General features: G+C 36.5%; 4 protein-coding genes and 1 non-coding gene across 9 annotated transcripts in view; 1 reads left to right on the top strand and 4 right to left on the bottom strand.

Annotated features, from left to right (window-relative positions):
• Window positions 1-305658, bottom strand: part of LOC150099795 (alpha-2-macroglobulin-like protein 1) — a 1007775-nt gene extending 702117 nt beyond the window's left edge. The window contains exons 1-7 of one of the 2 annotated variants that reach the window (XM_090403789.1): window positions 305359-305658; window positions 204969-205129; window positions 166021-166209; window positions 137808-137863; window positions 84501-84573; window positions 54081-54194; window positions 27611-27695 (exon numbers count right to left, since the gene is read on the bottom strand). In XM_090403789.1, the coding sequence (XP_090259915.1) occupies window positions 27611-27695; window positions 54081-54194; window positions 84501-84573; window positions 137808-137863; window positions 166021-166209; window positions 204969-205129; window positions 305359-305435 (755 nt within the window). In that variant the 5' untranslated portion in view covers window positions 305436-305658. The remainder of the gene's footprint in view (window positions 1-27610; window positions 27696-54080; window positions 54195-84500; window positions 84574-137807; window positions 137864-166020; window positions 166210-204968; window positions 205130-305358) is intronic. The other variant, XM_090403790.1, reaches the window with a different exon arrangement.
• Window positions 305659-336608: 30950 nt separating this feature from the next.
• LOC150099794 (DNA polymerase kappa-like) lies at window positions 336609-538130 on the top strand. Of its 4 annotated transcripts, none has more exons than XM_090403394.1 (11): window positions 336609-336847; window positions 356129-356211; window positions 379807-380018; window positions 395404-395556; window positions 415418-415847; window positions 436173-436297; window positions 456245-456411; window positions 459516-459645; window positions 471573-471744; window positions 498541-499129; window positions 537957-538130. In XM_090403394.1, exons 2-11 carry the CDS (start codon window positions 356163-356165, stop codon window positions 538045-538047), a joined length of 2118 nt encoding a protein of 705 aa, XP_090259520.1. In that variant the 5' UTR covers window positions 336609-336847; window positions 356129-356162; the 3' UTR covers window positions 538048-538130. The 4 variants fall into 4 exon arrangements, with proteins under 4 accessions (XP_090259520.1, XP_090259518.1, XP_090259519.1 ...); XM_090403392.1 differs by lacking the exon at window positions 336609-336847 and adding an exon at window positions 347875-348032; XM_090403393.1 differs by lacking the exon at window positions 336609-336847 and adding an exon at window positions 347875-348298.
• A 10483-nt stretch (window positions 538131-548613) lies between these two features.
• Window positions 548614-1072863, bottom strand: LOC150099792 (alpha-2-macroglobulin-P-like). Its single transcript, XM_090403491.1, has 32 exons — window positions 1072832-1072863; window positions 1067375-1067535; window positions 1061555-1061764; window positions 1029892-1029947; window positions 1011428-1011500; window positions 987137-987250; window positions 971603-971687; window positions 947518-947620; window positions 930313-930421; window positions 909624-909736; window positions 896150-896353; window positions 875205-875405; window positions 863243-863551; window positions 862961-863110; window positions 854137-854224; window positions 807559-807629; window positions 801814-801907; window positions 757814-757949; window positions 755161-755389; window positions 744397-744636; window positions 737943-737994; window positions 726416-726508; window positions 712374-712550; window positions 691390-691628; window positions 669929-670166; window positions 650394-650578; window positions 636760-636975; window positions 617656-617774; window positions 601819-601906; window positions 586290-586364; window positions 572085-572187; window positions 548614-548905 (listed from the first exon to the last, which is right to left on the bottom strand). The coding sequence occupies exons 1-32, from the start codon at window positions 1072861-1072863 to the stop codon at window positions 548853-548855; spliced, it is 4416 nt and encodes a 1471-aa protein (XP_090259617.1). The 3' UTR covers window positions 548614-548852.
• TRNAA-AGC (transfer RNA alanine (anticodon AGC)) lies at window positions 729668-729740 on the bottom strand. The gene has a single exon. It is a non-coding gene; the product is annotated as a tRNA-Ala (tRNA).
• A 13339-nt stretch (window positions 1072864-1086202) lies between the features above and the next one.
• Window positions 1086203-1087370, bottom strand: Dhrs4 (Dehydrogenase/reductase 4). The gene has a single exon (XM_090403387.1). The coding sequence runs from the start codon at window positions 1087306-1087308 to the stop codon at window positions 1086454-1086456; it is 855 nt and encodes a 284-aa protein (XP_090259513.1). The 5' UTR covers window positions 1087309-1087370; the 3' UTR covers window positions 1086203-1086453.
• Window positions 1087371-1153433: the final 66063 nt, after the last annotated feature.

Here is a 1153433-nt window from a genome sequence, read left to right as displayed (position 1 = left end):
AGGTGAAAGTTCTCGACTACATAAAATAATAAAGAAATAATAATAATAATAAGTGTATGCTGAGGTTGCTAAGATTCCCACATTCAGATAACTTTTATTATAGTATGTTGTTATAATTATTATATTTTATTATTAGTTATTGTTGTTAATCTCTTACTGTGCCTAATTTATAAATTACACTTTACTATAGTATGTAAAGGAAAAAAGTATATATAGGGTTTGGTACTATCTGCGGTTTCAGGTATCCACAGGGTGTCTTGGAATGTATCCCAGGGATTACTGTATGCATTTTCTACCTGTAACAAAACAGGAACTGAAGGAAGTGCTCTTACAGCTAAAACAAAGACAAAGACCTCTCCAGGAATAGACAAAATAAGACTCATAGATCTTTTAAATTTGCTTTGAACAAATAAATCCAATACTTTTGAGACTCGTGAACATAATATTAGACACTGGCATTATTCCACAACAAGAACTAAAAACTGCAATAATTACACCAATTTACAAACATGGTAAAAGAAATGATACACAGAACTACAGATCAATAGCTAACTACCAGTCATCGCAAAAATTCTTGAAAACATAACACACACTAGACTACAGAACTATTTACAAAAGTACAACATTATATCACAAAACCAATATGGCTTCCAGAAAATAAAAGCAGCATCACTTTATTAGAAGACATCGCTGACACCATAAACAGGACCCCCCGATAAAAATAAGTACACTGTCCTTACCGAAGCTTTTGATACACTCGAACATGATATACTGCTGACCAAATTATACTCAGTCGGAATAAGAAGAACACCACATACCAGGTTCAGGAACTATCTCTCAAACAGAACACAAGTAACAAAAATAGGCACATATTACAGCCAGGGTATACAAATAAAACACGGTGTCCCACAAAGTGCCTATATTATCCCTTACTCTATTCAACATATACCGTATTTTCTAGTGTATAAGACGCTCCTATGTATAAGATGCACCCAAGAAATTTAATACAAATTTCTGGAAAAAAACTAAAAAAAACTTTTTCTGTAGGTGGAGGTCCAAAATGTCTTTCAGCTTCCCTATTCCCATGTTCTTCTGCATATTTTACAATCTGCAATTTGTAACTTGAAGTATATGAATGTCACCTGTTTTTTTCCATCACTAAAATCTACGGGGAAATCTCAAACTGAACACAAAATATCTCAACACGTCAACTCAATACTGATAAACATCGGTAACTGATTACTTGGATAAGATATTATGAAACTTGAATAGGGATTCCCCGTTCTTAACCAATGATGCGCTAGAAGTCACATGAAGGTCACGCATCAATTTGATTGCACCATTAACCACCTACAAAGATCTTGGAACATAAAAGGGAGTGCGTATGACTTTGAAAAGGGGAAACAATCTTTACCTTCATTATATAAGACGTTTTTTAAGATGAATTTTTAAGGTAAAAAAGTTCATCTTATACGCTGGAAAATACGGTACGTTAACAACATTCATAACCTAGCCACATGAAGTCAAATATATCAGTATGCAGATGACACCATGCTACTAGCATAGTGTCATCTGCAGTCCACAAAGATATTAACACAGCTCTCTGCAAAGCACAACAAGACCTACCAAAACTCAACTGTAATTAATACCACCAAGACACAGATGTTAATTATACATAATCTGAGAATCATGCACCCTGCACAAGTATTGCTACATTGTCACACATACCACTGCATTAACACCAAAAATACTCCCCAATGTCCTGAAATCAAACCCGTCCATTTAAGGTGGCAATCTATTTGATTGCCACCTTAAATGGGCAAAACATACAGAATACCTACATACTAAATTCTGCATCATCAGAGCAAAACTCTTCCAAGTAAAAGACATGATTCCATCTAATATTAAAAAAAAACTCCTATATCATGTTATTTGTGAATCTCTACTCAGGTAAGGTATAACGGTGTAATCAAATACATCAAACAGCCACCTAACAAAATCAGAAACATTACATAGGAAAATTGTGTCAGCAGTGATTTCGAGAACCTTATATACAATAACCAATATCCAAATCGCTTATGGCGATACAAAGAATCCTGAGCATTAAAAATCTGAAACACTACATAATGTTACTAAGGAATTACTTCAAAACATCACCTATCGCATAAACAACCCAAAACAACTGTTTACATCCCTAGACCCTTCAACAATCCATATGGTTCTTTTGTGAGATCACATCTGATACCCATGCTATTCAACAACCTACCAAGATATTTAAAACACATAGACAACTACAAAACATAAAAACATGAACTCTGAGAGCTATGCCAACACAGTTAATATAGCATTAAAACTTATATACACATCAAAACTCACAAGCATCCAATGCCTACATTCCATCCATAAAGAGTATCAAACAACATAAATAGTGAAGGCTAATCCCACTATTTTCATAAAAGCTAACCTCAGCTTCAAAGTAGGTGAGATTAGCCTGCCTCAATCAACTAATCCTCATAATCATAGACTGCAAATTATTGTAATGCATATGTCAATACAATGATAATAAATGTCCGCACGGTTAGCCTAGTGGCTATGTGCTTTGCAACCATATGCTTGGGGAAGGAGTGTCCTAGGTTCGATTCCCGCCAGTGACGTGAGGAACTTTAGGATCTTCCTCAGCCATAGCCAAGTTAGCCGGTCTTGGGCGTGAACAGCATGGTTTTTACCACCAGTTCATCTGGGGTTTTTCATCGCAACCAGGCAAACCGGCCCCGTGAACACACACACACACAGATGTACAATCATAAATACTTAACCCCCCACGAGAGGGCTCAACTCACCCCAGAAGGGGCAAGGGAGGAAACTCCATACAAATAAATAAATAAATGATAATAACTGGCAGACACATGAATGGTATAAAGCGCAGGCCAGAAGGGTAACGAGTGTGGTAAGAAAAGCAAAAAAGGATTACGAAAGAAAACATTGGCCATGCAGGCTAAAGAGAATTCTAAACAGTTTTTACGATGTGTTGCAAGTAAAAGAAAAAATGTATATGGCATTTTAAAGAATGGCGATGGTAGGAAGGTAACTGAATCAGTTGATATAGTTGAGTTACTGAGTGAGCACTTTGCAAGAATATATCATCCAGGTGGTGACAGTGTAGAAATGAATGAACAAATAGATTATATGGAAATTGTGGTGAATGAAGTGGAGGTGAGTAGTCTATTGCATAACCTCAATGTCAATACATCTCTGGGATTGGATAGTATACCAGCTCGTGTCGTACGTGAAGCGGCTAAAGAATTGTCAGTACCCTTGACCATTATGTTTAATTTGAGTCTCGGGTCTGGGTTAGCCCCGAGGGGGTGGAAAGAGGGGAAAATAGTTCCACTGCATAAAGGTGGTTTCAAGACTGCTGTTGTAAATTACCGACCGATTAGCATATCATGAATCGTTGTCAAGGTCTTGGAGAAATTAGTCAAGAAAAGAATACAGGTCGGATAGATGAAAATGGGATATTGTATGGGGGGACAACATGGTTTAATGAAGGGTAGATCATGCCTCAGTAACTTGCTCACGTTTTATGACACAGTGAAGGCTGAACTAGATAAGGGTAATGGGTTTACAGTGATTCTACTGGACCTTGCCAAAGCCTTTGACAGGATACCACATGGAATTCTAATCAGTAAACTGGAGCAGATGGGGATGGATATAGGGTTGGTGAGATGGATAGGAGGGTGGTTGATGGAGAAATACCAGAGAGTGGTTTATTCAGGAGTTGAGTCCAAAAGACGGCTTGTGACTAGTGGTGTGCCACAGGGCTCTGTTCTTGGACCACTACTTTTCAATTTGTTCATCAATGATATAGGAAAGGATCTGAGAGGAAGTGTTCACTTGTTTGTTGATGATGCAAAGCTGGGTAGATCAATTGTGAGTGCACAGGATGTCAAAATTTTATAGGATGATTTGAATAGTTTGAAGGACTGGGCTAGGGAAAGTGGATGTCAATTTAATGTGGCAAAGTGTAAGGTTATGCATTTTGGGGTGAAAAGAATAGCAGCAGTATATCACATTGGGGGAACCGTACTCCAGGAGATTGATTAGGCCAAGGATTTGGGAGTGTTGGTGGATAGGGAATTGAAGTTTAGGGGGCACATTGCAAAAGTGGCTAAATTGGCTCATCAAATCACTTGGCTTCTGAAAAATACTTTAACAAGCAGAGACAAACAAGTTATTGTTCCTCTGTATCGAGCCTTGATAAGACCTCATCTAGACTACTGTGGCCAGAAATGCGCACCAGGGTTTCTTCTTGATGGGGAGGAGGTGGAGAGGATCCAGAGACGAGTAACCAAGATGATAGCAGGTCTGTGCAATTAACCTTATGAGAACAGGTTGAAGATTTGTGGGTTGTAAAAATTGGTCGATAGGCGGAAAAGGGGTGATATGATTGAGACATTCAAATTACTGAAGGGTTTCTATAAGATTAATCCAGATGATATTTTTGAGAATAGAACTGGTGGTGGGAGGACTAGGGACCATACATGGAAGCTGGGCAAGAATATGGTTAGCAGGGGTGTTAGAGCTAGGTTTTGTACTTGGAAAGTGGTGAATGAGTGAAATAAGCTGCCAGAGTCTCTTGTGGGTGCTACGACCATGAATGAGTTCAAGGCGAGGTATGATAGATACTGTGTGAATGTCGAATAGTTGTTCTTGACATGATGTTAGGGCCTCCCTCGATGAGTCTGTCGACTCCTTGGAGTTGCCCGGAATATTAATAAAAAATAATAATAATAAATTAGGATACTGATATAAAAAGAAAAGAAATGTGTATTTATATTCAAAGAAAAAATATTAAAAAGAAATCAAGGTACTCTAAACCATGTACAGAATTTTGTACAGAGCAGAAAATGTAATATGTCTTAACTGTATATATGTAAATACTCTATATGATAATAGAAAAAATATTATGCTTATTAAATAAGAATTATTACATAGAGAAATATCTATTGTTATTCTATATGTATTCTGTAAAAATGGGGAAAAAAATCTGTAGTAATCATCATTGTTATTATAATAATATATGTTGTAAACAATTATTATTATTATTTAAAAAATATTATGTATGTGCAAGCATCTGTTATGCACAATTGTATTCATGTAATGTATTATAAATATGTATAAATAATGAAGTTTGATTGAAAAAAAATTATTATTATTAAGTTTAAAGTAGAGTTTTTACTTGTGAATTAATATTCAAACTTATCAATGAATTCCATTTGTCAAACCAAACAAATGAATGGAGGAAATTTAAGGAGAAAGTAGACCTGCAGGCACATGAACGGTATAAAGCTCAGGCCAGAAGGGTAACGAGTGTGGTAAGAAAAGCAAAAGCAAATTATGAAAGAAAATTAGCCATGCAGGCTAAAGAGAATCCCAAACAGCTTTTTCGATATGTTGTAAGTAAAAGAAAAAATGTATATGGCAGAATGATTTTAAAGAATGCCGATGTAGGGAGGTAACCGAATCAGTTGATATAGTGGAATTACTGAGCAAGCACTTTGCAAGAGTATATCATCCAGGTGGTGACATTGCAGGAATTAAGGAACCAACAGATTGTATGGGAATGGTGGTGAAAGAAATGGAGGTGAATAGTCTATCACAAAACCTCAATGTCAATACATCTGTGGAATTGGATGGTATACGAATTCGTGTCGTAAGTGAAGCAGCTAAAGAACTGTCAGTGCCATTGAACATTTTGGTTAATTTGAGTCTCAGGTCTGGGTTAGTTCTGAGGGGGTGGAAAGAGGGGAAAATAGATCCACTGCATAAAGGAGGTTCCAAGACTGCTGTTGTAAATTACCGATCGATCAGCATATCAGGAATTGATGTCAAGGTCTTGGAGAAAATAGTCAACAGGAAAATACTGGAATGGACAGATGAAAATGGGATACTGTATTGGGGATAGAATGGTTTGTGAAGGGTAGATCATGCCTCAGTAACTTGCTCACGTTTTATAACACAGTGACGGCTGAACTAGATAAGGGTAATGGGTTTACAGTGATCCTACTGGACCTTGCTAAGGCTTTGACAGGATACCACATGGAATTCTAATCAGTAAACTGCAGCATATGGGGATGGATATAGGTTTGGTGAGGTGGATAGGAGGGTGGTTGATGGTGAGATATCAGAGAGTGGTTTATTCAGGAGAAGAGTCCAAAAGACAGCCTGTGACTAGTGGTGTGCCGCAGGGTTCTGTTCTTGGACCACTACTGTTTAATTTGTTCATTAACAATATAGGAAAGGATCTGAGAGGAACTGTTCATTTGTTTGTTGATGATGCAAAGTTGGGTACAGCAATAGTGAATGCACCAGATGTCGAAATTTTGCAGGATGATTTGGATAGTTCGGAAGGCTGGGCTAAGGAAAATGGATGTCAATTTAATGTGGCAAAATGTAAGGTTATGCATTTTGGGGTGAAAAGATTAGCAGCAGTATAACACATTGGTGGAACTGTACTCCAGGAGATTGACGAGGCCAGGGATTTGGGAGTTGAAGTTTAGGGGGGGGGGGGCACATCGCAAAAGTGACTAAATCAGCTCATCAAATCACTTGGTTGCTGAAAAATACTTTGACGAGCAGAGACAAACAAGTTATTGTTCCTCTGTATCAAGCCTTGTTAAGAACCCACCTAGATTACTGTGCCCAAATTTGGGCACCAGGGTTTCTTCTTGATGGGGAGGAGGTGGAGACGATCCAGAGACGAGTGACCAAGATGATAGCCGGTCTATGGAATGAACCTTATGAGAACAGGTTGAAGATTTGTGGGTTGCAGAAATTGGTTGATAGGCAAAAAAAGGGATGATATGATTGAGACATTCAAATTACTGATGGGTTTCTATAAGATTAATTCAGAGGATATATTTGAGAACAGGACTGGTAATGGGAGGACTAGGGGCCATCCATGGAAACTGGGCAAGAGTGTGGTTAACAAGGGTGTTAGAGATAGGTTTTTTACTTGGAGAGTGGTGAATGAGTGGAATAAGATGCCAGAGTCTGTTGTGGATGCCATTATTATAAATGAGTTCAAGGCAAAGTATGATAGATACTGTGTGAATGTTGAATAGTTGTTCTGGACGTGATGTTAGGGCGAGTCTAAGGACTCCTTGGAGTTGCCTGTACTACTACTACTAGTAATAATAATATTGATGTAAAAACATAAGTATCTGTTAAGTAATTAAGAAATTGTAAGTTTTCAAAACTTAAAGCATACAGTAGTCAACCATGTGACAGGTTAACAAAGCAAGTCGCCATTTTAGTAGTCACACCAGGATTGCCAAAACCAGAAAGATGTAGTGCTATAAATGCCAGGAATGCTTAACGATGGAAGAAAACCACATAAAATACAGTAACTTCCACAGAAATATGCATTTTTGGGATTGTCCAAGGCCACATGGCAACGAAAATTGAATGCAAAGCGTGACGAGTGAAAATGTCCACATTGTTGAGGAAATAAAGGGATGTCGCATTCAATGGCACTCAGGAAACAGCTAATGCAGAAAACAATAGCAGATGCAAAACTGCCAACACAGCAATCAACAGCAGAGAAATGAAGAACAAGGTGTACAATAACAGAAACACACACAAACACAAACTTACAACAGTTACAAGGACACAAACACACCATATCCAAACCAATCCACTCCCTTTGTAAAGGTTAAACTGTGCTCATGCATTGGTAGTCCATTGGCCCATGTACACACCTCTACATGTTAACGAGAAAAAATAGCATTTATATATACAGGTGGTCCCCAGGTTATGGATGACCTTACTTACAAACAGGCTCCCAAGGCTCTCCATAAGGATAATTAATAATTCAATAATTAAATTAATAATTCGGGAACTAGTTTCTTTCACGCATGTAAACAAACCCGCACTTTTCCGCATTATTAAAGCAGCTCGTCCCGTTTTTTGTAAGTCAAATTTAAGGGCCTGGGTCACACTTGCCATGTTTGAAGATTGGTTCTTGAACTGTTTTATTCCTGCTGTGGAATGTTATTGTTCGTAAAAGAAAATTCCCTTTAAAATTCTGCTTAGAAACAGAATCAAATCCTGATTCTCCAGCACCAGGTCCATCCTCACTAGCACCATCTCCATTTTCTGATTAATGTTAGCTACCTTCTTGCCTCAGAAATGTCCCTTCCAGAAAGCAAGACATTGATGCAACCTTTAATATTCTTTCTTGAAATTTCTCCTATATCCTATCTAAATTTTTTGTATGAGTTTGTTTTTATGTTCTGTTTGCTTGAATTTAAAAAAAGAGCACAATAATTTCTGTAACTTATTATTAGAGTACAGGGATATTATTATTATTATTGCCACATATGAACCATTATAGTATTGTTATTATTACCGCATATGCATGAGAACGAGATACGTTCTGAGGAACGTATCTCGTTATTAACTGGGGGACTGCCTGCATATATGTTTCCGAGCACATAGATATAAATAGTTAAATCTACACCCGACTAGTAAGAGGTACTGAAACAAAACCACAGTTATCTATTATCTTCCTCAGATAAGCTCTGCAGAAGCTTCGAGGAAGACAGCAGAAAGGCCACCCAAACAAACAAGTATATCAAAAAGGAATATACTCAGTACCTTGTATACTGAATTTTTGTAGAGAAGTAAATTAATAATAAAAATTATTTACATTATAAAAAATTATGGAGACAACTACCGTGGTAGAGCAAAACTCAGTATCTTTAGTAAACCATGTAGATTGTGGTGCAGCTTGTTTCTTTGTATATATAGCAGGGAGTGCTAATTTTATTTAGTGTACTTTCGTTTTGCTTGTAACTGTTTGTACTTTTCTTATTTATTTATACTCCCAAATACGTACTTAGTATTTATTTTTGACCCTAATTAGCGACACTATTTTGAATAGTTAACGATTACGCTAGTAGTCCCTCGGCAGTAACGAATGATGGCGGATTCAGCTGCAGTCACAAATGGTGTGTTGCCAAGTCCTCCACCATTTAAAAACTTTATTATAAGCAATATAATAAGGGAGTTTGTGGCATGCAGTACTTGCGCCATGTATGCATCTCGGGAATTGGACATCTGGATTGTGAGAGGGGGGGGAGTGGGTGTGTGCATAAAGTGCAGGCAGTGGGAGGAAATAAATGCAGTAGATATCTCAATGACCATACTTGTTGCTCCAGGAAAACGGGAAATGAATACCGGAAGACAAGTAGTGTCATAGGAGAGAATGAAGAAAAAAATATGAAAGAGAAAATAATAGTTGATAGTGTAGATAGAAGGTGTGAGTGACTGTGAAAGTGTAGGAGATGGTTTTTTTGGGAGAGTGAATTTCAATTAAGAGTGACTGACCTGCAGAGGGAGATAGAGGAGCTGAAAGAAGAGGTGGAATGTCTTGGGAGAAGTATGAAAGAAGAGATTAGGAGAATGGAAGAGAATCGGAGTAGGGGAGAGAGAGAGAGAGAGCGTTTTGGGAATGATAGGAGAGGAGAGAATGGAATTGGACGTGGAAATGGAGAGGATGGAAACAGTAGGAGAGAGGGAATGAGATAGAGGTGTGGGAGTACTAGAAGAGGAGAGAATGGAAACAGTAGGAGAGATGGAATGAGCGAGAGGTATGGGAGTGTTTGAAGAGAAGAGAATTGGAAACAATAGGAGAGACGGAATGAGAGAGAGGTATGGGAGTGCTAGAAGAGAAGAGAATGGAAAGAGTAGGAGAGATGGAATGAAAGAGAGGTATGGGAGTACTAGAAGAGGAGAAAATGGAAACAACAGGAGAGAGGAAATGGTAAAAGGTATAATGAATGGGGACACAATGATCTGTGGTGTTCAAGATAGGATGGTGAGGAGTGTTTGCCAAGAGGAAAGACAGAAAGTGTGGCTTTGGCAGTTAAGAGCGGTGAAAGGGTGGATGAGATGATTGTCATGGTGGGAACAAATCACTTGGTGGTGGTGTAAATTGGGCAGCGAGAGATATGAGATTCTTGCTTGAATTGGTACGAAAGAAGACACAGAGGAAAGATAGTGTGTGTGTGTTGTCTAGGTATGATAATGACAAGCTGAGCAGAAGGGTACTAATATTGAATGACATAATAGCTAGAATGTGTGACAAGAGAGGACTGGAATATGTGGATGCTTGCAGTGCGTTTGAGGACAGAGAGGAATTGTATGAGAGAGACCGCTTACATTTGAATGAGGAAGGATGTAGGCATCTGGAGAGATTGCTGTTCTGAACAAGTCAGTGTGTCCCAGGGAGGATGGTAGCAAGAATGGCCTCTTGTGGGAATGGGTATTTGGGAGAAGTGGGACGACATCAGCTAACTCTGAGCTCAATGAAGGCTAGAAGGGATAATGCTTCATAGAGAAACAATGGCATTTGTATGCTTTATACTAATGCCAGGAGTATCTGGAATAAGGGAGAGGAATTGGTGGCACAGATAGCATCAGCCTGGATTAAAATTATTGGGATCACTGAGACGTGGTTGACAGAAGAGAATATAATAACATGAATAGAAGTCGCTGGGTACAGCAGTTTTTGGCAGGATAGGAAGAGAAAGCGTGGAGTACTGCTTATGACAAGTGACGACCTATGTCCTCTAAAAGTAGAGACTTTGGAAGGCAGTGACACTAATGATTTTGAAAGCATATGGTATGAGGTAGAGGTGGGCAAGACAGAATATTTAGTGGGGTGTTGCTACAGACCCAGGAGCACAGAGGAAATGACCAGGAAATCTTTAGACAGTTGAGTTTGGCAAGTGCAAGAAGAATGATTGTTATGGGACATTTTAACTACAGTAGTATAAATTGGGGAGAGAAAGATGCATGTAGCAATAAGGCAATGGAATTTCTAGAATTCTTGAGGGACAAATGTCTTAGGCAACATGTAATAGAGGGAACAAGAGGTTCATGAGTTTTGGATTTGGTTATAGCATCAGAAGAGTTGATGATAACTGAGATGACATCTCTTCCACCAGTTGGAGAGAGTGACCATATGGTTTTGACTTGGAAAATAAATAGACATCCAAGCGTGCCAAAGAGATGGGAACGTATGCGGAAATATAAGGCAGGTGATTATAATAGTCTAAGACGGTGACGTCAACTTGGGGAAATTTCATAGAGGGAAAAATTGGAAGGCCGGGATATCATTAGTGTGTGGGAAATTAAGAAAGAATATTTGCTAGCAGCAATATTAAGTTGTAAACCACGAGTGAACATGAGGACACAATTTGGAGTAAAGTGGATGACAAACAATATTAAACAGGAATTACATGCGAAAAAGAGGTTATGGAAGAGATATAAGGAGACAGGTGAAGAGACGATGCATGAAGAGTATAAGACACAGGCCGGAAGAGTGACTAGTATGGTAAGGAAGACAAAACTGGAATATGAGACGAGATTGGCCCTAAGATACAAAAAAAATCCTAGGGAATTTTTTAGATATGTGGCCAGTAGGATGAGAAATGATTGTGGAAAAATGATATTGTGGGATAAAAATGGGAATAGATTGATTTATGCAGAGAACATAGTGGAATTGTTCAATGAACACTTTATTAGAGTATTTCATCCTGGAGGAGTCAGATTTTATGCTAGAGGGATTGGGCAGGTTTGAGGTTTAGAGGTGGAGGAGGAGAGTGTGTTTCAAATACTGAGTACTCTGGTTGTCAGTTAAGCTGTAGGACTGGATGATATTTCATCACGAGTTTTGAGTGAATGTGCTAGGGAAGTGACAGTGCCTTTGACCTGGCTTTTCAATGAAAGTCTGGCTGCGGGAAAGGTGCCCATGGAATGGAAAGAAGGTAAGATAGCCATTGCATAAGGGTGGTAGCAGACTGGAAGTGTCTAATTATAGGCCAGTTTGTGTGTCATCAGTAGTTAGTAAGATCTTGGAGAAAGTAGTGAAGGACTGTATACAGCATTGGGCAGATGAGGGTAATGGTAACTGTGAGAGTCAATATGGATTTGTGAAGGGGTGCTCTTGTTTTAGCAATATGCTAGCCTTTTATGATAAAGCTACAAGAGCATTAGATGAGAGAAAGGCATATACTGCCATTTTCTTAGACTTAGCAAAGACATTTGACAGGGTGCCACATGATAAGTTGATATTTAAGTTATAGCACATGGGTCTGGAAGTGAGATTGGTCAACTGGATTCAAGATTGGCTGTCTGATAGGTATCAGACAGCCAATCTTGAACCAATCTTGAATCTTGAGCCAATCTGGGACCTATATTGTTTAACTTTTATATCAATGACATTGTTAGTAGATTGCAAGGGGATATTCAGTTGTTTGTGGATGATGTGAAGCTGGAAAGGATTATTAGTAATGGTGCAGATGCGGCAGCCCTGCAAGAGGATTTAAATAAGCTAGATAGATGGGCAAATGAATGGGGGGGATGTCAGTTCAATGCAGAAAATGTAAGGTCTTCAGGTCTGTGACACATCGATGGGACACTGCATACTCTATGGGAGGAGTTTTATACTGGAGGAAGCAAGGGGGAAACAAGAGATCTGGGGTTGATGATTGATAGAGACCTGAAATTTAGGGGACATATTGCAAAGGTGGTGAAGGTAACACAGAGGATTGCTGCAATAATGAGGACACTGACCTGCAGAGATAAGAGGGTTATCATTATGTTGTATAAGACCCTGATTAGACCACACTTGGACTATTGTTCTCAGATTTGGTCCCCAGGATTTGAAGGGGATAAATTAACTGTGGAAAGGGTACAAAGGCAGATAACAAAAATGGTTTCAGGACTGTACAATGATAGTAATGAGGATCGGCTGAGGGAATGGGGAGTGCAGAGTTTGGTGGATAGAAGAAGAAGGGTTGATATGATTGAGTCTTTTAAACTGTTGAGAGGTGGTTACAGGGTTGACACTGGGGAGTTCTTTCGCTTGGTTGAACAGCAGGAAGGAGTGATGACAAGAGGCCATCCCTGGAAGTTACGAAAGGAAACTGTGAGGGTGAGGAGTGGTTTCTTTGCATGGAGGGTGGTTGAACCATGGAATGCATTGCCTGATGGAGTGATGAGAGCGAGAATGGTCAATGAGTTTAAAGAGTGGTATGATAGACTGTGTTTCTTAGGGGGGTACCTCCCATGATGGGTCTTTTGACTCCATGGAGGCCTGAATAATAATAATAATATGTGTATGCTACAGATGACCTTGATATGAAGGTCGAAACCTCGAGTGTTCATTTTGATTTATGTTAAACTAACCGTTACAACAATTATTGGCCTGACCTCTGGTGAGGAAAAGAAAAACCTTTACTACATCAAAGCTAAAGTCCTATTATATATATATATGAAAAAAAAAAAATGTGATTATAAATTTCAACCAATTGTTATGGAATAGTTACCAATACAAGCTGAAATTTGCTTATAGTCCTAAAGTATGCTGGAAACTAAGTAGGCTGAATATGTGCTATCGAAATTCTTGGAATTTTTATGCCACCATTGTTGTTGAGATTAGGGTGGTTAATTGGAATTTCATGGGCTTCTTTAAATTTTCTTTCATACCAGGTTTTTGTATGATGTAAAGAGCAGGTACTTTTGGAAGTTTATTTTGCACTTGGTTAGACTATAATAAATTTAGTTTAATCCTTTATCCAAGTGTAAGCAAACAAAGTTTGCACCTGAAAATATCTTCAGGACTGAGGTAAGGTGGTGCAAATCCAGAGTAATTCAATAATAATATGGTACAACTGTTGGCAACTCGTATAGGTAAATATGAACTCTCCTATTGCTTCTGCCTTAGTATCTCCACATTTGAGTCTGCCTCCCACTGACGAGACCTCAATAAAGGTCAAAACCAGTCTGAGTAGTGGCCCTTCCCTTAATGCATAGCAGTATACATGTCTGCAAGGAGATGTGCTTTGCATTATGGGAGATACTGAGAAAAGGAGTGATGAGAGCTTGGTCTACCTTTGCTTGGAGTTGCTTGGTGTTTCACCACCTTACCTCAGTCCTGAAGATATTTTCAGGCGCAAACTTTGTTTGCTAACACTTGGATAAAGAATTAAACTAAATTTATTATAGCATGTACTTTTCCAATCAATTGGGTGTAGGGTGTTGAAAGCGTGATCTGAGAGGCCTGCTTCACCAAAATTGTTATATTTAATGTGTCTTTTGTGTTCTTTTTTATGTATAGGAATAGTACGTCCAGTTTCACCAATATAAGGTAAGTTACAGGTGCAATAGATGCAATAAACTCAAGGATGTGCCAATGGGAGGAGAGGATCCTTAGAGGAGTTGAATATGTTTTTAAATTTTATAGCTGGTTTAAAACTGGCATTAAGATTATAATGGTGTAAGATTCTATTGATTTTTTTTGATAACCCTTTAATGTATGGGATGGCTATGGTTTTACTGAAATCTATATTCTTTTTTGATAAAGTTTTATGAAGAACTTTATTTTAAAAAAATAAAAATTATTAAAAATATGTGTATTAAATACAGAATGTATAAAAAATATTGAAAAAAATATACAAACAACAAAATGCAGAAAAATTATGTATATTTATTTATATAAAATTATTCCATTATTAGTATCACTATAAAATTGTGTGTTTTATTGCTGATTGTATAGTGAATTGTATGCATATTCATGACAATTCATATGTAAATATGATGATTAAATTTTTAGCTAGTTAAAATAATGTATATTTATATTTAAAAAAATTAAGTACTCTGCATTTTGTACTGAATCTTTGCACTGTACAGAAAATATAATACTATGTCTAATTGTATATATACTGTATGTGAATACTCTATGGTAATAAACCTTGTCATTGTCAAAAAAAAAATTATATGTATTTAATTTATCTGAGACATAATAAAGTGTTTAAAAAAATTATTATGAGACCTTCAGGGAGTCATGGAATCATCAAGAGTGGCCAAATACTATATGAACCACCTGTCATACTTGTTCTTGAATTCATTCACACTACTTGCACATAGAACATCAAATGGCAGTCCATTCCAATCATTCACCACTCTATGAGAGAAAAATCTAGATCTTACCAATTTCTTCACGGCATTCATTCTCAGCTTCCAAGGATGCTCTTATATCTTTTCCCCACCCTCCATAAAATCTAAAATTCCATCAACTGAAATCCTGTACGAACTTTTAGAAGTTAGTAGGTCTCAATCATATCACACCTCTTTCTCCTGTATGCTAATGTCTACAGTCTATAAATTCTCAATCTGTCTTCATAATCAGTATTCCACAATCCTGATATCATTTTTAACACTCCCCTTTGCACTCTCTCACTATATCAAAATCACAACATAAACCAGGAGACAAAACCTGTGCACAATAGTCCAACTGAGGTCTTATCAAGGCCTTGTAAAGAGGCAAAATGATATTCTCATCTTTACATGTGAATGTTCATTTCAACATTGCAATTATTTTTTGAATTGTATTTGCAATCTTTGCCACATGGCTCCTGAACTTCAATTCCTATCTACTAAAACTACAAGTTCCCAAACCTGATCAATTTCTATTAGCATAATTCCACCAATATAATATGAGACTGGATGTCTAATCTTGCTGAAGTGCATGACTTAATATTTACTAACATTGAACTGATAGCCATTTTCCCATGCCCACAATTCTTGTCTCTGCATGTTTGTCTCTGCATGTTAAAGTATTTTTCAGAAGCCAAGTGATTTGATGAGCAGATTTTTTAGGCACTTTTGCAATGTGCCCCCTAAACTTCAATTTCCTATCCACCAACACTGCAAAATCCCTGGCCTCATCAATCTCCTGCAGTACGGTTACATCAATGTGATATACTGCTGCTATTCTTTTCACCCCAAAATGCATAACCTTACACTTTGTCACATTAAATTGACATCCATTTTTCCTAGCCCAGTCCTCCAAACTATCCAAATCATCCAGTAAAATTTTGACATCCTGTGCACTCACAATTGCTCTACCCAACTTTGCATCATCAGCAAACAAGTGAGCACTTCCTCTCAGATCCTTTCCTATATTGTTAATGAACAAATTAAACAGTAGTGGTCCAAGAACAGAACCCTATGGCACACCACTAGTCACAGGCCGTCTTTTGGACTCTTCTCCTGAATAAACCACTCTCTGATATCTCTCCATCAACCACCCTCCTATCCATCTCACCAACCCTATATCCATCCCCATATGCTGCAGTTTACTGATTAGAATTCCATGTGGTATCCTGTCAAAGGCCTTGGCAAGGTCCAGTAGAATCACTGTAAACCCATTACCCTTATCTAGTTCAGCCTTCACTGTGTCATAAAACGTGAGCAAGTTACTGAGGCATGATCTACCCTTCGTTAAACCATGTTGTTCCCCCATACAATATCCCATTTTCATCTATCCAACCTGTATCCTTTTCTTGACTAATTTCTCCAAGACCTTGACAACGATTCCTGATATGCTAATCGGTCGGTAATTTACAACAGTAGTCTTGGAACCTCCTTTATGCAGTGGAACTATTTTCCCGCTCTTTCCACCCCCTCAGAACTAACCTAGACTCAAGACTCAAATTAAACAAAATGGTCAAGGGTATTGACAATTCTTTAGCCACTTCACATACGACACAAGCTGGTATACTATCCAATCCCAGAGATGTATTGACATTGAGGTTATGCAATAGACTACTCACCTCCACTTCATTCACCACAATTCCTGTATAATCTATTTGTTCATTTATTTCTGCACTGTCACCACCTGGATGATATATTCTTGCAAAGTGCTCACTCAGTAACTCAACTATATCAACTGATTCGGTTACCTCCCTACCATCGGCATTCTTTAAAATCATTCTGCCATATACATTTTTCCTTTTACTTGCAACATATCGAAAAAACTGTTTAGGATTCTCTTTAGCCTGCATGGCCAATGTTCTTTCGTAATCCTTTTTTGCTTTTCTTACCACAATTGTTACCCTTCTGGCCTGCCGGTCACCTTTCTCCTTAAATTCCATCCATAGTTGTTTCTTTTTTTGCAGCTCAAGTTTAATGGTGTTATTCATCCATTTAACCCCTACTTCATTTATTATTCGGACTCTAGGTATACAGTTAGCCATTGCTTCAGGCAAACACTTCACTGTCATACTGCACCAAAAGACTAATCATCCTAACTCTTTCACTCTTTTCTTTTGCTACCTCAAACAATTCCTTCAGGTCCTCTATCATTTCCATTTTATCTCCTTTCAAATCATTCGTACCTGCCACAACAATCAATTCTTTCACCCTTTTCTTTTGCTCTCTAATAGACTCAGTTACATCCTTTATGGTCGCACCAGGTTGGTAAGATTTAGTTAAATCCTCTACTAACACACCTCATACTAGCGAGTCTCCATACAGCACTCTCTCCATTTTGTTTACGTTCACACTCATATGCTTATTTTTCCTATCATACTTTTTATTATTGGCTGGTACACTGAGTCGATTACTATTTGATCACAAAAGAAATGAAGAAATTATGAAAGAATTAAACCAGGAACCAGTAATAGAAAAAATTAAAAAATATAAACATAAATGGATGGAACACATTCAAGGGATGAAAACAGAAAGATTACCAAAACGAGCCTTAAAGTACAAGCCATTAGGAAAAAGAAAACCAGGACGTCCTCTTAAACGATTCAATGATGACTTCTAAGGCCGGAACAGGCCATGCCAGGCCGAAATCCTTGATACGGATGATGATGATGATCATGGGAGGCACACACTATTGCATACAATGCTCATCCAGCCATGCTTTAAACTGATTCAATGTGTCAACATTCACCACACTCAGGCAATGCATTCAGCTCACCAACCACCCTCAGCTCCATAAGCACTGACAGGCATGTCAATACTACTGCCAATTCCCTGAAACATTCCATTAAAATGTGTGGTGATATGTCATCAAATCGTATTGTCTTATTAACATTAGGTTTATTTATTTCCTCAAATATCTCTTTCTCACTCACAATTAAGCCATCCTTTCCTATGTCCTCTACACTTAAGTTCCTCATATTCCACCCTGATCAGGATGAAATATCCTTATAAACTGATCACTGAATACCTCAACAATGTCTTCTGCAGCAGTTACCATTCTACCACTTTCATCCTTTAACTTCATCTTACCTTTAGTGTTCTGACACTGTCAGAACACTAAACTATTATACTATTATTATTATTATTAAAATTTGACCTCCATGGAGTCAGACTCATTATGGGAGGTCACACTATTGCACACATGCTTATCCCACACAAACCATTGCACACAATGCTCATCTAACCTTGCTTTAAACTGATTCAATGTGTCGACTTTCACAACACACTCAGGCAATGCATTCTGCTCACAAAATAGTGTGTACCTCCCATTTTGTAAGGGATAACTATAATATGAAAAGAATCTTCCCCTCACTCCTCTGCTCAGATCCTCCTTATACGTTTCCAGCGATGGCCTCTTGTTCTAACCCCCCCCTCTCCCATCCTATGAAAAATCTCTTTCATATCAACCTGATAACAACCCCTGACTAGCTTATATATCTCAATCATATCAGAATAATTCAAGTGTATAACATTTCATGGGGTATATGTAGAATAATGTGTAAGTTACATGGTTCTACCTCAATTCCTTCATGGTGGGTTATCACACCCTCATATTGCTGCACACTCTCATATTTCCTGTAAATCATCTGAAAATATCATATTGCTTATGTTCTATCCCTGTAACTATATTATTTTCTGTCGACCAGGTTTTGCTGATGCTGATAATTTTTAGCCAAGTTAATCTGACCGATGCCAAAAATTCCTCTTCTTTATTTCTGATACTGGATTCGTGAACATGCACTTCAACATTTCTTTGTACTCCAGTCACCTTTACATAATGCCATTACCAACCCATTCAGAGTAATTTAATTATCAACTTGTCATGTGGCAATCCATGAAAGGCCTTTGAAAAATGTATGCATCTTTCTTATCAATGCATTCTTTTTTTTTTTTTTTTTGTAGTAAATTATTAAGTAAAGTAGTAAAACATGAGCTCCCTTTAACAAATCCATGGTGACACCACAAACACCACGATTTTTGATCCAACTCTGTATCTTAGCTGCCATTAACTTCCTAAAAGATTTCCTTAAGACAGGCATGATGTGTCAAGTCATATTGACATTGTTTACTTAATTTCTCATATATCTTCTAATCCCTACCATCAATCAATCTTCTGCTATTCATACTATATTCAAGCTTCTCATGATGTCACACTTATGAGGACGAAATACCCTGATGAATCACTCACTGAATACGTCTACTATATCCTCTGCAGCTGTTACCAATCTATCATATTCATCCATTAAGGTCATCTCACGATAATCATTCTTTCTTCTACTTACCAGATATCAAAAGACATTTGAGACTTTAGACATTTCTTGACCTGTCTGGCTAATTTCTGCTGATAATGCATTGCTGCTCTCCTTACCAATCAAGTCACCTTCCTGACCTTCTCTTTGTACTTCACATGCAACTGATTACCATTATTCATCTTGTACTACCTCCATAAAATGTTTTTTCTGATTGCATATTTAATTTCTTGATTCATCCATTTTACGACAACCTTATATAGACTTTCGACCTTTGTACTACAATCAGACATTGTGGTTATTAAAAAGCTCTTGATCATTGTTGGAAGTTTTTCCACTTGGTTATAATCTAAATTAAAGATGCCAAGAATTATATTCTTAGTTTAATCCTTTATCCAAGTGTAAGAAACGAAGTTTGCACCTGAAGTAATTTCAATACTGGGCAACTCGTATAGGGCAGCTGTTGATCAGTAGCTAAGCACTGATCAAGCACTGCTGTTGGGTTTATGATAGCAGAGGAATTTTGTCGGCACAAAGTGGAAATGCAAGGGGGAAATAATGGCAGTGGTTTGGAATGGTATGGTATGAGGTTGAAGCTAATGGAAGACATTTAGCTGGATGTTGCTATTGGCTAGGAAAATGTGGAAGGTGCTGACAGAGAAACATGTAGACACATTACAGTAATATGACTGGAATGAAAATGTGGCATCTAGTAAAAATAAAAATTAATTTCTTTGTTATTGAGGGATAACTATCATAGGCAATCAGTAATGGAATATGGAAGTGATTTTTTTTAGAAATTTGAGAGGTAAGGGTGAATGCAAGGCCATCCCTAAAATCTGTATAAGAAGGATCTGAATAAGCCAGCGAAGGTTGGTTGATTGGAAGAGCCTCTGCTATTAATAGCTCGCAAAAAGTTAAGCAGGTTTGAGTGCGGTTAATAGTTAGAAGGGTAAATCGTTCGATGGTGTTGGCACATTCTCCCTCGATGAGTCTTTGGACTCCCTGGAGGTATCACATAATAATAATAATGAAAAAGGAATTGTTTGCATGTACAATGTTGGTTATCAGAATGAGAGTGCTGGAAAGTACAGAGAATTGCCTGAGTGTCGGTAAGTGCATAAATAAAGATTCCATAGCTAAGTCGATATAGATAAAGTTCTCTAATCAGAAAGGCCTAGGTTTGATTCCAGTCTATCTATCATGTGAGGAACCTTTATCTATTCAACCAAAGATGAGATAGCCAGTCTCATATAGAGGTCGACAGTTTTTCTTCTGGAAACCTGGATTTTTCATCCCTCAAAAGCCACCCCATGACCACACGTTATTATTATTATTATTATTTAGGCCTCCATGAAGTCAAAAGACTCATCACGGGAGGTCCTTCCTAGGAAACACAAAGTCAATCATACCACTCCTTAAACTCATTGACCGTTTTCGCTCTCACCACTTTATCAGGCAATGCATTCCACAGTTCAACCACCCTCCATGCAGAAAGGAAACTCTGAGCAAGAGAGTGAGGAGTGGTGTTCTTCCAGGGATGGGCATTTGTCATCACTCCTATCCGTTGTTCAACCAAGTCAAAGAACTCTCCAGTGTCCAACCTGTAACCACCTCTCAACACTTTAAAGGTCTCAATCATATCACTCTCCTTCTATCCACCAAATTCTGCAGTCCACATTCTCTCAGCCGATCCTCATAACTAACATTGCAGAGTCCTATCTTTGTTATCCGAATTTGTACCCTTTCCACAGTTAATTTATCCCCTTCAAATCCTGGGGTCCAAATCTGAGAACAATAGTCTAAGAATGGTCTGATCAGGGTCTTATACAACAGAATGATAACTCTTTTATCTCTGCAGGTCAGCGTCTTTCTCATTATTGCAGCAATCCTCTGTGTTACCTTCACTACCTTTGCAATATGTCCTCTGAATTTCAGGTTTCCATCAATTATCAACCCCAGATCTCTTGTCTCCCCTATTTCTTCCAGTATAGCTACTCCAACAGAGTATGCAGTCTCCTATCGATGTATCCCAAACCTTAAGACCTTACATTTTGCTGAATTAAACCGAAACCCCATTCATTTGCCCATCTGTCTAGCTTATTCAGATCCGCTTGCAAGGCTACCACATCTGCACTATAACCCTTACCAGCTTCACATCATTCGCAGACAGCTGAATATCCTCCTGCAATCCACTGACAATGTCATTAATATAAAGGTTAAACAATACAGATCCCAGTACTAAGCCCTGTGGGATTCCACTTGAAACCCTCTGCCTTCTTGAAACTGCCCCACCATACACAACTCTCTGATATCTATCAGACAGTCAATTCTGAATCCATTTGACTAACCCAACTCTAAACTCATGTGCACTGCAACTTAAATATGAGCTTATCATGAGACACCCTATCAAATGCCTTTGCAAAATCCAAAAAAATGGCAGAATATGCATTTCCCTTAAAAACTGCTCTTGTAACTTTATTATAAAAGGCTAGCATATTACTAAAACAAGAGCACCCCTTCACAAATTCATGTTGATTCTCACAGATAACATTACCATCATCTGTCCAATGTTGTATACGGTCCCTCACTACTTTCTCCAAGATCTTAACAACTACTAATGACACACAAACTGGCCTATAATTAGACACTTCCAGTCTGCTACCACCCTTATGCAATGGCACTATATTACCTTCCTTCCATTCCCTGGGCACCTTTCCAGTAGCCAGACTTTCACTGAAAAGCCAGGTCAAAGGAGCTGTCAGTTCTTTAGCACATTCTCTCAAAATTCCTGGTGAAATACCACTTAGTTCGACAGCTTTACTGACATCCAGAGTACTCAGTATTTGGAACACGCTCTCCTCCTGCACCTCTAAACCTCGAACTTGCCCTATCCCCTCTAGTAAATATTAAAATGTACTCCTCCAGGATGAAATACTCTAATAAAGTGTTCATTGAACAATTCCACTATGTTCTCTGCATCAGTCACTCTATTCCCATTTTTATCCCACAATGTCATTCTTCCACAATCATTTTATCCTCCTACTGGCCACATAGCTAAAAAAGTCCCTAGGATTTTCTTTGGATCTTAGGACCAATCTCTTTTCATATTCCAGTTTCGCCTTCCTTACCATACTAGTCACTCTCCTGGCCTGTGTCTTATATTCTTCATGCATCTGCTCTTCAGCTGTCTCCTTATATCTCTTCCATAGCCTCTTTTTCACATGCAGTTCCTGATTAATATTGTTTTTCATCCACTTTACACTAAATTGTGTCCTCTTCTTCACTTGTGGAAAACAGCTTACTATTGCTGCTAACAAATGTTCCTTCACAATTTTCGAAGTTCTAATGATAAACTGGGCTTCCAATTTCTCCCTCCATGAAACTTCCCCATATTATTATCACCTGCTTATAATTCCACATACATTGCCTTTTCTTTGATACTCGGGCATGTCTATTCTTCTTCCAAGTCAAAACCATATGGTCACTCTCTCCAAATGGTGGAAGAGATGTCATCTCAGTTATTATCAACTCTTCTGATGCTATGACCAAATCCAAAAATCTTGAACCTCTTGTTCCTTCTATTACATGTTGCCTAAGACATTTGTCCCTCAAGAATTCTAGAAATTCCATTCCCTTTTTGCTACATGCATCGTCCTCTCCCCCAATTTATACTGCTATAGTTAAAATCTCCCATAACAATCATTCTTCTTGCACTTGCCAAGCTCAACTGTCTCATCAGTGGGAGCCAAACCCAGAGGTGGTGCAATCCTACATATCTACAGACAGAGAACACTTTGGGAGAATGATGGCAGCCTGCACAGTTCCCAAGATAAGAAGTAGTAATTTGAGACCAATACCTCATCTCGGATACAAATGCCAATACTGGTATCCTGGATACTCCCATATGCTAAAAACAACAGTGCAGAAATGTTCCTACAATCACACTTTTGACTATGTAGGCTCTAATCTTAATAAGAATAATCTAACGGCACATGTCCCTGTCTTTAAGAAATTGACTTGACTATTCTAAATTGTTTTGTTTATTGTTCATTCACAATTCTAATTAGAAATTCTTTCACATAATTATTAGTTTTTACACTTGTAGAATTTTTATTTAATAATTGATATACCTATCACTAAATTTAGAACAAGATGGTACAAGAAAGATACAATTCTGAAAACAGGTGTCTGCACTACTTTTGCAACTGCTCAAAATGCATTGAGCATATAGTGAATGGGCTAGCTTACAAAAACATTGAAAATGAAGCAATTGATGCATTTGATAACGTCTGTGCAGTATTTAAGAATGTCTAAGTAGAAAAAAACAGCACAAATGTAACTAAATTGTTTAAATTTGATTAACTTATTAAAAGGTTCATTGATTTCCACATTTCCTTCATTATTATTATCCCTCCATAGAATACAGGAACTCATTGCAGAAAGGCATTCTACACCACACAACCCACTGTATAATTATAAAATTATAATATTTTAATAATTTTTCCCAATGAAAAAGAATGACACCTACATTGGGAAAAAAATATTTAATATTTGTAGAATTTTGGATTAAGTTTCCTAGCCATTGTTAACAAAGATGAAAATAGATAAACATTATAAGAACAACACTTAAATAGCAAGTATACAATAATATGTGCTACAACCTCAGGAGGATAACTGCATCTACAACTGTTAGAATTCAAAGATATAAATTTTAAAAATTACAGTTTTATGAAACACACAGCAACGAGGAATGTTACTTAGGATGATTTGATTTTCCAAAATCGGGAAAATTTAAGGCAATCATTTTCAGCTGTATTATTAATGGCTAAAGAAAACCTAGCCAAAAATTCTACACATATTATAATTTTTATCTAACACAAGTGCCATTCCATTATTTCATGTTTTATCATTATGTCATCTGCTTAAGTCTCAATATTCAAATCTATTCATAACCCACTGTCTACTCTACTTAAATCCACTATCTATATATCGACATTTGTGAAAAAATTCTTTACCTAATTGACAATTGTGCCAGCCAGGGCAAATATAATGTATATAATCAGAAAGGCGAATATAATGTAGGATCATCAGTGAGCTCCAGAACGGCTTGAGTTATTTCAGTCTTTTTATTATTAATCAAGGTTTTACTTAATTTTTTTCGAAGGTTGTAATTTTTCCCTGAACTCATTATGAACCCAAAGTCTTAGTCCCCCCCCCCTAGGCGATTGCCTAGGTTCACCTAATGATAAAACTGGCCCTGGTGCCAGCTGGTGAGGCGACTGCTTATTGAAGGCCTAAAATAGCTCAAAAAATAACATACTTGTCTCTGGAGCAGATGTCCGGGATTATATAATTCATAAAAAAAAAATAATTTCAATAATGTGTCATGTCTTTTATCATGATTTTTCTTATAATCAAATGAAAATCTGAACAAAATATTATTCTTATCACTGTTAGAACAAGAATTAAGTTAAATACATCAACGTTAGATTTCATATATGCACCAAAAAAAAAAAAAAAAAATACAGATGTCTCTATTAATGCAATTCTACTCTATAAACAAAGATCAAGTTTGTTTTGAGATTTCCCACTGCATAAAGATTGCTGGGGTATGAGTTCAAACCCCAAAATTTTTGTGGTTTGAAATTTCTTAGATGAGCAGACTCATCTAAGAAATTAGTAAAAGATTTCCATCAGCACCATGGATTTCTGTGTCTTATGGTAAATAATCATAAACAGAAAGGGCATTTCAAAGTTCCTGTTAATTACACCAAAATTTTCAGCTTATCCCAACTGCCATAAGAATAGCCTGAAAATTTGAAGTTATCCCAAATGAATCCATATATGAAAATTTATTGTAAATTAACAATACAAATACCTTATCATGTTGGAGGCTTAATGGACTTTTTACAACACTCAAAAATGATTAAAACAGAATTTAATACTTCCTATATTTCTTCCTAGTCACTAGGACATCTACGGGGATTACAAAAACAACTAATGTAACATGAACACAAATATCATACAATATTAAGCCCAACCATGTGGTTGACACTAAAGTCCTATCTAGGTGGAGCGCCCTCTAAGGGCAGTTGTAGGTGGCCTGGAATGTAAGGTGGGACCTCTGGTGATGAGTGTTTCCCAAATCTTCGGAAGCTTAATGCAACCGTATTTATTAAGATTTGGTTGATTTCTGAGAGCTGCTACTGCTTCTAAGAATAGTCTCTCTTTCTTGAATTTGCTGTGGTGGAGCATGGTGGTTTTCTTCCATGACACCCTGTGGGTGGTGTCCAAGACATGGTCAGACAAGCCTGAATGACCATAGTTGTGTTTACAGATGTAAGACTTGTGTTCCTCCAGGCAGATGGATGCTGATCTGCCTGTCTGTCCAAAGTATGCCAGCTTACAGGAAGAGGGTACTTTGTAAACTCCAGGCAGAGGGAGAGGAGGGAGCTGATCTTTCGGAGAACGGATAAGGGTAGCAAGTTTGCGGTGGGGCTTATATGCTGTGTGTAGGTTGTACTTTTTTAGAATCTTGGCTATTTTTTTGGATGTGCCACGGATGTAGAGTATGGTGATGGCATTTTTAAAATCTTGTTGACGAGAAGGATGGGGAATGGGGAAGGAACTGATTGCTGGGGTATGGGTTCGAACCCCAAAATTTTTGTGGTTTGAAATTTCTCAGATGAGCAGACTCATCTAAGAAATTAGTAAAAGATTTCCATCAGCACCATGGATTTTCCGTTTTTCCATCTGACATCTTATATCTCTTTTCCTTTGCCATTAACTCTGGGCATTTTTCTTGGAAGAACAAAATCTACAAGCAGATAGAGGGAACTGCCATGGGTTCCCCCTCCCCTCTCACCCCTCTTGCCAATTTCTATATGGAAGATTTCGAAAAACGAGCCATAGACTCAGCCCCACTCCACCCTTCTATCTGGCTAAGATATGTAGATGATGTGTTCTCTATTTGGCCTCATGGCCCAGACTCGTTAGACTCCTTCCTCAGTCATCTCAATAGCCTACATCTAAGAATGCAGTTTACTATGGAAAAGGAAAAAAACAATTGTTTACCCTTCCTAGACACCTTAGTTACATGCCTGCCTAATGATACACTTGCCTTCACCGTATACAGAAAACCCACACACACACAGGCAGATACATTCACAAACTCTCCCACCACCACCTCTCTCAACAATATGGCATTATTAAAACTCTTACCAAGAGAGCCCACTATCTTTGTTCCAGTGGAACCGCCCTCACTACTGAACTTAATCACATACACAGCACTTTCCTCTCCAATGGCTAACAGCGATCACAGTATCAAAAAAATAATCAGTTCCTCCCCCCATTCCCCATCCTTCGTCAACAAGATTTTAAAAATGGCATCACCATACCCTACATCCGTGGCACATCCGGAAAAATAGCCAAGATTCTAAAAAAGTACAACCTACACAAAGCATATAAGCCCCACCACAAACTTGCTACCCTTATCCGTTCTACGAAAGATCAGCTCCCTCCTCTCTCTTTGCCTGGAGTTTACAAAGTACCCTGTTCCTGTAAGCTAGCGTACTTTGGACAGACAGGCAGATCAGTATCCATCCGCCTGGAGGAACACAAGTCTTACATCTGTAAACAAGACTATGGTCATTCAGGCTTGGCTAACCATGTCTTGGACACCACCATGCTCCACTACAGCAAATTTAAGAAAGAGCGACTATTCTTAGAAGCAGCAGCAGCTCTCAGAAATTAACCAAATCTTAATAAATACGGTTGCATTAAGCTTCCAAAGATTTGGGAAACACTCATCACCAGAGGTCCCACCTTACATTCCAGGCCACCTACAACCGCCCTTAGAGGGCGCTCCACCTAGATAGGACTTTAGTGTCACCCACGTGGTTGGGCTTAGTAATGTATGATATTTGTGTTCATGTTACATTAGTTGTTTTTGTAATCCCCGTAGATGTCCTAGTGACTAGGATGAAATATAGGAAGTATTAAATTCTGTTTTAATCCTTTTTGAGTGTTGTAAAAAATCCATTAAGCCTCCAACATGATGTCCTCATAGCACTTAAGCCTCTACACACGAACAAATACCTTATAACCATTCAAATATATCAACCTTCTTCATATTAAATAATATTATATACCCTGAGCAACAGAAAACACATTCATATAGAAAAATATTCAGAGAATGCATACAATAATGCATACTACATTTAAGAAGGCCTTACTTGGCACATATCTTTGCTGTAATGACCTGTGCATCAGCTAGGATATAAGGTGGTGGAAGGATTGTTATTTCAAACTTTGGAAGAACTAAATAAGAATAGAAAAATTCAGCATCATCATTTTCTGAATATTATTCATACTTTTTTGAGTGAATAAATATATTTTGATTTATTTCTACAAGCTTGAGAAAATGCTGGCATATTTATATATACAGGGTGTTTCAAATTAAAGTACATTCCAAGTAATCTGTAGAGAGAGCCAATAGATGAAACACTATCAAACTTAGTGGATACCCCTAACCAGATCACAAGGAAGAGATTCTGACAATAAAGAAATATTAGTTCAAAAATTACTGATAGGAGAAATATGGCACTGTGAGCAGGAGAGAATTACATTAATGTGAGCCAGATGGTATGTGATTGTGAAATGATTCAGAGTCAATGACAAATGAAGTTATTCAATTATGTTTATTTTACTCATTTCATAAAATAATATGATACAACACACACACACACACACATCACAGAGAGCTGACATACTGCAAGGAGCTTTCAAGGATCTGGATGATCATTGGAGGTTGCTGAAGGATCAACAGCCTCCATTGATCATCTCATCATCAAACTCCAAGAACGAAGGATCAATGTTGATGTTGGCCTTTGTGCAGGACCAGTAGCATGCAACAATGTCTACAATGGAACGCAACTGATTTGTCAAAAGGTTATTTTAGGTTTATTTTAGGTTTATACATTTAGGTTTATATTCTATGCCAAAGATTATTAAACTTGGATTCCCTACTTTATGATCTATTCTGGCTCAAGATAGGTATTCAAAGAGGTAAGCATGGTTGACTGAGTTAGGAAAATGGTAAAAGCAGCACTTTATAGCTTTCATCTGCTGCTTTTACCATTTTCCTAACTCAGTCAACCATGCTTACCTCTTTGAATACCTATCTCTAAAAAGTCTGGATTCCCAAGAGTCTAAAAACCCAAACTGTGAGATTATGAGATTATATTCCTAAAATACTAATGTTAATAACAAACTGGCTTCCCTTCTATAACTTCACACACCAAGACAGAAGGAAGGTTAAATCATTTATAAAGTCTTGATCAGACACAAATACTTAATCAAAATACTAGATAATCCTTATCATTCTTCCAACATGGTGATGTTTTCTTAACCAGCTCTACCCCTACGTACACTGCAGATGTTTTCTCTCCTAATGACAATGCAGGTGATAACCTTATTTATGTCTCATTTTCTATCCTAATGCCATAGGATCCTAATGCCGTATGATCCTAATGCCATAGGATATGAGACTTATACCCTATGGCATTAGGATCATACCAAGTGAGATAACCTCTGAGATTTCTATGCAGCTTGTCCATAGCCTGAATGTTTTTGCTCTCCTGATCCAACATCTGCTCTGACAAAATAACTGAAATAACCCTTATTTGAATAAGGGGCCTTCATTCTCCACTCTGCTGCAAACCCCAATCTTTATACAAGCCCTAGTTTATATTACAAGTCCTATGCCTGTGCAACCCATGCTAAAAAAAGTACAGCATATACTGAATGGCTCAAGTCAAAAACTTCAGCTTCTCACTTAGCCTACATGACAGTCAGAAACAAGTATAAGAACATCATCAATAAATGCAAGACAAACTTCATAGGACAAACTTCACAAGGGCCAAATGTAACAAGCTTGTTCTCTTGCTCAACTGGCTGTCAAAAGCCGTCTGATCCCTTAGCAAGACTGTTTGATATAACTCCTGCTCTTCCTTGTTTCTACCTCTCTCTCTCATCCTGATGATAAAATTGGATACCCAAAGATAAAGAAGAACTCTTGGAATCAGTCTTTTCCTCAGACTCTAGTACAGATCTCTAAAGCAAATCACCTCTTACAATATCACAAATTGTTCAATAGCATGCCTCCATTGATCTTTCACAAAAATGAAATCCATTTAAGTGTCCTGTTCCAGATGGTATTATTATCAACAGACCTCCATGGAGTCAAGAGACTCATTGTTGGAGGTCCCACTCTCACATGCAAGCTCATTGTATGTCAACATAAATGCATTCACTGTTCCTGCACTCACCACACTCTCAGGCAATGTATTCCAGTCCCCCATCACTCTCCATGCAAAAAATCTACTCCTCACCCCCTTGCTCACACCCATCTCATACAGCTTCCAGGGATGCCCTCTCGTTCTTCCCCTGTCTCCAGATATTCCATGAAAAATCTCATCTGTGCTAATCTGGTAATTACTTCTTACCAACTTATACATCTCAATCATGTCTCCCCTCTTCCTTCTATCCACTAGGCTCTGTAATTTGCATTCTCTCAATCTGTCCTCGTATTCCATTCCAATGACCAGATACCAACTTTGTCAATCCTCTCTGGGCCTTCTCCAACATCTCATCATCCTTTTAAAAATCTGACAACCAAATGTATACACAGTAATCCATATGCAGCTTGATCAAATTCTTGCACAATGGAATCAAAACATCCTTACTTCTGCATGTCAGTGTTGTCCGCATCATTCCCATAATCCGATGTGTTGTCCTCACAATTTTAGCAAAATGTCCATGAAATTTCAAGTAACATTAAACTGATGTCCCCACACACTTTCTCCATTCAGTCAGTCTATTTAGATACTATTGTAAAGCTACAACATAAGCAACAAAGCTACTTCTCATAACTTTCCACAATTTTGCATAATCTGCAAACATCTCTGTATCACCATTTAAGCCCTTTCCAATGTCATTTATATATACAGGGTGTTCGGGATAAATTTGACATATTTATAATTAATTATATTTTTCCGTAAGTTACATGTATTAACACACACTTCTCTTCATTTAAAAGGTTGGACCCTTCTTCATTCATATACAAGATGTCAGAAAGGATGGATAGCCGGAACCCACCTGAATCATGGAAGAGAATAACTTGTATCATGATGATTCGTGCCGGCCATCAAAATAAGGATATTTCGACTGCTGCCCAATGCTCCCTGAATACAGTAAAAACAATCAGGCATGAACTAGAGACTTGCAATGGTGACTACGAGGATGTAGCAAGAAGAAAGATCCCTAGCAGACAATCTGATTGCGTTCGTACAGCAGAATTCCTCGCAAATCTGCAGGAACAGGTGTTGAAGATCCCTGGCATTGGAATTCGGGCTTTGTCACGTGAAATGAATGTTGCAGCCTCTACTATGAAGCTTGCACTCAATGAAGACCTCCGCTACTACTCATACAAGCGCCGCAAAGGTCAGCTGCTTACAGAAAAGGCCCGTGAAAAACGTTTGATAAACGCGAAGAAACTTCTAAGCAAAGTGAAACATCCTGCGGAACCACAAACAATCTGGTTCTTTTCCGATGAGAAAAACTTTTGCCAGGATCAAAAACACAACACGCAGAATAACAGATGGCTTGCATACAGTACAAAGGACATTCCTCGTGTAATGCAGACTAAATTTCCCCAAACTGTGGTGGTTTTCGGATGTGTATCCTCTGAAGGCAATGTGATGCCTCCGCATTTTTTCCAAGAGGGCCTCAGGTTGACTTCAGATGGCTATGTGGAGTTGCTAAACACTGTAGTCAAGCCCTGGATAACAAGGGTAGCCAATGGTAGGCCGTATGTATGGCAGCAGGATTCGGCCCCTTGCCACACCTCTGGGAAAAGTCAAAAATGGTTGTCTGAAAATTTCTACGACTTCACCAGTCCAAATGTTTGGCCTCCAAACTCCCCAGACCTTAACCCCATGGATTATTTTGTATGGGGCACAGTTGAAAAAGACACCAATCGCACTTCCAGTAATACAAAAGCCCAGTTAATGGATAAAATTAAAACAGTTTTTGCGGCCCTTCCCAGGGAGACTGTAGCATCAGCTTGTTCGAGGTTCCGAAGCAGGATTGAAGCTGTGATCGATGCTAATGGTGGTTATTTTGAGTAAATCTTGTTGATAGTATTGTAATTAACTCTGCCTGTAATGTTTTTTGTCAATTCATTAAATTTAATTGATACAAAGAAGATTTTCTTTTTCCTTACGAAACTGTCAAATTTATCCTGAACACCCTGTGTGTATATATATATATATATATATATATTGAGCCCATACTCGAGAGGTTGGTTGATCAACCTATAGTACATTAGTACCACATATAGGTCTTTATATACAAATTAAACAACGTGTTTATATACAAATTAAACAAGAACAGACACCTGGGGCAAGCCACTAGCAACTTTCCTCTTCTGGGAAATCATTCCCCCATACAAAAGTTGTTGATACCTATCAGACAACTAATCTCCAATCTAACACACTAACCTAATATTCAACCCCATCTGTTTCAACTTAACTACTAGTCTTTTCATGTGGTAATCTATTGAAAACCTTTGCAAAATCTAAATATACTACTGTATAAGCATCCCCCTTGTCCAATGTATTTGTCACCTTGTTATAATAAGTAAGCAGATTACTAAAACACGATCTTCCTTTAGCAAACCCATGCTGTCCATTAAAAAGAATTCTACTGCTGTCCACCCAGTTCTGAATCCTTGTCGTCACTAGCTTCTCTAACACCTTGACCACAACTCCAGACAAGCAGACTGGCCTATAATTCAAAGCCTAAGTCTCATCACCTCCTTTATGAAGTGGAACGATTCTGCCATCTTCCCATTCCTTTCAGAGCTGGGATAATCTAAGACTCATGTTGTAAATGTATGTTAGAGGTGTTGTTAACTCCCTGGAACATTCCCTCGAGACATGCAGTGATATATATCAAGTCCCATAGCCTTGTTGACATCAAGTTTACTCAATTCCTCATAAACCTCCTGCTCACTCACCATTAGCGGTTCCTCCCCCCATTCCCACTGCTCTCAAGTTCTGCATTATGTTACAATCACAATGTTGTTGTCTTATCCTTTGAAGAGTCCTAGATGCCTTTGTGTGCTCCCCGTACTGCCCTGGCCAGTGCGGGGAGCAATTACAATCACAATAATGGAATCCATTAATGAACTCATTTAACACCTCAACAATATCTTACTCAGTGTTTATCATTCTTTCATCATCAGTGAACAACATCATCCTACCATAATCATTCTTCCTTCTACTGTCAGACAAGCAGACTGGCCACATATTGAAAAAATTCCCCAGGATTTTTTTTAGTTTCTTTATCATTTACCACACTTTTGCTGCCCTTACTAAGTGAGTCACCTTCCTTGCTTGCTCTTTGTACTCCTCACGTAACTGATTATCTTCACTCATCTTGTGCCACCTCCAGAATGCATTTTTCTTCTAGATTGCATGCTTCACCTCTTTAGTCATCCATTTGACATCTACTTTATTTATTTTTACTAGCCTTTGAAATACACTGAGTCATTGCCCCTGCCAGATAATTCCTGAATAGAGACCAAGCAGCATTCATTTCTTTCCCATGTAATTCCCATTTGATTACATCATCAGAAGATATTGTTGTAAATGGAGTCAAATCCAAGACCATCAATCCAGGTGTGTCCTGTGTTATATACTGCTTAAGGTAGTTATCCCTTAAGAACTCAAGAAATTCATTCTCTTGGGTTCCTGATGCTGTCTCTTCATTACAATCTATATTACCATAATTGAAATTGCCCATAATGATCACCCTTTTCTTATTAGCCAGAGCAATTTATCTAAACATTTCCTTCTCATTGCCTTCCACTGAAAGAGCAATGGGGGAGGTCAGGGTGGATACTACATCCCTCTGTAGACCTAAATATCATCCCCACATCCTTGACTGTCTTAATCCTTTCTTGCACACTTATATATCTACTCCCGAAACCATCACCCACAGTTTTCATGCAGCATCCCCCCCCCCTGGTCCACCCCCATTTCTCTTTCCACTATATGTTCCTTCTCTCTTATTCCCTCCATTTACACCACTCACTTTTCTATTCACAAACTTGCCTGCCTTGCTCCCCTGTTCTTCCATAACATCTCTTACTTCCTCAGATCTTGCATTCACTTCAGTCATTCTCTCTTGCAGTAACAGTTTCTCCAACTGACTCACACCAAATCCATTCAAATGTAGCCCATCTCTTTTATACATCTCTATCTGCCACTCAAAGTCATTCCACACATTCACAAACTGAAGTCCTGACACAACTCTGCTAGCATACCATTCAAAATCTTTGCTCGCTTCTCAACTCATCATTATCATACCTGGGCAACACACTGACATTATCTACCGCAGTGTCATCTTTCACTCTCCTTAAGAGCCTCATGATATCCCTCTTTACATTCTTCGTGTTACCGGTCAGATCATTCGTGCCAACTACCAACTCTTTTGCTTGCATACTCCTCTTATCTAATGCTTCAGCCACCCACTCAGTCTACATCTTGGAAAACAGACCTTGTGCACCTTTTCATACACCACACCTCTTATCACCTCGAATCTCCATACATTGCCACTCTCAAATCATTCAATATTTCTTTCAAAACTTTCGTCCCATTCTTTCTCACATTCCCATACAAATCCGTAATTCTCCTCGATTCATTCCTTATACGTTTAATCTCTTGCCAACTTTTCTTTCATATCTTGAACTAGTTTTTCAGTGCCATTTACACAAATCACATTTTCACTACCTTGCACATCGCCTGTCTTTCTGCTCCTCACCAATAACTCGCCACCAGTTCTCATACTGCTTACTGCTGCTAACTCACCATCATCTACACACATTGTCTTACCAATCATCTTAACAATGTATCCCTCCAGTTCTATTCAAATCTTGTGCTGCTTTGATACACATTCTGTATGACTTATATAAGCTGTCACTCTCTTCTGGAATCTACCCAAGCATGGAAGCAAACCTTTATCAGTAATCCCTAAAAAGGAGATAAAAGTCTACCATGATTATCACCTCACTGCTCTCACCTCAGTACTTCGAAAGTGTTGGAAATCACTAACAACCAACTTCTTCAGCACCCTTGAACCAATCAGTTAAATGATTGCCAATATGAATTCCACCATTCTCATTTCATATCCCCTTACTATCCTGGCTAAACTTACCCCATCTTTAGACATAGACTATGGAAAGAGTTGCAGAAACTTAAGGTTCCTCTTGATGTTTCCAAGGCATTTGATCATGTCTTGCCTCATGACTTTCTCAACAAGATACCATCTTCCTGTCTCTCTCTCTCTCCCCCCCCCCTGCCCTTAATATGAGTATCACATGGTTCTGTACACTTGCCCATACTCTTCCTCCTACACATTAATGTACTTTCCATTTCTCTTTTTCATTTGGGAAATGTTATAATATTGAAATGATTCTGGCTTCAAAATCTTCCATGATAATTAAATACTGACCTGCCTGCCATTCTGAAGTAGGGGTAAGAAAATCTAGTGAATTTCAATGCCATCAAAACACGGTTCTGCCTTATTACCTGGAAGTAGATCCTTCACTCCCTCTTACTTTTGATAATGTTCAGATTTCTAGTCAAGATCAGTTTTCTCTTCTTGGACTGACATCTAGCTTATCTTGATTTAAATATATCTAATGCAAACACTACTTCTATTCTGCTAAACTCCTAACACTATAAATCTCAAACACAACTGAAATTAGAAAATTAATCTCACATAAGGGTAGTGTCAAATATCTTCCTAAAAATTCTTGATTGTATACAAAAGAGGGCAATCTCTTTAATAGGTGATCCCTCTCTCTCACAGACTCCCTTCAGTCACTTTCCCATAGGTGCTCTCTTTCTGCATTATGCCTTTTTATAGGTACTTTTACAGGTGCAGCAGAACCAAACTACTGGCCACTACAATTCCCCTGCTGTCTAGTAATCATGTAAGAACACAAACAACCACTGATCACCATTCAATTACTAGCAAAGCAAACCAACTTTGCATTCTTCAATCATTCTAGCTGCCTCTATTCTTTGGAATTGCCTTCCCTGTACTGTTTTTACCAATGAATACAATCTCAGTTTTTCAAGAAACTCATTAAAAGATTTCTCTTTTCCCCTTAATCACTTGCCCACATGAGATACTGTTGTATTATAGGTATTGTGAGCACCTGTGTGGGGGAGAGTCAGTAGGAAATAAAAAATTACTTAGACAGGAACTCTCCTTCAAAAAGACATTGTACCCCCCCCCCATAAAGTATCATATGCTTATGCTTATTTATGAATGCAAGAAGTATCAGTAATACAGGAGATGAAATTGTTGCATTGATTGAGTTATGTGGCCAAAACTAGTTGGAATAAGTGAAAGGATGAGAATGACATCTTGACGGCAATAATAACCGAGAGGTATGATATTTTTTGTGAAGATAGGAAACAAAAGAAGTGCTGCTGATGACAGCATAGGAAAATTATGTCTGCACCATGATGACATACAAGGAGAAAAAAGTGGCTGCGGTTTTGAAGCAATATGGTGTGAAGTGGAGATTGATAGAATGACATATTTCGTGCGATGTTGCTATAGGCCAGAAAATGTGGAAGTTGGAGACAAAAAAATATTTACAGGCAACTTGGCTTAGTGAGCAAGTGAAGGGTGATCACTGTGGGTGACTTCAATTAAGCCAATATTGACTGGAATGAAGAGGTAGCTTCAGGGAATAAGGAGAATGAATTTCTCGAGTTTATATGGAAAATCAATCTTTGGTAATATGCAATGGAAGACATGTGAGGGTTAAGAGTTTTAGATCTGGTTATATCATCAGAGGATGTGATTATGAATGGAGTGTCTAATCTTGACCCCGGTCAGTGAGAGGGTGACCATGAAGTGATCATCTGGGCTGCAGTGAATCATATGAGAATGCCTATAAAGAAGGGATATATGCAGTATGTGAAACTACAAAGGTAATGATAATGAAAAGCTTGAGACAACTGGGAGCTACTATAGTGTGGAAAGTGGAGTTGAGTGGAAAGGAGACAGATGCTGGGTGGGCATTGATAAAGAGCTATTTAACAGGAGCAGTGTTTAAGAGTATTCCAAAAGTGAAAGGGCTAAACAAGATGGGAGTAAAATGAAGTAAAATAGTGAAATCTGGAAGAAGAAGACACTGTGGATGCAGCATAAGACGAATGTTGGTAATGATCAGTTGCACGAAGAGTACAAACAGCAGTCCAGGAAGGTGACTCAGTTGGTGAAGATAGCAAAAGTGCAGTATGAGAAGAAATTAGCTAATCAAGCTAAGAAAAATCCAAATGAATTATTTTGATATATGGCAAGTAGAAGAAAATTACTATGGGAGGATGATGCTAGTTGATGACATTGTCAGATTGGTAAATGTGGAGGATATAGTTAAACTATTCAATTATCAGTTTATTAGTGCATTTCAATCTCGTGAAGGCAACATCGGGACAAGCTGGAGTGTAGTGGGTATGGTTGAGGAAGGACTGATGATGAATGAAAGGAAATGTATGAGGAATTAAGTAAACTTGATGCTAATAATGCAACAGTACTTGACAGTATATATCACCACATTGGTTGAATCCTCTATGGAATTAATAGCACCTTTGGAACACCTATTTAACATGAATCTTGCAACAGGATTAGTCACAAAGGAATGGAAGGTGGGAAAAATTCTTCCACTTCACAAAGGTGGGGGGGGGGGGAAGACTGCGGCTACAAATTATAAACCAGTGTGTGTGTGTGTGTGTCTGGGGTTGTTGTTATGATGTGAGAGTAGTTAGTAAGGAGTAGGATTTAGAATTGGGTTGATCATAACAGCATTCTTTATGATGTTTGGTATGAGTTTGTTAAGGGGCAATCGTGTTCAGCAAGTGCTTATGTACAAGGGTGGTCTGAAATGTTTTTGGCCTCGACCATAGATGCAACACTATCGGCAATTTTTTTTGTAAGTTGGTACATCTGTCATAAGCATCCATGTGAAATTGCAAGTCAATTTATCAAGTAGTTTGTTTTATACAGCTGTCTGAAGCAAGAGTGTTGTCTCTATCCCTTGAAATGGATAAAATTGAGTCGTGCAGTTATAAAATTCTTGGTAAAAGAAGGTTTAACGCCAAAAGAAATTCATTTGGAGTTCATAAAAGTTTATGAGCACTCTTCTCCTTCATTTTCGACATTTTAAGAAATCGGATGCAGAGTTTAAAAATGGCTGTACCAGCCTTGAAGATGATCCACGTGAAGGACTTCCAAAAAAGTGTAACAATATCAGAAATCATTGATCAAGTGCACAATATGGTATTGGATGACCGACGAGTCAAAGTACATTAAACTGCTGAGACTATAGGCATTTCAAAAGAACATGTAGGATATATTTGGCATGAAGAACTGCATATGAAAAAGTTTGCGCAAGATGGGTATCGCGCTTGCTCAGAGCAGATCAAAAACACAATCGCATGAAAACCTCTAAACAGTGCTTGTAGAGTTTTAACAAGAATAAAACTGATTTTTTGTGCATTGATTTATTACTATGGATGAGACTCTGTTTCACCATTACCCACCAGAATTCAAACAGCAGTGAAAACAGTGGACAGAAGCCGGTTGTTCAGCACCAAAGAAGACAAACTCGATTCCATCAGCAGGAAAGGTCATGGCATTGATGTTTTTGGATGCCAAAGGCATTTTGTTTATTAATTATCTTGAAATGGGTAAAACAATAACTTGGAAATATTATTCCAATCTTTTAACCAGACTAGATGAAAAAATTCGTGAGAAAAGATCCGGTTTGCAGAAGAAAAAAATCATATTTCATCAGGACAATGCACCTGCTCACAAAGGTGTTTTGGCAAAGGGAAAATTAAGGGATCTGCACTACGAATTGTTGGAACATCCATCCTATTTCCCAGATTTGGCTCACTCTGACTTCTATCTCTTCCCAAAACTAAAACTCTTCCTTGCTGGTCAGCATTTTTCTTCAAATCAAGAGGTGATTGCAGCTGTAAAGGGTAATTTTGCAGATCTTACTGAGAACCACTACAGGGACGGGATAATAGTGCTGAAGCATCACTGGAATAAATGCATTAGTCTTAAGGGAGATTATGTTGAAAAATAAAAATAATTTTGAAATTATAAATTAATTTTTTCATTGTTAGGACAAGAACTTTTCAGACCACCCTCGTATTGCAATAAGGTGACAAATTCAATTGATAAAGGAGATGCATATAGGGTGGTGCACATGGATTTTTCAAAGGTCTTTGATAGACTACCACAAGATAAACTAGTAGTTAAACTGAAACAGACAGAATTATATAAAAGACTAGTGAGCTGGATGGCTGACCGAAATCTGAAATCCTGTGCAAAGCTTTTTACAATGGGGTCACCACTCTTTTGTCTTTCATGGCCAATGTCCTCCTAAACACTGCAGCAATTCTCTGAGATGTCTTTACAATCTTTGCATTTATATATCCTCTGAACTTCAAATTTCTATCTACAGTGACCCCAAGATCCATTTAGCACCACATTATAAGATGATAATAATGGCAGTGTGAATGTAATTAGTGAAAGATTTGGGATCAAAGTTAAAGATTGAAAATGGCAAAAAAAAAAAAAAAGTGGATTGGGAGTACAGTGATAATAAATAACATGAAAGATTGGATTTGCAAATTTCAAATGCACTCCAAATACATAAATATTTGAAGTGCATTTGATGACAGAAGAAAGCTCTATGCAAGAGATGTGCAAGGTTGCATTTGAACAGGGAATGATGCAGGCACTGGAAAGTTTGCTGTTCACTAATCAAGTGCGAGTGTTCATGGAGGAAACCTCGAATTTCCAAGGTAAAATTAGCAAGGTGGAATTTGCAGCATGGTTAGCCAAGTGATTGGTATATCTGCTCGCCAACCTACAGGTGGTGGGCATGGATGTTTGTGACTGTCTTTAGGAGGGAGAGGAATTTCATCACCCAGTGTCAGACCACTGACCTGCTTATCGGAGGACTGAAGTGGCTTGAAAAAGTTCCATCATTGGTCTCTAGGACAGAGGTTCCAGTCTATGTAAAAATATATTAATTTTTTTTAAATAGATATGATAAAATAATATGATATGATAAAAGAAATGATAAAAAATAGTTTAAAAAATCTTAAGCCCACACACAATACCAAATGTCCTATAGGTTTGCAAATAACTTTTCAGGTGAGAACAACACACACACAAAAAAAAAATTTTTTAAAAAGGATCTTGTTGGGATGGTGTCTTGAGAAACTTGGTGACTTTCTTTTTTTTTTTTGCTTGAGAGAGAGAGAGAGAAAGACTTCTGAAAGTGTGAAAATGAGAACTATATTGTTTTATTGGAACAAGAAAAGGTTACTGCCAAAAAAAAAGGATACATATGGAATTATACAATGGGCGATTATGGGAAGGTGTCTGTAGTCAACTAGCATCAATGTGTTTGGTAGATGAACTGTGAAGAAAAGATGTGGACAGTGCACGGAAATTCATAAGAAAGTATCTGAAACAAGCAATGTATAGCTGTATTCCCAAGGGTTAGGTGAGTAACTAAAGTAGGAGTAAAATGGATTAACAGTGAAATCAAGCAAGCTGTGTTGGAAAAGAAAAGGTTATAAAGGATGCACAAAACAGTTGGTGGTTATTTATTTTATTTCGTATGATAATACAGTGACTGTGAGCTTCTTTTATGGGGAGGCACAGCACCATCTCAATTCCTCCTATTTAATCCGGGCTTTGGACCAGCATAGCTAACAAAAGAGACTGTTTTCTTAAATATTCCTGACTGTAATTCATATGTGTTCATGGGGCCAGTTTGCCTGTCCTGGGAGATGAAAAACCTGAGTTTCCAGGTGAAAAACACCCTACCTCCATATGAGACTGGCTAACTCATCTTTTGTCGAAGTGAGTTAGAGTTCGGAGCTAAAGTCATCACACTCTAGTGGACATACAGCTTAACATAATAATGAGAATCATCTCTGGTACCTTAAGATCTACTCAATGGTTGCTTAGTTCTTTCCAACATCACACTCTAGTGGACATACAGCTTAACATAATAATGAGAATCATCTCTGGTACCTTAAGATCTACTCAATGGTTGCTTAGTTCTTTCCAACATCACTCTCCCATGCTTCAGAAGAGAAGAAACTACCATTACAGAAATAAACAAAATCAGATATAACATGTGCCTTCCTATACATCAAAGTATCTCTCCACCTCACCACCTTACCTCCAAATCTCAAATCTGACTTATGAAAATAACAGATGATGGTCTCCAGGACTGGCAGAAAAGCCTCTGAAATGGACGACACTACAAACAAGTACCTGATTACATATCGAACTATCAAACTTCTAGGATTCAATCTACCTTGACACCTCTAAACCCAGCTAAATAGATTTAGAACTGGACAAGACTGCTGTGCCCACTTATTACATCTGTGGGGAATTTCAGAGTCATCCTTTTCTGTGTGTGGTGCTGTGTCAACTTGCATCATATCACTGATGACTGTTCCAAACACTCCTTACCTGTTGTCCTCAGCAACTTGCAATTACTACCGGATAGTGCCATCGATTGGTTAACTGAACTGTCAACCTGTATATGGTTTTGCTCAATAATTTCTTCCATTTTTTATCCATAAGCTAAATAAGGGCAGATGTAGTGAGTAAATCCCAACCAACAAATCGCATGGATAGGACTGGTTATGAATGAACCTAAAAATGAATGAACTATTGTGTTTGGTTACAAATGCCAGAAGTATCAGAAATAAGGGAGATGAAATGGTTTCACTGATTGAGTTTATTCGTCCCAAAATCATTGGAATACGTGAAACATGGTTGAATGAAGATGATATTCTAATAGGAAGAGAAATGCAAGGCTACAGTATTTTTTGCGAGATTACAAAGAACAAGAAGGTGGGAGGGGAGCGCTGATGATGATAGCAGAGGAATTATGTCCACATAAGGTGTGGATGGAAATAGGGAAATAGTGGCAATGGTTATAAGGCAGTGTTGTGTAACATGGAGATTGAGAGGAAGACGTATTTAACTGGATGTTGCTATAGGTCAGAGAATATGGAGGGTGGTGATGAAGAAATGTATAAAAAACTTGGATTAGTAAACAAAGGAAAGGTAATTATTATGGGTAATTTTAATTATGGCAGTATAGATTGCAATGAAGAGATAACATTTGGGAATAAGGAAAATAAATTTCTCGAGTTTCCTGAGAGAGAACTATCTCAAACAGCATGTAAAGGAGGGCGCATACAAGGATCAAGAGTTTTAGATCTGATCATTTCATCAGAGGATGTAATTGAAAGTGGGGTTTCAAACTTTCCTCCAGCTAGCCACAACCCAGGTGATCATGAAGTAATCACCAGGGTTGTGGCTAGCCATATGCAGACTTCTGTGAGGAAAAGATATATGTGGAATTATAAGGCTGGTGATTATGACAAGCTTAGAAGACAGTCTGGAGCTATAGCATGGAATGAGGAGTTGAGAAGTAAGGAAATAAATGGTGCTTGGGAAATGACAAAGAAATACATAACGGCGTGTGTGAATGCCTTCCAAAGGCCAAAAGACTAAATAAGGTAGATGTAAAATGGATGAATGAGGGGCTTAAGCATGAAATCTTGAAGAAGGTACTTTGGAGGCAATACAAGATGAATAATGGTAATAATTAGTTACATGAAGAGTATAAAGAACAAGCCAGAATACTGACTCAGTTAATAAGGAAAACAAAAGTGGAGTATGAGCAGAAATCAGGTGAAGCAAAACCCCAGAGTTTTTTTTTAGATATGTGGCAAGTAGAAGGAAGAATGATCACAGTAATAAGATGTTAAAGGATGAAAATGGTAGAATGGTAACTGCTGTAAAGCCATTGTGGAGGTATTCAGTGATCAATTTATAAGGGTGTTTCATACTGATCAGGATGGAATCATGAGGAAAATTATAAGTCTAGAGGACATAGGACAGGATGGCTTAACGAGTGAGCAGGAGGTATTTGAGGAAATAAATAACCTTGATATCAATAAGGCAATAGAATTTTATGATATATCACCACATGTCTTAAGGGAATGTTCCAGGGAATTGTCAGCAGCATTGGCATGCCTGTTTAATAAGTCTTACAACAGCATAGGTTCTAAAGGAGTGGAAAGAAGATAAAATTGTTCTGCTGCATAAAGGTAGATAAGGCTGTGGCATAAAATTATAGGCCAATCTGTATATCTAGAAATATGGTGAAGGTACTGTAGAGACTGCTGGTAAGAAGCAGTATACAGAAATGGATATTGATAACAACAATATTGTCTGTGGTTATCAGAAATGGTTTTTTAAAGGAAGATCGTGTTTTACTAACTTACTTCTGTACTATAACAAGGTGACGAATACCTTGGACAGGGAGAAATGCATATAGAGTGATGTACTTCGATCATGCAAAAGCTTTTGATAGACTGCCATATGGTATTGGATAACAGACTTCTGAGTTGGATCAGTGACTGGCTGTCAGATAGGTATCAGGAAGTTGTATATAGGGTTGCAGTATCCCGAAAGAGGAAGGTCACTAGTGGTGTGGTGCAGGGGTCAGTTTTGGGACCATTGTTGTTCAATTTGCATATTAATGATATTGGGATGGGTTTAACTAGTGATATGCAGCTGTTTGCAGATGAGGCAAAATTGGGGAGAGCAATGCAGAGTCAAGCAGATGTTATGGCCTTACAGGAGGAATTGAATAGTTTGCATGAATGGGCAGGTAAGTGGAACTGTCATTTCAATGTTGCATAGTGTAAGGTTTTGAGATTTGGTAAGCAACAATAGGATGTAAAGTATACACTTTGTGGGTAAACTTTAAAGGAAGTAGAGGAGATGAGAGACCAAGGAGTGATGGTGAACAATGATCTGAAATTCGGGGGCCACATTGTACAATTATGAAGATGTCACATCGGATAATGGCAATGATGCAGAGGACCCTGACATGCAGAAATATTATAGAGTTTATGATGCCATTATATAAATCCTTCATTAGGCTTCACATGGATTATTATGAACAGATTTGGTCTCCGGATTTTCAAGGTGACGAGGATATGTTGGAAAGGGTCCATAGAAGATTCACAAAGGTGGTCGGTGATCTTTGGAATGTGGAGTACAAGGACAGATTGAGAGAATGTAAGTGTAATCATATCCCCACTCCCACTCATTGTGGGAGTGGGGATATGATTGAGACATATAGGCAAGTCAGGGATTGTTATCAAGTTGACAGGGAAGAAAGACATTTTTCATAGAATGGGAGAGGGCAGATAGAACAAGAGACCATTGCTGGAAACTGTATAAGGAGGGTGTGAGCAGAAGAGTGAGGATAGTTTCTTTGCATGGAAAGTGGTTGGTGAGTGGAATGAATTGCCTGAATGTAGACACATTAAATAAGTTTAAGGCATGGTTGGATGAGCATTGTGTGCAATAGTGTGTACCTCCCACAATGAGTCTCTGGCTCCCTGGAGGTCAGATGTTAATAATAAATAATAATAAAATCAGAAATTGGATGAAAGTGTTAGTAATGATAGCAAAGGGAATGTAGTGAAAGAGTTTAGGCAAAGGTTTATGAAAATTAATAGTGAAATGAAGCATATGGAAGATGGGCCTAAACATATAAAGAAGGAGTTGAATGAAGTGAATGAGAAGGATAAAGTGATAATATGAAGAAAGTGTCAAAGGATAATCATATAGCGTTGTACAGGGATTTGATCATCGAAGGTAGAATAACAAAGTATACAAAACATGTTTCCCAGCTGGAACACTGAAACAAATAACTGATGCTTTGCATAGAAAGGAAGAACATGTGTCAGAATCAGTGGTAGTTGTGAGCACAAATGATTTAGATGGTGAATAAAAGTAATGTGGATAGGGATTTGTGGAAGTTGTTGTGGAAGGTCAAGGACATTAGTTTTGTTCCTCTCCATATGGTAGTTTTTAAGCAACATGCTTTAGAATCCTTTACTTTAAACACAAAGTCTGGCTTAGGTACATTGACAATGTTTTCATTATCTGATCCCATAGTCACCAGACTTTAGACATATTCCTCAGCCACCTAAACAAACAACACAAATGGATACAATTCACAGTTGAAATTGAAAGTCAAAACACACTTCTGTTTTTAGATATGTTTGTCACGTCTTCCTTCCGGCAGTTTCACCTTCACTGTTTACCATAAGCCTATACATACTGGCCAATGTATACACAAAAACTCTTACCAGCACCCAGCACAAAAACTAGATGTCATTAACATACTAAAAAATAGGGTTTTAAAGATTTGCTCCAATGAGCAAGAACTTAAGCACAAATTAAAAGTTATACCTTCCTTAAAAATGGCCATAGAAAAAATACTATCAACAAAATTCTTCACAAGACTGCACCTAATAATAAAAATAAACTAGATTACAATAAAACTGTGCCCATTCCATACATTAAGGGGATATCAAAATAGAGTACTAGAGAAATATAACCTTAATACTACTTTGCAAAATTAAAGAACTTATTCAATTCCTTCAAGGATCAACTTCCTCCCCTGCACACCCTGGAGCATACCATATTCAGTGTACCTGTAATTTGCCTTATATAGGTGAAACTGGACACACAATTCCTATCTGAAAAAAGGAGCACATATGACATATTAAATTTAATAACTATACTAAATGTAGCCTTTCCTCCAGTTGGCAACTAGATTCAAACTTTCTTTGTGTGGTCAAGCACCGTAAAGTGCAAACGGCACTTCTACTGAGCTACAGGGTTCATTATAATTATAATTAAGAATGTAGTAATCCAGGATCTTAGCCTTATTTTAAAAACACGTATGTTAATTTATTGTTTAGGCCACCACTATTCTCTGACAATGTTATAAATAGGATAGAACTTTGATGTAGGCTTATAGAACTTTGATATGTATAGATGCATGTATATATATACGTATATATAAGATTAAACACCAACCCAATTCCAATAATGCTGATACAAGTTTATGCACCCACATCAAATGCAGAAGATAAAGTAAGTGAGGAATTCTACAAAGACCTAAATGAAATAATTTTAGCAGCAGTATAGCACATTGGTGGAACTGTACTCCAGGAGATTGATGAGGTCAGGGACTTGGGAGTGCTGGTGAATAGGGAATTGAAGTCTAGGGGGCACATTGCAAAAGTGGCTAAATCAGCTCATAAAATCACTTGGATGCTGAAGAATACTTTGACGAGCAGAGATAAGCAAGTTATTTCCTCTGTATCGAGCCTTGATAAGACCCCATCTCGACTACCGTGCCCAGATCTAGTCACCTAGGCTTCTTCTTGATGGGGAGGAGGTTGAGAGGATCCAGAGGCGAGTGACCAAGATGATAGCAGGTCTATGGAATGAATCTTATGAAAACAGGTTGAAGATTTGTGGGTTGCAGAAATTGGTTGATAGGCGGAAAAGGGGAGATATGATTGAGACATTCAAATTGCTGAAGGGTTTCTATAGGATTAACTCAGAGGATATTTTTGAGAACAGGACTGGTGGTGGGAGGACTAGGGGACATCCATGGAAGCTGGGCAAGAGTATTGTTAGTAAGAGTGTTAGAACTGGATTTTTTACTTTTAGAGTGGTGAATGAGTGGAATAAGCTGCCAGAGTCTGTTGTGGGTGCTATGACAGTGAATGAGTTCAAGGCAAAGTATGACAGATACTCAGTGAATGTTGAATAGTTGTGATGGACATGATCTTTAGGGCCTCCCTCGATGAGTGTAAGGACTCTTTGGAGTCACCCGTAATAATAATAATAATAAATGCTATGGATAAATACAAGAAAGGATATCCGAATAGTTCTAGGAGACTTCAATACTAAGGTGGAATTCAATGCACATGATGATCACTTAAATGGAATCATTGGAAAATATGGACTGGGAATTAGAAACAAACGAGGAGAAAAACTATTGGAGTTCTGCATTGAAAGGGAATTAGTAATCACTAACACTATGTACAAACAGCACAAAAGGAGACTATACACATGGGTAGCACCTAGGTATTGATGTAAGAATTAACTTGACTACATTTTAATTGAGAGAAGATGGAGGACACCAATCAATAACACCAAAACACTGCCAGGTGCAGACTGTGGATCAGAACATCAATTATTAATTTCTAATCTTTTATTATTATTATTATTACATGACAACTCCAGGAGGTCCAAAGACTCATCAAGGAAGGGCACCTACTCAACAACTCTCCATCTCCACCATTCCATCCATCAGCTACAACGAACCGCAGCTACTTTTATCATCGAAGATGATAAAGTAGTTGCGGTTCGTTGTAGCTGATACCTACACCAATACCATCTGCCACAGACCACCACCATTAGTATTTTCACAGGCAATTACAAACATCCATGGTAGGATTGGTACCCACAGCCTTTTGGCTAAAGAGCAGATACGCTAATCACTCAGTCAACCAGGCCGAGTTTTTTTAAAGATCCATCTGAAAGCAAATGACTTTTCACAAATGGACAACAAATTTACAATGGACATTGAATCAGAGCTCAAGAAACAAAAAAGCACACCTCAGGAACAAAGCATTGAATCATACTTGACACACCTAAAAAAACTAATGCAAAATCTGCAGCCAAAAAAATCCCTATAAAAAAGAATGGGTCCATTGATTACAAAAAAAAAAAAACCTAGAACTAATTGAAAAAAGGAAACAAATTAAAATAACAGATTGGCAAAACCCAAATTACCTGAACCTGAATAACGCTATTAAGAAATCTAGTCAAAAAGATAAAAATAGCTATATCCAAAACATATGTAAAGAAATAGAAAGACACTCCAACTCTAATGAAAAAAAAAACTAATTTATTCAAGAAGGTTAAGGATATAACCAAAAAATTTAAACCAAAATTAAATATAATTGCAGAAGAAAATGACAAGATCTGAAATGAACTAACGACATAGCCAGAAGATGGAAAGAGTATTGCACTGAACTTTACAAGGACCCAGGTATTCAACAAGTAGACAAAAGAGCTATGGAAAACATGGAAATAGAACCGGAAATCCTAAAACATGAAGTAGAACAAGCAATCATAAAATTAAGGAAAAACAAAGCCCCAGGTGCTGATTCAATACCAGCTGAAATGTTGAAAACAGAATGCAGTCAGCTGGATACATGACTTACACAACAAAATCTGGAAGATGGCCAAATGCTACACTAGTTCGACCATTATCCCAATCTACAAAAAAGGCAATCACAACAACTGTAAAAATCTACAGCACCATTGCCCTTATCTCACATACCAGCAAGATTTTACTACACATTATTAAGGAGAGATTGCAAAGTTTTATAGACCATCAGATCTCAGAAGAACAAGCAGGATTCAGAAAAGGTCAAGGGACTAGAGATCATATCTCTAACATCAGACAAATAATTGAAAAAGCAAGGGAATTCAACTTAAGCCTTTATCTATGCTTTATAGATTACTCCAAGCCTTTTGGCTGCATTAAGTGGGATATCTTATGGAAAATCATGCAAGAATCAGGAATACCAAACCATCTATTAATCCTCATAAAAAACTTATATCGATGAAATCAAGCAACAGTAAGAATTGAAAACTCACTGTCCCCTACATTCCAATTTGAAAAAGGGTCAAGACAAGGATGCATACTCTCACCATTATAATTCAACCTTTACAGTGAAACTATAATGAAAAGATCTCTAGAAAAGTGGAATGGAGGCATTAAATTAGGTGGCCGAGCAATCACTAACCTACAATATGCAGATGACACAGTGATAATGGCAACAAGCAAACAGGAATTAAAATCCATCCTAAATCAATTAGAATGAGAAAGCCTAAGCCACGGTTTAAGAATAAATCAAGATAAAACAAAAATAATTATTTTAAACAATGCAGAAGAGATATAGAAGGAATTTAAATTGTCGACCATTTCAACTACCTTGGAGTGATAATAACAAAAAAAGATGGATGTAAAAAAGAGATAAGAAGAATAGCACTAACTAAGAAAATTATGACTGATTTAACCAACATCTGGAAAGACAGGTACATCTCCAAAAAGACAGAACCTTAATTTCTAGAAACCTTAATTTTTTTCGATTTTTCTTCCAACAAGTAGATTGGCCAAATATATGAAGAATCACTGGAATTAAACTAAAACATGCAATAAGAGAAGCACAGGAGAGAAAGAAATGGCAAAGCATCATCAGGAAGTTCACAAGTCCTCAGACATGAGGAGCAGATGGGAATGCATACTAAATTGGTGATATTATTATTATATATTATTAAAACAAGACCTCATGGAGTCAAAGACTCATCTAGGAGGTCCTTTTATCTTACACACACATCTCATCATACCGTGTCTTAAACACATTCAAACTACTTGCAGACACCACGCTCTCAGGCAGGGCATTCCAATCACTCACAACTCTGCACGAAAAAAACCTGCCTCTCACTCCCTTACTCACACCCTCCTTATACAGTTTCCAGGGATGACCTCTGGTTCTCCCCTGATCTCCCACTATTCTCTGTAGAACTTCTCCACCATTGATCCTATAACAACCCCTTACCAACTTGTAGGTCTCTATCATATCCCCCCTCTTCCTTCTCTCCACGAGACTCTGCAAATTACATCTTTTCAATCTTTCCTCATACTCAACATTCCAGAGGTCAGAAACTACCTTAGTCATTCGCCTTTGAACCCTTTCCAACATCTCTTCATCCTTCTGAAAACCCGGTGACCAAATCTGGGCACAATAGTCCAAGTGTGGCCTAATCAAAGCCTTATACATTGGAACAAGTATCTCCCTACTTCTACATGTCAGTGTCCTCCGCATCATTCCCAGAAGTCTTTGTGTTGTCTTCACAATTTTGGCGATGTGTCCCCTAAATTTTAGATCCTTATCCACTATCACCCCCAGATCTCTTATTTCCTCTACTTCCAACAATATATTCTCACCAAGCATAAATTCTGCATCCCATCTTTGTTTTCCAAATTTTAAAACCTTACATTTTGCAACATTGAACTCACATCCCCATTTGCTTGCCCAATCACTCAATTTATTCAAGTCTTCTTGCAAGGCCACAACATCTTCACTACTCTTTATGGTTCGTCCCAACTTTGCATCATCTGCAAACAACTGAATATCTCCATCCAAATCTTCACCAATATCATTAATATATAAGTTAAATAGTAATGGCCCTAAAACAGACCCCTGAGGCACTCCACTAGTGACTTTCCTTTTCCTGGATATTGCACCCCCATACACAACTTGTTGATACCTATCAGATAGCCAGTCTCCAATCCAATGCACTAATCTAATATCCAACCCCATCTGCTCAAGTTTGACTGTCAACTTATCATGAGGTACTCTATCAAAAGCTTTTGCGAAACCCAAGTATATTACTGTGTATCCTTCTCCTCTGTCCAAGGAAGCAGTCACTTTATTGTAATAAGTAAGTAGATTACTAAAACATGACCTCCCTTTAGCAAATCCATGCTGTACATCAAAAATTATACCATTGTTGTCAACCCAACTCTGGATCCTAGTTCTCACAAGCTTCTCCAACAACTTAACCACAACACCTGACACACAGATAGGCCTATAGTTTGATGCTTGAGTTCGATCACCTCCTTTATGAAGTGGCACAATCTTGCCCTCCTTCCACTCTTTAGGAACTTGACCAAGTGCAAGACTCGTATTAAAAAATATGTCAAGGCAGGTGTCAACTCTCTAGCACACTCCTTCAGAATACGTGGTGATATATTATCAAGTCCCACAGCCTTATTTACATCTAGTTTACTCAACTCCCCAAACACCTCTTGCTCACTTACAGTCAGTCTCTCCTCCCCATCATCAACTGCTCTTAATCTCTCCATGAAGTCACATTCACAAGATTGAAAGATCTTTATGAATTGCTCATTAAGTATCTCCACCACACATTCTGCAACAGCTGTCTTTATACCATTTCCTCCAATCAATGTCATCCTTCCATAATCATTCTTTCTTTTGCTGGCTACATATCGAAAAAACTCCCTAGGATTCTTTTTGGCTTCATTAGCTAACTGCTGTTCATACCTCTCTTTAGCTACTCTCACCAACCAAGTCACCCTCCTTGCCTGGTCTTTGCAGACCTCATGAAATTGGTTACTTCCACTTCTCTTATGCTGTCTCCACAATGCCTTTTTTTTCTGTATTGCATGCTTAATCTCTTTATTCATCCATCTCACACCTACCTTATTTAACCTTCTCACCCATGGTATACATTCAGACAATGCATCTACTAAATAGTTTTTGAAAATCCCCCAAGCTGCATTGATCTCTTTTCCAGCTAACTCCTCATTCCATGCTACATCTGCAAGCTGTCTCCTGAGCTCTTCATAATCACACCCCCCTTGTAGTTCCACATATACCCTTTTTTCACAGGGGTCCTTGCACTGCTGGCAACCACCCAGGTAATCACCTCATGGTCACTTTCACCAATTGGTGGATGATTTGACACCTCATTTATAATTACATCCTCCGATGAGATGACCAAATCCAAGACCCTTAATCCTCGTGTGCCCTCTGTTACATACTGTCTGAGGTAGTTATCCCTCAAAAACTCAAGAAACTCATTTTCTTTACTTCCAGTCGCTATCTCTTCATTCCAGTCTATATTGCCATAATTAAAATCACCCATAATGATCACCCTTTTCTTATTTACTTGGCTAATTTGATTGTACATTTCACTATCACCACCATCCACATTACTAGGTCTAAAACAACATCCCACCAAGTATTTGATTCTATTCACCTCTATCTCACACCATACTGCCTCAAAACCACTGGCCCCATTTCCCTCTTGCATCTCTACCTTGTATGGACATAACTCTTTCTCTATCATCAATAGCACTCCCCCTCCCTTTTTATCCCTTCTATCCTCACGAAACCTTTCCATCTCTATTCCTGTCAGGATGTCGTCCTCATCTAACCATGTCTCACTTATTCCGACAATCTCTGGGTGCACAGACGCAATTAGTGCAACCATTTCATCCGCCTTGTTTCTTATGCTTCTAGCATTGGTATACAAACACAACAACTCATTTCTGGATCTACAGCTAGTTCCACTGATACCATTCACTCGATGTGCTCTCTCCATGCTGAACTGGGGCCATTTCTCTTTCTGCTTCTTCATTTTAGAACCCTTTGCAACAACATCTGTTTCCTCTTGATCCCTGGTCATCCCATTACTTTCCTGCCCATGCTCTCACCTCCTCTTGGAGCATCCACCTTTCTCACGCTGTGTATCCCTGTCCACCCTGGGCCTCCCCGTTTCCCTGCTCCTCTTGCACACCCATTCTCTCATTTTCTATACTCATACCACTCACCTCTCCATTGTTTTCCACTTCTTCAATCTCTCCTGTCTTACTCTCCTGCTCTTCCACATCACTCTCCTCTCGATCTGATTCATTTTCTCTATTCACTTCTCTACCTTCCAGCAGCAGTCTCTACATATGGATAGGATAATGGCTCAGGAAGAGGGATACCAGAAGGTGGTATCCCTCTTCCTGAAGATATTCAGATATGGAGGAGCCGAGTCCAGGATGAGGCAGGTCACCAGTGGTGTGCCTCAGGGTTCTGTGATTGGGCCATTGTTGTTTAATTTGTATATAAATGGCTTAAAGAGAGATAGATATTCAGTTGTTTGCTGACTGATGATGCAAAGTTGGGTAGCACAAAAAAAAATCAAGCTGATGTTAAAAGTTTGCAGGATGATTTAAATAAGCTGGTAGAATGGGCAAAAGGTAATGGATGTCAGTTCAATGTGGAAAAGTATAAAGTCATGCATTTTGGGATTAAAAGATTACCAGCTGTGTACTACATTATTGGAACAGTACTCCAAGAGATGATGAGGCTGGGACTTAGGGGTGTTGTTAGATAGGGAGATGAAGTTCAGGGGACACATTGCTAAGATATCCAAGATTGCACATAGGATTACTTGGTTGTTGAGGAACAACACTGACATCCACAGATAAAGAGGTTATTATTCCCCTTTATAAAGTGTTGATACTTCCACATTTGGATTACTGTGCTCAGGTCTGGTCACCTGGATTCCTTGGAGATGAGGAGGCTGTGGAGAGGGTTCAGAGAAGAGTGACTAAAGTTAGTGAGTGATACTCCCTACATTGATAGATTGAGAGCTTGTGGATTGCAGAGGTTGGTTGATAGGTGGAGAAGAGGGGATATGACAGAAACATTTAAATTACTGAAAGGTTTTTATAGGATTGATGCAGGGGAAAATGTTTCAGCTGTGTGATAGTGATGGAAGAAAAAGAGGTCATCCCTGGAAATTAAAGTAGAGTGTGGTTAACAAGGGTGTGAGAACAAGGTTTTTTGCCTGTAAGGTGGTGAATGAGTGGAATTCATTGCTGACTCAGTTGTGAGTTCTTTGTCTGTAAATGAATTCAAGAAGAGATATGACAGATATTGTTTTGCTAGTTTGGGTGTCCCACAATGAGTCTACTGACTCCATGGAGATACCCATAATAATAATAATAATAAAGAACAAGCCAGGAGAGTGACTCCGTTAATAAGGAAAACAAAAGTAGAGTATGAGGAGAAATTGTCAAATCAGAAAGAAAAACCCTAGAGAATTTTTTTTAGATATGTGGCAAGCAGAAGGATCATGGTAAGATGAAGTTATTAAAGGATGAAAGTGGTAGAATAGTAACTGCTGCAGAAGACATTGTTGAGGTATTCAGTGATCAATTTATAAGGATATTTCATCCTGGTCAGGGTGGAATATGAGGAACTCAAGTGTAGAGGACATATGAAAGGATGGCTTAGTTGTGAGTGGGAAAGAGGTATTTGAGGAAATAAATAAACCCAATGTCAATAAGGCAATAGGATTTGATGGCACATCACCACATATTTTAAGGGAATGTTCCAGGGAATTGGCAGTAGTATTGACATGCCTGTAGGTGCTTATGGATCTGAGAATGGAATAGAAATAAAAGAGCTGATCAAAAACTAGAGACTATACATGAGAATTCTGAGAGAAATCAGGAGCATGAACAGATTGAAATGAATAGCAGAATCACATTAAAAATAAAAACATTAAAACTTAATGTCATCATTCTAATATGTGTCAACAGAGCTAATATAAGGTATGGTCACTGAAGCAGTATGGGAGAGAAAAGCTTAGATTAAAACAGGTGTTCAATACCTAGAATAGCAGAACAAGAAACACAAGAAGAAGATCAAGGAAAATGAGACCTAAGCCTAAGAAGAATGAAAAAATTGGATCTGATAATATTAGAGATATGACAAAAACAGATTGATTTGGAAGAAAACTGGGATAAGACACTAGTAATGATGTACACTTAATTATGTAGTACTATCGTAGGAGCCTGAAACTTTTAAGTTTGTCTTTTTGAAACTTTTTGCCCACACGGTTATAAAACAATAATGGATATTAATTACTATTTCTTATAATATTTTTCTATGCTCAGGTGAAGCCTTCTTGGGCTCTTTTCTGCATTAAACTTAACAGTTTATTGATTATAATTCTTACCATATTCCTCAACATGAAAATATTTTGAAGTGGAAATGTTTTGAATTTGAGAATGAACACTCCACAGGCCAAGGACAGGTTCTTCAGACAAGGGCATCTCAAGTTGAATAAGACCTAAGCAGAAATCATTGACATGCTGTAAATATATTACTAAACAACTTGAATATGTATAAATCAATTATTTAAATAGAAATAAAAGGTAAAATTTAATAATTTCTAATGATAACTTATTCTTACTCTTATTTCATATTCTCAATTTTACATTTCATTTATGTTTAGATTTCATTTTTACACTCATCTGCTCAATCTACCACATTCACAATTCAAAACTTGGAAAGGATTCAAAAGGTACAAAAGCAGATAGCATGTCTGCTGTGTGTGTTATGAGAATGTGGAAGAGGACTGGCAGTCTCTCATCAGGTTATTTAATCTAAGTGTCAGCTCAGCAAGGTTCAGAGAGTGGAAAGTGGAAAGAGGTCAAGATAGTTCCATTACATAAAGGAGACTAAAAGATAGAAGTAGCAAATTCTCATCTTCCTTTTACCCTCTTTTACTTTTTGGTGTCGAGGATTACAGATCAGTTAGTATATCAGATAAGGTGTTGTAAAAGTTGGTTAAGGTAGAAATTCAGGAATGGGTGAAAAGGAATATGATACTCTACGGTGAGCAGCACAGCTTTGTAAAAGGTAGGACCTGCCTAAGTAATTTACTAACATTTCATAAGGATGACAAATGAATTTATTATTATATAGTGAAACCTTCTGAGTATTCATAACTAAAAATTCACACATATACCACAGTAATTAAATTTTAATATGTAGATATTTTGTCTTAAGTATCTTAAGACATCATCAGTACAGTTATTACAAACAATACTAGGAATTACATTCAAAGGAACAACTAGTTCACATGCTTACATTGGAATTCCTCTATGTGTACAATAGCATTCTTCAGGACTAAAATATTCTGATGTAAATTAAAATTATATTAAAATATATCTGATAAATTTATTTTATACAATTGAGGATAATTTCCCAGACCTTTGGGATAGTGAGACAGTCTTTATTATGGTTAAGACTGGGTCTGTGATGTAAGTCTTCAGCACTTTCTTTATATAAATGCTCGTGTTTATATAAGGATTATCTAGCTTGGTGTTTTGCCATTGGGTCCTATGTTAAGGTTTTCAAGGCCAGATTTGTATGGTTTGATCGGACGGATGTGGTCTTGGTGTTCAGAGATGTGCTTACTTATAGATCTTCCTATTTGTCCATAGTATGACATTCTTACATGAAGAACATGGAACTTTGTATATGCCAGGTAGCATCATAGGTGAGAGTTTGTCTTTTGGAGAAGGTAGGAAATTGTGGATCTAGTTGATAGGTAGTGGCGAGTTTGTATTTCTTCATAAATTTTTGATAGACGTTCAGAGATGCCTTTGATATATATGGCATAGCAGTTCTACAGGCTTCTTCTTCTTGTCTGGATTGATGTGCAGGGAAGTGGCTGATATTTTTTGAATTGTTTTTGGGTTGTATCCATTTAATAAGGCTGTATCTTTAATAATATCCAATTCTTATTTTAAAGACTCTTCAGAGGAACAAAATTTGTGTGCTCTGGATACCAAAGATTTTATGATGCCATATTTTTGAGATGGATGATGAACAGATGAATTGTGGATGTAACGACCTGAAAAAGTTGGTTTTCGATAGACAGAAGTGGAGATGGAACTATCTTGTTTTTGTTGGATGTGTGTATCAAGAAAGGAGATAACTTGTGATGATTCTTTTTCTAGTGTGAATTTGATGTGAGGATGAAGGTTATTGATCTTATCTAGAAATGAATATAGATCTTGTTCAGAGCGACTCCAGACTGCAAAGATGTCATCAACATATCGAAGCCATATTTTTGGTTTTGGTTCAAGAGTGGAAATTCTATCTTCTAAGTGTTCCAGAAAAAGGTTGGCTAAGTTTGGTGATAAGGGAGAGCCCATTGCTGTTCCTTCCTCTTGTTTATAAAGTTTGTCTTTCCATGTGAAGTATCGATGTGATAGCAAATTTGAATAGTTCCATAATATCGGATGGAAATTTTTAAGTTAACAATTCTATTGTCTCCTTGTGAGGAATATTAGCGAAGAGAGAAAGACAATGTTGAAGCTTAATAGCATGTCTGTATCTGATAGTTGGATGTCTTTTATTTTTGTGTGGAATTCTGTGGAATTTTAATTGATGAAACTGAGTAGTCTATGAGAAGACAGAGAAGGTTCAGCAAAATTCTTGAAATTTTATAAGTGGGGCTGCTTATAAAATCCACAATAGGTCTAAGTGGACAGTTGTTTTGTGTGTTTTAAGTAAGCCATATATTCTGGGAGACCTTGCATGGTATGTTCTGAGTCTTTTTACTTTGGTTTCCTAATCTATGGATGTTGTTTCATCCAGTAACTTGTTGAGTTTCTTGAGCTGTCTTTTTGTAGGATCATAATCCAGCTGGGAGTACGTATTGCAATCTCAAAGCAGTAGATTCATTTATCAATCATATGAATTGGTATCTAAAACAACAGTGGTATATCCCTTACAGGCTTTGGTGATAACATGTTTTTATTTCATTTTAAGGAGTTGAGGGCTTTTAATTCTGATGGTGGAATATTCAGGTCTGAATTGGACAAGGGAAATAGCTACACCATGATACTCTTTGCAAAGAATATCACATGAAAAACTATTATATAAGTTGTGGCAAATGGGAATGGATATATAAAGCTGGTGGCAAGGATGAAGGGGGGGGGGACTTACAGACACCAAAGAAAGTATATGGTGAAAAGAAATATAGAAGAATGAAAGTGACTAACGAAGTGCCACAAATCTCTGTACTAAGAAAAACCATTGTTTAATTTGTATATTAATGATACAGAGAATGGTTTGGAGAAGGAGTATTCAGTTGTTTACTAATGATGCAAAACTAGGGAGGGCAACGGTCTTCCATGATGTATTCTGTCAAAAACCTTAGGAAAATCCAAAAGTATCCATTCCTCTTGTATATATAGCTCAATGATAACCATATTGGAGGTTTAATGGAATATTTACAGTACTAGGAAAGGATTAGAAACTAATTTTAATGCTTCCAATATTTCATCCCAATCACTGAGACGTCTTCAAGAATTACAAATAACTCTTGTAACACACACGCACGCACGCACAAAGACAACACAATACTACATGAAAAACATGGGTAAAGTCCTATCTAGATGGACACTCTCTTATGTTTATAGGTGGCCTAGGATATAAAGTGAGACCTCTGACAATTATAGGTTTATGCAGGTTTCCCAAATTGGAAAGTTTTATACATCCATATTTATTTAAATTTCTGATTTAAATAAATATGGATTTATTTAAATCAGAAATTTAAAATAAATATGCATTTCTGAGTTCTGCCGCAGATTCTAAAAACAGTCTTTCTTTTTTGAATTTACTATGATGGAGCATGGTGGTTTTCTTCTAGGACACCCTGCGGATTGTATCCAATACATGGTCTGTAAGTCAAGATTGACCATAGTCGTGATTGAGGATGTATGATTTGTGTTCTAAACTGGTCGTTGATCTACCTGTCTGTCCGAAGTAAGCCAGCTTGCAGGAATATGGTACTTTATATACTCCAGGCACTGAAAGAGAGTGAAAGAATAATAAATACCAGACTTACGAATTGGCTATTAGAAAATAACAAGATCAACTTCTACCAAACTGCATGCAGGTCTCAACACAGTAGAAGATCAATTATTTTATCTTTGCCAATCAGTCATAGATGGCTTTCAGAAAAACCACTGAAAAAGAAAACAGCAATATTCTTGGATCTCACAGCTGTCTACAATTGGAGTCTGGAGACAAAAGTTAATAAAAATTGCATATGATACTGGAATAAGGGGGAATGCATTAATTTGGATTTCAGATTTCATGAAAGGAAGAAAAATGAAAGTAAAAGTTAATGGAATTTATTCCAACATATATCAAACTTGAGCTGGAGTCCCACAAGGTTCTGTTTTAAGCCCATGGCTATTTCTCATCTATATGAACAATATCCATCCTCACATAATAAGTGACACAAAAATAGCATGCTATACAGATGATATAGCAATCTGGCACACAAGCAGTAATCCTCAACAATCTGAAAAAGTCCTAAATAATTCAATAAAAGGCTTAGAAAGATGGGCAAAAGGAACATAAACTACAGATAAACCCAGACAACACAAAACTGAGCATCTTCTCCACTGATAGAAAAAATGGACACAATTACAACTCTAAAATCAAAATAATACCAAAATAGAAAAAACAGTCTCCAAAATACTTAAGGCCTAACCCTAGATACTGAACTGAGATTTACAACTCATATTACAAATATATTTAATAAAATTCTTAAAAAGCTTAATATCACCAAAAGGAGGCTTTTGTGGAACAAAGTGGGGTGCAAAACTGAAGACACTCAAAACGACATATACCGCACTCACACTATGGAATATGCCCCATCAATCTGGGCTCCAGCTTCTACTAGCTCAGAAGTAAAACTTGACAGAGTACAATCAAGAGCAGCAAAAATTATCATAGGTGCAGTCTCATCCACAAATAATTTAAAAGCTCAACAAGAGTGTGGGCTTCATATACTAGAAGACAGAAGAAAACTCCCCACAGTCAAATTCACTAACAGAGTCAGAAGCCACTAACAGGATCACACTCACTCAGGACATGCAATGCCTGGACAAGAAAATCTAGATTAAAGAGATCATCAACGTTACAATATGATCATGAAATTAGAAAACAGATTGACTAAAAGCACCTATCAAATGAAATAAGCAAAGAGCCATTCTTTTCCACTATTCTACCAAAAACCACAATGATAAACTTAATCTCTTCGAACGTTGTTCAAAAAAGGATTCACAGCAAGAAAATAAAATAAAAGGACTCGACACTCTACATCACTTAAACAATCCAAACCATGTCATTGCCTACACTGATGGATCATCTGATGAAGCACTCAACCAAGGAGGTTCAGGGGTTTTTCTAACTCTTCCTGGAGGCAAGGAAATGCAAGTCAAAACCACAGCTGGCAAAATAGCTTCAAACTTCACTTGTGAATTTAAAGCCATACAAACAGCTCTCAAATTCTATCTCTCAAATCCAGTAATAAACACTACAGAAGGAATAACCATCTACAGAGACTCAAAATCTGCACTTGAAGCATTAAAAAAATGAAAAAACAAAACTCACACAGGAAATTCATGAACTACTAACAACCTTAAATTTGAAAAATAAGAACTGCACACTGCAATGGATACCAGCCCATGTAAATATTGAAGACAATAAAAGAGCAGACAGACTAGCCAAAGAAGCAAGACATTTACCTCAAAAATTACACCCATTATCTAACTGATGCTAACTCTGTCACCAAAATAAGATTGGTAAAACAAACTATCAAGAAGAAGAATGAATCAGTGAAATTAATGAAAATAGAGAAATAACCCCAATCACCACCAGACTAAGGACGGAACATTTTAAAGGAATGAAAATTCAACCGGATGGTAGTAGGAGCTATGAAACATGCAAAAACTGTCCAGGAGTTGAACTAACACCTATCTATATTTATTTTTGTCCAGCAATTGCTGCTGCTATACTGAAAATTGAGAATAATCCTAGAGAAAAGCTCTACTCCATCAAAGTTCAACAGATTGCCAAAGCAGTTCTACAGATCTACAGTCATATCTAGAAGCTCTTCAATGGACTTGACAACAACATTATTATTATCTTCTTGACCTCCATAGAGTCACAAGACTCATTGTGGGAAGTCAACACTAGTCAATACAAAGTCTATCGCATCATTCCTTAAAACTCATCCACCGTGTGACTTTCACCACCCTCTCAGGCAATGCATTCATGCTGCTACCACTCTCCATGCAAAAAGCTTACTTCTTAACCTTTTGCTCACTACTTCCTTTTACAACTTCCAAGGATAGCCCCTTGTCCTTGTTCTCGTCCCCTCATTCTAACACATGAAAATCTCCTTAGTGTTAACATGATAATAACCTTTCAACAGTTTTAATGTCTCAATCATATCCCCTCCTTTGTCTTCTATTGACCCAACTCTGCACTCTACATGCCCTCAGTCCATCCTCATAATCAACACTGTACAGTCCTGATATCATCTGTGCTATAAATCTTTGTATACTGTTCATCCTCTTCAAATCTGGGGGAGCAGATCTGAACAATGCAGATGTGGTCTGGTCAAGGCTTTAAAAAATGGGACCACTATCCTTTTAAATCTCATGATCAATGACCTCCTCCTCAGCATTGCAACAATTCTCTGAGATGTTTTCATAATCTTTGCAATATGTTCTCTGAACTTCAAATTTCTATCTACAACCTCCTCTAGATCCCTTGTTTCCTCCACTTCCTCCAACAACAACAACAACAACACAGAGAAAGAGGAGGAAACTGATTTTTGGTAGAAGGCTAGCAAATTTCCGGTGGAGCTTAAAAGCTGTGTAGAGGTTTTTTTTTTACTTTTTTTTTCTGTATTTCAACTGTATGTGCTGCGTGTTTATGCTCCAAGAAAAATCGCAGTTATAACCTACTTATCAACAGCATGTTTTATGATAGAGTCACCATACCAAATAATATCTTTCTTTTTACAATCACGTTAACCTGATTTTGGTTACTTACTAACTTATCTGATTCCATGCTTTGTTGTTTCTTATTCTGCTGCTTAATTAATTTTTTTTCCTTCCCATGTTCATTCAAAAGCCACTCGAGTTTCTGTAATTCCTGCATCATCTCTCTAATAATCTGCTTTAACTTTACTATTTTGAAAGTTAATTGATTTTCAATAACACCCTCAATATCTTCAATATCCTTCTCCTCAGTGTGGCATGCCTTCTTTTTCTCGACTTTGCCTTTCTTCCTAGCGTTACGTTTCTTGTGCATTTTTGGTGCCATTTTAAACTATATTTAATATTGCAATTTAACAAAAATATGTTATAAAACACTAAATACACTAAAATGTGCACTAATATAATATAAAACACTAATTTTCTAAGGGAAAAACACAACAAAAAAGATAAAAATCACCAATTTTACAAGAGCTAAATTCACAGACCAATCAAAATGCAGCCAGATTCCATGGACCTTACTACTAATAATAATTTATTATCTTGATTTAAATGAATGGGATATTAAATCCCATATTGTTTTAAAACCAAATAAGAAACTCAAAGATTGGAATCAGAGAGTTTCATGCCGAATATAGTAAACTATAAAAGTATTGGCGATTACTAGTGTGAGCTAATGCACGTAGTCCTAGTACGTAGTAGAAACTTGGGCAACATGCAGCAAAGGTGGTAAAGTTTTGATCGCTATTCTTGGTATTTTCCATAATGTAAAAACACATTTCCTAGGAAATGTATGCTGTTATTATATTATAGTGGGCGGTTACTACCCAGACCGGTTTCAGCCTTTATTGAGGCCTTCTCTGATTCCGATCTTTGAGTTTCTTATTCAGTTTTAAAACAATGTGGGATTTAATATCCCCTTAATTTAAATAATGTTTATATCTCCGAAATGAAGCTTGTTGGCTCTTTATATTTAAGTTATTATCTTTACTACTTATTAAATTTAATGTTAACTAAATCTACAAGGTGTTGTACCTTGTAGGATATTTTTTCAGGACAATAAAATACATAATCAAGGTGTTAAAATTAGAGCCATACTACAGCATTTAAAAAATGACTAATTAGTTAATAATTATATGAATGGAATGATTTCATTTGCAGGACACTTCTACAAATTGCATGATATAACTAAAAAGGCATTACAAAAAACAATGCAATTCAAAACAAATCTTTGATTTGTATTACAAAAAAAGTCTAGCTTTCTCTCTCATCAGCAATCTGAATGATACAGAATTAGGATATGATGGGCATTATGCTTTTTTTGCAACAATACCTCATACAAATTATACTGCTATGTGCATATAACTGTTTAACCATTTTATTCTGTTGCTTATGCTGCCTGAATCATGTAGATGGCAATGACTTTAACATCTTAATTAGTGTATATTTTAATACTGAAGAAACATCTCTAAATCACTTAAGGAATTGAACAACATAGATCCGAATATAAATTAAATTATACTTTAATAAATATTTCCGATATTTCGGCAATGTCACGTTGCCATTTCCAAAAGGAACTTACAAAAAGACACATGCACGCAGGCACTACAACACAGTAACTGAGAATGAAGAGATGAAGCTATTGTTCTCCTAGAAGTCCTGATGGTGCCCTCTAGCGGGCTAAGTAGGTGTTCTTGGCCATTGGGCTGAAGGTCTGCTGATGTATGCCTCCCAAATTTGGGGCAGTCGCATGCAACCAAATTTGTTGAGGTTTGGAGAGTTACTTAGGGCTGAGGCTGATTCCATAAATAGTCTTTCGAATTTGTATTTGCTACGGTGTATTATTGTAGCTTTCTTCCACCGTATTCTGTGGCGTATATCCGGAGCATGGTCTGCAAGACCAGAATGGCTGTACTTATGAAACCAGATGTAGTCCTTGTGGTCAGAAATTCTGATATTCGCTATCCTGCCTGTTTGGCCAAAGTAAGACAGCTTACAACTGCAAGGGACCTGGTATACAACAAGGTCCAGGGGAAGTGGTTGGTCTTTGGTGGAGCGGATAAGGGATGCCAATTTTCTGTAAGGCCTGTAACAGGTATTTTACAAGATCTTCCTATTTTATAGATCTTCCTATTTGTCCATAGTATGACATTCTTACATGAAGAACATGGAACTTTGTATATGCCAGGTAGCATCATAGGTGAGAGTTTGTCTTTTGGAGAAGGTAGGAAATTGTGGATCTAGTTGATAGGTAGTGGCGAGTTTGTATTTCTTCATAAATTTTTGATAGACGTTCAGAGATGCCTTTGATATATATGGCATAGCAGTTCTACAGGCTTCTTCTTCTTGTCTGGATTGATGTGCAGGGAAGTGGCTGATATTTTTTGAATTGTTTTTGGGTTGTATCCATTTAATAAGGCTGTATCTTTAATAATATCCAATTCTTATTTTAAAGACTCTTCAGAGGAACAAAATTTGTGTGCTCTGGATACCAAAGATTTTATGATGCCATATTTTTGAGATGGATGATGAACAGATGAATTGTGGATGTAACGACCTGAAAAAGTTGGTTTTCGATAGACAGAAGTGGAGATGGAACTATCTTGTTTTTGTTGGATGTGTGTATCAAGAAAGGAGATAACTTGTGATGATTCTTTTTCTAGTGTGAATTTGATGTGAGGATGAAGGTTATTGATCTTATCTAGAAATGAATATAGATCTTGTTCAGAGCGACTCCAGACTGCAAAGATGTCATCAACATATCGAAGCCATATTTTTGGTTTTGGTTCAAGAGTGGAAATTCTATCTTCTAAGTGTTCCAGAAAAAGGTTGGCTAAGTTTGGTGATAAGGGAGAGCCCATTGCTGTTCCTTCCTCTTGTTTATAAAGTTTGTCTTTCCATGTGAAGTATCGATGTGATAGCAAATTTGAATAGTTCCATAATATCGGATGGAAATTTTTAAGTTAACAATTCTATTGTCTCCTTGTGAGGAATATTAGCGAAGAGAGAAAGACAATGTTGAAGCTTAATAGCATGTCTGTATCTGATAGTTGGATGTCTTTTATTTTTGTGTGGAATTCTGTGGAATTTTAATTGATGAAACTGAGTAGTCTATGAGAAGACAGAGAAGGTTCAGCAAAATTCTTGAAATTTTATAAGTGGGGCTGCTTATAAAATCCACAATAGGTCTAAGTGGACAGTTGTTTTGTGTGTTTTAAGTAAGCCATATATTCTGGGAGACCTTGCATGGTATGTTCTGAGTCTTTTTACTTTGGTTTCCTAATCTATGGATGTTGTTTCATCCAGTAACTTGTTGAGTTTCTTGAGCTGTCTTTTTGTAGGATCATAATCCAGCTGGGAGTACGTATTGCAATCTCAAAGCAGTAGATTCATTTATCAATCATATGAATTGGTATCTAAAACAACAGTGGTATATCCCTTACAGGCTTTGGTGATAACATGTTTTTATTTCATTTTAAGGAGTTGAGGGCTTTTAATTCTGATGGTGGAATATTCAGGTCTGAATTGGACAAGGGAAATAGCTACACCATGATACTCTTTGCAAAGAATATCACATGAAAAACTATTATATAAGTTGTGGCAAATGGGAATGGATATATAAAGCTGGTGGCAAGGATGAAGGGGGGGGGGACTTACAGACACCAAAGAAAGTATATGGTGAAAAGAAATATAGAAGAATGAAAGTGACTAACGAAGTGCCACAAATCTCTGTACTAAGAAAAACCATTGTTTAATTTGTATATTAATGATACAGAGAATGGTTTGGAGAAGGAGTATTCAGTTGTTTACTAATGATGCAAAACTAGGGAGGGCAACGGTCTTCCATGATGTATTCTGTCAAAAACCTTAGGAAAATCCAAAAGTATCCATTCCTCTTGTATATATAGCTCAATGATAACCATATTGGAGGTTTAATGGAATATTTACAGTACTAGGAAAGGATTAGAAACTAATTTTAATGCTTCCAATATTTCATCCCAATCACTGAGACGTCTTCAAGAATTACAAATAACTCTTGTAACACACACGCACGCACGCACAAAGACAACACAATACTACATGAAAAACATGGGTAAAGTCCTATCTAGATGGACACTCTCTTATGTTTATAGGTGGCCTAGGATATAAAGTGAGACCTCTGACAATTATAGGTTTATGCAGGTTTCCCAAATTGGAAAGTTTTATACATCCATATTTATTTAAATTTCTGATTTAAATAAATATGGATTTATTTAAATCAGAAATTTAAAATAAATATGCATTTCTGAGTTCTGCCGCAGATTCTAAAAACAGTCTTTCTTTTTTGAATTTACTATGATGGAGCATGGTGGTTTTCTTCTAGGACACCCTGCGGATTGTATCCAATACATGGTCTGTAAGTCAAGATTGACCATAGTCGTGATTGAGGATGTATGATTTGTGTTCTAAACTGGTCGTTGATCTACCTGTCTGTCCGAAGTAAGCCAGCTTGCAGGAATATGGTACTTTATATACTCCAGGCACTGAAAGAGAGTGAAAGAATAATAAATACCAGACTTACGAATTGGCTATTAGAAAATAACAAGATCAACTTCTACCAAACTGCATGCAGGTCTCAACACAGTAGAAGATCAATTATTTTATCTTTGCCAATCAGTCATAGATGGCTTTCAGAAAAACCACTGAAAAAGAAAACAGCAATATTCTTGGATCTCACAGCTGTCTACAATTGGAGTCTGGAGACAAAAGTTAATAAAAATTGCATATGATACTGGAATAAGGGGGAATGCATTAATTTGGATTTCAGATTTCATGAAAGGAAGAAAAATGAAAGTAAAAGTTAATGGAATTTATTCCAACATATATCAAACTTGAGCTGGAGTCCCACAAGGTTCTGTTTTAAGCCCATGGCTATTTCTCATCTATATGAACAATATCCATCCTCACATAATAAGTGACACAAAAATAGCATGCTATACAGATGATATAGCAATCTGGCACACAAGCAGTAATCCTCAACAATCTGAAAAAGTCCTAAATAATTCAATAAAAGGCTTAGAAAGATGGGCAAAAGGAACATAAACTACAGATAAACCCAGACAACACAAAACTGAGCATCTTCTCCACTGATAGAAAAAATGGACACAATTACAACTCTAAAATCAAAATAATACCAAAATAGAAAAAACAGTCTCCAAAATACTTAAGGCCTAACCCTAGATACTGAACTGAGATTTACAACTCATATTACAAATATATTTAATAAAATTCTTAAAAAGCTTAATATCACCAAAAGGAGGCTTTTGTGGAACAAAGTGGGGTGCAAAACTGAAGACACTCAAAACGACATATACCGCACTCACACTATGGAATATGCCCCATCAATCTGGGCTCCAGCTTCTACTAGCTCAGAAGTAAAACTTGACAGAGTACAATCAAGAGCAGCAAAAATTATCATAGGTGCAGTCTCATCCACAAATAATTTAAAAGCTCAACAAGAGTGTGGGCTTCATATACTAGAAGACAGAAGAAAACTCCCCACAGTCAAATTCACTAACAGAGTCAGAAGCCACTAACAGGATCACACTCACTCAGGACATGCAATGCCTGGACAAGAAAATCTAGATTAAAGAGATCATCAACGTTACAATATGATCATGAAATTAGAAAACAGATTGACTAAAAGCACCTATCAAATGAAATAAGCAAAGAGCCATTCTTTTCCACTATTCTACCAAAAACCACAATGATAAACTTAATCTCTTCGAACGTTGTTCAAAAAAGGATTCACAGCAAGAAAATAAAATAAAAGGACTCGACACTCTACATCACTTAAACAATCCAAACCATGTCATTGCCTACACTGATGGATCATCTGATGAAGCACTCAACCAAGGAGGTTCAGGGGTTTTTCTAACTCTTCCTGGAGGCAAGGAAATGCAAGTCAAAACCACAGCTGGCAAAATAGCTTCAAACTTCACTTGTGAATTTAAAGCCATACAAACAGCTCTCAAATTCTATCTCTCAAATCCAGTAATAAACACTACAGAAGGAATAACCATCTACAGAGACTCAAAATCTGCACTTGAAGCATTAAAAAAATGAAAAAACAAAACTCACACAGGAAATTCATGAACTACTAACAACCTTAAATTTGAAAAATAAGAACTGCACACTGCAATGGATACCAGCCCATGTAAATATTGAAGACAATAAAAGAGCAGACAGACTAGCCAAAGAAGCAAGACATTTACCTCAAAAATTACACCCATTATCTAACTGATGCTAACTCTGTCACCAAAATAAGATTGGTAAAACAAACTATCAAGAAGAAGAATGAATCAGTGAAATTAATGAAAATAGAGAAATAACCCCAATCACCACCAGACTAAGGACGGAACATTTTAAAGGAATGAAAATTCAACCGGATGGTAGTAGGAGCTATGAAACATGCAAAAACTGTCCAGGAGTTGAACTAACACCTATCTATATTTATTTTTGTCCAGCAATTGCTGCTGCTATACTGAAAATTGAGAATAATCCTAGAGAAAAGCTCTACTCCATCAAAGTTCAACAGATTGCCAAAGCAGTTCTACAGATCTACAGTCATATCTAGAAGCTCTTCAATGGACTTGACAACAACATTATTATTATCTTCTTGACCTCCATAGAGTCACAAGACTCATTGTGGGAAGTCAACACTAGTCAATACAAAGTCTATCGCATCATTCCTTAAAACTCATCCACCGTGTGACTTTCACCACCCTCTCAGGCAATGCATTCATGCTGCTACCACTCTCCATGCAAAAAGCTTACTTCTTAACCTTTTGCTCACTACTTCCTTTTACAACTTCCAAGGATAGCCCCTTGTCCTTGTTCTCGTCCCCTCATTCTAACACATGAAAATCTCCTTAGTGTTAACATGATAATAACCTTTCAACAGTTTTAATGTCTCAATCATATCCCCTCCTTTGTCTTCTATTGACCCAACTCTGCACTCTACATGCCCTCAGTCCATCCTCATAATCAACACTGTACAGTCCTGATATCATCTGTGCTATAAATCTTTGTATACTGTTCATCCTCTTCAAATCTGGGGGAGCAGATCTGAACAATGCAGATGTGGTCTGGTCAAGGCTTTAAAAAATGGGACCACTATCCTTTTAAATCTCATGATCAATGACCTCCTCCTCAGCATTGCAACAATTCTCTGAGATGTTTTCATAATCTTTGCAATATGTTCTCTGAACTTCAAATTTCTATCTACAACCTCCTCTAGATCCCTTGTTTCCTCCACTTCCTCCAACAACAACAACAACAACACAGAGAAAGAGGAGGAAACTGATTTTTGGTAGAAGGCTAGCAAATTTCCGGTGGAGCTTAAAAGCTGTGTAGAGGTTTTTTTTTTACTTTTTTTTTCTGTATTTCAACTGTATGTGCTGCGTGTTTATGCTCCAAGAAAAATCGCAGTTATAACCTACTTATCAACAGCATGTTTTATGATAGAGTCACCATACCAAATAATATCTTTCTTTTTACAATCACGTTAACCTGATTTTGGTTACTTACTAACTTATCTGATTCCATGCTTTGTTGTTTCTTATTCTGCTGCTTAATTAATTTTTTTTCCTTCCCATGTTCATTCAAAAGCCACTCGAGTTTCTGTAATTCCTGCATCATCTCTCTAATAATCTGCTTTAACTTTACTATTTTGAAAGTTAATTGATTTTCAATAACACCCTCAATATCTTCAATATCCTTCTCCTCAGTGTGGCATGCCTTCTTTTTCTCGACTTTGCCTTTCTTCCTAGCGTTACGTTTCTTGTGCATTTTTGGTGCCATTTTAAACTATATTTAATATTGCAATTTAACAAAAATATGTTATAAAACACTAAATACACTAAAATGTGCACTAATATAATATAAAACACTAATTTTCTAAGGGAAAAACACAACAAAAAAGATAAAAATCACCAATTTTACAAGAGCTAAATTCACAGACCAATCAAAATGCAGCCAGATTCCATGGACCTTACTACTAATAATAATTTATTATCTTGATTTAAATGAATGGGATATTAAATCCCATATTGTTTTAAAACCAAATAAGAAACTCAAAGATTGGAATCAGAGAGTTTCATGCCGAATATAGTAAACTATAAAAGTATTGGCGATTACTAGTGTGAGCTAATGCACGTAGTCCTAGTACGTAGTAGAAACTTGGGCAACATGCAGCAAAGGTGGTAAAGTTTTGATCGCTATTCTTGGTATTTTCCATAATGTAAAAACACATTTCCTAGGAAATGTATGCTGTTATTATATTATAGTGGGCGGTTACTACCCAGACCGGTTTCAGCCTTTATTGAGGCCTTCTCTGATTCCGATCTTTGAGTTTCTTATTCAGTTTTAAAACAATGTGGGATTTAATATCCCCTTAATTTAAATAATGTTTATATCTCCGAAATGAAGCTTGTTGGCTCTTTATATTTAAGTTATTATCTTTACTACTTATTAAATTTAATGTTAACTAAATCTACAAGGTGTTGTACCTTGTAGGATATTTTTTCAGGACAATAAAATACATAATCAAGGTGTTAAAATTAGAGCCATACTACAGCATTTAAAAAATGACTAATTAGTTAATAATTATATGAATGGAATGATTTCATTTGCAGGACACTTCTACAAATTGCATGATATAACTAAAAAGGCATTACAAAAAACAATGCAATTCAAAACAAATCTTTGATTTGTATTACAAAAAAAGTCTAGCTTTCTCTCTCATCAGCAATCTGAATGATACAGAATTAGGATATGATGGGCATTATGCTTTTTTTGCAACAATACCTCATACAAATTATACTGCTATGTGCATATAACTGTTTAACCATTTTATTCTGTTGCTTATGCTGCCTGAATCATGTAGATGGCAATGACTTTAACATCTTAATTAGTGTATATTTTAATACTGAAGAAACATCTCTAAATCACTTAAGGAATTGAACAACATAGATCCGAATATAAATTAAATTATACTTTAATAAATATTTCCGATATTTCGGCAATGTCACGTTGCCATTTCCAAAAGGAACTTACAAAAAGACACATGCACGCAGGCACTACAACACAGTAACTGAGAATGAAGAGATGAAGCTATTGTTCTCCTAGAAGTCCTGATGGTGCCCTCTAGCGGGCTAAGTAGGTGTTCTTGGCCATTGGGCTGAAGGTCTGCTGATGTATGCCTCCCAAATTTGGGGCAGTCGCATGCAACCAAATTTGTTGAGGTTTGGAGAGTTACTTAGGGCTGAGGCTGATTCCATAAATAGTCTTTCGAATTTGTATTTGCTACGGTGTATTATTGTAGCTTTCTTCCACCGTATTCTGTGGCGTATATCCGGAGCATGGTCTGCAAGACCAGAATGGCTGTACTTATGAAACCAGATGTAGTCCTTGTGGTCAGAAATTCTGATATTCGCTATCCTGCCTGTTTGGCCAAAGTAAGACAGCTTACAACTGCAAGGGACCTGGTATACAACAAGGTCCAGGGGAAGTGGTTGGTCTTTGGTGGAGCGGATAAGGGATGCCAATTTTCTGTAAGGCCTGTAACAGGAGGTGAGGTCATGTTTTTTAAAATTTTGGTAATTTTTTTCTGAGGTGCCACGGATGTAGGGAATGGTGATGGATTTAGCGTAATCTTTGTTGAGGAGAGGGGGGGGGGGGCTGTGGTTTGTAGGTTTTAATATTTTTTGGATTTTTTTGGGGGGGTAACCATTGGCTGAGAAAGTGTTGAGGATATGATTTAGTTCAGTGTTTAGGGCCATGTCGTTAGAACAGATTAGTCTAGCCTTGTTGTATAGTGTTTTCACCACTCCATATTGTTGTGAGGGGGGGGGAGATTGTTGGTAAATGTATCTGCCTGTATGGGTGGGTTTTCTATAAACTGAGAAAACCAAGGTTCCATCAGGCTGGCGGGTGACTAGTGTGTCTAGGAAAGGGAGGCTGTTGTTTTCCTCTTTTTCCAGTGAACTTGATTCTGGAGTGTTGGTTGTTTAAGTGTGTTAAGAAGGAGAGGAGTGTTTCAGAGCCATTTGGCCAAATAGCAAACACATCATCAACGTAGTGAAGCCATATGGTTGGTTTTTGTGGGGCAGAGGCTAAGGTTTTTTTCTTCAAAGGTCTCCATAAAGAAATTGGCTAAGAGTGGGGAGAGTGGTGAACCCATGGCTGTCCCCTCTATTTGTTTGTAGAATTTTCCCTGCCAAACGAAATAGCCTGAGTTCAGTTTTTTATGTGTGATGGTGTGTTGCCAGTATAGTGTGTGAGCTCTTTGCCCAAAATGTTTAGCTAATTTGTATGTGGGGGAATCAATGCCATCCACTATGGGAAGTAATGGCACATTTTCTTTATGTATTTTTGGGAGTCCTTAAATATGGACTCCCAAAAATACAAAAAAGTAACTCCTCACTAGAGTTAAATGGTTTTAATCTGTTGGTAACTTCTACAGGCCAAGAAGTGACTTTCTTAAGGAGCCTGTGAAGTTTTCTAATTTGTGAGTTGGTGGGATTGTATTCGATAGGGAGGTAAGTAGCCCGATCTAACAGAAGAGCATTAAGCTTACCTTTGTAGTCCTTTTGGTTAAGTACTACAGTTGCATTTCCCTTATCCACTTTGGTGATAACTAATTCTTTATTATTCCTCATTTCCTGTAGAGCTTTAAATTCCTTGTTGGATATGTTGGTTTTTGGTGGTCTTGCTTTGGAGAGGACACAAGCTACATCCAGTCTTACACTGTTGGTGATTTGATGTGGAAGGTGGCAGATTCCGCGTTCGATCTGGATCATAATATCCTCACTAGGTATTTTTCTGGGAGCAATGGCAAAGTTGTGGCCATGTGAAAGCGCACTGAGTGCTTCAGGCTTCAGGGTGACTGAAGGTTGATTATGGTGTTGGTAGCAAGTTTTGGATTAACAGTAGAATTCTTTTTTAATTTTTCGAATTTTTCCATCTGTCGGCCTCGTATTTTTTCAAATTCTATGTCTGCAGCGGTACACGAGACGTCATGTAAAATAGATCACAGTTTGTGATTTAAAGTGCACGAAAGCGAAAGCTCATCTTAAAAGGCACAAATAGCTTCGTTAATTTCCGCTAAGAGAAACCGCGTGGCGGTGATTTGTTTGCAAGGCAACGCGTAGCTAACGCGGTTATATATATGGAGAGCTTTTCGTGAAACAAAACGGTGCTTGAATTTTACACAGTTCAGGATTACCTTATTATTCCAGAAGTGTTTCAGGAAAGTTAGACGATTTAATTGTCTAAACAGCTTCAACTTCATTTTGCTGTATTGGCGGGCCTTCCGTGAGATCGTATCTCCGTGGATGATGTTGATTCCCGTAGACAGACTTGTACGTTGGTTATGCATTTCTAAATCACTTAAGGAATTGAACAACGTAGATCCGAATATAAATTAAATTATATGCCATGGATTCACCACTCTTCCCATCCTTAGCCAATTTCTTTATGGAGACCTTTGAAGAAAAAGCCTCAGCCTCTGCCCCACAAAAACCAACCATATGGCTTCGCTACGTTGATGATGTGTTTGCTATTTGGCCAAATGGCTCTGAAACACTCCTCTCCTTCTTTACCAAAATTTTAAAAAAACATGACCTCACCTCCTGTTACAGGCCTTACAGAAAATTGGCATCCCTTATCCGCTCCACCAAAGACCAACCACTTCCCCTGGACCTACCTGGTGTATACCAGGTCCCTTGCAGTTATAAACTGTCTTACTTTGGCCAAACAGGCAGGACAGCGAATATCAGAATTTCTGAACACAAGGACTACATTCGGTTTCACAAGTACAGCCATTCTGGTTTTGCAGACCATGCTCTGGATACACGCCACAGAATACGGTGGAAGAAAGCTACAATAATACACCGTAGCAAATACAAATTCGAAAGACTATTTATGGAATCAGCCTCAGCCCTAAGTAATTCTCCAAACCTCAACAAATTTGGTTGCATGCGACTGCCCCAAATTTGGGAGGCATACATCAGCAGACCTTCAGCCCAACGGCCAAGAACACCTACTTAGCCCGCTAGAGGGCACCATCAGGACTTCTAGGAGAACAATAGCTTCATCTCTTCATTCTCAGTTACTGTGTTGTAGTGCCTGCGTGCATGTGCCTTTTATGTAAGTTCCTTTTGAAAATGGCAATGTCACGTTGCCGAAATATCGGAAATATTTATTAAAGTGTAATTTAATTTATATTCGTATCTATGTTGTTCAATTCCTTAAGTGATTTAGAAATGCATAACCAACGTATAAGTCTGTCTACAAGAATGAAGAAACATCCTAGAAGGAATATAAAATGAATGATAGAGTGAATTTATCATCATTGTCATTAAATTATTGATATGCATCCCTTTAGAATGGTTTACAGAATATTACGATAGTTTATATTATTATTAACTCCCTATTGACCATTTTCTGCCAAAGCCTATGTAACACTAATCTGTTCTCTGTCAGGACTCCAATATATTGTTAGATCTTGTATTCAATTCTAAGGTATTTCTTACTGTATTAACCTAGATCATGATCTTCCACCTGTGTCGTTTTCTTGCCATCCTGGCAAAAAAAAACACTTGTTTTACTAACAATTTTGTTCCCATTCTGTTCAAGTAATCATACCACTCTAGACTAGCTCTGCTCACACATTTTTCAATGCTAATGTCAAATTCCTTCCTTAATATCCATATTTTAATATGATTCTGCCATTGATGCCATCTGTTCACTTCCTACTTTTTCTGAGGACTTGCATATCTATGTTCTTCAATCTTCAATAAAGTATTTTACAAAGGGTTTCCAAAAAGCAAAGTAACACATTTTTTTTCTCAAAGATATTTAAAACTAGGAAGTTGAAATTATACACCAAGAAATGTGACCATGCACTACTTTTCCACAAAGTCTCCAAATTTATTGATGCACTTGTCTCAACAAGAGATCAGTTTATCAATACCAATACTGAAGAAGTCCATACCCACACCCAGTAACCAACATCGCACCACTTGATGAACTTCCTATCCATAGTGAAATGCCTTCCGGAAAGGTGTTTCTAGAGGAGGAAGTGAACAAACGAAAGTCTGAAAGTGCTAAGTCTGGGCTGTAAGAGGAGGAGGTTGTGGCAGCATTTTCCAACAATTACAACACAACCACTCACACATAGTGTGTGTGCAATGTGTATGGAATAGTGTTGTATTGCACCAAAATCCTGACTGTCAGAAGTCCTGGTCATTTGCATTGAATGTTGGCTTTCAGTTTGTTCAACATTGCACAGTAATGCTCTGTATTGATGGTTCCCCTTCCCTTCCCCCCCCCCCTTCAGCAAGAAGTCTACCAACAGAAAGCCTTGGTGATCCGAGAACACTGTGACCATGACTTTTCAGGCAGTGGGAACAGTTTTGAATGTTTTGTGCATAGGAGATTCAGGATGTTTCCAGGTCATGAAGTCTTGTTTGCTCTCCAGGGTAAAGTAAACCCATATTATATCTCCTGTGACTAGGCGAGTGAGAAAATCCTAGCCTTTGTCACTGCATCATAATAGATTCTCTAGACACATCCCCATGCATGTTGCTTTGTGTTCCACTGACAACTGCCAGGGCACCCAGTGGGAGCTCAACTTTCGAAAGCCAAGGACATTGTGAACAATTTCGTAAACAGTGAACTTACTCATGTTCACCACTTGTGCAATTTCACGAGGTGAGCTCACCAGTCTTCAAGAACAATGCACGAAAATGTTGTCTTCTGTCTTGCTCAATGAAATCCTGCCTGCCCACCTGATGTCAATCTTCAATGTCACCACAGCTCACTGTGGTGACATTGAAGTGACATTCATTGCACCAAAAACACACCTGTTTCTTTGACATCACCTTTTTGCAATACACAGCAACCAGTTCACGGTGATTGTCAGTTGGTGAAGTCCCTTTTGCTTGTAAAACGAATAACTCCACAGACACCATGACCAGACTTTCATGGTGGCTGCTATCTTGCAACTGGAATTAGCTGTGAGGTGACAGTAGTGCCACACTGCAGTGGCAGACTTTCTGAATGTTATTGACAGGTCTATCTGTCTGCTGTGTGTTTTATCTCATTCCCTTTCGCCATTATTAAGGACAAAAAATGTGGTACCTTACTTTTTGGAAATAACTCTTATTTCTAACCCAGCTCTCAGCTCCTTAAGTTAAAATTGATTTGAATACTATCTTGTATACATCTGGTGTATTGTTTTGAATAAATTGGAAGATGGGGTCGGAATCGAATGCATAACAGTGGAAGACGAGATGAAGCTAAGTTTTCATTACTGTATTTAGTTTTATTTCATTTTATTTATTTATATTTAGTGTACTTAAATGTTTTGTTTTGCTTGTAATTGTTTGTACTTTTTCTTTTATTTTCAGTTTGTGTGTTATCTTATTTTGACACTATTTTGAATAATTAACGATTATGCTAGTAGTTTCTCGGCAGTAAGGAATGATGGCAGATTCAGCTGCAGTCGCCAAGTCCTCTGCATTTAAGAACTCTGTTATAAGTAATATAATAAGGGACTTTGCGGCATGCAGTACTTGCGGCATGTATGCGTCTTGGGAATTGGATATGTGGCTTGTGAGAAGGGGAGATGCGTGTGTGCGTAAAGTGCAGACAGTGGGAGGAAATAAATGCATTAGATATATCAATAACCGAGCTTGTTTCTCCAGGAAGGGAAAATGAATATAGGAAGATGAGTAGTGTGATAGGAGAGAATGAAGAAAGAAATATGAACTAGAAAATAATAGTTGATAGTGCGGAACACGTGAGTAACTGTGAAAGTTTAGGAGATGGTTTTGTTTGGGAGAGTGAATTTTGATTCAGAGTGACTGACCTGCAGAAGGAGATAGATGTGCTGAAAGAGGAGGTGGAATGTCTTGTGAATGAGAGGAGAAGTATGATAGATAACATTAGGAGAATGGAAGAGATAAATGCAAAGCAAATCAGAATAGGGGATAGAGTTTTAAGAATGATAGGAGAGGAGAGAACTTTGGAAATGAGAGAAGAATAGAGAATGGAAACATTAGTAGAGAGAGGTATGGGAGTGCTAGAAGAGGAGAGAATGGAAACAGGAGAGAGGGAAGGAGAGAGAGGTATAGGAATGCTAGAAGAGAGAACAGGAGCAGTAGAGGAGAGGGGATGAAAGAGACTTATGGAAATGAAAGAAGAGGAGAGAATGGAAACAATAGGAGAGAGGGATTGGTAAGATGTATAATGTATGGGGTCTCAATGATCCGTGGTGTTCAAGATAGCATGGTGAGGTGTGTTTGCCAAGAGGAACGATAGAAAGTGTGGCTATGGCAATTAAGAGAGGTGAAAGGGTGGATGAGATGATTGTGATGGTAGGAACAAATGACTTGAGCGGTAATGTAAGTTGGGCAGTGAAAGATATGAGATTTTTGCTTGAGGCTGTACGGAAGAAGACAGAGAGAGAGAGAGAGGAAAGTTATTGTGCGTGCTGCCTAAGTATAATAATGACAAGCTGAGCAGAAGAGCAGTAATATCGAATGACATAATAGCTAGAATGTGTGACAAGAGAGAACTGGAATATGTGGATTTTTGGAGTGCGTTTGAGGACAGAGAGGAATTGTATGCCAGAGACCGCTTACATTTGAACGAGGAAGGACGTAGGCATCTGGAGAGATTGCTATTCTGAACAAGTCAGTGTTTCCCAGGGGGGATGGCAGCAGGGGCCGCCTCTTGTGGGAATGGCTACTTGGGGGAAGGGGGGGACGACATCAGGTAACACCGAGCCCATTGGAGTCTAGAGGGGAATAATGCTGAGTATAGAAATAACGGCATTTATATGCTTTACACTAATCCCAGGATTATCTGGAATAAGGGAGAGGAATTAGTGGCGCAGATAGCATCAGCCTGGGCAAAACTTATTGGGATTACTGAGATGTGGTTGACAGAAGAGGATATAATAACAGGAATAAAAGTCACTGGGTACAGCATTTTTCAGCAGGATAGGAAGGGAAAGTGTGGTGGTGGAGTACTGCTTATGATAAGTGACAACCTATGTCCTCTACAAGTGGAGGCTTTGGAAAGCAGTGACACTAATGATTTTGAAAGCATATGGTGTGAGGTAGAGGTGGGCAAGACAGGATATTTAGTGGGGTGTCACTCAAGATCCAGGAGCACAGAGGGTAGGGACCAGGAGATGTTTAGAGTTGAGTTTGGCAAGTGCAAGAAGAATGATTGTTATGGGCGATTTTAACTACAGTATTATAAATTGAGGAGAGGAAGATGCATGTTGCAATAAGGGAATGGAATTTCTAGAATTCTTGAGGGAACAAATGTCTTAGGCAACATATAATAGAGGGAACAAGAGGTTCAAGAGTTTTGGATTTGGTTATAGCATCAGAAGAGTTGATAATAACTGAGATCACATCTCTCCCACCAGTTGGAGAGAGTGACTATATGGTTTTGACTTGGAAAACGAATAGACATGCAGTAGTATCAAAGAGACGGGAACGAATGTGGAATTATAAGGCAGGTGATTATAATAGTCTAAGATATCAACTTGGGGAAGTTTCATGGAAGACAAATTGGAAGGCCGGGATAGCATTAGTGTGTGGTAAATTGTGAAAGAATATTTGTTAGCAGCAATAGTAAGTTGTATACCACGAGTGAAAAAGAGGACACAATTTGGTGTAAAGTGGATGACAAGCAATATTAAACAGGAATTGCATGTGAAAAAGAGGCTATGGAAGAGATATAAGGAGATAGGTGAAGAGAAGATGCATGAAGAATATAAGACACAGGTCAGAAGAGTGACCAGATGGTAAGGAAGGCAAAACTCAAATATGAGATGAGATTGGCCCTAAGATCCAAAGAAAAATCGAATGGAGTTTTTTTAGCTATGTCGCCAGTAGGAGGAGAACTGACTGTGGAAGAATGATATTGTGGGATAAAAATGGGAACAGAGTGACTGATGCAGAGAACATAGTGGAATTGTTCAATGAACACTTTATTGGAGTATTTCATCCTGGAGGAGTCAGTTTTAATACTAGAGGGATAGGGCAGGTTCGAGGTTTAGAGGTACAGGAGGAGAGTGTGTTTCAAATACTGAGTACTCTGGATGTCAGTAAAGCTGTGTGCCTGGATGGTATTTCAGCAGGAGTTTTGAGAGAATGTGCAAGGGAATTAACAGTGCCTTTGACCTCGCTTTTCAATGAAAGTCTGGTTGCGGGAAAGGTGCCCATGAAATGGAAGGAAGGTAAGATAATGCCATTGCATAAGGGCGGTAGCAGACTGGATAATTATAGGCCAGTTTGTGTTTCATTAGTAGTTGTTAAGATCTTGAAGAAAGTAGTGAGGGACCGTATACAACATTGGGAAGATGAGGGTAATGTTATCTGGCGCTCTTGTTTTAGCAATATGCTAGCCTTTTATAATAAAGATACAAGAGCATTAGATGAGGGAAAGGCACATACTGCCATTTTCTTATATTTAGCAAAGGCATTTAACAGGTTGCCACATGATGAGCTGATATTTAAGTTGCAGCACATGGGTCTGGATGTCAGATTGGTCAACTGGATTTAGGATTGGCTGTCTGATAGGTATCAGAGAGTTGTGTATGGTGTGGCAGTTTCAAGGAGGCAGAGGGTTACAAGTGTGGTCCCACAGAACTCAGTACTGAGACCTATATTGTTTAACCTTTATATCAGTGACATTGTCATTGGATTGCAAGGGGATATTCAGTTGTTTGTGGATGATGAAAAGCTGGGAAGGATTATTAGTAATAGTGGAGATGCGGCAGCCCTGCAAGAGGATTTGAATAAGCTAGATAGATGGGCAAATAAATGGGGTTATCAGTTTAATGCAGCAAAATGTAAGGTCTTGAGGTTTGGGAAACATCGATGGGATGCTGCATACTTTATGGGAGGAGTTATTATTATTATTATTATTATTATTATTACGGGCAACTCCAGGGAGTCATTAGACTCATCGAGGGAGGCCCCAAATCATATTCATCACAACTATTCGACATTCATACAGTATCTATCATACCTCGCCTTAAACTCATTCACTGTCACAGCATCCACCACAGACTCAGGGAGCGCATTCCACTCATTCACTACTCTAAAAGTAAAGAACCCAGCTCTAACACCTTTACTAACCACACTTTTGCCCAGTTTCCATGGATGTCCCCTAGTCCTCCCACAACCAGCCCTGTTCTCAAAAATATCTTCTGAATTAATTTTATAGAAACCCTTCAGTAATTTGAATGTCTCAATCATATCTCCCCTCCTCCGCCTATCAACCAATTTTTGCAACCCACAAATCCTCAACCTGTTCTCATACGGTTCATTCCACAGACCTGCTATCATCTTGGTCACTCGCCTCTGGATCCTCTCCACCTCCTCCCCATCAAGAAGAAACCTAGGTGACCAAATCTGAGCACAGTAGTCGAGATGAGGTCTTATCAAGGCTCGATACAGAGGAACAATAACCTGCTTGTCTCTGCTTGTCAACGTATTCTTCAGCAACCAAGTGATTTGATGAGCTGATTTGGCCACTTTTGCAATGTGTCCCCTAAATTTCAATTCCTTATCCACCAACACTCCTAAATCTCGTGCCTCATCAATTTCCTGGAGCACGGTTCCACCAATGCAGTAAACTGCCTCCCATCTTTTCACCCCAAAATGCATAACCTTACATTTTGCCACATTAAATTGACATCCATTCTCCCTAGCCCAGACCTCCAATCTATCCAAATCATCCTGCAAAATTTTGACGTCATCTGCATTCACTATTGCCCTACCCAACTTCGCATCATCAGCAAACAAATGAACTGTTCCTCTCAGATCCTTTCCTATATCATTTATGAACAAATTAAACAGCAGTGGTCCAAGAACAGATCCTTGTGGTACACCACTAGTCACAGGCCGTCTTGTGGACTCTACTCCTGAGTAAACCACTCTCTGATATCTCTCCGTCAACCACCCTCCTATCCATCTCACCAACCCTATGTCCATTCCCATATGCTGCAATTTACTGATTAGAATTCCATGTGGTATCCTGTCAAAGGCCTTAGCAAGGTCCAGCAGAATCACTGTAAACCCATTACCCTTATCCAGTTCAGCCGTCACTGTGTTATAATACGTGAGCAAGTTACTGAGGCATGACCTACCCTTCACAAAACCATGCTGTCCCCGATACAGTATCCCATTTTCTTCTATCCAATCTTGTATTTTCCTCTTGACTATTTTCTCTAAGACCTTGATAATGATTCCTGTTATGCTGATTGGCCGGTAATTTTCAACAGCAGCCTTGGAACCACCTTTGTGCAGTGGAACTATTTTCCCCTCTTTCCACCCCCTTGGGACTGACCCAGTCCTGAGGCTCAAATTAAACATAATGGTCAAGGGCACTGACAATTCTTTGGCCGCTTCACGTACGACACGAGCTGGTATACCATCCAATCCCACAGATGTATTGACATTGAGGTTCTGTAATAGACTAGTTACCTCTACCTCATTCATCACAATTCCAGTATAAGCTGTTGGTTCCTCCATTTCCGCAAAGCCACCACCTGGATGATATACTCTTGCAAAGTGTTCGCTCAGTAATTCCACAACATCGACTGATTCAGTTACCTCCCTACCCTCAGCATTTTTTAAGATCATTCTACCATGAGCATTTTTCCTTTTACTTGCAACATATTGAAAAAACTGTTTGGGATTCTCTTTAGCCTGCATGGCCAATTTCCTTTCGTAATCTGCTTTTGCTTTTCTTACCACCCTTGTTACCATCCTGGCCTGAGCTTTATACTGTTCATGCACCTGATGGTCACCCTTCTCCTTAAATTCCCTCCACAATTGTTTCTTTTTTTGCAGCTCAAGCTTAATAGTGTTATTCATCCATTTAACCCCTACCTGATTTATTATTCGGACTCTTGGTATACAGTCAACCATTGCCTCCTGCAAACAGTTCTTGACCACCTCCCATGCACCATCAACATCCAGCCCTTGCAGTTTTACATGCCATGGCATTGAGCCAAGCACACACCTAAGCTTGTCATACTTACCAGCCCGGTAATTCCACATATACCCTGTCTTAATTGTAAATTCGACTCCTTTAGCCACCTCCCAAGTCATGACCTTATGGTCACTCTCACCAATTGGTGGCAACAAGGTCATGTTCGTTACAGCCACATTCTCAGTTGCAATTACTAGGTCCAGCACTCTCTGCCCCCTGGTATTTTCCAATACATGTTGCCGTAGATAGTTGTCCCTTAATAACTGCATAAAATCCAATTCCTTCCTCCCATGTGCCCTCTCCTCTTTCCAGTCAATATTACCATAATTGAAATCACCCATAATAATTACCCTCCTTCCATTCATTTCTTCTATTTGCTTATGCATACTATTCCCACCATCCACTCCATCACCCGGTCTATAGCAGCACCCAATTGTATATTTTGTTCTGCTAGATTGTATCTCACACCAAACAGCCTCAAATGTGCTTTTTTCCCCATCCTGCAGTTCAACTTCTATACTCCTTGGCTGAAGCTCATCAGCTATCATCAATAACACTCCTCCCCCCTTTTTATTCACCCTGTCACTCCTGAACACGCTATACCCATCGCATTCAATCCCACTAGCTTTATCATCTTCCGCAAAATTTATCAGCATCGATGGGATGCTGCATACTTTATGGGAGGAGTTATACTGGAGGAAGTAGGGGAGACAATAGAAGTGGGGTTGATAATTGATAGAAACCTGAAATTTAGGGGACATATTGCAAAGGTGGTGAAGGTAACACAGAGGATTGCTGCAATAATGAGAAGGTCATTGACCTGCAGAGATAAAATGGTTATCATTCCGTTGTAAAAGACTGTGGATCAGACCACACTAAGACTATTGTTCTCAGATTTGGTCACCAGGATTTGAAGGGGATAAAATTAACTGTGGAAAGGGTACAAAGGCGTATAACAAAGATGGTTTCAGGACTGTACGATAGTTAGGAGGATCGGCTGAGGGAATGTGGACTGCAGAGTTTGCTGGATAGATGAAGGAGAGGTGATATGATTGAGACTTTTAAACTGTTGAAAAGTGGTTACAGGGTTGACACTGGGGAGTTCTTTCGCTTGGTTGAACAGCAGAAAGGTGTGATGACAAAAGGCCATCCCTGGAAGTTATAAAAGGAAACCGTGAGCAAGAGGATGAGGAGTGGTTTCTTTGCATGGAGGGTGGTTGAAACATGGAATGCATTGCCTGATGGGGTGGTGAGAGCGAGAACAGTCAATGAGTTTAAGGAGTGGTATGATAGACTTTGTGTTTCTTAGGAAGGACCTCCCACGATGAGTCTTTTGGCTCCATGGAGGCATGGATAATAATAATAATTTCTGATTCCATATAACTTTATTCAATTGCCTTTTGATATTCCAGTTTTGGTAATTCTGTGCACATTATATGTATATAATGTGCACCCTTGTCTTGTACCTGATTCAACATTGAACCATCTTCCTTCCACCTTCAATTCCAACTGCTGACTTACAGCTCAAATATAGACTACATACTGTACAATATAATTTCTCTCTGGGCAAACTTATCACATGACATTTCCAGATTGATAAAACCTAAATACAGATATATATATTTCCATGATTTCTCAATTATTTGTTTTAAAGTGAAAATATTATCCTAAAAATCTCCTTTTGGCCTGAACCCAGCTTGTTTTCTATGTTTCCCTTTCACAGTTTTCTTGGTGTTTTTTCAAGTATGCTTGCATAAACCTACAGTAAGTAGGGAGATGCCTCTGTAATTCTCATGTTCAATTTTAATTTCCTTTTTATAGATGGTACTGTGAGAGCTCTACTCCAATCATTAGAATTCAACCCTCTGACAGGCTATCTGAATTATGAAGTGTAGCTAACTGTAAAACGCTTACTTGTTTCATCTGGCAATCTTTCCAAGTAATTACATTCAACTTCTAGAATATATTCATCTTCAGTTTTCATGTCAGCTTCATCATCTCTAATTCCTTTTCAGTTTCTCCTCCATTTTTTTCAGTAAGTGTCTAGAATATTTTCCCACCTTCCTGATATTTATTTTCTATGATTTTATTTTTTCTTCTATCGTTTTTATTTACTTCTTACCAAAGTTTTCCTGTGATGTTTTGTCTATCTAGTTTGATTAAAGTTCTTCACTTTCTTCAGTTTCACTCTGTATTCTCTAAGAGCACATGCTGACTTACTTTCCAGAAACGTTTTATATATTTTCTTCTTTTCTTTGACTGTCTCTGTAACTTCTGAGTCCACCACATAGTCCTGATTTTTCTATCCAGACAGATCTAAACAGCAGAGTCTGTTTGATACAATCAATGTTTTCTTCAGGATCTTTCATTGAATCTCTAAGGGCTGGTTCTTGTTTTCAAATTCTTTCATTTTTTTTTCTTGAATAATATTTGCATATCTGAGTCTACTGTTCATCTCTGAAAGCTGTTCAACTTCAGTTATTTTCAATATGATATTTAACTGTACCCTGCTCAAAACGAAATAGTGGTTGCATCATATTTCAAATCCTCTGTACACTCTTGTGTCCTGAACCAGTAAGAAGATATATCATTGTTAACAATAACATGGTCAATAAGACTTTTTATTTGTTACATTTTCTCTCTGTGTGAATTTGTGCACAACTTTATATTAGAAGATGATGTTAATAACTAGTCCATATCCTGAACAAAATCCAGTAGATATTTATCATATTATTAGTTTGCATGTCTCTCCAAATTTTACCAAAACATTTCTATATGTCTGGTAGTCATTTCTGATGTTTAGATCTCCAACAAGAACCATCTTTTCATTTTTCTTTGTGTCAGCTGCCTTAGCTAAGGCTATGAAAAATTGCTCCACTCTTCTTCAGTAGAACTTTCTGTGGCACCATGGGCACAAATAAGTCTCATTATCCAGTTCCTCATTTTGATATTTGAAAACCTCACTGACTTCACACTGCCTGCCATTCAAGAAGATTATCCTTGTATTTAGTGTTAAATACTATAGCTACTCCTTCTTTTTCCTGATAATTATTGACTGAATATAACATCTTGTATCTGTTGCCTAAAAGAATCTCATCTATTTCGGCTTCTTCATTTCAACAACACCTAATGTCAATCTGGTACTTACCCAACTCTTCTTCTAGTTCTATTTCTTTTTTTTTTTTTTTGATGGTTCTTATACCAATCTTGAACTCTGCAGATGTTGAGTTGGAGTATGTTTCAGTTGCTGGCTTTTCGCTGTTTTCCCTTGTTCCCTGACGAAAACAGCAGCGGTCTTGTTTAACTGGGTGACGTCCAAACCAGCATGAAATTCCAACATGATCTTCTCTTCTTTCTACAATGATGTCTATGTTACATTGGATGAGATATATGGGAGTTCTTAATAAATTCTATATTTTCTACTTATGTTAGACATCTAAATGTTTAACAATAAGAAATTCCATCATGTGGTACCATCATTTTAGTTTGGTTTAAGCCAAAAAGAACAGTTTGATCAGCTAAATCCCAAACTTCCGTGTATAGGATTACCATAAAAAAAAAATAAATAAATAAAAATTCTAAGGATAGCTTGTATGATTTTGCATCATAACACATTTTAATTAATGACAATCTGCACGCACTATTAATGGTTGTTTACTAGATTTTTAGTATTTGTATATTCATTTAAAATGTTAACTCTAGAATGGTACCTTTTGTAAATCCAACTTCTGTCCATTGTGCAACTCTAATACCTGTAGGATCTTCCATCCAAACATTTCCTGTCTAAAAAAATTAATAACAGACTTTAATGTGCAATTAACCAAAGGTCTTAAGATACAACTAAAGAAATAAAATTCATGAAAATAATATATATATATATATATATATATATATATATATATATAGGGTGTTTCAAAAGGGTGGATACAACTTTGCAGGAGAACAGAGAATAACTTAGAAGACATACAAGAGCTGAGTGAGCGTCATAATGTAGTGAAATGTCAATTTTTGGTCACGTAACTTTATTACCAAATGACAACACTGGATGGCGTGATACGTCAGACCTTTTGAAAATCATGATTTTTGATGGATGCAGGCAAGTATGTTGTGTGTTTTAGTTTGAGAAAACAAAGCCTGCAGCACAAGTTCAGAGGGATTTCCGCATGCAGTATGGCAAAGAACCTCCTAGTAGACACACGATCTACACATGGTACAAGAATTTTGTGGAAACAGGTTGTTCTGTGCATCATCCAAGGTCAATAGGAAGGCCGCATGCTGTTGTGGAAGAAGTTCGAGAAAGTTTCCAGAGAAGTCCTGGAAAGTCAACCAGGTGGGTCTCGTCAAATTGGAATTCCCTATGTGACTGTGTGGCATGTTTTACGACAGCATCTACATTTAAGGCCCTACAAATTTATCCTTGTACAACATTTGAAGAAAGACAATAAGAAGATATGCCAGGATTTCTGTACAGATATTATCAGTAGGATTGAACAAAATGAGGACTTTTTGGACATGATCATTTTCAGTAATGAGTGCACTTTTTCAAATAAGTGGGCAAGTAAACACCCACAAATGCAGAATTTGGGAATGCGAAAATTCACATGCCATTGTAGAACATGTTTGCGACGCCCTAAAGTTTTTGCACCATAAGAAGAGGAAAGTGTATGGACTATTCTTATTTTTGGAATCTACCATTACTGGTGGCATGTATCTGGAAATGTTACAAGGGAACCTAATACCACAATTAGATGACAATGACCATGACGGATGCTTACATTTCCAGCAAGACAGATTACCTCCTCATTACCTGACAGACATCCGTGTTGAAACTTCAAGTTACGCTACATTTGCACGGTAATAAAAATTTTTCGTCCATCGCTATTTACCTTCTATTGTCATTCAAAGTTGTATACCCCCCCTTTTGAAACACCCTGTGTGTGTGTGTATGTGTGTGTGTATACACATATATACACATGCACTAGGGGACTCTTCCCCCCCCCGGTGCCTACGCCGCCCAATCTCCCCGAGTTCCGGGCTGGTAAGCCAGTTCTCCATGTTTTTCATTGTTTGGAAATGTCCAACAAATTGTTGTCTCATGAAGGCAAACACATTGTTGAACGTGAAACGTTTCAAATTTCGGCTTATCGGCTTAACCCGACTCAAAACAATGAAGAGACAAAAAACGTGGCATAAAAACGTTTCGAATTTCAGCTTATTTTTTTATATATATATAGAGTGGATACACACACACACACACACACACACACAGAGACACACTCTGGTCTCTTTTAATGCGTATCTTTTTTATGCGGTTTTGAAGTTATGCGGTGCATAACTTCAAAACTTATGTACTGTTGTACATAATGAACAGCATGTTGCAGCACATTCTGGCATAACGTGAGTAACATGTAAGTCAGTGAGTGTCCGTGAAGTTTAATTTTTCATGAGAATAAGTGTATGTTTTTTCATTATCGTAAGTCCAAATTTTGCTAATTTTTATTTTAAAGATTTAATTTGGCCCAGTGGAGAAAAAAAAGCTGCAAAGAAGAGCAATTTCTTTGGAAACGAAAATTCAAATTTTTGATCGCTTAGCAAAGGAGAGGGATCTACAGCAATTGGCAAGCATTTTACTTTAGGTGAATCTACTATAAGAATAATTAAAAAGAATGAAGTCGCAATAAGAAAATCTATAATTTAGCACAAAACCAAGTGCCAAATTATCATCGTACTCAAGAGATGCTTTATTAGAAAAAATGGAAGGAGCGTTCATAATCTGGATTGAAGAATTAACTCGAAGAAGAATTCCTATAAGTGGTTATTCAATTAAACAAAAAGCTCTTCGGTTTTATGAACAGATGAAGCAATTGGAGCCATCTACTTCCACTTCCCAGGCTGATAAAGAATTTTCGGCTTGCAAAGGATGGCTAACCGGGTTTTTAAAAAGGAATGCACTTCATATTGTGAAGATTACAGGAAGATGGTGGATATTGCCCCGATCAAGTTTAACGCTGATGAAACAGCATTGTTTTGGAAGAAAATGCCTAGTCAAACTTCCATCGTAAAGTCTAAGAAAAAAGCAAGTGGGTTTAAAGCAAGCAAAGATCGAGTAACGTTGTTACTTTGTAACAATGCATCAGGGAATCGAATATTGAAACCCCTCCTAGTAAATCGATCTCTAAGACCACGTGCTCTAAAGGCAAAGATCTAAAACAACTGTAGATCTTTGCTGTTGTTTTTCAGCTGTAGGTACATTGAATGGCTAATACAAAGGCCTGGGTAACAACTGCTGTATTTACTGAATGGTTCAATAATTGCTTTGTACCAGAAATAGAAATATATATATGAAGCAAAAAGCTCTCGATTTTAAAGTTTTATTAATTGTTGACAATGCACCAAGTCATCTGCATTTAGAACATCGAAATGTGCAGGTAGTGTTGCACTTCCCAATACAACAATACAAGCATTATTCAGCTATTAGAGAAAGGCAGAATTGCTACTTTTAAAAAATATTACGTTAAGCACACTTTTGAATTTATATTGGATAAACTAGAAAATAAATCATTAACAGTAACTGACGTTTGGAAAAAAAATTTCTGTTTTGGACTGTTTAAATCATGTTGCATCTGCTATTGCTGAAATAAGACCACACACTTTAAATACCTGCTGGAAAGCGGCTTGGCCTGGATATGTTGCAAACAGTGCAACCATTCAAACATCTACATTATCAGCTGAAATAATTACTTTGGCATATGCCTTAAATGACAATGATATTATTGGATATCGATTAACTTTAGATATCGTTGAAGATCCAGAAAACGATAGTGAAGCAGAAGAAAAATTTGTCCCCCTCACTGCAAATATAATTCGATAAGGTCTTAAACTGTGCGATAAATTGGAAAATCATTTTCTTGTTAATGACACAAATTCTGAACGAGTCTTTAAATTCCAATGTGAGCTGAAGAACTGTATGTCTGGCTATCGCGAGCTGTATAAAAAATTAGAAAAATCGTCATCGCAAAGTTTAATCACTAATTACATTGTTAGAAGAAAAATATCAGCACAGAACGAGGGTGAAGCTAATTCTGATTGTGAAGAACCATTGCCTTTACCATACAGATCTGATGCGCTGACTACCTCTTCTAGTGATGAAAGTGATTTCGCACCAGTTCGCAAACGTTCTAATAGAGACGATAATTCTGATGAAAAAATGTAAAAAAAAAAAATTTTACTTTTCAATAAAATGAAATGAATAAAGCTTTAAAACAAACTTAAGCATTCTTATTTTGCTGAATTTTTATAAACTTTTTTATGAGATTTTAGGTTTATTTTAATTCGTTGCTTCGGTTTAATGCGGTTTTAGAAAATTATGGAATGTATCCCTAATTTTTCAACGTAAGTTAGGTCTATTTTGTGCGATTTTTTATATGCGGTTTTCTGTGGAATGTATCTACCGCATAAAAAGACCCCCCCCACCGACTATGTATATGTGTGTGTGTATATATATATATATATAGAGAGAGAGAGAGAGAGTTTTTTTATTATTAAAAACAGAATCTTATGTATAAAAGTTCAACTGGATTAATTAACATAGGCATCTCTGCATTCAGTCAGAGAATTTACATAGACATTGATTATTAAATGCAATAATTATGAAAATTGATGAATTCTACAAAGTCAACTTTTGGATAATTCTTTGCATGGTTCTAGGCTGTTAAAATGCAGGAAAATGCTTCTCCCTTTTGGTGTGGGGGATAATGCTGCTACTATGTTAGAAACTCTGCGATGCTCTTGTCTTGCTCAGCAAAGAATTATTGGTAGAAGAGGACAAGTGTTGTATTAATGATGGTGATGATGATTATGGAGAAGATGGCTTCTCACCTTTTCTTCGAAGGCTGCAGATGATTAGTTACTTTTCTCAATGAAAATATTGCATTGTCTACTGTGCTGTTTGCGTGTTGGAGATAAAAACTACTACAGATCACTGCTTTTGCAGTGATAAAGAGATAGTTGCAGACTGTGTGATTTTTAGACTGCACATGGACAAGGTTCTTCTTCTGAATGCAGTTGGCAGCAGTACAGATGTAATATCCTAAGACAGAACAGTTCAATTTGCTGTTCACAGGTCACAAGAGGTAGATTATTATTACAGGCAACTCCAAGGAGTCCTTAGATTCATCATGTTCTTGACATGATGTTAGGCCCTAACATCATGTCAAGAACAACTATTCAACATTCACACTGTATTCTTGTAGATAAGCTTAGATGTTGGAGATACATAACTGTTAATTTTAAGGAAAGAACAATGTATATTATTATATTAACTAAATCACTTTAAATAATACTTCCAATATTTCGGTAATGTTACATTACCATCTTCAGGGAACATAAAAATTAATGAAATGTGCACGCAGGCACTAACACTGAGCAAATATGGCTGAAGAAAACAACTGAAGTCAGTCCTAGAGTCCTAAACGGTGCCACCTAGTGGGCCAAATTGGATATTAATCTTGGCTGTTTGGGCTGATGTTCTAAGAATGCAAGCCTTCCATATTTGGGGTAGTCTCATGCATCCAAATTTATTGAGGTTTGGGAAGTTTTTTAAGGCTGAGACTGATTCTAAGAATAATCTCTCATATTTAAACTTGCTGCGGTGTAGTAAGGAAGCTTTCTTCCAATGTATTTTATGGCAGGTGTCCAAGGCATGATCAGCAAGTCCTGAGTGGCTATAACGGTGGAAACGGATATAATTCTTATGTTCAGATATCCTGATATTAGCAGTCCTGCCTGTTTGGTCATAGTAAGACAGTTTACAACTACAAGAGACCTCGTAAACTCCAGGTAGGTCTAGAGGAAGTGGCTGGTCCTTGGGAGAGTGGATAAGAGATGCCAATTTTTGATATGGCTTGTAACAAGTTGTTAAGTCATATTTTTTTAAGATTTTTGTTAACTTTTCAGAAGTGCCACGAATATAAGGAATAGTGACAGATTTGGAGTAGTCCTTGTTGTGGAGGGGGGTGTTGGAGTTAACTGGTTTTAATATTTTTTGGATTTTATGGGGGTTGTATCCATTGGCTACAAAGGTGTTAAGAATATGAATAAGTTCAGTGGTAAGGGCATTGTCATCTGAAATGATTAATTTTGTCCTGTTATATAGGGTTTTTATAATCCCATATTGTTGGGAGGGGGATGGTGTGAATGTTGGTGAATGTATCTACCTGTATGTGTAGATGTTCTGTAAACTGAGAAAGCCAGGGATCCATTAGGCTGGCGTGTAATCAGAGTATCTAGGAAAGGGAGCCTGTTATTGTTTTCTCTTTCTAAGGTAAACTGGATCCTGGGGTGTTGATTGTTTAGGTGTGAAAGTAAGTTTTCGAGTGTGTCTAGGCCATGCGGCCAAATAGCGAACGCATCATCTACATAGCATAGCTAAACAATAGGTTTAAGTGGGGCCAAGTTTAAGGCTTTTTCTTCGAAGGTCTCCATAAAGAAGTTGGCCAGAGAGGGGGAGAGTGGAGAACATATGGCAGTCCCCTCTATTTGTTTTGTAGAATTTTCCTTGCCAAACAAAATAGCCTGAGTTCATGGTGAACTGAAATAGGGCTGAGATATCGGGAGGAAATTTGCCTTGGATGAGGTCCAAATTATCTTTGAGTGGAACATTGGTGAATAAGGAGGAGACATCAAAACTGATCATTATGTCAGTGTGTTGGAGTGAGAGGTTTTCTATACTGGCTTTAAAGTGAGCTGAATTTTTAATGTGTGAAGGTTTGTTGCCAGTATATTGTGTGAGCACTTTGACTAAATGTTTGGCTAGTTTGTATGTGGGGGAATTGATGCAGTCCACAATGGGATGTAATGGCACATTCTGCTTATGGATTTTTGGAAGTCCATATATTCTGGAGGGGGTCTAGAGTTAAAAGGTTTTAGTTTATTAGTAATTTCCACAGGCGAAGAAGTAACCTTCTTAAGGAGCCTATGGAGTGTTCTGATTTGGGAGCTGGTAGGATCATATTCTATAGGGAGGTAAGTAGACCTATCTAATAGCAAAGAGGAAAGCATACCTGTGTAGTCGGTTTTGTTTAGAACTACAGTGGCATTTCCCTTATCTGCTTTGGTAATTATTATATTACTGTTATTTTTTAATTCCTAGAGCTTTGAATTCTTCTTTAGAAAGGTAGCATTTTGGAGGTTTAGCTTTAGTGAGAACACTGGCTGCATCTACTCTGATATTGTTGGCAATATGGTTGGGAAGGTTGCGGATATTATGTTCTAATTGAATGATTATTTCTTCAGAAGGGATTTTTTTCAGTTTTATAGCGAAGTTTTGGCCTAGGGAGAGCGTGCTGATAGCTTCAGGCTGGTTAGAGATGACAGGTTTATTACTGTGTTGAGAATCAGTTGCAGTTTGCTAGCTGACCAAGGACCAGCCACTTCCTCTAGACCTACCTGGAGTTTACCAGGTCCCTTGTAGTTGTAAACTCTCTTACTATGGCCAAACAGGCAGGACTGCTAATATCAGGATATCTGAACATAAGAATTATATCCGTTTCCACCGTTATAGCCTATCGGGACTTACTGACCATGCCTTGGCCACCTGCCATAAAATACGTTGGAAGAAAGCTTTCTTACTATACTGCAGTAAGTTTAAATATAAGAGATTATTCTTAGAATCAGTCTCAGCCTTAAAAAACACCCCAAACCTCAATAAATTTGGATGCATGAGACTACCCCAAATATGAGAGACTTGCATTCTTAGAACATCAGCCCAAACAGCCAAGATTAATACCCAATTTGGTCCACTAGGTGGCACCATTTAGGACTCTAGGACTGACTTCAGTTGTTGTTTTCTTCAGCCATATTTGCTCAGTGTTAATGCCTGCGTGCACATTTCATTAATTTTTATGTTCCCTGAAGATGGTATAACATTACCGAAATATTGGAAGTATTAATTAAGTTATTTAGTTAATATAATAATATGCGTTGTTCTTTCCTTAAAATTAACAGTTATTCACAAAGTATCTATCATACTTTGCCTTGAACTCATTCACAGTCATGGCACCCACAACAGACTCCGGCAGCTTATTCCACTCATTCACCATTCTCCAAGTAAAAACACCCTTGCAAACCATCTTGCCCAGTTTCCATGGATGGCCCCTAGTCCTCCCATCACCAGTCCTGTTCTCAAAAATATCCTCTGAATTAATCTTATAGAAACCCTTCAGTAATTTGAATGTCTCAATCATATCACCCCTTTTCAACCAATTTCTGCAACCCATAAATCTTCAACCTGTTCTCTTAAGATTCATTCCATAGACCTGCTATCATCTTGGTCACTCGCCTCTGGATCCTCTCCACCTCCTCCCCATCAAGAAGAAACCCTGGCGAACAAATCTCGGTGCAGTAGTCAAGATAGGGTTCTATTCAAGGCTCGATACAGAGGAACAATAACTTGCTTGTCTCTGCATGTCAAAGTATTCTTCAGTAATCATGTGATTTGATGCGCTGATTTAGTCACTTTTGCAATGTGCCCCCTAAACTTCAACTCACTATCCACCAACACTCCCAAATTCCTGGCCTCGTCAATCCTGGAGTACAGTTCCACCAATGTGGTATACTGCTGCTAATCTTTTCACCCCAAAATGCATAACCTTACACTTTGCCACATTAAATTGACATCCATTCTCCTTAGCCCAGTCCTCCAAACTATCCAAATCATCCTGCAAAATTTTAACATCATGTGCATTCACTACTGCTCTACCCAACTTTGCATCATCAGCAAACAAATGGACAGTTCCTCTCAGATCCTTTCCTATACCGTTAATGAACAAATTAAACCTAGGTACTATCATACCTAGGCAACACACACACTACCTTTCCTCTCTGTCTTCTTTCGTACTACCTCAAGCAAGAATCTCATATCCCTCGCTGCCCAATTTACATTACCTCTCAAGTCATTTGTTCCTACCATCACAATCATCTCATTCACCCTTTAACCCCTCTTAATTGCCATAGCCACACTTTCTATCGTTCCTCCAGGCAAACACTCTTCACGCATCCTATCTTGCATACCACAGATCCTTGAGTCTCCATACTTCACACCTCTTACCACCCTGTTCCTCGATTGCTTCCATGTATCCCTCACTCTCTCTCTCTCTCTCTCTCTCTCCTCTAACACTTTCTCTCTGTGTTCCCCTACTTACCTGCCTTCCTGACATCACTCTATCCCTGGTTCCAGTTCTCCCTCGCATTCTTCTCATTCCCTCTCTTCTACTGTTTCCATTTTGTCCTCTTCTATCATTCCTATAACTCCCTCTCTTCTACTGTTCCCATTCTCTCCTCTTCTATCATTCCCATACCTCTCTCTCATTCTCTCTCTTCCACTTATCCTATGCTCTCCTCTTCTATGGTTCACATAACTGTCTCTGAATACCTCTCTTCTACTATTCCCATTCTCTCCTTGTCTATCATTCCCATACCTTTCTCTCATTCCCTCTTTTCTGATTCTATACTCTCCTCTTCTATCATTCCTAAACCTCTCTCCCCTACTGCGTCTATATTTTCCTCTTCTATCATTCCCAAACCTCTCTCTCATTCCCTTACTCCTACTGCTTCTATTCTCTCCTCTTCTATCATTCCCAAAACTTTCTCTCACTCCTATTCTGATTCACCTTGCAAACATCTCTTCCATTCTCCTAATCTCATCTTTCATACTTCTCATCTCGTTCACAAGACATTCCACCTCCTCTTTCAGCTCATCTATCCTTCTCTGTAAGTTAGTCACTCTAACTTGCCATTCATTTACCCAATCAAAACCATCTCCATAAACTTCACAGTCATTCAAGCCTTACACACTCCCCACTCTTATTTTCTCATTCATACTTCGCTCGTCATTCTCTCCTATCACACTACTCGTCTCCCGACATTCATTTCCTGTCCCTGAAGCAACTAGGTCGATTATCAAAATATCTAATTCGTTGATTTCCTCCCACTGTCTGCATTTTGGCATATACGCACTCTCCCTTCTCTCACCCACCACATATCCAACTCCTGGGAAGCATACATGCCGCAAACACTGCATGCCACAAAGTCTTTTATTATGTTAAGTATAATAAAATTCTTAAATGGCAGAGGCCTTGGTGACATGCCATTTGTGATTGCAGCTGCATTCCCCATCATTCCTTACAGCCAAGTAACTACTAAACTAATCGCTAAAAGTATATAGGAACACTGTATCACAAAATCTCCCATAACAATCGTTCTTACACTTTCCAAGCTCAACTGTCTAAACATTTCCTGGTCCCCACTCCTCTGTGCTCCTTGGTTTGTAGCGTAGCAAAACCCAACTAAATATTCTGTCTTCCCTATCTCTACCTCACAGCATATGCTTTAGAAATCATTAGTGTCAATGCTTTCCAAATCCTCCACTCTTATATATATATATATATATATATATATATATATATATATATATATATAAATAAATAAACGCTAAATATAAACATATACAGTAGACCCTCGACTATCTGGTCTAATGTGGTGGAAGGGCAGGCCGGATAACACAAAAGCCGGATAGGCCGGAGTTCTAGGCCTACCTACCTCCGAAGCAATAGTTTTTGCGGTTACCCCAGAGTCTAGTCGCTTTATAGCACGTAGTTTCTCCTTCATAGTCACTACAACCTTTTTTCGTTTATCACCCATTTCGTAATCTTTAATAAAAAAAAAAAAAAAAAAAAAAAACAATTTACTAACATAACCAGGAACAGTGGCAAACGCATTCTGCACTTGTGGACATCCGATACACAACTGACGAAGCAAGGAAATCCGCACTTTGCATGTCTCGACTTGTGTTATGCACACGCCATGTAGGAGGATTGTAGCAGACGCCTGCTTGCAATGTCTTAGCAAAGTAAATTACAGTACGTATTCCTCTTTTATCATGGAGAATTACTGTATTATTATAATTCTCTGTGATAAAATCTGGGCTCTGGATAGTACAGAGGCCAGATAGTTGCGAGCCAGATAGTCGAGAGTCTACTGTATATATATACAAATATAATGCTATTCAACTATACTAGATAGCGAAAATTTATCTTCTCTTCCACCGCAAATGCTGCCGACTGTGACCTCGCCTTCTTGGTAACATTCTTGATATTATTCTTGGTAACCCAAAAATAACACAATATATAACAACGAAACTCCAAAAGCTTCTCCACTAAGGAACACTTGTGTTACTGAGAAAAAAAATGCAGCACAATTCACAAAAGAATTCACACTATACACCGTTTAAAAAACACTTTTCTCTACCACAACTGAAATCATCTGCCGCCTGCTTATTCAGACTTTGATATCTACCTCACTGACTCGAAAGCGAATACAGAACCAATGAAAACATGGCGGCCTCACCTAAAAATCACAAATAAAATCCTTTATGTAGATTTACAGTCACTAGAAAAATCAACAGAGGACCATTAGCATCAAACAAGTCAAAGACACTTAGAATTATCTGCAAAGGGTGCCTTACTTAGATCGTGGCATACACATATAAATCTTTCGGATGCACTCAAAAAATATTTTTTTCTCTCTGGGAAAAAAAATACCAGGCAGCAAATTGTATATCCACAATTACACTACAAGATGGTAGCATCACAGAAGATCCGAATAAATTTACTTCTGAAATTCTACAATACTACAAGAATGCATACAGCTCTACAGGAACATCTCTTCATGCCATTCACAAAATACTGAAAGAAACAAAAAGAATCTCCACAACAGATCACAACCACTTTGAAAAACCAATCACTCTAGATGAACTTAAATCTGCATGCACGTCCATGTCAAAGAATAAATCTCCTGCCCTTGATGGACTCACAACAGAGTTTTTCCCAAGTTTTCTGGAATAACTTGGACCACTTCTCCTTAAAACACTGCAAGAAGCCTACTTCAATGAGCTCCCATAATCCGTCATAACCTCAGTAGCATGATTGATACCAAAGAAGGGAGACCACACAGAGATTTGAAACTGGTGTCCAATCTCACTAATCAATACAGATTGCAAAATCATTTCCAAAGTTATTGCAAACCAACTAAAGCCAACACTGCCTGAAGTTAAGTAAAGGGGATAAAAATCCCTTATTGTTTTTCAGCCAGTATGTGAAACTCTAAGATCGAAAACTACGATCTAAACGTTTCATGCCGACGAACTGTCGGTGGATCCAAGCGTAAGTGACCACTTGGTAAACTTTGATATCATCTAGGTCTAGCTACTCACTGATGAGACCTCAAAAAAGGTTGAAACCGGTTTGGGTAGTGACCTCTCCTCATAATGTAAAGCAGTACTACATCTCCTAGGGGCTGTGTGTTTTTACATTATGAGAAAAATATCAAGAATAGTGAGGGAGCTTGCTCCACCTTTGCATCGAGTTGCCTTGGTGTAGCACTACCAAGTGGTCACTTACGCTTAGATCCGCCGACAGTTCATCGGCATGAAACGTTTAGATCGTAGTTTTCGATCATAGAGTTTCGCATACTGGCTGAAAAAAAAATAAGGGATTTTTATCCCCTTTACTTATCAACCTCGCCAGAAAAAATAGCCGTTTGGCTTTTCATCTTAGTTACTGCCTGAAGTTATTGGCCAATAACAGATCACAACTGCTTCTGGGAACAGCTTATTCTGTTCCCAGAAGATCAATACATGATAACCTCCATCTAATAAGAGATCTCATCCACATTGCAAACAGCTAAAATGAAAACCTAGCACTTATCAGCCTTGATCAGGAGTAGGCTTTCAACAGAGTAGAGCAGGAATACATTTACAAAGTCCTAAAGGCATTCAGCTATGGTCCTCTCATTATTAAAACAGTTCAATTGCTTTACAGAGATGCACTCTTCTGTTTAAAAATCGACAATAGACTCACCTACACTTTGCTATACTCTCAGTGGATCAAGCAAGGATGTCCTCTCTCTAGACAACTATACACACTAGCCATAGAACCTTTCTTAAACACAGGGGCGCACCAGTAGTGTCTGGTGCCTGCGTGCAAAACTTAAGTTGGCACCCCATATCCCTCCCTCCAATTAAAAAACACTTTATAAAAACATTATTTTTAATATTTGATGCCAATAAAGTGAGTATTTCATTCTGAATTTTATCTCCTAAATAGGAGGGCATATTTTTAACATCAGGATCGTTAGCTACACATCGCATGTGTTCCGATATAAAAGAATCAAAACTTTTCTAACATCTTAAAAATTTGCCATTGTTGCGATCGTAAAGTTTATTACTTTTACCATGAAGAGCTAGATTTTGTTTGCCTAAAAACTGTACTATAAAAATTATTCTTTTTATAACTTCATACTAACGTTTCCTTTCATTATCTAAAATTGTTTGTTGCAAAGGATCAATACAAGTTTTAATTTTTAAGCATGTAATTAATTGTGTCCATTTTTTGTATTGTTCAATTGATTTAAATTTTCCTCATGACAATTCAGGTATTGCAAGATGTTGCCTATATTCTGCTGATAACAGCAGAATGTAGAATAAAGTTAAAAACTGCAACAGTTTTTCTTATATATGTTTAGAGCAAATGGGAGTGTGAACAAGATTAAACAAATTCAAATGTGCATCATCCTGTAAACAGTAAAGTCACGCAATTTCAAGTTTTTACTTGTTTACGCTAAACTACTTGTTAGAACTAGGATCAGAATAAAATAAGATCTTAAGGAATAATAACAAACAAGTGATTATAAATAATTTATTTAAGACAAATCTATAAAATATAATCAAAATTTAAACAAAAATGTAATTTATTTTGATATAATTAATGAATAATATTTTTTTTAAGTATTTCTCCTCGCCTGAAATCTTTGGTGCCTTTACTATCCTGGAGCCTGTGTGCATTGCACATATCGCCGGCGTGCACCTGCTTAAATAGCATACGCAACACCATGATCTCCAAATGAACAAGCATAACAGAACCACATCTAAAAATAAGCCTATCAACTTATGCTGATGATGTCACCATAATAATATGTAATGACAAAGAAATGACAGTAAAAAATGAAGCACACAGATTATATGCACAAGCCTAAGGGGTCAAATTAACTCTGCAAAAACCACTGGCTTGTGGTCAAGCAGAGGAGAGGCTGGCTAGAACTGATTGAATAAACCTGGTCAAATGAAGGACAAACATACTTAAGTGTACACCTTGGCAACACCAAAATATATAAAATGCTGAACTGGACACAACTGCACAATCACTTGAAACAGGTGCTAGGAAAATAGAATAGTACAAGTTCAACATTTTCACTTAGAGGAAGAGTCCTAATCAGAAAAAGAGGTCATCACTAAAAGCTGTATAAGGAGGGTATGAGGAAGGTGTGAGAAGCAGGTTTTTTGCATGGACAGCAGTTAATGATCGCAACGCATTGTCTGAGAGTATAGTGTCTGCACAGGATGCGAATGTATTTAAGGAATTGTAGGATGAACTGTGTATATGAAAGAAGGACCTCTCACGATGAGTCTTGGACTCCATGGAAGTAATAATAATAATAATAATTATTATTATTATTATTGTTATTATTATTTCGGGCTACTCCAGGGAGTCCTTAGACTCATCGAGGGAGGCCCTAAACTCCATGTCCACACAACTATTTGACATTCTCACAGTATCTATCATACCTTGCCTTGAACTCACTCACTGTAATAGCACTCACAACAGACTCTGGCAGCTTATTCCACTCATTTACCACTCTAATAGTAAAGAACCCAGCTCTAACACCCCTGCTAACCACACCCTTGCCCAGCTTCCATAGGTGTCCCCTAGTTCTCCCACCACCAGTCCTGATCTCAAAAATATCCTCTGAATTAATCTTATAGAATCCTTTTAGCAATTTGAATGTCTCAATCATATCTCCCCTTTTCCGCCTATCAATTAGTTTCTGCAACCCACAAATCTTCAACCTGTTCTCATATGGTTCAATCCATAGACCTGCTATCATCTTAGTCACTCGCCTCTGGATCCTTTCCACCTCCTCCCCATCAAGAAGGAACCGAGATGACCAAATCTGAGCACAGTAGTCGAGATGAGGTCTTATCAGGGCTCGGTACAGAGGTACAATAACTTGCTTGTCTCTGCTCGTCAAGGTATTTTTCAACAACCAAGTGAGTTGACGAGCTGTTTTAGCTACTTTTGCAATGTGCCCCCTAAACTTCATCTCCCTATCCACCAACACTCCCAAGTCCTTATAACCTTATATTTTGCCACATTAAATTGACATCCATTCTCCTTAGCCCAGCCCTCCAATCTATCCAAGTCGTCCTGCAAGATTTTGACATCTTCTGCATTCACTATCGCTCTACCCAACTTTGCATCATCAATGAACAAATGAACTGTTCCACTTAGATCCTTCCCTATATCGTTAATGAACAGATTAAACAGCAGTGGTCCAAGAACAGAACCCTGCAGCACACCACTGGTCACAGGCCGTCTTTTGGACTCTACTCCTGAATAAACTGCTCTTTGATATCTCTCCATCAACCACCCACCTATCCATCTCACCAACCCAATATCCATTCCCATATGTTGTAGCTTACGGATTAGAATTCCATGTGGTATCCTGTCAAACACTTTTGCCAGGTCCAGCAGTATCACCGTAAACCCATTTCCCTTATTCAATTATGCTGTCACCTTGTTATAAAACTTGAGCAAGTTACTGAGGCATGATCTACCCTTCACAAAGCCATGCTGTCCCCTGTACAGTATCTCATTTTCATCAATCCATTCCTGTATTTTTCCCTTGAGTACTTTCTCCAAGACCTTGACATTGACTCCTCATATGCTGATTGGTCAGTAATTTGCAACAGTAGTCTTGGATCCTCCTTTATGCAGTGGAACTACTTTCTCCTCTTTCCACGCCTTCGGGACTAAACCAGACCCGAGACTCAGATTAAACAACATGGTCAAGGGCACTGATAATTCCTTAGCCGCTTCACGCAAAACCCGTGCCGGTATACCATCCAATCCCACAGATGTATTCACATTAAGGTTCTGTAATAGACTATTCACCTCCACTTCATTTATCACAATTCCCGTATAAACTAATGGTTCCTTCATTTTTTCAATGTCACCACCTGGATGATATACTTTTGCAAAGTGCGTGCTCAGTAACTCCACTATATCGACTGGTTCAGTGACCTCCTTACTATCGTCATTCAAAATCATTTTGCCATGTACAGTTTTTTTCTTGCTTGCAGCATATTGAAAGAACTGTTTGGGATTCTCTTTTGCTTGCATAGCTAGTTTCCTTTCATAATCGGCTTTTGCCGTTTTTACCACACTCGTTACCCTTCTGGCCTGCACTTTATACCGTTCGTGTGCCTGCAGGTCACCCCTTTCTTTAAATTCCCTCCACATTTGTTTCTTTTTTTGCAGCTCAAGCTTAATGGTGTTATTCATCCATTTAACCCCTACTTGTTTTACTATTCGGACCTTAGGTATATATACAATCAGCCATAACCTCCTGTAAATGCTCCTTGACCACTTCCCATGCACTATCGACGTCCAGCCCTTGCAGTGGTACATGCCATGGCACTGATCCAAGCAATCTCCTAAGCTTGTCAAACTTGCCAGCACGGTAATTCCACATATACCCTGTCTTAGTCAAAAATTCAACACCTTTTGCCACCTCCCAGGTCAAGACCATATGATCACTCTCACCAATAGGTGGCAATATGGTAATATTCATTACAGTCAAATTGTGAGATGCTATTACCAGGTCAAGCACTCTCACGCCCCTAGTATTTTCAATTACATGCTGTCTCAGATAGTTATCGCTTAATAACTGAATAAAATCCATTTCCTTCCTCACGTGTCCTCTCCTCCTTCCAATCAATGTTACCATAGTTGAAATCCCCCATAATAATTACCCTCCTCCCACTCATTTCATCAATTTTGAGTATGCATGCTATCTCCATCATCTATTCCATCACCTGGTCTATAGCAGCACCCAACTGTATATTTTATTCTGCCAGTCTCAATCTCACACCAAATAGCCTCAAATGAGTTTCTTTCACTATCCTGCAATACAACTTCAATTCTCCTTGGCTGCAGTTCATCAGCTATCATCAATTACACCCCTCCTCCCATTTTATTCTCTCTGTCCCTCCTAAACACACTATAACCCACACATTCTATCCCACTAACTATATCATCTTCCGTCAGCCATGTTTCACTAATGCCAATAACCTGTGGCCAGGAAGAGCCAATCAAGGCCAAAAATTCTTCCTTCTTGTTCCTAATACTCCTGGCATTACTATACATGAAATGCACTGATCCCTTTGTCTCATCAAGATAGGGATGGGACAAAGGGATCAGTGGCCCTTTGTCCCTTAAAATAAATGGGACATTTATTCTAAATGTCCCATTCCCATTTTTTGCCCTTAGTGCTGGTTACATTATATTCATTTTTACACTCAACTGTCTCACTGAAGTTTGCATATCCACTCCCCCCCCTCCTTGGTAGTTCTAGTTTCCCTGGTTCTGCACATCCATTTTCACTTCATTCAGCAACACGTTTTCCAGTCTCCACACACCAAGTCCATTCAAATGCAGGCCATCCATCTTGTATAAGTCCTTTTGCCCATCAAACTCATTCCACACGTACACAAATTCCACACCACACCGTCTGCATAACCTGCTCATTATGTCATTTGCAATTATGGCCCTCCTTCTAAACTCCTCTCTGTCATACCGCGGCAACAGACTCACCATTTTAACTTTGTCACTCTTTTCTTTCGCTACCTTTAACAATACTTTCAAGTCCTCTCTCATAAAAAATTTATCACCTTTCAATTCATTCGTACCCGCCACAATTATTAATTCTTTCACCCTCTGTTTTTGCACTCTAATACTCTCACTTACATCCTTAAATTTCGCACCCGGTAAGTACGATTTAGTTACACTCCCATCTATCACTCCTTTTAATAACGAGTCACCATACAATAATAATAATAAATTTCCTGATGTGTATTCTCAAGGGGTGTTCAGGTCATTATGACAGCACCACATCGTTAAGTTTACATTATTACTAATCTCCTATCAACAATATTCTTCCAAATTAGTCTATTACTTGTTAGCACTCCAATATTGTTGTATCTAACATTTCATTCTTCTAAGGCACTTCTGACTGAATCAACAACCCAGACCTTGGTTTTCTTCTGGTTATTTTTCCTGACATGTTGGCATCAAAGGCCTGTTTTGCTAACCACCTTTCTTCTCCATTCAATTTAAGTGACCAAAAAACCTTAAATTAGCCCTGCTCACACATTCTTGAATGAATGCAAACGATGTCAAGTTCTTTCCTAATGTGTTCATTTTAAATATGATCATGCCATTGATGCCATCTGTTCAGTACCCTAATTTTTCTAAGAACTTTTATATCTGTCTTCGCTAATCTTTCATCAAGTGCGTTGTTTCTAACTAAACTCTCAGACCCATAAATTAAAACTGCTTAGAACACTGTCTTGTTTACTGATAATTTCTCTCTTATTCCGTATAAATTTATTCAGCTGGCTACCCACCATGCCAGCTTTGCTTATTCTGTTGTCTATTTACAGATTTAACTTGACTTCTTCATTAAAAAACTGTGCTTAAATAGCTGAAATATTTTACTTGTTCTATAAGCTCTCCATTCAGAATGAAGTTGATGTGTTCAATATTTCTGCCTATTTTCTCAGTTTTGGTCTTTTTATTGCCAATTTTAATGCCAAATTTGTTACAGCTGTCAATCAATTTAGTTAGAGAATCCTGGAGACCTTCATTGGATGTGTTCAGGAGTACAACATCATCCACATAAAGCAAACGGGTAAGTTTGATATCTCCAATTCTAATTACTGTTGCCAAATGAAAATCACTAAAAACAGCAAAATCTTAAAAAAAAAGGATGTTGGAAATTTAATTTGCACTTGGTTAGACTATAATAAATTTAGTTTAATCCTTTATCCAAGTGTAAGCAAACAAAGTTTGCACCTGAAAAATATCTTCAGGACTGAGGTAAGGTGGTGCAACACTAGGCAACTCCGAGCAAAGGTGGACCAAGCTCTCATCACTCCTTGTCTCAGTATCTCCCATAATGCAAAGCATATCTCCTTGTGGACATGTATACTGTTGTGCATTAAGGGAAGGGCCACTACCCAGACCGGTTTCGACCTTTATTGAGGTCTTGTCAGTGGAAGGCAGACCCAAACATGGAGATACTAAGGCAGAAGTAATAGGAGAGGTCATATTTACCTATACATCTGCCTTAGTGTCTCCACGTTTAGGTCTGCCTCCCACTGATGAGACCTCAATAAAGGTCGAAACCGGTCTGGTAGTGGCCCTTCCCTTAATGCATAGCAGTATACATGTCTGCAAAAAAGATGTGGTCCGCATTATAGGAGATACTGAGACAAGGAGTGATGAGATCTTGGTCCACCTTTGCTCAGAGTTGCCTGGTGTTGCACCACCTTACCTCAGTCCTGAAGATATTTTCAGGCACAAACTTTGTTTGCTTACACTTGGATAAAGGATTAAACTAAATTTATTATAGTCTAACCAAGTGCAAAATAAACTTCCAACATCTTTCTCTAAATCCAGAGTAATTCAATAATAAGGTGGTACACTTGTTGGCAACTTGTATAGGTAAATATGACCTCTCCTATTGCTTCTGCCTTAGTATCTCCACGTTTGGGTCTGCCTCCCACTGACGAGACCTTAATAAAGGTCTAAACCGGTTGGAAGCTTGGGTGATGAATGGCAATGCTGTAGCCTGTGAAGTTTTAACTGAGACTCGGCTGTTGCTGTCACCCAGGGCCTGTATGGTGGGGTAATGAATGGCAATGCTGTAGCCGGTGAAGTTAACTGAGACACGGCTGTGGCTGTTACCCTTCTAAATGAGCAAATGAGTGTTTCTGAGTTTCTGACCCTGCAGGTCGTTTTTGGGTGATCCGGTTGATTTTATGAGTTTATGGAAAGGTATCCCCACACTTAAACAAAGGGAAACCGGTTGGAAGCTTGGGTGATGAATGACAATGCTGTAGCCCATGAAGTTTTAACTGAGGCTCAGCTGTTGCTGTCACCCAGGGCCTGCATGGTGGGGTAATGAATGGCAATGCTGTAGCCTATGAAGTTAACTGAGGCACGGTTGTTGCTGTTACCCTTCTAGATTAGCAAATGAGCGGCTCTGCTCGGTGGTGGTGGGGGAGCCTGCCACGGTGTAGAGCCAACTGAGTTTCTGACTTTCTGATCCTGCGAGTCACTCATTATTGGGTGATCCAGGGGATTTTATGAGTTTTTGGAAGACATATCCCGCACTTAAACAAAGGGAAACTGGTCTGGGTAGTGGCCCTTCCCTTAATGCATAGCAGTATACATGTCCACAAGGAGATGTGCTTTGCATTATGGGAGATACTAAGACAAGGAGTGATGAGAGATTGGTCCACCTTTGCTCAGAGTTGCTTGTGTTGCACCACATTACCTCAGTCCTGAAGATATTTTCAGGAGTAAACTTTGTTTGCTTAGACTTGGATAAAGGATTAAACTAAATTTATTAAAAAAAGGAGCTAAAAAGGAGTTAAAAATAAAAATTTGAAGCTAAAATTGTAGTAGCTGATACTTTTCAGTTACTTACTTTATTCAAGTTGAAGTAATATTTGCATATAAGTGGCTAAAGTCATCTTCCAAATGGTCTTCTGAGCTTAAATTCACCCATTTTTTCACTTAGATTTTCAGCTTTATTATATGTGGCCATCTTTCCATTATTACTCAGTGTAGATGCTGGTAAATGATAGCCTGTATAGCACTTATTGTTATGCCTGAGGCCATACTTGACTGACAAAACAGCTGTCAGCATTGGCAATTCCATCTCGTTTCTTAATTTAGTTTTAACTACATTCATGGAACTAAAAATTTGTTCAATTTCTGCATTAGAATCTGGCAGTATTAATGAATTTATTGCACACTGAGAAATTTCTTTAAATGGATTCATTCCAGATGCATCTTGTATTCTCGTCTTCAGTCCAGAATAGCTCAGTGGTTTCTATATTTGTCCATTTATTTAAGTGGGTAGCACTGTACTGGTATTCAGCAGCAGCAAGATCTTTTTCTGTTTTCAGCATTATTTCTAATATAGGAGAAACAGGTTCTTTTATTATATTTTAGGGTATTGTCAACAGAAAAAGAAGAGTTCATTCTTAAAATATTCAAGTTTTCAGGCAACCTTTGCTTAAGCTGTTTAAAGAGACCATGAAAAACTGTCTTGCTCTATTTCTAAGATTTTGCTCATCATTTTGTGTTATTTTCTTCTGTATCATCAACTCGGAAATTTTTTTTTTTTAAATATGTAACCAAGATTTGGTTTGGGATCCAAATAGTCATCAATATCTGACTCTAGAGGGTCAACTGTGGATGATGGTAGCACTAACATATTAGCAACAGAGCAAATCAAACGAGAAAGGTCTTCACATAATCTCATCTTATCCACATGATTTGAAAATTTTGTTAACTTGATAAATTAGAACAGGATGCAAAAATAAAAGGTACAACAGATTCCTTTCATCTTTGTACACCTCCCACAAAATTTGAGCTTTGTTACATTTCTCAGTCACACTCATGACTTCAAAATGAGTTTTTAATCCCAACCACTGGTTCAATGGAGAGCCATGAGTGACAACAAAGAAATAATGCTAAGCCTTCAAAATTTGCTGTCTCATCAGACTTCTTCACAAGCATATTTGTAACAGGAAGCATCTCATATGGAACTGCCACAAGATGTTTCTTAATTTCACTACGCTTTAAAATCTGACAATATTTAGCAGCTATATCACAAACCTCCCACAAAATTTGAGCTTTGTTACATTTCTCAGTCACACTCATGACTTCAAAATGATTTTTTAATCCCAACCACTGGTTCAATGGAGAGCCATGAGTGACAACAAAGAAATAATGCTAAGCCTTCAAAATTTGCTGTCTCATCAGACTTCTTCACAAGCATATTTGTAACAGGAAGCATCTTATATGGAACTGCCACAAGATGTTTCTTAATTTCACTACGCTTTAAAATCTGACAATATTTAGCAGCTATATCACAAACTGCAAAACTAACAGTGGCCTATTCTAGCATCACCAGGAACAAAAACTTCACACTGCCATTTACTAAACATTCCCATTTGCAACTACTCCCCTCCTAAATTTTTGCTTGTAAGTTTTATTTGTCTCTTTGCTCATTTTTGAAGAAGGTTATATAACTCTTCACTGCAACGAATTCCAATCAGTCTTTGAAAACTTCCACTCATTATCGTATCTACCAAACAGAATACTGTGCAACAAACTAACTTGTAGCGGTGCTATCAACTTCAAGGTGAAAAATGGCAGACTGTTGGGCCACATGACTGACTGACGTCATCGCAAGTTTGAAACGTGTATGATACTCGCCAAATGTACAATACAATTCTTTATCAAATGCAAACATCTGCAAATCTTTTAAAACAATTTCTTTAATAGTAGGTTATAAAAACAACTAAAAAGAGCTGAAAAAAAATTCGGAAGAAGTGAGATTTGGAGCTAGGAAAGAAAAAAACGGAGCTAGATCTGCTCCAAAAGAGCTAAATTGGCAACACTAATTCTAATATTAGGTATAAATGCCACTTTCTTTCATAATATGATTGATATAGATGATGAATAGGAGAGAAGTTAATGTGCACACTTGTCTTACACCTGATTTCACATTAAACCATCTTCCTGTGTTTCCTTTCATTCTAACTCCTGACTTACAACTTCTGTCACTTCTTGTTTCATTTAAGTGTCTTTCCAAGTATTTACAGCAGTCCCCTGATTTTCATCATATCACTTTTGACTGTTCCACTCTTTCACTCCTTTCAAACATAAGCATGATTCTTATACTAGCCACGTGGATTGCTCTTTCAATATGTTTCAACGACCTTCCACATACTGCTTCTCTCAGTCAATTCACATTCAATGTCCTTATTATTATTATGATTACTCAAGACCCCATGAAGACAAAGACTCATCTAGGAGATCCTTTTATCAAACACACAGCTCATCATACCGTGCTTTAAACACACTCAAATTCACTGCAGACACTACACTCTCAACAAGGCATTCCAATAATTCAGAACTCTGCATCAAAAAAACCTGCTTCTCTCTCCCCTACTCACATCCTCCTTATACAGCTTCCAAGGATGACCTCTGGTTCTCCCCTGATCTCCCCTATTTTCTGTAGACCCTCTCCAGCATTGATCCTATAACAACCCCTTAATAACTTGTAGGTCTCTATCATATGCCCCCCCCCCTCTTCCTCCTGTCTGCCAGACTCTGCAAGTTGCATCTTCTCAATCTTTCCTCATACTTGACATTTCAGAGGTTAGAAACTACCTTAGTCAGTCGCCTCTGGATCCTTTCCAAGATCTCTTCATCCTTCTGAAAACCAGGTGACCAAATCTGGGTACAATTGTCCATGTGTGGCCTAATCAAAATCTTATACAATGGAACAAGAATCTCCCTACTTCTACAAGTCAGTGTCCTCGGCATCATTTCCAGAAGCCTTTGTGTTGTTTTCACAATTTTTGCTGTGTGTCCTATAAATTTCAGATCCTTATCCACAATCACCCCAGATCTCTTATTTCCTCCACCTCCGACAATATATCCTCACCAAGCATAAATAATTCTGCATCCCATTTTTGTTTTCAAAATTTTAAAACCTTACATTTTGCAACATTGAACTCACATCCCCATTCTAGTGCCCAATCATTCAATGTATTCAAGTCTTCTTGTAAGGCCACAACATCTTCTCTACTCTTCAAGGTTCGTCCCAACTTTGCATCATCTGCAAACAACTGAATATCTCCATCCAAATCTTCACCAATATCATTAATATACAAGTTAAACAGTAATGGCCCTAAAACAGACCCCTGAGGCACACCACTACTAACTTTCCTTTTTTGGATATCGCTCCTTCATACACAACTTGTTGTAACTTATCAGATAGCCAGTCTCCAATCCAATGCACCAATCTAATATCCGACCCCATCCACTCCAGTTTGACTATCAACTTATCTATCAAAAGCCTTTGCAAAATCTAAGTATATTACTGTGTATCCTTCTCCTCTGTCCATGAAAGCCGTCACCTTATTGTAATAAGTAAGTAGATTACTAAAACATGACCTCCCTTTGGCAAATCCATGCTGTCCATCAAAGATAATACCATTGTTGTCAACCCAATTCTGGATCCTAGTTCTCACAAACTTAACTACAACACCTGACACACAGATAAACCTATGGTGCGATGCTTGAGTTCTATCATCCCCTTTATGAAGTGGCACGATCTTGCCCTCCTTCCACTCCTTAGGAACTTGACCGAGTGCAAGCCTCTTGTTAAAAAAATATGTCAAGGCCGTCGTCAACTCCTTGAAACATTCCTTCGAATACGTGGTGATATATTATCAAGTCCCACAGCCTTATTTACATCTATAGAAGCCATACACTGTGCATCTCTTATATTTGTGTCTATAATACAGTATTCATACTTATTTACATTATTTACATTTTTTGGCATCCAAAATGCATTTGCAAGCTAAATAAAGGCTAGGTTCAGTTTTTTGCCGATTTCTGTTTCCACCAGTGCTCCGAGTATATTATTATTATTATTATTCAGTAACCTCCATGGAGTCAAAAAACTCATCATGGGAGGCTCGCTCAACCAGCAGCATGTCTATCATAATGAGCTTTGAAATTATTTACACTACCTGCAGTTACAACGCACTCAGGCAATGCATTCCACTCACTAACAACTCTCCACATAAAAAAAATACTCCTCACACCCTTCTCCACACCACATCTTTATACAACTTCCAGGAAAGGCCTCTCATTTTTCCCATCTTAACATGCACTCTTTTTATAATTTCTTCTGTATTAATCTGATAGAATCCCCTAGACATGGCTCAATCATATACAATTGCTAGTATCATTCAAAGAGCCAATTTCCAGTTCATTTAACCAATATACTATATATTCCTATCCTCTGAAAGTATCTATCATATCTCCAATTTTCCTACTATGCACCAACCTCCATAATCCACATTCTCTCAAAAGCTCTTCATAACTAACATTCCAGATTACCGATATCACTTTGTTTATTCATCTTTGGACTATCTCTGGTGTTTCCACATCACAATGAAAACTAGGTGACCAAATCAGAGCACAGTAGTCCATATGTAGTCTGCCCAATGCCTTATATAGAGACACCTCCTTATCCCTACATGTCAATGTACTTTTTAACATAGCGCAATACAATGTAGTCTTTACAACACTTGTGATGTGCCCTTGGCACATCAGTCCACTGTCTACCATCACTCCAAGATCCCGAATCTCATCCACTTCCTGAAGTACAAATCTACTATTACAGCATGTAGCCTTATATCTCTGTCTCCCAAAGTGTAACACTTTGCATTAAAACTGCAACCTTGCTCATTTGTTCAAGCTAAAGTTGACTTAAATCTTCATGTATTGAATTAACATTGGCTTTGCATCATCAGCAAACATTTGAAAATCCCTAGTCAATCCACATGAAATTGGATTAGTTGGCCGAGTGGTTAGCGTATTCGCTCTCCAGCCAAAAGGCTATGGGTTCAAATCCCACAGTGGGCATGGACAGTGGTGCACCCAGGAAGGGGGCCAAGGGGTCCTGGCTTCCCCCAAAAGAAAAAGGAAATAAACACTAGAAAATTTTCCAAAAATCTTTTCTTAATTAAAATTCATTTTTTATTTACGTTGCGTCTTCTATTTCTATACTACTTATCATGTATTGGTGATCATTGCAGATGCTCAGTCATAGGTTGTATGCAATGCGTAGTATGCATTCGTAAATCGTCTACTCAACTCGGCCCCTCCAAAATTAAATCTTGAGTGCTCGCTCCCCCCCCCACCCAACATTAAATCCTGAGTGCGCCACTGGGCATGGATGTTTATGATTGTCTGTGAAAATACAAGCGATTGTGGTGGGCAGTAGATGATGTTGGTGTAGATAACGATAATGGTAGTTCCGGTTCGCGATAGTTGGTGGATTGAGTGTTGGAGACAGAGTTGTAGAGTAGGTACCCTCCTTCAATGAGTCTTTGGACTCCTTGAAGTGTCACATAATAATAATAATTATTATTATTATTATCATTATTATCTGACATCTCTAGGGAGTCAAGGACTCATCAAGGGAGGCTATAAATCACCCAAACCAGCTATCATACCTTCCCTTAAATTCATTTGCATTAGATGCACTCAGTACCCCTAAGGGCAAATTATTCCACTCACTTGCTGCTCTCTGGGAGGAAACCTAGTTCTTACCCTTTTCTTGACTGAGAACAACCTTAACTTCCATGGATGCCCCTGTGTTCTCCCCATCTTCCATGTAACGAAAAATTTCATCAACTGATATCCTATAACACCCATTCAAAAGTTTATAGACCTCTATCATACCATCCCTCTTTCTCCTGATAACCAGAGTCGGCAATCCACTTACTCACAATCTGTCCTCATAATCTAAATCCCATAATCCAGATATAATCTTTGTAACTCTTCTTTGCACCCTTTCCACAGCTTCTTTATCCCCTTGGAACCTGGGAGACCAAATCTGCACACAAGAATCCAGGTGTGGTCTTATCAAAGCCTTATAAAGAGGCAAAATGACTTCCTTCTCCTTACATGTCAACGTTCGCTTCAATCACAATTATCCTCTGAGTTGTATTCGCAACGTTTCCTATGTGACCTTTGAACTTTAAATTCCTATCCACCAATATGCTAAGATCCCATGCCTCTTCAGTTTCTTGTAGCATAACCCCACTAATATAATATGCCATTAGAATGGCATATTATATTAGTGGGGTTATGCTACAAGAAATACAAAGTGCATAACTTTACACTTACTAACATTAAATTGACAGCCATTTTTGTTTGCCCAGATTTCCATCTTATGGAATGGAAGGAAGGTAAGATAGTGCAATTGCATAAGGGTGGTAGCAGACTGGAAGTGTCTAATTATAGGCTAGTTTGCGTGTCATCAGTAGTTGTTAAGATCTTGGAGAAAGTAGTGAGGGACCGTACAGAGCATTGGACAGATGAGGATGGTGTTATCCGTGAGAGTCCACATGGATTTGTGAAGGGGCGCTCTTGTTTTAGCAATATGCTAGCCTTTTATAATAAAATTACAAGAGCATTAGATGAGGGAAAGGCACATAGTGCCATTTTCTTAGACTTAGTGAAAGCATTTGACAGGGTGCCACATGATAAGTTGATATTTAAGTTGCAGCACATGGGTTTGGATGTCAGATTGGTCAACTGGAGTCAGGATTAGCTGTCCGATAGGTATCAGAGAGGTGTGTATTGTGGGACAGTTTCAAGGAGGCAGAGGGTTACAAGTGGGGACTCACAGGGCTCAGTACTGGGACCCCTATATTGTTTAACCTTTATATCAATGGCATTGTCAGTGGATTGCAAGGGGATATTCAGTTGTTTGCAGATGATGCGAAGCTGGGAAGGATTATTAGTAATAGTGCAGATGTGGTAGTCATGCAAGAGGATTTGAATAAGCTAGACAGATCGGCAAATAAATGGGGGCTTCGGTTTAATGCAGCAAAATGTAAGGTCTTGAGGTCTGGGAAACATCGATGGGACACTGCATACTCTCTGGGAGGAGTTATACTAGAGGAAGTAGGGGAGACAATAGAACTGGGGTTGATGATTGATAGAAACCTGAAATTTAGGAGATATATTGCAAAGGTGGTGAAGGTAACATAGAGGACTGCTGCAATAATGAGAAGGACACTGCCTTCAGAGATAAAATGGTTATCATTCCATTGTATAAGTCTCTGATCAGACCACAGTTAGACTATTGTTCTCAGATTTGGTCACCAGGATTTGAAGGGGATAAATTAACTGTGGAAAGGGTACAAAGGCAGATAACAAAGATGGTTTCAGGAATATACCATGTTAGTTATGAGGATCGGCTGAGGGCATGTGGACTGCAGAGTTTGGTGGATAGAAGAAGGAGAGGTGATATGACTGACTTTTAAACTGTTGAGAGGTGGTTACAGGGTTGACACTGGGGAGTTCTTTCGCTTGGTTGAACAGCAGGAAGGAGTGATGACAAGAGGATATCCCTGGAAGTTATGAAAGGAAACTGTTTACAAGAGGGTGAGGAGTGGTTTCTTGGCATGGAGGGTGGTTGAACCATGGAATGCATTGCCTGATGGAGTGGTGAGAGCGAGAATGGTCAATGAGTTTAAGGAGTGGTATGATAGACTTTGTGTTTCTTGGGGGGGGGGGGGGGGGGGGGGGGACCCCCCTCGATGAGTCTTGATAGACTTTGTGTTATTTAGGAAGGACCTCCCACGATGAGTCTTTTGACTCCATGGAGGACTGAATAATAATAATAAAAAAATAATAATAATAATTGCTGAATATCAGTAGCATCCCTGATTGCCCTGCCTATCTTTGCATCATGGGCAAACAATTGCACATCTGATGTTGGAATTTTTCGTTATATGGAAGGCAGGGAGAGAACACAGGGGCATCCATGTAAGTTAAGGTTGTTCTCAGTCAAGAAACGGTTAAGAGTTAGATTTTTCTACCAGAGAGCAGTGAGTAAGTGAAATAATTTGCCCTTACCGGTAGTGAGTGCATCTAGTGTAAATGAATTTATGGGACGGTATGATAGCTGGGTTGGATAATTTACAGCCTTCCTCGATTTACAGCCTTCCTTGACTTCCTCCAGGGAGTCCTTGACTCCCTGGAGGAAGTCAAGGACTCAGGTAATAATAATAATAATAATAATTTCCTGAGGTACAGTGCCATCAATGTGATACATGGCTTGTATCACATTGATGGAATTTTTCACATTTATCGCAAAATGCATAATTTTATGATTCTCCACATTAAACTGACACCCATTATCTTTTGCCCATTCTCACAGCCTATTTAAATTATTTCAAGCTCTCCACATCACCTTGATTAACAACAATTACTCTGCATAATTTCACATCATCAGCAAACAACTGAATATTCAGAACTCTATGTTCAGGCCCTCCTTATTCTCCTGATTATACTCTACCATATGATACTCTCATATGGTAGACTATCTCATATTTCTCATATTGGATAATTGAAATGGCTTCAATAGGAATGGATATTAAGCTGCATGGAGAGGTATATGGCTCACAGATAGCCACCAGAGAGCCATCTACCTCTCTATACAGCTTAATATCCATTCCTATTGAAGCCATTTCTCTTATCCAATTCAACTGTCATCACACTATTAGAAAATGTGAGCTAATTACTAAGGCAGGACCTATCTTTCACAAAACCATTCTACCCACTATAGAGTATCATATTCCTATCCACCTATTCCTGAATTCTACCTTTAACCAACTTTCCTAATATCTTACTCTTCAGATACCAATTGGTCTCAATCTGTAATTTGACCTCTTTCTTGGAGCTTCCTTTATGTAATGGAATTATTTTGTCCTCATTTCACTCCTTCAAAACCTTACCAAAGCTGACATGTAAAATAAACAGCTTGGACATAGGCAAAACCATTCTCTTACACATTCTCATAACACACAGGCCAACATGCCATCAAATCTCACTACTCTATTCACATTGATATTTCTGAATATTGTGAGAATTTCCAGTTCATCCACCTGAATTTTTACATCAGTTCTGTAACACATGGATGGTACACCTTGCAAAATGATCACTTAATAACTTAACTATTTCTCCTGCTTCTATAACTTTTGAACCATCCCCAATCATTAACATGTTCACGTTGGGGCAATATTAGCTATTCGCTGCAAACATAACTATCTGGCAAAGCAAGAAAAATTACCGGAAATTTCTTTCCTGCATGTCATTGAACACGGTGCATTTCATGATTGTTTCTTTGATTGTAACTAATCGCACATTGAGAGGAGGGGGGCTGAAAAGGAATGTTCTTTTCAGAATATACTAAAAAAGAATAATTAAAGAGAACAATATATTTGATTATTAGTTACTATACTTGATTTACTAAAATATGTAAAGAATAGTAAATATAAGGAAGAAGACACATGAATAAAATACTTGCAGTACTGTAAAATGCATTATGAATAATTTATATCTGCGATATTAAATGTGTGCTTGTGTTATAAGTATCTAGGGTGAGGTGAAGAATACGTGATTCTATTAACTCTAAACTTTCATATTTGCATTTATGATTGGCGTAATTTAAAAAAAAAAACTTATGAATAGATAAAAAAGGGATTTGCTTGCAAAATATAAATCACTAACGAATAAGAAACAGCGACTGTACACATTGCTAGCTCAGTAAATAACTATAGGGAGGGGCTTATCCTTGATCTAATTATGCTGATCAGGTAATTCATGTGGACTTGCAGGAATACATGCTGGTTGACAGAGGAGAAAATCATTTTGTACAATTTTTATTATTATTATTATTTAGGCCTCCAAGGAGTCAAAAGACTCATCGCAGGAGATCCTTCTTAGGAAACATGTCTATCCAGACTCACCGTGGGAGGTCCCTCCTAGGAAACACAAAGTCTATCATACCACTCCTTAAAATCATTAACCATTCTCGCTCTCACCATTCCATGGTTCAACCACCCTCCATGCAAAGAAACCACTCCTCACCCTCTTGCTCACAGTTTCCTTTCGTAACTTCCAGGGATGGCCCCTTGTCATCACTCCTTCCTGCTGTTCAACCAAGTGAAATAACTCCACAGTGTCAACCCTGTAACCACCTCTCAACAGTTTAAAAGCCTCAATCATATCACCTCTCCTTCTATCCATCAAACTCTGCAGTCCACATTCCCTCAGCCAATCCTCATAACTAACATTGTACAGTCCTGAAACCATCTTTGTTATCCGAATTTGTACCCTTTCCACAGTTAATCCCTTTCAAATCATGGGGTACAAATCTGAGAACAATAGTCTAAGTGTGGTCTGATCAGGGTCTTATACAACGGAATGATAACTCTTATCTCTGTAGGCCAGCGTCCTTCTCATTATTGCGCAATCCTCTGTGTTACCTTCACCACCTTTGCCATGTGTCCCTTGAATTTCAGGTTTCTATCAATCATCAACCCCAAATCTCTTGTCTCCACTAATTCCTCCAGTATAGCACCTCCAATAGAGTATGCAGTGTCCTATCGATGTGCCCCAAAGCTCAAAAATTACATTTTGCTGAATTAAACCAAGCCACCCCCATTCATTTGTCGATCTGTCTAGCTTATTCAAATCCTCTTGCATGACTACCACATCTGCACTATTACTAATAATCCTTCCCAGCTTCACATCATCTGCAAACAACTGATTATTCCCCCTGCAATCCACTGACAATGTCATTGATATAAAGGTTAAACAATATAGGTTCAAGTACTGAGCCCTGTGGGATCCCACGTAACCCTCTGCCTCCTTGAAACTGCACCACCATACACAACTCTCTGATATCTATTGGACAGTCAATCCTGAATCCAGTTGACCAACCTGACATCCAAACCCATGTGCTGCAACTTAAATATCAGCTTATCATGTGGCACGCATCCAAGAAAATGGCAGTATATGCCTTTCCCTCATCTACTGCTCTTGTGACTTTATTATAAAAGGTTAGCATATTACTAAAATAAGAGTGCCCCCTCCCAAATCCATGCTGACTCTCACAGATAACATTACCCTCACCTGATGGCACACAATCTGGCCTATAATTAGACACTTCTAATCTGCTACCACCCTTATGCAATGGCACTATCTTACCTTCCTACCATTCCCTGGGCACTTTCCCCATAGCCAGACTTTCATTGAAAAGCCAGGTCAAAAGAGCTGTCAGTTCCTTAGCACATTCTCTCAAAACTCGTGGTGAAATACCATCAGGTCCCATAGCTTTACTGACATCCAGAATGCTCAGTATTTGGAACACATTCTCCTCCTGCACATCTAAACCTCGAACCTATCCTATCCCTCTAGTATTAAAACTGACTCCTCCAGGATGAAATACACCAATAAAATGTTCATTGAACAATTCCACTATGTCCTCTGCATCAGTCACTCTATTCCCATTTTTTATCCCACAATGTCATTCTTCCACAATCATTTCTCCTCCTACTGGCCACATAGCTAAAAAATTCCCTAGGATTTTCTTTGGATCTTAGGGCCAATCTCTTCTCATATTCCAGTTTTGCCTTCCTTATATTCTTCACGCATCTCTTCCACAGACTCTTCTTCACATGCACTCCTGTTTAATATTGTTTGTCATCCACTTTACACCAAATTGTGTCCTCTTTTTCACTTGTGGAATACAGCTTACTACTGCGGCTAACAAATATTCCTTCACAATTTCCCAAGAACTAATGAAATTTATTATGCTTATGTATATTTCTTTCTTTTTTTTTATATATTTCACTTTATTTTCTGATAATTCTTTTATTTACTGATGATTAGTGTTTTTTACATAGTAATATAATATATACATAAATAATTTTGTTCTTAATAAGTTTAATTCTTGAAATTCACTTGTCTACTGAAGTTTCACACTCCTAATTTGTAGATAAGCAATGACCTGCATATTAGTTTCTCTTGCCATAAATTCCATTAGGCCCATCAGTTAGAAATGCAGAGTACAATGCAGAGATTTTCCACATCAAGTGGTTTATTTATTTATTCTTATGGAGTTTCCTCCATTTTTCTCCCCCGTCCCTACTGGGGCGAATTGAGCCCCCTCACGGGGGGGTTAAGTATTTATGGCTGTAGATCCATATGTGTTCATGGGGCCGGTTTGCCTGCTTGTGGGATGAAAAACGCCAGATAAACTGGCGGAAAAAACCCTACTGCCCAAGACCGGCTAACTTGGCTATGGCTGAGGAAGATCCTCAAATTCCTCGTGTCTTCGACGGAAATCGAACCTGGGACACTCCTTCCCCCAATCATATGGTTGTGAAGCGCACAGCCACTAGGCTAACCGCGCTGATACATCAAGCGGTAAAAGTAAATCATCTTCTCTACTGTTTTCCTGAACAAGTATGGCCACATTACTTACCAGATTCCATTTGTTTGAAACTGAAAATTCTGAAACCTTACTTTGTGAAATATCTAATTTATTGGATGAGGAACTGCTCTGTAAATACAATACACAATTGAAACCATCATCTGAATTATTCATCAAATGTGGTTTTTTTCTTTTTGACAGTGGCTCAGGAAACTCATAACTAGAACATGTGGATTTCCCATATTTTTCTAGTGTGTTGGCTTTCATGAGATGCATTCTTCTTACAGAATATAGAATGATTCATTTTCAGTTAGGAATAGATAAATTTATACTTCCTATGCACATACTGTCTGAAGACTGGAAACAGCTGGCCCTATACAGTGAACAACACACCCTCCCTAACAGCCACTGTACTGCAGATACAAGAAAAACAAGTAGTTTTACTGTATCTGAATAAACAGACATTTGCAGTTTGTTTAATATATATTTATCGACAATTGTGCAATTGGAGACAACTGGGATAAAAAATGGCACTACTTAATGAATCTAATGTCTTCTCTCAAAGAAACTATGCTGCATAAGGCTCATTCAAAACTGTTTGTTGTACTATCTAACACGGTATCTAACTAAAAACAATTGTCCTAACATTTGTCTAAATTTTCAATTACATGAGATAAGAATATGTTCGATTGCATTTGAAATTTTCAAATGTCATTAAGACAGATCACAAATGCTAACTTTAAATAAAATTCTACCGAAAGTGTTGCAATAACATGCCATATAAACTATGTGTCAGTGAGCTCGCCCAATGGCCCGATGCAGAAGCGGCACACAAAAAAGCAGCAATAAAATTCTACCAAAAGAGTTGCAACTAACATGCAGTATAAACTTTGTGTCAACTACCCACCCACGTTGGGTGGGCAGTTGAGCCTGCCCACCCAACGTGGAAGCAGCACACAAACAGCAATGAAAAGTCCCGGCACTATGATAAATGTGCAAAACACTTCCCAATGTAAACATGGTAATATTATCCTTCCATAATCATTCTTCCTCTTACTCACTAAATATTAAAAACACGCTTCAGGATTTCCTTTAGCCTGCTTAGCTTTTCTCTCTCGTAGTCTGATTTAGCCTTCCTTGCTGGCCTAGTCGGCCATGTGATTAGCATATCTGCTCTCCAGCCAAGAGGCTGTGGGTTTGAATTCTGCATAGGCATGGATGTTTGTGATTGTCCTACTAAGTCTGTGTGGAAAAGGATTCTGTGACCCTACCACTTCTTCTTCAGAAGGCTTAACTCTCAAAACCCTGCAAGGTACGGGAGCAACCATACAGCATCCAGTGACATCATATTTGAATAACTACCATGCTAGTCACCCTCCCTTCTTGCCTGAATTTTATATTACCCATGGGCATGTTGATCATCTTTTCTTTATATTACCCCCACAATGTTTTATTTTTTTTTTGCAGCTCCTTCTTTATGATACTACTCACCCATTCAACTTCTGCTTGGTTCATCCTCCTGATCCAAAGTATGCAGTCTGATACTGCAACCCTCCAACAACTTCGAACCATTTCCTGTGCACTATTGACCTTCTTTCCATGTAGTACTTATAGCCCAAGCTGCATCCTAATTGCAGTCATAACTGCCAACTTTGTTGTTCCATTTATGATACTGCTTAACTGGGAATTGCACATGCTTAGCAACTTCCCAGGACAAAACTGCACAGTCACTTTCTCCAGTCAGAGGTAGAGTGGCTGCCCTGATATGAATACATCTTTTGATGCACTATTACTAGATCCAGACACACTCAAACTCTAGGTCCCCTCCATCACTGGTTGTTTCAGCTAATTATCCCTTAGTAACTGTATTCCTTAACACATTCATTGCCAAGCTGAAAATTGGAATTTCGTGTGGTGGCCAAATTTTTTTTCTTTTTTTATTTAGTTTTTATTGTGCTCAAAATAAGTTAATATATTATTTATATGCTTTTATTATTATGTACATAGGATTTGTGTACTCTAAATATCTATTATGCGATATCGCATGATATGTAATTCGGTCAAATAAGTTATATATTTTACAAATAAAAAACATTTAAATATAATAATTATAAATTTAATTATCAGTTTTTTATAATCACATAGAATTTTTAAAAATAACGTACAAATAGAAAAAAATAATTATCAAAAATCAACATTTATAGGGAACTTACTAAAAAAAAACAAAAAATAAAAACCAAACTTCAAGCACGCTAAATCAACGAATAACTAAACAAAATCGTCGCCTTGTCCGAACGCCGCCACTGTGCGCACTGGCTAACATAAACAATAGACAATGGCTGGCAGCCATCCCCACTCCACGAAAGTCGATCCCTTCCCTAGTGGCCAATATAAATATTACGCGTCGTTTCGCTGTGGCCGCTATACTATTCCGCTTAGAAACTTGATAGCGACGTCCACGCGATAACGCGTGGTCGGCAATGAACGTGTTAATGTCTGCATTTTCCTCCTGCCTCCAGTGTATCTCCCTGTAGTTGAAGAATTCCATAATGAGTGGGGATGGCCGCCAGCCATTGTCTATTGTTTATGTTAGCCAGTGCGCACAGTTACTAGTTATCAGTTATCAGCCTGTACTCGTTATGCCAATCTACTAATGCACAACATCAACATCCTTCTGCGCACCCCTTTCCGCTTCTGATCTATAGCAGAAATCAATATATTTTGTACAGTTAGCCTCTATCTTATACCAGATAGCCTAAAACGAATCATCTCCCTTAGCTGTAAAACCTCCTTAATTTCTACTTTTCCTGGTTGCAGTGTTTTGGCTACCATCAGTAATACCACTCTTCCTGTCCTATTTCTTCTATCCTTACTGAATTACAATACTCCATACTTTTATAAATAACCACACTTTTTTTTTCTCAGAAAATAGGTGCCAGTACACATTCTTTGCTAGCAAGAAAAGTTGAAAATTAAAACAATACTACATCCATAAGTCATGTGTCACTGTTAATAAAGGTACCAGTATGCTGTACCATAGTGTACTGTCACACAAAAAAGCACTGCAAATAACTATATGTAAGGAATATAGCCATCCTATTAGATCCAGATTGATTGACAGAAGATGATATAACTATATCATCTTCTGTCAACCAAGTCTCACTGATGCTAATCATTTCTGGCCAAATCAAGCTCACCGATGGCCCAAATTCCTCCCCTTTATTTAGGACAGTGATTTTCGATCTTTTCCATAATACGGCACACCTATACTAATTATTAAAATTCTGCGGCACACTAAAAATATATTCTTTAAATTTTTTTGATGATCTGGAAAAAAATAGGCATAATTTTAATTGATTTACACACACAAGAAGATGGAAGACCAGACATTAATAATTAAATGCGCAAATTACGACATAATTTCTTTCAATTAATTTGTTTTCATAAATCTCGCGTTACACCTGAAGACCTCTCACGCCAAACCGCAGAGAAAATCAGCGACTTTCAACCGCAGCACACCGGTTGAAAATCGCTGATTTAGGATGCTTCTGGTATTCATTTATATTCATGTCAACATCCTCTTGGATCCATAATTATCCTTGCATGATGTGATTACCAACCCAATTAGATTTGAAATCTGGGAAACTGCACTCAGTTTGCATGATCATTTCTGTATTTACACTCATTTGTCCCATTAGCAGCTAGACACATGTGAAGCATGTGTCTAGCTGCTAATCCCTCCCCACCTCTCAATGCCTCTAAGCTTCTCTGATTTTGTCCTTCCAAACTCTCACTAAATAACACTTTCTTCAAACATTTAACTCCAAAACTTTCAAAAAATACAATTCATCAGGCATGAACAAGTGCTTCATTCATCAAATTTACTCTAGACATCTATAAACTGCACACTATTTCTTCTTCTTCACAACTTCTCATTGATTCATATGGAATTATGGCCTCTCTATTCATTCATATCATACTGTGGTAGCAGACTCACAACAACCTTTACTTTCTCACTCTTCATTTCTGATTCTTCCAACAACAACAACTCTTTCATATCTTGTCTCAATGCATATTTCTCACCTTTCAAATTGCTCATGCCTGACAAAACAATCAACTCTTTTACTTTGCCTTTCACATACTAATAGCTTCATTGCAATCCTTTATCTTTGCACCTGGGTAGACATGCTTTTGTCATGTTCTCATGAATCATAGAATCTTCCTACAATACTCTCTCTCTCTCTCTCTTTCTCCTTATTTCCAACCTCTCACTCTTTTATGCTCTTCCTACTCACTTTTCCTTTCATTTTTCTTCCTGATGCACCACACACACACACACGCTCACTTCTCAGTTCACTCAAACTTATGTTTTGCTCATGTTCTGTGAAGGACATGGCATAAGCATGCCATTTCTCTCATCACAGCCACCTTGACATTCACATTACCTTAACCACTTCTTTCATGTTTTCATTCATATTTCAGCCACTATGATTCACTTCTTCAACAACATTCACTAATTCCTCTCATAATCCAATTTTGCTTTCTTTCATGCTGATCACCTTTCTCTTATACCCTTCACAACATCTTCATTTTTTGCAAATCCTGTTTATTGATAGTAATCATCCATTAAACTTCTGATTCAGGATATGCAAACCAATACTGTTTACATAAATCCCTTCACTATTTCCCATAAACTACTAACATCCCTCCTCAATAATTTATATGAGATGGTGCTGCTCAACACTGCCTCCTGAATTTGTCATAACACAGCTGTGTTTCCACATATAACCTTCTTAATTGAAAATTCCATAATCTTAGCCCATTTCCTAGGTTAAAACTCTCCTCAAATGGAAACAGATTATCTTGAATTAATATATAAATTACTTGATATGATTACTAGATCCAAACCTCAGGTTCTTTCCATCACATGCTGATTTAAGTAATTATTACTGAAGAATTACAAAAATTCTGTTTCCTTCCTCTCATTTGTCATTTCTTCCTACCAATAGATTTCTCCATAACTGAAATCCCCCATAATGATTACCTGTCCTGCATTCATTGAGTTAATTTGCCAATGAATGTTATCCATATCTCCTTTGCTCTCCCTGGCCCATAGCAGCAGCTAGCTATATATTTTATCCTATTGGCTTTGATTTCACACCAAATAGTTTCAAATGTACTATCTTCCACAACAACAGCACATGCCTGCTGAAATTCTACTTTTGCTGGTTGCAATATGGCTGCTAATATCATAAATACCTCTCCCACTGCTGTTCTCACCCTATCCTCTCTGAAAATACAATATCTCTTATATTCTATCTCTGTGACAACTTTCTCTGTCAACCAAGTTTCACTAATGCCTATATGTTTCAGCCAATTCAAGCTAACTAATGCCCAAAACTTCTCATCTCTTGTTCCTGATATTTCTAGCAGTAGTACAGTGTATACATGCACTGCAATATCCCCTTGAGCCAACAGGTACCCTTGAATCTTTTTAATGATGTCACATTTAGATTTTAAAAATACACCAATGTCCAATCGCTTTGGTTTTTTCTGATTTTGCATATCCATTCTCTCACTGAACAAAACTTTCACCAGACACTAAATCCATTTATGTACAATCCATCAGACATATATACAAATCCTTTCATTCATCAAATTCACTCCAAAGATCTAAAAACTGCACACCATTCCTCTTACTCAATCTATACATTGACTCATTTCCAGTGATGGTTCTTCTTCTCAACTCACTTCTATAATAACCTTTGACAAACAACTTAATTTACTTAATCAAGCAACTTAAAAATTAACAGAATCATTAATAATATTCATCATTGCACTAGTAAAGAATACACTCATCAAATGCACCCCTAATCATGGAGTCACCAAAATTCCAACATATTGAATCAATTTCTTATTCTTTCCTTCTATCTACGTTTAGTTTTTGAATTGTTTTCTGCAAGGACTACAACCTCCATCTTCTCTAGAAATACACCAATAGGTTCTTTCTCTCTCTCCTTAACTACTTTTCCCACCTGGCACTCTTGTGTGGTTTATGCTGTCTTCCACAACAACAGTACATGCCTGCTGAAATTCTACTTTTGCTGGTTGCAATATGGCTGCTAATTTCTTATTCTTTCAATTTCTTACTCTTTCCTTCTATCTAAGTTTGGTCTTTGAAACAGTTTTTGAATTGTTTTCTGCAAGGACTACAACCTCCATCTTCTCCAGAAATACACCAACAGGTTCTTTCTTTCCCTCTCCTTAACTACTTTTCCCACCTGGCACTCTTGTGTGGTTTATACTGTTTTGTAACTCCTCATGTGGAGTTGATATAAAAAAAAAAAAAAAGAATAATAATTCTCATTTCCAATTTCCTATTCAGAAATTTGGTACATGGTGCTCGGCTTGAAATTAATTTCCATTCAAGTTGTATTTCAAGTTATTATTATACCCTCCATGAAGCTGGTAGATTCACTGTGGAAGGTTCATTCAACTGACAACACATTTATCAAACCCGTCTTCACCACAATGTTAAATCCTTCCACTCCTTGCATTAATAACATATTCCATTCACTGACAATTCTCCATATAAAAAATCTACTCCTCACACACCCCTTCCCCAAAATCTTACATTACTTCAAGGGATGGCTTTTGGTTCTTCCCCTCTCACCTTCTACTCTTTTCATAATCCCCTCTGGATTAATCCAATCAAATCCTCTCATTAATTTAAACATCTCTATCATATCACCTCTTTTCATCCTATCCACCAAACTCTGCAATCCATGTCTTCAACCTCTCTCCATAACCAGCATTTCAAAGTCCTAACATTGTCATAGTCGCTCGTCTCTGGATCCTCTTCAATGTTTCCACGTCACATTGAAAACCAGGTGACCAAATTTGAGAGCAGCAGTCCAAGTGTAGTTTGACACATCCATTTCCTAATCCCTGCAAGCTAGAGCACTTCTTATCATAGCAGCACTACAATAGACAGTCTTTGCAATATCTTTCTAAACTTCAGTCTACTGTCAACCATCACTCCCAAATCTCGAATCTCATTCACTTCCTGCTGTCAATATAGTACAGAACCTTATACTTCTGCACTCCAAAATGCAACACTTTGAACTTATTGATATTAAAACTATAACCAACTCCTTTGTCCAAGTCAAAAGTCTACTCAAATCTTCCTAAAGGGAATTAACCTCAACAATGCTACTTATAATTCTCCACAACTGAAGATCCCCAGTCAGTCCACCTGATATATATCATTTACAAGCAAGCTAAACAGCAGAGACTCAAGAAAAGAACCCTCGGGCATGTCACTGGTTACCCTTTTTTCTATGATAGACTCTGCTCTATCATACACAACTTGCTTGTAACTTTCAGCATCAATCCCCGATCCATCTAACCAATAAACTATCTATTCATATCTGTAGCTTGTACACCAATTTATCATGTGGTAGGTAATCTATCAAAGCTTTTGCAGAGTACAAGAATATCACTGTATATGATTCTTCTTTATCTAGCCCAGTGGTCTCAAACTGGCAGCGCACATCCGGCCCCCGAAGCAATTTCACATGGCACGCGAATACATTTCAATTACGTATTTGTTGTAAATATGGTGCTTATAGTTTTAGACACACAGAAATATGGACTGAGCTTATGCGCACATAAGCTCAGTTCATATCTACAATTTACAATCAGTAAATTTAGTTTGCCAGCCAACAGTTGGTGCCGCTTCAGTATTCTGGAGTTTCCAATGCACAGCTGCGCAGTTCATATGGCAATATAGATGGAGACAAACTAACGTATGGCTTATAAAACCTGTTTATTTGTGCTTGTTGTTAGATCTACATTATATCAATACCTATCGTTTAGAATTGTGCATAACTTCTGAGTGTTGCTTTCATACGAAAATTCATCTTGTTGAATTAAAGTTGTAAATAAAATTATAATAGTGATTTTAATTAAGAGATTAAACTGCATGCCATGTCTTGAACAAAGAGTAAAAGAAAAGTGGATGAAGAAGGACCTGTTTTTCAAGATAAATGGGAAATTATGTACTTTTGTGGTGTTGTGCGTAATAAAATCGTATGTTTTATTTGTAATAAGGGAATATCAGTTCCAAAAGAATACAATTTATGTCGCCATTACGAAACAAATCATGAAGAAAAATTTGAAATGTTGGAAGGCAAATTGAGGGAAGAAAAGTTACAGTTTCTGAAATCTGGCTTACAATGACAATGAAATTTTTTTACTGAAGCAAATAAATCCAGTGAAGCAACAGTTCACGCAAGTTTTGCTCTCGCACACATCATTGCAAAACGATCAAAACCATTTACTGATGCCGAATTCCTTAAAGATTGTTTGATTAAGTCTGCTAAACTTCTTTGTCCTGACAAACAACAATTATTTAAAAATATTAGTTTGTCAGCCAGCACAGTAGCAGAACGTATTAACAATATCGCTAGTGATTTAGGATGTCAGTTAAAAGAAAAAAGTATAGATTTTGCAGCATTCTGAATAGCATCGATGAGAGAACTGACATTACAGATATTGCACAACTTGCCATTTTCGTACAAGGTGTTACTGATGAATTTGAAGTAATTGAAGAATTATTGAAAATAATTCCTATGAAAGGAAAAACTGGTGCACAGAATATATTTTATGAAATAAAAACTGTAATAGATAAATATAAATTAAGTTGGGATAAAATGGTTGGATTTGCAAGTGATGGTGGGGCTGCTATGGTTGGTAAAAAAAATGGAGGTTGCGGTAAAATTAAGAAATATAATGTATGAAGAAAAATTTCAGAATAAATTTTGCACTATACGTTGCATTATTCATTAAGAAGCAATTTGTGCCAAACATTTGCAGATGGATAATGTTATGGAAACAGTAACTAAAACAGTAAACTTTATCCGTGGACAAGCTCCGAATCATCGAGAATTTGTTGCATTGCTTAAAGAAATTGAAAGTGAGTACGGAGAAATGCTTTATTATAACGAGGTGAGGTGGTTAAGTTGAGGAGCTGTATTAAAACAGTTTTTTCATTCAATAAATGAAATCAAAATTTTCATGACACAAATAAATAAAACCATCGACAAGCTACATAATGATACATCGATAACAGATTTAGCATTTCTTGTTGACTTAACCGGCCATTTAAATATTCTCAATAAAGAACTGCAAGGGAAGAATAAACTTATCACTGACATGTATGCTTGTATTAAAGCTTTTAAAGTTAAATTACAATTATGGGAAACACAACTGGAATCAAAAAATTCCGTACATTTCCTACATCTTAAATCCTGCCGTATTATTTCAAATGAAAAATCTCAAGAATGTGCAATAAAAATAGCTTTATTATGACAAGAATTTGAAGAAAGATTTAAAGATTTTAATGATTTGGAGTCTGATTTTACATTATTTTCATTCCCATTAAAAACGAGAATAATGCACCAGAAAATCTACAAATGGAGCTAATTAATTTACAGTGTGATATAAATCTTATTCAAAGATTTGAAGATACAGTTTGGTTAACTTTTATTTGTACTTGTCAAAAGATAAATACCCTCACAGTTACGAATTTTTGCAATAAGAATAATCGCTTTGTTTGGGAGTACATTTATATGTGAACAGTTTTTTGCGCAGTTGAAAATTAATAAGTCTAAGAAAAGAACCCGATTGACCGATGAGCATCTACAATCCATGATGAAGATAGTTTCTAGTAATTTTTCTCCAAGGCTACAAAGTTTATCAGAATCGAAACCCCACCAAGTGTCAAGTTGCAGTAAGAAATAAAGAAGTTTATAATTATTTACATACAAACATATGCATTTTTTCTGTATATGTCGAAGAAAAATTTAATAAATAAAAGTAAGAGAATAGGTTGTCATTATTTATTCTCAAGTTATAAAGGTTATAAAAGGGTTTCATAATTATAAAGGTTATAAAGGGGTGGTATCCATACATTAGGGGTAAGTACGGTTCAATATATATATATATATATATATTCACTCTCATTTTGTTAAAAAAAATTCCGGCCCGTCAGCTGCTTTCACATTGTCCATTCGGCCCGCATGCAATTTGAGTTTGAGACCACTGATCTAGCTAACTAATTACCTTATCACAAAATGCAAGTAAATCGCTAAAACAAGATTTACTATTTACAAATCCATGCTGACCATAATAAAAAATGCTATATGCATCAATCCAATTCTGTATTCTATCCATAACCAATCACAACTTGAATAAAACTGCAGTCATCATGCAGATTGGTCTATAACTGGAAAAGTCTGTCCTAGCACCATGCTTATAGAGTGGTACAATTTTGTCTTTTTTTCCACTCGTTAGGAACCCTATTCACTGCAAGAATTTCATTAAACAACCTGGTCAAGGGATAGCTAGCTGTTCTGCACATTCCTTAAAAATATGTTGTAATATGTCATCCATTCCCACAGATTTATTAACATCTAACCCAATCAACACTGATACCTCTCTGATTCTTTCATTTCCAATCCTCGTAACTCCCTTCTATATACTGCACAGCATCATTTTACACGAGAATGATATACACTGATAAAGTGCTTGTTCAATAATTCCACTATACACTTTGCAACAGTCACTCTGCTGCCATGACTATCTGCCAGTGAAAACCTGCATAATTATTCTTTCTTCTGATTGCCATATAGTGGAAAACTTCCCCTGACCAGCCAATCTCCTCTCATCCTGCACCTTTTCCTTCTTTACCATGCTTGTCACCTTCCTAGCCTGAACTTTATACTCGTCATGGATCAGATTATCACCAACTGTCTTGCACCTCTTCCATAATCGTTTCTTTTCCAACAGAGCTTGCTTGATTTCATTGCTCATCCATTTCACTCCTACTCTATTTACTTGCCTAACCCTTGCTTTGCAGTGATAAATTGCTTATGTCAGATATTGCCTTATGAATTTCCATGCAATGTCAACATCTTTTCTGCACAGCTCATCTACCCAACATACTGATGATAATTGACCACAGAGGTTCCCATAATCACCCACCTTATACTCCACATATATCAATTTTTGGCAGTAATCTTTTCTTGTTTCACCACTTTTCAAACAAGTACCCCAAGATCACTCTCACCAACCAGTGGCAGTGTTAATACCTCATTAACAACTATATCCTGTGAATTTATCATCAAATCCTCTAGTTGCTTCAGTCACATGCTGCTTAAGATATTTATCTCTAAGAAATTCAACAAACTTACTCACTGCTTGTTCTTGTACACTATCTCCTCCTTCCAGTGTATATTTCTGTAATTAAACTCTCCCATCAGGATCACTTTCTTTTTTACATGCCTAATTTACCTAAACATTTCACGATCAGTATTCTCTACATTCCCTGGCCTATAATAGCATCTATCAATACTAGCCTATTAATTTCAACTTCACACCACACAGATTTAAAATCTGTGCATGTACTGTCAACGTCCACACACAAAGAGGGAGAGAGAGAGAGTGCTGTTAATAATTGAAAAGGAATTATGTCCACAAATTTGTGGACATAATTCCTTTTCAATTATTAACAGCACTCCCTCTCTCTCTTTGGGCATACTGACTCAATCAATGCAACAAGCTCAGCTCTCTTATTTCGAAAACCCCTTACATTTGTGTACAAACATAACAATCCCTATGTTTTGAGGCTTCTACTAGCACCAACATTCTCTATTCTAGTTGCTATATCACACCTCTTTCTTCTGATCTCCTGTTTCTCTGATCCTGACTGTGATTTCTATTCATACCTGTTTCATCCTCACCTTGTGCTGCTGCAACCACATCTTTGACCATGTATCCATTTAGCTGTGCTATCCTGCTTCACAAGTAGACTCTGATCATTAGCTACATTAAATTCTTGATTATGTGCCTTCTCAGAATAACAATAGCCTTTATAAATACCCAACACCAAACCCTTTCAAATGCAATCCATCAACTTTAAACCATTCCAACTTTCCTTCAAATTCACTCTATAGATTTACAAACTGAAATCTCTTTGCTTACACCAGCGTTTTTCAACCTTTCTAAGCCCAAAGAATAGTTAAAATGCCTAAAACAATTCTACGGACCACCAAGTTATGTAATTTTTTTTTAAATATATGTGGGGATTACCAACATTTGGGAAAACTGTGCCTTTTATAACATTTTAAGTAGGAAGGAAATGATTAAAAGTGAACAATTTGTGTGTGCGTTGTGTAAAAGGTATCAGTTTCGATTTGCTGTGGACAAATGAATGGGTATGTCAGTGCCATCCCATTGAGACTACTGTTCATCTACCCACAGCAATTTTTATATTTTATATGTAATCCCCATTCATCTGCCCACACTGATTAAGCTCACCTCCACAACAGTTTTTTAGCACCGTTGGTACCATGGGCAAAGGAATGGGGATTGTCAGCACCGTCCCGCTGAAGCCTTCATTCATCTGCCCACAACGACATTTATCTTTAATCCCCATTCATCTACCCACAGCAACTTTTATATTTTATATGTCATTCCCATTGATATGCCCATACTCGAACAACTTTTATCTTCACACACACTCTCTGATTCCACATGTAAACTGTTCCATTCGCTAAGTGGGTTGTGAGATGAGGGAAAAATGTTGTTCTGACAGAAATGAACTGAAAGATCTGTATAAACAAGAAAGCGGTTAGCAGATACTCCATTCATCATAATACTGAATACAAACTTGACATCCATGGATTCCATCATGAATGACATCCCCTGTCCTGTCCAAACCATCCCCTGCTTATACCCAAAAATTTCACTCAGAACATCGCAAAGCCATTAATGTCCCCCCATCAATCCATCCATTCTCTCTCTCTCTCTCTCTCACACACACACACACACATCCGGCCGATACGAATCGCCTAATTTCCCTAACGAGCTTTCCCTGACCAGCAAAAAATTTAATACATCCTGTTATGTGAGGTCATTCCCGATATCTAAAAACAGTCCAACCCATGAAGTCGGTCGCAAAGTGCCATCCACATGGTCGGGCACATTTTCCCGCCAGCGATCGTATGCCGTATGTATGTGATTTGTACTAAACATGTTGTGTTGGTGGTTTTAATTATATCCGTCCTGTTTTATCCAGAGGCACAACAGTGGTCATCGTAAATCTGGCAGATTCATTAATCGTGTGGTGGTTTTATTATATCCATCCTGTGTGTTGCTTGTATTCGTTACGTTGTGAAGTGTGTTTCTGTATAATCCATGACCGCACAGATGTTGTTGTCTGCATGCGACAGATTCGGTGTGCTCAGTCGCATATTCCCACAAGTGACTGTATGAGATACGGAACTTTGCTAAACTGGACGTGGACAGCTATCCACCTCGCCAGCAGAGCTGAGCCTCACAGTGATGTCACTTTGCGTAACTTTCGTTTCATCCCTGAATTTGTCTGATTTTTGAAATGGATTAATTACAAAACCAGTAACGAGAATAATCAGAAACTGTAGTCCAAATAAATAATATGATATAATCATGTTACCACTCAATTTTAATGAGATGGTTCAGCTTCTCGCCTTTGCAGAGTTGCTGGATATCTGGCTCAATATTGGTAAACTTCAGTCGAAGATCAACATGCACATTAAGATGATTTCTGTATCTTTCACAAAAATAGGTTGTAGAAAACTGCATGATGATTTTCAGTGCTTCTTCAGATAATTCGGGAAATTCACTTCTCACTTAAGGCGAGATCCAGAATCGAGCCAAACCAAGATCACGGAATTGCATTTTTAAGCCCACTGTCACTTTAGAGCTCAACTAGCTGTTCTTTTTTTGATAACAAAAGGTCATTCTCGTGACTATAAGCCTGAAATAGATCTCGAACCCACAGAAATTTCTCATAAACGTTATTCGGAAAATATGTTTCCAAGTTTTGAAGTAGTCACATATCCTTTCCAGAAACTCAGAATCAACAAAAAGTTCATTTTCCACTAGAAAGGATTCCAGTGTTGGAAAAGGTGTAAATTATCTGTCTTTTACATAACTAATGCACAATACCACTTTTTTTTTTCTCTCGAATGCCTTTATTTTGTCGTAGGCATCAAGAACAATTAAAGAATTTTCTTGAAGGGAGAGATTTAGTTCATTTAATTTCGAAAACAAATGCCTGAAAGACAGAATAGTGTTGATAATCACACTTCATCAACAAGAAGTGATGCAAAATTAGAATTATGTTCATTTACAAACAATAAAACTTCGTGCCTTAAATGAAATAATCTTGTTAGTACTTTGACCCTGGAAAGCCAGAGAATTTCAGAATGAAGCAAAAGTTGTATATATTCACTGCCTATTTCATCGCAGAGTACTGAAAATAACCTGTTACTTAACAGTCGAGCTTTAATAAAATTAACTAGTTTTACAACGTTGTGTAGCAGTTTTAAATTCTGGTGGCATTCATTTGGAGGCCAACCTTTCCCAATGTTATACAGGGGTGCTTAAGGGTCAAAGCTGTATAAATGAGAGGAGACCTCCACATAGCCTTTAGAGGAATGCGGAGAACCGACCAGGGCTTCTGACCTAATGTCCAATCCTCCTTCTCGTAGTTCACCCTGTTGGGTATCTACTTGGATACTGAACGAACGAGGATGGGCAGGCAATTTGGGATTTAGCGGACCAAATTGAATTCTTATTGGTTAAACCAAAATAAAAAAAACGATGGTACAACATGACAAAATTTCATGCTGGCTGGGGCGTCGCCCGGTTAAACAAGGCCCCCATTGTTTTCGCCAGGGAACCAGGGCGAACAGCGAAAAGTCAGCTACTGGAACAAATCTGAAAACAAACCCCAACTCAACATCACCAGAGTTAAAGATCGGTACTATCAACGTAAGAAGCCTGAATGGCAAAGAAATGGAGCTAGCTGAGGAATTAGATAAGTACCAGATTGACATAATAGGCGTGACTGAAACAAAAAAGACCAAAACTGGTGAGATCTTTCTGAGCAATAAATACAAAATGTTATATTCAGGCAATGACAATCAAGGAAAAGAAGGAGTAGCCATAGTATTAAACACAAAATACGAGGCTAATCTTCTTGAATGGCAGTCAGTCTCAAGTAGAGTAATGTGGACAAATATGAGAATGGGGAACTGGACAATGAGACTTATTTGTGCCTATGGTCCCACAGAAGGTTCTACTAAGGTAGAAGTGAAGGAATTTTTTGAGGGTTTAGAAAAAGCAATTGACACAATGAAAAAGGAAAAGTTGGTCCTTGTTGGAGATCTAAATAGCAGAGTAGGAAATGATGGTGAGACATACAAAAATATTTTGGGAAAATTTGGAGAAAAGAGCAAAGCTAATAATAATGGCAAATATCTGTTGGATTTCTGCTCAGGACATGGACTGGTTATTACCTGTCTCTGGAAACCTCGACAGAAAATTACAAATCCTTACTTCACACATCAGTAAAGCTGCCAAAGCAACAATACCAAGAGGCCAGCAGAAAAACACCTGGATACCATACTGGAAAGATCACAATATTGATTCAATGATTACAGAAAGAGACAATATCAATGAACAATTCAGAATTAATAAAACTGATGATTACAGAAAGAAATTAATGGACATAACACACAAAATAGAGCAGGAAATTTGGAAGTGCAAACAAGAGAAATGGGCGGAACTTTGCAGTAACCTGGATCCAAGAAAAGACAGCCAACACCGGAACATTATTAGAATCCTAGACAATATCAAAAAAGAGAACCGACAGAAAACAAACTTCATCATAAATGCTGGGAAACAAGCTATTACAGATCAAGAAATTGCAAACACACTGGCAAAAACCTATTCAAACAACTCCAAACTTCAGTATAACAGAGAGGACAAGCCCCTCAATAAACTCACAAGTAAAATGCTAAAACAAGCAAGAACATACCAAACTAATGACATCTTCTCCGAAGAATTTACACTAAGTGAACTAAATTCATCAATCGAGAAAACTGCACCTAATAAATCCCCTGGTAATGATCTTATCTTTGGTTATATGGTCAAACACCTTGGCAAAAATGCCAAAGAACAACTTCTGGACATTCTCAATACCTCTTGGCGAACAGGCAAACTTCCAAAAGAATGGAAAAAATCAGTTATTGTACCCATCCTGAAACCTGACAAAAATGCTGCAGAATGTCAAAGTTACAGACCTATCGCATTAACTAGCATACTTTGTAAAATTACTGAAAGAATCATACACTCCAGGCTTATGCACTGGCTGACAAAAAATAAGAAAATCAACTACTACCAAACTGCTTATAGAACTCGTCATTCGACAACAGATCAATTATTCCATTTCTGCCAAACAATAATAGACTCATTTCAGGAAAAACCAACAAAAAAGACAACTGCCATATTCCTTGATATGACTGCTGCTTTCGATCGTGTTTGGATCAAAAAATTAATACAAACAATACATGATATTGGAATTAGAGGAAACGCTTTAATCTGGATTGCTGATTTCATCAGAGGAAGAAAGATCAAAGTCAGAATCAATGCAGCGATATCAAAAGAGCGGAGAACCTGGGCTGGTGTTCCCCAGGGCTCAGTACTCAGTCCCTTACTATTCCTTCTATATGTCAATAATATTCATCCCTACCTTACAGAAGACACAAAAGTAACTTGCTATGCAGATGATATAGCCATCTGGCACACTAGTGCTAAAATCAAAGAATCAGAGGAAATTCTAAACAAATCCATGAGAGGATTAGAAAAATGGTCAGACGAACTCAAACTCAAAATCAACCCAGACAAAACAAAACTAAGTACATTTAGTACAGACAGGAAAAATAGACATTCCTACAATCCCAAAGTCATGATCAATAACAAGCTAATTGAAAAAGTCACAAATCCAAAATACTTTGGTATTACGCTTGATCAGGAATTACGTTTTGCACAACACATCTCTAACACTTCCAACAGAGCTCTAAAAAAATTAAATATACTGAAAAGGCTTTGTGGAACTAATTGGGGCGCAAAGCCAAAAATCCTCAAAACTACTTACACTACACTAATAAGGCCAATAATGGAATATGCAGCACCTATATGGTCACCTTCGGCCTCATCGGTAAAGAAAAAACTAGACAAAATACAAGCAAAAGCATCCAAGATTATCATTGGTGCAGTCTCATCCACTAACAACATCAGAGCCCAACAGGAATGTGGGCTTGACCTGCTGGAGGACAGACGAAAATTTGCCACCATAAAATTCATAAATAATATCAGAAGCTACCAAAGTGATCATATCTCCCTAAAAACTTATGAACATTGGAACCAAATTTGCAGACTTCACAGATCATCGACTTTACAATATGATGACACTATCAGGAAAGAAATAGGTCTTGATCAGCTAAATGTCCACATAAACAAAGAACCTCTATTTTCCAGTCCTTTACCTTCAAATACCTCCATAAATCTAAACCTTACCAAACTCTGTACAAAAAAAGAACCAAAAGAAATGCTTAAAGAAAAAGGCCTAAATACCATCAACCTTCTTTCATCCTCCAAACAGGTTATTTGTTATACCGATGGATCATCAGACACCAATATGATTAATGGAGGCTGGTGTTCTCCTTCTACTCCCGAAAGGTGAAAAACTTTCAATAAAAGTTGGATCTGGGAGAATCGCTTCCAATTTTACCAGCGAACTCTACGCAATAATTAAAGCACTAGAAGCCTACTTAAATCTATCATCATCTCAACAATCTGAAGGAATTATAATTTACAGTGACTCAAGATCAGCTATGGAGGCAATCAAAAATGGCAATACCAAGCTCACACAAGACATCCATAAACTCTTAAATCATCTAAAGTGTTTAGGTAAAAGTTGGATTTTACAATGGATTCCTGCTCATGTAGGCATTGATCACAACGAAGCAGCTGATAAATTAGCAAAAGAGGCCAGAGAACTCAACCAAGAAACTCATATGATAACTCTTGCTGATGCCAATGCACTAGCAAAAGCTAAACTAATTCCATTGAAATCAGTGACACAACATCAAATTCCCGAGATCAATGCTGACAGAAGGACCTCCACCACGACAGCAAGACTACGAACAGGACATTATAGAGGAATGAAGATCAATACAGATGATACGAGAACATATAGAAACTGCAACAACTGCCCCAATACTGAACTGACACCCACTCACATCTTTACCTGTCCAGCAATTACAGCAGCCTTGCAAGAAATAGATCCTAATCCTGAACAACAGCTCTATACAAACAAAATCACAGACATAGCCAAAGCAGTACAAAGAGCACACGGAAACATCTAAGACTCTTCAAAGGACAAGACAACAACAACAACAACGTCTCTAAGCATCGCTGAAATATTGGCTTTTTTTATTTTTTCAATTTGCTTATTTTTCACAGCACAACGTTTAGTTTCTAAATGTTGGAGCTTCGCAGGTTTCATGCACTCATTCAACAACACTTCATAACACAAAACACATTGATCCACTTTCATCTCCACACAAAGTAAACCTGAATTCCAAATATGAACTGTTTTATTTCTACTGTATTTTTCTTTGAACTTCTTGTTTCTTCTACTTTAATAGTATCAGATTTACTCTCCGCTGCAGCACGTGTATCACAATTAGGGTCGGCATCATCTGTTTCATTAGGTTTGCTTTTCAAAGTACTAGTTCTAAACCACTTTTCCATTATTAAAAAACGTTACTGAAAAATATATAAATATATAAATACTGCGGTTAACTCACGACACACTTTGTCCAAGTATCATTTAGCACTTCTGAGCTTGGTTGAAGGAGGAAACCTTCAGTAATAAAACTCAATAAACAACGAGCAATTGGTAAAATGTGGATAACACACATTCGCTTCAAATCTGACAAAACAGCAAGGGAAGGCGGAAGCAATAAAACTATATTGTTGTTCACTTCACCCTTCTTATTATTTGTCATTCTATCGCACATATTATTGTAGTACCAGAATGCCGAGTAATAAACGAGGGGTGAAGTGAACAACAATATAGTTTTATTGCTTCAGCCTTTGAACATTCTGAAGCTATTTGTTGTTTTTTTAAGTCTCCATTTGATTTCTATCATTTTTACTTACTTCTTCAATTTTAATTTGTTCAGATAACTAAGAAATATATTTTTATTTAATTAATTTAAGTGTGCCTGCAGATCACCTGTCCCATCGTCGCAGATCACCTGTGATCCACAGACCACAGGTTGAGAAATACTGGTCTACACAACTCGTCCATCTTACTATTCATTATCACTACTCTCTCTCTCTCTCAATTCACTACTATCATATCTGGGCAACATGCTAATAACTTTTCCGACAACACTATTATCCTTTACCTGCCACAATAACTTCCTCAAGTCTGTATCAACATCATTTTTTTCCCCAACAAAGTTATTTGTGCCAACAACTACCACTAATTTTGATTCCTGCTCTTTCCTTCTCTGCAAAGAATTAGTTATTTGTTTCATTGTTCCACCAGGAAAGCATGTTTTGTGCACTTTATGAATCATCACACCTCTAATGATTCAGTCTCCATACAATGATATACGATTATCATTTGACTCTTTCTTTGTAGTGCATCAGCATCCTCTTTAGATGTTTAATATCATCTTCCAGATGTTTTATTTCACGTTTCATTTTCACAAACTCTTCTATTATGGTCCTGACTTTTGTTCCCATTTCTAATTGCTCTAATCTATCAATACACTTTTCACATACATTAATGCTTTTCTTCTTTTTCTCTAACAGTCCATAAATCATTCAAATTTTTGGCACATACATTAAGCAATTTTTGCAATGCATCCACTGGGAAAAATTCAAGGTAGCACTCGATCTTCGTGCCAAAGCTTTCCTTGCCGCTGATGTGTGGTTTTTTTTTTATGGATGAAATTTTCTGAAGCAGAAGCAGTAAGAACAAACAAGTAGCAAAACACAATATAAACAAACAAAAATTCCAACAACAAACACTACTGAAGAACAAATGTATCCAGACTGAAAAAAATTATTATTATTCAGGCCTCCATGGAGTCAAAAGACTCATCGTGGAAGGTCCTTCTTAAGAAATACAAAGTCTATCAAGACTCATCGAGGGAAGGTCCCCCCTAAAAAACACAAAGTCTATCATACCACTCCTTAAACTCATTGACCATTCTCGCTCTCACCACTCCATCAGGCAATGCATTCCATGGTTCAACCACCCTCCATGCAAAGAAACCACTCCTCACCCTCTTGCTCACAGTTTCCTTTCATAACTTCCAGGGATAGCCTCTTGTCATCACTCCTTCCCACTGTTCAACTAAACGAAAGAACTCCCCAGTGTCAACCCTGTAACCACCTCTCAACAGTTTAAAAGTCTCAATCATATCACCTCTCCTTCTTCTATCCACCAAACTCTGCATTCCACATTCCCTCAGCCGATCCTCCTAACTATCATTGTACAGTCCTGAAACCATCTTTGTTATCCGAATTTGTACCCTTTCCACAGTTAATTTTATCCCCTTCAAATCCTGGGGACCAAATCTGAGAACAATAGTCCAAGTGTAGTCTGATCAGGGTCTTATACAACGGAATGATAACCGTTTTCAAATGTTAAGTATACCAGTGCTAAATACCACAAATTTAGTATTAAATACCACAGCTACTTATAAATAAGATAATAATTTATCTTATTATTTAGAAAGACCTTGCCAGTTTTTTGTCTAATTTGAGTAACAACATTTATGTTGATTACGATACTTCTTTAATTCTTTGATTGCACTAATACTGCCTATCATCCATTCTGTAATGCTTATTGTTTCAGTAAGAAACTTTTTACTGATTTCTCTGGTTCCCTGATGCAAACAGCATGTGTAATGCTCTGTTGAATTTCAGCACATATAGATATTAAAAATAACAGTTAGGTAAGAACTTACTGTTGTGGCAGGCAGTGGTTTCAAGTGGGTATCCAAGGGAAGTATACGAAACTTTACTGAAAGAAAAACATATACACATTCACTTCTAAAACAAATTAGTTATTGTTATTAGTTAAATTATACTATAAGTCTGATGATTCACTATCAAGTACTACTATCATCAAAAGTTCATTTCTACAATTTTTATACATGGGCAATATAATATTATTAAATAAAGAAATATTAGAAACATTTTTTAATATGACAAGAGTGCTACAGAATTACTTTTGATATAAAGAGCTCACCAGGTCAATTTCGTTAGTTACATAAATATTCCTTTGTCGTTGTGGATATAGCTAAAATGTAATTATTCTTCCAAATCAAGTCTGATGCTACTTTTATATTTACACAAAACAATTTTTCTAGAATCATAGAAATTATGATTCTAGCAACATACACTGGCCAATTTGTTTGTAGTGGTAGGAGATGTGCTTTGTGAAACTACGTTTTCTGCTGAGCATAAAAGTGTACAGAGTATCAGAATATTAAATAATAATTCAAAGTACCAAGGATAAGTTTGTATGATATATAGGAACTTTATTTGTTATTAGTCTTGTCTATTCATGGATTATACTATAAACACAATTAACTACAATAAAATTAAAAATAAATGCCAAAAAATTACATTCTCGTTTAACACGACTGCCACTCATTTATGACCAAATGTCCCCATGCCATTCAGATCACTGCAATGCCTCCATTTCCACACAATTCAACTGCCCAAGCCAGACTAACTTATAGCATAGAAACATGTAAGTATTGCAATACTTAGAAGTCGCAGTTGCACATAAGCAAATACCATTTTGATGCTTTAAATTGTCAATGGCACAGTGAATATGTTAATCCTTTATATAAGTTTAAGCAAAGTTTATACTTGAACAGTTGGCTTACACTTGGATAAAGGATTAAACAAGAATATAATTTCCTGACATTTTAATTTTATTTATAATCGAGTGGGCAACTAATGGATAGGGATGTGCAATATACAGCCTCTCCCTGTCAAGTCAACTCCACCTTCCCATGGTATGGCTTGTTTCCCCAAAAGAGACTCTGGCAAAACCAGAAAGTATTTCCATTACAAAGTTTCTCTCCCTAGGCATGACCTGGCATGTGGAAGAGGGATTATTCACCAGATGAATAGAAAACCTCCTGACACATCCCACTATATTCCTTCTGTCCAATCAAACTTATGAAGACTCACAAAAAATATAACTGACACTGGGACAAAACTGAATCTCCCTTATAAACTAATCCCATCAAAAAAGTCACAGCATCACCTGGTGAAATACCATCACCCGGCTTATTGGAAGTCTGAAGTAGTAAATGCCATGTTTGGTCTCCAAAGCAGGATTCCGGTTTCTGTTCCCCCCCCCCCTCCACCTTCTTCTCCATCTGGTACGAGATATACCCTTGAAAACCATGCCAGACATGCTTAAAGACACATAACATACTCCATTTTGAGGGTATATCAGTTAAAACAGTGGTTTGCAGGACTGGCTGTCAGTTATGAATCAGGAGGCTTCCTATTCAACTGGTGAATAATCCCTCTGCCACATACCAGGTCATGCCTGGCGAGAGAATTTGAGTAGTGGTGGTATATGGGAGGCACTATCGAGGCCACATCATGGCATGAAGACTGGTTTCTCTCTGTATGGATATCATATGCAATGAGTCTGTCTTCTCTCATTGCACATCTCCACTATATTCCTTCTGTCCAATCAAACTTATGAAGACTCTCACAAAAAATAACACTAACACTGAGACAAAACAGAATCTCCCTCATAAACTAATCCCATCAAAAAGTCACATCACAACCAGTCACAACATACAAACCATGCCAGAAGAGATTCCGGCATGGTTTTTTCATGACAGAAACCCAGATCATAGCTACATCTACTACTGTCTACCTCCAGTGCCCAAACTACATACTTCACAATTCTTTTCACCACAAGGGTGGCACCTGTGCATTTTTGTGAAATCTGACACTGCCTGCCAGAAAATCCCTGCTGTTGACCTTCTCTGGCTCAAGGTTTTTTCCTTGCTCCATTTAGTAACATTCATTTGTTGTATTTACCAGTCTCCAAACACTGATAACCACTCAGATCTCTGCAATCCAGCTATCCAAATAGTGAGGTCATCTTTCTGGATAACCTCAATGTCCACAATTCCAATGGTCTCCTCTACTCCAACACCACTGACAAAGCTGGATGACTAGCTGAAGCCTTTGCTATAAGTAATGACCTAACACAAATCATACACCTACCTACTCAAAATTCCTGATAACTCTCTTCACTCACCAAAATACTCTGTATCACTTTTTGACCAGTTTTCCTTCCAACACTGCAGAGGTCACTTCTCCTCTTGGCAACTCAGACCACAATCTTTTACAAGTCTCCTGTCTCACAGAATGCTCCCTCCTCTAACCACTCCTGACCTCACATCTTCTGGCACTACAGAGGAGCCAATGGGAATGACCTCTGGCTATTGCTTCTTCTCACCTGACCCTAACACTTGCTGCAAACAAGTCGCAGAAATTATCCTCATTGGTATGAAGGTCTTCATCTCTTATTCAACCCATAAATCCTCATTTACTTTCCAAGCCATGGTTCAACTGAAAATATGTCAAAGCAGTCAAAGAAAAAAATTCAGCTTACCACATATGTCTCACATCAAGCACTTTAGTTTCATACTCTGCCTGTACCAAAGCATGCAACATATGCAAATCAGTCATCAACAGATCCAAATCTGATTTCATAAAAACCAACAGCAGAAACTTTGCTTCCTGTCCATATGGAAGCCATGCCTTCTGATCTCTTGCTAAGGCCATTGGACACACTCTCTCTCTCTCTCATCCTGATGACACCCCTGTTACCTCACCAAAGAAAAAGCTGACCTCCTGGCATCACTCTTTTCCTCAAACCCCTATATGGATGACAAAGGGAAATCAGAAAACTACTAAATAACTTGGATACTAAAAAGTCTTTGGTCCTGATGACATCTCTCCAATTGTTCTCAAACATTCTGCTTCTGAGCTAGCACCCATCCTGCATCATCTCTATGAAATCTCATATCCCTCCTATACCAAAAAAGGATGATAGCCATCTACTGTCAAACTACCAACCAATTGCCATCACCTCTGTCCTCTCCAAAATAATGGAAAAAGTCATCAATAACCAACTCTTCCACTACTTAAGACACCCATCAATTATTCAGTAACCACCAAACTTAAATCCATTCGAAAGGATTTATTTTAATTTTCGGGTTTCGTTCGCCCGTCTCGCTTTCTATGCATGCCGTCATTTCAATGCCGACGCAGCGGCAATGCTGCTCTGACGTTACCGGTGGCTACAATGCATATGCTACGGATGCTGAGAGAATTTTATTTTATTCGTAAAAGAGAAAGGTTTATTTGATAGTTTTTGTTAGTTAACTTGATCTCAAGAAACTGAAAATTTTCTACAAAATTCTTTATTTGAGAAGAATTTGTTTTATTTGAATTAAAATTTTGCTAGTTAGTAAGTAAAAGAAAATATAAAGCTTTTTTAGTTACGATTTTTTGTACGAAACAAACTTCATTATTATTTCTTTTCAGATCATACAAATTTGAGATATTAAAAATATTTAAATAAATTGCTCTCAAGCAAGCAAAGACGTTCTAGTTAAAATAAATATAATCCCAATGTCTGATTCAAAGTGCAAACATTAAGTCCAGCGCTCAGAAGAGAAAACTTAAATCTGAGAGAGATCAAAAGCATTGCGAGGTCGGCAATTCATAACCAAATTTTTCAAATCTAAAAACGAAAAGGACATAGTTCCCAGTACTGATCATAGTGAAGGTGGTGATAATGTTTGTGACACTGAAATCCAAACAGAATATCAGTATCAAATCGAAACTCACAAGGCAGTCGAAAGTCAAGCGACTGTTACATGTGAACCTCTTGCAACTGAAGAAAAGGCTGCAAGTGAAAAACCTGCACTGCAGAAGGAGTGACTATGGAAGAATATGATACAATTGATGCTTCAGTTGCAGGCCCTGTTGAAAAATATGATATAAAATATGATTATCCTAGTACTTGGCCCAGATAATCTCAAACAACATGTGACAAGAGATAGTATGAACTATCAGCTTTCAAGAATTCCAAAAGATTTATAAGGAATTGCCAAGAGATCTTAATAGTAGAAAATTTCAAGATTCTTTGCTCTATACGAAAAACGAAAGATGAAAGAACAAGAGAACATTTTCCAAGAGAATGGTTAGTATGGGGTATATCAAAAGAAACTCTTTATTGTCTACAATGTTGTATTTTTTTCGACTCTAATAACAAAAACTTAAGCAGTTTAGCCCAAGAAAGATTTTCACCTAGAAATAAGCCTTGGAAAAAGTTGTATGATATGTTGCCTCTTCATGAAAATAGTGCTGAACACAGAGAACAATATCTCACTTAGAAATCTCTTTTGCAGTCATTGAAAGGACCTGGAATCGATAAAGACTTATAACTACAAATTCAATATGAAACAAATAAGTGGAGAGCACTTCTGCAACAGATTGTAGAAATAACGTTATTTTTATCATCCAGAGGTTTAGCATTTCAAGCAGAGAACATGAAGATTAGAGATGTTCATAATGAGAATTTCTTAGGCATATTAGAATTAATTGGAAAGTACAATAAAGTGACACGACAACATCTCAGCAAAGTTCAACAAAATTAGATGGAAGGTAAAAGTATGAAAGGATATGCACATTACTTGTCGTGGAATTTGCAAAATGAGTTTATTGGCCTTTGCGCAAGCAAAGTTCTCCAAACTTTTCTAGACCAAAGAAGAAAAGCAATTTTCTATGAAATAATAGTAGACGCAACATCAGATATCTCCCACAATGAACAAAACGTCCTAATTCTCACATTATCACATTATCACAAAACCAAGACTCAAGTGAATTTGAAATCAATGAATGTTTCATTGAATTCCAGAACTTTACTGGAAAAACTGGAGAAAAAATAACTGAAGTAATACTTGCAACTCTGGAAAAAAAACAGTATACCTCTCAAAGATTGCCATTCACAAGGCTACGACAATGGGCAAATATGCGTGGAAAAATAAGCAGCGTAAAAACTCTCGTTTTACAAAAGAACAAATGTGCCTTATTCTTTCCCTGCAGAGCACATTCACAAAATCGCATAGGAGTCAATGCTGCCAAAGTCGACCCCAGATGTTATAATGTTTTTGGGGAATATAGAGAGCTTCTACTCTTTCTTTGCTCACAGTCCTGCATGCTGGGAAGTGCTGAAAAAAAAAAAAGCATACCACTATATCTTCAAAGTCTTTCAGAAACAAGGTGGAGTGAAAAAATTCAAGCTGTGCCCCCAATTGTTAAGCATTATCCTGGTATACTTGCTGTGTTAGATGTCATTCTCGGAGAGATGGATGTAGAATTAACTCCTTCAACACTGAACACAATTAAAGGCTTGAAAAAATATTTCAGATCTTATAAAGGTATACTAATGACAATGTTTTGGCACAAAATATTAGCAAATATTGACAATAAGAACATTATTATACAAAGTAAAGGAATATCTCTTGAAGTTGAGTCTGCACTTATAAGAGAATTAGTGCAAGAGATACAACACTTACATGACTCATAGGAAAGTGTTGTCCAAGAAGCAAAAGATGACGATTGCATACTGGAAGCAATCGGTGTGCAACTTCAATTTTGTGAAAATCAAGAAACTACTGTTGAACATGAACAAGATTTCAAAATTTTCGTAATTTATCCAATATTGGATTTCATTATGAATGATTTAAAAACAAGGTTTGAAGCAGCACATAATATATGCGAATTATTCTCACCTATTTTAAATTTCCACAACTTGGATGATGATCAACTTATCGCAAAAGCAGCAAAACTTGTGAATATGTATGAAAAAGATCTGTCAGAAGAGTTATTGAATGAAATTCTTTACCTTCAAAGTATTCATAAGATAGTTTTTGGCACAGAAACAAGTCCAGTGAGACTTCTGAATGCAATTTATGACAAAAACCTGCAAGGTATATTTGCCAATATCTGCCTCGCCATTAAACAATTTTGTACAATACTGGTTACTGTTTCATCAGCTGAGAGATCAATTGTACATTACTGGTTACTGTTTCTTCAGCAGACTGGCCAATTCATTGAAAACATGGCAAAGAAGCACAAGTAGCCAAGAACAACTTAATCACCTAGCAATTTTGTGCATCGAAAATGATTCGGCTAAGTGAGTTGATTTTACTGACATTATTGATAAATTTGCGTCGACAAAAGCTAGAATATATACTTTGAAGTAGTTTTGAATATTATTATTCGTTTGTATTATGTAGATATTGGTAATTTTTTAAATAAATATTACTTTTGTGTTATCATTTAAACTAATCGATCCTAAACCCTGTAGACTGTATAGTAATGCATTGTCCTTAACCTGAGCGACAGGTAGGGGGGGGGGCTGCCAAAAATCCTAGCCTGGGAACCAGCTTCAGGATGTGGGGGCCCCTGGCTGTCACCCTTAACATTTCTAAAGTCTACCGAGGTCTACTAAACTAAATTGCCATTGTTTTTGTCTCCCAAATAACTTCTGTAATTGGATAGTCAACTTTCTCTCTGGTCGTTCTCTGCAAGTCATGGTAGATTATTCCCTTCTTTGATCTTCACCACCAATGCTGAAGCACCTTAAAGCTCTGTCCCATCACCTACTCTCTTTCTCCTGTACAAAAATGGCCTAATCACAATAACCACTAATCCTATCCACAGCTTTGCAGATGATAGTACTCACCACTCGTTCTACTCATTTGATAAGCCATGTACTCCTCTGATATCCCAGGCTACATCATCATCTACAACTAAACATGGATTTACATACTATCCTTCAATGGGGCGAGGACAACCTTGTCATTTTCAACACTACCAAAACAGTCTTGCCTTTTCTCACGCGAAAGAGCTCCCAGCTCATCTACCACATTGATTTAAAATTCAAGACATAAGTGGAAGAATTCACAAGAACTAATTAATAATGGAATCACTTATATTAATTTAAATCTTTGTAGAATTTTCAGCTATGCGTTATAGCCACTGGTGGAGCTAGTGAATGTGGCGGTCGTGTTGAGTTGTGCTAGAAAACATGTTTTTAAAGTAAAGTACAGTGTGGTTTTTGTCTCAAATTGTGCTGCAGTTGTACTTCAGTTGGATAAAAGTGTCCTTCAGCTGTGTTATTGTTTGATACTCTGTGGTATATATATTGTGTTTTCGCTGCTGAGGTCTGAAATTTGTTTCACTACTTCAGCATCAAGATGGCGTCCAACAAGAGACGTGCATCAGCAGCTTGCAGAACCTCTCTGGCTCTGCGTTGGATTTTTTGGAGTGGATGCATTGTGGAAACTGTTACATGTATGCACCAAGGAATGTGAAGGATCTGTGGACTGTTTGACTAAATGAGAAGAATGAAAATGTCAACGTATGTGAGAAGTGTCAGGATAGGCTGGAGTGATTAGGAATGGAAGCAGACATCGTGATCGTAGCAGACGAACTTCAGCAGGAGTTCCTGAAAATGAAAAGCGACCTTCATCTTTTGAAAGAAGAAATGGAAGTGCTTAGTAAGGAAGTTCTGGAAATTAAAACTGAGTTAAATGTGTTGAATACAGAAATTAGGACTATGGAGATTACTTTAGCTGAAGTAACTGGATTAAGTATGGGAGAGAGTCTTTGGTGATTGATGAAGTAATAAATACATGTAGTATGGGAGTGATTGGGAGTCAACAGACTGAAAGCATAAGAGGTCTAGAAGAATCGAGATGTCTTGAGAGTGAGGGAGTAAGTAAAAGAGCGTTGAATAATGAAACTGGGAGAGAGTCATGCTGAGTAGCATAGAAAATGAGGCTGTGAATGACGCTTGTTTGGACTTGAATGAAGTTGTGGTGAAATATATGGTGATTCTATGATTAAGGGTATGGAGCGTGGTATGCCTGAGGAGTGCTTGGCTGGTGGAACAATAGAGAGAGTGGCTTTAGCAATAAAGAGAGGGCATGATGTAGAAAAGATGGTAGTTATGGCAGATACAAATGACCTGCGTGGTATTATAAATCGGGTAGCAAAAGATTTAAGACCATTGCTAGATATTGTGAAGAAGAAAAGTGTCAATGGGAGGATAGTGTGTGTGTGCTGCCTCGTTTTGAGGATTATGAGTTAAGTAGATGAGTGATGATAATGAATGATATGATTGCAAGAATGTGAAAAAAAAGAGGTCTGAAATTTGTTGACGTGTGGAGTGTGTTTGAAGGCAAAAGACAGCTGTATGCAAGAGATGTGTTACATCTGAACATGGAAGGTCATAAGTGATTGAAGAAGTTACTGTTTTCTGAACAAGTTGAAGTAATTGGGCAGGGAAACTAAAATTGAAAAGGAGGTTGAGTGTAAGAGAGAGAAACTTAAGCAGTGAATGTATATTTGTTGATCCTTATTCGCGAAATAAATTGCAGAATAGAGTAGATAAAAATTGGCATGGGACTACTGAAAGTAGTGACGTGTACATCAGTTCTAAATCTGGTACAAGAACTAAAGGGAATCTGCAAGTTTTGTATACTAATGCAGGAAGCATTCGAAATAAGAGGGAAGAATTTTTGGCATTAGTCAGTGCAATCTCACCAAAAATTATAGGTATTAGTGAAACTTGGCTGTCAGCAGATGATGTGGTCACTGGAATTGAATGTGATGGGTACAGTATTTTCAGGAGGATACAGAAGATAGAACTGGGGGAGGAGTACTGTTGATGATAGCTGATAAGTTGCGGCCAAAGAAAGTAGTATTTCAAGATGATAGACATGTGAATGAGAGTTCATATGAGGTGGTCTGGTGTGAAATAGTGACCAACACAACCAAATATATAGTTGGTTGCTGCTATAGGCCAGGGGTACGGGGTGGATACTGAATTCATGCATCAGCAAATTAGTGCAATGAGTGCAGGTTTAGTGATCATTATGGGGGATTTTAATTATGGTGATATCAATTGGATGGAGGAAATATCACGTGGCAAAAAGGAAATGGAGTTCATACATCTTCTGCGAGATAATTACTTGAAACAGCACATAACTGAAGGGACACGTGGTGTGAGAGTGTTAGACCTGGTCATTGGTTCAGAGGATATATGCATAAACAAGGTATCCTCGTTACCTCCAATTGATGAGGTAATATGGTATTGACTTGGGAGGTTGCGAAATCTGTGAATTTTTCTGTTAAGAAGGGATATATATATGGAACTAGAGGTTAGGCAATTATAACAAGCTTCGGAGTGAGCTTGCAGCCATCCCATGGCAGAACATATTGCAGGGGAAAGATGTTAGCAGTGCATGGAATAAAATCAGCGGGTATCTGAGGAAGGCAATATCAGATTGTGTCCCCATGGTCAGGAAGACAAACAAGGTAGGTGTTAGATGGATGGGTAGTAGTATCAAGTTTGATCTGCAAAAAAAGAAAATGTTATGGAGAATTTACAAGGAGAGAGGTAATCAGTACACCCATGAACAGTACAATGCTCAAACTAGGAAGGTTACCAGCATAGTAAGAAAAGCTAAATCAGATTATGAGAATACCTTAGCCAAGGAGATCAAGAATAATCCCAAAGAGTTCTTCTGCTATGTGGCAAGTAAAAGGAAGAATGACTTTGGAAGGATAACTTTAGTGGGTGCTAATGGTATTGAGGTGAAAAATTCAGATGTAATAGTAGAGTTACTGAGTGATCACTTTTCAAAAGTCTATCACCCAAGTGAGGATATCTGTGTACCTGTAGCAACAACTGATGTGAGAATTGAAGTTAAGAAATTACAAGTACTTAGTATATTGCAAAATTTAAATGCAAACACTGCTGTAGGTTTAGATGAAATATTAGCTCGGGTGTGCGTGAATGTGCAAAGGAATTGTCGAGATAAATAAGTTATTATTCCCCTTTATAAAGTATTGATACTTCCACATTTGGATTACTGTGCTCAGGTCTGATCACCTGGATTCCTTGGAGATGAGGAAGTTGTGGAGAGGGTTCAGAGGAGAGTGACTAAGTTGGTGAGTGATGTAAAAAATGCTCCCTACATTGACAGATTGAGAGCTTGTGGATGGCAGAGGTTGGTTGATAGGCAGAGAAGAGGGGATATGATAGAGACATTTAAATTACTAAAATGTTTCTATAAGATTGATGCAGGGAAAATGTTTCAGCTGTGTGATAGTGATGGAAGAACAAGAGGTCATCCATGGAAATTAAGGAAAAGTGTGGTTAACAAGGGAGTGAGAATAAGGTTTTTCACCTGGAGGTTGGTGAATGAGTGGAATGCATTGAATGATTCAGTTGTGAGTTCTTCGTCTGTAAATGAATTCAAGAAGAGATATGATAGATATTGTTTTGATACGTTGGGTCTCCTGTGATGAGTCTACTGACTCCATGGAGATACCCGTAATAATAGTAATAATAATAATAATAAAACAATCACAAAAAAGAGACATCAGTTACACCGTAAGCAGATGATATTGCTCATGTACTATCAGCTGCAGGAGAATAGCTCCATCTGCATTAATACATATCCAAAAATAATTACAATAAAATAAATTAGTTAATAAAATATTTTAAATATAAACAATTAATTAATCAGTTTAATTAATTGTTCAGTATTAGTCAGTATAAATTCCCAAAATTGAGAAAGTTTAAGGCAATCTTTTTTATTAAGGTTTTGATTGTGAATATGCACTTCTTTGTACAGTCTTTCCAGAAGAAAATAACTTTTTATGTAATACTTTGGTTTTGTTCCACTAAATCCTGTATTTTACATATAATATGTGGTTTGCTAAACCATGGTGCTGACTGATGAGAATGAGAACGAAGGCAACCAAACGTTGTTGAGCAGGGGGTTTGACGTTGCCGATTTTGTGAAATGTGGTGCAAATGTATTCATTGCCTAGAGAAAATGGATTTTGATATGAGAATGGCAGTGGAAAGAGTGTTGTAGATGTTTTATATTATATTATACTGTATACCCAGGAGGGTAAATTGGGTAGGAGTTAAATGGATGAGCAGTACCATTAAGCATGAGCTGCAAACAAAGAAAATGTTGTGGAGGGTATATAAAGAAAAAGGTGACCAGCTAACCCATGAAACGTACAAGGATTAGGGAAGAAAGGTAACCAACATGATAAAGAAGGCAAAAACAGATTATGAGAAGAAATTAGCTAAAAAAATCAGCTAAAAAAATCAGCTAACGCCTTTTTATTCCCGTATATACGGGAGTAGGCGAGGCCATTTAGCCCTATCTAACTTTTGGAGACTGAGTGGGCAATTCAATCTCCACTGGTACCCAATCAGAGACAGATGGCCCAAGGCTATCACTAATTAAGCGGTACGCAGTGAAGAGAGACGGCTCAAATGTGCCGCCATCTCGTGGTATCTAACCCTAACACAATATATTTAATGTCTGAAATAATGTGGGTTCTACGGTCGATTTTCTTGAGTTTACAGGACGAAAAACCCGAGTTTCCGGGAGGAAAAACCTGCTTGCCCGTGCCAGAGATCGACTAACTCGGGAACCGGTCGAAAAAAGGCTTAGAAAAATTTCCTCTAGTCGCCGACTAGACTCGAAACCAAGACTTCCTTCGTGCGGCCTAGCGCGGTGGTGTGCAAACGCCACATCCACTGAGCTACACAGGCTCATAAGAAATTAGCTAAACATGCAAAAGGAAATCTCAAAGTGTTTTTTCATTATGTGGCAAGTAAGAGGAAGAATGACTATGGAAGGATAATTTTAATGAGCACAGACGGTAGAAAGGTAAAGGAGGTACACAAAATTGTTGAGTTACTCAGTAATCATTTTGGAAGGGTATTATCATTCAAGTGAAGATATTGTTATGACAAAGGTGACAGGGACTGATGTGAGAACAGCAGTTGAAAAATTGGAGGTACTTAATATATTGCAGAATCTGAATTCAAATATAGCTGTGGGATTGGATGGGATATCAGCTCGCATTTCACAACAATGTGAAAGGGAATGCTTTTGATCTGGCTGTTTAATTTAATTCTCAGCTCTCTTGCAAAGTCCCAAGAGAGTGGAAGAATAGTAAAATAATTCCTTTGCATCAAGGAGGATCTAATTCTGTGGTGGCAAATTATAGACCAATCAGTATCTCAGGAATGGTGTAAAAGACTTGAAAAGTTAGCCAAAAAGAGAATTCAGGAATCAGTGGATAAGAATATGATACTCTATGAGGAGCAGCATGGCTTTGTGAAAGATTGGTCATGACTTAGTAATTTACTAACTTTTTATAATAGAGTAACAGCTGAGTTGTTGGATAAAGGGAATGGCTACACAATGATACTGCTGGATTTTGTAAAGGAGTTTGACAGGATACCACATGGAACTCTGTTATGCAAACTGCAACATATGGGGATGCATAGGAAACTGGTGATATGGATAAAAGAGGAGCTAATAGACAGATACCAAAAGGTAATATATGGAAGAGAAAAATCCAGGAGAAGGCAGGTGACTAGTGGTGTGCTACATTCTGTACTTCGACCACTGCTGTTTAATGTGTACATAAATGATATAGGAAATAATTTGAATGGAGATATTCAGTTGTTTACTGATAATGCAAAGTTGGGTAGGGTAATAGTTAATCAAGATGATGTAGACAGCTTGCAGGATTGTTTAAACAGGCTGACAGTATGGCCAAAACATAACAAATGCTAATTTAATGTCAAATAATGTAGAGTTATGCATCTGGCATACAAAGATTATAAGCCGCATACCACATTAAGGGAACTGTACTCCATGAAACTGATCAATACAGAGATTTGAGGTGATAGTGGATAGAGAGCTGAAGTTTAGAGGACATATTGCTAAAGTTGCCAGAGTAGTTCACAGGATTATTTGGCTATTGAAGAACACACTAACAAGCAACGATAAGGGAGTTATCATTCCTCTTTAAAAGTTTTGATACGATCACATCTGGAATGAGGAAGTGGATCCAGGGAAGAGTGACCCAGAGGGTGAGTTGTCTATGGAATACTCCCTATGAGGATAGATTGAGGGTTTGTGGATTGCAAAAGTTGATTGATAGGCAAAAAAAGGGGATAAAATAGAAACATTTAAATTACTTAAAGGCTTTTATAGGAATGATGCAGGAGAAATGTTTTAGCACTTGGCTAGAGGAGACAGAACAAGAGATCATCCCTGGAAGTTGGGTAAGAGTGTGGTTTGCAAGGATGTCAGGATTACATTTTTTACTTTGACAGTGGTGAATGAATGGAATGGATTGCCTGAGTCAGTTAGGAGTATTTTGTCTGTTAATGGTTTCAAGGAGAGGTATGATAGATATTGTATTGATAGTTTGGAACTCGTGCAATGAGTCTTAGGACTCCATGGAGATTCCTGGGAAATACAAGGGCTGTTCGATAAATACGTGCAAAGTCTAAGAGATGGCGCCACCAGTACATGTCGAGGTTATTTTTAGTTGCTGCAACTGTTGGAGGATCATATACTAAGTTTCAGTCAGATAGATCTATTACTCTGTGTTTGGCATTCATTTGAATCAATCAAGTACCGTGCTTTGTGAAAAATGGATGAGAAAGAATTTCGTGTAGTGATTAAACATTATTTTTGAAAGGCAAAACAACTCAGGAAACTAAAGCTAAGCTTCATAAACATTATGGTGAGTCTGCACTTTCAATTAGAATGGTTTATAAGTGGTTTAGTAACTTTCGAAGTGGTCATATGAGCACAAGTGACAGTGAATGTTCTGGACGCCCTGATGAGGTCACTACTCTAGAAATAATTGAAAAAAATCCATGATATGGTGATGGATGATAGAAGAGTGAAGGTGCATGAAACTGCTAAGGCTATGGGCATCTCAAATGACCATGTACATAATATTTTACATGAACATTTACATGTGAGAAAACTATCTGCAAGATGGGTGCTGCGTTTGCTCACACTGGATCAAAAGTGTTAACGTGTACTGTTGCAAGGATAGCTTGAAGCTGTTTCAACGGAATCCAGAGGAATTTTTGTGTTGTTTCGTAACAGTGGATGAAACATGGATTCATCACTACCCCTGAGACCAACGAACAGTTAAAACAATGGATTGCAAATGGGGAATCTGCACCAAAGAAAGCAAAAACCACTCCTTCAGCAGGAAAGGTTATGGCCACTGTCTTCTGGGATGCTCATGGCATAATCTTCATAGACTTCTTGGAAATGGGCAAAACAATTACCGGAGTATATTATGCACCTTTGCTGGATCGTTTAAATAATGAAATAAAGGAAAAACGACCACACTTGGCGAAAAAGAAAATTCTTTTTCACTACGACAATGCACCTGCTCACTCTTCTGAAACTGTGACTGCAAAACTGTTCGATTTATGCTACAAAGTCCTTTCGCATCCTCCCCCCCCCCCACTCTCCAGATTTGACTCCCTCGGACTACTATCTGTTTCCAAACATGAAAAAATGGCTGGCAGGAAAGAGATTTTCATCAAACGATGAGGTGATTGCCGAAACAACTACCTATTTTGAAGAGTTGGACAAATCATACTATATGGATGGGATAAAAGAACTCGAGCATCGCTGGACTAAGTGTATAGACCTCAGAGGAGACTATGTTGAAAAATAAAAAATGTTTGTCCTAAAAAAATTGTTTTCTTCATTTTTGCATGGACTTATTGAACCCTCATAATAACAATCATAATAATTAATGCATTTAGTTGTATTAAACCGAAATCCCCATTATTTATCCATTTGTTCTGCTTAATTAAATCCACCTGAAAAATTAACAGATGGGCATTATTACTAATAATCCTTCTAAGCTTCACATCATCTGCAAATAATTGAATATCTCCCTGCAACCCCATGACAATATCATTGGCATAAAGGTTAAAATTAAAAAGCAAGTGTCCCAGTACCAATCCCCGTGGCACCCCACTTGTAGCCTTCCTCTTCTTTGATACAGCTTTCCCATACACAACTCTGATATTTATCACACAGCCAATATCCAATTCAATTCTATCTAACCTCATATGTTGCATAAATATCAAATTATCATGTGACACCTTATCAAATGCCTTTGCAAAATCTAAAGAAAATGGCAGTATATGAATTTTCCTCATCAACCTCTCTTGTCACTTTATCATAAAATAGAAGCAAATTGCTGAACCAAGACAGCCTTTTAACAAATCCATGCTGACCTTCACAAATATTATCCTCACCTGCCTAATTTTGTATATTATCTCTCAATAGTTTCTCCAAACTCTTAATGACCACACAAGAAATACAAACTGGTCTATAGTTTGATGCCTGCATTCTATCACTACCCTTGTGCAATGGAAGAATCTTATCCTCCATCTATTAACTGGAATAGCCATGTTAATGGAGCTGTCACTTCTTTAGCACAATCTTGTAAAATGTTCAGTGAAATTCCAGCCAGTCCCACTGTCTTATTGACTTCTAGAGAACTCAGTATTCTGAACATATTTTCCTGATGCACTCCTAAGCTTTCAACCATTCTCATCTTTCCAGGAAAACTACTTTTCCAGGATGAAATGTTCCAATAAACAGATCATTTAACTCTTCGTCTATATTATCTGCACTGGTCACTTTACCAAATAGTCACTAATAAGTTCATTTATCCACAAATATTTCTCCCCTTACTGACCATGTTACAAAATAATTCCTCAGGATTTTCTTTGGACTGTAGTTCTAACATCTGCTGATAGAGGAACTTTAAGTAATAAAGAATAGTTGAATAATAAGAAATACCATGGTTTCTTGCCCATAAATTCTCTCTATATAGACACTTTATAGGTTGAAAACCATGATGTTACTTATTACCTGAAAGTCTATCTGTCTATCTATATATATACAAGCATATCCTGATCATATATTAGGTTCAAGCCCACCATTGTATACTGAATTTTGTCATATGGCAAATCAGGACTTTTTTTTTTTTTTCCACTAGGATGGCTTAATAATGTTTTTAAACAGTCATATATATATATATGCATAAATAACATAAATAAAATATTTATTTAAGTCAGATAGTCGAGCAAAAAATTTAGAATAATTTTTGCACATGAAAAAGTTTTCTCAGTAGTTTAGATTAGAGAACATGCAAACTAGTTTGGTCATAAATCTACACCATTAAGTTTTTTAATTTCTTCAATAAGATTGTTATGTTTACCAATAACTGTAGTGTTAACTGGTTTAATGCTAAACCAGTTTAACGCTTTATGTTTGTTCAACAACAAACAAAGCTTTATGTTTTAGTAATAATATTTTTGGTTTACAGATCAAGTGTTGATCAATTTTATTAACTTAACTAACTAGTTTCGCCAAACTTTAATTGTTGGCGTCTTCAGGGAACTTACATATAGGCTGAAACAATCTCACAATTATGTGTAACTATAAAACTGACAAGAATAACTGTAAAAAACTGACTAGAATAATTACAAATAAAATAGTACCGAACGTGCGTGAAACACGTATCACGTGTACAAGATTAGCTAGCTGTTGCTAAGGAACTTTCTGTAGTTTGTATTAAAGTTCATTTCTTTTGTTTTTAAAGATTTGATTAGGGTTTTCCATATCTCTGGGAGTATTAAGCCTTGCTTTCTGTTAAGGTTGACAGTAGAATGGCGACTGTGGCTGCTTCTTTGAAAATTCTTGAATGGTAATCTTCCTCTAAGTAAGGGGAACAACTTTTGTCCCACTCGATGGTTAGTTGTAGAGAAATGAGACGATAGGCCAGAAATGTCCTGTCGGTTGTTTTTGACATAGCCAATGTGCTCTTTCTGCCTGATTTCAAGGCTTCTCGAAGTCTGTCCGATGTAACCAGAGCCACATGAGCATGGAATATTATAAACTCCAGCATATTTATAGAAAGGGTGGTTGTCTTTTGGAGATCTTAGTAGTTTACGAATAGATTCTATTGGTTTAAATGTTACTCTTATTTTGTGTTGTTTGAGGAGGCTGGCGAGCTTGTAGGAGATGCCACTTACAAACGGAATTGCAATAATTTTTATATATTGAATATCTTCTTGTTCTTTTTGTGGTGTTCAGAGAAAAGGACTTTATTGACTAGTCTTCTTGGATAGCCGTTCAAGTACAGATTGTTGGAAATTAATGTTAACTCATCTTGAAGGGTCTCGTCTGTTGTGATGTGAATCGCTCCCTTCTTTAACATGTGTACAATGCTGAGTTTATGTGAGATGTGGTGAGAGGAGCTGAAATGTAGGTAGTGACCTGTATTGGTCGGTTTTCTGTACACCAACAGATTTATACTGCCATCAATTTGTTTTTTGATTAAGATGTCTAAAAACGGTAGTTGTTTTTCTCTTTCAAGTTCCAGAGTAAATTTAATAGAATGATGGAAGGAGTTGATCTTTTTGAGAAAATCATATAGGTCATCTTTATTGTTATTCCACATGAAGATATCGTCCACATATTTGAACCAAATTTTAGGTTTGGGAATAATTTGGGATAGGATTTTATTTTCTAAGTCTTCCATAAAGAGGTCAGCACATGAAGGTGAGAGTGGGCTACCCATCGCCAAACCTGTTAATTGTTGGTAGATCTTATTTTTCCACGAAAAGTAGTTAGAATTTAGGCAGTGAGCAAACAATGAGGTTATATCTTGTGGGAACAAGGTACCTAAGATGTCAATGACCTCCACTACAGGAACATTTGTAAAGAGAGAGAGGTGACATCTAGGCTGGCTAGAAGATCATTATCCGATATGTTAATGTTTTTTAGCTTTTCCACAAAATGTTTGGAGTTTTTAATGTAACTCTCTGAGTTGTGGATGTGTTGTTGTAAGAGTTTCGAGAAATGTTTTGACAATAAGAAGATAGGAGAGTTTATTGCATCAACAATTGGGCATAAAGAAGCAGCCACAGTCGCCCGTTCTACTGTCAATCTTAACAGAAATCAAGGCCTAATACTCCCAGAGATATGGAAAACCCTAATCAAATCTTTAAAAACAAAAGAAATGAACTTTAATACAAACTACAGAAAGTTCCTTAGCAACAGCTAGCTAATCTTGTACACGTGATACGTGTTTCATGCACGTTCGATACTATTTTATTTGTAATTATTCTAGTCAGTTTTTTATTATTCTTGTCAGTTTTATAGTTATACATAATTGTGAGATTGTTTCAGCCTATATGTAAGTTCCCTGAAGACGCCAACAATTAAAGTTTGGCGAAACTAATTAACTTGGTTGAGTTAATAAAATTGATCAACACTTGATCTGTAAACCAAAAATATTATTACTAATTCTTAGGATCAAGAAAATAAATCTTCATTATGAAAAACTTTATGTTTGTTGTTAATTTTGTAATTTTCTTTCGTAACCTCAAGCAAGAATCTCAGATCTCTCGCCACCTGAATTACACTGCCTCTCAAGTCATTCGTGCCCACAATCATCTCATCCACACTTTCACAACCGCTTAATTGCCATAGCCACACTTTCTATCATTCCTCCAGGCAAACACTCTTCTGGCATCCTATCTTGCACAACATGGATCATTGAGTCCCCATACATCATACCTCTTACCACTCTGTTTCTTGATTACTCACCTGCATCCCTCACTCTCTCTCTCTCCTCTAACCCTTTCTCTCTGTGTTCCCCTTCTTACCTGCTGTCCTAACATCAATCTATCCCTGGTTCCAGCACTCCCTCGCATTCTTCTCATTCCCTCTCTCTGACTGTTTCTATTCTCTCCTCTTCTATCATTCCCATAACTCTCTTTCATTCCCTGTCTTCTACTGTTTCTATTCTCGCCTCTTCTATCATTCCCATAACTCTCTTTCATTCATTATCTTCTACTGTTTCTATTCTCTCCTCTCCTCTTCTATCATTCCCATAACTCTTTTTCACTCCTACTCTGATTCGCCTAATCTCACCTTTCATACTTCCCATCTCATTCCCAAGATATTCCACCTCCTCTTTCAGCTCATCTATCTCATTCTGCAAGTTAGTCACTCTTGCTCGCCATTCATCCTCCTAATCAAGACAATCGCCAAAAACTTCATAATCATTCAAGCCTTCCCACACTCTCCACTCTTATTTTTTCATTCATATTCCACTCATCATTCTCACCCTATCACACTACTTGTCTCTCTAGGTTGGGATACTCCTGCCCCAGATGCAACGAGGTTGGTTATTGTAATATCTAACTCACTAAGTTCCTCCCACTGCCTACATTTTGCACATATCTGCATTCCCCTTTCTCTCACCCACCACATATCCAACTGCCGGGACGCATACATACCACAAGCACCGCATGCCGCAAAATCCTTTATTATGTTACGCAAAATAGAGTCCTTAAATGGGCGAGGACTTGGCAACATGCCATTTGTAATTGGAGCTGCGGCTACTGCGATCATTCAAATAGTGCTGAGGAAGTACAACAACTAAATGCTAAATACTAAACACTTTACTACACTACATTATACCCTCTGCTGTAAGCTAATTTACTTATGCAATACTATAAGTATAAACTACATTTAACTATACTAAATAACTAAATACAAAAACTTATCTTCTTCTCTTACCACAGTAGATGCGCCCAACTCTGACCTTGCCTTCTCAGTAACAGAAAAAAAAACATTTTCACATGGAGAAGAATTATTGGAAAGCTTGAAGAAGGCTGAAGAATTACTGATATTGCCAGAGAGTTTGGAATCTCACATAGAATCCAGGCTCTGAGCAGCATTTCAAACTAGTGGAATGTGTTTCAGACATTTGCTAAGAGGTCTCCCTTGCTCTACTATGGACCATGAAGACAGATTTATTATTATTGCTATTCTAAGACCCCATGGAGTCAGGCTCATCTAGGAGGTCCTTTTGTCATACACACACAGCTCATCATACTGCACATTAAATACACTAAAATTCTCTGCAGACACCACCCTCTCAGGCGAGGCATCCCAATCATTCATAACTCTGCATGCAAAAAAAACTGCTTCTTACTCCCACTGCACACACCCTCCTTATACAGCTTCCATGGATGACCTCTGGTTCTTCCCTAATCTCCCACCATTTTCTGTAAAACCGTTTTCTCTCCAACATTGATTCTGTAACAACCCCTTACTAAATCGTAGGTCTTAATTACACCCCTCTTCCTCCTATCCACTAGACTCTAAATTACATCTTCTCAGCCTTTTCTCATATTGGACATTCCAGAGATCAGAAACTACCTTAGTCAGTCACCACTGGATCCTGTCCAACATCTCTTCGTCATTTTGAAAACCAGATGACCAAATCTGTGTACAGTAGTCCACGTGTGGCCTAATTTGAGCTTTATACAATGGAACAAGAATCTTATTTCTACAAATCAGTATGATGTTATACTTCTAAATAAATCCACTACAAGTCTGCAAGATTCTCTGACTAAATTGAATAGCTGTTGTAATAGATATGGTATGAAGGTCAGCAATAAAAAGACAAAGACAATGAAAATAGGCAGAATCATTGAAAATGTCAACTGTGTTGTGAATGGAGAACCTGTGGAACAAGTAAAACATTTCAGCTACTTAGGCACAGATAGGCACAGATGGTAAACTAAATATAGAAATAGACAACAGAATCAGCAAAGCTGGTATCGTGGGAAGTCAATTGAATAAATTCATATGGAATAAGAAAGAAATTAGTCGGAACACTAAATTAGCTGTATACAAGACTGTGTTCAAACCAATTTTAACTTATGGATCTGAGAGCTGGGTCAGAAGTAAAACACTTGACTAAAGACTAGAGACCGCAGATATGAGAGTCCTGAGAAAGATTAGAGGCGTGAACAGATGGCATCAATGGCAATATCATATTAAAAATGAGGATATTAGGAAAGAACTTGACATTGTCAGCATCCAGGAATGCGTTAGCAGAGCTAATCTCAGATGGTATGGTCACTTAAATAGAATGGGCGAGGAAAGATTAGCAAAACAAGTGTTCTCTGCCAGGTTGGCAGGAAAAAGACCCAGAGGAAGACCAAGATATAGGTGGATTGATATGGTACAAAGTGCCTTAGACGATAGAAATATAAGATCTGATAATGTTGGAGTCTTGACAAGTAACAGACTGATTTGGAGGAAAATTGTAGATAGGAAGTTAGTAATGATGTAATTTTTTCATGTAGTACTGTCATATCCTGTACACCCCTTGAGGGTAAATGGCAGGAATTTGATGATGATGATGATGATGAGAATGTTGGTAATTCTGTAAGTAGGACTGCCAACAGAATTTGACGATTCTATAAACAGAACTTCTAATAAAACTATTAACCTCAAAGGAAAGCTGATCTGTTCTTTGGAATAATAGATTCTAGGAGATCTAGCATGATATACCCTGAGTTTTTTTAAACTACTGTTCGATCTAATGAACCACAGATAACATATATAGTTGGAGAATTAATTAACCACTTTTTCTTTGAAGGTATTCTAGGAAACTCATAATTATTATTACAATTTTAATTAATAATTTTATTAAGATCTAATAAATCAATTTGTTAAGATAATTAGGTCAACTCCTGGTGGGAATTTCTGATACTGTTTTTTGAACTGCAAATCTTGGTGTATTTGAACCATAAATGGCTTTGGCAGATTCAAAGTATAACTTAGCATTGTGACTAGAAAAATGAGTAATGTTACATTCTGTGGCAGAAAATCAAGATGTAGGATATGTCTGGGATATTAGTCAACAAATCTATGATATCAAATGTAGTGCATTTATTTGATCCTCTATAATAAATTTAGTTTAATCCTTTATCCAAGTGTGTGCAAACAAAGTTTGCGCCTGAAAGTATCTTCAGGACGGGGGCAAAGTGGTACAACACCGGGTGAGTGACTCCTTGCAAAGGTGGAGCAAGCCACCAGCATTCCTATCTCAGTATCTCCCACAATGCAAAACACATCTCCTTGCGGATATGTATAATGTTATGCATTAAGGGAAGGGCCACTACCCAGACTAGTTTCGACCATTATTGAGGTCTCTTCAGTGGGAACCAGGCTCAAGTGGAGATACCAAGGCAGAAGCATTAGCAAGGTAATCTCCTCCTATAGGAGTTGCCAAACGGTTTGCCACCTTTTTATTAAATTACTCTGGATTTAGAGAAAGATGTTGAAAGTTTATTTTTCACTTGCCCAAGTGAAGCTTGCTCCACCTTTGCAAGGAGTCGCCCGGTGTTGTACCACTTTGTCCCCGTCCTGAAGATACTTTCAGGCGCAAACTTTGTTTGCACACACTTGGATAAAGGATTAAACTAAATTTATTATAGTCTGACCAAGTGAAAAATAAACTTTCAAAATATTTGATCCTCTGTTAAAGAATGGTTAGAATAATGAATAACCTAGTTATCTTTTGGTAATTTACCTAGTTTTTGCAAACATTCTAGGTTTCTAAGTTCTCATAATTATGCTTAAAATTTTGAGTACCTTTTCATAAGCATTAATATCTCCATTTATTCATATGCAAATAACGAGGTCTAATAAATCAGAGCTCAAAGGATTAAAAATATTACTTTCCAGTTGTCTGATTTTATATATATATACAGGGTGTTCGGGATAAATTTGACATATTTATAATTAATTATATTTTTCCGTAAGTTACATGTATTAACACACACTTCTCTTCATTTAAAAGTTTGGACCCTTCTTCATTCATATACAAGATGTCAGAAAGGATGGATAGCTGGAACCCACCTGAATCATGGAAGAGAATAACTTGTATCATGATGATTCGTGCCCGCCATCAAAATAAGGATATTACGACTGCTGCCCAATGCTCCCTGAATACAGTAAAAACAATCAGGCATGAACTAGAGACTTGCAATGGTGACTACGAGGATGTAGCAAGAAGAAAGATCCCTAGCAGACGATCTGATTGCGTTCGTACAGCAGAATTCCTTGCAAATCTGCAGGAACAGGTGTTGAAGAACCCTGGCATTGGAATTCGGGCTTTGTTTGTGGAGTTGCTAACTGTAGTCAAGCCCTGGATAACAAGGGTAGCCAATGGTAGGCCGTATGTATGGCAGCAGGATTCGGCCCCTTGCCACACCGCTGGGAAAAGTCAAAAATGGTTGTCTGAAAATTTCTACGACTTCACCAGTCCAAATGTTTGGCCTCCAAACTCCCCAGACCTTAACCCCATGGATTATTTTGTATGGGACGCAGTTGAAAAAGACACCAATCGCACTTCCAGTAATACAAAAGCCCAGTTAATGGATAAAATTAAAACAGTTTTTGCGGCCCTTCCCAGGGAGACTGTAGCATCAGCTTGTTCGAGGTTCCGAAGCAGAATTGAAGCTGTGATCGATGCTAATGGTGGTTATTTTGAGTAAATCTTGTTGATAGTATTGTAATTAACTCTGCCTGTAATGTTTTTTTGTCAATTCATTAAATTTAATAGATACAAAGAAGATTTTCTTTTTCCTTACGAAACTGTCAAATTTATCCCGAACACCCTGTATATATATATATATATTATTATTGTTCCGGGAAACTCCAAGGAGTCGACAGACACATCAAGGGAGGCCCTAACATCATGTCAAGAACAACTATTCAACATTCACACAGTATCTATCATACCTTGCCTTGAACTCATTCATGGTAGAAGCACCCGCAACAGACTCTGGAAGCTTATTCCACTCATTCACCACTCTCCAAGTAAAAAACCTAGCTCTAACACCCTTGTCAACCACGCTCTTGCCCAGCTTCCATGCATGGCCCCTAGTTCTCCCACCACCAGTCATATTTTCAAAAATATCTTCTGGATCAATCTTATAAAAACCCTTCAGTAATTTGAATGTCTCAATCATATCACCCCTCCTTCGCCTATCATCCAATTTCTGCAACCCACAAATCTTCAACCTATTCTCATAAGGTTCATTCCACAGACCTGCTATCATCTTGGTCACTCGTCTCTGGACCCTCCACTTCCTCCCCATAACGAAGAAACCCTGGTGCCCATAACTGGGCACAGAAGTCCAGATGGGGTCTTATCAAGGCTCAATACAGAGGAACAACAACTTGTTTGTCTCTACATGTTAAAGTATTTTTCTGAAGCCAAGTAATTTGGTGAGCTGTTTTAGTCACTTTTGCAATGTGCCCCCTAAACTTCAACTCCCTATCCACCAACACTCCCAAATCCCTGGCCTCATCAATCTCCTGGAGTACGGTTCCACCAATGCGATAAACTGCTGCTATTCTTTTCACCCCAAAGTGCATAACCTTACACTTTGCCACATTAAATTGACATCCATTTTTCCTAGCCCAGTCCTCCAAACTATCCAAATCATCCTGTAAAATTTTGACATCCTGTGCACTCACAATTGCTCTACCCAACTTTGCATCATCAGCAAACAAGTGAACACTTCCTCTCAAATCCTTTCCAATATCATTGATGAACAAATTGAAAAGCAGTGGTCCAAGAACAGAGCCCTGCGACACTCCACTAGTCACAAGACGTCTTTTAGATTCCACTCCGGAATAAACCACTCTCTGGTATCACTCCTTCAACCACCCTCCTATCCATCTCACCAACCCTATATCTATCCCCATCTGCTCCAGTTTACTGATTAAGGTTCCATGTCAAAGGCCTTTGCAAGGTCCAGTAGAATTCATATCCAGTTCAGCCATCACTGTGTTATAAAACGTGAGCAAGTTACTGAGGCATGATCCACCTTTCACAAAACCATGTTGTCCCCCATACAACATCCCATTTTCATCTATCCAATCCTGTATTCTTTTATTGACTAATTTCTCTAAGACCTTGACAATGATTACTGATATGCTAATCGGTCGGTAATTTACAACAGCAGTCTTGGAACCACCTTTATGCAGTGGAACTATTTTCCCCTCTTTCCACTCGGGACTAACCCAGACCCGAGACTCAAATTAAACAAAATGGTCAAGGGTACTGATAATTCTTTAGCTGCTTCTCGTACAACACGAGCTGGTATACCATCCAATCCCACAGATGTATTGACATTGAGGTTATGCAATAGACTACTCACCTCCACTTCAATATATATATATATTAATCCAACACACAAGAAATCACAAAACCTATAACACAACAACAGTGTCTTGAGTTGCCAAATGGTTTAAGAACAACAGAAAAATTTATCAACATTTTTTTTTTGAAAAGTATAAGACTGTATTCATTAGGAATAACAACATGGGGAAGGATGTTCAAAAAAAAAACAGATATAGATAGAATGAAGAAAAATGATGAGAAGCTGATCTGATAAGTCTGGAGTCGAACTGCTTATGGATGTTGAAGTGTGAGTGCTCATGTTCTCACATGATTAGAGGAAAGCAAGAAAATGGTGATGGCCAGTTCGATGGAGCAACACCCATGAAAGTACAAAAAAAGAATGTTAGAAGTTAAGCAGGAGAACAAGTAGTGTTTGAACAAGAAAACGCTCTGATTTCTTGAGTACTTAGTTGTTTTTTACTTGTGGATTAATATTTGACACGTATCAAGCTCTGTTCATGAAGCTAAAAATATTGGTGTGTAAAAATCATTATCTGCCAAGTGGTACATAAATTATAAGTTATCAAAGTTTGAAAAAAAATGGCTGTATAAGGAGCATATAACAATCAGCTGTTAACCAACAACATGAGAACAAAGGATGTTGCCATCTTAGCAATCATACTAGTATTGCCAAAGCTAGAATGATCCTGAAGTATTATATATATGCTAGGAAGACCTAATGGGGGAAGAAAATCATATAACATGCCAGAACTGCCTGAGAACCCTACACTTTCTCTGTTCAATCAGAAACATCCATGAGTACATCCATTGGACAATCAGAAGCTTCATGGCAATGCAAATCAAATGCAAAGTATGATGAGCAGAAGTGCCTCTGCTGTAGGTAAAACAAAATGAATGACAAAATAACAGAAGGAGGGAAATAACAATAAATACAGCCTATAACAACAGGTGGTAAGCAATTATTGCAACAAACAACACAAGGGAAATGGTGGATAAGGAGTATAATAATATAAATGTGCAGGTGAGCATATTTTGAATCCTTAACTCAAAAATAGACTATAAAGCTCAACAAAGCAGTGTATTTCTTTCAAAGAAATAGGTATCAGCAAGTCACGTATGGAAGAGCAATATTCTAAAAGTGGAAGGTCAGTGTGCCCCATGGATCTGTTTTAGGGTTGTTGCTGTCTAACTTGTATGTTAATGAAATAGTGTCGGCCTGGTTGGCCAAGTGGTTAGTGTATCCACTCTCCAGTCAAAAGGCTGCAGGTTTTTGAATCCCACCGTGAGCATGGATGTTTGCGATTGTCTGTGAAAATACTAGTGGTGGTGGTGATGGGAAGTAGATGGCATTGGTTTAGATGATGAGGGAAGTTGTGGTTCATTATAGTTGGTGGATTGAGTGGTGAAGACAGAGTTGTAGAGTAGGTGTCCTCCCTCGATGAGTCCTTTGGACTCTCTGGAGGTGTCACGTAATAATAATAATAATAATATTGGGGAAAGGCTTGAATGGGATAATCAGCTGTTTGCAAATGATGCAAAGGTAGGAAGACCTATGAGTGAGGAGTAGAGCACAATTTATTCAAGAGGACTTCAAAAGACTATATGAATGGCAAGTAAATGATGTAGCCAAGTCAATGTTGCAAGGGGCAACATTTTAAATTTTGAGAAGCCAAGTTGGAATATAAAGCATACAACTGGTGGAGATATCTTAGAAGAGGTAGATAAGACAAGAGATCGGGGTTGATGGTGGATAAGGACCTAAAGTTTAGAAAACAAACATTGCTAAAATTGTAAGGACAGCACAACTGATCATGGCTATAATGTAGAGGACAATGATATGTCAAATTAAGGAAATTACGGTTTCATTGTGTGAGGCCTGATCTGTAATCTGTATGTGGTCTGATCAGGCTGCATATAGATTACATCTAGGTGGACTGATGCAATTAAATATAAGATATAACAATATTGGAATCCTGATAATTAATGGACTAATTTGGAAAAAAACTGCTGAAAAGAAGTTAATAATAATATAAACTTAATCATGTATTACTATCACATCATCCTGTATACTCCTTGAGGATACATATCAGAAATTTGATGATGATGATGATGATGGTGAGTTATGAAAGGAATATATAAGGTTGACACAGAAGACTTTTCTAAATACATGGAAGGAAAAGAGAGAGAGATGAGAGGTCGACCATAGAAAGTGTGTATGAGTGTGGTTATCAAGGGTGTGAGGATTAGATTTTTCACTTGGAGGACGATGAATGGACAGAATGGATTGTCAGAAGCAGTTGTGCGTGTTTTGTCAGTGAATGAGTGCAAGGACATAAGCATTGTGTGAAAAATTATTAGTACAGGCCTCCCATGATGAGTCTGACTCCATAAAGATGTCCAAGAAAATAATAATGACAATGATAATAATACATAACTTGCTGGCATTGTTCACTAAATGCCATCACAAAGTCTAGGAATATCACAGCACATTTGACACTTTATCATAAAATGCAAGTAGACGGTGAGCAAACGATCAAGATAAATCCACTTAGTTCTGTATGACCATTCCTATTTCATAAAACAACAAAATCAGGGGTACAGTCAACTCTTTTGCACATTCCCTAAAATGCATCTAATATGTTATCCAATCCCACAATCCAGATACTCAACACCTCATCACATTTCCTCCCCTCTGAGTACTGCACAACATCCAACAAAATGCCAATCATTTCCTGTATTAAATTCTCAGTGCTGATCTGAACCCTTAACTGATTTTGTAATACTGTAACCCTCCCTTCAGAGTGTTGCACAACATCCAACAAAATACAACTCAGTTCCTATAATGAATTCTGATGTGTTAATCTAACCCCTTAGCTAACATTGTAACTTTTCCAAAGCCTATATACTTCACCTTGGCTAAACCTCTACAAATTAGTTTTTGGTTCAAGTTTCTAAGACCATGATCCTGTTAAGTAAAATAACAAAACTAAGTAACAAAATAAAAACAAAATAACGAAGCTTCATTATGCATACACACACATGCATATAACGCATATAATAATAATACTGGCTACCAGAAATATCAAATGTTAATATCAAAATGAGTAATACCAAACCAATATTCAGCATACTCACCAATTTGCCCAGGTTTGTATATTGGTTTATCTGTTTGAATAAAAGTAATAACAGATTGAAGGCGAAGCCTAACTTCCTTTACAGAATTAATCTGATAACCATCAGCAGGGTTTAAAATTCCTTTTACATGCAATCTTGCAGATGTATCTGTCACTGATGGTATTGACATTTCCACCCACGTACTATGTCCTACTCGAAACAAACAAAATTAAATAAATATAATAAATTTCATTACTAAAGCAGACTGCACATATAAAATCAACAGATACAAGTTTTTATTTGCACAACTTAAGCATATATGCCACCTCAGGATATACTAATATTTGAGTGTCTCACAAACCCTTTATTTTCAAACAAACCTCAAATGCTGGCTCACTACCTTTGCCTACAATTAAATATTGCACTCTCCAGTATTGTTATGTATTTCTGATTACACTCCTCTTAAATATTTTCCACTACTGATCTGTCGCTGGTTATTTCACTGAACAGTCTTTCAAAGTAATAACTCCAGACATCCAGAATATATTATTATTATTATTATTATTATTATTATTATTTAATTCACCAGACCTTGGTGGAGTCACAACACTCATCGCAGGAGGTATGCACTGTCACATATACACACACATACAATGTTCATCAAACAGTACACTCATTCACTATACTCTCAGGCAATGCATTCCACTCACCAACCACTCTCTATGCAAATAACCTACTTCTCATTCCTTTGCTACCCCTTTCCCATTCCCACTATAAGAAAATTTCTTCTACAGTAACCTTATTACCACCTTTGAAGTGGAACAATGTTATAATTTTTCCATTCCTTTGGGACATGTGCTGTTGCAAAACTTGTTAAATTAATAACAAACTCAGATCAACTTATATGTCTCAATCATATCCCCTCATCTCCTCCTCCTCCTCCTGTTCACAAGATTTTGAAAACTGCATTTCTTCAATCTGTCTTCCTACCACACATTCCAAAGACCTGTTACCACCCTAGTCAATCTTTCTTTGAAAACTAGGCCAAATCTGTACACAACAATCTATATATGGCCTAGGCCTAATTGGATTATTTACATATATACAATGGGACCATAACTCATTAATGCCCTCTGTATCACTGTCATAATTCAACATAATAGCTGCACTGCTTCTCCATGTGACCCCCTGAATTTCTGGTCCTTGACCAACCGATACTCCCAATTCTCTCATCTCCTCTACCTCCTTCAAAATTTCCCAAGTGTACAGTTTGCATCCCATAATTTTCTACCAAATTTCAAAGCCTTATACTTTGCAACATTGAACTGATAGTTCCACTCATCTGCCCACTCATACAATCTATTATACTCTCTACCCAAGTCCTCTTGTAAGGCCACAACATCTGTTGATTTCTCACTGTTCCCCCTGATTTGCATCATCTGCAAAACTGCATATCTATAGTTAAATCTAACCTAACCCAAATACTATTAATATACAAGCTGAACAACAATGACCCCCAAAACAGATCCTGCAACACATCACTAGTGACTTTTCTCTTTCTGGATACTCACATATAACTTGCTGATACTTATTTGATAGTAAGTCACTTATCCCACTCACTAGTTTGTTGTCTAATTCCATCCATTCAATTTACTTACAAGCTGGTCATGTGGCAATCTATCAAAGCCTTTGCAAAATCTAAGCATACCACTGTATAATGCATGTCCTCTGTCTGATGCATTTGTTACCTTGGTTACAGTACATAAACAAATCTGTGAAACATGACTTTCCTTTAACAAATGCTGATGAGCAACAGAGAATACTGCTGTTATCAACCATTTCTGTATCCTAGCTATCTCACTGATCTCTCCAATACCTTAACCACATCTCCAGATATACAGATTTGGCCTATAATTTGTAGCCACAGCCTTACCACCACCTCTGAAGTGGAACAATTTTACCTTCTTTCCCCATCTTTTGCAACTGTACTGTTGAAAGACTTATTAAACAGGTATGCCAAGGCTACTGACTCTTAAGACATTCTCTAATATTCTCTTAAGACATGCGATAATATGTCATCAAGTCTTATTGCCTACTTAATTCTGCATATGTCTCCTGCTCGCTAACAAGTATGCCATCCTCTCCCATTTCCTTTACATCTCAGCTTCTCGTGATTTCACACTGATACAAATGAACCACTCTTATAAGTTGTTTATTGAATACCTCAACTTTCTCTGCAGCAGTTAACAATCTACCATCTTCATCCATTAACATCATCTTAACATAGTGTTCATTCATCTACTTTCCATATATTGGAAGAATTCTAGAGTTTTTCTTGGCCTAATTTGCTAATTTCTACTCATACTGCACTTCTGCTGTCCTTACCAAAGAGTCACCTTCCTGGCCTGCTCTTTATATTACTTGTATGCAACTGATTATTACCACCATTTGTCTTGGGCTGCCTCCACAGTGCCTTCTTTTCCATATTTCATGCTTAATCTCTTCATTCATCCATTTGGCACCTACTTATTCCATCTTTTGACCTTAAGAATACATTTGGACATTGATGATGTTAAATATCTCTTGGACAGTACCCAAACAGCATTTATTTCCATCCCACTTAACATCTCATTCTATACTGTTAGCTCCAGGCTGTCGTCTAAGCTTTTCATAATCACTGACCTTGTAGTTTCATGGCTGGCCACCATCGAGGTGATCATATTATGGTCATTCTCGCCAACTGGAGGGAACTACAACACAATCATATTTGACTGTGAATGCATGATTATCTTCGTAGCACAACTGGAAAAACTAAGTCACATTACACCCTTTAATTGGAAAAGACCTGAGTTTGCTTCTTGCCATGACAAAAGGAATCTTTATATGGACTGTTTTAACTGAAGGTGAGTTAGCCGATCTTATGTGGAAATAGCAAGATTTTTTCTCCCAGAAACTCAGGTTTTTCATCCTGCATACAGGCAAATCAATCATGAGAATACATGCAATTTACAGCAAAAAATACTATGTGGTGGTCGTGGACAGTAGATTACACTGATGGTAGTTGTGTGTGGTGGGAAAATTACGTAGTATGAGAGACAGTGAAATATGTATACCAGAGTGGGGTAGAGTGCCCTCCCGCAATGAGTAGGTGGATTCCTTGGAAGTGTCATGCAATAATAATATCTTCCAATAAAATGATTAAATCTAAGGTTCTTTTATCCTCATGTGTCCTTCCTTACATACTGCCTAAGATAGTTGTCTCTTAAAAAATTAATTTTCCTTACTCAAATGCTATGTCTTCATTCCAATCTATATTACAATAATTAAAATCACCCATAATGATCACTCTTCCCTTATTCACCAACCCAAGTTACTTATACATTTCTTCATTACCACCCTAAACATTCACTGGTCTATAACAAGATTCAACAAAATCTCTTCCTAACAATCTCCACCTCATGCATACCACCTCAAAATCATTGCCACTATTCTCTCTTGCATTTCCACTATGAGAAGATATAATTCTTCTGCTATCATCAACATTCCCCCTCCCCCTTTCTTGTCCTTTCTATTCTCACAAAAAACATCATACCCTTCCATTTCTATTCCCATTCATGATATCATCTATATCCAAAAATGCTTCAATTATTCCAACAATTTGTGGGTCAAGAAACTCAGCAAAACCATTTCATCTCCCTTATTTTTGATATTCCTGAATTTGTAAATAAACACAGCAATTCCCTTTTAAGTTTGTAACCAGTCCTATTCATGCCACTTGTTGGTTCTGATTTTCCCACATCTGACCATGTCCGATTTCCTTTATCATCACTTACTCTATACATTGCCTCAGCCTCAACCCCCTTACATCCCAGTCCATCCCATTCCAATGTTGACCAATCTCATGCACACATTCACTACTACTTCAACATCCATTCTCCTTATACTAGGCATCCCTGTTCTCTCATCACCTCTCATGCTACTACTATTTCCACTAATAAGCATCACTCATTCCACTCTCCTAATCTTTCACTTCACCTCTTACTTCCTCTGATCTCTTGCTCACATACACTCACTGAACATCCTCCTAGCAACAGTCTCTCCAGATGATTTATGTCAAATCCATTCAAAGGCAGTCCATCACTTTTGTATTGGACTGCCTCAAATTGGACATCCCTCAAATGCACCCCACACATTTACAAACTGGATTTCCTTCTCCTCACACAGTTTTGCTAGCATACTAGTCATAATTCTTGCTTTCCATCATAACTCATCATTGTCATACCTTGGCAACACTGACTACTTTTCCCACTACACTATTATCTTTCACTCTCCTCAATAACTTTCTGATATAACATCCTTACATTCTCCTCATGTACAACCAAATCATTTCTTCCCACAGCCACCATTAACTCTCTTGTTCATTTACTTCTCATATCTAATGCATTAACTATCCTGCTAATTCTCCCTGCTGGAAAACATACCTTGTGAACCCTTTCATTTACCAGAACTCTAACAGTGATATCTCCATACACCGTTACTTTCAAGTCATCATCATCATTATTATTATTAATGCAGCATCTCCATGGAGTCGTAAGACTCATTGTGGGAGACCAAACTATTAACACAATATCTATCTTACCTCTCCTTGAAACCATTAAGAAACCAGACAAAACACTCACAACTAACTCAGGAAATCCGTTCCATTCATTCATGACTATGCAAATGAAAAAACATAGTCTCTTGCTAACAACACTGTTATCCAACTTCCAGGGTTGACCTCTTCTTCTGCCCACACTAGCCAAGTGCTGAAACATTTTCCCTGCTTTCCTATAAAATCCTTTAAGTAACTTAAATGTTTGTACCACATCCCTTTCTCTTTTTTTTTTTTGCCTATCAACTAACTTTCATACCTTTTTTCTCTACTTTTCTTCATTCTATCCATTTACACTTTTTCATTCCTATCCACCAAACTTGTAATCTGACTGCACATATTCTTCATTTCTTATGAACTTATTTTTCAATTCTTGCATCCAGACAATCACACTATCTCCCCCCCCCCCTGCAGTTTTGCTCATCCTCATTTCTACTTTTCTTTACTTCTACAGTGCCACTCACCTCCATTTCATCATCAGTAGTTTCTTTCACTTCCACTTTCATTCTATGTTTTATACAGTCCTTTACTCCTACAATTGCACTCATTTTTGTTCCATCAATGAACTGTTGCATTTACTGATAACTCATAGTCCAACAAAATATTCGCACTTTTGGCATACCCACATTTTCTCTCATCTCCTGTTCAATCTCTCTACATACAACATTCTCCACTATATACATGCTGTACTCATGACAATAAACCATTCTTGAAAAATCTATGCCATTAATTACATCTGGTTTTTGTGCTACATGACATGTAAATCTCATTCATGCTGTCATTGCAAGTTTCAAAATTTAGTAAAAGAAACATCGATATCAAACTCGCAAAGTTTCACTACCACATAGTCATGATAAGCTAAATAAAAAAGCAAATTTTTACCAAAACAAATCAATATTCTAAACTACTATAAAAATAAAACTTATCTATTCGAGACGAGTTTCACATCAGTCTAGCATTAAGCTAGGCTGATGAGAAATCACTCCTAGGAATCAACATCTGATTCCTTTTATGCTACTTTTTCTTCAATTTCTATACTTTTCAATAATCTACAAAACATTTTGCCACCTTCACGATATTCATCTTATATGTTCTACTTTCATTTGCTTCCACAGCATCACTCACTTTCATTTCCTCATCTGTAATTTCTTTCACTTCCACAGTTTAGCTCACGTTCATTCTAATTGTGTGAGCAAGATGAGAAGCAGGTTCTTTGCACAGAGAGTGGAATGCATTCTGCTAGAGCAGAAACTATGAATAGGTTTAAGCCATAATCTGATCTTTTTTTCGTGTGATAGTGGAGACCTCCCATAATGAGTCTTTTGACTCCATAGAAATCTAATGTGAATAATAATATATATATTTTTTTTAAATAATCATTTTTATTGAGATCATAATCATTTAGAAATCAATAATCATTTAGAAATCAACTTTTGATTTCTAAAATATTTGCACATATATAATAATCATCTTTAGTGACATTTCAACTTTTAATTTTTACGAAGTTCAGCACTAAGTGCTGCATATGTGATTCATTTTCTACATTCGATTTCAATTAACATTTTTAATAATACATTTTTGTATCTATATTTACAAGAGCTGTTCTAATATTAACGATGAAGATGTCACAGATTTTTTGTATAATGAATAATAATAATAATAATAATAATAATATTTTTTTAAATTCATAACATTAATTTTTTAATTTTAACTTTTAAATTTTTTTTTTAAACATATTGAGTGACTTTATTTACAATAAAGATTATACAGAATTTTTGAATATAGAATATACATATTAATAATAATAATAACAATAATAATTTATTTATTTATTTATTATTATTATTTTTTATTATTATTATTTTTTTTTTATGTCTCAGATAAATTGCATACATAGATGCTGTAATAATTATATATATATAATATTTATAACATGTTACAATTGTGTATAACAGATACTTGCAAGTTAATAATTTTCTTCCTTGAAGCTTAGCAGAGCTTATCTGAGGAAGATAACAGATGATAGATAGTGGTGGTTTCATGGTTATGTTCCTGTAATGGTCATAAGCCAGGTATTGATTTTACTGTCTGATGGTACATGCTTGGAAGACTTCAGCTGCTATTACAGTTTAACTTTTTTTTTTCCTTCTTTTTTTTGTGCAAATAGGGTTGGATTTAGACATGGTGTGTTTGTTTCCATATTATAATAATAATAATAATAACAACAACATATGCATTTGGAACCAGAAGTCTTGAGAAATTATTAACTGGTATGTGACCTAACACAGAGAATCAAGAAAACGAATGTGCATTATCATGGAAATGATTATGAGGAAAAAGTGATTATGTATTCATCTAGTTCAGCCTTATTAAGCATATGCACAGATGTCTGTATAAATAAGGCATTAAGACCAGAGAACAGCAATTTTTTAGAATTATTTTTTCTGGTATAAAGCCACAAACAAAAATGTCAAATAGAAACTATACTTTTATTTCGACAAGTTTCATGAAGTACTTCGTTTCACTTCATCAGGAAATAACATGAATAAACTAAAAACTAGAAATCAAGTAACAGCAGTTAACAACTGTGGTGAAAAATATTTGGAAACATTTAAACAATGGGAAGCATGCCACTATTACAATGGCAGCTGGTTCGTGAGTTGCTGTAAAATTACTGGTAGATACGAGTGTGTCGTGATGGATTAAGGAAGACCAGCCTCGATATAAATGTGGAGAATTTCAGTCTGTTGCCATTCTACTTGGTGTTTTGTTTCCACTGTATGTGTTACTAGCCCTGATTTGGGCTTTCTTTCATTCTCAACATTCTTGAAGGGTTCCAATCATCGTATCTCACCAGATCAACCTATCTGTCTTGTAGGCACCTGGTTTTTAAGTAACAGATGTGGAGGTTTCAGGTGTTCAGATTTTGTTGAGTGGGTAGAATGAACCTTTTAAGTTTTGTTGGCAAAGAAATCTTGCTATTTTATCTGTGATTGATTGTATATATATATATATATATATATATATTTATATATAGAAGAATCACTGCCCCTTTGTATTCTTTTTTTTTTTTTTGATTGTTTTGGAGGTTGAAATAGAATTTTTTTGATAAAATAGCAAGATTGCTTCTCCAACAAAACAGTAGTAATACAGCAACCCACAAACCAGTAGCCAGCATAACAGTGAATGCACATTTTCCAATGTTTAAACATTTTCACTAGAGATGTTAACTGTTATCACTTGCTTTCTAGTTTTTAGTTTATTTGTGTTATTTCCTGATGAAGTGAAACAAACTATTATTATTATTATTATTGCCAGCCTGATGGCCGAGTGGTTGGCATATCTGCTCTCCAGCCAAAAAGGCTGTGGGTTTGAATCCCGCTGTGGGCATGAGCATTAGTGATTGTCTGTGGAAATACTAGTGGTGATGGAGTGATGGATGGTAGATGCCGTTGGTGTAGTTGTGGTTGGTGGATTGAGTGGTAAAGGCAGAGAACTATAGAGTAGATGCCCTCCCTCGATGAGTCTTTGAACTCCCTGGAGGTGTCAAGTAATAATAATAATATTATTATTATTTATTATTATTATAAATTAATTAATATTATAAATATTAATTATTATTATTATTATGATTATTAAAAAAACTCCTATATCACGGTATATACGAATCCCTACTCAGATACGGAATAATAGTCTATGCAAACACATCAAATAGCCACCTAACAAAATTAGAAATATTACATAAGAAAATTGTGTCAACAGTGATTTGGACGAAACCTTATACGCAACAACCAATATCAGACCAGCACATGGTGATACACAGAATCCTGAGCATTAAAAACCTGAAACACTACATAACATCAATAAGGAATTACTTCAACATCACCTATCGAAACAACAGAGACACATATCATATAACACGACCTACAATAACTCTCTACATCCCTACACCCTTCAACAACTCATACAGTTCTTTTGTGAGATCACATCAGATACCCATCCAACTCAACAACCTACCAAGAAATTTAAAACACATACATAATTACAGAACATTAAAACACGAACTCTGGAAAGTATACCAACAAAGTTAATATACCATTAACACTAATATACACATCACAAATCACCAGCATCCAATACACAAATTACATAAACAGTAACAACAACATAAATAGTGAAGGCTAATCCCACACTCTACATAAAAGCTAACCCAAGCTTCGAAGTAAGTAGGATTAATATGCCTCACTCATCTACACATAATCCTCATAATCAAAGAAAGCAGATCATGTAACAAACCAGTCAGTAAGGTGTATAACAATAATGAAGATACTGATATTAAAAAAAAAAAGAAAATTGTGTATATGTAAATAAGCTGTATAATAATAAGCTATGATATTGAAAAAAAAAATTATATACATTTATATTTAAAAAATCACTGTACTCTACATTTTGTACTGAACAGAAAATGTAATAATATACTTTATTGTATATTATTATTATTATTATTATATTATCCAAGAATAATACGCCCTGCATCACTATCGATACATTGTCACACATACTGCTGCATTAACAACAAAAATACTTGCCAATGTTCCGAAATCAAACCTGTAACACACGCAAAATACCTCGGTCTCTATATAGATTCCCACCTTAAATGGACAAAACATATAGAATACCTACACACCAAACTCCGGATCATCGCAGCAAAATTCTTCCAAGTTAAAGACATTATTCCACCCAACATAAAAAAACTCCTATATCACGGTATCTGCGAATCCCTACTCAGATACGGAATAACAGTCTATACAAATACATCAAACAGCCACCTAACAAAATTAGAAACACTACACAGGAAAATTGTGATAACGGTGATCTGGATACCTTACATGCAACAACCAATATCCAACGAGCACATGGCGATACACAGAATTCTGAGCATTAAAAACCTGAAACACTACATGACATTAACAAGGAATTACTTCAACATCACTTATCGAAACAACAGAGACACATATCGTATAACACGACCTACGACAACTCTCTGCATTCCTCACACCCTTCAACAACTCATACGGTTCTTTTGTGAGATCACATCAGATACCCACACAACTCAACAACCTACCAAGAAAGTTAAAACAAGTAGATAACTACAGAACATTAAAAGACGAACTCTGTAAAATATAACAACAAAGTTAAGAAATCATTAACACTAATATACACATCACAAATCACTAGCATCAAGAGAGTGGGATTTAGCCTTCACTATTTGTGTTGTTGCTACTGTTTATGTATGGGATGTAGGCATCCCATACATAAACAGTAGCAACAACACAAATAGTGAAGGCTAAATCCCACTCTCTTCATAAAAGCTAACCCAAGCTTTGAAGTAGGTGGGATTAAAAATAATAAAATAATAAAAAATAAAATTATTATTATTATTATTATTATCAATTATGCAAAACTTCCGTGTAATCTTATATTAGAAGAACACGTGTTGTAAATATAGATGCAAAAAAATATTATCATCAAAATATTAATTGAAATGCAATGTAGAAAATGAATCACATATGTAGCACTTAGTGCTGATTTTTGTAAAAATTACAAGCTGGAATGTCATCAAAGACGATTATTGTAATTGTGTGAAAAAAAAAAAATTTATTATTACCCCAAGACCTCATGGAGTCAAAGACTCATCTGGGAGGTCCTTTTATCACATACACACACACATCTCATCATACTGTGTCTTAAACAGACTCAAACTCCTTGCAGACACCACACTCTCAGGCAAGGCATTCCAATCATTCACAACTCAGCACGAAAAAAACTTGCCTCTCCTCCCACCCTCTTTATACAGTTTCTAGGGATGACCTCTGGTTATCCCCTGATCTCCCACTATTCTCTATAGAACTTCTCCACCATTATTCTTATAACAACCCCTTACCAAATTGTAGGTCTCTATCATATCTCCCCCCTTCCTCCTGCCCACCAGACTCTGCAAATTACAACTTCTCAATCTTTCCTCATACTCAACATTCCAGAGGTCAGAAACTACCTTAGTCAGTCGCCTTTGGACCCTTTCCAACATCTCTTCATCCTTCTGAAACCCCAGTGACCATATCTGGGCACAATAGTCCATGTGTGGCCTAATCAAAGCCTTATACAACGTAACAAGAATCTCCCTACTTCTACATGTCAGTGTCCTCCGCATCATTCCCAGAAGCCTTTGTATTGTCTTCACAATTTTAGCTATGTGTCCCCTAAATTTTAAATCCTTATCCACTATCACCCCCAGATCTCTTATTTCCTCTACCTCCAAAAATATATTCTCACCAAGCATAAATTCTACATCCCATCTTTGTTTTCCAAATTTTAAAACCTTACATTTTGCAACATTGAACTAACATTGCCATTTCCGTGCCCAATCACTCCTATTCAAGTCTTCCTGTAAGGCCACAACATCTTCGCTACACTTCATGGTTCGTCCCAACTTTGCATCATCTGCAAACAAATGAATATCTCCATCCAAATCTTCACCTATATCATTAATATACAAGTTAAACAGCAGTGGACCTAAAACAGACCCCTGAGGCACTCCACTAGTGACTTTCCTTTAACTGGATACCGCTCCCCCATACACAACTTGCTGATACCTATCAGATAGCCAGTCTCCAATCCAATACACTAATCTAATATCCAACCCCATCTGCTCTAGTCTGACTGTCAACTTATCATGAGGTACTCTATCAAAAGCCTTTGCGAAATCCAAGTATATTACTGTGTATCCTTCTCCTCTGTCCAAGGAAGCAGTCACTTTATTGTAATAAGTAAGTAGATTACTAAAACATGACCTCCCTTTAGCAAATCCATGCTGTCCATCAAAGATAATACCATTGTTGTCAACCCAACTCTGGATCCCAGTTCTCACAAGCTTCTTCAACAACTTAACCACAACACCTGACACACAGGCCTATAGTTTGATGCTTGAGTTCAATCACTTCCTTTATGAAGTGGCACAAGCTTGCCCTCCTTAGCAACTTGACCAAGTGCAAGACTCGTATTAAAAAAATATGTCAAGACAGGTGTCAACTCCCTGGCACATTCCTTCAGAATACGCAGTGATAAATTATCAAGTCCCACAGCCTTATATACATCGTTTACTCAACTCCCCAAACACCTCTTGCTCACTTACAGTCAGTCTCTCCTCCCCATCATCAACTGCTCTCAATCTCTCCATGAAGTCACATTCACAAGATTGAAAGATCTTTATGAACTGCTCATTAAGTATCTCCACCGCACATTCTACAACAGCTGTCTTTATACGATTTTCTCCAATCAACGTCATCCTTCCATAATCATTCTTTCTTTTGCTGGCTACATATCGAAAGAACTCCCTAGGATTCTTTTTGGCTTCATTATTCTAGGATTCGTCATTGGCTGGTCATACCTCTCTTTAGCTACTCTCACCAACCAAGTCACCCTCCTTGCCTGGTCTTTGTAGACCTCATGAAATTGGTTATTTCCATTTCTCTTATGCTGCCTCCACAATGCCCTTTTTCTCTGTATTGCATGCATAATATCTTTATTCATCCATATCACACCTACCTTATTTAACCTTCTCACTCTTGGAATACATTTAGACATTGCATCTACTAGATAGTTTTTGAAAATCCCCCAAGCTGCATTGATCTCTTTTCCAGCTAACTCCTCATTCCACGCTACACCTGCAAGCTGTCTCCTGAGCTCTTCATAATCACCCCCTTGTAGTTCCACATATACCCTTTTCTCACAGGAGTCCTCACATTGCTGGCAACCACCCAGGTAATCACTTCATGGTCACTCTCACCAATTGGTGGATGATTTGACACCTCATTTATAATTACATCCTCTGATGAGATGACCAAATCCAAGACCCTTAAACCTCATGTACCCTCTGTTACGTACTGTCTGAGATAGTGATCCCACAAAAACTGAAGAAACTCATTTTCTTTACTTCCAGTTGCTATCTCATCATTCCAGTCTATATTGCCATAATTAAAATCAACCATAATACCATTTTCTTATTTGCTTGGCTAATTTCACTATACATTTCACTATCACCACCACCATCCACACAACCTGGTCTATAACAACATCCGACCAAGCATTTGATTCCATTCACCTCTATCTCACACCATACTACCTCAAAACCACTGGCACTATTTCCGTCTTGCATCTCTACTTTGTATGGACATAACTCTTTCTCTATCATCAATAGCACCCCCCTCCCTTTTTACCCCTTCTATCCTCTTGAAACACATCATACCCTTCCATCTCTATTCCTGTCAGGATGTCATCCTCTTACAACCATGTCTCACTTATTCCGACAGTCTTTGGGTGAACAGACGCAATTAGTGCAACCATTTCATCTGCCTTGTTTCTTATACTTCTAGCACTGGTATACAAACACAACAGCTCATTTCTGGATATACAGCTAGTTCCACTGATACCACTCACTTGATGTGATCTCTCCATGCTGCACTGGGGCCATTTCCCTTTCTGCTTCTTCATTTTAGACCCCTTTTCAATTCCAACTGATTCCTCTTGATCCCTGGTCATCCCATTTCTTTCCTGCCTACACATGCTCTCACCTCCTCTTCGAGCATCCACCTTTTTCACGCTGTGTACCCCTGTCCACCCTGAGCCTCCCCATTTCCCTGCTCCTCTTGCACATCCATTCTCTCATTTTCTATACTCATACCACTCACTTCCCCATTCATATCAACTTCTTCAATCTCTCCTGTCTTATTCTCCTGCTCTTCCACATCACTCCCCTCTCAATCTGATTCATTCTCTCTATTCACTTCTCTACCTTCCAGCAGCAGTCTCTCCAAGCGACTCACACCATTACCACTCAAATGCAGTCCATCGCTCTCATACAGCTCACTTCGTCCCTCAAACTCATTCCACACATTAACAAACTGTACTCCCATCTCCTCGCACATTTCAGCCAGAATATCATTCATAATCCTTGCTCTCTGCCTCATTTCACCACAATCATACATAGGCAACACACTGACTACCCTTCCTGTCACACTATTCTCTTTTATCTTTCCAAGCAGCCTCCTGATATTCATTCTGACATGCTCTTTGTTCTCTCTCAAATCATTTGTACCAATTAATAGTATTAACTCTTTTGCTCGCTCCCGCCTCATATCCAATGCCTCAATCACTCTACTCAGTTTACGGCCTGCACTTGTGCATTCTATCCTCTAGCACACCTTTAACAATGGAGCCACAATACAATGCCACTCGCTGATCTTTCGTTAACTCTTTCATGCCATCATGATTTATTTTAATAGTTTTGACCTGAATTTTCCTAATTTCATTCCACATCCATTTCATTTCTTGCCTCATCCAATCCAATTCAACTTCCAAATCTCGCAACAAATTCTCTCTATCATTCAATCTTGCTAACTCTCGACCTTCTCTTCTTATTTTCACTCCCATTCATCCTTCTTTGTTTCCGTACTTTCGGTCCAACATACATCCAACTTTCGCTATCATTCCTCTCACTTTCACTCTTATTTATCTTTCTTTGTTTCCGTACTTTCAGTCTAACATGCGTCCAACTTATGCTATCATTTTTCTCACTTTCACTCTCATTCATCTTTGTTTGTTTCTATACTTTCAGTCCAACATGTGTCCAACTTTCGCCATCATTCATTCTTTTTTCGCTATCATTCATTCTTTCGATTTTTTTCACTTTCAATTTCTGTGTCACACCATTTCTAGTTTCATTCGTTCTCTCAAATTTCATTTCCTTCCGCCACTCTCGCCTCACTTTCGTCCCTTTTAACATCCGTTACGGTTTTCAAATCCCTCTTTTTCTTTTTTTACTGATTTTTTAACATTTTTTTGCCTCTCCTTCTCATCATCCTTCTCTTTCAAACGTGCACTCATTTTCTCGTTACTGACACTTTCTGTCATCAATTTCATATTTGCTTCATCAGTTCCTCATTCAGGTCACCCTTCTTCCATCCGTGCTAAACATCCACAAATCATTTATGTAATCAAAAGAATACATATAACAGACCTCACACTTAACGAAACAACTGAAATCTAAATTAAAATCATGGAATGACAATGCCGCCGCCGCCATTTTTTTCCCTGCAGATTACTAGGTCTAATAATAACGATTTCGTAATTAAGTTTAGGCAAGAAAAATCCCCCACACTAATAATACTAGTAACGCACAACAACATTTACAGCTGCTCTTACTCAAACAATTACACATATATACTTAATTATTCCTAGAATAACTTATCTTAGACACATCCACAGCGCTTGGCTCACTATGTAAATACTCTGTAGGATGATAAATAAAATGTTATTACAGTTTATTTATATGAGTACTTCGGAGTCAAAAGACTCATCACGGGAGACTCACACTATCCATTAACACTATACCTATCATATATATCCTTATATATATGATATCCCAACTTATTTACTGTTGGGATGCTCACAATCACCTTTGGCATAAATTATATATTTAGTTTAATCCTTTATCCAAGTGTAAGCAAACAAAGTTTGCACCTGAAGTATCTTCAGGACTGGGGTAATTCATGGCAAAGGTGGACTAAGTTCTCATCACTTTCCTTAGTATCCTATAATGCCAAGCACATCCCCTTGCAGACATGTATAATGATATGCATTACGGGAAGGGTCACTACCAGACTGGTTTCGACCTTTAACGAGGTCTCTTCAGTGGGAGCCAGATGCAGAGGTGACACAAAGATTGAAGCTTCCCATAATGCATAGCATTATACATGTCTGCAAGGAGATGTGCTTTGTATTATGGAATACTAAGGAAAGTGATAAGAACTTAGAACTTAGAACTTAGTCCAGAGAACTTGCCACGAGTTGCCCCAGTCCTGAAGATACTTCAGGCGCAAACTTTGTTTTCTTACACTTGGATAAAGGATTAAATTAAATATATAATTTATAGTCTAACCAAATGAAAAAAACTTCCAACACCTCTGGCAATCTATTCCATTCATTCATGTATTAAAAAATTTCTTTTGTGTCAATGTTATAGAATCCCTTTAGTAACTTATAAGTTTCTGTCATATCCTCTCTCTTCTGCCTGTCAGATAAACTTTGCAACCCATACAATTTCAATCTATCCTCACTGGGAACAATCCACAAACCTGTCACCAGCATGGTAGATCATCTATGAATCCTCTCTACCACCTCCTGATCCACAAGAAACGAGGTAACCAAATATGTGCACAGCAGTCAACATGTGGCGAATCATAGCCTATAAAGAGAGATTAATAATCTTCTCAGCTATTTTACCAACCCTTGCAATATTTTGTCTGAATTTCAAATCTCTTTCCACCATCACCCCCAAATCCCTAGCTTCATCAATTTCCTGTAGACTATTACCATCAATATGATACAAAGCATGTAATCTTTTCATCCCATTACCTTACATTTTACAACATTAAATTGCCAACCATTGCTCACATTGCAATTTATTTAAATCATCCTGTAAGATTTTAAATAAATGATATATATATATACATCAACTTTATCAATTATTGTCCTTCCCGGTTTACCATCATCTGCGAACAACTGAAAATGTACATCATTAATGTAAAAAATTAAAGAGCAGTGGTCCTAGTACAGAGCCCTATGGCACTCCATTAGTCATCCTTATTCACCTTGATTCCACTCCACAATACACCACCCTCTGTCTATCAGCCACCCCTTCCCCTACCCATACCACCCGTCACATATCCATTCCATTTACTCCAACTCATGGAATAGTTTTCCATACGTTATTCTGTCAAATGCCTTTGCAAAGTCCAGCAGCATCATGATGTAGCCATTTTCTTTATCTGATTCCACTGTCACCTTATTATAAAATGTGAAGAAATTACTGAGGTAGGACCTACTTTTTACAAAGCCATGCTGTCTCCTATAGAGTATCATATTCCTGTCCACCAATTTCTAAATTTTACTTTTAATCAACTTTATAAATTCTTTAACCACCACAGAGATACTAATTGGTGTGTAATTTGTTACTTCTGTCTTGGAGCCGCCTTTTATATAATCTAACTATCTTACCCTCTTTCCACTCCCTTGGAAGCTTGTAAGGGCTGAGACTTAGATTAAATAACTTTGTCAGAGGTACTGCCAGTTCACTTGCACATTCTCATAGCACACGAGCTGACATACAGTCCAGGCCCACTGCTGTATTCACATTGATATTTTTCAATATAATGAGTACCATAGTCAGTGCGGTTAGCCTAGTGGCGGTGCACTTTGTAACCATATGCCTGGGGAAGGAGTGTCCTAGGTTTGATTCCTGTTGGTGACGTGAGGTGCTGAAGGATCTTCCTCGGTCATAGCCAAGTTTGCCGGTCTTGGGCATGGATAGTAGGGTTTTTTCCCCAGTTTATTCTGGGGATTTTCATCCCGCAAAGCAGGCAAACTGGCATTGAAAAATCGACTGACCACCTTATCCTGTGAACAGTTTGAGGTCTGATAATTAATAATCTCATCTTCCTTTTCCCTCTTTTACCTCGACCCTGCAAGGTAAAAGAGGGAAAAGGAAGATGAGATGAGATGAGAACCTTCAGTTTATCTACCTCGATTTTCACATCAGTCTCTGTCACATCAGTAAGTGCAAAGTCACCACCTGGATGATAGACCCTTGCAAAGTGATCACTTAGTAACTGAACTATTTCTTCTGCTTCTGTCACTTTCCTACCATCAGCAATTAGTAGAATTATCTTTCCATAACCTTTCTTTTTCTTACTTTCTACATAGCAGAAAAACTCTTTTGGATTTACTTTGGCCAGCTTAGCTAATTTTCTCTCAAAATCTGATTATCCTTTTTACTATACTAGTTACCCATCTTGCTTGTGCTTTATATTGGTAATGAGCATGCTGATCATCTTCTTGTTTATATTCCTTCCACAGTGCTTTCTTTTTTTTTTTGCAACTCCTACTTTATATTGCTACTCATCAACTTAATCCTTACTTGGCTTATCCTTATGACCCTAGGTATGCACTGTGATACTACTTCACTCATTCCTTGATTTCTTTCCATGCACTAATAACATTCATTCCATGTAATTTCCTATGCCATGGCATTGCACCAAGTTGCCTCCTAAGTTTGTCATAATCACCAGCTTTTGTAGTTCACAAAAATAATTTTTTTTCTTAACCAAAACATGTTGAGCAACCTCCCAGGACAGGACTGCATGGTCACTTTCCCCAATCAGAAGTAGGGTTGCTACTGTAGTTACAGATAGATCTTCTGATTCCATTCCGATGATGATGATAATGATAATTTTTTTTTTTTCAAAGTTTGAGAAAGAGTGATTATACAAACAAATTTCTGCATTTGTTTATAAGGATTACTTGTAGATGAGTGAGGCAAGTTAATCCCACCTACTTCGAAGTTTGGGTTAGCTTTTATGAAGAGAGTGGGATTTAGCCTTCACTATTTGTGTTGTTGCTACTGTTTATGTATGGGATGTAGGCATTGGATGCTAGTGATTTGTGATGTGTATATTAGTGTTAATGGTATCTTAACTTTGTTGGTATATTTTCCAGCGTTCGTTTTTTAATGTTCTGTAGTTATCTAAGTGTTTTAAATTTCTTGGTAGGTTGTTGAGTTGCGTGGGTATCTGATGTGATCTCACAAAAGAACCATATGAGTTGTTGAAGGGGGTGGGATGTAGAGAGTTGTAGTAGGTCTTGTTATACGATGTGTCTCTGTTGTTTCGATAGGTGATGTTGAAGTAATTCCTTGTTAATGTCATGTAGTGCTTCAGGTTTTTAATGCTCAGAATTCTGTATCGCCATGTGCTCATTGGATATTGGTTGTTGCATGTAAGGTGTCCAGATCACTGTTGACATGATTTTCCTATGTAATGTTTCTAATTTTGTTAGGTGGCTGTTTGATGTATTTGCATAGACTGTTATTCCATATCTGAGTAGGGATTCGCAGATACTGTGATATAGGAGTTTTTTTATGTTGGATGGAATAATGTCTTTAACTTGAAAGAGTTTTGCTGCGATGATCCGGTTTGGTGTGTAGATAATCTATATGTTTTGTCCATTTAAGGTGGGAATCTATATAGAGACTGAGGTATTTTGCGTGTATTACAGATTTGATTTCAGAACATTGGCAGGTATTTTTGTTGTTAATGCAGCGGTATGTGTGACAATGTATCGATAGTGATGCGGGGTATATGATTCTTGGGTTGTGCATTATCAACATCTGTGTTTTGGTGCCGTTGATTAGAATTGCGTTTTGGTGGAAGTATGTTGTGCTTTGCAGAGAGCTGTGTTAATGTCTGTGTGGATTGCTAGTAGTCCAGTGTCATCTGTGTATTGAAATATTTGACTTCTTATGGATATGTTATGAACATCGTTAATGTATATGTTGAATAGAGTGGATGATAAGATGGCACCTTGAGGTACACCGTGTTTTATTTGTATACTCTGACTGTGCCATGTACCTATTTTTGTTACTTGTGTTCTGTTTGAGAGGTAGTTCTTGAACCATGCATGCAGTGTTCCTCTTATACCTATTGAGTATAGTTTGGTGAGTAGTATGTCATGTTCAAGTGTATCAAATGCTTTGGTTATGTCCAGCAGTATAAGGACGGCGTACTTGTTTTTGTCGAGAGCTTTGTTTATTGTGTCGGCGATGTCTTCTAATCAAGTAATGGCTTTTTGTTTTCTGAAAGTCGTATTGGTTTTGTGAGATGATGTCATACTTCTGTAAATAGTTCTGTAGTCTGGTGTGTGTTATTTTTTCTAGAATTTTTGAGATGACTGCCAGTGTAGCTATTGGTCTGTAGTTCTGAGTATCTTTTCTTTTGCCGTGTTTGTATACTGGCGTAATTACTTCAGTTTTTAGTTGTTGTGGAATAATGCCTGTGTCGAATATTATGTTCACGAGTTTCAAAGTATTGGATGTATTTGCTCAAAGCGTGTTATAAGGTCTATGAGTCTTATTTTGTCTATTCCTGGAGTGGTCTTTGGTTTTAGTTGTAGGATTGCTTCTTTCAGTTCCTGTTTGGTTATGGGTGGAAAATACATCGTTTGTTGTTAACTTTGTGTCAGTAGTTTTTTGTTGATCATTGGTAGTTTGTCTTTTTCGAGTTGTGTGATGTTGTTTGTGAAAGCATGGTTGAATGAGTCTGCTAGTTCCTCTTGGTTTGTGTCCTGGCCGAAGCTTTTTGCAATAAAATCTTGTGTTGAAATTTTCTTTTTTCGAGTTACTATTTCATTGAGTGTAGCCCATATTTGCTTAATGTTGTCGTTATATTCCATGAATTTTTGGAAGTAGTAGCGTCTTTTTGCCCTATGAATTTTTGTTGTTAGTTGATTTATTGTGTTTTTGTATAAGGTTTGTAAATGTGTGTTACTGGATGACTTTTTAAGTTTTTTCCATAGATTTTCTTTTAGAGTAATAGTATTTTGTATGTCGTCATTTATCCATGGATTGTTGTCTGTTTGTCGCCTCGTTTGTGTAGGTTTTGTTGCTTTTTTGTATATTTCTGTGAATTTTAGTTGAAAATTCTCGTATAATGTTACAGGATCATTTATTTTAAGTAGGGAATTCCAGTCTGTATTTTTTACTTGGTTATCGACAATGCTCTTTAGTATGATCGAGTTTTGTCGACTTTTGTGGTGGTGGGAGGAGAGGTAGGAAACATAATAAAATGAAGTTGAGACAAAGTAGTGATCGCAATTTAATTACTGATGATATGTATGTATGGATGGGAGCCCATATGTCGATATGATCAATGCATGATTTTGTTAGTGAATTATTGAGTATTTCTTCTCTTGTTGGGGAGTTAATGGTAGAGTTTATGTTGTAATGACTTAGTATATCTAGATATGTGTTCGTGGTTGAAGAAGCGTAGTCAAGAGTATTTATGTTAATGTCTCCTATTAGGATGAGCTGGTGTGTTGTACGGGGTTCGATGCTGCTTAACCATGTTTCTAACTCGTGAAGAAAACTGAGTGGATTATTATCTGGGGGTCTGTATATTGTGTTTATTGTGTATTTGATACTACTGTGGCAATTTGTGAGTTCCAAAATTAGTGTTTCCGCATGTTCGAAGTGAGTTTGTTTTTCAGTCACATTGTATTTTTCTTTGATAAATGCCACAATGCCACCTCCTCTTTTGTTTGGTCTACATAAGTTGTAGGTTTGATAATTATTTATGTTGTATGCGTAAATTTCTGTGTCATTTATTGCAACTTCGGTCAGTATTAGTGCATCTATGTTTATCATGGTATAATTGAGCTGTGTTATCAATGTAAGCTAGTGTTTTTTAATACTTCTTATGTTTGTGTGTATGATAGTGAAGTTGGTATTGGTGGAAATGTTGTCTGACCATTTCTTCAAAGAGTCAAAGACCTTAAAGTTTATGTTGTCTGACTGGATATGTTCACCTATGTTTGAGATCTCCATTATATAGTTTCTAAATGAGTTCTAATCTTATTCTTAAGGATGTAAAAAGTTAGTGTTTTATATTGGTAGGCTGTGTAAGTCGGATTCACTTGTAATTATGTATACTCGAGTGTGTTCATTCTTTCTCATAAATATCTGGGAATTCTTTGTCCACAGGAACTTGTAGTTTTTCTCTGTTTTTGTCTTCACTTGGTATAAATGATTTTTGAAGTATGGAGTCCAGTGTTCCGTTATATAGATTGGTGTTGGGAGTTTCTTATCAGTTAGGATCATTGTTGTCGGCCTTGTTTTCTTGCCTGCTGTAAGAATGGAGTCTCTCAGACTTCTGTTGGTAAAACGAGCGATGATTGGTGGCGGTCTCCCTTTGTTTTTTTGTGGGCCTCGGTTAATAGAGGTGATATCTGTGGTTGTGATTTGAATTCCAATTTTGCTGCCGATCAGTTGCATTATGTTGCTTAAGTCTTCTGTATTTTCTTTCATTATTCCCTGAATTTGAAGTTCTTTATTTCTTTCTTTATGTAGCATGTGCTCCATTTGACACTTGAGTGTGTTTACTTCTTTCATTTGACACCTCCATTATGATCACAATTAACCAGGGTATCTAGAAGGGATAGATTTTTTCTTAATTCAACTGTGAACTTATATTAGCAAAAGTAAATCTGAAAAATCTGGCTTGGCACAGCAAGGAATAGATGCAGACCACAACATCCTATTGTCTGAAACACACTTACTTCATCAATGTTGGTATAAATTTGAACACTTGTTTAAATAAAAGGCTGAGGCCTTACTGCCCCATCCATACTTAAATCAGAATAACTGCTTCTCTCTATCTAAGATATGGGAAAGTCTTATTTTAATCAGACATCAATATTTTTTAATAGCTAATGAATAATTAATATTGCAATACTTCCTCAGTTATACCACTGCACTGTTTTATGTATAACATCATACAGTTCTTACTTTTTCAAATCAATCCATTGTTTTTGAATTTTACTTTGTAATTAACTATTGTCAGCACTCATGATGCCTGTAATATTCTGGCTGAAATATATGGTCTTAAATAAATAGTATTACTTATTTCTTGTGTTTTTCATGTTAATTTAAAGAAACCTCTCATAGCACAAGTATCTCTTAAAGAAGGAAAAAATCACGAACTTAATTTTTTTGTAGTAATCTCATACAACACAACAATTGGTTGTTTCATATCTATAATATCCAGTAGCACCAAACTAGTCTGCCATGAAGTTCAACAGGAACACCTTATTAATGTTGGATTTTAACCCCTGCCAAATGCATTCTTTGTGAAATATAATGTAATATAATAGAATAGAAGTTTTTTGAAAGGTAGAAGGAATAAACAAAGTGAAAGAAAAATAGGTTCTCTGAATCTAAAGTCAACTGTGAACTGATGGGGCTAGTTAATGCATGCATTTTAATTCAACTGTTCTCACTGCTCTTATGTGAAGCACTGGGAGGGGAGGGATATCCATCCCAAAAATGAGAAATATTCAAAAGTTTGTTGATTGTTAATTTGACTAATTGTCCTAATGTGCAGTCCTCGGGTCAGATGCCAGTTCTAAGTTCATTTTCCAGGTACCTTTCTATTTAAGATTCTGATATTTTAAGGTCATTCAATCTAGGTTCCTGAAAAATGATTTCCCAGATCAGTTTTCCAGTATTTATCATCTTCCAAATCCAGGTCCTACCATAGTCAACTCCCAAGATTCAGGTCCTACTTTACACAACTCCCCAGATCCAAGTTCTCAAACCCAGAGTTCATTCTTGAATCTATATAAACATTCAAGTCTCTTATTGTACACCTAGATGTTCTAGAAATGTTACTGTATGTTCTAAGGGGCAATTTAGGCAGTTTTAACCCTTACTAGATGAAAAAAAATTCAAGTTATCTTGGGAAAAAATCATTCCACCCACATATCCCACCAACTAGCTTGCTTTCAGTTGGAAAGACCTTTAACTCTGAAAAAATGTTCCTTGTATCAGTTAGTAAGAAGTGGACCTGAATCTTTTCCAATCAAAGAAGTAAATGCCACATCATTCTTTTGAATGCTTTATGGTATTCAAAGTTTGGACTTATATAGATTTGTAATTTATATAGTGTTATTACCTGCAAAGTAATAACACTATATAACACCAAAACCCTGCCATGTGCCGACTATGAATCAGATTATTAATTATTAATTTCTAATCTAAAGATCCTTCTGAAAACAAACAAGAATAACAGCAACAAAAGATGTGACTTTTCACAAATGGACATTGAATCAGAGCTCAAGAAAAAAAAAACACAGTATCCAAAGAGTTCATTGAAAAGGCAATTAATCAAAAGCCAATTCATCAAAAAGGCAATTCATAGAAAAAAACAATTCACCGAAAATTTTAACTTTTCAAAAATGTTATGATAAAAGTGATCCATTTAGAACAAATACTGAACCGTGCAGAGTGAGAAAGCAATGCTATTTTAATAGGGAATAATTATAGAACAATATGGTTTCTTATTGTTTTTCTTGTCTGATAGCTGTTTCATGTCTGTTCATAGGACTGATTTGCCTTTCTGGGAGGAAAAGCCCAGCCTACATGGGCACCATTATTATTATTGTTACTAGTAGTAATATGCGACTTCAATATAGCAATTATTATGGGATGAATAAAAGTTTCAAATAGCGAATCTGAATCAGATTCGCTATTTGAAACTTTTACAAGAAAATGTCGAACCATTCCAGTTTTCAGCTCAGCTATATTCGGGACAACAAAGAAATAATATGTCCAAATTATGTATTACAATAACTCTCTGACAGTGGAATTAGTAGAAGTTGTCAATTCAAGAAGCTGACTGCATGGTTCAGTTTTTGTTCTAAATGGATCACTTTTATAATAACACTTTCGAAAAAAGTTTCGAATTGATATTAGCAATTCCACTTTGGCTGGATCAATTTAATGAAATTTTAGTAAAAATTTTCGGTGGATTGTTTTCTCGATGAATTGCATTTTCAATGAATTGTCATTCGATGAATTGTTCATTTGATGAATTGTCTTTCAATTAACTGTTTTTTCGATGAATTTTCATGGAACCAAAAGCACAGCTCAGGAATAAAGCATTAAATCACATTAGACACATAAAACAAACCATTGTAAAATCTGCAGCCAAAAACATCCCAATAAAAAAGAAGAATGGTAGTCCATGGATTACAAAAGAAACCCTAGAACTAATTGAAAAAAGGAAACAAAATAACAGATTGGCAAAACCTAAATTACCTGAACCTGAATAAAGCTATTAAAAATCTTATCAAAAAGATCAAGCCAGCTATATCTAAAACATCTTTGACGAAATATAAAGACACCCCAACTCTAATGAAATGACAGACTTATTCAAGAAGGTTAAGGATATAACCAAAAAATTCAAACTAAAACTTAATATAATTGCAGAGAAAAATGGCAAGATCTTAAATGACACTAATGACATAGCCAAAAGATGGAAAGAGTATTGTGCCAAGCTTTACAAGGACTCAGCTATTCAACAAAAAGACAAAGAAGCTATCAAAAACATGGAAACGGAACCAGAGATCCTGAAAAGTGAAGTAGAACGAGCAATCAAAAAATTAAGGAATAACAAAGTTCCAGGTCCTGATTCAATATCAGCTGAAATGTTGAAAAATCTTGGAGAGAATGCAGTCAACTGGATACATGATTTATGCAACAAAATCTGGAAGACGGCCAAAATGACTGGACTAGTTCCACCATTATCCCAAACTACAAAAAAAATAAAATAAAATCACAACAAATACGATAACTACCCCACAATTGCCCTTATCTCACATACTAGCAAGATTTTACTACACATTATTAAGGAGAGATTACAAAGTTTTATATCTTCTTCTTCTTTGAGTGCCATCTCCTATCAGAGGTCGGCAACCACCTTGGCAAATTTTGAGCAATTCTCAGCCACTCTGAGAAGTCTCTCAGAGTTCATGCCAGTCAAGATTTTCTTCATCTTCCTTGTCCTCTTCTTCCATTTATTTTCCCTTTTATAATCAATTTAAGTATCTTAAATTTTTCATTACGAAGTAGGTGACCAAGAAGATATGCAGTTTTCCTTCTTTTTATGGTATCTAAAAGTTTACGTGATTTCCCCATTTGTTCCAGTACTTCCTGATTGGATGTTTTTGCTGTCCATGGGATTTTTAACATTTGTCTGTATAACCACATCTAAGGCTTTAAGTCTTTTTATTGATGTCATCTTCAAGGTCCAAGTTTCTGCACCGTACAGCAGTACCAGCAGTATAGACCATACATAGCATTTAACCATGCATACCCTAAGCTCTAAATTTAAACTGCAGTTACACAGTGTTGATTTCATCAAGAGAAAATTTTTTCTTGGCATTTCAATTCTAACTAACGGGAATAGTGATGAATGAAGTGGAGGTGACTAGTCTATTACAGAACCTTAATGTGAACACATCTGTGGGATTGGATGGTATACCGGCATGGGTCTTGCGTGAAGCGGCTAGGGGAAAAGAGTTTCACTGCATAAAGGAGGATCCAAGACTACTGTTGCAAATTACCGACCGATTACCATATCAGGAGTCGTTGTCAAGGTCTTGGAGAAAGTAGTCAAGGGAAAAATACAGGAATGGATTGATGAAAATGAGATACTGTACATGGGACAGCATGGCTTTGTGAAGGGTAGATCATGCTTCAGTAACTTGCTCAAGTTTTATAACAAGGTGACGGCTGAACTGGCAAAGGCGTTTGACAGGATACTACATGGAATACTAATCCGTAAACTACAACATATGGGAATGGATATAGGGTTGGTGAGATGGATAGGTGGTTGGTTGATGGAGAGATATCAAAGAGTAGTTTATTCAGGAGTAGAGTCCAAAAGACGGCCTGTGACTAGTGGTGTGCCGCAGGGTTCTGTTCTTGGACCACTGCTGTTTAATCTGTTCATTAACGATATAGGGAAGGATCTAAGTGGAACAATTCATTTGTTCACTGATGATGCAAAGTTGGGTAGGGCAATAGTGAATGCAGAAGATGTCAAAGTCTTGCAGGATGACTTAGATAGATTGGAGTTCTGGGCTAAGGACAATGGATGTCAATTTAATGTGACAAAATGTAGGGTTATGCATTTTGGGGTGAAAAGATTAGCAGCAGTATACCACATTGGTGGAACTGTACTCCAAGAGATTGATGAGGCCAGGGACTTGGGAGTGTTGGTGGATAGGGAGATGAAGTTTAGGGGGCACATTGCAAAAGTAGCTAAATCAGCTCATCAACTCACTTGGTTGTTGAAAAATACCTTGACGAGCAGAGACAAGCAAGTTATTGTACCTCTGTACCGAGCCTTGATAAGACCTCATCTCGACTACTGTGCCCAGATTTGGTCACCTCGGTTTCTTCTTGATGGGGAGGAGGTGGAGAGGATCCAGAGGCGGGTGACTAAGATGATAACAGGTCTATGGAATGAACCATATGGGAACAGGTTGAAGATTTGTGGGTTGCAGAAACTAGTTGATAGGCGGAGGAGGGGAGATATGATTGAGACATTCAAATTGCTAAAGGGATTCTATAGGATTAATTCGGAGGATATTTTTGAGATTAGGATTGGTTGTTGGAAGAACTAGGGGACAACTATGGAAGCTGGGCAAGAGTGTGGTTAGCAGGGGTGTTAGAGCTGGGTTCTTTACTTTTAGAGTGGTAAATGAGTGGAATAAGCTGCAAGAGTCTGTTGTGGGTGCTATGACGGTGAACGAGTTCAAGGCAAGGTATGATAGATACTGTGAGAATGTAATCGCATAGTTGTGTGGACATGATGTTTAGGGCCTCCCTCGATGAGTCTAAGGACTCCTGGAGTCGCCCGAAATAATAATAATAATAACTTGTATTTCCATTTCTGGATTGCAATCTTCATTTAACCAGCATCCAAGATATTTACACTTTGCCACTCTTTCTATTTGTTTTCCATTTAAAGAAAGTGCTGAATTAAGAATTGGTTTCTTGCTTATGACCATGAATTTAGTTTTGGTGATATTTATTTTTAATCCCATTTTTCCACACTCTTCATTCACTAGTTCCAGAAGATTTTGAAGATCCTGAATACTGTCAGCCAAGAGAGCTGTCATCAGCATATCGGATGTTACTGATGATTTCACCATTTACACTAATCCCTTCCTTTCTTCTTTTCAAGACTTTTTGAAATATAGCTTTTGAGTATATGTTAAAAAGAAGAGGTGACAGCACACATCCCTTCCTTGTTTGATGTTAATGGAGTCTGTAATAATGTCATCAACTTGAACAGATGCCTTCTGCTTCCTATATAAGTTTTCAATGATCCTGATGTCTTTACCATCTAATCCAATTCTTTTTAATAGTGCAATCATTTTAGCATGTTGGACTTTGTAATATACTTTCTCAAAGTCGATGAAGCAAATAAATATTTCCTTGCTTTGGTCAATACATTTTTGGAATAAGATCTGAGAACAGAAAAGAGCCTCTTTTGTTCCCAAACCATTTCTAAAGCTAAATTGGGTATCACTGATGGCGTCTTCACATTTTCGGTATATTCTTTTTTGAATTATTTTCAGAAATATTTTGAGAACGTGACTCATTAGACTGATCATTCTATAGTCATTACAAGTTTTTGCATTTGCATTTTTAGGTAGCATGATGAAGGTCGACCGTAACCAGTCTTGAGGGATTATGCCTGTATTGTAGATTTTATTAAACAGCTTTACTAATATATTAATGTTGTACCTTCTAATAACTTTACTATTTCTGCTGGTATTCTATCCGGGCCTAAGGCTTTACCATTTTTAGCTGAGTTTAGTGCACATTCTACCTCTGATCTTAGAATGTATGGACCTTCCATATGTTCATAAGCATTTTCTGGGTTCTGTCTTTTATCAGTAAAGAGTTCTATATATTTCACCCATTCTTGTATTTTAAGCTGGATTCTTAAAGGGTCAAGGATCTAGAGATCATATATCTAACATCAGACAAATAATCAAAAAAAGCAAGGAAATTCAACTTAAGCCTTTATCTATGTTTTATAGATTACTTCAAGGCCTTTGACTGTATGAGGTGGGATATTTTATTGGATATCATGCAAGAATCAGGAATATTAAACCATCTAGTAATCCTCATAAAGAACTCATATCAAGGAAATCAAGCAAAAGTAAGAATTGAAAACTCAGTGTCCCCCTGTATTCCAATTTGAAAAAGGATCAAGATTTTACTGCACATTATTAAGGAAAGATTACAAAGTTTCATACACCATCAAATCTCAGAAGAACAAGCAGGATTCAGAAAAGATTAAGAAACTAGAAATCATATATAGTGATAATAGCCACAAATGAACAGGAATTAAAATCTATCCTAAATCAATTAGAATAGGAAAGCTTAAGCCATGGTTTACGAATAAATCAAAATAAAACAAAAATAATTATTTTAAACAATGCAGAAGAGATATAGAAGGAATTGAAATTGTTGACAATTTCAACTACCTTGGAGTGATAATAACAAAAAAAGATGGATATAAAAAAAGAGATAAGAAGAACAATAGCACAGCTAAGAAAGCGATGATTGATTTAACTAAGATCTGGAAAGACAGGCATATCTCCAAAAAGACCAAAATTAAGCTTGTAGAAACCTTAGTTTTTCGATCTTTCTCTATGCTTCTGAGTCTTGGACAATGACAAAAGATGATACAAGAAGAATTAAGGCATTTGAGCTCTGGTGCTGGAGAAGAATGTTAAGAGTGTCTTGGACAGAGAAGTGAACAAACAAAAGTATCCTAGAAGAACTGAATATCTACACAAAACTGACAAACATAATTGCCAAGAGAACTGTGTAATATTCCTTTTTCTGTGTTGACAAAGAAAAAGAAGGAAACCCCTAACAAATGGATTGACCAAATATCAAGAATCACTGGACTTAAATAATAAGAGAAGCACAGTGGAGAAAGAAGTGGTGAAGCATCATCAGGAAGGTCATGAGTCCTCAGACATGAGAAGATTACCTGCAAAAAAAAACCAAAAAAAAAAAAAAAAAAAAATTTTAAAGACTGGAGGTGAAGAGTTGTATCTCAAGAAGAGAAACCTTGCCTTGTATAAAGATTCATGTAATATCAAAAATAACACTAGAAGAGAACAGTTCCAGCATTGAAGTGAACAAGGTTATGAGTACCCCAATGAACAAGTTTGTTAGATCAGAATGAAGTTAGGATTCTAAAAGTAGATTCAACAGAATGGTAGAACAATAATTTACCAGTTTGGCTGGCCAAATGAATATTGGTTAAAGTCTTTACGTGGTAGATAATTATCATCACCTAATATGAGACTACCATCCTGCTTATCACAGGGCAGAAGTGGCTGAAAAAAGCTCCATGTTTAGTCTCTAGATTACCTAGCCCACCAAAATTAACAGAATTAACATTAAAAAATATATAAAAAATAAAATAAAATAATCTACAGTTTTTGTTGATGTATCACAAAATTAGTCAGATAGGGAGTGCAACACATTTCGTGAACAAAACCAAAACTGTGGGTGGTTCTGCAGCCAAATGGACAAAAATCATTGCTATCAGAAAGGAGAAAATTGGTGAACGAATGCAGCCCTGTGGTGTGGTGCTCCAGAATTATTTGCAAAATTTGAAGATAAAGATCCTTTGGCAATTACCTGCCATGGGCATGGATGTTTGTGATTGTCTGTGAAAATACTAGTGGTGGGCAGTAGATGGCATTGATGTAGTTGCAGTTTGTTGGTGGATTGAGTGGTGGAGACAGAGAGTTGTGCAGTAGATGCCCTCCTTCGATGAGTCTTTGGACTACCTGGAGGTGTCACATAATAATAATGATTATTATTATTATTATAAGACAAGACAAGATAAGATTAAAAGAAAAAAGCAAACAAGTTGCATAAATTAAAAGATAGATTATAAGAAGGAAACATATTCCTTAAAAATATTAAAAACAACTACTTGGGTTACTTCATACTCTACTCTTCCATAGAAATTGTCCAAAGCAAGAAGATCCCCTTGTTGAATGACAGCATCCACACTGGCAATCATTTATTACTCATTTATTAAGTGAGAGGTTTCTGGTTAGCATGGAAGTTCACTATTAACAGATTTCTTCATTATCTTAAAAATAATTGAAGTGAGAGCAACAAGACAGGAATTTAATGGTAAAGATTTATTGCTTTTTTTAAAAAAATAGGATGAATGGGGGCTAATTTCTATGCTGCAGGATAAATAACATGGTGTAGGACATCACATAAAAATACAAAAACAATTATTAACTGTATAGCACGAACTGTCTGAATAACTTAAGAAATGTCAACATGACCAGAAGACATTTTTGTTATACAGGTTAAACAAAATTTCTGTTGAAAAATTGAAAGAGAACATTCAATATTGAGAGTTTGGAATGACAGGAGTTAATTTTCTAACATATGGGGAAAAAGTACAATGTGAAAAGAAGTAAGAAAATTTGCTTTTATGATGGATAATGATGCAATCAATAGAACCATCCAAGTGTAAATAATATGGAAGGTGGGTTTAGATATATATGACCAGAAATGAAAGTTCGAATTTGTCACTTTCAAAATCACTGTTTGCTGATTTTGAAGGAATTTAATAGTACAAATATTATTATTGTTATAAATAGTCATTCATACAAATATCAAACAAATACAAATACCTCTCCTTGAACACATTCACCAAATATGCTTCCTCAACTTCTAATGGTCATCCATTCTACGAACTCACTACACACCATGCAAAGAACTGTCTTAGCATTACATCACAGCAGATGCTAAGGCGGTAGTCTTTCAGAAGCCTTCTAAGTTTATTATAACCATTTGTCTTACAATTTCACATATGTCCCTTCCAGTGAAATTTTAAGTGGGGGATGCTGCCTATACAAAATAAAAAAATAAATAATTCTGTTCTTCCTAATTAGTAACCAATTTATTAATAAATCTATAGATTTATTTATTAATAAATTGGTTACTGATTAGGAAAAAAAAATTATTATTTTTTTTATTTTGTACAGGCAGCATCCCCACTTAAAATTTCACCAGCCGCCACTGGTCCCTTCTTAATCAGAGCTCTAACATATATTGTCACCTCTCAAGTCGAGACTTCATGATCATACTCACCAACTACAGTACACCAGCCAACTTATTTATAGACAGATTCTCATATGCTATTACCTGATCAAGTGTTCTTGTTTGCGAGTCCCTTTTCTTCTTTATGAATGACTCTACATTTACTGACATTTAACTAATATCCATTTTCCCATGCCCACAATTCTAGCCTATTCAAATCATTCTGCAAGTGCCACACATCAGCTGCATTTCTGATTACCATACCTATCTTTGCATCCTCAGCAAATAGTCGTGTGTTGCCTGTCAAATCCTTTCCAATGTCATTAATGTACAGATTGAATAACAGTGGATCAACTTCTGATCCTTGAGGCACACCACTGGTGACCTTGAATCTTGTAGGTTCACACTCTCCATATATGATTTTTTGACATCTGTCAGTCAGCCATTCTCTTATTCATGCTAATAGTTTATAATCCAATCCCATATTCTCCAATTTATGTAATGGTCATCCATGCAGTATTCTGTCAAAATCCAAGTATTTCATGGTGTATTCGTCCCCCTTGTCTAACTTAGTGGTAACATTATTATAGAATCTGAGCAAGTTGCTAAAGTATGAACTTCCCATAATAAACCCATGTTGTTCATTGCAAAGTAGTTTCTTTGTCAACCTCTGTCAATGTACATAAATGCAGAAAGAGTATATATATATATATTTCTTTGTCAACCTCTGTCAATGTACATAAATGCAGAAAGAGTATGTATATATATATATATATATATATATATATATATATATATATATTTATAAAAAGATTGAATGACTAGAACCGAGAGAAATGAAAACAAGTTTATTAGTACGACACAACTAGTTTCAGCTTGTATCAGCCTTCGTCAGGTGCACATTAAAAAAGAAGAAATAACCAGTAAAAACACATGGAGGAAATAACTGTAAACAACACAGAAAATTAGGGTATATATATTTCAATGTTGAAACGTTAAAGTCTGCGCATTCAAAATTGTTCCCTCGTTGGCTTCATTAATGTCCTGGCTAGAATACACCTGTATTCTAGCCAGGACAAGAATATGGGATTGAGTTCATAGGCACAGGATTTTGTATGTTGGTTAGAAGTTTATGTTGTAAAGAAGTTTTGCTTTAGCAGTCTACTTGGATTTTATGTAAATATGTATCAAGTACATCTGAGAGGAAGACTCATATATGATGTTTTTTTGGACTCGACTAAAGGCATTTGACAGATAATTTTGTGGTAAGTTGTATGATTGAGGAAGATGGGAATGGGTAACAGACAGTGGCATCGCTTGCCCATTTAGATTGGGTGTGCTGTTGTGTGGCTAATGCAACCCCTACAAAATTCATGTTAGTTTGACTGTGTGATTGCATTTTTATTGATGTATGAAAGTTTTAAGAGAATGCATAGTGCATCAGCACTGATCTTAATTGCTCCAATGCAGCCAGTTGTGAGATAACTTTGAATACTTTAATTTATCAATTAATATAATTTTAAATATAGAAAGCATAAAGGTCAAATGAACAATTGCTATGCTTCACACATGCTGTTTATGTAAGAAGCACAAAGGATTTATGCTTTTTTGGTGAGATTAGATTATCATTGACAAATACTAGAGTGTTCCATGGTTATTTTTCCAAATTGAACCAAAGAAAGGCTGAAATGACTCATTTAATTATTTATACACAAGTTCCAACCTGTAGTGGACCATTAGTCACTTTCTGGGAAACTGCCCACCCTTTCCATAAGGAACTCTCTGATATGTTTCAGACAACCAGTCTTCTATTCATCTCACTAATCCATTACCAGGGGCATATATTAGGGATGTGCTAGGTGTGTGATACACACCCACAGAATAGCAGTATCACTGATATTATATTTTTGCATTTATTCCTGTTAAAGACTCCTTTAATTGTTTGCTGGCTTCTCATGATTCCTAAAATTAAACACAATATACTGATACTTCATGAAAAGGACACTTTTTGATACATAAACATGCATTATGTATCAACATAATGCATGTTTATGTAATTATGTTGATAAACAGTGATTACAGTTATTATTATTCAGGCCTCCATGGAGTCAAAAGACTCATCGTGGGAGGTTCTTCCTAAGAAACACATCTATCAAGATTTGATTTGAAGGGAGGTCCCCCCCCCCCTAAGAAACACAAAGTCTATCATACCACTCCTTAAACTCATTGACCATTCTTGCTCTCACCACTCCATCAGGCAATGCATTCCATGGTTCAACCACTCTCCATGCAAAGAAACCACTCCTCACCCTCTTGCTCACAGATTCCTTTCGTAACACCTTTTGTAACTCCCATCCTTGGGAGTTACAAAAGGTATTGTACACAAGAAGGTAAGGAGTGGTTTCTTTGTGTGGAAGATAGTTGAACCGTGGAATTCATTGCCTGATAGAGTGGTGACAGCACAAATGTCGTGGGTTCAAGGAATGGTATGATAGACTTCGATTTCTAGGGTGGGTCTCCCACAAAGAGTCATATGACTCCATGGAGGCCTGAATCATCATAATGCTGATAATAATTTGTGCTCTGATGATGCTTGGTATAAAACCAGCGAAATATTAGTAAGTTCAATAAATTAATTCATGTTTTCTTCTCTTGGTGTTGTTCATACTGTGGAACACTAATATGAACAATCCTTCCATCATTCTCTTTAATGGAAGGATAGTATTGGTTGGTAAAAATGGTAGAATGATAACCACTGCAGAAGACACATATTAAATGAGCAATTAATAAAGGTATTTTATCCTCATGAATATGACATTACACAGAACTTGAGTTCAGTAGGAAGGTGGTGGAAGATAGGCTGATGGCGAGTTAAGTATATGTGGAAATAAGTAAACCTGATATTAATAAGACTGTAAGACTATCAAAATGAGTGATGATGATAATATATATCACTGCTAGTTTTGGTGGAATGTTCCAGGGAGTTAAATGGATTTGATGTACTTGTTTAACATAGGTATATATTGTGCCTAGTTCCTAAAGAATTGAAAGAGAGCAGAATTGTAACATTTCATGAGGAAAATAATATGACTAAGACTTGAAATTATAGTCCAAACTGTATGCCTGGAGTTATGGATACAGTGTTGGAGAGGTTAGTGAAGACCAAGTTTCAGAATTGGATTGACATTAGCAGCCTTGTGTTTCATACACATAAGCTTATTAAAGGAATATTTTGCTTTAGTTACCATCTCTTATTATACCAAGCGAGAGAGAGAAATATGTTTGAATGCATTTTTCACATTGTGTGCAAGGGAGATGCATACACAGATTGGGATCATCTGAAGAGGAACTGTAAACTGCGTAGACAGATAAAACTTATGGATACAAAGGTGATTGTCATTAAATATATTAAATATATTTAATAATATATTTAGTATATTAAATAAATTAATAATAAATTATTATTATTATTATTATTAAGAGGTTGTTTGATTGTTATTAAGAGGATAGTGGAATGCATTGCCTGAGTGTGTTGTGAAGTAGACACATTGAATCATTTTAAGGCAAGGTTGGATGAGCATTGTGTTCAATAGCGTGTACCTCCCACAATGAGTCTTTGACTCCATGGAGGTCGGATGTTAATAATAATAATAACAATAAAGAGAGACCTCCAGAGAATCAGGGATTCATTGAGGGGAGGCCACATACTACATGTACCAGCTGTCATACTTATTCTTGAATTCATTCACACTGTTTGCCCTCAGACCATTCAATAGCAATCCATTTGAATCATGCACCACCCTATGAAAGAAAAATCTAACCCTCACCCCCCTCTTAGCAGCATTCATTCTCAGCTTCCAAGGATGCCCTCTTGTCCTTTCCCCACTCTCCATAAATTCAAACATTCTATCAACTGAAATCCTGTATGACCCTTTCAGAAGTTTGTAAATCTCAATCACATCATCCCTCTTTTTCTTGTTTGCTAGGCTACAAATTCTCAATCTGTCCTCATATTCAGTATTCCACAATCTTGATATCATTTTTAACACTCTCCTTTGCATTCTCTCCACTATATCAGAATCATAATGGAAACCAGAAGACTAGACCTGTGCACAACAGCTCTTGATACGTGAGTTCTTATTAAGAACTTGTAAAGAGGCAAAATGGCACCCTTATCTTTATATGTCAAAGGTGGTGAAGGTAACCCAGGTTACCTTCACCACCTTTGACATATAAAGATTGTGCAATACTGAAGAAGGATTGTGCAATACTGAGAAGGATGTTGACCAGCAGAGATAAAAGAGTTATCATTCCATTGTATAAGACCCTGATCAGACCACACTTAGACTCTTGTTCTCAAATTTCATCCCCAGGATTTCAAGGAGATAAATTAACTGTGGAAAGGTACAAAGGCAGATAACAAAGACAGTTTCAGATCTGTACAATGTTAGTTATGAGGATCGGCTGAGGGAATGTGGATTGCAGAGTTTAGTGAATAGAAGAAGGAGAGGTGATATGATTGAGACTTTTAAACTGTTGAGAGGTAGTTACAGGGTTGACACTGGGGAGTTCTTTTGCTTGGTGGAACAGCAGGAAGGAGTGATGACAAGGGGCCATCCCTGGAAGTTACGAAAGGAAGCTGTGAGCAAGAGGGTGAGGAGTGGTTTCTTTAGATGCAGGGTGGTTGAACCATGGAATGCATTGCCTGATAGAGTGGCGAGTGCAAGAATAGTCAATGAATTCAAGGAGTGGTATGATAGACTTTGTGTTTCCTAGGAAGGACCTCCCACGATAAGTCTTTTGACTCCATGGAGGCCTGAATAATAATAATAATAATGTTTGTTTCAGCATTGCAATTATCCTTTCAGTTGTATTTGCAATCTTTGCTACATGGCCATGAACTTCAACTTCCTATCTGCTAACACTCCATGATCCCTAGCCTGATCAGTTTCTTCTAGCATAATCCTGCCAATATAATACGACACTGGATATCTAATCATGCCAAAGTGAATGACTGCATTAACTGACATTGAACTAATATCCATTTTCCCATGCCCACAATTCTAGCCTATTCAAATCATTCTGCAAGTGCTGCATATCAGCTGCATTCCTGATTACCCTACCTATCTTTGCATCCTCAGCAAATAGTCGTGTGTTGCCTGTCAAATCCAATGTCATTAATGTACAGATTGAATAACAGTGGATCAACTTCTGATCCTTGAGGCACACCACTGGTGACCTTGAATCTTGTAGGTTCACACTCTCCATATATGATTTTTTGATATCTGTCAGTCAGCCATTCTCTTATCCATGCTAATAGTTTATAATCCAATCCCATATTCTCCAATTTATGCAATGGTCATCCATGTGTATCATGGTGTATTCGTCTCCCTTGTCTAACTCAGTGGTAACATTATTATAGAATCTGAGAAAGTTGCTAAAGTATGAACGTCCCTTAATAAACCCATGTTGTTCATTGCAAAGTAGAGATTCTCTGTCAACCCATTTCTGGATGTGAGCCCATCTTTGCACCACCCATGTGCAACGGGATAACTTTCACTTTTTCTTTCCATTCCTGCAGAAAGAATGTACATAAATGCAGAAAGAGTATATATATATGTGTGTGTGTGTGTGTGTGTGTGTGTATATGAAGATTGATTTAGTTGGTTGTTGTACATTTTTATAAAAAGATTGAATGACTAGAACCGAGAGAAATGAAAACAAAGTTTATTAGTACGACACAACTAGTTTCAGCCTTCGTCAGATGCACATTAAAAAAGAAGTAAAAACATGGAGGAAATAACTGTAAACAACACAGAAAATGAATGTATATATTTTTCAACGTTGAAACGTTAAAGTCTGCGCATTCAAAATTATTCCCTCATTGGCTTCATTGTTGGGCGTATGCATGCATATAGTATCATGTGAACGGCGGTGTTTGACGACAGCACAACGACAGTCTGGAAGGTTGTAACTCGGCTTGTTGTCGAGATCTAGGGTGTTGAGAATGATTTCCTTTGATTCTATTATCTTCCTTTCTACTTCATCATGGCAATGGAAAATGTTATTAGACTTGTCCCATAGGACTGTATGGCTAGGGTTTTTCTTCATTAGAGCTGGCCGAGAACAGAACATGACTAGACAAAGCACTGGCTCATGTTCTTTTGTAAGTGACGTGTCTCTTGTGCACCTCAATATCTAACTCGAATGACTTTTTCTGTTTGGCCAAAGTAAGGTATGTCACAGTTACGCCAGATCTGGTAAACACCAGGATACTTACGATTATGATGACTAGGTTTTGGATGACTCACAAGGGAGCGGATTTTAGGAAGAGGAGTAAATAAAGTTCTTATGTTGTATTTGCTAAGAACCTTGGCTAATTTGGGTGAGACAGAGCTTATGTATGGAATAGAAATATTACCTTTTACACTAATGGTCTCTTCATTATGGCGACCGGGAGGATTAAATAGGAATTTATCAGTAGTTTTTTTGAGAATAACCATTTAGTTGAAAAGTAGACCTGAGAAAATTGAGTTCTTTATTAAGTTCCATCTCATCATCAAGAAGAGAGCGAGCATGATATCCTAGAGTAGAAATGATTCCAAGCTTCTGAGGAGGATAATGATGGGAATGACCATGGAGATATCTGTTAGTGTCTGTAGGTTTTCTGTAAATCAAGATTTTAAGATTTTCTGAGGAACGGGTCAGTTTGGCATCCAAAAAAGGAAGAGAACCATTAGCTTCAAACTCAGCAGTAAATTTTATGTTTTGTTGTTGACTATTTAGAAGTTCTTGTTCTACTCAAGGATAAATTATCTAAAAAGATCATGGCTTTACTTACTCATTGCATCTACTCAGCATACTTCAAATTTCAGGATACCATCTATAACCAGAATCATGGTCCTGCAATGGCTAATCCATTATCTCCTGTACTTGTTAACATCTATCTAGAAGATCTGGAAGTTAAAGCCATCTCTTCCTATCATTTAAAACCAAAAATTTTGAAAAGATATATTGACGACATTTTCCTGATTTGGAGCCATGGCCGTGAATCTCTCCTGAACTTCCCTGAACATCTCAGAGTTTGAATATGTTTAAAACACGGTATGATGAGATGTGTGTGATAAAAGGATCTCCCAGATGAGTCTTTGACTCCATGAGGTCTTATTAGGGTGGTAATAATAATAATCGCAAACATTTGCCTTGGCAATCCTCTTGTGGAGTGACACAAGTTTGCCTTCCTTCCAATGCTTTGGAAATTTTCCCTATGACAATACTCTCATTAAACAAGAGGATAGTCAATGCCTTTGCACATTCCTAAAAATATATATGTTTATTTCAATCCTACATATTTATTAACATCCCATACACATTTAGTTCCTTTACCTATGATCCCCTTTGCAAGTATTAACCTTCCTTCAGGGATATGCATAATCACTATTATGTGACAGCATGAAATATATTGATAAAGCTCTTGTCAAATTTCACTACTTAATTAATGATAACCCTCTATTATAAAAATGTGGAAAAGATAGCTAAACTTCATACAAAATATATGACAAATTAATTTAACCACATGAGCTATTACAAAACATTTTTTACATAAACAATATTACAGTATCTTCCGGTTTTTTCTCATATGGATTTTAACAGAACATATATCATAAAAATTGACCATTTGTGAAAAGTTTAAATTCTCACCATTTTGTCCAATAGCAGATGTTTCTGCAATCACATCATCTGTGTCAGCTTTTAATAAGCGTATAGTAATAGGTGTACCATCTGGAATGTCAAACCGTGTCAGTGTGAAGTGCTCTATTGTACCAGCATCCAGGATCTTTGGCGATGTTAAAATGAATCCTCTATATAAAGAAGATGTGTATATATATATATATATATATATATATATATATAGAGAGAGAGAGAGAGAGATATTAAATTAAATCGGGGAGAAATGCATTTTTACAAACAAAAGTATATTTAGAAACAGAAAAAATATAGCACAAAAAAGGCATATATATTTATAATCCTAATAAACAATGAAGAAGACTCATTAAAATGATTGATACACTACATAAGAACAACAAATAATCATTTTTTGTCAACAGTAAATTTAATACAGTAATTATTACTATTATTATTCTGGACCTCCACGAAGCCATGAGATTCACCGAAGGAAGCCTATCTTAGAACACAAAATCTATCATACCACTACTCCTTAAATCCACTCACTGTTTGCACATGATCAGGCAATAAATTCCATGGTACAACCCACCCTCCATGTAACAAGCTAATTCTGACAGTCCAACTCAACAACTCTTTTTGAAACTAGCAGGAATGGCTTCTAGTTTACGTTCCTTTCCCTTGTGTTATCCCCTGTGTCAATCCTGAACATACCTCTTAAAAGTTTAAATGTCTCTCAATCATATTACCGACTCAGCCACGGGATCCTTAGGGATCTCATGCCAGTCCCAATTCTGGATAAAGGAGGACGGTCAGTGAGATGAGTGTCGATAATCTGACCATAAAGAAAAAACATGATTGTTATCTGATGTCTATACGATCAACAGCCAAAACATGCCAGCTCTGATGCCACCCAGATGAACAAGGTCTACGATACCAATTGATACCAAGAGGAACAGAAACTGAAACTAACAGAACTACTATCAGTAGGAACATAGAATGTAAGGACACTTTGGATGTCAGGAAAGCTAGAACTACTTCGCAAGGAAATGAAGAGATATCAGTGTGATATACTAGGACTGGCGGAGATGCAATGGACATCATCAGGAGAGATAAATGGATGCGAAGTCATACGGTCAGGGCATGACACTAAGCACGAAGCAGGAGTTGGCTTCGTGCTTGGTGTCATGCCATGCCTTAGAGAGGCACTGTTAGGCTACAAACCAGTCAATGAACAAATCATAGTAGCAAGATTTCAAGCAAAATCGTTTAATATATCAATAGTCTAGATATATGCACCCATATCTGACAGCACAGATAAGGATATTGACTTATTTTACAAAGATCTGACAGAGACAATAGAAACAATACCAAAGCAAGATGTACTAATTATCGAAGGAGATTGGAATGCCAAAGTCGGAATAGATAATGATGGTTGGGAAACCGTCATGGGAAAATATGATTTCGGAGAAAGACATGAACAAGGTGAAAAAATGTTAGAATTTGCTGTGGACCATGAGATGATGATTTGTAACACAAAATTCCAACAAAAGGACTGTAGAAAATGGACGTGGCGATCAAATGATTGGAAAAACCAAGAACATGATTGATATGATTACGATTAAAAGAAGATGGATAACATCAGTACAGTAGTGTTGAACTTTTTAAGGAATGGATATAGACTTGTATCATAGTTTAGTGATTGCAAACATCAAGTTGAAATTAAAAAGAAAATATAAACCCCATCATCAGAAACGAAGAGATACAGCAAGAATAAGTGAAGCAGAAATAAGAAGGTACAGAACAGTGTTAGAAGAGAAACTTAAAAGTGTAGACAAAGAAAAAAATTCTAATTGAAGAGTGAAAGGAGTAATGGAGGCAATAGAAGAAACAGTACCAGAAGAAGAAAAGATCAAGAAGAAATGGATAAGACAAGAGACACTGAAATTAGTACAGGACAAAGAATGTTGAAGATAAGAAGGGATACATCAGAACAAATAGAGGAGTAATATATGAGAAGTGTAATGAGGTGAAGTAAGCAGTCAGAATGGATAAGATTAAATGGTTAGAAGTCCAATGTAATAATATAGAACAGCACTACAAAGAGCATAAAACTAGGGAGGTATACAAAATTATTAGAACCATTAATAGAAGGTGGCAACCAAAACAGACAACAATTAAAGATGAAAAAGGCAAAGTATTGATGAATAAAGATAAAATTGTACAGCAATGGACAAGCAGCTGTAATGAGTTATATGAAGAAAAACTAGATTTAGATAGCATTAGGAAGCTGATTAAAGAATTGAAGCAGATATCACCACTGGGTGATCAGTGTGATGTGGACATTTAAAGAGGAGAGACGGCTAAAACACAACAAGAGCCCTGGTAATGATAACATCACTGGAGAAATGATTAAATATGGTGGTGGCAAAAGTATGGTTACAGAAATGCACCAAGTATGTAATATGGTATGGAAAGAAAGAAAAAATGCCAGAAGAGTGGGAGAAATCGATATTAGTGACATTATACAAGATAGGAAATAAGCTAGAATGTAAAAATTACAGAACAATTGCCTTGACAAGTCATCTTGGTAAGGTGATGATGATGATATTGACAGAAAGTTAACACAATTGGAAGTATACCTTGCAAGAAGGATTTAGGAAAGCTAGAACTAAAATTCAACAGATTTTGACAATGTGGTTAATAGCAGAGAAAGCTAGGAGAGAAAAAAAACAACATTATTATTATTAATATTATTATTACCCCAAGACCTCATGGACTCAAAGACTCATCTGGGAGGTCCTTTTATCATACACACAGCTCATCATACCGTGTCTTAAACACCCTCAAACTCCTTGCAGACACCACATGCTCAGGCAAGGCATTCCAATCATTTACAACTCTGCATGAAAAAAACCTGCTTCTCACTCCCCTACTCACACCCTCTTTATACAGTTTCCAGGGATGACCTCTGGTTCTTCCCAGATTTCCCACTATTTTCTGTAGAACTTCTCCAGCATTGATCCTATGACAACCCCTTACTAACTTGTAGGTCTTTGTCATGTCTCCCCCCCTCTTCCTCCTGTCCACCAGACTCTGCAAATTACATCTTCTCAATCCTTCCTCATACTTGACATTCCAGAGATTAGAAACTACCTTAGTCAGTCGCCTTTGGACCCTTTTCAACATCTCTTCATCCTTCTGAAAATCAGGTGACCAAATCTGGGCACAATAGTCCATGTGTGGCCTAATCAAAGTCTTATACGACGGAACAAGAATCTCCCTGCTTCTACAAGTCAGTGTCTACCGCATCATTCCCAGAAGCCTTTGTGTTGTCTTCACAATTTTAGCTATGTGTCCCCTAAATTTCAGATCCTTATCCACTATCACTCCAGATCTCTTATTTCCTCCACCTCCAACAATATATCCTCACCAAGCATAAATTCTGCATCCCATCTTTGTTTGGTTGGTGAGGGTAGCTAAAGTGAGGTATGAACAGCAGTTAGTTAATGAAGCCAAAAAGAATCTTAAGGAGTTCTTTTGATATGCAGCCAGTAAAAGAAAGAATGATTATGGAAAGATGACACTGATTGGAGAAAATTGTATAAAGACAGCTTTTGCAGAATGTGTGGTGATATATGCTTGCTTTGTTGATTTTCAGAAGGCATTTGACAGCATCAATCAGAAAGTGACATCAGCAGTGCCAGAATCCTATGGAATTGACAAAAAACTAATAGCTATATTAAAAGATGTTTATAAGAATGCCATTACAGCAGTTAGAATAGGTGATGATTTGTGGAAATGGTTTAAAACAAGCAGAAGTACTAGACATGGGGACCCAATATCACCAAGCATTTTCATCGCACATTTATAAAAAGTAATGGATAAAATGAAGGAAGATAAGGAATATTGGTGCATGGGATGAGAATTAACAATCTGAGGTTTGCAGATGACACTGTTATTATTGAAGGTGAAAGAGAACTACAAAAAACATTGACACTGTTAAATGAAGAAAGGAAAAGATTTGGACTTGTTATGAACCTGGAAAAAACAAAGACAATGTTATTATTATTAAAATAACAATTTCAATAATTATTATTATTACCTTATTATTATTATGCACGCCTTATTATTAAAATTCTCTGGATTAGAGAATTTTCTGGATTAAAGAATTTTAATAAGGTGTAACACCTTTTGGCAACTCATATATGGAAATATGGCTTCTGCAATACTTCCACCTTGGTATCATCACCTCTGGGTCTAGCTCCCGCTGATGAGACCTCAATAAAGGTTGAAACCGGTCTGGGTAGTGACCCTTCCCTTAATGCATAGCATTATACATGTCTGCAAGGAGATGTGCTTTGCATTATGGGATACTAAGGCAAGTGATGTGAAGTCATACCACCTTTGCCACAAGTTGCCCCAGTCCTGAAATTACTTCAGGTGCATTGGATAAAGGATTAAACGAAATATATAATTCGTAATAAAACCACACAGAAATCATGAAAAAAATCCTGCAGACACTAAGTTATCAAAATAAGATGTTATGAATAATTATTCAAAATAAATAAATGAACAAATTTCCTTCAATCCAACAACAGAAACCCAAATTATAATAAAATATTATAAATTTAAAGTTACTTTAATATACATTTTCTATAGGTTTTACACTACAGCACTGTCTTGCCAAAAATGGTAACTGCTCATGTTGGATACATGATTTCTGGTAGGAAATATTATTTTTTACAAGTTTTATTGTCATATTGCCACAGATATAAAGACTACTTATAAATAGCTTTGAAATTGTACTTGATCAATTAAATGCTTCAAGAATAGGCATCTGAAAGAGAGTAGATAGTTAGGTTAAAAAAAAAAATAAAAAAATAAAAAAAGAGGGTAACCAAAAGAAAATGGCTTTCAGTTTGTAACAGCCATCTTTTGCTGGACTTGTTAGTCATTTGAGATAAAACAGAATGTCTCCACTGTGATCACATGGACAACAGAGTGAGGCTCAGAGCCTTACTTTAGAAAGGACCTCAAAGTGTACTGATGAGAAGACTAAAGAAAAACGCAAAGTAAAAAAAAAAAAAAAATTTTAAAGTCTCAGAAATATTTATTAACTGTTCAATATAAAGAAAACGGCTTTAATAATTACTGATTTTTTTATATATAATTAATGCTAAAAAATAAATGCTTTTGTTGAGGTTAAAATAACTGCTTCTGTTAAAGTGTAGAAATAGTTTTTTTACATATAAAAATGTTTAATTTTAAAATAAATTGTTTAATTTGCGTTTGTTTATGTAGCGGGCAAAGGTTGGTCGATTGGTAGAGCCTCTGCTACTAATGGCTCAGTTAAGTAAGTTTGAGCGCGGTTAGTAGGTGGAAGGGATCCAATCGTTCGATGCTGTTGGCACACTCTCCCTCGATGAGTCTTTGGACTCCCTGGAGGTATTAAATAATAATAATGTTAAAATGACTAGTGACATTAACGATTTTTATCTCATAACAGCAAGCAGTAAGGAAGTAGAATAGTTTTGTCTGTTGAAGTAGTGAGTGCATCTAGTGTAAATCAGTTTAAGGGAAGGTATGACAGCTGGTTTGGATTATGTATATCCTCCCTCCAATGAGTCATTGACTCCCCAGAGGTCTCAGATGATGATGATAATAATAATACACTCTCTGTCCAAAAAATAAACCGAACTTTTGACAGAAAATAAAACACAGGCCAATTATAATTATTCAAATCATTGATTTCAATCAATATACTCTCCCTCAGCTTCGATACAGCGTTTGGCACGGTCCATTAATTCGTTAAATGAGTTTTTCATATCAGTTTTTGGGATACTGTTGAGGGTCGTGGTTACTGCCGCTTGAAAGTTTTTAATGGTGTAGTATCAATTTCCTTTCATCGGCAAATGAAGTCGGGGAAAGAGAAAGAAGTCACAGGGTGCTAAATCAGGTGAATACGGCGAGTGATCCAACACACAAACTTGGTTTATGCTCAAAAACCGTCTCACAATGAGACGGTACATTATCGTGCAAAAGTGATCAGCTGCCTGCATCACCGTTGATGCAGGCAGCTGATCCATTGACCGTTTGGCTAGGCGGAACGAATTTTTTGTGGATAATGCCCTTGGAATCGTAGAAACAAATTAGCACTATCTTTACTTTTGACTTCTCCAAGCGACTTTTTTTTTTCGGATGCCCCTCTTCTGGTGGTCTCCACTCAGCACATACTCAAAACACCACGTTTCGTCACAAGTAAATCGTTTCAAGGAAGTTTGAATCCTTACGAGCGGTTTTAATGAGGTCCTTGCAGTGTTGAATTCGATACATTTTTGGTCGTCGGCTAACTTGTGCGGAACAAATCGCGAATTCAATTTACGAAGGTCCAAAACATTTTGTCTCTTGGTTAAAATGTTGTGCACAGTTGATTTTGGAATCCAAAATTCATCTGAAATCAATCTCACAGCCGATTTCGTTAAATGAGGTTTTTATATCGGTTTTTGGAATATTGTTGACGGTCACGCACTTTTGGGATGTTAACTTCGCTCAGTCCAGTTTTTGGACGGCCAGGCTTTTCGTCGTCCTCACGCGTCTCACGACCACTTTGAAATCGCTTAAACCACTCGTAAATTTGAGTACGGGATAAGCATTCATCACTGTATGCTTTTTGAAGCATTTGATGTGTTTCGGTAAAACTTTTATCAAGTTTAACACAAAAGTCAATCGGATCTCTCTATTTGAAACCTCATTTTCTGACCGTTCGTCAAAACACACTGTCATTCTTGGCCAGAGCCGTCGCCAGATTAGATCGCGCCCTGAGACAACCAATTAAATATCGCCCCTGGTAGATTATAAGACAAAAATATAAGAATATTCCCAATTGCTATTTTGTTTTTATTACAAGAGAAACATTAATGCAAAACAATTACATAATAATATTAATTAAATATTTGCTCTACAAGGATATCGCACAATAAAACTGTTTAAAATCTTCTATATTTAAATTATAAGGTATGTCCGCCTCTACCGATATAGTTGCTAGACCAACCAATCTTTTTTGGATCATTCCTGTTTGCAAATAATTTTTAATCAGTTTAAGCTTGGAAAAACTTCTTTCCGCACTTATTACGCCAACAGGAATTGTTTGCATAGCGATGGCACCTACCGTAAATAGTTAAACGAGCGCCCTTATTAAGCCGTACCATGAGGCAGGCTGCCTCTATGCTACGCCCTATTGACGGTACTGCTCTTGGCACTGTAACTCTGCTTTTAACATTAACATTAACATTTCTGGCTAGATGAGTGAAGCAAAATTGCTTTTCATATTCCCCTTTTTCTTGTAATGAAAGAACTTTGAATGGTGTGTTTGTGAGCTATATGCTCGCCCATTGAGGGCAGTGAAGTTAGTTGTGTTCAGCTGAACTTAAGATAGACTTTGGTCTTTTATATTTGTTGATTTCTGCTTCATTATATTCCAAGGCTTCCTTGATTAACTGGTTTGGATGGTTACTTGTCTTGGTAAAGAACTTCTCAGCTAGATTTATGAGAAAGGAAGAGATATAAAGGATATTAACTTCTCTATGAATCTGGGTGTTTCTTATAAACCAAGGGGCATCCAGAATCATCCTCATGCACTTATTTTGAAATCTCTGAATTTGCGGTGTGGCTCCATGCTGGGGATTGTAAGTGATAACCGGTCGAATTACCATCTTGTAAATTGTTAATTTTGTTTGCGTGTCCAATTTACTTTGTCTGTTGATCATAGGGTACAGCTGTGCTAAGACGTTGGATGTCTTTGAGGTAATGTAACTAATATGTTTGCTGAATAGGAGTTTACTATCAAGAATCACTCCAAGATATTTAACTTCAGTCTGCCATGGAATCTTTACTCCCAATAAATAAATATCCTCCATGGTATGGATTTTCTTTCTAGTAAACAATATAGCTGAGCTTTTCTGGAGGTTAACTTGGATCCTCCAGTCTGCCATCCATTTTTCTAAAGTGTGTATGCTATTTTAGTCTTTTAGTTGCCAGTTTTGGGCTCAGTGATCTTGCCATCAGTGCAGTATCATCTGCATATAATGCAGTGAATGTTGTTCTTGGGTTCAGAGGAATGTCTGCAACATAGATTGAAAACAGGAGAGGTGCCAGAAGAGATCCCTGAGGTACGCCTGCCGAGATCCTGCATCTGGTCGAAACCGTTTCGCCGACCCTGACCTGCATATATCTGTCTTTCAGGTAAGAATGTATTATTTTTATTAACTTGACTGGAAAGTTAAATTTTATCAGTTTGTAGAGAAGGCCTTGATGCCATACTTTGTCAAACACCTTCTGTGCTCGATGAAGATGGCAACTTCATTGAGTTTCCAGTTGAAACCTTTATTAATGATTTCTACCAGCCAGTGCACTTGTTGAGCTGTACTATGGGCCTTACGGAAGCCGAACTGTTCATTAGGCAAAATTCCTAACTTATCTGTTTCTGCTTGGAATCTTGAGAGGATAATTTTCTCTGTCACCTTTCCGAGGCTGGACAATAGGCTTATGGGGCTGTAGCTTTCGGGAAGGTGAGCATTTTTTCCTGGCTTCTTCAGTGGTATGATTGTGGCTGTTTTCCATGTAATAGGGAAATGCTGGAATCTAAAGATGGCATTTGTAATGTTGACGATGGACTATGGCCTTCCTTGGAAGTAGTTTTACCATTCTGTTAGTTATGCCATCCGGTCCTGGAGCTTTTTTATTGTTTAGATGGGAGATGATATTTATCATTTCTGCCGGATTTGTAGGAGTGATATGTTCGGAGTTAACAGTGTTCTGTCTCCAGTTTGTCCTAACATGACGATGAATCTTGTACATAAGGTTGATATTTAGATTTGTATAAGATGGATTGCACTGAGATTCTAGGTTATCTACTAGTGCTTCGGCTTTCTCTTCATCTTTGTGAACTGTCCCTTTCTTGCTTTCTGTAGGGGGTATGAGTTGCTTTTTGGTGCGGATTGCTCTTAAGAATTTCCATACAGAATGATCTTCAGTATTGATGTTAGCCAATTTGGTTTCCCATTGATGGTTTCTGTGTTTTGGAAGAGCTTCTCGGACTGCCTGTTTAGATTGTTCAATACTGTTTTATCTTGTGGGGGCTCTGGTATTGTGTATCTCTTTCTGGCTCTATTTTTTGCTCTAATGAGATCCATTTCTTCAGGGATACGGTTGGTTGGGTGGAAGACAGTGGATTTTCTGACTGATTCTATTGCTTTCTGAATTTGTATGGTTAAGTTATTTATTGCCGAGTCAATCTCTTCCTTTTTTACTGATATTGGGCACTGGACCAATATGAATGATAAGAACCTTGGCTAACTTGTCCCATGGTATGAATGTGTGCAGAGGAGAGAATTGATCTGATGAACCTAGATTAAGCACTATGGGACTGTGGTCAGAAGATAATTCGTTGACCGATTCCAATTTGAATTGGTATCTTAAATTTTTAAAGATGACAATGTCCAGCACACTTGAGCCACCCGAAGGGCTGAAGTGGGTGGGCTCGGTAGGGCTGGCCACAACAACAGAGTTGAGCATTGCATAGTTGAAAAGTGTGTGGCCTTTGGTGTTAGTTGATGAGCTGTACCAAGCTGTGTGTTTTGAGTTGAAATCTCCCGCTATTATTGAGTCATTTGGACCAAGGATGAAGTCCAGATCTGTTGTCAGCAGAGGAATGCTTTGGTTATAAGCAGCATAGATCTTGAGACTCCCAACATTGAAGGTATGTACCTCCACACCAGTCACCTCCAGGTTTACTGTTTTGGGCTTGTCTATTGTATTATGATTCAAATAACTCTTAATGTATATGGCTGTGCCTCCACCTCTTGTGCCAATTCTGTCGTTTCTGTACATAGTGTATCCACGGATTTTTGGGTTATTAGCTGGTCTTAGGTGTGTTTCACCAATCAAGATGATATCAGCACTGAGACGAGTTGAAAATTCTTGAAGTTCCAAAATCTTGTTCATCAATCCATTTGCATTCCATGCGATTATCTTAAGAGCTTTTGGTTTAAATTTATTATTCATGACAGATGGCTGTTATAATGTTTTGAGTGCCTTGCATGAATCTCTTTCTGGAAGATGTTCAGGGGGAATGTCTTGCTAAATTCCTGAAGCATAGTGGCAAGTGAGGCTGTTAAAACGGATGTTATGTTGGAACTTTCTAGCTCGAGAGATGTAGGAGGCTTAGTTCTTGCAGCCTCAGCATATGTTTTGGTCTTGGTTCTTCCTTCCTGTGAGGTAGAAGGCAAAGTGTTTCGGACTGGAGGACGATTTGTTTGGTTGCTTAAAACGTTGTTACATGGAGGGGCAAGATTAACTTTTGTTGGTCCTCGATTTTTTGGATTGGAAAGGCATCTCTTGTAGTTGGCGGGGTGAGGTCCTCTGCAGTTTGCACAGCATGCTGGAGTTTTGCATGGTTTGGTGCATGTGATGGTCTGGTGTCCCTCGCTGCAATTCAAGCACCTGAAGGCTCCCTTACATAATTTTTGGGCATGTCCAAACCTTTGGCATCTATGACACTGACCTGCAGATGTTCTTTTCCTAAGAGGCACAGTTGAAATTTTGAGACCGCATATTACAGTCAGTTCATAGATCTGCTTTTGTATGTTGTTTATTTCCACCAGCATCAAAGGCATTGGTCTTTTATCTGATCTGAGCATTCTGCTCACTTTAACTGGGGACAGGCCCTGTCTAGAGAGATCAGTGGTCACATCTTCAGGAGTGATACCTTCAGCTATCCCACGTAAAACTACCTTCAGGTTCTTTTCACTGGGTAAAGTGAAGGTGTGATATGGGACATTAGCACTGTCCATAAATCTGGTCATCTGTCTGTAATCCGAGACAGTAGTGGGTTGTATTTTAACTCCCTCATCTGAGTTTTAAGCCCATGAGAATGAGATGTTTTGTTCTCTGGGGGCTGATGAGACAGGGATTCATTTTTCCTTATCCCTTAATATGACTGGTGGTATCTTTTCTTTAGGACCACTGAGTGCTTTTATCCCTGTTGTTTTGGGTTCTTCCACATTGGTGGAGATTTTCCTCTTCTTTTTGACCAATTGGAACTCTGTACCTGTTTCCAAGGTATGATAACTGCTGTCTTGGGATGTAGTATCTTCCATACTTGGGGACTGTGCAAAATCTGACTGCGTCAGAGTTATGGGCTCTTCACTCATGTCATCCATATTGTCCTCTGTGGCTGCTGTGGGGGGGGGGGGGGGGGGAGTGTCAAAGAGCTTGACTTTTCCTGGCCAATTATCACTCAGCAGCTTTCCTAGTCTGAGGAATTCCATGTATACTTCCTCGAATTTGGCCTCATTCAGAAGTTTTGCCATGACAATAATTTACAAATGTGCTAAGACACAGATGGAGAAAGAGTGGAGATTGCTTAGGTGTTCCGAGCAAGTAAAGATAATCCTGGGGAGTTTTGAGGGTCCACTAGTAAATCCCGTAGACACACTAAGGTGTCTACCAGCAATAAGATGTCACGATATAAAACAATGGCGATACTAGGGGCAGTAAGCCTAGCGTATCGCCCTTGTAAATTCAATTGAATTACCTGGATAAACCACTATGGAAAAATAAAGTGTCTGTTTATGGCAGCAAGCAATTAACTGCTATTACTAATGAATATGCATAAATCTCTATAAACATATCAGTCAAATTCACAATTCACCATCAGTAATACGCGACACGAAACACTAACATGCGAGCCGCTATACTTGATTTTTTCGAGCTTTTTCTCGGGATACTAAGGTTCATAACTCGGCTTCTAAATAAACAAATGTTATAAACAGTTGACACAACACTAAGGAAGGTTGCCGCTTTCGACAACAAAAAAGATACGACAGGTGGCGCTACTAGATTCTTCTATTTTCAAAATTTCGGTTTCTGTTTGGACACATGATGTACATGCTTCTTTTCTGCCTAAAAATTACCAGTTTGTAGCCTTTATTTCGTTAATGTCCTTATTACATGCATATAAAAATGGATGTGTTTTTCATATAAACATAAGACACCAGGAGTTACTTTTATAGTTTTCGCTTATATAACAAATGAAATTTTTATTTCTTTATACTTGAGTCACTCGATCCCTAAACAGTATGCTGTATATTTTAAATATATAATTAATCACCCAGGTTACAATTGTATTCCAATTTTACAATCATGCAAAACTTTGGTAGGGGAACTGTAAATAAGATTTAAGTTTCGTTATATATAAAAGAATCTAATATTTAACAATTCAAATTATTTCTTTATACTCCAGTCATTCAACCTCTAAACAGCACTACTGTATATTTTAAATATCTAATAAATCACCTAGTTAAAAACTATATATAATACAGGGCCGTACCTATGCACAGACGCACGAAGCTTTAACTGAAATATTAGTGTCAATTTTGAAGGGACCCAAACAATGGAGGGGAGCCCTGAATACTCTAGTGCCTCAGGAAAAATGTAACGACGGCCCTGTACACACACACACACACACACACACACACACACACACACACACACACACACACACACACACACACACACACACACACACACACACACACACACACACACACACACACACACACACACACACACACACACACACACACACACACACACACACACACACACACACACACACACACACACATCTACTCTCTATATATAAAAAGATAAGCCGAAATTTGAAACGTTTTTATGTCACGTTTTTCGTCTTACCAGCTTACCTAATATATATATATATATATATTCCTGTGCAATTACTGCAACTGCCATGTAGTAAGCATTAACATCAAGGAGACTTAAAAGGTATTTTAGCAGTAAAACTTGCTTACTGTATGTTGTAATCCTTAGGGATTTACACGGAAATGTCTGCATGGTGAGCCAAGTGGCTATGCGCTTTGCAACCATATGCTTGGGGAAGGAATGTCGTAGGTTCGATTCCCGTCGACGACGCGAGGAGCTTAAGGATCTTCCTCAGCCATGGTCAAGTTAGCTGGTTTTGGGCGTGGACAGCAGGGTTTTTCCACCAGTTTATCTGAGGTTTTTCCTCATGCAAGCAGGCAAACCGGTCCAGTGAACACAGACGGATTACAGTCAGGAATACTGACTCAGCCATAGGTCTGATTCGTCAGCTATGCCGGTTCCAGCGCACAGATAAAATTTGGGGGCGCTGAGATAGTAGCATACCTCCCTGTAAAGGGGACTCACAGCCGTGTATCATAATACGATTATTATTATTATTATTATTATTACACAGAAATGACGTTGCATGCATAACATTGTTTGTTTATAGTAGCAGTGTTCTTATACCACGCACTATTTACAATGCGCGAGCTTTGAATCTCGGTAAGGCATGCCCGTTCGTAGTGAGTTTTTCCAGCAGCTCTCACTGAACAGGCAAGCGAGGAAGGAGAACCGGAAGGGTAGAATTGCGGAAATCTTATGACATGTATCTTTATTTACTCTCCAATGAGAGACTGTGAAGTTAATACTGAAAGATGGTGTAATGTATGTATTATTATTATTATTATTATTTATTATTATTGTTCCGGGAAATTCCAAGGAGTCGACTGACTCATCGAGGGAGGTCCTAACATCATGTCAAGAACAACTATTCAACATTCGCACAGAATCTATCATACCTTGCCATGAACTCATTCATGGTAGTAGCACCCACAACAGACTCTGGAAGCTTATTCCACTCATTCACCACTCTCCAAGTAAAAAACCTAGCTCTAACACCCTTGTCAACCACGCTCTTGCCCAGCTTCCATGCATGGCCCCTAATCCTCCCACCACCAGTCATATTTTCAAAAATATCTTCTGGATCAATCTTATAAAAACCCTTCAGTAATTTGAATGTCTCAATCCTATCACCCCTCCTTCGCCTATCGTCCAATTTCTGCAACCCACAAATCTTAAACCTATTCTCATAAGGTTCATTCCACAGACCTGCTATCATCTTGGTCACGCGTCTCTGGACCCTCTCCACTTCCTCCCCATCACAAAGAAACCCTGGTGCCCATAACTCGGCACAGAAGTCCAGATGGGGTCTTATCAAGGCTCGATACAGAGGAACAACAACTTGTTTGTCTCTGCATGTTAAAGTATTTTTCTGAAGCCAAGTGATTTGATGAGCTGTTTTAGTCAATTTTGCAATGTGCCCCTAAACTTCAACTCCCTATCCACCAACACTCCCAAATCCCTGGCCTCATCAATCTCCTGGAGTACGGTTCCACCAATGCGATATACTGCTGCTATTCTTTTCACCCCAAAGTGCATAACCTTACACTTTGCCACATTAAATTGACATCCATTTTTCCTAGCCCAGTCCTCCAAACTATCCAAATCATCCTGTAAAATTTTGACATCCTGTGCACTCACAATTGCTCTACCCAACTTTGCATCATCAGCAAACAAGTGAACACTTCCACTCAAATCCTTTCCAATATCATTGATAAGCAAATTGAAAAGCAGTGGTCCAAGAACAGAGCCCTGCGGCACTCCACTAGTCACAAGACGTCTTTTAGACTCCACTCTGGAATAAACCACTCTCTGGTATCTCTCCTTCAACCACCCTCCTATCCATCTCACCAACCCTATATCTATCCTCCATCTGGTCCAGTTTACATATTAGGGTTCTATGTGGTATCCTATCAAAGGCCTTGGCAAATTCCAGTAGTATCACTGTAAACCCATTACCCCTATCCAGTTCAGCAGTCGCTGTGTTATAAAACGTGAGCAAGTTACTGAGGCATGATCTACCCTTCACAAAACCATGTTGTCCCCCATACAATATCCCATTTTCATCTATCCAATCCTGTATTCTTTTATTGACTAATTTTTCCAAGACCTTGACAATGATTCCTGATATGCTAATCGGTCGGTAATTTACAACAGCAGTCTTGGCACCCCCTTTATGTAGTGGAACTATTTTCCCCTCTTTCCACCCACTCGGGACTAACCCAGACCCGAGACTCAAATTAAACAAAATGGTCAAGGGTACTGACAATTCTTTAGCTGCTTCTCGTACAACACGAGCTGATATACCATCCAATCCCACAGATGTATTGACATTGAGGTTATGCAATAGACTACTCACCTCCACTTCATTCACCACAATTCCCGTATAATCTACTGGTTTATTCGTTTCTGCAATGTCACCACCTGGATGATATATTCTTGCAAAGTGCTCACTCAGTAACTCAACTATCTCAACTGATTCAGTTACCTCCCTACCATCGGCATTCTTTAAAATCATTCTGCCATGTACATTTTTCCTTTTATTTGCTACATATCTAAAAAACTGTTTAGGATTCTCTTTAGCCTGCATGGCCAATGTTCTTTCGTAATCCTTTTTTGCTTTTCTTACCACACTCGTCACCCTTCTGGCCTCTGCTTTATACCGTTCATGTGCCTGCCGGTCACCTTTCTCCTTAAATTCCCTCCATAGTTGTTTCTTTTTTTGCAGCTCAAGCTTAATGGTGTTATTCATCCATTTAACCCCTACTTGATTTATTATTCGGACACTAGGTATACAGTCACCCATTGCTTCATACAAGCACTTCTTTACTGCCTACCTTGCACTATCAACTTCTAGTCCTTGCAGTTGTACATGCCATGGCACTGAACCAATCAAACTCCTAAGTTTGTCATACTTTCCAGCCCGATAATTCCACATGTACCCTGTCTTAATTGAAAATTCTACACCTTTAGCCACCTCCCAAGTCAAGACCCTATGATCCTCTCACCAATTGATGGAAATATGGTCATATTTGTTACAGCGAAATCCTCAGATGTAATTACTAGGTCAAGCGCTCTCTGACCCCTAGTATTTTCCATTACATGCTGTCGCAGATAGTTATCCCTTAATAACCGCATAAAATCCAATTCCTTCCTCTCTGTGTCCTCTCCTCACTCCAATCAATGCGACCATAGTTGAAATCCGACATAATAATCACCCTCCTTCCACTCATTTCTTCTATTTGTTTGTGCATACTGTCACCACTATCTTTTCCATCACCTGGTCTATAGTAGCACCCAATTGTATATTTCGTTCTGTTACTCACAATCTCACACCAAATGGCCTCAAATGTGCTCTTTTCTCTATCCTGCAATTCAACTTCTATTTTCCTTGGCTGTAGCTCATCAACAATACTCCTCCCCCCATTTTATTCTCTCTGTCATTCCTGAACACACTATACCCATCACATTCAATCCCACTGGCTATATCATCTACAGTCAGCCATGTCTCACTAATACCAATAACCTGAGGTCTGGAAGTGCCAACCATGGCCAAAAACTCTTTCTTCTTGTTCCTAATACTCCTAGTGTTAGTGTACATGAATTTAAGACCCCCCCCCATTAGCCCCAACCCTGCCTTGATGCCTTATATTAACTATCCCACTCTGGTTTGTTGTCCTTATTTGCTCTGGCATATTATATTCATTCTTACATTCAACTGCCTCCCTAAGGACTGTATATCTACTCTCCCCCCCCTTAACAAATCTAGTTTCCCTGAATTGGTACATCCACTACATTCAGCAAAACTTTCTCAAGTCTTCTTACACTGTAACCATTCAAATGTAAGCCATCCAGCTTATACAGATCCTTTCGCCCAGTATCAAGTCTTCATATGTTATTATTATTATTATTATTATTATTATTATTATTATTATTATTATTATTATTATTATTATTACTGAAACTATATCGATTGAAAGATACTTCCCTGACACACAGAAATATACTTATCTATGAAGCATTATGTGAAAACATTTTAAGATACGCAATTACACCATACCCATTCTGTGCAGATTACAAATTTAACAGGTTACAATGGTTGCAAAATAAAATGATAAAACTGATATTCTGGGAACAACCCACACTTATGTCGGCAGCATAGACAGAACACAAAATATTTAAGGTGAAACACTTAAGCCACTACACAGACAAGTTAAACACTACTTCAGTCCAACCTACCGAGTAACCAGGACAACATATCAGATAACAAGACCACAGTCAACAAACTACATAACATAGTACAATTATCACTACAGAAAAGCCACTCGATACTTCTACGTACCTGATAGGATAAACATACGGCCGCTCGACGACAGAAACCTAAGGATCTACAAGAAGCTGAAACAGGCGCTATATAAATATATAACGAGAATGAAAGTTAGAGAAATACCTCTCTCTCTCTCTCTCTCTCTCTCTCTCTCGCTCTCTCTCTCAGACACACACACACACACATGCAGACATGCACACACAACAGACACACACACACAAAACCCATAACAAACCCCTCTCAAAAAACACTATTACAAGGATGCAAACATTCCATACTCAAATCCAACCCCACTTGCAAAAAAGTTAAACCGTGCACAAGCAGAGTAGTCTTCTAAGCACCTACCTACAAATAGGAAAATCAGCACGTGACTTGCAACGGGTATAGAAACAAAACCACGAAACCACTGCCATCTTCCTCAGATAAGCTCTGCAAAGCTTCGAGGAAGAAATTAGAATTGCCACTCAAAGAAACAAGAAAATATTATAATTGATTTAATAAAAAGTGAATCATTGTACATTTAAATGGATCATTGTAAATATGTATGTGAAAAAAGATGTAAAACACATTGTTAATATCATTACCTATGCAGTTTAAATAAGATATTTTCCTAGCATTCTGTACAGAAAAAATCTATCTATCTATCTATCTATCTATCTATAGATATACAGTCAACAAACTACATAACATATAAGTACAATAATCAGTACAGAAAAGCCACTCGAAACCTCTACGTGCCTGATAGGATAAACAAACTGCCGTTCGACGACAGAAACCTAAGGATCTACAAGAAGCTGAAACAGGCGCTATATAAATATATAGCGAGAATGAAAGTTAGAGAAATACCCCTCTCTCTCTCTCTCACAGACACACACACACATGCAGACATGCACACACAACAGACACTTACAAAACCCATAACAAACCCCTCTCAAAAAACACTATTACAAGGATGCAAACATACGAGGATGCAAACAAACAAGGAAACAAACATGACGCCAGGCATAGCTCTAGAGAAGGGAAAAGACATCAGTCTCAGCCCCCCCCGGGACAACAACCGACAAAGTCAGTACTCTCTGTCTCTTATGCCAACATTGTAGCTAATATCTCCGCGCAAATTAATACTACTGCAACAACGACCACCTCGCGTACAAATGTTCACCTAGCCAACCGCGTTTTCCGAGACAACGGAATTGTAATTTTCGCAATCGAAAATACCCCACTGGAAAAGTATCTAGATGCAGTAGCTCAACATGTTCCCCAAAAAATATAACTCACATTTCAAGAGTTGCCGGAATCGTACAAATGTACTTTAACAACACATCTTGGTCTGAGACATTAATTGAAAAGGGAATAGACATCGGAGCATGCCACGTGAATGTCTCACCAATCGCACTTGCTCCCACAAAAGTAACAGTGTCAAATGTCCCACCGGAAATAAGCCATCAAATGCTTCGCGGATTACTATCAAAATACGGCGCAGTGACAGGTAAAATCCGAACGCTACGCGTTTCTACAACTAGGCCTGAATTAGCTCACATCAAGAGCTTTAGAAGACAGGCTCTAATGCACTTTGGCGACAATACAATCAGCTCCATACCCAAAATAATCAACACAGAAATAGACGGAGTACCCTACACCTTTTATATTACTGTTGCTGCTCAGTGCTTTTACTGCCACGAAGAAAGCCATGTAAGGAAGTTATGCCCGTATATACCCAGAAATGAGAAACCGGTTAACAATACTACCAACCCTAGCGGATCAGAGAATCAGAAGCAGCAAGCAGCCAACCCCAAAAAACGGAGCATCCCTAACAAACAACAAAGATCTCAAGGAAACAGCTCTCAGTCGAGTACCGAGGAGACAAAATCAAGTGGTAGCACTAACGAAACCCAACTTTCGGAAGAACTTCCACCAACATCGATTAAAAGCAATCCTAGAGAAAAGGAAACGGAACACAGACAACTAACTCTGATAAAGATAAAAATAACGAAGAGGAGCAAGAAACAAAAACGGAAAAAAAGCCAAAGACAAACCAGCGCAGCTGCAGCAGGGAACCTTTGCCTCCAAGCATTCTGGAACCCTCCCAACAGCCTGTAGAGGGGAATGAAGAGATCGAGCTTCTTGAGTCCTCAGATGATGAAGAGGAAACTGGAAATGCAGGTCTTCCTCACATTGAAGGCCCACTTACAAGTGAGCAGCTTCACAAAAACTGCAGACAGCCTATGACTACACTGCTGACATCAGTGGCCTTATCACCCAGCTGGAAGAATTAAGAACTATTCTGGCAGGAAAAAGAGGGAGAAAAACCACCAATCTCAGGAAAAGGATATACTACCTGATAAACGAGCTTGAATCCCAGTGGCAGCGTAACTATCCGTAAAGGAAGTAAGGATTACCGCACCAAATAAAACTAAACCATAAAATAATTAGCACCTCAATAAACCTTCTCTCACTAAACGCTAGAGGATGTGCCACACCACTGCGAAACAGGCTGGTCCTGCAGCATATCCTTGCCCACCGGCCAGAAATAGTTATGCTGCAGGAAACAAACTTCCATTGCAACAGCAAAGCTTCATATCAACACTAGAAGAACTGGCCCTATACCATGCACCACTGTCCTGCCATACAACTTCATGGATCGGGAGTCAGCATTGGAATTCACCAAAACAGCGCTCTAAAAGTAGAAATAATCGATACCTTTCCTGGGTGTGCAATATATGCACTCATTACAACTCTGACAGGAAAGAAAATATATATCATTAACATATACATCCCACAAAATGACCAGCTTGCAGTGCAGGTACTGGAGTTTGTGCGAAACCACCTCAGCAAGGTCAATGACCACATCACACTGGCAGGGGATTTCAACTGCACTCTGGATCCTGCAATGGACAGGCAGCAATGCCAAGAACATCGACACTCACTAGCTCAGCTTCTCCAGGATGTAATAAATGACTTCGAGCTGACTGACACCTTCAGACACTTGCACCCACATGAGAAAATGTTCTCCTGGAGAGCCAAAGGTGGTCCTACTAGTGTCTTATACCAGGCACGGCTCGACAGATACTACACATCGATGCACACAATACCCTACATCAGGAGAGTCACATACCATCCATCTCATGCATCAGACCATGATTCCATCCTTCTTAACATTTGTTTTCCTGGACACACCAGATACAAAGGAGGAGCATACTGGATATTTAACAACAGCCTACTAAGGGATACAGAATATCTCAGAACCTCTAAAATCTATATCGAAACTCTCATCAGAGATATACCTACTTCACAATCAATTTCCGAGTGGTGGTCACGTTTTAAATCCAAAGTTAGAGTATTCACCCAAAATATAGTCACCGAAGAAATTTAAATAAGCATTCATCCCTTAAAAATTTGCAACAACAACAGCAATTGCATCATCCAGAATCTGAGGAATACCAGTCCCTAGAAGCCAACATACGCGCACACCTAGAGCACTCTGCAAGAGGAGCACTAATAAGAGCACGACGCATACATATTAACTTCGCAGATGCCCCCACAAAGTATTTCTTCTCACTAGAAAAACGCCAACAAGAGTGCACCACTCTTCTGCTATTAAAACAGATAATGGAAACATCATAGAAAATCATGACGAAATCCTCTTATATACCTTGCAGTACTACAAAAATTTGTACCAAGCCAGCCCAACATCTATGGAGGCCACGAATATAATTCTCTCCGATGTGAAAAGACTCTCACCAACAACAAGGAGTAACACAGAACTCCCCATCACGTTACACGATCTGAAAACCGCCTGCACCTCCTTACCTAAAGATAAATCTCCTGGCATAGACGGGCTCACCACTGAATTTTATTAGTCCTTCTGGGAACAGCTTGGACCTATCCTCTACAGAGTTTTTGTCGAAGCGAATACCAATGGCTTTCCACTCAATATGACAACATCAGTTATTAAACTCATTGCAAAGAAAGGAGACGCGACGAAACTAGGAAACTGGAGACCAATCTCTATCACAAACACCGACTGCAAAATTATATCCAAAGCTATTGCCAACAAAGTTAAACCCGCTCTGAGCGAAATAATAAATAGGCATCAGAGCTATTCCACCCCTGGAAGATCAATCCACGAAAACTTACACCTCATAAGGGATCTCATAAGCATAGCAAACAACAACAGTGAAACAATGGGTCTTGTAACACTAGACCAAGAAAAAGCTTTCGACCGCGTTGAACACCTTTTCCTCTTCAACTGCTTGAAAGCATTTGGCTTTGGCTCAGGCATCATTCACTCTATTAAAATGTTGTATGCCAAGGCACAGTTTTGCATGAAAATAAACAACAGGCTTACCATAACTGCACCATACAGCAGAGGTATTAAACAAGGCTGTTCACTCTCCGGTCCTCTTTACACAATTGCCATTGAACCCTTTTTGTGTAGACTCAGCATGCTGCTCAGAGCATGCTGCCCTAAACTTCCCAACCAAACCATAACCCTGACAGTATATGCTGATGATGTTACAATCATAGCCCGCAAAGAAGAGGACTTCCATAACATACAAATGGCATACCAACAATATCAGGCAGCCTCAGGAGCCAAACTAAACACACATAAAACCATAGGACTGTGGTGTGGCAAATGGAAAAACCGAACCGATTCCCCAATGTCTGGTACCTGGTCCACAGAGGGAAACAAATACCTGGGGATTTACCTAGGAAACACACCCTCTTATGTGGATAAGAACTGGGGAACACTAAACAAGCGTTTCAAGCAAGTTCTAGGAAAGTGGGCAGCAATACGAGCCTCTGCCTCCACAAGAGGGAGAACAATAATTGTTAACCAAATAGCCACCAGTGTCCTTTGGCATACACTAAAGATTCTTACGCCACCAGTGCAATTCATCAAACAAATAAAGTCAACCATATATCGATTCATATGGAACAAAACAAACTGGCTTTCCAACCCCAAGCTATGTACTTCTCTCAAAGATGGAGAACAAAATTTGGTCTCCATTGACAACAGGATAACAACGTTCCGCGCTCGATTTCTCATTAATGCCCTACAACAGGAAATATCACACAAGTGCACCACTGAGTATATTTTCACTTCTGCCACTAGAGGTCTCTCTCTCTCTCCACCACCTTAAGAATGACAACAGCTCAAGTGCCTGTAAATTTAACAAACTTCTACAAAGATGCCCTTTGACGATGGAAGAAGCTAAACCTCCAGCACACAGTGAAGACAGCATCCCTACCTGAAATCCTCATGGGAACCCATCTTTCACAACACGATAGTAAGAAGCCCGATCACTCAGAAAGAATTTTTCTTTCCTCCATGGAGCTGGCGAAACGTGAGGATATTGGGTGACATTCTTTCTCGAAGCCTCACCTGGCGCTTTCCAAATTCGCTCCAAAACCTGGAATATGGGAATGAGTCCGAGCAGATAGACACCGTAAAGGCCGCTTTTCAAGCCGCTATGCCTGATAGCATAACAGAAGTGGGGCTTAGCCCTCCAAACTCAGAAGTTTTGGCGCCTATCTTTCTGATAAAAACCAATAACTCATGGGAGAAACTTACACCCAGCAACACCAACAAGATCTACAGCACTCTAACACAACAGTCGAACCAAAGCACTTTGTTGGAAAATCCTGCATCATCTGATCAAACACTATTTCAATGGGATCTACCATATCGCACAAGAGCCATCAAACCTGACGCAGATATTCAGTGGAGAATGTGGCATAATATACCCACTCCTACTATATTACGAAAATTTAACTCAAACGTCTCAGATAACTGCCTCTTCTGCTACCAATTAGGAATGGTCCGGCATATCTACTTGGAATACCCAGTCAACACTAAATTAATCAGTTTGACTCGGGAAACGGCAGCTCTTACCTGTGGTAGTCTTCATACAGAAGAGGAATATTTCAATCTTGTCCATGTGGAGTCAAATAACCATTCATTCTGCAATTACCTTTTCATCACCGCGAAAGCGGTAATATACAACTTCTACCTCAGACATACAAGACCAGACAACACAGCAACTTCACAGAGAGGGACAACTGACCAACTCACTGCAGCCTTCCAACAAAAGGTGAGAAGTCGGATCCTACACGAGCATCACCACCATAGGCAAAACAACACCTTAGATCTTTTCCACCAAGAATGGAATCCAAGGAATCAACTCCTGGCCGAGCAGGGCGACAGCATTATAATCCACTTTCCAGCATAGAAGTGACACCTTTACCCCCCCCCCCCCAAAGAAAGGGGGAAGAAAGAAGGATTGTTGTGCTTAACAGTGCGAAAATTAATCAACTGGCACTCTCATGTAAAAAATAATATTGTGCAATAGTAACTTCTATGTTCTTCCACATTTATGTTCTTATACAGTACCATGTTAAAATAACTCTTAATGGCTTTAATTTAATTTTTTTTTAAAAATGTAATTAGCCTTATAAGTGACTTCGATGTAACATACCTCAACAAGAGTATGAGCATATAACCTCTCTGTCTGACTGCAGAGAACCAAAAACCGGTTAATCCTGTATATAAGATTGTTATGTTTACAATAAAAAAAATCTATATATATACAGTATATATATATAAAAACTATCTATCTATCTATAAATATATATATATTAGGATAACCAAGTTATTTTATAAACTTGGTTATTTTAACTCCTAATCCTAAGTATGGAAACAATTAAGTTTGCGCCTGAAACAAAGTTCAAGTTTAAAGATGTTACAACACCAGGGCAACTCATTGTGAGGGTGGGTAAAGCTCTGATCATTATTCTTAGTATTTTCCCATAATATAAAGCACATCTCACTAGAAGATGTATACTGCAATGCATTATGGGTGGGGTCACTACCCAGACCGGTTTCAACCTTTTTTGAGGTCTCCTCAGTGAGTAGCTAGACCCTAAATACCAAGGTTATAGTAATACGGAGCCTTATCAACTTTACCTATAGGAGTTGCAACAAGGTGTTTTTATTTTTAATAAAAATCTCTGGAGGAGATATAGATGTAATAAAGTTTTACCTTCCCCAAGGTAAAAATTTATTACACACATATATATATATGTAGAAAACCAGGTTTAAAATAGCTTGGTATCTTTAACACACACACACACACACACACACACACACACACACACACACACACACACACACACATATATATATATATATATATATATATATATATACAGGGTGTTCGGGATAAATTTGACATATTTATAATTAATTATATTTTTCCGTAAGTTACATGTATTAACACACACTTCTCTTCATTTAAAAGTTTGGACCCTTCTTCATTCATATACAAGATGTCAGAAAGGACGGATAGCTGGAACCCACCTGAATCATGGAAGAGAATAACTTGTATCATGATGATTCGTGCCCGCCATCAAAATAAGGATATTACGACTGCTGCCCAATGCTCCCTGAATACAGTAAAAACAATCAGGCATAAACTAGAGACTTGCAATGGTGACTACGAGGATGTAGCAAGAAGAAAGATCCCTAGCAGACGATCTGATTGCGTTCGTACAGCAGAATTCCTCGCAAATCTGCAGGAACAGGTGTTGAAGAACCCTGGCATTGGAATTCGGGCTTTGTTCGTGGAGTTGCTAACTGTAGTCAAGCCCTGGATAACAAGGGTAGCCAATGGTAGGCCGTATGTATGGCAGCAGGATTCGGCCCCTTGCCACACCTCTGGGAAAAGTCAAAAATGGTTGTCTGAAAATTTCTACGACTTCACCAGTCCAAATGTTTGGCCTCCAAACTCCCCAGACCTTAACCCCATGGATTATTTTGTATGGGGCGCAGTTGAAAAAGACACCAATCGCACTTCCAGTAATACAAAAGCCCAGTTAATGGATAAAATTAAAACAGTTTTTGCGGCCCTTCCCAGGGAGACTGTAGCATCAGCTTGTTCGAGGTTCCGAAGCAGAATTGAAGCTGTGATCGATGATATATATATATACAGGGTGTTCGGGATAAATTTGACAGTTTCGTAAGGAAAAAGAAAATCTTTGTATCTATTAAATTTAATGAATTGACAAAAAAACATTACAGGCAGAGTTAATTACAATACTATCAACAAGATTTACTCAAAATAACCACCATTAGCATCGATCACAGCTTCAATTCTGCTTCGGAACCTCGAACAAGCTGATGCTACAGTCTCCCTGGGAAGGGCCGCAAAAACTGTTTTAATTTTATCCATTAACTGGGCTTTTGTATTACTGGAAGTGCGATTGGTGTCTTTTTCAACTGCGCCCCATACAAAATAATCCATGGGGTTAAGGTCTGGGGAGTTTGGAGGCCAAACATTTGGACTGGTGAAGTCGTAGAAATTTTCAGACAACCATTTTTGACTTTTCCCAGAGGTGTGGCAAGGGGCCGAATCCTGCTGCCATACATACGGCCTACCATTGGCTAACCTTGTTATCCAGGGCTTGACTACAGTTAGCAACTCCACGAACAAAGCCCGAATTCCAATGCCAGGGTTCTTCAACACCTGTTCCTGCAGATTTGCGAGGAATTCTGCTGTACGAACGCAATCAGATCGTCTGCTAGGGATCTTTCTTCTTGCTACATCCTCGTAGTCACCATTGCAAGTCTCTAGTTTATGCCTGATTGTTTTTACTGTATTCAGGGAGCATTGGGCAGCAGTCGTAATATCCTTATTTTGATGGCGGGCACGAATCATCATGATACAAGTTATTCTCTTCCATGATTCAGGTGGGTTCCAGCTATCCATCCTTTCTAACATCTTGTATATGAATGAAGAAGGGTCCAAACTTTTAAATGAAGAGAAGTGTGTGTTAATACATGTAACTTACGGAAAAATATAATTAATTATAAATATGTCAAATTTATCCCGAACACCCTGTATATATATATATATATAGAGAGAGAGAGAGAGAGAGAGAGAGAGATAACCGTGTAATCTATTCTGTGTAACTGTACTATAACTGATTGCAAACTATCACAAAAATATTTATAACTACTAATAACGCACAAATTGTTGTGCTCTATGACTTGGGCACCATACAAAGTATGAGATAAATTGATATCTGAACTGAACCACATGTGAAAAATTGTAGTATTATCTCTTAAATTGTATGTAATTATATTAACGATTAACGATTAACATTTCTGACATATGAGGTGAAGCAAAATACTTTTCATACTCCTCGCTATCTGATAAGGAAACAGTGAGTGGGGGGGAAAATGCTTGTCCTGAGCAGGCTTTAAGATTAAACATCAGAATTATAGTTTAAGATGACTTTTGATCTTTTATTTTTGAAGGAATCTGTTGCTTCATAATTTGCAGCTAGTTGAACCAATTCGTTGGGGTGTACAGATGCTTTTGAAAAGAACTTTGTTGCTATAGTTTGCAGGAAAGTGGAAATATAGGGGACATCTGTCTTGATGGAGTTGCACATTTCTTACGAACCAAGGAGCATTTAGGATCATTCGTAGACATTTATTTTGCACACGTTGTAACTTGAGAATATTAGTATCAATGGAATGGCTCCAAGCCGGAGAAGCGTGAGTGAGTATAAGACGAACCATCAGTTTGTAGATAAGTAATTTGATTCTGGTGTTTATCTTATTGTTCCTGTTCGTTAGAGGATGGAGTTGAGCAATGGTTTTGATTTCTTTACACAGAGAGCCTTGATATGGCAGCTGAAAGTTAGTCTTCTGTCCAGTAGTACACAAAGGTACTTGACTTCTGTTTGCCACGGGATTTTTGTGTTAAACTGGATGATGTCCCCTTTAGGAAGCAGTGGTGTTCTGGTGAATAGCATGGCTATGCTCTTCTGGGAATTCACTTGCAATCTCCATTTGACGAACCATTTTTCAATCAGTAGTAGGTTTTCTTGTAGTTTTTTGATGGCAAGATGCGGCTATAGAGATCTAGCTAATATTGCTGTATCATCCGCGTAGAGGGCCATGATAGATGTCAATGGATTGTGCAGGATATCACACATGTATATGGAAAACAGAATTGGTGCCAGTGAGGATCCTTGTGGGACTCCAGCCAAGAGACGTTTCTGTGCCGAAACCGCACCATTGATCTTGATTTGCACGCCCCTGTCAAAAAGGTATGATTTAATTAGGTGACCCATTTCCAATGGTATTCCAGTTGAGATCAGTTTATGCAACAATTCAAAATGCCAAATTTTATCAAATGCACTGGCAATGTCAAGGAAAACAGCACCCAGTGCATTGCTGCCAATTGCATCCCATGGAGATGCATTCGACTAGTCTGTGTATCTGTTGTGTGGTACTATGTAATTGACAAAACCCAAGCTGCTCTTCAGGAAGAATGTTTAACTTGTGTGCGGAGGCTTGGAGTTTGGTAAGAATAACTTTCTCTGCAATTTTGCCCAAATTTGAGATGAGGCTGATTGGTATATAATTTTGAGGCAGATGAGGATTTTTCTGGTCTTATGGATTGAAATTATATCTGCCACCTTCCAGCAGGAAGGGAAATGTTTCAAACGGAGGATGGAATTAATTATGTTGGTCAGATGTACAACAGCTGTGCAAGGCAGCAGCTTGATCACCTTATTGGTGATGCCATCAGGTCCAGGAGCCTTTTTGTTTTTTAATTTCTTGATTATATCATATATTTCTGTTGGTAATGTGGGTGTAATTTGATTGGAGCAGGTTACAGATTTTAACGCACATCTGCCATGTTGATGGATCTTGTAGATGTGATTGAAGTCTAGATGTTCATATGAGGGTTTACATTGCTTGTCTAAGTTTTTCTGTTATTGCTTCGGCTTTATCAGCATCGGTGTGGATGAAGCCTAGATCTGTTTGAAGAGTGGGAAGAGATTTGTTTGTATTTCTGATTAGATTCCAAATAGAGTGATTGTCAGGAGAAATATAAGTCAATATTTCTTCCCAGAGTTGACTTCTATATGCTTTAAGGCCACAACTGCGTTGTTTAAGGACATCTCTTACTGTAGTATTGAGTCTATTAAGGATTCGTTTGTCTTGTGGTGCACGCATATTTTGAAACCTTTTTCTAGCCTTATTTTTCTCTTTGATCAGGTTCATGATATCTTCTGGCAAGTGGTTGGGCCTGAGGGCAGTTGTGGAAGTAGTGACTGTTGTAAGGGCTGTGTTAATTTTTTGGGTCGGGTCTTTAACAGCTTTTTCAATTTCTTGTTTAGGTTTTATAAGCGGAACAGGACTAATATATTTCGGGAGTACTTGGTCAACCTTTCCCATGATATGAATGAGTGTGGGGGGAGACAGTCTTTTTTGGTTTCCCAACTGAAGCAGTATTGGATTGTGATCAGATGAAAGATCATTTAGTGTCATTAAACTGTACTGGAGTCTCATATTCTGCAGTATCACTATGTCCAAGACATCAGTCAAGATACCATACATATTATGATGAGTAGGTTCAGTGGGACCTACCACAACCGCGTTGTTGAATCCTGTAGAGTTAGCAAGTATGTGGCCGTTTTTATTGGTATTCGACTGTTCCAGGCGCGATGCTTGGCATTCAAGTCACCAGCCATGATGGTAGGCTCTCTGATGCCTAAGATGGCGTCCAAATCCGAGAACAGCAGTGATTTCAATGGAGGATTGTATGCTGCATAGATTTTTAATCTACCAGCCGAGCTTGTGAGAACCTCTACACATATAACCTCTAGATTAGTAGTAGGTAGGATATTTACAGAGTGATCACTAATGTAATTCTTGACTGCCGGCGCCTCTGTGGTCAGCCTGTCAGTCTGTACAGATGATATCCTCTGATTTTGGGGTTGTCCGATGATGTGATATGCGTTTTTATCAAAACTATATCCGGCTGATGTCTTTGGATGAAATCCAAATTTGGATGTCTATTGGAGCTCCAAGACCTTATTTCTGATGCCGTTAACGTTCCACGCAATAATCTGCAGTGAGTCTGGATTTATTTTATTCCTCTTCATAAGTGAGCATTGTGAGGATGGTTTGTGTATCCTTTAGGAATTTTTTAGAAATTGTACTTTGAGAGGCTGTGAAGCTGAGGTCTCTGATGTGGATCTACTAGGGAAGGAAGAGTGTCTGTCTGTCTCCGATTTTCTATTTTTTTGGCTTTAGATGAATCCTCTGTAGTTGGCTGTGTGTGGGCCATTGCAGTTGGCACATTTAGCTCCGGTGGTTTTCAGCTTTGTGCAGATTTTGGTTGGGTGGCTGTCCCCGCATTTTAGACATTTAAACTCAGCCTTACACATTTTCTGGGCATGGCCAAATTTTTGACATCTGTGACACTGACCTGTTGAAGCGCTTTTCCTTAAGGGTTCTGGGCTGATTTTCAGTCTGCAGACTGATGTCAGGTTATATATATGTTCGTAAGCTTGACTGATCTCAACTAATACTAGTGACTTCAGAGTCTTGTCTCTTTTTTTTTTTGGTCATTCTGCTGAACTTGATGGGTGGTAGGTCTTGATGGTGTAGATCAGCAGCCACTTCTTCTGAGGATACGTTTTCAGACACTCTCTGACCACAACCTTCAGATTTTTTTCTGAACCAAGTGAGAAGATGTGATACTGAATGTCTCTCACATTCATTTCTCCTGTGAGTTTTTGGTAGTACATCACTGTAGTGGACTGAATCTTGATGCTGTCAGTGACATTTTTTACATAGTTATAAGAGATCTGTAGATTGGACATTGGATAGTCCTTAGAGACATCCATCTTTCTTTTTTGCGCAGTATAATCTGAGGTATCTTTTCTTTAGTGGAAGCAAAGGATTCCGAAACGGGACCGTCTTCTTCCATTCCATCCTCTTTTGGTAGTTTAGAGACCATGGTTTTGCACTTCTTGCGCGCGAGGACCCCTTGAAGTCTGATGGGTAAAGTTCCACTCGTCTGCTGGAGCACTGTCGTCGTCCTTGTCGTCATCCCCTGACATAGAGTATAAATTAAGTTCAAATTTTTTGAGAATCTTTTTCAGTATATTTATGGCTAGTCCTCTGTCCAGTGACTCTACTAAGGCGTCAGCATCAACCCCACTCATACCGAGAAAATAGGTGCAAAATCTGTTTATGATCGTGGGTCCTTGAGTCTGCATAGATGTCCCATGGAGCCAAACCATGGTCTACCCACAAAGAGAAGCCCGCAGCTGCAAAAGACTGCCAGCAAAACCAAGTGTTGGACAAACGCATGAAGTAACAGCAATTTTTAGTTTTATAGTACCCTAATAAAATGGGAAAAGGAGTGTTAAGAACTCACTTGGCCACAGAGTGAAAATCTGCCTCCCCAAAATGCCATACATCCACCACTAGTCCTCATAGCAGGTGGGGCCTACACAGCCATCAGATCTCGTGCAAATTTCATGCAGAGGGGGAGACTAGGTTTCAAACTGTGTGAACTCCAGTGCAATATGAGTTTCCCGAAAAACCTTATATAAAATTCAATCAGGTACAGCCTAAAATAACACGTCCGCTCACACCAAAAGTCAATATCGAACTCCTAAATCGTAATTATATTAAATTGTATGCATTATATAAATATGAATATCATATGTATTACAGAAATACGTTATTATATGTAAAAAAATCCGCTAACGCCTTTTTATTTCTGTACAGGGAGTAGGCAAGTCCGTTTAGCCCTATCTAACTTTTAGAGACTGAGTGGGCAGTTCAATCTCCACTGGTACCTAATCAGAGATAGCTTGCCCAAGGCTATCACTAATTAAATGGCACCCAGTGAAGAGAATGGCTCAACTAGTGCCGCCATCTCGTGGTCCCTAACCCTAACAGAATATATTTAATGTCTGAAAATAGTGTGGGTTCTAGGGTCGATTTTCTTGAGTTTACGGGACGAAAAACCCGAACTTCCGGGAGAAAAAATTCGCTTGCCCATGCTAGAGATCGACTAACTCGGGAACCGGTCAAAAAAAGCTTAGAAAAATTTCTTCTAGTCACCTACTAGACTCGAAATCAAGTCTTCCTTCGTGCGACCAAGCGTCGTGGTGGGCAAACGCCACATCCACTGAGTTTATTTGTATCAACAGCAGAAACTGTGTACATTTAAAAATAAATATATATACAGCTATTTACAATTTGTACATGCTTAATTTCTATTTTCCTTATTGTCTATTGAATTGTTTGAGCTGTTATTTTTGTTGGTATATGTTACATAGTGATATCAGTCTATTTATAAGTTCCATTATCAGATCAGTCTAATCACGTTTAATATATATACATATACATCCACATACATATATATATATATATATATATATATATATATATATGTTAGCATTGACATTTTCCATATGTACAATTCGTTATACATATATCTTCATTCTATATCTTTGTTCACATATTTTGGATGATTATTTTATTAACTTATTTTAAATGCACATCTTATTCTTAAAATACATGCATTGCTTATGTTTTTATTTACATTTATATATACATATATTTTGGTAGTATCTCTATATTTCATGCAGATTTTTTTTTTTTGTAGTCACTCTTATTTTTACAAAAATGAATTCCATCTTGCTTTAACATTATATTGTTTGCTTTACTTAAGAGGTAAATCTGTAATTTCATATACACAAAGGTTTTCTGAATTGCAGAATTAGTTACAGGTCTATAAATGGATAACATATCCTATTAACATTTTGGGTTATTATCATGTTATGAACTTATGTTATCTGCATTTCTTACAATTGACATTTCTACCGTCCTTGTGTCTGTATATACAAGAACATATACATATTGACTTATCTTAAGGAGTAATTTGCTATTTACATTTACATTTTTTCCCTTACTTACACAATTAGATATACATATATATAACATTCTTATCCCTTATATATAGGCGTACATATATATTTTTATTATTTTTTTAAACTTTTATTTATTTTTTAATTATTATTATTATTTTTATTTTTATTTATTAGATTTGATATCGTCCTAGGACTCCAGGGTGAAAGGCTAATTTCAGGGAAGAAATTCAAGTACCTTGGGTCGGTTGTCGAGAGGAATGGTGACCTGGAAGAAACGGAGTTGGAATTATCATCGATAAGGAGCTAAAGAGTGGAGTCTACGAGGTGTGCCGGAAGAATGATCGGATTATGAGCGTTAAGCTTGAGATGGGAGGAAGTGTGGCTACTATAGTGTGTGGCTACGCCCCGCAAGTAGGTTCTGATGATGAGGAGAAAGAGACATTCTGGAGAGAACTTGACCAAATAGTAATGGAAATCCCTGATGGTGAGAGAGTGATCGTCGGAGCATGTAGGAAGGCGACGAAGTGGTGAAGAAAGGGTACATGGAGGTTGGAGTAGTGGTGAAAGAAATGAAGAAGGTAAAAAAATCATAGATTATGCTGTGGCCTTCGATCTGGCTATAGCTAACACGTGGTTCAAGAAGAGAGTTGGGCATCTGATAACCTATAAGAGCGGGGATAGAATGAATCAGATTGACTATATTATGTGCCATAGGAAACATCTGAAGGAGGTGAAAAACTGTAAAGTGGTTAATGGAGAAAGTGTAGCAGCACAGCACAGGTTGGTTGTGGTAGACTGTGATATAAAAGGGGAAAAGAAGAACAGACGGAAGTGGTGGGTACAGAGGAGAATAAAGTGGTGGAAATTGGAAGAGGAAGGACCAAGGAATAAGTTTAAAGAAGAGGTATTGAAAGAAATGAAGTTACCAGAGGATGTGGAAGAATGGTGGGACGTTAATAGTCGGAATATTAGAAAAATTGGAGAAGAGGTGCTTGGTATAACATCAGGAAAGGGACCACCTGAGGATAAGGAGGCATGGTGGTGGAATGAGGAGGTGCAGTTGGAGATCAAGGAAAAGAAAGAGGCAAAGAAAAAATGGGACATGACTGGAACTAGAGCCGACAAGGAGGCATATAGATTAGCAAAGAAAAATGCAAAGAGAGCTGTGGCAAGGGCGAAAGCGAGGGCAGTTGATGAGGTTTATGAAGAACTAGAGAGAAACGGTGGCGAAGCTCAGTTGTTGAGAATAGCGAAAGCCAGAGATAAGGCCTCGAAAGACATAACATCAGTCAAGCAGATAAAGGATGCCACAGGAGTAGTATTACAAGACGAGGACAAAATCAGAGGAAGATGGAAAGAATATTTCCGAAAACTACTAAATGAGGAGAATCCAAGAGAGAGGTGCGAGGATGGAGAGGTAAATGAGAGGCAGGTGCAAGACATAAGTAGAGAGGAAGTGGTTTGGGTACTGAGAAAAATGAAGAATGGAAAGGCTGTGGGAGCAGACCAGATACCTGGGGAAGTGTGGAAAAGTTTGGGCAGTGAGGGCGTGGATATGTTATGAGATCTGATGTGTAAAATAGCCCAACAGGAAAAGATACCAGAGGAATGGAGGAAAAGTATTCTCGTCCCAATCTACAACCGATGCAATATTTGCGCTAAGGCGATTGATGGAGAAATATAGAGAGATGCAAGTGAATCTGCACATGGTGTTTATAGACCTGGAAAAGGCATACGACAGAGTGGCCAGGCAGGAGGTATGGAGGTGTATGAGGAAGAAGGGGTGTCGGAGAAGTACGTGAGGTTGGTGAAGGAGATGTATGAGGGAATAGAAACTCAGGTCAGGTCTAGTGTCGGCATGACAGAAGGGTTCCCTATTGTCGTAGGGCTACACCAAGGGTCAGCTCTGAGTCCCTACCTCTTTGACCTGGTCATGGATGTACTAGTGGAGGATGTCAAGAAGGAGGCACCATGGAGCATGCTGTTTGCCGATGACATTGTTCTATGCGAATCATCCCGAGAGAAGCTTGAAAATACCCTGGAAGAGTGGAGAAAGGCATTGGAGGAGAGCGGCATGAGAATTAACCGGGTGAAGACTGAATATATGTCAACGGGGAGTGACGAGGATATCGTCATACGACTCCAGGGTGAAAGGCTAATTTCAGGGAAGTAATTCAAGTACATTGGGTCGGTTGTCGAGAGGAATGGTGACCTGGATGAGGAAATACAGCACCGAATAACATGCGGTTGGATGAATTGGAGGAAGATGAGCGGGGTCCTGTGTGACAAGAGAGTGAGTTGTAAGAGGAAAGGAAAGTTCTATAAGATGGTGGTGAGGCCGGCGATGCTCCATGGTGCGGAGACGTGGCCTATAACCAAGGAAGATGGAGGAAGATGGAGGTAGCGGAGATACGGATGTTGAGATGGATGAGTGGTGTGACAAAGAAGGACAGGATAAGGAATGACTACATGAGAGGGACGGTTAAGGTGGGACCAATTGGCAAGAAGATACAAGAAAGTAGGCTGAGGTGGTTTGGACATGTTGAGAGGAAGGGTGAGGAGTATGTTGGTAAACGAGTGGAGTATATGGAGTTGGAGGGAAGGAGGAAAAGAGGCAGGCCCAAGCTCAGGTGGAGGGATAAGATGACAGAGGATCTTAGGGAGAAAGGATGGAGTCCGAAGGATGCTCTGGACCGGAGAACTTGGAAGAGGAAGGTTAAACATTGGTGCGCCGACTCCGTTTAACATGGGATAAGGCAGAGTGAAAGAAGAAGATTAGATTTGATATCTTGTTGTCATTATTCCTCTCATTGTGGCGAATGGGCCTACGTTAACAGCACCATTGTCTGGGATTATGCTTTTTGTTCAGATAGTGGGTTATCATTACAGTGGTATCTCGCTAATCCGAACAAATAAAAACCGTGCTCGTTCGGATTAGAGAAAAGTTCGGATTAGAGAATTTACCCCCAAGAGACAACAATAACTATCGTTTAGGACAAAAATAATCAGATTCTAATGATACGTCAATTTAATTCTATAAATAAATGAAGTAACTAATAGAAAAAAAGCTACTGTACTGTAACGTAAAAATTTAGTTTGTATGTTTAACTTCTTTACAAAGAAGTTAAACATACAAACTTTGTATGTTTAACTTCTTTGTAAAGTAGTTACAAAATTTTGTGGAATGGCTTCATCGTCATATATTGTTGAGGATTCTGATTTAATAAAATTGCATAGTTCAGTACATAATTTAATTTGCGTAAAAAATATCACTTTCTTATACAGAATACAAAAAAAAAGTTTCATAAAATAACACAAAAAGCTTTTTTTATTTCTTTGTAAAAAAGTCACTGATTTTCTTTTGCTACTTGGAAGTTAAACTTTTTTCGAATGCTTTCGGAGCTGCATTAGCAACAAAATTTTGTGGAATGGCGTATCATTCTGCTTAGCCCATTCTATGCACATATTAAAACTGTCAACTACCTCTCCATGTTTTACTTTTTTTTCTTCGAGTTCTTCATCGTCATCATCGTCATTTAATTCATTCTGTAACGTCATATTTATAATTTCAGCATCTGATTTGATTTCGAATTCACTTTCGGTTCTACCTGTAATTCATTCCATAACATCTGTTTGTGAAATATGAACATCTGGATTTATATTTTTAACTAAATTATGCACGTTTTGAATTTCCTCTTTTTGTGTATCACCGTAGTTATCTTGGTAAATTCTAGAAGGCCACAGTTTTTTCCATGACGCTCGAATTGCTTCAGGTTCGACGGCTTCCCAAGCAGCAGCAACTGAGAATGCTACATCCTTCAAATTTATATTTTTTATCGATGTGGTAACGTCATAATTTTGGGAAATTCCATTTAAAAGCAGGTATTTACGATATTTTAATTTAATGGATGGTATTATGTTCTGACCCATTGGCTGCAACAATAGAGTATAGTTTGGAGGCAAAAACATAACCGTAAAAATTCCATCCTTACTAATCAATTCATCTGCCAGAGGATGTCCAGGACAGTTATCCAATAATAAAAGTGCTTTCTGTTCCAAATTCTGGGATTTTAAATAAGTTTTAACAGACGGTACGAAATCGTTGTGAAACCAGTTTGGAAAAAGTTCGACATTCATCCATCCTTTACGTTGACTTCGGTACAAAACCGGAAGGCAGCAGTTCTTAAATGGTCTTGGGTTTCTTGATTTTCCAATCATAAATAACTTTGATTTATGTTTTCCTGAGGCGTTTGCACAAGGCATTGTCGTGACACGTTCTTTGTACATTTTTCGACCGAGTGATGAGGCTTCATTTCTGTGAACTAGAGTTTTCTCTGGTAACGACCTCCAACAAAGACCACTTTCGTCTACATTATAAATTTGATCATCGGTTAAATTTAGTTCAAGAATTTTTCTAAAAAAGCTTTTTGGAATGGTTCTACGGCGGAAAAGTCACTAGACAGTTTTTCTCCTGATATTGATAGATACTGAATACCGTGGCGTGCAGTGGCGCACGCCACGGTATTCAGGAAAAGGAAAGAACACTAGAAAATTTTCCAAAAATCTTTTCCTAATTAAAATTCATTTTTTTAATTTATGTTCTGTCGTGTCTTCTATTTCTATACTACTTATGAATTAGCGATCACTGCAGATGCTCAGTCATAGGTCGTATGCGATGCGTAGTGTGTATTCGCAAGTCGTCTACCAACCCCCCCCCCCCCCCCCCAAGGTTAAATCATGAGCGCTCGGCCCCCTCCAAGATTAAATCCTGAGTGTGCCACTGGTGGCGTGTCTTAAATTTTTCTAGTCAACCATCACTTACTTTGAATTTCTGATCCGGGTAAATTTGTGAATGGAAATGCTTAGCTTTCTGCTTTAAAATGTCTCCGGAGATGGGAGTATGACGACTTCTTTCTTGAAGAAACCACGTGTAAACAGCAGAATCAAGTAAAGAAAAATCACTTGTTTTCAGAGTTTGTCTCTAGCTTGATCCTTCTTCTGTGGTTGAAACATAAGTTAAAATCCTATCTTTTTTTTTTTTTTTTTTTTTTTTTGTCACTGCTTGTAGATTTGCCGGCATTGTATTTAGTAGCAAGTTGTACGCTTCACCCTTTTCTAGACGCTGAATTATTTTACACTTATCCTACAATGATAATGGTACGTGTTTTCTTTTGTTAGGCTTCGACCCGGTAGCCATTTTAACGAAATAAATTTTAGTGTTAAAACAGTAAAATAATAAATGAAGTTAATAAACAATAAAACTATCACTTTTAAAATTTATCTGAAAAATAAAATCACTTACTAAAACAATCGATAATCATTCACTGAAAACTTACGAAAATACAGAACAATATACGACAACTCAGACAACGTTTCATTTCAATAACCAAAGAAAAACTGAGGGTTATATACAACCAGGTTTTAGGCTAAGTCACTATTGTTGAAGGAATGTAAATATAAACAAACACTGTGCAATAGTGGTGACTAATCAGTTCATTAAGGACAGCGGTTATACATACACAATACAGTACGTACGTACTGTACAGTATAAAAAAGCAAGGTGAACACACAATAAATCAAAATAGGTCTACAGTATAATCGTACAATCGACAGTATGAAAAAAAATACTGTACTGTACTGTAATAATAATAAAATAAATAACAGTTAAAATAATAATTATTAAATAAAAATAATACGTAATAAATAAAACTTTTTTTTTCTTTCGAACCACAGTTCGGATTACTGGAAGGTTCAGACTAAAGAGTTTCGGATTAGCGAGATACCACTGTATTGTTTACCACTAACTACGGGGGTTCCATTATCGGTATAAGTTTTATTTTTCCTTCCACTTCTCCTTCTTCAATTAGGCCGAGTTTCCTCCATTGCTGTGTTGTTATGCTTTTGGTTTGTGTAGTGTTTATGATAATTTCCTTTAAATAATTGTTAATTTTTGCTAGTATGTCCGGTCTGGTGTCTCTTCCGTGTATTTTGTCACATCTGTGGGATCATATTGCATATATTGTTATTATTATGATTATTAGTTCTGTTTCTTACATTTTTTGGTCTTGCAACCAAAATAACGTGTTTTCAGAGAATGGTTGTGTCTTATGTAGGAGTTTCTGTATGGTGTTCCATACTGTGGACGTTTTGCTACATCATAATATGATATATTGTTTCTGGGTTGGGACAGAAATGACACTTCGCTGGGCCTTGTAATAGGATTTTTTTTTGCTACACACCACATTTTTGTGGGGAGACAGGCATGATGTACTTTATAGAAGAATGTTTTGTATTTTGGTGATATTGGAAGTTGGAAAACTTTGCTAAGCACCGGACTTAGCCTAATTTCTCCTTTTCTTATTTCCCTGTGTTGGGGAGGCGGGAATGTCACTTGACTTAATGTTTTATATAGTTTTCTTGGTGTGATTGTCAGTAAGGTTTCGGTATTTGAGTGTTTCATTATATATGTATACCCTTCGGCTATTTCTTTGAACATTCTCGGGCTTGGTTTTTTTATATCTGGAAGTGAGCTTATAAACTTATGCGGCAAACACTTTTGTAAGAATATTGCCGCATAGGCATAATAGGTTTTTGTGTGTGCTCGGGCTGCTGTTATTGCCCTGCCGATGAGAGTTTTCAGATGGATGTTTAGCAATGCTAAACCTCCAGCTTCAACTTCATGGAAAAGTGTTGATCTGCGCATGGGTTCATACTGAGAGTCCCAGATGTACGTAGCGCAGAGCCTGTGTATTTTTTCGGCCCACCTTCCGTGATACGGGGTGTTGTGGATCTTGTACCACAGGCAAGATGTTAGGTAGATGTTGCAAACCCGGACCCTTCCTCTGACGGACAGCTGTCTAGGGCGCATTGCATTAATTTTCTTCTTTATGCCGTCATGGAGTTCTTTCCACTGTTCTTCGTGTGATTCTGAGCTTCCGATGTTGATGCCCAGAACCGGTATGTAATTATTCACATGCATTCCTGAAGAAATCCTTGGTTGGTTTTCCCACTTTCCAATTATTTTGCAGTGGGATTTTGCCAGATTCACATTCAGTGCTGAGGCTTTGCTGAAGTCTTTTATTATTTTGAGTGTTGTGTCCAAGGATTTTTGTGTTCCTAATGTTAAAGTAACGTCATCAGCATATGCCAAAATTTTGGCGTCACTTTCTCCGTGTATATGTGTTCCTTTGATATTATTGTTTGTGTTAATGGCTATAATGAGTGGTAGGCTGGAACAAATAGAGCCATGGATAGTGGATCTCCTTGCCGGATAGAACACTTTTTTGAGAAAAAGGCTGACAGATTTTTATTAATGATCAGCCTACTTTCCGCGTTTCTGTACAAAAGCTTAATCGTTTCTTTCCAGTTTACTCCAACTCCTATTCGGTCTAGTGTTTCAAACAGGTATTGGTGGCTAACTGTGTCAAATGCCTTTTGAATATCTAGCCCCATTACAATACATGGATTTTCTGTGAGGCTGTAATAATCGCAAATGCATTGCAGGTGCATTATTGTGTCAAGAATATTTCTTCCTTTCACTGCACATGATTGTGCTGGTGAGATAAGTTTATGGAAGTGCTTTTGTATTCTGTTTGTAAGTATTTTAGATATTATTTTGTAATCAGTATTCAGTAGGGTTATGCCTCTCCAATTTTTTATGTCTTGTGACTTCTGTTGATCCCCAAACTTTGGTAGTAGTACAATGTGTCCTGTGTTGAATTTTGCTGGCGTTGTCTGTGTTGTAAATATCGTATATGTTCAAATTTTGGGAAGTATTCTTTACAGAATTCGCCTGTTAGTCCGTCTTCACCTGGTGATTTGTTATCCGGGAGCTGTTTCACTATAAGACGGCATTCTGCTAAGGTGATTGGTGCGTCGATCTCCTCAGCCTCCTTCTGGGTGATTTTGGAGAGGAGTGAAAGGAATCTTTCTCTTTCTTCCTGACTGCTGGGTTTTTCTTGAAATAGTGAAGAAAGTATTTTTGAACACCACGAATTATTTCGGAGTCTTTGTTTAGAGTTTGGCCTTCGTATGTGGTCTTTATTCTATGTTTTGTGTTCCGTTGTTTCTCAAACAGCCATGCTGTCGAGGTCTTCCCTTCATCATTTTCAATTATTTTGAGACCAGCACGTAGCCACGCTCCTATTTCCTGAAACTGTTTCGCTGTGATGCGGTTTTTAATTTCTTCTATTTCTGTTCTGATGTTTTCATTATTTCTGTCATGGTGGTGATACAATTTTGATAATTTCTTCATGTCCGCGTTCTGTTTGTTCCTTTGTTGCTGCTTTTTTATTCTACTAATTTTTTGATTGCTGTTTGTTTTGTTATGTGTTTAAATTTCTCCCAGGCTGTTACAGCATTTTCTATGGATTCTATTTCCTCAACTATTTTCTCTATGTTATTGTTGAATTCATCGTCATCTTTAAGGTGTTTATTAAATTTCCATAGGGAGAAATTTCTCTTTGTAAACTTATCAGTTGTTTCTGTTTGTTGGTATTGTAGTTCAGCCATCACCATATGGTGATCGCTGAACATGACAGGTGTGTGTTTAGTACAGTTTTGACCTTTATATTTCTGAATGTTTGGATGTATATGCGGTCTATTCTAGAGGCGTTTCCGGGTGCAAAATATGTGAATTCCTTCTTTTGGGGATGCAAGATTCTGAAGGCATCTGATAGGCCACAGTGGGTGAAAACTCTTGTGAAATTTTTCTGCGGAAGTAAGTTTGGGTGTTCTTGATCCTTTTGTGGTTGTTCTGTAAAGTTCATATCTCCTGCTATTATTGGGGTTTTTTTTTGTTGAATATAGTGTAGCACTTCCTCCCAGAAGGTGGTCTTATGATTATGTGTGGCTGGTCCATATATGTTAATTATGTTGTGTATTTTTTTCTGCCAAAGGAGCTCGATCTCCAGAACTCTATGCCTGATTACGGCATTATGGGATATATTTGGAGGTTACTCGATTTTTTTATTAGTGTAGTAACTCCACCTATTCCATTGGTCTGAGCCTCTCTGGCAGCGATATGGTACATTGTTTGTAACTTGTATTTGAAGCTGTTTAATGGGTCAATGTTGTTGTGTAGTCTAGTGTCTTGTATCATAAGTATCATAATAGGATACTTATGATACAAGAATTTAGTGTCTTGTATCATAAGTATCAGTATATCGGGTCTGTGTTGAAATATTAAATTAACTGTTAGTTGAATCGATGTTTTATTATTTATCCCGTTTACATTTAGTGTAATGATTTTTAGATTGTGAGTCATAGTTAGAAAGTTGAAAGTTTTCTAGAGCCTTTTCTTTCCGGACTCCTATTTAATTTTTTTTCTTTGGGTTTTGACTTCCGGCTTTTGGTGACGTTAGGCGTAAACTTCATTTTTGCTCTCTTTACTGGTGTCTGTTTAGTATTCCATTCTGATTTCTCTACTTCGTTTTCTAAATCCGTTTTACTTTTTTCTGTAATTTGTGTTACCGAGGTGGTTTGAATTATTTCAGTATTTGGAGATTCTTCATCTTCAACCGGGCAATTATTATTTAATTCTTCATTTGTGTTATTCGGAGTGATTTTTTTTTTCTCTGTAGTTTCAGGTTTTGTTACTTTTTCTGAATCTGAAACTGACCTTTGGCTGTTAGTCTCCTCACCCGCCCGGATAATCCCTTCCTTTGCCTTTAGCGGAGAGTTATTTTCATTACATTCCTCGTGCCCGTAGATGTTAAGCCCTGGGGTGCTGCTCTCATTGATCCGATACTCTGCCTCATATTCAATAGTTTAAGATATTTCCTGGAAGTCTTCGGCTTTTTCAAGCTCATCGCATGTGTTCGGTTGACTACCCGAAGGGCACACGGCCAACATGGAGGCATATGTCTGCCCTGGACATTGTTTAATATTGTGTCCAATTCTCTTGCATCGCCCACATTTCGATGCTGTGCATTCTCTTCTTAGATGACCTACCTGCCTGCATCTGAAGCACACAGGATGTCTTCCTGGAATGATCACTAAGCCTGGCATTTTAGAAACTTTTATAATGTACGGGATATTTTCTAGTCTGGCATCATCATTCAATGTAATAGTCAATCTTTTTTTGTTAGATAATACATGCGCCCATTCTTTATCTTTTATATTGGATACATTTTCAATGCATTCTATTTTACCAAATGATTCAAAGTGCATGCCAACTAATCTATTAGATATTTGGGAGGGGGGGGGGCAACCAATGAATTAAAATATCTAATTTTCTAGATCTCACAATGGGGATAATTTCACATGTATGGTTATTAACATTAAGTGATTTTAATTTAGCAAAATTTTCTTTCACGCCACATCCACTGAGCTACATAGGCTCTTTTTTTAAAAAATTCCGCTAACACCTTTTTATTCCCATATAGGGAGTAGGTGAGACCGTTTAGCTCTATCTAACTTTTGGAGACTGAGTGGGCAGTTCAATCTCCACTGTATTATATATATTATATAAATTATATGTATACGTGAGTAATTTATTAGACAGATAATAAAGAATTATTTGATATTTTAAACAATATATAATTATTAAAAAACTATTATGTATGTGCAAGTATCTGTTGAACACAATTGTGTTCATGTAATGTATTATAAATATTATATATATATATATATATATATGAAGCTTATCAGATGTTCTGAAAGTATTAAAATCTCAATTTTTAGAAAACCTACTCATACTGACAGATACCTTCATGCTTCTTCCCATCACTACCCTCCGCAAAAATTTGGTATTATTTCTACCTTAGCACACCGGGCCAAATCTTTACCAACAGAAGAAACAAAAATTGAAAATGAACTCCTTTTTCTTAAAAAGACTTGTATCCATAATGGTTTCTCTCCTAATAAGATTAAAAGATTTCTTTCTCTCCGTCACTCAACTGCTTCGGAAGATCCCTCTTCCTCAGAGCCTTTATTTCTTTGCCTTACATCAGCTTTCTTTCACCAAAACTAGCTAAAATTCTCAAGAAATTTAACTTCAGAACTTGCTTCACTATGCTTCCAAAACTTCGCTCCATACTTAGTAAACCTAAAGAGAAACATCTTCCAACTCAGTTTCCAGGTGTCTACAATATGTGATTGATCTTGTAGATTCTTGTGGAAAGCCATACTACGGCCAAACTGCTAAATCCATCCTTCTTCGTCTGGAAGAACACCGTAGAGATATATCCTACAAGGACTAGAGCCACCGCTCTCTCTAGCCACGTTCTTTTCTCCGTTAACTCAGATGAAGGCCGTCAACACATTGTGGACTGGATACAAACTTCTAATATCCATGTGTGCTATGATGAACTTGAAAGAAAGATTGTCGAGTCCAGAGAAATTGCGTTAGATTCTTCCCATATCAATAACTCCCTAAGTTTCAATCTCTCTGATGCACACATTGCCTCTGTTCAATACTGGCGCACTCGTGACAGCACGTAGTCAACTTTTATTTGGAACTCAAGCTCGCATTACTGATTTCAAAATGTACTACAGTTTTTTGGACTAGTACTGTTAATGCAATTTTTAAGTCTGTTTATTTTTTGTATATTTCTTTGATTGTTATACCTGAAGAAGTTGATCCATTCAACGAAACTAGTAAACTAGTAGTATCTTTTTAAATAAACCATGTCATCTCTTTATCTCTCGGTATCAGTCATTTAAAATAATTTATATATATATATATATATAGTTTTAGGAAAAAAATTGAATGACTAGAACCGAGATTTAATTAAAAAGGTTTTAATATAAACACACTACTAGTTTCGGAATGTAACAGCCTTCTTCAGGTGACATTATAAAAGAAAACACACTAAACATTGAGGGTTAAAAGACTATGAACAACATAGACAGTCTTTATACATAATTAACATTAAAACGTTGTAGTTGTATTTGAAGCTGTTCTTTCATTTGTTGCATTGTTGGGAGAGTGCGTGCTTGCTGCATCACGTGAACGCCAGTACATGATTACAGCTGAATGACTATCCGGGAGGTTGTAGCTTAAGTTGTTATTTAGATGAACAGGATTGAAGATGATTTCTCTCAATTCCACAATTTTTCTCTCTATTTCGTCACTGCAACGGAAGATGTTTGTAGATTTTTCCCAGCAGACTTTGTGACTTTGGTTATCATCATTAGGATTAGCCGAGAAGAGGATATGACTTGATAATGCACTTGCTCGCTGTCTCTTGTAAGTAATGTCTCTCATTTGTTCTTCCATACGCATTTCGACAGATTTGTCTGTCTGCCCGAAATAAGGAATATCGCAGTCACATAATATTTTATATACGCCAGGGTATTTGAGTTGATGATGACAAGGTTTTGGGTGGCTAATTAAGGAACGGATCTTTGGAAGTGGAGTGAACAAGGTTCTGATATTGTATTTTTTTAGAACTTTTGCTAATTTATGTGAAACAGTACTTATGTAAGGAATAGATATATTGCTTTTGAATGTATTTGTTTCTTCTGAGTGATGTCTGGGAGGATTAAGAAGGAATTTGTTAATGATTTTCTTGGAATATCCATTAACTTCGAAAGAAGTTTTCAGATGGTTTATTTCTGTAAGCAGTTCATTTGGATCATCAAGAAGAGAACGAGCTCTATGTCCCAAGGTGGAAATTATTCCAAGCTTATGAGGAGGGAAATGATGGGATTGACTGTGCAGATACCTGTTGGTATGTGTGGGTTTTCTATATATCGATATTTTTAGTTTTGTTCACTCCACACCCAAAACCTTGTCATCATCAACTCAAATACTCTGGCGTATATAAAATATTATGTGACTGCGATATTCCTTATTTCGGGCAGACAGACAAATCTGTCGAAATGCGTATGGAAGAACACATGAGCGACATTACTTACAAGAGACAGTGAGCAAGTGCATTATCAAGTCATATCCTCTTCTCGGCTAATCCTAATGATGATAACCAAAGTCACAAAGTCTGCTGGGAAAAATCTACAAACATCTTCCGTTGCAGTGACGAAATAGAGAGAAAAATTGTGGAATCGAGAGAAATCATCTTCAATCCTGTTCATCTAAATAACAACTTAAGCTACAACCTCCCGGATAGTCATTCAGCTGTAATCATGTACTGGCGTTCACGTGATGCAGCAAGCACGCACTCTCCCAACAATGCAACAAATGAAAGAACAGCTTCAAATACAACTACAACGTTTTAATGTTAATTATGTATAAAGACTGTCTATGTTGTTCATAGTCTTTTAACCCTCAATGTTTAGTGTGTTTTCTTTTATAATGTCACCTGAAGAAGGCTGTTACAGGCCGAAACTAGTAGTGTGTTTATATTAAAACCTTTTTAATTAAATCTCGGTTCTAGTCATTCAATTTTTTTCCTAAAACTATGTATGTTAACCGAGTCAATGATCATTCTGTCATATATATATATATATATATATATATATATACTCTATAATATAAAATGATAAGCCTTTTTTTGTAACGTTTTTGTGTCACGTTTTTTGTCAAGTTATTTGAAACGTTTTGAAGCTCAGGGGCTACCCTGAGTGTCGAGTCTTCAATATTCGAAAAATCGAATTCAAGGAGAACCGGCCTACCAGTCCGGAACTCGGGGGGAGGGGGGGGGAGGACCCCCCTTTCGAGTCTTGAAAATTCGAGTTATCAGAATTCAAGGAGAACCGGCCTACCAGTCCAGAACTCGGGGGGGGGGAGCCGTAGGCGTCAGGAGGTGGAACCCCCCCTAGTATATATATTAGGGTTACCAAGTAATTTTATATATAAATATATATATATTAGGGTTACTAAATAATTTTATAAGCTTGGTTATTTTACTCCTAATCCCAAGTAAGCAAACAGTTAAGTTTGAGCCTGAACGTAATTCAAGTCTAAAGGTGGTACAACACCAGGGCAACTCATTGTAAAGGTGGGTAAAGCTCTGATCACTATTCTTAGTATTTCCCATAATGTAAAGCACATCTCACTAAAAGATGTATACTGCAATACATCTTTTAATGAGATGTGCTTTACATTATGGGAAATACTAAGAATAGTGATCAGAGCTTTACCCACCTTTACAGTGAGTTGCCCTGATGTTGTACCACCTTTAGACTTGAACTACGTTCAGGCGCAAACTTAACTGTTTGCTTACTTCGGATTAGGAGTAAAATAACCACGCTTATAAAATTACTTGGTTACCCTAATATATACATTATTTCCAAGTTAAAAACTTATATATAAATTATTGTACATATATATGTAATTTACCTGCGAAATAATAAAATGTTAAATGTTAAAAAATTATTATTATTATTATTATTATTATTATTATTATTATTATTATTATTATTATTATTATTATTGCGTGATACCTCCAGGGAGTCCAAAGAGTCATCAAGGGAAGGCACCTACTCGAAAACTCTCTGTCTCCACCTGAGTACTCAGTTCACTAACTACACCAGCACCATCTACCGCCCACCACCACTAGCATCTCCACAGACAATCACAAACATCCATGCCTTCGGCGGAATTCAAACCTGACACAATTTCTGGCAGAACATTAGTGGGTCAATCAATCTGTGTACAAGTTTTCAGAACGAAACCAATCACTTGCTTCAAGTGAAATTAATCGAATTCTTACAGCATTCAAGCATAACTAATTAACTATACAGCTCTTTGAGTTAATTTTATTACATATTCTCAGTTAACGTTGTTTAGAGTAACGACGTTTTTTTTTTATTATTATTTGATGAATTATAAGATGGAATGGGGAAAATGTGTTTTACACAAAAAAGAAGAAAGAAAAAGAAAACTGCATGTTCTCTGAATTATATAAAGAACACATAAATATGATAAATATAATCAACCACTTTAAACACATACAAGAAATAAACTATTTTTCACTGGATAAAAACAACATAGCTTTCTAATTTATCGCCGCAGGCATTAAAGTAATTCAACTTTCTTCCACCACCATCCTTTAATTAATATGACTGTATCTATATTACTTTTTAAACCTCCACATTTAATTAAAGTTATTATTACTATTATTACTGTTTGTAACACCTCCAAGGAGTCCGAAGACTCATCGTGGAAGGGCACCCACTCCACAACTCTCCGTCCTCACCACTACAACGAACTTCTACTAGCAATCAACCACATCAGCGCCATCTCCGCCAACCACCACCACAACTAGTATTTTTTGTCTGTAAATTGCATGTGTTTGAAGGGCCGATTTGTCTGTATGCGGGATGAAAAAACCGATTTTCCTGGGGGGAAAATACTGCTGCCTCCGTATGATATCGGCTAACTCACCTTCAATTGAAAATGTCCATATAAAGATTCTTCCCGTCATGACGGGAATAGAAGTTAGACCTTTTCTAATCGATGGGCGCAACATAGCGTCTTTCTTCCAATTGCGCTACGGAGGCTTTTTTTTTTAGTTGAAAGCGAGTGAGCCGATCTCATACGGAGATAGCAGGTTTTTTGGTTTTTGTTTGTTTGTTTTTGTTTCTTCTCCTGGAAGCTCAGGTTTTTTAACCCTCATACAGACAAATCGGCTTTCAGAATACATGCAATTTACAGACAAAAAATAATAGTGGTGTAGATGATGATGGTAGTGGCGGTTCGGAGTAGTTGGTGGATTACATGGTGGAGACGGAGAGTTGTAGAGCAGGTAATCTCCCTCGATGAGTCTTTGGACTCCTTGGAGGTGTCACGAAATAATAAAAATAATAATATTACTCAAGTGAGAACTTTTATAGTCTTCTAAGAAATTTGAGAGATAAGATAGAACGAACATGAGTTAAAACAATAAAAAAATAGATAAATAAAATAAAAAGAAAATAAACAAGACAGTGATAAAAATAAATCCTGCAATGGAAGTTCAGATACATTTAGGTCTAAAAGTACAGAACTTTCAGCTGAATGCTATGTTTAATTTGTGTTGTGGAGTATTTGATGTTATCTCCAAGAATTGGATTTAACTGTGAATAACAGAGTGAAAGATTCAAGTTTATATTTTATTCAATATTGTGAATAAAGCTTATTCCACTCATTTGCCACTCTCCAAATAAAAAAACCTAGCTCTAACACCCCTGCCAACCACATTCTTGCCCAGCTTCCATGTATGGCCCCTAGTCCTCCCACCACCAGTCCTATTCTCAAAAATATCTTCTGGATTAATCTTATAGAAACCCTTCAGTAATTTGAATGTCTCAATCATATCACCCCTTTTCCGCCTCTCAACCAATTTCTGTAACCCACAGACTTTCAACTTTTCTCATAAGATTCATTCCATAAACCAGCTATCATCTTGATCACTCGCCTCTGAATCCTCTCTACCTCCTCCCCATCAAGAAGAAACCCAGGGACCAAGATCTGGGCATATTAGTAAAGATGAGGTCTTATCAAGGCTCGATAAAGAGGAACAATAACTTGCTTATCTCTGCTCGTTAAAGTATTTTTCAGAAGCCAAGTGATTTGATGAGCTGATTTAGCCACTTTTGCAATGTGCCCCCCAAACTTCAATTCCCTATCCACGAATACTCCCAAATCCCTGGCATCATCAATCTCCTGGAGTACGGTTCCACCAATGTGATATACTGCTGCTATTCTTCTCACCCTAAAATGCATAACCTTACACTTTGCCACATTAAATTGACATCCATTTTCCCTAACCCAGTCCTACAAACTATTCAAATCATCCTGCAAAATTTTGACATCCTGTGCACTCACAATTGCTCTACCCAACTTTGCATCATCAGAAAACAAGTGGACACATCCTCTCAGATACTTTCCTATATCATTGATGAACAAATTGAAAAGCAGTGGTCCAAGAACAGAGCCCTGCGGCACATCACTAGTCACAAGACGTCTTTTGGACTCAACTCCTGAATAAACCACTCTCTGGTATCTCTCCATCAACCACCCTCCTATCCATCTCACCAACCCTATATCCATCGCCATCTGCTTCAGTTTACTGATTAGAGTTCCATGTCAAAGGCCTTTGCAAGGTCCAGTAGAATTCATATCCAGTTCAGCCGTCACTGTGTTATAAAACGTGAGCAAGTTACTGAAGCATGATCCACCCTTCACAAAACCATGTTGTCCCCCATACAACATCCCATTTACATCTATCCAATCCTGTATTCTTTTCTTGACTAATTTTTCCAAGACCTTGACAACGATTCCTGATATGCTAATCGGTCGGTAATTTACAATAGCAGTCTTGGAACCTCCTTTATGCAGTGGGACTATTTTCCCCTCTTTCTACCCCCTCGGGACTAACCCAGACCCGAGACTCAAATTAAACAAAATGGTCAAGGGTACTGACAATTTTGTAGCCGCTTCACGTACGACACGAGCTGGTATACCGTCGCTTCCCACAGATGTATTGACATTGAGGTTATGCAATAGACTACTCACCTCCACTTCATTCACCACAATTTCCGTATAATCTATTGGTTCATTCATTTCTGCAATGTCACCACCTGGATGATATATTCTTGCAAAGTGCTCACTCAGTAACTCAACTATATCAACTGATTCAGATACCCCCCTACCATCCGCATTCTTTAAAATCATGCTGCCATATACATTTTTTCTTTTACTTGCAACATATCGAAAAAACTGTTTAGGATTCTCTTTGGCCTGCATGGCCAATGTTCTTCCGTTTGCTTTTTTGCTTTTCTTACCACACTCGTTACCCTTCTGGCCTGCGCTTTATACCGTTCATGTGCCTGCCGGTCACCTTTCTCCTTAAATTTCCCCCATAGTTGTTTCTTTTTTTGCAGCTCAAACTTTAATAGTGGTGTTAATAGTCCTTAATAGTCCTTGCAGTTGTACATGCCATGGCACTGAACCGATCAAACTCCTAAGCTTGTCATACTTACCAGCCCGATAATTCCACATGTACCCTGTCTTAATTGTAAATTCCACAACTTTAGACACCTCCCAAGTCAAGACCCAATGATGACTCTCACAATTTGTGGCAACGTGGTCATATTTGTTACAGCCAAATCCTCATATGCAATTACTAGGTCAAGCACTCTCTAACCCCTAGTATTTTCCATTACATGCTGTCGCAGATAGTTATCCCTTAATAACCGCATAAAATCCAATTCCTTCCTCCCGTGTGTCCTCTCCTCACTGCAATCAATGCAACCATAGTTGAAATCTTCCATAATAATTACCCTCCTTCCACTCATTTCTTCTATTTGCTTGTGTATACTATCTCCACCATCTTTTCCATCACCTGGTCTATAGTAGCACCCAATTGTATATTTTGTTCTGCTAGCCACAATCTCACACCAAATGGCCACAAATGTACTCTTTTCTCTATCCTGCAATTCAACTTCTATTATCCTTGGCTGTAGCTCATCAGCTATCATCAACAATACTCCTCCCCCCATTTTATTCTCCCTGTCATTCCTGAACACACTATACCCATCACATTCAACCCCCACTAGCTACGTCATCTACAGTCAGCCATGATTCACTACTGCCAATAACCTGTGGTCTGGAAGTGCTAATCATGGCTAAAAATTCTTCCTTCTTGTTCCTAATACTCCTAGCATTAGTGTACATGAATTTCAGACCCCCATTAGCCCCATCCCTACCTTGATGCCTTATACTAACTATCCCATTCTGATTTGTTGTCCTTATTCGCTCGAGCATATTATACTCATTCATACGCTCAACTGCCTCCCTAAGATCTGCATATCTACCCCCCCCCTTAATGAATCTAGTTTCCCTGATTCTGCACATCCACTTCATTCAACAACACCTTTTCAAGTCTCCTTACACCGAATCCATTCAAATGGAAGCCATCCATCTTATAAAGATCCTTTCGCCCCTCGAACTCACTCCACATGTCCACAAATTCCACACCGTCATACATAACCCACGCGTAAAGTCATTTGCAATTATGGCCCTCCTTTTAAACACTTCACTGTCATACCGCGGAAAAAGACTAATCATCCTAATTCTCTCACTCTTTTCTTTTGCTACCTAAACAATTCATTCAGGTCCTCTATCATTTCCATTTTATCTCCTTTCAAATCATTCGTACCTGCCACAACAATCATTTCTTTCACCCTTTCCTTTTGCTCTCTAATAGACTCAGTTACATACTTGATGGTCGCACCAGGTTGGTACGATTTTGTCAAATCCTCTACTAACACACTTCGTATGTAATGTTGTATCATTCTTAATCAAAACTATGTAATGTATGTATCATATGTAATAAATTATTATTATTATGATTAAAAAATTATTAACATAAAGAGTGTATGCTAATCCCACTAGCTTCATAAAAGCTAACCCTAGCTTCGAAGCAGATGAGATTAGCCTGTCTCCTCACCCTCCTCCTTTTCCCCTATTAGGCTTATGCCTCTCGGTGTATTCTATGTCTGTAGATGCGTGTGTTCACGGGGTCAGTTTGCCTGTTCTGGGGGGAAGAAAAATCCAAATTTTCTGTTTAAAAAATCGCCTACCTCCGTATGAGACCGTCTAACTCACCTTTATCGAAAGAGATCAGATAAAGGTTCCTCACATCTTGGACGAGAATCGAACCCAGGTCTTTCTGATCAAAGGTTTGCCCACCTCAGCACGGCTTAATCAGCTAATCCTCATAATCACCATTATCATAGTTGTTATTAACATTGCTATTATTTCACTAACACTGAACACTGAACCATTCGAACAGGTTGCAATATGTTAACCATATAACTGTAAATAGACTGTATGATAATAATAGCTCTGTGAAATATATATTAATTTTAAAAAATATTATTTAAAAAAAACTCTCTTGAAAGCTCATATATTAATTGTACGTTATGCATATTATAATATTAATTAGAATCTGTTCTTCAGTCACATGAAAGAAAATGTAGTATTATTGATGAAATTTTACATCATATGCATGTAATTTATCTGAAACATAATAAAATTATTATTATTATTACGCGACACCTCAAAATTAATTAGAAATTAATACTTTGAATGCTATAGATTATATGAATGTCCGGTCTCTTTAGAACAGTGATAAGCAACCTTTGTTCTTCAGTGGACCACAGTTGAAAACCTAATATTCCATACGGGCTACAACGAACACAATATTAAATACTTGAATAATTTATGGGATGGAATGTGTTATTTTCGACATAGATTTACATGAAAAGTTTTTTTTTTTTTTTTTAATTTGATTTACTTTTTATTAGTAATACTTTCAATATATACGTACACAGGTATACGTACATACTTTTTTTTAATCAAAGGAAATTAAATAGCTGCTGAAATTTAATTAATGAGATATTTGGCTCTCTTTTTCATCAAAGCTTTTCAATATTGGGAGGTATGTTTGAAATTGCGCCTCTAATACAATTTTTCAGTCGTTCGTCATCAAGGTGATTTCGACGATCATTTTTTACAAATTTCATTTTCGAAGAGAGTTGTTCACACAGATGAGTACTACCAAATAACCTCATTATTTGCCTGGAATGGGTAGCCAGCAATGGAAATTTATCAGATGGAAAGTAACTCTTATAAAAGTCAATAAGACTAACATTTTGAAACTTATTTCTTAGTTCAGTGTTGCTTTGCAAATCAATTATTTCCATCTGAAATTCTTCGGGGACCCTTTCAACATCTATATTAAAGGATGATGAGAAAATATCAAAATTAGTTTCATTTTGGCGCAAGTTAATGAACCGCGAACTGAATTCTTCTTGTAGTCTCTGTATTTCCTCTGCATATTCGTAATTTATTATGTCTATACACAAATGCCAGGAGCATTAGAAACGAAGGGGTTGAGTTTGTTGCTTTATTGAATACGATGTGGCCTAAGATTGTTGGCATGTGTGAAACCTGGCTATCAGAATCAGATATGGTAAGTGGGATCGAGTGTAACGGATATACTATTTTTAGGAATGACAGAAGAGATAGGAGAAGAGGAGGAGTGCTAATAATGATATCAGATGACTTAAGTCCAGTTAGGGTAGAAATACAAGAAAACAATGATGGTAATAATGTCCCATGTAGCAATGAGTTTGAGTCTATTTGGTGCGAAGTGGTTAACAGAATGAAATATATGGTGGGGTGTTGCTACAGACCTGGCAGCTCAGTTGTAGGGGACGAAGAAATGCATCGCCAATTTAGCCTTATAAGTACCAAGCGAATAATCATTATGGGTGACTTTAATTTTCCAAACATTGATTGAGTAGAAGAGAAATCTCATGATCAGAAAGAACAAGAATTTATTGAATTGTTGCGGGATAACTTTCTCAAGCAGCATGTGAAAGAAGGAACTCGAGGTCAAAGAGTGTTGGATTTGCTCATAGCGTCAGAAGGGATCTCTCTCAAGAATATGGCTATTTTACCACCATTGGTGACAGTGATCATGCTGTTCTTTCTTGAGAAGTATGTACTTGTATTGAAGCTCCGATTAAAACAGGCTACATGCTGAACTACAAAGCTGGAAATTATGATCAACTTAGAAGAATACTATCTTTGGTCCCATGGTATCAGTTACTGAATGGAAAACATGTCAGCAATGCATGAGAATCTTTGAAAAAGTGCTTGAATGAGGCGCTATCTGAATGTATCCCTAGTGTGCGAAGAATAAATAGGTTGGGTATGAAATGGATGTGCAGCCTTATTAAGCTAGAAATCCACAAATAGAAGATGATGTGAAAAGAGTATCGTGAGAATAAGAGTGAGAGGAGTTATGAAATATATAAAGCTCAGGCAAGAAAAGAAACGAGTATTGTGAGAAAAGCTAAAACGGAGTATGAAAAGAAATTGGCCATGCAAGCTAAAGGCAATCCAAAAGAATTTTATCGTTATGCCGGAAGCAAAAGAAAGAATGAATGTGGAAGAATGACTTTATTGAATGCAGATGGTACACGAGTCGGAAGCTAAGTAGATTGTTCAGTTAATGAGTGCTCGCTTTGTTAATATATATCAACCAGGTTTATGTTTTATGGTGCACAGTGCTACTGCTACGTTGGATGAAGAGTTAGAGGTTCATGAAAATGAGGTTGAAGAGCTTTAGCATAACCTGGATAAGAATTTGTCAATAGGGACAGATGGAATATCTGCCCATTTGTTAAAGGAATGTTAAGCTAAATTGGCTAGGCCTTTCACACATTTATATAACTTTAGTCTCAGCTCAGGAATGATACCACAGGAATGGAAGGAATGTAATATAGTTCCATTGCACAAGGCTAGTTCAAAAATTGATGTGTCTAACTACCGACCTATTAGTATTTCTGGTGTGGTAGTGAAGATTTTAGAGAAGTTAGTAAGAACTCTCATTCAGAAATGGGTAGACAATCATTCTATACTCTGCAAGGAACAGATGGGTTTACTAAAGGAAGGTCATGTTTTAGCAATTTGCTCATATTTTATAACAATGTTAAGGCCGAGTTGGATAAAGGAAATGGATACACTATGATAATGTTGGATTTTTCTAAGGCATTTAATAGGATACCACACGTTAGGCTGTTGCATAAACTGGAGAATACGGATTGGAACATAATCTATTGACTTGAATCAGAAGATGGTTGACAGACAGACAGATATCAAAAAGTGGTATACAGTGGGTGTGAATCTGCCAGATTTAAGGTAAGCAGTGGTGTACCTCAGGGTTCATTCCTTGGGCCATTAGTGTTCAATCTATACATTAATGACTTCAAGCAGGGTCTATCATCAGATTTGCAATTGTTTGCTGACGATGCGAAAATAGGCAAGGCAATCAGGAATGCTACTGAATATTCAGCAATTACAAAATGATTTGAATAGAATGAAAATCTGGGCAAATGAAAATGGCTATCAGTTTAATGTTAGTAAGTGTAAAGTTATGCACTTTGCCGTGATTAGAGACCCAGCGGCGTATTATATTAGCGGGGTTATGCTACAAGAAACTGAAGAGGCAAGGGATCTTGGTATATTGGTGGATAAGAATTTAAAAAGTTCAAAGGTCACATAGCAAAAGTTGCAAATACAACTCAGAGGATAATTTCTATGCTGAAGCGAACCTTGACATGTAAGGATAAGGAAGTAATTTTGCCTCTTTATAAGGCTTTGATAAGACCACGCTTGGATTACTGTGCTCAGATTTGGTCTCCCGGGTTCCAAGGGGATAAAGAAGCTGTGGAAAGGCTGCAAAGAAGAGTTACAAAGATTATATCCGGATTATGGGATTTACATTATGAGGACAGATTGCAAGTATGCTGATTACAGACTCTGGTTAACACGAGAAAGAGGGGGTGATATGATGAAGTCTATAAACTTTTGAATGAGTGTTATAGCATTTCAAATGATGAAACTTTTCGTTATATGGAAAGCGGGGAGAGAACACGGGTCATTCATGGAAATTAAGGTTGTTCTCAGTGAAGAAAGGGGTAAGAGCTAGGTTTTTCTATCAGAGAGCAGTGAGTGAGTGGAATAATTTGCCCTTAGGGGTAGTGAGTGCATTTAGTGTAAATGAATTTAAGGGAAGGTATGATAGCTGGGTTGGGTAATTTACAGCCTCCCTCGATGAGTCCTTGACTCCGTGGAGATCTCAGATAATAATAATAATAATAATAATAATAATAATAATAATAATAATATTTTTTTCGTTTCAGGTAGATTTTCTTTTCTCAAAATTTGAAAATGAGCCATATTATCAGATTCCAGTTGCCGATTCGAAATTTTTAGTTTCTTTTCAAATGCTTTTATTTTATCGAACATTTCATTAATAAGTTTGTTCTGTACTTGAAGATTTACATTTAAGTCGTTAAAATGTTGAGTAATGTCAATCCAAACTGCAAAGTCGCACATCCAGTCATTGTCATTAAATTCTGGAAACGGGTTATATTTCATTTCCAAAAATAACTGGATTTCTCTCTTTAAATAGTACAAACGCTTAAGCATTATTATTATTATTATTATTATTATTATTATTATTATTATTATTATTATTATTATTATTCCCAACTCTATTCAACATTTACACGCACGATATTAATCAGTTACCACTCAAAGGTAAGATATTCCAATACGCAGACGATACAGCAATAATATCCATCCATAATAACGCAAGCATAGCCCAAACAAATATGCAACATGATATAAATCTGATCATAGCCTCGCTCACGAAAAACTCCATACACCTAAACTCAGAAAAGACAAAATTAATGATATTCAGAAATCCACTGACTCGACCAGTTGATAACAAATATATAACCATCCAACATCCACTTTCCAACATAAAAAACACACAGAACAGCAAAACCACTACAATCACTCAGGTTGAAACAATACGATACCTTTGAATTTACCTCGATGCAGATATGAACTGGAATAGCCACATAAACCATCTACACAACAAACTCCGAACAATAAGTGGCAAACTCTACAGGTTAAAAGACATAGTTCCCATACGCCTAAAAACACTAATATACAAAGCACTATGCCAAAATATACTAAGATACGCTATAACAACGTATGCTTTCTGTGCACCCTACAAATTAAATAGATTAATGTCGCTACAGTACAAAATGACAAAACTGATCTTTTGGGAACAAAGAGAAAATCACGACCTTATAAACATTGCAATGTCAGAACACAAAATACTGACAGCAAAACATTTCTGTCACTATGCAGCCTTGCTAAATCATTATTTCGATGCCAACTACAGGACAGTTAGAAATACATACCGTATAACAAGACCGCAGACTACTAATTATATCACATATAAATACAATAATCACTACGGAAAGGCCACGCGAAACTTCTACATCCCAGACATGATAAACAAATTACCTTTTGAATACAGAAACCTTACAAACTACAATAGCCTGAAAAGAGCTCTAAGGACATACTACGAACAAGAAACACGCACCCAAAATACCATACAAACTTAATGAAACACAATATATTCGTTCAGGCTTCCAGTTCAGCGACGCATCAGTACACTCCAAGGTATTTGTGTGTGTGTGTGTGTGTGTGTGTGTGTGTGTGTGTGTGTGTGTGTGTGTGTGTGTGTGTGTGTGTGTGTGTGTGTGTGTGTGTGTGTGTGTGTGTGTGTGTGTGTGTGTGTGTGTGTGTGTGTGTGTGTGTGTGTGTGTGTGTGTGTGTGTGTGTGTGTGTGTGTGTGTGTGTGTGTGTGTGTGTGTGTGTGTGTGTGTGTGTGTGTGTGTGTGTGTGTGTGTGCGTGCGTGCGTGTGCGTGTCAGTGCGCACGCGCGAATTTCTCAATCATAGCTTTCGTAGCTTCCCAACACAGCTAAAAAAAAAAAAAAAAAATACATAATAACCAACTGGTGTCATCCTCAGATAAGCTTACATATAAGCTTCGAGGATGAAAGCAAAGAAATTAGTTCTCATCCAAGATGTATCATATGTAACCAAATGCATGTAATGTACGTATCACATGAAAACCAATGTATGTAATGTATGTATTATATGTAACCCAATGTACGTAATGTAAATATCGCATGTAAACAAATGTAATTAATGTATCATATGTAAAGAAATGTAATTAATGTATCATATGTAAAGAAATGTATGTAATGTATATAACAACTGTAACAAATGTATGCAATGTAAAAAAAATTCGTTTAAATGTAAATCATGAGTTTACACCTTATGTTTGTGAGAATAAGGAAATATAATATTTAGATTGCATATGTGTAAATACTGTTGTATAATCACATCTTTTCAAACTAGAAAAAAAATAGTAAACTACAACATGTAATATTATACACCTTATGTAACTCTGAAGAACAATAGAATTGTAAATTATTATTATAATTGTTATATATAAAAAAAACTGTTATCATAATTACTATTTAAATCTCATTATATGTAGCACAAAGTGCTGAACCTTGTAAAATAATGTACTTAACAGATGATCATTGTACATATGTAAATATTTGAAAGAACAATAAAAAAAAATAAATACATAAAATTAAAAATAACGGTGTCTCCATGGAGTCAAAAGATTCATCGCGGAAGATCCTACATTGACATAATAACTATTATTCACATATACCTGTCATACTTCTCCTTAAATTCATTTACAGACAAGCATTCACAACCACCTCTGAAAACGTATTCCACCTATGCACAACCCTCCAAGAAAAAAATCTAGTCCTAACACCATTGTTAACCACACTCTTACACAATCTCTAGGAATGGTTCCTCGTTCTCTCCCTGCTTGTACTGGTCTTAAAAAAGTCATCAGTATCAATCCTATAAAACCTCTTTAATATTTTATATGCCTCTATGTTATCTCCTCTCCTATATCTGTCAGCTAGTTTTTGGACCCCACAGACATTCATTCTCTGACCAGATCTGTTCGCAATAGTCCAAATGCGGTCTTATTAATGCCTTATAAAGTGGGACAATCACTTCCTTATCCCTGCTTGTCAGTGTGTTCTTCAACAACCATGTAATTTGATGTGATGTTTTGGTAACCTCTGCAATATGATCTCTAAAGTTAAGTTCTCTGACTACAATAACTCTCAAGTCCCTTGCCTCGTCAGCTTCTTGCAGTTCAGTTCCATTAATATAGTAAACAGCATGTAATCACATCCTTCCGAAGTACATCACCTTACACTTAACCATGTTAAACTGTCAGCCATTTCCCTTAGCCCATACCTTCAGCCTGTATAAGTCGTCATCCTGCAAGATATCTACATCATCTGAATTGACTGTCGCCTTCCTAATTTTGCATAATCAGCAAACAAGTGGATATTTCTTTCAAAGTATTTCCAATATCATTAATGTACAAATTAAACAATAGAGGACCAGGTGAATAGTAGTGTAACTTAGACTTAGAGCACTGAGTCCTAAGTTACACTACTAGTCACCTGCCTTCTCATGGAATCAGCTCCTCCATAAACCACTCTTTAATATCTATCCACCTGCCACCCTCTAATCCAATTCACCTGCTTCGGATACATACCCATTTGCTCCAATTGATGCAACAGAGTTCCGTGCGGCAGTGTTAGCATTAAGGTTCTGTAATATACTAAGCAGTTCTGTTTCGTCTATCTATAGACTCTCATCGGTTGATTAAACATTCAGCACTGCAATGTCGCAACCAAGTTGGTACACTTTTGCAAAGTGATCACTAAGTAACTCAACTATTTGATTTGCTTCTGTAATTTTCCTACCAGCAACACTTTTTAAAGTCATCCTTCCATTAGTTATTCCTCCTTTTACTTGCCGCATAGCGAAAGAACTCCTTAGGATTTCTTTTGGCCTCATCAGCTAGTTTCCTCTCATAATTAGCTTTGGTCTTCCTTATCATACAGGTTACCCTCTTTGCCTTATATGTATCTATACATTGTATAGATCCAGCATGGAATAGTGTTGCTGTTCTCAGTAAATATTAATATTAATATTATTATTATCATCATCATTAGTGACGTTCTCTAAATCGAAAAATTGTCAGTTTGAAGAGTGATCAGCAGAGATTTCCTGATATGAGTATTGATATCGAATGGTGATTAGAGTTTTGCGACAGTCAGAAGTGAACTGGATGAACTTAAATGTGATTGTAACAACGAAAATCCAAGAGGGATTACCCGAAGGAGTTCGCCATTATATCTATCTATCTATCTATCTATCTGTCGGATCCTACACGAACTTCACTACCATAGGCAAAACAACACCTTAGATCTTTTCCACCAAGAATGGAATCCACGGAATCAACTCCTGGCTGAGCAGGGCGACTGCATTATAATCCAATTTCCAGCATAGAAGTGACACCTTTACCCCCCCCCCAAAAAAAAGAAAGGGGGAAGAAAGAAGGATTGTTGTGCTTAACAGTGCGAAAGTTAATCAGCTGGCACTCTCATGTTAATAGATAATATTGTGCAATAGTAACTTCTATGTTCTTCCACATTTATGTTCTTATGTTAAAACAAGATCTTATGTTATCATGTTAAAATAACTCTTAATGGCTTTAATTTATTTTAAAAAAAAAAAAAATGTAATTAGCCTTATAAGTGACTTCGATGTAACATACCTCAACAAGAGTATGTAACCTCTCTGTCTGACTGCAGAGAACCAAAAACCGGTTAATCCTGTATATAAGATTGTTATGTTTACAATAAAAAAAAAAAAAAAAAAAAAAAAATATCTGTCCGCTAGGTGGCCAAGGTGTTGCACGTGCGTTCATACCGCTCCTGCCTTCCCCCACCTTTTATACGTTTATCCGAAAGGAAGGACTTATTTTTTTATATAGGTATATTCTCCAAGCCGAGAGCTATCTACTCATACTAGTCGTGTACGCGTAAGTGTAGTGATAAGTGATTTATGACAGTTCTCTTCTACTGCTGTACGAGTTCGTATATATCTTCAATTTGGACGCCATAATTCCTTCTCGGACACCTGCACTCCTCACCTGAGGCTATAGCCGGCGAAGGATTAACCGCCATGGCAACGGCACATTCATGTACTACCAAGGATTTAGCAATTCAAAGACCCCCTACGACTTCGGACCCGGAAGGAAGAGCAAAGGTCACCGGAGCTATGTACACAGAAAACAGGTCAGTCAATTCAAAATCTTATGCTAATGTTGTATCTAATGGAAATATCCTATTGTCTCCCAAAACACTGATCTCACACACGAACGCCTCATCAGCCAGCAATAAACCGATTAACGCAAAAATAACTACCACTGTTACGAACGTCATTTCCCGAGAAAATGGGATTGTTATTTTCGCCACCAAAGAAAACATCCCATTAGAAGATTATCTGACGGCGATCGTCAAAATTGTGCCCGCAAAAAACATTACTGACGCTTCCCGCGTAGCTGGAACTGTGCAGGTATATTTTAGCCACATCTCATGGGCACAAACGGTACTGCAAAAAGGAGTCGATATTGGCGATTATCACTTCGAAGCAGCCCCAATAGCACTGGCCCCAACAAAAGTAACAGTATCAAATGTTCCCCCTGAAATTCCTCATCAACTCATCAGATCAATGTTATCAAGATACGGTTCAGTCACAGGAAAAATACGCACATTGTCAGCAGCCACGAAGAAGCCCGAATTTGCCCATGTCAAAAGCTTTCGAAGGCAGGCATTAATGCATTTTCCAAACAACGAAGCACTGCACGACCTCCCAAAATTAATCAACACGGACATAAACGGAATAACCTATACTTTCTACTTATCTTCCTCATCACAGTGCTTCTTCTGTCATGAAGATGGTCACATTAGGAAACAATGCCCCTATATTACCAACAGTTCATCAACAAACATCCCAGCCCAGAATAGTAAACCAGTTGAACAGAATAACATCGCACATGAAGAAAATCAAAGCATAGGAAAAAGTAAACCAAAAATCCTCTCCTCATTACAAACTTCAGAGGAAAGAAAATCCCGAACTGAAAAAGACAACGCTCACGTCGCTCTTGAACGCCTGCCAAGTAATGAGATCCAAGGCTCAGAAAAAGAAGTCTCACAACACGAAAACACGGATCCTCCCAACGGAGATGACAAGGACGAACTAATTAAAAGCAATCCCCAGACCCAGCAACCAGAATCACTAACTCAGCCTCCCACTAATTCAAAACCTCACCCTATAGAAGAAACTACTCAAAATGGCCTTTCTTCACCTGCAGCCAGCCAAGGAGAAACAGAGTTCCCAGACGATGAGGAAACTGTATTTCCACATGACGACCTAGAAGAAGAGGAAGCTGAGGGCGAACTTCCTCACACTGAGGGTACCCTAACCATGAAGCAGCTGTCATCCTTCATACAGAAAGTGCGAGGTTCTCCTCACAAACTAACTATAGCCCTTAAATACACCACAAGAATCCCAGAACTAATATCTCAACTTCAGGACCTACACTCGAAACTGAAATGTAAAAAGAGCAGAGCAGAGGTTAACAGGAGTAAGCGAATCTACTACCTAATTAATAGTCTACAAACACAGTACCAGGACCAATATTAGATTAAACTTACAATCAAACTTTCATAAATCATAATGTCTATAAGCCTTTTCTCTCTCAATGCAAGAGGATGTGCCTCTGCTCTACGCAACAGAATAGTCTTTGACCAGGTACAAAAATATCATATAGACCTAATACTAATGCAAGAAACAAACATCAACTCCTCATCCAATTTATCCAGAAGATGGGCAGAGTGGCCTTATGACTTACAGCACTCTGCAACCCAACAACATCATGGAGCAGGAGTTAGCTTAGGTGTACATCATAGATCTCCCTACAAACTAAAAGTGATTGCTGATATACCAGGATATGCCTTGTATGCTCACATAATAGCACCCAACCATAATACCCTGCATGTGTTCAACATCTACATACCACAGCAGGATGCTCTGGCATCACAAATCCTGGATTTCGTTCAAAACCATCTGTCTAGTATAGACCAAGAACATGTTATAATAGCGGGAGACTTTAATTGCACTCTTGACCAAGAAAAAGACAGACTTCAGTGTGCTGAACATCATAGCCAATTAATAAACAAACTTCAAATATTGGTAAACGATAATGAACTCATCGACGTCTTCCGGCATCAACATCCTGATAAGAAATCCTACACATGGAGGTCAGCAATCACAGCGACAAATAGGCCACTCTACCAAGCACGACTGGACAGATACTACATTTCCAAACATACCTTGCCTCTAGTCAGAAACATCTCACACATCCCTTCCTACATTTCAGATCATTGTTTCGTCAAGCTGCAACTTTCATTATCCTTGGAAGCATCCAAATCAGGAAGTGCCTACTGGATCTTCAACAATACTCTCCTGAAAGATCCAGATTATATAATAAACACTCAGGCTTTAATAACCAACCTCACTCACTCGAAAGTGGATACAGAACCAATGAAAACATGGTGGCCCCACCTAAAATCACGAATAAAATCCTTTACGCAGATCTACAGTCACCAGAAAAATCAACAGAAGAACATTAGAATCAGACAACTTGAAGAACAGCTCAAGTATCTCCCAGAAGAAAGCCCTGAACATCATTCTGCCTTGCAAGCCATGCAAAGACAGGCAGAATTATCGGCAAAAGGTGCCCTACTTAGATCGCGGCATACACAAATAAATCTTTCAGACGCCCCCACAAAATATTTTTTCTCTTTGGAAAAAAAATGCCAGGCAGCAAACTCCATCTCTGCTATCAGACTTCAAGATGACAGCATCACAGAAGATCCAAGAAAAATCACCTCTGAAATCCTACAATACTACAAGAAAGCATACAGCACTGCAGGAACATCCCATCATGCCATTCACGAAATACTGAAAGAAACAAAAAAAATCTCTGCAACAGATCGGAACCACTTAGAAAAGAAAATCACTCTACATGAACTGAAAACCGCATGCACATCCTTGCCAAAGAACAAATCTCCTGGCCTTGATGGTCTCACGTCAGAGTTTTTCCAAGCCTTCTGGAATCAACTCGGACCACTTCTCCTCGAAACACTGCAAGAAGCCTACATCAATGGCCTCCCACAATCCGTCACGACCTCAGTAGCACGATTGATACCAAAGAAGGGAGACCACACGGATATCCAAAACTGGCGTCCACTCTCCCTAATTAATACCGATTGCAAAATAATTTCCAAAGTTATAGCAAACCGAATAAAGCCAACACTGCCTGAAGTTATTGGCCAACATCAAACGTACTCTGTCCCAGGAAGATCAATACATGATAACCTCCATTTAATAAGAGACCTCATCCACATCGCAAATAGCCAACATGAAGACCTAGCACTCGTCAGCCTTGATCAGGAGAAGGCTTTTGACAGGGTAGAGCACGAATACCTTTATGAAGTTCTAAAGGCATTTGGCTATGGTCCTCTCATCATTGAAACAGTGCAATTGCTTTACAGAGATGCACACTTCTGTTTAAAAATCAACAACAGGCTCACCCGCAGTTTGTCATACTCTCAAGGGATCAAGCAAGGATGTCCCCTCTCTGGTCAATTATACACACTGGCCATAGAACCCTTCTTAAAAAGAATACACGACACCATCATCTGCAAACGAACCAGAATAATAGAACCACATCAAAAAATTACCTTATCAGCATATGCCGATGACGTCACTGTAATAGTACGAAATGAAGAAGAAATGACAGTAACCGAGGAAGCACACAGACTATATGCACAAGCCTCAGGGGCCAAATTAAATTCTGCCAAAACCACAGGCTTGTGGTCAGGCAGATGGAAGTCTAGAAATGATTCTCCGATCGAATGTACCTGGTCAAGCGAAGGACAAAGATACTTAGGTGTGCACCTTGGCAACACCAAAATATATAACACACTGAACTGGACGCAGCTGCACAATCGTTTTAAACAGGTGCTAGGTAAATGGAACAGCGTTCGTTCCATGTCTTCACTTAGAGGAAGAGTACTAATAGTTAACCAGATGGCTGCTAGTGTCTTATGGCATACCCTCAAAGTACTCACACCTCCTGAAGAATTTCTCCACCACATTCAAAAGGAAATCAAACGTTTCCTCTGGAACAAAACTAACTGGACAACACACCCTCAACTCTGCAAGCCACTCAGCAAGGGAGGTCAAGGCCTGATTTCCCTTGAAAACAAGATTCGATCCTTCAGGATAATCCTCCTCCTAAAGACACTTTAATGCAATCACACTTATGTAACCACCTTCGATTACATCACGAAAGCATCCACCAGAGGACTTACACTTTCCACAATCCTCCGAATGGCCAGTCCTGCACCATCTCCTCCTAAACTACCTACCTTTTACAAAGATGCTCTACAGCGATGGAAAAACACAGGACTCCATCACACACTCACAGGATCAACAGAGTCAGCTGTACTTACAGAACCACTATTTTCAAACAAAAACATCACAAGTCTCACAACTGGCCAGCCTTTTCTTTTCCCTACATGGAACTGGGCAGGAATAAGAGTCATAGGAGACCTCCTAACCCACACCCTAAAGTGGAAAGCACTCACAAGCCTACCAATGAATAACCCAAAAACTGAAAAACAATATCAACAGTTGCAAGCCTCCATTATAAAAGCCTATCCAGATATCGCTACACCTCAGGAAATCCGTATTCCTTCTAGAAACTGCTCGGGGCCAATATTTCATCTTGTACAATCTGAAGCCTCACTTCCAATTCATCCCTCCAACTACAAGAAAATATACCACTTCCTCATGTCAGTGTCCCCATCCTCACCATTCTTATATTCAGCCTTAACACTCTCATCTACAAGGCTGCATATACCACACAGTTTTCAGTGGGATCTGCCATATAAATCAAAATGTGCCAAACCAGATTCCGAAATACAGTGGAGATTATGGCATAACATCTTACCAACTCCTTCAAAGCTCTACAAATTTAAGCTAAGAGAAACGGATCTGTGTCCATTCTGTGACGTTTCAGGCACCCTGGAACACACATATCTGACCTGCCCTGCAAACAAATTGATAATCACCTATGCCCTGAATACCGCCTCTAGCACCTGTAACTACACACACAGCCAAGAAGACTACTGGAATTTAGTCCACACAGAAGAAAACAGACACAGAACATGCAATTTCATCTTCATCTGCGCTAAGGCCGTCATCTACAGCTTTTACCTAAAACAGACAAGAAGTAACCAGCACCCATCGATCACTGAAGCTGCACAAACCCTCATGCACATCCTCCGTCGGAAACTAAAAAGCAGGCTTCTATTGGAACTTGAGCACTTCAAAGAAACAAGAACTGTCGCGAAATTCCTAGAGGAGTGGAATCCAACTGGTACCCTCTTCTGGATTGACGACGACAATGTGCTCCATCTGAATGTTAACTCAGAATGAAACTGAACTGTTAATTTTGAATATTCATTTATATCTCTATTGTACACCCGAAAGGAAAATCTTCCTTTCTCTGTAAATATATACTTATAATATGTAAATAGTCATTGTTGCCTATCGTGTAATGTTTATTTTAACAAGTTAAATAAAATAAAAAAAAAAAAAAAAATATCTATCTATCTATCTATCTATCTATCTCAAACCTGACGCAGATATTCAGTGGAGAATGTGGCATAATATATTACCCACTCCTACTATATTACGAAAATTTAACTCAAACGTCTCAGATAACTGCCTCTTCTGCTACCAATTAGGAACGGTCCGGCATATCTACTTGGAATGCCCAGTCAACACTAAATTAATCAGTTTGACTCGGGAAACGGCAGCTCTTACCTGTGGTAATCTTCATACAGAAGAGGAATATTTCAATCTCGTCCATGTGGAGTCAAATAACCATTCATTCTGCAATTACCTTTTCATCACCGCAAAAGCGGTAATATACAACTTCTACCTCAGACATACAAGACCAGACAGCACAGCAACTTCACAGAGAGAGGCAACTGACCAACTCACTGCAGCCTTCCAACAAAAGGTGAGATGTCGGATCCTACACGAACATCACCACCATAGGGAAAACAACACCTTAGATCTTTTCCACCAAGAATGGAATCCACGGAATCAACTCCTGGCTGAGCAGGGCGACTGCATTATAGTCCACTTTCCAGCATAGAAGTGACACCTTTACCCCCCCCCCAAAAAAAAAGAAAGGGGGAAGAAAGAAGGATTGGTGTGCTTAACAGTGCGAAAGTTAATCAGCTGGCACTCTCATGTTAATAGATAATATTGTGCAATAGTAACTTCTATGTTCTTCCACATTTATATTCTTATGTTAAAATAAGATCTTATGTTATCATGTTAAAATAACTCTTAATGGCTTTAATTTATTTAAAAAAAAAAAAAATGTAAATTAGCCTTATAAGTGACTTCGATGTAACATACCTCAACAAGAGTATGAGCATGTAACCTCTCTGTCTGACTGCAGAGAACCAAAAACCGGTTAATCCTGTATATAAGATTGTTATGTTTACAATAAAAAAAAAAAAAAATATCTATATATATATATATATATATATATATATATATATATATATATATATATATATATATATATATATATATATATATATATATATATATATATATATGTTTGTATGTATACAGCCGAAGTCCCGATGACTTTATCCAGTCCCTGGATAGGAAACCAGCGCTCGACCTCCTCAAAAACTGTTGAAGAAATTTGAGGTAGAGTGCCCAGGATATCTTAACTTATATTCTGCGAAAGAGGACTCCACAGAAGGGGACGACTCAACACTAGGGGAAGAAGAGAAGATGAACCTGATAATCTCTGCTCCCACACCAACAGATCACGCAGAAACCCACGCTCAAAAAAAGCGTAAAACAGCGGAGACTCGGGCAAACGAGAGGATGGAAGAAGACACCCTCAACAATGATCCCCCCCCTGCCCCAACAACGAAAATGTCCCGCCAATTGTACTAGGGGAAAAGAAAGATAGTCGGCCCTCAGGCCCATTATGCAAAACCAACAAATTGCGTATTCATGGGCAAAAAGCGTGGACGACGGAATCAAAATTCAGCCAGCCACAGTGGATGACTACAGACACCTCACAAAAACCATGGACGAGTTAGGCATTAAATATCATACTTTTTCGCTGAAGTCAGAGAAAACTGAGGGGAGTAAAGAAAAGTTGTACTAAGGGGGTAACAAAAAACATCTGCACAAATGAAATAACCGAATACCTCAGCCTCCACAATCTCCCACCTGTCAAAGTCAGCAGAATGTTGCGGGCCGACAAGAGTCCAATGCCCCTAGTACTCGTAGAGACACAAAATACCTACAAGAATATATACAACATAACAACGATTTGCGGTCTAAAAATCACAACTGAACCTTTAAGAAATAGAGCCTCGGGCCAGTGCCACAGATGTCAGAAATACGGACATGCACAGACACTCTGCAGAGCAGACTAGAAATGCCTCAAATGTAGACAAAACCACCTCACAGCAACCTGCTCAACACCAAGGACCTCAACAGCCAAATACGCGAACTGCGGGGTACCCCACCCGGCAAATTACAGAGACTGCAGTCACTACCCTAAGAACAAAACAGACAACAAAAGGAAAGAGATCTCTCAACCCTGCCCACAGGCACCAGAGTCGACGTCTCCCGTAGCTTGACACCCAGCAAAAGACAATAAAACACCAGCTCTCACAAATGGAAAACTCCAACAGTCTGGACCGCCACCATCGAAGCAGGACATACACCGAAGTAGCCCACCCATCCAAAGATATCCAGCAGGACCAACCTTTACCAAACATGAAAACAGTCATCCCAGCCTCATTGGCAAATATGCTTCAAGACTTCAGTAAGTCAAAACCCTTCATCAAACTCCACAAAAAGATCCTAAAAGAAAAATTCAGACCATCTTATCAATGCTTGTTAATGAACAAAACTAGATTACTCCCAGACTCACTACAGATCGTCGCTTGGGACGCCAATGGCCTAAAATCAAGACACTGGAGCATCAAGAATTCTTTCACAGATATAATCCCCCGACATCATCCTAATCAGTGAAACTCATCTAAGACCTGCAGACAATCCAAAACTGAGAGGCTATACACTGTATAGAAATGACAGATTGGACTGAGGTGGTGGAACAGCCATATTCATCAGAAACTGCATCAGGCACAATGGAATAACCCCTACCCCAACCTCCAACCTAGAACTCACCGGTGTTCAAGTCCACGCAAACTCAACTGGAAGACTTGAAATCTATGCCGCCTACAACTCCCCTGCTAAGACCCTGCTATTTTCTGACTTGGATGCTGCCCTGGGCGTAAATGAATCCATCATCGTCGCTAGGGACTTGAACTCCAAACATCCCTCCTGGAACAGCAGAACCCCAAATAAAAATGGCCGTATCCTCTTCAGCTACACAGGATTAAGCAATGCCGTTGTAACAGGACCCACCGAACCAACCTACCACAGCCCAACTGGCACAGCCAACATCCTAGACATCGCCATCCTACACAACATCAAATACTAGTACAGTCTTCAAACACTGAACGAATTATCATCAGATCACAATCCAATCCAACTTCACTTAGGGAACAAAGACCAGTCACCCCCACCCCAACCTCCATTATCTGGGAGAAACTTAGGAAAGTGCTACCAGAACACATTGGTCTGGTTCCCCACATAAAAGCCATGGAAGAAATAGACACAGCAATAAAGAACCTTACCAATCAAATCAATAAAGCCATAACAGCATCCACAGTATCCATGATTACCCACAAACAAAACAAACTCCCGGAAGAAATCATGGACTTAATAAGGGAAAAAAACAGACAAAGGAAAATATACAACACACGTGCTACCCAGGACAAAACAGCCCTCAACAGACTAAACAAATCTGTCCTGGAAGCTCTCCAGAACTACAGGAATCAATAATGAGAAAACAAGCTCACCTCCATCTCCACAGCAGATCATTCCATATGGAAATTCCTAAACAACCTCAGGAACAAGTGCAATCCCTCTCCCCTCTCCAAGCAGAACAGCACCTAGCATACACAGATGCTGACAAAGTTGAAGCCATAGAAACCTAAACAACTAGAGAAACAATGCAGTCCTGCATATGAGAACCTAAACATCAGCCACGTATACAAGATCCAGCGTAAATAGTCCTGATGACAATCCAAGCCCTATAATGCCTACCTCACTTACCGAAATAATCGGCATCAACCACCTCAAGAACAAAAAAGCCCCAGGTCCCGACGGCATCACTAACAAAGTCATTAAGGCACTACCACGCAAAGCCATAGTACATCTGGCAAACACCATAAACTCCATCCTCAAATGGCAGCACTTACCTCAGTCATGGAAAATAGCTGACATCATCCCAATTCACAAACCAGGTAAAGACCCACACCTACCTAAAAACTACCGTCCCATCAGCCTGCTATCCAACTTAGGAAAAATAGCAGATAAAATCATCCTCATCAGACTCCAAGATCATGTCAATCAACTAAATATCATTCCACAAGATTAATTTGGCTTCTGTCAAAACCACAGATCCATAGACTAATAGAATACATCGCCACAGGACTCAACTGGAATCAGCACGCTTCCTAGACATCTCAAAGGCCTTCGATAAGATCTGGCACCAAGGCTTCCTCTACAAACTTATCATCGCAAACCTTCCACTAAACATGATACATCTGATTAAATTATACCTCTTAAACAGGAAGATGCAAGTGAAAATAAATGAAACAGTCTCAACCCAATGGAAAACCCTGGCTGGAGTTCCTGAAGGATCACTGATAGCCCTGATCCTGTTCAACATCTACATGGCAGACATCCCTCAAAATCCTCTCACATCCACCATCGCCCTTTATGCAGATGACACTGCTATACTAGCCAGGTCCCGCCAACCACATCTCGTAACCAAAAAAACTACAAGATACTATCCTGAATCTAGAAATATGGTTTACAGACTTGCGACAACAATTAAACACCCAGAAAAGCACATCGATACTCTTAACAAGAAGACGAGCATCCCCCAAAGGAGACATCACCCTGTTCAACTCAAAAATTCCCTGGAAAACTGAAACTAAATACCTCCGAATACTTCTCGAGTGCTTCAAAAGTTATCGCGCAGTTGTACCCCTTAATCAACAGACAGAGCAAACTAAACACAGGAAACAAAATTCTACTCTACAAGACAGTGATCAGTCCCACAATTATATATGCCTCCCCAGCCTGGAGCCATACCTCCAAGACAAACATCCTCAAGCTACAAAGACTACAGAACAAGTGCCTGCGAATAATTCTGGACGCCCCATGGTTCATCAGGAACGCTCAGATCCACCGGGACTTAAATATCCCCTACATCTCTCCACTACTACGCTCCCTAGCAGAAAAATTCTTTATGAAGACATCTACTCATCCAAACCAACGAATACAACAAGCCGGAAAATATGACGGTAATGACCACTGGAAACATAAAAGACCAAAAGCCGTCCTAACACTCAACGACGTGTAACCACTTCTGCCCACTCAGGGGGAGAGCTAAAATAGCTCACAAATCTGCTCCCGAAACAGACAACAGGGAATATAAAAAGCGTCAAGCTTCACCCTCTGCGCCATATATGTCCTGCGTCCTGCGTCCTCTGATACAGAGTATGGTTCCCTCCTGCTATGAGTCCTTAGAAGTGTCACATTGTAGTACACATCCGAATCAAAAAATTAGAATAATCAAAGAAAATGTGTTGAATGATTTGCAATTCTAATTTATTGCACAGAAAATATTTATCAACAAATATGAATTACCAAATGATTACCAAATATGAATTAGCAACATCTAAATCTATATACTTTGTACATTATATAACCATGTAAACACATACAAATGTAATATAAATTATAAGAAATCTGTTATTTGAAAATATTCACAAAATTAGAATAATTTTTAACATGGTTCAAAATATTAATAAACATTCAAAATTTTTCCGATTGGTTTTGAGGAATGTATAGAAATGGCATACAGTATATTTCAGTTGCGGCTGCTGGATTGACTCGTGTGCGTGGAATCGTTTGCGCGCAGATTTCAGTTAATCATTTGCTAAACATGGGTCGAACGAGTGACATATCGGAAGCAAAGAAGTTTCATATGGTGTTCTTACACAAAGAAGGCCAAAGTCAACAGTTTATAGGTAAGAAGTTGAAATGTTCTCAAGCAAGCGTAAGTAGAATATTGAGACAGTATTCTAATAACCGAAGTTTTCAAAATAATTGCTGCAATACCGGTCGAAAGGTAACAATTACTCTTACATCAGGAGATGAGAGGAGATTGAAGAATATCATGAAGAAAAACCCCTTCCAAAGTGTAAGGTATTTTTACAGGAGAGGGAAAGAACTAGGCGTGAATGTGTCTAAATCTACGACGTTGAAACGACTTCACAAATTGGGTTTTAAATCACGTGTGCCTAAGGCGAAGCCGCTTATGACCTCCATGCAAAAGACAGCTAGAGAGCGATGGGTAACCAAAGGCGGTTGTGGGGTCAAGAGTCAATTCCAAAGTGTGCCAAGAAATTCTTGAGCACTTTATGTTACCAGCATTGGAAAATTTATGTGATGGTGATTTCCTTTTTCAGCAGGATTCAACTTGTGACACTTCCAAGACCACTACTAGATGGCTGAAGGAAATCAATGTGATTCCTTGGCGGGCAAACTCACCAGATTTAAGCTTCATTGAGAATTTGTCGGGAATTATGAAGAAACTCTTCTAGAAGTTGTCCCAAGAGGCAAACAATGAACTTGTTTCTGCATACCATATGGGATTATTTTGATTAAAAAAAAAAAAGGACTGTGATTTACTAGTAAATAATATTGCCAACTGTTTGCGAACGGTTAAGGGAATCTAAAGGGGAATCAAGGGGAATCAAGGCCGTATTCATGGGTGTGCGAACTGTAATGTAGCACAGGGCCCTGCAAAGCGCAAAAAATTGAAAAAAATAAAATCAATTAATTTTTTAAAATTATTATCTTCTTCTTCTTCTTCTTCTTCTTCTTCTTCTTCTTCTTCTTCTTCCTAACATGGAATTTAGGCCATGTGGCCTGTTCTGGTCTCATGCCATCTCTTTCTTGGTCTCCCGATTCTTCTTTTTCCACTTATTTTGTATCTGTATAATACTTTTGGTAGTCGCCTGTGTAGCTCAGTGGAAGTGGCGCTTGCGTCTTCTGCGCTTGGCTGCTTGAAATTAGACCTAGGTTTCAGTCTAGTCGCTGACTGGAGGAACTTTTTCTAAGCCTATCTTCGACCGGTTCCCGAGTTAGTCGATCTCTGGCACAGGCAAGCGGGTTTTACCTCCCGAAAACTCGGGTTTTTCGTCCCGTAAACTCAAAAAAATACTCCCTATTAGGGAATAAAAGGCGTTAGTTGATTTTTTTTTTTTTTTATTCTGCTGTTGTCCATTCGATTTAAATGTTCTAGTCATTTTTGTTTATACTGTCTTATGTAGTAATTAATTGGTTTTATTTTCAGGGATTGTAAGATTTCTTCATTTGTTTTGTGGTCCCACTAGCTGTTTTTCTGAGGAACTTTATTTCTGCTGTTTGAATTCGTTTTTTATCTTTCCTTTTCATGGTCCATGTTTCGCTTCCGTATAGTAGAGTTGGTTTTGACAAGACATTATATAGTCTGATTCTAGTGTTTTTTATTATTATTATTATTATTATTATTATTATTCCTGACACCTCCAATTTATTATTATTATTATTATTATTATTATTATTATTATCATTCCTGACACCTTTTTGTACCAGGGATGGCTTAAATATATTATTTATTATGCCATTTACTTTGACAAAGTTTGATATTTTAGTGTCTATGTCTTTTTTTTATAAATTAATATTGTAATTATTATATAAAAAATATTATTATATAGAAAAATATATGTATATAATTTTACAACCAGCTATTGTTATAGTAAGCGAAATAAGATCGTAGCGCTAGAGCGGTAGTATTTGAAACTACTCTAAGTTATATAACAATATCGTACAACATAGGGAAAAGTGCATTTTAAAACAGGTGTTTTTAATAATTTTAAGGAGTTTTTTATTTTAGTTTATGATTTTATGAACAAGTAAGTACATACACATACTGTCATGGCAATTTTTTTATGTGACATTACTTGCAAAACATCTTCAAAAATATATTTTGTAAACTGGTTTTAGGTTATTCGACATCAGAATTTTTCTTCAATAGCAGTTTTCAATTTATATTAGATTTATTTATTTTCTAACGGAACAGGCCATGCTAGGCCTAAATCCTTGATACGCATGATGATGATGATGATGATTTATTTTCTAATATTATCTATTTTAGATATATTTTATTTATCAGGTAAGTAATTTTGTTTTAATTTATTAACTTATTTTATAATTAAATCTATCGTATTTAATTCTAGAGTATGACTAGTCGTGAGAGAGATTATTATGGAAGAAAATACCCAAGTGGGCATGAAAAACGAAAGCGAAAAGAAGAAAAAGAAGCAGCTGAGGAACGTCAAAGAAATTCACTGCTTAAATTTATGAAGTTGAAATCATATATTTGTTCAGATATATCAGTTGATAACGGGAGGCAAACAGTTCTTCGATTTCAACATTAATTAACAATGAGAGTTCTGAAATACTTAAAGGAAGCGGAGAACATGACGCGTTTGGTCACACATTGAGTATTGAAGATCCTAAAACTGAGACACCAGAGGAAGGTGAACTATTTACTATTAATGATCCAGTAGCATGGCCCAAAATTTTGAACAACGCAACAATAACACAAATTGTACAACGTGGTCCACCGTCTCCTCTGAATGAAAATGATTATTCGAAAGATGACAACAAGAGGTGTTTTTTCCACAGCTCACTATGTTAAGACAATTGCAAACGGAGAGAAGCAAAACAGATGATGCTTGTATATTCAAACTCTTCCAACTCTATTTTTTGTTTTTGTTGCAAATTATTTTCTTCTGATGATAATTTTTTATCTAATGATTGCTTTTCTGACTGGCGACATGTAAGTGAAAGATTAAAGTTGCACGAACAAAATCCAGTGTACATGAAATGCATGTATTCATGGACACAAATGGAATGTGATTTAAAAAATCACAATACAATTGATCAGGCAAATCAAAATGTCATAAAATTTGAAGCAGAACGGTTAAGAAATGTTTTAAGACGAATAGTAGCAGCAATTCTTTATTTTTCCGAACATAATTTAGCTTTTAGAGGTAATTTTGATACTTTGTATCAAAATCACCTCTACCATTATTACCTCAAAATTACCTCTACCATTATGGGCTGTGTACTTTGTACACAACCCATAATGTTTTTTTTTTTTTTTTTTTGGAATCATAGAATTATTGCAGAATTTGATCCACTTTTAAAAGATCATTTAATGCGATGTTCGGGAAAAAAAATTATAGGTAAGAAACAAAATTCGTATCTATCACCCATTGTGCAAAATGAATTAATAGTTGATGTGGGAACCAAACTTCAACAAAATATTGTAAATATGATACGACAGGCAAAGTGCTATTCAATAATTCTCGATTGTACTCCTGATGACTACTCCTGATGTTAGTCATCAGGAGCAAATTTTAGTCATTTTTGATTTTACATATATTTGAAGCAGATATTGAAATTCATGAACACTTCTTGACGTTTTTAACAACTAATGACACTACTGGTAAAGGTATATCTGAAAATATAAAATCACTTTTGAATAAATTAAATCTGAAATTGTCAGACTGTAGAGGGCAAGGGTATGATAACGGAGCGAATATGAAAGGAGTATATAAGGAAGTCCGTGCTTACATTTTAAATGAAAACGAAAAGTATACTCCTTGCGCCTGTCATAATTTAAATTTGATTTTAGGGAATGTCGCAAAATCATCAATTATAGCAATAATTTTTTTTAATGTTATACAAAAAATATATACATTATTTGCTGCCTCAACTTCACGTTGGCACATATTAAAGAAATTTGTTAAACAATTAATTCCAAAGCCATTATGTGATACAAGATGGGAATGTAGAATAGAATCAGTTAGAGCTGTACGCTTTCAAATTCCAGAATTTTTAAATGCACTAAAAGAATTATTTAAAACTGCCCAGATAATACTATCAAAGTAGAAGCGGTTTCAATATATGAACAAATAGATTCATTTGAGTTTATACTAAGCCTTGTAATTTGGTATGAGCTTTTGTCAAAAGTTAATTTAGTAAGTAAAGTATTACAAAATGCAAAAATTCCCATAGACGTAGCAACTAAGCATATTAAAGAGTTAGTGCAGTACTTTGAAGAGCAGAGAATATCAGGATTTGATAGCTGTTTTGAGATTGCTAAAGAACTGTGAAATCTATTAGAAATGAAAATTAAATTTAAAGAAAGTCGAGCACGTCGAAGAAAAGTTTTTTTTTTTTTTATTATGAAACACCTGATGAATCACACATAGGTGATAACAAAGATAATTTTAGGATAAATTTCGTTTTTTGTGATTTTAGATACTGCTCTACAATCTGTCAAAAAAAAAAAAAAAAAGATTTGAATTGTATGAAATTCGCGAAAAATCATTTGGATTTCTTTATGATATGAAATTAATAAGAAAAATGACAGAAAATGAATTAAAATTTTGCTGCAAACAGCTGTATCAAAAATTAAATACAGATATTGATGAATCTGAATTTTTACAATGAATTAATTATTTTTAGAAATATTGTTCCGGAAGATGCACCCATTAATATTTTAAAATTCATAATTGTAAATAATTTGTCGGATATTTATCCAAATATTACTACGACATTTAAAATATTATTGACCAGTCCAGTTACGGTCGCATCAGCAGAAAGGTCATTTTTCAAATTAAAATTAATAAAAACCTATTTGCGATCTTGTATGTCTCAAGAACGTTTGTCGTCCCTGGCAGTGATATCTATAGAGCATGAAATTGCAAAAAAATTGAATTTTGATAGCGTTATAAATGATTTTATTGATAACCGCATTAGGTTAAATAAAATTTAATATATTAAGATTTCTTTTAAATCTTATAAGTTGTTATACATATATTTCATTCTTTATAGTAAAAATGGATATTTTTTTCATATTTTTATATAAAAAAACAAAAAAGAAAATCAGCTAACGCCTTTTTGTTCCTATATAGGGTATAGGGAGTAGGCGAGGCCGTTTTTAAGCCCTGTCTGACTTTTGGAGACTGAGTGGGCAGTTCAATCTCCACTGGTAGCCAATCAGAGATAGCTGTCCCAAGGCTATCACTAATTAACCGACACGCAGTGAATAATACGGCTAGTAAGTGCCGCCATCTGGTGGTCCCTAACCCTAACACAATATATTTTAATGTCTGAAAATTAGTGTTGGTTCGACGGCCGATTTTCTTGAGTTTACAGGACGAAAAACTCGAGTTTCCGGTAGGAAAAACCCACTAGCCCGTGCCAGAGATCGACTAACACTGGAACCGGTCGAGAAAAGGCTTAGAAAAAGCTCATCTAGTCTGCAACCAGATTCGAACGCCTTTCGTCGTGAGGTCAAGTACTGTAGAGTGCAAACGCCACTTCTACTGAGCTACACATGCTCATAATTTTATATTATTATTTATATTATTAAATAAATCATTGTTCTGGCATATTTATATGATAATGTGTACTTACATAATAAAATAATATATTATGTACATACAAACATGTTTATTTTTTAACTAATTTTTTCCCTTTACTTAAATCGATGCTAAAGAGCATACTTGTTTATTTATGTGCATAAATATTTTTCATATTTGATTTAATTAATTAAATAACAAAATATTCTTCCATTTAAAATTTCCATAAATGTTACTAACTTTCAGGGGCCCAGCTTTTCTATTTCGCACAGGGCCCTGCAAAATGTAGAATTGGGCCTGGGGGAATGCAACAAAATATTAATTATCATGTTGTTTCCCTTTGACTATATTTTTTGTGCATTTGCCTTCGCATTGTTCTAATATTTTGAACCACGTTAAAATTATTCTAATTTTGTGAATGTTTTCAAATAACAGTATTCTTATAATTTATGTTACATTTTTATATGCTTACATGGTTGACTGTTGACTTTTCTGGCTGGATGGATATCAATCCCTTGGATTATAATCTCTTTATCTCTTAGAAGTTGGGTTAATTCAGTGATAGATTATCGAGCACTTTATTATTGGCTCGCCCAAATTAGGGCGGTGTGGGAGCGCTTGTACCGATGAGCAGAGCTGCTTTAGGGCGCTTATGTTTCCACCTGTCATTTTCATCGTAGTTGGACGATTCTTGAATGAGTTGATTGGGGGAAAAGCTGCTTTTGTGAAATATGAAGAGGCAGTTTCATGGGGAAACGTGGAAATATCTGGTGTGTTAGCATCTTGGTGGAGGAGAGCATTCCTGACAAACCACTGAACGTTGAAAATCATGCGAAGACATTTGTTCTGAATAATTTTCAGTTTTCTGATGTTGCTGTGGGAAGTGTGACCCCAAGACGGTGGGGTCACACTTCCCATACGTTAATGTAGGTCTAATAATTGTTTTGTAGATCAGTAATTTGTTTTCCGTGTTGACTTGACTTCTTCGGTCGAGAAGAGGGTAGAGTTGTACAATTGCGGAATTTGATTTGTTGCAAGCATAGTCGATGTGAGGGCTAAAATTGAGGTGATTATCCAGTTGTATACCTAGATATTTGGTTTTAGATTTCCATGGAATGGTTGTGTTGAAAAGTTTGACCTCTCCATAGTGGGATGTTCTCCGTCTGATAAAGAGAATGGCAGTGCGTGCTTTTGTCAGCATTTACAGCTATCCACCACTTTCTGAACCATTTTTCTAGATTTGATGCTGCGACTTGTAAGCGCTACATAGCTAGATACGGTCTGAGAGATCTGCTTAAAATTGCTATATCGTCTCCATAGCAAGCTATGGTGGTTGATGTCGTGCTAGGGACATCTGCAACGAAGATGTTAAAAAGCAGCGGCGAAAGTAGCGAGCCCTGAGGAACACCTGCAGTGATTCTTTTCAAAGAGGATCTAAGTCCGTGCAGCTTAACCTGAAATGTACGGTCTTTTAGAAAAGAGTCGATGATCTTAGTGGAATGTTGGCTGTATTCATTTTATAGATAAGGCCCTTAAGCCAACCTTATCGAACGCCTTTGCCACATCCAGAAAGATAGCTCCTGTGTGTTGTCTCCAATTGTAATATATTCTATTAATCTATGTACTTGTTGAGTTGTACTGCCCAGTACGGAACCCAAATTGCTCTTTTGGAATAATGTTGATTTTGTTTGCCTCATCTTGTAGACGATTGAGAATGACTTTTCCAGCAATTTTGCTAAGCATGACAAGAGACTGATGGGCCTATAATTCTGTGGGAACAATGGTAATTTCCCTGCTTTATGAAAGAGAATTATATCTGCTTTTTTCCATCGAGTGGGAAAGTAACTGAGTCTGAGCATTGCATTTATGATGCCTACCAGGTACATAACTGCTTTATGAGGAAGCGCTTTAATAGTTTTGTTGGTAATCTCATCGGGTCCTGGGGCCTTTTTGTTGTTGAGTTTCTTTTTTCTTTATGATGGAATAAACTTCCTTAGGTGAAGTGAAACTAATATTTTCATGACTACAGGGATGATGTAAAGCGCAGCGAACATGTCGATGAATTTTCTCAATGAATAGTAAATTCACGTGCGTGTAGTTAGGCCTACATTGGAGCTCCAGGGCATCTGCAAAAGCTTCAGCCTTCTCATCATCTCTGTACACTATACCTCTTTCGCCGTGGATGGGCTGTGTGTTGGACCGATCCGTGCGGAGAGCTTTAGCCAATTTCCATAGTGAGTTATCCTCAGCTTTTAAGGAATTCAGTGTTTTTCCCATTGTTGATTCCTTAAGTCTTTGTGAGCATATCGGATTTGATTGGTTGCCCTATTTAGTTTCTTGGCGATCTTGGGGAAATAACGTTTTGTGGTAGCGGCGTCTAATTCTATTTTAGTTTCTGATTAGAGCAAGGATTTCTTCTGGGAGTAGGTTTACTTGCTGGGGTTAAAGTGGAAGAGGCTGCAGATAAGCCAGATTGAATTTTATTTTCTAGATTGTTGACTGCCGCGTCTAATACTTCACGAAAGAAGATATTAGGTCTGAGTCTATAATAGTGTTGATTGCAGCTTTGAATTTTGCAAAGCTACTATGTGATTTGCTTAGAATGAGTTCAGGATCCCCTCCTAGGTTTAAAAGTACTGGATTGTGATCAGAGCTGATCTCATTAACCACTTGAAGGTAGAACTGATGAGAAGTGTTTTTGAAAATAGCAATGTCCAGAACATCACGTCTGCCAAACGGTCCGTAGTGTGTTGGTTCAATAGAGCCTGCAATGACAATGTTTCTCGACAGAGCAAAATTGCAGAGAATCCTTCCGTTGTTACAGAAGTTCTTGCTATTCCATAGAGGATGCTTTGAATTGAGATCTCCTGCCACAACTGTTGCTTCATTTGTATCGAGTAGCTGGGAGAGGTCATAGAATAAGAGAGTTTTGCCTGGAAGGTTGTAAACTGAATATATTTTTAATTTGCCTGCATTATTGGTATGAATTTCTATGCCAGTTTCTTCAAGATTAGGTGTAGTGATCTTCTTAATTTCATTGTAACGGATAATTTTTTTTTGATAAAGATGGCAGTGCCTCCACCTCTGGCATTGAGCCTATCATTTTTGATTAAAGAATAGTATCTGAGTTTTGGGTTATCGCAGGGCCATAGGTGCGTCTCATTGATCAAGAGAATATCAATTTTGAAGTGATCTGCAAACACTTGTAGCTCCAGAATTTTGTTATTAATACCGTTTGCATTCCAGAATGCGATCTGCATGGAATTTATTGAAGTGGCCAGATTATCCATTAATCATTGAGAAAATGACTTGGGTATTTTTGAGAAATCTGTTTGTATCAGCCTGGTTTGGATTTGTTTTACTAAAAGGTATTGGCATTTCTCCAAGAGTGGCGGCAAGCATTGCAGCAGAATTTTGACTGCTTGGTATAGTTTCTGCCGATTCGGTATGTGAGGAAACCACTGAGGCGTACGATCTGATACTTGTAGTAGTTCGCACAGGGTTTTATGGCGTAGGAGGTGTAGCACGCTTCTGAATTGATGGGACTCCTGTTTCTCTAGCTTTTGACGTATTAGATGGATGGGATGAGCAACCTTTGTAGTTCGCTGGGTGCGGCCCACCGCAATTTGCGCATTTAGCTGGAGTAGTGTGTGGTTTAGAACATGTATGAGAGGGATGATTTCCTCCACATTTAACGCACTTGTACTCTGCTCTACAAAGCTTCTGCGCATGCCCATATTTCTAGCAGCGGTGGCATTGACCTGCAGATGTCTTCCTTCTGAGGGTCTGTCTTAATTACTAGGTTGAAAACAATTTTTAGGTCATATATTTCTTTCTCTGGTCTTTACTGATTTCTACTAAAACCTGAGGCATGGGACGTTTGTCTGCACGGTACATGCGCGAGACTTTTATAGGTTCTAAGCCTTGTGACTTGAAGTAGCGGCTATCTCCTCTGATGTTGTTGTTTCTGCTAGACTTCTGATGACTGCCTTTAAGTTTTTCTCGCTTTTTAGCTGGAATGTATGATATGGAATTTTCAGCTCGTCCATAAATTTAGTAAGCCGACGGTAGTCCGATGCTCCTTCTGGTTGAATGCGGACACCTTCATCTGAATTTTTAGCAGAGGTGAATTTGGTTTCGGTGTTCTTCATCACCTCCGCTACTGTCGACCATTTGTCTTTAGATCTTAGAATCACTGGTGGAATTCTTTCTTTGGGCTGAGCCGCTGTGTTCACTGAAGCTGCTCTTTCTAGGCTGTACCGATGTGTCCATCGGTGCTATCCTATCTTTTGGCTGAGCCTTCCTTTCTGCTGTTGTTTCAGGTTCTGTAGCAGGAGACGCCTTCTTATGCTTCTTTCTACTGACCATCTGATAGTCTGTAGAGTCATTTGAGTCCCCTAGGGGCTGGCCAATAGCTGGCGACATAATCTTCCTGGTGTTATCTTGAGAAGTGCTGGAAAGTGGATCAGGGGGTTGGTAGTCCTCTGATTCGACTTCAGTAATCTGGTGGATCGCTACCCTACCGGGCCATTTGGAATGAAGGAGGTATCCAACATGCTTGAAAACTGCAAGCAGTTCCTTAAAGTTTAAGTCATCATATGGGGTATTTATGATTAAGCCTAATCTGTAGTTTGAAGTGCGCTTCACGTGGAACAGGACCTGCCTTGTCCCTTCCTACCATCGAGTGTAGACCGGCAGTGGAAATCTCCTTTTTAAAGGTGGAAGACTACTGCCGGGCACTGGGCAGTACTCTTCCTGGGCAGTAGGCATTAGATGATGCTAATTCATATTTGGTAATAATTATTTTCTATGCAATAAATTAGAATTGCAAATCATTCAACACATTTTCTTTGATTAGTCTAATTTTTTGATTTGGAGGTATAGTAATAGTAAAAGGTATCACACAAAGCAAACTTTTCCTAACGTTTTTATTTCACCAGAATTCGCAATTAAATAATCCCAAATTCGCAAATAAGTATTACGTGAAAACTTAATACTTATCACAAACATGGCGGCATGATGGAGCAGGGTTGTAGGCTAGTGTGTGCCTCTTTAAATTGAAAGGTCGTACTTTTATAAGTGTGTAACTCTCAGTTAGATGCTCCTTGGGAGTTAACCACCTTACCAACCATTATGGATCAAATAAGCATCATCATACGCTTTGTATCTATCATATATTTCAATGTAATATCAACGGCATTACAATTTTAATATGCACTTCGCATCCATGATAACCTTGATATAGACGTCTTGGCCGGTAGCGTGGTGTGTGTATATTTTTGTGTTGGGTATTTTTTTATTTGGTATAGTATCAGATTTGTATGAATCGTTATTGTTAAGCCTAAGATCTGGTTATTGTGGCAATGGATGTAGCACGTTATTGTTTTATATATAGTAGGTTTAGGCTGGTTTTTAGTGTACTTTCTTTTAAATGAAAAATGTTACTTTATAAATGTTTTATATCCATTTGGATGCTTCTTTAAAGTTACAGATGTAATTTTTGAATTTGTATGTGTGTGTTGTGTATACTTGGATTGCTTATTGGTTTGTATTTAATATAGTACCAGACGTGTAAGTATTGGATAGTTGTTGTTAGGCCTAACCCTGTATTTCTCTCATTTGTACATTACTTAAAACCCCAGATTCCGGTAGAAAAAAACCGGCTTGCCCGTGCCAGAGATCGATTAACTCGGGAACCAGTAGAAAAATGGCTTAGAAAAATTTACTCTAGTCGCTGACTAGCTTTGAAACAAGTCTTCCTTCATTCGTGCGGTCAAGCGCCGTGGTGTGCAAACGCCACATCCACTGAGCTACACAGGCTCCAACTAACTTATAATGTAATTAAACCATTATGCATAGTTTAATTAATTTATAATTAACATTACTTTATAAGTTATACTAACTTATATAATGTAATGCTCCAACTAACTTATAATGTAATTAAACTATTATGCATAGTTTAATTACATTATAAGTTAGTTGGAGTCTGTGTGGCCCATGGATATGGCGTTTGCATACCATGGCGCTTGACCTCATGAAGGAAGGAAGACTTGGTTTGAAAGCTAGTTCGGTGACAAGAGTAAATTTTTCTAAGCCATTTTTCGACTAGTTCCCGAGTTAATCGATCTCTGGCACAGGCAACCCGGGTTTTTTCTACCGGAATCTGGGGTTTTCTTCCCGTAAACTCAAGGAAATCGACCGTAAAACCCACACTATTTCAGACATTAAATATATTGTGTTAGGGTTAGGGACCACGATATGGCGGCTCTTGTTGAGCCGTCTCTTCACCGCGTGCCCAAATTAAGTGATAGCCTTTGACCAGCCATCTCTCATTGGGTACCAGTGGAGATTGAACTGCTCACTCAGTCTCCAAAAGTTTGATAGGACTAAAACGGCCCCTCCTACTCCCTATACCGGAATAAAAGGCGTCATTTGATTTTTTTTTTTTTTTAAATTTTTATAAGTTAGTTTTTATGAGAAGGTACGAAATCTGGACAAAGTTGCTTTTGAAGTGGAATGATCATCAGGCCATTATGTCCAATGTTTATAAGTTCTTGCTTTCTAGTTAATCGTTTGTTCATGTAACTTTAGCATGTAAAGGCTTAAGTTTAAAAGCTCATAAAATAGTGCTTGCAGCGTATTGTCCCTTGTTTCAAACTTTGTGGAAAATCCAGGTAAGCATCCTATTGTAATTATGAAAGATATAGGATATATGGATTTAAAAGTGTTTGTGGATTTTATGTATAGTGGTGAAGTTAGTGCATCTCATGATCTTATACCTGAACTTCTGAAAATTGCTGAAAATTTTAAGGCTGTAAAGAGGATCAAATTTCATTGCAAATGGATGAATTGGAATTACCACACATTGAAGAAGATACTGCTTTGTCGCCTGCTGCCTTGCTGGATGCTGGGAATATGGTGGAGTGTGATCAAATTTCGGCACACGCGAATGAATTGGACTCACAACATACTGAAGAATATGCTATGAGAAGTGTGACTTCTGCTACTTTATCATCTGCTGGTTTGCTGGATGCTGAGGTTGTGGAGGAGTTTATGTATGATTGTGAAAGAAGTTCTCCGAGTTGTCCTCGGAGTCGAAAGAAGTTGTCCAGGCCTTATTGTCAATTCTAAGGGATCTTGTAATGCAGATGTATGGGGGAAATATCAATACATGACCAACCATGGATTCTGGTATCGATTCCTTTGGCAGATCTGCAACGAGGGATTACACCGAAGGAATCCACTGCTGCCAGACCAACACTATCGGGCCTTCCCTTCGTGCCTTGATAGGGAAACTTTCACGAGAAGAAGTGCGTTCTAACAGGAAGGTAATAAAAAAGGGAAACTTTAATAGAAAACAGAAGAGGACCTCCAAATCGAGGAATGCTGTTTTAGATTGTGGTAGCATCAAAGAAACTGAGTCCGCTGTTTTACATATGCAAAACTCAAATGTATTAGCAACATCTAACAAGAGAAGAAATCAGATTGATCGTGCAAATGGGATTATTGAGACAACGTCGGACAATTCAAAGGACTTTAGTGAACCTGCGCAAAATTTGACTAACGGAGTAACTGACAGTACACCCCTTTTTCGATCCACCAGTAATTAAGGATATTGAGTTCAAAAATAATGTTAGATGTTATGTTTCTTTGATGTATGCCTCAGGATTTAAAAAAAAAACATGTGGTATTAGGTTAAGGAGAATTTGTATATATGTGAAAAATGTAAACTTTTTGAAGAATGATAGATGAAAACATAAGGCAAAATGTGCATTCAAGTGAGAATGATTCTGGAATGAGTGAAAAGTGATGAGTGAAGTGCAGAAAGGGGCTCTCTGGAGCTTACTGCAGACAGCACTGAGTGAGATTAGGGGGTTGGATAAGAGATCTTTAGGAATTGGAATAGAAAGGATGAATTTCGTAGGGATGGATGGACAGGGAGGGAAGAGTTAAGAAAATAATACTAGAGGATTTGATGATTCGTAGAATAAAAACCGGAGATGTCTTTAAAGAATGTTGACCAGGAGCTACATTAGGGTGTGTGACTAGAGCTATAAAGAGAGGTGAGAGTTTAGACGAAATGATTTTAATGGTTGGGACGAATGATTTGGGAAGCAGTAAATCGTGTAGCAAGGGATTTGAGGGAGATGTTGGAGACTGTTAGAATTATGAGTAAGAGTGCTAGGATAGTCAAGAAATGAGAAGAAGAGAATTGGTGATGAATGAAATGGTAACCGGGATGTGTAGGAAAAGAGGGGGGAGATATGTGAATATACAGGAAGAGTTTGATGGGAGAAAGGAATTATATGCTGATGATGATCTGCATTTAAATGAGTACGAGAGTAAACGTTTACAGACGTTACTGTTTAATGAAAATATGTGAGTATTAGATCCGGGAAACGAAAGTTATTAGAATGAAAAGGAATGAGAATGGATATCAGAAATAATAGTGACAGGGAGGACGAAAAAAAATGAAGAGTCAAGAGTAAAGCTTACAAATACTCTCCTCTGTTTATATACCAATGCTAGAAGTATAAGGAATAAGCCAGAAGAGTTTATAGCATTGGTTATTACAGTCCAGCCTCAGATAATATGAATATTGGAAACGTGGTTGACCGGAAATAATATCTTGACTGACATTGAAGTTGCAGGATATAGTATTTTTAGAGAGATAGAAATTATAAAAAACGAGAGGAGGTTTATTACTGATGATAGCAAATGAGTTGTGTCCATATAGGTCTGTGGAAGTGGGAGGGGGGTAAAAATGAGAGTGATTTTGAAAGTGTCTAGTGTGAAATAAATGTTACTAGAAAGAGGTATTTAGTTACGGTGTGTTACAGACCTGGGAATAATGCACGAGATGAGAAAGAAATGTATAGGGAAATTAGTTTAGCTAGTAAAAAAAAAGCGTTATATTAATGAGGAATTTCAATTTTCGAAATATAAATTGGGAAAAAGAAATAGAAGAAATTTTGCCCAAGGAAGCCGTGGACAAAATGTACTGGATTTAGTGATAACGTCGGATAACGTAATTGTTAACAACATATCAACATTTCCACAAGTTTGATAACAGTAATCATGTAATCTTCACCTGGGAGGTGCGAAAGCATGCAGAGGTGTCCCAAGTAAAAGGGCATGTGTGGAATTATAGGGCAGGAGTTTATGGAAAACGCAGAAAACAACTTGAAGGAGTTCTATGGGAAAAAGAACTTGAAGGAAAAGAAATTAATATGGCGTTGGTCATAGTTAAGAAGTATTTGATAACAGCAATAACAGACTGTGTGCCTAAATCAAAAATAATTAACAAAATAGGGGTTAAAGGGATGAACAGGGAAATTAAGCAGGAAATGCAGAAGAGAAGATTACGGAGAACGTATAAACTTCGAAGTTGTGAATAGTTGCCTGAAATATATAAAGCGCAGGCAAGAAGAATGACAAGTATAACAAGAAAGGCAAAATTATAATGTAAGAGGAGACTAGCGATGCAGGCTAAGAAAAATCTCAGAGAATTTTTCTGGTATGCAAAAGAAAGCAAAAGCTAGCAAAAGAAAGAATGTTTATGGGAAAATAACTCTGAGGGATAGAGATGGCGCAAAAGTGACCAAGGAAGAAGTTATTGTGGAGTTGTTCAGTGATCATTTTGCTAAGATTTTTCATACTGATGGTATTAATATTATTCTAAAGAAACAGGAAGTTGAGGAATCAATATCTCAACCTAGTTCCTTGAAGATGAATGAGGTAGAAGTGTATGATTGCAATCCACAAAGTGATTAGGCTATTGGACTAGATGGATTTTCACCACGTGTTATGAAAGAATGCGCTAAGGAACTGACATTTCTGTTAACTCGGTTATTTAATGAGAGTCTACTGTCCTCAACAATCCCTAATAAGTGGAAAGAGGGAAAGATTGTTCCATTGCATAAAGGTGGAAGCAAAACGGATGTTTCAAATTACAGATCAGTTTGCATTTCTGGAGTGGTTGTTAAAATCTTGGAGAGATTGTTAGGAATAGAATATAAGATTGTGTGGACAAGGAAAATATTCTGTATAGAGGTCAGCATGGGTTTGTTAAAGGAAGGGCTTGTTTTATAAAGTTACTTACATTTTATAATACGGTGACTACGTTCTGGATAGGGGTGATTCATATACAGTGATACTTCTGGATTTTACAAAGGCATTTGACAAGCTACGACATAATAAACTGGTATATAAGGCAAATAGGACTGTAAAATCAGTTGGTTGATTGAATAGCAGACTGGCTTTCTAATCGGCATCAAACGGTTGTGTATGGAGATGCCACGTCTCTCAGGAGGAGAGCTACCCGTGGAATCCCACAGGGTTCTGTTCTAGGGCCACTGCTGTTCAATTTGTTTGTTAATGATACTGCGAGTGGTCTGCAAGCTGATATTCAACTGTTTGCGGGTGATGCTAAGCTGGGAAAAATTATTAGGAATGAGGCAGTTGTGCTGGTGCTTCAGAGCGATTTGAATAAAGTGGCTATGTCGGCAGATAAATCTGGATGTCAATTTAACACCACTAAATGTAAGGTTTTTTATTTTGGATCTCAAAAAAAGTAAAGCTGTGTATCATGTTGGAGACATTGTATTACAGGAGTTGGAGGAAGTGTGTGATAATGGGATATTAGTGGATAAAAAAATTGAAGTTCAAGAGACATATTGCAAAAATAATAAAAACATCACAAAGAAATGCCAGTATAGTAAGAAGAACACTGACAAGTAGACATAAGGATGTGGTCATTTCGCTGTACAAGGCTTTGATTAGACCACATCTGGACTACTGCGCATCGATTTGGTCACCTGCATTCCTAAGTGAGAAACAAGCTGCGGAAAAAGTTCAGAGGCGATTAACAAAAGCAATATTGGGATTGTGGAATACTGACTATGAAGACAGGTTGAGGGAATGTAAATTACAGACCTAGTCAATAGGCGGAAGAGGGGCGAAATGGCTGAGACATATTATTATTATTATTATTATTATTATTAGACACCTCCAAGGAGTCCAAAGACTCATCGAGGGAGAGTGTGCCAACAGCATCGAACGATTGGTCTCCTTCCAACTACTAACCGCGCTCAAACTTACTTAACTGAGCCATTAGTAACAGAGGCTCTACCTATCGACCAACCTTTGCCGGCATAATTGCTATGGGGTGCTTATCAAATAGATACCGAGAATATTTTTCAAAGGGTTGAAGGAGGGAAGGGGATAGAGACAATAGGTCATTCTTAGAAGTTGTATAAAGGTGTGGTGTGCACGAAAGTGCGGCATGACTTTTTTTGCATGGAGAGTGGTTGGTGAGTGGAATTTATTGCCAAATGGTAAGTGCGCGAACATTGAATCAATTTAAGACAAGGCATGATAAACATTATCTCTGTTAGACTGCATCTTACTATTGCCTCCCTTGATGAGTCTTGACTCTAGAAGGTGTTTGTATAATAATAATAATAATAATAATAATAATAATCAAGGCGTTGCTACAGCGGAGTCCTCATATAAGTATATGAAGGATGGTTTTGCGTATTCCACAAACGAGAATATGTAGAGCGTTCTATGAAAAAAAAAAAATTCTATCCGTACTGGCAACCCGGTAAAGCACTTAAAGTTAGAGCGAGATACATATATGTCAACTCTCTTGTGACTCCATCTATTTCAACTGTTAACTTCAAAAAGTAAGATTATGTAAAGAATATAAGTAAAGATGAAAAATTTGCTATGAGAGAGGACTTGAAAGAATTACTAGTGGTAACAAAAGAAAAGAGTGAGAGAGTTAAGATAGTTAGTCTGTTGCCGCGGTATGACAGAATAGACTTGAGAAGGAGGGCCATAATCGCGAATGAGTCTATGCGTAGGTTATTCAGGAGGAGTGGTGTGGAGTTTTTGGGTGTGTGAAGTGAGTTTGAAGGACGAAAGGACTTATGCAAGAAGGATGATTTGCATCTGAATGGATTTGGTATTCGGAGACTGGAAAAATTGTTGCTGAATGACGTGAAAGTAGATGCAGAATCAGGGAAACTAGAGCTTTTAGGGAGGGTGGGGATGCTGTTAAGTGGACATGCAGACATCAGTGAGGCAGTTGAATGTAAGAATGTATATAATATGCCTGAGTTAGGAAGAAGGATAACAAACCAAAATGGGACAGTTAGTATAAGGCGTCGAAATAGGGGTGGGCTAGGGGACTTCTGCATTTTATGTACACTAATGCCAGGAGTATTCGGAATAAAAAGGAGGAATTTTTGGCCTTGGTTAGTCTTCCTGGCCACAGGTTATTGGCATTAGTGAGACATGGCTAACTGAAGATGATATAGTTAGTGGGATAGAATGTGAGGGGTATAGTGTATTCAGGAAAGACAGAGAAAAAAGAATGGGGGAAGAGTGTTATTGATAATAGCTGATGAACTGCAGCCAAAGAGAATAGAAGTTCAATTTCAGGATAGTGAAAATAGCACATTTGAGGCTATCTGGTGTGAGATTGTGGTCAGCAGAGCAAAATTTGCAGTTGGGTGCTGCTATAGACCAGGCGATGGAATAGATGATGAAGACAATATGCATACGCAAAGAGACTCAATGAGTGGAGGACAGGTAATTATTATGGGGGATTTCAACTATAGTAACATTGATTGGAGGGAAGAGAGGACAAATGGGAGGAAGAAAATGAATTTTTATGCAGTTATAAGGCATAACTACCTGAGATAGAGACTGAGTCCAAAAGAAGGCCTGTTACTAGTGGTGTGCCGCAGGGTTCTGTTCTTGAACCACTGCTATTTAATTTGTTCAATAATGATATGGGAAAGGATCTGAGAGAAACTGTTCATTTATTTGCTGATGATACAAAGTTGGGTAGAGCAATAGTGAATGCACATGATGTCAAAATTTTGCAGGATGATTTGGATAGATTGTCAGTCTCGGCTAATGAGAATGGATGTCAGTTTAATGTAGCAAAGTGCAAGTTATTCATTTTGGGGTGAAAAAATTAGCAGCAGTATATTACATTGGTGGAATTTTCTTCCAGGAGGTTGACTAAGCCAGAGATTTCGGTGTGTTGGTGGATAGGGAGTTGAAGTTTAGGGGGGAGGGCATATAGCAAAAGTGGTTAAATCAGCTCATCAGATCACTTGGTTACTGAAAAATACTTTAACGAGCAGAGATGAGCAAGTTATTGTTCCTCTTTATCGAGCCTTGATAAGACCCCATCTTTACTACTATGCCCAGATCTGGGTCCCTGGGTTTCTTCTTGATGGGGAGGAGGTAGAGAGGATCCAGAGGCGAGTGACCAAGATGATAGCTGGTCTATGGAATGAATCTTATGAGAACAAGTTGAAAATCTGTGGGTTACAGAAATTGGTCGAGAGGCGGAAAAGGGGTGATATGATTGAGACATTCTAATTACTGAAGGGTTTTACAAGATTAATTCAGAGGAAATTTTTCAGAACAGGTCTGGTGATGGGAGAACTAGGGACCATCCATGGAAACTGAGCAAGAGTGTAATTAGTAAGGGTATTAGAACCAGGTTTTTTAGTTGGAGAGTGGTGAATGAGTGGAATAAAGTGCCAGAGTTGTTGTGGGTACCATGACTGTAAATGAGTTCAAAGCAAAGTATGATAGACACTGTACGAATGCCGAATAGTTGTTCTTGATATGTTTAGGGTGTCCTTCAATGAGTCTAAGGACTCCTTGGAGTTGCCCATAATAATAATAATAATAATCCGTGTGCCGCCCAGATATAATAATCGAGAAATGAGGAGGGCATTGATGATGAGTAAAATGTTAGCTACGATGTGTAGGAAAAGAGGGGTGAGATATATAGATATATGGGAGAAGTTTTATGGGAGAAAAGAATTATATGCCGAAGATGGTCTGCATTGGAATAAGTACGGGAGTAAGCTTTTACAGACGTTACTGTTTAATGAACGTACGGGGGTTTTAGACCAGGGAAACGAGAGTTATTGGAAGGGGCGGGTGCGGGGATGGTTGTCAGAAATAATGACAGGAAAGTCGAATTACCTGTAAATAGTACTAAGGTCAACAATAACTGTGATATGGGAATCATTGTACTCAGAATTTTAACAGTATTCAGAGTGGGCTAATTCGCACATCGTGTGATGGGGGGAAGGAGTATTGCAGTTTGCTCGAATATATTCGGAATAAGTGTGATGAATTTTTGTCATTACTTAGTTCTACTTGGCCAAAAATTATAGGAATTAGTGAGACTTGGTTAACTAAGAATGATTTAGTCATAGGGATTGAATGTAAGGGATATAGTATCTTTAGAAAGGATAGAGAGGACAGAATGGGGGAGGAGTTTTACTAATGATAGACGAAGTGTTAAAGCCAAAAATGGCTGAAGTGCCTCAAGGTAACAGGCATGTAGAGGGTAGTTCATTTGAGACTGTTTGGGGTGAGATAGAGATCAACAGGACGAAATATGTAATTCCGTTGCTGCTATAATCCAAGGGGTATAAAGGAGAATGTAGATGGTATATATTGGCGAATTAGCATGATGAGTGAAGGTCGATTAATTATTATGGGGGATTTTAACTTTGGGGACATAGATCGGGAGAAGAAATGGCCTTAAGGAACAAAGGAATTGCAGTTTATACAATTCCTAAGAGATAACTGCCTGAAACAGCATGTAATGGAAGCGACAAGAGATTTGAGAGTGTTAGATCTGGTCATAGCATTGGAGAACGTATCAGTAAGTAATTTAGATACACTGTCTCCACTTGGGGAAAGTGATCATGTGGTCTTGACTTGCCAGATTGTGTTATGTGCTGAATATTCTGTTAAGAATTTAAAGGGGAGAGATGTTGATGGTGCATGGGAGATTATCAAGGAGTATTTAATGAAAGCTATATCTGACTGTATTCCCAGAGTCAGGAGGAGGTAGGATTAAGATGAATGTATCAAAAACAAATCAGGTAGGACTAAAACGGTTGAATAATATTATTAAGCGAGAGTTGCAGATAAAGAGAAAGTTGTGATATAAGTATAAAGAAAAAGGTGATGAGCATTCCCATGAGCAGTACAAGGTACAGGCAAGAAGGGTAATTTGCATTGTAAGGAAGGTCAGAGATAATTATGAGAGGAAGATAGCTGATGAGTCCAAAGAAATCCTAATCAGTTCTTTTGCTATTATTATTATTATTATTATTATTATTATTATTATTATTATTATTATTATTATTGTTCCGGGAAACTCCAAGGAGTCGACAGACTCATCGAGGGAGGCCCTAACATCATGTCAAGAACAACTATTCAACATTCACACAGTATCTATCATACCTTGCCTTGAACTCATTCACGGTCGTAGCACCCACAACAGCCTCTGGAAGCTTATTCCACTCATTTACCACTCTCCAAGTAAAGAACCTAGCTCTAACACCCTTGTCAACCACGCTCTTGCCCAGCTTCCATGCATGGCCCCTAATCCTCCCACCACCAGTCATATTTTCAAAAATATCTTCTGGATCAATCTTATAAAAACCCTTTAGTAATTTGAATGTCTCAATCATATCACCCCTCCTTCGCCTATCGTCCAATTTCTGCAACCCACAAATCTTCAACCTATTCTCATAAGGTTCATTCCACAGACCTGCTATCATCTTGGTCACTCGTCTCTGGACCCTCTCCACTTCCTCCCCATCACGAAGAAACCTTGGTGCCCATAACTGGGCACAGAAGTCCAGATGGGGTCTTATCAAGGCTCGATACAGAGGAACAACAACTTGTTCGTCTCTGCATGTTAAAGTATTTTTCAGATGCCAAGTGATTTGATGAGCTGTTTTAGTCAATTTTGCAATGTGCCCCCTAAACTTCAACTCCCTATCCACCAACACTCCCAAATCCCTGGCCTCATCAATCTCCTGGAGTACGGTTCCACCAATGCGATATACTGCTGCTATTCTTTTCACCCCAAAGTGCATAACCTTACACTTTGCCACATTAAATTGACATCCATTTTTCCTAGCCCAGTCCTCCAAACTATCCAAATCATCCTGTAAAATTTTGACATCCTGTGCACTTACAGTAAAAGGAGGAATAACTGGAATGACTTTAAGAAGCGTTGATGTAAGGAAATTTCACAGGCTAATCAAATAGAAAGTTGATTAGCCTGTGAAATTTTGCCGTGCTGAATGTGTCACTGACTAATGAGAGTCTAGTGATAGAAGAATTTGAGGTGCTTAATATATTTCAGAACCTTAATTCTAAAACTTTCATTGGGTCAGATGGCATATCAGCCCATATTTCAAGGGAATGCACAAGAGAATTAGCACCTCCTCTAACTTGGTTGTTTAATTTAAGCTTCAGTTCTGGTAAAGTCCCAATTGAGTGGAAAGAGGGGAAAATTATTCCCCTACATAAGGGGAACTCCAGGACTGAGGTAGAAAATTATAGACCAATCAGTATATCGGAAATAGTGGTTAAGGTTCTGGAGAAATTGATAAAAATTAGAATTCAAGACCGCATTGACAGGAACATGATACTTTATGAGGGGCAACATGGTTTTGTGAAGGGTAGATCTTGCCTTAGCAATTTGCTCACTTTCTATAATGAAGTAACAATGGAGTTGAATAAAGGAAATCTTTTTTCAATGATCTTGCTGGACTTTGCAAAGACATTTGACAAGATTCCGCATGGAACTCTCTTGCATAAATTGGAGCAAATGGGTATGGAACCGAGGCTAGTGATTTGGATTAGAGGGTGGCTAGTGGATAGATATCAAAGAGTGGTTTATGGTGGAGTGGAGTCCATTAGAAGGCAGGTGCTAGTGTGTGCCTCAGGGCTAAGTATTTGGTCCTCTATCATTTAATTTGTTACATCAATAATATTAGGAATACTTTGAAAGTAGATATCCACTTGTTTGCTGATGATGCAAAACTGGAAGGAGCGATAGCTAATTCAGATGATGTGGATATTGTGCAAGATGACAAACAAGCTGAAGGTTTGGGCTAAACTAAATGGTTGCCAGTTAAATGTTGCCAAGTGTAAGGTGATGCACTTCGGGAGGATACGATCCCATGCTGTTTACTATATTAATGGAACTGAACTTCAAGAAGTTGATGAGGCTAGGGACTTGGGAGTTATTGCAGACAGAGAACTTCAGTTTCGAGGGCATATTGCAAAGGTTGCAAAACTTCATCAGATTGCATGGTTATTGAAGAACACACTGACAAGCAGGGATAAGGAAGTGATTTTCCCACTTTATAAGGCATTAATAAGAACTCATTTGAACTATTGTACAGAGATCTGGTCACCTGGATTTCTTGGTGATGTGGAAATGGCAGAGAGGATTCACAGGCGGGTTATGAAACTTGTTGCAGGCCTGTGGGATGTCTCCTACGAGGATAGATTGAAGGTTTGTGGGCTTCAAAAACTAGTTGATAGACGTAGAAGAGGAGATATGATAGAGGCATATAAATTATTAAAAGGGCTTTATAGGATTGATACTGATAACGTTTTTAAGACCAGTGCAGGAAGGGAGAGAATGAGGGTCATCCCTGGAGATTGTGTAAGTGTGTGGTTAACAAGAGTGTTAGGACTATTTTTTTGCTTGGAGGGTTAAAATGGGTGGAATGCGTTGCCAGAGGTGGTTGTGAATGCTTCATCTGTGAATGAGTTTAAGGGGAAGTATGACAGGTATTGTGTGAATAACGGTTAGTATGTCAATGTTGGGTCTCCCGCGATGAGTCTTTTGACTTCATGGAAGCACCTTGAGGCAAGATCTTCAACATGCGATGGTGTAACTTTGAAAATAGAAAAAATTAGACGACCTAAAACAACATGGAATATGAGAAGTCATTCAGAAGGTAAATTACAAAATATTAACAAGAAATAAATGAGATAAACAGCGACATCCTTGGAATCATTGAGTTTAGATTACAGGATTGAAGAGATTGGGTAGTTACACTTCAAATTCTTTAACAGGCTTCTGGCTCATATGAAACATTATTATTATTAAGCTAAAAGATATATCGATTAATCCACTATCCTGGATCCTTATCCAGGATAATTACATTATCCTGGATAACTGCATGATGAAACTGAAAGGTTCCATGAAAACATACCGAAAACATTAAAACAAGTAAAATCAGAACTTGAATTGTAAAGTGGGCAATTTATGATATCAAAATATAGTGGAAATACATGAAAATTCACCATAGTTCCTGCAATTCAGACCATTCAATTCAATAATAACCACATTAAAAAAAATTAAATTCAAGAAGTTAATAAAGTACTAAAAAATTAATGCTAAATTGAAGTGAAAAAAAAAACAGAGGTTGGAATAAATTTGCATTTAGAAGCAGATAATAGACAACGGAATATCAGCACCTTTGCTAAAGGAATATTCAGCCGAATTGGCTTTCACTTGTTTGTATAACTGGAATCTCAGCTCAGGAATGGAAGAAATGTATTATAGTTCCATTGTACATGAGTGGTGCAAAAATTGATGTTGCTAACTACTGACCTGTTAGTATCTCTGTTGTGGTAGTGAAGATTTTAGAGAAGATTTTTGGTAAGAACTTGCATACAGAAATGGTTAGACAAACAAGATATACTCTGCAAGGAGAGTAGCATCAGTTCACTAAGGGAAAGTCATGTTTTAGCAATGTGCTCATATTTTATAACAATGTTACGGCGGAGTTGGATAAAGAGAAAGGATACACTATGATAATGTTGGATTTTGCTAAGTCATTTGATAGGATAACATGAAAGTATGTTACATAAACTGGAGAATATAGGAGTGAAATATAAACTCTTGACTTGGATCAGTGGATGGTTGATAGACAGATATCAAAAAGTGGCATACGGTGGGTGTGAATCTGTTAAATTTAAGGGAACCAGTGGTGTACCTTCAAGGTTCAGTCCTTGGGCTATTGTTGTGCAATCTATACATTAATGACGTTAGGAAGCGTCTAACAGTGATGTGCAATTGTTCGCCGATTATTCAAATGTAGACTGGGCAATCTAGGATGCTAATGATATCCAGCACTTACAAAATGATTTGAATAGGCTGGAAATTTGGGCTAACGAAAAGGGCTGTCAGTTTAATGTTAGTAAGCGTGTAAAGTTATTCACTTTGGCATGATGAAATTTCCAGCGGCATATTATATTACTGGGTTTATGCTACAAGAAACTGCTGAGGCTAGGGATTTTGGCATAATTGTGGATAGGAATTTGAAGTTCAAATGTCACACAGCAAAAAGTTTCAAATACAATTCAGAGGATAATTGAGGTAAGGATAAGCGAACCTTACATGTAAGGATAAGGAAGTGCTGCTTCTTTATAAGGCCTTGATACGACCACACCTGGATTACTGTGTGCAGATTTGGTCTGCTGGGTTCCAAGGGGATAAAGAAGCTGTGGAAAGGGTACAAAGAAGAGTTAGAAAGATTATATCTGGTTTGTGGGATTTAGATGATGAGGACATATTGCGAGTATGTGGATTGCAGACTCTGGTTGACAGGATAAAGAGGGGTGATATGATAGAGGTTTATAAACTTATAGGATATCGTCTAATGAAATTATTCACTATATGAAGAGTGGGGAAAGAACACAGGGGAAGTCATGGAAGTTAAGTTTGTTCCCAGTCAAGAAAAGGTCACGTAATTAGTTTTTCTCTCACAGAGCAGTCAGTGAGCGAGTGCATATAGTGTGAATGAATTCAAGAGAAGGTATGATAGTTGATATCAGTGATTTATGGCCTCCCTAGATGAGTCCTTGACTCCCTGGGGTCTCAGATGATAATAATAATAATAATAATAATAATAATAATAATAATAATAATAATAATAATAATAATAATAATCGATTTAAAAATTACTGTAAAATTACTGCACTGTAAAAATGGGGAGCTGGATAATGAGGGCAATGAAGCATATGGTAAGATGGAATGGATCCAAGGAAATAATGCTCCAAACATCAGAAGGTCTACTATACAGTATATCCACAGAACAATAAAAAAGAAGGGTGACAGAAACAATCGAATTCTGTTTTCCAAATACAACAAAATAAAGAGCTCTAAGGAAAAAATAAGCAGCTGAAATTGCAAATAAAAAACAGATTAGTCAATGCCTTTTATTCTCTTATAGGGAGTAAACAAGACCATTTTAGTCTTATCTAACTGTTGGAGACTGAGTACGTGGTTCATTCTCCACTGGCAGCCAATCAGAGATAGTTTGCCCAAGACCATCACTAAATATAAGCGACTTCCGATGAACAGGCAACTGACATATGTCACCATCTCATTGTCCCTACCCCTAACACAATATTGTCCTACGGTCGATTTGCTTGAGTTTGCGGAACGAAAAACCAGACTTTCCAGGTTAAAATAATTCGCTTCTCATGCCAGAAATCGAAGAAAGGCTTAGAAAAGTTCCGCTAGGCGGATACCAGAAGACTAGAACTTAGTCTTCCTGCAGGCAGTCTAGTGGAGTGAGTGCAAACGTCATTTCCAGTGAGCTACATAGGCGTCAGTGTAGAAATGTGTTAATTTAGAACTAGAATCGAAAAATAGACACGTCCTTAAAAAATAGTAGATGGCATTCAATTTAACAGAGGAAGTAAGAAAGCTTACAAGTTAAAGAAAAATAATTTAGTAGGTCCACATTTAGTGAAAAAATTTTGAAGCAAAATGACAACTGATCTCCAGTATTTATTTAGCCTTCACTGATAGTGAACATAACCTATAATTATGAACAATTATCATTATGAACAGGAGAGAATATGACACCACTGCTCCCATCCCTTAGGGATAAATCAGAGCACTCATATTATTGCCTATAAAAATATGGTTGTTCTATGGACGATTTTTCAGATGAAGAGCTAAAAACCATAGTTTCTGGGGAAATTTCCAGAAACTATGGCTAAAAAGGAAATTTCGGAATTTGCCGTTCCGAAGATTGACTAACTCAAGATCCAACCGAAGAAAGGACTAGAAATAGCTCCTGATAAGATTTCTGTGGCAGCCTAGCACCATGGAAACAAATATCATTTTCACATCACTACACGGCCATCAAGATGGTGATGATAATAAAAAAACAACAATCAGTGGTAGAAATAAAACAGTTTCCCATAGATAGATATAAAATGTCCAAGAACGATCCGTATTATTACCATTACTGTTTGAGATCTCAAAAATGGCCACATAGGAAGTAGACATAATCATCTTAAGTGTTGGAGAAACTTAAATGTTCCATGATATGCAGACGATACGGTGTTGTTCACCGAGAATGAAGATGAACGTTATAATATAGTAAAAAAACTAATGTTGATAAATTCGTATTAAAATAAATTCCCAGTAAACTCCTTAGCTCAGTCAGTTTGACGATGTCCTTCGGGTGAAAAGATCAGAGCTCGTCTAAGACGCTGAACCTTTATCGAGATTTTTCAAGTGAATGCGAGTTAGCCGGTCTCATATACAGGTGGGGGTCCTTCCCCCCAAAAAAACTCGGGTTTTTCATCTCGTAAATCGGCTAGGAGACCACACACAATTTACATATAAAGTATACCCACCTTATTCTAAAACCTACGGTTATAAAAAATTACGGTTAGGAGTCTAATGGCCTGTTAAAACACTGATATTAATTTAAATAATTTAAAAATTATTATATCGAAAGTTACGACAGTGATTAAATCTTAACCTAAGTACTAGTGCGTCATTGAATATGCATATTACAAGAAGAGTACCAAAATAAAAATTCGACCTTGGTAACTAGTTCTGAGTAGAAAATATTATTGATCCATAACTTTGTTGTCTTGTTGATGGTATGTTAGATATTTTCAACAAGACTCAGCTTTCCAATTTGAAACGTTAATTTCAACTTTATGAAAAAAAAAAGAGTAGTTGGAACAAAGTTAAAGCCACCTAAAAAGCGTTTTGCGTCTTCCTCCTCTTTCTTTCGTTTTTTTTTTTTTTTTTTTTTTTTTTTTTTTTTTTTTTTTCATAACGTCTTGTAATGGTTGGATCGCCTCCTCAGCTAAACCTCTACAGCGTCGTTAACTTATGTCGATTAAATTTGTAATATAGTTATTTGTTACATTGTTAATGTTCTGAGAATTTTGGTTTAAGCAGAAAAATAAACTGATAAAGGTGGCGTGAGTGTCATAAGGCAAGACTCTATCTATTGCAGCCATCTGGTCAAATCGCATATTTAATTTTTTTTTTTTTTTTTTTTTTACTGTTTTGATTTTACAAAATATAAATTCTTCTCGCAAAAACATTTTTCTTATTTTTATGGGAATAAATATCACGGATACTCTTTGAACCTTTACATTATATTAAGATAATGAGGTAGAAGTAGAATACTTTAAAATAACATTATATTATGGAAGTATTTAAATTTTTTTTTTCTTTTCTTTACAAGCCAAATAAGATTTTTAAGTATGCTAGATTGACTCAGCCACTGCAGTTTGTGCACTCATCGTTTAGATTATGAGGGACACCAGTCTCAAAACCCAAAGTAAGGTCGTTTTGATGTCACTTGGATTCCCGGTAGTCTGTCTCAACGTTTAAGTTATAATAAAAATCATAAGAAATAATTAGAAGTAAACAATTTAATTAACTAAAATTAAATGCCGGCCTCGTTAGCCGAGTGGTTAGTGCATTCGCTTTCTAACCAATAGGGTCTATTGGTTAGAAAGCGAATGAATTGAATAGACTGTGCATTCGAACCGTACTTGGAATTTAAATTAAAAGTGATTTAAATTATTAGAATAATTTCAACGTTATGATTTCAAGCTAGCACGATGAAAATAGTCTAAACATTTATTTAAGTACATTAATTGACATATTTGATAGAAACTTGAAAGATGTTTTTCTGTTAAAAGTGTTTCCATTTTCCGTGACCTAACTACTGTATTATGCTTGAGTAATATGAAGAGGGGGGGGAGGGAGAACGAATAGAAACAAATAAGAAAACCAACTCAGTGAGCTCTTTAAGGATAGAGACCAAAAAAAATCGCAGTATCCCACCGCATTTGTTCGTACGTAATTAATTATTATAAAGACCTTTCATCGATAAGCAATTGTAATGCATCCATGCAGGGAACATTTTCAACTGAATGTGGTATTTGTCTCATACAGAGGTAGTAGGATTCTTCCTCCCCCTCCCCCCAGAAACTTGAGATTTGTTCGCGTAGAGTAAAAATACAGACAAAAGCACTGAATGGACAGGGAGGGAAGTTAATGGGCGGATGAAGAGGGAGGAGGTGGAGTCCTGCGAGAGTCAAGGGACTCCACGGATGTAGTAAACATAATAATAAATCAGATTTTTTTTGTGTGAGTGTGTGAAATTCATGTTGGAGGATTAATGGAATTAATGGTATGTGTATGAAAGAGAGAGAGAGAGAGAGAGAGAGAGAGAGAGAGAGAGAGAGAGAGAAATACTTGAAATAATAATGTATGCTAGTAAAAGTTTTAAACTATTGAATTTTTCAAGTAGTAAAGTTAAAAAAAAAACTACTTTATGTGATAAATTTTAAATCTTACCTCTTTCCACAAGACAGTGATATCCATGGTACGATATTCAACAAAAGGGAAAAAAATGCAGGTTTCATAATTAACATTAAAAGTGGTGAACCTGCCGGTGAGTTTTGATTTTCCACCGGCGATTGCTAGAATTGCCTGAATTGGCTGAAAAGAATTGCAAGTCTTGAAATATTACTCAAAAAATCTATATATTTGATCCCTAGGTGTTTTCACTCCAAGTACGCCATTGCATTGCCTTAGTGCACTGAACAGACTACAGTAGTCACTAACAACGTTTAGCGATTGAAGATCAAATTACGAACAATGTGTAGTATTAGCTTTACCCTGGCATCTGGGCTTGCTCATATCAACTCCCTAAGAGGTCAGCTTGAGACCGCCGAAGTTGGGGTTAAAGGACACTGATAAAGAGGATGCACGTGCGAATGAGATGCGTTTCCTGTCAAAGGGCATTGCGGAGGAAGCTAGTATATTCGGATCGTGAGAAAGTCTGGTTCAGAATATTAGTTTTGCATATGAGGCAGGGATCTTTCGTAAGTGATAATGTCTTGCACAATTAATGCTTATGACGTCTGCGGTCTGTGTAATGCTGTTTAGTTTGGTAGTTTTTTTACAGGCACTATTATTTTTTGGCAATGCCACTATTCTTTCAGAGTTTTATCCGTGTTTCTTGCCAATACTGTACTTGTATGTGTCAATGTCGAAAACATGCACACAAGTTTCATGAAAGCATCTGTTAGATCCGTTTTGTTCTTCAGTACCAATATCATAACTCTGTTCTAACTGGATGAATTTATTGAAATTTGGTATTCGAATGTTACATAAAAACGATTCGAACCAACCCAGTTTTCGTTTAAATTGAACGTTTGTAATGAGAAAATATTTTGAAATCATACTCCACTCTGACCAAATTTAATGAAATTTGGGTTAAATGAAATGGTTTACAAGAAGATTTGTAACATTTTAAATGAATAACTTTTAGTTGGATGGAATTTATGAAATTTAGTATTTATGATCTATATTAAAATTTGTCAAATCATTTTCGCCTCGCCCTTGGTTTAAATCGAACAATGTTTAAAACCCAAATGTGACAAAACCGATACCACATTTATAAACTCTCCACTTAAACCAAAAGCATCTCTAGCTTTAAGCTTGATGCTACAAGATGAATGTGGTTATTATTTAAGCACTGTACTAGCGAAATGCATCGTTTTGTTATTGTTTTATTATTTACACACACACACACACACACACACACACACACACACACACACACACACACACACACACACACACACACACACACACACACACACACACACACACACACACATTCAATCGCGTCCAGTAAAACAATAACATATAGAGAAGCTGCATGTTCGCAAATTCTCCACTATTGTAGGAGCGTACGTGCCCATTCATCTGCAAATTGATTCACTAACAAGAGGCCATGAAATAATAATAATTATCAGCGAGAATTATATGTCGTGGCTTATGCATTATTTACAGACAGGAAACCACTTTCAGCACATCCCTCAAGGTATTTATTCGTGAAGTTTCTTTTTCATTAATAAATTATCGCGTGATGTGTAATTATTAATATGGAGCGTCCTGTGAGTGATTCTATTGTAATGTCCTGAAACGGTTGATAGTATAACAGAGTTTCTAGGAAGTTCGAAGTTCTCTTTCATTCCCCCCCCCCCTTTTTTTATGATTTAGAAAAAGGAAATTGCAATCGGTATCATGCCAAATGCTTGGTTACCGGCAAATTCATCGAAAAACAGTTAATCGAAAGACAATTCACCGAATGCAATTCATCGAACAGCAATTCATCGAAAAAGCAATTCGCCGAATAAACAATTCGCCGAACGGCAATTTAACGAATGGCAATTCGTCGAAAAGGCAATTCATCGAATGACCAATTCCTCGAATGACAATTCATCGAACGACAATTCGTCGAAAATGCAATTCATCGAAAAAACAATTCACCGAAAAATTTTCGATGAATTATGAAAGAATTCATCGAAAAGTCATTTTTCTTGCAAACTATTGTTTAGAAAATGTTCAGTAACAATGTGGAACGTTACTCATGATACAGACATCATATGGAAGCGGTCATTGAAACGTAATAATTATTTTCTTGCATTTTAGAGCATTTAATGTAAGTGTACATCCTGCTTCATTGTACAGTTAGCGATTTATCTGTAGGGAAGACAGGAGTACCGCATGCACTTATCTCCCGAATAACCTCGAAAACATGTAATTGCAGTTAATAAGGGGAGGAATAGGCTAAGAAATTCGTTCTACCAAATTTTGCACTTGACATCCTTGATAAACGTAGGATGCTGAAGTCCTTTTCAGCAATTTCATTAAATGAGCTGTAGAATTTTTCTCTTCTCGGTTTCTGCAGTTTTGATGAAAATAAGTTTAGGATGGAGAACTTTTTTTTATACATTCACGCCAAGTTTTTTTGTGGTCTTCCATTTTCCAGAGATGAGATGTTTCTTAAAGTTGAGTTTTCTGATTTGGAATTTTCGAGTTGGTTCGAAAAAATGGCTCAACAATGCGATCATGCATGATCGCATTGTTGAGCCATTTTTTCCATGAGGAGACGATTACGAGAGTGGCATACCTAAATATGCTAGAGAAATTTGTGTTTCCCCAGATTGAGAATGTGTAGGGCCTCATTTTCCAACATGATGGAGCAACTCCACATTATGGTGACTGCGCGTATCCCACTGCTTGTGGCCACCGCGCAGTCCCGATTTGATTCCGATGGATTTCTTCTTTTGCGTATATTTATATTTGTGTATAAATAATTAAGTAAAAGAGTTATTTTCCCAAATGATTACTTTTTCCGATTTTTACATATGGCTATGTTCGTGTCCGAACAATTCATCGCGAGGAAAAATCAGAAAAATTCATCTCGCGAACTATTGATTGCAGAAAAAATTCGCTGAAAATGTTATTCGCTAGAAAATTGAAATGATATTGCATTGATACCGATATGAAAAGTAAATGCAGTGAAGATAAATTTCGTAAAGGCGTAAACTTTTACTAACGCATAAACTGAACAAACTTATTTGCCATCGCAATACATAAATGTCTTTTTACCGTATTCAGTGTTAAACAAAGCCACCTGTTTTTCTGGCTTCTGCATTATAGCATCTGTTGAAGTGAAAGTTTCTTTAATGGTACATGGACATTTTCATCGGACAAAACAGAAGTAGTAAAAATTTATCAATTCCTGAGTAAAAATGAATACTTCTCTGTGTTATAAGAAGTTGATTTACAACAAAATATTAGCATTTTTTTATTTTTGAGATCTTCTATTATTGATAAGACATAAGCGCTGCTGACAGTAAAAAAATAAATAAATAAAATAAAAAAAAACCTAATGTATTGAGATTAACAAATTGTTCAATGCTAGCAATGTTGAGTTCTTTCCTCATATCATTGTTTTTAATATGATATTGCCATTGATGCCCTCTATTCACGCTTCTAATCTTTCTCTCTAATATCTGCGGTCTCTAGACTGATAGTGTTTTTTTTTTCTAAACCAGCTTTCAGATCCATAATTTTTTAAAACTGGTTCGAACACTGTCTTGTATACAGCTAGTTTTAGTGTTTTGAATAATTTCTCTAATTCCATGAAACTTTGTTCTTTTTCCTTCCTACCATACCAGTTTTGCTAATTCTGTTGTCTATTTCCATATTTAAAATTTTAAATTTGCCAACTTTACTAAAAATTGTGCCTGAATAGCTGAAATATTATGCTTCTTCTGTAAGTTCTCCATTCAGGATGCAGTTCACATTTCGTCTTTTTATTGTTGATTGTTATACCAAATTTAATACAGCATTTATTCAGTTTATTTAGGCAAGCAGACTTATACTGGATTTATATGAGAGTATATATATATATATATATTTTTTTTTTTTTTTTTCTTGTAGGATGCATATTACGATAATATCCAGTGCGTAACCATTGTAGATATGTTGAAAATATAATATGAAGGATATCATATACAGAATGATTCAAAATGTATGCTTATTTTGAAGAATTTCTAATGCTTACGCCCCTCTCCCCTCCTTATTCTCTCCTGCAATTCGATTACATAACCACTCTAAATTTCTACAGGTTTGAAAAGTTTCCAGATAGTATTCAAAATCTCTTACTTCATTTTACCATTTTGACAAAAGAAATAAGAGAATAATATTGTTGTACCGTGCAGATTCTAATTCTGTACTCTTTCTTTGCCATCTAAAATCAACTGTTCTACTGTCTGCTGAAATTATTTGAAATTTTAGAAACACTATGCTATTTTTTCAACGTGTAAAACTGCTTATATGCATACCACAAAAGAAAGTTCAGTAGAAAGTTCAGATTTTTGTTTCTTTTTCTTAAAATAATCTAAATATTTTTACTTCTACTTCAGATGCTGGTTGCTATTTCTGAAGTAAAATACGTCTTAGAAATACTACGTCTTAGAAATATTTGATAGTAATCCTCTTAGCTGGAGGAAAAGGGTAAAGGCTTAGATTACTCTGGGTGCTACTGAGAAAGAAAAGAGAGGACACTTAGCCAGAAGGGACACTAAAGTGCCTCAAGCTGTAGTGCGAATTACATCAAGAATGTCGTGTTTTGTTTTCAATTGTTGATTAGTAGACATCCTAACATAGAAATAAATATAGACATTTCTTTCACAGGCTGATACAGTATTTATCTAAAATAAGTTCTTAATTTATAATGATCAGTTTCATTTTTATTATCGAAAAATTATAAATTATTTCTTTCAATTATCTTGAAAAAGAAGATTTGAATTGTTTTTGAAAGAAAAGGAACATATGCATAATCTTATTTTTTGGTGGGGCGGGGGGTTATAGACTTATTCAATCTGCAGATATTTCAGAGAATTTATTTTATAAATCGTTCGCAAAACAACTGTTACAAACGTAAATCACTTGGGGAAACATGTCCAATCATTTTAATGTAAATACAACAATGCCATGTATCTAAACTGGAAGAAAAAAATATTTATACAAGAGTAATAACGTCTAATAAATCTGCTGATGCTAGAACTCTTTCATAAATAATTTTTTTCTGACATATCTCTATTAGTTATAATGTAATCAATCTACAGATTTTTGCCCTCTTGTATTCTACCATCTTATGGGCAGTAATTTCTTCTTTGTACTACAAAAAAAAAAAAAAAAAATCAGTCAACAAGAAAAATATGTAATATTTTCTTTTTCATTGGGTGAATTTACAATGTCCTTTCTTTGTGTTTTGGAAGGAAAGTGTAAATGATTATTTTCTTACTATTTTTGCCATTATAACATCTGATACAATTAGTATATCTGAACTAGCAGAAAATACATACATATCAATTTAAATCATAACCTTTAATTTCATTTTGTAATGACCAATTATACAGGGAAACCAAAAAGATCACAATATAAAGAAAAAAATTAGTGATATGATTAAAGAATTTCATTTTATTCTCTATAAAGCAGAGTCGCTCAAGCACGTCCTTCAGGAAATCTTCAAAACATGATTTTGAACAAAAATATAACATAATCTTGAACCTCCGCAGCCTGTTTTTTTCAAAAATAATTCAAATATATCAAATAACTATCGTGAATTATTTTTTTTCGAGAACAAAGAAAATGTTTTGTGGAGTAAGCGATTAGAAAAAAATTAGCAAAAAAATAAAAATAAATAAAAATGAAATTAGTGTTCCAAGGTAAGGCAATATTTAAATGAAGAAACTATGCAAGAACCTTTATTTTGTCCAGGCATTAAAATTGCTTTGTACAAGAAAAAGAGAAAATAAAAATAATTTCTATATTTTTAGTTTATCCAATATAACTAGGATTCAGTTACCCAGCATAGAACGAGGAACTGCATTCCTTGTTATAGACAACTGAGATGCAGCTATGAGCGTGAGATAATCCCATTAACTGTTCTCTTCAGCGGGAGGGTTTATCACACCTTCTAATGGATATGCTGGCCGAATTGCACTTCTTATAACTTCAACAGATAGCATTCATCGTATCCAGATTTATCTGGACGCCTATAGACGTCCTGACCGTTGAGGGGGGGGGGGTTAAACGAGGAGGAACTGGTACAATTAAAAGATGACGTCGAATCAAATGGCGGGGAAAGTTCTGCCAAAGATTATGATTGTGATGAGTCCGTTAAAGAATTCAGTTTAAAGAAATTAGCAATAGGATTAGACTTGGCAAGAAAGTTATTTTATGGATAATGATCTCTCAATGGAGCTTTCCAGAAAATTTACGAGACAATTGGATATTTGTTTAGTTCCGTATTATGAACTTAATAAAAAATTGTAGCATAGTGGTAAGCAAGGTCTTATTACTGACTTCTTGAATTCATAACTAAACCAGCCGAAGTATACAATAAGAACTATTGCATATATAAATAAAGAACATCTATGAAGTATACATACAATTTATAATTTTTATAATTTTTTACTATGTATTTGTTGCATAGTTTATGTTTTCTTAACTTACATGAATTACCTGAATATGTCATTGTTTATAATCTTAAAAAAAAAGAAAAAAACGATTTGGGAACCTAAACCTACTTTTTCTATGTGATTTGAGTCTCGCATAACGCGATTTATACAACGCGGTATTTTTGTGGAACCTAACATCCGCGTTATACGAGAGTTACCTGTACTTCAATTTGTATCTTACCTTCCAAGTCAGCAGACTTCATTCCTGCCCAATGTGGAACTTTAAACTATTTAAGAATATGCAAAAAAAAAAAAAAAAAAAAATTGACCTCTACTGTAAGCCGAAATTGTTCTATTTTTTTTTTTTTCATTTTTATGCAATTTACATAACTGTTTACTATTAATTTACAAGTATACATACACATATCATTTGTAGAGAATTAGCCAAGAACTAAAATTAGACAAGATATTTGCATGCGCATCTTAAATATTTTTTATATTATTTAAATATTTTAGTTATCATCTTTATGCTAAGATCAATATTGTAGATAAAAATTCCTATTACCAACAAATTTATCATTTTTGTCAACAAATTTATTTACCAAGTATTGAAACTAATCGATTTTCAGTAATAATAATAATCGTATGATGATACACGGCCGTGAGTCCCCTTTATGAGGAGGTACGGTACCATCTCATTCCCCCCAAAATTTTATCCGGGCTCCGGAACAGATGAGGAATCAGACCTATGGCTGGGTCAGTATTCCTGACTGTAATCCGTGTATGTTCACTGGACCGGTTTACCTGCTTGCGGGATGAAAACTACCAGATAAACTGGTGGAAAAAACCCTGCTGTCCACGCCCAAGATCCCTCAATGGAGCTTTCCAGAAAATTTACTAGACAATTGGATATTTCCTTAAGCTCCTCACGTCATTGACGAGAATCGAACCTAGGACACTCCTTCCCCAGGAGTACGGTTGCGAAGCGCATAGCCACTAGGCTAACCGCGCGGATTGATTTTCAGTGATATGATATTACACTGTAAATGAATCATATAGTTTATATGTATGTTATCTGATTTTGCTGAACTTTTTTTTTCCAAATAACTTTTCCATTTTCATTCAGTTTAAGTGACTTATTTACACTTAGGCTGGTAGTGATGCATTTTCTCTTGCTTTTATAATATGTATAATGTAATAAACTTGCCCTACTTTTATATTCCCGTTATTTTCCATATGTAATTGCAATTACCAGCAACTTTCGTATACTGATAATAAATTAATCATATGAGAATTAGTAAGGAAATACAATTATTCAGTGACATATATTATATATATTATTATACGTATTATATTATACATTATGTTACATTTCAATTTTTGCAATAATGTGCATTTATTTTGGAATACTATTCAAAACATAACACCGCAAGTTTCTTAAGCAGTATTACTCTACATTGTAAACTGAAGACAGTCGTTTTTGTTGTTTTCTATACTTCTTTTTATTATCTATTTTTCTGAAATCTAGTCTTCTAGTTCCCGATAATCTTTGTTAGTGCATCCTTATTTATTTATTCATTTTAATTTACTCATTTTAAACAATGCATTTGTATACCAATTCTCTTTCCTGTTTTGGATTATTACATGTGGTCATTAGAGGATTATTATCATTAGGGGAGATACTAAGGGAAAGTGATCAGAGCTTACTTCACCTTTACGACGAGCTGCCTCAAACCTGAAATTACCTAAGGCGCAAACTTCACTAATCTGTCTGTATGCTTACTTGCGAAAAAGGATTAAAACCCAGTTTAGAAAATTGCTTGGTATCTTTAACATAGTATATACCCAAGTTAAAAAACTTTTCACATATATATTATTATATTATATTACATATAATTATACTATATTATATATATTATATTATAAGCTGTTGATTATCCGCCATGACAACTGGAAAGTGTAGTTCACAAGTTGAAAGTGTAGTTTTAATAATTTTACAAATTATTAAAAATCAAATCAAGCTATAAGATACAAACGGGCGTGAAATCCGTCGCATTAAATTAAACATTCAAGATTTCTGTTTGTGTTAATTATTTTGAGTTTTTGTCTGCAGCTTCGTGATGCGACTTTTTTTGGTTTCTTGTTTTGTTTGTGGTTGATCGCTCTCAAACTGCTATCTTAGGGTATATTCCTAAACAACTAAATGTTTTCGAGGATGCCATATGTGTAGTTTCTTCATTTGAATTTTATGGGTTTCACACTAATGTCTTTCCATATGCAAACATCTGTGGCATAAATATGCTTCGGCCGAATGGACTAAGCCTTCGATGACTGTGTAATGTCTAAGTGAATATTAAATATGTTCTTCTGGCCTGCTTGCTTTTAATATAATAAATAAATAAATAAATAAATATATGGGCCACACTATGGAATCTGTGATGCTTGTAGCTTTCTAGTGAAAGCTCTAAGTGTATTCTACAAAAATTCTGAATTCTGAAGGAACTTCGACAATGGAAATAACTTCAACCTTAATACCCCATTAGGAGATGGAAATGAAATTAAATGTTAAATATATTAAATATCTGTGATAACTTCAGCGTTCTCCTTACGATTTCTTTTAACTGCACAGAATAGGATATGTAGTTGTATCTCATTAAAATCTCAATCTGAGCTAATTTCATAATTTTTGATTACATTTCTTTCTTAATTGCGAAAAGGCGGTATGCCCTAGGTTTCCCATTGCTATTGACACTATGGAAAACTGTGATGCTTGGAGCTATCTAGTAAAAGTTCTAAGTGCGTTCTACAAAAATTCTTTAAATTCTTCGTTTACGATGCAACTTTATATTCAATGGTGAAACTGTTGATTTCAGCCATTGATTTCAAAAATGTGATAATATAAGAACTTTTAAAAGATAAACCAGAAAGAAACACAAATAACAGTTTATGAATAATATATTATCTATTATCTACCTTTTCCGCAACATGAATAATTATTCACTTTTAAGTGAATAATTATTCATATATAAACAATTATTCATAAATAAACAATTAAGCTGACCGTCAATTATAATTGACGGTCAGCTTAACAGCACAATGCAACTTATATCTGAGACTTCTCAACAAAACTAACAGCTCCGGGGGCCGCGCCCACAGTTTGGGAAGCGCTGGACTAAAATACTCCACATCTGTCTCAAATAATCAAAACGACCCATAACGGTCTTTCCAAAGGTCGAAGTTCTCGAGGTAGCCAGTCAGCTAAAATACCTAGGATAACAAGAGATTGAAAATTGAGATTGAGGGATTAGGCCAATGAGCCCTGAAAACAATATATACAGGAGCTATACTACCATTGATAATTGACGGTCAGCTTAACAGCACCATGCGACTTATATCTGGAACCATTAAAACAACTCCTATTTATTGGCTTACAATGCTAAGCAACATAATACCACCAAATCTAAGAAGTGATGCTTGTTCACGAGAACATGACAAAGTACTCAGAAATACTGTATTGCCTATACATAATGACATATCAAAACTATAGCTTAACAGATTGAAATCAAGAAAGCTCACTCTTCGTGAAGATAAACATCTGAGAATGATTAATTAAAATACTAAAAATTAATGGAAACGAGTGTGGAGCATAAATACTAATGCTCAACTCAAAATTTAGTTTGATAGTTGCTGCCTCAACATCCCAGCAGGGGCGCGCCAGTAGTGTCTGGCGCCTGTGTGCAAAACTTTAGTTGGCGCTCCTATCCTCCCCTCCAATAAAAAAATCACTTAAAAAAAACGTTTTTTTTTAAAGTATTTCCTCCTCTTTGGCGCCTTTACTATCCTGGCGCCTGTGTGCGTCGCACACATTGCACATATGGCCGGCGTGCCCCTGTATCCCGGGTTTGGAATTGGAAAGACATGGATAACAGTGAACAGGATTCGTACGCAATAGAAGATGTGCAAGCTTTCTGTACAAGTGGAGGAAAATTCCCTCACCGGAGTGTGACTATGGACACCCGAACCAATCAATCCATCATATTTGCATTGAGTGCAGTCTTCGCGCATATACAGGTCAAAGGAGCGACTTCCTAGAGGCGACACCGCCTTCTATAGACTGGATCAGAGAACATGATCTTAACTTATAAGTGCGCTGTCCGTCAAACGTGTAACTGCCTGTTTTATTGTAATTATTTATCATTTACACTTTTTTTTTATTTTACTTTTTACATATCTGTACCCATTTTTGTAAATGTACTTTTATAACTTTATGTAGATTGTCATACGATAAACAATAAATAACCTCCCGGTAGGGTTACTGTTGGGAAGAAAACGAAAACACCACACACACTTAATAATCTACAGTTTATTCGACATCTGAAACAACTATCGTTCAAAGATTTGAACCATAGGTCAGATGTCCACAGAAACTGCACTTTCTCGCGATAGTTGAGGGCTCCTGTGCAGTCATTCGAAATTATCAATTTATTGTTTTTTCCCTTAACACTAGATATCACTCTTTCTAGACATGTAGAATGATGCTAAGCTGCAAACATAACTTTAACTAGGCAAAATAGCTGAAAATATCACAACATTTTCTGCAAAAATGGTATGGCGCCGTAAATGAATTCATTTTTTATATTTAGAAAGACATCCCAACTAATGTAATTCTGATTTTTATGTGTGGTCTCTTTGAGTTTACTTAGATAGGGCGATATCGATGTTTATTCTTCTTTCCGTCAATTTACTATTTCATAGCGAACACTCTCTCTCGTTTCGTTTTGGTTGCCTAAGAAATATCGATGTTTATTTTAATTTTTTAAATTTAGTAAAAAAAAAAAAAGATTACAAGCATTTATACGTCCAGTCTATTTTTGACATCCGTGCATCATGGTACGTGAAGAAATTTCATAGTGAATGCTTTGCTTTCTCTATGTAAAAAAATGTGGCTAATATTCCTTTCTTAATTAAGTTCATGTATTTCAGTAATGTAAACTTGCGTACTACAGAACTATATATATATAACGTTTTTTAACTTGGGTATATTATGTATTCAAGATACCAAATAATTTTATATAAACTTAGTTTTAATCCTATTTCCCAAGTAAGCAAACGGACAAGAAAGTCAAGTTTGCGCCTGCAAGTAGTGCAAGTCCAAGACAACTCTTGGTAGTGCCAATCGAGGCAACTCTTGGTAAAGGTGGATAAAGTTCTGATCACTTTTCTTAGTGTGTATAATACTAATAACTAATTAACTAATATATATATATTATGCCTCGACTGGCACTACCAAGAGTTGCCTTGGACTTGCACTACTTACAGGCGCAAACTTGACTTTCTTGTCTGTTTGCTTACTTGGGAAATAGGATTAAAACAAAGTTAATATAAAATTACTTGGTATCTTGAATATATATATATATATATATATATATATCTTCTTTCTTAGCATAAACGTTCATTTCCTGATAACATGATCAGGAAATGAAACTGTCTACCAGCAATTTATTCTTACAATTCATTTATTTGTAAATATATAGGCTGTGTATTTTTTAATGCCTGGAAAAGAAACTTTTGTTTTTCCTGGAATCATTCATTCATTATTTGGTGCCACAAGTAAACATGTGGAGAGCAATTAACTTTTCTTAACAATTAACTAGAATCTACACAACTCTTAGTGACTGATCTTCAGGGCCGTTCCGTGGGTTTGCGCCGCCTGAGTGCAAATTTTTGTGTCCCCCCCCCCCCTTTAAAAATTAAAAGATCCCGAAGTACAATAACACGTTTCGAATCATTTTATTATACTGCACATTAAGAGCAAATCTCTCTCTCTCTCTCTCTGTAAAAAATATAGTTTATGATCCTTTTTCATTAACGTATGAATTTTTATTAGCTAATGCTGCTATTTAGAATTTATGATCAGAGATGTTGAAGCCTAGATTAATATCATGGCTTTTAAGACGTCATTAAAATAGTTTTTTTTAAGGGGAAGGGGCGGAAAAATATGCTACTGCACGTGGCGACAAAATTTCTAGGGTTGGCCCTGGGGCCAGTCCTGGTGAATATGGTGTTTGAGGTAGATATTGAAATCCCAAGTCGTATATTGTCTGTTGGATTTCATAAGCAGGTGCATTATCCTGCAAAAGTAACACGCCTCTGCTTAGTTTCTCGAACCGATTTTCCTTCAGTACCTCCTTCAATTCCTTCAGAGCTGCTGTAACAGTTTCACCTTTCTTGAGGTAAGGTAAGGATTACACCATCCATATCCTAAAAGACAATGGCAAGAACTTTCCCTGCTGACTGTTTGGTTCGAAACTTCTTTGGCCATGGAGAACCTTTGTGTCTCCACTCCATTGACTGTTGTTTGTTCTCTGGGTCATAGTGACGAAGCCATGTTTCATCAACGGTTAGAATATGAGCTAAAAAATTTCACGAAGATGAAATCCCTTTATGAAATGTTCTTTTAACATCTCAACTATACCCGCCTCAGTGGATATCATTCACTGCAACCAGTATGCCCCGCCAAAAATTCGCTTTCCGAACGAAGTAGGATAAATAATAGTTATAAATAGTAGGATAATAAAAAGATATATATACCTCTCAAATAATATAAAATACCTCTCAAAATAATCCAAAACAAAAAAAAAAAAAAAAAAAAAAAATTGCACACACATCTTTGCCCCCACACGCCTTATAATTCATTTTTCGGTGAACTGTATATTCGATGAATTGTGATTTTTCGATGAATTGTTGTTTTTCGATCAATTGCGTTTCGATGAATTGTCTTTTCGATTAACTGCTCATCGGTGAATTGCTTTTTTGGGGAATTGTCTTTCGATGAATTGCTTTTTCGATTAATTGTTGTTCGATAAACTGATTTTCGATGAATTGTTTATTCGGTGAATTGCTTTTTCGATGAATTGTTGTTCGATGAATTGGCTTCGATGAATTGTCTTTCGGTAAACTGTTTTTCGATGAACTCTCCGGATACCAAATGCTTACCACCTTTCTAATGGGTATCCCACCTTCAGAAATGTTTCGGAATCGTTTATTATTATTATATATATATATATATATATATATATATATATATATTTTTTTTTTTTTTTTTTTTTTTTTTTTCAAATTAAACTGATCAGGTACAGGAAGGAGGAAAGGGATAAGCAGTATTCCTAAGTTACTGCAGCTTGAGAATACCCGGCTGGCATAGTGTACAATTTTCGCTCTCCAATCAACTTACAATGGGTTCGGTCCAGCTGAGAGATGGACGATAAAAGCGAAAGTCCTAGAAACTAGATGGTAGACAATTTTCGAAAGTCATAGAAACTAGACGATTTTCATCGCCAAGTGTGCGAAACACCACTGCGCTTATTCATACCATAATTCCAGTAAACGTCAGCAGATGCTGTATGGTTACTCTGTAAGTCAGTAATGATGTACCACACGAATTCTCACCAGGTAGTCTTATCGTGGATTTTTCGTGAAGCTACAACACTTCTGAGACACCATCCAGTCATCTTATTAAGGAACTACCACTTCCCCTTTTCTGAGGAACTCTATTATTGTTTTGAGAATGCCCTGCCCTTCCATTCTTTCTATGTGTCCAAAGTATTTTAGCTTTCTTCGAGTCAGTACTCTTAAAGTTTCCTACGGATTCTTCCTATGGCCTGATCCTTTGTCCACCTTTCAGAGTAAGATATCCTCAACAGTCTACTGTACCACTACATCTCAAAAGTAGCTATATTTATCTATTAGACTTCTCTATGCTCCAAATTTTCACATCCATAAGGAGCTACTGAAAAAACATACTCAACATTGCTCCTGTAGTGATAAATCTGCCCTTCTAGACTTTAAATAAGTCCTTGCCATTCCTAATCGTTTTCTGATGTTATCTGAATAGCAGTTCTTCACATTAATAATGGATCCCAGTATTGTAGATACAACGCTTATTGGAAACTGAAATGGTTTGAAAAAGTTCCATGTTTCGTCTCCAGAGCAAGAGTTCCAAATTATTTAACTCTAAGCTTACCAATTGTGCTAATGCATGATATGTTTACCTTCATGTGCTGGATTCACATTCAAAAAATAAATTAATAAATAAAAATAAAAGTTAGAGACTGTCTCATTAAAAATTTTAATTAGAAATCAGAAAATCGTTCGAATATATTGTTGAAAGGCTTGGGAGCGAAAATTATTAAAAAATGTCACTAAAGATTCACTCCATTCATTCTATGGACTTCTTTCTTGAAAACTTGAAGCGATATAGGTTCATGTCCCAGTGATCGTAATAGCTGGACATCACATTATGAAAGTACGATATTAAGGAAGATTGAATGCTAGGTGACGACAGACCAACTGTTTGGTTTTTTCAAGAGAGAGAGAGAGAGAGAGAAACACGATACTTTTATAAGCATATAATTTTGCATTTTCAAAGTTTTAACAAATGTTCTTGCTTATTGTAAATATAAGTATTGTAAATATAAATATTGTAAATCAAAAATATGCGAGCACTTGAATTTTGGCTCTTTATATTCTTTTTGCAATTTTTTTTTCTCGAATTGAGAATTATGTTTTTTTTTTGTTTGTTTTGTTTTCATCATTGATCAATATACTGTACATAACCAACCACAACTAGCACACGTTTATTAAAATCCCTTGATATACAGAAAAATACTTTAATTTTTAAATCCTGCGTTCGAAAATATAAACACTCCGTCTTTTGATCCTATTAAGAAAATCCTTGTCGGTTTCGATGACTGAAAATGCACATCTCTGATAGTTGTATATGTCTTATTTTTATTTTATTTTATTTTTTCATCCTCCATCAGTACTGAAGCGATTTCCACATAGGTGACTCTTTAGGGAACCAAATAAGTAAGTTACTTTTTATGTAAATTCCACCCACGAAAGATTGTGCATTAGGTATACATTAATATTATACCGTGGACATAATTAGCAACTGTGCACTGTTGTGCATTAGTACTGTCAACATTACTACTAATAACCGTGTATTGTTGTGCATTCGTACCGTGGGTTGGAATAAATCAATCAGAAACCCTTCTTCAGAGAACATTTCAGGCTCATAAAGCCTGAAATGGCTTTATGAGCTATTTCAGGCCTCCAGTAAGCGGAGTGATGGTCTCGCACGGTCGAAAAAAATTCATGGATTACTTAGAGCTAAGTCTGCAATGTAGGCTGGAGGTGGCGTAACTCTTAAACCAAATTGCTTATGTCATGAAAATGATGAGCGATATAAGGCCAGGCATTATTAGGATGTGCATTTACATGATTATTTTTACTTTTTTTTTTTTGGTATGATTTTTCTTTTATTCAACAATACTCATATCTAAGACAACAGGCACTACTTTACAGCTTACCCTTGTATTTCTTGCAGTTCACTTAAATGCAAAGAAATGCATAATTCACAAGAGAGTGGCATTTGCTCCATGAGAAAAACCTGCCACTGTCCGTGTATTCGAAAATCATTCTTCCGTTGAAAAGCATGGATGGTGTTACAAAATCACTAGGTCCTAGATATCTGGACCAATCCAATTAGTTTAAGAGTAGTAGGGCTATGAATTTCAGACTTTCTTACTTTGATCAGTATGCTATATTTGAGAATGATACGAAATATCAAATTTTGGTTTCACTTAAGTAACGAGTAGCTAACAAAGATAGCTATACAACTTAAGTACTTGTCACAGAAACGACCACAACAAAAACGTACATAATTTCGTATTCTGCTTTATAAGTATTTTTTGAAGTTAAGTTTATTATATATCACATATCGAATTACTTATAAAGCAGACAGCGAAATTATATTCAAGATTGTATAGTAGTCGAATTACATGGTTTAACTCTACTGAGGAGCTAGAAATTTTCAATTTCTCAAAAATTTTGCCCTAGCGAAGGCAGTTACTTGTTTACCAGGAAGCTATAAATTGCGGCTAATATGGCATGATGTAGATAATGTAATGAACTTATGTTTATCGAGCTGGTGACATCCAATGCTTATCTAATAGGCTGAGATGGTTAGCATATAGTCATTAGCAAAGCAATCTGCATTGGCATGTTACTTGTCGTAAACATTTTTTTTTCCTTCTTTTAACGTTGCAACATATTCTGTTGCCGAAAAATATTCGAGCATAGTCTACACTCTCGGGGGGGGGGGGGGGTGAACCATCTTCAAACATTTGTTAGGTTTGTCACTTTATGACACGGTATTATAATACTACAGGCTACTTAATGTGATCGTTCCAGAGTGCCCCTGCTTTCTTTAATTATTAATTTTAATTTGCATTTCTCTTAATATTAATTATTTTATGGGTTAACCCATAAAATAATTAATATTAAGAGAAATGCAAATTAAAGTTAATAAGAAAGCAGGGGCACTCTGGAACGATCACATTAATTCTGAATACGTTTATAATTCAATAACATTATTCTGCATCCAAAACCATTTCACATTCCTGGTTTAGAAAAACAAGGAACTAATTGACAGTTGTTTAAATTGTGAAATGTTGAATATTGCTGAAATGTAATTCATTTCCTGCATATTGCTGGAAATGAAAACGTAAAAGAGATCAAAACGAAATTCCTTTCCTATCTATGCTGACCTGCAGATAGCACCGGTGTTATATTTCAGCACCCAAGTCCAGAGTCTACATGTTAACATAAACAATAATGGCAGGTCTCCAGAAAGTAGCTAGACGATTATTGTAAAGCTAGACTGTTTTTCAATACTTCCAAATGTCGTATAAGTATCTAAGAGACTAAAGAGTTGAGTAGTTTGAATATTTTAGGAAATCTTGTTTTCGAAAATAGAAAATACACACACGTACACACTGGATATTTTAGGAGGTAGGACATTTTATTCGTTTATAAAAATATTCTGTTATTTGCTGAAATCATATTCCTGCTTATAGATACGAACAAGAAGATATGAAACGTTAGAAATATTATTCTTGAAGAACTGAATATAAGTAGAAATTATATAAGTATTATATTGGATGATGCAATTTGTTTCCATCTAGGGCTCCTGAAACATGTACTGGTGCTATACAAAGAATACTGATTAAGCTGGCCTTATACGCATGTAGAAGAGTTTCAACTTGCAGTGCGAGACAGACAATCCAGCAGGAAAGTACACAGATTAAGTGGCGTTACAGAATAATGTCCCATGTTCTTAGTTACGATTAACGATTAACATTTCTGACATAAAGGGTGAAGCAAAATGCATTTCATACTCCCCGCTATCTGATAGGGAAACAGTGAATGAAAAAAGTTATGAGCTACTTGTTCGCCCTGAGCGGGCTTGAATATTAAACATCATAATTGTAGTTTAACATGGCTTTTGGTCTTTTATGTTTGAAGTAAACTGTTCCTTCGTAATTTGCAGCTAGTTGAACCAATTTGTTGGGGTATACAGATGAAAAGAACTTTGTTGCTATAGTTTGCAGGAAAGTGTAAATATAGGAAGCATCTGTGTTTCGATGGATTTGCACATTTCTTATGACCCATGGAGCTTTGAGGATCATTCGCAGACACTTATTTTGCTCTCGTTGTAACTTGAGAATATTAGTATCAACGGTATGGCTCCAAGCCAGAGAAGCATAAGTGAGTATAGGAAGACCCACCAGTTTGTAGAAAAGCAGTTTGATTCTGGTGTTTAGTCTACTGTTCTTGTTGATTAGAGCAGTGGTCTGAAACTCAAATTGCATGCTGGCCGAATGCACGATGTGAAAGCAGTTGACGGGCCGGAATTTTTTTTAAAACAAAATGAGAGTGAATATATATATTGAACCGTACTTACCCCTAATGTATGGATACCATCCTTTATAACCTTTATAATTATGAAACACTTTTATAACCTTTATAAAATTTATAACTTGAAAATAAATAATGACAACCTATTCTCTTTCTTTTATTTATTAAATTTTTCTTCGATATATACAGAAAAAATACATATGTTTGTATGTAAATAATTATAAATTTCTTTATTTCTTACTGCAACTTGCCACTTGATGGGGTTTCGATTCCGATAAAGTTTGTAGCCTTGGAGAAAAATTACTAGAAACTATCTTCGCGGATTGTAGATGCTCATCGGTCAATCTGGTTCTTTTCTTAGACTTATTAATTTTCAACTGCGCAAAAAACTGTTCACATATAAATGTACTCCCAAACAAAGCGATTATTCTTATCGTAAAAATTCGTAACTGAGGGTATTTATCTTTCGACAAGTACGAATAAAAGTTAACCAAGCTGTATCTTCAAATCTTTCAATAAGATTTATATCACACTGTAAATTAATTAGCTCCATGTAGAAGAGTTTCAACTTAGATTTTTAGATTTTCTGGTGCGTTATTCATGTTCGTTTTTAATGGGAATGAAAGTAATGTAAAATCGGACTCCAAATCATTAAAATCTTTAAATCTTTCTTCAAATTCTTGTCGTAATAATGCTATTTTTCTTACGCATTCTTGATATTTTTCATTTGAAATAATACGGCAGGATTTAAGATGTAGGAAATATACGGAATTTTTTGATTCCAGTTGTGTTTCCCATAATTGCAATTTAACTTTAAAAGCTTTAATACAAACATACATGTCGGTAGTCCGCGCGGTTAGCCTAGTGGCTTTGCGCTTCGCAACCATATGCCTGGGGAAGGAGTGTCCTAGGTTCGATTCCCGTCGGAGACGTGAGGAGCTGAAGGATCTTCCTCAGCCATAGCCAAGTTAGCCGGTCTTGGGCGCGGGCAGTAGGGTTTTTTCCGCCAGTTTATCTGGTGTTTTTCATCCCGCAAACTGGCCCCGTGAACACACATGGATACAGCCAAGAATACCTTGAGGCATAGGAGTGACCATTCTATCCTCGTATTTCGGTTACGAAATCCAAGCATGCTTGGAAGGTTGTGGGCCTTAAAGGCCTGTTAAAGCCATTGGGATAGATAGATGGGTAGGATACATGTCGGTGATAAGTTTATTCTTTCCTTGCAGCTCTTTATTGAGAATATTTAAATGGCCGGATAAGTCACAAGAAATGCTAAATCTGTTATCCATGTATCATTACGTAGCTCGTCGATGGTTTTATTTTTTTGTATCATGAAAATTTTGATTTCATTTATTAAATCAAAAAACCATTTTAATACAGCTCCTCGACTTAACCACCTCACCTCGTTATAATAAAGCATTTCTCCGTACTCACTTTCAATTTCTTTAAGCAATGCAACAAATTCTCGATGATTCGGAGCTTGTCCACGGATAAAGTTTACTCTTTTAGTTACTGTTTCCATAACATTATCCATCTGCAAACTTTTGGCACAAAGTGCTTCTTGATGAATAATGCAATGTATAGTGCAAAATTTATTCTGAAATTTTTCTTCTTTCACTATATTTCTTAATTTTACTTATTCCATTTTTTTTTACCAACCATAGCAGCTGCACCATCACTTGCAAATCCAACCAATTTATCCCAACTTAATTTATATTTATCTATTACAGTTTTTATTTCAGAAAATATATCCTGTGCACCAGTTTTTCCTTTCAGAGGAATTATTTCCAATAATTCCTCAATTAATTCAAATTCATCGGTTACACCTCGTACGAAAACGGCAAGTTGTGCTATATCTGTGATGTCAGTACTCTCATCAACTGCTATTGAGAATGCTGCAAAATCTATACTTTTTTCTTTTAACTGACATCGTAAATCACCGTCTTGGCTGACAAACTCATATTTTTAAATAATTGCTGTTTGTCAGGACAAAGAAGTTCAGCAGATTTAATCAAACAATCTTTAAGGAATTCGGCATCAGTAAATGGTTTTGATCGTTTCGAAATGATGTGTGCGAGAGCAAAACTTGCGTGAACTGTTGCTTCATTGGATTTATTTGCTTCAGTAAAAAAATTTTATTGTCGTTGTAAGCCAGATTTCAGAAACTGTAACTTTTCTTCCCTCAATTTGTCTTCCAACATTTCAAATGTTTCTTCATGATTCGTTTCGTAATGGCGACGTATGTTGTATTCTTTTGGGACTGATATTCCCTTATTACATATAAAGCATACAATTTTATTGCGCACAACACCACAAAAGTATATATTTTCCCATTTATCTTGAAAAACACGTCCTTCTTCATCCACTTTTCTTTTACTCTTTATTCAAGGCATGGCTTGCAGTTGAATCTCTTAATTAAAATCACTATTATAATTTTATTTACAACTTTAATTCAACAAGATGAATTTTCGTATGAAAGTAACACACACTCAAAAGTTATGCACAATTCTAAACGATAGGTATTGATATAATGTAGATCTAACAACAAGCACAAATAAACAGGTTTTATAAGCCATACGTTAGTTTGTCTCCATCTATATTGCCATATGAACTGCGCAGCTGTGCATGGAAACACCAGAATACTGAAGCGCCACCAACTGTCGGCTGGCGAACTAAATTTACTGATTGTAAATTGTAGATATGGACTGAGCTATGCGCACGTAAGCTCAGTCCATGTCTCTATGTCTCTAAAACTATAAGCACCGTATTTACAACAAATACATAATTGAAATGTATTCGCAGGCATTGTAAAATTGCTTCGGGGGCCGGATGAGGCCCGACAGTTTGAGACCACTGGATTAGAGGATAGAGTTGAGCAATAGCTTTTATGCCTTTACACAGAGAACCTTAATATGGCAGCTGAAAAATACTCTTCTGTCCAGTAGTACACCAAGGTATTTTGACTTCTGTTTGCCACGGGATTTTTGAGTTAAATAGGAAGATGTCCCCCTTTAGGAAGCATCGGTCTTCTGGTGAATAGCATGGCTACGCTTTTATTTGGAGAACTATTTTTCAATCAGTAGTAGGTTTCTTGTAGTTTTTTGATGGCAAGATGCGGCTGTAGAGATCTGGCGAATATTGCTGTATCATCTGCGTAGAAGGCCATGATAGATGTCAATGGATTGTGCGGGATATCACACATGTATATGGAAAACAGAATTGGTGCCAGTAAGGATCCTTGTGGGACTCCAGCCCAGATAGGTTTCTGTGCCGAAACCGCACCACTGATCTTGATTTGCACGCCGCTGTCAAAAAGGTATGATTTAATTAGGTTTAACTGGAATACCATTTCCAATGGTATTCCAGTTGAGATCAGTTTATGCAGCAATCCGAAATGCCAAATTTTATCAAATGCACTGGCTATGTCAAGGAAAACAGACCCAGGTGCATTGATGCTTTGAGGTGAGGCTGATTGACCAATAATTTTGAGGCAGGTGCAGTTTTTTTCCAGTCTTATGGATTGGGATTATATCTGCCCCCTTCCAACAGGAGGGGAAATGTTTCAAACGGAGGATGGAATTAATTATGTTGGTCAGATGTACAACAGCTATGCGAGACAGCAGCTTTATCACCTTGTTGGTGATGCCGTCAGGTCCAGGAGCCTTTTTGTTTTTTAATTTCTTGATTGTATCACATATTTATACTGGTGATGTGGGGACAATTTGATTGGATCAGGTTACAGAACATTTTAATGAGCATCTGACATGTCCACGGATCTTGTAGATGTGATTGAAGTCAAAATGTTCATATGAGGGTCTACATTGCCTGTCTAAATTTTCTGTTATTGCTTCGGCCTTATCTGCATTAATGTGGATGAGGCCTAGATCTGTTTGGAGAGGGGGGTGAGGGAAGAGTTTCCTTTTGTTTTTGATCTTTCTGATTAGATTCCAAATAGAATGATTGTCAGAAGAGATAGAAGACAACCTTTCATCCCAAAGTTGACGTCTATGTGCTTTAAGGGAATCTCTCACTGCAGAATTTCGCCTATTCAGGATTCATTTATCTTGTGGTGTGCGGGTATTGTGAAATCTTTTTCTAGCCTTATTTTCTCCTTGATCAGGTTCATGATATCCTCTGGAAAGTGGTTAGGCTGAGGGCAGTTGTAAAAGTAGTTACTGCTGTAAGGGCTGTGTTAATTTGTTGGATCACATCTTTAACAGCTGTTTCAATATCTTCTTTGGATTTTATAAGCAGAATAAGACCAATATATTTCGGGAGCACTTTGGTTTGGTCAACTTTTCCCATGATATGAATGAGTGTGTGTGGGGGGGGGGAAGACAGTTTTTCTTGGTTTCCCAAACAGTATTGGATTGCGATCAGATGAAAGATCATTTAGTGTCATTAAATTTTACTAGAGTCTCACATTCTGCCGTATGACTATGTCCAAGACATCAGCCATATCATGCGTATTATGATGGGTAGGTTCAATGGAACTTGCCCCAACGCGTTGTTGGATCCTGTATAGTTAGCAAGTATGTGACCGTTTTTATTGGTAGTTTGACTGTTCCAGGAGAGATGCTTGGCGTTTAAGTCACTGGCAACGATGACAGGCTCTCTAATGCCCAAGATGGCGTCCAAATCCAAGGGGAGTAATGATTTTAATGGGGGATTGTTTGCTGCATAGATTTTTAGTCTATCAGCTGAGTTCGTGAGAACCTCTACACCTATAACCTCCAGATTAGTAGTAGGTGGGACATTTGCATAGTGATGACTAATGTAATTCTTGATTAAAATGGCAATGCCACCGCTTCTGTGAGTCATCCTGTCAGTTTTGTAGTGATGATATCCTCTGATTTTGGGGTTGTACGATGATCTCATATGCGTTTCACTTATCAAAACTACATCTGGCTGAATGTCTTTGGGTGAACTTTTGGAACTCCGAGATCTTATTTCTGAGGCCATTCGAGTTCCATACGATAATCTGCAGTGAGTCTGGATTTAGTTTATCCTGTTTATGAGTGAGCGCTGTGAGGATGGTTTGTGCATCCCTAAGAAGAATCTTTTAGAAGCGGATGGTGTAGGGTTCGATCTGCTGAAGTCTAGTAGCATATTTGCCAAAGAAGAGGTAATGATAGCTGATCCTGTTCATGATTTAACTGTTTAGAACGGAACTACATCCACATATGTCCTTGTCTGTCATTGAGATGTTCTTTTAAATGCCTCTGACTGTGGCAGATAGGCTTTTGGGAATTTTTGTTGGTCTTTGAGAAGCTGTGAAGCTGAGGCCTGATGTGGATCTACTGGGGGGAGGGAGAGTGTCTTTCTATCTCCGATATTCTATTTTTTGGATTTTGCATACATCCCTTGTAGTTGGCTGTGTGTGTGTGGGGGGGGGCACCACAGTTGGTACATTTACCCAGGATGGTTTTCGGCTTTGTGCAGATATTGTTTGGGTGGATGTCCCCATATTTTAGACATTTAAACTCAGCCTTACACATTTTCTGGGCATGGCCAAATTTTTGACATCTGTGGCACTGACCTGTTGAAGGCCCTTTTCTTTAATACATATGACCTATACCTGTGTGCTGATTCTCAGTCCACAGATGGACTTTAGGTCATATGTATGTTTGTGATCTTGATTGATCTCAACTAATACTAGTGGCATCGGAGTTTTGCCTTTTCTGGTCATTCTGCTGACCTTGATGGGTGGTAGATCCTGATGGTGTAGATCAGCAACCACTTCTTCTGTGGATACGTCTTCAGACACTCATCTGAGCACTATCTTCAGATTTTTCTCTCAACCAAGTGAGAAGGTGTGATAATAAATGCCTCTGGCGTTCATTTCTCCTGTGAGTTTTCGGTAGTCCATCACTGTAGAGGGCTGAATCTTGATGCTGTCAGTGACATTTTTTGTGTAGTTATAAGAGATCTGTAGCTTGGATCTGTATCCTTTAGAGTCATCCATTTTTGCTTTTCGTGTAGTATAATCGGAGGTATATTTTCTGTAGTGGAGGCAGAGGAGTCCGAAACGGGACCGTCTTCTTCCATTCCATCCTCTTTTAGTGGTTCGGAGGCTGTGGTTTTACGCTTCTTGCATGCACGAATCTCTGTAAAGTGAGGAGGTGCAAGTCTCCTCAGAGACTCCTCACAGGCGGGACTTCCACCTGAAAGGTGCAAGTCCTGCCTCTCATCTGCTGGAGCATTGCGTCATCCCCCCCTGACATGGAGCACAAATTAATTTCAAATTTTTTGAGAATCTTTTGTAGTATGTTTATGACTAGTGCTCTGTCCAGTGACTCTACTAGGGCGTTAGCGTCATCCCCACTCATGCCGAGAGAACGAGGTGCAAAATCACTATGAGATCGTGGGTCCTTGAGTCCATATAGATGTCCCATAGAGCCAATCAGTGGTCTACCTGCATAGAGAATTCCTCAGCCCAAAAACACTGCCAGCAAAACCAAGCTTTGGAAAAACGCGCGAAGTAACAGCAATTTTTAGTTTTATAGTACCCTAATAAAATGGGAAAAGGAATGTCAAGAACTCACTTGGCCACAGGATGAAAACCTACCTCCCTAAAATACATAAATTCACCACTGGTCCTCATAGCAGTGGGGCCTACACGGCCATCAGACGTCGTGCATGTTTCATACGGAGGGAGGGACACTAGGTTTCAGACTGTGTTAACTCCAGTGCAATGATATGAGTTTCCCGAAAAACCTTATATAAAAATTCAATCAGATACAGCCTAAAATAACGAGTCCGATCACATCAAAAGTCAATATCCATCAATCGTTCTTTGTTACTTCTACCGTAGTTTCTACTTATATAAATGACAGAGGTGACTATAATATATAGGTTTGTGAACTTGGGCCACTGCTGTTCATTTTAGATATTAATTATACTTTGTAATTATACAAAGTTTAGCATAGACTGCTGCAGTAATCTGAAAAGAGATATTGAATTATTTTCCCTGCCCGATATCAGTTTTTCATCACTCATTCTCAAAAGACGTCTTTTGGTTGCAAAGAATTGTTTTGAAATCATTTATTAGATCCCAAAAGAACCTTTATAAAGGTATTTCAGCTACATGTTAGTTATCCTGTCTCGTAAAGAGGTGGTGGGTTTATTATTATTATTATTATTATTATTATTATTATTTGAGACCTCCAGGGAGTCGAGGACTCATCGAGGGAGGCGCTGTAAATTACCCAAACCATTTGTCATAACTTCCCTTAAATTCATTCATACTAGATGAACTCATTATTCCTAAAGGCAATCTATTCCACTCACTCGTGCTCTGTGGGAGAAAAACCTAACAACAAAACATTATAAAGAAAAAATAAATAAATCAGCTAATGTCTTTTATCCCGTATAGGGAGTAGGCGAGGCCATTATACCCTATCTAGCGTTTGGAGGCTGAATGGGCAATGCAATTTCCACCAGTAGCCAATCAGAGATAGCTAGCCCATGTCTGTCACTAATTATAGGCAGCCACCGATGAAGAGGCTGGCAAACAAGTAATGCCATCTCTTGGTACCTAACCCTAACAGCATATGTTACTGTCTGAAATAACGTATGTACTACGTTTGATTTTCTTGAGTTTACAGGAAGAAAAACCCGAGTTTCCGGCTTGACCATGCCAGAGACCGACTAACTCGGGAATCAGCCTAAAATAGGCTTAGAAAAGTTCCTCCAGTCGGCTAGTCGATGACTGACTTGAACATCAATTTAATAAATAATAATAATAATAATGAGCTAGCACCTTTTATTCCCTTATAGGGAATAAGCAAGGCCTTTTAACCCTATCTAGCTTTTGGAGACTGAGTGGGCAGTCTAATCTCCACTGATAGCCAATCAGAGACAGCTGGCCCATCCATGTGAAACAGGACCTGGTTGAATGTGGCCACCATTCTCTTGGACTAGAAATTGCATTCTATATAAAGTCAACGATACACATCCTATAAACAGGTAACAAATCTGAAGGAATATTCATCACAGTGCTTGATATGCTGTCCTTTAAGTCTGCAAAGTTTCAGACATTGTCACAATTCACGTTGGCCTTCAAGTAACCCCATAACCAAAAATCTCATGGAGAATTATCAGCAGAGCGAGGTGGCTATGCAACTGGAAAGAAGCGACTAATCGCTCTTTCTTCTGTGAAGTGATGCCTTAGTAGGTAGCTGCTGTACCAGTCATGTAATGTGAAAAGGTTCTCCATCTTGCCTAAAAATGGTTTCGTCCAGAGATCATCATTGCTGAAGTTGCAGAATGATGCAACTGTTCAGCGTATTGCGATTTTTCCATGTGGTAACGGAACTAGTTACTGGACCTATCGGATTAATGTCCTCAAAAAACAATGGCCCTATTATAAGATCTGCTGTAGATCACACCAAACGGTAATTTTCGATGATTGTCATAGAAGACCATGGGGTGATCGAAAGCCCAAATTCGACAATTTTGGGTGTTTACAGTCCGTTCAGATAAAAATGCGCCTCATCTTCCCACAGAAGTTTTCACTACCGAGCATTGTCGATCCCCTCCCATGTCTAGGTAAGTCTCCCTCCCAAATTTGGTGACATTCCGGTTGTAAGATTGTGCTACATAAGGTTCTAAAAGCGGGAAGTTTAATTTTGGTCACCCAGTATATAATTTTTTTTGCCTCCGCTACAACTGGACCTTATTTATAAGCAAATAATTCTAAATTATACTAATTCAATGTAGTAATTTTCGTTATAAAAATCATTCATCGTCTATAAATCGTTAAATTATTTACTTTTTATTACCTAAAATAAAATACCTCTGCTAAGTTGCCAACAGATGTACCACCTTACTTCAGTCCTGAAGATATTTTCAGGTGCAAACCATGTTTGCCTACACTTGGATAAAGGATTAAACTAAATTTATTATAGTCTAACCAAGTGCAAAATAAACTTCTAACATCTGTTAACAGAGGGCAAAGAAATGTAATGATATTCTGTCACAAAGTGCAAAAATTTATTATTATTATTATTATTACTGGATTTTCAGAGTGTGAAAAGCTTTATCACAGGATTTCCTCACTCTCATTCATAATGATCTCTGATTCGTTTTTGAAATTCATTTACCATTTACACACCTAGCATTCATCACGATTTCATACAATCTGCACGTCACATTGTTTTTCCGTGAAAAGATCGTGCTTCTCACCTCTTTTCTCACATCTTCTTAAATTCAACTAGAGATATCTTGTTGTTCTATCCACTGTTCACTTCAATCCATAAAAAACGCTTTCACATTTGTATGGCACCAACTCCTCATTAACTTATACATCCTAATTATATCCTCCATGCTATTTACGAGGTTAAGCAAATTGCGTTCCATCATTCTATTTAATACTCTACATTTCAAAGACTAGATTAGGCGATCACTTATGAAACTTTCCTAATATATATAATATAACATATAGAGCCTGTGTCGCTCAGTGGATATGGTGTTTGCACTTAACTGCACGAAAGAAGACCGACTTTCGAATCTATTCGGCGACCATAGGATTTTTTTCTAATCTTTTTTTCGACCGGTTCCCGATTTGGTCTTGCTCAGGCAAGCTGTTTTTTTTTTTTCTCCTGGAAAAAGGCGTTAGCTGATTTTTTTTTTTTTAACTCGGGTTTTTCGTCCTGTAAACTCAAGAAAATCGCTGTAGAACACATATTATTTCATATATTAAATGTATTGTGTTAGGGTCAGGAACCATGAGATGGCTGCACTTGTTCAGCCGTTTCTCTTTACTGCGTGACGCTTAATTGCCTTGGGCCAGCTATCTCTGATTGGATACCTGTGGAGATTGAACTGGCCACTCAGTATCCAAAAGTTAGATTGGGCTAAAACGGCCTCGGCAACTCCCTATACGGGAATAAAAAAGGCGTTAGCTGATTTTTTTAATAATATATATATATACACATATATATAACATTATTATTACGTGACACCACCACAGAGTCCAAAGACTCTTTCTCCACCAACTACAACGCCATCATCATCTACTCCACCATTATATACCGCCCACCACCACCACCACTAGTATTTTAACAGACAATCACAAATAGTCATGCCCATGGCAGGATTCGAACCCGCAGCCTTTTCGCTGGAGAGCAGAAACGCTAACTACTAGGCCAACCAGGCCGTTGTGACCAAAGTGACCAAATATGCAGACTGGAAGAATTAATCGATATACTGCCTGATCAAGGCCTTATCCTTTGGAACTCTAACGTTACTATTATTTTTATGTAGCACCTCGAAGGAATAATTGCAGAAGGACACACACACACACACACACCATTTACTGCATTGTGTTTTGTAAACTGCGTTTGTTGTCGGGCCAATTTGCCTGTATACTTTATGAAAAGTGAGAGTTGCCAGGAGAAAATATCCTGCTGCTAAAATATTAGATCGGCTAAATCACTTTCAGTTAAAAAAGTATATAAAGATTTCTCCTCTTCACGACGAGAATACAACACGGGTCTTTTCTTTTAGAAGGATGCAATGTGTTGTTGTCTGCAATTATGCAGTGGAAGACCTAATAATTGCTATAATTCAGTGTAATGGTTTCACAATTTTAGCTAAGTGGCCCCTTTAGAGGGGCCACTTAGCTAAAATTATTATTATTATTATTATTATTATTATTATTAGATAGAGGGCGCTGTGTAGGCATACGAACGGTCGCACGGTGATATCGCTGCTCCAGTTTTTTATAGTTTTAAAGTGGTTCCGACTCCTGTTTTAAGTTGAAAGTGCTCCCAAGTAACCCTACTTATCACGCCAAAGACAGTGATATAAAATTAAACGAGATTGGCTAAGAAGAAACCAAATTTTGAAGTGTTGAAAAAGGGAACAGAGAGGACCGTGGTCAACAACCAGCGAAGAACAAAGGACGTCGCCATCTTTAAAATCACGCCTCACTGCCTAAGGGAAGAAAGGTGAGTCATGAAGTGTATCAAATGCCTGGAGGAGTTATCGTCCAACGGAAATAATATAACTTGTACGAAATGCAGTAGGATTCTACACTTAAAATGTGCCGGCTTTTCAGAAACAACCGGGCAACATAAATATGAACCCGATGTAACACGTGAGGAATGGAAGTGTGTAATCTGCATGAGGAACAAAGAAATGCACGTAAGGCAGCCACCTACGATGCAGCCGATTATACCGGAGGCAAAATCAGATGACGAACTGAACAGACAAAAAAACGCAGGTGAGTCCTATAATTTAAACTGTTTAAGTATACTAATAGAAAACGGTCTAGTGACTATAAAAGTCAGCTTAGTAGATCTTGTGCAAGAACTCTTTAAGAAACAGAAAACAAATAACAAAAAAATCTAGCGAATATGAAGATTTGGTAAAACATAATAATTTAGCAGTTATAGAAGTGTTGCAAACGGTAAAAGACATTAAAATGAGCATTAACGCACTAAAAGACAGGCAACAAAATTTGATGAAAGAGACATCCGAACTCCGTCAAGAACTTCATTCTCTAAAACTACAATACGAACGTTTAAGTCAGCAACAACATAAAAAAGATCTTGTCATAAACGGTCTTCCTGAAACTGCACCTACAGAAAACCTCAGAGACGTGGTTTTAAAATTAGGCCATGTAATTGATATCCCCTTACAGCTTAACGATATTCAGACCGTAAATCGGATTCCTAGGAAGAGCAAAAACCAAGGCTTCCCACGACCTGCACCAGTCATAATTCGTCTTAAGAGCAAGTCCACAAGAGACAATCTCATAAAAGCCAGCAGGCAGAAAAAACCAGTTGCCAAGGACTTGAACGCACAGCAAGACAATACACCAATCTTCCTATCCGAATATTTAACACCATTCAACCAGAATCTGTTGTACCAAACAAGAAAAGCAAAAATGGAAAAAAAATTACCAATTTTTGTGGACCAGAGATGCCAAGATATTCATAAGGAAGTCACAAACTTCAAAGCCGATACAAATTAAAAGCACAGAAGACATAGAAAGGCTGCCACTGTGAAGAAAAAATCCTCCTAAATAGTTCAAAAAGAAGCCCACAATAAAAAAAGAACGTGAACCATCAAGACAGATGCAATAACACAGGATATATCGGCAATTTCACTTTGATCCGACCTTTCAGATCATTCATTTGACCTCCCAAAGATCTGCCTACTTCCAACACAGCAACCAAATCAATAACAAATATATGTATATATAACCAGTATCACCCTCAGATAAGCTAATTACAAAGCTTCGAGGGTGCAGTTGAGTTACATCCCAGTAGCAGTATTTATCTAACATTATTCACTTAACATTCTGAAATGAATTCTAGTAGTAAACAGAAAATGTGATAGTAATACTTCAGTTATATATTTAAGTTTAAAATTATATATTTAATTTACAATTTAAATTAAAAAAAATTATCATTATGTAAACTGCAACATAAGTAATATTGTTTAACTTGTGAGTCATTAATAATAAACACGATTACTATGATTATTATTAATGGTAATAATACACACTTTTTACTCTTGTGTCAATGAAAAATTCTGCAAATGATAATGATATTAAGAGTAATTATAATTCTTACTGAACCATTTTGCAAGAAAAAGATGCATTGTTGCCTAAATATTAGTATATTCATGTAATTATTTGAGAGATAATAAACTATAAAAAAAATTATTATTATAATTATTATTATTATTGCAACCGTTCGTATGCCTACACAGCGTGTAGGCATACGAACGGTTGCATGGTCGTATCGCTCGTCCCGTTTTTATAATTTTAATGTGGTTCTGACTCCTATTTTTAATTTAAAAGTGTCATAAAGAAACTCTACTTGTCACGCTGAAGACAGTGACATATAATTCATCGAAATCGGCCAAGTGGAATCCAAAATCTGAGTGTGCTAAAAAAATTGAAGCGTACACCGCGGTTGCTAACGAATACAGAAAAAGGACGTCGCCATCTTTGCAGCTGTCCAGAGGAAGAAAGGAGAGTCATGAAGTGCAACAAGTGTCAGAAGGAATTGCCGTCTGACGGATGTTACATAACCTGCAGAAAATGCCATAGGAATCTTCACTTTACATGTTCCGGACTTTCTGAAACAACCTGGCAACACTAATCCAATGCCAAACGAGAAGAATGGAAGTGCCTAAACTGTAGAGAGAACAAAGAAACGCCACCACCCACAACGCAACTGATTACGCCGGAGGCAGAATCGGAGACGATGAACTGAACAGACAACAAAATACCGGTGAGTCTTATAATTTGAGTTCCGTTAAATTATTACTAGAAAAAGGTTTAGAAAATATAAAAGCCAGCTTGGTAGATCTTGTCCAAAAACTATTTGATAAACAGAATAAAGAAATAACAAAAAAAAATTAGCGAATATGAAGAGTTTGTTAAATTTAATAATTCAAAAGTCGAAGAAGTCTTACAAACGGTAAAAGACATTAAAACCAGCATTAACGCATTAACTGAGAGGCAGCACAAATTGATAAAAGACACATCGGAACTCCGTCAAGAATTTAATTCCCTGAAACAACAATACGAAGTTTTAAACCAACAACAACATAAAGAAGACCTTGTCATAAACGGTCTTCCAGAAACCGAATCCACAGAAAATCTCAGCGACGTAGTTCTAAAGTTAGGCCATGCAATTGACATCCCCTTACAGCATAATAATATTCAGACCATAAATCGATTTCCCAGGAAGAACAGAAAACAAGTTTCGCCACGACTGGCACCAGTCATAGTTCGTCTGACAAGCAAGGCTACAAGAGACAATCTCATAAAAGCCAGCAGACTGAAAAAACCAGTAGTCAAGGATTTAAATGCATCGCAAGACAATACGCCAATCTTTCTATCTGAGTATTTAACACCTTTCAATCAGAATCTTTTGTACCAAGCAAGAAAGGAAAAAACAGAAAAAAAGTATCAATTTTTATGGATCAAAGACGGCAAAATATTCTTGAGAAAGTCACAGACTTCAAAGTCTATACAAATAAAAAGCTCGGAAGATATAGACAGATTGCCAGAGTGAAACAAAAGACTCTAATTTAGTTCAATAAGAAGATCTCAACACAACAAAAATGAATGTGAACCATCAGATAGATGAATTACACCAGAACACATCAGTAATTGTACTTTCGAATCTCTTGATGCATGGAAATAAAACACAGTACAAACGAGAGGTCTCTCAATCTTGCATATTAACATCAGAAGCATCCGAAAACATTGGTTATTATTACAGGTTTATCTGAGGAATTACACTGATATTATTGATATATTAATTCTTACAGAAGTATCCATAACTAATGACGAAGCGACTGCTTTCCAAATTCCAGGCTTCCAACAACATAGATCATGCCGCCAAACAAGAAGAGGGGGTGGAATACTAATATTTATGAAACAAAAATTAATAGCAAAAGAAATGGCCTATCAGTTTGAGCATGCTGAAACCGTCTGCCTCGAAATCATTAATACCACGAATACACAGCATCCCATAATAATAAATGCTATTTACAGGCCACCAAACCTAAACATGATAAAATTCTTACACGAACTCAATTGCTGGCTTTCAAGCCAAGAAATATGCTCAACCGAACACCTAATGATAATTGGCGACATAAACATTAATATTGCAAATGAAAAACAGAACAACACTGTACGATACCTAGACACTCTATCCATGTACAATCTAATACCAACAATAACATCATGTACTAGAGAAGAAATATTCGGAAATATTATCACTGCCTCCTGTCTAGACGTATAAACGTCCGAGCATCACGAAATAGTTACATTGCATCAGTCATAAAGTGCAAAGTAGCAGACCATTACTTCACCGCTCTTAACCTGCACACCAAGACAATACCCATGCAATGTCCCACAGAAGAAAAACGAGAGAAAACAATTATAGACGAAGAAATAGTCAACCACGAAATAAGAAAAACAGACTGGGAACACGTGGCATCAGATTCAGCAGATATCTTATACAACAACATTAAACTCACACTGGAGGAAATATATAAGAAAGCTACAAAGAAAGTCCGAATTCGATCAAAAACAACACAAAATCCTTGGATAACACAAAACTTAATCCTAGAAATACACAGAAAGGACGCTTTATGGAAAGAATTAAAGCGATATCCAAATAACACAACTTTAAAAACTGAATATAAGATAACAAGGAATCGCGTTACAACACAAATCAGAAATGCAAAAAGAAGCTATTACAGAGACAAACTAACCTCCGCACAAAACAACATGAAACAAACCTGGCATCTGATTAATGAGATGCTAGATTCTGTTCCCAACACCACTGCCTCCGAAACCATAAAACACAGCTTCATGAAAGACGCAAAACCTATCCAACAATTAGCAAATGACTTTAACCAATACTTTCAGACTCCATCCAAGAACTTCACAGAAATATTCCCCCAATCACAAAACGAGACCCTCCACTTGGACCGCGATCAAAACAGACATTATGGTTCCCAACCATAAAAGAAGCAGAACTTCTCTCAGCAATACATCAAATCAAAACAAATAAAGGCCCAGGAATAGATGGTATCAGACCTAAAGATATAAAGCAACATGCAACTAGTTTAAGTCCTATCCTACTAAAACTAATAAATAAAATATTTAAAACAGGACAGATACCAAGTATGCTAAAGACCGCCATAATTACACCCATATACAAACAAGGAAAAATTTAATCAGCAATTACAGACCCATAGCAACATTACCAATTATCAATCAAATTATGGAGCGGATCATACTGAAGAAACTCACAGCATACACTGAGATCTTTAATATTATTCCCAAAACACAATATGGTTTTCAGAAAAATAAGGGAACAACATCTCTCTTGGAAGACTTTACAGACGTAATTAATACCGCCTTAGACAAAAACAAAATAGCCATGGTAGTCTTTATAGATCTAACCAAAGCATTCGATACACTTACGCATCAAACCTTGTTAGAAAAGCTGAGGCATGTTGGAATAGACGGGCCTCTTCACAGGTGGTTTACAAACTGCCTCCAAAATAGAAAGCATATCACACGTATCGGATCAAACCGAAGCAGAGAGCTACCAGTAACCTGTGGAGTGCCACAGGGAGCTGTACTCTCCCCAACTCTATTCAACATTTACACGCACGTTATTAATCAGTTACCACTCAAAGGTAAGATATTCCAGTACGCAGACGATACAGCAATAATATCCATCCATAATAACGCAAGCATAGCCCAAACAAATATGCAACATGATATGTAAATCTGATCATAGACTGGCTCACGAAAAACTCCATACACTTAAACTCAGAAAAGACAAAATTAATGATATTCAGAAATCCACTGACTCGACCAGTTGATAACAAATATATAACCATTCAACATCCACTTTCCAAAAAACACACAGAACAGCAAAACCACTACAATCACTCAGGTTGAAACAATACGATACCTTGGAATTTACCTCGATGCAGATATGAACTGGAATAGCCATATAAAACATCTACACAACAAACTCCGAACAATAAGTGGCAAACTCTACAGATTAAAAGACATAGTTCCCATACGCCTAAAAACACTAATATACAAAGCACTATGCCAAAATATACTAAGATACGCTATAACAACGTATGCTTTCTGTGCACCCTTCAAATTAAATAGATTAATGTCGCTACAGTACAAATGACAAAACTGATCTTTTGGGAACAAAGAGAAAATCACGACCTTATAAACATTGCAATGGCAGAACACAAAATACTGACAGCAAAACATTTATGTCTCTATGCAGCCTTGCTAAAACATTATTTCGATGCCAACTACAGGACAGTTAGAAATACATACCGTATAACAATACCTCAGACTACTAATTATATCACATAAATACAATAATCACTACGGAAAGGCCACGCGAAACTTCTACATCCCAGACATGATAAACAAATTACCTTTTGAATACAGAAACCTTACAAACTACAATAGCCTGAAAAGAGCTCTAAGGACATACTACGAACAAGAAACACGCACCCAAAATACCATACAAACTTAATGAAACACAATATATTCGTTCAGGCTTCCAGTTCAGCGACGTATCAACACACTCCAAGGTATTGTGTGTGTGTGTGTGTGTGTGTGTGTGTGTGTGTGTGTGTGTGTGTGTGTGTGTGTGTGTGTGTGTGTGTGTGTGTGTGTGTGTGTGTGTGTGTGTGTGTGTGTGTGTGTGTGTGTGTGTGTGTGTGTGTGTGTGTGTGTGTGTGTGTGTGTGTGTGTGTGTGTGTGTGTGTGTGTGTGTGTGTGTGTGTGTGTGTGTGTGTGTGTGTGTGTGTGTGTGTGTGTGTGTGTGTGTGTGTGTGTGTGTGTGTGTGTGTGTGTGTGTGTGTGTGTGTGTGTGTGTGTGTGTGTGTGTGTGTGTGTGTGTGTGTGTGTGTGTGTGTGTGTGTGTGTGTGTGTGTGTGTGTGTGTGTGTGTGTGTGTGTGTGTGTGTGTGTGTGTGTGTGTGTGTGTGTGTGTGTGTGTGTGTGTGTGTGTGTGTGTGTGTGTGTGTGTGTGTGTGTGTGTGTGTGTGTGTGTGTGTGTGTGTGTGTGTGTGTGTGTGTGTGTGTGTGTGTGTGTGTGTGTGTGTGTGTGTGTGTGTGTGTGTGTGTGTGTGTGTGTGTGTGTGTGTGTGTGTGTGTGTGTGTGTGTGTGTGTGTGTGTGTGTGTGTGTGTGTGTGTGTGTGTGTGTGTGTGTGTGTGTGTGTGTGTGTGTGTGTGTGTGTGTGTGTGTGTGTGTGTGTGTGTGTGTGTGTGTGTGTGTGTGTGTGTGTGTGTGTGTGTGTGTGTGTGTGTGTGTGTGTGTGTGTGTGTGTGTGTGTGTGTGTGTGTGTGTGTGTGTGTGTGTGTGTGTGTGTGTGTGTGTGTGTGTGTGTGTGTGTGTGTGTGTGTGTGTGTGTGTGTGTGTGTGTGTGTGTGTGTGTGTGTGTGTGTGTGTGTGTGTGTGTGTGTGTGTGTGTGTGTGTGTGTGTGTGTGTGTGTGTGTGTGTGTGTGTGTGTGTGTGTGTGTGTGTGTGTGTGTGTGTGTGTGTGTGTGTGTGTGTGTGTGTGTGTGTGTGTGTGTGTGTGTGTGTGTGTGTGTGTGTGTGTGTGTGTGTGTGTGTGTGTGTGTGTGTGTGTGTGTGTGTGTGTGTGTGTGTGTGTGTGTGTGTGTGTGTGTGTGTGTGTGTGTGTGTGTGTGTGTGTGTGTGTGTGTGTGTGTGTGTGTGTGTGTGTGTGTGTGTGTGTGTGTGTGTGTGTGTGTGTGTGTGTGTGTGTGTGTGTGTGTGTGTGTGTGTGTGTGTGTGTGTGTGTGTGTGTGTGTGTGTGTGTGTGTGTGTGTGTGCGCGCATGAATTTCTCAATCATAGATTCCGTATCATCCTAACACAGCAAAAAAAAAAAAAAAAAAAAAAAACATAATAACCAACTGGTGTCATCCTCAGATAAGCTTACATTTAAGCTTCGAGGATGAAAGGGAAAAAAAATTAGTTCTCATCCAAGATGTATCATATGTAACCAAATGCATGTAATGTACGTATCACAAGAAAACCAATGTACGTATTATATGTAAACCAATGTACGTAATGTAAATATCATATGTAAACAAATGTAAGTAATGTATCATATGTAAACAAATGAATGTAATGTATATAATAATTGTAACAAATGTATGTAATTTATATAATAACTGTAACAAATGTATGCAATGTAAAAAAAAAAATTATTTTAATCATGAGTTTACACCGTATGTTTGTGAAAATAAGGACACATAATATTCAGATTGCATATGTGTAAATACTGTTGTATAATCACACCTTTTCAAATTTGAAAAAAAAAAAAAATAGTAAACCACAACATGTAATATTATACAACTTATGTAACTCTGAACAATATAATTGTAAATTATTATTATGATTGTTATATAAAAAAAAAAACTGTTATTTTCATTACTATTTAAATCTCATTATACGTAGCACAAAGTGCTGAATGTTGTAAAATAATATACTGAATAGATGATCATTGTACATATGTAAATATTTGAAAGAACAATAAAAAAAATTATTATTATTATTATTATTATTATTATTATGGGAAACTCGAAGGAGACCTTGCCTCATCGAGGGAGGCTCTGACATCATGTCAAGAACAACTATTCGACATTCACACAGTATCTATCATACTTTGCCTTGAACTCATTCACAGTCATGGCACCCACAACAGACTCTGGCAGCTTTTCCACTCATTCACCACTATCCAAGTAAAAAATCTAGCTCTAACACCCTTGCTAACCACACTGTTGCCCAGCTTCCATGTATGGCGCCTAGTCCTCCAACCATCAGTCCTATTCTCAAAAATATCTGAATTAATCTTATAGAAACCCTTCAGTAATTTGAATGTCTCAATCATATCACCCCTTTTCCGCTTATCAACCAATTTTTGCAACCCACAAATCTTCAACCTGTTCTCATAAAGTTCATTTCAGTTCCCCCTAAACTTCAACTCCCTATACACGAACACTCCCAAATTCCTGGCCTCATATGATTCCACCAATGTGATATACTGCTACTAATCTTTTCACCCCATAATGCATAACCTCACACTTTGCCACATTAAATTGACATCCATTCTCCTTAGCCCAGTCCACCAAAATATCCAAATCATCTTGTCAAATGAACACTTCCTCTCAGATCCTTTTGTATATCGTTAATGAACAAATTCAAAAGTAGTGGTCCAAGAACAGAACCCTGCGGCACACCACTAGTCACAGGCCGTCTTTTGGACTCAACTCCCGAATAAACCACTCTCTGATATCTCTCTATCAACCACCCTTCTATTAATCTCACTAACCTTATATCCATCCCCATATGTTTACTGATTAGAATTCCATGCCAAAGGCCTTAGCAAGGTCCAGTAGAATCACTGTAAGCCCATTATCCGTATCCAGTTTAGCCGTCACTGTTTTATAAAATGTGAGCAAGTTACTGACGCATGATCTACCCTTCACAAAGCCATGCTGTCCCCCATATAGTGTCCCATTTTCATCTATCCAATCCTGTATTTTTCTGTTGAGTATTTTCTCCAAGACTTTGACAACGATTCCTGATATGCTGATCGGTCGGTAATTTACACAACAGTCTTGGAACCTCCTTTATGCAGTGGAACTGTTTTTCCTCTCTTTTCATCCCCTCGGAACTAACACAGACCCGAGACTAAAATTAAACAAAATGGTCAAGGGCTCTGACAATTGTTTAGCCGCTTCAGTACGACACGAGCTGGTATACCATACAATCCCACAGAGGTATTGACATTGAGGTTTTGTAATAGACTATTCACCTCCACTTCATTCACCACTATTCCCGTATAAGCTATTGGTCCATTCATTCCTGCAATGTCACCACCTGAATGATATACCCTTGCAAAGTGCTCGCTCAGTAATTCAACTATATCAACTGATTCGGTTGCCCTCCCTACCATCGCATTCTTTAAAATCATTCTGCAATATACATTTTTTCTTTTACTTGCAACATATCGACAAAACTGTTTGGGATTGTCTTTAGCGTGCATGGCTAATGTTCTTTCATAATCCGCTTTTGCTTTTCTTACCACACTCGTTACCCTTCTGGCCTGCGCTTTATACCGTTCATGTGCCTGCCGGTCACCTTTCTCCTTAAATTCCCTCCACAGTTGTTTATTTTTTTGGAGCTCAAGCTTAATGGTGTTCTTCATCCATTTAACCCCTACATGATTTATTATTTGGAATTTAGGTATACAGTCAGCCATTGCCTCATGCAAACACTTCTTAACCGCCTCCCATGCACTATCAACTTCCAGCCCTTGTAGTTTTACATGCCATGGCACTGAACTAATCAAACTCCTTAGCTTTTCATACTTACCAGCTCGATAATTCCACATGTACCCTGTCTTAATTGTAAATTCCACAACTTTTGCCACCTCTCAAGTCAAAACCCTATGATCACTCTCACCAATTGGTGGCAACGTGTAGCCAAATTCTCAGATGCAATTACTAGGTCAAGCACTCTCTAACCCCTAGTATTTTTGATTACATGCTGTCGCAGATAGTTATCCCTTAATACTCGTATAAAATCCAATTCCTTCCTCCCATGTGTCCTCTCCTCCTTCCATTCAATGTTACCATTGTTGAAATCTCCCATAATAATTACCATACTTCCACTCATTTATTCTATTTGCTTATGCATACTATTTCCACCATCTATTCCATCACCTGGTCTATAGCAGCACCCAACTGTATATTTTGTTCTACTAGCCTCAAGTGTGCTCTTTTCTCTATCCTGCAATTCAACTTCTATTCTCCTTGGCTGTAGTTCATCAGCTATCATCAACAATACTCCTCCCCCCATTTTATTCTCCCTATCATTCCTGAGCACACTATACCCATCACATTCAATCCCACTGGCTATATCATCTACAGTCAGCCATGTTTCACTAATGCCAATAACCTGAGCCCTAGAAGTGCCAACCAAGATGAAATATTCTTCCTTCTTGTTCCTAATACTTCTGGTATTAGTATACATGAATCGCAGAAGTTCGTTTGTCCCATACCTATTTTGATGGCTTATACACTGTCCCATTCTGATTTGTTGTCCTTAGTACTCCCTCTGGCATATTACACACATTCATACACTCAACTGTCTTCCTAAAGTCTGCATATCTGCTCCCCCTCCCCTTAATAACTCTAGTTTCCCTGTTTCTGCACATCCACTTCCACTTCATTCAACAACACCTTTTCAAGTCTCCTTACACCAAATCCATTCAAATGTAAACCATCCATCTTATATAAATCCTTTCGCCCATCAAACTCACTCCACACATCCACAAATTCCACACCACTTTTCCTGCATAATACGCGCATAAAGTCATTAGCAATTTTGGCCCTCCTTCTATACTCTTAATGTCCCTCTTCCTTCACTTCTATTTCTTGTATCCTCCTTATACCAACTTACACATCTTATAGACACATCTTGTAAAACACCTAGAATATCTGCAAACATTTGCATCCCAACATAATTAACATGTAAGTTAAAAATTATCTTCTCTAAACATCCCCCTGTGGCACACGACTACTGACGTTTCTCTTTCGGAAGACCATTCCATCATACACAATTTTCTGATATCTATCTGAAATCCAATCACTTATCGAACTGGCTAATCTAGATTGTAATTCCATCTGGGGCGGCTCGTGCATAGGCACTATGGAACTGCAGCACCTCCAATTTTTCTCGATATATAAATATATTTATTAATTTATTTATTATGCTACGCGCTTAAGCATATGCACGTCATAGTGAGATGCGAGCTATTAGCGTATAGCGGCACTGTCGGTCGCGCAGTTCCACTATTGTTTATATGCAGTTTGCACCAGTAGTAGAGTGGTCGTAGTGCTATCATGTTTACTCCGTCTCTTCAAATATTTCGACATTACAATTAAATACATAACATTTGTTATAGTTTTTATTTTAGAACATTATTGGGGTTATGATAATGTATTTTTATTTTTAAGTAATTTTGAATTATACTGAACTGTATAATTTTATCGATAATAAACAATATTTTTTCATGTTTATTTTTTTTTAAATATTTACCTTAATTTTGATATTTTATCCAACCACGTATACACTGTACTTACAGTGTGCATGTATATTTCGTAAGATGCAGCACCCCCACTGAACTCCATCCATTCTAGTTAAAAGCCTGTGCAGCTGATTGAAGGGCACTTGCATCTTCTACGCTAGGCAGCTCGAAGATAGACTTTAGTTCAAGTCTAGCCGCCGATTGAAGGAACTTTTTTCTAAGCCTATCTTCGACCGGTTCCCGAATTAGTCGCTCTCTAGCACGGCAAGAGGGTTTTTTTCTCCTGGAAACTCGGGTTTTTCTTCCCGCAAACTCAAGAAACTCGACCATAGAACCCGCATTATTTCAGACAGTAACATATGCTAGGTTAGGTACCAAAAGATGGCAGCATTTGTTTGCCCGTCTCTTCATTGGTGGCCGTTATGATTAGTGATGGACATGATAGACTGATTGGCTACAGATGGAGATTGAACTGCTCACTAATCCTCCAAAAGCCAGATAGAGTTAAAAGGTCTCCCCTACTCCCTGTAAAGGAATAAAAGGCATTAATTGATTTGATTTGATCCATTATAGTTTAGTTACCCACTTGTCGTAAGACAGTCTATCAAAGGCCTTTATGAAATCTAACTAGATCACCATGCATGCATATCCTTGTTCACTGCATTCATCAGCTTGTTGTACTACACAACTAGATTGGTGAAACAAGATGTCACTTTGATAAACCAATGCAGATCGTTACAGAGCATATTGCTGTTATCAAACTAGTTCTGAATCCCTTTCCTCAACAACCTTTCCTATATCCCAACTACAATTCCAAACACACATATTTATTATTATTATTATTATTATTACATGACACCTCCAGGGAGTCCAAAGACTCATCGAGGGAGGGCAACTATTCTACAACGGTCTTCTCTCCATCTACAACTACACCAACGCCATCTACCGCCCAACACCACCATTTCCATAGACAATCACAAACACCCATGCCTACGGCGGGATTCGAACCCGCAGCCTTTTGGCTGGAGAGCAGATACGCTGACCACTCGGTATATTAGCCTACAATCCTTTATCGGTGTCTTCTGTGAGGAGGAATAATTTTAACAAATTTTAATCTGTTCCTTTGGGACTCGTCCTTTTGCAAGAATTTTTAAATTGATGACTTTTTTCCGAACAGTGCAGGAAGGGAGAGAACGAGGAATCTCTGGAGATTGTATGAATATGGTTAACAAGGGTGTTGGACTAGATTTTTTGCTTGGAGGGTATTAAATGTGTGGAATGCGTTACCAGAGGTGGTTATGAATGTTTCGTCTGTTAATGAATATAAGGAAAAGTGTGATAGGTATTGTGCGAATAATAGTTAGTGTGTCAATGTAGGGTTCCCGCGATGAGTCTTCTGACTCCATGAAGACACCGTTATAATAAACATGTATGCCAAGACTGCCTTTACTCCCTGGAAATATTCCTTGTTATACATTATTGCAGTAATGTGTCATATATAATTAAACTGGAATGGGAAGAACTGGAAATTATTTCCATCCTGCTGTATTACATGTACTGTTAGTTGCTTGGGTGAAATTTTTTTACGGTATGGACTTTACAGGTGGCAGCGCTAACTGTGTACATGTGTAATTTTGGTGGATGTAGTGCCAGTAGGTTAACGTAACTATGTTAATTTCTGTGTGTATATAGAATTCGCTGTAGGGATACTGTAATGCTGTTATCTCATTTTAGAAATGTTATGCTAGAGAAAGAAAACATTACACACGAAAAAAAGAAATGATGAAAAACCAGTTGACAGTTTGTATATGACCATGTTTTTCATTCATTTAGTATATATGAGAAACCTTGCATGGAATGCAAGGCAAGGTTTCTCAAGTTGTACAGAAGGATGGTATTTAGAAGCTTAAGAAACTTATATTGGTTATAATTCCTTTTAGGTTACTTCGCGGCACTTTTCCAAAATACATCACAGACTATATCTTACCTTTGGTATGCTTTTACGCAACGTTTGTTAGTTCTCGCAATTTGGAAATTGCGGGAATTTGCTGGTTGTAATATTTAAGGTGCGCTCCACGTCCGTGCGTGCTTGATTCGCACGTGCGATTGTTATTCATTGGTAATTCTTAGGTGAATTTTCGAACATAAGAGTTTTCAAACATTTAATATCAGTCGAGTGTGGATTTATGTTATTATTACTATTGTACAAATAGCAGAGAAAGATTTATTCCAATGCATATATTACTGTAGCGTTTTAGTGATTACGATTTTTTCATTGCCAACGAGGAACTTGAGATACACTGGAATTTCTATTTCATTTTAAGTTTACTTATTTTTATAAAAAATAAATCCACTAACCCCTTTTATTCCCTGAAAGTGAGGCTGTATATAAATGTAGGAAAGAACATATATTATTATTATATAGCAGCTATAAGCCACTGTTGCCCTTTTGCACTTTCCATAATAGCTACTTTTTTTGTATTATCGTTCGAAATAAATTTGTATTAATCAATTTTTTGTTTTTTTTTTCCCTTGTCTTTTGAGGTAGTAGAATATGAAACTCCTGAAGTGTTTGATTTTGGTACTTTGACCTTGCAAATAACCCCTCCCCAGCAAAGAAAAAAAACTTCCCTAACAGTGGATAATAACATCTGTTCTGTTTATATATTTTTTTATCATTGTTAAGGAATAAACTTAACATTCATTTTCCACTTTATGTTTATGCATTATAAAAATTACTGATTACTGTCCTCTTCCTGGATTCAATTCCCCAATATCTCTTTGATGTCTATCACCCACCTCTTTTTATTCATACCACCAGTCTCATGTCCATCTATTCTCATTTGCTCTAGCTTATGTAACAGAGTACCATATGCTATCCTGTTGAATGCCTTTACAAGTTCTAGCAGAATTGTGAAGCCATTTCGTTTATCCAACTCATCTGTTGGATAAACAAATGAGTTGGATAAACTTATTCATTTTATTATAAAAAATGAATAAATTTACTAAAGGAAGTCCTACCCTGCACAAAACCATACTCTCCCCATAGAGTGTCATATTCCTGTCCCATTCCTAAATTCCTTCTTTTTACCAACTTCTGTAATAGTTTAACCACTACTCCTGAAATACTGATTGGTGTATAATTTGCTACCTCTCCTATTCTTGAAACCTTTATGCAATGGAACTATTTTGCTCTTTTTTTTTTTTTTTTTTTTTTTTTTTTGTTTGGCACCTTATCACAGCTGATATTTAAATTACACAGCTTTGTCAGGACCAGTCAGTTCCCATGCACACTTGTAATATAAGAGCCAATATCCCATCTAATTCAAATGCCGTATTTTCATTATGATTCTGCAACATCCAAAGTACATACACTTTATCTTAATCCAATAAATCTCTCCTCATATTAGTCACTGGCATACACACTGTCAACTCAGCTAAGGAAAAAAAAAATCAGCTAACACCTTTTTAATCCCGTATTTTTAAATGTTTTAAAAATGTTAGCAATGCTAACATTTTTCACTTCCAGATTCCTATGCTCCGGCACTGTTCCAAGTTGACTCCTCAGCTTGTCATAAATACCTGCTCTGTAATTTCACATATATTCATTCATAACTGAAAATTCCACACATCCAGGTCAAGACCACATGATCACTCTTCCTGGTTGAAAGAACATGGCTATCCTGATTATTGATTAGGTTCAACATTCAAATCCAAGTTTCCTCCATGCTTTCTCATTGCCACATCCTTTCTCTTTTCTGTTAGTTCACAGACTTCATAAGGTAGATATGCTGATGTAATTGCTTCTTTAATTCACCTCTGTAATACCTGAATAAAGAGAAACTGACAAAGCTAAAATTTATAAAAGACATATATTAAAGACTTATATTTGGTCATCAAGAATGTCATAATAATTTGAATATTTTGTTTATTGAGAATGATTTTGTTAGCAAGTTGAATTGTACTGAAGATGTGGAAAATGATTTGCAGAGAACTGATATGATTGACTTCTAACATTAATGTAGAATGTGGATTATGAAAGGATTAAATTTTGGAAATGTCTGCTTTTAATGGCATTAACAAATTTTCTGAGTTATTTAATAAATCCTAAATAAATTTTTGAATTATGTTTGGTCATCAATCTCATGGTTGCGCATAGCTACTTATTAAAATTCTTTGTTCTTGGACATTTTAAAGAAACATTTTTGTAAAATTGAAATTGTGTTGTTTGTTATGTTTAATAAGTTGGGGGATAGAAAAGTAATTAAAGGGTAAGATAGTGTATTTTCTCAGGTTGGTGTTGGTGGTAAAAAGAGACATCTGGATATAGACTAGTTTGATTAGTAAGGATTCATATACAGAATTTTGCAGATGAAGGCAGTATGATTTATGGAGGTCAATATAGATTTGTTAAAGGGCACCCTTGTTTAAGTAGTTGGGTCACATTTTATAATAAAGTAAACAATAGTAGTTGATGAGGGGAATGTATATTCTATAATCTATCAGAATTTTTCAGAAGCTTTTGCAGGTTTGTTACATGACAAGTTAGATAATAGTATAGTGTATTGGGCTCTCACAGATTTTCAAGAGCTGGATATGGAGCAAAGATCAAGGAATAGGAAGATTATAAGTGAGGTGCCACATGGCCAGTTATTAGGACCATCACTATTCAACTTTTATATCAGTGATATCTTTAATAGATTGTAAAAAGATATTCTAGTTGTTAGGGAACAATGCAAAGCTGGGATGGATTATGAAGAATTTTATTGATGGGACTCTTCAAGGAATTCAGAGATATTGAAAAATTAGTGAGGATGCCCAATTTACATACAAATTTTTAAAGTTTTGAGCTTAAGGATATGCAGATGGTAGATGCATATTCTTTTGATAAAACCATACTGACGAAAGTTCAAGAGGTAGCAGCAGTGGATTGAAAGTTGAAGTTCAGGGGACAAGTTACTAAGGTGGAGAATATACTGCACTATATTAATTGAGGATTACTGTAATATTGAGAAGGACAGTGACCACTAGAAATAAGTAGATGGTGGTTTTATTGCAGAAAGTCCTGATCAAGCCACATCTAGACTACTGTGCTCAGATTGGATGATCAGGCTAAACTAATCAGTAAACTTCAGTATAAAGGTAAGTGATAAGAATATCAAGACTGAAATATCAACTGGATAGATTGAATACTTGAAGACAAAAGTTCTTGAGCGGTATTTACAGCGTGGGTACTAGGGAGATTTTTCAAAGATGAGAAGATAAACTGTGAAGTTCTACAAGATTTTTGAGGATGTTGAGGTTTTTTTTTTTTTTTCTTCTTCTTTTAATGTAGAAGGTAAGTTCATGGAATAAATAAATTACTTGTGATGGTGATGAGAATTCAGACAATGAACAAATTTAAGTAGTTGGATGATAGGCCTTGTATCACTTAAAGTGAACTCTTTACAATGAGTCTCATGTCTCCATGGAGATGATGTAATAATTCTTATTTGAATATCTCCATGGAGCATAAAGACACATTACAGATGGTCCACACCATAATTTGCACAATGCCTTTCATGCATCTCCTCAATTGAGTATACTGACAGTGCATTCAAAACTTCCTTTGATAATTTATTCTGCTTGTTTGCCACTCTTCAGGTGAAAAACCTAGGTCCCATAACCTTGCTTACCACACTTTTACTCAATTTCTGGTATTGAGCTCTTGTTCTCCATCAGTTTATTGCACTATAAAAATTTTTGTTATATTTCCTCTTTGCTGCCTGTCAACCAGATTTTGCAATCCACAAACCTAGTTTATTCTTATGGATAAAATTTCACAGACCTGTCACTATCTTAGCCATTGTCTCTGGATTCTCTCCACCATTTCATCTCCCAGAAACACAGGTAATTAAATCTGTTCAGAAGTATGCAGCCTGTGCAGGAATGATTCTCAGTTATTTCTTTCCCAGTGATGAAAATCCTCAGAAGTCCTGAGGGTTTTAATCATTGAGACTTCAAGAAAGATATTAACAAATTCCTTTGTCCTCTTTTCTACTTACTTTTCCACACATTGCACTGTCATGTCATTGGTTTTGTGACCTTGTGTGGGTGTGAAGTAGTATTAAAAAAAAATTGAATTGAGACCCTGAATGCTCGTGAAGTGAAATTTTTTGATATAATTTTTTTTAAAAATGACTTATTGTTGTATTTTTGTGTACAGTTTTTTTATGTTTTGTGAAAGTTTTGCATTTTCACTGTTATTTTTGTAAGCATATGTCACAATGGGTTAATGCTGCTTTGAAATAATGTGGGATTTAATATCCCCTTAATTTAAATAATGTTACATTGGCGAATGAAGCCTATTGGCTCTTTTATTTGAGCATATTTTTTATGACTGTAAATCCATGTGTGTGTGTTCATGGGGCCAGTTTGCCTCTTCTGAGGAAGGAAAAACTGAGTTTCCAAGTCGAAAAACCCTCTACCTCTGTATTAGACTGGGTAGCTCACCTTTAGTTGAACTTAGGTCTTTCCAACTAAAGGGCTTCATCTGTACCAGCTGAGCTATGGAAGCTCTATAGATAAGATTAATACCTTAAGAATAGTAACTGAACATTCTGGAGAATTTAACTCTCCTTTATATTTACTGTTTGTAAATTATGAAAAGGTATTTGATACCATTGCTACATTTTTTTTTTTTTTTTTTTTCCATTTTGAAATAAAAGAAGTCCAGAAAAAAAAAAAATAAATAAACCTCCTAAAGAAAGGTTATTAGTTCAGTGCTAGATGTTGCATAACAGATATTGTTATAATCTTTCCAAACTATATCTTCATTGTGAAAAGGATGTCTATTATTACCATGTTTTCAACCAGATAGAATTGACATATCAGAAAAAAATCATGAAAAATAAACCTGTTAATCTAGATTATGCAGGGTGATGATAGATATCTGATTATCATGTACAGTAGTATACTTTGATTTTTCAAAGGCATTTAATGAACTGCCCATGAGGCAATGAATGCGAAACAGACTGAAAAGATAAAAGATGGCGTAAATGAAAGAAACAGAAATTAAACGAAAGCTAGTGAAACTGAAGGAGTGAAAGATTGCAAGAATGTAGAAGTGAAAGTTAGTGATAAGGGAGCAAAAGAAAGTATGAATAACAAACAGAGATAAGGTGTGGCAGAACTAGAGGTAGCAAGACTATGGGAATGACAGAGAGTGAAGTTGTCAGAATGCAAGATTAGATGAAACAATTGAATATGAAAAATGAATTTAGGAATATGCAGAGGGATATTAGACGTTCAGTGGAAACTAATGAAAGTGTGTAGAAGAATAGAAGGAAAGAAAAAAGGGTAAAACAGGTGATGATTATTAACAAAAGCAGTGTATGGAGATTTCATAGAGGATTAGTTCACGAGAGAGTCCATAAGGTCTGCTATCCAGGAGGCAGAATAAGGAGGATAATTCAGGCATTGGGCATGCAGAAGAAACAAGAGTTAGTGGTGGTTGAGGGACAAATGATCTAATTGGACATCGGTAGCATGTGAGGGCGAATATCAGGAAGCTATTGAGAAGAGTGAAAGATAACAGTGTACTGTGAAAGGTTGTCAGTGTGTTGTCGAGGTATGACAATGATGAGTTGCGACAGAGAGCTAAAATCATGAATTGTATGCTAGTGGAACTGTGTGAGGAGAAGGGAGTACAGTTTGTGGATGTATGGCATGTGTTTGAGGGGAAGAATGGAATTATACAGACATGATGAGTTGCATTTGAATGGCTTTGAAGTGAGCGCACTGGAGAAAGTGTTGCTAGATGGAAGTACAGTGTGTGATGCATACAAGAGATCAAAAGCAAGAGATGAAGTGAAAAATCAGGAGAGTGGTACTGAAGAGACAGAAGTGCTTTGCAGTGGAAACAGTAATAGTGTGGCAGAAGAAGAAAGAACAGGAATGCAAGAGAAACAGGAAATCCAGGTGGGGAGACATGGCATAGGAAGTGTGGATGTTGAAAGGCAGTGAATGTATGTATGAAGATTGTGTATATTACAATGTGGGTGGGAAAGTTGAGACTGAGCAGATATATGTTGTAAATGGTACTAAAGGTGATTGGGCAGGTGTGGTGAGGAAATCACAATCAACAAGTGGTTTGGATAGGACTGGTTATAGACCTAAAAATGAATTATTGTTTGTTTACAAATGCCAGAAGTATCAGAAATAAGGGAAATTAAATGATTTCACTGATTGAATTTATTCACCTGAAAATCATTGGAATAAGTGAAACATGGTTGAATTAGATGAAGAATATGTTAAAGAATTTTTTTAGCATGTGATGACAGCAATGTTGATATCTCTTTGGAGAGTTGTGATAGTGATGAAGACAGTTGTGGTTTGTCACAAGCTAGGAGATGGTGCCTTATACCGGCTGGATCAGTATGTTTATGTCATCCTTGCTTTTCTTTTACAGGAACACCTGGTATTTCTCAAGATATCCCTGTAAGTAATTGCTCATTGAAACTATTTGAATTATATTTTGATGAAGATATAATGAACATTTTAGTTGGGGAAACAAACAATAAAGCTGTGTAATTCATTGCCACTATAACCTCAAAAGTTTTTCTTGTTGTTTTCATTGGAAAGACACAGACAGCAGTAAGGTGTTTTTAGCATTATTACTGCTTCAAGGCATAGTTCAGAAATAAAATGGTATTAGTCCAAGAATAAAGGATGATCGAGTCACCATTGTTTTCAGAAGTGATATCTGAATGTAGTTATGTATGTAGTTTACTGCCTAATGCTGCTTTTGGTACATGAATTGTTGTTACCTTAGCATCTTCACTGCTGGATACACGGTACTGCATTACCTTAGATAATTATTTCAACAGTCCTGAGCTTGCAGACTACCAAGAAAACTGATGTTTATAGAACTGCTAAGATGACTCAAAAAGAAATGCCTGAAGAACTCAAATTGAAAAAGTTGAAGAAAGGAGAAACCTGTCTTTCAGTGTGGGAAGATCATTGCCTTGAAATGGAAAGACAAGGCAGATGTCACTATGCTGAGCACCATCCATGGGAATGAAATGGAGGATGTAGAGACAAGAAAACAAACAGTGAAAAAAAACTAGCTGTGGTATTATAGTACAACACCTTGAGAAGTGCTGATGTTTTAGACCAAATTGTTTCGTATTATCCTGCTACATCTGGAACAGAAATACTATGTAAAACTATTTAGATACATTTTACATATCTCTGTGTACCATTCTTTTATACTACACACAAAGTTAGGTGGTGAGCTGGATCACATAGCTTTTAGGCTAGATCTTATAGACAAGGTCATTGAAACCTACTACACCCTAGGGTCTAACAAGAAAGGGGGAAGGTCAGCTAGAGGAGGGGAATCCAGTCAGACTGACAGGAAGGCACTTCCATACTGCAAAGCAAGCAGAGCCAAGAAGAAAATGTACCATTTCTTACACAAGATCAGTTTTAGGAAAGAAGGTTTGCAAAGAAATGTGCATGTGGTGCCCCAATTGTCAGGTAAGGCTGTGTGCTTCACCATGCTTCATAATCTACCATACTATTTGAAACCTCTAAAGAAATATCACTGCATTATAGTTATTGTTGCATGCATAAAAATAATTTATTAGCTGAATATTCTTTTTTAGTAAATCACTGACAGTTTTTGTATAACAATTGTAAATAAATATTTTTTATACCTAGTTAATCATGTAGTCTTAAAATTTGGTGTGTGTGTGGGGGGGGGGGGGGTAACTAACCTTGGGGTTGGGAACCTAACAGTCAAAGAGTTAATTAAGTTCATGAATAGTGATATCCATAAATGATGTTATGATATATATATATATATATATATATATATATAAATGCTCTGTTTTATCTCCCCCTCTCCCCGCCAGTTAATATAATAATTGTTTACGGAACAAAGTCACTATGGATTCACCTCCAGGTGGTGAAAAGGGAGATGAAGCAGAATCAGCAGGTAAGGATCAGCAGATTTAATAGAAAAAGTTCTGATAGTTTTTATTTGTATTCATCAGTAATGATGGTTCTTATGAGCAGTTTCCTACATGAATTCTGAACAAGTAGCCACAAATAGCAAATATATTTATTTCTATTATTACAGACATGTATACACAAGAATCAACTCTCTCATGCATAAGGACCTCATATGAGGACACACAAAAATGATATCAGATGAGGACATAATTTTTAACATATACATGAGCACAAATTTAGCAAAATTAATGAATTCATGGTAATACTGTAAGATGTACTGTATCATCATTATAATTTTTTTATAAATGAATATAAAAATTCATGCATGAGAGGGTTAATAATAATAATTATTTTATTACTGCAAATATTTAGGCCTGACACTAATACGCTATCATCAGTGCACATTCACAAGGGAATGTTATTCCATTTTACAGAGCAGATTTACAAAATAAATTTATTTGTAACCACCACTTAGTGGAATTCCAACACACAGCTCAGATCTGTTTAAAAAAAAAAAAAAGAATAAATTCCAATGTTCTTGCTTCACCTTATTATTTTGTTCATGCACTGATGAAGGTAGTCAGAATGTAGAAAATGGCGGTGTACTAGAGAATTGCGTGGTAGTGCCAGATATGTGTGAGAGCGTCGCTGAAAGTGTAAATGAAGGTAGAAACACCGAAGGAATGGATGATTTGATCGATAATGAAAATGGTGAGATAAATGCGAGTAGCGAAATTGCCCGTTTACATGGCGCGATACACAGAGCCAAACGACAACTGGAGCATGCAAAAATGTGTGTTGAACGTACCGACAAACAACCGGCGGAAGTCTGTGACGGCAAAAAATAGAATGTACGTAAACGTCAATAAAATGAAGGAGCGAGTGCTGTATGGGGATTCGCTATTAAGAGGCGTAATAATTGAGAGTTTAACGAAGTCGTACCAGCCGGGTGCGAACATAAAGGACGTCAGCGAATCTATTCGACTGCAAAAACAGAGGGTGAAAGAGATGATAATAGTGGCAGGAACGAATGATTTGAAAGAGGACAAAATGGAAATGATAGAGGATGTGAGGGAGTTGTTTGAGGTAGCAAAAGAGAAGAGTGAGAGAGTTAGGATGGTGAGTATCTTACCGCGGTATGACAGCGAAGTGTTTAGAAGGAGGGCCATAATTGCCAATGACTTTATGCGTGGGTTATGCATGGAGAGTGGTGTGGAATTTGTGGATGTGTGGAATGAGTTCGATGGGCGAAAGGACTTATATAAGATGGATGGGTTACATTTGAATGGAGTTGGTGTACGGAGACTTGAAAGAGTGTTGATGAATGATGTGGAAGTGGATGTACAGACTCAGGGAAACTAGATTTATTAAGAGGGGGGGGAGTAGATATGCAGACTTTAGGGGGGGCAGTTAAGTGTATGAATGAGTATATTACGCCCGGGCGAGTACGACGGACAACAAATCAGAATGGGATAATTAGTATAAGGAATCAAAGTAGGGATGGGACAAATGGGCTTCTGCGATTCATGTACACTAATGCCAGGAGTATTAGGAACAAGAAGGAAGAGTTTTTGGCCATGGTTGGCACTTCCAGGCCACAGGTTGTCGGTATTAGTGAAACATGGCTGACAGAAGATGATAAAGCTAGTGGGATTGAATGCGATGGGTATAGCGTGTTCAGGAGTGACAGGGTGAATAAAAAGGGGGGAGGAGTGTTATTGATGATAGCTGATGAGCTTCAGCCAAGGAGTATAGAAGTTGAACTGCAGGATGGGGAAAAAAGCACATTTGAGGCTGTTTGGTGTGAGATACAATCTAGCAGAACAAAATATACAATTGGGTGCTGCTATAGACCGGGTGATGGAGTGGATGGTGGGAATAGTATGCATAAGCAAATAGAAGAAATGAATGGAAGGAGGGTAATTATTATGGGTGATTTCAATTATGGTAACATTGACTGGAAAGAGGAGAGGGCACATGGGAGGAAGGAATTGGATTTTATGCAGTTATTAAGGGACAACTATCTACGGCAACATGTATTGGAAAATACCAGGGGGCAGAGAGTGCTGGACCTAGTAATTGCAACTGAGAATGTAGCTGTAACGAACATGACCATGTTGCCACCAATTGGTGAGAGTGACCATAAGGTCATGACTTGGGAGGTGGCTAAAGGAGTCGAATTTACAATTAAGACAGGGTATATGTGGAATTACCGGGCTGGTAAGTATGACAAGCTTAGGTGTGTGCTTGGCTCAATGCCATGGCATGTAAAACTGCAAGGGCTGGATGTTGATGGTGCATGGGAGGTGGTTAAGAACTGTTTGCAGGAGGCAATGGTTGACTGTATACCAAGAGTCTGAATAATAAATCAGGTAGGGGTTAAATGGATGAATAACACTATTAAGCTTGAGCTGCAAAAAAAGAAACAATTGTGGAGGGAATTTAAGGAGAAGGGTGACCATCAGGTGCATGAACAGTATAAAGCTCAGGCCAGGATGGTAACAAGGGTGGTAAGAAAAGCAAAAGCAGATTACGAAAGGAAATTGGCCATGCAGGCTAAAGAGAATCCCAAACAGTTTTTTCAATATGTTGCAAGTAAAAGGAAAAATGCTCATGGTAGAATGATCTTAAAAAATGCTGAGGGTAGGGAGGTAACTGAATCAGTCGATGTTGTAGAATTACTGAGCGAGCACTTTGCAAGAGTATATCATCCAGGTGGTGGCTTTGCGGAAATGGAGGAACCAACAGCTTATACTGGAATTGTGATGAATGAGGTAGAGGTAACTAGTCTATTACAGAACCTCAATGTCAATACATCTGTGGGATTGGATGGTATACCAGCTCGTGTCGTACGTGAAGCGGCCAAAGAATTGTCAGTGCCCTTGACCATTATGTTTAATTTGAGCCTCAGGACTGGGTCAGTCCCAAGGGGGTGGAAAGAGGGGAAAATAGTTCCACTGCACAAAGGTGGTTCCAAGGCTGCTGTTGAAAATTACCGGCCAATCAGCATAACAGGAATCATTATCAAGGTCTTAGAGAAAATAGTCAAGAGGAAAATACAAGATTGGATAGAAGAAAATGGGATACTGTATCGGGGACAGCATGGTTTTGTGAAGGGTAGGTCATGCCTCAGTAACTTGCTCACGTATTATAACACAGTGACGGCTGAACTGGATAAGGGTAATGGGTTTACAGTGATTCTGCTGGACCTTGCTAAGGCCTTTGACAGGATACCACATGGAATTCTAATCAGTAAATTGCAGCATATGGGAATGGACATAGGGTTGGTGAGATGGATAGGAGGGTGGTTGACGGAGAGATATCAGAGAGTGGTTTACTCAGGAGTAGAGTCCACTAGACGGCCTGTGACTAGTGGTGTACCACAAGGATCTGTTCTTGGACCACTGCTGTTTAATTTGTTCATAAATGATATAGGAAAGGATCTGAGAGGAACAGTTCATTTGTTTGCGGATGATGCGAAGTTGGGTAGGGCAATAGTGAATGCAGATGACGTCAAAATTTTGCAGGATGATTTGGATAGATTGGAGGTCTGGGCTAGGGAGAATGGATGTCAATTTAATGTGGCAAAATGTAATGTGGCAAAATGGGAGGCAGTTTACTGCATTGGTGGAACCGTGCTCCAGGAAATTGATGAGGCACGAGATTTAGGAGTGTTGGTGGATAAGGAATTGAAATTTAGGGGACACATTGCAAAAGTGGCCAAATCAGCTCATCAAATCACTTGGTTGCTGAAGAATACGTTGACAAGCAGAGACAAGCAGGTTATTGTTCCTCTGTATCGAGCCTTGATAAGACCTCATCTCGACTACTGTGCTCAGATTTGGTCACCTAGGTTTCTTCTTGATGGGGAGGAGGTGGAGAGGATCCAGAGGCGAGTGACCAAGATGATAGCAGGTCTGTGGAATGAACCGTATGAGAACAGGTTGAGGATTTGTGGGTTGCAAAAATTGGTTGATAGGCGGAGGAGGGGAGATATGATTGAGACATTCAAATTACTGAAGGGTTTCTATAAAATTAATTCAGAAGATATTTTTGAGAACAGGGCTGGTTGTGGGAGGACTAGGGGACATCCATGGAAACTGGGCAAAAGTGTGGTTAGTAAAGGTGTTAGAGCTGGGTTCTTTACTTTTAGAGTAGTGAATGAGTGGAATGCGCTCCCTGAGTCTGTGGTGGATGCTGTGACAGTGAATGAGTTTAAGGCGAGGTATGATAGATACTGTATGAATGTCGAATAGTTGTGATGAAAATGATTTGGGGCCTCCCTCGATGAGTCTAATGACTCCCTGGAGTTGCCCGTAATAATAATAATAATAATAATGATGACCTATTAGTTTCAGGCTGATATATTTGCAATAATAAAATGATTATTATTAATTCTTGTGAATGTTTTTCTAATAATTGTTACTGTGTCACAAGTGCTATTAAAAACTCGTATTTATGTATATTTTTGTTTATAATTAGACTCTAATTATATATTTCATTGTAGGATAATACACCCTCTGTCCAAAAAAGAAACCGAACTTTTGAAAATAAAACACAGGCCAATTATAATTATTCAAATCATTTATTTCAATCAATATACTCTCCCTCAGCTTCGATGCAGTGTTTGGTACGGTCAGTTAATTCATTAAATGAGTTTTTTATATCAGTTTTTGGGATACTGTGGAGGGTCGTGGTTATTGCCACTTGAACGTTTTCAATTCATTTTTGAACGTTTTCAATGGTGTCGTATTGCTTTCCTTTCATCGGCAAATGAAGTTGGGGGAAGAGAAAGAAGTCACAGGGTGCTAAATCGGGTGAATACTGCGAGTGATCCAACACACAAACTTGGTTTTTCTCACAAACTATCTCACAATGTTCGAACGATGAGATGGTAAATTAGTGTGCAAAAGTGACCAGCTGCCTGCATCATGATATTCATGCCATACGTGACGAATTCTTGCTATCAGTCGCTTCAAAACTTCAAGATAAAACTCAATCATTGACCTTTTGGCCAGGTGGAACGAATTCTTTGTGGATAATCCCCTTAGAATCATAGAAACAAATCAGCATTGTCTTTACTTTTTGACTTCTGCAAGCGACTTTTTTTTCAGATGCCTCTCTTTTGGTGGTCTCCACTCAGCATGCTGGCACTTTGTTTCAGGCTCATGCTCAAAACACCACGTTTTGTCACCAGTAACGATTGTTTCAAGGAAGTTTGACAACTTATGAGCAGTTTTAATGAGGTCCTTGCAGTGTTCAATTCAATACATTTTTTGGTTGCCGGTCAACTTGTGGGGAAAAAAATCGCGAATTCAATTTACGAAAGCCCAAACTCTCATTCAAAATGTTGTGCACAGTTGATTTTGGAATCCCCAATTCATCTTCAATCAATTGCACGGACAATTTCGGGTTTTCTTTGATGAAATCACGCACTTTTTGGATGTTAACTTCACTCATTCCAGTTTTTGGACAGCCCGGATTTTTGTCATCCTCAAGCATCTCACAACTATTTTGAAATTGCTTAAACCACTCATAAACTTAAGTACAGGATAAGCATTCATCACCTTATGCTTTTTGAAGCATTTGATGCGTTTTGGTAAAATGTTTACCAAGTTTAACACAAAAGTCAATCACAGCTCTCTATTTGAAACTCATTTTCTGACCGTTCATCAAAACACACTGTCACTCTTGGCACAATACATGGCTTCTAATGAAACAAATGTCATAAACAGTTGACACAACGCTAATGACGATTGCTGCTTTCAACAACAAAAAGATACAACAGGTGGCATGGCTAAAATTTATACCAAGGCAATGCTTGCACTTTAAAAGTTTAAGAAGTTATGGAAAGTTGAAAGATTTTATAATGTTTAGTATGAATTTATTGTCATTGCATTAAGCGCGTGGGAATACAGTATCTCGAAAGAGGAAAGTCACTAGTGGTATATTGCATGGGCATACCGCAGGGTCTATATTTGAGCCATTGTTGTTCAGTTTGTATATTAATGATATTGGGATGGGTTTAACTGGTGATATACAACTGTTTGCAGATGATGCAAAATTGAGGAGAGCAATGCAGAGTCGAGCAAATGTAATGACTTTACAGGAGGACTTGAATAGACTGTATGAATAGGCAAGGAAGTGAACTGTCATCTCAGTGTTGCAAAGTGTGATGTTTTGAAATTTGGTAAGCAGCAGTGGGATGCAAAGTATACACTTGGTGGGGAAACTTTAAAGGAAGTAGAGGAGATGAGAGATCAGGGAGAGGTGGTGAACAAGGACTGGAAATTCAGGATGCGCATTGCACAAGGTGTGAAGTCATCACATCAGGTAATTCCAGTGATATGGAGGACCTTGACATGCAGAAATAAAGAAATACGGTTCCATTGTATAAGGCCTTGATCATGCTTCATATGGATTGTGCACAGACCCAGTGACCAAATCTAGTGTTGTCCGATCCTCACCTTCTTGTGGTGCACACTATGAGTGGGTATGAACCTGGATACTGTACAAACTAAATCACAACTGAGCTGGCAGTTGTGATTTAGCCAACCAGGTTATATTCTGTATTGACTTAAGCCAAAACAAAATGATCGTGGCTAAAGGTGTAGAATTTTCAATTAAGACAGGGTACATGTGGAATTATTGGGCGGGAAAGTATGACAAGCTTAGGAGTTTGATTGGCTCAGTGCCATGGCATGTACAACTGCAAGAACTAGAAGTTGATAGTGCATGGGAGGTAGTTAGGAAGTGCTTGCATTAAGCAATGGCTGACTGTATACCTAGAGTCCGAATAATAAATCAAGTAGGGGTTAAATGGATGAATAACACCATTAAGCTTGAGCTGCAAAAAAAGAAACAACTATGGAGGGAATTTAAGGAGAAAGGTGACCGGCAGGCACATGAACGGTATAAAGTGCAGGCCAGAAGGGTGATGAGTGTGGTAAGAAAAGCAAAAAAGGATTACGAAAGAACATTCCATGCAGGCTAAAGAGAATCCTAAACAGTTTTTTAGATATGTAGCAAGTAAAAGGAAAAATGTACATGGCAGAATGATTTTAAAGAATGCCGATAGTAGGGAGGTAACTGAATCAGTTGAGATAGCTGAGTTACTGAGTGAGCACTTTGCAAGAATATATCATCCAGGTGGTGACATTGCAGAAACGAATAAACCAGTACATTATATGGGAATTGTGGTGAATGAAGTGGAGGTGAGTAGTCTATTGCATAACCTCAATGTCAATACATCTGTGGGATTGGATGGTATACCAGCTCGTGTAGTACGAGAAGCAGCTAAAGAATTGTCAGTACTCTTGACCATTTTGTTTAATTTGAGTCTCGGGTCCGGGTTAGTGCCGAGCTGGTGGAAGGAGGGGAAAATAGTTCCGCTGCATAAAGTTGGTTCCAAGACTGCTGTTGTAAATTACCGACCGATTAGCATATCAGGAATCATTGTCAAGATCTTAGAGAAATTAGTCAAGAAAAGAATACAGGATTGGATAGATGAAAATGAGATATTGTATGGGGGGACAACATGGTTTTGTGAAGGGTAGATCATGCCTCAGTAACTTGCTCACATTTTATAACACAGTGACGGCTGAACTGTATAGGGGTAATGGGTTTACAGTGATACTACTGGACCTTGCCAAGGCCTTTGACAAGATACCACATGGAACCCTAATCAGTAAACTGGAGCTGATGGGGATAGATATAGGGTTGGTAAGATGGATAGGAGGGTGGTTGAAGGAGAGATACCAGAGAGTGGTTTATTCAGGAGTGGAGTCAAAAAGACGTCTTGTGACTAGTGGAGTGCCGCAGGGCTCTGTTCTTGGACCACTGCTTTTCAATTTGTTCATCAATGATATTGGAAAGGATTTGAGAGGAAGTGTTCACTTGTTTGCTGATGATGCAAAGTTGGGTAGAGCAATTGTGAGTGCACAGGATGATTTGGATAGTTTGGAGGACTGGGCTAGGAAAAATGGATGTCAGTTTAATGTGGCAAAGTGTAAGGTTATGCACTTTGGGACGAAAAGAACAGCAGCAGTATATCGCATTGGTGGAACCGTACTCCAGGAGATTGATGAGGCCAGGGATTTGGGAGTGCTGGTGGATAGGGAGTTGAAGTTTATGGGGCACATTGCAAAAGTGACTAAAACAGCTCACCAAATCACTTGGCTTCTGAAAAATACTTTAACATGCAGAGACAAACAAGTTTGTTCCTCTGTATCGAGCCTTGATAAGACCCCATCTGGACTACTGTGCCCAGTTATGGGCACCAGGGTTTCTTCGTGATGGGAGGAAGTGGAGAGGATCCAGAGACGAGTGACCAAGATGATAGAAGGTCTGTGGAATGAACCTTATGAGAATAGGTTGAGGATTTGTGGGTTGCAGAAATTGGACGATAGGCGAAGGAGGGGTGATATCATTGAGACATTCAAATTACTGAAGGGTTTTTATAAGATTGATCCAGAAGATATTTTTGAAAATATGACTGGTGGTGGGAGGACTAGGGGCCATGCATGGAAGCTGGGCAAGAGCATGGTTGACAAGGGTGTTAGAGCTAGGTTTTTTACTTGGAGAGTGGTGAATGAGTGGAATAAGCTTCCAGAGTCTGTTGTGGGTGCTACGACCGTGAATGAGTTCAAGGCAAGATATGATAGATACTGTGTGAATGTTGAATAGTTGTTCCAGACATGATGTTAGGGCCTCCCTCGATGAGTCTGTCGACTCCTTGGAGTTTCCCGGAACAATAATAATAATAATAAAATATAAAATTGATAAGATTGATGTAATGACAATTGACAGTTCAATTTAGAGAATATTCTTGAAAAGAATTAGTAATAATGTAAACTTAAATAAGGTTTATTTGTTTTGATGATGATTGGCATCATGTATTATGAAGTGCTGTGCTTTTAAAAAAAATTTTTTTAATGATTGTCTGTGGTTATTACCTTATTTGTTTTATTTCTGCTATCAAAATATTTTCTTATGTTAGGTGCACAATGAAAATTTCAGTATTATTGCATATACAAATATGTGCAGAGGTTTGTAACATGAAAAGAAAAGACACAAATACATAAATATATGCGCACGCACACACACACAATCTCCTGAAGTGGAATAAATACTTACTCTTCCTGAATAATGTTCATGAACCAATGAAAAACAAAACTGCTGATAATGTTATTCTCATCCTTTTTTGTTTTCTACATATTAAATGACTCAGGCTGCTTAGTTAACTCATGAAATTTTTGTAGATTTCAGTCCACTGGTTGGTGCCCTATCTCATAAATTTTAATTTTGCCTAACTTTTGTAATGGATGGTGGTGTGAAGTGACATTTAAAAATCTTCCCATTGTGTTAGATTTTTTGTATATGGAAAAGGATAACTTTTTTCTTCTTCGTTTACTTTGACAAGGATATCAAGGAACAGTAATTTGTTGTGTTGTTCTAGTTCAAGAGTGAATTTTATATTGGGATGCAAGTTGTTTAGATAATCTTCGAAAGTAATTAACTCATCCACTGTTCCTGACCAAATAACAAAAATATCATCGATGTAACGTAACCAAATTTTTGGTTTCTTCTGATAGTTTTTAATGCATTAGTTTTGAAATTTTCCATAAACAAGTTGGCTGAGGCTGGAGAAAAGGGGAACCTATGGAAAGGCCTTTTTGTTCCCAGTATTTGTCTTGAAATATGAAGAAAGTGTTTTCCATATAGTGTTTGAATAGTCCTGCAGTTCAGTCAGAAAAGGTTTACAAGTAGATCCACTGTTTACATTGGTGAATAGGCTGACTACATCTAAACTTGCTAAGATGTCTGAAGGTTCTATATTTATATCCTTGACCTTTTCAATAAAATGTAAACTATTTTTTACAAATGATTCTGTTTTTCCTATGTGTAGTGATTCAGTTTTTGACAGATATTTTGCTAAGTTTGTTTTTCCTATGTGTAGTGATTCAGTTTTTGACAGATATTTTGCTAAGTTTGAGGTCAGGGAAGCCCTGCATGTAATGAAATATCCATTTTATGTATTTTTGGTGCACCATAAATTCTTGAGACTAATGGATGTTTTGATGATAAAAATTATTTTAATTCTTCTTGCCAATTAGGTAACTTTTTGATTAAGTCATTGGATTTGATATGTGTGTGACGTGGGATCCCCGTCTAAGGATAAATAGGTATTGGAATATTCTAATAGGCTGTTCATTTTTCTTGTGTATTTGTCTGAAGTCATAACCAGTGTTGTATTTCCTTTGTCTACCTTAACTATTACTCTTTTTATCTTGTCATAATTCTTTCAGGGCTATTCTGATTTTGGTATGTTTCTACCATGTTTCACCAGCGCACTAGCTATGTTTATGGTACATAAAAAGAAATATAATTTGATAAGAAAAAGTTTAACTTGCTCCAACAAGAAAAAAAACATCTAGACCAGTCTAAAGCAATCATCAGTCTTCCAAATCAAAGATTTGGAAGAAGACTTCCAAAGTCTTCCAAATCAAAATCTTCCAAAGTCCTATCTAGCATAGAAAAAAATCTTCTAATGAGAGGTTTTAATTTTGCCTCATCTCCACAGAACATTCCAAAAGTAAACATCATAGTGTAAATTGAAAAAAGAATTCACAATCTTCCTAGAGATCTTGTAGATCTCATCCACATACAAACTTAAGTCTTATTGCTAAAATCTGAATTACCATATAGAAACATGCCAAAATCAAAGTTAATAGCCCTCAAAGAATTAAGACAAGATAAAAGCATAATAACAGTCAAGGCAGTCATAGGAAATACAACGATGGTTATGAATTCAGACAAATAAGTAAGACAGAAAGGTTGGGAGAAATCTGCATGTCTGAGCACATAAAAGACATTGAAAAAAGAATAGCATAAATCAGGCCTGGTGTTCCACACAACTACTACAGGCCATTAGTTGCTTTGGCAACAAACAAAAAATTTCATATATTGATCATAACTGTTTTATAAGAAAGTTTAAAGAAGTGCTGTAAATGTTTAGGATTCCTACACAATGCAATAAAAATCAAGGCTTCATTTTAGATCAAGTATGGTCTGCTTTCATCAAAAATTTAACTGCCACGGACCTAGGATATAACACGTGTGATACCACAGAACGTGATAGCAACAACTGGCAATGTTCTGACCCGCATATTTGTATTCTGATTTATCAGTTATATGAAATTACACTATTAGGATTAATCAATTATATGTAACAATTAATTTCACTAATATGTGTAATTAATTGTTAAGAGGCTTTTGTTGTATAAAACTTTTCTGTACGAATACCCCTGATGATGCAAGTCTTACGACTTACAAAACTTGTCAGGTTTTAATTGCTTATTTTTATTAAACTCTATTTACATCATAAATACCAAAAACTTCCCACAGAACTGTTAAACCACAGAAATTTACATTTGCATCAATACTGGTTATTGCCTGAAAGGAGGCAAAAGGTGATTATTTAAGGTGACTATGTAAATGGAATACCTTAGGGAGGAGAGTAGACTTCTTTTATATACGAGGGTGGTCTGAAAAGTTCTCAGCCTAACAATGAAAAAATGAATTTATAATTTCAAAATTATTTTTATTTTTGAACATAATCTCCCTTAAAACTAATATATTTATTCCAGTGATGCTCCAGTGCCATTATCTTGTCCCTGTAGTGGTCCTCATTAAGATCTGCAAAATGTCCCTCTAAAGCTGCAATCACCTCTTGATTTGAAGAAAAATGCTGATCAGCAAGGAAGAGTTAGTTTTGGGAAGAGATAGAAGTCAGAGGGAGCCAAATCTGGGGAATAGGGTGGATGTTCCAACAATTCATAGTGCAGATCCCTTAATTTTCCTATTGCCAAAACACCTTTGCAGGCAGGTGCATTGTCCTAATAAAAGAAGATTTTTTTCTTCTGCAAACCGAATCTTTTCTCATGAATTTTTCATCTAGTCTGGTTAAAAGATAGGAATAATATTCCCTGGTTATTGTTTTACCCTTTTCAAGATAATTAATAAACAAAATGGCTTTAGCATCCCAAAACACCTTTAGCATCCCAAAAACCCTAATGGAACCAACTTTGTCTTCTTTGGCACTGAACAACCAGCTTCTGTCCACTGTTTTGACTGCTGTTTGAATTCTGGTGTGTAATAGTGAATCCAAGTCTCATCCATAGTAATAAATCAACATAAAAAAATCAGTTGTATTCTTGTTAAAATTCTCCAAGCACTGTCAGAGATTTTTGCACAAGTGCATTTTTGATCTGCTGTGAGTAAGCACTATCTTGCACAAAGGTTTTTCATTTGCAATTCTTCATGCAAAATATATCCTACACATTCTTTTGAAATGCCTATAGCGTCAGCAATTTCCCGCACTTTGACTCGCCAATAATCCAATACCATATTGTGCACTCGATCAATGATTTCTGGTGGTGTTACACTTTTTGGATGTCCTTCGCATGAATCATCTTCAAGGCTGGTATGGCCACGTTTAAACTTGGCAGCCCACTTCTTAATTGTTGAAAATGAAGGAGAAGAGTGCCCATAAACTTTTATGAACTTCAAATGAATTTCTTTTGGCGTTAAACCTTCTTTTACAATGAATTTTATAACCACACGATACTCAATTTTATCCATTTTCAGCGATACAGACAACCCTTTTGCTTCAAACAGCTATGTAAAACAAACTACTTGAAAGAATGACTATTTGCAATTTCACATGGATGCTTATGACAGATGTACCAACTTAAAAAAAATCTTGCTGATAGTGTTGCCATCTATGGTGAAGGCTAAAAACTTTTCAGAACACTTTCGTATTATAATATACATAAAGTAAGAAGTTGAGTTGCCCACCTTCAATATCAGCCCTGATGCTACTTTCTTTCATAACGTGATCTAAGTGTCAGTGGAGTTATGTGCACTGTTGTATCACACCTGATTTTACATCTAACCATGTTTCTATACCCCATTCAGAATTTAAGGTACAAGATTTTGAGTTGTAAGTCAACTGCTGACTTACTTATATAGACTACATATATCTTGATATAATGTCCCATAATACCATATAACTAATTATAATTAGTGTAGTTTTTCTCTTTGCACCCTTCTAATAGATGAGCTTAGGTTGAATGTTATTTATAACTTATTTTAATGGTATTACAACACCAAACGAGCTAAATTATAAAAAAAAAAAAAAAAGAAATACAGTTTATTAATTGGCTTATAATTTGCTGGATTCCTACATGGAGATGAAATTGTAATATACAAAGTGCAACAATTCGGTAAGTTGAAATTGACTTGGCAATGGAATTGCCAAGTCAATTCAACTCCTCAAACAATTCCATGATAGCAATGTTATTCTTGCTTTTCTCAGATTTAAAGAAGAAAAGTTACATTTGGCTAAGGCATATCATATTTACTGAATGGTTGAGTTTAGCACTCCTACGGGAATAAATTGCCACTCTTTGCATAGAAGTTGCCAAGTTAAACAGCACCATAATGCACATGAAGAACAATTTAATGTTTTGAATCCTGAACTCTGGACTGTCCTTTATCACATCTCCGAAGCTTCAGCAAAAAATAGAAAAGATAACTCCATGGAGGACTTGAGAGACAAAAGAGGTAGTCGAAAAGAAAAAAGGATATAAAGAATTTCCAGCAAATAAGTTAAGTTGTGCTCCAAAAGAGCACAATGTAAGAAATAAAAAAGCAAAGCATTGTGTAATACTAGCTAAACAAAAATCATGGGAAGAGTTTGGTAAGAATCCAGAATAATTTATTTATTCAAAATACTACTAGTTTTGTCCTGATATTTTTTTTATACCTAAAGAAGTTCTGTGTAATTAGTATGAAACTAGTAGTAAAAAAAAAAAAAAATCAGCTGATGCCTTTTTATTCCCGTATACGGGAGTAGGCGAGGCTATTTAGCCCTATCTAACTTTTGGAGACTGAGTGGGCAGTTCAATCTCCACTGGTACCCAATCAGAGATAGATGGCCCAAGGCTATCACTAATTAAGCGGTACGCAGTGAAGAGAGACGGCTCAAATGTGCCACCATCTCGTGGTCCCTAACCCTAACACAATATATTTAATGTCTGAAATGATGTGGGTTCTACGGTCAATTTTCTTGAGTTTACAGGACAAAAAACTCGAGTTTCCGGGAGGAAAAACCCGCTTTCCCGTGCTAGAGATCGACTAACTCGGGAACCGGTCGAAAAAAGGCTTAGAAAAATTTCCTCTAGTCACCGACTAGACTCAAAACCAAGTCTTCCTTTGTGCGGCCAAGCGCCGTGGTGTGCAAACGCCACTTCTTAATAAATAAATTATTCTGCATTTACCAGCTATAGCCATGTGAACATTATATGCAGTATATGTATACACAGCATGCTTGTTAAGTAATGAGACAATTATTATATCAAAACAAAGAACTATATTTGGAATTGTCAATTACATGGATTCAAAATAATTTCCCTCCAACCCCACACAACATTTACATCTGTCATACAGGTGTTTGAAGATAAGGTGGAAGTCCTGAATGGGAACTTTCTTCAGTGCTTGGATCACATCACATTGGATGTCCTTAATATATCTATTTTCAAGGAACACTTCATATTTGGGAAGAGGAAAAAGTTTGCAGGAACCAAATCTGGTGAACGGGAGGGGAGGGGGGGAATGTTTAATCACACAGATTGACTTCACAGGCAGTGTGCAGGTGCATCATCATCCAACAGAAACCAATTGTTGTTCTGGAACAATTCTTTCCTGAGAGGCCACATGTGGGCAACAGACATTGCATTACTGCTCCATGATACTGACCATCCGGGAATGTGTTATCAGAGCTAATCTCAGGTGGTATGGTCACTTAAACAGAATGGGAGAGGAAAGATTAGCAAAACAAGTGTTCTCTGCCAGGTTGGCAGGAAAACGACCAAGATATAGGTGGATTGATACAGTACAAAGTGCCTTAGATGATAGAAATATAAGATCTGATAATGTTGGAGTCTTGACAAGTAACAGGCTGATTTGGAGGAAAATTGTAGATAGGAAGTTAGTAATGATGTAAATTTTTCATGCAGTACTATCATATCCTGTACATCCCTTTAGGGTACATGTCAAGAATTTGATGATGATGATACTGACCATTCACTGTGGTAATTTTCCTAGCTTTCTTCACATTTTCATTTGTCCGTGTGCCCACATCATGGTTCATCCTCAAGGGACTCCCAATCCCCTCTTTAAACTTTGAAAAACAGAATACCTGTGCATGGCTCAGACAATCATCGGCATAAACTTTTTTTTAGGTCTTGAACACTTCTGTAGCAGTTTATCCATTTAATTTACAGCAAAATTTTATCACAGCTCTTTGCTTCATGATGCAACTTCTGACACACTCCACTCACACACTTTACTTCATTGGTTGCCACACGAAAACTGCTGCATCACCCAACTGAAAGTTGCGCCTGCGATTACAACACACTCTAGCGATCAAAACTATAAACACATTTGTTACTTTTATTCAGAGAGCTGGCCTGTAAAAAAATCAATCTGATTGATCCATCGCTTAACGGGCACACCGTGTGTTTGTGTGTGTATGGGGGGGGGGAGTATCCATGTACTAAAAGCTTGCTTTATTCTTCTTCTTTTCAGCCATTTTCTGACCATTGCTGGATGAAGGCCTCCTCCAGTTCTTTCCACCTTTCTCTGTTCTTGGCAGTGGTTGACAATTCATCACTCCACCTTCTTTTAGGACATCCTCAGCCTCATTTCTCTTCTTTTGGAATCCAGTTCATTAGTATGGTGGTCCATCGCTCATCTTCTCTTCTGGATAGATGTCTGGCCCATTTCCATTTCAGTCACTTATGGTGAAGAATGATGTCAGTGATGTGAGTCTGGCTATAAAAAAAAAAAGTTATATAAGAATAAAAATATTGTGATCACTGAAGCTGATAAGGGTAATGCTACAGTTATTATAAATCAAGAGGATTACAACAACAAAAAACAAAACAAAAAAAATGCAAGATCTCATAGGTGACACAGTTCTACTTACCAGATTATTGATCTAGACCCCACTTTGTCTCAAAAGGAAAAAAGCTCATAAATTATTGAAAAAAGTGACTTCTCAGCCTAAATTAACAAAATGAAACCTGTTCATGTTAAACCACTCCATATTTATCATCATCAACAACCATGGGTCCAATGCCCATAGGTGTCTGTTGCTATCTTGATATGATTCTTCCATTGCATCCTATTTTGTGCAAGATGACTCAGTTTGTGTATAGAGTTTCCGCACCATTTGACAATGTCATCACCCCATTCTCTGTTTAGTCTTCCTTTTTTGTTTTTTCCTTCATTCATCCTAAACAGCAGCATTTTTATTTTCCTCTCATCGTTTATTCTATATATATATATGGCTCAAGAGACATGGTTTCCTTTTGATTATTTTTCTGGATCAGGTTTTCTTTTGGTTGTATTCGTCTGTAGATTTCCTCATTGTTCACTTTCTGGATCCAGCTTATTCTCAAGATCTTTCTATAGCACTTCCTCTCAAATGCTGACAGATTCTCCTTTCAGATTCTCTCAGGAGCACCAGGCCTCATATCCATAGAGCATGCTGCTGAAGATACAGGTTTCTATAATGCGCAGTTTAGTTTGCATCTTTATAGCTCGGCTCTTCCATATTTTGTCCATGGCTTTTAAAATAGTTATTGCTCTGGTTATTCTAATTTTTTTCTCTTTTTTTGGAGTCCAAGTCGTGTCATGTGGCATCTGAGATATGTGAAGTGTTCCACACTTACCAGTTGAAATCTGTTCAGTAACTCCTGTTGTCCAAGCAGAAGTAGTTTATTCTCATGCCATTTATTGAAATGCCTCCACCTTCTTTTTTAACCTTTTCTAGTGTTCTTCCCAGATGTGTGATGAAGGTGATTGGTAATTTTGGGTCCCCTTGTCTTGTGCCTTGACTGGTGGCAAACCAATCAATCTCTAGTCGCACCTGCTATCCTGAGTTTTGCTCGTGCTTGGCTGTTTATATCTCTCAGCAGGCTGATCAATTTATTGTCCACACCATAGGATTCCAAGACAGCCCATGTTATAGTTTGGTCAATATTATCAAATGCTTTTTGGAAGTCCACGAAACAGCAGTATATCTTTTTGTTCTTTCTTTGAGCGTTCTCTGCTGTTAGTCTTAGTGCGAGTATTTGTTGCACTGTACTTTGATCTTTTCGAAATCTGGCTTGCTTAGCAGGAAGATATGCCTCCATATGACCCTTCAGGTGTTCTGTTAGTATTTTCATCAGCACTTTGCCAAGATGACTCAATGCAATATTTCTGTAATTGGTGCATTCTAAAGCACTGCCTTTCTTATGAAGAACAACCAAGACCTATTTTTTTTTTTCACTCTTCGGGGGTATTCCCTGATCTCCATATTTCATTACATAGCTTATGCATTTCTTTTACAACTGATTCTTCCCAATATTTTAGCATCTTGCCTATTATGTTGTCATCCCCAGGACTTTTGTTGTTCTTGAGATGTTTTATAGCCTTATTCACCTCCTCTTCCAGGATGTCATTTTCAAAGATCTCTGCTGGTGGAGAAATTGCTTTTAGTTCTTTGATTACGTCTGTTGCAGTATTATTTAGTTGATTTTTATATAGTTTGCTGCAATATCTTGTCCATCTGTTTATGATTTCGGTCTTGTCCATCAATACTTTACCTTCTTCATCTTTGACTGCTACTGGTCTTGTTTGCCACTTCCTGTTGACACTTATAAGTTTGTAGACCTCTTTAGATTTGTGTTCTCCATAGTACTTTTCAATGTCTTTGCACTGGTCCTCCAACCATTTGGCTTTATCAGATCTTGTTGCTTTCTGTACTTCATTGCATTTTTGACAGTATAGCTCATCTGCTGCCTCTGAATTATCTCTTAAGTTTCAGTTCTCTTTTCTCTTGTACCAATTTTAGGGTTTCTTGAGTTATCCATTTCTTGTTGATCTTTTCTCTTTCAGGAATTACTTCCTCTACTGCTTTTTTTTAGCACTGTAGTCAGTCGTGTTGCTCTTGTATTTATATTTTGTTTTTCACTTGGGGTCTTAAGCTTAGTTTCCAGTATGTTCTGATATGCTGTTCTTATCCTGTCTTCATTTAATTTTGAGATGTCTCTAGCTTTTTGGAACTTTTCTTTGTAATTTTGTTTTGGTTTTAGTCTTATATTCGCAATCACTAAGCTGTGGTCCGAATCAATATCAGCTCCTTGGAATCATCTGCACTGTTGAACTGAGGTTCTCCATTTCTGGTCTATTAATATCAGGTCGATTGTATTCCTGTGTTTGCCATCGAAGGAATGCCATGTCCATTTATGACAATCTTTTTGTTGGAATTTAGTATTGCAAATCATCAAGTTGCTATCAGTGGGAAATTCCAGAAGCATCTCTCCATGTTCATTTCTTTCTCCATACCCTTTTCCCATCCTGTGTTATTTTTGTCAATCTTTGCATTCCAGTCTCCTCCAATGATGAGTATATCCTGCTTCGGCACCTCATCAATTTTGTAGATCCCTGTAAAATCTCTCAATGTTTTCATCTGTGCACTCTGCAGTGGGCACATATACTTGAATGGGCGTGATATTAAATGGTTAGGCACTGAATCTTGCAACCATTATTCTTTCACTAACTGGTTTGTATTCTATCATTGCCTGACAGGCCTTGTTACAGAAAACCTATGCCTGCTTCATGCTTACTTTCATTTCCTGACCAGAGAACTCTTTCACCATTTGATTCTCCTGACAGTATCCATCTCATTTCTGAAATACCCAATATATATTACATCTGTATTTCTTCTTGAAGCAACTGCAATTTTCCAGTTGTCCAGAGTGTACGGACATTCCATATACCAATTGATGTTCCATCCTTTACAGGCCTGAGTTTGATTTTTTTGTCTTTGTTTTATTTTATTTTATGGGGTACATAAATTCCACAAATATAATGTTCCCCTATACCCTATAGTAATAGCATAGACAGTCCTACTTATAAACTTGCTCAACAGTTAGCTAAGTCACTTGTCCCCATTACTGGCAACTCTCCTAATTTTATAATAAAAAATCCTGTCCATTTCAAATCAACTACATAAACAATCACATTATCATCTATCCCAACAGTGTGGTATTCCTACATGACCTTCTTATTTCCCCCTCCTTAAACATACAAGAATAAAATGCTATTATTCCTATTCCCTATATCTGAGGTACATCTGAAAAAATAACTGAAGTACTAATAAAATAAGACCTTCACACCACATGTTAAATTAGCAATTTTGATAAACTCCATCGCTTAGCACATCCTGAAGTTCCATGTTACTGTGACTTGGTCTACTACGAACAGATAGGAAGATGTGTTAATTGCTATGAAGCATTCTCCTAATCTTAACAAGTATGGTTGCATTAATTTGAAAAAATTGGGGAGATTTATTTTAAGATCAACTCCTACAATACTTTCAATATTAATACTTTAAAGTAAAGTGTAAAACTTTACACTATTAGATTGTGCCAAATTATATTGGACTTCAGATTTTTTGTCTGTTACAGTTTGAATTGTTTCACTTATTCATTGTTGTGTGTTAACTATAAACACAGTGTGCTCTGAAGATGCTGGTTTGAAATCCAGCAAAATATTAGCCAGTTGCTAATCATCTTTTTTTTATATAATTTAGTTCATTTGGTGTTGTATTATTCTTAAAATAAGTTATGAAGTCGTGGCATCCTGTCATATACATATCCAGATCCACAGAACTTAAATATGGACCTTTATTATATTCTCATGATTTCTCAACTATTTGTCTTAAAGTCAAAATCTGAACCCAGCTTGTTTCTCTCCATATTTCTCTTCCACATTATCTTCTCGAGTATGCTAGCATAAATCTTACATTAGTGAAAAAACACTCATTAAGAAAAAAGCACATTAGGGAAACTACTTTAGAATTCTGACATTCATTTTATTTCCCGCATATCGTATATTTTTTAAGGAAATTAACATATTTGTTAATAAATTTACTTATCCTATAATTAATTGTAGGTGTAATTGTAGGACTTTAGGTTTCCTGTGTCTCTCCGGTTTCTTCATGTTTGTTACTGAAGTGTGCCTGCGTGCATGTGTCTATTACAAGTGTATTTTTTCTTGATTATGCTGATTTGACTTTGGCAAATTATAGGATAATAAGTAAATAAGTTTATTTACAAATACGAGGCTAGTGTGAAAAGTTCTTGGCCTCAACCATAGATGGTTACACTATTGGCAAGATTTTTTTTTTTCTAAGTTGGTACATCTGTCATAAGCATCCATGTGAAACTGCAAGTCATTCTATCAAGTAGTTTGTTTTATCAGCTGTCTGAAGCAAAAGTGGTGTCTGTATCTTGAAATGGATAAAATTGAGTATCGTGCAGTTATAAAATTCTTTGTAAAAGAAGGTTTATTGGCAAAAGAAATTCATTTGAAGTTCATAATAAATAGTTTATGGGCACTCTTCTCCTTCGTTTTTGACAATTAAGAAATGGGTTGCCAAGTTTAAACGTTGCTGTAATAGTCTTGAAGATGATCCACGTGAAGGACGTCCAAAAAGTGTAACAACACCAGAAATCATCGATCAAGTGCATGACATGGTATTGGATGACCGGTGAGTGAAATTGCTGAGACTGTAGGCATTTCAAGAACATATAGGATATATTTTGCATTAAGAATTGCAAATGAAAAAGTTTTACGCAAGATGGGTGCCAATCTTACTCACAGCAGATCAAACATGTACTCGCATGAAAATCTCTGAACAGTGCTTGGAGTGTTTTAACAAGAATACAACTGATTTTTTTGCGTCGATTTATTACTATGGATGAGACTTGGATTCACCATTACACACCAGAATTCAAACAGCAGTCAAAACAGTGGACAGAAGCCAGTTATTCAGCACCAAAGAGACAAAGTTGGTTCCATCAGCAGGAAAGGTCATGGCATCGTCGTTTTGGGATGTTAAAGGCATTTTATTTATTAATTATCTTGAAAAGGGTAAAACAATAACCGGGGAATATTATTCCGATCTTTTAACCAGACCAGACGAAAAAATTTGTGTGAGGAAAGACCTGGTTTGCAGAAGAAAAAAATCATCTTTCATCAGGACAGTGCATCTACCCACAAAGGTGAATTGTTGGAACATCCACCCTATTCCCCAGATCTGGCTTCCTCTGACTTCTATCTCTTCCCAAAACTAAAACTCTTCCTCGCTGGTCAGTGTTTTTCTTCGAATCAAGAGGTGATTGCAGTTGTAGAGGGGGGGTATGTTGCAGATCTTATTGAGAACCACTACAGGGTTGGAATAATGTCACTGGAGCATCACTGGAATAAATGTATTAGTCTTAAGGGAGATTATGTTGAAAAGTAAAAATAATTTTTAAATTATAAATTCTTTTTTCATTGTTAGGCCGAGAACTTTTCAGACCACCCTCATACATTGTTAATTTCCTTAAAAAATATACGATGCTGGTGAATCAACACATAAGCGTGAACATTAGTTTTATTTCCCATTTTTTAGATGGGTACTATGAGAGCTCAACTCCAATCAACCAGACTTCAACCCTTTGACCAGACCTTCTGAATTGTGCAGAGGATCTGGTCTTCATATTTGAGTTTCTTGTATTTTGCATGGAGATTTGTCAGTGAATGGAATGCATTAACACAGTTAACACAGGGAGTGGTAAGGATTTTAACATTCAGTATGAAATGTTGTCAGTTGTCAGAACTTCTCACGATGAGTCTGCTGACTCTGTAGAGGGTATAATAATAATAACATCATCTACTCTAGTTGCCTTTCCAGATTTATTATAGCTTTTTTCTACTTCATGTGCTGATATGTACTCCTAATTGCATTCCTCTTAAATATTTTCTACCACTGTTCTGCTACTTCTTGTTTCATTCAGTAATCTTTCAAAGTATTTATTCCAGACACCTAGAATATCTTTATTTTCAGTTTTCATTTCAACCTTATCATCCGTGATTCTTTTTCCCATACTCTTTTCTCCATTTCTAAGCCATTTAGTAACCTCCAGAACATTTTGACTCCATTCTGATATTTATCTTTTTGTTCTTAGCAAAGTTTTTCCAGTGACTTTAGTTGGGTTACTTTTGCACATTGTTTTGCATTATTACATATTTCTTTGTATTTTCCCAGATACTTGCTCTTGCCAGCTTTCAGTATACATTCTTTCCAGAACTGCCTCTTCAACTTATTTAGTGTATCACATTGTTCTGATTTTTCTATCTTTATGTTGAACTTCATGTCATGCCGCTAGCTGAATCCATGTTTTTATCAGGGGCTGCCATTGAATCTCCAAAGTTTGGTTCTTGTTATTAAACTTGCATTATTTTAAAATAATATTTATATATTTTAGTGTATAATTTACCTCTGAATGCTGTTGAACTTGAATTTTTTTCAATGTTTTCTGCTTTCTTATACAGTCCTCTTTTCAATATAATATTCAGTTTTATCCTGCTCAAAACTTAACAGAGATTCCTTCCTATTTCACATTTCCTCTGTGGCTTGTGTCCTGAACCAGTATGAAGATATCACCATCAACAATAACATAATGATGAGACTTTTCCTTTTCTTATTTTATGTCTTCTCTCCATGTTAATCTGTATACTTCATGTTGAAACATGATGGTTAGTAATGAGTAGTCCATATTTAAACAGCAATCCAGTAGGTATAGGTACTTAGCATTATTGTTAGCTTCACTATTTTCTTAAAATTTCCCCCAAACATTTCCAGTATTCATTTCTTACTCTGCTGTTCAGTTCTCCAATAAGGACCGCCTATTTTGCAGCTGTCTGTCTAATCACTCAAAAATTCTTCCCACTTCTCTTTGATTAGTCTTCTGTGAGACCATAAGCACAAATAAGTTTCATTGTCCAGTTCTCCATTTTGAAATGCTTACATCACTTTTCTTGAAATTGCCTGCCATTCAAGAAGATTATTTTCATGATTAGTGTTGAATACTACAGCTACTTCCTTTACCTGATCATCATCATCTGAATATAACTAATATCTTGTATTTCTAATTTAGAAGCCTCTCACCTGTTTGTCTTATTTGTTTTGATAACACCAATTATGTGAACATTATATTTCACTAATTCTTCTGCCAGTTCCACTTTCCCTTTTCCATTGACTCATTTTTGAGTCATTGGAAAAGCAGCTCATATAAACAATCACTGTATTTTATTTTATTTTGAAGTAATTATCTTTTTATCCCCATTATTGAATCATCAGAAAAAATTTAATTCAGATGTTTTCATTTAAAATATTAATGGTATGTCATGCTTAATATTACACCTTTATGCTGATTCTGTTATCGTAATTTTTATTTTCAGAAAGCTGCATTATATTTTGAAAGAGAATTAATGCTAATATATAATGTATACTTATTTTCAATTTTATATTTTCATTAAAGACGGTATGATAATGAATTTATGTAAATCACATGGCATTGTTATATTTTATTTATAACTTTTGCAGTTTTTTTTAATGCATTGTTTCTTCAAGGACTGAAAACATTACAGCTCAATGATCAAAAAGCAGGAATGTCTGGCTTAAATAAAGAACACATAAATCAAATTATATACAGTGCTTCTAAAGGAACATCATATTTCGATTATCAGGAAAAAAGGCAGCAAAGAATTGATAAGAAAGTTTTGGAAATGATCACCAAGTTGAAAAGTTTTACAGAAGTTCAGATACAAGAAGCTACAAAAACGGTTTGTCTTTTTTTTTTTTTTTTTGGTTATTTTCTTTTCATATACAGGCATATCCTTGTAGATACACGTAATTATTTAGTAACATTTTTATTATTATTTCGTGACACCGCCAAGGAATCTAAAGACTCATCTAGGGAGGGCACTTACTCAACAACTCTGTCTCCACCAACTACACCAAACCACCACTACCATCAGCACATACACTAACGTCATCTACTGCCCACAACCACCACTAGTATTTTTTGTCTGTAAATTACTTGTATTCTGAAAGTGATTTGTCTGTATATAGGATGAAAAACCTGTGTTTCTGGGAAGAAACCCTGCTACCTCCATATGAGATTGGTTAACTCACCTTCAATTGAAAAATTCCCATATAGAGATTCCTCTCATCATCACAATGAGAATTGAACTTTTCCAATCGAAGGGCGCGATGTACCATCGTTCTTCCAATTGCACTTTAAGCATCATATATGTGCATAAATGATGCAAATAAAGCATTTATATCAGATACACAATTAAAACTTTATTCTGAAAGCTTAGCTTAAGAGACCCCACCAACCAGTTTTGTCATCAGTCTATACCAGTGCTTCCCAAACTTCTGGATGTCAGGGCCCCCTTTGCAAAAATTAAAATATTTCACGGCCCCCCTCGAAAAAAAATCGTAATAGAGATATATTATTATAATATTTATTGTATTTATATTCAATACAAAACATACATTATTGCGAATATTGCAAAAATCAAATGCATATATTACATTTTTTGCCTCTTACCGTTTGGTTCTGAAGACGATACGGTCTGTTCTGGTAAAATATGAAATACTGTCCTTTTTTTTTTTAGTCTGTTTCTGCTTCTTCTGATTGTTCGCGGGATTTTTTTTTTTATTTTTTATCAACCACTTATCCATCTCAGGGTTAAATTTTTTAACGTAGAATAGATCAAATAATATCACCACTTACCAATACTGGCACACCACAGACTGATAACATGAAATTAGTGAATATTACCTGAATAAGGGAATCCCCGGACCAGGAACATTTTTCACTTTTGTGACTTTTCTCCTTTTACGGTAATTAAGCCTAACGCGAAACAGACAGCAAAGGCAGTCTGTTTATTAAAACGTGCATATGATTGGTGCGGTATTAACAAAAGATCGCGCAACCGAAAGATAAAAGCATAGCTGACAATTGAGTTGAAATGCTAACTCTCTTCAACCGAATTCCATATGTGAAACTGCCATAACATTCATTATATATATATATTACTTAGTTTTAACACTTTTACGAATTTTAACACGTTCGGTTGAATTTTATTGCTGCCTTGGGAAATCGAACTCACATATATCTAATTAATAACAATAGTTTTTAGTTAGATACTGTGTTTGCCCATGCAACATATGGTTTTATTTCAGTCTACACAGCATAGTTTCTGTATGAGGGGACATGTGATTCATTAATTAGTGTGTTTTTATCCCAGTTGTCTCTAATTGCACTATTTGTTAAGAAATATATTACACAGACTCCTCATACCTTATTCACTGGCATAATAAAAGTACTTTTTTTTATTGCCTCTGCAGTATAGTGGCTCTTAGGGAGGGTGTGTTGTTTACCACTGCAAGCGAGTTACTATATCCCCACATGAACTTGTTTAAGCTTTTTTTTTCATGTGTGAAGTATATGCGAAACTTTTATTGGTAACAGAAAACTAGCTCAGATGACAGTGATAATATAAAACGAGTTTTGATATGTATATAAAGTCAATATCAACAGTCCCTGATTACGAATGCGTTATGAAAGGGACAGAAAGATTTGGAACTTCCCTGGAGAACATTCGAAGTAAATACAATTAACCACTGCTTTGAAATGAAACATATGAATAAGCAATATTTACTAATATTTGTTAAGCGCCGAAATACGCAGGAAGCAAAGTTTGTGAACCAACACCAATGTGTGAATTTTTCCATTAAAATATAAAAAATAACAAAAAAGAAATAATAAAAGTTAAATACGTTTGTTTTAAAATAAAAAAATCTACTTAGTCTTAAAACATTTTAAATTTGTTTTCATTATTTCACGGCCCCCCTCAACAAAACCTACGGTCCCCAAGGGGGCCGCGGCCCACAGTTTGGGAAGCGCTGGTCTATACGATTAAAAGCCTTTCCATTTCTGCAATAAATTGTCACTTTTATTGATAACTGTAGTATTAACCAGCATAGCACTTTCCACTTCATTATCTTTGTTTATAACAACAGTAGCATGAAGTAAGTTTAGCCTTCAGCTTATCTCAGTGTTCAACCATCATTACTAAATGTAATCATTTTAACTTTAGTATCTAATGTTATAGGTTTACACATCTTCTTTTCACTGAAAGCAACAGGACCTTTCCTTTGAATTTTATCTGCCATTTTTAACAATAATAAAATAAAATAATATTTAAAAAAAACAACTGAAATACCAAAATACAGAGATGTAGCAAACAATGATGTCATTAACAAACAGTCCACAGAAACTTCGCATTGATTGATTCTTGGGACATGTCACTAAAACTATCATATGGGCAAATGCAACATTGTATAAATGGATATTGTTCATAATTAAAAAGCACCATATCAGTGGATCATCATAAAGTGAAGCATTATAAGACAGTGTATTACTGTACTTAAAGGCCTGATTTGAATCCTGTAAATTAGCAGCTGTTTCAACAGACAGTCTGTCAGGTTAAACCAGAGCTTGCTTTCATCTCTTTCTTCATGAACACTATTCAGCTCAGTTTCTTTATTCTAAATCTTGTCTTATATGGTCTTTCTATCCTTTCCATGGTTTGCTGTATTGGATTTTTCATCTTTCTTTCATATGTTCTTGGTATTCTATATTCATTCTTTTTTATGTGTCAAGTGGGAATTTACAAGCAGTGCTTCAACATTGTAGTCCCAAAAACTTCCTAATGTTCATATTTCTGATTGTTACAGACATTCAGTTTCTACCGCTTATATATTTTATAAATAATACTATGGCTGATGATAATCTGTACTGGCATCAATAATTCTTCTGCTCTGTTACATCCATTGCACATCTATTACGCCCTTCACAGTTCAACTTCAAACATACAGAACAGATTTCTCCTTGCCATTAATCCCCTCTCTCCCTCTGGAGTAGTCTCCTGTCTTGTATGTTTCCCATAGAATACAATCCACAGCTCTTCAAACTAAATCGGAACAAGTTCCTTTTCACTCATTCTTGGTACTAAGGTACTATAGGCCTCAAACTCTTCTGTTCTTTGTAACTGTCTAGCCAGTTTTCTTCTAATATTAGTGTTTTTCAGGGCTTTGCTATGTCACTTAATCTCTTCTTCATATACATAAGTGATCTCTCACTGATATCAAACCCTATCCATAATTATGCTAATGACAACACATTTTATTTCTATTACTCATCTGATAAATCCTAGAGGGTTCAAACATTTAAAGTTTCAAAATACTATCTCCATACCATCCTTCAATGGGTAATGACATCCTAAACACCTTTCATGTTATCAAAACACAGCCTTATATTTTTACTCACAAAAAGAGATCAGCTACCCTTGCCTTTGATAATACTCAGCTCAACTCCAAATAAATCTCTTTTAGATTTACATTTGCTTCTATCCTTTCTTGTCACAACCACCTGTATAGATTCCTCGGCCTTCAAAAAATTTCATATATCCATATAATCTACAAATATTCATATTTACTTAAGTATAAAGAGCTAATAAGCTTCATTTCGAAAATGAAAACATTACTTAAATTAAGGGGATATTAAATCCCACATAGTTTTAAAACCGAATAAGAAACTCAAAGATTGGAATCAGAGAGTTTCTTGCCGAATATAGTAAACTATAAAGTATCGGCGACACTAGCGTTAGCCAATGCAAGTGATCCTAGTACGTAGTACAATACCAGGCAACTCGTTGCAAAGGTGGGGAAGTTCAGATCGCTATTCTTAGGTATTTTCCATAATGTAAAAACACATTTCCTAGGAAATGTATGCTGTTATTACATTATGGAGGGAGGTCACTACCCAGATCGGTTTCAGCCTTTTTTGAGGCTTCATCAGTGAGTAGCTAGACCTACCAAAGTGTATAGCGAAAAGAACTTATGTACTCTGCGAACGAGTTTTCCAAACAGGTGCAACGATTAAGTTACTTAAGTATAAAGAGCTAATAAGCTTCATTTCGGCAATGAAAACATTACTTAAATTAAGGGGATATTAAATCCCACATAGTTTTAAAACCGAATAAGAAACTCAAAGATTGGAATCAGAGAGTTTCTTGCCGAATATAGTAAACTATAAAGTATCGGCGACACTAGCGTTAGCCAATGCAAGTGATCCTAGTACGTAGTACAATACCGGGCAACTCGTTGCAAAGGTGGGGAAGTTCAGATCGCTATTCTTAGGTATTTTCCATAATGTAAAAACACATTTCCTAGGAAATGTATGCTGTTATTACATTATTGAGGGAGGTCACTACCCAGACCGGTTTCAGCCTTTTTTGAGGCTTCATCAGTGAGTAGCTAGACCTAATACCAAAGTGTATAGCGAAAAGAATTTATGTATGCTGCTCTCTGATTCCAATCTTTGAGTTTCTTATTCGGTTTTAAAACTATGTGGGATTTAATATCCCCTTAATTTAAGTAATGTTTTCATTGCCGAAATGAAGCTTATTAGCTCTTTATACTTAAGTAACTTAATGGTTGCACCTGTTTGGTTCTTTTCGCTATACACTTTGGTATTACGTTTCAGCATACATTAGGTCTAGCTACTCACTGATGAAGCCTCAAAAAAGGCTGAAACCGGTCTGGGTAGTGACCTCCCTCCATAATGTAATAACAGCATACATTTCCTAGGAAATGTGTTTTTACATTATGGAAAATACCTAAGAATAGGGATCTGAACTTCCCCACCTTTGCAACGAGTTGCCCGGTATTGTACTACGTACTAGGATCACTTGCATTGGCTAACGCTAGTGTCACCGATACTTTATAGTTTACTATATTCGGCAAGAAACTCTCTGATTCCAATCTTTGAGTTTCTTATTCGGTTTTAAAACTATGTGGGATTTAATATCCCCTTAATTTAAGTAATGTTTTCATTGCCGAAATGAAGCTTATTAGCTCTTTATACTTAAGTAACTTAATGGTTGCACCTGTTTGGAAAACTCGTTCGCAGAGTACATGAGTTCTTTTCGCTATACACTTTGGTATTAGGTCTAGCTACTCACTGATGAAGCCTCAAAAAAGGCTGAAACCGGTCTGGGTAGTGACTTCCCTCCATAATGTAATAACAGCATACATTTCCTAGGAAATGTGTTTTTACATTATGGAAAATACCTAAGAATAGCGATCTGAACTTCCCCACCTTTGCAACGAGTTGCCCGGTATTGTACTACGTACCAGGATCACTTGCATTGGCTAACGCTAGTGTCGCCGATACTTTATAGTTTACTATATTCGGCAAGAAACTCTCTGATTCCAATCTTTGAGTTTCTTATTCAGTTTTAAAACTATGTGGGATTTAATATCCCCTTAATTTAAGTAATGTTTTCATTGCCGAAATGAAGCTTATTAGCTCTTTATACTTAAGTAACTTAATGGTTGCACCTGTTTGGAAAACTCGTTCGCAGAGTACATAAGTTCTTTTCGCTATACACTTTGGTATTAGGTCTAGCTACTCACTGATGAAGCCTCAAAAAAGGCTGAAACCGGTCTGGGTAGTGACCTCCCTCCATAATGTAATAACAGCATACATTTCCTAGGAAATGTGTTTTTACATTATGGAAAATACCTAAGAATAGCGATCTGAACTTCCCCACCTTTGCAACGAGTTGCCCGGTATTGTACTACGTACTAGGATCACTTGCATTGGCTAACGCTAGTGTCGCCGATACTTTATAGTTTACTATATTCGGCAAGAAACTCTCTGATTCCAATCTTTGAGTTTCTTATTCGGTTTTAAAACTATGTGGGATTTAATATCCCCTTAATTTAAGTAATGTTTTCATTGCCGAAATGAAGCTTATTAGCTCTTTATACTTAAGTAACTTAATGGTTGCACCTGTTTGGAAAACTCGTTCGCAGAGTACATAAGTTCTTTTCACTATACACTTTGGTATTAGGTCTAGCTACTCACTGATGAAGCCTCAAAAAAGGCTGAAACCGGTCTGGGTAGTGACCTCCCTCCATAATGTAATAACAGCATACATTTCCTAGGAAATGTGTTTTTACATTATGGAAAATACCTAAGAATAGCGATCTGAACTTCCCCACCTTTGCAACGAGTTGCCTGGTATTGTACTACGTACTAGGATCACTTGCATTGGCTAACGCTAGTGTCGCCGATACTTTATAGTTTACTATATTCGGCAAGAAACTCTCTGATTCCAATCTTTGAGTTTCTTATTCGGTTTTAAAACTATGTGGGATTTAATATCCCCTTAATTTAAGTAAAATATTCATATATTTGTAGAGACCTGTCCACTCCCTACAAATTCTAAATCTATCCAATCTTAGATTATTTTTTTTCACATACAGTAACGAGAGCATTTCAGCCATAGTATAGCTGAAATGCTCTCGTTACAGTATAGAGTGGTCCCTTTCATGTGGATTTACTCCAGCCTCTGCCTTCTACAGATAATTCCTTGGGAAGAACTTACACAGAACTGGCATCCATTGTTCCCCCTATTTCTGCTAAGCCTACCATAACATGAGTAGAAGCTTCTGAAACATTTGTATTTGGTTCACCTGTTATTCACACTCATCTCATCTTCTTTCATTCCATCCACCCTTTGCTATCTAGAATTACCCTCAGTGACATATTCTCCAAAAACTGGTTTCTCTCTCTCTCTCTCTCTCTCTCTCTCTCTCTCTCTCTCTCTCTCTCTCTCTCTCTCTCTCTCTTAACCCCTGTCCACTCATGGCATTTCCCTCTTGTATTTGAGTGATATATGAGAGTGGTTCCATAAGTTTCTGGCCTAAGAAACTTTTAAAGGTGATAGAAAACAACTGTGTCTCTTTTCAACATAATCTCCCTTTACTTCAACACACTTTTCACATCTTTGAATTAACATTTCTATACCCCTGAAAAAATAGTCTGTACTTTGCTGCAAAATGGCCTAAAACTGCATCTTTGACCTCATTGTATCTGAAGATTTTCTTCCTCAAAGGTCTTCAGTTTTGAGAAGAGGTAGTAGTCACTGGGTGCTAGATCTGTGCTGTAGGATGGGTGTTCAATCTCCTGGAAGCCACAGTCCTTCACTTCAGCCTTTGTAACAATGGGCATATGGACTGGAGTATTGTCGTGAAGTAGACTAACATCATGACTCAGCATTCCTCAACTTTCTTCTTTATGGCATTGCACAGTTTGTGCAGGAGTGAAGTATAATATTCTACATTCAAGATGTTATTCCTTTCCTTGAAGTCAATCAAGAGAATTCTCCGGCAATCCCTAAAGGTTGTTGCTATGATCTTCTTGGTGGTGGTGCTTTGCCTGATTTGCACCACTCCATGGATTTTCTTTTGGAAAGAGGATCATAATAAAGGACCATGGTTGACAATGGATTCTAGCACTTCTCTGATTTCCTTGCAAAGCTCTAAAATCTTGAAGGAACAGGTCACGTACTGCTCCTTCTGAATTGAAGAGAGAAGTCGGGGCACCCACCTTACACTGACATTCAGCATGTGAAGCTTCTTGTAAATCATGCAAAAGATGGTTGTTATAGAAAGCCCCAACCTTGCTAAGATTTGTTTGAGCTTCAGCCATCTGTCATTGAACAGTTCCTCCTCAACAAGAGACATTTTCCTCAGTCATCACTTTCACAGGCCAACCATCATGAGGATCATCTTTGATGCTCTCTTCCTAGGCAAAACTGTTTAGCCTATTTTTTCATGGTGGAAAATGAAGAAGAAGCTTCCCCATAAACGCGATCCAGTCGCTGTTTGATAGCACTTGGAGAAAACTCTTCTTTGGTGAAAAACTTTATCACAGCGAAGTACTAAATTTTTAACATTACAGCCACTTAGCATGTCACATGTTAGTCAAATGAGTGCTTCCAGCTGAATGACGCATGTAGAGAGTTGAAACTAACTCTCCCATACATGGTGCTATCTGTCATGCACGCTGTTTTGAAATTGCTTCGAATTTTGTATGTCAGGCCAGAAACTTTTGGAACCTACTTCGTCCACTTGGCATTTTCTTATAATGCCAGCCAATGTGTATGAATGTTGCTGTGTATACATTTTGCTTCAGGGAAGAGAAATAAACACTAGATTGTGGCCTGGCTTTCCTATATCAAAACAACATTCATCCAACAGTTACAGATGCCAAGCCATTTGCTACAATGCCAAAACCTACAAGCATAGAAGAGTGGCAACTGAACATGGGATGTCAGACACATAGATAGCAAAGAGCAGAGGTGACAGCAGGGAGCATTGGGAGATGCTTGCTGTGATTTTGCGTTCAGACAATTTAATTATCTGTAGCTTCACTTGGAGTTTGCAATTGCTGAGGTTTCGGTAAGTTTCACTAGGCCTAATGGGAATATGGCCTGCAGGAGTTTGAAAAGAAGTCCATTGTGCCATATTTTGTCAAACTTTGGCAACATCCAGGAAGATTACTCCTGTTTGCTGCTTTCAGTTGAACCCCAATGCTCTCTGAAACTGAGAATATGACTCTGAGAACTTGTTCATTAGAATCATTCTCCTTGAATTCAGATTGCTCATCAGGGATTAGATTTCTACAGTCTTATTAATATTACTCCCTCAGCTATTTTTCAGCAAGAAAGTAGCCTGATTGGGCAGTAGTTTTGGAGAGGGTGTGCTGCTTTTCCTGGTTTTGGAATTAAAATTAAATATGCTACTTTTCATCATGCTGGAAAGTAGTGATATCTTAATATTGCATTAATAGTAGCAGCAATGTGCATTATGGCATGCATTTGATCATTTTTGTTGGAAGTTTTTCCACTTGGTTATACTATAAATTAAAGATACCAAGAAATTATATACTTGGTTTAATCTTTTATCCAAGTGTAAGCAAACAAAGTTTGTGCCTGAAGTATTTTCAGGACTGGGGCAACTCTACCCAGACCAGTTTAGACCTTTATTGAGGTCTCATCAGTGGGAGCCAGACCCAGAAGTGATACTAAGGTCGAAGTAATGCAGAAGTCATATTTTCATATACAAGTAGCCAAAAGGTGTCATACCTTTTATATCTGGATTAGAGATAGTTCTTGGAAGTTTTTCCACTTGATTATACTATAAATTAAAGATACCAAGAAATTATATACTTGGTTTAATGACTTCACATCACTAGTGATGTGAAGTCATTAGCTTCTATATTGCCCCTGTCCTGAAAATACTTCAGGCACAAACTTTGTTTGCTTACACTTGGATAAAGGATTAAACCAAGTATATAATTTCTTGGTATCTTTAATTTATTTGATAATTTTGTTAGTAATCCTACATGGGCTTGGTACTTTTCTGTTCTTAAGTTTGCTGATAATTTCATGTACCTCAGCAGGTGATATCAGTTGGATGGGGTTTATGTACTCTGTGCATTTTAGCTTACAGTATAACCATCTGTGTACTTTATTATGAAGTCTAGATCTGCATGGGTGTAGTTTGGACTACACTGCTTCTCTAGTCTTTCAGTAAAGGCTTCAACTTTGTCTACTTCCCTTTCCTGATGTTCTGACTTATAGCTGTTGAGCCCTGATATATAATTTCTAATGTTTTAATATATAGGATGGCTATATTGGACTTCCTTAGTTTCATTGCGTTACTACTAAAGTGTGTGGACCATGGTGTTGAAATTGTACAAATGAGAAAGTACACTCACCAAGTTTTTGTAAAAAAAAAAATTCTGGATGAATCTTGTAGAGGCTCTGGAATGTTTGAACAACCCAAACCTTACATATTTCCGCATTTCAATCTTTTACCATTCTTTGAAACTAGGGAGGTCCAATGTGGGCACCCTGTATATTGCTGCGGATGACCTGATATTGCAAGCTGTTTATTATTTAAATCTACAAACACTACACATACAAGACGTTGATATTCATTTACTTTTTTTTTCTGTTACTTAGATAATAGTGTAGATATGATCTGTTTGTAGATCTTGCCTTAAAGCCTGCTTATTTTTCATTGTCCAGAAATCTTGTGATTCTGTTTAAAATAATGGAAATAAAAAAAATTCATACAGTTGTGATAATAAACAGATTGTCCTATAGTATTGATATAATTTCTGCTACCCTTATTTTTATATAATAAGAGAATCATTGATTTATGTCATTACTGTGGAATGGTTTCTGTATTTAAAACAATGTTTATCATATCCATTATGAAATTATGAACTTCCTGATTTTATATGTTCTGCTGTTATGCTATCTTCTCCAGGACTTTTATTAATAATTCTTTGCTGATTTGCAGACTTTCATAATTATTTTATTATGATTGGTGATTCTCTATATATTTTGTCTCAGTTTAGATTTCTATCTTATTCCCTATCTCTGTATAGATTCCTTTAAAAGTCACTGCATGTTTCCATTATTTATTTATTTTTCTCTGTTGTATTGTACTGTACTATCTCTTTGCTTATGTCAGTTTTGGACATCATTTTTTCTTTCATTCTGTGTTGATCCTTTTCAGTGATTTTTTAAAAAAATATTCTGTTGTGTTTTGTATTGTTCTTATATTTTTCTGATGTGATTTCTTACTAACTTTTGAATTTCTACAAATTCTATATTGTTTATGCTATTCCTATGTCTGTGTTTATTACTATTATTACGGGCAACTCCAGGGAGTCATTAGACTCATCGAGGGAGGCCCCAAATCATATTCATCACAACTATTTGACATTCATACAGTATCTATCATACCTCGCCTTAAACTCATTCACTGTCACAGCATCCACCACAGACTCAGGGAGCGCATTCCACTCATTCACTACTCTAAAAGTAAAGAACCCAGCTCTAACACCTTTACTAACCACACTTTTGCCCAGTTTCCATGGATGTCCCCTAGTCCTCCCACAACCAGCCCTGTTCTCAAAAATATCTTCTGAATTAATTTTATAGAAACCCTTCAGTAATTTGAATGTCTCAATCATATCTCCCCTCCTCTGCCTATCAACCAATTTTTGCAACCCACAAATCCTCAACCTGTTCTCATACGGTTCATTCCACAGACCTGCTATCATCTTGGTCACTCGCCTCTGGATCCTCTCCACCTCCTCCCTATCAAGAAGAAACCTAGGTGACCAAATCTGAGCTCAGTAGTCTAGATGGGGTCTTATCAAGGCTCGATAGAGAGGAACAATAACCTGCTTGTCTCTGCTTGTCAACGTATTCTTCAGCAACCAAGTGATTTGATGAGCTGTTTTGGTCACTTTTGCAATGTGTCCCCTAAATTTCAATTCCTTATCTACCAACACTCCTAAATCTCGTGCCTCATCAATTTCCTGGAGCAGGGTTCCACCAATGCAGTAAACTGCCGCCAATCTTTTCACCCCAAAATGCATAACCTTACATTTTGCCACATTAAACTGACATCCATTCTCCTTAGCCCAGACCTCCAATCTATCCAAATCATCCTGCAAAATTTTGACATCATCTGCATTCACTATTGCCCTACCCAACTTTGCATCATCCGCAAACAAATGAACTGTTCCTCTCAGATCATTTCCTATATCATTTATGAACAAATTAAACAGCAGTGGTCCAAGAACAGATCCTTGTGGCACACCACTAGTCACAGGCCGTCTTGTGGACTCTACTCGCGAGTAAACCACTCTCTGATATCTCTCCGTCAACCACCCTCCTATCCATCTCACCAACCCTATGTCTATTCCCATATGCTGCAATTTACTGATTAGAATTCCATGTGGAATCCTGTCAAAGGCCTTGGCAAGGTCCAGTAGAATCACCGTAAACCCATTACCCTTATCCAGTTCAGCTGTCACTGTGTTACAATACGTGAGCAAGTTACTGAGGCATGACCTACCCTTCACAAAACCATGCTGTCCCAGATACAGTATCCCATTTTCTTCTATCCAATCTTGTATTTTCCTCTTGACTATTTTCTCTAAGACCTTGACAATGATTCCTGATATGCTAATCGGTCGGTAATTTACAACAGCAGTCTTGGAACCACCTTTATGCAGTGGAACTATTTTCCCCTCTTTCCACCTGCTCGGGACTAACCCAGAGCCGAGACTGAAATTAAACAAAATGGTCAAGGGTTCTGACAATTCTTTAGCTGCTTCTCGTACAACACAAGCTGGTATACCATCCAATTCCACAGATGTATTGACATTGAGGTTCTGCAATAGACTACTCACCTCCACTTCATTAACCACAATTCCCGTATAATCTACTGGGTTATTCGTTTCTGCAATGTCACCACCTGGATGATATACTTTTGCAAAGTGCTCACTCAGTAACTCAACTATCTCAACTGATTCAGTTACCTCCCTACCATCGGCATTCTTTAAAATCAATCTGCCATGTACATTTTTCCTTTTACTTGCTACATATCTAAAAAACTGCTTAGGATTCTCTTTAGCCTGCATGGCCAATGTTCTTTCGTAATCCTTTTTTGCTTTTCTTACCACACTCGTCACCCTTCTGGCCTGCGCTTTATACCGTTCATGTGCCTGCCGGTCACCCTTCTCCTTAAATTCCCTCCATAGTTGTTTCTTTTTTTGCAACTCAAGCTTAATGGTGTTATTCATCCATTTAACCCCTACTTGATTTATTATTCGGACTCTAGGTATACAGTCAGCCATTGCTTCATGCAAGCACTTCTTAACTACCTCCCATGCACTATCAACTTCTAGTCCTTGCAGTTGTACATGCCATGGCACTGAACCAATCAAACTTCTAAGCTTGTCATACTTTCCAGCCCGATAATTCCACATGTACCCTGTCTTAATTGAAAATTCTACACCTTTAGCCACCTCCCAAGTTAAGACCCTATGATCACTCTCACCGATTGGTGGCAATGTGGTCATATTTGTTACAGCCAAATCCTCAGATGTAATTACTAGGTCAAGCACTCTCTGACCCCTAGTATTTTCCATTACATGCTGTCGCAGATAGTTATCCCTTAATAACCGTATAAAATCCAGTTCCTTCCTCCCGTGTGTCCTCTCCTCACTCCAATCAATGCGACCATAGTTGAAATCTCCCGTAATAATCACCCTCCTTCCACCCATTTCTTCTATTTGCTTGTGTATACTGTCACCACCATCTTTCCCATCACCTGGTCTATAGCAGCACCCAATTGTATATTTAGTTCTGCTAGCCACAATCTCACACCAAATGGCCTCAAATGTGCTCTTTTCTCTATCCTGCAATTCAACTTCTATTCTCCTTGGCTGGAGCTCATCAGCTATCATCAACAATACTCCTCCCCCCATTTTATTCTCTCTGTCATTCCTGAACACACTATACCCATCACATTCAATCCCACTAGTTATATCATCTACAGTCAGCCATGTTTCACTAATACCTATAACCTGTGGTCTGGAAGTGCCAACCATGACCAAAAACTCTTCCTTCTTGTTCCTAATACTCCTAGTATTAGTGTACATGAATTTAAGACCCCCATTAGCCCCAACCCTACCTTGATGCCTTATATTAACTATCCCACTCAGATTTGTTGTCCTTATTTGCTCTGGCATATTATATTCATTCTTACATTCAACTGCCTCCATAAGGACTGTATCTCTACTCCCCCCCCCTAACAAATCTAGTTTCCCTGAATTTGCACATCCACTACATTCAGCAACACTTTCTCAAGTCTTCTTACACCGTAACCATTCAAATGCAAGCCATCCATCTTATATAGATCCTTTCGCCCATCAAACTCACTCCACACATCCACAAATTCCACACCACTCGTCATACATAACCCACGCATAAAGTCATTTGCAATTATAGCCCTCCTTTTAAACATTTCACTCTCATACCTTGGCAAAAGACTAATCATTCTAACTCTCTCACTCTTTTCTTTTGCTACCTCAAACAATTCATTCAGGTCTTCTATCATTTCCATTTTATCTCCTTTCAAATCATTCGTACCTGCCACAACAATCATTTCTTTCACCCTTTCCTTTTGCTCTCTAATAGACGCAGTTACGTCCTTTATGGTCGCACCAGGTTGGTACGATTTTGTCAAATCCTCTACTAACACACCTCGTACTAACGAGTCTCCATACAGCACTCTATCCTTCATTTTGTTCATGTTCACATTCATACGTCTATTTTTCCTGTCATACCTTTTATTATTGGTTGGTTCATTCAGTCTACTTTTGTTCATGCACTCTAGCTGCTGTTTTGCTCTTTCTATCGCATTATTCAACAACGCGATCTCACTCAATGCATCTATCTCATCTTTTTTGTTCTCTGAGAAACCATTTATACTATCATTCACACTTTCTACATTCACACTCTCACAATTTTCATGTACAACCTTGCCGTTTCTTGTCATATCCCTATTTCCTTCATTCTGAAGGTTGACAAAAATATCACACTCACGATCCGAAATACACTTCAATTCCGCATTCTCCCTACATTTTCTACACACATTCAATCCTTTATTATCATCTAACCACACTCCGACCGCACTCCGCAAAGCGTACATTTCACAGCTAGTACACTGACTCATTTCTTTTATGCTACCGTTCTTTGATAAAGATGGCGAACCTTCATTACTGGCCGCCATTTTCCTTCGCACAGGTGCCATACTTATCTGTAACGTGTTTTGTCAAATTATACGTTATAACACACCAAAAATAGACGCACTAAAATATGCAAGGCAAAAAAACAAAACTACACAATATTAAGTAATTGTATCGATAACTGAAAATGATACTTATCTTATCTGGAGCTTGCACGAACACTACTCATTACGAATTCATCTAGCGGCGACTTCCCGACATAGATTATGTTATAAAACACTTTAGTGATTATGTTTTATCACAGTAACATGTTCATTTTGGTCTTGGCTGATCCTTGGCTTTCAAGTATCTTGTGATTCAGATACCTGGGAGAGAATGCAGACTCCCAGTGCATAAAAGTAAAAATATTAGTAAAATAGAAAAATTTCATCTCTATCCCTCAAATACTCTAATAACATTGGAGGGAAAGAACGTGGGGAAAAAAAAAAGGAACAGGATCCTGTCTGTGGATAATATAACACATATATTATACGAAATAAAGCATGGTCCAGCATCAGGTACTGTTGGTTTGCCATTCTTGTACTCACCATTACTACAAAAAAGTAATAAATCAGTTATATCATGTAATGTCATCAATGTCCCAATCTGTACATATATTTCTAACATGTATTTTATAGATGGATGCACTTGCTGCCCGTTTGGAAGCTGAAAGAGACTTAAGTCACATTATTCTTCACATTGATATGGATGCTTTCTATGCTGCTGTTGAAATAAAAAATAACCCAAATCTTAGAGATTTGCCAATGGCTGTTGGTTCAATGTCTATGTTGGTAAGTTTTAATAGTTCTTTAAAAGGAAAACAGTGTAGTTTTCCTTATATTTAGAACATAATAGAACTAAATTTATCCAGTGCTAAACATCAGTGTTTAACATCTGATATTTAAACTTCTCTATCTATAAAATAATTTTAATTCTAATTTATTTGTAATATCTTTATGTGTAATATCTTTTTCTAACCTGACTTGTATTAATTTAATTATTAATTATTGTATATCATTTGTAACATATCCTCATCCTAAGGTTACGCAAAGTTTAGAAAGTTTTTTTCACTTGGTCATAAATTAAATTAAAGTTGCCAAGAAACTATATTCTTTAAACTACTATCCAAGTGTAAGCAAACAAAAGTATACATGTGAAGTATCTTCTCAACTGGGCTACTTGTATATATAGAGGCCAATTACTTCACATTAATTGTTTTAGTATTCCAAATACAAAGCATGCATTCTTTCAAGCATGTATAATACTATGCATCATGGGAAAGACCACTTCTACCCAGACCAGTTTCAACCATTATTCAGATACTATTAAAGTGCAGGAGGTACCAGCTCTCCATAAACTCTGAGTAATCTATGTTGATAATTTTCACTGATTTTTTTTTTTTTTTTTTTTTGTTATGTTTTATTTTCTGTTGTGTTGTGTATTGTTCTTATATTTATCTAATGACATTTCTTACTAACTTTGGAATTGCTACAAATTTTATATAGTTTGTGGTACTCCAAGGTTTGAGTCTAAATCACAAAGTAACATGTCCATTAGGTTAGTAGAGACCTTAAAGGATCACTACTAACCTAATCACTCCTGACATGAATCACTATAGGACAAAAAAACTTTGCAGTGGCTCCACTCAGTGATAGGCAAAAACCTGCCAATGAGCAGAACCACTCTGCTCTCCAGGATTGAATTTCTGCATTAAATCAACTAAGGTTGATTTAGTGCAGAAGTCATATATTTTCCATATACAAGTAGTAAAAAAAAAGGGGTGCTTAAGGGTCAAAGCTATATAACTGAGAGGAGACCTGAACATAGTTTAAAAGAATGCGAAGAACTGACCAGGGCTTCTGACCTAATGTTCAATCCTCACCTTCTCGGGGTGCACCCTGTTGGGTATCTACCTGGATACTGAACGAACGAGGATGGGCTGGCAATTTGGGATTTAGCCAACCAAATTGTATCCTTATTGGCTTAAACCAATATAGAAAATGATGGTACAACATTAAAAAATTTCATGCCAGCTGGGGCATCGCCCGGTTAAACAAGGCCCTCGTTGTTTTCACCAGGGCGAACATCGAAAATTCAACTACTGGAACAAATCTGAAAGCACATCCCAACTCAACATCACCAGTGTTAAAGATCGGTACTATCAACATAAAAAGCCTGAATGGCAAAGAAATGGAGCTAGCTGAAGAATTAGATAAGTATCAGATTGACATAATAGGGGTGACTGAAACAAAAAAGACAGAAACTGGTGAGATCTTTCTGAGCAATACATACAAAATGTTATATTCAGGAAATGACAATCATGGAAAAGAAGGCGTAGCCATAGTATTCAATACAAAATATGAGGCTAATCTTCTTGAATGGCAGGCAGTCTCAAGTAGAGTGATGTGGGCAAATATCAGAATGGGGAATTGGACAATGATATTTATTTGTGCCTATGGTCCCACAGAAGGTTCTACTAAGGTAGAAGTGGAGGAATTTTTTGATGCTTTAGAAAAAGCAATTGACATAATGAAAAAGGAAAAGTTGGTCCTTGTTGGGGATCTAAATAGCAGAGTAGGAAATGATTGTCAGACATACAAAAATATTTTGGAAAAATTTGGAGAAAAGAGCAAAGCTAATAATAATGGAAAATACCTGTTGGATTTCTGTTCAGGACATGGACTGGTTATTACTAACACCATGTTCCAACATAAAAATGTGCACAAATTCGCATGGAGAGAAGAGGCAAGGAATATGAAAAGTCTCATTGACTATGTTATTGCTGATAGTGATGTTTTCTCCCTGGTGCAGGACACCAGAGTGTACAGAGGATTTGAAATTGGAAGCGATCACTATTTAGTTTTGAGCAGGATAAAATTGAATTTCATACTGAAAAGAATAACATGTAAGAAAGTTTTAAAGCAAATGAAAGTTGAGCAGCTCTCAGATGTGAACTGTAGACTAAAATACACAAAGCTTATTTAAGAAAAAATGAAAGAGTTTGAGAACAGGAACTAAACCTTGGAGATTCAGTGGCAAGCCTTGAAGAAAACCCTGATTGATTCAGCCAGAGAGGTTATCTGCAAAGATAGAAAAATCAGAACTCCAAGGTGGACACAGGAAGTTAAAGAGGCAGTGAAGGAAAAGAAGAAAGCATATCAAAAGTTCCTGGCAAATAAGTCAGCTTTGGCTCTTAGAGAATACAGAGACAAATGTAAGAAAGCGGTAACACTGTGTAAAATTAGCTAAACAAAAGTCATGGGAGGACTTTGGTATGAACATAGAAAATAAATATCACGAAGATGGTAAGATATTCTGGAGGTTGTTGAAGAAGCTTAGAAATGGAGGAAAGAGTGCTGTAAAAGTAGTTAGAGATGATAAAGGTGTCATGAAAACTGGAGAAAAAGATATCCTTGAAGTATGGAGTAATTACTTTGGGAAATTGCTAAATGAAACAAGCAGTGATAGCACAGTGGTAAAAAACACTCAACAGGCATACAGTCAGGAATACATATCCATACTTGAAGTAAAAAAAGCCATCAAAGTCTTGAAATGTGGAAAGGCAGCAGGAGTAGATGATATTCGACCCGAAATGCTGAAGTATGGTGGTATAAAAGTGGCTGCACTGCATAGTTCAGAAAACCTGGACTGAGGGACGAATTCCCGATGATTGGAGTAGAGCTCCAATAGTACCCATATATAAAAAGGGAAATAAAACTGAATGACAGAGAATTACAGAGGTATTTCCCTACTGAGTGTTCCTGCCAAGATCTATGCAAGTATACTTGAGAAACGGTTAAGAAGAATTGTGGAAGAAAAGCTTGGTGAAGAACAAGCTGGATTCAGGCCAAATAGAGGCTGTCAGGATCAGATCTTCACTTTACGACAAATAGTTGAGAAAGCATGGGAATATAACAGAGATCTGTATTTAAGTTTTGTCGATCTGGAAAAGGCATATGACAAGGTGCCAAGAGAGAAGCTATTCGATACACTACAGTTATATGGTGTCAATGGGGCATTATATCAAGCAATACTTAGTCTTTATTTGAGTTGTAAGTCAGCAGTTAGAATTGAAGTACAGGAAAATGGTTTAATGTTAAATCTGGTGTGAGACAATGATGTACATTATCCACTCTGTTATTCATTATCTATATGGATCACATTATGAAGGAAAGTGGTATTAAACATGATATCAGAATTGTAGATGTTAACGTCAACTCTTTGCTTTATGTGGACGATGTTATACTTCTAAATAAATCCGCTACAAGTTTGCAAGATTCCCTGACTGAATTGAATAACTGTTGTAATAGATATGGTATGAAGGTAAGCATTAAAAAGACATAGACAATGAAAATAGTTAGAGTCGTTGAAAATGTCAACTGCAGTGTGAACGGAGAACCTGTGGAACAAGTAAAACATTTCAGCTGCTTAGGCACGATTTTTAGTGAAGATGGTAAATTAAATAAATGGCATCAATGGCAATATCATATTAAAAATGAGGATATTAGGAAAGAACTTGACATTGTCAGCATCCAGGAATGCGTTAGCAGAGCTAATCTCAGATGGTATGGTCACTTAAATAGAATGGGAGAGGAAAGATTAGCAAAACAAGTGTTCTCTGCCAGGTTGGCAGGAAAACGACCCAGAGGAAGACCAAGATATAGGTGGATTGATACGGTACAAAGTGCCTTAGACGATAGAAATATAAGATCTGATAATGTTGGAGTCTTGACAAGTAACAGACTGATTTGGAGGAAAATTGTAGATAGGAAGTTAGTAATGATGTAATTTTTTCATGTAGTACTGTCATATCCTGTACACCCCTTGAGGGTACATGGCAGGAATTTGATGATGATGATGATGATGGTAAATTAAATATGAAATAGACAACAGAATCAACAAAGCTGGTATGGTCGGAAGTCAAATTGAATAAATTCATATGGAATAAGAGAGAAATTCGTCGGAACACTAAATTAGCTGTATACAAGACAGTATTCAAATCAGTTTTAACTTATGGATCTGAGAGCTGGGTTCAAAGTAAAACACTTGACCAAAGAGTAGAGACTGCAGAAATGAGAGTCCTGAGAAGGATTAGAGGCATGAACAGATGGCATCAATGGCAATATCATATTAAAAACGAGGATATTAGGAAACAACTTGACATTATCAGCATCTAAGAATGAGTTAGCAGAACTAATCTAAGGTGGTATGGTCACTTAAACAGAATGGGCAAGGAAAGATTAGCAAATCAAGTGTTCTCTGCCAGGTTGGCAGGAAAACGAACCAGATTAAGACCAAGATATAGGTGGATTGATACGGTACAAAGTGCCTTAGACAATAGAAATATAAGATCTAATAATGTTCGAGTCTTGACAAGTAACAGGCTGATTTGGAGGATGATTGTAGATAGAAAGTTAGTAATGATGTAAATTTTTCATGTAGTACAATCATATCCTGTACACCCCTTGAGGGTAAATGTCAGGAATTTGATGAAGTAGTAAAAAAGGTGTAACACCTTATTATTAATATACTCAGGATTGGAGCTACTTGTTGAAAGCTTTTTTCACTTGGTTATATATTAATGCCAAGAAATTATATTCTTGTTTAATCCTTTATCTAAGCAGAAGGAAACAAAGTTCGCATGTGAAGTATCTTCTCAACTAGGTTACTTGTATATAGGGGCCTTCACATTAATTTCATTGATCTCTATATACAAGTAGTCTAGTAGTGAAGATGCTTCACACATGAACTTTGGTTGCTTACACTAGGATAAAACAAGAATATAATTTTTTCTTGCTGGCTTTAATTTAATATGTCTAAAGTCTAGATGGCACATTGTAAATATAGCCAAGACTTACACATATTACTGCTGTGATAAGGAGCATAAGTATGGAGGAGATCATTGTACCACTTTATTAGTCAGACCACACATGGATCATTAGGTTAAAATTTGGTCACCTTGTTTCCAATGCAGTGTGGAAACACTGAAGAGTATCCTGAGATGAGTGACTAAAGCAATATCAAGTTTATGGAATGTTGATTATGAGCAGAGGTTGGTGAAATGTAAATTGCATAGTCTGATGGATAGTCAGAAAATAGGTGATGATGCGAAGAGACAGTGAGGGGATTTTACTGGATTATTACAGAAGATATGTTAAAAGGAATAGAAGAATAAGAGGCTGTCTCTGGAAGTCATGTGAAAGTTTAGGCGAGAAGGGAGTGAGGAGTAGATTTGTTTATATAGAACGTGGTGGTTGAGTGAAATGTAGGTGCTAAAATTTGGGTGCCTGGAGTGTGATTGAGTTTAAGGCTCTCTTGACACAATTGGTAACACCATGGACATTTGTTATAATAATGATAATAATCTAAATTAATTAAATGTTAATTTAAATTAATTTATATAGCTTGATGCAATTTATGTAAGTTATATTTATTATTATTATTATTATTATTACATGACACCTCCAGGGAGTCTAAAGATTCATCGAGGGATGGCACCTACTGTACAACTCTCTGTCTACACCATTCAATCCATCAACTACTACAATGAACTGCAACTACCATCATCATCTACACCAACGACATCTACCGCCACTAGTATTTTCACAGACAATCACAAACATTCATGCCCATGGTGGGATTCGAACCCACAGCCTTTTGGCTGGAGAGCAGGTACGCTAACTGCTCGGCCAACCATGCCTCGACCTAACATTTATAAAAGTTATTATTTCAGCATTTGACCACTGATCTATTTCATGAAGGAGGGTTATGGCATTAATCCTCAGCTACTTTGAAAAGAAAAGTGTTATAGACTAGATTCATGCTTTCATAGTTTTGAGGGTGAAACCAAACTACCAGCAAGTTGAATCATACTGGCTACCAATTCTCAACCTTAAACAGAGTAGCTTGTACTTCCTCATATTCATATTTTCTTACATTTCCTGCCATCCTTTTAACATTCAGTACATTCCTTTTAACATTCTGATAGTAATATCCATAACATATCCATTATTAATTAATTACAGATTAACTGACCTATCTGGAGTTCAAAACACAGTAAATTATCAACCATACCAGAGAGGGAGAAAGAGATGCAAAAATAATTGAAAGTGTAAGTGGGAGATTTATGTGTGAATTTGAAAACTTTTATATATATATTTTTCTCCCTACATTCTAAAAAGAAATAGTAACTGATGATATTGAAAGAAATAGGGTTACATAAGTCCTTCATAATGAAATTGGGTTTTTGGTAAAGAGTTAGCTGTTTTATAGGGAAGCATAATTCTGATCTACAAATTCTACAAATACCAAATAATATCCTAAAAGCTATCACAAGTATATATGAAAATAATCAAATACAAATAAGGTTAAATCATGAGCTAACATATACGAGAGAGATAAACCAAGGGGACAGGGATGTTCCCTCTTAGCAACTCTTTTTAATATTTACTTAAATGAAATAATAATAAAATGGAATAAAAATTTACATCAAGGTATTAAACTTTCTCCTGCAGTGAGCTTAAACACTCTCCTTTTTTCCGACGATCAAATAATAATTACAAATTCTGAAGATAACTTACAGAAAGCTATTTTAGATCTAAATGAGATAAATAAATAAATCTAAATAGCCAAAGATTATGGTATGATAAGATCAACAGAAAAATCAAAAACTATGGCCTTTAAAGGACAAGATCCAGCAAGAACTAAAATAGTAATAGATAACAAGATCTTAGAACAGGTGAATTCATTTAACTACCTAGGATGTATGATCACATATGAAAAAGATATAAACGTAAAAATTGCAAAATATTTAAAAATAACAGGTGTAATTAACTCTATATTTAATCAAACCTAGTTTAAAAACAAACCAGACTAAAAGTATACAATACATTAGCCCTACCAGTCTTAATGTATGGAAGCGAAATCTGGACAATAAAACAAAAAGACAAATAAAGATTAATAACAGCAGAAATGGACGTTCTATAGAAAAAAGAATTCAAGAGCATCAGTCATCGATTCAACACAACAAACCTGAGAAATCTGGATTTCAGCACGGATTAGAAACAAGCCACAACATACTTTGGTCCAAGACTCTCCTCCTACACAGATGTTGCCGAATTTGAACGTTTATTTAAAGAAAGTGTGGAGGCTTTATTTCAACGCCCTAACTTGAATCATAATTACTGTATATCTATATCAAAAATTTGGGAAAGTTTAATCAGGATAACACATCAATTTTTTTTTTTTTTTTTTTGTAAATTTCCTATGTTAGTCTAATGTTATTTAAGATTATTATATGAATTTCTGAATTAATATCTTTAATTATGACTTTAAAAATGCTTACTCTTCTAATACTTATAGATATGACATCACGCGGCTTGTTCTATGTGTGAATGATCAATTGTTCGTATTCCACTTTGTTTTTTAAAACTATTCCTATGTAGCCATTGAAGATGGTCTGTAATATTCAGACCGAAATATTTGGCCAATTAAACATTATTCTTGTGCAAACGTGTGTATATTTCTAAGCAGAAATGAAGTTTATGAGAAAAACTGCAAAGTATACCCTATTTGATCACAAAAGAAATGAAGATATGAAAGAATTAAACCAAGAACCAGTAATAGAAAAAATTAAAAAATATAAACATAAATGGATGGAACACGTTCAAAGAATGAAAACAGAAAGATTACCAAAACAAGCCTTAAAGTACAAGTCATTAGGAAAAAGAAAACCAGGACGTCCTCTTAAACAATTTAACGATGACTTCTAAGGAACAGACCATGCTAGGCTTAAATCCTTGATACGCATGATGATGGTGATGATTCTAATCTTGGAATAACATATTGTAGGAAAATTTAGTTTCAAGTTCTTTCATGAATAGTTCAATTATTTTAGCTTGCCACTGTTGTGATTATTTAAGAAATATACATCAATTCAGAGAAAAAACTTTTTACCCATGCTACTTGTATAAATGAAAAGGAATTATCCTAAATGATATTTTCTGCTGAAGAATTTTATATGTATACCCCTTGTGCAAATGATTTATTCAGTAGCATGCTGAAAACTGAAGAATTTGAAATAAGGTGAAATTTCAATTTTCAAGTGGTATCTTGAAAGAGTAAAAACCAGAATAAAGACAAGAAGACAGTAATTAGTAAACAGCTTTATTTTAACACTTGGATAAAATGGTGGAACTTCTTGATGAAATGCCATTTGTTATGTAATTCGAAACTTAAATTGAAACTGATGAAAAATTCTCTGGGAAGGAAACCCAAAACTAGTATTATGTGTCCACTTGATGGAATTAGAGGGGAGAAAAAAATAAAGAGGTGCATAAATATGCATGGCCAGCCAGAGGATGCAAGTCAGTTATTGACTACATTATCACAAATTTTAAATTATCTGAGTTAATCCTAGTTGTAAGAGTATATCGAGGCTTTTGAATTGAACTGATCATTTTTTGGCATTGGCAAAAATTTTGATTTAAACCAGAAATGGCTAAAAATAAATAAAGCGGAAAATAACTATCAACCGAGTTACAAAATTTCTTCATTACAAGATCCCCATACTAGACAACAGTATCAGAAATTCACTGATTTAAAAACGGAAGTCATACATAAATCAGATGATATAGAAGAATAATGGGAAAATCTCAAACAAATCCTGACAAAAGCGGCAACAGAAAGCTTAGGAATAAAGAGTAAATGGAATAGAAAAAGAAGACTACAGAACTGGGACAAAGAAATAGAAAAGATTATAAAAACAGAAAAGAGAGTTACCAGAAATGGCTCAATTCCAAGAGAGTAGAAGCAAAAATAGAGTACAAAAGAAACAGTGCAATTGAAAAATGAGAAGTAAGGAAAAAACAGAGAGAAATGGAACAAATTTGTAACTGAACAAGAAATGGATACAACTAAGTTGCAACCAAAAACCTATCAAATAATAAAATACATGAACAAAGAAATAAAAGAAAAAGTAAACAATAGAATTAGGAAAATGTGTAATTTATTATCAAAATCTCTTGACTGATTATAATAAAGAAGTAAAATTTTATACAACAAAGAATGCTCAAAGAGAAAATATTTGATTTCAGAACAACTAAAAAATACAATAAATAAGGTCAAAAATAGGAAAACACCAGGAGAAGACAGTATAAACATGGAGCTGTACAAAAATGTAGGTGAAAATTTTAATAAAAGGCTTCTGGATTTCTGGAAAGACTCCAAACTCTTGGGGAAAAAAAAGCACTGGTTATCCTAATTTATAAAAAAGGAAATAAAGATGACTGTAATAACTATAGCGGAATTAGTCTGTTAAATGCAGGGTGCAAAATATATGCAGGAATATTAAACGAGAAACTAAACAGTATTGTACAGGACAAACTACTAGAAGAACAAACTGGATTTTGAATTCTGAAGCTACTTTTACATACTCAATTTTCACTCTAAAAATATTAATTGAAAAGCAAAGAGAAGGAACATACATGGCCTTCATTGATTATGAAAAAGCCTTTTACATAGAAAGCCTTTTAAAAATGTTGTAGGCTTTTTTTCTCGTGAATGTCTAATTTGAGCCAAGAGATCAGGATGCTTAAGGGTCAAAGCTGTATAACTGAGAGGAGACCTCCACATAGCCTTTAAAGGAATGCAGAGAACTGACCAGAGCTTCTGACCTAACATCCAATCCAAACCTTCTCATGGTGCACCCTTTTGGGTAACAACCTGGATACCGAACAAATAAGGATGGGCTGGCAATTTGGGATTTAGCCAACCAAATTGTATTCTTATTGGCTTAAATCAATATACGAAATGATGGTACAACATTACAAAATTTCATGCTGGGTGGGGCGTCGCCCGGTTACATAAGGCCCCCGTTGTTTTCACCAGGGCGAACAGCGAAAATCCAGCTATTAGAACAAATCTGAAAGCACACCCCAACTCAACATCACCAGAGTTAAAGATCGGTACTGTCAACATAAGACTGAATGGCAAAGAAATGGAGCAAGCTGAGGAATTAGATAAGTACCAGATTGACATTATAGGGGTGACTGAAACAAAAAAAGACAAAAACTGGTGCGATCTTTCTGAGCAATAAATACAAAATGTTATATTCAGGAAATGACAATCATGGAAAAGAAGGCGTAGCCATAGTATTTAACACTAAATACGAGGCTAATCTTCTTGAATGGCAGGCTTAAGTAGAGTGATGTTGGCAGATATCAGAATGGGGAATTGGACAATGAGAATTATTTGTGCCTATGGTCCCACAGAAGGTTCTACTAAGGTAGAAGTGGAGGAATTTTTTGATGCTTTAGAAAATGCAACTGTCACAATGAAAAAGGAAAAGTTGGTCCTTATTGGGGATCTAAATTGCAGAGTAGGAAATGATTATCAGACATACAAAAATATTTTGGGAAAATTTGGAGAAAAGAGCAAAGCTAATAATAATGGTAAATACCTGTTGGATTTCTGCTCAGGACATGGATTGGTTATTACTAACACCATGTTCCAACATAAAAGTGTGCACAAATTCACATGGAGAGAAGAGGCAAGGAATAAGAAAAGTCTCATTGACTATGTTATTGTTGATACTGACGTTTTCTCCCTGGTGCAGGACACCAGAGTGTACAGAGTATTTGAAATTGGAAGTGATCACTATTTAGTCTTGAACAGGATAAAATTGAATTTCATATTAAAAAGAAAAACATGTAAGAAAGTTTTAAAGCAAATAAAAGTCAAGCAGCTCTCAGATGTGAACTGTAGACTAAAATACACAAAGATTATTGAAGAAAAAATGAAAGAGTTTGAGATCAGGAACCAAATGTTAGAGATTCAATGGCAAGCCTTGAAGAAAACCCTGATTGATTCAGCCAGAGAGGCATGTGGTGAGATTATCTACAAGGATAGAAAAATCAGAACGCCATGGTGGACACAGGAAGTTAAAGAGGTAGTGAAGGAAAAGAAGAAAGCATATCAAAAGTTCCTGGCAAATAAGTCAGCTTGTGTTCTGAGAGAATACAGAGACAAATGTAAGAAAGCTAAACACTGTGTAAAACTAGCTAAACAAAAGTCATGGGAGGACTTTGGCAAGAACATATAATAAATATCAATTAATAAATATGAATAAATATCAAGAAGGTGGCAAAATATTCTGGAGATGGTTGAAGAAGCTCAGAAATGGAGGAAAGAGTGCTGTAAAAGGAATTAGAGATGATAAAGGTGACTTGAAAGCAGAAGAAAAAGATATCCTTGAAGTATGGAGTAATTACTTTTGAAAAATTGCTAAATGAAACAAGCAGTGATAGCACAGTGGTAAAAAACACTCAACAGGCATACAGTCAGGAATACATATGCATACTTGAAGTAGAAAAAAAAAGCCATCAAAGGCCTTGAATTTGAAAAGGCAGCAGGAGTAGATGATATTTGACCAGAAATGCTTTAGTATGGTGATATAAAAGTCTTGCAGTTGCTTCACTGCATAGTTCAGAAAACCTGGATAGAGGGACGAATTCCCGATGATTGGAGTAGAGCTCTAATAGTACCCATATATAAAAAGGGAAATAAAACTGAATGTGAGAATTACAGAGGTATTTAACTACTGAGCGTTCCTGGCAAGATCTATGCAAGTGCACTTGAGAAACGGTTGAGAAGAATTGTGGAAGAAAAGCTTGGTAAAGAACAAACTGGATTCAGGCCAAATAGAGGCTGTCAGGATCAGATCTTCACTCTACGACAAATAGTTGAGAAAGCATGGGAATATAACAAAGATCTGTATTTAAGTTTTGTCGATCTGGAAAAGGCATATGACAAGGTGCCAAGAGAGAAGCCATTCAATACGCTACAGTTATATGGTGTCGATGGGGCATTATATCAAGCAATACTTAATCTTTATTTGAGTTGTAAATCAGCAGTTAGAATTGAAGGAAGTGCAGGAAGATGGTTTAATGTTACATCTGGTGTGAGACAAGGATGTGCATTATCCCCTCTGTTATTTATTATCTATATGGATCACATTATGAAGGAAAGTGGTATTAAACATGATTTCAGAATTGGAGATGTTAATGTCAGCTCTTTGCTTTATGCGGAAGATGTTATTCTTCTAAATAAATCTGCTACAAGTTTGCATGATTACCTGACTGAATTGAATAACTGTTGTAAAAGATATGGTATGAAGGTCAGCAATAAAAAGATAAAGACAATGAAAATAGTTAGAATCATTGAAAATGTCAACTGCAGTGTGAACGGAGAACCTGTGGAACAAGTAAAACATTTCAGCTGCTTAGGCACGATTTTTAGTGAAGATGGTAAATTAAATATGGAAATAGACAGTAAAATTAACAAAGCTGGTATGGTCGGAAGTCAAATTGAATAAATTCATATGTAATAAGAGAGAAATTAGTCGGAACACTAAATTAGTTGTATACAAGACAGTGTTCAAACCAGTTTTAATTTATGGGTCTGAGAGCTTGGTTCGAAGTAAAACATTTGACCAAAGAGTAGAGACTGCAGATATGAGAGTCTTGAAAAAGATTATAGGATTGAACAGATGACATCAATGGCAATATCATATTAAAAACGAGGATATTAGGAAAGATCTTGACATTATCAGCATCTAGGAATGTGTTAGCAGAGCTAATCTCGGGTGGTATGGTCACTTAAACAGAATGGGTGAGGAAAGATTAGCAAAACAAGTGTTCTCTGCCAGGTTGGCAGCAAAACGACCCAGAGGAAGAACCAAGATATAGGTGGGTTGATACAGTACAAAGTGCCTTAGATTATAGAAATATAAGATCTGATAATGTTGGAGTCTTGACAAGTAACAGGCTGATTTGGAGGAAAATTGTAGATAGGAAGTTAGTAATGATGTAAATTTTTCATGTAGTACTATCATACTTTCATGTACAACCTGTATTGAGGGTACATATCAGGAATTTGATGATGAGTTATTTAAAATATTAACTAATTAGAATATACCAAACCAGCTCTTACAGTCTATTGAAGAAATATATTCAGGAAATAAAATAGCAGTGAAATTGTAACAAATATCAGAATGGAAAGACATATCAAGAGGAGTATAGCAAGGATGTACTCTATCACTTCTGCTTTTCAATATACAGTTACACCCCAAGTTATGTAAGTAACGCATTCCGTAAACCTTTGCATGCGTCGAATTTGTAAATTACATACATACAATAAAATGTTCAATGGCTACTCATACTGCTGTCTTACATTAATTTTTTTTGCCATTAATCAGATATTTTTAATTTTTTAGGTGATTTTAAAAAAATTCAATTATGAATAAATTTATCAATTGCATTTGAATAATATACATACTGTAAATATGAAAGTTTTAAAAATACATAATATAAAAGAATATAAAAACAAACTGAAATATTCACTTTTCAAATAAAAAAATGTCTTGTGATGGCTAAGTTGGCTGTTCTAAAGAATGCTGTTCTATGGGAAGTTTTACTCCTTTCGATGTTGAAGGCTAAGAGTAGTCAGGGTCATCTGAGTTGTCATCTTGACTTTGTTGTGAATGGTATCTCACAAACATATCTAGAGTAGATTGTGTGGTCACATGCTTCTTGTCCTCGTAGTTGGCCTTGTAGCTAGACACTCAATGCTACCGCACCTTTCGTGCTTTCAAACAAAGCAAACTTTATCCTTCACTATTGTATTCACTGTTGAAATAGGTCGATTTATTTTCCGAGTTTTTGTTGATAGAATTTTCCCACCTTCATACATATGAATTATTTTCAACTTTTCTTCTAAAGTAATTGCAGACCTTCGTTTTTTAGATTTATTACCAGCACATTCAGTTTTGCTTTTGCATTCCATTTTAAGGGTAAAAAAACAGCAAAACTAGCAGTGATAACAAGTGACTGAGCTAACTGTGCGAGGCATCTACTGCGCAAAGCCGCAAATATGTTCATACAATGCTAGTAGATTGATTACGTAACTGCGAATTTACGTAAGTCACGTGTTACATAACTTGGGGTGTAACTGTATATATATATATATATATATATATATATATATATATATATATATATATATATATATATATATAAAATTATAACAATCTGGAAACAGCTTAATCCATTTGGTATACAAATAAACCAGAAATAAAGATAGATACACTATTATTCGCAGATGATCAAATTTTATTAGCTGCATCAGAAGATGGTTTACAGAGATCAGTAACATCATTAAATGAAATTTCAGAATGATATAATATGAGAATATCAAAAGTAAAGACAAAAATGATGGTTTTCAAAGGAGAAATCCCAATAAGTAAAATAATGATAGATAATAAATATTATCTAAATAGTAAATATTTTCCAATACTAGGATGTGATTTATCATACAAAGATGAAAAAGATATAGACATTAAAATATCAAATTTTGTTTAAGTAAACTGCATAATAAATAATATATTTAAGATCCTTGGTACAAATCAGACTATATAATGTTTTTTCTAAACCAACTTTATTATATCGAAGTGAAACATGGACTATGAAAAAGAATGATAAATGGATTCAAACAGTAAAAATGAAATTTCTCAGAAAAACAACCAGGTATACCAAGTGGGACCATAAAACAAATGTAAAATGTGCCAAATTTTACAATCCCTGAATATAAAACCAGTCAACTATTATATAAGTAAATATAAACAGAAATGGTTAGATCATCTAAATCGAATGGACAATAGCAGACTGTCAAAAATACCATACAGATATAAAATAAATGGAAAAAGAAGAATTGAAAGACCAAGAAAGTGATGGTATGAGACTGTAGCAGACCACTTGGCCTAAAATCCATAATAGCAAGAAGAAACAAAAATTCAAATGTTTATTTCATTGTTATTATCTGAATTGATCAGGTTTCTTTGTAAGAGTCACTGATAGAGAGAGAGAGAGAGAGAGAAAGAAATCGATGTATTTTTTTATTTCAGAACTCTTAAGATTTTGATGTTTAGAGTGACACTGTCAAATAAGTCATCATCATCATCAAATTCCTGCCATGTACCCTCAAGGGGTGTACAGGATATGACAGTACTACATGAAAAAATTACATCATTACTAACTTCCTATCTACAATTTTCCTCCAAATCAGTCTGTTACTTGTCAAGACTCCAACATTATCAGATCTTATATTTCTATCGTCTAAGGCACTTTGTACCGTATCAATCCACCTATATCTTGGTCTTCCTCTGGGTCGTTTTCCTGCAACCTGGCAGAGAACACTTGTTTTGCTAATCTTTCCTCTCCCATTCTATTTAAGTGACCATACCATCTGAGATTAGCTCTGCTAACGCATTCCTGGATGCTGACAATGTCAAGTTCTTTCCTAATATCCTCATTTTTAATATGATATTGCCATTGATGCCATCTGTTCACGCCTCTAATCTTTCTCAGGACTCTCATATCTGCGGTCTCTAGTCTTTGGTCAAGTGTTTTACTTCTGACCCAGCTCTCAGATCCATAAGTTAAAATTGGTTTGAACACAGTCTTGTATACAGCTAATTTAGTGTTCCGACTAATTTCTTTCTTATTCCATATGAATTTATTCAATTGACTTCCCACGATACCAGCTTTGCTGATTCTGTTGTCTATTTCTATATTTAGTTTACCATCTTCAGTAAAAATTGTGCCTAAGTAGCTGAAATGTTTTACTTGTTCCACAGGTTTTCCATTCACAACACAGTTGACATTTTCAATGATTCTGCCTATTTTCATTGTCTTTGTCTTTTTATTGCTGACCTTCATACCATATCTATTACAACAGCTATTCAATTTAGTCAGAGAATCTTGCAGACTTGTAGCGGATTTATTTAGAAGTATAACATCATCCGCATAAAGCAAAGAGCTGACATTAACATCTCCAATTTTGATATCAGGTTTAATACCACATTCCTTCATAATGTGATCCATATAGATAATGAATAACAGAGGGGATAACGTACATCCTTGTCTCACACCAGATTTAACATTAAACCATCTTCCTGTACTTCCTTGAATTCTAACTGCAGACTCACAACTCAAATAAAGACTAAGTATTGCTTGATATAATGCCCCATTGACACCATATAACTGCAGCGTATTGAATAGCTTCTCTCTTGGCACCTTGTCATATGCCTTTTCCAAATCGACAAAACTTAAATACAGATCTTTGTTATATTCCCATGCTTTCTCGACTATTTGTCGTAAAGTGAAGATCTGATCCTGACAGCCTCTATTTGGCCTGAATCCAGCTTGTTCTTCACCAAGCTTTTCTTCCACAATTCTTCTCAACCGTTTCTCAAGTATACTTGCATAGATCTTGCCAGGAACACTCAGTAGGGAAATACCTCTGTAATTCTCACATTCAGTTTTATTTCCCTTTTTATATATGGGTACTATGAGAGCTCTACTCCAATCATCGGGAATTCGTCCCTCTGTCCAGGCTTTCTGAACTATGCAGTGCAGCCACTGTAAGACTCTTATACCACCATACTTCAGCATTTCTGGTCGAATATCATCTACTCCTGCTGCCTTTCCACATTTCAAGCCTTTGATGGCTTTTTCTACTTCAAGTATGGATATGTATTCCTGACTGCATGCCTGGTCAGTGTTTTTTATCACTGTGCTGTCATCACTGCTTGTTTCATTTAGCAGTTTTTCAAAGTAATTACTCCATACTTCAAGGATATCTTTTTCTCCTGTTTTCATTTCACCTTTATCATCTCTAATTCCTTTTACAGCACTCTTTCCTCCATTCCTAAGCTTTTTCAACAACCTCCAGAATATTTTGCCACCTTCTTGATATTTATTTTCTATATTCTTGCCAAAGTCCTCCCATGACTTTTGTTTATCTAGTTTTACACACTGTTTAGCTTTCTTACATTTGTCTCTGTATTCTGTAAGAGTAAAAGCTGACTTATTTGCCAGGAACTTTTGATATGCTTTCTTCTTTTCCTTCACTGCCTCTTTAACTTCCTGTGTCCACCAGGGAGTTCTGATTTTTTTATCTTTGCACACAACCTCACCACATGCCTCTCTGGCAGAATCAATCAATGTTTCCTTTAGAGTTTGCCACTGAATCTCCAAGGTTTGATTCCTGTTCTCAAACTCTTTCATTTTCTTTTCAATAATATTTCTGTATTTTAGTCTACAGTTTACATCTGAGAGCTGCTCAACTTTTATTCGCTTTAAAACTTTCTTACATGTTATTCTTTTCAATATGAAATTCAATTTTATCCTGCTCAAGACTAAATAGTGATCACTTCCAATTTCAAATCCTCTGTACACTCTGGTGTCCTGCACCAGGGAGAAAACATCACTATCAACAATAACATAGTCAATGAGACTTTTCTTATTCCTAGCCTCTTCTCTCCATGTGAATTTGTGCACATTTTTATGTTGGAACATGGTGTTAGTAATAACCAGTCCATGTCCTGAGCAGAAATCCAACAGATATTTGCCATTATTATTAGCTTTGCTCTTTTCTCCAAATTTTCCCAAAATATTTTTGTATGTCTCACAATCATTTCCTACTCTACTATTTAGATCCCCAACAAGGACCAACTTTTCCTTTTTCATTGTGTCAGTTGCTTTTTCTAAAGCCTCAAAAAATTCCTCCACTTCTACCTTAGTAGAACCTTCTGTGGGACCATAGGCACAAATAAGTCTCATTGTCCAGTTCCCCATTCTCATATTTGCCCACATTACTCTACTTGAGACTGACTGCCATTCAAGAAGATTAGCCTCGTATTTTGTGTTGAATACTATGGCTACTCCTTCTTTTCCTTGATTGTTATTGCCTGAATATAACATTTTGTATTTATTGCTCAGAAAGATCTCACCAGTTTTGGTCTTTTTTGTTTCAGTCACCCCTATTATGTCGATCTGGTACTTATCTAATTCCTCAGCTAGCTCCATTTCTTTGCCATTCAGGCTTCTTACGTTGATAGTACCGATCTTTAACTCTGGTGATGTTGAGTTGGGGTTTGTTTTCAGATTTGTTCCAGTAGCTGACTTTTCGCTGTTCGCCCTGGTTCCCTGGCAAAAACAACGGGGGCCTTGTTTAACCGGGCGACGCCCCAGCCGGCATGAAATTTTGTCATGTTGTACCATCATTTTTTATTTTGGTTTAACCAATAAGAATACAATTTGGTCGGCTAAATCCCAAATTGCCAGCCCATCCTCGTTCGTTCAGTATCAAAGTAGATACCCAACAGGGTGCACCACGAGAAGGTGAGGATTGGACATTAGGTCAGAAGCCCTGGTCGGTTCTCCGCATTCCTTTAAAGGCTATGTGGAGGTCTCCTCTCAGTTATACAGCTTTGACCCTTAAGCACCCCTGTCAAATAAGTGTCAAAATTAAATAATGTAGTCAGCTGATAAATCTAGTTACTAACTTTGGTTCCAGAGCAGTGGGTGTCCATTTATCACTTTTAACCAGAACCAAATAAACATTGCAGCAAGAGGATTTCACAATTGGCAAGCGATGCAGACCGTTTTTTTTTTTTTTCTTTCTTTTTTTCTTTTAAATAAATAAAATTGTTAAATGTTGCTAGTTTATATGTTAGCATTCTAATAATGAATGCATAAAAATAAGCTTTCCTGACTGTTCCTTTTTCAAGAAAATATAGATGTTATTTAACAAAAATTTTTAAATTAAAAATATTCATTTATTATTTTTTTGTGGAGACTTGCTCAAATAAAATATAATTAATACATAAACACAACTATTCATTGTATTTAAAAATAAAAACTTGAAGAAATTTTAAGAAATTTAAAAATGAATGCTTCGTTTGGCTTCCTGTTCTTAAACAAAACACAAATCCATTTATGGGATTATGCTAAGTTAACTTCATGAATAGCTACATCCTTAGTGAAAGAATAGGTAGGTGGGGGATAGGCATTTCTTGTAAGCGAAATTCAGTTTTATGCTTTATTAAATGAAGTTCTTCAGTTATTTCTGTAGATATCTTGGCATTCTTGTACAGCTGGAAAGGAGTGACTCATGTTCTTTTTAAAGAAAGGATCACTTTTTTTGCCTATTTCAGCTTTAGCATCTCATTAACTAAATGCATATGGGAATCAGTTCAGTACACCATGAATTCCTAAACAAATCTCAAAATTTCCTTCACATTTTGCACTGTGAGTTCTTTTGTAGTCTCTCTCTGTGTGTGTGTGTGTGTGTGTGTATATATATATATATATACATACATATATATATATATATATATAGCATTATATATTTATAGCATGCTATCTAACCAACATAAAATAGCTTGTTTAAGTTAATGTGTGAGGAAAGTCACTCAGCAACTGGAACTTTATTTCAGTGAAGCAAAAGTGTTTTAAATCTAGCTAGGTTATTACTTTCTGAATCTAAGTAATTTGGCTTGGGAAAAAAAAAAAGTTTTGAATGTAGTCATTTTATCATGTTATTATTCAGAATATATTGAAAATTTGTTTTGGTACCAAATGCAGACTTGTAATAAATTGATATTCCGAATGAAACATTATTATATAATTCTCATGTGTTGAAAAAAAAATTATTTATTTATTTTTTAGATTTTAGCATAATGCCATTACAAATATATTATTATAGTGTTTTATAGACACAGAAATCTATAATCAAATTTTAATTTGTTTACAGTCTACCTCAAACTACCATGCACGGAAGTTTGGAGTGCGAGCTGCAATGCCTGGATTTATTGCAAAAAGACTTTGTCCTGATCTTATAATTGTTCCTCCAGATTTTGAAAAGTACAGAAATGAGAGTCATAAGATACGAGAAATATTAAAAACCTATGATCCAGATTTTGTAGCAATGGGTTTAGATGAAGCTTATTTAGACTTAACTGACTATTTGTATAGGGAATTACATAAAAATTATAATAAATTTGATGAAACTCAGCAAAAAGACGATTTTTCAGATGATAGTGAAAGCAGTTTTTTCAATAGTGATTTTACTACTGAGCTGCAAGGACTGGTTAATATGAGAGATTTAGAACAATTTGCATGTGACACAGTTCGAGAAATCCGTGAAAAGATATTTCAAGCCACACAGTTGACTGCCAGTGCAGGTAGGATATCCTTAAAAGTACAATTGTGGTAATACATTTTTTCCCATGGCTTTAATGTAATTGCAAAATATTTTTAGTAATCCTTTTGTAATAATAGTGTAAGTAATCTTTTAATTTAAAAACTTATTGCATAAAGTGAGTTTACTGAAGTCTGCATTATTTTTGTTCTAAATGTATTATTATTATTTATTTACTTATTTTATAATAAGTAAATAAATAATAATAATACATTAATTTTGTAGTTGTCATCATTAATTTTCCTAATATGTATAGTGTGTGCAGGATATTATAATAGTACTTCTTCTTCTTCTGCAGCTTCTCCCACTTAAGTGGGGTCACTGTTGATGATGAGTCTCCTCCACATCCTCCTGTCTTGGGCTGTCACCACATCCAAGTTCTTCATCCTCAAGTCCTCTTCTACCAGCTCCCTCCATCTCTTCTTTGGCCACCCACACTTCCTTCCTCCTTCCTTGCACATCCATCTGCATGACCCTTCTTCCCACATATTTGTCCTCCCTCCTCATGACATGACCAAACCATCTCAACCTTGCCTCCTGTATCTTCGCTCCTAAGTTCATAACTTTCACTGTTTCCCTCACATAGTCATTTCTCAGATGATCCTTTCTGGTCACACTGCACATCCACCTAAGCATTCTCATCTCTGCTACTTCCATCCTGCTGATGTTATTTTTCCTCAGGGCCACAGTTTCTATAGCATACGTCATAGCTGGCCTCACTACTGTCCTATAGATTTTGCCTTTCAGATTGATCGGTACCCTCTTATCGCATAACACTTCAGCCATCTTCCTCCAGTTCCTACAACCCGCTTGTAGCCTGCATCCCACTTCCTTCTCAGCTCCTCCATCTTCTTCCACTGTCAAACCTAAGTATCTAAAGTCTCTCACCTTCCTGATGACATTTCCTTCCAGATCCAGATCTGTCTCCTGGCTGCCACCCACTGTGCAACACATATACTCTGTCTTACTTCTGCTCAGTCTCATACCTCTCTCTTCCAGTACTTTTCTCCATCTTTCCAGTTTAGTTCCTGCTTCTTCTCTTGAATCTGCACACAGCAAGATGTCATCTGCATACAACATCTCCAAGGTGCATCTTCTCTCACCTCCTCCGTCACCACCTCCATCACAATATTAAACAGAAACGGACTTAATGCTGACCCTTGATGCAAGCCAACTGTTATTTGAAAACTTTCTGTCTGTCCCAAACAGGTCCGAACACTTGTCTTCACATTTCTGTACATCTCCCACACCAACCTGACATATTTCTCCAAAACCTTCTTCTCCCTCAGACACCTCCAGACTTCTTGCATTGGCACTGTATCGTATGCTTTCTCCAGATCAATAAATGCCAGATGTAGCTCCCGTTGTTTCTCTCAAAACTTTTCCATCATCTGCCATAACCCAAAGATAGCATCTGTTGTTGATCTACCAGGCATGAAGCCAAATTGTTCCTTTGCAGTCTCCACCTCCTTCCTCAATCTTCCATCAAGAACCCTTTCTAGGATTTTCATTGTGTGGGACATCAACTTTATTCCTCTGTAATTTTTACAGTCTTGTGCATCCCCTTTACCCGTGTAGATGGGGACAAGAGTACTTTCCCTCCATTCCTCGGGTATATTTTCCTGTTGGCAAACTTTCATGAACAGGTCCCACAGCAGGTCAATTCTCTCTTCCCCAGTGCCTTTCATGCCTCCACTAGAATCCTGTTGGGGCCCACCGATTTTCCATTCCTCATCCTCTTCATTGCCTCTGTCACTTCCACTCTACTGATGTTCTGCACCATCCCCTCAGAAGGCTGCCCATCTTCTTTGTTAGTCCTTGCATTTTCCTCATTCAAAAGTCCCTCAAAGTATATTCTCCATCTGTTTCTTATGTCCACATCCCTCCATAATATTCCTTCAACATCTTTGATCCACCTCACATGTAAGATGTCCTTTGCTGCTTTATTTCTACATTTCACTAGTTGGTAAATTTTTCTCTGTCCTTCCTTTGTTTCTAATTGATCATACAGATCTCGATATGCCATGGCCTTCGCCTGTGCTGCAACTCTCTTGGCTTCTTGCTTTCTCTCTCTGTCTTCTTCCACTCTTGACTCATCCCACTTCCGCTTTGCCTTCCTCTTAGCTGTCACTGCTACTTGTACATTATTATTCCACCACCAACCCTCCTTCTGCTCTCTAATCTTTCCAGATGTCTCACCAAGCGCCTCGATTGCGCAGCTCACGATTACTTTTGAATTATGTTTCCACCAATCTTGTACACTTTCCAGTCCATCCGAAATCCTCTCTAACACCCCCTCCCTAAAACAATTCCTCACACTCTCTTCTTTTAAGCGAAACCACTTAATTGTCTTCATTCCATGGCTTCCAGAGGTTCTTCTTCGATCTTATTTTAAAGTCTGCGCACAGCAGTCGGTGTTGCTGTGCCACTTGATCTGTTGGAATTACTTTACAATTTGTCACAACCTTAAGATGTTTTCTTCTAGTCAAAATGTAGTCAATTTGGGAACTGTTGTTACCACTCCTAAATGTTATCAAATGTTCTTCTCTCTTGTAGAAAAACGAGTTCACAATTGCCAGCTCAAAACGCTACTGCAAAGTCCACAACCCTCTCTCCTTCCTGGTTCATCATTCCCACTCCGTGGCCACCATGCACCCTTTCACAGTCTCTATTCTGTCTCCCTATGTGTCCGTTCAAGTCTCCTCCGACATTCACCATCTCGTTTTCTTTCAGTTCCCTCATTTTTTCATCTAACACATTCCAGAACTCATCTTTCTCCTCTGCTGTACATCCAACTTGTGGGGCATATAAACATAATACGACCACCCATTCTTCTCCAAGACCCAAGTTCATTCGCATGATCCTGTCATTCCTTCTACCCACTTCCAGTGCTTCGCCCTTCATTCTGCCACACACCACAATTCCTACACCATTTCTTCCCTCGTTATTCGCTCCAGAGTAGAACAATTTGTATCCATCTCCCAGTTTCTTTGCCTTTCCTCCCTTCCACCTTGTCTCCTGCACACATAAAATGTCCAACTTCCTCTTCCTCATCATGTCTGCCACCTCTCTTCCCCTTCCAGTCATGCTTCCAACATTCAGTGTTCCCACTCGCAACATCCTCTCCACCTGCTGGGCTCACTTCTTTAACCGCACCTGCCCTTGATGCAGTAGCCCTTGTTGACTTCTTGCAGCTGTAGGGCGATGTGGCTGCACGTCACTTAAGGGGTATGCCCTAGCCCTTATATAATTTTCTCTTTGACTCATATCATAGCTAGAGCTGGCAGTGAAGTTTTATGACTGGATGCCCTTCCTGACATCAACCCTTGCCATTTATCCGGGCTTGGGACCGGCACCTATTGAGGCTAGCTTGCCTCCTTCGGTGGCTGCATAAGACGAAATGACTTAGCAAGATAGGAAAGATTCACCCCTAGCCCTCGAATACTCTAATAGCATCAGGGGAAGGAGCAAGAAGAGGAGAAAGAAGCAAAGAAAGAAGGGGAGGGACCAGTCTACAGAATAATATAACAGATGTATATTACATGAAGGCATGGTCTAGCATCTGGTACCTAGGATTTGCCATGCCCGTACTCACTAATGTGAGCCCTTGAGGTTATATTATAATAGTACTACATGAAAAATTTACATCATTACTAATATGCTATTGACAATTTCCCTCCAGATTATGTTATCTGTCAATACTCCATTACTGTCATAACTTGAAATTTTTCAGCAAATGACAATATATACTAAAATATTAATAAAAAAACTTTAATCAATACATTCCAATATTTCGGCAATGTTACATTGCCATCTTCTGGGAACATAAAACTATGATATGTGCATGCAGGCACTAACAATGAGCAGATGAGGGTTGAAGTAGACAACTGGCATTGGTCCTAGAGTCCTAAAGGTGTACCCCTAGCAGGTTAAATTGGATTGTCTTGGCTATTATTAAAGAAAATAAATTTTAAGAGTGCAAAAAACAACAACTGGACCTTTGTGACTCTCTGGTAAACTCTGAATAAAACATTGATTCAGCTTGTAAGGCATGCAGTGAATTTGTTTACAAGGATAGATAAATTTGAACTTCATCGTTGACACACACAGTTAAATATGCAGACTTATAAAAGAAGAAAGCATATTGAAAGTGCTTGGCAAATAAACTAAGAGATCTCCTGAGATAATACAGAGAAAAATGTATGAAAGCAAAGGAATTTATAAAACTAACAAAAGTCATGGGAAGACTGATGATAGGAATGCAGAAAATAAGTATCACAAAGATGGATGCCAAAAAGTTCTGGAGATTATTGATATTGATGGAGGAAAGAGTAGAGTAAAATGAATCAGAGATGATGAAGGTGACATAAAAACTGAAGATAAAGATATTCTGGATGTCTAGTGCAATTACTTTCCAAGAATGTTAAATGGAAAAAGCAGTGACAGAGGTAGAAAATATTGAAGCAGAATGCAGTCAGGAATACATATCAGTACTTGAGGTAGGAAAAGCCATCAGAAATGTGGAAAAGTAGCTTGAGTAGATGATATCCAACAAGAAATACTCAATTATGAAGATATAGAGGTTTTGCAATACTTGCACTGCATAATTCATATCATTGTAGACAGGTTGAATTCCATTCCAGGTGGTTGGGTTTAGAGTGTTGTAGTACCCATGTATAAAAAAGGAAATAAAACTGCAAGCAAGCATTCTTAAGAAGACAGAAAAATTGTGGAGGAGATACTCTAAGAAGAAACACCTAGGAAAAATTAGAAAAATAAGGTTGTCAGGATGAGATAATTACCTGATGCTGATAATTACTTAAGGGATAATTACCTGAGAGGGCATGTAATGGAAAATACTAGAGTTTCAAGAGTGCTTGATCTAGTAATTGCATCTGAGAATTAGTCGTTAATGAATATGACCACGTTGCCACCAATTGGTTAGAGTGATCATATGGTCTTGACCTGGGAGATGCTAAACGAGTGGAATTTTCAGGGTATATGTGGAATTACTGGGCTGATAAGTATGAGAAGCTTGGGAGATTGCATGGATCAGTGCCATTTGCATGTGAAACTGCAAGGGCTGGATGTTGATAGTGCACGAGAAGGAGAGTTTGAGGGAAGTAATGGCAGATTGCATACCTGGAGTCAGGAGAATAAATCAAGTGGGAGTTAAATGAATGAATAATACCATCAAGCTGGAGCTGCAAAAAAGAAACAGTTGTGGAGGGAATTTAAGGAGAAAGGTCACTTGCAGCTGCATGAACAATACAAGGCATAGGCTAGAATGTGGCAAGAAAGGCAAAGCAGATTATGAAAGGAAGTTAACAGTGCAGTCCAAAGAGAATCCCAAACAATTCTTTTGATATGCTGGTAAAAGAAAGAATGTGGCAGTATGATTTTAAGGAATGCTGATAGTAGGGAGATAACTGAATCAGTTGAAGTAGTAGATTTACTAAGTGAACACTTTGCAAGAGTATATCATCCAGGTGGTGATATTGCAGGAACAAGAGGGACAAAGGCTTATATGAGAACTTAGGTAAATGAAATGGAGATGCATAGAATATTACAGAACCTTAATGTGAATACACCTGTGGGATTGTATATGGTATACCAGCTCAAGTTTTACGTGAAGCGGCAAAGGAATTGTCAGTTGCCTTGACCATATTGTTTAATCTAAGTTTCAGCTCTGGATTGGTCCCGAGGGGATGGAAAGAGGGGAAAATAGTTCCATTGCATAAAGGAGGCTCAGACTGATGTAGCAAATTATTGACTGATCAGCATATTAGGAATCATCAAAGTATTGGAGAAGTTGGTCAAGAGCAAAATACAGGAATGGATAGATGGAAATAGGATACTGTATGGGGGACAACATGATTTTGTGAAGGGTAGATAATGCCTCAATAACTTGCTCACGTTTCATACTACAGTGACAGCTGAGTTAGATAAAGGTAACTGGTTTACAGTGATATTGCTGGGCTTTACAAAGGCCTTTTACAAGATATCACATGGAATTCTAATCAGTAAACTGCAGCAGATGGGGGTGGATGTAGGGTTGGTGAGATGAATAGCAGGGTGGTTGATGGAGAGATATCAGAAAGTAGTTTATTCAGGAGTAGAGTCCAATTGAAATAGTAGATTCTGAACCTGTGACTAGTAGCATAACACAAAAACAGGGTTCTGTTTTTGGACCGCTACTGTTTAATTTTTTCATTAATGATATAGGAAAGGATCAGAGAGGAACTGCTCAGTTATTTGCTGATGATGCAAAGTTGGGTAGAGCAATAGTTAATACAGATGATGTTAAAATTTTGCAGGAATGATTTGGATAAATTGGCAGACTGGGCAAAGGTGTCAGTTTAATTGGCAAAGTGTAAGATTATGCATTTTGGGGTGAAAAGATTACCAGTGATATACCACATTGGTGGAACTGTACTCCTGGAAATTGACGAAGCCAGAGACTTCGGATTGTTAGTGGATTGGGAGTTAAAGTTTAGGGGGCACATAGCAAAAGTTACTAAAGCATTTCATCAGATCACTTGGTTACTAAAGAATACTTTGACAAGCAGACACAAGCAGATGATTGAAACTCTTTATTGAGCCTTGATAAGACATGCAGATCTGGGTGCCAGGGTTTCTTGGCAACGAGGAGGAGGAGGTGGAGTGGATTTCATATCCAGTAATAATTGTGTGTATTTAAGGAAGGAAAGTAACTTGAAATCTTTTCTTCCAATATTGTTAAATGTTCTGTTGTGTGCAAAAGCATAGATTCGTACTTGGCTTCCATAGATATGCAAAGTTTTTTAAAAAGGCATGCTTTAAGGTCTTGACTTGATGTATTTTACCATATTTACAACTTGTTCTAGTACAAGTTGTAATATTGCCGGTAATGTTTTTGAAATCAGGGATTCTCTGTGCAAAAAACAGTATGTAGATATAATATTTGGGTTTATTTTCTTTGCAAGGGTAACAAATCCTTTAATAGAGCCTACCATTGATGGAGCACCATCATACAAATTCCTACACATAGCTCCCATGAAATTTAAAAATTTTTTAAAAATTTCATGGGAAATTTTATAATTTCTATGCTGCAGAGAACTTGGTAAGTTCTCTGCAGCATAGAAATTGATTCACTATTTCGTTTTTATTAGTGAAACGAATGAATCCTAGTATATGAGCTTTATCACTAATATCAGTGGACTCATCAATTTGTAAAGCAAAATGTTGTCTGGAAAGTTTATTGGTAACTGTTTTCTCAATATCATCTGACATATCTTTAATTTTATTTTTTATTGTATTGTCCGAATGAGGAATTTTCATAGTTTCCTTTTTTACTTCATCGCTAAACATAATGTTTACTATTTCACAACATACTGATAAAATAAGAGACTCTGCTATAGTATGTGGCTTTAATTTTACAGCAATTAATTCAGCTACCTTATATGATGCAAGTTTTGCCTTATTGGAAATTTTAAGTCTTTTCAGAATATTTTACTTGTTCAACTTGCATGTCCAACAATCTCTTTAGTTTTTGAAGCAAGATTGGCGTGCTTCGTAGTAAAGTGGCATTTCAACTTAGCAGGAACCATTGCTCTATTGGATAGGTTTTCCCCTCATACAAGACACTGGGGAATAGGACCTTCTTCTTCACTGGTCCATGTAAAACCGAAACTTAAATATTCGTCCGAATATTGTCTATTAATTTTTCTTATTTTACTACGTATAATGCTGTCTTTTGTATGAGACATATTTGCAGCAACGTCATTACTACTACTTCCAGTTGTACTTATCCCATCATTAATATTTGCCTCAGAATCACGTTCTTGTTTAATAATATATTTATTCATTGTGTGCTGCTATGATGTTAGACAACACACATCACTGAATTACTATAACAGAGACGCTCCTCCCAACCCCTCCTGCAAACACATGACCTGTAAATGATATTCTATTGGTTTAGAAGTCAATGTACATAGCAGTCTTCAGTTGTTAGGATCAGAGTAGCCAATTACACTCAGAGCTGTGTCATGTGACATCTTTCACTTGTAACCAGTTCGTGGTACATCGGTTAAGAGCCATTGAGGTAGAGTGACCAAAGAAATGATTGTCATGTGGTACAAAAGGTGTGAAAATGAAAGAAAAAATGAGTGGGGGGGTATGAAAGTGCAATAATTGGAAATAACAAGAAGGCTATTTCCAATTAATTCAATTAATTATTGAATCTCATTATTGGAGATTCAATAATGAGAGGTATACTTAATGGGAAAGTGATGAAAGCCTGTTTCACAGGTGCAAAGATCAAGGATGTTAAGTGAAGCTGAAACAGTTGATTGTTTTGGCAGAAGCAAATGATTTGCTCCTGCCAAAAGAGAGAAATATGCAATAAAGGAGGATATGAAAGAGTTGTTGAAGCAAAAATGAAGACTAAGTAGGTAAAGGTTGTGAGTCTGCTGCCTCACTATGATAGGACAGAGCTGAGAAGTAGATCCATGATTGCTGAGAAGATTGTGCAAGAGGAATGGTGTTTAGATGTTTGGAGGAATTGTTTAGTGAGACTTTAGAAGTGCAAAACCAGGAAAACTAGCGATATTAGGGAAGATGCAATGAAGCATGTGTCTGGCCACCCCTGGAATAAATGAGTGTTGTGTGTGTGTGCGCGTACATGCACAGAAATGATTATGCAATGCTGAATGTTTCAGAGTCAAATTGGTTGGTAATGACATTACACAAGGGTAACCGTGGGTCCAAGAGGAAGTTGAAATGCATGTACATGAATGCCAGAAGTATCAGAAATAAGGGAGAGAAGTTTTTGGTATTAATTAGTTCAACTTGGCCAAAACTTATAGGCATCAGTGAGACCTAATTGACAGAAAATGATATAGTTACAGGGATAGAAGGTAAAGAGAATTGTAATTTCAGGGAGGAAATAGAACAGGAGGTGGGGTATTGCTTATCATAACTGAACTTCAACCAGCAAAATTAGAAGTTAAAGAAATTATTAGGTCTTTGGGAGATGCTTCATTTGAGGCTCTCTTGTGTGAGAGAGGGGACAGTAGTACAAAATATACAGAGTCTGTCAAAAAAAATGTATACACACTTCAGCAAAAGAAAAATCTGTATAAAAATTTGAATACTAAATTTATACAGACATCAAGGGATGAATACAAGTTATCTTTGACTTCTACAATTACACAAGGTTCTCAAAGTGGTTACCATTAGTGTTCAGACACATATTATTACAGCAAACTGTTGCTTGGGCAACATTGGCCGATTGTCCAGTGGGATTGCTGTGCATGCCGTTTCAATTTCTTCCGAAGGGCCACCAGTATAGCAGGTTTTCTATGATACACTACATCCTTAAGTGTTCCCAATAGGTAGAAGTCCAAGGGTGTTAAATCATCTTATTTATCCTATCCATTGTCCTTGCAAACTCTCATTAAGGTAAGCTCTCACGTCTCGGTAGTATTGTGGTGGTGCACCATCTTGTTGGAAGAGAAATTGATCATTCCCATAAAATGTATGAATGGCAGGTAAAATGGATGTGCATAACATGTTTAGGTACACTTGACCGGTAACAGTACCTTCAAAGAAGAATGGTCCTATTAAACCCCTAGATGACAATCCACACCAGACATTGTGCCCTTTTAAATTGACTGCCTTGTCCACATGAATGCCTGGATTTTCTGGAGCCCAGTAAACAATTATGCCGATTCAGTGTTCCATTAAGCTTAAATTGTGCTTCATCAGACCAAGCCATCTTCCTCACAAACTCCTCATGTATCATGTGTTGAAATACTGCATTCTTCAATCAGGATCGTCTTCATTCATTGCATGTAATAATCTTGGGATGTAAACTTTCCATTTAGCTGCTTTAAGAATGCGCCGTATGCTTGCACTGTTAACTCCTGTCTTGCATGCAGATTGTGTGGTAGACTTCTGTGTCGAGCATGTAAACTGTTTCAACACCATAGCCAAGGAAGCAGGACTTGTTGCTGTGCAAGGCCTTCTGGATCTTCCCTTCTGCACATCACACACAGTACCATGGGTCTCAAACTTATCACGAATATGTGCAGTTATCAGGCATGTTGAAGGTTGTGTTGCAAACTCATGCCTCTATTGTCATTGAACTTCAACAATATTCTCAAATTTAAAATACCACTTTAAAATGCTCTTGCATTCCTTGAACGGCAATCATGTGCAATATTTTGTTTGACTGTCTTACCGGTCACATGTTGATGCTAGTATTCATGTGCATAAAGACATCTTTTGAGAGAACATCATACTACACATCGCTACCATAATTCAATCCAATTTCAAAAAGTCCATAGATGACATCTGTTAAACTGCGTATTGTTGGTTACTGTTATAGACCAGGGGTTTCACAATTGCTCTGCTTGCACACTGGGTGCAAGCTGAGAAATTATTATGGGGGGGCTTCAACTATGAGAACATAGATTGGAAGCAGAATTTATACAGTTACTAAGGGGTAACTTAGTAACAACATTAACTTTATCTGAAACAACATTAACTAGAGAGGACCAGGGGTTTGAGAGTGTGCTGGATCTGGTAATAGCATCATGAGATGTATCCATAACTAAGGCAAATTCCTGGAGAGAATAACCATGCAGTCTTGTTTCTAGGTGGCTGCTAAACATGTGGAATTCTATGTCAAGAAAAGGTTTATGTTGAACTATAAAGCCAGTAATTATGACAGATTTAGGTGGCATCTTAGAACAGTGCCATGGCTTGAGAAGCTATCATGAAAGAATGTCAATAGTGCATGGGAAGTGGTTAGGGCATATTTGAGAGAACCAGTTTCAGACTGCATACCCACAATAATGGGATAAACCAAGTGAAGATTAAGTGGATAAGTGGGAGTATAAAGCAAAGAGAAGCAAAAAAGGAAATAATGTGGAGGAAATATAAAGAAAAATGGTTATCGGTATACTCGTGAGCAGTACAAAGCGCAAGCAAGAAGGTTGACTAATATAGTAAGGCCAAATGAGAGAAAACTACCTGAGTATGCAGAATTAAATCCCAAAGAGTTGCTGAGTGATCATTTTGCAAAGGTGTATTATCAATGGAGAGATTTTGCAGTTGCTGTTGTGACAGAGAGGCATGTCATAATTGAGCTAGATGAACAGTAGATGTTCAGCATATTGAAAAATATACAGCAGTGTGACTGGATGGCATGTCAGCCCTTGTGCTACATGAATGTGTAAAAGAGTTGACGTTGCCTTGGACGAAGTTGTTCAATCTAAATTTTTTAATACGTGAATGTGTAAGAGAATTGGCATTGCCTCGGATGAAGTTGTTCAATCTAAATTTTTCAATATGGCAAATAGAAAATTAGGGCTCACCATTGGAAGTTGTGTAAGAGTGTATGGACTAGATTTTTTTGCATGGAGAATAATAAATGAGTGGAATAGATCGCTTTTGAGTTCCTTCCCTGACAGTGAATGAGTTTAAAGTGAGATATGTTAAATTTTTGTCTATAAAAGTTAGCCTGTGTCTACCACGATAAGTCTCCCGACTCAATAGAGATACTATATAATAATAATGAATAATTACTGATATGAATTTAGGTATTGAGCATCAGCAAGTTTTGGTTTTGTTGTGGGCTGAGTTGATTTATATAAGTTCACAATATTTATATAATTTGACATGAATTCTTTATCTTCAAATGTTTCAGGGACCCTAACAAGGTCCAAACCAAGTACTGATATTGTAGATACATTATTTGATAACAGAAGTAAGAAAGAAAGGATACGTGATACCAGCATAAATATACCAGTGTTTCATCCATGCAACAGATGAAAAGCCAATGGAGAAAATGTTGCCCTTTTTTTTTCATTCAAAAGGGTTTCCAAAACAGTTAAGAAACTAGATTCCTTGTGTAAACATCATGTTACCAACATTCTGAAAAACTGCTGAGAGAATCATCAGTGGATGAAATACCAATCACAGCAAAACTTCATAAAACACACTCAGTTCTTGTAGAGGAGTGATATCAGAATGGGATCTTTTTGATGTTCTTGATGAGGAGATATGTTCTGAGCTTCAAAATCAGGGAATGACCGGTATGAGGTACATTCTGATATGTAGGGATGGTCACCTGATTCCAGCGAGGAACATCATCCTTGCTTTTGATACACCTAAACCTCCAACATCTGTAAAAGCAGGGAATCTCAACTCTCCTGCTAGACTATACATACCTAATCCATTAAGACGCTTTAAATGTCAGAAATATGGACATGCCCAAACTACCTTGTCATTGGTCTACCACCTGTGCCCGATGTGGTAGTAAAGAGCATGATAACAAATCTTGCTCTGCAAAGAAAGCTAAATGTATCAACTTTTAGGGAGATTATCCAGCTTACCCCCCCCCCTCTTATGCATGACAGAAGTGAAAAGATGAAAAAAAAAAATGCAAAAGATTAAAATGGCACGAAATATATCAGAAGTTGACCACCATGATACCTGTCCCGAAATTCTATTATGCTGAGAAGGTGGCAGTTTGGAAAATGCCAACAGCATCTCAAACTTGTATGTCTATTCCATCATCTGATAATTTCGCCATACCTGAACTTCATGAAAAATTTTTAGAAAAAATTTTCCTATTGTTTTGACTTTGTAAACTTGTCTGATTATTGGGAGACTGAGGGCTAACCTTTGTCATGTTTATATTTATCAATTGATTTTGGGAAGTATGGACAGTCAGCATCCATATCTTCCTCTGGAAAAATATTCAATATCTGATGTGTCAGTATCCATAATTAAATTTAATTTACTGACTGATCCTGACATATCAGATGTATTGAATATTTTTCCAGAGGAAGATACTGTCCATACTTCCCAAAATCAGTTGATAAATACAGGGTGTCCCAAAATTCATGCAAGAAGTAATTTTGATAGGAAACACAGGTTTTTAATTAAAAATTGTAATTTCTTATTGATTCATAAAGTATACAGTATAGGGTTATGCATGAATAGCATATCGGGTAAATGGCCTCCACGGTTTTGCTGGCACATACGTACTCTTTTGTCGAAATTTTCGATACAGCGCTCAATTTCCTCCTTCAAGGCGTGGGTGGTCGTGGGCTTGTTGGCATAAACCTTAGACTTCAAAAAACCCCAAAGAAAAAAGTCCAACGACATTAAGTCACATGATCTGGGCAGCCAATTCTGATCACCAAAACGGGAAATTACACGACCAGGAAATGACTCATGCAGTAATTGAATTGTTTCTCGGGCAGTATGGCATGTGGCACCGTCTTGTTGAAACCACATGTCGTCCACATTCATATCTTGCAATTTAGGCATAAAAAACTGGATTGTCATGTCGCGATAGCGAGCACCATTAACTGTTATTGCCTTACCAGCTGCATTTTCGAAGAAGAATGGACCGATGAATGCCTCCAGCCCAAAATCCACACCAAACAGTGACACGCTGTGGATGCATTTGTTTCTCAACAATCACTCTTGGATTTTCTGAACCCCAAATGCGACAAGTTTGTCGATTAACGAAGCCATCAAGATGAAAACGAGCCTCATCGCTGAAGATGATTTTGTTCGAAAAATAAGCATCCACTTGTTGTGTTCGATAATCCATTCAATGAACTCTCTTCACTGTGTGTGTGTGGTCAGTAGGCTTCAGTTCTTGAGTCAGTTGAACTTTGTAAGCATAAAGATGCAAATCTTTTGTGAGAATACGCTGTAGAGAGCTTCTCGAAATGCCTAATTCAAGACCACGGTGCCGAATTGATGTTCCTGGACTCTCAGCAACACTCTCACAAACTGCTTCGATGTTTTCTGTTGAACGACTTGTTGAAGGATGGCCAGAGTGTATAAGATCACTAATTGATCCAGTTTCCTTCAATTTTTTAATTAATCTTTTCACAGTTGATGAAGTTAAATCACTATTCCGACCATATTTTGTACGAAAATTGTGAACTGTAGCTGTCAAACCTTCATTATTTTTAAAATATTGCTCAACAATGAAAATGCGTTGTTCTTTCTTGTAGCGCTCCATTTTTAATAACCCTGAACTGTCAGCTGTCATGCTGTCTTTTTTTTCTCGTTGGCAACACTTTACTGCACAAATGGCGCTAAATTTAAATCTTGCGTGAATTTTGGGACACTCTGTATAAACATGACAAAGGTTAGCCCTCAGTCTCCCAATAATCAGACAAGTTTACAAAGTCAAAACAATAGGAAAATTTTTACAGTGGAACTGTCATCAGTTTTGCCAGAATATCGATATCAAGATTTTGCTGCAGAAACATAAGACTTTCTGTTTCTGTCTGCTGGAAACATTTAAAACCTAGTGAGAGCCCTACCTTAAGGAATCTCACTGTTGTATGGAAGGACAGACCTGGAGATGGTCCTGCTCATGGTGGAGTAGCTATCCTAGTTGGCAGTCATACTCCTTTGATCATGTCCAGCTTAATATTACTCTGGAAGCAGCAGCAACTCACCTCTTCATGGGATTTCTTATTACAGTATGTTCAATTTATTTATCACTGGGGACTTGATTTAAATGAAAATGAACTTGATAACCATATCTTGCAATTGCATGAGAACATATATACAGAAGCAATCATTTTCCTATTATTTGCACAATGTCTTTGCAGGAACCATGTTTTCCTACAGATACCCATATGGAAAATGGAACAGGTTGATTGGAATATTTTTCCCATCTTGTAAAATTTAATGCTAATATTTTATTATGCTGATAACAGGGAAGTAGTAAAGTATGTAACAGATTGCCCAGGCAGCAGCAGTCTCAGCTTCAAAAACATCATCTCGATTGTGGAACCCAGAGTGCCAGGCAGCCAAAAAAAGGTTCAAGACAGAGCATGGGGTATATTTCATAGATACCCCACTACATGAAATTTGAATTGCTTTTAAATGTGCTAGGTTCAAAACACTTTATGAGCCATCCCATTTAAAAACAATTTTGGATCTAATTTACATCATCAGTTTATCAAAAACCAGTGCAAAAATTGTATGGGATAAAATCTGGAAAATAAAAGGTAGATACAGAACATACTATTTTTCTGCCTTAGACCATAATGGATGTGTTGTTATTGCTGATCCCAAAACTACTGCAGATACTTTGGAAGAAAATTTTGCCAGAATCTCAGCAACAGCTTCATATCATCCTGCATTTCTAGTAATGAAAAAGCAACGGCAGATAAATTTTTCTACCAATGGGCATGAGCCATACAATCTTCCATTTGTTAAGGGGGAACTAAAAAGAACTCTTTTATTGTTCACCCTGTCACAGTATGTCCTGATGACATCCATTATGAGATGATAAAACATCTTCCATCATCTTCTATAGATCTCCTTCCCTTAATATACCGAATACTTCAGAGGAAGAGTTTTTGGATTCTTGGCACAAATCAGTTGTCACTGCTATCCTAAAACCAGGAAAGGATCCAACACAAGCAAACAATTATCGACCTATTGCTCTGACCAGCTTCTTTTTAAGATATTAGAGAAAATGGTTAATGCCAGATTTCTCTGGTATTTAGAAAGAAACGATCTTTTCTCCAATACACAATGTGGCTTTCATAGACATCGTTCAACTTATTTGGAACATTTGGTTAGTTTAGAAACTTGTATGAGACAAGAGTTCGAACCTGCCTGGGAGAGAGAGAAAGTTTTCCAGTGACAGTTGGCTTGCATTAAGGGTCGACATTAAGTCCATTCCTGTTTAATTTTGTGATGGAGGTGGTGAGGTGAGAGAAGATGCTCCTTGGACTATGTTGTATGTAGATGACATCGTGCTGTGTGCAGAATTAAGAGAAGAAGTGGCAGCTAAACTGAAAGTTGGAGGAAAGTACTGGAAGAGAGAGATATGAGACTGAGCAGAAGTAAGACAGAGTATATGTGTTGCAAAGTAGATGGCAGCCAGGAGACAGATCTGAAGCTGGAAGGAAATGTCATCAGGAAGGTCAGTGACTTTAGATACTTAGGTTCAGCAATGAAAGAGGATGGTGAGGCTGAGAAGGAAGTGGGAAGCAGGATGGAGGAACTGGAGAGAGATGGCTGGAGTGCTATACAATAAGAGAGTGCCAATCAATCTAAAAGGCAAAATCTACAAGACGGTAGTGAGACCAGCTATGATGTATGCTATGGAAACTGTGGCCCTGAGGAAAAATAACATCAACATGATTGGAGGTAGCTGAGATGAGAATGCTTAGGTGGATGTGCAGTATGACCAGAAAGGATCGTCTGAGAAATAACTATGTAAGGGGAACGGTGAAAGTTATGAACTTAGGAGCAAAGATACAGGAGGCAAGGTTGAGATGGTTTGGTCATGGGATGAAGAGGGAGGAAGAGTGTGGGAAGAAAGGTCATGCAGATGAATGTGCAGGGAAGGAGGAGGAGGAAGCATGGGCAGCCAAAGAAGAGATGGAGGGAGATGGTGGAGGAGGACTTGAGGATGAAGAACTTGGATGTGGCTACAGTCCAAGACAGGAGGTTGTGGAGGAGACTCACTACAAACAGCGACCCTACTTAAGTGGGAAAAGCTTCAGAAGAAGAAGAAACTTGTATAAGAGATGCATTTGTGAAACATGAACATCTGGTTTTAATGATCTTTGACATGTAAAAAAGCTTATGACACAGCCTGGAGATATAGCATATTAAAAGACCTCTGTAACCTTGGTCTCAGAGGTGACTTCACAATTTACTGTTCGTCTCGTAACATGAGGATAAATGAAAGAACAACTTCAGCAAGCAATTGATCATGTCTCTCCCTGGGCTCTTAGTAATGGGTTCAGGATTTCACTCGAGGCTTGAATTAAGAACGAGACAAACTATTATTGCAGTAACAAAAGAAGCCAAGTTCATGGGATTCATCTTTGACAGAAAGCTTATGTCTTTGCACACATTTGTCAACTAAGAGAAAAGTGCTAGAGAGCATTGAATCTCCTTTGCACTACCCTCTACTGAATGGAGTACGAATCACTCTTCATTGCTTTATCTTTATTGCGCAGCTTCTGTGTTCACACCTGGGTTGTAGATCTCAAGTCTGTTGTTCTGTGAGACAGAATAGCCTGCGATGGTTGGATTTTCATAATCGGGATATACAGGTAGCTACTGATGCCTTTCACACATTGCTCACTCAGTCTTTATGTTGAAGCAAATGAATCAGCTCTATTCATTTAGACAGAAACAGTTGTCTCTTAATTATGGCCTAAAAATAGTCTCATCCAGAATATCCTACATGTACTGTTCTCTTTTTTCTATGTTCAGGAGGCTCAGTATCACACATCCTTTTGTTATTTATTAAAGAATTATGGAAGTTTTTGGCATAAATGTTGATAACATTCCTCCATGGCAAGTTTGCCCTCTAGCAACCTCTCCTTTTTCAACTGCAGAAGTTTCATACTTCATTGGCTTTTCACCCGTAATTGTTTAAGGCACACAGAGTAGCCCACTTCGATTTTTGCCCATCTATACTGATGGTTCAAGATCTGAGACCTCCATTGGCTGTGCTGCCATGTTTCCTGACATTACTATCTCTAACCAGATCCAACTTGATTTATATATTATATTATATATTAATTATACCAGAGAGTTGCATGCTATTCAGCTTGAACTTGTTCATTTAAAAGAAAAGTGCTACCAAAAGTAATTTATACAGACTCATATGCTGATTATCTCCTCTCCTGTTCCATTATGCTGGATTTCCCAGCCACATTGAAATTAATGGAAATAAGACTGTAGATGCAGCTGCTAGATCTGTTCATACTTTTTCAACATACTGTTTGACAGTACCATATACAGACAGTTTGAGATCAAAGCTATTTTTTCAATGGCAGTCATCATGGCAAGAAGCATTGACAAACAAATTGCATGAAATTAAGAATTGGCAGTCTAGTCAACATAAGAGAGGAAGTTATTCTTGCTAGGCTCTGCATAGGCCACATCATGTTACACATTCTTATTTACTGAGGGTTGATGGCACACCTATGTACAAAAAATGTTTCACGTGTCTCACCATTTGTCATATTCTGGTGAAGTGACAGTTCTTCATGTGAGAGAGAAATGAAATGTTTACTTTATCTGGTCGTGCCATATAAACTGAAGTGGATGCTATCAGACTTGGACAAATTGTATGAATTTTTTTTTTTTTTAACTTTTTACAAAGAATTAATTTATACAAATATTTGATTATAAATTCTATTTATATGTAGATACTACATTGCTTAACTTAATTTTTTTGTACATACATATTATTTATCAGTTTATTTCTTTATGACTATTTATTAATACATTTTGTACTGATTGTAACCTTTGATATGGTGCAGTATGACCTTTGCTGTCCTTGTGCCAATAACCTTCCCTGACTGCTTGCTTTCATAGTTGAATTTCATTTCTTGCTTTCATTATCCCTTGCACATCATATAAATTATCTTCCTTCAAAAAAAAAAAAAAAAAAAAGGGTTTCAGAAGCTTAAAAGCTTCTGAATGTAAGCTTAAAAGGGCAACTGCATATCTCCTTTTTGAATTTTGACCAGTCCTGATAGAAAACCCATTGATTTGGAGACAGGTAGATATCTTCTTTATTCCTCCAGCTGTTGATTAAGTTGATATTTGTTATTAAAGCTCATCAATGAGATCTAGACTAAGGAATGCATGTGAAGTGTCTTCACGACTATTTTACTTGTATGTAGAGGCCGACGACTTCACATCAATTTCCTTAGTACCTTAGGGAAGGGTTACTACCTAGACTGTGAAATGAAGTAAAGGGATATTCATTATAGGTTAGTTAGTGTAGGGATGTAGGAAAGACTGATTAGGAGACAGAAAACGGATGAATAGTATGAGAGAGAAAGACCTCAGTTCTTTTAAATCATCATGTAGCCAAAGGCTATCCGTTTTCCTTTTTCACCAATCTCAAGCAGCTGAACAACCAAAAGGCCAATTGAAATGCTTGGTACAAGTAAGTGGTTTACTTTATATAAGTTAACTACCTTGAGTTGGCTTTCGCTGCTTGGGATTGCTTTCCAGTAGTTGATAAGATCACAGTAACTAAGAGGATGGAACCATTAAAAAAAGGTCTTTCAAAGTAGACAGAATTTTATCTCTCCCAGGTGAATGTTTCATAATGTGAGTTGTCTACACCAGGCTCCAAAATACAACTTAAATCTACTAGTGCAGAAAAAATTTACTCACACAAGGTATCATTCTACTTTATATAAGTATTGTTATAGGTGATGTTTTATAAAACTAAGTGTTATGATGAAGAACGAAGTAATACATTCTTTAATTCTCATTATACAAGGTACATCCAGAAAGTTAAGTCCAGTCAAGAATTTTAAAATAAACTGGAAAAAAGAGAAGAAAAAAGTTTTATTATATGCTAAAATACCTACATATATACTTTATTTTTCCACATAATTGCCATTGATTTCCAGGCATTCTTGGTATCATGGCACCAGCTTCTTCATACCTGCATCAAAAAAAGTCTTCATGAAGAACAGCATGGCTCATGTGGTTGAACTCACCAGTGAGTTCAGCCACTGAGTCATGCTGTTCTTCAGTTTCTCATCTTCTTCAAAGTGCTGAGATGGGAACCACTGCTTTATACAGGAACAAGAGATGGTCACTGGATGCGAAGTTGGAGCTGTAGGACTGGTGGTCAAAACATTCCCACCCAGTACAAGGATATTAACATTATTTTTATTAGCTTTTTCCAAGACATTTTCAAAATTCTGAGATTTTTCCTTTTCTACTATTGCCTTAAGTCTGTAACAGTGACTTTTAGCTTTCTGTGCATTTCAGTTTCTTTTTACAGTAATTTGAGTGACTTCTCCATCTCTTGCTTTTTGATACTGCAAATGGAACCAAAAACACAAATTTTGCTGTTCAATTTTACATTAGGGTATTTGTTTGCATCATTTCACTTGAAATTGCTTTCCATTCAGTAACTTCCTCTTCTAATTTGATATTAGTTACTTCCCATCTTGATGTTTAGTATTAGTATTTATTCCTGTATTCGTGTTTAGTATTTGCATTCATTCCAATATTCATGTTTTGCATTAAATATTGTATTTGAATGAGTAAAGCATCCTTTTTGTTACTTTCACTAACATGAGATACTTTACTATTCATAAAGTATCTCACTTGTTGTAGGCATCTTTGTTCTTATAAACAAAAATAATTTTGTTAAATACTCAAAAATATAGCTGCAGGAATAAACTAAGTATACATTTATTGATTATGATATTTAAAATAATTATCTGATGTGAGACAGTAAATAATATAATATTGTCTAATAAATTTTTAGGTATTGCTTCCAACATGATGTTAGCCAAGGTTTGCTCTGATGAGAATAAACCAAATGGTCAGTTTCAGATACATAATGATGTTAAAGATATAAAGAAGTTTGTTATGAATTTGCTTGTAAGAAAAGTGAGTATATAAGGCTGTTGTCTTACTTATTCATTTAACCACAAAAGATCAGAGTATGACAGTGACATCTGATTTATCAAAAATTCTGTGCAAGCAAAAAACACTTTGAACAATTCATAAAGAGAGAAGGGGAGGGGAGACTTGAATCTTTTAAGATATTTAAACTATTTTGAAGTATTATTCTAGTAAGGACCTGCTCCTTGATAAATTTTATGCATCCATGACATACCTAACTTTTTCTTAATTTTTCGATATTTTTGACAAGGTTTGACAAATTACTGGCTACTGTTGTCATAGGCTAGAAAACAAAAAAGTACTCAAAAACAATAAGCTGATATTTTTAATTACAGTTGACCCCTGAAGAATGCAGGTTTGAACTGCATGGTTCCACTTATGTGTGTTTTTTTAAAATAAATATATTGGAGATTTTTTTGAAGATTTCAAAATTTAAAAAATCATAGACATATTTCTAGGCTATGCAATCTGCATGGCCTAGAAATATCGAAAAATTAAGAAAAAGTTAGGTATGTCATGGATGCATAAAATATATGTAGTTACTAGTCTTTTTATCATTTACCACCATAAAGTATACACAAATCTATTATAAAAAGTTAAAATTGATCAAAACTTACACACACAAATACTTACAGACAGTACATGGCCATTTAAAGTCGAGAGAAATGTAAACAAATGTAAAGATGCAGTATTAAATCAAGTGCATAAAATTAACTGTTACTACTTAGATACATTAATTAGTATAAAATAAAAATTTTATGATGATTCATTTATGAGTTTATAGGCTAGGCTACCATAAAGCAATCATATGCTGCTTCTTTGTTATTAATGCATGAATCATTATACCTGTAAATAAATATGAATTTCTTTTTTACATTATCTTTTCATTTTTGATGTCTAGCCTAAGTAATACGTATAACATCTACAGTGTTTTGTATCATATAAGACAATATTGATGTAGATACTGACAGACAATTCATCTTGTAAAGAGATGACATAAACATACAATATCGATAAATACAGTCAAGTACTGTCTTGATAACATTTTCTTTTCTGTAGCTGACTTTATTGTAACAATATGGTATATATATATATACAGGGTGTTCGGGATAAATTTGACATATTTATAATTAATTATATTTTTCCGTAAGTTACATGTATTAACACACACTTCTCTTCATTTAAAAGTTTGGACCCTTCTTCATTCATATACAAGATGTCAGAAAGGATGGATAGCTGGAACCCACCTGAATCATGGAAGAGAATAACTTGTATCATGATGATTCGTGCCCGCCATCAAAATAAGGATATTACGACTGCTGCCCAATGCTCCCTGAATACAGTAAAAACAATCAGGCATGAACTAGAGACTTGCAATGGTGACTACGAGGATGTAGCAAGAAGAAAGATCCCTAGCAGACGATCTGATTGCGTTCGTACAGCAGAATTCCTCGCAAATCTGCAGGAACAGGTGTTGAAGAACCCTGGCATTGGAATTCGGGCTTTGTTCGTGGAGTTGCTAACTGTAGTCAAGCCCTGGATAACAAGGGTAGCCAATGGTAGGCCGTATGTATGGCAGCAGGATTCGGCCCCTTGCCACACCTCTGGGAAAAGTCAAAAATGGTTGTCTGAAAATTTCTACGACTTCACCAGTCCAAATGTTTGGCCTCCAAACTCCCCAGACCTTAACCCCATGGATTATTTTGTATGGGGCGCAGTTGAAAAAGACACCAATTGCACTTCCAGTAATACAAAAGCCCAGTTAATGGATAAAATTAAAACAGTTTTTGCGGCCCTTCCCAGGGAGACTGTAGCATCAGCTTGTTCGAGGTTCCGAAGCAGAATTGAAGCTGTGATCGATGCTAATGGTGGTTATTTTGAGTAAATCTTGTTGATAGTATTGTAATTAACTCTGCCTGTAATGTTTTTTTGTCAATTCATTAAATTTAATAGATACAAAGAAGATTTTCTTTTTCCTTACGAAACTGTCAAATTTATCCCGAACACCCTGTATATATACACACACACACACACACATACATACATACTATACAAACTATTTGTTAATCGACTATTTATGTTATCGGTAAGGCTTCTTTCTGGTCAACAGTAGGTTATTAGTAATTAGTTTTAGTTGAGGTAAAAGTTATATGCAAATTTTTGAACAATGTGGAGAGTCAGTGCTTCTAACCCCCTCCTCCCCCCCCCATGTTGCTCAAGGGTCAACTGTATTTATTTTTTAAAAAGTATTATTGTTATTATTTTGTGACACCTCTAAGGAGTCCAAAGACTCATCGAGGGGAGGGCATCTACTCTACAGCTCTCTGTCTCCATCATCTACACCAATGCCATCTATTGCCCACCACTAGTATTTTTGCCTAAATTGCATGTGTCCTGAAGGCCGATTTGTCTATATGTGGGTTGAAAAACCCAAGTTTCTGGGAGAAAAATCTTGCTACTGCCATATGAGATCAGCTAACTCACCTTCAATTGAAAAAATACCCATATAGAAATTCCTCCCATCACAACGCGAATCAAACGTAGGCCTTTTCCAATCGAAGGGTGCAATGTACCATCATTCTTTCAATTGCGCTACGGAGGTTCTTATTTATATGAATAGTTTGTTTTGAGCTGCTTTTTAAGTTAAGGCCAAATCATCGGGAAAACTGGCATGGGCTTCGTTATGTGATATTAAGGCAGTTGATGTGGAAGCAACAGACACTATATACAAGTAGACTAATCATGAAATACTTTACACTTATGCTTGTGGATTAAAAGAAGAATCTAATTTCTTGTCTAGTATAATATACATCGTAACCAAGCAGATTAATGTTTTACATGCTAATACACAATTTTAAGGGGTAACTTGTTCTTCCCTAACTTTTCATGTATTGAAAAATTTCTTCTGCATCAATCCTATAAAAAAACCCTTTAGTAATATGATTTATCATATTGCCTGTTTTCTGACTACCAGTTTTATTATTACCCTAAGACCCCATGGAGTCAGAGATTCATCTAGGAGATCATTTTGATATATACACACACAGCTCATCATACTGTGCCTTACACACTCAAATTCTCTGCAGACACCACACTCAGACAAGGCATTCTACTCATTCACAACTATGCATGCAAAAAACCTGCTTCACACCTTCTTTATATAGCTTCCAGGAGTGACATCTGGTTCTCCCCTGAGTTTAGATACATATCTCCCACCATTTTCTGTAAAATCTCTTCAACATTGATCCTATAACAACCCCTTACTTGTAGGGCTCTATAACATCATTCCTCTTCTTCCTATCCCTTCATCGTATGTCACGCTTTCGCATAGGCCTACACATTTTACCGCATAAGCATCCGTAACTGATAATCCTGCAGAATAGGTTGGTTGCTCCTTATTCCCAGTAGTATCCCATATTTGTTCACAGGGCCAGTGTGCCTGCTTTGCGGGAGGAAAAAACCCTGCTGTCCACGCTCATGACTGGCTAACTTGGCTGGCTATGGCTGAAGAAGATCCTTAAGCTCCTCATGTCACCGACGGGAATCGAACCTAGGACACTCCTTCCCCCAGGCATATATATGGTTGCAAAGCACGTAACCACTAGGCTAACGCGCGGACATGTCTGCATGTTAGGACATGTCAACCTTTCCTCATATTTGACATTCCAGATCTCATAAACTGCCTTAGCCAGTCACCTCTTGACCCTTTCCAACATCTCTTTGTCCTTTTGCTGTCCCAGGTGACCAAATTTGTGCACAGTAGTCAGTGCGCAATCTAATCAGAGCCTTATGCAATGGAATAAAAATCTCCATACTTCTACAGGTCAGTGTCTATGTATTGAAAAATCTGCATCATTCCCAGAATTTGTTGTGTTGTCCTCACAATTTTGGCAATGTGTCATCTACATTTTAGATCCTTATCTACTATCATCCCAAGATCTCTTATTTCCTCCACCTCCAACAATATATCCTCACCAAGCGTAAATTCTACATTCCATGTTTCCCAAAATTTAAAACCTTACACTTTGCAACATTGAACTGGCATCCCCACTCCCTTACCCATTCACTCAATCTATTCAAGTTTTCTTGTAAGGCCACAACATCTGCTCTACTTTATTCATCCCAGATTTGCATCATCTGCAGACAACTGAATTTTCCCATCCAAACGTTCGGCAATATCATTAGCATACAGGTTAAACAGTAATAGCCCTAAAACAGACCCTGAGGCACACCACTAGTAACTTTCCTTTTCCAGGATATTGCTCCCCCATACACAACTTGCTATACTTATCAGATAGCCAGTCTCCAATCCAATGCACTAATCTAATATCCAACCCCATCCACTGTAGTTTGACTATCAACATGTCATCTATCAGTAATCTATCAAAAGCCTTTGCAAAATATAAGTATACTACTGTGTATCCCTCTCCTCTGTTCAATGAGGCCATCACCTTATTGGAATAAGTAAGTAGATTACTAAAACATCTCCTTTTAGCAAATCCACACTGTCCATCAAACATAATACCATTGTTGTCAACCCAATTCTGGATCCTGTTTCTCACCAGCCTCTCCAACACTTTAATCACTACATCTGACACACAGATAGGCCTATAATTTGATGCTTGAGTTCTATCACCTTCTTTATAAAGCAGCACAATCTTGCCCTTCTCCTTTTGTATCTCAACTAAATCCTCTGCAGCAGCTGTTCTTATACTATTTTCTCCAATCAATGTCCAATCAATTATTACCACTTATCTTAAGCTGCCTCCATAATGCCTTTTTCCTCGCATGCTTAATCTCTTCATTCATCCATTTCACACCTACCTTATTTAACCTTCTGACTCCTTGGAATATATTTAGATATTGCTTCTACCAGATAGTTGTTGAATATCACCGAAGCTGCATTGATCTCCTTTCCAGCTAACTCCTCATTCCATGCCACACCTGCAAGCTGTCTCCTGAGCCCTCCTAATCACCATCCTTGTAGTTCTATATATACCCTTTCCTCACAGAGGTTCTCACACTGCTGTTAATCACTTCGTGGTTACTCTCACCAACTGAAGGGTGTTTTGACATCTCATTTATAATTACATCCTCTGATAAGATGATCAAATCCAAGACCTCCAATCCTCATGTGCCTTCTGTTACATACTGCCTGAGGTAGTTGTATCTCAGAAACTCATTTTCTTATCTTCCAGTTGCTCTCTCATTATCTCAGTCTATATTGCCATAATTAAAATTGCCCATAACGATCACCCTTTTTTTATTTACTTGGCTAATTTGATTTTACATTTCTTGGTCACTATCATCCACATTACCAAGTCTATAACAACATCCAACTAAGTATTTCATTCTATTCTCACAATACTGCCTCAAAACCCTCTTGCATCTCTACCGTGTATGGACATAACTTCTTCTCTATCATCAAAAGTACTCCTCCATTCCCTCCCCCTTTCCTTTTTACCTTTTCTATCTTCACAAAATACATTATACCCTTCCATCTCTATTCCTCTCAGGATGTCATCCTCATCCAACCGTGTCACATTACTTATTCCAACAATTTTTGAGTGAACGAACTCAATCAATGCAACCATTTCATTTCCCTTGTTTCTGATACTTTTACTATTTGTATACAAACATAACAGCTCCTTCCTGGATCTATAATAAGTTTCACTTATATCGCTTATTAGACGTAATTTCTCCATACTTTTTTCGAGACATTTCTTTTTCTATTTACGCATCCCTGAACCATCTTCAAATCCAATTGTTTTCTCTACATTCCAGGTCATCCCCTTTCCTTTTTTACCTACACATGCATTCACATCCTCTTGGAGCATCAACTTTTCTCACACTGTGTTCCCCTTCCCACCCCGAGCCTTCCTGTTTCTCTGTTTGTCTTGCATACTCGTTCTCTCATTCTCTCTACTCATGCTACTCATTTCTTCATTCATAACTACTTCAGTCATACTCTCCTGCTCTTTCACATTGCTTCTTATTGATCAGATTCATTCTCTGCTCTCATTATCTTTCAGCAGCAGTTTCTCCAGGTGACTCACACTAAACCATTCAGATGCAGTCTATCACTCTTATACAGCTTAATTTGTCCTTCAAACTCACTCCACATATTAACAAACTGCGCTTCTTTCTCCTTGCACATCTCCGCTAACTTATCATTCACAATCTCTGCTCTCTCCTCATTTCATCACTGTCATATATGGGAAACACACTGACTACCTTTCGTATCACACTATTATCTTTTATCTGTCTCCACAACCTCCTGATATCCAGTTTGATGTGTTCTTTGTTCCCAGTGAAGTCATTTGTCCCTATTACCACTACTAACTTTTTTGCCGCTTACTTCTCAAATCTTACTACTCAGTCACTCTATTCATTCTTCCTCCAGGAAAACAAATCTTGTGCATCCTCTCATCTACCACACCTCTAATAATTGAATCCTCATGCAATGCCACTCACTGGTCTTTCATACTGAAAGTCAATATCTGCACTTTTCTCAATACCATGATAATCATCAAATTCCTGATATATACCATCATTGGAGGCAGGGGGAGGGGGGTACAGGATATTATTATAGTACTGCATGAAAAGTTTAGATCAGTACTAACTTCCTATTGATAAGTTTTCTCCAAATTAATCTTACCGTGTCAGGACTCCGATATCATCATCTTATATTTTGGTATCCTCTAAGGCTTCTTAGTATTAAGTCCATAGATACTTGGTTTTCTTCTCGGTCTTTTCTTGCCATCCTGTCAACATTTCCTCTTCCCATTCTGTTTAACCGACCATATTACCTGAGATTAACACCTGCTCCCACATTCCTGAATGCTAACATTGCAAGTTTTTTCTTGCCTCATTTTTGATATGATACTGCATTGATGCCATCTATTCATTCACTTAATCTTTCTCAGAACCCTTATATCTGTGATTTCTGATCAGTTGTCTTTTGTATTATTTCTAACCCTGCTCTCAGATTCATATATTAAAATCAGTTTGAGCACTGTCTTGTATACAGCTAGTTTAAACATTTTGACTAATTTCTGGTATAAATAAATATTATTGTCTGATATAGATATCTGCAAGATCATGAGTGTATGATCTTGCAGATATCTGGCTGACAACTTATTTTGGGGTTGGAAGTGCTTTGAGACTCAATCTGAACATTTTTAACACTTCCCATTTCTCTATTTGATGGTTCTACATCACTTGTGATGTGAAATTTCTCTGCACGATATTTCTTAACATCATAATCTAACCTTTTGTTTCTTCTGGTACACTTTTTTCTGTCCATTAAGGACATTTCACCTCTGGAGAAGTCACAAGAGAATTGGTACCTCTCTAAAAAATTAGTTCCCAGAATAATCTGCATGCTTGAACTAAGTGATGCGGGAAGAACTAATAACTTGCCAAGTGCACAACCCAAACTCAGGCAGATATATTTTTGCACGGACCTTCTTATATGCATGACAAATTGAATTTGAGAGTGTCGATAGTCTGACTGGTTTCCTCAGCTCAGTAATGCCCTTCCAGATTCTTGATTTGATACACTGGAAGTAATCTTCATTGATAATAGAGGCATTACAACCAGTGTCTATTAACATGTCACAAGGGGATCCTTGTATATTCCCTTGGATTATCATCCTCGACTCTCTCAGTTTGGTAGGGGCTTTATCTTTTTTCTTATTTTTACAAGGTACATGCCCGAATTTTTACTCTTGGTTGCTATTTCAGGAGGGGTCTCCTGTTAGAAAAGCAATTTCGGGCAAGATGCCCAACCTTATCACATCTAAAACATTTAGGAGGTTCCCTATGGTTTCCTTGAACATAACTTCTCTGTGATTGAGGTTGAGAGACATTGGATCTTTGTTCTTTCACGGTTTCTAACTTCAGCATCATCTCATCAAGACTGTTCAACATAGGCTGCTGTCATTCAACCTCTTGCCTGATCATTTTGTCAAATCTCTGGTTGAGGGATAGGTGACTCTGAGGTTCTGACAGTGATAGCTGCCAGCCAATGTAGCACAGCATCAAGATGGTCCATCACTGGTTGCTGCAATCGTTCCACTTCTCGCTTGATCATAGAATGCACCTCCTCCATATTAATTAGTCCCTTTTCTTTTGTGGAGCTGTTTTTGCAATCAGTCACCTGATTAAAATTTACGGATTTCTCTCCTTCATTACTCCGTTGATTCTCAGTTGTTCCCTTTTCCCTTTTATTCTCCTTTTCTGATTTAGTATTACCTGCAGGATTACCAGTTTCCTCAATTACGTTAATGTGGCTCAATGTAGATGCAGGACAGATGTCTCCAAGCATCTGTTCTTTCTCTTTAGCTGCATTGTAGCAATCCTCCAAGTTTGTTATTCTTTTCTTATATGCTGCCTCTCTCAATTCTGATTTCAATCCCTGCCTGAACTGATGGAACACTGCCCGATCTAGGTGAGGTCTATCTTCACTAGAAATACTCAGACTGTTGGCTAGGGTTAGCAGACGATTATAAAATTCTGTCACGCTTTCCCTATCCTTCTGAGCGCTCCTTTGCGGCTTCCATAGGTTAGGTCCTATACTTCTCAATCTGGAAAATTGGGAGATTAACACTTCCTTGAATTTCGAGTAGTCCAAGGTTTTTTTTAAAATCGGGGAGGTATACAGGAAGTTCTCCGTTTTGCCTATAAACTTACTTCTAAGTAAAATGAGCGATTGAAAATCAGTCCAATTTGCTATTTTTCTTAGTTCTTCGACATAGGAAAAAATGCCAATACGTCATCGGACTCCTCCCCAGAAAATTACGGGAAGACTTGTTGTGGATTTATCGTCCTAAAGAATTCGCCATCGTCCATTCCCGAACTAGATGGTTCAGCCATAATGTTATATCAGTCACAATTTCCTTTCTCTTTTCCTCACAAAATTTATATTTCAAAACTCTTAGTATCAAACTTACTATCAATCTTAACATACAACCTGCTCACTTTGATTCACTTAAGCGATTACTTTAAAACTGTGAACTAAATCCTGCCAGCTGCGCCATTGTAATATTTTCTTATTCTTGTTATAATTTTCTACTTGTTTATTATTAACTGTGTATTCGCATGCAGTCGCACTACAATTCTAGGCTGCCAATTAATTCAATAATGGTGTGCAAAGTAAGGAAGACAAAGGGATTGCCTTTGGGTAGCACCAATACTTTGTTTCGTACCTGGTGCTAATCCCTTTTTGGATTTAGGGAAAATTTATATTATGCTGTGCCACCCTAAATCCTAGACAAGAGAATAACTCAAACATCAGAGAATTAACACTCAGAGTAGTGCACTATTATATAACTCCTAGACAGTTTCGTTAAGTACTTAAATCTTACAACAACTAAATTTCAATTGCAGTCGTAGCCACCTTTATGTTTTACTTCCTACCTTGGTTTTGACCTTTATGAGCGGTGCAATAGGAACAAAATCAGGCAAGTTGTTAGAATAATACAAAAGAAAGACATTTAATTATCAAGTCAAATATTTTACAGGTAACAACAATTACTGGCATAGAATAACAACTATCCCTGAGAATAAGTTCAATTAATTAAATGATGTAAACTCTCTCTTAACATTTTACAACATGAATCTAGATTAGAACTTCAATTAATTGCTAAATATTCATTCAGCAATCAACATTCCTAAAATTTATTGAATTAACAGACTGAGTACACCTTATGAGTTTTGACATATTCCTACACAATCCTTTTTTTAGAACAAAAGGTTCCCCTTTCTCACTTTGCATAAGCTCTAGAGTCCTTTCATTAAACAAAACATGAATAACTGAAAGTTCTTTGCACGAACAATGATTATCCCTCTTAGCACAATTACATCATCATCATCAAATTCCTGCCATGTACCTTCAAGGAGTGTACAGGATATGATGGTACTACATGAAAAATTTACATCATTAATAACTTCCTATCTACAATTTTCCTCCATATCACTTTGTTACTTGCCAAGACTCCAACATTATCAGATCTTATATTTCTATCATCTAAGGTACTTTGTACGGTATCAATCCACCTATATCTTGGTCTTCCTCTAGGTCGTTTTCTTGCCAACATGGCAGAGAACACTTGTTTTGCTAATCTTTCCTCGCCCATTCTGTTTAAGTGACCATACCACCTGAGATTAGCTCTGCTAACGCATTCCTTGCTGCTGACAATGTAAAGTTCTTTCCTAATATCCTCATTTTTAATATGATATTGCCATTGATACCATCTGTTCACACCTCTAATCTTTCTCAGGACTCTCATTTCTGCAGTCAATACTCTTTGGTCAAGTGTTTTACTTTGAACCCCCAGCTCTCAGATCCATAAGTTAAAACTGATTTGAACACTGTCTTGTATACAGCTAATTTAGTGTTCCAACTAATTTCTCTCTTATTCCATATGAATTTATTCAATTGACTTCCTACCATACCAGCTTTGTTGATTTTCCTGTCTATTTCCATATTTAATTTACCATCTTCACTAAAAATCATGCCTAAGTACCTGAAATGTTTTACTTGTTCCACAGGTTCTCCGTTCACAACGCAGTTGACATTTTCAACGATTCTGCCTATTTTCATTGTCATTGTCTTTTTATTGCTGACCTTCATACCATATCTATTACAACAGTTATTCAGTTTAGTCAAAGAATCTTGCAGACATGTAGTGGATTTATTTAGAAGTATAACATCGTCCGCATACAGCAAAGAGCTGACATTAACATATCCAATTTTGATATCATGTTTAATACCACTTTCCTTCATAATGTAATCCATATAGATAATGAATAACAGAGTGGATAATGTACATCCTTGTCTCACACCAGATTTAATATTAAACCATCTTCCTGTACTTCCTTCAATTCTAACTGCTGGCTTACAACTCAAATAAAGACCAAGTATTGCATGATATAATGCTCCCTTGACACCGCATAACTATAGCATATTGAATAGCTTCTCTCTTGGCACCTTGTCATATGCCTTTTCCAGATCGACAAAACTTAAATATAGATCTTTGTTATATTCCCATGCTCTCTCAACTATTTGTCGTAAAGAGAAGATCTGATCCTGACAGCCTCTATTTGGCCTGAATCCAGCTTGTGCTTCACCAAACTTTTCTTCCACAATTCTTCTCAACCATTTCTCAAGTATACTTGCATAAATCTTGCCAGGAACACTGAGTAGGGAAATACATCTGTAATTCTCACATTCACTTTTATTTCCCTTTTTATATATGGGCACGATTAGAGCTCTACTCCAATCATCGGGAATTCGTCCCTCTGTCCAGGCTTTCTGAACTATGCAGTGCAGCCACTGTAAGACTTTTATACCACCATACTTCAGCATTTCTGGTCGGATATCATCTACTCCTGCTGCCTTTCCACATTTAAAGCCTTTGATGGCTTTTTCTACTTCAAGTATGGATATGTATTCCTGACTGCATGCATCGTCAATGTTTTTTACCACTGTGCTATAATCACTGCTTGTTTCATTTAGCAAGTTTTCGAAGTAATTACTCCATACTTCAAGGATATCTTTTTCTCCCTTTTTCATGTCACCTTCATCATCTCTTACTCCTTTTACAGTACTCTTTCCTCCATTTCTAAGCTTCTTCAACAACCTCCAGAATATCTTACCACCTTCTTGATATTTATTTTCTATGTTCTTGCCAAAGTCCTGCCATGACTTTTGTTTAACTAGTTTTATACAGCGTTTTGCTTTTTTACATTTGTCTCTGTATTCTCTAAGAGCAAAAGCTGACGTATTTGACAGGAACTTTTGATATGCTTTCTTCTTTTCCTTCACTGCCTCTTTAACTTCCTGTGTCTACCATGGAGTTCTGATTTTTCTATCCTTGCAGACTACCTAACCACATGCATCTCTGGCTGAATCAATCAGGTTTGTCTTCAAGGCTTGCCTCTGAATCTCCAAGGTTTGGTTCCTGTTCTCAAACTCGTTCATTTTTTCTTCAATAATCTTTGTGTATTTTAGTCTACAGTTCCCATCTGAGAGCTGCTCAACTTTTATTAACTTTAAAACTTTCTTACATGTTATTCTTTTCAATATGAAATTCAATTTCATCCTGCTTGAGACTAAATAGTGATCACTTCCAATTTCAAATCCTCTGTACACTCAGGTGTCCTGCACCAGGGAGAAAACATCACTATCAACAATAACATAGTCAATGAGCCTTTTCATATTCCTTGCTTCTTCTCTCCATGTGAATTTGTGCACATTTTTATGTTGGAACATGGTGTTAGTAATAACCAGTCCATGTCCTGAGCAGAAATCCAACAGGTATTTGCCATTATTATTAGCTTTGCTCTTTTCTCCAAATTTTCCCAAAATATTTTTGTATGCCTGACAATCATTTCCTACTCTGTTATTTAGATCCCCAATAAAGACCAACTTTTCCTTTTTCATTGTATCAGTTGCTTTTTCTAAAACATCAAAAAATTCCTCCACTTCTATCTTAGTAGAACCTTCTATGGGACCATAGGCACAAATAAGTCTCATTGTTCAATTCCCCATTCTGATATTAGCCCACATCATTCTACTGCCTGCCATTCAAGAAGATTAGCCTCATATTTTGCGTTGAATACTATGGCTACTCCTTCTTTTCCTTGATTGTCATTTCCTGAATATAACATTTTGTATTTATTGCTCAGAAAGATCTCACCAGTTTTTGTCTTTTTTGTTTCAGTCAACCCTATTATGTCGATCTGGTACTTATCTAATTCCTCAGCTAGCTCCATTTCTTTGCCATTCAGGCTTCTTATGTTGATAGTACCAATCTTTAATTCTGGTGATGTTGAGTTGGGGTGTGTTTTTAGTTTTATTCAAGTAACTGACTTTTGCTGTTTGTCCTGGCGAAAACAACGGGGGCTTTATTTAACCAGGCAACGCTCCAGCTGGCATGAAAATTTGTCATGTTGTACCATCATTTTCTATATTGGTTTAAGCCAATAAGGATACAATTTGGTCGGCTAAATCCCAAATTGCCAGCCCCTCCTTGTTCGTTCAGTATCCAGGTAGATACCCAACAGGGTGCACCACAAGAAGGTGAGGATTGGACGTTAGATCAGAAGCCCTGGTCGGTTCTCCTCATTTCTTTGAAGGCTATGTGGAGATCTCTTCTCAGTTATATAGCTTTGATCCTTAAGCATCCCCGCACAATTACATAACAGAACAAAAGTTTACATTACTAGGGACCGTAGAAATACTTGGCCTTCTCCACACTTGTCTCGGGAGTGCTTCCGTCTCATTGACCATGCGCCTACTTGATTTCATCTTAAAGAATCAACTGGTGGGCTCCGGCATGACTCGCCTCCTTTGAAGTAAATAACTCTGCCTTGCCGCTATCGGGTGAAGTGTCTTGGCATGCCTTGTCGATCTGCACTGTCTTCTGCAGGATCTGTACTTTGCTGAATTACTGCTTGACCGGTGAGCTGCCTATAGACATCTCTGCATGCTCATTTGACCTTTGTGGGATCTTCCGAACTTGATGACCAGTCGAATGAAGAGGAAAAAAGCCACGAGCTGGTGCCGCCAAACCTTATATATCCGAGGCGTGATGTTTACCGTCTTGTGTCACGTTCTTTCTCCTTTGCACCCAGTACCGCTGTCTCCCCTAGCGGGATTCGCGGGAAACTTCCGTGCCCAATTCCTCTCTGGTGCACGCAATTGCCTCAGGCTTTTACTTTTTAATTTGATTATCTTATTCGCTTTATGACACAAATATTTACACTAGATTTATATTTATTTAAATATAAATATTTAATCTAGAAACCTAATCACCAAAAATTTCTAGTCCTAACCATGGGTGATCTAGTTCTCTCCCTTCCTACCAGGTACTGATAGGAAGTGATTACCATTGTGTCTTCGGTGTCAATCCTATAAAACAGCTTCAGTAACATATATGCTTCTATCATGTCTCCTCTTTTTCATTCAGCTAGTTTTTGAAGCCCACGGACCTTCAATCTATTCTCATAGGGAGCATTTCATAGAACTAACACAATCTTCATCACTCAACCTTTGGTTGAGTGATGAAGATTGTGAAACAAATTGCATGAAATTAAGAATTGGCAGTCTAGTCAACATAAGAGAGGAAGTTATTCTTGCTAGAATAACTCCACCACTTCTTCCCCACTGAATCGCTCATATCATGGCAACAGACATGCAACTTATTTTCTCACTCTTCTTTTTCATATGCACTAGCAACTCTTTCATGTCTTCTCGAATTTACACTTAACACTTGTCACCTGCTAAAACATTTGTACCAGCCATTTTCACCTTCACTCTCTGCATCCCTACAGCATCACTAACATTCTTAATCTTAGCAATAAGAAAACATGATTTTGTCACACTCTCCTCAAGCATTCCTCTTATCACTATACAAAATCTGATCCTTACTGTTACACTTTTACTTTTTCACACTCATTGCACCATTTTCTTTCATTTCTGTATCATACCATTTGCCAGGCATTTTTCCAACCATTCAATTTCATTTTCTTCTGTGGAGAATTCCATATAGGTGCACTATCTTTTCCAATATAATTTGGGTATTCTCTTCAATTTTCCACTGCTTCATTTGTAATCATACTGTTTCTAACACCAACCTCACCACTTACATTTTCATGCATTTCATCTTTCAACTCACTGCTGTTAAATTCTGAATGAAAGAAATTTTAATCGAAAGTAGAACCTTTTATAGATCTTCTGAGCACAAACTATAAGCATACATAAGTCTCATTCTTCATTTCCTCATTTTAGTGTTGGGTCACATCACTCTGCTTGATATTGCTTGCCATTCAAGTCGATTATATGTTTAATGTTGAATACAGTAGCTACTCCTTCCTTTTTCTATTCATTATTGTGCTCAGATTTGGTCACCTGGTTTTCAGAAGGACGAAGAGATGTTGGATAGGGTCCAGAGGCGACTGACTAAGGTAGTTTCTGACCTCTGGAATGTCGAATATGAGGAAAGATTGAGAAGATGTAGTTTTCCAGAGTCTAGTGGATAGGAGGAAGAGACCTACAAGTTAGTAAGGGGTTGTTATAGGATCAATGTTGGAGAGGTTCTACAGAAAACAGTGGGAGATCAGCGGAGAACAAGAGGTCATCCCTGGAAACTATAAAGCGGGTGTGAGCAGGGGAGTGAGAAGCAGGTTTTTTGCGTGCAGAGTTGTGAATGATTGAAATGCCTTGCTTGAGAGTGTGGTGTCTGGAATTTGAGTGTTTGAAGCACAGTACGATGAGCTGTGTGTATGATAAAAGGACCTCCTAGATGAGTCTTTGAATCCATGGGGTCTTGGGTAATAATAATAATTATTATTATTTTCAAAATATAACATTTTTTAGTTCTTATTTAGAAGAATGCCACATGTTTTTGTCTTCTTTGTTTCAGTAAAACAGTTCAGACAATATGGTACTTCTGCAGTTCTGCCAGTCCCACTTCTTTCTATTTGCTTCGTACATTGAAGGTGACAATCTTAAATTCTTCATGGCGATATGGAATTTTTTTCAGTATATGATGTGCTCCAGCTAATATGAAATTCTGTTTTACCATCATTTGTTTTGGTTTAAACTAGTCCATCCTTTTCATTCATTATTTAAGTCAATATTTACTAATAGGATGTGCTACAAGAAGGTGAGGATTAGATATTAGGTCAGAAGACTTTGTCAGTTCTCCAGATTCCTTAAAAGTCTATATGGAGGTCTCTTTCCAGTTATCATTCTTTTAATCTCCTTATGCAATCCATTTCTGTACATGAACTATATATCTATGTACCACACAAACACAATAATCACTCAACTATCTGAGCTTCAAATAATTAAACATTCAGTACTTGAAGAAGGTGAAAGAGAACTACAAAAAAACATTGAGACTGTTAAATGAGGAAAGGAAAAGATTTGTACTTGTTATGAACTTGGAAAAAACAAAGAGGATGATATTTGGTGAGAAGAACATGAAACAAAAGATACAAGTGGATGTAACTGATATAGAAAATGTAGAACAATTCACATATTTGGGAAGAAGTAAGATGACAAGATTTGGACTGTAAAAAAAGAAATAAAGACCAGGCTTGGAAAGGGAAGAACAAATCTGAAGGCAGATAACATCTGGAAAACATCTTTTCATAACATCTAGAAAAGTAAAGTGATCAGCCTGCAAACAAAACTAAGAGTACTGGAAACATGCATCTTTAGTGGTGTACTGTATGGATCTGAAATGTGGGTAATAAGGAATCAAGAAAAATAATTTTGGCATTTGAAAGCACTTGTTACAGTTAGATTCTAAGAATAGGATGGGTACAGAAAGTCCCAAATGAAGAGCTCTATCGGAAGATACAACCAAATGAGAATCTAATGCAGAAGATTATAAAATGGAAGCTACAATTATTTGGACACATCTGCAGAATGAGTGAGGACCGGAAGATAAAGACATTCATGTTTGGAATTATGGATGTGTGAGCAGAAGAGGTAGACGACATAAAGGACTGGTGTGGAATGGATATACAGAAACTGCGACACTGTGCACCGGATAAAGAAAGGTGAAGGAGGCATCGGACACCAACGGGCAGTGAGCCCATGATTCGTGATGATGATGACTTGAATTGGTTATATTGTTCTCTGATACCACCTCCAACAGTACCACTTAACAATATATTCACTTAAAGATATTCAAACCCACGTTTTGTGGGTTTGAATATCTTTAGGCAGTAGATAAATTTCATCACTCAGTCTGAGACCACCGTCCTGCTTATTGGTAGCCTGAAATGGCTTGTAAAAGCTTCTGTGTTCAGTCTCTAGAACCGTGGTTTTCAGATTATCCAAAGTACTAAAGTACTATAACAATGTTTCATGAGGGGTATTCACATAAAAAAAGTATTGATTTCTATCTGCCTTTAGTTTATTCACATGAACTGATTCCCCCATATCTGTATGGTAGCAAAGTTTACATTTTAATATATATTGATCTCTTTCAAATATTCAAATCTGAAATTCTTAGTTTACTGGTCCTTGAATAACCTGTCAAATGAATCTTTGAACCACCAGTACTATCTAACAGTATTTGATTAATGAGTCAACCAGATAGTAAATGAATTTCTCAATACAGTAATGATAGAAATCATCATATTATTTGTGAGTGTGTACACAGACACATATATAGTAGTTTTTGAATAAATACCAAACGAAACGGAAACTGCACAAACGAGTGATTTCATTATGAGTTCAAAGAAACCTATAAGAAAGCTTTGGGCACATCCCTGATCCAACCATCAATATATTTCAGTGCTCACTGATCTTTATTAGAAGAATACAAGGAGATGATAACTAAAGCTGATTATAGTATAGGATCTTTCAGATATAAAGTAGACACTATTATATACTAGTAATTATTTGAAAAATCATAACTGTACACAATAAAGTGTGTACACACTTTATTACATAATTTCTCAGACACACACACACGTCTGTGTGTGTCTGAGAAATTATGTAAAATAAGCTTGTGTGTGTGTGTAAGTGTATATACACTGTTTTTTTCCATAAATTTAGGAACAAAGAGAAGAATTTACGATAATTCAAAAACTGTATGATGAATTTTTATGAAATTCAATGAAAAATGGTATGATATGGGAAGTGAAAAAAAAAAATCCTAACCCATCCCCTGGGAACTACATTAAAAAGAAACACTCACAAAACTGTAAATAAATACTTTAATTCAATAACAAATAGGTACATGAAGACAGTGGTCAAAAACAAGAAGTTCAAATGAGATTGTCAAAGTGCCTCAGTAATGAATGTGGTCATCCCTCAGAGCTGTTGGTTTTTTTTTAAAACATATGATATATTTGTACAGTGGATGATTTAGGATTTTTTTTCCTTTTTTTTTTTTTTTTTTAATTTTTCTTCATTTTTCACCTGGTCCAGAAATCTTGCTCTAGAGAAAAAAAATTTGAACTTTTTCACCCCCCCCTTCATTCCTCCGTTAAGCAGGATGGTAGTCTTACACCAGACAATGAATGTCATCTACCATCAAATGTAATAATAGCAACCATTACTCCTTCAACTTTCCCAGTCTGTCCCTCAAGATTTTGGGGAAGCAGGATTGAGAACAGCAACATATCTACCTAGGGTATCCCAGACATGCTCAATTGTATTAAGTTCAGGAGACCTGGCTGGCCAGTCCATATTTACAATAGTCTCATCTTGAGGTTATTGATCCACAAGCTTCATTCAGTGAAGACAGGCATTGTCATCTCTTGGGATAAATGTATCCCTATTTGCACTTCATCTCTATAAGTTGCAGAATTCATTTTTCTGCTAGGGCACATATGAAGGTCTGCGAGTCCACTGAATGAGATGCCTCCCCAAACCATCACACTACCTCCACTATAAATGTTCCTTTTACATATATGTGTCCTTGGTTTTCTCTCCAGATCATAGCACACTTGATATTATTTTTTTTTAAAGCAAATCGAGACTATCTGTAAGTAGATGGCCTGGTTGGTTGAATGGTTAGCTTACTTGCTCTCCCCAGCCAACAGGCTGTGGGTTTGAATCCTGCTGTGGACATGGATGTTTGTGATTGTCTTTAGGTGAGAGATGAACTTCATTACCCTGTGTGAGACCACTGCCTGCTTTTGGAGGCCTGAAGTGGCTTGAAAAATTTCCATGCTTGGTCTCTATAGTAGGGTTTCTGGACTTAAAAAATGAATTTAAAAATACAAAAAATATATATACATATATGAAATTGATAAAAATGAAAAAAAAATCTTTAACCCATCCACAGTACAAAATATATTATGGGCTTGCAAATAACATTTTGTAGGTGGGAGCAACATAAACAATACCCCCCCCCCAATTGATTTTGAGCCTGGTTCGTTTCATATGATCTCTCTTGTGGATGTGGAATGGGGATAGGACATACAGACCACCTTTGTGAAGTTCCCTGCATACAGTGGAAGCAGGTATCAATGTTCCTATACCCAATGTGAGATCAGATCATAGCTGATTTGGAGATAGCACTCCTGGTTTGATGAGCAGATAATCAGAGATATCAGTCACTCCTGCAGTTGTAGCACATGCCTTCCTTCACTATATCTCTGAGATTCTGTTTGTGATTATTGGAATTGATTCTACAGTCTGTGAACCATGGAACAACAACTCACAATTATCTTCCTACTTCCACCTGACTTTGGCTGACCTCTAGTCTTACGAAGGCTGGCCGTCTGAATTCATCAGTTGAATGATGCCTTGCAGCCTCTTCCAAGAATTTTGCTATCATGAAATGTCTTGTTTTCACCAGACATGAAATGGAAACCACTCCAAAACGCCCACTTTTAGGCCATGGTTCATTTGCATATACCACTCATTTGTATATAAGACTCTTTTTATATAATGTACATGATTATCATATGTTCCCCCCCCCTGAGTTATTGCAATTTTTCATTGTTTCTTAATTTGTGGAAACCAATGTGCGCGCGTGTGTGTGTGTGTATACACTTACTGTATGGGGTCATGATTTCTCAGATAATTACTAATATATATTAACGTCCACTTTATATTTGTAGGATCCTAATATAATCAGCTTTATTTATCATCTCTTTATATTCCTCCTCTAATGAAGGTCTGTATAAGCACTGAAATATGTTGATGGGTGGATGGACAGGTAGAACTGGGATGTGCCTCAAAGCTTTCTTTTAGGCCCCTGAAATCATTAGGTGATTTGGATTTTCTTGTGCATCTTTCATTTCTTTTTGCATTTATTCAAAAAATACTAGATTATAGTTTATAGAATTATGCATTTTTTGAAAAAAAAAAAAATTATATTTCTTAGTTTATTCTTTTAATAAGTCATTATGAACCACCATTATGGTAAGTTTTTTTTTTTTTTTTTTTAGGTATCTGGAATAGGTCCAGTTCAAGGCCAGCTGTTAAATAGCCTTGGCATTAAAACTTGCCAAGATCTTTGGAATAAAAGAGGTGAACTCTGTTTATTATTTACCCCTACATCATCCCATTTCTACATTAGAGTTTCTCTTGGACTTGGTTATACTGAGCTGAAAAGGTGAATAAGTAGCAGTCTCCAAAGTGTTTTTTTGGAAAGTCAAGTTTTAAGATTTAATATTTTCCTTTATTTTATTCTTAATAAAACTTGAAAATGATCATGTTTTTCTCTTAGTGTTGTCAGTGTCAGTTTTTATCTCAAGCTATTGCCTATTTAAAATACCAGAATGTTCTGATATAGATTAATTCCTTTTTTCAGAAATTGGAAAAAAAAAAAAAAAAAAACATTATGACCATCACAACACATGATTATTACTATTAATAGGCTGGCAGTAACAAACTCGTGGTATCTTATTTTCACAATTATTTTATGAAAAAAATTGCGCAAATTTTTATTTTTTATATCTGTGGAAAGATAGTAAATTTTACAACTCCCTAACAAGTTTGGCAAATATCTTCATACTAGTCATGTTTATATTATTATCATCATCATCACTATTTACAGGTTTTATCTCCATGGAATCAGAAGATTCATTGCTTGAGCCTTAAACTCATTCATTGTCAGGACACTCACAACTAATTCTGGCAATCCATTCCACTCATTCACAAATCTCCAAGCATAATATGTAATCCATACACCCTTTGTAACCTACATTCTTACACAACTTCCAGGGTACCCCGTCCCCAGTTTTCTCTCTGTTTGCCTTATATTGAAAAATTTGTTTTGTGTCAATCTTAAAGAGCCCCTGTTATAACTTGTAAGTTTCTATCATGTTCCTTCTTTTCTATTCCATCAACTAAACTTTGTAAATCACATACCTTTGACCTTTCCTCATACGGAGCATTCAACAGACCTGTCACTAGCTTGGTCACTTGTTTCTGGATCCTCTCTACCATCTGATCCCCAAGAAACCCAAGTGACAAAATCCACGAACAGTAGTCAAACGTGGCAGAATCATGTCCACCATTACACCCAAGTTCCTAGCCTCAAAAACAATTACATACTCTGATACACAATATATAATTGCTTCAACTCAAAATACATTACTTTATATTTTGTAGCATTAAATTGATAACCATTATACTTCACCCAGAATGCCAATTAATTTAAATCATCCTGCAGAATATTAGTATCACATTTAACAATTATTGCTGTCTCCAGGAGAAAGATGCTAAGGACTGGAGCAATCAAGAATGAAAGAGGTGAAATTCTGATAGAAAAAGAGAAGATATTACAGAGATGGGGAGAATATGTAAGTAAACTTTACGAAGACAGGGAAAGAGGAGAAAATCAAAGGAAAGAACATAGTGGGCAGAGACTGTGCATCATGAGGGAGGAATTGAATCTAGCAATTCAAAAGATGAAAGAAGGAAAATCCCCTGGAATAGATGGTATACAGATAGAACTTATAAGGAATATAGGTGAAAAAGGTATGGAAGTGTTATGGCAAATTATTAACGGAATTTATGAAGGACAAGAATTACCAGAGGAGTTTAGAAGATCAATTTTTATCCTCATTCCAAAAAAGACGGGAGTTTTAGACTGTAACAATTTTAGAACGATAAGTCTTATAACTCACACAGCAAAAATTCTGGTGCAAATAATTTTAGAGAGAATTAGGAATAAAATAGAAAAAGAAAAGAATGAGGAACAGTTTGGATTCAGAACCAACAGAGGAACTAGAGAGGCTATAACTTGTCTAAGAATTATTGGGGAGAAAACACTAAACCATGGTGGAAAGTTGTTTTTGGGATTTCTAGATTTTGAAAAGGCATTTGATACAGTGAAACATGAAAGGCATTTTGACATTCTAGAAAATACTGATATTGACTCTTATGACTAGGAAATTTTAAAGAGATATTGGTCACAAATAGTGTCAGTATGTGTAAATGGAGAGGAAACAGGAGAATTCCTGGTGGAGAGAGGTGTCAGACAAGGATGCAAGTTATCACCATTATTGTTTAACTTTTATAGTGAACAAATGTTTAGAGAGGCACTTGAGGATGTAGAAGAAGGAATAAAAATAAACGGAAGAATCATTAATAACTTAAGATATGCGGATGATGTAGTAGTGATGGCAGAAAGTGAAAATGGGTTACAACAAATTATTCAAAGAATTGAAAACTCTTGTAAAGAGTATGGACTAAGAATTAACACAAAAAAGACCAAGATAATGATAATGGGTAGAAAAATAGGAGATAATGTAAAAATAAGATGTGGAGGAAAGATTTCAATATTTAGGTAGCTGGATCTCAGAGAAAGGAACTTCAGAGTTGGACATTAGAAATAGAATAGGCAAAGCTAAATTGGCATTTATGGAAATGAAAAGAATTTTAATAAACAAGAACACTAAAATAGGCGTTAGAATTGGAATAGTTAAAGCAACAGTTTGGAGTATTGCAAGTTATGGAAGTGAGTCATGGACACTAAGAAAGAGAGATATGGAAAGAATTAATGCATTGGAAATGTGGTGTTATAGAAAGATGGAAAAGATTAGCTATACAGAAAGAATATCAAATCAAGAAGTTTTAAGACGAGTTGGGATGGAAAGAACACTGTTAAAGAATATTATGCAAAGAAAGACTAGATTTGCAGGACATCTTCTGAGAGGTTCTTCAGGACACCTGACAAGAACTATATTACAAGGGAAAGTTGAGGGGAAGAGAAGACACGGAAGACCAACTAGAGAGTGGTTTAATGACATCGTGGAATGGACTGGTTTCAGAATGATGGAAGCGACAGACAGAGAAATGGAGAAGAGCTGCTCATCTGCTGCAGCCCTCTTGCTAGAGGATGCTACCGGACGATGACGACGACCAGTTGTTGACTGGGGACAGCATCATTCCAACATCATTAAACACCTAAATATCCCTCATCCTTTAAATCTTTCCCTGTATCATTATCAAATTAAAGAGTATTGTCCCTAGTACAGAACTCTGAGGTATTCCACTTGTAACTCTCATTCTCCTAGACTCAGCTCCACCATATACTACTCTCTAGTGTCTTTCTGTCATTCACAAATCATTATCCATGCTACCAACTTCATATTTATTCCCATTTGCTGAAACTTTTGTCATAATTTTCCATTCAATATTCTGTCAAATGCAAGAATTTAACATTCATTCTCCATATATAATAATCCAACTTTTGATGTTTTGCTCTAGTGATTCATCAAGGAAGAGTAAAGGAGTGGAAGAAACTTTCAGAGAACTTCATTCTCCAGATGAATTGCATAGCAAATGTAAGGATTTATGTGCAGAATTAGTTGATGATCTTAAATCCTCAGGAATTATGGTAAACTTTTTAAAATTTTCCAATCCTGACAATTTTCTATAGCATATTTCATTTTCTAATTATTCTAATTGTTAGAAACTGAAATAGTTTTATTTTCTTATAGTTATTAGAAAAGGAAACCATTTTCATGTTACTGTAATGAAGTTAAAAAAAAAAAAAAAAAAACATTTTTTTACAGATATTTTTTTCCTTTGGATTATTAAATAAATTGGTTATGAATGCCAGGATAACCAATAATCTACATCAAGTGAGCATGGTGCTTTTAAAAAATTCTTTTACTCACATTTATCCACACACATAGCCTCAGTACTAATATGAAACAGTACTAATATGAATTATGAAACTAAGCAGGGGTGTCAAACATAAACATTTGGTGAGCTGAACTTCCTCTGTTACTTGAGTCATATGCAGTAATTTTGCTCAGAATTTGCTGGATCATATCATTTCAACTTTCAGACAGACTAAATTTTATTTAGTCTGTCTGAAATTTTGCTGAAGTACTTAAAGATAAAACAGAATAAAATAGTCAATAGTTTAAATTTTTATTACACAAGTCACATCAGAGGTTCATTATCATCAGCTGTTTTCAGTCCACTGCTGGATGAATGCCTCTCATGCTTCTTTCATTTCAGCTGATCTTGGTCATCTCTCCACCATAAATGTCAATAGTATCTTGTTATCTCATCTTACCATCTAACCACTAGTCTACCTGGTTTCTGATAACCAATTCTTGGCATCCATTTTGTTATCTTTGTCCATCTGTTGTCAGATATTCCCATCACATGTCCTGCCCAGTGCCATTTGTTGCCTTTAATTACTAATGCATGTCCATTATCTATGTTTGATTCCTTATCCAAGTATTATTCTTTTTATCTAACTGGATTATTCCCAAAATTTCTCTTTCCATGTTTCTTTGTGTTCTTTTCAGTTTCTCTAGGTGCTTTTTTGTCAGACTCCATGTTTCACTACCATAGGTCATTGTTGGGAGGGGGGGTACACACTAGTTGTAGAGCTTTCCTTTCTTTTTCGGCAGTTTTGTAAATTGCTTTTAAAAAGCTCTCTGTAATGGCTAAAAACTTTCCATCTTGCTGCCATTCTAACTGAAATTTAGTTATCAAGTTTATGGTTGTTTGTAATGATTTGTTCTAGGAAAAGAATAGACGCTGAACTTATAGAAACAGTTTCTTCTAATCCAATAGTGAAAGGGATTTAACATGGAAAATTATCAAATTCCTGATGTGTACCCTCAGGGGGGTGAACAGGATATTATGATAGTTATAGTACATGAAAAACAGAAGGTTTTTCATGTAGTTGATCTCACTGCTTGATATGAAGTCTATAAATTGTTCTTCTTTTTCAATTGAGAAACCCTCAGGGGTAATTTGAAATGGCTTTCTAATCCATTTCAAATGGGTTAGAAACCCATTTTCCACTCGTGCACTGTCATTATGTTGTTGTCAGTTGGAAAATAGTTTCTAAAATTCTTCGTCAGCATTGCTAAATTATTTTCAATAGTTGCAAATAAACTTTGATGTATTGCTCTTCTTTTTGTTCCATAACTCTACTAGTTTTTTTACAAAAAGCATTAATTTTGTCACTCATCTCTAAGATATGTGTATTTTTTCCTTGGAGTTGCAGGTTTAATATATTTAGTTTCTTGAATATGTTCACCAAGTAGCTCAATTTCATCACAAATAAGTAGTCTCTGAACTTCCCTGCTTCTTCATGATTTTCCTCTTCCAAGAAGATTGCTATTTCATCTCTTAATTCGTAAACATGTTGTAAACATTTTCCATCATGTCTCACAGTAAAATAGTAATGCTGACTGTTCCAGCCATGTCTTTGCAAACTTCAGAAAACAATCTTGATTTTAAGGATCTCATTTTTATATATTTCGCCATAGTTATAACTGTTGTTAACACAATGTTCAGACTAGGACTTGTTTCCTTTGCAGCAAGAGCTTCTCTATGAATCATGCAATGTGTCCAAATACATTGTGGGGATTTTTCCCTCACAAGGGCTTGTAAACTTTTAAACCTTGCAGATATAACTCGAACACTATCAGTGCAAATTCCAAGACAGTTTTCCACTGTATGATTACCTTGCATATAAAATCGTCCAATATTTTGAACAATTCAAGTACTGTGGCTCTTCTCTCTATTGGGTTACAAAACAATAACTCTTCAACTGCTGATAATCCATCACAAAATCAAACATAAGCAATTAAATGACAATCTTTATTGCCTCATCAAGTTGAATTGAGAATAATTGGTCACAAAGCTTCGACAAAAGTTGTTGCTACATATCTTCACATATATCACCAATTTGCCAAGCAGCCGTATCATTTAATAGAGGTATGCATCATAGTTGTTTAGTAAAACTTTCTCCAAGCATAGTTTCCACAATATCAATTGCAGCTAGCAGAATTAGGTCTTCTCCAATAGTATGGGGTTTTTTGCACCTAGCTATTTTATATGGAACTTTGTTAGAAGCTAGTAAAGCTTTCTTCATTTACAGACAAAGCTTTTTTTGTTGCTAGATTTTTGCTTTTCAAAACATTTCAGTTTGGCAGCAAAGACCTTTCTTGGTTTGTTAACATACACCTTACGAAGTGTTTCCAAATGTATTTTAAGTTTATTCGATTTCATGCCATCAGCTGCCAAAATTTTCAAACAAATAACACACAGTGGTCTTTCTTCATCATTTACTTCAGTCTTTTGGAGTGATAATTCTGTGAACCTGAATTTGTTGACATCGACATTCCACAGTTGTCAGATGCCCACTTATGTCCAATTAAAAATTTATTCATTTTTCTACACTAGAAAAGATTGTTTATATACCGTGTATCACAGTCGTTGAGAATAGGAGTGTAAATAATGCCGACCATCGACTTCTCATTGTTGGTCACTGTTGCAGTTTTACTGCTGCTTCAGAAACATTTCCAGAACATTTGAGACTTCCTGTGATGAAATCACGAATGTTTCCGAAAAGCCGATATGATTCAACGGTCTATGCAGTGATGCCAGACTATACAATTTTTGAAAGATTTGATGAGGTATTTAAATTTGTATGAATACTTAAAAATTTTAATTAATTCCTAGTTTTTTTGCTAACTTTTATGGGTTTTGTCAGTGTCTCAACACAAGAATTGCAGGGGGGGGGTAGCTCCACAAAAAGTAATATTAAAAAATGGGACACACATGAAAGAAGGTTGAGAAACACTGCATTAACCAGTTCACTAACGATGGAATCTCCACAGACTGCTATTCTAGTCACTCATTACCTGTTTTTCTCAGTTTTCTTTCATGCTATTTTTTGCACTCTTTTTAAGATTTGAAGAAAAAGTTGTTTTCACTAAATGTCTAATATCACTCTGCATATTCTATTTCATTTTTTATTTTGAACAACTCTTTCTTTAATTTTGCATTTTGGCAGTTTCATTCTTTGTTGCTCTCTTTCTGGCACCTTTCATCCATTTCCTCATTCCTACATCCTTTCACTTCCATACCAATTACTTTCATTTCTTCATTCTTGTATTCTTTCACCCCCCTCAGTCTCACTAGCTTTTGTTCCATTTAATTTCTTTCATTTATGCTAACTTTCATTCCTTCATACTGTTTTGCATTCATTAATAACTTGCATTCTAATAAAATATTGCACTTTCTACAAATCCATACCTTCTCTCTTCTCCTATGTAATCTCTCCGCACAAACAGATCTTTCACATTTCACCATGCATGCATACATGTTGCACTCCCTGTATTGAAAACAATTTTTGAAAGTCTGTGTCATTAACAGCATTTGATCCATTCACCACAAGATATGTAGACCTCATGCATAGCACCATTGTGTTCAGGAAAGATTCAAAATTTAATGAAAAAAAAAGTCAAGTAACAAATCCACAAAGCCAACATTTACACACATACATTAAGCTATCAAAAATTATTATTATTATTATTCAGGCCTAGGAAACACAGACTATCATACCACTCCTTGAACTCATTGACCGTTCTTACTCTCACCACTCTATCAGACAAACCACCCTCCATTCAAAGAAACCACTCTTCACCCTCTTGCCCACAGCTTCCTTTTGAAACTTCCAGGTATGGCCCCTTGTTATTACTCCTTCCTGCTGTTCCCAAGAGAACTCCAGTGTCAACACTGTAACTACCTCTCAACAGTTTAAAAGTCTCGATCATATCACCTTTCCTTCTTCCAGCTACCAAACTCTGCCGATCCTCATAACTAACATTGTACAGTCCTGAAACCATCTTTGTTATCTGCCTCTGTACCTTTTCCACAGTTAATTTATCCCCTTCAAATCCTGGGGACCAAATTTGAGAACAATAGTCTAAGTCTGGTGTGATCAAGGTCTTATACAATGGAACGATAACTCTTTTTTTATCTCTACAGGTAAGCATCCTTCTCAGTATTGCAGCAATCCTTTGGGTTACCATCAACACCTTTGCAATATGTTCCTTGAATTTCATTTTTCTATCAATCATCACCTCCAGATCTCTTGTCTCCCCTACTTCCTCCAGTACAGCTCCTCCCATCGATGTATCCCAAACTTCAAGACTTTACATGTTGCTGCATTAAACCGACACCCCATTCATTTGCCCATCTGTCCAGTTTATTCAAATCCTCTTGCAGGACTGCCACATCTGCACTATTACTAATAATCCTGCCCAGCTTCACATCGTCTGCAAACAACTGAATGTCCCCTTGCAATCCATTGACAATGCCATTGATATAAAGGTTAAACAATACAGGTCCCAGTACTGAGTCCTGTGAAACCCCCACTTGTAACTCTCTGCCTCCTTGATATTGTCCCACCATACACAACTCTCTGATACCTATCAGACAGCCAATCCTGAATCTATTTGACTAAACCCATGTGCTGCAACTTAAGTATCAGTTTATCATGTGGTACCCTATCAAATGCCTTTGCAAAATAAAAAAAAGTGGCAGTATATGCCTTTCCCTGCAATCATATTACTAAAGCAAGAGTGCCCCTTAACAAATCCATGTTGATTCTGACAGATAACATTACCCTTATCTACCCAACACTGTATGTGGTCCCTCACTACTTTCTCCAAGGTCTTGCTAACTACTGATGACACACAAACTGGCCTATAATTAGACACTTCCAGTCTGCTACCGTCCTTATGCAATGGCACTATCTTACCTTCCTTCCATTCCCTGCTACCTTTCCCATAGCTAGACTTTCGTTGAAAATCCAGGTCAACAGTGCTGTCAGTTCTTTAGCACATTCTCTCAAAACCCATGGTGAAATACCATCCAGTTCCACAGCTTTACTGACATCCAGAGTACTCAGTATTTGGAACACACTCTCCTCTTGCACCTCTAAACTTCAAATTTGCAAAATAAACAAAATTATACTCCAATATAAGCATTGTTATCAGTTATTACACAAAATTGCACTTGTCTTACCTACTTAACTACATAATAGCCCTCTGCCAAAATTGGTAATGATATTACAATGGTTAATTTATCTTCATAATTGCGTAATCAATGGAGAAAACATAGCAGACACAGTAAATAACTTTATTAAATTAGAATATTTCGTACAGAAAATAACAGTATATCATCAGTTGTAGCCTATGCTATGACATAGTATGACCTTTGGTGTTCTTGCTTCAATACTATAAACCAACCAACAACATCATCAGTGTGTGAAGAAACAAGCAATTCAAAGAGATAGAATACATAACAAATCAGTGATGTGTTAACAAATAAAAACACCATGCTGTGTTAACTAATAATAATGAGCTGTGCATCAGAAAGATATATAAAATATAAATCCAAAGAGTTGTTTATATTTAAAACTGCTTCTATGAAGAGGCAACTGAATATTCAGCGTAGTACTGATGTTTGCTACTCTTTTTTTCCACAGTCTGTTCAAAGCATGTTAATCATATTTACAAGAAAAAAACAGCAGCTAGAGACTGAGACAAAGTTTTTCTTTTGTATCTTGGTAATAGATTAGAAATTTTGTTGATAAGGAAACAATTGGAGATCAGATAAAACTTCTTCAAAATTCTGCTTTTGGGTTTGGAAATGATAGAAATAAACCTGATTGGAATCCTGTATTGCTATGACAGTGTTACAGTATTCTTGAAAGATCTAACAGGGCAGCCTTCTTTATGTATATGTGGAAGACCATATAAACGAGGCATCCTTCCAAAATGAGCGCTTAGTTTCTTCATCGTATTGTCATCCCAGATAAACAGCTTCATTGTAGGAGCTTATTCAGTTGTCTAATCTGCATAGAGTTATTTGGTAGGGTTAGAACTTATTTCTTGATAAGTAGTTTTATCTTCCTCTCATAATAGTTTTTATCCATTATGACTTTTCCTTTATCTACTTTTGCAATAATTAAGTGTTTTTTTTTTTTTTTTCCAGTGAAAGTGAGTACTTGGAATTCGGTCCTGGATAAATCAGAAAGTGGTAACATGCCTTTAAATAGTGAAGCAGTTATTTCAAAGCATATTCTATTAGTATCACCATCAATTATCACCATCAATTAAAAGGACAGAAAGATTACATTCAGTGTTGTGCAAAAAATCAAGATAGAAAATGGCTTTAGATACAAAGGCAAAATCACATCCTTTAAACAGCATGGCTAGACTCAGCATCAGTCATTGCACGTCCAGACATGTTAGTTACCCATTTCTCATTAGGAGGTTTTCCAATGGTATATTTTTGTGGTCCTCAATATAATAAATCATATTTTTATTTGAGTCTGTGAATGATTCTCAAAAAGAGCTAGTCATGAGCTTCTCCCTATCAGAATTTTAACGGAATCAAATGACTACAACTCTAATCATACAGTAGTTAATAGGCTCCTACCCTCAAGGTTTCAGTTCGATACGTTTCTGTCAAGTAGGCAGAATCTTGAAGTTTTACCTGATACGTATTTTCCTATCAATAAAATTTCTAATCTCTTACCAACTACAAAAGAGTTTTGTCTCTGTCTCGGCTGGTGTTTTTCCTTGTGAATTCAATTTGATACATTTCGGATAAGGCTATTCTGTGGATAAAAAGATTAGAGACATCACTACTACATTGAATACCTTAAACCTCAAAAGCCTGATCTTGCACAATATGATATTGTAAAACTAAACACAGTTTCCTCTGGAACATGGCCCATCTTCTCCATATAAGCAGTTTTCTTCTTCTTCTTCTCTCTTCCATCATCTATGTGGATGATGATAAGGCCGAATGAACTCTTTCCACTTCCGTCTGTCCCGGGAGAGTCTGAACAATTCTGTCCAGTTTGGTGTCGCTTGTTGTGATTTGGTTTTCAGGTCCTCTTTTATTTTGTCTATCCATCTAATTCTGGGCCGTCCTTTGGCTCTTTTACCTTCCATCGTTGTATTCAGGGCTTTAGATGATAGTCTTTCTGTTCCCATTCTGGTCACATGGTCAAACCATCACAGTCTTCTTTCTTTGATTTTGTCTATTATTGTTATTTCTTGTTTTAGTCGTTTCCTTATGTCTTCGTTTCTTAGTCGATCCAGCAGAGATACTCCAAGTAATCTTCTTAGCCAACCCATTTCAGTAACTAATAATTTTTTCTCTTCAGCCTTTTTGAGATTCCAGCATTCACTTCCATAGAGGAGTATTGGGAGGACCATTGTTTCATAGATTCTTACTTTTTTTTACTTGTTTTATGTCTCTTGCCTTCCATATTTTATTAAGTCGTCCAAAAGTTTGGAATGCTTGACTGATTCGTCTGTTTATATCTTTTATAATTTCACCATTGTACTCAATAACTCCTCCAAGGTAGGTGAAGTTTTCTACCTGCTCTAGATTCTTACTATCAATTTCAGTTTTCAGATTGATGCTTCTTTTTCCTATTTGCATAATTTTTTTTTATCTATATTTATGTTTAATCCAGATTTATACACTCCTCCTTTATTTTATCAGAAATTCGCTGTAGATTTTCTTCTGTGCTTGCAAGTAATGCAATGTTGTCTGCAAATTTTAAATTTGTCACATTTTTCCCATATATTTTGATTCCGGAGTCTTCATTGTTTAAGGCCTTATTGGTTGCTTCTTCCAGTGTAAGATTGAACAGGTCTGGTGACAGATTGCATCCATGTCTTACTCCGCTCTCTGTGTGGTACCAGTTTGTTATGGTGTCCTCCATTCATACTGCACTTTCAGATTTCTCATACAGATCCTTTATTATTCTTATGTTGGGAATTCCAAATTCTTCCATAGTTTTCCATAGTTCTCTTCCACGGATTGAATCAAATGCCTGACGAAAGTCTATGAAATTTATGTAGCAACTTTGGTTGTACTCCAGTGTCTTTTCTATTAGCTGTCTTAAGGTGAATAGTTGATCAATTGTGCTTCGTCCTGGTCTGAAACCTGCTTGTTCTTCTCCTAGTGCCAGTTCTATATATTGCTTAATTTGTTTTTGGAGTACTTTCGTAAGAACTTTACTTGGAATACTGAGGAGGCTAATAATGCCTCTGTAATTATTGCATTCTGTTTTATCTCCTTTTTTGTACATAGGAGGTTATGACTGATTTGGTCCAATCAGTAGGCACTGCTTCGTTTTTGTAGATCCTTTCAAATAATGTTTTTAATGGTTCCAAAAGTTATTCCTTTCCTGCTTTTAAGAATTCTGCATGTATTTGATCAATGCCAGGTGCTTTCCTAGTTTTGAGTTTTTCTATGTTGTGTGCTATTATTTCTTTGGTAAAGATATTTGTTTCCTCTTCCATTTCATTGGCTGGAATCGTAATATCCTGGGAGCTGTTTTTATTATATAAATCTTTGAAGTATTCTTCCCATCTGGCCATTCTTTTTGTTTTACTTTTAATTAGTTGTCCCTCTTTGTTTTTGATCATTATAATTTTTGTTGTCCGTGTCTTACTAATTTGATCTATTTGTTTATATAATCCATGAAGGCAAAATGGCAGAAAAGCTATGCTTTTCTGCCATTTTGCATTTTTCTTCTAACCAGTTATTCTTGTCTCTTTTAACTAGTTTTCTAATTTCTCTGGTTAATCTATTATATTGATTTCTGTTATAGTTCTGTTTTAGTTTCATGCTTTTCCTTTGATCGCTTAACCTTTTTACTTTATTCAAGATCCAATCCTTTTTACTTTCTCTTTCTGTGTAATCTATTGTTTTTTCTGCCGAATTTAATATTATTTCCTTTAATTTGCACCAATGTTCTTCGATATTTATATTCTGTTTTGGTAGTTCCTTCAGGTTTTTATCTAGTTCTAGTTATTTTCGTAGAATATTGTTGTCTTGTATTTTTTTTACATTCAGTCTCCTTTTGACTCTAAAAGTACTTCCAGATTTTAACAGGGGTTCAGAATGTTCTTGACAAGATGTTCATGTTTAAAACTGCTTATAATTAAGAATAAAGCAGTTTTAAACATGAACATCTTGTCAAGAACATTCTGAAGCCCTGTTAGACTGACTTCTCTATCCCCCCCCCCCCACCACCAAAAGTTTGGTAGATTCTCATCCTGTATAAATATCAGAAATGATTTAGGCCAAAGTATAATAACAATGGCCTACTTTCCATGATCATAGGTGACATCACTCAAGCAATCAATGCACCACCTAAAAGACACTACCAGTGTACTGCTGTACAGAAGAATGGAAACAATCATGCAGGTTTTTTTTTACTGAAATTGTCATGAGTTATTTTATTAGTAGAGTTTCTTGAAGTGGGTTTGTTGCGATGTTATTTTTTTAATGTATTTTTGTTTGTTGTTGTGTTATATTTATTTTCATGAATTTCTCTTTTTCTACAGTTTGTGTATGTGTTATATTAGAAAATGGAGTTTTTTTAATGATAATTGTGATGTTGTACATTGGTGTTTTTTAGGCAGGACAGGTATGTATGATAGTGTGCTTTTTTTTGAGTTGGACCATGTGGATAGGTGTGTTTTTTTGAGGTGGTGGGCAAGATTGGTGGAATGTTTCTTGAGATGGTAGTCAGGTTAGGTGGGTGGGTGGGTGTTTGTTTTTGAGGTGACCCATTTTGCCCACCACCTCAAAAACCACACTCAATATGTACCACCTGGCTTATCTGAACTGATGGAAATAAGGGAGATGACTTTGATTATGTTATGATGGTGCAAGGACACTATGCAACTCAGTTTTAAATAACTAAAAACACATAATCTAATCATGAAATGTACTGGTGTTTGGTTCTTGGCACCCTCTTTTCTGGTATTTATTTTTTTCATGTTTTTTTTTGTGTGTGTGTGTTGGGCAGTGATTTGCTCATTTGACTGAATTCTAATAGTTAGGTTGGCTCTCTGAGTACCTGGCAGTCTAGCGGTCTCGGGCATTACTTAAGTGTATGTGGGTTCCAAATCCCAGTTAAACAGGCCATATGGAAACTAATGCCGTGCCATAATATTAGGTTGCTGTTTCTCTAAGAGACGTTTGTAAACATATAAAAACCATAACAGATAGATACCTTTGTGTCTTAACAGAACTTTGAAAGCCTAACAGGGCTGGAATAGAGGGTTGTTATTCTTGCCCCACTCCTTCAATCTCTCTGTAACATTCAAAAGGATGCAGAAGAACAAATCTTGACAGTAGACATGAAATATTAAGAGAGAAAGAGAGAGTGTGTGTGTGTGATAATTTATAAATGTATATGCTTCTTTGAGTAGAACATTCACAGTGATTCTTCCAAGAATTGTTATTCGACTGTTCTCTGATATAGTGTACCAGAAAGGTAAAAGCAGGATATGCATAATTAAAAGTGAGTATTGACAATGCTCAACTAGTAAATGTATGGAGGAGTCACAATCCTAATCTCCAGGCTTATGTGAATCAAGGTATTGATTCTGCTTGAATGAATTTATATTTTCTCTTCTCTCATGAACAGAGTTAGTGAGAATAAACATCAGCATGTTGTTAGATCATAAATCAGTCCCTTCTTAAATTGCATTGCATGAAATAAGTAAAGGTTGGTTCTAGATCCATGGAGACTTCTGCTAGATTTCCCATTGAGCTTTTCAACAAAACTTCATATCCTCTGTTCCAGTCAGAATAGTGTTACTCAGAACTGGGATACAGCCAAAATTAACAGAAGCAGTAAAACAGAACATGATGGAATGGAGAAAGGAATGTGATTTCCTCAAAAAGGAAAAAATTAAAACTGTATAAAGAGAGAAGCAGTTTCATATCAAACCAATGCAACTGTATAGATATGGCATCATCAGAAATATCAAAATAACATAGAACTGGAAAGTTCACTAGATTTCATAAAGAAAGGACTCTCACCTAATTCTGTGTGAATAGAGAAGACAACCACCATACATGAATCTCCTCAACTACTTTCAGAAACACTACGAGTATCTGTTTGAAAATAACAGCACTGTGGAAAATTATGAATCCTGGAAATTTAATGCCCTTCCTGTTCATATCCAAGACAAGCCCGATATATCCATTATGACAGCTAAAGTTATTACAGCCTATAATAATACATACCAGACAGGGAAATCCCTATGATGTTGGTATGGAACTTTACTACAAGACCTAGGATTTTATTCTTCCTATTCTTGTTAGGACCTTTAATTCCTTTGGTGACGGCCTCCCATCCTCATTCCAAAACTAACAGAAATCATACTATAATTTCTTTGCTTTTATATATTACTACTGCTTACTTTATAAAAATATGCTTAATGGAATTAAAAGCATTATAATTTCATTTTAAAACATTTTTATAATTCAATTTATGGTAAACAAGCTGAATTATATTCATTGCCAATTAAAAGAAGCACAAATAGAAATTTTTCTATCTTCATGAATCATGATATCTTTAAGTAATATTAAAGCAATCTTATATATGCATTACTTAGCTGTAAACTAAATAATCTTCAGCATATTGATTTTTTATCTCATTCTTTGTAGGGAAAAGTTGTGGTGTTGAAGATAAAAACAGTGAAATTTGATAGCTATACAAGACACATGTCTTTGCCATTTCATACTTCTGATTTTACTGTGATTTCAAATGCAGCAAGAAAGCTTCTAGATGTTGAAATTGCATCAGTTTATCCAGAGCAACTTAGACTTAGATTGATGGGTAATACTTTTAATCACTCATCCCTGTATGTTTCTGGAATATGATTATGATCATAAAACATGAATTTTTTATGTAAATAAACAGATTTTTATTATTATGCATTGACATTTTAACCTAATGCAGCCCTTGGTCACTGCTAAGTTCTCATCAGTAGAATATATAAAAATTCAGTAGCCATAAAAATAATTTTTTATTGATTTCAATGACTTTTTTTTAAAAGAAAATTATATTGCAACAATGTACAAATATTTAATGTGATGTGCATCAAATATCAATGCATCTGAACTGGTTGAAATTCAATTCCCCAAAAATTCAAATTGCATACATGCCATTTGAATTTTTTTATTTTTTTAAATAAGCAGTCATATTCTGTCCTGTCATCCTTTTTTGTGTGTTAAGCTCAGTTGTCTGTCATAGTCAAGTTTACTGTTTAGTCAGATTACTGTTTGTAATAGGACAGATAATCCTATCAGTATTCTTTGTTATGACTGTAAATTGCATGTGGTATTCTAGCCAAATTACCTGTATTGCAGAAGAAAAAAATGCTGCTACCTCCATACCGGAAGTGAAAGAGTATTTTAGATGTGGGAAAAAGGGTTCATTTCAGGCTGTCTATTGTGAGATAGGACTCCCGGTGGTCTACAGAAAGATGTTGATGCCCTGTAATGGCAATTATCACAATGAGTGCAGTTTAAGCCATTATTATGGGAGGCTTCAACTGTAGGGACATAGACTGGAAGAAGTAAAAGGGACATGGAAGTGGAAATTATATAGTTGTTAAGTGATAATTACCTGAAATGACATGTTATAGAGGACACCAGATGATTCAAAGTGCTGGATCTGGTAATATCATTATTATATGGTAGCTCCAAAGAGTCCAGAGACTCGTCACGGGAGACCCACATTAACGTTTTTATACACAAAGCCTATGAAATCATGCCTTAAACTCATTTACTATCAAAGCACTCACAACTAATTCTGGCAATCCATTCCACTCGTTTACCACTCTTCATTCAAAAGCTCCAGTCTGCACACCCTTACTAACCACACTCTTACACACAACTTCCACAGATGTCCCCAAGTTCTCTTTCTGTTTGTCATGTATTGAAAAATTTCCTTTGCATCAATTTTATAAAACCTCTTTAATATCCTATAAGCTTCTATCATGTCTATTCTTTTCTTCCTTTCAACTAAACTTTGTAACCCATGAACTTCAATCTATCCTCATAAGGAGCATTCCACAGACCTGATTCTCAATAAACCCAGATGACCAAACCTGTGCAAAGTAGTCACAATGTGGCTGAATTGTAGCTGTATAAAGAGGGATAATAACTTCCTTATCTTTACTTGTTAACATGTTTTTCAAGATCTAAGTAACTTTGAGACATTTTATCAATTTTGCAATATGTCCTGTGAACTTCAACTCTCTGTCCACCATTATCTCCAAGTTCCTAGTCTCATCAATTTCCTGCAATCTAGTACCATCAATGTGATATGCAGAATGTAACCTTTTCAACCTGAAGTGCATAACTTATATTTTGCACATTGAATTGACAGTTATTATCATTTTCCCACAATGTCAATTTAGTTGCATAATCCTTGTATATGCATCACCTTTATCAACTATTGCTCTCCCCATTTTTGCATCATTAGCAAACAACTGAATATTCCTTCTTAAATCTTTCCCTATATAATTGATATACAAATTAGGGTAGGTAGTGGCCCTAGTACACATCCCTTAGGTATTTCACTAGTCACCATCATTCTCCTAGATTCCACTTCACCATATACTACTCTCTGATGTCTGTCTGTCTGTCAACCACTCCTTTATTTATGCTGCAAGCCGCATATCCATTCCCGTTTGCATCAACTTTTGCAATAGTTTTTCCAGTGGTATTCTGTCAAATGCCTTTGCAAAGTTTAGCAGTATCATGATGTAGCTGTTTTCTTTATCCAGTGCTGCTGTCATTTTATTGTAAAATGTGAATAAATTACTAAGACAACTACCCTTTACAAAGCCATGCTGCCCCTTATAGAGAATCATATCCCTATTCACCCACTGTTGGATTTTACCTTTAACAAACTTTTCCAATAATTTATAGACCTCTCCTGATATATTAATTGATCTGTAGTTTGCTTCTTCTGTCTTGGAGCCAATTTTATGTAATGGAACTATCATATACTCTTTCCCACATTCTTGGAATCTTGTCAGAACTAAGACTTAGAATGATTTCATCAGAGACAATTCCAATTCTCTTACACATTCACTGGATGGGCTGATGTGCTATCCAGTCCCACTGTTATATTCACATTGGTATTTTTCACTATGCTGAAGCTTCTGTTCATTTTCATGTTGAGCCCATACACAAGAGGTTGGCTGATCAACCTTTAGTACATTAGTACTATATATCGGTAGTGGGTTGGGTAAGGAGGAACTTGTTTACATATGATTTAAAAAGACTGTATATTCTTTGAGAAACACATCAGGTGGAAGACTGTTCCACAATACAGCAGTAGCAGGGATGAAGAAAGAGGAAATGAAACTTGTTCTGTGGGTTTCAAGGTGTACTGTGAAGGGATGTTGAGCAGCAGCTGCACATGTTCCAATGAGCTTAGTACTAAGTGGGGGAATTATTGATGCTAATCATCTACTTCAATTTTGACATGTATCTCTATCACATCAGCAAACTGCAAAATCTCCACCTGGATGATAGGCATTTGCAGAATGATTACCCAGAAACTCAACAATTTCTTTTGCCTCTGTCGCCTTCTTACCATCATCATTGATTAAAATCATCCTACCATAGTCATTTTTCCTCTTAACTACTACATAATGAAAAAACTTTTTCAATTTACTTTTGGCCTACTTATCTAATTGTCTCTCATAATCTGATTTAGGCTTTCTTACCATATTAGTCACCATTCATGCTTACACTCTATACTGCTAATCAGCATGCTGATTGCAACTCTTACTTTATGCCTCTATACTTATTCACTTCATCCCCGCTTGGTTTCTCTTCCTAACCTGAGGTAATCAGTCCAATATTGCTTCTCTCAAACAATTATTGACTGCTTTCCGTGCACTACTAACATTCTTTCCTTGTAGCTTCTCAAGCCATCACACTGCTGCAAGATGCCTGCTAAGTGTGTCATGATTACCAGCTTTATAGTTCAACATAAACCCTTTTTTGACAGAGAATCCTGCATGATTAGTAACTTGCCAGAACAAGACTGCATGGTCACTCTTCCCAATTGGAGGCAAAGTGTCTACCTTGGTTATGGATATATCCCTTGATGCTGTTAGAATGTGGAAGTAGTGAATGGCTGAAATATGAATGAATGAGAGCATAAAAGAAGTGGCTAAAAGTCACAAGGAGTGAAAGATCATGCTTACATGGTGTCCATCACAGGATAAAATGAGAACTAGAGCAACAGAAGAAACAGTTAGCGTGTGGCAGTACAGCAAACAGGAGAATGAAAGATAAAGGGAATGGGGAAAGTATGAAAGTGTGAGAAATATCAGATATTAAGAAGGTTGCATTTGTTGTTGAAAAGCTGGAAATTGTAATCCTTCAAGAAAGTTGCATGGGAAAAGCTGTTCCAAAGAATGGAGGTAGATGGCATGAAAGAAGAGGATGAGAAGTTGGTTCAATAAATTGAAAGCTGAAACTGTTGGAATGTTAACAGATCCTTTATGTTAAAGCTCTTGTTTTTTATGGTAAACCAATTGGAATGAGTCATTGTGAGAAGGTCTTTGACTCCATCCAATCACTTTACCATAGATGAGGGCTATCTACTCAAATGATCCATTATTATTTGAGGAGACCTCCACATAGCCTTTCAAGGAATGCGGAGACCAACCAGGGCTTCTGACTTAATGTCCAATCCTCACCTTCTCGTGGTGCACCCTGTTGGGTATCCACCTGGATACTAAACGAACGAGGATGAGCTGGCAATTTGGGATTTAGCTGACCAAATTGTATTCCTATTGGTTAAACCAAAATACAAAATGATGGTACAACATGACAAAATTTCATGCCGGCTGGGGCATCGCAAGGTCAAACAAGGCCCCCGTTGTTTTCACCAGTGAATCAAGGCGAACAGCGAAAAGTCAGCTACTGGAACAAATCTGAAAACACACCCCAATTCAACATCACCAGAGTTAAAGATCGGTACTATCAACATAAGAAGCCTGAATGGCAAAGAAATGGAGCTAGCGGAGGAATTAGATAAGTACCAGATCGACATAATAGGGGTGACTGAAACAAAAAAGACCAAAACTGGTGAGATCTTTCTGAGCAATAAATACAAAATGTTATATTCAGGCAATGACAATCAAGGCAGAGAAGGAGTAGCCATAGTATTCAACACAAAATATGAGGCTCATCTTCTTGAATGGCAGGCAGTGTCAAGTAGAGTGATTTGGGCAAATATCAGAATGGGGAACTGGACAATGAGACTTATTTGTGCCTATACTCCCACAGAAGGTTCTACTAAGGTAGAAGTGGGGGAATTTTTTGAGGCTCTAGAGAAAGCTACTGACACAATGAAAAAGGAAAAGTTGGAAAAAAAGGAAAAGAGAGAAGCTTTTCAATACGCTAAGTTATATGGTGTCAATGGGGCATTATATCAAGCAATACTTAGTCTTTATTTGAGTTGTAAGTCAGCAGTTAGAATTGAAGGAAGTACAGGAAGATGTTTTAATGTTAAATCTTTTGTGAGACAAGGATGTACATTATCCCCGTACATTATCCCCTATATTATTCATTATCTATATGGATCACATTATGAAGGAAAGTGGTATTAAACATATCATAATTGGAGATGTTAATGTCAGCTCTTTGCTGTATGCGGACGATGTTATACTTCTAAATAAATTCGCTAGAAGTCTGCAAGATTCTCTGACTAAATTGAATAACTGTTCTAATAGATATGGTATGAAGGTCAGCAATAAAAAGACAAAGACAATGAAAATAGGCAGAATCATTGAAAATGTCAACTGTTATGAATGGAGAACCTGTGGAACAAGTAAAACATTTCAGCTATTTAGGCACGATTTTTAGTGAAGATGGTAAATTAAATATGGAAATAGACAACAGAATCAACAAAGCTGGTATGGTAGGAAGTCAGTTGAATAAATTCATATGGAATAAGAGAGAAATTAGTTGGAACACTAAATTAGCTGTATACAAGACAGTGTTCAAACCAGTTTGAACACTGTCTTGACCAAAGACTAGAGAACGCAGATATGGGAGTCCTGAGAAAGATTAGAGGCATGAATAGATGGCATCAATGGCAATATCATATTAAAAACGAGGATATTAGGAAAGAACTTGACATTGTCAGCATCCAGGAATGTGTTAGCAGAGCTAATCTCAGGTAGTATGGTCACTTAAACAGAATGGGTGAGGAAAGATTAGCAAAACAAGTGTTCTCTGCCAAGTTGGCAGGAAAACGACCCAGAGGAAGACCAAGATATAGATGGATTGATATGGTACAAAGTGCCTTAGACGATAGAAATATAAGATCTGGTAATGGCTGATTTGGAGGAAAATTGTGGATAGAAAGTTAGTAATGATGTAAATTTTTCAAATAGTACTATCATATCCTGTACACCCCTTGAGGGTACATGGCAGGAATTTGATGATGATGATGACGAAGTTGAGCAGAAGGAACCGTGTTTTTGGATGAAAAATAATACCATATTTATGAGCATGATGCATTTGTGCCAAGAAAGTCTAGATGTAATAGTCAATCAAAGAAGAGGAAACTGATCATGTTTGGCAGTTGGAATATTCTCAAATGTAAGAGAGAGAGAGAGAGAGTGATGCATGTTCTTTCTTCTGAGAAACACAATGAGGACAGGATTGTGTTTTGGTATGTTGGAATTCACTGCATTATCTTTGCTCTACTTGATAACGGCAAAGAGACCGGTGTTTAAGATCTTGAAGCTTGAACTGTCTCAGCACTATGAGAATTTGTGAATGAAGAAGAGGATCGGAGTGTACTGTCATCAGCAAAAATGAATGTTATTTGATGTTAAAGAATTTTGTTCATGTAAAGGAATAGTGTAAGTGAAAGCACTGAGTTCCTGAGTACATCTGCATTCATGAGAAAATGATGACAGAAAACCATCCACTATAACAGATAATGAATGACACTAGAGAGGAAGCTGGCAATTGTCTCACAAAGGGCAAAGGGGAAATCGTAAGATAATAGCCTCAAGCTGCTTCCTAAATTTTCCTAATCAGCTACCCTGTATTTTTATATATACGACTTTTTAACTGATACTCAAGTATGGAGGTATAAAAGTCTTACAGTGGCTGCACTGCATAGTTCAGAAGCCTGGACAGAGGGATGAATTCTAGATGATTGGAGTAGAGCTCTTGTAGTACCCATATATAAAAAGGGAAATAAAACTGAATGTGAGAATTACAAAGGTATTCCTTTACAGTGGTCCTTGTAAAATTTATGCAAGTATACTTGCATAACAGTTGAGAAGGATAGTGGAAGAGCAAGATTTGGTGAAGAACAAGCTAGATTCAGGACAAATAGAGGCTGTCAGGATCAGATCTTCACTTTACGATAAATAGTTGAGAAATCATGGGAATATAACAAATTTCTAAATTTAAGTTTTGTCGATCTAGAAAAGGCATATGACAAGGTGCCAAGAGAGAAGCCATTCAATACGCTACAGTTATATGGTGTCAATGGGGCATTATATCAAGCAATACTTAATCTTTATTTGAGTTGTAAATCAGCAGTTAAAATTGAAGGAAGTACAGGAAGATGGTTTGGCATTAAATCTGGTGTCAGACAAGGATGTACATTATCACCTCTGTTATTCATTATCTATATGGATTACATTATGAAGGAAAGTGGTATTAAACCTGATATCAAAATTGGAGATGTTAATGTCAGCTCTTTGCTTCATGCACATGATGTTATACTTCTAAATAATCTGCTACAAGTCATCTGCAAGATTCCCTGACTAAATTGAATAACTGTTGTAATAGATATGGTATGGTATGAAGGTCAGCAATAACAAGACAAAGACAATGAAAATAGGCAGAAGCATTGAAAATATCAACTGTTGGGAATGGAGAACCTACAGAACAAGTAAAACATTTCAGCTAGATATGATTTTTAGTGAAGATGGTAAATTAAATATGGGAATAGACAACAGAATCAACAAAGCTGGTATGGTAGGTAGTGGTCAACTGAATGAATTTATATGGAATAAGAAAGAAATTAGTCAAAACACTAAATTAGCTGTATACAAGACAATGTTCAAACAATCTTAACTTATGGATCTGAGAGCTGGGTTAGAAATAAAACACTTGACCAAAGACTAGAGATCACAGATATGAGAGTCCTGAGAGAGATTAGAGGCATTATCATAGGATATTAGGAAAGAACTTGACATTATTAGCATCCAGGAATGTGTTAGCAGAGCCACTCTCAGGTGGTATGGTCACTTAAACAGATTGGGAAGGAAACATTAGCAAAACAAGTGTTTTCTGCCAGGTTGGCAGGAAAAAAGACCCAGAGGAAGACTAAGATATAGGTGGATTTGTAAAAATAATCATAATTAAAATTCTGAATATTTTTACGAATTGTTTATGTTAAAATGTTTATTAGTTTTGTCTTCATAACATGCATTGTCGGCACTTGCAATGTGCCTGTTATGGAAATTGTTTTGTCAAAAGTGATATGTAAAGAAGTCAAAAAATTGATGTACTTACCAGATTTGATATTTGTATTACTTAAAAGAATTTTATTGTAATTTAAAATTATCAGAGGTTGTGTTTTATGGACATTCTCTTGTTGCTAATGGAGACATCATGTCAGCCATTATTTATACGTAACTTCTTGCTTACCAGTTTCATGGAGTTCGCATGCTCACCGAGAAGTTTGATGAGTGATTGACAGCTGACAAGAAAGCGTTCGGTATCTGAGTAATAGCTGTAAACAAGAGAGCGTTCGGGAAGAATTTAGAACACAAGCCGGCAGATATTTAGATTCTGAGGAACTTGAGTTTTTTTTTATGTGACAGTCGGAAGAAACTTAATAGTATATTCCGAAAAAGGAATCGTGGAACTATTAAGTTTTAATGTGGAATAAGTATGTGGATAAATAAAAGAAAATATTGCTATATGTGTTTTAATCGGAATATTGGAGGAAATGCTAATTGAAAGATTTATAGTAGATTCCGAAAAGGGAATTGTAGAACTACAATTTTTTTTAATTGGAAGAGTTAAGACTCTCAGTAAGCATTTAGTGAATAAAAGAAGAATTTGCTATTTACGTTCTAAAGGAATGTTCGAGAAAACTCTGATTAGGAAGTTTCATCTGTATTAAGGATGCCGGGTCTGACTATTATTTCTACTGAAGAAAAGAGACAGAATTAAGTTAGGAAGATTTTATGTGCTATATGAGTGATGAAAAAGGATCCTGTGAAAAATGAAGAATAGAGTCATATATCTTCTGAAAAGGGCCTTGACAGAGAAAGAAACTGGCTATGAACATTTTGTGATTGTACAAACAAAGTGTTTAGTCTAGTCTTAAGTGTACGTTTATTTTAAAAAGGCCTTGGATCCAATTAATGTGTAATTAGTTATGTAATATTTGTTTGAAGTGTGTATATATATATATATATATATATATATTGTTTTTGTTATATTAAATGTGTTTATTTTGTATTTTGGTCTTGAGTCACTGATTATTTGGATTCTGAAAGAAAGAGTTAAGGTCATTGCACCAATTGGAGTGAACCTTTGTGCATATAATAATATATAGGTACACTCGGAATAAAAAAAATAATTGTTAGAAACAGAGATTATCTCTATGGTAGGATTAATATTAAGATAATATCTATGAATATCCTCTATATAAAAATCCACTAATTATTAACAGATTGATATGAAAAAAAGTGTCTTAAAAGATAGAAATATAATATCTGATAATGTTGGAGTCTTGACTGGGAAGAGATTGATTTGGAAGAAAATTGTCGATAGGAAGTTAGTAATGATGTAAATTTTTCATGTAGTACTATCATATCCTGTACGCCCTTTGAGGGTACATGTCAGGAATTTGATGATGATGAACTGATGCAAATTCCACATTTGGCAAACTCCCAAGTCAAGACTGCATTGTCACTCTCCCTACTTGGAGGCAGTGTGGTTACCTTGTTATGGATGGATCGTGGTATCACTAGATTCAGCACTCATAAACTCTGAGTCCCATCCATCAAATCTGTTTCAAATAATTATTTCTTAGTAGATTAGTATATTCCCTTTCTTTCCCACTATGATCCTATCACCTTTTAGTCTTTGTCCCATAGTTGAAGTTTCCCATAATAATTACTTCACTTGTACTCATCATGCCAGTTTGCCAATGTATGTTTTCCATATCATCCCTTGCACCCACTCACCAGGCAGCCTATAGCAGCAAACAATCACACATTTTATCCTACTTGCATCTATTCTCACATCAGATTGTCTCTAGTGACAGCTCCTCTCTCTTGCAGATCCCTGTGTTCTCAATGATCTCCTACTCTTTTTGGGTACAACTCATATACTATCATTGGCAGTACCCATTTGCAAGTGACCAATTATAAAATTGCCTGGCAGCTGGACTTTTCAGATTATTTTTGATTTTAATTGGATAGACAAATCTGAAAAAACACCCCAACTCAACAATACCAGAGTTAAAGATCGGTACTATTAACATAAGAAGCCTGAATGGCAAAGAAATGGAGCTAGCTGAGGAATTAGATAAGTACCAGATTGACATAAGAGGGGTGACTGAAACAAAAAAGATAAAAACTGGTGAGATCTTTCTGAGCAATAAATACAAAATGTTATATTCAGGCAATGACAATCAAGGAAGAGAAGGAGTAGCCATAGTATTCAACACAAAATACGAGGCTAATCTTCTTGAATGGCAGGCAGTGTCAAGCAGAGTGATGTGGGCAAATATCAGAATGGGGAACTGGACAATGAGACTTATTTGTGCTTATGGTCCCACAGAAGTTTCTGCTAAGGTAGAAGTGGAGGAATTTTTTGAGGATTTAGAGAAAGCAGCTGACACAATGAAAAAGGAAAAGTTGGTTCTTGTTGGGATCTAAATAGCAGAGTAGGAAATGATTGTCAGACATAAAAAATATATTGGGGAAATTTGAAGAAAAGAGCAAAGCTAATAATTATAATGGCAAATACCTGTTGAATTTCTGCTCAGGACATGGACTGGTTATTACTAACACCATGTTCCAACATAAAAATGTGATGTGCACAAATCACATGGAGAGAAGAGGCTAGAAATAAGAAAAGTCTCATTGACTATGTTATTGTTGATAGTGATGTTTTCTCCCTTGTGCAGGACACCAGAGTGTACAGAGAATTTGAAATTGGAAGTGATCACTATTTAGTGTTGAGCAGGATTGAATTGAATTTCATATTGAAAAGAATAACATGTAAGAAAGTTTTAAAGCGAATGAAAGCTGAGCAGCTCTCAGATGGGAACTGTAGACTAAAATACACAAAGATTATTGAAGAAAAACTGAAAGAGTTTGAGAACAGGAACCAAACCTTGGAGATTCAGTGGCAAGCCTTGAAGACAACCTTGATTGATTCAGCCAGAGAGGCATGTGGGTAGGTTGTCTGCAAGGATAGAAAAATCAGAACTGCATGGTGGACACAGGAAGTTAAAGAGACAGTGAAGGAAAAGAAGAAAGCATATCAAAAGTTCCTGGCAAATAAGTCAGCTTGTGTTCTAAGAGAATACAGAGACAAATGTAAGAAAGCTAAACACTGTGTAAAACTAGCTAAACAAAAGTCATGGGAGGACTTTGGCAAGAACATAGAAAATAAATATCAAGAAGGTGGCAAAATATTCTGGAGATTGTTGAAGAATCTCAGAAATTGAGAAAAGAGTGCTGTAAAAGGAGTTAGAGATAATAAGGGTGACATGAAAACGGGAGAAAAAAGATATCCCTGAAGTATGGAGTAGTTACTTTGAAAAATTGCTAAATGAAACAAGCAGTGATAGCACAGTGGTAAAAAACACTCAACAGGCATACAGTCAGGAATACGTATCCATACTTGAAGTAGAAAAAGCCAGCAAAGGCTTGAAATGTGGAAAGGCAGCAGGAGTAGATGATATTTGATCAGAAATGCTTTAGTATGGTGGTATAAAAGTCTTGCAGTTGCTGCACTGCATAGTTCAGAAGGCCTGGACAGAGGGACGAATTCCCGATGATTGGAGGAGCTCTCATAGTACCCATATATAAAAAGGGAAATAAAGCTGAATGTGAGAATTACAGAGGTATTTCCCTACTGAGTTTTCCTGGTAAGATATATGCAAGTATACTTGGGAAACTGTTGAGAAAAATTGTGGAAGAAAAGCTTGAAGAACAAGGTGGTATGGTCATTTAAACAGAATGGGTGAGGAAAGATTAGCAAAACAAGTGTTCTCAGCCAGGTTGGCAGGAAAACGACCCAGAGGAAGACCAGGATATAGGTGGATTGATACAGTACAAAGTGCCTTAGACGAATATTGGAGTCTTGACAAGTAACAGACTGATCTGAAGAAAATTGTAGATAGGAAGTTGGTAATGATGTAAATTTTTAATGTAGTACTATCATATCCTGTACACCCCTTGAGGATACATGGCAGGAATTTGATGATGATTAATGTTTAGATACAATGCACGTATTTAATTTGTTATTTAGATTTCAGGTCAGAGTGGAAGAGGACAGAGAGGTGTACAGAGAGAGAGAAAGCAAGAAGCTAAGAGAGTTGTGGCACAGGCGAAGGCCATGGCATATCAAGATCTGTATGATCAATTAGAAACAAAGAAAGGACAGAGAAAAATTTACCAAATAGCAAAATGTAGAAATAAAGCAGCAAAGGACATCTTACATGTGAGGCAGATCAAAGACGCTGAAGGAAGATTATTATGGAGGGATGTGGACATAAGAAACAGATGGAAAATATACTTTGAGGTACTTTTGAATGAGGAAAATGCAAGGACTCACAGAGAAGAGGGGCAGCCTTCTGAGAGGATGGTGCAGAACATCAGTAGAGTCGAAGTGACGGAGGCCATGAAGAGGATGAGGAATGGAAAATCGGTGGGCCCCGACAGAATTCCAGTGGAGGCATGGAAGGCACTGGGGGAGGAAGAGGGAATTGACCTGCTGTGGGACCTGTTCATGAAAGTTTGCCAACAGGAAAATATACGTGAGGAATGGAGGGAGAGTACTTTTGCCCCAATCTACAAGGGTAAAGGGGGATGCACAAGACTGTAAAAATTACAGAGGAATAAAGTTGATGTCCCACACAATGGAAATCCTAGAAAGGGTTCTTGATGGTAGATTGAGGAAGGAGGTGGAGATTGCAAAGGAACAATTTGGCTTCATGCCTGGTAGATCAACAACAGATGCTATCTTTGGATTACGGCAGATGATGAAAAAGTTTTGAGAGAAACAAAGGGAGCTACATTCATTTAAGTTAATGTAACATTTTGAAATTTAAAAGTTACTTCTGAATTTTTGTAATTTCATACTCCTCTTTTTTTCTTTCTTATGTATCTCTTATCATTGTTTGCATTTCTATATCCTATATCCAGTTCACCTTAGAAAAAAACAAAAAAAACTTAAAATATAAATATAAATAATCTATACACTGCTTTCAAACCTTATTTGAAGCTGGGTTCCCAATTTGCTTCTCCTTATTTGCTCCTTTAGCTGACCATGCTTTGACCTGCACAGAATCAAAAGGAAAAAACTTCTGTGGTTCACTACACTAAATACAAACTTTAAAGACTTTTTTAGAATTAGCAACAGATTTAAAAACAAAAAATAACCTAATCTAAATAAATATGGTTGTGTTAAATTCCCAGGATTTTAGAAAAATTAATTCTTAGAAAGGCTAGCCACCAGCACCCTCATAAGACTAAGTATTCCTTCCACTTATTTCATGTGTTATTGCTTTTTATATTGGATCCTAAAAGAAGTCTCTGTGACAGAGATGACATATGGAAAATATTAAACCCATGTTTAATTATTTCTCTGTGCTGTATTCCATTAAACCTAATTATGAGCTTATAATTAGACACCTCAAGCCTTAATATCCAAAGGTATTGGACTTCCAGAAAGGATGTTGGGAGGGGTATTACTGATGATAACAGATGAATTTGCAGCTAAAAACACTAGGAGTTCAGCAGAAGGTCAGAGAAGAGAAAAGCAGTACATTTGAAATTATCTTGTGGGAGACAGAGGTCAACAGAATAAAATATATAATCAGTTAGTTGCTACTATAGGTGTGGGGGAAGAGCATATTTGCCAATGGATATACTGGAAGGAGGAAACATTATGAGCAGAAGGAAATGAAATTTATAACTGCTAAAAAATAATTACCTGGGGCCACATATGGAAAGTACCAGGGAATATGGATTTAGTAACTGCATCAGAGAAACTTATATAACTAAGATGGCCAAAATGCTACCAGTCAGGGAATGATCAAGCAGTTTTGACTTAGAAGGTGGCTAAACGTTTGAAATTTTCAGAAGGATTATATGGAATTACAGATCTAGTAATTATAACAAACTTGGAGATGGTTTGGAATAGTGCCCTGGCATAAGAAATTGCATTGGGAAGGATGTCTTAGATCTTCTTCCCAGCAGCAGTAGTATTGTGGCTGACCAATTTCCTTTGGTCAGCCAATTCTCGTGGAAAGGCTTAGACGTTGATTATACATGCTTACTAAATAGCTTAAGGAAATCACAATGTACAATAGAATATACATTAAAATAAATTTTGATATACTTCCAATATTTTGGCAATGTGACGTTGCCATTTTCACAGGAACTTAGAAACAAGACACGTGCGTGCAAGCACAATACACAGTAAATGAGGACGCTATTCTTTCTCCTAAAAGTCCTGATGGTGCCCCCTAGCAGGCAGTGTAGGTATTCTTGGCCGTTTGGGCTGAAGGTCTTCTGATGTAGGTTTCCCAAATTTGGGGCAGTCTCATGCAACCAAATTTGCTGAGGTTTGGATTGTTTCTTAGTGCTGAGGCTGATTCCATGATTAGCCTTTCGTATTTGAATTTACTACAGTGTATTATTATGACTTTCTTCCACCGTATTCTATGGCGGGTATCCAGAGCATGGTCTACAAGACCAGAGCAGCCATATTGGTGAAACCAGATGTAGTCCTTGTGTTCTGAAATTCTGATGTGTGGAGGTGTGTTGCCAGTATAGTGTGTGAGAGCTTTGGCTAAATGTTTAGCTAGTTTGTATGTGGGGGGAATTGATGCCATCCATTATGGGATGTAATGGCACATTTTCTTTATGTATTTTTGGGAGTCCACATATACGGAGGGGAGGGGGGAGATGGAGTTAAACGGTTTTAATTTGTTAGTGACTTCTACAAGCCAAGAAGTTGCCGAAATATTGGAAGTGTATTAAAATTTATTTTAATGTATATTCTATTGTATGTTGTAATTTCTTAAAGCTATTTGGTCAGCCAAGCAGACCAAAGGAAATCCCAAAGTTATTTGGCTATCTGACAAGTAAAAGGAAGAATGAATATGGTAGGATAACTTTGAATGCCAACAGTATGTAGGTGACAGAAGCATACTAAATAGTTGAATTACTGAGTAATCACTTTTCAAGGGTGTATCATCCAGGTGAAGATATTGAATTAACAGATGAACAGGGACTGATGTGGATATAGAACTAGATGAACTAGAGGTATTTTTTAGGATATTACAAAATCTTGATGTGAATACTGCTATGGGATTAGATATGATATCGGCTTATATGTTACAAAAATGTGCTAAGGAATTTGCATTACCTCTAACTAGGCTGTTTAATTTAAGTTTCAGCTCTGGTAGTGTCCCAAGAAAGCAGAAGAAGAAGGGAGAAATATTTCCATTGCATAAAGGGAACTCTGAAACAAATATAGCCAATTATATACTTATTAACATCTCAAGAATGCTGGTTAAGATATTGGAGAAGCTGGTTAAGGCCACAATTCAGGAATGTGTAGATAGGAATATAATACTTTATGGGGAGGCAGCATGGTTTTGTGAAAGATGGATCATGTCTCAGTCAGAAGTGACAGGTGAGTTAGATAAAGGGAAATGGCAGGACACCATGGAAATCTGTTACATAAATGGGAACAAATGTGCATGGATAATGAAGCTTATAATATGGCTGATGGATAGATATCAGACAGTAGTGTATGGAAAAGTAGAATTCAGGAGAAGACATACTAGCAGTGTGCCACAGGGTTCTGGTTCAGACAACTGCAATTTAATTTATATATTAATATTATAGGAAATGGTCTGAGGGGATTGAACGATTAGCAGAAAAGAGGGAATATGATAGTAACATATTAGTTACTTAAAGATTTTTGTAGGATTGATACAGAAGAAATATTTCAGTATCTAGAGTCATTCTTGCAAATTGAGTAAGAATGTAGTTAGTTAAAAAGCATAGATATAGATTATTTTGCTTGGAGAATGGTGAATTGAATGGAATAGGTTTGCCAGATTCAGTTGTGAGTGCTTTGTCTCTGAATTCAAAGCAGAGGGCATGTATTGTTCTTTTCTTTGAATGATCTTGATGAAATGTTTAGACCCTCAATGAGTTTAACAGCACTAGGATTTGAGGACGCTGGTGATAGGGAGTCCACTGTAGTTAATGGAAGAGCAGCAGTTAACATGAATAATTTAAATAGAATGTCATTATGGACGAAGGAGAATGGTTGTCAATTTAGTGTGAAAAAGTGTAAAGTTACCTATTTTTTGGGATGAAAAGATTACCAATTGTGTATCACACTGGAACTAGACTGCACGAAATTAATGAGGCAAGGATTTGAGGATGCTGGTGACAGGGAGTTGAATTTCAGAAGGCATATTGCAAAAGTTGCTAAAATAGCTGATTCTGATTCTAAAATAGTTGGATTCTGATTATGTAGAGATTAGAGTAATTATTATTTGCTTCAGAATCCAACATGATCTTCCATCACAAAGGCTAGACTTGTAAATATTATTTAATGTAAACAACTTATTTTACATTTTAATATTCATATAACTACTTTAATTTTGTCTAATATCTAATTATATAATCAAAGATATATGTATTAATAGTGATAAGACTGTATTAAATATTATTAAGCTATTTTAATTATTACTATGTTAATATTATAAGAACTTGTATTTGATAATTTCACTGCGCATTATTTGAAATGTAAATATTCCTTATTTATTCCTATTTGTAGAAGTTTAGCGTTATGCAATAGCTCAATTTTATTATATTTTGTTTTGTTGTCATGGAGATGCAGGTAAGTAAGCGAGCATGAGAATTGGAACACAACGTGAGGAGAAGGTTTATTGAAACGAGTTTTAGGTCACGAGAACAATTTAGGTGGGAAAAACATATATATAAGCGACGAATGCTGGAATTATTAAAGAATTAGGAGATTAGAGCATTAGAGATTTATTAGAGAGAGAAGGATTGGCATTAGGTTGGAATCGGGCATTCGGCAATCACAGTGCGATAATAGCGAGTCGGCAAGTCACTCAAGCAACTAAATAAAGTCTACAAGTTGAGAAGCAGTTAGCTAATAAGTTTCTGAATAACAAATAAAGCAACAGAAGATAGCTGAGTGACTACTGAATGACTAGCGATATTTTAGTTGAGATTTATTTTTAGGGCCACCTTTCAAGGACACACTGAAACGTGAAGCATAGTAAGAAGTAACTAGAGAATAAATAGAGGCAACAGGGTTGTGTTTAATGATAGCGGTGTTTAGAATTATAGTGCCTAAAGAAGTATTTGAATGCCGGAGGAATGAACATCTGTACATATAAAACCCCAAGTTAAAGAATTATTGTGTATTGCCCTAATTCAAGAGTAATCAGTAGTGCTTCATTCAAGAACATCTGATTATATGTATTGTGCCCATAAATTAATTCAGTTAATGCTAGAAGATTTATTTTAATGAGTGGTGTTTATTGTTAAAAGTGTTTACAGTTATAAAAAGTGTTTGTGTGTATGTTGATGAAGGAAGAAGATTAACGGTAAGATTATTCCAACTTTAATATTTCTGTTCAGAGAAGTGTGTGAGTTTCATCTTAGAATTCCCTGATGTTAACAGTAACTATCACGGAGAATTAAAAGAAGCGTAAAATTAAAAGTGTCTGTTTATGAAGAGGTATTACTGCAATTTTTATTGTATTTGGAACTTAAGGAACTATGAAAAGACTGTGATATAGAGATAACAGATTTATCTTGTCAGAGTTTGATTGTACTTATCGGAGAAGCTGAAGTGATTGTGATATCTTAATTACTGATTTGAAGTTAAGTGTAAAATTTATGATTTTAAAATTAAATGTTTGTTTTTGTTAATGAAAAGTTGTATTTTGCCTGAATCTCTTTTACTGCACCATTCATAAAATATTCGAACCAAGGCGGGAAAATTAAGTAAGTTAAATATACTCGGCCAGTATATATAATAACATCATATAAAAGAGGATAGTTGTGAGTTGGTTTATCTTCAATTCTTGAACTAATCCAGATATAGAGTGGCGAGTCTATAAATATAAATTTTCTCTATATTGAATTAGAAATCAACTAGCAACTTATAATTTTGTTTAAGAACATCATGGTGACTAACATGTCGGATCCAAAGTATAAATTAAGAAGTAGGATCCAACAGCATGTATTGTTCTTTTCTTTGAATGATCTTGATGAAATGTTTAGACCCTCAATGAGTTTAACAGCACTAGGATTTGAGGATGCTGGTGATAGGGAGTCCACTGTAGTTAATGGAAGAGCAGTAGTTAACATGAATAATTTAAATAGAAAATGTCATTATGGACGAAGGAGAATGGTTGTCAATTTAGTGTGAAAAAGTGTAAAGTTACCTATTTTTTGGGATGAAAAGATTACCAATTGTGTATCACACTGGAACTAGACTGCACGAAATTAATGAGGCTAGGATTTGAGGATGCTGGTGAGGAGTTGAATTTCAGAAGGCATATTGCAAAAGTTGCTAAAATAGCTTATAGCATTACCTTTATATCATCTTTCATCTTTTCAGGAAGATGAAAAGGTTATACCTCTTCATGAGCTTTTGATATGGTACTTCAGGACACTATACACTATGACTTTGGTTTCTTATAAATGAAAATGAGAGGATCCAGAGGTGAGTGACTAAGAAGTTGGACAGATCTATAGAATGCTTCTCATGAGAACAGATTGAATATTTAGTGTAATGTAAAAATTAGTTGATAGGCAGAAACAGATAACACAGACTGGCTTTCCTTGAAATCTGATGAACTTACTATCACATAAATAAATAAATAAAAAATAATGCATTTAAAACACTCAAATTTCATGATAGGTATCTCATCATCAAAGTGAACATAGAAAGAATGGAGAGTATGATGCAGGATTGCATGAAACCAGGCTGATTACAATTTTTTTACCTTTCAATGGACAGTAACATGGTACTCTTAGAAACCCATGGGACAAAATATAAACATAGCCAATAAGAAATACAGCACAAAACAGTATTTAAAAATGTGTAAAGAGAAAGTTTTGAAAAGAAAAATTAACTGAAATAAAAATTAGATTATAGAGTTGCATATAGGATACATATAAAATTAATTGACATAGTGAATATAAAATGGGAAGAACAGAAGTAAAACACTTGACCAAAGACTAGAGACCACAGATATGAGAGTCCTGAGAAAGATTAGAGGCATGAACAGATGGCATCAATGGCAATATCATATTAAAAACGAGGATATTAGGAAAGAACTTGACATTGTCAGCATCCAGGAATGTGTTAGCAGAGCTACTCTCAGGTGGTATGGTCACTTAAACAGAATGGGTGAGGAAAGATTAGCAAAACAAGTGTTCTCTGCCAAGTTGGCAGGAAAACGACCCAGAGGAAGACCAAGATATAGGTGGATTGATACGGTACAAAGTGCCTTAGACGATAGAAATATAAGAACTGGTAATGTTGGAGTCTTGACAAGTAATAGACTGATTTGGTGGAAAATTGTAGATAGGAAGTTAGTAATGATGTAAATTTTTCATGTAGTACTATCTTATCCTGTACACCCCTTGAGGGTATAAGGCAGGAATTTGATGATGATATAAAATGGGCATGTAAAAAATCATGAATGCACAAATAAATAAAGTTGTATATAATATATATTTATATATGTAGTCTGTATATTATAACTATAACCATTTTTTGAAAAGTTGCTTTTATCAACTTTAATTCTTTGTGCTCATTAAGGCTTAATTGCTGGGAGAAACTCATGTTAGAGGCATAATTGAGTGAAACAATTCTGAGAAAGGATTAAAAATGTTATTGAATAACTTGAATCCTAACTAGGTGGGGGTGACCTCTGTGGGCGCTTGCTGGCAGCCCAGGATGAAAACTGGGGTCTCGAAGTATTAGTGTTTCCCATCTTTTTGGAATCTGTAGTTGCTCTCAGAAATCGGCATAACCTTAAATAAATATGGTTGCATTAAACTTCCCAAAATATGGGAAACACTAATATATAAGGCTGATAATTTATAATGAACTCTTAGAACAAAGGGATTTTAGCCTTAATCTAATAAATACTTATGTTAAATTATTGATTAAGCCACAACTATTGCTGTATGAAAAGTATTAATATGAATTTGTTCTCTAACTGTTCTTATAACTTGCAGATGCGGTTCAGTATGTCCTCCTTTCATATATTCTAAGAACTGCATTCTATGAATGCAGTTATTGATTTTCCTCACATGCCGCATTATTCTGTCTTTCAAGGTTACTAAATCAGGAACATGTGCTTCATATATCACATGTTTCAGGTGGTCCCACAACCTAAAGTCACAGGTGAATGAGGTGGCCATGCTGTGGGAAATGCATGACTAATCACTCTTTGCTGTTGCGGAACAGCAAAATTGTGCAGCATCTCTCGATACCTTACAGCAGAGATGGTACAAGTCACTGGTCCTGCCAGGAGAAGTTCTTAGAAAAAGTGTGGACCGATAATATATGATGCAGTGAAACCCCCCTCCACACTATGACTTTCGGTAAAGGGATCTGATGGAACACATGAGGGTTATTTGAGCCCAAATGTGGCAGTTGTGAGTTAACACTACTGTTCAGATAAAAATGTGTCCTGTCACTCCACAAGATTTCCACAGCTACATCATCCACTTTCATTCGAGCCAAGAACATCAGGGCAAACTGCAGTCGAGTTTCTGCATCACCGTGAAGCAAAGCTTGAGTATGGGTGATATTGTAGGGGGAAAAAACCTCTGTTTGTTGCAGGATTTTCCACACAGTTGAGTATGGCATGTCTTGTTGCCTTGATATTGCCTGCTGGACCCTTGTGCATTATTCATTCCATGTTCCATAATAGCAGTTACAACTTTGTTAACTTGTTGAAGAATAATCCATTTGTGCATTCGTCCTGGCCTCACTGCGAGAGATCTATTTTCAAATTGTAAAATCATTTTTCTAAGATTTGTTATTGTCATTGGACCTCTTCTCCTATCCTTCACATGCCAGAATTCTCGAAATGCAGCATTAGCATTATTGTATTTCTTTGATAGTAAAGCTTAACTAACAATGCACATTTCAGTAATGTGAGATTCATAGACTTCAGTTTTATCAGAATGACATGAGTCTGTTTCAGTCTTCCTTATATCCACCAACTTTTCAGCAGAAACAGTGAGATTATGCAAATATCACACGATTCTAGTGCCAAAAGTCCCCCCTTGTGGCAGAATTTTGTACTATTTTTTTATCTTCCATAAATCAAAACCCCATGTTCCACAGTGTATTTACACCAAGTTTGGTCAAATTTTATCCAATACATTTTTTGCTACAGGGCTCTGAACACCTACTCTTTAATTATGGCCAGTCTTGCCATAATTAAAAAGGAAATTGGGACATTAAAATAATTATTCTTAACACGTTTGTAGTCTCCATAATTTATCAAAATGAATGCTGAGCACTGGGTAACATTGAAGGAAAGGATAAAAGTATGTTTAATTCTTCATTAGAATAGGACCAAATGGTAAACATGTCATAGCAAACTGATGAGTCATAGGACTGCTTGGAGGTGTCCTTACAATAATAATAACAACAAAAACCAAGTGAAGGAGCAAGGAGTGATATCAGTGAAGAGTTCTTCAAGTGTTCTCTGAAATAACTAGATAATAGTGGAGACAAGTGGGATCCCATGTCAGAACCTTCCATCTGCTTGTAGAGATTATATTATATTACCATGAAAAGTATTCAGTATGCATAGTAAAGTCAAATAAATTAAGAATGTCAGTCAGAAAATTCTTAGAGAGGAGCTGAATAGTTATGTCTAAATCTGCATTGGTGAAGGGTCAAAAACAGGATTTTCTTGCTGATATTCTTAATTTAAAACTTTTTGAACCTTTCTCTTTGCACTTTTTTATGTACATTGTAATGAGCCTTGTGCTTCATTTACTATTTGCAAACCCTAGTGCGGTAGGTTCTGATGACCTCCATTATGAGTTGATAAAACATCTTCTATCATCATCTCTGGATCTTCTCTTCTTACTACAAATACCTAGTAAGTGAAAAGGTTTCCAGTCTTGGCATAAGTCAATTATCATTACCATTCCAAAACCAGTCAAGGATCCAACACAAGCAAACAATTATCGACCTTTCGCTCTGACCAGCTGTCTTTGCAAGAACTGGGATCCGATTGGATATGCTAATATTCAATCAGATCACAGTTCATTCCTGTAATTATACAGCAGAGATGCATTCAGTTCAGCCTGTGCTTATACATATAAATGAAAACTGGTACCTAAAGTGTATGATTTATACCAGGGGTCGGCAAAGTGGCCGATATCGACTCCTGGGGGTCATTGTGGCTATCCAAGGGGACAATAAATGTCTAGGGGTCAAAAGGGAGTCAATAAACACCTAAAACGATTTTGAGTAACACCTAGTAAACATGCAATGCCAACTGGCTACTATTCATTAAACACATCCTTCTCATTAACCATTCCAAGTAAATCAATAAAATGTAAGTAAAAATAAGCACCCAAAAAATAAAATACTTAGAACTCCCAAGTGAGGAACAAAATATGATTAACTCAGATTTCACCATCATTGAACTCAATGCTGCCATAAACCTATTAAAACCTAGAAAATCTGCAGGCCTTGATGATATTTTGGATCCAAGACTAAAGAGTGGTTATTAAAACTATACAACACTTGCCTCAGAACTCTAAGGATACCGACTATCTGGAGTCATGCTAAAGTGGTGGCCTTTCTGAAACCAGAGAAAACTCCAACCAGCCGGTCTGGTTGGCCGAGTGGTTAGCGTATCCGCTCTCCAGCCAAAAAAGGCTGCGGATTCTAATCTCTCCATGGGCATGGATGTTTGTGATTGTCTGTGAAAATAGTGGTGATGGTGGTCGGCAGCAGATGGCACTGGTGTAGATGATGAAGGTAGCTAATGTTATTGGAGTGGTGGAGACGCAAAGCTGTAGAGTAGGTGCTCTCCCTCAATGAGTCTTTGGACTCCATGGAGGTGTTATGTAATAATAATATCTGTAATGAACAAATTAAACATTTTGGATCCAGGACTAAAGAGTGATTATTAAACTATACAACATTTTCCTCAGAACCCTAAGGATATGAACTATCTGAATGCATGCTGAAGTGGTGGCCTTTCTGAAACCAGGGAAAACTCCAACCCTTCGAACTCTATGAACGATTAATTTTGAATAGGCTACAACCCCTAACTGAACCCCCATCTTATTGCTGAGCAGGCTGGTTTTAGACCAGGCAAATCCTGCACATCACAAATTCTCAACCTCACTCAATATATAGAAAATGGTTATGAGCAAAAACCAGCCACAGGAGCAGTCTTTGTAGACCTAACTGCAGCATATATACCATAAACCATCTCACACTCAGAAATAAAATATACAGAAGATAGACTGTATAAGACTGTCGCCTTGTTCTCCTGAGCCAATCACTCTTGGAAAACATACACTTCTTTGTGGACTTGGGGAATAGGAAGAGCCCCTGGCATCCCCCAAAAAATGGCCTCCCCCAGGGAAGTGTTACTTTTCAACATTTACATCATTGATCTCCCCAACTTTCCAGGAACTAGAAATTTTATCAATGCTGATGACCTTGACATAGCTACTCAATCAAAAAATTTCAAGTCCATTGAAACTACTCCATCACTTGCCTTAAATAATCTAACCACATATATTGCAGCAAACAATTTAAACCAAACCCCTTGAAAACCCAGACTAGCCTTTTCCACCTTAACAATAAGGAAACCAACAGGAAGCTACAGATTTCTTGGGAAGGCTCTAATTTAGAACATCCCTGGAACCCAATCTACCTCAATGTGACTCTCGATCGCACCCTTTCATATAAAAGACATAAAAAAAAACGAAGGCAAAAGTGAATGCAAAAACAACATACTAAGAAAGCTTACCTCCTCCAAATGAGGTGTAGACCCTAGCACACTGAGATCTTCTGCCTTGGCCCTTTGCTATTCTTCTGCTGAATATGCCTGCCTAGTATGGTCCAGATCCTGCCATGCTGAAAAACTTGACCTAGCATTGAATGAAAGTTGCTGCTTAATTAGAGGATGCCTGAAACCAACACCACTAAAAGACCTGTATACTTTGGCTGGTATTGCACCCCCTTCAATTCGATCTGCATTCTCAGATGATGAAAGAAGCAGACAAATGAATGATAAATGCCACCCACTATTTGGCCAGACCACAGTACCCCAAAGACTAAGATCCCAATATAGCTTCCTAGCAACTGTTGAACCACCTTCCAGAGACAAGACTTCAACAGTGGCTTGCACTATACCCTGAGAGTAATACTGGTATTCCAACAGCAGAACATCTTCCACGTGGTACCCACTTGGACTGGAATACTTGGAAAAGCCTCAACAGACTTCAAATGACAGGATGCTTCAAACAAAACCTCATCAAATGGGGCTACCTCACTGGACCAGATAATTGTGAGTGTGGGACAACCTGGTCCATGGAACACCTTCTTTCTTGTCCCCTTCTTCAATCACCTTGCACCAAAGAGGACCTTATATCTTGCACAGAAGAGCAGTTGATTGTGCAAGATACCGGAGGAACATACCGGAGGAACATCTGACCATATTTATTGTATATAACTTATGTAAGTTTCTTTTTCTTCATATTTTACTTATTATTTCCTGTATAATTTACTTACCACATTTAAGCTGTTCTCATTTGTAATGTATCCTAATTTGTTGTAAATAATGGTGTACCACTTACTACTGTATCACTTGTGTTTGGATACGAAATAAATAAAATGTAAGTAAATTTTTAATGTTCTTTATAAATTTCTTTAAGTATTTTCTTTAAATATTTCTTATCGAGAAGCAATAATGAAGTAAAGGGTGAAGGAATTATTATTTTTAAATTGAGAAATTTATTATTGACAACATTTATTTATCATGATGGGGGTCAATAAGGGATCAAGGATTTCCTGAAGGGGGTCAATGCTCTGAAGTTTGCCAACCCCTGATTTATACTGACTGATTAAATTCTGTCCAGGCCATATCTTCTCTTGTGCAATCCACATCCAGTGCTTTGCATTTCTACAACTGTTGTACAAATTGAAGGGTCTTAATTTTGATATTCACTGTGCTGGATTCCCAGCCACATTAGAATTGAGAGAAATGAGATTGCAGATGCAGCTGCTAGATCATCTGATAATTTTTCTACATATAATTTGTCGGTCTCATATCCAGTCAATTTCTAAAATCAAATATGATGACCCAGGAAGCACTGAAAATTAAATTGCATCATATTAAGCCTGAAATTGAGCTTTTGCAATCAAGTCAATTGATAAACAGAAGAGAGGAAATTGTTTTTGCCAGGCTCCACATAGGTCACAGTTATCTTACATTTGTATCGATGGTGTAAGAATGTATATTAACAGCTAATGACCCACCTGTGTGTGCGTGTAAACAATGCAACACATCTCACCATTTGTCATGCACTTATGGAGTGCCTGCACTTCTCTCGAGAAAGGAATGAATTTTGTACTACACACCAATCCATATGTACTCAGGCAGATGTATGACTCAGATAAATTGCATGAAGTTTTTAACCTTTTAAAAAGAATTAATTTATGCAATCACATCTGACTAATATATGTAGATACCGATTTGCTTAATTCATTTTTGAAAATTTGCTTTTCATATATAACATGTTCTAATTTATCTCTTTATTACTGTTAACTATTACCTTGAGTACTGTTGTAATCTTTGGCTTTGTACAGAATAACTTTTGTTTTCATTGCACCACAAAACCCTGAATCAACAAACCATCCTATTGTCTATGTTTTTATTTCATCTCACCTAGGTTCCTAATAGTATCATATTACTTGCTGAATAATGGTAGAAAGAATGCACTTAGTAATGTTTGGTTTCATTGCATTCTCTCTACATGTAATTGCCCATTCTTTTTGCAGTTCACTCTGTTGTTATAAGATACTCATCATAAAATATCACTGTTTTATATTAAATACTTTAATTTATATTAAGTGCTTCATTTTTCATTATGCAAATTTCATGTATAGTAAGTTTATGTCTATGAATTATGTTAGTATTAATATTCAAATTTCTGAAATCTGTCTCACTTCTAAGCATCATCTTTTGTTCCCTTGCAATCTAAACATGAATAATTGTCTCCCACCTCCAAACATTTGAGATAGTTATCATGAGACCTTCAGTCCAACAGCCAGCTTACCTAATCATTCTCATGCTAGATGCTGATTAAGAATTTAGGATGTAATCTTTTATTTGCCACTTTCCTTTATAGTCTGTATGTATGCATGTGCCCTAGAACAACCTTCTGTGATAAAAAGCCAAATATTTTGTAATGAACTCTATATTCTCAGAAGAATTTCATTGATATCATAAAGACCATCAATTACCTCCTTTCTCATGAAAGTATGTAATAGTTTGATCATAGTACTGTGTGTTTTAATACATACTCCCCCCCCCCTCCATATTTTGCATTTTATTATTATTATTACGTGACACCTCCAGGTAGTTCCAAAGACTCATCGAGGGAGGGTACCTGCTCTATATCTCTCTCTGTCTCCACCACTTAGTCAGTCAACTACAACGAACCCAACAACCACTGCCATCTACCGCCCACCACCACCAGTATTTCCACAGACAATCACAAACATCCATGCCCACACCGGGATTCTAACCTGCAGCGTTTTGGCTGGAGAGTGGATATGCTTACCACTCAGCCAACCAGGCCGGCCAGTATTTTAAAAAACAAAAGAATAAAAAAAAACCTGTGTGATGAAATTGTATATTGAAAACATTTAATTGCAATCTAATTAAAAAAAAAATAGCTTATTTTATTTTTGTTGCTTACAAATTAAATAACAACTATGTGGCTGTTAAGTTGGGTTGCTGTAGTACTCATATTGTGATTCTAGGAAAGCTCAGTGATTTCCTAGAATGCAACTTGCTGTAATTTATAGGATACCAGCAGCATTTTAAATTAGTTGTATTGCAAAACCACAACTGCATCACAGAAAGAGTCACTGTATAATGTACTTATTCTTTTAAAAACAAAAAAAAAACCTTAATATCTTGCTAATTTAGTAGCTACTAGAGTATTGAATTAGTATTTATAATCTTGCATATTCAAGAAAAAATAAAATTCGATTAATTTTATTTTAGGTGTTCGAATGAGCAATCTCACTGAAGAAGTTTTCTCAGCAACGAATGGACAACAGCAACATCAGTCTACTCTGAATGATTTTTTAAAATTAAAACAAGACTCTTATTCAAATAAACAAACAGGAGTTGACCAACTTATATGCCCTCAGAAATCTAATGCATCAACTGAATTTAATAGTCATTTCAATACATGTTTAGGTAGTAACTATAATATTGATTCACAACTATTGTGCCAGTCTTCTGTAAAAAGAAATGATGATATTGAAAATAATGAACACTTGTCGGGTGTGTTTAGTGATTTAGACAATCAGATGACAGCACAGTCACCTAACAACCAATCCAATATCCTTACAGAAGATGCACGTAAAAAACTTGGAACAAAGAACATACAAAAAAATCTTACTATAGAAAGTTGTCTGAAACTTGAAATAAATAATAGTGTTGAAAACAGCGTAATCTGTCCTGTGTGTGAAAAGCAACTAAAGTGTGTTGATTTAATGCAACTCAATGAACACATCGATGTGTGTTTAAACAGAGGAATGATAAAAGAGTTGTCTTCACAGCCATCTTGTAATCAGCTAGATAAGAGGTAAGGACTAATAAAGCTTTATTGAATCCATTATTTGACAAAATAAATTTCTTTTCTTTTTTTTTTTTTTTATATGTAATAGGAAAAAAAAACAGTAGGGGACAAAAAAACCATGAGTAGTCCACTCATGGTTCTAATGTATTATCAAATATTTCAGCTGGGGTAAATTATTTCTGATTTATATAAACAGTGATCTCATATTAATGAACGTGCTGAATCTGCTTTCAATGGTATTTTTGTAATAATAATGTAGATGTACACACACACACACACAGCATGTGTGTGTGTGTGTGTGTGTGTATGTATATATATGCCTCAGACCAGATGTTATCAACTGCAGTAGCTTACATGGTTGGCTTTTTGAGTAATGATCGGGCAAAAGTCATAGTTTAGCAAATTCTGAAAATGTTATGTAATATGGGTGGTAAAAGATGTTGGTAACAGTATTACATAAAGTAACTCTACTGGGTATTTGCAAATATTAGTATTGCTTGTGGGCATATACAATAAAACAAATGGCCAACAAAATACATATGATCAGAAAGCATCAGGTTGATATCAGAAGCCAAAAGGGAGCAAAGAAAATTACACAATCAAACAGACTAGACCATTCAAATAATGGCTTAATACAGCTATGATTAACACTACTTCTTTCAGCACAAAACGGAAAACTTACCTATGGGCAAAGAAATTCTAAAAGTGGTCCTTTGAAGAAGGTCATAAGGACAAAGATGTGAAGAAATAGAACATGTTTATAGACTCAATAATAATGGAAATATTTGTTGTATTCAGGTAGGTATATTGTACAATATTTTACATTAGTTGTTTATGTTGTTTTGGAAATGACATTCATCCTTTCATGCTGATTGTTTGATGGTCTACTAATTGCCACTCCTTTAAAGTTCACATAATGATGAAGTAGTTTCAGGAACATAAGATTAACCTCTGTCAGCTTCCTTCTTACTCAGTTATCCATTTTGAATTCCACTGATCATTTAATAGCCAGCTATATGGAACAATGCAATAATCAGAAGAATGACATATTTCCCTGTTGATTGAAGAGATCTGATGTGAATTCCATCAAGGATACAAGAAAGATTTTCAAGATCTGTGCAAGTGAATCTGAGCTGTTCTTGTGCAAGTTGGCATAGTTTTTTTGTTTCAACTATAAAAAATTTTTTCACCCTTCCTGAAAAAATAGTTATCTATTTTTGAGCTAAATAACTAGTAGGAGATTTCTACCACTGTCCATAAGGAAAAGAAATGAGGAGAGCCAACAGGGATTTCTGTCTATGTACAATCATCACCTTATATAATTTGATATATGTTATTAATATGATGCTTGATCCCTCATTATTTGACCAGCGCAGGAGATCATTTTACTGATCAGAAATTTATACGTGTTTACACAAGAATAATGTTTAATTTGACAAATATTTTGCTTGTCTGAATATTACAGACCATCTTCAGTGGTCTGTAATATTCAGACCACTGAATATTACAGACCACTGTAACTATGTAACTATTCCTATGTAGTTTTTTTAAAACTACATAGGAATAGTTTTAAAAAAACATGGTGGAATATGAACAATTGATCATTCACACATACAACAAGCCGCGTGATGTCATATTGCTAAGTATTAGAAGAGTAAACATTTTTAAAGTCATAATTAAAGATATTAATTCAGAAATTCATATAATAATCTTAAATAACATTAGACTAATATAGGAAATTTGCATAAAAAAAATTAATGTGTTATCCTGATTAAACTTTCATAAATTTTTGATATAGATATACAGTCATTACTATTCGAGTTAAGATGTTGAAGTAAGGCCTCCACACTCTTTAAATAAATGTTCAAATTTGTAGCGACATCTGTGTAGGAGGAGAGTCTTGGACCAAAGGATATCCACGCTGAGTTAATCCAGATTTCTTGGGTTTGTTGTGTTCAATTGATGCTCTTGAATTCTTTTTTCTATAGAACGTCCAGTTTTTCCAAAGTAGGAAAGATTACAGTTGCAAGGAACTTGATACACACTAGGATCTTTAGATGAAAGAAAATGGGTGGATAATTTGTTAATAGGTGTATAAGTGGCTGTTAAATCATATTTCTTCAGAATTCTTGAAATTGGTTCTGAAATACAGGAAATGTAAGGAATTGAATCTTTGCTGTTCTGTGTTGGATTGATAATCGAAAAGATGTTGTGTGCTCTTTTCGGAGAAGCCATTTAGTTTCATGTGATGTTTGATAGTCGAAAGTTCTTTCTGTAATAAATGAGAAGTTGAACAGTTAGTTTTGGCTTGTCGGATTAAACATTTTATGATTCCTGTTTTTTGACAAGGATGATGAGCAGATTCTTTGAGAATATAATGACCTGTGAAAGTTGGTTTACTGTAAACTGTTGTTGTAAGATTACCTGAAGGTGAACGGATGAGAAGGATGTCTAAAAATGATAACTTGTTGTCTTTTTCAATCTCCATGGTAAACTTTATATGAGGATGTAAGGAATTGATACTGTTTAAAAAAGGAAGGTAAGGAGTCTCTGTTGTGAGGCCATACAGCAAAGATGTCGTCTATATATCCAACCCAGAAGGATGGTTGAGGGAATATAGATGAGAACAGGACTTCTTCTAGATGTTTTAAATAAAAGTTGGCAAGAGCAGGAGAGAGTGGACTTCCCATGGCTGTTCCTTCCACTTGGTTGTAAAATTTGTTTTGACATAAGAAATATCCAGAGTGCATTACGAAATCAAATAACTTTATAATATCTTGTGGGAAAATGTCAGCAAGTAATTCTAAAGAGTCTTTGAGAGATACATTCGTATATAAAGATTCTATATCAAAGATAACCATAAGATCTGTAGGTTATAAAGTGATGTTTTTCAATTTATTTAAGAAATCAGAAGAGATTTTTAAAAAAGAGTGAGTTGTTAATGTGTGATTTCAATAATTTAGATAGATATTTGGCTATGCGATAAGTAGGAGAATCAATACAATCCACTATAGGGCTGTCTTGTGTATTTTAGGTAGACCATAAAACCTAGGAGGCCTTGCAAAATGAGTTTTTTTGTCTTTCAATAGTGTCTACATCCAAACTTCAAAGATATGTTCGAAGGAGGAAGCTTGGCTTTAAGTAGCGAAGAAGCAACTTCTAGACTCAGAGCATTAGCTTTTTTACTTTACAGATGAATGAGGTTCCGTTCGATATCAACTGGAAAATCCAGATACGGAATCTTTTTAGGGACCTTAGAGAAATCATGTCCTTTTGAGAGAATGAGTGTTTCACTATTAGTTAAAGGCCGACCGGATACATTGATGATCCACTTATCTGAAACTTGGAACGGCTTGATTTGTTTAGAAACAAGAACATCATATTTGTGTTTTAGATGTTGATTCTGTTTTTTATATGAACGTTGTAAAGAGCGTTTAGCTACATTCAGAACTATGTTTGAAAGATGTGGTTCTAAGTTTGTGGAGATATGGGTACGGAGATCAGAAACTTGATGAATGTTAATAGCCAGATCATGTTTAGCTGCTCGGAGTTGATTATGGATTAAAGATAAACTGGTGTTCTTGTAAATATTATGAGCTCCAGGAGATTTGATCTTAGCAAAATTAGGAATTATCTTGTTGTCGCAGCATTTTTTTAAAAAGATGATCCTCGCTTGCAGCTAACCTTGAGTTACTGATAGTTTACCTAATTTACCATTTTTTTTGGTGAAGCTTTTCCCGTGAAGGAATAAAATTTGATTCTTTAACAATACTTGTGACATAATGATTAGAAATATATACATGCTTACACAAGAATAATGTTTAATTTGCCAAATATTTCGGTCTGAATATTACAGACCATCTTCAGTGGCTAGATAGGAATAGTTTTAAAAAAACAAGGTGGAATACGAACAATTGATCATTCACACATAGAATGAGCCGCATGATGTCATATCGCTAAGTATTAGAATAGCAAACATTTTTAAAGTCATAATTAAAGATATTAATTCAGAAATTCATATAATATAAGCCAAGCTTCCTCCTTCGAACATATCTTCTTCTGAAAAGAAAGCTATACATTCCTTAAGAAACAAGAGTCACCTCATCATTACTAAAGCTGACAAAGGGTAAGTGAAGTAATTATGGACTCTTCAAACTATAGAAGAAAACTTTCCCTTTTACTTCGGGATCACTCAACATACCAAGAACTCAATTACGATCCAACCAACAGACAACCAAAGAAATTAAATTCCCTGCTAGATGAGGTATAAGTTTGGATGTAGACACTATTGAAAGCCAAAAAACTCATTTTGCAAGGCCTCCTAGGTTTTATGGTCTACCTAAAATACACAAGACAGATATTCCTCTTCGCCCTATAGTGGATTGTATTGATTCTCCTACTTATCGCATAGCCAAATATCTATCTAAATTATTGAAATCGCACATTGGCAACTCGCTCTTTTTTGAAAAACTCTTCTGATTTCTTAAATAAATTGAAAAACGTCACTTTACAACCTACAGATCCTTATGGTTATCTTTGATATAGAATCTTTATATACGAATGTACCTCTCAAAGAGACTTTAGAATTACTTCCTGACATCTTCCCACAAGATATTATAAAGTTATTTGATTTCATAATGCACTCTGGATATTTCTTATGTCAAAACAAATTTTACAACCAAGTGGAAGGAACAGCTATGGGAAGTCCACTCTCTCCTGCTCTTGCCAACTTTTATTTAAAACATCTAGAAGAAGTCCTGTTCTCATCTATATTCCCTCAACCATCCTTTTGGGTTGGATATATAGACGGCATCTTTGCTGTATGGCCTCACAACAGAGACTCCTTACCTTCCTTTTTAAGCAGTATCAATTCCTTACATCCTCATATAAAGTTTACCATGGAGATTGAAAAAGACAACAAGTTATCATTTTTAGACATCCTTCTCATCCGTTCACCTTCAGGTATTCTTACAACAACAGTTTACAGTAAACCAACTTTCACAGGTCGTGATATTCTCAAAGAATCTGCTCATCATCCTTGTCAAAAAAACAGGAATCATAAAATGTTTGCTCCGATGAGCCAAAACTAACTGTTCAACTTCTCATTTATTACAGAAAGAACTTTCGATTATCAAACATCACATGAAACTAAATGGCTTCTCCGAAAAGAGCACACAACATCTTTTCGATTCTTGCAATCCAACACAGAACAGCAAAGATTCAATACATCAAGTTCCAATTCCTTACATTTCTGGGATTTCAGAACCAATTTCAAGAATTCTGAAGAAATATGATTTAACAGCCACTTATACACATATTAACAAATTATCCACCCATTTTCCTTCATCTAAAGATAAGCGCTCAACCTTGTCTCTACATAGTGTGTATCAAGTTCCTTGCAACTGTAATCTTTCCTACTTTGGACAAACTGGACGTTCTATAGAAAAAAGAATTCAAGAGCATCAATTCAACACAACAAACCCGAGAAATCTGGATTAGTTCAGCATGGATTAGAAACAAGCCACAACATCCTTTGGTCCAAGACATCTCCTCCTACACAGATGTCGCTACAAATTTGAATGTTTATTTAAAGAAAGTGTGGAGACCTTACTTCAATGTCCTAACTTGAATCGTAATGACTCTATATGTATATCAAAAATTTAGCAAAGTTTAATCAGGATAACACATTAATTTTTTTTAATTTAAATTTCCTATGTTAGTCTAATGTTATTTAAGATTATTATATGAATTTCTGAATTAATATCTTTAATTATGACTTTAAAAATGTTTACTCTTCTAATACTTAGCGATATGACATCATGTGGCTCGTTCTATATGTGAATGATCAATTGGTCGTATTCCACCTTGTTTTTTTTTTAAAACTATTCCTATGTAGCCACTGAAGATGGTCTGTAATATTCAGACCGAAATATTTGGCAAATTAAACATTATTCTTGTGTAAACGTGTATATATTTCTAATCATTATGTCACAAGTATTGTTAAAGAATCAAATTTTGCTGATCAGATAACTGAATGGTCAGTACAGTTACATAGTGCTTCACTAGAAGTCAGTTGAATGATGCACACTGACCCATTTCAAGGTTTGTTTATTTGAAGAGTGGGTAATCGAGAGATTGCTGTAGTTTTCTATAGCTATAATTTAAACTATTGAAAGAGTGGTATGTATCTGTATATGCAAGGTCAAAATAGTGTAATTCAAGATTAGGGGATTTCAAAATGCCATGTAATTTTAGTACTTCCTGTTCATGGTTCCATGAGATCTCACTACTATTTTTGACTCCTTTAATATTCTCTCCCTTTGAAATTTGTATAAAAAAATTATAAAGGTGGCTGTTTAGTTTGTGATTTGGCCACTTAGATACTTTTTTTTTTTCAAATGAATCCTCTCTTCCTCACAAAAGATTGTAACCTTATAGTGCATTTTTTAGTGCTGTGGATCAGCACTTAGATTATCTAATTAGATAATTAGATAATCCATTTTTTAAACTTGTATTACATGTAGTGGTGGTTATCTCACACTGAGTGATGATAATTGCGTATTACCTAATGACTTTCAGACGTCCATACTACAATGAATTCCAATTTACAGATGTTGATTGGATAGCAGACATACTACTCACTCAATCACCAGGCTGGCTAACTCTTCTCTTTTTTTTTACACAGAAACATATTTCTATTAAAAACTTCATGTAATTTCAAAGACAGATTCTTAAAAGAATCTTCATACTGTTTTTTTTTTTTTTGCATTATTATTTATGTTAACTTCCCACTAGAAGTCAAAGGACCTATTGTTGGATCGTACTTCCTTGTTTTTGATCCGCCATCTTGTTTTAACTCTGTTCTTAAACAAGTAATAAGTTGCTGGTTGATTACTAATTTAAATATAGAGAAATCTATATTTTTAGACTGCGCCACTCTAGATTAGTCTAATGAAATGTAGCGAAACCAACCATCAACTAAATTTATATCAATATTATTTCTTACGTAGACCGAGTTTATCTCTTATGTTTGAAGCTCCTGCTAGGTCCAATAATTTCATGAACGGTGCAGTAAAGGAGATTCAGGCAAACAATTTTAAAATCATCAAAACATTTAATTCTGGGTTATATATTATACATATAAAATCAATTCTGAGAACAAGATAATATAAATGTCTTAACTTAACTGGTCACAACATCTTACAGATTCAGTCTATGGGCATTCTGCTATCAGATTTATAGCTTTCACAATATTAAAATAACTTTTAATAGAGTTTAATATCACAAAATCTCTTAGTAAGAAATTTTACTATTATCACACAGTCAGTAAAGTCTTAATACATTAATGGTGGCAACAACTGCTTCATGAGTATACACTTTCATACTTCATACTCTGGCTGATTTCAGCAAAAAACATTATAGTTAATGTGGGGAATAACAGGAGGAATTACACATATATCTCTGCACTGAAGTAACATAAAATTGGACAGTTCTTACCGGATAAATCCTTTGCTCATCAATTTCACTATGGGCACACTTATAATTATATTTACTTAGCACACTATGGCAGTACTATTAGAATAAATCTTCTCAATGATAACTGAACTATTAATGGTCGCACCTCATGTGTATAGACGTACTTGGATAAAGGAAAATGCTCATTCCTTCTTTAATACTATTTGACCAATTCAGCTCTCAAGAAACTAATGAAGCATGTAGTAATTCTTTAACTTCTAGAATTATTCTCAGTTGCCTATTACTTTCCCGGTCCTTAAATAGTCCAATTACAGCACTAAGGTTCTAGACACAGCAATCCTTTGCATTCACTTTGCTGCCTCCTAGTATTCTCCTCATCTGTCTGTGCTATCCTCAATGCTCTCGTGTCCCAGAATGGTCGGTCCTGAAAAAGAGAAGCGCCCTGATTTTCTCCGCTCTCAGCTTATATACCTCCCTTCTTTTTCCCGCCCAAAATTGTTTCTCACGCTCTCTTATGTCCATTCCTTCTCTGCAGTTGAATACCATATCTCGCGATCCATGCACGCGCTAGCTATTTCTAGCTCATCTCCATAGTAACAAATAAAATGAAAACAGAAATATTGCACAACATTATACCTTTACATACTGGTAGTGATAAATAAAAAATCAAAATATTATAATTCATAAGGCATACTAAACTTATATATACAATTCCTTATAATATTAAATTAGGAATAATCAAAATAAACAGAATAATATTTCAATACAAGGTGCTATCATTGCTAACACATATTTTAGATTAATTAATAAAATTTAATAAATAAACTCAAGGCAATTACATGAATAATAATTTACAATCACGGGATTAATATCAAATAATTTTTACAAGTATAGCCTTTGGTATAGTGGATTAAATTGGATTCAGTAAGGAATATTAATAATTTAAATTTCTCCTTATTCAGAATCTAACACTATAATACCAACAGTGCTCTTCAATGGAGGCATGAATTTAGGCAGAAAGAAGGAATCTTTTGAGGAGTTTCTTGAAGAACTGCAGTTGTAATCATTAAGGAAAACAATATAAAGTAGGCTTTTCCAAAGAACAGAAGCAGCTGAAATGAAAGAAGTGGATGAAAAGTTTATTCATTGAGTATGGAGCTGAACTGTGTATGGATATTAAAATACATGCCACTTATGTTCTTGTATGGTTAGAAAAAAGTGGCAGAATGGAGGTGGCCAGTTAAGTGGAGCAGCAGCTATGAAAATACCTGCAAACGAGACATAACATAGAAGCAAAGCATCTATGAGAAGTAATGAAGCTGTGTGAGGAAAAGAGAAGGTCGTCGTTAATCAAATTTTCCTCTTTTAGTAGCATCAAGCATTCTTAAGAAGGTTTTTGACACACAACTTCAAATGTGAGAACAGTATAAATCCCAAATCCACCATGCTAGTGTAGGCTACATGAAAGTCAACCCACAAAGAGAAAACTGATCTTGATTAGAGATTGGAATATTATCATAATTAAGAAAGAGTAAGGTAAAATCTTTATTCCATGAAATGAGATCGGATTGTATTTTGGCATAAAATGGGACAATTGAGCACAGCCATTTTGGACCCCCATCTTATTTGGCATCAGACTTATTAGTACCAGACATTTTGGTGTTACAAAAAAAAAAAAGAAAAAAAAGTGAGTATTAGTTAATATAGCTTCCCAAAATTCAGAAAGTTATATTAACTCACCATTCATGTGTTCCTTAATTGTAATTAAGTTTGCTTATATTTAAAAATAATTAACTAAATTAATTTATTGTAATTTATTGTAATTTATTTTGAATATCTGTTAATGAAGATGGAGCTATCCTTCTGCATCCTATAGTGCACATGATATCACGTGCTTGCAATTAAATTGTTCTTTTTAGGGTTTTCCTATAACTATTGATAATGACTGTGAAACTTAGCTGATAATTTTACAAATAAAAAATATTAAACATAAGTGATTCTAGTGTTAATATTTTATGATGGAAAAAAAAATTAATTAATTTATTTAATTTAATTAATTTATAAACATTCAGAGTTAAAACATTAAAAAGGTTTATAACTGTAATGGATCTTTATTTAAAAATAAAGTTAAATTTACATTTTTGTTAAAATTACAAAATAAACAGACATGTAAATGCTAGGAATCACTAAAAACCTTTAATGTAGCTTTATTTACATTATGGAAAATTATGGAGACAACTACCATGTTAGAACAAAACTTTAGTTTAATATAAACCAAAATGAACACCCGACGTTTTGACCTTCATATCAAAGTCATCATCTGGAGCATTACACATGTATACAGAGAAACAAGCTGCACCACAATCTACATGGTTTGCTAAAGTTACTGACCACCCATTACACAATTATTGGCCTGGTGAAAAAAAAAATCCTTTACTACATCAAAGCTAGAGGCCTATTATTATCTATTCGGCTACAAAATTAAATTGGGCTGGAGAGCAACATGTTTGTATGTGTATATATATATAATTTAAAAAAAAATAAAAACTGTGATTATATATATAAATTTCAACCAATTGGTATGGAATAGTTTCCAATAAAAGCTGAAAATTGCTTCAAGTCCTAAAGTATGCTAGATATTAAGTAGGCTGAATATGTGCCATCCAAATTCTTGGAATTTTTATGCCACCATTATTGTTGAGATTAGGGTGGTTAATCAGAATTTTACAGGCTTCTTTAAATTTTCTTTCATACCAGGTTTTTGTATGATATAAAGCAGATACTTTTCCAATCAATTTGGTGTAGGGTGTTGAGAGCGTGATCTGAGAGGCCTTCTGTACCAAAATTATTATATTTAATGTGTCTTTTGTGTTCTTTTTTACATATAGGGATTGTACATCTAGTTTCACCAATATAAGTTAAGTTACAGGTGCAGTAGATGCAATAAACTCTAGGATGTGTCAATGGGAGGAGAGGATCCTTAGAGGAGTTGAATATGTTTTTTTATTTTATAGGTGGCTTAAAAGTGGCAAATTGATTGGAAAAGTACCTGCCCTTTATATCATACAAAAACCTGGTATGAAAGAAACTTTAAAGAATCCTGTGAAATTCTGATTAACCACCCTAACTCAACAATAATGGTGGCATAAAAATTCTAAGAATTTGGATGGCACATATTCAGCGTACTTAGTATCTAGCATACTTTAAGCAATTTTCAGCTTTTATTGGAAACTATTCCATACCAATTGGTTGAAATTTATATGTATAATCACAGTTTTTATTTTTTTTAATTGTGTATATATATATATATATATATATCTACCCTATATATACAAAACGATAAGCCTTTTTATGTCACAGCCATGTCTGTATATCACATTTTTTTGAAACTCGGGCTACCCTGAATGTCGAGTCTTCAAAATTCGAGTCATCAGAATTCAAGGAGAACCGGCCTACCAGTCTAGAACATGGGGGAGTTGGGTGCCATAGGTGCCAGGAGGGACATAGCCCCCTTAGTATATATATATATACATATATACAAACATGTTGCTTTCCAGCCCAATTTAATTTTGTAACCTAATAAATAATAATAATAATAGGACTCTAGCTTTGATGTAGTAAAGATTTTTTTTTTTTTTTTTCCACCAGAGTTTAGTCTAATAATTGTTGTAATGGTTGGTCAGTATCTTTAGCAAGCCGTGTAGATTGTAGTGCAGCTTGTTTCTCTGTATATATGTGTATGCTCCAGATGATGACTTTGATATGAAGGTCGAAACGTCGAGTGTTCATTTTGGTTTATATTAAACTAAAGTTTTGCTGTAACATGGTAGTTGTCCCCATAATTTTCCATAATGTATTCTGATCACCGTGTAAGCATGAAAGAAATTAGCTTTATTTAGTTCATTTGGTAATTATGAACCAGGTTCCTTAGGTGCTCGACTAAATATGTTTTCACATCTAACAACAATTTCATTTATTCTTCTTTCTGCATCTCTATACTTTTTTAGTTTCTGTTGTGGTTCATGCTCACCAGTAAGTGTTCATAATATGCCCTTCTACCTTTGTGTATTTTATGCAGCCCATCTATTACTTTCCATATGGTGGGATGTTTCATACTAAATTAATCTTTTTAATTGATGGTGGATTAGCTTTGCATGACCTGTTGTGCCATCTTCCCATTTTATTTTTCACTGATAAAGGTTCCAAATTTCTGGAAAAAATAGAGGCGCTTGTATTCTATTTCCTCATCTGTTTTAATGGCTAATATGTGCATCTTCAAACCAGTTCAGTAAACTTTTCATTTCTTGTAGCAACTTGGCCACTAGAGCATCCAGCTATTCATCAATCTTGTTCAAAGGTGTGAGGGCAACAATCATTTTAGCTTTTAATGTGAAATTTGGATTTGTATTATACAGATTGGTGAAACTTGATGTAGCTAGATGTTTTTTGCATATTTTGCTCTATATGGAAAAAAAAAAGCATCCTTTTATCTGAACTTCAGGGAATGAGTCCTTCATAGCATTGTGTGCAGCTTGTTCAAAATCATAGGTGACTGAGGTGGGTCTCAAATTTGATTCCATATCTTTTAGTAACTCAAATGTTCTTGTGAATTGTGATGCATTGCTTGTTATGGAAAAGAGCATGGCAAGATGACCACTTTAATGTTTCGTTTTGTTTTTTTGCCAAAACTGCATAAATCTGAGTGGCTGGGAACTATACTGAAATTACCATTGGCAAACCACATATCAGATGTCACTAAGAGCCAGCTCACTCTTCTAAAGATTAATATCTAACTGAGGCCTATTAAATGATAAATTTTCTTCCACTTCTGGTCGAGGGACGTATGTTTTGTAGCATACTGGCAGAACTTGTAAATTGATTGGATTGATGGGTATGTTCACTACTGAATTATGCTTTCTACATGTTATTTTTCTTAAAGCAGACACATTAAGAATGGCAATTACACTAGTTTGGAATATGTCTGTCAAACATTCATTAACAAATACAGTAGTTAATTCAGAGTCTCTGCTGCTCTGTTTTATATTGATTTTGACAAGTGCAACCTTTATTTGTGTAAGAGAAGCCTCATGTGAATATCCATTCAACTCAGTTACCCTCTCTCCAGCTTTAGTATGCAGCCTTGCTTTGCCCAAGTTTTTTTACTCATCACCAAAATTTCAATCACTATCAGCTTTTGCTTGCTTTGTCAAAGACATAAAGTAATCCATTATGTGTAAATATTTCTTTAGTATTTCTTTAGCCATCATATGAATAAAATGAAGGTGTTTAGTTAAAAAATAAATAAAAAGATGGCAATGGAAAGAAGCACTTGTGGCAAATAAGAGGAACTCAGATGTCACTTGTCGTCAGGAACAATAGCACCATCTGTCACTCACAGATGGTGCTGTTGTTCAATCTAAATCAGTTTTCCAAATACCAATTTTATTTTTTAACTGGTGGCAAAACATTTGTTGCCATATGGACTGGCACCAAAATGGGTTTAGTGCCCAGACAGCTGTGCCAAAAGAGCATGGCTAAGCATACTCAGTCCTAAAGATTGCTAGTCAGTCCACATGATTTGCATACTGTAAACAGCAGGGGCTCAAGAGCAGAACCATGGGGCATGCCACTGGTTACCCTGCTTTTTTGAGACACTACTCCATCATACACAACTTGCTGGTGTCATTCAGAGAGCCAATCCATCTAACCAATATACTATCCATTCCCATCCTTTGCAGCATGTACACCAACCTATAATGAGGTAATCAAAATCAAAACTTATAATTTGGCAGTATTGAAATTGACTACATTTTCTCCATCCTAGATCAGTGTTTAAAAGCTTGAATCATTTGAACACCAGAGAAATAAAATTGGCAATCCAATCATGTAGAGCAAGAGAGTGACCATAAGAGGATGATAGCTTGGTAAGGCCACAATGCCAGACTTCATCAGATACCTTGGAAATAATCAGGAGCAATAACAAAAAGTCTCTTAACTTTCATAGCTTGTTTTTCAAAGTTGGCTGGGGGGGGGGGTCTGCTGTTTATTATTGTGTGGTTATAGCCTTTCGGCTGTTTGGGGGAAGGTGGTTTCCCATTGTCTTCCTTGCCGTACTATATCCTATGCCTGTAGCCTGTATGTTCACGTGGCCAGTTTGCCTGCTTGCGGGATGAAAACCCCCAGATAAACTGGGAGGAAAACCTTGCTGTCCATGCCCAAGACCGGCTAACTTGGCTGTGACTGAGAAAGATCCTTAAGCTCCTCACGTCATTGACGGGAATCGAACTTAGGACACTCCTTCGTCAGGCATATGGTTGCAAAGCGCATGGCCACTAGACTAACCACTTGCACCTGCTGTTTATTAATAGTGTGGAAATCTATACTGGTAATAACCAATTAATTGGTGTGCAAGCCTTCAGATAGTGAAGTTAGCTGTTAATAACCTTCACCATTACTTTTGAGAGGTGAGGGCAATGAAAATTATGATCTCCCTTTTTTAGGGAGATGTTGCATAAATGTGGATAATGTATTGGATTGATGCCACAGGAGCATGTCACCTTGTATTGGCAATACAGAATGGGATTTTAATTCTGGAACACAAGATTTTAGCATAATTGGTGGGATACCACCAGAACCTGAAGACTTATTAATAGCTAGATTATTGAATATTTTTCTACCTTTTTGTCAAAAGATTAATAGGAGGCATGTGGGGAGTTTTTCATAGTAATGTGAGAAGTGATTTTCCCAAGGTCATTATTATGTTTTGGCAGTGTTATCTTGGTACCATTAGGATGTCAGAAGAAGAAGAAGAAGAAAAAACAGGGAAGGACAAAATTTCCCTCAGTAACCATAGTGAAGTACCAGAACATAGTCCTTCAGTGTGGCAAAACTCAGAGATTTTTGCCACACTGAATCCACAATTTTGTATCCACAATTTTGATTAAAATTGTGGATACAGACTTCCATGTTAGAGCATGTAATTTACTTTAAAGTAATAACACAACATTTTGACCTTTATATCAAGGTCATCATCAGGAATACACATACACATATATGTATATACACATCTTTTGAAGATATATCATAGAACTAATTGAATTAATAGGCTTAAAAGTTGTGGAGGTATTAAATTTCTGTTAAGGTTCAAGAGAGAAGATTATCAACCATTTTTCTTCCATCCTCTATTAGAAGATAAGACTCATAGAATAACTATCCCTTGCATTAAAGTGATTTCAGAGTGCATTTCTCATAGCTTAAATAAGTTTAATGTTTCCACAACTTTCAAACGTATTAATTCAATTAGCTCTATGATAACATCTCCAAAAGATAAAATTCCAAGTCTTCTGCTTCAGTTCCATGCAACTTATTCTACTTTCGGCAAACAGGCCAGTCTGTTCTATACATCTTTCTGAACACCAGTCCTGCATTATCTCTAAGAAATGCAAAAAATCAGGTCTAGTAGAACAGGGTTACTAATATTAGCATAGGATCCTTTAGAATGACACCAAATTACTCCATATACGATCCCATAAATATGAGCATCTCTTTAAAAAAGTTCCGAAGTTCTTCTGCACCACCCAGATCTTAACCTTAACGATAGACTCTCCATGCCAAAATATGGGAAATTATTATTAAGAACTATACTGTTTAATTAAGTAAGTTTTTATCTCAGGCACACATATGCTTCGTTTATTTTGTTTTATTTTTTTTTAACCACATGCACACACACTCCATTTGATACTAATAGTATCAATTTTTACCTGGCTGTCTTGTGACTGCATATATACGGAGAGATTCCATTATCCAAATACAGATGATCCTTGAACAACATAGGGGTTAGGGAGCTCTGATCCCTCATGTTGTTCGAAGATCCACATATAACTTTTGACTTCCCAAAAACTTAATTACTAATAGCCAACTGTTGACCGGAAGCCTTACTAATAACATACAGTCGATTAACACATTTTGTATAGTATGTATTATATTCTTAAAATAAAGTAAGCTAGAAAAAAGAAAATCATAAAGAAGTGAAAATACATTTACTGTACTATATTGTATTTATCGGTACCATAAGTTTATGTTGTCTGTTTACGAGATGAATCGTTTGTCTGTCAGTACCTATATCAATATTGTCTTATATGATACAAAATACTGTAGATGTTATAAACATGAATAAGAAATTATTCGTATTTATTTATCGGTATAGCGATTCATGGTAGTATTCATTCTAAGCTTTATGGTAGCCTAGTGCAATCGATACAATTGCTTTGTGGTAGCCTAGCCTATACGTTCATGAATGAATCATTATAAAATTTTTAATTTAACTAATTAATAATAGTTAATTTTATGCAGTTATGATTTAATACTGCATCTTTATGTTTGTTTGCATTTCTTGACTGTGAATGGTGCCATGTATGGTCTGTAAGTGCTTGTGTTCATGAGTTTTGATAAATTTTAACTTTTTATAATAGATTTGTGCACATTTTATGGTAGTAATAGACTAGTTTCTTTATATATTTTATACATTCATGACATTCCTAACTTTTCTTAATTTTTTTGATATTTCTAAGCTATGCAGTTCATTTGTGAGTTTTTTCAAATTGTCGCAAATCTCAAAAACTTTTGCAATATATTTATTAAAAAAAAAACAGCATATAAGTGGATCCACACAGTTCAAAACTCATGTTCTTCAGTGATCAACTGTACCTTTATATTTGTTTAATTTTTTAATTTCGAACTGTATTGCACTGATGATTATCCACGATATGTGACTTAAAATATTTATAGTAAATATGTTAATTAAATGATTTTGTCAACTATGCTGTGTGCAGCTTAAGTGGAATAATGAATAACAAGCAGTTATCTGTTAATCAATGTACTACAGCATTACCACTTAGATCAACTGTCGACTTTAATTAAAATTATAATAACAGAATTAACTTACGTAAAATATTATTTATTAGTAGAATTTTCGCCTGAGTATCACAGGCATCTTTAATACATGTAAAAAGATGCTTGTGATGCTCAGGCAAAAATTCTACTAATAAATAATATTTTACGTGAGTTACTTCCTTTATTATAATTTTAATTAATGTGTACTCACGGTATTTTCTTGCTGAAACAACTGTTGACTGTAGTCTTGCTATTTAAGTTCTCTTTATTGTGTATGGACCACTAGTTACATATTGATCTGTACTTCTTGATTGTTGAAAGTTTATTTTGCACTTGGTTAGACTATAATAAATTTAGTTTAATCCTTTATCCAAGTGTGAGCAAACAAAGTTTGCACCTGAAAATATCTTCAGGACTGAGGAAAGATAGTGCAACACCAGGCAACTCGGAGCAAAGGTGGACCAAGCTATCATCACTCCTATCTCAGTATCTCCCATAATGCAACCACCTTTGCTCCGAGTTGCCTGGTGTTGCACTACCTTTCCTCAGTCCTGAAGATATTTTCAGGCGCAAACTTTGTTTGCTCACATTTGGATAAAGGATTAAACTAAATTTATTATGATCTATACTTCTATTCTTTCTGTTTTTTTTTGTTTTTTTTGTGTGTGTGTGTGTGTGTGTGTATTTGGAGATTTTTGGACTTCTGCAATCCTATTCCCAGATGATAAATGGATTGTAGCTGGGCCTTCAAAACTCTTGAGACTGCTAAGCCATCATTCTCATTAAGATTTGGATAATGGATCAGCATCTTACAGGCTTCTTTGAATTTTCTTTTGTATTGTATTAAGTTTTGGTATGATGTAAAGGGAATGTGTGCCTTTGAAGTCAGTTCTTTGGTACATTTGAAGTGTATGATCAGAAAGGTTTGATTTTCCATAATGAAGAAATGTAACGTATCATTTGTGTTTCTTCTTTATTTATTGGAATCTGTGTAGAGGAAAGAGGATGTATGATAAGTTAGCGCACTGGATTTGGTATATTTCTTGATAAGTAAGAGGATCCTTAAGAGGACTTGAGACCTAAAGAAATCTTCACAAGCTACATGACATTACACAAAAGTAAGTTAAATCTAACTGCTTTGTTAATTCTTTACACTAGCCTGACCTCTGGTGAAAAAAAAAAAAATTAAAATAAAATAAATAAAATAAATAAATTTAAAAAAATTATACATAATAGACGTACAGATGATTAAAAAAAGTGATAGTGGATGTATCTACATCAGATGTATCTCTGTAGTCCTGTAATCTTAAGGTTTTCTTGTGTTGGGGTTCTGCCATTATGTTCTGAATGCTATATAAGTTGAAGATGGGTCTTCCAGATTCTTGGGATTACTAATCCATCATTCTTGTTGTTATTAGGATAATGTATCAGCATCTCACAAACTTCCCCCAATTTTTTTTTTCAAACCAGATTTTGGTCCAGGGTAAGGACTTTGTGGCTTTCCAGTTAATTCTGTGACATGTTTGGAGTGCATGGTCTGACAGGCCTGTTTCACCATAGTCATTGTCTTCTTCCTAACATGGATTTTAGGCCAGGTGGCCTATTCCGGTTTCATGCCATCTCTTTCTTAGTCTTCCAATTCTTTTTTTTTTTTTCACTTATTTTATATTTGAATAATATTTTCAGTAGTCTGCTGTTGTCCATTCGATTTAAATGTTCTATCCATTTTTGTTTGTACTGTCTTATGTAGTAATTAATTGGTTTTAAATTCAGAGATTGTAAAATTTCTTCATTTGTTTTATGGTTCCATTTGGTATATCCTGCTGTTTTTCTAAGAAAAACTTTCTGCTGTTTGAATTTATTTTTCATCTTTCCTTCTTGTGGTCCATGTTTTGCTTCCGTATAGTAGAGTTGGTTTTGACAAGAATTATATAATCTGATTCTAGTGTGTTTTTGTACTAGGGATGGCTTAAATATATTATTTATTATGCCATTTACTTTGATAAAGTTTGATATTTTAGTGTCTTGTCTTTTTCTTCTTTGTATGATAAATCACATCCCAAGTATGTGAAAGTATTTACTTGTTCTAATATTTTATTATCTATTACTATTTTACTTCTTATTGGATTTTCTCCTTTGGATGCCATTATTTTTTTTCTTTAGATATTATCATATTATATTGTATTGAAATATCATTTAATGATTTTAATTATATTTGTAAATCATCTTCTGATGTAGCTAATACCATTTGATCATCTTCAAATAGTAGTGGCAGTAGTGTATCTATAGCTGTCTTCATTTACTTTCCATTCTGAGATGTCCACTGCTATTTTATTTCCTGTATATATTTATTGAATGGATTATAAAAGTTGGATTGTAAAAGTATTTAAAATGGTTGATATTTTATCATTTTTTTTCCATAGTGAAGGAATTTAATGTGGCATTTGTGTTTTTTTTCTTGTTGGAATAGTGCACCCTGTTTCCCCTATGTAGAGTAAATTGTAGGTGCACTGGATTTTGTAAATCCCTGGGTGGGCAAAGTAAGGAAGGGGGATCTTTAGCTGTGGGGAGGAAAGTGGTGAGCTCATGGCCATACTTTCCTTTTGCAGGTAGCAATAATTTTGCCATACGAAATACTCAGAGTGAAGTATTGTGGGCAAAGAGGGGTCATGATATTAGACAGAAATTTGTTCTGTACGAGAAGAATCGCATCATCGATCAGGACATTCGTAAATGGGCTAGTGTAAATGATCAACGAAGCAATTAGATATATCTTACTTTTGTGTAGTGTCATTTAGATTGTGTCTTGTTCATATGTGTTTTCCTGATGATGACCTTGATATAGAAATCAAATCGTCTAGTGTTATTTTCTTAATTGTAAGTAAAGTAATTGCTCTAATGTGTCATTTTCTCCATAAATTTTACACAATTAATGTTAACTGTGATGTAACCTTGAAAGAAAGAATTGTTAGTGCTCTATTTTTAAAGATGCTAATCACACCTAATTTTTGTGTTTGATGGTGGTATGAGTCTGTGTAGGTTTACAGTAGACCATAAAGAAAAGACTGCCTGAAGGAAGATGTGACAAGTGTGTTGTAAAAAGGAAATGTGTTACTGTTTTCAATCTTAATGGTCAGTTGATCTGCCAACAACATATACAACTTGGTTAACTACAATATAACAAACCACATTAAACAAACATAACAGAAATACTTAAGTCGGGTAGCATGTAGTTGAGAAAAATTGTTAAACTATTGCTGCATTATGCCTGCACCCCTAGAATTTACAATATTCAAAAATGCACAAAAATAAGTGCTGCTGTGGTGATAGTGGAAGGAACTGACAGCCCTAATTATCACTTAATCAAGAAACTAGCTTTTGCATTCAAGGAGTTAGCAGACCATTTCTCCTCTTATACACAACATTTCATAAGAATGTTGTGTATAAGAATTAAACACAAATATTTCATAAGAAGGTTGTGTCAGTTCCTTCCACAAGAGGCAGAATTAAGAACATTATGCTCAACAACGAAGATTTATTAACCAGCTTAAGTATAACCACCCTTTTCGATGTCCCACTCACTGACGTGCTTATATCTTACAGAACAAATTTCTGCCCAATCTCGTGGCTCTCTTTAAAGGTCCACATATTTTGTTCTGGTTATTCTGTATGTCAAAATAACTTTTACCTACAAAAGAAGGTATGACCATGAGTTAATTCTTCTCTCTGAATAGCTGACTTTTATTATTGAAGATTCTGAGCAACAAGCTCAAGATTAGCTTGTTGCCCAGATTCCCATAGTTTGGCTTAAATATGTTGAGAGTGTATTTGCCTCCACAGTGACCAAATTTGAACACCTTCCTATTCCATCTGAACAAACCACATAGACACATCCAGTTCGTCACTGAGACCAAAAAAAGCACACTTCCTTTTTTCGATAAATCTGTCATACTTCCCTTATGCTCTTTCCTTCATGGCCTACCACACACACACACAGACTCGTGCTACCATCCAACACAAAAATTAAGGATCACTAGCACCTTCACCTAACAATTTGTTCTGATGAGTACGCTATGATAAATGAGTTTCAAATAATAGCAAAACATTTATAAAAAATGGTTATAACATGAAAACAGTCAACAGAATTTTCCACAAGAATACAACCAAAAAAAAAGATTACAATAAGGTGCCTTTAAAAAATTTTTTTTATGTTGAGCCCATACACGAGACATTCATTGATCAACCTATAGTATGTTACATTAGTGCCGTGTATGGGTAGTGGGTTGGGAAAGGAGGAACTTGCTCACATTTGATTTAAATTACTGTATATTGTATTTCTTGGGAAACACAACAGGGGGAAGACTGTTCCACAGTACAGCAGTTGCATGGATGAAGGAGGAGGAAAAGAAACTTGTTCCGTGGGTTTCAGGGTGCACTGTGAAGGGATGTTCAGTAGCACGTATTCCAACAAGTGTAGTACTATGTAGGGGAATCATTGATACTATTTTCCATGAAAATACTTGTAGAATACACATATTGCAGAAACCAAACATCTGTGCGAAAGTGGGGGGAGTGAGTTGGCAAGAGATGGGTCATTAATAAGTAATTGCCTTCTGTATTGAGGCCCCACCCCATATGTGAGAGCAGTATTTAAGAGTTGGGTGGATTTTTGATTTGTATTAGGTTAACAGCTGTTCAGGGGTGAAGTAACATCTTGAACAAAAGAGAAATCCTAGTTTTTTGGAAGCTGAGGATGCAGTGGTTGTGATGTGTTGATGTCAGAGTAATTCCAAGTGGAGAAATCTCAAATTGTCTCGAAAATTGGGTATTGTTAAAAAATAATACTGGGAGAAAATGGTTCTTTTTTATGAGAAATAAGACAGTACTGGGTTTTATTAGCATTGAAATTGACTAGGTTATCTGAACCCCGTGAGGATGGCTTGGAGATCAGAATTTGAGGGTAGTGGTGGTTGATGTTTTGTAGGTTGAGGTGAATTGTGTAGAATAAGGTTTATCAAATGAAAAGGAGGACTGCAATGTGCTGTCATCTGCAAAACTGTGTATTGGGTTAAGGTCAGCTGAAGTAGGTCATGGATATATAGCAGGAAGAGAGTTGGTGAGAGGATAGAACTTTGTGGAACCCAGCATTAGTTGAATAAGGAACCATCCACTACCACAGATAGTGTGAACATCAGACAGAAAACTGGCAATCAAAATCATGGCTCTTCCTTGCATTAGGGGAATATCTGAGAAAATAGAACATCACAAAAATATAATATTAAGGCTATGTTCAAATTACCCATAAAATTTAAAAGTTTACTCAGGTCCTCTAAAGATCCTCGTCGTCTTGCTGATCCAGGAGTATACCAAATCCAGTACAGCTGTAACTAACCTATCCTACATAAGGGAAGGAGGACATCCAATTGCAATAAGAAAAGAAGAAAAATAAATGACACATTCAATTCCTTCATTATTGAAAATGAGGCCTTTCTGATCATGCACTTCAAATGTGCTTCAGGACTGACTGGAAAAGCACTCAGTCCCTTATGCCATGCCAAAACTTGGTACAAAAGAAAATTCAGAGAAGCTTGTGGGATGCTAATCCATTTCCCTAATCTCAATAAAAATTATTGCATACCAGTCCCAAGGATTTGGAAAGCCATAAAGTATGTAAAGTATTTAATCATTACTTTTTATTATTTAATTTGTTTTCTCTTGTTTTTATTTTCCCTTGCAGAGGTCAAGTTCAAACTAGGGTCAACAGCTGACCTGACCAGTAATACTGTAGCTCACCGTAATGTATTGATATGTAGCTTGTGTGTGTGCATACACACATATATATTCCTGATGATGACCTTGATGTGGAGATCAAATTGTCAAATAATATTTTATCTTAGTTTAAGATAAGTGTAAACGCAGAATTTTGTCTCAATAATCAACATGATGAATGCGTATCATGTAACAATAAAAGAAAGAAAGATGACTGTCATTTGAGCATGAGTCAAGCTTTCTGCATTTGGCACTTAAAAAGTCTGCTTTAGATTTGTTGATGATTTTATAGATGTAAAAGAAGAATTATTTCAATTATTTAGTCAGAACACAAACAGTAATTGCACTGTGGAAAAGAGGTGAAGAAATCCTTGAGGTCAATGCAAATTAGTACTTTCGTAGCACCAAAAGGACACAAAGCTGATATTTGCTGGGAGAAGAATGATCAGTAGAAAAGAAAATGTGGACAAGGTTATAGGATGAGTTGCCACTGGTAGAGTTAATATTTGGAGGGAGAGTTGGTTAAGAAAAGGGTCAAGCTGTTGGAAGAATGAAGATTATCTGGTATTTGCCCCGTAAGTAAACAGTTTGTGTTGGGTCATTAATGATGTTAAATAATTTGTCATCTCTCAAACTTATCTTTTACTTTAGAGAGGGGGGAAGCCAGTGTAAATGACAAATTGAAGTCTTCAAGAAAGACAACCTCACTGTTTGATTACATACACTATAAGAAATCAACTGTCAGGGATAATCATTGGAATTAGGACAGCAGTAATGACAGCATATGAAATCAATAAAGGGAAGCAAGGAAATTTTAAGCGACATTATATAGAAGCCTTTCAAAGATTAGTAATTTTTGTTGTGGAATGTGAATTCTGAAGGAATCATGCAGAATGTAATTAGACTAGTTCAGGTGAACTAATTGTAGAACCTCATGGTTCTGTAAGAAATAAGCAGTCAGGTTCAGATATATGCAAGTGGTCATGTGTGCTGTTAATATTAGCATTGAGTTCCCTCATGTTGGTAAAGTGAATGTGAAAATATACACTAAGTTAGCTTTGCATTAGGAACAACTACCTAATAACACATTGGTCCACTTCTCTGTGCAATCACAGCTTGCTGACACCTAGGAACAGATTCCACAATGTGTTGAACATCCTCCATGTGTAATTCGACCCATGTCTGCTGCAGCAACTTCATTAGTTCATATATCCCACACATGCTCAATTGGGTTACAGTCAGGAGAGTTTGGTGGTCAAAGCAATGTGGCCAATTCATTGTCATGTTCCTCCAACCACTCAACTACAAGCTCAACGATGCGTTGTCCTGTTGAAAGATGTCACTGTGGTTGGGGTAGATCTGCAGATATGGATGGAGATGGTCAGCTATCAGGTCCCTGTAGCGTTCACCATTAAGTGTTTGTGAGATGAAAACCATCAGACCTGAACGTGCCAGTAAAAAAACTTCCCAGACCATAACACCACCTCCAACTGTGCAACTAGGGGATAGGAATTTATGTTGTTTATGCCAAATGCAAACCCAGCCATCAGCATGCTGCAGTAGGAAATTGGACTCATCACTCTAGGCAACCTTCTTCTATCTGTCGAAGGTCCATTGCCAACATTCCTACAAAAACATTATTTGCAATACCTGGCTGTCATCGTGGGTATCCTTTTTAGTCTCCAGCTGTGGAACCTCAGATGAAGCAGAGTATGATGCATGTGGATTGAACTGCCCCACCATTGTACTGGTGGGTGAGCTGTGTGACTGAACATCATTGCTGAGATACCAGTTGTGACACCCGATGCTCACTTCTAGGATCAACCACATGTGGCTGGCCAATGTGAACCCTTTTGATGGACATCTGTTAATAATTAATCCAGTTCTGGTACACCCTTGATGCAGTAGTATGGGAGCAACCAACAAGTGCAGCTGCTTCTGAAATACTGGCACTTGCCCTCCAGGCCTTATGTTTCCCCAGTACTGGCACGTGCTTACTGATTACATACAGAGAATAGGTGTGCCCATTTATAGTAGCCACATATGACATCAGTGGTACTTCATTATTGCACAGAATATGTAAATTGTATATTTTTTGCATGGTACTGTGTTGTTTTATTTATTTATTTTGGGGGGAGAGGAGAGGCAGAGGATGTTTGTTAGTTTTTGCAGCTTATGGATTTTTTATTTTTGTGGGATCCTTTTTACTCCAATGGTACTATTATTTATTGGATTTGTTCATGGGTAGTACTGTCAGCAGCCATATAGTGGAGGTAAAAGACTTCTGTAACCCAATCTAAGTGTGATCTTGATAGTACTTCCTGAATACTATTATTTATTGGATTTGTTCATGGGTAGTACTGTCAGCAGCCATATAGTGGAGGTAAAAGACTTCTGTAACCCAATCTAAGTGTGATCTTGATAGTACTTCCTTATACTTGGACTGTCATCATCATGATCTAGCAGAGCAAGCAGTAACAGGCTTAATCGCCAGCTGGTTGGAAGGCCTCCTGACATGCTACCATTAGATTCTTTCCTGTGTACTCTCTAGTGGCCACCCTGCAGGAAAACTGCAGTATTGCTGTACTCTGAAGAAAGTACAGGTTCCATAGTTCAGTTATTTTACTTTTTCTGCTTATGAATTATTAAAAGCTCACCATGATCAAATTCCTGATATACACCCTCAAGGGATATTCAGAATTCATTGTTCTCATCTCATGAAAAGTTTACATTATTATAACTTCTTTCTTCCTGACATGGATTTTAGGCCAGGTAGCCTGTTGCAGTCTCATGCCATCTCTTTCTTGGTCTTCTAATTCTTCTTTTTCCACTTATTTTATATTTGTATAATATTTTCGGTAGTCCATCTGATTTAAATGTTCTATCCATTTTTGTTTGTACTGACTTATGTAGAAATTAATTGGTTTTATGTTCAGGGATTGTAAAATTTCTTCATTTGTTTTATGGTCCAACTTGATATATCCAGCACTTGATATATTTCTCAAAAAAAGAGAAATTTCATTTCTGCTGTTTGAGAATTCATCCATCATCTTTCCTTTTTATGATCCATGTTTCACTTCTGTATAGTAGAGTTGGTTTTTACAAGACAGTATATAATCTGATTCTAGTGTGTTTTTGTACGAGGGATAGCTTAAATATATTATTTATTATGCCATTTACTTTGACAAAGTTTGATATTTTAGTGTCTGTCCTTTTTTTTTTTTTTTTTTTTATATAATGAAACCTGTGGAGCATTCATGACTAAACATATACACTTAACCACAGTAATAAGATTTTTAATAAGTAAAGTATCATAGGACATTTTCAGTACAGTTAATTCAAACAATGCTAGGAATTACATACAGTTAGGGTGCATGCTTACAGTGGAATCCCTCTGTGCTTGCAGTAGTGTGTTATAGAATTAAATTAAAATATATCTGGGAAAAAAAATATATAACATAAAATTATTTTACACAATTTAGGATGACAATTTCCCAGACTTTAGGGATAGTAAGAACGTCATTAAATTAGGTCTGTGACGTAGGGCTTCAGCACTTTCTTTATATAAACGTTCATGTTCATATGAAGATCTATGTAGAAGTTTGGTTTTCTTCCAATGGATCCTATGGGTTGGGTTTTCAATTCCGTGTTGTGCGAGGCCAGATTTCTATGTAATTCCTAGTATTGTTTGAATTAACTGTACTGAATGTCCTTAGGACAAAATACTTATTAAAAATCTTATTACTGTGTGTGTGTGTGTGTTTAGTTATGTCTTTTTCTTCTTTGTATGATAAATAATATCCCAAGTATTTGAAAGAACAGTTAACCCTCGTATAATATGGTACTTATGCAACGTGGTTTCGATATAACACTGTCTACAAATTGTAGTAACCCTTGTTCAACGTGGTTTCGATAAAAACACGGTCTACAAATTATAGTAACCCTTTATCTTTTCACATATTTTTCACCGCACGAATTAAAAATTAAATTTTATATTCGTTAAATTTGCATCTGCCTGTATTGCACACGTAGTTATAAGTAGCGAGGAAATACCCTTTAGCACGCATGTATGTCAATTGTTTACCATATAACGTGTTTATTGTTGAAAGTTGTCTTCGTTTTCTGCCAGGAAAGCGCTTTAAAAATCATAAGAGTGTTAATCTCAAGCTGAGCACTATTTTTTGGTGAGTTACATACAATATGTAATGCTATTTTTATAGTAATGCCACTTAGAGGGCTTTTGTGATATGGTTGAAAACAAAATTAGTGAATTGATGGGGAACAGATTTAAATGAAGAGAAACTGGTACAATTAATAGATGATGTCAAACCAAATGGCAGGGAAAGTTCTGCCGAAGATTCTGATTGTGATGAATTAGCAGACGGATTGGACTTGGCTAGAAAGTTAGAACGTTATTTTACAGATAATGATCCCTCAATGGAGTGCTCCAGAAAATTCAGGAGACAACTGGATATTTGTTTAGCTCCATGTTATGAACTTAATAAAAAATTGCAGCATAGTGGTAAGCAAGATCTTATTACTGACTTCTGATAATAAACCAGCCGAAGTATACAATGAGATTATACAAATAATGTCCAAGAGATTTCAAATGATGACGATGTCCGGCCACTCGTAAATAAAGAACATCTACGAAATATTTGTTTTGAAGACTGATGACGATTAATTAGAAAATATATTTACCAATATGAGTTGATTTTCTATATACTAAGAATACTAAGAACTGTAGACTATCATTCAGGTGATGTATAATGAGAACATCCAAAAAAGGAAGACAACTTTTATCTTCTACTTCTGAGGTAAATTTGATAGAGAGTGCTTGTGAATACGTATGTTTCCACCAGTCTCAACTTTATAGGAAGTCTCACTGATTTACTTTTCCATATCTTGCTCATAGGTTTGCTTTTGTTATAGAAAGTTAGGACGTTATTCCTAATCTTCTCAAGTCTAAATCATGTGTCATGTTGCTTCCTAGGTATGTGAAGCTCCTAACCCCTTCTAGCTCTTGTCTACTGATCTTTATTTGCTTTTTCATCATCTACTTTTTGAATAGCATTGTTTTTTCGATGTTCATTATCAACCCACATCCCTTTCCTTCTTAACTTTACTATCATAGATGGCTATTGAAGAAGATGACTTCATACTCATCTCCTTCAATAACAATCTCCAAATCATAAATTATTTGTATACAATGAATTGAAATTTCTCTTATGTTATCCTTTATGACATCTGTTATTCTTTTCAAAAGCATGATAAAGATGTTTGGGGATATTGGTTCTCCTTTTCTCATGCCTCTTGTTGTCTGCAACCATTTTCATATTTCTCCACAATTCCTCACAGCAGGCTCTGCATTGACATATCACGTTACTGTCCATTCCATAAGATTTGAGTGCAGGCCATGCCAATTTCTGATCTATATTATCAAATGCTTTATGAAAGTCAGCAAAGCAGGTATAAACATTTTTATTCTACATAGAGTTTTCTCCACAATTATTCTTAACATTAATATTTGGTGCACAATACTTCTGTCTCTTATAAATCCTGCTTGCTCATCTTCCAGATTTTCTTCTGTTAGTTTCCTTATTCTTTCCATTAATATCATAAGTATTTTTCCCATACAACTCATTAGAGCAATTGTTCTGTAGTTTTACAGTCCATTTTGCTTCCTTTTTTTTGGGGGGGGGGGGGGGGAATGGTATTAGGAGTGATCTTGTCTGTTCTTTTGGTGCTTTACCTTCATCCCACCCATGTTACACAGCTAGTATATAAAACATGCGATCACTTCACTGTCATGTTTCAGCATCTCTCCAGTGATCTCATCATTCCCAGGGATTTTATGATTTTTCAGACATGTTACTGGCTGTACATCCTTATTGCTTATTATATCTGTTTCTCCCCTGTGCTTTGGTGGTGATATTTCCCTCAGTTACTAAATTAACTTCTTTTGGACCTCAACATCTCCCTGTGTCTTATACAACTCTGAGTAGTATCTATTTCTTCTGTGCTCATCAAAATTTCACCATTTTCATATTTTTATGATTCTCTGTTTTGGGCTCCATTTCTTGCTGATGTTTCTGATCATATTATATATTTCTGTTGTTTTGTATTCAATAGTATTTATTGATATCCTCGCACTGTTCCTCTAGCCATTTTGATTTGGCTTGTCTGACTGCCTTCTTCACTTCACTGCATTTCACTCTGTACTGTTCTTCCATTTCAACAGAGATCTATTTCCTAATCTTTAATGTCTCCTGTGAGATCCACCTCTTCTCTGGCTTTTCTGTCTCTGGGGCTGTTCATTCCATTGCTCTCTAGGTTGTAGACACCACTTTTTTTCTATCCTCCAGTTCCTTTTCTGTAATGGATTTCAGTTCTTCCCAACCACTTTGGGTGTGATTTCCTTGCTCATGTCTCTGACACTGTGCCTTCACTTGAATTTCAACTTGATGTTGGCAATCACTAAACTCTGATTTGATTCCATGTCTACTCCTTGAAATGTTCAACACTGCTGAACTGATGTGGCCCATCCTCTTGCTTATTCACATCTAGCATGTTCTTAGTTCTTCTATCAGGTGACCACCATATCTGCTATCAGCATTCTTTTTGCCAGAATTTCGTGTTACAAATTACCACATCATGTTTCAAGGCAAATTCAAGCATTTTTTTCTCATCTTTCATTGCTTTCTCCATATCCATATTTGTCCATTATTCTTTCCAATCCTCATTGTCCTTTCCAATCTTTGCATTCCGATTATACTGATTACACTAATGATTAGTATAATATAATATAATTCTTTTCAATATGCCAACTCATGGTATTTCATTATTGAAACAGATATCTAGAATTTACAGTCTTCTAAACAGTATGCTAGATATGGTAAAGTGTTAGTAAAGAAGGCTAAATGCAGCAACAGAATTATATTTCTAAACTGCTATAAGATGGTTCAGGTTATTCCACCTGTTGTAAAATAAAAGAAGTTTATAGATCTCATAAAGCTCATCAGATTTATTTAAAGGCTATTAGGTCACTTTTAAATTATCAACTCTATGAAACTAAAAAATCTCTAGCCCTCTTAAAGAAATTGTTTATATCAAGAATGTTTTAAAATCTGTGTTAGCAGCTGAAATTTTGAATACTATTTTACGCATTTCATTAACTTCATACCTGTATGTTTTTGATGCTTCTTGTGATAATTTAAAGTGTCAGTGGTTCACTTGTAAGCCACTGTAGAACTAGCACTCATAATGTCTGTGATATGGATAGACTAGTCATCAATGTTTCCAGCCATCCACTAACAGAGGATAAACTTTTTGTTTTATCAAATGGCATGATTTCACTGTTTCTCCAATAAGGTACCCCTTATGGACTTTTTTCATAGCATAGCTAGAGGTCTCCAATTCTTATCTCAAAAACTCAACTAACAGGACTCGTTTCGAATGTGCAAAAATTCTTTTCAGTGCCCAAACCTCTGCATCCTAATCTCTCTTTCTATGAATTTAAAGCACATATCTGAGCACACAGTTATTTGGGATGAAGATCAAAAGAAAAAGCTTAAAACCTTCTTTGGTCATCTGCCTAGATTGTATGGTCTGCCCAAAGATCATAAATTAGGTATTCCATTAAGACCAGTCCTAGACTGTATAGGATATCCCACTTATAAAATTTTTAAATTCTTATCTAATTTACTTCTACTTCAACAAAAAATAGTTTGGATTTTAAAAATAAAATTTCTGATCTTCATCTGGATGCTTCACATATTATTAGTTTAGATATATCCTTGTTTACTAATGTTCCTTTATCTGACACCATTGAATTACTTCAAGAATTTCCTTCAGATATTGTTCAGCTATTTGATTTTATAATACATTCTGGTTATTTCTCCTTTAAAAACAAATATCAACAAATCAAAGGAACAGCCATGGGCGGTCCTGTTTTTCCTAATATCATCAACTGCTTCATGGAACACTTTGAACAACGTATTTTTGATAATTTTTCCCTTAGACCTACTTGCTGGTTCAGATATGTGAATATTTTTGCAATTTGGAATGGCTCTTATTTGGAGTTACAGCAGTTTCTTTCTAAATTAAATGTTAATCCCACTATCCAATTCACATTAGGAGAAAAAGTAAATAAGCAATTAGCCTTTTTATATCTTTCAGTTTTTCGGAAGAAGATTTATACATGCCGTTATGTCCATGCTGAATCTTATCACCATCCTAGTCAAAAGGCTGGAATTATTAAAACATTAGTATATCATGCCCATTCTTTATGTTCTTTAGCCAAACTGTTACAGAAAGAATTACAACATGTTAATTTCAACTTTTTATCTAATGGTTTTAAGGATTCTTTCATCAAAAGAGCTTTTAACAGTTATGGTATCTCTACCTCTTCAAATATAGAAGAAATAACTTGCATTCCTATTCCTTATGTGCATGCCATTAGTGAACACATAGCGAAAGTTTTAAAACCACTGAATATTTTTGTTGCCTTTCACCCCATCAGAAAAATCTTCACTTTCTCGCTTCTCCTAAAGATAAGCTTTCACCTCTTAGTGAACCAGGCATCTACCAGATTCCTTGTTCTTATGGGTTATCGTATTTCGGACAAAGGAGGATCTGCTTTTATTCATTTAGAAGAAAATAAATTATATTAAATACCATGAGCCTAAGCAGTCTGGATTTGCTGAGCATGCTATCGACACTAAACATAGAGTTCACTGGAACATGACAGGAGTTCTCCATGAAAGTTATTTCCTCATAGAACGGCTTTATAAAGAAACATGTGAAACTTTACTTCACTATTCTAACTTAAACAGATCCAATGGTCAATGTCTATTCCCTTTGTGAGAGAGAGTACTTTTTAAATTAGCTAATGTTTTCTAGCTCTGTTTTGTCTTAATATATATATATATATTAATTTTTTTAAAAAAAAGTTAGGAAATCATTAACCTTTTATAGTTATCTTACATTAGTGACTTAGGTGGTGCTTTTTAGAATTGCCTGTTAATGTTTAATTGCCATTCTGTGTTCTTGTGTTAATGATGCCTCTTATACTTTGGCGAAAATTCTATGCTAATAAAGTTTTTTACATGAATTTTCTTCCAGTTTTGTAATTCTTTTCAATATGCCAACTTATAGTATTTCATTATTGAAACAAATATCTTTCCACCTTTAGTTTAATGTCACCTTTATCATCTCTGATTCCAGTATGTTTTCCTCCATTTCTAAAGTTTTTTTCAATAGCCTTTAGAACATTTCACCACCTTCTTCTTTATCTTCTTTTACACACTGTGTCCCCTTTCTTACATTTTTCTTTTATATTCTCTAAGAGCTCATGCCAACATACTTTTTTTATGTAGTTCCTACTCAAGAAAGATGGTAAGCTATAGTGGGCTTTGGATGTTTTTATTAATTTTTATAATTTTCTTGTATTTTTATGTATATTTTACATAGTCTGGCAACCCTGCTCTAGAGATGAAATATCAAACTTTTTCCAGCTGCTCAGGCCTCCAATAAGCAGAGCACTCATCTCACACCAGGCAATGAATTCAAATTTCATTACTAGCTAGGAACTTTGGAACTGTCTTCTATTTTATGATTGCCTTTTTAAACTTCTGAGTCCATCATGAAATTCTAAATTTTCAATCCTTGCAAACAACTTCATCTGCTTCTTTGGCTAAATCAATCAGTGTTTTCTGCCAGTTGGCATTGGCCACCAGAATTTGATTTGTGTTTTCAAACTCCTTCATTTTTTAATCCAATAATATTTGTATATTAGAGTCTACAGTTCACCTTTGAAAGCTGTGTGACTGATTCTTTTTAAAACTTTTGCACATATCTTTATGTTGGAACACTGTCAGTAATAAGTAATCTAATGTCATGGACAGAAATGCAGGGGGTACTTACCATTATTATTAGCTTCACTCTTTTCTTCAAATTTATGACTATTAATGTTCTGCTCTGTTGTTCAGATCTCTAACATGGCCCCCTTTTTATTTATCTCTGCAGCCTTCTCTAATGATTTGAAAAATCCCTTCCCTTCTTAGTAGAGTCTTTAGGACAATAGGCACAAATAAGTTTCATTGTCCAATTCTCCATTTTATTGTCTGCATACATCACTGCTTGAAAATTTCTGCAATTTTCAAGATTATCTTGGCATTTACTGTTGAATACTATCACTACTTCTTTCTTTCCATGATCATTATTACCTGAATATAACATTTTGTAGTTGTTACTTAGAAATATCTCACGTATACGTGTCTTCTATTTTTCAGTAGCACAAATTTTGTTGATTTGGTACATCTCTTCTGCTTCTTATGTGATGGTGCTGATGTTGAGTTTGAGCTTGTTCCAGTAGCTTGCTTTTCACTGTTCATCGTAGTCATTCTAGTTCATCGTTTTTGTCAGTTACTGACAAAAGCAGTTGCATCTTTGTTTCACTAGGCGGCACCACACCCAGCATGCTTTTTGCCTGTTGTACAATCATTGTCTTTTTGTTCAAACCAGTTTAAAATACAATTTGGTTAGTTAAACTCCAAATTGCTAGCCCATCCTATTTTTTCAGTAGCCAGGAGAATATCTCTTGATGAGATAAATCATGAGAAGGTGAGGATTGGACATTAGGTCATCAGTTCTCTGCATTCCTTAAAGGCTATGTGGAGGTTATCACCCCTTATGGAAAGCTTAAAATAGAGTTCATCTTTTTTTTTTTTCTTTTCATTTTGTTGTTGTGCACCATCCAGTCATTTTTGAGTATTGGTGATCTTGTGCACAAAGGCTCTCCATCCCACCTGGCCTCTTGTCCTATCTTTCAGCAATTGTAAGTTCAAGTTAGTAAGTTCTTTTAAGTTGTCCATATAACTCTTTTGTGTACTTCCTCTTCTTCTAATTCCCTCAATCTTCCCCAATATAACTGTCTTTTCCAATAATTCATCAGCTTGCATAATATGTCCAAAGTACATCAACTACTTCATCCCCAGCTGCTCTCAGTAATTCCACTGACACCCCATCAGCTCCAGGAGCTTTTCCTTTGGCAGCTATTCTGCTGCCAATATCACTTCAATTTTCATTATCATAGGTTCCTCAACAAATTCTCTTTCAATGTTATTATCTTTCTTGTACAATCCTCTGCATACTCTTTTCCATCTGACATTTTTCCAAATTATTTTTGCAACTCCTAATCTAGGGATAAACTTCCCTGTAACATAATTTATTTTTCTAAACAGATCTCTTGTTCTACCCATAATATTGGTAGAAATTCTTTGCTGAAATAAGAGCCAACAGGCTTCACTTCGGCAAAGTAAAATATTCAAAATTAAGTGGATATTGAATACCACATTATTTCTTAGCTGAATAAGAAACTCAAAGATAGGAAATCTAATCTAAGAGTTTCATGCTGAATATAGAAAACTATATAAAGTTCGATAAGACCAAGCGTAAGCCAACACCATTCAATATCCACTTAATTTTGAATATTTCACTTCGCCGAAGTGAAGCCTGTTGGCTCTTATTTCAGTAATTGTATTTGTGCACCTTTCGGCGAATCGTACAGTAAAGAAATAAGCTCTGACTACTGAAACTTAGTATTACATCTAGGTCTACCTACTCACTGACGAGACCTCAAAAAAGGTCGAAACTGTTCTGGGTAGTGACCTTCTCATAATGTAGAACAATAATATATCTCCTAGGAGCTGTGTTTTACATTATGGGTAAATACTAAAGACAGTGATTGGAGCTTACTCCACCTTTACTACGAGTTGCCCAGCATTGCACTACTAGGCGTTGGCTTATGCTTGGCCTCGCCGAACTTTATATAGTTTTCTATATTCGGCATGAAACTCTTAGATTAGATTTCCTATCTTTGAGTTTCTTATTCGGCTAAGAAATAATGTGGTATTCAATATCCACTTAATTTTGAGGATTGCTTTCTTTAATTTCCTTGCACCTTTTGTTTAAATGTTTTTCCTTATCTTTCCTAGCTTCTCTCTAGAAATCTGCATACAATTGTGTAACCCTTTCTTTGGTTCTCTGAAGTTTGATTTTTTTTTTCCCCCTCTGCTATTTGAATAACTTCTGACAGCTATTTACAATCTTTCTTTCTTGTTGCTTCTATGACTCTACATTTTGTTTCTTCTCACAGTTCTAATTTTCCTCCTGTCTTTCCAAACTTTTTAATTTCTTTCCGACTGTTACTTTAAATGTTTCAAATCTGATACTGTCATTTTGTTTCTTCTTAGCTCTTAATTTCAGCTATCAATAATTCATGATCTGTCCCACAGTCTGCACCAAGTAGTGTTTTTGCTCCTTGGATAGTGCCGCTCTACCTTCTGCTGGCAACAATATAATCTATCTGATTTCTATAGTCTCTATTTGGTGAAGGCCATGTGTACAATCTTCTGTATTATTGAATGAAAGCAAGTATTTGCAATAAAGCAATTGTTCTCAAAACAAAACTCCAACGTTCTTTCCCCCTGTTTCATTCCTTAGGCCTAAACCAAATTTTCCAGTGATGTCTCATTCTCTTTTTTTTTTCTCCCACTTTTGCATTCCAGTCACCTAATATCAAGAGAAAATCAGTTTTATCAATACTGTGTACCACTTGTTGCATGCTGCTGTAAAATTCTTCAACTGTAAAACCTCATCTTCACTTGAACCTGTATGAGTGTAACATTCACTGGATATGGCTTTATTCTAATTAGAATTGTTATATCAGACAGTGTGTTGTAGTCAAAAATGTGTTTTCTGTATTCAGTAAGTGTAAGTATTTTTTTCACTAAGAGGCATTCTACATCAACACATTTGTTTCCAGAGATGAATGGTTTACCATCTTATTATCAAGATATGTTTGCTATCCATAAGTAAACTTAGGGATTGAAACTATTCATCTATACTTTTTTATTTATTTATTTATTTTTTTAGCCATTGTTAGCTAATTTTCATGAACCAATCAGTTTTTGCATTAATGAAAAAGATTTCTGTAAAATGACTAAATCAAGTCCTCATTTAAGTTCTGATGTCTTTTGATTCCATTAAAAGCTCTTTATGCTTAGACATGTTAAGTTTCACTTTCTTCTAATATCCATCTCTAATTCATTTCCAATTGTGTTTTCTAAATATTGCCTTTTTATTTATTTGCATATGATATTACAATAACATAGTGTAATGTTATCACTATAAACTGCACTACAAACATGAATAATTACTTTAGAATGCACCTTGTTAAATAATCATGACCACTTTTGTTTGTCATGGAATACTCTAAAAATTAATATAAATTTAAAAGTTTTTTATTTTCTTTTATCTATTTCTTTCATTAGAAGTTTTATTAATATCATGCCATATCTAAGTAAAGTTTTTTTACTTCACAATTTTTGGTCAAACAAAACAACTTACATTTCTGATGTCATGCTTTGCTTACAAAGCAGTATCATAGATTAATTGTCAGGAATTGACCGCTACATTACTGTTTTAATTTTGTCAGTATAATTTTTTCTTGTGTTTTAAATTTATCTAAGTAAAGTTTTTTTACTTCACAATTTTTAGTCAAACAAAACAACTTACATTTCTGATGTCATGCTTTGCTTACAAAGCAGTATCATAGATTAATTGTCAGGACTTGACCGCTACATTACTGTTTTAATTTTGTCAGTATAATTTTTTCTTGTGTTTTAAATTTATTCTTCATTTAAAATTAGATATAGTATTGCAATATAATGCATTTATATGTAATATATATTCCATTCTTGGTATAACATAAATCAACTCAACTCAGCAACACGTGTTGGTTGCTTAGTTTCGTAATTGAGACTAATTCCCAAACAGAAATTATTTAGAATTTTCAGATTTATTTTAAAGAAATCAGTAATTTTGATTTAATGTGAAAATATTGCCATTCATCAACCCACAGTGGGCCAGCACAGTGAATTATGGCCCAATCTTCCAAGATAAATCAAACAGAAATAAAATGGCTCTCATTCTCTGGAGGCCAGATTGTTACTACCTATGGCAGCAGGCAGTTAAACGTGAAAGCAGTGCGTGCTAAGAATCCCCAGGTAACCAGACCTTCGAACTTTAAATGTAGGACTGAGCAGTGAAGCACAGCTAACTAAACTAACTGAAGAACTAAAGCGACTAAAATGGGACATTCTCGGACTGTGTGAAGTTAGATGTAATGGTGAAGAAATTCTTCAGTTGAAAAACTGAGACATACTGTATTATAGAGGACAAGATAAGGATAGAATCAGCAGAGTTGGATTCATGATTAACAGAAAATTGAAGAACAACATAATAGAATTTGATTTTTTCTCTGGAGGCCAGATTGTTACTACCTATGGCAGCAGGCAGTTAAACGTGAAAGCAGTGCGTGCTAAGAATCCCCAGGTAACCAGACCTTCGAACTTTAAATGTAGGACTGAGCAGTGAAGCACAGCTAACTAAACTAACTGAAGAACTAAAGCGACTAAAATGGGACATTCTCGGACTGTGTGAAGTTAGATGTAATGGTGAAGAAATTCTTCAGTTGAAAAACTGAGACATACTGTATTATAGAGGACAAGATAAGGATAGAATCAGCAGAGTTGGATTCATGATTAACAGAAAATTGAAGAACAACATAATAGAATTTGACAGTATATCTGATCGAATAGCAAGTATTGTGTTCATATCTCAAAAAAGATACACTCTTAAGATCATTCAAGTCTGTACACCAACAATAAGTTATACCTCTGAAGAAATTGAAGACTTCTATCATGATGTATCCCAATTTTACAATAAAGGAAAACATCATGAAGGTTATTTTCTTGATCATAAATTAGTAAATAATAATATTTTTTGGTTTACCGATCAAGTGTTGATCAATTTTATTAACTGAACCAAACTAGTGTTTCACTCACGTTCGATACTATTTTATTTGTAATTATTCTAGTCAGTTTGCAGTTACGCATAATTGTGAGATTGTTTAAACCTCTATGTAAGCCCTAAAGATGCCAACAGGAAAACATCATTTCAGAATTGGTATACAACAATCAGATGAAAGCTCAATGGGAAATTTTGGATATGGCATGAGAGACGATAGAGGAGCAAGGTTGATAGAATTTGCAGAAAAAGAAAACTTGTACATCATGAATTCTTTTTTCAAGAAAAAAAAATGCAAGAAGTGGACATGGAAAAGTCCAAATGGAAAAACTAGTGAAATTTACTTTATTCTCAGCAATAAGATAAACATCTTTCAAGACCTATTATAAACACCTTCAACATTGGAAGTGACCATTGTATAAAAAAGGTGAGATAGAAAAAAATAAGAAAAGGTGAGGTAGAAGACTTGATGAACTACCGATCCATCAGTCTACTATCAGTGGTTTACAAAAGTCTTAGCTCATAGGCTTTGTATGATTCTAGACCTAGCACAACCAAAAGAACAGGCAGGCAGGCTTTTGAAGTGGTACAACAGATTATCGAATGGTGTAATGAATATCAGTTACCATTATGTCTTGGTTTACTGATTATGAGAAAGCCTTTGATTTAGTAAAAACTTGTGCGATACTTAAAGCATTACAAAACAACAAGTAGAGGAGCCATATGTCAGGACCATCAAATCAGCATGCACCAATGCCACAGTAGCAATTAATTTCAATGGAAACATCTCCACTGTGGAAATACAGAGAGGTATAAGACAGGGTGACACAATATCTCTACAATTATTCACAGCGTGCCTAGAAGAAATATTCAAACTTCTTTATTGGGAAGGGAAAGGTCTGAAGATAAATGGAAGATATTTAAGCCAATTGCGCTTTGCAGATGACAGTTATCTTCACTTCAACTGCACATGAATTACAGACTCGTATCCATGAACTCCAAATTGCTAGCAAAACAGCTGGTCTAAAGATAAACATAAAGATGACCCAAGTTATGTTCAATAGCTATGTCCGACCAGTAATGATGAAATTAAACAAGTAGATCATTACATATATTCGGGACAACAGTTATCAATGGAACAAAATATCATAGACGAAATTAAAAGATGCACAATGTTTGGGTGGAAAGCATTTGGAAAACTATATTCAAACGCCAACTATCATTATGCCTGAAGAGAAAAGTTTTTTCAGCCAATATATTCTTCATATATTGACATATGGCTGTGAAACATGGACACTTAATGCAAAGGAAACAACACAATTTAGCACTGAAAGAAGTATGCTTGGTATCACAAGAATGGATCACAAAGAAATATGTGGATAAGAAATCAAACCAAAGTCTCTGACATCATAGGAAGAGTGAAACATCTCAAATAGCAATGGGCTGGGCATATTGCTCAAGGACAAGATCAGTGATGGACAAAAGAAGTACTGGATTGGATTCCACAAGAAGAAAAACAAAGACGCTGACCTAAATTATGGTGGATTGATGATATCTGTAGGACTGGCATGGGAAAAGAGAGCCATGGACAGACAGTTTTGGAGTAATCTTGGAAAGGCTTTCATCCAGCAGTGGATTGACAATGGCTGATGATTTATTCCATAAATCAACTCAGCAACACATGTGCAGGTTGCTTAGTTTCATAATTGAGACTAAGTCCAAACAGGAATTATTTAGAATTTTCAGATTTATTTTAAAGAAATTAGTAATTTTTTAAATTAATCAGATTAGTATTTTATCTGATTTTTTTTTCTTTTCTTTAAAGGAAGCTATCTATTAAAGAAGAACAGAAACAAAAGAGAGCTAAGATTCATCAGTCTAAAAGAATAGATGATTTTTTCTTTTCCAGAAACTGAATTAAATATTATTTTTCAAATTAAAAGTAATGTATGAATATAAAATTTACCATATCTGTATAAATAAACACGACTTAATTTGGTCTAATTCCATTTTTTGGGTTTTCACAGTACACGACATGAAGTAGTCGTAAATGTTGTCTACTATCAAGCAAAAAATATTACTTGTGAAAACAGCTTCCTACTGCAGTGTTTATAAATACTTTATTAATCCTGTTCCTTATTATATATTATTTTCCCCTTTGACACACACAAGGCTTGAAAAATTATGCAAAATACTAACCCCCCCCCATTTCATATTCTTAAAGAGGGGTGAGGGGTGTTATTGATGATAGCTGATGAACTGCAGCCAAGGAGAATTGAAGTTGTATTGCAGGATAGTGAAAGGAGCTCATTTGAGGCTATTTGGTGTGAGATTGAGACTGGCAGAATAAAATATACAGTTGGGTGCTGCTATAGACCATGTGATGGAATAGATGGTGGAGATAGTATGCATAAACAAATTGATGAAATGAGTGGAAGGAGGGTAATTATTATGGGGGATTTCAACTATGGTAACATTGATTGGAAGGAGGAGAGGACACATGTGAGGAAGGAAATGGATTTTATTCAATTATTAAGGGATAACTATCTGAGACAGCATGTAATCGAAAATACTAGGGGTGTGAGAGTGCTTGACCTGGTAATAGCATCTCACAATTTGACTGTAATGAATATGACCATATTGCCACCTATTGGTGAGAGTGATCATAAGGTCTTGACCTGGGAGGTGGCTAAAGGTGTGGAATTTTTGACTAAGACAGGGTATGTGTGGAATTACCGTGCTGGCAAGTTTGACAAGCTTAGGAGATTGCTTGGATCAGTGCCATGGCATGTACAACTGCAAGGGCTGGATGTCAATAGTGCATGGGAAGTGGTCAAGGAGCATTTACAGGAGGTTATGGCTGATTGTATACCTAAGGTCCGAATAATAAAACAAGTAGGGGTTAAATGGATGAATAACACCATTAAGCTTGAGCTGCAAAAAAAGAAACAAACGTGGAGGGAATTTAAAGAAAGGGGTGACCTGCAGGCACACGAATGGTATAAAGTGCAGGCCAGAAGGGTAACGAGTGTGGTAAAAACAGCAAAAGCCAATTATGAAAGGAAACTAGCTATGCAAGCAAAAGAGAATCCCAAACAGTTCTTTCAATATGCTGCAAGCAAGAAAAAAACTGTACATGGCAAAATGATTTTAAGGAATGATGATGGTAAGGAGGTCACTGAACCAGTTGATATAGTGGAGTTACTGAGCGCACACTTTGCAAAAGTATATCATCCAGGTGGTGACATTGAAAAAATGAAGGAACCATTAGTTTATATGGGAATTGTGATGCATGAAGTGGAGGTGAATAGTTTATTACAGAACCTTAATGTGAATACATCTGTAGGATTGGATGGTACACCGGCACGGGTCTTGCATGAAGCGGCTAAGGAATTATCAGTGCCCTTGACCATGTTGTTTAATCTGAGTCTCGGGTCTGGTTTAGTCCCGAAGGCGTGGAAAGAGGGGAAAATAGTTTCACTGCATAAAGGAGGATCCAAGACTAAGGTGGCAAATTACTGACTGATCAGCATATCAGGAGTCATTGTCAAGGTCTTGGAGAAAGTAGTCAAGGGAAAAATACAGGAATGGATTGATGAAAATGAGATACTGTACAGGGAACAGCATGGCTTTGTGAAGGGTAGATCATGCCTCAGTAGTTTGCTCAACTTTTATAACAAGGTGACAGCAGAACTGGATAAGGGAAATGGGTTTACAGTGATACTGCTGGACCTGGCAAAAGCGTTTGACAGGATACCACATGGAATTCTAATCCGTAAGCTACAACATATGGGAATGGATATAGGGTTGGTGAGATGGATAGGTGGGTGGTTGATGGAGAGATATCAAAGAGTAGTTTATTCAGGAGTAGAGTCCAAAAGACGGCCTGTGACTAGTGGTGTGCCGCAGGGTTCTGTTCTTGGACCACTGCTGTTTAATCTGTTCATTAATGATATAGGGAAGGATCTAAGTGGAACAGTTCATTTGTTCGCTGATGATGCAAAGTTGGGTAGGGCGATAGTGAATGCAGAAGATGTCAAAGTCTTGCAGGATGACTTAGATAGATTGGAGTTCTGGGCTAAGGACAATGGATGTCAATTTAATGTGACAAAATGTAAGGTTATGCATTTTGGGGTGAAAAGATTAGCAGCAGTATACCACATTGGTGGAACTGTACTCCAAGAGATTGATGAGGCCAGGGACTTGGGAGTGTTGGTGGATAGGGAGATGAAGTTTAGGGGGCACATTGCAAAAGTAGCTAAAACAGCTCATCAACTCACTTGGTTGTTGAAAAATACCTTGACAAGCAGAGATAAGCAAGTTATTGTACCTCTGTACCGAGCCCTCATAAGACCTCATCTCGACTACTGTGCCCAGATTTGGTCACCTCAGTTCCTTCTTGATGGGGAGGAGGTGGAAAGGATCCAGAGGCGAGTGACTAAGATGATAGCAGGACTATGGAATGAACCATATGAGAACAGGTTGAAGATTTGTGGGTTGCAGAAACTAGTTGATAGGCAGAAAAGGGGAGATATGATTGAGACATTCAAATTGCTAAAAGGATTCTATAAGATTAATTCAGAGGATATTTTTAAGATCAGGACTGGTGGTGGGAGAACTAGGGGACACCTATGGAAACTGGGCAAGAGTGTGGTTGGCGGGGGTGTTAGAGCTGGGTTCTTTACTTTTAGAGTGGTAAATGAGTGGAATAAGCTGCCAGAGTCAGTTGTGGGTGCTATAACAGTGAGCGAGTTCAAGGCAAGGTATGATAGATACTGTGAGAATGTCAAATAGTTGTGTGGACATGGAGTTTAGGGCCTCCCTCGATGAGTCTAAGGACTCCCTGGAGTAGCCCGAAATAATAATAATAATAATAAAGGACAATATCCAAATAAGTTAATAGGATTTCCATAAAGTGACTAGAAATGATGCATTGTTTGGAGAACATTTCCTTTGTGTGAAAATCATTCCAAGAAGGAGAAGTTAATATTATTATTATACGAGTATCTCCACTTTGTTAGACGACTCATCATAGAGGAGATCCATCAAACATACATATACTAGCAATCACTCACACAATCCCTATCATATCTCTCCTTATACTCATTCACTGACGAAGCACCCACAACCACCTCTGGCAACCCATTCTATCCATTTACGACCTTCCAAGCAGAAAATCCAGTCCCTCTTACACAATTTCCACTGGTGACCCCCCCCCCCTAACTCTCTCCCCCCTCTTGCTATGTACTGAAAAAAGTCTTCGGTGTCAGTCTTATAAAACTGATTTAGTAACATATATGCTTCTATCATGTCTCCTCTTTTTCTCCTATTAGATAATTTTTGAAGCTATAGACCATCAATCTGTTCTCATAGGGAGCATTCCACAAATCTGCCACAATCTTCTGTCACTCACCTCTGGATCCTCTCCACAACTTCATTACCACGGAATCCAGATCTGCAGTAACCCAGGTGTGGCCTTATTAAAGCCTTGTATAGGGGAACAATAATCTGTCTATCCCAGCATGTGTGTTCTTCAACAACCAAGTAATCTGATGTGCTGTTTTGGTTACCTTTGCAATATGCCCACTAAACTTCAACTCACTATCCAGAGACTTGGATGTGATTGTGGTGTGATCAGTTTCTTGCAGTTCAGTTCCATCAATATAGCACACAGCTTTTGATATTTTCCCAAAGTGCATCACCTTACACTTGGCTATGTTAAACTGGTGACCATTTACCTTTGCCCATACTACTAGTCTAAGTCTTCCTGCAGGATCTGTGCATCACCTTCATTTACCGTTGCTCTTCCCATTTTAGCATCATCAGCAAATAACTGAATATTTCATGTCAAATCATTTCCTATATCACCGATATACAGATTAAACAACAGGGACCAAGTACTCAGTCCTGTGGTACACCAGTGGTTACTTGCCTTCTTATAGACTCAACTCCTTTATAAACCACGCTTTGATATCTGTCTCTGCTGCCCTTTAATCCAAATCACCAGATTCATATCCATCCCTCATTTGCTCCAACTTATGCAATAGAGTTCTGTGTGAAATCTTGTCAAGTGCTTTTGCAAACTCTAGCAATATCAAAGAGTAGCCATTTCCTTTATCCAACTCAATTGTCACTTTATTATAAAAAGTAAGCAAATTACTAATGCAAGACCTACCCTTCACAAAATCATATTGTCCCTTATAGAGTATTATATTCCTCTCCATCCAGTCCTGAATGGTTCTGTCTTTCACCAATTTTTCCAATACAGGAAAACCTCGCTTAATTCAAATTCGATATGCACGCTAATCAGCGTGATTGAGTGAAATGACACTATTTCCTGCTTTAAGTGAGTGATTAATCAGTTGATGTGATTTTTTTACATTATGCAAAATTTTTTGTCGCCAATCTACAGAAAACGGCAGCAGTTGACTTGAAGCTCTTATCACAAGCGCACGTGCAAACTCTGTTCTCTTGCTCAATCACTTTCCCTTTATTTTGCTTTAATTTAGAGGATGGTGATTATGGCAATTGTCAAATATTCAACGTCGACGAAACTGATCGCTTTTGGAAGCATATGCCAACAAAAACTTTCCTAGCTAAAACTGAAGCATCTAGACCAGTATACAAAGTATCTAAAGATTGTCTTACGCTTTTATTAGGAGGCAATGCAGAAGGCGACTTTAAACTCAAGCCTATGTGAGCTTATCGTGTTAGTTTAAAATCTAAGATCCAACATTATTGAAGAAATCAGCACAATTGGAAAAGAACTTGGATTTAATGAACTGGATAATGAAGATGAAATTTGCTCGATCCCCATTCAGAACGGTTAAGCAAGAATGATCTTGAACTAGAAGAAGTGTGCATATGAAGAGGAAGAAGTGAAGGAGTGCGAACAAGAAGAGAATGTTATGATTAAGAAAATAACTGCAAAAGAACCTTGAGCTAGTTTTCAATTACATTGAGCATGCTAAAAAAATTTTGTTTGATGTTGATCCTGATATCAAACGAAATTTTGAAAGTCTGCCAAAATCTTGATAAAGTGATCGCTAGCTATCGCAAATTGCGTGACAAGATGAAAAAGTGCTATTCAAACATCTTTACTTAATTTTTTTGTAAAAAATTAGCTCAATCAAATGTTTAGATATTAAGTAAAAATTTAAGCAATTGATTTTTATTTTCTTTGATGATTTTATCCTCTATTATAGCTTATACTGTAATTTTTTTTTTTCAAATTTATGCTAACTGATGGATGAATTATAATCATTCCTATTGGTTATTGTATTTGCTTAATGCACATTAATTGATGGATTAATTAATCATGTTAAACGAGGTTTTCCTGTACTTTAACCACCATTCCTGAGATGCTGATTGGCCTGTAATTTGCTACTTCTGTCTTGGAGACTCCTTTATGTGCTGCGGGACTGTTTTATCTTCTTTCCAATCCATTGACACCTTACTGAGTCATTAAATATACAATAAGAACAGCAAAACAAATCAACATTGATATTTTGGAAAATATAATTTGTTACCATTTATTTTATTCCCTTCTGGTAAAAAAAAATTACACTTTTTTTTTTTTTTTAAAATCTACTTTAAGCTTGTAAATTATTATTTGTGTGAGTTCGTTTCTTCTTGTAGTTTATTTTCCTTTTAAGAGTTATGTGTTTATATCTACCAACATTGTTCTACCAAAATTATGTCCCAAAAATTTTAAAATCAAGAACACGAAGATCTTCTCTAAGGTATGTCTAAATACATCTTTCATGTTATCACTTTTTTAATATATGGCTGAATATATATCATTTATGTTTTAATATTTAATCACAGGAATACCAATGTTTCCACACCAGAGAGTACCCCTTAAGAATATAGGCAAATTTACTATATTGTATTGACTCGCATTTTAGAGGAGCAACATGAAAAATTTTCAGAAAGATAGCATCTTAAAAAATTTGTTACCTTAATTTTTGTTATTAGCATGGTCCTTTTAGAAATTTTTATTAAATAAAAAAATATTGTACTTTGTCTAGTTTGCAGCTACTTGCCATATATGAGTGTATGAGGTGTGACAATTTAATTCCCCGAACGGCTGCATAGTCACCCATGTGGTGATTTGGTTGGAGTCACATGAGTAATCGTGTTTGTATATCTTTTAACTAATGCATGCATAAACCGCAAGCTGATAGAGCCATTTACTAGTTGGCTATTACAAAAACAATAGAGATCTGCATGTAAACTTTTGCTTAAAAAATGTGTGATCGCAATTTGGAGCATTGTGTTAATATCAAATTTTGTGTAAAAATCAGCAAAACTACTTACTTCTTTCCCACCTATGATTTCCTTTATTTTGAACTAAAATACTTAATTTGCTGTGAGCATAGCATATTGTCAATAAATAACTACAGTAAAGTTGAATACTCCTCATGTGACACACATATCCATGTTTAAGCAACTGTTTAAAAGGCTTGAGGGCAGATGGTCCAAGATTTTTTGTCCTTTTATAAGTTTGTCCAAGGGAACACTTGTCTGGTCGGTCATTTTGTCCAATCTCAATTTGTCCTATATATCACTATGTCCAACCTAGATTTTTCCTCAGTGAAAATGCAAGAGTGATTCTGAGCCACTTGTTTTAATTTCTACAAGATATGTATGTGAGCATTTAATTATAACAAATCAAATAAGGAAACAAAAGAATTAATTTGGAAATTGATGTGAAACAGTATGTGAAAACGAGATAATGGATTTTAAAATCTGCGGCGTTTGGAGAATTTAGTCTTCCTCATTGACTTCCTCGGCTGGGTTCACCTTCAAACGATAAGCGATTGACCGCAGGTATGTGTTGAGTCTGTTTTCAGCCTTGTACTGAGGATATTGCTGTACTAGGTGAGAAAATGCGTTCTTGGTTACGTAGGTACAGGCTATTCACAGGAGCTCTGATGTTTCTTTGACCTCCAAGAAGGTGTGTTATATCTTATTCTTTCTGCCTCTGTTTCTCCTTCAGGGAATCTATAAATCTCCAAAGTGATGGAGGTAAACCACCATCAACTTTTGGAATTTGTTATGCCAACCTTCTACGGAATTGTTGGTTCTCTGTGTCCCATTGATGACCAAATCATGGACATTCCATACCTCGGGTGGAAAGTGAGGGTTTTCCGCCTGCCCTCGAGCTCAACGCCCACTAATGTAAATACGTTCAATATACCCTATCATTCCTTCCAGGTTTTCCTAAACACTCTCTGCAATGTAGTCAAATACCTCGAGTACGTTGTCGATTGGCACGAATGGCAAGCTGAGCAGCATTGATGCTTCTTCACATATAGGGCTTCCTGCAACTTTATACTGCTGTGATCCAAAGCCGCCACATATCACCCTTTGGTGACGTGGCGGCTGAAAAAAGTGAAATAGACAACACTTTATATTTGCATTAGGAAATATCGCATGCAGCATGCATATTCGCCAGCTAGAAATCCATCATAACAGTATGTGGATTCACGATGATTCCTGCTTGTTTTGTGGTGTTGACAACATGCTGGTATATTGAGCGATATGTAGTCCCAGTTTTTGCGGCAGTTAGAGTGTACACCAGAGGCATGACATGCTCTCGAAATATTCCATGCATAGTAAACAACAGTAAATTGTGAGGGCGCAGTTTTAAATGTGCCATCGGAGAAGATAATGTCACTTGCTCCAAGTAATCTTAGGTTCTCCGTTGTGCAAAAACAAGAAGACGATCCTCGTCCTGTACACCAGAATCATAAAAAAGAAATCTGTCATGATTTAATGTTAGTTGATATTCTTCCGGTATCTTAACGCCAACCAAATTTGCGGGTGTACGAGGCCTCGCAGTATCTGCCATCTGTTGACTTGCCTCCGTAAACTATTCCTCTCCGGCAACATAAGTAATACTTCATCTTGCTGAACTTGTCCTATAACCAGTGGTGAGCTGAGCTATGGAAATTTTAACAAAGGGCTCGCATAGTTGAGCAAAAAAAAAAAAAAAAAAAACCTAACTTAGCCCTTATAATACTTATATTGCGACTTTGTTGAGTTTCTGACAGATATGATAATTCCTGTAGGATATCAATCATTAATGCTAGATCTTTTAAAAATTCAAAATTGAGAAGTCGGTTTAAAAAGCCCTTATATTTATTGTTCGATGTAAACTGCTTGCATAAACCTGGGTAATTTCTCCACAAAGCAAGAGCCATTCGTAAACCGCAAGCTGCCCATCATGATCCAAACTCACGGCCGATCTTTAAAATTTCGATACCAAGGTCTTTTGCAATCGTATTTAATTCTCGTTGATTTTTTGGTGATTGATGATAAAACGCATATAATTTATCGATAAATATTTCAAAATGATTAATTTCTTTAATGTTTTTATCGAATCGTCTAATGCTAAGTGTAAACGATGAGCGCAATGCCATATCACAACATTGGGAAAGTTTTGTAGAAGTTTGATTGCAACACCTGATTTGTTTCCTAACATTACACTAGCTCCATCAGAACAAAATGCAATGAAATGATTTTTTATATAGTTATCAGAAAATCCATATGAATTTAAAGTAGCATGTATAATTCCACTGTGGTATTTTCTAGTTCTACAAGATTATTAAACAAGAAGAACAAGGGGCTCGCAAATTTGAGAAAAATTTAACAAAGGGCTCACGTGAGCCCCTTATAGCTCACCACTGCCTATAACCATACGCATAACGTGAAGGTGGACCATGCACACTGTCTTGCGCCCTTCTCTTTAGATTATTTTTAACTTTCCTAACTTCTCCGTCCATGCCTGATTCATGTTGGTGATCGTCCTTGCCTTCTTTGTACATCACGATGTTGTCTAAACTGGCAGTTGTGTGCACCTTGCATCGCCAATATCATCTAGTCTTATTCTTGTTATAAGAGTGAAAATAACAATTTTGTAGATAAAGCATTGGTTTACCATGTCACTCATCACAATTTCCGCCATATTCAGCACTGTCAAATTTTAAGGATAAATTACAAAAAAAATTTAACGTCAGTTGACTATTATTAATGATCACAAGTTACTTATAACTCTTTGGACTAATATGAAAAATTGGACGAAAGATTGCACGAATAACCTCAAACCCAGGGTGCTTTCATCCAATTATTTTCAATTGGACGAAATGTCCTACTGGACAAGAAAAGTAATGGACGAAATCGAGGGAATGGATGAGATTTTGATTGGACGAAATGCCCTGAAACCATTTAAAAGTTAACTGGTGTATGAAATGTCTAAAAAATGTTCAAGAATTTACATGAACAAAAATATTTTGTTATATAATTGATGGTTCAAAATTGGTAAATAATTAAGGTATCAATTCTGCAATATTTCAGATATTAGCAAAACTTCAGTATTATCTCAAATGAAATTCACATAATTCATTTTGCACATTGTTAACAATTATTATATAGAAAATAAAAAATCGATAATAAAGCTGAATAATTTTGGAACCACAACATAGATCTTGCTGACTGTTCACATGAAATAATTTTTCAGAGATACTAAAAATATACAGCTAACAAATCCAGGTATTTTATACACTTGTAATACCTGACTTCAGTACTTTTAAAAATGAAAGCTTCTATCAGATACAGTCAACTCTCACTATAGAGAATGTAGAAGACTACAGGAATAGTTTGCTATAGTGATTTTTTTTTAATATTTTAGAACAGTGTCTGTGAGGGAATTCAGTCCTAACAGTAATAAAAGGACTTTTATTCGTTATTATAGTGAGAGAGTTGTTATAATGGTGTTTGCTATACTAAGAGTTGAGTATATGCTATCCACTCAACAGATCATGAGTGGATAGCACCTCTGGTTTCTTTAACACATACTGTAAAGATTGAATCCCACTATTGCATGGATGTCCAACCTACCATCCTAAATGACAGATGATTTTCATTGCACTGTGTAAGACCATCATTTGGAGTATTATTGATCTGAACTAGCTTAAAAAAACAGCATCAGATTTCATCTCTTATCCCTGCATTATCAAATCCTTAGTCCATTCATTGTACCAAGTGCTATGGGAAGAGCATAAAAAAAAAGCTAGTGTAGCAGCAGATCACGAAATCTAAAGATGCTATAGATGTCAGGTTCACTACTACCACTCTGTTTTGTTAAATTTAATTCATCATTCAAAGCAAGGAATAAGAAAGTCATATATAAAACTTCTTGTTTGTTAATACACAAGTTGCAGCAATCTCTATTAATCTTTGTAATTAAGTTTAGGTAGACAAGGCATATCTTATTAAGAACTTCTTATATATTAGATATCAAGTGTTAAATTTCTTTCCTGGATCAATAAGTTGAGTATGCTAATTATCAGCTTTTGGAAAATTTTAATACTCTTTATCATACTTGAAGGATTGTACTATCCAAAATGATATATTTTAAAGGTGTATGTGTGTAGAAATAGAATACAAAACTGGATAAAAGGAGATATTTTATATAATAGATTAACTGCATAAGGATTGTATATGAGAACCAAAATCATTAAATGAGTTTAGGCATATTTCATGCTAAGCCAACTTAATGAGATAAATTTTATGCTATTTCTTCCATTCAAAAATTATGGTAATGTGCAGGTATAGTGGGTCTCCAATGTCAAGCTTGTAGAAGGCGCTCATACAATAATGATATAATTTGTACGTTAATATTTATAAAAGTCCTCTTGTAAGAAACCAGAGTAGCCTATGACAAAGCATTGCATTCTTCCAGAACATATGATGTCGACACAAATTTTTCTGAAAGAGAAAAGTAGGTTATTATTTAGTATTATTCATAATTTATAATTTAACATATTATAACAACACCTCTTGGATAGATAAAGATAAGAGAAGAGGAATGATTTTTATTATTATTATCCGACACCTCCAGGGAGGGCACCTACTCTACAACTCTTTGTCTCCACCACCCAATCCATCAATGAACCGCAACTACACCAATGCCATCTACTGACCACCACTAGTATTTTCACAGACAATCACAAACATCCATGCCTAAGGTGGGATTCGAACCCGCAGCCTTTTGGCTGGAAAAATTTTTTCACATAAAAAAATAACATGTTAGAACACTAAGGCATTCTTGTAATAGCAGCATGAAAACATTTAATATGAATGCAGCAAGTTACCCAACATCCAGCATCTCAATTTTATATAACTGAATTTTCTGTTGAATAAATCTTGATCTATCACACATTGGCACTGCTTTTCATTTCTCATACATATCATTACTGTTGCAATAGCTTAGTTTTTATTTGCCATTTCTTATATTATGTTCATAAATAATATAAGAAACACTTGATGTATTTGTAATAATTAATAAACTGTATGAAATATGCTATAATATTAACAATAAGATAAATTTATTGTAAAAATTTCATACACACTGAATGCCATACAATTTAACCAGTGCATTTCCTTCTTTTAATTTCACTAGTGCCATTTTTTTTTAAGCTAAGCTATTGCAACAGTAATGTCACACATCACTATAGATGCAGTACATTTAGAAATTTGTAATATTTAGTAATTTTTTATATGTTTACTTATGCCATTAAGCTTAGTTCTTTAATGAAATTTCCATTTTTTACTAATATCTATGGTTTAGATATTTAAATAAAACTTTTTTATATTTTATTATTTTATATTAAAAGAAAAACCATAGAATTTTTCAGATATGTGGCAAGTAGCAGGAAGAATGATTATGGTAAGATGATGAAAATGGTATCTGCTGCAGAAGACATCATTGAGGTATTCAGTGAATAATTTATAAGAGTGTTCTGTTACATCCTGAATGAAGCACTTTATTAAAGAAACAGTTCATTCAGGATTTAACAAGTCAGAAAAATCAGCTGAGAGAAAAAACTTGTACTCGAGCAGAAGAAATAAAGTACTAACTGTAAATAGAAATAGAATTACCTCCTTTTAGTAGAATTGTAATACCTTGTATAAATTAGTATTATATGAAATACATCATATATTTCATACAATGAATGGGTAATTAGATGTAAACATTAGTCTAAAGGTCATGGGCAGGCCTAAGGCATTGGCAATCTCGGAAAGCGGTGCACATTTGTTTCCTGGAAGACGCTGGTAGCGATCCCGTTATGCCGATGTTCCAGCGGACAAAGTGAGTAACGGGCAGGAAAAAGATCGTGGAAAGTAAGAGGGCACTATCACGGCTAGTAATAGGATGCTAAAAAGGGGGGAAGTGAAGGGAGAATAAAAAGGATTTGCACCCCCTTTCTCAAGGCTTTTTTTCGCCTATTTTGCTGGATGATGATTCGACTTTTCTCGTGGACCGGTACTTCCTGATGGTGGTAGTTCGATATCGGAAGGTGCACCTTTCTCTTCGATGTCTGAATTTCTGCCGGTACTAAAGCGTGAGATGTCGGCATATGCTGCCTTTGCTGAAAGTTCCGACGGAATAATATTGCGGACATATATTATGAAGCTAGAAACGAGGATGGCCCGAAACAGATTGAGAATAGACGAGGGAAAAACGCCTGGTGTAGAGCATAGTTTAATCTGATGACCATAGTGACCCACCACGTGGACGCAGCTTATGGAAGTGTCGAAAGGTAATGCAAACAAAGAAGGACAGTTCAGACGGACCTGGAGATCCTGCCCCAAGAAATGGTAAAGTACAGATTTTGTTGTATAATTACCCAGTCGGAAAAAGGGAAAGATCATTGTAGTGTTATCGAGTATGGACATATTTGAGAACTTTAAGTGATTATTTAGCAGTGGCTGATATCCATAAGACAAATTGTTAGGAATTATTATAGATGATTGTGACTAGCTTAATATGCAAGACTAAAATAGTAGGTAGAAAATTGAGTAGAAGTATATAATGTGTATATTATGTGTGTTAAGTCTCTAACTCAAAAGAAGGATTTATTGTTCATGTATTAGAGTATTAATTAGTTTGAAAAAGTTTGATTTAGCATGTCCTTGAACTAATTGAAAGTGAGATTGGTCTAAGTGTATATTATGTCTTTAGATTCCAAAAAATATGTTTTTTCTTTTATACCTGACTACCACTTGTTAATCTGAACCATAGTGGGGGGGAATTGAAAGAAAGGCATAACATGTTATAGAGGTTACGACTGCAAACCAGAATTTACTTAGCCACAGTAGAGCATTTAATTTATGAGTTTAAGCACTAAATTTATTCACCTATTTGCACCAAAGGTTTGGAAAAGTCTCCCCGAATAAGAGTCCACTCTATTCTAAGATATTGGCTGGTGCAGCTTTAAAAAATAAATTTGTCAATATCTGAAGAGGAGACGGCCCCAGAAAGAAATTACAGGATTCGTTTCTTTTAGCAAGGAATGACCTTTAACAGTCAGGGTAAGCACGTGAGTAAAATTAGGAATCGACTAGAGATAAAGAATTTGCTTTTCTTATAGAATGAACACAGATATTAGAGTCAGGGAAATTTTGTAAGTCTTGTAGTTATTGTAGAGAGGAAAATTCACAAAGGAAGTAAATTATTTTAGGAAGAGCAATATAATTCAATAAAATGGCGCAGACCTGGCAAATATATAACAGTTCCATCTTCATCAGGTGAAATCATAAAACCTCAGGTGTAGAAGACATAGGAGAGGATGGCTTAATTCTGAGTGAGCAGGAAGTATATGATGAAATAAATAAGCTCTTAATAAGGAGATAGGATTTAATGACATATCACCACATGTCTTAAGAGAATGTTCCCAGGAAATGGCAGTAGCACTGGGTTGCCTGTTTAATAAGAATCTTACAACAGCACAAGTTCCAGTAGAGTAGAAAGAAGGTAAAATTGTTAAACTGCATAAAGGTAGTGATAAGGCTGTGGTCACAAATTATAGGCCAGTTTGTATATCTGGAGTTGTGGTTAAGGTACTGGGTTGATATCAGCATACGTTTGTTAAAGGGAGATGTTTTCAAACTCATATATTATATCAAGGTGGCAAATGTCTTGGACAAGAAAGATGCATATACAGTAGTATACTTAGATTTTGCAAAAGCTTGTGATAGACTGTTAAATAAAATGAAATGGATGGGGTTGGATCGGTGACTGGCTGTCAGATAGGTGTCAGAAAGTTGGATATGGGAGCATAGTGTCCCAAAAGAGGAAAGTCACTTGTGGTGTGCCACAAGGGTCTGAATTGGAGTCATTGTTGTTCAATTTGTATAATAATGATATTGGGATGGATTTAACTGGTGATATGCAACTGTTTTTGCAGATGATGCAAAACTGGAGAGAGCAATGTAGAGTCAAGCAGATGTTATGGCCTTATATGACTTAAACAGATTATATGAATGGGCAGGTAAGTGGAATTGTCAGTTCAATGTTGCAAAGTGTAAGATTTTGAAAGCAATGATGGGATGCAAAGTATACACTTAGTGAGGAAACTTTAAAGGAGGTAGAAGAGATGAGAGAATTGGGAGTGGTGGTGAACAAGGACCTAAAATTCAGGAGCTACATTGCATAAGTCATTACATCAGATAATGGGAATGATGTGACGGACCATGATGTGCAGAAATAAAGCCTCTATCAGGTCTCATATGAATTATTGTGCAAAATAAAATAAAATACTTTTTATTTTGTTATTGTGAAATATAAAGATTGGGAAACTGAGGCCTAGGAATGCTTTGCCATTGCAGCTGTTTCAGGTGTCAACAGGACACCAACAGCAGAATATTTTATCAATTATTGAAATTTTCACAATATGAAAGGTACTTTGCTACATGCCAAGAGCACTAAATGCCTCGCTATGCTGGTGTTGCAAAATATCTGCAGTGTCAACTTTTCGGATTACGACTGCATTATAACTATGTAAATATGTATATTATTTTATTGTTGTAAAATCTAAAGATTATTAAGAAATATGTGCAGTGTCAACTTTAAAGTACTCTAATATTACATTATTTTTTGTTTATAAAAGGCATTACTGGAATTAAAATTAGAAGAAAAATGCACCATTTAAATTTCATGGCATCTGAATTGTCTGAAAAGGTATGTAGATTAATTTGAAAAATATCAAGTGTTTATTATTTATAGACATACCAGAAATGGCAAATTAAAACTAAGCTATTGCAACAGTAGTGACATTTATGAGAAGTGAATGAAAAGAAATAGCAATGTGTGATATATCAAGATAAGTTTTATTTCAGTTGAAAATTATGTGCCTCCAGTATAGTTATTTGTTGGTAAGCAGTTTTCTTCAAATCTTTGGGTGGTAATAGATGTCATCAACAGATCAATTATTAATATTTGGAAGATTATTAAATTGAATTACCATCCAACATATTATGAAAGAACTTTCCTTGGAAGAGGGTCCTCAATCTTTGAGAATATATCAAAATACACTCATGCTTGGAGAGAGAGAGAGGAGGATGTTCTATAGGAGCAATGTCATTGTGCCACAAGATCTTTCAATGACCTTTTCATGTAACAGCATATGGACATCGATAATGAAATGCAGATACTCTAGAAATGCTCAGCAGTGCTTTGCACTTAATGTGGACCGCTGTGATGACATGGTATAGGAGTTTCATGATAACTATTATATCGTAAGCCACAGTCTGCATCACTTTGACATTAATGAGTTTGAGAAGTTCCTTTCAATATGGAGAACAAAGATGGTACCTTTCAATCAATCAGCTGCCATTTCGATTTGTGCTTGTAACATCGCACTCAGCTTCATCAAGCACTATGATACATTGAAGGAAAATGCATCCTCTTTTAATTTTAATATCAAAATTTGACAATGTACATGTGCCATTTCCACTCTTCAGTAATTAGTAGAAACCCTACTTGATGCAGTTTGGTACATCTTGATGATGACGTTGTTGGAAATAGGACAATCCTATTGGGTTATAGCAAACTGATGAATCATAATGTAGGATATCTATATTAAAATTCAAATATCCCACAAAAATTTAAAAAAAAATGAATTTAAAGTTAAGAAATTAAGAACATGGTTACTTAACTTTTTTTTTTTTTGTATGTTTTGAGATGTAACCTTAATTTTGGCCACTGAAATTAAGAAGTTTAGTGAATAATGTAGTCATACTATTTGTCAAGTTTACTGTATGCTGTAATGTGAGAAAAGCCAAAGTTATTGCTGTATTCACATTATGGAAATTATTAAATGAACTATTTTTTTTTTATGTTATTCCCACCCATGAAAGGTTAGTTGCAAATCTATAGTACACTTTTGTGCTGTACCATGGGTGGGCTAAGGATTTTTCTCCCCTATTTTTATCAATTTTGTATTTTCAAAACTTTTTTAAATAGTTCAGAAATCTGCTCTAGAGACCAGAGATGGAACTTTTTCAATCCCCTGGCCTCCAGTAAGCAATGAAGTGATTCTCACACTGGGTAACGAAATTCATCTCCCACCTAAAGATAATTACAAACATTCCATGCCCGCAGCCTGTTGGTTGAAAAGCAGGGATGCTAACCACTTATCTCAGCTTTTAACTCTAGTTGAAATGAAGAACTGTTATAATTTATGCTGCTACTTGCATTTCAAAATTATAAATAAATAACTTTCCTGCCACTTAAAACACAATGCCGTTAACAAGATGGAGGTATACAATGGTGTACTGCAGTACACCATTGTATACCCCCCCCCCCTCTTCACTTCTTCAAATGCTTGGAAATACAGCAGTTATTCTGCTGTATTTCCAAGCATTTGAAGAAGTGAGAAGAACACTAATGGATACTGTTAAATAATCAGCTGTTCAGAAGGAACTAGGAATTAAAAGAGATAACTGTGAAGTTTATGTAGTTATTAATCCATATAATTAATTCATAAAGTTTCAGTTAAAAATGAAACTTTATGGCTTCCACTTGATATAGAAATGAGTCCAATAAAGTTTCTTTGCATGTCATAACACATTCTTTTATTTAGGACTCAGTCTGAAGGGCGATTTGAAACTGTTGGAGTTTTAGTTATTTCTTCAATGAAGTATGCTGAGTCTTTTATATACAAAGTAAATTCTCTCTAAAATGATGAAACTGCTGATGTGGTTTTAGTAATTTATTAAATGAAGCCTGCTGTGACTCACATCACTGAATACTGAACATATTCTCTGAATTAGGAAGTATGAAGAATATGGCTGATTTATATTGTTGTTATAAAAGAAATACTTTTTGTTAGTTTATTTCCTGTATGAATCCAAGAAGGAAGAAACTAAAATTTCAGAATTCATTTTACAAATTATGGACTTTAAAATAGTTATTTATAACACTGTTGTAATTTCCCGACATTTCGACCTTCATATTAAGGTCATCATCTGGAGTATATACAAATATACAAGGACAAACTGAGTTGCATGTCACACAGTAAGCTAAAGAAACAGTGATTTGATCACTGGTTATTCTAAAAAAAATACAGATAAAATTACAAATTAATTAATTAATTAGAAACTACATCAAAGCTAAATTCTATTTAAGATAACATGAGAGAAACATTCTTTCTTATAGATAGTTTTCTTACAGTAACAATGATGTACAATTGTTATATTACATTTAGGATTCTGGATTATCTACAGTCCTGTTTATAGTTAACTCTTAGAGAGAAAGCTTCTGTGGGTAGAATATGTTCCTTCCATATGCTTGGGATTTTTAGATCATCATTATTGTTCAGATTGGGGTGGTTGATAAGAATCTCACAGGCTTCCTAAAATTTGCATTCATACCATCTTTTGGTGTTATGTAAACAACTGCTGCTTTTCCAGTCAATTCTATGTAAAGTGTTCAGGGCATGATCAGAAAGGCCAGCTTCACCATAGTTATTATATTTAATGTCGTTTATGTTCCTTTTGTCTGATAGGAATTGTGCATCCTGTTTCCCCTATATATGGCTGATTACAGGTGCAGTAAATACAGTATACTTCAGGGTGGGCCAGCGAAGAGAATGGGTCTTTGGATGAGTTGCGTAAGCTTTTTAATTTTTCAGGAGGTTTAAAGGTGGCTTTGAGGTTGCATTTGTGTAGTATTCTGTTTATTTTATCTGAAGGAAAGTGTCTAGTGTCTGGCAGCCATGAAGGCCAGATCGTGAAAACATCATCAACGTATCCAAGCCAGACTTTGGGTTTTAAAGGAGAGGAATCTAGAGCATGTTGCTCAAAATGTTCCATATAAAAGTTAGCAGTGAGGGGGGGGGGTGATAATGGCGAGCCCATGGCTGTGCCTTCTTTTTTGTAGGTAGAAAGCGTTTTGCCATACAAAATAACCAGACCGTAATACATGCATAAAGAGCGCCATGATATCTGGAGGGAATTTGTTCTGTAAAAGAAGGATTGTGTCATTGATTGGGACATTCGTAAAGAGGGCAGAGATGTCAAAACTGACTAATAAATCATCTTTTTTTTTAATGTAATGTCTTTGACTATGTTTATGAAGTGTTGTGTGTTTCTGATATAGGAAGGGGGAATGACCTACCAACTCCTTGAGGGTTTCCACTAATTTCTAGGCTAGGTGATAATTCGGGCTGTACCTTCGACTACTGGTTGGAGTGGTGTGTTTTGTTTGTGTATCTTTGGTAGATCATAAATTCTCAGGGAACGAGCATAGTGTGGAAGTAATTTTTTGACTGTATCTTCATGCCATGTAGTAATTGATTTAAGTAGTTTCTCTGTTTTCTTTTTTATTCTATTGGTTGGGTCATAGTTAACAAGTTGGTATATACTATTGTCCGAGACTAGCAGATTCATTTTTCTTAAATAAGTGGTTCAGTTTAGAATAACAGTGGCACTTGCTTTATCGGCTCTAGTTATTACGATGTTCGGATTTGATTTTAATGATTTCACCGCTGTTAATTCATGTTTCGTTAAGTTGCTTGTTATTGTTTTCTTATGATTTATATTTAAGATGTTGGTGGTTTCTAAACGTATTGTATCTGCTATGTTATTTGTGATGAATCTTAAGTCTCTTTCAATATTACAAATAAAATCCAGTTTATTTATCGATCTGGGTGCTACAGCAAAATTTAGACCTTTGCTGAGTAGCAAGAATTCGTCTTTGTTTAAGGCGTGGTTGGATAGATTAACTACATTACTGTTACCTACAGGCGATTGGTGGCTCCTGTTGTTTCTTGCTTCTGGTTAGTTGTTAACGTTCACTGTGAAGAAATTCGAATATGTCTGTTGGTTTTGTCGATCTTTTAGTCTACAAAATTTAGATATGAGATTTTCTTTCTTAGTTTGAAGGATATGGTTCTGCCGTGTTGTCAGTAATCTTTGCAAGGATAATCCAAATATCTGCATTCAAGTAACTTGAAAGTTCAGATTTTATATTTTGTACCTGGTTTTCCATAATGGCCGATTGCCTGCAGGTAACAGTAACGTAGTTAACTTTTCCAACTACGCCTTAAACAAAGACGAACTATCTACTACATTAAAAAAAGATGATTTATTAGCCAGTTTTGACATCTCTGCCCTCTTTACGAATGTCCTAATCAATGATACAATCCTTCTTTTACAGAACAAATTCCCTCCAGATATCATGGTGCTCTTTATGCATGTATTACGGTCTGGTTATTTTGTATGGCAAAACGCTTTCTACCTACAAAAAGAAGGCACAGCCACGGGCTCACCATTATCTCCCCCCCCCTCCTCATTGCTAACTTTTATATGGAACATTTTGAGCAACATGCTCGAGATTCCTCTCCTTTAAAACCTAAAGTCTGGTTTAGATACGTTGACGATGTTTTCGCGATCTGGCCCCAAGGCCTCCAGACACTAGACACTTTCCTTAACCACCTAAACAAACAACACAAACAGTTCACAATTAAGATTGAAAAACAGAACACACTTCCATTTCTAGATAGACTTGTCACATGTCTTCATTCTGGTAGTCTTTCCTTCACAGTTTACCAGAAATCGACACATACTGGCCAATATATACACATGAATGCCTACCACCATCCAACACAAAAACAGGGCTTTGAAGATCTGCTCCAATGAACAAGCGCTGAAAGACGAATTTAAAATTATCAACAATACTTTTCTAAAAAATGGTTACAGCCAAAACACTATTAACAAAATTCTCTACAAGACGTCAATAAAAAACAAAGATAAACCAGACTATAATAAAACTATAACCATTCCTTACATTAAAGGGACATCAGATAAAATAAGTAGAATACTACAGAAATACAACCTCAAAGCCACCTTTAAACCTCCTGCAAAATTAAAAAGCTTACTCAACTCATCCAAAGACCCACTCCCTCCGCTGGCCCACCCTGGAGTATACCATATTTATTGCACCTGTAATCTACCATATATAGTGGAAGCAGGATGCACAATTCCTATCAGACAAAAGGAACATAAATGACACACTAAATATAATAACTATGGTGAAACTGGCCTTTCTGATCATGCCTTGAACACTTTACATAGAATTGACTGGAAAAGCAGCAGTTGTTTACATCACACCAAAACATGGTATGAACACAAATTTAAGGAAGATTCTTATCAACCACCCCAATCTGAACAATAATGATGGTCTAAAACCAAGCATATGGAAGGCACATATTCTACCCATGGAACCTTTCTCCCTAAGAGTTAACTATAAACAGAACTGTAGATGATCCTAATTGTAATGTTAAAAATAGGACATAATTGTTACTGTAAAAAAAAATGTTTCCTTCATGTTATCTTAAATAGAATTTAGCTTTGATGTAGTTTCTAAATAATTAATTTGTAATTTTATCTGTATTTTTTTTTTCACTAGAGGTCATGCCAGTAGAATAACCAGTGATCAAATCATTGTTTCTTTAGCTTACTGTGTGAAATGTAACTCAGCTTGTCCTTGTATATTTGTATATACTCCAGATGATGACCTTAAAATGAAGGTCAAAACATCAGGAAAGTAAAATAGTTATGGATATTATTTCTGGGAAAACTCCCATTTTACTCCTCTTAACAAACTATTACATTTACGGCTATTTTGCCTGCTTCTGTTTAGCAGTGCCCCTGTTTAAATGTCATTGGCTTTTTACTCACGAATTTTTAGGGCATTGTACATGTATATTTACCAATAAATATATGTAGCATAAAGGAAAAGAAATTTGTATATACCTTTTTCTGGGTGCTGTGGCTTTTCTTCTTTCAGCGTTGTCCAAACTACTGTGTGTGTGGTGGGGGGGGGGGGGGATTAGGCAATGTGGGAGAATTGAAATAGAGATGGAAAAAATCTGGGTTTTTTTGAATAATATATATATACATATATATTATAAGGGATGGGTGGAGCATTTTTTTTTTATATTTTTTTATATTTATATAGGGTGGGAATAGCATCCACTTCTTCCATGTGTTCAGACGACGACCAAGAATAGTTGAAACGGACCGCACCCCATCAACCCCCTTCCCCCCTCTAAAAATCAGTTGCTGTTTTCAACCCCTTTCACCCTTTCCCACCCTATATAAATATAAGAAAATGCTCCGCCCATCCCTTATAATATATATGTATATATATATATTATTCAAAAAAACCCGGGTTTTTTCCATCTCTATTTCAATTCTCCCACATTGCCTAATTCCCCCCCGCACACACATACAGTAGTTTGGACAACGCTGAAAGAAGAAAAGCCACAGCACCCAGAAGAAGGTATGTGCAAATTTCTTTTCCTTTATGCTACATATATTTATTGGTAAATATACATGTACAATGCCCTAAAAATCCATGAGTAAAAAGCAAATAACATTTAAACAGGGGCACTCCTAAACAGAAGCAGGCAAAATAGCCGTAAATGTAATAATTAAAATAGTTATTTATAACACGGTTGTAAAGTCCATAAAATGAATGATGATCACCGTGCAACACTAAAAGAAAGGATTAAAATTTTAGAAGTTTTGTCCATAATGGATAATGACTGTTGGATTTTATAATTGAAAGGAAGCTATGTAGGTAAGGTGTTTTTTTCATGTTGTGATCTGCAGACTATTTTGGCACATGCATAATTAAATTATACTGATTTTATGTTAGATATTATTTATAAATTATTTTTCTTTGGGTATAAAAGTGTCTGAAGGCTCAATCTCTTAATAAGTTAAATGGTTCAGAGGATAATTGCAATCCCATCAATTGCACTATTAGTGAATTACTTCCTTTATTCTGAGTGGTTTCTTAAAAAGCTGAAACTAAACTACAACTGAAACTTGCACACAGATTTATACTGCAGAATATATGTGTAACATGTATATAATTCTGTGTGAAAGTATGATTTGCCATTTAGTTTCAGCATTTTACTTGGAATCAGGAGAGGAGTACTTGACTAATAGTGCAATTGATGGAACTGCATACACAAAAAGTACATTGCCTGTCCACTGGCAGTGGACAAGCAATTTTACAAACTGCATTTGCTCATCCTGATGGTCAGTTATCTTGTCTTTTGATTATTCTATATATAGTGTCTTTTTAAACACCTTCATAGCGCAATTGGAAGAATGACAGTATATTGTGCCCTTTGATTGGAAAAGGCCTAAGTTCAATTCTCAATGTTATGAGAGGAATCTTTATATGGATTTTTTTCAATTAGAAGGTGAATTAACCGATCTCATATGGTGGCAGCAGAGTTTTATCTGCTGGAAACTAGGGTTTTTCTTCCTGCATACAGGCAAATCAGACTTCAGAACACACAATTTACAGACAGAAAATACTGTTGTGGTGATGGGCATTGATGGTAGTTGTGTGTAGTGGATTGGAGTGCCCTCCCATGATGAGTCCTTGGAGGTGTCATGTAGTAATACTAATAATAATACTTTTGTCCACTGTGCAACTTTTCAGTACAGTAATACATCACCAGTAGTGTTTTGCACTGCGACTATGTGCAATCTCAATTTTGATCCAGGAATGTTATTCTAAATTCATAAACATGTCTTAAGGAACTATGTTATGAGACATTAGTTATCTGACCTCATGTATATTCAACTAACTTGCAGTTAAAGCATGAAAATGATTGCATATATGGCCACTTAGTAACAATGTGCAGATTTCTCTCATAAATTAAGGTACTGGTTTCTAGCTTAATCACATTTATTATCTCTTCATCTCTCATCAGACATTCTGATGTCAACATGTCAGATCATAATCTAGTCTTGCTTAAATTCCACTACATTTAACAAGTAGAGATAAATTCTGCCAGATTCCACATTGATCTTTTCAGCCAAACTCTAGATCCTTTCTTCTAATTGGAATATAGGATCTTGGGACTAGTACATAGTCTAAAATTCAAATAAGCAGTAGGACAAAATATGATCAGATGAGGCAAGAATGAGTCAAAGGAAAAGCTAAAAGACCTATATAAAGAGAGAAGCAGATTCAATGCAAATGATCCTATTGGCATAAGAATGTAGTGATGTCATCAAAAATATCAAACAGAGATAAAACTGGAAAAGCAAACTGAAGAAAGAATTTTTAAATAAGAACACAACAGTGCTTAGAAGATAACTCTTCAACTACATTCTTGAACAGACAGTTCACCCAAATGTAGGAATGAAGATAACATGAACATTACACAAAACAAAACTGAAATTTATTAAAATATGTTTGAAATCAATGGCACAGTGGAAAAATTAATGCTTTTACTATTCATATCCAAGATGGACTCAATAAACTTATCACAACTATGAAGAATGTCTGCTAAGGAAATCCCCAGCACTAGATAGCCTAGAGATGGAATTTTATCATAGCCTGAGATTTTATTCTTCAAATTCACATTAGACTCATTGATAATCTTCCTCTACAGATATACAGAGAGAATTTATAGCAACTATACTGTTCTCATTTTTACTCAACAAGTGGAGGCCTATTTCTTTATTTAATACGGATTACAAGTTTTTTATACACCCTCTGTAAATTGAATTCAAAAACCGAACTTTTTGAAAATAGAAGAAACTGGTGGGGCCACTTGTTGTATTTTTTTGTTGTCAAAAGCGGCAGCCTTCATTAGTGTTGTGTCGAATGTTTATAACATTGGTTTCATTAGAAGCCGCGTTATAGCACCAAGAGTGACGGTGTGTTTTGACGAACAGTCAGAAAATGAGTTTCGAACAGAGAGCTGCGATTGACTTTTGTGTTAAACTTGGAAATGCTTCAAAAAGCATACGGTGATGAATGCTTATCCCATAGTCAAGTTTACGAGTGGTTTAAGTGATTTCAAAGTGGTCGTGAGACGCTTGGGGATGACGAAAGCCGGGCCATACAAAAACTGGACTGAGAGAAGTTAACATCCAAAAAGTGCGTGATTTCATCAAAGAAAACCCAAATCATCCATGAGATTGATTGAAGATGAATTGGGGATTCCAAAATTAACTGTGCACAACATTTTGACCAAGAATTTGGGCCTTCATAAATTGAATTCACGATTTGTTCTCCACAAGTTGACCAACGACCAAAAAATGTATCGAATTGAACACTGGAACAGCAAGGACCTCATTAAAACTGCTTGTGAGGACTCAAACTTCCTTGAAATGATCATTACTGGTGACGAAATGTGGTGTTTTGAGTATGAGCCCGAAACAAAGCACCAGAGTGCTGAGTGGAGACCACCAGAAGAGGGGCATCCGAAAAAAAGTCGCTTGGAGAAGTCAAAAGTAAAGACAATGCTGATTTATTTCTACGATTCCAGGGGCATTATCCCCAAAGAATTCATTCTGCCTGGCCAAACGGTCAATGGTGAGGTTTATCTCGAAGTTTTGAAGCGATTGATAGTGAGAATTCATCACGTACAGCATGAATATCATGAGGACGGACCATTCGTCAAAACACACTGTCACTCTTGGCATTATAACTCAGCTTCTAATGAAACAAATGTCATAAACAGTTGACACAACACTAATGAATGTTGCTGCTTTTGATAACAAAAAGATACAACAGGTGGCGCCACCAGTTTCTTCTATTTTCAAAAAGTTCGGTTTCTTTTTTGGTCAGAGGGTGTATATATATATATAAAGAACAATACATAAAATTATGTTGATGTATTGAGTTTCAGGTAAGATTTGGGACTTGTGTTTTGCAACTCAGTGAGTCTCAGACAGACTCCAGTCTTAAAAAATTACAAAAATTTAATTTGATCATAAATAATTTACACTTGTAAATAATTTTAATAAGAACACTGTGGTAGACATGATGTTAAAGAAGTAGTCCTGGACAAAAAAAAGCATACTGAAAGTTCCTAGCAAATAAGTTGGCATATGCCCTAAAAAAATGCAGAAAACATGAAGAGAGCTAAACTGTCTAAAAGTAGCTTAAAAAGTCATAGGAAGACTATAAGAACATAGAAAATAAATATCATGAAGGTGACAAAGTATTCGATAAGCTATTGAAAAAAATAAGAAACGAAGGAAAGAGTACTGTAAAAGGAATCAAAGATGATAAAGGTTACACAAAAGCTAAAGATAAGTATATCCTAGATGTCTGGAATAATTACTTTGGAAGACTGAACAAAACAAGTGACAGAATAGTAGTAGAAAATTTTTAAGATGAATGAAAACAGGAGTTCATATCAATACTTCAGGTAGAAAAAGCCATCCAACAAAAACTTGAAACATGGAAAGGCAGCTGGAGTAGATGATATTCGACCAGAAATGCTGAAATATTATTATTATTATTCAGGCCTCCATGGAGTAAAAAGACTCATCGTGGGAGGTCGTTTAGGAAACACAAAGTTTATCATACTAACCCTTGAACCCATTGACCGTTCCCACTCCAACCACTCCTCTCCTTTTGTAACGTCCAGGGATGGCCCCTTGTCATCGCTCCTTCCTGCCATTCCACCAAGTGAAAGAACTCTCCAGTGTCTACCCTGTAACTGTCTCTCAACAGTTTAAAAGTCTCGATCATATCACCTCTCCTTCTATCCACCAAACTCTGCAGTCCACATTCCCTCATAATTCCCTGTACAATATGAGTTGATCCTCATAACTCATATTGTACAGTCATGAAACCATCTTTGTTATCCACCTCTGTACCCTTTCCACAGTCAATTTATACCCTTCAAATCCTGGGGACCAAATCTGAGAACAATAGTCTAAGTGTGGTCTGATCAGGGTCTTATACAATGGAATGATAACTCTTTTATCTCTGCAGGTCAGCATTCTTCTCAGTATTGCAGCAATCCTCTGAGATACTCTCACCACTTTTGCAATATTCTCCCTGCATTTCAGTTTTTTATCAATCATCACTCCCAGGTCACTTGTCTCCCCTGCCTCCTCCAATTGATGGATCCCAAACCTCAAGACTTTACATTTTGCAGCATTGAACCGACAACCCCATTCATTTGCCCATCTGCCTAGTTTATTCAAATCCTTTTGCAGGGCTGCCACATCTGCACTATTACTGATAACCCTTCCCAGCTTCACATCATCCGCAAACAACTGAATGTCCCCTTGCAATCCATTGACAATATCATTGATATAAAGGTTGAACAATACAGGTCCCAGTACTGAGCCTTATTAAGTGCTCATGGAACCCCACTTGTAACCTTCTGCTTCCTTGATATTGCCCCACCATACACAACTCTCTGATACCTATCAGTCAGCCAATCCTGAATCCATTTGACTAACCTTATTTAAACTCATGTGCTGCAACTTAAATATCAGCTTATCATGTGACACCCTGTCAAAAGCCAAGTATATAGTCACTCACTAATTTCTCCAAGCCCTTAACTACCGAAGACACACAAACAGGCCTATAATTAGAAACTTCCAGTCTGCTACCGCTCTTATGCAACGGCACTATCTTACCTTCCTTCCATTCCCTGGATACCTTTCCCACAGCCAGATTTTTATTGAAAAGCCAGGTCAACAGAGCTGTCAGTTCTTCAGCACATTCTCTCAAAACCCGTGGTGAAATACCATCCAGTCCAACAGCTTTACTGGTATCCAGAGTACTCAGTATTTGGGATACACTCTCCTCTTGCACCTCTAAACCCTGAACCTGCCCTATCCCTCTAGTATGAAAACCTCCAGTAAAGTGCTCATTGAACAACTCCACTATGTCCTCTGCATCAGTCACTCTATTCCCATTTTTACCCTACAATGTCATTCTTCGGCGATCATTTCATAGCTAAAAAATTCGTAGGATTTTCTTTGGATCTTAGTGCCAATCTCTTCTCATATTCCAGTTTTGCCTTCCTCACCATTCTGGTCACTCTCCTGGCCTATGTCTTATATTTCTCTTCTCCTTATATCTCTTCCATAAAGAGTGTGGTTAACAAAGGTGTCAGAACAAGGTTTTTTGCCTGGAGGGTGGTGAATGAGTGGAATTCATTGCCTGACTTAGTTGTGAGCTCTTCGTCTGTAAATGAATTCAAGAAGAGATATGACAGATATTGTTTTGCTAGTTTGGGTCTCCCGCGATGAGTCTACTGACTCCATGGAGATACCCGTAATAATAAAAAAAAAAAAAAAAAAAAATAATAATAATCTCTTTTTCAACTGCAGTTCCTGTTTGATATTGTTTGTCATCCACTTTACACCAAATTGTGTCTGCTTCTTCACCTGTGGAATACAGCTTACTATTGCTGCTAACAAATAACCTTTCACAATTTCCCAAGCACTAATGATATCCTGGCCTTCCAATTCTGCCCTCCATGGAACTGCCCCTAGTTGATACCTAAGACTATTATAATCACCCACCTTATAATTCCACATACGTTCCCTTTTCTTTGATACCTGCATGTCTGTTCATCTTCCAAGTCAAAACCACATGGTCACTCTCTCAAACTGGTGGGAGAGATGTCATCTCTCTTATTATCAGCTCTTCTGATGCTATGAACAAATCCCAAACTCTTGAACTTCTTGTTCCCTCTATTACATGCTGCCAAAGACATTTGTCCCTCAAGAATTCCAGAAATTCTATCCCCCTTCTTACTACTTGCATTTTCCTCTTGCCAGCTTATACTGCTGTATTTAAAATCTCCCATAATGATCATTCTTCTTGCACTTGCCAAGCTCAACTGCCTAAACATCTCCTGGTCTCCACCCTCTGTGCTCCCTGGTTTATAGCAACATCCCACTTCTACCTCACGCCATATGCTTTCAAAACCATTTGTGTCACTGCCTTCCAAAGCCTCCACTCTTAGAGGACATAAGTCATCACTTATCATAAGTAGTTCTCCACCACCATGTCTCAGAGATACCAATAATCTTTGGCCAGGTTGATGCTATCAGCGCCACCAATTCATCTCCTTTATCTCGGATACTCCTGGCATTAGTATAGAACATAAAAATGTCACTGCTTCTATACCTATCATTGTCCCCTCTGGGCTCAACGTTACCTGATGTCGTCCCTCTTCCCACAAGAGGCCATCCCTGCTACAATGGAGATATAAAAGTTTTGTAGTGGTTAAACTGCATAAACTAGAAACTTTTATTTACTATTGTACTTTTGTATAGGCATGTGACTACTAATACCAATTCTATTCAATTCCTTGTGCATATTTCACTGAGATATGGGCCAGGTAGTCCTCATTAAATGCTTTGGTCAATTGCTGCTCATTCCAGAAACATCACCAAATGGAGATATGACATCTGCTACAGATTGGAAACAGTAGAACACACAATACAGCTGCCCTTCTTGTCTATATATCTTTGTATCTTCCACCAGTTACCAATGCAAAAAGAATTTTAATGTTTTTCATTAATGAATTAACATAACATTGTGGAATTTAAAAATCGACAATATAACATACAAATGCTTTTAAACACTGTGTTATGGAAATTCTGTTTAGAGTGTCAGTTTAACTTAGAAAGAAGCATCCTAGAAAATACCACATTTTGGGCAAGATAAAATTCTGTCTGTTCCTATTATGAATGTTTTCTCATACAGTTTCATCTTCTTAGTCCATTGTAGTCTTATATTAAACTGCAGGGATGACTGGGAAGGACAACTCAAGGTGATAAACTTGGTAAAGGCCACCCACCTTTACTAAGTTTATTACCTTGAGTTGTCCCAAATTTTGTTGTAGTTGATCTTTGGCCATTCAGCTGCATGATCCTGATGGGGAAAATAAAAAAAAAAAAAAAATATAGCTAGCCCTTGATGAGACCTTTCCTCAATCATCCTATTTTTCTTAAAACTACATGCTTTCTTGTATCTTGTGTGTTACTCTGGCCTATAATGATTATCATCATTTGTTCATTTTTTTCACTTCAATAAAAATCAAAACCAGTTTGAGTAATGGTCATTTTACATAGTTGTAGAAAAATTTTCACTTGGTTAAAAAAAGTAAATTATACTTGATAAAAAATTATATTGTTGTTTAATCCTTTATCCAAGCACAAGCAAAAAGTCTACGTCACAACTAGACTTTTTGTGTGGAGGCTGATGACTTCGCATCAATTGCCTTAGTATCTCATAATGCAAAACACATTTCCCTTCAGAAATGTATATTTGCTATGTATCATGAGAAGGGTTACCACCCAGATCAGTTTCACCTTTATTGGGGTGAAAAAATAAAGGAGTGTTCATCATAGGCCTAGAATAGTTAGTATAGGGGTGCAAGAGAGCCTGGTAGCATTATGAGATAGAAAAGACAGATCAGTAGCATGAGAGAGAGAGAAAAACTAAGGCCTCAGGTCTTTTATATCATCTTGTAGCTAAAGGCTATCCATTTTCCTCTTTCACACGTCTCGTGTAGCTGAACAGCCAAAAGACCAATTGAAACTAAAATCTGGAGATGACTGGAACTCAGGTGGTTAGCCTTATCTAAGTTAACTGCATAAGTTGGCCTTCTCTTGAGGTCTCATCAGTGGGAACCAGACCCAGAAGAGATACAAGGTTGAATTAATACAGAATAATAGAAAGGCCCATCTTTGTGAAGCAACTGCATAAGGTTTTTAACATCACCAGATTTTTTTTATTAGTTATAAAACACCAAATCACGTAAATGCTCTCCATTTTTGGCTTCACAAAGACACACCCATTCTAAGACATGCTCCATGACTTATGGGTCACGCTGCACAAGCAATACAAATATAAAAAAAAAAAAAATCAGCTAACGCCTTTTTATTCCTGTATAGGGAGTAGGCAAGGCCGTACCTTATTATTAATGTTTAAATTATTAGAGATAGTTGTAGAAAGCATTTTCACATGCTAGGAAATTATATTCTTGTTTAATCCTTGGTATTGAAGTCATCAGCCTCTGTATACAAGTAGTCTAGTCGTGAAGATACTTCATATGCAAACTTTGTTTGCTTGCACTTGGATAAAGGATTAAACAAGAATATAATTTCTTGGTAAGTAGGTCCAAGTAAGATGTGTAAGGGATAAGGGAGAGTAATATAACTTCCACAGTTATGATTTTCTTGACTATTTGATGGCTATATTTGTTCTTGTATTATATCCATTTTTAATTATCTTTTGATTTTATTTCTCCTGATCATTTGATGTAGTACATGCCCTCTCTCTCTCAGAGCATTGATGCTGCTTTTCTGTGCTGGATGCCAGTGGTACAAGATTACATGTACGTAATTTTCTGTATGCTGCATATGTTGGACATCTAAAAATAAAACCATTCTACCTTCTTTAGTGTGAAACAAATATATAAACAGGAGATAAATTTGTCAAGTTCATCCTTAGCTCCTGACTATTGATGAAAATATTAATAGTACAACTGTCCTTTTTTTTTTATTTTTGTGATAACCTTTCAGGGCCTATCATTCAAAGGATTATTCCATAAAATTTAATCGAATGATGCTTGCAGAAAGGGTAAAAATCACAACGGTTCTTATATTTCTATTACAAATTTATTTGGTTAATTGCATAAGGCTTATTAGCATACCTAAGCTGAAATGAATTTCACACTTCCTAATGGTAAATTAAATAGTTGCCTTTTTTTCTTTTTTGTAAAAATGCATTTTTCTGTACTTATCACTTATACAGCAATGATTAAATGTTTTCTGGTCAACTACACAAGTTACATTAATCAGTAGTTTTTCATTTTGCTGGTTTTTGAAGATATTTCCCACACACTGACAGAGACTATTATTACGATGATGAGAAAGATTATTTTTCCAGATTGACAGTGAGTGATTTGATAGTGTATCAAACCAGCAAGGTCCATTAAATTGCTCAATAAATTCATCTCCTGTCCAATATATGGACTCCAGTTAAACTGAAACAATCCAGAATTGCTTTATGTCCATTTTCTGAGGAAGTTTGAAGGGCTGCATCCAAAAACACTTAGATAAAAATGTGTTCAGAAGATATGCAGAGTTAAAGAGCAACACCACATAAGAGGAACTCGTGGACAAGGAAAATGAAGCAAAACAGAAGGAAGAAACTGTTGGTAAACTATCAAATACATCAGTCATTGAAGTGTTAGAGCCCTTAAGAACTGCATCTATGCTGTAGGATTTTTTTGGCCACTTTATAAAATAGTGTAAGAGCAGAAATATGCAAAACTGCTAAAGCAAAAATTTTATTTAAAAATACATTAAAAGGACTATCAAGTATTTTTGTACTGAGAATATTTTGATTTCAGTATTGTACAAGCTTATGGTGAAACTGGATGTTAATTTAAAGATACTTTGTAGACAACATATTATCAATCACATTACTAACTCTCTTGATGGATTTAAATATAGTTAATGGAAAGTATTTTATGTTCAAATGAAAAGATGGAAAAAAATTTCTTTATGCTATAAATTTATTAGAAAATCAAATCTCTATGTAGATGCATGTGACATATAATGCATAATTACATATTTTAATTTAAAAAAATCACTACACAAGTATTAGGTTACAGTCTATATTGGCATATACTGTGGCAAGAATGACAAGACTCAGATATTACTGTTTAGGAAGGAGGGAAATTATTTCTGACTAAACTGTATACAGTACTCTTCTCTTATCTGCGGGGATATGTTCTAAGATCCCCAGTGGATACCTGAAACAACCGTGGATAGTACTGAACCCTATATATATATTATGTTTTTTTCTCTACATACATACCTATGATTAAGTTTCATTTATAAATTAGGCACAGTAAGAGATTAACTACAATAACTAATAATAAAATAGAACAATTATAAGAATATACTGTAATAAAAGTTATGTGAATGGAATCTTAGCAACCTCAGCATATGGTTTTTTTTAATGAAGTTGAGAACTTTCACCTTTTCACTTAAAAGGAAACACTTCATGGCTTCTCTTTGGGGGCCATTATTAAGTAATAAAATAAGGGTTGCTTGAACACATGACAGTAGATCTCATAACCAAGATGGTTAACAGGTGGGTAGCATATACAGTACAGTCTGGATACACTGGACAAAGGGATGATTCACATCCTGGGCAGGACGGCACAAGATTTCACCGCACTACTCAGAACGACATGCAATTTAAATCTTATGGAATGTGGTTGACTGCAAGTAACTGAAACTGCGGAAAGTAAACCCACAGATAAAGGGAAGACTACTGTATATTAAACTGATAGTGTGCTAAAATAAAATCTGTACATTATAAACACAAAACTTATTCTTATATAAGACCATCTGTTTAATACAACTATGTACAAGAACACCTACTAGTTTCGCTAGCCTACTGTCTAGCTTTGTCAAGACTAAAAAGGTGAACAAAAAAATAATAAATGCAGAAAACGAACTAATACAGAACCATTTACAATGGTTAGTACACCAAATTTAACAGCTCGCATGACAATGTGTTCATGTAGCGAGATGCTTCAAGCATTACATAGTTTTTAGCATACTGTAGTTCCACTAAACTTAATGAATTAATCAGATTTTTCCATATATCTTTTAAAACTGCTCCTTGATTTCGGTTGAGGTTGTTTCCTGTTCGTAGGACCACTGCTGCTGCTTTGAATATTCTGGATATGGCATTGAGTTGTTTTTCCAATCTGTTGTGTGGTTAGAAGTTTAGAAGTGATGTGCCAAGCCTGAGGTATCTGCTCCATTGTGATTAACATCCCGAACGTGTTCCTTCTGTCTAATTTCCAGGTTTCTTGAAGTTTGGCCAATGTAGGAAAGTCCACAAGTGCATATTTGAAAAATGGAACACTATCTTTAGGTGATCTTAAAAATTGTCTAATGGTTGTAGTAGGTTTGAACACAACTCTGATGTTGTAATTTTGAACACAACATCAGAGTTGTGTTCAAACCTACTACAACCATTAGACAATTTTAAGATCACCTAAAGATAGCATTCCATTTTTTCAAATATGCAGGTGTTTATAGAATACCATGCACTTGTGGACTTTCCTATACATTGGCCAAACTTCAAGAAGTCTGGAAATTAGACAGAAGGAACATGTTGGGGATGTTATTCACAACAGAGCAGATACCTCAGGCTTGGCACATCACATCTCAACTTCTAACCACATGATAGATTGGAAAAACAGCTCAATGCCATATATAGAGGGTGATTACAGATCCAGAATATTCAAAGAAGCAGCAGTGGTCCTACAAACAGGAAACAACCTCAATTGAAATAAAGGAGCAGTTTTAAAAGACATGGAAAAATCTGATTAATTCATTAAGTTTAGCAGAACTACAGTATGTTAAAAACTATGTAACGTGTGTTCACAATAATAACTGAAGCGTCTCGCTACATGCACACATTGTCATGCGAGCTGTTAAATTTGGTGTATTAACCATTGTAAACAGTTCTGTATTAGTTCGTTTTTTGCATTTATTATTTTTTTGTTCACCTTTTTAGTTTGACAAAGCTAGACAGTAGCTAGTGAAACTAGTAGGCATTCTTGTACATAGTTGTATTAAACAGATGGTCTTAAATAAGAATAAGTTTTGTGTTTATTAAATATACATAGACCAAATATGAATAATCTGAATCTGTACATTATTTTAATGTTAATATGAAATTATTAAAAATTTGCATTTTAAAGCTGTGATATTAAATTTTAACAAATAAGAAATAATATATATGATGACTTGCTGAACTTACCCTGTTCATAATAATCATAAACTTTCATTATAGCAGGTAACAGGTCTTCCACTTCAATTTCTTGGATTATGATAAAAGAGAGACATTTCTGCTCATTTTTCATCTTAAAAGAAAAAAAAAAGACTGGCATTACTTATCTAATTCTAATATCACATAAGAATGTATAAGTCCATGTCTTACCCAACTATAACTTACATTAAAATGAACAAGCAGAATTTATTATTATGAGGGTCATTTAGAAAGTTCTGCACTCCCTATTAAACCAAACCTTTCTTTATCACAATATAATTGTCTTCTGTGCCATTGTAAAAATATATATTATTTTATATTTTATTTTGTTAGTTTTTTGTCAAAACTAAGGATCAGGCAAAACTCAAGTCAATGACATTACAATGTATCACTCTGGAAGTTATGAAAACAACCATCAAAACGGAGTTGGAATAATAATAAACAAAGATATCAATAAGTCACTGTTGAGCTTCATCCCTTACTCAGATAGGATGATGTTATTAAAACTGAAAGGACAACCACTAGATGTTAATCTTATACAAGTCTATGCCCCTACTGCTGACAAGAGTGATACTGAGAATTTTATGATCAATTAAAAGAACTAATGAAAAACACAAAAAAGCATGATATTAACATAGTCATGGGTGATTTCAATGCTAAAGTTGGGAAAGGTAGAAGTGGAGATGTAGTTGGTGAACATGGACTGGGCACAAGAAATGAAAGAGGTGACCGTCTTTTTCAATTCTGCCAGGAAGAGGAGCTAATAATCACAAACACATGGTTTAAGCTACCACCTCGAAGATTGTATACTTGGCGACCACAGGATAATAATGGGAATATAGTCAGAAACCAAATTGATTACTTACTAATTAATCAACGATTTCGAAGTTCTATAAAGAGTACAAAAATCTATCCTAGTGCAGATATTGCTTCTGATCATAACCTACTGGTGGCAGAGAGACTGAAAGCTATGCTTAAGAAACATCAACAAAAAAGGTTTGATTTGGGAAAATTAAAAAACACAGAGATAAGAAGCAAATTGAGTCAAGATCTGAATCAAGAGCTAGCACTTATCAAGAATGATGACATCATAGGGTTGATGAATCGTGGGACAAATTGAAATCTGTCTTCATAGAGAAATGTACCAATACCTTATGTCCTAATAGAGCAGTAAAAAAGAAAGATTGGATGACTGATGAAATTCTTTCTCTCATGGATCAACGCAGATCATATAAAAATCATAATCCAACAAAATATACAGAGGTTCAGAAAATTATTAAACACAAGATCAAAAAAGCAAAAGAAATCTGGATGAATGAAAAATGTAAAGAAATAGAAATTCTACAGGAAAAACATGACAATTTTAATCTACACAAAAAGATGAAAGAGAGCTCAGGTATATATAAGAAAAAACAATTCTGTATCCATGGAAACAAAAAGGGAGAAATTATATCCAAAAAGGATGACAAAATACAAGAATGGGTGAAATATATAGAAGAACTCTTTACTGATAACAGACAGAAGCCAGAAAATACTTAAGAACACATGGAAGGTCCATGCATTCTAAAATCAGAGGTGGAATGTGCATTAAACTCAGCTAAAAATGGTAAAGCCCTAGGACCAGATAGAATACCAGCAGAAATAGTAAAGTTATTAGAAGGTGATAACATTAACATATTAGTAAAGCTATTTAATATGATCTATGATACGGGCATAATCCCTCAAGACTGGTTACAGTTGACCTTTCATCATGCTACCTAAAAAAGTAAATGCGAAAACTTGTAATGACTATAGAATGATCAGCCTAATGAGTCACGTTCTCAAAATGTTTCTGAAAATAATTCAAAAAAGAATATACAGAAAATGTGAAGACACCATCAGTGATACCCAATTCGGCTTGGGAACAAGAGAGGCCCTTTTCTGTTCTCAGATCTTATTTCAAAAATGTATTGACCAAAACAAGGTAGTATTCATTTGCTTCATCGACTTCGAGAAAGCTGACAAAGTCCAACATGCTAAAATGATTGTACTATTAAAAAGAATTGGATTAGATGGTAAAGACATCAGGATCATTGAAAACTTATAATGGAACCAAAAGGCATCTGTTCAAGTTGATGACATTATTACAGACTCCATTAATGTCAAACGAGGAGCAAGGCAAGGATGTGTGCTGTTACCTCTTCTTTTTAACATCTACTCAGAAGCCATATTTCAAAAAGTCTTGGAAGGAAGAAAGGAAGGGATTAGTGTAAATGGTGAAATCATCAGTAACATCCGATATGCCGATGATACAACTCTTCTGGCTGACAATATTCACGATCTTCAAAATCTTTTGGAACTAATAAATGCAGAGAGTGAAAAAATGGGATTAAAAATAAATATCACCAAAACTAAATTCATGGTCATAAGGAAGAAATCAATTCTTAATTTAGCACTTTCTTTAAATAGGAAACAAATAGAAAGAGTGGCAAAGTTTGAATATCTCGGATGCTGGTTAAATGAAGATTGCAATCCAGAAATGGAAATAAAAGTTAGAATTGAAATGGCAAGAAAAAATTTTCTCTTGATGAAATCAACACTGTGTAACCGCAGTTTAAGCTTAGAGTATGCATGATTAAACGCTATGTATGGTCTGTACTGCTGTACGGTGCAGAAACTTGGACCTTGAGGACAACATCAATAAAAAGACTTGAAGCCTTTGCGATGTGGTTATACAGACGAATGTTAAAAATCCCATGGACAGCAAAAACGTCCAATCAGGAAGTACTGGAACAAATGGAGAAATCACGTGAACTTTTAGATACCATAAAAAGAAGGAAAACCGTATATCTTGGTCACCTACTTCGTAATGAAAAATATAAGATACTTCAATTGATTATAAAATGGAAGAAGAGGACAAGGAAGACAAAGAAAATCTTGGCTGGCAGATATCAGACAGTGGACTGGTATGAACTCTGAGAGACTGCTCAGAATAGCTCAAAATTTGCCAAGGTGGTCACGACCTCCGATAGGAGATGCACTCAAAGAAGAAGAAGTTTTTTGTCGTCATCTTTGACTTTGTCCTTGTACTAACCTAAGGGAAAGCTTTTTTTTGTTGAAATTTCCTCAAAAAAAAACTTTCCCAGAAACTTCTGTATTAGGACTGCCAGGATCATCCAAGCAGCTATAATCACCCAAAAACAGGATGCTGGGGAATTTCCGTAGACACTACGAAGTCTGCGGCTACCTACGCTCTCATAGCGTATGTCCTTGCTTCCTTGGAATCATCATCAGGAAATACAGCCTCTTCTAAACATGCATTGGAAACCTACTATTGGGAGACGAAAAAAATCCAAATGTGAGCCCAAGCAAAAAGCCAAGAGTGGTAAAGCCTTTCTGGTTTGTCTCTGACCTCCTTTATACAACTCCCAATCCTTTATGAAGTAGTTTTTGGGATTAGCCACCAGCTAAATGACATCATTCTTGTCCCCTCTGGTCTTGGTGCCTTTTCTAACATCGCATGACCTTGCAACCTCTTGATGTCGCTTTTGTCATCGCGATAATCTGGGTTAATCCCTTTTACAGGCCAATATACATTGATATTTTATGCACTTTTATAGCAGAATTAATTATTCGTTTTAGTACAATATAACTTCTAAATTCAAAATATTCAGAAAAACCCTGTAAAATCAAATAAATTTATTATGCGAGTGATTTACATAATCTCCGTTATTGATGGTAGTTAAGCATTTCCCGTAGAGTGGGAAATGCTTAACTGGTTCTTTCTGAGGGAATGCAATCAAATCTGGAGGGCTAACACCATGACTGTAATGGGGAAAAGCACACAAAATTCATACTTTTCTGTTAAGATCATATATTTCATGTGAAACAAGTGCCTTGCATTATCAAAGAGAATGAAGACTCAAGTCTTTTGCAAATTTTTGGCAACAGATCTTGCAGAAAGTTTTGGTAGCAGTATGCCTGCTGCAGCTGACTCTGGAAGTCTTTTATCACTTCATTCTTGTGATAAGCCACTATCATCATGGAATTATCAAAGGGTGCCTAAAGGAAACTATATCTGACTGCATCCCCAGAGACAAGAAATTAATAGCATGGAAGTTAAATAAATGAATAATATTTTAGAGCAACAGCTGCATAAAAAGCCATAGCTGGTCTTGGGCATGGACAGTAGGGTTTTTTCCGCCAGTTTATCTGGTGTTTTTCATCCCGCAAGCAGGTAAACTGGTCCGAGGACACACACTGATTACAGTCAGGAATACTGACCCAGCCATAGGTCTGATTCGCCACCCTATGCTGGTTCCGGAACCCGGATAAAATTTGGGGGAACTAGATGGTACCATGAACTCCCGTAAAAAGGGGAAACGCTGTATCACACGGAATTTATTTTATTTAATAGCTTGGTGTTTTCGTTTTTCATTTATGGTGCTGAATCTTGGACACTCAGCAAGATAAACGCTTCGAGATGTGGTGCTGGAGAAGGATGTTGAGTCTCCTGGATGGACAGAAGTTCTAATGATAGTATAATAAATCAACTAAAAATAAAGAGGTGGCTGTGTGACATTGTACACGAAAGAATTCTCAAATATTTTGGTCATATTTCAAAACGTGAAAACAACCACCTAGAAAAACTTATCATCCAGGGCAAAGTGGAGAGACAAAGAAAAGGAGTATGCCCAAGATGATTAGACCAGACTAAAAAGATCACTGGACTTACTTTGGAGTTGGCCACTGCTGCAGCAAAAGAGAAAGAAATGGAGAGACATTGTAGCTAGGGTCACGAGTTCTCAGACATGAGGAGACCAAGCAAGAAGACAGTCAATCTTATAACATCTGGCTTCAAGCATATGGGTATCTCTGACTCACTAGTTTACTAATGATGTAAAATATCATTTAAGGCTACATTTACACAAGTGGAGTTTTATTGATATCAGTTTCCAATTATTGTTATCTCTGACCAACAGAAAAGTGCTATTAGTTCTTGTTAATCCTAAAAGCGACTAGTTATTCATGCATTAGTAATCAGTGAAATGAGGAAATAGCTAAAATATTCAGCATTAAACACAAAGATAAACTTCTTGGATGGTAGTCATTTTAAGTAGGCTAATATGGACAAATTTCAAAATAGAAAATTGGATGATGAGACATTTGTGCTTATGATTTGATTTCATAATCATAAGCACAATAGACATCATAACATGTGAATTGACAATTTGGGAAATGTTGATCAAGTGTCTGAGAAAAAACTATTTTAATACCAACTAGTTTCACCAACTAAAGCTGTTGGCATTTTCAGGGTACAGGTCTGATGATAGGAACTAAAGCTAACAAAACATGTTAACATCATAACATGTTACGTACAAGAAAGCAAATTTTAAAAACCTGAGCAATGATGTCTCTACATATAAACTGCATTTCTGATCACATATGCTTGTTAAAAGTTAACTTCATACAGTTTTTATGAATCTCATAAGATCTGTTTGAGTGTATATGGCTCAGCCAAATCAGAAAAAACCACCTTCCTCTCTTGAGTGAAGTACTAGCACTTCACCAGAACATGGCATAGTAATATGAGTGTTACTTTGTTCACACATAGGGTAGATCATAACCTCAACAGATAAGAATGTGCAAGACATCTGTTATCTATGCAGAATCTAGCAAGTATAATTACCTCTCTTCTGTTTTTAAGTGGACTAAACTGCCATTGCTTAATCTCATGCAGTTTATTTGTTAGAGCCTCTTACTGGGAAGACTACCACTGATTAATTAACTTTTCTCTTATCAAGTGTCTGTAGTATGAGCTGACCTAGTAGCTGCATCTACAGTGTCATTTCCCTTGATTCCAATGTGGCTATGCATCCAGCACAGTCGAACATTAAAATTAAGTGCTCCTTTGATACAATAATTGTAGAACATCATAAAGTACTGGGTATGCAGATTGTACACAGGAGAACATATGATCTGTAAAGAACTCAGAGCTCATAAATTTTATTTTATTTTTTTTTTTTATAATGTGCATAAGCTGGATTGCATGCTGATCTGCTCAAATGTAATTTGACTGGAGACAACCAAGTCAAGAAAAATAGCAGCACAATCAACAGAGGTTTTGGATCTCAAAGCATAAGTATAGAGGGTAAGAAATCAGAGTACCCTTGCTCTGTGTTAAACAGCTGCAGGTAGATAAACAATGGAGTATGTGACTTCCATAACTGGTATAATGAGAGGCTACATCATGGAGTGAAAACTTGCCAAAGAAGAATATTGTCAAGTTCAGTGAAGGTGAAGTTGTCAGCATTCATGTCAATTGTATGAATGGAAGCTTGATGTGTGTATTATTGAACTTTCCAGTAAGGTAAAAAATACTAGTCCATGCAGTTAGGCAATATTTTTTTTGGCATAGTTAAACAACAGCCATAGAGTGACAGAGCAAGCCATTTGCATAAAGACTGAATTAGTAATGATCCAAATGCATCAGTAGTTATTTTTACCTATTTTGATGATGGACAAGATCCTCTCCTTGTGATCCATAAAGATGAAACAAGGAAACATTGATTAGCATCCCATCCTATTTTGTAGAAGTTTAATAATGGCACGCCATGAGCAGACATATAAATACAAAATTAATAACGGAAAAACTCACGTAAAAAGATTTAATAGTATAATTTTCTCCTATGTGTCACAGGATCTTCAAGCTCAAATTAAACACTAACTGACAATTCTAAAAGTTATCTTACACTAGCTACTTAGGTGGCGCTTTTTGGAATTGCCAGTTATTGTTTAATTTGAACTTAAAATGTACTGAAGATGCCTTCGGTACATTTTAAAGAAAATTATACTATTAAATAATCTTTTTACGTGAGTTTTTCCGTTATTAATTTTGTATTTATTCTGTAGAAGATAGAGTGCAAAGGATATTCAGTGCTCTTCTGCATTTCCTTAATTGACCAATGTGTGTATACAAGAATGCAAGCTTCTGTCAAAAGTGAGTCCTAAGAACTAGTCTTCTTTTTCTGAGATAATAGTTTGTTTCATCCTTAACTCAGGGCAAAGGGTGCATTTTCAGCAGTGGTGTACATAGAAACTATTTTTTCCCTAGTGGAAATCTGAATCCATTATAAAGAGCTCATGATCAGTTGCTTGTTTAAATTGCCTTTCAATAACTTTATGTTACAAGAATGACATTCAATTGTGAAGTCATTAACATATACAGCATTGCCTACTACACTGAGTTAACTTTGCATTTAAGGAACACCCACCTAACAATGCACTGGTCCACTTCTCTGTGTGGTCATGGCTCGCAGACACCTAGAAACAGATTCCACAAGGTGTTCAACATCCTCCATGTGTAACTAGACCTAAGTTCACTGCAGCAACTCCGTCAGTTCATGCTCATTCAATGGAGGAGGATCAGCAGTTCTCACATCCCATTCTAGTATATCCTACACACATGTTCAATTGGATTAGTCAGGAGAGTTTGGGGGCCAAGACCATGTGCCAAATTTGTTGTGTTCCTCCAACCACTCGATTGTTGTATAAGCCTGATGACAGGGTGCATCATCCTGTTGAAAGATGGCACTGTGGTCAGGGTAGACCCCCCCTGTAGTGTTCACCATTCAGTGTTTATGGGATGATAACCAATGGACCTAGGACGTGCCAGGCAAAAAAAAAAAAAAAAAAAGCTCCCCAGACCATAACATCACCTCCATCAGCCTCTTGAACCCCAACTGTTCAACCAGGAGATAGAGCTTCTGCTGTTTATGTCAAATGAGAATCTGGCCGTTAGCATGGTGCAGCAGGAAACAGGACTCATCACTCCAGTTGACCTTTTCCCAATCTTCCTTGGCCCATGTGAGGCATTGTCTGCAATGCTTGGCCTTCATCATGGTGCATGTGGAAATGGGTCAAACTACCCTGCTGTTGTACTGGTGGGTGAGCTGTGTGACTGATGCATGTCGTTGCTGAGATACCAGACGTCACACCCGACACTCACCTCTAGAATCAATCACGCAAGGCTGACCAATATGAGCCTTTCTGCTGGATGTCTGTTATGGTTAATCCAGTCCTGGTACATCCTTGATACAGTAGTACAGAAGCAATCAACAAGTGGAACTGTTTCTGAAATAAGGCCATTCTTCCTATTACATAGTGTTGGCCGAGTGGTTAGCGTATTCGCTTTCCAGCGAAAAGACTGCAGGTTCGAATCCTGGCATGGATATTTATGATTGTCTATAAAAATACTAGTGTGGTGGTGATTGTAGATGTAGTTAGTGGAGACGGAGAGTTGTAGAGTAGGGTGACCTCCTTGGAGGTGTCACGTAATAATAATAATAAAATTCTTTCTTGGATATCCTTTGGCCTGTTCTGCTTATTTTCATAATTTGATTTTGCTTTCCTTGCCGTTACATGACTCTCCTAGCCTGCCGTTTCGTCATCACTTTTCTCATGATATCACATATACAATATCTTCTTTTTATGCAGCTGTTGCTCTAAAATATTATTCATTTATTTAACTTCCATGCTATTAATTTCTTGTCTCTGGTGATGCAGTCAGATATAGTTTCCTTTAGGCACCCTTTGATAATTCCATGATGATAGTGGCTTATCACAAGAATGAAGTGATAAAAGACTTCCAGAGTCAGCTGCAGCAGGCATACTGCTACCAAAACTTTCTGCAAGATCTGTTGCCGAAAATTTGCAAAAGACTTGAGTCTTCATTCTCTTTGATAATGCAAGGCACTTGTTTCACATGAAATATATGATCTTAACAGAAATGTATGAATTTTGTGTGCTTTTCCCCATTACAGTCATGGTGTTAGCCCTCCAGATTTGATTGCATTCCCTCAGAAAGAACCAGTTAAGCATTTCCCACTCTACAGGAAATGCTTAACTACCATCAATAACGGAGATTATGTAAATCACTCGCATAATAAATTTATTTGATTTTACAGGGTTTTTCTGAATATTTTGAATTTAGAAGTTATATTGTTATTTACATATATGCATATTTAAGCTTTATGTCCCGTGATAATGAAGGTCATCCTCTTCCGATCACAAGGAAAGTCTTAGGAACCTTTCAACATAGTCTTCATAATACTGGAGACTGGCACTGCTATTCTTTGGATTAAATCTATTTCCCACCCCAGATGGAACTTCAGGAAAGCCAACTGATTCTGTGTGAAGTGGTATCCAAGGCATGGTCTTGGATACCACTTCACACAGTTGCATTACCTTTATCTGCTTTATAATAAATTTAGTTTAATCCTTTATCCAAGTGTGAGCAAACAAAGTTTGCGCCTGAAAATATCTTCAGGACGTGTAGCAAAGGTGGACCAAGCTAACAACACTCCTATCTCAGTATCTCCCATAATGCAAAACACATCTCCTTGCAGATATGTATAATGTTATGCATTAAGGGAAGGGCCACTACCCAGACTAGACCTCACTGAAGAGATTGAGGCCTCTTCAGTGGAAGCCAGGCCCAGAAGTCGAGATACCAGGCAGAAGCAATGCCGAGGTCATCTTTACCTATAGGAGTTGCCAAAGTTCCCAGTCCTGAAGATATTTTCAGGCGCAAACTTTGTTTGCTCACACTTGGATAAAGGATTAAACTAAATTTATTACAGTCTAACCAAGTGAAAAATAAACTTTCAACATCTTTCTCTAAATCCAGAGTAATTTAATAAAAAAGGTGGCACACCTTTTGGCAACTCCTATAGGTAAAGATGACCTCGGCATTGCTTCTGCCTGGTATCTCGACTTTTGGGCCTGGCTCCCACTGAAGAGACCTCAATAAAGGTCGAAACTAGTCTGGGCAGTGGCCCTTCCCTTAATGCATAACATTATACATATCTGCAAGGAGATACTTAGATAGGAGTGATGTCAGCTCGGTCCACCTTTGCTATGAGTTGTACTACCTTATCCCAGTCCTGAAGATATTTTCAGGCGTAAACTTTGTTTGCTCACACTTGATAAAGGATTAAACTAAATTTATTATTTATCTGCTTTAGTTATAACAGTATGGTTATTACTGTATAGTTCTTTTAAAGCACTGATTTCCTTTTGTGGGATATTGTTCTTGGGAGACTTGGAATGAATTAGGATGTTGGCCACATCCAAATGAATGTCATTGGCTGTTGCTGCTGGAGGTAGGTTGTATATTACTTGATCAGCAAAAGCCATTATTTTGGCTTTTGGAACTTGCCTGAGAGTAATGGCAAAGTTATGTTCTCGACTTAATGCATTAACAGCTTCATCCATTAGGGATACCAATCATAAATTCACAATGACGCAATCTTGTTGCAATTGCAGTCATTTTGTAGACTATGATGATGGAGAATTTCAAATGTTTTCTGATGCCAGTTTCTGACTTGATTTTTCGTTAGCTATTGTGTCGGAGATGCTGTCATGGATTTCCCACAGTTCATCACATAGAGCATTGATAAATAAAGGTTAATAAAGAATTTACAAAAGTCAAAAACTGGCATCGGAAAACATTTGAAATCCTCCATCATCATAGCCTACAAAATGACCACAATTACAACAAGATTGTGTCACTGTGAATTTATGATTGGTAGTCCTAATGGACAAAGCTGTTAATGCATTAAGCCAAGGACATACTTTTGCCATTACTCCAAAGCAAGTTCCAAAAGCCAAAATAATGGTTCTGTTGAATGAGGAATATATGACCTGCCTCCCAAGAATAATATCCCACAAAAGGAAATCAATGCTTTAAAAGAACTATACAGTAACAACCATATTGTTATAACTAAAGTAGACAAAGGTAATGCAACTGTGGTGATGAATTTAACTGAATATGAAAGCAAAATGCACATACTTTTACAAGACCAGTGTACATACCAAATTAGAGATCATGATCCCACTAACTCTCAAAAGAATAAAGTTTGCAAATTATTGAAAAAACCACTTCCTAGCCAAAAGAAACAGTTAACAAACTCAAGCCTTTTCATGTTCAGCAAACATACAGAATATATGGAGCACCTAAAATTCACAAACAAGGTACACCCCTATGCCTTATTGTGGATAGTACAAACAACCCCACATACAAACTTGCTAAACATTTAGCTAAATTACTAGCCAACCTCACAAATAATTCACCTTCTTTTGACCTAAAAAGCATTTTAGAACAACATATCTTAAAAAGTTAAGATGTAATGATTAATTTTGATATCACTTCAATATTTACAAATGTACCATTAATTGAAACCTTTGATTAAGTCACATTTCCCCCCTGATATATTTGAATTACATATTTACATTTACAGTACATGCAAGTTATTTTACATGGAAAGGGAAGAAAAGCAAACAATTAAATGGGACAGCAATGCCCCCTGCCCTTAGCCAATTTCTACATAAAGCACAGCTATGGATACAGCTACGCTGTGTTGATGTGTTCGCTGTTTGGCCACATGCTCCAGACACATTTTTAGTGCATTTAAACAGCCAACACCCTAAAATCCACTTCACAATGGAACAGGAAGCTAATGACTGTCTGCCCTTCCTGGATATACTAATCACAAGGCTTCCAGGTGGTTCCTTATCTTTTTCAATTTATAGAAAACCTACACATACAGGAAGATATTTAGTCACACCATCATATTCTAAAAACACTAACTTACAGAGCTAGAGCTATTTGTTCCAGTGACAATGCTCTTACTGCTGAATTCACTCACTCACGTCATACCTTCTTAGCCAATAGCTATAATCTCCATAGGATAGAAAAAATACTAAATGCTCCCCAGAAATCTCCTCCACTGCCTACCACAAAAGACCACAGCAAAACTGTTACCATCCCATACATTCAAGGCATATCAGCTATGCACCATATTTAAACCTTACGCCAAATTGGCAACTCTCATCCGTTCACCTAAGAACAAACTCTCTTCTTTATCTCATCCAGGAGTTTATGAAGTGCCCTTTTCTTGTGACTGGGCAGGAAGAACTGCTGACATCATCCTTGGCAAACATAAAAAAATACATCCAGCACTATTGTTGTGGCAAGTCGGACCTAGCAGACCATGCCTTAGATACTACTTCACACAGGGTCATTATGATTAGTCAGAGAGAGAAATTGTTTTTGGAATCAACAGAAGCTTTAAAACATACTTCAAACCTCAACAAGTATGGTTGTAGAAATTTACTAAAAATCTGAGAAAGTCATTTTAGCATTTAATTAATATTTGTTTTCTCTCTTTTTCCAACACAGATGGCACCTAATTATGACTTTACTTGCTTGTGTTGTCTGTTACAATTTTTGTTAAACTGGTTCTACTGTAATACCAAATTGTTGTTGTTTTACATACTGTGACAAACTGTTTTTGTGCTCTGAAGATGCTGGATATAATATCAGTGAAATATCAGCAAATAAGTTAAATATTAATTTCTTATCATTCTGTGTTGTCATCAATACCATTGAAAATAAATAAAGTGTATGTGAACACATAAGCCTTTCCATGCATTTTATTTTAGGAAAAGAAATCAAGCAGAAAAAAAAAAACTACAAAATGGTCTATGGCAGGGGATCAGCAACCTTTTCAGACTGTCAGGCCACATTAAACTTTTATTTTTAAGGATCGGCCCGCAAGCATTTAATTAAGAGAAAATAGTGAGTTAAAAATAAGTTATCAATTTTCATTATATCAATCTTAAAAAACACAGAAATATTTAAAGTACGAGATATGAAACAAGCATGAAAATAAAACTCAACGAAAAATTAATATCACTTAAAAACAAAGTAATATAGTTTATGCATCAAATATGTGTGTCTCCCTTTTTAATGTGACTTTTGCGATTGTTTTCCCTTAGCCAAATTATCTAGATCCACTTTATAACCTGAGGTGCCAATTCGAATCAAAGCATGCAAATATTCATCAGTCAGTCGAGAAGAAAATTTGTTTAATAAAATAAACTCATGGCAGAAAATGCTTGTTCACAATGTATGTGCTTCCAAATCATCTTCTTTGCTAAACTGATTAATTCAACATACGGGCCACATGCCATGTAAGTAGGGTCAACTTTTATGGGCCGCCAAAAATGCACGTTTGGGCCGCCGGTTGCCGATCCCTGGTCTATGGGATCACAGTTAGTATGGTGCAATATGACCTTTAATGTCTTTGTGCCAAAAAAATAAAAAAAAAAATCTTCGGGTTAACTTAAATGGTACTACATTGCAACATAATATAGTTTCCCAAGTGTTTAGGTATCACACTAGACCACATGCTATCCTACAAGAAGCATGTGGAGAATACAGAAACTAAACCAAAAAATTTGTGAATCCTCTGTTACCACCTTATTCTCATCAGTTCTAGATTTGGTATTCTCTGTAGCCAAATACTGTTCGCCTGTTTGGCAACATCCACATACAAAGCTCATCGACATCCAGACTAATAACATTCTGTGGCTGATATCTGGTGCAGTCATATCAATGAATACTTTCTGACTTCCTGCCATGTTCTGATGCTCTACTATGAGAGAATATAAGAAGATACCCTGTGCACAAGAACATCCCAGAGTTGAGAATCAATCATTTGAAATCTAGGTGACCACACAAAAGAAAATACTATTTTTAATTCCTCTTAACACGATGTGGAAAATTTAGTCACAAATAATTTCATATCCAAAGATGGTAGGATATGAACATTGATGATCCTCAACTACAAATGCAATCTGAGATATTAACAACAGGAGAACAGGTGCTCCTAAACAAACAATTCATCACATCACTACTGAATGCAGTCTGCATGCTTATCAGGGTAGCTGGTCCAGCTTCCTCCAACCCATTACATGGACACTAAACTGGATCACAAATTTAGATTTGCAATTATAGTTTTTATGTGTATCATATTTTTTTTATTATTCTGTTCACTTGTAGTACGTTACAAAATGCTAAATAAATAAATGGTCCAGAAAGTAGGGAGGATTATAATCAAGTCCAACAAAAGCCATATTTAGTCTCATGTTTTTTGGCTGCTTATTGGGTTAAAAACTGTAGTTTTTTCATCAGTAGCAATTGAAAGATAAATCATGATGTTAAACTGCAATTTAAAATGATACAGTTATAGTATTTATAGTAAATTCATGGAAAAAAACTAAACTGATTCACATAAAATTCGTAGATATCCAGCCATTATATAAGTAGACCATCATGAAAATCACAATGATCCAATATTCAATGAACATTACCTCAGAAATATAAAGATTCACTTGTCCTTTCTCAATTTCATATCGCTTTACATTGAGCTCTCTTATTCTTGTCAGCTAGAAATAAAAATGAAATACATACATTTCTATACAGAATAACATATTTTTTGCTGGTATATAATTAAAAATAAAGCCGGTTTTTCTTGTAGTTAATTTATAACATGCTTCAGTAGTGAAATTGAGAGATGCATAAAACAGATAGGATTTTACATTATGCTTCACAAGAAATTATATTCCTGTTTTATGTGTTCTCTTAGCTTAAGTAAACAATAGTGTGCTTGTGAAGTAATTTTGCAACTTGCTTTTTGTATACCATGACTAGGTTGATTTCACTTCAAGTTTCTGTGTATGTATTTACTATAAATACAACCATGTTTCCTAGAGAACATACATTCTTTCACCTTATAGTATGAGCCACTTCTAATTCAGTATTTTTTTTTAATCGGAATATCTCATCCACAAAAAGGTAAAAGTTAAACATTAATACTATAGATGAGCTAAGCGCTCAGGGCTAGAACCCAAAGTAGAACTTTTTTTTCAACCACCTAGCCTCCAATAATCAGGATGATAATGATCTCATACCAGGCAGTGAGATTCATCTACTATACTACCTAAGAGCATTCATGTATAACCATGTCCAAAGATTCTGTGGGATCTGAGCTTGTGGCATGTTACAGAGAACCAAACACCCAAGACACACATTTAAATGAACCCCAATTGTAAATCTGTTCATTATAACTTAATATAAGAAAATTCCATGATTCACAGTCAGTCAAAATCATCTGAAGGATCTTTACATTACCTTTATTTACTATTGTCCTCCTCATTTTGGTATCATTAAAAATAATGGCTATGGAACCTTCATAACATTAATGTACAAAGTCAACAGCAGTAATTCTAGTATAGAATTCTGTATCAGCTAGATTTAAATGGAGTGTTCTGTCAAATGCAACAGTTTCATAGTACAAACATTTCCTTTGTCAACCATCACTTTATTACAAGACAAATCATTTACTAAGGCAAACTTAATCTAATAGAGGAAGTTTGCCTTTATGAATTTTGGTCTACAGGTTACTTTAGGTAAATTAACTATCTGATCCTCTTTTTCTCTCCCTCAGTACAGCCTGATCACACACACACATTGCTAGATGTCTTCCATTTTCGCATAAAACATGTGCCAATATTTATTATTAACAACTGACTTCCATGAAATGAGAGAATCATCATGCGAGGTACACACTATCAAACACAAAGCTCATTCAACCATGCCTTAGAATGATTCAACAGGTCTACATTCACAACACACTCAGGCAATGCATTCCACTCTCTGTGTAAAAGAACCTTCTCCTCTGCCCACACCTTTCTTATACATTTTCCAGGGACAGCCTCTTTCTCTACCCCTCCTCCTATTCACAAGACTTTGCAATTTACATTATAACATATCCACAATACCATGAAAACCGAGTAACCAAATCTCTGTATAATAATCCATATGATGCCTGATCAAGGCTTTATACAATGGAATCATAACCTCTTTATTTCTGCACATCATGATCCTCTACAGTCTACATCATTGCCATTATCCAATGTGACATCTTCACAACTTGTGTAATGTAGCCCCTGAATTTCAGGTCCTTTTTCACCACCACCACCACTTTCACTATGAAAGTTTCATAAGTTGACCTGAAAGCTTATGAAATTTTCATCATTCCTACAAACATTCGGCTTTGAAATAATGTTGGATCTAATATCCACTTTGCTGATGTAATTATATATTGTTTATTTCTGGAATTTTCCTTTTAATATTTTTGGACTGGGATTAACTGCGGATAGCAAACCCACGGATAAGGGGAGAACTACAGTAATGCCACATGTGGGCAAGTAGAAAGCAGAAACTATTAACATATGTTTCTTGAACAGCTGAAGTCTTGGGGGGGGGGGAAAGACAGAGTGAGGGAAACTATTCCAGAGGGAGGCTGTGTAATGGTATGTGGGGGGGGGCTGTCGAGGCCACAGTATGGTTTGGAGACTGAATGCTTTCTGTATGGGCAACATGTTCAAGAGTCTTCCTCCCCCTTCTCTTTTTCTCTTCACTTTTTGAAACATTAAATATGAAACTAAGCCTGAATCAGTGTAGTGTCTCTGTGGTTAAGCTAAAAAATAAACCTCCATCCAAAATTGAAAAAAAAAAAAAAAATTTAACTCAACCACCTAACACAAAAAAATTCTTTCATATTCACTTTGCAAACATCCATGGCATCAACAATTAACTTAAATAACTTAGGAAAACATCTGCTAATACAATCCAGAACTTATCCTTCTGAAGACATCTTTACTCAGGACCTTTGGATTAAAAACATGAGGAAAATAGCCACAAACTGCCTTCTGAAGATATTTAACACTTCCTGGAATACAGGTAAACATACTAAAACCTAACAAAAACCCTAAGGACTGTAAAAGCTACAGACCAATAGCTTTGACTAGCACTCTCTGCAAACTAAATGAAAGAATAATACACAGCCTCCCTCCAGACATGATCTGGCAGCAAGATTATGTGACAGTTGATCAGAAAGCGACCTAAAAAATGCACTACCATCTGGTTTGGTCCAGTAAAAAGCCAGTTGATATCAGACTTATGAACTGGCTCTTAGAAAATAACAAGATCAACTTCTACCAAACTACATGCAGGTCTCAACACAGTACAGAAGATCAATTATTTTATCTTTGCCAATCAGTTATAGATATCTTTCAAGAAAAACCACCAAAGAAGACAACAGCAATATTCCTGGATCTCACAGCTACCTTCGATCGCATTTGGAGACAAAAATTAATAAAAATTGCATACGATATTGGAATAAGGGAGAATGCATTAATTTGGATTTCTGATTTTATGAAAGTAAGAGTTAATGGAATTATTCCAACATGATCAAACTTGGGCTGGAGTCCCACAAGGTTCTGTCTTAAGCCCACTCCTATTTCTCATCTATATGAACAATATCCATCCTCACATAACAAATGACACAAAAATAGCATGCTACGCAGACAATATAGCAATTTGGCATACAAGCAGTAATCCTCAACAATCTGAAAAAGTCCTAAATAATTTATTAAAAGGCTTAGAAAGATGGGCAAATGAACTTAAATTACAGATAAACCCAGAAAAAACAAAACTGAGCATCTTCTCCACTGATAGAAAAAAATAGACACAATTACAACCCCCAAATCAAAATATATAATACCAAAATAGAAAAAACAGTGTCTCCAAAATACTTAGGCCTAATCCTAGATACTGAACTGAGATTTACAACTCATATTACAAATATATCTAATAAAGCTCTTAAAAAGCTTAATATCATCAAAAGGCTTTGTGGAACAAAGTGGGATGCAAAACCAAAGACACTCAAAACTATATATACCACACTCATACGACCCACTATGGAATATGCCTCATTAATCTGGGCTCCAGCTTCTACTAGCTCAAAAGTAAAACTTGACAGAGTACAATCAAGAACAGCAAAAATTATTATAGGTGCAGTCTCATCCACAAATAATTTAAAAGCTCAACAAGAGTGTAGACTTAACATATTAGAAGACATATCTCCACAGTTAAATTCACTAACAGAATCAGGAGCCAACAACAGGATCACATCTCACTCAGGATTTAAGAGATCATCCATTTCACAATATGATCATGAAATTAGAAAACAGATCAACTTAGAACACCTGTCCATTGAAACAGGCAAAGAGCCATTCCTTTCCACTATTCTACCAAAAAACAATGATAAACTTAAATCTCCTAGAACCCTGTTCAAAAAAGGATTCACAGGAAGAAAATAAAAGAAATGGGCTTGACACTATATCACTTAAACAATCCAAACTATGTCATTGCCTACACTGATGGATCATTCAACCAAGGAGGTTCAGGAGTTTTTCTAACTCTACCTGGAGGCAAGGAAATGCAAATCAAAACCACAGCTGGCAAAATAGCTTCAAACTTCACTTGCGAATTAGCAGCCATACAAGCAGCTCTCAAGTTCTATCTCTCTAATCTAGTAATAAATATTTATTACAGAAGGAATAACCATCTACAGTGACTCTAAATCTGCACTTGAAGCATTAAAAAATGGAAAAACAAAACTCACACAGGAAATTCATGAACAACTAACAACTGTATACTGCAATGGATACCAACCCATGATAGAGTAGACAGGCTAGCCAAAGAAGCAAAACATTTATCTCAAAAATTACACCCACTATCACTAACTGATGCTAACTCAGTCGCCAAAATAAGATTGGTAAAACAAACACTCAAGAAGAATAATGAAATCAGTGAAATTAATGAAAATAGAGAAATAACCACAATCATCACCAGACTAAGGATGGAACATTTTAAAGGCATGAAAATTCAGCCAGACAGGAGTATGAGCTATGAAGCATCCATGAACTGTCCAAGAGAGTTGAACTAACACCTGGCCATATCTATTCTTTTCCAGCAATTGTGCTACTCTACAGAAAATTGACAATAACCCTAGAGAAAAGCTCTACTCCATCAAAGTTCAACAGATTGTCAAAGCAGTACTACAGTTCCACGGTCATATCTAGAAAATCTTCAATAGACTCGACAACAACAAACATCCATGGCATCAACAATAACTTAAATAATGTAAGTAATCAGCTTTGGTCATCGAAACCTGATGTTCTGTTTCTGACTGAATCCCAAATTTCTGCTACATTAACTACAGCCTATCTTAACCGTACATTCTGATATTCTTTGCAAAAGGATGTGTGACCTAGCATCTTACCTTTTGATCTCCTGTGGATTAAAATTTCTTTGCCACATTTTGTTTCATTCATCTGCTGCCTCTACCATTCTGAAATTCTGAAAATCATTCTGACTTCTTTAGCTTCCTATCTTCGAAGCTTGATTTCATTCATTCCATCCAAACCATGAAGTCATCTTTCTTGGTGATTTCAAAGTTCACAATTATAACGGCTCCCTTTTTCAAATTTCACTGACCAAGCTAGAAGAGAGACAGATTTTTGCTGTAGGCATCGATTTAAAACAGTTCGTTCACCTCCCTACCAGAATTCCTGCCAATTCTCTTCACTCACACAATACTCTGGATCACTTCTTAATTAGCTCTCCTTCCAGGTACTCAATTCAGGTGACTGTTCTACTTGGTAATTCATATCACAATCTCTCAAATTCCATCCCTCAGCCATTCACAACCTCGTGTACTCTGGCATTACAACAATGCCAAGTGGGAGGACTTAGATAAATTTTACTCCTCCTTTCCATAATCAGACTAGTGTTTGTCAGAACTGAAACTTTCATTCATCACTCTGTTCAAATTTTTCACCCGATATCTAAATTATGGTTCTCTAAGAAAAGCAAACAGCCTATCATAAAGAACTTAAGACCAAAATAGCAGCTTCTTTCATAGCCTACATAGTTGTCAAACCATCATTATAAGGGTAAGGCCTAAATTTAACAAAGATAAATGTAAAAACCTTGCTATAAATTAAAGATGCCAAGAAATTATATTTTTGGTTTAATCCTTTATCCAAGTGTAAGCAAAGTTTGCACCAGTCCTGATGTTACCTGAAGTAACTTCAGGACTGGGCAACTCGTATATAGAGGCTAATGACTTCACATCACTTGCCTTGTTGCTTGTGCCACTGATAGTTGTACCTTATGGTCCCTTGCCAAACTGCTGGGTACAATTTTTGTCCATCTGTGCTACCTCCTCTATCTCAACCTACCGGTAGCATTGTATCATCACTTAAAGACAAGGCTGATGTTTTTGGCTTCATTCTTTTCTTCCAATGCTTCCACAGATGATCATGGTAAATTATCTCATTCTTCATGTAGAATTGTATCCCATACCTCCTATGAACTTCCACCAGAAAGACGTCAAAAGAATCTTGAGTTGGCCGAGTGATTAGCATATCCACTCTCCATCCAAAAGGCTGAGGGTTCAAATCCCACTGTGGGCATGGATGTTTGTGATTGTCTGTGAAAATACTAATGGTGGACAGTAGATGGTAGTGGTGTATATGATGCGGTTGGTGGATGAGGCCGAGTGGTGGAACAAAAAGTTAAAGAATAGGTGCCCTCCCTCGATGAGTCTTGGACTCCCTGGAGGTATCAAATAATATAACTTGGATACCACAAAGATAGCTGATCCTGATGAATCCCATCTGTTGTGTCCAAGAGATGTGCTCCTGAACTAGCACCAGCTCTTTATCGTGTATACACTAAATTGTACTAAGCTGGCATCCACTCTATGGCATGAAAGCAAGTGATAAAAGGTGATAAATGTCTACCTTCAAGCTATCAACCTGTGCCCTCACCTCAGTTTTGTCCAAAGTAATGGAGAAGGTTAGCAACAGTCAACTCCTTCAACACTTGAAGAACTTCTCTCTAATTAGTGACCACCGGTATAGATTTTGCCCCATCTAGATCCACAGGTGATCTCCTGACCTATATCATGCACCCTGGCCTCATTCCATGGTAAGGTTTGGAGAAACCTCTGCCATTATACTTGACTGCCTTCATCCTTGTGTAATTGGATTGCCAGTTTTCTCTCAGATTGATCCCTAGCTGTAATGGATGTTCTCACCTCAGATATTCCTATTAATGCTGGTGTCCCTCAGGGCTCTATCATTTCACATGCCCTCTTCCTGATTTATATAAATAATCTCCTCTCATTGACCACAAACCCTATTTATAGTTTGCTGATGACAGTGCCCTCCAATCATCCTGCTTGTCATATGAGCAGGATGAGTGGAGGGCACTGTCATCAGCAAACTATAAATAGGGTTTGCGGTCAATGAGAGGAGATTATTTATATAAATCAGGAAGAGGGCAGGTGAAATGATAGAGCCCTGAGGGACACCTCAGGGTTCTAAGTGTCCTGAGCACCAATCTCCACATTATCCTTGATTGGAGTGAAAGCAACCTGGTCAACTTCAATGCTTCCCAAACACAGTTTTGCTTGTTTTCTTACAAAAAATATCCCAGATCTTCTTTTACTTACTTTTGATAATGCTCAACAGTCAAGACCAAATCTCCCTTCTCGAAAACCTTCATGGCATAATCATATCACTTCTATAGCATCATCAGCTTCCAAAATACTTGACATCCTTTTCTGATTAAAGTGGTACTTCTCTTCTGAACAGTTACTTTCTCTGTATAAATCCCAAATCTGGCCAACTTTGGAATACTGCACTCATGTTTGGGGTGGTGCACCTAAGATATCCATAAAAATTCTTGATACTATTCAGAAAATTGCAATTCGGTTGATTAATGACACATCTCTTAAACACTCTCTTCAGCCCCTTTCCCATAGAAGATCAGCTTCTGCACTGTCTCTTCTACAGATATTTCCATGACTGGTCAGCAGAACTAGCATCCATTATGCCTCCCATTTCTGCAAGATCTACAGAAAACCGAATAACAGATGCTCAACATCCTTCACAGTCAAACTGCATACCACCTAACCTGCTACTCCCAGTCATCTTTCATTCCATTCAAATGAATTCTGTAGAACAGCCTTCCCTGTGAAGCATTTCCAAAGGATTACAACCTCTGGCTGTTCCAGAAGAATATCAACAGATTACTCTGCTCCTGACCCATGCACACATAGCATATAAAAATAAATAAAAAATAAAAAGGTCACCAGCAGCTACTTGTTATTACAGTACAGGAAGAAAGAAGATAAATTACAGTATCTGTATAGAAGAAGAAACCAAACATATAAGACAGAGGGGATGGAGAGAAATCATATCTTTGAATGCACAATTCCAAGTGCATCAGCAGCATTTCATGGTTAGGCAGTTAAGGGAAATGAGATCCTTGTGAGAAATTAGAACAGGACTGTTTTGGTAGCATTGATCTTCACACAATTATTAATCACACAATGAAGAAGAAGAATAGAGAGCATTATCATCAGCATAGCCATTGTGAGGATTTGAAGCCAGTAAGAGCAGGTCATCAATGAACAGGAAGGAAGAGAGTGGGTGAAAGTACAGATACCGAGGGTACTCCTGCATTGGTAGGAAAATGAGACCTGGGGGAGAGGCAACCATCTACCAGGACACATATTGAACAACAAGAGGGAAAAACTTGGCAATCTAATTAAAAGAGTAGGAGGCAGACCATAGCATGGTAGATTTTTTTACAAATACTTGTACCATAAAACAAATATTAAGAATTATAAACACGTTAACACAAGAATATTTTAATGTTTGCCAAATATTTCAGTCTGAAACTAACAGACTATCCTCAGTGGCTTGATAGGAACAGTTTTTACAAGGTGCAATACAAACAATTGATCATTCAAAAGTAGAACGAGCCACGTGATGTTACATTGCTAAGCATTAAAGAGAGGTAAATTTCATCAGATTGATGAATAAATTATAGGTATTAATTCACAATTTCATATAACAATCTTAATTTATAAATTCAATTAAAGATAACATTAGACTAATGTAAGAATTACGTCTCAATTTAAAAAAAAAATAAAAAAAAATTAGTGTGTTATCCAGATTAAACTTTCCCATATTTTTGACAAGGATATACAGTCATTTTGATTAAAGTTAGGGCGTTGAAGGAAGGCCTCAGCACTCTCTTTGAATAGGTGTTCGAATTTATATCGACATCTGTGTAGAAGGCGAGTCTTGGACCAGAGAATGTTGTAGCTTGTCTCTATCCCGTGCTGCGACAATCAGACTTATCGGATTTGTTGTGAGGAATATATGATTAATGTTCTTGTATTCTTTTTTCTTAGAGAATCCTGTTTGTCCAAAGTACGACAGATTCCAGTTAGAAGGAACGTGATATACAGCAGGCAGAGACATAGTTGAGCGTTTATCTTTAGAAGAGGGAAATAGGTGGATATTTTGTTAATAGGGATATAAGTGGCTGTTAAATCATATTTCTTCAGAATTCTTTAAATTGGTTCTGAAATCCTGGAAATATATGGAATTGGAACTTGACGTATTGATTCTTTGTCATTCTGAATTGGATTGTAGGAATCGAACAGATGTTGTGTAGTTTTTACGTTGAGTTCCAATTCCATATATTTCCGGGATTTCAGAACCAATTTCAAGAATTCTGAAGAACTATGATTTAACAGCCACTTATATCCCTATTAACAAAATATCCACTTATTTCCCCTCTTCTAAAGATAAATGCCTCAACTATGTCTCTGCCTGGTGTATATCAAGTTCCTTGTAACTGCAATCTGTCGTACTTTGGACAAACAGGACGCTCTATAGAAAAAATAATACAAGAACATCAATCATACATTCTTCACAACAAATCCAATAAGTCTGGATTGGTGCAGCACAGGGTTAGAGACAAGCCACTGCTCATGTACGATGTGGTGTCACTATCATCCATTAAATGTATGATGCTATGGTGCTGTAGATGTCATCCATCTACAGCACCATAGAACAATCAAACATGTTGAAGAACTTCATTGCAATATTGTTCACCAGTCATAGCCTCCCCACACCATGACCCCTAACACCATCATATCTATCGCTTTCAAGAACATTCTCACAAAAGTAAGGCAGTACCACTTTCATGCCAGATCAAGTGTTGTCTAGAATCTGAAGAAAGACTAAAATGACTCTCATCTGTAAAGAGTACATGAAACTCTTTCAAATTGGAAAGACCCACTGGGTCTTTCCAATTTTTATAGATACAACATAACTGAAAACGTGCTCTATGATGAGCTGTGGATACAGGGATGCAGACTACAGGCCTTCCAGCTTATAGGCTTACTTGTTGCAGATGTCTTGCCACAGTTTATCAAGATATCTGTGTGCCTGTGCTTAAATAGAGCTGACTTGCCATGGTGTATCAATTACATTTTGCTGTTATAATAAAAAATCTCTTCATGCTCTGTGGTAGAGCAAGGGCAACCTCTTCACAAATGTCTGGAAAACATTTCATTGGTTTGAAACGCTGCCCAGAAACTATACACAACACTATGTGACATTCCAAACTCTCTTTGGCAATATCAATAATTCTGCAGACTTCTTCAAGCTTTCCAATAATTCTCCCCTGCATGAAATCATCTATGATGATGTCTTTGAGACATTACAAGACATCCACATTTGCAACTTTATTCCATCATGAAAAGAGCTTTCTTTAAACACAAATGGCTTAGTGCAACCTTTTGCCTTTTATCCTATTCAGTGCTACCACATGACCTCTTTGCACACAATTCAAAAATCTGTATGTGTACTCACTTTCTACTCAAAATCATCAGTTATACAAATTGCCAAGCTGATCATTTGAATTTGTAATTGTATCTTCATAAATAGTGTTCATCCTTAGGTTTTGGACACCAATGTGTGTAAATATATACGAGGGTGGTCTGAAAAGTTCTCGGCCTCGACCATAGATGGCAACACTATAGGCAAGATTTTTTTTTCTAACTTGGTACTTCTGTCATAAGCATCCATTTGAAATTGCAAGTCATTCTATAAAGTAGTTTGTTTTATACAGTTCTCTGAAGCAAAATTGTTGTCTGTATGTATCCCTTGAAATGGATAAAATTGAGTATCGTGCAGTTATAAAATTCTTTATAAAAGAAGGTTTAACGGCAAAAGAAATTCAATCGAAGTTCATAAACGTTTATGGGCACTCTTCTCCTTCATTTTTGACAATTAAGAAATAGGCTGTGAGTTTAAATGTGGCCGTACCAGTCTTGAAGATGATCCATGTGAAGGACATCCAAAAAGTGTAACAACACCAGAAATCATTGATCAAGTGCACGATATGGTATTGGATGAACGGCGAGTCAAAGTACATGAAATTGCTGAGACTACAGGCATTTCAAAAGAATGTGTAGGATATATTTTGCATGAAGAATTGCAAATGAAAAAGCTTTGCGCAAGATCGGTGCCGTGCTTCACAGCAGATCAAAAACACACTCACGAAAATCTCCGAACAGTACTTGGAGTGTTTTAACATTTTTAAATAAATAAAACTGATTTTGTGTGTCAATTACTATGGATGAGACTTGGATTCACCATTACACACCAGAATCCAAACAGCAGTCAAAACAGTGGACAGAAGCCAGTTGTTCAGTGCCAAAAAAGACAAATTCGGTTCCATCAGCAGGAAAGGTCATGGCACGTGTTTTGGGATGCTAAAGGCATTTTGTTTACTAATGATCTTGAAAAGGGTAAAACAATAACTGGGAAATATTATTCCAATCTTTTAACCAGACTAGACGAAAAAATTTGTGAGAAAAGACCCAGTTTGCAGAAGAAAAAAATCATCTTTCATCAGGACAATGCACCTGCCCACAAAAGTGTTTTGGCAATTGGAAAATTAAAGGCTCTGCACTATGAATTGTTGGAATATCCATCCTATTCCCCAGATTTGACTCCCTCTGACTTCTATCTTTTCCCAAAACTCTTCCTCGCTGGTCAGCGTTTTTCTTCGAATCAAGAGGTGATTGCAGCTGTAGAGGGATATTTTACAGATCTTACTGAGAACCACTACAGGGATGGGATAATGGTGCGGGATCATTTGCTGGAATAAATGTATTAGTCTTAAGGGAGATTATGTTGAAAAATAAAAATAATTTTGAAATTATAAATTCATTTTTAGGCAGAGAAATTTTCAGACCACTCCCATGTGTGTGTGTGTGTGTGTGTATAATGCTTTTTCTGTCACCTACTCACATTGTTCTGTTTATACCATCATGTGGTTCATACTATTTTAAATAATTCATTGTTAGTGTTCCATCTTGTACACCATTAGCCTTTATGCCACTGATGATGTAATCTGAAGGTAGGCTGGAAGATTTGGCTATTAGAGGTTAATATTTTATTCATCCACATCCTAGTGTTTACATGTTATTCAGTCTTATCATTGGATGATTGCTGAGTAGGAAGGTATAAATGCTGAGAACAACCATGTGCGTTTTTCCAAACTCTTCCAAGATTTGAGTCCAAAGGTGGGTAGTAGATCAACCTTGGACCAAGAGTGGTGACATCCAGGTGGTAAAATGATGGCTGCTGATTACCTTCTTCAGAGTTTTTTGAATGAATAACTGAAGTGAGAGCAATCATGGTAGTTTGTTGGATGACTTTTATTTATTTATTTTGGAATGGGCTGAATTGCAAGCTGGTTTCCATGCTATGGGATAGATGTCAAGCAGGATAAAAATGCAAAGGTTACAGGATTCAACAAATTGTGTAAAATTCTACTCATTATGCAAAAAAATGTACTCACCTAAGATCCCTCCACGCACACAATTTTATTAATATCTGGAGTGATGGTTAATGTATTGGAGAGATTAGTGAGAACTAGATTTCAGAAATGGGTGTTACATTGTAGTTTTATTGGGAATATTTCATGAGGAAGGCTGTTCCAGAGGATAGAGGTGGACAAAATAAAAGAGGAAGAGGAGAAGCAGGTTTAGTGTGTTTGCAGTTGCACAGTAAAGGGATGCTGGAAAGTTGCTGCTCTTTTATTAAAAGGTGCAACAAAAAGTGGAGGAATGATGGTTGCCAGTTCAACAGAGTTATGACCATTGAAGTACCTGTAGAACAGACAGAGTGCTGAAACACTGCATCTGTGAGATAGATTAAAATAACCTATAATTGCTTGCTTCTGAGTCGTGTCAAAGAATTTTAGGTGAACCACTCCAAACATGTGAGCAGTATTCTAAACATGGGCAGATTTGTAGATGGTTAAGAACTGGATGGATGTGAAATAGCATTTTAAATGAAAGAGAATGCCTAGTTTTCTGGATGCTAAGGAGACTATTGATGTGATGTATTTATGCCAGAAGAGACTGGAGGTAAACATTAGTCCAAGCAGAGAGATCTATTATTGTCTGAGATCTCTTTTGCAAGAGAAAAGGCAAGACTGTGCATTGGTGGCCTTGAACGTGATAAGAGTGTCCTCACCCCATTGAAGGATAGTATGTAGATCAATGGTTAAGACACTAGTTGTAAATAATCTCATAGCCCCAGATGCCAGAGTACTGCATGGTTTGTCAAATAAGTAGGATGAATGGAGAGTACTATCATCTGAAAGCTGTGGATAGGATTAGTGGAAATCTTGATAGAAAGAAGGCAACCACCAATTGGCATTAGAGCCAGAGGATGTGGGGGTTGGGAGTGGTTGGAGGAGACTTATACAAGATAGTGGTCTGAACTGTCAAGAGAAGAGGCAATATCTATGGTGTATCTGGAAGAACTGGTCAAAAAGTAATCCAGAGTATTTGGAGAGTGAGAAGGGTTATCAGGAATTCGAGTAGGTAGATGTACGATTTGTGTTAGGTCATTACTTATAGCAAAGGTTTCTGCTTGTCATCCAGCTTGGTTGATGATGTTAGAAATGGGGGGCCAATTGGAATTGTGGACATTCAGGTCACATAGGAAAATGACCTCATTATTTGGATAACTGGATTGCAGATGGTTGAGTTTCGTGGAAAGGAATTTGAAGAGGTCTGAGTGGTTATCAGTGTTTGGAGGCCAGTAAATGCAACTTAATGGTGCAAGGAAACCTTGAGAGAGAGAGAAGGTCAAAAGCAGGGGACTCTCTTTTAGTCTTTTTCTGGAAGGCTATGTGAGATCTCACAAAGGCACAGGTGCCACCCTTGTGGTGAAAAGTCTCATGAGATATGTGGTTTTGGTATTGGAGGTTGACAGTAGTAGATGTAGCTGCAATCTGGGTTTCTGTCAGTAATAAGATATCTGGTCTGGAAGACTGCAAGTGATGGTGGATGCCATCTATGTCTGTGTTAATGCCAAGGATGTTAGTAAAGTGGATATGAAAGTGGATTTTTAGTGAAGAGATTCTGGCTTGATTTGTATGTTGTGACTGGTTATGATGTGACATTTTTGTTGTTGTTGTTGGGATTAGTATATGGGTTGATACCAGCAGTATTCTCCATGATTGTCAGCAAGGTGATGAATGCAACAGACAGGAGAGATGTATATATAGTGGTATATTTAGGGCTGCCACACAACAAGTTTGTATGAAGCGGATGAGACTGAATAGTATGCTTGTTAGTTGGAGAGGTGACTGATTGTTAGATAGGTATCAGAAAGTTGTATATGAAAGTGCAGTATCCTGAAAGAGGAAAGTTACTAGTAGTGTGTGTCACAGGGGTCTATTTTGGGGGGTTTGAGACATGCAACTGTTTGCAGATGATGCAAAACGGAGGAGAATGATAGGAACTCAAGCAGATGTGGTCTTACAGGAGGACCTGAATAGATTGTATGAGTGGGCAGGTAAGTGGAACTGGCAATTCACTGTTGTGAAGTGTAAGGTTCTGAAATTTGATAAGCAACAATGGGATTCAAAGTATACAACTTGGTGGAGAAACTTTGAAGGAGGTAGAGGATATGAGAGATCTAGGAGTAGTGGTGGTCTAGGGCCTGAAGTTCGGGGCCACATTGCACAAACTGTGAAGTTTTTTACATCAGATATGACAATACAAATGATTTTGACATGCAGAAATAAAGAGGTTGTGGTTCCATTATAAGAAGCCTTGATCAGGCCTCATATAAAAATAATCATGAAGATATGTTAGAAAGGATTCGGAGAAATATACTGACAAAGGTGGTAACTGGTTTGGGAATGTGGCATATGAAGACAGATTAAGGGAGGGATTGTTACCATGTTAACATGAAAAAAGTTTTTCATAGAATGGGAAGAACAAGAGGCCATACAGTTTCTGTATGAGGAGGGTGTGAACAAAGGAGTGAGGAGCAGGTTCTTTGCATACAGTGGTTTGTAGATTGAATAAAAAATATTGTATTTTGTCTAGTCTTCAACTAAGAAAATCTACTCACCATATGTGAATGTATTTGTCAATTCATAGTTAGTTTTTTCTTGGTAAAGTTATGGGTCCTTTGCCATGATCATCAGTGATGGAATTAGAAGGGAAGAATGATGCCAGTAGATCAGCTCTATCACAAGACAGTGTTACCATAATACCATCTGAATGTGAGAGGTGTAGAAACATGGATGGGTCAGAAAGGTCGGTTTTCCCAAAATGGAGGTATTTAATGTGTCGTTTGTGTTCGTCTTGTCTGATTGGGATAGTTCGCTCTGTTTCCCCCTATGTATGGTATGTTACATGTGCATTGTATTTTGCATACCCCTGGGTGGGCTAGGTGTGGAAGAGAATCTTTAGAAGAACTGAGTAGGTGTCTTAACTTGTTTGGGGATTTAAAGGTGGTTTTAATGTTGTATTTGCATAGTGTTCTGTCTAATTTTTCAGAAATGCCTCTAACATAAGGAATGGCAATAGCATTCCGGAAATCTTTTTTGTTCTTACTGGTATCTTTATGGAGGATCTTGTGAAACGTCAAGTTTTATTTCAGTGATTAATAAAATATTCTGTTCAACACGTGCATTTTTGTGTCCCTAAATTTATAAATATGAATATTGTTAATAAAAGTTTATTAAAATTGCAGACATGCTGACAGCATGTAGAATGAACAATATCAATCAAAAACTCACCTCACTCACACTATCTTCATCAGCTACAAATCCAGAGATCATCTTAATTTCTACAACTATCATGTTGGTTGGCTCTGTAGAATTGTAACTGAAATGCAAAAACAACAGATATCATATAAAATATAACTGAATTAAATAATTACTTTATACCTAATGAATCTTAAAGTGTCCATTATATTTTGTGGACAATATGCAGTTTGATGATGTCCATTTCATAAGAAATTATTTTTTCAACTAAAAGACTTCCCTATACGAGCTTCATAAGAAACTATTATTTCAACTAAAAGATACAAACCCATGTTGAATCAAGCCTACAAACAAGTGGATGCAAATTTATAGCACAGCTGTGATGTGTGGGTAAGATAATTCCAAAGCAGAGAGGTAAATAGAATAACAACAAGTTGGTTCAAGTATGTTTAAAGTTGGATATTGATGGGCAACTGCTTATGTGTCTACAGGGTTTAAGAAAAGTGGGAGAATGGTGGAAGCCAGTGCAGCAGAAAATATAAGGTGGAGACCTTATGGAAACTGTGAGAAACTAACTGGAGTGAGTCTGTGAGAGACATGTCAAAATTAGCATCATGTATTATTGGAGGATTTTGGGACAGATTTGGGATTTTTATATAGTTGTACAGATGAGAAGTAATGTCTTGAAAGGAAAAGGATTTGCCACTTTAGGTTCTTAGAATGTCTCCAATGGTTCTGATTCCTGTCCAATTCCATGCAGGGAAAAATAGATGTCCTGTTGGATCAATGATGTGTCTATGATGTGGTCTCTATACTCACAGAGGATCTGAGCATGGCTAGAAGATCGTGGCTGATCTTTCCAGTGCTATATACCATCTCAATAAGAAGTTAGATAGTTAGGAAGGTATATGCATGCTAGCCATAAGAGTATTGGAGATAGTGGGAGATCGTGGGTAGCCTTTTTAAGAATACATTTCAAGGTAGGTGAATAGGCATAGACATATCTTACCTACAGAGTCTGGTGAAATATGATGATTATGAATGATGTAATCTTCTTTTCAAGAGAGACTAAGCCTTGATCACCTTTGTAGAGTGACTTACAGAATGCTGAGTAGGATTCCTACCTAGTTGTTTTGTTGTATGTGAAATGTGTAATTGCTGATTTAATATAGTGGAGAATGTCTTTATAAGTTGTGAGTATTTTGAGAGTGTGTTGGAAAATACTAACTGCCATCTGGTTTATAATTATCACTCTTCCTCTAAATGAAGAGACCACATACATTGTTCCATTTCACTAGCTGTTTTCTTGAAGTGGTTGTGTAGTTCTGTTTCAATTCAAGATATTCTAGGATAAGGTATTCCCTAAGTAAAGACCACATGTTTTTGTCCCTCACTTAACAAGTTACATTTTATTGAAATGTTTGCTCTGGTTTTCTATTTCATTTCTATTTCCATAAGCCATTGTCTTCTCCTGTGTTTAAGTTTGGTTTCAAGAGTATGCAGATAGACTAATTTTCAACTTTGCTTTGCCTAAACAGTAAAGTGCTGTGCAATTTTGCCAAGAAAATTTTGATATGGAACCTTCTCCACTCAGGCATGAGGTTGAAAGAGCAATTAAATAGTTTAGTAATAATAAGGAACTGGGCCACATGGAATCCCAGCCGAGTTAAGGCTACAGGGGATGAGGGATAAAAGTGTTTCATACAATGATTACAAGGATATGGGTGATAGGATCATGGCCTGGAGACTGAAAGAAATCAGTTTTCATACCACTACATAAGAAGGGAGATATGAAGGATCATAAGAACTATAGAACTGTTAGTTTAATCTCTCATGCAAGCAGGATTTTAATAGTGATCATTCTACACAGGATTGAGGCAAAGTTTAGGCAGAGATTCTGAGGAACAAGGAGGTTTTAGGAAAGGTAAGGGTACCAGAGATGATATGTTTCTTGAACAGCTCAAAGTTGTGGTCTTTAAGAAAAAACAGTATGAAGAAAGCTTCTTTTCCAAAAAAACAGAGGTAGATGGAATGAGAAAGGAGGATGAAAAGTCAATTTGGTAAGTTTGAAAAAGAAAAGTAGTCGCTTATGTTTTTATAGATGTAAAGCAAAGAGGAGGAATGATGATGGCCAATATGGCAGACTAGCACCTATAAAAATACCTATGCAAAAAATATATATAAAAAATATCTATGAGAATGTGATTGGAGTGAGTCTGTGAAAGAGAAAGAAGTTATCTATTTAAAGATCTTGCTATTTTATGCACAGGATCAAGCATTTTTATGGAGGGTTTTCAGTACAGTACTCCAAATGTCAATGCAAATTTGTAACATTAGCAATTCTATATATGAAAAGTAATACCTTAAATGGAAAAGGTGACCAAGTTTTTCTCGCAGCAGGAGATCTGAAGTGCATTTTGGGAAGAGGAGACAAACAAAATCCCTTGTTCTGAAGATCAAACAGCCTTCAATAAGCAAAGTAGTGTTTCACTGGGTGATGAGTCATCTACTTCCTAGGTGGTTTTCCCCTGTGTGTGTGTGTAAAAGAGAGAGAATCCCACTCATGAAAGTCTGTAAATAGGTAATACAATATGTCATGGATAGACTGAGGGTTAGATAATCTAGAATCTATGCTTTGGAGAATAAACATGGTACATTTCTAGGCCAGTTAATAAGCGAGGTTAGTGATCTCTCCCACTAGGTAAGGAAAATCATCTACTACGTAATGACTTTGGCAGGCATTCATGTCAAGGAAGATTTGAACTCAATGCCTACTGCAAGGAGTGGATACACTATCCACTTGGCCAGCCAGACCGACAAACAAAATCTTCTTGAATCACTTACCAAAAAATTCATTTAAGGAAAGAATAATGATGAACTAGCAAATTCTTTCTCTCTCTCTCTCTCTCTTCATTACAGGACCTGTTCCTTTTTGAAGAGTCTCACTCACATTAAAACTTGCAGTCAAAACTTTGCTTTAAAATTTCGGTTTTGATATAACTTCTTATTACCAACAAACCTGCCATCCAGGTCCTTTTCCACTCCTGATATTTTTGGTTTGATCTCAGCAGTGAAACATGCTTCTGTCTCCACAAGTACGAGGTGTGACAATTTAATTCTCAGAATGCACCTGTAAAAAAAACCTACACTTCGAACTATACATTAGTAGCTACTGTCGCCTTCGAAGTAGTCTCCTTGTGCATTTATACACTGATTTAAATGGTGCTACCATTTTTGGAAACAGGCCTGGAACTCTTTTTCCGGAATACTCTTGAGTTCCTTTATCACATTATACTGAATATCAGCAGTGTTAGAAAATCTTTGTCCTTTTAGTGCTGTCTTTAATTTTGGAAACAGCTAGAAATCACAGGATGACCTAATTCGGTAATCGATTTTTTGGCCAGAAACTCTCTCATGATGAGCGCACTATGGCTTAGCGCATTGTCGCAATTTCTTTCAAAATCTTTCACATACCTAATTCTTCAGTCTTTAATTGCACACTTAATCATCTGTCAGACCATACCAAATCTCACAATCTGTTCATTTTTGCATCTGTCATTTTTGTTTTTGACTGCCCACTTCTGGGGTCGTCATTCATATCTTCTCGCCCACCTTTGAATTTCTTATGCCACTCAAAGACACTTGACTTTTCCAAAGCATCCATACCATATGCCACTTTCAACAGCGCCAACGTTTCAGGAGCAGTTTCACCAATTTTCACACAAAATTTGATGTAGACATACTCCAAATTTTGATCACACATTTTTACATGAAAGTTTACATGCAGATCTCTGTTGTTTTTTGCAATAGCCAACTAGCAAATGGCTCTATTGGCTTGAGGTTTACGCATGCATTAGTTAAAAGATGTACAAACATGATTACTCACGTGACTCCAACCAATCAACACGGTCATTCTGGGAAGTAAATTGTCACACCTCGTATGACTGATGAAGCCAAAGACTAATCAACTCAAGATTTGCAATGCATTAGCAAATGAAGACTGGATAGATGGAAGGAAGAATCATCATGAGTATAAAAAGAGGAAGTTTTCAGAATGACTCAGTCATGGAAGTAACTCGAGTCAAGGGTTTGGCCTTAGTAATGGCATGAGAATGTAACTATGAATAAAGCATCAACTTTATTTGCAGTTACATCCTTATGGTCTTGACCTGACAGATGACTAGACAAGTGGGAGTCTCAAGAAAAACAGTATGAGTACAACAGTAGAATAGATGACTGTAGCAGACTTAAAAATATGCTTGGAAAAATATCTTAGAAACAGGAACTTTAAGGAAGATATATATATATATATATATATATATATATACACACACACACACAGGGGTATATATATACAGTCATATACCCCGAAGTTACGCGGCAGGTGGGACCAACAAAAAGTGCGTAAGTCTAATTCGCATAACTCGAGTATAATTTTGCATACAAACATACAAAATATTAGTTAATTGGGACCAAAGGTTTATAAAAACACCTATATTTTTTAAGAAATATAATCATAATTGTAGTTTTTTGTACATAAAAAAAAGAAAGTTATTTCGATGTCAATGGTTTCATAACATCTAATAGATTCATCTGACGGCATAATGTCTTTTTCTTGTCACACAAAATTTCTTCATAGCAGGCTAATAATTTTTTTATTCCTTACCTTGTGGCTACAATTCATTCCTCGTTAGAATCTATGTCCTCCAAAATCTGTAAACCTTTCTTTTATGATTGTTCTTACTGTGGATTCCTGTAGATCAAACTTCTTTGCTAGCTCACAAATTTTCATTCTTCCTTCAAAATCCTTAATACTGTTGAGTTTTGTTTCCAAAGTCAATGTTTTTCTTTTCTTGCTAGCTGTAGAAGAATCGGACTTGCTTCCTTTGAACGATATTATTATTTTTTATGTGATAAAATTTTTATCAAGAACATAACATTAAACAATTGCAAGGTTTGTAGACTATAAAAATCGTGTATGAATGCAGACCGTGCAACACACGTCAGTGTTTGTTCGCAGTATGTGTGACACTGGCGGATGCGGCTGGCGCCGGAAAGATACGACTGGTGGTGAGGCGTGAAGCAGGATGGGAATACATATATATACGAAACCGCGTAACCCCGGATTCGCGTAAGTTGGGGTAGCGTAAGTCGGGGTATGACTGTATACAGTATATATTAGTGGTACTTGGGAGTTAGTTAAGAAACATTTGAAGATAATAAGGGCTAATTATATATCTAGTATGAGGAGAATAAATAGTTTAAGTGTGAAAGTGAAAGAATATAAGAAAGAACTTGTAGATGATCACACAAAGAGTACTAAAGCATAAGCTTAAAAAGGGAATGATAAGGAAGGTAAAGGTGGCGAAAAATAGCTACTAAAGCCAAAGGAAACCCACAAAGAATTTTTTTTTTTTAGTAGGAGAAGGAATGGTTATCAGGGAATGAACTTTTTGGGTGAAAATCATCAAGAGTGTTTGCAAAAAAGTATATCCAGAGTTAGGAGGATAAATCTGGTAGGTGGTTAGATCAGAAGGGTGATTAGCAGTACAAAGCACAGGCAAAAAGAATGGAGTGTATGGTAAGGAAGACCAAATCTAATTATGAAAGTAATCTAGCTGATGAGGCCGAAGGAAATCCCAGAGAGTTCTTTTGCTTTATTGTGATGAAAGGAAGAATGACTTTAATGAGTTCTGATGGTTGGGAGGTAATATAAGCAAATGAAATAGTTGAGTTACTAAGATCATTTTGCATGAGTCCATTCAGGTATAGACAGTGCCAGATGTAATGTTGACTGATGTTATAAAAGAGGTCAATGAATTGAAGGTGCCTACGATATTGATGAACCTTAATGGTAATACGGCCATGGGATTAGATAAGATATCAGTCCGTATCTTACAAGAATGTGCCAAGTAATTGGCAGCTCTTCTGATCCAACTGTTCAATTTAAGGTTTAGTTCTAGGAAGGTGCTTAAGGAGTGAAAAGAGGACATAATTGCATTACATGAAGAAGGCCACAAGACAGGTAGCAAATTATAGGCCAATCAATTTCTCAGGAATGGTGGTTGAGATATTACAAAAGTTAGTAAAAGACAGAACTAAGGCTGGTCAGACAGAAATATAATCTATAGTGGCAGCATGGTTTTGTGAAGGGTAGGCCTTGTCTCAGTAATTTGCATATTTTTTTATAATAAAGTAACAACTGAGGTAGACAAAGGATATGGTTCCATAGTTGTACTTCCGGACTTCATTTAATAGGATATCACATGGAGCTTTGATACATAAATTAGAGCAAATTGGAGATGAATATGTAGCTAGGGAATGGGACATGAGAGTGTTTAAGAGTAATCTGTCTTGGATCCTGTCACACTTCTTGAACTCATTCACCAATGAAGCATTAGACAGTGAATCTAAGAGAAGGCAGGTGACTAGTGATGTACTGCAGAGGTTAGTACTTGGCCTGCTGTTATTTAATTTGTACATTAGTGATAGAGGAAATGAGTTAAGAAGAAATATTCAGTTGTTTACTGATGATGCAAAGCTTGGAAGAGTGACAATCAATGAAGATGATGCAGAGATATTGTAGGATGATTAAACATCGTTTGGTATACAGGCAAGAGATAGTGACCACCAGTTTAACATGGCTAAGTGGGAAGTCATGCACTCTGTTATACGAGTTTCCAAACAGGTGCAACCATTAAGTTACTTAAATATGAAGAGCTAATAAGCTTCATTTCGGCAATATAAACATTATTTAAATTAAGGAGATATTAAATCCCACATTGTTTTAAAACCGAATAAGAAACTCAAAGATTGGAATCAGAGAGTTTCATGTCGAATATAGTAAACTATAAAGTATTGGCGATCACTAGCGTGAGCTAATGCAAGTGACCCTAGTACGTAGTACAATACCGGACAACTTGTTTATATAAACATGTTTATATCGCCGAAATGAAGCTTATTAGCTCGTTATATTTAAGTAACTTAATGGTTGCACCTGTTTGGAAACTCGTATAGTAGAGTATATAAGTTCTTTTCGCTATACACTTTGATATTAACTGATTCCAATCTTTGAGTTTCTTATTCGGTTTTAAAAAATGTGGGATTTAATATCCCCCTTAATTTAAATAATGCACTCTGTAATAAAGAGACCATGAGCTGTGTACTACACAGATGAAACTGATTTGGGAGTGACGGTGAACAGGAAGTTGAAGTTTAAAGTGCATTATGCAAAGGTAGTCAAAATAGCAAATGAGATAACTTGGTTGTTGATGAATGCACTAAGGCCACATATGGATTACTGTATGCAGGTCTGGTTATCTAGATTCCATGGAGATAAAGAAGTGGTGAAAAGGATTCAGAGACAAATGACCAAGATTGTGGCAGGTCTATGGAATAATCATTTGAGGATCTTTGGGGGTATAAAGGCAATTGATAGGCAAAAAAAAAAAAAGAGATCACATGAAAGAGAGATATAAGAGATTAAAAGAGTTTTATAGGATTGACAATGCAGACTTTTTTTTGTTTCAATACAGAGAAGGAAGGGAGAACGGGTGGGGGGGGGGATCATCCTGGAAATCCTGTAAGAGTGCGTGCAGCAAGGGTATTAGAACTAAAGGTGTGGTTTACCTTTGTGAAAGACTAAATTTTTTGCTTGAAGGATTGTGAATTGGTTGTTAGAAGAGACACCATAAGTGCTTCATTGGTGAATGAGTTCAAGAAGTGTGACAGGTAGTGTGTAAATAATAACTTGTACAGGCCCCCTCTAATGATTCATTTACTCCTCGTAAATGCCCAAGAAAATAATAAGAATATATATATATATATATATATTATTCTTATTATTATATATATAGTATATATATATATACACACACACATATAAATTAGATATATACATGAAATATTGCAAAACTTCAACACATCAGTACCATGCATGGGGACAACAGATTAAGAAGAAAGAAGGAATCACTGACATGTTTCTTAAACATCTGGAGTTTGTAGTCTTGGAGAAAGACAGAGAGGAAGGCTGTTTCGAAGAAAAGAGGTAGATGATGAATAAAAGAGAAGGAAAAATGTTGGTTCAGAGTGGATGTTGACCAGCTGCTTCATATTCCTACAGTTGGAAAAAATGAAGAAATGATGGTGGCCAATTCAGGAAATACTTTCCATGAATATACCTACAGGCAGAAACAGAATGGCTAATGGAGAGAGTGGTTGGAGTGAATCTGCTAGAGAAGAGAAGGGGGGAAGCATCAATTAATTGAATTGCCCTCATCTGGATAGATTCAAGCATTTTTAGTGGGGGTTTTTTGTGCATCACTCCATATGTCTGAGCCATATTCCCAGATTGGGAACATTTAAGATTTATACAGTGCCAGCAGTTGTACAGGTGAGAAGTAATGTTGTGACCAAAAAAGCACATCATTTTTTTTTTAAAGCCGAAGACTATGGTTGAAATGTGCTTATGCCAGGAAAGGCAAGAGGTAATACTGCAGCTCAAGAAGAGAAATCTGATTGTGTTTACAGAACTGAGCATTGTTAAGAGTAAAGGGAAGTGAACCAAGAATTTTCATGCAATAAATACAACAGGACTGTGTTTTTACATCACTGAAGTTCAGAAGGCTATCCTTGTCCCACTGAAGAATAAGGCAGAAGATTATAACACTATAGCCGAACTCACAATTATATGACCATCAGATAAATGAACTTTTAATTAAATATCTCTTTAATGGGTTAGTGTACCAATTGACTTCTGGTGCAGCACCATGCAATTGCATTTTCAGTTATAAAACACTTCAATTATTAGACAGGTAAACTGTTCAACCACTATGGTTGAATAATTGAGGAGTTAGTGTATATCACAAACAATTTTTTCAAGGTTACACTGCAATCATCATTCATTGTGTAGAATTTATGGAGACAAAAACACTCATGTCAGAGCAATTACTTTACATACAATTAAGAAAATAACACCTGACATTTTGACCTCAATGTCAAGGTCATCATCAGGAAAACATACATATGAACAAGACAAAAACTACATAATACTACACAAAATTAACCTAAATATAATTGCTTTTTTAATTGTTTATACTAGCCTGACTACTGGTAAAAAAATAATAATAAATAAAATAAATACTTCTTTTATACATAATAAGTATAATAACATGCAGATGATAAAAAAAAAATTAAATTACAGTAAAAGTACATCAAATGCATTTCTACAGTCCAGTTATCTTAAAGTTTTCTTGTGTAGGAATTCTGCCATCATGTTCTGCATACTATATAGTTTGCAGATGGGTCTTCCAGATTCTTGGAATTATTAATCCATCATTCTTGTTGAGATTAGGATGATGAATCAGCATTCTGTGGTATACTTAGAGTGTATGGTCTGACAGGCCTTATACTATAGTGAAGGAATTTAATGTGGCATTTGTGTTCATCTTTTCTTGTTAGAATTGTGCACCCTCTTTCCCCTATGTAGGTTAAATTGCAGGTGCACTGAATTTTGTACACTCCTGGGTGCACAACATAAGGAAGGGGGAATCTTTGGAGGAGCTGAGTATACTTTTTAATTTTGCAGGAGGTTTGAAAGTTGTCTTAATATTGTATATCTGTAGTGTTCTACCTATTTTTTCTGATATTCCCCTAATGTATGGTATGGCTATGGAATTTTTGTAATTTTTCTTTTGAACTGTTTTTTTTTTATTCATTTATTTATTTTTTTATAAAGGTTGGCTAATGATTTCGTGTTACTTCTTCAGTGTCTGCTCATTGGAGCAAATTGTTGGGTTGTATGTTTGAGGATGGTAATAATCCCTAGTTTTTGTGGGACACACGGTCAACTGGGCAACAGAATAAAAGATCAAATATGCAATTCTCTTCTGTTGATCTATTACCAGGTAAAAATGAGTTAAAAGAATGGTATAAACATAACATTTGAAAAATCTTGCTTATAATTAAGTTTTATGACCTTTTTCTTGACCACTAGTATTAATAAATTAAAGACTTAATTCTGTATGTTAGTCAAGTAAATAATAGTTTAATATCCGACGTTTCACTGACTAATATCTGTCAGCATTTTCAAAGGATACACTAGTAAGCAATAGAAAGTAACAAAAACTAGGAAACTAACCGACAATTCTAAAAATTATATAAAGTTATCACTGTGCTTGATAACAATACGACACATGATACAATACGCGTGTCGCAAGTACAACGTTTTATTTGTTGAGATATTTATTGTAATATTCATGAAAGTTCATTTCTTTTTGGTTAAATGGTCTGATTAGAGTTTTCCATATATCTGGTAGGATTAGGCCTTGATTCTTATTTAAGTTACCTGTTGAATGGGCGACTGTAGCAGCTTCTTTGAATGTTCTACATAGAAGAGAACTACCATTCCAGAACTAAAATAAGAATCAAGGCCTAATCCAACAGATATATGGAAAAGACACACTTGTCTATGACAAGTGTGTCTAGAAAAGAAAGAGAGTTAATGTTCTCAATCTCAATGGTGAGCCTCTGTAGCTCAGTCAGTATAGACAGAGCCCTTTGGTCAGATAGACCTGGGTTTGATTCCCGTCTATGACGTGAACCTTTATCCGGTCTCTTTTGACTAAAGGTGAGTTAGCCTGTCTCATAATGAGGTAGAAGGTTTTTCCACTCAGAAACTCAGGTTTTTTATCCCTCAGAACAGGCAAACCAGCCCCGTGAACACACATGGATCTACAGTCATAAAATACATACTTAATCCCTTATTAGGAGGGCTTAACCCGTCCTAAGGGATGGGGGAGGAAAGCAGGGAACCCCATACAAAATAAATAAATCTCGATGGTGAACTGGATACATTTGTGTTGTTTGTTTAAGTGCTAAGTAACGTATTTAATGTTTGGTGGCTGTGGGGACAAATGCTGAATATAGAGCTTGCTTCTCGAAGTCTTCCATGTAAAGATCAGCCATGGGGGGGGGGGAGTGGTGAGCTCATGGACATATCTTCTTTTTGCAAGTAGAAATTATTTTGCCACACAAATAACCACAGCGAAGTGCATGGGCAAAGAGGGCCATGATATTTACTAATGTGAATATTGTTTGTGATTGTAATAAGAAAAGAAGTTCTTTTACATAAGAGGGAGGAATGACCTACCAATTCTGAGTATAGCTGCTAGTTTCTTGAATAAGTGATAATTGTGGCTGTCGATTCCTCAACTATTGGTTGTAGTGGTGCATTTGTTTTGTGTATTTTTGTCAGGCCATAAATTCTGGGATTGCAGGCATAATGCAATAACAGCTTTTTAATTGTTTCCTCAGGACAAGTGATCACTGATTTGATTAATTCTGTTCTTTTATTTTTGATGTGGTTTTTAGGATTGTAGTTACATTGTAGTACTGAAGTATCTTGATTAATTGGCTAGCCTTTCAAAAACAATGTAGAGAGAGCAATGTGATACTGAACTGCATTAAGCTTAAAAAGAAGTTTACTTCAGCCAAAGCACTTCATATTAATGCCCAGATGGAAGGTCATGTTGAAAGAACAAATCAATGAGGTCTGCAAAAATCTGGCAATTACCCAAAACAACTTGTGTTTTGCGACTAAAATTAGAACGATCTAACTACATAAATCCTGATATTATTATTATTATTATTACGTGACACCTCCAAGGAGTTCAAAGACACATCGAGAGAGGGCATCCCCTCCACAACTCTCCATCTCCACCACTCAAATCCACCAACTACAGTGAACTGCAACTACCATCATCATCTACACCAATGCCATCTACTGACCACCACCACCACTAGTATTTTCATAGGCAATCACAAACCTCCATGCCCACAGCAGGATTTGAACCCACAACCATTTGGCTGGAGAGCAGATATGCTAACCACTCGGCCAACCAGGCTGGGATATTTAGGGTATTCTAAAGAGGATTACAGATGACTCTGCAAAGCATGTTTTATGTAAAAGCAAAGAATAACTAACAGTGGAGTTCCAGTGGCTGAAACAATAGCAAGAAAGGTGCAGCCAATCACAAACCAGTGACATAAGGAGCAGCTAACCAAAACAGGTGAAGTGAAGTGAGGATCAACCAACGGACCATGGCCAAATTATTGACATATCTAGCCATAACCTTAACAACTGAGAATTCTCGCAAAAAAAAAAGGCTTAAACTATCATACCAGTCAACATATTAGACTTCATCTACCACAATGAAAGAGGTCTAAAATTCCTCTCTCCCAATATAGTTGATAAAATATGGATAGAAATATCCAATATACTAAACTACAATAAACAACCAAGTTTCAATTAACCAAAGCAGAAAAATAAACCCTTAAATCACTAAGAAATAACAATGACATCATTATCACCAAAGTGATAACCACATTGATGATAATGATGTCATTGTTATTTATAAAGGTGATGCTATGGTAGTTCTTGAACAGACAGCTTTATCTTGAAAAAATTAACGAATTCATATCCAACCACACTGCATACCAATTAACTACAATCTTACAAATAAAAAAAAACAACTAAATTAATCAAGTTAGTGATCACTTGGCCTGATGAAACAAAAAAGTCATTATTGCATTATACCCATGCTTCCAGAATTTATGGCCTGATAAAAATACAAATAACCCCACAAATGAATATAGATACACTACTATTTTCAGATGATCAAATAGTATTATCTACATCAGAAGATGATTTGCAAAGATCATTAAAATTGTTAAATGATATCTCAAAACAATATAATATGACAATATCTAAAGAAAAAACAAAAATAATGGCATTCAAAGGTGAAAAAAACCCAATAAGAAGTAAAATAGTGATAGATAATAAAATATTAGAACAAGTAAATACTTTCAAATACTTGGGATGTGATTAATCATATGAAGGAAAAAAAGACATAGACACTAAAAGATCAAACTTTGTCAAAGTAAATGGCATAATAAATAATATATTTAAGCCAGCCCTAGTACAAAAACACACTGGAATCAGACTATATAATGTCTTGTCAAAACCAACTCTACTATACAGAAGTGAAACATGGACCATAAAAAGGAAAGATGAAAAACGAACTCAAACAGCAGAAATGAAATTTCTCAGAAAAAAAAAACAGCTGGATATACCAAGTGGGCCCATAAAACAAATGAAGAAATTTTACAATCTCTGAATATAAAACCAATTAATTAATACATAAGGCAGTATAAACAAAAATGGATAGAACATTTAAATCAAGTGGACAACAGCAGACTACCGAAAATATTATACAAATATAAAATAAGTGGGAAAAGAAGAATCGAAAGACCAAGAAAGAGACTGGATTTTAGGCCAGGTGACCTGTTCCAGTCTCATTTCAATGAGACTGGAACAGGTCACCTGGCCTAAAATCCAGGTTAGGAAGAAGAAGATAAAAATACACAAAACAAATGCACCACTATGACCAATAGTTGAAGGACTCGAGAACCCTAATTATCACTTAGCCAAGAAACTAGTGACTACACTCAAGGAGATGGTAGGTCATTTCCTTCTCCTACATAAAAATACACAACACTTCATTAAAAAAAAATTAAAAACACGACACTCAACAAGAAAGATTTATTAGTCAGCTTTGACGTAACTGCCCTTTTCATGAATGTCTCAATCAATGACACGATTCTTCTCATACAGACAAATTTCCACCCAGGATCATGGCCCTCTTTGCCCATGTACTTAGCTGTGAGTATTTTGTGTGGCAAAATAATTTATACCTGCAAAAAAGAAGGTATGCCCATTGGGCTCACTATTTTCCCCTATAGCTAACTTTTATCTGGAAAATTTCAAGCAACAAGCTTTAGATTCAACAAGTCTAAAGTCCAAAATTTGGCTTAGATATATTCATGGTATATTTGCCATTTGGTCTCACAGCCACCCAAACATCAAATACATTCCTAACCCACTTAAACAAACAACACAAACATATCCAATTTATTATTGAGATTAAAAACAATAACTCTCTTCCTTTTCTAGACACACTTGCCACACATTTTCCCTCAAGCTGTCTGTCCTTCAGAGTCTATCATAAACCTACACACATAGGCTAATACATATACAAATATTCATACCACCATCCAACACAAGAACTAGGGCTCATCAGAATCATCCTGAAACACAGAGCCCTAACCATTTGTTCCGATGAGCAGGCATTGAATAAGGAACTTACCCTACTTGGGGAAACATGTTGCCCAATTCCAACAAGAAAAGATGAACACAAATGTTACCTTAAATTCCTTCACTAAGGTAAAACAGACCTGTCAGACTATGCACTCCAAACATGTCACAGAATTAACTGGAAAAGCAATTGTGCTATGGAGGCTAAAAAAATTAGATGGGAGAGAAGGGTGCAGGCACTAGAGGTAAAGATGAATAAGCTAAAGATGCCAAGAAATTATATTCTTGTTAATCCTTCATCATGTGTAAGTAAACAAAGTTTGCAAGTGAAGTATTTTCATGACTAGGCTACTTGCATATACAGGTTAAACATCTTCACATTAATTGCCTTGGTATCCCATAATGCAAAGCTCACATCCTTTTGGGTGTGTATAATGCTATGTATTATGAGAAGGGCCACTACCCAGACCAGTTCTACCTTTATTGAGATCTCATCAGTGGGAGGCAGATCCTATGGAGATACTGAAGCAATTAATGCCAAGTCATTAACCTCTATATACAAATAGCCTAGTCATGAAGATACTTCATGTGCAAACTTTGTTTGCTTACACTTGAATGAAGAATTAATCAAGAATATGATTTCTTGGCATCCTTAATTTAATTTATAACCAACTGAGAAAACTTTCTACTCCATGGTATTTTATCTCTTTAACTGTTTAGAACTGAGAATGATCTTGAAATTTAACCAAAAAGCATAAACAATTCTTTCCAGTGTAAATAATTTCTGTAGTATTTTATCTCATTATATATAGTGTCATCGTGGAAGTTGTAAGGATGTTTAGAGAGTAGTACACCACTTCCCCATAAAAGTGAATGGAATATGTTGCTATAGAGAGTTATGAGTGTAGGGTTAGCAAATAAAAATATTTATAGTGTGGTAGGAAATAATATGCAAGCTGATGAATCATTGGAAAAGACAGTTATTTTGGGGAAGATTGAGAGAATGACAAGATGGACTACAAACAAGTTGAATGTACAACATAAAAGAACTTACCAACTTGAACTTACAATTGTTGAAAGAAAGGATAAGAGGCCAAGTAGGATGGAGAGCCTTTGTTCACAAGATCACCAAAATTTCAAAATGACTGGATGGCATGCACGCACACACACACACAGAGGAAATAAATAGGCCTGTTACAACAAGTCATTCAATTCTAATCCAGCTATGAATAATAAAAATAACAATAATTTGAAGAATTTTAATTTCAAAAAGTCAGGAACTTGCAGAATTGAAATTTAAAATCACATTTATTATTATTATTATTTTTAAACAATTACTAATTTTCAAGTAATTTTATTTAAAGGCATTAAAAGTGGCAGAAATTTTTATGGTATTAACAGTATAGCAATATATTATTATTGCTATTACATGACACCTCCAAGGAGTCCAAAGACTCATTGAGGAAGGGTACCTACTCTACAGCCCCTCTCCGTCTCCACCACTCAATCCACCAAGGCCATCTACTGCCCATCACCACCACTAGTATTTTCACAGACAATCACAAACATCCATGTACACTGCAGACATGGATGTTTATATGGTTATCTGATTGTCTTGGCCAACCAGGCCAGCATCATCATCGTAATATATTTTAGTTACTCGAAATAATTATTCATTAAATTATGAAATAATTATTTATTCTATATTATATACTTACTTGATACAAGCTATTACTTGTGCTTTAGCACAGTCACTTGCCACTCCTCTTGTGGCTTTTACATTTAGAAAAAATCCATTGCTGGGTGGTCCAGAAGGAACATTGTATTTCATTGCAACCTATGAGAATGGTGAATCCCCAGTTATTTTAAACACAGACCAATATTATTCATCTATAATTTGACAGTTGTATAATCAACTAATATATGCTAAATAATTGTTCTCAAGAAATTAACTATGTTACCATCTCTCAATGTTTTGAATTTGATTTAAATCACATGTACTGTACATTATTCATGCTATCTTTTTTTTGGTATTGACTCACAACAATACACAATAACAAAAGAGTATGAATTTATTAAACTGCTGATATTTCATTGGATTTCATACCAACATTTATAGAGAACTAAACTCATACAATACAAAGGCACTACAACTGAATAAATGGAAACAGTTCAGATTATAACAGAAACAAAGAACTATTTATTTCTTCATATATGTCTCTATCTAGGACTGGATATAAAGCAGTGAACAGCAGTTTCTTCTAAGGATTGCTATCTTGTAGTGGTGGAGAGGCTCTTGCATATTCCTATAATCCCAAGAATGATCCCATCAGGTCTTGTGGATTGGTAGTATCATCATAGGCAACAAGGGGAGGTTCCAGACAAAGCACAAGTCAAGAAGATCTCAATAACTGACTGCTAAGAAGCAAATATTCTATATATCAACAGCTGGAATGGCAGAAGATGATGCAACAGTATAGCAATCCCTATCATCTCAGACTCCATGCCAGTGGAGTCTGAGATGCAGTACTTGACATCTCAGAGCCGTCAAGTACTGCATGTCTGTTGCAATGATTCGACATTTCCACGTTAAAAGAAGTCATGTATAAGCTTCTTCCAAATAGGAGCAATCATCGTCTCTGCACAATATCATATCTACCCAAGTCCTCTGGTGATCGGTTCGTGGTGATGGGAAGAGAACTGTAATCTGGAAATTTCTACTTGCAATTCGGTATGGAGATGACAGATGTTTGATTCAGTCATAAAGTTCGAGGAATGAAGCAGCCTACTGTTTCAACAGCTGCATTCCTAACTGAGCAATCCATCTCAGGTTTCACTCTGAAAAGAGTTTCTAATTCCAGATGGGAAGAGTTTGTTACAAAAGGTACTCCAAAAAGTAGTCTAACTCATTACTCCTGCTGGGTAATTGCATTTAGTGGACTATCATTCTGAGGGTCAAACACAAAGCATTTACTTTGCAAGCCAGAATGTCCAAACTCTTATGGATAACCATACCGCTGGCTGATCTGAAAGAGAAACTGCTTTTGTTGCCCTTGACCTGAAAAGATCCAACATCAATATAGCTATCGTGAAGGTTATTTTCTTGATCATAAATTAGTAAATAATAATATTTTTTGGTTTACCGATCAAGTGTTGATCAATTTTATTAACTGAACCAACTAGTTTCGCCACACTTATCTGTTGGCATCTTCAGGGCTTACATAGAGGTTTAAACAATCTCACAATTATGCGTAACTGCAACCTGACAAGAATAACTGTAAAAAACTGACTAGAATAATTACAAATAAAATAGTATCGAACGTGAGTGAAACACGTATCGCGTGTACAAGATCAGCTAGCTGTTGCTGAGGAATTTTCTGTAGTTTGTATTAAAGTTTATTTCTTCCATTTTTTAAGGTTCTGATTAGGGTTTTCCATATCTCTGGGAGTATTAGGCCTTGATTTCTGTTAAGGTTGACAGTAGAACGGGCGACTGTGGCTGCCTCTTTGAAAATTCTTGAATGGTAATCTTCCTCTATGTAAGGGGAACAGCTTTTGTCCCACTCGATAACATGGTTAGTTGTAGAGAAATGAGACAATAGGCCAGAAATGTCCTGTCTGTTGTTCTTGACATAGCCAATGTGCTCCTTTTTCCTGATTTCGAGGCTTCTCGAAGTCTGTCCGATGTAACTAGAGCCACGTGAGAATGGAATATTATAAACTCCAGCATATTTGTAGAAAGGATGGTTGTCTTTTGGAGATCTTAGTAGTTTACTAACAGATTCTATTGGTTTGAATGTTACTCTTATTTTATGTTGTTTGAGGAGATTGGCGAGCTTGTTGGAGATGCCACTTACAAACGGAATTGCAATTGTTTTTATATATTGAATATCTTCTTGTTCTCTTTGTGGTGGTTCAGAGAAAAGGATTTTATTGACTAGTCTTCTTGGATATCCGTTCAAGTACAAATTGTTGGAAATAAATTTTAACTCATCTTGAAGGGTCTTGTTGTCATTGTTATGCGAATCGCTCTTTTCTTTAACATGTGTACAATGCTGAGTTTATGTGAGATGTGGTGGGAGGAGTTGAAATTTAGGTAGCGACCTGTATTGGTCGGTTTTCTGTACACTGATAGATTTATACTGCTGTCAATTTGTTTTTTGATTAAGATGTCTAAAAACGGTAGTTGTTTTTCTCTTTCAAGTTCCAGAGTGAATTTAATAGAATGATGGAAGGCATTGATCTTTATGAGGAAATCATATATGTCATCTTTGTTATTGTTCCATACGATGAAGATATTGTCCACATATCTAAACCCAATTTTAGGTTTAGGAAAAATTTGCGATAAGATTTTGTTTTCTAAGTCTTCCATAAAGAGGTCAGCACATGAATACCTCTCTCTTTACAAACGTTCCTGTAGTAGAGGTCATTGACATCTTAAGTACCTTGTTCCCACAAGATATAACCTCATTGTTTGCTCACTGCCTAAACTCCAACTACTTTTCTTGGAAAAATAAGATCTATCAACAATTAACAGGCTTGGCAATGGGGAGCCCACTCTCACCTTCATGTGCTGACCTCTTTATGGAAGACTTAGAAAACAAAATCTTATCACAAATTTTTCCTACTTAAAATTTGGTTTAGATATGTGGACGATATCTTCATCGTATGGAACAATAACAAAGATGACATATATGATTTCCTCAAAAAGATCAATGCCTTCCATCATTCTATTAAATTCACTCTGGAACTTGAAAGAGAAAAACAACTACCGTTTTTAGACATCTTAATCAAAAAACAAATTGATGGCAGTATAAATCTATCGGTGTACAGAAAACCAACCAATACAGGTCGTGACCTACATTTCAGCTCCCACCACATCTTACATAAACTCAGCATTGTACACATGTTAAAGAAAAGAGCGATTCGCATCACAACGGACAACAAGACCCTTCAAGATGAGTTAAAATTTATTTCCAACAATTTGTACTTGAAAGGATATCCAAGAAGACTAGTCAATAAAATCCTTTTCTCTGAACCACCACAAAGAGAACAAGAAGATATTCAATATATAAAAACGATTGCGATTCCGTTTGTAAGTGGCATCTCCAACAAGCTCGCCAATCTCCTCAAACAACATAAAATAAGAGTAACATTCAAACCAATAGAATCTATTCGTAAACTACTAAGATCTCCAAAAGACAACCATCCTTTCTACAAATATGCTGGAGTTTATAATATTCCATTCTCACGTGGCTCTAGTTACATCGGACAGACTTCGAGAAGCCTCAAAATCAGGAAAAAGGAGCACATTGGCTATGTCAAGAACAACAGACAGGACATTTCTGGCCTATCGTCTCATTTCTCTACAGCTAACCATGTCATCGAGTGGGACAAAAGCTGTTCCCCTTACATAGAGGAAGATTACCATTCAAGAATTTTCAAAGAGGCAGCCACAGTCGCCCATTCTACTGTCAACCTTAACAGAAATCAAGGCCTAATACTCCCAGATATGTATAACCCTAATCAGAACCTTAAAAACAGAAGAAATAAACTTTAATACAAACTACAGAAAGTTACTCAGCAACAGCTAGCTGATCTTGTACACGCGATACGTGTTTCACTCACGTTCGAAACTATTTTATTTGTAATTATTCTAGTCAGTTTTTTACAGTTATTCTTGTCAGGTTGCAGTTACGCATAATTGTGAGATTGTTTAAACCTCTATGTAAGCCCTGAAGATGCCAACAGATAAGTGTGGCAAAACTAGTTGGTTCAGTTAATAAAATTGATCAACACTTGATCGGTAAACCAAAAAATATTATTATTTATCAATATAGCTACTCTTTCAGAAATTTAAAATGCTGGAGATGGACAGCTAAAAGAGCACACAGGTAATATACCTTTTTTTTAAAAAAAAGAGAATGCAGAAGAAAAACAGATTCACAGGGTTGGTTTTGTCATTAAAAATGAATTTGTTAGTGATTTGATCTATGTGAAGTACCAATTGGAATTAATTAGCATCTCATGACCTTATACCTCAAAGACAAAACATGAAAACACAAGGATAATAATAAATACTATTAAACTTTAATGGTGAGACCTGAAAATTACAGATCATCATCATCATCAGTAGCATATAGGCTAGTAAAATACAGAGCAGAACAGTGAACAGTGGATTATAAGAAAGTGAGTGTCGCATATGGTAAACAGAATAATGCAAGTGGTTAACAGTATTGTATTAGATTATTATTATCATTATTCAGCCCTCCATGGAGTCAAAAGACTCATTGTGGGAGGTCCTTTCTAAGAAACACAAGTCTATCAAGACTCATCCAGGGAGGTCCCTCCTAGGAAACACAAAGTCCATCATACTACTCCTTAAATGAATTGACCGTTGTCGCTCTCACCACTCCATCAGGCAATGCATTCCATGGTTCAACCACCCGCCATGCAAAGAAACCACTTCTAACCCTCTTTCTCACAGTTTCCTTTTGTAACTTCCAGGGATGGCCCTTGTCATGACTCCTTCCTGCTGTTCAGCCAAGCGAAAGAACTCCCCAGTGTCAACCCTATAACCACCTCTCAAGTTGAGAGGTGGTTATAGGGTTGACACTGGGGAGTGATATGATTGAGAGTTTAAAAGTCTCAATCATATCACCTCTCCTTCTGCTATCCACCAAACTCTGCAGTCCACACTCCCTCAGCCAATCCTCATAACTAAAATTGTACAGTCCTGAAACCATCCTTGTTATCCACCTTTGTACCCTTTCCATAGTTAATATATCCCCTTCAAATCCTGGGGACCAGATCTGAGAACAATAGTCTAAGTGTGGTCTGATCAGAGTCTTATACAACAGAATGATGTCCTCATTATTGTAGCAATCCTCTGTGTTACCTTCACTACCTTTGCAATATGTCCCCTAAATTTCAGGTTTCTATCAATCATCAACCCCAGATCTCTTGTCTCCAATACTTCCTCCAGTTTAACTCCTCCCATAGAGTATGCACCATCCCATCAATGTGTCTCAAACCTCAAGACCTTACATTTTGCTGCATTAAACTGACCCCCATTCATTTGTCCATCTGTCTAGCTTATTCAAATCCTCTTGCAGGACTAACCATCTGCACTATTACTAATAACCCTTCCCAGCTTCGCATAATCAACAAATAACTGAATATCCCTTGCAATCCACTGACAATGTCACTGATATAAAGGTTAAACAATACATGTCCCAGTACTGAGCCCTGTGGAACCCCACTTGTAACCTTCTGCCTCTTTGATATTGCTCCACCATACACAACTCTCTGATACCTATCGGATAGTCAATCCTGAATCCAGTTGACCAATCTGACATCCAGACCCATGTGCTGCAACTTGAATATCAGCTTATCATGTGGCACCCTGTCAAATGCCTTTGTTAAGTCTAAGAAAATTGCAGTATATGCCTTGCCCTCATCTAATGCTCTTGTAACTTTATTATAAAAGGCTAGCATATTGCTAAAACAAGAGCACCCCTTCACAAATCCATGTTGACTCACAGATAACATTACCCTCATTTCCCCAATGCTGTATACGGTCCCTTACTACTTTCTCCAGGATCTTACTAACTACTGATGAAGTGTCTAATTATAGGCCAGTCTGCTACTGCCCTTATGCAATGGCACTATCTTACCTTCCTTCCATTTCATGGGCACCTTTCTCTCCGCCAGACTTTCATTGAAAAGCCAGGTCAAAGGCACTGTCGGTTCCCTAGCACATTCTCTCAAAACTCGTGGTGAAATACCATTCAGTCTCACAGCTTTACTGACATCCAGAGTACTCAGTATTTGCAACACATTCTTCTCCTGCATCTCTAAACCTCGAACCTGCCGTATCCCTCTAGTATTCAAATTGAATCCTCCAGGATGAAATACAGTACACCAATAAAGTGTTCATTGAACAATTCCATTATGTCCTCTGCATCAATCACTCTATTCCCATTTTTATTTTATCCCACAATGTCATTCTTCCACAGTCATTTCTCCTCCTACTGGCCACATAGCTAAAAAATTCCCTAGGATCTTCCTTGGATCTAAGGGCCAAATCTTTTCTCATATTCCAGTTTCGCCTTCCTTACCATACTAGTCACTCTCCTGGCCTGTGTCTTATATTCTTCATGCATCTTCTCTTTACCTGTCTCCTTATATCTCTTCCATAGCCTCTTTTTTGCATGCAGTTCCTGTTTAATATTGTTTGTCATCCACTTTACTCCAAATTGTGTCCTCTTCTTCACTCATGGAATGTATTATTTATGCATCAGAATAAACAAATGAAAAAAAATTAATTAAAAAATTATTGATACCAGATCAGAATAAGACTTTCCCATATCTTCGGTAAGGCAGGGTAGTTATTACAATTCAAGTTTGGACAATAAAGCAGTCCTTCAGTGCTCTTTTTAAAGAAACATTCAAACTTGTGGTGGTACCAATGAAGTAAGCAGGTATCAGATCAGTAGATACTATGGTTAGTATTAGGGTTTCCGGGCAGGAAGGAATTCCTGCCCATTCTCAGGAATTTTTTTCATTTTCCCGTTCCCGAATCCCGAGAAAATTTGGTCAGGAAATCGGGAAAATTTTTAATAAATTATTTTTTATCAAATCATAAAAATCATATTTTATTATTTTTTTATAGATTGCCATCAGAATGAGTAAAGAGTATAAAGAATGTCGGGAATATTTTAGAAAAGATAAAGATAACGAATCAGCTCATTGCCAGATATGCTCCAAAACTTTGCAATGCGAAGCATCATCAACCAGAGGTCTACATAGGCACCTAGTATATGTTCAACGAATGAAAAGAAAAAAACAGTCTGAATTGAATAATGATGAGCCAATGCCGTCATCTTCTAAGAGACAGATGACAATTTTACATTATATCAAGGGACTGGATTTAGAAGAAACCGTAAGCAAATTAGCAGCCTTGGATGGGATATCAGTCAACAGCATCACAAAAAGTGAGTTTATTACAGAAAGTTTCACAAGCAAAGGAATGCAGTTGCCAAGAAGTCCATCTTCAACTATGACACTAATACATAATTATTGTACATCCAGAAATTGGAAGTATTCAAATGTGATAATAAAAAACTGAGTATTTCAATAGACGAGTGGATCAGTTGCAAGAATCGCAGATACATGAATGTTCACGTATACTGCAATGAGACCTCTATGAATCTTGGTTTAATAAGAATACATGGGAACTGTCCTGTGGAAAAAGTGTTATCCTTGCTTCAGGAAAGATTAGAAAACTTTCAGTTAAAACTTGAAAGTGATGCAGTTGCAATTACAAGTGATGGTGCAGTTGTTATGGAAAAATTCGGAAAATTATCACCGACTATTCAACAGTACTGCTACAACCATGCCCTACATCTAGCTGTAACAGAAGTATTTTATGTTAAAAAGTTGAAAGGTGACTTGTAGCAGTGATAGTGAATTCAATACAGATTCTGAATATGATAAAGATGATAACAGTGATTCTGAGTGAGATGGTGTGGCCCGAGCTGATCAGTATGATTTGCGAGATGATCTATCTTCAGCAGTTAGCAGCGTATGAAGAATTATGAAAATATTTAAATATTCTCCAGTAAAAAATTCTCTTTTGCAGCAAGAAATAACCAAGAGTGAAAAGAGGGAACTAGAAGTCATTTTGGACTGTAAAACACACTGGAGAGAATGATAGAAAGATTTTTAAAGATTGTAAATCTGATTAAGACTGTTTTACGACAGCTGAAACTCAATCATTTATGGAAAGAAGAGTATTATGAAATATTGAGAGGTATGTTGAATTGCTTACTACCTGTAAGATTAGCAGTTGAAGCCTTAAGCAATAGAGAAGCTAATATTCTCACAAGTGAAGGAATTTTTTTAAGTTCCTGTTCAGTAATTTAGTAAAACAGAATTCTCCAATGAGCCAAATGCTTTTAAAGGAAATAAAATTTGAATTGGTTAAACATAGAAATAGAGATCTTGTGTCTCTCACAAAGTACTTGAGCAATGTTAGTTGTTTATGTGAGATGGAAGAGGATGAATGTTTTGCCTTGTCAATTAAGAATGAAATTGCACAATTGGCGAAGTCATTAAAGGAAAGACTTTTTAAAGGAACATTTACAGCAAAAGAAGTTAAAATAAAAGAAATAAAGGATGTCCTTACAGAGTTCTGATATTAAATCAGAATTTGATCTGAAGAGTGAATTGACTAAAGCAATATCCATTTCGACATCAAAGCCTAGCCCTATGCATGCAGACAAAATATTTGCTTCTCTAAGGAAGGAAATGAACTTATATGAAGCAATGCATTCTCTCACTCCCAACTTGAAGATGCTTTTAGACACACTCTTAACAATTTGACCAACGTCTACAGAAAATGAAAGAAATTTTTCCACATCAAGTATATTTGTCAAATATTTGTCAAAGCAAAGATCATGATTGTCTGATCGGGCAATTGATGCACTATGTTTCTTAAAGTTTCATTTTAAAAATGACAAAAACTATTTCAAGTATTTTTTAATTTTCAAGCGAATAATATTTGCATTTGTTTTCTATTAATGTTTAATTTAATAAATAAAATATTTAAATGAGATTGGGAATGTTAATACATTGTGTGATATATGTAAAAACTCACTGTATACTATAAGGTTTGGTTAAATAAAATTTGCATTAATTACATTGTTTATATTTTGAGAAAACCTGAAATATAACAGAAACCTAGCCAAAATGATACCATAGTGACCTCTGTTTAGCGCTCAGGGCAAGAGATGCACTAGTCATGAAATTCCGGTCGACCTCCATTTAGGAAATTTCATTTACTCATTTTTTGCTTCAACCTTTTACATATAGGAGTGTCTCGAAACCTCTGAAAGACTGTGCCGGGGCCACGAACCCCAGTTGCCCCACCTTCTCTACGGCTTTTCTGTTTATTAACATTTACTGTTATAGCCATTATTACAGATGATCAACGGAAATTAAATAAAAAAGATTATTTCAGGAATTCTCAAGAATTCTCGGGAAATACGATTTCCCATTCTCGATTCCCGAAGGTTCCAAAATGTCGGGAATTTGGAAACACTAGTTGGTATCAATTCCATGTTTTGCCAAGCCAAATTTCTTGTTAACAATTTAAGATTGGTGTTCTTGTACTCTTTTTTCCACAGAATGTCCAGCTTCTCCGAAGTAGGTTAGGACAGTCACGAGGAACTTGGTACATTCCAGGTAGTGAAAGAGGAGATTACAGATTCTTGAGATTGGTTTTCAGAGATGCCAGAAATGTTTGAGCTTGGAACTTCCATGATGTTTCACTGTTGTTTGAAGTAGGCTTATAGAAATCAAAGACACATTGTATAGTTTGTTCTGAAAAGCTAATCTGTTGCATCCTGCAATTGATGTCCAAAATTCTTGCCCTAGCTGTTGTGGTTTTGATCATACAATATAAGCATGATGTAAAAGACTTTTTGATGATTCCAATTTTTTTTGAGAAAGATGGTGGATAGGTTGTTTTTGTAATGTATGTAGCATTCAGTGAATTTGTGATGAATGGACATGGTTAATTCACCTGAAGGGGAGCAGAAGGGTAAAATATCCAGTACAGCTAGTTTTTCTCTTCTATTTCAATGATGAAGCTTATCCAGGAGTGTAGATTGTTTATTTCCACTTGAAAGGCTGGTAAGATATCTTCTTTGTGGAGCCAGATGGAAAAATGCCATGAATGCAACATAATCAAAATGAAGGTTGGAGTGATATGGATGAAAAAAAGATTTCTTCTAGGTGCTCTAGATAAGATTGGTGTTTCTGGGAGATGGAGAGAGTGACTTGCCACTGCAGTCCCCCTTCAACCTGTATGTAAATTCTGTTTTGACAAATATAATAGCCTGAGTGGATAACAAAGTGCACAATTTGACTTTGTCTGCAGGAAAGGTTTGTGGGAGCAGATGAAGGCAATCTTTTTTATTTATTTATTTTTATTTTATTAAATAAGCTATCTGCTGTTAACCACTTCTATTGTTCCAGTTACATTGCCGCATGGTTCTCATTGTCTTAAATAATCCACTATTTGCAACCTGCATTTCATTAGCCTACATACCACTCATGATGAGCTGTAATTTTCAAGTAGAAATATTTGGCTATTAAAGTTTAATACTATTCATCATTATCCTTGTGTTTTCATGTTATTTTGTCATATGGTTAAGGCACAAGTATCCTTAAAAAATCACTTACATCTTAAGTCACGTTACCCAAGAACACAAGATAATCAGCACCTGTGTTCCAACCCTGGTTATTAATGATGATGATTTAAATGTACCAAACTTGACACTATCTTGAATAACATTCCAAGATACAACTAAGTTGATTCTTCTTGGTGAATTATTCAATACCAGAGATAAGTATGACTCAAATATTCTTGCAGAAAAATATTAGGAAAAAACAATGTTGGAAAATTAAGCTCAAATGTATTTTCTCTATTGATGAAGTGTGCTGAGCAATAATGTCAACACAAATACAAATAATGAATTCAAAATATCAAGGAAACACCCTGGCTCAGATCCCTGTTTCTTGATTGCCATGTGCTTGTGATTATAATTATGTCCTTCTCACAAGAGCCATGACCAGTGCTGGTGGTTGTTGGACTGATCATCATCTTATTTGCTCTATTATGGCCCATCAAGTCGAAACCACAGACAGAGGCTTAATGTTTATGCTCCAAATGATTCTACAAAGTGTAATCAATTTCAACAATGTGTTAACAACAAACTGCACAGTGAGAATCCCAGGAGTATTGTACAGCACTAGGTGGCAATTTATGTTAGGGCAAAGAAATAATTGCCAGTTTAATAAAAATTAAAGGTATGATGAAAATGACAGGAACTTCCAGTTTCTGAATGACAACAAACGAAGCTTTTCATGTGTAAAAGAATGATGCCAGTAAAAAAAAAAGGCACATCATAAAATACAAGCAGAGATACAAAAAATAATGCAACTTCTGAAAAATCAGTAATAGTTGTGGTGGCAATAATCTAGGTAATGCAGTGAAGTGAGACTCTTCATAATAGTGCTTTATGGTATAAAGAATACCAAAAGAACAAAATAAATAATAAATATATTGAATTGCTAATATTCCACTAGATTTCAAACTAGCATCTTCAAAGGGAAACTGACAATTATGGCATGACACAGTGAAATCAGATTGTTGCAGAAACAAAAGAGTTAATGTCATATCAAGGCATCCTATAGGATAGGATAAAAAATGAAGTTATTCAGAAAATCAGCCATGGGTGATCTGAGAATGACTGTCTCCCAGATCATAAGCAAATTAATGCAGTCTTACTTAATAAGATTAGGGGTGCATTGTATAGCTGATGCTGATTCTAAAAATAGTCTTTCAGACCTACGGCAATTACTATGCAGCACAGTTGTCTCCTTTCATTCAATTCTGTGTAATTCTTGATTTGCCATACAGATGACTGAAAATGTAGTTTTTGTGTTCAATCAGATCTATTGGTCTCTCCAAAGTAGTTAGCATGCACAAGGAACCTTATACACTCCAGGATGTACAAGAAGGTGAAGGTGATCCTTTGAAGAGTGGATGAAGACCACTAGCTGGGTGTTTTGAAAGTGGCACGAAGATTTTATTTATGAAAGACTGTCTATATTTTGAAATTTAACCCAGATATAGGGAATGGGAATAGCTTTGTTGTAATATTGGGTGTCAAGTGTGAGAGAGATGGAAACTGCAATATTTTGGGCTTCATATAGGTTGGCCATCAGTTAAAAAGTACCACAAAGATGACAGAGTTCTCTGGCAAACAGCTATATCATTAGAACAAATGATTTCTTTTTATGTGTGTTTTGAGGATGCCATACTTTGGAATGGATGATAGTGCATGTCCATACAATTCTTCAATCCATTCAATTCAATTCAATTCACAATTCATCATGCGAAAATTGAAATAATATTGTAATGCTACGCATATATGAAAAACAAAGGGAAAACAAGAAATATTTTAGGAAATATAGTTTCTTTCTTTATTTCTGTATTATTTAATTAGATTTTATTTAGCCTTTTTATATTTTTATTCCATAAAAAGTGAAATTAATATTTTGTATTTTACTGATCTGTGAGTTCCCTAATTTCTGTTTATTTCTTAAAATGTTTTTTTTTTTTTTTTTTTTAACTTAGAACACTATAGGCTCTTTAGATAGGATATTATTTTTTTTATAAAACTGATTGTGTAGTTAGGGAGTAAGGGCACCAGATTTAAGAATTTTATTTATTTTTTTTTATTTTTGTAACCTTTTACTATTTTTATGTGCACTTAAGACACACATCTAGATGAGTTTTTTTTTTTTTTTTTTTTTTTTTACTGAACTAATTCAGAAGATAAAGTGCTTTCAATTATAGGATACCTATATTTTGTATGTATTTTGGGTAAAATTACCAGAATACATGGGACTCCACTTTTCCTGCATTGTAAAGAGATTCTGAAAGCTATTATTGTTTTACAGAGCTAGTTTAAGACTATATATGTCCATCTGAGTAATTATATTAAAGAAAACGGCAGTATAATTGCATAAATCTTTTCATGATGTAAATCAGTCTAAGGCAAAATTCCCATTGTGGCTGAAATACTAATATTTTATGAAACAAAGAAATTTTAAAACTGTTATTTTATAATATTTGTCTTCTTAACAGAAAAAAAAATGCATAGGTACATGTTCTCAAAGTGAAATACATAGTCAATTAATTCTCTTGTGAACAATTCAAAAATAAACTGTAATTAGAAATATCTTTAGTTGGAATTGTTGGCTAAATAGTTGGCCTGGTTGGCTAAGTGGTAAATGTACCCACTCTCCAAGCACATAATTAATTCTCATAAGAGAATTAACTATGTTTTTCACTTTGGACACACATATACCCCCCCCCCCCCCGTCAAGAAGACAAATATTATCAAATATCAATTGTAAAATTTCTTCATTTCATAAAACACTAGTATTTCAGCTGCAGGTGGGAATTTTGTCATAAGATGATTTACATCATGAAAGGATTTAGTAATTTTACCATGATTTTCTTTACTATAATTACTCAGCAGTGCACATGTAGCCTTAAACTAGCTCGGTAAAACAACAATAGCCTTAAAATCTCTTTACTATGCGGGAAAAGTGGAGTCAATTTTAACCACCCAATCCCAGTATGTAAAAAATTAATATTCTATCTACAGAGCCTATAGTGTTCTAAGTAAAAAAAAAAATAATATTTTAAGAAATAAATAGAAATTAGAGAACACAGATCATTAAACTATAAAACATTAATTTCACTTTATACTGAGTACTAAAAATATTATAAAAAAGGTTCTTTCTAAATAATACAGAAAGAAACTATTTCCAAATATTACTGGTTTTGCATTTCTTTTTCATAGATTTCTTTGTTTCATAAAATATTAGTATTTCAGCCACATTCATTACAATATTATTTCAATTTTCTTGCAAAATATTTTCCAGTGAAGAAGTTTTCATGTGATGCCAAGCTGGGGAGAGCAATGCAGAGTGAAGCAGATGTTATGGCCTTACAAGAGGACTTGAACTGGTTGCATGAATGGGCAGGAAAGTGGAACTATCAGTTCAATGTTGCAAGTGTAAGGTTTGAGATTTGGGATGCAAAGTATACACTTAATGGGAAAATTTTAAGGGAAGAAGTAGATGAGATGAGAGATCTACGTGTGATGGAGGACAAGGACCTGAAATTCAGGGGCCACATTGCACAAGTTGTGAAGACATCACATCAGATAATTGCAAAGATACGGAGGACTCTGACATGAAGAAATAGAGAGGCTATAATGCCATTGTTTAAGGCCTTGATCAGGCCTCATATGGATTATTGTGCAAAGATTTGATTGCCGGGTTTTTTTGGTGACCAGGGTATGTTGAAAAGGGTCCAGAGAAGATTAACAAAGGTGGTCAGTGGTCTTCGAAATGTGGAGTATGAGGACAGATTGAGAGAATATAAGTTGCAAAGCTTCATGAATAGGAGGAAGAGGGAGGGGAATATGATTGAGACATATAAGCTAGTCAGGGGTTGTTATCGGGTCGACATGGAAGAGATTTTTCATAGACTGGGGGGGGGGGGGGGGTAGAACAAGAGGCCATTGCTGGAAACTGTATAAGGAGGGTGTGAACAGAGGGGTAGGTTCTTTGCATGGAGAATGGTTGGTGAGTGGAATGCATTGCCTGAGTGTGTTGTGGATGTAGACACATTAAATCAGTTTAAAGCACGGTTGAATGAACATTGTGTGCAACAGCTTGTGCCCCCCCCACAATGAGTCTCTGACTCCATGGAAGTCAAATGTTAATAATAATAATAATGAATTTTCTGATGAAGAATTTTCCAGCGATGAATTGTTGGCAAAGAATTTTCCATGAACCATGGCAATATGACTGGAAGAGACTGGAAAGTACTCACTTATATGAGTACCTTTCATCATGTATGTGCTTTGTATAAACAGTAAAGGATAATAAACAATTGTCATTAACAATGCCTCATTATCTTTTTTCTTTTTATAGGAAACCTACACACACATAATGAGAGGTATTTATGTAAGCAGCCATACAACCTCCCATCATAACAGTATGGTATCTCAAAACACTTGGGATATATTCAGGGCTGAATATATATAAAAGATATTCAGGGCTGTTTGTTCTAATGACACAGCTCTTGCCACAGAACTCGGTTATCTTTTTAACACTTTTTTTTAGCCAATGGCCACAATCCCTAAGCATGCAGTCTTTTGCCTATAAAATAGGCAAAATACTGCATGCTTTCCTATCCTTCTCACACTGACATACAGATCACAACAAAATTATTCTCATTTTGTATATTGGGGCACATCTGAAAAGAGAGCTAGTTTGTCAGAAATATAATTTCCATGCTAAGGATCAGCTTCATCCTCTTGCACATACTGTAGTGTATAAAGTTCCTTATGCCTGCAGTTTAGCTTATTTTGTGCAGACCAGTACATCTGTTAACTTCTGGCTCAAGAACATTAAAACTACATTTGCAATCATCTGTATGAGAAGTCATGATTGGTAGACTATGCGCTATATAATTCATACAAGATTAAATGGAAGAAAACAACCATGATGCAGAAAAATTGCCACAGGTCTGACCTTTTTTTTTTAGAATCAGCATCAGTTATGATACACAATCCTAACCTCATTAAGTATGGTTGCAATAATTTCCCTAAGATCTGGGAAACAACCTAACTGAGTACTGTATGTATCTTACATAGTAGTAATTTGTGCTCTGAAGATGCTCATTTGAAATTGAGTGAAATGTTAGTACCTAGATAAATTAATTATAGACTTATTCTGTTTCTACTGTAAAGCAGTAATATGAATAACCATTATTATTATTACGGGCAACTCCAAGGAGTCCTTAGACTCATTGATGGAGGTCCAACATCATGTCAAGAACAACTATTCAGTATTTACACAGTATCTATCATACTTCACCTTGAACTCATTTACAGTCATGGCACCCACAACAGACTCTGGCAGCTTATTCCACTCAATCACCACTCTCCAAGTAAAAAACCTAGCTCTAACACCCTTGTTAACCATACTCTTGCCCAGCTTCCATGTATGGCCCCTAGTCCTCCCACCACCTGTCCTATTCTCAAAAATATCTTCTGAATTAATCTTATAGAAACCCTTCAGTAATTTGAATGTCTCAATCACATCACCCCTTTTCCACCTATCAACCAATTTCTGCAACCCACAAATCTTCAACCTGTTCTCATAAGGTTCATTCCACAGTCCTGCTATAATCTTGGTCACTCGTCTCTGAATCCTCTCCACCTCCTCTCCATCAAGAAGAAATCCTGGCACCCATATCTGCGCACAGTAGCCAGATGGGGTCTTATCAAGGCACGATACAGAGGAACAATAACCTGTTTGTCTCTGCTTCTTAAAGTATTTTTCAGCAGCCAAGTGATTTGATGAGCTAATTTAACCACTTTTACGATGTACCCCCTAAACTTCAACTCCCTATCCACCAACACTCACAAATCCCTGGCCTCGTCAATCTCCTAGAGTACAGTTCCACCAATGTGATATACTGCTGCTAAACTTTTCACCCCAAAATGCATAACCTTACATTTTGCCACATTAAATTGACATCCATTCTCCTTAGCCCAGTCCTCCAAACTATCCAAATCATCCTGCAAAATTTTGACATCCTGTGCACTCACTATTGCTCTACCCAACTTTGCATCATCAGCAAACAAATGAACAGTTCCTCTCATATCCTTTTCTATATAACAGAAACGGTCCAAGAACAGAACCCTGTGGCACACCACTAGTCACAGGCCTTCTTTTGGACTCTACTACTGAATAAACCACTCTGATATCTCTCCATCATCCACACTCCTATCCATCTCACCAACTCTATATCCATCCCCATATGCTGCAGTTTACTGATTAGAATTCCATCTGGTATCCTGTCAAAGGCCTTAGCAAGGTCCAGTAGAATCACTGTAAATCCATTACTCTTATCCAGTTCAGCCGTCACTGTGTTATAAAACGTGAGCAAGTTACTGAGGCATAATCTACCCTTCACAAAACCATGCTGTCCCCCATACAGTATCCCATTTTCATCTATCCAATCCTGTATTTTCCTCCTGACTATTTTCTCCAAGACCTTGACAATGATTCCTGATATGCTGATCGGTTGGTAATTTACAACAGCAGTCTTGGAGCCTCCTTTATGCAGTGGAACTATTTCCCCCCCCCCCCCCCCGGGACTAACCCAGACCCGAGACTCAAATTAAACAAAATGGTCAAGGGCGCTGACAATTCTTTAGCTGCTTCACATACGACATGAGCTGGTATACCATCCAATCCCACAGATATATTAACATTGAGGTTTTGTAATAGACTATTCACCTCCACTTCATTCACCACAATTCCTGTATAAGCTGTTGGTTCCTTCATTCCTGTAATATCATCACCTGGATGATATACTCTTGCAAAGTGCTCACATAGTAATTCCACTATATCAAGTGATTATACAGGAATTGTGGTGAGTGACCATCGGCATTCTTTAAAATCATTCTGCCACATACATTTTTTCTTTTACTTGCAACATATCGAAAAAACTGTTTGGGATTCTCTTTACCCTGCATAGCTAATGTTCTTTCATAATCCACTTTTGCTTTTCTTTCCGCACTCATTATCCTTCTTGCCTGCACTTTATACCGTTCATGTGCCTGCCAGTCACCTTTCTCCTTAAATTCCCTCCACAGTTGTTTCTTTTTTTGCAGCTCAAACTTAATGGTGTTACTCATCCATTTAACCCCTACTTATTATTCGGACTCTAGACATACAGTCAGTCACCTGCAAACATTCTTAACCACCTCTCATGCACTATCAACATCCATCCCTTGCAGTTTTACATGACATGGCACTGAACCAATCCAACTCCTAAGCTTGTCATACTTACCAGCCCAATAATTCCACATGTACAGAACCTAATGGTCTTAATTGTAAATTCCACACCTTTAGCCACCTCCCAAGTCAAGACCCCATGATCACTCTCACCAATTTGTGGCAACATGGTCATATTCATTACAGCCAAATTCTCAGATGCATTACTAAGTCAAGCACTCTCTGACCCCTAGTATTTTCCATTCAATATCAAAGCCAATCATTTGTTTACTTTGGACTTTTGTGACTCAGATTTCATCTCCAGGCAAAGAGTTAATCAATCCACTCTTCCAAGAGAATGGCTCTATCCCAAGAGAATGCTCTGCCTCAACTCATCACTCAACACACTGACCACTTTTACTACCACAATTATCTTTTATTCTTCTCAATAATCTTCTGATATCCATTCTTACAGTTTCCTCGGTACTTCCAACTCTTTTGCTTGCTTACGCCTCATATCCAATGCATCAATCACTCTACTCATTCTGCCTCCAGGAAAACAAACATTGTGCATCCCCTCAATCATCACACCTCTAATAATTGATCTTCATACAACACCACATGCAAGCCATTTGTTCCCTCTTTCATACAGCCATGATTCATTTGAGTTTTCACTCTTCCATACATATCTACAGTTCTCTTCATTTCACTCCACATGCATGTCATCTCTTGCCTCATCTTCATTAACTCTGCTTTTAAATCTTGCATTGCTTTTTCATCATCATCACACTCATTATCTTACAGTTAATTGCACTTTTTTCCCATCAGTCTCACAGCCTTTCTTATCATCAGTCGCAAACATTTCTTCATGATTACTTTCACATGATTTGTGAAAGTAATCATGAAGAATCACCAGCTTGCACTATTTCTTGCCATCCATTTCACTTACTACTTCACCAACTCTGCTTTCAAATCTTGCATCACTTTTTCACCATCATCCACACTCATTATCTAAGTCCACGTTACTTCCTCTCATTCAAACAAGCCTCATGATGGTCCATCAGTATGTCACACTTCCTGCATACCTACAATTCCTCATCTTTCTTATTAAACCTTGCCACATAAACATTTACATCTTCCCAAACATAACTATTACACTCACAGCACTGTGCCACTCTGAAAAAAATCCATGCCTTTCATTTTATTTGTTTTTCACACTGCCTTACACAATATTCTTCCTCTTACTCCTTTTGTCCCAGGGCACTGAAGAAGAAACTAAGAACTTAAAAGAATGCATAGTCTAAAAAACTGATAGTCTTTCATGAATGTTTCTTGTGTATTTTAATAATCTTAAAATAACCAAACAGAAAACTTACCTGAATTATTCCACATCCACTTCCAGAAGCTATTATTTCTAACATGGATGGTATACTAGGAACATGAGTGGTCAGCCATAAAATATCATTACTCTTGTTAAGATGATAATTCACTAAGGGAACACTATTGCCAGCAACAGTGATATCATTGCTGAGGGGCTCTTGACTGATATATCTAGCATAATGAGATAAAGCCTGAAGTGCAACCACAGTATCCTAATTAAAAAAGGCAAGTTAGTTTTAGCTTTAATGAAAAAAAGTTCTATAAGTCAGTTTTCACAGTCTAATACACAGCAAATTTTATTATCTTAAATTCCAGAAAGTATACTCTAAGCATAAAACATCATCATATACTGACTTTGAAAAATTATCAAATTAAAAAAAGCAGTCGCAGAACAGGAGAAAAAAATATATGGAAGGAATACATTATGGATATAATTCAGTAATGGAGATTAATGGAGGCAGAGAAAGGGGTCGAGTCCAAAATTTGAAATATGGAAAGGCAGCTGTAGTAGATGATATATATATGATCAGATATGCTCAAATATAGAGGTGTAATCATTTTAATGTGTCTACTAGTGTGTATATTAAGTGTACTAGTGAAGGTCAGAGAAAGAATACAAACCTGGATTGATGAGAATGGAAATCTTTTGAGATGCAGCATGGGTTTATTAAGGGGAGGTCATGCTTTAATAATATGGTTACATTTTATAATAGGATGACAAGTGTATTATACAAAGGAGATATTTATACAGTGATTTATCTAGATTTTGCTGAAGCATTTGATCAAGTACTGCATGATAAACTACTATTGAAACTGACCAGGATGGGGGATGGATAATCATTTGGTAGCTTGGTTACAGGGATATGGTTGACTGAGAGGAGACAGAGTTATATATGAGGGTGTAGTGTCCCAAAAAAGGAAAGTGATGAGTGAGGTACCACAAGGTTCTCTTCTAGGACCACTGTTGTTTAACTTATTAACTTATATATTTATGATACGGTTCATGGTGAAAGCTGATATTGAGTTCTTTGCTGATGATGCTAAATTAGGAAGAGCAATGTCAGAAAGTTCTAACTGTGTTGTTGTTACAAGAGGATATGAACAGGTTGGTGCTTTTGGATGAAGAAATGGGGATGTCATTTCAGTGCTGCTCAGTGTAAATTAATGCACTTTGACACTAGGAAGTGGAATGAGATTTACTATATTGGAGGAACTTTGCTTTAGGAGATGGAGGAGGCACTGGATCTAGGATCCTGGTGGATAGGGAACTGTAGTTCAGGGGACACATCACGAAAGTTGTAAGAGTTATAAAGATTCCTCTCACCATGATGAGAATCATATTCAGGTTTTTTCCATATGTCTAGTTGAAGGGCAACACATCCTCTTATTCGTACAACTGCAATATGAGGTCCTAGATAAGAAAAGGAAAAGAGATTGTGTTGATTAACCACTGTACTGGCCTGGGACATGTATATACATCCAATAATTACATGGATGTAAAATGTCCATTTATGTCAATATAAACTTTGGATATCATCGAAAAAATGATATGGATATGAAGTGTATATTTTTGATATATTTGTTCTGTGTGAACAGTCAGGTGGTTAAGACATTATAAGATGCAGTTCTCCACATGGGTAATGTGAGCAAAAAAGTAAGAAGTAGATTTTTTGCATAGGAGAGGTTTAACTAGTGATATGCAGCTGTTTGGTAAGATGCTGTTAATGGATGGAAATAGTAGAAGAGTAACTGCTGCAGAAGACACGGTTGAGGTATTCAATGGTCAATTTATAAGGGTATTTCATCCTCATCAGGATGAAATCATGAGAAACTTAAGAGTAGAGGACATAGGAGAGGATAGCTTAATTGTGAGTAAGCAGAAGGTAATTGAAGAAATAAATAACCTTGATGGCAATAAGGCGATAGAATTTGATGACATATCACCATGCATCTTAAGGGAATGTTCAAGGGAATTGGTAGCACATTGGCATGCCTGTTTAATTAGTCTTACAACAGCAGAGGTCCAAGAGAGTAGAAAGTAGGTAAAATTATTCCACTGCATAAAGGTGGTGAGAATTCTGTGGCTACAAATTATAGACCGATCTGTATATCTGAAGTTTTATTGTGGGGAAGATATGTAGAGAGATTGGTGAGAAGTAGGATACAGAAATGGGTTGGTAACAGTAGTCTCTGTGGTTACCAGCATGGGTTTGTTAAAGAGACATGTTTTACTAACTTACTTATGTACTATAACAAGGCGACAAATGTCTTGAACAAGGGAGATTCATATACAGTAGTATACTTAGATTTTCCAAAAGCTTTTGATAGACTACCACACGACATGCTGTTAAATAAATTGACACAGATGAGATTTAATAACAGACTTCTGAATTGGATCAGTGATTGGCTGTTAGATAGAATATCAGAAAGTATATGAGAGTGCAGTATCCCAAAAGAGGAAGGTCACTAGTGGTGTGCTGCAGGGGTCAGTTTTGGAACCACTGTTGTTCAATTTGTATATTAATGATATTGAGATGAGTTTAACTGTCATATGCAGCTGTTTGCAGGTGATACAAAACTGGGGAGATAGGGAGAGAAATGCAGAGTCAAGCAGATGTTGTGCCTTACAGGAGGACTTGAAAAGATTGCATGAATGGGCAGGTAAGTGGAATTATCATTTCAATGTTCCAAAGTGTAAGTTTTGAAATTTGATAAGCAATACTGGGATGCAAAGTATACACTTGGTGGGAAAACTTTGGAGGAAGTGGAGGTGATGAGAGATCTGGGAGCAGTGGTTGAAAACGACCAGAAATTCAGAGGAAACATTGAACAAGTTGTGAACATGTTGGAAGTTTTTTCCACTTGGTTAGACTCATTATTATTATTATTAGACTAATAAATAATAAATTTAGTTTAATCCTTTATCCAAGTGTAAGCAAACAACGTTTGCGCCTGAAATATCTTCAGGACTGAGGCAACTCATAATAAAGGTAGACCAAGCTCTCATCAATCCTTGTCTTAATATCTCCCATAATGCAAAGAAAATCTCCTTGCAGACATGTAAAATGCTATGCATTGAGGGAAGGACCACTACCCATACCCGGTTTTGACCTTTATTGAATGTTTAAGTACAGGTCAAACTCCAAAAACTAAGCATAATGTTCCCCTCAGTAACAGGCTCACCCTGCCACTGAGAAGAACTCTCAGAACCGGTTGGCTCTACACTATGGCAGGCTCACCCCACCACCGAGCAGAGCTGTTCATTTGTCATCTGAGGGGCAACAGCAGTGCCTCATTTAAAACTTCATGGGCTACAGCACTGCCATTCATCACCCAAGCTTCCAACTGGTTTCGACCTTTATTGAGGTCTCGTCAGTGGGAGCCAGACCCAGAAGTGGTGATACTAAAGCAGAAGCAATGGAGAAGTCATATTTACCTATAGGAGTTGCCAAAAGTTGTACCATCTTATTATTAAATTACTCTGGATTTAGAGAAAGATGTTGGAAGTTTTTTCCAGTTGGTTAGACAATAACAAATTTAGTTTAATCCTTTATCCAAGTGTAAGCAAACAAAGTTTGCGCCTGAAGTATCTTCAGGACTGAGGCAACTCGTGGTAAAGGTGGACCTAGCTCTCATCACTCCTTGTCTTAATATCTCTCATAATGCAAAGCACATCTCCTTGCCAACATGTATAATGCTGGAAAGCTATGCATTAAGGGAGGGGCCGCTATCCAGACCAGTTTCTACCTTTATTGCGGTCTCGTCAGTGGGAGCTGACCCAGAAGCAGTGACACTAAGGCAGAAGCAATGGAGAAGTCATATTTACCTACACGAGTTGCCAAAAGGTGTACCACCTTATTATTAAATTACTCTGGATTTAGAGAAAGATGTTGGAAGTTTTTTTCCAGTTGGTTAGACTATAATAAATTTAGTTTAATCCTTTATCCAAGTGTTAGCAAACAAAGTTTGCGCCTGAAGTATCTTCAGGACTGAGGCAACTCGTGGTAAAGGTGCACCAAGCTCTCATCTCTCCTTGTCTTAATATCTTCCTTAATGCAAAGCACATCTCCTTGCAGACATGTATAATGCTATGAATTAAGGGAAGGGCCACTACCCAGACCAGTTTCGACCTTTACTGAGGTCTCTCCAACATCTTTCTCTAAATCCAGAGTAATTTAATAATAATAAGGTGGTACACTTTTGGCAACTCGTATAGGCAAATATGTCTTCCCCATTGCTTCTGCCTTAGTATCACGACCTCTGGGCCTGGCTCCCACTGACAAGACCTCAATAAAGGTCGAAGCCAGTCTGGGTAGTGGCCCTTCCCTTAATGCATAACATTATACATGTCCGCAAGGAGATGTGCTTTGCATTATGGGAGACATTAAGACAAGGAGTGATGAGAACTAAGTCCACCTTTACCACGAGTTGCCTCACTCCTGAAGATACTTCAGGTGCAAACTTTGTTTGCTTACACTTGGATAAAGGATTAAACTAAATTTATTATAGTTTAAGTGGAAAAAAACTTCCTGCATCTTTCTCTAAATCCAGAGTAATTTAATAATACAGGGGTACACCTTTTGGCAACTCTTATAGGTAAATATTACTTGTCCATTGCTTCTGCCTTAGTATCACCACTCCTAGGTCTGGCTCCCACTGACAATCATTGTCATCATCATGCATATCAAGGATTTAGGCCTAGCATGGCCTGTTCTGGCCTTAGAAGTCATCGCTGAATCTTTTAAGAGGATGACCTGGTTTTCTTTTTCCTAATGGCTTGTACTTTAAGGCTTGTTTTGGTAATATTTCTATTTTTATTCTTTCAACATGTTCCATCCATTTATGTTTATATTTTTTAATTTTTCTATTACTGATTCTTGGTTCAATTCTTTTATAATTTCTTCGTTTCTTTTGTGATCAAATAGAATATACTTTGCAGTTTTTCTCATAAACTTCATTTCTGCTGTTATTAATCTTTGTTTGTCTTTTTGTTTTATTGTCCAGATTTCACTCCCATACATTAAGACTGGTAGGGCTAATGTATTGTATACTTTTAGTCTGGTTTGTTTTGAACTAGGTTTGGTTTAAATATAGAGTTAATTACACCTGTTATTTTTAAATATTTTGCAATTTTTAGGTTGATATCATTTTCATTTTCATATGTGATCATACATCCTGGGTAGTTAAATTAATTCACCTGTTCTAAGGTCTTGTTATATATTACTAGTTCATACTGGATCTTGTCCTTTAAAGGCCATAGTTTTTGATTTTTCAGTTGATATTATCATACTGTAATCTTTGGCTATTTCATTTAGATTTAAAATGGCTTTCTCTAAGTTATCTTCAGAATTTGTAATTATTATTTGGTCATCGGCAAAAAGGAGGGTGTTTAAGTTCACTGTAGGAGAAAGTTAAATACTTTGATGGAAATTTTTATTCCATTTTATTATTATTATTATTATTATTATTATTATTTGACACCTCCAGGGAGTTCAAAGACTCATCGAGGGAGGGCACCTGCTGTACAACTCTGTCTCCACCACTCAATCCATTAACTACGCCAACGCCATCTACCAATGACCACCACCACCACTAGTATTTCCACAGACAATCACAAACATCCATGCCCACGGCGGGATTCGAACCCGCAGCCTTTTGGCTGGAGAGCGGATACGCTAACCACTCGGCCAACCAGGCTGGCAATGCTATGAATTATTATTTCATTTAAGTAAATATTAAAAAGTGTTCCTGAGAGGGGACATCCCTGTTGGACCCCTTGCTTTATCTCTCTCGTATATGATAGCTCGTGATTTAATCTTATTTGTATTTGATTATTTTCATATATATACTTCTGATAGCTTTAAGATATTATTTGGTATTTGTCTTTCTTTTAATATGTTAAATAATATGTTTCTTTTAACTTTGTCAAATGCTTTTTCAAAGTCAATAAATGTAATATGTGTTTCTAAATTGTATTCTCTTCTTTTGTCTATTATTAATTTTAGGCAAAAGGCCAGGTCTGTACATGATCGTCCTTTTTTAAATCCATTCTGTATTTCTAAAATAAAGTTTTCGGAATACTTCATTAGTTTGCTATTTAAGATTCTGCTATATATTTTGTAACAGGAATTTAGTATACTGATACCTCTATAGTTTTTAGGGTCATCTCTATTACCTTTTTTAAAGATAGGAATCACAATTGCTTTTTTCTATTCTATTGGGGGGATACCAGTTGAATAAATTTTATTTAAAAATAATAAGAGTCTTTCTTTGAATCTTGTTCCTGCATATTTATATAGTTCTGAACCTAGCTTATCTACTCCAGGTGATTTTCCATTTCTTGTTTCTTTCAGGCAGATTTCTAATTCTTCCTTAGTTATTTCCTATTACTGAGTGAGCACTTTGCAAGAGTATATCATCCAGGTGGTGACATTGCAGAAATGGAAGAACCAGCAGCTTATAAGGGAATTGTGGTGAATGAAGTAGAGGTGAATAGTCTATTACAAAACCTCAATGTCAATTTATCTGTGAATTGGATGGTATACTAGCTCGTGTCGTACGAGAAGCGGCTAAAGAATTGTCAGTGCCTTTGACCATTTTGTTTAATTTGAGACTTGGGTCTGGGTTAGTCCCAAGGGGGTGGAAAGAAGGGAAAATAGTTCCACTGCATAAAGGGGGGTTCCAAGACTGCTGTTGAAAATTACCAGCCGATCAGCATATCAGGAATTGTTGTCAAGGTCTTGGAGAAAATAGCCAAGAGGAAAATACAAAATTGTGTAGATGAAAATGGGATACTGTATGGGGGACAGCATGGTTTTGTGAAGGGTAGATCATGCCTCAGTAATGCCTTTGATAGGATACCACATGGAATTCTAATCAGTAAACTCCAGCATATGAGAATGGATATATGGTTAGTGAGATGGATAGGAGGGTGGTTGATGGAGAGATATCAGAGAGTGGTTTATTCAGGAGTAGAGTCCAAAAGATAGCCTGTGACTAGTGGTGTGCCACAGGATTCTGTTCTTGGACCACTACTGTTTAATTTGTTCATTAACGATATAGGAAAGAATCTGAGAGCAACTGTGCATCTGTTTGCGGATGATGCAAAGTTGGGTAGAGCAATAGTGAATGCTCAGGATGTCAAAATTTTACAGGATGATTTGGATAGTTTGGAGAACTGGGCTAAGGAGAATGGATGTCAATTTAATGTGGAAAAATGTAAGGTTTTGCATTTTGTGATGAAAAGATTAGCAGCAGTATATCACTGGTGAAACTGTACTCCAGGAGATTGACGAGGCCAGGGATTTGGGAGTGTTGGTGGATAGGGAGTTGAAGTTTAGAGGACACATCGCAAAAGTGGCAAAATCAGCTCATCAATAGAGCCTTGAGCCTCTGTATAGAGCCTTGATAAGACCCCATCTAGATTACTGTGCCCAGATATGGATGCCAGGTTTCTTCTTGATGGGGAGGAGGTGGAGAGGATTCAGAGACGAGTGACCAAGATTATAGCAAGCCTGTGGAATGAATCTTATGAGAACAGGTTGAAGATTTGTGGGCTGCAGATATTGGTTGATAGGCAGAATAGGGGTGATATGATTGAGACATTCAAATTACTGAAGGGTTTCTATAAGATTAATTCAGAAGATATTTTTGAGAATAGGACTGGTAGTGGGAGGATTAGGGGCCATCCATGGAAGCTTGGTAAGAGTGTGGTTAGCAAGGGTGTTAGAGCTAGGTTTTTTTACTTGGAGAGTGGTAAATGAGTGGAATAATCTGCCAGAGTCTGTTGTGGGTGCCATGACCGTAAATGAGTTCAAGGTGAAGTATGATAGATACTGTGTGAATACTGAATAGTTGTTCTTGACATGATGTTGGCCCTCCATCGATGAGTCTAAGGACTCCTTGGAGCTGCCCGTAATAATAATAATAGCTCATGATTTAATCTTATTTGTATTTGATTATTTTCATATATACTTATGGCTCCCACTGACGAGACCTCAATAAAGATCGAAACCGGTCTGGGTCTGAGAGGCTCTGCTAGGGGGTAGGTTTTTGCCTGTCTCTGAGTGGAGCCACTGCTGAGATTATGGCTCTGCTTGGTGGTGGTGTGATCCTGCCACTGGGTACAGCCAATGCTGAGAAGTTCTTCTCAGTGACAGGGTGAGCCTGTCACTGAGTGGAACAACCAGAGTTGAGCGATCTTTTGGGATCGTCTTATTTTTAGAGCTCACTTCACCTATATAAAGTTCTGGGTAGTGGCCCTTCTCTTAATGCATATCATTATACATGTCCGCAAGGAGATGTGCTTTCATTATGGGAGATATTAAAACAAGGAGTGATGAGAGCTTGGTCCACCTTTACCTCAAGTTGCCTCAGTCCTGAAGATATTTCAGGCACAAACTTTGTTTGCTTACACTTGGATAAAGGATTAAACGAAATTTATTATAGTCTAACCAAGTGGGAAAAAACTTCCAACATCTTTCTCTAAATCCGGAGTAATTTAGTGATAAGGTGAGACACCTTTTGGCAACTCGTATAGGTAAATATGACTTCTCCATTGCTTCTGCCTTAGTATCTCCACTTCTGGGTCTGGCTCCCATTGATGAGACCTCAATAAAGGTTGAAACTGGTCCTGGGTAGTGGACCTTCCCTTAATGCATAGCATTATACATGTCCGCAAGGAGATGTGCTTTGCATTATGGGAGATATTAAGACAAGGAGTGATGAGAGCTTGATCCACCTTTACCACGAGTTTCCTCAGTCCTGAAAATACTTTGTTTGCTTACACTTGGATAAAGGATTAAACTAAATTTATTAAAGTTGTGAAGATGTCATGTCAGATAATGGCGATGATGCAAAGGACTGTGACATGTAGAAATAAAGAGCTTGTAGTGCTATTGTATAAGGCCTTGATCTGGCTTAATGGATTATTATGTACAGATTTGGTCACTGGATTTTCATGGTGATAAGATATGTTAGAAATGGTCCAGAGTAGATTCTCAAAGGTGGTCGGTCAGTGGTCTTTGGAATATAAAAGCAGATTGAGAGAATGTAAATTGCAAAGCCCCTCATGAATAGGAGGAGTAGGGGGGGGGATGTGATTAAGACATATAAGCCAGTTAGGGGTTGTTATCAGGTTAAAATAGAAAAGAATTTTCACAGAATGAAAGGGGGAAGGAGTAGAACAAGAGGCCATCCCTGGAAATTATATAAGGAGAGTGTGAGCAGAGGAGTGAGAAAGGGGGTTCTTTACATAAAGATTGGTTGGTGAGTGGAATGCATTGCCTGAGTGTGTTGTGAATGTAGGTACATTAAATCAGTTTAAGGCACGGTTGGATGAGCATTGTGTGCAATAGTGTGTACATCTCACGATGAGTCTCTGACTCCGTGGAAGTCAGATGTTAATAATAATAATCCTTATTGGGAGATTTCACAGCTTTTTCACCCTCCCCATTCCCTTGGTTCTGGATTCTCACAACTACCACTTACTCATCCAGAAGGAACTCAGGCAATCAAATCTGAGTAAGCCAAATGGGGTGATATCAGAGTCAATAAAGAGAGTTAGTAACCTACTCATCTCTATTTATCAGTATGCTTTTTCAACATCTAATTATTCTTTTGGATTTTGGTTTAAGCCAATACAATTTGGTTGGCTAAATCCTGCACAGAAATATGCTACCAGATTTCTGCTCATGACATAGACTAGTTATTACTAACATCATGTATCAACAAAAAGATATGCATAAATTCATATTGAGAGAGAGAGAGAGAGAGATGTGAGAAATAAAAGTTTCACTATGTTATTGTTAATAATGATATTTTCATGCTGATTCATAACACAAATATACAGAGGATTTGAAACTGGAAGTGATCCCCATTTAGTTTTGAGCAGAATAAAATTGAATATCATATTGAAAAGAAAAGTGTATAAGAAAGTTTTAAAATAAATCAAAGGTGACCAGCTTTCAGAAATAAACAATAGAATGGAAATATACAAACATTATTTAAGAAGAAATGAAAGAATTTGAAAACAAGAAACAAACCTTGGAGATTCAGTGGCAAACCATAAAGAAAACGTTAACTGATTCAGCAAGAGGTATGTGGTAAGGTTGTCTGCAAGAATAGAAATATAAAAAACTCAGGGATTAAAGAGACAGTAAAGAGAAGAGAGAATTATCAAAATTTCCTGGCAGGCAAGTCAGCTTGTGCACTGAGAGAACATAGAGAAAAATGAAAGAAAGAGAGCACTGTGTAGAACTAGCTAAACAAAAGTCATGAGAAGACTTTGGTAAGAACATCAAGAATAATTATCAGGAAGGTGCTAAAATATTCTGGAGGTTATTATAAAGATTCAGAAATGGAGGAAAAAGTACTGCAATGGAATCAGAATCAGAAATAATATAGGTGACATCAAAACTGAAGATAAAGATATTCTAGGTGTCTGGAGTGATTACTTTGAAACAATACTAAATGAAACCAGCAGTGACAGCAAGGTGATAGAAAACTCCCAAGAGGAATGCAATCAGGAATAGATTTAAATACTTGAAGTAGAAAAAGCCTTCAAATGCAAAATGTAGAAAGGCAGCTGGGATAGATGATATTCAACCAGAAATGCTAAACTATGGACGTCTAAAAGTTTTACAATGGCTATAGCATAAATCAGAGAACCTCTGAATTATACAGGAGGTTGAATTCCCAGATGACTGAATTAGTCTCACTCTACCCAAAAAAAGGGAAATAAAACTTAATGTGATAATTACAGAGTATTTTCTCTCCTGAGTGTTCCTGGTAAGATTTATGCAAGTATCCTGAGAAAAGGTTAAAAAAAATTGTGGCAGAGAAGACTTGAAGAACACCCTGGGTTCAATCCAAATAGAGGTTGTCAGATCCGATTTTCACTTTAACACAAATAGTTGACAAATCATGGGAATATAATAAAGATCTATATTTAAGTTTTGTAGATCTGGAAAAGGCATATGCATGGTGCCAAGAGAAAAGCTGTTCAAAACACTAAGTTATTTGGTGTAAATATGTCTATATTTACACCAAATTAACTAGTCTATATTTGAAATGTAAGTTAGCGGCTAGAATTTAAAGAGGTACAGGAAGATAGTTTGATGTTAAATCAGGTGTGAGATAAGGGTACACATTATCTCCACTGCTATTCATCATTTATATGGATCACATTATGATATAAGGTATTTAACCTGATATCAAAATGGGAGATGTTAATCTCAACTCTTTATGCAGATGATGTTATATTCCTAAATAAATTCAGCATAAGTCAGCTGGATTCACTGACTAAATTGAATAAATATTGTAATAAATTTGAAAAGAGAATCAGCAATAAAAAGAAAAAGACAGTAAAAATAGTGAGTCATGTCAAATATATCAAATATGGTGGCTAAACATTTAATCAATTTAGGCACAATATTTAGCAAAGATGAAATTAAATGTGGAAATAGACAATGGAATTATCAGAGTTGGTATATCATAGGAAATTAACTGAATCAATTTATATAGAATAAGATAGAGATTAGTCAAAACACTAAACTAGCTATATACAAGTCAGTATTCAAACCAATTTTACCATATGGATCTGAGAGCTGGGGTTAGAAATAATGTCTTTGATCAAAGAACAGATACCACAGATATGAGAATTCGGAGAAAGAACTTGACTGTTGTCATTCAGGAATGTGTTAGGTGGCATAGTTACATAAACAGAATGGGAGAGGAAAGGTTAGCAAAAAGTGATAATAAGTGCTTTAAAAGACAGAAATATAAGATCTGATAATATTGGAGTCATGAGAGATAACAGATTAATCTGAAGGAAAATTGCTGATAAGAAGTTAGCAATGATGTAGTTTTTTCATGTGGTACTATCATAATATCCTCTACACCCCTTGAGAGTATCAGAAATTTGATGATTTGTTGTTAATGTGATGTTGTTATAAGAGAATCTGAATAGGTTGCTGCTTTGGGCTGAAGAATAGAGATATTATTTCAATGTTGCTAAGTGTAAGGTTTGGCCAGAGATAATGGAATAAGGTTTACCATTTATTATGATTATTATTATTATTATTTGACACCTCCAGGGAGTCCAAAGACTTATCGAGGGAGGGCACCTGCTCTACAACTCTGTCTCCACCACTGACCTCAACTACACCAACGCCATTTACCGCCGACCACCACCACAAGTTTTTCCATAGACAATCACAAACATCCATGCCCACGGAGGGATTCAAACCTGCAGCCTTATAGCTGAAGAGCAGATATGCTAACCACTTGGCCAGCCAGGCCGGCTAAAAGTTTACGATTACTTGACACCTCCAGGGAATCCAAAGACTCATTGAGGGAGGGCACCTACTCTACAACTCTCTGTCTCCATCACTCAACCTCATCATCTACACCAATGCCATCTACTATCCACCACCATCACTATTATTTTCACAGACAATCACAAACATAGATGCCCATGGCGGGATTCGAACCCGCAGCCTTTTGGCTGGAAAGTGGATGCGCTAACCACTCGGCCAACCAGGCCGGAACTTTGCAGGAACTTTGCTTCGGGAGGTGGGGGCGGCATTGGATCTGAGATCTTTTCACAGATCCAATGCCTGCCCAGAAAACTGCTTCTATAATGTGAAGAACAATGACATGTACAAATAAGGAGATGATAATTGTAGCATTTTGAATAGCTTTTCTCTTGACAGCTTAAAAAAGACATGACACATACCTGTATGGTTATTATATTAAAATAGGTAAGTTTATATCCTATCTTAGGAGCAGAATAGTCCTTTAAATATTTTTCTCAATTAATGTGATAGTTGATAAGTTTGGGAAAAAGTTACAACAGTTAAACTGAAAAAGGTAAGTACCACTATCCTTCATCCACAATCAAGATATCATCCTGATAATGGATTAAGGATATTATTGTCTGTCATAATCTGTATGTACAGAGCCAAAGAAACAAAAACAACATAGCACTTGTTAAAATATTTATTGCATTATGTGAAGTGGTAATTTCATGCATGCATAATTTTCATGACAGCCTTGTTAGGTAAGTGGTTAACATTATCACTTTTCAAAGTGATAATGTTAACCACTTACCTAACAAGGCTGTCATGAAAATTATGCATGTGTGTTAATGTTAAACACACAAGGCTGCAGGTTAAAATTCTACCATAGGAATGTATGTATGTATGTATATGTGTGTGTGTGAGTGAGAGTGAGATATATATATATATATATATATATATATATATATATATATATATATATATATATATATACTGTCATTAGGTGGGAGATGAATTTCATTGCCTGGTGTGACACCACCCTGCTAAAGCAGGGTTTTTGGACTATGTAAAAAAAATATATCTTTAATTAATAATAATAATAATAAAATCCATACTCCATAAATGGTACTAATGTACTATAGGTTTACTAAAACCTTTCATAGATTGAAGTTATGTAAAAAAAATTAATTCACAGATGAATTAATATTCTTGACTTCAATATTTTCTTCAAAATATTTGACATTACAAAATTAAAATAAGGTTCTAACTGAATATTTAAGAATTTATTTACTACATATCTACAGAATTTTTGCATATAATGTACTACTTACTTGAGTAGATACAAATCCGCCATTTTCATTTTGTTGTTTCACTAACCACCTAACCACTGGTGTTGCTCTTTGTAAATTGTGTTCACCTTTAAGTTCCAGAAATGCGAGAATAGCATAAGCAGCTGTCTCAATTGCAATAGCACGATCTGTGATATTATTGCTATTTCTCCAGTATTTCACATCTCCTGAGATAAGTAATTAAAAGTTATTTTTAGTGCTATGTATATTCTAAATGAATAATCTTTGAAACAGTTATAATTAATGTATAAATTACATAGAATATTTCAGGTGCAATGTAAAGTATTCTAAAGAGTTAGCATAAATTACTTGTATGATATCGTTGATATGATGCCAATATATAACTGAACAAAGGCAAGTGAATTTATCATGCAGGATTTTGTTTGCTGCAATGTGTGAGAGGTGTTCACTAGGAAACGTGGAGGATATGAGGGAAAGTAAGACTGGTGAGCTTGTGTATAGTAAGTATATTGAAAGCAGATGCTAGCTGCATGGGGAGAACAAGAAGCATGACAGCAGAGTGGTGGACAGAGTAGTTGAGTGACAGAATGCACCTGAATGGATTTGGAGATATCTGGAGAAAGTGGTTGTTCAGTAAGAGTAAAGAAGTGTAGGGTTAGGGAAACTAACAAACTTTTCCTACTTTCTCATTAAAATGAGTAAGTAGGAGAAGAGTCACTCCTCAGGTTCCAGAAACTGAGTCAGATAGTCAACACACAGTGTAAGGGAAGCCGTGGATCCAAGTGTGAATACACTTGATGCATGGCTTCCAAAAGTTACTGCCAAAAGTTAGAAGCTTTAGTGAGACTTAGTTGACAGAGCATGATACACATGCTCTGTGTATACACATATAGAATGCAAGGGTATGTTATTTTCAGAAGTGTGGGAAGAGCAAGAAGCATGACAGCAGAGTGGCAAACACAACAAGCAGGAAAATGTGAGTGAGAATGTTAGTGTGATTGTAAGTGGTGAAAGCAGGCAAGGATGAACAAAGTATGAGTGATAACATGAAAGCAATCATTCATATAGTGTTCATCCTAGCTTGAAGAATGAAAGGATAGTAATGAAAGAGATGGCAAGTTTACATGGAGTCCTTTACAGGGCAAAACATGAGATAGAAATGTTGGAAAAACACCTGGAAAGTAGTATGGTAAAGAAGTAAAAGAAGGAAGAGATGGAAGGAAGAGAAAGTAGAGTAAAAAACAGCATGGAAAGGAAGAGAAGTTTAGCTAATTATAGCAGAAACATTGAAGCCAAAAATATAGTAGGAGATTCACCAGGGGACAGGGAAACAGAAGTCAAGTAATATTTCAACTAATTGGTTATAGAAACCAATAGCATGAAATTGTTGTTAATATAGGCCAGGATCTATAAGGAGACTTCAACTATAGCAACATACATTGGGAGAAAGAATTTTCACAGGGAAAGAAGGAAATAGAATTTATGCAGCTGATAAGAGATAATTACTAAGACAACATGTAATAGAGGGGTCTCAGGGTTTGAGAGGGCTAGATCTTGTGAGAGAAACAGAGTACTTGTCAATAACCAAGGTAGCCACATTCTTCCAACTAAGAAAGTGTTTATGCATTTTTTATTTATTCTTATTCTTCAGAATAAATAAAAAAATTAATGAATAAATAAATAAATTATTCTTAAGAAAGATCTCCACGGAGTCAGTACTCATCAAAGGAGTCCATCAGGGGCATATATTCAGAATGTGTTAGGTGTGCAGCGCTCACCCACAGAATAGCAATATCGTTGATTTTATATTTTTGCATTTATTCCTGTTAAAGTCTCCCCAACTGTTTCCTGAATAGATCTTGTTGATTCCTAAAACAATATACTAATGCTTCATGCATGCCATTTATGAAACATTAGTACATTAGTAAATTAGTAAAGTAATTGTGTTTTGTGATGCAATGTTTATGTAACTTCACCACATAAATAATTGCATCACATTCACATTAATAGCATGGGTGTGCAATCCAAATATAGATACCTTTGAGCCCTTTGTACAGATTTACAGATGGCACAGCAGGTCAAATTCTTAGTGTTCCAGTGGTTTAAGACCTCCCAGAAGGCAAGGTAGGATGTGCGCTGAGATAATAGCACCAAGAAATCAGTGGGGCAATAATTGGTTATTGTGTCAACCAATCCAATCAGACATTGTAATTTTTCATGGGTTGCTGCTTTTTGTTTTCTGAGTTTCATCTGTTTTGCATGTGTTAAGCGTGAACTGACATGTTTAGGACACTGATATTACTATTATTATTATTCAGGCCTCCATGGAGTCAAAAGACTCATCGTGGGAGGTCCTTTCTAAGAACATAAAGTCTGTCAAGACTCATCGAGGGTAGGTCCCCCTTAAGAAACACAAAGTCTATCATACCACTCCTTAAACTCATTGACCGTTCTCGCTCTCACCACTCCATCAGGCAATGCAATCCACGGTTCAACCACCCTCCAAAGAAACCACTCCTCACCCTCTTGCTCACAGTTTCCTTTTGTAACTTCCAGGGATGGCCTCTTGTAATCACTCCTTCCTGCTGTTCAACTGTTCAACTGCTGTTCCTGCTGTTGACACTGGGGAGTTCTTTCGCTTGAACCAAGCGAAAGAACTCCCCAGTGTCAACCCTGTAACCACCTCTCAACAGTTTAAAAGTCTCAATCATATCACCTCTCCTTCTTCTATCCACCAAACTCTGTAGTCCACATTCCCTCAGCCGATCCTCATAACCAAAATTGTACAGTCCTGAAACCATCTTTGTCATCCGTCTTTGTACCGTTTCCACAGTTAATTTATCTCCTTCAAATCCTGGGGACCAGATCTGAGAACGATAGTCTAAGTGTGGTCTGATCAGAGACTTATACAACGGAATGATAACCCTTTTATCTCTGCAGGTCAGTGTCCTTCTCATAATTGCAGCAATCCTCTGTGTTACCTTCACCACCTTTGCAACATGTCCCCTAAATTTCAGGTTTCTATCAATCATCAACCCCAGATCTCTTGCCTCCCCTACTTCCTCCAGTATAACTCCTCCCATAGATTATGCAGCATCTCATCGATGTTTCCCAAACCTCAAGACCTTACATTTTGCTGCATTAAACTGACACCCCCATTCATTTGCCCATCTATCTAGCTTATTCAAATCCTCTTGCAGGGCTACCACATCTGCACTATTACTAATAATCCTTCCCAGCTTTGCATCATCTGCAAACAACTGAATATCCCCTTGCAATCCACTGGCAATGTCACTGATATAAAGGTTAAACAATATAGGTCCTAGTAATGAGCCCTGTGGGACCCCAATTGTAACCCTCTGCCTCTTTGAAACTGCTCCACCATACCCAACTTTCTGATACCTATCTGACAGTTAATCCTGAATCCAGTTGACCAATCTGACATCCAGATTGGTCAAGCTGCAACTTAAATATCAGCTTATCATGTGGCACCCTGTCAAATGCCTTCGCTAAGTCTAAGAAAATTGCAGTATATGCCTTTCCTTCATCTAATGTTCTTGTAACTTTATTATAAAAGGCTAGCATATTGCTAAAACAAGAGCGCCCTTTCACAAATCCATGTTGACTCTCACAGATAACATTACCCTCATCTGCCCAATGCTGTATACAGTCCCTCACTACTTTCCCCAAGATCTTAACAACTACTGATGACACACAAACTGGCCTATAATTAGACACTTCCAGTCTGTTATCACCCTTATGCAATGGCACTATCTTACCTTCCTTCCATTCCCTGGGCACCTTTCCCGCAGCCAGACTTTCATTGAAAAGCTAGGTTAAAGGCACTGTCAGTTCTCTAGCACATTCTCTCAAAACTCATGGTGAAATACCATCCAGTCCCAAAGCTTTACTGACATCCAGATTATTCAGTATCTGAAACACACTCTCCTCCTGTACCTCTAAACCTTGAACCTGCTCTATCCCTGTAGCATTAAAACTGACTCCTCTAGGATGAAATACTCCAATAAAGTGTTCATTGAACAATTCCACTATGTCCTCTGCATCAGTCACTCTATTCCCATTTTTATCCCACAATATCATTCTTCCACAGTCATTTCTCCTCTTACTGGCCACATAGCTAAAAAATTCCCTAGGATTTTCTTTGGATCTTAGGGCCAATCTCCTCTCGTATTCCAGTTTCGCTTTCCTTATCACACTAGTCACTCGTCTGGCCTGTGTCTTATATTCTTTATGCATCTTCTCTTCACCTGTCTCCTTATATCTCTTCCATAGCCTCTTTTTCTCATCCAATTCCTGTTTAATATTGTTTGTCATCCACTTTATTCCAAATTGTGTCTTCTTCTTCACTCGTGGTATACAACTTACCATTGCTGCTAACAAATATTCTTTCACAATTTCCCACTCACTAATGATATCCTGGCCTTCCAATTCCTCCCTCCATGAAACTTCCTGAAGTTGATGTCTAAGGCTATTATAATCACCTGCTTTATAATTCCACATAAGTTCCCGTCTGTTTGATACTCCTGCATGTCTATTCATTTTCCAAGTCAAAACCATATGGTCATCACTCAGACAAGTGTTTAATATATAATGTTTTACAAATAATTTATAACTGTTTTTTACCCATATTTACAATGGGAAAAAATGTTATCTACTGAATGTCCTGTTTTCTGCCAGAGCTTTTGTGAATTGTGTGACTGGTTAAGTAAGCCTCATCCTCCTCTTCCAAATTTACTATTATATTTACGCCTTTGAGTAATTCAAATATACCATTCTCCTTCATTATTGTTTTGTAATGTATCTTAAAACAAACACATTGCCCTGTCCCCCACTCTATGCAGATTTGGTTACAATTAATTGATAAATTAAAGTATTCAAAGTTATTCTACAATTAATTGCATTGGACCAATTAAGATGATGAGCACTCATGCGCTATGCACTCTTAAAACTTTCATACATGAATACAAATGCAATCATATGGCCAAATTGATGTGAATTTTGTAGAATGGGCTGCATAAGCCACACAACAGCACATCCAACTGAAATAGGCACATAATGCCACTGGAGGTCACATATTACTCACAGCAGATGTCACTTGTTCTTGAATTCATTCACACTACCTGTACTCACCAACTCCAGTGGCAATCCATTCCAATCATGCACCACTCTATAAGAGAAAAATCTAGCTCTCACGTGCCCATTTCAGTTGGGTGTGCTGTTGTGTGGCTTATGCAGCCCATTCTACAAAATTCACGTCAATTTTGACATGAATTCTTGACAGCATTAATTCTCAACTTCCAAGGATGCAAAATTTCTTCACCCTCCATAAAATGAAAAATCCATCTACTGATTGATGGTATAACCTTTTCAGAAGTTAGTAAGTCTTAATCATATCAGCTGTCTTTCTCCTGTTTGCTAGTTGCTGCAGTTTACAAATTCTCAATCTGTCTTCATAATCTGTATTCCACAATCCTAATACATTTTTAATACTTGGAAGTTTATTTTGCACTTGGTTAGACTATAATAAATTTAGTTTAATCCTTTATCCACGTGTAAGCAAACAAAGTTTGCGCCTGAAAATATCTTCAGGACTGAGGTAAGGTGGTGCAACACCAGGCAACTCCGAGCAAAGGTGGACCAATCTCTCATCACTCCTTGTCTCAGTATCTCCCATAATGCAAAACACATCTCCTTGCGGACATGTACACTGCTAGGCATTAAGGGAAGGGCCACTGTCCAGACTGGTTTTGACCTTTATTGAGATCTTGTCAGTGGGAGGTGGACCCAAACGTGGAGATACTAAGGCAGAAGCAATAGAAGAGGTCATATTTACCCATACGAGTTGCCAACAGGTGTACCACCTTATTACTTCTGCCTTAGTATCTCCACATTTGGGTCTGCCTCCCTCTGAAGAGACTTCAATAAAGGTCGAAACCGGTCTGGGCAGTGGCCATTCCCTTAATGCATAGCAGTATACATGTCTGCAAGGAGATGTGCTTTGCATTATGGGAGATACTGAGACAAGGAGTGATGAGAGATTGGTCCACCTTTGTTCAGAGTTACCTGGTGTTGCACCACTTTACCTCAGCCCTGAAGATATTTTCAGGCGCAAACTTTGTTTGCTTACACTTGGATAAAGGATTAAACTAAATTTATTACATTTTAATACTCTTCACTGTATCAGAATCACAACAGAAACCAGGCCTGTGCAAAATAGTCCAAGTGAGGTCTTATCAGCACCTTGTAAAGAGGCATAAAATGACTTCCTTATCTTTTCATGTCCAGGTTCATTTCAGCATTCCAATTATCCTCTGAGTTGTGTTTGCAAATTTTGCTATATGGCCCTTGAACTTCAACTACCTATCTCCTAAAACTCCAAGATAACTAGCCTGGTCAGTTTCTTCTAGCATAAATCCCACCAATATAAAAGCTGTCCATTGAATATTACAATGGACAGCTAATCACACCAATGTACATGATTTTACATTTACTAGCACTGAACTGACAGCAATTGTTGCATGCCAACAATTCCAACCTATTTAAATCATTCTGCAGTTACTGCATATTAGCTGAATTACTGATTACCCTGTCTATCTTTGCTTTGCATCATCAGCATTTGGCACTAGTGTCGCTAGTAAACGTGGTCGTGTTGAGTTATGCTAGAAAACGTGTTTTTAAATTAAAGTATAGTGTGGCTTTTTGTCTCAAATTGTGCTGCAGTTGTGCTTTGGTTGGATACAAGTGTCCTTCAGTGATGTTATTGTTTGAAACTCTGTTGTATATATTGTGTTTTCACTGCTATTTGTTTCATTACTTCAGCATCTAAAGATAGCAACTAACAAGAGACGTATGTCAGTGGCTTGGAGGACTTCTATACGAAAGTCTGACTCTGCGTTGGATTTTTCGCAATGGACGTGTTGCGGAAACTGCTATATGTATGCGCCAAAGAATGTGAAGGATCTGTGGACTGTTTGGCTAAATGAGAAGAATGAAAACGTCGACATATGTGAGAAGTGTTAGGATAGGCTGGAGCGATTAGGAATGGAAGCAGACGTCGGGACTGTAGCAGAACTTTAGCAGGAGTTCATGAAAATGAAAAGTGACCTTCATCTTTTGCAAGAGGAATTGGAAGTGCTCGGTAAGGAGCTTCTGGAAATTAAAACTGAGTCAAATGTGTTGAATAGAGAAATTAGGACTATGGAGATTACTTTAGCTGATGTCACTAGAACAGGATTAAGTATGGGAGAGTCTTTGGTGATTGATGAAGTAATAAATAGTTTGGGAGTCAATAGAATGAAAGCACAAGAGGTCTAGAAGAAATGAGATGTCACGAGAGTGAGGGAGTAAGTAAAAGAGCATTGAGTAACGAAACCGGGAGAGTCATGCTGAATAGCATAGAAAATGAGGCCGTGAGTGACGCTTGTTTGGACTTGAATGAAGTTATGAGTGGTAAAATATATGGTGATTCTATGATTAAGGGTATGGAGAGCAGTATAACTAAAGAGTACTTGGCTGGTGGAACAATAGAGAGAGGGTATGATGCAGAAAAGATGATAGTTATGGTGGGTACAAATGACCTGAGTGGTAGTATAAATCAGGTAGCAAAAGATTTAAGAACATTGTTAGATGTGTGTGTGTGTGTGTGTGTGTGTGTGTGCGCACGCGCGCGCTGCTGCTTCGTTTTGACAATTATGAGTTAAGTAAATGAGCAATGATAATGAATGACATGATTGCAAGAATGTGTAAAAAAAGAGGTCTGGCATTTGTGGAGTGTATTTGAAGGAAAAAGACAGCTGTATGCAAGAGATAGGTTGCATCTAAACATGGAAGGTCATAAGCGAGTGAAGAAGTTACTGTTTTCTGAACAAGTTGAATTGGGCAGGGAAACTAAAATTGAAAAGGTTGCGTAAGAGAAAGAAACTTAAGCAGTGACTGTATATTTGTTGATCCTTATTTGCAGAATAGAGTGGATAAAAATCGGCATGGGACTATGGAAATTAGTGACGTATAAGTTCTAAAGCTGGTACAAGAACTAAAGGGAATCTGCAATTTTTGTATACTAATGCAAGAATCATTCTAAATAAGAGGGAAGAATTTTTGTCATTAGTCAGTGCAATCTCACCAAAAGTAGGCATTAGTGAGACTTGGCTGTCAGTAGAAGATGTGGTCACTGGAAATGAATGTGATGGGTACAGTATTTTCAGGGAGGATAGAGAAGATAGAATGGGGGGAGGAGTACTGTTAATGATAACTGATGAGTTGCAGCCAAAGAAAGTAGTATATCAAGATGATACACATGTGAATGATAGTTCATTTGAGGCGGTCTGGTGTGAAATAGTGACCAACTCAACCTAATATACAGTTGGTTGTTGCTATAGGCCGGGGGGGGGGGATACAGGGGATGATATTGAATTTATGCATCAGCAAATTAGTGCAATGAGTGCAGGGTTAGTGATTATTATGGGGGATCTTAATTATGGTGATATCAATTGAAAGGAGGAAATATCACGTGGCAAAAAGGAAATGGAATTCATACACTTCTACAAAATAATTACTTGAAACAGCACATACCTGAAGGGACATGTGGTGTGAGAGTGGTGGACCTGGTCATTGGTTTAGAGGATATATGCATAAGTATGGTGTCCTCGTTACTTCCAATTGGTGAGAGTGATCATGTGGTATTGACTTGGGAGGTTGCAAAATTTGTGGATTTCTCTCTTAAGAAAGGGTATATATGGAACTACAGGTTAGGCAATTATAACAAGCTTCAGAGTGAGCTTGCAGCAGTCCCATGGCAGAACATATTGCAGGGGAAAGATGTTAGCAGTGCATGGGATAAAATCAGCAGGTATCTGAGGAAGGCAATATCAAATTGTGTCCCCATGGTCAGGAAGACAAATAAAGTAGGCATTAGATGGATGAGTAGTAGTGTCAAGCTTGATGTGCAAAAAAAGAACATGTTATGGAGAATTTACAAGGAGAAAGGCGATCAGTAAACCCATGAGCAGTACAAAGCTCAAGCTAGGAAGGATACCAGCATAGTAAGAAAAGCTAAATCAGATTATGAGAAGACTTTAGCCACGGAGATCAAGAGTAATCCCAAAGAGTTCTTCTGCTATGTGGCAAGTAAAAGTAAGAATGACTTTGGAAGGATAACTTAAGTGGGTGCTGATGATATTGAGGTGACAAATTCAGATGTAATAGTAGAGTTACTAAGTGATCACTTTTCAAAAGTCTATCACCCAAATGAGGATATCTCTGTACCTGTAGCAATAACTAATGTGAGAATTGAAGTTAAGAAATCACAGGTACTTGGTATATTGCAAAATTTAAATGCACACACTGCTGTAGGTTTAGATGGAATATCAGTTCGGGTGTTGTGTGAATGTGCAAAGGAATTGTCAACAACTCTTACTTGGTTATTTAACTTAAGTTTGAATTCTGGTATAGTCCCTAGGGAGTGGAAGGAAGCCAAAATAGTTCCTTTGCATAAAGGTGGCTCTAAAACTGCAGTAGTTAATTACAGACCAATCACCATCTCGGGAGTGGTGGTAAAAGTATTGGAAAAGTTGGTTAAAGACAAAATTCAAGAGTGGGTGGATCAGGATATGATACTCTATAGGGCCAACATGGTTTTGTTAAAGGTCGATCCTACCTTAGCAATTTATTAACTTTTTATAATAGAATGACATCCGAGTTGGACAAAGGAAATGGCTACACAGTAGTACTTCTGGATTTTGCTAAGGCTTTTGACAGGATACCCCATGGAATACTGTTGCACAAATTGGAACAGATGGGGATGGATACTAAACTGGTGATATGGATAGGCTTAGGGAGAGATACCAGAAGGTGGTGTATGGAGGAGTAGAGTCCAGGATGAGGCAGGTGACCAGTTGTGTGCCTCAGGGCTCTGTGCTTGGGCCATTGTTGTTTAATTTGTACATAAATTATATAGGAAATGGCTGAAAGGGAGATATTCAGTTGTTTGCTGATAACGCAAAGTTGGATAGTGCAATAAAAAATCAAGCTGATGTTGAGAGTTTGCAGGATGATTTAAATAAGCTGGCAAAATGGGAAAAGGGTAATGGATGTCAGTTCAATGTGGAAAAGTGTAAAGTTATGCATTTTGGGGTTAAAAGATTACCAACTGTGTACTACATTGAAGGAATGGTACTCCAAGAGATTGATGAGGCTAGGGACTTGGGGTAGTTGGTAAATAGGGAGATGAAGTTCACGGGACACATTGCTAAGGTGTCCAAGATTGCACATAGAATTACTTGGTTATTGAGGAACGCACTGACATCCAGAGATAAAGAGGTTATTGTTCCCCTTTATAAAGCATTGATACTTTTTGGATTACTGTGCTCAGGTCTGGTCACCTGGATTCCTTGGAGATGAGGAGGTTGTGGAGAGGGTTCAGAGGAGAGTGACTAAGTTGGTGAGTGATGTAAAAAATGCTCCCTACATTGATAGATTGAGAGCTTGTGGATTGCAGAGGTTGGTTGATAGGCAGAGAAGACAGAATATGATAGAAACATTTAAATTATTAAAAGGTTTTTATAAAATTGATGCAGGGGAAATGTTTCAGTTGTGTGATAGTGATGGAAGAACAAGAGGTCATCCCTGGAAATTAAGGAAAAGTGTGGCTAACAAGGATGTGAGAACAGGGTTTTTCGTCTTGAGGGTGGTGAATGAGTGGAATGCATTGCCTGACTCAGTTGTGAGTTCTTCGTCTGTAAATGAATTTAAGAGAGATATGATAGATATTGTTTTGATAGTTTGGGTCTCCTGCGATGAGTCTACTGACTCCATGGAGATACCCATAATAATAATAATAACAAAAGCTGCATGTCTCCTGTCAAATTCTTACCCAATGTCATTAATATATAGGCTGAATAACAACGGATGAAGGACTGATCTTTGATCTTTTTTTATTATTATTATTCGTGACACCTCCAAGGAGTCTGAAGACTCATCGCGGAAGGACACCTATTGTACACCTCTCTGTCTCCACCAATCATCAACATCAGCGCCATCTGCTGGCCACTACCACCACCACAGCTAGTATTTTTTTGTCTGTAAATCGCGTGTGTTCTGAAGGGCCGATTTGTCTGTATGCAGGATGAAAAACCCGAGTTTCCGGGAGAAAAAACCCTGCTACCTCCGTAGGAGATCGGCTAACTCACCTTTGATTGAAAGATTCCCCCTGTCATGACGAGAATCGAACATAGGCCTTTTCCAATCGAAGGGTGCATCGTACCGATGTTCTTCCAATTGCACTACGGAGGACGCATCTTTGTGGTACATCACTGGTCATCTTAAATCTTGCAGACTCACATCCCCCATATACCACTTTTTGATATCTGTCAGTCAGCCATGCTAATATTTTTCTCCATTCTTCTGTGCTGTATTCTGCCCAAAGCCTAAGCAAAGTCCACAAGTATCATTTTGTATCCATTCTTGCTAAATTATTATAGCGTGAGCAAGAGTTCAAACATGATTTTTTCTTAGTAAACCCATTCTGTTCATTGCAAAGTATAGATTCTCTGACAACTTGTTTCTGTATGTGAATACTTTTACAAAATCTTCACCATCACTCCAGAGATAATGAGGTTTCCACAGTTGAAAAACATCAGTCTTTGCATCACCCTCATACAGTGGGATTACCATATATTCTTTCCACTACTGCAGAATCTTTGCTGTTCAGAGACTCAAATTATATAGCCTGGTCAAAGAATAGCCAGTTCAGTTCACACTCTTTTAGTATCTGTGTTGATATCCCACCAATCCCGATCCAATTTGTGCAACAGCTTTAGTACCTAATTTCCTCATACCTAAGCTTCTTCATCCAGTAAAGAGAGATGGCAGTGAGCACAATGTTGCATGTACCAGGCTGATAGTTATAAATTAAAGATACCAAGAAATTATACACTTGGTTTAATCCATTATCCAAGTGTAAGCACACAAAGTTTGTGCCTGAAGTATCTTTCAGGACTGGGGTAAATAGCGGCAAAGGTGGTATGACTTCACATCACCTACCTTAGTATCCCATAATGCAAAGCACATCTCCTTGTGGACATATATAATGCTATGCATTATGGGAAGGGTCACTACCCAGACCTGTTTTGACCTTTATTGAGGTCTCATCAGTGGGAACCAGATCCAGAGGTGAGATACCAAGGTTGAAATAATGCAGAAGTCATATTTTCCTATATGAGTTGCCAAAAGGTGTCACACCTTGTTATTAAAATACTGTGTATTAGAGATAGATAGTTGCTGAAAGTTTTTTAGGCTGATAGTTTTTATCAAAATGAACACGCATTCTTTTACTTGCAGCATAATGATAGAATTCTTTTGGATTGTCCTTACCTTGCAGAGCCAGTTTCTTTTCATACTCAGACTTAGCTTTCTATACAACAGTTATAACTCTTCTGGCCTGCTTCTTATAATTTTGTAACTGACATCATTCTGATGCACGAAGTATTCCTTCCACCTTCCACATCATCTTTTTCTCATGAATCTCTTGTTTAATAAGACTGCCCATCCATTTCACTCCTACCCTACTTATTCTTTGAACTCTAGAAACACATAGTGGTTGGTGAGTGGAATGCATTGCATGAGTCTGTTGTGAATGTAGACACATTGAATCAGTTTAAGGCATGGTTGGATGAACATTGTGTGCAATAGTGTGCACCCCCCCCCCCCCTCATTATGAGTCTCTTACTCCATGGAGGTCAGATGATGATAATAATAACATTCCAATATTGTGCCATTTAAGTATTTTTAAATGCTTCCTATGCACTGTTAACACGTTTGCTGCCAACTACGAGTATACTCGTAGTTGGTAAACCAGCTACACAAGCCAGCGGTAAGCGTCATACGAGTATACTCGTATGACGCTTACCACCAGCAATGAGATTACTGTACTGACCTTGAAGAAGTGAAAATGCTCGGCGTACGGGAACAGACCATGCCGAAGTAGCATGGCAGCGAACATGTTAATATCCTTCCCATCCAACAACTAGTTCCACAGCACAGAACCCAGCATACTTCTCAGGTGGTCAAAATTTTCTGCTTTGTAGTTCAGCATGTAACCTTTTCTAATGGAACATTCATAAACTTAGCCACTTCTTAAGTCAGTACCATATGATCACTGTCACCAGCTTGAGGCATAATAGTCACTTCTTTTGCTAAAACCCCATCTGACACTGTAATCAGACTAACACTCTTTAACCTTTAGTTCCTTCTATCACATACTGCTTGAGGAAGTTGTCTCGCAACAACTCATTAAATTCAGTTTCATTCTTCTGACATTTCACCGCTACCCCATCAATGTTTGGATAATTAAAGTCTCCTATTAGGGGAGACTAATTATCCAAACATTGATTTCATCACTAGAAACTGATCCACCAGGTCAGTAACAACACCAAACTATGTATTTCATTTTGTTAGACTCCACCTCACACAATTTGGCTTAAAACTCATTGCCACATGGAAAACTGTTACTAGTATTGCAGTCGCAGGTCTCAACTTTACCTTGATTCAAATCATCCAACATTATAAACAGCATGTTCCTCTTCTCCTATCCTGACTATCCTTTCAAAATATTTCACCCTTTACACTGAATATCAGTTTGTATGTCTGCCTTGGATAGCCAGGTGTTGGAACGTCCCACTTAACTGACTGTTCCAATTATGATGGTTTGTTAAACTTAATTCTGTTCTTCTTCGTTAGTTGTTGATTGATGCTCATCTGAATACAAGGAAATTTATATTATACTGCACCACCCTATATTCAGATTAGTCCAATTAATATAGAAGAATCAATCATCAACTATATTTATATTATCACTTTATTTTCAGGCCGAGCTTGTTAATAGCATTTAAGGCTTCCGCAAAGGTCCGATTAATTTTATGAGCGGTGCAATGAAAGAAAATCAGGCAAACACCAAGTTTAATTCAACAAAAGAAAACATTTTATGTGGAATGGTACAACATAAACATACAAGTATAACTATCTTCAAAAAGTTATCCAATTAAAATTTACAAGAATACATATTCAGATATTAGTAGCTTCTAAGTTAGGTTTGTGGATTGTGACTAATGTTGACATTTCTTAATTCTAAAGCTTTAGTATTTCTTTCACATAGCTCTCTCTATCCAACTGAATGAATCATATCATAAATATATTAGCTCAGTTTAAAGTATTTAGAATAATTACAATCCATTAACTATCAAACATTCATTTCTCAGTTCTTTATGCTCAGTCAATCAAGTTGAGATTAGTTCTTAAAAGTTTAAGCTTCCAAATGTTACAATCACTAATCTTATGACAGGATACACTGTATTCTTTCTCAATCAGCTAACACTTAACAGAACAACATAACACTTATAGCTTCGAGGGGAAAGTACTTCAGTACATTTAACATACGACCATTGATTGACATAATACCACAGCTAAGGTCAAAATATATCCGACAGATTTAACTGATATTGCTTCACAAATCATAGAAAGGACAACTCTTACTGGGTTACCACTTCTAAGCATCGAATTCGCATAGGCACAATTGGATTTCTTATTGACTTTTACTTTATGGCAACACAATTTAAAAGAAATCTTCCAGTATAATAACTGAATTATAGACACAGAAATACATAAGATGATGTACTTGGTTTAAGTTATTTACTGATTCCTTATTTTCTTCTATGTATTGATGTCAGTTCTGCACTATTCTCCCACTAACCATTAAGAAATTATTGAAGTATCAGAACTCCTATAGAAGTAATTCCAAATGCCTATTAATTCCTTGTGCTTTCCTAGACAATTTTCGGCATATATCAACTCCCCTTCTGCCACTCACTACTGATCTCTATGCTGTCTCCAGGGCTTCTCTCCTTACTTTTTCTTCTCTCCTTACTATGTTCTCCTTTTCCTGCCAAAATCCGGTTTTAACCCATTCAGCTTATATCAACTGGCTTTTCTCTTTATACACAGTAGCTCACGCTCTCAGCATGAGCTAACTAAAATAAACTCCATTTCTCCGTCAGTAGCCAATCAAATCTCATCAGTAGAATTCCATAAAATTACCTTTACTTATAGAAATAACAAAAAATATACATCACGGTTCACATAAGGTACATTTAAATTTATATACACACAGTTTCTTATAATAAATTTTACAGAATGAAGTAAATAAATTGAATGTCATTTTTATATAGAGTCTTTTTATTACTATTACATTTCCTAAGGATATACAATTATTAATAACAAACAAAACTCAAAGCATTTTGAGTTTTGTTTGTTCGTTCTGTTTAACAAACAAAACTCAAAGCACCATGTCATAAGTAAGACTAACAATAAATAATATTTACAAGTCTTACTTATGACATGGTGGATTATGTTAATTATGAACGAAGTATTATAATATACAGAATATCTTCATTCACAATTTAACACAGGTCTCATTAATGCCTATAATTTGAGTTCCCAATGTATTACCAAGGCAACACATTCTATCCCTTTGTTTCTTATACTCCTAGCATTCGAGTACAGACATAATAAGTTACTTGCATGCTTTTTTGTATACTCTTCTCTGTAGTCTGCATGATACAGTTGGACAACTTGCAGATCTCTGTTCTTACCTAGTGCCTTACTTATGCAGACATCTTTGCACATGCTTGATAAGTCTGAACCTGGAAACACAAAATCATTCTATTCTCATAATAATTTCCATGATAACGCACATTTTCCTCATTAACACTGTTAGCTGTCACTCTCTCACACAGGTTCTTACTATTCCTCCCATCATAATCTAGTTTCCGTGATTCTCTATGTTAGGTCCATGAATAATTTCACAACACTCCTGATACCAAACACATTCTAGTATAAGGCTATCTCTCTTATTCAAATTCATTCTTGCCTCAAACTCACTCCACACATCCAAAGCCCTGCATCCATTCCTTCTACACAACTTACATATTGAATAATTTGCCATCATAATTCTCTTTCCTAATTAATTTCTATCATATCTATGTAATGTACTTATAATTTTCACTTTCTCACTCTTCACTCGTGTCTTCCAACAATCCTTTAATATCCTATCTCATAGTGAATTTATCACTAGTTAAGTCATTCATACCTACTAAAATTAATATCTTTTTCTTTGCTTTTCTGTTTTTCAACTGTATGAGCTATATTTTTAATTTTTGCTACTGGAAAACTTGAAGTTATAACTCGATTATCAACATTCTGTTTTATGATAACAGTCACCAAGCAAATAATATCTTTCTTTTTGCAGACTTTACTTACCTGATTTTAGTTACTCAGTAACTTACTTGACTCTGTGTTTTGTTGTTTCTCACTTCTCTGCTTAATTTTCTTGTCCTCCCTTTTCTTTTCTTTTCTGTTTTTCAACTGCATGAGCTATATTTTTAATTTTTGCTACTGGAAAACTTGAAGTTATAACCCGATTATCAACATTCTGTTTTATGATAACAGTCACCAAGCAAATAATATCTTTCTTTTTGCAGACTTTACTTACCTGATTTTAGTTACTCAATAACTTACTTGACTCTGTGTTTTGTTGTTTCTCACTTCTCTGCTTAATTTTCTTGTCCTCCCTATGGTTCCTTTAAATGCCACTTGACTTTCTGTAATTCCCACATCATTGGTCTAATAATCTGTTGTAACTCTGCAATTTTGGAGGTTAAATCATATTGAATATCCTCAATGTCTAATATATCTAGATTATACTATTTATTATTATATAGAATTATACTATTTATTATGTATTATATTATTATTATTATTATCCTAAGACACCAGGAGTCAGACTCATCTAGGAGGTCCTTTGTCATATAAACAGCTCAACTCACCATACCATAACTTAAACACATTCAAATTCTCTACAGACACCAGACTCTCAGGCAATGCATTCCAATCATTCGCACCTCTCCATGCAAAAAACCTACTTCTTACTCCCTTGTTCACACCCACTTTATACAGCTTCCAGGGATTACCTCTTATTGTGCCCCATCTCCCACCATTTTATGAAAAAGCTCACTTTTTCATAAAATGTTCATCTTCAATGTTCATCATATAACAACCTCTTATCAACTTGTATGTCTTTATCATATCATCCCTCTTCCTCCCTACCACTACTCTGCAAACTGCATCTTCTCAACCTTTCTTCATATTCACATTCCAGAGATCAGAAACTATCTTAGTAAATCATCTCTGGATCCTTTCCAACATCACTTCATCCTTTTGAAAATCAGGTGACCAAATCTGAACACAGTAATTCATATGTGGCCTAAACAGAGCCATGTACAATGGAATCAGGATCTCCTTACTTCTACAAGTCAGCGTTCTCCACATCATTGCTAGAATTCATTGTATTGTCCTCATAATTTTGGCAATGTGTCCTCTAAATTTTAGATCCTTATCCAGCATCACTCCAAGATTTCTTATTTCCTCCACTTCCAACAATATACAGGGTGTTCGGGATAAATTTGACAGTTTCGTAAGGAAAAAGAAAATCTTCTTTGTATCTATTAAATTTAATGAATTGACAAAAAAACATTACAGGCAGAGTTAATTACAATACTATCAACAAGATTTACTCAAAATAACCACCATTAGCATCGATCACAGCTTCAATTCTGCTTCGGAACCTCGAACAAGCTGATGCTACAGTCTCCCTGGGAAGGGCCGCAAAAACTGTTTTAATTTTATCCATTAACTGGGCTTTTGTATTACTGGAAGTGCGATTGGTGTCTTTTTCAACTGCGCCCCATACAAAATAATCCATGGGGTTAAGGTCTGGGGAGTTTGGAGGCCAAACATTTGGACTGGTGAAGTCGTAGAAATTTTCAGACAACCATTTTTGACTTTTCCCAGAGGTGTGGCAAGGGGCCGAATCCTGCTGCCATACATACAGCCTACCATTGGCTACCCTTGTTATCCAGGGCTTGACTACAGTTAGCAACTCCACGAACAAAGCCCGAATTCCAATGCCAGGGTTCTTCAACACCTGTTCCTGCAGATTTGCGAGGAATTCTGCTGTACGAACGCAATCAGATCGTCTGCTAGGGATCTTTCTTCTTGCTACATCCTCGTAGTCACCATTGCAAGTCTCTAGTTCATGCCTGATTGTTTTTACTGTATTCAGGGAGCATTGGGCAGCAGTCGTAATATCCTTATTTTGATGGCGGGCACGAATCATCATGATACAAGTTATTCTCTTCCATGATTCAGGTGGGTTCCAGCTATCCATCCTTTCTGACATCTTGTATATGAATGAAGAAGGGTCCAAACTTTTAAATGAAGAGAAGTGTGTGTTAATACATGTAACTTACGGAAAAATAGAATTAATTATAAATATGTCAAATTTATCCCGAACACCCTGTATCTCCACCAAGAATAAATTCTACATCACATCTTTGTTTTCTAACATTGAATTGGGATCCTCACTCCTGTTCCTGTGCTCATTAACTCAGCCTATTCTTGTAAGGCCACAACATCTGCTCTCTTCCTCATAGTTCATCCTGACTTTGCATCATTTGCAAATAACTGAATATACCCATTCAAATCTTCCCCAATTCATTAACATACAGATTAAACAGCAATGGCCCTAAAACAGACTCCTGAGGCACACCACTAGTTACTTTCCTCTACTGGAATATTGCTCCCCTATACACAACTTGCTGACATTTATCACATCACTGAAATTTTACTCTTTGATGATATTCTGATCTCCAATCAAGATAATTTTTTTTCTCTGACTTGACTTTCACATGAAATCTATTCTAGCACAAACACATCATATCCAATGTGCCCTGTAACTTCTGCCCATGCGTGCATGAAATTGCTGTTTCAATCCAACAAATGATAAATTATCTGTGCCTCTGTAGTTTTTGAGCTCTGTATTCCTGGTTAATTCATATGATTAGGTGATATCATACTAATGATTATTGGATTAGAAGAGCATGCCATTCTTCTGGGATCAATTAATGGTCAAAGCTAGATAAATGGAAGGTGACCTCCACATAGCCTCTTTATGGAATGCAGAAAACCAATGAGGGCTTCTGATTTACCATTCAATCTTCACCTTCTAATGGCACAATCCATTAGTATGTACTTAACTGGATACTATACAGGCAATCAAGCATTGGTGGTATGGAATTCAGCCAACAAAATAGTATTCCATGTTGGTTTAAACTAAAACAAAATGATGATACAACATGATGAAATTCCATACTGGCCAGGTACTTTCTAACATTTTCTAAATTGCAATTGTAAAATAAATATTCAGTATAACATTTTCATTTTTACTTATAATGCATCTCTATGCTGGTTAGAAATTCGATTCAAACTGATATAATTTTTTTTTTGCTTAAAATCACTCAAGGAATCAATCCTTCCCATTCCACCCCCTTCCCAATTCTGTGGAAGTGTGTCAAAAATTTTGCTTTCTTTATTTCCACCATTAATTTATACAATGTGAAAATAAAAAATAAAAAAAAGCTGTACCTCACCTTCACTAATGGCTCTTTCTTCCAGTTCATGAAGATAATTTTGAACAAAAGGATGTTCAGCCAAAGCTGCAGCATAGGTAAAGAGTGCTAGTGAATAGGTAGTTGGATTATTCTTTGCCTCAAGACAGCGAATACCTCTTTCTATCAGTGTCACATTATCAACTTTTGATTCCAATAATGAGATAAGTACATAAGCAGTAAGAGTAGCCAAATTTTCTTTGTCTTTTCCTACACCACCCTAAAAAATGAGCTACATGTAAATTAAATCATAATGAATGCCTATTCTGAATTAACAACAACAATAAATCTTATAATAAAAAAAATATCCCAAGAATTACATATAATAAAACATTGACATTTAAATCATATTTCTATAATTATGATCAAAAAGTCTGACCACAACTGAAGAACAAAATAATTTATCAGCATCTGTTTTTATTAAAAACAGTGAATGACTGAGATCACTGAAACTTTTTCAAACAAGAAATTTTAGTCAGGACCTTGCCAGAAAAAAAATGACCCTTGGGTCATTTTTTTTCTAAGTTTGAAGCTTAAAGTCAGAAAAATGAACCCATATTTTGCCATAATTTTGTGATATTTGAGAAGTTCTACAAATTCTTCATGTGTATTTCTAATGCGCTTTTTTTTCTTTTACTCTGTATCAAAATTCCTAGATGAGTCTTTGGGATCTTAGGATAATAATAAAATATTGATCATGTATTAGTGTATTTGCATGGATATTAAGCTAAAGCAGTACTTTAAAATAAAAAGTTGCAAAATTATGTCATCAAATTATGTTTCATTCTTCTAAAGCACTGGTGTGTGTAGTCCTTATCAACCTATTGGTTGGAAAGGTAGCAGAATGCTACTTAACCAGGGAAGTGTTTATGGAACAAGGTGGTTTCCTGTTGCCTTCCTTGCCCAGTTAGTATTTTATGACTGGAGGTGGAGGGTTTTTTGCCTGGAAACTCAGGGGTTTCATCCCTCAAAACAGGTATACCAGCCCTATGAACACATACATCTACAGTCATGAAATACTTACTGGGCAAGGAAGGCAACAGGAAATTTTCAACAAAACTCACCTTTTGTTGAAAATACTTGATAAAGGTTCCTCACATCTTGGAGGGGAATTGAACCCAGGTCTTTCTGACCAAAGGGTTTCATCTGTACCAACTGAGCTATGGAAGCTCCAAATGCACTACTAACTGCTTAATATATCTAAATCTCAATTTTTCTCTGGTTCTTTTTCTGTCATCCTGGCATCAAATGTTTGTTTTTCTAACCTTTCCTTTTATGTTTAAATAACTAATACCGCATTAGATTTAACTCTGCTCACACATCTGCAAATAATAACAATGTCAAGTTCTTCTTCTAATAACTTTATTTTTAATATCTGACATTGTTGGCATCTAATCACTCCACTGATTTTACTCAGAACTTTCATATCTGTGATCTCTAGTATTTGATCAACAGTTTTATTTCTAATCCAACTCTCAGATCTATAAGATAAAACTGGCTTGAATCCTGTCCTGTAATTGCCAGTTTAATGGCTAACTTCTCTTATTCTATACAAATTTATTCAAATACATAGTTTGAATGTAGTTTGTAATCATACATCGTATTAGTGTTACTTATTCTATTATCTATTTCCATATTTAATTTATGACCTTCACTAAAATTTGTGCCTAGAATGCCACTGATGTTTCCCATCAATACTTATTCTCATAATTTTTCTTATTATTATTCCAGACCTCCCAAGAGTCATAAGACTCCTGAAAGGAGGTCTGCCTTAGACAACACAAAGACTATCATATAACTTCTTAAACTCATTCACTGGCTACAGTCTCACTACCTTCTCAGGCAATGCATTCCATGCTTCCACTACTCTCCATGAAAAAAAAAACAAAACTTACTCTATTACTCACTACTTCCTTTTTGCAGTATCCAGGGATGGTCTCTTTTTTCTTAGCTCTTTCCCCTTGTTCTGCCATATGAGAAATATCCTGAATGTCAATCTGGAAAATGCCTTTCAACAACTTAATGCTGTGATCATATCAACTCCATCTTCTATCCAATAGGCTCTGCAGGTTACATCCCCTCAATCTATCCTCATAACCAATTTTCTGCAGATCTGATATTTTTTGCTATCCACCTCTGTATCCCATTAAGAGTTACTTCATTCCTATCAAATTCTAGTGACCAGATCTAAACACAGTAATCCAGATGTGGTCTGATCAGGTGATCAGGCCGCACCTGGATTACTGGAACTGCCACCCTCTTATCTCTGCTGGTCAATGTTATCCTCACTATTGCAGCAAACCTCTGGGTTGTCTTTGCAACATTTACAACATGTCCTCTGACTTCAAATTTCTATCTGTCATCACCCCAAGATCCCTTGCTTCCTCCATTTATTCCAGTATAATGAATAAAAGAGTATTCATCTCAAGCATCCCCATCTGTGGATACCAAATTTCAAACCCTTACATTTAGATGTGTTGAATTGACATCCCCATTAATTTCTTTGCATTCCTAGCTTAGTGAAATCCCTCTGAAGAGCCATAACATCAGCACTGCTACCGACAACCTTCCCATACTTCACACCATCTGCAGACAGCTGAAATCTCCCTATAATTGGGTACTCCAATCAGATGGGATAACAGATCTGCATTGGGGTACCATTTCTTCCCAACAAGGTCATTCATCACTGAAAGTTTTTCGCTTGGTTATATTATAAATTAAAGATACAAATAAATTATATACTTGGTTTAATCAATTATCCAAGTGTAAGCAAACAAAGTTTGTGCCTGAAGTATCTTTCAGGACTGAGGCAACTCATGGCAAAGGTGGTATAACTTCTCATCACTTACCTCAGTATCCCATAATGCAAAGCACATCTCCTTGCAGACATGTATAATGCTATGCATTGCATACATTATAGCATTATTTGTTTGCTTACACTTGAATAATGGATTAAACCAAGTATATAATTTCTTGGTATCTTTAATCTATAAGGTCATTCATTCACAATAATTTCTCCTCCTATTGGCCACAGTGAAAGAACTCCTTGGGATTCTCTATGGACCATGGATTGCACATTGTTAGCCACTTCTTGTATAATAATTTTACTTTCCGTACTACACTAATTACCTCCTTATCTTGAGTGTTATATGCAACATGCAACTGTCCTACACCTCTCTTTCTATTTCTTCCATAATCACATTTTCATCTACAAATCCTGTTTGATTTCCCTAATCAGTTCATTTTACTCCAAACTGCTTTATCTTTTACGCTCGATGTATGTAATTTACTAACTGCTAACAAATATTTCTTAACTAGTGCCCATGCTCTACTAACCTCTCTTCTTTCAAATTCTTCTATCCAATAATCTGACTCAAGATGGTTGCTAAGGCTATAATAATCACCTTCCTTATAATTCCACACACACACACACACACACACACACACACATTGCTTCTTCCTTGATATTCTGCATGCTTATTCATCGTCTGAGTAAACACTACAATATCACTCTCTCCAATTGGTGATAAGTGACATTTCAGTCATAATCAGATCTCCTGATACTATGACCAAATCAAAAACTTTCATCATGTTCCATCAACTACATTCTACCTAAGAATTCACTCGAGAATTCCAGCATTCTTTATATATAACAGTATGTGTCTTTTTGTAACTGCATGCTGTTCTTATGCCAAATTTATATTGCTGTAGTTAAAAATTTCTCATAATAATAACTCATTTTGCACTTGCCAAGATAATTTGCTTAAACATTTCTTACTCATTGACCTCTGTGTTCCTTAACCTATACTAATATCTCACTAAATATCCTGTCCTACCCACCTCTACTTCGCACCATATACTACTAATGCGAACTTATTACTCATTTTTTTGTATTATTCTTTTTATTACTGATTTTAATACTAAATGTGTTACAGTGCTTGTTAAATTTAATTAAAGCATTCCAGAGACTTCTAGTGGAGTGAATTAGGGGCATAACATCATCTGTAATAAATAAAGCCGGTAGCAAGTGTAACACGTCAGTCTCTGTATTGGCTGGCTGCAGCAAGATAAGTTTATTATTATTATTATTATTACCTCAAGACCTCATGGAGTCAAAGACTCATCTGGGAGGTCCCCTTAGAACACACACACACACACATCTCATCATACCATGTCTTAAACACACTCAAACTCCTTGCAGACACCACACTCACAGGCAAGGCATTCCAATCATTCACAACTCGGCACGAAAAAACCTGCCTCTCACTCCCTCTTTATACAGTTTCCAGGGATGACCTCTGGTTCTCCCCTGATCTCCCACTATTCTCTGTAGAACTTCTCCACTATAACAACCCCTTACCAACTTGTAGGTCTCAATCATATCGCCCCCTCTTCCTCCTGTCCACCTTCAAATTACATCTTTGCAAATTACATCTTCTCAATCTTTCCTCATACTCGACATTCCAGAAGTCAGAAACTACCTTAGTCAGTTGCCTTTGAATCCTTTCCAACATCTCTTCATCCTTCTGAAAAACCCGGTGACCAAATCTGGGCACAACAGTCCATGTGTGGCCTAATCAAAGCCTTATACAATGGAACAAGAATCTCCTTACTTCTACACGTCAGCGTCCGCCGCACCATTCCCAGAAGCCATTGTGTTGTCTTCACAATTTTGGCGATGTGTCCCCTAAATTTTAGATACTTATCCACTATCACCCCCAGATCTCTTATTTCCTATACCTCCAACAATATATTCTCACCAAGCATAAATTCTACATCCCATCTTTGTTTTCCAAATTTTAAAACCTTACATTTTGCAACATTGAACTCACATCTCCATTTCCGTGCCCAATCACTCAATTTACTCAAGTCTTCTTGTAAGGCCACAACATCTTCAATACTCTTTATGGTTCGTCCCAACTTTGCATCATCTGCAAACAACTGAATATTTTCATCCAAATCTTCACCAATATTATTAATATACAAGTTAAACAGTAATGGCCCTAAAACAGACCCCTGAGGCACTCCACTAGTGACTTTCCTTTTCCTGGATATCGCACCATCATACACAACTTGTTGATACCTATCAGCTAGCCAGTCTTCAATCCAATGCACTAATCTAATATCCAACCCCATCTGCTCTAGTTTGACTGTCAACTTATCATGAGGTACTCTATCAAAAGCCTTTGCAAAATCCAAGTAGATTACTGTGTATCCTTCTTCTCTGTCCAAGGAAGCAGTCACTTTATTGTAATAAGTAAGTACATTACTAAAACATGACCTCCCTTTAGCAAATCCATGCTGTCCATCAAAGATAATACCATTGTTGTAAACCCAACTCTGGATCCTAGTTCTCACAAGCTTCTCCAACAATTTAACCACAACACCTGACACACAGATAGGCCTATAGTTTGATGCTTGAGTTCGATCACCTACTTTATGAAGTGGCACAATCTTGCCCTCCTTCCACTCCTTAGGAACTTGACCAAGTGCAAGACTTGTATTAAAAAAATATGTCAAGGCAGGTGTCAACTCCCTGGCACATTCCTTCAGAATACGTGGTGATATATTATCAAGTCCCACAGCCTTATTTACATCTAGTTTACTCAATTCCCCCAGACACCTCTTGCTCACTTACAGTCAGTCTCTCCTCCCCATCATCAACTGCTCTCAATCTCTCCATGAAGTCACATTCACAAGATTGAAAGATCTTTATGAACTGCTCATTAAGTATGTCCACCACACATTCTGTAACAGCTGTCTTTATACCATTTTCTCCAATCAATGTCATCCTTCCATAATTGTTCTTTCTTTTGCTGGCTACATATCGAAAGAACTCCCTAGGATTCTTTTTGGCTTCATTAGCTAACTGCTGTTCATACCTCTCTTTAGCTACTCTCACAAACCAAGTCACCTGCTTTGCCTGGTCTTTGTAGTCATCATGGAATTGGTTATTCCCACTTCTCTTATGCTGCCTCCATAATGCACTTTTTTCTCTGTATCTCATACTTAATCTCTTTATTCATCCATTTCACAACTACCTTATTTAACCTTCTCACCCTTGGAATACATTTAGACATTACATCCACTAGATAGTTTTGGAAATCCCCCAAGCTGCATTGATCTCTTTTCCAGTTAACTCCTCATTCCATGCTACACATGCAAGCTGTATCCTGAGTCTTCATAATCACCTCCCTTGTAGTTCCACATATACCCTTTTCTTACAAAGGTCCTCACACTGCTGTTAGCCACCCAGGTAATCACCTAATGGTCACTCTCACCAATTGGCAAATGATTTGACACCTCATTTATAATTACATCCACTGATGAGATGACCAAATGCAAGACCCTTAATCCTCGTGTGCCCTCTGTTACATACTGTCTGAGGTAGTTATCCCTCAAAAACTGAAGAAACTCATTTTCTTTAATTCCAGTTGCTATCTCATCATTCCAGTCTATATTCACATAATAATCACCCTTTTCTTATTTGCTTGGCTAATTTGACTACATTTCACTATCACCACCATCCACATTACCAGGTCTATAACAACATCCCACCAAGTATTTGATTCCATTCACCTCTATCTCACACCATACGGCCTCAAAACCACATACCTTTCCATCTATATTCATGTAAGGATGTCATCCTCTTCCAACCATGTCTCACTTATTCCGACAATCTTTGGGTGAACAGACGTAATTAATGCAACCATTTCATCTGCCTTGTTTCTTATACTTCTAGCATTTGTATACAAACACAACAGCTCATTTCTGGATCTACAGCTAGTTCTACTGATACCACTCACTCGATGTGATCTCTCCATGCTCGACTGGGGTCATTTCCCTTTCTGCTTCTTCATTTTAGAACCCTTTTCAATTCCAACTGTTTCCTCTTGATCCCTGGTCATCCCATTCCTTTCCTGCCTACACATACTCTCACCTCCTCTTAGAACATCCACCTTTCTCATGATGTGCACTCCTGTTCACCCTGAGCCTCCCTGTTTCCCTGCTCCTCTTGCACATCCATTCTCTCATTTTCTATACTCATACCACTCAATTCCCCATTCATATCCACCTCTTCAATCTCTCCTGCTCTTCCACATCACTCCCCCTCTCGATCTGATTCATTCTCTCTAGTCACACAATATTGTGTGACAATATTGCGTATTTTTTAGATAGAGTCATTATTATTATTATTATTATTATTCAGGCCTCCATGGAGTCAAAAGACTCTTGTGGGAGGTCCTTTCTAAGAAACACAAGTCTATCAAGACTCATCGAGGAAAGTCCCTCCTAGGAAACACCAAGTATATCATACCACTCAAATGCATTGACCGTTCTCGCTCTCACCACTCAATCAGGCAATGCATTCCATGGTTCAACCACCCTCCATGCAAAGAAACCACTCCTCACCCTCTTGCTCACAGTTTCCTTTCATAACTTCCAGGGATGGCCCCTTGTCATGACTCCTTCCCACTGTTCAACAAGCAAAAGAAGTCCCCAGTGTCAACCCTGTAACCACCTCTCAACAGTTTAAAAGTCTCAATCATATCACCTCTCCTCCTTCTATCCACCAAACTCTGCAGTCCACACTCCCTCAGCCGATCCTCATAACTAACATTGTACAGTCCCGACACCATCTTTGTTATCCACCTTTGTACCCTTTCCACAGTTAATTTATCCCCTTCAAATCCTGGCGACCAAATCTGAGAACAATAGTCCAAGTGTGGTCTGATCAGGATCTAATACAATGGAATGATAACTGTTTTATCTCTGCAGGTCAGCATTCTTCTCATTATTGCAGCAATCCTCTGTGTTACCTTCACTACCTTTGCAATATGTCCCCTAAATTTCAGGTTTCTATCAATCATCAAACCCAGATCTCTTGTCTCTGTTACTTCCTCAATAAAGGTCAAAACTAGTTTGGTTCTGGCCCTTCACTTAATGCATAACATTATACATATCTGCAAGGAGATGTGTTTTGCATTATGGGAGATACTGAGATAGGAGTGATGTTAGCTTGCTCCACCTTTGCAATGAGTTGCCTGGTGTTGTACTACCTTACCCCAGTCCTGAAGATACTTTCAGGCACAAACTTTGTTTGCTCACACTTGGATAAAGGATTAAACTAAATTTATTATAGTCTAACCAAGTGAAAAATAAACTTTCAACATCTTTCTCTAAATCCAGAGTAATTAAAAAAAAAAAAAAGGTGGCACACCGTTTGGCAACTCCTATAGGTAGAGATGACCTTGCTAATGCTTCTGCCTGGTATCTCCGCTTGGGCCTGGCTCCCACTGAAGAGACCTCTATAAAGGTCCAAACTAGTCTGGGTAGTGGCCCTTCTCTTAATGCATAACATTATACATATTTTCAAGGAGATGTGTTTTGCATTATGGGAGATACTGTGATAGGAATGATGTCAGCTTGCTCCACCTTTGCAATGAGTTGCCTGGTGTTGTACTATCTTGCCCCAGTCCTGAAGATACTTTCAGGCACAAACTTTGTTTGCTCACACTTGGATAAAGGATTAAACTAAATTTATTATAGTCTAACCAAGTGAAAAATAAACTTTCATCATTTTATTTAAATACCGATGTAACAATAATAGATTAAGTAATTCATTCCAGCATACTGATAAATTCTGATGCAAATATTAAATAAAATGCAAATAAGCTGGTCTGCATAAAGCTGACAGGTAATTCATATGTCAAAAAAAATAAGAATGATTACTAAAGAAAAGAGGTAATAAATTTGATGTAAAATTTATTATTATTATCATCCTAAGATCCCAAAAAACCAGCTTCTCACTCCCTCCATATATAGCTTACAGGGATGACCTCTTGTTCTCCCCCAAACACCTGCCATTTTATGAAAAACCTCTTTGACATTAATCCTATAACAACCCCTTACTAACATCTCAATCATGTCGCCCCCTCTTCCCCTTATCTATTAGGCTCTGCAAATTGCATTGTCTCAACATTTCAGACATTGGAAACTATTTTGGTCAATCACTTCTGTACCCTGTCCAACATCTCTTCATCCCTTTGAAATCCAGGTAACCAAATCTGTGCACAGTAGTCCGTATGCAGCCAAAAAAGAGCCTTATATAATGAAGTCAAAATCTCCTTACTTCTACAATTCAATGTCTTCTGCATCATTCACAGAATTCGTTGTGTTGTCCTCACAATGTTGACAATATGTCCTCTAAATTTCAGATCTTTATCCACTATTATCCCAAGATCTCTTATTTCCTCCACCTCCAATAATATATCCCCACCAAGCGTGAATTATACATCCCATTTTGGTTTTCCAAATTTTAAAACCTTACATTTCACAACACTGAACTGATATCCCCACTCCCGTGTCCATTCACTCAGTCTATTGTAAGGCCACAACATGTGTTCTACTCCTCATAGTTTGTCCCAACTATGCATCATCTAAAAACAGCTGTATATCCCCATTCAAATTTAACCAATGTCATTAACATATAGGTTAAACAGCAATGGCCCTAAAACAGAGACTCCTGAGGTGCACCACTAGTAAATTTCCTCTTCTGGGATATTCCTCCCCCATACATAACTTGGAGATTGGTTGTCTGATAGGTATCAAACAGCCAATCTCCAATCTAATGCACTAGTCTAATATCCAACCCCCCATCTGCTCTACTTTCACTATCAACTTATCATGCGGTAATCCATCAAAAGCTTATGCAAAATCTGAGTATACTACTGGTATCCATTTCCCTCTTCCAATTCTGCTGTCACCTTATTGTAATAAATAAACAGATTACTAAAACATGGTCTCCCTTTAGCATATCTGTGCTGTCCATCAAAGATAATACCATTGTTGTCAACCCAATTCTGGATACTGATTTTCACCAGTCTTTCCAACACCTTAACCAAACACCTGACACACAGATTGGCCTATAATTCGATGCTTGAATTCTGTTACCTCCTTTATGAAGAGGTGCAATCTTGCCTTCCTTCCACTCCTTTGGAACTTGACACAATGTAAGACTCATATTAAACAAATATGTCAAGGCAAGTGTCAACTCCCTGGCACTTTCCTTCAAAATATGCAGTGATACATCATCAAATCCCACAGTCTTATTAATATCAAGTTTGCTTAATTCCCCATATACCTCTTCCTCACTTACAGTCGGACTCTCCTCCTGCTAATCCACTGCTCTCAAACTGTCCATGATGTCATATTCACAAGGATGAAAGACCTTTATGAACTGCTCATTAAATATCTAAATTATATCCTCTTCAGTAGTTGTCCTTATACCATTTTTTCCAACTAATGCCATCTTACCATAATCATTCTTAGATTTGAGGGCTACACATTGAAAGAACTCCTTGGGAATTTTTTTTTTTTTACTTCATTAGCTAAATGCTGCTGAAAATGAACTTTTGCTACCCTTACCAACTGAGTCACGCTCCTTGCCTGTTCTATGTATTGCTCATGGTCTTGATAATTACCACTCCTCTTATACTCCCTCCTTAATGTCTTTTTTTTCTGTATTATATGCTTAATCTCTTCATTCATCCATTTCACACCTACTTATATTTAGATAGTTCAGAAATATCACCCAAGCAGCACTGATCTCCTTTCCATCCAAGTTCTCATTCCATGCTACAGCTACAGCTGCAAGCTGTTTCCTGAGCTTCTCGTAATCACAAGCCCTGCAGTTCCACATATACCCTTTCCTCACATGGCTGGCAACCACCCATGTAAACACTTCATGGTCACTCATCAACTGGAGGGAGATTTGACACCTCATTTATAATAACATCCTCTGATGAGAAGGTAAGATAAAGCCCTCAATCCTAGTGTGCTCTCTGTGACAGTGCTTGAGGTAGTTGTCCTTCAAAAACTCAAGAAACTCATTTTCTTTACTTCCAGTTGCTATCTTGTTATCCCAATCTATATTGCTGTAATTAAAATCACCTATAATGATCACCATAATAAATTTTGTTTAATCCTTTATCCAAGTGTGAGCAAACAAAGTTTGCGCCTGAAAGTATCTTCAGGACTGGGGTAAGGTGGTACAACACCAGGCAACTCGTTGCAAAGGTGGAGCAAGCTAACATCATTCCTATCTCAGTATCTCCCATAATGCAAAACACATCTCCTTGCAGATATGTATAACGTTATGCATTAAGGGAAGGGCCACTACCCAGACTAGTTTCAACCTTTATTGAGGTCTCTTCAGTGGGAGCCAGGCCCAAGTGGAGATACCAAGGCAGAAGCATTAGCAAGGTCATCTCTACCTATAGGAGTTGCCAAATGGTGTGCCACCTTTTTATTAAATTACTCAGGATTTAGAGAATGTTGGTGTTGTACCACCTTACCCCAGTCCTGAAGATACTTTCAGGCGCAAACTTTGTTTGCTCACACTTGGATAAAGGATTAAACTAAATTTATTATAGTCTAACCAAGTGAAAAATAAACTTTCAACATCTTTCTGCATCTACCATTCTACTTACAGTAGTAGTGATCCATTCTTGAATGGTAACAAAGTCAAGTTCCTTCCTAACATCTTAATTTTTCATATGATTTTACCATTTATGCAACTTGTTCACTCTTCTAATTTCTTCCCAGAACTCTCGCATATGAGGGTAGTCTAAAATGTTCTCAGCCTAAAAATGAAAAAACGAATTTATAATTTCAAAATTATTTTTATTTGCCAACATAATCTCCCTTAAGATTAATACATTTATTCCAGTGATGATCCAGCACCATTATCCTGTCCCTGTAGTGGTTCTCAGTAAGATCTGTAAAATACCCCCCCCCCTTACAGCTGCAATCATTTCTTGATTCGAAGAAAAACACTGACCAGCAAGGAAGAGTTTTAGTTTTGAGAAGAGAAAGAAGTTAGAGGGGAGCCAAATATAGGGAACAAGATGGATGTTCCAACAATTCATAGTGCATATCCCTTAATTTTCCCATCGCCAAAACACCTTTGTGGACAGGTGCATTGTCCTGATGAAAGATGATTTTTTCTTCTGCAAACTGGGTCTTTTCCTCAGGAATTTTTTCGTCTAGTCTGGTTAAAAGATCGGAATAACATTCACTGGTTATTGTTGTACCCTTTTCAAGATAATTAATAACCAAAATGCTTTTAGCATCCCAAAACACCGATGCCATGACCTTTCCTGCTGATGGAACCAACTTTGTCTTCTTTGGCACTGAACAACTGGTTTCTGTCCACTGTTTCGACTGCTGTTTGGATTCTGGTGTGTAATGGTGAATCTAAGTCTCATCCATAGTAATAAATTGATGCACAAAATCAGTTTTATTCTTTTTAAAATGCTCCGAGCACTGTTCAGAGATTTTCATGCGAGTGTGTTTTTGATCTGCTATGAGCAAGCGTAGCACCCATCTTGCGAAAAGCTTTTTCATATGCAATTCTTCATGCAAAATATATCCTACACATTCTTTTCAAATTCCTATAGTCTCAATAATTTCACTCACTATGACTTTCTGGTCATGCAATACCATATCGTGCACTTGATCAATGATTTCTGGTTTTGTTACACTTTTTGGACATCCTTCACATGGATCATCTTCAAGGCTGGTACGGCCACGTTTAAACTCGGCAGCCCATTTCTTAATTGCCGAAAATGAAGGAGAAGAGTGCCCATAAACTTTTATGAACTTTGAATGTATTTCTTTTGGCATTAAATTTCTTTTACAAAGAATTTCATAACTGCACAACACTCAATTTTATCCATTTCAAGGGATACAGACAACACTTTTGCTTCAGACAGCTGTATAAAACAAATTACAGTGGAACCTCAGTTGTCAAACGCCTCTCATCTCGAACAAATCGGTTCCCAAACATATTTTCCAAACCAAAAACGCACCGGTTTCCAAACAGAATCTCGGTTCCTGAACAGGCAAACCAGCAAACACATGATCCCTGGGCTGAGATGTAGGGCGGGAGAGTGTCGCTTACGCCAGTGCTTCCCAAACTTCTGGATGTCAGGGCCCCCTTTGGAAAAATTAGAATATTTCACAGCCCCCTTGAAAAAAAATCGTAATATAGACATATATTATTATAATATTTATCATATTTATATTCAATACAAAACATACACAGCGAATATTGCAAAAATCAAATGCAAATATTACATTTTTAGCATCTTACATAAACATTTTCTCATATTTTTATATAGATTGATTTATTGTTATTGTACATTTGCAGTACAAGCACATGAAACATAAAACGAGTAGTAATAAAGAAAGAATTAAAAACATAAAAGAAGTTTAATAACAATTTAATGTGATGGATGTGTTTCAATTCTGCTGCACAAAAAGTCAGTGTCAGGTGAAATATTTGAAACTGCAATTCTTAGATTTCTGCTTTGAAATGAAACTTATATGAATAAGCATATTTTTATTAATATTCATTAAGCGGCAAAATATGCAGGAAGCAAAATTTGTGAACCCGCACCAATGTGTGATTTTTTTCCCATTAAAATATAAAAAATAACAAAAATGAAATAATAAATAATAAAAATTAAACACGTTTCTTTAAAGATTAAAAAAACTACTTAGTCTTAAAACATTTTCAATGTGTTTTCATTATTTCACGGCCCCCCTCAACAAATCCTATGGCCCCCAAGGGGGCTGCGGCCCACAGTTTGGGAAGCGCTGGCTTATGCCACAGCCACCTCTCAATCCAGACACCTGCTCGAATTTGCAGCGTCTTTTCTTGATTTTCTTTGTGTTTTGCTAATTTTTTTTATAAATTATTATTAAAGCAAAGTGAAAAGAAAAGTTGTTAGAACCACAATAGGGTTGAAAAAAGAAATCTCATCCAAACATGAAAATGATGTTCATGTCTCGGTTCTTGCTATGCAGTTTGGTATGGCGATATCAATGATCTGTACAATACTCACAAATAAAGAGACGGTCAAGGGAGCTGATGTTGCAAAAGGAGTGAAAGTTCTTACTAAACAAAGGTCTCAGATGATTGAAGAAGTGGAAAAGTTGTTGCTGATTCAGTTAAATGAGAAACAGCGCTAGTGACAGTGTATCTTATGTGTAATTTGTGAAAAAATGAGGCAATTACATGATGATTTGTTTAAAAAACCCTGGTATGAGTGGTGCTAATAGTAAGGCTTGGGTAATCAGGCAAATTTTTATTCAGTGGATCCATAAAGTCATTTCCCCAAATGTTAGAAAATAACTTCAAGAAAAAAAATGGCCATTAAAATGCCTTCTTGTGATGGACAATGCTCCTGCTCACCCTCCAGGCTTGGAGGACGAGTTTGATTTTTATCATAGTGAAGTTCCTGTCCTCTAATCCAGCCCATTGACCAGCAGGTCATTTCGAACTTCAAGAAACTCTACACCAAAGCACTATTTCAAAGGTGTTTTGAAGTGACTTCTGACACAGAATTAACACTCAGAGAAATCTGAAAAAAATAACTTCAATATCCTCCATTGCTTAATATTCTTGACAAAGCCTGGGTGCAAGTGACTTACAAGACCATAAACTCAGCCTGAAGGAAATTGTGGCCGGACTGTGTAGCAGACACAGAGACATTGAGGGCTTTGAGGCCGAGTATGTTGTTGTCGTCGATGACGTTGTGTCTCTGGGCAAAAGCCTGGGCTTAGAAGTTGGTAATGCTGATGTGGAGGACCACAGGAATGAGCTCACGACAGAACTGGAACACCTTCAGAAGGAGCAGCAAAAGATGGTGATTAAAGAAATGTTTCCAGAGACAGAGGAAGGAAGGATTCCTAGTTCTTTGATCAAAGAAATGTGTGTGTGTGAAATGGGGTGAGGTGCAAAGGTTTGTGGAAAGAGATCACCCTTTTTCATCTATATTTTATCTATTTATTGTGTTTATTCTTTTTATGTAGGATTTTATGCATTTTCATTATTTTTGTATGGAATTTTATGCATGAAGTACTGTTGTAAAGGTTTAAATAAGCAATCATCTAGGGTTTGGGAATGGATTATTCCATTTTACATTAATTCTTATGAGGAAATGGTTTCAGTTTACAAACAAATCGGTTTCCAAACAGCCTTTAGGAACAAATTATGTTCAACAACCGAGGTTCCACTGTACTTGATAGAATGACTTGCAATTTCACATGGATGCTTATGACAGATGTACCAACTTAGAAAAAAAAATCTTGCCGATAGTGTTGTCAGATATGGTCGAGGCTGAGAATTTTTCAGACCACCCTCGTATAGCCTCTTTGATCAACTGTTTTACCTAAAAGATAATCAAAGACCAAAAATTGGCCAACTATTTCTAACCCAACTCTCAGCAGTCTCTAATCTGCAAGTTAAAATTGGAGTGAATAGCCTTCTATACTGATAGTTTGGTATTTTCCCATTTCTCTTATTTCATATAAATTTATTTAATTGGCTTCTCTTATACTAGTTTTGCTTGATTTAGTTTGTATACTTCCATATTTAGTTTGCCATCTTTATTAACAATTGTGCCTAAATAGATAAATTCTACTTGTTCTGTAGGTTCTCCAGAATGTGTTTGATGTTTTCCATGTTCATGTCTATTTTCATATTCCATTTTGTTTTTTTGCAGCTAATTTTCATGCCTTTGTTACAGAATCATTCAATTTAGTTAAAAAAAATCCTGAACACTTGTATTGGTTTATTTAGGAGTAAAACATCATCTGCATAAAGCAAAGAGTTAAGTTTAATGTTAAATGTTTCCATTTTTGATATCAGCTTTAATGCCACTTTTCGGCATAATTTTATCTATATATAGATGATAGTAAGAGTGAGATAATATGCACCCTTGTCTTACATATGATTTTACATCAAAATTCTTCCTGTACCTATTTCAATTCTAACTGCTAACTTACAAGTTAAACATAGATTATATATCGAGTTTGAACAGCTTTTATCTTGGCACTTTGTCATATGCCTTTTCCAGATGTATAAAATTTAAATACAGATTCTTCTTATATTCATATTATTTCTCAATTATTTGCCTTAAAGTGAAGATCTGTTCTGACATTCCCTGTTTGGCCTGAATCTCTTGTTCTTCTCCACGTTTTCCTTCTACAATTCCTCATAGCCTCTTCTTAAGTATGCTTGCATAGACATTATATGGAACACTAGGAAAATGCCTGTGTAATTTTGGTATCTCTTTTTTTAAAATTTCCCTTTCTTAGAAGAGTACTGTGAGTACTCTACTCTGATTATTCAGAATTCATCCAGATTAATTATGGAATATAGTCACAGCAAAAATTCGAATCCTGCCGTGGGCATGGATGTTTGTGATTGTCTGTGAAAATACTAATGGTGATGGTCAGCAGGAGATGGCGTTGATGTAGATGATGAAGGTAGTTGCGGCTGGTGGAGTGGTGAGACGGAGAGTTGTAGAGTAGGTGCCCTCCCTCGATGAGTCTTTGGACTCCCTGGAGGTGTAATGTAATAATAATATTGATAAAAACTTTTTACCTCTATACTTGAGCTATTCAGGTTTAAACTACCTTAACTAAATATAAGTACTTCTCTACTTCATGTACTGATATTTACTCTTCAGTGCATCCCTCTTGAATATTTCCATCACTGTTCTGTTACTACTTATCTTAATTAATACTTTTTCCAAATAATTCCTTCATTTCAATGAAGTATTTTCCTTCATTGAAATGAAGGAAAGAACTTTTTCAACAGTTAAAAGAACATTTTGCCACCTTTGTGATATTTATCTTCTTACCAGCCTTCTCATAATCTGTATTTATCTACTTTTACACATAGCAAAACTTTCTTACTGTTTTTTTTTATGTACTCTGTTACCTTACTTGCTAGGAATTTTCAATACACTTTCCTTCCCCCCCCCACTTTAGAGTGACTCTTTAGAGTGCCACTATTTGCTCTGAATTCACTATTAGCTTTGCAAACAAATTCCCACATGCTTCAGGCTGAATTATCACAGTTTCTTCAGATTTTGCCACTAAGTCTTTGAGATCTGTGTTTTTTGTTTTCAAACACTTCCATTTTTCTTGAATAATATTTATATTATCAAGTCTACAGTTCACCTGTAAAAGCTGTCCAACTTTTAAAACATTCTTGCATACTTTTCTTTTCCATATGATACATTAATCTACAATTTATTCAATTACTGTGGTAAGGCAATTTGCTGTTCTGATAATTGAAGGGTCAGATACGTGAAGTACAATTACATGGTGCTCTACATAAGTTGTTGACATGCACAATTAAGTTAATTTAAGTGTGATTGTTCTGAAAGTCATATGCATTTCTGTCATCACCATAGTCTTGGTCTGTATGATAATGATGAGCTGAACAGAAGACCAGTGATATTGAATGACATAACAGCTAGAATGTGTGACAAGAGAAAACCGGAATATGTGGATGCTTGGAGTATGTTTGAGGATAGAAAGGAATTGTATGTGAGAGACCGCTTACATTTGAATCAGGAAGGACGTAAGCATCTAGAGAGATTGCGGTTCTGAACAAGTCAGTGTGTCCCAGGAAGGATGGTAGCAGGGTTGGCCTCTTGTAGGAATGGATACTTGGGAGAAGGGGGACGACATCGGGTAACACTGAGCCCAGTGGAATCTAGAGGGGATAATGCTGGATATAGAAACAACGCCATTTATATGCTTTATACTAATGCCAGGAGTATCCAGAATAAGGGGGAGGAATTGGTGGTGCAGATAGCATCAGCCTGGCCAAAAATTATTGGAATCACTGAGACGTGGTTGACAGAAGAGGATATAATAACAGGAATAGAAGTCGCTCGCTACAGCATTTTTCGGCAGGATAGGAAGGGAAAGCGTGGTGGTGGAGTACTGCTTATGATAAGTGACGACCTATGTCCTCTAAGAGGGGAGACTTTGAAAGGCAGTGACACTAATGATTTTAAAAGCATATGGTGTGAGGTATAGGTGGACAAGACAAGATATTTAGTGGGGTGTTGCTACAGACCTAGGAGCACAGAGGGTGGGGACCAGGAAATGTTTAGACAGTTGAGTTTGGCAAGTGCAAGAAGAATGATTGTTATGGTAGATTTTAACTACAGTAAATTTGGGAGAGGAAGATGCATGTAGCAATAAGAGAATAGAATTTCTAGAATTCTTGAGGGACAAATGTCTTAGGCAACATGTACTAGAAGAAACAAGAGGTTCAAGAGTTTTGGATTTGGTTATAGCATCAGAAGAATTGATAATAACTGAGATGACATCTCTCCCACCAGTTGGAGAGAGTGACCATATGGTTTTGACTTGAAAAATGAATAGACATGCAGGAGTATCAAAGAGATGGGAACGTATGTGGAATTATAAGGCAGGTGATCATAACAGCTTAAGACGTCAACTTAGGGAAGTTTCATGGAGGGAGGAATTGGAAGGCCGGGATATCATTAGTGCGTGCAAAATTGTGAAAGAATATTTGCTAGCAGCAATGGTAAGTTGTAAACCACGAGTGAACAAGAGGACACAATTTGGAGTAAAGTGGATGACAAACAATATTATTTAGGGATTATTATATTATTAGAAATTGCCATATTATTCCATATTTATTATTAGGAATTGCCAATTCCTAATAATAAACAATATTATTAGGAATTGCATGCGAAAAAGAGGCTATGGAAGAGATATAAGGAGACAGGTGAAGAGAAGATGCATAAAGAGTATAAGACACAGGCCAGAAGAGTGAATAGTATGGTAAGGAAGATGAAACTGGAATATGAGAGGAGATTGGCCCTAAGATCCAAAGAAAATCCTAGGGAATTTTTTAGATATGTGGCCAGTAGGAGGAGAAATGACTGTGGAAGAATAACATTGGGAGATAAAAATGGCAATAGAGTGACTGATGCAGAGGACATAGTGGAATTATTCAATGAACACTTTATTGGAGTATTTCATCCTGGAGGTGTCAGTTTTAATGCTAGAGGGACAGGGCAGGTTCGAGGTTTAGAGGTACAGGAGGAGAGTGTGTTTCAAATACTGAGTACTCTGGATGTCAATAAAGCTGTGGGACTGGATAGTATTTCACCATGAGTTTTGAGAGAAGGTGCTAGAGAACTGACAGTGCCTTTAACCTAGCTTTTCAATGAAAGTCTGGCTGCGGGAAAGGTGCCCAGGGAATGGAAGGAAGGTAAGATAGTGCCATTGCATAAGGGTGGTAACAGACTGGAAGTGTCTAATTATAGGCCAGTTTGTGTGTCATCAGTAGTTGTTAAGATCTTGGGGAAAGTAGTGAAGGACTGTATACAGCATTGGGCAGATGAGGGTAATGTTATCTGTGAGAGTCGACATGGATTTGTGAAAGGGCGCTCTTGTTTTAGCAATATACTAGCCTTTTATAATAAAGTTACAAGAACATTAGATGAGGGAAAGGCATATACTGCAATTTTCTTAGACTTAGCGAAAGCATTTGACAGGGTGCCACACGATAAGCTGATATTTAAGTTGCATCACATGGGTCTGGATGTCAGATTGGTCAACTGGATTCAGGATTGGCTGTCCAATAGGTATCAGAGAGTTGTGTATGGTGAGGCAGTTTCAAGGAAGCAGAAGGTTACAAGTGGGGTCCCACAAGGCTCAGTACTGGGACCTATATTGTTTAACCTTTATATCAATGGCATTGTCAGTGGATTGCAAGGGGATATCCAGTTATTTGCGGATGATGTGAAGCTGGGAAGGATTATTAGTAATAGTGGAGATGCGGCAGCCCTGCAAGAGGATTTGAATAAGCTAGATAGATGGGCAAATGAATGGGGTTATCGGTGTAATGCAGCAAAATGTAAGGTCTTGAGATTTGGGAAACATCAATGGGACACTGCATACTGTATTGGAAGAGCTATACTGAAGGAAGTAGGGGAGACAAGAGATCTGGGGTTGATGATAGATAGAAACCTGAACTTTAGGGGACATATTGCAAAGGTGGTGAAGGTAACACAGAGGATTGCTGCAATAATGAGAAGAATGCTGACCTGCAGAGATAAAACAGTTATCATTCCATTGTATTAGATCCTAATCAGACCACACTTGGACTATTGTTCTCAGATTTGGTCGCCAGGATTTGAAGGGGATAAATTAACTGTGGAAAGTGTACAAAGGCAGATAAAAGATGGTTTCAGGACTGTACAATGATAGTTATGAGGATCGGCTGAGGGAATGTGGACTGCAGAGTTTTTTGGATGGAAGGAGGAGAGGTGATATGATTGAGACTTTTAAACTGTTGAGAGGTGGTTACAGGGTTGACACTGGGGAGTTCTTTTGCTTGGTCGAACAGCGGGAGGGAGTGATGAGAAGAGGCCATCCCTGGAAGTTATGGAAGGAAACTGTGAGCAAGAGGGTGTGGAGTGGTTTCTATGCATGGAGGGTGGTTAAGCCATGGAATGCATTTCCTGATGGAGTGGTGAGAGCGAGAATGGTCAATGAGTTTAAGGAGTGGTATGACAGACTTTGTGGTTCTTAGGGGGGACCTCCCCTCGATGAGTCTTGATAGGCTTTGTGTTTCTTAGGAAGGACCTCCCACGATGAGTCTTTTGGCTCCATGGAGGCCTGAATAATAATAATAATAATAATGTTCTCTCAGAAGGCATACAGGACACTATGATATCACTACATGTAAAGTTTACATTATTACTAACTTCCTCTCAAACGTTTTCCTCAAAATTAGTCTGTTATTTGCCAGGACTCCCATAAAACAATAATGGATATTTATTATTATTATTATTTTGCACCTCCATGGAGTCACAAGAGTCATCATGGGAGATCTACTTGAGACCTCCCATTCTGTATTACTCCTTAAATGTATCCACTGTTTGCACTCTTACCACCCCTTTCAGGCAATACATTTCATGCTCCTACTAATCCATTCTCCATTCATCCATTATCTCTTACTTATTGCTTTCTTTTTTTCAAATTTTCTTTTAACAGTTATTGATACAAAAACAAAGCCTTTTAGGCTCATTTTCTATAATTTATGTTTTACACACCAACTGAGAGTTCACTCAAGTGCACTTGTGGGAAATACATCTTTTCTACAAGAGATTACATAGTACTGAGAAAAGGAATTTTAACTTTTTTAAGGTTTCTGCTTGGTCTCTCACAAGAATTAACAGATATAAAACCACTAATAAAAAGGCAAATTAATGAGCTCTTGGGCAACATATATATCTTTTGTGTAGAACACCAAGATAACTTATATGCAGAAGGTTATATTTTTGTGAGCTCTCAGTTACTTTTAAAGGCATTTTGTTTCAAAGACAAACAATGTTTTATTGCTTGGTTTTATTATAAATATCCATTACTATTTTATTTTATTATTATAAAATAGTAATGGATATTTATTATATTATTATTATATAGTGTTATATATCCTTAAAAAAATAATAAACTGCAATCGTTAGAACAATAGTGAATCATCAAAAACTGTTTTCATTTTACTAAATTATTTAAAGAAGATTAATTACCTTCATAGCCTTATTATGCACAGTGCCAATGGAAGGAAAACATCCATTTCTCTGCTGCTTGCTGATAATCCATTTTACAGTGTTATTCACGTTGTCTGGATCAATATAAATGTATCTCTTTGCTTGATAAAATGCACGATGAACAAATGCAGTTAGCCATAAACTTCCTTGAAGATCCCAGTTACCAAAAGTACTATAGGAATAGTCTCTATGTTTATATTTCAGTTGTCTTAAATAGCCTAGAAATTTTAAGTCCAGTTTAGTTATATTTCAGTTTCATCTATAAAAATATTTTAAAGAAATTCTATTATCTTTAGCCTACCCAAAGTACTAATGTGCTATAGATTCACAACCTTCTGTGAGTGGGGATCACTTAAAAAAAAAAAATTATGTACCAGGCTGAACAAGATCTCATAATAATGGAGTACACATATACACATAATCTCGAAATGTAAAATCATATAGCAATTTTATCATTAGTGCACACATTACTATTAGGCAGCATCATTACTATCAATAACAAACATACATACAGTTGAATCCTGTTATGTGCTTCTTATTATATTATCCCTCTTTTTATTTTCATATCTTTTCATAAGTTTCTGCTAGGAAACTTAGGCTTTTGAAACAGCACATCAAACCTTTTCCCACAATATATAAAAGAATGCTGTCAAAGACAAACTAACCATCAAAGACTTTGGGTACTACAGTTAAAAATCTAAATGGATAATGGCATCATTTAAGATGCCAAGGATGAAATTACCTTACAGTTTAATCCTTTATCCAAGTGTAAGCAAACAAAGTTTGCACCTGAAAGTATCTTCAGGACTGGGGTAAAGCAGTACAACACCGGGCAACTCTTTGCAAAGGTGGAGCAAGATAACATCACTCCTATCTCAGTATCTCCCATAATGCAAAACACATCTCCTTGCGGATATGTATAATGTTATGCATTAAGGGAAGGGCCATTACCCAGACTAGTTTCGACCTTTATTGAGGTCTCTTCAGTGGGAGCCAGGCCCAGAAGTGGAGATACAGGCAGAAGCATTAGCAAGGTCATCTCCACCTGGGCCTGGCTCCCACTGAAGAGACCTCAATAAAGGTCGAAACTAGTCTGGGTAGTGGCCTTCCCCTTAATGCATAACCTTATACATATCCGCAAGGAAATGTGTTTTGCATTATGGGAGATACTGAGATAGAAGTGATGTTAGCTTGCTCCACCTTTGCAAAGAGTTGCTCGGTGTTGTACTACCTTACCCCAGTCCTGAAGATACTTTTACTTTCAGGTGCAAGCTTTGTTTGCTTACACTTGGATAAAGCATTAAACTAAATTTATTATAGTCTAACCAAGTAAAAAATAAACCTTCAGCATCTTATTCTAAATCCAGAGTAATTTAATAAAAAGGTGGCACACCTTTTGGCAACTCCTATAGGTGGAGATGACCTTGCTAATGCTTCTGCCTGTATCTCCACTTCTGGGCCTGGCTCCCACTGAAGAGACCTCAATAAAGGTCAAAACTGGTCTGGGTAGTGGCCCTCCCCTTAATGCATAATAACATTATACATATCTGCAAGGAGATGTGTTTTGCATTATGGGAGATACTGAGATGGGAGTGATGTTAGCTTGGTCCACCTTTGCTACAAGTTGTCCGGTGTTGTACTACCTTACCCCAGTCCTGAAGATACTTTCAGGTGCAAACTTTGTTTGCTCACACTTGGATAAAGGATTAAACTAAATTTATTATAGTCTAACCAAGTGAAAAATAAACCTTCAATACCTTACAGTATATGAATGGCATGTGAAAAAAACTGTAGCTAAGCCTGTAAAAATATTAAGACAACAGCTTAGAAAATCTTTGCAGCATGAAAAAAGCCACTGTAAGTATTTATTATCTGATGAATAATAAATATTAGTTTAATCCTTTCCCAGTGCTGTTTCACTCCATTAAGCCTCTTAACATAAATTTCTCCCAGCACATAAACCTTAACACATGAATGAGATTTTGCAAAGCCATTTTACAGGGTACAAGATGACAAGCTAGTTTTTAAGTTATGACATACAGGTTTGGATATCAAGTTAGTGAAATGGATTGGTAACTGGCTTTTTGATAGATATCAGCAAGTGTATATGGGGACGCAGGGTTAGGGAGTAGTCATGTAACAAGTGTTGTTTCCCAGGGTTCAATACCAAATCCATTGCCATTCAATCTTAATGCCAATGATGTTGTCATGAGACTAAGGAGGTATTCAGTTGTTGTTATTATTATTATTACTATTACATGATAATTCCAAGGAGTCCAAAGATTTCATCATGGGAGAGCACTCTACTACACTCCACTATATGCATCTCAATGTCTCACCTACTACTTATTTCTCCAAACAATCACCACACTACTACCATAAACACCATCTATCACTCATCACCACTACCATCACCATCATCACAAACCATGGGCTCACTGCCCATTGGTGTCTAATGCCTCCTTCACTATCTTCTTCCACCTTTCTTTGTCCAGTGCACAGTGTCACAGTTTCTGTACTACCACCACCAACATTATTTTTTTGTCTGTAAATTGTGCATTCTCATATCCAATTTGCTTGTATGAAGGATGAAAAACCCAACTTTGTATGAAGAAAAAACCTGCTACATCCATATTATTATTAAACAAGACCTCATGGAGTCAAAGACTCATCTAGGAGGTCCTTTTATCTCACACACATCTCATCATACCGGGTCTTAAACACATTCAAATTCCTTGCAGACACCACACTCTCAGGCAAGGCATTCCAATCATTCACAACTCTGCACGAAAAAAACCTGCCTCTCACTCCCCTACTCACACCCTCTTTATACAGTTTCCAGGGATGACCTCTGGTTCTCCCCTGATCTCCCACTATTCGCTGTAGAACTTCTCCACCACTGATCCTATAACAACCCCTTACCAACTTGTAGGTCTCTATCATATCTCCCCTCTTCCTTCTCTCCACTAGACTCTGCAAATTACATCTTTTCAATCTTTCCTCATACTCGACATTCCAGAGGTCAGAAACTACCTTAGTCAGTCGCCTTTGGATCCTTTCCAACATCTCTTCATCCTTCTGAAAACCAGGTGACCAAATCTGGGCACAATAGTCCATGTGTGGCCTAATCAAAGCCTTATACAATGGAACAAGAATCTCCCTACTTCTACACGTCAGTGTCCTCCTCATCATTCCCAGAAGTCTTTGTGTTGTCTTCACAATTTTGGCGATGTGTCCCCTAAATTTTAGATCCTTATCCACTATCACTCCCAGATCTCTTATTTCCTCTACTTCCAACAATATATTCTCACCAAGCATAAATTCTGCATCCCATCTTTGTTTTCAAATTTTAAAACCTTACATTTCGCAACATTGAACTCACATCCCCATTTGCTTGCCCAATCACTCAATTTATTCAAGTCTTCTTGCAAGGCCACAACATCTTCACTACTCTTTATGGTTCGTCCCAACTTTGCATCATCTGCAAACAACTGAATATCTCCATCCAAATCTTCGCCAATATCATTAATTTACAAGTTAAATAGTAATGGCCCTAAAACAGATCCCTGAGGCACTCCACTAGTGACTTTCCTTTTCCTGGATATTGCACCCCCATACACAACTTGTTGATACCTATCAGATAGCCAGTCTCCAATCCAATGCACTAATCTACTATCCAACCCCATCTGCTCTAGTTTGACTGTCAACTTATCATGAGGTACTCTATCAAAAGCTTTTGCGAAATCCAAGTATATTACTGTGTATCCTTCTCCTCTGTCCAAGGAAGCAGTCACTTTATTGTAATAAGTAAGTAGATTACTAAAACACGACCTCCCTTTAGCAAATCCATGCTGTCCATCAAAGATTATACCATTGTTGTCAACCCAACTCTGGATCCTAGTTCTCACAAGCTTCTCCAACAACTTAACCACAACACCTGACACACAGATAAGCCTATAGTTTGATGCTTGAGTTCGATCACCTCCTTTATGAAGTGGCACAATCTTGCCCTCCTTCCACTCTTTAGGGACTTGACCAAGTGCAAGACTCGTATTAAAAAAATATGTCAAGGCAGGTGTCAATTCTCTGGCACATTCCTTCAGAATACGCGGTGATATATTATCAAGTCCCACAGCCTTATTTACATCTAGTTTACTCAACTCCCCAAACACCTCTTGCTCACTTACAGTCAGTCTCTCCTCCCCATCATCAACTGCTCTTAATCTCTCCATGAAGTCACATTCACAAGATTGAAAGATCTTTATGAACTGTTCATTAAGTATCTCCACCACACATTCTGCAACAGCTGTCTTTATACCATTTCCTCCAATCAATGTCATCCTTCCATAATCATTCTTTCTTTTGCTGGCTACATATCGAAAGAACTCCCTAGGATTCTTTTTAGCTTCATTAGCTAACTGCTGTTCATACCTCTCTTTAGCTACTCTCACCAACCAAGTCACTCTCCTTGCCTGGTCTTTGTAGAACTCATGAAATTGGTTACTTCCACTTCTCTTATGCTGCCTCCACAATGCCCTTTTTCTCTGTATTGCATGCTTAATCTCTTTATTCATCCATCTCACACCTAACTTATTTAACCTTCTCACCCGTGGTATACATTTAGACATTACATCCACTAGATAGTTTTTGGAAATCCCCCAAGCTGCATTGATCTCTTTTCCAGCTAACTCCTCATTCCATGCTACACCTGCAAGCAGTCTCCTGAGCTCTTCATAATCACCCCCCTTGTAGTTCCACATATACCCTTTTTTCACAGGGGTCCTTGCACTGCTGGCAACCATCCAAGTAATCACCTCATGGTCACTTTCACCAATTGGTGGATGATTTGATACCTCACTGATAATTACATCGGTTAATTATTACACTGATAATTACATCACTGATAATTACATATGCTATCGGCTAACTCACCTTCAATTGAAAAAGCCCATATACTAATTACTAATTAGTATATGGACTTGTATTAGTATATAGTAATAGTTTTATTTAGTATAGTATAGTTTAGTATATATTTAGTATATAGTAAATGGACTCGCCGAACTTTATATAGTTTCTATATTCGGCATGAAACTCTTTGAGTTTCTTATTCGGCTATGAAACAATATGGGATGTAATATCCCTTAACTTAAATAAGCCCATATGCTGTTTGCAGATTATGTCAAGCTTCGGCGGATTATTAGCATTAGTGTGGATGTTCTGTCTTTTCAAGAGGATCTGAATAAGCTGGAAAGCTGGGCAAATAAATGAGGAACTCAGATGTCAGAGAATTTGCTGCAATATATAGAACATTGACCATGACAGATAAAAGGTTGTTGGTCCCAATATACAAAGCTTTGATTAAACCACACTGGATTTCTGCTCAGAGCTAGTCACTGGGATTTGAAGGGGATGAAGTAACCTGAACGTGGGTACAGAGGCAGATAACAAAAATGATCAGGACTGTATGATGATGGTTAATATTATTATTATTATTAAGAGAGACCTCCTGGGATCAGGCACTCATCAAGGGAGGGCATACTATTTGCACCAGATGTCATACCTGTTCTTGAATTCACTGATGCTGCTTGCACATACAACATCTAAATGCAATCCATTCCAATCACTGCTGAAAATTTGTATAACCCTTTCAAAAGTTTGTAAGTCTCAATCATATCACCCCTCTTTCTCCTGTTTGCTAGTGTCTGCAGGCTACAAATTCTCAATCTGTCTTCATAATCAGTACTCCACAATCCTTATATCATCAGCCTGATCAGAGGTATTTAATGTATTGCAAAATTTAAATGCAAACACTGCTGTAGACTTACATGGAATATCAGCTCGGGTGTTGCGTGAATGTGCAAATGAATTGTCAACCCCTCTTACTTGGATATTTAATTTAAGTTTGAACTCTGGTATGGTCCCTAGGGAGTGGAAGTTAGGCAAAGTGGTTCCTTTGCATAAGGGTGGCTCTAAAACTTCGGTAGTTAATTACAGACCAATCACCATCTCAGGAGTAGTGGTAAAAGTATTGGAAAAGTTGGTTAAAGACAAAATTCAAGAATAGGTGGATCAGGATATGATACTCTATAGCAGGGTTTCTCAAACTGTGTTCCGCAGAACACAGTTTGAATAGTGTTCCGCGAGAAGTTATGAAATTTGTCATTTTAGTTTTCTAAGCATTTTTCATGAATAAATATTTTATAGTAAAAATATTCTGAGGAGAATAATATTAGTGAATATGTCGAAAGGCTCAGACCCAGAACACCTAATGACATCTGTGTATCATTAATTTTCACACATCGAAACCTTTCAACATTGGGGAAAGGGAATACCGCTGTTTATGACTGGTCGTAAAAATTGCCTGCAAGCCCATTACAACAATTGGTGTCATATCTTCTGTTTTCAAAACTGAAGGAAATGACATCTGTGTTGCAAATGTCAGTGACCAAGCAGTATATTTTTAAACATGGAAGTATTCATGAATTATTGTTAATTTTCACACATTGAAATCTTTCAACAATCGGGAAAGAGAATACTGCCGTTTATGACCAATCATAAAAATTGCCTGCAAGTCGATTACAACAATGGGCGGCATGTTCTCAAAACTGAACGAAATAACATCTGCGTTGCAAATATCAGTGACCAATCAGCAAGGAAGTAAAAAGAAAATTTTTCCACTGAAATTGAAGATCAAGGTAGTCTGTATCCGGTTCTTAAATCTATTACTACTGAATACTTTCTTCACAAGTTCGTATTGCAGTATGTAAGTGCTTGTTCTGAAACCGGAGTGCCGTGATTTTTTTAAAAGTAACAGGAATACAGAGTTAAAATTAATATGAATAAGAGACAAGGCGCTTTGTTTAATTTTGGTATTAAGAAATCTCTTATTGAAGGTGTTTGTGACGGAACATATAGTGAGTCATCCACCTTAAGCCTACAAAGATCTCCAGGATGTACAAAAGGAGGGAAAAACTACCAGCACACAGGAGAAAAAGTCTGCATTCACTCGTAAGTACTTATAATAATATTATAAATGTATTTGGTGATCAGAATGGGATATATCAATGAAAATCAGCACAAATTAATTTAATGATGTTTGCCTGAAGAAACTATGACATGCTACAACATTTCATTAGTCCAGTGATTGATAACTAATTTAAATGTAATTTATATTTGTCAACATGCCACGCCATATACATAAGTATACTAATACTCTTTATGATTATTCCATAATTAATTATTAATACTTATGTTAATGTATGAACTTTAAAAAAATTTGGAAAGGTATTTACGAGTAAATTTCTTGGGACCGGGCCCTCGAAAAAAAAAAAAAATCAGCTAACGCCTTTTTATTCCCGTATATAGGGAGTAGGCGAGGCGACTTTTAGAAAAAGAATTCTTCTTACTCTTTTAACTAATTTTATAATTAATATCCGATTTATTTCGAACTGTTTAATTTTTGTTACTGAACATTTTATCAAATCATTCTTATTACAATTGCTTTTACATTATTTGATACGGTTTAGTACTTTTCTAACAAGTATTGTTACAATTCATATTTACTTTTGTGTGTTGCAGTCTTTTTTTACTATTTTGCATTATTCATTTACTTTTATATTATTCGACATTTCTTATTTATAATCATTGTTTTTCCATACTAAAGTTACCTTTACAACACAATTCTATTTGTTTTTATTATAGCTCTGACAAATATTGGAATTTGAATATTATTGAAAAAATACCCATGGATTCTTGTTTAAGACAGGAACTTTAACAGAAGGAGGAGCAAGTATTTCTGCTGACACATCTACTCGTATGATTGGAGAAGATATGGAAATGCAAACTGTGGTTTCTTCAAAAGCTAATATTAAAGAACAAGAGTCATCTAGAACAGACCAAAACGGAAGTACCATTTTAAATTATGGATTTACGTGTATTGGCAATACACTTGCTCCTCATGTTTTGTGTAATAAAATACTAGTAAACAGTTCTTTGGCTCCAGCTAAATTTTATAGGCACTTCAAAACGAAACACACTGATTACAAAGGAAAAGATATACATTTTCTAAGAGATGACGTGACTCACTAGAAAAATCTAAACTTCAAATGGCTACAATTGCTTCAACTGAAAATGCAACAGAGGCGTCTTTTCGCGTGAGTTACTGCATTGCACTTCATGGTGAAGCTCATACAATTGGTGAGATGCTCATTAAGCCTTGTGTGAAAGACATTGTATCATGCATGTTAAACGAGCAGGTTGCTAAAAAAATAGATGCAGTACAATTATCAAATGATATTGTTTCACGCCGCATCAAAGATCTTTCTGCTGACATAGAAAAAGAGCTAATTCATTGACTTAGACTTTGCAGTGAATATTCATTGCAAATGGATGAATCTACAGATGTCGCAGGACTCACTGTATTACTAGTGTTTGTTCGTTACATATTTGATAAAAGTATTGAAGAAGATTTACTCATGTGCGAATAACTACAAGAAAAAACTACCGGAGAAGATATATTGAACTGTATTAATAATTATATTACAGGAAATCGGTTGGGAGAAGTGTATTGATATTTGTACAGATGGTGCTCAAGCAATTGTAGGAAAGATGAAGGGAGTTGTAACACGTATCCTGCAAGTAGCTAAAAGAGCCACCAAAAGTCATTGTGTTTTGCATAGACAAGCAGTAGTAACAAAAAGAATTCCTACATATTTAAAAACTATTTTGGATGAAACCGTAAAAATGATCAACTATGTAAAATCTCGACCACTTCAATCCAGATTATTTAAAATTTTGTGCAATGAAATGGGTAGTGTAACGCACTTTTCTTACATACTGAAGTGAGATGGCTATCCAGAGGAAAAGCATTATTGAGGCTTTTTGAACTTCATAGTCAGTTAATGGTCTTCTTGATGTCACATAATTTAGGACAAAATTTTATTGAATTATTAAGAAATTCTTCATGGTTGATGAGTCTTGCATATCTGGCAGATATTTTTACAAAGTGCAATGAAATTAACTTATCGTTACAAGGAAAGAATATTATAATTTTAAATACAAGAGATAAAATTGCATCTTTTGATAGGAAGTTGAAATTCTGGATTTCTACAGTTGAACAGAATAATTTTGATTGTTTTCCCACCTTGCATGAATTTTTGACTGAAATAAATTCTAAAGTAAATGAAGAAGTATCTAACGTAATTTTAGAACAATTGCATGACTTGCAATCAAACCTTTTGCAATATTTGCCAAAATCAGTGAGGATAATTCCTTGGTTCTGAATCCATTTACAGTGACAGCTAAGCCACTGTAAATGGATTCAGCGCAAGTGACTATAAAAATCTAATTGACTTAATTAGTGACTCTGATTTAAAATAAAAATACAAGGAACTGCCAATAAATGATTTCTGGACAAATTTAACACACGAGTACCCAGCGTGTCAAAACTAGCTATTCTTGTTTTACTTCCTTTTACAACGACATATTTATGTGAGGCAGGATTTTCATATTATGCTGCAACCAAATCAAAGCCCAGGAACAGATTCGATGCTACACCAAATATGAGAATTCAACTTTCTAATATTGTGCCTGATATCAAACGAATTTGTAATTCAAAGACCCAAAAACATCGGAGTCATTACGAACTTAATTTGCAATATACGTTTTACTATTTTTATGTGTTTTGTTTTTACTAATTAACATTTCACAATAAATTATTGTTTTTTCTTAACACTTAGATTTACTCATTTATTTTATTTATATTTACCTAACCTACAAAACCAGCACACAGGAGAAAAAGTCTGCATTCACTTGTAAGTACTTATAATAATACTATACATTTTTGGTGATCAGAATGGGATCACAATGAAAATCAGCATTGTGAACAGTGAAAATCAGCATTGTGAACATCACAATGAACAGCACAAACATTGTGAACAGTGAACAGTGAAAATCAGCATTGTGAACATCACAATGAACAGCACAAATTAATTTAATAATGGTTTAATCGATGTTTAATTAATTATTAATTAATTGGCAATCATTATTAATTAACAATTATTAATTAACAATTGAATAAGCTAAATTACCAATTAATTATTAATTAATACATTATAAAATAAGCAAGGTGTTCCGTAAACATTTCAGGATTTGTGAAGTGTTCCGTCGTAGAAAAAGTTTGAGAAACCCTGCTCTATAGAGGCCAACATGGTTTTGTTAAAGGTATATCCTGCCTTAGCAATCTATTAACTTTTCATAATAGAATGACATCTGAGTTGGACAAAGGAATTGGCTACGCAGTGGTACTTCTGGATTTTGCTAAGGCTTTTGACAGGATACCCCATGGAACACTGTTATGCAAATCCGAGCAGATGGGAATGGATACTAAATTGGTGATATGAATAGGAGAATGGCTCAGGGAGAGATGCCAGAAGGTGTATGGAGGAGCTGAGTCCATAATGAGGCAGGTGACCAGTGGTGTGACTCGGGGCTTGTGCTTGAGCCATTGTTGTTTAATTTGTATATAAATGATATAGGAAATGGCTTACAGGGAGATATTTAGTTGTTTGCTGATGATGCAAAGTTGGGTAGCACAATAAAAAATCAGGCTGATGTTGAAAGTTTGCAGGATGATTTAAATAAGCTGGTAGAATGGGCAAAAGATAATGGATATCAGTTCAATATGCAAAAGTGTAAAGTCATGCATTTTTTGATTAAAAGATTACCAGCTGTATACTACATTGATGGAACAGTACTCCAAGAGATTGATGAGGCTAGGGACTTAGGGGTGTTAGTAGATAGGGAGATGAAGTTCAGAGGACACATTGCTAAGGTGTCATCTATGATAGGATTACTTGGTTGTTGAGGAACACACTGACATCCAGAGGTAAAGAGGTTATTATTCCTCTTTATAAAGCCTTGATACTTCCACATTTGGAATACTGTGTTCAGGTCTGATTACCTGGATTCCTTGGACATGAGGCTGTTGAGAGAGTTCAGAGAAGAGTGACCAAGTTGGTGAGTGATGTAAAAAATCCTACATTGATATATTGAGAGCTTGTGAATTGCAGAGGTTGGTTGATAGGCGGAGAAGCAGGGATATGATAGAAACATTTAAATTACTGAAAGGTTTTTATAGGATTGATGCAGGGGAAATATTTCAGCTGTGTGATAGTGATGGAAGAACAAGAGGTCATCCCTGGAAATTAAAGAAGAGTGTGGTTAACAAGGATGTCAGAACAAGGTTTTTTGCCTGGAGGGTGAGGAATGAGTGGAATTCATTGCCTGACTTAGTTGCGAGCTCTTCATCTGTAAATGAATTTAAGAAGAGATATGACAGATATTGTTTTGATAGTTTGGGTATCCCGCGATGAGTCTACTGACTCCATGGAGATACCCGTAATAATAATAATAATTTTTGACACTTTCTCCAATGTATCAGAATCACCACAGAAACCAGGAGACCAGATCTGTATGCAGTAGTCTAAGTGAAGTCTTATCAAGGCTTTGTAAAGAGGCAAAATAACTTCCTTTGCTTTACATGTCAAGGTTCATTTCAGCATTGCAGTTATTCTCTGAGTTGTATTTATAATCATATAATAAATTTAGTTTAATCCTTTATCCAAGTGTGAGCAAACAAAGTTTGCGCCTGAAAGTATCTTCAGGACTGGGGTAAGGTGGTACAACACCAGGCAACTAGTTGCAAAGGTGGAGCAAGCTACCAACACTCCTGTCTCAGTATCTCCTATAATGCAAAACACATCTCCTTGCGGACATGTCTAATGTTATGTATTAAGGGAAGGGTCACTACCCAGACTAGTTTCGACCTTTATTGAGGTCTCTTCAGTGGGAGCCAGGCCCAAGTTGAGATACCAGGCAGAAGCTTTAGCAGGTCATCTCTACCTATAGGAGTTGCCAAATGGTGTGCCACCCTTTTTTAATAAATTACTCTGGATTTAGAGAAAGATGTTATAAGTTTATTTTTCGCTTGGTTAGAGTATAATAAATTTAGTTTAATCCTTTATCCAAGTGTGAGCAAACAAAGTTTGCGCCTGAAAGTATCTTCAGGACTGGGGTAAGGTGGTACAACACCAAATGTATTTATAATCTTTAAACTTCCACTTCCTGTCTACTCTCCAAGTCTACAAACCTGTCTAACTTCCATGTCTACCCTCCTGTCTACAAACACCAAGATCTCTTGCCTGATCAGTTTCTTCTAGCATAATCCCACCATAATACAACATTGGATATCTAATCATACTAAAGTGTATGGCTTTACATTTATTAACATTGAACTGATAGCAATTTTCACATGCCCATAATTCCAGCCTATTCAAATTATTCTGCAAGTACTTCATATCAGCAGCACTCCTGATTACCCTACCTATCTTTGCATCTTCAGCAAATAGCTGTATGGCACATGTGAAATCCTTCCCAATGTCATTAATCTACAGACTGAATAACAATGGACCAAGGACTGATTCTTGAGACACACCACTGGTTAACTTGAATCATGCAGATTCATGCCTGATTCACCTCCCCCCATACACTACTTTTTAATATCTGTCAGTCAGCTATCCTCTTATTCATGCCAATAATTTATAATCCAATCCCATATTCTCTATCCCATATGCGTTGTTAATTCCGTAAACTAATTACTAGTTATGTATGACCAACATATAAGCCTTGCTACTAGAATCATATTCTCCAATTTATCAAAAGCCTTAGAAAAATTCAAAAGTATTATGGTGTATCCATTCTCCTTATCTGAGGGTAACATTATTACAGAATGTGAGCAAGTTGCTAAAACATGACCTTCCACTAGTAAACCTATGATGTTTGTTGCAAAGTAGAGATTCTCTGTCAACCCATTTCTGAATGCAACCCCTAACAAACTTTTCCAAAATCTTCACCACCACCACTCCCAAGTCCCTGGCCTCATCAATCTACTGGAGTACAGTTCCACCAATGTGGTATACTGCTGCTAATCTTTTCACCCCAAAATGCATAACCTTACATTTTGTCACATTAAATTGACATCCATTCTACTTATCCCAGAACTCCAATCTATCCAAGTCGTCCTGCAAGATTTTGACATCTACTGCATTCACTATCGCCCTACCCAACTTTGCATCATCAGCGAACAAATGAACTGTTCCTCTTAGATCCTTCCCTATATCGTTAATGAACAAATTAAACAGCATTGATCCAACAATAGAACCCTGCGGCACACCATTAGTCACAGGCCGTCTTTTAGACTCTACTCCTGAATAAACCACTCTTTGATATATCCATCTCACCAACCCTATATCCATTCCCATATGTTGTAGTTTATGGATTAGAATTCCATGTGGTATCCTGTCAAACGCCTTTGCCAGGTCCAGCAGTATCACTGTAAACCCATTACCCTTATCCAGTTCAGTCGTCACCTTGTTATAAAACTTGAGCAAGTTACTGAGGCATGATCTACCCTTCACAAAGCCATGCTGTCCCCCGTCAGTATCTCATTTTCATCAATCCATTCCTGTATTTTTCCCTTGACTACTTTCTCCAAGACCTTGACAACGACACCTGATATGCTCATCGGTCAGTAATTTGCAACCGTCGTCTTGGATCCTCCTTTGTGCAGTGAAACTATTTTCCTCTCTTTCCACACCTTCGGGACTAAACCAGACCCGAGACTCAGATTAAACAACATGGTCAAGGGCATTCATAATTCCTTAGCCGCTTCACGCAAGACCCGTGCCAGTATACCATCTAATCCCACAGATGTATTCACATTAAGGTTCCGTAATAGACTATTCACCTCCACTTCATTCACCACAATTCCCGTATAAACTAATGGTTCCTTTATTTTTTCAATGTCACCACCTGGATGATATACTTTGGCAAAGTGCTCGCTCAGTAATTCCACTGTATCAACTGATTCAGTGACCGCCTTACCATCGGCATTCCTTAAAATCACTTTGCCGTGTACAGTTTTTTTCTTGCTTGCAGCATATTGAAAGAACTGTTTGGGATTCTCTTTAGCTTGCATTGCAAGTTTCTTTTCATAATCCACTTTTGCTTTTTTTACCACACTCGTTACCCTTCTGGCCTGCACTTTATACCGTTCGTGTGCCTGCAGGTCAACCCTTTCTTTAAATTCCCTCCACAGTTGTTTCTTTTTTTGCAGCTCAAGCTTAATGGTGTTATTCATCCATTAACCCCTACTTGTTTTACTATTCGGACCCTAGGTATACAATCAGCCATAACCTCCTGTAAATGCTCCTTGACCACTTCCCATGCTCTATCGACATCCAGCCCTTGCAGTTGTACATGCCATGGCACTGATCCAAGCAATCTCCTAAGCTTGTCATACCTGCCAGCACGGTAATTCCACATGTACTCTGTCTTAATCGAAAATTCCACACCTTTAGCCAACTCCCAGGTCAAGACCTTATGATCACTCTCACCAATAGGTGGCAACATGGTCATATTCATTACAATCAATTCTGAGATGCTATTATTACCAGGTCAAGCACTCTCACACCCCTAGTATTTTCAATTACATGCTGTCTCAGATAGTTATCCCTTAATAATCCATTTCCTTCCTCACATGTGTCCTCTCCTCCTTCCAATCAATGTTACCATAGTTGAAATCCCCAATAATAATTACCCTCCTTCTACTCATTTCATCAATTTGTTTATGCATACTATCTCCATCGTCTATTCCATCACCTGGTCTATAGCAGCACCCAACTGTATATTTTATTCTGCCAGTCTCAATCTCACACCAAATAGCCTCAAATGAGCTCCTTTCACTATCCTGCGATACAACTTCAATTCTCCTTGGCTGCAGTTCATCAGCTATCATCAATAACACCCCTCTCCCCATTTTATTCTCTCTGTCCCTTCTAAACACACTATAATCTACACATTCTATCCCATTAACTATATCATCTTCCGTCAGCCATGTTTCACTAATGCCAATAACCTGTGGCCAGGAAGAGCCAATCAAGGCCAAAAATTCTTCCTTCTTGTTCCTAATACTCCTGGCATTAGTATACATGAAATGCAGTGATCCCTTTGTCCCACCCCAATCTTGATGCGTTATTCTAAATATCCCATTCCCATTTTTGGTCCTTAGTACTGGCTCGGGTACATTATATACATTCTTACACTCAACTGTCTCACTGATGTCTGCATATCCATCCCCTCCTTGGTAGTTCTAGTTTCCCTGGTTCTGCACATCCATTTTCACTTCATTCAGCAACACTTTTTCCAGTCTCTGCACACCAAATCCATTCAAATGCAGGCCATCCATCTTGTATAAATCCTTTTGCCCATCAAACTCATTCCACACGTCCACGAATTCCACACCACACCATCTGCATAACCAACGCATAATGTCATTTGCAATTATGGCCCTCCTTCTAAACTCCTCTCTGTCATATTGCAGCAACAGACTCACCATTCTAACTCTGTCACTCTTTTCTTTCACTACCTGTAACAATACTTTCAAGTCCTCTCTCAATTATAAAACTAGACTATTGAATGACACAAATGTACAATGGCTATTATGAACAAAGAATTAACCGATATCTAGATAAAATAAAACAAAATGAAGAAATAGAAATAGAATGGCTTAATATAAAAATGATACTAAATGCAGCAGCAAATGAAAAACTGAAAATCTGGGATGATACAATCAAAGAAATAATCAAAAAGAAAAAAGAAGCCTATCACAAATGATTAAGCAGTAAAAGATTAGAAGATGAAATAGAATATAAAAGAATAAGAGCCATAGCTAAAAGAGAACTCATAAAAAGACAGAAAATCATGGAACAAATTTGTTTCTAATTTAGAACATGATTTATATAAAATAAGACCCAATGTATATAAGATTTTGAAACACTTATATGCCGACACCAAAGAAAACATAAAATTAAACACCAAATTGAAATTAGAAGAATTTCTAAATTACTACACAGAATTGTGGACAGACAAATATTTTAAAAAAGACAACTGGCAAACAATTAACGAAAATGAAAAGGAAATAACTTAGGAAGAATTAGAAATCTGCCTGAAAGAAACAAGAAATGGAAAATCACCTGGAGAAGATAAGCTAGGTTCAGAACTATATACAGGGTGTTCGGGATAAATTTGACAGTTTCGTAAGGAAAAAGAAAATCTTCTTTGTATCTATTAAATTTAATGAATTGACAAAAAAACATTACAGGCAGAGTTAATTACAATACTATCAACAAGATTTACTCAAAATAACCACCATTAGCAACGATCACAGCTTCAATTCTGCTTCGGAACCTCGAACAAGCTGATGCTACAGTCTCCCTGGGAAGGGCCGCAAAAACTGTTTTAATTTTATCCATTAACTGGGCTTTTGTATTACTGGAAGTGCGATTGGTGTCTTTTTCAACTGCGCCCCATACAAAATAATCCATGGGGTTAAGGTCTGGGGAGTTTGGAGGCCAAACATTTGGACTGGTGAAGTCGTAGAAATTTTCAGACAACCATTTTTGACTTTTCCCAGAGGTGTGGCAAGGGGCCGAATCCTGCTGCCATACATACGGCCTACCATTGGCTACCCTTGTTATCCAGGGCTTGACTACAGTTAGCAACTCCACGAACAAAGCCCGAATTCCAATGCCAGGGTTCTTCAACACCTGTTCCTGCAGATTTGCGAGGAATTCTGCTGTACGAACGCAATCAGATCGTCTGCTAGGGATCTTTCTTCTTGCTACATCCTCGTAGTCACCATTGCAAGTCTCTAGTTCATGCTTGATTGTTTTTACTGTATTCAGGGAGCATTGGGCAGCAGTCGTAATATCCTTATTTTGATGGCGGGCACGAATCATCATGATACAAGTTATTCTCTTCCATGATTCAGGTGGGTTCCAGCTATCCATCCTTTCTGACATCTTGTATATGAATGAAGAAGGGTCCAAACTTTTAAATGAAGAGAAGTGTGTGTTAATACATGTAACTTACGGAAAAATATAATTAATTATAAATATGTCAAATTTATCCCGAACACCCTGTAAATATGCAGGAACAAGATTCAAAGAAAGACTCTTATTATTTTTAAATAAAATTTATTCAACTGGTATCCCCCCAATAGAATGGAAAAAAGCAATTGTGATTCCTATCTTTAAAAAAGATAATAGAGATGACCCTAAAAACTATAGCGGTATCAGTATACTAAATTCCTGTTACAAAATATATAGCAGAATCTTAAATAGCAAACTAATGAAATATTCCGAAAACTTTATTTTAGAAATACAGAATGGATTTAGAAAAGGACGATCATGTACAGACCTGGCCTTTTGCCTAAAATTAATAATAGAGAAAAGAAGAGAATACAATTTAGAAACACATAATGCATTTATTGACTTTGAAAAAGCATTTGACAAAGTTAAAAGAAACATTATTTAACATATTAAAAGAAAGACAAATACCAAATAATATCCTAAAAGCTATCACAAGTATGTATGAAAATAATCAAATACAAATAAGATTAAATCATGAGCTATCATATACGAGAGAGATAAACCAAGGGGTCCGACAGGGATGTCCCCTCTCAACAACATTTTTTAATATTTATTTAAATGAAATAATAATAAAATGGAATAAAAATTTCCATCAGAGTAATAAACTTTCTCCTACAGTGAACTTAAACACCCTCCTTTTTGCTGACAACCAAATAATAATTACAAATTCTGAAGATAACTTACAGAAAGTTATTTTAGATCTAAATGAGATAGCCAAAGATTACGGTATGATAATATCAACAGAAAAATCAAAAACTATGGCCTTTAAAGGACAAGATCCAGCAAGAACTAAAATAGTAATAGATAACAAGATCTTAGAACAGGTGAATTCGTTTAACTACCTAGGATGTATGATCACATATGAAAATGAAAAAGATATAAATGTAAAAATTGCAAAATATTTAAAAATAACAGGTGTAATTAACTCTATAATTTAAACCAAACCTAGTTCAAAAACAAACCAGACTAAAAGTATACAATACATTAGCCCTACCAGTCTTAATGTATGGAAGCAAAATCTGGACAATAAAACAAAAAGACAAACAAAGATTAATAACAGCATAAATGAAGTTAATGAGAAAAACTGCAAAGTATACTCTATTTGATCACAAAAGAAACAAAGAAATTATTATTATTATTAAACAAGACCTCATGGAGTCAAAGACTTGTCTAGGAGGTCCTTTTATCTCACACACATCTCATCATACCGTGTCTTAAACACATTCAAACTTCTTGCAGACACCACACTCTCAGGTAAGGCATTCCAATCACTCACAACTCTGCATGAAAAAAACCTGCCTCTCACTCCCCTACTCACACCCTCTTTATACAGTTTCCAGGGATGACCTCTGGTTCTCCCCTGATCTCCCACTATTCTCTGTAGAACTTCTCCACCATTGATCCTATAACAACCCCTTACCAACTTGTCGGTCTCTATCATATCTCCTCTCTTCCTTCTCTCCACTAGACTCTGCAAATTACATCTTTTCAATCTTTCCTCATACTCGACATTCCAGAGGTCAGAAACTACCTTAGTCAGTCACCTTTGGACCCTTTCCAACATCTCTTCATCCTTCTGAAAACCAGGTGACCAAATCTGGGCACAATAGTCCATGTGTGGCCTAATCAAAACATTATACAATGGAACAAGAATCTCCCTACTTCTACACGTCAGTGTCCTCCGCATCATTCCCAGAAGTCTTTGTGTTGTCTTCACAATTTTGGCGATGTGTCCCCTAAATTTTAAATCCTTATCCACTATCACTCCCAGATCTCTTATTTCCTCTACTTCCAACAATATATTCTCACCAAGCATAAATTCTGCATCCCATCTTTGTTTTCAAATTTTAAAACCTTACATTTCGCAACATTGAACTCACATCCCCATTTGCTTGCCCAATCACTCAATTTATTCAAGTCTTCTTGCAAGGCCACAACATCTTCACTACTCTTTATGGTTCGTCCCAACTTTGTATCATCTGCAAACAACTGAATATCTCCATCCAATGAAGATTCATTATGAAATTCATTATGAAAGAATTAAACCAAGAACCAGTAATAGAAAAAATTAAAAAATATAAACATAAATGGATGGAACACATTCAAAGAATGAAAACAGAAAGACTACCAAAACAAGCGTTAAAGTACAAGCCATTAGGAAAAAGAAAACCAAGACGTCCTCTTAAATGATTCAACAATGACTTCTAATGCCGGAACAGGCCATGCTAGGCCTAAATCCTTGATATGCATGATGATGATGTATTTATATATGTGCTTGCAATTTACATCTGAAAGCTCCTGAAGTGATCATTTTAAAACTTTCCTTTCATGAACAGTTCATTGCAATACATATTTTTATCCTGTTTAAAACTGAATGGTTATCCCCCCCCCCTCCTGTTTCATATCCTTGTTAATGCTTGTATCAGTCTGAAGATATCACTCTCCACAGTAACATTATCAAAAAGATTTCTTATTTCTGGTGCTTGTCATTGTGTGTGTTAAATATATGAATTTATGCATATCTTTTTTGTGTGAGTATGGTGATAATACCATTATCACCATACACACATTATTAATTTATGTTTAATTTCCTACTCTGTCATTTAAATCTCCAAGATAACCTGTCTTTTCTTTCTGTCACTGTGTTCTCTAATGACTTATAAAATTGCTCTATTTCTTCCCTACAAGAAAATTCTAGTACTAGAAGAACAGATAAGCTTCACTATTCAATTTCCCAATTCGAAATTTGTCCACATCACTCTATGTGAAACTGCTTACCATTTATTTATCTTTGTGTTCCATACTTCCCTGGTCACCGTTCCTTGAATATATAATTCTATAGTTGTCAAATAGAAGCATCTCACTGCTTTAGTTTAAGTCCTTGCATGTCATTGTGGCAATACCAATTATGGCAACATGGCATTTCTCTAATTGCTCTGCTTTTTATCCATTGATACATCTTATGCTAATGAAGGCTGTCATCAGTTTTGTTGATTTGATGCTGTTCCAGAAGCTGACTTGTTACTGTTTGCCCTGGTTCCCTGACCAGTGAATCCAAGTAGACTGGGGTTCTGGTTTAACTGGGCAATGCTCCATATAGCATGACATCTAATTATGTTATACATAATATGTTGTGTGTAATTTAAAATAACACATAATATGACTTGATCATCTAAATGTCAAAACCAGATGTACCCTCATTCATTCATTCATTTGTTCCTAGGTATCTTCATGGGACTGGCTCTCACTGATGAGACCTAAATAAAGGTCAAAACCAGTCTGGAATATGTTTGCTTAATGGGGTAATATTAATGTGAGGGCAATAGCCTCTGTATTCAAGTAGCCTAGTTGTGAAGATATCTGAAATTGCAAACTATGTTTGCTTATACTTGGAAAAAAGATTAAACAAGGATATAATTTATTGTCAAATACATTTTACAGTAAGGATAGGACACTTGGTCAGAAAACTCCAGTCAGTTCTTCTGCATTCCTTACAGGTTATGTGATTGTTTTGTCCCAGTCATTAGTTTTTGATCTCTAAGCAACTCTTCTCTCCCACACTTGTTTATATTTATTTGACAAAACATAATTTTTTTTTCAGGTTGAAAATTATAGTTTTTTTTTTTTTTTTTTAATATGTGTAACTGAAAAATATATGTAACTTCGCTAAGTTACATATATTTTTGTAAAATATATGTAACTTTGGCATACTTGAAAGAACCCTGATGTGCTGGGAAAAAGTAGCAGTTGGAAAGTCTACAAATATTAGTCTACCTTCATTATTAACCTTGCTGAATATAATAAAATTGAGATCAATATGTGTGTGTGTTACTATTCTTAACATAATGAAATTGAAATCATTGTGCATTATTAGCTTCATTTAAATATGAAAAAATGGTCACTTTTAATGCATACCATCCTGAATGTTTCTGAGGGCTTTCTGTTTAAGAAATGGTTTTAAACGTTCGGTGGCATTCAGATAATCCATCACTACAATGTTTGGAACTAGACGAATCATATTTTGCTCTCCACAGCCTATTGGCATTTGTACTAATCTGTCTATACCATGAATACTGGATCCCATTAAATCACCTGTATATGGAAAAAAAAAGTATATTCAGTTTACTTTTAATCATCCATAATTTCCTAATAAGAACTGCTAAATAAATACGAATTGCTTAACTATGAATGATTAACCAGGTTTGACTTATAGACCTTTTATTGATTAACTGAATGTTATTCCAACATGTTTCACTGTTTTTACATCTGTTTATAATGTTATTTATAGATATAATGGCTGTTGGAAATGTTTGAGTTTTTTTGTTTTTGTTTGTGTTAAATATCCCCCTAAAGATGCTATCAGCCATAAAGAACAGTGAAACATGTCAGAGTAACATTCAGTTAATCAATAAAAGGCCCATACTTCAAAGCTGGTTAATTATTCATAATTAATATAATTACTCAGTTAATTATTTAGAAAATTAGTTGCTTAAATCTCTTGTCAATAATATCTTAATATTTAATGTTATACACATGAGCTAAATGGGGTGATATGGAGTGAATAGTAACTATTTTTAATTTCTGTAACTGAAAAGAAACTAAACAACAATATTATTCATCAATTTCTTCAAGCCTCTATGTATGTATCATGAAGAACAGTTTTATTATAATATGATAATTCAAAAGATTTAAAATAAATTTCAGTATAATTAATTTAGATTAATTATACTGAAATTAATTATACTGAATTACTGTATTTTTCTATAGATAACGCACGTTATCTATCGTGCAAAAAAGTCTAAATTCGTTAAAAATGAACATGCATGGTATACATTTGAAAGGTATGAGAGATAAATCAAATGTAATAACTAAACTAAGGTAGAAAGTATTACTTAATATTTATTGAACATTACACTATTCAAATCCAAAAAATTCTTCATCAGACTCAATATTGAAAGAATCAATTGCGTTAAAAATTTCACTTGGTATTTCTTCAGCTTCATAATCATTGTCACCAGACACCACAGCAGTCCCTTGTGCTTTAATGAAACCATTTCTAACACAGTTTTCACTTACAGCACTCCAACCTACAATCCACGTAACTACAGGGTGTTCGGGATAAATTTGACAGTTTCGTAAGGAAAAAGAAAATCTTCTTTGTATCTATTAAATTTAATGAATTGACAAAAAAACATTACAGGCAGAGTTAATTACAATACTATCAACAAGATTTACTCAAAATAACCACCATTAGCATCGATCACAGCTTCAATTCTGCTTCGGAACCTCGAACAAGCTGATGCTACAGTCTCCCTGGGAAGGGCCGCAAAAACTGTTTTAATTTTATCCATTAACTGGGCTTTTGTATTACTGGAAGTGCGATTGGTGTCTTTTTCAACTGCGCCCCATACAAAATAATCCATGGGGTTAAGGTCTGGGGAGTTTGGAGGCCAAACATTTGGACTGGTGAAGTCGTAGAAATTTTCAGACAACCATTTTTGACTTTTCCCAGAGGTGTGGCAAGGGGCCGAATCCTGCTGCCATACATACGGCCTACCATTGGCTACCCTTGTTATCCAGGGCTTGACTACAGTTAGCAACGCCACGAACAAAGCCCGAATTCCAATGCCAGGGTTCTTCAACACCTGTTCCTGCAGATTTGCGAGGAATTCTGCTGTACGAACGCAATCAGATCGTCTGCTAGGGATCTTTCTTCTTGCTACATCCTCGTAGTCACCATTGCAAGTCTCTAGTTCATGCCTGATTGTTTTTACTGTATTCAGGGAGCATTGGGCAGCAGTCGTAATATCCTTATTTTGATGGCGGGCACGAATCATCATGATACAAGTTATTCTCTTCCATGATTCAGGTGAGTTCCAGCTATCCATCCTTTCTGACATCTTGTATATGAATGAAGAAGGGTCCAAACTTTTAAATGAAGAGAAGTGTGTGTTAATACATGTAACTTACGGAAAAATATAATTAATTATAAATATGTCAAATTTATCCCGAACACCCTGTATATCTTTATATGACGATGTTCTTTTCATCTGTCCTGTTTTGTTATATTCATGGATGCCATTCATCATCCAGTCTTCCCACTTAGCCTGCAAATTGCCTTTGAATGGTTTATTTACTGCAAGATCAAGGGGTTGGAGTTTTTTTGTTAAACCACCTGGAATGACGGCCAATTTGGAATACTTACTTACAACTGTTTTAACTTCTGCTGTCGCGTGCGCGTGCGTGCATGTGTGTGTGCGTGCCCTACACGAATCCAACAGTAACAAAGATTTTGGGTTGAAAAATGCCATTTTTCTCTTTCGCCACACATTCTCCAACCAAAATTTCATAACTTCGGAATTTATCCAACCTTTATCCAATTGGGTCACACAAAAAGTCATAGTAATGTCACAGTGCTCCCCAATAATGCGAAAATTGTAAAATTTTGAATTAAAAAAATCAACCACTGCTACTAGCAACACACGTGCTTTTAAAGAATTCCCCCGTCCTCTGTCTGTACTTTCTAACTCTACTGCTAATTGGTGCATGCGTGTTATCTATACATCAAAAGGAGTGATGAAAATGTTGTGGGTGCACGTTATCTAACGAAAAATACAGTAATTTAAGTAATACAGTAATAAAAAATTTCTGCAAATATCTGCATAGACTAATTTTATACTAAGTATAGAGAAATTATACACATAAAATATCTAACACTGCAAGTTTAACAATATACAGTGGATAGATTTTATTAATATACCCACTAATTGCATACTAAAAAAAAAAAAAAAATTACATACTGACAGTTAACCTTCAGAACTGCTTCAATATGCCAGGTTTATGAGGTTCTATATACACTCCATATATTTCATTTCCACTACATCCTAAAGCTATATGGGATTAAGATTTAGTGGATACAGGATAAAAGATCAGTATGAACAGATGTACATGATGATTCTGGACATCATGTTTGTCACCATGCTCCAGTCCTTCCATTTCTATGAAATAACAAGAACAGGATGTAACACTTCACATAACTTTTTTCCAGTCTTCTGGTGTTCATTGCTAACTTTTCCTTCACATATACACACGCATGGACTTTACAATCTTGTCAATCCAATTCTGCTTCTCATACCAATTGGCTTGTTCCAGCCGCATGCCATTAAGCTAACACCGACTTAATGTTTTTTTTTTGTTTTTTTTTATCATACCATAATAGGTAAATCCTAGAAGGGAAACTCTTTTCCTGCTAGGATTTACCTATTATTATCTCTTGCTATCATTCCCTTAAGATTACTCTATTCCAAACCTTTGTCCATTGTTATCATTATTATTATTATTTTCTCAGGAATTTCCATGTAATCAAAGACTCATCAAGTGAAACTCATATTAGTCATTATTCACATAATACATATCATATTTCTCTTTAAACTAATTCACTACAAAACATTCACAACTCTCTGGCAACTCATTTCACACATTCACTGTTCTCCAAGCAATAAATGTAGTGTTAATCCTTCTCCTGTGTTAAGCAGTAATGACCTCTTATTCTCTCACTTCCTGCAGTTATCAAAAAAATCTTTGGTTGTCAATTCTATAAAACCCCTTTAATAACTTACACATTCCTATTATGTGCTCTCTTTTTCACCTGGGGAATATCTATACAGTAAACCCTCAATTTTACTGAGTTGGGATTTAACGGACCAAATTTCCGGTTCATATGTCACGTGAAAATTAACACCCTGTTAATTTTAAAATGCTTTTAACCAAGCTTTGCTTATAATTAAATTAAAGGTTATTTTTTCTTATTAATTTCCTGTTATTTTTAACAAATTTTGGCAAATAGTGATCACACCAATTGGAAATTAGCGATTACACCAATTGGCTGTAATTGGTTCTTTTGTCGCATGGCGTGACTTTCTGCAGCAGTTTTAATGCATGCTGGCCAATGTTCCGACATGCGCTAAGCCATGGCCAGTAGTGTGCATTTGTTTACTTGCAGTGAATGGTTTATGTGCGTATGCATTTTATAGACCTATTCAATATAAACTTAAAATTAGATATGTATGAATGATAAAACACATCTTTGTAACCCTAACCTTAAAATATGGACAAACGGAGAGTTAATTTAAAGTTAAATCAAAAATTAGAAGTCATACAAAAGTTGGATTCGACAATGTCTGTGTCTCGTATATGTGAGCAATATGGCATAAAAAAGTAAACTGTATCAGAATTAAACATAACAAAGACAAAATAAAAAAATTTGTGATAATATGTGATGTAGGTGAAAGCACCAATCCCCAAAAACATGAAATTGGCACATGAAACTTCAGTTTAAGAAGCATTGTTGAAGTGGTACACACAGCAACTTTCTTGTGGGTTCCAATTCGGACAGTTGAATTGAAATCTGCAACAATTAAATTAGCAAATCAAGTGAACACACCATTCAAAGCAAGCTATGAATGGCTTTGGCACATTCGCAAAAGGCACGGAATTATGAACAAACGAATTTACGGTGATGCTTCAAGTGCTCCAACAAAAGCTATTGAACCATTTAGGCAAAAATTAATAGAACGTATAAATAACAAAATGCTATTACAGTCTCAGATTTATAATGCTGACGAAACTGGTTTGTTCTGGCATTCTGTGCAAGAAAACACACAAGCCTCAAAATATGAAAAATTGACACCCGGAAGAAAAATCAGCAAGGATAGGATCTCGGCGCTGCTTTGCACTAATGCCGATGGATCGCATAAACTGAGACCCATAATTGTTGGCAAATCTCACAAACCTACAGTTTTAAAAAATATAATGAATCATCTGTCCGTTTCATATTATAACTCTAAAAAGGCATGGTTCAACTCAAACATTTTTCAAGACTGGTTTTTTAAAGAATTTGTACCTGCAGTTAGGAAATTTCAAGTCGAAGAGCTTGGAATACCACCAGAAGATGCAAAATCTTTATTGCTTTTAGACAACGTTCCTGTTCATCCATCCGAAAATATTTTATGTTCAGGAAATGGAAAATTCAGATGTTTTTGCCAAAAAATACAACATCACTTATCTAGCCCATGGATCAGGGGATAATTCTGGCAACCAAACGAATACACACCAAAAAAGTTTTTAGATGAAGTAATGATTGTATTTCAGGATGAAGATAATGAAGAAGATACAAGAAGTCTGCATACCTTACAAAACTTAAAAAGTTACAGTTTAAAATCTGCAATTTTTAATTTTGCGGCAGCATGGAAAGAAGTGAAAGTTCAAACATTGAAGAATTGTTGGAAGAATTTGCTTGATGACGAAGATGCAGACTTAGATTTAGAAGGGCTAGAGGTTAGTGATTACTGCAGAACAATACACAATATTGGTGGGGAGCAAGTAGTCAAGGAAGATGTTTTACAGTGGTTAGAAGAAGATGAACGTGATCCTGGATATCATATCATATCATGACTGAAAATGAAATAGCAGATGAGGTTATGGCCTTGGAAGATGAAGGATGGGAGTGGAGATAATGAGGAAGAAGAAACAACATTCCCAAATGTTAAATTATCAGTGATTAGATCGCATCTCGACAATCTAATAATAACATTTATTGACAATTCATCAGATAATGAAATTCAGCTTTATTACACACATTTTTGTAATTTTAGGGAGTTAATTATAAAAAAAACAGCAGAATTCAAAAGTTCAAAAAAAACTTGATAGTTTTTTCAAAGCAGGATTACCTACACCAAGCACCTCAACACTGAATATTAACTTCATGCCAGAACGGATATCATCATCCAAAGACGAATAAATAGGAAAAATATTTTGTACTTTTATAAAATTTAAATTTTGTTTTGTTTTTAAGAACATTTTTTATTTAAATATAACTGAAGCTTATTTTTGAAAAAATGTTTGTTTATTTATTTCGATATAGATCAGATCACAGACTTGTTTTTTAGAGTCTCGAAACCATGGTGAGGTTATAAGCAATAATACACATAGAAAACTTTTCTGTGAAATTAAACTTTTCATAGATAGAGTGCTTAATTTTAATTACATAAAAGTTTCTACATAAGTAAATTTGTCAATTTTTTAAACATATGCATTTGGAAAATCTACTTTATTATATAACAGACTTTCAGATTTAACGGACATCCCCTCGCCCAAATTAGTCCGTTATATCGAGGTTTTACTGTATTTTAGAAAATGGGAACTCAAAACATTATCTTCTTCTCTTCTTGCCATGGCTTTATCACCCAAATCGAGCCTTTGCCACCTGGATCCATTACCTCCAACTCTGTCCTAGACTTCACTTCTCCAATTTGGACATTGCAAGATGATGTTGCTATCTATCCATTTTGTTTTTGGTTTTCCTCTTAGTATTTTATCAAGAATTTTACTACTTATAGTCTTCTTAAGAACACTATAATTTGCCGTATGAAAAACATGCCCTGTCTTATTGTATGTTCTTTACAGAGTTGATATAACCCATGATTGTACCTCATCCTTCAAAAACCATTATCATTCACTGGGTCAAATATTTTTCTGAAGCGTTTTTGTACTTCATTCCTCCAATGGATACCTTCTGAGATGAATATACACAAGAGAGAATATATTTATATAAAACAACAGCTGGTTTACCAATTAAAAACGTTTGCTGTGTGCTAGAAATTAATATTAATAAATAATATTCAAACTATTTCTGATGTTTACATAAAATGAGAATCTCCCAAACTTCTTCGACATTCTACCAATACAAGTATTATCACTTTATCTTTGAAGAATAATTCAAAGTATTATTTTTGAAGAAGTATCCTTAATCCCACATATTTTCCTATCAATAAAACTTCTGAGCTGTTACCATCTACAAGACAAACTGTCGCATCTATCTTTAGATGGTGTTTATCAGATCCCCTGTGAATATAATTTGACATATTTTGGGCAGATAGACCATTCTGTGGAAAAAAGAATTAATGAACATCAATACTAGATTGAATATGTGAAAACTCCAAAGTCTGGTGCAGCATAGTATTGACACTAAACACAGTATCTTGTGGGATGAAGCTCACCTTCTTCATAAAAGCAGATTCAAATACAAACAACATTTCAAAGAAAGTTGTGAAGCTATTTTACATCAGTCTTACCTGGGAGATTCTCATTTTGTGTAAACATCAAAAATAGTTTTAATATTATTTTTTAATATTAATATTAATTACTAGCATCAAACATATTTAATTGGTAAACCGATTGTTGTATGTACGTTGTATTCTTGTTCTTTGATTTGCTTGTTCTATACACTCATGTTGTACTGTTATTTTCAGTATGCAATATCTGTACTTTCATTAAAGTTTTATTACTGTGGTTATCGTGTGATTTTGTTGCTTTAAAAACCCTTTCATTTGGTTGTGATCATTACTCCTAAATATTTTAATTCCTCCTCCACTTTTTGTATTTCAGGGTTTCCAATTTTCACACTTGTATCAGTTAAACTGATTGCCTAGTATTAATCATTATTTTAGTTCTTTTAGAGATTACTTTTGAGTGCTATCTCATGTTTCTGGTTTTATTAATTCCAAGTATCCAAATATTTCAAAAGTTAAAAAGTATTGAAGCTAGACTTAATTCTTGAGTTATTGGAATGGGATCTGTTAAACAATTTTGCATCTTAACCTGTGCTTCTAAGTTGTCCATTGTTAATCTTGTAAGTTTTATTAGCTTATCTGGTATTCAAGTGCATCATAATCTCATATAATTTTTTTCTATTAATGGTTTCATATGCTTGTTGAAAATCAACATAAATCTGATGAATATTTATATGAAATTCCCAAAATTTCTCTAATAATTATTTAACTATATGAATGAGCTCAGCTGTCAATTTGCCTTTCCTGAGCCTGCTTGATAGACACCTGTTTTCTTCTCCATATTTGGGTTTAATCTGTACTTCTAAATAGAAATAAATATTTTGTATGTTGTTCATAACAAAGAAATACGTGTATCATCTCTACAAATTATTTTGTCATTCTTTTTATATACATTAATACCCTATCTTATGATGTTTCATTTTAAAATGATCCACTCACATGACGCTTTTCAATTATGGCCACTGTCCACTTATATAACACTGAATTTGCTTATACAATGGTTTTATTATTATTATTATGTAACACCTCTAGAGAGTCCAGAGGCTCATCGAGGGAGGTCACCTACTCTACAACTCTGTCTCCACTACTCATTTCACCAACCACAACTATCTTCATCATCTACACTAATGCCACCTACTGCCGACCACCACTAGCATTTTCACAGACAATCCTGCCCACGGCAGGATTTGAACCTGCTGCCTTTTGCCTGAAGAGCGGATATGCTAATCACTCAGCCAACCAGGCCGGCATTTTAGCGATATGATGTTACGATGAATCGACAATTCACAGTTTTCATGAACTGTTTATGATGCCATTGCTTGTTACAGCTTTGTGTTTCAGTGTTGTTGTGAATTATAAATGGCTTATAAATATAATCTTATTTTATTGTTGCTAATAATGGTAGATAAAATTCAAAGCAAGGGTGCTGTTGCTCCAGTGGAAAGAAGACACGCAAACCTATTATATTATACACTAAGATTAAAATTAGTAAATTTAGTGACAATGGGTTAAACACTGAGAAAGAGAAAGAAGCTTACCTCCCACTACTGTTGTTACAGTTGTTAAAAACAAAGATATTATAAAAGTGTTAAACAGTTAATACTACAGTTATCTGTAAATATGATAATCTTATTTTCAAAACAGAAAAACTTTTAATTGTACAGATTGAAGACCAAACTGGTTGGCATGTTCCCTTAAGCAAATCTGTTCAGAATAAATTTAACATTAACCTGTCAAGAATAACTCACCAGGTTGATGCTTGAGATTGTATGACAGAAAGTGTGAGAGGGAATTAGTTAGCTTGTTACCTAGGAATCATAATGGAGAGTTAAAGAGGAGAGCATCCATAATGAACAACATAATAGCTAGAATTGTGTTGAAAGAGAGGCTTGGATTATGTGGATGCATGGAATGTATTAGAGGACAGAGGAGAGCTGTATGCAAGAGATGAACTGCATTTGAATGAGGGAAAAAACTGTAGGCATCTGGAGGGAATATTCTCAGGGCAAGTATTACAAGAACATTAGATGAGGAAAAGGCATATACTGCAATTTTCTTAGACTTAGCAAAGGCATTTGACAGGGTGCCACATGATAAGCTGATATTTAAGTTGCATCACATGGGTCTGGATGTCAGATTGGTCAGCTGGATTCAGGATTGGCTGTCTGATAGGTATCAGAGAGTTGTGTATGGTGGAGCAGTTTCAAGGAGGCAGAGGGTTACAAGTGGGGTCCCACAGTGCTCAGTACTAGGACCTATATTGTTTAACCTTTATATCAATGACATTGCCAGTGGACTGCAAGGGGATATTCAGTTGTTTGCGGATGATGCGAAGCTGGGAAGGATAATTAGTAATAGTGCAGATGTGGTAGCCCTACAAGAGGATTTGAATAAGCTAGATAGATGGGCAAATGAATTTGGATATCGGTTTAATGCAGCAAAATGTAAGGTCTTGAGGTTTGGGAAACATCGAGGATGCTGCATTCTCTATGGTTATACTGGAGTTATACTGGAGGAAGTAGGGGAGACAAGAGATCTGGGGTTGATGATTGATAGAAACCTGAAATTTAGGGGACATATTGCAAAGGTGGTGAAGGTAACACGGTGGGTTGCTGCAATTATGAGAAGGACACTGATCTGCAGAGATAAAAGGGTTATCATTCCGTTGTATAAGTCTCTGATCAGATATTGTTCTCAGATTTGGTCGCCAGGATTTGAAGGGGATAAATTAACTGTGGAAAGGATACAAAGACAGATGACAAAGATGGTTTCGACTTTGTGTTTCTTAAGGGGGACCTCCCCCCTTAAGAAATCTTGACAGAAACCTCAATGAATCTTGACAGACTTTATGTTCTTAGGAAGGACCTCCCACGATGAGTCTTTTGACTCCATGGAGGCCTGAATAATAATAATAATAATAATAATAATAATAATAATAAAGTAGGAGTATCAGTGCAGGAACACTAGAGTTGTCAGGGTGGATGGTAGCAGCATTAGTCTCTTGTGGGTATAGTCATTTGGAAGAAGGAAGAATGTATAGTATAATGCAAAGTCCAATGGAAGCTGGAGGGAATAATAATACAAATAAAAACACTTAACGATGCATTGATATTTCTTTATACAAATGCCAGCAGTATTAGAAATAAAGGAAATGAATTGGTGGCAGTGATAGCCTCAATCTTACCAAAAATTACTGGGATCAGTCCACTTTTTTTTTCTTTTTTTTTTTTTTTGTAAATGAATACATATAGATACACATTCCTTCCAGTAAGAAGAATTGTATATGTATAAAGAAAGTTTTATATAGCAAACATCTGAACAACAGAAGTAGTTAAAATGTAAATTTCATTAAATAAATAAGCTTATTTGCATACTAGGTAAACATGAACAAATTACTGAATATCACAATCTAAATGTGCCACAACTGTATGTCATTATGAATAAAGGTACCAGTACTTCGTAATGTTGTGTACCATCCCAAAAAAAGCATTGGAATGAGAGAAACATATCTGATGGCAGATGATGCACTGACAGGTTCTGTGGGATAGGAAGGGAAGATGTGGCAGTGGAGTATCATATATAATAAGTGATAAGTTGTGCAGTTGCTATAAGTCAGAGAATATAGAGGGTGAAGAACAAGAGTTGTCTAAGCAGTTAAGTTTGGCAAGTACAAAATGAATAATCATTATGGGAGATTTTAACTGCAGCATTACAAATTGGGAAGAAGAAACAGAATGTAGTAGTAGTAAACCAATCAAATATCAGAAATTCTTGAGGGAAAAATATCTTAACTAGTAAAAGAAACAAGAAGCTCAAGAGTTTTGGACTATAGCATAGAATCTAATTGTAACTGAGACGACATGACTGCCTCAGGTCGGAAGAATGACCATAAGGTCATAACTTGGGAGATGAATAGACATGCAGAAGCATCTGGGAGAAAGGAATATATGTGGAATTGTAAAGCAAGTTAGAAATCAGCTTGGGGAAGTTCCATGGATAGAAGAATTGGAAAGGTGATATATTACCAGTTCAAGAGAACTAGTGAAGAAAAATTTATTAGAAGCAATGGCAAATTTTATACTATGAGTGAAAAGGAGAACGCAATTTGGTGTAAAGTGGATGTCAAATGAAATCAAATGGAAACTGCAGATGAAAAAGAGGTTGTGGAAGAAGTTTCAGGGGATGGATGGGGAGCAGATGTATGAACAGTATAACAATCTCTTCAGGGAAATGACTAGCATGCTAGGGAAAGCAAAACTTGAATATAAGAATCCTTACTTTGATAGTTATGAGAATGAACTGGATATGAGAATAGAATAGCTCTGAGATCCAAAGAAAATCCAGAAGAATTCATTGACTATGCAGCCAGTATGAGGAGAAATGATTGTTAATAAAGGTACCAGTACTTCGTAATGTTGTGTACCATCCCAAAAAAAAGCATTGGAATGAGAGAAACATATCTGATGGCAGATGATACACTAACAGGTTCTGTGGGATGGGAAGGGAAGATGTGGCAGTGGAAATATGACGTTGTTAGACAAAAATAGAAGTAGAGTGACTGAAGCAAAAGACAGTGAAGTTGTTTAGTGATAATTAATTTGAGTATTTTATTCTAGAAATGTAAAGTTTTGTTACTAGAAGGATGGAGAGGGTTCAAGGTTTAGAAGTGCATGAAAAAAAAAAGAGAGAGAACGTGCTAAAGAACTGACATTCCACTGACTTGGCTTGTCAATGAGAGTCTAGAAAAGGTGCCCAAGGATTACTGTGCTCAGATTTGGTCAATGGGATTTGAAGTGATTTGAAGAGGATAAATTAACTTTTAAACAGATGCAGATAATAAAAATGAGAACTGTATAATGTTAGTTATAAGGACAGACTGGGGGATGTGGACTGCAAAGTTTGGCAGATAGAAGGAAAGGTGATATGACTGAAATGTTTAAATTGTTGAGAGGTAATTACAGAGTTGACAATGGGAGAGTTCTTTCTTATGGTACAACAAAGAGAAAGGATGAGAATAAAAGGCCATCCTTGGAAGTTAAGAATGGATGTGGTGAGCAACAGAGCAAAGATTAGCTTTTCTGCATGGAACATGGCTGGACCATGGAATGCATTACCTGATAGGGTAGTGAGAGTACAAACAATAGAATTTAAGGAGTGGTATGATATGCTTTGTGTTATCTAGGTTGGGCCTCTCACAATGAGCCATGTGACTCCATGGAAGTCCTAAATAATAGTAACACCTATGCCATTATGCAGTTACATTAAAGTCTTACTTTGATGCTAACTATAGAATAGCTGTTGGTGGACAGTGTGGCAGAATAGCAGCCATTTAAATACCTATCTCATGGTGAATGACTCCCACCCACTCTTCAAGCTTTGCCACCAATTTGTATAAATGTCTCAGGCCTCTGTTCTATGATCTACCCTCTTTTCCTATACATACACAACCTGCACTCAGTCACCACTAATCCTATTCACAGCTTTGCTGATAATAGTATTCTCCATTCATCCTGCTCTTTGATAAACAATGTTACTCAGACATTCCAAGCTCCAAGATCATCTTCAAGTAGAACCTCAAACACTGATGTCCATACCATCATTCAATGGCATGAGAACAATCTGATTACCTTTAATGTTACCAAACCACAGTTTTGCCTTTTCTCTTGAAAAATGAACCTCAGCTCACCTGCCATTAGCCTCAGTAATACACAAATCACCAGACAGGATCAGATCTCTCTCTTTCTCTTTACTTCAACTAACATTTACCATCAGCTTCTCCTGGCATACACACACATCACATCAATTGCTTCTGCACCATCTAAAAACTAGGCATTTTCTTGTGCCCAAGACACTTTTTTTTCACCTACTCAGCTGCTAATTCTATATAAATCCCAAATCTTCCCATCCTTGGAATATTGCTCACAATGTTGTTTTTGGAGTATGTACCTAAAAACCTCTCTAAAAATTCTCTATACTATATACAGAGGAAAGCAATTCAGATCATAGATGATCCCTCCCTTACAAATACACTTCACCTGCTATCTCTTAGATGCAATATTTCAGCACTATTCTATGGGTATTTCTATGGTTACTTCACTGCTGAACTAGCAACTACCATTCTTCCACTTTCTGTTGGCCTGTTAAAACAAAAACAGCAGCTACCAAGCACCCTTTTCAGTGCGAACTGCAAATACACTAAAGCTGCTTCTCATCTTCCTCTTTTATTCCATCTACCTCTCTTCTCTAGAACAGCCTTCCTCACAAAATATTCCCAAATTATCACCTTGCAACTCTTCAAGAAAAATGTCAATAAACTTCTTTCTCAGTCCTCACCTGCATTCTACATATGACAATTATAGGTTTTTCAATCTCTTGTATATAGGATCAATGTAAAAATATTATATACTTGAGAAATTAACTTTAATAGTTCTGCATACATTAAACCATAGCAGAGAAATGTAGAAACAAAACAAGATTATATGCATTTTAAGGCCACTCACAAGTGCTGCCCATTTGTTAGCACATTACTTTTAGAACAAGGCAGCATATTGCTATCAGATTTCTACATTATCAGATTTAAAGTCCACTAATTCACCTGCATTTCTCAATAAATAAATATATATGTATATATTGTGATCTATTTTTTAATAAAGTTTCAGCTTAAATAAACAAAAATCCAGGTTGCTGAAAAACCCAGGTTTGTTAAAAAGCAAAGTTTACTCATGTGATATAAACAAAATAAATATTAATAAATAAAAGGCATTAGTGAATTTTTACTATATTAATTTATTTAATGTGTAACTGAATATTGTAAATAAATCATCATACCTGACACAGAAACATATGCTCTTGCAGAACCATTAACAACATTTTCAGGTAAAGTCAAATCATGAGTAGAATTGAACATTTCATCTTCTGAAGCTTAGAAAACAAAATTTTGTTGTTAATTAGATTGTGTGTTTTATTAACTGTTAGATACAATAAATAATATATTCATTAAGGTTTATTTATAATGTTATTATTATTATTATTATTATATTATTTAGCAGTACTAGAAGGGCCAATAATTTATGAATACAAATGAATTTTAAAAATATTATCATATAGGATTAGATTTTTGGTTGACCGAACACAAATAATTGAGATGTTCTTTTGTTACTGAATTACTTATGAAAACCAGGTGGCCTTAACCAGAAAATAGTATTCATCAAAATTAAGTATTTTATAAAAAACAAACTGATCAGGTAAACCTGATTTTGGCAAAATACAAAATTACAGCAAGCGGCATCAGTGGGTCAACTACAAAAGAAAACAACTTAATTCAAGGATCATTATACACCTTTGATGATGAGAATATTAATAAAATTCACTGGTACATTATAGCAAATCAGCTTTGTGTACAAGAAAGAGGTAAGCATAATGTAAATAGCAAGATATAAATAGTTGCAATGGTTTTGAGTCAGTTTTGTGTGAGGGTTGACACACAGAGATGGAGGCTGATGGGAAGAGATATTTAGTCAGATACTGCTATAGGCAAGGGAGTGTGGATGGTGGTGATGAAGAAATGTCTAAGCCACTTGAGTCAGTGAACAAGGGAAGGGTGATTTTAATTATGGCACTATGATTGGAATGAAGAGATAGCATTTGAGAATAAGGAAAATTAATTTCTAATTTCTCAAGTTCTTTACAGAAAACTATCTCAGGTAGTGAAGGAGGGCATGTGAGGATGGAGAGTTTTAAATGTGATCATTTCATCAAAGGATGTGATTGTGAGTACGGGTTCACACCTCCCTCCACTTGGTGACAGGGATCATGAAGTTATCACCTGGATTATGGCTAGTCATATGAAGACTTCTGTGAGAAAAGGATATATGTGTGAGTGCAAGGCTGGTGATTATGACAATCACGGGAGGCAGCTTGGAGATATAGCATAGAATGAGGTGTTAATTAGAAGGGAGATAAATGCTGAGCAGGAATTGACCAAAAGATATTTAACAACATTGATGTGCAAATGTCTGAAGGTCAAAAGACTGAATAAAACAGGTGTCAAATGGATGAATAAACAGATTAAGCATGAAATTGATAAGAACAGCAAAATGATGGTGCAGAAATTAGCAAATCAAGCCAAGCAAAAACTGTTGAGAGTTTTGCAGACATGTAACAAGTAGGAGGGAAAGAATGATTCAGGCAAGATGATGTTAATGGGTGAAAATGGTAGAATGCTAACTACTGTAGAAGACATAGTTGAGGTATTCACTGAACAATTGATAAAGGTATTTCATACTCATCAGGGTAAAATCATGAGAAACTCAAGTGTAGAGGACATAGGAGAGGATAGCTTAATTGTGAGTGAGCAGGAAGTATTTGAGGAAATAAATAAGCTTGATGTCAATAAGGCAATAGGATTTTATGACATTTCAACAAGTGTCTTAAGGGGCAATGTTCCAGAGAAATGGCAGTAGCACTAGCATGACAGTTTAATAAGAATCTTACAACAGCACAGGTTCCAAGGGGTAAAATTGTTCCACAGCATAAAGGTAGTGAGTGATAAGGCTGTGTCTACAAATTATAGGCCAATCTGTATAACTGGGATTCTAGTGAATATACTAGAGAGATTGGTGAGAACTAGGGTACAAAAATGGGTTGATAACAGCAGTATTCTCTGTGGTTGTCAGCATGAATTTGTTAAATGAAAGTCATGTTTTACTAGCTTATTTATGATTTGGTATGGGTTTAACTGCTGATATCAGCTGTTTGCAAATGATGCAAAATTGGGAAGAGAAATGCAGAGTCAAGCAGATAATATGGCATTACAGGAGGACTTGAATAGATTGTATGAATGGACAGGTAAGTGGAAGTTCAATGATGCAAAGTGCAAGATTTTGAAATTTGGTAAGCAATGATGAGATGCAAAATATACACTTGGTGGAGAAACTTGAAAGTAGGTAGAGGAGATGAGAGTTCTTGAAGTGGTGGTTGATAAGGACCTGAAATTCAGGGGCCACATTGCACAAGTTGTGAAGACATCACACACTGGATCATGGCAATGATGCAGAAGACCCTGACATGCAGAAATAAAGAGGTTATGATTCCACTGTATAAGGCCTTGATCAGGTCATATGGATTACTATACACAGATTTGGTCACTTAGTTTACATGGCAATGAGGATATGTTAGAAAGAGTCCAGAGAAGATTCACAAAGGTGTTCAGTGGTATGTAGAAGACAGATTGAAAGAATGTAAATTGCAAAGCCTCGTGAATAGGAGGAGGAGGGGGAGATATGATTAAGCCATATAAGTTAGTCAGGGGTTGTTATCAGATTGACGTGGAATTAATTCTTCATAAAATGGAAGAGAAAAGTAGAACAATAGGCCATCCCTGGAAACTGTATAAGGAGGCACTGAATCAGTTTAAGGCACAGCTGTATGAACTTTGTGTGTGATAGTGTGTACCTCCTTCAATGAGTTTCTGACTCCATAGAAGTCAGATGTTAATAATAACAATGGCATTTGCTGATTTATTGTCATATATAAGAAAATAACTGGCAGAACATAAGAAGGTAAAATAATAACAAAAGAGAGCAAGCTTCTTAAAGGATAAAACACAAGCCTGAGTGAATAATGTTTAGGAAAAACTGCTCAGTAAAAGAAAGAATAGAAGTGCAGAATCAGGGAAACTAGTGTTAATGGGGGGGGAGACAAAATATGAGCAGGTATACAAAGCACCCTTGAGGTCTATGAGAACGGGAATATCATATCAAAGTATGCTAAATATAGTCTTTTGGTCTGAAATATTTTAATGAGATATCATTAAAAGATGCAAGGACTAAAAAATGTTACATTTATGTATTATTATTATATGTGCCCCTCCAGGGAGTTCAAAGACTCATCGAGGGAGGGCACCTACTTTAAAACTCTTTGTCTCCACCACTCAATCCACCAATGCCATCTACCACCCACCATCACTAGTATTTCCAGAGACAATCACAAACATCCATGTCAAGGTGGGATTTGAACCCACAACCTTTTCGCTGGAGAGTGGATACACTAAACACTCGGCCAACCAGGCCGGCAACAAGTTGGAGGTGCCGGGAATCGATCCCAGTACCTCTCGCATGCTAAGCGAGCACTCTACCATCTGAGCTACACCCCCCCCCCCCCACAACAAAAGCACTGGTGGGAATCGAACCAATGATCTCCTGTTTACTATACAGGTGCTTTAACCAACTAAGCCACATCGCCTTATGTATACTGTGAATGTAATGTATGCATGGCAGGATGTAGATTTTTAAGATGTGAGATGTGACAGGCTGAGGGACCATGGGGCTTATTTAAATCAGACTAGAGAAGAGACAGCACATTAAAGGAAATAGAAGATGATAGGAAAGAGTGGGCAACTGTTAAGAAAACATGTGAATGTTGATGACACTTTTTTGTCATCAACAGAAAGATAATGAGCACATTTGATGACAAAAAAGTGTGTGCAACTGATGATAAGATAGTGAGAGTGAACGAGAGCCAAAAGTTGATGCAAGATTTGAAAGCAGAGTTGGTGAAGATGAGACAAGATATGAAGCATGAAGTGAAATGAAAAGAAATGTAGATGTGTATGGAAGAGTGAAGAAGACTGAAATGAATGATATCCAAATGAAAGAGGTTACGAAAGACTCACACATGATGTTGTGTGGGGATTATTATTAGAGGTGTGGTAAATGATAAAAAATACACATGGTTTGCTTTTGGGAGGTGGAATGAGTAGGGTGATTGAGGCATTGAATATGAGAAGTAAGCAAGCAAAACAATTGCAGTGTAGTAAGAATTAATGATTTGGTTTGAAACAAAAAAGAATGTAAGATTGGATATCAGAAAGTTGTTAAGAATAAAAAACATCATCTAGTAAGAAAGGTAGTCAACATATTGCCCTCATATGACAGTAAAGATACTCTACTTTCACTAACCTACCATCATGAATGGTAGGTTAGAGGAAATGCAGAAGAAAATGAAATGCAGGGTGAGATGAGTTTGAGAGATAAATAGAACCGTATAAGAGTGATAGAATGCTACTGAAAGGAAGAATAATGACTGCAGAGAATGAGAGCAAGTCAAAAACAATATGGAAAAGTAAGGAAGACAGGGATGAATTATTTGATCATAAAGCCATATATTTCAATTTGAAAATTATAGATCATTATGGCATGAGGTAATAGAATAGAAGGTAGAATTAGAACAATGGACAAATTAAAACAGTGAGAGCTGCATGATTATTATTAATAATATCTGATCTCCACGGAATCAAAGGACTTATTGCAGAAGGTCTATACTCTCTCTCACAAATGCAAAAAATCAACTAATTGTTTCAATGTGCCTTAAACCCATTCACAGTTTTCACACTCACCACACTTTCATGCAGTGTATTCCATTCACCAATCATCATCCATGCAAAGAACCTGCTTCTTACTTCCCTGCTCACACCTTCCTTATACAGCTTCCAGGGATGGCCTCTAATTCTACTCTTCCCTCCCTCTACTCTATGAAATATCTTCTCCACATTAATCTGGTAACAACCCCTCCTCAACTTATATGTCTCAGTCATATCCCCCTCTTCTTCTATTTACAAGGCTCTGTAAGTTGCATTCCTTCAATCTCGCCTCATATCTGACATTCCACAGACCTGACATTGACTTAGTAAACCTTCGCAACCAGATCTGTGCACAGTAGTTCATATGTGAGCTGATCAATGCCCCTCATACAAGAGAACCATAACTGTTGATTCTGCATGTCAGTGTCCTCTTCAGTACTGTCTTTAATCTGTTGAAATATTCTTTCAATTTTAGCAATGTGACCTGTAAACTTCAAGTCTCTGTCCACAATCACTCCTAAATTTCTCACATCCTCCACTTCCTTCAAAATTTCTCCATTAAGTGTATACTCTGCATCCCAACCTTGCCTAACCTCTTTCAAGATCTTGCACTTTGCAACATTAAACTGATAACTTGGTAACTCCACTTATTTGTCCACTCACATAGTCTATTCTGATCGTGCTACGAGGCCACAACATCTGCTATATTTCACTTAGCTCTTGCCCACTTTGCATCATTGGCAAACAGCTGCACATCTCCAGTTAAGCAAATTCCAATGTTGTTGATTTGCAAGTTTAACAATAATGATCCCAAAACAGATCCTTGTGGAATTCCACTAGTGATCTTCTTTTTTTGGGATAATACTCCTCTATACACAACCTGCTGATACCTGTCTGACAGTCAATCAGATATTGAACTTATTAGTCTGTTATCTAATCCCATCTGTTTCAATTTAGTAACTATCTTGTATATGGCAGTCTATCAAAAGCCTCTAAAAAATCCAAGTATACCACCATATATGCATCTTGCATCAAGTGAATTTGTCACTTTCTTGTAATTAAGCAGATTGCTAAAACAAACATAACGCTTGACCATCATAAAGGATACTGCTGTTATCAAACCATTTTTGAATCCTAGTCTTCACCAACTTCTCTAAAACCATAACAACCCCAGACACACACACAGATTGGCCTATAATTTGTAGACTCAGCCTTGCCCCACCCTTTGTGAAGTGGAACAATTTTTCCCACCTTCCATTCCTTTGGCCATTGCCCTGTTGCAAGACTCATGTTAAGCAGGTATGCAAAATGTGTCATTAATTCCATAGAGCATTCTTCAAGACACATATGACAATATCCTCCATTACCTGGTTACCAATCTGCCAGTGTCATCGATCAGCATCATCCTAATAGTAATTTTTCCTTCTACTTGCCACATGTTGAAAGAATTCACTAGGATTTTTCTAAGCCTTAATTGACTAATGTCTTCTAATACTGCACTTTTGCTGTCTTTACCAATCAAGTCACCTTCTTAGCCTGATCATTACCAACATTCATCTTGTGTTGTTTACACAGTGCCTTCTTCCAGATTTCTCACTTTATCTCTTTTCATCCATTTTGCTCCAGCTTTGTTTAGCCTTTTCACCTTTGGAATGCCCTCAGAGATTGCTGCTATTAAATAGCAATACCCATGCAGTGTCTATATTCTTCCCACTCAACTCCTCTTTCTATGCTACAGCTTCCAGTTATCTCATAAGCTTTCTATAATCACAAGCCTTGTGGTTCCACATATATCCCTTTTTTAAGGGTTCTCATGTGACTGGCTACACTCCAGGTGATTGCTTCATGGTCACTTCTCTCACCAACTGGGGGAAGATTAGATACTCCATTCACAATCACCTCCTATGATGATGAAAAAAGCCTCTATAGTGCAATTGGAAGAACACTAGAACACTGCACCCTTCAATTGGAAAAGACCTGGGTTCGATTCTCGTCATGAAGAGGGGAATCCTTATATGGGCTTTTTCAATTGAAGGTGAGTTAGCCAATCTCATACGGAGGTAGCAGGATTTTTTTCTCCCGGAAACTCAGGTTTATCATCACATGCACAGACAAATCAGCCTTCAACACACACAATTTACGGACAAAAAATACTGTTGTTAGTGATGATGATGGGTGATGTAGTTCGTAGTAGTAGAATTAAGCAGTAGTGGAGTGGATGAGATGTATTTAGAGAAGTAGAGTTCCCACAATGAGTCTTTGGACTCCCTGGGGGGGGGTCACATAATAATAATAATGCCCTCTTCCATCTGCAACTCCTCCTCACCTGATCCTGTATGCTCGCCTTCTTCCCCATATATAACCCCCCTCCCCAATTCAACCCTCGATGTATTCCTGGCCATCCCATTCCTATGCTGACCACTCACATGCATGCATTCATTACTAATTTCAGAATCCACACTCCTTACATTGTGTATTATCCCTGTCGCTGGCCCACCCAATTTCCCTGTCCAATTTGCATTCCTGTTCTCACATTCTCTTCTTTATTTACAACCACATCAGTCTTACCCAGTCCACTTTCCTGCTCATTCACATGATCTTTGACTTCCATTGATACCTTGTTGCATCACATTACACCTCCTTCCAGCAGCAACCCTTCCCAAATGAATCACTGATGTTATACATAAAACAGTGCAAAACAAAAACTAAAGAAACATAGTATTATTAGCTATTACTTAATATACAATTATATAACTATATATATATATATATATATATATATATATATGAAACGTACTATTAACTCGGGGTTGGGATATGTTCATTTTTTTAAATTAACTGACTTAAACCCGAGAATTATATAAGATGTTGTAGTTCCTTTTTCAGTTCTTCTTCATCTGACAGTACAGATCTTGCACGATTCGCTAGATTCGCTGTCAGATGAAGAAGAACTGAAAAAGGAACTACAACATCTTAAATGGACCTTTAAAAACAATGGCTACTCTCTAAAAAGTATTAACAACCAATTATCCCGCCGCCAACGTAACAACGTAGAGACACAGGACGACTCCAAAGGTCATATCGTCTTGCCATATATCAGCACACTATCCAAAAAGCTGAGCAGAATTCTAAAGAAATTTAACATAAAAACGTGCTTCTCGACTCTGCCAAAAATAATATCACGCTTCAACAACTATAAACAACCTCACAACCTTCTACAATTCCCAGGTGTATACAAGGTCACTTGTGAATGCGGAAAGCCTTACTATGGGCAGACAGAGAAATCTATCTTACTACGTCTCGAAGAGTATCAGAGAGACATTGCTTATAAGAGAACCAGAGCAACTGCTCTGTCGGGCCATGTCCTGCTTTCAATAAACACGAACAACGAAGGCCACCAACATGAAATAAATTGGACATTGACTTCAAACCTACACATCAGCCATGATGAAATAGAGCGCCGCATTGTCGAGTCAAGGGAAATCACCTTAGACCCTTTTCATTTGAATAATAATCTTAGCTATAATTTGGCAGACTCTTTCAACTCTACTATTAGATACTGGAGATTGCGTGATTCCACACACGCACAGGTGTACAACAATAGAACTTTAACTCGGACTGTAGTTCAAGCTCATAATAACTGTAATTTACAGTCGAATATTATGGCTTTATAATTGTATAGCTTTAGAGTGTGTCAATGTTAATTTAAGTGTCTTTTATTATCTTTCTATGTTCTTATCGCCTGAAGAAGTCATTTTTGACGAAACATGTTGCGTTTTTTTCAAATAAATGTCATTGTGTTATAATTCTCGGGTTTAAGTCAGTTAATTTAAAAAAATGAATATATATATATATATATATATATATATATTACTTTATATGCTTAATACATACTGCACAGTATGTCTTAATAAATATAATCTACTGGCAATGTTTATTCTATACAACAAACTGTCATCGTGGTTCCCATTGTCTAAAGATAAATACTTCCCTCTGGCTATATATATATATATATATATATTGTTTAACATATATATCTATTACTTTATATGCTTAATACATACTGCACAGTATTTCTTAATAAATATAATCTACTGGCAATGTTTATTCTATACAACAAAATGTCATCATGGTTCCCATTGTCTAAAGATAAATACTTCCCTCTGGCTCTTCTTGGCATCTACCAAATCCCATGTGACTGTCATCTCTCTTATTTTGGACAAATTAGACATTCAGTGGAGAAAAGAATGCAAGAACACCAGTCCAACATCATTCATGAGAAACCTGAGAAATTTGGCTTTGCACATCATGGAATAGATACTGACCACAATACCCTATGGTCTGAACCATGCTTATTCCATTAGTGTTACCATAAGTTTGAACATTTATTTAATGAAAGTATTGAAGCCTTAATCCATCATCTGAACTTGAATCGGAATGTCTGCCTCTCACTTTCAAAAATATGGGAGTCTTATTCTAATCACACATAATTAATAATGCAATTAAGTAATAACTAATAATACTATGTCTCCTCAGTTTTTGCTTTGCACTGTTTTATGCATAACATCATATGGCTCTCACTGTTTTCAATTTGTCCATTGTTCTGGTTCTACCTTGTATTCCACTACTTAATGCAACTGATGATGAGGTGTAATTTTCAGCTTGAAATATATGACTTTTTAATCCATTTATTCCTCCTTTTCTTCTGTTATCATGAGAATTTTAAGAAACATTATGACACAAGCATCCTTAAAACAGCAAGAAGGAAGGTATTGAAAGACTGCTTATGAATAGAGAAAAGAGTAGCAGAAATGAGAATAATGAGAGTAGTGTAAGATAGACAGGGAAATGGGGAAAGTCAAGGTCAAGGGAAAAAAGTGATGCTCGTAGAAGAAGTGAATATGCGAGTATCCAAGAAAGGAGTGGATGGTCTGGGATGCAGGTAAAGCATTTTGGTATGCACAGGATTCTCATATGGGTAATAAGAGAGAGAGAGAAATAAACAGTTATGTTTGCATACAAATGCTATAAGTATCAGAAATGAGGGGAATAATATTGTTGAATTGGTTCTCTACATGATGTCTTCATGATGTTTTTCATGAAGATAGAAAATGCAAAAAGGGAGGTGGAGTGCTGTTCCACTCCTGCTACCATCCACCCTGATAATTCTAGTTTTCCTGCAGTAACACACTGACTCGTTCAGAGAACAGCATTCCTCTCCAGATACCTACATCTTTCCTCATTCAAATGCAAGCTGTCTCTTGCATATAATTCCCTTCTGTCTTCAAAGATTATCATAATTAAAATCACCCAGAATGATCACTGTTTTGTTTAGTAATTTGCTTTTACATTTTATTGTCATTGCCCTTCACATTACCAGATCTATAGGATTAATTAAGTATTTCATTCTATCCACCTATACCTCATACATTACTGTCTCAAAACCACTGTCCCTATTTTTCACTTGCATGAGCACAATTCCTTCATGAAATGAGCTGTCTTCAAACACAATTCACTTAGTGCAGCCTTTTGCCTTTTTTCCTGTTGAGTGCTACTACATGATCCTTTGTACATGATTCAAAAATCTGAATAACATTGAGATTTTCGAATCGTGCACAAAGGGATCATGTAGTGTTTGTCCTTAGGTTTTGGACATCAGCGCAGTTATTACATATCCATAAGGAATATCTATACTGTTTGTTAGTTTTCTTACAATTACGTATGCTTTTATACTTACGGGATTGACGGGATACTGAATAAACTTTTATTTTCTCCACTTTTTCTTTCATAAGCAGAATCAGCTGTTTCAGCTTTAATTATCTTTTGAAATGAGCACATGTATCAAAAGGTGCATCATATATAAGCGGCAAGCAAAACTCTTTGTGAATCAGTATGCCAACAGCTGGCAAGCTGAGAGACTGTGTTCTTGGGTTATGTGCATTTTTGTAACACCATGTTCTCTTCTCCAACTGAAATGAAAGATTTTAAGCAGCAAAGAAGCTGTCAAATTTTGCTGTAAACTCAAAAAAACTGTTGCAGAAATCCATCAAATGCTTAAGGAAGTCACCAAATTTACTCTGGCAAAAAAAAGCATGTCAAGTCAATGTTTTTTTTTTTTTTTTTTTTTTGACATCCAAGGCATTGTCCACAAGGAATTCCTCCCCCCCTTGATCAAACTGTCAACAGCAAGTTTTTAATGTGAGGTTTTGAAGAAGCTAATGGAGGGCACTTAATGCAAACATCCAGATAAGTGGAAGATCCACAATAAGCCTTTGACTCCATGGAGGTCAAATAATAATAAGAATAATAACTAAATTTTCCACCATAACTCATTGCTCAATAGTTCCTGGCTTCCAAAAATCATGACAGTCATTCCCTCCCCCCCCATTCACCTGACCTCACCCGAGACTTTTTCCTGTTCCCGTTTTCCTGTAAGGATTGAAATATAGAAAAATACTGATTAGTAGAGATAATGACTTGATTACCTCTTCTGTCTTAATTTCCTGCTTTTTAGTTTTAACAATATCCTTTCTTAACAGAAAATGTTTTAGGTGCCTGACTAATTTTCAGATCACACTCACTTAATCATTTCCCTTCCCATAAAAGGAAAGTGGACACTTCATTTACAACCATATCTTCTAATGCTTTCATTAAATCTTTCCTTTGTGTTGAGTTCATCTGCAATACTTATTTTTGTATATTTTTATCTATCAAGTACATTTCAAACAAACATATGTTAACATCACAATATCTATCCATCCAACAGATAAAAACATCACTCTTACTGGAAGGATATTCTTGAAGTTTGATATCAAGTTCGATTTTGATTTCATGAAACAATTTGAACCAAATTTAAGGCCAACTCTCTCTCTTTTTCCTGATCACTTCCATACTAAATATTTTATTTATTCATATCTGACTTACTAATTTAAATTTAGGAAAATACCAAAAGAAAAGTTAAGTACTAAATACTATTAAAAAACAATTAAAATTTACCTTTAAGGCAAAAAAAAGAGTTCACAGTTAGTTCCACTGGATATCCTTCAGCCTGAAAATTACACAATGAAATTAAAACATGCCAAGATGCTGTACACCACTTATATATTTATTTAATTTTTATCAGTAAATTCTGATGAGTTCAACTAGTTCAGCCACTTTTCTCTAAATAGTTCAAGAAGAAACATTAGAATATCCATCATAAAGAATAAGGAATAGTCATCATTGCATTTCAAAACAAAATTACGTATTTCAGCAAAACAGGAACATTCTTTTCAGATCAATTAAATGACAAATAGGAATTCCAATTTTTGAAAATTATACTGCCTATGATAATCTCAGCTTAACTTCACTATGAGTTGCCTTGATTTTTGCAACATGATCAAAACTCCCTTTCTCCACATGGGGATGAATATTCATTTTACCTTTATTCTACTTTGATGATATATAAGTATTTATATTTTGGCAAACATGAGGCTTTCATTATTCTTTTTTAATGGCACTTGTGACACAGTGACAATTATAGACACACTTATTCACAAAAATAAAGAATAATAATAATTTTATTATTGCAAATAGTTTGACCAGAAATTAACAAGCCATCATCAATGCATCAACATAATCACAAGGTGAAGCTAGGACAAAGAATATTAATCCTATTTACAGAGCTGAGTCATGTGCTGGAGTGCCACCAATAAGGATGGTTGCAAAATAAAATGAGATTTCAATTAATGCTAAAACGAAAATTAAAATTAACCTTTGAAATACAACAAAATAATAAAAATTAATTAATAAAATGATTGAATGACATAGCATTTTTATAATTACAATTAAATTACATTTACAATTACATTTAATTACAATTTAATATATAATATGATATTAATATATTACAAATTTCTATATCTTAGGATCCTTGGAAAGGGTCCAAAGGTGACTGACTAAGGTAGTTTCTGACCTCTGGAATGTCGAGTATGAGAAAAGATTGAGAAGATATAATTTGCAGAGTCTGGTGGACAGGAGGATGAGGGGAGATATGATAGAGACCTACAAGTTGGTAAGGGGTTGTTATAGGATCAATGGCGGAGAAATTCTACAGAGAATAGTAGGAGATCAGGGGAGAACCAGAGGTCATCCCTGGAAACTGTATAAAGAGGGTGTGAGTAGGGGAGTGAGAGACAGGTTTTTTTAGTGCAGTGTGAATGATTGGAATGCCTTGCCTGAGAGTGTGGTGTCTGCAAGGAGTTTGAGTGTGTTTAAGACATGGTATGATGAGATGTGTGTGTGATAAAAGGACCTCCCAGATGAGTCTTTGACTCCATGAGGTCTTGGGGTAATAATAATAATAATAATATATATTAAAAGGGAGGGAGGAAGCATGTTATTGCTTACCATTTACAAGCATGAGTCACTCTCTCTTTCTCAAATCTTGACAATGGATAGACAGCCATTCTGATTTGAGTTGGGGTAATGTAGAAGTGCTTCAGCACTCTCTTTAAATAAACTCTCAAACCTAAACTAGCACTGATGTAAATGGCAAGTATTGGACCAGAGGATATTGTGGTTAGTGTCCACTCGATGCTGTGCAATGCCAGATTTTTTTAGGTTTATTATTATTGATATAAGGCTGGTGGGCTTATAGTTATTTTTTGACAGATTGGACAAACAGGACATTCTGGACAAACAGGAACAATTGTATTGAACCTCCTCTTTCTCTTCCTGGTGTTACCAGGAAGAAAAAGGGGGGGCTGTTAGTGACTAAACTATATCTTAGAATCCTTGCAGTTGCCTCCGAGATGCCTGCAACTCTGAGTCAGTCTCTACAGAACTGAAAACATATACCATCTCCATCAATAGGAAATACAAAAATTAAATAATATAAAATAAAGAATATAGAAAATAAGAAATACAATGATAACATAAAAGAGGATCAAAACAGGAAATATTCCTTCCAAGTAAAGACTGTAAGGTGATTTGTTCAGACAAGGAATCAGACTGAAGAGAAAGACAGGAGTAGGTAAAGCATTTAATACTAAGCATGCTGATAAAATCTTGAATAAAAGACAATTTCAAGTGGAGTTATGTGTGCAAATTTCAAAATGGAAATTATCATGTTACTTACTTGTGCATATGGCCCTTGGAATTACCATTGGTGAAATAAGAGAGGAATTTGGATAATCAGGAAAAGCAACTGACATAAAAAAAAAAGCAAAACTGGTTTTAGAATTAGAAAATGAATTTTCCAGACTTGCAGAAATGCCTTAGAAAAATATAAAAATTGAAGTTAAAAAAAAAAAAAACAATACCTCAGAATATAAAAATAATAGTCATTTGTAAATGAAACAGGAAAAGTCACACTAGGTAGATTACTATAGATAGAGATTCTTTCAGGCTATCAAGAATAGAATTGTATAGTAAATTTGAAATAAGAAATGAAATAAGAGATTACTATCTGGTTATACTCATATATAGGATATAAAATCAGTATTGTATTAAAAGAAAAATATGTAAGAAAGTTTTAAAAAGAATCAAAACTGAAAATTTTTAAGATATGAACTACAGGCTTTGAAGGTAAAAGTTTGCAAACAAGAACTCTTACTCTTGAAATTGGACAAACTGGAAGGAAAGGACTAAAAAAAGAAGCAGTCTGCAGTGAATTCAAGAAATTAAAAGAAACAGTCCACAAAAAGAAAGAAATTGTAGAGAAGATCCATTGGAAATAAGTAAATTAGCATGTGCCCTTAAAGAATTTAAGAACACTTGCTAAAGTGCTATTAAAATGTTTGTGAATGAATAATTTCCTTATGGAAGTTGTACATGAAACATAGTTGTTAATCATACTCATTGAGGCTCCAAGGCTGATGCTCCATGAGGAGAAAGGAGTGCATTTGTAAATGTGTGGAATGAGTTTGAAGGATGAAGTGAACTCTATAAGAGTGATGAACTGCATTTGAATGGTTTTGGTACAAGTCACTTGGAGAGACTGCTGCTGGAAAGAAGAGAAGTGACTGCAGAGAATGAATCTGATCAAGTGGAAAGTGATGTGGAAGAACAGAGGAGTAAGACAGGAGAGATTGAAGAGGTGGTTATGAATGAAGAAGTGAGCGATGTGAGTATAGAGAATGAGAGAACAGGTGTGCAAGACAGACAGGGAAATGGGGGAGGCTCAGGGTGGACAAGGGAATATAACATGAGAAAGGCTGATTCACTAAGAGAATGTGAATGAGTGTGTAGAAAAAAAGGGAAGGGGTCAAGACCTGGGATCAAGAGAAAACAGTTGGATGTGAAGAAGGTTCTAAGATGAATAAGGAGAAAAAGAAATGGCTCAAGTATGGAGAAGTCACATCAAATATCAGTGAAACTAGCTATATTTTCAGGAATGAGCTGCTATGTTTGTACACAAATGCTAAAAGTGTAAGAAACAAGGCAAAGGAAATGGTTGCATTAATTGAGTCTGTTCACCCAAGAATTGTTAGAATACGTGAGACATGGTTGGATGAGGATGACATGTTGACAGCAATAGAGATCAATTGGGTATGATGTGTTTCATGAAGACAGAAAACTTAAAAAAAGGGAGGGGGAGTACTATTGATGATAGAGAAAGAGTTATGTCCATAAAAAGTAGAGATGCAAGAGGGAAATATTGTCAGTGGTTTTGAGGCAGCATGGCGTGAGATAGAGATGAATAGAATGAAATACTTAGTCAGATGTTGTTATGGATCTGGTAATGTGGATGGTAGTGACTATGAAATGTATAATCAAATTATAAAAGCAAATAAGAAAAGGATGATCGTTATGGGTGATTTTAATTATGGCAACATAGACTGGGATGATGAGTTAGCAACTGGAAGTAAAGAAAATAAGTTTTTTGAGTTTTTGAGGGACAACTACCTTAGACAGTATTTAACAGAGGGCACACGAGGATTGATGGCCTTGGATTTGATCATCTCATCAGAGGACGTAATTATAAATGAGGTGTCAAATTATCCTCCAGCTGGTGAGAGTGATCACAAAGTGATTATCTGGGTTATCTGGTTACCAGCATTGAGGACCTCTGTGAGGAAAGGGTATATGTGGAAATACAAGGCTAGTGATTATGAGGAGCTCAGGAGACAGTTTGCAGGTGCAGCATGGAATGAGGAGTTAGCTGAAAAGGAGATCAATGCAGCTTGGAGGATATTCAAGATCTATCTAGTAGAAGAAATGTCTAAATGTATTCCAAAGGTCAGAGGGTTAAATAAGGTAGGTGTGAAATGGACGAATGAAGAGATTAAGTATGCGATACAGAGGAAAAAGGCATTGATCAAGTGGATTTATATAATTTATGTAATTTTGCATCACCAAACTGAAGCCTTTTGGCTCTTTATTTTAGTAAAAAAAAATAATGATTATGGACAAATGACACTGATTGGAGAAAATGGCATTAGAATAACTGCTGTGGAAGATATAGTGGAGATATTTAATGAACAGTTCATAAAGGTCTTTCATTCTTGTGAATGTGACATCTTGGAAAGTTTAGGAGCATTTGATGAGGAGCAGGAGAGAGATTGACTGTAAGTGAGTAAGATATATATGGGGAATTGAGCAAACTTGTTAATAAGGTTGTGGGACATAATAATATATAACCACGTATTTTGAAGAAATGTGCAAGGGAGTTGGCATTTGCCTTGATATATTTTTTTTAATATGAGTCTTGTACTGGGTTGAGTTCCAAAGGAGTAGAAAGAGTACAAGATTGTGCTGCTTCATAAGGGAGGTGATAGAACTCATGCATCAAATTATAGGTCTATCAGTGTCAAGTGTTGTGGTTAAGCTGTTGAAGAAGCTGGTGAGAACAATAAGGTGATGGCTGCATTAGACAGAGGAGAAGGTTATACAGTAGTATACTTTTAGAGGGAATTTCCCAGAAATAATACCTATACTTTTAGATTTTGCAAAGGCTTTTAATAGATTACCACATGATAAGCGAATAGTCAAACTAGAGCAGATGGGGTTGCATATTAAATTAGTGCATTGGATTGGAGGGCTATCTGATAGGTATCAACAAGTTGTATATGGGGATGCGATATTCAGGAAAAGGAAAGTCACTAATGGAGTGCCTCAGGGTTCTGTTTTAGGGCCATTACTGTTTAACTTGTATATTAATGATATTGGTAACGATTTGGATGGAGATATTCAGTTGTTTGCAGATGATGCAAAGTTGGGACGAACCATAAAAAGTAGTGAAGATGTTGTGACCTTACAAGAAGACTTGAATAAATTGAGTGATTGGGCACAGGAATGGGGATGTGAGTTCAATGTTGCAAAATGTAAGGTTTTAAAATTTGGAAAACAAAGATAGGATGCAGAATTTATGCTTGGTGAGAATATATTGTTGGAGGTATAGGAAATAAGAGATCTGGGGGTGATAGTGGATAAGGATCTAAAATTTAGGGGACACATTGCCAAAATTGTGAGAACAACACAAAGAATTCTGGGAATGATGCAGAGGACACTGACGTGTAGAAGTAAGGAGATTATTGTTCCATTGCATAAGGCTCTGATTAGTCCATGCATGGACTACTGTGCACAGATTTTTTTCACCTGGTTTTCAAAAGGATGAAGAGGCAACTGACTAAGGTAGTTTCTGATCTCTGGAATGTCAAATAAGATGAAAGGTTGAGAAGATGCAATTTATAGTGAATAAGAGGAAGAGGGGTGATATGATAGAGACCTACAAGTTAGTAAGAGGTTGTTGTAGGAGCAATGTTGAAGAGATTTTACAGAAAATGGTGGGGGATCAGGGGAGAACAAGAGGTCATCCCTGGAAGCTGCATAAGGAGGCTGTGAATAGAGGAGTGAGAAGCAGGTTGCTTGCATTTGTGAATGATTGGAATGCTTTGCCTGAGAGCGTGGTGTGTGTAGAGAATTTGAGTGTTCAAGGTGCAGTATGATGAGCTATGTGTATGACAAAAGGTCCTAAATGAGTCTTTGATTCCATGGGTTCTTAAGATAATGATAATAATAATAATTTAACAAGCATTTTGCAATGAGAAGAATCTCAAAGGAGAGGAAGTACTGTAAAACTGTTCTACATTTACCTAAATAAATTCAAATGATACAAAGGCAGGACAAATGGACTAAAGGAATATCAGGATTTTGGAATGTTAACTGTGAGGAGTGAGAATAAACTGGGGGAAAAAAAATAATAATCTTCAAAACTTTGTACACACAGGCATTTGCATAAATGTGTAGTGAAAAAGAAGTAAACAAGAGTATTTGCTCTTCATGCCAAAAAACAGTTTTCACATGGAGGGTAATGATAAGCTTTATACATTGCCAGAAGGTAACGAATATCCATAGTCAATGATTAAATTTAAACTACATTATGATAGATAACAGTTATAAAAACCTGTTATAATAATAGTGAAAATACTATTTTCTGATTGTTTTTCAAATTATTCTTAGTACTTACTTCAACAGTCAACTGTCTGCTTATACCATCAGAGGCTTTTATGTAAGCTGCATCAAAATTTCTACAAACATCTTCATCTTCAACAGTCTGTGCAGTAACAGTGACATTAATATCACCTAAAACTAATGGTTGAATCATAAATTTATGTGATTCACTCTTCTTTCCACAGATGCAAAATTTTTGAAGTGCCGTATCATTCAGGAGTAGAAAGTCAGAAGTTACATGTAGTTCAATTTTTACCTGAAAATATATACATAAATCATTGTTAGTAATAAATTTAATGAAGTGGACAACATAAGAATAAAATTCGATATCAGAAAAGTACATGTTTTTGTGTTACTGACTTTATCATTAAATTTGTAAAATTTGCAGTTTGCAATTGTAAAATTGCCATTTGCAGTTTACAAATTATAAATTGCACATACCCTCTGGTCAGTTTGTTTGTACATCTGAATGAAAAACCTCCTAAGTTATATTAAAAAAAATCCTTCATATGAGACCAGCTAATTCAACTCAATTTCAGAAAAGTCCTTATAAAGGTTCTTTATAAGGACTTAGACAGGTTTGCATCTTAGACAGGTTTTTCTGACCAAAGGGCATCCTCAAAACTGGCAACTGCAGAGGCTCTTCAACTAATAACTATTATACTAATCAAATTTGCTAGTGAAATGCTGACAACCCCATTTTGTTAAGGAGATTTAACTTGTGCATGGTACATGGAATCCTTTCAGTTGCATCATCTGCAAATTACTCTTTCACTGCAAGTAGTTCACCTCTTAACTTAAAAAAAAAAAAAAATTATATCTGAAACCAAAGTACAAATCAACATAAACTATTTATATCCCAATCCGAAGATATTACAACTTATCCTATTAGCATCTATTAAGTGTTTAGCTCATTAAGAGATTGAGTCTCCAGATATCTTTATGACAAAAAAAAAGAAAAGAAAGAAAGAAATCCTTTAAAAAATAAATAAGTGTGAAGTTTATTCTAGTCATTAGCCCATATAGGATTTATTGAGTTAAAACTAAAAGAAACTTCATTGCTTCCCAGTTCATATAGAAATGAACCAAGTAAAGTTTGTGAGTTATGAACAGCAAGTTCACAACTTGTTCATAAGATGCTCAGTCTTATAGGTGATTTTAAACTCGATATAGTGTTAGTCATGCAGGAAGAATTTAACTGACTTATGTTGCTGTTACAGTTCTTGTATCAATTTACCTCCTATGTGCATATAATGAAAAAAAAAGTTCTTGAACAAAGACTAGAATCTTAGAATTTTTTCCAAAACAGATAAAGACTGAAATTATTCCTTCCATTCCGAGTGGTTTAACTCTTAATTTCAAAATAAAAAATTTGAACCAAAGTACAAATTAACCCTCCGTGCAGATTCATATCCCAAGATATCATACATATAAACTTAACCTCTTAATGAACCTTAATGAATCACCTTTCAGGCTGAGAATCCTAAACAAAGCAACACAAGATTTATTGGCCTCATTTCTATATGAACTGGCAAGCAATAAAGTTTCTTTCAGTTTTCACTAAATAAATCCGATAGTTTAATGACTACAAAAAATTTTACACTTATCTGTTTCTACAGATAAGTGTAGAAACAGATAAGTTTCTACACTTATCTCCTCTCTCAGTCTTCAATTTGTAACTCATTTCTAATTTCTGTTTCATCTCCACATACTGAGGACAAAGAAACCACACAATCTCATCCTGCTGTGTTCCTGTTTTTTTTTCCTGACTTCTGAATAGCTGAACACTTAGCGATAATCATCAACAGTCTATTTCCCTTATGCATACTCAAAAATACAGTAGAGCAACTTCCACTCCAGTTCATCATTGTGTGCCACACTGCTTACTAGTGTCTGTGCTTTACTTGAAATGATGAAAAGTTATTTCATAGTGCAGAAAGTTAATTATAATTTCATAATGAAGTACCAACATTTTAACATCTGACAGTTCCTACAAAATTACAGTTAAGCTGTAATATTATTAGTGTATGGTACAGGCACCTCCACAGAGTCCAAAGACTTATCACAGGAGGCCCAAACTATCCACAGAATCTATCATACCTCTCCTTGAATCCATTAACAGATAACACACTCACAACTGACTCTGGCAACATACTGTACTCCACTCATTCACAATTCTCCCAGCAATAGCGCCTCCGTAGCGCAATTGGAAGAATGATGGTACATTGTGCCCTTCGATTGGAATAGGCCTAAGTTCGATTCTCGTCGCGACGGGAGGAATCTTTATCTGGACGATTTCAATCGAAGGTGAGTTAGCCGATCTCATACGCAGGTAGCAGGGTTTTTTCTCCCGGAAACTCAGGTTTTTCATCCCGAATACAGACAAATTGGCCCTTCAGACCACACGCAATTTACAGACAAAAAATACTAGTTGTGGTGGAGGTGGGCGGTAGATGGCGTTGATGGAGATGATTCGTAGTAGAGGTTTGGTGTAGTGGGTGAGACAGTTGTAGGTGTCCTCCAGCGATGAGCCTTCGGACTCCTTGGAGGTATCAAGAATAATAATATAATAATAATAATAAAAAATCTAGTCCTCACATCCCTACTAACTACACCAACTTCCAGGGATGACCTCTTGTTGTGGCCTATTGCAAGTAATGAAACATTTGCCCAACATCAATCCTATAAAGCCCTTTAAGTAACTTCAATTTATCATATCCCATCTTTTTCTCCTATCAACCAACTTTTACAATCCATACACCCTCAATCTATCCTCACAGGGAACATTCTGCAGACTACTTATCATCTTAGTAACTTGCCTCTGGATCTTCACCACCACTTTCTCATCATCAAGAAACCCAGGAGACCAGACATGAGCACAGCAATCCAGATGTGAATATATCATACCTCTCTATAGGTCTTATAAAGAGGACTAAAAGAATCCTTATTTCTACTTGTTAGTGTGTTCATCAATAGCCAAGTAATCTTATGAGCTGTCTTAGCAATCTTAGCAATATGTCCTCTAAACTCTCTTTCTACCACCAGTCCTAAATCTCTAGCTTCATATATTTCCTGGAGTGCAGTTACATCTATGTGGCACACATCTGTAATATATTTATCCCAAAAGCATAACATTACATTTCTCCACATTAAACTGACACCCATTATCTTTTGCCCATACTGACAGACTATTTAAATCATCCCGCAAGCTCTCCATATCGCCTTGATTAACTACTACTCTACCTAATTTCACATCATCATAAAACAACTGAATATTTCATATCAGATTATTTTCTATATCATTTATGTATACAAATTGAACAGCAATTGGCTTAGCATTGAATCTTGTGGCACACTACTAGTCACCTGCTTCTGCCTGGATTCTGCTCCTCATATACCACTCTTTGATATATGTCTAAAAGCCATCCTCTTATCCACATAACAGGTGTCATGTTCATCCCCATTTGTTCAAATTTGCATACAGAGTTCCATGTGGTATTCTGTCGAATGCCTTTGCAAAATCCAGCAGAATCATCGTGTAGTCATTTCTTTTATCCAACTCAGCTGTCTCTCTATTATAAAAAGTTTGTACATTACTAAGGCATGACTGACCCTTAACAAAGCCACACTGCCCCTCGTGCAGTATCAAATTCTTATCCACTCATTATTGAATTCTCTTTTTGACCAATTTTTCCAGTACCACTACTTCTAAGATACTGATTGGTCAATAATTTGCTGCTGCAGGCTTAGAACCTGCCTTATGCAAGGAAATTACTTTTCCCTCTTTCCATTCCCTTGGAACCTACCAGATCTGAGACTTAAATTAAAGAACCCAGTCATAGGCATTGCCAGTTCCCTTGCACATTCTTGCAAAACCCGAGCTGATATCCCAACTAATCCAACAATATTTAATTCAAATACATTTAGTTCATATCTAAACCTAGACTGCAGTAATCAAAAATAACATCTCAAAATGTCTTACTAACAAAATACAAAATGAAACAAGGTTAAATAACTTTATAAAATAATACATCTTCAAAAATTATGGAAACAACTACCATGTTAATTTTATAAAATAATATTAACCATTATTATTATTTAGCTTTAAATTACCTTTATATTTTTAATTGTGGAATGTCTGAATTTTATTACAGATATTCTACATTAGACAATGTAATTAAAGAAAGCACTGTAAGAAAGGTGTTTTCACACAGTTTTAAGTTGAGATCTGAAATATAAAGGATGTATTGAGTAAAAGATTGATTTTAGCAGCTGAAAGATGGTGTTTTTGAAAATAATTGGTGATATTTGATTCATTTTTGATGGATTACTATCTTTATGAGATTTTGTTTTCTTGTAAGGATTGTTTGTTTGATTCACAGAGCTATCATTATTATTATCATCATTACATCCTCCATGTTGTCAACAGACTCATCGTGGAAGGTTCACTGAACCAACAATATTTTATCATACTGAACCTTAAAATTCTTAACATTCCTGTACTGGTAATGTGTTCCACTCACCCACAAGTCTCCATGTAAAAAGTTGACTCTCCTTCTGTGTAAGAATGTAGTGAAGCCTTCTTCACTACACTCTTACACAACTTCCAGGGATTTTATCACATCACCTGTTTTCCTCCTATCCACTAAACTCTGTAATTTATATTCCTTTAACCTTTTTTTTTTTTCTACATAGCCACCATTTCAGCATCCTGATATTGCTTTTTTTCACTTGTCTCTGGACCTTCTCCACTGTTTCCACATCACAATGCATACTAGGTGACCAAATCTGAGCACAACACTCCAAGTGTAGTCCAACAAGCACTTCATATAGTGGCACAACTGCCTCCTTATCCCTACATGTCAGTGTATTCCTTACCAGCAATGTGACGTGCAGTCATTGCAACAGTTGCAATGTACCCTCTAAACTTCAGTCTATTGTCAGCCATCAATCCAAATCTCATCCACTTCCTGAAGCACAGTTTGATCAATATAGTACACAGCCTTATATCTCTGCACTCCAAGATGCAACACCTTGTACTTATTAATATTAAAACTACAATCTCACTCAGTTGTCTAAGCTAAAAGTCTATTTAAATCTTTGTGAAGGGAAGTAACCTCAGCAGTGGTTCTTAGAATTCTTCCCAACTTTGCACTGTTTGCTTCAGCAAACAACTGAAAATCTCCAGTCAACCCACATGAAATATCATTAGAAGCAAAGAACCAAGAACAGAACCCTGTGGCACCCCCACTGGTTACTTTCCCTTTTTTTTTTTTTTTTTTTGAGACACTGCTCTATCATACACCACTTGCTAGTATCATTCAGAGAGCCAATGTTCAATCCATCTAACTAATATACTATCCATTCCCATCCTTTGCACCTTGTACAACAGCCTATCATGAGTAATCAACTAAACACTTTTCAAAAAGTTGAAAAAAAAGAGTGAAATTAACAAGTGCATGTGTTGAACCTGTTTTCAGAGCAAATGCAAGAAGTGCAGAACAGAAGAATTAAAAAGAATGACAGTGGGGAACTGAAAAATGAGAAAATGGCAGGGCAAAGGTCAGTGAGGTCATGTTTACAAGTGACGTAAAAGATGTCAGTGGCGTAGGCATTGTTGAGTCAGCATGCAATGTGATGTTGAGCTTTGTGCACCAGAACTCATGTAATGCACATTATTCTTATCATGTGTTTGTGCCATTCTGTGATTTTTTCCCATAAACTCGAAATTAGAACAAAGGGCAAATGTAAAATTTTTGAGTAAAACTAGGGAAATCTGCCACAGAAACCCTTAAATTACTTCATGAGTCACATAAAAACGAAGCCATGAGCATAACTCAGCATTCTGAGTGGCACTCGTGTTTTAAGAAGAGTAGAGCCACCTTGGAGGATGACAAGAAGCTGGGATGACCATCCCCTGGCACAAATCACAAAAACATCAAAAAAATTCAATAAATCATCCTTGCAGATCAAAATGCATCACCATCCAAAAAGATCCTGACAGATTTGGGATTTCATATGGAGCAGCTTAAGTGATCATCACGAGAGATTTGGACATGCATCGCATTGCTGCCAAGTTCATCCCCATCTCTTGACTTCTAACCAGATGGAGCACCTTGATGCCTGTCAAGATCTTCATCAAAAGGCCATTGATTACAACCATCATCTCAAAGGTCATCATATTGGACAAGACTTGAATTTATGGCTACAATACAGACATAAAACAGCAATCATCATAGTGGAAGGGATCACCTTCAGCCTTGGCTTCCCCAAGTCTGAAGAAGGCAAGGCAAGTCAGGAGCGCAACAAAAAGCATGTTGATCATCTTTTTCAACATTAAGGGAATTGTGCACTGAGAATTTGTCTTGCCTGGTCAGATGGTCAATGCAGAATTCTACTGCAATGTTTTAAGGTGGTTTAGAGGAGAAATTCATTGCAAAAGACCAGAACTGTGGCAAAGCCACAACTGACTCCTCCACCATGACAATGCTCCCTCTCACAGCACCTTAACATTGCAAGAGTTTTTGGCAGCCAACAGCATGGCAGTCGTCCCATATCCTCCTTACTCACCAGATTTAACCCCTTGTGACTTCTTTTTGTTTCCAAAAATGAAACTGAACCTGAAGGGGATGGCAATTTGACACTGTTAAAGAGATTGAAGATGAATAACAAGTGGTGTTTGACGTACCTCAACAAAAAGACTTCATACCTATTCTTTCTCTCCCTTATATTTTCGTCGGAGTGAAACAGAATATTAAAGAAAATTATGTTTCACTCGGACTTAACATTAAATTATGTTATCACTCTCTTAAAAGAATTAATGATTTATCAGAAATGTAGAAGCACTTGTATAGAAATTTTACCTTTAGTTTTATATCTTATCTTATTTTGTAATGCAAAATTTCATTATAATTTTGGTATAGCTGCTTAGTCTCAGATACTATGTAAATAACTAACCATTTGCTGGGTGAGAGATAATAACCAAAATGTGAAATGACCGACTTCAAAAACATGTAGTAAGAGTACAGGTACATCTGTTATGTAGCAAGGTGCCTTCCCCCTTCCACCATGACACTACGAAAGTTATGAGAAGAATTCTGTGAGCGGCGCTTAGTGCCGTAAAGAATGTATGACGTAGATATCAGATGACAAAAGAGAAGAGTGGCGCAGCATTTAAAAGGAGCGGTAACACTACGCGCAAGGCTTTTAGATGTTTTCCTGCTGCTGTATTCCTGTGCCTCGGAAGTCCAGCTGGTATGGAGCCTCCACATGGGTTTCCTTTGTTCGAGGAAGTTACGACCGAATGACCAAGGGAACTTACCAGTCAGAAGCAAAAGCCCAGCAGATCATGATAGTGGAAAACTACAGAAATCTTCCGATATTAAGTATAGAGAAAATTCGTAAAGAGTATCCAGTGAAGTGTGAAGTGAAGCGGTCAACATAGGTAGATATCTGACGAGATACTGAAGCAGTTAAAGTAGCATAACCAGCAAATTGTTAAGGTGAAAACTTTATGTCTTTTAACTAATGGAATTGAATAAGAAGATTTTATTGTATGTGCTACCAGAGACTCTTTGAACTATTAAGTGATAGATTTAAGAAAGAAATAGAACATTGTCTCATGAATGTACTTTGAGAGAAAGAGATATGCAAGAGTTCTTAATTAGGCCTGAGATATATGTAAATTGATTAAGATTTGTCAGAGAAGATTGTGAATGGAATTTGATATAGATTAAGAATGAGATTTGATCGAGTAGAGTGATACAATGAGACTAAGTGATAAAATATTATTAATTAGGTTTCTCAGATAGAAATTTATGGAAAGAATAAATAACTGTATGTAAGAGTGCTAATGCTGTACTAAAATTTTATTGAATGATTAACTCAGTGCTTCAAAGTGTATTATATGTATTCTACTTGTAATAAAAATGTTTTGTTTAAATATAAATGTTGTCTTGCCTGTACTTAGATCCTACTGCACTTGCTCATAAAATATAGCGAACCTCGAAAGGTGGGAAAATTAAATATTATCAGGTCATGACTGCAAGTTTAAAATTTATAAATGACAAGAGTGAATGCTGACTGGATTTTAACTCCTTAGTCTTACATGTTTAGTATATCCTAGGATTCAGGGTGGTGCAGCATAAACAAATAAATTTTCTCTGAATTTGAAAAGGGAGATAGAACCAGTGCTGAGACAAAGAAATAGACATCCGCCATTTGGATTTCTTTGTCTCACAGAACAACAACTTCACTCTCGTCAGGGATTTCGGCCTAAGTAATGAGTATATTGAGATAGAAGTTAAAAGATAAATGATATTAAAAGGGTGATAAGAAAGTAATAAGTAGGAATTATTTAAAGAAAGATACATTAGTGTGATTTATGCTTACAAGAGATAGAAAGGGCCTTAAAACACAAGGGGGATGACACAACAATTTCCCATCCTCACATAGCTTTTTAAATGGTTCACATATTTATATCTTTAAGTAATTCAAATATACTGACAAAATATAGCATTCTTCTTAATTATTGTTTTCTAATATATATGAAAACAAATACTTTAACATCCCCCCCCATGCAGATTTGGTTACAATCAAAGAACTGTCAAAATATCTGGCACATCCACTGAAATACAAGCATAAATTTGCAGCAGAGTACAGTGTTTTCTCTCACTCTGTCAGATGGTCAGGATGACAGTGAGAAAGAGTATCAATCACTCTGACATAAATGCATTAAGACGTATAAAATCTGAACCTTTCACACAGCTATCCAAACTATGCTCTTTGCTTGATCCAATGAAACCAAAACAACTATTTAAAGTACCGAGGTACATACCACCCTCAGTGTGACTGTAATGTTCTTTATTATGGGCAAACAAAAATATCTATAGAACTTCATTTGGAAGAGCATATTAGAGAAATCATATGGTACATTCAAGCAGTTGTATCCAGTCATGTTCTTAACTCTGCTGATCCCAATGATGACCAATCCACCAGAAATCTAACAAATGGGATAAATCGAAGATTCTCTATAGACAATATAATGAGCTTGTGAGCACGACATTAAAATCCACAGAAATTATTCTTAACCTTGTTGTTTGCTTTAATGAAAATCTCAGCTACACTTATCATGTCTACTGCATTTCAACTATGGCAAATGAAAGACCACCACTACTCTCATCATATATATATTTTTCCAGATACCCTGTTACAAAAATGAAACATAATACTCTTTTTCAAACCACTTTAAGCTTCTGACAAGCAAACTCATTTTGGTGGTCTTGTATCTAAAGATATACATACATGCTCATGTATATTGAAAGTGCAACCTATTGGATGAAGAATAGAATTGCTATTCACTCACTCAACCAAGAGCCAGCAGATGGTGATATTTTTGTACTTTACAAAGACATTTGACAGACTGCTACATAACTTATTATTACACAAGTTGAGGGAAATATAGATGGATAGATTAATCAGACAATTAGAAGTCTAACTTTTGAAAGGATAACAAGTTGTGTAGGGAGGGCAATGAGAGGGACTTTCCATAAAAAAATAAAACAGAATCATTTTTGTGGACCAATTACTATTCAACTTATTTGCTAGTGATATTTCATTCAGACTGATAGTTGATATTCAGATGATGCTAAGTTGGAATAATAAGTTATAAAAATGTTTCAGATATCAATGTGTAATTTAAATCTTCACAAAGATTTAAATAGATATCAACTACCTTCAAGAAGATTTAAACAGTTAAATGGAAACTATTATCCTGGACATATGATTGGGACTACCATTTTCATGTTAATAAGTAGAAACTGTGTTCTGTTGGGCAGATAAAATTTGGAACAGAGTGACAGATTATAGTTGATAGTAAAACTTTATCTTGCAAAGTTGACACTTTGCAACAGTCAAAGAAAATAGCACATTACACATGGAGGTGCCTGCATAATAATAATAATAATAATTATTATTATTACTGATATAATAATGAGAACAGTGACAAGGAGGATATCAGAGCAATTTACAAAACAGCACGCGCACACGCACACACACATACACACATATGCACTTGAATTAATAAGAAGTCATCCATCAGAATTATATAACAGTGTGGGTGAAAAAGAGAAGGATTTTTTTTTACATTGAGAGTGGTAATAATAATAATGATTATTATTATTATTAACAGTAGTAGTAGTGGTAGTAATAGTATTGTCCCAAGAGAGTATGGTAAGTCCTCACATTATCAGTAGCCATGAACTCAGCTATGAATGCAAGTCCTCACATTATCAGTAGCCACGAACTCAGCTATGAGTAATGACCAGGGGAAGAAAATCTGCTTTCTGATTTCAAAAAATTTAGGACTAAAGCAGTTCTACCTTTCTCTTTAGTTCCAATGGGTAATTCCAAGGGGTTAGGGGATTTACGCAGGGGGGGGGGGAGAGGTCTTGAAAGTTCTGACAAATGCTTAGAACAAAAATTAATTAATTTTATATGTCTTCTTCTTCTTATATATCCTATATATAAGAAAAAGAAAAGTTATTAAAATTTGATGAAATATGGGGGTTAAAGGATTTTAAGATATGTTCTTTCTTGTGGTTATATCAGTTTCTTTAATATCATTTTTGTTCTAGGTTTTATCAGAACTTTCCAGATCTGCTGTTCATATATTTATTATTTTTTTTTTTAATTATCAAAATTTTAACAGATGTGATTAAAAAGTCACCTTTAAAAATAATTAAAATCATCAATAATTAATAATTAAATCAAATCCACCTACTGATAAGCAGTCTTTCAAGTAGCTGAATAAAGTAACAGTGATTAGTGCAGTTTCACCTCTGATGATGGAATAAGGAAGAGTAAGTGAGACAAAGAAGGGCTGGAAGGTGGTAATTGAAGTAGAATCAGAAATTCCAAGTCCTGAAGCTTCACTTATACAGATTGTATTTCCAATCCATTCTGTTATTGTGTCTGGCAAATCATTCTTCAAAATAAGTTCTCCATCTTTGCTGTTAAAGCAATTAACACCAGAATGTTAAATGTATTATTTAATATGACATATTGCAAAGTAATATTTAACATTCCTTAGAGGAATAAGTGTATCAGACATACCAAAAATATGAATAATAGTTTTTGGCATATGTCAAAATTGTTATTATTATTATTATATGGTATCTCCATGGAATTCAGAGACTCATCATGGGAGGCCAAAACAAACTATTATACACACAAAATATCACATCTCTCTTTAAACTCATGTCAGGGAACTCACAACTAACTCTTGCAATCCATTCCACTATCTCCATGCAAAAAATCTGGTCTGCACATCCCTACTAACCATGTTGTTGTACAACTTCCATGGATGGTCCCTAGTTCTCTGACTACAATTTAAATTTTAAAATTTAAAAGTTTCTAACATGCCCCCTGTTTTCCACCTATCAATTAAAATGTGTAGCCCACAAACCTTCAACCTATCCATTAGGATAGGTTGAAGGTTTGTGGGCTACAAATTTTGGAGCATTCCACAGACCTATCACTCATCTCTGAATCTTCTCTAACATCTGGTCCCCAAAAACCTAGGTGACCAAATCTGTGCACAGTAGTCAAGATGTGGCCAAATCATAATAACTTCCCTGTCTTTACTTGTTAGTGTGTTTTTCAACATCCAAGTAATATTTTGAGATATTTTACCAACTTTTGCAATATGCCCTCTGAACTTCAACTCTTTGTCCACCTTTATCCCAAAGTCACTAGCCTCACCAATTTCATGCAATTCCAATGGCATTGGAATTGCATGAATACCATTAATATGATACACCATATGCAACCTTTTCAACCCAAAGTGGATTGAAAAGGTTGCATAACCTTAAATTTTACAACATTAAATCAACAATCATTATCCTTAGCCCACAATGCTAATTTACTTAAATCGTCCTGCAGGATATTTACATCACACTTATCTACCTATTGCTCTCCCTAATTTTGCATCATCAGCAAAGAACTGAATAACCTTCTTAAATCTTTCCTTATATCATTGATATACAAATTACAAAGAGTAGTGGCCCTAGCACAGAACCCTGAAGAGCTCCACTAGTCACCCTCAATCTCCTGGATTCCACTCTACCATATACTACTCTCTGGTGTCTGTCTATCAGCCCCCCCCCCCCTACATAATACTAGTCTCATATCCATTCCCATTTGCTCCAACTTTTGTATTCTGTCAAATGCCTTTGCAAAAATCAGGATTTTTTTTTTTTTTTTAAAGCTTTTTCTGAAGTATGCTTGCAAAAATTGTGCCTGGAACAAACACTCAGTAGCGAAATTCCTCTGTAATTTTCACATTGAGTGTTATTTCCCTTTTTATTCATGGATATTATGAGAGCTCTACTCCAATCATCCAGAATTCAATCTTCTGACTGCACTTTCTGAATTATGCAACATAGCCACTGTAAAACTTTTGTACCTCCATATTTTAACATTTAAGTTTTTTGATGTTTTTTTCTACTTCGTGTATTGATATGTACTCCTGACTGGCTTTCTCTATGGAATTTCTATCACTGCTTGTTTCATTTAGCAATCTTTCAAGGTTATTACTCCAAATGTCTAGAATATCTTTATCTTCAATTTTTCTTTTTCTTTTTTTTTTTTTCATGTCACCTTATCATTTGATTCATTTGACAATATTCTTTCCTCCTTTGGCTCTTCATATAATTAATAATTAATAACTCTTTCCTCCATTTCTAAGATTCTTGAATAGCATCCAGATTCACCTTCCTGATATTCATGTTCTATGTTCTTACCAAAGTCATCTTGTGACTTTTGTTTATCCATTTTCGTTTGTTTATCTATTAACTTTTGTTTATCTATTTTAATGCACTGCTTCACTTTCTTACATTTTTCTCTGTATTCTCTCAGATTACATGATGATTTACTTGCCAAGAACACTTTTTTTTTCTTTTCCTTGGCTGCCTCTTTAACTTCCTGAGTCCACCATGGAGTTTTGATTTTTCTATCCTTATAGACAATATCCCTATATGCTTCTCTGGCTGAATCAATCAATGGTTTCTTCAGGATTTCAAACAAATCTCCAAGGTTGTTTTCAAACTCTTTCATTTTTTTCATGAATAATATTTGTTTGAAGCAGAGCATTAAAGAAACTGATGAGTAGCCAGACTCCAAACATCAAGAAGCACATCATGTATTTTGGTAAAGTATAATTAAAACTAATATGTCTTTTCAGAAACATCCTCTATTGTAGCTTAATGTAGCTAAATAGAATCTGTTATTTAATTAAGATGATCCTTTTATTTAGGTTAAAGAAACAAATCATGATAAATTCTCAAAATAATTTTTTTCTAAAAAATTAATAACTATTTAAATATTTGTAAGTTAAATACTTTTAAATATTTTTAAAAAATAATATGATGTTTTACCTCACAGTCTGCAACTCCCATAGCCATGTTTCAGGAAAATCAGTACGTATCTCTGGCCCATCACTTCCACTTGTACTGCTAGCAAAAGGATGAAAAGCTACTTTTTGTGATCCTGGAGTGATAACCACTGCTTCAGCTTCAACACAATACAAAAAAATTGAAATAACAATAATAAATCATAAAATTAATTTGGTAGTCAAATGATACTTATTATAAGCAACAGTAAATGAATGAAGTTATAAATTCATTTATAAAATGAAGCATGGGTATGAGGTAAAGAAAAAAAAAAAAGAGAGAGAGAGAGAAAGACAGTAGTGAAAGTTAAGAAGTGCTTATGAAGTGAATAGGAGAAGAAGAATAGAGAGAGAGAATAGTTGGTTGGTTTGATGGTTTATAGTTTACTGGCACAAAAACAGCAAAGGTCATACAATGCCATAGTCAAGGTTACAGCAATACATAAACAGTCAAAGAAAAATTGAAAACAATACACATCTACAAAAACCTAGCCCAAGCAATGCAGATATACATATCAAAAAAATTACAACAAAGATTACAGAAGCACATATACAGCACAAAATGAAGTTCCACAATGCAGCATCTATCTATATGTAAACAAAATTACTGCAAAAGATCACAGCAACACACAAGGTCAAAAGTTACAGCAATACATAAATAGTCAAAAATAAACTAATAAATACTAATACTATGTATGTGTGTTGAGGCTTAAGTGCTGTGAAGAATTCATGTTAGAGGTTTAATGGAATATTAACAGCACTGAGAAAGGATTAAAACTAATTTTAATACTTCCAATATTTCATCTCTGTCAGATGGGGATTACAGATGAGACAGGGATTACAAAAACTTTTTGTAACAACACACACACAAATACAATACAAAGTGAAACTAAAGTCCTATCTAGGTGGTGCATCCTCTATGGGAATTTGCAGGTAGCCTGGGATGTAAAAAGGGATATCTGATAATTAAAGTTTCCCAAACTTTGGGAAGTTTAATGCAACCGTATTTGTTTAAATTAGGTTGATTCCTGAGTGCAGGTGCAGATGCAGATTCAAAAAATAGTCTTTCTTTTTTGAATTTACTATGGTGGAGTAAATTCAAGACATGGTAGTTTTTTTCCAGGAGATCCTGTGGGATGTATCCAAAACATGGTCTGCAAGGCCAGATTGATAATCGTGTTTGCAGATGTAAGAACTGTGATCTTCTAACCGGATGGATGCTGACCTGCCTGTTTGTCCGAAGTAGGCAAGTTTACAGGAACAAGATACTCTATATACACCAGGCACTGAAAGAGGAGGGAGCTGGTCTTTAGTGGAGCAGATAAGGGTAGCAAGTTTATGGTGGGACTTAAAAACTGTATGGAGGTTGTACTTTTTTAATGATTGGCTATTTTTTCTGAAGTACCACGGATGTAAGGAATGGTGATGGCATTTCTGAAGGCCTTCTGAAGAGATGGTTGGGGAATGGGGAAGGACTTGATTAATTTTTTTAATTCTGTTGTCATTATAGCCATTGGAAAGGAAGGTGTTGTGTATGTGCTTGAGTTCGGTTGAAAGGGCAGTTTTACTGGAACAAAGATTGTGGGCCCTATTGGTCAGAGTTTTAATAATGCCATATTGCTGGGAGGGGTGGTGGTGGTGGGAGAGTTTGTGAATGTATCTGCCTGTATGAGTAGGTTTTCTATATACAAAGAAAGAAAGGTCACCATTAGGAAGGCAGGTTACTAAGGTGTCTAGGAAGGGTAAACTATTGTTATTTTCCTTTTCCATCGTAAACTGGATTCTTGGATGTAGACTATTGAGGTGACTGAAGAAGGAATCTAATGGGTCTGGGCCATGAGGCCAAATAGAGAACACATCATCTACATATCTTAGCCAGATAGAAGGTTCTAGAGGGGAAGAGTCAATGACTCATTTTTCAAAATTTTCCATGTAATAACTGGCAAGAGGGGATGAGAGGAGGGAACCCATGGCAGTTCCCTCTATCTGTTTGTAGATTTTGTTCTTCCAAGAGAAATAACCAGAGTTGATGGCAAAGGAAAAGAGCTCTACGATAAGAAGGAAAAAAGTTTTTTAAGAGTGTTAAGGTGTCAATTAGGGGAATATTTGTAAACAAAAACAATGATGTCAAAGCTGACCAATATATCTGTATTATTTAAAGTAAGATTTTCAATTAAATTTTTAAAATGGGCAGAGTTTTTTACATAAGATAAGGTAAGACCAGTGAAGGGGGTCAAAGAGTTAGCTAGCTGCTTTGATAATTTATAGCAAGGTGCATTGGTGGCATCTACTATAGATCTTAGGGGAGAATCAGGTTTGTGGATTTTGGGTAAACCATATATCTGGGGGGGGGGACGAGAACAGAACATTCTCTCCCGTTTTTCACCTCCTAAAGTTAATTTATCTTCCAGTCAACTCGCTGCCCTCAAAAAATTATGAAAATAAAAAAGTATTGTCATCACCAGAGCTGATAAGGGTAATGCCACTGTTATTTTCAATGCCTCAGAATATAATCGGAAAATGGATATTATTCTCCATGATCGCACTACCTACATACCACTGGAACACAATCCCACAAAAACTCAAGTTAAAAAATCTACTTAAAGAAGTTTCTTCCTGGCCTTCTGACATTACAAAAAAACTCAAACCATTCTGTTCTCGTCCCCCCCCCCAGAAGTATTAAAATTAGTTTTAATCCTTTCTCAGTGCTGTTAAGATTCTGTTAAACCTCTAATTAATACTATGTATGTACAAAAGTTAGTTAAGCAATGCAGTATCTACATATAAACAAAATTACAGTCAAATGTGTTTGTACAAATTAATTCTTTGTAGAAAGTTAAAAACATTATGCAATCTGCTTGAGAATATATGACTTGGCTAGATTGGTGAAAATTTCATTCCTCTCTCTCTCTCTCTCTCTCTCTCTCTCGTGTAAAGTGCTGGCACTCTGCCAGAACATGAAAAACAGTCAGACATGTATTGCATTTTTCACACATGGGAGGGTCATCAGCCCTCAGTAAATAAGACTGTGCAAGATGACTGTGACCTATCTGGAGCATAGCAAGAACAACTTCCTCTCTTCTGTTTATACACTGACTACAATGCCAATGCTTAATTTCAGGCTTAATGTAATATAATTTGTTTGTCAATGCTTCCTGCCATGATGACTGCATTGAGCAATTAGCTGTGATCTTATAAACTGTCTGTAGTCTATATATGGTACTGACAAACAGTATGTGGACAAAGTATGAGATGATCTAGAACCTGCATCTGTAGTCTCATTTCCCTTAATTCTAATGTAGCTGGGAATCTAGCACAACTGAACATCAAAATTAAGGGTTTTTATTTTGTACAACAGGTGTAACACCTCATACAGAACTGGATGTGGAGTATACATAAACGAGGAGATAGCCTGTAAAGAGCCCAATGAGTCTATATAAATTACACACTTTTTGGTAGCTTTTTCTTTTATATGCACAAATGCAAGCAGATGGCGTGCAACTCTGCTTGGTATCTTTAATTATGTCCTTTCTTTTAGGCTTGCACGGTGATCCGAATGCATTTTTGGAAATTATGGAGACAACTACCGTGTTTGAATAAAAACTTTAGTTTAATATTACTAAAATTTTACAATTCGACGTTTCGACCTTTATGTCAAGGTCATCTTCTGGAGCATACAAATATACACAAGAAACAAGCTATACTACAATCATACTGGTTCGTTAAAGACACTGACTAACCGCTACCACAATTGTTGGCCTGACCTCTGGTGAAAAAAAAAAAATTATACATCAATGCTAGAGTCCTATTATTTGTGTTGTCTACTATATACATATATTAACATCATTCCAGCCAGTTGGAGTGGAATGGTTGCTAATACTAGCGGATTGGCTAGAGTCCTGACTTATGTTGAATCTTTCATATTAGGTTGGCTGAATGTGTGCCATCCAGATCCTTGGAATTTTCATACCATCTTTATTGTTGAAATTTGGGTGGTTTATCAGGATTTCGCAGGATTCTTTAAATTTTCTTTCGTACCATGTTTTTGTGCGGTGTAAGGAGCAGGTGCTTTTCCAGTTGATTTGGTGTAAGGTGTTAAGTGCATGGTCTGAGAGGCCTGCTTCACCATAATGGTTATATTTAATGTGTCTAATGTGTTCTTTCTTGCGTATAGGGATTGTCCGTCCTGTTTCACCAATGTACGGTAAGTTACAGGTGCAGCGGATGCAATAGACTCCAGGATGTGCTAATGGGAGGAGAGGATCCTTAGAGGAGCTGAATATGGTTTTAAGTTTCGTGGATGGTTTAAAGGTGGCATTGATATGATTCTGATAACCCTTTAATGTATGGGATGGCTATGGTTTTACTGTAATCTAGATTCGTTTTTGTTGTGGTTTTATAGAGTATTTTATTGACAGTATTTTTGTTATAGCCATTGTTTATGAATGTGTCACTAATGATTTTTAGTTCTTGTTTCAGGGCTTGCTGGTTAGAGCAAATAGTTGTGGCTCTGTTTTTAAGGGTGTTTATGACTCCATATTTTTGTGCTGGGTGGTGGTATGAATTCGCATGTATGTATTGGCCCGTGTGTGTCGGTTTTCGGTAGACCATGAAGGATAGACTGTCTGAAGGAAGACGTGTAACTAGTGTGTCTAGGAACGGGAGCGAATTTTGGTTTTCGATTTCGATGGTAAATTGTATGCGTTCATGTTGTTTGTTTAGGTGGCTGAGGAAAGTGTTTAGCGTTTGTCGCCCGTGTGGCCAGATTGCAAACACGTCGTCAACGTATCTGAGCCAGATTGTCGGTCGACGCATGGCGGAATCAATAGCCCTTTGCTCAAAGGTTTCCATGTAGAAGTTCGCGATTGGGGGGGATAGTGGGGGGGGGGATAAAGGAAGGTACAGCCCATGGCTGTACCTTCCTTTTGTAGGTAGAATTTGTTTTGCCACACGAAGTAACCGGACTTTAGTACATGGGCAAAGGGGGCCATAATGTCGGGCGGAAATTTGTTCTGTAGTCTCTTTGCCCACGTACTAAAGTCCGGTTACTTCGTGTGGCAAAACAAATCCTACCTACAAAAGGAAGGTACAGCCATGGGCTCACCATTATCCCCCCCAATCGTGAACTACATGGAAACCTTTGAGGGCTCTTGATTCCGCCATGCTTCGACCGACAATCTGGCCGCACGGGCGACAAACGCTAAACACATTTTTCAGCCACCTAAACAAACAACACGAACGCATACAATTTACCATCGAAATCGGAAAAAAAAATTCACTCCTGTTCCTAGACACACTAGTTACACATCTTCCTTCAGACAGTCTATCCTTCACGGTCTACCGAAAACCGACACACACGGGCCAATACATACATGCGAATTCATACCACCACCCAGCACAAAAATATGGAGTCATAAACACCCTTAAAAACAGAGCCACAACTATTTGCTCTAACCAGCAAGATCTGAAACAAGAACTAAAAATCATTAGTGACACATTCATAAACAATGGCTATAACAAAAATACTGTCAATAAAATACTCTATAAAACCACAACAAAAACGAATCTAGATTACAGTAAACCATAGCCATCCCATACATTAAAGGGTTATCAGAAAAAATCAACAGAATCCTACAACATTATAACCTCAATGCCACCTTTAAACCACCCACTAAACTTAAAACCATATTTAGCTCCTCTAAGGATCCTCTCCTCCCATTAGCACATCCTGGAGTCTATTGCATCCGCTGCACCTGTAACTTACCGTACATTGGTGAAACAGGACGGACAATCCCTATACGCAAGAAAGAACACATTAGACACATTAAATATAACCATTATGGTGAAGCAGGCCTCTCAGACCATGCACTTAACACCTTACACCAAATCAACTGGAAAAGCACCTGCTCCTTACACCGCACAAAAACATGGTACGAAAGAAAATTTAAAGAATCCTGCGAAATCCTGATAAACCACCCAAATATCAACAATGAAGATGGTATGAAAATTCCAAGGATCTGGATGGCACACATTCAGCCAACCTAATATGAAAGATTCAACATAAGTCAGGACTCTAGCCAATCTGCTAGTATTAGCAACCATTCCACTCCAACTGGCTGGAATGATGTTAATATATGTATATAGTAGACAACATAAATAATAGGACTCTAGAGTTGATGTATAATTTTTTTTTTTTTTTTTTTTTTTTTTTTTTTTTCACCAGAGGTCAGGCCAACAATTGTGGTAGCGGTTAGTCAGTGTCTTTAATGAACCAGTATGATTGTAGTATAGCTTGTTTCTTGTGTATATTTGTACGCTCCAGAAGATGACCTTGACATAAAGGTCTAAACGTTGAATTGTAAAATTTTAGTAATATTAAACTAAAGTTTTTATTCAAACATGGTAGTTGTCTCCATAATTTCCAAAAATGCATTTAATTATGTCCAACCAGGTGGTGGGATTTGGTTGGACATAATAATGTCAGGAAACACAGCAGCACAGCCAACATAGGTGTCAGTTTTAAATTAAAGATACCAAGAAATTATACACTTGGTTTAATCCATTATCCAAGTGTAAGCAAACAAAGTTTGCGCCTGAGGTGGGAGCCAGACCCGGAGGTGTCTGGGTCTTACCTCTGGGTCTGGCTCCCACTGACGAGACCTCAATAAAGGTCAAAACCGGTCTGGGTAGTGACCCTTCCCATAATGCATAGCATTATATATGTCTGCAAGGAGATGTGCTTTGCATTATGGGATACTAAGGCAAGTGATGTGAAGCCATACCACCTTTGCCATGAGTTGCCCCAGTCCTGAAAGATACTTCAAGCACAAACTTTGTTTGCTTACACTTGGATAATGGATTAAACCAAGTATATAATTTCTTGGTATCTTTAATTTATCATATAACCAAATGAAAAACTTTCAACACAGGTATCAGTTCTTGAACTATCAGTAGGGATGGGCAAGAAATCAGAGTGGGCTTCTCTCTGTGCATTAAACAATTGCAGGTAGACAGATGGTTTAATATGAGACTGCTGTAGCTGACAAAGTGAGAGGTTGCAAACTTGCAACGGAGGGATGCTGTTATGTTTGGTGTAGGCAATGTTGTCAAAATTCATGCCAACAGCCTGCACAGTCTCTAACATGCATATCAAAAGGGCATACAGCGGTCTGAAGTGTGTGATACTGAACTTCCCAATGCAGAGAAAAGAGACTAGTCTATGTAGGATGATCTGAAAGAGACTTTATCTCTAGGGCATAATTAAGAGACAACTGTTTCCATCTGAGTGATAGAGCCAGTTCGTTTGCTTCAACGTAAAGACTTTGAGTGGATGATGTGAGAAAGGCACCAATAGCTATCCATATTTGTCTCAAGTATATGGTTCTGTCTTGTAGAACCATATACTTGAGACACATAATCCAGCTTTGAACGTATACATGCACAATAAAAATTAAGCAATGAAGATCAATCAGCATCCCACTCAGTAGACAATAGAGGGCAAAGGAGGTTTAATGTTCTTTTGCACTTTTCTCTTAGTTGACGAATGTGTGCAAGGAATGTAAGTTTTCTGTCAAAGATGAGCCCCAAGAACTCAGCTTCTGTAGCTACTGGAATAATAGTTCGTCCCATTCTTAATTCAGGATCTGGATGAAGAGTGCATTTTTGACAGAAGTGTACACAGATACTGTTTTCTGTTGAAAACCTGAACCCATTACTAAGCACCCACAGAGAAACATGATCAATTGCTTGCTGAAGTTGTCTTTCAATTACCCTTATGTTACAAAAGTGACAGTAAGTTATGAAGTCATCAACATATAGAGCACTGTCTACAGTGGGAGGAAGCTGTTCAGTGATCGAGTTAACTTTGATAGTAAAAACTGTCACACTCAAGACAGAGCCTTGGGGAACACCCTGTTCTTTATTATATGGCCAAGACAGCATACTTCCCACTCTGACTTGGAAAGTTTTTAACAAATACAGGAAGGTGTCCTCTGAGACCCAGGTTATAGAGGTCTTTTAATATAGAGGTCTTTCCAGACTGTATCATAAGCTTTTTCCATGTCAAAGAAAACTGAAATAAGATGTTCTTGCTTCAGAAATGCATCTCTTATACAAGTTTCTAAATGAACCAAATGGTCTAAAGTTGAATGATGTCTACAGAACCCACACTGTGTATTGGAGAGAAGACTGTTTCTTTCTAAATACGAGAAGTCTGGCAATAACCATTTTCTCTAGTATCTTACAAAGACAGCTTGTCAGAGCAATAGGTTGATAATTATTTGCTTGTGTAGGATCCTTTCCTGGTTTTGGGATAGCAATGACAGCTGACTTATGCCAAGAATCTGGAAACTCTTCCTCAGCAGGTATTATATTGTATATTAAGAGAAGGAGATCCATAGAAAATGATGGTAGATGTTTTATCATTTCATAATATTTCAGTAGAAGAGCTCTTTTTCTACTTAACTTAGCCATTTGTTAAGGAGGAACTTTTAGTTCCTCCTTAACAAATGGATGATTGTATGCCTCAAGCCCATTGGTAGAAAAATTTAGCCTTTGTTTCTCTTATTGCTCTTTCAGTATTAAAAATTCAGGAGTATATATGAAGCTGTTGCTGAGATTCTGGCAAAATTTTCTCCCAAACTGCTTGCAATAACACAAAGGTAGATATAAAACACGGTGTGTTCTATATCTAACTTTCATTTATCGGATTTTATAGCATGAAATTTTTGTACTGGTCATTTCATTAATTGATGTGATAAATTGGATCCATGACTGTTCTTGACTCTGATGTCCCACATAACATGCTTTGGCCTGAGTACACTTAAAAGCTATTCAGTTTGATGTGGTGGGGTATCTACGAAATATACCCCAAGCTCTGTGTTGATCCTTTTTAGCTGTCTGACATTCTGGATTTTCAACCAAGGCTTTGGATAGAGTCGAAATTGAGATGATGTTCTCAGGATGCAGGCTGCTGCTACTGACTGGCTGTATCAGCATTAAATTTTGCAAGATGGGAAAATTTTTTCAAGTCAGCCTGGTCCATTTTCAATATGGACATCCATAGGTGAACATGGTTCCTGTGAAGACATTGTGAAAAGAACTGGAAAGTGGTCGCTTCCATATATATTCTCTTCAACATCCCATGTGAGCAGTGGAAGAATGGAAGGGGAGCAGATTGTAAGATCAGTTGCAGAATATGAGTGGGTACGAATATGGAAGAAAGTATCGAATCTATTATTCAAATGGGAGAGGTCATTATTGTCAAGGATTCTTTCAATAATCCAACCTCATCTATTTGTGTTGGTGCAACCCCCACAGAGTACTGTGACCATTAAAGTCACCCATCAGAATGGTTCATGCAGTTGCAAGATAAGGTTATCAAAATCAATTTCATTTAAATCAGCACTAGGTGGTAAATAAAGTAAGCATACTATAATAAGATATCCCATGGAGAGATGAATCACTACTGCTTCCAGAGCAGCATTAAGTTGGACATGATGAAAAGGAATATGACTGCCCACTAGTATAGCTACTCCTCCATGAGTAGAACCACCCCAAGTTCTGTCCTTGCATACAACAATGAAATTCCTTAAGGTAGGGTTCTCATTAGGTTTTAAGTATTTATCCTGTAGACAGAAACAGAAAGATTTGTGTTTCTGTGAAATCCATGACAGTTCGATTGTAAAAATTTTCCTATTGTTTTGACTTGTCTGGTTTTCAGAAGGATAAGGACTTACCGTTGTCAGGTTTATATTTATCAGCTGTTTTTTGGGAAGTAATGACAGCCAATGTCCATATCATCCTCTCATAAAATATTCAATACATCTGATGTGTTAGGGTCAGTTGGCAAGTTTAATTTACTTTCAGTGGATACCCAAGTATCCATTTTTTCTGGGGAGGATGTCTGGTGGTTTATCTTTAAGTGATATCTTTGCCATTATTTTTTTGAAAAGTGGGCTCTCAAAAAATGGGACCATTTTTGGAGTTGTCTCTGGAGTAAGGCCATAGGTCATTTGATTGATGCACTCAACAGAGAAGCACTCGCAATCATAAAGTTCTGGTATGGTAAAATAGACATACAAGTTTGAGTTGCTACTGACATTTTCTTAATTGTTACCTTTTCAGCATACAAGGATATCAGAGCAGGTATGGTGGTGGCTAGCTTTCTTTTTTCATCCTGATATGATGTGTTGTTCTGTTTTAATTTTTTGTATCCCCTTTTCATCTTTCCACTTCTGACATGCATGAGAGTAAGCTGTAAGTTGACACATTTAGCTTTTTTGCAGAGCAAGATTTGTTAGCATGCTCTTTGCTATCACATCAGGCACAGATGGCAGAACCATGACAGGCAGTTTGGTCATGCCCATATTTCTGATATTTAAAACATCTTAGTGGATTAGGAATGAACACTCTAACAGAATAGCTGAGATACCTGCTTTTACAGATGTTAAAGGCTTACGTGTATCAAAAGTAAGGACAATAGTCCTGGTTCAATCCAGGTGACCATCTCTATGTATCAGGATGTGCCTCATACCCATCATTCCCTGATCTTTAAGTTCTGAACATATCTCCTCATTCTGATATCACTCCTCTAGAGGAATTGAGTGTTTTACGAGACATTACTGTGATTGGTATTCTACCCACTGATGTTGCTCCCAGTAGTTTCTCGGAATGTTGCTGATGCAATGTTTCTGCAAGGATATCAATAGAACATTTCTTAACAGTTTTGGGAGGTCCTGCCAGTCCTTCTAAACCCTTTTGAATTAAGAAGGGTGACATTTCCTAATTAGCTCTTCACCTGTTGCATGGATGATCAAAAACACTAGCACGTTTATATTGTTATCATATATATATATTTTCTTTTTTTACTTCTGTTACTAAATGCTGTATCTATGGTATCAATAATCAGCACTTGGTTGGGACTTTGTTAGGGCCCCTGAAACATTTAAGGATGAAGAATTCATGCTCAAAGAGTTTTTGGTTTGGCACCAGAACTCCCCCCCCCCCACACACACACACAGAACCACACCTGGATGCTCACTGACCGGCAAGCAATGACTGCACTCAGGAGTGGAATGCAAGAGTAGCCCTTGCATTCCACTTCGTGGACTCCATGGATGCTATACCGGCACTACAGCAAACCTTGAATATTGACTCTGGACCATGGGATGAGAGACTTACTGCAACACTGTTGACCCTTGCAGGCAAGCCCACTAGCCAAATGATCCTGGCCGGGCCATCCAGGACTTCCTGTTTTGCCGAAGCAGAGGCCAAAGTAGTGCAAGACTACCAGGATTCCCCTTTCCGGATGTCCACAGGTTGCACCACATGGCAAACACAGCAGCAGGGCATTAGATCCCACTGATGGTGGTCTGTAAAAAAATGATAGTAAAAAAAGACTCTGGAGAAGTAGAGCAAAGAATATGGGAAAACAAGTAAAGAAAAAGAGGAAGGGCAGAAGAAGGGAAATGAAAAGGGCAGTACCATCACTGGGAGGTCCCATTCCACCATAAACAGGTGCCCCCCACATAGAGGGGGAGAGAGAACAGTGGAAGAAGTGATAGGTTAGAATGAGAGAACAAATGTGCAAGACAAGAAAACAAGTGTAGAGAGAGAGAGAGAGAGAGCGTGTGTGTGTGTGTGTGTTAAAACCTTGGGAAGGTGTTAACACACCATCCCAAGATAGTGTGTTAACCTATCTTGAGATGGCTATCCCAAGATAGCCATCCGGAAGATTAGATGGCTATCCCAAGCCATCTAATCTTCCGGTAAATAGGAAGATTAGATGGTTTGGGATAGACAGTGATCAGATCAGTCATCTAGGGAAGGCAAGCCAAGAAGTTATGATAAAGGAAAATGGACATGTACTAGTACACAGGAGTCACAGATGTGAGGTAGACACATTTTGGGATAGTTACAGTTCAAAATTAAGTTAATATATTTATATAAAAATATTAGGAATATCAGGTATAAAAAAGGAGCATTTTACAGCATTAATAGAGGTGATTTGTTCTAAAATTATTACTATAAGGGAAATATGATGAGATGATTATGATGGACACTCAATCAGAAAGAAATGCAGAAAATCAGAGCATTCAAAAATGAAAGGCTTAAGAAAAATAAATACGACTCACTAGTCAGAACACAAAACAAATGAGCAGGTCAAATATGAATTAAACTATAGAGAAAGAAGAAATTGTGTTTGCTCAAGACAGAGAGTTACAAGTGCATGTGTGTTTGTGTCGGGGAGGTAGCAGTGATTGTGAGGCAATATAGTGCGGGATATTATAGTGCGGTTGTATATGTGGCAGGTGAGAGAAGGGGAATACATATGTGCGCAAAATGCAGGCAATGGGAGGAACTTGGTGAATTAGAGAATACTATAACCGACCTGGCCAGCCAGGCTGGCCGAGTGGTTAGCATATCCGCTTCCCAGCCAACAGGCTGTGGGTTCGAATCCCACGTAGGCATGGATGTTTGTTACGTTCTCTCCCAATATGGACTGGGTCACCATGGGAGCAGCAGACCCAAAACTTCCCACAATTGGAGAGGCCTTCACCTGGTAGTGGGTAGAAAAAATAGGCTAAAATTTATTTATTTTTTAATTTATAACTGACCTAGTTGAGACTATAACTGACCTCATTGAGTCAGAGATAGGAGATTCTCCACGTAGAGAGATGAGCGGTATGATAGAGGGCGAGAGAAATAATGAGAGTGAGGAGTAAGGAAAGGTTGAATTATAGTGAAATATTTGGAGATGGCCTGAATTGAAAGGATGAATGGCAAATGAGAGTGGCTGACTTGCAGAGAAAGATAGATGAGCTGAAAGAGCAGGTGGAATGTTTAGAGAATGAGATGAGAAGGGTGAAAGAAGAGATTAGGCGAATGGAAGAGACGAATGCAAGGTGAATCAGAGTAGGAATGAGAGAGAGTTATGGGAATGGTAGAAGAGAAGAGAACAGCAACAGTGTAAGAGAGAGAGAATGCGAGAGTTATGGGAATGATAGAAGAGAGAATAGGAACAGTAGAGGAGAGGGAATGAGAGAGAGTTATGAGAATGGTAGAAGAGAGAATAGGAACAGTAGAGGAGAAGGAATGAGAGAGAGTTATGAGAATGGTAGAAGAGGAGAGAATAGGAACAGTGGAAGAGAGGGAATGAGAGAGAGTTATGTGAATGATGGAAGAGGAGAGAATAGGAACAGTGGAAGAGAGGGAATGAGAGAAGAGGAGAGAATGGAAACAGTAGGAGAGAGAGAATGAGAGGAATGCAAAAGAGCACTGGAACCAGGGATAGGGTGATGTCAGGAAGGCAGGTAAGTAGGGGAACACAGAGAGAAAGTGTTAGAGGAGAGAGAGAGTGAGGGATGCATGTGAGCAATCGAGGAACAGGGTGGTGAGGGGTGTGATATATAGGGTCTCAATGATCCGTGGTGTTAAAGATAGGATGGGTGAGGAGTGTTTGCCAGGAGGAATGATAGAAAGTGTGGCTATGGCAATTAAGAAGGGTGAAAGGGTGGATGAGATGATTGTGATGGTTGGACCAAATGACTTGACAGGTAATGTAAATTGGGCAGCGAGAGATATAAGATTCTTGCTTGAGGTTGTGCGAAAGAAGAGAGAGAGAGGAAAGATAGTGTGTGTTGCCTAGGTATGATAGTGAGGAGCCGAGCAGATGAGCAGTAATATTGAATAACATAATAGCTAGAATGTGTCAGAAGAGAGGATTGGAATATGTGGATGCTTGGAAGATGTTTGAGGACAGAGAAGAATTGTATGCATCAGACCGCTTGCATTTGAATGAGGATGGACGTAGGCATCTGGAGAGATCGCTATTCTGAACGAGTCGGTGCATCCCAGGGTGGATGGTAGCAGCAGTGGCCTCTTGTGGGAATGGCTACTTGGGAGAAAAGGGACGACATCAGGTAATTCTGAGCTCAGTAGAGTCTAGAGGGGATAATGCTCAATATAGAAACAATGGCATTTTATGCTTTACACCAATGCCAGGAGTATCTGGAATAAAGGAGAGGAATTGATGGCACTGATGGCATCAGTCTGGCCAAAGATTACTGGGATCACTGAGACGTGGTTGACAGAAGAGGATATAATAACAGGAATAGAAGTAGCAGGGTAGAGCATTTTTTGGCAGGATAGGAAGGGAAAGCGTGGTGGTGGAGTCAGGGCCAAACTAGCCATCCGCATAGGGTGCATGCCATGAAGGGTGCAAAACTTTCAAAATTTTGCAAAATTGAAGGCAAGAAAAATTAAAATTTGATTTTCATATATTACACATATTGTATATTACTTTGTATATTATTAATAAAGCATGCCAAAATAATTTTTATATTTAAAATTTCATTTTAAAAAATATCCAACTTGTGAAATAAGGGGCACACTTGTAAACTTTGCCTAGGGCGCAAAATAACCTGGCACCGACAGTGGGTGAAGTACTGCTTATGATAAGTGACAACGTATTGTCCTCTAAGAGTGGAGACTTTGGAAGGCAGTGACACTAAGGATTTTGAAAGCATATGGTGTGAGGTAGAGGTAGGAAGAACAGGATATTTAGTGGGGTGTTGCTACAGACCAAGGAGCACAGAGGGTGGGGACCAGGAGATGTTTAGACAGTTGAGCTTGGAAACTGCAAGAAGAATGATTGTTATGGGAGATTTTAACTACAGCAGTATAAATTGGGGCAGAAAGATGCATGTAGCAATAAGAGAATGAAATTTCTAGAATTCTTGAGGGACAAATGTCTTAGGCAGCATGTAATACCAGAAACAAGAGGTTCAAGAGTTTTAAATTTGGTTATAGCATCAGAAGAGTTGATAATAACTGAGATGACATCTCTCCCACCAGTTGGAGAGAGTGACCATGTGGCTTTGACTTGGAAGATAAATAGACATGCAGGAGTATCAAAGAGACGGGAACATATGTGGAATTATAAGGCAGGTGATTATAATAGTAATAGTCGTCAACTTGGGGAAGTTTCATGGAGGGAGGAATTGGCAGGACGGGATATCATTAGTGCTTGGGAAATTGTGAAGGAATATTTGTTAGCAGCAATAGTAAGCTATATTCCATGAGTGAAGAAGAGGACACAATTTGGAGATGTGGATTGCAAACAATATTAAACAGGAACTGCAAGCGAAAAAGAGGCTATGGAAGAGATATAAGAAGACAGGTGAAGAGCAGATGCATGAAGAATATAAGACACAGGCCAGGAGAGTGACTAGTATGGTAAGGAAGGCAAATCTGGAATATGAGAAGAGATTGGCCCTAAGATCCAAAGAAAATCCTAGGGAATTTTTTAGCTATGTGGCCAGTAGGAGGAGAAATGACTGTGGAAGACTGACATTGCGGGATAAAAACGGAAATAGTGTGACTGATGCAGAGAACATAGTGGAATTGTTCAATGAATACTTCATTGGTGTATTTCATCCTGGAGGATTAAATTTTAATACTAGAGGGATAGGGCAGGTTCGAGGTTTAGAAGTGCAGGAGGAGAGTGTGTTCCAGATGCAGAGTACTCTGGATGTCAGTAAAGCTGTGGGACTGGATGGTATTTCACCACGGGTTTTGAGAGAATGTGCTAAAGAACTGACAGCTCCTTTGACCTGGCTTTTCAGTGAAAGTCTAGCTATGGGAAAGGTGCCCAGGGAATGGACGGAAGGTAAGATAGTGCTATTGCATAAGGGTGGTAGCAGACAGGGAGTGTTTGCTACCACCAATATAGGCCAGTTTGTGTGTCATCAGTAGTTGTTAAGATCATAGAGAAATTAGTGAGGGACCGTATACAGCATTGGGCAGATGAGAGTAATGTTATCTGTGAGAGTCAACATGGATTTGTGAAGGGGACACTCTTGTTTTAGTAATATGCTAACCTTTTATAATACAGTTACAAGAGCAGTAAATGTAGGAAAGGCATATGCTGCCACTTTCTTGGATTTAGCGAAGGCATTTGACAGGGTGCCACATGATAAGCTGATATTTAAGTTGCAGCACATGGGTCTGGATATCAGGTTGGTTAACTGGATTCAGGATTGGCTGTCCGATAGGTATTAGAGAGTTGTGTATGGTGGGGCAGTTTCAAGGAGGCAGAGGGTTATAAGTGGGGTTCCACAGGGTTCATTACTGGGACCTATATTGTTTAACCTTTATATCAATGATACTATCAGTGGATTGTAAGGGGATATATTCAGTTGTTTGTGGATGATGTAAAGCTGGGAAGGGTTATTAGTAATAGTGCAGATGTGGTAGCCCTGCAAGAGGATTTGAATAAGCTAGACAGATGGGAAAATGAATTTGGATGTCGGTTTAATGCAGCAAAATGTAAGGTCTTGAGGTTTGGGACACATGATGGGATGCTGCATACTGTATTGGAAGAGCTATACTGGAGGAAGTAGGGGAGACAAGAGATCTAGGGTTGATGATTGAGAGAAACCTGAAATTTAGGGGACATATTGCAAAGGTGGTGAAGGTAACACAGTGGATTGCTGCAATTATGAGAAGGACACTGACCTGCAGAGATAAGAGGGTTATCATTCCGTTGTATAAGTCTCTGATCAGACCACACTTCGACTACTGTTCACAGATTTGGTTCTCATGATTTGAAGGGGATAACTTAACTGTGGAAAGGGTACAAAGCCGGATAACAAAGATGGTGTCAGGACTGTACAATGTTAGTTAATAAGATCGGCTGAGGGAGTGTGGACTGCAGAGTTTGGTGGATAGAAGAAGGAGAGGTGATATGATTGAGACTTTTAAATTGTTGAGAGGTGGTTACAGGGTTGACACTGGGGAGTTCTTTCGCTTGATTGAACAGCGGGAAGGAGTGATTACAAGAGGCCATCCCTGGAAGTTACGAAAAGAAACTGTGAGTAAGAGGGTGAGGAGTGGTTTCTTTGCATGGAGGGTGGTTGAACAATGGAATGCCTTGCCTGATGGAGTGGTGAGAGCTAGAAATGTCAATGAGTTTAAGGAGTGGTATGATAGACTTTGTGTTTCCTAAGAAGGACCCTCCTGTGATGAGTCTTTTGACTCCATGGAGGCTTGAATAATAATAATAATAATAATAATAAAAGCAGACTTCGTGAAAAATTTAATGAGCTTCTGTGGAACAGCTATCTTAGATCATGTGAAAGAAGGCACATGAAGCCTGAGAATCGTGAATTTTCCTATTGTTATTAGACAATCTTATTGTGAATAAGGGCTGAATCTGCTTTCAGATGTTGAAAATTCCATCAGGTACTCTAATGGGAGGTGGCAGACCAAATAATAATTTCTGTAATGAAAGGATATATGTGGAATTACAGGAGAGGTACAGCTACAGAAAATTCAGATAATAAAAGCAATACATTTAAATGAGGAATTGAGTGGAAAGGAGTTCAATGCTGCCTGGCCCATAAGTATATGAGTAACAATGTTTGGATGCATACTAATGGCTGGTAAGAAATATTTCATGTAAATTAAAGGTTAGCAGGCTAGTCTGCTCGACCAAGAAGTTAGAGTACCTGCTTTCCAATTCAACCAACAGGCTATGGTTTGATTGCCACCATGGGTATGAATGTATGTGAATGTCCTTATGTGGGAGATGAATTTCATCATGTGATGCAAGACTGCAGTCTCTCTTATTGGAAGCTTGAAGTGTCTTGGGAAAGTTTCATGTTTAGACTGCAGAGTAGGGTTTCTGGATTGTGTAAAAAAATAAATAAAAATAATCTAAAAATTTATATTATTTTAATATAAATAATAAAATCCACGGTATCAGTAGTGTTAAGATTACAACATTTTGTGGTTGGGAAACAACAACAAAAAAAAAACATAGGTATAAAGCTTTGTAAAAAAAAATAATAATAAAGTTATTATAGTGAAAGAGAGAGAAAGAGAGTACAGGAACCCACAAGGAGTGTGAGAATAGTCACAAAATGCAAAAATATAGTCTCTCAAGCAACACAATCATATGGCATAACCAACATAAGGTATAACGGTGTTGGAAGGGACTAAGGGACTATAAATATCATTAAATAATGATATTTATCTATGCTAATGCTAGAAGTATCAAGTATTAGAGGGATGACTTTATGGCAATTATTGGTGCAAACTCACCGAAAATTATTAGGATGGGCGCAGATTCTGTAGTTAGATCGATAGAATTTGAGAGGTATAGTTTTTTTTGGGAGGGAGGAGAGAGAAAAGAAAGAATAGGATAGGGGTTTGTAAAAGCAGGCATATATACATGCTGATGATAGCAGACAAACTGGAGCCAAATCAGATAGACACAAAACTGTGGAAGGCAGTTCATTTGAGACACTGTGTTTTAAATGTGAGATAGAGGCCAAAAGGACATAACATACAGTTGGTTACTACTATAGATCAGGGGTTTCAATGGATGATGTGGAAGACATGTATCAGTAAATTAGCACAACGAATGTAGGTGCGCCAGAATCTGCTATCAGATTCTGGTGCACTCGTGAAGTCGCACGCACACAGATACCTAACAATAGAACTTTAACACGGACTGTAGCTCCAGTTCAAAGTTAACTGTAGTTTATAATAGTCGAATTTCAGTGACACAATGTTTCTTTATAGTGTTTTTTATTTGCTTTCTGCGTTTCTTAACACCTGAAGAAGTCGACCTTCCGACGAAACATGTTGCGTTGTGAATAAATCTAATTGTTTGTTCTAACTCTCGGATCTAAGTCAGTTTATAAAAATATGAAAATATATATATATATATATATATATATATATATGGAACAACAATGCAGGCAATTATGACAAGGTTATGAGACTAAGCAATGTCATGGCATAAAAATCTGTAAGGAAAGAATATTAGTCATGCATGGGAAATGATCAAGGGATGTCTGAAAGAAGCAATATTATTACACTATATATCCAAGGTCAGGATATATAGTGTAATATATCCTGACCTTGGATATATAACTGCCTATAGATACATCAGATAGGCAGGAGTTAGTATATGAGTATTATAGATGAGTAGTATAATTAACCAGGAGTTTTAAAAAATAAAAAAAAATACAGAGTTTATAAGGAGAAGTTATTATAAAGTTAAATGGAATAAATAATTAAACACACATTATCATTCCTATATTACATCTTAGTCAATAAGACATCATCAGGGAAACAATACCAAAATTGCAAAAAAACAATAAGTGGAAAAAATTAAATTTAAAGTCTGAAGTTCTAGGACAGGGACGCCTTTATGGATACTGTTGTTTATTATTTTAACGGTATAATAGAACACAGAAACTAAGTAAATAATTAATTTATTAACTTGATGCTGATATTTCGCTGGTATTATAACCAGCATCTTCAGAGCACAAAAACACTGTTTGTCACAATACGTGAGACTAAAACAACATGGTGTACATTAACAAAATTGTAGCAGCAACACAAAGACTAGAGTCCTGATTTTGGCGCCCTCTATCTGAAAAAAAAAAAAAAAAAAAAAAAAAAAAAAAACGCTATCATATATTGCTAGAGTCCTAGAAAAGTGCTAGTTTTTCCTTAATATGACTGTCTCCCAGATCTTCGGCAAGTTAATACAGCCATATTTGTTGAGATTTGGGGTGTGTTTTAGGGCTTCTGTCGCCTCTAAGAACAATCTCTCTGATTTATATGGGTTTCTGTGTAGTACTTTTGTGTTTTTCCAGTTGATCCTGTGTGCAGGGGTATCCAGAGCATGGTCTGCTAGGCCCGACTTCCCATAATGATATTTCCGGACGTATCGTTTATGTTCGCTGATGCGGATATTCACAGTTCTTCCTGTTTGACCGTAGTAGGCTTGATTGCATGAGCAGGGTACTTGGTAGACTCCTGGATGTGATAAAGGAGGAATGCTGTCCTTGGGTGAGCGGAAGAGGGTGGCTAATTTGCTACATGGTCTGAATGTAGTGCGTAGTTTATGTTTAATGAGAATTCTTGAGATCTTTTCGGATGTGCCTTTTATGTAAGGAGTCTACCAAGTACCCTGCTCATGCAATCAAGCCTACTACGGTCAAACAGGAAGAACTGTGAATATCCGCATCAGCGAACATAAACGATACGTCCGGAAATATCATTATGGGAAGTCGGGCCTAGCAGACCATGCTCTGGATACCCCTGCACACAGGATCAACTGGAAAAACACAAAAGTACTACACAGAAACCCATATAAATCAGAGAGATTGTTCTTAGAGGCGACAGAAGCCCTAAAACACACCCCAAATCTCAACAAATATGGCTGTATTAACTTGCCGAAGATCTGGGAGACAGTCATATTAAGGAAAAACTAGCACTTTTCTAGGACTCTAGCAATATATGATAGCGTTTTTTTTTTTTTTTTTTTTTTTTTTTTTTTCAGATAGAGGGCGCCAAAATCAGGACTCTAGTCTTTGTGTTGCTGCTACAATTTTGTTAATGTACACCATGTTGTTTTAGTCTCACGTATTGTGACAAACAGTGTTTTTGTGCTCTGAAGATGCTGGTTATAATACCAGTGAAATATCAGCATCAAGTTAATAAATTAATTATTTACTTAGTTTCTGTGTTCTATTATACCGTTAAAATAATAAACAACATGTTCGACGAACACATAAGTCTGTCCACATGTTTATGGATACTGTTAGTTAGCCTTAGTTGTTGGGCAGAAGGCCTAAGAGTTAACATTTCCCAAATCTTGGGAACATTAATACAACCATATTTATTAAGATTTATTAAAAATCATATTTATTAAGATTAAGATTGCTGACAACGTAGTTATCAATACAGACAGTCAAGAAAAATTAGACCAAGCTGCATCAAACAAGTAACAAATATGATATGAAAATCAATTTTAGTCAAACCAAACTAATGGTAATAGGAAGAAATGGGGAAGCAATCCAAAAGAAAATAGGAAACAATAATATAGAACAAGTAAAGTAATTAAATTACCTAGGATCAATGATCACTAAAGAACTAGACTATTTCGAAACCATAAAACACAGAATCAATAATGGATGGATAACAATGGGCAGACTACAAAAAATATGGAACAATAAAAGATTAAGCAAAGAACTTAAATTAAAGATATATAAAACAATGATAATTCCCACAGTATTCTATGGCTCAGAATGCTGGATCTTAAGAAACAAAGAAATGGATAAACTCAATGCTTTTGAAATGAATTGCCTAAGAAAAATCAATAGAACAAACTGGTCAGAAAGAAAAACAAATGAAAAAGTCAGAGAAGAACTTAACTTTCAAGAAACAATAATTACAGCAAAGAGCCAACTAAGCTGGTTTGGACATGTTTCAAGAATGAACCCAGAAAGACTACCAAACATATTATTAAATGGTAGAATTGAAAGACAGTCCATCAGAGAAAGACCAAGAAAGAAATGGATTGACAACATTAAAGAAAGCACTCACTTAAACACCATAATAGAACTACATAAAAAGATGGCAAAAATTCATCTTTGAGGAACTCAACCTGCCATGTGCCAAAGAGAAGAAGAAGATTTATTAAGATTAGATTGGTTTTTTTAAATCTTTTGCTGAATCTAAAATAAGTCTTTCAAATTTGTATTTGTTGTGGCGAAACACAGCAGTTTCCTTCCATTTGATTCTGTGCAACATATCCAAGGCATGGTCAGCTAGACCTGACTGACCATACTTATGGCAGCAGATGTATTTCTTATGTTCTTCTAGGTGGATATTTGCAGATCTCCGAGTCTGACAATAATATGATAAGTTACAAGAAAAAGGAACTTTTGTAAACACCTGGAACAAAGAGAGGAGTTATGGGATCCCTGGGAGAGCAGATGAGGGCAGCCAGCTTCAGATGAGGTTTGAATGCAGTGCAGAGAATGTACTTTTTTAGAGTTCTGGCTATTTTTTCTGAAGTGCCCAGGATATAAGGAACAATAATAGCATTACTATAGTCAGCATGTTCAGAGGGATGTGAGGAGTTGGGAAGAACAATTAATCTGTTGATCTTTTTGGCATTATAACCATTGGATAAAAAAGGTCAAGAGAATAAAGGAGAATTCAGATGTAAGTTCTTCCTGGGTAGAACATAGATTGGAGGCTCTATTAACAAGGGTTTTAATAACACCATAATTATTGAGGTGGGGGATGGGAAAGTTTGTGTATATTTGTGTTTGTGTAGTTGCTGTATGTTGAGATGGAGGAAAGAGTCTAATATGTCTAATGTCTGCGCCATATGGCCAAATAGAGAATACATCATCAATGTATCTTAGCCAGATATAAGGTTGAAAACATCAGTATCAAGAGCATGTTTCTCAAAATGCTCCATATGATAACTGGCTCAAGGGGAGAGAGCCCATGACTGTACCCTCAACCTGTTTATAAATGGTATCTTCCAAGTAGCCAGAACAAATAGTAAAATTAAAAGATCAATGATATTGGAGGGATACATTTTAGTAAATTTAATGTGTCAGGAAGATGGATATTGATAAAAAGAGAAGTGACATCAAAGCTTACCATGATATTGTTATTATCTAAAACTAAATTTTGGATTTAAGATTTGAAATGAGTGCAATTTTTTATATATGATGAAGAATGATCTGTAAATGTAAAAGAGGAAGAGTCAGTAGCATCTATTATGGAAAACACTGAGAGTTACTGGTTTATGAATTTTGGGCAATCTGTAAATCCACAATTTAAAAAAAAAAAATCATAAACCCAACACCAGAGGTGACAAGAAATGATCTGTGAATAGAGGTTTATGAACTGAATGTACTTAAGATATTACAGAATATCAATACAAATACTGCCATTGGATTAGATAAAATATCAGTTCTCATATTAAAAGAATATGCAAAGGAATTGTCACTGCCTCTGACTAGGCTATTTAACTTAAGTATCAACTCTGAAAAAGCTCCAAGAGAGTGGAAGAATAGCAAAACAGTGCTGTTGCTTCAAAACTGTAACAGCAAATTATAGACCAATCAGTATCTCTATAGTGGTGGTAAAAATATTGGAAAAACTGGTCAAAGAGAGAAATCAGGAATGGTTGGATAGGATGTGATACTCTGTGTGTATGGGGGTGGGGGAGCAGCATAGCTTGCAAACAGCAGGTCATGTCTTAGTAATTTACTAAATTTTTTATAATAGGATGATGGCTAAGTTGGATAAAGCAATGATTACATGATGTTACTGCTGGATTTCATTTTATTTTCAAATAGGTACATAAGCTGCCATGTTCGTAAAAATTAAATACAGATTAAATACTCAAAAATAATTAAAAATTAAATACTCAAAATGCAGAAGTAATTTTGTGTAAAATTTCAAAAGTATAAAAATAATTCTAAGTACATTAACAATGGAACACAAAATAAAATGCAATAAAAGAACTAATTTTAAAATTAATTAATTTTAAAATAAATAAAAAATATTAATATAATAAGATAATAATCAGGAATTTACAAAAGATTGATAGAATAATATTTCCCATAAAGGGGATAACCAAAGACCATCAGACATGTTTAAATTTGGGTGCTGTAGAAAGGCCTCACAGCTCTCTTTGTATAACCATCCTACAAGGAATCTACTTTTTATGTAAAACATTAGTTTTCTTCCAAAGAAAGGAAACCTATGTTTATTTGAGATTGCATGTTCTGCTAGGCCATACTGTTCCAGTTCATGATACTGGATGTATTAACTATGTTCCTACTGTGGTAGATCTCCTGTCATGAACATAGTTCATGACAGGAGATCTACCACACTGTCTGAAGTAAGACAAACCACAGGAGCAAAAAGTCAGACAGACATATGGAAAGCTGAGTGGAAGAAGCTTATTATTATTATTAAGAGCGGGGTTTTTTTCTCATGGAAACTTGGGTTTTTTGTCCCAAAACACTCAAGAAAATCGACAGTAGAACCCACACCATATCAGACAATATCATATTGTGTTAGGGTTAGGTACCAAGAGGGGGGGGGCAGCACATGATTGCAAGTCTCATTATCTGATTGCTACCAGTAGAGACTGAACTGTCTGCTCATTTTCCAAAAGCCTAATAGGATTAAAAAGCCTTGCCCATTCCCTATAAGGGAATAAAAGGCATTAGCTGATTTATTTATTTTTATTCTGGCCTCTACTGAGTCACTGTAGGAGCAACACAATATCACACACGAAGCTCATCCAACCATGCCTTACACTGATTCAATCAATGTGTTACATTCACAACACAGTCAGCCAATGTATTCCGCTCAACAACCACTCTCCATGCAAAGACCTGCTCCTTATTCCTTTGCTCACACCCTTGTCTCAATCACATTCCCTTCCCTCTCCTATTCATGAGGCCTTACAAACTGTATTCCCTCAATTTGTCTTCATAGTCCACATTTCAAAGACCAGTTACTACCTTGGTGAATCTTCTCTGAACCCTTCCCAACATATTCCAGTGACCAAATATGTGCACAATAATCCATATAAGACCTGATCAAGGAATCATAACCTCTTTATTTTTGCATGTCAAGATCCTCTACATCATTGCCATCATCTGATGTGATGATTTCATATCTTTTACAATGTGTCTCATGAATTTCAGGTTCTTGTCACCGTCACCACCACTCCCAGATCACTCATCTCCTCTACTTCCTTTTAAGCTTCCCCACCGTGTATATACTGCATTCCATCATTGCTTACAAAATTTCAAAACCTTACACTACGCAACATTGAACCAATGGTTCCACTTACCCACCCATTCATGCAATTTCTTCATGTCCTCCTCTAAAACCATAACATCTGCTTGACTCAGCATTGCAGTTCCCAATTTTGCATCATCTGCAAAGAGCTGCATATCACCAGTTAAATCCATGCCAATATCATTCAACCAGGATACTGCATCCCAATATACAACTTTTTGATACCTATCTGACAGCCAGTCATCAATCCAACTCACTCCTCTTATCCAATCCCATCCCATTCAGTTTATAACAGCTTGTGCTGCAATCTATCAAAAGCTCTTGAAAAATTAAAGTATACCACTGTATATATATATATATCTCCCTTGTACAAGACATTTATCACCTTGTTATAGTTCATAAGTAATTAGTGAAACATGATCTCCCTATAACAAACTGGTGCTGACAATCACACTGCTGTTATTCACACAGAAATGGTTGAATACTGCTGTTATCAACCATTTCTGTGTACTACACTGAAAGAATTGGTAGGTCATTCCCACTCCTATATTAAAAACACACACAACACTTTTAAAACAAAATCAAAGACATGACATTGGAAAAACGATGATTTATTAGTCAGTTTTGATGTCTCTGCCCTCTTCATAAATGTCCCACTCAATGACACAATCCTTCTATTACAGGACAAATTCCCTCCTGTATCACAGCACTCTTTGCGCATGTACTAAGTTCTGGCTACTTTGTGTGGCAAAACACTTTCTACCTACAAAAAGAAGGCACAGCGAAGCGCTTACCTTTATTCCCCCCCGCCCATTGCTAACGCTTACATAGAACATTTTGAGCAACTTGCGCTAGATTCCTCTCCTTTAAAACCTAAAGTCTGGATTAGATACGTTGATGATGTTATCGCTATCTGACTTCATGGCTGTCAGACATTAGACACTTTCCTCAGCCACCTAAACAAACACACAAATGCAAACAATTCACAATTGAGATTGGAAAGCAGAACACACACACACTTCCATTTCTAGATACACTTGTCACATGTCTTCCTTCTGGCAGTCTTTCCTTCACTGTTTACCGGAAACCGATATATATTGGCCAATATTGAGTCTCGGGTCTGGGTTAGTCCCGAGGAGGTGGAAAGAGAGGAAAATAGTTCCACTGCATAAAGGAGGTTCCAAGACTGCTGTTGAAAATTACTGACTGATCAGCATATCAGGAATCATTGTCAAGGTCTTGGAGAAAGTAGTCAACAGGAAAATACAGGATTGGATAGATGAAAATGGGATACTGTATGGGGGACAGCATGGTTCTGTGAAGGGTAGATCATGCCTCAGTAACTTGCTCACGTTTTATAACAGTGACGGCTGAACTGGATAAGGGTAATGGGTTTACAGTGATTCTACTGGACCTTGCTAAGGCCTTTGACAGGATACCACACAGAATTCTAATCAGTAAACTGCAGCATATGGGGATGGATATAGGGTTGGTGAGATGGATAGGAGGGTGGTTGATGGAGAGATATCAGAGCAGAGTGGTTTATTCAGGAGTAGAGTCCAAAAGATGGCCTGTGACTAGTGGTGTGCCACAGGGTTCTGTTCTTGGACCACTTCTGTTCATTAACGATATAGGAAAGGATCTGAGAGGAACTGTTCATTTGTTTGCTGATGATGCAAAGTTGGGTAGAGTAATAGTGAATGCACAGGATGTCAAAATTTTGCAGGATGATTTGGATAGTTTTTGGAGGACTGGGCTAAGGAGACTGGATGTCAATTTAATGTGGCAAAATGTAAGGTTATGCATTTTGGGGTGAAAAGATTAGCAGCCGTATACCACATTGGTTGAACTGCACTCCAGGAGATTGACGAAGCCATGGATTTGGGAGTGTTGGTGGATAGGGAGTTGAAGTTTAGGGGGCACATTGCAAAAGTGGCTAAATCAGCTCATCAAATCACTTGGTTACAGAAAAACATTTTGATGAGCAGAGACAAGCAAGTTATTGTTCCTCTGTATCGAGCCTTGATAAGACCCCATCTGGACTATTGTCCTAGATTTGGGTGCCAGGGTTTCTTCTTGATGGAGAGGAGGTGGAGAGGATCCAGAGACGAGTGAACAAGATGATAGGTCTATGGAATGAACCTTATGAGAACAGGTTGAAGATTTGTGGGTTGCAGAAATTGGTTGATAGGCAGAAGAGGGGTGATATGATTGAGACATTCAATTTACTGAAAGGTTTCTATAGGATTAATTCAGAAGATATTTTTGAGAACAGGACTGGTGGTGGGAGGACTAGGGGCCATCCATGGAAACTGGGCAAGAGTGTGGTTAGCAAAGGTGTTAGAACTAGGTTTTTTACTTGGAGATTGGTGAATGAGTGGAATAAGCTGCCAGAGTCTGTTGTGCGTGCCATGACTGTGAATGAGTTCAAAGCAAAGTATGATAGACACTGTGTGAATGTTGAATAGTTGTTCTTGACATGATGTTAGGGCCTCCATCGATGAGTCTAAGGACTCCTTGAAGTTGACCGTAATAATAATAATAATAATATATTCACATAAACTCCTATCAGCACCCAACACAAAACTAGGGGTCATTAATACACTAAAAAACAGCGCTTTGAAGATTTGCTCAAATGAACAAGCACTTAAAGATGAATTAAAAGTTATCAGCAATACCTTCCTAAAAAATGGTTACAGCCAAAATACTTTCAACAAACTTCTGTGCAAGATCTCACTTTTATTATTATTATTATTCGTGACACCTCCAAGGAGTCCGAAGACTCATCACGGGAGGACACCCACTGTACAACTCTCCATCTCCATCACTACCGAATCTCTACTATCAAAAAAACACTTAAAAACAAAAATAAACAAGACTACATTATTGTTAATTTATTTGGTCACTTAACATTAAAATTGAGTTATTTTCTTTTGGTTTATTAGTTGACCATAAATATTAAAAGATATACACAATTGTCAACAAGTTTCACCAGCTATTCTGTCTGGCTTCTTCATGACAAGAAAGTCGGTACAATAACATTTACTAGTAAAAAAGAAGAATGGAGTAGCACAGTCAAATCAATTAAAACGGACACGTAACATCATAAGCATGGAGCTTGGAGTCTCAGTCATTGTTCATTGAGCATGTTGTATAGTTTTTCGCGAAATGAAATTCTGGTAAGCTAAGTGAATTTATTAGGCTTTTCCATATGTCTTTCAGTATCATACCTTGATTACTGTTTAGATTACCTCCTGTCTGGAGTACAACTGCAGCTTCTTTGGAGTTTCTACATTTAAAATCTTCTTCTATATAAGGTATGGAGCTGTTATCCCAATTGATGGAGTGGTTGGAAATTGCGAAATGATGGGCTAATCCTGAAGTGTCTGTTTTGTTGTTGTTAACATCTCCTACATGTTCTTTTTTTGAATTTCTAGGCTTCTTGAAGTTTGGCCTATATAATTTAACCTACAGGGCCATGGGATGTTGTATACGCCTGCGTATTTGTAAAAGACATTACTGTCCTTAGGAGATCTTAAGATGTGTGATATAGTTTTGACAGGTTTAAGACCACTCTAACGTTGAAAGACCTCATGAGTTTGGCTATTTTTTGTTGAAACTGAGCTGGCATAAGGTATGGCGATAGACGATGCATATGGCGTGACAGCAGGTTCTTGTTGTGGATGTTCCTATGAAGAATCTTTTGGATTATATTTTTTTTTGGATAACTGTTAATAATAATAATCGTATGATGATACCGGCCGTGAGTCCCCTTTATGGGGAGGTACAGCACCATCTCAGTCCCCCCAAATTTTATCTGTGCTCTGGAACTGGCATAGCTGATGAATCAGACCTATGGCTGGGTCAGTATTCTTAACTGTAATCCGTGTGTGTGTTCACTGGACCGGTTTGCCTGCTTGTTGGATGAAAAACCCCAGATACACTGGTGGGAAAAACCCTGCTGTCCACACCCAAGACTGGCTAACTTGGCTATAGCTGAGGAAGATCCTTAAGCTCCTCGCGTCGTCGACGGGAATCGAACCTAGGACACTCCTTCCCCAGGCATATGGTTGCGAAGCGCATAGCCACTAGGCTAACCACGCAGACTCGATAACTGTTGTTTACCAGTGTTTGGGATATGAGAGTGAGTTCATCAAGGAGATCCTTTTCTTCTGAGATAACATTTTTTGCTCTATTTTTAAGCATATGTATAATGCTGAGTTTTTGTGCATAATTATGAGCTGATTTGAATTGCAAGTAATGTCAAGTGCTGCAGGTTTTCGGTATATTGTGAGCTGGATTTGTCCATTCTCTTGTTTCTTTATTAGAGTATCTAGAAAAGGTAATTGATTGTTCTTTTCCAGCACTAACGTGAACTTTATTTTTTGGTGGAAAGAATTTATCTTTGTAAGGAACTCAAATAAGGTGTTTTCGGTGTCTTTATAGTTGTATAGTTTTTCGTGAAATGAAATTCTGGTAAGCTAAGTGAATTTATTAGGCTTTTCAAGATGTCTTTCAGTATCATACCTTGATTTCTGTTTAGATTATCTCCTGTCTGGAGTACAACTGCAGCTTCTTTGAAGTTTCTACATCTAAAATCTTCTTCTATATAAATCATGGAGCTGTTATCCCAATCCCTATCGCATATTAGATGTAAATCCAACTGCAAAAAATCAAAACGAGACTAATTTCCTAATACATAATATGACGAGGTTGCCTTCAGAATTACAACGAAGTCTAAAATCTCTACACCCATTGACGCCACACTTATATGGTGTACCAAAAGTGCACAAAGTTGGTGTTCCGCTCCATCCAATTGTCGACAGTAGAAATTCTCCAACATATCTACTAGCTAAATATCTAGTCGATCTTTTGAAAGATAATATAAAGAAATCAGATTCCTTCATAAAGAACTCTAAGCATTTCAGTGTAAAACTAAAAGGAATCACCATCTTAAATCAAAACATACTTGCAAGTCTAGACATAGTGTCATTATTCACAAACATACCTGTTGAAGAAGTTATCAAGATCACAGAAAATCTCTATCCACATGACACAGCTCAGCTCTTTCGTCATTGTCTCAAATCAAATTATTTTAAAGTAAATAATACTATTTATGAACAACTTGATGGCTTAGCCATAGGCAGTCCCTTGTCATCTCCCTGCGCTGATCTGTTCATGGAAAGATTAGAAGCCAACATCCTTTCCAAAGTAAATCCAAAGCCGTTGGTTTGGTGGAGATATGTAGATGATATATTCATTATTTGGAAAGACACGGAAAACACCTTATTTGAGTTTCTTACAAAAATAAATTCCTTCCACCAAAAAATTCACGTCAGAGCTGGAAAAGAATAATCAATTACCTTTTCTAGATACAATAATAAAGAAACAAGAGAATGAACAAATCCAACTCACAATATACCGAAAACCTACAGACACTGGACGTTACTTGCAATTCAAATCAGCTCACCATTATGCACGAAAACTCAGCATTATACATATGCTTAAAAATAGAACAACCAATATTATCTCAGAAGAAAATGATCTCCTTGATGAACTCACTCTCATATCTCAAATACTGGTAAACAACAGTTATCCAAAAAATATAATCCAAAAGATTCTTCATAGGAACAATCCACAGCAACAACCTCCTGTCACGCAATATACATCGTCTCTCGCCATCCCTTATGCCGGCTCGGTTTCAACAAAAATAGCCAAATTCATGAGGTCTTTCAATGTCAGAGTTGCTCTTAAACCTGTCAAAACTATACGACACATCTTAAGAACTCTTAATGACAGTAATGCCTTTTACAAATATGCAGATGTATACAACATCCCATGTTCCCATGGGTTAAATTATATAGGCCAAACTTCAAGAAGCCTAGAAATTCGAAAAAAAAGAACGTATAGGAGATGTTAACAACAACAGAACAGAAACTTCAGGATTAGCCCATCATTTCTCGATTTCCAACCACTCCATCGATTGGAATAACAGCTCCATGCCTTATATAGAAGAAGAAGATTTTAGATAGAAACTTCAAAGAAGCTAAAGTTGTATTCTGGACAGGAGATAATCTAAACAGAAATCAAGGTATGATACTGAAAGACATCTGGAAAAGCCTAGTAAACTCACTTAGCTTACCAGAATTTCATTTCGCGAAAAACTATATAACACACTCAATGAACAATGACTGAGACTCCAAGCTCCATGCTTATGATGTTACATGTCTATTTTAATTTTAAATGATTTGACTGTTCTACTCCATTCTTCTTTATTTACTAGTAAAAGTTATTGTACTAACTTTCTTGTCCTGAAGAAGCCAGACAGAATAGCTGGTGAAACTTGTTGACAATTGTGTATATCTTTTAATATTTACTGTCAACTAATAAACCCAAAAGAAAATAACTCAATTTTAAACAAGACTACAATAAAATTGTAACCATTCTATACATTAAAGGGATATCAGACAAAATAAACAGAATACTATAAAAATACAACCTTAAAGCCACCTTTAAACCACCTGCAAAATTAAAGAACTTACTCAATGCATTCAAGGATCCACTCCCTCTGCTGGCCCACCCTAGAGTACACCGTATTCATTGCACTGTAATTTTCCCTATATAGGGGAAACAGGATGCACAATTCCTATCAGAAAAAAAGAACATAAACAACACATTAAATATAATAACTATGGTCAAGCTGGTCTTTCTGATCATGCCCTGAACACTTTACATAGAATTGACTGGAAAAGCACCTGCTGTTTACATCACACCAAAACATGGTATAAATGTAAATTTAAGGAGGCCTGTGAGAATCTTATCAATCACCCTAATCTTAACAATAATGATGGTCTAAAAATCCCAAGAATATGGAGGGCACATATTCTACCCACTTAACCTTTCTCCCTAAGGGTTAATTATAAATAGAACCATATGTAATCCAGTATCCTAAATCTAATATAACAATTGTCATGTTAAATTAGGACATCATTTTTACTGTAACAGAACTATTTATATGAAAGAATGTTTCTCTGATGTTGTCTTAAATAGAATATAGCTTTGATGTAGTTAATTTATTCTATTTCATTTATTTATTGTAATTTTATTTTATTTTCACTACAGGTCAGGCCAGTAGAATAACCGTTGATCAAAACATTGTCTCTTCAGCATACTGTGTGAAATGTAATTTAGCTTGTCTCTGTATATATATATATATATATATGTGTGTGTGTGTGTGTGTGTGTGTGTGTGTGTGTGTGTGTGTGTGTGTGTGCACGCGCGCGCACTTCAGATGATGACCTTAATATGAAGATCGAAAATTATGGACTTTACGGTTGTAAAGTCCATAATTTGTGTAAAATTAATGCTGATCACCGTGTAACATTAAAGGAAATGATTTCATCCTGATGAGGATGAAATATCCTTATCAACTGTTCAGTAAATACCAGAACTACGTTTTCTGCAATAGTTTCTATTCTACCATTTTCATCCATTAACATCATATTGCAGGAATCATTCTTCCCTCTACTTGTCACACATCCGAAAAACTCTCTAGGGTTTTTCTTGGACTGATTTGCTACTTTCTGCACATACTGTGGTTTTGCTGTTCTTACCAGCTGAGTCACCTTCCTGGCCTACTCTTTATATTTTCATGCAATGGAATTGATTGTGACCATTATTCATCTTGTGCTGCCTCCACAGTATCCTCTTCTTTCAAATTTCATGCTTAATCTCTTTATTCATTCATTTGACAGATACTTAATTCCATCTTTTGACCTATGGAATACATTTACACATTGATGTTGTTAAATACCTTTTGGTCAGTTCTCACACAGCATTTACCACCCTCCTACTTAACACCTCATTCCATGCTATAGCTTCAAGCTGACTCCTAAGCTTTTCACAATCAGTAGCCTTGCAGTTCAACATATATCCTTTTCTCACAGAAGTCTTCATATGGCTATTATAACCCAGGTGACCACTTCATGATCATTCTCACCAAATGGAGGAAAGTGGGAAACCCTACTCACAATCACATCCTCTGATGAAATGATCACATGTAAAACTCTCCATCCTCATATGCACCCTCCTTTACATACTGTCTAAGATAGTTTTCCTTCCCTTCCCTTGTTCACTGATCAAGTGGCTTAGACATTTCTTCATTACCACCCTCCATATTCCCTTGCCTACAGCAGCATTCGACTAAATATCTCTTCCTGTCAACCTCCACCTCACACCATACTGACTCAAAATCACTGCCACTATATTTTGCATCTCCAATTTGTCTCCACAAATTGGAGATGATAATTTGCCTGCTCTTATCGACAGCACCCCAATCCTCCCTTCTTGTCATTTCTATCCTCAAGGAAAACATCATACCGTTCCATTTCTATTCCCGTCAGGATATCATCCTTATCCATTCATTTTTCACTTATTCCAGTAATTTTGGGACAAATAAACTCAATCAATGAAATCCTTTCATTTTCCTTATTTCTGATGCTCTTGGCATTTGTAAATAAATATAGCAATTGACTTTTATGTCTATAACCAGTCCTACCCATGCCGCTTGTAGGCTGTGATTTCCCCCACTCCTAACCATTCCCAACTAACTTTATCACCATTTACCCTATCTATCTCTTCAGAATCAACTACAATCCATACATCCCATTCCCATACTGACCATTCTCAAACACACAATCACCATTACTTCCAGCATCCACTCTCCTTATACTGTGCTGTTCACCCTGACTCCTCCTGTTTCCCTGTTTATCTTGCATTCTTGTTCTATCATTATCACTCACAGTACTACTATTCTCATTTAAACCATTTCAGTTCCTCACTACTCATCTTTTGATTCACCTTTTACTTCCTCTGCTCCCTTGCTCACAACACTCATTGCTCCTCCCTGCAGCAACAGTCTCGTTAGCTGACTGACACCAAACCAATTTTGTACAAATCTATCCTTACCTGTAATGCCCAACCATTTACAAGCTCCACTCCCTTCTCCTCACACAGATCTGCCAACATACCATTCATGATCCCTGCTCTCTGTCTCAAATCATTATTATCATACCATGGCAACACACTGACTATCTTTCCAATGACATTGTTTCTTTTTCTTCTCCTCAACAACCCCCTAATATCCATCCTCACATTCTCTTTATGTCCAACCAAGTCATTTGTTCCAACAACCACCAACAAATTATTGGCTCATCTGCTACTTATATCTAATGCCACAATTATCCTACTATCTCTCTCCTGGAAAACGTATTTTATGGAATCCCTCATTTACCACACCTCTAACAATGGAATCTCCATACATCACTATTCTCAAGTCATTCATCACCTCTTTTTCTCTGCTTTCCTTCATCCTTACCTTTTGCGCTCGTCCATTCTTACCCACTAAACTTCTCTTCTCGCTATGCATATATTTCATTTCACTTCTCATTCCAGTCAACTCATCTTTCAAGTCTTGCATTCTGGCAATTATACTATCTGTTAGTCAATTATTTGTTTTTTTCGTTTCCTCAATCCAACTTTCCTTTGCTTCCACAACCACAATGTCACTCACTTTCATTTGTTCCAACAACTACTGCCATATCTTGTTTCCATAGTCTTGCTCACGAACATCCTGTGATTTATACAATCATTTTCTCCTGCAGTTTTGCTCACTTCTGTTCCGTGATTTATGCAGTCATTTGCCCAGAAATTATGCACTCTTTCATTCCATGAGCTAGTTTTGCATTTACCAATAACTTGTAGTCCAACAGAATATTACACTTTCATCATATTCATACCCGCTCTCATCTCCTGCTCAGTCTCTTCACTAACACACTCTTCGCATTCTGCCACGTGTTTAAAAAAAAAAAAAAAAAAAAAAAAAATTGACAGCCTATATTTCTACCCACTGAAAAGTGAAGGCCTCTCCCACCATTTTGGGAGGTTTTGGGTCTACTACTCCCATGGTGACCCAGTCCATATTGGGAGAGTGTCACAAACATCCATGCCTATGCGGGATTCGAACCTGCAACCTCTTGGCTGGAGAGCAGATACACTAACCAATCTGTCAACCAGGCCAGCTTCCATATATATATATATATATAGATATATAGATATATTCAAAAATAGTAAAATGAAATGTCTATTTCTAACACACAAAGCTCCACAATCACTCACACTAAGCTATGAAAGATAAACAAAACTACACCAAAATGAAAATCTAAAGTGCTACCTGACTATAAAAATAAAACTTATCTTTTCAACAGCAACTTTCAATGACGTGTCACTAAGTGACAATCTAGTACACTCTGAGGTGAGTAAAGGAAGGTAGAAATATTCCTGACCCAACGACAGTTAAGAGGTCTTAGAACTTTAGCAAGGCATTCAGCAAATCCTTTAATATACAAAAGTGAAATCTGAGATATCTGCAAGAGATCTAGAGACCAGTAGCCTAAAGCTGTTAAAAGTTTCCTTGATATATGACTCATAAAACCATTTTTAAAAAGGCAAATTTGATATAATTCAATTCTTGCTGTAGGTCTTCAGTGGAACATATATTATGAGCATGATGTAATGAGGTCTTAATGGTTCCAACTTTTTACCTGGAATGATAATGAGTAGTAACATGGATATAATGATCAGTATGTGTTTCGTTTTGAAAAACTGAAATTTGTAAACTACCATCCAGCTGATGAAGAATCGATATATCTAAAAAGGCTAGTTGATTGTTCTACTCTAAGGTAATTTGAATTCTAATATGAATCACATTTATTTTTGAGAAAAATAGTTCCAATTTTGATGATGGACCATTCCATATTGCAAAAATATCAACATATCTGTGATGATGATGCTAAACCATTCATAAGCAAAAGTAGTCAGATAACATTCCTAACTTCAAGATACACTGAATCAGTTTAAGGAACAGTTGAATGAGCATTGTAAGTGATAGTGTGTATCTCCTGCAATGTCTGTTAAACTTTTAAACTGTTGAGAGATTCTTTTGCTTGGTTGAACAGCAGGAAGGAGTGATGACAAGAGGCCATCCCTGGAAGTTACGAAAGGAAACTGTGAGCAAGAGGGTGAGGAGTGGTTTCTCTGCATGGAGGGTGGTTGAACCATGGAATGCATTGCCTGATGGTGTGGTGAGAGCAAGAATGGTCAATGAGTTTAAGGAGTGGTATGATAGACTCTGTGTTTCTTAGGGGGGGGGCGACTTCCCCTTGATGAGTCTTGATAGACTTTGTGTTTCTTAGGAAGGACCTCCCACGATGAGTCTTTTGACTTCATGGAAGCCTGAATAATAATAATAATAAAGAGGATAGATATAGTGAGTGCTATATCTACAGAATGAAAGAATGATGAAATTAGAAATAAATTCATGTAACCAACAGAAACTATATATGTTATTGAGGAAATTGAATGAGGAGTTAAAAGCACACACACAAAAACTGATGGTATGATAAGAAAGTGTGGTATGGGAGTATGGAAAGAAAAATTGCATTATAAAAAAAAAGAAAAAGAAATCCAACCAATTTTTAGTGTTTCTTTGTGTATTTTATGTTGGAAGACATGAAGTAACTATTTCTTCCATCTTCAAAGGAAGGTAGAAGAATTCCTGCGAAGTGGGGAAGAAGGAATAAATGAAGTAAAAGAAGATACAAAACACAGTATCAAATTATCAGGTGGTTTTAGGTTTTAGATAAGCTTTTAAGATTAGACAGGTTATTAAGTTTCGGATAAGCTGCTAGAATACTATGGATGAGAAGAGAATCCTCTATAGAGGACAGCATGGATTTGCTAGGGATCTTGTTTCAGTAACCATTAATTTTTACAATAAGGTGACACCTGTACTGATTAGTGACAGATGCAAATATTATTGTTATTATTAACATCTGACCTCCATGGAGTCACACTCATCGCAGGACGTACACACTATCACATACAATGCTCATTCAACTGTGCCTTAAACATTCAATGTATCTACATTCACAACGTATTCAGGCAATGCATTCCACTCACCAAACACTCTCCATGCAAAGAACCTTCTCCTCACTCCTCTGCTCATCCTACTTATAAAATTTCCAGAGATGGCCTCTTGTTCTGCCCTCCTCTCTCATTCTATGAAACATATCTTCTATGCCAACCTGATAACAACCACTGACTAGCTTATATGTCTCAATCATATCCCCCACTCTTCCTCCTATTCATGAGGCTTTGCAATTTACATTCTCTCAATATGTCCTAGTACTCTACATCCAAAAGACCACTGATCACAACCTTTGTGAATCTTCTCTGGACCTTTTCTAACATACTCATCACCAGGGCCAGCGGAAGTGGGCATGCAGAGCATGCGGTGCATGCGGGTGCTGCTACGAAGGGGCACCGCCACCAGGGAACAGTTCATAAGTTAATTTTTAAGAAACAAAATTTTTATCATAAAATCAAAAAAATTCTTAGAATGATCAATATTAAAATAAATGAGGCTGTATACACCGAATAAAAATTGAAAAAAAATGTATATTGCTGCCTCTTTGATCAGCCGGCTGTTTACAATTTTGCAGCAAGAGCAGGCTAAATGCTTGCCTGCAGAATGTTGTATCTACTGCAGTCTATCTCAAGTGAAACGGTGAACAGTTTTTATGTGCAGAAACGAATTTTCATACAAAACATTTGTTGCTAGTTAACCAGGCATCTCAGTAGGCTACTGACAGTAGCGCAGTGCAGACTATTATTTCGTCTCTGTGTCGTGTTGTGTAATAATTTCTTGTGGGTATAAAATAAAAATGGAATCAAAAATTTTTAAAAAAGTTATCCGGTGCACAAAATCATAAGCATCATGCTGCGAAAGAAGCAGATATTAAGAAACAAACTGGGGCTCTTAATAAATTTGGTAAAATATTAAAATATTCTGATGCAGATTGTAACCAACTTGATACAACAGAAATCAGAGTTGAAGAACCGTACACATCATCCAGTTTGCATGAAGGTACTATTGCAACTATTGAACAAGATAATTGAACATGATTTAAGTGAAAAATAGTTAGGATTTAGTCAACTACAACAAGATTTAGTTGTAGTTGACCACGAAACTAACACATTGTTAGTCTCTGTGAATTTAGAAGATCCAGGTGAACGGGGAATTATTGATGAAAAATTACGAGTTGTTTTAATTGAAATGGGGCCTGTTCAAAATAAAAATATAATATATCCCAGAGATACATATGGTCGTAAATTTGGCGACACGTATTATAATAAAAAAAATGGAAAACGGGAGCTCGTGCCAAGAACATAGCTCATTTATTCCGAAACTTTAAATTCTGTTTTTTGCTTTTGTTGCAAACTTGTCGCACCTACTGAATCAACTGAATCACCCACTGAGTCTTGTAGAAGGTTATAACGATTGGAGAAATGTAAGTACAACTTTACATAGACATGAGACTAGTTTAACTCACATGAAAAATTTCTTAAAATGGAAGTAACTTAATAAAAATTTAAAAAAACAAAACTACTATTGATTTCCAGATTCAAAGCATGTATGAAATGGAAAAGAAACATTGGACGAGTGTTTTACACCACTTGATTGAAATTATAAAATTCCTTGGTAGCCGAAATTTAGCTTTCTGTGGATCATCTGATAAATTATCTGAAAGAAATAATGGCAATATTTTAAAATTAGTCGAACTGTTTGGGAAGTTTGATCCCATTATGGAAAATCATGTTGAAAGGGCCCTACAATGAAACAATAGAGTACACTATTTGAGTAAAGACAGTCAAAATGAAATACTGGAAACTTTAAGTAAACGCAATCAGGGATACAATTTTATTATCAATTAGAAAATCTAAATATTATTCCATAATTTTAGACTGCACACCTGATGCAAGTAAAACATAACAAATGACCATTATTATTCGCTTTGTTTCCTGTGACAATGGAATTGTCAAGATCAGGGAAAACGTTTTAGGTTTTGCAGATATATCAGATTCCACAGGACGTGGTTTATGTGGAACATGTGGAAAAATGGAACACTCCCATCGAAGACATGCGAGGTCAAGGGTATGACAATGGGACAAATATGGGCTCCAAAATTTGCTTTTGAACAAAAATCCTCTAGCTTTTTACGTGCCATGTGCTGCTCACACTCTAAATTTAAAACAATGCAGCCAAAGTGAATGCAGATATAATTAGTTTCTCTGCAATTATTCAAGAAATATACAATTTCTTTTCATTCTCTTACAAACGTTGGGCAATCCTTTTAAAGTTCGCAAAAAAAAATTAAAATTGAAACAGCCATCAGAAACGCGATGTGAAAGTAAAATTAATGCAATCCGCCCTCTAAGATATCAGTTAGGAGAAATTTATGATGCACTTTTTGAAATTTTAAATAATGAAAATTTTAATAAAGAAACTCAGCATGAAGCACAAACATTATGTGCTAAAATAAAGGACTACAAATTTATTTGCTCTCTCTTATAACTTGGTATGATTTACTTAACAGAATAAACCCCTGTGAGTAAAATGCTTCAAGACAAAAATATGAACATTACACTTGCTTTAGAATCTATCGAAAACTTAAAAATATTCTTACAAGAGAATCGATCAGATACAAATTTTAAAGAGGTTCTAAAAACGGCAAAATAACTGAGTGAAGAGGTGGATGGAGAACAAGATTTTAAAACTGGTACAGAAGTTCGACGACGAAAGAACACATAACAATTTGACTACGAGCATCATGACTAAATGCCATAATCGCCAGAAGATAAATTTAGAGTGAATGTGTTTTATACACTTCTAGACGTTGCAATGTGTTCGTTAATAGAACGTTTTGAACAACTAAAAACATATTATGATAATTTCAATTTCTTGTATAGATTACTACAAATTAATAACGAAGATTTACTAAAAAATTGTGATGATTTAGAGATTCTCTTGAAGGACTGCGACAATAAAAACGTAAATGCAATAGAACCATATGAAGAGTTATATGCTTTCCAGGATATTTTTCGGAAGGATAATTTAAATATTCAAAAGTCCTTTCGATATTCTTAATTTTATTGTGTTCGATAATTTATCTTTCCCTAACTTTTCAATTGCTTTAAGAATACTATTAACCTTAACTGTTAGTGTAGCGAGCGGTGAACTTTCCTTTTCCAAGTTGAAATTGATTAAAACCTACTTAAGAACAAGTATGTCAGAAAAAAGGCTTGTTAGTTTGGCGTTAATAGCTATTGAAAAGGATATATGTGCGGAATTAGACGTTAAGACCATTATTTCTAATTTTGTGAATATGAAATCAAAAACCTTAAAATTTTAATAAAAAAAATTTCAAGTATATTTATGTAATTTAATTTATTTTCTGTTATTCTGTAAAGATGTCATTTTTTGAATACTTATATTAAATGTTCTAATTATTTCTGCATTCTTTTCTTATTTTCTCATCTATCTTGAGTTTCTTTTATTTTCCTAAAAGATAGTTCCACTTATAAAAATTATTACAAGTTACTAAGAATTTAGTAACTTGTAAAATGCAAGAATTTTTTAAACTTTAGTTCAAATAAATTTTAACTTTAGTTCAAATAAATTTTAACTTTAATTAAAATTCATTTTAATTTTGTTAGCGATTCAGGTCAGTGAGAAGGCTATAATCCCTGTGTCATTATATTCAACGATTAAAGTGAAGTGGCTTTATCAAAATTTGCTTTAACTTTTGAGAATTTTTTGAATATACGGGTTTTTAACAATTATCCTGCCTAGTCAACACTCCCAGTTCATTACATTTAGCGAACCAACATGTGGCTGTTCTGTCAAAATTTATTTAAGAAATTTCAAATAATTAAAATTTTTATTATCGTAAAAGAACCACACATTCCCGGATCATTACAGGGTCGCTTAGATAGAAATTGCATGCAGGCATCAAAGACCCTAGTGCCGGCTCTGCTCATCCCCATGAAACCCAGCGACCAAATCTGTGCACAATAATCCACATGAGGCCTGATCAAGGTCTTATATAATGGCATCATAACCTCTTTATTTCTGCATGCCAGGGTCCTCTACATCATTGCCGTTATCTAATGTGATGTTCACAACTTGTGCAATGTGGTAACTGAATTTCAGGTTCTTGTCCACCATTACCACTCAAAAATCTCTCATTTCCTCTATTTCCTTTGAAGTTTTCCCACCAAGTGTATATTGAATACCATCATTGCTTACCAAATTTCAAAACCTTACACTTTGCAACACTGAACCAATGGTTCCACTTACCCACCCATTCATGCAATCTATTGAAGTCCTATAAAGCCATAACATCTGCTTGACCCTGCATTGCACTCCCCAGTTTGCATCATCTGCAAAGAACTGCATATCACCTGTTAAATCCATCCCAATATCATTAATATATAAATTGAACCAAATGGCCCAATACAGACCCCTATACAGCACACAACTAGTGACTTTCCTTGCTCGGGATACTGCATCCCCATATACAACATTCTGATACTTATCTGACAGCCAATCTCCAATCCAACTCACTCCTCTGTTATCCAATCCCATCCCTTTCAGTTTATTTAACAGCTTGTCATGCAGCAGTCTATCAAAAGCTTTTGCATAATTTACACCATTATATATGCATCTCCCCTGTCCAAGGTATTTGTCACCTTGTTATAGTATAATATATCATTCTTAGATTTTGCAAAGATGTTTGATAGAATGGTTGTTGTTGTCTTGTCCTTTGAAGAGTCTTAAATGTTTCCATGTGCTCCTTGAACTGCTTTGGTTATGTCGATGATTTTGTTTGAATAGAGCTGTTGTTCAGGATTAGGATCTATTTCTTTCAAGGCTGCTGTAATTGCTGGACAGGTAAAGATGTGAGTAGGTGTCAGTTCAGTATTGGGGCAGTTGTTGCAGTTTCTATATGTTCTCGTATCATCTGTATTGATTTTCATTCCTCTATAATGTCCTGTTCGTAGTCTTGCTATCGTGGTGGAGGTCTTTCTGTCAGCACTGATTTCGGGAATTTGATGTTGTGTGTTGTGTCACTGATTTCAGTGGAATTAGTTTGGCTTTTGCTAGTGCACTGGATTCAGCAAGAGTTATCATGTGAGTTTCTTGGTTGAGTTCTCTGGCCTCTTTTGCTAATTTATAAGCTGCTTCATTGTAATCAATGCCTACATGAGCAGGAATCCATTGTAAAATACAACTTTTTTCCTAAACACTTTAGTTGATTTAAGAGTTTATGGATGTCTTGTGTGAGCTTGGTATTGCCATTTTTGATTGCCTCCATAGCTGATCTTGAGTCACTGTAAATTATAATTCCTTCAGATTGTTGAGATGATGATAGTTTTAAGTAAGCTTCGAGTGCTCTATTTGTTGTGTAGAGTTTGCTGGTAAAATTGGAAGCGATTCTCCCAAATCCAACTTTTATTGAAAGTTTTTCACCTTTCGGGAGTAGAAGGAGAACACCAGCCTCCATTAATCATATTGGTATCTGATGATCTGACTGATGATAACAAATAACCTCTTGGAGGATGAAAGAAGGTTGATAGTAGTTAGGACTTTTTCTTTGAGCATTTCTTTTGGTCCTTTTTTTGTACAGAGTTTGGTAAGGTTTAGATTTATGGAGGTATATTTGAAGCTAAAGGACTGGAAAATAGAGGTTCTTTGTTTATGTGGGCATTTAGCTGATCAAGACCTATTTCTTTCCTGATAGTGTCATCATATTGTAAAGTTGATGATCTGTGAAGTCTGCATTTTTGGTTCCAATATTTCATAAGTTTTTAGGGAGATATGATCGCTTTGGTAGCTTCTGACATTATTTATGAATTTTATGGAGGCAAATTTTCGTCTGTCCTCCAGCAGGTCAAGCCCACATTCCTCTTGGGCTCTGATGTTGTTAGTGGATGAGACTGCACTAATGATAATCTTGGATGCTTCTGCTTGTATTTTGTCTAATTTTTTCTTTACCGATGAGGCAAGGTGACCAGATAGGTGCTGCATATTCCATTATTGGCCTTATTTGTGTAGTGTAAGTAGTTTTTTGGATTTTTTGGCTTTGTGCCCCAATTTGTTCCACAAAGCCTTTTCAGTAAATTTAATTTTTTTAGAGCTCTGTTGGAAATGTTAGAGATGTGTTGTGCAAAACGTAATTCCTAATCAAGCGTAACACCAAGGTATTTTGAATTTGTGACTTTTTCAATTAGCTTGTTGTTGATCATGACTTTGGGATTGTAGAAATGTCTATTTTTCCTGTCTGTACTAAAGGTGCTTAGTTTTGTTTTGTCTGGGTTGGTTTTGAGTTTAAGTTCATCTGACCATTTTTCTAATCTTCTCATGGATTTGTTTAGAATCTCCTCTGATTCTTTGATTTTAGCACTAGTGTGCCAGATGCCTATATCAAGTTACTTTTGTGTCTTCTGTAAGGTAGGTTGTGTCTTCTCTAATTCCAATATCATGTACTATTTGTATTAATTTTTTGATCCAAACACGATCGAAAGCAGCAGTCATATCAAGGAATATGGCAGTTGTCTTTTTTGTTGGTTTTTCCTGAAATGAGTCTATTATTGTTTGGCAGAAGTGGAATAATTGATCTGTTGTCGAATGACGGGTTCTATAGGCAGTTTAGTAGTAGTTGATTTTCTTATTTTTTGTCAGCCAGTGCATATGCCTGGAGTGTATGATTCTTTCAGTAATTTTACAAAGTATGCTAGTTAATGCGATAGGTCTATAACTTTGACATTCTGCAGCCTTTCTGTCAGGTTTCAAGATGGGTACAATAACTGATAGAATGGTATAAGAGAGATAAGGACTGTAGTCAGAGGAAATTGTAATAAATTTGAGTGGTAGATCAGAGATATGAGGGTAATTGGCTTGTAGATATAATACTCATGTATCTCCTCAGAACAAAAAGACTTATAACAGGAAGTTCACCTTAAATGCCAAAATTTATCCTCATACCTTAAATTCATTCATTTCTTCACTACCTGCGATAATGGATTCCAGTTATGCAACACTTTCCATATGTATATTTAAAAAAATTATATTTGTTAAGATTCCTGGTTTAAGGTTTAATGATAATTAATAACAATAACTCAGTTAAACAAAACAAACACAAAATTTGAAGGTCTAGTGCTAGATTTTAGAGATATGTTAGTATCACAACTAATTATGCTAGAAAAATTCTTCAGCTACTTCAATCTGTGACAAAAAAATGAATGAACTACATTTCTAAAAAAGGATGAATCTAAAACAGACTAAATTTTTAAGATAGCAGACCTTAAAATTATGAGAATGCAAAAGAAATATGCGATGAATGCACCTTACATTTAAAACATAAAATTTCAAAATACCTATCAAACAGTTCTCACTCCTTTCTTTTAGTTCAGAACTTAAACAAGGTCTAGTTTCCAAGGCCAAATCTGTTACTATGACTACTCTGGCATCCTAAATTTAGATATAGAAATAAACAATATAGTCATTCAAAACTCTTCAAATACATTAAAAAAAGGTTAGCGATTAAATTTTATTTTTTTATTAAAAAATACTGAGAATAAATACAAAATAGAAAAAAAATATATCTAATATAAAAATGCTTAAGTCTATAATACAGTGGACAGACAAAAAATCCCTTCTAATCCTGTGATGTAATATAGTAGTACACTATGGGTTTTTTTTTGTTGTTGTTCTTTTTTAAATGAGAATTCCACCCATGACAGGTGATCGCAGGCCTATTGTACATGATGCATCAGGGTAGGCTAAGGGGTATATAATCCATATACTCTGCTTAGAATCAGTTTTAAGCCACTTCAGGTGGTAGATGAATTACAATCTCAGTATGAGATCAATTCAAAGTGGTCTCACACCTGAACAATGTAATTCATTTATCACCTAAACCATGATCAGAGTATACATAAATCATTAGTAAAGTTTATGCTTAATTGACTAAGAGGATAAATTCCCTACTTGCCAGTGCTCAATCCTAACTCCTCTCCGATCCCACACACACATTCATGCAGGTAGTTAGTGCTGCACTTCTCATTACACTTCAGTTTAATAGTATATCTTTGTCACTATTGGTCCTGTATGTTTTTATGACAAAATGTTTTTTTCAACTGAAAAAAAAAATCTAGTATTCACATAAGCTTAAACATAAACCTGTTACACAACTTTCAGGGATGATTCCTTGTTCTCCTCCTGCATATTTAAAAATAAAACTTCTTCTACACCTACAGTATAAAATATAAAATTCCTTTAGTAACTTATATGTGGGGGATCAGAGAGGAGTTAGGATTGAGCACTAGCAAGTAAGGAATTTATCCTCTTAGTCAATTAAGCATAAACTTTACTCATGATTTATTTACATCTTTATCAAATCAAATTTGCAACCCGCAAATGATAATCCCTTTAATTTTTGTAAGTTTCTAGTCTCAGACTCAAAGCAAGCATTAGCCTCAACAACAAAAATCAGAAGCCACAAACTCTTAATTTGATATGCCCAAAATTGGCAACAACATCTTTGTTAGATTTTGTATGTTGCATGCTAACCATTTCTATAAGAGCAACCAAGCTGCTTAATTCCTTCAGCTACTTAATACTGCATATACCAGGGATGGGCAAACTGCGGCTCCCAAAGCTACTCTGTGCAGCTCCCAAGACAATATTGGTTTTCATTGCCATTTTTTCTAAACTTTTATATTAATAATCTATAGTAGCATACTATGTACCAATATTAGAATATTTTATTTCGTAAATGCTTTAAAGATAAGTAAAAACAGATATTTTGAAACTTTGCATTTTTAGCTTTTAAATGGTACCGGCCAAAAGGGTTTTAATGTGGATTTTATTATCGTATTTGGTTGGTAAAATGTGTTTTGACATTTTATGGCCTGTGTCACTCCCACCAAAATTAGTTCCAAAAGTGACTACTATGATCGCTGCATTACCCACTGTCTCTGTTGCCTGGACTCTGCATCATCACTCTTCATGCAGTACACACAAGTTATGCACTTGTGGTGGTAGGGGAACATAACTAGTGAATTTTAATGTAGATAAGTACTTTTCTACACTAAAATTAATAAATAATTAAGATTGATTTTAGCGAAAGTTATAAAACCCTTATTTAAAATGACTGAGACAGAAGAGTATAAAACGGAAATACGAACAACTGAAACAATATGAAGTATTGTTTCAGTAAACTGAAACAATACAAAGGAAACTTAGAAACACATTATAATGATTTTGAGAATAGGTTTGAGAAACTAAAAAAGTTAAAGGCATATTTTGAATTTCTTGTGAATCCTTTTGTGATTGATGTCATCAACGATGGATGTCCTGTTGTTGCATCACCTTTTATCACGGATATTGCTTCAATAGAGACAGAGCTTATTGAGCTGCAGGAAGATCTGGGCTTGAAGCTAGTAAATAAAAGCTCAACTGTAACTGAATTTTTGGAAACAAATCCCAGAAGCAAAGTATCCCAATCTTCAAAAAAACTGGCTCCCAACTACTCTCTGTTTTTGGGACAACTTACTGCTGTGAATTTCTCTTCTCTGTAATGAAATTTGTCAAGTCAAAACATTCTGCTATCCTCACTAACAGCCACCTCACTGAGCTTCTTAGAACAGGTTTGACATCCAACCAGCCATATTTTAAACTATTAACTGCATAAATGAAGAATCAATCAAACCATCAACAAGTAGAGATTAAACATATTCTTCTTTGGTGAGTATTATTTATAAATATAATTTTAAAACAATATTTTCTGCAACCCTTGAACATTAAAAAATGTATTATATGTGGCTCTTATTATCGAAGAACTTGCCCACCATTGGGATATACTATAATCAAATTATGTCACATTTGCCTAGTCACTCAAATTTAAACAAATATGAAATTTAAACAAAAGCAAATAATGATAGAAAGAGTGGCTTTGGCAGGTGAATGAGATGATTGTGATGGTGGGAACAAATGACTTGAGTGGTGGTGTAAATAGGGCAGCAAGGGATATGAGATTCTTGCTTTAGGTGGTACGAAAGAAGACATAGAGAGGAAAGATAGTGTGTGTGTGCTGCCTAGGTATGATAATGATGAACTGAGCAGAAGAGCGGTAATATTGAGTGACATAATAGCTAGAATGTGTGACAAAAGAGGACTGGAACATGTGGATGCTTGGAGTGTGTTTGAGGACAGAGAGGAATTGTATCCAAGAGACCACTTACATTTGAATGAGGAAGGATGTAGGCATCTGGCGATTGCTATTCTGAAAAAGTCAGTGTGTTCCAGGGAGGATGGTAGCAGGGGGTAGCCTCTTGTGGGAATGGGTACTTGGGAGAAGGGGGAACGACATCAGGTAACACTGAGCCCAGTGAAGTCTAGAGAGGATAATGCTGGGTATAGAAACAACGGCATTTATATGCTATATACTAATGCCAGGAGTATCCAAAATAAGGGAGAGGAATTGGTGGAACAGATAGCATCAGCCTGGCCAAAATTTATTGGGATCACTGAGACGTGGTTGACAGAAGAGAATATAATAACAGGAATAGAAGTCACTGGGTACAGCATTTTTTGGCAGGATAGGAAGGGAAAGTGTGGGGGTGGAGTACTGCTTATGATAAGTGACGACCTATGTCCTCTAAAAGTGGAGACTCTGGAAGGCAGTGACATTAATGATTTTGAAAGCATATGGTATGAGGTAGAGGTGGGCAAGACAGGATATTTAGTGGGGTGTTGCTACAGACCCAGCAGTATAGAGGGTGGTGACCAGGAAATGTTTAGACAGTTGAGTTTGGCAAGTGCAAGAAGAATGATTGTTATGGATTTTAGCTACAGTAGTATAAACTGGGGAAAGGAAGATACATGTAGCAATAAGGGAATAAAATTTCTAGAATTCCTGAGGGACAAATGTCTTAGGCAACATGTAATAGAGGGAACAAGCGGTTCAAGAATTTTGGATTTGGTTATAGCATCAGAAGAGTTGATAATAACTGAGATGACATCTCTCCCACCAGTTGGAGAGAGTGACCATATGGTTTTGACTTGGAAAATGAATAGACATGCAGGAGTATCAAAGAGACAGGAACGTATGTGGAATTATAAGTCAGGTGATTATAATAGTCTAAGACGTCAATTTAGGGAAGTTTCATGGAGGGAGGAATTTGAAGGCCGGGATATCATTAGTGCGTGGGAAATTATGAAAGAATATTTGTTAGCAGCAATGGTAAGCTGTATACCACGAGTGATCAAGAGGACACAATTTGGAGTAAAGTGGACAACAAACAATATTAAACAGGAATTGCATGAGAAAAAGAGCCTGTGGAAGAGATATAAGGAGACAGGAAAAGAGAAGATGCATGAAGAGTATAAGACACAGGCCAAAAGAGTGACTAGTATGGTAAGGAAGACGAAACTGGAATATGAGAGGATATTATCCCTAAGATCCAAAGAAAATCCTAGGGAATTTTTTAGATATGTGGCCAGTAGAAGGAGAAATGACTGTGGAAGAATGATATTGTAGGATAAAAATGGGAATAGAGTGATTGACGCAGTGGACATAGTACAATTGTTCAATGAACACTTCATTGGAGTATTTCATCCTAGTGGAGTCAGTTTTAACGATACAAAATTAATAACGGAAAAACTCACGTACATAGATTATTTAATAGTATAATTTTTGCCTGCATGTCACAGGCATCTTCAGTACATTAAGCTCAAATTAAACAATAACTGACAATTCCAAAAAGCGCCACCTAAGTAGCTGGTGTAAGATAACTAAAAAGGTCAATAACTTTCCTAAAAATAAAAAAATAAAAATAAAAAAAATAAAAAAATAAAAATAAAAATAAAAAATAAAAAAATAATAAAAAATTAAAAAAATAATTAAAAAAATCAATACAATAAAAAGTTAGGAAAGATTACCTGATTTGTAAAGTACTATCTCCCATAAAGGGGATAGACGCAAGCCGTCGGATCTGTTTAAGTTAGGAGAATGAAGTAGAGTTTCACATGTTTCTTTATAAAGGCATTCCATGAGAAACTGACTTCATTCTCTACTTCATTCTCCTAACTTAAACAGATCCAATGGCTTACGTCTATCCCCTTTATGGGAGATAGTACTTTACAAATCAACTAATCTTTCCTAACTTTTTATTGTATTGATTTTTTTATTTTTATTTATTTTTAATTTTTTATTTTTTTTATTATTTTATTTATTTATTTATTTTTTATCTATCTAAACACCATCACCCAAGTAATCGCTTCATGATCACTATCTAGAGGGAAATATGACACTCCACTTACAATCACATCCTCTGATGAAATTATCACTCTACGATTCACAATACTTGTGTCGTCTGCTTTAGCAACACTCATGCCATAAGTTATGTTTCATAAATGAACAAAAAAAAGTGAATGATATATTTTTTTATTTAAAAGCCATATATATAGAGACATAAAATGACTTTGATTTATATTTTTTTTAAAGTGAGCAGATGCTTAAAGTTGACTTGCCTCCTTACAAATCCAGATTGAACTTCAGAGACAATCTTACTTACAAAAACAAATTATAGATTCTAGATGAGTATTGAGCTCTGAAAATCTCATGGACAGAACATGTGGCAAATACAGATCTCCTACAGAATATGACAATACAGAGATCTTTATTACAGGAAATGATCCAGAGAAAGATGAGATTGTGGCAGGACATGTACTGAGAGGTTCAGCAGGACAGAGGATACTAACAGTTTTAGAAGGAAAAATTATGGGAAAGGGATCAAGAGACAAAAAACGAAGGACATGGCTTGAAGATATAAGATCATGGACAAGATCACACAGCTCTGCAGAAACAAAAGGAACGCCACCAACACAGAGAACTGGAAGGACATGGTGCTGCACCCTCTCACTGAGTACGCTACATGAAGAGGAAGAGATGAGTAATGAAATCTTGATTGTATTGAACTATGACAGTTAGTTTACTGGAATCCCCCACCTTTTGAGGATGTATATAAGAACATAATGAGATCATTTTAAAATTTACATTGAATATGTCTCTTTTTATTCTTGATATTATTATTCAATTTTAAAAAATAATCTCTTACCTGAAAGGCTTCTGAAGAATCAACAAATCCAGTAGAATCTCTTCTATCAATAAAATCTCCATTGTGATTCTCTAATATAAAAAAATTTTAAAAAGTTGGAATTCATTATACCAGATGCAAGGATTCAATCATCTACCATTTTCAATAAACTAACATTAATTTAAATTAAAATTACACTCTCTGTTTTGATCTTTTTCATCAGTTATTTTCAGGGGTATTTACATATATACATTAATAATTACAATTTCAGCAGTATGCTATTATAAGTGCAGTATGTCAGGGATTAAATGTAACAATTAACTTACATACTAAAATTATTATTATTACTATTATTAAGTATGCATTCATTATTATGATGTGACACCTTCCAATAAGTCCAAGGACTTATCAACACTATGTTTCAATCTTTTCATCAAAGTCATTTTCAGGATCATATATATTCAGTATATGCATTACCTAAAAGCAATCTCAGAAATATGCTATTTTAAGCACAGTAGTACTAAATTTATTACTATTATTATTATTATTAAGTTTGTATTGATTATTATTATGTGACACCTCCAAGAAGTCCAAGAACTTGTCACAGGAGGGTATTTTACCCCACTATACACTATGCACCATTTCCCCTACTTAATCCTCCAAAACTTGGAGTATTACATCCTGGCAGAGTCAATTTGAATATTAGAGGGATAGAGCAGGTTCAAGGTTTAGAGGTGCAGGAGGAGAGTGTGTTCCACATACTGAGTACTCTGGATGTTAGTAAAGCTGTGGGACTGGATTGTATTTCACCACGAGTTTTGAGAGAATGTGCTAAGGAAATGACAGTGCCCTTGACCTGGCTTTTCAATGAAAGTATAGCTGTGGGAAAGGTGCCCATGAAATCTTGATTGTATTGAACTATGACAGTTTACCGGAATCCCCCACCTTTTAAGGATGTATATAAGAACATAATTAACCTCTATATCAATGATATTGTCAATGGAAGGAAGGTAAGATAATGCCATTGCATAAGGGCCATATTAGACTGGAAGTGTCTAATTATAGGCCAGTTTGTGTGTCATCAGTAGTTAGTAAGATCTTGGAGAAAGTAGTGAGGGACCATATACAGCACTGGGCAGATAAGGGTAATGTTATCAGTGAGAGTCAGCATGGATTCGTGAAGGGGCGCTCTTGTTTTAGCAATATGCTAGCCTTTTATGATAAAGTTAAAAGAGCATTAGATGAGGGAGAGGCATATACTGCCATTTTCCTAGACTTACCAAAGGCATTTGACAAGGTGCCAGATGATAAGCTGATATTCAAGTTGCAGCACATGAGTCTGGATGTCAGATTGGTCAACTGGATTCAGGATTGGCTGTCCGATAGGTATCAGAGAGTTGTGTATGGTGGGGCAGTTTCAAGGAGGCAGAGGATTACAAGTGGGGTCCCACAGGGCTCAGTACTGGGACCTATACTGTTTAACCTCTATATCAATGATATTGTCAGTGGATTGCAAGGAGATATTCAGTTGTTTGTGGATGATGTGAAGCTAGGAAGGGTTATTAGTAATAGTGCAGATGTGGTAGCCCTGCAAGAGGATTTGAATAAGCTAGATAGATGGCCAAATGAATGGGGTTATCGGTTTAATACAGCAAAATGTAAGGTCTTGAGGTTTGGGACACATGATGGGACGCTGCATACTGTATTGAAGGACCTAGGGGAAAGTAGGGGAGACAAGAGATCTGGGGTTGATGATTGATAGAAACCTGAAATTTAGGGGACATATTGCAAAGGTAATGAAGGTAACACAGAGGATTGCTGCAATAACGAGAAGGACACTGACCAGCAGAGATAAGAGTTATCATTCTGTTGTATAAGACTCTGATCAGACCACACTTAGACTATTGTTCACAGATTTGGTTCCCATGATTTGAAGGGAATAACTTAACTGTGGAAAGGGTACAAAGGCGGATAACAAAGATGGTGTCAGGACTGTACAATGTTAGTTATGAAGATCAGCTGAGGGAGTGTGGACTGCAGAGTTTGGTGGATAGACGAAGGAGAGGTGATATGATTGAGACTTTTAAATTGTTGAGAGGTGGTTACAGATTGACACTGGGGAGTTCTTTCGCTTGGTTGAACTGCAAGAAGGAGATATGACAAGGGGCCATCCCTGGAAGTTATGAAAGGAAACTGTGAGCAAGAGGGTGAGGAGTGGTTTCTTTGCATGGAGGGTGGTTGAACCATGGAATGCATTGCCTGATGGAGTGGTGAGAGTGAGAACAGTCAATGCATTTAAGGAGTGGTATGATAGACTTTGTGTTTCCTAGGAGGGACCTCCCTCGATGAGTCTTGATAGACTTGTGTTTCTCAGAAAGGACCTCCGACGATGAGTCTTTCGACTCCATGGAGGCCTGAATAATAATAATAATAATATCTTATAGAAATATAATGATCAAGTTGCTTCATGAACATGCTCTGATTGAATTCCCGATGATGAAGAATAATTCAGTTCACACATTTATATGTAAATTCTTCATGAATATTGCAATACCTGCAGAGTGTAAGCAGTAGAGTAGTTATATGAGGGAAACTTTTTAAATGAAAATATAAATAAAGCCAGTTTTGTCTGATAACTTCTGCATCAGGAAGCAACCTGCAAAAACAAGATCATCAAATAAGACTGGTGGATGGCAGTAAACATGCTATGAACTGAATTCCTAGTGATGAAGAATAACTGAAATTCAGATGTTTACACTGAGCGGAAACTTTATTAGGAACAGCACAGCACTTAATAATGAGTGGTATCCCCTTTTGTCTTAAGAACAGCATATATTCTGTGGCATTGATTCAACTGTCTAAAATGTTCCTCTGGAATGTTTGTCCATGTTGTTGTTGTAGACTGCACAGTGGCATGTTGCTGCTACAAACTGCTCATTTCACCTCATCCCAGAAATGTTCTATTGAGTTAAGGTCTGGGGAATGAGCTAGCCACTGAAGTAAAGGAAACTTGCTGTTATGTTCCTCAAACCACTTCAACATGCTACATGCTTTGTGGCATGGCACAGAAATGTGCTAAGAAAACATTCCCCATACCGTTACACCCTCACCACCACCAGTGTGAACTGTTGCTATGAGGGACGTCCAGAAAGTAAGTTCTGTTTTTAAATATTTTCACTGCAGCGCTGCGATCACAATGGTGTGCATGCATGCTGATTTTGTTGATTCCTTGGCAAGGTGTTGGTGCCATTTTCAGACATTATTGCAGTGCAAATGCTTCTTGGTGTGTGTGTGTTTATAATGTCTAAGAAAATCAAATCGCTTGCCGCATGTGAATTAGGTCAGTTATCCGTTTCTTGAATGCGAGGAACATTAAAGCAGCTGAAATTCATCAGCAAATTATTGAGGTTTATGGTGAACATGCAATGAGTGATTCAATGGTACGAAGATGGGTAAGACTTTTTAATGAAGGAAGGACAGGTGTGCACAATGATGAACGGACTGTGCAACCATCTTTAGTGACTGACGATTTGGTGTGTTCAGTTGAAGAGAAGATTCAACAGAATATGGGATTCACTATGATGTCACTCTCACTGCAATTTCCAGAAGTTTCACATTCATGTCTTCATGAAATTGTGTCAGAGAAACTGAATTATCAGAAATTGTGTGCATGCTGGGCCAAAGTTACTTACAGAACAACACGAAGTGAATCAGCTGGGCAGTGCATTGGAATTCTTGACACGCTACCATGAGGATGGCGATGCTTTCCTGAGCAGACTTGTCACTGGGGACAAGGCTTGAGTGTCGCATGTAACCCCTGAATCCAAACAACAGTCCATGGAGTGGAGGCACACCTCATCACCAGTCAAGATGAAATTGAAGACAATGGTTTCCACTCGGAAAATGCACTGTGTTTTGAGACAGACAAGGAATTTTGCTGGTAGACTTCTTGGTTCAAGGCTCCACAATCAATGTGAGTATGTACTGCCAAATCCTTAAAAACTGTGTCATGCGATCCAGAATAAATGACGTGGCATGCTTACCAGGGATGTTGTTTTGATTCATGATAATGCCTGCCCACACATGGCTGGCATAACATAACTTCTTGCCACCTTCAGCTGGAAACAATTCCATCATCCCCCATACAGTCCTGACCTCACACCAAGCGACTTTCACCTGTTCAAACATCTGAAATCTCTCCTTGGTGGCCAGTGGTTTCAAGATAATGACAAGATCAAAGAAACAGTCAATACGTGGTTTGCATCACACGTGACAACCTTCTATAATGAAGGTGTACAACTCTTGTTGCCCCATTATGATAAGTGCCTGAACAATGGCGGAAATTATGTAGAAAAGTAGTGAAAGATGTCTACTTTAATTTCCAATAAAGTTTTTTTGTATATTTTTGTTTCTCTGACAGCATATCGGAACTTATTTCTGGATGTCCCTCATACTTGGCATGAAGGGTCCAAAACCACATGTTGTTGTTGACACCAAAACCTTGTTTGTGCCATCAGCATGATATGGTACAAACTGAGACTCAGACTAGGCAATATTTTTCTTCATCATTAGCTGTTCAGTATTAGCGATCATGTGCCCATTTAAGCTACATCTTCCTGTTCCTAGTTGACAGTTGGGAACTAGGATGATCATCTGCTTCTCTACTCCATCCATAACAGCATACAACGAACTCTGCCCTCGACTAATATACTGAGCTGTGGTTTGACTGGTTGTCAAAATGTTGTTGACATTTCAACAACATAACAGAACAATTTCAAACAGAACAATGGCAAGGACTTGCAATTGTCCTCTGGCCTCTTGCATCAATGAGCTATTTTCATCCACAGGACTGGCATTGGCTTGAAGTTGTTTAGTTATTACAACAATTCTGGTACACCTCAAACACTGTTGTGTGTGAAAAACCCAGAAGAATAGATATTTATGAGATACTAGCACATTGGCACCAACAATCATACTATGCTCAAAGTCACTTAAGTCATGCCTTTTATCCATTCTGATGCATAAAACACACACAAAAAAAAAAAAAAAAAAACCAGAACCATCAGATGCCTGTCTGCCTGATTTATATAGCAAACGGATACATCTGGCAACGTCGATCATACTATGCTCAAAGTCACTTAAGTCATGCCTTTTACCCATTTTGACATCAAATACAAAAAACAGAACTGTTGGATGTCTGCCTGCCTGATTTATATAGCAAACTGCAGTCATGTGACTCAACATCTTCAGGAAGGATCTATATTTCTAAATAGAGAGAGATGTTTCTAATAAAATGGCCACTAAGTGTATACGTAACTTCATCATGCATATGGCAATTCCTTCAGAGTGACAGCAGTAGTGAGAAAATAAAGGAAACTTTTTAAAGATGAAAATACAGATATAGCCATTTTGTGCAATAACTTCTGCATCAAAACACAACTTGCAGAAACAAGATAATCAAATAAGACTGGAGGATGGCAGTAAGAAAAACTTCAACCCTGGAAGCTGTGATTTCTTAACACAACACCATGTCATGCAATGATATGATGAGTACTATGGGTTATCAGATGGTCTGCTGCAATTGCATTTCCCATTACAAAAGATAAACAGAAGGATACAATGAATGCATCCATGCAGTTTCTTCAATAACATGCTTTCAAGGACGCTGATTTACTGTTTAACAATATCATTCATTTGTAATGAAAGCAGCTTCACCAGTAAATCAGCATCATTACTAGCATGTTGCTGAAGAAGAAGGCCGGAAAAATGCATCTGCTGGTATAGTCATGAAAAAGAATCAGAGATGCATAAGGTGAAAAAGATGGGACTATCAGTATTGCTTGCTATATGTAGATACAATATTGCAATCTCTTCAATAGATGTTTATTCTGACACCATACAGTAGTGTCTCATGTGATCATCACAGACCCATATCAGATGGAAACAGGAATGTGTACACTTCATAAAAAACTTCTCAATAAAGAAAGGCAACTCCCTACAATATTATTATTATTATTATTATTATTATTATTATTATTATTATTATTATTAAACAAGACCTCATGGAGTCAAAGACTCATCTAGGAGGTCCTTTTATCTCACACACATCTCTTCATAAACACATTCAAACTCCTTGCAGACACCACACTCTCAGGCAAGGCAATCCAATCACTCACAACTCTGCACGAAAAAAAACCTGCCCCTCACTCCCCTACTCACACCCTCTTTATACAGTTTCCAGGGATGACCTCTGGTTCTCCCCTGATCTCCCACTATTCTCTGTAGAACTTCTCCACCATTGATCCTATAACACCCCCTTACCAACTTGTAGGTCTCTATCATATCTCTCCTCTTCCTTCTCTCCACTAGACTCTGCAAATTACATCTTTTCAATCTTTCCTCATACTCGACATTCCAGAGGTCAGAAACTACCTTAGTCAGCGCCTTTGGACCCTTTCCAACATCTCTTCATCATTCTGAAAACCAGGTGACCAAATCTGGGCACAATAGTCCATGTGTGGCCTAATCAAAGCCTTATACAATGGAACAAGAATCTCCCTACTTCTACACGTCAGTGTCCTCCGCATCATTCCCAGAAGTCTTTGTGTTGTCTTCACAATTTTGGTGATGTGTCCCCTAAATTTTAGATCCTTATCCACTATCACCCCCAGATCTCTTATTTCCTCTACTTCCAACAATATATTCTCACCAAGCATATATTCTGCATCCCATCTTTGTTTTCCAAATTTTAAAACCTTACATTTTGCAACAATGAACTCACATCCCCATTTGCTTGCCCAATCACTCAATTTATTCAAGTCTTCTTGCAAGGCCACAACATCTTCACTACTCTTTATGGTTCGTCCCAACTTTGCATCATCTGCAAACAACTGAATATCTCCATCCAAATCTTTGCCAATATCATTAATGGCCCTAAAACAGATCCCTGAGGCACTCCACTAGTGACTTTCCTTTTCCTGGATATTGCACCCCCATACACAACTTGTTGATACCTATATGGCAGTGGACAAGCTAGGAATCCCCCCCCCCCTCTTCCAAGTCGTTTCTACTGTTCAGACTTAGTCCTCATAATGCTGCACTGATCTGGGTCTGTGATGATCACTGAGACAGTACTGTATGGTGTCATAATAGACATCTATTGAAGCAGATTGCAATATTGGCTGAAATACTTGAAATGCTCTACAGATTGTGTTGAAAACAGAAATCATGCTGTTGTTGCCAATAATTGTTGTTCTTCATATTGTATGCCCACACTTTGCAGTCTAATTTGGCAAACTGCCAGGAATAGTCAATTCATGCTGAAAGGGAGAAAGAAATGAAGGATGTACGAATTGGTCACCAACACGCTAAATCACGTGCTTTCTTGTCTATTGCTATAGTAGTAGTAGCTTGATTTTTGTTGTCACTTTTTTTGCATTCATTTTTTTTATTATTAATTTGTATGATGGATCCCGTACAATGAACAAGTTCTGGTGTAAAACCTTTCAGTAGGTCTTGCAAAAGAATATTGCATAATGTGCTGACAGTCTGCAAAAAAGAATTGTTAGCAGCCAGTCTCCTTGTTCCACTTTCTCATGTCACAAAATGTACAAGTGCAATTGCAGGCTTATCGGAGTCGACTGTTAAAAGAATTTGTATGGAATCAAAAGGTGAAGGAAAGCCAAAATTTAAATCTCCTAAAAAGCGCCTGAGGAAGAAAACCATCAAAAACGTAGCTTTGAATGATTTTGATGTAGACGTTATAAGAAGAACTATTCACGAATTTTACGTGGTCGAGAAAAAAAGTGCCGACTGTTCCTAAATTGATTCCTGTGTGAAGAAAAAATTAATTTTCCTTGGAAAAGAGAAACTTTAAAGAACATACTTCATGAAATTGGATTTTGCTTCAAAAAGTCCCAGAATAAAAGGAAACTTATCATGGAGCGAAGTGACACTGTTTTATCTAGAATACAGTATTTGAGAGCAATACGATGTTTCAGGGAGGAGAAAAGACCAATTGTGTATATAGATGAAACATGGATTGACAGTAATTTAACTTATGGAAAATGTTGGCAATCTAAAGAAGAAGTTAAGAATGTGGAGTGTTACAAACCAGAAATGCCCTGCGGTGCATAATTTTGTGGGTGGGTGGAGAAATGGTTTTTTTTACCGAATTCAAACTTGCTATAAAGCCAATTCAACTACTGGAGATTACCATGGGCAAATGAATTCTACGATCTTCGAAAAGTGGGGAGAAGAAAAACTGATTCCAAACCTTCCTAAAAATTCTGTTGTTATAATTGATAATGCTCCATATCACTCCATTCAATTAAACAAAGTTCCAAATTCTTCTAATAAGAAGCAAGTCCTTATGGATTGGCTCTCTACAAATAACATTTCTCATTCCCTAGATATGTGAAAAATTGAATTACTCAACTTGGTCAAAAGAAACTCGCCCAAAACTAAACTATTTAAATTCGACACAATGCTCAAAGAGAATGGATTCCTAGCTTTGAGGCTACCACCATATCATTGTGATATTAATGCTATTGAGTATGTTTGGGCAGAAGTTAAAAATTTCATTCGTTATTGCAATGTAACTGGGGATATTGATATAGTGAATCTTTTTAAGATTTCAGAACAGGCGATTGCAAGTATTACAGTTCAAAACTGGAGAAAGTATTGCTCTCATGTAACCTCATTGGAAAATATGTATTGGGATAGAGATGGAATTATCGAAAAATTATACGAACCTTTGGTGATCAATGTAAGTGAAAGTGATGGTGATTCGGACACCGCTTCAGATGACTATGAAGATTAAAAGGATTTAATAATGGTATTTTTTTTTTCAAACTTTTTTGCAGGGTTTTGTTAAAGAGTCACACCAAGTCATACATAATTAATCGGTTTATGACATTAAAGTGTCTCAGTTCTCTCAACTGTAAGTTTTGAATATCTAAGTTCATTTGAAAAAATTTCTGTTTTTCTGGATAATTATTATTTTTTATACAAAACTTTCTTAAAAATAAATTTCGTTAAATTTTTATTTTATATCTTTTTAATTTTGTTAAAATATATGTATATTTTTTCCAACTGTTATACAAGCAAAATAGTTACCACTTTAAAAACTACAATGTTCGTAAAAGAAAAGTTAAATTTTCCGACTTGTAATAATAAACTCATCCCAGAAGAAGGATTGATTACCCTATTATTGGAATGGATTCTCCTTCTTGTGACATGCACAGAAGTGGCAAAGGGTCTTGCATCTGTGGGCATACAGTATCTGAATCCTGGTTTGCAGCACCACTGGAACCCATTTACAAGAATGACAAAATTTCCCCTTTTCAGTGGAAAACTAAGGTTTAAAATTCCATCCAGAATGTGAAAAACTGTTCACACTGGCCAGTTTACTAAATGTAAATTTCTTTTGCTGGCTGAATTAATTGCAAAGGCAGATAACAAAAATGATATCGAAACTAAACAATCTTAGCTATGAGGATAGGCTGAGGACGTGCAGACTGCAGAGTTTGATCGACATAAAGAGGAGGTGATATGATTGAGACATTTAACTGTAGAGGTTAAATGTCTTACAGGGTTGAAACTGGAGAATTCTTTTGTATCATAGATCAAAAGGACAATGGGGCATCCCTGGAGGTTATGAATGGAAGTGGTGAGCAAGAGGGCGAGGAATGGCTTTTATACATGGAGAGTGGTTGGACCTAGGAATGCATCGCCTGATAGGATAGTGAGAGCACAAACAGTGAATCAGTTTAAGGAATGGTGTGACAGACTTTCTGTTGTTTAATATAGGCTTCCCACAATGAGTCTAATATGAGGAGGCCCCAAATAATATAATAATAATAATAGCTAGTCGGAGAAAACACTCAATTAACAGACATGATACACCAGTCTCATCGCCTTGGACACAATTCTTGTCAATCTAAGCCAACTTAACCTTAAATTGCCATAAAATAATATTTGGACCATTACTTTTTGTACAACCCTTGTATTTGTCCTGACATAAGGACATGACACAACAAATACAAGGGTGTATGTCATGTCATGAAGTATATATGTGATTAATTTATTATCCTTCTGAAAGGATATGAATGCCAAAAGTATTTGGCCTTCATATATAAACATAACAGTACCACCCACTTTTCTCTCTCTCTCTCTACCAATCTCATGATCTTCTCCAGACCCAGATACTCTCCCTATATCCCAGGGCCATTCCATTCTTCTGTGCACACAATGACCTCTGCTTCAGGCATCCCCCTTCTCATGCCGCATTTCCTGTCCACCCTGATTGCCTATTTCCCTATAGTTCATGCACTACTGTTCTCACATTCTCCTCCTGCATGCTACTCACCTCCCCATTTGTACTTCTTTAATCTCTCCTACCTTACTCTTCTGCTCTTCCCATCACTTCTAACCTCTGCAGATGTGTTCTCCACATTCATTACTCTTCCTTTCATCAACAGCTTCTCCAGATGACTCACACCAAAACCATTCAAATGCAGCCCATCACTCTTATACAATTCCATTTGTCATTCAAACTTCTCCAATGCATTCACAAACTGTACTCCTTTCTCTTCACACATTTCTGCTAACATAGCATTCATAATCCTTGCTCTCCACCTCAACTCATCTCATCACTGTCATACCTGGGCAACACACTTTTCTTAACACACCTTTCCTATCACACTATTATCTTTTATTCTTCTCAGCTTCTTCTTCTTCTACTACGCGTTATTCTCGCTTCCTATGCAGGGTCTGCATGTTAATTTTAGATGCGACTTCTTGTTAGTACTACTCCCAACCGACCCGTCGCCTGGTCTGCCGCTGGGGGGGGGGGATATATTTCTGACTGTAGAGGTGTATGTTCCCGGGGCCGGTTTGCCTGTTTGTGGGATGAAAAACGCCAGATAAACTGGCAGAAAAAACCCTACTGACCGTGCCCAAGACCGGCTAACTTGGCTATGCCTGAGGAAGATCCTCAAATTCCTCACGTCTACAACAGGAATCGAACCTGGGACACTCCTTCCCCAGGCATATGGTTGCGAAGCGCAAAGCCACTAGGCTAACCGCATTCTTCTCAGCAACCTCCTGATATCCAGTCCTACATTCTCTTTATTTCCAATCATATCATTTGTTCCTACTACCACTTCCAACTCTTTTGCTTGCACACTTCTCATCCAATGCCTCAATCACTTTGCTCATTTTAACTCTAGGAAAACAAACCTTGGGCATCCTCTCATTCACTACACTTCTAATAATCAAATCTCCATATAGCACCAGTTGTAAACTATTTGTGACTATATATTTAGCGATGTATTTAGTGAAGTAGAGTAGTGAGCCCTCCCACGATGAGTCCTTGGACTCCCTGCAGGTGTCATGTAAGAATAATAATAATAATACCCAGAGTGCATTAATATCAGCACTCTGGATATTAGGTAAGATTAAACACATCTAAAATTCTATTCATTTCATTCTGAATATCTGCAGCAGAGAGGTTGGCATAACATACCTGCTCGCTCTCCAGTCTAAAAAGAGGCTGCAGGTTCGATTCCCGTTTGCAACTGTTTTTTATGTGCGAGTGATATCCCAGAAGAGGAGAGTCACTAGTGGCATGCCCCAGGGGTCTGATTTGGGGCTATTGTTATTAATGTGTATGTAAATGACATTGGAAACGGCTTGAATGGTGTTATATAGTTGTTTACAGATGATGCAAAGTTGGGAAGAGTTATGAGAAGTAGAGCAAATGCAAGAGGACCTAAATAGACTGTCTAAATGGGAAAATATGTGAGGATGTCAGTTTAATGTTGCAAAATTTAACGTTTTAAATTATGGGAAGCAAAAGATGGGATGCAAAATATAGGATTGTGGGGATATTGTGAAAGAGGTGAAGGAGATGAAGGATTTGGGGTTTGTGATGGATAGATACTTGATATTTTGTGATCAGTTTGCTAAAATTGTGAGGACAACACAGTGGATTATGGGAATGATGTGGAGAACACTGACATATAGACGTAAGTATGTTTTAATTCCATTGTACAAGGCTTTGATCAGGCCACATATATGGATTAAGAATTATAAATGTTAACACAAGAATATTTTTAACACAAGAACAAAAAAAAACAAAAAAACATTACAACCTACTGATCTTATGGTGAGCTTCGATGTAGAATCTCTATATACTAATGTACCTCTCAAAGAGACTTTACAATTACTTCCCACAAGATATCGTAAAATTATTCAATTTCTTGATGCACTGGATATTTCTTGTGTCAAAACAAATTCTACAACCAAGTGGAAGGGATGGCCATGGGAAGTCCACTTTTACCTGCTTTAGCCAACTTTTATTTGGAACATCTAGAAGACATCCTGTTTTCATCTATATTCTCTCGACCATCCTTTTCAGTTAGATATATAGACAACATCTTTTCAGTGTGCCCTCACAACAGAGATTTAGCCAAAATCAATTCCTTACATCCTCGTATTAAGTTTACCATGGAGATTGAAAAAGACAACAAGTTATCCCTTTTAGACATCTTCCTCATCTGCTCACCTTCAGGTATTCTGACAACAGTTTACAGAAAACCAACTTTTACTGGATGTTACATTCGCAAACAATCTGCCCATCATCTTTATCAAAAAACAGGAATCATAAAATGTTTAATTCAACTCCCATGAATTATCAAAGTTAAATGAACTTTCAACTATCAAACATCACATGAAATTAAATTGCTTCTCCAAAAAAACTACATCTGTTTGATTCTTACAATCCAATCCAGAACAACAAAGAATCAATACATCGAGTTCCAATTCCATATATTTCCGGAATTTCAGAACCAATTTCAAGAATTCTAAAGAAATATGATTTAACTGCCACTTATATCCATTCTAAAGATAAACACTCAACTATGTCTTTGCTTGGTGTATATCAAGTTCCTTGTAACTGCAATCTGTCTTACTATGGACAAACAGGATGCTCTAAAGAAAAAAGAATACAAGAACATCAATCATACATTCTTCACAACAAATCCTTTAAGTCTGGATTGGCACAACATGGGATTGAGACAAACATTCTCTGGTTCAAGACTCACCTTCTACACAGATGTTGCTATAAATTCGAACGGCTATTCAAAGAGAGTGCTGAGGCCTTACTTAAATGCCCTAACTTGAATCGAAATGACTGTATATCCTTGTCAAAAATATGGGAAAGTTTAATCTGGATAACACACTAAAAGTTTATTTTTTTTAATTGAGACTTTTAATTCTTACGTTAGGCTAATGTTATCTTTAAATGAATTTATAAATTAAGATTGTTATATGAAATTGCAAATTAATATCTATAATTTATTCATCACTCTGATGAAATTTACCTCTCTTTAATGCTTAGCAATGTAACATCATGCGGCTCATTCTACTTTTGAATGATCAATTGTTTGTATTCCACCTTGTAAAAACTGTTCCTATCAAGCCACTGAGAATAGTCTGTTAGTTTCAGACTGAAATATTTGGCAAACATTAAAATATTCTTGTGTTAATGTGTTTATAATTCTTCATTTAATGTCACAAGTATCTCTCTCAAGAATAGAACATATATGGATTACTGTGTAGAGATTTGGTTGCCAGGTTTTCAAAAGGATGATGAGATGTTAGAGAGGGTTCAGAGACAATTGACTAAGTTAGTTTCTGGTCTCTGAAATGTGGAATATGATGACAGAGCCTAGTGGATAGAAGGAAAAGGAGGGACATGATCAGGACATATAATGACCAAATTAATGTGGATGAGATTTTTCATAGAATATCTAGAGACAATGGGAGAATGAGAGGCCATCCTGGAAACTGTATAAGGTGGGTGTGAGTAAGGGGATTAAGAGTAGATTTTTTGCATGGAGAGTGGTGGGTAATTGAAATGCATTACCTGAGAGTGTAGTGAGTGCATGGATAGTGAATGCATTTAGTTGAGGTATGATTATTAGCTGTGCACGTGAGAGTGGGACCTCCCACAATGAGTCTCTTGACTCTGTGGAGGTCTGTTGATGATGATGATAATAATAATAATATGCTCCATCTCTTGCTTCATTTCAACTAACTCTGCTTTCAAACCTTGAATCATTTTCTGGCTCTCGTTCACTCTCTCTACCTTGATATCACACTCTCTTTTTTTGTTATTGAACTTGCATTTTATCTTACCATTGATCCCACTCTTAGTCACTGTCAGTCTCTCATGCTTTCTTACCAGTTCTACATTCTCTTTCTTCCTGTAATTTCACTAACTACTTCATGTTTTGTACTCACATTCAAAGATGTCTTATAATCCATCCGCATGTCACATTTCCTGCATACTATCCACACTTCACTCACTTTTCTTATTCACCAATGAAGCACTCACAATCTTGTCTGACAGTTCAGTCCAACCATTTTCCACCCTCCAAACAAAAAATCTAGTCCACACACATGATGACCACTCTGGATATTAGGTAAGAGTAACCAACCACTCTTACCTAATATCCAGAGTGGTTAGCAAGGGTGTGAGGACTACATTTTTTTTTTTTTAGTTTGGAGAATGGCAAAAAGGTGGAATGGATTGTCAGAGGTTGTGAGTGCTTCATTGGTATACACTTCCTGTGATGAGTCTTTGATCATGAAGATACCAGAGAAAATGATAATAATAAAATTATATATTAGGAACTTAACATTATCAGCATCCAAGAATATATGAACAAAGACAAGAATCCAGGATGAAAAAAAAAAAAAAAAATGCTGAGGAAGACTAAGATCTGGTGGCTTAGTGCAGTCAATAGACTGTACTTTGGATATTAGGTAAGAGTAACCACTCTTACCACAATATGTCCAGAGAAGAGTGAGTACAGTGGTATTTGGTCCTTGAAATGTGGGGTATGAAGACATATCAAAGGAATGCAATTTGTAAATCCACATCAAGAGAAGGAGTTGGAGGGGAGATATTTGAGGCATATAAGAGTGGTTACTCTTACCTGATATCTAGGGGAAATTCCACGTTCTCTTCCTGCCTATTGAAAAAAGTTGTTCCAATCCTATAAAAACACTTTCAATAAATTATATGACTTCATATCCCCTATTTTCTTCCCATTAATTAGCCCTTGTAACCCCAGACCTTTTATCTGTACTCACAAGGAATATTCTACAGACCATTCACATTCTTAGTCATTCATCTCTAGATTCTCTCCATCTCCTAGATAACTAGATCTGTGTGGTAATCTAGGTGTGGTCTTATTAAAGCCTTATAAAAGAGAAATAATAGCCTTTCTATTCCTGTTTGTCAGTGTGATCTTAATAACTACATAATCTGATGAGCTGTTTTAACTAACTTTGCAATATGCCCTCTAAATTTCAACTTCATGTTCACAATAACTACACATGGAACAAGATGTTAAATTCAATATTTGTAAGCACATGTGAAGATACATGAAGACAACTACCGTGTTCACGGTAGTTGTCTCCATAATTTTCAAAAATGCATTCAGATCACCGTGTAAGCCTAAAAGAAAGGATGAAGATACATGACCTTGTTGTGGGATGAGTGCTCGGCATGCTGTTCTTTCTCAGTCAATAATTTTGTGAATTTTTCTTTTACTTTGCTCATATTGACTGCAGAAATGAAAGAAGCTTCTTTGAAGAGTGTCTGTCTATAGCATAGGTTCCCAAAGTGGGTGGTACCGCCCCCCCCCAGTGGGCGCTGAAGCCTTCTAGGGGGGCTATAGTGGGATCAGAAGCATTTGGGGGCATTCAGGCAGTCTAGGGGTCAGTGGCTCTTTATAGAAGAAATTAATAATATATATTCAAAAATTAATTATTTTCATGATTTTGCGATTAGATAAATCATTTAAAATTTAAATATTGCATTTTAATTCATCTTATGCCTGTCTTACACGATCAATTTTTTTTTATCAATTTTCTATTTCAATTATTTAATCATTTGAAAATTTACCATGTCAGATAGAAATAGATGTCAATTTTCTATGTCAATGAGAAAATAGAGCATGTATATATGTGTGATTAATAGGTTATGTTTACAGTAGCAAATATATTCATTATATTTCATTTCAAAATATATATAAAATATATAAAACCACTTTTCTAATTGATTTGTACAAAAATAAACCCAATTTTATATAAATTAATATTATGAGTAAAAATAATAATGGCAAGAAAGAAATAAAATCGTAAATTTTAGTTAGCACTAACTTATATTGCTAACTAGAGGGAAAAAACAAAGCAAATATTATTCGAAACTTATTATACTGTTTTCTGTGGTTATGTTTTGTAGGTTTGTTGTTTATATCTTGTGTAATTATTTTATTTATTAATTATTATTTATAATTATTCGGACAATGTCGTGGTCAGATGAACAAAATGCGCTTGCATGCAAAATAAAAAATTGAACGTGTCATACAAGATATTTTTAACTTCTTCATCATCATCATCATACGTATCAAGGATTTAGGCCTAGTATGGCCTCTTCCGGCCTTAGAAGTCATCGTTGAATCGTTTAAGAGGACGTCCTGGTTTTCTTTTTCCTAATGGCTTGTACTTTAAGGCTTGTTTTGGTAATCTTTCTGTTTTCATTCTTTGAACGTGTTCCATCCATCTATGTTTATATTTTTTAATTTTTTCAATTACTGGTTCTTGGTTTAATTCTTTCATAATATCTTTGTTTCTTTTGTGATCAAATAGGGTATACTTTGCAGTTTTTCTCATAAACTTGATTTCTGCTGTTGTTAATCTTTGTTTCTTTTTGTTTTATTGTCCAGATTTCGCTTCCATACATTAAGACCGGTAGGGCTAATGTATTGTATACTTTTAGCCTGGTTTGTTTTTGAACTAGGTTTGGTTTAAATATAGAGTTAATTACTCCTGTTATTTTTAAATATTTTGCAATTTTTATGTTTATATCTTTTTCATTTTCATAAGTGATCATACATCCTAGGTAGTTAAATGAATTCATTTAACTATGTTAAATGAATTCATGATTCATTCATGAATTCATGAATTCATAATTCATGAATTCCTGTTCTAAGATCTTGTTATCTAATACTATTTTAGTTCTTGCTGAATCTTGTCCTTTAAAGGCCATAGTTTTTGATTTTTCTGTTCATATTATCATACCATAATCTTTGGATATCTCATTTAGATTTAAAATAGCTTTCTGTAAGTTATCTTCAGAATTTGTAATTATTATTTGGTCGTCTGCAAAGAGGAGAGTGTTTAAGTTAACTGTAGGTGAAAGTTTAATTCCTTGATGTAAATTTTTACTCCATTTTATTATTATTTCATTTAAGTAGATATTAAAAAGAGTTGCTGAGAGTGGACATCCCTGTCGGACCCCTTGGTTTATCTCTCTTGTATATGATAGCTCATGATTTAATCTTATTTGTATTTGATTATTTTCATATATACTTGTGACAGCTTTTAGGATATTATTTGGTATTTGTCTTTCTTTTAATATGTTAAATAATATGTTTCTTTTAACTTTGTCAAATGCTTTTTCAAAGTCAATAAATGCAATATGTGTTTCTAAATTATATTCCCTTCTTTTCTCTATTATTAATTTTAGGCAGAAGGCTGGGTCTATACATGATCGTCCTTTTCTAAATCCATTTTGTACCTCTAGAATAAAGTTTTCAGAATATTTCATTAGTTTGTTATTTAAGATTCTGCTGTATATTTTGTAACATGAGTTTAGTATACTGATACCTCTATAGTTTTTAGGGTCATCTCTATTACCTTTCTTAAAGATAGGAATCACAATTGCTTTTTTCCATTCTATTGAGGGGATACCAGTTGAGTAAATTTTATTTAAAAATAATAAGAGTCTTCCTTTGAATCTTGTTCCTGTGTATTTATATAGTTCTGAACCTAGCTTATCTTCTCCAGGTGATTTTCCATTTCTTGTTTCTTTCAGGCTGATTTCTAATTCTTCTTCAGTTATTTCCTTTTCATTTTCGTTAATTGTTTGCCAGTTGTCTTTTTTAAAATATTTGTCTGTCCACGGTTCTGTGTAGTAATTTAGAAATTCTTCTAATTTCAATTCAGTGTTTAATTTTATGTTTTCTTTGGTATCTGCATTTAGGTGTTTCAAAATCTTATATACATTGGGTCTTATTTTATATAAATCATGTTCTAAATTAGAAACAAATTTATTCCATGATTCTCTATGTCTTTTTCTGACTTCTCTTTTAGCTATGGCTCTTATTCTTTTATATTCTATTTCATCTTCTAATCTTTTACTGCTTAACCATTTGTGATAGGCTTCTTTTTTCTTTTTGATTATTTCTTTGATTGTATCTTGTTTCTTTCAGGCTGATTTCTAATTCTTCTTCAGTTATTTCCAACTTCTATTTTAACTTCTATTTTTTATATGCTTAAAAAATTTATCCATTTTTTGCTATTGTAAAAATTGATCGTGCCATACAGGCTTTAGTCTCTCCATGCAGCAGACGAGTCTTAACTAGTAGTATGTCGGTCAACTATTACATAGGTAATTCACTCAATTCAGCATGTTTTGACAGGAATATGGGTGCTTGCAGTGACTTGTTCAAAGCACAAGTACAATGGTTTCGCAAACAAGTCAATGCATGCAAGTCGATTTGGGCTAGATTTCAAATCTATAAATACCAGTGGTTTAGGAATAAGTTTCATTATTTTTTGTGTGCTTTGCCAACAATCATCAGTCAAAAGTGTGATAGATAAGTGGAGTCTACAAAGTGTAAATTAAATCTTTCATTTTGTGAATATTTTTGCAAATTTTATTACTTCATTATGTCTGAATATAAGAAGAAATGTTGACAGTACAGTATTGAGTATTTGAAATATGGTTTTATTCAGTCTCCTATGAACCAATTATTACCTATGTGCTTGATTTGCCAAAACGTGTTTTCAAATGAAGCAATGAAGCCTTCTAGGCTACAAGAGCATTTGACTAAAATGCATGCTGACAAAAAGGATAAAGATTTGTCCTATTTTCAAGTACTAGAAGAAAAATATTTTAAACGTCTAACTATATCAAAACTTTTTACATCATCCACTAAACAAATTAATGACGGATTACAAGCTTCTTATAATATTTCATTATTAATTGCAAAAGCGGGAAAACCACACACAATTGGTGAGGAATTAATCTTGCTGGCAGTAAAAGAAGTAATAAACACTGTGCTTCATAAGCCAGCATCAGATATCATCAGGAAAATTCCTTTGAGCAATAATTTAGTGCAAAGAAGAATCAATGAAATGGCTGAAGACGTTGAAAAATCATTGTGCAATTATTTGAAGACATGCCAATTTTCCATTCAACTCAATGAATCAACTCTCCCAAATAATGAACCACTACTCTTATCATACGTACGATTCATAAAAGAAGAAAAAGTTTGTCAAGAATTATTATTTGCTAAAAACTTGGAAGCAGATACAAAGGGCTGCTGCTATTGATGGTGCTCCAGCAATGACAGGGTGCCACAAGGGTTTCATAGCGCATTTGAAACAAGCAGTACCAAATGTACTCGCTATACATTGTGTTCTTCATCGTCAACATTTGGTTGCGAAAAATTTAAGTGAACGCCTGCACACATCACTCCATTACATTATTAGAGTAGTCAACAAGATTAGAAGCAATTCATTGAGTGACAGATTGTTTAGCCAACTTTGTAGCGAAAATGATGAAGATTTCAATCGTTTGCTGCTTCACACAGACGTTCGCTGGCTTTCGAAAGGCATTTGTCTGAATTGATTTTACAATTTGTTTGATTAAGTACTAGAGTTCCTAGAAAACAGAGATGACGGATTGCAGGCCAACCTGATTACATCCAAAAATGACATCGCTTATTTGACAGACCTCTATAAAATATTTAATGAAGTCAATCTACAACTACAAGGTGATGAATTGAATTAAAACAAAAAACATTATTGCCACTTTTGTAGGGAAACTTCTTCTGTTCAAGTGGAATATGGGCCGAGGGGAATATAGCCACTTTTCAAATTTATCAGCAGTGTCTCTCAAAAAGGAAGATTTACTTACATACTGCCAACACTTGGAGGTTCTCCATGCTGATTTTAATGAACCATTCAAGGATATTCTAAACATGAATATACCAAATTGGGTTCTAGATCCTTTCTCACATGTAAGCACAGCAAGATCATCAAATGCAGAAGTGGAACTCATAGAACTCACAACAAATGAAGAACTAAAAATAAAATTCAAAACTGGATATCAAGAGTTCTGGCTTCAAAAATCAATATCGACACTGTACCCTGGATGATGGGAAATAGTGCAGAAAATTTTAATTGCATTTTCATCTTCTTATTTGGCTGAGCGTGGGTTTAGTGCTGTAGTGAATTTACTATCTAAGAAAAGGAACCGATTGCATATAACTGAGCATGACGATTTACGACTGTTTTTAACAAAAGTTGAACCCGATATTAACAAACTTTTAAAAATGCATCAGGCTCATCCTTCACATTAATTTGTTATTTTTTCTTTGTATTTTTACTTTGTAAGTTCGAAATAAACCATCTAATACATTTGATGGTGTGTTAATTATTATAATAAGATTCTTACTAATGTAATGCAATCTCTTAATTGTATTCCACATTTTCATATTTAAACCATTGTATGAAACTGTGCATAATGTTATTCGAGCATACATTTTATAATCCTTACATATGGGCTACGTTTCACCAAAATCGGTATAGCAATAACTGTGTTCAAGATGAAGCACATATTGGCTACTTCTTTTTAAAAATTTAACGGCATAAGCAGTAATGTATCATTAGTTGCTATTAACGTCAAAAATATCAAACGGCTTGAACGCGGAAAACTGTTATAATGGGGGGCGTTACAAAATTTATGTCTTGCAAAGTGGGTGGTGGCCCGAAAAAGTTTGGGAACCTATGGTCTATAGTGTTCAGGGTTCTGTAGGTAATGAAGTCACTAATTATAAGTGGAGAGAGAAAGAGAGTGCATTTATGCACTCCTTGAAAAGAATAACTTCTGTTTGCTGGTAGATTTTAGAAACTGACCTTTGGTAAGGATTTTTACTGGGTTAATGTGGAAGACATTTTTCACAGAATGGGAGTCAGGGGTAGAAAAAAGAGGCCATCCCTGGAAGCTGTATATGAAGGGTGTGAGCAAGGGAGTGAAAAGAAGGCTCTTTGCATAGAGAGTGGTTGGTGAGTCAAATGCATTACCTGACATTGGGATGAATGTAGACACCTTGAATGAGTTTAAAACATGGTTCAATAAGCTCTGTGTGACAGTGTATACCTCAAGCAATGAGCCTTTTCACCTCCACAGAGGTATGATGCTAATAATAATAATAAATTTTAGTTTAATCATAAGAACCTGATGATTGTGTCATTATCTCTATATATGATGAGTTACATAAGTTTATTAGTCTATAAAACAATATTTTTGCTTCATGTGCAAATAGATTTTATCAGATGTAGAAATAATGACATGATCACCAGGTTCTCATGATTAAACCAAAATGGAGAACATGCTGAAAGTTTATGTTCAGTGTGTTATGTGACATGGACACTACTTGTTGAACAACTTAAGTTTTATATTTGTAAATTTAGGGACACAAAAACACAAAAATAAAATAAAACTTAAAGTTAAAACTTAAGTTTCATTTTATTAGTAATTAATAAAATAATCTGTTCAACACGTGTTTTTGTGTCCCTAAATTAACAAATATGAGTGCTGATCACCGTGTAACCTTAAAAGCAAGAACTTAAGTTCTAATCTCTACTAGTTTTGTGTGCATTACAGTACATTTCTTCAGGTAGAATACAGTGTACCTCCTCTGTATTACCGATACAGAAGAAGTGTATTATAGGAAAAGTTTTTGAAAAAAGACTAGCAATGTTGCTTGCAGGTGAGATTCAGGTTGTATTATGATGACTGGCAATGAGATGCACAAAATATCCAAGATCTATTTGTGCCAGATTTTTGATGAAAGATTATCAAACCTGACATAAAATTATTAGCTTGTTTCTTTTTAGATTGAAATAAAAAGCAAGCATAAATCCTGAAAAAAAAAGATCGCCCAATGTATTGGGAGATCAAAATTAAAGTATCCCTGTTTAAGGCTTTGTGGAGTATCATCCAATCATCCAAATGCTACGAACTCTGCAGGAATATATTGTGCATCATGCAGAAGCGATATCTGAGGAAAAAAAGGTAGTTCCAGAATTAGCCACCAATGGGTGTTGTAAACACCAAATGCATGGAATTTGCTTATCATACAACTCAGCAGGTGACATGAGGGTTTAAAAGGATGGACATGGAATTTTTCCCTTCATTCTGGTTGTTACTGTCCGTAGTGATAGCACTAACTTTCTCCCAACATGCTTTGCTTGTGAATCTGTACTACCTAAACAATTGTAGTGTTGAAAGTTTATTTTTCACTTGGTTAGAGTATAATAAATTTAAATATAAAATATATAAATTTAAATAAAAAATAATAAAATAATTAAGAGTATAATATAATAAATAAAGGATTAAACTAAATTTATTATAATTGTAGTGTTGTTGCTGTGCACCATGAATTTCATTGCCTAAACAAATGTTGACAAGGTCTACTATCTCCATTGCTCTGTGATGAATGATTAGTTGTTTTGAAGAAATGGGATCATTGGGAAACAAAGTTTGCACCTGAAAATATCTTCAGGACTGGGGTAAGGTAGTGCAACATCAGGCAACTCCAAGCAAAGGTTGACCAAGCTCTCATCACTCCTTGTCTCAGTATCTCCCATAATGCAAAGCACATCTCCTTGCGGACATGTATACTGCTATGAATTAAGGGAAGGGCCACTACCCAGGCAGATTTCAACCTTTATTGAGGTGTATTTAAGTAAAGACCTCTCTAAAAATCAGACAATCCCAAAAGATCGCCCAATTCAGCTTTGTTCCACTCAGTGACAGGTTCATCCCATCACCAAGAAGAAATTCTCAGCATTGGGGCAAGCCTGGCACTACCCAGTGGCAGGCTCACCCCCCACCAGCAGACAGAGCCATAATCTCAGCTGTGGCTCTACTCAGAAACAGGCAAAAACCTACCCCAAGCAGAGCCTCTCATATATATCCAGCATGGGAGGCAGACCCAAACGTGGAGATACTAAGGCAGAAGCAATAGGAGAGGTCATATTTACCTATAGGAGTTGCCAACAGGTGTACCACTTTATTATTGAATTACTCTGGATTTAGAGTAAGATGTTGGAAGTTTATTTTTCACTTGGTTAGACTATAATAAATGTAGTTTAATCCTTTATTCAAGTGTAAGCAAACAAAGTTTGCGCCTGAAAACATCTTCAGGACTAGGGTAAGGTAGTGCAACACTCCCACTGACAAGACCCGAATAAAGGTTGAAACCTGTCTGGGTAGTGGCCCTTCCCTTAATACATAGAAGTATACATGTCTGCAAGGAGATGTGCTTTGCATTATGGGAGATACTGAGACAAAGAGTGATGAGAGCTTGGTCCACCTTTTTTCGGAGTTGCCTGGTGTTGCACTACCTTACCCCAGTCCTGAAGATATTTTCAGGCGCAAACTTATTATTATTATTACGGGTATCTCCATGGAGTCAGTAGACTCATCGCGGGAGACCTAAACTAGCAAAACAATATCTGTCATATCTCTTCTTGAATTCATTTACAGATGAAGAGCTCACAACAAAGTCAGGCAATGAATTCCACTCATTCACCACCCTCCAGGCAAAAAACCTTGTTCTGACACCTTTGTTAACCACACTCTTCTTTAATTTCCAGAGATGACCTCTTGTTCTTCCATCACTATCACACAGCTGAAACATTTCCCCTGCATCAATCCTATAAAAACCTTTTAGTAATTTGAATGTTTCTATCATATCCCCTCTTCTTCGCCTATCAGCCAATCTCTGCAATCCACAAGCTCTCAATCTATCAATGTAGGGAGCATTTTTTATATCACTCACCAACTTGGTCACTCTTCTCTGAACCCTCTCCACAGCCTCCTCATCTCCAAGGAATCCAGGTGACCAGACCTGAGCACAGTAATCCAAATGTGGAAGTATCAATGCTTTATAAAGGGGAATAATAACCTCTTTATCTCTGGATGTCAGTGTGTTCCTCAACAACCAAGTAATCCTATGTGCAATCTTGGACACCTTAGCAATGTGTCCTCTGAACTTCATCTCCTTATCTACCAATACCCCTAAGTCCCTAGCCTCATCAATCTCTTGGAGTACCTTTCCATCTATGTAGTACACAGCTGGTAATCTTTTAATCCCAAAATGCAAGAGTTTACACTTTTCCACATTGAACTGACATCCATTTTCTTTTGCCCATTTTACCAGCTTATTTAAATCCTCCTGCAAACTTTCAACATCAGCTTGATTTTTTATTGCACTACACAACTTTGCATCATCAGCAAACAACTGAATATCTCCCTTTAAGCCGTTTCCTATATCATTTTGCTTACACTTGGATAAAGGATTAAACTAAATTTATTATAGTCTAACCAAGTGAAAAATAAATTTCCAACATCTTTCTCTAAATCCAGAGTAATTCAATAATAAGGTGGTACACCTGTTGACAACTCCTATAGGTAAATATAATCTCTCCTATTGCTTCTGCCTTACTATCTCCACATTTGGGTCTGCCTCCCATGCTGGATATATATGAGAGGATCTGCTTGGGGTAGGTTTTTGCCTGTCTCTGAGTAGAGCCACAGCTGAGATTATGGCTCTGTCTGGTGGTGGGGTGAGCCTGCCACTGGGTAGAGCCAATGCTGAGAAGTTCTACTTGGTGATTGGGTGAGCTTGTCACTGAGTGGAACAAAGCTGAATTGGGCGATCTTTCGGGATTGTCTAATTTTTAGAGAGATCTTTACTTAAATACACCTCAATAAAGGTTGAAACCGGTCTGGGTAGTGACCCTTCCCTTAATGCATAGCAGTATACATGTCCACAAGGAAATGTGCTTTGCATTATGGGAGATACTGAGACAAGGAGTGATGAGAGCGTTGTCCACCTTTGCTCGGAGTTGCCTGGTGTTACACTACCTTACCCCAGTCCTGAAGATATTTTCAGGTGCAAACTTTGTTTGCTTACACTTGGATAAAGGATTAAACTAAATTTATTATAGTCTAACCAAGTGAAAAATAAACTTCCAATGGGATCATTGGGAGTTAGACCTGGCAGAGGTTGCAAACCAATCAGTTTGCAACAAGTGAATGAAGTCGCTAAAGCTGTTGTGGAGAAGACCATAAATAACAGTATTAGTTCCTGCAGTTCATGTGCTGTTTCAAGACATATAGATGTGCTTTACACAACTGTCTGGAAAATTGTATGAGAGATTCTGCATTTCTACCCATTCAAGATAAACCTGAAACGGGAGTTGTGTCAGCAGGCCTTTAAGTCGACTGACATTCACTTTAGCATTCCTTGCTTAAGTGGAGTTAGACACTGCATGGCCATGGACAAATTTGTAGGGAGAAGAGGCTCACTTTCTTCTGAAAGGAGCTGTAAATACTCACAATTGCTGGGTTTGGACTATGCAAAACCCGCATGCAATCCAACAAATTCCTTTGAATTCACCCAAAGTTGCTGTCTGGTTTGGGTGTATAGTTTCATTTACCGCATGTCATTTACCAGTCAGGTCATGTGACCTGCTCAGCTACTGCTGAGAGGTATCATATATGATAAACAATTTTGTCGTGCAATGGCTACAGCACCACCTGAGCATGGATTGAGTCATCTTCATGCAGGATAGGGTCCCTCCACACATCAGTCGATCCACAGAGGAGGATCTCTGAGAACATTTCACAGAAGCCAGAGTGATCAACTGTGTGTTTCCCACTGCATGGCCACCTCATTCACCTGACACGACCCACTATTACTTCTGGCTCTGAGGATTTCTCAAAGACAGGGTTTATCAGGATCATCCTAATAAATTTCCAGTGCTGAAAGACAGTATAACGTATCAAATGCGTAACATCAGTCCCAACCAGCTGCATTCTGCTGCTGAACACACTGTGCAAAGGATGCAGTTTGTGGCATACTGGGAAGGACAGCATATTGAACAGTACACCCCATGAATGCATAATGGAATTGAATAAAAATGTGCTATTTATGCTTGTGTTGCTTTTCTCCTTCTTACACACACACACAGAAAAATTACTACATCTACATTTGATACAGCACCCCTGGTGCTGAATTTTGGAACTACTTTTTTTTTTCTCAGATATCACTTCCACATGAAGCACAATATATTTCTGTAAAGTTTTGCAGCATTTGGATCGCTGAGTGAAGTTCCACAAGGTCTTTAACAGGGGATCACCCTGTATATCTCTACCACCAGTCTGTTTATCCCATATAGCAAATTCCATGTTAACAAGTGATTGTATATACTTCCAGTTTTTTTTTTTTTTAATGGTGAATGAGGAGGTTTTGGAAGACAAAGGAAACTTGGTATCTTGTTTACTAGGGAGAAAGCCACTTTTATGCCTTTTTTGGTGCTTGGATCAACGGTGGGAGCATAGTGCATGGAGTAGAGGTATGCATATGGTATACATATAAATCTTTTTATCTAAGTAAATATTACTAATTAGAGTAATTATTATTGGTTAGTATTTTACTTACATTAGACTGTGTAGTAATTTATGAGACATTTACATAGACCGCTGATTGTGTGAGTGCATGTGTATTTGTTTGCAAAATTTAATACACGATATTGTTTAACAAGTGTTTTACATGTCACTGATGCATACAAGAAAAATGGTTCCTTATTCAGTGAATTCAATGCTTCCTTACTCAGTGAATTTAACATTAGATATTTCATGCAATGTTGTGTTTGTTCAATGTACCTTTTACCAAGAGTGAATTTTTTTATGCTATGAGAGTGGATAGAGGGTATATCAGAAATGTTTTGTGCGCGAGTTAAGAAATGCGAGTTATGTAAAAGTGGGAGAATGAAATACTGTAACTAATATGAACAATGTAAGGCAGCATAATGAAATGTAGAGAATGCAATGTAAGGAGTGAGTAATAATGGGCAAAATATGAATGACCATATGAACTAAGCAGTTGAAGTTAATTTGAATAATGAGGTGACATTTATGAGACATTTACCTTCACAGAACAAAATGTGATCTCGAGCAAATGGAAAAATAATTATGCATGTGGGCAATCAGGAAGGGAAATGAACAAAAAAGCAAATGAGAAAACTAAGAAAGAGGTGAGAAAAATCCATACAGTATCTTCTCCTTCTCAGAAGGAGAAGGTATGGTATTGTATGGAGATTTGATGACTTAATGTTTCCAATGTGCAAAGATAAACAATGTTTGTAAAGCTGTTAGTTTGCAGAGGGAAGAAGTTGAAAGAAATGATTATTTTGGCATGCATGATCTGAAAGGTGAGAAATATGCATCATTGAGAAAAGATATGAAAGAGTTGCTCATAAGAAGTGAAAAAAGAAGATTGATAAAAGAAGAGATTGTGAGTGGTGCCTCGATATGATAGGAATGAATCCAAAAGAAGGAACATGATTCCTATTGAATCACTGAGAAGATTGTGCAGGAGGAATGGTGTGCAGTTTATGAAGGTATGGAGAGAATTTCATAGATAAAAGGATCTGTATATGCCTGATGGCCTGCATTTGAATTATTTTGGAGATGTTTGGGGAGAGATTGTTGTATGCATACTCATTTGTCCTAGGAGTAATTGATCCCACATTTGACTGCAACCCCCCCCTCCCAGTACATATGATTTCCCTCATTAGTGAGAGATTAAAAGTGCAAAATGAGGGAAATCATATGTACTGGGGGCGGGGTGGGGGGGTGCAGTCAAATGTGGGATCAATTACTCCTAGGACAAATGAGTATGCAATACAGAAATGATTACGCAATGCCAAATGAAATTGCACTGTTTTCAAATGCACTGAATAGATTGATAATGACATTGCACAAGGGGAATGTGGATCCAAAGGGATGTTGAAATGCATGTACATCAGGGGTCTTCAATCTTTCAGACAGTTCTGGCCGCATTAATAATTTCAATGAATCCCGCAGGCCACTAAGCTATACTGCAGTATTTAGAATTGTAAGATGCTTTCCAGATTCACAAGGAACGCTGTGCATTTGATACTTTACATAAAATCCTATAAAAATAAACAAACTCAGCTTTAAGAGCATAGGTAGGAGTCAGGTTCATGATAAGTAAATACAATCAATACTTGAAAAAAGATAATTTAATGAAGAAAACATTCATTTTTACAATGTCAATGGGCAACTTAGCAATGTTTTTCCTTTACCAGCTTGTTGATATTGGCATCAATGTTGGAAGTCACTATGCGCAAAGTATTCTCGAGATGTTGGTCCGTAATCTGAGTTCTTGTCTTGGACTTCACATGCTTCATTCTGGAGAAGAACTGTTCACATAAGTATGTGCTTCCTAACAAAGCACACATCCTCAAAGCATGCCAGTGAAGATTAGGGAATGCATCATCAGAAATGTAATCTTTATAAAATGTAAGCAAGAGCACGTTGAATATTTTTTCTCTCAAAGAAGAGTTGTTTTGGAGTTCAAGCAGCTCCATTTGTACTGAGCCCTAGCATTTCGGCAGCATTGACAGTGAATGCCATTGAAAATAAATCTAAAGAAGACTGTTGGTTATGAAACTCACTAAATCTCTCTTCGAACTCACTTCACAACATGGCTAATATTGTAGCAAATTCATCAAGAGATGAACAGTTGGAATCAGCGAGAAGCTGAAAATGAGTTAAGTCTTTTTTTGCGAGTTGTGTCTCCCAAAGTTTGAGCTTGGCCACAAAAGCTTTGTTCTAATCAAACAGAGTGTGCACCAATTGATCTTTGGATTGTAGCCATGTATTTAGGTCATTCATATGCAACGAGATGTCAGTCACAAAAACAAAGTCTGTCATCCACTTTGGATCATTAAATTCCATAATCGGATTCCCCTTGGTTTGCACATGAACTGCTGTATTTCGCTCCTTAAGTCAAAGACTCTTTTAAGAACCTTCCCTCTGCTCAACCAATGCATATCACTATAATAAACCACATCGCCATGATCCGCTTCGCACTCTTGGGTCAAAAACATTTGCAATTGACGATGATTCAATCCTCTTGCCCTAATAATGTTGACAACAGTCACAATAACTTTCATGACATCCTCAAATCCAATAGTTTTTGTGCACAAATTCTCCTGGTGGATTAAACAGTGGTAATGGACGAAATTGTTTCCTTCTAGTTTCGGTTCTTTCCGTAGCAGCGCAACAAACCCTTCGTTCTTTCCCACCATAGCAGGGGCATCATCAGTTACCATGCCCTCGAGGTTGGTTAAGCTGAGGTCTAAATGTTGGAGCGTTTTTTTGGCGACTTCAAGAATATCAGTGCCTTTCGGTGTTCTCTTCATAGGTACTAGTGCTAGCAGTTCTTCTGTCACATTGAATTGTTGATCAATGCCACGGACAAAGATAGCAGTTGTGCTGTATCCTTCACATCTGTGCTCACATCTAAAGCAAGTAAATATTAAGTAAATTCGGATGACCATTTTTTAAAGTTCCTTCAATGTCATTGGCAAGTTCTTCGACACTTCGTGCTAGAGTTATCAGTTGGGCACAGAATATCTCCAGTAGCGATGAGACACTCTTTCACAAACTTGCTGTCCAAGAAGGCTTTCGATTTTTTAGCAATTTTTTCAGCTATTACATAACTTACTTTGATGCATGCTTCACTCTCTTCCCTCTGTCTTTTAAATGTACCCTGCTGGCATTTTAAATCAATTTGGAGATGGTTCACTTTATCCACAAGAAACTTAAAGATGATCAAAATTGGACACATGCTTTGTCTCATAGTGTCGTTTTATATTGTATTCTTTTGATATTGATACTGACTCATGATAAATTAAGCACACTGGCTTATCGTCAATCAGTACAAAAAAGTACAATTGGTTCACTTTTCATTTAAAAACCTGACAAGAATCACTTCATTTACGCTTTTTACTCGTAGATGCCATAGTGATGGAAAGTGAACCCAAAAATGATCCAAAATGGCCGTGTAACGGTTATGATCCACTGAATATATCTCACACTAATGAAAAAAGTCTGGCAATATAAAACCACAATAGGCTGACACGATGAACCTGCTTGTGCTTATTCACAAATATCACACTGTTCACAACTGACTGACTGACTGTGGATGAGATCCTCGTGTTTATATGAAAATAACGAAGTATCGAGAACCTTCGAAATGTATCTGGAAGGCACTAGACAGCGCACTCGAATGAACTACTGCTTCAGTCATCTACCCGCAACGTTAGTACTAGTACTTAAGTACCGCTTGGCGGTGGTACTTCTTCAGATGGCTGAAGATGCATGTCTATTTAATATTTATTTTTATAGGATTTTATGTAAAGTATCAAATGCATAGCATTCCTTGTGAATCTGGAAAGCATCTTACAACTCTAAATACCGCAGTGTAGCTTAATGGCCCGCAGGCTTCATTGAAATTATTTTTTATGCAATCGCATTTTAATGTTAAGTATAAGTATGTTAAGAGAAATACCCAGAGTTGATGGCGAAGGAAAAGAGATCTAAGATGCCAGAGGGAAAAACGTTTTCTAAGAGAGATAAAGTGTTAGAAAACGTTTTTCCCTCTGACATCTTAGATCTCTTTTCCTTCGCCATCAACTCTGGGTATTTCTCTTGGAATAACAAAATCTACAAGCAGATAGAGGGAACCGTCATGGGTTCCCCCTCTCACCCCCCCTTGCCAATTTCTATATGGAAGATTTCGAAAAATGAGCCATAGACTCAGCCCCACTCAAACCTTCTATCTGGCTAAGATATGTAGATGATGTGTTCTCTATTTGGCCTCATGGCCCAGACACGTTAGACTCCTTCCTCGGTCATCTCAATAGCCTACATCCAAGAATCCAGTTTACTATGGAAAAGGAAAAGAACAATTGTTTACCCTTTCTAGACACCTTAGTCACGCGCCTGCCTAATGATACACTTGCCTTCACTGTATACAGAAAACCCACACACACACACAGGCAGATACATTCACAAACTCTCCCACCACCACCCCTCACAACAATATGGCATCATTAAAACCCTTACCAAGAGAGCCCACAATCTTTGTTCCAGTGGAACCGCCCTCACTACTGAGCTTAACCACATACACAGAACTTTCCTCTCCGATGGCTACAGCGAACACAGCATCAAAAAAATAATCAATTCCTCCCCCATTCCCCGTCCCTCTCATCAACAAGATTTTAAAAATGCCATCACCATACCCTACATCCGTGGCACTTCGGAAAAAATAGCCAAGATACTAAAAAAGTATAACCTACACACAGCATATAAGCCCTACCGCAAACTGGCTACCCTTATCCGTTCTACGAAAGATCAGCTCCCTCCTCTCTCTCTGCTGGAGTTTACAAAGTACCCTGTTCCTGTAAGCTTGCGTACTTTGGACAGACAGGCAGATCAGCATCCATCCACCTGGAGGAACACAAGTCGTACATCGTTAAACACAACTATGGCCATTCAGGCTTGGCTGACCATGTTTTGGACACCACCCACAGAGTATAATGGAAGAAAACCACCATGCTCCACCACAGCAAATTCAAGAAAGAGAGACTTTTCTTAGAAGCAGCAGCAGCTCTCAGAAACCAACCAAATCTTAACAAATACAGTTGCATTAAGCTTCCGAAGATTTGGGAAACAGTCATCACCAGAGGTCCCACCTTACATTCCAGGCCACCTACTACTGCCCTTAGAGGGCGCTCCACCTAGATAGGACTTTAGTGTCACCCACGTGGTTGGGCTTAGTATTGTAAGTTTTTGTGTGCATGTTACATTAATTGTTTTTGTAATCCCCGTAGATGTCCTAGTGACTAGGACGAAATATAGGAAGTATTAAATTCTATTTTAATTCTTTTTGAGTGTTGTAAAAAATCCATTAAACCTCCAACATAATAAGAAAGTTTCTGAAACAGAAAATTACATACACACCGGAATGTAAATAAATAATTTACTAGCTAAAATTATTTATTTATAGCCGACATTTTGCTAGTTTAAGCTAGCATTGTGAAAGGCAACATTCAATGAGACACAAACCAAAATGACCTGGATAACAAAGACAGTCACATGCAAGGAAGGCAACAATGGTGCTCGTCATGCTGATTCCTGTTGTTAATGATGATGAGTAGATAGGCAGATGTGGCAAAATCCATGTAAAATCACACCGTCTGTTCTGTTTCAATTAACAAGGTTCTGTAGAAGTTGTGCTACGTCCAAGAACAGTTCTCTAAGTCATGCTGGGATAGTCAGCTCTTTGGGTCTCCATTCTGGATGTATTTTTTTATGTTCCTTTTTCCTGAACAAAGTAGTTCGTCCTGTCTGTCTGCAATATTGAGTTCCACAATGGCAGGGATGCTGTAGACACCTGGAAAGGAAAGATGGTCCAGGCAATCCTAAATTTTCTTAGGCAGGTAGATATTTTGTTTAGAGGTGATTCTGTATCATTTCAGGAGGGTGCATAGTTTACCTGTTGTGCATTTGATGTAGGTTAAGGATATATGTATAGTCTGGTTTGGGGGGGGGGATAGGTTTGTTGTTGTTTTTAAGGAGTTTGGAGAGATATTTTTTGTTGTATCCATTTTGTTGGAATAATGTGAGTAGAGTCTGTTGTTCCAGGTGCAGTGCTGTGCCTAAGGACAAAATCTGCTCTGCCCAGAAAAATGCTATCGTCGACCTCCTTGCATGTGACTGTCCACGTTATCCATTTTGGTTTGTGTCTTCACTGTAAATAATGTGAGTAGAGTCTGTTGTTCCAGGTGCAGTGCTGTGCCTAAGGACAAAATCTGCACTTCCCAGGAAAATGCTATCATCGACCTCCTTGGATGTGACTGTCCACATTATCCGTTTTGGTTTGTGTCTTCACTGTAAATAGATAATTTACTATGTAAAATTAATTATTTACAACCAACATTTTGCCAGCTTAAACTAGCACCACCAACGATAATTTAACATTGGCTTTAAATAATTAACTTTATATACCAAATTATTCATTTACATTCCAGTGTCTACATAGTTTTCTGTTCATATAACTTCAACATGAATAACAGAAATGGCTACAAAAGTTTAAATATAGAAATACAATATCTTTATGGAAAAGGTGCAAGCAAAGACATGAAAGCCTTCAACAAGGTATGTGCTAAATTCCTCAGTAGACTTACTTTTCTTAAGCACTGTCAGGACAATAACCTAATTCCTACCTGTGTAAGGATTAATTATTATTATTATTCAGGCTTCCATGGAGTCAAAAGACTCATCGTGGGAGGTCCTTTCTAGTCTATCAAGACTCATCAAGTGAGGTTCCTCCTAGGAAACACAAAGTCTATCATACCACTCTTTAAACGTATTGACCATGCTCGCTCTCACCACTCTATCAGGCAAAGCATTCCATGGTTCAACCACCCTCCATGCAACGAAACCACTCATCAGCCTCTTGCTCACAGTTTCCTGTCATAACTTCGAGGGATGGCCCCTTGTCATAGCTCCTTCTCACAGTTCAACCAAGCGAAAGAACTCCCCAGTGGCACCCCTGTAACCACCTCTCAACAATTTAAAAGTCTCAATCATATCACCTCTCCTTCGTCTATCCACCAAACTATGCAGTCCACACTCCATCAGCCGATCCTCATAACTAACATTGTACGGTCCTGACACCATCTTTGTTATCCGCCTTTGTACCCTTTCCACAGTTAATTTATCCCCTTCAAATCCTGGGGACCAGATCTGAGAACAATAGTCTAAGTGTGGTCTGATCAGAGTCTTATACAACGGAATGATAACCCTTTTATCTCTGCAGGTCAGTAGCCTTCTCATTATTGCAGCAATCCTCTGTGTTACCTTCACTACCTTTGCAATAATGTCCTCCAAATTTCAGTTTTCTATCAATCATCAACCCCAGATCTCTTGTCTCCCTGACTTCCTCCAGTTTAACTCCTACCATAGAGTATGCAGAGTCCCATCAATGTGTACCAAACCTGAAGACCTCACATTTTGCTGCATTAAACTGAAACCCCCATTCATTTCCCCATCTATCTAGTTTATTCAAATCCTCTTGCAGGGCTACCACATCTGCACTATTACTAATAACCCTTCCCAGCTTCGCATCATCCGCGAACAACTGAATATCCCCTTGCAATCCATGGACAATGTCATTGATATAAAGGTTAAACAATAAAGGTCCCAGTACTGAGCCCTGTGGAACCCCACTTGTAACTTTCTGCCTCTTTGATACTGCTCCACCATACACAACTCTCTGATTCCTATTGGACAGCCAATTCTGAATCCAGTTGACCAATCTGACATCCAGACCCATTGTGCTGCAACTTAAATATCAGCTTATGATGTGGCACCCTGTCAAATGCCTTTGCTAAGTCTAGGAAAATGGCAGTATATGCCTTTCCCTCATCTAATGGTCTTGTAACTTTATTATAAAAGGCTAGCATATTGCTAACACAAGAGCGCCCCTTCACAAATCCATGTTGACTCTCACAGATAACATTACCCTCATCTGCCCAATGCTGTATACAGTCCCGCACTACTTTCTCCAGAATCTTACTAACTACTGATGACACACAAACTGGCTTATAATTATACACTTCCAGTCTGATACTGCTCTTACGCAATGGCATTATCTTACCTTCCTTCCATTCTATGGCACCTTTCCTGCAGCCAGACTTTCATTGAAAAGCAGGTCAAAGACACTGTCAGTTCCCAAGCACATTTTCTCAAAACCCGTGGTGAAATACCATCCAGTCCCACAGCTTTACTGACATTCAGAGTACTGAGTATTTGGAACACACTCTCCTCCTGCACTTCTAAACCTCAAACCTGCCCTATACCTCTAGTATTCAAATTGACTCCTTCAGGATGAAATACTCCAATAAAGTGTTCATTGAACAATTCCACTATGTCCTCTGTATCAGTCACTCTATTGCCATTTTTATCTCCCAATGTTATTCTTCCACAGTCATTTCTCCTCCTACTGGCCACATACCTAAAAAATTCCCTAGGATTTTCCTTGGATCTAAGAGCCAATCTTTTCTCATATTCCAGTTTTGCCTTCCTTACCATACTAGTCACTCTCCTGGTCTGTGTCTGATATTCTTCATGCATCTTCTCTTCACCTGTCTCCTTAAAGAAAGATCCCATTAAAGAAAACTTATGCTCCTCTCAAGCAGTCCTCCTTGAGGATCAAATACGAAATGCCTGCAGGATACTTAGCTTAGTATGGTCAATGCCAAGTATTATGACCTTCACCTTATGCTTTTTTAGGCTGTTCAGGCCTGATATTTGGGTGTACTTAGAGCATATATCAGCTGAAAACAAACTAGGAATATTTAAAGAAAATAAGAAAAGTTTAATAAGGAAATTTGACAATCGAGCAAGGAACAAAAATCTTCAGCAACTTATAGCAGTCTGACAACATCATCCATAACTTGTCAGATTATAGACTTTTACAATGAAATCAAAATTCTACACAAAGGGGTTAATTTTGCTAATGCTCTAGTAAAAATCCCATGTGCAGAGATAATGGAAAACAACGAATTTGCATCAAAAGATGTCTGCAAGTTGAAGCATAAATTAGAAGCTGTCCCTTACTTAAAAATATAAGTCCTGCAAAAAGCAACATTGGAAATCTTGCTTTTTGCAGGACTAAACCTTCAACCCAACCCTTAATAAAACCTACTTTTCTAGGATGAGATACACTAATAGAGTGAACATTAAACAACTCCACTATAGCTTTTGCATCAATCACAATACTCCCATTTTTGTTTAACAATATTATTCCTCCACCATAATTTCTCCTTTTGTTGACCACAATGAAAGAATCCTTTTTGGATTCTCTTGGGATTGTAGGACTAATCTCTTCTCATATTCTAGTTTTGCCTTCCTTACCATGCTATTCACCTTTCTGGCATGAGTCATATTTCTCATGTAACTGCTTTCCACCATTCTCCTTATACATGTTCCATAACCTCTTTTTCATTTGCAGTTCTCATTTAATAAATGCAAAAAGCCCAATGTGGGGCTACCCCGATTTAGACAATAAAGGTCAACAACTGGAAGACCTCTTTACAGATTTGGAACTCACAACAATTAACAATGGAAAGAGCACCTATCTCTCTAAAACTACAGGAACTGAATCTGCTATTGACATCACAGCTATTAATTATAGCATTGCATCAAGTGCACAATAGAAAATTTTGGGACATGCTATCAGTGACCACAGACTCATAATAACAACACTAAACTTCAAGATTGATCAAGAACAGCAAATCAAAAGGACATGGAACTTCAGAAAAGCCAGCTGGACAAAGTTTACTCAAATCTTGGAGAGCCTCTGTCAAGATGAACCTGTCTCTGGAAACCTTGACAGAAAATTACAAATCCTTACTTCACACATCAATAAAGCTTCCAAAGCAACTATACCAAGAGGCAAATGGGGAAAATACCTGGATACCATACTGAAAAGATCACAATATTGATTCAATGATTACATAAAGAGACAATATCAATGAATAACTCAGAATTAATAAAACTGATGAATCCAGAAAGAAATTAATGGACATAACGCACAAAATAGATCAGGAAATTTGGAAGTGCAAACAAGAGAAATGGGCAGAGCTTTGCAGTAAACTGGACCCAAGAAAAGGCAGCCAACACCGGAACATTATTAGAATCCTAGACAATGATATCAAAGAAGAGAACTAACAGAAAACAAATGTCATCATAAATGCTGGGAAACAAGCTATTACAGATCAAGAAATTGCAAACACACTGGCAAAAACCTATTCAAACAATTCCAAACTTCAGTATAACAGAGAGGAAAAGACCCTCAATAAACTCACAAGTAAAATACTAAAACAAGCAAGAACATACCAAACTAATGACATCTTCTCCAAAGAATTTACACTAAGTGAACTAAATTCATCAATCGAGAAAACTGCACCTAATAAATCTCCTGGTAATGATCTTATCTGGTCATATGGTCAAACACCTTGGCAAAAACGCCAAATAACAACTTCTGGACATTCTCAATACCTCTTGGTGAACAGGCAAACTTCCAAAAGCATGGAAAAAATCAGTTATTGTACCCATCCTGAAACCTGACAAAAACGCTGCAGAATGTCAAAGCTATAGACCTATCACATTAACTAGCATACTCTGTAAAATTACTGAAATAATCATATATTCCAGGCTCATGCACTGGCTGACTAAAAATAAGAAAATTAACTACTACCAAATTGCCTATAGAGCCCATCATTTGACAACAGATCAATTATTCCACTTCTGCCACACAATAATAGAATTTCAGGAAAAACCAACAAAAAAGGAAACTGCCATATTCCTTGATATGACTACTGCTTTCGATCGTGTTTGGATCAAAAAATTAATACAAACAGTACATGATATTAGAATTGGAGGAAACGCTTTAATCTGGATTGCCGATTTCATTACAGGAAGAAAGATCAAAGTCAGAATCAATGCAGCAATATCAAAAGAGCAGAGAACCTGGGCTGGTGTTCCCCAGGGCTCAGTACTCAGTCCCTTAGTATTCCTTTTATATGTCAATAACATTCATCCCTACCTTATAGAAGACACAAAAGTAGCTTGTATGTAGATGATATAGCCATCTGGCACACTAATGCTAAAATCAAAGAATCAGAGGAGATTCTAAACAAATCCATGAGAATATTAGAAAAATGGTCAGATGATCTTAAACTCAAAATCAACCCAGACAAAACAAAACTAAGCACCTTTAGTATAGAGAGGAAAAATAGACATTCCTACAATCCCAAAGTCATGATCAACAACAAGCTAATTGTAAAAGTCACAAATACAAAATACCTTGGTATTATGCATGATCAGGAAGTACGTTTTGCACAACCCATCTTTAACACTTCCAACAGAGCTCTAAAAAAATTAAATATACTGAAAAGGCTTTGTGGAACAAATTGGGGCGCAAAGTCAAAAATCCTCAAAACTACTTACACTACACTAATAAGGCCAATAATGGAATATGCAGCACCTATCTGGTCACCTTCCACCTCATTGGTAAAGGAAAAATTAGACAAAATACAAGCAAAAGCATCCAAGATTATCATTAGTGCAGTCTCATCCACTAACAACATCAGAGCCCAAGAGGAATGTGGGCTCGACCTGCTGGAAGACAGATGAAAATTTTTATTATTATTATTATTATAATAACACCTCCAGGGAGTCCAAAGACTCATCGAGGGAGGGCACCTACGCTACAACTCTCTGTCTCCACCACTCAGTTTACCCACTACACCAACGCCATCTACCGCCTACCACCATCATTAGTATTTTCATAGACAATCACAAACATCCATGCCCACTGCGGATTCGAATCCCGTTTGCCACCATAAAATTCATAAATAATATCAGAAGCTACCAAAGTGATCATATCTTCCTAAAAACTTATGAACATTGGAATCAAAAATGCAGACTTCACAGATCATCAACTTTACAATATGATGACACTATCAGGAAGGAAATAGGTCTTGATCAGCTAAATGCCCACATAAACAAAGAACTTCTATTTTCCAGTCCTTTACCTCCAAATACCTCCATAAATCTAAACCTTACCAAACTCTGTACAAAAAAAGAATCAAAAGAAATGTTCACAGAAAAAGGCCTAAATACTATCAACCTTCTTTCATCCTCTAAACAGGTTATTTGTTATACCAATGGATTGTCAGACACCAATATGATTAATGGAGGTGCTGGTGTTCTCCTTCTACTCCCGAAAGGTGAAAAACTTTCAATAAAAGTTGGATCTGGGAGAATTGCTTCCAATTTTACCAGCGAACTTTACGCAATAAATAAAGCACTCGAAGCCTGCTTAAAATTATCATCATCTCAACAATCTGAGGGAATTATAATTTACAGTGACTCAAGGTCAGTTGTGGAGGCAATCAAAAATGGCAATACCAAGCTCACACAAGACACCCATAAACTCTTAAATCAACTAAAGTGTTTAGGAAAAAGTTGCATTTTACAATGGATTCCTGCTTATGTAGGCATAGATTGCAATGAAGCAGCTGATAAATTAGCAAAAGAGGCCAGAGAACTCAACCAAGAAACACATGATAACTCTTGCTGATGCTAATGGACTATCAATAGCTAAACTAATTCCACTGAAATCAGTGATACAGCATCAAATTCCCAAGATCAATTCTGACAGAAAGACCTCCACCACAATAGCAAGACTATGAACAGGACATCATAGAGGAATGAAGATCAATACAGATGATATGAGAACATATAGAAACTGCAACAACTGCCCCAATACTGAACTGACACCTACTCACATCTTTACCTGTCCAGCAATTACATCAGCCTTGCAAGAAATAGATCCTAATCCTGAATAAGATCCATCAATTACATCAGCCTTGCAAGAAATAGACCCTAATCCTCTATACAAACAAAATCATCGACATAACCAAAGCAGTTCAAAAAGCACATGGAAACATCTAAGACTCTTCAAAGGACAAGATAACAACAATAACAACATTTATTATTATTATTATTTCGGGCGACTCCAGGAGTCCTTAGACTCATCGAGGGAGGCCCTCGATGTCCACACAACTATGCGATTACATTCTCACAGTATCTATCATACCTTGTCTTGAACTCGTTCACCATCTTAGCACCCACAATAGACTCTGGCAGCTTATTCCACTCATTTACCACTCTAAAAGTAAAGAACCCAGCTCTAACACCCCTGCTAACCACACTCTTGCCCAGCTTCCATAGGTGTCCCCTAGTTCTCCCACCACCAGTCCTGATCTCAAAAATATCCTCGAATTAATCCTATAGAATCCCTTTAGCAATTTGAATGTCTCGATCATATCTCCCCTCCTCCGCCTATCAACTAGTTTCTGCAACCCACAAATCTTCAACCTGTTCTCATATGGTTCATTCCATAGACCTGTTATCATCTTAGTCACTCGCCTCTGGATCCTCTCCACCTCCTCCCCATCAAGAAGGAACCGAGGTGACCAAATCTGGGCACAGTAGTCGAGATGAGGTCTTATCAAGGCTCGGTACAGAGGTACAATAACTTGCTTATCTCTGCTCGTCAAGGTATTTTTCAACAACTAAGTGAGTTGATGAGCTGATTTAGCTACTTTTGCAGTGTGCCCCCTAAACTTCATCTCCCTATCCACCAACACTCCCAAGTCCCTGGCCTCATCAATCTCTTGGCGTACAGTTCCACCAATGTGGTATACTGCTGCTAATCTTTTCACCCCAAAATGCATAACCTTACATTTTGTCACATTAAACTGACATCCATTCTCCTTAGCCCAGAACTCCAATCTATCTAAGTCATCCTGCAAGACTTTGACATCTTCTGCATTCGCTATTGCCCTACCCAACTTTGCATCATCAGCGAACAAATGAATTGTTCCACTTAGATCCTTCCCTATATCGTTAATGAACAGATTAAACAGCAGTGGTCCAAGAACAGAACCCTGCGGCACACCAGTAGTCAGAGGCCGTCTTTTGGACTCTACTCCTGAATAAACTACTCTTTGATATCTCTCCATCAACCAACCACCTATCCACCTCACCAACCCTATATCCATTCCCATATGTTGTAGTTTACGGATTAGTATTCCATGTGGTATCCTGTCAAACGCCTTTGCCTGGTCCAGCAGTATCACTGTAAACCCATTTCCCTTATCCAGTTCAGCCGTCACCTTGTTATAAAACTTGAGCAAGTTACTGAAGCATGATCTACCCTTCACAAAGCCATGCTGTCCCCTGTACAGTATCTCGTTTTCATCAATCCATTCCTGTATTTTTCCCTTGACTACTTTCTCTAAGACCTTGACAACGACTCCTGATATGCTGATAGGTTGGTAATTTGCAACCGTAGTCTTGGATCCTCCTTTATGCAGTGAAACTATTTTCCCCTCTTTCCACACCTTCGGGACTAAGCCAGACCTGAGACTCAGATTAAACAACATGGTCAAGAGCACTGATAATTCTTTAGCCGCTTCACGCAAGACCTGTGCCGGTATACCATCGAATCCCACAGATGTGTTCACATTAAGGTTCTGTAATAGACTAGTCACCTCCACTTCATTCATCACTATTCCCGTATAAACTAATGGTTCCTTCATTTTTTCAATGTCACCACCTGGATGATATGCTTTTGCAAAGTGCGCGCTCAGTAACTCCACTATATCGACTGGTTCAGTGACCTCCTTACCATCATCATTCCTTAAAATCATTTTGCCATGTACAGTTTTTTTCTTGCTTGCAGCATATTGAAAGAACTGTTTTGGATTCTCTTTTGCTTGCAAAGCTAGTTTCCTTTCATAGTCCGCTTTTGCTTTTTTTTACCACACTCGTTACCTTTCTGGCCTGCACTTTATACCGTTCGTGTGCCTGCAGGTCACCCCTTTCTTTAAATTCCCTCCACAGTTGTTTCTTTTTTTTGCAGCTCAAGCTTAATGGTGTTATTCATCCATTTAACCCCTACTTGTTTTACTATTCGGACCCTAGGTATACAATCAGCCATTACCTCCTGTAAATGCTCCTTGACCACTTCCCATGCTCTATGGACGTCCAGCCCTTGCAGTTGTACATGCCATGGCACTGATCCACGCAATCTCCTAAGCTTGTCATACTTGCCAGCACGGTAATTCCACATATACCCTGTCTTAATCGAAAATTCCACACCTTTAGCCACCTCCCAGGTCAAGACCTTATGATCACTCTCACCAATAGGTGGCAACATGGTCATTTAATAAAGTTAATCATCCACTTTACACCAAATCTTGTCCTCTTTTTCATTCGAGGTATACAAATTGCCATTGCTGCTAATAAATATTTCTTTGCTAGTTTCCATTAGTGACATCTCACCCTTCCAATTCTTCCCTCCATAGAACTGCCAGAAGCTGATTTCTAAGATTATTATAATCACTTGTCTTATAATTCTACATAAATTTCTGTACCACTACATAATCTCCGACTGTTGGAAGCTCTGTAACATAAAAATTAGGTCACAACTCCAACCAATAGGCGATAACACAAGCACTTCAAAGGCAGAAACACCAAGCCAACATGACATTGTATCCACTTCCCCCATGAGTTTCCGATGTTTCCGAGTTTCCATTTCGACAACACATGGTCGAAATGGCTTGCACCCCATTAACCCTCTCCACGACCCCTTTTCCCCATAAATAATTCCTCTTCCTCAAAAACAAACAAAAAAATATATATTTTAATTATTATAAAAATAATAATATATGTATATATTACAGTAAAAAAATGTTTTTTTTTTTCAAATTAATTCTCCCACATTGCCTCAATCCCCCCCCCCTTTTTTTCCAACTCCCCCTTCCCTTTTAACACCCTAACAGCAGAAGTATGCACATCACAGAAAGAAGACAGCCAACAACATCCAAAAAAAAAAGCTATGAGCGAAATTTCTTCCTCTATTACTCTGCATATATTTGTCACTAAAATACATCTATAATGCCCTAAGAATCCTTGAGTAAAAAAAAAAGCCAATGACATTAAAAAGGGGGCACTCCTAAATGAAAGCAGGCAAAATAGTCATAAAAAAAAATACATAAATTTCTTTCTCCTTGATACTTCTACATGTCCATTCATCCTACCCAACTCCAGATTACATGGTCACTCTCTCTCCAACTGGAGGCAAGGATAACATTTCAGTTACAATCAGCTCCTTTAATGCTAGGACTAAATCGAAAACTCTTGAGTCTTGGCAATGGCCTCTTGTTTTATCCCCTTCTCCCCATTCTATGAAAAACTCTTCCATCTCAACCTGATAACAATCCCTGACTAGCTTATATGTCTCAATCATATCCCCCCTCTTCCTCCTATTCACAAAGCTTTGGTTCCAAAACTGACCCCTGCGGTACGCCTTCCTCTCATGGGATACCACACCCCCATATACAACTTTCTGATGCCTATCTGACAGCTAATCACTGATCCAACTCAGAAGTTTGTTATGTTATCCACTCCCGTGTTTCAATGTATTTATTAGTTTGTCATGTGGGAGCCATGATCTTCCTTTAACATCCTTATAAACTGATCACTGAATACCTCAACAATGTCTTCTGCACAGTTACCATTCTACTATTTTCATCCATTAACATCATCTTATCATGATCATTCTTCCTTCTACTTGCCACATATCAGAAAAACTCTCTAGGATTTTTCTTCAGCTGCTTTGCCAATTTCTACTGATAATGCACTTTTGTTTTTCTTACTAACTGAGTCACTCTCTTGGATTATACTTTATCTTCATGTAACTGATTATTACCATTATCCATCTTGTACTGCCTCCAAAGTACATTCTTCTTCCAGATTTCATGCTTAAGCTCCTCATTCCATGCTATAGCTAAAAGCTGTCTCCTAAGCTTTTCATAATCACCAGCCTTATTTATGTTAAGTAACTTCCCAATGATGCTGTTAGTCACGTAGGCAGTGAAACATGTAAAGAAAATACATCTGGTATAAATAAACAATTGCATGAGAGTTAAAAGCTGGTTATTGTCAATCAAACATGAACTCTGAAAATATACTGAAAATTAAATGGAGAGAAAAAATGACCAACAAGGAAGTACTCCATTGAATAACAGGAAATAGAAATATCATTAGCGGAGTGCAAAACAGTAGTACAGAAGGATAGCTGTGGACAGGAAACATCTTCTGAGGCACAGCAATTTCTTGAAAATGATTTTTGAAGGAAGTTTGATGGGTAAGAGACTGTTTCTGGAACAAGTGATTACAAAATCAGAATGGCACAGCTACCCAAATAAAAGAATGGTAATATGTCCATTACCATTCATTTCTATATGTATTCTGCTTTATTAATGTGTCATTATGATAAACTTGATTCTCCTGATGTTACTACTACTGCTCAAATACACTGCCCACAACAAGATAGGTTAATAACTATAGACCTGTTGCTATAGGTCTGGAAATGTGGAGAGTAGTGACCATTATAGGTGATTTTAATTATGGCAATATACATTGGGATGATGAGATTGCAACTGGAAATAAAGAAAATACATTTTTTGAGTTTTTGAGGTTCTTGAATTTCTAATAGCATCTAAGGATTCTATTAGAAATGAGATGTCAAATCCACCTCCAGTTGGTGAGAGTGACCATGAAGTGATTACCTGGGTGGTTGCCAGCCATATAAGGACTTCTGTGAAGAAAGGGTATATTTGAAAATACAAGGCTGATGATTATGAAAAGCTCAAGAGACAGCTTGCAGCTGTAGCATGGAATGAGGAGTTGGGTGGAAAGGAGATCAATAATACTTGGGTAATATTCAAGAAATATCTAGTAGAAGCAATATCTAATTGTATTCCAAAGGTCAGGCAGTTAAATAAAATGGGTATGAAATGGATGAATGAAGAATTAAGCATACAATACAGAGGAAGAAGGCATTATGGAAGCAGCATAAGCGATCAGTTACATGAAGAGTACAAAGAACAGGCAGGGAAGGTGACTCAGTTGGTAAGAATAGAAAAAGTGCAGTATGAGAAGCAGTTAACTAATGAAGCAAAAAAAAAAAAAAAAAAAACCTAGAGAGTTCTTTCAATATGTAGTCAGCAGAAAAAGAATGATTATGGTAGGATGACATTGAATGGAGAAATTGGTATAAGGATAACTGCTGCAGAGGATATAGTTGAGCTATTAAATGAGCAGTTCATGGAGATCTTTCATCTTTGCGAATGTGACAGCATGCACTTTGAGAGCAATGGAACAGGAGGAGGAGAGCTTAACTATGAGTGAACATGTATATATAGAACTGAGTAAACTTGATGGTAATAATGCTGTGGAACTTGATATATCAGATATTTTGAGAGAATGTGCCAGGGAGTTGGCATGTACCTTGACATACTTGATTAATATGAGTCTTGTCTTACATTTGATCTATTTCTAAAGGAATGGAAAAAAGACAAGATTATCTTTTTTCTGACAGAAGGAGGTGACAGAACTCAAGCTTCAAATCACAGGCCAATCATGTGTGTCAAGTGCTGTTGTTAAAGTGATGGAGAGGATAGCGACAACCAGGATCCAGAATTGGATTGACAACAGCAGTAGTATTATCTTTGATGGACAGTACGAATTTGTTAAAGGAGGTCATGTTTGAATAATCTACTTACATATTGCAATAAGACAACAGCTGTATTGGATAAGGGAGATGGATATGTATACTTACATTTACATTTTTACTTACATTTACAAGTATACTTACATTTTTAAAAGACTTTTTGATAAATTACCACATGATAAGTTGATAGTCAAACTAGAGCAGATGGGGTTGGATATTAGACTAGTGTATTGGATTGGAAATGTGCTGTCTGGCAAGTATCAAGAAGCTGTGCTTGGGGAAGGAATATCCCAGAAGAAGAAGAAATTCACTAGTGGTGTACATCAAGGTCTGTTTTAGGGCCATTGCTGTTTAACATGTATGATAATGATATTGAGAAGATTTGAATGGGGATATTCAGTTGTTTGCAGAGGAACTTGAATAGACTGAGCAAATGAGCACAGAAGAGGAGATGCCAGTTCAATATTGCAAAGTGTAAGATTTTAAAATTTGGAAAACAATTTTTTTGTTTTCAGGAATTTTTTTTTTTTTTTTTGCAGGAAATAAGAGATCTTCGAATGATGATGATGATGAATATGGATCTAAAATTTAGAGGACCCACTGCCAAAATTGTGAGGACAACACAATGAATTCTGGCAATGATGCACAAAAGACACTGACTTATAGAAGTAAGAAGATTCTGGTTCCATTGTATAAGGCCTTGATTAAGCCACATAAGGACTACTGTGCACAGATTTGGTCACCTGGTTTTCAAAAGGATGAAGGAAGAGGAAGAGATGTTAGAAAGGGTACAGAGACAAGTGACTAAGATAGTTTTTAATCTCTGGCATAATGAGTATGAAGAAAGGTTGAGAAGGTGCAATTTACAGTCTAGTGAATAGGAGGAGGAGGCAGTGATATGATAAAGACAAGTTGGTAAGAGGTTGTTATAGGATTAATGATGAAGAGGTTTTTCATAAAATGGTGGGAGATGGGGGAGAACAAGAGGTCATCTCTGGAAGTTATATAAGGAGTGTGTATGGAAAGGAGTGAGAAGCAAGTTTTTTGCACAGAGAGAGTGGTGAATAATAGTAATGAGAATGCCTGAGAACTGTGGTGCCTGCAGAGAATTTGAACACATTTAAGGCACAATATGATGAGCTATGTATATGATAAAGGAACCTCTTGCAACAAATCTTTCACTCTATGGGCATTTAGGGATAATAATAATAATAAATATGTTAACTTCTACATTTTTCTTGGGTGCTCAGATTTTTCAAAATGAAAGCAAACTAAAAGTTAAAAAATAAAGTATAAATAAGAGCAGTTAACTTTATTTTATAGATTAACAAATTGAACTTACGCTGTTGACTACAGTATATGTGATCTGGTGTCACCTGGCTTGGAGAAGAAAACTTGGAAATATCGAATTGTTTTAACTCTTCAAGTACCTGTAATTAAACAGAAATTACATTATATATTATTTTCATTACAAATTTTAATTGCAATGCACATAGCATAAAACACTAGTTATATAAATGCTGTTGAAGAATAATAATAGTGATTTGAGGAGAAGATTGCACTTGTTGAATAACATGATTGCAGCTGTATAAAAAGAGCAGACTGCAATTTCAGGATCAGAAATTATTCTTCTTGGAAAATGGAATATACCTTTGAGTGAATATGGATAGCAAAAAAAGTGTTGGATGCACTAGAAATAGCTGAGTAACTGTTGAAATTGTTTAGTATACCATATTAAAGGGACTGCATTAATAAGGTATACATTCTGTTACCTCTGAATGAAAAGAGAAAGTGGCAAACTGGACTAAAGGATAAAGATAGATAAGTTAGAGACATGAAAGCTATTTCAATAACTTAATTCAAACATAGCAGTCCAAATGGATGGGATATGGCCCAAATTATGAAAGAATGTATAAGAAAATTAGCAATTTCCCTTCCCTAGCAGTCCAACTTGAGCCTTAGCACAAGCACAATTCCTACTGAGTGGAAAGGTGGGAAGGATTCATTATGCAGGTATGGAATAAAGAATGATGTAACTAATGGTGAGGTGCTGCTATTGTCACAAGAAGTAGCAGTGTGTAAAGAGAGCTCCTGTTTGAGATAAGTTTTTGAAATAATTAATAGTATATAAGTGTGTGTTCATGAATAAGAATTGCTAGAAAATATGTATGCTTCCACTGTTATTAGTGTGTAGAATTTTTTGTATAGGTTTATTTACAAATTCTTTGAAATTAGAGCTTAGCATACTAACTGGTGAAGGCAAGATGATGGCGGCTTTGTCCATGCAGGAATTCAATTTCGATTTCAGTCATTTTGTGAAATGTGAGGTGTGCTATATACTTCTTTGATTATATAGATAAATTGTGGATATGTAAGATGGAAGGAAGGAGGGTGTTTGTGAAGTGGGAGCTGAATGAGAACTCAATGAGTGCGAATATGATGATAATTGAAAGTGTTAGTAGCGAGAATGCTGTGAGGAGGATGGGTGCTCATCTGATAGAAATGGATGGTGTAAAGAGCAGCAAAAAACTGTTAAAAAAGTTTTGAAAAAGAGAATGAGTGATGGTAAGAAACACAAAAGTAATGTGAATGTGGCAGGAGTTAAAAAACAAAGTGCAGTTCAAGATAAGGTGGTGAGTGGCGTTGACTGCAAACAAGCACGTATGATGCAAGGTTCGAAAGAATGAATGAGAGCAAAAGTTTGACGTAAGGTTCGAAAGTTCAAAAGAATGAAAGACAGCAAAAATGTGATGCAAGATTCAAATGTTGAGTTGGTTAAAATGAGGCAAGAGATGAAATGAATGCAGAATGAAGTTAAGAGAATTAAAGTTATGTATGGAAGAGTGAAAATGATGAAAACAAATAATGTTGGTATAAAAGAGGTAACAAAAGACTCATGAGTGGCGTTGTATAGTGATTCAATTATTAAGGATGTACTGAATGAGAGGATGCATAAAGTATGTTTTACTGGAGGTTGAATGAGTAGAGTGATTGAGGCATTAGATATGAGAAGTAAGTGAGCAAAAGAGTTGGTAGTTATAATATGTACAAATGGCTTGATCTGCAAACAAAAAACACGTCAGATTGAATATCAGGAGGCTGTTGAGATGGATAAAAAAAGAGAACAGTGTGATAGGAAAGGTAGTAAGTGTGTTGCCCAAGTATGACAGTGGTGAGATGAAGTGAAGAGCAATAATCAGGAATGATATGTTAGTGGGAATGTGTGAGGAGAAAGGAGTGCAGTTTGTTAATGTGTTGAATGAGTTTGAAAGATGAAGTGAACTGTATAGGTTCGATGGACTGCATTCGAGTGGTTGGTGTGAGTCAGTTGGAGAGACTGCTGCTGGAAGGTAGAGAAGTGAGTGCAGAGAATGAATCTGATCAAGTGATAAGCAATGTGGAAAAACGGGAGAGTAAGACAGGAGAGATTGAAGTGGTGGTTGTGAATAAAGAAGTCAGCGGCATGAGTACAGAGAATGAGAGAACAGTGTGCAAGACAGACAGGGAAACAGGGAGGCTCAGGGTGGACAGAGGAACACAGCATGATAAATTTAGATGCTCCAAGAGGATGTGAATGCATGTGTAGACAAAAAGGAAAGGGATCAAGGGAAAAGTTGGATGCTGCTGTGTTTGTTACAAATGCTAGAATGTAAGAAATGAGGCAAATTAAATGGTTGCATTGAGTTTGTTCACCCAAAAATTGTTGGAATAAGTGAGACATGGTTGGATGAGGACGATATCCTGACAGGAATAGAGAAGGATGTGTATGATGTGTTTCATGAGAATAGAAAGGGGAAAAAGAGAGGAGGGAGTGCTATTGATGATAGAGAAAGAGTTAAATCTATACAAAGTAGGGATGCAAGAGGAAATAGTGCCAGTAGTTTTGAGGCAGTATGGTGTGAGATAGAGGTTGTTGCTAATCTGCTAGCTAGATATCCATACACTCCAATTTAAGTAGCAATTTATCATGTGGCACACAATGAAATGTCTTTGCAAAATCAAGGAAAATGACAGTGGATATGCCTTTTTCTCATCTACTGTTGTGTTACTTTAATATAAAATCCCACCAGATTACTAAATCAAACACCCTAATCCATGATTGCCTTTCTAAATAACATTACAATGTAAAATGTAATGAAAAATCATGTAAAATAATATATTTTGTCCATAAAAGGTTGAGTGAATAACATAGTCAAGAAACCATAAAAAAAAAATCTTTAAAATTTAAATGAGACTCTTTCTTCAGTGGTAACATTTCCAATCCAATTTAGTCATACAGCATAAGTATACAGCTTAATTTCAAAGCAAAGTCTTATGAATAATAATATTATTATTATTGCTGTTATTGTTATTATATCAATTATTATTATTGTTATATCAATTATATTGTTATTATATATCAATTATTATAGAGGGCACTGTGTAGGCATATACACACAGTGATATCGCTGCCCCTGTTTTTTATAGTTTTAAACTGGTTCCAACTCCTGTTTTTAATTTGAAAGTGTTCCCAAGTGATTCTACTAGTAACGCCGAAGACAGTGATATAAAATTTACTAAAATTGGCTAAGAAGAAACCAAATTTTGAAGTGTTGAAAAGTGAACAGAGATGACCGTAGTCAACAACGAGCGAAGAACAAAGGACATCGCCATCTTTACAATCACGCCACAATTGCTCAAGGGAAGAAAGGTGAGTCATGAGGTGTATCAAATGCCTGGAGGATTTATCGTCCAACGGAAATCAAATAACCTGTATGAAATGCAGTAGGATTCTACACTTAAAGAAATGCACCTAAGGCAGCCACTTATGACTCAGTCGATTATACTGGAGGCAAAATCAGATGACGAACTGCACAGACAAAAAAATGCAGGTGAGTCCTATAATTTCAACTCTTTAAATATACTAATAGAAAATGGTCTAGAGACTATAAAAGTCAGCTTAGTAGATCTTGTGCAAGAACTCTTTGACAAACAGAACAAACAAATAACAAAAAACTCTAGCAAATATGAAGATATGGTCAAACATAATAATTTAGCAGTGATAGAAGTGTTGCGAATGATAAAAGACATCAAAATCAGCATTAACGCACTAAATGACAGGCAACACAACTTGATGAAAGAAACATCCAAACTCCGTCAACAACTTCATTTCTAAAACTACAATATGAACGTTTAAATCAGCAACAACATAAAGAAGATCTTACCATAAACGGTCTTCCTGAAACTGCACCTACAAAAAACCTCAGAGACGTAGTTTTAAAATTAGGCCATGCAATTGACATCCTCCAACAGCTTAATGACATTCAGACCATAAATCGGATTCCTAGGAAGAGCAAAAAACAAGGCTTGCCACGACCTTCACCAGTCATAGTTCATCTTACAAGCAAGTCCACAAGAGACAATCTCATAAAAGGCAGCAGACAGAAAAAACCAGTTGTCAAGGGCTTGAATGCATTGCAAGACAACACACCAATCTTTCTATCTGATTATTTAACAGCATTCAACCAGAATCTGTTGTACCAAGCAAAAAAAGCAAAAACAGAAAAAAGTTACTAATTTTTGTGGATCAGAGATGCCAAGATATTCTTGAGGAAGTCACAAACTTCAAAAGCGATTTATAAATTAAAGAGGCCAAGAAACTATATTCTTGGTTTCATCCTTTATTCAAGTGTAAGCAAACAAAGTTCACACATGAAGTCATGCTGGGCTACTTGGGTATAGAGGCTAATGGCTTCACATCAATTGGCTTAGTACCATAATGCAAAGTATATATCCTTACAGAGAAGTATAATGTTATGCATTATGGGAAAGGCTACCTAGACAGGTTTCAACCTTTATTAAGTAAAGGGCTGCTCATCATATGCCTAGAATAGTTAGTATACGGTGTAAGAGAGCCTGATAGCATTAAGAGAAAGAAAAGGTCTCAGCTCTTTTATATCATCATATAGCCAAAGGCTATCAGTTTTCCTTTTTCACCAATCTCATATAGATGAACGACCAAAAGACCAATGGAAACTAAAACACAAAGATGACTGATACCCAAATGATTAGCCTTATCTAAGATAACTGCCTTGAGTTGGCCTCCTCTGCCTGGGATTGCTCTCCAGTCATTCCTGTAATTATAAGAGAACAATGAATTCAGATGGAACCATTTAAAAAACTTCTCATAGCAAAAATAAACAGAATTTTATCTCTCCCTGGTGAAAAATGCATAATGTGGGTGGTCTACACCAGCGCTTCCCAAACTGTGGGCCGCGGCCCCCTTGGGGGCCATAGGTTTTGTTGAGGGGGGCCGTGAAATAATGAAAACAAATTTAAAATGTTTTAAGACTAAGTAGATTTTTTTTATTTTAAAAGAAACGTATTTAACTTTTATTATTTATTATTTCTTTTTTGTTATTTTTTATATTTTAATGAAAAAATTCACACATTGGTGTTGGTTCACAAACTTTGCTTCCTGCGTATTTCGGCGCTTAATGAATATTAGTAAATATTGCTTATTCATATGTTTCATTTCAAAGCAGTGGTTAATTGTATTTTCTTCGAATAATCTCCAGGGAAGCTCCAAATCTTACTTTCATCACGCGTTCGTAATCAGGGACTGTTGATATTGACTTTATATACATATCAAAACTCGTTTTATATTATCACTGTCATCCGAGCTAGTTTTCTGTTACCAATAAAAGTTTCGCATATACTTCACACATGAAAAAAAGCTTAAACAAGTTCATGTGGGGGAGATAGTAACTCGCTTGCAGTGGTAAACAACACCCCTCCCTAACAGCCACTATACTGCAGAGGCAATAAAAAAAAAGTACTTTTATTATGCCAGTCAATAAGGTATGAGGAGTCAGCGTAATATATTTCTCAACACATAGTGCAATTAGAGACAACTGGGATAAAAACACACTAATTAATGAATCACATGTCCCCTCATACAGAAACTATGCTGTATAGACTGAAACAAAACCATATGTTACATATGGGCAAACACATTATCTAACTAAAAACTATTGTTATTAATTAGATGTGTGTGAGTTCGATTTCCCAAGGCAGCAATAAAATTCAACCGAACGTGTTAAAATTCGTAAAAGTGTTAAACCTAAGTAATATATATATATAATGAATATTATGGGTTTCACATATGGAATTCGGTTGAAGAGAGTTAGCATTTCAACTCAATTGCCAGCTATGCTTTTATCTTTCGGTTGCACGATCTTTTGTTAATACCGCACCAATCATATGCACGTTTTAATAACCTGCCTTTGCTGTCTGTTTCGTGTTAGGCTTAAATTACCTTAAAGGGAGAAAAGTCACAAAAGAGAAAAATGTTCCTGGTCCGTGGATTCCCTTATTCAGGTAATATTCACTAATTTCATGTTATCAGTCTGTGGTGTGCCAGTATCGGTAAGTGGTGATATTATTTGATTTATTCTATGTTAAAAAATTTAACCCAGAGATGGATAAGTGGCTGATAAAAAATAAAAAAAAAATCCTGCGAACAATCAGAAGAAGCAGAAACAGACTCAAAAAAAAAAAAAAAAAGGACAGTATTTCATATTTTACCAGAACAGCCCGCATCGTCTTCAGAACCAAACAGTAAGAGGCAAAAAATGTAATATATGCATTTGATTTTTGCAATATTCGCTGTGTGTATGTTTTGTATTGAATATAAATACAATAAATATTATAATAATATATCTCTCTATTACGATTTTCTTTCGAGGGGGGGCCGTGAACTATTTTAATTTTTGCAAAGGGGGCCCTGACATCCAGAAGTTTGGGAAGCACTGGTCTACACCACCTAGTCAAAAAATTGATATCTCCTAGAATGATTTTTCTAAATACAAAAATTGTTTGACAGAACAATAAAATTTCTACAATACAATATTATGAAGCATTTGGATGTCATATTGCTGGTTTTAAAATCCATGTTTCTTTCTAACCTTCCATAAATGGTATTTTAATTCATCAATCATAAAAATCAAAATTCTCTTCCCATTACTGACAGGTGGTGGATACTGCAAAAAATATATATAACCTGTTCTGTTATAAGTAACGGAATGTCCAACACATTAGGGAAAGAGGGCAGCTGTAGAATGCATGTTCTACTGTTTCCAATCGGTAACAAATGTCAGTGATTGGATCTCTGATATTAAAGTACCTCCATTTGATGGTGTTGACTGGAAGGCAGCCATATGCAATTCTCCAAGCAAGATCACTCCTGTTAGGGTATCCTTGGAACTTCAATAAATTATGAAACAAAGTACTGTTGTCAGTATCCAACTGTGGAAGTTCATGGTGAAAGAGATGAAAGCTTTCTTCATACCAAATTTTACTTTTTTTAATGGAAAGAATGTCAATGCCATAGTGTAGTAGTAGTGTTAAAGTTAAGTGCAGAATGTTGTAATATTCAGGAACAATTTGACCTCTATTGAGGTTCCATTAGTGGGAGCCAGACCCAAAAGTGATACCAAGGTTTAAGTAATGCAGAAGCCATATTTCCATATAGACGTATCAAAAGGTGTCACACCTTATTGCTAAAATATTCTAGATTAGAGATAGATGTTGAAAGTTTTTTCACTTGGTTATACTATAAATTAAAGATGCCAAGATGGGGGAGGGGGGGACTTCAACTATATGGATGCTGTTCTGGTTGGCTAAGTGGCTAGCGTATCTGCTCTCCAGCCAAAAGGCTGCAGGTTCAAATCCTGCCATGAGCATGGATGTTTGATTGTCTGTGAAACTACTAGTGATGTTGGTTGGCAGTAGATTGTGGTGGTGGTGGTGTGGTGCAGTTGCAGTTCGTTTAGTTGGTGAATTGAGTGGTAGGTGCCCTCCCTTGATGAATCTTTGGACTCCCTGGAGGTGTGATGTAATAATAATAAATAATAATGATTGCTCACTTTGCATTTGTCAAACTAAATTGCCTAAACATTTCCTTCTCATCACCATCTATATTCCATGGTGTGTAGCAACATCTCACTAAATATCTTGTCTTATAAACATCTATCTCACATCATATACTCTCAAAAGCATTAGAGTTCTTTCCACTGAGAATATCCACCTGAGAGAGTGCACAATTCATCTCTTATTATGAGTATCACTCCACCATCACGTTTACCTTCCCTATCCTGCTGATTTCTATTCCTGTTAGACCATCCTCCTCAGTTAACCAAGTTTCACTGAAACCAACAACTGATGGAGAGACTGAGTCAATTAATGTAATAAACTCGTTCCCTTTATTCCTAATGCTCCTAGCATTTGTATACAGAAAACCCAGGGTATTGCCAGTATTCTTATAGCCATTATTATTCCCCTCATACTCCACCTGACTCTGTTAGTGTACACCCCTTAATTTCTCAGGCCACTATCCCCACATAAGGCCATCCCTGCAACATTCCACCTGTGCAATTCTAGTTTCACTGTCCTGACACACACTCACTTGCCCAAAAAACAACAGAATCTCCAAATGCCTGCACCATTCTGCATTCAAATGCAATCCATTCTTTGCATATAGCTCTCTTCTATCCTCCATGCATCCACATATTCCAGATCTCTTTTCTTGCACATTCTCACTATCATCTCATTCGTCATCACTAATCTTCTCTTCCACTCCATATTATCATACTGGGTTGGGACGAACGACCTCTCCCAGGTCGTTCGTCCCAACCATTACTATCATCTTCTCCACTTTTTCATCCCTCTTTACTGCCACACTTTCTATCATTCCACCAAGCAAGCACTCCTCTGGCACTCTACTCTGCACATCCCAAACCATCATATCTCCTCCATACATGACACTCTGAATAGATTTGTTCATCCTTCTCTCACTAGCATCCGTAACTCTTAAGGCATGCAATCTCTCTCTTCTTTCTTCTTTCAACACACTCTCATCTTTCTGCAATTTCTTCTCCTTCAGTGTCTCTAATATTCTTTAGCCTTCCTCTCTTCCTTGCTCTTTGATGCCTTGCTTCTACACTCTCACAACTTTCTACAATTTCCTCTCTACTCCTGTGTTTCCCATTCTCTTGCCTTCCTCTCTCTCTCTCTCTCTCTCTCTCTCTCTCTCTTGCTCTCTGATTATTACTTGAGTAATTTTCTGAAAACAACAACTTAAAAAAAATGCATCAAATGTATAAATAGCTCTGAAAAGTTCAAAATACCTTATGTTTCTTTAATTGGTTATCTCCACCTTCTAAGTAAACACTTTTATCAACAACCTGCATACTGCATAATGAAAACGGAGTAGCTGTTATATGTAATGAGGCACTGGTTCCTGGATTCTGAACTTCACTACCAAACGTCATTGTGACCTAATCATAAATTCAAACAATAATCATATTATTAGATACACATGAGTAAAAAAATGCTAGTGAATATGCGATATTAACAAAATTTACCATTACAGATAGCAATAGCAAACAATTCAGCAAGAATTTTAATACCTTATTCTTAAAGCATGGTTCCAAATAGAATTCCTCTGCATCTGCTACAATTTCGCCACTTTCTTTAACAGTATAAATAAGTATTCTAAATACAGGCCCAAATGTTTTATTTATATTTATTAAGATTTCAAATTCTCCAACATATGGTAGTAATTTAAACTGATTTTCCCACTGTTCAAAGTGTGCTGAGCAAATGGAACTGGGATGCACAGGAAGATAACTATCATCAGTATAATTAAATTGGTTTCTGCTAATATCCATATCATGAACAGCAAATCCTTGCTCATTAAGACCATCAATAGACATAACCTAGAGGAAAAGTAAAAAAAAATATGTATAAATAAATAAATAAATAAATTATGGAAAAAAAATAGTAGCTTGTAATTATATTAATTATAGTATACTGAAGTTATACAATTTCAGAGCATACAGAAATTTAAAAATGTATGGTTAAAATGTATAGAGTTCTAAAGGGTCAAGGCTAAATAACTAGATAAAAATTTCCACATGCTGTATAAGAAATGTAAAAAAACAAACTAACAATTCTGATCTAGTCCTCACTTTCTCATATTAACCAGACAATATGACTTAGCTAAAATACCTGTACTTTTTTTTTTATCCATCTCATCCATCTCAATACATGAGAGGTTGTAAAACCTGTAGCACATCAGTGCCATGTGTGAGAAAGAGGTAAAAAGAAAGAAGGAACCAGTTGATATGCTTTTTAAACAAATGATGGTTGTAGTCTTTACGGAAGACTATGTGGGGAAGTTGTTTCAGAGCAGCACAGAGGTAGAAGGTATGAAAGAGAAGGATGAAAAGTTGGTTTGGTATGTTTGGAGATGGACCATGAACAAATAAATACTGGCCAGCAGCTCTTCGTGTGTTTATGGATTTGAGAGAAAATGGAGGAAAGGTGTCATCAGAACAGCCCATAAAATATCTGTAGAAGAACCATAGAGCAGAAACAGTACATCTGTGAGACAGTTGCTGGAATGAGTTTGTGAGAAGGTTACTTAAAAAAAACAAATCATCCTTTTCTGGACAACAAAGCATTTTTTGATAGCAAACCATATTCACCCTATCTTACAATACTATTATGCTAAAAGAAGCTAGAGATGCCAGTCAGACCAAGAAGGGATATCTGATCTTTCATGAAGATCTGGGTATTATCAAAGGTGAGAGGAGATGAAGTGCAGGCTTGCAGAAGACTTGCTGATATGCTGTCAAGTACAATTTATTAATTGTACTTGACAAGAAATTATAATCTCATTTAATATTTCATCCAAATGTAAGTGAACAATCATAACACATGAAGTATTTTCACAACTAGGCTACTTATATATGGAGACTGCTGACTTCAGATCACCTGCCTTAATATCTCATACTATAATGCAAAGCACACTTTCTTTTGGACATGTTTTATATATATATATAGGGTGATCAAAACTTAAGTATCCCTGTTTAAGGACTTGTGGAGCACCATCCAGTGATCCAAATGCTGTGAAACTTTGCAGGAAAACATTGTGCATCATATAGAAGTAATATCTGAGAAGAAAAAAAAAAATAGTTTCAAAATTCACCACCAACCAAGGGCATTGTAAATACCAAATGAATGGAATTTGAATATCATAACTCAGCAGGTGCCAAGGGACACCCTTGGAAGTTACAAAAGAAAGTAGTGAGTAAAAGGGTAAGAAATAAGTTTCTTTTGCATGGAGACTGGTAGGAGCATTGAATGAATTGCCTGAGAGGGTGGTGAAAGTGCAAATGGTGAATTAATTTTAGGAGTAGTATGATAGACTTTGTATTGACTAGTGTTGACCTCCCACAGTGTATCTTATGACTCAATGGAGGTCAAGAAAATAATAATAATAATAAATTTTGATCATAAATATATATGTTGTTTAAATAAATCATGTATATATGTGGGTGTGTAGGATATTTGTATTAAAGTTCAGATATCTCACAAGCTAAAAAAATAAATGAATTGAATTTACAGTTAAAAAGTTAGTAGTATGGAATTAGTTTATAAAAGTAGTTAGTTAAATATTTGATTCTTTTTTATGTTGCAAGCAAGATATTTTGAAATGTTATTATTTTTGATTACTGAAGCCTGGCCTAGATGTAATTTAAATGTATTTAAATTAGATATTAGAGCTGAACTGTAATTTTGTATGAGATGTCAAGTGTTGAAATGTTTGTATCAACAGAAACATTGGTTACAAAATATATCAATAACGAGGGATGCAAAAGTTATCGTAATTAACATTGTCTGAATAATAATGAACTTACCTTAGTGCATAAAATATTGTGAAATGAAGAATTGTTATAAGTTCCTTTACTGTCATTTTTAAATTATAATTAAATAAAATTTCCTATACTATTAGAAACATTTGTATTGTTGTTTCAAGTATGGTGCCTAAATCAGTAATGGTAGGGCACAATAGTGGATTGGAGTGGATTTCCAAGCAAATGCAGGAGTGAAAATAATGCTGCTAAGTGTTCAGCTGTCTGAGTGTAAAAGAGGAACACAAAAGAATAAAAACTGTGGAGTTTCTGTGTCTTCAATATGTGACAACTGAGCAGAAATTTGAAGAAGAGTTGAGGCTGTACGGAAGAAGACAGAGAGAGGAAAAATAGTGTGCGTATTGCCTAGGTATGATAATGATGAACTGAGCAGAAGAGCGGTGATATTGAATGGCATAATAGCGAGAATGTGTGACAAGAGAGGACTGGTATATGTGGATGCGTGGAGTGCGTTTGAGGAAAGAGAGGAATTGTATGCGAGAGACCGCTTACGTTTGAATGAGGAAGGATGTAGGCATCTGGAGAGATTGCTGTTCTGAACGAGTCAGTGTGTCCCAGGGAGGATGATAGCAGGGGTGGCCTCTTGTGGAAATGGATACTTGGGAGAAGGGAGACGATGTCAGGTAGCACTGAGCCCAGTGGAGTCTAGAAGGGATAATGCTGGGTATAGAAACAATGGCATTTATATGTTTTATACTAATGCCAGGAGTATCCGGAATAAGGGAGAGGAATTGGTGGCGCAGATAGCATCAGCCTGGCCAAAAATTATTGGGATCACTGAGATGTGGTTGACAGAGGGGATATAATAACAGGAATAGAAGTCGCTGGGTATAGCATTTTTCGTCAGGATAGGAGGGGAAAGCGTGGTGGTGGGGTACTGCTTATGATAAGTGATGACCTATGTCCTCTAAGAGTGGAGGCTTTGGAAGGAAGTGAGACAAATGATTTTGAGAGCATATGGTGTGAGGTAGAGGTGTGTGTGAGGTGTGAGATATTTAGTGGGGTGTTGCTACAGACCCAGGAGCACAGAGAATGGGGACCAGGAGATGTTTAGACAGTTAAGTTTGGCAAGTGCAAGAAGAATGATTGTTATGGGGGATTTTAACCATAGTAGTATAAATCGAAGAGAGGAAGATGCATGTAGCAATAGGGGAATGGAATTTCTAGAATTCTTGAGGGACAAATGTCTTAGGCAACATGTAACAGAGGGAACAAGAGGTTCAAGAGTTTTGGATTTGGTTATCGCATCAGAAGAGTTGATAATAACTCATATATGACATCTCTCCCACCAGTTGGAGAGAGTGACCATATGGTTTTGACTTGGAAAATGAATAGACATGCAGGAGTTTCAAAGAGATGGGAACTTATGTGGAGAGATTGCTTAGACGTCAACTTCGGGAAGTTTCATGGAGGGAGGAATTTGAAGGCCGGGATATCATTAGTGTGTGGGAAATTGTGAAAGAATATTTGTTAGCAGCAATGGTAAGTTGTATACCACAAGTGAAGAAGAGGACACAATTTGGAGTAAAGTGGATGACGATCAATATTAAACAGGAATTGCATGCGAAAAAGAGGCTATGGAAGAGATATAAGGAGACAGGTGAAGAGAAGATGCATGAAGAATATAAGACACAGGCCAGAAGAGTGACTAGTGTGGTACGGAAAGCGAAACTGGAATATGAGAGGAGGTTGACCCTAAGATCCAAAGAAAATCCTAGGGAATTTTTTAGCTATGTGGCCAGTAGGAGGAGAAATGACTGTGGAAGAATGATATTGTGGGATAAAAATGGGAATAGAGTGACTGATGCAGAGGACATAGTGGAATTGTTCAATGAACACTTTATTGGAGTATTTCATTCTAGAGGAGTCAGTGTTAATGCTAGAGGGATAGGGCTGGTTCGAGGTTTAGAGGTACAGGAGGAGAGTGTGTTTCAGATACTGAGTACTCTGGATGTCAGTAAAGCTTTGGGACTGGATGGTATTTCACAATGAGTTTTGAGAGAATGTGCCAGGGAACTAACAGTGCCTTTAACCTGGCTTTTCAATGAAAGTCTGGCTTCTGCAAAGGTGCCCAGGGAATGGAAAGAAGGTAAGATAGTGCCATTGCATAAGGGTGGTAACAGACTGGAAGTGTCTAATTATAGGCCAGTCTGTGTGTCATCAGTTGTTGTTAAGATCTTGGAGAAAGTAGTGAGGGACCGTATACAACATTGGGCAGATGAGGGTAATGTTATCTGTGAGAGACAACATGGATTTGTGAAAGGGCTCTCTTGTTTTAGCAATATGCTAGCCTTTTATAATAAAGTTACAAGAACATTAGATGAGGGAAAGGCATATACTGCAATTTTCTTAGACTTAGCAAAGGCATTTGACAGGATGCGACATGATAAGCTGATATTTAAGTTGCAGCACATAGGTCTGGATGTCAGATTGGTCAACTGGATTCAGGATTGGCTGTCTGATAGGTATCAGAGAGTTGTGTATGGTGGAGCAGTTTCAAGGAGGCAGATGTTACAAGTGGGGTTCCACAGGGCTCAGTACTAGGACCTATATTGTTTAACCTTTATATCAATGACATTGCCAGTGGATTGCAAGGGGATATTCATTTGTTTGCAGATGATACGAAGCTAGGAAGGATTATTAATAATAGTGCAGATGTGGTAGCCCTGCAAGAGGATTTGAATAAGCTAGATAGATGGGTAAATGAATGGGGGTTTCAATTTAATGCAGCAAAATGTAAGGGCTTGAGGTTTGGGAAACATCGATGGGATGCAGCATACTCTATGGGAGGAGTTATGCTGGAGGAAGTAGAGGAGACAAGAGATCTGGGGTTGATGATTGATAGAAACCTGAAGTTTAAGGGACATATTGCAAAGGTGGTGAAGGTAACACAGAGGATTGCTGCAATTATGAGAAGGACACTGACCTGCAGAGATAAGAGGGTTATCATTCTGTTGTATAAGTGTCTGATCAGACCACATTTGGACTATTGTTCTCAGATTTGGTCTCCAGGATTTGAAGGGGTTAAATTAACTGTGGAAGGATACAAAGATGGATGACAAAGATGGTTTCAGGACTGTACAAGGATAGTTACGAGGATTGGCTGAGGGAATGTGGACTGCAGAGTTTGGTGGATAGAAGAAGGAGAGGTGATATGATTGAGACTTTTAAACTGTTGAGAGGTGGTTACAGGGTTGACACTGGGGAGTTATTTTGCTTGGTTGAACAGCGGGAAGGAGTGATGACAAGAGGCCATCCCTGGAAGTTACGAAAGGAAACTGTGAGCAAGAGGGTGAGGAGTGGTTTCTTTGTGTGGAGGGTGGTTGAACTGTGGAATGCATTGCCTGATGGAGTGGTGAGAGCGAGAACGGTCAATGAGTTTAAGGAGTGGTATGATATACTTTGTGTTTCTTAGGGGGGATCTCTCCTCGATGAGTCTTGACAGACTTTATGTTCTTAGGAAGGACCTCCCACGATGAGTCTTTTGACTCCATGGAGGCCTGAATAATAATAATAATAATAATAAAATGGAAGGCTGAGGAAGGATACACTTGTATAAAGATATATGTGTGAAGTTTTCAGTAATCATTCATCCACATAGGATTTATTTCAGTTAGAAATGAAAGAAACTTTATCACTCTCTAGTTCATGTAGAAATGAGCCCAGTAAAATTTGTTTACTTAGGATTCTCAGTCTTAAAAGTTAATTGAAGTTGCTGATTTGGTTTTAGATATTTCTTCAGAAGCTTTCATATAGAAGGCAAAGTTGTTCTGAATTGTTTTTAGCAGTTTAGTTGGTGAAGTATTCTGATAATTTCATATAGAAAGTGAATTCATCCTAAAGATATGGATGCTTTTAGCAATTTAGTAAGTGGAATTTGCTGTTGCTTCAATATATATATAAATTGAATGAAGTTAATAAAGTGTCTTGGATGAAGACAAGATGTGATTTTGTTCAGTGTTTCTAGATTTAGGATGCAGGAAGAATTTGTTTGTTATGTTGCCTGTTACACAATAGTGAATAGAGCAGTTACACAATATGTGTTAGTCTTTCTCCTGTGTGAACTCAAGAAGGAATGAAAGTTCTATAGGAGGAAAGAGACTAAAGTTCCAGAAGTTTTAATCATATAGAATAATAACTGTTAGCTTATGAAAACTGAAGGAATGCTATGTAAGCTAGAGTTTTCTCATGTTTGAAATTGTGATGTGAAGAATGTATTGTTGCTTATGTAGTTAAGTAGTTAATTTGATGTTGTATGTATTTGTGTTTTTTTGTAAATTAAAGATTTTTATTTTGGTTAAAAATAATTTGAAGACCATCTCTTAATGGATTTAATAAGTTTAAAAGGTTATTAAGATTAACATAGAGGTTAAGATGTTTATATGAGATCCTTCACACAATTGCCTTAATGTCCCATAATGCATAGCACACTTCCTTTCAAATGTGTATATTGGTATTCATAATGGGAAGGGTCACTACCCAGACTTGTTCTGACCTTTAGTGAGGTCTCAGTGGGAGCTAGACTGATGGAGATAATGAAAGTTAAATCAATACATATATTTTTCATATACAAATATCATAATGATGAATGAACATATTATAAAAATAATCTGGATTAGAGATAAGTTGTTTTTTTTTTCGTTTTTTTTCTGGTTTAAAAAGTAAATTATACTAGACAAATTATATTCCCATTTTAATCCTTTACCCAAGCATGAGCAAACAAGTTTGCACATACTTTATTCATAAACTAGCAATCCATGTCCAAAAGAAAGAATACTGTGCATTATGGATACTGAGACCATTGATGTCAAGTCAACTGCTTCTATTACAAGTAGCCAAGTGATGAAGATACTTCACATGTAACTTTTGCTTGCGCAGATGTGGGTAAAGGTTTAAAAACAAACATATAATTTATTGCCTAGTATAATTTACTTTCAAACCAAGTGAAAAAATACTAAATTATTATCAATAATAGGTCAAATGTCTACTACAGCTGATCACTTTCCTCTGCAAATAGTGTTGTTCATTATCTTAAAGCTGCAGCCCAAAAATTTTAAGAAACTTTTATTTAGAGGATGAAGATAGCCACTGCATTCAGTCACAGATATCACTCAAATGCTAGTGTAAACATTTGAGTGATGACATGTGAATATGAAAAGCAACTGAGAACCAAGCTAACTGAACAAGAGAAGCAAGATATGATTTTATTTTAACTGATGATGTGTGTAGTGTCATTATCTTTACTAAGATGATTACGAGAATATACATTCATGTGATGGAAAATAAATACCATGAATAAACAATAAGAGGTATTGTTGATGAAACTGGAATAGGCATGCAATTACAGCAAAATTTCTAACAATAATTTTTATTTCTCACTTAAGACAATACTGATGATAATGAAAACTTGAGGAAAGTTGTGACATGAATGGCATGTGGTGGAGAATGGGATTTTACTAGAGTCAGCAAACAAAGGTCCATAGCATCAGCATTAATTAAATAACAAAATTATGGGCCATTATATAACTTCGGACATAAACTAAAATCTGTTACCAACTTCAAAGTATACAGTATAAGATTAAAAAAATTTCAAAAAAATGCTCATGTTATTTTAAACAAAAGTATAAAAATTTCATGCGTAAAGTGGATATTAGATCCAGCATTATTTCAAAGCCAAATGTAGAAACTATGAAAGGTTCGTAAGGTAAGTTGACTAGAGAGCTTATGGGAATACACTCCCTGACATTCATTGCCTTAGTGTGAACTACTCAAAAGACATAGGTGCAACCCAAGCATCTATATATTCGCCTTTTATTAGTAAATTTTGATGAGGTTTCACTGACCTGACAGCTGTTTCGAACTGGTTGGTTCTCTTCAGAGACCAGAAACCTTAAGAGAGCAAAAACTCTCATTGCTAAGGAACTCAAAATTCAGTGCTAAGGAACTCAAAATGTCAACAAAATGTATTTTTCATAAACAAACTCTCAGTCAGTGGGTAAAAGTATTAGTAAAATAAAGAGACAAAAGGCTTCATAAAACCTTGCTTAATGCAAAATCAATAAGCACAATAATCAATTAGAGTGATTGAGGGAAATGATATTTCCCACTTTAAGTGAATGATTAATCAGTTAGCATAATTTTTTTACATTATGCAAAATTTTTTGTCACCAATCTGTAGCGAGTGGCAGCACTTGTCAATGTAGCAGCCAGTGGGCAGTGTCAGTGCTGCAGGTGGTGGCTGGCAACACTCACCAGTTAACTCAAAGCTATCATTGCAAGTGCACATGAAAACTGTTCCCTTGCTTAATCACTTTTCCTTCATTTTGCTTTAATTTAGATGCCTATAAGGATTTATTATATTCAACCTCTAATATGGAAAAGAGAAAGACTGATAAAGAAAGCGGCAATAATAAAAAAAGGATAAAAGTAATTATGTTAGAGGAAAAGCTGGAAGGCATTAAGAGACATGAACGGCATATAAAGAAGCATGCATATGAAGAAGATAAGGAGTGCAAACAAGAAGAGAATGTTATGACTAAGAAACTAACTGAAAAGAACTTGAGCTAGTTTTTAATCACATTGAGCATGCTAAGGAATTTTTGTTTGATGCTGATCCTGATATGAAATGAAGTTTCGAAGTCCACCGAAATCTTGATAAAGTGATCGCCAGCTGTCACAAATTGCATGACAAGATGAAAAAGTCAAGCACTATTCAAACATCTTTACTTAATTTTTTTGTAAATAAGTAGCTCAATCAAATGTTTAGACTAGTGGTCACCAAAGTGGTTGATATCGACCCCAGGGGTCGATATAACATTGTTAGGGGTCGATTTGGGCTCAGGGGTCGACAGAAAAATATAAGACATCAATCTATGGGTAATATTTAATTCGGTTAACTTGGATTACCTCCATCCTGAATGACAATGCAATTAAGAGTGAATCGTGGGAACAGTGACATGAATAGGACCTGTAAGATGGAGAAAGGTCATGAAAATAGTTATGGAAGCCAATCAAGTAGGCCAAAATAACGTATTTACCAATAAACAGATCTCAGTGGTTCCCGCCCAGCAACGAAGCACACCCTTCACATTGACAATGTTAGTAAATTGTATACTAAGTTAATAAAAGTGTTCCTTACATATATTTTCATATATGTAAGGAAGATTGTATTATTTTTATTTTGTTATCTAAATTAAATTTTATATTTTATATATTATTTATCCCTCCTATCAAATATGTAATGTTAAGAAGGACGTCAAAAACAAAAATGTATCCCCTTGACGTTAAGCCAATATAATAATATATACTATATTATACATACAATAAACACTGTAACTATAAAATAAACAATCTAAAAACTCACATAAGCATCTTTTTTGCTTGTCCTGTTATAATTACATAATAGTAAAATAGAGGGGTCGATAAAAAGTCAAGAAACTCTTGAAGGGATTGACGGTCAAAGAAGTATGGCGACCCCTGGTTTAGACATTAAATAAAAATCTTTGATTTTTATTAACTTTGATGATTTCATCCTCTAATACAGCTTATAATTTTTTTTCAAATTTACAGTAACTGATAGATGAATTATAATTATTCCTATTGTTATTGTATTCACTTAACGCGATTTCACTTATCACGCATTAATTGATGGATTAATTAATCGCATTAAGTGGGGTTTTCCTGTATTTGCTTTTTATTAGTCCATTCTGATAAGGTCTCACTGGCCTGACAGCTGATTCAAACTCTCTTATGGTTTCTGCCTGTTCTTTAAAGAGAATCAACCAGTTCTAAACAGTTGTCAGGCCAGTGAAACCTTATCTAAATGGACTAAGAAAAGGCAAATATATAGAATTGAAGCCTTTTGGCTCTTTATTTTAGAAATTATAATTGGAAGTTTTTTCACCTGGTTATACTATAAATTAAAGATACCAAGAAATTATATACTTGGTTTAATCCTTTATCCAAGTGTAAGCAAACAAAGTTTGCGTCTGTGTTTTCAAGACTGGGACAACTCGTATAAGGAAGCTAAGACTTCACATCACTTGCCTTAGTATTCCATAATGCATGGCATTTTACATGTCCACAAAGAGATGTGATTTGCATTATGAGATACTAAGGCAAGTGATGTGAAGTCTTAGCTTCCTTATACAAGTTGCCCAGTCCTGAAAGTACTTCAGGCACAACCTTTGTTTGCTTACACTTGGATAAAGGATTAAACCAAGTATATAATTATTTGGTGTCTTTAATTTATAGTATAACCAAGTGGAAAAACTTTCAACAACTTTCTCTAATCCAGAGTAATTTAATAATAAGGGGGGTGACACCTTTTGGCAACTCGTATATGAAAATATGACTTCTGCATTACTTCAACCTTAGTGTTGCCACCTCTGCATCTGGTTCGCACTGAAGAGACCACATTAAAGGTTTAAATGTTCGAGGTAATGACCCTTCCCATAATGCATAGCATTATACGTGTCTGCAAGGAGACGTGCTTTGCGTTATGGGGTTCTAAGGCAAGTGATGTCAAGTCTTAGCTTCCTTATACGAGTTGCCCCAGTCCTGATAACACTTCAGGCACAAACTTTGTTTGCTTACACTTGGATAAAGGATTAACCCAAGTATATAATTTCTTGGTATCCTTAATTTATTTTGTAATTACTTTTATGCTCTGAATGAGAATTTACCTACAAAAAATACATTTTGAGTTCCTGAGTACTGAATGAGAGTTTTGGCTCTCCTAAGGTTTTTGCCTGGTCTCCGAAGAGAACTAACCAGTTCGAAACAGCTGTCAGTCCAGTGAAATCTTATCAAAATGGACTAATAAAAGGTGAATATATAGATGCTTGGGTTGCACCTATGTCTTTTGAGTAGTTCACACTAAGGGAGTGAATGCCAGGGAGTGTATTCTCATAAGCTCTCTGGTCAACTTACCTTACAAACCTTTCATAGTTTCTACATTTGGCTTTGAAATAATGCTGGATCTAATATCCACTTTGCGCATGAAATTTTTATACTTTTTTTTTAAATAGCATGCATTTTTCAAATTTTTTTTAATCTTATATACTTTGAAGTTAGTAACAGATTTTCAGTTTATGTCCAAAGTTACATAATGGCACTAATAATTTAGTTATTTAATTTATGCTGATGCTATGGACCTTTGTTTGCTGACACTAGTAAAATCCTATTCTTCACCGCATGCCATGTCATGTCACAATCTTCCTCAAGTTTTCATTATCATCAGTAGTCCACATTAAGGCAACTTGTGAATGCCAGGAATGTATTCCCATAAGCTCTCTGGTCAACTTACCTTATGAAACTTTCATAGTTTCTACATTCAGCTTTGGAACAATGCTGGATCTAATATCCACTTTGCTTATGTATTATCGCATCACCAAAGTGAAGCCTTTTGGCTCTTTATTTTAGTATAAAAATTTGTTTATACTTGAGACAAAAATAAGGTACAATTTTTATTCCTTTAGTAGCTTAAATTTATTCTTATTTGGCATTGAATGAGCATAAATATCTGATAGCATCTTTAGCAGAAAATATGTTTCTGGAAAGAATAAAAATGGTTACTGCAGAATTCTGCTAATAATTTTAATCAGAATAATTATTATTTCTGGAACTAAGTGTACTATAAGATAATTCTTACCTGAAAAAAGAAAATTTGTGATTTGTTCAGATCACTTGTTGTGTACTTCACTTTTACTTTGTTTAACTGGTCACACTTGAGTTCAAAATTTGTTGATTCAATCTGAATGAAACTACCAGAAGGAGAATACCACTGTGATAATATCATATCTAGTGAATTTTGCTGCAGTCTTGCATCTTCAGTATAACTAAGAATGCTGATCTAAAGTAAATTAGTAGTAATGAAACAAAAACTGATAAAAAAATAGTATGAAATAGTCATTTCAGATAAGTACATGTTACATTTTCCATTTAACATATGTATACTAAATGCACTATTGCCATTATTTTATTATTATATAACTTCCAAGGAAGACAGCCAAATATTGTCAGGAGAATCTTTCATGTGCCATATATATATATATATATATATATATCACTCTTACTACTTCTTGCCAGCCTGGTTAGCATATCAGCTCTCAATCCAAAAGGCTGCAGGTTTGAATCCAGACAAGGGCATGGATGTTTGTGATTGTCTGTGAAAATACTGGTGGTGAAGGCAGGCGGTAGATGCAGTTGGTGTAGATAATGATGGATGGGCTGAGTGGTGGAAAGAGAGAGTTGTAGAGTAGGTGCCCTCCCTCAATGATGTAAGTTTGAATTAACATAAGTCTGGGACTGCCTGTATATAAAGGCATTCCCTGACTTATTTATTATTATTATTGTTATTATTATTCAGCCCCCCCCCCCATAGTCAAAAGACTCATCGTGGGAAGTCTTTTCTAGAAAACACAAAATCTATCATACCACTAGTTGAATTTACTGACCATTCATGATCTCACCACTCTTTCACGCAATGCATTCCATGGTTCAACCATTCTCCATGCAAAGAAACTACTCCTCACAGCTTCCTTTCATAACTTCCAGGGATGGCCCCTTGTACTTGCTCCACCAAGTGAAAGAACTTCCCAGTGTCAACCCAACCCTCCTCAAATCTGCCAAACTCTACGGTACACATTAACTTAGCCAATCCTCATAACTAACATTGTACACTCCTGACACCATCTTTGTTATCCACCTCTGTACCCTTTCCACAGTTAATTTATCTCCCTTAAAATCCTGGGGGCCAAATTTGAGAACAATAGTCCGCGTGAGGTCTGATCAGGACTTTATGCAATGGAATGACAACTCATCTCTGCAGGTCAGTGTCCATCTCAGTACTGCAGCAATCCTCTGAGTTACCTTCACCACCTTTGCAATATGTTCCCTGAATTTCAGGTTTCTATCAATCAGCACACACAGATCTCTTCTCCCCCCCTACTTCCTCCAGTATACAACCTCACATCGATGTATCCCAAACTTGAAGACATTTTGCTGCATTAAACTGATACTCCCATTCATCTGACCATCTTCCCAGTTTATTCAAATCCTCTTGCAGGGCTGCCTCATCTGCAAACAACTGAATATCCCCCCCCCCTGCAATCCATTGACATAAAGGTTAAACAATACAGGTTCCACTACTAATTCCTGTGGGATCACACATGTAACTTTCTGCCTCCTTGATATTGTACCACCATACACGACTCTCTGATACCTATCAGATAGCCAATCCTGAATCTAGTTGACTAAACTGGCATCTAAACCCATGTGCTGCAACTGAAATATCAGCTGATCATGTGGCACCATATCAAATGCCTTTGCAAAATCCAAAAAAATGGCAGAATATGCCTTTCCTCATCAACCACTCTTGTCATGTTATTATAAAAGGCAGTCATATTACTAAAGCAAGGGTTCCCCTTAACAAATCCATGTTTACTCTCACAGTTAACATTACACCCATCTGCCCAATGCAGTATATGGTCTCTCACTAATTTCCCCAAGATCTTAACAACTGCTGATGACACACAAACTAGTCTATAATTTGACACTTCCAGTCTGCTACCTTATGCAATGGCACTATCCTACCTTCCATCCATTCCTTGGGTACTTTTCCCATAGCAAAACTTTCATTGAAAAGCCAGGTCAAAGAGTTGTCAGTTCTTTAGCACATTCTCTGAAAACCTGTGGCAAAATTCCATCCAGTCCCATAACTTTATTGACATCCAGAGTACTCAGTATTTGAAATACAATCTCCTCTTGCACCTCTAAACCTTGAACTTGCCCCATTCCTCTAGTATTAAAACCTACTTCTCAAACCTACTTCTCCAGAATGAAACACTCCAATAAAGTGTTCATTGAAGAAATTCACTATGTCCTCTGCATCAGTCACTCTATTCCCATTTTTATCCCACAATGTCATTACTGGCCACATAGCTAAAAAATTACCTAGGATTTTCTTTAGATCTTAGGGCCAATCTCTTTTCATATTCCAGTTTTGCCTTCCTTACCATACGTCACTCTCCTGGCCTGAGTCTTATATTCTTCATGTATCTGCCCTTCACTCCCTCTCCTTATATCTTTTTCATAACCTCTTTTTCACCTGCAGTTCCTGTTTGATATTTTTTCTCATATACTTTACATCAAATCGTGTCTTCTTCTTCACTTGTGGAATACAGCTTACTATTACTGCTAACAAATATTCCTTCACAATTTCCAAAGCATTAATGATATCACTCTTCCAATTCCTCCCTCAATGAAACTGCCCCAAGTTGATGTCTAAGACTATTATAATCACCCACCTTATAATTCCATATACATTCCCTTCTCTTTGATACTCCTGCATGTCTATTTATCTTCCAAGTCAAAACCGCATGGTCACTATCTCCAACTGGGGGAAGAGATGCCATCTCAGTTATAATCAGCTTTACTGATGCTATGACCAAATCCAAAACTCTTGAACCTCTTGTTCCCTCTATTACATGTTGCCTAAGACATTTGTCCCTCAAGAATTCTAGAAATTCCATTCCCTTATTACTTCATGCATTTTCCTCTTCCCAAGTTACACTGCCATAGTTAAAATCTCCCATAACAATCATTCTTCTTGCACTTGCCAATCTCAACTGCCTAAACATCTCCCACTCCTCACCTTCTGTGCTCCTTGGCTTATAGCGACTCCCCTGTAAATGTCATTCCCACCTCTACCTCACCATATATGCTTTCAAAACTATTAGTGTCACTGCCCTCATAAGCCTCCACTCCAAGAGGACATAAGTCATCACTTATCATAAGCAGTACTCCACCACCTCATTTTCCCTTCCTATCCTCGAAAAATGCTGTACCATGTTACTTCTTTTTCTGTTATTATATCATCTTCCATCAACTACGTTTCAGAGATCCCAATAATCTTTGGACAGGCTGATGGTATAAGTGCCAACAATTCATCTCCTTTATTGTGGATACTCCTGGTATTAGTATAAAGCATAAAATGTCACTGTTTCTATACTTAAATATAAAGAGCCAATAGGCTTCATTTCAGCAATATAAACATTATTAAAATTAAGGGAATATTAATCCCACATTGTTTGAAAACCGAATAAGAAACTCAATGTGGGATTAATATCCCCTTAATTTTAATAATGTTTATATCGCCAAAATGAAGCCTATTGGCTCTTTATATTTAAGTAACTTAATGGTTGCACCTGTTTGACAACTCGTATAGCAGAGTATATAAGTTCTTTTTGTTATATACTCTTTGGTATCTATTTGGTCTAGCTACTCACTGATGAAGCCTCAAAAAAGGCTGAAACCGGTCTGGGTAGTGACCTCCCACCATAATGTAATAACAGCATACATTTCCTAGGAAATGTGTTTTTACATTATGGAAAATACTAAGAATAGTGATCAGGACTTTACCCACCTTTGCAACGAGTTGCCCGAGATTGTACTACGTACTAGGACTACTTGTATTAGCTCACACTAGTAATCGCCGATACTTTTATAGTTTACTATATTCGGCAGGAAACTCTCTGATTCCAATCACTGAGTCACTGTTTCTATGCCTATCATTATCCCCTCCAGAATCCACTGAACTGAGTGTTACCTGATATATTCCCCCTTCAAGAGGCCACCCCTGCTACCATTCACCCTGGTAGTTCTAGTTTCTCTGCATTTACCCACTGACTCGTTCAGAGAACAGCAATCTCTCCAGATGCCTAAATCCTTCCTCATTCAAATGCAAGTGGTCTCTTGCATACAGCTCCTTTCTTTCCTTAAATGCCCTCCAAGCCTCTCTTCTGACATATTCTGGCTATTATGCTATTTATTATTGATGCTCTTCTACTCAGCTCATCATTATCATACCTGGGCAACACACACATTATTTTCCTTCTCTCTCTCTTTCATATTATCTTCCCTCTCTGTTAATTGAAACTTACACAAATTATCATGAAAGGGCTATGAAAAAAATATGAGTTATAAAATGTCTACAGATATTACTTATACACCACCTAACAGTGGTCATCCCCAGAGCAGACAGCCTACACAGTGTATGTATCCAGAGATACTGATAGATTAATAGTTAGACATATCAGTCTTTGCACCACCCTTGTACAATGGGATTATCATGCATTCTTTCCACTGCTGGAATCTTATTTGTTCTGAGACTCATGTTATACAGCCTGATCAAAGAAACAGCCTGTTCTGCGGAAGACTCTTAGCATCTGTGCCGATATCTCATCAGCCCATATTGGAGATAAACTGTTGCACAAACTTATTTAGTTTGTGCAACAGCTCTAGTACTTCCTCCTATGAGTTTCTTCATCCAGTGAGCAGGTAGCAAGTTAAAAGATAATCAAAGTATTTTTGATAGCTTGTAGTAAAATGAGTAGTCATTAGTTGAACGATCTCTTCTTCATCTGTCAACAGAATACCATCTGCATTCAGGCTATTCTTCTAAATCAGCCCTTCAGAACACAGGCAATTTAGACATAGCATACTGGTGGTGGAGGAGGTTGGCAGTAGATGGCGTTGATGGAGATGATTCATAGTAGAGGCTTGGTGTAGTGGTTGAGACAGTTATAAGTGTCCTCCCACGATGAGTCTTCGGACTCCTTGGAGGGGTCAGGAATAATAATAATAATGATAGAATTCTTTTTGGGTTGTCTTTAATTTGCAGAGCCAGTTTCTTTTCATACTCAGCATTCCATACAATATTTGTAACTCTTCTGGCCTCCATTTAATTTTCATAACTGATATCATCCTTATGCAGACAGTCTTCCGCATAATTTTTTTCAAAAGAATATCTTGCTTAATAAGAATTAACATTCATTTCACTCTTAATCTATTTATTCTTCAAACTCTAGGGAAACATTCCAATATTGTATCATTTAAGTATTTTTTAAATGCTTCCCATGCATTGCCGATATCATTCCCATCTAGCAACTGATACCATGGGATAGAACCTAGCAAACTCCTCAGTTAGTCATAATTTCCTGCTTTATAGTTCAGCATGGAGCCTCTTGTGAATGGAATATATACAGTGTATAACCATATTTGTTAGCTTGGACATTTCCCAAGTCAGTACAGTGATACCTCGGCTAACGAGTGACTCTGCTAACAAATTTTTTGGGTAACGAAGATTTTTTACTGTTTTTTGGACTCGGCTAATGAATATGGATTCAGCTAACGAATGTTTTATGGATGCGTGCGCTAACATAAAGCAGCAAACATGAATGCTACTGAAGCTACTAAAGAAGAGGAGACTTACCTTGAATAAACTTTGAAAATTTGGAAGAATAGTAAAAACGTTGTGTACATATTTTCAGTTTAATAAAGTGTATATAATAGTGTAAAGATCATCAGTTTTTCATTCTACTTTCCATTCTGCTTCATCTAATGGGTAGCCGTTCATCTCAGCCTTTGCTGAGTTTTTGCCCTTTTATAGTGTGCTTTTTACTATTTTATAAAACTTATCTTTAAATAGTAGGCAGCATACAGAATGAAATAAACGATTTTCTATAGAATCCTGCAGGAAATCACATTTCGGCTAACGAATTTGATTCCGGAACAAATTATCTTCATTAGCTGAGGTATCACTGTATTGATTATCACCAACTGGAATAAGAACAGTAAAGTCTTTAATTGAACCCCCCCCTCAGACATTATAATGAGATCTAAAACTCTTTGATCTAGAGTTTCTTTTTTATATGCTTCTTGAGGAAATTGAAACTACTCAATGAATGTTTGGATAATTAAAGTGACTCATGACGATGATTACTTGTTATCCATCCATCATGTTTATTTGGAAATGCATGTCATTGTCACTAGCAAATGATCCACTAGGTCTATAACAGCACCCACCATTTATTTGATCAGATGGCTTCAAACTCACTGCCACATCAAAAACTGTTACCAGTATTGCATTCATAGCTTTCTACCCTAACTAGACTGAAATCATTCAATATCTGAATGATTTTGAATTTAATAGATAAGCTTAGGTGTTGACAGTTATTCATGACTTATTTTTAATGGTATTAACAATGCCAAACTAACTATTTTATAAAAAAGATGTTTTATTAACTGCTTATATTTCACTGAATTAGCATCATCAGAGCACAACACAGCATGTATATGCAACAGTGAGTAAGAGAAACAATACAACTGTAACAGACAAAAGATCTAAAGTCCTATTCTCGTGCCCTCTGATATTGTAAAAAAAAAAAAATTACAGCTATGTGGGAGTTTCTCTTAACAATAACAGTCTCCCAAATTTTTGGCAAATTAATGCAACCATATTTGTTCAGGTTAGGAGAATTCTTCATAGCTGTAATTTTTTTTTTTTATAATATGCTATTTAGAAGTCTTCTAAATAGCATATTAGCACATGAATGGTATAAAGCGCAGGCCAGAAGGGTGACGAGTGTGGTAAGAAAAGCAAAAAAGGATTACGAAAGAACATTGGCCATGCAGGCTAAAGAGAATCCTAAACAGTTTTTTAGATATGTAGCAAGTAAAAGGAAAAATGTACATGGCAGAATGATTTTAAAGAATGCCGATGGTAGGGAGGTAACTGAATCAGTTGAGATAGCTGAGTTACTGAGTGAGCACTTTGCAAGAATATATCATCCAGGTGGTGACATTGCAGAAACGAATAAACCAGTAGATTATATGGGAATTGTGGTGAATGAAGTGGAGGTGAGTAGTCTATTGCATAACCTCAATGTCAATACATCTGTGGGATTGGATGGTATACCAGCTCATGTAGTACGAGAAGAAGCTAAAGAATTGTCAGTACCCTTGACCATTTTGTTTAATTTGAGTCTCGGGTCTGGGTTAGTCCCGAGCAGGTGGAAGGAGGGGAAAATAGTTCCACTGCATAAAGGAGGTTCCAAGACTGCTGTTGTAAATTACCGACCGATTAGCATATCAGGAATCATTGTCAAGGTCTTAGAGAAATTAGTCAAGAAAAGAATACAGAATTGGATAGATGAAAATGGGATATTGTATGGGGGACAACATGGTTTTGTGAAGGGTAGATCATGCCTCAGTAACTTGCGCACGTTTTATAACACAGTGACAGCTGAACTGGATAGGGGTAATGGGTTTACAGTGATACTACTGGACCTTGCCAAGGCCTTTGACAGGATACCACATGGAACCCTAATCAGTAAACTGGAGCAGATGGGGATAGATATAGGGTTGGTAAGATGGATAGGAGGGTGGTTGAAGGAGAGATACCAGAGAGTGGTTTATTCAGGAGTGGAGTCAAAAAGACGTCTTGTGACTAGTGGAGTGCCGCAGGGCTCTGTTCTTGGACCACTGCTTTTCAATTTGTTCATCAAATCAATGATATTGGAAAGGATTTGAGAGGAAGTGTTCACTTGTTTGCTGATGATGCAAAGTTGGGTAGAGCAATTGTGAGTGCACAGGATGTCAAAATTTTACAGGATGATTTGGATAGTTTGGAGGACTGGGCTAGGAAAAATGGATGTCAGTTTAATGTGGCAAAGTGTAAGGTCATGCACTTTGGGGTGAAAAGAACAGCAGCAGTATATAGCATTGGTGGAACCGTACTCCAGGAGATTGATGAGGCCAGGGATTTGGGAGTGCTGGTGGATAGGGAGTTGAAGTTTAGGGGGCACATTGCAAAAGTGACTAAAACAGCTCACTTGGCTTATGAAAAATACTTTAACATGCAGAGACAAACAAGTTGTTGTTCCTCTGTATCGAGCCTTGATAAGACCCCACCTGGTGCCCAGTTATGGGCACCAGGGTTTCTTCGTGATGGGGAATGAAGTGGAGAGGGTCCAGAGATGAGTGACCAAGATGATAGCAGGACTGTGGAATGAACCTTATGAGAATAGGTTGAGGATTTGTGGGTTGCAGAAATTGGACGATAGGCGAAGGAGGGGTGATATGATTGAGACATTCAAATTACTGAAGGGTTTTTATAAGATTGATCCAGAAGATATTTTTGAAAATATGACTGGTGGTGGGAGGACTAGGGACCATGCATGGAAGCTGGGCAAGAGCGTGGTTGACAAGGGTGTTAGAGCTAGGTTTTTTACTTGGAGAGTGGTGAATGAGTGGAATAAGCTTCCAGAGTCTGTTGTGGGTGCTACGACTGTGAATGAGTTCAAGGCAAGATATGATAGATACTATGTGAATGTTGAATAGTTGTTCCAGACATGATGTTAGGGCCTCCCTCGATGAGTCTGTCGACTCCTTGGAGTTTCCCGGAACAATAATAATAATAATAATAATTAGTTTTCTTCCATCTAATCCTGTATGGGAAAATTTGAGAGATTGTTACCTTAAGAGCAACTACCACATAGCTGTAATTTTTTGTGTGTTTTTATTTTTGTTTTTTTTATAACAGGACTTGAGATCTTTTGTCTGTTACAATTATATTACACTTACTTACTGTTGTGTATACATGCTGTGTTGTGCTCTGATGATGCCAATTTGAAATCCAGTGAAATATAAGCAGTTAACAAAACATCTTTTTATAAAACAGTTTTAGTGTTGTTAATACCATTAAAAATAAGTCATGTTATTTGAATTTTTTTTTTTATATTCTCTTCTGTAGTGCGCATGTCCCAGTAGCACAACTTGCTGATCTCTATTCTTAACTAGTTCCTTATTCATGTAGATATCTGCACATGCTTACTAAGTCTGAAACAGAAGAAAGCAGTCATTCTTTCCTTATAGTTATATCCATTAGGTCTCATACCAATTAATAATTGCTATGAGAGTGTTGCTAGTGGACACAGTGGTAGATTTGAGCTGTGCTAAAAAAGGTTTTTAATTAGTGTATAGGATTGCTTTTTATCGCAAACTGTGCTGCATTTTTTTTTCAGTTTGGATACGAGTGTCCTTCAGTAATGTTGTTGTTGGAATTTTTTGTTGTTTATATTGTGTTTTACTACTTGTTTGTTCATAGTTCTTCTGCTTCTGAAAACCGCATCAATAAAGAAACACATGTCAGCAGCACATAAGGCTTCGGTATGAAGATCTAGCTCTGCCTTGGATTTTTCATGGTGGATGCGTGGAGAAAATTGCTACATGTATGAACCAAAAAATGTGAGAGATTTGTGGACTGTTTGTGTAAATGAGAGGAAGGAAGGAAGACACTGATATGTGTGAAAAGTGTCTGGATAGATTAGAGTGATTAGAAATGGGAGCAAGTGTCAGGACCATAATAGACAAGTTTAGGCAAGAGTTAGTGAAAATGAAAAGCGAAATGAAACATCTGGAAGAGGATATTAAAACATCTGGAGAAGACACTGGCTGGTGAGAATGAGAAGGAGGAAGTCAGTATTCAGAGTCAAAGAACTGCAAAACACAACCTGCAGAGAGCTTGGCATTCTACATCTGTTAATCACTGATTTAGTGCAGTAAGGATTATCATTGTTATTATTAGTGCACCCTCCAAGGAGTTAGCAGACTCATTGTGGGTATGTCTCAAACTTGTTAATAGAGTCCTGGCTGGGGTTTACTTTGCTGAATTTGATTAACATTTCATCCAAAGTGGCAGCTATGATAACATCTTTGCTGGATTTAGTTGGATTTGTTGGGATTTGACTTTTTCTGGTGGATCTGATGCCACCACCTTTGCATGTGAGGCACATGTTTGGGTGGTTTGGTATGCCATTGTGGGAAGTTATCCATATTTGCTGTGAGTGCAAATATTTACTCATAATGTGAAACCCAGCTCCTAGGAGCTGTATCACTGTTCTACATTATGAGAGAAGGTCACTACCCAGACCGGTTTCAAACTTTATTGAGGTCTCATCAGTGAGTAGGTAGACCTAGTTAATACCAAGTTTGTAGCAAACAGAACTTACATACCCTGCTATAAGAATTGCCAAGAAGGTGTCCCAATAAATTACTAATTATATGAAGAGCCAAAGGCTTCAATTAGGCGATGTGAAATTATTTAAGTTAAGGGATATTACATCCCATATTGTTTCATAGCCGAATAAGAAACTCAAAGAGTTTCATGCCGAATATAGAAACTATAAAAAGTTCAGCGAGTCCAAGCGTAAGCAAATACCTGGATAGTGCAACACATAACCCATTTGGTAGTGCAACACTGAGGCAACTCATGGCAAGGGTGGAGCAAGCTCCGGTCACTGTTCTTGGTATTTACTCATAATGTGAAACCCAGCTCCTAGGAGCTGAGCTTCACATTATGAGTAAATACCAAGAACAGTGATCGGTGGTGGTGGCTTTAAGGGTAGTGACCTTCTCTCATAATGTAGAACAGTAATACAGCTCCTAGGAGCTGGGTTTCACATTATGAGTAAATACCAAGAACAGTGATCGGTGGTGGTGGCTTTAAGGGTAGTGACCTTCTCTCATAATGTAGAACAGTAATACAGCTCCTAGGAGCTGGGTTTCACATTATGAGTAAATACCAAGAACAGTGATCAGAGCTTGCTCCACCCTTGCTATGAGTTGCCTCAGTGTTGCACTATCCAGGTATTTGCTTACGCTTGGACTTGCCGAACTTTATATAGTTTCTATATATGGCATGAAACTCTTTGAGTTTCTTATTGGGCTATGAAACAATATGGGATGTAATATCCCTTCTTCTTCTTTGAGTGCCATCCCCTATTGGAGGTCGGCGACCACCTTGGCAAATTTTGAGAGATTCTCAGCTATTCTGAGCAGTCTCCCAGAGTTCATACCAGTCTACTGTCTGATATCTGCCAGCCAAGATTTTCTTCGTCTTCCTTGTCCTCTTCTTCCATTTATCTTCCCTTTTATAATCAATTGAAGTATCTTATATTTTTCATTACGAAGTAGGTGACCAAGATATGCAGTTTTTCCATCCCTTAACTTAATTAATTAATATAATCCATTATAAAAGTATGGTTTTGAGAAGCAGAAATAAGAAAAATGTTCTATATTGGTAGAGTCCATTCCTAAGTGAATTAATGAACATTGGAAATACAGGAGCACATATAAATTATTAGGTAAAGTTAGAGTTTAATTTTTGTACTTATTTTCTTGCAAAATTAAAATTTTTCTTTAAAATGTGAGTGAAGATCAATTTGTTCACTAATGTAAAATTGCAGTTGTAATCAAGGTATTGGGAAGATTGGTTGGGAATAGAATACAAGATTGAGTTGATGGATATTGTATTTGTTATGATGGTCAGCATAGATTTATAATGGATCGATCCTGTGTTAGCAATTTCCCTTCATTTTATGATAAGGTAACGGGTGTGTTAGATAAGGGAGAATTATGTACATTGATATCTTTGGACTTTGCAAAAGAATTTGATAGATTAGATTACCACATGATAAGTTGGTATACAAGCTGCAGAGGATGGGAATAGATAATATATTGGTTAGATAGATTGGTGATTGGCTCTCTGAACAATACCAGCAAGTTGTGTATGATGGAGCAGTATCTGTCTCAAAAAAGGGAGGGTAACCAGTGGCATGATCCAGGGTTATGTTCATGGGCCCTTACTGTTTCACTTGTTTGTAAATGATATATTATGTAGACTAAGTGGGGATTATTATTATTATCACCCCAAGACCTCATGGAGTCAAAGACTCATCTGGGAGGTCCTTCTAGGATCTTCAGTTGTTTGCTGATGATGAAAAATTGACGAAATTGGGTGGTGCTAGGGTCGCTGAAGCATGCGGCGGTGGATTTGAGCTGTGGTAAACAAAAAGTGTTTTTAACTGGTGTAGAGTGTGAATTCTTTTGTGAATTGTGCATTTTGTTCTCAGTAACACAAGGGTTCTTTAGTGGTTCTACTTTTGGAATTTTGTTGTTATATATTGTGTTATTTTGGGGGTTACCGAGAAGGCAAGGTCACAGTCGGCAGCATTTGTGGTGGAAGAGAAGATAAGTGTTCGCTATTTAGTATAGTTGAATATAACATCTATATTTATATATATATATTTATTTAGCATTTATATATATATATATATATATATATATATTAGGAGAATTCATTTTTACTCGGTAGGAATATTATAAAATAAGTTTAATGACTATTACCGAGAGAAAAGATGGCAAGATATATTTAACAAGATACTACTAGTTTACTAGTTTCGTTACAAGAACATCATCAGGTATCATACTCAAAGAAATATATAAAAAATTACAGAGACTTAAAATTGTATTAACAGAACAAGTGAAAAACAGTAGCATGTTTGAAAAAATGCAAGTATGAGTTCCATACAAACGAATACTACGCGCTGTCGCGAGTGCGCCAGTACTGAACAGAAGCAACGTGTGCGTCCGAGAGATTGTAACTCAGGCTGTTGTTGATATGAGAGGAATCTAGAGAAATTTCTCTTGATTCAACAATCTTTCTTTCGAGTTCATCGTAGCACACATGGATATTAGTAGTTTGAGTCCAGTTTACAATGTGCTGGCGGCCTTCGTCTGAGTTAGCAGAAAAGAGAACGTGGCTAGAGAGAGCGCTAGCTCTAGTCCTGTTATAGGAGATATCTCTACGGTGTTCATCCAAACGTAGAAGGATGGATTTGGCAGTCTGTCCATAATAAGGCTTTCCGCAATCACACAAAATCTTGTAGACTCCTGGAAACTGAGTAGGAAGATGTTTCTGTTTATGTTTGCAAAGTAATGAACGAAGTTTTGGAAGCGTAGTGTAGCACGTTTTGAAGTTAAATTTCTTGAGAATCTTTGCCAGTTTTGGTGAAAGAGAGCTTTTTTCTAATTTTCTAAAAGATCTAGTTTTGCCTTCCTATTTATAGGTCTTTTATCGGAACGCATTTGTGATACCAAACGTTGTCTTGCTGCTTATTTTTCCAAGAAGACCTCTCACGAAACACGTTTTTCTCATTCTCTAGACAGTTCATCTTGGAACCATTTAAAAGAAATTAGCACTCTTAAGGCTTCTAAAATACAGAATTTAAACAAAATAAAACTCATTAGAAAATATGATTCTCTTAAATATAATCAAGATAACAAAACTTCTCATTTTGACTCTACCTATCTAAAAAAAGTTGTCATCAATAAGTCTTCCCATCAATTATCTTTGGCAGAAGAAAGCATACTTGCTAAAGGTCTCAACTTTGTCACTGCTCCTACATCCATCCCTAGAGAACATCTCTTAACAAAGATAGAAAAGGCAGCTTCTTTATTACCAAAGAAAGACGCCAACCTCCTCCATATGGAAGCAATTTTCTGTATTAATAAAGCTAGACCTCCACCTGACAACATTTCTTACTCTGAAAGGAAAGCTATCAAGTCCTTAAAAGATAATAGTAACATAGTTATCATTCCCGCAGACAAAGGGAATGCAACTGTCATCTTAAACAAGTCTGATTACCATAATAAAATCTTGGAACTTTTAAATAGTGATACCTACTCAGAAATTGCTAATGACCCTACGATGGAACTACATAATAGAACTAATAATTTATTAAAAACCACCTTAGAGTTACAAAAAAACATTCGGCTTTCTCTTCGGTCACTTCATCCCTTGATACCTCGACTGTATGGTCTCGCCAAGATTCACAAAAATAACTGCCCACTCAGACCTATAGTTGAGGGCATACACTCTCCCACTTATAATCTCTCCAAATTTCTAGCGAGTTTTCTAAGAAATCTTTCTGGAATTTCTTCTTCACATATTAAAAACTCTGCAGATTTTGTTTCTAAAATCAAGGACATCAAACTTAAAAAAACAGATTTAATGGCAAGTTTTGATATTGTTTCTCTCTTTACAAATGTTCCTGCTCAAGAAGTCCTCGATCTTCTCAAGAATAAATTATCAAAAAAACTCTTTGCTCTTCTCTCCCATTGCATAAAGTCAGGATACTTCAAATATGATAACAAGATCTACTTACAAAACGCAGGTCTGGCTATGGGCAGCCCACTCTCTCCAATTCTTGCAGATATATTTCTCAACGAATTTGAAGGAAAAGCTATTAACTCCTTTCACTTTAAACCAAAAGTCTGGTACCGATATATTGATGATATTTTCCTCATCTGGGAAGATGGCGTCAATAACCTCTATTTATTTTTAGACCACCTAAACAAGTGCCACGAAAAAATCTCTTTCACCCTCGAACTGGAATCGGATGACTGTCTTCCCTTTTTAGACCTCAAACTTACCAGATGTGCTGAGAACATTAAAATCTCAATTTTTAGAAAGCCTACTCATACTGACAGATACCTTCATGCTTCCTCCCATCATTATCCTCCACAAAAATATGGTATTATTTCCACTTTAACCCACCGAGCCAAATCATTACTTACCGAAGAAACAGAAATTATAAATGAACTCAGTTTTCTTAAAAAAACGTTTATTAACAATGGCTTCTCTCCAAAGAAGATTGACAAATTTCTTTCCCCCAGGCACTCAACTACTGCTGAAGATCCCTCTCCCCCAAGAGCCTTCATCTCCTTGCCTTACATCAGCTCTCTTTCACCAAAACTGGCAAAGATTCTCAAGAAATTTAACTTCAAAACGTGCTACACTACGCTTCTAAAACTTCATTCATTACTTTGCAAACATAAACAGAAACATCTTCCTACTCAGTTTCCAGGAGTCTACAAGATTTTGTGTGATTGCAGAAAGCCTTATTATGGACAGACTGCCAAATCCATCCTTCTACGTTTGGATGAACACCGTAGAGATATCTCCTATAACAGGACTAGAGCTAGCGCTCTCTCTAGCCACGTTCTCTTTTCTGCTAACTCAGACGAAGGCCGCCAGCACATTGTAAACTGGACTCAAACTACTAATATCCATGTGTGCTATGATGAACTCGAAAGAAAGATTGTTGAATCAAGAGAAATTTCTCTAGATTCCTCTCATATCAACAACAGCCTGAGTTACAATCTCTCGGACGCACACGTTGCTTCTGTTCAGTACTGGCGCACTCACGACAGCACGTAGTATTCATTTGTATGGAACTCATACTTGCATTTTTTCAAACATGCTACTGTTTTTCACTTGTTCTGTTAATACAATTTTAAGTCTCTGTAATTTTTTATATATTTCTTTGAGTATGATACCTGATGATGTTCTTGTAACGAAACTAGTAAACTAGTAGTATCTTGTTAAATATATCTTGCCATCTTTTCTCTCGGTAATAGTCATTAAACTTATTTTATATATATATATATATATATATATATAAAGTATATATATAATACAGTGTTCATATAGCATTTATATATATTTAGTGTTTAGTTTAGCAGTTCCTCAGCAGGAAGGAATGATGGCGGCTGCAGCTGCAATCACAAATGTGGTGTCACCAAGTACTGTGCCATTTAAGAACTCTATTATACATAACATAATAAAGGACTTTGTGGCATGTATGCATCCCGGGAGTTGGATATGTGGCGGGTGAGAGAAGGGGAAGTGTGTATATGCGCAAAATGTAGACAATTAGGAGGAATTCAATGAATTAGATATTTCAATAACTGACCTAGTTTCGTCAGGGACGGGAAATAAATGTCAGGAGACGAGTAGTGTAATAGGAGAGAATGATGAGCAAAATATGAAGGAGAAAATAAGATTCGGGAGTGTGGAAAGCTTGAATGACTATGAAGTTTTTGGAGATGGTCTTGATTGGGAGAATGAATGGTGTGTAAGAGTCTAACTTTCAGAGAGAGATAGATGAGCTGAAAGAGGAGGTGGAATGTCTTGTGAATGAGATGAGAAGTATGAAAGATCATATTAGGAGAATGGAAGAGATGAATGCAAGGCAAATCAGGGTAGGAGTGAGAGAGAGTTTCGGGAATGATAGAAGAGGAGAGAATAGATACAGTAGGAGAGAGGGAATGAGAGAGAGAGAGGTTCAGGAATGATAGAAGAGTATAGAAACAGTAGAAGAGAGGAAATGAGAGAGAGGTATGGGAATGATAGAGGAGAAGAAAATGGAAACAGTCAGAGAGAGAGAGGAAATGAGAAGAATGCGAGGGAGTGCTGAAACCAGGGATGGTGATATCAGGATAGTAGGTAAGTAATTGAAACACAGAGAGAAAGGATCAGAGGAGAGAGAGTGAGGGGTGCAGCTGAGCAATCAAGGAACAGAGTGGTAAGTGTGTGATGTATGGAGACCCGATGATTTCTAGGTGCAAGATAAGATGCTAGAAGTGTGTTTGCCTGGAGGCACGATAGAAAATGTTGCTATGGTAATTAAGAAGGATGAAAGGATGGATGAAATGATTGTGATGGTGGGTAGGAATGACCTGAGAGGTAATGTAAATTGGGCAGCAAGAGATCTGAGACTCTTGCTTGAGGTTGTGCAAAAGAAAAGGCAGAGAAGAAAGACTGTGTGTGTGTGTGTGTGTGTGTGTGTATTGCACGGGTATGATAGTGACAAGCTGAGCAGAAGAGCAGTAATATTGAATATTACTGAATAGCATAATAGCCAGAATGTGTCAGCAGAAAGGATTGGGATATGTGGATGCTTGGAGGGTGTTTGAGGACAGAAGGGAAATGTATGTGAGAGAGACCTTGCATTTGAATGAGGAAGGACAAAGGCATCTGGAGAGATTGTTGTTTTCTGAACGAGTCAGTGTGTCAATGCAGGGAAACTAGAATTACCAGGGTGAATGGTAACAGGGGTGGCCTCTTGTGGGAATGGGTGCTTGGGAGAAGGGGGAGGACATCAGGTAACACTGAGTCCAATGGGGTCGAGAGGGGACAATGGTTTTTATGCTCTATACTAATGCCAGGAGTATCCAAAATAAATGAAATAAATTGATGGTGCCGATAGCATCAGCCTAGCCAAAGATTATTGAGATCTCTGAGACATGGTTGATGGAGGATGATATAATAACAGGAATTCAAGTGGCAGGGTAAAGTATTTTTCAGCAGGATAGAAAAGGAAACGTGATGGTGGAATACTGCTTATGATAAGTGATGACTTATGTCCTCTAAGAGTGGAGGCTTTGGAAGGCAATGGCACTAATGGTTTTGAAAGCATGTGGTGTGAGGTAGAAGTGGGCAAGATAGGATATTTAGTGGGGTGTTGCTACAAACCAGGGAGCACAGAGGGTGGGGAACAGGAGATGTTTAGGCAGTTGAGCTTGGCAAGTGCAAGAAGAATGATTGTTATGGGAGATTTTAACTACAGCAGTATAAGCTGGGAAGAGAAAAATGCATGTAGTAATAAGGGGATGGAATTTCTAGAATTCTTGAGGGACAAATGTCTTAGGCAACATGTAATAGAGGGAACAAGAAGTTCAAGAGTTTTGGATTTGGTCACAGCATCAGAGGAGTTCATAATAACAGAGATGACATCTCTCACACCAGTTGGAGAAAGTGACCATGTGATTTTGACTTGGAAGATGAATAGACATGCAAGAGTATCAAAGAGAGATGGGAACGTATCTGGAATTATAAGGCAGGTGATTATAATAGTCTTACTGTAGATATCAACTTGGAGAAGTTTCATGGAGGGAGGAATTGGAAGGCCAGGATATCATCAGTGCTTGGGAAATTGTGAAGGAATATTTGTAGCAGCAATAGTAAGAGGTATTCCACAAGTGAAGAAGAGGACACAATTTGGTGTAAACTGGATGACAAACAATATCAAACAGGATCTGCAGTTGAAAAAAGAGATTATGGAAGAGGTATAAAGAGAGGGAGTGAAGGGCAGATACATGAAGAATATAAGACTCAGGCCAGGAGAGTGACCAGTATGGTGAAGAAGCAAAACTGGAATATGAGAAGAGATTGGCACTAAGATCCAAAGGAAATCCTAGGGAATTTTTTAGCTATGTGGCCAGTAGGAGGAGAAATGAATATGGAAGAATACATTGTGGGATAAAAATGGGAATAGAGTGACTGAAGCAGAGGACACAGTGAAGTTGTTCAATGAACACTTTATTGGAGTGTTTCATTCTGGAGAAGTAGGTTTTAATACTAGAGGGATGGGGCAAGTTCAAGGTTTAGAGGTGCAAGAGGAGATTGTATTTCAAATACTGAGTACTCTGGATGTCAATAAAGTTATGGGACTGGATGGAATTTTGCCATAGGTTTTCAGAGAAATGGGCTAAAGAACTGACAACTCTTTGACCTGGCTTTTCAATGAAAGTTTTGCTACGGGAAAAGTACCCAAGGAATGGTGCAAGAGGAGATTGTATTTCAAATACTGAGTACTCTGGATGTCAATAAAGTTATGGGACTGGATGGAATTTTGCCATAGGTTTTCAGAGAAATGGGCTAAAGAACTGACAACTCTTTGACCTGGCTTTTCAATGAAAGTTTTGCTACGGGAAAAGTACCCAAGGAATGGAAGGACGGTAAGATAGTGTCGCTGCACAAGGGTGGTAGCAGACTGGAAATGTCTAATTATAGGCAAGTTTGTGTGTCATCAGTAGTTGTTAAGGTCTTGGAGAAATTAATGAGGGACTATATACAGCATTGGACAGAATGAGGGTAATGTTATCTGTGAGAATCAACATGGATTTGTTAAGGGGTACTCTTGCTTTAGTAATATGATTGCCTTTTATTTTAAATTGACAAGAGCAGTTGATGAGGGAAAGGTGTATACTGCCATTTTTTTTGGATTTTGCAAAGGTGTTTGACAGAGTGCCACATCATAAGCTGATATTTAAGTTGCAGCACATGGGTTTAAATGTCGGGTTAATCAAATGGATTTGAGATTGGCTGTCTGATAGATATCAGAGAGTTGTGTATGGTGGGACAATATGAATAAAACAGAAGGTTACAAGTGGGGTTCCACAGGGCTCAGTACTGGGACCTGATTTGTTCAACCTTTATATCAATGACATTCTCAGAGGATTGCAAGGGGATATTCAGTTGTTTGCAGATGATATGAAGCTGGGAAGGGTTATCAGTAATAGTGCAGAAGTGGCAGCCCTGCAAGAGGATTTGAATAGATTAGACAGATGGGCAAATGAATGGGTGTATCGGTTTAATGCAACAAAATGTAAAGTCTTGAAGTTTGGGATCCATCAATGGGAGAGTGCATATTCCATTGGAGGAGCTATATTGGAGGAAGTAGGGGGAGACAAGAGATCTGGGGGTGATGATTGATAGAAAACTGAAATTCAGGGAGCATATTGCAAAAGTGGTGAAGGTAACCCAGAGGATTGCTGCAATACTGAGAAGGATGCTGACCTGCAGAGATAAAAGAGTTATCATTACGTTGTATAAGACCCTAATTAGACCACACTTAATTCCACATACATTCCTTCCTCCTTGATACTTTTGCATGCCTGTTCATTTTTCCAAGTCAGAAGAAGTAAATAGTCACTCTGACTAGCTAGGGAAAAGGATGATACCTCAGCTACAATCAGATTCTCAGATATAGGACCAAAATCTAAAACTCTTGGATGTTGAATCTACATGCTACAACATTTGTCGCTCAAGAATTTCAGAAATTCACTTCCCTTGCTAAAAAAATTCCCTATAATGATCATTCATCTTGTACAGTCAGTCTAATTTGCCTAAACACCTTCCCCTCTTACACCTTCTATATTCACCAGCCTATAGCAACATCCCACTAAATATTGTGTCCTGCCTACCTCTATCTCACACTATACATTCTAAAAGCCTCACTGCCAATGTCCTGATTTTTTACCTTGAGAGGGCACAACTCATCGCTTACTATATGCAGTGCTCCACCACTCTATTTATCCTTGCAATCTTGCCCATACATGCTATATCCTTGAATTTCTGTCCATTTCAGAACATCCTCCTTCTCTGTCAATCAGGTTTTGTAATACCAATAATGTTCAGACAGACTTGGTCAATCAATGCCACAAACTCATTCCTTTTACTCCTAATATTGTTGACATTTGTATATAGAAAAGCCAGCATGTAGACAGTATTCCCATATCATTTCTCCAGCGATTCAGTGCAGCTCGATACCATTCACCCTCTCATCTTCCAAGCCACCATATCCACATTAAGCTATCCCTGCAACCTTCTACTCTGAGAATCCTAGTTTCCCTGTCCTAACACACACTCACTTGCACAGAAAATGACAGCCTCTCAAAATTCCTTTGTCTTTCCTTGTTGAAATTATGCAATTCATCACTTGCATATAGGGTTCTTCTATTATCAAATGCATTCCAAGTCCCCATATTCCATCTGCCTGGAATATGAGGGATACAAACATGTGAGTGTGAAACCTTACAACATACACAGTTGTATGCATGTATTTAAATTATGTCTATAGAGAATGCAAAGCATGTCTATAGACAATTTAAAATAATCAGAATCTTACATAACTCTATAATGGTTGTCACCTTACTAATCATTTACTATTTATTGGTCTAAGTTTTCTTTTTCTACACCTGAAGAAGTCATGTGTAACTAAGATGAAGCACTGTGTATTTCATTGAAGCCCAATTCCAGTTTACTGCTTATAAACTGTCATACTGGCAAACTTGCCAGAGAAACAGATATAGAAGTCTACTGAAATGGAATTAATTACCATATCATTACATAAATTATGTTTAACTAAATTACTTAGTCATAACAGGTCATCAAAACCAAATTATAAAGGAAGATGATAAAAGCAGAATAGAATAGTAGAGAATAAATTATCTTTTATTGATTATATGTTTAAAAAAAACTGAAAAAAAAACAACACTTTTTTTTACCTTCAGATACACTTTTAAGGTATCACAATCTTGTGGAGGAACAGTAAATTGAATTATGCCATTCTTGTTAGAAGTGAAATTTTTACATGTCTTAATGTTTTCAGTAAGTTTCTGAAATGTATTCCACCTCTGTTTTCTAACTGTCATGCATATTTGAACATTTTGTCCAGATGCTGGCAGACCATCAGGTTTCTTCACAATAACCTATAATGATTTGAAAGAAAGAAAAAAATTTATTTTTTACAAATCTTGAAATAGTTAAAAATAAATAAATGCTTTCAAAAAGTGTTCTAGTTTATCAAAGTAAAAAAAAAAAAAAAAGAAACAAATACATAAATCTTCTTCATGCCTTTCATTCCCAAAGTAATAGACAGAGCTCCTTTGGTCCTAACTAAGCTTTTGAAAATTGGCAGGCAGCTAGTCTCCACCCTTCAGCCATCATTGATCTTAAACTTTTGAGGCTATCAAAAATCAAGACATTCAGAGGAAAGATTAAATCAGACAAGTGTTGCTATTTCATGCCCCCAAATCCTAACAGGTATATATTATATATAAATTAGCATGAGTTCTATGATTTCTGAGCTGGCATTAAAAACCAGAGTTTTCAGGAGCTTCCTTTCTTGTCTGTGCTGTCAAAGATCAACTACTTTGGTAACTGGTAGAAGAAAGATCCAGAAAAATTCCTCTAGTTGACAACTAGAACTAAACCTATAATGATCTTTCTTCATGCAGTTCACTGTGGAAGAAAATGTATGCCATGCCATTTCCACAGGGATACATGCACACACAAGGCACCCATCCAAATGTGTTTCTGGACATAATTAACATGCTTATTCTTTATCAGCTTTTTTTTTAACTTTTCCAATGCATGTTTTTCTTCAATCACAATATAACAGGTTCTTAAATGTATGAGGTCAACTTTCCAAACATATAAGTTCTTATTATTACTGAGAAAATCTGTCAATATCATTATTTAATACTAATATTGTTATTACAGGATCACAACAAAGTCATGAGGCATTACAAGAGATCTAAGTAGCATGTAGGCTAACATACCATACCTTCTGCACTCTCACGATTCTCTTGCATGAATGCATCACACTTGTGTCACTCTCTATAAAAACAATTAAAAATTAAAAAAGATAAAAAAGATCACTTTTCATATAACTTTCAGGCATCTTCTCCTTGTCCTTCTCCAGTGTCCATCTATAAAATATCTGGATTCCAAATCTGTTCTTAGCCAACATTTCAGAGTTCTGATATCACTTTGTTATGTATATCTTTGTATACACTCCAAACTTTCTGCATCCCAAAAATGCAGGCAAACAAATCTGTGGCCAGTAGTTCAGATATAATCTGATTAGGGTCTTACAAAATTGAACTACTGCACTCTGATCTCTGCTGATTAATGTTCTTCTAATCCTAAATACTGATCAAGAGTTGACTTTACAAAAAACATAAATTTTTTTCAAATATGAACTACTTTCTGAGTGTCTAGATGGCGAACAGTTCAAAACAGCTATCGGATCATTAAATCCTTAATAAAATGCAATAAAAAGACAATCACGTGAACTCTTGGATTGAGTTTGCCTTTTTTAAGTGGTGCAAGTATCAAGTATACATACAGGCCACTAAATCAGAAACCTTTTTGCACATGTATGTAAACATCACTTACATACAGTATATGCAAAATACTTGGTCACATGTTCTAGGCAACTATTCAGGAATACTGGTCAGTAATTGTCACTAGTGTTGATCACAATATAATGAGAAAAACTAAGGATCGGAGTTTGATAAAGGGCATGTTGTACATACCCATCTGTATGGAACCATGATTTTGAAAACAGCAGAGTTGACTGACTGCTTTATCAAAAGGTGAGACATCCCAAGTGTGTAATCAGTATAAAAATAACCCATTTTCCTAAAAGTGGTCCTAAGATAGTCTGTCAGGAACAAGATCGGCATCATCTGAGAAAGCTTGTATGGACAAACAGAACTTCCTGTATGCAGATTTTAACCAAAGCATTTAATGAAGGCTATTCCCAACCCCTACGAAGTATGTGCAAGGAATTGAAGAGGATCGGTATTGGCAGCCACATTTACGGAAACCACCGATTTCTGCAAAGAACTAGAAATTTGTCTACAGTGGTGTCAGGACATTGGAAGACTGGAAAAACGTCATCTGGTTCAATGAGTCACAATACACCTTGTTCTGTACCAATGGTAGGCAGAGAGTTTGGTGGGAGCCCCATAAAGCAATGAACCTGGCTTGTCTTGTAAAAACAACTCAAGATTCTGGAGGTAGTGTCAGATGTGTAGCATGTTCTGTTGGTACAGAACAGTTCCCTGATATTGCTGGAAGGTCAGGTGTCCTCCAAGGAATATCTGAACATTGTTGCCAATCAAGTCCATCCTGCAATATGGACTTTTTATCCAGCAGGTGATGGTTTTTTCATGGAGGACAACGCTACTGTCCATCACACAAGAATTGTTCAACAGTGGTTCAGCAAACATGACACCGACTTCCACCATCTTCTCTGGCCACCACAAAGCTTGTATCTGAACTCCATTGAGAATGTATAGAACATGTTAAAAGAACAGTAGAAAAATGTTAGAAAAAAGTATAGGACATCTTAGAAAAACAGATCTGGGAGTAAAGTCCTCTTATTTCAAATCTGAGTCAGTTAAGTACTATGTCTATGACATACAAGGTGTTCACTTTCTGGTGAACACCTAGTATGTTGTAGACATAGTAGCAATCCAACACCTTGTGGAATCTATGTCAAATCACATGTGTTGTAATTCCCAATAAATAAAATAAATAAATAAATAAAAGTTTCTAATTCAGTGGCCAGTATGTGTAATTCATGCTAAAGAGATCTGCAATTTCATAACTCTAAATCTGAATTTTTGCTTATGCAGTTCATGTCTTTGTAGTTTGGCTTCCATAACTCTAATATCCATAACACCTGGCTTAATCATTTAAAACAATAAAGGGAATATCAAATGCACATTATAAATAGAAAATAGTAACTATAAACTTTTTCTGAATCGTGAATACTAGAAATCAATCTACTATTATAAATATGAAAAGTTATACAGGAATGTGGCATCCTCTATTGATAAACATAAATGGTTATCACAAAAATCAAGAATTTAATATTTAGAGAACTCTTTCCATGATGCTGGCTATACACAATTATTATAAATATCCCACTACATCACATAATACAGAAACTGTTTATAAGCATCCACATTATCATAAATTAGTGACAAAAATCAAAATATATATATTTAAAAAACACAGGGTGATTCTAATTATTGTGAGGGTTTCCATGACCTATAATTTTCAAATTGAAAACAACAAAATAAAACTGCTTACAGAAAATGAAAGTGTAACTTAAAAAGTTTTATTTGCAATGCTGTATTCACAGCATTGATGTCTGGGAGATAATATGACATCATACTTCAAAATGGCAACTGTTAAAGAGAAAATAATGTGCATACTTTGGTTTTTTGAAATAAAGCCCGTTATCACAAGGCATGTCATTACAGAACTTAGTATGGTAAACATCCACTTTCAGATAATGCTATCTGATGTTGGTTAAAGCAATTTCAAGAGACTGATGGTGTTCAGCACCAAAAAGGGGTGGGAAGACTGAGCACTTTGCAGGAAGATGTTGATTGACTCCAGGAAGCATTTTATCGAAGCCCACAAAAATTGAATAGAGGAGCTTCTTTGCAGTTAGGTATACTACAAAACTATTTGGAGGGTTGTTTGTACTTAACCACCTACAACTCCAAGCCTACAAACTGCAGATTGTGTAGGTTTTACAGCCAGATGATAAACCCCACTTTTTCCAATTTTCTCAAGATGTTTTGTCAAAAGTTGAAGCTGATGAAAATTACCTTCAGAGATGGATATTTAGTGATGAAGTAACGTTTTGCATTACTTCATCACTAAATCATCATAACTGCAGAATATGAGGATCAGAAAACCCTCACAGCATTCAAAAGAGATAGTCCAAAGGTGAATGTGTGGTGTGCTTTGTCATGTTTAGAGGTTTTTGAGCACTTTTTCTTTGTGGAAAAAATAGTGACAGCAGTGAACTATCTGGACATGCTGCAGTTGTATCTGTTACCCCCGGTTGGAAGATCATCAGCCAAAATGTGGCTGATTATCCACATTCCAACTACTTTTTTGGAATAACCATTGAGAACATTTTGTTGCATTGCATTTTCTGGGTGCTGAGTTGGGCATGATGGATCAATTCCGTGGCCCCCTGCACTTACCAGATATTATGTCTCCTGATTTCTTCCTGTGGGGATACATGGACGACATTGTTTACCAGACCAGTGTGACCTCTCTCAATGAACTGAAGACCAGAATTGTTACTTGAGAGAAACAGTCACACCTCAATTAATGGAGAACACTTGGATGGAAATTGATTATCACTTTGATATCTTACGTGCCACAAAAGGCGTGAAAGTTGCAGTTGTTTAGCATTTTGCAGTATTCATTCTATAGGTAATAAAACGTTTTGGGTTAAATTTTCATATTAAAGATTTTCAAATGTTGGGTGCTTAAGAGTCAAAGCTGTATAACTCAGAGGAGACCTCCACATAGCCTTTAAAGGAATGCAGAGAACCGACCAGGGCTTCTGACCTAATGTCCAATCCTCACCTTCTCGTGGTGCACCCTGTTGGGTATCTACCTGGATACTGAACAGACAAGAATGGTCTGGAAAATTAGGATTTAGTCGACCAAATTATATTCTTATTGGTTAAACCAAAATAAAAAATGATGGTACAACATGACAAAATTTCATGCCGGCTGTTTTGGCCAGGGAACTAGGGCGAACAGCGAAAAGTCAGCTACTGGAACAAATCTGAAAACACACCCCCAACTCAATAACACATGAGTTAAAGATCGGTACTATCAACATAAGAAGCCTGAATGGCAAAGAAATGGAGCTAGCTGAGGAATTAGATAAGTACCAGATCGACATAATAGGGGTGATTGAAACAAAAAAGACAAAAACTGGTGAGATCTTTCTGGGCAGTAAATACAAAATGTTATATTCAGGAAATGACAATCAACGAAAAGAAGGAGTAGCCCTAGTATTCAACACTAAACACGAGGTTAATCTTCTTGAATGGCAGGCAATCTCAAGTAGAGTGATGTGGGCAAATATCAGAATGGGGAACTGGGCAATGAGAATTATTTGTGCCTATGGTCCCACAGAAGGTTCTACTAAGGTAGAAGTGGAGGAATTTTTTGATGCGTTAGAAAAAGCAACTGACACAATGAAAAAGGAAAAGTTGGTCCTTGTTGGGGATCTGAATAGCAGAGTAGGAAATGATTGTCAGACATACAAAAATATTTTGGGAAAATTCGTAGAAAATAGCAAAGCTAATAATAATGGCAAATACCTGTTGGATTTCTGCTTAGGACATGGACTGGTTATTACTAACACCATGTTCCAACATAAAAATGTGCACAAATTCAGATGAAGAGAAGAGGCAAGGAATAAGAAAAGTCTCATTGACTATGTTATTGTTGATAGTGATGTTTTCTCCCTGGTGCAGGACACCAGTATGTACAGAGGATTTGAAATTTGAAGCGATCACTATTTAGTCTTGAGCAGGATAAAATTGAATTTCATATTTCATATAAAAAAGAATAACAGTAAGAAAGTTTTAAAGCAAATAAAAGTTGAGCAGCTCTCAGATGTGAACTGTAGACTAACATACACAAAGATTATTGAAGAAAAAATGAAAGAGTTTGAGAACAGGAACCAAACCTTGGAGATTCAGTGGCAAGCCTTGAAGAAAACCCTGATTGATTCAGCCAGAGAGGCATGTGTTGAGATTGTCTGCAAGGATAGAAAAATCAGGACTCCATGGTGGACACAGGAAGTTAAAGAGGCAGTGAAGAAAAAGAAGAAATCATATCAAAAGTTCCTGGCAAATAACTCAGCTTTTGCTCTTAGAGAATACAGAGACAAATGTAAGAAAGCGAAACACTGTGTAAAACTAGCTAAACAAAAGTCATGGGAGGACTTTGGCAAGAACATAGAAAATAAATATCAAAAAGGTGGTAAGATATTCTGGAGGTTGTTGAAGAAGCTTAGAAATGGAGGAAAGAGTGCTGTAAAAGGAGTTGGAGATGATAAAGGTGACATGAAAACAGGAGAAAAAGATATCCTTGAAGTATGGAGTAATTACTTCGAAAAATTGCTAAATGAAACAAGCAGTGATAGCACAGTGATAAAAAACACTCAACAGGCATACAGTCAGGAATACATATCCATACTTGAAGTAGAAAAAGCCATCAAAGGCTTGAAATGTGGAAAGGCAGCAGGAGTAGATGATATTCGACCAGAAATGCTGAAGTATGGTGGTATAAAAGTCTTACAGTGGCTGCACTGCATTGCATAGTTCAGAAAGCCTGGACAGAGGGGCGAATTCCCGGTGATTGGAGTAGAGCTCTAATAGTGCCCATATATAAAAAGGGAAATAAAATTGAATGTGAGAATTACAGATGTATTTCCCTACTGAGTGTGTCTTGCAAGATCTATGCAAGTATACTTCAGAAACGCTTGAGAAGAATTGTGGAAGAAAAACTTGGTGAAGAACAAGCTGGATTCAGGCCAAATAGAGGCTGTCAGGATCAGATCTTCACTTTACGACAAATAGTCAAGAAAGCATGGGAATATAACAAAGATCTGTATTTAAGTTTTATCGATCTGGAAAAGGCATATGACAAGGTGCCAAGAGAGAGAAGGCTATTCAATACGCTACAGTTATATGATGTCGATGGGGCATTATATCAAGCATAACTTAGTCTGTATTTGAGTTGTAAGTCGGCAGTTAGAATTGAAGGATGTACAGGAAGATGGTTTAATGTTAAATCTGGTGTGAGACAAGGATGTATCCCCTCTGTTATTCATTATCTATATGGATCACATTATGAAGGAAAGTAGTATTAAACATGATATCAGAATTAGAGATGTTAATGTCAGCTCTTTGCTTTATGCGGACAATGTTATACTTCTGAATAAATCTACTACAAGTATGCAAGATTCCCTGACTAAATTGAATAACTGCTGTAATAGATATGGTATGAAGGTCAGCATTAAAAAGACAAAGACAATGAAAATAGGTAGAATTGTTGAAAATGTCAACTGTGTTGTGAACGAGAAACCTGTGGAACAAGTAAAACATTTCACCTAATTAGGCACGATTTTTAGTGAAGATGGTAAATTAAATATGGAAATAGACAACAGAATCAACAAAGCTGGTATGGTAGGAAGTCAACTGAATAAATTCATATGGAATAAGAGAGAAATTAGTCGGAACGCTAAATTAGCTGTATACAAGACAGTGTTCAAACCAGTTTTAACTTATGGATCTGAGAGCTGGGTCAAAAGTAAAACACTTGAACAAAGACTAGAGACCACAGATATGAGAGTCCTGAGAAAGATTAGAGGCGTGTACAGATGGCATCAATGGCAATATCATATTAAAAACAAGGATATTAGGAAAGAACTTGACATTGTCAGCATCCAGGAATGCGTTAGCAGAGCTAATCTCAGGTGGTATGGTCACTTAAACAGAATGGGCGAGGAAAGATTAGCAAAACAAGTGTTCTCTTCCAGGTTGGCAGGAAAACAACCAGAAGAAGACCAAGATATAGGTGTATTGATACTGTACGAAGTGCCTTAGACGATAGAAATATAAGATCTGATAATGTTGGAGTCTTGACAAGTAACAGACTAATTTGGAGGAAAATTGTAGATAGGAAGTTAGTAATGATGTAAATTTTTCATGTAGTACTATCATATCCTGTACACTCCTTAAGGGTACATGTCAGGAATTTGATGATGATGATGAGATTTTCATATTAAAAATATCTGCCAGCCTGGTTGGCCGAGTGGTTAAGCATATCCACTCTTCATCCATAAGGCTGCGGGTTCAAATCCTGCTATGAGCATGGATGTTTGTGATTGTGAAAATAATAGTGGTGGGCAGTAGATGGTGCTGGTGTAGATGATAATGGTAGTTGCAGTTCATTGTAGTTGGCAGATTGAGTAGTGGAAACAGAGAGTTGTAGAGTAGGTGCCCTCCCTCAGTGAGTCTTTGGACTCACTGGATGTGTCGCGTAATAATAATAATATTCTGCAATCAGTTTTATTTTATTGTTTCTGGTTTGAAAATTATAGGTCAAGGTAACCACAACAATAATTTAGAATCACCCTGTATAATAATAATATCTGTGTTTAAACAAATCATTAATCTGAAGATCCCTTTTTTTTAATCCTGACAAGTGTATAGTATCCAATGATTACAAAAACACTCAATACACATAAACACTTACCTGCAGCTGATAATACAAAAAAACATAAGAATGATATAAAACTGATAATACAGTAAATCATGTGCAGTTGACCAAGTCCATAATCTCATGTCTACAGGATCCTAGGAAAGAGACCTATTTTATTCATGCAACCATAAATTCATGTATCAGAGGACCTTTGTTGGAGGATTTTCCTCTTGGTAATACTATAAATTAAAGATATCAAGAAATTATATTCTTGGTTTAATCATTATCCAAGTGTAAGCAAACAAAGTTTGCGCCTGAAGTTTTGGGCATGGATGCTTGTGATTGTCTGTGAAAATAATAGTGGTGGGCGGTAGATGGTGGTAATATAGAAGCTAATGACTTCACATCACCTGCCTTAGTATACCATAATGCAAAGCACATATCCTAACAGACAAGTATAATACTATGCAATATGGGAAGTGGCACTACCCAGGCTGGTTTCGACCTTTATCGAGGTCTCATCAGTGGGAGCCAGAACTAGAGGTGATACTAAGGTTGAAGTAATGCTTTTGGCTACTCATATATGAGTAGCCAAAAGGTGTTACACCTTATTATTAAAATACTCTGGATTAGAGATAGTTGTTGAAGGTTTTTCTGCTTGCTAATACTATAAATTAAAGATATATTGCACCATATTATTTACACCAGTGCTTCCCAAACTTATGGATGTAAAGGCCCCTTTGAAAAAATTAAAATATTTCACGGCCCCCATCGAAAAAAAAAATAATAATACAGACATATGTTATTATAATATTTATTATATTTATATTCAATACAAAACATACATAGTGAATACTGTAAAAAATCAAATCCAAATATTACATTTTTAGCATCTTACATATACATTTGACATGGCACATTATCTTATATTTTTATATAGATAGATAGATATTATCTATCTTACTAGTCTTAAAACATTTTATATTTGTTTTCATTATTTCGTGCCCCCCCCAACAAAACTAACATCCCCCAAGGGGGCCAAGGCACACAGTTTGGGAAGCACTGATTTACACCAGTATGATATACGATGATAAAGTGCTCATTCAGTAACTCCAATATATCCTTTACAACTGTTATTCTGCTGCCATGACCATCATGGCAGCAGACTACATGTTCCCGTGTAGTCCTCAGATAATGAAGGTAGCCATTGTGCATATCGAGGAGAGCTACTTAGCAGATATATAACACCGCACGTTGTCCAAACAAAGAATTGAGACTCAGGTTCTTCCACGACAATATCAGCCAGCAGACCCATTCAGAAATCATGTGAAGGTAATGTAGACATTTTATTATTTGTGTTTTGGAAGCCTGTGAGTGAGTGAAGAAATTTAGATGCAAGAAACTTGATAAAGCAGAACAATATCAACTGGTGAATTTTAAGTAATTGTTCAATTAGGTTTGAGCCTGACATCGAGATTGTTAAGAGGAGTTTGATAAAGTTGCAGAGATAGGAATTGTTATGAGTGAAATGTGTTAAATGACAATTAAGTATTGGCAGTTTGCCAGAAAAATAAGATTTTGTATGTCTGGGACAACCCTGAAAGAAACTAACTTTCCTAACTTAATATTTGTACATGATTGCAATCTTAATTAGTGTGAATTTATGTAATTATTTAGTGTATATTGAGGTTGTAGAATAAACGTGTATTCTTTTTCCAAACTGAGTCTTACCTGATTAAGAGTGTCAACTCACTGCTCTAAAAATACGTGCTTGTCGTGGGAGGGTAAAGTTAAAGTGAGATATTTGACCATGACTGACTGAGGGAGTTAACAGATAGTTACATATTTTGGGTTATTGGAAGTATCTCCCTGAATAGTATAATTTGTTATTATAGGGCATAAACTGGCGCAGTCTTTAAATTAAATAAATGTGTTTATGCTTGAAAAGGAGATAGAGCCAAGAATCCAGGTTTGTATTTAGAGTAATTGATTTGTGCGTTTGAAATGTGCAACATAAGTAAATTTGCATATATAATGACAACACTACATTCCTTGGTCTATAACAGCTCCTAACAGATATACTAGCCCAGGGGTTCCCAACCCTGTGCCTGCGGGCACAATGGCACCCGTTGACTAATTTGTGTGTGCCCGCTGCTGTTCAACCGTGTGCCGTATAGTTTGAAATAATCACACAACAATTCATGGCATGCTATATGACGCATGCGTTAATGACATATGACGAGTATTAAACACATACAATGTAAAGTAGATGCGCATTCGAAGTTGTTCATTCCAGTTTAAGAACTGGAATATCATCATATTCTCCTAATTATGAAGCACTGACCAATGAAATGCAATGCCAAAGATCACACTAACTTACATATATATATTTAAATTTTTATATAATGTAAACTTTTAATTATATAAAAATTTAATTAACAAATGTTTTAAGTAATAAAACATTTGATTATAATGTAAACTTTGTATGTATTCGTTTAACAAAAGAATTCAAAAAATTTCCTTGAAAAAAAATAGATGGTGCCCATCGCCCTATCAGCATTTTAGTATGTGCTCTAGGAAACAAAAAGGTTGGGAACCCCTATACTAGCCTGTTAATTTCAACTTCACATCATACAGATTAAAAATCTGTGCATAAATTTTCAACTTCCAAACTTTGTGGAAAATTTGGAAATTTTCCAAATTTTCCAAATTAGACAATTTCTCTGCAATCATTAACAGCACACTCCCTCCTCTTTTCACATTTCCATCCTTCCAAAAAATTATATATCATTCCATTTCTATCCCTGACATTACATCCTCCTCAGCAAACAACTTTCACTTATTCCAATTATCTTATTTTCTGAGTTTTCTGAGAAGTTGTCAGCCATTATGGTAAGATGATGTTAATGGACTATCATTAACATGGTAAGTGCTGCAAAAGATATTGTTGAGTTACTCAGTGATCAGTTTATAAGAGTGTTTCATCCAGGGTGAAATCATGAGAAACTCCAGTGTAGAGGACATAGCAGAGGATGACTTAATTTCGAGTGAGCAGGAGGCATATGAGGAAATAATAATCTTGATGGCGATAAGACAATAGGATTCAATGATATATCACCATGTGTCCTAAGGGAATGTTCCCAGAATTTATATTATCATTGACATGCCTGTTTAATAAGAGTCTTAAAGAAGGTAAAATTGTTCCATTACATAAAAGTGGTGATAAGTCTACAGCTACAAATTATAGGCCAATCTATATAATTGGAGTTGTGGTGAAGGTACTAGAGAGATTGGTGAGAAACAGAATACAGAAATGGGTGAAAACAGCAATATTTTCTGTGGTTATCGGTATGGGCTTGTTAAAGGGAGATCATGCTTTACTAACTTACTTATGTACTATAACAAGGTGACAAATACCTTTGACAGGGGAGATGCATATATTGATACTTTGATTTTGCAAAAGCTTTTGATATACTGCCACATGACAAGCTGTTAAATAAAGTGAAATGGATAGGGTTGGATAACAGACTTCTGAGTTGGATTAGTGACTGACTGTCAGATAGGTATCAGAAAGTTGTATATGGGGGTGCAGTATCCTGAAAGAGAAAGGTCGCTAGTGGTGTGCCACAGGGGTCAGTTTTGGGACCAATGTTGTTCAATTTTGATATTGGGATGGATTTAACTGGCGATATGCAGCTGTTTGCAGATTATGCAAAACTGGGGAGAGCAATGCAGAGTCAAGCAGATTTTATGTCCTTACAGGAGGATTTGAATAGATTGCATGAATGGGTAGATAAGTGGAATTTTAGTTCAATGTTGCAAAGTGTGAGGTTTTAAAATTTGGAAATTGTAATGGGATGGAAAGTATACACTTGGTGGGAAAACTTTAAAGGAAGTAGAGGAGATGAGCAATCTAGGGGTGGTGATGGAAAAGGACCTGAAATTCAGGGGCCATACTGCACAAGTTTTGAAGACATCACATTGGATAATGGCAATGATACAGAGGACCCTGAAGTGCAGAAATAAAGAGGTTATGATACCACTGTATAGGCCTTGATCAGGCCTCATATGGATTATTGTGCATAGATTTGGTCACCAGGTTTTCAATGACAATGATATATTAGAAAGGTTCACAAAGATAGTCAATGGTCTTTGGAATATGGAGTACGAGGACAGATTGAGAATATATAAACTGCAAAGCCTTGTGAATAGGAAGAGGATGGGGAACATGACCAACACATATAAGTTAGTCGGGGCTGTTGACATGGAAGAGATTTTTTATAGAACAGGAGAGGGGATAGAACAAAAGGCTATCCCTGGAAACTATATAAGGAGTTTGTGAACAGAGGAGAGAGAGAGAGGAGCAGTTTCTTTATATGGAGAGTGGTTGGTGAGTGGAATGCACTGCCTGTGTGTTGTAAATGTAAACATATTGAATCAGTTTAAGGCACAGGTGGATGAGCTTTGTGTGTGATAGTGTACCTCCCATGATGAGTCTCTGACTCCATGGAGGTCAGATGTTAATAATAATACTTGTTTTTTTTCCTCTCTCTCTCTCTCTCTCTCTCTCTCCCTCTCTCTCTCTCTTTATCCAACAACAACAGATGGCATCAATTAGGACTTTATTTATTTATTATTATTACATGACATCTCCAAGGAGTCCAAAGACTCACCGAGGAATTATCTCCTTATGTTGTCCATTACAATTTTTTAAAACTAATACTACTGTTAAACTAAACTATTGCTGTTCATGTATTGTGATAAATCGTTTTTGTGCTCTGATGATGCTGGCACTTTTTCAAGCAATGTATTCTATACACTCTATGAAAAAAAAAAAAAAATATATATATATATATATATATATACACACACACACTTCTAGTAGTATATGTTCTGGTGCACAAATTTTTATTTTTCTTTCAGCTGTTATTTTCTCATTATTTGTAATAGTCTGAACTTCAAACAGACATCCGTAATGAATATCCAGTTATTATAATATCATTACAATCAGATTTACATGCATTATGAATGAAAATAATGTATGCTCAGAATGGAATATAAATTTTCTAAACATAGAAATACAAACTTACAAATATGGGTAAGCATCAGCTGTTGAAATAAATAATTATATAGAATTATATAACTTACTGTTTTTGTTAAAGGAAGTCCTGGTCTAAAATAAAGGTCTCTGTTAAATAAAGGCTGCAGAATCAATGAACTACGATTTATATGGCTATTCTTGCTAACTTTAGAAATAACCCCTAAAAGAAAAAAATTAACAAACTATGAGTCATCTACTTACAAATTCAACCATATTCAAATCCAAAAATGTTTCAGAAGTAGCTAAAAATACATTTGCATTGTACCTAGGTATTCCAGAATTTTCTCAGTATCCTCCCCAATTTCTCAAAAGAAAAAAAGAATTTCCTCTCCTCTTTTCTTTTTTAATTCCTAAAATGTTACTCATTCAGATTAATAAAAATTCAGATTTAGAATGTGACTGGTTTTGCAGCCAGTTATTTATAAAATACACATCTATATAAAATGTAACAGTCTAGAAAACATTTCAATAACCTTTGTTATTTGATATATATATATATATATATATATATATATATATTTTAGTCATATGATACCATTACGAATCCATGGGAACTGAGAATAAAATCATTAGCACAGTTTTAAACAAACATAGCTGAAGGGCCAAGCGGCACATAACTTGCTACAAGATGCAAAAGCATATGGTACAGAGCAGGTTTAAAAAGAAAAATTACAAAATGAAAAATAAAACTAAAATTAAGATATTTTTGCACATACAGACATACAATAAAATGTTTTTTTTTTTTTTTTTTTTTTTTTTTTGCATACAGTGAATAAGAAAGTGCATGTAAGACATGATGAATAAATCAACCTGGGAATACATATAAGGGGAAAAAAAAATATATATATATATATATCCCATATATGTATCCCCAGGTATATGAGTGTATATATATATGTGTGCGTGTGTGTATTAAATGTATAAAAAAAGAAAGAAAAAATATATATATATATTAAAAAGATTATAACTAAAGTCATGAAGTCATGTGATGGGATGGGGAGGGGGGGAATAGCTAGTGAAAAGCAAAATTTGTGGCACAAGACAGTGGCATCTGTAAGAAATGGATCTGAGCCCTATGTGCCATTACATACAAAGAGGATAAGCAAAGTATGTGGATGGGTGTGTACCACAAAAAAACAGAGAAAAAAATGTTTATACAAGAATGGCAGATATATATATTATCACTGAATGTTGGATTACAGAGTAATCCAACATTCAGAATGCCTGGCGAAAGTTCCAAGTTCACTATTTCTCAGTACTTAGACATTTTTAGACCATTCAGTTAAGATTCAGTTGATAGTAAAGAAATGCATAGCATTCATTGAAGAATCTCTCAAATGCAAATGCTATGGATCTCTTCCCTATTAACCCAAAGAAATGGATCTGTGCCCTGTGTTCCATGATGCACAAAGAGGATAAGTAGAGAGAGAGAGAGAGAGAGATAGAGAGAGAGAGAGAGTGTGTGTGTGTGTGTGTGTGTGTGTGTGTGTGTGTGTGTGTGTGTGTGTGTGTGTGTGTGTGTGTGTGTGTGTGTGTGTGTGTGTGTGTGTGTGTGTTTCTTGGAGAAAACAGATATAATCTGTTTTCTCCAAGAAAACAGATTATATGATATCATCAGATATCTAGTCTGGACAAAATAGGCCAGACTGAAGGAACAAGGAATCTAGTAAACTCTGGGTGAGCCAAGTGAGAAGGTTTGTTTTTAGTGGAATGCAGAATCGAGGAAATCATGTTTACTGGCTTGAAAATTGTCTGTTCTTCAGACAGCAACAGAACAGAAGCACACTGTAACCTCTTCTCTTCCTTGCTTGCTTTACATAGCAGTTTGTTGTAATGATGTCACAATGAATGTACACAAAGAGAATGAAACATCAGTGATTTATATTATATCATCACAAAACAGTAGTGGTTTATATTACATTCCCTATCTGTATATAAGTAATTTAGATAACATGATCCAAAGAATATTAATTCCTGAGTAATATAATTTAATATCTCATATCTCTATAAAGAATCTAGCTAGAAAGCATGCCATAACTCAAAAGAAAATTGTATGCAAAAGTTTGAAATTCTTACAAATGGACAGAGTGAATTTTACACTCTACAGTCTACAGACAAATGGGGAGTTAACCTGTCTCACTTTAAACTCACTCAAGATGAAATTAATGTTTTACATTGAGGCCATGATTTCTCTATCATATGTAAGAAAATTCCTTATGTTGATTTATGCTATAAATTGAAAGGAACCAATGTGACCTTCCTTCTGATTCAGCAAACATATTACGTTTTGAAAGTGCACATATTTTATAGGGTGCAAAATTACCACCTTTAAACATACTTAGATCTGAAATAAAAACTTTACAGTCTCTAAAGAACTACCACACTATTAAGATTGCTTTTTGTAGACAAGGGAAATTGCACTGTTATCATGGATTCATCTGAATATAATATTAAGATCAGCATTCTTCTCCAAGATCATTCTACTTACAAACATATCACTAGAAATCCCACCAAATTACAAGTACACAAATTAAATTTGTTGCTAGATAAAAAATTTGTTGGATGTTTACCCTGTAAAAAAAGTTAAAGATTTTATGTCAGAATGCCTAGACTATATGGGCTGCCAAAAATATATAATGTTTTACATTGAGGCCATGATTTCTCTATCATATGTAAGAAAATTCCTTATGTTGATTTATGCTATAAATTGAAAGGAATGATTTCTCTATCATACCATGATTTCTCTATCATATGTAAGAAAATTCCTTATGTTGATTTATGCTATAAATTGAAAGGAACCAATGTGACCTTCCTTCTGATTCAGCAAACATATTACGTTTTGAAAGTGCACATATTTTATAGGGTGCAAAATTACCACCTTTAAACATACTTAGATCTGAAATAAAAACTTTACAGTCTCTAAAGAACTACCACACTATTAAGATTGCTTTTTGTAGACAAGGGAAATTGCACTGTTATCATGGATTCATCTGAATATAATATTAAGATCAGCATTCTTCTCCAAGATCATTCTACTTACAAACATATCACTAGAAATCCCACCAAATTACAAGTACACAAATTAAATTTGTTGCTAGATAAAAAATTTGTTGGATGTTTACCCTGTAAAAAAAGTTAAAGATTTTATGTCAGAATGCCTAGACTATATGGGCTGCCAAAAATATATATAACGAGAATTCCTTTGCAGCCGGTGATCAACTGTATTGGCTGTATATAAACTGCCAAAATTTTTACGTAACCCACTCTTCAATATAATGGGAAAACCCTCCTACAAAAAGAATACCATGGATTACATCTCTAAAGTGAAAGAACCCCATCTTCACTGTTCTGTAATCATGATGGGCTTTGATGTTTTCCATTTTCACCAACATTCATTATAAATGACACAATTTTCCAGCTAACATCCTTAAATTATTTGTAAAAACTTTCACAAATTATAGATGTAAAAAATATAGAATTTTATTCATAAACTTAAATATAAAGGCAAAAACTGGTGAGATCTTTCTGAACATCTTGATTGTCATCATACAAAATGTTATGATGACAATCAAGGAAGGAGTAGCCATAGTATTCAACACTAAACACGAGGCTAATCTTCTTGAATGGCAGGCAATCTCAAGTAGAGTGATGTGGGCAAATATCAGAATGAGGAACTGGACAATGAGAATTATTTGTGCCTATGGTCCCATAGAAGGTTCTACTAAGGTAGAATTGAAGGAATTTTTTGAGGCTTTAGAGAAAGCAACCGACAAATGAAAAAGGAAAAATTGGTCCTTGTTGGGGATCTCAATAGCAAAGTAGAAAATGGTTGTCAGACATGCAAAAATATATTTTTAAAATTTGGAGAAAAGAGCAAAGCTAATAATAATGGCAAATACCTGTTGGATTTCTGCTCAGGACATGGACTGGTTATTACTAACACAATGTTCCAACATAAAAATGTGCACAAATTCACATGAGAGAAGAGGCAAGGAATAAGAAAAGTCTCATTGACTATATTATTGTTGATAGTGATGTTTACTCCCTGATGCAGGACACTAGAGTGTACAGAGGATTTGAAATTGGAAGCGATCACCATTTAGTCTTGAGCAGGATAAAATTGGATTTCCTATTGAAAAGAAGAACATGAAAGAAAGTTTTAAAGCAAATAAAAGTTGAGCAGCTCTCAGATGTGAACTGAAGACTAAAATACACAAACATTATTGAAGAAAAAATTAAAGAGTTTGAGAACACGAACCAAACCTTGTTGATTCACTGGCAAATCATGAAGAAAACATTGATTGATTCAACCAGAGAAGCATGTGGTGAGGTTGTCTTCAAGGATAGAAAAATCAGAACTCCATGATGGACACAGGAAGTTAAAGAGGCAATGAAGAAAAAGAAGAAAGCATATCAAAAGTTCCTGGCAAATAAATCAGCTTGTGCTCTTCGAGAATAGAGACAAACATAAGAAAGCTAAACACTGTGTAAAACTAGCTAAACAAAAGCCACAGGAAGACTTTGGTAAGAACATAGAAAATAAATATCAAGAAGGTGGCAAGATATTCTGGAGGTTGTTGAAGAAACTCAGAAATAGAGAAAACAGTGCTGTTAAAGGAATTAGAGATGATAAAGTTGACATGAAAACTGGAGGGGAAAAAAAAGATCTCTTTGAAGTATGGAGTAATTGTATGATGCAAAGATGATGAAAAAAGACGTTTTGCAAATAGTAAGTAGGACAGTCAATACAATCCACTACTGGACATAATGGGTTGCTATCCCTGTAGACTTTAGGGAGACTACATAGATGAGGTGGACAGGCATGATGAATTCATAACCTCTCAACAGTAGTGGCATCTCAAAATTGTATATTGTAAAAATAATTTATTTAATTGATCGATTTGACTACTGATCACACTGCTGATTGACCTACCTCACAATATGATATTAATTTTATGATTATGCTCATTAATATTCATAACGATAGTGGCATTACCTTTGTGAGGACATGTTGGTGTAAAGAGCATGCCAAATGAACCCCTGATCAATGGATGGGAATAATTTTTTCGGATGATAAAAAGTTTAACCAGGAGGGTGCCAATGGCAGACAGACAGTTCGATGATGTTCAGGGGAAAAATTCAACCCTGACTCTGGTCTCAACAGTCATCATGGTGTTGGTTGCTTGCATGTCACAAAAGGTTCAATGAGTGTACAAGTGTACCAAAATTGCTGCATACTATTAGAGACCACTTTATTTTTTACTGTAACAATGAAACGCATCTTTCAGGATGACTCTGCCCCTTGTAATAGGTCAAAAAAAAGTGTAAGTAATGCTATTATAACCCTAAAATATACCATACAAATTGAGTTTAGTACTTAAAAAAGCTTTGATTTTTGTTGCAGGTTAAAAAGTGGCTCAATGAACACTCAATTTAGTGACTACTGTGGCCAGGAAACAGCCAGATCTCATCGCTGTTGAGAATTTGTGATACCAAATGGAGACTGAAATACACAAGAAGAGGCAGAAAACACTTTGTGAGCTCCAAGAACCAATTATAAGGGTATGTAACCTTGAATTGACAGTTACATCCATCAGGAAATTGATTTTGTCAATGCACTGCTGATTCCAAGCTGTAATAAAGGCAAGAGGAGGACCCATGAAGTACTAAACAGCAAAAAAGTGAATTTTTAGCTTTGAATATTAGTAAAATTGTATAGATGAATTAAATTTTGATACTGGTATTTGTTTTTCCAGTGAAAATATCACTATCCACTCCATTTTGAAATATTTGCAAATGTGTCATGTTTATTATCATTTCCTAATTATGTTACATCTTGTACTAAAAAGAGCCAAATATTAAACAAAAATAAAAATGTTATACTACCTTCATCATTATTTGTGACAATTATTGTGTTATTATCCCTTTCCAAATAGGAATTAAAATGTAATTACCAAAAAAAACATGGTTACAGCAGATGAAGTTTCTATGAACATGAATGTATATACATATTTATATGCATATACTCACAGGTTGATTTATTCAGCATGTCTTACATACACTCTCTGTTCACTGTATGCAAATATCTTAATCTTTTTTTTTAATATAGTAATTTTTTTTTTTTCAAAATCTGCTCTATACCATAGATTTTTACATCTCGTAATGAGCGTTGTGCTCCTTATGTCAATGACATTTGTTTGCTTCTTTATTATTATATTACAGGCTACTCCATGGAGTCCTTAGACTCATTAAGGGAGACCCTAAACATCATTCCAAGCACTATCCAACATTTGCACAGTATCTATCATGCTTTGCTTTGAACTCATCACAGGCATAACACCCACAACAGATTCTGGCAACCTATTCCACTAATTCACCACTCTCTAAGTAAAAAATCTAGTTCTAACAATCATGCTAACTACACTCTTTCTCAATTCCCAAGGATGGCCATTAGTTATCCCCCACCAGACCTGTTTTGAAAATTTTCCTCTGTATTAATCTTGTAAAAACCCTTCAGTACTTTGTATATCTCAATCATATCATCCGTTTTTCACCTATCAACCAGTTTCTGTAACCCAGAAATCTTCAACCTGTTCTCATAAAGTTTATTTCATAAACTTGATACCATCTTGGCCACTCACCTCTGTATCCCCTCCACCTCTTCCTCATCGACGAGAAACCCAGGCGACCAGATCTGCATGCAGTGGTCAAGATGAGGTCATATCAAGGCTTGATAAAGGGGAATAATAGCCAGCATGTCTCTACTCATCAAGGTATTCTTCAGTAACCAAGTAATCTGATGAGCTACTTTAGCCACTTTGCTATGTGCCCTCTAAACTTTAACTCCCTAATCACCAACATTTCTGGGTTACAGAAATGGGCATCCATTAAATTGACATCCATTCTCCTTAGCCCAGTCCTCCAATCTATCCAAATCATCCTGCAAAATTTGACATCATGTGCATTCACTATTCTTCTACCCAACTTTGCATCATCAGCAAACAAATGAACAGTTCCTCTCAGATCCTTTCCTATATCGTTAATAATAAACCCATTACCTTTATCCAGCTCAGTTATCACTGTATTATAAAACGTGAGCATGTTATTGTGAGATATATATGGTAATGTGGATAAGAGGGTGGTTGATGGAGAGATATCAGAGAGTAGTTTATTCAGGAGTAGAGTCCAGTAGAAGGCCTGTGACTAGTGGAGTGCCACACTGCTCTATTCCTGGGCTGCTACTGTTTAATTTGCAAATTAATGATATAGGAAAGGATCTGAGAGGAACTGTTCAGTTGGGTAGAGTTAACAATAGTTAACATAAATGATGTTTAAATTTTGCAGGATGATTTGGATAGACAAAGGAGAAATGGATATCAGTTTAATGTGGCAAAGTACAAGGTTATGCATTTTGGGATGAAAAGATTACTGGCTGTATACCACATTGATGGAACTGTACCAGGAAATTGATGAAGCCAGAAATTTGGGGGTGTTGGTGGATAGGGAATTGAAGTTTAGGGGCACATTGCAAAAGTGGCTAAATCAGCTCATCAAATCACTTGGTTACTGAAGAATACTTTGACAAGCAGAGAAAGCAAGTTATTGTTCCTCTGTATTGGGCCTTGATAAGACCCCACCTTGACGACTGTGCCCAGATCTGGTGCCAGGGTTTCTTCTTGATGGGGAGGAGGTGGAGAGGATCCAGAGACGAGTGAACAAGATGATAGCAGGTCTATGGAATGAACCTTATAAGAACAGGTTGAAAATTTGTGGGTTGCAGAAATTGGTTGATAGGCAGAAAAGGGGTGATATTTGAGACATTCAAATTACTGAAGGGTTTCTATAAGATTAATCCTGAGGATATTTTTCAGAACAGGACTGGTGGTGGGAGGACTAGGGGCCATCCATGGAAACTGAGCAAAAGTGTGTTAGCAAAGGTGTTAGGTTTTTTACTTGGAGAGTGGTGAATGAGTGGAATAATCTGCCAGAGTCTGTTGTGGGTTCCATGACTGTGAATGAGTTCAAGGCAAAGTATGATAGATACTGTGTGGATGTTGAATAGTTGTTCTTGAAATGATGTTTAGGGCCTCCCTCAATGAGTCTAAGGACTCCTTGGAGTTGCCCGTAATAATAATACTTTTATCCAGCTCAGCTGTCACTGTATTATAAAACATGAGCAAGTTATTGTGGCATGACCTATGCATCACAAAACTATATTGCTCCCCCCCATACAGTATCCCATTTCCATCTATCCATTCCTGTATTTTGCTCTTGACCAACTTCTCTAATACCTTGAAAACAACTCTTGATATGCTGATCGATCAGTAATTTGTTACATCATTCTTGGAGCATCCTTAATGCAATAGAAATATTTTCCCCTCTTTCCACTCCTTTGGAACTTCTCCAGACCTGAGACTTTGATTAAATAATGTGGTCAAAGGCACTGACAATTCTCTAGCAAATTCATGTAAAACTCGAGCTGGTATATCATCTAATCCCATAGCTATATTCACATCAAGGTTCTGTGAAATCAAGCAAGCTGTGCTGGAAAAGAAAATGCTATGGAGGAGGTAGAAGACAGTTGGTGATGACTGGATCTATTTACACCATATCATGCTGGTGTAAATGATGCAATGCAATATATAGAATGGAGGCAAGTATTATAAGAATTGGAAATGAAAGAATCAGAGGTGTATCATGTGTTTGTTGGGTTAGATATTAATAAGGCTGTGGGAATGGATGACATAACACACCACGTATTCTTAAGAAATGTGAAATACAGTTGGCTATGCCCTTGACCTGGTTATTTAATGAAAATCTTGCAGTGGGAAGTTCCTAAGGAGTGAAAAGAAGGCAAAATAGTACCACACCACAAGCATGGGTCTAGGACAGAAATCTCCAATTACAGACCAGTCTGTATAACTGCAGCTATGGTAAAGGTGTTGGAGAGATTGGTTGGGAATAGAATACAGGATTGGGTTGACGGACATAGCATTTGTTATAATGGTCAGCATGGATTTATAAAATGTAGGTCCTGTTTTAGCAATTTATTTGCATTTTGTGATAAGGTAACAAATGTGTAGATAAGAGAGAGAATCATATACAGTGGTATTCTTGGACTTTGCAAAAGCATTTCATACACTGCCACGTGATAAGTTGGTGTATAAGCTGTAGAGAAAGGGCATAGATAGTATATTGGTTAGGTGGATTGGAGATTGGCCCTCTGAACAATTCCATGGCCCGTGGCATGCCAAAGGATTCTGTTTTGGGGCCTATGCTGTTTAACTTGTTTGTAAATGATATATCATGTGGACTGATGGGGGAATCTTCAGTTGTTTGCTGATGATGCAATGTTGAGAAGAATTATAGATAGCACTGCTGATGTTAATTCCCTTCAGAAAGATTTAACAGACTTCTGACTTGGACAAAGGACAGGGGTTGTAGTTTTAATATAAAATAAGTGCAAGGTGTTGCGTTTTGGAGTGCAGAAATATAAGGCTGTGTACTATATCAATGGTGGCATACTGCAGGAAGTGGATGAGATTAGAGATTTGAGAGTAGATTGAAGTTTAGAGGGCATATTGATAGTGTTGCAAAGGTTGCACAGTGATGTTATGATAAGAAGTACTCTAACATAGGGATAAGGAAGTGGTGGTTGTGCCACATTATAAAGCACTGGTCAGACCACACTTGGACTGTTGTGCTCAAATCTGGTCACCTGTTTTTCAGTGTGATGTGGACATATTGGAGCGGATCCAGAGGCAAGTAACTAAGACAGTATTAGGACTTTTGACTCCTGGCTAGAGAGAGAGAGAGAGAGAGAGAGAGAGATTGAAAACACGTGGATGGCAGAGCTTGTGGATAGGAGGAAATGAGGCGATATGATAGAAACATTTAAGTTAGTGAGAGGATTTTATCAGATTCATCCAGATGAGATTATGAAAAGAGTAGAAGGAGAGAGGGGAAAAAACAGAGATCATCCCTGGAAGTTATGTAAGAGTGTGGTGAAGAGGGGGTGTGAGGAGTAGATTTTTTACATGGAGAATTGTCAGTGAATGGAATGCATTACCAGAATATGTTGTTAATGCAAGGAGTGTTTAGGATTTTAAGATTTGGCATGATAAATATGTTGTCAGGTGAATGAATCTCCCATGATGAGTCTGCCAACTTCATGAGGGTGCAATAGTGGAAATGTGAATTTCCATTGTGAATTTTTGGACTTAGTACAGGTGATACTGTTTACACAAAAACCACACATATGGTTTTTACATGCACATTCTGTACATGGTGATGAAAGTTTACGATATTTACACTTACTACAAGGATTCTTACTACAAAGCATGAATGGATGACTTCATTTTTTTGTCTGCAGACCAGGATTTCTTGTTCATTTACAATTTTCATATACAAGTTTCGTATACAAGTATACGAAAAATGGAACAGCTACAAATACAGGTTATAACTGAACCTTTATAACAAAAGAAGAATAGTACCTCATTATAATATATGTTGAAAGTGGTCACCTCCTTTGTGAATGCAAACTCACACTCTTTTTACCAGGTTTGATGCCACCTTGTGAAACACCTGCACACTGATGTTTTCAGTCACTGCTGCAATGTTCACTTTTAGTTTATCCATTGTGTGAGGATTATTCTAATAAACAACACCTTTGAGATACTCTCAAAGGAAGAAATCTGGTGATTTTGGAGGCCACAATTCTTTCGAGATGAGACAGTCACCAAAAAATTCTTGAAAAAAATGTATGGTGCTATTCGATGTGTGGCATGTGGCACTGTCTTGCGGGAACCAACAGTGATGTTCGCTGACATCAAGAGTGCCACGAACTGTGAGATGATATCTTGGTAGATGGAGCTATTCGTCAATGAAAAAACTGTATCAAGCATCTCTATAATATGTTCTTCAACAAATGAGCACAACCATCTGCAGAAGATTATTTGTTTGCCTTTATCTGGACTCTTCAGTTCATAGACTGAGTGCACACAATATGGATCAAGGTGTAATGATTTTGCAACTTTTTTTTAGCACTACCGTATGACATTGATGATTCCATGGCAAGTTTCTGGAGGCTGCTGCAGTGCTCCTTTTACCTCATCCATTTTATCATCGGTCAAAATGGAGGGTCTTCTGGAGCAATTCCTATCTGCAACAGATCCAGTTTCCCAGAAATGATGATAATCTCGTTATCATCAGTGCTGAAGGACTGCTGAGAAACTGCTGTACTTGGATATTTCTCAAAAAAATTCCTTGGCAACACATGCATAAGTAAGATTAGTGAAATAACTTTCCAAAACTAGGTGTGGCTGGAAAAAAAAAGACATTTTACTTCCACAATGAACAAAGCTACACTTAAAAAAACATGTACACATCACAGTGAATTTGCCATCTCCAATAGCTTGTAATAATATGATAGTCACATCTAGTGGTGTAAGGAATGATTATAATGATTTGGAAACAATTGGTACAAATTCAAACTTTCAGTTGCATGACTTTATAATCATCCTGTATATAGGATTGCAAGTTTTTGTGGATGATTTGCATTAAAAAACAGCTGATGATATCTCATATTGAAATCATTTATTATTATTATTATTATTATTACATGCCATCTCCATGGAGTCAAAAAACGTATGTTTGTAAATCACCATCCTGTCAGGCAGTACATTTCCTGTGTCCACCACTCGCCAACTATAAAACCTATCTATTGTTCCCTTATTTATCTCCCTTTTTTAAAACTTCTGGGAATGCTCCCCGCCCCCTTCTGTTTGTATTCTATGGAAAATCCCCAGCATCTATTTCATAATTACCTCTGAAAAGCTTATATGTCTAAATCGTATCACTAAATCATCATATCTAAATCCTATTATCCACCAAGCTCTGTAAATTACATTTCCTCAATTTCTTCCCATAGCTTGTATTTCACAGTACTAATATTGACTTTGGTATCTGTAGTATCCTTTCTAAAGTGTCCTCATTCCCTTGCTGAATCTGTGCACAGTAGTTCAGATTTGTTAGTTCAAGGCTATTTGGTGTTGAAACCATTATATCCTTTTCTTTGTTGTTCACCATCCTTCTTACCTTTGTGATGTTTGTCTGCAAAGGTGAATCAGTAGTTAAGTTAAAGAATAAGGATCGCTTAAAAAAAAAATATTCAAGTCTTCATTACCAATTGTTGATTGAGTGATCAGATTGATGTAAAAGCTCAAAAAAACCTATATACACAGATATATGAAAATGCAGTAAACAAAAGTGCACATGTATTTACTTAAATAAAGAGCCAAAAAGCATCATTTTAAGCAATGTAATATTATATAAATAAAGTAGATATTAGATCCAGCATTATTTCAAAGCTAAATGTAGAAACTATGAAAGTTTCATAGAAATAAGTTGACCATAGAGATTATGGGAATAACTCAATAGCATTCGCGAGTTGCCTTAGTGTGGACTACTTAGAAAATATAAATGCCACCCAAGCATCTATATATTCACTTTCTATTAGTCCATTTTGATCAGGTTTCACTGGCCTGACAGCTGTTTCAAACTATTTGGTTCTCCTCAGAGACCAGGCAGAAACCTTAAGAGAGAGAGAGAGAGCAAAAACTCTCTTTCAGTAATAAGGAACTTGAAATGTCGGAGAAGTGTATTTTTTGTAAACAAACTCCTCGGTCGGTTTGCTTATGAAAAATACACTTCTCCGACATTTCAAGTTCCTTAGTACTGAAAGAGAGTTTTTGCTCTCTCTCTTAAGGTTTCTGCCTGGTCTCTGAGGAGAACCAAACAGTTATCAGACCAGTGAAACCTCATCAAAATGGAATAATAGAAAGCAAATATATAATGCTTGGGCTGCATATATGTTTTCAAAGTAGTCAGTGCTAAAGCAACTTGTGAATGCCAGTGAGTGTATTCCCGTAAGCTTTCTAGTCAAATAATTTCTACAAAACTTTCATAGTTTCTACATTTGGATTCGAAATAATGCTGGATCTAATATCCACTTATACATGTATATGTATTTTTAGATGAAGAAAGGTAAACAAATATTTGAATATTTGCAAAGTTTGTGATAATGTTAGTATTGCTAATAACAGTAAGACACCAACATGGTTCCCTAATACTGCCAAATTGATAAAAGCTTAAAACAGAATTAAAATCAAATTCTATAGTCATATATGGAAAGATGATGGGTGTGGAATGTTAATTTATCTGAGATTTTTCATAATAATTCATAACACTGGAGAAACAAAATAAAGAAGATATTTACATGCAGTCCACTGATTTGGATAAAAGTTTGTTAAGCAAACTTTACATACCTCAAATTTTATGTAAGTTGGATTTAATCCCTCATCTTTTGGTCACACCTTGTTCCTTACATATCCATATGAAAGGGCTTAGATGTCATTGATTATTCATAACAACACTTCAAAGTATAAACAACATTAAGAGAGGAAAAAATAAATTTATTGAACTTAACTAATATTTTGCTGGTTTTCCACTCAGCATCTTCAGAGCACAAATTATAACTGTGACCAGCACACAGCACTGAACTAAACAATTATGGAAACAATTGAAATTATAACTGAAACAGAACTAAAGTCCTTACATGGCATACATGGTACTATCTGTGGGTCAGATAACGATAAAGTTAATTTGGAGAGGTCAAATAGAGAGAACACCAGGTTCAAGAGTGCTGGATCTGATCATTACTTCAGAGAACTTAACACTAACAAATCTAGCTAAACTATTTCTGCTTGGAGAAAGTGATCATATAGTCTTGACCTTGGAGATTGCCAAGTATGCAGAATTTTCTATTAAGAAGGGATATATATGGAACAACAAAAGGAGGTGAGCATGACAAGCTGAGGAGTTAGCTTTCAACAGAGCATGGCATAAGAATTTAGAAAGAAGAGGGATTGTTGGTGCATGGGAGGTGGTTAAGGGAGTGTTTGAAAAAAGGAGTATCTGAATGTATACTTAAAATCAGAAGGATAAATCAGGTAAGAATTAGATGGATGAATAGCTTCATTAAGCATGAAAGAAAAGGTTGTCCTGGTTGGCCGAGTGGTTAACATATCCACTCCCCAGCCAAAAGGCTGCGGGTTTGAATCCTGCCATAGGTGGGATTCGAACAATCACAACGACAACCACACCAACGCCATAGATGGCATTGGTGTGGTTCATTGTAGTTGGTGGATTGAGGGTGGAGACAGCGAGTTCTACAGTAGTTGCCCTCCCTCGATGAGTCTTCGGACTCTCTAGAGGTGTCATGTAATAATAATAATAATTGTGGAGGAATTATAAAGAAAATAGTGATAAGCATGCCCATTAGCAGTATAAAGCACAGGCAATTATAATTTCATGATTTTGAAAACAGCAGAGTTGACCGACTGCTTTATCAAAAGGTGAGATATCCCAGGTGTTTAATCAATGGAAAAATAACCCATTTTCCTAAAAGTGGTCCTAAGATAGTCTGTTGGGAACAAGATCGGCATCATCTGAGAAAGCTTGTATGGACAAACAGAACTTCCTGTATGCAAAAATTCACCAAAGCATTTAATGAAGGCTGTTCCCAACCCCTATCTCAACAAACTATGCACAGGAAAAACTGAGGAGGATTGGTATTGGCAGTCGCATACCTATACGGAAACCACTGATTTCTGCGAAGAACTAGAAATTTGTCTACAGCAATGTCAGGAACAACATGACTGGTTATTGGAAGACTGGAAAAAAGCTACTTGATCCAACGAATCACATTATACCTTGATCTGTACTGATGGTAGGCAGAGAGTTGGTGGGAGCCCCATGAAGCAATGAACCTGGCTTGCCTTGTAAAAACAACTCAAGATTCTGGAGTTAGTGTCAGGTGTGTGGCATATTTTGTTAGTACAGAATAGGTCCCCCTGATATTGCTGGAAGGTTCGTGTCCTCCAAGGAATATCTGAACATTGTTGCAGATCAAGTCCATCCTGTAATGTCGACTTTTTATCCAGCAGGTAAAAATGCCAATAATGCTACTGTCCATTGCACAAGAATTGTTCCACAGTGGTTCAGTGAGTATGACAGCAACCTCCACCATCTTCCCTGGACATCATAAAGCTTGGATCTGAACCCCATTGAGAATGTATGAGACATATTATAAAAAGATCTGGCAACAAAGTCCTCCTCTGTCAAATCTGAGCCAGTTAAAGGACTGTCTGGTAAATGCCTGGCATGCTGCAGACGTAATTCAACACCTTGTCGAATTTATACCAAACCACATATGTGCTGTGATTCAGGCTAAAGGAGGTCCAACATGGTATTAAATAAAAGTTTCTAATTCAGTAGCCAGTATGAGGTAGAACCAAAAATGAGTTAGTATTTGTTTAGAAAACTAAGAGTATCAGAAATAAGGACAATAACATTGTTGTACTGATTGAGTACCTGTGTCTGAAAATTGGTGGGTATAAATGAAATGTGTTTGGACAAGAATGATATTTACTGGAATAGAGATGAAGGGGAATCGCTTTTATGAGGATAAGAAAGGCAAGATAAGAGAGAGGTAAGTTAGATTATGAGAAGAAGAAATGTGCATGCAGAAGGTAAAAATGCAAGAGGAGAAATAGTGGAAGTCATTTTGGAGCAGTATGGGGTGAAGAGAAAACAAATGTGATGGGATATCTTGTTGGATAGTGATGCAGAATTGGAAATATAGAGGATGGTGACAAACATGAGCAGGGTGATCATGATCAATTTTAATTAAAGTAATAGAGATCAGAATAAAGAAATCACATCTTTGAACAAAATAAATTAATTTCATGAGATTTTTTAGAAAGAACTATCATTGGCAGTTGTTTTGTCACTAAGCAATACATAATAGAGGGCAAAGATCACAAGCATGGATTTGATTTCATCAGAGGCTGAAATCAATCTGCTTTCTGTTGGTGAGAGTGACTGTTTAGTTGGTGGCCAACTATATGAGGTCTTTCCATTGGAAAGCATTTATGTGATTATGGAAAGATCAGGAAGAAAATAAATAGCATGGAATGAGAAGTTGGATGAAAAGGAAATCAATGTTGCTTGAGCATGGGTCGAGAAGGATTTATCAGCAAAATGTCCGAATATATTCCAAAGATGTCCAGGGATTTTTTCATAAAGCAGGTGTATAATAGAAAAGAATAAAATTGATAAATGATGAGATTAAGCATGCATACATTTAAAAAAAGACATGAGACAATATAAATGAAAAAGGCAATAATCAGTTTTCCATAAGGACTATAAAGAAACAACTAAGAAAGTAACTTAGAATAAAGAAAAAGCATGATATAAGTAGTAATTAGGCAATCAAGTAAACACAATTCCTAGAGAAGTCTTTAAAAAATATTGGGCCTGATCTTGTTCCACTTCATAAAGTAGTGGGGAATGGCAATAAGACTAAGGATTAAGAGGATTATGATTATAGGTCAATCTGTGTACACATTTGTTAAGGAACAGTTGTATATTTTAATATTCTACTTAAATATTATGACAGGATGATATACGTACAAGATAAGAGATACATATTACAACATTATACCATATTTTGCAATGGCCTTTGATAGAATGTTCCATGACAATTTGGTAATTAAATTTAATTGAAGTATTTGAAAAAGAAGAATTGAAAAATGGATGGATAGAAATATGATGCTATATGTTGGCAGCATGGTTTTGGGGAGATATTATTATTATTATTATCCAGGCCACCATGGAGTCAAAAGACTCATCGTGGGAGGTCGTTTTTAGGAAATACAAAGACTATCATACCACTCCTTGAACCTATTAACCGTTCCCACTCCAACCACTCTCTCAGGCAATGCATTCCAAGGTTTAACCACTCTCCACGCAAAGAAACCACTCCTCACCCTCTTGCGCACAGCCTCCTTTCATAACTTCCAGGGATGACCCCCCTTATCATAGCTCCTTCCCGCCATTCCACCAAGTGAAAGAACTCTCCAATGTCTACCCTGTAACTGCCTCTCAACAGTTTAAAAGTCTTGATCATATCACCTCTCCTTCTATCCACCAAACTCTGCAGTCCACATTCCCTCAGTCGATCCTCATAACTCATATTGTACAGTCCTGAAACCATCTTTGTTATCTGCCTCTGTACCCTTTCCACAGTCAATTTATTCCCTTCAAATCCTGGGGACCAAATCTGAGAACAATAGTCTAGGTGTGGTCTGATCAGGGCCTTATACAATGGAATGATAACTCTGCAGGTCAGTGTCCTTCTCGGTATTGCAGCAATCCTCTGAGTTACCCTCACCACCTTTGCAATATGCGTTTTCTATCAATCATCACCCCCAGATCTCTTGTCTCCCCTACTTCCTCCAGTACAGCTCCTCCAATCGGGTACACATCCTCCCATTGATGGATCCCACACCTCAAGACTTTACATTTTGCTGCATTGAACCGACAACCCCATTTATTTGCCCATCTGTCTAGTTTATTCAAATCCTCTTGCAGGGCTGCCACATCTGCACTATTACTGATAACTCTTCCCAACTTCACATCATCTGCAAACAACTGAATGTGCCCTTGCAATCCATTGACAATATCATTGATATAAAGACTAAACAATAGAGGTCCCAGTACTGAGCCCTGTGGAACCCCACTTGTAACCTTCTGCTTCCTTGATATTGCCCCATCATACACAACTCTCTGATACCTATCAGTCAGCCAATCCTGAATCCATTTGACTAACCAGACATTTAAACCCATGTGCTGCAACTTAAATATCAGTCTATCATTTGGTACCCTGTCATACGCCTTTGCAAAATCAAAAAAAATGTCCTGACTTATTAATTTAATTTACTCACATTTACTCACTCAGTAATTTATTCACATAACAAAGTGATAGCTGAGGATAATGGAAATGGCTACACCATGATACTTCTGGACTTTACAAAGACTTATGACAGAATACCACACAAAACACTATTACATCAGTTGGATAAAATGGGAATCGACATGAAATTGGAGGCATGGACAGGGGTAGCCAAAAGACAGACACTAGGGAATAGTATATGTCCAGGAGAATGAGGATGACTAGAAAAGTGCCTCAGGGCCCTGCAGTGATCCCTACTGTTTAATTTGTATATTAGTGATATTGGAAATGATTTGAAGGGGAGATGTTTACCGAAGATGCAAAACCAGAAGGGGGAGGTGGAATAGTTAATAAAGACAGAGATCCTGCAGGATGATTTAAATAAACTGGTAGTGTGGACAAGGGTTATCAGCTCGATGTAGTGTAAGGTTATGTACTTTGGAATGAAAAGGTTACATACAGTGTATTACACTGATGGTATTGGATTGCAGGAAATTGATGAGGTTAGAGATTTGGGGATGGTGGTGGGCAGAGATTTGAAGTCATTTATCCCTCTTTATACAGCTGCATCTTGACTACTGGCACAGAGATTTGGTCCCCTAGGTTTCTTGGGGATTGGGAGGTGGTTGAGAGGATACATAGATGAGCAATAAGATACTGAAAGGTCTATGGAATACTCTCTCTCTCTCTCTCTCTGTACGAGAAAAGAATGAAGGTGTGTGGGCTGAAAAGTTCAGTTAACAAATGGAAAACAGGGGACATGACAAACTTATAACTTACTAAAAGGGTTCTATAAGATTGATACAATTTTTTTTTTAATACATGATGAGTAGGGAAGAACTAGGGTTACTCCTGAAAGGCGTATAAGAATGTGGTTAGTAAAGGTGTGAGGAGGTATTTTTGCTTGGAGAGTAATGAATGACTGACATGGATTGCCAGATGTATTTGTGAGTGATCCGACAGTGAATGACTTTAAGGAGAGATATGATAGGTATTGTGTGAATAACGGTTAGTGTGGATCTTCTGCAATGAGTCTTCTGACTCCATGGAGATGTTCACAATAACAATAATAATAAGTTGGGATGGATAGAACTAGATAACAGATAAGTTAGTTGGATAGGAGACTGTTTGTATCCTAGGTGTCATCAAGTTGTGAATGGACAGCAGTATACTGGAAAATGTGAATGCCGTGTTGCATGAGGTTTATTTTTGGATTGTTATTGTTATCTTATATGTTCATGATTTTGGGAGAATTTGAAATGGAAATAAACATTACTCTTCAGATGATGCAAAGCTATAAGCTATGGGGTGCAGCAGATGCTGTATGGCAGGGGGGGGGGGAAACCTTGTTATGAATAACAAATAGTTATTTGTCCTTTACAGGAGGATTTGAATAAGAAAACAATAAGGCTGTCTCACTGTTGCAAAAGTTTTGAAATGCAGAAGGTAGGGATAAGATGCACTGTATACAACTAGGGAAAATATCTTGAAGGAAGTGATGAGGAAAAAGGAGCTGAAATTTAGAGGCCTCATTGGTAAAACATCACAATAGATTTTCCAGTGGTAATAATGAATAAAGCACTAATACATAGAAGTAAACAGTTCTGGGGGGGGGACCTTGTTATGAATAACAAATAGTTATTTGTCCTCCTCATTAATAAGAGAAACAACTAAGACTAGCAAATGATCTAATTCTTACCAAACATAGTTGAAAATTTCTTGACAAATTTAAAAAGTGGTGACAAAAAAAAAAGAGGTAGAGATTCTTAAACATAATACTAGTAAATAAACCACCCTGAGTGAGATACAGAATAAGCAGAGTAGAGTAGTCAAATGATTCCAGAAAATACTTTATGAATTCATACCTAAATATTAGTTTTTTTAAATTAAGGGGATATAAAATCCACATTGTTTCAAAACCGAATAAGAAACTCAAAGATTGGAATCAGAGAGTTTCATGCTGAATATAGTAAACTATAAAGTATCGGTGACATTAGCATGAGCTAATGCAAGTGACCCTAGTACGTAGTACTATACCGGACAACTTGTTGCAAAGGTGGGGAAAGTTCAGATCGCTATTCTTAGGTATTTTCCATAATGTAAAAACACATTTCCTAGGAAATGTATGCTGTTATTACATTATGGAGGGAGGTCACTACCCAGACCAGTTTCAGCCTTTTTTGAGGCTTCATCAGTGAGTAGCTAGACCATAATACCAAAGTGTATAGCGAAAAGAACTTATATACTCTGCTGTACGAGTTTCCAAAGAGGTGTAACCATTAAGTTACTTAAATATAAAGAGCCAATAAGCTTCATTTCGGCGATATAAACAATATTTTAAATAAAGGGGATATAAAATCCACATTGTTTCAAAACCGAATAAGAAACTCAAAGATTGGAATCGACCTTCCTCAAAGATTGGAATCGAGTCACTTGCATTAGCTCACGCTAGTGTCGCCGATACTTTATAGTTTACTATATTCGGCATGAAACTCTCTGATTCCAATCTTTGAGTTTCTTATTTGGTTTTGAAACAATGTGGATTTTATATCCCCTTAATTTAAAATATTGTTTATATCGCCGAAATGAAGCTTATTGGCTCTTTATATTTAACTAAATATTAGTATTTTTCATAGAATATTTTAAGTAACAATTAAGAAAAAAGAAAATAAAAGGAATGATCAAAGATTACACACACAACATTTCTCATCCAGTGAAATGTGCATGAAATGTAGCTGGCACAGTGACATTCCAGAACTGCACAAAGTGAATTCAATTGAATGAAATTAATTAGGAAAAAATATATAGCAAAAAAAATATGCACATCTGAATGTTTGCTAAAACCCTCACATACAGAATGAATATTTATAATAAAACTATACCTGTTCCTTTCTCTGTCACTTCTGCCTCAATCTCAATACTAGAAAAATAACTCTTCTTCTCAATATCTCCAGATGACATATTTACAGTCAAAGTATAACATCCTTCAACCTGAAAGAAAATGTTGAAATATTAAGTTGAACTCTAATTTGGTATATCCAAAACATATTAATTGGATACATATCCAACAATGGCTAATAACAGAAACACACCTATTTGAAATTAAACTGGTTTTCTCTGAACATGCAGATCATTTTGAGTCCTTATACTATTGTGAGCTCATTAAATCACAATGGATAATAAGATCTGTTAACATCCACCTTCAAGAACAAGAAATATATTTACTAGCGTTGTTAAGGCAAGTAAGAACTGGCAGACAAAGCTTTAGATACCACTACACAAGTTAGATAGAAGAAACCTAAAATGATGAACAAAGTCATTACAAATTGATGAGACTGTTTTTGGCATCACAGCAGTAGCAACGAATATCCCCAACACACAAATCTCAGAAAGTATGGCTGTATTAATTTACTCAAAATCTGAGGGACCATCATTTTAAGATTAAGACCTATTCCAACTTAACATCTATAAACTTTTTTTATTCAAAATAGTTTCAGGATACTGACTTGTGTTTGTATCTGAAGTGTCTGGACCATGGAGCCAAATATAAAAACAGCTTGATGGAACTGCAATGGGTTTCCCTCTTCTCATCAAGCTGTTTTTATATTTAGCTTCAACTAACCTCCATATTTCATTCAATTATATACTCATGTGGAAACAGTCATAGGAATGGAGTAGCATTTGTATACTAAAAAATAAGATTGTGCAATCCTTACTTGGATTTTGGCCCATAAGTGACAGGATAATTGCATTAAAAATTGCAGCTCAACCTTTTAATATTTTTATTGTCCAAATATATGCACCTACTTCTGATTACCCAGATGAAGATGTAGAATGTTTCTATGAAGACATTCAAAATGCACTAAACAACACTAAATCAGATAACATAACTATCGTTATGGGAGATCCAAATGCTAAAGTAGGCTCAGAAAAGATCTCTTCCTGCATGGGAAACCAGGGCCTGGGACATAGAAATCCAAGAGGAGAAAGATTAATACAGTTCTGTGAAGAAAACAATCTGGTAATAGCAAATACTTTATTTAGCCACCCTCCTAGAAAACTTTACACATGGAAAAGTCCCAGAGACAGCTGTAGGAACCAGACTGACTATATAATGATTAAAAAAAGATTCCAGAATAACATCTTACAAGCCAAAACATACCCAGGGGCTGATATTGGATCAGACCACAATCCTGTGGTCATTCCTGTCCTGTCAGGTGTCTTCTCCCTCCAGGAGATTGACTACCATGCATCTCCACCATGTCCTATTCTGCACCTCTCTGCTGCATTCCTCATATGAGAGATAGGTCCAGTCTTCTATATTTTTCATCCACTCCAGTCTTTGCTTTCCTCTCTTTCCCTCAACAGTTCCTTCGAGAAGTGTCCTTTGTAGGCAGTTATGTCTCAGAATATGTCCAAAATAGCTGACTTTTTAATTTCTTTCATCAGGCTCCTGTTTACGCCTACCATCTCTAGTACCTCTTCATTTGTCTTTTTGTCTTTCCATGATATTCTCATAATTCTTCGCAGCATCCACATTTCAAAGGCCTCCAGTTTTTTCACACTCAGATTGGAGAGTGTCCATGTCTCTACTCCATTTAATAATGTAGACCATATGTAGCATTTGGAGATTCTTAGTCTTGTTTTCAGATTTAATTCTCTAGATGTTAGTAGATTTTTGATACTGTTGAAAGTTGATCTTGCAATTTCAATCCTTTTTCTAATTTCATCTTCTGATCCTGCCATTCTCTGTGATCAAGTGTCTGAGGTATATGTATGTTTGCACCTGTTCTAATTTATTTCCTTTTATATTGATGCATATTTTTGGTATTTCCTTTTCTCTTGAAATTATCATGATTTTTGTCTTTTTAAAGTTGAAACTGAAGCCATACTGTTCGCTATACTTGAGGGGTTTCATCTATAAGAGTTTTGAGGTCATATTTGTTTTCAGCTAGAAGAACCATGTCATCTGCATATCTTAGGTTATTAATATTTCTGCCCCCTACAGTGATTCCTTTGAGATTACTAAGTTTATTAAATATTTCTTCTGTGTACAGGTTAAAGAGAATCAGAGAAAAGACACAGCCTTGTCTCACGCATTTCTGAACTGAGAATTCTTCTGAGGTCTCTGTATTTATTCTCAAAGATGCAATCTGTTCCCATTAAAGATTAGTTAATAGCCTAATGTCTTTTCCATCCATGCCTATTTTTGAAAGGATTTCAATTAATTGTTCATGTTGGACATTGTCGAATGCCTTATTGTAATCAATGAAACAGAGGTACACATCTTTTTTGTTTTTCTAGATATCTTTCTATAATGGTTCTAACATTGAAAATACCTTCTCTTGTACCTACATTTTCCTTGAAGCCACTTTGTGTATCATTTATTTCTATGTTTATTTTTCTTTTATTTCTTTCAAGAATAACATATAGGAGGACTTTTGATACTTGACTGATGAGGCTGATTGTCCTGAACTCTTTACATCTTGTAGCTTTTGTTTTTTTGGGGGGGAGAATTGGAATGAAAATTGAGTGATTAATATCTTTGGGTAGAAATCCAGTCTCGTATATTTTATTGCATAATTTTATTAGAAATTTCAGTCCTCCTTCATTGAGAGCCCTCAACCATTCTGCCAAGATGTTATCTATTCCTGCAGCTTTATGTGGTTTTAGTTTCTTGACAGCATTTTCAACTTCACAGAGTAAAATGAATGGTCCTTCTAAATCAGTCTGTTCAGGAATATCATTTCTTTGTTGTTCGTATAATTTCCTTGTTTATTCAATCCATGTTTCCATGATTTCTTTCTTTTTTATCCATTAGAATATGGTCTCTTGGGTCTCTAATGACACTTGCATGATTTGCTGTATTTGTCCTGCTTGTCATTTCTCTGATCTTTTCATACATTTCTCTGCTTTTGTTCAAGCAGAGAAATGTATGAAAAGTTTTGTTCTCTGTTTTTCTATCAAGGTTTTCTATATTTATAAATTTATTCTTAATCCATTCCTCTTTGGCTTTCCTGCATTCTTTTTTTATTTCTTTATTCATGCTTTTATATTCAGGTTTGTTCTTTGTTCTTTGTTTTTTTCTTTGTTCCATCGACATTAGTATTTTTTTCATTCATCCAGGGTTTATTCCTTTTCCTTTTTAATTGTGGGAGTGTATTTTTGGCTGCTCCATTGATGCTATTCTTGAATGTTTGCCAGTTCATGTTAATTTCATCAATTGGTGTTCTATTTTCTGTGTGAGTTGTGGTGTCAGACTTGTTAAGGGATTCTGTGAATTCTTTTATAAAGCAGTCTTTAACTTCTTGGTTGTTAAGTGAGTCTGAATTATAAGTTTCTCTTATGAATGGTTGGCTTGGTATCTTAAGTTTTATTTTGATTTTTGCAATCACTGGGTTGTGGTCCGATCCTATGTCTGTGCCAGGATATGTTTTTGTTTGTGTTATTGGATTTTGGAATCTTTTGCTTATTATTATATAGTCAATTTGGTTTCTATAGATGTCCCCAGGGCTTTTCCAGGTACATAGTCTTCTAGGAGGATGTTTAAACAGTGTGTTGGCAATTATTAGGTCATTGGTTTCACAGAATTGAATTAATCTTTCACCTCTTTCATTTCTGATTCCAAGCCTTTGGTTTCCCATGCAAAATGAGATTTTTTCTGAGCCCACTTTTCATTTAGGTCACCCATCATTATAATAACATCATCCGACTTAGCACTGGAGATTGCAGTTTGGATGTCTTCATAAAATTGTTCCAACTCTTCATCTGGGTGGTCTTGGGTTGGTGCATATGCTTGGATAATATACAGGTTAAATGGTTGTGCAGTTATTTTGGCTGTTATGATTCTGTCATTTATGGGCCAATATCCCTGTAGAGATTTCGCAATTCTATTACTTAGGATAAGCGATATTCCATTAAGGTGTAGGTCACTGCTAGAGTAGATTATAGTGTGATTTTTTCTTATTATTATGCCTGTATCTGTCCACCTCACTTCACTGATACCTGCAATATTGGCCTTCATCACTTCTAATTCCTGGAGTAGGTTATCTAATTTGCCTGCCTCGTAGAGTGTTCTGACGTTCCATGTTACTATTTTCAAGAGATTGCTCCTGGTTTTCAGACAAGGGATATACTGTGGTCATTAAAGCAGCAATAAAATTAAAGAAAACAATGAAACCTCTAAACATAGAAAAATATGATCTTGGCTCCCTTAAAAATCAAGAAATACAAGATAAATTTTTAAAGGAACTAGCACAATCCACTGCTGTTAATGTTCCTGATCCTACCAAGTATCCTTACCCTAAAGATGAGATTGAGGATAGATGGCAGAAATTTAAAGAGGGCATAAAAAAGCAGTAAAACAAACAATTTCCAAATTTGAGAAGAAAATGAGTAAACCCTGGATGAATGACACGATACTGAAAATGACGAAGAAAAAAAGAAACACAAAAATTATCCTGAATACAAGAACTTAAACAAGGAGATCAGGAAAGAATGTAGGATTGCAAAAGAACTATGGCTCAACAACAACAAATGCAAGGAAATTGAACTTCTGGATAAAAAGAACAAAACCAGAGAACTTCATGAAAAAGTTAGGGAACTAACTAACAAATCTTGCAAAAGGGTAGGCTCTCATTGCATTGAAGATACCAGCGGAAACATCCTAATGGAGAAAGACAAAATAAGGGATAGGTGGGTAGAGTATTCAAAGGAACTCTACAATCAAGATAGAATAGATAAGCCATGCAAGAAGATTTGGAGGGGCCTACTATTCTTACCTGGGAAGTAACAAATGCCATTAGGAAACTGAAACCAGGAAAAACTCTAGGAATGAATGGAATTATGGCAGAATATCTAAAGGCTTTAGATGATAAGGCTATAAGATCACTGACTGACATATGTAACAAAATATATGAAACTGGACACATGCCAAAAGATTTTAAGCACTCAACATTCCTGCCAATACCTAAAAAACCGAAGACAAATGTGAAGAATACAGAACAATTAGTCTGATTAGTCAGATAGCAAAAGTTATATTATATATCCTAGAAAGAAACAAACATAAAATCGAAATGGAAATTAATGAAACACAATCTGGTTTCCAGGAAAATAAAGGAACCAGAGAAGGCCTCTTCAACATTAGAACTATTATAGAAAGATATCTGGAGAAGCAGAAAGAAGTCTACTTATGTTTTATTGACTACACAAAGGCCTTTGACAATATACAACATGAACAACTAATCAAATGCATCAGAAATTTAGGAGTAGATGGTAAAGATACCAGATTATTGATAAATCGATATTGGGAGCAAACTGCCTCGATAAAAATATCAGGAGAAATCTAGGAGGAATTCCCAGTAAAGAAGGGTGTCAGACATGGCTGTGTTCTTTCTCCTATATTGTTTAACCTCTATACTGAAAATATCTTCCAGCAATTAGAAGATTTAAAAGAGTCAGCAGAGGAGGCAGGAATATAAACAACTTAAGATATGCAGATGATACAGTACTGCTAGCTGAAAATAAAAAAGATCTTCAAAACCTACTAGAAGAGACGCTGAAGCAAAGTGAAAAGTATGAACTTAATTTCAACTTCAAAAAAAAAAAAAAACCATGCTGGTAACAAGAGAAAAAGGGAAAATACCTGATATAAATATTAAGATCAGAGGATATACTTTAGATAAAGTAGAGAGTTATATATATTTGGGTCAACTAATTACAGAGAATGGAAAGTATGATAATATTAAGAAGAATAGAAATTGTGAGCTCAACCTTTATTAGCATGAAAAACATTCTGACCTCAAGGGAAATTCACACAAAAACAAGAATTAGGCTGTCCAAATGCTACGCATGGTCAACACTGCACTGCTATATGGAGCAGAAACCTGGACAATATCAAAATACTGTGAAAATAAACTAAAAGCCTTTGAGATGTGGATCCTCAGAAGAATTCTTAGAGTCCCATGGACTGCCAAAAAAAATAATTTAGAAATATTAGAGATGACTGGAGAAAATAGAAATCTGTTGAAAATCATTAAGAAACGGAAAACCACCTACCTTGGTCATATACTAAGGCATGAATCCCTACAAAAAACACTTCTAGAAGGAATGATACAAGGAAAAAGAAGAAGAGGAAGACAAAGAACAGATCGGATGAGAAACATTAAGGACTGGACCTTTTTGTCCTATGAAGAATGCAAAAGAGAAGCACAAAACCGTACATGGTGGAAGTTCATGGTAGTCAACCTCCTGGAAGGAGATGACATCTGACAAGACAAGAGACAACCTCCATATTTGGCCCTCAACTAACATCTATAATGAAACATTTTGAAAACCAAGCACTTAGTACAGCCACATTTAAACCAATAGTTTGGCTGTACTATGCTAATGATATGTTTGCTATTTGGCCTCATGATCCAGACACACTGGATACATTTTAGCACATCTTAACAGCCCAAATCCTAAAATAAACATAGAAAACAAATGTAGCAATTGTCGCCCTTTTCTAAATACACACCTGACACAACTTCCTAATGGCTCATTATCAACTCACACAAGAAGGTGTTTACATAAGAAATCACACCACCACCCTTCCCAACATGGCACCCTTAAACTGGTTATACTTCTTGCCTGTACTTTATACTGCTCATGGGCATCCTGATCACTTTTTTCATTATAATCCCTCCACAACCTTTTCTTTCCTGTTAATAAAGCTATTCATCCATCTAATTCTCACCTGCTTTATCCTTCTGACTGTATACATTCAGATAGTGCTATTTTCAAATACCCCCTTGACCACCTCCCATGCACAAACAACCTCTCTTCCCACCAAATTCTTATGCCATGCTCTGTTGAAAGCTAACCTCCTCAGCTTGTCAGACTCACCTGTTTTGTTGTTCCATATATATATATATCCCTTCTTAATAGAAAATTCTGCATGCTTGGAAATCTCAAAGGTCAAGACTATATGATCACTTTCTCCAAGCAGAGGCAAGTGTAGCCAGATTTGTTAGTGTTAAGTTCTATTATGTAATTTTTTCTTTTAAGGTTACACGGTGATCAGCATTCATATTTATGAATTTAGGGACACAAAACACATGTGTTGAAAAGATTATTTTACTGATTACTGAAAAAGACAATGCGCACCATATTACAAGCTTTTTCTTCTTCTGTTCCTGGATTCCAGTTTAGGAAGTTTGATGGGGGATTCGTGAGAGAGAGCGGTGGGTTGACTACAGGGATGTCGGATGATGAGGCCTATTCTTGAGGACGCTCGAGGATTTCCAAGCGAAGCTGATCATGTTACGATGGACTATGCAGAATCGAGCCTTCGAATAATGTCCCATCGAGGAGAACGGAGAAAATTTCCTGCGGAACGGTAGACAGCACGCCACAGTCCAGAAATGATTCAAAGAAAGGCGTAGTGCATAGCCAGGCACAAAGACAGCCAATAACTATACAGTAAGGTAATCCAGATCTACATGAGATGGTGGCATGAAATCAGAAAGGATCCGGTAATGTAAAGAATTTCATTCCATGTTAAAAATCACTTAGAAGAATAAGAAATTTGTGTATATTGTAAACTAAGGACACTAATAGAGGACTTTTAAGTGAGAATTTGATTGAATTAGTTAAGACCCCGTGGAACAAAGAAGAATTGTTGATAGGCAGTATTTTGATTGAGAATGGCTAGGCTTGCCTAATGAAATTTAGAATTAAGATGGTTATTGATAGAGTATTAATGAAAATGTTCAATGCGTGTTCTGTGAATAACTTGTGAAAGGAATTATATCCTAGTAGTGTTATGCTTACACTCAATCTTATCCTTTCGTAATTAAAGGATTTAGCTTACTCAATTTCACTGTTGTGATTTAGTATGAACCTTAACTTGGAGTGAGTTTTGTTCTATTGAGTATTTGAATTTTCTTAATAAATGTTTTGTGCTTTTCCAATAAGCATTTTGTACCTTATACCTGAGTTTATGCCTGATTACGAATTCAAATCACCACTTATGAAATAGAACCTTTTGGCGGGAAGGAATTAGATATTATTTCTTAAGTGAGATTCAGGTCACGGCTGCTAACTGAATCTGCACAGTGCAAGCGTAAGATTAATAATTGTATGTATCCCTTTTGAATTTGGAATTGTTTCCCTGAACAAGAGTCTCTTCTGTTATAAGATATTGGCTGGCACAGCATAATAAAAATTTTGCCAATATCCGAAGAGGAAATAGATCTGAATTAATATTTTAAAGGCACAACAGTAGATTTGAAGAGGGCTATTTAGAGGTAGAACAAGGTATAATATAGCAGAAAACAATGATGTAACAACAATTATTTTTTATTATTAATCAGTAAAATAATTTTTTCAACATGTGTGTTTTGTGTCTCTATTATGTAATGATCAGATCCAGCACTCTTGAACCTCCTGTTCTCTCTCCACTTGACCTCTCCAAATTAAATGTATGGTTATCTGGCCCACAGAGAGTGCCCATGTAAGGACTTTAGTTCTGTTTCAGTTATTATTTGAATTGTTTCCATAACTGTTTACTTCAGTGCTGTGTGCTGGTCACAGTTATAATTTATGCTCTGAAAATGTTGAGTGGAAAACCAGTAAAATATTACTTAAGTTCAATAAATTTATTTTTTCCTCTCTTAATGTTGTTTATACTTTGAAGTGTTGTTATGAATAATCAATGACATCTAAGCCCTTTCATATGGATATGTAAGGAACAAGGTGTGACCAAAAGATGAGGGATTAAATCCAACTTACATAAAATTTGAGGTATGTAAAGTTTACTTAACATAACTTTTATGCAAATCAGTGGACTGCGTGTAAATATCTTCTTTATCTGTTTCTCCAGTGTTATGAATTATTATGCAAAACCTCAGATAAATTAACATTCCACACCCATCACCCTTCCATATATGACTATGGAATTTGATTTTAATTCTGTTTTAAGCTTTTATTAGTTTGGCATCCACAAATCATCCACAAAAAAAGTGGATGATTTGTGGATCAAAAAGTGAATATATTTCATAGTATTATGAAATATAAGCTATGGGAACAAATTGAGGAAATCTAATTTACAGAGCTTGGTGGATAATAGGATTTAGATATGATAAGACACGTTGGTGCCTACTGCTATTAGCAATACTAACATTATCAGAAACTTTGCAAATATTGCAAATATTTGTTCATCTAAAAATACACATGCACTTTGTTTACTGCATTTTCATATATCTGTGCATATAGGTTTTCTTGAGCTTTTACATCAATCTGATCACTCAATCAACAATCGTAATGAAGACTTGAACACTTTTTTTTTAAGCGATTCTTATTCTTTATCTTAACTACTGATTCACCTTTGCAGACAAACGTCACAAAGGTAAGAACGATGGTGAACAGCAAAGAAAAGGATATAATGGTTTCAACACTAAATAGCCTTGAACCAACCAACAAATCTGAACTACTGTGCACAGATTCAGCAAGGAGATGAGGATACTTTACAAAGGATACTACAGATGTCAATATTAGTATTATGAAATATAAGCTATGGGAACAAATTGAGAAAATATAATTTACAGAGCTTGGTGGATAATAGGATTTAGATATGATGATTTAGTGATATGATTTAGACATATAAGTTGTTCAGAGGTAATTATGAAATAGATGATGGGGATTTTCCATAGAATACAAACAGAAGGAGGAAGGAAGCATGCCCAGAAGTTTTAAATAAGAGGGATAAATAAAGTAACAATAGATAGGTTTTACAGATGGCGAGTGGTGGACACAGGATATGTACTGCCTGACAGGATGGTGATTTGCAAAACTAAGTTCTTGGACTCCATGGAGGTGCCATGTAATAATAATAATAAATGATTTCAATATGAGATATCATCATCTGTTTTTTTTTTAATGAAAATCATCCACAAAAACTTGTAAACCTATACTGTACTAATGTACTATATAGGTTTAGAAGTTTTCGTGGATAATTTTCATTAAAAAAAAAAAAACAGATGATGATATCTCATAATGAAATCATTTATTATTATTATTTTATTACATGGCATCTCCATGGAGTCCAAGAACTTATGTTTGAAAATCACCATCCTGTCAGGCAGTACATTTCCTGTCGCCATCTGTAAAACCTATCTATTGTTACTTTATTTATACACTATGGGAGGAGTAAAACTGGAGGAAGTAGGAGAGACAAGAGATCTTGGTTTGATGATTGATAGAAACCTGAAATTTAGGGGACATATTGCAAAGGTAGTGAAGGTAACACAGAGGATTGCTGCAATAATGAGAAGGACACTGACCTGCAGAGATAAAATGGTTATCATTCCGTTGTATAAGACTCTAATCAGACCGCACTTAGACTATTGTTTTCAGATCTGGTCCCCAGGATTTGAAGGGGATAAATTAACGGTGGAAAGGGTACAAAAGTGGATAACAAAGATGGTGTTGGGACTGTACAATGTTTGTTATGAGGATCGGCTGAGGGAGTGTGGACTGCAGAGTTTGTTGGATAGAAGAAGGAGGGGTGATATGATTGACACTTTTAAACTGCTGAGAGGTGGTTATAGGGTTGACACTGGGGAGTTCTTTCGCTTGGTTGAACAGCGAGGAGTCATGACAAGAAGCCATCCCTGGAAGTTACAAAAGGAAACTGTGAGAAAGAGAGTGAGGAGTGGTTTCTTTGCATGGAGGGTGGTTGAACCATGGAATGCATTGCCTGATGGAGTGGTGAGAGCAAGAACGGTCAATGCATTTAAGGAGTGGTATGATAGACTGTGTTTCCTAGGAGGGACCTCTCTCAATGAGTCTTGATAGACTTGTGTTTCTTAGAAAGGACCTCCCACGATGAGTCTTGACTCCATCATGGAGACCTGAATAATAATAATATAAATAAATAAATAAAAAACTGCTTCTCACTCCCCTACTCACACCATCTTTATACAGTTTCCAGGGATGACCTATGGTTCTCCCCTGATCTCCAACCATTTTCTGTAAAATCTCTCCAGCATTGATCCTATAACAACCACTTACTAACTTGTAGGTCTCTATCATATCTCCTCCTCTTCCTCCTGTCCACCAAACTCTGCAAATTACATCTTTTCAATCTTTCCTCATACTCGACATTCCAGAAGTTAGAAACCACCTTAGTCAGTCAACTCTGGACCCTTTCCAACATCACTTCATCCGTCTGAAAACCAGGTGACAAAATCTGGGCACAATAGTCCATGTGTGGCCTAATCAAAGCCTTATACAATGGAACAAGAATCTCCATACTTCTACAAGTCAGTGTCCTCTGCATCATTCCCAGAAGCGTTTGTGTTGTCTTCACAATTTTGGCTATGTGCCCCCTAAATTTCAGATCCTTATCTACTATCACCCCCAGATCTCTTATTTCCTCCACCTCCGACAATATCCTCACCAAACATAAATTCTGCAACTAATTTTTGTTTTCCAAATTTTAAACCCTTACATTTGGAAAACAAAAATTAGATGCAGAATTGCTCCCCCCATACACAACTTGTTGATACCTATCAGATAGCCAGTCTCCAATCCAATGCACTAGTCTAATATCCAACCCCATCTGCTCTAGTTTGACTGTCAACTTATCATGAGGTACTCAAAAGCCTTTGCAAAATTCAAGTATATTACTGTGTATCATTCTCCTCTGTCCAAGGAAGCAGTCACTTTATCGTAATAAGTAGATTACTAAAACATGACTTCCCTTTATCAAACCCATGCTGTCCATCAAAGATAATACCAGTTGTCAACCCAACTCTGGATCCTAGTTCTCACAAGCTTCTCCAACAACTTACCCACAACACCTGACACACAGATAGGCCTATAGTTTGATGCTCGAGTTCGATCACCTCCTTTATGAAGTGGCACAATCTTGCCATCCTTCCACTCCTTAGGAACTTGACTGAGTGCAAGACTCATATTAAAAAAATATGTCAAGGTAGGTGTTTGACATATTTTTCCCTGGCACATTCCTTCAGAATACGTGGTGATATATTATCAAGTCCCACAGCCTTATTAACATCTAATTTACTCAATTCCCCATACACGTCTTGCTCACTTACAGTCGATCTCTCCTTCCCATCATCAACTGCTCCCAATCTCTCCATGAAGTCACATTCACAAGATTGAAAGACCCTTATGAACTTCTCATTAAGTATCTCCACCACACATTCCGCAACAGCTGTCTTTATACCATTTTCTCCAATCAATGTCATCCTTCCATAATCATTCTTTCTTTTGCTGGCTACATATCGAAAGAACTCCTTAGGATTCTTTTTGGCTTCATTTCGACTGCTATTCATACCTCTCTTTAGCTACCCTCACCAACCAAGTCATCTTCCTTGCCTGGTCTTTGTAGACCTCATGGAATTGGTTATTCCCACTTCTCTTATACTGCCTCCATAATGCCCTTTTTTTTTTTTTTCTCTGTATCTCATACTTAATTTCTTTATTCATCCATTTCACACCTACGTTATTTAACCTTCTCATCCTTGGAAATACATTTAGACATTGCATCTACCAGAGCAGTGTCTAAATGTAGTTTTTGAAATCCCCCAAGCTGTGTTGATCTCTTTTTCAGCTAACTCCTCATTCCATGCTACATCTACAAGTTGTCTCCTGAGCTCTTCATAATCACCTCCTTTGTAGTTCCACATATATCCTTTTCTCACAGAGGTCCTGACACTGCTGGAAACCACCCAGGTAATCATCTCATGGTCACTCTCACCACTGGTGGATGATTTGACACCTCATTTATGATTACATCCTCTGATGAGATAACCAAATCCAAGACCCTCAATCCTCATGTGCCCTCTGTTACATACTGTCTGCGGTAATTATCCCTCAAAAATTCAAGAAACTCATTTTCTTTAATTCCAGTTGCTATCATAACCTAGAACTCTTTCAAGCACATGAGGCTGCCAATGCTAAGATGCCACAATGGCTGAGTGGCTGCCAACAGAGATCATTTTGAACACCTGTTGCGAGGTATGTTTATCTTGCAGTGTCTCTTTTTCCAATTACTATAAGATTTATACTTATTTTCTTGACATTTTGCCTTTTACAAGCATTGTCAAGCATTCATGTGCCTACTACAAAGAGGAAAGTCCCTCCTGTACAGCCATAACATCTGTTTGTCTGCATTGTTCTCCCTAATTTTACATCATCTGAAAACAGTTGCATATCACCAGTTAAATCTATACTAATATCATTAATATACAAATAGGACAAGAAAACAATGATCCCAGACTCCTGCAGAACACCACGTGACCTTCCTCTTTAGTGATACTGCACCAACCCATATACAACTTCCTGATACCTATCTGATAGTCATTCACCAATCCAACTCACTGGTCTGTTATCCAATCCCATCTTTTTCAATTTATTTATCAGCTTTTTGTGCGGCAGTACAAAAGTGTTTGCAAAATCTACAAAATAAACACAGTACATGTATCTCCCTTGTTCAAGACATTTGTCACCTTGTTATAGTACATAAGTAACTTGTTAAAACATGATCTCCCTTTAACAAATCATGCTGACAATCACAGAGAATACCGCTATTATCAACTCATTACATGGCATATAATTTGTAGCCACAGCCTTATCACCACCTTTATGCAGTAGAACAATTTTACCTTCTTTCCACTCTGTTGGAAGCTGTGCTTTGTAAGACTCTTATTAAACAGTCATGCCAATGCTACTGCCAATCCCCTGGAACATTCCCTTAAGGCACATCATCAAATCCTATTGCCTTATTGACATTGAGCTTATTTATTTCCTCATATACTTCTTGCTCACTCACAGTTAAGCCATCTACTCTTATTTTCTCTACACTTGAGTTTCTCATGATTTCACCCTGATGAGGATGAAACACTCTCATAAATTGATCACCGAGTAACTCAACAGCAGTTAACTTCTGCAGCAGTTACCATTCTACCATTTTCATCCGCTAACATCATCTTACCATAATCATTCTTCCTTCTACTTGCCACATATCTAAAAACTCTCTAGGACTTTTCTTGCCCTGATTTGCTAATTTTTTCTCATAAGTTTTGCTGTTCTTACCAACTAGGTCACTTTCCTGGCCTGCTCTTTATACTCTTCATACAATTGATTACTACTATTATTTATCTTGAGCTGCCTCCACAGTATCCTCTTTTTCATCATCAGGGAACAATAAACAAATTGATATGTCCACACAATCATAATTGCATAAGGTAATTATGACTAAGCAGAACAACAAGTAAGTCTGAAGTACTTAGGGTTATTATTTAGGACACTTAGGGTTATTATTTAGTTATTATTTAGAACACTGTTTAGGACTTAAGACTTGCCACTGTTGTTCTGCTTCATACCATATGCATTGCCTTTGTGCACATACATATCAATTTGTTCAGTGTTCCTGATAATGGCAGTTTGACTCTGCTGAAATACTGGAAATATTAATTAAAAGTTATTCTAATTAATATATAGTGCATTTGTAACTTTCTTAAATAATATCATTATGAATAACCAATGTATAAGACTTGCTACCAGAAAATATAAGATCTAACAATATTAGAGTCCAGAAAAATAACAGGCTAATTGGAGAAAAACTATTCATAGGAAGCCATATAATAAATTTAGTTTAATCCTTTATCCAAGTGTGAGCAAACAAAGTTTGTGCCTGAAAGTATCTTCAGGACTGGGGTAAGGTGGTACAACACCGGACAACTCGTTGCAAAGGTGGAACAAGCTAGTGGCCCTTCCCTTAATGCATAACATTATACATATCCGCAAGAAGATGTGTTGTGCATTATGGGAGATACTGAGATAGGAGTGATGTTATCTTACTCCACCTTTGCAACGAGTTTCCCGGTGTTGTACCACCTTACCCCAGTCCTGAAGATACTTTCAGGCGCAAACTTTGTTTGTGCCTGAAAGTATCTTCAGGACTAATGAAATATTCCGAAAACTTTATTCTAGAGGTACAAAATGGATTTAGAAAAGGACGATCATGTATAGACCTAGCCTTCTGCCTAAAATTAATAATAGAGAAAAGAAGAGAATATAATTTAGAAACACATATTGCATTTATTGACTTTGAAAAAGCATTTGACAAAGTTAAAAGAAACATATTATTTAACATATTAAAAGAAAGACAAATACCAAATAATATCCTAAAAGCTGTCACAAGTATATATGAAAATAATCAAATACAAATAAGATTAAATCATGAGCTATCATATACAAGAGAGATAAACCAAGGGGTCCGACAGTTATGTCCCCTCTCAGCAACTCTTTTTAATATCTACTTAAATGAAATAATAATAAAATGGAGTAAAAATTTACATCAAGGAATTAAACTTTCACCTACAGTTAACTTAAACACTCTCCTCTTTGCAGACGACCAAATAATAATTACAAATTCTGAAGATAACTTACAGAAAGCTATTTTAAATCTAAATGAGATATCCAAAGATTATGGTATGATAATATCAACGGAAAAATCAAAAACTATGGCCTTTAAAGGACAAGATCCAGCAAGAACTAAAATAGTATTAGATAACAAGATCTTAGAACAGATGAATTCATTTAACTACCTAGGATGTATGATCACTTATGAAAATGAAAAAGATATAAACATAAAAATTGCAAAATATTTAAAAATAACAGGAGTAATTAACTCTATATTTAAACCAAACCTAGTTCAAAAACAAACCAGGCTAAAAGTATACAATACATTAGCCCTACCGGTCTTAATGTATGGAAGCGAAATCTGGACAATAAAACAAAAAGAAACAAAGATTAACAACAGCAGAAATTAAGTTTATGAGAAAAACTGCAAAGTATACCCTATTTGATCACAAAAGAAACGAAGATATTATGAAAGAATTAAACCAAGAACCAGTAATTGAAAAAATTAAAAAATATAAACATAGATGGATGGAACACGTTCAAAGAATGAAAACAGAAAGATTACCAAAACAAGCCTTAAAGTACAAGCCATTAGGAAAAAGAAAACCAGGACGTCCTCTTAAACGATTCAACGATGACTTTTAAGGCCGGAACAGGCCATACTAGGCCTAAATCCTTGATACGTATGATGATGATGATGATGACAAACTTTGTTTGCTCACACTTGGATAAAGGATTAAACTAAATTTATTATAGTCTAACCAAGTGAAAAATAAACTTTCATAGGAAGTCAGTAATAACATAAACTCCCTTGACAGCACAAATCAAGAATTTGATGATGATAATGATAGCTTCACAAGCTGCATAAATGTGATCACTTCAATGATCACTTTTAACAGAATTCTAGAAAAATGCAAAACAGAACCAAACATTTTTTGCAATAAATTGTGTTATTATTCTTGAGAGATCAATATTTATTCCAAACAAAACCAAATTGAGTTTCTCATGATTTTACCCCTGATGAGGATGAAAAACTTTTATCAATTGTTCACTGAATATACTTCAACTATCTCTTCTGTAGCAGTTACCCTTCTAGTACAGAAAATACACAATAGAAACTTGTAAATAAAGGGATTATATAAGAGTGAAGCAAAAGAAATTTTCAATACATGATAAGTAGGGAGCAAACAAGAGGTCATCCCTGGAAAGTTGTGTAAGAATGTAGTTAATATGGATATATGGACTAGATATTTATCTTAGAAAGGGGTGACTGACTAGAATGAGATGGCAGAGGTCATGAGTGCCCACATAGTATAGTTTAAGTTGGAGTGTGAGAGGTACTGAGTTAATAAGGATTAGTAGGTCCCTCCTGCCTTGAGTCTGCAGACTCCATGGAGATGACTTGTATAATACATAATAATCATAATATTGTTATTGTTTTCCATTAAGTTCCACAATAATAATGTTAATTTAAAAGAAATTCTTTATAATAAATATTCTGAATAATTCTTTATAATAAATATAACAAACTGATCCTCTGATGTTTAAGAGTTCACAATGTTGAGATAACAACACAGATCAAATTATTTACATTTTTCTAATTAATTCAAAAATTGGTTATCATTATTTTCATATTCTATTTAAAAACTTACCAAGTCATCTTTTTCAATCTCAAGGAAGTGGTGATCATTATAGAAATATTTATAATATCCACTGATCTTTACAGTACCTTCAACTGCCTTACCATATGTATACCTAATAAAGAAAACTTCATGCTTATCAAAAAAATAATTAAAATTTAATGTTACGGAGATTCTACTTCACTATGTTGTATGTTGAACCATCATGTTTGAAATAAAATAAAAGGCAATAAAAAGGGAAATAAAAAATTGAAGTAACAAGTAAAAGTAAAAGACTGGTAAGTATATACAAGATGAATATCAGGAACATGGCAAAATGTTCTTCATGCTATTGGAAAAATCTTAGAAGTAGAAGAAAGGGTATTGTAAAAGGAATCAGAAATATAAAGGTGACATAAAAAGTGAAGAAAATTCTAGATATCCGATATAATTATTTCAAAGATTGCTAAATGAAACAGAAGTAACAGAAGAGAATAGAAATATCAAAGTATGAGAAAGTGAGGAAAGGCAACTGGAATAGATGATATTCAGAAATGCTCAAATATGAAAGTATAAAAGTTTTACAGTGGCTACACTGCATAATTCAGAAGGCCTGATCAGATAGTAGCATTTTGGATGATAGCAGAGCACTCATAGTAGCCATCTATAAAAAAAGGGAAATAAAACTGATTTTAGAAAATACAGAGAAATACTTCTACTGAATGTTCCAGGTAAGATTTATGCAAGCATACTTAAGAATTTAAGAAAAACAGGGAAGAGAAATTTAAAGAAAAACAAGCAGGCTTAAAGCAAAATAGATATCAGGATCAGATTTTCACTTTATCACAAAAAAGTTGAGAAAAATAATGGGAATATAACAAGGATCTGTATTTAAGTTCTGCAGATCTTGAAAAGGCATATGACAAGGGACCAAGAGAAAAGCTTCTCAAAATGCTACTATTATGTGGTGTAAATGTGACATTATCGAGCAATGCATAGTCTATATTTCAGCTGTAAGTAAGCAGTTAGAACTAAAATATATACAAGAAAATGGTCTGATGTAAAATCAGGTGTGAGAGATAGAGACACATTATCTCCACTGTTATTCAAGATCTATATGGAATATCATGAAGGAGAGTGCATTAGGTCTCATATCAAAATTGGAGCTAGTGTTGTGTATGTATTTTATTTATTATATTTATGATTTATCTTAACTCTCCTTTTATTAATTACTTCTTTAATTCTTGCTTATATAGTATTCTGTCCTTCTTAAGCCCCTCTACTACTACAATCTGCTTTGGCTAAATTCTATCCTTTCTGTGGCCGCTCCTTCTATTGGATATGTGTGCAAATTCAGCAAACAAAGAGAATGCCTTGGGCCTGAGTCAAATCTCTTTGGATGCAAATCTGGAATTAACTCCTTTTTAGAATTAAGAAAATTTGTTTGTTAAAGCTGGGCCATCTTATTCCCTATACAAGAGAAGTCTCCTTGTCAGAGAGTTAACAACCAGACTAACCTATGCCTCTGGAATTTAGTTATTAATAAATCCAATTTCAAACCCTTAATGAGCTTTCTCTAAAGACAGTCGTGGCTAATCCCCTGCATTCAAATTCGTACAGGTCCTAATCTTAATCAGCGGTGCATTGATTTCAGAGATCAGGCAATTTTATAAGGTAAAGAAAACAGGATGTTTATTCATTCTTTAGTACGTTATATAATAAGCAAAATTACACTCAACTAAGCTGAGTTACACTTGCATGTAACGCTATTTAACCAGACAAAATCTCACCACAAACAATACCTCACATTAAAAGACAATATCAATTTAAGATGTTGTTGGATCATACTTTCTACTCCGTTGTATATTCTAGCTGTTGACTGACTTCACATTCAAACACAGAAAAAATTTATTTTTAACTGTGCCACTCTATGTTCTAATTTGCATAAGCAACGTTGTGAAATCAACCATCAGTTAGCACCATATAGTTATCAACTTAATTCAGGCCGAAATTCTCTTTATTATATATAGGGTTCCCGCTAAGATTCAAACTATTTTAATGAGCGGTGCAATGAAAAAAATCAGGCAAACACAAGATTCAACTCAAATGAAAATATTTAATGCTTTAACACATAAATTTACATTAAAACAATGATTTCTAGTAAGGATAATACAATTAAGAATAAATAAGTTCTCATTAAGACATTAGTAATTTACTCAGCTGAGTATATCAATTACGATTAGAATTTATGCATACATATTCCACTCTTCCTATTATCAAAGATTCCAAACGCTATTTCACTCTGAACAAAGTTATCATTCAATGTACTTAAATATTGACTCAGTTTAACTATTTAGAACAATCACAAAGCACAAGTCATCAGACATTCATTTAGCACTTCAAAGTTTTATCAATTTAACACAATAGTTCTCAGAAAGTTCAGTCTCAATTTTACATTGCGTTCTTACGTGTTATCACACATTCAAATATGAACTATTAATCCAGAGATACTTCGTATATTACGTTTATGAGGAAATGCTTCACTATATCACAGATTCAACCCTGACTGTTAATTTCAGTAATATGAACTATATCATGTTCTCCAGAATTATGCTTCGCTACTTCACACGAGGCATAGAAAAGATATCCTTACCTGTATAAACAGTATAGCTTCCTCATCATCGAGAATCCTAGAAACACTCCTTGATTCTTGAATACTTTCACTTTGAGAGCACACAAATATTATAGAATCCTGGGTTTCAGTAACTGATTAGTTAATGCGGGAGAATTTATCTTCTTGCTCGTAACTGCCTAACTTTCAATATTTCTTACTTATTCTTATTATCCTTCCGTCCAACACTATCCTTCTGTGAGGTGATAGGAATTTATAAAAGAATAAGGGCTCGAAGAAAGATAAGTCAAAATACAGAGCAGTTCTCAGTCCTTCCTACTCCATTCAACACAAGGTTATTTCTTCCCCTCTCTTTCCACTGTGTTCTTCCTTTTCTATGTACTGCTCATGACATCCTACCCTCCTTTCCTGACAAAATCTGGTTCTAACTGGCTTCTTGTATACTGTACAGTAACTCACGTTAAAGCACATGCTGGCTAAAAATAACATAATTTCTCACAACAACCAATCAAGTCTTATTTTGAAGAATTACTTGGATACTTTACATTTTACTAACAACATAAAAAGATTGCATATTTTACAAATTTTATCTCTGTATCAGTAACATTAATCTCATAATAATAAGTGACATTTAATACATAGTTTTTACAACTGTACTTCATATAAAAATAATAAGTGAACAAATAATATTAATAAACATAAACTGAAAGAAACCATAAATAGCATACTATTAATAAGAGATTATTAGTCTGGTGAGCAAATTTGGCTTAGGGAATGGCAGTTTATGTTGGACTCTGAATGAAGTATTAATAATTTCCAATTCTCCTCATTCAGAATCCAACAATGTCCTACTCTCATTCATTTGGCTAGTGGATTAAATACTAGAGTTCTGCTACCAGTTAATAAGTCCTATTACATAATATACCAGCACTATTCTACACTCTAGCTTTGTTCAGAATACAATGGAACTAGAAAGGTTTTACATTACCGACCATTTAGATCATGCTGGCGTCTCCTCTCGATCAATTTGACTAGTCTCTTCATTCTATGGCCTGTTGTCCTTGGATACGATCAACTAGTGATTACGTTCACGAATCACCTTCTAGCCGATGTGGGCGAAACTGCTCTGCCTGGATAGGTCCTCGTGGTTTGGCATGAGACTTCGGTCCTCACTGACAGACCACCTGGAATGGAACGCTACCTCACCGCATAGCCACTGCTGACCATCGTTCTTCCCGACCGCCCGAACGACTTCCACTGGTACCCGAAAGCCAAAAGGAGAAGCAAAAAAAGAGCCTCGAGTTTGCGTTGCCCAACTTCTTATATCCTTGCATAGCTACTCTCCCTACTATGTCACAGATTCCTCACAGCATCTGAGCCTTTTGCACTCGGTACTATCTTCTCCTTGATATGTTTTGCCGTGGATATCTCGCACGAACCTCGCACACATGACTGCCTCGGGTTATGTCTTTAAGCCAATTATTTCACTGTGAACTTCGATCTAACCTTTCCCGTTCCATTACAATTCTCACTAAATTTCAATTTTTGTCTTTTAATCACAGGACAGTTAACAATATAAAAAAATTTAGAAGAATTTACAAAACAAAAGACTAATACGTTATTTACAGTTACACTTATACCCATATACAAGTACTTTTTTGGGAAATTTTGGTATCCTTGTTAAATCCCGAATGAAATGTTTTATGACAAATTAAACCTTTCATTCAAGATTTAACAATAGTCAGCCTGGCTCTTTACATTATGCAGATGATATTAAGCCCTTAACATAAGCTCTGAGATAGCAATAAAAACACAGACTATGAAAATAGACAGAAATATTGAAAACATTTGCTGCATCCTGATTGGAGAGTCTATAGAATAAGTAGAGAACATTTCATCTATTTAGGCACTATGATGAAAAGATGGAAGTGAAGATGATTTAGTGAAAATAGAAACTAATCATGAAATACAAAACAGATAAGCAGAGCTGATATGATACGGAGTCAAACTGAAGAAATTTATATAGGATAAGAGAGAAACACTAACCAGCTGTATACAAGACAATGTTTAAACAAACACTTAGTGCCTCAGAAGACTGAAATAGTAGGCACTTTAAACTACACTAGTCCTCCTAGACTAACATTATGATAACCTTTCCTTTTGCATTCTAAGTGACCATTCTACATGCTGCAGTGTTGTCTCTTTGATCAACTATTTTATTTCTTACCCAGCTGTCAGATCTATAAGTTCATATTTGTTTAAACACTGTCTTGTGTACAGCTAGTTTAGTGTTCATAGACAGAAAGAATATAAGTAGAATCATAATTATATTTAAATTTCCAAGAAGAACTCTGATGTACTTATGTACTGTAACGGATGTTAAAAAGGACGAAAAGTGAGGCGAGAGTGGCAGAAAGAAATGAAATTGAGAAAACGAATGAAACCGGAAATGGCATGATGCAAGAATCAAAAGTGAAAAAAATCTAAAGAATGAATGATAGTGAAAGCTGGACGCATGTTGTACCAAAGAAACACAGAAGGATGAATGAGAGTGCAAGTGAGAAGAGAGGTTGAGAGTTAGAAAATTAGAAAGATTGAATGATAGAGAGAATGTGATCCGAGATTCGGAAGTTGAATTGGATGAGACAAGAGATGAAATGGATGCGGAATGAAATTAAGAAAATTCAGGTAAAAACTATTAAAACAAATCATGATGGCATGAAAGAGTTAATGAAAGATGAGAAAGTGGCATTGTATGGCGACTCCATTATTAAAGGTGTGCTGGATGATAGGATGCATAAGGTATGTTTTCCAGGTGGTAAAATGAGTAGAGTGATTGAGGCATTGGATATGAAGAGGGAGCGAGCAAAGGAGTTGATGGTTTTAATAGGTATGAATGATTTGAAAGAGGACAAAGAGCATGTCAGAATGGATATCAGGAGGCTGCTTAGAAGGATAAAATGGAATAGTGTGACAGGAAGGGTAGTGAGCATGTTCCTAGGTATGACTGTGGTGAGATGAGGTGGAAAGCAAGGATTATGAATGATATGCTGGCTGAAATGTGTTAGGAGATGGGAGTACAGTTTGTTTATGTGTGGAATGAGTTTGAAGGACGAAGTGAACTGTATCGGAGCGAGGAGAGACTGCTGCTGGAAGGCAAAGTGAGTACAGAGAATAAATCAAATCAAGTGGGAAATGATGTGGAAGAGCAGGAGAGTAAGACAGAAGAGATTGAAGAGGTGGTTATGAATGGGGAAGTGAGTGGTATGAGTATAGAAAATGAGAGAAAGGGTGTGCAAGAGGAGCAGGGAAACGGGGAGGCTCAGGTTGGACAGGGGGTACACAGACTGAGAAGGGTGGATGCTCCAAGAGGAGGTGAGAGCATGTGTAGACAGGAAAGGAATGGGATGACCTGGGATCGAGAGGAAACAGTTGGAATTGGGGAGAGTTCTAAAATGAATGGGCAGAAAGGGAAATGGACCCAGTCGAGCATGGAGAGATCACACCGAGCGAGTCGTATCAGTGGAACAACAGCTCATTTCTGGATCTAGCTTTAGATCCAGAAATGAGCTGTTGTGTTTGTATACAAATGCTAGAAGGATAAGAAACAAGGCAGATGAAATAGTTGCACTAATTGCGTCTGTTCACCCAAAGATTGTCGGAATAAGGGATAGAGATGAAAGGGTATGATGTGTTTTGTGAGGATAGAAGGGGTAAAAAGGGAGGGGGAGTGCTATTGATGATAGAGAAAGTGTTATGTCCATACAAAGTAGAGATGCAAGAGGGAAATAGTGCCAGTGGTTTTGAGGCAGTATGGTGTGAGATAGAAGTGAATTGAATCAAATACTTAGTTGGAAGTTGTTATAGACCAGGTAATGTGGATGGTGGTGATAATGAAATGTATAATCAAATTAGCCAACAAAATAAGAAAAGGGTGATCATAACTGGCGATTTTAATTATGGCAATATAGACAGGAATGATGAGATAGCAAGTGGAATTAAAGAAAATTAGTTTCTTGAATTTTTGAGGGATAATTACCACAGACAGTATGTAACAGAGGGCACATGAGGATTGAGGGTCTTGGATTTGGTTATCTCATCAGAGGATGTAATCATAAATGAGGTGTCAAATCATCCACCAGTGGTGAGAGTGACCATGAGATGATTACCTGGGTGGTTTCCAGCAGTGTCAGGACCTCTGTGAGAAAAGGGTATATGTGGAACTACAAAGGAGGTGATTATGAAGAGCTCAGGAGACAGCTTGCAGGTATGGAATGAGGAGTTAGCTGAAAAAGAGATCAACACAGCTTGGGGGATTTCAAAAACTACATTTAGACACTGCTCTGGTAGATGCAATGTCTAAATGTATTTCCAAGGATGAGAAGGTTAAATAACGTAGGTGTGAAATGGATGAATAAAGAAATTAAGTATGAGATACAGAGAAAAAAAAAAAAGGGCATTATGGAGGCAGCATAAGAGAAGTGGGAATAACCAATTCCATGAGGTCTACAAAGACCAGGCAAGGAAGATGACTTGGTTGGTGAGGGTAGCTAAAGAGAGGTATGAATAGCAGTCGAAATGAAGCCAAAAAGAATCCTAAGGAGTTCTTTCGATATGTAGCCAGCAAAAGAAAGAATGATTATGGAAGGATGACATTGATTGGAGAAAATGGTATAAAGACAGCTGTTGCGGAATGTGTGGTGGAGATACTTAATGAGAAGTTCATAAGGGTCTTTCAATCTTGTGAATGTGACTTCATGGAGACATTGGGAGTAGTTGATGATGGGAAGGAGAGATCGACTGTAAGTGAGCAAGACGTGTATGGGGAATTGAGTAAACTAGATGTTAATAAGGCTGTGGGACTTGATAATATATCACCACGTATTCTGAAGGAATGTGCCAGGGAAAAATATGTCAAACACCTACCTTGACATATTTTTTTAATATGAGTCTTGCACTCAGTCAAGTTCCTAAGGAGTGGAAGGATGGCAAGATTGTGCCACTTCATAAAGGAGGTGGTGTTGTGGTTAAGTTGTTGGAGAAGCTTGTGAGAACTAGGATCCAGAGTTGGGTTGACAACAAAGGTATTATCTTTGATGGACAGCATGGATTTGCTAAAGGGAAGTCATGTTTTAGTAATCTACTTATTACGATAAAGTGACTGCTTCCTTGGACAGAGGAGAAGGATACACACTTGGATTTTGCAAAGGCTTTTGAGTACCTCATGATAAGTTGACAGTCAAACTAGAGCAGATGGGGTTGGATATTAGACTAATGCAATGGATTGGAGACTGGCTATCTGATAGGTATCAACAAGTTGTGTATGTGGGGGGGGGGGGGGCAATATCCAGGAAAGGGAAAGTCACTAGTGGAGTGCCTCAGGGGTCTGTTTAAGGGCCATTACTGTTTAACTTGTATATTAATGATATTGGTGAAGATTTGGATGGAGATATTCAGTTTTTTGCAGACAATGCAAAGTTGGGATGAACAATGAAGAGTAGTGAAGATGTTGTGGCCTTACAAGAAGCCTTGAATAAATTGAGTGGTTGGGCATGGAAATGTGAGTTCAATGTTGCAAAATGTAAGGTTTTAAAATTTGGAAAACCAAGATGGGATGCAGAATTTATGATTGGTGAGGATATATTGTCGGAGGTGGAGGAAATAAGAGATATGGGGATGATAGTGGATAAGGATCTGAAATTTAGGGGGCACATAGCCAAAATTGTGAAGACGACACAAATGCTTCTGGGAATGATGCAGAGGACACCGACTTGTAAAAGTATGGAGATTCTTGTTCCATTGTATAAGGCTTTGATTAGGCCACACATGGACTATTGTGCCTATATTTTGTCACCTGGTTTTCAGAAGGATGAAGAGATGTTGGAAAGTGTCCAAAGATGACTGACTAAGGTAGTTTCTGACCTTTGGAATATCGAGTATGAGGAAAGATTGAGAAGATGTAAATTGCAGAGTCTGGTGGACAGGAGGAAGAGGGGGAGATATGATTGAAACCAACAAGTTGGTAAGGGGTTGTTATAGGATCAATGCTGGAGAAGTTCTACATAAAATAGTGGGAGATAGATGGAGAACTAGAGGTCATCCCTGGAAACTGTATAAAGAGGGGTGTGAGTAGGGGAGTGAGAGGCAGGTTTTTTTCATGCAGAGTTGTGAATGATTGGAATGCCTTGCCTGAGAGCGTGGTGTCTGCAAGGAGTTTGAGTGTGTTTAAGTCACAGTATGATGAGCTGTGTGTGTGATAAAATGACCTCCCAGATGAGTCTTTGACTCCATGAGGTCTTGGGGTAATAATAATAATATATATCTCATAATATATTCGATTCCTGAGAGACAAGAGACTAATTTTATTATTATTATTGCAACTTTGGAGATTCAGACTCAACGTGGGAGATTCATTCAAATGACAACATATTTATCATACAATCTTAAAATCCTTAACATTCCTTGCATTAGCAACACATTCTCATAATGTGTTGACACTGACAATCCTCCATGTAAAAAAATCTACTCCTCACACCCCTCATCACCACACACATACACAACTTCCAGAAATGGCCTCTGGTTTTCCCCTCTGGCCATCTACTCTTTTTATAATCTTGATTTTCACATCTAGATTAATCTTATAAAATCCTCTCACTAACTTAAATGTTTCTATTATATCACCTCTTTTCCTCCTAACCCCAAACTCTGCAATCCACATTTCTTCAACCTCTCCATAGCCAGCATTCCAAAGTTCTGATATTGTTTTAGTCACTCGTCTTGACCCTCTCCTCTCCTACTTATCATGTATTGAAAATTTCTTTTGCATCACTCTTATATAATCCCTTTATTTACAAGTTTCTATTGTGCATTTTCTGTACTAGAATGGTAACTACTGCAGAAGAGATAGTTGAAGTATATTCAGTGAACAAGTGATAAAAGTTTTTCATCCTCATCAGGGGTAAAATCATGAGAAACTCAATTTGGTTTTGTTTGGAATGAATATTGATCTCTTAAGAATAATAACACAATTTATTGCAGAAAAATGTTTGGTTCTGTTTTGCATTTTTCTAGAATTCTGTTAAGAGTGATCATTGAAGTGATTACATTTATGCCAGCTTGTGAAGCTCATATCATGATCAAATTCTTGATGTGTGTGCTGTCAAGGGAGTTTATGTTATTACTGGCTTCCTATGAATAATTTTTCTCCAATCAGTCTGTTATTTGTCTGGACTCCAATGTTTCCACATCACACTGAAAGCTGGCTGACCAAATTTGAGCACAATAGTCCAAGTTTTTCATTCTCATCAGGGGTAAGGCTTTATACAGTGGTTTATATGACCAGTGCTTTATACAGTGGCACAACCACTTTCTTATCCCTACATGTTAGAGTACTTCTTATCATAGCAGAACTATGATGTGCAGTCTTTGCAACACTTGCAATATGCCCTGTAAACTTCAGTCTACTGTCAACTATCACTCCCAAATCTCGAATCTCTCAACTTCCTGCAGTATGGTACCATCAATACAGTACACAGCCTTATACTTCTGCACTCTGAAATGCAAAACCTTGCACTTATTAATATTAAAACTATAACCCCTCTCCTTTCCTGAAGGGAATTAACAATGCTACTTATAATTCTTCCCAACTTTGCAGCATTAGCAAACAAGTGAAGATCCCAGTCAGTCCACATGATATATCATTTACAAACAAGTTAAACAATAGGGGTACTAGAACAGAACCCTGGAGCTGGTCTACATAATTAGAAACTTCTGTCCTAGAACATAGCTTTCATGGTGGTACTATTTTGCCTTCCTTTCACTCCTTAGTAACGCCCTATTCACTGCAAGACTTTCATTAAACAGCCATAGGGGCTAACTAACTTTTGTGCACATTCCTTAAGAATACATGGTGACATGTCATCCATTCCCACACCCTTAATCAACATCTAACTCAATCAACACACTTGATACATCTCTGGTTCTTGCACTCCCAGTTCTCCTAATACTTGCCTCCCTTCTATATATTACACTGCATCATTTATACCAGAATGATATACACTGATAAAGTGCTCTTTCAATAATTCTACTATGTCCTTAGCAATTGTCATTCTGCTGCCATGACTATCGACCAGTTTCAACTTGCTATAATTATTCTTTCTCTTGCTTAACATATAGCAGAAAAATTCCCTTGAGTTAACCTTTGCCTAACCAGCCAATCTCCTCTCACATTGAACCTTTTCTTTCTTTACCATGCTCATCATCTTCCTATCCTGCACTTCATATTTTCATTGATCCAATCACAACCAACTGTGTTGTAACTACTCCATAGCATTTTCTTTTCCAACACAGTTTGTTGATTTCACTGTTCATCCATTACACTTAATTTTTAGTATGCAGTTATACATTGCTTTTGTCAGATACTGCCTTGTGAATTTCCATGCACTGTCAACATCTTTTCTGCTCAGCTCATTTACCAAACGTTCTGATGCTAACCGACTAAAAGGCTTCCCATAATCACCTGCATTATACTTCCACATGTATCTATTTTTAGCAGTAACTTTTTCTTGTTTCACCACTTCCAAAACAAGCACCTCATGATCACTCTAACCAACTGGCAGCAGTATCAACACCTTATCAATAACTACATTTTGTGAAGTGATAACCAAATCCAAAACATGACTTATTTTTCATGGTATTAACAACACCACACACACACTTTTATCACAAAGAGGTTTTATTAACGCTTATATTTTGCTGATTTTCAATTCAGCATCATCAGAGAACACTTGTAAACGTGACAGTGAGTGAGTGAAAAGATATAATTGTAAAAGACAAAAGATCTAAAGTCCTATTTTTTGGTGCCTTCTAACAGGAAAAAAAAACCCAGCAGCTATCCAGGAGTTTTTCTTAGGATAACCGTCTCCCAAATTTTTGGCAAATTAATGCAACCATATTTGTTAAGGTTGGGAGAATTCTTCAAAGCCATTGCTGACTCAAAAAATAATATTTCAGATCAGATCTATAACGAGTCCTAAATAGCACATTTGTTTTCCTCCATCTAATCCTGTGTGAAGGAGTGTCCAAAGCGTGGTCTGCCAGTCCCGACTTGCCATAGTAATAGTAGCGAATGTATATTTCATTTTCTTCCAGGCGGATGTTCACTGATCTTCCAGTTTGCCCATAATAGGACAATAGGACAAGTCACAGTCACAAGGCACTTCATACACTCCTGGGTGTGCTAAAGGGTAAAGTTTATCCTTAGGTGAGCGGATCAGAGTTGCCAGCTTGACATGAGGTTTGAAAGTGGTGCGAAGGCCATGTTTCAACAATACTTTGACTATATTTTTCGATGTACCTCTGATATAGGGAACAGAAATGGTCATGTTGTATTCTTGTGTATTAGGGGAGGGCAGAGTAATGGGTCTATGTAGTATTTTATCTATTTTGTAGGGATTGTAGCCGTTGGCTAAGAACATATGGCACAGGTATTGGAGTTCAGTGGTCAGAGCTGTATCGTTAGAACAAATGGCTCTGGCTCTGTGTGTAAGTGTTTTTAAAATGCCATACTGTTGGACTGGATGATGATGTGATTGTTTATGTAGGTATCTTCCTGTGTGTATGTAGGCTTTCTGTAAATAGAAAAAGATAGTGATCCATCTGAAAGGGGGGTGACTAACGTGTCAAGACGATCTTCCACCAGCAATGGTCAATAATGTGCGACTAGATATAGCAAGTATTATAAACAAGGCTAAGCCTCCAAAAAGCAATATGCCACGTAAGCAAATAACTGCTCTAAAAAAGTTATATAATAATAAAAATATTATTATTACAAAAGCCAATAAAGGAAATGCAACAGTTATCATGAATAAAGAAGAGTATAACAGAAAAATGCAAGATCTCATATGTGACAGTTCCACATATCAAATTATACATCGAGGCCCTACGATGTCTCAAAAGAAAAAAGTCCGAAAATTACTGAAAAAAGTGACATCATGGCCCAAAGAAATCATCAGGAAATTAAAACCAATTCATGTTAAACCACCCCATATTTATGGATTACCAAAAATCCACAACACTAATATTCCCCTACGCCCCATAGTTGATAGCATAGATAGTCCCACATATAAACTGGCCAGGCATTTAGTCAAGTCGCTTGCCCCCCCCCCCCCCTTACTGGCAACTCCTCTACTTTTGTAAAAAATTCAATCCATTTCAAAACACTGGTTAAAAATCTAATCCTAAAAGATTCAGACATAATGGTTAGTTTCGATGTCACCTCCTTATTTACCAATGTATCACTTATAGACACTCTTGATTTAATCAAGTCTAAATTTCCCCCAGATATTTTTGAATTATTTCAATTTACCATGAATGCAGGTTACTTTACATGGGAGGAAAATTCTACAAACAGATTAATGGTACTGCTATGGGTTCCCCCCCCCCCCTCTCCCCCGTTAGCAAATTTTTACATGGAACACTTTGAAAACAAAGTACTTACCACAGCTACATACAAGCCACAAGTGTGGTTACGCTATGTAGATGATGTGTTTGCTATCTGGCCCCATGGACAAGACACTTTGGATGCTTTTGTCACCTACCTAAACAGCCAACACCCCAAAATTCACTTCACAGTAGAAAAAGAATCAAATAACTGTTTGCCATTTCTTGACACATTAGTCACCCACCTTTCAGATGGATTACTATCTTTTTCTATTTACAGAAAGCCTACACACACACACACACACACACACACACACACACACACACACACACACACACACACACACACACACACACTAAAAGATACCTACATAAACAATCACATCATCATCCAGTCCAACAGTACGGCATTTTAAAAACACTTACACACAGAGCCAGAGCCATTTGTTCTAACGATACAGCTCTGACCACTGAACTCCAATACCTGCACCATACGTTCTTAGCCAACAGCTACAATCCCTACAAAATAGATAAAATACTACATAGGCCCATTACTCTGCCCTCCCCTAATACACAAGAATACAACATGACCATTTCTATTACCTATATCAGAGGTACATCGAAAAAGATAGCCAAAGTATTGTTGAAACATGGCCTTCGCACCACTTTCAAACCTCATGTCAAGCTGGCAACTCTGATCCGCTCGCCTAAGGATAAACTTCACCCTTTAGCACACCGAGGAGTGCCTTCTGACTGTGACTTGTCCTATTATGGGCAAACAGGAAGATCAGTGAACATCCACCTGGAAGAAAATGAAAGATACATTCGCTACTATTACTATGGCAAGTCGGGACTGGCAGACCACGCTTTGGACACTCCTTCACACAGGATTAGATGGAGGAAAACGAATGTGCTATTTAGGAGTCGTTATAGATCTGATCTGAAATATTATTTTTTGAGTCAGCAATGGCTTTGAAGAATTCTCTCAACCTTAACAAATATGGTTGCATTAATTTGCCAAAAATTTGGGAGACGGTTATCCTAAGAAAAACTCCTGGATAGCTGCTGGGTTTTTTTTTTTTTTTCCCATTAGAGGGCGCCAAAAAAATAGGACTTTAGATCTTTTGTCTTTTACAATTATATTGTTTCACTCACTCACCTGTCGCGTTTACAAGTGTGTTGTTCTCTGATGATGCTGAATTGAAAATCAGCGAAATATAAGCGTTAATAAAACATCTTTGTGATAAAAGTGTGTGTGTGTGGTGTTGTTAATACCGTGAAAAATAAGTCATGAATAACCATCAACACCTAAGCTTATCTGTTAGATCAAATCCAAAATATTAAAGCCTCTAGTTGCTTCAATCACACACTGCTATTTATCTCTCAAGATATTTATCTATTTATTTATATCTATATTTATTATATTCTATTTATTTATTATTTATTTCCATAAGATATTTATCTGACAAAAATTCAACAAACTCACTCTCCTTGTTCCCATACACTATCTCCTCTATTCTATATTCATATAATTACAGTCTCCCGGTATTCTCTACATTCCTTGGTCTATAACAGCTTCTATCAGATATACTAGCCTGTTCATTTCAATGTCACACCAACAGATTCAAAATCTGCACATTTACCATCAACTTCCACACTTTGTGGACACAGTTCCTCTGCGATCATTAACAGCACCCCCCCCTCCACACACACACACACACCTTCTCTTTTCACATTCCTATCCTTCTGGAAATGATATATCCTTCCATCCTCAGACAACCAAGTTTCATTTAATTGAATTATATTTGGGCATACTGACTCAATCAATGCAACAAACTCAGCTGTATTGTTTCAAATACCCCTTATATTTGTGTATAAACACAACTATCCCTGTCTATGAGGCCATTCTACCAGCACCAACATTATCTATTCCAGCTTTGGTTGGACCACTCCTGTTTTCCTGATTCTGTCTCTGATTTCCATTCCTACCTGTCTCATCTTCACCTTTATGCATTCCATCACCTTGTACTGCTGCAACCACATAGTCAACCTCATATCCATCTTCCTCCTGTCATACATTTAGTTGTGCTAACCTGCTTCACAAGTAGACTCTGATCATTGACTACATTAACTTCTTGACTATGTGCCTTCTAAGAAAACAATAAGCCTTTCTAAATGTCCAACACCAAACTCATTCAAATGCAATCCATCAACTTTAAACCATTCTAACTTTCCTTCAAATTCACTCCATAGATTTACAAATTGAATTCCCTGCCTCACACAACTCAGCCATCTTACTATTTGTTATCTCTGCTCTCCTTCTCAAGTAACTGCAATTATATCTGAGCAACATGCTAATGACATTTCCAACAGCACTATTTTTCTTCACCTGCCGCAACAGCTCCCTCAAGTCTCTTTTTCCCAAACTAAGTCATTTGTGCCCATGACTGTGATTAACTGTGACACTGGATCTTTCCTTTTCTGTAAAGTATCAGTTATTTGTTTCATTGTTCCACCAGAAAGTATGTTTTGTGCACTTTATTAGTCATAATAATGATCGACTCCTCTAATGATTAAGTCCCCATTTTTTTCTTTAGATGTTTAATATACTCTTCCAGATTATTATTATTATTATTCAGGCCTCCAAGGAGTCAAAAGACTCATCGAGGGAGGTCCTTCCTAAGACATAAAGTCTGTCAAGACTCACTGAGGGGAGGTCCCCCCCTGAGAAACACAAAGTCTATCATACCACTCTTTAAACTCACTGACCGTTCTCGCTCCCACCACTCCATCAGGCAATGCATTCCACGGCTCAACCACCCTCCACACAAAGAAACCACTCCTCACCCTCTTGCTCACAGCTTCCTTTCGTAACTTCCAGGGATGGCCTCTTGTCATCACTCCTTCCCGCTGATCAACCAAGCGAAAGAACTCCCCAGAGTCAACCCTGTAACCACCTCTCAACAGTTTAAAAGTCTCAATCATATCACCTCTCCTTCTTCTATCCACCAAACTCTGCAGTCCACATTCTCTCAGCCGATCCTCAACTATCCTTGTACAGTCCTGAAACCATCTTTGTCATCCGTCTTTGTATCCTTTCCACAGTTAATTTATCCCCTTCAAATCCTGGGGACCAAATCTGAGAACAATAGTCCAAGTGTGGTCTGATCAGAGACTTATACAATGGAATGATAACCCTCTTATCTCTGCAGGTCAGTGTCCTTCTCATAATAGCAGCAATCCTCTGTGTTACCTTCACCACCTTTGCAATATGTCCCCTAAACTTCAGGTTTCTATCAATCATCAACCCCAGATCTCTTGTCTCCCCTACTTCCTCCAGTATAACTCCTCCCATAGAGTATGCAGCATCCAGCATGCAGTATGCAGATGTTTCATATTACTCTTTATTTTCACTAACTCTTGCCTAAGCTCTTCCTTGATTATGGTCCCAACTCTTGCTCCCATTTCTAACCACTCTAATCTATCAACACACTTTTCACATATGTTAATTCTTTCCTTCTTTTCATTTACACAAACAGTCCACAAATATTACACATTTTTCACTGCATACATGTAGTAATTTTCACAATGTATCTGACAGGAAAAATCCAAGGCAGAACTTGATCTTCGTACTGAAGCTTTCCGTGCCATCGACATGCACTTCTTTATGGACACCATTTTCAGAAGCAGAAGTAGCAAGAACAAACAAGTAGCAAAACACAATTTAAACAAACAAAAATTCCAATAACAACACTACTGAAGGATACATGCATCCAGACTGAAACAAATGCAGCACAATTGTGATAAAAAGTCATACTATATGTTATTTAAAAACACTTTTTTAGCAAAGCTCAAATATACCACTATGTTCACTTGTGACAAGAAGTTAGTAGGAATGTAATATTTTCATGTTATAATATCCTAGTATCCATACATTAGGGTACTTATCAGTAATTTAATGACAGTTATGATACTACTCACATTTTTTCTGGTACATTCAATAGGAATTAGATTTAAGCTTTCATTCAAATAATTATTCTGATAATATGATTCTGAATTGAAATATTTAATGATGGAAATGAATGAGTGGAAGGAAACAAGAGGTTGAGTTAAGGAAAGAAATGGACATCTGCAAATGAAATTAGTATCAGGAGCCATAATCTCAAGGAAGAAGGTAAAGTATACTTTTTTACTTTTTTGTGTGGCTCCCACCACCCAAGAAAGGCCTATTTGTAAACCTATAGTACATTTGTACTGTGGCTTGGCTAATAATTTTTTTTTAATAATTTTCTATTTTTTACTTATTTTTATTACATACTTTGCATAGATGTAACAAAGATTCATGACTTATTTTTCACAGTATTAACAACACTTTTATCACAAAGATGTTTAAAAAAAATAAGTCATGAATAACCATCAACACTTAAGCTTATCTGTTAGATGTAACAAACATGCCATAGCATCTACTATGGGACAGAGAAGGTAATTATGTTTATGAATTTTAGGTAAACTGAATTCTGGTATACTGGCTGTTGAAGTGGATGAGGAAAGAGTTTACTGTGTCTGCTGAGCCATGTGGCCAAACAGAGAACACATTATCAATATATCTTAGTCAAATAGATGGTTTACAATGCAGTATTATTATTATTATTATTATGATTATTATTATTATTATTATTATTATTATTATTACCACGGGCTACTCCAGGAGTCCTTAGACTCATCGAGGGAGGCCCTAAACATCATGTTCACGCAGCTGTTCAACATTCTCACAGTATCTATCATACCTTGCCTTGAACTCGCTCACTGTCATAGCACCCACAACAGACTCTGGCAGCTTATTCCACTCATTTACCACTCTAAAAGTAAAGAACCCAGCTCTAACACCCCTGCTAACCACGCTCTTGCCCAGCTTCCATGGGTGTCCCCTAGTTCTCCCACCACCAGTCCTGATCTCAAAAATATCATCTGAATTAATCCTATAGAATCCTTTTAGCAATTTGAATGTCTCAATCATGTCTCCCCTTTTCTGCCTATCAACTAGTTTCTGCAACCCACAAATCTTCAACCTGTTCTCATATGGTTCATTCCATAGACCTGCTATCATCTTAGTCACTCGCCTCTGGATCCTCTCAACCTCCTCCCCATCGAGAAGGAACCGAGGTGACCAAATCTGGGCACAGTAGTCGAGATGAGGTCTTATCAGGGCTCGGTACAGAGGTACAATAACTTGTTTTTCTCTGCTCGTCAAGGTATTTTTCAACAACCAAGTGAGCTGATGAGCTGATTTAGCTACTTTCGCAATGTGCCCCCTAAACTTCATCTCCCTATCCACCAACACTCCCAAGTCCCTGGCCTCATCAATCTCTTGGAGTACAGTTCCACCAATGTGGTATACTGCTGCTAATCTTTTCACTCCGAAATGCATAACCTTACATTTTGTCACATTAAATTGACATCCATTCTCCTTAGTCCAGAACTCCAATCTATCTAAGTCATCTTGCAAGACTTTGACATCTTCTGCATTCACTATCGCCCTACCCAACGAGTCCTGAAGATACTTTCAGGTGCAAACTTTGTTTGCTCACACTTGGATAAAGGATTAAACTAAATTTATTATAGTCTAACCAATATAGTATGAAGAGCATGCTTTTCAAAATGCTCCATATGGAAACTGGAAGAGGAGGGGAGAAGGGAGAATCTATTGATTCTCTCCATGGATCCATGATCCATGAGAATCCATGGATTCTGTCTGTTTATATAAAGTTCCAAGAGAAGTAACCAGTATTGGTGGCAAAATTAAGGAGACCGATAATGTGGCGAGACATTTTTCAGTAAATTTAAAGTGTCAGAAATTAGATATTTGTAATAAGGAAATTTGACATCAAACTCACATGATATTATTATTGATTAAAACTAAATTTTGGATTAAATATTTGAAATGAATGGAATTTTTTATATGTGATGAAGTGTGGCCAGTAAGTGAAAAAGATTTTACTAACTTTTTAACTAATTTAAAAGAGGGGCAAGTCAGTAGCATCTACTATGGGACAGAGAAGGTAATTATTTTTATGAATTTTAGGTAATCTGAATATCAGTGGTGGTGGGGAGACTAAAAGGTTTTAGTTTTTTCACATAGGAGGCCAAGATGAGGTGGGTTGAAAGACGAAATGTGTGATAATACAATTGGTATAGTTAATGAAAGTTTATTTTTCACTTGGTTAGACTATAATAAATTTAGTTTAATCCTTTATAGAAGTGTGAGCAAACAAAGTTTGTGCCTGAAAGTATCTTCAGGACTGGGGTAAGGTGGTACAACACCGGGCAACTCGTTGCAAAGGTGGAGTAAGCTAACATCACTCCTATCTCAGTATCTCCCATAATGCAAAACACATCTCTTTGCGGATATGTATAACGTTATACATTAAGGGGAGGGCCACTACCCAGACTAGTTTTGACCTACCTTACCTCAGTCCTGAAGATACTTTCAGGTGCAAACTTTGTTTGCTCACACTTGGATAAAGGATTAAACTAAATTTATTATAGTCTAACCAAGTGAAAAATAAACTTTCAACATCTTTCTCTAAATCCAGAATAATTTAATAAAAAGATGGCACACCTTTTGGCAACTCGTCTAGGTAAAGATGACCTTGCTATTGCTTCTGACTGGTATCTCCATGTCTGGGCATGGCTCCCACTGAAGAGACCTCAATAAAGGTCAAAACTAGTCTGGGTAGTAGCCCTTCCCTTAATGCATAACATTATACATATCTGCAAGGAGATGTGTTTTGTATTATGAGAGATACTGAGATAGGAGTGATGTTATCTTGCTCCACCTTTGCAATGAGTTGCCGGGTGTTGTACTACTTTACCCCAGTTCTGAAGATACTTTCAGGCACAAACTTTGTTTGCTTACACTTGGATAAAGGATTAAACTAAATTTATTATGGTATAGTTAGTGTTGAAAGTGGCATGATTAACTGTTCAAATGATGCAGTGGAAAATGAAGAGAATGACCAGATGGTAATGGAAAACATAATGCTCTTATGTTAAGTTATACACAGAACAAAATGTGAAATTAAGTGGTTGGAGAAACAGCTGGCAGATGATGTGACACAGAAGCAAATGAAAGGGGAAAGAAAGCAGAGTACGAAAGAGCGAAAACATGAAAATAAAGATCCGATCTGGTATGGTGATTCATTGATACAAGGAGTCAATGAGGAGTGTGTCATGAAATCATGTTTTCCTGGAACTATGATAAAGGATGTCAGTGATGCTTTAAGGATGCAGAGAGTTAAGGTGAAGGAGATGTTTACTTTGGCTGGTACAAATGATTAAGCAGGTGACAAGTGTGGTATGCTAGAAGACATGAAAAAGTTACTAGTGCATGCAAAAAAGAAGAGTGAGAAAGTAAAAGTTGTGAATCTGTCGCCACAGCATGATAAAGGTGAGCTGAGATGGAAAGTTATAATCACAAATGAGTCAGTGTGCATTTTGTGTAAGAGGAATAGCATGGAGTGAATTTGATTGAAGGAAGGATTTATATAAGGTGGATGGAGTGCATCAAAATGCATTTGATGTCAGGAGTCTTGAGAATGTTTCGTTCAGTGAGGGTTCAGAAGTACACAGTCAGGGAAACTAGAATGTTTGGTGGGGAGGATGCAGGTGAGCATGGGTCCAGGCAACCTAGAAGTTAGTGAGTTGGAGAGTGATCACATGATGCAAAATGTAGCACCCCAGGTTAACTACTGTCAGCAACGTAACACAAGGTGTAAAGAAGGTTGTGTAATGAAGGGGGTATTGCAATTTATGTATATTAATGTCAGAAGTATTCCAAATAAGGTTGAGGAATCTCTAGCACAATTTAGCCAAAAGTTATAGGCATAAGTGAGACGTGGCTGACTGAGGATGATACGGTAATAGGAATATAATGAAAGGAATATAGTGTCTTTGGAGAAGACAGAAAGAATAGGATGGGGGAAAGGTTTTGCTAATCACAGCAGAGGAATTAGAGCCAAAATGAGTAGAAGTACTTTGGGGTTGCAGGGATTCAGAGAGCAGTTCATTTGAGGCTATCGGTTAAGATAAAGGCCAACAGGACTAAATATGTAATTGGCTCCTGCTATAATCCAGCAGGTATATAGGAAAATATAGATGACATGTACTCACAAATTAGCATGATGAGTACAGATCGACTAATTATTATGGGGGATTTCAACTATGTGGACACAGAGTGGAAGGAGGAATGGTCACAGGCAGGGAACAAAATGCAATTTATACAGTTGTTGAGAGATAATTACCTGAGGCAACATGTAATGCAGGGGGCACGAGGTTCAAGAGTGCTGGATCTGATCACTGCATCAGAGAACTTAACACTAATCAATCTAGCTACACTGCCTCCACTTAGATTGATCATGTAGTCTTGACCAGGGAGATTACCAGGCATGCAGAATTTTCTATTAAGAATATATATATATATATATATATATATATATGGAACAATGAAGCAGGTGAGTATGAAAAGCTGAGGGGACAGCTTTCAACAGAGCATGTCATAAGAATTTAGAAGGAAGAGAGGTAGTTGGTGTTGGAGGTTGTCAAGGGGGGTGTTTGAAAAAAGCAATATCTGAATGTATATCTAAAATCAGAAGGATAAATCAAGTAAGAATTAGATGGATGAATAGCTTCATAAAGCATGAAATCATTAAGCAGGAAAGAAAAGGTTGTGGAGAGATTATAAAGAAAAAAAGTGATCAGCATGTCCACAAACAGTATAAGGACCAGGCAAGTAGTGCAACTGGTATGGTAAGGTAGGCCAAAGCTAATTATGAGAGAAAACTAGCTGATGAGACCAAAAAAAATCCTAAAGAGTTGTTTCGCTACATGGCAAAAGAACTCTCTTGGAGAGCAACAAAACCAAACCAAATGGTTGAATTAGTGAGTGAGCACTTTGCAGGGTTGTGCCATCTAGACCAGCGTTTACCAAATTTTTCCTACGACGAAACACTTCACCAATCCTGAAATTTTAAAGGAACACCTTGGTTAGAGTCTAGTATCATTAGTCTCATATTCAATAATTCAATGTAAAGCTAAGCAGACACTATTGCTGCAGCAGGCTGTATCGCATCAGCGCACACTACAGGCATACCGGGCTGCATCACATCGCATCGCATTGACCTTGCTTGTGATGCACATTTCCTAGAATAGAGACCTCTGTACTTCACTCACTCTCGGAGGTGTCGACAACCGCGGGCGGCTATTAGCCAGCGCACGGTGGCCTTAATAGCACAATCCACGTGCAAAAGTGAGGAGCGCTTGATTTTCAAACATATTTGAACTTGTCGCAGCATTTAAAACCATTACAGGTTCATCTCAATTTTGATAATTTTTAGAAGAACACTTATTCACTTTCCGCAGAACACAGTTTGGGAAACCCTGATATAGACGATGATACTGCCGTGCCAGGTGTGACATTGACCGATAAAAGAATAGAGGTTGAAGCAACTGAGATGCTTAAAATATTACAGAACCTCAATATGAACATAGCCATAGGATTAGATGGCATATTGGCCAATGGCAAGTGACTAAGATGATAGCAGGTCTATGAACCATATGAGCCATGTGGTTCATATGGTTCAACCTGTTCTCATATGAACCATATGAGAACAGGTTGAAGATTTGTGGGTTGCAGAAACTAGTTGATAGGTGGAAAAGGAGAGATATGATTGAGACATTCAAATTGCTAAAGGGATTCTATAAGATTAATTCAGAGGATATTTTTGAGATCAGGACTGGTGGTGGGAGAACTAGGGGACACCTATGGAAGCTGGGCAAGAGTGTGGTTAGTAGGGGTGTTAGAGCTGAGTTCTTTACTTTTAGAGTGGTAAATGAGTGGAATAAGCTGCCAGAGTCTGTTGTGGGTGCTATGACGGTGAGCGAGTTCAATAGATACTGTGAGAATGTCGTATAGTTGTGTGGACATGATGTTTAGGGCCTCCCTCGATGAGTCTAAGGACTCCCTGGAGTCACCCAAAATAATAATAATAATAATAACAATAATGTATTACAAGAATGTGCAAGGGAATAATCAGCTCCTCTGACCAAGCTGTTTAATTGAATGCAGTTTACGAGTCTTCCCTAAGAGTCCATTGGATCTAGTGAGTGCATTGACAAAGGCTGCTGGTGGCTGATGAAATTGGACATAATTTATGATTCAAATGAGTCATGACTCACCATGTAACTATATATAATGTCTCCCAAATCTACCAAAGATTTGGGAGACAGTCATCCTAAGACCAAATTAATACTTGCTTTCTCTCTCGTTTTTTTTCCCCCAACTTAGATGGTGCCAAATTAAGACTTTAGTCTTTGTGTTGCACGTTTCAATTGCTCATACTAGTCCCACTGTTACACCGGATTGCGGTTGTCTCGCTACTGTAACAAACTTTGTTTGTGTGCTCTGAAGATGCTGAATAGAATACCAGCAAAATATTAGCAATTAAGTCAATAAATAGTTATTTTCTTATCAATCTGTGTTCGCATCTATGCCGTTAAAATCCAATCAACATATGTGTCCCACACACCCACACAGCACTGTTATGTCATATGTTTGGGACCTCTTGTGCATGGGACTTATATAACATTTTAAAAAATAACAATAATAAAGCTCATTTGAAAGTGACATACTCTTTTTGGTTGGAAACAATTGCATTTGACTGGGTTTATAATAAAACTTCTTTATAATAAAACTATAGTAAAACTTCCAACTGGTATAACAGAACCTTTATAACTAAATATAGCAGGAACTTTTAGAACTGAACAACCCACCTTTATTTGAAAAGTGAAAAGTAAAGGTGGATTACTCAGTCTTTTCTTCCAATTATCATTTCAACCTTACTATAACCTTTTTTAATAAAATTCTCTCTCAAAGATAATTCTGCTGAAAAAGTTAGTTCCTCGAAATAAAAAAAAATGTATTTTATATTGGCATATATACAGATCCTTCTTTAAATATAAATGACATGTTAGTCAAAACAATAAACTTACTTTGCACATATCTTCCAAACAGAAGCTTCATCAGTAATAAGGATATAAGGTGGTGAAGTAATTATAACCTCAAATTTCGGGAGAACTGGAAAACAATTAAATGATGTTACTCAAATACTAGCAGTTGCTATTATCTCACAATGGCAAGCTTCAAGAACCTAAGTTAACTAATTATTAAAGGAAGACAGAAAGAGCTGTCTTACCTTGGACTGAATGGTTTATGATGCTAGATAAGAAAATGAGTACTGGAATGGATTATAAACTCAAATGGAAAGAATTTTTGATTAGAGGTTCAGATGGATAAAGAAATGGGGGAAAAAGAGACAGAGAGAGAGAGAGTAGGGGTTATCATAAAACGTTAGGCAAAAATGAGGAAGAAGATTGCCCAAGAGGACTACTGATAGAACAACTCTTCAGTAGAATTTGAATGGAATGGGAAAGTAGAAAATGAGAAAGGGATTCTAGTTTAATATAACTAGAAGTAATTTTAAACTTTGGGATTCAGAGATGGGGAGCTGTGTATTTTACTGTTGAGACTCTATTATACTAGAGAAGGTAGATAAGACATGAGATCCAGGGAATGATCAAGCGATTAAAGTTCCAGGACATGCTGTAAAATGGGGAGGACTACCATGTAGGTCATTGCAATGGTAAAAAGGACAGTGACCAGCAAAAATAAGGATATGGAGGTTATATTGCATGAAACCTTGATCAGACCATATTTGGATTATTGTATACAGATCTCAATTTCAAGAGGATGAGAAAACTTCTGAAAGGATAACATTGGATAACAATGGTATTTGAACTTTGGAATGTCAGCTATGAGAAGAGAATACAATGAAAAAATGTAATGTACAGACTTTAGTAGATAGAAAGAGAAGCAATATGATTAGACATATAAGCTTACCAAATAGATGTGCTTGTCAATTGATGCTAATCTAATTGATAAGCTAGATGTTGGATGTTATTCATTAACTGGCTTATATTAATTGGCTTATATTTTGTTGGATTTCAAACCAGCATCTTCAGAACAAACAACATGTTACTGGTTACATGCAACAATGAGTAAGTGAATGTCCATAATCTTTTGTCCATAACAATTCAAATTGTTATGGACAAAAGATCTAAAGTACTAATTTAGTGCCCTAGTCTAATGTTGTAAAAAATAATTTAGTTTGTTTGGTGTTGTAATACTGTTAAAATAAATTATGTAAAATGGATACTATTTTATGTGAATTCTGCCAACAAAAAGTTGTGAACCTATCATACACTTAGCTGTGGCTGAGCTAAGAGAGTTAGATAATTGGGATTCCCTGCTTTAGAAAATAAATATGATACTTTTTTTTTTTCCAGCCACCTTGAAAAATTTCATCAATAGTTCCACAGTGTGAGGAAAACCGATCAGTAACCTGAGAGAAGAAATTGTCCAAAAAGTAGCAAAAAAAAAAAAAAAAAAAGCAAGGACCATTCCAAAAGTTGCAAAATATGGGGGATAAACAAGGTAGTGAGAAGTAGATTTTTACTTGGAGAAAATAATGGATGCACAAAATGCATTGCCTGGGAGGGTGCGGAGAGTAAATGATTTTAAGATATGCTATGATTGACTTTGTGGGATCTAGAGTTGACTTCCTGCATTGAGTCTCTTCACATCCAGTCAGCAATGATGACTATGATTATGATATTAATACTAAAGAGAAATATATATATATATATATATATATATACACACACACACATATCTATATATCAGCAAACCATCTATATAGTAGTGCATACACATTATTCTACAATATTCTATGAAGGCTAAAATTTTGGATTACTGAAACCTGAAAACTCTTTATTTGCAATGACCAACCCTCCTGATGATTTCTTCTGCATAAGAGGATGGCTGACTGACAGATATCAAGAAGTGGTATATGAGAAATGTGAATCTGGAGATTTTAGTCAATCTGTACATTAATGAGATTGGGAAGGATTTGACAGGCAACATACAGCTATTTACCGATTATGCAAAGATAGATAGGGTAATCAGGAATGCTGCTGATATGCAGTACTTGTAGAATGATTTGAATAGGCTGGTATTGTGGGCATGGGAAAATGGATGTTAGTTCAAAGTCACTAAATGTAAAGTCATGCACTTTGGCATGATTAGATATCCAATGTCATATTATATTGGTGGGATTATGCTAGAAGAAATTGATCAGGCTAGGGATCCTGGAGTGTTAGTAGACAGAAAGTTGAAGTTCAGAGGCCATGTAGCAAATATTGCAAATACAACTCAAAAGATAATTGCAATGCTGAAATGAACTTTGACACATAAAGATAATGATGTCATTTTGCCTCTTTCCAAGATCTTGATAAGACCTCACTTGGACTATTGTGCACAGGTCTGATCTCCAGGTTTCCATCGTATTTCCAAAGGAGAGTGTTTAAAAATGATATCAGGATTGTGGAATACTGATTATGAAGACAGATTGAGAATTTATTGACTGCAGACACTAGCAAATAGAGTGGTGATATGATTGAGACTTACAAATTTCTGAAAGAATGATACAGAATTTCAGTTGGTGGAACTTTTCATTTTATAGAGGATGGCGAAAGGACAAGAGGGCATCCTTGGAAGCTGAGAATGAATGCTGCTAAGAAGGGGATGAGGGCTAGATTTTTATCTCATAGAGTGGTACGTAATTGGAATGGATTGTCATTGGATGTTGTGTGTGTAAGCAGTGTGAATGAATTCAAGAATAAGTGTGATAGCTGGTGCATGTAGTATATGGCCAATCTCGATGAGTCCCTGAAGGTCTCTCTTAATAATAATAATAATAATGCTAATAGGCATGTCTGAAAGTGCTAACAAATACAAAAAAAAGTTACTGTTTTCATTAGATGGTATTTTGTTCAACTGATTCTTTCCTGAATTTTGTGTTTGAATAAAAACTAAAAGTGAAAATAAAAAGCTCTTCACAATGGATCTTGTTATTGAGCTTCCTTTATGCATTTTTCACTTTACTTATAATCCTGTATACATTGTTTTCACTAGAAAAAAGAAACTGAAGTAACAAGAAAACAACGGTGACAAATTCTCCAAGCTTTTGCATGGAATTATTTCTGAGTTTTCCAATGCAGCATCTAAGACAGATAGTCCACTATAATATTTTGAGCTCTGGGCACATACGAAATCTTCAAATGAAACTCCTGAACCTCCAGTGCCCATCTGATAATCCTTTAATTATCTTGAGCAACTTGAAGGTTTAAATATCTCTGAGAGATTTCTAACTGATGTGGCAACCAATAACTACTCCATGTTTGAAGTCACTGAACTCCCATAACTTACCCATTTCGCTCATACTTCTTATCACTGAACAACACACAGCTCCATGCTTCCTTTTATACCAGAAAGTGAGGTCATAGTGACATCTAGATGTCAGTTTATGAATTACAGAGGGGTGTCCAGATACTTTTGATCAGATAGTGTATATGAATCCCACTCACGAAAAAGTTATATCATACAATTTTAGTCCCATGGATAGACTAAGAGTTAACCATGCGCTAATCTTTAGCTGACTATACTACTGAATTAGAAATGAATTTCTGAAAAAATATAACATTCTTGCAAAGTGCCACATACTTGTTTAACAGTTTCGGAACTAGGAAAAGAAAAAAAAAAAACAGCTTGTAGATTATCTGGGTCAGGTTTTAGTCATACTTCTTGAGAAATAAAAGAATATCTCATTCAAAAAATATATATAATTTTTTTTAAATATGAATCTTTAAAAAAGGTTGTAGAGCCATATATTAGTATGGTGATGGTTTAAGAGAAATATAATACAGAACCCCTACTACTCTAGAGACCAAACAGAACATTTTTGAGCCACTTCAGGAATCCAATGAAATTCATCCACTACCAAAAAAGCATTTGCAAACATCAATGCCTGCAGTGAAATTCAAACTCACTGCCTAATGGTTGGAGAACAGAAACTATCCACTCAGCCAACCAGGCTAACATCTGGAAATTTTTAAGTGAATTTTATTATTATTATAATTAACATCTAACTTCCACGGAGTCAGAGACTCATCATGGGAATGTTGTGGGATTTTGGCTTTATTTAATTTCTTCGTGACTTTCTTTAGTAGTTTTATATGTGAATTTATATAAATAAATAAATAAATCCATTAATGCCTTTTATTTCCCTACAGTAGGCGAGGCCATTGAAGCCCAATCTAACTTTTGGAGACTGAGGAGGACAATTCAATCTCCTGTTTAGTGCTGTGGAAATGGTGTTTGCATCTATAGTAGGCTGTTCAAAGAAAAACTTCTCAGTTCAAATCTAATTGACAACAATTCTTTCTAATCCATTCTTCACCCAGTTTCCAAGTTAGTTCATCTCTGGCCAAGTAAGCCAGTTTTTTCTCCCAGAAACTTCCACCATGCATGGTCTCTAACAAAGTAAATATATTGTGTTAGAGACCATGAGATGGTGGAACTTGTCAGCCATCTCTTTACCAGATGCTGTTTATAATTAGTGATATCCTTGACTGACTCCTCTGATTGACTATCAGTGGAGATCAAACTGCTCCCTCAGTTAGCAGCGAATTTATATTTGGAGAATAAATTAATAAATCAACTTGAAAGCATAAAATGTCTCAGCCTAGCAGATCTGATATGACCATATTTGTAAGTGCCTGAAACTCTACACAAGTTTTGTGCTCCCTAAGGAAATCTACTGAGATGATCCCACATATATTGGAAAAAACAAAATATTGTTGATCATCTTCTTATTCTAAAAGATATTCAGCAGAAGCCACTATTAAGATTGAGTTCTGAAAATATTCTGTCAGCACATCCAGTAAAGACAAAGGCACCTAACCTTCTCTACTGCCAATACCAAATCTAAAATCACTAATGGGCTTTTCCATGACTAAACAAATTTTTATTCAGTATAGCAATTAAATAAAATGAAATATTACATTTCTAACTTTATAAAATAAAAATGTAAAAAATATATCTCTAATTTTGCTAAAGCATTATGGAAGATATTATAGATCCACCCATAGTTAATAGCCAAATATAAAAAGAAACATAAAAAAGAGTTTTAAAATTTATCAGAGAACTTATGAGAATAGAGCTTCCAGCACTGGAGCTGCCTTGGTTTGCACTACTTAAAAGATACATGCTGTGGCTGCTGCCCAGGAGCCTATCTGCCTTTCATTAGTGGTTAGATTAGGTTTCACTGGGCAGATAGCTGTTTCGAACTGTTGGGTGTCATCACAGACTAGATGGAAATGAATATTCAAATCACTAAGCTCCAAAAAACTTCAGTGACTTAAAAAGGCTACTCTCTCAAGTAGCTGCAAACTTTCAGTGTAAAGGAATCACTGTCTCAAGTAGTAGATCTCCTGTAAGCTCCACCCAAAAGGCTGTGCAAAACCTCAGCCTGGAATAGCCACAGGCAAGTACCACCATACAGCAAGCCTCTGCAAAGTCTGCAAACATGCATGAATATACCATTCTCATCAGAGATCTAAAGAGAGCACAAACCCTCTGTCCAATACCATAGAAATCCTATATCAGAAAGTTAAATTCATCATAAGTAAACTCTCAGCTGGTGCATAATCTAAAGTATAGAGCTTAAAGGCTTCAATTAGGCACATGTACGATATCAAAATGGAAGTTATTATGGATCAATCCATATTTTATAGCCAAATGTAGAAAGAAAAAGTTTTGAAATTTATCACACAGCTTATGAGAATATAATCTTGGGCATCAGAGTTGCCTTGGTTTGCACTACAACTAAATAACATATAGTTCATGTTGCCAATCAACAAGTTCATCATCATGTTTAGTTTAATAATATAGCTGCTCCTTTCTGTTCTTAGCATCACTGAAGTGAAATCATAAGACTAGTGCTCTTTAGTTTGAAAAGTTTAGGTTTGATTCTTATCACCAGTGTGATGAACATTTCTCTGAAATAAAAGTCTTCTTCAACTAATTGTTTCATACTGCAAATAGGCAAACTCAACAGACAGCATCCCACTCCTGACAAGTTTTTTAAGCACCTCCGTAGTGCAATTGGAAGAACAATGGTACGCTATGTCCTTTGATTGGAAAAGACCTAAGTTCAATTGTTGTGATGAGAAGAAACTCATATGGGTTTTTTCAATTGAAGGTGAGTTAGCCAATCTCATATGGAAGTAGCAGAGTTTTTCCCAGAAACTTTAGTATTTCATCCCACATACAGACAAATAGGCCTTGAGAAAATACCAATTTACAGATAAAAAATACTAGTGTAGGTGGGCAGTAGATGGCATTGGTGTAGATGATGATGATGGCAGTTATAGTTTGCCGTAGTTGCTGGATTGAGTGGTGGAGACGGAGAGCTGTAGAGTAGGTGCCCTCCCACGATGAGTCTTTGGACTCTTTGGAGGTGTCGTGTAATAATAATAATAATAATACAACCAAGTTCATGAACAATGGGGGTGTGGGAAGAACCTAGAACTAGGAGTCACTTAAGAGTGAACCACAGATTTTCTGTTAAGAAAACATCAGGAACCATAGCTATGAAAGAGATATAAGGAGAGCAGATGCATGAAGAATATAAGACTCAGGCCAGAAGAGTGACTAGTATGGTAAGGAAAGCAAAACTAGGATATGAGAAGAAATTGGTCCCAATATCCAAAGAAAATCCTAGGGAATTTTTTAGCTATGTGGCCAATAGGAGGAGAAATGACTGTGGAAGAATGACATAGTGGGATAAAAATGGAAATAGAGTGAGTGATGCAGAGGACATAGTGGAGTCGTTCAATGAACATTTTATTGGACTACTCCATCCTGGAGAAGTAGGTTTTAATAGTAGAGGGACAGGGCAGGTTCGAGATTTAGAGGTGCAAGAGGAGAGTGTGTTTCAAATACTGAGTATTCTGGATGTCAATAAAGCTGTGGGACTGGATGGAATTTCACCACAGGTTTTGAGAGAATGTGCTAAAGAACTGACAACTCAACTGACCTGTCATTGACGTCCTGTCAGAGACCTGGCATTTCAACGAAAATCTTGCTATGGGAAAGGTACCCAAGGAATGGAAGGAAGGTAAGATACGATACTACCAGACTGGAAGTGTCAAATTATAGACCAGTTTGTGTTTCATCAGCAGTTGTTAAGATCTTGGAGAAATTAGTGACGGACCATATACAGTGTTGGGCAGATGAGAGTAATGTTATCTGTGAGAGTCAACATGGATTTGTTAAGGGCCACTCTTGCTAGTAATATGATTGCTTTTTATAATAATATGACAAGAGTGGTTGATGAGGGAAAGACATATGCTACCATTTTTTTCGATTTTGCAAAGGCATTTGACAAGGTGTGCCACATGATAAGCTGATATTTAAGTTGCATCACATGCGTTTAGATGTCGGGTTAGTCAACTGAATCCAGGATTAATTATCTGATAGGTATCAGAGAGTTGTGTATAGTGGGACAATACCAAGGCGGCAGAAGATTGCAAGTGGGGTCCCACAGGGCTCAATACAGGGATTTGTATTGTTTAACCATTATATCAATGACACTGTCAGTGGACTGGAGGGGGATATTCAGTTGTTTGCAAATGATCTGAAGTCAGAAAGGATTAGTAGTAATAGTGCAGATGTAGCAGCCCTGCAATAGGATTTGAATAAACTAGACAGATGGGCAAATGAATGGAGGTATCAGTTTAATGCAATAAAATTTATATTTTGTAAATGTAAAGTCTTGAAATTTGGGATACATCGATGGGAGGTTGATAATCTGTTGGAGGAGCTGTACTGGAGGAAGCAGGGGAGACAAGAGATCTGGAGGTAAGGAAAGTTTCCCAGAGGATTGCTGCAATAATGAGAAGGACGCTGACCTACAGAGATAAAAAAGTTGTCATTCCATTGTATAAAACCTTGATTAGACCACACTTGGACTATTGTTCTCAAATTTGGTCCCCAGGATTTGAAGGAGATAAATTAACTGTGGAATGAGTACAGAGCCAGATAACAAAGATGGGTTTCAGGACTATACAATGTTGGTTATGAGAATCATCTGAAGGAATGTGGACTGCAGAGTTTGGTAAATAGAAGAAGAGGTGATATGATTGAGACTTTTAAACTCTTGAGAGGTAGTTACAGAGTTGACACTGGGGAGTTCTTTTGCTTGGTGGAACATGGGAGAAGGAGAAAGGTCAAGGGGTCATCCCTGGAAGTTATTAAAGGAAGCTGTGAGCAAGAGGGTGAGGAGTGGTTTCTTTGCATGGAGGGTGAATGAACCATGGAATGAATTGCCTGATAGAGGGGTGAGAGCATGAATGGTCAATGAGTTCAGGGAGTGGTATGATAGACTTTGTGTCTGCTAGGAAAGAGCTCCCATGATGAGTTTTTTTGACTCCATGGAGACCTAAATCATAATAATAATAGCTAGGAACCAATTGGAAACCTGGACATAAGTTTCTTAAAATATCTAAATTCTGAAATAGGAAGTTATCTTGCAAGTGAACCAGGGGGCAGCATAAGAAGTGGTAGCTCTCAACCCCCTTCCTTCTCACATACATTTTCATGTATAGCAATCAATTAACCTTCCTTTTGCAAATCTCTACCGCTTCAAAAAAAAAAAAAAAAAAAACGTATACTTATTCAGATCTCACCTTTTTCATTGATGCCAGGGATCTACTAAGTTCCCTGTGATTGCTATCTCTCCTATTTCAGTCAAACAGATATTATTATTATTATTATCCAGGCCTCCCTGGAGTCAAAAAACTCATCGTGGGAGGTTGTTTTTAGGAAACACAAAGTTTATCATACCCCTCCTTGAACCCATTGACCATTCCTGCTCCAACCACTCTCTCAGGCAATGCATTCCAAGATTCAACCACCCTCCACACAAAGAAACCACTCCTCATCCTCTTGTGCACAGTCTCCTTTCGTAACTTCCAGGGATGGCCCTCCTGTCATAGCTCCTTCCCGCCGTTCCACCAAGTGAAAGAACTCTCCAATGTCTACCCTGTAACTGCCTCTCAACAGTTTAAAAGTGTCGATCATATCACCTCTCCTTCTATCCACCAAATTCTGCAGTCCACATTCCCTCAGTCTGTGGAGAAAAGATTACAAGAACGCTAGTCTTATATCATTAATAAGAAATCTGAAAAATCTGGTCTAGCACAGCGTAGGATTGACACTGACCACAGAATCTTCTGATCTAGATTACATCTACTCCACAGGTGCCTCTTCAAATTCAAATGTTTAAGGAGAGTGCTGGAGCTCTGTTTCACTGTCCTGATTTGAATCAGAATGAATGCCTCTCCTTGTCAAAATCTGGAACTCTCTTTCTTATCAGACATCAAAGTACTTTTTTTTAATCTATATATCATTTACTAAATCTCATCCAAATTGCATTGTTCTTTATACTAACAGTATACCTTGAAACCCACAAAGAACAAGTTTCTTTCATAAGGCATATTCTGGTAATTGGACCACATTTTTTTCATTAAGCTAAAAGCACAATGAAGAAATAAAACCTGACAAGTTTCGTAAGTCGTTTGACTTACATCCTCAGGGGTAAAAGGTAATTTAAAGTTTAAAACAACAAAAAAGAGAACTTATTCAAAAATAGTTCATACTATACATTTGTAGCCATCTGACTGTTCATAAAATTAAAAAATCAGAATGCAGATTCAAAGCAGTGCTAAGTTTAAACAATGCTGGATGATGCCATGTTCTGTTGTTCACGTTCATAATGTTCAAGGTTTGACTGAGGTATATTTTTTATCGAAGCTGACCAAACTTAGTGTAGAATTAAGCCTCGGGTTTTTATTGCATTTTGTTGGAATTCTAAGCATGTTTGCAGCTTCTTTAAATTTCCTTATGTAACAGTTTTTTTCTATGTAAAACATGTTTGTTTTCTGCCAGAGTACATTGTGGCCAGTGGAAGTGGTATGGAAAGCTAGACCTGATTTGTGTTCTCTTCTGTTTTGCATTCTTTTGGTGTTCGTTCATGTGTGTATTTCCCCAGATCTTCCTGTCTGTCCTACATAGCAGATGCTACAAGAACAATAAATTTTATAAACACCTGGTTTTTTTAAAGGATGATGTGGAGGTTTCGGGGATATAAAAATCTTGAAATTTTTTCCAGCAGCAGAAAGGCTACTTTGATGTTATGTTTGTTTAGTAATTTAGCAATCTTGTCTGTAACATTCTTGATATAATATATGGAAGTGTGATAGCGTTTTTGAAATTTGTTTCTGTGAGATGCTTGTAGGAGGTGTGTGGAGGATTTTTTTGATAGTCTTGGGTTCATAACCATTTTTTTTGAGGATCTGTGTTAAATATTGCAATTCTTCATTTCTCTGTTTTTCTGTGCTGGAAATATTATAAGCTCTGTCCCTCAGGGTTTTTATTAGACCTATTTTTTGCGAAGGGTGGTGGTGTGAGGCCGCATTAAGAAATCTTCCTGTGTTGGTGGGTTTTCTATATATTGAGAAAGGAAGTTTATTATCTTTTTCATTGACTTCTAATACAATGTCAAGAAAATGAAGTTTTCTAAGTTCTTGTTCTAAAGTAAATTTTATATTCTTATGTAAATTATTCAGGTAATCTTTGAAAGCAATGAGTTCATCTGTTGTTCCTGGCCATATGATGAAAATATAGTCTACATAGCGTAGCCAAATTTTTGGTTTTTTATGACAATTGATTAGAATCAATAGTTCATACTATACAACTGTATAGTATGAACTATTTTTGAATAATTTCTCTTTTTTTTTTTGTTTCGTTGTTTTAAACTTTAAGTTACCTTTTACTCCTGAAGATGTAAGTCAAACGACTTACAAAACTTGTCGGGTTTTATTTCTTTATTGTGCTTTTAGCTTAATAAAAAAATGTGGTCCAATTACTGGAACATGCCTTATGAACTTCTAAACCACAGAAACCTCCACTTACAACAAGTTTTTTTTCCTCCTCCTTCATTGCTGCTATTGCTGTATTGTGGAACAGACTTCTTCCTTATGTGTTTCCCAAAGAATACAACATATAGGCTTTTAAATCAAATGTAAACAAGATTCTCTTTTCCCAACCCACTATCCATACAATGAACTGGTTAACACTAATCCCTGTTCTACGAACCCAACTGAGATTTGTGGAAGATGAAGTTGAGCAATACATGAGTCTAACATACTCGCATGTATTTTTTTACTAAGTAATTTAAGGAAATTCAACATCACTAGGATATACATTAAAATAAATTTTAATATACTTCAATATTTCGGCAACGTGACATTGCTGAAATATTGAAGTATATTAAAATTTATTTTAATGTATATCCTAGTGACGTTGTAATTTTCTTAAATTACTTAGTAAAAAATGCATAACCAATGTCTAGGCCTTTCCACGAGAAATACTCGCATGTAATGGTACTAATGTACTACAGGTTGATTAACTTCTCGTGTATGGGCTCAACATAAAAATGTAACAATAATAATAATAAAAACAGTAATCCCTCGATTAATGTGCCCCGATCAGTGTATTTTCGATTAGAGCGTCATTTTTTTTCGATACCCAAATTAGTGCACCTATATACATCTTAAAAATAAATGTCACAGATTTTAAAAATTTTCTATCTATACATTTTTATGGCTAACTATTTTAAAAAATCACTCACCAGAATGAAATGATTTAGTTACCGATTTAAAACATTTTACAAAGTTATTTTTAATGGCAAACTACATTACTTCTATGTACACTATGTATACTATGTTCCAAATTTTTACCGCCAAAATGTCGTCTGCTATAGTACACCCACAAATTCAAGACCCTTCGACACTTCTGCGTATGTCACAAAAAGGAGAATCCATTTCAATAATAGACTAATAAATCCGTCTTCTGGGATGAGTTGTTTATTATTACACGTCGGAAAATTAACTTCTCTTTTATGATCATTGTAGTTTTTAAAGTGGTAACTATTTTGCTTGTATAACAATTGGGAAATTTTATCTATAAAGCACATGATTTCGCGAGTTGGCGACCAATTCATATGTCCTTCATTTCTTTCTCCTCTTCAATGATAACATCCGAGAGTTAATTAAATCTCATTCTGAAGAATTGAATGATTATGACCTGCTAAATTTAGATGTAGCAGGAAGATCCCGAAGAATATGATGAAAATTTAACCACTGATAGTCAGCCAAAAGAGATTTCACAGAAACAATTTGAAAATATTTTTCGTACAATCGAAGTTTTTAAGCAGCAATGCTTAGAGGCTGACTCTGAAGAAGAGAGAAGCAGTAAAATTTGCAGAAGAGTAGAAGAGGCAATAGGGCCATACTGTCGGTTGTATGAAAAAAAATAAACAAAATGCCCGCCAAACTACGTTAGCTCAATTCTTTGTTAAGAAGTAGAATAATAAAATTTACATTCTGAATATGTTTTATTGTCTTTCAGCTTCATGGTTTTCCTTTAACTAGGCCCTGAGACATACCTTAATTCTTTTATAAAAAATTGAGGTTCAAAAAAGAATTTATACTTTTTCCCATAGGTTATTACATACGATTAGTGCATTTTCGATTAATGCGCCTGTTTTAAAGAACGCATTAGGTGCACTAATCGAGGGATTGCTGTACTGTTTTTTAAAAAATCCATTGTTAACATTCTACTAGCCTGACTGCCATTGAAGATGATCAGCTGTTCTCAGGTTGAAATATATAGCAAATAAAAGTTTTTTACTTTTTTTTTTTTACCTTATTTTAATTGCTTCATTTATCCTTGTCCACATGTAGATAGTTGTCATCATCATGGCAGAAGTATCTCTTAAACAACCTAATTTAAATGTAATCCAACTCTTTTATACAATTTCATTTGCCCCTTGAATGCATTCCATACATCAACAAACTGCAGCTCTTTTTCCTGGCACTCTGCTAGCATATCCTTCATGACTTATACTTACCATCTCAACTAATCATTGTCATACTTGGGCAATACCAACTACTCTTCTTACCAGCTGTTGTTTATCTTCAATAATCTGATATCAATTCATTCTCACATTTTTCCAATGCTCACCTACATCATTCATTCCTACTACTATAATTACTAACTTCCTCACTTGCTCACTCCTCCAGAGCATCAATCACACTGTTCATTCTCCCTCCTGAAAAACAGACCTTGTGAACTTCTCATCCACTCATACTTTTTACGATAGAATCTCTGTACAGTGCTACTCTTGAATCATTTGCCGCTTCTTTGTCTCTACTATCTAAAACAGAAACCATTGTGAGCAGCACTCAGGATTCATAAGTGGTCATTTTCCCAAGTACTAATTAGGCTCAGTTTTGGTTATTTTCAGTGATCAGATGAGAACTGGTGCTTTAAAGATTTAACCACCGACAGTCATCCACTATAGCCACTAACATAGCAGGATCATTTGCAGCATATCTTAATAGTCAACCTCTGTTAATTATTCACTTCAATAGAAAGGAAAAAATGGTGATACAGTAAACCCTTAAATTAACGGATTTCGGATTTAATAGACAAAATTTTTGGTCTGTATGTCATGTGTGAAAATTAACACCTTGTTAATTTTAAAATGCTTTTAACCAAGATTTGCTTATAATTAAATTGACAGGTTATTTTTTGTTATTAATTTCCTGTTATTTTTAACAAATTTTGGCAAATAGGCCATTATATGTTGGAAAACCACTGTAGTCATTTAGCCAACATAAATGAATCAACCCTCATAAAACGTGTTCGGAGAATGATTAGGACATGATCACACTAACACACTGTAATTGGTTCTTTTGTCGCATGCGTGACTTTCTGTGGCAGTTTTATTACACACATTTTAGTAATTTTAGGGAGTTAATTATAAAAAAACAGCAGAATTCAAAAGTTCAAAAAAAAACTTGATAGTTTTTTCAAAGCAGGATTACCTAAACCAAGTGCCTCAACATCGAACATAAACTTCATGTTAGCTTATCTAAAAGTGTTTGTTAACTTATTAACAATTGTGTGCAAAACATTTTTTTTTGTTATTACAGTACTAATATTGATAAAATTGCAGTATAATGCTACAGATATTTTTATTTTAAAAAATTCACGATTTAACAGACACCCCTTAGGCCCTATTAATCCTTAAATCGAGGGTTTACTATATAATAATAATAATTCTTCCTTTCTCTTCCCTTTCTGGACATCTTAGTCCAGGCCAGCAAACATAATCAGCTTTCACTATTAAAAGAAATCCATATATATCAAGAGATAATTCACTAACAGATGCACCACCAGTCCTCACACAGCATTTTAAAAATGCTAGTGAATAGGGCAATAATCATTTGCTCTGATAATAATGCCATTGCCACCGAGACCAACTGGATCATAACCAATAACTATTACTCGATAACCCAATGGATTAGAAGAACACTAATCCACTCTCATTCACTTTTAAAAATTACAGAAACAACTACCATGTTATAGTAAAACTTCAGTTGTGTAACTATGAAAGAAAAGATAATCCATTCTCATTCTTACTCCCTCTCCAATTTATATGACTGAACACTTATCTACTCATCTAAAGACCAGCAACCTGGTCCTTGAATCTCTCTCACTCAGGCATCTATCTGAAAGAGATACTTATCAAGGAATCTATCACAAAAGAAGCCTTGTTAAAGCAATTTTCAAAAAAAAAAAGTTTCTTGAGATTGCAACCAATTCAAGAAACACTAATCATTCTGTTTTAGTCTTACTTATCCACACAGTATCTGTGTGTGTGTGTGTATTTGCGAATTTTTCCTGGTAATGCCAATTTGACTTTAGTAGACTATAAATTCAAATGATTTCTCAATTTCTCTGAACCTTTCCCCCTGCCCCTAAATATTAGTACAATCTATTACTTCTGTATATTCAAGAGACCAGATTTTTTCTGTTACAGAGGAGAAAAATTTTCCGAGCTCAGTAAAGCCATCCACCTTCAAAAAACAACAACTAACTGGTGCCTTATTAAATTTTCTTCTTGACACATTACAAATCTGTGTCAACCAAGATAAACACTGCCAACTAAGAGAGAAAGAGAGAGAGAGAGAGAGAGAGAGAAAATACCAGTTAGTAAGCCCAATATATATCTTCCAGATGAGAGACATTGCACTATTAATATCTACAGGTAGAATGATATCTATTATTATGAGGTGATGTGGGGATAGAAAGGAAACAAACATAGACTGCATGCAAAGTGTGATACCTATGAAAGGTTGAATCTTCGCGATATACAAAATGATAGATGATTTTTTCTACCCATTAAGTGTTTGAAAGGATTGACCAAAACCAGGCAACAACTTCAGAAGAAAGATTAGCTCTTTATTCACTCAACCATAGCATACGTTTTGAATGAACTATGAATTCTGTAGTACACAGAAAAAATACCAATATACATACATACATACATACATACATACATACATACATACATATATATATATATATATATATATATATAATTAGGTATATCATCATCCAGTGAACTTGAAAATAATTTATTAAAAAACACTCACCGTATTTTTTAACTATGAATTTTGTAATCTTCTCTTCATCCTCAAATTTAACACTTATTTTCCACTGGCCTAAGACTGGCTCATCTGGTAAATGCAACTCTTTTTGGATAATTCCTGTAATAAAGAAATCAGAGGATAAAAATATTTAAAATATTCAAGTCGACAAAACTTTCCACACTTTGTATAGAAAATAACAACATATTCTGTTGATAATGGCAACTATGAGCAAAGATTTAGTTATGAAAAGAATTAGGTTGTTATTGGTCGTTAACAAATAAAAACATATAAAGAAAGATTGACTAGTTCACTACAAGGTAAATAAGCATAAACTCATCATAAAATGTTATTACTGAAATTCTGAATTAAAGACAAAGTGAAATAATTTTACAATATTGGAAGGAAAGTCATTATGAAGTAATTCAGTCATATCTGTCAGAGATTATAATGCAAAAAATATCAATAAAATAATCAATAATTATGGCAGTTGTCTTTAACCACCTAAAGAACAAATCACCAGAATTTGTATTCCATATGTTAAAGGAGTTTCAGGAAAAATATCAAGAGTACTTCACTTGCTTACTTGCATGACAGATTAACTTACAAGTTTATTTCTGTCCAGTTTGAAAACTTAATACCACTGAAAGGCAAATATTCTCTTCTTTCTCATCCTGGAGTTTTCAGAATCCCCTGCTCCTGTGGCTTATGTCATTATAGACAAATCAGTCATTCTGCACAAATTCGTCTTGAAGAACATCAGGAATACATTTCACTTAAAGAATCCAACAAATCCAGTTTAGCAAGCCATGCATTATCTACAAAATACAGATTCAGTGGAACAAGACCAAAGTGTTAGTGTTACACAAAATTAATATTCCTCTGGAAAGTCTGTACAAAGAAAGCTGTGAAGCACACAATCACAATTCAAACCTGAACAAATTTATATCCTAGGTCCCAGTTTACATCTTAGGCTGCCTAACATGCCCATAGAATGCACACCACCTAAATAGGTTTAGAGTCATCCACATGTTTCATTAAGTATTGTGTGTGTGTGTGTGTGTGTGTGTGTGTGTGTGTGTGTGTGTGTGTGTGTGTGTGTGTGTGTGTGTGTGTGTGTGTGTGTGTGTGTTATTTGTATTCCCTGAAGATGTCTCAGTGACTGAGACAAAATATTGGAAGCATTAAAATAAGTTTTTAGCCCTTTCCTAGTGCTATCAATACTCCATTAAACCTCCAAGATGGTACAACATGACAAAATTTCATGCCGGCTGGGGCGTCGCCCGGTTAAACAAGGCCCCCGTTGTTTTCGCCAGGGAACCAGGGCGAACAGCGAAAAGTCAGCTACTGGAACAAATCTGAAAACAAACCCCAACTCAACATCACCAGAGTTAAAGATCGGTACTATCAACGTAAGAAGCCTGAATGGCAAAGAAATGGAGCTAGCTGAGGAATTAGATAAGTACCAGATCGACATAATAGGGGTGACTGAAACAAAAAAGACCAAAACTGGTGAGATCTTTCTGAGCAATAAATACAAAATGTTATATTCAGGCAATAACAATCAAGGAAAAGAAGGAGTAGCCATAGTATTCAACACAAAATACGAGGCTAATCTTCTTGAATGGCAGTCAGTCTCAAGTAGAGTAATGTGGGCAAATATGAGAATGGGGAACTGGACAATGAGACTTATTTGTGCCTATGGTCCCACAGAAGGTTCTACTAAGGTAGAAGTGGAGGAATTTTTTGAGGCTTTAGAAAAAGCAACTGACACAATGAAAAAGGAAAAGTTGGTCCTTGTTGGGGATCTAAATAGTAGAGTAGGAAATGATTGTGAGACATACAAAAATATTTTGGGAAAATTTGGAGAAAAGAGCAAAGCTAATAATAATGGCAAATATCTGTTGGATTTCTGCTCAGGACATGGACTGGTTATTACTAACACCATGTTCCAACATAAAAATGTGCACAAATTCACATGGAGAGAAGAGGCTAGGAATAAGAAAAGTCTCATTGACTATGTTATTGTTGATAGTGATGTTTTCTCCCTGGTGCAGGACACCAGAGTGTACAGAGGATTTGAAATTGGAAGTGATCACTATTTAGTCTTGAGCAGGATAAAATTGAATTTCATATTGAAAAGAATAACATGTAAGAAAGTTTTAAAGCGAATAAAAGTTGAGCAGCTCTCAGATGTAAACTGTAGACTAAAATACAGAAATATTATTGAAAAGAAAATGAAAGAGTTTGAGAACAGGAATCAAACCTTGGAGATTCAGTGGCAAACTCTAAAGGAAACATTGATTGATTCTGCCAGAGAAGCATGTGGTGAGGTTGTGTGCAAAGAAAAAAAAATAAGAACTCCCTGGTGGACACAGGAAGTTAAAGAGGCAGTGAAGGAAAAGAAGAAAGCATATCAAAAGTTCCTGGCAAATAAGTCAGCTTTTACTCTTACAGAATACAGAGACAAATGTAAGAAAGCTAAACAGTGTGTAAAACTAGCTAAACAAAAGTCATGGGAGGACTTTGGCAAGAATATAGAAAATAAATATCAAGAAGGTGGCAAAATATTCTGGAGGTTGTTGAAGAAGCTTAGGAATGGAGGAAAGAGTGCTGTAAAAGGAATTAGAGATGATAAAGGTGAAATGAAAACAGGAGAAAAAGATATCCTTGAAGTATGGAGTAATTACTTTGAAAAACTGCTAAATGAAACAAGCAGTGATGACAGCACAGTGATAAAAAACACTGACCAGGCATGCAGTCAGGAATACATATCCATACTTGAAGTAGAAAAAGCCATCAAAGGCTTGAAATGTGGAAAGGCAGCAGGAGTAGATGATATTCGACCAGAAATGCTGAAGTATGGTGGTATAAGAGTCTTACAGTGGCTGCACTGCATAGTTCAGAAAGCCTGGACAGAGGGACGAATTCCCGATGATTGGAGTAGAGCTCTGATAGTACCCATATATAAAAAGGGAAATAAAACTGAATGTGAGAATTACAGAGGTATTTCCCTACTGAGTGTTCCTGGCAAGATCTATGCAAGTATACTTGAGAAACGGTTGAGAAGAATTGTGGAAGAAAAGCTTGGTGAAGAACAAGCTGGATTCAGGCCAAATAGAGGCTGTCAGGATCAGATCTTCACTTTACGACAAATAGTCGAGAAAGCATGGGAATATAACAAAGATCTGTATTTAAGTTTTGTCGATTTGGAAAAGGCATATGACAAGGTGCCAAGAGAGAAGCTATTCAATACGTTGCAGTTATATGGTGTCAATGGGGCATTATATCAAGCAATACTTAGTCTTTATTTGAGTTGTGAGTCTGCAGTTAGAATTGAAGGAAGTACAGGAAGATGGTTTAATGTTAAATCTGGTGTGAGACAAGGATGTACGTTATCCCCTCTGTTATTCATTATCTATATGGATCACATTATGAAGGAATGTGGTATTAAACCTGATATCAAAATTGGAGATGTTAATGTCAGCTCTTTGCTTTATGCGGATGATGTTATACTTCTAAATAAATCCGCTACAAGTCTGCAAGATTCTCTGACTAAATTGAATAGCTGTTGTAATAGATATGGTATGAAGGTCAGCAATAAAAAGACAAAGACAATGAAAATAGGCAGAATCATTGAAAATGTCAACTGTGTTGTGAATGGAAAACCTGTGGAACAAGTAAAACATTTCAGCTACTTAGGCACAATTTTTACTGAAGATGGTAAACTAAATATAGAAATAGACAACAGAATCAGCAAAGCTGGTATCGTGGGAAGTCAGTTGAATAAATTCATATGGAATAAGAAAGAAATTAGTCGGAACACTAAATTAGCTGTATACAAGACTGTGTTCAAACCAATTTTAACTTATGGATCTGAGAGCTGGGTCAGAAGTAAAACACTTGACCAAAGACTAGAGACCGCAGATATGAGAGTCCTGAGAAAGATTAGAGGCGTGAACAGATGGCATCAATGGCAATATCATATTAAAAATGAGGATATTAGGAAAGAACTTGACATTGTCAGCATCCAGGAATGCGTTAGCAGAGCTAATCTCAGATGGTATGGTCACTTAAATAGAATGGGAGAGGAAAGATTAGCAAAACAAGTGTTCTCTGCCAGGTTGGCAGGAAAACGACCCAGAGGAAGACCAAGATATAGGTGGATTGATACGGTACAAAGTGCCTTAGACGATAGAAATATAAGATCTGATAATGTTGGAGTCTTGACAAGTAACAGACTGATTTGGAGGAAAATTGTAGATAGGAAGTTAGTAATGATGTAATTTTTTTCATGTAGTACTGTCATATCCTGTACACCCCTTGAGGGTACATGGCAGGAATTTGATGATGATGATGATGATGATGACATTATGCACATAATATCACTCACTTTCAACTGAATAATTGTTCTCATTATTTGGGTTTTTGTATAATTGTATTGACAATGGCTATGAAAGACTTGACCAAAAATTTTACAAGTACAGATATTTAAATTAATATAAGTGATTCTGGTAATAATATTTTATAATGAATTCTTCCTCTTACATCTTGATTTTTAGAACATATAAGCAAGTGACACATAAATTATAAAAAAGAAACTGAACAAAACTGTTATAGTACACTGGTTCCAAAACCTATGGATGAACACTATTTCTGAAGATCACAACTGCAAATTCAGACAAATCAGCTTGTGGCAATTGGTATAACTAGTGATTTCAATTAGAAAGTGGATACACATTCAAATTGTCAAATCGCATGCAAAGGAGGTCATGTGGTAGCACTCAACAGGATAAAAGGCAAAAGGCTGTGCTAAGCGAATTTTGTTTGCCGGAAGCTCTTTTTGTGAAGGAATAAAGTTGCAAACTTGGATGTCTTGTAATATCTCAATGACTTCATCCAAATGATTTCACATGGGGAAGAATTATTGGAAAGCTTGAAGAAGGTTTGCAGAATTATTGATATTGTCAGAAAGTTTGGAATCTCGCATAGCATTGTATCCAGGCTCTGGGAAGAGTTTCAAACCACTGGAATGTGTTCCAGAGGCTTGCTAAGAGATTGCCTGCATCTTACCACAGAGCATGAAGCAGATTTTTAAGTTATAACAGCAAAATGTAATCAATGCAGCACAGCAGGTCAGCTTGCAAGTTGGCTCAATTCAAGCATAGTATGAATCTATATGTAAAAACGCTTGTAGTCTGCATCTCTTTATCCACATCTCATTGTAGAGCACATTTTCAGTGGTGTTTCATAAAAATTGGACAAGATTCCAATGGGCTAATGTACTCTTTACAGATGAGAGTAATTTTAGTCTTTCCTCCAATGCTAGATGAAACTTGATCTAGGATGAAAGTGGTACTGCTTACCATTGCAAGAATGTTCTTGAAAGGGATAGATGTTGTGTGGATTATGGTGTAGAGAGGCATTATGCTTAATAGCACCAAACTAGAAGTGCTGGAAAAAGGAACTATGACTGGTGAACAATACTTCAATGAAGTTCTTCAATGTCATGTTTGATTGTTCCATGGTGCTGTAGGGAAAGAATTCATTTTTATGTATGACAATGCTACACCACTTCATACATGAGAAGTGGCAATACTTCTGGAGACTGAGGATATTAAGCAAATTGAGTGGTAAGCACACTCTCCAGATTTCAACATAGAACATGGAACCCCATAGAACACATTTGGGATGCAATAGGGAAATATATTGCTGCTCAAAATTCCCCTCCAGAAAACAAACAAGACTTTATCCTTGCTCTAAAGGAGGAGTGGGCTAGTTTGCCTCAAGAATTCCTGAATCACTTGGTGCTAAGTATAGTACAATATTGTGAGAGCTGTATTGCAGTTTGGGGTGGACACATTCCATACTGAAAGTCTCTCCAGATAGTTTTCTGTAAGTACTGCACAAAGAAGAACGTTAGTTAATAGTAAAACAGAGGAGAAAAAAAAGCAGTATAAAGACTTGAGTAGGGAGATACAAAGAGAGATAAGAAGGGAAAAGGAAGAGTCCTATCTATCCCAATGGCTTTCACAGGCCTTTAAGGCCCACAACCTTCCAAGCATGCTTGGATTTCGTAACCGAAATACGAGGATAGAATGGTCACTCCTATGCCTCAAGGTATTCTTGGCTGTATCCCTGTGTGTTCACGGGGCCGGTTTGCCTGCTTGTGGGATGAAAAACACCAGATAAACTGGCAGAAAAAACCCTACTGCCTGCGCCCAAGACCGGCTAACTTGGCTATGGCTGAGGAAGATCCTTCAGCTCCTCACGTCTCCGACAGGAATCGAACCTAGGACACTCCTTCCCCAGGGATATGGTTGCAAAGTGCAAAGCCACTAGGCTAACCGCGCGGACAGGAAGAGTGGTTAGATGAAATAAGTAAAGATACAACAGCAAAGGCAGAAAGAAATGACATATAATGACATAAGGTGTTTATAAAAGCATTACCGGTAATATGATGACAGGAAGGAGAAAGATGCAAAGGACTGGAGCAGTCAAGAAAGAAAGAGGTGAAATTCTGATAGAAAAAGAGAAGATATTACAGAGATAGGAAGAATATGTAAGTAAACTTTATGAAGACAGAGAAAGAGGAGAAAATCAAAATGAAAGAGCATAGTGGGAAGAGGCTGTACATCATGAGGGAGGAATTGAATCTAGCAATTCAAAAGATGAAAGAAGGAAAATCCCCTAGAATAGATGGTATACAGATAGAACTTATAAGGAATACAGTGAAAAAGGTATGGAAGTGTTATGGAAAATTATTAACGGAATTTATGAGGGACAAGAATTACCAGAGGAGTTTAGAAGATCAATTTTTATCCCCATTCCAAAAAGAGGGGAGTTTTAGACTGTAACAATTTTAGAACGATAAGTATTATAATTCAGACAGCAAAAATTCTGGCACAATTAATTTTGGAGAGAATTAAAAGTAAAATAGAAAAAGAAATGAATGAAGAACAGTTTGGATTCTGAACCAATAGAGGAACTAGAGAGGCTATAACTTGTCTAAGAATTATTAGGGAGAAAACACTAAACCATGGTGGAAAGTTGTTTTGGGGATTTCTAGATTTTGAAAAGGCATTTGATACAGTGAAACATAAAAGGCTTTTTGACATTCTAGAAAATATTGATACTGACTCTTATGACTTGAAAATTTTATAAAGAGATTATATTGGTCACAAACAGCATCAGCATGTGTAAATGGAGAGGAAACAGGAGAATTCTTGGTAGAGAGAGGAGTTAGACAAGGATGCAAGTTATCATCATCATTGTTTGATAGTAAACAGATGCTTAGAGAGGCCCTTGAGGATGTAGAAGAAGGAATAAAAATAAATGGAAGAATCATTAATAACTTAAGATATGCAGATGATGTAGTGGTGATGGCAGAAAGTGAAAATGGATTACAACAAATTGTTCAAAGAATTGAAAACTCTTGTAAAGAGTACGGACTAAGGATTAACACAAAGAAGACCATGATAATGGGCAGAAAAATAGGAGATAATGTAAAGATAAGATGTGGAGGAAAGATTTTAGAAGTGGAAAGATTTCAATATTTAGGTAGCTGGATGTCAGAGAAAAGAACTTCAGAATTGGACATTAGAAATAGAATAGGCAAAGCTAAATCGGCATTTATGGAAATGAAGAGAATTTTAATAAACAAGAATATTAAAATAGGTGTTAGAATTGGGATAGTTAAAGCAACAGTTTGGAGTATTACAAGTTATGGAAGTGAGTCATGGACACTCAGAAAGAGATATGGAAAGAATTAATGCATTGGAAATGTGGTGTTATAGAAAGATGGAAAAGATTAGCTATACAGAGAGAATATCAAATCAAGAAGTTTTAAGAAGAGTTGGGATGGAAAGAAAGAAACTGCTCAAGAATATTATGCAAAGAAAGACCAGATTTGCAGGACATCTTCTGAGAGGTTCTTCGGGACACGTGACAAGAACTATATCACAAGGGAAAGTTGAGGGGAAGAGAAGACGTGGAAGACCAACTAGAGAGTGGTTCGATGACATCGTGGAATGGACTGGTTTAAGAATAACGGAGGCGACAGACAGAGAGAAAAGGAAAAGAGCTCCTCATATGCTACAACCCTCTTGCTAGAGGATGCTACCGGATGATGACAATGTAACTGTATTATGTTAGAAACAGGTACTGTGTTATAATAATCTTTTGGCATGTTAATATATAGATACATATTAACATATTAATATATTTTGTATACAAATATTTGTATTTAATAAATGTATTCAGTATGGCAAGTGTAATTTTTTTTTTCATTTAAATCCTAATGAAACCTTATTGGTGATCACATGAATCACAATATAAGAAACTAAAGACTTATTGTGATAAGCAATTTAATCATGTCAAAAGGAAGATAATTTGCACTAAAAGAAATACCTGAGGTGAGTGTTATGCCTAATTATATTAAAGTACTTGATAAGAAGAAGTCAGCAGCAAGTGCAAACTTTGAAGTAATCTTATTCAGCAAGTACAGCACAAAAGAAACAATTTAAGAAGAGTTTTTGAGAGTCATCTTAGATGTCCAGTCACCTTATACTCTGGCATGTAATGGTAATTTTTGTATATTTTTTTCAGGCAATGCATTACAATCACCCACCACTCTCCAAGGGGAAAAACCCACTCCAATTTATGCAGAAAACAAAACTCATCCCTGAAGTGGTAAAACCTAATGCTGAAATGAAAAACTTAAAAACAAATCATGCTATGGAAGTGAATAGATGCAATTATTAATTTTCCAAATGGTCAAAAAAAAAAAAAAGGAAGAAATTTCACCCAGACACAGTTACACTGATTTGGGAGCATCATATTCCTCTAATTTATACCAGTTACAAACATGTATCTCATTACATGGCACGATGCACCTTCCCTATGCACGATGAGGAGGTGCATCATAGGAGTGTCTGTTAATTTCTTTCCAGGTAGTGTATATGTATTGTTATTATTATTATTTGACACCTCCAGGGAGCCCTAAGACTCATCGAAGGAGGGCACTTACTCTACAACTCTCTGTCTCCACCACTCAACTTCATCCACAAACCGCCTCATCTACACCAACACCATCTACTGTCCACCCTCATCACTATTATTTTCACAGACAATCACAAACATCCAAGCCTACGGCGGGATTTGAATGCACAGCCTTTTGGCTGGAGAGCGATACGCTAAAACAGATTCAACAGATTATCTCACTACAAAAAAAAATAAGCTTAATGAAATGTTCACATTCTAAAAATTAGCTTAATCAGCAAAGCATCGAAACTATTATTATCATTATCATCAGACCTCATGGAGTCAAGACGCTCACTGCAGGAGGTTCCAACTCACATGCATGCAAACATTATGCACATGCACAGCTTATCATACTTCAACTAAAATGTATTCACTGTCCTGGCACTCACCACACTCTCAAGCACTGCATTCCAATCACTTGCCATGCAAAAAATCTACTCCTCATCCCCTAGCTCACACCCACCTTATAGCTTCCAGAGATGGCCTCTCATTCTCCCCGTCTCCAAATAGTTTATGAAAAATCTCATCCATGTAAGCCTGGTTATTATCCCTTACTAACTTATTTCAATCACGTCTCCCCTCTTCCTTCTATCTACTAGACACTTCATAATGTAATTTCCATTCTCTCAATCTGTCCTCATATTCCACATTCCAGATACCAGAAACAGACTTAGTCAAATTATCTCTGAATCATCTCCAGTATATGATCCTTTTAAAAACCTGACAACCAAATCTGTGCACAGTAATCCATATGTGGCCTGATCAAAGTCTTGTACAATGGAATCAAAACCTTTTTACTCTACACATCAGTGTGGACAGACTTATGTGTTCGTCGAACATGTTGTTTATTATTTTAACGGTATAATAGAACACAGAAACTAAGTAAATAATTAATTTATTAACTTGATGCTGATATTTCGCTGGTATTATAACCAGCATCTTCAGAGCACAAAAACACTGTTTGTCACAATACGCGAGACTTTTTTTTTTTTTTTTTTCAGATAGAGGGCGCCAAAATCAGGACTCTAGTCTTTGTGTTGCTGCTACAATTTTGTTAATGTACACCATGTTGTTTTAGTCTCGCGTATTGTGACAAACAGTGTTTTTGTGCTCTGAAGATGCTGGTTATAATACCAGCGAAATATCAGCATCAAGTTAATAAATTAATTATTTACTTAGTTTCTGTGTTCTATTATACCGTTAAAATAATAAACAACATCTACACATCAGTGTTCACAACATCATTCCCATAATCTGCTGTGTTGTCCTCACAATTTATCCACCATCATCCCCAGATCTTTTATCTCCTCTAAAATATCCTTGCCAATCCTATACTCTGCATTCCATCTTTGCTTCCTAAATTTTAAAGCCTTACACTTTACATTTACATTGCTAACATACCATTCATAATCTCTGCTCACCTTTTCAACTCATCATTAGCATAACTCAGCAACATGCTAACTACCTTACATTCTCCTCATCACCAACCAAATCACTTGCTACTATCACTACCAACACTGGCTTGCTTACTCCTCATATCCAATGCTTCAATAACCCTGCCCATTCTACCTCATGGATAACAAACCTTGTGCACATTTTCACTAGGCACACTCTAATCAATGAATCTACATACAGGGCTACTCTTGAATCATTCAATATCTCTTACAAAAGGACACCTTTGTGAAGAACACAATCTCCTTCATGCTTCTATGCAAATCTGTAATTCTCTTCATTTCATTCCTCATTCACTTAATCTCTTGCTTCATCCTTACCAACTCCACTTTTATCTCTTCAATTACTTTCTCTCTGCAGTTTATGCCAATCATGTTCTCACTACTCTGCATGTCTGCAGTCTTACTGATAATGTGCTGCCAGTTGTGCCCACTGACTTACTATTATCATTTATTTCATTGTCTTTCATGTACTCAACTGTATCAACAAACCTGCTTACTTCTCTAGCTACAGTCATGATCTCCCACATATCATCCCTTCGCCACTACCACTCTCATTCAAAGAGACTTCATAATCCATAAGCATGTTACATTTCTTGCACATGCATACTCTCTCTTCTCTCCTATTAATCCTCTGGACAGATATCTTCGGTCTCTCCCCAAAACATATACGTTACATTCACAACATTTCAAAAAAATCAGTCACCTGTATTCATCTTTCAGCCATTTTGCTCAATCTCAAAAGAAGTACACAGAATTTAATTAATACACAATTTTAACTAAACCTAACAGTGCCTACCAATTACAGCTATCATATTAGAGTACTATATTAGAGTAATATTAGACAGATGTTAAAATCTGATAAATACTGTGATCTCTCAATTATCTGACATGCAAATAAATGAACCTTCAATTAACTGACCCTTGAATAGGTTAGTGTTTCAGTTCATTCTGTTACAGCACCATGTAACTTCAGTTAATCAACACTTCAATTATCTGACCAGCAAATTTGTTTACCACTATGGTTGGATAATTGAGGGATTACTATAACAGCTAGAGATCGATATGAATCCAGAAATGAAATAAAAACATAAGCATTGCATGATTAAATTTCAGAATTAGTATTACTTCCAAGCATCCATAGAGTTCTAGGACTCATTGCAGGAGGTCAAACACTCACAGACTACAATAACGATCATACTTTACTTTGAACACATACAAAGTTTAAGCATTCATCACCCACTCTGGCTACACATTCCACTCATTCACCACAAAAATCTTTTCACTTCTTTACTTACATGACTTCTTTAGTTTCCAAGTGATGACCTCTCATTCTTCCATCACTCATTATCCTATGCAATAATTTCCCTGTATCTACATGATAGGCTCTGCTCACCAACTTCTATATCCCAATCATATCACTCTTCCTCTTCCTATCTGCTAAGCTCTGAAGACCACATTCCCTTAATCTGTCTTCATTCCAGAGTTCTGAGAGAGGCACAGTTATTCACCTTTGCACTCTCCTGATATTTTTTTTTATCGCCATAAGAAAAGTGACCAGATCTGCAGAGAAATCCAAATGAGGCTTAATTACTACCTTATACATAAATTAAAGATAACAAGAAATTATATACTTCGTTTAATCCTTTATCCAAGTGTAAGCAAACAAAGTTTTCACCTAAGTATTTTCAGGACTGGGGAAACTCATATATAAAAGCTAATGACTTCATATCACTTGCTTTAGTATCCCATAATCTTTTTAATATTACAATCAACTGGGGAACATCCACTTTGGAAAATGTTACACTTCATCCAGAAGGGTGTGGAAGGGTTGGCAGGATCTCCACCATCAGTGAAGAAACACATTCAGGGGACATTCTTATAGAAAAACAACAACACAAATACAATCAGAGCAACTTTTTCATGCAACATCCATTGGAGGGGGATACCAATCACAGTTACCCCCCCCCACACACACACACAAAACTTTGAACTACTCTTATGGAGTAATATCAGAGAGAGACCTCTTCAGTGTTTCAGATGAAGTGATCTGCTCTGAATTGAAAGACCAAGGAGTGACAACCATATATGTAAGGATGGTCACTTGGTTCCCACCTCAAATAACACTCTTACTTTCAATACATCTAAATCACCATCTGTGAAAGTAAGATATCTCATCCCAAACCATTTGTGCAGCTTTAAATGTCAGAAATATAGTCATTCTTAAACTGCCTGTTGTGGATCTGCCATGCGTGCTTGATGAGCCAGTAAAGTTCACAAGAATAAAGACTGTAAGAGAAAAACATTAAAATGCCTTAACTGTGAGGGAGAATTGAAGAATTACCCAGCATATTCCTGAGCATGCCAAAGCTGGAAGGATGAAAAGGAGATCCAAAAAATAAAAACCAAGCATCACATACCACACCATACCAGGAAGAAAAGAAACAGACACCACAAAAGTAGCAATGTCCTGTAGTAAACCCTCTTACACTGTAAATTAAAGATACCAAGAAATTATATTCTTAGTTTAATCCTTTACTAAGTGTAAGCAAAGAAAGGTTTGTGCGGGAGTATGCTTCAAGCACAAACTTTGTTCACTTACACTGGGATAAAAGATTAAACCAAGAATATAATTTCTTGGCATCTTTAATTTATAGTTTAACCAAGTGAAAACACTTTCAACCTCTTATGCTGAAAAGGTAACTGTGGAAAGTGACATAAGAACTTTATGTCAACCTACTTTAGTAAGAACATCATTTGTACCACAATGCTGTACTCCACCAAAATCTGTATTCGTATTATTTCATATTATTTAAAGCAAATAATTTTATCCTTCATGTTGAACATTTTAACTGAATCTATGACAGCATTCACAATAATGTCAGACATTTCACTTTCAACAGAATGAATGTTCAAAATCTTTACTTGATTCCATTAAATGGGTGAAGAAATCAAACCATTATGGGAATTAACCAAACTGATTATCTATTGGGAGCATCTGATAATACAGATATGAAACTGACATAATTTAACTGTTGGCAAAGTTCTTCTGCTAATGGAGCCAACATATTAACAGCTTTCACTTCACTCTGTGTACATACACAAGAAAACTTGGAATCCAAAATTTATGTCATTAATTCAGAAGACCAGTCATTTGATCTACATGCTTGTTCATATTAAATGGTGAGTAGCATAATAGTTTATCAAAGCAATATAGAGTTTGCAAGGTAATTTAAATAAACTGACTATATGGACAAAAGATAATGGATGTCACTTTAATGTAGGAAAGTGTACAGTTCTGCATTTTAGGATTAAAATATTACAAGCTGTGTATGACATTGATGGAACTGTACCACAAGAAACTGATGAAGTCAGGAAATTGGAGGTGTTGGCAGACAGGGAGCTGAAGTTCAGAGTGCATACTGCTAAGGTGTCTGAGGCAGCTCATAGGATTACTAGGTTATTGAAGCACATATAACATGCAGAGATAAAGAAGTTATCATTCTTATTTATAAGGCCTTGGTACTTCTACATCTGAATTATTGTACTCGGATCTGGTCACCTGGATTTCTTGGAGATGAGAAAGTGGTGGAGAAGATTCAGAGGCAAATGACCAAGTTGTTGAGCAGTTTCTGGAATACCCTCTGTGATGATAGACTGACAGCTTGTGGTTGTAAAAGTTAGTTAATATGCAGAAAAGAGGAAATATGATAAAAACATCTAGTTACTAATAAGGTTTTATAGGATTAATGCATGGGAAATATTTCAGCAATTTTATAGGTGGCAGAAAATTATTATCATAAATTATTTCCATTCCTGGAAATTGAGTAAGAATGTTGTTAACAAGGGTGTAAGAACCAGATTTTTGGGCTGGAGGGTGGTGAACAAGTGGAATGCCTTGCCAGAGTCAGTTGTCAGTGCTTTATCTGTCAATGAGTTCAAGGAGAGATATAATAGATATTATGTGGATAGTTTGGTTATTTTAAGTCCACAGAGGTTCCCATATAATAATAATAATAATAATAATAATAAATTAAAAGTCATGTTTCACAGAATTATATGTCAATGCTCCTCCTGCACCTTCATGTGGTAAATCATCGTCTTTGGGCACAATATTCTTAAATAACTACTCAAGTTATGAAGTAGATGCTGATGCTTCTTCAGCAGATTTGTGTCATCTGATTTTCATATGGTATATTTTTTTAAGGAAATTAAACGTTGACTAATGTTTCATTTAAGAAACTACTCTAACCTCAACAAATTCGGTTGCATGAAACTGCCCCAAATTTGGGAAGCTCTCCTCCTCTGCAATTCAGCCCAACAATCAAGGACACCCAATTTAGCCCATTAGGAGGCACTATTTAGAACTACAATCAGATGACATGCTTCATCTTCATTACTTAGTGTAGTGCCTGCTTATATATATCTTATTATAGATGAAGAAACACAGGTGTGTGAGGCTGAGGTGTTAAAGCTATTGCACAAATTGAATAAGAATTCAGCAATAGGGACTGATGGAATATCAGCACGTGTGCTAAAAGAGTATTCAGCTGAACTGGCCATTCCTTTGACCAGGATGTTTAATATGAGTCTCAGAATGGGGAAGATACTGCAGGAAAGGAATGTACGGTAATTCCATTGCACAAGGGTGGTGCAAAACGTGATATATCCAACTATTCACCCAATTAGTATCTCAGGAGTGATGGTGAAGATTTTGGAAAAATTGGTTAGGGCCTGCATTCAGAAATGCATTGGCAGTGAATCTCTACTTTGCATTGAACAACATGGGTTTACTAAGGAGAGGTCATGTTTTAGCAACTTGCTCACATTCTATAACAATGTTACCATTGAACTAGACAAGGGGAATGGATACACCATGATAATTTTGGATTTTGCTAAGGCTTTTGACAGAATATAGCATGGCAGACTGTTGCATAAATTGGAGAATATGGGTTTGGATTATAGAATATTAACATGGATAAGAGGATGGCTGATTGACAGATATCAAAAAGTGGTATATGGGAGATGTGAGTCTGCAAGGTTTAAGGTCACCAGGGTGTACTACAAGAATCACTTCTTGATCCGCTGTTATTCAGTCTGTACATTACTGATGTAAATTACTGATGGGGAAGAATCTGGCAAGCAACATACAGCTATTTGTTGATGATGCAAAGATAGGCAGGGTAATCAGGAATGCTGCAGATATGCAGTATTTGCAGAAAGCTTTGAATAGACTGGAATTGTGGGCATGGAAAAATGGATGTCAGTTCAATATCAGTAAATGTAAAGGCATTCACTTTGGAGTGATTAGATATCCAATGTCGTATTATATTGGTGGGATCATGCTTCAAGAAACTGATGACGCTAGGGATTTGGAGTTTTAGTAGACAGGAAATTAAAGTTCAGGGACCATGTAGCAAAGATTGCAAATACAACTCAAAAGATAACTGCAATGCTGAAATAAATAAACATTCACATGTAAAGATAAGTGTGTCATTTTGCCTCTTTACAAGGCCTTGATAAGACCTCACTTGGACTATTGTGAGCAGGTCTGGTCTCCTGGTTTCCATTGTGATTCTGATATATTGGAGAGAGTATAAAAGAGAGTGCTAAAAATGATATCAGGGTTGTGGAATACTGATTATGAAGAAGATTGAGAATTTGTAGACTGAAGATACTAGCAAACAGGAGAAAGAGGGATGATATGATTGAGACTTATCAATTGAAATCCTGAAAGTGTCATACAGGATTTCAATTGATGGGATTTTTCAAATTATGGAGGGTGGAGAAAGGACAAGAGGGCATCCTTGGAAGCTGAGAATGAAGGCTGCCAAGAAGGGTGTGAGGGCTATATTTTTCTCTCAGAGGATGGTGCATGATTGGAATGGATTGCCATTGGATGTTGTGAGTGCAAGCAGCGTGAATGAATTCAAGAATAAGTATGATAGCTGGTGTGAGTAGTACGTTGCCTCCCTCGATGAGTCTCTGACTCCCTGGAGGTCTCTCTTAATAATAATAATATTTTGTTCCCCAATGATGACAATCTGGCTTTGCCAAAATATTGGAAGTCTTAAACAAATTTACTTTAGTTTAATTATATTCGTCTACACTGTAATTTCCTTAGAAAATACAAATATGAATAGTCAATGTATTAGCCTTACCACCAGTATGGTTTTCATATGGTCAGTGGCATCACTTGGTCCCTATGGTGAATGGTAAATGTCAACAAACAATTTGGCACGTTACACGTTCATCATCAACTTTCTTGAGAAACAGAAATTCAGTACTTAATTTTTCATTAAACATACACTTTTGTTTTTTTGGAGCTCATTTCTTCTGAAGGATTTATTGAAAAGGATTTATAACAAAACCACAAGATCATTCAGATCTATTTTATATACTCTAGTTTAGAACTATTAAGTTTCTATTTCCTAGAGAGCACATATTTCACATACATCGAAACAAAATTTCCAATGTTTTTCACTGACAGCGCAATTGGTATCCTGGTGGCATCATGTATTTTGCAATTTGCAACATGAAGCTCACTTGTAAGAGATAGCAACTAGCTGGTATACCAAGTAGATGGCAGGGCAGCAGCAACGATTCTCACACCACCCTTACTAAAAAGAGCTAGCTGTCTCTAGCTGCTTGTGTCCTAGCACACTTCATTTTATCAGTGAGCACTCTGCATTCTGTCTTTAAAAAAGAAGTGTTAGTTGCATTGTGCCAGAAAAAAGCTTGGAAAAAGAAGATAATGCTAAAAAATAAAAACTGAGACAAATGCTAAATCGAAAAGATTGCTGGAGCAACAGGCATAAACCAGGACAGCCTCAGCCAAACTGGAACATGTTCTCTATAGATGGTTATCCCATCTATAAAGAACAGCACAGGTCTGTTAAAGGTAGGTCTTAGCAGTCCACTCACATTCTATAATGGAGTGAGAGCAGAGTTAGATAGGGGAAATGGATAATGGAAATGGAAATGGATCTTGCCAAGGCATTTGATGGGATTCCACACAAGAGTTATTATATAAACTCAGAGTAATGGGTATGCAAAATAAACTTGTGACATAGATAGGAAAGTAGCTGACTTATAGGTGTCAAAAAGTGATATATGGAGATGCTGAGTTGAAGAGATGGAAGAAAATTGATTAGCAGTGTACCACAGACTCATATTAAACAACAGAACTCTGTGGTACACACACACACACACACACACACACACACACACACACACACACACACACACACACACACACAGAGAGAGAGAGTTCTGGAATATCACAAACTCCGGTGCATGAGCATTGTTATGTATCTTAGATTAATAATATGAGATCTGGACTAGAAGGTGATGTTCAGTTTTTGTTGCTAAGTTGGATTGAGTTATAAAAGCCACAGCTAATTCAGAATCCATGCAAGCTAACTTAAACATACTAATTCTATGGGAAAATAGTAATGAGTGTGAGTTCTCCCTAAAATCTAATGTTATACATTATGATATATATTGCAGGCACTGTATCATATTAATGGAAATTTGCTGTAAGTAGGCAATGAAGCTTGAGAGGTTACTGACGTGACATATGCAACAGGGACTGGCATAGGAACAGAAATGGATGAATTAGAGATTCTTAGGATATTGCAAAATTTCAATGTAAATATGGCAATGGTACATCAGTTAGCTTTTTACAAGAATGTGCAAAGGAACTGGCAATGCATCTGACCACACAGTTCTGGCAGAGTCCAAAGGAGTAGAAAGAGAACAAAATAATTATTTTGCATAGGGGAAGTGCTAAGACTGTAGTACGAAATTATAGACCAATCAGAATTCAGGAATCATGGAAAAGTACTGGAAGAGCTGATCAAAAAGAGAATTCAGGAATAGATTGCATTGACGCTATAGAGGTTACTGGTGTGACATGTGCAACAGGGACTGGTATAGGAACAAAAATGGAAACAGCCTTGCAACACGGCATCCTATCACAATGCCTGTTTCAAACTCCAGTTCCCTTCTTGCAATGATTCTGCAGGATTTTGAAAAGGTATTTTAGAGAATACCACATGGAGCTCTGTTATACAAATGGGGATGGATATGACAGTGAATTTGAAGCCATCTCATGTAAGGTAGAATCTGAAAGATCAAATACATAGTGTTGTTACAGACTTGGTGAATTGGTTACTGGTGATGCAAATATGCATCACCAAATAGAGAAAATGGTCAAAAAGAGTAATCATAATGGGAATTTAAATTATCCAAATATTGACTGGTTAGCAGTAAAATCTCATGAGAAGAATGAAACTGAATTTATTGAGCTGTTGCAAGATGACTTCCTCAAGCAGCATGTGACAGAAGGAACTCGAGGTCAAAGAGTGCTAGATTTGATTATAGTGTCAGAGGGTATTTCAATTAAGGATGTACTATTCTGCCTCTAGTTGGTGACAGTGATCATGGGGTACTCACTCAGAAAGTGACTAACTTTATGAATGTTCCATTAAGAAAATGTTACATGCTGAACTACAAAGTGGGAAATAATGACCAACTGAAGAGCATACTGAGTTCAGCAGAATGGCATTGGTTCCTTGGTGGGAAGAATATTGACAGTGCATGGAAAGTTTAAAAATACTTAAATAATGTAATATTGGAATATGTCCATAGAGTTTGAATAATAAATAGGGTAGGAGTCAACTGGTGTAACCTTATTAAGTAAGAGATTCATAAGAAAAGGTTGATGTGGAAGGAATACTGTGTGCATAAGGATGATGTCTTATGCACACAGTTTGAAACTGTGTGCATAAGGCTTCTAGCCTGCTGCTTATAAAAATTATAAGCAGCAGGCTAGAGAGTCACAATTGTGTATGGAAAGCTATGTCTGAGTATGAAAAGAAACTGGCTCTGCAAGCTAAAGACAACCCACAAGAATTCTATTGATATGCTCAAAGTAAAAGAATGAATATGAAAGAATAACTTTTCTGAATGCAGATGATGTGAAGGTGATAGATGCAGAAGAGATGCACTTATTATTCAACTAATAAGTGCCCATTTTGCTAAAATCAGACATGATACTTTTGGATTTTGCCAGGGCTTTTGATAGAATACAGATTGGAAAACTGTTGCATAAATTGTAGAATATAGGTTTGGATTATTAAATATTATCGTGAATTAGAAGATGGCTGACTGACAGATATCAAAAAAGTGGTATGGGGGGGGGGATGTGGTACACCTTGTGATGTACCACAGGGATCAGTCCTTGGTCCACTATTATTCAATCTGTACATTAATGACATTTTTGGGAAAGATTTGAAGGTGACATACAGCTATTATCAGGAATTCTGCTGATATGCAATACTTGCAGAATGATTTGAATAGGCTGGAATTGTGGGCAAGGGAAAATGGATATCAGTTCAATGACAGTAAATATAAATCATGCACTTTGGTGTAAATAGATATCCAGTGTGTATTATATTGGTGGAATTATGCTAGAAGAAACTGATCAGGCTAAGGATCTTGGAGTGTTAGTAGATAGCAAGTTGAAGTTATTGAGCCATGTAGCAAAGATTGCAAATACAACTGAAAAAAATAATTGCAATGCTGTAAAGAACTTTGACATGTAAAAATAAGGATATTACTTTGCCTCTTTACAAGCCCTTGATAAGACTTCACTTGGACTGTGCACAGGTCTGATCTCTTGGTCTCCATTGTGATTGTGATGGAGAGAGAGAGAGAAATGTGCAAAGGAGATTGTCTCTACTGCTTACTCATTTGTGTGCAGCCCAGGTCTGGTAACCTGAGTTGCTCAAGAATGAGTAAGCAGCAGAGAAGATCTAGAGGCGAGTGACCAAGATGGTGAGTGGTCTGTGGAATGCTCCCTATGATAATAGATTAAGCATTTGTGGATTGCACAAATTGGTTGACATGTGAAAAAGAGGGAATATGACAGAATCATTTAAGTTACTAAAAGGATTTATAAGATTAATGCAGGGAAAGTGTTTCAGCACTTGGCTACAGGGATCAGAACAAGAGATCACACCTGGAAGTTGAGTAAGAGTGCATTCAGCATGTGTGTGAGGACTCAATTTTTCACTTGGAGAGAGTGGTGAATGAATGGAATGGATTGTAAGAGACAGTTGTGAGTGATTTATCTGTTAATGTGTTCAAGAGTCCCCCGTGATGAGTCTTTAGACTATATGGAGGTACTATACAATAATAATAATACAAAGAGTATCTAGAAAGTAAATTTTGTTCAGAATTTACCAGCAAATAAGATATGGGAGCAGGGTCACGTATATGTGGTAGCATAGCATGACTCATTAGCTAGCTGTTGACCATTTTACTTTTGTTGCATCATCATTTGTTGTCTTCTACGGAAAATTGACAATGAGTGCTGTGATAAAAATTGTGATACAGCTTTTGTTGGTGGAAAACAATAGTGCTGAAGAAATTCACCAACGACTGTGTAAGGTCTAATGTAATGAGTGATAGTAAAATTGGGCAATGGTGTCGTTTGTTTACAGAAGGGTGAAACAATATTCACAATGAAGAGCAAGGTAGCTGGCCAAGTGTGGTGACAAACGATCTGGTGGAATGAACATGAAAATTCATGGGAGTCATCATTTCACAATTATGGAACCTTCTTTTGTATTCCCAGAAATTTTATACTCAGTCATTCATGAAATTGTGACAGAAAAGCTGGGGTATAAAAATTGTGTGTCCTAAAAATGCTGACCAATGCACATAAACAGTAATGAGTGAAATCAGCTTAAAAAATTTTGCATTATTACAAAAATGGATGTGAACCTTTTTTTTTCTTCAATTGTCAATGATGACAAAACATGGATTTCATACACAAATGTCAAGTCAAAACAACAATCAGTGCAGTGGTGCCATTCATCATCTGGAAAAGAAAAAATTTTCAAACAAGCATCATTGGTCCAAAAAATGATGGCCACTTGCTTCTGGGACTGAAAAGGGATCTTGCTCATTGATTTTCTTCAGTGAGGGACCATAATGAATGCTGATGAGTATTGTGATATGCTCAAGAAACTCAGGCGAGAAATTTAGAACAAAAGACAAGGAATGCTGTTGTCAGGGATCGTGATTTTGAATGACAACGTGCAAATTTATGCTGCAGATTGATCTGCCCAACAAATTCAAAGGTTTGGGTGGGAACTATTCAATAACCCCCCCCCCCCTCCTACAGCCCTGACCTCATGCCCAGTGACAGTGGCTCCCATCTCAGCACTTTGAAGAAGATGAGGAATTAAAAAACCATGACTCACTGGTTGAACTCACTGGCTGAAGACTTTTTGATGTCGTGCCACAATACCAAAATTGCCTGGAAGTCAATAGCAACTATGTGGAAAAATAAAGTATATATTTGTTATTTTAGCATATAATAAAACTTTTTTTTTCTCCTATACCAATTTTTTTTTTTTTAATTCTTGCCAGAACTTATTTTCTGGATGTGCAGAATAATAAATAATAATAATAAAACGAGTATTATGAGGTTATAGTGCAATGTTTCCCAAAATGTGCACACACTTCCAGAGGTATGCAATAAGGCCATGAGGAGTTACATATAGGCATATTTTAAAACAAACCTGAAAGAAGTTTTAAACAAAATGGCATGTCTCTTGCCATGTTTTAACTTACCTCAGTTAAGCTGCATCTGGTTCCAACCATGTGGTTTGATTTGTTTGCATGAAAAGTGTAAATAAATTCAAATAGTTCGAACAACATGGTCAGAACTCTCCCCTTTTCAGAATCATCTCATCTTCCTTTCCCTCTTTTACCTTGCAATGTCGAGGGTTTATTAATCATCAGACTTCAAACCGTTCACAGGATAAGATGGTCAGCCTACGCCCTGGTGTATCCTATGTCCACAGTGTTGAGTTCTCAAGGCCGGTTTGCCTACTTTGCAGGATGAAACACCCCAGGATAAACTGGGGAAAACCTACTGTTCATGCCCAAGACTACCTGGATTCTGAGGAGATGAGAAGACAGCTGAGAAGATCTAGAGATGGGTGACTGAGATGATAAATAGCTTATGGGATTGAACTACTTATGAGGGCAGACTGAGAGAATGTGGTCTTCAAAGTTTGAGAACAGACAGATGAGAAGAGTAGGATAGGAACACATAAGTTAGGAAGGGGAACTTATAGTATAGATACAAATGTGATATTACAGTATATGGCTGGTGCAGAAGAACTCAGGATTATCCCTGAAAACATTATAACAGCTCCTCACATCACTGATGGGAATCAAACCTAGGACACTCCTTCCCCAAGCATATGGTTGCAAAGCGCACAGCCACTAGGCTAACTGCGCAGACTTTTTAGAATCATTCGTATTTTAAATTGTAACAGTCTTCAATTTTTAGCAATTGTGTTATTGGTTATTAACAAATCTTGAAGTGCAGTCTAATAATAATTAATATTAAAATATTTAATTACTATAATCTCTCGTTTATATTTCTTGAATCCTTTAATATGGATCACAAGTTAAAAACAAGATGTTTGAAATGAAGAATAATACCAGATTTCACCAAGCTAACTTCTTCCCAGCACATACCATTTCCTTCATATCATTAAACTTTTGATTACTGAAAATTAAATTTCCTAATCCTTTCCTTCATGCTTATATGGCAATCAGAATACATCATGAAAATTATAGAAACAATTACCACGTTAGAGTATACTCTAATGCAGTAGTTGTTTCCATAATTTTCATGATGTAAATTTCCTAAAGTTTGTTTTTGTTTCTCTTGTAAGTATATTGGATTTATATAAACTAAAAATGTATTTAATAATAAAAAAAATTATTTTTCATATTTGTAATTTATTACGATGAAGTGTTTAAAAATAATTACCTTGATAATTATTCATGTTTGAATGAAATATTATTATAACTTCTCCCAAACTTCCTTTGTCAGAGGGTGGGGAGGGGTTACACCAGTATAGGGATATGAAGGTACTGAAAGTTTGGGAAACACTGTTATAGTGGACAGTGATTTAAAGTTTAAAGTCTAAGTCAGTTAAATCATTGCATCAGTTAACTTCACTTTTAAAGAAAACATTAACCTATAAGAAAAAAAAGGGAGGTACTACCATTTCACAAAGCTTCAATGAGGCCAGATCTACACTACGAGAGTATAGTTATGGTACTACCTGGATTCTGAGGAGATGGGAAGACAGCTGGGAAGATCTAGTGACCGAGAAGATAAATAGCTCATGGGATTGAACTACTTATAAGGGCAGATTGAGAGAATGTGGTCTTCAAAGTTTGAGAACAGACAGATGAGAAGAGTAGGATTATTACAGTATAGATACAAATGTGCTATTACAGTATATGGCTGGTGCAGAACTCAGGATCATCCATGGAAATTGGCTAAAAGCATCACCAAGAAGTATGTGAGGCTCAGATTTTTTTTTATGTGATATGATAAGTGTGCAGAATTGCCTGCTATTACATGTTGTGAGTTCAAAGATAGGTATTTAAGTATGAGTAACTAAAATGATATCACCTAGTCTTTGAGCTGCATAGAGGAGTATACATAATAATAATAAAAGGGGTAATTTACATTTTTATTGTTTACATTTTAAGACATGGAGTCAGAATTTAAAGAGAATTAAATAGAAAATTTTTTCAGACATAGTGATATCTCATCAAACCATTCCTTGAAAAAGGAGAACAACAGAATAATGTTTTGATTCTCAAGAATGAGATAATGCTTTATATCCCATAGACTTACTTGATAAGTATAAGTATGATAATGAAACCCGAGAATATGTTGCCACCGATTCTTTCTTACCTTTATTAAATGATATATTAATCCACTGAGCTATACGATTGTTGGAAGGATCTGTTATCCATATGTCTCCACTCTAGATAAAAAGTTAAAGGAAAATAAAATGCATACACATACACACATTTATAAATCATAAAAACTTCAATTTCACATTCTAGGTTTATGCTTTTCTTAAGTATATATATTTTGATTGCATACTAGATAAAGGCTCATAGGAGATTAAATTTCAATAGTTTATAAGTTCTTCTTCTTCTGTTTTTATTATTATTATTATACAGGCCTCCATGGAGTCAAGAGACTCATCATGGGAGGTCCTTCCTAGGAAACACAAAGTCTATCATACCACTCTCCTTGAACTCATTCGATTGTTCTTGCTCTCACCACTCTATCAGGCAATGCATTCCATGGTTCAACCACCCTCCATGCAAAGAAACCACTCCTCACCCTCTTACTCACAGCATCCTTTCATAACCTTATGTTTACTCCATACATATGTCCTCTTATCTAATTCCTGATTGTTGAAAAGAATCAAATTAATTCAGCCTAATATTATCAAATTTAATCTATTATGCCAAAAGACTCTTGTTCTAATGTTAATTCACTTTTAAAAAAAAAATCATTTATACAGGTTATAAGTAAGACAAATAAAGTCAAGGTAATGTTGAAAAGCTTAGAGTGCAGGAAGAAAAGTTATATATAATAAGGAAATTAATGTGCAGTATGAGAAGCAGTTGGCCAAGAAACATTCCAGAGAGTAATGATATCTAGCAAGCAGAAGAAAGAATGATCATGGGAGAATAATGTTAACAAATACAGAAATATAACTGATGTATTCAAAAAATATTTCACTAAGGTATAACAACCTCATAAGATTCTAGTAGTAAGACTTATACGTTGGTTAGACATAACTGGTAATTAGTTTACAGAATTAACAACTCATATAAAGTATATTAATTAAAGGTAACTTTAATGAATAACTTCTATATTTCGGCAATGTCACATTGCCATCTTCGGGAACATAAAGATATGATATGTGCACTCAGGAACTAACACAAAGCAAATGAGGAAGAAAGCAAGAAACTAATATTGTTCCTAAAGTCCTAATGGTGCCCTCTTGCAGGCTAATTTGGTAATCTTGGCAGTTGGGCTGAAGTTCTCATAATGAAAGTCTCCCAAATTTGGGGCAGTTTCATGCACCCAAATTTGTTGAGGTTGGGAACGTTTTTTAGAGCTGCTGAAGATTCTTTGAATAATCTTTCGTATTTAAACTTGCTGCGATGGATTATTTTTGTTTTCTTCCAACGAATTTTATGGTGGGTATCTAAGGCATGGTCTGCCAGTCCAGAGCGGCTGTACTGGTGAAACCGGATGTAGTCTTGGTGTTCTGAAATCCTGAAATTTGGGAGACTTTCATTATGAGAACTTCAGCCCAACTGCCAAGATTACCAAATTAGCCTGCAAGAGGGCACCATTAGGACTTTAGGAACAATATTAGTTTCTTGCTTTCTTCCTCATTTGCTTTGTGTTAGTTCCTGAGTGCACATATCATATCTTTATGTTCCCGAAGATGGCAATGTGACATTGCCGAAATATAGAAGTTATTCATTAAAGTTACCTTGAATTAATATACTTTATATGCGTTGTTAATTCCGTAAACTAATTACCAGTTAACCTCATAAGAGTGACACCATGAGCAGCTAGAGTGTAGAGGAAATGGCAAAAGGAATGATAAGTGAACTGGAGCTATTTGAGGAATTAAATAAACTTGATATTAACAAGACAATAGGACTCTTGAATGCATATCACCATGTATCTTCAGGATTGTTCCAGTGAGCTAACAGGAGCTTGCACAGACACATGTTTAAAAAGTCTTGCAACAGGCAAATCACAAAGGAGTGTAAGAGGAGAAAACTGTTCCACTTCATGAAGGCATTATTCCCGATCCCATTATATGAAGGAGAATAATTCATCACAAATTATGAGCCATGGGTGAGGAAGGTTAGGATCCAGAAGTATTCTCTCTGATAATTACTATGGATTGGCTAAATGGAGATCACATTTTAGCAGTAACTGCCAGTTTAATTTTAAAGAGTTTGATTAGCTTTATATGACATTGAGGATCTGTCATGATGAGGGAGGCTCTCGACTCCATGGAGTTAATAATAATATTATTATTAACTAATAATAATAATAATATTTTTATTGATCTCTAAATATTTACATATATACTATAATTATTTTGCGTGACATTTCAATATATTATTTTACGAAGTTCAACACTAAGTGCTGCATATATGGTTCATTTTTTACATTAGATTTCAACAGAGCTAGACCTGATCTTATCTCCTACAATATACACTTGGTATATCATATCTGTAGACTGGTCTTCTACTCTTTTTTCCTCTTCTCTCTTATTTCTTACCCCTTCCCTGTCCCCCCCCAAGTGCTATTAGAGCAATTCGAGGGCATGACTCTTTCCTCTCAAACTGCAGTTTCCACTATCTACTAAAAAAAGGCAAGCCTAAAGGTGGCAGCCCCACTAATAGGATACCTATCGTCATTCTAGTAACTTGACATAGGGAAACACATTACTTTCAAGTCTCAACAAAATACAAACTGGACAGAAAACATGGGAAAAGACTGCAAATTGGAAAAGGTTAAGAAACTTTGGAAAAAGAAAAATGTGGTGAATATGCTACATGGAACATTAGAAGCATAGCACATAAAGAAGAAGAATTAGATAAAATTTTAAATGATGAAAATATAGAAACTGCAGTCTTACAGAAACAAAAAAAGAAACTTAAAGGAACAAAAGAAACAATTATCACATCATATATATAGTGGAGTGGACAAAAAGATATGTGCAAAAGCTGGTATAATGATTTGGATCCATAAATCAATTAAAGCAAAAATAACTCACTATACATACTGGAATGAAAGAATATTAGAAGTGCAATTAAAATTAACTGTTAATTTTAATTGCACTTCTAATACTCTCCAACAACTGGTAAAGAAAATTTAACAGTTGTTGGAGTGTATGCTTCTGAAGAAGTAAAAAAGTTTCAAATTTTCACATTTGACGTCCATAGATGCCGTATGGTCACTGCCATACTTCACATGGTTTTGGCAATGATGTCTTCAGCTAGTGTAAGTGGTAGGGTCGCAGATTCCCTTTCCACACAAAGTTTGTAGGACAATCACAAACATCCATGCCCATGGCAGGATTCAAACCAGCAGCTTCTTGGCTGGAGAGCGAGAAAAGAAGGAAAAAAACAAGAAAATTATTACTTTTACAAACAGTTACAAGGAATATCTGAAAAATTAAATAAAACGGACTATATAATTATAGCCAGAGATTTTAATACCAGAATAGGAATGAAAAAAATTAATAATAATACAGAAAAATTTGGAGAACCAACAGTAAACAAAAATGGAAAGCAACTCATTGATCATGTAATATAATATAATTTAAAAATAACGAATAAATTCTACATACATAAAAATATATATAAATATACATAGTGTGCAAGAGGACAAAAATCAATAATAGACTACTTTATAGTAAATGAGAGAGCAGAAATCTCTTCTTAGATGTTAAAGTCAGAAGTAGGCTGGAAATCAACACGGATCACTATTTAGTGTAGGCCAAACTAGTTACGAAATATACAAAAAAATAAACAAACTAGAGAAACAAAATCTAATTACAAAGTAATCTCAGGCAGCAAGTAAAGGAAGGCACACGAGGATCAAGAGTTCTAGATCTGATCATTTCATTAGAGGATGTAATTGATAGCGGGGTTTCACATTTTCCTCCAGTAGGTGAAAGTGATCATGAAGTAATCACCTATGTTGTGGCTAGTCATATGCAGGCTTTTGCGAGGAAAGAATATATGTTGAATTATAAGGCTGGTGATTATGACAAGCTTAGGAGACAACTTCAAGTTATAACATGGAACGAGGAGTTGAGGTAAGGAAATAAATGTTGCACCGGACCTTACAAAGAAATACATAACAGCATCAAAATACGAATGTATCCCAAAGGCCAAAAGACTGAATAAGGTACGTGTAAAATGGATGAATGTGGAGCTTAAGCATGAAATCTGGAAAAAGAAAGTACTTTGGAGGAAGTACAAGATGAATAATGGTAATCAGTCACATGAAGAATATAAAGAACAAGCCGGGAGAGTGACTCAGTTAGTAAGGAAAACAAACGTAGAGTATGAGCAGAAATTGGCAAATCAAGCTAAGAAAAATCCTAGAGATTTTTTTAGATATGTGGCAAGTAGAAGGAAGAATTATCATGGAAAGATGAAGTTAAGGGACGAAAGTGGTAGAATGGTAACTGTTGCAGAAGACATTGTTGGAGTATTCAGTGATCAATTTATAAGTGTGCTTCATCATGATCAGGGTGGAATCATGAGGTACTTACTGAGTGTAGAGGACATAGAAAGGGATGGCTTAATTGTGAGTGAGCAGGAAATATTTGAGGAAATAAATAACCTTGATGTTAATAAGGTGATAGGATTTGATGATAGATGACCACATATATTAAGGGAATGTTCCAGGGAACTAGCAGTAGCATTGGCATGCCTGTTTAGTAAGAGTTTTGCAACAGCACAGGTTCCAAAGGAGTGGAAGGAGGGTAAAATTGTTCCACTGCATAAAGGCGGTGATAAGGCTGTAGCTTCAAATTATAGGCCAGTTTGTATATCTGGAGTTGTGGTGAAGGTCCGGAAGAGATTGGTGAGAAGTAGGATACAGAAATGGGTTGATAACAGCAGTATTCTCTGTGGTTATCAGCATGGGTTTGTTAAGGGGAGATCATGTTTCACTAACTTACTTATGTACTATAACAAAGTGACAAATACCTTGGACAGAGGAGATGCATATACAGTGGTGTACTTGGATTTTGCAAAGGCTTTTGATAGACTGTCACATGACAAGCTCTTAAATAAATTGAAACAGATAAGATTGGATAACAGACTTCTGTGTTGCATCAGTGACTGGCTGTCAGATAGGTATCAGAAAGTTGTATATGGGGGTGTAGTATCTTGAAAGAGAAAGGTCACCAGTGATGTGCCGCAAGGGTCAGTTTTGGGGCCATTGTTGTTCAATTTGTATGTTAATGATATTGGGTTGGGTTTAACTAGTGATATCCAGCTGTTTGCAGATGATGCAAAACAGGGGAGAGCAATGCACAGTCAGGCTGATGCTAATGCCTTACAAGAGGACTTGAATAGATTGCATGAATGGGCAGGTAAGTGGAACTATCAGTTCCACTTACCTGCCCATTCATGTTGCAAAGTGTAAGGTTTTGAGATTTGACAAGCAACGATGGGATGCAAAGTATACACTTGGTGGGGGAAACTTTAACAGAAGTAGAGGAGATGAGAGATCTATGATGGTGGACAAGGACCTGAAATTGAGGGGCCACATTACACAAGTTGTGAAGACATCACATCGAATAGTGGCAATGATGCAGAAATAGAGAGCTTATGATTCCATTGTATAAGGCCATGATCAGGCCTCATATGGATTACTGTGCACAGATTTGGTCACCAGGTTTTCATGGTGATGAGGATATGTTGGAAAGGGTACAGAGAAGATTCACAATGGTAGTCAGTGGTCTTTGGAATGTGGAGTATGAGGACAGATTGAGAGAATGTAAGTTGCAGAGCCTTGTGAATAGGAGGAAGAGAGGGGGAGGGGATATGATTGAGACATATAAGCTGGTCAGAGGTTGTTATCAGGTAGACATGGAAGAGATTTTTCATAGAATGGGAGAGGGGAGTAGAACAAGAGGCCACTACTGTAAACTGTATAAGGAGGGTGTGAGCAAAGGAGTGAGACGAAGGTTCTTTGCATGGAGGGTGGTTGGTGAGTGGAATGCATTGTCTGAGTGTTGTGGACACATTGAATCAGTTTAAGATGCAGTTGAATGAGCATTATATGCAATAGTGAGTACCTCCCACTATTGCATACAAGTGACTCCATGGAGTCAGATGAGTCTCTGACTCCATGGAGGTCAAATGTTGATAATAATAATAATAATAATAAGAGTACTAAATGATTCAAGTATAAGAAATTTATACCAACAGAGGATTAATAACCACTCAGAAAAAATACAAGAAAATGAAGACATCGAGAAAAAATGGAATAATATAAAAGAAATCATTACATCAGCAGCATATGAAAGTTTAGGAACATAAAAATCATAAAAATAAAAAAAATTACATATATGAAACAAAGAAATAAATATAATAATTGAAAATAAAAACCTGGTCTTTATTGGAGTACTTCATCTTGGAGAAGTAGGTTTTAATACTAGAGATAGGGCAGGTTCAGGGTTTAGAGGTGCAAGAGGAGAGTGTGTTCTAAATACTGAGTACTCTGGATGACAGTAAAGCTGTGGGACTGAATGGTATTTCATCATGGGTTTGAGAGAATGTGCTAAAGAACTGACAGCTCTGTTGACCTGGATTTTCAATGAAAGTCTGGTGGTAGGAAAGGTACCAAGGAATGGAAGGAAGGTAAGATAGTGCCATTACATAAGGATGGTAGCAGACTGTAAGTGTCAAATTATAGGCCAGTTTGTGTGCCATCAGTTGTTGTTAAGGTCTTGAAGAAATTAGTGAGGGACTATATACAGCATTGGGCAGATGAGGGTAATGTTATCTGAGAATCAATATGGATTTGTTAAGGGGCACCTCTTGCTTTAGTAATATGATTGCCTTTTATAATAAAGTGACAAGAGCAGTTGATGAGGGAAAGGCATATTCTGCCATTTTTTGGATTTGGAAAGGCATTTGACAGGGTGCCTCATGATAAGCTGATATTTAAGTTGCAGTGCACATGAGTTTAGAGTTGGGTTAGTCAAATGGATTCAGGACTGGCTGTCTGATAGGTATCAGAGAGTTGTGTATGGTGGGGCAGTATCAAGGAAGCAGAAGGTTACAAGTGGGGTTCCACAGGGCTCAGTACTGGGACCACTATTGTTTAACCTGTATATCAATGATATTGTTAATGGATTGCAAGGGGATATTCAGTTGTTTGCAGATGATGTGAAGCTGGAAAGGGTTATTAGTAATAGTGCAGATGTGGCAGCCCTGCAAGAGGATTTCAATAAACTAGCCAGATGGGCAAATGAATGGAGGTATCGGTTTAATGTAGCAAAATGTAAGGTCTTGAAGTTTGGGACACATCAATGGGAGGCTGCATACTCGATTGGAGCTGTACTTGAGGAAGTAGGAGAGACAAGAGATCTGGGGGTGATGATTGATAGAAAACTGAAATTCAGGGAGCATATTGTAAAGGTGGTAAAGGTAACCCAGAGGATTGCTGTAATAATGAGAAAGATGCTAAACTACAGAGATAAAAGAGTTATCATTCCATTGTATAAGATCCTGATCACACCACACTTAGACTATTGGTCTCAAATTTGGTCCTCAGGATTTCAAGGGGATAAATTAACTGTGGAAAAGGTACAGAGGCAGATAACAAAGATGGTTTCAGGACTGTACAATGTTAGTTATGAGGATCGGCTGAAGGAATTTGATAGATAGAAGAAGGAGAGGTGATATGTTTGAGACTTTTAAACTGTCTGTTGAGAGGCAGTTACAGGGTAGACACTGGGGAGTTCTTTCACTTGTTGGAATAGAGGGAAGGGGCAATGACAATCGGCCATCCCTGGAGGTTGCGAAAGGAGGCTGTGAACAAGAGGGTGAGGAGTGGTTTCTTTGTATGGAGGGTGGTTGAACTGTGGAATGCATTGCCTGATAGAGTGGTGAGAGCAAGAACAGTCAATGAATTTATGGAGTGGTATGACAGACTTTGTGTTTCCTGGAAGGACCTCCCACAATGAGTCTCTTGACTCCGTGGAGGCCTGAATAATAATAATAATTAAAAGATGATTAAGTAGCAAAATACAAGAAGATGAAATTGAATATAAAAAAGATGAGCAATAGCCAAAAGAGAAACCAGAAAGAGAGACAGAGAAAGCTGGGAAAACTTTGTATCATATCTAGAAAATGTATACATATACAAAGTATATGTATATATTTTCAATGTGTATAAAATACTAAACTAATGTGTATAAAATACTCCTTGGACAGTTAATATTAACATCAAAAAATTACACCAATAACTTAGAAAATGCTTTAAATTATATAATAACAATGAAATAATTAAAGGACAACCTAAGTAAAATAAAAAATGGCAAATCAGCAGGAGAAGATGGAATAAACTCTGAAGTGTACAAATTTAAGGGAAAAAAATTTCATCATTGATCATAAATTTTTAAATAAAATATATACAAATGGACAAATGCCAGTAGAATGGAATGCAAGTATAGTAATACCTATATTTAAAAAAGAGGATAAAGCAAAACCTACTAATTACAGAGGTATTAGTTTATTGAATACATGCTACAAAATATATAGTAGAATACTTATTGAAAAATTGAAAATATACAATGAAAAAATATTAGAATGTCAAAATGGAATTAGAAAAGGATGCTCTACAATGGATGGAGCTTTTTGTTTGAAACTACTTATAGAAAAAAAGAAGAGATTTAATTTAGAAGCTCATCTTTTGTTTATAGATTACGAAAAAGCATTTGACAAAGTAAAAAGATATATACTGTTTGATATACCTAATATTTTACTACATGCAATATTGAATATATACAAAGATAGTAAAATAAAAATAAATGAAAAACAATCTATAAACCAAGGAATAAGACAAGGATCTCCTCTCTGTCTTCTACACTTTTCAATATTTATATTAATGAAATATTAATACAGTGGAACACCTTAAACAATCCAGATATAGAAATTTCCTGGAATAACAAAATAAATATGCTATTATTTGCAGATGATCAGGTAATAATATCAGATAAGGAAGACAATTTACAAAAAGCAATATATAATTTATACATTATAGTAGAACAGTTTGGAATGAAAATATCATAGATAAAACTAAAACAATGGCATTTTGTGGACAAACTCCAGTTAGAAGTAAAATTGTTAAAAAAAAAAAAAAAAAAAAAATCAGCTAACCTTTTCATTCCCATATAAGGGGAGTAGGCGAGGCCATTCAGCCCTATCTAACTTTTATTAATTTATTAACATTTTGTCCTTTAGCCATTTAGGCCATTTAGCCCTATTTAACTTTTATTAATTTATTAACATTTATTAACATTTTATTTATTAACATTTGTAAAATTGTTATTAATAATAAAATAATAGAACAGATAAATACTTTCAGTTATCTTGGATGTGAAATATCATATGAAAGAGAAAAAGACAAAATTAAAAACTTCAAAATTTTTACAGATTATAGGTCTGATAAATAGAACACGCGATCCAAATATTGTACACAAAGAAACACACTTGAAAATATATAATACTTTAGCAGTGCCGACATTATTATATGACAGTGAAAATTGGGCAATAAACAAAAGAGATTATTATTATTACAGGTATCTCCATGGAGTCAGTAGACTTATCATGAGAAACCCAAACTATCAAAACAATATCTGTCATATCTCTTCTGGAATTCATTTACAGACGAAGAACTCACAACTGACTCAGGCAGTGCATTCCACTCATTCACCACCCTCCTCGTCCTCACACACTTGTTAACCACACTTTTCCTTAATTTCTAGGGATGACCTCTTGTTCTTCCATCACTATCACACAGCTGAAACATTTCCCCTGCATCAATCTTATAAAAACATTTTAGTAATTTAAATGTTTCTATCATATCCCCTCTTCTCTGCAACCCACAAGCTCTCAATCTATCAATGTAGGGAGCATTTTTTACATCACTCACCAACTTAGTCACACTCCTCTGAACCCTCTCCCCAACCTCTTCATCTCCAAGGAATCCAGGAGACCAGACTTGAGCACAGCAATCCAAATGTGAAAGTATCAAAGCTTTATAAAGGGGAATAATAACCTCTTTATCTCTGGATGTTAGTGTGTTCCTCAATAACCAAGTAATCCTATGTGCAATCTTGGACCAAGTAATCCTATGTGTCCCCTGAAATTCATCTCCCCATACACCAACACCCCTAAGTCCCTAGCCTCATCAATCTCTTGGAGTACCATTCCATCAATGCAGTACACAGCTGGTAATCTTTTAATCCCAAAATGCATAATTTTACACTTTTCTACATTGAACTGACATCCACTACCTTTTGCCCATTTTGCCAGCTTATTTAAATCATCCTGCAAACTCTCAACGTCAGCCTTGATTTCTTATTGTGCTAAAGAATAAAACACATGAAATGAAATTGATGAAAACTGCAAAATACACATTATTAGACCAAAAAAGGAACAAAGATATTTTAAAAGAACAAAAAACAAAAATCAATAGAAGAAAAACTATACAATTATAAACAAAAATTTAGAGAACATGTAAACCGAATGGCCAACACCCAATATCCTAAACAAATAATAAAATATAATCCAATTGGAAAGAGAAGGCTGGGTAGACCTCAAAGAAAGATATTAATATTTTATTAATATTTTCTGTACAGTACAAAATGCAGAGTACTTAATTCTTTATAAATGTAAATATACATTTTTTTAAAACTAACTAAATATTTATCCATCGTATTTACATATGGATTGGCACGAATGTTCATACAAGTCACTACTGTACAATGCAGTAATACAACACACAGTTCAATAGTAATATTAATAATGGAATGATTTTACATTAATATACATAATTTTTCTGCATTTTGTCATTTGTGTTTTCCTTTAAATTTTTTTTTTTAATAGATTCTGTATTTAATACAGTTATTTTACTTCTCTACAAAAATTCAGTGTACAGGTTACTGAGTACATTCTTTTTGATATTCTTATTTACTTGTTTGTTTGAATGACATTTCTGCTTTCTTCATTGAAATTTCTGCAGAGCTTATATAATAGACAACAGTGATTTCATGGTTTTGTTTCAGTACACATCACAAGCCAGGTGTAAATTTAACTGCTTATATGTATGTGCTTGGAAACATATAAATGCTTTTTTCCAGTTAAAGTGTACATGCCCCCATGAACACCACTGCATGAGCATGATTTAGCCTTTTTTGAAGGGAGAGGGTAGAGTTGGAATTGGATATGCCATGTTTGTGTCCTTGTAATGGTATTTGAGAGGAATTCGTTATAGGTTTGTGTGTGCATGTGTGTGTAATTTCCCTCTAATTTTCAGTCTTGCTATAATATCTACATAGCACCTGTTTCAGTTCTGTAGGTCCCTAGGTTTCTGTCACTGAATAGCAGTTGGTTGATCATGCAGAAACTTTGTATGTAGAAACTTTGGATGGCTTTTCCATAGTACTTATATGTTATGTAGTTTGTTGAGTGTGGTCTTATTATCTGGTATATTGTTCTGGTTACTATGTAGGTTGGACTGAAGTAATATTTTAGCATGACTGTGTAGTGACATGTGTTTCATGGTAAATATTTTGTGTTCTGTCCTTGCTGCCCATATAAGTGTAGACTGTTCTCTTTGTTTCCCAGAATATCAGTTTTACCATTTTATTTTGCAACAGTCATAATCTGTTAAGTTTGTAGTCTATACAGAATGCATACGATGTAATTGTGTAACTTAAAATGTTTTCACATAATGCTTTATAGATTAGTATTTTTATGTGTATTGGAGCAATACCTTTTATTCTATTATAATAATAATTATCATTATTATACAATATCTCCATGAAGTCTGGAGACTCATCGTGGGAGACCGACACTAACTTTTATGGACACAAAACCCATCATAAACTCATTTACTGTCAGGGCACTCGCATCTAATTCTGGCAATCCATTCCATTCATTCATTCACCAAACAAAAAAATCAAGGACATTTTGACCCGTTGCGTACTGTCTACAGTAGAAGATCAATTCGATGATTACGATTGTCTGTATCAGCATGACAATGCTACCTGCCATAAAGCAAGGTCTGTGAGGGAATGGTTTGTAGACAATAACATTCCAGAAATGGACTGGCCAACCCAGAGCCCTGACCTGAATCCCATAGAACACCTTTAGGATGAATTAGAACACCGAGTTTGCTCCAGACCCCAACGACCCACATCATGAACTGCTCTGGCTACAGCTCTTCAGGAAGAATGGGATGCCATTCCTCCAGAGACGTTCCGACACCCGGTAGAAAGTCCCCCCGGCAGAGTTACAGCAGTCATGGAAGAAAAGGGTGGACCCACCCTGTATAGTGTATAATATAATATAATATATATATACATGTTCACCTAACCTCTTGACCTCAATCCAGCTATCCAAATAGTGAATTCCTCTTCCTAGATGAACTTAATATTCACAACTCCAAATTACCGAATGAGCAAATTGGATGAGATTTGGAAGTATTTGCTGTAAGCAATGACCTAAAGAAAATTGTCTACCAACCAGAATAAATCTCTCTGCTCTCCAACTCCTTGATCTTTTCTATTTTCTTTATGTGGCTTTCACCCACAAAAGGGTTTTTATAGTACACTAATACCATAGATAAGGATTTTTATATTTATTAATTTTTATTTTTTGTACTTTTTTTAATTTAATGTTTTATATAGTCAATCAACTTCTCTAATTCTCAGAGGCACACCAGTTAATCAACAACCACCAGTATCGATTCACAAAAAAAGTCTTCACTAAAAAAAGTCACATAAAAGCATATTCTGGTGGACAGATGGACAACTTGAATGCTGAAATCACCAAGAAACACAATTTCACTATTTGGGTAATGGATTATGCATAATCAAGATTTTCAGAGAAAAGTAATGAAAAAAAAAAAATACAGAGGTATTATGATTCAGAATTTGAAAGGCAACAGCATGTGAATTCACCTGAATGGAGCAAGAAAATTTTGAGCCAAGCAAGTCATGAGGAGGAGATTCAAGATTTTCAGTTCTGAAACATGGGATGTCCGATTTGACAGATGCACTGAATCCACCCTTGTGGCAGAAGGAATCAAAGTCGAGGTGGAGGGGAGGGTCCTTTTAAAAGTAACAAGTTAGGTTACAATGTTTGGTGGTGTACATTTGTTCTATTGATGTTGCAACCACAAATTTTGAAGTGGATGTGAATTTTTTTGGAATGGGTAGTGGTCTTCTTATGTCTATAGGTTACATATTTTTAGTTTTTTAAATTTTTTTTTAGAGTTGCCTTGTTATCTGCCATTTTTGGGGGATTATTTTATGAGGAAGATATTTTGATCCATAACTGTTAACAAAATTACTTATGTTTCCTTGAATAGGTGCTTTCACAGTTGAGAAATAATTTAAAGTGTAGGGATATGGTAATGTAGGTGAGAGACCAACAGCATGCCTCTCATCCACACACACACACACACACACACACACACACACACACACACACAGAGTATCTCATCTCAAAGCTGTGTTGCCTCAACAGTTCTCTCTGCACACAACTACTACTATTATTATTATTATTATTACTGGCAGCTCCAAGGAGTCCTTAGACTCATCGAGGGAGGCCCAACATCAAGTCAAGAACAACTATTCAACATTCACATAGTATCTATCATACTTCACCTTAAACTCATTTACAGTCATCATGGCACCCACAACAGACTCTGGCAGCTTATTCCATTCATTTACCACTCTCCAAGTAAAAAACCTAGCTCTAACACCCTTGCTAACCACACTCTTACCAAGCTTCCATGGATGGCCCCTAGTCCTCCCACTACCAATCCTATTCTCAAAAATATCTTCTGAATTAATCTTATAGAAACCCTTCAGTAATTTGAATGTCTCAATCATATCACCCTTTTCTACCTATCAACCAATTTCTGCAGGCAACAAATCTTCAACCTAAGATGAAAAGCCAAAAGGCTATTTTTTTCTGGCGAGGTTGATATGAGTTAAGGGGATAAAAATCCCTTCTTGTTCGTCGGCATGAAACGTTACAGATCGTAGTGTTCGATCTTAGTTTCGCTTACTGGCTGAAAAACAAGAAGGGATTTTTATCCCCTTAACTCAACTCTTCAACCTGTTTTCATAAGGTTCATTCCATAGTCCTGCTATTATCTTGGTCACTCGTCTCTGGATCCTCTCCACCTCCTCCCCATCACGAAGAAACCCTGGCACCCATATCTGGGCACAGTAGTCTAGATGGGGTCTGATCAAGGCTTGATACAGAGAAACAATAACCTGTTTGTCTCTGCTCATTTAAGTGTTTTTCAGCAACCAAGTGATTTGATGAGCTGATTTTGCCACTTTTTTGCAATGTGTCCCCTAAACTTCAACTCCCTATCCACCAACACCCCTAAATCCCTGGCTTTGTCAATCTCCTGGAGTACAGTACCACCAATGTGATATACTGCTGCTAATCTTTTCACCGCAAAATGCAAAACTTTACATTTTTCCACATTAAATTGACATCTATTCTCCTTAGCCCAGTCCTCCAAATCATCCAAATCGTTCTGCAAAATTTTGACATCCTGAGCATTCACTATTGCTCTACCTAACTTTGCATCATCTGCAAATAGATGCACAGTTCCTCTCAGATCATTTCCTATATCGTTAATGAACAAAATTAAACAGTAGTGGTCCAAGAACAGAACCCTGCTGCACACCACTAGTCGCAGGTTGTCTTTTGGATTCTACTCCTGAATAAACCACTCTCTGATATCTCTCCATCAATCACCCTCCTATCCATCTCACCAACCCTATATCCATTCTCATATGCTGCAGTTTACTGATTAGAATTCCATGTGGTATCCTATCGAAGGCTTTAGCAAGGTCCAGTAGAATCACTGTAAACCCATTACCCTTATCCAATTCAGCCGTCACTGTGTTATAGAACGTGAGCAAGTTACTGAGGCATGATCTACCCTTCACAAAGCTATGCTGTTCCCCATACAGTATCCCATTTTCATCTATCCTATCCAATTTTGTATTTTTCTCTTGACTATTTTCTCCAAGACTTTGACAACAATTCCTGATATGCTGATCGGTCGGTAATTTTCAACAGCAGTCTTGGAACCTCCTTTATGCAGTGGAACTATTTTTCGCCTCTTTCCACCCCCTTGGGACTAACCCAGACCCGAAACTCAAATTAAACAAAATGGTCAAAGGCACTGACAATTCTTTAGTCGCTTCTCGTATGACACGAGCTGGTATACCATCCAATCCCGCAGATGAATTGACATTGAGGTTTTGTAATAGACTATTCACCTCCACTTCATTCACCACAATTCCCGTATAAGCTGTTGGTTCTTCCATTTTTGCAATGTCACCAGCTGGATGATATACTCTTGCAAAGTGCTCACTCAGTAATTCTACTATATCAACTGATTCAGTTATCTCCCTACGATCGTCATTCTTTAAAATCAATCTGCCATATACGTTTTATCTTTTACTTGCAACATATCGAAAAAACTGTTTCGGATTCTCTTTAGCCTGCAAGGCCAATGTTCTTTCATAATCTGCTTTTGCTTTTCTTACCACACTTGTTACCCTTCTAGCCTGGGCTTTATACCGTTCATGTGCCTGCAGGTCACATTTCTCCTTAAATTCCCTCCACAGTTGTCTCTTTTTTTTGCAGCTCAAGCTTAATGGTGTTATTCATCCATTTAATCCCTACTTGATTTATTATTCGGACTCTAGGTATACAGTCAGCCATTGCCTCCTGCAAACACTTCTTAACCGCTTCCCATGCACTATCAACATCCAGCTCTTGCAATTTTACATGCCATGGTATTGAACCAATCAAACTCCTAAGCTTGTCATACTTACCAGTCCAATAATTCCACATGTACCCTGTCTTAATTGTAAATTCCACACCTTTAGCCACCTCCCAAGTCAAGACCCTATGATCACCCTCACCAATTGGTGGCAATGTGGTCATATTCGTTACAGTCAAATCCTCAGATGCAATTACTAGGTCAAGCACTCTCTGACCCCTAGTATTTTCCATTACATGCTGACACAGATAGTTATCCCTTAATAACTGCATAAAATCCAATTCCTTCCTCCCATGTGTCCTCTGCTCCCTCCAATCAATGCTACCATAGTTGAAATCTCCAATAATAATTACCCTCCTTCCACTCATTTCTTCTATTTGCTTATGCATACTATCTCCACCATCGTTTCCATCACCTGGTCTATAGCAGCACCCGATTGTATATTTTGTTCTGCTAATCTCAATTGCACACCAAATGGCCTCAAATGTGCTCTTTTCTCTATCCTGCAATTCAACTTCTATTCTCCTTGGCTGCAGCTCATCATCTATCATCAATAATACACTCTCACTCTCTCCAGGCACAGCATGGCAGATGGCATAGAAGCTACATTTTTCACTAGTCGGTCAAGTAGCTACCTGATACATTACCATAAGGTTCAGTTATTGGGGTGGGGGAATCTAGTTGGCATTTTCTCCAATTAGGAAAGGGGTATGCTTTTTTTTTTTTTTTTTTTTTTTTTTTTTTTTGCAGCAGTATTCACCAGGTCATCAGAGCCCATTTCTGGAAATTATGAGTATACACTGTAAAAAAAGGGTTTTTTCTTGGCTCGGAGAGGCTATATACTGCTTAGAAAGAAGTCAAAGAACACCATAGTGTGAGGAACAAACAGCAATGCTGCCCACCTTAATAAGATGTAGGACCTCCTTTTACTGTGACAACTGCAGTAATCCTACAAGGCATATTTTCCACAAGTGTATAATAGAAATCAATGGGAATTTTGGACCATTCTTCATGCAGTCATGTAATGAGGTCCTGGACTGTTGTGGGGCAGACATCCCTTGACCTCACCTGATGCTCCAGTTCATCCCACAGTTATTCAATAGGGTTGAGATCAGGACTCTGTGGAGGCCAGTCAAGTGTGATGATATTCATGTTCACAAACAGTGCATTGTCTTGCTGAAAGAGACAATGGCCAGTTCCATACAAATGCCACAAAGCAGGAAGCATTGCATTATCCAGAATGTTTGGATACCTCTCAGAGTTCAATGCTCATTGCATCACAAACAGAGATCTGAGCCAAACCATAAAAAACAGGGCCATACCATCACACTGCCACCTCCAAATTTCAAAGCTGAAATTGCACACTCTGGTAAGAGACATTCACCAGGCATCTGCCACACCCATCCATCTACACCCCTTTGGTAGAGGGTGTAGCATGATTTGCTACACAAGGGTGTAGCATAATTTGTCACAGTTTTCCAAGCTTCCACATCCCACTGTATTATGATCTTTGCACCAATAAAGATGACACTGCATCTTGGTTCGGGGAATGTGGGAGCTTGCATATTGAAGTCCTACCATGGAAATCCAAGTTGTGAGCCTCGGTTCTGAATGTTTTTGTGTAGATTCATGTTCCATTTGATGTCCAGAACTCTGATTTCAATGTGTCAGCTGAAAAATGACTGTTTTTACCCTTCACAATGTTGTTATCCTTCATAATACCCTTTTGGTGAGCTGTAGGTCATTCATCATGGTGACACTTGAAGTTGACTCCCTGCGCTTCCAATTTGTCAACAGTTTCTGAACAGATAGGCCTACAACATGGCATCCTACATGGCACGATGCACCTTGCTCATGGGGAGAAATGAATTCTTTCCAAGCAGGGTATAGTGCATATCACCAGCCCATTAGTGCCTGTAATTCCTTACATCTGTTTTTCAATTCAATTATTTGGCCAAATAACTATGTTAGATTTATAATAAATATGTTCTATTTCTTTATCAAATTGAAACCTTTTAAGCTCATTTTTAATTTTAGAATTATGTACTCGTACCAAGCAAAAGTTAACTTATGAAAATTACAACTCTTTGATATTTGATTGCTATGTATATGTTATTTTATGCTATTGCTATGGTATCAGAGAAGTTTTGCCCTCTTCACATTTCTGCCTAGCCTATGAGGAAAACCAACAGTTCAAAACAGCTATCAGGCCAGTGAAACTTTAATCAAAAGCACTAATAAAAGAAATATATATGAGCATAATTCATATATTTGTTCAGGAGTTTGTATATAATAGAGCCATATATAAGTTGTGAAAGTTACGGCAACTCCAATAGTGAAGGTGGTACTCTCTAGTTAGTTTCAAAACTTTTATGAGGGGTGAAGGGAAGCCTGGAAAGTTTTAATAAACACATAGAACAAAAATTAATTGATTTTATGTCTTCTTATATATCCTAAAACAAAAAAGAACAAATTATTACAATTTGATGAAACACGGGGGTTAAAAGGTTTTAAGATATGTTCTTTCTTGTGGTTATATCAGTTGCTTTAATATCATTTATGTTCAAGGTGTTTATCAGAACTTTCTGGATCCCCCCCATATATAATATCCTCTGTTTCTATTATAATACAATGCCAAATTTAAACCTTTTAAGATTTTCTTCAACTATTACTAAAGCTAATATTTTATAGTAAAATTTGACAAGATAATGAATTGCAATGCATTTAATTAAAATCCTTACCGAATTTGCAGGAAGAGGTTGTAATTTACTACCCAAAGTCAGGATTCGAAATCTAACTGCAATGAAATAACCAATAATATATTGCAACTCAGATATTTTAAAAATTACAAAATTACAAATGATTAATTAAATTCTCCTCTCTCTATAATGTAATTTGTGTGTGTGTGTGTGTGAGAGAGATAAAATTATTAAATAATTTTATATTAAGTAATTAATTTTCTTAAATAATTAAATAATAAAATATTATCACTTTCATTATCATCAATTTCCTGATAAGTACACCTAAGGAGTGTTCAGGTTACTATGACAGCACTACATGATTAAGTTTACATTATTATTAATCTCTATCAACAATTTTCCTCCAATTCCATCTATTACTTGTGAGCACTCCAATATTGTCATATCCAACATCTCGTGCTTCTAAGACACTTCTGACCGAATCAATTCACCTAAACCTTCCTCTGAATCTCTTTCCTGCCATCTTGGCATCAAAACTTGATATCTGTTTTGCTAACCTTTCCTCCTCCATTCTATTTAAGTGGCCTTACCTTAGATTAGCTCTGCTGACACATTCTTGAATGCTAATAATGTCATGTTCCTTTCTAATATCTTTATTTTTAATATGATTCTGCCATTGATATTATCAGTTCATTCCCATAATTTTTCTCAGAACCCTCATATCTGTGGTATTTGATCAAGTGCTTATTTCAAACCAACTCTCAGATCCATACCTTAAAACTGGTTTGAGAACTGCCTTGCATACTGCTAGTGTAATGTTTTGGCTAATTTCTCTTTTTATTCCATATAAATTTATTCACCTGGCTACCCACCATGCCAGTTTTGCTTATTCTGCTATCTATTTCCAGATTTAACCTGCCATGCTCACTAAAAACTGTGCCTAAATAAATGAAATATTTTACTTGTTCTACAGGATCTCTATTCAGAATACAGCTGAAGTTTTCTATGTTCCTGCCTATTTTCATAGTTCTGGTCTTTTTATTGCTGATTTTCATGCCAAATTTGTTAAAGCTATAATTCAATTTAGAGAATTCTGGAGACTTGCACTAGATGTGTTTAGGAGTACAATATCACCTGCATAAAACAAAGAGCTAAGTTTGACATCTCCAATTCTAATATCAGGCCTAATGTCACTTTCTTTCATAATGTGATCCATATAGATGATGAATAAGAGTGGAGATAATCTGCATCCTTGTTTTACCCCTGATTTTACATCAACCATCTTCCTGTATTTCCTTCAATTCTAACTGCTGACGGACAACTTAAATATAGACTATGTATTGCTCTGCATGATGTTCAATTCACCCCATATAAAAAGCTTTTATATGGGCACTGTTGTATGCCTTTTCCAGATCTACCAAATTTAAGTACAGATCCTTGTCATATTCCCATGATTTTTCAACTATTTGTCTTAAAGTGAAAATCTAATCCTAACTTCTATTTAGCAGGAACCCAGTGTATTTTTCCTCCATGTTTCTCTTCCATAATCTTTCAACCTTTTTCAAGTATGCTGGAACACTTAGTAAAGAAATTCCTCTGTAATTCTCACATTCAGCTTTATTTCCGTTTTTTACAGATGGGTACTATGAGAGCTCTACTCCAATTATCAGGAATTCAACCTTCTGACCAGGCCCTCTGAATTTTGCAGTGTAGTCACTGCAGAACTTTAATACCTCCATACTCTGACCCTTGTGCACATCTTTATGTTGAAATGATGTTAGTAATGGCTAGTCCATGTCTGGAGCAGAAGTCCAGTAAACATTTGTCATTATTAATTAACATTGCACTTTTCTCCAAATTTTCACAGAATGTTCCTACATGCCTGATGGGATTCATTTCCTATTCTGCTGTTTAGATCTCTAACAAGGACCACTTTTTCTATTTTCTTTATAAGCTGCTGTTATAATGACTCAAAAAATGTATAAAAATTTTTCTTTAGGAGAACCTTCTGTAGGACCATAGGAACAAATAAATTTCATTCTCCACTTCCCCATTTTGAAGTCTGCCCACATAACTGTTCTTGAAACTGCCTTCCAATCCAAACATTTATCTTCATATTTTGGTGTTGAATGATATTGCTACAACTTAGTTTTTCTTTGATTACACTGGCCAACAAAAAAAAAATTTTTTTCTGCTGATTATAATCTGACACTTGTTTTTTACTAATTTGGGTGCGCTGATTTCAAATATCAAACCCATTTTTCTCTATCACGTCAGGTTTTTCCTCTATGGCATTTTCTTTTTGCTAATTTGTAAGTTTTTGATAGTTTTAAGGAGGCAGTACTATTTAGAGGATCAAAAAAATCGATTTTTTAATATTATTTTCTGAAAGTATGTACTTTTAAAAATCTGTTCCTAACTTTTTATCAAGAAATTCAAAAAATTCCCGAAGATATAGCCTATTATTCAAAGCGGTGCGCAGATCAGAATTGGAGCACTCACGACTCTCGCTTGTTAGTAAACGAATAAATGCGTAAGAACCTGCAACGGCACGTACTGGCACTTTGAATGTGAGAGAGGCCAATAACTGACCTAATACATTTAGGTGATGAAAAGTAGGCAATGACAACTGCCTAAAACAAATGAATGCTATAAGTGTCATAGCGGACAAAGTACGATTGAAATCAGTCAATCATTAATCGATCGTGAAAGTATGATGAGCGCTTATAACGTTTTAATAAAGTCTCTGGTTTTTTTTGTCTTGTTAATTGCATGTTAGTCGGCAGTGAAGAAAATACATCATGTCTACTACTCAAAAATGTGTCAATAGTGTAGATTCCTTCTGCTACATTTGTGGCAGCTTTACTGTTCCCAGTCAAAGGATATATCACTGATTTCGTTAAGAAAGTGTACTTTGCATACTTGATGTAAAACTTGCAGATCGGGACAATTCATGGGCTCCAAATAAAGTGTGTAAGTCATGTGTAGAAAATTTACGACAGTGGAGCAAGGGAAAACGCCAAAAATTAGCTTTTGGCATTCCAATCATTTGGCATGAACCGAAAAATCACGTAGATGATTGCTATTTTTGTTTAGTTCAGACTACTGGTTATAATAAGAAGAATAAGAAAAAATTGTGTATCCAAATCTCGACTCAGCAATTCGGCCAGTTGCTCATTCCAATGAAATAGCCATGCCAATTTATAAAGGACTTCCTTTACTTGAGAACGAGCATGATCGGGATATGCCAGATGTTCTTGAGGAGCAAGACCCGGATGTTGATTTAGACAATGAAAATTTAATTTCTAGTTCTGGACCGCAACATTTTACTCAAGCAGAATTAAATGACTTAGTAAGAGATTTGGGCCTATCAAAGGAATCATCGGAATTGTTAACTTCAAGATTAAATGAAAAAAACTTACTGGAGCAAGATACGAAGATAACTTTTTATCGTAGCAGGGAAAGTAATCTTGTACAATATTTTAAACACGAGTGTGGGTTTGTTTACTGTAACAATGTGTCAGGTTTACTAACTGAAATGAGTGTTGTACAATATCATCCAAATGAGTGGCGTTTATTTATCGACAGTTCAAGCAGAAGTCTCAAGTGTGTCTTACTACACAATGGGAATGTATATGGCTCAATTCCTATTGGCTATTCAGTCCACTTAAAGGAAACATATGAGGACATTAAAAAGGTTCTGAAGTTATTAAAATATACAGACCATAACTGGATCATCTGTGTGGATCTTAAAATGGTAAACTTTTTACTTGGCTTTCAAAGAGGATATACAAAGTTTCCGTGTTTTCTATGCTTTTGGGATAGTCGAGCTAGAAATCAGCACTGGAGTCAGAAATTGGCCTCTTAGAATATCCTTAAATGTTGGAGAATAGAATGTTATAAATCAACCTTTAATCGACAGAGAAAAAATCATTTTTCCATCTCTACACATCAAACTAGGTCTTATGAAGCAGTATGTTAAAGGCTTTAGATTTACAAGGTGACTGTTTCCAATACATATGTGAAAAATTTCCACGACTTAGTTATGAAAAAATTAAAGCCGGTGTATTTGATTGACCGCAAATTAGAACTTTAATGAGAGATCCAAATTTCATCAACTCTATGAACGAAATTGAGAAAGAGGCCTGGACTTCATTTACGATGGTTGCGAATAATTTTCTTGGAAACAAAAAAGCGTGCAATTACAAAGATCTAGTGAAAACAATGCTTGAAAATTTCCAGCGCCTGGTTGCAACATGAGCATAAAGCTTCATTTCCGATACAATCATCTTGATAGATTTCCCGAGAATTTAGGTGCTGTAAGTGATGAACAAGGCGAAAGATTTCATCAAGACTTAAAAACTATGGAAGATCGGTACCAAGGAAGATGGGATTCTCACATGATGGCCGACTACTGTTGGAGTATTCAAAGGGATTGCCAAAACAGAACACACAGCAGAAATTGCTACAAACAAAAATTTATTCCCTGAAACTCATGTGTAAGTAAAATTGTTATTTTTTTATAAATATTCTTGTAATTTTTAATGAATATTGTTAAGTAGTTATGTATCTAATTATCGGCCTCTCTCGCATTCAAAGCGCCAGTACATGCCATTGCAGGTCCTTACGCATTTATTCGTTTACTAACAAGCGAGAGCAGTGAGCACTCTGATTCTGATCTGCGCACCGCTTTGAATAATAGGCTATATCTTCGAGAATTTTTCGAATTTCTTGATAAAAAGTTAGGAACAGATTTTTAAAAGTACATACTTTCAGAAAATAATATTAAAAAATCGATTTTTTTGATCCTCTAAATAGGATTGCCTCCTTAAAACTATCAAAAACTTACAAATTAGCAAAAAGAAAATGCCATAGAGGAAAAACCTGACGTGATAGAGAAAAATGGGTTTGATATTTGAAATCAGCGCACCCAAATTAGTAAAAAACAAGTCTCATATAAAAGTCAGCACAAATTGTGTTGGACTGTGTTATCATTGCCTGAAAATAGCATCCCACACTTTAATAAGATCTCACCTGTTTAATAGGATTTCCTTTCCATTAATACTTCTTGTATTGATAGTTCTTATCTTCAGTTCTTCTAATGTTAGGTTTATTCTCCTTCTTCAAGATGTTAAGCTGGAGCTTGTTCCAGTAGACAACTTTTCACTGTTTGCTCTAGTTCCCTGATGAAAATAATGGGGGCCATGTTTAACTAAGTGATGCCCCATCTGGCATGAAAAAAGCTCATCATGTTGAATCATCATATGCATTTGTGGTTTAAGCAACAGACTACAATTTGGTCAGCTAATTTCCAAATTGCCAGCCCATCTTTGTTTGTTCAGTAACCAACAGATACCTACTAACAGAGAACATCAAGTGAAGATGAGGATTGGACATTAAGTCAGAAGTCCCAGTCAGTTCTCCACAGTCCTGAAAGGTGATGCAGAAGTCACTTCTCAATTATCTAACTTTGACTCTTAAATGACTCATAAATATATATAATATTAAAATTAATTTTATTAGTTTTATTTTATTATTATTACGTGACACCTCCAGGGAGTCCAAAGACTCATCGAGGGAGAGCACTACTCTACAACTCTCTGTCTCCACCACTTAATCCACCAACTATAATGAACTGCAACTACACTACCGCCATCTACCATCCACCACCACTAGTATTTTCACACACAGCACCAATGATGCCAAGTTGGATGATCTAATAGTGGTGGGCAACCCTTTTAAATGTGCATGCCAAAATCGTCAAATCTTTGATGCAAAACTTTTCTCACATGCCAACCGAAATTTTGGGGAATATATTATTATTTGGTGTCTTTTAAGTATTGGGAGAACCTTTTCATATAATCAAAAATCACACTAGTGCAATAAAATCAAAGAATATTATAAGAATGATTATTGTCTAAGTGTCTAAGAGTGATTATATATCTAATAAATTAAACCTTAATTAACAATAAATACTCCCAATGCATATTTTAATAACTTACAATTTAATTAAATCTAAATCCACATATATATACATTTTAGAAAATGGATAAATTCTTTATGAAACATGAAAAATTATATAAAATGATGATAAAGGTGTCAGGTCAAGTCTGGCTGTTGAGGAGAATGCTACAACGACTGAACGGGACAAAACTTGTCCGTCGGTATATCACAGAGATAGATGGCTTAGAAATAGAATGTTTGTTTCATTTTCTTGTTACTTATCATTACTAAAACAGTCAATAGTGTTTGTTTCTTTATTGCATTTTATTTGTTATTCCTCTACTTAATAAAACTGTATTCTATTAAGTTGAAATATACAACTCACTTAAGATGTTGGATATATATTTATTTATTTAATTATTTTTTAAGATGGGCCTGGGTTGTGTGCCAGAAAAAAGTCATTGCCGTGCCACATTTGGCACATGTGCCAAGGATTCCCCACCCCTGATCTAAGATATTTCTATGCCTGTTTTCCTGAGTCAGATTACTCTTTCCACTCTTCTGATTCATACACCTACTCTGACCAAACTGAAATAATCTTTACTGGAATGAGGGCCTTCATTTCTCACTCAACTACAAACCCCTAACCCTTATCCAAATCCTGGTTCTCCAAAACATGTGCATTTGTAATCCATGATAAAAAAAAAAATACAGCATATATTCAATGGCACGAGTCAAAAACTCCAGCTTCTCATTCAATCAACACTACAGTCCAAAATAACTGTAAGGAAATTATTAAAAAATCGAAATCTGACTTCTTATAAGGGCAATAGGAAATAAGCTTGCCTCCTATTCAAAATGGCAATCAAAGACATAGTCACTTGCCTAAGCTGTTCAGCATAACTTCTGTCCATCCTTGTTTTCGTTTCTCTCTCTCTCTCTCTCATATCATGGTGGTACCATGGCAACATTACCCAAAGACAAGACAGATTTCTTGGCAAATCACCTTGATCTACAGAAACTACCTACTGCATTTCACCAGAAGGATATCAGAAAAATCCTCATTAGTCTTGTTACCAACAAGTCTCCTGGTCCAGATGGTATCCTCCAGTTGTGCTCAAAACTTGATCTACAGAATTAATGCCATTCCCATATTACTTATATAAGCTGTCATATCCATTCATCTATCCAACAACATAAAGAAAACTTTATCCAGCCTGTCCCTAAAAATGGAGTTAAACTTCAGCTATCAGGCTATCATCCCATCGTTTTCACCTTTCTTCCTCAAAAGTGTTGAAGACACTCATTAACAACCAGCTTCTACCTGAAGATACATCAGTTAGTTAATGATCATCAATATGGATTCACTATTCTCATTTTACATCAGAGATCTCCTCACTAATCTCACCCAACTTTGGACACAGGCCATAGAAAGGTTTGGAGAAACTCACGGTAACCATTGATATTTCCAAGGTATTTGATCATGTCTAACATCAAGGACTTCTCAACAAGTCACCATCTTTTGGTTTCTCTCCTTTCCTTTGTGAATGAATTGCTAGCATTCTTTCTTGGCCATTCATCTCATGTCATGATAGATAGCTTCCTCTCATTAGATTTCTTTATCAATGCTCAAGTACCCCCAGGGTTCTGTACTCTTGCCCATACTCCTTCTCCATCACATCAGTTACCTTCTAACTTCAAACCCTATTCATGATTTTTCTAATAACAGTACTCTCCATTCCTATTCATTTATCAAGAAACTATATACTACTCATATGACTGAGGCTTCAGTATCTGCCATAAACAATATCTTAACACGGATCTCCTTAACATTCTCAAATGGGATGAAGACAACTCAGTGACTTTCAGACATAGTCTATTAAAACAGAGTTTTGTGTTATTACTGGAAAGAAAGATCCTACTTTACTAGATCTTACATTTCATAATGTTCTGATATCCTTTCTGATAAGTTTTTGATCTGCTGTGAGCAAGCGTGGCACCCATCTAGCACATAGCTTTTTCATTTGCAAGTCTTCATGCAAAATATATCCTACACATTCTTTTGAAATGCCTGTAGTCTCAGCAATTTCACGCACTTTGACTCACCAGTCATTCAATACCATATCGTGCACTTGATCAATGATTTCTGGTGTTGCTACCCCTTTTGGACATCCTTCACATGGATCATCTTCAAGGCTGGTATGGCCATGTTTAAACTCGGTAGCCCATTTCTTAATTGTCAAAAACGAAGGAGAAGAGTGCCCATAAACTTTTATGAACTTCGAATGAATTTCTTTTGGCATTAAACCTTGTTTTACAAAGAATTTTATAACCACAGGACACTCAATTTTATCCATTTCAAGGGATACAGACAACACTTTTGCTTCAGATAGCTGTATAAAACAAACTACTTGATAGAATGACTTGCAATTTCACATGGATGCTTATGACAGATGTACCAACTTCGAGAAAAAAAAATCGTGCTGATAGTGTTGCCATCTATGGTCGAGGCCAAGAGCTTTTCAGACCACCCTCATAATTAAGAAAGTAATACTTGACATTTCATAAATCTCCATATTGGGGTCACCATCAGGAAAATGTGTATATGTTTTTATGTAAGACACAAGCTACATGACACAACACAAAAGTAAGATAAATTTAAATGCTTTGTTAATCGTTTGCCCTAGCATGACTTCTAGTGAAAAAATAAAATATATACAAAATTAAAATAAATTCAAAAACTTTTTATACATATCAGTATAATAATATACAGATAATAAAACATTAAACATAATACTACATTAAACAATTTCTATAATCCTCTCATATTAAGGTTTTCTTCTGTTCAGGGTTGTTATGAATGCTAATATGGGTTGAAGATGGGTCCTCCAGATTCTTGGAATTATTAATCCATCATTCTTGTTTAGAATCAGATGATGTTTCAGCATCTGACAGGTTTCTTTGAACTTTCTTTAAAACCAGGTTTTAGTGCAGTACAGGGAGTTGGTGCCTTTCCAGTTGATTCTGTGACATGTTTGAAGTGCATGATCTGACAGGCCTGTTTTACCACAGTGGAGAAACTTAATGAGGAATTTTCGGTGCACCTGCAACCTACCCTACACAGGGGAAACAGGGTGCACCATCCCAATAACAAAAAACAAACATAATCATCACATTAAATTGAATTGTATCGAATTGTAAATCTACAGTTAGAATTTCAAGAGATACAGGGAGGATGTAAAATCAGGTGTGAAACAAAGGTACACACTATCTCCACCATTATTCATTCTCTACATCAATCACATTATGAAGGCAAGAAGCATTAGACCTCATATCAAAATGGGAGATATTAATCTCAGCTCTTTCTTTTATGACAATGAAGTTCTATTTATAAATAAGTCAAGAACATGTCTGTAGGACACCTTAACTGAATATAACAAATGCTGTAACAAATGATTGAAAATCATTTGAAAATCAGCAACAAAAAGACAAAGACTATGAAAATAAAGAAAAAAATCAGGAAATGGGTGGATAGGAATGGGATACTATATGGGGGGGGGGATGATTTTGTGAGGAATAGGTTATGTCTCTGTAATGACAGCTAAGTTGGAGAAGGAAAATGAATATACAGTGATACTACTGTTTATTGTCAGGCCTTTGACATCATTTTGCTGGAATTCTGATATGTAACTTGCAGTGACTGGAGATAGATATGAAGTTGGTGATGTGGATAGGAGAGTAGAAAGATATCAAGGTGTAGATGATTCAGGAATCTGCTACATCTCGATATCTTTCTACTCTCCTTTCTGTACATTAATGATATGCAAAATGATCTGAAAAGAAATATTCAGCTATTTACACATGGTGTGAAATATGACAGAACAACAGTTAATAATGATGCAGAAATCTTGTAGGTTGATTTAACAGACTGGTATAAGCAAACTGGTTGATTTAACAGACTGGTTCCATGTATAATATGGCAAAGTGTAAGGTTAAGCAATACCATACTATACTGATGGAATTACACTCCAGGAAAATGATAAAGCTACAGATTTGGGAGTGTTGGTGGATAGGAAATTGAAATTCAAAGTGAATACCGCAAAAGTGACTAAAATATGCTTGCCGAGGGAGTCACCATTTCTAGTTTCCAGGGCAAAAATTAAAAATAGGATAAATGTAATTGAAAAGAAAAAGACATGGTGGTTCTGGTAGGTACTAATAATTTAAGTAGGGACAAATACAGTATGAGAGAAGATATGAAAGGTCTGTTACAAGAAGTATACTGTTATAAGAAGCAAGAAAGACATGTGAGAGAGTGAAAATTGTAGGATTGTTACCCAGATATAACAGTACTGAGTTAAGAAGAAGGGCGATGATAGCAAATAATTTCATGCACAGGCTATGTAAAAGAAATGGATGTGAGTTTTTAGATGTGTGGAGACTTCTATAAGGATGGCCTGCACTTATATTCATTTGGCATCAGGAGCAGGGAGAAATTACTTCTTGGTATGAGACCTAATGCAGAGAGAGTCAGGGAAACTAGATTATCCAAGGAGGGATGGGAAAAATTCAGTTATTAGATGCAAACGTGATAAAGGTATGAATGTTTTTGAACATGGTTATTATGTATGTAGAAAAGGGGTGGAAAAATGTGCTTTGGACCTTTTAAGTATGTCTGGGGAGGGAAAAGAAAAAATTCTAGAACAAGACCAAACAGATTGCATATCTAATTATAAGAATATGCTAGGTGATAATTTATCATGTCTATACAAAAATGCCACGAGCATTACAAACAAAGGTGTTGAGTTTGTTGCTTTATTGAATATGATGTGGCCTAACAGTGTTGGTGTTAGCGAAACCTGACTATCAGAATAAGATATGGTAAGTGGGATCGAGTGTGATGAGTATACTATTATTAGGAATGACAGAAGAGATAGGAGAGGAGGAGGAGTACTACTAATGATATCAGATTACTTAAGTCCAGTTAGGGTAGAAACACAAGAAAACAATGATGGTAACATTTTCCCACATAGCAGCCAAACCTCCAAAAACCAACTTATCCAAAGACAAATACGTAGCTCTACAAGAAATGAAGAATAACAAAAAAATAGTAATCACCAAAGCGGATAAGGGGGAAACACCACTGTTGTGCTAAATCAAAAGGACTACAAAGGTAAGCTTAATGCTTTAGTACTAGACCGTACTACTTACCTCCCTATTGAATATAATCCTACCAGCTCTCAGATTAGAACTCTCCACAGACTCCTTAAGAAAGTCACTTCTTGGCCTGTGGAAGTTACTAGCAAACTAAAACCTTATAACTCTAGACCCCCCCCCCACCGATTATATGGACTCCCAAAAATACATAAACAAAATGTGCCATTACGTCCCATAGTGGATGGCATTGATTCCCCCACATATAAATTAGCCAAACATTTAGCCAAACCGCTCACACACTATACTGGCAACACACCATCACACATAAAAAAACTCAGCCCACTTTAAAACCAGTGTAGAAAACCTCTCACTCCAACACACTGACATAATGGTCAGTTTTGACGTCTCCTCCCTATTCACTAATGTCTCACTCAAAGAAACCCTAGAGCTCATCCAAGCCAAGTTTCCTCCCGATATCTCAGTTTCAGTTCACATTTCAGTTCACAATGAACTCAGGCTATTTCGTTTGGCAAGGAAAGTTCTACAAACAGATAGAAGGGACAGCCATGGGTTCACCACTTTCCCCACCTTGGGGAAAGTGGTGAACCCATGAACCTATTTGGCTTCGTTATGTGGATGATGTGTTCGCTATTTGGCCACATGGCTCAGACTCACTCCACTCCTTCCTAACACACTTAAACAACCAACACCCCAGAGTCCAGTTCACCTTAGAAAAAGAGGAAAACAACACCCTCCCCTTCCTAGACACTTTAATCACCCGCCAGCTTGATGGATCTTTGGTTTTCTCTGTTTACAGAAAACCCATCCATACTGGCAGATACATTCACCAGCAATTCCCCCCCACACACACAACAATATGGGGTGTTATAAAAACACTATATAACAGGGCAAAATTAATCTGCTCAGATGACAAGGCCCTAACTACTGAACTAAACCACATCCACAACACTTTCTTAGCCAATGGCTATAACCCCAAAAAAATCCAAAAAATACTAAAAACAGTAAACCATAACCCCCCCCTCCACAATAAAGATTACACCAAATCTATCACCATCCCCTACATCCAGGGCACCCCTGAGAAAATAACCAATATCCTCAGAAAATATGACCATACTTCTTGTTACAGACCATATAAAAAGTTGGCATCCCTTATCCGCTCTACCAAAGACCAACCACTTCCCCTAGACCTACCTGGTGTATACCAGGTCCCTTGCAGCTGCAAATTGTCCTACTTTGGCCAAACAGGTAGAACAACAAATATCAGGATTTCAGAACACAAAGACTACATCCGGTTTCACCAGTACAGCCGCTCTGGGCTGGTAGACCATGCCTTAGATACCCACCACAGAATTCGTTGGAAGAAAACAAAAATAATAATTATTATTATTATTATTATTCAGGCCTCCAAGGAGTCAAAAGACTCTTCGAGGGAGGTCCTTCCTAAGACATAAAGTCTGTCAAGACTCATCGAGGGGAGGTCCTCCCCCTGAGAAACACAAAGTCTATCATACCACTCTTTAAACTCACTGACCGTTCTCGCTCCCACCACTCCATCAGGCAATGCATTCCACGGCTCAACCACCCTCCACACAAAGAAACCACTCCTTACCTCACAGTTTACTTTCGTAACTTCCAGGGATGGCCTCTTGTCATCACGCCTTCCCGTTGATCAACCAAGCGAAAGAACTCCCCAGTGTCAACCCTGTAACCACCTCTCAACAGTTTAAAAGTCTCAATCATATCACCTCTCCTTCTATCCACCAAACTCTGCAGTCCATATTCTCTCAGCCGATCCTCATAACTATCCTTGTACAGTCCTGAAACCATCTTTGTCATCCGTCTTTGTATCCTTTCCACAGTTAATTTATCCCCTTCAAATCCTGGGGACCAAATCTGAGAACAATAGTCCAAGTGTGGTCTGATCAGAGACTTATACAACGGAATGATAACCCTCTTATCTCTGCAGGTCAGTGTCCTTCTCATAATAGCAGCAATCCTCTGTGTTACCTTCACCACCTTTGCAATATGTCCCCTAAACTATACACTGCAGCAAGTTTAAATACAAAAGATTATTCAAAGAATCTTCAGCAGCTCTAAAAAACGTTCCTAACCTCAACAAATTTGGGTACATGAAACTACCCCAAATTTGGGAGACTTACATTTTGAGAACTTCAGCCCAACTGCCAAGTCAACCAAATTAGTCCACCATAGGGCACCATTAGGACTTTAGGAACAATATTAGTTTCTTGCTTTCTTCCTCATTTGCTTTTGTTAGTGCCTGCGTGCACATACCATATCTTTATGTTCCTGAAGATGGCAACGTGACGTTGCCGAAATATAGAAGTTATTTATTAAAGTTACCTTTAATTAATATACTTTATATGTGTTGTTAATTCCGTAAACTAATTACCAGTTATGTATGACCAACATATAAGCCTTGCTACTAAAACATATAGCAGTGAGTTTAATTCTATCTGGAATTCTATCTATCAAGAATTGGAGGTTAACAGAATGAAACCTGGTGGGGTATTACTACAGACCTTGCAGCTCAGTTGAAGAGAATGAAGAAATGCATCATCAATTTATGGGTACCAAATGAATTATCATTATGGGTGACTTTAATTTTCCAAACATTGATTGGGTAGAAGAGAAATCTCATGATAAGAAAGAATTTATTGAATTGCTGCGAGACAACTTTCTCAAGCAGCATGTGAAAGAAGGAATTCCAGGTCCAAGAGTATTAGATTGCTCATAGTGTCAAAGGGGGGGGGGAGGTCTCTGTTAAGAATATGGCTATTTTACCACCAATCATGCTGTGCCTTCTTGGGAAGTATCAAATTGTACTGATGCTCAGATTAAACAGGTTATATGCTGAACTACAAAGCTGGAAATTATGATGAACTTATGAGAATGCTATCTTTGGTCCCATGGTATCAGTTACTGAATGGGAAAATGTCAACAATGCATGGGAATCTTTGAAGAAGTGCTTAAACGAAGCGGTATCTGAATGTATCCCTAGTGTTCGAAAAATAAATAGGTTCAGAGTGAAATGGATGTGCAACCTTATTAAGCAAGCGATCCACAAGAAAAAGATGATGTGGAAAGAATATCATGAGAATAAGAGTGAGAAAAGTGATGAAATATATAAAGCTCAGGCCAGAAAAGTAACGAGCATTGTGCAGTAAGCTAAATCAGATTATGAAAAGAAATTGGCATGCAAGCTAAAGGCAATTCAAAACAATTTTATTGTTATGCTGCAAGAAAAAGAATGAATGAATGAATGAATGTGAAAGAATAACTTTATTGAATGCAGATGGTACTCGAGTATCAGAAGCTAATGAGATTGTTCAGTAATGAACGAGTGCCCACTTTGCTAAGATATACCAACCAGGTGTATGTAACATGGTACACAGCAGTACTGCTGCATTGGATGAAGAGTTAGGGGTTCATGAAAAGGAGGTGAAGAGCTGGTGCATAACCTGGATAAGAATTTGTCTATAGGGTCAAATGGAATATAAGGCCATTTGCTAAAGGAATTTTCAGCCAAATTGACTAGGCCTTTCACATGTTTGTATAACTTGAGTCTCAGCTCAGGAATGATATCACAAGGAATGGAAGGAATGTATAATAATTCCATTGTACAAGGGTGGTGCAAAAACTGATGCATCTAACTACCACCTCATCAGTATCTCTGGTGTGGTAATAAAGATTTTAGAGGTTGGGAAGAACTTACATACAGAAATGGGTAAACAAACAAGCTATACTCTGCAATGAGCAGAATGGGTTTACTAAGGGAAGGTCATGTTTTAGCAATTTGCTCATATTTTATAAGAATGTTATGGCCAAGTTGGATAAAGAAAATGGATACACTATGATAATGTTGGATTTTTCTAAGGCATTTGATAGGACACCACACGAAAAGCTGTTGCATAAACTAGAGAATATGGAATTGGAATATAAACTCTTGACTTGGATCAAGGGATGGTTGACAGACAGATATCAAAAAGTGGTATACAGTGGGTGTGAATCTGACAGATTTAAGGTGACCAGTGGTGTATCTCAGAGTTCAGTCCTTGGGCCATTATTGTTCAGTCTGTACATTAATGACATCAGGCAGGATCTAACATCAGATGTGCAATTGTTTGCTGATGATATGAAGATAGGCAGGGCAATCAGGGATGCTACTGATATTCAGCACTTACAAAATGATTTAAATAGACTGGAAATTTGAGCAAACGAAATGGCTATCAGTTTAATGTTAGTAAGTGTAAAGTTATGCACTTTGGCATGATTAGAATTCCAGCAGCATATTATATTAGCAGGTGCTACAAGAATCTGAGGAGGCAAGGAATCTTGGCATGTTGGAGAATAGCAATTTGAAGTTCAAAGGTCACATAGCAAAAGTTACAAATACAACTAAGAGGATAATTGCGATGTTAAAGCAAACCTTGACATGCAAGGATAAAGAAATCATTTTGCCTCTTTATAAGGCCTTGATAAGACCACACCAGAATTAGTGCACACAGATTTGGCCTCCCGGATTCCAAGGGGATAAAGAAGCTGTGGAAAAGATGCAAAGAGTTACAAAGATTATATCAGGATTATGGGATTTAGATTATGAGGACAGATTGTGAGTATGTGGATTGCAGACTCTGGTTAACAGGAGAAAGAGGGGTGATATGATAGAGGTCTATCTATAAACTTTTGAATGAGTGTTATAGGATATCATCTGATGAAATTTTTCATTACATGGAAGGTGGGAAAAAGAACATGGGGGGCATTAATGGAAGGTAAATTTATTTGCAGTCAAGAAGGGGATAAGAGCTAGGTTTTTCTCCCAGAAAACAGTGAGTGAGTGGAATAGTTTGCCTTTAGGGGTAGTGAGTGCTTCTAGTGTGAATGAATTTAAGGGAAGGTATGACAGCTGGTTTGGGTGATTTATAGCCCTCCTTTGATAAGTCCTTAACTCCCTGGAGATCTCAACTAATAATAATAATAATAATAATGGTTCATAGGATCACTTGGTCACTGGGGAATTCTCTTTCATGCAGAGATAAGGAGGTTATTATATCTCTTTATAAGGCCTAGATAAGGCGTTCTTGACTAAATGTGCATAGATCTGGTTACCAGAGTTTCATTGGGACAAAGAGAAGAGATGATCCAGAGATGAATGACCAAGAAGGTGGCAGTTCTATGGAATGCTCCTTATGAGAACAGTTTGAAAATTTTTAGGTTGCAGAAATTGGTTGATAGATGGAAAAGAGAGATACGATAGAAATATGAGACATACAAATTACTTAAAGATTTCGATAGGGCTGATCCAGAGAAAATTTTTAGTACATGACTAGCGTATGGGAGAAGGGTCATCCTTAGAAACTGAGCAAGAGCATGGATAGCAGGGTGTGAGGACTACATTTCCTGCTTGGAGAGTGGTGAATGAGTGGAATAGGTTGCCAGAGTCTTTTTCTGGGTTTTTTTCCTGCCAACCTGACAGAGAACACTTGTTTTGCTAATCTTTTTATGCCCATTCTCTTTAAGTGACCACATCACCTGAGATTAGCTCTGTTACCACATTCCTGGATGCTAACAATGTCAAGTTCTTTCCTAATATCCTCGTTTTTAATATGATATTGTCATTGATGCCATCTGTTCATGCCCTAATCTTTCTCAGGACTCTCATATCTGTGGTCTTTAGTCTTTGACCAAGTGTTTTACTTCTAACCCAGCTCTCAGATCCATAAGTTAAAATTGGTTTGAACATGGCCTTGTATACAGCTTATTTCACATTTTGACTAATTTCTCTCACATTCCATAAAAATTTATTAATTTGACTTCCTACCATACTGGCTTTGTTGATTCTGGTGTCTATTTCCATATTTAATTTATTTACCATCTTCACTAAAAAAAATGTGCTTGTAGCTGAAATGTTTTACTTGGTCTATAGGTTCTCCATTCACAATGCAGTCGATATTTTCAATTATTCTGCCTATTTTCACTGTCTTTGTCTTGTTATTGCTGATTTTCATACCAAATTTATTACAACAGTTATTCAATTTAGTCAGGGAATCTTGCAGTCTTGTACTGGGTTTGTTTAAAAGTATAAAATAATCTGCATAAAGTGCTGAGATTAACATCTCCAGTTTTGATATCAGGTTTAATACCACTTTTCTTCATAATGTGATCCATATAGATAATGAATAACAGAGGAGATAATGTACATTATTGTCTGACACCAGATTTAACATAAACCATCTTCCTATAAGTTCTTCAATTCTAACTGCTGACTTACAACTCAAATAAAGACTGAAGTATTGCTGGATATAATGTCCCACTGACACCATACAAATGTATCATTTTGAATAGCAATACTTCAGTCTTTATTTGAGTTGTCATCTCTTCTCTCTTGGCATCTTCATATGCCTTTTGCAGGTCTACAAAACTTAAATACAGAATTTTTTTATATTCCAATGATTTCTTAACTATTTGTCGTAAAGTGAAAATCTGATCCTGACAGCTTCTATTTGGCCTAAATCCAGCTTGTTCTTCACCAAGCCTCCTTTCTACAATCCTCCTCAAATGTTTCTCAAGTATACTTGCATAAATCTTACCAGGAACACTCAGTAGAGAAATACCTCTGTAATTCTCACATTCAGCTTTATTTCCCTTTATGTATATGGGTACTATGAGAGCTCTATTCCGATCAGCTAGAATTTTTCCCTCTGTCCAATGCAAGACTTTTATAACTCCATACTTCAGCATTTCTGGTCAAATATCATCTACTCCTGCTGCCTTTCTACATTTCAGGCTGTTGATGACTTTTTCTACTGTAAGTATGGATATGTATTCCTGACTGCATGCCTGCTGAGTGCAATGAGTCTGGCTGTCACTGATGAGACCTCAATAAAGGTCGAAACCAGTCTGGGTAGTGACCCTTCCCATAATGCATAGCATTATACATATTTGTAAGGATATGTGCTTTACATTATGGGATACTAAGGCAAGTGATGTGAAGTCATAAACTTCTATATAAGAGTCACCTCAGTCCTAAAAATAGTTCAGGTGCAAACTTGTTTGCTTACACTTGGATAAAGGATTAAACCAAGTATATAATTTCTTGGTATCTTTAATTTATAATTTTTGAAGTAATTACTCCATACATTAAGGATATCTTTTTCTCCAGTTATCATGTCACCTTTATCATCTCTAATTCCTTTTAGCACTCTTTCCTCCATTTCTGAGTTTCAACAACCTCCAGAATATCTTGCCACCTTCCTGATATTTATTTTCTATTTTCTTGTGAAAATCTTCCCATGCTTTGGTTTACCTAGTTTTACACAGTGTTTAGCTTTCATACATTTGTCTCTATATTCTCTAAGAGAACAAGCTGACTTATTCATCAGGAACTTTTGATATGCTTTCTTCTTTTCTCCCACTGTCTCTTTAACATCCTGTGTCCACCATGGAGTTCTGATTTTTCTATCCTTGCAGACAACCTCGCCACATGCCACTCTGGCTGAATCAATCAATGTTTTTTTCAGGGCTTGCCACTAAATCTCCAGGGTTTGGTTCCTGTTCCCAAACTGTTCATTTTTTCTTGAATAATGTTTGGGTATTTTACTCTACAGTTCACATCTGAGAGCTGCTCAACTTTTATTCACTTCAAAACTTTCTTACATGTTCTTCTTTTCAATATGAAATTTAATTTCATCCTGCTCAAGACTAAATGGTGATCACTTCCAATTTCAAATCCTCTGTACACTTTAGTGTCCTGAACCAGCAAGAAAACATCACTATTAACAATAACAATGACTTTTCTTATTTCTTGCCTCTTCTCTCCATGTGAATTTGTGCACATTTTTATGTTGGAACATGGTATTAGTAATAACCAGTCCAAGTCCTGAGCAGAAATCCAACAGGTATTTTCCATTATTATTTGCTTTGCTCTTTTCTCCAAATTTTCCCAAAATATTTTTGTATGTCTGACAATCATTTCCTACTCTGCTATTTCGATCCCCAACAAGGACCAATTTTTCCCTTTTCATTGTGCCAGTTGCTTTCTCTAAAGCCTCAAAAAATTCCTCCACATCTACCTTAGTAGAACCTTCTGTCGGCCCATAGGCACAAATAATTGTCATTGTCCAGTTCCTCATTCTGATATTTTCCCACATCACTGTACTTAATACTGCCTGCCATTCAAGAAGATTAGTCTTATATTTAGTGTTGAATACTATAGCTACTCATTCTGTTCCCTGTTTGTTATTGCCTGAATATAACATTTTGTATTTATTGTTTAGAAAGATCTCACCAGTTTTTGTCGTTGCCACGAATTGAACTTGATTTCTGAAATTTAGTCCTTCAGATTACTTAAAAGTTTTTGAAGAATGTCTTGACTTCACTCCATAATTTAAAAAAAAAAAAACCAATGTGTCTTTTCCAGAGTTCTGGACATGAGGAAATTATTTACTGCTCATTCTTCAAATGTTTCTACTCTATACAGATACTTAACTACACAAAAAATTTTTTCCAAGTGAAATATGCAGTTTTCTGTTATTATTATTATTATTAACATCCAACCTCCATGGAGTCAGAGACTCATCATAGGTTATATGTGGATTATCAGGATCAGAGAGGATTTCTTAGAGCAGTGTTTCTCAATCTTTTTTGGATCATGCCCCACCTCAACGTCTCAAAGATTTTGATGTCCCCCCCTTAGCATAATAGTTGGTCAAGTTCCGAAAAAGTATAATATAAATATGTACATGCACATTTTCTAATTGCCCCCCAAAATATTCAAATTGCCCCCACGTTGAGAAACACTGCCTTAGAGGATCAGGAATGGAAAATTGCTATGTCACCAACATGCATCTGTCGACAGTATGAATATCTTCCATATGCATGTATCCAGTGATTTGTTTATGTAATGATTTATTAATAAATTTATAGCATAAATAAAGACATCTGTCATATCTTTTCATTTCCTGAAGAAAAAATACACAAAAATGCAAATACTTCATACTAACTACAGTATAAGTTTAGCAACACTTGTGATATATTGTGATAGAATGAGGGAGAATGAACAAAGAGAATTTGTCATCCCTAGAAACTACAAAAGGAGAGCAGTAGGGACATGGTGACATGAAATGCATAACTTGAGAGGGCAGTAAAAGTGCAAGTAGTTTTATTTTTTTATCCATGTTGGGTCCCCCCCCCCATTCCTCGACCGCCTCTTAGGACTGGTTGAGCCCTCCTAATGAGGGATTAAGTACTATATCCTATGACTGTAGCCTGTGTGTTCACGGGCTGCTTTGCCTGCTTGCGGGATGAAAAACTCCAGATAAACTGGGGAGGAAAACCCAGCTGTCCATGCCCAAGACCAGTAACTTGGCTATGGCTGAGGATGATCCTTAAGCTCCTCACATCGTTGACAGGAATCGAACCTAGGATTCTCCTTCCCCAGGCATATGGTTGCAAAGCACATAGCCACTAGTGCAAGTAGTGAATGAGTTTAAGCAGTGGTATGATAGGCTTTGTGTTGTCTATCATTGACCTTCAAAGATCAGTCTTATGACTCCACAGAGATCAGGAAAATAATATCCCCCCCCCTCGATGAGGCTTTGGACTCCTTGGAGGTGCCATGTAATAATAATAATAGGCTTGTTCTCTAAGAGTTAAGTCCTGTTTCTGTGATATCACTGAGTAGAAATAAAATATTAAAATATGTTTTAACTTGTGTTCAGTATGCCTGATTTAGGAAGTGCAACTGTAGGCTATGTGTAGCTGATTTACAGCATAAGGAATGACTTTATTACATGCACTTACGTCAAGAAGGAACACAGACATATATACAATACCAGGAGTGTATGTTCAGGGTGTGTTAGGTGTATGGTGCACACCTACGGAATAGCAATATCACGAATATTATACCTTTTGCATTTATTCCTGTTAAGGATTTCCCTAATTGTTTCCTGGTTTCACATGATTTCTTAAATTAAACACAATATACTAATGCTTCATGAAGAGGATACTTTACAACGTGTTAACATTGCACTACATTTGCATTAATAGTCCAGGTGTGAGGTCATAAATATAGACACTGTTGAGCCCTTTGAACAGATGTAGAGATGTCACAGTGAATCAAATTTCAAATGAACGCTAAGAATTTAATTCACTGTTAGTTATTGTGTCAACCAATCCAATTAAACGTTGTCATTTGTCATACGTTTCTTTTTGTTTTCTGAGTTTCATCTGTTTTATGTGCATGAAGTGTGAAATGACATGTCTAAGACACCAATACAGACAGGTTTTAATATATATTGTCTATAAATAATTTATAACTTTTTTGTCCATATTTACAATGGGAAGCAGTGCTGACAATCTACTGATGATCTCCTGCTTTCTGCCAGAGCTTTTGCAGATTGTATGATTGTAGTTGAAGGTGGTAAGCCTTGTCATCTTCTTCCAATTTACTACTATATTCACACCTTTGAGTAATTCAAATATACCAACCAAAAATAGCATTCTCCTTCATTATTGTTTTCTAATATATCTTAAAACAAACACATTGTCCCCCACTCTATGCAGATTTAGTTACAATTAATTGATAAATTAAAGTATTCAGTTATCATACAATTAACTGCATTGAACCAATTAAGATCAGTGCTGATGCACTATGCACTTTTAAAACTTTCACATATTGATAACAATGGTCAAATTGATGTGAATTTTGTAGCACAGGTTTCATAAGCCAAAAAAAAAAAAAAAAAAAAATGGACATGCAATGCCACTATACAGCATATACATGTTGCACCATATTAAATTACATGTACAGTATTTTGTATTAGTATTATTATTTTCTTGACCTCCATGGAGTCTCAAGGAGATCAACAGTAGTCAACACAACACAAAAGTCTATCATACCACTCCTTAAACTCGTCCACTGTTTGTACTTTCACAACCATTTCTGAAAAAAACTTACCTCTTACCCTTTCACTCACCACTTCATTTTGCATCTTCCAGTGATGGCCTCTTGTCCTTGCTTTTTCCCCTTGTTCTGCCATATGAAAAATCTTCTCAGTGTGCTAATATGATAGTGCCTCCATAGTGCCATTCAAGAATAATGGTATGTTGCACCATTCGATTGGAAAAGGTCTAAGTTCAATTCTCGTCATTATTATTATTCATGATGCCTCCATGGAGTCCAAAGACTCATCAAGGGAGGGTACCTACAACTCTCTGCCTTCACCAGTCATCAATCCACCAACTACACCATCTAATGCCCACCAGCACTAGTGTTTTCACAGATAATCACAAACATCCATGCCCACGGCGGGATTCGAATCTGCAGCCTTTTGGCCGGAGAGCGGATACATTAACCACTCAGCCAACCAGTCATGACGAGAAGAATCTTTATATGTTTTTTCACCCGAAGATGAATTAACTGATCTCATAAAGAGGTAGCAGAGTTTTTTCCCTCCAGAAACTCAGGTTTTTCATCCCGCATACAGACAAATCAGCCTTGAGTACACATGTAATTTACAGATAAAAAATACTAGTGGTGGGCAGTAGATGGCATTGGTGTAGATGATGGTAGTGGTGATTGGCTGTATTTGGTGGATTAAAGGGTGGAGATGGGGAATTGTAGAGTGGGTGCCCTCCCTCAATGAGTCTTTGGACTCATCACATAATAACAAATAATAACCCTTCGACAGCTTAAATGTCTCAATCATATCTTCCCCTTTGTCTTCTATCCAACAAACTCTGCAGTCTGCATGCCCTCAGTCTATCCTCATAATCAACATTGTGAGTAGAAAGAAATACAGCCCTGATATCATTTTTGTTATCCGTCTCTGCATTCTCTCCAAAGTTACTTCATCTCCTTAAAATCCAAGTGACCAGATCCGAGCACAAAAATCCAGATGTGGTCTGATCAAAGCTTTATGCAATGGGACCACTAGACTTTATCTCTTGTGGTCAATGTCCTCTTCAACACTGCAGAAATCTGATATGTTTCACAACTTTTGCAATATGTCCTTGGAACTTCAAATATCTATTCACAATCCCCCCCCCCCCCCAAGATCCCTTGCTTCCTCCACTTCTTCCAGTATAACTCCACCAAGTGAGTATGAAGCATCCTATATTTATCCCATATATATTAATGCCTATGTGTGGGAAACTTCTTCATGTACCACTACATTGAAAAATTTCTACATCAAATTTTGTATATGAAGTAATCTAATTTGTACAATGTCTCAGGACATCATTTCTTTGAAATTTACCTTTTATAGTATTATCTCTATAACAATGCTTGTGAAAAAAGAGATAACATAAAAACTTGCCACGAAATCATGACAAGTTTTGTTATCTCGCTTATTGTTATTTCATCTTTCACTCATCATTTTTTATTATTTCATCTCTTTCATGTTATCTCTCTTATGTTATTTCATCTTCTTTGAGAAGTGTGTCTTTGGATGGATGGATGTCTTTTACCATGGATGCAAAATGTTCACTATTATTAGACCTCAATAAAGGTTGAAACCGGTCTGGGTAGTGACCTTTCCCATAATGCATAGAGTATACATGTCCGCAAGGATATGTGCTTTGCATTATAGGATACTAAGGAAAGTGACGTGAAGTCATTAACCTCTATATACAAGTAGCCCAGTTGTGAAGTTACTTCAAGTGCAAACTTTGTTTGCTTAAAGTTGGATAAAGATTAAACCAAGAATATAATTTCTTGACATCTTAAATTTATAGTATAACCAAGTGAAAAACTTTTAACATCTATTTAATAGTTTAGTTGAGTGTTTAGACAACCTATAAGTAGACAATATGCTGTCAGCAATAGGTCTTAATGGAATGTTTTCTTTGTGACTCTATACACATGAAGTATAAGTGCATGAATGAGATGTGAGCCATTAATTTTGCATATTATTATTATTTTCTCAGTTCTTCCACAGAGTCAAAAACTCATTATGGGAGGCTGTACTGTTCATTGTTCAAAAAAAAAAAAATTCTTATATTTCTCCTTGAACTTATTCATTGACAAAAGCACTTATGACAATCTCTGGTAACCCATTTGCTATTTTCCAAACAAAAAATCTAGTCCTCATGCCTTGCTAACCACACTCCTGACAATTTCCAGATGTGAACAGTTGTTCTCTTTTTTCAGTCATGTATCAAAAATATTCTCCTGTATTAATCCTATAAAATCCCTATTAGTAATAAATTAATAAGTTATTAATTAACAAAGTAATAAATTACACATTTCAACATATCCCACTACTTATCTGTCTCTATCAATTAGACTTTGTAATCCACAAAAGTTCAAGCCAATCTCATACAAAGCATTCCATAGACCTATCACTATCTTGATCATGTACCTCTGTATCCTCTCCACTACTTCCTCATTTCTAAGGCAACCTGATATGGTCTTCTTATCAAAACTTTATAAAGAGGGAAAATAACCTCCTTATCTTTGCTTGTCAGTGAATTTACAAACATTCAAGTAATCTGATTAGCAATTTTGATAACTTCTGAAACATGCCCTCTAAAACTCTCCATGTCCACAATTATTCTTGAACCTTTCGTCCCTTGATTTTCAGCTGTCCAGTTCTGGCAATATAGTACACAACTCGTAATTGTTTCATCCAAAAACGAATAACCTTACACTCTGCATTTACACTGCCAGCCATTATCATCAGTCCCTACTGCAAGTCTAAATCATCTGGCAGGATCTCCTATCATCTTTACTGACTACTATACAGCACTAACTTTATGCAGTTGTGCATCATTAGCTGTGGCATAATAGCAGTGATCGATGTACCCTGCAGTACATCACTAGTCACTAACCTTCTCCTTGATTCAACTCCTACTTATTCTAATCTTTGATGTGTGTACAGTAGCCACCCTCTTATCCATATCCATCTACATATATATATATCTCCATTTGCTCCAATTTATTTCTTCTTCTCTTCTTGAGTATTCTGCAATTGAGCAGGTTCTTCTTTTAGTAGCAGAAACTTTCCTTCCACTCTCTTCTGTTCTGAGCCTTTCTCTTTCAAGGTTGTGTACCTGTCTCCATTCAGCATGTCATCTAGCATTGTTTCCTTACTCTTCCTCTGGGTCTTTTTCCATCTATTTTTCCTTCGATGGCATCTCTGATGATTCCATTTCCTCTCAGAATATATCCGATCCAGTTTCCCTTGCTTCTTTTTATTCTCCTTAACAGACTTCTTTCTTCATCTACTCTATTTAAGACCTCTTCATCAGTTATTTTATCTGTCCATTTGATTTTTTCCATCCTTCTCCAAATCCACATCTCAAAGCTTTCCAAAATTTTAATTTCTGCTTTCTTCAATGTTCAAGTTTCAGCTGCATAGAGGGCAACACTCCACACATAACATTTTATTAGTCTTCTTTAGATTTCTATCCATTTTACTTCTGAAATTCCATTTTCTATTAAAGGCATCTCTTCCCATCACTATTCTTGCTTTATGTCACTTTTACATCTTCCATCACTGCTAATAACACTTCCTAGATATTTAAATGTCTTTACTTGATTCAATTTTATCCCATTTATTCTGATATCCATATTTGACTCTTTCCTTGCTATTTTCATTACCTTTGTTTTTCTGATGTCAATTTTCATTCCATAATTGATACAGGATTCTAGTAATCTGTTCAATAAATGTTGTAGTCCTGTTTCAGTATTTGATAATAATGCCTTGTCATCTGCATATCTTATTGCAAATATCTGCCTACCTCCAATCTTTATTCCTTCTTCCAAATTCTCCAGTGCTTCTTTAAACATTGCTTCAGAATACATGTTAAACAAAATATCTCCATTTGCTCCAATTTATGTATTAAGCTAAAATTTCTTTAATAAATTATACACTTTTATCATATTCCCTCCCTCTTTTCTGTCTATCAATTAGACTTTGGAATCCACAAAAGTTCATTCTATTTTCATCAGGAGCAGGAATTTTATAGATCTATCACTATCTTGGTCATGCACATCTGAATCCGCTACACAACTGAACTCAAGTAACAATCTGCACATTGGATTTAATCAAAGGACTAATCAAAGCCTAATAGAGAGGGATAACAATCTCCTTATCTCTGCTTGTTTAAGGCAGAAGAACTTCAGTCAACATGCCTCATTGATGAGGCATGAATGTCGACCGTTAGCACCCAGCAACTGCTGTTCTGTAACTCTCCATTCTTGTTACACCTTAACTACAGCACTCTCTGACAGCCTACAATAGTGACAATTTTATGTCACTTTTACATCTTCTTTTACGACCGTTAGCACCCAGCGACTGCTGTTCTGTAACTCTCCATTCTTGTTACACCTTAACTACAGCACTCTCTGACAGCCTACAATAGTGACAATTTCCTAGATACTGGTAGCCTACAGTCCTCAAGTGAGGTAGAATGGCTAAATGTAAAATAATGGCAATGGTTATCACTTTTGATTGGACTGTGTATATTTACCTTGGAGTAGTTTCCATATAGCTAGCCAATATTATGCTTACAGTCATTCTTGCCAACTGGAGATAGAGAAACTTGACATCCAATGAAAAATTTCTCTTTGATAGGATCACATCTAATACTCTCAGTCTTTATTTTCCCTCCATTACTTCCTCCTGAAGAAATTAATTCATCTCATTTTCAGACGTCATTCATTCATTTCATTCTATATTATTATAATTCAAATCATCCATAAAGATCATCCTTCTCTTTATCATGGTTGCTGCAAGTGGTCCAGGAGGCTTGGTACCTTTGAATGCCTGGTTAGAGACATTAGCTTCATGTTACATCTCTGGGGCTTCTTTTGTCTGAAGCACCAGAAGTGTACCACAAAGGGTAACACTACTGGTGGGGGGCATGGACATAACCCAATGTGTGCCTGAAGCAGAATACTCCATAGGTATTAAAATTCAAAATACCACCATCTACAAACCACCATCGCAATCCTGGCCTGACCAGATGGATCAGCCCACCACCTCACCCTGCTATCTATGTTGGTGACTTCAACTCTAATCACACTATGTGGGGCTATTTCTCCAACAACCAAGATGGAAATAATCTAGTTAATTGGATGGATACATATAACCTAAATTTGATCTACGATGCCAAGCAGGAAGGCACTCTTCACTCAGCCAGATGGAACAGAACCTACACCCCAGATCTGTGCATAGTCACTAAAGACTTCGAAGACTACCCTCTTCCATAAACCAGAATTATCCTTAACAGATTCCCTAATAGCCAGCATTGTCCTACACCAATCCCAATCATCAGTGGAACACCAATCACTAGATGGAACTTTCACAGATCCAACTGGAATGTATTTGAGAAACAAATTGAGCAAATCATTACAGCAATACCACCCCCTAATTGCTATCCCAGATTTGTTAAACTAATCAAAACTGCAGCCAAAGCCTCTATTCCTAGAGGCTACAGAAAACATTATTAAAATCATCCCATGCTGGAGTAGGGAAACTGAGGAACTTTTAGCCAAATATGAAGAAACTGAAGATCCAACTGTTGCTAAGGAGCTCATAGCAACACTGGACAAAAACAGAAAGGAAAGATGGATCTCAACCATCCATGAACTTAACTGCACCAAATCTAGCTGGAAAAGCTGGTCACTTCTGGGGAGGAAGGGGGGGGGGGCAGAACCAACAACACACAAACTACCAGATATCACTCCTGATCAAATGGCTAATCATTTACTCCAAGATACGTCCCAACTTTATCAAGAAAATAACTGCAATCTTCCATCAGAAAAAAACAGAAGATGGCCCCTGAGCTTCCTGATCTTCTACATCCAGTATTTCAGGAAGAGGTATGGAAAGCCTTAAAACTCACCAAGAATGGCAAGGCTGAAGAAGTCGATGGTATCCTCCTCGAGTTTCTAAAACATGGCCAACAAGGTCAAACATGGCTGGCCACCCTTTTCTCAAAAATTACAACTGGAAAACTACCAAATCTGTGGTGGGAAGCCAAAATAACTGCCGTGCCCAAACCAGGGAAAGATCCAAAAGATGTCAACAATCTACGATCTATCTCCTTGCTTTGCTCCACCTTTAAGCTCTTTGAAAGAATTCTCCTTTAAAGAATTTCACCACTCATTGAAACAGCACTCGCAATTGAACAAGCAGGCTTCAGGCCAGGAAGAAGTTGCTGTGACCAGATCCTGGCCCTGACAACACAGATTGAAGCAGGCTTCCAGAAAAAACTTAAATCTGGAGTCACTTTCATTGACCTAACATCAGCTTATGACATAATCTAGATTAGGAGCTGCCTCCTAAAGCTAGGCAATATTATAAGGTGCAAAAAAATTTTTCCAGCTTTTTGAATCCATTCTCTCCAACAGGAAGATCCTGGTCCATAGTGGTGAAAAAAAAAGAGCAGGCCCAGATTCTTCCACAACGGTCTCCCACAGAGCACTGTGTTAGTCCCTTTACTTTTTAACATCTATGTGTACGACTTACCACATACCAACTCAAGCAAATATATGTACGCCAATGACCTAGTGATCCTTCTACCTCCTTTGCCAACCTGGAATCAATCTTGAACACAGACCTGAACATCCTGGAAAAGTACTTCAAGCAGTAGTACCTGAAACCAAATCCAACAAAAACTGTGGCCACAGTATTCCACGTGAACAATACAGAGGCAAATTGACCTCAATCTCTCTTTCTGTGGCAAAATGGTAGAACATGAGTCTCACCCAAAATACCTTGGAGTGAGCCTGGACAGAAAGAAGCCTAACTTATAAAAGGCACATCTCCAACAAAATTAAAATGAGAAATAATATCATTTCAAGGCTTGCTGGAACAACCTGGGATTGTGGTACAGAAGTCCTAAGGTCATCTGCACTAGCCCTTGCATTTTCTTCTGCAGAATACTGTGTCCCCACCTGGGAAAGAAGTGCATACACTAACATTATAGGCACCCAGCTAAACTCTACCATGCACACAATTAGTGAGACACTGAGAAGCACCCCCTCTCCCCTGGCTGCCTGTCATATCTAACATTGCTCCACCAAATATACAGAGAAGACAAACCTCGATTAAAGAATTTAATAAAGTAATGAGCAACCCACTCCTGCCCCTGCACCAGAATCTCATAAATCCACCTAGTCTTCACCTAAAATCAAGAAACCCTTTCTGGTCCATGGATGAACTCTCTTCAGCTGCCTTACCATTAACATCTGACATGTGAAAAGAACACTAGTCCAACAATCTTCCAACTAATGGCTTCCTGGTTGAAGATCCCTGTGCTCCACAGTCTGGTTTTTCTCTTCATAGGAAGATTTAGTCATCTATCAACAGGATCAGAACTAACCAGGGGAGATGTGGCTACCTACTACATAAATAGAGACTGTCAGACCACCCTTACTACATAAATAGAGACCTCAGACCACCCTTATTGTGATTGTTTCCCCCCAAGGCCCAGATGAATACTCATATCATGACTGCCCACCCACGACACCAATTTCATGGTGGTCGCCTTCAGGACATCTAACGTGATGAATGAGGCCCTGGATTGGCTTTCCAGACTGGACATTGACCTGTAGCTGCTTTGTATTCTTTTTCCATAAGAATAAATAAATCCTTCTCTTATTCATTAAGCCAATTTACCTATATTTCTCTGTCACTACTCTCCACATTCTCCAGTCTATAGAAACATCGAATTAAATACTTACTCTTGTCTACCTCCACATCAGATCATATCACCACACTGCCACTATTTATCCCTTGCATTTCTGTCCCTTTTATGTCAGACTATCGGTGATAGCTAAGTAACTTATCCTCGGGACGATCGCAGTTGTGAAGTCCACAGCTAAAGAATCTCAATATTTTGAAAAGCTTAAGACAAGACTATTTCTGATACTCCTGGCATATTTCAGCTCCCTTATTTCAAACAGTCCAAAAATGAATTACAAATAAACACTGCAATTCATTGTTAAATCTACAACCAGTTTTACTCAGATCACCTCTCAGTTGTAACTTCTCCACATATTTATGAACTACATAATAATAATAATAATATAATTTCATAATGGTGATATTATTATTGCCATATAAACAAATCTAAGAAAACTTGTTTTATGGACATATCTGCATGATGGATAACAGTAGAAAGATTAAAACCTTGATGATGTTTTAATCATCAAGGTTTTAATTAATTAATTAATCAATCCAAATTTTAATTAATCCAAAACAAGAGTGGCTAGATATGTGAAGGAGTGGTGTACGAAAAGAGTTCGTAGGATTTGAGTAACTTGGCAATGGACAGAAAGAAATGGCAAAGAATAATAAAAAGAGCATCAGACACCAATGGACATTAGATCCATGGGCACTGATAATGGTGATGATGACAATGATGAATTCTACTAATGATCAGACTGTTTTCAAATGCTCTTGTAACATGGTAAGTCAGAAAATGCTTAGCACATACAATGAACAACTTTTTAACAACATAAACTGACTTATCATGAAACCAAACTTTTGTTAAGCATCTGATTATTCAAAACCAAAGCTGTTACATAACTTAAATAATAGAATTCTCCAATGCATAATAAAAATAAAAAAAATATTATATTTAGAGGCAACTTTTTTTATAACATCAAGTAAATTGTTACATGATGGACAAAAAAATGGAATTAATAAACAGTCAATACTTCTTCACAAGCAGTATCAATGTATAATGCAAAGGTTATTTAGTTGGTGTTGAAATATAAATAGGCAAGAGAATGCAAATGATGGATTGAAATGGACAATATGTCTTCTCAAACTTTAAAAATATTTATAATACTTACAATCATTAAAAAATAAAAATAAAATAAAAACTATCTGCTGTAGTGGTTGGCCAAATGGTAAGCATATCCACTCTCCAACCAACAGAATGCAGGTTTGAATCCCACAATTGACATGGATGTTTGCAACTGCCATTATGTAGGAGATGAATTTCATTGCCCACCACGCTTAATGGAGGCCTGAAGTGGTTTTTATTCATTAGGTATAGATGAATAAAAAAACTTCTACAAAAAAAATTACAAAAATTAATTTTAAAAAATAGGAAAAAATTCTTAACCCATCCATGGTACTAGTGTACTATAGGTTTGCAATCTTTCTATGTGGAAGTCATATAAAAAGAGGGTCTCTGGAATGTTAGCTATGGAGATAAATTGGAAGAATGCCATCTGCATTATATGATGAAAAGGAAGAGTATCATTAGGACATATCAGTTGGTCTGGGGAGGGGTTGTACTAGATTAGTGCAGAAGAGATTTTTCATAGAGGAAAAGAGAGACAGAGGCAGAACAAACAAGAGGCCATCCTAGAAAATATATAAGGAAGGTATGCACAAGGTGGATGAAAAGTAGTTTTTTTTATTTTATTTTATTTATTTTTTTGCTTATAGAGCATTAGATAAGTGGAATACTGAGAGTGCGTGATGAATGCAGAAACAGCAAACCACTTTAAAGCAACATGATGATAACTACATAACATAACATAACTAATTAACAACAGTAAAAATAAGTAATCGATAATGGAAAAACTATTTTTTCTTACCAGTTTGTCCAGGTTTATATATAGGCTTATCACATGAAACCAGGATGATATTGTTGACTGTACGAAGTCCAATGAGACCTTCAGCATTAATTGTGTAATTATCATCTTCAAAAGCACCAGTTACAAGAAGTCGATGCAGATCATGATTTTCAACATAGTTACCTTGTTTGTCAACATTCGGAACATTCAAATATAAACTGCTACCACTGCCTGCATTTAAAAAAAATAACAATAATGGAGAATAGTAACTGAAAGACGAAATATACTCCCCAGAGAATATATATAAAACAAGAAATAATAAAACAAGAAATCTTCTTTCTTCTAGAAAAAAATTCAATTCTAAATACATTCACGATCAGGTTGCAGATGCTGAATTACAAAAGAAACTTTTCTGTCTAGATGACCAAATGGATAGTATCACTGCTCTTCAACCAACAGTGGAGAATTACTCATTCATTACAACTGTTTGGGATTCTCTCAGAAGCCCCTCAGATTCAAACCAAAACCTGTGGATCACTTTAGTTCTCTAGCAGCATAGCATTAGCATGTGGCCCTCAAAAATAGTGTGCTTACAGAACCCAATTTTGTTGCAGGAATTTGATATGATGTGATATATATGTATTTAATTATACAGAAACTGCTCTCTATATATATATGTATTTAATTATATAGAAACTGCTCTCTCTATATATATATGTATTTAATTATATAGAAACTGCTCTACATGATTGTTCAAAACATGACTATCACATGCAGGAATCTCTGTGCTTATCAGATCAGATGGGGTGGGGGAAGTTCAAGATAATTCTTGAGCATAAAATAGCTAATGTTTATAAGGAAAGTATGCAAGCAGTGCACTAAGACTAAGTTTTTCAGGAGATGTCTTTCACAGGAGATCAACATTCCCACTATCATTATCTGGCAAGTTACAGACTTTCCTGCAACACAAAAACTGCATTCTTGTTGCACACTAAAGGGTACCCTGAATAATATTAAACTAAAGTGACCCATGATGTATAAGTTTAAACTTAGGAAAAAACTGCTGAAAGAATCTGCAAAAGCTATGATAATCATTCTTAATTTAAACTGTAATTACTAAGCATGCTCGTAAATAAACAGGATCTGGTCAACTATTATACTGGTTGTTTTTAATATTATGATGAGGCACCTATAGACATAAGTCATCTCAACTGTTTTGTGCTCTGTCCAGCCAGTTTGTTCTGTTTATATGTGCAGGATAACTTTAGTAGAAAGGCTTTTATAGGAGCAATCCCCTTATAACACAGAACTTCTACAACATGGTTTTGTTCTAAAACAGAGAATTGCAGCAAACTTTGCATAACATAGTATTTTTGAGTTTTTGTGCAGAGAAAAACACTGTCATTATGTTAGATGTAATTTTTCAGCATTTCCATTTTTTTTGTGAATCCTGGTGTTCCAACCAAAGTACATTGGCATTTTTATATTATTTATGGTTGTGCTAAGTGTTCATATACTATCATATGGCCTGTAGATGGTAATCTTTGTTAGGTAGGTTTTCTTCCACTTTGATGATCGGTTTGCTCTCTTTGTTGACGTCTTAGCTCAGGAAACTTGTTATTAGCACTACCAGTTTTGTTGACACAGGTCCTGTGTGCAAACATGTGTTAACTCATTGTATACTTAATCTGCATTGCCTGCACAGCCCAAGGCATTTATTATCTTGAGATGTGACCTATCCCTGAGCAGTTAAAACATTTTGCTTTAGGACAGTCTGCAATCAGATGGTCAAAGATGCCACAATGCAAACACTGCTCATGGACTCGCAGATAGTTCACTACTACTCTAACTGACCAATGAAGACCAAGTTGAAAACCTGCTGCTTAATTTTCATGGTAAAATAGATTATTCCCAAATTTCCAATTTGCATATGTCCTTGACAATTTCCCATTTGGAGAAGATTTAAATTATCATCTAAATTCTCAATATACTATACCAGAAATGCCCCTGATATATATATATATATATATATATATATTGGAAGGGGAGAAAGGACACATAGCAAAATGGAAATGGAATTTATACAGTTACTAAAGGGTTAATTACCACTGGTAAGAGCATCAGAAGATCAATCTATGCAGTAGCAACTTTACCTCTGATTGGGGAAAGTGACCTTGTCCTGGGAGGTTGCTCAACATGTGGAAATTTCAGTCAAGAAAGGATTTATGCAAAACTACAAAGCTGGCAATTGGTGCATAGGAAGTGGTCAAGGATTGTTTGGGCGAGGCAGTATCAAAGTGTATAGTCAGGGTCAGAAGGATGAAGGGGAAGATGGCTTTGTAAAAGGTAAACCCTGCCTCAGTAATTCATTCACATTTTATAATAAGGTGACAGCATAACTGGATAAAGGATTTGGCTACTTTGATACAGCTGAACTTTGCAAAGGCATTTGACAGAATACTGCATGGGAAAAAGTTTATTTTTCACTTGGTTAGACTATAACAAATTTAGTTTAATCCTTTATCCAAGTGTGAGCAAACAAAGTTTGCACCTGAAAGTATCTTCAGGACTGGGGTAAGTTGGTACAACACCGGGCAACTCGTTGCAAAGGTGGAGCAAGCTAACATCACTCCTCTATTACATAAGTTGGGGCAAATGGGAATGGATATAAGGTGGCATAGATAGGGAGGTGACTGATAGACAGATATCGGAGAGTGGTGTATGGTGGAGTTCCACTCCACCATACACCACTTGGGGCACTTTACTAGGGCTAATGAGGTCCTAGTAAAGTGCCCCAAGGCTCTTTACTAGGACCACTACTCTTTATGTATATTAATGACATAGCAGAAGTTTTGAAGGGGGTGGACATTCAGTTGTTTGCTGATGATGCAAAACTGGGGGGGGGGAGCACAGTTAATGTAGATAATTAGTTAAAATGTTAGTTAAATCATCTTACAAGATGATTTAAATAAATTGGCAGTGTACACAAAGGACAATGGTTATCAATTCAGTGTTGTAAAATGTAAGGCAATGCACATTGGGACAAAAAGATTACACACTCTGTATCATATTGATGGTACTAGTTTAGCAGAAATTGATGAGGCTAGTGATGTTGGGTATGATAGTGGATACAGATTTGAATTCAGAGGAGATATTGCAAGAGCTGGCAAAATAGCTCAGAGGCTTACTTGAGTGTTGGGAAAAAACACATTGACAAGTAAAGATGTTATTATGTTAAAGGATATTATCCCTCTTTATAATGTATGATTTGGTCACATGTTGACTACTGTGCACAGATTTGGTCACCTGTGTTTCCTGGAGATCAGGAGATGGTGGAGTGGAAGAGTGACCAACCTGGTGACAGGTCTGTGGAATGTTTCCTGTGAGGTTAGGTGAGAGTATTTTAGTTGCAGAGTTTAGCTGATAGGCAGAGGAGAATGACACAGAAGAAATTTTTCAATACATGGGGAGTAGGGGGAAAACAAGAGGTCATACTTGGAAGCTGTCTAAGAGTGTGGTTAGTAAGGGCATGCAGACTACATTCTTTTCTTGGAGAGTGGTGAATGAGTGGAATGGATTGCCAAAGGCGGTTGTGAGTGCCCTAACAGTGAATAGGTTTAAGGAGATATATGATAGGTATTATGTTAATGGGTAGAGTGGATCTCCTGCAATGAGTCTTTTGATTCCATGGAGTACCCATATAAATAATAATAATATAAACAGCCCAGCTCCCAACTTAATGAACCAACTTCTCATCTTCTTCCTCTATTCCATCTATCTCTATTCTTTGCAACAGCCTTCCCCATTCTGTTTTTTCCAATGAATGCAATCCCCAACTTTTCGAGAATCTTATTAATAGATCCCTTCTTTGTCTTGGCCATGCAGCACCATTGTATCATAGATTTTGTGACTTCATATGTGGAGTGAATAAAAATGTAGCTACCTTGACCTGGTTGGCTGAGTGCTTAGTGTATCCGCTCTCCATCCGAAAGGCTACGGGTTCGAATCCCACTGTGGGCATGGATGTTTGTGATTGTCAGTGGAAATACCAATGGTAGTGGTAGTCAGCAGTAGATGGTGTAGGTAGTTGCAGTTGGTAGAGACAGAATTGTAGAGTAGGTGCCCTCCCTCAATGAGTCTTTGGACTCCCTAGAGGTGTTATGTAATAATAATGATAATTATACCAATTAAAGGTTATGAACACTGTCAATGAGATTATATATTTGCCTTTTAATATAAAACCACCTAAGGGTTTGTACATTTACTTCTGTGTGCTTTTGATTAGAGAGTTTCAATGAATTGATGTTTTGAAGTACTGGTGTGCTCATCAGGGACTGATAATTAAAACCACTAATAAAGGTAAATATATTCATATTTCGTACTAACTCATTGTGCAGAGTTAAAGAGTTCATGCTTATTAAATAATATGATAGCAAGCAATTAAAGGTTTGTAATTTTATAAGCTCTCAATCACATTCGACACTTTTTGTAAACTTTCAGTAATAATGGACATGTTTAATTTTTATTGCATTACCCAACTCCAAGAAGTCCTTAGGACTTAATGGGAAGCTTGTGGAATTGCAGAAATTATTTCACATTTCTCTAAATGCATTTGCCTGCTAATTGCTTGTGATATGAGACCTGTTTTGCAGAAAAAAAAAAAAAAACTTTCTGAGAGGAAAAGTCTCATCTGTGTAAAACCAGATGACTCCTCCCCAGCTGAAAAGTCCTAATAAATGTTCCCCATGTTACGACAACAGGATACATAATGGCATAAGGTTTATCATCATGAAACAATAAATATAATTATTAACATGGCTTGGAGGGGTCCACCAAGTTGAGTCAACGATTTGAGAATACACACTACGCATCACATATGACCTATAACTGAGAATCCGTAATGATCACTAATTCATAAGTAGTATAGAAATAGAAGACAAGAAACAACATAAATAAAAAAAATGAATTTTAATTAGGAAAAAGATTTGGGGAAAATTTTCTAGTGTTTTTTTCATTTTTCTTTGGGGGGAAGGCCCCCCTGGGTGCACCACCATTACTGATGTTTTAAAGATATATCAAGAATATAAGGAAGGAAAAATTTTGGACATACTTTTGTAGGACGTTCCTGGTTGTCATCTTATTGAGTGACATCCGGCATATGGTGATATTACTTAAGGTGGGGGATTGGAAATGTGGAGATAGAGATGTGGGAGAATTGCAGGTAAGACACAGGATATGTGAAATTTAAAACTCAGGTTTTACGGGTGGGCAGTGAATTCTTTGCAAAGAAGGTGAAAGACAGAAATTTTAGGGAGAAAATGAGAAGGGTAGAATATGATGAAACAAGATTAGGGGTGGTAGTCAGTTTCATCATATTCTATCCTTCTCCTTTCCCCAAAAAATTTCTATCTTTCACCTTCTCCCCAAAGAATTCAGCACCCACCTGGGTTTTAAATTTCACATACCTTGTGCCCACAATTCTCTCTCTCTCTATCTCCACATTTCCAACTCCTCCTCCATTCCTTTCAGTCATACTTAAGTAATATTGCCATATGCCAGATGCTGCTCAATAAGATGACAACCAGGAACATCCTACAAAGTGTGTCCAAAATTATTCCTTTCTTATATTCTTCATATATCTATATCTTTAAAACATTAGTAATGCCCTAAAAATTGAGTAAAAAGCCAATAATATCATAAAAAGGGATACTCCTAAACAAAAATAAGCGAAATAGCAATAAAATTTATATTTATTTAGAGGAGTAACATGGAAAATTTTCCAGAAATAATATCTATAATAAATATAACCTTTAACAGCTATAAAGTGTAACTTAACTTTACCTTGAAGGATTTCAGTATTTGTCTCTGCTAACGTGACATCAGTATTAAGTTCCAGGAGTTTAACAGTAACAATACCATTACCAGATATATTGAAGGGCTGAAAAAGCAATCTTTCCTTTATTCCTGCAGTTAAGAACTTTGGTGCTGTTAAAATAAATCCCCTGAAAACAAAAATAAAAAATATTTCAGAGAGTTTCTCAAAGTCAGGTTAAAAAATTATGATTTAAAAAAATGCATGACCTTTATTATGTGTTTAGGCAGATATTAAAATGAGAGTAAGGGATAAATAATGAAATATGAAAATAAGATAAAAATGGTTTTATAACACTAAAAATGGAAATATATATCTAATAATGTATTTGCAAATGCAGCATTTATATTTATTTTTGATAGACTTAACTATGTTCCTAATTAACATGAGGTGAATGAATACATAATATACATACATGTTTATGAGTCAAAGCTGTACAACTGCAAGAATACTTCCACATAGCCTTTAAAGGAATTATTATTATTCCTGATACCTCCAAGGAGTCCGAAGACTCATCGCGGGAGGACATCTTCAACTGTCCCTACACCTTACCTCTACTACGAATCAACGCCATCTACCGCCCACCTCCAACACCACCACAACTAGTAATTTTTGTCTGTAAATTGCGTGTGTTCTGAAGGGCCGATTTGTATGTATGTGGGATGAAAAACCCGAGTTTCCGGGAGAAAATACCCTGCTACCTCCGTATGCAGAGAACCGACCAGGGATTCTGACCTAATGTCCAATCCTCATCTTCTCATGGTGCACCCTGTTAGATATCTACCTGGACTGAACGAACAAAGGATGGAAATTTGGGATTTAGCTGACCATGTATTCTTATTGGCTTAAATCAAAATACAAAATGATGGTACAACAAGACAGAATTTCATGCCGGCTGGGGTGTTGCCTGGTTAAACAAGGTCCCCATTGTTTTCGCAAAAGGGGCCTTGTTTCAGAGCAAACAGCGAAAAGTCAGCTACTGGAACAAATCCTAAAACACACCCCAACTCAACATCACTAGAGTTCAAGATCGGTACTATCAACATAAGAAGCCTGAATGGCAAAGAGGAGCTAGCTGAGGAATTGGATAGGGGTGACTGAAACAAAAAAGACAAAAACTAGCGAGATCTTTCTAAATAATAAATACAAAATGTTATATTCAGGGAATAACAATCAGGGAACAGAACAAGTAACTATAGTATTCAACACTAAATATAAGGCTAATCTTCTTGAATGGCAGGCAGTATTATCTTATATAATTTTAACTAATGGATCTGAGAGCTAGGTTAGAAATAAAACACTTGACCAAAGACTAGAAACCACGGATATGAGAATCCTGAGAAAGATTAGGGACATGAACAGATGGCATCAATGGCAATATCATATAAACCCGGCATTAGTAAGATGGCGGTGTCACAATTATTTCTTTCTATATCTTTGGGGTCTGTGACACCCCACCTTACTAACACTGGGTTAAAAACGAGGATATGAGGAAAGAACTTGAGATTGTTAGCATCCAGGAATGTGTTAGCAGAGCTAATCTCAGGTAGTATAGTAACTTAAACAGAATGGGAAAGGAAAGATTAGCAAAACAAGTGTTCTCTGCCAGGTTGGCAGGAAAAAGACCCAGAAGAAGACCAAGATATAGGTGGATTGATGTGGTAAAAAGTGCCTTAGAAGATAGAAATATAAGATCTGACAATGTTGGAGTCTTGACAGGTAACAGATTGATTTGGAGGAAAATTGTAATAGGAAGTTAGTAATGATGTAAATTTTTCATGTTGTATTATCATATCCTGTAAACGTCAGGAATTTGATGATGATAACATACATGATCTCTCAATTATCTGATCTACAAATGAAGGAACCTTCAATTAACCAACCCTCCAAAGAATAAATGTGTCAAATGACCTCTGGTACAGCACCATGTAACAGCACCTTCAATTATTTAATCCTTCAATAATATGACAATCAAATAGTTCACCCACTGTGGTTAGGTAACTGAAGGATTATTATTATTATGTATTATTAGTATGTGTGAATATAACCTCTAGTGAAGAATTTTAAGATATCCAGCCAAACACCATAAGTCATGTAGCCCACAAAGGAATTAGAATCATTTAGATTCAATGAGCTCTCTATCAGAAAGGTGATTGAAGGATACTAATTTCCATTTCCTTGAAATTGCATTATTTAAAATATACAAAATCACCTAACAGTCTGTATATTTATTTCTGTTAGTGCTTTTGATTAGGGAGTTCTAATGACCTAATGTTTTGAATTACTGGTGTGCTTATCAGGGACTCATAATTAAAACCACTAATAAAGACAAATATATCAATATTTCATACATGTGAACTCACTGTGCAGAGTTAAAGAGTTCATGCTTATTAAATAATATATGATAACAAACAATTAAAGGTAAGCCCTCAATCACATTCAACTTTTTTTAAGCTTTCAGTAATAATAAATGTGTTTTATTTTATTGCATTACCCAACTCCAAGAAGTCCATGGACTTAATGGGAAGCTTGTGAAATTGCAGGAAATTATTCCACATTTCTTTATGTATAGTGAAAATAAAATTCCTTGCGTGGTGGGGGAAAATAAATGAAATGCCAGTGAGTTGCTAAAAACATTTCTAATGAAATATAATATTTTACTTCCTCACTTTGTCCCTCACAAACAAACATTGGAGACTCATTAGCAGACTGGAAAAAAAAATACTAACTCAGCGAGAGAGGCATGTGATCATGGAAAAGAATAAATGAAAGTTTCTGCTAAATCAGAATATGCTCTAAGAAAAATGTCAGAAAGCAAAGTGATGTAAAGGTATCTAAACAAAAGTTATGGAACAAGTTCAGAAAAAATATATATATTATTTTTATTATTATTATTATCATTATTATTCAGAACTTCCATGGAGTCACGTAACTTATTGAGGGAAGTCCATCCTAGACAACACAAAGTCTATCACATCACTCCTTCAACATTCATGCTCTCACTACCCTACCAGGTAATGCATTCCATGGTTCAACCATGCTACATGCAAAGAAACCCCAATTCACCCTCTTGCTCACAGCATCCTTTCACAACTTCCATGGATGCCCCTTATCCTCAAACCTTTCATTTGTTTTACCATACAAAAGAACTCCTCAGTGTCAATTCTGTAACTACCTCTCAACAGTTTAAATACCTCAATCATATTACCTCTCCTTCTTCTACCTACCAAACTTTGCAGTCCACATTTCCTTGGTCTATCCTCATAACACATTGAACAGTTCTGATATCATCTTTGTTATCTGCCTCTGCACCCTTTCCAAGGTCAATTAATCCCCTTCAAATCCTTGTGACCAAATCTGAACTCAACAGTCCAGGTATGGTCTGATCAGGACTTTATACAATGGAATCATAACTGTATGTTCCTGAACCTCAAGTTTCTCTCAATCACCATCCCAAGATCCCTTGCCTCCCTCACTTCCTCCAACAGAGTATGATGCTTCCCAAACTTCCAGGCCATTTACATTTGGTTGAATTAAAATGACACCCCATTCACTTGTTATGTCTAGCTTATTCATATCTTCCTGAAGAGCAAACACATCTTCACTATTACTAATAACCCTTCTCAACTTCACATAATCTGCAAACAATTGAATATTCCACTGCAATCCATTGACAGCATCACTGATTATACAATCCAATACAAAGCTATTTAATTTGAGTCTCAATTCTGGGAAGTTGCCAAGTTTGTGGAAAGATAATTGCCTATAATTTGCTGCTGAATTAGCAAATTATAGGCCAATCAGTATCTCAGGAGTAGTGGTTAAGGTATTGAAAAATTTAGTAAAAGACAGAATTCAGAAATGGTTAGACAGAATATGATACTTTATTGGAGGAAACATGGTTTTGTGAAAGGTTGGTCTTGCTTTAGTAATAAGCTTATTTTTTATAATAAAGTGACAAGGGAGTTGGATAAAGGAAATGGCTATCCAGTGACACTGCTAGACTTTACAAAGGAATGTGACAGGATTCCACATGGAATGCTATCGTATAAATTAGAGCAAATGGGAATAGATGTGGTGATTTGATAAAGAGAATGGACAGATATCTGAGTAATGTATAAGAAAGGAGTTACATCCTGCACTACCAACTGATAGTGTGTTCTTTAAGTTCAGCTAAACTATTGATCTTCTGGCGATAAATCTTTGTTTTTATGAAAACCCATGCAAAGAAATCAAGGAGTGTCCAATCCGGAGAACGGATTTGACGGAGAACCTCGACGTCCAATCCACCGATTCGGAAAGCGTCTGTTGAGGTATTCTCGGACAACCCACACAGCTCAGTACTTGTTCCTCTGCTGTTTAATTTATATGTAAATGATATGGCATCTCCACAGCATAACTGAAAAAATGATGACACAGTGCATCTTCAAAAAGAAAAGTCCTGAGTATTGATATTGGCTTTTTCAATTTAAGGTGAGTTAGATTATCTCATATGAAGGAAGCAGGTTTTTATCTTCCAGAAACTCAGACATAGGAAGTCAGTTGACATGAGCTGTTAAAAAAAAGATAAGTATTAGTAAGAAAGAATATTGCCAGCATGGTTGGCCAAGTGGTTGGTGTACTCACTCTCCAACCAACAGGTCATAGGGTTTGAATCCTGCTGTGGGCATGGATGCTTGTACCGTATTTACTCGAATATAACTCGCACTTTTTTCCCCAAAATTAAAAAATCATGGTCCGAGATATGTGTGGAGATTTTCAGAAACTAAAATTTTTCAGGAAAAAAACTAAATTGAAGTTTATAATTAAATCCTCAGTATTCAATTATAATTTGTAATTGCTCACATTTATAAAATAATGCATTAAATTTTAATTATCAATGTTATTTATGCAATCAGCTGCTCACCTTTATCACAAGATATATTTACATATTTTAGCAACAATGCTTATGTAATTAAATTAATTAATTCTGGCAAAATCATGTCCCAAGCTCTCAAAATCCAGTTGCCCAACAGTTCTAATGATGGTCTCTTAATCCTAATCCACCCCCATGCAATTCAATATTGAGCAGAAGTCAATGCTCTCACTCCAACACTGCCTCTACTGGTTTTCTTCTCTATACTGATTGGTGCTGTATTAACAAAAGATTGTGCAACTCAATGACAAAGGCAAGCCAACGATTGTTGAGTTGAAATGCTGATTCTCTTCAACCGAATTCCAAAATATCTGAAAACTGCCATAACAACATTCACTATCTATTTCTTAAAGTTTTAAACTTTTTTCATGTGCGAGGTATATGCAAAACCTTTTAATTTCTTTTTTCGTAAAGTAAAATCAGGGTGCAAGATATACACGAGGGCAAGTTATATTCGAGTAAATATGGTAAATATCTTTAGGTGGGAAATGAATTTCACTGCCCTACTTACTGGAGTCTTGAAGTAGCTTGAAAACAATCCATGTTTGGTCTCTAGATCAGGATTTCTTCCAAACTATCTAAAAATAAATAAAAAATTACATATATATATAATTGATAAAAATGGAAAAAAAATTCTTGGCCTACGCATGGTACATGGTACTATAGGTTTACTAATAATCTTTCATGAGTGGGAATGACAAACATATATATACGTATTACTGTGTTTATTTTGTTACCAATACTGGCTTTTAAATTTGTTATTGAAATTTATTTTTTGTATGATTGCGTTGTCTTTTGTTAGGATTTTATTGCCTCAGTATTGTATTGATCGTATTCAACATGGCAGTTACCAGTTCTAATACACTGTCACTCAGCCCACCATCATTTGAAGACTACATTATGTGTAACACAGTTGATGTCATAGCTTGCTAAATGCAGCATGTATACATTGCCTACATTTCATATGCACATAGATTCCTGTCCCTCACCTGTGGGAAACACTGGAAAAAAATAAGTATTTCAATCTCAGGATTTAGCAGCAGCAGAGATAGTGCTTTGAAAATGAATGAAATTCAATTAATGAATACCAGTGGTGTGTTAGAGGATGGAGAGAATGTGAAAAATGTACATATGAATTTGACCTTGGGCAGTGTAGGAGGGAGATGGTTTGCTGATGACCACAATTGTGCATGGCAATGAAAGTAGGATATGTGGAGAGAGAAACAGAACTGCTCAGAAAGGAGATGGAAGGAATAAAGACTGAGTTGAGAAGGGTGAAGGAAGATATTAGGTGGCCGAAGAGGTTGACTAGCGCGAGAAGAATATGTTTGAGAGAAGAGTATCAGAGAGCAAGGGAGAATACAGGGGAAGAGAGGAAACTGGAAAAAGGAGAGTGTGTGTGTGGAAGCAAAAGATAAGAGGAAGGGGGAGAGAAAGAGAAGAGAGAGACTGGAAGCAGTAAGAATCAGGGATGTTGGCAAGAGACAGATGAACGAATCTGGAGTAATCACTGAATGTATGGAGATTCAGTGATTTCAGGTGTGAAGAACAGAATCCCAGAGAAGTGCTTGCCTGGTGGAACAATAGCGTGGCAATGAAAATGAAAAGAGGTGAGAAAATGTATGGAGATTCAGTGATTTCAGGTGTGAAGAACAGAATCCCAGAGAAGTGCTTGCCTGGTGGAACAATAGCGTGGCAATGAAAATGAAAAGGGATGAGAATGTACAAGAGACAATAGTAATGGTTGGTATGAATGACCTGAGAGGTAACGTGAATGGTGTAGTGTGAGATTTGAGGTTGATATCAGGAATAGGGCAGCAAAAATGTGTCCAAAGAAAGGGTGTTGCTCCAATATGATAACATGGAGTGGAGGAGAAGACAATGATAACAAATGGGATGATAGCGAGAATGTGTAGGAAGAGAAGTCTGGAATATGTGGATGCAGGAAGTACATTTGAGGACAGAAGAGAGCTGTATGCAAAAGATGGATAACATTTGAATGCAGAAGGATCAGGTGTTTGAAAAAGCTTGTTTTCTTGGCAAGTGAATGTCTCAAGGCAGAGAAACATAGAATTCCACAGGTGGAACATAGCAAGGATGATCTCACATTATGTTGCAGAGCCAGGTGAAGTACACTTGAAGGAACTGCACTCCAGGAAATTGATGAAGCCAGAGATTTGGGGGTAGGAGAAGTTTAGGGGGAATATGGGAATATCGCTAAAATAGAGTAGCACACAAGATTACTTGGTTATTGAAGAACACAACTAACAAGCACAGATGAGGGAGTTATCATTCCTCATTATAAAGCCTTGTATGACCACATCTGGATTACTGTGCTCAGGTCTGGTCACCTAGATTTCTTGGGATGAGGAAGTGGTGGAGAGGATCCAGAGGCAAATGACCAAGGTGCTGAGTGGTCTGTTCCCTATGAGGATAGATTGAGAGTTTGTGGACTGCAAAAGTTGGTTGATAGGCAAAAAAAGGGCAGTTAGATAAGAACACTTAGGTTAAAGACTTTTCAAGGATTGACGCAAGGGAAATGTTTCAGCACTTGGCTAGAGGAGGCAGAACAACAGGTCATCCATGGAATCTGGGTAAAGTGGTTAGCAAGGGCATGAGGACTAGATTTTTTACTTAGAGAATGGTGAATGAATGGAATGGGTTGCCTGGATCAGTTGTAAGTGCTTTGTCTGTTAATGGATTCAAGGAGAGAGATGATATATTGTGTTGATAGCCTTGGTCTCCCGCAATGAGTCTCAAAATTCCATGGAGGTGCCCATGCAATAATAACAAGTATGTGGGAATGGAGTAATAATGGCTATAAGAATACTGACAATGAACTGGTTTTTCAGTTCATTCTCTCTGAAGATTGCTGGTATCAGAGAAACTTGGTTAACTGAGGAGGATGCCATAATACAGAAATTGAAATAAAAAGCATATTCCAGCAGAGTAGGGAAGGTAAACATGGTGGAGTGTTACTCATGATACAAGATGAATTATATCCTCTCAGGGTGGAGAGGTATCAAGGCAGAAGGAATTTATGTGGAATTATAAGAAATGTGATTAGCATACACTTAGAAATCAGCTTGCAGCAGTACAATCGATGTAAGAGTTTGAAAGAAGAGGAATCAGAGCCATGACATTCACCTAAGAAAAAAATTGTTGAAAGCAATGACAGATTGTATACCTCTTATATACTGTTCTAATTCTGTGTTGTTTTAGGATTAGGAAGGAGCCAAGTTTATTTGTTGTACTGTAAATATATGGTGTATGTACAGACTGGTCGGAGGCTGTCCTTTTTAAGTCAAATGAATGACAAAGGAATTGCAAATTCCTTTGTCAAAAAAGAAATAAAATAAGAATTGCAGATGAAAAAGAGATTAGAAAAGACATATGGAAAGAGGTGGAGAACAGTTGCATGAGGAACATGGGACTCAGGATAGAAAAGTAACTAGTATTATATAAGGAGAGAAAAAAATGAGAGGAGACAAGTTTGGCAAGGGTTTAAGTAGAGCCGGTTGTTCCAGGTGCAGTGCTGGTCCTGGGGTCAAAATTTGCTCTGCCCTGGGGGCTAAAGTTTTGAAAATTCCAAGTTTCTGGGCAGGATGGTGATGTGAAGTGGCATGTAAATATTTGCCTGTGCTTTTGCATGTGTGGGCTTACAAGCAGACTAAATACAAGGGACCCATCCACCTGCCTTGTAACTAAAGTATCCAAGAAGGCTAGGGCATCTTCTGATGGAGCATCATCTTCTTTGGGAATGGATACTGTTGAGGAAATGTAGAAAGTTAGAAAGAGCTATGGGCCATGTGGAAACAATCCCCATTTGGGCTGAGGAGACTGAATTAAGTGCCAAAGTTTAAGCATGGTTTTATTCATACATGGTACTGTGTGAATCTTTAAATACAGACAATATGTGTCAATAACAGGCAGCTTCATGACTTGCCTTTAATTATATTAATTAACTAAATTTTTACTGTCCAAAGAATTAAGAAAAACAATAAAGATGTAGACAAACAAAATGAATTGTGTCAATAAAGGCTAAATATTTAGAGCATAATCTTTCAGTTATGAATAACAAAAATGCAAACAACTTTCTCTGTTAAGAACAAAAAAAAGGGGGAAAAAAACATTAAAAAATGACCTTAAGAATTTTATTCATAAACTTTACATATTATTAATGTGGAATATTACAAAATAGCATTTGCGTAGAGATGTTCTTAGATGAAATTTACTAACGAATGTCCAATGTGATTCCAGCATTATTACAAGTACATTCTTCATCAAATATACATTTCAGCAAAACTAATTTTCACATTAAATCAATTCATAAACAAAAAAATAAAATAAATAAATAAATTATATCATTAATTTCTAATGGGAACAGTAGAAGAGAGGGAATGAGAGAGAGTTGTATGAATGATAGAAGAGGTGAGAATAGGATAAGTGGAAGAGAAGGAATGAATGTCAGATATAGGAATGATAGAAGAGGAAAGAATGGAAACAGCAGGAGAGAGGGAATGAGAGGAATGCAAGGGAGCACAGGGACTAGGAATAGAGTGATGTCAGGAAGGCAGGTAAGTAGGGGAGCACAGAGAGAAAGTGTTACAGGGGGGAGAAAGAGAGAGAGGGATGCATGTGAGCAATCAAGGAATAGGGTGGTAAGAGGTGTAATGTATGGGGACTCAATGATCCGTGGTGTTCAAGATAGGATGCGTGAGGAGTGTTTGCCAGGAGGAACGATATAAAGTGTGGCTATAGCAATTAAGAGAGGTGAAAGGGTGGATAAGATGATTGTGATAGTAGGAACAAATGACTTGAGTGGTAATGTAAGTAGGGCAGCGAGAGATATGAGATTCTTGCTTGAGGATGCACAAAAGAAGACACAGAGAGGAAAGATAGTGCATGTGTTGTCTAGGTATGATAGTGACGAGCTGAGCAGAAAAGCGGTGATATTGAATGGCATAATAGGAAAATGTGTCAGAAGAGAGGATTGGAATATGTGGATGCTTGGAATGCGTTTGAGAACAGAGAGGATTTGTATGCGAGAGACCGCTTGCATTTGAATGAAGGGCGTAGGCATCTGGAGAAATTGCTGTTCTGAACGAGTCAGTGTGTCCCAGTGTGGATGGTAGCAGGGGTGGCCTCTTGTGGGAATGGGTACTTGGGAGAAGAGGGACGACGACATCAGGTAATGCTGAGCCCAGTGTAATCTAGAGGGGATAATGCTGGGTATAGAAAAATGGCATTTTTATGCTTTATATTAATGCCAGGAGTATTCAGAATAAGGGAGGGGAATTGGTGGCACTGATAACATCAGCCTGGTCAAAGATTACTGAGATCACCGAGACGTGGTTGACAGAAGAGGATATAATGACAGGAATAGAAGTTGCTGGGTACAGCATTTTTTGGCAGGATAGGAAGGGAAAGCGTGGTGGTGGTGGAGTACTGCTTATGATAAGTGACGACCTATATCCTCTAAGAGTCGAGGCTTTGGAAGGCTGTGACACTAATGATTTTGAAAGCATATGCTGTGAGGTGGAGGTGGGCAAGACAGGATATTTAGTGGGGTGTTGCTACAGCCCAAGGGGCACAGAGGGTAGGGACCAGGAGATGTTGAGACAGTTGAGCATGGCAAGTGCAAGAAGAATGATTGTTATGGGAGATTTTAACTACAGCAGTATAAATTGGGGAGAGCAACATACATGTAGCAATAAAGGAATGGAATTTCTAGAATTCTTAAGAGCCTTAGGCAACATGTAACAGAGGGAACAAGAGGTTCAAGACTTTTGGATTTGGTTATAGCATCAGAAGAGTTGATAATAACTGAGATGACATCTCTCCCACCAGTTGGAGAGAGTGACCATATGGTTTTGATGTGGAAAATGAATAGATATGCAGCAGTATCAAAGAGAATGTATGTGAAATTATAAAGCAGGTGATTATAATAGTCTTAGACGTCAACTTGGAGAAGTTTCGTGGAGGGAAGAATTGGAAGGCCAGGATATCATTAGTGCTTGGGAAATTGTGAAGGAATATTTGTTAGCAGCAATGGTAAGCTGTATTCCACAAGTGAAGTAGAGGACACAACTTGTAAAGCGGATGACAAACAATATTAAACAGGAACTGCATGCAAAAAAGAGGCTATAAAGAGATATAAGGAGACAGGTGAAGAGAAGATGCATGCAGAACATAAGACACAGGCCAGGAGAGTGACTAGTATGGTAAGGAAGGCAAAACTGGAATAGGAAAAAAGATTGGCCCTTAGATCCAAGGAAAATCCTAGGGAATTTTTTAGCTATGTGGCCAGTAGGAGAAGAATGACATTGTGGGATAAAAATGGGAATAGAGTGACTGATGCAGAGGACATAGTGGAATTGTTCAATGAACACTTTATTGGAGTATTTCATCCTGGAGGAGTCGATTTGAATACTAGAGGGTTAGGGCAGGTTTCGAATTTTAGAGGTGCAGGAGGAGAGTGTGTTCCAAATACTGAGTACTCTGGATGTTTGTAAAGCTGTGGGACTGGATGGTATTTCACCACGAGTTTTGAGAGAATGTACTAGGGAACTGACGGTGCCTTTGACCTGGGTTTTCAATGAAAGTCTGGCTGAGGGAAAGGTGCCCATGGAATGGAAGGAAGGTAAGATAGTGCCATTGCATAAGGGCAGTAGCAGACTGGTAAGTGTCTAATTATAGGCCAGTTTGTGTGTCATCAATAGTTTGTAAGATCTTGGAGAAATCACTGAGAGACCATATAATGAGGGTAATGTTATCTGTGAGAGTCAACATGGATTTGTGAAGGGACACTCTTGTTTTAGCAATATGCTAGCCTTTTATAATCAAGTTACAAGAGCATTAGATGAGGAATACTGCCATTTTCCTAGATTTAGCAAAGGCATTTGTCTGGGTGCCACATGATAAGCTGATATTCAAGTTGCAGCAGGTTGGTGAACTGGATTCAGGACTGGCTGTCCGATAGGTATCAGGGAGTTGTGTATGGTGGAGCAATATCAAAGAGGCAGAAGGTTACAAGTGGGGTTCCATAGGGTTCATTACTGGGACCTGTATTGTTTAATCTTTATATCAATGACATTGCCCATAGATTGCAAGGGGATATTAGGTTGTTTGTGGATGATGTGAAGCTGGGAAGGGTTATTAGTAATAGTGCAGATGTGGTAGCCCTGCAAGAGGATTTGAATAAGCTAGATAAATGGGCAAATGAATGGGGGTTTCAGTTTAATGCAGCAAAATGTAAGGTCTTAAGGTTTGGGGACACACTGATGGGATGTTGCATACACTATGGGAAGAGTTAAACTGGAGAAAGTAGGGGAGATAAGAGATCTGGGGTTGATGATTGATAGAAACCTGAAATTTAGTGGACATATTGCAAAGGCGGTGAAGGTAACACAGAGGATTGCTGCAATAATGAGAAGGACATTGACCTACAGAGATAAAAGGGTTATCATTCCGTGTATAAGATCCTGATCAGACCACACTTAGACTATTGTTCTCAGATCTGGTCCCTAGGATTTGAAGGGGTTAAATTAACTGTGGAAAGGGTACAAAAGCAGATAACAAAGATGGTGTCTGTACAGTGGACTGTACAATGTTAGTTATGAGGATCGGCTGAGGGAGTGTGGACTGCAGAGTTTGGTGGATAGAAGAAGGATAGGTGATGCTATTGAGACTTTTAAACTGTTGAGAGGTGGTTACACGGTTGACACTTGGGAGTTTTTTTGCTTGGTTGAACAGCAGTAAAGAGTCATGAGAAGGGGCCATCCCTGGAAGTTACGAAAAGAAACTGTGAGAAAGAGGGTGAGGAGTGGTTTCTTTGCATGGAAGGTGGCTGAACCATGGACTGCATTGCCTGATAGAGTGGTGAGAGCGAGGAAGGTCAATGCGTTTAAGGAGTGGTATGATAGATTTTGTGTTTTTTCCTAGGAGGGACCTCCCTCAATGAGTCTTGATAGACTTGTGTTTCTTAGAAAGGATCTCCCATGATGAGGCTTTTGACTCCATGGAGACCTGAATAATAATAATAATTTGCACTATGCAAATACTGATATATTTGCATGGTGAAATATAATCTGCCACCACAGGTATCTGAAGTGATCTTAAATATTAATTCTGGTAGTCTAATTACAGTTTGACAATGACAAAAAAAACAGCATTTACAGGCTTAGCACATATCTTGAATGGCCTAACTAAATATCTCAAAAATAAGACTTCTTTTTAAACTGATTACTTACATAAAGAAAAAAAGGTAATAAAAAACTGTTCATTTTACTTATCACTTCAGTACACAAAGAGCAATAATACAATGTGCCATTACAGGTTACAGAGTAGAGGAACAATGTCCCAATTATAATTAAAATTCTTGTTAAGGATACTAACAAACATATCAAAAAAATAAATAAATAAAAATAACATAAACAGATGACCAGTGGTAAGAAATGGATGATGGGAAACTGAGCTTCTTATTTCACATAATGGAAAGATTATGCCAAGTTCAATCCTATTATATTTTGCAACATTATGAACAGTCTTCTTACATCTATCTGCTCTCATGCAGCTGTTCTGAAATTTTCTCCAGTGAACTTTGTGTGCAAGTGATAGTAAGCTATGCAAGACCAAACTGTTCTCACTACTGATAATTAATACATATTCCTTACGATCGACTGATTTTTTTTCATATCAATCCAACACATAAGCTGTTGCAAAACCTCTTAACAGAACAGTGGTGTGTGCGGACAAGTAATTAGGATGAAAAAAGAAATCTTAACATGTTTCTTGAAAAGCTGGGTTAGTATACATTATAAAAAATGGTATGGCAAAAACTGCCAGAGAATCAAAGAAAGAAGAGCAAAAGTTAATTCAGTAAATTGAACTGATATTGATCAGTGGTTGCTCATGTAATTACACAATACAGGAAAGTGAAGGAATGGGTAGCTAGTTCAGTGTAGCAATGTCCATGAAAGTATCAAAAAAAAAAAAAAAATTAGAAAACATCTATGAGAAAGTGACTGGAGGAGTTTGTTAGAGAAGAACATTTTCCAAAATGTTGATTTTGAAAAATCTTTAAGCTTGAATGATCTGAGTACAAGGCTCCTTGAATGAAAAGGAATTAGCATAACTATAGACAGGATTTGAGATTAGAAAGAGAAGGTAGGAGCACTACAGTACTCCAGCACTGATAAAGAAATCTGACAAGAAAGAAGCCATGTAACCAGAGAGGAAGCCAGGACACTTACACAAAGGACAGAAGGGAGACCATAAGGTGATAACTCAGTAAGAACTTGATAACAGACATGATCAAATGCCTTGGAAATTTCAAGAGTGACCATGGGAGTTTCTGAAAACTTTTGCATGGATTGTATCCAAAGGTGGGTGTAAGGTTATCAAGGAGATCTGCTGTATAACAAGGAACAGAATCCAGATTGATTATAAAAAAATTAACTAATGGATACCTAGTAATGAAGCTGGTTGTTAATAACCTTTCCATTACTTCTGAGCATACTGATGTGAGGGCAGTGAAACAACAGTTCGATGACTCGCTTTCTTTTTTAGAGATAGGATGGATAGAGGCTTGCTTCCATGCTTTTGGATAGATGCCAGATGAATATCACATTTTGCAAAAGCAATATATAATGGGTGTTCTGAAGCATAAGTTTTTAGCACAATTGGAGGGATACCATCTGTACAGAAGATATTTGTATCAAGACTATTGAGTTTTTCTAATGTTCTTCTAGATAAAGAGAAGGCATGTTGCACAGATCACAGTATAATAAGATGTGATTTGCCTTGGTCATCCATATATAAGAATTGAAGGAAGAAAAGACTAATGTGAGGAATGCCTTAACAGATTAAGCTTATACCTACAATTGAAAATAGCATACCTTAAATCCTCAATGCTAATGCTCTTTTTATATATATATATATATCTTTGCAAATAAACCATGATAGAATTTAGGTTATAATTAGGACTATGGTGCTCTATACAACATGTACTGTTATTCCGTCATTTACAATTGTGCTATTATGTCACACTTAAACAAATCTGAAGTATAAAAACTGCTAACCAAAAAATGAGAAAAAATAAAAATATTTTCATTCATGTGATCCATTAAAAAAAAGTATCATCATCATGCCTATCAAGAATTTAGGCCTAGAGTGACCTGTTCCTTAAGAGTCATCGTTGAATCTCTTAAGACATCCTGGTTTTCTTTTTCCTATTGGTCCATAATTCAAGGCTTGGTAATCTTTCTGTTTTCATTCTTTCAACGTGTTCCATCCATTTGTGCTTATATTTTTTAATTTTTTCTATTACTGATTCTTGGTTCAATTCTTTCATAATTTGTTTCTTTTGTGATCAAATAGAATATACTTTGCAATTTCTCTCATAAATTTCATTTCAGCTGTTATTAATCTTTGTTTGTCTTTTTGTTTTATTGTCCAGATTTCACTTACATACAATAGGACTGGTAGGGCTTATGTATTGTATACTTTTAGTCTGGTTTGCTTTTGAACTAGGTTTGGTTTAAATATAGAGTTAATTACACCTGTTATTTTAAAATATTTTGCAATTTTTAGGTTTATATCATTTTCATATGTCATCATACATCCTAAGTAGTTAAATGAATTCACCTGTTCTAAAATCTTATCTAATTATTATTTGGTCATCAGCAAAAAGGAGAGTGTTTAAGTTCACAGTAGGAGAAAGTGTAATACCTTGATAGAAATTTTTAAATAAAAAAAAAAATCAGCTAACACCTACGTTGTTCCCGTATATGGAGTAGGCGGGGCCGTTTACCCTATCTGGAAATTTTTATTCCATTTTATTATTTCATTTAGATAAATATTAAAAAGAGTTGCTGAAAGGGGACATTCTGTGGAACTCCTGGTTTATCTCTCTTATATATGACAGCTCATGATTTAATCTTATTTGTATTTGATAATTTTCATATATACTTATGACAGCTTTTGGAATATTATTTGGTATTTGTCTTTCATATAATATGTTAAATAAAATGCTTCTTTTAACTTTGTCAAATGCTTTTTCAAAGACAATAAATGTAATATGTGTTTCTAAATTGAATTCTCTTCTTTTCTGTATTATTAATTTTAGGAAAAAGGCTGGGTCTATACATGATCATCCTTTTCTAAATCCATTCTGTAGTTCTAAAATAAAGTTTTCAGAATATTTTATTAGTTAAATAAAATATTCTTTTTTATTATTTTTAAAATTATATGAAAACATTTATTAAAATTCTGCTATATATTTTGTAACAGGAATTTAGTATACTCATACCTCTATCATTTTTAGGGTCATCTCTACAACCTTTTTTTAAAGATGGGGGTCACAATTGCTTTTCTCCTTTCTATTAGGGGGGTTACTAGTTGAATAGATTTTATTTAATTCAGTTCAGGCCAGTGGATTATTTTTATTTAAAAATAATCTACTGGCCTGAACTCTAGTGAGAAAAAAAAAAATAGAATATAGCTTTGATGTAGTTTTTTTCCCCCCACCAGTAAAATAACGGTTCATCAAATCTTTGAACCTTATTCCTGCATATTTATAATTCTAAACCTAACTTATCTTCTCCAGGTGATTAAATATATACATTTATATTTATTTATTTATACATAAAGAACAATACATTTCTTACAAGACAAGAATTTTCATATTTCATTCATACTACCACCAGAAGGCTTATTTTTTATTTTATTTTTTTTGTAGTAAAACATTATGATAAACATTTATTTTGGTAAATATGGCACTTTGGATATGAATAATCAAAACAGATATACCTAATATATTGTCTAGATTGCTTCTTACTTTGCTAGTACTAAATGCGATATTAAAATTATTGCCATTCTGAAGAAAAACGCCTTAGAACAATGCCCAATTTTATTTAGTCTTAAAAAGCAACTTTTAATGGGACTGAGAATATGAAACAAGTACTTTAGTACCATTACTCAACCATTTAATTGACACATATTTGATTAACTAACATATTTGATAATACTGTATAAAAATATACATTTCAGTAAAATTATGGAGACTACAACCGTCTTAAGAATAATTATTTTAATTTCCCCAACGTTTCGACCAAATATATATATATTTGGAAATATATATATATATATATATATATATATTTGGAAATATATATATATATATATATATATATATATATTTTTTTTTTTTGGAAATATATATATATATATATATATATATATATATATATATATTTTTGGAAATATATATATATATATATATATATATATATTTTTGGAAATATATATATATTTTTGGAAATATATATATATATATATATATATATATTTTTGGAAATATATATATATATATATATATATATATATTTTTGGAAATATATATATATATATATATATATATATATATTTTTGGAAATATATATATATATATATATATATATATATTTTTGGAAATATATATATATATATATATTTTTGGAAATATATATATATATATATATTTTTGGAAATATATATATATATATATATATTTTTGGAAATATATATATATATATTTTTGGAAATATATATATATATATTTTTGGAAATATATATATATATATATATATATATATATATTTTTGGAAATATATATATATATATATATATATATATATATTTTTGGAAATATATATATATATATATATATATATATATATTTTTGGAAATATATATATATATATATATTTTTGGAAATATATATATATATATATATTTTTGGAAATATATATATATATATATATATATATATATATATATATTTTTGGAAATATATATATATATATATATATATATATTTTTGGAAATATATATATATATATTTTTGGAAGTATATATATATATATATATATATATATATATATATTTTTGGAAATATATATATATATATATATATATATTTTTGGAAATATATATATATATATATATATATATATATATATATTTTTTTTTGGAAATATATATATATATATATATATATATATATATATGTGTGTGTGTGTGTGTGTGTGTACTCCAAATGATGACCTTAACATGAAGATCAAAACATAAGAAAATTAAAGTAATTATTCCTAACACAGTTGCAGTCTCCATAATTTTACTGAAGTGAATGCTGATCACTGTATAATAAAAGAATGTATAAGAATATAATTTTATTAGAGTCCTATCCACAAAAGGCAGTTAACCTCTAATACATTTATATTAGTAATGTAGGTGGGACAGGGGTTAGATAACCCAGGAACCTTGATCCACAGACCAAACATGGAGTTTCATTCAAATCACAATAGGCTTCCAATAAGCAGGGTAGTAGTCTCACACTGAAATTCATATACTTAAAAACATTCACAACATCCAAGCCCATTATGGATCAAACCTTATTAAAAAATGACAAGCAGATATTCAGGAGTGAATGCATAAAATTTTCAACAGATATTATAAAATGAGTATTTTTTTTCATAATGAATATTCATGGCTTTACAAGGGAGACCAGGAATTCCAATTATATAAGAACCAGGAAGTAAGAGATGCAATTGCTTTTCATAAAATGGCCGACTTCATGTATATACAGAAACTCCACCAAAAGAAGTAGTTTCTATAGAGTTTCAGGGATTGATTTGAAAGCTTCCTGAAAAGTGTTGAAGTGACAAATCATGTTGCTTAATTTGATAGAATATGTGAGTCAGCCCAAGTCTGACCTCTTCTTTGCCTGAAGTTTTATCTGCATCTAAAAGGTATCCTTAATAATGAAATGAAAATTATCTCACATGAAAATAAAATAACACATTACATCTACCTTAGATATGGAGTGAATTAATTTCCACAATGGCTGCCATATTTTTTTTTAATTTAATAACAGTTTTCAAAAATTAAACTTAATGTTTAGGCTAGGTTTCAAAGCAATGTTAATTATTGTTCATCTAATGCTAATTTGCTCAATGACTGTATGAAAGAAATAATCTGAATCACATAATTCCGTTTATGCCCAATACACATTTCCTCTTTTATTTAAAACCTTTTGTATTTGGAAATGTGCATATCAGTTACTAAAAATCACATAAAATTTCAACAGAGTGCTTATAGTCTTGAGAAATAACCACCAGCTGCAACAATACTCTCACCAGTAATGTATGATGAATCATCAGAGCACAAAAATGAAGCAACACCTGCACATTCATCTGGATTTCCAATTCTGCCCATTGGAATGATACTAAGGTAGGTATCACGAAGCTCAGGTGTTTCATGCAATGATTGACTGAACTTGGTACGAATAATTCCAGGGCAAATACAATTAACTCGTATATTCATGGGGGCACACTGCAAGGCTGCTGCTTTTGTAAGCCCAAGAAGTGCAGTTTTGCTTACCGAATAAGCACCAATTACGGTAGTCGGTTGATATCCGGCTATAGACGATACATATACAACTGATCCACCACCACGTTTTTCCATGTGGGGTACTACTTGTTGCGTTAGAAGAAATGAGCTTTTAACGTTAGTATCAAATATTTTATCCCATGCGTCTTCAGGGGTATCTAACACTTGACACATGACAGGATTAGTACCTGCATTAGAGACTAATATATCAATACCACCCTTCTTTTCTAGAGTGAAGTCTACTAGTCTTTTCCTATCTTCAGATTTACTCACATGGCACAAAACACCACATACGTCTAAGCCATTTTTAGTTAACTCGTTTACTGCTCTGTCAACGTTTTGCTGTTTTCTACTGCTAATAATTACAGCAGCTCCGTCTTCAGCTAACCGTTTAGCGATTGCATAACCAATACCATCAGTGGATGCAGTCACAATTGCAACTTTCCCCAACAATTTTCTGGTAGATCCAGCCATTACTGAATAACTATTACTCAAAATATATTTTCCAGAATGAAAAGGTTTAAAAAGGCGTTTTAATACTGCAGAACAGAAAAACATGACTGAAAACTCACTATGATAACTGGGTCATCACATGTTCCGGTATCACAGTGTTATCATAACGTTGCCACTTGTGAAATAATTCCCTACTGTCTATTAACATGCAGTATATTCCCTGCCTTTAAAGAAGCGGATATTAACTTCGGGAATAAGAAAGGTACTTATTCAAGACCGGTCATGTAAAGAAACGAATAAATGCTTCATCTAGTCGATAAAAATAAAAGATAATTAAAGAGTTTCATGCCGAATATAGTAACTATAAAAGTATCTGCGACTACTAGCGTAAGCTAAAGCACGTAGTTCAAGTACGTAGTACGAACTAGGGCAACTCATAGCAAAGGTGGAGAAAGTTCTGATCGCTATTCTTAGTATTTTCCGTAATGTAAAACCCATCTCCTAAGAGATGTATGATGTTATACATTATGGCGGGAGGTCACTACCCAGACCGGTTTCAATCTATATTGAGATCTCATCAATGAGTAGCTAGACCAAATATATAATACTAAGGGTATGGCGAAAAGAACTTATATACTCTGCTAATACTAAGAATAGCGATCAGAACTTTCTCCACCTTTGCTACGAGTTGCCCTAGTTTGCACGACGTACTTGAACTACGTGCTTTAGCTTACGCTAGTAGTCGCCGATACTTTTATAGTTACTATATTCGGCATGAAACTCTTTGATTCCGATCTTTGAGTTTCTTATTCGGTTTTAAAACAATGTGAAATTTAATATCCCCTTAATTTAAATAATGTTTACATCGCCGAAATGAAGCCTATTGGCTCTTTATTTTAGATAATTAAATATTTTTTTAAATGTATTCGTCTCAGGGAAAAGTCTCTTGCTGGAATACGTATTTCATTTGAAATCCTAAGCTCTATAAATATATTCAGCTTTTACTATAAACACGTGGTCCATCAAGATCTCACATGAAAACGACAGGATAAGTAATACAATATAAAAGAGTACATAAAAAGTGCTTCATGCTGGTAGTCACTGGTGTTTCCAACAATAATCGTCAAGTTTTCAAGTATCTTTGTTTCACAATAACCATATTAAAACACAAAACAAAACGTGATATATATATATCACGTTAAACGAGAAAAAGAATATAATATATTAAACAATTTTAATATATTATATTAAACACCCAGAAAAAATACAAGAGATTTAATAAGGTTTCACTACTAGTTTCATCGGAAATGCCGACTTCGTCAGGTGAATACAGTACCATGGAGAAAACAAAAAAAAAAAAATCAGCTAACGCCTATTTGTTCCCGTATAGGGAGTAGGTGGGGCTTTTACCCTATCTAACGTTTGGAGACTGAGTGGGCAGTTCAATCTCCACTGGTAGCCAATCAGAGAGATAGCTGGCCCAAGGCTATCACTGATTCATCGGTACGCAGTGAAGAAGGCGGCAAGCTAGTGCCGCCATCTCGTGGTCCCCAACCTTAACACAATATTTTTAATGTCTGAAAATAGCGTGGGTTCGACGGTCGATTTTCTTGAGTTTACGGGACGAAAAACCCGAGTTTCCGGGAGAAAAAAAAACGCTAGCCCGTGCTAGAGATCGACTAACTCGGGAACCGGTCGAAAAAAGGCTTAGAAAAATTTCCTCTAGTCGGCGACTAGATTTGAACCACCAAATCCTCCCGCGATGAGTCTTCGGACTCCTTGGAGGTATCAGGAATAATAATAATAATAATAAATCCTTTCTTCGTGCAGTCAAGCGCCGTAGAGTGCAAGCACTGTACACACTCATGATATCACGAGTGCGCCAAAACTGGATTACAGCGCTATGTGAATCGGGCAGGCTGTAACTGAGATTGCTGTTTAGATGGGAAGGGTCGAGAGCTATACCAAGATACGTCTTTCTAATTCATCGGAGCATTTATGAATATTTGAAGTTGAGTGATGTTGTCGTCCTTCAATATTGGTATTGGCCGAGAATGAAAGGCGACTGGATAGGGCACTAGCACGGACTCTGTTATAAGAAATATCACGTTGGTATTCTTCTAGGTGGAGACAGATGGACTTTTCTGTCTGGCCACAGTGGCGTATTTAGGTATTTCCCGCCCCTAGGCCCGCAGACAGTGCCCCCCATATTTAATGAACATGTTGATTTACATGCATAACCTATTTATATCGTAAATTCGTAATATAAATAGAATTACAAAAATGAGAGCCCGGAAATTTCCGCCGCCCCTCAAAATTTGCAGCTCTAGGCCTGGGCCTATACCTAAATACGCCACTGTCTGGCCATAATATGGTTTGCCACAGCTGCAAATGATTTTATATACTCCTGGGAACAAGAACCGATGCGAAAGTATCTGATGCCCTAGGCAAAGAAAATTTGGGCACCCCTATACATTGTCTCTCTCTACAATTTTGTCATACTCACACAAGCAGACGTACACTAACACATGCGGATATTAATAAAAATAATATCATTATGAACATTAAAAAAAATTATTTTTTAAATGTTATTTATTTTCCAGAAGGCAGAAAAATCTCTGCACTTGAGGTTAAGTATACAAAGGGTAGAGGAGTGGAAGAAATAGAGAAAGGCGAAAATAATGTAGGATCACCGACGAGCACCAGGATGACTTGTCTTATTTCAGTTTTTTATTATTAATCAAGGTTTTACTAATTTTTTTCGAAAGTTGTAATTTTTCCCCAAACTATGTAGCAAATTCTGGCGCCCCTAGGCGATTGCCTAGGTTCGCCTAATGATAAAACTGGCCCTGCTGGGAACTGAAGAAGGTTGTATTTTACTTTAGGTTGACTGAGGTAAGATCGGAGTTTTGGAAAGGTGGAGAAATATGTTTCAACATTAAATTTCTGCCGTATTTTCGCTAGTTTAGGAGAAAGAATTTATATACAGTAAGGAGATGTAGGATGTTGGGTTTGAGTATGAAAAGTTTGAGTTGGGTATGAAAAGGTTATTTAACCTTTTCATACATCAAAAACTCGGCTGATTTTGTCTCGAAGATTAAGAACATCCAACTTAACGAAGCAGACAGAATGGTAAGCTTCGACATAGTCTCACTATTCACCAACGCTCCAACCCAGGGAGTCCTTAGACTTTTAAGAAACAAGTTATCTAAAAAGATTTTCGCCTTACTTGTGCATTGTGTGGAATCAGGCTACTTTTCATTTCAAGACAAGATCTCGAAGAGAACAGCGGTTTGGCAATGGGTAGCCCATTGTCTCCAGTGCTAGCCAGAAAATTTTCAGGAAAATTCTGGCAGATTTTCAGGAAAAGGTGCCATTTCCTCAGAGACACTGAAACCCAAAATCTGGCAACGTTACATGGACAACATTTTCCTAATTTGAAAGCATGACCCAGAAAACTTACAGACCTTTCTAGATCATTTAAACAATTTTCATCAAAATATAAACTTCACATCCGAACCAGAAGTTAATGGTGGGTGAGCTTTTCTAGATATAAAACTTAGTAAAACAACGGATGGTCTCAAGATTTCTATCTTTAGAAAGCCAACACACACACCAAAAGATACCTACATGCTTCATCTCACCACTACCCTTCCCCCTCATAAATTAGGAATTATTTCCACACTAGCCCATTGGGTGAGATCCTTGTTGTCAGAAGAAGGGGAACTTCAACAAGAACTTAGTTACCTCAAAAGACCTTTCTTAAATAATGCTGTTGCTAAGGAGCACACAGCAATGCTGGATAAAAACAGATAGGAAAGATGGATCTCAACCATCCATGAACTCGATTTCACCACATCTAGCCGGAAAGGTTGGTCACTTCTGAGAAAATTAGGTGGAGTAGAACCAACAACACCAAAACAACAGAGATAACTCATGATCAAATGGCTAATCATATATTGAAAACCTTCAAGATACGTTCCAGCTCCATCGAGAAAATTACTGTGCAATCTTCCATCAGAAAAATCCTGAAGACGAGCCGCGAGCTTCCTGAACTTGCAAGCCCAGCATCTCGGGAAGAGGTACAGGTAGCCTTAGAACTCACCAAGAATGGCAATGCTGCAGGAGTGGATGGTATCCTCCTTGAGTTTCAAAAACATCTCAGTCAGCAAGGCCAAACATGACTGGCCTCCCTTTTCTCAAAAATTATAATGACTGGTAAACTACGAAATCTGTGGCGGGAAGCCAAAATAATTGCCGTGCCAAAACCAGGGAAAGATCCAAATGATGTGAAAAATCTTGGACCTATCTCCTTGCTTTGCTCCACCTTTAAGCTCTTTGAAAGAATTCTTAAAAGAATTTCACCACTCATCGAAAGAGCATCCCGATTGAACAAGCTGGCTTCAGGCCAGGAAGAAGTTGCTGTGACCAGGTCCTGGACCTGACTACACAGATTGAAGCAGGCTTCCAAAAGAAACTTAAATCTGGAGCCACTTTCATTGACCTAACATCAGCTTATGACAAAGTCTGGATCAGGGGCTGCCTCCTAAAGCTAGGCAATATTATAAGGGGCAAAAAAACTTTCCAGCTTTTCGAATGCATTCTCTCCAACAGGAAGATCCGGGTCCATATTGGCGGAAAAAAGGGCAGGCCCGGATTCCTTCAGAACGGTCTCCCTCAGGGCTCTGTGTTATCCCTTTTACTTTTTAACATCTATATTTACGACTTACCACATACCAGCTCAAGCAAGTATATGTACACTGATGACCTAGCAATCCTACATCAATCTACCTCCTTTGCCAACCTGGAATCAATCTTGAACACAGATCTGAACATCCTGGACGAGTACTTCAAGCAGTGGTACTTGAAGCAAAATCCAACAAAAACTGTGTCCAAAGTATTTCACCTGAACAATGCAGAGGCAAATCGACACCTCAAAATCTTTCTGTGGAAAAATGGTAGAACACGAGCCTCACCCAGAATACCTGGGAGTGAGCCTGGACAGAAGCCTAACCTATAAAAGGCACATCACCAACCTGTCCAACAAAATTAAAACGAGAAACAATATCATTTCAAGGCTTGCTGGAACAACCAGGGGTTGTGGTGCAGAAGTCCTAATATCGTCTGCACTAATCCTCGCGTTCTCTGCAGCAGAATATTTTGCCCTTGTCTGGGCAAAATATTCTGCTGCAGAAAGACGCACCCCCTCTCTCCTGGCTGCCTGTCCTATCTAACATTGCTCCAGCAAACATACGGAGATCAGCCTCGATTAAAGAATTTAATAAAGCAATGAGCAACCCACTCCTGCCTCTGCACTAGAATCTCTTAAATCCACCTAGTCTTCGCCTAAAATCTAGAAAGCTTTTCTGGTCCATGGACCAGAAAAGCTTTCTTTTCAGCAGGGCAACTGAAAAGCAAATCTTTTCATCTGCCCTGCCGTCAACACCTGACATGGGGAGGAGAGGATACTGGCCCAACAATCTCCCAACAAAGGGCTTCCTGGTAGAAGATCCCTGTGTTCTGCAGCCTGGTTTTGCTCTTCTTAGGAAGATTTGGTCATCAATCAACAGGATCAGAACTAACCAGGGCAGATGTGGCTACCTACTACATAAATGGACGCTGTTAGACTACCCTTGTTGTGATTGTTCTCCCGTGACTCAGACGATTACTCATATTGTGAACGACTGCCCAAGGCGCCAATTTCACGGTGGTGGTCTACAGGACATCCGCAAGGTGACAGATGAGACCTTGGATTGGCTTTCCAGACTGGAGATTAACCTGTATCTGTTCTGTATTCCTTTTGCCATAAGAATAAATAAATCAGACATTAAAAATATTGTGTTAGGGTTCGAGACCAAGAGATGGCGGCACTAGCTTGCCGCCTTCTTCACTGCGTACCGATGAATCAGTGATAGCCCTGGGCCAGCTATCTCTCTGATTGGCTACCAGTGGAGATTGAACTGCCCACTCAGTCTCCAAAAGTTAGATAGGGTAAACGACCGAGCTTACTCCCTATACGGGAACAACATAGGCATTAGCTGATAGCTGGTTTTGATGAAGTAGTGGTATAAAAGGGTATAAATGCAATTAGAATTTAAGCCAATGTAACCAACGCTGATTTCATGACATGAAAGCCTGTAAAAATGTCGATAAACAAGAAACGAACGCTAAGGGAGAAGGGGTACTAACTGCGCTACAAAGAATAATACTGCTACAACTTGTAAAAATCTGTCACAAACATGGATGTTGAAATACCGAGAATAAGTTCTATGGGACATGTCCATTCTTCTTCTTCTTTCCCTTGCACCTTACCCCATCTATTTGGGGTTGGTCTTTTACATGATGCGACTTTAAGTGCGCGACCTCAACCGACTTATCATAAAGCCTGACATTGGGGAGAGAGGTATTTATCTGTAGAAGTGTGTGTGTGTTCACAAGACCGGTTTGCCTGTTCTGAGGGACGAATAATCCGAGTTTCTGGAAGAAAAACCCTCCACCGGCTAAATCACCTTTATTCGAAAGGTGACCAGATAAAGGTTCCTCATGTAATGGAGGAAAATTGAACCCGTCTTTCCGACCAAAGAGCTTCATCTATATACCGATTGAGCTACGGAGGCTCTTTATGAGACATGACCATTATCATAGATAAATCGCCTCGTTAACTGTCGACGAGACCATGGGTCTAATGACTTCGACTAGCACCTTCAGTTCTAGGGGGGAAAGGATGTGTCTGAAATGACCAAATAATCTTCCCCCATAACGGTTCTGGTTACTTTTCAATGGAGGAATAAAGGACTACATTTTCATCACCCACTAGTCATGAAATCCTTCTACAGGTTAGGAGTTTCAAGTTATAGTGAAACCACTTCAGTGTGTTTCACGCCGCTCTAGGCACTTTGTAAACTTATTCTTTATGAAATCAAAACAAACAAACAAAAACATTTTCAGTTAATGTTTATTTCGTTAAGTAATAACGAAGCAACTTTTTTGGAACTATTATTATTAATCGGAACCTCCATGCTCCAAGACGCATAAAGAGCTAGTTTAAAGATGTATTCCATTTTTCATTAAATAGGTTACGCACTTCTCTCCCAAGCTCTTCGGAGCTCGATCAAGAACGTGAAAAATTTTATTCTTCCTTTGCAAACAAATGATATTATATGTTTTTTTTTTTATTATTTATTTCTTGATAAACTAAAGGTAAAATTAAACACGAACCGTATTCACCATCGTAAGAGAGTGTGCATCATGCCCTCAAAGAGTCAAAATAACCATGTCAAATTTGATGATGTTTTATGAAATGGTTACGATGGAACTTTACTATTATTATTTATTTATTTATTGCACGGACACCTCCATGGAGTCCGATTCATCCAATATCTGTCGTACCTCTCTTAGAACCCAACGATACCCTCTATTACTGTTTGGTATCTGTCAGCCATGCTCCTAGCCATATTACCAGTTTCATATCAATACGCCTTTGTTGCAATATATGTAACAGAGTTCCATGCGTTCTCCTGTCAAACGCCATTGCAAAATCCAGCAGTAACATCGTGTATCCATTCCCTTTGTCCAAATGAGCCTTTACTCTATTATAAAAAGTTAGTAAATTATTCTGTCAACTATTTTGTCTGCTTCACCTCGCTACCATCAGTACTCGTTAAAGTTATTGTTCCACAGTTTTTCCTTTTATTTGCCACATAGAGTATATGGCAAATAAAAGTACTCTTTGGGGTTTGCTTTGGCCAAGCTAAGGAAATGTCTTTGTCCTGCTTTTGGTCCTAAGTACTGAAATAATTGGTTCACAGGTAGGCAGTAAGTAGTAGTATTCAAAAGAGAGACCTCAATGGGTCAAGTAGCTAGGAATGGAGGTCCATGGGCTTTTGTGGATATTTGTTTAATCATATTTATCAAGAAATGAAAAACAAAGAAAAAAGAAACCATATCATTATCACTTCAGTTTGGTTCACCTTAAAACTAGAATTATAAAATAAAAAACATTTCTAAACCTAGGATTAGTGTAACAATAAAAATTTTGAAATTACTGCAGGGAAGCATTCTTAACTTCTATAATTTCGAATTGGTTTTGTGATTGAAGCCACTGGCGCACCCAGGGAGGGGGACAAGGCAGTGGTGTAGCTAGAGCTTTTGCCCGGGGTGGTCCCTGAGTTTGCTGCCCCTTTCAATACCAAAAATACTACAAAAAGTCAAAACGACGTATACGGAAATAAATTAAAACATTATGTTTATTTTTTAAGTAAAACTTTGATTTCAACATTCTAAAATGTTATTTTCTTGTTTTTCTGTTAACAAAATCGTTGATGACATTGGCGAAGTCTATCTCATAGTAATGTAGGTAATTCTTAATCAATTTTATTTAGAAGAACTCCTCTCAAAACTAGCAACAGTTACAGCAATTGTGTGGAAAATTCGCAGTAGTATTACAATATTTGGAAACGAGTTCTCCAGACTTTTAGAATTAACTGCAAAAGTTCAAAAGGTTCAAAGTGCCGCCCGGGGTGGACGCCCACCCCTCCCCCAGCTACCTTTTTCTTTTTGGGGGGCCAGGGCCAAGGGACCGTGGCCCCCCAAAAAGAAAAAGGAAAAACACACTAGAAAATTTTTCAAAAATCTTTTCCTAATTAAAATTCTTTTTTTTTTTTTTAATTTATGTGGTGTTGTGTCTTCTATTTCTAAACTACTTATGAATTAGCGGTCATACAAGGCGAGAATACCTTATAGCTCTTGAGATTCCTGGCCGCTGTGAACGCAAGGCAAACGAAGTAGTGCTCGGGTGCTCTTCGTTTGCCCGAGACGGGACAGAGGAGATCACGGGTATTATGTATTGGCTAGCCCTGCAGATGCTCAGTCATAGCTCGTATACAATGCATAGTGTGTATTCTCAAATCGTCTACTCAACTCTCTCCCCCAAGATTAAATCTTGAGTTTCCCCCCCCCCACCACCACCACTCCAAGATTAAATCCTGAGTGATTGAACCAGTCCAATTACGATGTGTATGGGGGGGGGGGATTAATTTATAAAACTGTTCTGCCAATAAAAAAGAAATTTTATTGAGAAGGTAATCTTTTAGCAAACAGTTCTAAATCGATGACGCTTTAAAATTAAAACTGCTGTTTTGAGCTAAATCATTAACGTCAAATACACATACCAGCTAATGAATTAGAAATTTTTATTTAATACTGTGTTGGACCACCTTTAGCTAGAATTACACATATATGCGGTTTGGCATATATTTTACGAAGTGTTGGATGGCAGCTACGTCTGCTACATACCAGGCGTTCACCAGAGACAGTCCTCTAATTGGCTCAGATTTGATGTAAGATGATCATGCTCACGTATCTGTGTTTCTAGCATGTCCCATACATTCTCAATGGGGTTCAGATTCGGGCTTGGTAGTGGCTAGAGAAAATGGTGGAGTTCGCTGTCATGCTCGCTGAATCACTGCTAAACAATTCTTGCTCGATGGACAGTAGCACTGTCGTCTATGAAACAACCGTCACCTGCTAGATAAAAATTCAGCATTGTAAGATGGACTTGGTAAGCAACAATGTTGATATTCCCTGGAGGATACCCAACTTTCCAGCAATATTAGGAGACCAGTTCCGTACCAACAGAGCATGCCCCACACCATGACACCCTCCAGAACCTCGACTTGTTGTACAAGGCAAGCATTGCTTCATGGGGTTCCCACCAAACTCTCTGTTCAGCACAGCACAATGCGTACGTGACTTTTTTTCAGTGTCCAGTCACGGTGTTTCCAACACCACTGTCGACGAACTTTCCAGTTCTTTACAGAAATCGGTGGTTTCCATACAGGCATGCGACTTCCAATGCCTGTCCACTTCAATTCCCTGTCCATAGTTCAGTCAAATATTGATCTGGAACAGCCTTCCTTACATGCTTTGGTCAACTGCGCACACATTAAGTTCTATTTGTTTGTACAAACCTTCTCTGAACCCCATTACTGACAGACTGACTTAGGACGACAGTTACACCCTTAGAACGCCATTACTGACATACTGTCATAGGAAGCAGTAACGCCCCTTACACAAGTAAGTGGGTTATTTTTCCACTGATTAAACATCCGGGATATATCACCTTTTAAGAAACCAGTCAGCTTTGCTGTTTTGATGGGCATCCCCACTAAGATCCTTTGTTTTTCCCAATGTGATCAACACTGTTGATGATTACTGACCAGCAGCATTCTTAAATAGTTGCCTAGAACATGTAGTGTTTCCTGAGTAAGTGAGGTTTACGTACATCTGCATAAAGGTTTCTAATTCAGTGGCCAGCATGTGTATATGTATAGAGCTCTTATGACTATTTACATTTTATTCTTAGTCAATTTCCCCATGGCTGAGAACTTATGACGATGTATTAGTCTTGTCCACCTGTCTGTGTCTTCTGACATTCTAAGTACGTTGTCCAACTTTAGTGCGCAATTAGAGCACGAATGTGATCTAACCAACTCCCACGGGATCGGCCTCTTCTTCTGTAAGGAATGGCCTGACATCTTTTCCTGCATGAACTCTTTATGCAGGGAATGTTCAATGTTTTTCAATTTTTTTCAATGCTCTCTCCTCTATTCTTGAGATATATTAAAAAATCTCAGGATTCTTCTCTGCAGCTTGTTGCAGAGGACTCGTTTCAAAATTGAAATGATCGCTGATGCTCAGGTTAGTTACAGTCGGCAAGTAGAACCGAACTCAAGACGTCTTTCTTCATGCGGTCTAGTACTGAGGAGGGCAAAGACCACTTCCACCAAGCTTCCTTTTTCATGTATTGATATGAAAAATATCTTCGCCGTCTATTGGCCAAAAGACCATATCCCAAATTGGAATACATAATCTCAGCATTACATCAATCCCTGCTTTCCCCATCAAATTGCTGCTTCTCCAGTTTTCATATATTTAAAATATGAGTAGTTAGTTCAACTCCTCTCCAAGGTGGGTTCATTTTCCCATGTTTGTGTTAAATATTCACTCATTTAATTTTCTCAAAATTTTTGTAGAGATCCTCACGGAATTTTTTCCATCTTTTTAAATTTTTAAAATTTTTAAAAATTTTTTTTTAGGAGGTGTCGAACTATCTTCTGTTTACATATCACACGACTATTTACATAACTTTATCTTCTTTACAAATTACACGATTTTAAACTATTCAGAGTAGAAGTTCGATTGTTGATATTCTTTTTTTTTTTTTTTTTTGTTTGTGGGACATACTTTTGTAAAATTCTGATTGAGTCCAAAATCAGAAGTCGATTTACTCCCACTCCAACCTTTTGGCTAATGATCTGACAAACCAAAATTGAAAGAATTAGATAACATTTAACAGAGCTCCTAAATACTTTCATTAAATTTCATCTAGTGCCAATGTCCTAAGTATTAGAATGTCAATGCAGCAAAATAAGAGATGTTGAAAGCTTGGTTAAAGGTGACCCACTGCCATATTACTTAAGGAATCTTTAACCAAGTAACAGTTGATGGGTCGGAGTTAATTAGCTGGCAACCATCAAGTCAAAACATAATAACTTGCGATTTCTAAGACCGACCTCAAGATGACTGAACCAACTGGATTCATTCGGGCCCACGCTACGTGATAAAGCAATAATTTTAAATTTGATAAATTTTTGGAAGATTCTGCTAAGCAAAAATAATCAAGAAAAATTCTTTATAAGAAGTTTATTTTTTGTAAAAGAACAATCAATAACATATACTTATTATATTATTTAATAGCATATATCTCTGATACCTAATTCTCTGAAATTAGGGGCACTAAAATGATCCTAATTGTGCTCTGCATTTGCTATGGCTAGGACTGGTGCCAACGACTTCTACTCAAGTACTTCTTTCATTTGTATAAGTGTTCTATTCAGATCCTCCGAAAATTCTCATAAACATTTTATAAAATAAATGCACATACGGCACATATCCTTACGGTACATGTACCATAAGGATATGTGCTTTGCATTATCGAATACTAAGGCAAATGATGTGAAGTCATTAGCTTCTTTATACCAATTGCTCAGTCATGAAATTACTTCACGTGCAAACTTTGTTTGCTTACACTTGGATAAAAGATTAAACCAAGATAATAATTTCTTGATATCTTTTACTGAATATATGTAAATTTTATAGATTTTGTCAAAGCGTTTGACAGTATTAACAGAGAGACATTGTGGCTGATTATTTTAAACTAAGGAATTCCTGACAATATGCGAGAATAATAAAAGAAATATATAAAGGAAGAAAAAGTTTTGTTACTGTAGAGCAAACAATATCAAAATGATTGGAGATAAGCAGTAGTGTAAAACTGGGTTACGTAATGGATGGACTACTTTTTTAACTTAGTCAGGGGCGAATGCTGGTCTTGAAATTCACGCTTGCTCTTGTTATCATTCAGGAAGTGAGAGGTGTGATTGAAGTCTGATTAGCGGAATAATTAATTACTGACCATTTAAAACTACATATTTAGAAATTTATATACATTTAATCATACAAATACACTATTTATTTTACAAATGATATCTTATTTTACAAAAATTATCTTTTTCAATTTAGCTACTTGAATACAAATTCTACCCTATGGTTTTTCTTTAAGAACTGGTTAATAACATCGTCATAAAAAGTTGGTTGTAACTTAATTTTCCCAAGCAACACGCACACTTGTAAAGGCTGGCTGAAGCTCACTGGCTAGAGATACTTTGACTGCGTATGGCCCGTGTTCAAGAAAGGAGTGGAAATGGCTATGTGCGCATGAAATCACGGTGCTGCAGCTAGGACCTGGAAGCTCCTACAACTGAGCAAGCCAAGGTAGCTTTGACTAGACGAGCAAGCATCAGACTTCGATACACAATGCAAAACTCAATTATTGCCGCACAAGCTTAAGACGCCTTCTGTCTTACAAAAATAAAAGCCTAAATGGAATGCTTATAAATGGATGCATTTATTAACAAATAAATATTACTTCTTTCTCAAGTAATGAGCTTGCGCAGCAAGCATAGCAAGCATGGAGAATTCGCCACTGAACTTGGTTATTGATTAGATTATGAGAAAAGTTATAGGTATAAGGAGAGAAGTGGGGACCCATACATAAGCACTTCGGCACAGCAGCACCCCAAGGAAAAAATGAAAAAAAAAAAAATTTTGTTTGTGTTTATAAATAATAACAATGCTTACAACATTATATAAATGAATACAACATGTTAAAGGTTACAGCTTATGTCTTGACATTGACTGAATAGTTAATAATTGGAATTGTTCGATAACGCTTTAGATTACGAAACAAATACACTGCGATCTAACATCGATATTCGTTTGCTCTTGTCATTGCACGTTACGTCATTCCCAATTGTAACTGCTCAAACGGCAGTGTATTTTTAGTATGCTTATGTGCCTTATTTCTGTGAGATATGAAACGTTTATTATTGGTGCATGTGCGTGGTGAACTATTTTTTGTAAACCTTATTTTATTTTGTTAAAATAATATATAATTATTTATTTATTATAGATACAAGGCTGAATTATGACGAGTGTCACTGTTGAAAATATGAAAAGAATAATATTTTTTCAATTATCGTTACACGAAACAAATGCACTGCGATCTAACGCCGATATTCGTTTGCGCTTGTCATTGCTATTGATACGAAACTTTTATTATTGGTGTTTGTTCGTGGTGAGGATGAAATATCTTTAATAATGCAATTTTTAATATGTAAATTTATTTATTAATATTCGTTACTGATTAGGGGGGGAGAAATTTTTTTTTTTTTTTTTTTGTATAATATATGCAGCACTCTCACTTAAAATTTTCACCAGCCGCCACTGAAGGAGAATTTTGATATCATCATCAAAATACACTGATATACAAGCAAAATCGGAAACATTGTCTAAAACAGGTGAAAAAGTTGGACTTACACATGGATAAAACAAAGGTTATCAAATTGAACTGCACACCCCAGAAAGAAATTAAAGTTGACCAACATAAAGTACAAGTACAGAACTTTACATATTTATGAGCTAAGGTTGATGCTGTAAGTTGAACTAACAATATAACACAAAGAGTGACAAAAGCAGATACCTCTTTCAAAAAATTGAATAGTATATGGAATCATCCAAATATAATAATAAAACCAAAATATAGATCTTCAATAGTAATGTCAAAGCTGTATTATTACATGAGTCGGAGACAAAGAAACTGATTTTTAAAAATGTTAAAGTAGTTTCCAAGTTTTCACTCTAAAAATGTTAACTGAAAAGCGAAGGGAATTTCAAAAAGAAATACACGCCTTCATTGATTATTAAAAAGCCTTTGATGAAATTAATAGAAAAAAAGTTATTTAAAATATTAACCGATCTATATATACCCAACCCGCTCTTACAGTCTATTCAAGAAATATACACAGGAAATAAAATAATAATCGAATTAGAACAAATATCAGAATGGAAAGACATATCAAGAGGAGTGCGGTAGGAATGTACCCTATCACTTTTGCTTTTTAATAAAACACACACACACACACGTGTGTGTGTGTGTGTGTGTGTGTGTGTGTGTGTGTGTGTGTGTGTGTGTGTGTGTGTGTGTGTGTGTGTGTGTGTGTGTGTGTGTGTGTGTGTGTGTGTGTGTGCGTGCGTGCGTGTGTGTGTGTGTGTGTGTGTGTGTGTGTTTTATTTTTCTGGCCACAATGTATAACAACTGATGAATTATAAGAGGAGGGTCTGGAAATTCTGGTAAACGGCTAGACCAAACATGATATTAAAGCAACTGATATAACCACAAGAAAGAACATACGAGGATATAAGAATATAAGTTACCTTCATAATTCTGCCTACTAGTATGTTCTTCTTGTGGTTATATGTCGCTTCAATATCATTTTGTTCTAGGTGTTTATCAGAACTTTCCAGAACCCCCCCCCACCACCGCATAATCCGACTAAATAAAAAGTATCATCAACGAAATAAAAGCACGCAGATGAAAATTGAATAGACATATACTAATAATGGACAGGGGAATGATTCTAATGGTAATTTTGTCATGGATTCCAGTAGGATAACATAGGCCTTGTTTTAATAGCATTGGAATTCGGCAAGCTGTCTCCAATGATCTTCTCATCATTTGAAAATAGTGAGGAGATCGGTGTTTCAGATATTGATTGTAGCAAATCTAGAAGCTGCTGGAAATCCAAATAAAAAAGGCAGGATGAGAGAGAGAGAGAGAGAGAGAGAGAGAATAAGATGGTAGCTTGTTGGGAAGGCATTCAAAAGGCATTTTGAACGCCTTCCTAACGCGATCAAATGCCTTTGAAATATCAAGAGCGACCGCATGGGATTCTCTGAATGTTCCATGGCCTGTGAGGTGGGTAAGGTCAGCAAGGTCTACTTTAGAACGAGGATGACGGAAAGTGATCGATATCTTCGACAACCAGCTTCATCACTATCTGGAATTGGAATTAATAGTCTCCGTAGCTCAGTCAATATAGACGAAGCCCTTTGGTTGAAAAGACCTGGGTTCGATTCCCGTCAGATGTGAGGAACCTTTATCTGGTCTCTTTCGACTAAAAGTGAGTGAGCCGGTTTCATACGGTGGTAAGGGGTTTTTTCCACCTGGAAACTCCAGTTTTTCGTCATCCAGGATGGGTTTTTATTCTAGACACAAGTTTTAAGCATAGCTGGAGGATACTATCTGGACTTGGAAACGTATATCAAGTGAAATGGGAATTTTGCTGATGTACTGTCAAAAGATCAGAGGAGGCATGTGGTGAACAGTTTATAGCAGGGGTGGACAAGTTCTTAAGTAATAAGAGCCACATATAATATTTTTTACATTTTTGAATGTTCAAGAGCCGCAGAAAATATTATCTTAAAATTGTACTTATAAATAATAAAAAATACAACTGTATAGTAGTCCTACTCACCAAAGAAGAATATTTTTAATCTCTATCAGTTGAAGGCTTTGATTGAGTCTTCATTTGGGCAGTTAATAGTTTAAAATATGGCTGGTAGGATGTCAAAGCTGTTCTAAAAAGCTCAGTGATGTGGCTGTTAGTGATAGCACGATGTTTTGACTTGACAAGTTTCATTGCAGAGACGTTCATTGCAGTCACTGAGTTAGAAACGTTTATTTAATAGCGTGTTGGATCTCCTTTAGCTCGAATTACAGTTCATATGTGGTTTGGCATATATTCCACAAGGTATTAGATGACATCTACATCTGCAACTTAGCAAGCGTTCATCAAACCAAACAATCCTTCAATTGGCTCAGATTTGACAGAAGAGGAATATGCTTTAGATCTGTCGTTAAAGTAACGACGTATCGCAAGAGGTTATTATCGCAATATGTCCCATATATTCTCCATGGGGTTCAGATTCGAGGTTTGCGATGGCAAGGAAAGATGATGGAAGTCGCTGTCATGCTTTCTGAACCACTGTTGAACAATTCTTAAGCGATGGACAGTAGCACTGTCGTCCATGAAACAGCCGTCACCTACTGAATATAAAGTCAACATATTACAGGAGGGATTTGATAGGCAACAATGATCAGATATTCCCTGGAGGATACCCAACCTTCCGGCAATATCAGGAGATCCATTCTGTGCCAAGATAACATGTCTAACACCACGACACAACCCCCGGAACCTGAGTTGTATTTACAAGACAAACTGTGTTCCTTGCTTCATAGGTACTCTCGCCAAACTCTCTACCTACTGTCAGTACAGAACAAAGCATGCCTTGAGTCATCAGACCACATGACGTTTTTTCAGTGTTTCAGTCACGGTTCCTGACACCACTGTAGACGAACTTTCCAGTTCTTTGCAGAAATCGGTGGTTTTCATATAGGCATGCGACTGCCAATGCCTGTCCTCTTGAATTTCCTGTGCATAGTTCGGTCAGATATGGATCTAGAACAGCCTTCATTAAATTCTTTGGTCAATTCCATGGAGTACAAAGACTATGATTTTCCCATTATGAACAACACTACTGACAATTACCGACCAGCAGCATCCTTAACTAGTTGCCCAGAACACGTGGTGATTCACGTGAGCAAGTATTTTGCATATAATGCTGCGTAAGTGACGTTTACGTACATTTGCATACAGGTTTCTATTTCAGTGGCCGGTATGTATACCTTTCCTGAACTTACTGATAGACAAAGCACTCACAACTAACTGGCAACCGTTCTCACTCATTAACCACTCTCCAACCAAAACATGAAGTCCTCCCACTCTTCTTGACAACACTCCTGCTGAATTTCCAGGGATTGCTCTCTTTCTGCCACCTATAGCCAACAGCTGAAATATTTCCTATGCATTAATCCTATAAAACCCTTTTAGTGACAAAAGTTTCTATCATCTCTTCTCTTTTCAGTCTAACTTTTGCAAACCACAAAACTTCAGTCTATCACCAGATGGATCATTCCATGGACCAATCACCAACTTGGTCACTCGCTTCTGGTTCTTTATCACCACTTCCTCATCCGGAAGAAATTGAGGTGACCAGACCTGAGTACAGTTATTGAGATGTGGACGTATCAGGGCTTAAAAAAGGAATGATTTCTTTATCTCTACATGTTAGTGTTCTTCAATAATCAAGAAACGCTATGATCTACCTGACCTTAGCAATATGCCCTTGAACTTCAGCTCTATCTACCAACACCCCCCCCCCCCCGCGCGCAAAGTCCCAACAAAGCCATGCTGCACCAGTTTCTTAGAGGAAAATCCCATAAACGTGGTACAAAGCTTCTAATATTTTCATCCCAAAATTCAAACTTTATTTTTCCACATTGTGACTTACAATGGTATTTACAGTACTGGCATTTTATAATCTCACACTTTCTCCCTTTTTTTAAAATAAATTCAGATTTTACACAATCCAAGACAACATTTTAAATTTTATTAAAACTGAATCGTTTCATCACAAAATGCATAAGTTTACACTTTTCCACAAGGAACTGGTACTCATTATCTTTTCTTCATACTATTAGCCTATTTAAATCATCCTGCAAGCTCTCTCTACCTCCCTGACTAACTATTACTACAAAATTTGCATCATCTACAAACTATATTTTCTAATATCTCCCTTGAAACCATTTCCTATAGCAGTTAGTACAGAACCTTATAGTACACCACTAGTCACCTGATTTCTCCTAGATTATGATCCTCCATTATTACTTTTTGGGATTTGTTCATCAGTCAACCTCCTTACCAATTTCATATGTATTCCTATTTGTTCTAATTTGTGTAGCAGTATTCGATGTGATATTCTATTAAACGAGTTTGCAAAATCCAACAGTATCACTGTGTAGCCATAATAAATTACTAAGACAATGCCGACCTTAAGTAAAGCTATGCTACACCCCATAAGGTATCAATTCTTATCCACCCATTCCTGAATTTTGTCTTGACCAACTTTTACCATCACTCTGGAGATATATTCATTAACCTATTGTTATCTACCTCTTAGAGCGCCATCTTTATGAAAATGAAGGTAAGATCCCAGGTTTCATTCTCAGCTCTGGTAAGGTACCACGGAAGTCTTCGACTACCTTGGGATCTTACCACAGTTGAGAATGAAGTTCTCAAATTGACTTGATTATCTCCCTGCTAACATCGTTTCCTTACAAATTCTTATGCATTGGCACTGATGCAAACTGCTTGCGGAGCTCGTTATAACCTGTCCTGTAATTACACGTATACCCTTTTATATACCACTTATATATTATTATTATTATTACGTGACACCTCCAAGGAGTATAAAGACTCATCGAGGGAAATCACCTTACTCTACAACTCTCCGTCTCCACCACTCAATCCACCAACTACAACGAACTACCATCATAATCTACACCAACGCCATATACCGTCCACCACTAGTACTTTTCATATACAATCACAAACATCTGTTCCCACGGCGGATTCGAATCCGCATCCTTTTGGCGAGAGCAGCCAACCAGGCCGGCAATATGCCTAGTTCAATTTTATTTTCCATGCCCAATCACCCACTTGTTTCGATAACAGCAACTGCTTCAAGCGCTTCTGATTTTCCATGTTCAGATGCAAGCCACCTTTTGCTTATACCTCTCTTCTCCCATGAAATATATTCCAAACTTCTTTTCTTGTATATTCATGCAATCATACTTTTCATTATTACCGCTCTTCTTCTCAACTCAAAGTTGTCAAAACGAGGCAGAGCACTTACTGTTCTCTCCTTCACACTTTTTTGCTTCACGATCTCTAACACTGTTCTTAAATCCTTTGCCAACCAATTAAAGTCACCCTCCAAAGTCGCCAAAGTCAGTGCTTGCCTGGTTCCAACAGGGTTCCAACATTCCAGTTGTGGAAGTCATCAACATCTTAGACAACTTATTCCCAAGAAACATCACTACTTTGTTCAATCATTGTTTAACTTCGAACTATTTAATTTGGCAAAAAACAGTCTACAATCAACTTACCGGATTAGCCATGGGTAGCCCCCCTCTCTCCTTCTTGTGCTGACTTATTCATGGAAGACCTAGAGGATAAAATCTTATCCCAAATTACCCCAAAACCGAAAACTTGGTACAGATATGTTGATGACATCTTTATCATTTGGAATCATATACAAAAGAAGAACTAATGGATTATCTCAACCAAATCAATAGTTTCCACAATACCATCAAATTCACATTAGAAATTGAAAACGATGAAAAATTTCCATTTCTAGCCATCCTAATAAAAAAAAAAAAAAAACAATAACAGTATCAACCTGTCTGTATATAGAAAACCTACGAATACTGGACGTTATCTCCATTTCAACTCGTCTCATCATATATCCCAGAAACTTAGCATTATCCATATGCTTAAGAAAAGAGCTATACATTACACAACAGACCAAGATGACTTACAAAAAGAATTAACTACAATATCCAGAGAGCTATCCTTAAGTAGTTATCCTAAAAGACTGCAACAAGATTCTCTTTTCAGATATACCACAAAGACAACGTCATGACACCCAATACATCAGCACTGTAACTATTCCATTTGTCAGCAGTATTTCAAAAAAATTGGCTAACCTTCTAAAACCACACAATATTAGAGTAGCATTCAAGCCAGTCAATACTATTCGGAAATTTTTAAGATCACCGAAAGATCCTCAACCATTCTACAAGTACTCTGGAGTATATAATATACCTTGCTCCTGTGGTGTTAATTACGTTGGTCAGACCTCTAGAAGCTTCGAAACGAGACAGAAAGAACACATAGGATATGTCAGAAACAACAGACAAGATATTTCAGGCCTTTCTTGCCACTTTGCATCTACCAACCATCTCATAGAGTGGGATAAGAGTCATATGCCCTATATTGAAGAGAACTACCATTCCAGAACCTTCAAGGAGGCTGCTACGGTCGCCCGTTCAACAGGAAACCTAAATAAGAATCAAGGTCTAATCCTACCGGAAATTTGGACAGCTCTAATCAGATCACTAAACATCAAAGAAATGAACTTTCACGCGAATTACATTATGTCTCGTAACAAATAAATCATGTTCCCGAGACACGCGCATTGTCACGCACAATACTAATTTTGTAAGAATTAGAACTGTCAGTTAAAACCTAGTCTAATAAATTTAGTTTAATCCTTTATCCAAGTGTGAGCAAACAAAGTTTGCACCTGAAAGTATCTTCAGGACTGGGGTAAGGTGTTACAACACCAGGGAAACTCGTTGCAAAGGTGGAGCAAGCTACCAACACTCCTGTCTCAGTATCTCCTATAATGCAAAACACATCTCCTTGCGGATATGTCTAATGTTGTGCATTAAGGGAAGGGCCACTACCCAGACTAGTTTCGACCTTTATTGAGGTCTCTTCAGTGGGAGCCAGGCCCAAGCTGAGATACCAGGCAGAAGCATTCGCAGGTCGTCTCTACCTATAGGAGTTGCCAAATGGTGTGCCACCCTTTTTTAATAAATTACTCTGGATTTAGAGAAAGATGTTGAAAGTTTATTTTTCACTTGGTTAGAGTATAATAAATTTAGTTTAATCCTTTATCCAAGTGTGAGCAAACAAAGTTTGCACCTGAAAGTATCTTCAAGACTGGGGTAAGGTGGTACAACACCAGGACAACTCGTTGCAAAGGTGGAGCAAGCTACCAACACTCCTGTCTCAGTATCTCCTATAATGCAAAACACATCTCCTTCCGGATATGTCTAATGTTATGCATTAAGGGAAGGGCCACTACCCAGACTAGTTCCGACCTTTATTGAGGTCTCTTCAGTGGGAGCCAGGTCCAAGCTGAGATTTATTGAGGTCTCTTCAGTGGGAGCCAGGCCCAAGCTGAGATACCAGGCAGAAGAATTCGCAGGTCATCTCTACCTATAGGAGTTGCCAAATGGTGTGCCACCCTTTTTTAATAAATTACTCTGGATTTAGAGAAAGATGTTGAAAGTTTATTTTTCACTTGGTTAGAGTTTGCTCACACTTGGATAAACGATTAAACTAAATTTATTATACTCTAACCAAGTGAAAAATAAACTTAAAACCTAGTCTGTTACCTTCATGTAGCTTACCAATTGTAATACCTGAAGATGCCGATAGCAAAAATCGGCGAAACATGTAGGACAATAAATTAAAAACCCACTTGACTGACATTCAAAAAAAAGTAAAAGTGTTTTAGTTATTATACAAGTAGTCAAGGAAGGAAATCATTATTATTATTTTTATATCTTATTATCTTATATATTATCTTATTATCTTATAATCAATATTATTATTCTTTATAAATATTTGTATATTATAGTTACTTCGACTGCACACTTCAGGTCTCAATAAATTAATCAATATTTGAAGATTGAAGAATTCTTTTTTTTTTTTTTTTGGTGAGTTGTTGATCATTTGCTGTACTTTAAACTATATTAATTATTTTAAATTAAATTTTCAAAGTATCACATGAAGTTACGTCCTTATTTCTAAGTATATTGTATAGGGGGAAAAAGCTGGGGAAAAAAAAAAGACATTGAAAAGACTACAGTGCTAATCTATTTACGATGTGTGAGTGATGATGTCAATGCATTACTAATAAGTATGAAAACAGACCGCTAGATATTATATATAACACAGAATGTATATGCTTGTTAAAAGTAACAGAACAATTTCGATATTATATATATATACCGAAACTATATATATATATCAAGATGCACAGCATAATAATGTGAACTAAGTGCTTTGGCAATCGGTATATGCCTCCTTAAGTTTGTGATAACCTGCCAACCAAAATTTTTACTTAAAAACTCACCTCTTGGTAGATAACACAGGGAGGAACAATAAGGGCATGAGTAAGGAAGTCCAAAAAATCACCATAATGAACAAAGAAGTGTTTTAAATCACTTTCTTCTTAGGTTCGTTTTAAAGATTTCTTTAACTGAGATAGTGAATGTCAAAATAAACTGGTAAAATGTGCCAGCACCGCTAATATATATAGACTTCGTTATAACACGTGATGATGCTTTAACCACGTAAATCCTTAAAGCAGCGGAAGAAGGTACAGACCGGTTTGGGTTTGTCGTCCAAGTGAGTAACCTTAGTGACATCTTACTGTGGCGCACAATCATTAACATATTATTCGAGAGGTCATTGTGCAGTGGCAGCGAAAGGAAATTACACAATGATGATGATAGTTTTGCTGATAAGATATTAAATCGGTCCGTTGCAACAAAGGACAATGAAATGTTTACGTTGGATAATACCTAGACATCATCCCATCTCCATGTCTTTAAAATTGAATACAGTGGCTCGGAAAAAGATAATTTGATTAATAATTTACATTCACGTATTCGGGAAAACGTGATTAAAACTTCGCGCCCTCTAATCCACAAAAACTATATCATTAATCCTCAAAAATTATATTATTATATACTAATCTTAGAACGTCCGAGAAAGAGAGAGAGAGACAGAGAGAGAGAGAATTGCTCTCTTCCAATACTGAAGTTCCTCAATGATTTGCTCCTCCGCCTATTCTTTTTCATATACATCAAAGATTTTTCGCGAACTGTAAATCATTGGTGTATTCCTTTTATTGCATTTAAGGACAACGTATAGGATTTCGAAGCAAAATTCAGTATCTGCAATCCACGTCATTTTACACAGTTTCGTGCTAGTTTCCAACTGAAGACTGTTGGTTTATCTACTCGATTTTAGAGGTATCAAAATGGAATCGTGTCTCAGTATTCTCAAAAAGGAATCTTTCACATCAGATGTATATTCCATCATTACTATCAGATATAATTACATTCAGAAACAATAATGGATTTGCTTTATTACAATAATTATACTTTAGACTTTTCTTGTCACAGACATATCACATCGATAGCCGTCAGCATCTAAAACGGCTGGAATTTTGTTGCACCAGTCATCACTTCTTATATGAAAACAGCTTTCTTACAAAATACCAGATCCTCTTCATACGTTTAGAATGATCATTCCCTCTCCTCCCAAAAACATACCGATTATTAAAAAGAGAAGCATTGTACTAATCATGACACCTTCTTCACATACGGATAATCAAAATAGCAAATAAATAATAACTGTACTATATTCGATAGCGTATATTATTATACATTACGAGATTGTGTGTGTGTGTGTGTGTGTGTGTGTGTGTGTGTGTGTGTGTGTGTGTGTGTGTGTGTGTGTGTGTGTGTGTGTGTGTGTGTGTGTGTGTGTGTGTGTGTGTGTGTGTGTGTGTGTGTGTGTGTGTGTGTGTGTGTGTTGTGGGGACATCCCACAACAAGTTCATCTCATAGATGGTGGGTACGTTTGAGATCAGGGCTCTGTGGAGACCAATCAAGTGTGGTGACGTTAATGTCCACAAACCATGCAGATGTAGCAGCCTTATGACAATGCACTGTCTTGCAGAAAAAGACAAGGGTCAGTTCCGTATAAATACCACAACGTAGGAAGTATTGCATTGTCCAGAATGTCAGATAACTATCGGGGTTCAACGTTCTTGGCACGACAAACAAAGATCCGAGGCCAAACCAAGAAAAACATCACACCGCCACCTGCGAATTTCATAGTTAGGATTAAGCACGCTAATAAGAGACGTTCACCGGGCATCCGCCACATCCACACCCATATGCTCTATAGAAGATATAGCGTGATTCGTCGCTCCATAACACAGCTTCCACGTCCCACTGTACGCGCTCTCTGCCGGATTGGGTAATGTGAAGTTGCATATTGCTGTCCCACCATGGAAACCCATGTTGTGAATCTCGGTTCAGAATGATTTTGTGCAGATTCGTGTTCCGGTCAATCCTCGGAATTCCGCATTCAACGTGCTATCCGACAAATTACAGTTTTTACATATTATCCTTCGTAGTACCCTACGGTCACTGCTGGAAGCACTTGCAGTTGATTCCCTGCGCTTACATCTCATTATGGCATCACTGATTGTTGACCTGGGATTTTTCAACAATTTGCCGAACAGACACACCTGCAGCATGGCATCCTATCACAATGCCTCTTTCAAACTCCGTGAGTTCCCTTCTCGCAGCAATTTCACCCGGACACAGTTGCTGACTTGGGAGCATCATGTTCCTCCATTGTATACCGGCTACAAACATGTGACTCATCACATGGCACAATACACCTTGCCCATGGGATATTCATTGACTTAACGAGAAAATCTCATTAAAATCTTTATACGTTATCTCGGTTTTTTAAGTTATTAAATCTATTTTTTTTAAAATGTATCACAACATCCGAGTAGAAGCCTATGATCATATATATATATATATATATATATTTATTTATTTATTTAGAGAGAGAGAGAGAGATCTTCACCTGAAACCAGTTATCCAAATAGTGAAGTCCTCTTCCCAAATGAACTTAATTTTCACAACTCCAACACAAATGACTGAGCAAATCGAACCTGAAACTGTCTACCTGTTTACAAAAAAAAAACCGTGCCGATAGTGTTGCCATCTATGGTCGAGGCAGAACTTTTCAATGAAAGTGACCGTCACTTACTTTTAAGTGGGACAGAAATGAATACAATACTGAAAAGAAAAATATGTGAGAAAGTCTGAAGAAAGCTGAACCGCTTTTACAATTTAACTGTAGACTCAACTATACATTAAACGAAAAATGAAAGAATTCGAAAACAAGAAAAAAAATTTTGAGTATGGATGACAAACTTGAAAAAAACAACAAAAAAAAAACTGATCGATTCATGTAGGGAGGCATGTGGGAAAGTTGTCTTACAAGGACAGAAAAATCAGAAGAACTATGTGAAGTACTCCAGAAGTTAATGAGCCACTCATGGAAAATAAGAAAGAATATTGACTGTATTCCTAGCAAGTAAGTCGGCATATACCTGCAGTTATATGGCCAAACAAAACTTATGGGAAGCCTGGTAAGAATACAGAAGATAAATAAATATCAGGAAAGTTGTAAAATGTTCTGTAAGCTATTGGAAAAGCTTAGAAATGGAGGAAAGAGTACTGTAAAAAATCAAAAATGATAAAGATAACTTGAAAACGGAAACTAAAGATATTCTGGATATCTGGAGTAATTATTTTGAAAGCTGTAAAATGAAACAAGAAATGGCAGAACAGTAGCAGAAAATACTTCAGAAGAATGCAAACAGGAGGACATATCAATACTTTAGGTAGAAAAGTCATCAGAAAGCTTAAAATATGGAAAGACAGCTGACGATGTTCGGCCAAAAATGTTCAAATATGGCGTTATGAAAGTTTGACAATATCTATGCTGCATAATAACTGCAGTAAAGCTTTTAAAAAGGGAAATAATACTGAATGCAACAATGATAGAGAAGTTTCTCTTCTAAGTGTTCCAGGTAAGACTGAGTCAAGCGTATTTGAGAAGAATCTAAGAAAACTGAGGAAGAGCAACTTAGAAAAGAACAAGGTGGGTTCAGGTCAAATGGAAGTTGTCAACATTGATTTTCGTTTTAAGACAAACAGTTTAGAATTCGTGGGAATATAACAATGATCTGGATATAAGTTTTGTCAATCTGGAAAAGAGCATATGACAAAATGACAAGAGAAAAGATGGAAAACGCTACAGTTATGTGGGTTAAATGAAACATTATACAGAGCAATATATAGTGTACATTTAAGATGTAAGCCAGCAGTTAGAACTGAAGCAAGAAGAGAAAAGTGGTTTGATGCAAAATCAACAATTCCAGTGCAAGTCTTAATGATTCAGCTTTAACTAAACTGAGTAACTGCTGTAACAAATTTGACATTAAAATCAGCAATAAAAAGACTAAAACCATGAAAATAGGAAGGAACATGAATAACTTCAAATGTATTCTCAATAAATCTTCTTATTCTGCAGCTTATCCCACTTAAGCAGGGTCGCTGTTTCTAATGAGTCTTCTCCACATCCTCTTGTCTTGAACTGTATCCACATCCAAGTTCTTCATCCTCAGGTCCTCCTCATTCACCCAGCTTCCCCATCTCTTCTTTGGCCTTCCCCGCTTCCTCCTCCCCTCCACATCTATCTGCATGACCTTTCTTCCCACATACTCGTCCTCCCTCCTCGTCACATGACCAAGCCGTCTCAACCTTGCCTCCTGTATCTTCGTTCCTAAGTTCGTGACTTTCACAAATCCCCTTACATAGTCATTTCTCAGACGATCCTTTCTGGTCACACCACGCATCCACCTAAGCATTCTTATCTCTTCTACCTCCATCCTTCTGATGTCATTTTTCCTCAGGGCCACAGTTTCCATAGCATACATCATAGCTGGTCTCACCAATGTCCTGCATATTTTTCCCTTCAGATTGACCGGCATCCTCTTATCGCATAGCACTCCAGCCATCTCCCTCCAACTTGTATCCTACATCCCACTTCCTTCTCAGCTTCTCCATCCTCTTTCACTGTTGTACCTAAGTATCTAAAGTCATTAACCTTCTTGATGATTTCCTTCCAGCTCTTGGCTACCATCCACTTTTCAATACATGTACTCTGTCTTACTTCTGCTCAACCTAATACCTCTTTCTTCCAGTACTCTCCTACATCTTTCCAGTTTACCTGAGAAATGAGAAATGTATTCTCAATAAATAATGTAATAAATAAAATATTTCAACTATTTAGGCACGATTTTTAGTGGAATATGGAAATAGACAATAGGATAAGCAAAGCTGGTAGGTGGGAAAAGTGGAATAAATTTATATATGTTATGGCCAAAGTCCTAAATCATCCAGTTCGCGAAATGGCTGGCCTCTTCGCACATTGCCCAAACCGATCAGCCAAAGCTTCGGGATTGCCAATCACGCCCGACCAAAGTCCGAAATCAATAGTTTCTTGCACTCCTTCTCGCGACTGAGATGAAAAATAGTTTTGACGATGCGTTGAACGGTTGTTTAAAGATAAATGCGAGAACAGTGCACTATTTATGAAAAAGAAGTACTATGAACTTTTAAATGAAGAAATTAAAGCTTCTTCACTTAAAAGAAAAGAAGAGAAAAATTGTGGAAGAGAAAAATTAATAGTTCCTATAGGTGAAGACAATGCTACAACTTTGTATTACATACACACTGACGAATTGTTTGACATTCTTCAAAACACTCCCATTAAACTGGGAAATTGGCTCGTACACTGATGGAAAAATAGAATTACACAGTAAGTATAAAATGTAACTAAAGAACTTATGACATTATATCTACGACTTTACAAACAATGTCAGACAAAAAGCCATTCTTCACAAAAGTGTGGTGCCTGAATTTAACTCAAGATATTAAATCGATCTTATCGACACGCGAAGTAAGGTTGATGAAGAATACAAGTTCATGCGTATCAGGATTACTTGACAAAATTTGTGTTTTTACGACCACTTGAAAACTTGGAGCCTCAAGTGTGTTGCAACTGGGCAATGGAAGAGAACTCTTAATAAAATAATAAATGAACTTAATAGTATGTAGCCTGAACTAAAGATGGTTCCCGGTAAACTGAGACATAGCGAAAGCGAGGGTTCCGTAGAAAGAGCTTACCAAGACATTCAGAACATGATCATAACATGAATGCAGACAAATGAATCACGATATTGTGCTCAAGGTCTTAGATATGTTCAATTTATAAAAAAATCGCTCATACCACAGAGGTATACAACAGTCTCCTTATTTGTTTGCTGAAAACCTTAAGTAGAGCTAAGCACTTCACATCTACCAAAAGACGCCGTGGACAAGTTTGTAACAGATGATGATCTAGAGAAAGCAGAACAAGAAATGCAAAGTAGTATAAATGTTACGAGCATTGAAAATTATGAAGACAAAACAAATCACGAAAACAAAACAGAGCTATGAATATTAGCTAAGAAGGGTTTAACAAAGACGGGAAAATATTGTGTGTAGCATGGGCAGAGGAATGTACATTGGCCCATCTTGTGAGCAGCATATTCATGTGATCTGCGGAGCGATACCCGAAGGAAATGAAGGCTACGGAGAAAGAGTTATATGCACTCTGTAAAAACAAAGAAATAATCCATAGGGAAAGAACATTTGCGCACACTGCTTTGCAGAATCAAGCTACAAAAAAATGCTTAAAGAATCCAATGACAAGTGGCCGCCACCTCATGAAGAAGACAAACACTCGCGACAAAGGTCGCGGTGATCAAAAAACGTGGTTGCGATGGTTATGACAGTCTAAGATGGTTTTTACAAATTGGGAACAGAGCATGGCATGCTTCAAAAATGTTCGCTAGAAGTGAATTTTCTCTCATCAGAGAGAAGTTTATAAAGCTGGAGTCAGTATTCTAAGAAGAAAGATCTTCTAAAGATAGAAGAGAGATGAAAGATAAGAAGCATCCAACCCAGTCACTCATTAAATGGTAGAGGAGGTTACACTTGGTGCAACTGCACTCAAACGTGCTCAACAAACAGATGTGAATGCAGAGATCTAATACTATTGTGCAATATTCCCAGTGCCACAAGAAGATATGATGACTTAATCAGAATGCGATAGGAAGTAGATGTTTGATGCCAAGATTACAGGAAAAGACGCAGAGGAAGACCAAGATGTAGACAGATTGATGCAGTCAAGTGCCCTAGACAGAAATGTAATATCTGACAATACTGGAGTGCTGGCAAGTGCTAAACTAATTTGGAGAAAAATTGACTAGACATTAGTAACAATGTAAATTTAATCGTGTAGTACCTGCACGCCCCTTCAGAATAGTTATCAGGAAATTGATGATGATAATAATATTTGTATATGTGTATATTTCATATCTAATGTACTGTGATATCTATATCTATCATATATTCATATTCAAATCTATCAAGCTGTTCGTATTTTCCCTCCTTATGAAATCCATTATTGTTATTCTATCCCTCTTTCGAATTTGTCAGTTACACACTGTAGATCAATGTTTCTCAACGTGTGGTCAAGAGCCCAGTAGTGGGCCGCGAGAGAATTTTATCAGAAAATAAATAATGTGGTTTTTATCTCAGTTTATAAAATTTTAGATACACTTTAAAAAAATATATTAAAAAATTCTTTTACATGATTCATTTAATTTCAGTATAATAATGTGCATAATATTTTGCCATATGCTATATACCCAAATGCGAGTATATCGTATATAAAAATCAGTCACTGAGAATCGCCACAGTACACTGAGAAATGCGTCGAGAATTTCTAATTTTCCACGAAAATATTTTAAAGACAACTACTCTAATATTTTGCTCTTAGAGAGGCATATGAAAGTCATCTCTAGTGATATGACATATCAATAAAGAAGAGAATATGACTTGTTGGCAGCTGAGTTATATGCCTTGCCCAAGTGGCTTGCGGCCAGAAAAGTTTGGAAAACACTGCATGTAAGTTTTAGATCTAAATGATTATTGAGATTAGTAATAAATTTCTTCTGTTTATGTGTTCACATAGTTTCTATCTGTGCCAGAGATTCCACTTAAAACTCGTTAACTCTCCACAAATCCCAAATCTGCCCATCATTATAATAACATGCATTCATCTTTCCGTGTGTATGCAGTCCAATTACATACACGCAAAAATTGCTTCTCTTCTTTCTCTTTTGTTCCATCTGCCCTCTGTTTTGTTTCTCTACCCTCCAAAACAGCTTACCCTATGAAGCGCTATCCAACAACTACAACCCGCAACTCTTGAGGAAAAACGTCAACACATTTCTTCTTTTTCAACCCCCACCTGTGTCCTATACATGGCATTATCATAAGGTACCTGAGACAAATAACGCCCACCTTATTTAAATTTTGAATAAGTTAGACAATTGTTTAGATTAATTGAAACAACAGTGTTCATATTAAAGTTTATATTATCACTAATTAAAAAAAAACACAAATAAGAACAATTCTTGCAGTAATTTATATTTTAACCAAGTCTTTAAAAAACACATTGTGTGGGCCTTTTAAACCATAGTAGTTTAATAAAGCCCTTGAACAAAATTAAATATTTAAAAAAGAATATAACAATTATTTGTAATTATTATTAATTTTAATCATAATTATTAGCTTAAGAACAGGCATAAGGGCATACAAATACTTCTTTGGTGTGACCAACACACTCTTCATGGTACCATTTAAGACACCGTGTGCATTGCCTCATATCAGCAACCTTTTCTTCTCTGCATCCATGTCAATACCACCCCTCTTTTGACACTCTGTTCCTTTATTTTTTTTTTGGTTCTTCCTGTTTTTTAGTGGCAGCCTTCTCTTTCTTACTATCCTTTTCTTTGAAAAGATCTTTGGTCACTCTCTGGCCCTTATAATTTAACGCTTTTCTTCGTGGTGTTGCCTTTACAACTGCATAATTTGGCATTGGCATTAACTCCTGAAACGATGACTTCAAAGAGTTCTTTGTTTTTAGATTTGCCAATGGAATCTCATCATCGGAGTTATCTGAATCACAAGATGGAGGATTAGGACATGTTCTTCCAGCTCGAGCAGGATTCAAAAATTGAGCTTTACGTTTAGAAATCGTTGGGTTTTTCTGTAAAAATAACTTCAACCAATTTTTTCCTGCAAGGCCACTTTCTTTATTGAAGTTATTCCTAATTTCATTTTATTCGCAAAATATAAAAGTTTGCCTGCGTATAGCTTTTGGAGTTAAAGGGACGCCAGTTGAAGCAAACTTTACTATTCTTTCTACCAAGTTCTTCTCCTGTTCTTTTGTTAGCACAGTATTTCTTCCTAATCTTTTCGTCGTCTTCTCTGTCTTTAAATGGTTCCTCAATGTTCTTCTAGGTACTCCATAGCGTTCTGATGCTGCACGTTGTGATAGTTGTCCTCTTTGCACAGCTTTCATAGCTGCTTCTAGTCTTTCATCAGTCCAAAAACCCCGTTTCTTCTTAACTTTTGACATTTTCAGAGGTCTTTAGCAATAAAATAAGTAACTATTATGAGCAATCACCAAAAAATAAAATCATAAATTATAGCAGTTTAATAAGGCCCATCAACAAATTTACTGGGCGTTATTAACTGCCGTGAACTAGATTAGATCACATCTATTTTCACGTAAAATATGAATTCAAATCAATTAAAACATTTTTTATCATAAAACTGAATGTTGAAAGAACAATTTAAATATAAAAACAATGCGAAAAGAACAATATTTTTAATTAAAACTTACAAATTATTGCGGCGTAATATTAAACGGGAAGACACAACCACCTCCCACAAAGGTCTAGGTCAAACTGGCACAATACAGTCGCTAGATAATATGGCACCACTGATTTCCCATTGCTTATTGCGTCTTCTGTGTGTCTGTTAGAAACCAAATCGGCGTAACTTACGGTAAATGTGATTTTTTTAAACGGGCTTTATTAGACACTGGGCCTTATTTGCCTCGGGTACCTTACTAGACGTTCTTCTTTCTCTTGTGCATGAAATCGACATACATATATATATCATCATCATCATCATCATCAGTGGTTCTAACAGATTCTTATGCGCCCACGATCTTCCATATATCCTCGGATTTTGTAGCCATAATTCTAGGATAATGTGGTTAGCCCTTAGAGCAGTGGTTCTTAACCTTTTTACTGGCCCGCACTCCAGTGAACTTCAATTTACATTCTCGCACCCCCTTTGAAAAATGTGTTTTTTATTTGTTAGAAAATAAAATTTATTGCAAAACAATTTATTAAAAAATACATATAGATATACATATATGTATATGTATTTTAATGTATCAACATAAAATCAAAATAACATATCAATTTATAGTGACTAATTTGTTTGCTTTTTCATAATAATATTTTGAAAGCGAGGTTCCTTTTTCGAAAGGGCTAAGCGCATATCATTACTTGCATTTAAGCGATTTCAGGTTTTTTTGTTTTTATGTGCAAAAATAGTGAAAATCTCAATTTCGCAAAGATAGTTGGTAGCAAATGATAGAAGTGTCAGCAATGCTGCCTTCGTCAGTTGTGGAAATGGTTCTAACTGAATACACTAGAATTGTTCTAAATCAAATTTTTCAAATTCCATTCAATGTGCACTGGCTCGCATTTCAATAAGACGTCTTTTATTAAATTACCGTCGTTTGTAGAATTAAGATCAAAAAGAAATGGATCCAGTATCCACCTATGCTCTTTGCCAATATCTCCCGTGAAGAAATATCCATGAAAAGAATCAATCAATTGTTGTAAATGGATTGTAATTTCATGTAAAACTGTGATTGTTTTGTTTCCAGAACAATTTTATCACGCAAGGGAAAGTTTGCAAAATTATCCTTTTCAACTCGACGTATCCAAATTTTTAATTTTTCAATAAAAGCAAATAATTTTTCACTAGATGTTATTTTTACCACACCCTTGCATTGATATATTTAATTCATTTAGGTGAGCGAAAATATCTGCTGAGTAGGCCAATCGAATTACTGCATCTCTTCTCTCAAAGTCTTGAACTAAATCAGCGTTTCCCAAACTTTTCCTACGACGAAACACTTCAGAAATCCTGAAATTTTTACGGAACACCTTGGTTATTTTGTAATCTATTAATTAATAATTAATTGTTAATTTAGCTGGTTTTTATTATTAATTAATACTTGATCATGAATTATCAATTAATAATTAATTAAACATCAATTAAACATAATCATTAAATTAATTTGTGCTGATTTTCATTGACATATCCGATTCTGATCACCAAAAATTTATAATATTATTATAAGTACTTACGAGTGAATGCAGACTTTTTCTCCTGTGGGTAGTTTTCTCCTCCTTTTGTACATCCTGGAGATCGCTTTGTAGCAGTGACGGCCGGTGAAAATTTCAAGTGGGGGTGCTGCATATACAAAATAAAAATAAAAAATAAAATACAAAAATTATTTTTTCCTAATCAGTAACCAATTTATTAATAAATAAATTTACATATTAAAAAATTGCTTTATTAAAAATATTTCACCCTCACCACGAACAAACACCAATAATAAAAGTTTCGTATCTCACAGAAATAACTCGCGCAAGCATACGATACACTGCCCAAGCCAGCAGTGTCGGAATGACATGTAACGTGCAATCACAAGCGCAAACGATTATCCGCGAGTCTGGCTGCATTTGGCCAAATGCGGTAATTCTGACACTGCGTTAGATCGCAGTGTATTTGTTTCGTGTAACGATAATTGAAAAAATATAATTCTTTTCATATTTTCAACAGTGGCACTCGTCATAATTCAGCCTTGTATCTATAATAAATAAATAATTATGTTATTTTAACAGAATAAAATAAGATTTGCAAAAAATAGTTCACCTTCACCACGAACACATACCAATAATAAAAGTTTCGTGTCTCACAGAAATAACGCGCTCAAGCATACGATACACTGCCCAAACGAGCAGTCAGAATGACTTGTAACATGCAATCACAAGTGCACACGAATATCGGCGAGTCTGGCTGTGATTGGTCGAACGTGATGATTCCGACACTGCGTTAGATCGCAGTGTATTTGTTTCGTAATCTAAAGCGTTAATCGAACAATTCCAATTATTAACTATTCAATCACTGTCGAAACGTAAGCTTTAACCTTTAACATGTTGTATTGCATTTATATAATGTTGTAAGCATTGCTATTATTTATAAACACAAACAAAATTTAAATTTTTAATTTTTTCCTTCGGGATGCTGCAGTATTGCAGTGCTTATGTACGGGCCACCACTGCTTTGTAGGCTGGTGGTGAATGACTCACTATCTGTTGCGTCACAAACACCGTGATGTTAAAAAATCACGGCACTAGGTTTCGAAACTTTCACCCTACAATACGAACTTGCGAAGAAAGTATTCAGTATTACTAGATTTGAGAACCGGATATAGACTACCTTGATCTTCAATTTTAGAAAAAAAAATTTTATACTTCCTTCTGATTGGTCACTAACATTTGTTATTTCTTTCAGTTTTGAGAACAGAGGATACGCCGCCCATTGTTATAATCCGCTTGCAGGCAATTTTTATGACCGGTCATAAACACTGGTAACAGCGGTATTCCCTTTCCCAAATGTTGAAGGTTTCGATATGTGAAAATTAACGATACACAGATGTTATTAAGCGTTCTGGGTCTGAGCTTTTCGACATATTCACGAATATTATTCTCCTCAGAATATTTCCACTATAAAATATTTATTCATGAAAAATGCTTAGAAAACTAAAATGACAAATTCCAGGAGAACTTCTCGCGGAACACAGTTTGGGAAACCCTGAACTAAATTACAATTCTGGTAAGAAACTGGATAATCTCCTCGCGCATTTCAAAAACTCTGCTAAGCATACTTCCCTTGGAGAGCCATCTAATGTCAGTGTGATAAAGAAGCACACTATGGTTAGCACCGATTTCTTCGCAAAATGCACGAAAGATACGATTATTAAGTGCTAGTCCTCGAATATAATTTACTATATTTACCACATATCAGATCATTCCAAGGAGCTGATATTGATTCGGACCACAGTTTAGTGATTGCGAATATAAGACTAAAACTGAAACAGAAGTACAAAGGAAAGTTCCAAAAAACTAGAGACATCTCAAAACTAAATGAAGACAGGCTAAGAACAGCATATCAGAACATATTGGAAACTAAGCTTAAGACCGCAAGTAAAAAACAAAATATAAATACAAGAGCAGAACGACTGACAACAGTGCTAAAAAAAGCAGTAAGGAAGTAATTCCTGAAAGAGAAAAGATCAGCAAGAAATGGATAACTCAGGAAACCCTAAAATTAGTACATGAGAAAATAGAACTGAAACTTAAAAGAGATAATTCAGAGGCGTCAGATGAGTTATACCGTCAAAAATGCAATGAAGTACGGAAAGCAGCAAGATCTGATAAAGCTAAATGGTTGGAAGACCAGTGCAAAGACATTGAATAGTACTATGGAGAACACAGAACTAGAGAGGTCTACAAACTTATAAGAAATGTCAATAGGAAGTGGCAAACAAGATCATTTGCAGTCAAAGATGAAGATGGTAAAGTATTGATGGACAAGACAGAAATCATACATAGATGGACAAGATATTGCAGCGAACTATATAAAAATCAACTAAATGATACTGCAACAGAAGTAATCAAAGAACTAAAAGCAATCTCTCCACCAGCAGAGATCTTTGAAAATGACATCTTGGAAGAGGAGGTGAATAAGGCTATAAAACATCTCAAGAACAACAAGAGTCCTGGAAATGACAACATAATAGGCGAGATGCTAAAATATGGGGGAAAATCAGTTGTAAAAGAAATACATCAGCTATGTAATGAAATATAGAGATCAGGATATGCCCCCGAAGAGTGGAAAAAAATCGGTCTTGGTTGTTCTTCATAAGAAAGGCAGTGCTTTAGAATGCACCAATTACAGAACTATTGCATTAATGAGTCATCTTGGCAAAGTACTGATGAAAATACTAACAGAATGTCTGAAGGGGCATATGGAGGCACATCTTCCGGATGAGCAAGCCGGATTTCGACAAGATCGAAGTACAGTGCAACAAATACTCGCACTAAGACTAATAGCAGAGAAAGCTCGAAGAAAGAACAAAACGATATATTGCTGTTTCGTGACTTCCAAAAAGCATTTGATAATATTGACCAAAATATAACATGGGCTGTCTTGGAATCCTATGGTGTGGACAATAAATTGATCCGCCTGCTGAAAGATATAAACAGCCAAGCACAAGCAAAAATCAGGATAGCAGGTGAGACTGGAGATTGGTTTGGCACTAGTCAAGGCACAAGACAAAGGGATCCAATGTCACCAATCATCTTCATCACACATCTGGGAAGAACACTAGATAAGATTAAAGAAGGTGGAGGCATTTCAATAAATGGAATGAGAATAAACTACCTCTGCTTTGCAGATGACATCATCCTGATTGAAGAAGACGCAGCAAGGCTGGAACACTATACACAGAAGGAAAAAGATATGGACTAAATGTCAACTTTGAAAAAACTAAAATAATGATATTCGGACAACAGGAGTTACCGAACAGAGTTACAATAGACAGATTTCAACTGGAAAATGTGGAACACTTCACATATCTTGGATGCCATATGACACATGACTTGAACCCCAAAAAAAGAGATAAAAATTAGAATATCCAGAGCAACAACTATTTTAAAAGCCATGGACAAAATATGGAAGAACCGTTTCTGCGCATTGTAGAAACCTGTGTATCTTTAGCAGCATGCTCTATGGATGCGAGGCCTGAGTACTCCTGAGAGAATCTGAAAGGAGGATATTGGCATTTGAGAAGAAGTGCTATAGAAAGATCTTGAGAATAAGCTGGATACAGAAAGTGAACAATGAGGAAATCTACAGACGAATACAACCAAAAGAAAACCTGATACAGAAAATAATCAAAAGGAAACTACATCTATTTGGCCACATATGTAGAATAATTGATGAGAGTAAACTAAAAACGTTGCTGTTTGGAATAATTGAAGGAAAGAACAAAAGAGGAAGACCAAACAGAGAATGGGGCGATGACATCGTCAAATGGTGCGGAAACTCTATACACAAACTGAGTCATCTTGCACAAAATAGAATGTAATGGAAGAATTATATCAAGATGGCAGCAGACACCTACGGGCATTGGACCCATGGTTGTTGTTGTTGATGATGATGATGATGATGTTTACCACTGTAGCTAAATATTTTTTTAAGCTCTCTGGCAAAGTTTTTGATACAAGTGCATGGCGGTGCAACATGCAATGTGTTATTGTAACTTCTTTTTTGATATAGGCAAAAAACCGGAATTATTGCCTAACATCGCAGGTTCACCATCAGTACATATTTAACTAATCACATCCATTGGTATTTGATGTTTCAAGAAAAAGTTTATAATGTGATTAAAAACATCAATTCCTTTTGCCGTCAGTTTCAGTTGATCACAAAATAAAAATTGTTCCAAAATTTCCTTTTCCTTTATGTATCGCACAAATACAGTACTAATAACTCACTGCGATTATCAACGTCACTTGACTCGTCCAACTGAATACACACTTTCAGAGGACTGGTTTTAATATCTTGTACTACTTGTAGTCAAATATCCTGCCTGATGTCTCGAATGCGTGATCGAATCACATCGTTTGATAATGGAATCTGCTGAATTTTTTCTTATGTGCTTCAGAACATAATACAATTTTCGCAATTTCCAATGCACATGGTTTCACCATTTATTCAGCTATTGTATGAGGGTTTTTTTTTTCCTTTACGCACAGATATGCCACCTGATAAGAAGCTTCTTTCAAAGGCTTCTGAACTATCGCAGAGATAAATTTTGTAATGGTACCGCCGCTATCGAATCGTGCGTTCTTAGACTTCAAGATGTTAAGTGTATGTCCTGCAGCTTTACCACCATGCTGATTGTTGAAATATTCTAACAACTTTGACCGTTTAAGATTGGAGTTTGAAAATATTTTGCAATGTAAAATGCATTGTGGTCTTTGAGTACCGTCTTTCTCTGTTGCACATATAAATTCGTAAGCAACATAATCTTTGCTATGTCAAAAAGACGCCAATGGAAAGACGATTACTACAAATAATAAATTAATATTTACATATTATTTAACTACGCATTTGACCATGGTTCCTTATGAAAATTATAAAATAACGCCTGGTAGTGTAAAATATGTGGGATTAAATATTCTCTTAATATAACGTGTAAACAAAAATTAATTTTAGTTCTTACTAAACTTTTCCAAATTCGAGAGAAAAAATTTAATCATTTGTTCTTTACTTACTGATTAATAGCGGTAAAACAAAACAAAAAAAAAATAAAATAACGTTCGTTTGTTACTTGACCAAATTTGTTGACTTTTCTCATGCCAATGGCGAGTGTATGCGCAGCAAGTATCCGTGCGTTCGAATTGGGCAAATGCGTGAGCGTTTGTGAACGGCAGTACAATTCGGGGATATTTTTCGAATATAATATAATATAATATAATATAATGTGTGTGTGTGTGTGTGTGTGTGTGTGTGTGTGTGTGTGTGTGTGTGTGTGTGTGTGTGTGTGTGTGTGTGTGTGTGTGTGTGTGTGTGTGTGTGTGTGTGTGTGTGTGTGTGTGTGTGTGTGTGTGTGCGTGCGTGTAAAACTGTAGTTATGTTTGAATTGTAGTCCGAGCTACAGTTCTAGTGTTATGCATATGCGAGTGTATGACTTCTCGAGCTCTCCAATACTGAATAGCAGAGCTATGCGAGTCTGGCAAACTCTAACTGAGATTGCTGTACATGTGGGAAGAGGAGAGGATTATTTCTTTTGATTCAAGGATACGACGTTCTAGTTCATCGTAACATTTATGTATGTTGGATGTTAAATTCCAGTCTATTAGATATTGGTGGCCTTCATCATTGGTGAAGAGAACAAGACATGGCTTTAGAGGGCGCTGGCTCGGGTTCTGTAATAAGAGATGTCTCTATCTCTGGTGTTCTTCGAGACGCAGAAAGACTTTTCAGTTTGGCCGTAATATGGCTTCCCACAATCGCATATAATTCTGTAGACACCTATAACTGAAGATGGTGATGCTTTTCTTTGGGGTGGCTTAGTATTGAACGGAGTTTTGGTAAAGTAGAGAAACACGTTTTGATATTGAACCTCTTCAAAATTCTTGCCTGTTTAGGGGAGAGGGAACTGATGTAAGGTAAGGAGATGTAAGCTCTTCGGTTAGTGGAAACCTCATTAGTATGTTGACGACGGTGGTATAATCAAAACAAAGAACTATATTTGGAATTGTCAATTACACAGATTCAAAATAATCGCCCTCCAAGTCCACACAACGTTTACGTTTACCTGTACTTGAAGGGGAACCTCCTTCAGTGTCTGGGTCACACGCGTTGGATGTCCTTAATGAACTGAAGTGCTCCCCTTTCAAGGCTCATTTTTGGGAAGAGAAAAAAGTCTGCGGGAGCCAAATCTGGCGGGGGGGAGGGTTCACTCACAAATTCGACTTTGAAGCCAGAAACTGCTTCACAGGCACAGCACATTGCGCGGGCGCGTTATCGTACAACAGAAACCAATTGTTGTGTAACAGTTCTTTCCTGACACATCGCATACAGGCAGATGTTGCATTACTCATAAATAATACCGATCGTTCGCTGCGGTGTCCTCAGGAACACGCTCGCGGTGGATAATTCCAACAGTGTCGAAAAAAAACCAATGCCCATTGTCTTGACACGTTATTTTTGTAAACTGACTTTCTTCTGTCGGGGAGACAACGTTCCCAGCCATTCCATGCTCTGACATTTCGTTTCTGGATCAAACTGAAAACACCAACTTTCATCACGGTGACAATTCTTTGCAACACATCCCGATCTTGATCATCTGCATGGATGAAATTTTGACAACACGCAAACCGGCGCTTTCTCTGTTCGTGTGTGAACATGCGCGGTACAAACTTTGAACAAATCTTCCTCTAGTGCAGATCTCTTTCTAAGATTAATCTGGCCGTTTCCTAACTGACGCTAAGCTGTGCAGCGAGTAGACTAGTGGTTATTTGTCTGTCATGGGCAACAATATTCCTAGCTCATCATGAAGGTTATTTTCTTGATCATAAATTAGTAAATAATAATATTTGGTTAACCGATCAAGTGTTGATCAATTTTATTATTAACTGAACCAACTAGTTTCGCCACACTTATCTGTTGGCATCTTCAGGGCACTTACATATAGGTTTAAACACTCTCATAATTATGCGTAACTGCAAAACTGACAAGAATAAAAACTGACTAGAATAATTACAAATAAAATAGTATCGAACGTGAGTGAAACACGTATCGCGTGTACAGGATCAGCTAGCTGTTGCTGAGGAACTTTCTGTAGTTTGTATTAAAGTTCATTTCTTCCGTTTTTAAGGTTCTGATTAGGGTTTTCCATATCTCTGGGAGTATTAGGCCTTGATTTCTGTTAAGGTTCACAGTAGAACGGGCGACTGTGGCTGCTTGTTTGAAAATTCTTGAATGGTAATCTTCCTCTAAGTAAGGGGAACAGCTTTTGTCCCACTCGATGACATGGTTAGTTGTGGAGAAATGAGACGATAGGCCAGAAATGTCCTGTCTGTTGTTTTTGACATCTATTCGTAAACTACTAAGATCTCCAAAAGACAACCATCCTTTCTATAAATATGCTGGAGTTTATAATATTCCATGCTCATGTGGCTCTAATTACATCGGACAGACTTCGAGAAGCCTCGAAATCAGGCAAAAGGAGCACATTGGCTATGTCAAAAACAACAGACAGGACATTTCTGGCCTATCGTCTCATTTCTCCACAACTAACCATGTCATCGAGTGGGACAAAAGCTGTTCCCCTTACTTAGAGGAAGATTACCATTCAAGAATTTTCAAAGAAGCAGCCACAGTCGCCCGTTCTACTGTGAACCTTAACAGAAATCAAGGCCTAATACTCCCAGAGATATGGAAAACCCTAATCAGAACCTTAAAAACGGAAGAAATGAACTTTAATACAAACTACAGAAAGTTCCTCAGCAACAGCTAGCTGATCTTGTACACGCGATACGTGTTTCACTCACGTTCGATACTATTTTATTTGTAATTATTCCAGTCAGTTTTGCAGTTACGCATAATTATGAAAGTGTTTAAACCTATATGTAAGTGCCCTGAAGATGCCAACAGATAAGTGTGGCGAAACTAGTTGGTTCAGTTAATAATAAAATTGATCAACACTTGATCGGTTAACCAAAGATTATTATTTACTAATATTCCTAGCTTTTCCCACATTTTCATTTTTCCATGCAGAAACTGGCTAAACACCTGTGCACGGCTCAGACCGTCATCGTTTTTTTTTTTCTATTTCTGTAGCAGCTTTCCTCATTTACAGTAAAATTTTATCAAAACTCTTTGCTCCACGATGCAACTTCTGACACGCCCCACTCACACACTTACTTTAATTACTAGTTATTATTATTATTATTATTATTATTATTATTATTATTATTATTATTACGGACAACTCCAAACAGTCCTTAGACTCATCGAGGGAGGCCCTAAACATTACGTCAAGAACCATTCAGCATGTCTCTTCAAAAGTCTCCATAAAGACTCCAAGCTAAATTTCCTCCCGATATCTCAGCCTTATTTCAGTTCGCAATGAACTCAGGCTATTTCGTTTGGCAGGAAAAATTCTAAAAACAGATAGAGGGGACAGCCATGGGGTTTACCACTTTCCCCACCTTTGGCCAACTTCTTTATGGAGACTTTTGAAGAGAAAGCCTTAAACTCTGTCCCACAAAAACCTACCATATGGCTTCGCTACGTTGATGATGTGTTCTCTATTTGGCCACATGACCCGCATACACTCCTCTCCTTCTTAACACACTTAAACAACCAACACCCTAGAATCAAGTTCACCCTGGAAAAAGAGGAAAACAATAGCCTCCCCTTCCTAGACACACTAGTCACCCGCCAAACTGATGGTACCTTGGTTTTCTCAGTTTATAGAAAACCCACCCATACAGGCAGATACATTCACCAACAATCCCCCCGCCACACACACACACACACACACACACACACACACACACACACACACACACACACACACACACACACACACACACACACACAACAATATGGAGTTATTAAGATTCTATTCAAAAAAAATCCAAAAAATACTAAAACCAGTTATCCACAACCCACTACCCCCCTTCACAAAAAGATTACTCTAAACCCATCACCACTCCCCAGATCCGAGGCATCTCAGAAAAAAATCAACAAAATCCTAAAAAAACATGACCTCTTGTTACAGACCATATAGAAAATTGGCATCCCTTATCCGCTCCACTAAAGACCAACCACTTCCCCTAGACCAGTGATGGCGAACCTTTTTACCCAGGTGTGTCAAACATCTTTTTTTTAAAAAAAATATTGACGTTGTTAATGTGTCACTTGCATACATGCATTATAAATTTAACTACATAATCATAGTGGTGACTTATACATATCATATTAGGCTATTTATTTAATAGGACTCTTCTTCTTCTTCTTCTTCTGCAGCTTCTCCCACTTAAGTGGGGTCACTGTTTGTTATGAGTCTCCTCCACACCTTCCTGTCTTGGGCTGTCACCACATCCAAGTTCTTCATCTTCAAGTCCTCTTCTACCAGCTCCCTCCATCTCTTCTTAGGCCGCCCACGCTTCCGCCTTCCTTGCACATCCATCTGCATGACCCTTCTTCCCACATATTCGTCCTCCCTCCTCATCACATGACCAAACCATCTCAACCTTGCCTCCTGTATTTTCGCTCCTAAGTTCGTAACTTTCACTGTTCCCCTGACATAGTCATTTCTCAGATGATCCTTTCTGGTCACACCGCACATCCACCTAAGCATTCTCATCTCTGCTACTTCCATCCTGCTGATGTTATTTTTCCTCAGGGCCACAGTTTCTATAGCATATGTCATAGCTGGCCTCACTACTGTCCTATAAATTTTGCCTTTCAGATTGATCGGCACCCTCTTATCACATAACACTCCAGCCATCTCCCTCCAGTTCCTCCAACCTGCTTGTATCCTGCATCCCACTTCCTTCTCACCTCCTCCATCTTCTTCCACTGTCGAACCTAAGTATCTAAAGTCTCTAACCTTCCTGATGACATTTCCTTCCAGCTCCAGGTCTGTCTCCTGGCCACCGCCCACTGCGCAACACATATACTCTGTCTTACTTCTGCTCAGTCTCATACCTCTCTCTTCCAGTACTTTTCTCCATCTTTCCAGTTTAGTTTCCGCTTCTTCTCTTGTATCTACACACAGCAAGATGTCATCTGCATACAACATTGTCCAAGGTGCATCTTCTCTCACCTCCTCTGTTACCACCTCCATCACAATATTAAACAGAAACGGACTTAATGCTGACCCTTGATGCAAGCCAACTGTTACTTGAAAACTTTCTGTCTGTCCCAAACAGGTCCGAACACTTGTCTTCACATTTGTGTACATTTCCTGTACCAACCTGACATATTTCTCCGGCACCTTCTTCTCCCTCAGACACCTCCAGACTTCTTGCCTTGGCACTCTATCGTATGCTTTCTCCAGATCAATAAATACCAGATGTAGCTCCCTTTGTTTCTCTCGATATTTTTCCATCATCTGTCGTAACCCAAAGATAGCATCTGTTGTTGATCTACCAGGCATGAAGCCAAATTGTTCCTTTGCAATCTCCACCTCCTCCCTCAATCTACCATCAAGAACCCTTTCTAGGATCTTCATTGTGTGGGACATCAACTTTATTCCTCTGTAATTTTTACAGTCTTGTGCATCCCCTTTACCCTTGTAGATGGGAACAAGAGTACTCTCCCTCCATTCCTCGGGTATATTTTCTTGTTGGCAAACTTTCATGAACAGGTCCCACAGCAGGTCAATTCCCTCTTCCCCCAGTGCCTTCCATGCCTCCACTGGAATTCTGTCGGGGCCCACCGCTTTTCCATTCCTCATCCTCTTCATGGCCTCCGTCACTTCCATTCTACTGATGTTCTGCACCATCCCCTCAGAAGGCTGCCCATCTCCTCTGTGAGTCCTTGCATTTTCCTCATTCAGAAGTCCCTCAAAGTATATTTTCCATCTGTTTCTTATGTCCACATCCATTTATTTAATAGGACATTGATATAAAATCTATGAATTCATATTATACAATTAATTTAATAAAGTGAAATTACAAACTTACATTACATTTAATGACTTTTCTGTTGCTGAGTACTGGAAGAAAGTTGCTTTATAGAAGGGCTATAGTGTGTACATTTTAATGCTACACACGCAGCGCTCACATCATTGCTCAATCTATTTCTCCCTTTCGATTTGATATTATTTAAGGCAGAAAATAGAGTTGTTTCACAAGAGTATGTAGAAGAGAAAATTATTAGAAGAGCTTTAGCTCTAACTACAAAATAAAATAGAAATAGGCTAACTATAAAATATAATTCTTTCAATGAACCGAAACCTAACTTCGCCTTAACTGAGAGCGATCTTACACGATTTATCGCAGTTTTTTCATCAGAATACCAATATTTTTCAACATCCAAGGTGTGTCACCTGAAAACCTCAAGTGTGTCAGTGCTGACACGCGTGTCATAGGTTCGCCATCACTGCCCTAGACCTACCTGGTGTATACCAGGTCCCTTGCAGCTGTAAATTGTTCTACTTTGGCCAAACAGGCAGGACAGCAAATATCAGAATCTCAGAACACAAGGACTACATCCGATTTCACCAGTACAGCCACTCTGGGCTTGCAGACCATGCTCTGGATACTCGCCACAGAATAAGGCGGAAGAAAGCCACAGTAATACACCGCAGCAAGTTCAAATATGAAAGACTATTCATGGAATCAGCCTCAGCCCTTAGGAAGATGCCAAACCTCAACAAATTTGGATGCATGAGACTGCCCCAAATTTGGGAAACATACATCAGAAGAACTTCAGCCCAAAGGCCAAGAACACCTAATATAGCCCGCCGGGGGGGGGGCACCATCAGGACTTTAGGAAAACGGTAGCTTCCTTGCTTCGTTTCTCATTTGCTGTTATGTAGTACTTGCGCGCACGTGTCTTTATCTTAAGTTGCCATGAAGATGGCAACGTAACGTTTCCGAAATATTGGAAAGTATATATTAAAGTTGATTTAATTTATATTTATAGTGTACGCTGTCAATTCCTTAAGTATTAATAATCAATTCCTATAGCGGCTCTTGTATTCGATATCTTTTATTTAAATTGTATTTTTTTTTTGATGTTTTTTTCCCTCTCCACTGAATCTTTTTCATAGTATCATATTTGGTTATATCAGTCACATCATATGTTATGTTAAGTGCCATGCGATTTTTGATATCGTGGTTATTGGAAAGAAATAGTTTTCTGTACTCATACTTGCACATAACAAAATTTCAATACATACTTTATTCTATAGAGCTAAATGCAACTTAAATTATCCCAAGAGTTTAATCACCTTTAGTATGATCGCGATGTTCCATATTAATAAAAATAAAACAAATTTAAATAAGTGATATTTTTATTGCGTGTGCGCGCGCGAGAGAGAGCGTTTCCTCCCAATTGTAACTATACCAGGAGGTAATTTATTTCCTACATGCTCCATTGCATATAATGCATATATTACATGTAGTTTCTAAATAACTGATTCACATTTATGTGTATATTGTGGTATCAATATTCATATTCACATTTATATTTTTACATCTATATGTGGTATTCCTACGTTAACTACTTCCATATTTACGTATATTTGCATTTATATTTTTATAACTACATATATTTACACTATATAATCCATCAAGTAATTTATATTACATTACAACGATTGGAAGTTGGTCCTATTGGTCCAAAATTAAATTATCCTGAGCAATATTTTTGGAAGATAAAACACTAAAAACCTGATGCACAGCAAGAACCTTGCGGGCAACCTCGTTTGACTTCGTTCATATGCAGTTTTCAATGTCATCGTTGCTCTTCAGTCTGTAAAACTTTTAAGGAGAGTTTGGCATTCAAAATCTCTTAATTGAGTAATTATGGCTGGCCACCATGCAATATTGAAGGCTCCTTGCACATCGAGTGAGAGCAGTAATACGTCTTCTTCTTCTTTTTTTTTTTTTTGCTGTCGATTATCACTGTGAACTTTTTAACCTCCATAACAGTGTCTACAGTGCTTGATCTAAATGCATACTGATTACGACTTAATAGGTCTCTTGAATAGACAAAGTGCATTAATCGGTTTATCAGAAGTTTTTCTAGTACCTTACCAGAGAGAGATATTCATGAGACTAAGTGGCCTATATTTACTCATTTCGTCGGACGCTTCTTTTCCTGGTTTGATTATGGACATAATTTTAGAGCGTCTCCGTAATGAAGGAAATTGCCCTTTCTTGAGGCATTCGTTGCAAACTGTTATAAATCTGGGGAATTCGAGAAACATTCTTAAGAGTATGTGGCTAGTTACTCCTCCTCTCCAGGGATTTTTCTTGGATATATTGATCTTAAAATTTATTCGATTTCATTGGACATAATTTCATCTTCGTTAGGAGTGGGGGGGATGTTAAAAACGTCACTCGTCAGCGATTAATTACCACAGCTGTAGCCGCATACATGCTATCTATCTACTATATATCACAATGACGACGTACAGTAAATAGCACGATGAGATAGAAGGTGGAATGCTTCAGAGATCGTATGTCATATTATGATTTTATACTTGCATATCCATAGAGTTCAGGAATAATCATGGGAGATCCACTTTACACATAATATTAGCTATTTACATCGCAGAGCAATTATCACCGAATAACACACTCCTTATTAACAAAATATTCCTCTCCCTCACCATTCTTCACCAGACAAATCTGCTCATCACCCCTCTCACTATGCGAACCAAACGCTAGTTCAATTTCCATATTCGACTTCTGGTTCTTTCTCTTCTATTATAAAATCTTTTCGCCAACTTAGTCTCTTTCATTTCCTATCCCGTTCTCTGGCTATTTCAAAACTCTGTACACAGTCCCTTAATCTGTTCTCATCGTTAATATTCCACAATTCTAAAATCACAGTAGTTATTTACCTTTGAATCCTTTCTAATATGTCTTCACCACTACCCCTTGAGTGCCTGCGTAGCACAAATTAATGAAAGACGGGACTTCATGCCTTTCGACTGAAAAAAGCACGAGATGGATTCCCGTCGTAAGAAGAGAAATCTTTAAAATGCCTTATCAATTGAAGGTGAGTTAGCTGTAGGTAGCAGGGATTTTTCTCCAAGAAACTCTGGTTTTTCATCCAGTATACAGGCAATTCATCCAGAGAATATACACAATTTACAGAATTTAGAGACAAAAATAGATTACAAAGACCAATAGCATTATGCTGATTTCATCACACACTACATAAATAAATTATTCCCTTAAACTCTGAAAACTAAATCTGCGCACAGAGTCCAGATGGGGTCGCATCAATCCTTATGTAAAAACACAAGCATTTCGCAGCGACATGATTAGTGTCGCCAAATGAAAATTACTAAACACAGCTAAATCTTAAAAACAAAAAAAAAGCTAAAAAGGAGTTAAAAATACAAATTTGAAGCTAAAATTTTAAAAGTAGTAGCTGATACTTTTAAGTTACTTACTGTATTCAAGTTGAAGTGATACTTGCGTATAAGTGGCTAAATAATCTTCCATGTTGTCTTCTGCGCTTAATTCACCCAATTTTTCACTTAAATTTTCAGCTTTATTATATGTGGCCATCGTTCCAATATTACTCAGTGTTGATGCTGGTAAATGATACTCTGTACAGCACTTGTTGTTACGCCTGAGGCCATACTTGACTGACAAAATAGCTGTCAGCATTGGCAATTCAATCTTTTTCTTAATTTAGTTTTAACTACATTCATGGAACTAAGAATTCGTTCAATTTCCGCCTTAGAATTTGGCAGGATTAATAAATTTATTGCATACTGTGCAATTTCTTTAAATGGATTCATTCCAGATGCATCTTCATATTCTCGTACTTCAGTCCAGAATAGCTTAGTGTTTTCTATATTTGTCCATTTATTTAAGTGGACAGTATTGTACTGGTATTCATCAGCAGCAACATCTTTTTCTGTTTTCAGCATTATTTCTAAGATGGGAGTAGCAGGTTCTTTTATATGTTTAAGGATATTGTCAACAGAAAAAGAAGACATCATTCTTAAAATATTCAAGTTTTCAGGCAACCTTTGCTTAAACTGTTTGAAGAGATCAAGAAGAAACTGTCTTGCTCTACTTCGAAGATGAAGATTTAGCTCATCATTTTGCGTTATTTTCTTTTGTATCATCAACTCTGAAATTTGTCTTTCAAATCTGTAACCAAGATTTGGACTGAGATCCAAATAGTCATCAATCTCTGACTTTAGAGGGTCGACTGTAGATGATGGTAGCACTAACATATTAGCAATAGAGAGAATCAAACTAGAAAGGTCTTCAAATAATCTCATCTTATCCGCACTGTTAGATGCAAAAATTTTGTTAACTTGCTGACTTGAACTAGAACAGGATGCAAAAATAAAAGGTACAACAGATTCCTTTCATCTTTATACATCTCCCACAAAATTTGAGCTTTGTAACATTTCTCAGTCACACTCATGACTTCGAAGTGAGTTTTTAATTCCAACCACTGGCTGAGAATTCTGTCTACTGCAGGTTCAATGGAGAGCCACCTTGTTGCACAATTGCTTACAATTTTCAGAGGAGCATCATTATCGTTGATAGTTTGATACAGCTCTTTGAATGCTGCTTGTCTTGAAGAAGAATGTGAAACCTACTTATACGTTTCGGCAACAACTAAAAATTCTAATTTTCTTGGGAGAGATTCTGCACAAGTGTGAGACATTGCCAGTTGTAATGAATGGCATACACATCTAATTAAAATTAAGGAGGGAATATATGCCTTCAGTTGTTCCTAAACGCCATTATTGACACCACCATAACACTGGAATTGTCTGTACCGATTGCAATGAGATTTTTAATGTCCAGTTCTTTTTTAGTGCAGCCACAATACCACTAGCATCACACTTTTCTAGAAACACCATGCTCAGAAATGTATGCATAATTTTGTTGAATTTCCTGATATAATAAATGATGGCCATTCCTAAAATCTTATTCACTGTGATATCATTCGATTCGCAAGCTGAAATTTTCATCTCCAATGTCCGCAATTAGATCTTCTTCAAAATGCTCACTTAGAATATTCTTTACAATTTCAGAGCACTTAGTTCGGTACATTTTTACCTTTGGCATAATTTGACTGTCTGGGATGATATTTTTGCAAAGATCTACAAGATGATTGCACCTGTTGAATGATGAGTGACAACAAAGAAATAATGCTAACCTACCTTCAAAATTCGGGGTCTCATCAGACTTTTTCACAAGCATATTTGTAATTGGAACAGCCTTATATGGAATTGCAGCAAGATGTTTCTTAGTTTCGCTATGCTTTACAAGCTGACAATATTTAGCAGCTATATCGCATTCTGCAAAACTTACAGTGGCCTTTTGTAGCGTCACCAGGAACTTCACACAACCATTTACTAAACATTTCCATTTGCAACCACTCCCTCCTAAATTTTTGCTTGTAAGATTTAGTTTTCTCTTTGCTCATTTTTGAAGAAGAGTATACAACTCTTTACTGCAACGAATTACGATCAGTCTTTGAAAACTACCCACTCGTAATCATAACTACCAACCTGAACACTGTGCAAAGACTAACTTGTAGCTGTGCTATCAACTTTAAAACGACAAAATGGCAGACTGTTGGGCCACGTGACTGACTGACGTCATCGTGCATTTGAAACGTGTACGATGCTTGTACCAAACGTACAATACAATTCCTTATCAAATGCGAACATCTGGAAAACTTTTAAAACAATTTCTTTCTTTAACAGTAAGTTATAAAAACAACTAAAAATAGCTGAAACTAGTTCTGAAGGAGCTAGATTTGGAGCTAGGTGCTAGATTAAAATTTTTGGAGCTAGGGAAGAAAAAAAAGAGCTAGATCTAGCTCCAAAAGAGCTAAATTGGCAACACTAGACATGATAGTATCCTTTTGATTATTCTAGTAATACTCTATGTCATTCTCACCGCCTTATGCTATGTGTGTCAATGATTACCCCCCCCCCCCTCGTCTTACATCGATGTTATTACGAGGCAAAACGGATGATATTTGAACTACATAAATTACGCCAATAGTCATCACTAGTATGGCTTGGTTTTGGAAGTACAGCGAAAGCTACAAACAATATACTGTAAACCCCTACCAATGACGTTACAAAAGTTTTTTTTTTTTTCATTTAGTTATACTTTAAATTGAACTTGCCAAGAAATTATATTCCTTTACCCAAGTGCAAGTAAACAAATCACGTGCAAACTAATTCCAATTGTCCTGTTACCCAGACATAATGACTACAACGTGAGCACGTACTGGCTCAACAACCTTGTATGCGGAGAGCAGTTTTGAACAACTATCTTATTCTAAGAACGGTAGATGTTTACACGTGATATTTATGTAGCCAATGAATTCATTTAGTGAGAGAGCGAAACTAGTAGTGTTAATTAAATCAACAGTAATAGTTCTGTAACCTTTGGCGTCAATAAACTCATCTGCTCCTGTCAATAAGCTAAATTAATAATTTAATCATAACAAACACCATATAATACTATTTAAATTATTTATATGAAAAGTTAACGGAAACTGATTTCTAATTGCAAGCAATCACATGAAAGGAGAACTTAGACTTCCACATACACACGTGTTAATTACGATCAGTAATATCTCTAGGCCTATGATGTCACACTAGTTTTTCTTTTTTCGATTTCATATTTCACATAAAAAATTATACGGAATTTCGCAATAACAATATTTATATTATGTATACAACTCATCCAAAAATTATCTACATACCCAGCCTTTCCAACATAGACATTACTGATCTATTAACATCCCCTATTTTATTCAAAAATGCACAATAAACCACGCAAATAAAAATAATCACTACACGACACTTTCAAATTACACCTAGCGATCATAAAATTAAACTCTCCAATATACGAGTACATTAAATTAAATATTGTGCAGTACAATAAAATTAAACCCTCTAAAATGTAATATAATGCAAATGTAAGATAATAGCTAAGAGTAATGGAAAGTTTAACCGAATATAACAAAAAAAAAAAAGTATAAAATTTATATTTTATAGAGAAAAATACTAAGATCATATGCAACCAATTTTAAAACACCTTGTATAACACTTAAATATGTATCAGAATTAATGAAGCCCACGTAAAGGTCTTTAAGAACCCAGTTTAATTAGTTTCGTTTCTCTGACTATCATTTCGACTCTGATGATATTTGATTACAAGAGCCGCTATATTTCGGGAGAGAGCAGCATGCGAAATATAAATCTATCATTAAGCTGGATTCTTAACGTGTATGCATTTAGATATTTATAATTAAAAATCTGAAATAATATTTCAGATTTTTAATTATAAATATCTAAACTGTCTTAACGTTTCGCTTGAAAATATGTCAGTATTTGAGGGAAGGTAAGATGAAACGAAATGCTGTCCAGTTTTTTCTATGAGAACTATACGCTACTTTTGGGAGACTATAAACCAGGGATGCACAAACTTGTGCATCCCTGGTTTATAGTCCGAGGGCCGAATAGTTCCACTGTTATTTATGGGAGGGTCGCCAAAAAAAAAAAACTTGAAAGTTATCTACCATATATTATTTATTTTATTTATACCTATCATAATTATTACAAAAAATGTAATAAAAAGTAAGTGAATTTAATTTGATGCGTGACGTGACATTGCATTGATTTGACAATTGCTTTGATATTTGGTTCGAGTTTTGTAGTAGCCAACCGCAAAATTGATTCTAAATTTTCATCAGTCAAGCGGTTCCTATTTTTCCATTTGTTAATATTCATGACTGAAAAAGTTTGTTCACAAATATATGTTGAGCCAAAGAGGCTTGCACATTTTAATGCGTTATCTAGCAACCATTTATAATTGTTTTTATCGACGCAAGGATAGAAGTTTATTATTATTATTATTATTATTATTATTATTATTATTATTATTATTATTATTATTATTCCTGATACCTCCAAGGAGTCCGAAGACTCATCGCGGGAGGACACCTACAACTGTCTCAACCACTACACCGAGCCTCTACTACGAATCATCTCCATCAACGCCATCTACCGCCCACCTCCACCACCACTATAACTAGTATTTTTTGTCTGTAAATTGCGTGTGTTCTGAAGGGACGATTTGTCTGTATGCGGGATGAAAAACCCGAGTTTCCGGGAGAAAAAACCCTGCTACCTCCGTATGAGATCGGCTAACTCACCTTAAAATTGCTTTCGTTAAATTTATTTCGCAGGCTTTCATCGTTTTGAATGTCGATGAGTTTAAGCTGTGCTGATTCAGGTGCATTTTCGGGCAAAATGGCAAAAGGATTGCTAAATAAATCTAGCAACGGTTTCACTTTTTTAAAATCAGAAAACCGATCCTTGAAGGCTGATATCAAGTTATCAATTTTTTCAACATACACAGTTTTGAAGTTGACATTGAACTTTTCAGAAACTTTCTTATAATTAGGAAACTGGATGTAATTCCCTGACTTCGGGTTTTTGAAATAGATTCGGTTGGATTTGAAATAGATTTAACTTGCACTGAAAAGATAAAATGTGGCCCTAAAGTTGAGTAGCAAATTGATCTTTGCCCTGAAGTCGTGTATTTAACGTATTTAAATTATTAGTAATGTCAACCAGAAAGGCTAAGTTACATAACCAATCCGGATTTTTTATATCAGGGATGGTTTTGTTTTTTTCAGTCATGAAAATTTCAACCGCTCCAATGTTTGTCCACGACTTAGCCACCTCACTTGTGTGTAAAAAATTAAGTCACCGTATTCATTTTTCAATGTCTTCAAGAAACTTTTTAAATTGTCGGTGATTAAGGGCACGGGATTTTATAAAATTAATCGTTGAAACCACAACTTCCATGACATGTTCAAATCCAAGTTTCTTAGGGCACAAGCTCTCCTGGTGGACTATACAGTGGAATTGTATCAACTCATCGTCGTGCCGTCCTAAATGCTGTTGCAATAATGTTACCAATCCAGAATTAGCTCCTATCATGGAAGGAGCTCCGTCAGTCGTGATACCTGATAATTTTGTCAGGTATCACGACAATCTAAATCAATTTCGGAACATTGTTCCAAAAGCCCAGTGAACATGTCATTACCTTTCGTTTGATCTGACAATGAACTCATTCCAATCAGCTCCTCACTTACCTCAAACTCTTGCGTTATTCCACGTGCAAATATTAACGACTGGGCTGTGGAAGTAATGTCAGTTGATTCATCAATAACTAATGAAAAATAGGCAAATTTCTTTGAATAAGATGTTAATTGGTCCTTTACATTTTCCGACATTGCAGTAATTCTTCTTTGCACAGTCATCCTGTTTAACTGAATTTTCTCAACATTTTTGGCTGATTCGGGACAAATTTTTTTATCAGCTATCTCAAGGCAATCTTTAACGAAATCTCCGTCTGTAAATGGTCGGCACCTTTTTTGCTGTAAGGCGAGATATTTCAAAACTTATTTCTGTTACGATTTCCGAATCTTGAATAGGTTTTGTAAACATCACTTGCTGACCTGTCAATTCTCGTTTCAAAAATGAAATCTTTTGTTTACGTAGTTCTTCGGGTAGATTTGAAAATGTAGAATGCAGACTCTCATAATGTCTTCTTATATTGTATTATTTTGGTATGGCTACAGCACTTTTGCAAATCAAGCACACGATATTATTAAACGACTACACAAAACCATATTTTTCAGTCCAGCTATCCTGAAACTGTCGTTTTTCATCCTGTAGTTTGCTTTCGTACTTGGCCCTGCTTTATCCATTGTAGAATTTATTTTTTAGCGTTTCCTAGGGGTGATAATTAATTGTAGCAACCGCACCTACGAAAACAAAATACTCATATGACAAATAGACGAATTATAAAATTTGTTAACATTATTATCAACCGATTATCGTAAGTAGACAGGCAATCGTGAAGTCACATCTACTTTGCTTTGCGCATGTACCATTTTTAAAAATTACCTATCGTGTAACTTGTTAAAGTTAACATAATACACGGTGAGGCGGGCCGCCAGCAAATCAACGGAGGGCCGCAGTCTGTGCATCCTTACTATAAACCTGGTTCCTTGATGATAGCTCTAATCGCGTTTTTTTAATATATATATATATATATATATATATATATATATATATATATATATTTATTTATTTATTTATTAGCTAACGGCCTGTATATGCCTCTGAGAAGTCATTTGCAAGCATGGAGGCAGGCTGCACAAAGAAAGACAGTTATAGGTTCCATTCTAATCGCGAGCAGATGATCTATTTATAAACCTTTCTTCGGTGGTTCTCGAACTAGTCCATCTTTGGCACGGCAAGTAAGTTCGTTTGTTTTTCCTTCTCCTGCAAACTCAGGTTTTTATTTTTAATTTAGGCATTTCAAAAAAAAAAAAAAAAAATCGAGAAAATTAAAATTGTATCACTGTGATGATAATACAAATTATTAAAAATAAAAGTTAATTTTATGAAAAAGTCATCCCACTGTACTTTCTTAACATCCTGATAAGACGGAACTTCTGAGAGAATCTACTAGACTCTCTTATGCCAATCAGTTCACCATTATCATAACCGTTTCGATCATTCAGATCACCACCTCTGCCAATAATCTCCCCAAACTGAGTTGGTACCGTATCTCAGTGGAATCTGCTGTCTTTCCCTAGCCATTAGTTGCATGCATCTTTCTATACATCTTAGTCAATTTCTGGCATGAGAAGCGGTTTTTCTTCCCGTGAACTCAAGAAAATCGACTGCGGAACCCATATTATTTCAGGTAATAATATATTGTTTTAGGGTTATTGATCGCGAAATGACGACAGGTGTTTGCCTTGCTCTTTTCATCGAATTCTGTTTATATATATATATATATATATATATATATATATATATCGTGTTTCTAAAGTTGCCATTCCCCTGAGCTTAAAGATTTTTTTATTACTATCCTCTCCTGCCTCATGATGAATTCTCCATTTAATAACGCAACAACATTGATAATTTTCGCCATGTTTTTCTATCTGATTATTTCACTGGTAAGTTCACAAAAGTACTGTACGTTCATGTTTCATTACAGTACAATATGTACTATACAGAAATCATCGTCATCTTCCTCATCCGCCTAAGGTGGGTTGAGGCTACTATGACCAATATTTTTCCAGTCCAATCTATTAGCAGTCGAGTTATTTAAATTTCTGTAAGAGTTTAGACCACTTATACGCTTAATGTTTTCTACCTATTTCCTTCTAGGTCTTCCCAGCGGTATTTTTACTTCTATTCTTCCGTATTGGAGAATTTGAGGAAACCGTTTAGTAGACATTCTGTATACATGTCCATTCCACTGTAACTATTTTTCCCAGATTCTTGTTATTATTGAAATATTGTGGTAGAATTTTTCTCTGATCTCCTGATTGGTTTTCATTTTAGTCCATCATGTTTTATTTATTTTCCTCAAACACTTATTTTAAAAGCCTTTCAATCTTTGTTCTTTCTTCTGTTTAATAACCGAATTCTCTCCGCTGTAAAAAAACAGCGGGGAGGACCATTGAACTATATACTTTTTTTCCTATATACTTTTATTTTCAGTTCTCTGGAGATATGTGTATTTTTCCATATATTTGTGAGTTTTGTCATAGCACAGCACCCTAGATTTATTCTGTGTTTAATAGTGTCTTCATAATTTAGCCTTTCTGTTATCAATGTATTAAATAATTGAATTTTTTAACCCGTTCCAGTTAATTTCCTTCCACTTCTAAGTTAAGATCTCAATTTCTGCCTATTGCCATTGTTTTGGTTTTACTGAAATTTATTTGTATTGCATCTTTACTGTTTTATGTAAGTTTTCAATTATATATATTCTTAAGTTTTCCTTATGATTTGTAAATAATACTATATCATCTGCATATTTTAGATGATGAAAATTTTGTCCATTCACAATTATTCCCATGTTTTTTGAGAATAGACTCTTTTACTGGTTCTTCTTGGTATAGATTAAACAAATATGGTGAAAGCGGACATCCCTGCATGACACTCCCCTCGACTGGTATTTCAGAAGTTTCAATCACTCCAAACTTTATTATGGCCATAGAATTTTTATAGTATTGGAGGATGACACTGAGTATTTTTCCACTTTCATTTTTTGTTCTAAAATTTCAAACAATTTATTTCTGCATACTGAGTCAAATGTGTGAAGTCTATAAAACAGCAGTAAAGATTTACCCCCATCCTCCACCTTAATTCAGCTGTTTGTAAAAGAGAATAGATTGCATCAGTAGATTTCACTCTCCTTACACCAGCAATTCCCAAACTGCGAGGTGTACCTCCGTTGATGAGGTACAGACAGAGTCCAAGAGAGATGTGAAGAACCTTTTAGTTGTATATTGTTACATTATATCCACCTTTCCCAAAATACTAGTTTCAAATAAGTAACATCGTGATAGAGGAGGCAAAAACATTGCTTTCGCTTACGACCTGTTGAAGACATATATCTATAAATCAGATCAATTTGGATTTCATGGATGATGCTGATAAAAAGACAGACGATCTCATCGAACTGCTGAGCAACTCTTTGCCAAGGCAAAATTTCGTTAATCAAAATCTTGATGAATTCTGGTGTTTCAAGTTAGCTGCATGCCCAGTTTTGGCCAAGTCAGTGCGCACCCAGATGGGGGGGGGGGTAAAGGGACCCTGCCTCCCCCCAAAGAAAAAGGAAAAAATACTAGAAAATTTTCCAAAAATCTTTTCCTAATTAATAAAATAATTCTCTCTTTTTTTTTTTTCATTTATATTGTGTCGTGTCTTCTATTTCTATACTACTTATGAATTAGCGATCATTGCAGATGCTCAGTCATAGGTAGTATGCGATGCGTAGTGTGCAGTCTCAAATCGTCTACTCAACTCGCCCTCCCCCCCTTCAAGATTAAACCCTGAGTGCGCTACTGGGTCAAGTAATACTCTTTTAGCCTTAATCTCATTTGCCACAATCTATCTATGCGAATCTGGATTTTCAACATTAGTAAGTGTGAAAACAAAGTTTAGAAATCGATTGGATGCCACCATACATGATATTCGCCTAGCATTGTCAAAGACTGTTTCTCGATTTTATCTCCTAACTGATCAAAAGCAGCAATATCGATCTCATTAAAGCGGTTATGAAGAATTATATAATTATTTTCTGATTGTTTAGAATAAATAATTATTTTTGTTCCATTGGAACATTTTTATTTTTTATATCTTTATTAAAAAATAAAGTTCATTTTATTGTTTTCATTGTTTTTGTGTTCATTTTAGTGTTTGGATTTTTAAGGGAGATGTGATGACAAAAAGTTGGGTAACCTCTGCCTTACACTGTATCACATTATACATTGTATATTGTATTACTTCACTATAAACGAAGAGTAAAATCAGTTAAAAATACAGCAAACAGACCTACACATTTTAGCATTCAAGGAATGTTAACTGTTAACGTTTTTCTACTTACGACCTTTTCGACTTTCGTTAGAACTGAATCCCTTCGTACGTTGAGGACTGACTGTGTGTGTGTGTGTGTGTGTGTGTGTGTGTGTGTGTGTGTGTGTGTGTGTGTGTGTGTGTGTGTGTGTGTGTGTGTGTGTGTGTGTGTGTGTGTGTGTGTGTGTGTGTGTGTGTGTGTGTGTGTGTGTGTGCATATATATTTACACACACATTATATAAAAGAGAGGTTACTGGGGATTAGTGATAGCAACTACGAGCAGCACTTAACGGTACTAGGGGAAAAAAGCATGATAAAATGAATAGAAGGAAAGAGAGGCTCCCACAGTAGTAAGCCATTATCAATTTTTATTTCAATGAAAATTGCTTCTTCAAGGACAGTTTTAATTGATGTTTTTCCTCTATATAGAGAGAGGAGTTCACAGAAGTAAAAAAAAAAAAAGTAAATTTGTTGTCATATTGTCATATAATGAAGGGCTATTCTGGAATTTTAATATTCCAGCGGGTGTAGAAATATTAATTGCAAATTTTAGAGGAACTTATTTATTAAACACCTTCTTGTATACAGATGTCTGGAGATAACTAGTTTTCATGCATGGGTGACCGTGTGAGAAAGATCTCATATCAGTCCCTCTGAGCATACAACAATACACTTGCGTGACACTTCAATATCTGCAAGGATGTAAGACTAGAGTAATTATTAATAATAAAGGCAAACCGCAAAACAAAATAATAATAATAATAATAATAATAATAATAATAATAATAATAATAATAATAAATTAATAAATAAATAAACAAAAATACAATTCACTTTGGGATTGATGATATGCACATAGTAGTTTATAAATGAAAAATAATAAAAAAATTTTTATAAAATCATTTTAATAATAAAATGTTTGTGAGCGGTTTGTTCGTCGTTTCCGTGTGTCCCAAGCAATAGTCTCATCACTGCCTTAATCGAGAGGTTCCAACGTACCAGGAGCGTTCTTCCGCAATGTAAATGGCATTAGGAAAGACCACAAACTGTTAACACAAATGACAATCACGGGCGTGTGCTGGAACAAATGCTACAGTTTCCGAAACGTAGTCAACGCCGAACAGCGGTAAAACTTGGATACTGAGGCGGTCACAACAGAGAATCCTTAAGGAACTGGGTGCCTTTTCGTAGGTCATTCAGGTGGGTCAGTGTTCAACAGCAACGGATTATTCTGCACGGCGAGAATACTGTGCACGCGTGTTGAATGTCTATGAAGATAAGTCCTTCCTCCATAATGTCTGGTTTTCTGGGACAAAGTGCATTTCCATCTAAGTAGTTATGTAAACAGACAAAACCTACATGCTTCTTAGTTTCTCAAGAAAACAAGACGTTTATTGTTATATTTTCTGAATGTCCTTGAAACAAGCGAAGACATATATAAATCAAGAAATTATTTTAATTTTATTTCTTTTTTATGTATGCTAAAAGTGTAATAAGTAATTCAGAAGAACGCAAAAGGTAGTCTTGTTTTGTTGGAAATCACTGATGTTTAGCTTAATGGCATAATTCCATTAAGAGATATGACTTCCCTCACCGTCAAATATTGGGAAAGCCCACCAGTAGAAGGATTGCAAAGGTAATCTGAATATATGTCAGTTTTCCCAATCTTTACCCCGACTTCATTTAATTTGGAATAGCTTTATATCTCTTTGTTGTAAACTTAAATCTAATCAGTTAAAATTGGTGATGAAATCAATCTATACACGTATGGTTAAAAATTATTAATTATTTATTAATACATTATAAACCTTAAAATTCAATAGAATTGTTTTTCACATTGAAGTGAAAGTGCACTGATTTATATGTTCTTAAATACAGGAATCTTTTATATAGACGAGAGGAATCTTTAAATGGACTTTTTTCAAGTGAAGGTGAGTTAATCAATCTCATACGAAGGTAGCAGGATCTTTTCTCCCGGAAATTCAGTTTTCATCCCGCATACAGGCAATCGGCCATGAGAACACACGCAATTTACAGACAAAGAATACTATTGTTGGTAGTGGGGCATAAAATGTTGAAGAATTAAGTAGTGGAGGTGGTGAGCTGCGTGTAACCGAGGATTAGTAGTAGGATGGACAATGAGATGCGTGTGTCGTGGTGTAGAGTGTCCTCTTGCGATGAGTCCTTGGAGGCATCACGTAATAATAATAATAATATAATTCTTTACGTACAGTATACTCAACGATGAAACAGAAAAATAATTTCATAATCATATCAATAAATCAAAATAAACATGTATGGCAATCTGCACACCACGATGCAAATCAGAATTAAAAATAAGATATCAGTCTGTTTAAATGATCTCATAAACATGAAGCGAAGCTATACAAACCACTTGTTAGACCAACAATGATAACATAGTTGAAATGAAAAAAATCAGATAATACTACAAAAACAGATATGTGAGATAAACATTTCATGGAAAGAGTCGGCTAAAGCAGATCAGATCAGATAAGATAAGATAAAGAAACCAGGCATTTGGAAGTACTCTAGCATAAAATTAATAAAAACATATGCCCAGCAATATGAAGATCAGAATGGCATAAATTCATTGGAAGAATGACAGATTATAGAATCATAATGATGAAGAATCCAAAAGAGAGGAATAGCATGAATACTAGACAGAGGTGGGGAATGAGAGAGAGAGATTGTGTGTGTGTGTGTGAGGGGGGGGGGGGGGTCCAGTGCATGAAAAGAGTTAAATGAACTCTGGATGACTCCGAAGAAAGCCAGGGGGATACGTGGACCACAGTTTTAAAAAACATCCTTGTAATGAAGTATCATAATGATGGAATCAACCCACTTAAAAAGATAATAATATAGAAAATTCAAAATTCTTTTCTTTTTTCTTTCTTTTGTACTGGTCTTGCAAACATTTCAGCAAATGTCAAATACTTTTACTGTAATTACTCTTGCTGTAAGTCTAAATATTTGTCTTTCATCATAGTCACTTTAACAGGATGTTCTTCCTTTAAACCTGTTTCCCCTTCTCTCAAAGCAACTTTTTTCATAGGTCAGAGGTGTAAAAGAGCAATGCACTACTTAGAGGAGTGTCAAAGGATTAACGTAAATAAACTTCGTCCTGTACTGCTACAGGACTAAGTTTATGACTTTAATTTTCGAAGCGAACTCTATCTTTGTTTTCTTAATTATAAAGGGAAACTGCAATAATAAAGTAAGGACATCATAATACGAGTGCACTCCAAAATTAAAGTGTATTATTTTAATTACTATGAAATTAAAGAAATGTTTTAAACATCCAAAGTGGTTTTTGGAATTGGAGGAATATTGAAAACAATGAAATTCAGAACTTACTTTGCAGTTTACTGCAAAACTAAACTGCTGTACCATCAAAACCATACAAATGTTAACATCTTAATATACAATTAATTATTTATTAATTTTTGCAGTTCAGTTGGCTTCGAAGAAGCCCCATGTTTGGGGAAAAAAGCCTTGAGTTTGAATCCCGTCTAAGACACGAAGGACCTTTATTAGGACTTTAAAAGTTGAAGGTGAGTTAGCTGGCGTCATAAGCTTAAAAGTTTTTTTTTTTTTTTTTCATCTTTAACTTCCGAAATCTCCGGTTTTTCATCCTGCAACCAGAAAAACCGACCAGGAAAACGCACGAAATTTACACAAATACACAATGAACCTGCTCTACAGTATATATTAGGCATACAGCTAACCACCTTATTCTAAAATTACTGTTTTGAAAGCCAAGAATACTTAGGCGATCGTGAGCCTGAAACTACTACGGATTATTATGATTGTTGTTGTTGGAGAGGAAGAGATCTCACCAAAAAGGCAGATGTTTTTACACAGGAGGATGGATCCAGTGGGGCATCCCACTCACCACATCCACCACTACCTCTAAGAAACCAAACAAAAATTACTCTGATTTTTCTATAAAATAACAAGAGAAGTCTATACGAAGACTCTAAATATCATTTCTAGATAATGAATTATTCTGTATTAAGGAATAATAATATATTCTTAGTGACAGAGCGTTTCACCAACTAAACATGAAAAGGAACCAGATCATCAAAATGTTTTAAATTTTGGTGAAATTTCATTCACCAAAATTTGGTGAAAGAAAGCATGTGGTATGTTAAAATTTGAGTTGTCTGAACGGATAAAAAGAAAGTTACGGGATGGGGGGAGGAGAAACAACGATATACTTTAACCAAACTATCCCAATACCAAAAAACCAATGCTACAGAATGTAAAATTATCGCATAATTAAATATATTGTCTCACGGTTAGCCTAGTGGCTGTGCGCTTGGGAAGCAGTGACCTAGGTTCGATTCCCGTCGGTGACGTGAGGAGCTGAAGGATCTTTTTCAGCCATAGCCAAGTTAGCCAGTCTTTGGCGTTGACAGTATGATTTGTTTTCTCCAGTTTATCCAGGCGTTTTTCATCCCGCAAAGCAGGCAAACCGGCCTTGAGAAATCAACATTACAGGACATAGGATACACCGGGGCATAGGGCTTGACCACCTTATCCTGAGAATGGTTTGAGGTCTGATGATTAATAAACCCTCGACACTGCAAGGTAAAAGAGGGTAATAGGAAGATGAGATTAAATCTATTGTCAAATGTTCCTTAATTTCTTAAAATTATACAAAATGGAATGTGGCATAAAAAACAGAAAGAAACATAAGCGAAAATCAGCATGGATTAATCGAAAAAACAGGGGGGGGGAGAGAGGTCGCAATTCTCGCCTTAATGCAAATCAGAATAAACAGGGGGCTAGAAAACACACACACACGGAGAGAGAGAGAGAGAGAGAGAGAGAGAGAGAGAGAGAGAGAGAGAGAGAGCTTGCTTTCGCGAATTTAGAGAATTCGTTTGGTTGGATAGATTACGAATAATCGTTTAAAAGTATGGAAAGAGGTTACACCGACTTAATACAGAAGGTTAGAATTCTTAAGCTGCTAAAACAAAGAAGTCAGACTACAGGCAAAATCGTTAGAAAATATACTGATGACTAGTCCCGCCATAAAAATTTGCGGAACCCATTTGGAATCATTCTCGATATCCAATTACTTTTACCAAAAAATAAACTATAAAAGGATTTTTTTACTTTTTTTTTTTTTAGGAATCAGAATGGCCCAATCGGCTTAAGGCCAACTCTACTGACGGTACTAAATACTCTAGTGAACCGCACTAGTCACTACTAGGATCTCTCGCTCAGCAGTGAAATAATACATCAAATTTCAAATTTCTCCAGGGACGATGCTAAAAGTTGCTAAAATTGAAAAAGGTTGAAAATATTGAATCGGAATGATAAACGCAAATTTAGCCACGATAAGACAGTTATTCTCCACAAACATAAATTTGTAACTAAGGAATATATTCATGAAATCATAATTTTGGAGTGTTTTAGTCATTAAGATAGGATCGAAATGTCATTAGAAAATCATAGAAAAATATTATGGAAAATAAAAAAGAAAGGATAGAAGCACATGCGACAGAAACATTCTTTTCAACTACTTCAAAAACAATAAGGAATTTCGGTACTACTCGGAAAGTTTTTGGCCTTTTCCGCGCTGATTCGCGTCTCGTAAAAGTTAGATAGGCGTGAGGGGATTAGTGTTAGCCATACCAAATATGTGGATGGAGTTAGTTCTCAAGTAGTTTTTTTTTTTTTTTTTTCAAAATATATTCAGGAGCAGTTGATCGTGTGTTCTGTAGACTTTGAAGATGAGAATGATTCTAAGGATGATATTTTGTTTTTAAGAGAGACTATTCCCTGTTCACCCTTTTGAGTACAGAAATCAAGATTTCCGATTTGTTTTCTTCCAGAGAAATCGTGTGACTGATGTCTGGATTTGATGGAGGAAGTTCTTTAGTTGGTGCTTTGTACTTTGAACGTGTTCCAGAGACACTCGCAGTCGTTTGGTTTATGATGAGCATTTCTCGCATGAGTGAAGGACGCTGCTCTCATACTTTTTTTTTTTTTTTCCCTCCGGAACTGTTATTTAATGTACTGGCGCGTTTCCAACAGACTACCTTGGAACTTCTGGTTCTTATGCCTTGCTTGAACCAGCTACATATAACTGGAGAGTCTGTTCTGCTCTAGTTTCCTATCAATAAGCCATTGATTAAAAAAAAAAAATTTTTTTTTTCCTCTACATAGATTTTGTGCCAAATAAGTAGTTTTCATTTCTTCCTCATTGGGGTTTTTGATGGCTACATCATTGGCTAATCAGATATTCGGAAGATTACAACAACTACTATAAGGAAAACAAATGGAAGCAAATAAAGAGTGAAATTTGTCATCTTATTTTTTGGTGTTAGTAAGATCATTTTTGGTGCATTGTTAAATCATTAAAATGATACAAAGCACGAGGGTCTGTTAAAAAATAATAATAACGCTCTCTTAAGAAGCACTCTATGACTATTCTGACATACAGCCAGTGCCGGCTCGAGAGCATGTGGCACTCCTAGACCTGTTTTATCAACGCATCATAAAATTTTTTATTGTTAAAAGCAGTTTATAGTTATTGCCAAAAAAGTGCGTATAGAGCATTTTTTTTGGGGGGGGGGGGGATACTACTCGCACCACCAACGCTTCGACTCTCTGGTCTTCTTTAATACTATTTCTTTTTTTTTTACGATGTTGGCGCCCCTGGGCCGGTGCCTCTTGTGCCTAAGCTTAGAGCCGGCACTGTATACAGCCATATGTATAAGACATAATTCGACTGGCGCACATTTCTTTTCTACAGAGTCGTCAGAGATGATTATGCATTCGTTCCAGCGTGGTAGGGATCTATTACATAGTAATAAATCGGCTTCAAGTGTTTTTAACTAGGAAACGACATCATACTGCAAATCGCTTGTCAAGTTTGGTGATCTTATAAAGTGACCAAAGAGATGGAAATCACTGTGTGCAGAATTGGGATCAACGAATTGTAGGCCCATAAAAACTAGTTCGTGTGCCACGGAGTTATCGTGCAACATGAGGAAACCTGTACGTGTTCCACTAAGCTCACACTCCGATTAAGAAAAGAAAAGAGCACCCTTATTATTAGAAATACTGTCACCGTTAATTACTTTGGTGTGATAGTGCTGCTATATTTTATTATTTTATTTATTTATTTTATTTTTTTGCTGTCAAATGATGAGATAATATTTGCTCCACACCAAATAGTGATGAATTTCTAGCAGTACCCAACAAGAAAAAATCAGATCCCGTTCCAGGTTTTAGCATAGAACTCGATTTGCAACTGATGGTGTGGCAAATGATATCAAAGTAATGACATCTCTCGACGCCGAAAGAGTCGATACATTGGATATTGCCGATACTCAGTGTCTAATAAACTCCATGGTGGTTGGATGAAATTTAATGATATTAGGTATTTAGGATCTCTACTAAAAGTTGTCCTGTCAATTTTGCTTTTATTCAGCCATGTTCAGAAGCAAAATAAGCAACACAAAATATATGTCTATAGCACATAAAGCAGCAAGATGGAAATGAGCAGAGACATCGCACAAAAAAAAAAAAGAAGAAAAAAAGATGTTTCCTAAATTAGTATTTCCGTATAGTGACGACCTTTTTATGATAATATAAGTGGGACTGGAAAGTAATCAATTATTTTAATCGGCTAAAATGACCTATTAAAAATAGGTCATTTTAGCCGATTGTTTTTTTTTCTTAAATAACAATCGGCTTTAGTAATAAAAAAATAAAAAATAAAAAAAGTAATACTAATATTTAAATAAAAATCAAATTTAAATAAATTTGATTTTTATTTAAATATTAGTATTACTTTTCTATTAAAAAAAATCTGTTTTTTTTTAATTTTAGATTATTATTTTTTAATATGGCGGACTTTAAAGTTGAAGAGCACCATTTACGTCATTGTATGCTGTTTTTGTTTCATCAAGGAAAGAATGATACCGAGGCTACCAAAATCATTTGCTCAACTTATGGAGGGGTATTGAAGGTTAACAAATGTCAGCGATGGTTTAGGAGATTTGCAGAAAAAAATTTTGATCTCTCTGATCGTCCTCGATCTGGAAGATATCTTTCTCTAGATGACGATGCTCTTAAGACTCTCGTTGAATCAGATCCAAAACAAACCATACAAGAATTAGCAGAGAAACTTAATTCATCATGGTCAACTGGTCAAGAGCACTTCCATAAGAGTGGCAAGGTTCTTAAACAGGGTGTATGGGTACCGCATGAACTGTCAGAAAACAATAAAGCATAGAGACGGGCGATTTGCAATTCATTGTTGACCAGACAACAAAATGACCCCTTTTTTGGAACGAGTCGTAACTGGTGACGAAAAATGGGTGCTGCATAAGAATAATAAACGCAAAAAACAGTGGCTTTCTCCAAATCAAACTCCAATTCCAACACCTAAAGATGGACTTCATCCACAAAAGGTTCTGTTGTGCGTTTGGTGGGATATTCATGGAATTATTCATTACCAACTCATAGAACAAGGTAAGACTATCACAGCAGCCATCTACTGTGAACAATTAGAGCGACTACATCAAGTATTATTAATCAAACGTCATGCGCTTGTCAATCGAAAATGGGTAATTTTGCAGCAAGATAAT

This window comes from Typopeltis vanoorti, chromosome 14 (assembly GCF_054136105.1).
Source record: "Typopeltis vanoorti isolate ZY-2024b chromosome 14, IOZ_Tvanoo_1.0, whole genome shotgun sequence".
NCBI lineage: Eukaryota > Metazoa > Arthropoda > Arachnida > Uropygi > Thelyphonidae > Typopeltis > Typopeltis vanoorti.
The sequence above is the reverse complement of the archived record's forward strand: the minus strand, read 5'-3'. Positions and strand labels throughout refer to the sequence as shown.

What these genes read in the sequence shown, in the direction of transcription:
- LOC150099794 (XM_090403394.1), top strand. Translation starts at nt 356,163, where the DNA reads ATGGATTCACCTCCAGGTGGTGAAAAGGGAGATGAAGCAGAATCAGCA. An exon ending in TTGGTTCAATGTCTATGTTG is followed by an intron (nt 395,557 to 415,417) that starts GTAAGTTTTAAT and finishes ATTTGTTTACAG; the next exon opens with TCTACCTCAAACTACCATGC. An exon ending in ACAGTTGACTGCCAGTGCAG is followed by an intron (nt 415,848 to 436,172) that starts GTAGGATATCCT and finishes ATAAATTTTTAG; the next exon opens with GTATTGCTTCCAACATGATG.
- LOC150099792 (XM_090403491.1), bottom strand. Translation starts at nt 1,072,863, where the DNA reads ATGGATTGTTTTCAAGCTACTTCAAGACTCCA. An exon ending in TGGGAGTTGCAGACTGTGAG is followed by an intron (nt 755,390 to 757,813) that starts GTAAAACATCAT and finishes TTGCTTTAACAG; the next exon opens with CAAAGATGGAGAACTTATTT. An exon ending in GCAGACAGTTGACTGTTGAA is followed by an intron (nt 737,995 to 744,396) that starts GTAAGTACTAAG and finishes TGTAATTTTCAG; the next exon opens with GCTGAAGGATATCCAGTGGA.
- Dhrs4 (XM_090403387.1), bottom strand. Translation starts at nt 1,087,308, where the DNA reads ATGTTTTTCTGTTCTGCAGTATTAAAACGCCTTTTTAAACCTTTTCAT.